General features: G+C 40.5%; 2 protein-coding genes and 2 non-coding genes across 4 annotated transcripts; 1 reads left to right on the forward strand and 3 right to left on the reverse strand.

Moving 5' to 3' along the window:
* Positions 1-33,975: 33,975 nt before the first annotated feature.
* GALNTL6 (polypeptide N-acetylgalactosaminyltransferase like 6) lies at positions 33,976-943,204 on the reverse strand. Its single transcript, XM_043487121.1, has 11 exons — positions 943,093-943,204; positions 840,097-840,235; positions 800,087-800,253; positions 268,775-268,960; positions 263,467-263,650; positions 172,121-172,238; positions 135,741-135,848; positions 108,709-108,930; positions 63,904-64,020; positions 53,445-53,594; positions 33,976-34,461 (listed from the first exon to the last, which is right to left on the reverse strand). The coding sequence occupies exons 1-11, from the start codon at positions 943,115-943,117 to the stop codon at positions 34,294-34,296; spliced, it is 1,584 nt and encodes a 527-aa protein (XP_043343056.1). The 5' UTR covers positions 943,118-943,204; the 3' UTR covers positions 33,976-34,293.
* Positions 202,066-202,138, reverse strand: TRNAR-CCU. Its single transcript has one exon. It is a non-coding gene; the product is annotated as a tRNA-Arg (tRNA).
* LOC122453432 lies at positions 780,950-781,056 on the reverse strand. Its single transcript, XR_006273055.1, has one exon. It is a non-coding gene; the product is annotated as a U6 spliceosomal RNA (small nuclear RNA).
* Positions 943,205-960,150: 16,946 nt separating the features above from the next.
* LOC122452784 (contactin-associated protein-like 4) lies at positions 960,151-1,039,985 on the forward strand. The gene is made up of 5 exons (XM_043486418.1): positions 960,151-960,286; positions 1,030,965-1,031,091; positions 1,033,189-1,033,538; positions 1,033,792-1,033,863; positions 1,038,390-1,039,985. Exons 1-5 carry the CDS (start codon positions 960,151-960,153, stop codon positions 1,038,581-1,038,583), a joined length of 879 nt encoding a protein of 292 aa, XP_043342353.1. The 3' UTR covers positions 1,038,584-1,039,985.
* The last annotated feature ends 113,448 nt before the right edge of the window (positions 1,039,986-1,153,433 follow it).

The following is a 1,153,433-nucleotide window of genomic DNA, read 5'->3' on the forward strand; positions in this document are numbered from 1 at the left end:
CTGACTCTTTGTGACCCCATGGGCTGCTGCATACCAGGCTTCCCTGTCTTTCACTATCTCCTGGAGTTTGCTCAAACTCATGTCCATTAAGTTGGTGATGACATCCAATCATCTCATCGTCTGCCACCCACTTTTCCTCCTGTCCTCAATCTTTCCCAGCATCAGGTTCTTTTCCAATAATTTGCCTCTTCACATAGGGAGGCCACAGTATTGGAGCTTCAGCTTCAGCACCAGTCCTTCCAATGAATATTCAGGGTTGATTCCCTTTAGGATGGACTGGTTTGATCTCCTTACTGTCCAAGGGACTCTCAGGAATCTTCTCCAGCACAATTTGGAAGCATCAGTTCTTTGGCACTCAGCCTTCTTTATGACCAGCTCTCACATCCATACATGACTACTGGAAAAACTAGTTCCCTGGTGGCTCAGTTGGTAAAGAAGCTGCCTGCAATGCAGGAGACCTGGGTTCAATCCCTGGGTTTGGAAGATCCCCTGGAGAAGGGAATGGCTACACACAGTATTTCTGCCTGGAGAATTCTATGGACCGAGGAGACTGGCAGGCTACAGCCCATGGGGTTGCAAAGAGTTGGACACGACTGACTAACTAACATGTCACTTGTCAGCAAAGTGATGTCTCAGCTTTTTAATACACTGTATAGGTTTTTCATTCTTTTCTGTGAACTCTATTTGTTTTCATTCTCACCTCAAGGGTAAACATTGGCATTGCCAGGCAGATTGTTTACCACCGAGCCACCAGAGAAGCCCAGGGGAGCCTGGTAGGCTACAGTGCACAGGGTCACAAAGAGTTGGGCATGACTGAGTGTGCACACAAGGGTAAACAGCTACGGTTGAGTCTGTGCACCCCTCCTCCCCTTGTCCTTTTCTAATGTCGTCACATAGATTTTATTTTTTGGCTGGCCATACCATATGGCTTGTGGAATCTTACTCTCCCCACCGGAAATCAAACCTATGCCCTTTGCAGTGAAAGGGTGGAGTCCTAATCACCGGACTGCCAGGGAAGTTCTATCCCCCCCCACTCCACCCCCCATCCTTGCCTTTTTTTTTTTTTTTCCATCCTTGCCTTTTAATGACAGACTCCTCAGCTTTTGGCATGGACTTGTCTTTGTAATCCAAGTTTCTGATGAGTATTTTCTGGCACCGTCTCCCCCAGTGAACCTAGTGAAAACAAATAGGCAATAACCAGTGAAACAACGTGTCTTCTGGGGGCCATCTCACAGTCGTTTCAATCTTTCACTTTTCATTGAGTCGAATTGGTTTAATGCTCACACTGACTGTCAAGGAAGTCACACTGATGAGCCATAAATGCCGTACAGCGGAAACAAAATGCTCAGCATTGATTCCTCTTCAGCACGGTGCCATAGCATTTTAAAAGTATTACTAAGTTCATTGCCTCAATATTTACCTCAAGAGCAGCTCGAGAGGGCCTTAACTGTTAGTATTTTCCTTATCTTGAAAAATACTGAAGCTGGAGTGGGAAGAATAGCTTTCAAAGTTTTGTATTTTGAGCCTCCATTTTACTGTAATGACCTTAAACGTTTATGAAAGCATTGCAGGCATCGCAGCAAAAAAACAAATCCTTAGGAGGCTATTCATAGTTTAGTGCCTCAAGTTCACATGGGCATGTTAATCCCAGTCACCAGAGAAGAGTTCATTATGTCTCATGATTAAGCCCCTGTCACCGTGGGAATGCAGAAGTATGAAAGGATGCTGTTATAGACACACCAAACACGGAGATCTAGACAACTTGGAGAGGTTGCAAACGTGAGTCTCTAATGATTTTTCTTTGAAGGTCTTCCTTAAAAAGTTAAACTCAGATCAAGATTTTTTCCAACAAAGTGGAATATTATCCAGATTTGCTTCTGAGATTATCTTGCTAGACTGACTGTTTTATTTATTCTTCTTAAATATTTATGTACTGACTTATTTGGTTGCACCGGGCCTTAGTTGCAGCATGCGGGGTCTTAGTTCCCTGACCAGGGCTGGAACCTGGCACCCGGCACTGGCAACTCGAAGTCCTCATCACTGGACCACCAGGGACTTAGAACTGAGCTAAACAAAAAATGTAACCACTGAAATAGCACATAGTGAATTGATAGACTTGGAAGAACCAGGGCAGATGGCTCAGAGAGGTGGGGGCTAGGACTTTGGGGTTCCCTTGGGGATGCGGCTCTTCCACAGAGGAGGAAGCTGCCTGTTTTTCCTGGTGGTTGAGGAAAACAGTCCCTTCTCTCCAGGACTCACCTTCCCTTTACAGCCAGTCTCTCTCTCTCTCTTTTTTTCTTTTTTTTTTTAAAGTATTTTTTATTTGGACCATTTTTACAGCAATTATTGAATTTGTTACAATATTGTTTCTGTTGATTATGTTTTGGTTTCTTGGCCACCAGAATGTGGCCCAGGCATGTGGCAATCTTAGCTCCCCAACCAGGAATTGAACCTACACCCTCCAGACTGGAAGACTAAGTCTTAACCACTGGACCGCCAGGGGAAGTCCTAATAGCTACTTTCTTGAAAAGCTTGTTGTCTACACTTACTCTATTTATCTACCTCTTAATTCCTTAATCAGGGCCTCCCAAGTGGCGCTAATGGTAAAGAACCCAGCTGCCAATGCAGGAGACATAAGAGATGTGGGTTCAATCCTTGGGTGGGAAAGATCCCCTGGAGAAGGTAATGGCAACCCACTCCAGTATTCTTGCCTGGAAAATTCATGAACAGAGGAGCCTGGAGGGCTACAGTCCATGGGGTCCCAAAGAATTGCACATGACTGAAACAACTTACCATGCACATACTCCTTAATCAACACATGCTAAAGTAGCCTCTATCCTTCTGCAGAAATGACTTTTCATTATCAAAAAATAACCTTCAGCTCACTAATCTAGCAGGCATATTTCGTCCTCCCTCTGTGACACCTCGGCCCGCGTGAAAAGCACCTTTTCTGCTTTCCCTCTTATTCCTCTTTTGTCTCCTTCCCCTATTCTCTTCCTCCCTAAACTGTCAGCCCCACATTTGCTCCTTAGAGAATTTATTCTGTACTTATGCCTTCACTGTCAATATCCCAGTTCAGAATCTTCATTTTACACTCTGAACTGTGGGGTGACCAACCAGTATACACACTTGACATCCCTAAAGCACCCTAGGTTGGACATTTCTGAGTTGAGCATGCTATTTCTCACAGCACCACCATCACCACCCCTAGCCTGCTGATGCTCGGGTTTCCCTCGAAGTGCTGCCAGCACCGTCTACCCTCGTCTACTTCGAGGGAGAAGCTTGCAGTCAAGTACTCACCCTGGATGTCTCCTACCCTCCTCTATCCAGCTTGTGGTTAAGTCCTGCTGATTTCAGCTGTATCTCCTCCCATCCCCGCCGCCACCATCCTGAGTCTGAGCTACTGTCATCTCCCTCCTCAGCCTCCTGACTGCTCCCCCACATGTTTTTTTTTTTTTTTTTTGCTCCTGTCTGATCTCTTAAGTCGCAGGAAATGGGAGCTTTTAAAAACATACCTCTGTTCTTACTACTTTCTCGCTAAGTATCCTTCAGGGGATCCCTGTTGCTTTAAGGAAAAATATCAAAGTTGCCATGGTCTCTGGAGTCCTAGAGCCTCTGTCTCCACTTCAGCCTCATCCCTGCCCCTTGCTTTGGCCACAGGGACTTTTCTTCAGCTCCTCATATGCACCATGACCCACCCCAGTGCCTTTGTATGTGTGTTTCTTGTTCCTTGGTTGTTCTTCCCCATTCCTTATCCTTGTCTCCTTCACCAGTGACTCCTGTGTGGGGATCTCTCTCAGAAGAACTCTTTTATGTGAGAGGTTTCATTCTCTTTGCTGTGAAAAATGTTTTCTTCTTATGGAAAAGCAGAAGGAGTCAAAGTACCCATTGTCTGTTGTTCTCAACCAAATTTTATACCAAGATCTGTAATTCCCTTTTCCAGAAGAGAGAATGTAATGCATGCAGAATCTCTTGCCCAAAGACTCTCTTTTGTGTATGTTTTTGTTTAGAGCTTATAATTGCTTGCCTTTGTATACTATTAGGAAAATGGGAGAAATTTGTTGCTGGGCATTCTGGGCTAGATAGGAGAATAAGATGATCACCTCAGGTCAGGCATTTCTTTCTTCTTTTTTTTTTTTTTTTTTTGATGTTTGTAATTTAAAAATTTTTATAGTGGAGTATAGCTGATTACCAATGTAGTATTAGTTTCAGGTGTAAAGCAAAGGGATTCAGTTATACATGTATCTATTCTTTTTCAAATTATTTTCCCATTTAGGTTATTACAGAATATTGAGCAGAGGTCCCTGTGTTATACCCTTGTTGTTTATCTATTGTATAATGGTGTGTATCTGTTAGTCCCAAACCCCTAATTTATTTTTAACGTCCCTTTGCCCCTTTGGCCGTCATAAATTTGCCAAATCTGTGAGCAAGGCTGGCCATTTCAACCCAAAGAGAAGGTAATAAAAGAATCACGGTGCCTTTCCCATCCCTCCTTCCATGCACTAGCCCACCAGCCCTGCAGAGGGACCAGCATCTGCAGTGATACCCAGAATGGTAAAGATGCAGTGGAGCAGCGTTCTGAGAGGCAGCAAAGCTGCAGTAAAACCTTTTTAACTGCCTCTGCTTCTCAGGGCCTAGATACTTCCATCACTTTATATTTACTGAAAAAAATCATGCCTAAACTGGCAGGCTCCGCAGACAGGTCTGCTCATCCCTTGGCTGGCAGGGGAAATGTCGTTTCCTGGAGAAAACGCTCGCTGAGTCTGCGGACAGTCAGGTGCCCCGCTGCAAGCTCCTGCAGCACACAGTTGTTGTATTTCACGTCGTTTATCACACGTGTAGCTATGAAGTCCTGAGGTTATTTGATTGCTTATCTGACGGCTCCATCAGCAGCTGAGCACCTAGGGGGTGGGGACCACATCTGCGTGTCTCACCCCATGTGCTTCCCACAGCGCTGGCTGGTACTGGTGCTTGAGGAGTGTTGGTGGAATGAGTGAATACTTGGGTGAATGGGCAGAAGAGTAGAAGAAGCCCTTGGTTCATAATATTGTCAGGTGAGTGGTCTTAGAAATATAAAACCGAGCTCTATGGGAAAAGAACCTAAAAAAGAATGGGTGTGTGTGTATGGATGGGCTTCCCTGAGCCCAGCGGGAAAGAACCCCCCTGTCAGTGCAGGGGGCACAGGTTCAATTTCTGGGTTGGGAAGGTTCTTGGAGAAGGAAATGCCTACCCACTCCAGTATTCTTGCCTGGAAAATTCCATGGACAGAGGAGCCTAGCTGCTACAGACCATGGGGTCACAAAAGAATCTGACACAACTCTCAGCAACTAAACATAGACAACATGTCTATGTATAACTGATGCACTTTGCTCTACCCCTGAAACTAACACGACATTGTAAATCATCCAGTAAAAATAAAAAAAAAACAGAAATATAGAATCATAATCTGACAATCTTGTTATAATTTCTTGATAATAGCTGGTTTATATTTAGACATCTCTTATTCAAATTTTGGTGAAGTCTTCCCAAAGAGAGAAAATGGCCTTAGAATCAACATCATTTCTTTGTGGCTCTAAAGTGTGCTGAAAAGGTGCTCTTCTCCTTGATTCCTGCTCTTTAATGTCTGTTGGAAGTGTGACCTCTGCAGCCTGTGTGTGTTTCCGTGTGTGCATTCGTATGTGTCTGTGTGTTTGTGTCTGTGAGTGTGTCCGTTTGTGTGTGTGCCCATATACGTGTTCTTGTGTGTGTCCATGTGTGTCTGTGTGTGTCCGTGTGTGTGTCCATGTGTGTCTGTGTGTGTGTCTGTGTGTGTGTCCATGTGTGTCCGTGTGTGTGTGTCCATGTGTGTGTCTGTGTGTGTGTGTCCGTTTGTGTGTGTGCCCATATACGTGTTCTTGTGTGTGTCTGTGTGTGTGTGTGTCTGTGTGTGTGTGTCTGTGTGTGTGTCTCCATGTGTGTGTCCGTTTGTGTGTATGCCCATATACGTGTTCTTGTGTGTGTCTGTGTGTGTGTGTCCGTTTGTGTGTGTGCCCATATACGTGTTCTTGTGTGTGTGTCTGTGTGTTTGTGTGTCCGTGTGCTTGTGTGTCCGTGTGTGTGTCTCCATGTGTGTGTGTCTGTGTGTGTGTGTCCGTTTGTGTGTGTGCCCATATACGTGTTCTTGTGTGTGTCTGTGTGTGTGTCTGTGTGTGTGTGTCGTGTGTGTCTGAGTCCCTCTGTGTGTGTTTCATGCGGCCCCACCACCCACCATCTGGTGTGTACGGCTCTGGGCACGTGGCTGTGGTCACCGTCTGTCAAGCCCGCAGCTCTCTGTCTCTTCGCCCACTCTTCTGTGACTCCATCCCCTGTTTTCACAGTGACTCACTTTCTCCCTGGTGCTTCCCTCAGGCCGAGAGGCCACGGTTATTGCGCATATGTGCTTTTAATGTTCCTTCCGTGGGTCTTGTTTTGCCTCCTCTGTTCTTTGCGTGACAAATGTCTGCCCAGCTGGTCTTCCCTGGAGCCTGACAGCAGGGCTTCCACACCAAGCCATGTTCCAGAGCCTGAAGATCCTGCCCTTCCACCTGCTTTAGGGAAGAAAAGCACACATTTAAACCTGACCTTGAGTTCCTAAGTGACATTTGGGGAGTAAACTAAACAATGAGGTGTTTTGCAGTAGCTCAGTTGGTAAAGAATCCACCTACAGAGACCTGGGTTTAATCCCTGGGTCAGGAAGATCCCCTGGAGGAGGGTTGGCAACCCACTCCAGTATTCTTGCCTGGAGAATCTCCAGGGTCAGAGAGGCCTGGCAGGCTACAGTCCATGGGGTCACAAAGAGTCGGACATGATTGAGTGATTAAGCACACACAACCCCTCCCAGCGTACTTTATCTGATGGGCAGTTTATTGAATGAGCTTTTACAACATCCACCCCAATTTTGCATCTTTGCTCCATTTATCCAGCCCCCAGAACCCCACCTACATGGTGAAGAATTCCCTTTGGTTTGCTTAAAACTGCCTTACCACATGTTTCTACCGGTGATTCCTGGCTCCTTTCCCTTTTTAAAAAATCTCAGCCCCTGAATTTGATGCACCTGTTTTTGTTATTCTTGCATTTACAACTTGGACCCCCTCCCTCTTTCTAAATTTTATTTATTGATTATTTTTGGCTGCGTCAGGTCTTAGTCGCAGCATGAGGGATGTTTGTTGTGGTACTTGGGCTCTGCAGTTGTGGTTTGAGGGCTTAGTTGCCAGGGGGGTTGCATGTGGGATCTTAGTTCCCCAAGCAGGATTTGAACCCACATCCCCGGCATTGCAAGGAGGATTCTTAACCCCTGGACCACCAGGGAAGTCCCTGGACCCCCTCTTTTGCAAACTCTGTCTCTCTTTTTATGTTTGTGTTGCTGTCATCTGTGCTGGGTAATTAATTTCTCCAGAGACCAACTGGAACCGCAGCTTCTCCCGAACATTCCTCTGCCTGCTGCTCCACTGGGTGCCACCCCCTCCCCACCCCAGTCCACCCACCAAGGAGATCCAGACAACCATGGGACTAGGCTAAATTTCGTTTTCTTCCAAGAAATATGAAATAAAACTTTCTTGGTGGTTGACACAGTTTGGGATGTCCAGATTTGGAAAATGAGTGAATTGGGATGTTTGCTGCATAGTGAAAAAGACTGTGATCTATCGTTAATTTACTTTTAGAATAATCAGTCCTGTGTTTCCAATTAGAACCTATATATTTTAACATTTGTATGAAAGTTCTCATTTTTAGGAAGGTGTTTTTTGTTGTTGTTGTTGTTTAAATAGAGAGGTAACATCGTATCTAAATTACTGTGGGTGTTTGGATACTTGTCTGACCACCTAGATGTTGAAGGTCCATTGTAACCTCATCCATGACCTGTTTGCTGCTGCTGACCTGGGCGTCGTTCTGAGTCTCCTTCCCCACTTTGTTTTGATTAACATTTGTGAAAAGAATACTACTTCCTTTATTTCACTCCTTAATAATCCTTCTCTCCACTTTCTTCTCATGTTACCATTCCCATCCTCATTAGTATAGCTCTAAGCATAGGTTATTTTGTAACCTCTTGTGGCAAGCAGGAACTGTACCTGAATGGAGGCTATTTTCTTACTGTGTGACATGTGAAATGTTCTCATGATTGTCCTGAAATGCCCTAATTCTTGTCATTCTGGTTGGATAAGTAATCAGCCTGGAGCGGCCCACAATTTCAGCCCAGATATTGGTCTCATAAATTGTCAGATTGTTCAGCTGCAGCTTGGTGAGAAGCAGGCTACTGTTTGTCTTTGTCCACTGTAGAATTTTTAATTTATCACATAAAGTGAAGGAAAGACCCTTTAAAAAATCCCCATGTAGATTTTTAAAATTTCACTGCAAACATATGATTTTCAAATGCATAATGACATAGCTTCAAATAAGATTATGGTTAGTCCCCTTTCCTTGAAATTCAGGAACAGCTTACTTGTGAAAAACACCATGAAGTCTGTCCAGAAGTCTTTGTCTGAGGTCTCCTAGATATAATTAACACTCAACTCTGAATTCAGATATTCTTTAGATTGTGTAACCATCAGCATTTGGGGACATTTTGTTTGAAATCCATGAGGTTAGAGCTGTAGGAAAACTGTAACATTATCACTCTTTAATCAATTCAGAAACTGCACGTTTTAGGTTCCTCTGGAGAATTAATTAAACATCCAGTTATTTTAAAAGTGAATCGTTTGAGGGGAAATTGTGATTAAGTCACACATTTGCTCTAAGTGACGCTCAGAAGCTCAGTCTAGAATAAATCGTGGAGGAGGAGGTGTAACAAGCAGTCTCTCACCTTAGGGTTTCTGAGTTTCTGCAGATGTCTGCTGTGCTCATTTCTCCCCTGGTAATTCTGTTATTGCTTCCCTGGTGTTTCAGCAGTAAAGAATCTGCCTGCCAGTGCAGGAGACACAGGAGATGTCCTGGAGAAGGAAATGGCAACCCTCTCCAGTATTCTTGCCTGGGAAACCCATGAACATAGGAGCCTGATGGGTTGCAGTCCATGGGGTCACAAAAGAGTCAGGCATGACTTACCAACTAAACAACCACCACAAGAAATTCTATTACTGTTTGAAAGAGAGGATTTGTGGGCAAAGATCTAGAGATGTGGCAGCCTGGCAGCACTGCAGAGAGCAGGCCTCGAGACCGGCTCTGCATGGTGTCACCCTGGAACTGTTCACAGCTTCTCTTGATGCCACAGTTCAGATCTGCTGAATGTATGCGGTTGCATCAAGTGTAGCAATTTGTCAGAAAAAAAATCAGGAGCCTGGTGACCTACTGGACTGGTGAATTTTTGTACGAAAGTAATCTTATGTAGAAAGTATTGGTTTACAGAAATGCTTAGAATTTTCTCATCGTATTTGATGTCGTTGTTTAGTTGCTAAGTTGTGTCTGGCTCTTTGTGACGCTGTGGACTGCAACCCACCAGGCTCATCTGTTCATGGGATTTCCCAGGCAAGAATACTGGAGTGGGTTGCCATTTCCTTCTCCAGGGGATCTTCCCAACCTAGGGATTAAACCCATGTCTTCTGCTTGGCAGGCAGATTCTTTACCATTGAGCTACCTGGAAGGCCCATTTGATATCATAGATCTGCATTATTTCCCCCAGGTGATTCATTAAACTCTGTGTGTGTGTGTGTGTGTGTGTGTGTTGAGTTTAAAATGCATAACTTCAGTGCTGACAGGGTGCTATGTATCTATAAATGTGTTTATTGAACACTTCTATTTATTAAGTACATAGACTCAAAAGCCTGTATTTGATTTCATTTGCTTGACCAAACATATCCACTCTTATGTAAAAATATACTTTGACAACAACAATAACTTGGGTTTTAGGGTATTTCTTCCACGTCAGACTCTTCACGGTTTCAGATACTTATCCTATTCCATCCTTACCAGCTTCTAAAACACATTTCACAACTGAGCCAGCACACATGACCTCAGGGGGGGTCACTGTGGGTCCCTTAATGAAGAAGAGGTGAGCTGAGCTTGACCCACTGTGAGCCCCAGGCTTGCGTGAGCCAGAAGCAGACAGAGGCTTGTGTTCATGTAGCCCTCCTGTGGTTGATTCCTGGGGCCTGGTAATATCCTTCTAGAGAATTCCTGCTTGAGTTTCCAGCATAATTCTTACCATTCAAGAACACCAGCTGCCTGAGGTCTGTATCATACCCATCTTCAGCTGAGAGTTTGGGTCATGGAAAAGTTGTCTTAATCGGCCAGTGGTCAGACAGTAAATAGCAGAGCTGACATCTGAACCCTGATCTGTTTGATGCCAAGCTTGTATTCTGAGCCAGTACTCTCAGTTCCAAATGGAAAGCATCCCAAAGACCCCCTTATTGTAGTTTTTAGAGAATTAATTCTCAGCTTCAGGGCACACGCCAGGAGTTGGTGATGGACAGGGAAGCCTGGCGTGCTGCAGTCCAGGGGTCACAAAGAGTCAGATACAACTGAGTGACTGGACTGGACTGAAGGACTCAGACGATTCACATGGTGCTTGTGCTTAGTCGCTCAGTCGTGTCCGACTCTTTGCAACCCTGTGGACTGTAGCCCACCAGGTTCCTCTGACCATGAGACTCTCCAGGCAAGAATGCTGGAGTGGGTAGCCATTCCCTTCCCCAGGGATTGAACCCAACTCTCTGGTGTCTCCTGCACTGCAGGCAGATTCTGTCTCTGCCGAGCCGTCAGGGAAGCCCAATTCACACGGTAGAATGGCTCCAAGTGTTGAGGCTTCTTCAAGAAAAGATGGCGCCACACTGATCAACTCGAGAAGACGTCCTGCCAACCTTTCAGTGCAGAACCTCTGAGGGAGCTTCTGTTGGTGGCAGGACCTCCACTGTCTTTTTGAAGAATCTGCACAGGGTGGAGTTTCTACTTTCTTCTCTGCTTGCCAGTCACCTGCCTCTCTGCTGTTCATTCTTTCTCTGCCTCTAAAACTGACTCTAAAAAGCTGACTCTGACTCCCTGTGTTGATTCCCACCATAGACTTTTCCTTCTCTGAGAGGAATGTCAGACAGTTATTTTCTCCAAAAAAAGCATAGAATCCTTGTTCTGTTTTCTCTAAAAATATAACAGGTTTTTTTCTTTTTTTTGGCTGTTCTGGGTCTTAACTGCATGCAGGATCTAGTTCCTTGAGCAGGAATCGAACCTGGGCCCCCTGCGTTGGGAGCCTAGAGTCTTAACCACTGGACCACCAGGGAAGTCCCTGAAACCTGCTATTTTACGAGGGGCTTTCTGATCCAGAGGACTGGAGAAGTGCTTGTTGGGTCCTCAGTGCGGCCTGCCGTATGAGAGGATGGTTACTCCCGGGGGAGATGCTTCACTGTCTGGCAGCTCCTTACCTCAGAGACATTAAGTGTAAATTTCTCTGTCCTTAATCTCACCCCGATTCATTCCCTCTACTCAGCTCAGTAATGACTTTGACTGTTGTTTATACTCTGTGGATGCTTCCCGATGAGAGTCACGTCCCCTCTCAGTCGCTCCTCAGCAGAGCGGGTGTTAGAGAATCCTTTAATCACTTCTTTTCACACATCAGTCCCTTTGCCCTCTGAGTCTGATTTGTGCTTCCCTCTTCACTTCCTTCAGTGTTAGCCCAATTAGAAAGTATCTAGCATATGGATTTTTCCTGTTTCTGGCAAGGATTTTACAAATGGTTGCAGAAAAGCTCTGAATTTTTAGAAGATCCAGGGTCTAACCCACCATATTCCGCTATTGCTTGGGCCAACATCCTTCTTCCAAATCCCTTTTATACTGGATTTTCTTCCGATAATGGGAAGTTTAATTGCATGGCTTTGATTCGGAAATCCAGGTGGGGTTTGTATTTTGTGCAGCTCTCACCCTGAGGCTGTAAATCTCAAATGATAAAGTGGAATCCTAGTTTTCAGTTATCTCATTGTGCTCAACTCCAGGCAGTGTTACTTATCTTAAAAATGATGGTAGGATGCATTAAGCATTAATATATCTGCAGTGGCTTCTTGCTCTTCTAAGAATCATCACTCTCTCTTCACAGGTATCTCTCTCTAGCCAGGGATCCCCTCTATGATCCTGAAACTCCAATCTCCTCCGAGATCGAACATTCATTTCTGCGGCTGTCTTCTTATCCAGCAGTGTTCTTTGTTGTGCTTTAAGGCAGCCACACAGGGGTATTTATCAAGGACAGCACACCTGGCGTGTGTCCTAAGTCACTTCAGTCGTGTCTGACTCTTTCTGACCCCATGGACTGTAGCCCTCCAGGCCTCTTTGTCCATGGGATTCTCCAGGCAAGAATACTGGAGTGGGTGGCCATTTCCCCCGCCAGGGGATCTTCTTTTCCCAGGGATCGAACCACATCTCTTACGTCTCCTGCATTGGCAAGCGGATTCTTTACCACGAGTGCCACCTGGAAAGCCCACAGCACAGTTTAACTGCCTATAAACACTGGGCCTGGGCTGTTTACTCATTGTGGGTGAAAACTGGCAATCAAGACCATCGTCTTCCTGTTGCGATGGCTGGTGCGGCTGGCACGTTTCCTGCCCGGTTGGAAAGTATCAGTGAGCTGTTTGATGTACTTTATTTTGTGTGTCCTTTAAGAGAAATTTGAAGCCAGTGTCTGAAAAAAGGGAAGCCTGTTTAGTGTTCGCAGAGGGAATGCCACCTAGTTTGTTAACATTGGAAAATGAAGAGTTTGAACTTGGCTTTATCAGAAGTGTTTGCTGGAGCAGATTAAACTTTGTTCCTCACTGTTTTTTTTTTTTTTTTTAATCATCATGCTGGAGCAGAATGAGCGGCCTCATGTATTCCATAGGCTGTGCGCTGTTTTCTCAAAGCTTCCCTAAGGAGGGAAACTCACAAGTCTCTCTCCTCTACCACCAGAGACCACAAAGAGGTGAAGGAGCAAGGGCTGGTGATGAATTCAGGAGAACCCCCCCCTCCTCTCCGCCAAGGTGTCTGCTCGAGTCTTCCTGCCCAGAAACAGGTTACCCTCAATTCTCAGTTCAGATGCACTAGACCTCTTTCCCATGCTGCTGAAAAAGTGTATCAGAGCATAAGTGAGTGAGAATGATGTTCTGTCGGGGAAAAAAACAATCAGATTCCTTTAACTCCATAAAAAATTTGGAAATTTTGCAGCTTTACATGTTATGACTAAATCAACCGTGACCCAAATGATAACCGATCAAGGTACACATGCGTGCATGCCAAGTAGTTTCAGTCATGTCTGACTCTTTGCGACCCTGTGGACTGTATCCCACCAGGCTCCTCTGTTCATGGTATTCTCTAGGCAGGAATACTGGAGTGGGTTGCCATGACCTCCTCCAGGGGATCTTCCACAAGTAGACCGAATAAGGAGTGGAGCATGGCTTCCTTTCCCATGCTCCCTGGACGGACTTGGATCAGCCAGCTGGTTTGGCAAGTGGAAATATTTAGCAAAAGGAAGAAGAGATGTTTGCACTACCTGTGTGTGTACTCAGTCGCTCAGTGGTCTTGACTCTTTGTGACGCCGTGAACTGTAGCCCACCAGGCTTCTCTTTCCATGGGATTCTCCAGGCAACAATACTAGAGTGGGTTGCCATTTCCTTCCCCAGGGGATCTTTCCCACCCAGGGATCGAACCCGAGTCTCCTTCATTGGCAAGCGGATTCTTTATCACTGAGACACCCGGGAAGCCCCTTTGTACTACCCAGGATGTTTCATTCCTGGTTTGCTTCCTTACATTGGCGCTAACAGGACATTCTTATTTTAGAAAATTTAAAGACTTTAAAAGCACTCTGCATCTTCTTACCCTTTCTTTCTGTCCTATTCCTTGTGTAATCTCCAGTCATTTGGTAAAAACAATGATAAAGCACAGTAAGATGAGTGTGAAGTATGGTTTTCCTTTCAACCTTTGCGTCGGCTGGCTGTGGTTTTATAATCCGATAAGCAGATTTTCAGCCTGCTGGCAAGGTTTGCAGAATATTTGACTAGCCTCGCTGTGAATTCAATTATGGAAACAGCTTCAGTGGAGAAAGCTCTGCCACAAAGGACCATTATAGGGTTTTGAGAACTTGTGTGATTAGTGTCTGCCATTCAGCACTCAATAAATGTTTGATGAATGAGTGCCTCAATAACTGATAGAATTAATACGTTGTCAGTCACTTGTAGTATCTCTGGGTACCTACAACCCATTATGTCACTTGTTAGTGGTGCATGGATACAGTTACTTTGTTCAGTTCTGACACGACAATTACTCGTATTCCAACCCTCCAGAGCAGGGAAAATACATTTCACATCCACCATATTAAGTTCTGATAGTGGAACCTAGATCCCTTTCTTGTTTTCTTTTTATTCTAAAAACCACAGACTCTTCCACCATATGGCCGAACCACACCGACTCCGCTTTGTCAGCTCCATCTCAGGCCCCCAGTCCCACTCCTGCCCTTCCCTTCCGTGTGACTGAGCTTCAGCTGAACTCACAAGGAATGAGCCCAATCGGCTAAGTCCCCTGCCAGTCTTTACCCTTGCCTCCATGGCATATGGGACCTGGGAGAATGTCTTTTTCGGACACAGAGGGTTACTGGTCATGAGACCCCAGGTCGGGGATGGTGACCTCTGGTTCCTGTCCCTGCAGATGTGCTTCCTCCTCATGGTCAGATTCTCATTTTAGCTTTGCCCCCACCCCACCCCACCCCACCCCCGCTTTTTTAACTGTATTTACTTGGCTGTGTCGGGTCTTAGTTGAAGCATGCAGGATCCTTGTTGTGTCCTGCGGGCTCTTTCACTGTGGCACAGAGTCTCTAGTTGCAGTGGGCTTAGCTGCTCCGAGGCTTGTTGGGTCTCAGCTCCTTGACCAGGGATCAAACCTGCATCCCCAGCACTGGGAGGTGGATTCTTAACCACTGGACCAGCAGGGAAGTCCTGGCTTTGGCCCCTTTAAATCCTCTTGTACCCTTTTGGAGGCATTACCATGAATGGCTCTGGGTGGCCATCCACCAGACGCTGCCCATATGGAAGCTACCAACAAGTTACCTGTAATTGCACTTTATGAAGCTGCGTGCTTCAGTTTCAGGTCGTCTTTCTTTCTTTCTTTCTTTTTTTTTCTTTTTTGAGAGTTATGTTTTATTAGGTGGGAATTTTTAGCGTTTCAGGCCCAGGAGACAGCATCTTAAGTAACTCTGAGAGAACTGCTCCAAGGAGGCGAGGGGAGGAGCCAGGTTATATATAAGTTTTGCAACAAAGGGCAGGTAGTCTGAACATCAGAATATTATTGTTAACCAAAGAAAACCAGATCTCCCAACTTAAAGAATCTGGTGCTTTTCTGTGTATAGGAAGATGTGTGTGGTTTTTTTTTTTAAATTAATTAATTATTTGACTGCACTAGGTCTTACTGAGGCATGTGGACTCTAGTCCCAACTCTAGTTGCAGCATGCAGGATCTAGTTCCCTGACTGGGGATTGAACCTGGGTCCCCTGGCATTGGAAGCGCAGAGTCTTAGCCACTGGACCACTAGGAAAGTCCTTAGTTTTAGTCCTTAAAAGTCCCTTCTCAGTTCATATTGCCTCCTCCTTTAGAATACAGCACAGTTTAGGAATGAATGTCCTAAATCTTAGATACTAGGTCATTTACCCATTGTTACACAACTAATTCATAGCCCAGTTTAACTTTAATAAAATTAGAGCTGGCAACCTTAGGAATTAGAAACAAAAACACTAACAGCTTGCTCCTCCTGTAATGACTTACAAGAATCAGCCCAGTTGCTCAAATGCAGTGTGTCTTGGAGAAACTTAAGAATATTAATCATTCCCATAGGTCAAATGGGAAAAGTAATTCTCACATCCATTGCTTCTGATTCTCCCTTTCCATGACTCAGCAGTGTAGTCAAAATGAAGTGGAGTCTGTAGGTTGAGGCCAGCCTGTAAGCATTCTTCAGTTACTTGGGAAGTCTCTTCCGATGTTTGCCTTAAACTTGCCCTGTTCCTCAGCTTCATGCACTTCTTGTTGCTTAATTAGTTTCAGAAATCAGTCACTACCCTGGAGAGCTTTCAAATCATGGATTCCTGCTTACAGATAGAGAAACGGGAATGTATGGGGTAAACACACTTGCGGGGCTTCCATTGCTCCTTTGGCTCCCTGAGTTCTGGTGCCCCAGGACTCACTGGCAGAGGGTCGGTGCTCCCCCCGCCACCCCCATCCCACCCCCCACCCTATGAACAGTGAAGAAGCCCAGAGCTATCACACAGTGCAATCAACCCTGAGCGTTCACTGGAAGGACTGATGGTGAAGCTGAGGCTCCAATACTTCGGCCACCTGATGCAAACAGCCGACTCATTGGGAAAGACCCTGATGCTGGGAAAGATTGAAGGTGGGAGGAGAAGATGGAGGATGAGATGGTTGGATGGCATCACCGATGCGATGGACCTGAGTTTGAGCAAGCTCCAGGAGATGGTGAAGGACACAACTGAGCGACTGAACAACAGCAAGGACAATCACACAGTGGGTCCCTCTGTCTCAGGTTCACTGAGGTCCAGGGCCTTCAGAACACATCTCTCTCCCAAGGGGCTCCATGTAACATCGCTGTATTTGCCATCTCCACCAATAAACAGAAGCTCTCTATATAATTTGTATACATCTCAGCTTATATTTGACCTTTTTCTCAGATTCCTTTCTCTAACTACTGACAGTACCTTGTGACTATCTTTACTATGTACACTTAGAAAGGGGTAAAAATGTCAGCATGAGCTGGGAAAGGGGAGGGTCGATGTTTTCTGAAATGTGCTTCTTCCCGTGGGGGAACTCCACATGGCCCAGGTGGTGAGAGCAGATCAGTCATGACAGAATCTCTGTCGTCAAGGACCTGTGCCTGCTATGGAGACATTTTTCCTGTCCACTGCCCAGTGGTGTGTATTTTTAAAATATTTTCTTTTTATTAATGTATTTCGGCTGTCCCTGGTCTTAGTTGCACCACATTAGATCTTTGTTGTGGCATGCGGTGTCTAGCTCCCTGACCAGGGATTGAACCCGGGCCCCCTGCGTTGGGAGCGAGGGGGCTCTTAGTCACTGGACCACCAAGGAAGTCCCTAATGACATGTATTTTGACTGTGCCTCATTTTTTTTTCTTGAAGAAATAATTATAAAACAACTCACCATATTAATCAAAATTCCCAGTGAAGGTATATTTATTATGCTTTGGAGAGTGGGCTTCCATTCATATTGCTTTTCTCCCTAAGCTTCTCTCTTTTTTTGTTTCTGCTCTGCATTTTCCAGGTTAAGATACTGTGCTTACTGAGAGGAATACTGGGAAGGATGGATTATTCCTGCCATCCATCCATCCACCCATCCTTTCAACACAACCGTGTCTCTGTGTACTTGCTAAGTCATTTCAATTGTGACCTACTCTTTGTGACCCCATGGACTGTAGCCCACCAGGTACCTCTGTCCATGGGATTCTCCAAGGCAAGAATACTGGAGTGGGTTGCTGTGCCCTCCTCCAGGGGATCTTCCTGACCCAGGAATCGAACCAGTGTCTCTTAAGTTCTCTTGCATTGGCAGGCCAGTTCTTTCCTACTAGCTTTGCTTGTGTATATATTTTAGATAAACCAGTTTCTGTCTTCACAGGTGGAGTAGCATTTAGGGGACTTCTGTTTGTTTTTTGTTTGTTTTCTTTTGGTTGGTGGATTTGGTTCTAAACCAGATGATTTATTGTCTCCTCATTTTTGCTGGGGCTGCAGTATAGCTTGTCAGGAACAGACCCCACAGAAAACAGCTTCATTTTTCATGGAAGCATTTCCCCAATCTCAAGATGAGGTAAAATTGAACAAACACGGCCGGCACAACCCGCATTCTGAAGGTGAGGCACGTTGATGTCCATCAGGCCTTATTACCTCATTCTGATGGGGAATTACCCCTGTGCAATGAGAAACCAAGGAGTAAATTGGCAATAAAAACCTAATGTCTTCTTCGCTATTTTGTTTTATTGCTAAATTGTCTGACAGCAGCCTCCTTCTAAAATCCTCATTCATCAAGTAAAACACAATTCTATTGGCAATTTACATAATGAAAGCTACAAAATAGCAATTTTTAATGTCATGGGAAGTGTTTAATAATTCAATTATTTTACAAGTTCTACTTGCCTTTTTAGTTAAATGTATACAATGACATATCAAAATAGAGGAGAAGACTCTATTTCCTGTTTAAGGCATCTGCTTTATAAGATTTTTACTTATATTCTCTTAAATTAAGCTAGATCTTATGATCTTATTTTGATACCCTAATTTGATGAATAAATACTTTAGGGATATTTCAAGCAGTAAATAGCCTGGATATTTTAATCTAGTTGTAAGAGTCTGCAAACAGTTTTATTTTAGAAAAAGCTTCATGCTCAAACTTATAAACTGCAAAATAATGCCACATAACCTACATGATTTCAAAGAAGTTTCCCATAAGAAAATCAAAGTACTTAATTCCAATAAGAAAATCTAAGTGCTCAAACCCAAATCCACTGTAAACATTGCAGGGGGTCTTGATATATCATCCCCCAAATATGCCACTTTGGCATAAGAATTATTTTGAGCTCAGGCATTTGAGTACCTCAAATCCTTTATCTGCCTGAAAGCAGAGTCTACCAAAACAAAACGCAAAGGAACCCAATTTTTTTAAATCCCCTCCCGAGGAAGAATTCTAATCTTCTCTGTTTTGAGACGAAAAAGTTGGCACCACAACCAAAGACATTGTTACAAAAACTATCGCATCTCCCAGCTGTTCTCCTAAGGGCCCATTTGTATTTCCAGTCTTTTCATAAGTGCCCTTTCAACCCCCTCCCCTTCTAAGAACTCTTTTGTTCTCCCAGAAGTGGCCCTCTGCCCCCTACATCCCCTAGTCAGCTGTTACATGCATGGGTGCATGCTAAGTCACTTCAGTTGTGTCTGACTTTGCAACCCCATGGACTGTAGCTCACCAGACTCCTCTCTCCATGGGATTCCCCAGGCAAGAATACTGGAGTAGGTTGCCATGCCCTCCTCCAGGAGAATCTTCCCAATCCAGGGACTGAACATGCATCTCTCATGTCTCCTGCATTGACAGGCAGGTTCTTTACCACTATGCCACCTGTGAAAGCCACAGATATATAAATATAAACACATACACACATTTTAAAAAAAAAAATTCTTTTCCATTATGGCTTATCATAGGTTATTGAATATAGTTGTCTGTGCTATATAGTAGGACCTTGTTACTTATCCATCCTATCTATATATATATAGTAACTTACATCTGCTAACCCTACCTCCTATTCCATCCCCTCCCCTAACCCTCTCCCCACAGCAACCACAAGTCTACTCTTCATGTCTGTGAGTCCCTTTCTGCTTTGTAAATAGGTTCATTTGTGTCATATTTTAGATTCCACATGGAAGTGATATCATATGGTATTTGTCTTTCTCTTTCTGACTTACCTTGCTTAGTATTATAATCTCTAGTTGCATGCATGTTGCTGCAAATGGCATTATTTTGTTCTTTTTTATGGTTGGGTAATATGCCATTGTATACATGTACCACCTCTTCTTTATCCATCCATCTGTCAATGGAAACTTAGGTTGTTTTCCTACCATAATTATTAATAACACCTCATTTCACTCTCAAAAATGTTCTAGTTTGTATGACAAATTATGTCATAGAGAATTACGTTGCTGAATTGTAAGCTGCCAGAGGACAGACTGTCATTGAATATGAACGTGTTTCATTTACATCTTGTTGGCCAGTCCTGTTCACGCCCATACCTCTTCAGGAGCACGCTCCTGCAGGGGAGACTTAGGGAGGGTGAAGATTCACCCAGTTTCAAATGGGAGACAAGGGCTGCAGGGAGAGCAAGAACACCATTTTGGGGGAGTTTCATTTTGTTAATTTTCTGTTGTTAAGTTGGGTCCGACTCCTTGCCACCACCATGGACTGCAACCTACCAGTCTTCCCTGTCCTTCATTATCTTCTGGAGTTTTGCTCAAATTCATGTCCCTTGAGTCAGTAACCATCTCATCCTCTGTCACCCCTTTCTCCTCCTGCTCTCAGTCTTTCCCAGCATCAGGGTCTTTTCCAGTGAGTTGACTCTTCACATCAGATGGCCAAAGTATTAAAACTTCAGCTTCATCATCTGTTCTTCCAATGAATATTCAGGGTTGATTTCCTTTAGGATTGACTGGTTTGATCTCCTTGCAGTCCAAGGGACTCTCAAGAGTCTTCTCCAACACCACAGTTCAAAAGCATTGATTGTTGGCGCTCAGCTTTCTTAATGGAATAACTCTCACATCCATACATGACTACTGGAACAGCCATAGCTTTGACTAGATGGACATTTGTCAGCAAAGTGATGTCTCTGCATTTTAATATGCTGTCTAGGTTTGTCATAGCTTTCCTTCCAAGGAGCAAGCATCATTTAATTTCATGGCTGCAGCTCACCCAGACATTTTTCTCCTAGCTCCATGAACCTTTTATTCTACCATGAAGCCTCACTTGTGTTGGGACTCAACAAACAGTTATCGAAATAAATTTAGAGTGTCAAATCCTCAGAGAAAAAGACCAGCCTGCTGACATTTCCTAAAGCAGTTTCCTCTAGTCTGGGAGAGAAGTCTGGAAGAAATGACCTGCAACAAGGTGGGAGGTTGGCCTCTCACATTTCTCTTGAGCCTAATGAGAAAGATGCCCTGATCATGAGTCACCAAAGGAATGACATTGATCTGATGTCCTGACTTCATTTTGGAGGCTGTTTATCAGGATGGATAGAAATAGGGGAGACTTCGTGAGACATGCGAGGAGGAGAACTTCTTCTTGGGGACCTCTGAGCCCCACCTGGTTGATGCCTCAGCTCCTGCAGAGCATCTGCCCGCTCCTCCGTAGTGGGGACATCCATCAGCCTCTTTAGCAGCTGCACCTGAGCTCAGCCCGTTCCCCTGAAGCCTTTCTCTCTGGCCATTTCAAACCTTACTGCGGTGACCTCACAGGCGGTTTTCTGGAGGCCAAGAGAAGTCTGAGGGCTGTGGGAACAAGGCCATTAGCTCTCCTCCAGTTCAGTCTCTCCTGTCGCTCCCAGTCCACGTCTGAGGGCATCTGTCATCCGGACTAGCTGGCCCGGTGAGAAATTCCAGAGCTCTGCATAGAAATCTCATCTTTCTTTCAGCTCTCATTCTTTAGAAATCGTTCTCTTCCAACCGGAGGCGCTTCTGGGGACAGTGCGGGTCTGACCCTGGCCTCTTGCTGGTGGGTAGACGGTGATGAGAAGTGACTGCTTGCTCAAGTGCACTGTTCCTTTTGTGAGGCTATTTCTTTGACATCTCAGCTACTCCAGCACTTCCCCGCTGCTTCCTCCAGGACATTTAAAAAAAAATCATCTTGAGGAAAACAAAGCACGACTGTTTCTCTTTCTCTCTCTCAACCTCACCCCTGCTGCGGTTTGTCACCTTGAATCCCTTCTATATAGGATGGGGGGGACCTTGTTTGGGACCCCTGGGTCCTGGGTGCTTACTCCTTTATCAAGAATTCAGAGCCTTGATGATATTTTGGCTAAAGGGGGCTTTTGCATGTGCTGCATTTTTTTCCCCCTGCAAGATCTGAATACACGGGGGCTTGGATGATCGGCACGTGACCACATTACGAATTACATAACAAACAATTTGCTGGGTGATATGAGTGTGAATAGCAGGCAGCAGTAAAGCAAAATGCTTTTCCACATCATATGTTTTCCTTACACATCCATGGTACACACACATGCATGCATGCATGCTAACATACAACTAGAAAAATACTTGGATAAAAAGTGATTTGGAGGATTTACTCTTTGTGCCATTAGAGTGCCATATTGAGCTTCTCTGGTGGCTCAGCAGTAAAGAACTCGCCTGCAGTGTAAGAGATGCAGGTCTGATCCCTTGGGTCAGGAAGATCACTTGGAGTAGAAAATGCAACCTACCCCAGTACTCTTGCCTGGAGAATGCCATGGACAAAGGAGCCTGGTGGGCTACAGTCCATGGGGTTGCAAAGAGTTGGACACAACTGAGCAACTAGGCAACCACAACAGTCTGTGTGCCGTTAGAGGCTAGAGTTTAAATACACAGAAAAGGAAAACAAAAACAAAAAGAAAACTATTCTCAGTTAGCTTTTATTGTTGAAGACAGAGGACAAAGGGAAACAAACTTAAAAAAAAAAGACCTTAGTATTTATTTTCAGTGAAAAGAAAGTTACAGTCTAAGAGAAGGATGCTGGCAATGTGACAGAAATACTCACCTTTACTTTCTGCAACTGTTTCTAGGGAAGTTACCCAACTGAGTTAAGCACAATGAGATACTGTTACACTTGAAAAGACTTTTAATTAAACTTGCAGCTTTTTAAAATATTAGAGGAATCATAGCTCAGTTATATACCACAATGTTTTTGAAAAGATCCTGGCCAGAGATTTACCACCAAAACGTGTGGGTTTTTTTTTTATCTCTCAGGATGTAACTCAAGAAAAATATGGTCTAGGCTAGATAGGAGGTCCCTTGTGGCTCAGATGGTAAAGCGTCTGCCTACAATGCAGGTAGACCTGGGTTCAATCCCTGGGTCGGGAAGATCCTCTGGAGAAGGAAATGGCAACCCACTCCAGTATTCTTGCCTGGAGAATCCATGGACAGAGGAGCCTGGTAGGCAACAGTCCATGGGGTTGCAGAGTCAGACACAACTGAGTGACTTCACTTCAGCCCAGATAGGCTGATATACTGAAAAACAAGGTTAAGCAAATTATTTAACCATACTATGCCTCCTTTTAATTTTCAATATTATCCTATAGTAGCATGAAGTTCACTAGTAAAGGAAGGAAAGATAATAATTCAACTGTTAATGCAGTGATTAATGCCAGGCACTTAATGGTAGGGGCCTTGACTTAATTATTACAGTTAGTGGAGAAACGTAAGTGATTAAAAAAGATATCTACTATGATACTATAATACTGCCTATTTTTGGTCTTCCAGCTCTGTGATCTTGACTTAAAGAGCTTTAAAATTAGGAGGATGGGATAAACAGATAGACTCTACTATGTGTTTTTGTTATTCTGTCACTAAGTTATGTCCATCCCTCTGCAATCCCATGGGCTGCAGCACTCCAGGATTCCCTGTCCTTCAGAGTCTCCCGGAGTTTGCTCAAACTCATGTCCATTGAGTTGGTGATGCCATTCAACCATCTCAATTTCTGGCTCTCAATTCTCCTCCTGCCCTCAATCTTTCCCAGCATCAGGGTCTTTTCCAATGAGTCGGCATCAGGTGGCCAAAGTACTGGAGCTTCAGCTTTATCATCAGTTCTTCCAATGAATACTCAGGGTTGATTTCCTTTAGGATTGACTGGTTTGATCTCCTTGCTATCCATGGGACTCTCAAGAGTCTTTTCCAACACCACAGTTTGAAAGCATCAATTCTTCAGCACTCAGCCTTCTTTATGGTCCAACTCTCATAGCCGTACCTGACTACTGGAAAAACCGTAGCTTTGACTATACAGACCCTTGTCTCTGCCTTTTAATACACTGTCTAGATTTGTCACAGTTTTTCTTCCAAGGAGCAGCATCTTTCAATTTCATGGCTGCAGTCACCATCCACAGTGATTTTGGAGCCCAGGAAAATAAAACCTGTCACTGTTTTCATTTTTCCCCCAACCTATTTGCCATGAAGTGATGGGACTGGATGCCATGATTTTAGCTTTTTGAATGTTCAGTTTTAAGCCAGCTTTTTCATTCTCCTCTTTCACCTTCATCAAGAGGCTCTTTAGTTCCTCTTCGCTTTCTGCCATTAGGGTGGTATCATCTGCATATCTGAGGTTGTTGATGTTTCTCTTGGCAGTCTTGATTCCAGCTTGTGATTCATCCAGCTGGGCATTTCACATGATATATTCTGCATAGGAATTAAATAAGCAGGGTGACAATATATAGCCTTGATGTACTCCTTTGCCAATTTTGAACTCATCCACTATATATGTCTGGTTCTAACTGTTGTTTCTTGACTTGCATACAGGTTTCTCAGAAGACAGGTAAGGTGGTCTGGCATTCCCATCTCTTTAGGATATTCCAGTTTGTCATGACCCACACAGTCAATGAAACAGAAGTAAATATTTCTTCTGGGATTCCCTTGCTTTTTCTATGATCCAACAGATGTTGGCAACTTGATCTCTGGTTCCTCTGCCTCTTCTATATCCAACTTGTACATCTGGAAGTTCTCAGTTCATGTACTGCTGAAGCCTAGCTTGAAGGATTTTGAGCATTATCTTGCTAGCATGTGAAATGAGTGCAATTTTACAGTAGTTTGAACTTTGGCACTGCAGTTCTTTGGGATTGAAATTAAAACTGAGCTTTTTCTGTTCCTGCTGAGTTTTCCAAATCTGCTGACATGTTGAGTGCAGCATTTTAACAGCATCATCTTTCAGGATTTTAAATACTGTATGTAGAATAGATAAACAACAAGGACCTACTGTATAGCCCAGGGAACTGTATTCATTATCTTGTAATAACTTAAAATGGAAAAAGTCTGAAATGAGTGTGTATACACATGTGTGCATGTATGCTTAGTTGTGTCTGACTCTTTGCAACATCATGGACTGTAGCCCACCCGGATCCTCTGTCCGTGTATAGCCATATATATGTATAATTGAATCACCCTGCTGTAGACCTGAAACACAGTAAATCAACTGTACTTCAATTAAAACATTTTTTTTTAATGAAGAGCTTTAAATGGGGAACTTTCTTCTAATAATAAATATTTATTACACTGAGTTACAGTCAGTTTAGCTTTTGAATGAGTTGGGATTTTATCATTTCTAAGTGATGGCTTTTAATTCCATTCAATCATAAAGGAAATCAGTCTTGAATATTCATTGGAAGGACTGATACTGAAGCTGAAGTTCCAATACTTTGGCCATCTGATGCAAAGAACTGACTCAGTGGAAAATACCCTGATGCTAGGAAAGATTGAAGGCAGGAGAAGGGGATGACAAAGGATGAGATGGTTGGATGGGATCTCTGACTCAATGGACATGAGTTTGAGTAAACTCTGGGAGTTGGTGATGGACAGGGAAGCCTGGCATGTACAGTCCATAGGGTCTCAAAGAGTCAGACATGATTGAGTGACTCAACTGAACTGATTTATTTCTTTGGCTGAGTTGGGCCTTAGTTGTGGCATGTGGGATCTTTTGTTGAGGCACACAGACTTGCAAGTTGTGGCACATAAGCGTGGGCTTCAGTAGTTGGTGGTACTTGGGCTTACTAGCTCTGCGGCATGTGGGATCTTAGTCCCCCAGCCCAGGATCAAACCTGCATCCCCTGCATTGCACGGTGGATTCCTAACCATCAGACCACTAGAGAAGTCCCCTGAGAGATGGCTTTTAGATGTATTACATGGTTTCTAAACACATTCAACATCAATAAAACTAGCTTTTAAAGGTATTTTCAAAATGTGAAACTACCAGAAAAACAAACAATCCAATAAAAAAAATGGGCCAAAGAGCTAAACAGACATTTCTCCAAAGAAGACACACAGAAGGCTAAAAACACATGAAAAAATACTCAACATCACTCAGTATCAGAGAAATGCAAATCAAAACCACAATGAGGTATCATCTCACGCTGGTCAGAATGGCTGCTATCAAAAAGTCTACAAACAATGAATGCTGGAGAGGATGTGGAGAAAAGGGAGCCCTCTTACACTGTTGATGGGAATGCAAACTAGTACAGCCATTATGGAGAACAGTGCGGCGATTCCTTAAAAACTGGAAATAGAACTGCCATACAACCCAGCAGTCCCACTCCTGGGCATACACACTGAGGAAACCAGAACTGAAAGAGACACATGTAGCCCAATGTTCATTGCAGCACTGTTTACAATAGCCAGGATGTGGAAGCAACCTAGATGTCCATCAGCAGATGAGTGGATAAGGAAGTTGTGGTACATATACACAATGGAATATTACTCAGCTATAAAAAAGAATGCATTTGAAGCAGTTCTAATGAGGTAGATGAAACTGGAGCCTATTATGCAGAGTAAAGTAAGCCAGAAAGAGAAACATCAATACAGTATATGAATGCATATATGTGGAATTTAGACAGATCGCAATGATGACCCTATATGCAAGATAGCAAAAGAGACACAAATGTAAAGAACAGATTTTTGGACTATGAGGGAGAAGGTGACGGTTGGATGATATGAGAGAATAGCATTGAAATGTATATTACCATATGTAAAGTAGATGACCAGTGCAAAATCGATGCATGAAGCAGGGCACCCAAAACCGGTGCTCTGGGACATCCCAGAGGAATGGGATTGGGAGGGAGGTGGGAGGGGAGTTCAGAATGGTGGGACACATGTACACCCATGGCTGATTCATGTTGATGTATGGCAAAAACCATGACAATATTTTAAAGTAATTAGCCTCCAATAAAATAAATAAATATTTTTAAAAAGAATGAAGAACAACAACAAAATTTTTTTAATCAAAATTTTTTAAAAAGGTGAAACTGTGGATCTAAGCTAAAGGGTGGATCCCAGACCATCAGAGTCCTCATCACCTAGAAGCTTGTTAGAAATGTAACTCCTTGGACCCCACCCCAGACTGAATGAATCAGAATAGGGTGGGGATGGGGTGGCTCAGCAATCTGTTTTTATTTTATTTTATTTTATTGTCGACACATCATGGCTTATAGGATCTTAGTTCCCTGACCAGGGATCAAACCTGGGGCCCTGGCTATGAGAACGCTGAGTGCTAACTGCTGGACCACCTGGAAATTCTCAGCAATCTGTTTTGACAATCCCTTCAGGTACTACGGGGGCTTCCCTGGTGGTTCAGTGGTAAAGAATCCACCTGCTATGCAGGAGACATGGGCTCAATCCCTGGGTCAGGATGATCCCCTGGAGGAGGAAATGGCAACCCACTCCAGTGTTCTTGCCTGGGAAACCCCATGGACAGAGGAGCCTGGCGGGCTACAGTCTACAGGGTCACAAAGAGTCAGACACGACTTGGCAACTAAACCAACAGGACTGCCAGGTACTACAGTTTAACAACCACTGGTAATGCAAGCTAGAGTATTTTTGAAATAAGATGTTTTGGGCTATTTTCCTCTCAAGGTAAGTGTAGCTCTAGATGTAGCTGTAGATGTCTTTAGACATCTGTGTCCGTATATAAGAGCATGACAACCACAGCAGGGAATTAACTTGGATTTATTAATACTAGTGCTAAGACATTAAGAGCTATGGCACAAAGCGGTGTATTGTCTCTTCAGCTGTAGAATTTTCTGTATCTAGCAGCCTTTAGTATCTCTGAGAAATTCTGATTTAGTATCCCCAGAATAGAAAGAATTCCTACAAAGCGAGCTGACATCAGTGCATTTCAGAGTCTCAAATGGCTAATAGCTGTACTTGGACAGAACATTTCAGAAAGAATATTGAACCTATGGCTGATTCATGTTGATGTTTGGTAGAAACCAATGCAATACTGTAAAGCAATTATCCTTCAATTAAAATAAGTAAATTAAATTAAAAATAAAGAATATTGAGTGCTCAGTCATTTCAGTCCTGTCCAACTCTTTGCGACCCCATAGACTGTAGTCCGAAGGGCTGAACCCATGAAGACTCCCAGAGCGCAGTGTTTGCTCGAGGGCTTCTCCTCCAGAGCTAGGCACACAGCTTTTGTTCACTGCTCCTTCAGAGCACCCTGGACACCTCATTAGGAGGGAATCATCCTGCACGCAGCGTGGTGCTCCCGCTTTACCCAGCTTGCAGGGAGAAAAGCAAACATCATTACAGGTCAAAGGCAGAGCCCTCCCCCTCCCCACCCCTGGAGGACTGTCCACAGCATTCTGAAGTAACTCGCAGCCTCTCATGTTTGGTTTGACTGTGAACCAGTGACCCTACAGTGAGGTGCGGACACCATGGAGACGGGCAGAACTGAGACGTCAACATCCAGGCCTGGATTCTGGGCCAGGCTGTGCGTGAACTTGTTGTATGCCTTTGACCTGACATACCCCCTGACCCGAATCCCGCAGTTTCTTATTCTCTTCCTCCTCATCCTCCTCCTTTTTTTTTTTTTTTTTTAACATAAGAACTAAACATTTTATTTATTTATTTTAAAAATTTTTGGCCATGCCTCATGGCATGAGGGATCTTCCCCAATTAGGGGTAGAACCCTGCCCCCACTGGAAGCAGAGTCCTAACCACTGGACCACCAGGGAAGTCCCTGTAATTTCCCCCAAGGATGGTAATATAATCTACCGTTGGGTGTAATCACTGGGTGGTTACAATGGCAAAAGGAGAGGAATGTAAAATCATTTTGAAAAACAAAAGCAATATTGTAAATAGAATATTATCTATTTATTTATCTGTATCTGATACCATAATGTTAAGAATTAATAATATGACTGCAGGTGGGGATTTACTGTTTTCAGTTTGCAAAAGTGGGAAATGACTTAGTTGATTTCAAATAAATTTTTTAAATCATGAGTAAAACTTTTAATCTAGAATTGTCTTGATGCAGCAAAAATATTTAGATGGAAAAAAAAATATTTAGATGGATATAAGGTTGCTCAGATGGTAAATGATCCACCTGCACTGCAGGAGACCCGGGTTTGACCCCTGGGTTGGTAAGATCCCCTGGAGGAGGGAATGGCTACCCACTCCAGTATTCTTGCCTGGAGAATTCCATGGACAGAGGAGCCTGGTGTGCTATATATAGTCCATGGGTCGCAAAGAGTCAGACACAACTGAGCTACTAACTCAAGGACTCTTAGGGGCTTCTCTGGTGACTCAGTGGTAAAGAATCTACCTGCCAATGCAGGAGACTGAGGTTCGATCTCTGGGTGAGGAAGATCCCCTGGAGAAGGAAATGGCAACCCACTCCAGTGTTCTTGCCTGGAGAATCCCACAGATGGAGGAGGCCTGGTGGGCTACAGTCCCTGGGGTCGCAAGGAATCGAACACGACTGAGTGAGCACACACATCTCATATCATAATATTGAGAATTAATAATATGGCTGCTGATAGGGCACTATTGTTTTCAGCTTGGAAAAGTAGAAAATGACTTAGTTGATTTCAAATACATTTTTTTTTTTACATCATGTAAAAAAAATTCAACTAGGATTATCTTGACATGGCAAACAGATGGTTATTAGAACGCTTAATTAGAAAGTCTCCATCAAGCAACTTGTAAAGAACCATGTGAATGCTTTAGACAATCCCCAAATAAAACTGGTTGTCATCTGGTCCTGCGTAAAGGGAAGGGTTGAGACTCATGATTTCCTGTTGACGCTGGGCATTCATAAGTACTAGACATTTTAACTTTCTGTAGAGGAACTAGGAAGGAAACAGGCAGGTAGATTGTAGAGTGCCCAGGTACTTTTCTATCCAAACTAGGACACTTTCAAGAGTAAAAGGAAGCGTTAATGATAATTGTTGTTGTTCAGTTGCCCAGTCATATCCAACTCTTTGCGTTCCCATGGACGGCAGCATGCCAGGCCTCCCTGTCACTCACCATCTCCCAAAGTTTTCCCAAGTTCATGTCCATTGTATTGGTGATGCCATCCAGCCATCTCATCCTCTGCCGCCCCCTTCTCCTCCTACCTTCAGTCTTCCCTTGCATCAGGGTCTTTTTCTAATGAGTTGGCTGCTTGCATCAGGGGGTCAAAGTGTTGGAGCTTCAGCTTCAGCACCAGTCCTTCCAATGAATATTCAGGGTTGATTTCCCTTAAGATTGACTGATTTGATCTCTGGGTAATGATAATTAACCAGGTGCAAACTAGGACGGTTCCTGGTAAACCGGGACCTGTGCCTCTGAGTTACAAACTAGTAAGCTCACCCTTCACAAGGTGAGTGAGGTCAGGCTAGAAGAGTCTTCAGTGTCCAGGCTCTCTGTACTGAGGTTGACCCGGGCACACGTGGTGGGCAGCAGACTGCAGGGACCCTGGGGACTGTCCCCTGATGTGCTGAGGGGGGCCACTTCAGGCCACGAGGACAGAAGAAATGAGCCCAGGTTTCTGTGAAGTGCAGCATCAGACACGCACCTGGGCTGGCGTCTCTGAAGCTGCAGTACGGGATGCGCCAGACTGGCATGTTGGGCACACAGATGAGTGACTGTGATTAAAGCTCCCGGCCAATGTCAAGTCCACCAAATAGAGTCGCCGACAGCTCCGGGGTCTCCGGCAAGGGCTCCAGACATAAATCAAAGCGCAATCTTCTCGTGTTGGCGGCGTGGGAGGACCGGCCACTTGTCACCTGTCAGTGTTCCCGCTCGGGTCGCACACGTGGAGAGTAATTACAGCCAGCTGGTGGTGTCATCTGAGAGTAATGATGGCCAGAGCAGGCCCTGGGGATGCTGTGAAAGCAGGGGACGAAGGGCACCCGTGTCTGGAGATGCGGCCTACCTGTCATTGTTGCCATCGGCTCCCAGAGTCCCAGGGAATCGCTGAGAAATAGTTTCCCTCTGAGATGTTCCCTCTCAGGGTTTATATAAAATGCTCTCTTTCTTTATCTCCAGCACCTGCCTATGAAAGAATACTTCTGCCTTATATCCGTGTTGGGGAGGAGGCCTCAGGAGGTCTTCCTGAGGGTTCTGGGGTAAATTAGTGCTCACAAGAATCTCATGCCACTGTGTTCAGTCGCTCAGTCATGTCTGACTCCATGGGATTTCCCAGGCGAGAATGCTGGATGGGTTACAAATCCCTCCTCCAGGGGATCTTCCTGACCCAGGGATCAGACCTGCATCTCCTGTGTTTGCAGGTGGATTCTTCACCCCTGAGCTGCCAGGGAGGCCTGAAAGCTCTTCCCAGGTGGCGCTAGCGGTAAAGAACCCAATTGCCAATGCGGGAGACAGAAGAGATGTGGGTTCGATCCTTGGGTTTGGAAGATTCCCTGGAGAAGGAAGTGGCAACCCACTCCAGTGTTCTTGCCTGGAGAATCCCATGGACAGAGGAGCCTGGTGGGCTACGGTCCATAGGGTTGCTAAGAGTCAGACACGACTGAAGTGACTGAGCTCTCATGCACCAACTCACGAGAGAATCCTGGGCCTTGCATTACACACTGAGGACTCTGAGATGGTGAGTGCATTTAAAAACAGTCTTGTGGTCATGTGGGTGTTTTAAATTAAGCAGTGGCAGACCTGGAAGCAGCACATTGCTATTGCCATGGTATTCATCAGCCTCGGAGCACATGAAAATCCCATGATTGGTTCACAACTGTTTTCCAGCACAGCCTTTTCTTGGTAAATACATTAAAAAGGGGTTTGAAAAGTTAACTATTTTTTAACTTCTGGGAAAAATCATTTCTTATCCCGGAGAAGTAGCAGTTCCCGAGGCCAGATGAACTTTCTGCTATTTTCCCTCCAATTCTGACAAAAGGGTGGGTCAGAACTCTGCTGCTCCAACTTCTAAATCCTGTTCTTTCCAGGAAAGATAATCTCTCCAATGACCGTTCAGTCCTCTTGCCAAATAAATACACAAACATATGTAATGTTCTATGTTTCAGAACAGTCGTGGTGGTGTTTGAAGGAAGCAGATTCCCACCCTTGGTGATGCTGGGAAATTGGACATGTTCATGTCAGTGCCAGGCCCTTCTGCCCAGGGGGAGATTCTGAGACTTGCTTTTATTCTATTTGGATGTTCGGTCTTCTCATATGTCTAACAATTATTTGGCAGTTTGAGGATTTTTTTTTTTAAGTGTCTATCTATCTATTTGAGTTGCACCGGATCTTAGCTGCAGAATGTGGGATCTAGTTTTCCGACCAGGGGTCAAACCCCGGCTGTCTGCATTGGGACCAGGGAGTCTTAACCACTGGACCACCAGGGAAGTCCCTTGAGGATCTAATTTTGGCTTTCCTGTCCCAGGCTTCTCTTGGAAAAAATCTTCTAGTTTTAATTTTTTTTCGTATTACATCCTTTAAGTCAGAGTAAGAGTACAAGGCCCTCTGAGATCAGGAAAGCAACCCATGTCGGTCCCAGGTGTCACGCCTAAAGATGCAGTATTCAGGTTCTCTCCGGGGACAGTGCTGAGCAGGTTATGGCCAGCTTCCCCCGATGAGAGCATCCTCGAATACTGAAGATCTGGGCTTTCCAGGGCACAGCTCACCGGGCTGGCTCTTTGGTGTGACTGTAAATAGCAGTCAACTGTTTAATGACATAATGTGAATTTTTATAGGCCCATCTCCTTCTACAACCAGGTTGCTCTCTGAACACTTGAGATAAATCTTCACCCACTCTCTGAAATTGTTCAACACCCAGGTTAATTTCTCATTATCGATTTTCTTCACCATGCATCCTGAATGTTTCAAGATCTCTTGACCAACACACAAAAAAATCTCTGCAACTGTCAGTTTAAAAAGAATAGTTCTTCAAAAGAATGCTTGAAACATTAGTAAAGAGAATGAAGTAACTCTTCCCCACCTGTTAGCAGGGCAGTGTAACTGGGTGTTGGATTAGATTTCAAGGAAAGAACACAATCAGGAACATTTATAAGAAGTGGTTTCATATGTTTAAGCTTCTGAACGTGAGTGCTACTCTTGTAGGCATCCCCAGGCAGATACGTTATTGTCATCGAGGGACTGAACATCTCAAGTGAAATCAGAGGAATTACCTAAACCTTCTTGGATGATGTAAAGTCAATGAAACACAGGAGGAAAAGCACTGGACACTAGGCGTTGGAAGACCCTTTCGCCCTGTTAGGAATTAGGACCATTTTCTCCAGGCTTTTGCTATTCATCTACAAAAACAAACAGATTGGATTCTAAGAGTCTTCCTAGTTTTAAAGTCAATGCTTTTATATCCAAGACTATATATATATATATATATATATATATATAATTAATATAAAACTGAGTTAAAAACAACAAAACCCACTCCAGTGTTCTTGCCTGGAGAATCCCAGGGATGGGGGAGCCTGGTGGGCTGCCGTCTATGGGGTTGCACAGAGTCGGACACAACTGAAGCGACTTAGCAGCAGCAAAACAACAAAAGCAAAATAAAAACCGTTTTCTATCTGGAAAAAAAAAAAAAAACTCGAGAAATGTATGTATGACAAAATATCATTCTTTCCTCTACAGGCTTATCTCCATATATTCTTCCCCTACCCCCACTGTTACTGAAGAGTTAAAAAAAAATCTTTTAAGGATTAAATGTTCCATTTAGTTTTTAAATTATCCCTGAAATACTGTCCCATGAATAGAAAACAGGGTCAGAAGCACTTTATTAATGGAAAGTCCTTCAATGTGTGTCCAAGAAAAACAAAAGCATCATTAATATCTACACTATAAAACAAATGAACAACAACAAAAAGAAAAAGCCAGCCCAAAGTAAAATGCAACCAGTTCTATGTCCCCAGCCCTTACCAGACATAACTGAAGTGTACCAAGTCATTTTCACACATTTCTTGGAGTGTAGATTTATTTGGATTTAAGAATCTCCTCAACATATTACATCAGCCTCACTCCATGTCCTTCCTTAATAAAACAATGACTGGACTAACATCAGACTCTGAAAATTCTATAAATAATAGAAAAGTAAAAATAGATTTTCCTAGTGAAATTCCTCTCCTAAACCTTACATGGTTTTGCTGCTTCCATGAAATATTTCTCTTTGGAGTAACTTGGTAGCATAGTTTTTTATTCGTGTTTGTTTTCAACTGGATTCATACAAGGGCACTGAATTAGAACTCCAGCTGGCTTGTGGAGCATGGACTTTTATGACCAGTAAGTTACCTCTGCTGTGAAAGGGAAATGACAGAAGTCAGGGAAGGCATGGAGACGCTGAAGTCTGTTTCGTGATGTAATTTAAGTCTTAGATCGCACACCCTCATGGCAAAATAACACAGGAACACAGAATGGTATGAGCACTCTAGAATCCTCTGCAGCACTCTGAACCATTCTAGTTGGAGAACGGGCTCATTCTAAACCTGCAACAGGCTGTCAGAGGGGTCACGCCCTCCACCTCCACCCCCACCCACCCACTTAATAGGATCCATTCATAGCTACTCACTACTGCAGGATTTGACCTGAGAAATGCTAGGATTTATTAACTCAGCAGTTGTTTGGAAAGGTCCCTAAGTCATCTTTGCCCTTGGCCAGCAAGGGGACTGCTCAAAGTTCTCGGAAGCAGCTGGCGAGGTTCTCAGCCAAGTTCTTCGAGATGCAGGAAGTTCTTCAGGATGCCGTACCTGGACAAGGCATTTACAGATCTTTCCAACCAGGCTTCCCGGATCTAGGAAAAGTTATTCCTGACTCCTTTGACCCAGAGGCTGGCTAAAGTTGAATTTTTTTATCATCTGTAGGGAATCACTCTTTTCATCCTTCCTTTTTTTTTCTTCCTAGGAACTGGCATGGTAGTTAAATTTTTCTAAAACAGTCATATTAATATGTTCAAAAACCCACTGCTGAGTCTCTGAGAGAGGATCGCATCTGGCCATGAAGATCTTCTTCTCTGCAGGGTTACAGTCCATGCAGCTGTTACTCACAGGATGGAACAATGTTCTGTCCTGCAGGGATGGGAAAGGAAGGGAGAGACCGACATCATGTATGGTGAATGTTTGGAACCCAAAATATACAGAGGAAGTAAAATACCCCTGCTATCTCAGTATATATAGGCAATGTGAGAAAGAGAATAATGGACTTCCCTGGTAGCTCAGCTGGTAAAGAATCCGCCTGCAATGCAGGTGACCTCGGTTCCATTCCTGGGTTGGGAAGATCCTCTGGATAAGGGATGGGCTACCACTCCAGTATTCTTGGGCTTCCCTAGTGGCTCAATCAGTAAAGAATTCACCCGCAATGTGGGAGACCTGGGTTCGATCCCTGGGTTGGGAAGATCCCCTGGAGGAGGAAATGGCAACCTACTCCAATATTCTTGCCTGGAGAATCCCATGGACAGAGGAGCCTGGAGGGCTACAGTCTATGTGGTCGCAGAGAGTCAGACACGACTGAAGTGACTGAGCACACACACACACACACACACACACACACACACACACACAGAGGACCAGAAGAGTCATCATCTTCCGTACTCTTTTTTTTTTTCTAAATTAATTAATTTATTTGGCTTCCTTGGCTCTTAGTTGCACCAGTGCGGTGCATGGACTCTCTAGTTGTGGTGTAGACTCGGTAGTTACCATGTGGGATCTTAGTTCCCCAACCAGATATTGAACCCGCATCCCCTGCATTGCAAGATGGATTCTTAACCATGAGACTACCAGGGAAGTCCCTTCCCTACCCTTGTACTGAGCCTGTAAGGGAAAGGGAAATAGCCGAGGACCGGGAACAAAGAGAGCTGGATGCAGGGTCCCAAGTTGTGAGGGTCCCAAGATGAACACAGGGGGCTGGGGGCTCACAGTGCACAGGCAGGATCTCAAAGCACAAACTCAAATCAGTTGACTTGAGTTGTCTCTTCCTGACCCCTTTATTGGCATCGAAGGTCTTCCTGTGGTGTAATTGTCACTGTTTTCTGTCAAATGGAGGAGGCAGTGTTCCCTCTATGCATGATAAAGCTGTGGATGAAGGTGTGAGCAGGACACAGAGGTTAAGTGGTGAGCAAGCCCCTATGTGAACAGTCTCGATGAACACACACCCCCTTTCTATTGCACAAGCAGCAAGAAGGCAGTCAGTGGTATGGGAAAAGGATCTTTAACTAGTAATAAATGCTTTTGCCTCTTACAGCATCTATGCATTAAAAAAAAAGTGTCCATAACATGTAAACATGTCCCCAGACCACTGCTTAAAATTTTGGAACAAGGAATGCTATTGTTTAGCTTAGGAAAACATTTAGAGGTTCTGATGAATTTCCTTAACTGAGGAATATTAGACTTGGCATCAGAGAAGGCAATGGCACCCCACTCCAGTACTCTTGCTGGAAAATCCCATGGGCAGAGGAGCCTGGTAGGCTGCAGTCCATGGGGTTGCGAAGAGTCGGACGACTGAGCAACTTCACTTTCACTTTTCACTTTCATGCATGGAGAAGGAAATGGCAACCCAGTCCAGTGTTCTTGCCTGGAGAATCCCAGGGACGGGGAAGCCTGGTGGGCTGACGTCTATGGGGTCACACAGAGTCGACTGAAGCGACTTAGCAGTAGCAGCAGCAGACTTGGCATGCTTAGAGTGAAAGAGTCTCTCCGTCACCCTGTGTAAACAGTTCTGGGTCACCCTGGTTGTTAACCAATATTTAATTTCCTTCAGGACCCGGATGTTTGCATAGTTGGGCACCTGTGATAGCAGGAAGATTAAGGAAGGAGGGAGGTGGCAGCCTAAAATGCCCTTTGCATGTCTCCACTTGGAGTGTACACACGGAGCTCCGTCTGATACAAAAGTTCCCTTTCTCTCCTCTGTTCTCTCTTGAGTCTCCCGAGTTTATTGTGGATTTTGTTTTCATTACAGCAAGAAGGCTGCCAAGGTCTCCTGCCCATTTTCCTCATCCCCTGCTTCACTAGCTGCTGGGTGACGTGTGGAGCCCTTTACCAAGGTCACAGGTGTGGATCCCTGTATCAGGGTCACAGTATAAAAGTCTCTGGAACTGACCAAGCCCCATAGTAACAGTTGCCATAAGCCTCCTGATCTCAACTGTCCAGTTCCCTGACCCCCCTACCATGTAAAATGCCCACTCTACTCTCCACTCTATAGCATACTAACCAATCACCTAGTGCCACCGTGTCAGTAGGAATTTTCTCTATCTTGAGACTATGAAAATTGGCTGCAAGCTTGCAAAAACGTTTGGCTCTCTCGTGAGCTGGCCCGATGTTCTAACAGCGTCTCCCATTCTAGTAAACTTTATTCTCCTCTCATTCTGTCTCATGTCTGGAAGTTCTTTTCCAACCTGTGCATGGATCACGAGAGACCCCAGGGCAGCTAGAGGGAGCTCTCCTTGCACGAGTGAGATAGCAGATTCTTGAGGAGGAGAGGCTGTGCTCTGAACTCACTGACCTCCTTCCTTCTGGGGTGCAGGCTGACTCAAAGACGACAGAGCCCCGCTCCCCCGCCCCGACACACACACTGAGGTCGCGCCCCCCCATGTCCCCCCACACCGGCTCCCCGGGCAGCAGTCTCCTTCCCCCCCACTTCCTCCTTCTCAGCATCCCTCCCACTCCATTTCCTGCCCCCACTCTCTGCCAGTTTAGCTATATAGGCCTAGTGTATTTCAATCAATTTCTCAAAGAGCATCCTTAAGCTGTTATATTTGTGAAAATTCTACATGACCTGCTACATTCTAAACTTCACTTTATTCCACATCTGTGGACTCCTCTTTCTTCTTTACCAGCCAGATTTCTTTCTATTCACCTTTGTCGATGTCTCAAGACAACCAGAGGCTCACGGATTCCCTCCCCGGACGTGTATTTCCATAAAATGTAAAAAAATAAGTGGGGGGCGGGGGGGGGGTGGGAAGGAGTAGAACATGTTTTAATTCTCTTCCTTTCTCAGCTTGTGCCTCCCAGCTGGGATACAAAAGCCAAACCAGATTTTTCTGAACATTTTATCTGAAAGTTATTTTCCGAGCCACAAGGTGATCGCATTTTCCCAGCTCTCCAGCTGAAACTCAGGCTCTGGAAGATCCAGGTCTGCTCATGGGGACAGCCGGTGGGGCGTGCAGACTTAGCATGACCCTGAGCCATCCCAAGGGCGTCTCTGTGACTGCTCTTCATGTTCTCATACAAGTTGAAAAGCGGAGTCCCCCAAATCTATCTGTGTCTGAGGAGCCTCATCAGTAAAACGAGGGGGCTGATAACATCCATCCCTGAGGCCTCTCCCAGCTGTGAAATTGAATGAACATTTTATTCCAAAGCTCACTTGTGACAGAGACAAATGATAGGGCGTCAAATAGACTCTATCAGCCACATTTAGTGGGCTAATAGATGACCGCTCTCTGGTTGCAGACTGAGCTTCCGTGTCCTTGGCAATTTCCAGCAGATCCTAAAGGGGAACATTCTGGAAGCATCTTTTTTTTTTTTTTTAATTTTTATTTGGCTGCTCCTGGTCTTAGCTGTGGGACATGGGATCTTTAGTTGCATCAAGTGGGATCTAGTTCTCTGACCAGGGATTGAATCTGAGTCCCCTGCATTGGGAACATGGAGTCTTAGCCACTGGACCAACAGGGAAGTCCCTGGAAGCATTTTTAGTGATCCCGGAACATTCATCTTCCACTCTGACCTTGTGTGCTTGTGCTAAGTCACTTCATTCGCACCTGACACTTTGCAAACCTATCGACTGTAGCCCTCCAGGCTCCTCTGTCCATGGAATTCTCCAGTCAAGAATACTGGAGTGGGTTGCCACTTCCTCCTCCAGGGGATCTTTATACATTATCATCATTATGTTTCTACTCAGCTAAGCTTTTGGATCTCTGAATGTCATTACCGATGCTTCTTCTGGCTGGTGCATCATCGTCTGTGAATGTAATCTCTTGTCCTATGACAGTATTTCTTTAAAGAAAAAAAAATATTGGAGTATAGTTGATTTATACCCTAGAGTAGGAAATGGCATGCCACTCCAATATTCTTGCCTGGAAAACCCCACGGACAGAGGAGCCTATGGGCTACAGTCCACGGGGTCACCAAGAGCTGGACGTGACTAAACAACTGAGCACACACAGTTGTCTGTGGCGTTATGTTCGTTTCTGCTATACAGCTAATCAAATCAGGTATATGTACACTAATATCCACTGTCTTTAAAATTCTTTTCCCATGTAGGCTGTTACAGAGTATGGAGTAGAGTTCCCCGTGCTATACAGGAGGTCCTTGTTGGTTATCTGTCTTATACCTAGTAGCATGTATGAAGTGGAATATTACTCAGTCATAAAAAAGAGCAAAACAATGCCATTTGCAGCAACATGTACAGACCTGGAGACTGTCATTCTAAGTGAAGTGAGTTGGGCAGAGGACAAATATCATATGATATCCCTTATATGCAGAATCTAAAAACGGGCACAAATGAACTTATCTATAAAAGCCAGAAAGAGACCACGGATGTAGAAAACAAATTTATGGTTACCAGAAGGCAAGGGAGCAGGGGGTAAATTGGGAGCCTGGGATTGACACGTACATACTATGACAGCCCTTTACTCCTTTAGTCTCCTCAGTCATGACAAGAGATGTTGGAACTGAACCAAATACAGTTTTTTAAACAATTTTTACTGTGTTTATTTTGACTGCACTGAGTCTTGTGGCACACAGAATCTTTAGTTATGGATTTCGAACTCTTAGTTCCTACATGTGGAATCTAGTTCCCTGACCAGGGATGGAACCCAGGTCCCCTGCATTGAGAGAGATGAGTCTTAGCTGTCAATGGGCCACAAGGGAAGTCCCCCCAGTACAGTTTTTCCTCTGCGCTAGAGTTCAGAGTGCTCTGGTCAAGTCTGCTGTTCCCAGCAGTCCTCCTTTACCTGGACTGTTCCCTTGTTCAGTGCTGAAGGAAGCAGAGCCCTGGCCCTATCTGTTCAAAAAATAATGCTGCAAACTGTCTCCTGCAACCTTCCTGCCTTTCCTGACTGCTTCCTCCTTGCCTAAGAAAATTAGAAATCCTTGAGCAGGAAATGAAAATTTTCATATTCAGGAATATGAAAATACTCTTTGTAATCAAATCAGGTCAGCCTAAATTCCATTTGGTCCCCAGGGTGAAAGGCTGGGCAGGACTTTTCAGGTAGATCCCAGGTGGCTCAGTAAAGAATCCGCCTGCTGATGCAGGAGACGTAGGAGACGTGGGTTCGACCCCTGGGTCGGGAAGATCCCCTAGAGAAGGAAATGGCAACCCACTCTAGTATTCTTCCTGGGATAATCCCATGGACAGAAGACCCTGGAGAGCTATAGTCCACACAGCCACAAAGAGTCAGCATGACTGAGTGACTGAACACGCATACACCTGGAGCGGACACCTCTTCAAAGCAGGCCCGTGTGACCCTCTGAGGTACTCAGAGGCCAGCAGTAAACTTTATTAGATTCTGTACTGTTGTAGGGTCCAAACTTTAAAAGAACCAGGATGTTGTAAAATCACTTCACACCATATTCAGGGTAACAAAAGTATCACACGCCAACAATGCAAAGACAGTGAAATAGGTGTGTGAGTTTATAGCGTGTAGGATGATGACCCCAAGTGTAAGTGCCTGTGTGGCGGCAGGGGAGGCATCCTAGTGCTGGGCAGGGGCTAAGGGGACAGGGGCCTTTATTCCCCAGGAAATTTGGTCAGGCCATTCACTTGTTACATGACCTCGGACGATTACTTAATTCTCTGAACTTCAGCTTCCTCACTTGTGAGATACAGATAATAATATCTGTTTCCTATGTTTGTTGTGGATAAAATAATACGTAAAATCACTGGTGTAACATCCAACATACAGTAAGTAACTAATAGTGATTCCACGCCTCCTCTCCTCTTATCTTTAGTCGGAGAGCATCCCCAATTCTAAAAGTCAGAACGAACTAATCATCTGGTCTGAGACCAGCTATTCAAGACCATTTTGCATTTTCTGAAATCCTGGCAAAATAGGATTTGCAAAAATTGGCACCTGCCTCAACCAGTTATCCAAATGGATACATCAGTATTTCCTGGATATGGAAAAGATTTATGGAACAGGAGTAATCTACAGTTCAGGAATGAGCTCTTCTATATAGTTATGGTCCGAGTTGCCCGAAATACAACAGGACCCAGGGCATTTTTGAGTTCAACAAATATTTATTTATACTGCCGTATGTAAAATAGACAGCCAGTGGGAATATGCTGAATGATGCAGGGAGCTTAACCTGGGGCTTTATGACAGTCTAGATGGGTGGGATGGGCTGGGAGACGGGAAGGAGGTTCAAGAGGGAGGGGACATACCTGTACCTGTGACTGATTCATGTTGATGTATGCAGAAACCAAGACAATATTGTAAAGCAATTATTCTTCAATTAAAAATGTGTGCATGCTAAGAAAAAAAATGCTACTCTCTCAATTTGTTCCACCCTCTCCCTCCCCCACTGTGTCCACAAGGCTGTTCTCTATGTTTGGGTCTCCACTGCTGCCCTGCCAATAGGTTCATCAGTACCATCTTTCTAGATTCCATATATATGCATTAATATATGATATTTGTTCTTGTTTTTCTGACTTACTTCACTCTGTATGACAGGCTCTAGGTTCATCCACCTCATTGGGACTGACGCAAATGCATTCTTTTTTCTGGCTGAGTAGTGTTTCATTGTACCACAACTTCTTTATCCATTCATTTGTTGGTGGACGTCTAGGTAACAAATATTTATTAAGTGCCTTTTATTTTCTGGTGTGTGTGTATCAGGAAGTAGGCATTGACAGATAACTGAAGATGCCTCTCCTGGCACTGGAAATGGGAGAGACCAGTATGTAAACAAGACATGTTTGGAGTAAAACTTGTCAGTGAGAGTGTAGCTTTGGGGGGTTAGAATGAATAGAGAAGACTGCATGAGCAGAGAGATATGAACTAACAGATTCATTTATGGGTTCCGTTTAATCAACAAAAATCTATAGGGCACCTACTGTTTGTCAGGCACTATTTTAGATGGTTTGGATGTATCAATAAACTTTAAAAAATATTTATTTATTTACTTGGCTGTGTTGGGTCTTAGTTATGGGCTCCAGAGCATGTGGACTCAGTAGTTGTATCATGCAGGCTTAGTTGCTCCAAGGCATATGGGATCATAGTTCCCCAACTAGGGATCAAACCCTTGTCCTCTGCAGTGGAAGGCGGATTCTTAGCCACTGGATCACCAGGGAAGTCCCAATAAACTTAATAATATAAAGATTCCTGCCCTTCTGGAGCTTACATATAGAGATAGGGGTAGGGAGTGGAGCAGTAGGGCACAGGCAATAAACGATCAGCATACCATTACTTCACAGCAAATAGATAAGGAAAAAGTGGAAACAGTAGCAGATTTTATTTTCTTGGGCTCCAAAATTGCTGTGGACGGTGACTGCGGCCACAGGAGTAAAAGATGCTTGCTCCTTGGGAGAAAAGCTATGACAAACCTAGACGGCATATTAAAAAGCAGAGAAGACATCACTTTGCCAACGAAAGTCTGTATAGTCAGTTCAGTTCAGTTCAGTCACTCAGTCATGTCTGACTCTTTGTGACCCCATGGACTGCAGCACGCTAGCCTCCCTGTCCATCACCAACTCCCGGAGTTTACTCAAACTCATGTCCATTGAGTCAGTGATGCTGTCCAACCATCATCCTCTGTCGTCCCCTTCTCCCGCCTTCAATCTTTCCCAGCATCAGGGTCTTTTCAAATAAGTCAGTTCTTTGCATCAGGTGGCCAAAGTATTGGAGCTTCAGTTTCAGCCTCAGTCCTTCCAATGAATATTCAGGACTGATTTCCTTTAGGATGGACTGGTTGGATCTCCTTGCTGTCTAAGGGGCTCTCAAGAGTCTTCTCTAACACCACAGTTCAAAAGCATCAATTCTTCGGCACTTGGCTTTCTTTTAGTCCAACTCTCACATCCATACATGACTACTGGAAAAACCATAGCCTTGACTATACAGACCTTTGTTGGCAAAGTAATGTTTCTGCTTTTTAATATGCTGTCTTGTTTAGTCATAACTTTCCTTCCAAGGAGTAAGTGTCTTTTAATTTCATGGCTGCAGTTACCACCTGCTGTGATTTTAAAGCTATGGTTTTTCTAGTAGTCACAACCATACATGACCATAAAGAAGGCTGAATGCCAAGGAATTGATGCTTTCAAATTGTGGTGCTGGAGAAGACTCTTGAGAGTCCCTTGGACTGCAAAGAGATCAAATTAATCAATCCTACAGGAAGTCAACCCTGAATACTCATTGGAAGGACTGATGCTGAAACTAAAGCTCCAATACTTGGGCCACCTGATGTGAAGAGCTGACTTATTGGAAAAGACCCTGAAGCTAGGAAAGACTGAGGGCTGGAGGAGAAGAGGATGACAGAGCATGAGATGGTTAGGTAGCATCGCCGACTCAATGGACATGAGTTTGAGGAAATTCAGGGAGATAGTGAAGGACAAGGAAGTTTGGCATGCTGCAGTCCATGGGGTCTCAAAGAGCTAGACATGACTTAGTGACTGAATAACACCAAGAATAGTATGTAAAATGTGTAGCTTGTTCAAAGGTGCCAAGGGAGGGGCCGGTATGCAAGCTTAAACAGGGAAGTAAGGGTGAATGTCACGTCAAAGTTGACACTTGAGAAGGGGAAATTTGAAGAAGGTAAGGGAGTTGGCCGTGAAGATATCTGGGGGCAGAGGTAGCAGGTAGGGGAACACCCAGTGCAGAGGCCCTAAGCGGGAAGACCCTAAGTGTGGGTCAGAAGAACACAAGGAGGCCAGGGTGAGAGAGCGCGGTAGGAGACGAGTCAGAGGCGATGGGGAGGCTCTGTCCATCATGTGGGGGGACCGGCAGGTCACTGGCGTGGCTGGAGCACAGAGAGCAAGCGGGGGGTTCCAGAGAACGGGCTCCTTCTACACCAGGAAGAGGCTGGGCTGCAAGGTTAAGACCCGAGTTTTCAAGCAAGTAGTTGTGCCGCCTGGGAAGCCCACAACTCACGTGGACAGCAAATGTGTGTGTGAGAGATAACACCTTCATGTCCTCTTATTTCTAATACGGATGGGAGAGAGGGGAGGCTTGGGATTATGAAACTGGTTTTAATCCTAGTTTTCTCTCTGACGATAAGCTTTGATGGTCATTTCATTCGGCAGTGATTTCGGTTTTCCGTCTGCACAATGAATGGAGTGGGAGGAAGAGGGAGGGATGAGAGAAAGGATAAAAAATACCCGCCTTCCGAGCTCCTGAGGTTGTGGAGAAGAGCCAGGTTGATATACGAGTGGCCTTTGAGTTCTGGAAGAACTCTGAAGAATGCAAATAACAGCCTGGTAGGCAGAAAGGGGACAACGCAGTCCTATTGCCTCTCCTTTTCCATTTCTTCTGTGACAGGTACAGTTCCTCACAGGAGGAGAAAACTGGTCTTCCTGCATCAGTGGGTAATCTGGCCAATCAGAAATCACGCTTCTTCCACCACAACCGATTGAGGCCTCCATGTGCTTACTGAGGCAGGGCTGGCGGCCCCACTGTCCACTCCATTGCTGGTCTCTGGGCTACAGGTAAGTGATGGGTGTGCATGCACCGTCAGTTCTAGGAGCAGCCAGAATCCTTACAGAACCAGCTGTGGTTTGTTGGAGCTCTGCTCTTCACATCAGTCAAACTCTCCCCCGTCTCTTGGCTGAATTCTGAGCTTAGTCCCAAGGTCTTGTACACCAGGTCCTGCCCCTGGCCTTAGAGGTTATCATCTCCCCTCACACTTCACCTGCTTGCTACATGCTTCCAGAAAACAAAGCTCTTCCTCACCAGAGGGCCTTTGTACAAGCTGATCCCTATATCTGGGGTTTTAAAAAAACTTTTATTTTAGATTAGAGTATATCAGAGTATATGGCTTCTCTGGTGGCTCAGATAGTAAAGAATCTGCCTCTGGGTCGGGATGGAGAAAGCAAAGGCAACCCACTCCAGTTTTCTTGCCTGGGAAACCCCCAGACGGAGGAGACTGGCAGGTTACAATCCATGGGGTGGCAGAGTCAGACACAAATGAACAACTGACACTAGAGTTGATTTGATTTCCCTGGTGGCTCAGTTGGTGATGAATCTGCCTGCCGATGTAGCAGATGCATGTTCGATCCCTGGGTCGGGAAGATCCCCTGGAGAAGGAAATGGCAACCCACTCCAGTACTCTTGCCTGGAGAATCCCATGGACGGAGGGGCCTGGAGGGCTACAGTCCCTGGGGTCACAGGGTCGGACACGACTGAGCGACTGAACAGCAGCAATAACAACGTCGCTGACCTACAATGTTGTGTTAGTTCCAGGCGTTCAGCGACATGATTCAGTTACACACGCACACATATCCGTTCTTTCTCAGACTCTTCTCTTCACTTACCTAAGTCCTGCTTCCCTTCAGGTCTCCATGTACTGTGTACTATGTCAGAGCAGCCTTGTCTGCCTCTCTGATCTGGGTTGAGCCTCATGTTGTGTTACCATATTATCCTGTACACTTAATATATTCAATTTAAAAATTTTTCAGCTTCCCTCTTAGACTGAAAACTCCGAGAGTAGAGAAAACCCATCTGTTCCTGATCTTGCTTCCATCTGTCCATAGCTGTTTATCTCCCTTCAGTAAGCCTGCCGGGAGTCATGTCAACGTCATAATAGCTGCTCTTTGTCGAGTATGTATTTATGTGTTGGGCTTCTCATCGTCTTCAATGTTCTACCCAGATTTTCTCACTTTATCTACTTCAACCGCATAAGCAACCTGAAGAGAGAGTGAACGTGGACAACCAGGAAGCTGGGTGCATTTACTTATTTGACATCTACCATGTGTCAAACAGTGTTTTAGGTACTGAGGATTCTGCATGAAAGAAAGCAGATAAAACCCTGCTCTTGTGGAATTTGCATTCTAATATTTAGTGACAGCTATACAGCTGCAATAGTACAGGAAGATGACTAGACAGCCTGTCTTCTCCTGGATGTGAAGTTACTAGGAGAGTGAAAGTCAAGTCAGAAGAGAGATTTTGGGGCATGTGGCGCAGTGGTAAAGAACCTGCCTGCCAATGCAGGAAACATGAGAGACATGGGTTCCATCCCTGGGTTGGAAAGATCCCTTGGAGGAGGGCATGCAACCCACTCCAGTATTCTTGCCTGGAGAACCCCCATGGACAGAGGAGCCTGGTGGGCTACAGCCCATGGGGCCACAAAGAGTCAGACACGACTGAGCGACTTAGCACACACACACAGGAGAGTGAGAGCTAACACTCGTGAAGTGTTGCGTCCTAGGGGTATTTAAATTTTATTTCATTATCACAGTAACTTTCTTTTTGAAAAAATTAGTTACTTGGCTGCATTGGGTCTTAGTTTTGGTGGGCAGGCTTAATTGCCCCTCGACATGTGGGATCTTAGCTTCCTGACCAGGGATCAAACCCGTGTCCCCTGCAGATTCTTAACCACTGGACCACCAGGGGAACCCCCGTGATAATCTTCTAAGGCCGATACTGTCATTATTGCCATTTGATAATGAGGAAACAAGTTTCCCAAGATCCCCGAGGCAAGACCACTGCTGGTGGTCCCAGGTGGGACTCCAACCCTGGGTCCCCCAGGGCCTCTGCCCATCCCGCCCCCTCTCAGCCGAACCAGCCAGCTAGTCCTGCCTCAGACCCACCCCTGCTCCCAGGGAAGAGCTGTCCACATTAGCAAATGCTAATCTCACACGTGTATAGTTCCCATTACCAAGGTTCTTTCAAATTTGACAGTCTCGATCTTGGCAGGCATTCTCTTCAGCTGGTCTTTGTCCATAATTAGAGCCTGAGATTGAAACCGTGATGAACTCTTTCTACTGGTGACCAGAGGGTGACAGCTGAATGTATTAGGTAGAATGGTAACCAGGATGTGGCTAAGGTATCCAGATGTGGAAGAAGTGAAAAGGACGTGACCACTAAGTGATGTCACAACTTCAGCCGGGTTAAACATATGGGATAAAAACAGAATGGGAAGGTTACCCTGTTGAAAACGTAGTTTCATGGCAGCAGTGAAGGTGTTTCCCTCCCAGGGGCTATTAGCCTCCCTCATCTTTGACTCGTAAATTTGAACAGAGGATCCCGGCTTCTCAGGGCATAATGCTTACATCTCTGTTATCTTCAGGGTATAGGATATGATATAAACATTATGTCTCTGGTTTTCAGCAAGACATCTGAAAATCCCCCTTTCCCCACCATGGGTCAGCTGGAGAAATGTGGGCTAGAAGATGATTCGCTGTTAGGTGAGCTTGTATCTGGTTGAATGACTGCTCCCTGTGGATCAGCGTCCGCTCCATTATGTGATGGGAGGCTCGGTCTGGGCCTTGTTCGCTGGGATCAGGGACTTGGATGAGGGCCTGCATGCCCACTGATCTGCTCCAGTTCATGGCTGGAATGAAACTAGTTCACCTGTTAATAAGTTGGACCCAAGTCCAGGCTGGGGTAAACCTGGTGAGGGAGAATTTAATAGAAACCAGTGGACGGCTACACAGGTATGAAAGGGGAACCACACAGGTGTAAGACTGCAGTGACATGTCTGTGTAGCAAAGAGAAAGTAGCCTTTTAAATACTGAAAACTCATTAAGAAGCCAAGTATGTGAAGTGAAGGCAGAAACCCAATCAGCTCAAGCTAACTTAACAGACATTTCTCATAACAAAAAGGCACTAGACAGGACTTCCCTGGTGGTCCAGTGGCTAAGACTCTGAGCTCCCAATGCCGGGGTCCTGGGGTTCAATCCCTGGTCAGGGAGTTAGATCCCATATGCTGCAACTAAGAGTTCACGTGCCACAGCTAAAGGATCCTAAATGCCACAACTCAGTAAGCTGGCACAGCCAAATAAATAAATAAATGAGTTTTAAAAATTCCCAACAAAAGGGTGCTAGAAACTCATTCTAGCCCTTGGTTAAACATGCCTAGGATACCGTGTTCCATTCTGGGCATCACGCCAACCTCTGGGACCATCTGGAGTGGGTTAAGAATCAGTGCCCAGGAGGCTGAGGTGGGCCCAGTGAAGTCATCTGGAGAACAGTGGCAGGAAATTGGGCCATTTAATTGGAAGTAAGGAGTAAAGGTCAGACAAGCTTTGTTCAAGTATTTGGAATCTGTCTTGACCAAAATGGATTAAATTTAATCTGTGTGGTACTGAAAGCTTCCCAGGTGGCTCAGCGGTAAAGAATCTACCAGCAATTCAGGAGCCACTGGAGATGTGGGTTTGATCCCTGGATTGGGAAGATCCCCTGAGAAGGAAATGGCAACCTACTTGCCATTTTTTCAGTATGAAAAATCCCACTGACAGAGAAGCCTGGCAGGTTATAGTCCATGGGGTCATGAGGAGTCAGACACAACTGAGGGACTGAGTGCGCACGCACCCCAAAGGCCTTGGAGCTTTGGGATACTTGGGACTGTCCAGAAATGATTGGGCCGACTGGGTATAGCCTGACTGTCTAAATATGACCACAAGTCCAGAACTCTGTAGTGGGCTTCATTTATCAGAACCAGAGTCAAATTCCATGCCTTTTAATTAAACTCTTCATTTCCTCATTTTAGGCTCTAAATCAATACATAACTGGAATAATTTAAAAATAACAACCTTGTGGCCGTCCATCTGGCATCTTCATGGGCCAGAAGGAGTTTATGGGCTGAGAAGCCAAAGCCCTGGCCTGTATCATAGGGTCCCATAAATAGTCAGATGCAGACACATGCCAAGAATTCCACCCACTCACTTTTTAAAGTAATGGGACTGTTTCAATGTTATCAGTTTAGCCTGACATGTACCTTTTAATCTGTATTTTCTAATTTGATGATATTTTAAAAAATATTTATTTTTATTTATTTATTTGGCTACACCAGGTCTTAGCATCACTGGTTGGATAGCATCACCAACTCAATGGACATGGACTTGGGCAAACTTCGGGAGCTAGTGAAGGACAGGGAGGCCTGGCGTGCTGTAGTCCATGGGGTCACAAAGAGTCAGACATGACTTAGTGACTGAACAACCGGGTCTTGGTTGCAGCATGCAGAAACTTAGTTGCTGCATGTGGGATCTCGTTTCCTGACTAGGAACCAAACTTAGGCCCACTGCATTGGGAGTGCAGGGTCTTAGCAGTTGGACCACCAGGGAAGTCCCCTGTTTATGTTATTTTTAAGCCCTTTCTTGTGGAAGTTAAACTATACGAATACCTCCAGACAGCAACTCAGAAACGGGATGCACGCTTCTCACTGTTGGGTTTTGGGGAGGCCTTGATAGTGGTTCTGAGACCACAAGATGTGCTACATTGTATCCAGCGCAGCTTGGGGTTCACGAAGGACAGGGACAGATCAGTAACTGAGCCCATTCAACCAATGCTTATTTAGGAATGTCTGTGTAGTTGGTGGGGCTTCCCAGGTGGCACTTGTGGTAAAGAACCTGTCTGCCAACGCAGGAGACATAAGAGATGTGGGTTCGAACCCTGGGTTGGAAAGATCCCCCGGAGGTGGGCATAGCAACCCACTCCAGTATTGTATTCTTGCCTGGAAAATCCCACGGTCAGAGTAACCTGATGGGCTACAGTCCATAGGGTCGCAAAGAGCTGGACGCGACTGAAATGACAGTCTACATGCATGTAGCAGGTATTAGGCAGGCTATACAGAAATCAAAGAAAAAGTTCCTGCCCTCATGTGGTTAACATCTGTAAGGGGTGACTAGCTGTGAATCACACATGCTGTAAGTACAAAGAAAGGAACAGAATGGGATAGGAGCACACTCAGGGGGCAATTCCAGCTGAAGTAAGAGGGAGGAGTAGGGTAAGGAAAGTAGCTGAAAGCTGGAAAGAGAAAAGTGGTTCTCCATCTGGCTGCCCCATCGGAACCTTTTAGACCTCCCCTTCTAGATCATCAGTCTGTCCTAATGCCAACAGCAGACTACACTAATAAGTGCATTGTTTATAACGTTTGATACTTGTTTTTTTCCTTCTTCAGTGTTTTCTTGGCTATTCTTGACCCTTTCATTTTCATGTAAATTTCAGACTGCTCATCAGTGTCCACAAATAAACCTGCTGGGATTTGAATGGTTTTGCATGAAATGTAAATACCTGGTTAAGAATAGCTATCTTCACAACATTGTCTTATTAGCCCTTTTTTTCAGGTCATTTTACTTTCTCTAACATCTTGATTGAATTTTTGTATGTGTGTGCTGACTCTCGTCTGACTCTTTGCAACCCTATGGACTGTAGCCCGTCAGGCGCCCTGCCCCCCCTCCGCCCCGTTTCCAAAGGGAAGCTGAAACATTTCACCACTAACAGTGATGTTGTGGGGTTTTGGTTCTTATTAGATTGTTACTTTCTATCAGTTTACTTTCCATATGGCTAAGACTTACTGGTTAGAGGGGTAAAAACATGAGGATTCATAAATAGACCAGGTATATAATATAAGATCCCTTGACTTATGACAAAGGTGCCACTTCCCTGCAGTGGGAAAATTTTTTTTTAGTAAATTATGATTGATAATTGAATATAAATAGGAAACAAATAATCAACCCCCTGTTACACTGTACACAATAACTATTCAGGGAATATATACCACAGTGTGGAAGATTAAAGCAAAAGCTGCCAAAGATGGCTTAGAACGCTGGCCTCATGTGTTTGGTGTGGACAAAGATTTCCTGAGCAGGACACAGAAGACACTAATCATGAGGAATAACTCCTCACCAAGGAGGGAGAAAAGGCTAGTACTGACTGGGGTAAGATATTTACAAATATCCAACAAAGCACTACACCTAGATACACCAAAAATGCTTCCAAATCTGTCAACAGCAACAAACAAATCCAGACAACCCATGTTAAAACATGGTCAATAGACTTGAACGGGTTCTTCTCAAAGAAGATATCCCAAAAGGCTAACAGACCTGTGTGTAACCTCACTCTGTAGCCAAAGACCTGAGAAAGGAAGGGAAAAAGACACAGACGTGCTGTGTGTTGGCAAGGATGGGTAGGGTAGGGTTCTCAGACGGCATCTGCCCACAGCTCTTCAGGCCCCAGGACTTGGGTGCCTGCTGACCTGACCTCTGAAGCTGGCCACTGTCTCTCTCTGTCAGGCTGCTATCTGGACTCTAGAACAGCTCTGCCTGTAAAGAGCAGCGCCCAGCAGAGAGGTGTCGGGAATAGACACCACACCCCCCAACCAGCAGTAGCCCTAAGCCAAGACCAGCTGTGCTGGTGTGTGAATATCCCCTCCCCCTTGCCTCTGGTGTGTGTTCCAGACCATTTAAAGAGGGGTTGGGGACTTGGAGCTCCCCTCTACAGGTGGCGCAAGTGATAAGGAACCCGCCTGCCAGCTCAGGAGACGAAAGAGATGTGGGTTCGATCCCTGGGTCAGGAAGATCCCCTAGAGTAGGAGACGGCCACCCACACCAGTATTCTTGGCTGGAGAATCCCATGGACAGAGGAGCCTGATGGGCTATAGTATGGGGTCACAAAGAGTCAGACACGACTGAGCGACTTAGCAGGCATGAGTGCCCGCAGTGGTTCTTCCTTCGTCACATACCCTGTACTGGTGCTCCGCCCTTCATGTTTCCCGTTTCACTTCCCCACTCCCTGCCATGATTTTGGGGAGCACTCAAATCCTCACTTCAGGGTCTACATCTGGGGAAACCCCAATGAAGACATGTGTTATAGTCCCATAAAAATGTTTCCTTGCCAGAAAAGGTCATGGGACGTCGCTCTTAATCTGCAAGGATAACAGTAGTTAATATTTCTTAGCATCGTTGTTGTTGCTATTTATTTGGACACTCAGTCATATCCAACTATTTGCGACCCCATGAACTGTAGCTCACCAGGCTCCTCTGTCCATGGAATTCTCCAGGCAAGAGTACTGGAGTGGGTTGTCATTCTCTTCTCCAGGGGATTGAACCCGTGTCTCCTGCAGTGGCAGGCAGACTCTTTACCCACTGAGCCACCGGGGAAGCTCCATTTCACGGCACAGACTGCTGTGTATCAAGTCTCACCACCACTCTCCATGTGGAAAGTATACTTGCCACCCACTTGGGTGGAAATCTGATCATACGGTCAAAAATCGTGCTGGAAATTTTCTACAGTTTATCTCACCAAATTGTTGTCTCTATTATATTGATGTGAAAGTTGAAAATTACACGTGAAATAGCTTATTCAAGATTATAGGGACTTCCCTGGTGGTCCAGTGGCTAAGACTGGAAGCTCCCAATACAGGAGGCTTGGGTTTGATCTCTGGTCAGGGAACTAGATCCCACATGCCACAACTTAGAGTTTGTAGCAACTAAGGCCTGGTGTAGCAAAATTAAAAAAATAATCATCGCATTACAGTTTTAGGATGAATTAATGGCACCCCACTCCAGTACTCTTGCCTGGAAAATCCCATGGACAGAGGAACCTGGTAGGCTGCAGTCCATGGGGTCGCTAAGAGTCAGACACGACTGAGCGACTTCACTTCCACTTTTCACTTTCACGCATTGGAGAAGGAAATGGCAACCCACTCGAGTGTTCTTGCCTGAAGAATCCCAGGGATGGGGGAGCCTGGTGGGCTGCCATCTATGGGTGGCAGAGATTCGGACACGACTGAAGTGACTTAGCAGTAGCAGCAGCAGCAGGATGTCTTAGGCTTGACAAGCAACCGTGATGTTGACCAGATTGTGAAGTGTCAGGATGAGAAGCTGGGAGAAGGCATTTTATCTCTCAGTGGGAAACCAAAGTGCTGTTTTATACAAGAGGAATGCAGTGACCAGAGTTTGTGAGTACCCCTCTGACTTCAGGATGGAAGGTCGGTCGGGGGAGAGGGTGGCAGGGTGGCCGTTTATGCAGTTGTTCCACTCATCCAGCGCTGAGATGGGGAGGTCTGAACTCAGGGTCTGCGGCCACAGAAATGGCAGGCAGGGTGGGGTCCACATGTCTTAGTGACCAACTAGACGTAGGGGCTGCAGGGGGGAACAGCTTCTCCTTTCAGATGTCTTTGGAATGTGGGTGATAATTGGAGTGTTTTCATTGAAGGCGCTTCAGCAAGTCACTGTTCTCGTGGCAGGGCTCCCCCTGGTGGTGATAATAACCACAAACGGGGCTCAGCCTGGGTGCCGGCTGTGGTGGAGACACCAGGAAGCCTAGTCACACGAGTCCCTCCTCTTCTCATGGTGGCCCAGAGCCCCATGAAGAGAGACTGAGAGCTGGGCGACGGGTCGGGGAGGGTGGTCCAGTTCTGAGATGGGTACGTTTCTGGGCATGTTATGTTCAACATGGAAACCACAGTGAATAATTAATTCTGTATCATATACTTGAAAGTTGCTAAGAGACTGGATTTATTTTTTTAATGATGTGGTTTTACTTATTTGTTTTTATTTGGCTGCATCTGGTCTTGGCTGCAGCATGCAAGCTCAGCGGCCTGCCGCACGTGGGATCTTTGTTCCCTGACCAGGGATTGAAACTTCATTGAAGAGTCCCCATCATGGCAAGGAGGGGTCTTAACCCCTGGGTCACCAGGGCAGTCTCAAGAGAGTAAATCTTAAATGTTCTCGTCACACACACACGAGTCTGTAACTGTGCTCAGCGATGGATCTGTTAGCTATACTTTCTTTCTCAATTCATGCATATATCATATTATTACGCTGTACACCTTGAACTTATAAAAAGTGTCCTGCATAAACTTGTTTAATCGCTCAGTCATGTCTCTTTGTGACTCCACGGACCGTAGCCCTCCAGGCTCCTCTGTCCATGGGATTGTCCAGGCAAGAACACTGGAGAGGGTTGCCATGCCCTCCTGCAGGGGATCTTCCCGACCCAGGGATCCAACCTGCGTCTCTTACGTCTCCTGCGTTGGCAGGCGGGTTCTTTACCACCATGGCCACCACCAAATGCTGGCCAGGTGGCAATTTCAATCAAAGCAGTGTGTTAAATGAAACAAACCTCTGCGTGAGAGAACCCCAAGCGGAGTAGTGGAGCTTGCCCTGCCCACAGGACGCCGGCCCTTACCTTCCGATGGCCCCAGAGCTGGTTCCCCTTCATGCCGTGACAGTCGTAGAGAGTGACGGGGCTGCTGTGGGACACGGCATCGAAGCAGAACTTCCGAGTGTGCAGGGGCTCGCCTGGCCGGATGTCCTCTCTCCAGCCGAAGGTGAAGAGCTGATCGGGTGACAACAGCAGAAAAGCAACGTTGAGCGTAACTTGGAGGCATTTGCGAGAAGGAGAAGTATGTCTTTCAGCAGTGAGGAACTCCTGGCTCCCTTTTTACAGGAAAATGACTTGGTGTGGGGGTGACAGAGGTGTTGAGAAGGCCAGGATCCTTGCACTCTGTGGCTACATGGGGAGCACCGTTGGCCCAGGCTGGCCAAAAAACAAGCTTCCAGTTAGAGAGAGACACAGAGGGACAGAAGGAGGGGAGAAGCTATTTAATGATGCTCTTTATCATTCTTTTCTGTTGAAAAATTTTTTTTTGGCTGTACCATGTCTTACTTATAGCACGTTAACTCTTAGTTGCTGCATGCAGGATCTAGTTCCCTGACCAGGAATTGAACTCGGGTCTCCTGCATTGGGATCATGGAGTCTTAACCACTGGACCACCAGGGACAGCCTTTTACATTCCTCATTTAGGTAAAAAATTAGTGAATTAAATGTTTCATGTTCATGTGTACTAAGTCGCTTTAGTCATATCCAACTCTTTGCAATCCATGGACTTTAGTCCACAGCTCCTCTGTCCATGGGATTCTCCAGGTAAGAATACTGGAGTGGGTTGCCATTTCATCCTCCAGGGGATCTTCCTGACACAGGGATCAAACCTGCGCCTCTTATGTCTCCTGCATTGGCAGGCAGGTTATCACTAGGGCCACCTGAAAAGCCCCAAATGCTACACATTTAGCCTAACTGAGCAGATTAACTGAAAAAAGACTAGGAGTAGGATTGAGCTGGATGGATGCTAGCAAGTTGACAATTTTGATTTAAATGAAAGCTAAGTTTGATGTAGTAAATGATAAGCAAATTGATTTCCTGGGGTTGATAAGAGTAATCCTGTGTCAGAAGTTTGGGACTGTGACTCCCAGTAAGAGATATGGTTTACACACACAGGGACTGCTCCCCTCACCCCCCACTGCCAGCTGAACAGAAGCTTCATGGAACATTTATCCTTTTTGCATTTAATAGACTTTGAGATTCCATCCAACCTGTTCCTGTCCTGGTCTGTTCTATTCCATCCATCCTATTATTTTAAAAATTTGACTTATAGATGCACTAATTTGATTTTTGTTGTTGTTGTTCAGTCCTTAAAATGTGTCTGACTCTGTGACCCCATGGGCTTCAGCACACCAGGCTCCTCTGTCCTCCACTATCTCCTGGAGTTTCCTCAAGCTCATATCTTTGAGTCGGTGATGCCACCCAACAGTCTCATCCTCTGTTGCCCCCTTCTCCTCCTACCCTCAGTCTTTCCCAGCATCAGGGTCTTTACCAATGAGTTGGCTTTTTGCATCAGGTGGCCAAAGTATTAGAGCTTCAGCTTCAGCATCAGTCCTTCCAATGAATATTCAGGGTTGATACCCTTTAGGATTGACCAGTTTGATCTCCTTGCAGTCCAAGGGACTCTCAAGAGTCTTCTCCAATACCATAATTTGAAAGCATCAATTCTTCAGTGTTTGGCCTTTTTTATGGTCCAACTCTCACATCTGTACATGACTACCAGAAAAACCATAGCTTTGACCATACAGACTAAATTAACTAAAATTTGATTTTACAACATAGTAAATTGAAAAAGTACAATTTCCGTTTCTATAAGGAAAGGGTATTTTCTTGAGTTTGAGCTGAACAACCGTTTGAGGGGTTTGGTGGGAGAAATTCTTAAGTCAGTAGAAACATGGACTAGACCAGTTCTTCCAGATGTAACATCTCAGTGAGTGAATACCATTTTTGTGACGGGACGTGTATGGGCCTCACTGTGAGGCCACGCTGTGAGTCCAGAACAGAGAGCTGTCAGAAGCCCGAGTGGACATGAAAACAAGCACACTGCTGAATCACATGCAGACCGTGTACTGGTCTCTGACCGGGAGCTCAGATCATCCCAGCTTTGGGGTCTGACCTGGGTGAGAAAATGCAGTGAATCTGGCAAAACTCCAGGGATGGCATACATGGCGGGGAAATGGTAGGTGTAGAGCACAATGATCCGGTGTTACAGGGATGTCTGTCCTTCTTCAGATTCTTTTCCAGTATAGGTTACTAAAAAATACTGAACTTACGTCCTTGTTGGTTATCTATTTTAATTTATAGTAGCATTTATGTGTTAGTCCCAAGCTCCTAATTTATACCATCCTCCACATTTAACTATAAGTTTTCTTTTTTGTCTGTGAGTCTATTACTATCTTGTCAGTCAGTCAGTTTAGTCGTTCAGTCCTGTCCGACTCATTGCAACACCATGAACTGCAGCACACCAGGCCTCCCCGTCCATCACCTACATGCGGAGTTTACTCAAACTCATGTCCTTTGAATCGGTGATGCCAGCCATCCAACCATCTCATCCTCTGTCGTCCCCTTCTCCTCCTGCCTTCAATCTTTCCCAGCATCAGGGTCCTTTTCAATGAGTCAGTTCTTTGCATCAGGAGGCCAAAGTATTGGAGTTTCAGCTTTAGCATCAGTCCTTCCAATAAATATTCAGGACTGATCTCCTTTAGGATGGACTGGTTGGATTTCCTTGCAGTCCAAGGAACTCTCAAGAGTCTTCTCCAACACCACAGTTCAAAAGCATCAATTTTTCGGTGCTCAGCTTTCTTCACAGTCCAGCTCTCACATCCGTACATGACCACTGGAAAAACCATAGCCTTGACTAGATGAAACTTTGTTGACAAAGTAATGTCTCTGCTTTTAAATATGCTGTCTAGGTTGGTCGTAGCTTTTCTTCCAAGGAGTAAGCATCTTTTAATTTCATGGCTGCAATCACCATCTGCAGTGATTTTGGAGCCCAAGAAAATAAAGTCTGTCACTGTTTCCATTGTTTCCCCATCTATTTGCCATGAAGTGATGGGACTGGATGCCATGATCTTAGTTTTCTGAATGTTGAGTTTTAAGCCAGATTTTTCACTCTTCTGTTTCACTTTCATCAAGACGCTCTTTAGTACTTCTTCACTTTCAGCCATAAGGGTGGTGTCATCTGCGTATATGAGGTTATTGATATTTCTCCCAGCAATCTTGATTCCAGCTTGTGCTTCATCCAGCCCAGCGTTTCTCATGATGTACTCTGCATCTAAGTTAAATAAGTAGGGTGACAATATACAGCCTTGATGTAATCTTTTCCCTATTTGGAACCAGTCTGTTGTTCCATATCCAGTTCTAACTGTTCCTTCCTGACCTGCATACAGATTTCTCAAGAGGCAGGTCAGGTGGTTTGGTATTCCCATCTCTTTAAGAATTTTCCAGAGTTTGTTGTGGCCCACACAGTCAAAGACTTTGGCATAATCAATAAAGCAGAAGTAGACATTTTTCTGGAACTTTCCTGCTTTTTTGATAATCCAGCAAATGTTGGCAATTTGATCTCTGGTTCCTCTGCCTTTTATAAATCCAGCTTGAACATCTGGAAGTTCACGGTTCATGTATTGCTGAAGCCTGGCTTGGAGAATTTGAAGCACTACTTTACTAGCGTGTGAGATGAGTGCAGTTGTGTGGTAGTTTGAGCATTCTGTGGCATTGCCTTTCTTTGAGATTGGAATGAAAACTGAACTTTTCTGGTCCGGAGTTTTCCAAATTTGCTGACATATTGAGTGCAGCACTTTGACAGCATCGTCCTTTAGGATTTGAAATAGCTCAACTGAAATTCCATCATCTCCATTAGCTTTGTTCATAGTGATGCTTTCTAAGGTCCACTTGATCACACCATCGTGATTATCTGGGTCACGAAGATCTCTTTTGTACAGTTCTTCTGTGTATTCTTGCCACCTCTTCTTAATATCTTCTGCTTCTGTTAGGTCCATACCATTTCTGTCCTTTATTGTGCCCATCTTTGCATGAAATATTTCCTTGGTATCTCTAATTTTCTTGAAGAGATCTCTAGACTTTCCCATTCTATTGTTTTCCTCTATTTCTTTGCATTGATTGCTGAGGAAGGCTTTCTTATCTCTCCTCGCTATTCTCTGGAACTCAGCATTCAAATGGGTATATCTTTGCTTTTCTCCTTTGCCTTTAGCTTCTCTTCTTTTCTCAGCTATTTGTAAGGCTTCCTCATACAACCATTTTGCCTTTTTGCATTTCTTTTTTTTGGGGATGGTTTGATCCCTGCCCCCTGCACAAAGTTTTGAACCTCTGTCCATGGTTCTTCAGGCGCTCTGTCTATCAGATCTAGTCCCTTGAATCTATTTGTCACTTTCACTGTATAATCATAAGGGATTTGATATATAATGGTAAGGTCTTACCTGAATGTTCTAGTGGTTTTCCCTGCTTTCTTCAATTTAAGTCTGAATTTGGCAATAAGGAGATCATTATCTGAGCCACAGTCAGCTCCTGGTCTTGTTTTTGCTGACTGTATAGAACTTCTCCATCTTTGACTGCAAAGAATATAATCATTCTGATTTCAGTATTGACCATCTGGTGATGTCCATGTGTAGAGTCTTGTGTTGTTGGAAGAGGGTGTTTGCTATGACCAATGCGTCCTCTTGGCAAAACTCTATTAGCCTTTGCCCTGCTTCATTCTGTACTCCAAGGCCAAATTTGCCAGTTACTCCAGGTATTTCTTGACTCTCTACTTTTGCATTACTATCTTGCACACAAGTACAATTGTATCATTTTTTTTAAGATTCTACATATAAGTGACATCATGTGATATTTGTCTTTCTCTGCCTTACTTCACTTAGTATGATGATCTCTAGGTCCATCCATGTTGCTATAAATGGCATTATTTCATTCTTCTTTTATGGCTGAGTAATATTCCATTGTATATATGTACCACATCTTCTTTATCTATTCCTCTGCCAATGGACATTTAGCTTGCTTCCATGTCTTGTCTATTATAAAAAAGTGCTGCTATGAACATTGGGGTGAGTGTACTTTTTTGAATTAGAGTTTTGAAATACCCATATGACCATGTTGGCTCTTATCCTGAAAGCTCATCATATTTTCACATAACCCTTAGAGGATGAAATTCAAACTCTTTAAAACATAAAGAACTTTCCACCCTCTGACCTTTGCCATATTTTCCAACTGCATCCCTTCCCCTTTAGTTTATGTTCTAGCAACAGCAAAATATTTGTAAGTTGCTAAGAGAGTAAATCTTAAAAGTTTTCATCACAAGAAAAAAATTCAGTAACTATGTTTGGTCCCTTGTACAGCAAGGAGATTAAACCATTCAATCTGAAAGGAAACCTGAATACTCATGGGAAGGACTGATGCTGAAGCTGAAGCGCCAATACTTTGGCCACCTGATTCGAAGAGCTGACTCATTAGAAAAGACCCTGATGCTGGGAAAGATTGAGGGCAGGTGGAGAAGGGGATGACAGAGGATGAGATGGTTGGATGGCATCACTGACTCGATGGACATGGGTTTGGGTGAACTCCGGGAGTTGGACTCCAGGGAGGCCTGGAGTGCTGTGGTTCATGGGGTTGCAAAGAGTCGGACACGACTGAGCATCTGAACAATGAAAACAACAAACTATGTTTGGTGGTGAATACTAACTAAACTTGTTGGGGTTATCATTTCATAATAGATACAAACGTTGAGCCAACATGTTGTATAACTGAAACAAATCTTACTGTATGTCAGTTAGACCTCAATGTAAAAAACTGTAGTTCCTTGAACTAGTCAGGTTGTATGTATTTTCCCACTTATGGTTTTGTTCATGAGAGGCCCTCTGGCTGGAAGGCCCACATTCACCAGCTCACCGAAGAAGCCATCTCTCTGAGCCTCTCCCTCCCTCCCACCCCCCACCTTATTTCATCATGGTTGTCCATTTATGTTTCTGTAGCCTTCACTGGTCAGTGAGACCCCAAATGGCAGGAGCCATATCTTCATCTTTGTGTTTCCAGCACCCAGAACAATTCGTGACATTTAATTCAAGTCCGGTAAAATTTCTATCGCATAAATAAAAACTTGAACTCATTATATTAACGGAAAGTGCACTGGAATAACTGTCAAGAGGAACTCCTTATAACTAGTCTTTTCGGTTTCTCAAATGAATTTGTTTTGTTTGTGTCTAATTATTAATACAGCATTATCAACAATAATCATTTTTTGAGCTTTCAATTTCTGTGATTCTCAGCTCAGTTACCTATTGTTGGAATAACAATGTCCTGGCCTATAAACCTGTCATGGATTAAATTTTATGTTATTTAAATGTCACAAATCTTGGTACCGTAAGCGGTGCGGGTACTGGTGGCTGTGCCTGGTCTATCCATTTTGCACTTTGTCACTTTTCCTGTTTTTGTACCTGCAGAAGCCAGAGCTGGAAGGCGCTGTCCTCATTACCCTGTCCTTCGTTACCCAGCTGGCCTGCAGAGGTGGGTGGGCGGACCGCTGCCACACTCCAGGAGTCCAGGCTTGTGTGTGCTTCCATAGACAATGTTTTCTTTTTACTTTCTTATTGTTTCCTTTCCTCTCATTGTAGGTTAGTTGCTAAGTCCTGTCCCATTCTGTTTTGACCCCATGGACTGTAGCCTGGCAGGCTCCTCTGTCCATGGAGTTCTCCAGGCAAGAACACTGAAGTGGGTTGCCATTTCCTTCTCCAGGGGATCTTCCCAGACCAGGGATTGAACCTACATCTCCGGCATTGGCTGGTGGATTCTTAACCACTAGACCACCAGGGAAGCCCTCTCCAGGGTCTTTGAAATGCTCTCTCCTGCCACATAACTTATCCTAATTGTTGCATGGAACCAATCAGGCCCTGACCGGTCTCATTTCTGAGACCTGCAATCCTGTGCAGTTATATCAAAGCAGAAACAAGCAGACATCATGCAGGTACCTGACGGTTTGGAAACCTTTGGGCTGCTCCTCACTGACAAGAAATATTCAGATTTTATCCAGGTTACTGACTTGTTTCCAGCCTCAAAGTCCTCAGTCTTGAAGTACACTGATGTTAGTTTCTGCACTCTCTTCTTCTATACTCTATACTCAGGATGACGTATGGGTTATACTTCCCGGCTTTGATGCTAACGTGGCACGCACAGCGCTGCCCGAGCCTGTATTGTATCACACAAAACACAGTCCTGCTGGTGGTTCAGTCGTTCAGTCGTGTCTGACTCTTGGTGATGCGCGGACTGCAGCCCTCCAGGCTCCTCCGTCCACGGGATTCTCCAGGCAAGAGTACTGGAGTGGGTTGCCATGCCTCTCCAGGGGATCTTCCTTCATTGACTAATGAATATATATTGAGTATAAATCGAATAAAATGAAGCGTTAATTACTGGAAAAAAAGGCAGTTTGTGATGTTTGAACCTCCACGTCAATATACAGTGATACGTGTTTCAAATAAGATTGATTTTCACCTCCTGTCAGCCTTGTTTGATCGTCTTGCTTTCAGAGACCATGGAGAATGGAAATCTTTTTAAAGAGCTGGGACAACCCTGAGGGATGGGATGGGGAGGGAGGTGGGAGGGGGGTTCAGGATGGGGGACACATGTACACCCGTGGCTGATTCATGTCAATTATGGCAGGAGCCACTACAATATTGTAAAGTAATTAGCCTCCAATTAAAATTAGAAAAAGAGCCCTGTGAAGTGGTCTTTTGTTCCTCTCGGATAGCTGTCTGCTTATCTAGTGCTGCCCTCTGGTGACTATTTCTTGAATTACATGCCACAGGTTTTTGCAGTTTTGCCTGGCCCCGGTGGCTCAGCACGAAAGAAATCCCTGCCAATGCAGGAGACGGGGGTTCCATCCCGGGGTGGGGAAGATCCCCTGGAGAAGGAAATGGAAACCCACCCTAGTATTCTTGCCTGGTACATCCCATGGACAGAGGAGCCTGGTGGGCTACAGTCTATGAGGTTGCAAAAGGGTCAGACATGACTTAGTGACTAAACGACAAGGGAAAGACTTGCAATATAGCAGGCTTTATTTATGTTTATTTTCACCCATCAAATAAAGTTTGCAGCCCAGAGCATATTTCACTCTAGCACATTCCATGGGATGGAGATGTTAAACATGATCCGGTCATTCAGGTATGTCTGCCTCCTTCAGATCAACCAGCTGGACAGGCGTGTCTCCTGGTTGGGCTGAACAGAGACAGTAGAGAGGAACTGAACTCAACAGAGACAGACTTTCCTCCTGGCATTCTCCTTTTCCTTTTTGAAAATGTTCTTTTCTCCTCTAGACGCCAGCCTTACTGATTGGCCATGAGGCCTTCTCTCTTGCTCCCAGGCTGCAGTCAGAATTGCTTCATGGAGGAAACGGGTAGACACTGTCCCCTGTCCTGGTCACAGAGGATAAAGATCCCCTGGAGAAGGGAAATGACTACCCACTCAGCCTTCTTGCCTGAAAAATTCGATGGACAGTGCAGCCTTGCGGGCTACAGTCCGTGGGGTTGCAAAGAGTCGGACACGACTGAGTGACTAACACACAGAGGGAGAAGGAAGGCAAGTCAGCCTGGCTGATGGCCCACACCTGCCAGTGAACCTCAAGCTGCAGGGCCTTCCTTAAAACCCATCTCATACTCTCCGTAGATGCAGGCTGGGTTTGGAGCGTGTGTGCTCAGTTGTGTCCGACTCTTTTGCGACCCCATGGACTGTTGCCCTCCAGGCTCCTCTGTCTGTGGGATTCTCCAGGCAAGAATACTGGAGTGGGTTGCCATTCCCTTCCCCAGAGAACCTTCCCCACCCAGGGATGGAACCTGGGTCTCTGGAGTTTTATGCATTGGCAGGTGGATTCTTCACCACTGAGCCACCCATCGGCTAAGTCCCTGGTTTAGGGATTGATGGAGTTGACTCTGGGCTGTGCTCTGGACTTGGCTTAGTGCAACAGTTTTCCTAAATTGGCTGCTCTGCGCTGGGGCGGGGCAGGAGCGGGTGAGGAGAGGGGAAGGTCAACACATCCAGTCTCATCACGCCCAATAACTCTTGGAGATCCCGGGTTGGGCGAGGTGGAGGCTTATACTAACGTAGCGTTAGTCAATTATGAGACGGACCCTTGAGAAGCTGGAGGACAGAACTGATGCGACACTGGAAACTGCTTGTCTGCTCTTGGTTTTCCTAAGAGAAGCATTAGACACAGTTTTGGGAAACAGAAGGCCCAAGCAGGACATGAGATCTTGAACCTGGGATGTATCCTTTTGTAGACAGAGTAGGAGGTATAGGGTAGGGAGAAGGGCTTTAATTGTATCTGTACATTTTTTTTTTCTTCTAAAAAAATACGGCAATAGCTGTAGATACTCCTTCAGTCTGTGTGATGAGTACATGAGGATGTGTTGTTAAATTTCTTATAGTTTCCTGTTTGAAAGATTTTATAATTTAAAACAATAAAAAGGGGCAGGCACAATTCTTCCCCAGTCTTTGCTCTTTTACAGGTGACTCAGGGCGAGGAAAGCCCCTTACCAGGACTGTTATGTTTCAGAGATGGTCAGGAACCACACCTCACTTAATAAACTGAGTTGCTCTGAAATGTTTTTTTTGAGCACAAGCGGTAAATAATCTTAAAGCATGGCTTCCCTGCTTGCTTGGTGGCTCAGTGGTAAGGAGTCTGCCTGCCCATGCAGGACATGCAGGTTTGACCCTTGGGTCCGGAAGATCTCCTGGAGGAGGAAATGGCAACCCACTCTAGTATTCTTGCCTGGAGACTCCCATGGACAGAGGAGCCTGGCGGGCTCCAGTCCATGGGGTTGAGTCGGACACGACTGAGTGACTAAACAGCAAGTCTTAGAGCATCCCACGTGGTCCACGCTGGGGTGTTACTGCCTCTGAGCTATCCTTTGTGTGTGAGCTCACACATTGCTGCTACAAGGACAGGTGTATGTAAAGCAAGCTTTTCAAGCAGCTGAGGGGGAAATAAGACTAGAGAAAGTCCCCAAAACTGACAGAATCACCAAGTCCTTCCATAAAAACATGACATCTGTGCGAGAGAGTTATAACACTCTACAAACTTTTCATGGTTTGAAAAACTATCGTTCTGGGAAAGGAAACAGAAGACTAGGGTCACAATCAACATTTTTTCACCATCCTTCTATTCTCTCTCTTTTTTTTTTTTTGACACCATATGGCATACGGGGTCTTAGTTCCTCAACCAGGGATTGCATCTGTATTTCCAGCAGTGGGAGCATGAGCGTGGAGTCTTAACTACTGCACCGCCGTGAAATGCCAGCATCCTTTCTTTAAAGCCCATTTTAATACCTGATCTCAATGGATGACCATGACTGCCCTGAGAGGAAGCTGGAGCAAAGAAGGGGTTCCCTTGACCGCAGAGCTAGGTGGTGACCTCCCAGCTCCCTCTAGAGATCTATTCCCACACTGTCCCCTGCTGTTACAACCCCCCACCCCCTGTCCCAGGACGCACCTGCTCATGAGACCAGGTCCTCTCAGAACCGTCCTTGACGCAGACGTCCAGCCTTAACTCGGTCCCCGTGGCTCCATGCTTGCTGTCCACGCAGAGGTTTGCTGCCACGTTTCGAAGCTGTGGAGAGAAGGAAGGATGAGGATGGAGTTGTTTTTTTATTGTACCCCTGGCTCCTGGCAATCCTAGTGGAGATTCAGCAGGTTTTTTTTTTTTTTATTATTTAATCCCATGATGATTGGATGGTGCCTTAAATTCATATGGAGAGAAAGTGGAGAATTAAATATCACATGGGCCAGTCTACATGTCAAAGAACTTGAGAAGATTGGGCTGCAAAACCGCAGTGAGACTCTGGGTGAAACTACAGTCTAGAAACAAGGACACAGAGCTCATGACTTCTGTAAGATGGGAGATTTTTTCCTTTCAGGTGGTTCTTTAACTCATAACTGGTCATCTTCCTGCTTCAAAGCATTGTCTCCTATCACCACATTAGCTAGGTTAGCTAGGAGAGAGGTCCAGTATGAGGCAAGTGTCCCAAGTAGAAGGTGTGAGGAAAAGGTCACTGTGTAGGGGGTGGTCACCTGACGCCCCCTGGTGGCCTGGGATGGACCTATCGTCCTGCTTTTAGCATGTCTCCTGGATGATAAATTAAAAAGTGCCATCCAGTAGGCCTGAATGGATGTGAGGGTTGGACCAAAAAAAGGCTGAGCACCAAAAAATTGATGCTTTCAAACTGTGGTGCTGGAGAAGACTCTTGAGAATCCCTTAGACAGCAAGGAGATCAAACTAGTCAATCCTAAAGGAAATCAACCCTGAATATTCATTGGAAGGATTGATGCTGAAGCTGAAGCTCTAGTACTTTGGCCATCTGATGTGAAGAACTGACTCGTTAGAAAAGACCCTGATGCTGGGAAAGATTGAAGGCAGGAGGAGAAGGGAACAGAGGATGAGATGGTTGGATGGCATCACCAACTCAATGGACATGAGTTTAAGCAAACTCTGGGAGGTAGTGAAGGACAGGGAAGCTTGGAGCGCTGCAGCCCATGGGGTCACAGAGTCGGACACAACTTAGTGACTGAACAGCAACAGCAAAAGAGTACTAGGAAAACGGGAAAGACAGTAACTATCGGTGCACTCCGTGACCGGATGAAGATTCTCTACCTCAGGGATCCCCACCCTCCAGGATCTAAGGCCTGGTGATCTGAGGTGGAGCTGAATTATTAATAGTAGAAATAAAGTGCACAATAAATGCACTGTGCTTGAATCATCTCAAAACCACCTCCCCTCTGGTCTGTGTAAAAACCGTCTTCCACTAAACTGGTGCCAAAAAGTTTGGGGACCGCTGCTCTACATCATGTAGAGGGACTCTGAAAAGTTATAGCATGAGAAAAAAATGACTTAATCATTCTTTGCAAATATTGTAGTAAAGAACTGAATGGACTTTCCTGGTGGCTCAGCTGGTAGAGAATCCGCCTGCAAGGCAGGAGACCCCCGTTTGATTCCTGGGTTGGGAAGATCCGCTGGAGAAGGGATAGGCTACCCACTCCAGTATTCTTGGGCTTCCCTGGTAACTCAGCTGGTAGAGAATCTGCCTGCAATGCAGGAGACCTGGGTTCTATCCCTGGGTCAGGAAGATCCTCTGGGGGAGGGCATGGCCACCCACTCCAGAATTCTTTCCTGGAGAATCCCCATGGATGGAGGAGCCTGGCAAGCTACAGTCCATGGGTTTGCAAGGAGTCTGACATGACTGAGCGACTAAGCACAGCACAGCACGAAGAACTGAATAGTTAGCGGTGGGAAAAAGTGAAAAGTATCAACAGCAGAAATGGCAGCAGAAAGAAGTCTGGACATGGGTGCATCCCTACATCAAATCTTCCCGCCCGGAGCCTCCACCGGGCCTCCTGCCGCCATCAGGACACGTCCGGTAGCACAGCTGGGCCGTGTGTGTGGTCGCGGAGCTGTGCGTGCTCAGACGGGTGCGAGGGCCTTGGTCCTTTTCATGTCTCTACAGGGTCCTGCGTTGTAACAGTCCCTTTAGGTCCTGCTAAGAATGGAAGCAAGAACAGGAGGTACCCGAGGCATCATTTTAGACACAATTCTTTTGCCCAGAATGAGTAGATAGGGAGTCTCTCCAGCACAGAATGATGCCTGAATGGGGCCTGATCCTACCGGGCTGGGGCGGTGAGGCAGAGAGGTTGTGTGATGTACTGGATATCACAGTCAAATAAGTGATGCTGGGACACAGTGTGCTAGGCACATGGGCTGTTTCATCTCCACTTACTTAACTTTTTTAGTTTTTATTTATTTATTTAAATTTGGCTGCCATGGGTCTTTGATTTTTTGTGCGTGGGCTTTCTCTAGTCCAGTGCACAGGCTGCTCATTGCAGTGGCTTCTCTTGTGGCTTCCGGGCTCTAGAGCTTAGGCTCAGTAGTTGCGGCGCACGGGCTGAGCTGCATGTGGATCTTCCTTGACCAGGGATGGAACCCGTGTCCCCTGCACTGGCAGGCAGGTTCTTAACCACTGGACCACCAGGGAAGTCCTCCACTTATTATAGGAGTCAGTTCAGTTCAATCCAGTCACTCAGTTGTGTCCAACTCTTTGCGACCCCATGGACTGCAGCATGCCAGGCCTCCCTCTCCACCAGCAACTCCCAGAGTTAACTCAGACTCATGTCCATTGAGTTGGTGATGCCATCCAACCATCTCATCCTCTGTCATCCCCTTCTCCTCCCACCTTCAATCTTTCCCAGCATCAGGGTCTTTTCCAATGAGTCAGCTCTTGACATGAGGTGGCCAAAGTATTGGAGTTTCAGCTTCAACATCAGTCCTTCCAATGAACATCCAGGACTGATCTCCTTTAGGATGGACTGGTGGGATCTCCTTGCAGTCCAAGGGACTCTCAAGAGTCTTCTTCAACACCACAGTTCAAAAGCATCAATTCTTTGGTGCTCAGCTTTGTTTATAGTCCAACTGTCACATCCATATGTGACTACGGGAAAAACCATAGCCCTGACTAGATGGACCTTTGTTGGCAAAGCAATGTCTCTGCTTTTTAATATGCTGTCTAGGTTGGTCATAACTTTTCTTCCAAGGAGCAAGCGTCTTTTAATTTCATGGCTGCAGTCACCATCAGCAGTGATTTTGGAGCCCAAGAAAATAAAGTCTGCCACCGTTTCCCCATCTATTTGCCATGAAGTGATGGGACCAGGTGCCATGATCTTAGTTTTCTGAATGTTGAGTTTTAAGCCAACTTTTTCACTCTTCTCTTTCATTTTCATCAAGAGGCTCTTTAGTTCTTTGCTTTCTGCCACTATAGGAGTAGAAGCTGGTACACGGTTGTTCAGGAGGGAATCAAGGTGGTGGATACCAGATTCCTTATTCAGGAAACTTGGCGACAGTTGGGTCCACCCTCTGCTGCTGGACCAGTGCTCTCAGGTGTCTGTCCATGATGACAGGGGATGTGAAATCATGGAGGACACAGGGTGGTAGCTCTGAACCTGGTTTGGCCTACACACTTCTCCGAGACTCCAGGGAGAGCTAAGGAGACTCTTGCAAAAACAAAGGAACTGGAAGTGGACATACACAAGCACTTTTGTATTCACTTTTCTGGATGCCATAGGCTCCACATTTGAACCCGAATGTCAGAAAATGCATGCTACTTCCATACCCATCCCACAAAGGAATTGCCTCCCTTTTCTTTTTTTTTTTTTTTTTGGCTGTACCACACTCATGGTTGGCTTTCCAAGTGGCTCATTGATTAAGAATCTGTCTGCAATGCAGGAGACTTGGGTTCCATCCCTGGGTCAGGAAGATCCCCTGGAATGGCAACCCACTCCAGTATTCTTGCCTGAAGAATCCCTTGGACAGAAGAGTCTGGCAGGCTGTAGTCCACAGGGTTGAAAAGAGTTGGAAATGACTGAAGTGACTTAGCACACACGCATGCACACACAACATGAGGGATCTCAGTTCCTTGGCCACGGATTGAACCTGTGCCCCCTGCAGTAGAAACATAGAGTCTTAAGCACTGGGCCACCAGGGAAGTCTCACCCACTTCCTCTTAGTCTCCTGGGAGATCCGGACGGGCAGGACATGAACTTGGCCATGTCAGTGAGTGCCCCAGTTACTCCCACTTCCTTCACCTTTTCTCCACCCCCTCAAAAAAGCACCAGGGAGGAATTTCACTGTGGAACTTGGGGAGCCAAGCTTAAAAGAGGCATTTTTGGGGATCAATTCCCAGGTGTGTGATTGAGTTTATTAGATGAAAGAGAAGTGGCCCGATGGGTGGAAGTCTGAGCTTGCATCACTTTCTGGGGTCCAGCATCCTTCAACGCCTGTCTGATCTCAACCAGGACCAGGCTTTCAGTTTCTTAAAGCTACTTCACCGGAGTTTGTCAGACAGAACTCTGGGAAGAGCTCTCTCTTTATTCTTGGCCAGTGAACTCACAGACTCTCTATCCTTAGAGCTCTGCTGTCTGCTCAGTCATGCCCGACTCTTTGCGACCCCATGGACTGTAGCCCACCAGGCTCCACTCTCCATGGTATTCTCTAGGCAAGAATGCTGGAGTGGGTCACTGTGCCCTCCTGCAGGGCATCTTCCCAACCTGGGATCTTTCCGACCTGCATCTCCTGCACTCCCAGGTGGACCCTTTACCCACTGAGCCGTTTGGAAAGCCCAGTGTCAACTGATGGCGAAGGCACCTTCAGGGCACTCCTGTTCCCACCCCTGAGTCCAGGTGGAGGGGACAGCAGCTGCTGTTGGTTTATGGCCACGTGGCTGCAGAGGGACCAGCTGCACAGGCTCTGCTCTTGGACGAGGAGGACCTGAGGCAAAAAAGACAAAAAAGGATGTGGGCCACCCAGTGAGGCTGGGCAGTGGATCTGCCAGTCCTGCCCAAAGCTGTCAGAGTGCCTAGTTCTCTTGCTAAATGCCGTGAATGTGAAAGGCCTCTGGCAGGGGGTAGAGGAAACCATTTTCTGAACTCTCAAACGTTCTAATCATCTAAACTCTCATTCAAATGGCATCTGTGTAGACAATGGGATAAATGGCTTTGGAAACCAAATTTCAAGTTCCAAAGGCATAATTGTCCACATCTGTGTAAATTTCAGCCCCTTGCTGTGCCAGAGAAGGGCCATGGATAGTCCAGCAGAGGACGAGGTCGGCACCTGCACGCCAGCCTGTCCTGCCACTCTGCTCACGCCCACCTCTTCAATTCACACCCCATCCTCGGCTCACAAATGTGACTCCATCACAATGAGCTGGTGAGTAAAATCGCAACAGAACAGACCCTAATGCTTGCTTATATTTTTGAATAAAGTTTTCTTTCTAAAGGAAAGTAGACAAGAAAAGAACACAGATGATTTCAACTTTTCCACCATGGGCTCGTGTATCTGCAGCTAAAGGAAATGCAGCTCACACAAGCACACACAAACACACACACATACACACACATCTGGGACGGGGACACTGCCTCTTCTGGGACAGAAAAGGGCTGCTCTGTTCCTCCAACATCCAGCGTGGAGACTCGGCAGGACGAAAATCACCTAAGGGGACCGAGAGACTTGGAGCAGGATTAGAAAGTGAGGCAGTGCTTGACTAGGAACAGGGAAGAAACAGGAGAAAAATGGGGCCAAAGGGACTCGGGACGTGAGACAGGATTACAGACAGGATTAGGAGGTTTGGCGGAGAGTGAAGGCTGGCTCAGGTCGGCAGGAGCATGAAGGCTTGGCTGGAACCTGGGCTTTGCCTCCCTGACACGGGAGATTTTTATGAAAGAGGTTCCAGAGAAGGGGCATGGGGAATAAACTTCAAGGTGGCTGGCAGGTGGGGCCGGATAATTCAGTTGGTGGTCAAAGAGAGACCAGCTCAATGAACACAGGAGTGGGGTTTGCTATCGCCCTTCCATAGACTTGGGGTTTTTAAGTGAGAAGTAGTGGGTTCATGATTCATTCAACAAACATTAAGTAAGTACCTGGATGTCCCAGGCACTATGCTGGATATTGTATACAGTGGAAAATAAAAAAGGATTTGTGGATGAAATAGTGAAGATGATGAAAAGATACAATTTTCCAGTTATAAAATGAAAAAGTTTTGGGAATGTGACCTATAGCATGGTCAGGACAGTTACCGATTCTGTGCTGTATGTACTAAGACAGTGGGTCTTAAATGCTTGCATTGCAAGAAAATTAGTAATTCCACGGTGACAGATGTTAACTAGACTTATTGTGGTGATTGTTTTGTAATACAAACAAATTGTTTTGTAGTACAAACATCAAATCATTATGTGGACACCTAGAAGTAAATAGATCATGTTGTCGTTCAGTTGCTCAGTCATGTCTAACTCTGCGACCCCATGGATTGCAGCACACCAGGCTTCCTTGTCCTCCCAGATGACACTGTCCTCTGTCTCTGTCTTCTGACACTGTCCACTCTCTCCCAGAGTTTGCTCAAACTCATGTCCATTGAGTCAGTGATGCCATCCAACCATCTTATCCTCTGTGGCTCCCTTCTCCTCCTGCCCTTGATCTTTCCCAGCATCTCTTCTCCAATGAGTCAGCTCTTTGCAACAGGTGGCCAAAGTACTGGAGCTTCAGCTTCAGCATCATTCCTTCTAATTAAGGATTGATTTCCTTTAGGATTGACTGGTTTGAACTTCTTGCTGTCCATGGGACTCTCAAGAGTCTTCTCTAACACTACAATTCAAAAGCATCAAGTCTTCAGCATTCAGCCTTCCTTATGGTCAAATTCTCACATCCATATATGACTACCAAAAAAACCATAGCTTTGACTATACAGACCTTTGCCAGCAAAGTAATATCTCTGCTTTTCAATACACTGACTAGGTTATAGGTCAATTATATCTCAGTTTTAAAAATTCAGAAAAATACATTTGAATTCAACCCCCCAGAAAAGTCTGTCCCCTCCTTTGAAAGCACATCTAGTCGCCTGTCATCCCCAAAGCCCTGACACGTCAGGACCAGTGGTTCCTGAGCCTCCTTCTGGCCGGGTGTCCTCACTGGACTGGGTGGGTCTGGGGGAGAGGACCCCTGGGGTCATCCCCGGGTGGGGTCAACTGCAGAGATGTACATAGCTTGGCTGATGGACTCCAAAAACTGTTGCTTCGTGATTCTCATTCCTCAGCGATTGACAGCATTTCTTTAAATCCCACGGTCCTGCCTGTGATCATTTATTTTTTTCATTCTCGGAAAGCTGTGATCTTTTTTGGTCCTCACAGGATGCTGTAGTACAGAGAGACTTTTGCAGGCATCTCTGCTGCCAATACACCAGACAGGACCAATTTTCTTTGAGGGTCTTGAAACTTTTTTGAATTTTACTAGAAAAATGAGGAAAGGATTTCTCTTCTGAGAGCTCATGAACCTCTTTTTTTATTTTTTAATTCAGCTTTTGTTGAGGTATGTTGACATATAAAATTAGATATTTACCATATACATTGTGGTATACTTCGTGAAATGATTTTTCTTGTGAAGTTAATTAACACAATCATCACCTCACATATTTATCTTTTTTTTTTTTTTTCTTGAGAACATTTCAGTTCTCCTTGCTTCTTCTTGTTGTTTAGTTGCTCAGTTGTATCTGACTCTTTGTGACCCTATGGACTGTAGCCCACCAGGCTCCTCTGTCCATGGGATACTCCAGACAAGAATACTGGAGTGGGTTGCCATTTCCTCCTCCAGGGGATCTTCCCCGATGCAGCGATTGAAACGCTATCTCCTGCATTGGCAGGTCGATTCTTTACCACTGAACCACATGGGAAGCCCCTCCCTGCTTAGCTAGTGTGAGTTATACAGTTCGGTGTCATCAAGTGTAGTCAGTATGTTTTACATGAGACCCTCAGACTGGGTTTGTCCTATTCCGGCCTTGAATGTGTGCTACATCCTACCCGCGATGAAGCCCAGCACATGTTAGGGGTGACCCACCAGTTGAACAGTTACTTCGCTTTGAATCTCTGCTACCTTACACACCTGCCCCGGATTGTTCTAACGTTGAGATCAGAAATCTCCACCTGGATGGCTCATCAAAGGGGCCGCGAGGGGCGTGGCCCTCTGCTAGTTGCCCTGGTAACCCCTGAGCGGACCAGGTGTCAATCCCCCATGAAGGGCGATCTCCCTCCCCCAATCCCCACCCCACGCCCCACCCCCACCCCGCCCGCCGTGCCCCGGGGCGCTGGCAGCCGCCCTGTCCCGCCTGCGGTCCACTGCATACAATGGGGTGTCTGTTGTCCCGGGACCCTGCTTCAGACAGGTAAGCTCCCCCTTCTATGAACCGCTGATGTCTCTGTCACTGACCCCGGCTGTTCTTCCGTCTTAAAGCTGGGCTTCTGGGTGCAGCCCAACAAATTGGCGGAGCAGACAGGAGACTGAGGAAGCGCCCAGGAGCACCAAAATGTTGGGAAATTAGGACGGAGGCTGGCAGAGTACCGGTGTAATCCCGCTGTGGTCATCCACTGACACAGGTCTTGAGGGATAGGGGTGAGGGGGGACCCCAGGGTGCCATCCGCTAGTACTGGGGTCCTGCGGTGGCTGTCCATGACAGCTGGGCGCTGCCAAGAGCACAGAGAACCCCTAGACGCCCTCAGGCGGTGGTGGAGGTTCTGGGGAAAGCAGAGTTAGGCAGTAAGGCCCTGGACGCACCTCTGGGCTGGCCATGCCTTTTTTTTTAAATTTTTTTTTTTTTTTTTTTTTAGACTACCTCACATTCTGCTTATTTATTTATTTATTTTTTCATTTATTTTTATTAGTTGGAGGCTAATTACTTTGCAATATTGTAGTGGGTTTTGTCATACATTGGCATGAATCAGCCATGGTTTTACATGTATTCCCCATCCCGATCCCCCCTCCCACCTCCCTCTCTACCCGATCCCTCTGGGTCTTCCCAGTGCACCAGGCCCAAGCACTTGTCTCATGCATCCAACCTGGGCTGGTGACCTGTTTCACCTTAGATAATATACATGTTTCGATGCTATTCTCTCGAAACATCCCACCCTCGCCTTCTCCCACAGAGTCCAAAAGTCTGTTCTGTACAACTGTGTCTCTTTTTCTGTTTTGCATATAGGGTTATCATTACCATCTTTCTAAATCCCATATATATGCGTTAGTATACTGTATTGGTCTTTATCTTTCTGGCTTACTTCACTCTGTATAATGGGCTCCAGTTTCATCCATCTCATTAGAACTGATTCAAATGAATTCTTTTTAATGGCTGAGTAATATTCCATGGTGTATATGTACCACAGCTTCCTTATCCATTCGTCTGCTGATGGGCATCTAGGTTGCTTCCATGTCCTGGCTATTATAAACAGTGCTGCGATGAACATTGGGGTGCATGTGTCTCTTTCAGATCTGGTTTCCTCGGTGTGTATGCCCAGAAGTGGGATTGCTGGGTCATATGGCAGTTCTATTTCCAGTTTTTTAAGAAATCTCCACATTGTTCTCCATAGCGGCTGTACTAGTTTGCATTCCCACCAACAGTGTAAGAGGGTTCCCTTTTCTCCACACCCTCTCCAGCATTTATTGCTTGTAGACTTTTGGATAGCAGCCATCCTGACTGGCGTGTAATAATACCTCATTGAGGTTTTGATTTGCATTTCTCTGATAATGAGTGATGTTGAGCATCTTTTCATATGTTTGTTAGCCATCTGTATGTCTTCTTTGGAGAAAGGTCTGTTTAGTTCTTTGGCCCATTTTTTGAGTGGGTGATTTATTTTTCTGGAATTGAGCTGCAGGAGTTGCTTGTATATTTTTGAGATTAATCTTTTGTCTGTTGCTTTGTTTGCTGTTATTTTCTCCCAATCTGACGGCTGTCTTTTCACCTTGCTTATAGTTTCCTTTGTTGTGCAAAAGCTTTTAAGTTTAATTAGGTCCCATTTGTTTATTTTTGCTTTTATTTCCAATATTCTGGGAGGTGGGTCATAGAGGATCCTGCTGAGATTTATGTCAGAGAGTGTTTTGCCTATGTTCTCCTCTAGGAGTTTTATAGTTTCTGGTCTTACATTTAGATCTTCAATCCATTTAGAGTTTATTTTTGTGTATGGTGTTAGAAAGTGTTCTAGTTTCTTTCTTCTTCTTTTTTTTTAATTTTTAAAAACATTTCTTTTAAAAGTTTATTTATTTATGGCTGCGCTGGGTCTTCATTTGCTGCTTGGGCTTTCTCTAGCTGAGACAAGTGGGGGGTGCCCTCTAGTCGTGGAGCACGGGCTGACTTGTCCCGCAGCGTGTGGGATCTTCCAGGGGATCAAACCTGTGTCTCCTGTGGGGGCCGGCAGAGGTTTATCCTCTGAGCCACCTGGGAATCTGGTGGCTTTTTTTTCTTTTTTCTTTTTTTAACTGGCTGTGCCAGGTCTTAGTTGCAACGTGCAAGATCTAGTTCCCTGACCAGGGATTGAACCTGGGCCCCCTGCACTGGGAGTGAGGAGTCTTTGCCACTGGACCACCAGGGAAGTCCCTGGCCATTGCTTTTTATTTTAAGAACGGCCACAGGTGCTGAGCAAAGGTTAACTTAAACAGTGGATTCCTGTTTCTCTGAAAGTGAGGCATATGTATTAATGATGCTGGGAAAGATTGAAGGCAGGAGGAGAAGGGGGTGACAGAGATGTTTGGATGGCATTGTCAGAAGATCCTCTGACCAACCCTGAGGAAATCTGGCACACTGATGGAAGCAGCTTTGTCTTAGATGGAAAAAGAAGTGCCAGGTATGCAGTAGTCTCCAGTTTTGAGACCATAGAGGCTAAGCCTCTGCCACCAGGTACTTCAGCCCAATTAGCTGAGCTCATAGCCCTGACTTAAGCTTTAGAGCTGGGAAAAGGAAAAAGAATAGCCATTTACCCTGACTCTAAGTATGCCTTTCTGGTGCTACATGCACATGTGGCTATTTGGAAAGAAAGGGGCCACTTGACCACCTGAGGGTCCCCAATCAAATATGGTGATCAAATCCTTAGACTCTTGGAAGCGGTCCATCTGCCCACTGAGGTTTCAGTCTCCCACTGTAAAGGACACCAAAAAGGGAGCATGGAAGTGGCACGAGGGAGCCAAGCAGCCGATCAGGCTTGAAGATGGATTTTCCTGCTATTATCTAAATAAAATAGAGCTGTAACACTGATTTATTTAAGAGCTATAACATGGTCTGTCCAAGACCCGAGAGCTGTGACCTGCCGAGGGGGCTTTAATGTCCATCATTCCAAATCTTTGTTGTGACGAGACAAAGAACCAAGGAGCTACATTCGCCTGACAGCATTAACTCCAGGAGATGGTGAAGGACAGGGAAGCCTGGTGTGCTGCAGTCCATGGGGTCACAAAGAGTCAGGCATGATTTATCAACTAAACAACAGCAAATGTATTAATATACAGTGGATGATATATATTGTTATTACTGTTATTTGTTTAAACTGAACTGGCTATTTAGAAACTAAAAATAGTACCCGAAAAGGGCCGAAATAGGAATCTTTTGACATTCTGAAACTGGTTTTTGCATATGCCCTTAGAGGAAGTTGACTTTCTGGAAGGAATGGGTGTTTCTCTTCATGTGCCTTTGAGATGTAAATGATCTACCTGTGCCCTACTGCTGCTGCTGCTAAGTCACTTCAGTCGTGTCCGACTCTGTGCGACCCCATAGACGGCAGCCCACCAGGCTTCCCCATCCCTGGGATTCTCCAGGCAAGAACACTGGAGTGGGTTGCCATTTCCTTCTCCAGCGCATGAAAGTGAAAAGCGAAAGTGAAGTTGCTCAGTCATGTCTGACTCTTAGTGACCTCATGGACTGCAGCCTACCAGGCTCCTCTGTCCATGGGATTTTTACCTGTGCTCTAGGTAACTTTAATTCCTGACAGTGAAGAAGAAGAAAGAAGAAAATAAAAAAGGCCTCTTAAAACTCTAGCTGGAAAACTGTGAGATGTGTTTGTCTATAAAGATATATGCATGTCTACGTGTACCTTATAATTATGAGGTATCTCTGCCTCCAAATGGCATTGCCCAGATTGCTTTGTGTCTGAGCTCTGTTTATTTGCTTGACAGAAATTGCATGCTTACATGAATTCTCTGAAATAGAATGAATTTCAGATTCATGTGATCTGAGAAATACTCAGTACTGAATCAATATCTGGTTTTGACGCTACTTAAGCTTGGTGGTTTGATTAATATAGACATATCTTTTTCTAGTCATCAGTGTTAACACTTTTGTTCAAATGAAGATTTCCCTGTTCAAATTACTGGCATTATTTCTTTCTCCTGGCTGGACTCTGATGCAACCACTTCTGAGTAATAGTTGGAGAACGACCTGATATGACAGGAGCAAGGAGGATGAGGACGGTTGAGGGTGGAATTCCGAGGAATGGTTTCTTCTGGAAACAGGCAAAGGAGGAGTAGTCAGGAAAATAAGAGGAAAACCAGAGAGGTTTTCCAGAAGTGGACAGGGCCGGGGGTCAGCAGGGTCAAATTCCTTAGTGAGGTCAAGTGGGCAAAGGTCTGGGAGGGGCTGTTGGACTTGGTAGCTAGGAAATTTTCAAGATCAGTAAAGGTGGAAAAGGGAAGTCAACCAATGGAAGCTTCTCTTCCAAGAAGTTGGACTTCGATGGGAACGAGAAAAAGCAGAATTAAAACAAAACAGCCTTTTAGGGTGAGTAGATAGAAATATATATAAGCCCTGCCCCAATTCATTTGAGATGGATTAAAAAAAAACTTGTGAGTTGCTTTTGGAAATAAAAATGGCAGATGGTGGGGAGAGATAAAAGAGGAATTTGGGATTAAAATATACACACTGCTTCCTTGGTGGCTCAGACAGTAAAGAATCTGCCCACAATGTGGGTTCGACCCCTGGGTTGGGAAAATCCCCTGGAGAAGGGAATGGCAACCCACTTCAGTATTCTTGCCTGGAGTATCCCATAGACAGAGGAGCCTGGTGGGCTACAGTGCATGGGATTGCACAGAGTCAGACACAACTCAGTGACTTCCACTTTGAATTTAGACATTAAAAATGGCAGATGGTGGGGAGGGATGAAATAGGAGTTTGGGGTTAAAATGTACATATTACTATGTATTGAAGAGATAATGAACAAGGACCAACTGTATAGTACAGCAAAAACTCTACTCAATATCTTATAATGTCCTATAATGAAAAGAATCTGAAAGAGTATGTATATGTATATATATGAGAAGTGGGAATACATGTATGTGTATATATATCTGAATCACCTTGCTGTACCCCTGAAACTAATACAATACTGTCAATAAACTACACTCCAACACAAAATTTTAGAAAGCAGCTTATAAATTCAAAGCACTGATGATGCCCTCATTATCCTTCCAGGGCTTCGCTGTGGAAGGTTCTGCCTCATGGTCACCACACTACTTATGCTCTCGCAAATCACCTCCTACTAATTGCTCCATGCCAGTGGCATCCAGTGGCTGCTGGCAGAGATGACTCCCGCCTCTCCTAGAAACTAAGCCCACAGAGATCATCTTCCCCTTGCACGCACATTTTCCTTTTCTGAATTCAGCATAAATGTAATTGCTTTGGCATCTCTCTTGTGCCCTGGGACCTACTAGAACCACTCGCTTCGGAAGCCTAGCTTACATTACGCAAGGAATTGAAGAGCCCATGGCACAAACACCACCATAGGGCTTTCAGATTTAATGTATGTGCTCTGCTCCAAGTAGTCTATTTCTAAAACTATGTCTTGCCACTTGAAGTGAGGGACTGTGAATATTGTTTGTGAAATATATCCAATGTCAGAACTTTCAGATGAAGGGTTAGTTGCCAAAAATGTTTCGATTTGCACAAAAAGATGAGGAAAACTTGTGTAAATTAGCCACTTCTAATTAAGCAACATTCTCAGATAGAAGGAAAAGAAATGAGAATACCTATACTTCATACTGGGCTTCCCTGGTGGCTCAGTGGTAAAGAATCTGCCTGCCAATGCAGGAGCCACGGGTTTGATCCCTAATTTGGGAAGATCCCTTGGAGAAGCAAATGGCAACCCACTCCCATGTTCTTGTCTGGAGAATCCCATGCGCAGAGGAGCCTGGCAGGCAACAGCCCATGGGATCGCAAAGAGTCAGATATGACTGAAGCAACTTAGCACGCACCAGTATTCTTGCCTGGGAAATCCCATGGACAGAGGAGCCTGGCGGGCTACAGTCCATGGGGTCGCAAAGAGTTGGACACAACTTCACGACTAAACAACAATGCTTCATACTAAATTGGGAGCTTTCACAACCATCACTTCACGTCTTCATCTGCTCCACCACTGTGCAGTGCATGTATCTCCAGTTGCTACGGAGATGCTGGGAAGTTACACAGTTTGTCCAAGATGATGCAACAGGTAGATGGCAAGCAGGATTGGCACCCCCATCTCTGATCCCTAGATCCTTACTCTACACCATGTGATGGGGATGGAGAGAATGAATTCACCAGAACAGTGCAGTTTGGGGTGGTACATTGGTAGCAAATGCTTTACTGAGCCCAAGGGATGCATCGAGATGAGAGATGGTTGTGAACCCTTGGGTTTAAAAGAGAGCTCCGTTCATGGTGGGGTTGGAGTCTGACAAGGTAGAGAGGCTGAAGCAGGGTCAGCAATAAGACCCCTGTAACGATCGCTTGGTTAAAGTGTTGGCAGCCCAGGCCTGGACAAGTGACCATTAAGTCATCCAGGTCTAGGGCTGAAGGGGACAGCTGCTGGCCTGTGATGCCTGGACTCCGGGCAGGGCTCGGGGGGCTGCTGGGATCAGAGAAGGAGTCACAGATTATAGGGAGGAAGCATTTCCTGACCTCTGCACAAGACTCTAGATTTCAAACCTAGATTTTTAAAATATAACATTTTCCAAAAAGAAAACTTAGAAAGCTGCAGAACTGTGGTGACTTTATCCTGACCTACACCATCGAGGAAATACCTCCTTTTGTGTCCAATAAAGCCAGGTGTATCCTTTGTAAAGCAGAGAAGATGGAACAATTTTGATCTTTTGAATAGGCAGAATATAACTTAGAACTCTTAGTAACTGATTTTTTTTTTTTTTTTTGTAGTTTGGATTTTTTTTTAAGTTTTGGTGTTGTCATTTCACAAAGTCAAGGAAGGAATGAGTTCAGTCCACATCCTCTTGGATGTATTGTTGGTAAGCAAGTGACCTGCTGGCTTGGCTGAGCAAAGGTTTCTGAGAGCTCAGGCAACAATTATTTGCATTTTGATGTGAGTTATGCACACAGGTGTGATTAAACAGAAGCACAGTCCATGTACGCCAGAAATGTGAAGGCAGACTTTTTGTTAAAGTCTAAAGAGTAGCTTAGGAGATGAAAGGACTCACGTGTGCCCTGGTTTTCTCCCTGCAATATACAAAACTCAGACGAGTAAATTAAAGCTGAAGAGGGGAAATGAGACTTGAAGGAACATTTTTTTTTGAGAGTTCAAGACTATCTACAGGAAAACTTGGGCTTTCCAGGTGGCTTAATGATAAAGAATCTGCCTACCAATGCAAGAGCCACAGGAGAAGTGGGTTCGATCCCTGGGTTGGGAAGATCCCCTGGAAAAGGAAGTGGCAACCCACTCCAGTATTCTTGCCTGGAGAATCCCATGGACAGAGGAGCCTGTCAGGCTACAGTCCATGGGGTCACAAAGAGTGAGATACCGCAACTAAACAACAACAAGGAGTCGCTTAGGAGATGAACAGATTTTCTTGTGCCCCAGTTTTCTCCCTGCAATATACAAGACTCAGAAGAGTAAATTAAAGCTGCCTAAGAGGAGGGGAAGTGAGACCTGAAGGAAAATTTTACAGGGAGAGTTCAAGACTATCTACAGGAAAACCTGCCTAAAGAAGATCTGAAAGTCAGCAGTGAATAAGCAGGGAGAAGGAGTCTACGGGAAGCCCACTCCCCATGCTGTCAGGAGCACCATCTATGCCTGTGTTGAGGGCTTGAGTGGGGATGCTGCACTGAAGGCCGTGCCTTCTGGAGAAGGCGGTTTGTGTGCCCTGGAGGCATCGTGGCCCCGTGTCAGCTGAGACCGTGGGGGGAACCTGCAGACTGGTTATCACCATGCCTGCTGCTCTGCCACTCGGAACGCACACAGAGCCATCTCCCCAGACCTGGCCCCATTGCATGCCCCATCTTTTAACTAATCCCTTGACATTTCACATCCCTGTTGTTTCCCCAGGAGTGATGTTCTGCTAATAAAAGCACTCCTGGCAAGGTCGCTTTCATCTGTGAACTGCCAGTAAATCTCAGATTTGCTCCAGCTCCATTGTAATCTTGAAAATCCACTTTCAACATTATTCTTGAGAATCCAGGTCACTGCAGGCAGTGAAACTAAAACAAGTTTTTAGTGCTCGAGAAATGACTCACAGAGCATGGTGTCTAGATAAAACAATTCTTCCTTTGAATTCATTTCAGATCATGGAAATGTGGACAGGTTTAAAAGCTTGTCTAATGAAGTGCTCAGGGCTGGTGCACTGGGATGACCCAGAGGGATGGGATGGGGAGGGGCGTGGGAGGGGGGGATCAGGATGGCGAACACATGTAAATCCATGGCTGATTCATGTCAATGTATGGCAAAAACCACTACAATATTGTGAAGTAATTAGCCTCCAACTAATAAAAATAAATGAAAAAAAAAACTTGTCTAATAAAGGGATGCTAGGCTTTTGTGTAAAATTCAGGACCATTAGTTAATGAAAATCTGCAATCAAGAATCATAAGGTTGATTCTGAGAAGTATGTGTCCTGCTGACTTGGACAGGATTGAAGCAAAGTCCTTGAGACGTATGGACATCTGTGGGCTATTAAAGTTCTCCAGGGAAGTAAGTTCTCTTGAACTCATTCTTGAGTTTAACAGTCATCCTTCCAAGGAAGGTCGGCAAATTGTCCTTATTTTCAAGTAAGATAATTCAAGGTCTGAATTTTCTACTGTAAATTTCATCACTGTTAAACACACCATATTAAAAGAGGTGACTTGGAGAACTACCATAGATCCAGCAATCCTACTGCTGGGCATATACCCAGAGAACACCATAACTCAAGAAGACACATGCCGACCAGTGTTCATTGCAGCACTGTTTACAATAGCTAGGACATGGAAGTGATCTGTCCATCAACAGAGGAATAAAGAGTAATCTGTCCACCAAAAGAGGATAAAGAAGATGTGCTACATGTATACAATGGAATATTATTCAGCAATAAAAAGAAATGAAACCGTGCCATTTGCAGAGACATGGATGAAGCTGGAGACTGTCATACAGAGTGAAGTAATCAGAAAAAAATTATTGCATATTGACACATATATGTGGAATCTAGAAAAAAGATATGTGTGCGTACTAAGTTGCTTCAGTTGTATCCGACTCTTTGTGACCCTATGCAATGTAGCCTGTCAGGCTCCTCTGTCCATGGGATTCTCCAGGCAAGAATACTGGAGTGGGTTGCCATGCCATCCTCCAGGGGATCTTCTCGATCCAGGGACTGAATCTATGTCTCTTAGACTTCCTGCATTGGCAGGTGGGTTCTTTACCACTAGCCAAGGAAGCCCAGAACAATGATACAGATGGTCTTATTTGCAAAGAAGAAATAGACACACAGACATAGAGAACAAACATATGGAAACCAGGTGGGGAAGGAGGGAGTTGGGGCGAATTGGAGGGTTGGAATTGACACATATACACTACTGACACTATGTATAAAATGGATAACTAATGAGAACCTACTGTATAGCACAGGAAACGGCTCCTCCTCCTTACCTCCTGACATAAAATCAAACAGATGAGGAGCAGAAATAGTGAATAGAATAGGTCTAGCCTTAAAATTTTGTGTCACACTGACCAGTATTCCCCCTCTGTGTCCTGTATCAAGAGAAATTCATGCAAACTAGTAGGAAAAACTGATTAATATTTCCTATAAAAAAAGCAAATATTTTCCTTTTAAACCAGTGACAGCAGAAATTCCACTCTGGGCCACCATCTCATGCAACAATCAGTGCAATAATCTCAGAATGCTTGAATGCTCCAGTCAACTTTCTGAATAATAATCCCACACTTTCTCCTAGTTTGAGCATCTTGGACAGTCTTCCTCACAGTTTTCTTAACTGTGTGTGTACATTAAGTCGCTTCAGTTGTGTCCGACTCTTTGTGACTCCATGGACTGCAGCCCACCAGGCTCCTCTGTCCATAGGATTCTCCAGGAAAAAATACTGGAGTGGATTGCCATGCCCTTCTCTAGGGGATCGTCCTGACCCAGGGGTCAAACCTGAGCCTCTTTTTTTTTTTTTTTTTAAACCTGAGCCTCTTACATCTCCAGCATTGGCAGGTAGGTGGGTTCTTTACCACTAGCACCACCTGTGAAGCCCAACTATGAATGTAGTTAATCACAACAGACTCAATGGACAGATAGTTCCCAGAATGAGCTAATCGGAGTTTGATGAGGTTATAATTGAAATGGTGGGTGTCAAAAGCTGACTGTTATCCTTTCTCTGGGAGAGAGTGAAACCTTATTTCTCCCTGGAAATAGAGCAGAACAGAACAACAGAACTATGCAGAACAAAACAAAAGAGGTCTTAAAGACAGCCTCCAGAAGTCTGGTTCCAGTCTAGTGAGTCTGGGTCCATGCACAACTTAAACAGCTGGTCCAGGCAAGTTCACGTGGAAGTTCAGCAAACCTGCCTAGTTTCAGGTGGCTTGGAGAGATCAAGGCTGGGTTCTGTGTCTTGCAGGAACCTGCAGTATTCCCTCAAGCCAGTGACCCTGGAGAGAAGCTATGCAGTCATCATCTCCAACTCCAACACTGGCATAGTTTTTGGTGTTTAATGAATTCACCAGCTGGGGCTACCTTAGCGAAATACCACACATTGGGTGGCTTAAGGGAGTCCTGGGTGACTCAGATGGTAAAGAAGCTGCCTGCAGTGCAGGAGACCCGGGTTTGATCCCTGGGTCGTAAAGATCCCCTGGAGAAGGGAAAGGCTACCCACTTCAGTATTCTTGCCTGGAGAATTCCAAGGACAGAGGAGGCTGGGGGCTACAGTCCAGGGGGTAGCAAAAATGCCGGACACGAGTGAGCATGCACTCAAGTCCTGACTCCTCTTGTTGCTGGAGTTAGGTCACAGGCGAAGCTCCAGTGATGACTTTTTGAGCCACAGGTGGCCCTCCAGCTGAATGGGACACTTACTTGTTTTATATTTGTGAGCCTGGTCTTAATCTTTTCATTCAAGGCTGTTAATATCACTTTATGTAAGTGATGCTAACCTCTTTTTGGAATCTGATGAAAGCCATGGGCTCTGCAGAAAAACATATACATACACAAAGTATTCTCACTTTGTATCTCTGTTGGCCCATAAAGACTGTTTCACGTGTTTATTACATATAACTCCCCCCCAACCCCAACACATAGACACATGGAAACTTAGACTTTTCTCTCTGGAATTCAGGATCTGAAAATTTCCCTGTACCCATGGGCATTGGTAGACAAGAAAATGACTATGAGACCACTCTCTTGAACCACTGCCTGTGTATGACTTAGGTACTTGTGTTGCCTCTGCCATCCATTTGTTATGCAAACAGGGTTTCCATTGCAGTAAATAATAGTCAGCGGTTCACTAACAACATGCTGTTGGCCCTAGGCTAGGTGCTTTTTGAGGATTATTTCATTTTACCATCAAAACTACTCTATGAAGGAGGTATGGTTGCATTTCTATTTTGCAATGAGGAAACCAAGCTGCTGCAGCTGCTGTAACAAATGACCACAAACTTGGTAGCTTAAAGCACTGAAATGTGGTCTCTCAGAGTTTTGGAGGCTAGAAGTTCAGAATCAAGGTGTCAGCTGGGTTATGCTCCCTCCAAAGGCTTGAGGGGACACATCATTCCTTGCTTCTCCAAGCTTCTGGTAGATCCCAGCATTCCTTAGTGTGTGCCTACTCATCCCGTCTCTGCCTTTGTCTTCACATGGCCTTCCCCTCTCCTCTCTTCCCTTCCCCATTCCTCTATGTGTCTCTTCTAAGGACACTTGCCACTGGATTTAGGCTCTACCCAGACAGTCTAGTAGAGAAGGAAATGGCAACCTACTCAAGTATTCTTGCCTGGAGAAAACTGTGGGCAGAAGAGCCTGGCAGGGTACAGTCCATGGGGTTGCAAGAGCCTGACAAGACTTAGTGACTAAATTAACCAACCAACAGATAGTCTAGAATGATCTCATCTTGAGATCCTTAACTTAATTCCATTCACAAAGACCCTGTTCCCCAATACTATCACATTCACAGGCTCAGGAATTAGGATCTGGACATATCTTTCTGCTGGCCATCATTTACCCTGTTAAACAAGGCATAGCTAGGCTACAGTAAGTCTGTGGTGGACTTGGGATTCCAACTTTGATTTGAGGGCCCTGAGAAGCTGTGAAAGCCCCACTCTTGCTAGTTGTAGACTTCAACACCTCCCCTTGGCTTACTCTTAGTTCAAGGGACAGTTGCACCATGCGCTGATGGCCATTTAGCAGTTCCCCTTTATGGTATACACACAAAATAATTGATAGCAAAGACTTGAACAGGTATTTGTACACCCATATTCATAGCAACATTATTTGAATAGCCAAAATGTGGAAACAACCCAAAGTTGCATTAATGGATGAATGGATAAACAAAATGTGATATATATGTACAATGTACAAATGTGGTATATATATATATATATATATATATATATATATATATATATATATATATACAATGGACTATTATCTTGCCTTAAAAAGATGAAATTCTGATACATGCTTCAACTTGAATGAATCTTGGAAGACATTATACTAAGTGAAAAAAGCCGGTCCCCGAAAGGACAAACACTGTAGGGTTCTTCTGAACTTCTGAATTACCTGAAACAGTCAAATCCATAGAAACAAGGAGCAAAATAGAAGTTACCAGGGGCTGGGGAGGCAGGAATGTGGAGTTGTTCAATGGGGACAGAGTTTCAGGTTGGGATGATGAAAAAGTTCTGGAGATGGTGGTGATAATTACACAACAGTGTGAATGTATTTAATGCCACTGACATGTTTATTTAAAAATACCTAAAAAGGTAAATTTTATATGCATATTTCACAGTCATAAAAAAAGACAGTGCTTACTTGATGGTGATTGGGGAATTTGCTTTCGCGGTTTGTAAATCCATGAAAGAAAAGAAGCCAAGTACAAAGGTTCTGGTCATAACGGCAGGTCGTGTAAGGCAGGATGGCATTCCTTTGCTTTGGGGTGGATATTGGAAGAGATTTGTGCTTAATAGGATGTCTGAATGAATACACTTTTCTCAGTGTATTTAGAACTCACTCTATCATGCACCAACAACATATGTCACCTCCACGTTGTTTGTTGTTGCTCAGTTGCCAAGTCATGTCCACTCTTTGCGACCCCATGGACTGCAGCACATCAGGCTTCCCTGTCCATCACCAACTCCCGGAGCCTGCTCAAATTCATGTCCATTGAGTCGGTGATGCCCTCCAACCATCTCATCCTCTGCTGCTTCCTTCTCCTCCTGGCCTCAATCTTTCCCAGCATCAGGATCTTTTCCAGTGAGTTGACTCTTCGAATCAGGTGGTGACAGTATTAGAACTTCAGCATCAGCCCTTCCAGGGAATATTCAGGACTGCTTTCCTTTAGGATTGACTGGTTTGACCTCCTTGCAGTCCAAAGGACTCTCAAGAGTCTTCTCCAGCACACAATTTGAAAGCATCAATTCTTTGGTGCTCAGCTTTGTTTATGGTCCAACTCTCACATCCATACATGACTACTGGAAAAACCATAGCTTTGACTATATGAACCTCTGTCGGCAAAGTGATGTCTCTGCTTTTTAATACACTATCTAGGCTTGTCATAGCTTTTCTTCCAAAGAGCAAGTGATTTTTTATTTCATGGCTGCAGTCACTGTCTGCAATTCCTTTGGCTTTGAGACGGCCAGACTGTTAAAGGCTCCAGTTACTGTAGCCATGAGCTTGGATGTGCAGATACTGTGGATACCACCACTACTGACCGAGCAGACAGGCGGCTTCTGTTGCTCACTTTCCATAGGCCAGACCTTGAGATTAGAGCTTCACATGCATCGTTACAGTTAATCAACTCACTCTGGAACGTAGGGACTACTATTCTCATTTTACTACTGTGGAACCTGAGAGATTAAAGTAACTCGCTGAATTCTAGCATATCCCATAAATGTTGGAGATGGAATTTGAACAAACAGAGGTGTCTGGGAGTTCAGCAGGACTCAGGGCGTGTTCTGAACTTTGAGAACAATGACTGTTTGCTATTATTTTCATATTTGTCACAACTTTGCACATGGAGCTCTTTGTTGGCAGGGTGAGATCAGTCGGGTTTGCAGAATGGACAAATGGGGAAAGCTGAGGGCTATTGAGCACTTTGTTAATTCCCAGGTTTTCACTTGGAAGCTGCTGCACTGTGGGATTTTCTTGGCTACTTAGGTAGCCTGTGACTCTAAGGGAGTGTGTTGGGTTTGTTATATTGGGAGGTGCAAAGGCTTGTCCTTGGGAACACTGCGTAGCAGCAATTCTGTAATGACCTTTGTGGTTTGGGGAGACAAGGAATTATTTGAGGTTGTTCTGAACTGCGAAGAGGATTTCAAGAGCTTTAGGATTTAGTTCGCGTGCTGCCGGTGAGGTGTTAATCCCTTACAATGATAAAAACAGCTCACCCTCGTTACAGCCACTAGTCCTTAAGACACGTAAGAGCAAAACTTAGAACCCTAACTAACTGTCTCCTGTGCTCAGAATCCGTCCTGTGATGACTACGGGGCTTGGCCCATTAATACTGAGGAGTGACGCCAGAGGAATGAAAGTGAACACTTGATGGCCCCACGACACTGTGTGCGGGCCCCTGGGGGAGGCAGGGTGGCCCGCAGAAGTCCAGTCACCCACTCAGCGGGTCAGCACAGAAAGGAATGTGTTGGGTCTGTGAGGTCGCTTTCTGTTTTTTAAGTAAGTTCATCTCAATTTTTCTTTTTAGATTCCACACATAAAGGAGGTCATAGGATATTTCTTCTTCTCTCTCTGACTTACTTCAGATGAACTTACGGTTGCCAGGAGCAGCGTTTCTGGATCTTCAAAGAGGAGGGCTGGTTTCCTCCGTCTAGCCCTTTCCTTAGGCCGGCACCCTGCAAACCTTTCCCCGAGAACCAGGCTGATGGTAGGTGCTCACGTGTGGGGAGTCAGCGGTCTCAGACAGCATCTTCCTGAAGAATTACTTTCATTTAAGCAAGTGTTCTGCATTGTGCATTCTGTCCTCTAACAGGCCGTTTCGTATCGATGCTATTCTTCACAGTGTTGCCTTCCTCCCAGCCTTTAAGCCTGACGCTGCGGGGAGATGCGCATGCTTTCCCTGGCTCTGGCTGCGTGCGCGCGGGGCTGAGTGCTGCCGGGTGTGCCAGGGACGCGCCCCGCCTCTTCGTCACCGAGCACGTGGCTTCCGTGTCTCGGTGTTGCTTAGGTCTGTCATCTTCGTCTCCTTTGTGTGTGTTTGCGCTTGTGCGCGTGTGTGCCACGCTCAGTCGTGTCTGACTCTTTGCGACCCTGTAGACTGTAGCCCGCCAGGCTCTGTCCATGCGATTTCCCAGGCAGGGATACAGGAATGGGTTGCCTTTCCCTTCTCCAAGGAATCTTCCTGACCTAAGGATTGAACCTGAGTCTCCTGCATTGCAGCAGATTCTTTACCGTCTGAGTCCTCCATAACTTCCTCCGAATAGGATTATTCTGACCCAGATTGCTACATGGTGATTGTGGTTGTGGAAGCTAGCATCTCCGGTAAACATGGTGATTTCCGCCCCCCCTCATTCTTTCTTTTAAAATCAGTGTGGTCTCTGTTGCTATCTAGTTGAATGGTGAATAACTAGACACTATGTTTCAGGTATGTTTGGAGGACTAAAACTATCTACAGTAAGCATTTTGAAAACATGAACTATTCTTTGAAGTTTACTAATAATAACATGATTTTGAAAAACAATTGTATGTTACTGATAGGAAAGAAGGAAGTTCTCTAGGCAACTAATAACCACTAATAACCAGTGGTCCAACATTTAGAAATGAGAGAGAGAGATTCTGGCAGACAAAAAGGTGACATTTACCAAGAAAGATCTTTGAATTAGCCGTTGAAATCCTCAATAAAGTTAAAGGATAAAAAAAAAAAAACACAGAGAGTGATAACAGAGAAAATTAAATGAGAAATTAGTATCTAAATGAGAAATTAATGTCAAGGGTACTTAAGAAAACCCCATGTATTTGGAAATTAAATGTCCACTTTTAAATGATGGGTGTATCTAAGAAGCCATAACAAGGAAAATTAGAAAATATAATTTTCTAATTATAACTTTAAAAATGAAAAGAGAATTTATCAGAGTTTGTTGCATGCAACTGAAGCTGCTCAATGTGATTAAATGCAATGTGAAATCTTGAATAAGGTATGAAAACAAATAATGGACACTAGCATAAAATTTTGTAAAATTTGAACAAAATCTGTACTTTAGTTAATAATACCATGAGGCTTCTCTGGTGGCTCAGACGGTAGACGGTACAGAATCTGCCTGCAATGAAGGAGACCCAGGTTTGATCCCTGTGTCTATCACATATTAATTTCCTATTTTTTTCTTTTTTAAACAATGTAGCATTTCTTTATAGTCTCAGAATTGGACTAGAAGTTTCAAGCCTCAGTCAAAACTTTTTTTCTCTCTCCTGGTTTATTGTCTATGGGAATTTGAAGGGAATTTGTGTCCTGCTGTTGTGTGAAAATTGTGTAAATCTTAATTATGTTAAGTTAGTTCATAGTGCTTTTCAGGCCAAGTGTATCCTTATACTTTTATGTATATTCATTCTATTAATTTTTAATAGTTTGATATTGAAACTGCAACTAAAAATCTTTACTTAAAAATAATTGTAATATATAGTGGAAGTATATGTAACTTTGTTCTGTATTCTCCAAGTCTCCTGTAAGTGTGCTATCATACCTCCATAATTTAAGAAAAATAAAGGAAAAAAAAATAGTGCTTGAGGGGAGGTGGGGGAGAGAAGGACTAGGAGGTTGGGATTAGCAGAGGCAAGCTATTATATACAGGATGGATAGACAAGGTCCTACTGTGTAGCACAGGGACCTATATTCAGTATCCTGTGACAAACTATAATGGAAAAGAATACATTAAAAATGAGTGTATGTACGTGTATAACTGAGTCACTCTGCTGTACAGCAGAGACTGGCACACACTGCAAATTAACTGTACTTCAATAATAAACCCTCCTCCCAAAAAGGTGCCATCTGCTCATATATTTATGGTGTCTTCTTTCATGTTATTCTACACCAGTTCTCAGACAGAGCTCATAAATATCCTAGATATAAAACCTGAGTAAAATATTACATTATTGAGGCATTATGCCATTCAAACATGAGAGATATGATGATGATTCCAATATAATGATTTCAGCTCCAGGGTACAAATAAAATAAAATGCTGATGACTAGCTGTGACTACACTGTCACCAGCATGTAGCTATTTCCCCATTGTTACTGTGTTCCCACATCCCTTCAAAGCCAATGCATTAAAAAATCTTATTATGAAAATTTCTCTATGCCAATCATGGGTGTTTGTAAACCATCGGCATCTTGCCATACAGTTTCATCTTCCCAACCTCCTCCTGCTGTTGCTGAATAATTTTCTATGCATCTTGTCATTTCACCCCTAAATGGTTTAGCAGTCTTCTCTAGGAGAAAAAGAGAGAAAAGAGCAAGAGAGACAGAGAGAGAGAGAGAAACATTTCCCCACATAGCCACAAATTAACAGTAATTAGTGTCATCAATACATAACCCAGATTCAACTTCCCTTAACTGTCTAAAAATGCCTCTTTTCAGTTAGTTTATTATATTCTATTCAGGATCCAAGCAAGTTCCATTTCATGATGTGTGGTTCTTAAGGTCTACAATACTTTTGTGAATATTTCATAATCTAGACCCCACCCCTACCCTGCATGGACTTAGTGAAGAAACTAAATTCTTAAATTCTAGAATTGGTTGCAGATGTCATTTAACTTTCTCTTCTACTCCCCAAATTTCCTGTGGACTGAAGTTTCGTTTAAAAGCTTAGTTAAATTCAGATTTGATCTTGTTGGTATTGCTGTTGCCATTTTTAAAAGATTATATCAGACCTAGTTCTTGATTTTTCAGCTTGGTTTCTCTTTTTCTCACCTCCCTTCCTTTTATGAATTTACAACTTTTTGTTTATTTGTTCTTGTTCAGTTGCTCAGTTACGTCCAGTCTTTGCGACCCCATGGACTGCAGCACACCCGGCTTACATGTCCATCACTATCTCCTGGAGTTTGTTCAAGTTCTTGTGCATTAAACACCAACCTTTGTCCGCAAAGTGATGTTTCTGCTTTAATATGCTATCTAGGTTTGCCATAGCTTTCCTTCCAAGAAGCAAGCATCTTCTGATTTTGTGGCTACAGTCACCATCTGCAGTGATTTTGGAGCCCAATGTATTTAGTGTATTTTAATTTATTGGGTCAACTTTTTGGGTATTCATAGTGTCCTGTCTATGGCAAGTGGAAACTGTTAGCTGACCCCTAGGTCCTTTTTTGTTTCTGACAAGAATGAGACTAATCATTTTTATGTGGAGTTTATAATATTAAGAGATAAAGCTTTGTTAACCAACACAATAATGACTAGACATCTGATTGGTATGAGGCTTTCAAATCCTAATTAAAACTTAATTTATAACAGTATTCATGATTAGTCTGAAATGCATTCCATAGGTAATCTCGTGAGTTTCTATAGTATTTTCTTAGACTGCAACTGTTTACATGTCTGAAGTTACTTGAAGGCATTGCTTTTAAGAAAGCTTACAAGTCTGTTCTCTACATCTGCAGCTCCATTCTTTCCCTACAAATAGGTTCAACAATACTATTTTTCTAGATTCCATATATGTGCATCAATATATGATATTTTTCTCTTTCTGACTTACTTCCCTCTGCACAACAGGTTCTTGGTTCATCCACCTCACTACAACAAATTTGTTCCTTTTTATGGCTGAGTAATAGTCCATTGTGTATATGTAGCACATCTTGTTCATCCATTCATCTTCTGGTGGACATCTGTGTTAGCAGGTGAAAGAGAGGGTAGGATGAATTACAAACGTAGGATTGATGTGTATATATACAGTATCATGTGTGAAACAGATGTGTGTAAGTGTTAGTCACTCAGTCATGTCCGACTCTTTGCAACCCCTTGGACTGTAGCCTGCCATGCTCCTCTGTCCATGGAATTCTCCAGGCAAGAATACTGTAGAGGGTTGCCATTTCCTTCTCCAGTGTAAAGCAAATACCTGGTGGGAAACTGCTATATAACACAGGAAGCCCAGCCTGGTGTTCTGTGATGATCTAGAGGTGTGGGGTGGGATGGGGGATGGAGGCTCAAAGGGAGGATGTGTGTATGTATATATAATGTACATATATATATTATATAATATATGTTTATAAATATTTATATAATATATATTTATATATCTATAGCAAATATATATATATATAATACATATACATATATTAGAACCAAGCATATTGGTTGGTTCTAGAACCAACCAAGCATATAATATCTATACATATATAGATATTATATCTATCTATATAATTATGGCCGATTTGTGCTGTTGTGAGGCAGAAACCAACACAATATTGTAAAACAGTTATCCTCTAATTAAAAAATAAATTAAAAAAGAAAAGTAAGGTTACTACTGGGCTTTGTGCCATCTAGGTCCTCTGTAGCTCCTCTTGAACATTTCGGTCATAATTATTAAAGGTTAGTTGGGACTTCCCAGGCGGCATTAGTGGTAGAGAACCTGCCTGCAATGCTGGCGACATGCAGGAGACACAGGTTTGGTCCCTGCGTTGGGAAGATTCCCTGGAGGAGGCAATGGCAACCCACCCCAGTATTCTTGCCTGGAGAGTTCCGTGGACAAAGGATCCTGGCAGGCTACAGTCCATAGCGTCACAAAAGAATTGGACACGACTGAGAAGCTAAGCAGCAGCAGCAGTTGAATAAATAGCATCCCGACCTGTGTCTTCTTGATCGGACCCTCATTGCTTCCTTCCCTTCCTTACTTTCTGGGACAAAACGTCCCAGCCCATTTTCCTCCATTTCCTGCCCACAACTAGGATCAGTCATTTCTTCAAGGATCCTTAGTTCCACTGAGTGGAGAATCCAGTTCAGAGACCACATTGAGAGTTAGATGTGCCTGTGTGATTGGTGTGGAATTGTTTCCAGTCCTTCTCAGTGAACAGAGCTGAAAATTTGTATTTTAGAAAGTGAGGGAAAAAAAATTCCCGATCCACCTTGCCGTTTCCAATTCAAATTGAAAATCCTCTGTTTATTTTGTTAACTTTGTGTTTAGATTTCTTTTTATATGTAGATCTTTGAGGCAAACCTACTTTCTTTATAACAGGAACATACTTTCAAACTTGTGTACTTGAAAATAATGTGAATGTAAAAAAAGTTTCAGAGTTAAAGAGGTCTATTCTATTTACAGTGCTGATTACAAGGTTTATTATTATTTTTTCCAGGTTTATATTTATTTTTGTCTATGGCACTTGGCTTGCAGGATCCTAGTTCCCCAACCAGGGATTGAACCCAGCCCCTGGCAATGGAAGCTTAGCATCCTAGCCACTGGACTGCAGTGAATTCCAAATTACATGGTTTCGATTATATGGAATCAATAAAGTTTGGTTTACCTGTTATGTCTTGGACTGAGAGATGTTTGTTGTCCTATTTTTGGTATGTTTCAGTCCTTTTCTTCTTCATTTACTACAGTTTCTACCTTATAAAAGTTGCTTCTCTGTAGATTGCAGTCTTTGTCATTATAATGTCCTTTTGGCTTTCTTTAACTTTTTAGCTTGTTTCCCCCTCATCCTGCCATATTTTATATTAAAATAGGAACTTCTGCTTTCTTACTGCTTGAGTTTCCCTGGTGTATCTATGCTTCTTCTTTAATCCTTAATCTTTGTGTCTTTTTGACTGTGGTATATGTCATACCACAGAGAGTTAGATTGGATTCATTCTGTTCAGTTCAGTTCAGTCGCTCAGTCGTGTCCGACTGTTTGCGACCCCATGAACCGGAGCATGCCAGGCCTCCCTGTCCATCACCAACACCTGGAGTTCACCCAAACTCATGTCCATTGAGTCGGTGATGCCATCCAACCATCTCATCCTCTGTCGTCCCCTTCTCCTCCTGCCCCCAATCCCTCCCAGCATCAGGGTCTTTTCCAATAAGTCAGCTCTTGACATGAGGTGGCCAAAGTATTGGAGTTTCAGCTTCAGCATCAGTCCTTCCAATGAACACCCAGGACTGATCTCCTTTACGATGGACTGGTTGGATCTCCTTGTAGTCCAAAGGACTCTCCAGAGTCTTCTCCAACACCACAGTTCAAAAGCATCAATTTTTCGGCGCTCAACTTTCTTCACAGTCTAACTCTCACATCCATACATGACCACTGGAAAAACCATAGCCTTGACTAGATGGACCTTTGTTGGCAAAGTAATGTCTCTGCTTTTTAATATGCTGCCTAGGTTGGTCATAACTTTCCTTCCAAGGGTAAGATCTTTTAATTTCATGGCTGCAGTCACCATCTGCAGTGATTTTGGAGCCCCCAAAATAAAGTCTGACACTGTTTCCATTGTTTCCTCCCATCTATCTGCCATGAAGTGATGGGACTGGATGCCATGACTCTTAGTTTTTCTGAATGTTGAGCTTTTAAGTCAACTTTTTCACTCTGGCCACAGGACTGGAAAAGGTCAGTTTTCACTCCAATTCCAAAGAAAGGCAATGCCAAAGAATGTTCAAACTATTGCACAATTGCACTCATCTCACATGCTAGTAAAGTAATGCTTAAAATTCTCCAAGCCAGGCTTCAGTAATATGTGAACCATGAACTTCCAGATGTTCAAGCTGGTTTTAGAAAAGGCAGAAGAACCAGAGATCAAATTGCCAACATCCCCTGGATCATCAAAAAAGCAAGAGAGTTCCAGAAAACATCTATTTCTGCTTTATTGACTATGCCAAAGCCTTTGACTGTGTGGATCACAGTAAACTGTGGAAAATTTTGAAAGAGATGGGAATACCAGACCACCTGACCTGCCTCTTGAGAAACCTGTATGCAGGTCAGGCAGCAACAGTTCGAACTGGACATGGAACAACAGACTGGCTCCAAATAGGAAAAGGAGTATGTCAAGGCTGTATACTGTCACCCTGCTTATTTAACTTATATGCAGAGTACATCATTAGAAACGCTGGGCTGGATGAAGCACAAGCTGGAATCAAGATTTCTGGGAGAAATATCAATAACCTCAGATGTGCAGATGACACCACCCTTATGGCAGAAAGCGAAGAAGAACTAAAGAGCCTCTTGATGAAAGGGAAAGAGGAGAGTGAAAAACTTGGCTTAAATAGTTGATCTGAATTTTCTTCTTTTAACAGATTTCTTTATTGTTTGATCTCAGCTATGACATGCTGATTTATTATTTACTTACTGTATCTAGTAAATCTTTCACTGTGTGATTCATTTTCTTTTCTCTTTGTAATCTTTGGCATTTCATATGGTTTGTGGTTTTCTTTTGTTGTTGTTGTTCTACTAGTTACCTTTACTCTAATATTGTATATAATATCTGAAGGTTCTTTTTTTTTTTTTTGTTAATGCCTAATTCTGCTCTTTTCTCAGCAGCACTAATTATCTACAATCATTTCCTTTTTATTGCCTCTCCTCAGTGTCTAAATCTAGATGAAAGTGAAAGTGTTAGTTGCTCAGTCCTGTCTGACTCTTCATGACCCCATGGGCTGTAACCTCTGTCCCTGGAATTCTCCAGGCAAGAATACTGGAGTGGGTAGCTATTCCCTTTCCAGGGGAATCTTCCCAACCCAGGGAACAAATCCAGGTCTCCCACATTGCAAGCAGATTCTTTACCTTCTGAGCCACCTTTTCAAATGCAGGTGGTATTGTTTTAATCCTAGTTAATGCCTGAGGGAATTTATTCTGCTTTCTGCTTACTTTCTGTATTTGTTTGTTGTGTTATTTCTGCATTGTCTGACCATATGACATTTACATATCCTTTATCCTTACAGACAGTCTCTGGCTGTTTGATCTCAGATATGGTTTGTGGCCAAGCTAATCTAAACATCTCTTGGTTTTCTGAAGCTCATTCTCTAGTAGGGTTCCTTAGAAAGACTTGGGAAAATTAATCTATGAATTCTAGAATGTTTATAACCTTTTTTTTTGAAAGCCTTCATACTTGAAGCACAGCTTGGTTGGATGTAAAATCTTTTGCTCATGTTTTAATTTCTAACAGATCTTTTACACTGTTCTTCTATTGTTTTCTGGCACAAAATGTTTGTGATTCAAAGTGTAACTTAGGTTTATTTGTTTTTCATTTGCATGTACTGTTGTTTTTCAGTTGCTAAGTCATGTCCAACTCCTTGCGACCCCATGAACTCCAGCACACCAGGCTTCCCTGTCCTTCACTATCTCCCAGAGTTTGCTCAAACTCATGTCCATTGAATCAGTGATACCATCAAACCATTTCATCCTCTTTCGCCTCTTCTCCTGGCTTCAATCTTTCCCAGGATCAGGGTGTTTTCCAATGAGTTGGCTGTTTGCATCAGGTGGCCAAAGTATTGGAGCTTTAGCATCAGTCCTTCCAATGAATATTCAGGGTTGATTTCCTTTAGGATTGACTGGTTTGATCTCCTTGCTGTCCAAGGGTCTCTCAAGAGTCTTCTCCAGCACCACAGTTTGAAAGCATCAATTGTTGGGCACTCAGCCTCTTTATGGTCCAGCTCTCACATCCATACATGACTGCTAGAAAAACCATAGCTTGGATTATATGGACCTTGGTTGGCAAAGTGATGTTGCTTTTCATCTTTTAAAAACTACAACTGTTTTATTGGAAATGTTCCAGTCTTAATGGTCCTCGATTGGTTTTCTGAGCTTATTGTTGTTCAGTCGCTCAGTCATGTCTGACTCTTTGCAACCCCATGGACTGCAGCATGCCAGACTTTCACTATCTCCCAGAGCTTGCTCAAACTCATGTCCATTGAGTTGGTGATGCCATCCAACCATCTTGTCCTCTGTCGTCTCCTTCTCCTCCTGCCTTCAGTCTTTCCCAGCATCAGTCTTTTCTAATAAATCAGATCTTTGTTGCCAAAGTAATGTCTGCTTTTGAATATGCTGTCAGGTTTGCCACAGCTTTTCTTCCAAGGAGCAAGCATCTTTTAATTTCATTGGCTGCAGTCACCATCTGCAGTGATTTTGGAGCCCAAGAAAATAAAGTCTGTCACTGTTTCCATTGTTTCCCCATCTATTTGCAATGAAGTGATGGGACTGGATGCCATGCTTTTAGCTTTCTGAATGTTGAGTTTTAAGTCAGCCTTTTCACTCTCCTCTTTCACTTTCATCAAGAGGCTTTTTAGTTCCTCTTCACTTTCTGCCAGAAAGGTGGTGTCATCTGCATATCTAAGGTTATTGATATTTCTCCCGGAAATCTTGATTCCAGCTTGTGCTTCATCAGCCTGGTATTTTGCATGATGTACTCCGCATAGAAGTTAAATAAGCAGGATGACAATATACAACCTTGACATACTCCTTTCCCAATTTGGAACCAGTCCATTGTTCCATGTCTGGTTCTAACTGTTGCTTCTTAACCTGCACACAGATTTCTCAGGAGGCAGGTAAGGTGGTCTGGTATTCCCATCTCTTTAAATATTTTCCACAGTTTGTTGTGATCCACACAGTCAAAGGCTTTGGCAAGTCAATAAAGCAGAACTAGATGTTTTTCTGGAGCTCTCTTCCTTTTTTGATGATCTGATGGTTGTTGGCAATTTGATCTCTGGTTCCTCTGCCTTTTCTAAATCCAGTTTGAACATCTAAAAGTTCTCAGTTCACGTACTGTTGTAGCCTGGCTTGGAGAATTTTGAGCATTACTTTGCTAGCATGTGAGATGAGTGCAATTGTACAGTAGTTTGAGCATTCTTTGACATTGCCTTTTTTGGGGATTGGAATGAAAACTGATCTTTCCCAGTCCTGTGGCCACTGCTGAGTTTTCCAGATTTGCTGGCATCTTGAGTGTAGCGCTTTCACAGAATCATCTTTTAGGATTTGAAAGAGCTCAGCTGGAATTCCATTGCCTCCACTAGCTTTGTTCATAGTGATGCTTCTTAAGGCCCACTTGACTTCACACTCCAGGATGGAGTCTGGCTCTAGTTGGGTGATCACACCATCATGGTTATCTGGGTCATTAAGATCTTTCTGTATAGTTCTTCTGTGATTTCTTGCCATGTCTTCTTAATATCTTCTGCTTTTGTTGGGTCCATACCATTTCTGTCCTTTATTGTGCCCATCTTTGCATGAAATGTTCCCTTGGTATCTCTAATTTTCTCAAAGAGATTTATAGTTCTTAGCTACAGCCCCTTTAACATGTAGATTCAGGTATTTCTTTGAAGATTTTCTTAAATATAGCTTTATGTCTTTGGTGTCTTTCATTTTTTGGAGGTTAGGCATTCTTCTTTTGGAACTGATGTTAAATCTTCATTAAATTTCTGTTGTTTCAAATCTTTGGTAGACTCCTCAGTCTCTCTTTATTTATGCTATTAATTTCACTCTCCTCCCTTCCAGCCTCGGTTTCTCTTCCTGGACTTCCCATGTCTCTGTTTGCTTCTTTGTTTTTTCTAATTCTGCCTTTGTTTCTGAGATATTTTTTCTTTCTTTCATTTTCTTCTCTTTTCATTCTTGAGTTTTCAGCTCTGTTTTCATCTCATCACATTTCACATCAATCCAACTATCTTCTTTTTTTAATTTTTAATTTTTTTGGAGTATGGTTAATTTACAATGTTGTGTTAGTTTCTGGTATAGCAAAGTGACTCAGTTTTATATATAAATATATACACACATACATCATGCATATGCACACACATGCATACACACACACACACACACACACACACATAGATAGATAGATATAAAAAGGTGTTTTTTTGTTTGTTTGTTTTGTTTTTTAACCACTGGTACCACCTGAGAAGCCCAGAGTGTTAGTCATTCAGTTGTGTCCAACTCCTTGTGACCCTGTGGACTATATCCTGCTAGGTTCCTCTGTTCATGGGATTCATGAGGGAAGAATACTAGAGTGAGTTTCCATTTCCTTCTCCAAGGGATCTTCCCAACCCAGGGGTTGATCCTGGGTCTTCTGCATTGCAGGTGGACTCTATACCACCTGAGCTACCAGGGAAGCCCGTGTGTGTGTGTGTGTGTGTGTGTGTGTGTGTGTGTAAATCCTTTCTCACATTGTTTTCCATTATTGTTTATCATAAGATATTGAATATAGTTCTCTGCGCTCTACAGTAGGACTTTATTGTTCAAACTGATTCCTTTCTGAGCTGTTTTAATTTTGACTTGCATGATTCTTTCAAGTTTAGATTGTTTTTACATTTCTTTCAGCTCATTTGGGAATCTGTTGCCATTGTCATCCACTTTGTGGCCACATTTGTGGGATGTTGTCATCATCTCTGGGAATTTTATTTGGTTCATTTAAATCTTTATCCTTGCAGGATCTCTGTATAGGGTTTTATTGTAATCTGGTTTTATTTTCCACATACAAATTAGCCATTCTCTTGGGAAGTTCCTCTGTAGGGTTCTCTTCTGTGTTATTACTGTGATGGATTAAAACATACCTCTTTATATCTGTGATGACTTCTCTATCAGGGAGAGCCTGATTCACAGGAGCTTCTGCTTCTAACTCTGTGTTGTCTAGAGTCTGAGGGTCTTTCCTTCCAGAAAAGTGAGTCTACCTTTCCAGGTGCTTGTCCAGCATGTCCTGAGGTCCAGGTCAGACACCCCCTTCTCTGGTGTCAGAAGCTTTTGTCTTCCTGGGATCCATGGTGTTTCTTTTTGGATTGCACTAGCAGCAGGTTCTTTTCTTTCCTTTTTTTTTTAGTAAGGTGAGGGAAAGGGAACTGGAAAGACTGAGTCTCTGTCTTTCCAAGAGGGCATATTTCAGAGCATTTCTGAGATACTGCAGAGAGAGATCTAGGGCAGACGACTGCCTCAGCATCCTTTGAATTCTGGGGCCCCTCACTAGTTTCCTATGGTTTCCTTGCTCTTGTCCTCAGCTTGGAGCCTTTGAGGGAATCTTTGACTTTCACTGACTGTTTGCAGAGTTGAGGCTTTTGTTCCTGTTTCGTAAAGGATGGGTTCCTTTTGGGGGTGAATACTTGCTGGTTTCTGAGTTGCATCTCATAGCACCGTCCACACTCTCCTTCTTATTCCCTACCAACTCTTCATTCCTGCTGATCCCATAACCCTGCTGCACCTGATGTAGTTTCCACTAACCCTGCTCTGGGGTTCCTGGTCACCAGTTTTGTAAGATAACATCCAGGTTGTGTGTGGATTTTCTTTTGTGAGCCTATGTATTTTGTCTGGGCTGTGATTTAACAAAACCGTGCTGTTGCCGTGTTTTTAGCATTAGAAACCCCAGTATATTTTAAAACAAGAATATAGTAGAAATGTTAGTTTTCAGACGTCACATCCTATGGCTTTTCATTATTTCCAGTAGAATAGCAGTATCTGAATGTTAGGATCTGGAGCCAAACTGTTTCTTGCCAACAATTCTGGACAAAAAAAAAAAAAGCATGGGCACAGAGCTTGGATGTGTGTAACCAGTTCTACATGATTTGGGTCTAGAATAAGACTAAGAAAAACTGACTTGTCCTTCCTGTTTTAGGGATTATCTAGAAAGTTAAGCTACTCTTGAGATTACCTTGTTAGTTTCTCTTTGTAATGTGCCTGACAGATGGGTCACCTTATCTAGACCTTGACCAACTAATAGACATCACGTTGGCAATAGAAACTCAAGAGAAGGGCCTTTTTTTTTTTTTTTTTTTATGGTAGGAGAATTCTTTTATTGTTCTGGCTCTTGTAACACAGAACCATAAAGTATAAAGTTCCTGTTCTCCCCAAAGTGGGGAATCTTCTCTAAATATACCCAGGCTGTTGGAAGTAGACTCGCTCCTCTGAGAAAGAGAGGTCAAATGGTGAGAACTCCATGTGGCAGAGACGTAAGTTAGTGTGGATTCAATTCTCTGATTCGAAGGAAAGCTGAGCCTCTAATAACTAAGTATGAAGCCGTGCACTTGTCTATCTAGCCTTGTTCTTTACAGCAGAGACTTGTGCTGTCCATGGAGCTCTGGTTCCTGTGAAATCAGTTTATGAGGCGCTCAGAGGTATTGGTGAAGCACTGGAGAATTACTGGGCTCTTTGTTCAGTGCCTGTTGGGGTAACGCATGGCATCTCTGAGGCCAGGGTTGTAACAGCAGAGTTTTCCAGTGGCTGGTGGAGTCATCCATGAGCACTTTCAAACAGCTGCTCATCAGGTTGGTTTTGCTCCCACGCGCAGCAAGAAAAACACGCCGAGGTGCCTAGGTTTGCAGTGGAAGAGGGATTATTCAAAAGGCCGCCAGGCAAGGAAACTGAAAAACAAGCCTCAGATCCGCCTCCCAAAGGCAATCTTCTTCAGGTATTCACTGGATGAGGAATAAGCAGAGGAGCCTGGCCAGGCTATAGGCCATGGGGTTGCAGAGTGGGACACGACTGAGCGACTGCACGCAAGGCCTGGGGCATGGGGAGTCTAGAGAAGGGCCTTTTATGTTACCATAAAAGGGAAGGATCTAAGAATTTGTTATTGATGGGATAAAAAGAGAGTTTTGGAAATCTAAAGGTGGTCAAAATCAATTCCTTTATCTCTTAAAATTAAAAAGAAGGAATCTAATCAAGTGGATAAAAACTCATAAAGAGATAATTGTGAGAAAACCATCTGTGGAGAAAGAATGGAGGCTTCAGGGGAGCCCACACATGCTGATTTTTCCCAACTCTCAACCCAAGACAGAGACAGTTATGTTTCAGGCCACTCACAAAATCTCAGACTGACTGATGACCTTTAAGCTGCAAATGGAAGGGATGACTTAGGTCTAAGCAGTGCAGTAACTGCACATCCTGGAGTTTGGAACAGGGCCAGCCAAGACCTACTGCTACTAGACAGCTCAATTCATAGCAAGCCGCTTGGAGGAATATTTGCTCTTGTTCTTAACTACTGTCCGCCTGCAAGTGATAAAACCAGCTCTAAGCCCAATGATGTACCCTGGCATCTGTCTGCATCTCTCAGCATGACACTAAGTATTTTCTCAGTGTTCTTCCAAGACCCCAAGAATCTTTCCCAGTGTTTGCCTATTTTTTCTTGTTTTCCATCAACGTGTGGAAGGTCACTAGACTTTTAAGGCAAGTTAAGGGCGGTTGCTCCTGCAGGGGCCACTCTGAGCTCTCTCCCAGAAGCCAGCTGGGCTTTCTGTGAAAGAATGGCTAGGGAGGGAGTGTTCTTATGTTCCTGGCTTGGAGAAATTATATTGCATTTTTCCATCTGTGCCAATCTCCTGAGGCTGTGGATTGGAAATTCTGCTATAATAATTGAGTGATCCTCAAATTCTGTTAATTTTATATCATTCTTAAAATGAGAAAGTTACCAATCATTGATAATTCAACACTAAAATGAATTCACAATTAGGCTAACATACACTTAAAATTGCATCTACTGCTGTCACATAACCCTAAATAGAAAAAACAAAGTTTCGTTTGGCATATTTATAGAAAAGAAGAAAAAAACCTTTCAGCTCTGAAACACCTCTGATTCTATTAGGACATGGGCCCTATTGCTAATGTGGAGACATTAAGATGTCCAATTTGCTCAGCAGGTGATATGAAACTAAAGTCACATTGATTGGGCTTCCTTGATGCTTCAGTGGTAGAGAATCCATCTGCCAGCGCAGGAGACAGAGGTTCAATCCCTGCTCTGGGAAGATCCCACATGAATGCGGAGCAATTAAGCCTGTGCTCTAGAGTCCAGGAGCCACAACTACTGAAGCCAGAGCCTCCTTGAGACTTTGCTCCACAACTAGAGAAACCACCGCTATGAGAAGCTCACATACTGCAACTAGAGAATGGTCCTGGCTTGCTGCAACTAGAGAAAAGACTGCGGCAACAAAGACCCAGCACAGCGAAAAGAAAATATTAAACAAAAATCACATTTATCATGAAACACCAAGTTTGTCTCCAACTGTAGAGAACTCAGAAAACACACAGTAGATTCTGAAAGAGAATGTACTTCTTATGTAGCCTTACATTTTTGTCTACCTGGGTGCAGAGCTCCAGAGAAATGGACTAGCACACCATGCTGGGATTGTCTCTGCCTGAGAAAATAAATGACAGCTCAAGTTTCATACACTCAGAGGATGACAAATCAGCTCTGAACAGCTGCTCCATTTACAGATCTGGTTCAGACAGAAAGAGGTTGAACGGTAGGGATGGTACTGGCACGGTTGCTGAAAAAGCAGTAAGACCAGTCCTCTGCAGATTACTCCACTGCCAGCGCAGGTTGTGGAGGTGAGAACACTGGCCATCACTCTCCCGAGAGAAGGAGCCAGACCCCGGCTTCCCGCTCTGTCTCAGTAGCCAAGCTTGCATAGAATTTGTTTGAAAGAGACGGCATCGTATTATCAGATAATGCACACCCTAGTGTCAAGCTTCCTTTCCTGGAAGCGGTTATGGGGAAATCTAAAGACCTCATGTACCATGAGAGTATCAGAAGAAAGAGAGAGAGTGAAAGCAAGCCAGGAGCAGCTGGAGCCGAGCGGGAGAGCTGGAACGGCTCCGGGGGCCTGTCTGTGTGAAGATGCCACCATTCAGGATGACTTGAATCTTGAGCGAGGAGTTTAAATAGCAGCAGAAGGAGTTCGGCATTGAAATGAATTTTTAAAATAAAGGTTTTTTTTTTTAAAAAAAGTTTTGCACAATGGCGAGATGACAAACGGCTGTGCCAAGACTGGCACATTGAGGACAGCTGGAAGACACCTGAGTGGGAAAGACGCGCCTGGCTGTTTGACGTCTTTCAGTCCTTTCTGTATGTGAAGATGTGAGATTCTGCAAAACTCTTTTTTTTTTTTTTTATAGTGAAGGAGTACTATAAATGGCTATAGCGAATTCATGAATTCTAAGGAGGGGGAGGAGTAAGAAGGTGAAAAATAATAGGAAATTCTGTTTTGTCCATTTAGCATTTTGACACAAAAAGAGACACTCACTTCCTCTGTGCCTGGTTTAAGAAGAGCTTTCTGATTTAAACCCATTCTCACCCAGATTCTCTGGCACAATATCATGGAAAGTGCATTGCTTCTATATGAAGAGCACCAAGAGATGCTCAACTTGCTATGACTCAAAATCCCATTTATTCTCTCAGGGCCTCCTGTCGCCTCCTCACTCCACCCACTACCCTGGTGACCGGAGGACAGAATGATGCCTCCATCAGAGGTGACTTTAATCTCTTCTTGCCTTTGGAGTAGGAAGCTGGCAGGGGGAGTTTGGAAATTGTTCACACAGAGGATTTTTGCTTTTGGAGGTTTTTCTTCTCCTTAGGATGTTAGAAGAGAAGGTTTCCTATCTTGCCGGACTATGGTTTGGAATATGGTCCTGTCAGTCCATCGGAATCAGTCACCTGAGATTCATCACTCATACCATCTCTTCCCTGGCAGGCTTCCCAGAGGGACAGACTCTGTAGACTGGCCAGGGGGTGGTGTGGAGACCCTTCCCATGTGGTGAGGTGGGCCAGAGTCTGGCTTCCTGTGGGGGCCTGCAAACAGCCATGCATGCAGAGGTGACACGGTGTCAGGATCCTCCATTTCTTTGTTGCTTATTCACTTAGTAAGCATTTATTGAGCATATACTATATGTGGACTGTGGTGCTGGAAAAGACTCTTGAGAGTCCCTTGGACTGCAAGGAGATTAAACTAGTCCATCCTAAATGAAGTCAACCTGAATATTCATTGGAAGGACTGATGCTGAAGCTGAAGCCCCAATACTTTGGCCACCTGATGCGAAGAGCAGACTCATTGGAAAAGACCTTGATGCTGGGAAAGATTTAAGGGCAGGAGGAGAAGGGGACGACAGAGGATGAGATGGTCGGATGGCATCACTGACTCAATGGACATGAGTTTGAGCAAGCTCTGGGAGACAGTGAAGTGACAGGGAAGCTTGGTGTGCTGCAGTCCATGGTGTTGCAAAGAGTCGGACATGACTTAGTGACTGAACAACAAAATATGCCAAACCCTGCTTCTAGCTGCTGAAGCGCAGTCATAATTTAACAAATCAACAGAATCCCTTTGCCCTGGAACTCTAGATAGACGAGAAACACAAGAAATAAGTAGATGGCAGAGCTTGCTGCATAGCGAGGGATGCTGGTGAGAAGGAGAGAGCAGGGCAGGGGGTTAAGAGCAGATGAGGTGGGCGACCCCTGTGGGCATTGCTGCATCATGACAGGGGGACAGCCGGGGAGGCCCCCGGAGAAGACAGTGCTTTTGAGGAAGTGCCTGGAGGAAGTGAGGGAAGCACCTTGGGGTCTAAGGTGGGGGAGCAGCAGGTGACAGGGCCCTGAGGTGGGCTTGTGCCCAGCCTGACGAGGAGCAGCACTGAGTCCTGGAGAAAGGAAGCTGGGGGCCGCAAGGAAGGGATGAGCTCGGAGGGGCACGACAGGGGCTGGGTCGCTCAGGTTCAGTGAGGACTGTGACCCCGGGGGAGCGGGAGGCTGTTGGAAGGTCCTGAGCGAGGCCGTGGCCTGATCTCCCACCTCAGTGGAGAATGAGCCTCAGGAAGGAGGGTGGAAGCAGAGGGATGAGCTTGGAGACACAGGTCAGGGAAACGAGTGGCAGTTTATATGCTGTTTATGGTCTGTAATGCACACATCCTTTCCGAGCTGGGTTCCAATGACCAGCACCTGAAACTGCCTCGGCACTTCACTGTTTACTTGGGGTTGGGCTGGCACGGACGAGCAGGGGAAGCCGTTCCAAGTACAAGCGAATAAGACAGCAAGCTACCTGCTTCCTGCCGCAGGGCGCCCACCAAGGCTTCTATGTTTTCGTTGCTGGAGCGCTGTGGTTCCTTGCTACCACTGTCTTAAAGCATGCGCGCGCGCGCGCGCGCACACACACACACACAGAGTGTGTGTTCCCCTTTTCACTTTCTTATCAAAACAGCGAGTGATCTATTACATTTATGTAGGAGTGTGGCCCATGCGGAAAATTAAAGTTTATAGGGAATAAAATAGCCTTTTCATATACTGGATTGGACCCTGAAACAGAAAAGGGACATTAGGGAAAAGTAAAACTGGTGAAATCTGAATAAAGTCTGCAGTTGAGTTCATTTGAGTTCATCTGTGTACTCTGTGCTCTGTGCCCAGCCGTGTCTGACTCTTTGCCACCACATGGACTGCAGCTTTGCCAGGCTCCTCTGTCATGGGATTCTCCAGGCAAGAATACTGGTGAGGGTTGCCATGCCCCACTCCAGGGGACCTTCCCGACTCAGGGATCAAACCTGCGTCTCTTGTCTCCAGCATTGGCAGGCAGGTTCTTAGACACTAGTGCCACCTGGGAAGCCCAGCAGTACTAATCACTGGGCTTAAATGTGCCGTGGTTAACGTCACAAACATGTGATGCTAACAATAGGAGCAGATGAAAGATGTACATCAGACTTCTGTACCTTCTTTGGCAAATTTTCTGTACATTTAAAATCATTCCAAAATAAAGTAATAAACAAAAGCACCCCACTCAGAGGGAAAAGAAAAACATGAGTGAAACCTTTGAATTTCTTTCATCGATGAAATGGGTCCGCAGATATATTCTGCACATTTAGAATTTTTATCTACCATTAAGAAGTAAGTTGCTATTATGCAATATAGAGCTAGACAATGGTCTTTCCTTTGAGACAACAGGTCTTTCCTGTTCTTCACTTCATTTCGATTAAACTACATTGCAAATATTGGGTTTTCCATGTTATGGAAAAACTGAAACAAACTTTTTGGCCGAATCCGTGCTCGCCCCCTGCATTAAACGTCCAGGCATGACTCTTGCTCTTCTCTGCTTGGGAGATGGGTATTTTTCAGTAGGATTCACACCCTAAACCCTGTCATTTGTTGATTTCCCTTCCCTCTGCCTTCCCCCCATCTTGAGTCTTCATCCTTGCTGTATGTCACCCCCTCACTGAATAAATGTCACTAAATGTAACTGGTCCTAGAACTACCTACTTTGCCACCTTCTTCTTTTCTTAAACCTAAACATGACCTTTCTTGGTTTGCTGTTCTGAAGCTTTGGGGAAAGAAATTTGCCATTATAAAAAAAAAAAAATTCTGACATTCTCCATGTCTGATTATATAGACCGAGAATGATGATCTCAAATGTCTCTAGGGCCCAGGCCAACCATGTGGCGATATGAGACAGCTGAGACTAACAGACAATAGATAACCAGTGGGAATCTGCCCTGTGATGCAGGGGGCTCAAACCCGGTGCTCTGTGACAGCCTGGAGGGGCGGGAGGGAGGTTCTCGAGGGAGGGGACGTGTGTATACCCATGGCTGATGGATGGCAGAAACTAACACAATACTGTGAAGCAACTAACCCCCAATTAAAAATAAAATTAAAAAAACTCAAAAAAACCCCACCCCAAAACAAAGAGTAATAGATACAGAAACTGGCATTGCCTACCTGATTTTAAGATGGTTCTCATTTGGTTTTTCCTGCGAAGTTGTATCTTTTCTAGAACCTCAGGGAAATTTCAAATCTGTTTCCAAGTAAGATGCTTCCCCCCTCCCAAGGTGCTTTATAAATGCAAGTTATTATTTAGTCAGGAAATGTGGGAAAATGTGATCAGTTGTGCTTTAGGTAGTAATGGGAAGGAATAAAAAATTATGACTCCACAGAGGGAGAAGATGGATGAGATTTTAACCCAGCTGTGAATCAACAGTGATACTGGGAGGTCTGGGAGGATATTCTTGGTCACTAAGGCAGGACCATTTTTAGATCATTATAGAAAGATGACAGACATAACCTCAACCAAAAAAACTCAGGGAAGAAACTTACCTACTTATTGGGGAACAAATTCTTACGTCTTACAATGGGTTAGACATTGCTCTCTCTGGAGTCTACCTTAAATTTCTGCGGCTGTAAATTAAGTCCCTGGTAGATAACAAAAAGAATACTAGCAGCGTAATATTATTAATATCCCAGGGATGCATTAATGAAATGTTTAAGATGCACTGGAAAGAAAGTGAAAGTGTTAGTTGCTCAGTTATGTCTGACTCTTTGTGACCCCATGGACTATAGCCCACCAGGCTCCTCTGTCCATGGAATTCTCTAGGCAAGAATACTGGAGTGGGTTGCCATTCCTTTCTCCAAAGAATCTTCCCAACCCTAGGATCAAACCTGGGTCTCCCGCATTGCAGGCAGATTCTTTACCATCTGAGCCCCTGGAAAGCCCCAAGATGCTCCGGATGAAAGACCAAAGTACTCACTGACTTAAGCATCCATGGTCAGGACCACATGATGTAGGAAAACATTAGGAGATGGAGCATGTGGTGCTGGTCTTGGCTCCATCCTTCTTGCCGGTGGTATCCCAGGTCTATAGAGAACGGCATCTCTTTGGGCCTCTCAGCGAAACAAGCAGCACCCGGGTAACTCCCTGAAGGAGTCTCCCCGGGGAGACTGGACTCACTCCAGGACGCTCCCCCTCGCCCCTCCACCCCCCTTGCTGCACACAGGCCTCCCCTGCTTTCAGAGCTCCGCCAAGTCACAGATGCTAAGCAGGTAAAGACACAGTCTCCCCACACCACAAAGCCAAGGACAACGATGGATTGACTCCTCCACGAGGCGAGACAGTCTGCATTTGGCTTCCGGAAGCCCAGAGCCTTGGAATGGCGAGAACATCCTGCCCAGTCCTCTGCCATGAGCAGATGAGACCACAGGCTAAATCCACACCATTCCATTTGAATCCCTGCTCTAGCATGCTCTGTCCTAAGGGAACAAGTAGGGCTGAATGGAACTGAACCCATCACAAGAGTCCTTTACATGTCCAAAGATACATGCTTTGTATTTGCCAACGGAGGCTTTCCAGTTCTTTCCATTTTAGATCATGAAATAAACTTAAAAAGTAGCACTCGGAAGTGGGAAGGTTAGTCCTGATTTAAGGAGCCAATGGGGCTTCCCTGGTGACTCAGCTGGTAAAGAACCCTCCTGGCAATTTGGGAGATACAAGAGAGGCTGGTTCGATCCCTTGGTCAGGAAGATCCCCTGGAGAAGGAAATGACAACCCACTCCAGTGTTCTTGCCTGGAAAATCCCATGGACAGAGGAGCCTGGAGGGCTACAGTCTAGGCGGTTGCTAGAAGTTGGACACGACTGGGCAACCAAACCTCCACCAAGGAACCGTGAGGTTCCACACGTGTCTCTGTGCTGGGTATTCTGGAAAAGTCTCTCCTTGTGATTCTGCCTGTCATACCTGGTTACAAAAACTGCCAAGCCCCTGGACATCTTATCCTTGCTCTGACAAATAGCAACCAGGCCATTCGAGGAGGAGGGAGGGATTTTATCGTGGACATCACAGCATGTTTATGTACACAGCAGCACCAGAGACATTTTCATTCTCTGTCAGCGCTTATGGCAGTTTCACCAATCTCAAATCAAAATATTTTCCAGGTGCCTTTAAAAAAAAAATTTTCAGAGTCAACAGTGGCCAGGGGCTCCAGGGGTGAGCTCACTGCCCGTCCCCAGCAGCTCCTAGAGAGGCTGAACAGACGCTTCTCAGAGATGGCTTCAGCTGACCTTCACTGACCGCTGAGCCCCCATCCCACCCCTGCTGGGGACGGGGGACACAGTCTTTGTTTTCCCCTGGGGGCGGGGGAGCCGGGCGCCTCACCTCCCCCCAGGCTGCGGGCGGGGGCTCCACCGGAGGGTAGTACTTGGGCACGTCCCAGGCCACGGCTGCCATGAACCACTTGAAGTCCTTGCACTTGAGCTGTCTGCGCAGCTCCTTCTGCGCCGAGAGGTCCCCGGGGGACAGGTGCCGGTACTCCGGGCGCCGCTGGTAAATGTACTCGGCGAACTCGTCCATCCAGGTCTCTGCCACCCGCTTCAGGTTCTGCACAGGACAGAGGAGTGTCAGTGATGGGCTCGTGTCCCCGTGGCGCAGCCCACTTGCCCTCCAGATGGAAAAAAAAAGAAAAGGAATTAGACAACCTCAGGCGGCTCTGGTGGTGAGTTTCCCTCACTGCCAGAGGTGTGAGACGGTTAGCCTGAGGCCATGCATGCCTTTCTGCTTCTGGCATGGGGTTCGACTGCTAATTGGAGAGCTCAAATAAATGGGGCAGAGACAGTGAAACCCCGTGGACAAGCTGATCAGCTTTCTCATCCCTGCTGTTATTGCCCAGTGATGAATTCTTGGTTTCTCACCCAGAATCACAGGAGTTGCAGCTGGAGGTAACAATGTTGCTCTTAGGCATCTGATTGCTTAAACTGGTTCAGGGAACAAGGAGGGATCTTGGCAAGAGTGAGGAGGAACCAGCTGTTGTTCTCCCAGTCACAGTGAGAGAGCCCAGCAGGACTGAAACAAAGACCCTGGGTTCTGATGGTGCTTTGTACACACGGAAGCCCAGGAGAACTGAGCAATTCTCGGCACAGTGAAGTCAGCTAAGGGGGCACCAAGGGCCTCTGCAGGTGGAGCCACGGGGGCAGAAAGCGGGGAGACTGGCCCCTTAGAGGAAGGAGCGTGGGGGCTCAGGGGAGGAGGCGCAGCGCTTTTGCCAGTTTTGAGGTTAAACAGGTAACTTCTATGCTCTGGGTCTCAGATTCCTCCCCTGAAAAAGGGACATAGAGTCATCTGTCCCTCCATCATGGGAGTGGTGGCAGGATTAAGTAACACCTGGGTTTCAGTAGTCTCGCCTGGGAAATCCCATGGACAGAGGAGCCTGGTGGGCTGCAGTCCATGGGCTCACAACAGAGTCTGAGTGACTAACACTTTCACTTTTCACTTGCCTTATTTTAAACACCCAACTGGTGTGAATATTGACCCTTTCCAGCTTCTCGTTTGCACTGAGAAGATAAAATGAGCAGAAAGGCTGGGAACTCTACTAAGACCCAGAGACAAGTGACTCAAGTAACTAGGAATGTTTAGGAAAACTGTTTATCTTAAAAATTGCTACATGGTCCTGAATGAGACCTGACACCGTGCCTAGAGGGTTTGAAGACAGAGTCTCCAGGTACCTTATTCCTAGTGGAATTGTACCCTTTTTTTGTTTTCCCACTATGCTCACCTCCAGCCTCCCTGGAGGGCCTCTCTGCCATCTGACCTCATTCCCAACACTTGCTACCTCATACTCCCTGGTCTCCTTGGTTGGCATGAGTAGGGCTCAATTAGTCGACAAGAGCCAGAGAAGACATGATGCCATAAAGACTACTCTGATTTCTTTCTTTTTTTTTTAAGGTTTTTTTTTTTGATGTGCACCATTTTTAAAGTCTTTATTGAATTTGTTACAATACTACTTCTGTTTTAAGTTTTTTGTTCACGAAGCATGTGGGCACTTAACTCCCTGAAAGAAGCCATTGTTAGTTGCTCAGTCATGTCTGACTCTTTGCCGCCCCATGGACTAGGTAGCCCATCAGGCTCTTCTGTCCATGGGATTCTCCAGGCAAGAATACTGGAGTGGGTAGCCATTCCCTTCTGCAGGGGATCTTCCTGACCCAGTGATCAAACCAGGATCTCCTGCATTGCAGGTGGATTCTTTACCACTGAGCCACCTAGGAAACCCTTTTATTAAGTGGATGCATGGCTTAGAAATTCTGACAGCTTGCAAGAAAGATGTGTCACTAAGAAATCTGTTTGACTTGGGTAAATAAACACTTTTAGACTATAAATTCTGTGAATTTAGGGGTAGGTATTGTTTTTGTTTTAAATTAAAAGGCCCTTGTACATGTGTGTGCTCATCTGAGCTTGCTAACTGTGGAGTTAATAAAAGACCATATATAAAATGAACATGAGTAAACTCTTAGCTCATGCATATATCTGTTAATAAAGGCATTGAAATAGAAACAGTAGTTTAAAAAACACTGCTGCTAAAGGGTAGATAGATGTTTGCTGCTTTGGGTTTTTGAAATAGAAATAGGAATTCTTGTGAAAACTCAAAGAGGAATTGACCAGTTCAGATGTGTTCAATTGGGAATGGCTGTAAGGGTCAGGATGAACATTTGCCAGAAACAGCAGCATGAATAAGTGAAAGAGGCAGGCGATGGCAGGTTGGAAGATGGTCAGCAACGTCAGGGAGGCTGCAGGGTCATTGACCTGGGAACCAGGCAGGTCGCTTTTGCATTATCACATCCTTTTCAATTGGAAATACTTGGTTGCAGGTTAGGTTTGCTGCTTTCCCAAACACTCCAAAGAAATCCAGAAGATCATGGACATACTCCAGGGATAAGGTCAAATCATCGAGCCCTTTTTGATTACCTTTTCAGGAGATGGGAAAAGAGAACCAGCACAATAATTGCAAAAACTAATGGCCAGTGTCTCTCTAGCAATGGGTGTTATGTAACCATTTAGACAAACATATGAATCCCGACTGTTCTCTAATGTTCCGATGCCTTGTCAGACAGCCTCCGCTGGAGACGCTCTCTTCTGAGTGCAGTTTCCCATCAGGAGGAACCTTTCTGAAGTGTCAACTATTGTAGACAAGGAACAGTCTAGAACAGTCCAGGTGATGGGTGAAATCATGTCATTCTGAAGGCATCATTCTGAAAATAACAAGACACCATGTGACCCTTACACTGTCGTTTTGAATTTGTACTTAGTTTTGGGGAAAACATTGGAATCTCAGCTGAGAAATATTTTAAGCAGTTGCAAGAAGCATTTCATTGGCCTTTCGTAGATTGTGGAATAAGTTCACCCACTGCAGAAAATGGAATAATCACATATACGTTTGAGCTCATCAGAATATTTGCATAGAAGCACATGTATTTAGGAGGCTTCCCTGGTGGTGGCGCAGTGGTAAAGAATCCACCTGCCAATGCAGGAGATGCAAGAGACGGGGGTTCGATCCCTGAGTAGGGAAGATCCCCTGGGGGAGGGCATGGCAACCCATGTTAGTATTCTTGCCTGTGGAGAACCCGGTAGACAGAGGAGCCTGGTGGGCTATAGTCCATGGAGTCCCATGAGTCAGATACAATGGGGTGCACACACACGCACACACACACACACCTACTTTCAAACACATGGAGGTGATGGAGTAGAAGCAAAGTGGCATTTCTCACTTAACATCGTTGGGAACACATGGACAGAATGGTGAAACTTACATCCCAAAACACATCTTGCCCAAGATGGTAATGAAGAGAATAGGGAATCAATGTGAGTGGGCCCATCTGTCCTGAGATTACATAAGCCTTGATGATGGTGCTAATATGTTAAAAATTAGTTATGAACAGGAAGAAGGAGGACAGTATGGAGACTGAGTAATCTATGCATGCCATCATTCTTTCCCAAACTCTCAGGAGTTGGATGTAAAGGTCGCTTATGTATGTGGGGCCACAGTGATGCTTGGAAAGATTGAGGGCAGGAGAAGAAGGGGGCAACAGAGGTCAAGGTGGTTGGATGGCATCACCTACTCAATGGATATGAGCCTGAGCAAATTCCAGGAGATAGTGAAGGACAGGGAAGCCTGGTGTGCTGCAGTCCATGGGGTTGCAGAGTCAGACTGAACAACAAGGTGTTAGGTGGGATTCTTGGTTTTTGAGATGTAAGTGAAATTGTGTTAATGCCAAATGATGCATTCCTGTCTTAGAAATTTGCATGGCTTCCCAGGTAAGCCAATTCACACGTTCATGCTTCACTTTGATGTCCTGTTCTGGGATCCCTCCTTCCTTCCTGTCATCCTGCCCAGGCTTGCTCTCTGCCCTGGCCATGTGAGCTTCATGGGTCACACACGCACTCTTCCTCACCTTTCAGACATGTATCTGAGAGATCGCGGTTCTAGACTTGGCAAATGTGAGGCAGAGGCAGAGACGTAGCTGCCAGTAGTAGGATGGAAGCTTGGACTTGTTTCATATTCTTTTTATTGTTTTAAAAAATATACATATTTGTTTATTTGGCTGGAATTGGTCTTAATAGGAAAAGGAGTATGTCAAGGCTGTTATTGTCACCCTGCTTATTTAACTTATATACAGAGTACATCATGAGAAATGCTGGGCTGGAAGAAGCACAAGCTGGAATCAAGATTGCTGGGAGAAATATCAATAACCTCAGATATGCAGATGACACCACCCTTATGGCAGAAAGTGAAGAGGAAGTAAAAAGCCTCTTGATGAAAGTGAAAGAGGAGAGTGAAAAAGTTAGCTTAAAGCTCAACATTCAGAAAACTAAGATCATGGCATCTGGTCCCATCACTTCATGGCAAATAGATGGAAACAGTGGAAACAGTGGCAGACTTTATTTTCTTGGGCTCCAAAATCATTGCAGATGGTGACTGCAGCCATGAAATTAAAAGACGGTTACTCCTTGGAAGGAAAGTTATGACCAACCTAGATAGCATATTAAAAAGCAGAGACATTACTTTGCCAACAAAGGTCCGTCTGGTCAAGGTTATGTTTTTTCCAGTGGTCATGTATGGATGTGAGAGTTGGACTGTGAAGAAAGCTGAGCGCCGAAGAATTGATGCTTTTGAACTATGGTGTTTGAGAAGACTCTTGAGAGTCCCTTGGACTGCAAGGAGATCCAAACAGAAGTGTTCATTGGAAGGACTGATGCTGAAGCTGAAACTCCAATACTTTGGCCACCTGATGCGAAGAGTTGACTCACTGGAAAAGACCCTGATGCTGGGAGGGATTGGGGGCAGGAGGAGAAGGGGACGACAGAGGATGAGATGGCTGGATGGCATCACTGACTTGATGGATATGAGTTTGAGTAAACTCCGGGTGTTGGTGATGGACAGGGAGGCCTGGCATGCTGCAATTTATGGGGTCACAAAGAGTCGGACACGACTGAGCGACTCAACTGAACGGAACTGGTCTTAATTGTTGCATGTGGGATCTAGTTCCCTGGCCAGGGGTTGAACCCAGGCCCCCTTCGTTGGGAGCGTGGAATCTTAGCCACTGGGCCACCAGGGAAGTCCCTTCCTCCGCATGCTTTAGCTCCTCTAGATAATTTCGTCCTGGACAAGATTTCCTCCCTGTGCTTTGCCCTCCTGCTGTGGGCTGTTTCCAGAACTCCGCTTGTGTCTCCTTTGCAGACAGAATATGGCATTTCTTCCTACTTTTACTACTGAGCATGTCGGCTTTCTCACTTCTCACTGTCTGTCTTTGTTTATCCTGTTTATTTCCTTTCCAGAATCAACAAGTCCTTTCTCGGTGTTTTGTCTAACAGAGGTCCTTCTCCCACAAGAAATCACACAGCCAGCTCTTGAGTTTCGTGCCCCTTCCTTTTGGTTGGGTAAGGGTTGGCTGCCCATCATCAAAGACATTCCACAGCAGGTCCCTAACTGTCCTCCCCAGTTTTATTCTCCTGCATGGAACTCTACTCCGGAGAGCTGCTCTGGTCCTTGCCCCTGTCTTTAATTAAATGAGGAGGCCACTAGACAGAGGTGGCTCTGATGCCTCGGTGGTCTGTGTGAGCCAACTGAAATGTGGCCTGTAAACGCCTCCAGTTTACAGAATCAACGCCTCATCAAAGCCTGCGCACCACGACCAACCAACCGGCTTTCAGCTGCCGCCCGTCAGTTTCTTTCCTGGGCTTCTGCTCTTTCTCTGCTCCATTTAAGTCTTTCCCCAGCTCCCGTGGGTGGGCCCCTCCTAACCCCTTTCCATCTGGCGCTGCCTGATTGGAACTGATTTTTGCTCAGCTAAACTCTTTAGAAAAATTATTCATTAATTTTTGGGCTGAGCTGGGTCTGTGTTGCTGTGTGGATTTTTCCCTAGTTGCGGTACACAGGCTTCTCATTGCAGTGGCTTCTCTTGTTGTGGAGCACAGGCCGCAGGACGCACAGGGGTTCAGTGGTTGCAGCTCCCGGGCTCTGGAGCACAGGTTCAGTGGTTGCGGCTCATGGGCTTATTTGCTTCTCTGCATGCGGAATCTTCCCGGGTCAGGTATCAAACCTGTGTCTCCTGCACTGGCAGGGAGGTTCTTTACCCCTGATCCACCAGGGAAGCCCTCAGATAAACTCTTACACATTTTAATTTATCTCAGTTTGTCTTTTTACACATAGAAACTGCTAATACAAAAAAATGTGTCCGGAATTCAGATTTCACCAGGCGCTTTGTGTTTTTGTTGGCAGCCCTCCTCCCGATACTCATAATCTTCACATACTGTGTGCTCTGTGAATGTTTTTAAGTTGATTATGTGGTGGTGTCTGCAGAGTCTGGTCTGTCTTGATGCTGTTGCCAGAACAGAGTGAATGCTTTGCTTTGGTGGAAGTCATTCTAGACAGACTCCAAGTTCTCTGCAAGAGAAGCCTGCTATCACACAGCGGTGATCTAAATGTGCTTCCCAATCCCACTGCTTTTCTGATGGGGGTCGGGCTGGGGTCCTGCTGGCCCTCTGTCAGTGGCTTCAGATAACAGCAGTGGGTTAGGAGGGTCCCCTGGAGAAGGGAACAGCTGCCCACTCCATGAAAACCTCTGGGACCCACCTTGAGTGGGTTGGATCCCCTCCCTCAATGCCCCCTTGTCCACAGTACACTCGGAGCCGGGGTGGAGCCCAACCCTGAGGTCCAGAGACAGAGAGCTCCACCTACTTATTTTTCAGACTCAAGTTAACCAACAAGTTAATTCAAGTCAGCCATGTGGCGCCCTGACCTCTCGCTGTCAAGGAGCACTGCCGTTATCTGAAAGCGCTAGTTGCTCAGTCGTGTCCCATGCTTTGTGACCCCGTGGACTGTAGTCTGCCAGGCTCCTCTGTCCATGGGATTCTCCAGACCAGAACACTGGAGTGGGTTGTCATTTCCTTCTCATCCTTGTTGAATGACATGTGAAATAAAAGCTGTCATTTGGAGCACCATCTGTGCATACGACATTGAGAGCCTCCAGGTTTTTTATGTCACCCAGTGGTTCCTTGTGTAACAACACGCTCCCCCCGCCCCACCATTCAACACAAAGTGCTGTTCATCCCTTCCTTCTCTGTGTTGCTCAAACATTTATTTTTTTAAATATTTATTTGTTTGCACTGGGTCTTTTGGGGCTCTGATAGTAAAGAATCTGCCTGCAAGGCAGGAGGCCCAGGTTTGATCCCTGGGTTGGGAAGATCCCCTGGAGAAGGAAATGGCAACCCACTCCAGTATTCTTGCCTGGAGAATCCTTTGGAGTCCATGGGATCACAAGGTGTTGGACAAGATTGAGAGACTAACACTTTTCACTTTCAGTGGGCCTTTAGTTGTGGCATGTGGGATCTAGTTCCCTGACCAAGGGTCAAACCTGGGCCCCCTGCATTGGGAACATGGGATTTTAGCCACTGGACCGCCAGGGAGACCCCTGCTCAAATATTTATTTACTCACTTAAAACAGTCAGCCCTGTATTAGAGGTCTTTAGAATTCAAGTCTTGTTTTTAGTGTGCTCTCCAGGACTACATCTTTCCTTAATTCTAATGCTCATCAGGTCTTGGAATTGATATTTTCCCAGGAACACTCAATCACATTGCTTTCTCAGTTCATAAGAACAGATTTCAGCTTTGACTGATCATCTTCATTGTGAAGCATGAGGAAAGTAGATATTTCTGTTACACTTGCTGCTTCAGAACCAAATGCCATAAGTCTATCCACTAATTATTATTATTATTATTATTGTTGTTTTTTTGCCAGCAACAGTTTAGACCCTATGGCTGCCTCATCCTGAAAACTCGATCCCTATTCAGTTTCTGAACATACTGTTTGGGGGCTGATTATTTCTCTGGCCGAGAAGCTGTCCCACACATGTGAATTACCTGGGCCACCTCACCTCACATGTTTCTATTTCTTAATGGTGGGTGCAATCCTGTGTGCCCACTGGTGGGACCCCCGATGCAAAGGCTGTGCTAGTGCCTATATTAATCTAGTACATTATGGTGGGTTTAGTGATAGGTTTCTCTTTCACTTGCTATTTTTTTTCCCAGAAACTTCTGGATAGCCAGCAAAGCCAGCCTCACCCAGAAGGAGTTTATTTGTCACAGTCACTCCTCCAGCAAGGAACCGCATCACTCTCCCAGAACATTAAAAATTCTGCTTAGATTTAAAGGCATTTTTTTCCTCCCCTTTGAAGCCTAAGAGCACTTCAGTAGCTTCCGCGTCCCGCCCCAAAACCCTCTTATCATTGATGATGTGATAAATGTCATCACGGCTGCAGCTCAGAAGAGGATCTCTTTACAAGAGCCTCAACTCACTACAGTTATTTAGCCCAGCGCTATTTTTCCTCTGATCTAAAGACTTCTTTGAAGTCGGTGGGATGCCTCCAGCCTAAGGAGAGGATGGTTAATCCAGTCCTCAAAAAGAGACTTCTCAGACAGGCAGTTTCCTCTTTCTTCTTTCCTAAGCCTGCGTGAGCTGTTTTCAAGTGATTGCCTTCTCCTGACTGTTTTGACATAATTTAATTATACCTCTATTGTAATTTTCGGCTGAATATTTTGGATTATATGTTTCTGATAGCATTTAATGTGGCCTTTAGATATAGAACAAACAACTCTCCAAATTGTTTAACTGCCTACCTTATTAAAAATGCATGTAAACCTAATTGAAAATGGTTTTATTGAGAAATAATTGATAGACAGTAAATTACCCATATTTTAGATTTTGTTATTATTAATTTTTATGATTTCTTTATTTATTGGCTGTGCTGGGTCTTTGTTGCTATGCAGACTTTTCTCTAGTTGCATTGAGCGGTGGCTGCTCTCTGGTTGCAGTGCACGGGCTTCTCATTGAGCTGGCTTCTCTTGTTGTGGCTCATGGGCTCTAGAGCAGAGGCTCAGCAGTTGTGTGGTACATGGACTTAGCTGCTCAGTGGAATGTGGGATCTTCCCGGACCAGGGATCGAACCTATGTCTCCTGCATTGACAAGCGAATACTTTACCACTGAGCCACCAGAGAAGCCCTAGCTTTATTATTATTTTTAAAATTTATTTATTTATTTTGGCCACACCAGACAGGGATGCTAGTTCCCCGACCAGGGATTGAACCCATGCCCCCTGCAGAGGAAGCATGGGGTCTTAACCACTGGACCTCCAGGGACATCCCAACTACTCATATTTAAGGTGTACAGTTTGGTACACGTTGACACGTGTGTTGCTGAAACCGTCCTTGCAAAGCAAGACAAGGGACATACCCATCACGTTCAATCATTTCCATATGTCACTTTCAAATCTCTCTCCCCAGCTCCTTTCTTAGCTGCTTCTACCATCCCCAGGCAACCACTGATCTATTTGAAATTTTTTTAATTAAGCCTTTATATCTTTAAACAGTTTTCGGTTCACAGCAAAGTTGGGGGGCAGGGACAAAGATTTCCTGCTTAGCCCCTGCCCCCCGCCCATGCATAGCCTCCCCACTCTCCACACTCCCACAGAGTAGGTTGTGTGTTACAGTGACACCCGGTGATCATGCAAAGTCCACAGCTTACGTTACGGTGTTGTCCACTGATCTACTTTTTGTCACCATAATTTAGTTTGCATTTTCTAAACTTTGAAATATAATGATAAAATATGTGCTCTTTTTGTCTGGCTTCTCTCGCTATGTGTAATTATTGTGAGGTTTACCCACGTACTTGCATGTACTGCTTTTTATTATATTTCATGGAGCATGTATGGCTAGACCAAAATTTGTTTACTCATTTATGTACTAATGGACAACAAAGAAATACAAAAGATCAGAATAGACTTCTATGAATAATTATTGTTGTTGTTCAGTTGCTAAATCGTGTCTGACTCTTTCTGACCCCATGGACTGCAGCTCACCAGGCTTCCCTGTCCCTTATATGAATAATTATATACCAACAAGTTGGATAACCTAGAATAAAAAGACAAGTTTCTAGAAATGTAGAACCTACAAAGACTGAATCAAGATGAAACAGAAAATATGAAGACTGATTACCAATAAGGAGTTTGAATCAGTAATCAAAAACATTCCAACAAGCAAAACATTCCAACAGCCAGGGCCAGTGGCTTCACTGGTGAATTCCACCAAATATTCAAAAAATAATTGGTACCAATTATTCTGAAATTTACCCCAAAAATAGAAGAGAAGGGAACTCTTCAAAACTCATTTTTACAAGGCCAGCATTACCCTGATACCAAAACCAGACAAGGAAGCCACAGGAAAAGAAAATTACAAGCCAATGTCCCTGATGAATATAGATGCAAAATTCCTCAACAGAATATCAGCAAACCAAATTCAGCAATACATTAAAAGGATCATATACCGTGATCAAATGGGATCTATTGTAGGAATGCAGGGATGATTCAGCATTTGCAGATCAGTCAGTTTGATATACCACACAGCAAAATAAAGAATAAAAATCTTATGATCATCTCAATAGATGCAGAAAAAGCATTTGATAAATTTAACATCCACTTATAACATTAGATCCGTGCAAAAGTAATTTAAGTTAGTGCAAAAGTCAACCACAATTACTTTTGAACCTCAGTTATGTTTGCACCAACCACAATTACTACTACTTTTGCACCAATATAAACCCTAAAGACTCAATAAAAAACTGTTAGAACTAATTAAAAAATTCAGTAAAGTTGCAGGATACAGAATCAATAATGACCTATCAGAAAGAGAAATTTAAATAGAATCTCATTTATGATTGCAACAAAAGAATACAACACCTAGGAATAAATTAAACCAAGAAGATGAAAGGCGTGTATTTTGAAAACTGTAAGATATTAACAAAAGGAAATGAAGACGACACAAATAAATGGACAAATATTCTAGGGTCTTGATTGGAAGAATTTGACAGGCATACTTCTGAAATATTGCAGGTTTGGTTCCAGATCACCACAGTAAAGCAATTATCACAATGAAATGAGTCACATGAATTTTTGGTTTCCTGATGCATATAAAAGTTATGTTTATATTATACTATAGTGTATTATTTAAAGTATGCTATAGTTTATTAACTGTATAATACATACCTTAAGTAAAAATATTTTATTGCTAAAAATTACCAACCATTTTCTGAGACTTCAGAAAGTCATAAACTTTTTGCTGGAGGAAGGTCTTGCCTCAATGCTGGTGGCTGCTGACTGGTCAGGATGGTGGTTTCTGAGGGTTAAGAGTGGCTGTGGCAATTTCTTAGGCTAAGACAACAGTGAAGTTTGCCAGGTTGATTGACTTTCCTTTCAGAAATGATTTCTCTGTGGCATGCAGTGCTGTTGGATAGCATTGGTAAAACTTCACAGCAGAACTTCAAAATTGGAGTCAGTCTTCTCAAAACCTGCCACTACTCTATCAACTGAGTTTATGTCATTTTATAAATCTTTTGTTGTTATTTCCCACGTGATGCTAGTGGTAAAGAACTTGTCTGCCAATGCAGGAGACATAAGGGATGTGGGTTTGATCCCTGGGTTTAGAAAATCCCCTGGAGAAGGACATGGCAACCCACTCCAGTGTATGCTTGCCTGGAAAATTCCATGGACAGAGGTGCCTGGTGGGTTACAGTTGATGGTTCACAGAGCCGAACCTGACTGAAGCTGACTTAGCATGCACAGCACGCACTGGCCAGAGGACTTGGTCTCCTCTATGAGGGCCTCTCTACAGGGCTGCTTGAGTTTCCTTGTCCTGACATGGCAGCCAGATTCCCCCAAACCACCCATCCAAGAGATCAAGGTGAGAACTAAAATAAGTGCCTTTCATGACCTAGCTGCAGAATCTTCCCAGGTGCTCAGGGGTAAAGAATCCACCTGCCCATGCAGGAAATGCAAGAGATGCGGGTTCAATCCCCGGGTCGGGAAGATGCCTTGGAGTGGGAAGTGGCAGTCCACTCCAGTATTCTTGGCTGGAGAATCCCATGGACAGAGGAGCCTGGTGGGCTACAGCGCCTGGAGTCACAGAAGAGTCAAACACGATTGAGTGACTGAGGATGCTTGGAAGCAACAAATAGGGTGATAAGACAAACAAGTATGCTTTCTCTTTTGTTTTATTTTTTTCATCCCTTAGAACCATATTAGGCTGAGATTGAGGGTCGGAATACAATGGAGTTATTATTTTTTAATTGAAAGATAATTGCTTTACAGAATTTTGTGGTTTTCTGTCATATATCAACAAGAATCAGTCATAGGTACACTCATGTTCGATGGAGTTATTTTTCATGACTTGGTGTGGAAATTGTTGAAGGGAATCCAAAAGAAACAGATATTTCTGTGTTCCAGTGAGGAAGCACACTGTGGATGGCCCACAACCAGATGATGGCCATGCTATCCAGGTCTCTCCAGCATCCAAACCAGCACCAAAGTGCTGGTTTTTCTAGATATAGCACCACTAGCTGGAAGTTGATGCTCTTACTGTGAATGATGGTGGTGGTGTGACTTCCCCTGTGACTTCACAGGCAGGGGACAGAGGTAGGTGGGGGTGCAAGGCTAAGGGCAAATCTGGAGTGAGGCAGAGTGGACTGCTTCTGATGTATATGTATGTGAACATGCAGAGGAAGCCTTTGGGGATTTCTAGAGACACCTGAAAATGGTTGGAAGGGCATTCATCTGGCAATCAAGCAACCGGTGTCTCACTCTGTCCCAAAGTGAGTACAAAGGGCAGTGTGATCTCATTTGTGGATGATGATTATTAATGCACACACACAGATACATATGTATAAATCACAACCAGCATTTTCTAACCATCAGTCAAGGAGAGTATCAGGTGTCTTGTTCGCCCACAGCGAGCATTCCAACAAACTGTGGTTGAACTAAATGGTGCTAAGCCATTGTTCCATCTGCTATTAGAAGACCCTGTTTTATTTTCCATACTTTAAAAAAGGCAGAAATAATCCTTTTACTTTTAATAGCTCACACAGTGTTCTTAGGTTGAAAACCATATCTGTTCAAAGTTTAGGTAACCTGTGAAATCTTATTTTTATAAACTGTTTTCAAAATTAGAACACCAAGGGCCTTCAGACACCACAAAGCTGCCCATAGGTTTGTGACCATTTCTCAGTTTACAGACTAGCAAGTGGAATTGTTTTCTCCACCTCAGATGACATCACAAAGTAGACGTGAGACTTCCCTGGTGGGCCAGTGATTGGGAAGTGGCCCTCCAATGAAGCAGGTACAGGTTTGATCTCTGGTCAGGGGACTGAGGTCCCATGTCCCTTGTGGCCAAAAAACCACAATCATGGGGCGGAGGCAGTGTTGACAAATTAATTCATTGGACTTAAAAAAATGGTCCACATTAAAAAAAGAATCTTTGAAAAAAAAAAAAGAGATATGTTTGGCTGGAATTTCAGTCAGAGATGAGGTTCTTGCCATGAACTAATACACTATTGGAAACAAGGGAGATTGGAATGGAAAGGGCACAGCAGAGACCTCCAGCAGAGAGTCACTTTGCATTTACACATCTCAGGGTAAGAAGTTAATTTCTCGCAATGAATCCCTCCCAGCCAGGTGCTCCTATGGCTTTATTGTCCACCTGAGGTCCCCAAAGGCAGAAAGCGGAAAGCACCAGTGTTGCTCTCTCTTGCGAGAGTTGCTTTTTTTTTTTTTTGGTTATGCAGATTGTGGTATGCTGAAATATTTTAATGTGCTTAAGTTTCAGCAGCTTAATTTTCTAGCAGCAGGGACCTATTTGTCTAGGCAAGCTTTCTCCTTTCTGAAGCTCCAGTGGGGTTGTGAATGAGGAAAATGTTCAGTTCTAATGGGGATAATGATGAAAATGCAATTATAAATTCCTCAGCCCACAGACAGGGCTCACGGTTTGTTTCTCAAGTGCTTTGAAAAAAGAAATGTATATGAATGCTAACTAACAAAAGGATGCCAAGGTGCTCTAGGTAGAAGAAAGAGAAACCAAAAGCAGACTGGGTAAGTTTGCATTGGAAAGTAAAAATAATCCCGACCTTAATTTTATTAAAAATGACAAGGTAAAAAATGATTAATCCTGATGGCCAATTATCATGTAAATATTCAGGACCCCTGCTTAAAGATTATGCATGCACACTCAGTCACTGAGCCATGTCAAACTCTTTGTAACCCATGGATTTCAGTCTGCCAGGCTCCTCAGGTGTGGGATTTCTCAGGCAAGAATACTGGAGTGGGTTGTCATGCCCTCCTCCAGGGGATCTTCCTGACCCAGGGATTGAATTCAGGTCTCCTGTGTCTTCTGCACTGACAGGCTAATTCTTAACCACTGAACCACCTGTCTCTAAAAAATCTTCCAATAGGATGAACAAAAAACTGATGTGAAATGTTGGGTCTCACTCACTAGACAGACCAAGAAATCCTGAATATTGTCTCTAAAGCTTGGAGATTGCTTGTCTTAACTACAGCTTGTGTTTTACATCCATGAAAATAGCAGAGAATTGATTCACACGTCAGCTGAGTGAGAACTTGGGGAGAAAGAGCTGAGAAATATCTGGAATGATTAAACGGAGCAAAACAATGTTGGGAAGAAGACTGCATTTGTGGGAGTTTTGGGGGAAAATATGTAGAGAAAATAAACAAGAACAGAAAAAGTTAGTTTTGAACAGTTTGGTGGGAAACGGCTGAGTTTTTAAGTAATATTGTCTTCACCTTGCATATTTTGTTCATGAAACTTCCAAATGGCAAGAGACTGTACCCATCAACAATTTGCCACTTCTCTATCTCTCTTTTAAAAAATATTTATTTATTTGGCTGCAGTGGGTCTTCGTTGCAGCATTGGAACTTAGCTGTGGTATTCTGGATCTGGTTCCCTGACCAGGGATTGAACCCATACCCCCTGCATTGGGAGCACAGAGCCTTCGCTACTGGACCACCAGGGAAGTCCCTCTCTTTCTTTTCTGGTGTCTGTGTTTGGTAAGAAAATTCTATGGTTTACCTCCATATTGTTTAAATATTTTCAAGGCAAAGTGTGATTCTGCCGTTTTTCTTTTTTTTTTTTCGGTTTTTGTTAAAAGAATAGATAAAAACATGGAAAAAAAAAAGAATAGATAAAAACATGGATACATAAAAAATTCTGACACTACTAGAGTTGGAATTAGGGAGTGAGTGAGGGTCAAGTCGTAGGGAATATACTTGTGTTTCACATTTTCCCATCTCCTCTTCCTTGGTCCTTGGCAGATGGAATAGTTTTACTTTTTCTCATTTTCCTCATATGCAAAATAAATGCTCAAAAAAGAAGCATTATTGAAGGGCTAGTACAATGCTGTGCTGGCAGAAACTTATTTCCAGTAGGAAGTGTCCTTGGGTGAGGTGACATTCTATTACAAAGTGGAGGCTTGATTTAATTAAAAGGTCCAATGCTCTTGGTTTAGGATATGGGGCAATCTGTATGCTTTTCTGCCTGGCACTTGGTAGGCACATGATAAATATTTATTGAAGAATTTCTGCAGCCTGAGCCTTATTTGTGGCTGGAGATGACATTTATCTTCATAGCATGCTACGGACTCATCAAATCTTAATGATTTATTGAATCATTATTGTCATGTAATAAAGTTATGATTGATTTTTAGGAAGGTTATCAGGAAAAATGATGAAATATTATTTATGAAAGATGCTTGGAATAAAAAATTCAATGTAGAGATTCCTCAAAAAATTAAAAATTGAAGTACTCTAGGATCCACCTATCTCACTTCTGAGTATTTATCTGAAGAATATGAAAATACTAGTTTGAAAAAATATATGCCCCCCCATGTTCAATGAAGCATTATTTACAATAGCCAAGATATGGCACAACCTAAGTGCCCATCAACAAATGAAGAAATAAAACATGCAGTACATGTACACAATAGAATATTACTCAGCCATAAAAAAGACAAAATCTTGCCATTTGTAACCTGGGTGGACCTTAAGGGTGTTATACTAAGTGAAATAAGTCAGATGGAGAAAGACAAATACCACATGATTCCACTTAGGTGTGGAATATAAAAGCCAACACACAAAAAGACCTGGAATAAATGAACACACTAAACTAAACCAAAACAAGGATGTAGACTCAGAGAACAGAGCAGTGGTCACAGAGGGGAATGGCCAAGATGACTAAAGAGGACCAACTATGGTGACTGGAGAAAACTGAAGTTTTGGTGCTGAGACTGCGGTGAATACAAAAATAGAAATATAATGTTGTACACGTGAAACTTAACATAATGTTATATCAGTTTTACCTCAATGTAAAATAAATTCTGAGGGCTTCCCTGGTGGCTCAGTGGTAAAGACCTCACCTCTCAATGCAGAAGACACAGTTTCAATCCCTGGTCTGGGAAGATCCCCCGTGCCTCGTAGCTGCTAAGCCCACGACCACGGTGCCTGTGCCCCAGAGCCTGGGAGCCGCAGCGATGAGGCCTGCATGGCCCAGCGCCCATGCTCTGCAACAGAAGCCACCGCATCGGGAAGCCCGGGCACTGCAGCTAGAGAGGAGCTCCCGCCCGCCGGAGCTAGAGAAAAGCCCGAGAAGCAACGAAGACCCAGGACAGCCAGTGAATAAAATTATAAAAAACAAATAAAGTTTAAAAGTTCCGTCTAAGTAGGAAATATTATATTTTGAAATATGTCTGGGAAGGGAGAGACATACATAATAACAGTAGGTGAACCGTCTTTAATTTTTGCCAAGAGTGCCGGTTAGCCTTATTGCTCTTTTGGTTATACTGGAAAGAAGAATTAGCGCGCCGGCTGCCACGGACCGCGCAAAAGCGCGGCAGTGAGGAGCTACCCCTCGCCTAAGGTCAGGGATAGCCACCGAGAGCGCCAGGCTGCGACAGCGCAGGAGCGGCGGCCGAGAGGAGCTTGCCCACATCTGAGGTCAGGGGCGGTGGCGGAGAAGAGCTTCCACACGCCCGAGGTCAGGGCGGCGGCCGACAGGAACTACCCCACCCCGGAGGTCAGGGGCCCCGCCCCAGAGGAGCTACCCCACGTTCAAGGTCGGGACGGGCAGCCCTGGGCCCCAAGACAGACCGGTCATGGTGGAGAGGTCTGACAGAATGTGGCCCACTGGAGAAGGGAATGGCAGACCACTTCAGTATTCTTGCCTTGAGAACCCCATGAACAGTATGAGAAGGCAAAATGATAGGATACTGAAAGAGGAACTCCCCAGGTCGGTAGGTGCCCAATATGCTGCTGGAGATCAGTGGAGAAATAACTCCAGAAAGAATGAAGGGATGGAGCCAAAGCAAAAACAATACCCAGCTGTGGATGGGACTGGTGCTAGAAGCAAGGTCTGATGCTGTAAAGAGCAATATTGCATAGGAACCTGGAATATTAGGTCCATAAATCAAGGCAAATTGGAAGTGGTCAAACAGGAGATGGCAAGAGTGAATGTTGACATTCTAGGAATCAGCAAACTAAAATGGACTGGAATGGGTGAATTTAACTCAGATGACCATTATATCTACTACTGTGGGCAGGAATCCCTTAGAAGAAATGGAGTAGCCATCATAGGCAACAAAAGATTCCAAAATGCAGTAGCTGGATGCAATCTCAAAAATGACAGAATGATCTCTGTTCGTTTCCAAGGCAAACCATTCAGTATCACGGTAATCCAAGCCTATGCCCCAACCAGTAACACTGAAGAAGCTGAAGTTGAATGGTTCTATGAAGACCTATAAGACCTTTTAGAACTAACACCCAAAAAAGATGTTCTTTTCATTATAGGGGACTGGAATGCAAAAGTAGGAAGTCAAGAAACACCTGGAGTAACAGGCAAATTTGGCTTTGGAGTATGGAATGAAGCAGGGCAAAGGCTAATAGAGTTTTGCCAAGAGAATGCACTGGTCATAGCAAACACCCTCTTCAAAAACACAAGAGAAGACTCTACACATGGACATCACCAGATGGTCAACACCGAAATCAGATTGATTATATTCTTTGCAGCCAAAAGTGGAGAAGCTCTATACAGTCAGCAAAAACAAGACTGGGAGCTGACTGTGGCTCAGATCATGAACTCCTTATTGCCAAATTCAGACTTAAACTGAAGAAAGTATGGAAAACCACTAGACCATTCAGGTATGACCTAAATCAAATCCCTTAGGACTATACAGTGGAAGTGAGAAATAGATTTAAGGGACTAGATCTGATAGACAGAGTGCCTGATGAACTATGGATGGAGGTTCATGACATTGTATAGGAGACAGGGATCAAGACCATCCCCATGGAAAAGAAATGCAAAAAGGCAAAATGGCTGTCTGAGGAGGCCTTACAAATAGCTGAGAAATGAAGAGAAGCAAAAAGCAAAGGAAAAAGGAAAGATACACCCATTTGAATGCAGAGTTCCAAAGAATAGCCAGGAGAGATAAGAAAGCCTTCCTCAGCGATCAATGCAAAGAAATAGAGGAAAACAACAGAATGGGAAAGACTAGAGATCTCTTCAAGAGAATGAGAGATACCAAGGGAACATTTCATGCAAAAATGGGCTCAATAAAGGACAGAAATGGTATGGACCGAACAGAAGCAGAAGATATTAAGAAGAAGTGGCAAGAATACACGGAAGAACTGTACAAAAAAGATCTTCACGACCCAGATAATCACAATGGTGTGATCACTCACCTAGAGCCAGATATCCTGGAATGTGAAGTCAAGTGGCCCTTAGAAAGCATCACTATGAACAAAGCTAGTGGAGGTGATGGCATTCCGGTTGAGCTATTTCAAATCCTGAAAGATGATGCTGTGAAAGTGCTGCACTCAATATGCCAGCAAATTTGGAAAACTCAGCAGTGGCCACAGGACTGGAAAAGGTCAGTTTTCATTCCAATCCCTAAGAAAGGCAATGCCAAAGAATGCTCAAACTTACCGCCACAATTGCACTCATCTCACACGCTAGTAAGGTAATGCTCAAAATCTCCAAGCCAGGCTTCAGCAATATGTGAATCGAGAGGAACTTCCAGATGTTCAAGCTGGTTTTAGAAAGGCCAGAGGAACCAGAGATCAAATTGCCAATATCGCGGATCATTAAAAGCAGCAGAGTTCCAGAAAAACATCTATTTCTGTTATTGACTACGCCAAAGCCATCGACTGTGTGAATCACAATAACTGTGGAAAATTCTGAAGGAGTTAGGAGTACCAGACCACCTGACCTGCCTCTTGAGAAACCTGTATGCAGGTCAGGAAGCAACAGTTCAAACTGGACACGGAACAATAGGCTGGTTCCAAATAGAAAAAGGAGTACGTCAAGGCTGTATATTGTCACCCTGCTAATTTAACTTATATGCAGAGTACATCATGAGAAACGCTGGGCTGGAAGAAGCACAAGCTGGAATCAAGATCGCTGGGAGAAATATCAATAACCTCAGATCTGCAGATGACACCACCCTTATGGCAGAAAGTGAAGAGGAACTCTTGATGAAAGTGAAAGAGGAGAGTGAAAAAGTTGGCTTAAAGCTCAACATTCAGAAAACTAAGATCATGGCATCTGGTCCCATCACCTCATGGGAAATAGATGGGGAGACAGTGGAAACAGTGTCAGACTTTACTTTTTTGGGCTCTAAAATCACTGCAGATGGTGATTGCAGCCATGAAATTAAAAGACGGTTACTCCTTGGAAGGAAAGTTATGACCAACCTAGACAGCATATTAAAAAGCAGAGACATTACTTTGCCAACAAAGGTCCGGCTAGTCAAGGCTATGTTTTTTCCAGTGGTCATGTAGGGATGTGAGACTTGGACTGTGAAGAAAGCTGAGCGCCAAAGAATTGAACTATGGTGTTGGAGAAGACTCTTGAGAGTCCCTTGGACTGCAAGGAGATCCAATCAGACCATCCTGAAGGAGATAAGTCCTGGGTGTTCATTGGAAGGACTGATGCTGAAGCTGAAACTCCAGTTCCTTGGCCACCTCATGCGAAATGTTGACTTATTGGAAAAGACCCTGATGCTGGGAGAGATTAGGGGCAGGAGGAGAAGGGGACAACAGAGGATGAGATGGCTGGATGGCATCACCAACTCGATGGGCATGAGTTTGAGTAAACTCTGGGAGTTGGTGATGGACAGGGAGGCCTGGCATGCTGGGATTCATGGGGTCGCAAAGAATTGGACATGAACTGAACTGAACTGATTTGAGAGGCAGTGCTTCTGCATGGAAGTCCTAGCCATTTATGAAGACCGCCTTTTGAAAGAATTCATTATCATCTGCTCTTGGGGAGGGGGAAGCCCATGATAGGCCACTGTCTCCCTGAACTTGAGGACAGTTCCAAATGGTCCACCTGGATTCCGAGGCGCTGGTTGCTGTTGTGGCCAAGGTGGTGGCGTCACTGCTGATACCTGCAGGGCGTCTTCATGAAAGTCCACAGGTGGACAGTCATCCGGGAGAAGGGTCACTTTGTGGGGGGGGGGGTAGGTTTCCCATTCGTCACCATGCTGGTTGCTTTCTTGACAACTTTATTTTCTGATATCAAACTAGTCCTTTTGGTCTTGTTCACGCTTTTTCTCAACTGATACATTCTTCTGAGATAAACAAAGGAACGTGTCTGCATATGTCAGATGTTGCTTGCTATTTCATCTACTCTGACAGGGTAGCTGACACCACGGTGCACAGTAAAGTGCTCCCTGATGGACTTGGGTTGGTCTTGTTTTGACTCTGAAGACCCCCTCCTCCCCTTCTTCTTCCTCCCCTTCCCTTCCCTCTTGTTGTTGTTGTTGGTCAGTCGCTAAGTTGTGTCCTACTCTTTGAGACCCCATGGACTGTACCTGCCAGGCTCCTCTGTCCGTGGGATTTCACAGGCAAGAATACTGGAGTGGGCTGCTATTCCCTTCTCCAGGGGATCTTTCCAACCCAGGGATTGAACTTGTGTCTCCTGCATTGACAGGTGGATTCTTTACCACTGAGACACCAGGGAAGCCACCTCCATCAATTCAAGGGTCTGAGATGATCTATTAGGTCAGTGGGGCTCGATGTCCCCAGGGATGTGGCACTGGGAGAAAATCACCCCAGGAAACACATCAGAAAGTCACTTCACAGCTGACAAAGGCAAGACAGCTCTGTCCACCACACAAACAAAGCATAATAACCACAGGAAATCTTCAAACCTCATTGGATCCTGCTAGGAAACCCTAAGTAAATACACAAAGTCAAAATATCTGTCACATCCTTGTGGATCACAGTGTAGCCTATAGGACCATTAAATGGATAATTTGTTAATATAGAACATATATCACTATATATTAATAGATGAAATTATGCTAAATAGTACTTAGGAGACCTGCTTTCTCTTCTGTTAAATCATAATACCAGCCATACTGTTATAAAGCCTGTACAAAAGTTTATCAGTAAGTAAATGATGTAAGACACCAATCTCATTCCGTTGTGAGTCTGATGGTTTTACTTAACCCTTGTGACATTGGGATTGTCACATACAGGGTGTGGGGCTGCGTGGATTTCCTGTCCCTGTTGGGGCCGCTAGTTATGAGAAGTGAAGGTTTGTGCTCATCTAGTTCATCGTTTATACTTCCAGGGCCTAGCACAGTGCCTGGCTTGACAAGTATTTTTTTTTTTTAATGAAAATTTCTTTCTTTCTTTCTTTTTTTAATGACAATATCTTGGTGAAGAAAGTCTGGCAAACGTATATATATTTATATTTGGTGGGCTCTGAGAATTGTGGTCGGGAAGTCTGCGCACATCTCCCAGGTCTGGTTCTTCCTGAGCAGTGGTTGCTCATGAGCCAGCGTGTCTAAATCCAGCCTCAGACCCATCCCTTCCTTTGGCCCCTGTGTCTGTGTGGGTATCACCCATTCCTTCCTCTTGTCCCTGTGTCTGTTTTTGCAGAGTGTGGCAAAGCCATGAGAATCTCTTAGGGAGTTTTCTTTAGAGATGCTTCTTGCATTCAAAACGCTACCTTCTTTAGTCTTTCTCTCCTTTAATATTTACCTGCCGGTTGATCTTTCCATTTCACCCCTTCTCTTTTTATCCAGGCACTTCCTGTTCAAGAATCCAAAGTGCCTGCCTGCGGTCTGTAGGGAAAAGGTACACACGTTGGTCTGCACTCTGCGGGACCACTGCACCTAGTTTAACCACAGCAGCTCGGGCTCAGCTGTTTGACACCCTCTGTGTACCTGGCCCTCTGCCCCGGCTGAGCCCACCCACGACTGCCAGCCGCTCCTGTTTGCTGTGAGCCCTGGACAGACAGTCCCAGCTCTGCTCACTGGACGTTTGATCTCTGTCCCCTTTAATGTGAGTTACATTTTCAAGTGTCATAGGTCATCCTGCACAATAGATTATTATGGGGATTTGACTTTGGCTTCATAGCTCTTATCCTGAAATTTGGACGATGGTTGCCTTAAAATGCAAGATGACATTTAAAAAGGAAAAATTATCCATCTTATGGTAATGGTAAAACACAAACAGATACAGAACCCCAATTTGGGCCTCCCTTAGGCACTTAGAGTGAGAGCTGTTGACTTAAAAAATAGTCAAAACCTAAAAGTTGAGTGTTATGTTTTATTCCGTGGACATGTTTAGGACTTAAGCCCGAGCGAGAGGCAGCATCTCAAGTAACCCTGAGAGAACTGCTCCAAGGAGGAGACTCAGAATATATCGGAGTTTTGCAACAAAGGGCAGGTAGTCTGAATATCAAGAGATTATTGTTAATTAAAGAAAACCAGATGTCTTAAGGAATTCAGCGCTTTGCTATATATGGGATGATGTCAGAGTCTGGGCTCACTGAAATCACTCCTTTCATATGCACCTCACAACTGGGGCCAGCATCCTATGATTATTTACATCCTGAGTCCCTCGGTGCTCCCTGTAGGGAGTGGCAGCAGCCTAACGGCTGTTGATGGCAGGTATTTTTCTCCTTCCTGAGTTCCCTGGGGGGCTGGGATCACTGATGAGTGTGACATCCTTGTTTATAGAAATGGCGAGAAATATTCCGGTTCTCAAGGGTTGGCTTCTACTTTGTCCCCCACGTGGCCACATGAACCTCTGGGACCCCACCCACAGATGCAGGGCTGCCTGCTCTGCGAGGGGCCCCCTGGGGACGTGCCCAGGCCGTGTGCCCTGCGGGGACAGCATTGTGCTGCATCAACTGGCATGTGTGGCCATGGGATGGTGGTTCTGCTCCCGTCATGTCACCTGCCCCAAGTCCAAGGGCATGATGGCCCCAAACACACCGGCACACTGGGGCGCCTGTAATGGGTTCTGCAGAGCATGTGGCGCATGTCACAGCCTGTCACGGGGAAGGGTCTTCTCGGAGGGTGACCACCCTCTGCCGCTCAGTCACCTGGCTGTGCCATCCAACTGCTCTCACCTCCTAGTGTAGGACAGTCGGCGCCATCCCAAGGAGGGGATGCCTGTCACTTCGGCCCTGGGGACACTCTGATCCCCCGAGGCACTAGGGGTGGGCAGTCCTTCCTGCAGGGACTGGCTGCTCGTGGCGAGAGGGTGCTGCAACTGTGCCTGGCGGACCGACACTGGGCCCTGAGCCAGGGCGCGAAAACATCTGGTTTTATTCATGACGCGTGAACACTCTGGTTACCAGATGAAGCTGAATTGTAGGGCATGATATCCCAGCTTTTTTCTTTGTGTGGGAACTGACATAGGCAGGTTCTAATTTTTAATTTTGCCAAATAAGAGCATTAATGAAATCTACTCATCTCATATTCTGTCATAAGAAGGAAAAAAAAGCCTAAAATTACTGCATGGGAAGATGTTATTAAATGGAATAGATTTAGCTTTGTGATTCTTATTTTCCTCCCTTCACTGAGGCTGGGTCAAAACTGGTCCAGGAATGGGTCCACTGGTTCTAAGTTTTTGGGAACCATGATTCTGTGACCCATGATCATTTAGTGAAGTTTTAGGTCCTCTTTCAGTTTGGCAACTAGCTCCCCCTCTCCCCCTCCTCCTGCCCCTACCACACACGTCTTTGCAACACCTTCCAACAACTACTGGCGGTAACGGCTTGTCCTCTAATGATTTCCTGTGTGGGTATCTTGTCCCTTCCAGCCAAACTGTGATGCTAGTTAAATAGAAGGCACTGAATAGCTAATCATTTGAATTTGTTTCTGTAACATATGCTGGTCTGCTGTTTAGAGGGCTGCAGGCTACTGATGTGTGTGTTGTGTGTCTGTGTGTGTGTGTGTTTGGAAGTCAGCTGGAGTCCTCTATACGCATAGGAACATAAATGAAGGATGCACATTTTTGAAGAATGAAGGGCTTCTCAGGTGGCCCTAGTGGTGAAGAACCCGCCCGCCAGTGCTCGAGATGGAAGAGGAGTGGGTTCAATCCCTGAGTCGGAAATATCCCCTGGGAGGAGGACATGGCAACCCACTCCAGTATTTTGCCTGGAGAATCCCATGGACCGTGCAGCCTGGAGAGTTGCAAAGAGTCAGACACGACTGAAGCGACTTAGCATGAAGCACAAAACAAGCTTTTCCATAAGAAAACAAGCCTGTGGAGTTTTCTCCATCTTCCTCTCTGTTTCCTGCAAAGCTGGAAGGCTGGACTCCCTGTTTTGTGGATGTGGCCCTACATTTGAGCCTCTTCACGCTCTCCTCATTTTTGATGATTTAGTGATTCTGCAGGGTGTAGCCGGTAGCTGAGATTCTCCCACAAAATATCAGAATTGTTTTTCATTTTAATGTCTTTTATTTTTAAAAAAATCATAAAATATTTCTCAGAGTGACAGCTGAGCTTCAATATTTATGACTTTTTGATTGCTCTAGCAGTTTAGAAAAAAAAAATTAAAAATGAGCCCTCAAGTAAAATTTAAGTGGAAAAGATTAAAATTCAGAATTATGGACTTTTAAACATTTGAATAAATACTCTTGGCTGGGAAATTTTATGTGCCAGTCCTAGTTTCTCTACACTTGACAGTCCTTGAAAAAGGACTTAAATTCTTTCTTGAAAATATATGGGCAGTGTTATTTTTGGAAGATAAACTTTTTTGTATCAACACAACTCCTCCTACCCCCAAAGCTGTCCACCTGCCCACCCCCAGCTTCAAGACATCTCCTTTTGGCTAAAAACCAAGCACAAGTGGGGAGCATATGAGTGGGTGAAATGGGTAAAGGACAGAGCATCATTATCTTTGGGATATTTTAAACTGACACCCACACAGCTGACTTATCAGTATGTGCTCAACACTGTTCAGTCGCTTCCATTTTGGGACATTCTCATTGTTTTCCCGAATGAGTTTTCAGGTTCAAATGTATTAAGTCTTATGACTAGATTGGATTCTCTTTCCTTACCCCAAATGCAGCTGTTTAATTGCTTTGTGATTTTGTGATTGGTTTCTCTTCTTCAAATAATATGTTTCTCTAATGATTTAATAGATTATGTTATTCATGCCTGATTAATCTCTTTGGAGGGAAGAATAACCTGACTCTCTCCCTTCAAGGTGTATTTAGTGTAACTTTATCACCATCAATTCAAACTGCCATAAGAGAGGTTATGGATATGCCTGAGAAAATAGACAGCGATGAGACAAATAATCTCAGAAAGGGAATAAGGCAGGATCCTCTCTCCCCAAAAGAGACTCACTATAAATGAGAATTTTATTAAACTTCATTAAAATGTTTACATCTTAATAAGACCCAAGACCTGTGGCATTTTATTGTCTTAGTTTTTTTCTCATTCATTCATTCTTTCAACACATCTTTGTGAGTGACACTGACCCTTGTTCTAGGTGCTAGGAGAATAGTAGCAAATAACTCCAAGAAAAATTCTGGCTTTGTGAATTCTAATGAACTTTCTTTTTTTTTTTTTAAATAAAAAGCTTATTGTGTGAGCTTACTGAAGTTTATATAAAAGACTTGATTATATATTGCAGCCTTATTATTAAAGAAGACAACATGACTCATCTGGGATTAGATTCTTAGGGGGACATAGTGCAGAGGGTGGTGGTAAAACACCCCTTTTCTCGACCTGGGGTCTGAGTGGTAGCGGGTATACCTTGTGGAGCCTGAAAGTGACCAAGGGGTGGAGAGAAAGGACATGGGAAACAGGAAATGTCAGTATTGTTTACAGTAGGCATTGTGACCACCTTCTCCCACACATTCTAAACAGCAGAGGAGAAAATCATCCTTGTGTTTGGTCCAAGAGAAAGGTTTTACTCAAAACAATATCTAAAAAAAATGTTGGACTTGGCCAATTTTGGGATTTTACAGATGAGGCAAAACCTTAGGCAGAGCTGACCTTGTGTGTGTGCATGCTACAGTTCTGAATGAGAAGAAGGCGGAGTTGGGAAATACCTCTCTCATCTCCCCTTTACTCTTTTCTGCCTCTGACTTACTTATCCTTACCCTCAACCCCCATGGTACAGTTTAGCCCTGGGATTAAACCCCTACTTAGAAATGATCCACTTAGCGAAAGCTTCAGTTTCCTCATGTAGGAAATAAAAATAAGAATACTAACTTCAGAAGGTGTAAGTGAAGATTAGTTATAATCATAGTGGTGCTTCATACTCAGTTGGGTCCAATTCTTTGCAACCCCATGGACTGTAGCCCATCAGGCTCCTCTATCCATGGAATTCTCCAGGTAAGAATACTGGAGTGGGTTGCCATTCCCTTCTGTAGGGGATCTTCCTGACCCAGGGATTGAACCCAGGTCTCCCACACTGCAGGCAGATTCTTTACCATCTGAGTCACCATGTATAAATATAAATATGATGTGTGTGAAAATGCTCTGATACAATTAATAACAAGACTTAGCATCATAACTACTATTTCCTTAGGGAATGGGAATAAAACTCTGAGAAACACAGGAAGCTCTACATTAAAAGCCTGCCACATGGAATGGCCATGGGGTGGGTTTGTTTGTTGATCAGATGGTGCTTTTAATTAGATCATGTGTGAGGTTTCACATTCTGCCCACGGAAAGCCTTATCAAACGCGGCTCATTCTGATCCCCAGTTACTCACTCTCGCCAGGCTGGTCCCAGATGGAACTTTATAAGGGACGTACTTTCTGTAGATATGACCGACCCTGGAACACGGAACGTCAAACATTTCTCCTCCACACATCCAGACCTACAGAGGGGAAATTGGAAGTGTCATAAAAGAGAGCAGTACGTTTCATACAAAAGCCCCCAAATTATTAGCAAGAGTTACACAAAATCTTAAAATTTCTTAAAGTCTCTGTATCAGTAATTTCTATTTATTATCAATAGTTAGCCAGGAAAAAAACCCACATTTTCATTTTTTTAAACTTATTTTTTAACTGGTGGAAAATTGCTTTGCAATTTTGCATTGGTTTCTGCCTACAGCAATGCAAGTCAGTCATATATATATATACACACACATGTATGTGTATATATATGTATGTATCACTTTCCTCTTGAGCCTCCTTCCGTCCCCTCATCCCACCCTTCTAGGTCATCACAGAGTGCCAGCCTGCGCTCCCTGTGTTATTTAGCAACTTCCCACTATTTTACACATGATAGTGTGTACATGTCAATGCTACTTTCTCAATTTGTCCCACCCTCACCTTGTCCTACTGTGTCCACAAGTCCATTCTATACTAGGTTCATTAGTACCATTTTTCTAGATTCCATATATATGTGTTAGTTTTTCTCTTTCTGGCTTGTTTCACTCTCTTCAAGAGACACTAGGTTCATCCACTTCACTATAACTGACCCAGATTCATTCTTTTTATGGCTGAGTGATATTCCATTGTGTGTATGTACCACAAACTCTTTATCCATTTACCTGTCAATGGTCATCTAGGTTGCTTCCATGTCCTGGTGATTGTAAATATAGCTGCAGTGAACATTGGGGTACCTGTATCTTTTAGGATTGTGGTTTTCTCAGGGTATATGCCCAGTGGTGGGATTGCTGGGTCGTTTGGTGGTTTTATCCCTAGTTTTTTAAGGAATCTCTGTACTGTTTTCCATAGTGGCTGTATCAGTTTACATTCCTACCAACAGTGCAGGTAGGTTCCTTTTCTCCACATCCTCTCCAGCATTTATTGTTTGTAGATTTTTTGATGATGGCCATGCTGATGGGTGTGAGGTGATAGATACCTCATTGCAGTTTTGATTTGCATTTCTCTAATAATGAGTGATGTTGAGCATCTTTTCATGTGTTTATTGGCCATCTGTATGTCTTCTTTGGAGAAATGTTTGTTTAGGCTCTCTGCTCATGTTTTGATTGGGTTGTTTGATTTTCCGATATTGAGCTGTATGAATTGCTTATATATTTTGGAGATTAACCCTTTGTCAGTTGCTTTGTTTGCAATTATTTTCTTCCATTCTAAGGGTTGTCTTTTCATCTTGTTTATAGATTTCTTTGTTGTGCAAAAGCTTTTAAATTTTATTAGGTTCTATTTATTTATTTTTCTCATTATTTCCATTCATCTAGGAGGTAACCCCACACTTTTAAAAGCTCAGATTCATAAAAGTAAACAACCAAAATATTAGTTCACTAAATCCAATTTCCATAGACATGTTGACATTTTAAAAAGTTCTAGTAGAATTTTATTACAGCTGTTGCACTACTTTGGGGTTTAACGGTTGGATGTCTTATTTATATAGATATTTGTTTTGACAATCTCGTGGAATCATTTGAGGAAATAACATTGGAATTTAAGTGTCAATTAAAAATTCGAAGTGTAAACATGAAATTCCTAAAACTGGTGAATGAATTAAAGAACATAAGTATATCCACACTTTACCTCTAGGTTCTGAAACTTTCAGTAGAGTTTACTTAAAAAATCAGGGTTGTGTTCTAATTTCTCCCAACCCCTGAACTTTTCTTAGGTACAGAAAATAATTGGTTAGCAATGTGAACTCAAGACATAGAAAACTCAGGATATCTGTTAATATGCTGTACTTATATTTAGCAACAAAAATTAATTGGTTGTATTTTACCAAGACTAATCACTTTAACCACTAATTATGGTTTTATATAACAGGCTACTTACTATAAAAGACCTAACTATCAACACATACATGCAGGCTTTGTATATGTTAGATTTTCTAACTGTTTTCATTGCAAGAAAACGATTTAAAAAAGAGTTAGATAATGTAACAGTTTTTTTACATTTATTTTTAATTGGAGGATAGTTATAACATTGTGTTGGTCTCTGCCATATATCAACATGAATCAGCCACATGTACGCACATGTCCTTCCTTCTTGGACCTCCCACCCACCTCCCACCCCATTCCACCCCTCTAGGTTGTCACAGAGCACTGGGTTGACCTCCCAGTGTCACACAGAAAATTCCCACTGGCTCTCTGTTTTATATATGGTAGTGTATAATATGTTTCAATGCTATTCTCTCTATCCGTCTCACCCACTGTGTCTGGGGGACAGGTCTGGGGACAGGTCTTTGTTTTTTCCCTTTTCACATTTAATCTTTTATTGCGCCAGCCTCTTGGGATCTTTCCAGGTGCCTGTACTATATAGTTTAGAAGGTTCACTGATCCTGCCAGCTTTACATGATCTGTGCAGAGTTCTGATGTCTTGATCCAGAACCAAGTTGAAATTGATACCATGGGTAATTCTGAATGCATTTAGAGCAACTGAATATTGTTTTAATAATCCACTTGCCTTCCCCTTGGGGTTCCCTCAGCATTTGTTCACCAGTCTTACTTAGAATGTCATTTCTCTTAGTGAAAGAAGCTGGAACTGTTGACTGAAAAAATACATGCAACCTAAAAGCTGAGTGCTATGTTTTATTCAGTGGGAATTTTTAGGATTTCAAGGCTGGGAGATAGCATCTCCCGAGAAAAGATGAGACAGCCCTGAGAGAACTGCTCTGAAGAAGTGAGGGGAGCAGTCAAGGTTATACAGAAGTTTTGTAACAAAGGACAGGTAGTCTGAACATCAGAAGTATTTTTGTGAGTTAGAGAAAACCAGATGCCCCAAGTTAAGGAATTTAGCACTTTTCTGTGCATGGGAAGATGCAAGAGCCTGGGCTCACTGATGTCATTCCTTTCATGTGCACCTCAGCTGTCTGGGGCCAGTGTCCTGCGTTTTCACACCTGAGTTCCTCAGTGCGCACCGTGGGGAGTGGCTGCAGTCTGATCAGTGCCAGATCATGGATATTCTTTTCCTTCCTGGGTGCTCTTGGGGCTCAGAAACTCTCATTTGGAGGGTTGGCATTGATGATGACTGTGACATGCTTGTTCACTGATAATGGCAGCATATACTTCATTTCTCAGAACCACATGTGAGACATAAGCATTTCTCTTTCCCTCTTCCAATATTTCACTTTAAAAGACATTGTGTATCTGTGTCAAGATTCTCCAGAGAAACAGAACCAACAAGGTATGCATAGAGGGAAACATTTATTTAAAGGAAGTGGCTCATGCAATTGAGGAGGCTTGGGGAATTCATCTGCAAGGTAGACCAGCAAGCTAAAGATGCAGGAAGGGCTGCAATTCAAGTCCCAAGGCAGGAAGTCTGCAGGCAGAATCCCCTCCTGCTTGAGAATGGCCAGTCTTTGTTCTACTGGGGCCTTTCAGTGACTGGATAAGCCCACCCTCACTATGGACAGAAACTGCTTTTCTCAAAATCCACCAATTTAAATGTTAATCTCATTCAAAAAACATCCTCCTGGAAACATCCAGAATAATATCTGGACATGCTCGGGTAGCCTTTGACACAAGAAACTGAGCATTATGCAGCACTACTTACAATAGCTAGAACATGAAAGCATTCTATATATCCATCAACAGAGGAATGGATGAAGAAGTTGTTGTACATATATACAATACAGGAATATTACTCAGCCATAAAATGGAATACATTTGAGTCAGTTCTAATGAGGTGGATGAACCTAGAGCTTATTATACAAAGTGAAGTAAGTCAGAAAGAGGAAATTGAGTATTGTATATTTATGCATATATGGAATCTAGAAAGATGGTACTGATGAATCTGGTTGCAGGGCAGCAATGGAGATGCAGACATAGAGAACAGACTTGTGGATACAGTCAATGACACTTTGTAGACAAATGTGTAACTCTGGATGTACAGTTGATCTAGCTGATATTTTGTGAGTGGATTAACAAGACCTTTGCATCATTGTGCTCTTTTTCATTTAATGCCCACAACTCCATGACCAGCTTTACTATTTCCCCAATTATATAGGTGGAAACATGGCAGTCTAGAAGCTCCCTTGCCCAGAGCCACATAATGGGCCACATTCAGAACAGAGATATGAGTCCTCGTGGTCCAACTTCAAGGTGGTCCAGGGGTAAAGAATCTGGCTGCCAAGCAGGAGATGCAGGTTTGATCCCTGGGTTGGGAAGATTTCCTGGAGTAGGAAATGGCAACCCACTCCAGTATTCTTGCCTAGGAAATGCCATGGACAGAGGATCCTGGTAGGCTACAGTCCATGGGGTGACAAAGAGTTGGACACAACTTAGTGACTAAATAACAACAACAAAAGTACATACTTGAGGCTTTGCTGAGCATGTCGTCTTGCAGCTACAAAACTCTGCTAGGAAGAACATGCATGTATGCTAAGGCATTTCAGTCGTGTCCTACTCTTTGCCACCCCGTGGACTGTAGCCCACCATGCTCCCTGTCCATGGGATTCTCCAGGCAAGAACACTGGAGTGGGTTGCCGTGCTCTCCTCCAGGGGATCTTCTTGACCTAGGGATCAAACTCAAGTCTCTTCTGTCTCCCACATTGGCTGACAGGTTCTTTAGCACTAGTGCCATCTGGGAAGCCCAGCTAAGATGAAACATGACTGTATTTCAATAAAACTTTGATGACAAAGATAGGCAATGGATCATAGTTTGCTGTTCCCAGTTCTGTAAAATACACAGTACTTTCAAACACTGAAATTCAGCGATTCTAAGATAATACATATGGGAGGTTGCACCTTCCCCGGTTGGTTGCCATAATGTCTCCTCTGCTATGTGACTTTGGTACCCGCCACTGAGATGTGGGACTGTGTCCCCTGTCCTTGGATTTGGATGTGCTTGTGAAGTCTCAGACCCATAGAATACAGCCAGCAGAAGTGACCAAGGTCATAAAAGGCAGCAAAGCTTCTGCCTGGCCACTGAGACCTTCGTTTTTGCAGATCTGAGCTGCCAGCTAAGAAATCTGACTCCTTGAGTTGACCCCGCTGTAGAAAATCACACTCAAGTCAACAGCCTGAATTGTTTTCACCAATGGCCAACATCAACCGCTGGGCATGTCAATGAAGATTCCTTTAGGTCAGGGGTTCCCAACTTCTGGGATCTGAGGTGGAGCTGATGTAGTAACAACAGAGATAAAGTTCACAGTAAATGTAATGTGATTGAATCATACCAAACTCCCCTCTCCCCACATCCATGGAAAAACTGCCTTCCATGAAACTAGTTCCTAATATCAAAAAGGTTTCTAAATGACATCAGCCCCTAGCTGTCGAACCACCCCCACCTGCAACCCCGGATATCGTGCAGCAGAAATGAGCTCTTTCCTTTGTACCTTTTCTGAATTCAGGATCCAGAGAATCCATGAATTTGACACAATGCTTGTTTTATGCTGTAGGTTCTGGGTGCTTCATCATGTGGTAATAACTTGACTGTAGCCCACCAGGATCCTCTGTCCATGGGATTCTCCAGACAAGAATACCAGAGTGTGTTGTCACATTCTCCTCCAGGGGCTCTTTCAGACCCAGGGATGGAACCTGCATCTCTTACATTTCCTATATTGGCAGGCTGGTTCTTTACCACTAATGCCACCTGGGAAGCCAGGTGAACTCTAACGTGTGATGAAACTTAATGTGTCACCCACAGGTTTTATCTTATCCCACTGTGGGAGACACAGGGAAGGACTGGGCGCACTGCCAGGCTATAATTCCTGGTCCCTTTGATTCAGAAGGGGCTCTATGCCTGTTTCTTGCTAGTGGAATGTACGAGAAGTGAATGTGTGTCAGCTCTGAGCCCCAGTCAGTGAGCGTGAGCATCCTTTTCCCCCTTCTTTACAGTTCTCTTTGTTCCCAGAGCCTGACTAATTGCAGAAGATCCAGAGGAGGGCTCTAATCCCCTAGAAGGTGGTAGGATCACTAAATGGATGGGGTCTGGGTATCTGGAAACCTGGATGGATCAGAGCACACGACTCCCTTCCCAGCCAGGGTCAAAGTGTTGCAGCAGCCTGACTGAGGCTAAGTTCCTAAGCTTTGGGGAGTATTATAGCAGTTGGTCCACTCTAGTGACCTTATTTCATTTTGTTCTGTTTTTGGTCTCTTCTGACATTTTAAATCAAGTGTAATGGATTTTTAATACAACTGTATCAAAAACTCCATCGAAAAACTGAATCAGATAGCCTGGATGTTCGAGAGATTATTTCCTTTTATTAACTGTGCATTTTAAAGAGAGAAAATTGGAGAGTAATTAGACAACAGATGCAGGGGTGGGAACTGGGAGGGCAGAGAATGCTGGGGAGTCCTGTGTGTGTAATGAAATGTCAGAGGTAGGCAGGTACCAAGGGAAAGAAGCCTGCCTACCACCCACAGCTGGGAGAGAAAGAGTTGTTGGCACAAGTGTTTAGTTTTCATAATAAGGGATCGAAGTGCTTTCAGCACTTGGTGAGGTGGCCAGTCTCTCCTGCAAGACAAAGGGATGGTGATGAAGAAGGGCAAGATGCAGCCAAGCCCTGGGGCAGTGCCTCAACTTCTTTGACCTTAAGCTACTTTTTGGTTGATGTGGTTCTTGTAGACTATTCAGCAGGCAGAAGCAGACTAAATACTTCTTTTTTTTAAAAAATTAACTAATTAATTAAACTTTGGGTCTTCACCACTGCGTGGGCGTTTTCTGTAGTTGCGATGAGCAGGGCTGTTCTCTAGTTATGGTGTGAAGGCTTCCCATTGCCGAGGCTTCTCTTGTTGGGAAGCGCAGGCTCCAGGGTGTGTGGGCTCAGTAGTTGGCGGTTCCCGGGCTTTAGGGCACAGGCTCAATAGTTGTGGCGAATGGGCTTAGTTGCCCTGAGGCATGTGGGACCTCGCTCCCTGATCAGGGATGGAACCCCTGTCTCCTGCGTTGGCAGGCGGGTTCTTAAACACTGAGCCACCACGGAAGTCTCAGAAGCAGACTAAATACTTCTCACGAGAGTCTGCCAGAGTAAGAACGGCCACGATTGGAAGTTAAATAAATCATTGTTGCCTTTCTTTCCAAGGTAGGGCAAAATAACCTCACAGACATGCAAAAAGGAAATTCTAATTCTCTTCGGAGGTCCCCCAATTCAGTTTTTAAAGATCTTTCTCTGGATGTGTAACAAATTACCACCGCCTTAGTGGCTCCCGTCAGCACACATTTTTTTATGATCTCATGGTTCTGTGGGACAGAGGTCATGTAGGCTCTGGGGGGTCCCCTGCTTGGAGTCTCATGAGATTGAAGTCTGGGTTGAGCTGGGCTGAGCACTCCTCTGGAGCCTCCAGGGAAGAATCTGCCTTTGGGCTCACTGAGTTGTTGGCAGAAGCCAGTTCCTGCGGCAGTAGGACGGGGGCCGTTTCCTTGCTGGTGATGCTCAGGGCTGCTCCCAGCCCAACCTCAGTTCCTTGTTCCGTGAACTCTCCATCTCAGCCATGGCCAACCTCCCTCACATAGAACCCTTCTCGGACTGTAAATCTCTCTGACTTGTTCTCCCTGCTGGTGAAAATGCCACGCTTTACAGGGGCTCCTGTGACAAGGCCAGGCCCACCAGGATCATCATCCTAGCTTAGTGTGAACTGATTAGAGATGACATTTGCCAAATCTCCGGTGCTCTGGAATGTAACATACTCGTAGGAGTAACTCAAGGAAGACAGGCACCTCAGTATCCTGCCCACTACCATCTCCAATGAGCGCAATTTTGTCTTCTAGTGATAACTTACTCCTAATTCTTAAAATTCTTCCCCTCAGAAATTTTTCTTTATAGCTAAGTCAAATTCAGAAAATTTTCTGAGTTTTGAAAAATACAAACATGAGTGTTGGAAAGATGTACAGAATCCGATACTTTATTTTTTTCCATGTTGCCACTGTGATCACTTAAAAGCATGAATCTGAGGCTATCGTGCTTCTTTATTTTATTTTATTTTGTTTTTTTATTGAATTTTTAGAATTTTATTTTATTTTATTTTTTCCACTTATTTTTATTAGCTGGAGGCTAATTACTTTACAATATTGTAGTGTTTTTGCCATACATTGACATGAATCAGCCATGGATTTACATGTGTTCCCCATCCCAATCCCCGCTCCCGCCAACCCATGAGTGGTTTTCTATTGCTGCCAGGGTAGTGTTACAACTCCTGCATAAAAATTCCAGAGGTTCTATTATCTGGTTTTTGCTTCATTGCCCTTGATGACTCTCTCCTGTTCCCCTCTCCCTCCCCTACCTGGCCTGTTTTTCATCCCCTGGAAAGCACCACGTTCCCCTCCTCAGGGCTTGCTGCCGTGCCTTGCTCTCTCTAAAGAAACTCTCCCCTCCCTGTTTCCTATCTCCTGACTTGCGCTGTTGTTTAGTCGCTAAGTTGTGTCCAGCTCTTTGCGACCCGATGGACTGCAGCCCACCAGGTTCCTGCGTCCATGGGATTTCCCAGGCAAGGATCCTGGGGTGAGTTTGCCACTTCCTTCTCCAGGGAATCTTCCTGACCCAGGGATCAAACCCACATCTCCTCATCTCCTGCATTGGCAGGTGGATTTGTTACCACTGAGCCTCCTGAGAAGCTCCTGAATATGAATTTAGCTGCGTAAGTCTTCTATTGAGCATATACCCAGGGAACTGTCTTTCACGTGGAGACAGTGCTCATGACAACTGGAAGCAAGTGACTTATTTGTGTGCATGTAATTGTTTGCTTAGTCTTTAGATGATAGCTACTTGCTGAGTAGGATCATCTCCTATTCAATTATACTTATGCTCCTACTTACATAGGGACCCTCAGACTTTCCCCATTTAGTCCTGCCTCTTACTACCTCAGGGCCAACTCGCTTTCATTGTAAATACACCAACTCAATTGTCCCTGCTCTTAGAGTTCTTTTGTTTTTATACCACGGATATCACCATGGGCTTATTAATTTTTTTCACTCTTCCTGTAGCAATGCCTGTTTCAGTAGGGGGATCCATATCCTGACATGCTAGAGAGGAGTGTTTGGGTGATATTGTGGGAACACAGTCATCAGGGAACACAATTGTTCTGGCGTTTCTCAAACCCTGTATTTGTTCTGAAAGATGTGGTTTACATTTTTAAAAGACATGTACTGGTAGTATGATTTGCTGATATTCCTTTAAAAATTAGGCATTGTCATACTTCAGTACCTAATTCTCAGAGAGAAGTTTTAGATTTACAAATAACATGTCTTCTTGTTGATAACATAAATATTTTAAAGCAGTGTTATTTTATCCATGAATGAGCACAGTGTGTTGTTTTCATCATGTAGTTCGAATTGACTGAATAATTGAATGCTTGCCTTATTTTTTAATCACTTTTCAGTATCAGCGGCAAATTGGAATTTAGACACGAAGAATGTTAAATTGAATGGAATTGCACAATTACAGTGATCACACAGAATATGAAATTAGTTTCAGTAAGAGACTGATAGTCAGGAGGATAACAAGGGAGCATTATCAGGTATACGATGAAGCGTGATATACTATAATGAAATGGTGATCTAAATGTTCAAAAAAAATTTATTAGCACATTCAGTTCCGAAGCCTGCTCTCTCCCTAGTCTTACCTCCCCTCTTCCCACCCGCTCTGCACATCCCCCTCCACCCCCACCTGCTACTCTCATAGTTCTGGCCTCTTTTCTGTTCCTTCAAAATGCCAGACACCCTCCCACCTTAGGGTGTTTGTCCTGGCTAGTCCCTCCAACTGGAATTCTCTTCCAGAACTCCCCATGGCTAACTCCTCATCTCTTTCAAATCTTCCCTCCAAGTCCTCTGGTCCCAAACACTGTCTCACCCTACACTGTTTATTTAATGAGAGCCCTCAATACCCCACTCTAGTTCTGCTCTGCAGCACTTAACACCTTCTAACTCAGCATATATCTCCGTTCTTCACTGTTGTTGTTCAGTCACCAAGTCATGTCCACCTCTTTGCGACCCCATGGACTGCAGCACACCAGGCTCCCCTTCCTTCACTATCTCCTGGAATTTGCTCAGATTCATGTCCATTGAGTTGGTGAGGCCATCCAACCATCTCATCCTCTGTCTTTCCCTTCTCCTCCTGCCCTCAATCTTTCCCAGCATTCAGGATCTTTTCCAGTGAGTTGGCTCTTTGCCTCAGGTAGCCAAAGAATCACAGCCTCAGCTTCAGCATCAGTCCTTCCAATGAATATTCAGGGTTAATTTCCTTTAGGATTGACTGATTTGATCTCCTTGCTGTCCAAGGAACTTTCAAGAGTCTTCCCCAGTACCACAGTTCAAAACATCAGTTCTTCAGTGCTCAGCCTTCTATATGGTCCAGCTCTCATCCATATATAACTACTGGGAAAACCATAGCTTTGACTATTATATGGACCTTGTCGACAAAGTGATGTTGCTGCTTTTTAATATGCTGTCTAGGTTTGATTTTTCTGCCTCTCTTCCTAACAATAGCAAGAATCTTTGTGTCTTTTATTGAGTGATGTATCTTAAGTACTTAGGACACTGCCTGACACAATGTTGATGCTCTGTAAGTATTTGTTGAATGAATGCATGAAGTACTGGCTTATTGATATAAAGTAAGCTTAATTCCAAACAATTGAGTTATTTAATGATAATCCACCATTTAGCTGCCATTAAAAATATAAGCTGTGGTCTCTAGTATCCTTAAATATAAGTTTCAAGGTAATCGAGAAAGAGGCATGCACCCCAGTGTTCACTGCAGCACTGTTTATGATAGCGAAGGTGTGGAAACAGCCTAAATATCCCTCGACAGATGAATAGATAAAGAAGATGTGTACAGACGTACAATTGAATATTTGTTTTTGTTGTTGATATTCAGTTGCCAAGTCATGTTGGACTCTTCATGAACCCATGGACTGCAGCACACCAGGCTTCCCTATCCCTCACTATCTCCTGGAGTTTACCCAAGTTCGTGTCCATTGAATCTGTGATACCATCCAACCATCTCATCCTCTGTCATCCTCTTCTTTTGCCCTCAATCTTTCCCAGCATCAGGGTCTTTTCCAATGAGTCAGCTCTTCACATGAGGTGGCCAAAGTATTGGAGTTCCAGCTTCAGCATCAGTCCTTCCAAAGAGTATTCAGAGTTTATTTCCTTTAGGATTGACTGGTTTGATTTCCTTGCTTTTGAAGGGATGCTCAAGAGTCTTCACCAGCACCACAGTTCGAAAGCATCAATTCTTCTGCACTCTGTCCAGCTCTCACATCCAGACATGACTACTGGAGAGATCATAGCCTTGACTATATGGACCTTTGTTGGCCAAGTGATGTCTTTGCTTTTTAATACACTGTCTAGGTTTGTTATAGCTTTCATCGCAAGAAGCAATCATCTTCTAATATCATGGTTGCAGTCACCATCTGCAGTGATTTTAGAGCCCAAGAAGAGGAAATCTATCATGCTTACACTTTAATTCCTTCCAGTTTAGGCTGTTTAGTTCCTCTTGGCTTTCTGCCATTAGTGTGGTATCATCTGCATATCTGAGCTTGTTATTTCTCCTGGCAATCTCATCCAGCCTGGCGTTTCGCATGATGTGCTCTGCGTGTAAGTTAAATAAACAGGGTGACAATAACAGCCTTGTTGTACTCCTTTCTCAATTTTCAACCGGTCAGTTTTCTATATAGGGTTCTAACTGTTGCTTTTTGACCTGTATACAGGTTTCTCAGAAGACAAGTAAGATGGTCTGGTATTCCCAACTCTTTAAGGGTTTTCCACAGAGTGTTATGATCCACACAGTCAAAGGCTTTAGAGTAGACAATGAAACAGAGGTAGATATTTTTCTAGAATTCCCTTGCTTTCTCTATGATCCAGTGAATGTTGGCAATTTGATCTCTGGTTCCTCTGTCTTTCCTAAACCCAGCTTGAACATCTGTAAGTTCTCGGTTCATGTACTGCTGAAGTCTGGCTTGGAGGATTTTGAGCATAACTTTCCTAGCATGGGAGATGAGTGCAATTGTCCGATGGTTTGAATATTGCTTAGTACTGTCCTTTTTGGGAACTGGGATGAGGATTGACCATTTCCAGTCCTGTGGCCACTGCTGTGTTTCCCAAATTTGCTAACATACTGAATGCAACACTTCAATAGCATCATCTTTTAGGATTTTATGTATCTCTGCTTGAATTCCATCACCTTCACTAGCTTTATTGGCTTCCTTGCTGCTGCTGCTAAGTCACTTCAGTCGTGTCTGACTCTGTGCGACCCCATAGACAGCAGCCCACCAGGCTCCCCCGTCCCTGGGATTCTCCAGGCAAGAACAGTGGAGTGGGTTGCCATTTCCTTCTCCAGTGCATGAAAGTGAAAAGTGAAAGTGAAGTTGCTCAGTCGTGTCCGACTCTTAGTGACCTCATGGCTTCCTTAGGCCCCCTTAACTTCACACTCCAGAATGTCTGGCTCTGGGTGAGTGACTATACCATCATGGCTCTCTGGGTTGTTAAGATCCTTTTTGTACAGTTCTTCTGTGTATTCTTTTCACCTTTTTTTGATCTCTTCTGCTTCTATTAGATCTTTTCCATTTCTGTCCTTTATTGTGCCCATCTTTGGATGAAATATTCCTTTGATATTTCTGGTTTTCTTGAAGATACCTCTAGTCTTACCTATTCTGTTGTTTTCCTCTACTCTGCACTGTTCACTGAATATAGCTGAATCATAAAAAATAATGAACTAATGCAATTTGCATCAACATGGGTGGACCTAGAGACTATCATGCTAAATGAAGTATATCAGACAGAGAAAGACAACTGTCGTATGATATCACTCATATGTGGAATCTAGTTTTAAAAAAATGATAGAAATGAACTTATTTACAAAACTGAAACAGGCTTTCAGATATTGAAAACAAATTTCCCATTACCAAATGGGAAATGTGGGGAAGAGGGATAAATCAGAAACTTAGGATGAACATGTACACACCACTATATATAAAACAGATAATCAAGAAGGACCTACTATATATAGCACAAGGAGCTCTACTCAATATTCTGTGATAATCTATAAGAGAAAAGAATCTAAAAAGGAATGAGTATATGTATATCTATAACTGAATCACTTTGTTGTACACCTGAAACTAACACAACATTGTTTTTTTTTAATTTTTCCCAATTATTTTTATTAGTTGGAGGCTAATTACTTTACAATATTGTAGTGGTTTTGCCATACCTTGACATGAATCAGCCATGGATTTACATGTGTTCCCCATCCTGATCCCCCCTCCCACCTCCCTCCCCATCCCATCCCTCTGGGTCTTCCCAGTGCACCAGCCCTGAGCACTTGTCTCATGCATCCAACCTGGACTGGCGATCTGTTTCACACTTGATAATATACATGTTTCGATGCTGTTCTCTCATATCATCCCACCTTGCCTTCTCCCATAGAGTCCAAAATTCTGTTCTGTACATCTGTGTCTCTTTTTCTGTCTTGCATATAGGGTTATCATTACATCTTTTCTGAATTTCATATATATGTGTTAGCATACTGTTGGGTTTTTTCTTTCTGGCTTTACTTCACTCTGTATAATGGGCTCCAGTTTCATCCATCTCATTAGAACTGATTCAAATGAATTCTTTTTAATGGCGAGTAATATTCCATGGTGTATATGTACCACAGCTTCCTTATCCATTCGTCTGCTGATGGGCATCTAGGTTGCTTCCATGTCCTGGCTATTATAAACAGTGCTGCGATGAACATTGGGGTGCACGTGTCTCTTTCAGATCTGGTTTCCTCAGTGTGTATGCCCAGAAGTGGGATTGCTGGGTCATATGGCAGTTCTATTTCCAGTTTTTTAAGAAATCTCCACATTGTTCTCCATAGTGGTTGTACTAGTTTGCATTCCCACCAACAGTGTAAAGAGGGTTCCCTTTTCTCCACACCCTCTCCAGCATTTATTGCTTGTAGACTTTTGGATAGCAGCCATCCTGACTGGCGTGTAATGGTACCTCACTGAGGTTTTGATTTGCGTTTCTCTGATAATGAGTGATGTTGAGCATCTTTTCATATGTTTGTTAGCCATCTGTATGTGTTCTTTGGAGAAATGTCTGTCTAGATCTTTGGCCCATTTTTTGATTGGGTCATTTATTTTTCTGGAATTGAGCTTCAGGAGTTGCTTGTATATTTTTGAGATTAATCCTTTGTCTGTTTCTTCATTTGCTATTATTTTCTCCCAATCTGAAGGCTGTCTTTTCACCTTGCTTATAGTTTCCTTTGTTGTGCAAAAGCTTTTAAGTTTAATTAGGTCCCCTTTGTTTATTTTTGCTTTTATTTCCAATATTCTGGGAGGTGGGTCATAGAGGATCCTGCTGAGATTTATGTCAGATAGTGTTTTGCCTATGTTCTCCTCTAGGAGTTTTATAGTTTCTGGTCTTACATTTAGATCTTCAATCCATTTTGAGTTTATTTTTGTGTACGGTGTTAGAAAGTGTTCTAGTTTCATTCTTTTCCAAGTGGTTGACCAGTTTTCCCAGCACCACTTGTTAAACAGGTTGTCTTTTTTCCATTGTATATCCTTGCCTCCTTTGTCAAAGATAAGGTGTCCACAGGTTCGTGGATTTCTCTCTGGGCTTTCTATTCTGTTCCATTGGTCTATCTTTCTGCCTTTGTGCCAGTACCATGCTGTCTTGATGACTGTGGTTAACACAACAGTTAATCAACTATACTCCCAGGTGGCACTAGTGGGAATGACCCTGCTTGTCTGTGTGGGAGACATAAGAGATGTGGGTTGGATCCCTGGCTTGGGGAGATCCCTGCAGGAGGGCATGGAAACCCACTCCAGTATTCTTGCCTGGAGGATCCCATGGACAGAGGAGCCTGGTGGGCTACAGTCCATAGTGTTGCAAAGAGTCAGACATGACTGAAGTGACTTAGCACACACGCAAGTACTCCAATAAAATTAAAATTAAAAAAGGTAATAAGCTATCTTGAGCTTATTTTCATTTGTAGCTAGTTTATTAAGATGTGAAGAAATGGTTGACATTAAAACTATAGCACGTTTTAAATAAATAATAAGTATCAGGGTCTGGAAAATAGTTTTCTAGTTGTGTGGTGTGACTTGGATGGGTTAAGTTTGAAAAACTTCTTAAGATTAGCTAATCAACTGCTTTATCATCCATCTGGAAATTAGGGTTGTTAACTTAAAAAACTTTATTTTTAGTGTGTAGATATTGAAAAGGGCATGTCTGTTATTAAACTACTTTTTCAGGCTGGATGTTATAAAAGCTGTACTTTTTGACCTGCCTTGATCTAAAAAGGGCAACAGTGGAAAGGTACGTGTACACAATTGCTTTGCTTTATTCTTAGAAACCTGGACTTTGAGGTTGTCCTTTGAGATTGAGAGAAAAAAAGGACAGTTTATTTTGACCTTGGCCTGACTTGCTTTTTCTGTTTGTTGACCGGAATGTAATAAAAGCAGAAACTGAGTAATGTATCTGCAGTCTTTACTGAGGATACGGTGGTTTCTAGTCTCAAGAGGTGAGCTCTTGTTTTTGGGCCATCTGCTTAAGATTTTTCAAAGTAAGAAATGCTCTGCTGTGTCAGTATACAAAAAAAAAATCATGCCCTATTATCTGCATTTAATGAGCTTCAAGAGGTCTGGATGGGGTGGTAGGGTTTCAGAGGGTATGTTGTTCAGAAGATCACTGTTTGTAAGACGTGACGTTGTGTTCTCTGTAACAGTACACTCTTAAAAACAGTGATTGAGGTGGAACATAAAAATGGATATATCATTTTTTTGGTTTATTTGAAACATTAATTCTTGGGGAAGAAAGAATGGACTGGAATGCAAGAGTGCTTCTTTAGGTAAAAATATTGGGTTGGCCAAGAAGTTCATTTCCATAAAATATGGAAAAACTCAAATGAAGTTTTTGGTCAACTCAACACTATGGTTTAAAGACACAATCCCTGATTTCCCTTAACTCATTATTCTATAACTTAGTAGGTGCAGTAGAAGCAAAGTGTTTGCTTTTTACAATTGTTTATATATGCCTCTAGATTTTAAGTCTATTGCTTTAATTTTCTGGCTTTACCATCTGCTAAAAATAAATAAAAGTTCCTTTAAAGCTCTTTAAGATTGGCTTTCTGTAGTGGAACAACTTCTTTTCTTTAGAGAAATACCCAAATATTCCAGTACAGTACTATTAGCCAATTGTGTTAGTTGTATACCTAGACCAATCTTGTTGGATTTACAAACAAATTGGACTTACATGCAAAAAGGTAAAATGGTTATCTGAGAAGGCCTTACAAATAGCTGAGAAAAGAAGAGAAGCTAAAGGCAAAGGAGAAAAGGAAAGATATATCCATTTGAATGCAGAGTTCCAAAAAATAGCAAGGAGAGAAAAGAAAGCCTTTGTCAGTGATCAATGCAAAGAAATAGAGAAAACAATAGAATGGGAAGTACTAGAGATCTGTTCAAGAAAATTAGAGATACCAAGGGAACATTTCATGCAAAGATGGGCACAATAAAGGACAGAAGTGGTATGGACCTAACAAAAGCAGAAGATATTAAGAGGTGACAAGAATACACAGAACTATACAAAAAAGATCTTCATGACCCAGATAACCATGATGGTGTGATCACTCACCTAGGTCAGATATCCTGGAATGCAAAATCAAATAGGCCTTAGGAAGCATCACTACAAACAAAGCTAGCGGAGGTGATGGAATTCCAGTTGAGCTATTTCAAATCCTAAAAGATGATGCTGTGAAAGTACTGCATTCAATATGCCAGCAAATTTGGAAAACTCAGCAGTGGCACAGGACAGGGAAAGATCAGTTTTCATTCCAATCCCAAAGAAAGGCAATGCCAAAGAATGTTCAAACTACTGCACAATTGCACTCATCTCACACGCTAGTAAAGTAATGCTCAAACTTCTCCAAGCCAGGCTTCAACAGTACATGAACCATGGCCTTTCAGATGTTCAAGATGGATTTAGAAAAGGCAGAGGAGCCAGAAATCAAATTGCCAACATCTGTTGGATCATCAAAAAAAACAAGAGAGTTCCAGAAAAAACATCTGCTTTATTGACTATGCCAAAGCCTTTGTGTGGATCACCACAAACTGTGGAAAATTCTGAAAGAGATGGGAATACTAGACCACATTACCTGCCTCCTGAGGAATCTGGACATGGAACAACAGACTGGTTCTGAATCAGAAAAGGAGTACATCAAGGCTGTATATTGTCACCCTGCTTATTTAACTTATATGCAGAGTACATCATGAGAAATGTTGGACTGGAAGAAGCCCAGCTGGAATCAAGATTGCCGGGAAAAATATCAATAACCTCAGATATGCAGATGATAGCACCCTTATGGCAGAAAGCGAAGAAGAACTAAAGAGCCTCTTGATGAAAGTGAAAGAGGAGAGTGAAAATGTTGGCTTAAAACTCAACATTTAGAAAACTAAGATCATGGCATCTGGTCCCATCACTTCATGACAAGTAGATGGGGAAACAATGGAAACAGTAAGAAACTTTATTTTTTGGCGGCTCCAAATTACTGCAGATGGTGATTTCAGTCGTGAAATTAAGACACTTGCTGCTTGCAAGAAAAGCTTTGACCAACCCAGACAGCATGCTAAAAAGCAGAGACATTACTTTGCCAACAAAGGTCCGTCTAGTCAAGGCTTTGGTTTTTCCAGTGGTCATGTATGGATGTGAGAGTTGGACTATAAAGAAAGCTGAGCATTGAAGAATTAATGCTTTTGAACTGTGATGTTGGAGAAGGCTCTTGAGAGTCCTTCGGACATCAAGGAGATCCAACCAGTCCATCCTAAAGGAATTGAGTCCTGAATATCCATTGGAAGGCCTGATGCTAAAGCTGAAACTCCAATAATTTGGCCACCTTATACAAAGAACTGACTGACTGGAAAAGACCCTGATGCTGGGAAAGATTGAAGATGGGGGAAGAAGGGGACGACAGAGGATGAGATGGTTGGATGGCATCACTGACTCGATGGACATGAGTTTGAGTAAGCTCTGGGAGTTGGTGATGGACAGGGAAGCCTGGCATGCTGCAGTCCATAGGGTTGCAAACAGTTGGACAGGACTGAGCAACTGAACTGAACTGAATGCACTCTTGGAATGGTACTCAATCATATGTAAAGGACTTATTGTATTGTCATTAGGATTTGGGCTTGGGAAGTGTATGGAGAGGTTTTTTTTTTTTTTTTTTAAATTTTCTATACTTATATCTCTTGAACTTTTGTAGGGAAGTGAACTAATACATTAAAGCAATTAGATTTATTTTGTTTTTCTAGTTAAGGATAATGGCAACTGAAAAAAAAATACAAAAATTCTTAAAAATCTCAATATTAGAAGAAGACTTCAGTAGGAAGTGAAATTGACCTGAACCCAGATACTGACGTCTTTGTAAATTGGTATATCTTGCTCTCTTTATAGCTGTCTATAAACACTAAAATAAAATTAAACAGGGAATTAGGAAAGTGCCATAAGACATAAAAGATGTAACAGTGGAAGGAATTTAGATTTGCCGCTAGGCTTCTAGCCAATGGACATAAAATTTAACTTGAAAATGCTCTGTTTCACCTGAGGTACCTTTTGTTGGGTAAATGAAATGAATCTCAGACTGGCTTGTGAGACATTTAGCAGCTGTTTCTGTTTATCTTTGAGTTTCTGAATGAGTTTAGAGTCATTTTAATATTTTCTTTAGAAGATCAATTCTGGGCATGTTGAATTAGAATGGTTATTTTTATGTCCCGTAGGCTCAATATCATAGGGGAAGAAACCCCATAGGAACATCTTCAGATATTTTCTTGTGTATGCGAGGTTACATGGTGTGCCATAAAATGGCTTCTGTCACATTTTAGATGCAAAACGCAACTACACTTGGAGGTATTCGCAGACTCAGAAGTAAGGAGAGGTTTTTTGATATAGCCGTCTCATAAAAGCAAGGAGAAGGTGTATAAAATATTTTAGAATCATCCTTGGCATAAACAGGATTTCTAAAGAGTACATTTTATAAGACAGAATTTATTTCTAACAAAACCATTTGTACAAAGCATCATCATGAGAGTTTATATAGAGATAGCTTAAGGGAAAAACAGATGAGATTGAGTCATACCCTTCTAGGGTGTCAGGTAAACTATTTCAGGAGTATAAATTAAACACTCTGGGAGGTTTTTGACTTTTGGACAACTGTGCGGAAAGTGAGAAATGTTTATTAATTAAAGCTGTAGTTTCTCTGCCACTGTGCTGGAGGCCTGACTTGGGAACGAGAGTGTGAAAATGAATGATTGTGGGGGCCGAGGGACCAGCTTGGGGTCAGGGACCTGGGGAACCACCCTCTCCCTTTGGGACGCTGGAGTGTCACAGTTTTGTAGTTTCTTCTGTGAATCTGTGGGTCCTGTGACTCGGAGCATTTGCTGCACATGGGGCCACGGCGATGGCTGCATCAGAGACACTCAGGGTTGGAGGAGTGAGAACGAGGCCAGGAAGCACCGCACCCACACCCCACCACCCACCTTGGGTTTGTTGGTTTTGTTGTTTAGTTGCTCAGCTGTGTTTTACTCTTAGTGACCCCATGGCCTGTAGTCCGCCAGGCTCCTCTGTGCATGGGATTCTCCAGGCAAGCATACAGGGGTGGGTTCCCATTCCTTTCTCCAGGGGATTTTCTGGACCCAGGGATCAAACCCACATCTCCTGCATTGCAGGCAGGTTCTTCACCACTGAGCCACCTGGGAAGCCCTCTGCCTTGGGTACCGATGCAAATATTGGGTCGGCCAAAAAGTTTGTTCAGGTTTCTGTCCCATCCGTAGCAAACATTTTGGCCAACCCAATATTTTAAAACCATTATCCCAAGTACAACCATTTTTCTCTGGAGCTCCTGCTTTGTAATATTGGCCAATTGAACTCTTTTTACCACTTACCAACATTAGAAATTTTCCTGTTTATTCACTTATTTATTTATGCTCTGTCTCTCCTCAGACTAAATTTTTTGAGACAGAGAACTTGTCACTTCTCTTGACAATTACATTCTCAGTGTCTGGCATACAATAGGCTCTCAGTAAATATTTCCTGGATATGTGAATACATCTGTGAAAACATACATCTGTCTGCATATGGAGCTAATATTGTCATTTTAGAAGTGCATACATTATACTATGAGACATGTTATATATATCAATTATTAAACATAAATAACAAAATTTATCTCCCCTCCATATTTATTTTTACACATATGTGTATACCTTGCCCCTTTTCACTTAATAGTAATATGTAATATTATTACTATATATAGTATTATATATATAATATATAATATAATAATATGTAATATAATAGTTCATAATATAATATAATAATGTAATAACAACATATAATATCCAGTGATAATTAGTAAAAATACAACTGTTGCATTCTTTTCAAAAGCTATTCCATAGTTCATAGTATAGGTAAATAATGATTAATTAGTACACTAGGATGTGTGTTCAGTCACTCAGTCTTGTCCGACTCTTCGACCCCATGGACTGTAGCCCACCAAGCTCCTCTGTATGTGGGATTTCCCAGGCAAGAATACTGGAGTGGGTTGCCATTTCCTTCTCCAGAGGATCTTCTTGACCCAGGGATCAATATTGCGTCTCTTGGGTCTCCTTCATTGGCAGGTAAAGTCTTTACTGTTTGAGTCATTGGGGAAGCCCTAGGATGGATATTTGTATTTTTTTCATTTTTCATCAGTAAAAACAATATTTCTTGAGATAAATATCCATGTGCATGTGTCATTTCACACTCAGGATTCATCTTTAATTTTTTCGAGATAAGTAGTTGTGTCACACTATTTATTGAGGAGTCTGCTGTCTTCCTTTTGATTTGAAATGTTTACTTCATCTTATGCTATATTCCCATATTATCTGGATCTATTCAAATTCTGTGCCATAGATATCTCTGTCTAATTTCTATATTTGATTATCTATGTTAGCCCCCATTACCTTTCCCCCCAGAATTTTTTTATTCTGTTTGTTTTCCATTATGAATTAAAAGCATAACTAGTTCCCTGTTTAACACCCCCACCATCGTCCAAAATTCAAGTTACCATTTTTACTGGGATGGCATTAAAATATGAGTATGCTTAAGGAGGGGATCTCCCTGATAACTCAGTAAGGGAATCCTGCCTGCAATGCGGGAGACCTGCGTTCAATCCCTTGGTTGGGAAGATGTCCTGGAGAAGGGCATGGCAACAACCCAGTATTGTTGCCTGGGAAATCCCATGGACAGAGGAGACTGGTGGGCTACAGTCCATGGGGTTGCAAAGAGTTGGACACCACTGAGTGACTAAGCACACAGCACACCTATATTTAGGGAGAACAGTCTTCACTATGAATTTTCATTTACTCAAGGCTTTTTGTATATCCCTCAGTAAAATTATAACATTTCTTCCTAGAGATATAGACATTTAAGTTTATTCCTGGTTGGTTTTTCCCTACTGTTGTAAATAGTGATTTCCCTTAGGTGGTTGTTTGCATATATAAAGCTATTATTTTCTGTATATTTACACAGACACACACAGACATGTTTTACCCAAGCAACTTACTGAATTTCTTATTATTCATAGTAGTTTTTCAGTTGGTTCAACTTGAATTGTTCAGGTAGGTATATGGTAATACCATTTGCAATTAGTGAAAAATTTCTCTCCTCCTTTCCGGCTATTATATCTCTTATATTATCTCTTGTCTAACTGAATTGACTGCTACCTTCAGAATAATCTTTTTAAAAATGATTTATCTATTTGGCAGCTCTGGGTCTTAGTTGCGGCATGTGGGATCTTTTAATTGTGGCATGTGGTATCTAGTTCCCTGACCAGGAATTGAACCCAGTCCCTCTGCATTGGGAGCACAGAGTCTTAGCCACTGGTCCATCAGGGAAGTCCTCATAATAATCTTAAATAACGTGAAATCAGCTAATGGGGAAATTCCTAGAACTGTACTTATTTTGGTATGTTAGCCTTTGAACAGTTACTCTGTTGTGTGATCTTTATTATTTTTAATGCTAGTATTTATATGTGTCTGCACTTTTCTGGTTTGTCTGTGTGTGTGTGTGTGATCTTGGTCAGGTTTTGTTTTCAATGTTATTCTAGCTGTATAATCAATTTGAAATATATCTTTTTTCTTATTAGAGAGCAGTTTTTGAAAACCATTGCGGGATGTGTTCCTTCAAAGTTTGAAGGAAACTAATCTGGTCTAGTGCTTTATTTTTCATCAGAGGTAGCTTTTTGACAATTTTCTCTAATTCTTCTATGGTCACTGGGCAGTGTCAGTAGGCAGAAATTCTGAAATGGACCCCAAATCCCCACTCCAAGGTACTAATGTCCTTGTATAATAATCTCTTGCCTTTGAGTATAGGAAGGTGTGTGAGTGTGATGGTTTCATCGCTTGATTTAGGTGACGTTATGACAAAGGTGAAAGGGCTTTGCATATGTAATCATGGTCCTAGTTTAGTTGACTTTGAGTTAATCTTGAGAGTCCCTTCGATTGCAAGGAGATCAAACCAGTCAATCCTAAAGGAAATCAACCCTGAATATTCTTTGGAAGGACTGATGCTGAAGCTGAAGCTCCAATACTTTGGCCACCTGATTTGAAGAGCCGACTCACTGGAAGAGGCCCTGATCCTAGGGAAGATTGAAGGCAGGAGGAGAAGGGGACGACAGAGGATGAGACGGTTGGATGGCATCACCGACTCAATAGTCATGAGTCTGAGCAAACTCCGGGAGATAGTGAAGGACAGGGAAGCCTGGTGTGCTGCAGTCCATGGGGTCACACAGGGTCTGACATGACTTAGCAACTGAAGTGGAGTTTATCAGAAGGGAGGTTGTCCTGGGAGGCCTGACCTCACAAGTGAGTCTAAAAAGCCCTCCCTGAAGGCAGAGATATGGGGATGTGACGTGTGAAGAAGAAGGTCTCTCTGTTATGAGAGGACCAGGGAGAAGACCACAGGGTGAGCACCAGAGGCGGGGCTTCTTGCTGGTGAAAGTCCTGTCCAGACAACAACCAGCAATGCCTTGGGGGCTCTGCCCACTGCCACAGAGATGGGTCCTGCCAACACGCTGGGTCAACTTGGAATCCGGTCTTTGCTGGCTGAGCTTCCAGAGAAGGACGGATCTGGCCGAAAATTTGATCTCCGCCCTGTGAGCTCCTTAGCAGAGGCCCTGTTGAGAGATGCTGGATTAAGATCCAGAGGCTGTGGGAAAATTCTGTGTTATTTTAAGCCACTAAGTTTCTGGTAATTTGTTGTGTAGTGATAGAAAATGAATATAGTCAGTTCAGATTTTTTTTGGAAGTCAGTTTTGTCATTTATATTTTGTTAAAAATCATCCATTTCCCCTGTAATTTTAATTGTATTTGCATAGAATTGCGCAGAATAATCTCTTATGATTATTTAAATTTCTGAAATTTTTTTATCCATTTAAAAATTTTTTATTTTACTTATTGAAGTATAGTTGATTTACAATGTTGTGTTAGTTTGAGGTGTACAGCACAGTGATTGTTATACATTTATGTATATTTATTCTTTTTCAGATTCTTTTCCATTATAGTTTATTATGAAATATTGAGTAGAGTTCCCTGTGCTATACAGTAGGTCCTTATTGGTTATCTATTTTATATATAGTGGTGGGTATGTGTTAATCCCAAACTCCTAATTTATCTCTCCCTTACTCTTCTCTTTGTTAACCATAAGCTTATTTCCTATGTCTTTGAGTCTATTTCTGTTTAGCAGAGAAGCTCATTTGTACCCTTTTTTTAGATCCCACATAGAAGCAATATCACATGATATTTGTCTTTCACTCTCTAACTTACTTAGTATGATGATCACTAGGTCCATCCATGTTGGTCATACAGCATTATTTTATTCTTTTTTTATGGCTGATTAATATTCTATTGTGTATGTGTACCACATTGTCTTTTTCCATTCATCTGTCAATGGACATTTAGGTTGTTTCAGAGTTTATATATGGTGGTGGTGGTGGTTTAGTTGCTAAGTTGTGTCCAACTCTGGCTCCTCTGTCTATGGCATTCTCCAGGCAAGAATACTGGAGTGGGTTGCCATTTCCTTCTCCAGTCAGAGTTTATGTATTCTTTTTCTAATAAATGTTAATTAACTATTTTCTAACTAATTAAATCTGTCTCCAAACCTATCTATATCTCTTATCAGTGATTTATTTTTGGTTCTAAAGAATCAGCTATTGCACTACTAGTTTTAGGTTTTATAAATTATTGATTTTTCAAGTGCTTATTAATATTTCCTTAGATTAATTTATTTTTTATTTGCAAACTGAATATGGATGTTTAGTTTGTTTATTTTTTATTCTTTTTTTATGTTGATGTAGGAATTTAAGAATTTACCTTTTCTTCTGAAAAGAATTTACCTTTTCTTCTGAACACTGCTTCAGCTGTATCTCCTAGGTTTTGAAATACATTAATTTACCTCTTTTCCTTTTAACACTAATGTGAGCTCCTTTATCCTCCATATCATTCCACTCTACTACTTTTAACTTGTGCTGTAGTTGGTCACTCAGTTGTGTCTGACTCTTTGTGACCCCGTGGGCTATAGCTCACCTGGCTCCTCTGTCCATGGGGATTCTCCAGGCAAGAATATTGGAGTGGGTAGCCTTTCCCTTCTCCAGGGGATCTTCCCAACCCAGGGATCAAACCAGGTCTCCCGCATTGCAGGCGGATTCTTTTCCAGCTGAGCCACCAGGGAAGCCCAAGAATACTGGAGTGGGTAGCCATTCCTTTCTCCAGCAGATCTTCCTGACCCAGGAATTGAATCGGGGTCTCCTGCATTGCAGGTGGATTCTTTACCAGCTGAGCTACTAGGGAAGCCCCACTTTTAACTTGGTTCATTTTAATTTCATTTTGTTCCTTTTTCTCAGTCTTATCTTTTATGTCCCTCTATATTTTCAGTACATTCTTTTTTCTTTTGTGTTGCTTTCAATGTGACTTTCATTTTTTGGCTTTTTCATTATATCCCAATTGCTGCTGCTTATTTTTTTTTAAATCTCCTTTCTTTCAATATTTTGTCTAATCTCAGCAAGCTCAGCATGTCACATTGTTTTACAGAATCAATGACTTCATTAACCTCTTAGAAGAATTTATAACATATATACAGCAACATGATTTTGATGACCATTCCTGATCTTTTCTTCCTTTTTTTCTTACAGTATTTTAATATGCTATTTCCTTGAAAAGGTTGTAATTAATCTTTGAGTAGGGTGTGTCCTTCTTAACAATGACGGTAAGCATTCACTTTATGACACAGGATTTTGTGTGTGAGTGAATTCATTTAGCCTTTATTGGCTGCATCCAACAGAAACTAGCTGCTGTAGGGCTGCTTGGATATTGAGTATTTTTCCTCCATTCTGCCTCACTAACAGCCTGCTTCCTGCAAACATGGCTGGTCTGTATAGACCTCCTCAGACCTGCCCCCAGTCTGCCATGCACTGCCTCTCTTTGGTGCCAGACTCAGTTCAAAGAAGCTCTGGCCACTGGCAGTCATTCCTGTTGCTACTATTTCGAACAAGTGATTGTTGGTTTTCTTCTTAGGATTTCCCCCAAATACTTTGGGCAACTGAGGTCTGGTGACTTTAAATGAGACTTGTAGCTGGACATTCTGTCTTCCCTTGCTCCTGATTTACCATCAATTTTTTTAAAAAGATATGATTAGTTTTTAAAAGTGTATTTTATTTTTCGGCTGTGCTGGGTCTTCATTGCTGCGTGGGCTCTCTCCAGTTGTGGAGAGAGGGGGTTACTCTCTCGTTGCGGCACATGGACCTCTCATTGTGATGGCTTTTCTTTCTGTGCCGCTTCAGTAGCTGAGGCTCCCAGGCTCCTGAGCACAGGCACAGTAGTTGTGCCCCACGTGCTTAGTTGCTCCACAGCATGTGGATCTTTCTGGACCAGGGATTGAACCCATGTCTCCTGCCCCAATTTATCATCAATGAATTGATATTTTTTTAAAAAAATAATTTTGTTATTATTATATTTTCCTTAATGAAGACTTTATTATTATTAGTTACACCACGTGGTGTGTGGGATCATAGTTCTCTGACCAGGAATCAAACCTGTGCCCCCTGCCTTGGAAGCACAGAGTCTTAACTGCTGGATGACCAGGGAAAGCCCATCACTGAATTGATCTTACTGCATGTGATAATTTCCTTATACACTGTGGTTGGGGGTAAGAGATCTGATACTTTTGTCAAGAGTAGGTTTTTTTTCCTATTTCTGTTTCATATTCTTTTTTTGTTGTTGCTGTGAGTGTTCTATAAGAGCAGACCTTTCTTTTCCAGTTTAAAAGTGTAAATTATAATTGTATAATATTCAATTGTTGAACCATAAATACACTTAAAAGTTTTTTGATGGCTACATACTATGTTACTGCTAAGCTGCTAAGTCACTTCAGTCGTGTCCGACTCTGTGTGACCCCATAGATGGCAGCCCACCAGGCTCCCCCGTCCCTGGGATTCTCCAGGCAAGAACACTGGAGTGGGTTGCCATTGCCTTCTCCAATGCATGAAAATGAGAAGTGAATGTGAAGTCGCTCAGTCGTGTCCGACTCTTAGCGACCCCATGGACTGCAGCTTACCAGGCACCTCCGTCCCTGGGATTTTCCAGGCAAGAGTACTGGAGTGGGCTGCCATCGCTTTCTCTGAAATACTATGTTAAGTGTTAAGTAAATGTTTGTTACTCAGTTATGTCCGACTCTGTGACCCCATGGACTGTAGCCCGCCAGGCTCCTCTGTCCATGGGATTCTCCAGACAAGAATACTGGAGTGGGGTGTCATTCCCTTCTCCAGTGGATCTTCCCAACCTAGGGATCAAATCTGGGTCTCCTACATTGCAGGCCAATTCTTTACCATCTGAGTCACCAGGGAAGCTCAATATACTATGTTGGGAACTTTAAATTCCGCTAATTTAGTGAGGTTATCAAGTTTGATTTTCCAAGTACAAACAATTAAAATCCATGTTTGTTCTTGAGAAGCTCTGTAATGAGACTAAGCTCTAGACTATAGTTTCTTGCACTCTAGCAAATTCCAAATTGATGGCTGTTACTTTGTTTGAATAAAAAGCTGAGTGTTTTATAATCAATGATCAGTCTCTATTGTGTATATGCAAATCTTATTGAATAGCCATTGCATTTTAAAGACAGTAAAATATTAAATTTTACATTAAATCATAACAGGAGTTGTCAACCCCCATATTGGATAAAATTCAGTTGGGAAGAAACTGCTTTTCTTTTTTAAAGTGGTTTCAGAGAATTAGAGTAGCCACTTTCACACAGAGGACATAAAATCTACTTTTTTTTCCAGCTAAGAGAAATTAGGCTAATGGTTTGTAGAGCAAACCTGAATTCTGCTCCTTTCTTTGATATTAACTAGGTAATGGCTTGCCTTTGCAGTTATGAAATAGAAATTATATTTTTACCTTGCATTAGTGTTGAATGGAATAAGAAATTAAATTCAATGACCTTTAAATGCTAAGTCATTACTTTTCCCTGCTAAAGGGCCAAATAACAGTTATTACCAGTATAGGAAGACTAGAATGGCCAGGACTTCGGAACACAGGTAGCTCCATGTGAAGCTTTTAAAAATCAGAAAGGGATGCAAAATAAATGGATGCCATCTATTAAAATCTCAGGCATATTTTAGTCTCTTTGAGCTGTTGTGTTTATTTCTGTGTGGCAGTATTAAGTATTTTCTTTGTTATGTTCAGTGCATTTTCCATCTTCTATTTTTTTCTCTGGGGGCATTTTCTTCCTAGTCACAGTCACATAGATCAAAGATTCAAAGAAACCTTCCAGGCTTATTTTAGGACTGTTTTTTTTTTCCTCCCAGGTTAGAGACATTACTTTGCCCACAAAGGTCCCTATAGTCAAAGCTATGGTTTTTCCAGTAGTCATGTATGAATGTGAGAGTTGGACCATAAAGAAGGCTGAGTGCCAAAGAATTGATGCTTTTGAACTCTGGTGCTGGAGAAGACTCTTGACAATCCCCTGGACAGCCAGAAGATCAAACCAGTCAATCCTAAAGGAAGTCAACCCTAAAAATTCATTGGAAGGACTGATGCTAAAGCTGAAGCTCCAATACTTTCGCCACCTGATGCAAAGAGCTGACTCATTGGGAAATACCCTGATGCTGGGGAAAATTGAGGGCAAGAGAAGGGAGCAACAGAGGATGAGATGGTTGGATGGCATCACTGACTCAATGGACATGAGTTTAAGCAAACTCAGAGAGATAGTGTTGGACAGAGAAGGCTAGTGTGCTGCAGTTCATGGGGTCACAAAGTTGGACACGATTTATCCACTGAACAACAACAGAGAGACTACACAAGATGGGGCCCGAGGGAAGGGAACAGAAGTGACGACCTGCAGACTGGCTTGAGAGCTGGTCTGTAGGACCAGCGTGCAGCCTGGAAGGGTCACACGGAAGGGCACGGAGACGGCCCCTACCCTGCCTCGCCACTGTGTGGCACTGGCCACTCAGTTGCCTGGTGTACCTGTAAGCCCCCTGGACAGACAGCAGGGAACTGGGGCGCCTGAGTGAGGACAAGGCCTCACCCCAGACCCGAAGCCCGGAGCTGGGTGATTTGCCTCCGTGCGGAGACAGCAATGCCCCCGCCCTTGCAACACGAGCTTTCCCTGTCTCTTATGAGATTGAGAGTTTTTGACAGCAAGGTCTGAATCCACTTCCTCAATTTAATGTCTAAACCATCACTCTAGTCATTCAGTAAACATGGCAAATAGCATTCATATGAGGTGGACCCATGATGCATACAGGCTGTCCTGGATTCACTGGAATCCTTGGCTTGCAGTTGGGTGTCTCTCAAGGGCAATTGGGACTTCCCTGGTGGTCCAGAGGTTAGGACATGACCTTCCAATGTAAAAGGTGCAGGTTTGATCCCTGGCCAGGGAGCTATGACCCCACAAGCCTCATGGCCAAAAAACCAGAGCATAAACAACAGAAGCAATATTGTAATAAATTCAGTAAAGACTTTAAAAATGGCCCACACACAAAAAAAAAATCTTAAAAAAAGAGCCCAAAGGCAGTGTATTTCTTCCCAAACAGGATTGTGCCAGTTAAAAAAAAGTATAATTATGTAATTTGATGATGTATCATTTGAATTGATGAAATAGTGTTATGGAAAGAGTTGTTGCTCATATCAAAACTAATTTGAGGAGTTTAAAAGATGGAATTGTTTAAAAATTGCTGTCAAATCAGTGTGGGTGAAGTAATACTAAAGAGTCAAGTAAAAATCGTAAAAAAATCAGAAGGATTCTATGACTGCATGAAGATAGCTTCCAGGTATCTTCAGGTTCTCATTTCAGTTTTTTTTAGTCTTTATTGACTTTGTTACAATAGTGCTTCTGTTTTATGTTATGTTTTGTTTTTTTTTAAGGCATGTGGGATCTTAGCTCTCCAACCAGGGATCAGACCAGTATCCCCTGAATTGGAAGGTGATGTCTTAACCCCTGGACCACCAGGGAAGTCCCTCTCATTTCAGTTTAGAGGAGTCCAAGCTGGGACTCCTGGTGGATGCAAAGTGGATGTGTTCCATGCATCTCTAGTTTACCCCAACTCGAGGACCCAAATGCAGAAGGAACAGCTTTGGCTTCTCTTGCATTAGAAGACTGTGAATAAATGTACCTTTGTCTGTTTTACTTTGGAGGAGGTTTGTTTTGGACTGTGCTGGGTCTTTGATGCTGCATGGGCTTTTCTCTAGATGTGTTGAGCGGGGGCCACCCTCTAGTGGCCCCCGCAGTGTGTGGGCTTCTTATTGAGGTGGCTTCTCTTCTGGGGCATAGGCTCTGGGGGCGCGAGCTTAGTAGTTGGGGTTCTCAAGAGTACAGGCTCAGTAGTTGTGGCGCATGGGCTTAACTGCTCCACAGCACGTGGGATCTTCTTGGATCAGGCATCAAACCCGCGTCCTCTGCACTGGCAGGCAGTTTCCTAACCACTGAGCCATCAGGGACGCCCTAGAGGAGATGCTTAACCCAAGTTTTTTGTGCTTTTCTGCTTTATCTGATGTTTATGTTTAATGGGTGAAATACCCATCTCAGTTGTGTTTGACCTGAAGGCTCGTACTGGGCTTTCTTGCATGTTTCTGCAGGGTCTAGCTTGCAGGGCACATGGATTCATGGTGAAGGTTTCTGATGAATATTTTAGAGGGAATAACTCAAACTTTCAGGAACAGAGCAAAGTCTGGTTAGCTAAAAATCTCTGCAATAAACAAGGACAGTGATAGATGGATGTGTTTCCATCTTTTCTGGGAAGGAAAGGAAAGCACCCCTTCAGCTGGTTTGCCGTGTAGCTGGAGACAGGTGAGGCAGACAACTGAGGGAAAGTTTCGTGGTTTATGATTCAGTACGCTGATTTGATTTGTTTGGTTCTTAGGAGCAATTGTGAGCTTTTAGGAGGGGAAAATAAAGCGACTCAGGGAATTAAATGAGTAAAAACTGGAGATCAGTTGAAAGAGAAGAAAAGAACAGGGAGGGAGGCTGCTGAAGAGGTTCCTGTGTATATTAAGTTATTTCTGTGAATATGGAGATAACATATATTCCAAACAATACTGAGAAATTGGAATAAATTAATTCTCCAGGTGGCAACTGGAGAGCCTTTTTTCACATTTATCTTTGAATTTTCGGAGCTTAGCCCAGAGTTGTCACGTCGTAATCAATAAATAAACTCCCACTGAATGAATTAGTGACTGATAAAGGCTGAAAGATTGTGAGAGGTAAGTTATAATTTCCTTACACATCCGAACCTTAAGCTTAACGGATGGGAAGGACAAGAGCACGTGACAGAGGTGGTCACTTGCTGTTGTTCAGTCACTAAATCGTGTACGACTCTGGAGTGGGTTACCATGCCCTCCTCCAAGGGATCTTCCTGACCCAGGCATTAAAGCTGCATCTCTTACATCTCCTGAATGGGCAGGTGTGTTCTTTACCACTAATGCCACCTGGGAAGCCCTTTTGTTCCCAGCTGCATCTCCAACCTGAGCACCTGGAATGCCACCCTGATGTAAATTAGATGATCAGTAAGAGCTAGTTGAGTGTCTGACTTAATGGTGCTTTTTCCTCCTGGCAGCTGGTAACCTAGCAACATTTGAAAGGCAGCTGGATAATTCTGGGTCATGTGAGAATTCAGATTCATATTAAAAGAGATTGGAGCCTGAGCACAGGGCAGATGGATCATTTCTCTAGAGAGCTCTTTTCCTTGACTGTGTCATGAAATACCACAGAAACGTTTTTGTGGTATGCTGTGCTGGTCTCTGTGTGATGGCATGAAATCTCACCTTGCCAGATCTTAGAAAAAGGAAAGATATTCAGAGAGACAGAGAACTGAGGTGCCCTCATAGCCAACACCGTCTGACCCCAAACTCAGCCTTTTGATATAAAGCAGAGGTTTCCCCCACCCCACCTTGGTTTTCTCAGTGGCTCAGACAGTAAAGAATCTGCCTGCAATGCAGGAGACCTGGGTTCAATTCCTGGGTCAGGAAGATCCTCTGGAGAAGGGAGTGGCTACCCACTCCAGTATTGTTGCCTGGAGAATTCCATGGACAGAGGAGCCGCCATGGACAGAGGAGGGCTACACAGTCCATATGGTCACAAAGAGTCAGAGAAGACTGAGAGACTAACACACACACTTCTCTGGACATATTTTCATTCAGCCACAGAATCTTGTAAACGTCAGTGAAATGATTCTTTGGTTGACGTGCAAACAGCAAGCAAAGATGCCTGATGACAAATGCAGACCAAAGTCTTTTTTTTTCTTTTAGACCAAAGTCTTTTGAATGAGAGTTTCTAAGTTTCAGACTTGAAACAATTTCTTTATGATGGTGTGAAATAGACTGGTGAATTCTCAGTTGTCTGTACATTCTCCCAAGCCTGGAGGGCTGACCACCGAGTATCTGACAGTGCTTCCCATGGTAAAATTAATCACAATTTATGGACTATTTCTCCAAATACAGATATTTGATTTTTCTTTGACTTTTTTTTCCATTTATTTTTATTAGTTGGAGGCTAATTACTTTACAATATTGTAGTGGTTTTTGCCATACATTGACATGAATCAGCCATGGATTTAAAATGTATTCCCCATCCAGATCCTCCCTCCCACCTCCCTCTCCATCCCATCCCTCTGGGTCTTCCCAGTGCACCAGCCCCGAACACTTGTCCCATGCATCCAACCTGGGCTGGTGATCTGTTTCACCCTTGATAGTATACTTGTTTCAATGCTATTCTCTCAGAACCTCCCACCCTCGCCTTCTCCCACAGAGTCCATTTTAAAATGTCATTGAACAGAGCTATTTGTAGACAATTCTTTTGATTTATCTCATATGGAGAATATTCCTCGTCTTCTGTGCAAATTCCACCAAAACCTGCTTGAATATGTCCCCCTTATGTTCCAAGTACTAATAGAGAGGGATAGGGACCCCAAGGTCAGTTCTGTCCTTGGAATTCTCTAGGCAAGAGTACTGGAGTAGGTTGCCATTTCCTTCTTCAGGGTACTTTCCGACCCAGGGATCGAACCTGGGTCTCCTGCATTGTGGGCAGATACTTTACCAACTGAGCTACTAGGGAAGTACTTTTTCTCCAAATATGGATATTTGATTTTTCTTTGACTTTTTAAAATGCCTTTGAGCAGAGCTATTTGTAGACAGTTCTTTTGATTTATCTCATATGGAAAATATTCATCATCTTCCATGCAAATTCTGCCAAAACCTGCTTGAGTATGTTCCCCTCATGTTCCAAGTACTGACAGAGAGGGACAGCAAGCCCAAGCTCAGCCCACAGTGGCGGGAAGGACAGAGGGATGTGTCTGAAATGGGACCCCATAAGACAGAGCTGTTGACAAAGAATCTGGCGTTCCCATCAAACAACCTGGGGCAATGTAGTCCTGAACCTCTAGCTGTGTTTCCATGGTTTCTAGACAAAGACAGCAGGGCTGCATTCCAATTATAACCTTCAGAATGACAGATAATGGGAGAAAGAGGAAGTGGGGTAATAAAACCCCAGGTCACCCTGAAAAGAAGCAATAGATAGAAGTGATAGCGACGTGAGAGGTTCAAGTTTATATTTGTCTTAAAAATACCCCTGTGATGTAGAATGCAGATGTCCATTCTGCAAACTCTCAGATTTCCCGCAGTCCTTTTATCTACACCCGGTTCTTTATTCAAAGTCAGGTATCTCTTTAATACAGGTTTTCTTTTTCCATTTTTTTTCTTCTTAAATAATTTTTTAAAAAGTATAAGGACTTCCCTGGTGGTCCAGTGGCTAGGCATGCATGCCCCCAGTGCAGGGAGCCTGGGTTCAATCCTTGGTCAGGGAATTTATTAATAGATCCCACATGCCACAACTAAAGACCTGGCATAGTCAAATAAATAATAATTCAATAAATTTAAAAAAATTGAGGCATAGTTGATTTACATTGTTTCAGGTGATTCTTAGGTTATTATAAGATATTGAATATAGTTCCCTGTGCTATACAGTAGGTCCTTGTTGTTTATTTTACGTATAGTAGTGTGTGTCTGTTAATCCTAAATTCCAAATTTATCCCTTCCCTGCTTACCCCTTTGGTAACTAGTTTGTTTTCTATGTCTGTGAGTCTATTTCTGTTTCATAAATAAGTTCATTTGTAGCTTTCTTTTTTTTTTAGATTCCACATATAAATGATACTATATAGTACTTGTCTTTTTTTGTCTGACATTTCATTTAGTATGTTAATCTCTAGGTTGATCCATGTTGCTGCAAATGACATCTTTTTTTGTTCTTTTTCTTATGGCTGAGTAACATTCTATTGTATATATATGCACCGTATCTTTATCCATTCCTCTGTCAATGGGCATTTAGGTTGTCTTCATGTCATAGCTATTTTAACTAGTGCTGCTGTGAATACAGCGGTGCATGTATCTTCTTGAATTGTAGTTTTGTCCAGGTACACGCCCAGGAGTGGGAATGCTGGGTCATATAGCAACTCTTAATGTTTTGTTTTTTAAGGAACCCGTCCATATTGGTTTCCTCAGTGGCTGCAGCAATTTATAATCCACCAGCGGTATTAAGAAGGTTCCCTTTTCTTTACACTCTTTCCACTATTTATTATTGTACAATACAGATTTTTTCTTAATAGCATTTTAGACCTAAAGAACTCAGGAATTGAGAGAATATAAAAACCAAAAAAACTCTTGAACTGTGAAAAGTAAAAAGTGTTCTTTGAGTTCTGATGATATTGCAAATGTAGCAACGCTGTATTTTCCTTTACTGCTGGAGTCAAATGCAATTTTCTGTTTTTCCAGTGGAAGGAATTATTGTAATTCCTTCCAGCTTTGGACCACATCTGATATCAGTAGTATTTTGCCAGAGTCAGCACGGAGTTCACGGCCATGCTCTTGGGCTATAATGAAGACATGCTCCTCTGTTCAGTGAGTGGAACCATTAGCTAAAGACTAACAATATAACTGTGAACTTGGGAATGGTGTTGGCAGATATGACTTGGGTGAACGGGCAATTTTGTGTTTCTGTATTCTCTGCAATTGAGTCAAACTGAGCATTTTTATCCGTAAGCAACACCAGGTAGTTTATTTAATCTTTAGAACTTAAAAAAGTTAATGTAAAAATCTTTAAAACTTTTAAGTCTCAGTTTCTTCATCTATAAAATAGAATAATACCAACTTCTTAGAGCTGTGGTTTTAAAATATATAATGCATGTAAAGCACTTGGCCTAGCATCTGTGTATCATTTAATCATTGTATCATTGAATAAATGGTATAAGTGCACCTGTACAGAAGTTTGAGGAAACAGTGCCTAAGTGTGAAATTAGATGTGTTTCAATAATGGTGAAAAGAAGCACTGATTTAGTAAATAGTGTTTCCAGGTTTATTGCCAGCAATCAGATTGAAAATTCTAGATGTCCTGAAGCCTGCCGTCATGTCTCCTGAGTTTCTCTTTGGGGATATTTATTTTATGACACTTTGGAGACAACATAACATTTCTGTTAACACACTGAATATGGTTATTACAGTTGAATAAAAACCAGTTTTATAAATTTCTTTTATGCATAAATTAAAAAAGTTTAGCTAGACTATTAGGTTTGACTTTTACTGTATTCAGGATACATTTTATTTTAGCAAGAATTGGTTTGACTTTATGATAGGGGTAATTAAGAGAGCTGATTCATTTACTGAGATTTCAGTGTGGTAAATTTTGTGAGAATCACTATCTTCTGTATGAATAATGACAAGGATAAAGGAAAAAAGAAAACCTTTTGCATAGTTTATTTTGCTTTGATTATCTGATCTTCATAAGTTGTAGTAAATGTTGTCATTTACAAATCCTGAAATTTGATATACTATTATATATTTATATATCATGTATATGTATATCAGAATATATGCATGCATATATATGTAATAAAGGCTTCCTGGATGGCTCAGTGGTTAAAGAATCTGCCTGCCAATGCAGAAGAGCGGGTTCGATTGGAGAAGGGCATGGCAATCCACACTAGTATTCTTGTCTGGATGATCCCATGAACAGAGGAGCCTGGTGGACTACAGTCTAAGGGGTCACAAAGAGTCAGGCCCAACTGAACGACTGAGAATATATGTAATAAAGTATATAATTTCAGGAGTACTTATGGTCCAAGCAAGTGGAAACGAAACCTGAGTAGTTTCAGATAAAAAACTCACTTGTTTTGGAATTATATAAAGATTCAGTTATACGTATATACATCATTTAATCATTAAATCGCTCAGTCGTGTCTGGCTCTTTGCAACCCCATGGACTGTGGACCACCAGGCTCCTCTGTGCGATTTTTCTGGCAGGAATACTGGAGTGGGTTGCCATCTCCTTCTCTAAAGTATTGTGTTTGTTCTAGAACAAGCACAAAGGGCAGAAGCTCCAGTAATTCCACTATGTCACCTCCTTGCCCCTGTCTGTCTGCTCTGGGGGCCTGAGAAGGAACGCACTGCCGGTGGAGCCTCAGGGCGCTCGCGCAGCGCGGCTCCTGCCTGCAAGTGGGACCCCGAGCTCTTTCTCCTCTGCTTTGACTTTGATGGCGTGACTGCGTCTCTCTGAAGCTTCAGGAGGAAGCAGCCTCTCTCAGCCAAAAGCTGAGGTGGGGAAATGACATGTCTGTTTTCGATGTCAATTTATAACATAGGTCACAAAACGAAATGTCGCCACTCCATTAGAATTGTCAAAAAGAGGCCGACCTAGTGTGGCAAGGGTGCTGGCGGCTTACCTTGAAAGAAATTTCATACTGCTCTCCTCCCCAGATCTCCAGACCTGGATCATAGCCACCCAACTCCCAAAACCATTTGCGATCCACAGCAAAGAGACCTCCAGCCATAACGGGAGACCTGTGAAAGGAATAAAACCATCTTTAAAGGGCTCTGAGCACCGGGGACCCTGGCATTTTGCTTGGGGATAAAAATAGCAAACTTTAAGTTTTGTGGTCACCGCACAGAGGTTTTCAGCACAGGTTTTCTGTGAGTGTACATGAGTTCTCACGGGGTCTCTGATCGCTCCTGGAACCCCCATGGGCTTTGAACTTCATAGTTCAGGCCCTCAAGCCACTCACGCCCTTTGGAACCACACATTAGCTCCGTGTGTTTGTCATCAGAGAGAAGTATATGATGACTAGTGACTCATATGTTGGGAAAATCAGTGGTTTTATGGATTTTCCTCAAAGTGAAAGAGATCTTATGCTATCAGACACATAAAAACGTAGAAAACGCAGTTGTAGACCATACCTTTAATTAACTTCTCTTATGTAATCACCGTGCACCTACCATTTCCAGGTCATGTCCATTTAACAGATGGTCAGAACAAAATAACCAACCAGAACTAGTTATTAGCATGCCGATGCTGGAGTTTAAACTAGGTCTTCTCACTTTACTGATGTTCTTTTAAAAGTCTACCTTTCTAGGAAATATTCTTTTGATCAAGTAATAATTTCAAGTTTTCTGTTCTTGCTAGGATGCATTGCAGTCACATTACTAGGTAATGAGGTAATTTATAATCATTGGATCCTGCCCTAAAATGTTATTTTTTTGAAACTCAGGAGCAGCTTTTCAGTTTTTCTTGTTATTATTATTATTCTTTGTTAATGTTTTTGCCACTGTTTTGCAGTGGGAGCATGAAGTCTTAACCACTGGACTGCCAGAGGAGTCAGCTCACGTGTGTGTGTGTGTTTAATATTTATGTATTTGGCTATGCTGAGTCTTAGTTGTGGCACGTGGGACTTTTTAGGTGTGGCATGTGGGGTCTTTAGTTGTGACATGCACACACTTACTGTGGCATGTGGGGTCTAGTTCCTTGACCAGGGATCAAACTTGGACCCCTGCATTGGGAGCTTGGAGTCTTAGCCGCTGGACCACCTGGGAAGTCCCTGGTCTTGTGTTTTTGAATGTTCACTATGTGCTGGGCTCTTCTGTGGGATTCTTGTCCAGTTCCCTTGATTAATCCTCACTGCAGCCCTAGGAATACCATCCCTGTGTTCTATTGGGAGAAACAGGACGAGGGAGGGCCCAGCATCCTCTCTGGGCCAGGAAGGTGGTGGCACTGTGGCTGATTCCAAAGCCTTTTGCAATGCTGTTTCTGTTTCAATGTCTAAAGAGAGTTGATGTTGTTTAGTTGCTAAGCTGTGTCCCAATCTTTGTGATCCCATCAGGATCCCACCATGGACTGTAGCCCACCAGGTTCCTCTGTCCATGTGATTTCCCAGGCAAGAATACTGCAGTTGGTTGCCATTCCCTTCTCCAGGGGATCTTCCCGACTCAGGGATTGAACCCATGTCTCTGAGTCTCCTGCACTGCAGGAGGACTCTTTACCCCGGGTAAAGAGAAACAGCGACATAAATGTTTACATAAAACAACTAGAGAACACTTCATGCAGACCAAGCAAATCTGTAAAAACACACACAATAAAATTTTTGTGACACTTCTGAAGATTTTTTGGAAACAAAGGATATTTGTACATATAAGTACAAGACACTAAATACTGAAGACATGTTTAAAAATGTCTAAGTAAATAAGACACACCAATTTACAGACTCACTGAAGTTGTGCCGTTGGTAACTTTCTATGATGCTCTAGAGGGACATAAATGTGAATTTATTTAAGTGTGTTGTGTATTTCAGAGACTTTGCATGTTACGATGGTACTTGGCCTAATCACTTCAGTTTAAGGTTTTAAAAAATATGTATATGCTCTCTGTAGATGGAAAGATTACAAGACAGGAAGAGGGATTTATTTCTCCCCTAGGAAAGTGAGCAGGATTGAAGTAATAACACAAAGGATCTCATGCATTTTAAAAACTCTGTTTGAAATAGAAGGCTTGGAACCAGATGTGCCTTACTTTAGCTCTCTCTCCAGCAGTATATTCTTTTCCCATTTTCCATGCACTGAATTTCAGAGGGAGTCACAGCTGTAGCTGGGACAGACTGACATGGACCATGTCCTGGGGGCAGTTCCTCAGTGATTGTATTTGATTCATCTCTGTCATCTTTGATTCTGTGGGGCTTGGGCTTAAGTGATTAGAAAGTCTCAATCCTTAATAATAAATTGTAAAATATAATTGAGAGATAACCTAGCATAATATATAGTTTGCTTCACTGTTAAAAAAAAGCAACGCGTGCATGCTCAGTTACTTCAGTCGTGTCTGACTCCTTGCGACCCTGTGGACTGCAGCCTGCCAGGCTCCTCTGTCCATGGGATTCTGCAGGAGAGAATACTGGAGTGGGTTGCCATGCCCTTCTCCAGGTTATTTCCCTCTCAGGGATCGAACATGCATCTCCTGCATTGCAGGCGGATTCTTTACTGCTGAGCCACTGGGGAAGCCCCAAAAGAGCAATAGTCATAATGGAATTGCACGTACCTAATTTGTTAATTCTGGATCTAATGGGGCAGGGACTAGTTTAGGTGTGTGGGAAGATGATGCGTCTGAGTGTTGGGGAAATTAGGATATCCAGAATGCAGCTGGATATATATGTTCTTAGACCAGAGATATGGTCAAAACTGGAAGTAAACTTGGTTGACATCAGTTTAAACACAGCAAGAAAAATCATTAGAATGTACAAAAATATCCAGTAATATTGAGGGAACATGGCATTGAGCTGTGTTTATTTTGGCCAAAATACACCTGCATTTCAAAAAATTAAAAAAAGAAATTGTCTGTTCTATTCAGTCTGGACCACAAATGGAAAGATCTTAAGTCCTACCAATGTGTTCTCATTTGACTGTGTAAAACATGAGGCCAGGGTGCAACAGAATTTACACTGTGCAGACTAAATCTCCCAACTAGAGTTACTACTATTATAGATATGGAACTAGTATAGATATTGGAAGAGAACATCCTAGATTGATATTTTTTATTGTAAATGATTTGTTGGAAACACAACATCTCGTTTTCTTGATGAGTTTATAAAAAACTAAACTTGGGATGTGTCTTTGGTTAGTTTGAGGCATAATAAAATAAATTCAAATGGACCCCCTTACCTTCACTGATGTTGTTTCCAAGCCCTAGATAAATTAGCATCTCCTATCTTGATTAGTGTGAATGATTGGTAAGAAACAAACCTTTTGTTTATGTATTTATTTGTATTTGTCCATTACTCTTTTGAACAGTGTAACTAAGGTATAGTTGTCATGCAATGAATTGCAAATATTTTAAGTGGAAAATGTGATAGGTTTTGACTTATGGATACCCCTGGGTACCATCATTACATTCAGGAAAAAGTAACACATCTATCATGCCTCCAAAATTTCCTCATTGTATCCCTCCCTCCCTCCTGACCCTCTTCTCATTCCTTTCCTCTAGGACATAACTGATTTATGCCTCTGTAGATGAGTTTGATGGAGAAGGAAATGGCACCCCACTCCAGTACTCTTGCCTGGAAAATCCCATGGATGGAGGAGCCTGGTGGGCTGCAGTCCATGGGGTCGCTAAGAGTTGGACACGACTGAACGACTTCCCTTTCACTTTTCACTTTCACGCATTGGAGAAGGAAATGGCAACCCACTTCAGTGTTCTTGCCCGGAGAATCCCAGGGACTGGGAAGCCTGGTGGGCTGCCGTCTATGGGGTTGCACAGAGTCGGATACAACTGAAGTGACTTAGCAGCAGCAGCAGCTGATGAGTTTGAATTGTCTAGAATTTTATATAAATGAAATCATACTGTATGTACTCTTCTTTGGGAGTATCTGACTCCTTTCATTCATGTCATTATTCTGAGACTCACTCTTGTTGTAATGTCTTAATAGTTTCTTCCTTTTTTATTGCTGAGTAGTATTCCATTTGCATGGATATACTATAGTTTGATTAGCCATTTGCCCACTGATGAACGTTTGGGTTTTTTTCCAGTTTGGGGTTATTACAAATAAAGCTGCTATGAGTTTTCTGTGCTAATCTTTGTGTGGATATATGCTTTCATTTCTCTTGAGAAAAAGCCTGGGAGTGGAATGACTAAATCATGTGGTAGGTGTGGGTTTAACCTTTTAAGAAACAGTTTAGTAAGAACTGTGTAACAGTTCTTAAAGGTTTAACCTTTTAGAAACTCTTTCCCAGAGTGCTTGTAACTTTATATTCCCACCAGCTGTATTTGAGTTCCAACTGCCACTTATCCTCATATACTTGATATGGGCAGTAACAGGGGCATGGTGGTATCTTATTATGGTTTTGTTTTGCATTTCTGCAATGATTAATGAATGGTGCTGAGCAAATTATGTTATTCCTTTATTTTGTCTAGTCAGTCTGGCTAGAAGTTTATTGATCTGCTTAAAGAATTAACTTTTGGTTTCATTGATTTTTCTCTATTGTTTTCAGTTTTATATTTCATTGATTTCTCCATGGGCTTCATTAGTTTAATTATTCTACTGACTTTGTACTTTATCTTCTCTTCTTTTTCTAGTTACTTAGGGTGGAAGCTGATATTATTGATCTGAGACTTTTTTCTAATAAAGCTATTTAGTACTGTAAGTCTCCCTAAGCACTACTTTAGAAGAATTCCGCAAAAAAAAAAAAAAAAAAAAAAAAAGATATTCAGTGTTCCCATTTTCATCATGTTCAAGTACTCCATAATTTCTCTTTTGTTTTCTTTCTGTGACCTATGGGTTATATAAGTGTATGTAGTTTAGTTTCCAACTATTTGAGAGTTTTTTTTGAAGATCTTTCTGTTATTGATTTACATGCAACTCCATTGTGGTTAGGGAACACACTTTGAAAGACTTGAATCCTTTTAAATTTATTGGCGTTTTTTAATGGGTCAGACTGTGATCTGTACAAATGTATTCTGTTGCCATTGAATGGAGTGGTTTATGAATATTTATTAGCTAAACCTGGTTGATAGTGTTGTTCAAGTCTTCCATATTCTTATTGATTTTTCTGCCTCCTTGTTGTATCAATTACTGAGAGGGATATTGAAATCTATGACTATAATTCTGGTTTTGTTTATCTCTTCCTCTGTTCTATCAAGTTTTTGCTTCATGCATTTTGTAGCTCTGTTAATAAGTGCGTATATGTTTAGGAATTTCATGTCCTCTTGATGAATTGACCTCATTCTCTTTACAAAATGACTCATCACCTCTGGTAATATTCTTTACTCAGGCATTGATCTTGCTTGGGTATTAGTATAGCCGTTTCAACTTTCTTGTGTCTATATTTAAAGTGGTTTTCTTGTTGGCAGCTTATAGTTGCATCTTGCTATTAAAAATCCCTGCTTTTTCATTGGGATGTTGAGATCACTTATTTTTAATATGGTCATTCCTGTGATTAGGCTTAAAACTATTATCTTCTTTGCTTTCTATATGTCCCATCTGTTGTTTCCTTTTCCTCCTTTCCTTATCTTTATGGTTAATTGAATATTTTTCATGATTGCATTTGGTGCTTTTCTGCCTACGTAAAAAAATTTTCTTGGAGATACAGAACTTTTTGGGTGCTAGATATTTGGAACATTTTTGAGTTTTGTTCCAGGATGCAATTGGAGGTAGTTTGACCCTTTTGGAAGCCTTGAGCAAGGCATAATCTACAAATTATTCACACCCTTAAGGCAAGACCCCGTGTGTGCTTCAATGTCCTGCGATCATCGGGTTGTTCAGTCTGATGGGAACAGACCCTCTTCTCAGCCTTGGGTGCCTTCTGGCCACTGTTTCTTCTGATTCTTTCTAGTGGTTCTTTTGCATTTGTGGGCAGAGGCTCTTGTCAGTCCTCTGCTGAGGACTCAGGGGGTACCCTCTGCAGGTCTCTGAGCTCCCTCCCATGTGACTCTCTTCTGCCCTTGAAATTCCAGCTGCCCTGTTCTCCCCGGACTTGGCTCCACACCAAGTTAGGCTGGCCCCACCGGGCTCCCCTCCTTACACCACAGCCTGGAGGCTCTCTCAAGTAAGCAAGCTGGGGATGATTCCAGGTCTCACCTAATTTCTTCCCATCTCTCAGGAATCACTGTCCTTCATTCCCAGATGTCTGGTATCTTGAAAAACCACTGTTTCATGTGTATTAGTTTCTTGGTTTTTCAGATGACAGGGTAAATCTGGGCCATATTACTCCAGTTTGTTCAGAAATGGAAGTCCAAAAGTCTACCCATTAGTCTTTGTTTTAGAATATTTAAAAATGTATATTTTTAGTAGATGGTATGTTTGCGTGTTTACAAAGAATCTTGCTCCCCACCACTCTAATTGTATCATCACAAACAACCATGATTTTTCCTTATGTATCTTTTCAGAGATATTTCATAGTCATATAAGCAAATATAAATCTATCTTATTTTTCTTCCTACTCTATGAAAATGGTTGTATGCTACATCCAGTGGTCTTTACCTAATTCTTTTTAAAACTCTCTAACATATTTTTTTATATCTATTTTTATTTATTTGGCTGTTCTCTTAGTTGTGGCGTGCAAGACTTTTAGTTGTGTCATGCAAACTCTTAGTTGTGGCATGTTGGATCTAGTTCCTTGACCAGGGATTGAACCCAGGTCCCCTGCATTGACAGCTTGGAGTCTTAGCCACTGGACCACCAGGGAAGTCCCTCCATAACATATTTTAATGGTCATGTCATATTGAAAAGAGCTTTCTTGTTCTATTTTCCTAATATTTGCTCATTATTCCATTAAGCATAAAATTGTGTATCCATCTATATATATGGTGAACATTTAGATTATTTTCACTATTTTCCTATTTCAGAACTTCCACAATAAATAATGTACATATATCATTTCCACATGTGTAAGTAAATCTTTAGGAGAAATTCCTAGAATTTTGTATTCTGGCTTGTTATAAAAAGTAAAACTGTAGAAACTGATTTACTTTTCCACTTCTGGAAGCTAAAGTTTCATTGTAAATTGTGTCCTAACCTGACACGTTAGTTCAAGTTTCACACCAGTCCAAATGCAATGATTTAGGGTCTGATGAAATAAGAGGAGAGTCAGATAAAAGTGGCAATTCTACCGAGAAATTACAGATCTATCATAAAATATTAATATCTGTCAGTCTACTGGTCGATTTCGCCAAGGAAACGTCATTATTGTGATAATACTTGGAGAGGAATTGTTGAAAAGTTTCCCAGGGTAATTCATTTTTCAAAAAGGAAAGAAAGAGGAATAAAGGATGGATTTGAGGCTAAGGATGGGAAAAGGCCCCGTGCTGGGAAGGAGAATAGTAATAAGAGGAGGAGGGAGGCCAGGGCTGCTGGGGCCAGAGCATCCATGGGGTGGGGTGGGGGGGGGGAGGTGATGCTTGAGAGGCGACCCATGCAGTGCCATGCAGGGTGGGCGCTCAGAATCCCCGCTGGTCCACGAAATGGGCAATGCCAGGCAGCACAGATGGTCCCTACATTAGTCTATATTTGTTCTTTCCCCTGATGGCCGCCACCCTCTCCCTTCAAGCGCAGAGTGAGCCAGGGCATCGGCCCCGGTGTTTCTGGTGGCTTGGCAGGAAGAGTCTGCTCAAAGGCTCATAGAAGCTTGTCCTTCCAATTCTTGCCCTTCCCAGCTCGAGATCGCAGATGATGCGCAGAGAGGGAAGAGAGAGGGGAGAAGGTAGACCCCCGCAGAGCTGTCACCCTGGGGTGATGGAGCCCCCCACCCTGTGCTGTGGAAGTGCCACTGGGACACACAGGGAGGATACCCCCCCACCCCCCACCCCCCAAAAAAACCACAGCTCTTGGCTGTAACAAGCTATCCTGTGTGGAAGTCCCAGAACTGCTGGATCCAAAACCAGCTGGCTTGCCAGCAAGGTTCTTGGTGGCCACCCCAGTGAACTGGTAGCCATGGTCACAAGGACAAGTCTGTTGGTTTGGCCTCATTGGATTCTGGAATGTTTGTCTTCCTGGAGAAGGAGGGACTGCCATTGTAAGGGAGACTGAACTTCCCGCTGCTTTTGTGCAGAGACCTCAGAGCTGGATTTGAGTAGCTCTGGAGAAAATGGCTCAGCAGATAAAGAATCCACCTGCAATGCAGGAGACATGAGACTCAGGTTCGACCCCTGATTAGGGAAGATTCCCCAGGAGGAGGAAATGGCAAGCCACTGAGGTACTCTTGCTGGGAGAATCCCATGGACAGAGGAGCCTGGCGGGCTGCGCCCGTGGGGGCGCAGAGTCAGACACGCCTGAGCACATGGCACATTGTCATGCACAGGTGGGTGTGCAGACTGAAATCCACACCTCATCACACAGATGTGGGTTAAGTCTCCTGCAGTGTTTTTCAGCGACATCAAGAGAAGGATACCTTTGTTCCCTGTAGATTGAAAAAGATTTCATTGTTGCATTGTTTTCTCATCAGAGGAAATGGAGAAGGGCTGTTGATTATTTTTAACTTATTCTTCTACTTTCTTGGTGCCTCAGACTTCCCTGGTGGCTCAGACGGTAAAGCGTCTGCCTGCAATGCAGGAGACCCAGGTTTGGTCCCTGGGTTGGGAAGATCCTCTGGAGAATGAAATGACAACCAGTAGTACTCTTGCCTGGAAAATCCCATGGACAGAGGAGCCTGGTAGGCTACAGTCCATGGGGTCACAAAGAGTCGGACACAACTGAGTGACTTCACTTTCTTCTACTTTCTATTTTCCATTTTAAATATATACTAATTGCCCAAAACCCTTCCCACTGGCCCCATGTCCTACAATTTCTAATTTATTTATCTTCATACTCCTTGATTTCTTCCAAAATACTGTTATTGATTTTGTTTCCCTGGGAATATTAACACACTGTAGACATGTTTTACTGGGACTGTGTGTCCGTGTAACTTTTAGCATATTAATGTACTTTATAAGCATTGCTCAGGTAATGTCACAACGCAGGTTTTGGGTTTTGCTATTAGGAAGCAACTGTTATCCTTGGGTTGACTTTTAAAATGGGTATAACCATGAAGCAACATATTCCTAGAGAAGATTCTTTATTCTTCAGGCCATAGAAATGTGACTTTGGTGAATACCTAATGGAAATCAATTTTCCATTTTGTATGGTGGCTGTTGAACCAGGTAACGAATATGCTTTCCTTTTTAACTTACAGTAGACTAGTTTACTTTTCCACATCAGTTTTTATATTCCAAACTTTACTGACTTTAAGTTCATTGGGCAATTATGTAATGTCCTAGAAACGTTCTTATTTGGTGCCAGTGAAAAATTCCTCATGTTCTCATTTGCAAATGCATTTTTCAAAGCGTATTCTTGGTTGTTTTTGCTAAACCAGAAGGTGTATCCTTTTTTGGGGGGATGGGTTTTACCCTGCTTCACGTGGGATCATTGTTCCTGGACCAAGGATCAAACAAATATCCTCTGCAGTGGAAACAGGGAGTGTTAACCATTGGACCACCAGAGAAGCCCTGGGATGTAGTTCCTAATTCTAGTAGCCTAACCCCATGATTCCCACAGAATTGCAATAAGTTGCTAGTCTTCCTAATATTCTCTATATCACACAGGGACTGTTTCCTCACATATGAACAAAAATGGCATTTTAATAATAACAAAAGAAAAACCTCTAGAATATTTTTGTCTACTTTCTCTCACTTTCAGAAAGTGTTATTTCACATTTTAATACATCTTGTTTATTCTTTAAGAGTCAGAAGACTAAAAAAAAATATCCTACTGAAAGGTAAATACATGTAAAAATTTATGTTTAAAATGGGCAATTAAAACCTAGGTCCAAAAACCCAAAGGAAACCTTCAATTTGGTCTCTTAGAGATCTGGTTCTCAATTTCCTTTCACTTTAGTGGTGTCAATGAGAATTCTGAATGTGTGGGTTGGAATGTGAATTTGATCAGAAATGAATGGCATGATTTCCCTCAGGACTCCATCAAGCCAAGTCAATCAACATCAAGACAAACCACATAATTTTCAATTATGTAATGAGAAATTTTTAGTTGGCCCATGCCTCAGAACAGTTACAGCTAAAATATAATTATTATTTTCAACTAGGATTCAAATTGTTGAGTAAAATGATACTGCAGATTCAAACATAGAATCTTTTCTAACAGGTTTTTTCTTTTAAGTATTAGATCATTGGTTACATTAGAATTTTGGAAGGAGTGGCTACAAAGCTCCTGATATATTGAATTGTATCATTTATCTCTTTTTTGCCGTTTTATTTAAAATTTTCATTTTATTGGAATATAATTGCTTTGCAGTGTTGTTAGTTTCTCCTGTACAATGAAGTGAACCAGCCATGTGCATACATACAGCCCCTCCTTCTTGAGTCTCCCTTCCAGCCCCCCCCGCCACCCCTCTAGGTAATCACAGAGCACCCCACGAACTGACTCAGTACCTCCCGTGAATCGGACACAGTAGAGAGTATGTTTTCTTACTGCAGCCTTCGTATAACAATCCAACTCTACAGCACGGGGGCGATGGACCACAATTCAACGAGTCAGCAGGAGATTTCAGTACCTCACTTTACAGATTAGGAGACTGAGACCTAGAGTTATCAAGTGATATATCTAAGGTCAAACAGGTCATGGGGGAAAAAAACCCTGCATGTGTGTGATAAGGTGCAAGTAATTTTACTTTTCAGTGTTATTATAAATTCCCTAGATCATTCTTTGATTTTTCCAACCTTTCAGCAATTAGAATAAGTGCTAGTGGTAAAGAACCCATCTGCTAATACCGGAGATGTGGGTTCTATCCCTGAGTGGGGAAGATCCCCTGGAGAAGGAAATGGCAACCCACTCCAATATTTTCGCTTGGAGAATTTCATGGACAGAGGAGCCTGATGGGCTACAGTCCATTGGGTTGCACAGAGGCGACATGACTGAGGCGACTTAGCATGCATGCATGTTTCAACGCTACTTTTTCTATTTTGGCCCAGCCAGTCCTCCCCTCCCTGTGTTCACATGTCTGTTCTCTATGTCTGGGTCTCCACTGCTGCTCTGCAAATAGGTTCATCAGTACCAGCTTTCTAGATTGCATATATAGGTATTAGTATGTGATATTTATCTTTCTCTTTTCAGTATTCTTGCCTGGAGAACCCCTTGGACAGAGGATCCTGGTGGACTACAGTCTATGGGGTTACAAAGAGTCAGGCATGACTGAGTGATTAACACTTTCACACTTTCTGACTTACTTCACTCTGTTATAATAGACTCTAGGTCCATCCACCTCACTAAAACTGAGTCAAATGTGTTCCTTTTTATGTCTGAGTAATATTCCATTGTATCAATGTACCACAACTTCTTTATCCATTCATCTGTTGATGCACATCTAGCTTGCTTCCATGTCCTAGGTATTGTAAATAGTGCTACTAGGAACATTGGGGTACATGTGTATCTGAGGAATATGGAAAGGGTATATGTTCAGTAGTGGGATTTTTGGGTCATGTGGTAGTTTAATTCCTAGTTTTGTTTTGACACAAATTCCCCACAGACCCCTGACAGTGTTGCTGAGGGCGCCTGACTTCAGCTCCTGGTCCCCCATTTGTTTTGGTCTATCAGGCTCCATTCCCCTGTGCATGCTGCCATGGCCCTTGGAATGACCTCTCCTGGCTGCCAGCCCAGGTTCTGATCCCTCCCATCAAAACCAACACCACAAGGAACACAGTTAATGGTGTGAGATGGCAAAGCAAGTCATTTGTTTCTAGTCACAGAGACTGTTCAGAACCAACAAGGCCACGTGCAGCCTGGGGAGCCCTTCTTCCATATACAAACAGGACTTCTCATTCCAGGGATAAATGCTGGTTGTTAAAATCCAGGCATGGATGAAACTGCAAGAAAGCTTGTTTTATGCTTCATTTATTTAATAAACATTTGGTAGTTTCTGCTTACGAAAACATTGCCCCTTCATCTTAGTAAGGAATGCAAAATAATGCTTTTTCCCTTCAGCACTGACTGCAACGCAAAGGCAATTTTGTTTTCATTTCCTAGTATTTTATATTAAGTTAGAATGGGCTGTAAGTGGCATGAATTTTTAATACCTCTTATCAAAACTTTGGGCTTCCCTTGTGGCTCAGTGGTAAAGAACTTGCCTGCCAATGCAGGAGATGTGGAGGATTCGGAAGATCCCCTGAAGGAGGAAATGGCAACCCACTCCAGTATTCTTGCCTGGAGAATCCCATGGACAGAGGAGCCTGGCAGGCTACAGTCCATGGGGTAGCAAAAGAGTTGGACATGACTTAGCGAATAAGCAAAACAACAAATCAAAACTTTACTGTTTAATAAATTTACACCATATATCCACCACATGCTTAATGCTCTTAATTCCTTAAAAACAGAACAGAGCACAAGAAAACAGGGACTGAGGAAAAGAGGTATTAAGCAAAAAGGCTGTAGCTGTAACTTATACAAATATCTCCATAAAAGCATCACCTTCTTTTCCCCTGTGGGTCAGCCCATCCACAGAGAAGTTTCATCTAAGTTTCATCACGTGGCAGGGGGAAGAACACCCTCTCTGCCCTGCATCTGGTTCCACCTCTGGGTCTCATTCGAGAGCAGTTTTCACACATGTGCACAAATTCTTAGCCCTTCTTCTCACTGAGAAGTGGGTCTACATCTCTGTCCTTGCACTTGGATGGGGTTATGACAGCCCTGACCCACAGTCTGACAGAGCGATGCTTGTGGCTCCCGAGCTGGTTCACAGGAGACCCCGCGGCTTCCAACTTGCTGGGGTGCTGATGTCAGGGCTCTGAGCTTCCCCGTAAGCAGTCAGTCCCCAGGCCGGGAGGGGCGAAGGTCCTGTAGGGAAGCCACATGGAGGGGCCTTGATGCTCTTTTCCTTTCATCTCTTTCCTAACTTGTCAGGTGTTTTTAAAGATTCTTATTGTTGATTATTTGCGAAGTCATGTCCGACTCTTTGTGACCCCATGGACTGTGGCCCATCAGGCTCCTGTGTCCATGGAATTCTCCTGGCAAGAATACTGGAGTGGGTTGCCTTGCAGGCAGATTCTTTACCAACTGAGCTACCAGGGAAGCCCTTGACAGAATCTTCTGAGGCCAAACTTGTGCTTGTTACATTATTGCTTCAGTTTTATGTTTTTTGGTTTTTTGGTTGCAAGGCATGTGGGATCTTAGCTGCCCTATCAGGGATCAGACCTACACCCCCTGCATTGGAAGGTGAAGTCTGACCACTGGACTGCCAGGGAAGTCCCTGCTATTTGTTTTTGAAGAATGGGTTATTGTATGGATATTTCTGTCTTTTCTTTCTTTAAGATGTCACTCCACCAAATCAGTCCTTGTATCATAAGACAGAAGATATTTATACTGAAGCTCATGTGTTTATTTAGGAATCATCCTTAAAATGGATAATGCTTAAAATAATTGAGATGAACAGAAGGCAATTAGAATAAATTCTTATTAAGTTGCACTAATAGAGAGGGATGTCAGTTGAAATTTATTAAAAATCTAAAGTCTAGGATATTGTTTTCATTCATATTCTAAAAATTATCTGAAGGACAAACATTATTTTTCCCCAGTATCACATAATTGCTTCCTATTTCTTTTATGCCAATTAGCAGGGAGGATACAGGCCATCCAAATTCTACCTAATTTCCCATGAACACTACTGACAAAAATCAGTGTCTTTTGACAGACACAAATCCCAGAATATCTCTTCACCCTCTTTTAAAAAATTCTGAACTTTATCAGCCACTCCTAGACTGCCCTTGCTTTGATGGGCTGTTTTGAGCATCACTTTCAATGTTTTTTTTTTTTTTGGCCTATAGTTAACTTACAATAGTTAATTATAGTTAATTTTGGCCTATAGTTAATTTAATGTACAGGTGTACAGCAAAGTGAGTCAGTTATACACACACACGTATCCACTCATTTTCAGATTCTTCACAGAGTACTGAGTAGGGTTTGGGATGGACAGGTACACACTGCTACATTTAAAGTGGATAACCATCAAGGACCTGCTATAGAGCGCGGGGAACGCTGCTCAGGGCCGTGTAACAGCCTGGATGGGAGGGGGCTTTGGGAGAGGATGGATACATGTGTATGTGTGGCTGAGTCCCTTTGCTGTTCACTTGGAACAATCACAACATTGTTAATTGCCTATACTCCAATACAAAATAAAAAGTTTAAAAAAATTCAGGATGCTAATAATAAAAAAACTCTTACTTGTGAGAACAAGTGTACAGTAAGTCCCCTATATGAATGAGTTCCATTCTGAGAGTGTGATCATAGGTCCAGTTTGTTCATAAGTTCCACAAAGTTAGCTGAGGTGCTCAACTAACACAATTGACTATGTCATACTGTACTAAGTTTGTAATACTTCTCACACAAATAATACATAGCAAACAAATACTACAAATAAAGAAAACATTTGTTAATCCTACAGTACCTTGAAAAGTACAGTGGTCCAGTATGACAGCTGACACCCAGGCCCACGTTCCCAGCTTTGAAAGTTTGCAACTTGAAGGTTCGTATGTAAGGGACTTGCTATACATGGAAACCAACAGAAGCTCTCTGCAAACAGGGGCTGCTGCCACAGGGCATGGGGACGGAGAGTGGGAAAGATACTCACAGAGCTCAGAGAGCACTCTCCTAGGACATACATTTCTGTATTTCTGTGTGTGCTGTGTGCTAAGTTGCTTTAGTTGTGTCTGATTCCTTGTGACCCCACGGCCTGTAGCCCGCCAGGCTCCTCTCTCCACGGGGATTCTCCAGACAAGAATACTGGAGTGGGTTGCCATGCCCTCCTCCAGGAGATCTTCCCAACCCAGGGATCGAACCTGTGTCCCTTACGTCTCCTGCATTGGCAGGTGGACTCTTTACCACTAGCACCACCTGGGAAGTCCTTTGTGTTTCTACTTAACATCAAAAGCTGGATTTGGTGAATTCTCTAAGTCGACATTTCTTTTTAGGGGGAGCACTTTTCAGAGACAACTGTCATGCCCTTTGAGGTAGTCACCATCGCTTGATTCCTAGAATGGACACCTCTGGTCTGACCTTGACTCTCACTGACAGCTCAGGTTGGACCGACAGGGCTCCTCCCTTCCTCTCACATGACCTGAGGCCTCACCTAAGCCCCACACCAGTGCTCACGGGTTTATGCTATCTGCATTTTGTCCTGACCCATGACATGTCCTGACCTTTGGTAATTTGTTTCAGTCCCTTTAATTTTTCACTAACATGTTCACGTTCTTCTTTATCTTGGCATAAATTCGTAAGTGGATCTCAGCTGAGGCTTTGATCGGAAGCTTGTGCTTCATCTGGAAGTTTCAGAGACAGACTCACGGCTGGCTGTCTCATTTCCAGCTTGGGTGCGTGCTCAGTCACCCAGGTTTTCACAGCTCCATGGATGGCAGCGTGCCAGCCTCCTCTGTCCATGGCGTTCTCCAGGCAACCCCATGGGGGTTGGGTTGCCATTTCCTTCTCTGGGAATCTTCCTGACCCAGGGATGGAACCTGCATCTTCTATCTTGGCAGGCGAATTCTTTACCACTGAGCCACCTCAGAAGCCTCCCTTCCCAGCTTGGCACTCCTTTTATATTCCATCAGTGAAATCATGACATAAAATTACATTTCTGTTTGCCTTGGTCTCAGTATTTAAAGAGCTTCTGGAGACCTACGGATGCATTGTTCTGAAATTGTACTCATCTTACACTAAAATTTTTTTCTGCTAGAAAAAGAGCAGGTCATTAACATGACTGCCCAGATTCTCTTTTCTTGGATTTTTGTAAGATCTTTTCACTGGCTTTTTCCATCTCCCTGAGTATGGTGCTTTTTTTTCTTTTCCTCACTCATGAAGATGCTGAGAAGATAATGTGTAAAAGGATCTTCCACGTGCTTGAACTTGCTTGGAGGCAGAGTCTCCATTTATGCTGGGGGAAGGGGGGCTCAGCTCTAAGTGCTATGATGATTGTGGAGTGTTGCTCTAGGCTTCCCGGATTCGAATCATTTGTCTATTTATATATCCCTTCACAGGTTGTAAATTGCAGCCACCAGGTCACCCTTGGCTATTAACAGGACAGAAAACTGCCTGTAGTGCATTCTGTTCATGTCTGTGTTCCGATAATACAAAAAAGAGCCTGAGAATCCTTTCCTGGCCTTGGTAACAAAGACACTTGTCAGATACTCCACTGGGGGTTAATGATGCAGAGTGTGTGCGGAAGACAGGGTCCCACCCCTAACCTTGCATGTGCATGGATTCCTATTAAGTATTGGTTGCTCAGACGGTAAAGAATCCACCTGCTAATGCGGGAGACTCAGGAGACATGGTTTGGATCCCTGGGTCAGGAAGATCCCCTGGAGAAGGGAATGGCAACCCACTCCAATATTCTTGCCTGGAGAATCTCAAGGACAGAGGAGCCTGGCAGGCTACAGTCCATGGGGTGGCACAGAGTTGGACAGGACTGAGCCACTAACACTGGTGTCCTTAATTGTGTGTTTCAGATATTACTACCCTCTTATTACTCCAGTTGTATGGCTGAGATATTCTGAGTGTTTGTTTACCTCCTTTTGGGGTCATAATATGTACTCTGTTCTCTGGAGCTGAAAAACAGGAAGCTACTCATTTTTCTGGATATCATGGGTCACATCACATGCTATAGAGTTGGCCAAGTTTGCCCACAAAATGAGCCTGATAGAGGCTGGGGAATTAAAGCTTTGCCAACAGCCCTTAGTCAAGAAGGGGGCGAGGGGTGGGATGAAGTGGGAGGTGGGAGGGAGGCTTCAGAGGGAGGGGACATATGTATACCTGTGGTTGATTCATGTTGATGTATGGCAGAAACCTACACAACATTGTATATCAATTTTCCTCCTATGGCTGCTCCCCCCCATAGGGGACGTGGCCTGAGAGCCATGTGGACACGTTAACAGAACCACAGGGGGATGTTTAACCCAGTTGCTGTGTAGGGAGCTCGTTGCCCTGTCCTTGTCCTGCCCTGTTACAGAAGAAAATGCATGCATGCTAAATCGCTTCAGTCGTGTCTAACTCTGCGGCCCCATGGACTGTAGCCTGCCAGGCTCCTCTGTGCTTGGGATTCTCCAGTCAGGAATACTGGAGTGGGTTGCCATTTCCTTCTCCAGGGGATCTTCCTTGACTCAGGGATCGAATGAGCACTCTCTTTTATTCTTAAGAATGTCTTGATTTGGACCATGAATGACTACAGGTCTAATTTAGTCTACTCAAAAAGTTCCAGAAGTTTCCTTTCTTCCAGAAGCTGCCTTAGATCCTTCCAGGCAGGACTGGGGGCTGGTCTGCATGTTCTCCTGAAGTGCAGGACATGCCCGTCCCCGTATCTCTGCCCCACTCAAACCTGTGTGGTTCCCGAGGCCAAGCTCTACATCCCCAAACATTTATTTATTCCCAGATGGCACAGGATTGACACCTAAAAGGCACTCGAGTTTTGATTGAAATAATTATGAAATTGGAAGCCCAGGTCTGTAATCCACATGGGGTGTGGCTTAGGGAGAGTGATCCGGAGCAAGAAAAGGCTGACTAGAGCCTTGAGCAGGAGTCGGCCAGGTAAAGAAGGAAACAGGTCCAAGCATTTCAGAGAGAATGGCAGGAGCTAAAAGAACCCACAGTAACTCAGCGGACACAGCAGCAGCCTAGGTGTGAGGGTTCCTCTACAGGTAAGCCTGGGGGCAGTAATACGGGCTGGGGAAGGAGAGGCTCGGTGTATAAACTGATGAGTTTGCACTGGGTCAAGGAAGAGCCACAGCTTTGTTGACCAGATACCTAATTATTAGCCAGGCACTAGGTTAGGTGTTTTATCTCAACTTGTCCTCGAAATTCTCCGAGTAGTTAGACATAGGTGTTACCCTATTTAATAGATGAGAACTTTATTTATGTTTAAGTTAAGCTTTATTTGAGTATAGTTGTTTTCCAATGTTGTTATAGTTTCTGATGTACAGCAGAGTGAATCAGCTATATATACATATATCCCATCTTTTTTGGGTTGCCTTTCCATTTAGGTCAAATCAATACTGGGAAAGAGAAAAATAAATAAAAATTCTAAAAAAATATGTGAGAAAACCCAGGTAAATAAAAACAAAAAATATATGTTATTTATTTTTATATAACCTGGGTTTTCTCACCTATCTGAGAAAACCCAGGTTAGAGGGAGTTTGTATGATCTGACTGATGTCACATGGTTGAAAGTGGATTCAAACCATGAGGGTTTGACATCGCACCGGGGCATATCTATCTCTTTCTCTTTTTCTCTCATCCTCATTTTATCTCCCTCAGACACACAAAGGCACACGCACAATCTCAGACTCAATGAGGATCCACTGAAGTGCTTGAAGCTGGGAAATTACATGGTCAGGTCTCTCTTTTAGGAAAACTATCATGGGGGGTGTTTGGGATCCGAAGTTTGAAGTAGGACATCAGGAGCTGTGATGCCTGCTCAGAGGCTGGTGTAGACATCCAGGTGGGAAGGAATGAACCTGATTCAAAGTAGAAGTAGTAAAGACAGTGAAGAGGGAGTGGACCCAAGAGATGCTGAGGACATAGAATCAACTTGGAAAGCCCAACGTAGACTTGGAAAGGGAGGTTGAAAATTTGGTTGTGAATTCAAGCCTTGTCTCTTTGTAAACCAGGTGGGTTAAGTCAGGTGGTGCAGTTCCTTGGAACTGGGAAGCAGTTGTGTAAAGAGTCTGGAGGATGAGTTCAGCTTTGGGCCTGTTTGCATTGAATCATCCATGCAATATCCATATGGATTTATTTATAGAACATGCAGGACTGAGACTCAGAAGAAAGACCTGGGATAGATGTCTAGATGTAGGAGTCATCAGCTTAAATCAGAAGAAATGACCCAGGTCAGAGACAGCAGAAGACCCAGGATGTGAGAACACTCGAGGCTCCTGCAGGGTCTCAGGAGAGAGGCTGGAGGAAAATCAGGATAAAATCTTGTCACAAAAACCAGGGGTAGGGGGAGAGGTCAAAGAGGAAATGAGTGGGAGCACAGGTGGGAAAAACCCCAACATAATCCTGTTTCTGCCAAGTGAAAGTCGCTCTGTCGTGTCTCTTTGTGACCCCATGGACTGTACAGTCCGTGGAATTCTCCAGGCCAGAATATTGGGGTGGGTAGCCATTCCCTTCTCCAGGGGATCTTCCAACCCAGAGATTGAACCCTTGTCTCCTGCATTGCAGGTGGATTCTTTACCAGAGGTACCAGATACAAAGTATCATGTACATCTTACAAAACATACAGTGGCTTTCAGGAGTGTATTTGAAACTATTACAAAACTAAATTGATACTTAAAGGCATTGGAATTATAGTTGCTATTCAGAATTATAGGTGCTGTTCATTTACTATTCATTAATCAAGTGTCTACTTGTATCTGACTACTAAGGTGTACCATAACTTAAACCTGGATTAAGCCCCATTGACTCAAAGTTTTTGCCTTTGGGAGGTGGAAAGACTTTGGCCCCAAATTCTGCAAATGTCATTGGGACCAAATGTCACTTTGACTCTAGAGAGGGAGCTTCTGAATATTATCAGCAGTGCTGGGCTTCAGGGCTTCCTGAGCAAAGTGTTTATCTTGATGGCATAACCCCAGTTCATCTGGATGAAATAGCGCAGTGCTGGCATTTTCATGGAATGGGTCCCTGGACCCAGATGAAGAAAAATGGAAGTTATTGAGCCCTCGTGTACCAGTCTTTCCTCTGGGACAGCCGTTTTGTCCTTGTCCTTGATAGAGATATCTGAAACCCTCAAGTCTAATGGATTTTCTGCTCTGTCTGGATATGTTCCCTTGGTAGCAATGGCAAACTTGAAGAAATACTGTAAAGGTTATCAAAGGTTAATAGTTTCTCAACGTGTGTTTTTTTTTTTTTTCCCCTAGGCAGATAACAACCCCCAAGTCCTTTCAGGCAAAGAGATTCAATAATAAGACTATAATTACAATAGAGACACTGGTGGATATTCTTCCACTGATAATCTGCCTTTATCTAAGAGTTTTATTTTATTTTTGTCAGTACCCATCTCCTTCCAAAATTATTTGCAATATTTTAAAATAAAGGGCACAATACAAATACAGTTAAAATAGAAACAGAACACCAAAGACCATGTACAGGATAAAAAAGGACATAAATACTCTGAAAACCCACTCTGACAGAGGATGAGATAGTTAGATGGCACCATCAACTCAACGGACGTGAGTTTCAGCAAACTCCAGGAGATAATGAAGGACAGGGAACCCTGGCATGCTTCAGTCCATGGGGTTGCAAAGAGCTGGACACGACTGAGTGACTGAACGGCAAACCCAATCTGCTATATTTGAAGCTTTAAGATTTCTAATAGATTAAAGTAAGTTTTCTTTTGAGTCTCTGAAAGTATTGTTGATCAACATTTTCCCATTAGCCCTAAAAAGTAAATAGATGAATTGGATATATTTAAAAACTGAAACAGATTCTTTACCACTGAGCCATCTGGGAAGCCCAGATAGTATAGTATTGCAGTATTTATTGAAAAACAATCTGCATATAAGTGGACCTGCATAGTTCAAGCCCATGTTGTTTAAGGGACAACTATATTCCTACGTAACTGTAAAAGTCACCTATAAAATGTACTGGTGGTTGAGTACAATACTAGTGAATCAAACTTCATTAACGTCATCTGGTTTTAACTGCTGTGTTTCAGTAACAACTTTAGGCAACCTTTAGCTCATAAATGGGCTTCCCTGGTGGCCCAGATGGTGAAGAATCTGCCTGCATTGCAGGAGACATGGGTTTGATCCTTGGGCTGGGAAGATGCCCTGGAGAAGAGAATGGTTACTCACTCCAGTATTCTGGCCTGGAGAATTCCATGGACAGAGGAGCCAGATTGACTACAGTCCATGGGGTCACAAAGATAATTTAGAAAAATCTTCCCTTCATTTATAAGCACTAGAGCTTTTATTTATTTTATTTATAAAATAGAGCTTGTTCTGTATGCAATATTTATTAGTTTTTCCTAGTTTCCAGAGTACCTCTCTATAAAACATCTGGCTGTTTGATACATATGCTATGATATACCTCCACACAACTTTTTCCTTTTAAACAGAGAACAGACTTTTGAATCACAGAAGTTGTTTTTCTTTCTTTTTTTTTTTAAGGCTCGGGAATTTAACCTGGCTAAAAATGCTTTCAGGCTTCCCTGCTGGCTCAGCAGTAAAGAATCCACCTGCCAATCAATGCAGGAGATGAAGGATACTCAGGTTTGATCCCTGCATCTGGAAGATCCCCCTGGAGAAGGGAATGGCAGCCCACTCCAATATTCTTGCCTGGAGAATCCATTGTTCAGGGGAGCCTGGCAAACTACAGTCCATGGGGTACAAAGAACTGGACATGAATTAGCAACTAAACAAAACCAGAAATGCTTTTGCACTATGAAATAAAGATCAACAAGGTCCAGCTGTAGCTGATCACTGAGGAGTTTCATCACAGCATATTTGAAAGCAATTAGATAAGATTAATATATTCTACTAGATTTTCTTAAAAAGAAAAAGTTGTACAGTTTCACAGTTCTAAAACAAAATTAAAGCATGACTGCTGTTTTTACTTAGTATAATATGGTTCAGATCATGAGCATTTGAGTAAGAGGTGGTCTCTGACCTCTTATTGTTTATAGTCTTATCAGTGAACGATACGTGTGAACAAAAACCTGCACACAACTGTCAGACAGAATGTACATACTGTTAAAGACAGAGTGAACTCTGTGAAATGTAAACCTGGCTGATTTCAAAGTATGCCTCTCAAGATAACAACAACCTTTCATTGCCCTTATGATCACAATTTTATCCATTCATTGTATTTAGTGACAATAAAAATAACTTGTGCTGTCGTTGTGTCCAACTCTTTTCAACCCCATGAATTATAGCCCACCAGGCTCCTCTGTCCATGGGATTCTCCAGGTAAGAATGCTGGAATGGGTTGCCATGCCCTCCTCCAGGGGATCTTCCCAACCCAAGGGATCAAACCCATGTCTCCTGTGTCTCCTGCATTGGAAGGATGATTCTTTACCACTGAACCACCTGGAAAGCCCTAAAAATAACTGATAAAACTTACTAAATAACCAGTCCCAGGTACTGTTCTGATTGCCTTCTGTGTTTTATGTTACTCATAATAACCCCATGAAGAAAACAAAGCCCAGAGCAGTTAATGGTAAGGAAGAGGCCTGGGAATCACAAGCAGGTTTGGCTTGTTTCTGAAGCCTTTTCTTAACACCTCTGCTACCCAAAGATGGCAGAACTTAAACCCATCAATGAAGAATCACTCATGTATATGTGCAGACTCATCAAATTGTACATATTAAATTTGCAGTTACCTCAATAAAGCTGTTAGAGAAATAATTTAAGAGCTTCCCTGATGGCTCACTGGTAAACGATCTGCCTGCCAATGCAGAAGACAGTGGTTTGGTCCCTGGTCTGGGAAGATCCCACATGCTGAAAAGCAACTAAACTCATGTGCCACAACTACTGAGCCTGTGCCCTAGGGCCCAGGAGCCTCAACTACTGAAGCCTTAGAGCCTGTGCTCTGCAACCAGAGAAGTCACTGCAATGAGAAGCCCACTTAACATGCAACTAGAGAGTAGCCCCTGCTCACCACGACTAGAGAAAAGCCTGTGTAGCAATGAAGACCCAGAACAGTCAAATTAATTTTAAAAAGATATTTTTAAAAATTTAAAAAATTAAAATTAAAAGAAGAAAAGCCTAGTTAGACTTGTTCAGATATCTTGTTTTCATGTACCATTCCTCCGAGAGTCCCAACAGCTATTTTAAAGCCAAAGCACTCAGAATTCCTTGGTCTATACTTCCTGGCTGATGTGGGTAGATCATTTGGATAGTTCAGAACTTGTGTGATTTTATTTTCAACCTCAAATGTTCAGATTAGCTGTCACAAAAAGCCCAGACCCTTCTATGCTGTGTCAAACAGGCTGTGGAGAAGTCATTTCTATTAAGCAGATGTCACCATGTCTCCTGTTTTCCTCTTTTCATGTTCCTTCAGCTTTTTTTTAGTAGAAAAAAAAATTAAAAGCTTCCAATATATTCTTTCTCTTGCCAAGCTGCAATTTTAAAAAGCAGCAGACAAAACATAGTTCTGTAGATTTGTCTCTGCTTTCTAAGATCTTCTAAGATCTTAGTTTTAAGATCAGCTCAGCCCAGTACCTCAGGATAACTCATGTGAGGCTCAGATGAGTGGTGGACCTAATCTGTTATTATAAATAGCTCTGATCTCAATAAGAAACAATCAAAATAATAATGCCTAAGGTATCAGTACTGCCGCTCTCTAGGGTCCTGCCTCACCCAGCAGATGTGTTGACAAGCTTTCCGGTAAAATGCCTTTATTAGGGTCCACAGACAGAATACCACACAGGCTGCAGCATTTCTGTTTTCTCTACTGCAGGAGAAAGTTACTAGAAAATCCCACACCACCTTTACCTCAGCTCAGTGTAAAAACCCTTGGCAATTATTATTCATAGACTTTTTTTTAATAGGAAATATGTTTATTATTGATCATGGCAATTTAAAAATATTCATTTTTTCTCAGGGTTGGTCCATCATACTCTTTAAAGATATTAAATATATCAAAATTGAGAGCAATTCTGTTTAATATCACAGAAAAACTTCTGTATGGTAAGCAAGACAGGAACTTCTAACAATGAAACAAGGTCTTATTCATAGACTTTTTGATGATGGCCATTCTGACTGGGGTGAGGGGGTACCTCATTGTGGTTTTAATTTGCATTTCTCCAGTAATGAGCAAGGGCAAACATCTTTTCATGTGTTTATTATCCATCTGTATGTCTTATTTGGATAAATGTCTGTTTAGGTCTTCTACCCACTTTAAAAAAATTAATTTATTTTTTATTGAAGGATAATTGCTTTACAGAATTTTGCTGTTTTCTGTCAAACCTCACCATGAATCAGCTATAGGTACACATGATTCCCTTCCCTTTTGAGCCTCCCTCCCATTTTCCTCGCCATCCCACCCCCCTAGCTTGATACAGAGCCCCTGTTTGAGTTTCCTGAACCATACAGCAAATTCCCACTGGCTATCTATTTTACACATGGTAATGTAAGTTTCCATGTTACTCTTTCCATACAGCTCACCCTCTCCTCCCCTCTCCCCAGGTCCATAAGTCTATTCTCTATGTCTGTTTCTCCACTGTTGCCCTGTAAGCAAATTCTTCAGTACCATTTTTCGCTATTGAGTTGTATGAGCTGCTTGTATATTTTGGAAATTAATCCTTTGTCAGTTGTTGCATTTGCTATTATTTTCTCCCATTCTGAGGGTTGTCTTTTCACCTTGCTTATAGTTTCCTTTGCTGTGCAAAAGCTTTTAAGTTTAATCAGGTCCCACTTGTATAGTTTTGTTTTTATTTCTGTTACTCTAGGAGGTGGGTCATAGAGGATCTTGCTTTGATTTATGTCATCGAGTGTTCTGCCTATGTTTTCCTCTAAGAGTTTTATAGTTTCTGGTCTTACATTTAGGTCTTTAATCCATTTTGAGTTTATCTTTGTGTATGGTGTTAGGAAGTGTCCTAATTTCATTCTTTTACATATAGCTGTCCAGTTTTCCCAGCACCATTTATTGAAGAGGCTGTCTTTGCCCCATTATATATTCTTGCCTCCTTTGTCAAAAATAAGTTACCCATAACTGCATGGGTTTATTTCTGGGCTTTCTATCTTGTTCCATTGGCCTATATTTCTGTTTTTGTGCCGGTACCATAATGTCTTGATGACTGTAGCTTTGAAATATAATCTGAAGTCAGGAAGGTTGATTCCTCCAGCTCCATTCTTCTTTCTCAAGACTGCTTTGGCTAATCAGGGTCTTTTGTGTTTCCATATGAATTGTGAAATTTTTTGTTCTAGTTCTGTGAAAAATGCCCATGGTAATTTGATAGGGATTGCATTGAATCTGTAGATTGTATTTGGTAGTATATTCATTTTCACAATATTGAGGCTTCCCTGGTGGCTCAGAGGGTAAAGTGTCTACCTACAATGCAGGAGGCCCAGGTTCAATCCCTGGGTTGGGAAGATCCCCTGGAGAAGGACATGGCAACCCACTCCAGTATTCTTGCCTGGAGAATCCCATGGCTGGAGGAGCCTGGTGGGCTATATATATAGTCCATGGGGTCACAGAGAGTTGGACACGACTGAGTGACTTCACTTTCACTAAGGAATATCGAATATCTCTCCATCTGTTTATGTCATCTGATTTCTTTTCATTAGTGCCTTATAATTTTCTGTGTACAGTTCTTTTGTCTCTTTAGGTAAGTTTATTCCTAGATATTTAATTCTTTTTCTGGCAATGGTGAATGGGATTAATTCCTTAATTTCTCTTTCTGATTCTTCATTGTTAGTATATAGAAATGTAAGTGATTTCTGTGTATTGATTTTGTATCCTGCAACTTTGCTGAATTCACTGATTAGCTCTAGTAATTTTCTGATACCATCTTTAGGGTTTTCTATGTACAGTATCATGTCATCTACAAACAGTGAGAGCTTTACTTCTTTTCTGATCTGGATTCCTTTTATTTCTTTTTCTTCTTTGATTGCTGTGGCTAGGACTTCCAGAACTATGTTGGATAATAGTGGCAAAAGAGGACATTCTTGTCTTGTTTCTGATCTTAGGGGGAATGCTTTCAGTTTTTCATCACTGAGAATAGTGTCTGTCATAGGCTTATCATATATGGCCTTTACTATGTTGAGGTAGGTTCCTTCTATGCCCATTTTTTGAAGAATTTTAATCATGAATGGGTGCTGAATTTTGTCAAAGGCTTTTTCTGCATCTATTGAGATGATCATATGGTTTTTATCTTTCAATTTATTAATATGGTGTATCAGATTGATTGCTATGGTTTTTCCAGTGGTCATGTATGGATGTGAGAGTTGGACTGTGAAGGAAGCTGAGCACCGAAGAATTGATGTATTTGAACTGTGGTGTTAGAGAAGACTCTTGAGAGTCCCATGGACTGCAAGGAGATCCAACCAGTCCATCCTAAAGGAGATCATTCCTGGGTGTTCATTGGAAGGACTGATGTTGAAGCTGAAACTCCAATACTTTGGCCACCTGATGCGAAGAGCTGACTCATTTGAAAAGACCCTGATGCTGGGAAAGATTGAGGGCAGGAGGAGAAGGGGACAACAGACGATGAGATGTTTGGATGGCCATCGACTTGATGGACATGGGTTTGGGTGGACTCTGGGAGTTGGTGATGGACAGGGAGGCCTGGCGTGCTGCAGTTCATGGGGTCACAAAGAGTTGGACATGACTGAGTGACTGAACTGAACTGAACTGAACATTGATTGATTTCTGTATATTGAAGAATCCTTGCACCCCTGGAATAAACCCAACTTTATCATGGTGTATGAGCTTTTTGATGCGTTGCTGAATTGTTTGCTAAAATTTTATTGAGGACTTTTGCATCTATGTTCATCAGGGATATAGGCCTGTAGTTTTCTTTTTTTGTGTTGTCTTTGTCTTGTTTTGGTATCAGGGTGATGGTGGCCTCATAGAATGAGTTTGGAAGTGTTCCTTCCTCTGCAATTTTTTAAAAAGAGTTTTAGAAGGATAGGCATTCTCTCTTCTCTCAATGTTTGATAGAATTTTCCTGTGAAGTCATCTGGTCCTGGGCTTTTGTTTTTTGAGAGGTTTTGGATCACAGCTTCAATTTCAGTGCTTGTAATTGGATTGTTCATAATTTCTATTTTTTCTTGGTCCATTCTTGAAAGATTAAACTTTCCTAAGAATCTGTCCATTTCTTCCAGATTATCTATTTTATTGCTATATAGTTGTTCATAATAGTCTCTTATAATACTTTGTATTTCTGCATTGTCTGTTGTAACCTCTCCTTTTTCATTTCTAATTTTGTTGATTTGATTTTTCTCTCTCTTTTTCTTGATGAGTCTGGCTAAGGGTTTGTAAATTTTGTTTATCTTCTCAAAGAACCAGCTTTTAGTTTTATTAATCTTTACTATTGTTTCTTTCTTTTTCATTTATTTCTGCTTGAACCTTTATGATTTCTTTCCTTCCACTAATTTTGTTTGTTTTTCTTTTCTCCTTTTTCCAGTTGCTTTAAGTGTAAAGTTAGGTTGTCTAGTCAATGTTTATCTTGTTTGTTGAGGTAGGATTGTACTGCTATAAACTTCCCTCTTAGAACTGCTTTTGGTGCATCCCATAGGTTTTGAGTTGTATTTTCATTGTCATTTGTTTCTATAAATTTTTTGATTTCCCTTTTGATTTCTTCAGTAACCTGTTGGTTACCTAGAAACGTGTTATTTAATCTCCATGTGTTTGTGTTTCTTTCCGTTTTTTTCCTGTAATTGATGTCCAGTCTCATAGCATTGTGGTCGGAGAAGACGCTTGATACAATTTCAATTTTGTCAAATTTACTGAGGTTTGATTTGCAACTCAAGATGTGGTCTATCCTGGAGAATGTTCCATGTGCACTTGAGAAGAAGGTGTATTCTTCTGCATTTGGATGGAATATCCTGTAGATATCAATGAGATCCATCTCATCTAATGTATAATGTAAGACTTGTATTTCCTTATTAATTTTCTGTTTTGATGATCTGTCCATTGGTGTGAGTGGGGTGTTAAAGTCTCCTACTATTATTGTGTTGCTGTCAACTTCTCCTTTTATGTCTGTTAGTGTTTGTCTTATGTATTGAGGTACTCCTATGTTGGGTGCATAGATATTTACAATTGTTGTGTCTTCCTCTTGGATTGATCCCTTGATCATTATGTAATGTCCTTCCTTATCTCTTGTAATCTTTTTTATTTTTAAGGTCTATTTTGTCTGATATGAGGATTGCTATTCCAGCTTTCTTTTGCTTCCCATTTGCATGGAATGTATTTTTCCATCCTCTCACTTTCAGTATATAAGTGTCTTGATATCTGAAGTGAGTTTCTTGTAGATAGCATATATATGGGTCTTGTTTTTGTATTCATTCAGCCAGTGTGTGTCTTTTGGTTGGAGCATTTGATCCATTTACATTTAAAGTAATTATTGATATATATATGTTCCTATTGCCATTTTCTAATTCTTTGGGGTTGATTTTGTAGATCTTTTTTCTTTTGTTGTATTTCTTGACTATATAAGTCCCTTTAACATTTGTTGTAAAGGTGGTTTGGTGGTACTGAAATCTCTTTTGCTTGTCTGAAAAGCTTTTTATTTTTCCATCAATTTTGAATGAGATCCTTGCTGGGTACAGTAATCTTGGTTGTAGATTTTTCCCTTTCAGTACTTTAAATATATCCTGCCATTTCCTTCTTGCCTGCAGAGTTTCTGCTAAAAGATCAGCTGTTCTGCCCACTTTTTGATTGGGTTGTTTGTTTTTCTGATATGAGCTGCTTGTATATTTTGGAGATTAATCCTTTGTCAGTTGTTTCATTTGTTATTATTGTCTCCCATTCTGAGGGCTTTCTCCCATTCTCTATCTTTTCACCTTGTTTATAGTTTCCTTTGCTGTGCAAAAGCTTTTAAATTTCATTAGGTCCCATTTGTTTATTTTTGTTTTTATTTCCATTACTCTAAGAGGTGGGTCATAGAGGCGCTTGCAGTTTGTCATAGAGTGTTCTGCCTGTGTTTCCTCTAAGAGTTTTAGAGTATGGAGAAAACGGAATCTTCTTGCACTGTTGATGGGAATGAAAACTGATACAGCCACTCTGGAGAAGAGTATGGAGGTTCCTTAAAAAACTAGGAATAAAAGTACCATATGAGCTGGGAATCCCACTAATGGGTATGTACATTGGTGAAACCATAATTGATTAGGACACATGTACCCCAATATTCATTGCATCCCTGTTTACAATAGTTAGGATATGAAAGCAATCTAGATGTCCATTGATAGGTGAATGGATAAAGAACCTGCAGTACATACATACAATGGAATATCACTCAGCTATAAAAGCAATGTATTTGTGTAGATTCTAGTGAGGTGGATGAACCGTGAGCCTATGATACAAAGTGAAGTAAGTCAGAAAGAGAAAAACAAATATATTAACACATATATATGGAATCTAGAAAGATGGTACTGTGGAGCCTATTCGCAAGGCAGTCGTGGAGATGCAGACATAGAGGAGCAGGGGCTGGGGGTGGGGGAAGGAGAGGGTAGGACCAATGGAGAGAGTGGCATGGAAACATATATGATCACGTGTAAAACAGATAGCCAGTGGGAACTTACCATATGATTCAGGGAGCTCAGACTGGTGCTCTGTGATAACCTAGATGGGCGGGATGGGGCGAGAGGTAGGTGAAAGGTTCAAGAGGGAGGGGACATATGTATACTATGGCTGATTCATGTTGATGTATGGCAGAAACCAACTCAATATTATAAAGCAATCATCCTCCAATTAAAAATTAATAAATTAAAAAAATAAGAATGAACAAAGAAAACTTGGGAAGAATGAGGTAGTAGTAAATTATGGAGGTACATATATTTCACTCATTCTTATGCTATCATTTTTAGTCGTTGATGGATCTCAAAAGCAAACACTTGAGTGTATTTGATCTCCTTTGTCATTTATACCTATGATTTTCTTTTTAAGCTCTTTATTTAATTATTTTTTTATCCTTTCCCTTTTTATTTTTTTCTCAAACCTGTGCTCATGTCTTGGTAGTGGATCCGCTGCTCTCCTCAGTCACTCAGTCGTGTCCAGCTCTTTGTGATCCCATGGGCAATAGTAGCCCACCAGGCTCCTCTGTCCATGGGAGTCTTCAGTACTGGAGTAGTTGCCATGCCCTCCTCCAGGGGATCTTCCTGACCCAGAGATTGAACCCATATCTCAGCAGATTCTTTACCACTAGCGCCACCTGGGAAGCCCAAAGGTACTCTTACCCCAGGTGGGACTTGAACCCACAATCCCTGGCTTAGGAGGCCAGTGCCTTATCCATTAGGCCTCCGGGGCCTGTGCAGTGGATGGTTACCAATTTTTGGCATTGCAGCATTCATGTCTCTTAATTAACAATGCCATTATTTCCCTGGGGGAACTTCCTCTCCTCTGTTTGGAGTAGAGTTTGGGGAGATGGAATATATTCTCACTTCCCTGCCAGCCCCTTATCTGAAGCTCTTCATGCACTGCCTTGGGATAAAGAGCTAGGATAGGACATCATCTCCAAGATCCTCAATCTTGAGCTGGAGTGGAGATAGGTAGTTGCCTTTCTTTCATTTATAACAGGAGTCCCTCCATCCATCACACGCTAGTCGTAGTCTGACTCTTCCCAACCTTATGGATTGTAGCCACTAGGCTCCTCTGTCCATGGGACTTTCCAGGCAAGAATACTGGAGTGGGTTGCCATTTCCTCCTCCAGGGGATTCCTGACCCAGGGATCAAACGCACATCTCTCACATCTCCTGCATTGGCAGTCAGACTCTTTCCACTTGAGCCAACAGGGAAGCCCTATTACAGGGATGGATGGAGCCAGCTAAAACTATGAACATATTCCTCCAGCAAGGCTTTCTGGATTTTCCTGTTCCCAGGGTGTGTTCTTTAGCTTTCCTTTTGACCTGGGCAGATCCCCTATATCCTGTCATTAAACTCTCCTTTTGCTTCAGTTAGTTGAGACTGTTTGTGTTGCTTGCAGCAAAGGAATTCTAGTTGATACAATCCTTGACTGCATTTTCTCTTCCTTTATTATTATCAGTTATTTTTTCTGACCATTTCCAACTCATATTTTATCTCTTTCTATTAACGTATTGTCCTTTCATTTTTATTTTAAATTAACTTATTTATTTTTAATCAGTAGATGATTGCTTTACAATATTGGGTTGGTTTCTGCCATACATCACCGTGAATCAGCCAGAGGTGTACATATGTCTCCTCCCTCTTGAACCTCCCTCCCCCCTCCCACACCACCCCACCCCTCTAGGTGAGCACCAGATTGAGCTCCCTGCATCACATGGCAAATTCCCACTGACTTATCTGCTTTACACATGGAGCCTGTGCTCTGCAACCAGAGAAGTCACTGCAAAGAGAAGCCCACTTAACATGCAACTAGAGAGTTGCACTGGAGTGAGTAACCATTCTCTTTTCCAGGGCATCTTCCCAGCCCAAGAATCAAACCCATGTCTCCTGCAATGCAGGCAGATTCTTCACCATCTGGGCCACCAGGGAAGCTTGTATGTTTCAATATTATCCTTTCTTAACGCTTGGGATTTGTAGGTTTTCCCCCCTCAAAAGATAATACTTATTTGATTTCACTGAGATAGGTTTGTTCATTTTTGATCTCCTTCGTGAGTGTCATTTTGTGTTTCTATGTAGGCCTTCCATTTGCCTTTGTGAATGATTTTCCTTGCCTCGCCTAGCAGTGGTCACAGTTGGGTCGCTCATCAGGTTGTCTGGCTGTTCCTCTGGGGAGGGGGTCATTCTTGTTAGGATGTGGGCAGTGAAGGGGAGGCTCCTGGAGGGGGCAGGGACAGCAGAGAGGTCAGCTGTGGGTCTGCTTCCTGAGCTTTGTCTCATCCGCATATGCAGGCAGATCATTCACCGCTGAGTCACCAAGGCAGCCCCAGTGCTGTGGTTGTTGTTCGGTCTCTTAAGTCTCGTCTGACTCTGTGACCCCATGGACTGCAGCACGCCAGGCTTCCCTGTCCTTCACTGTCTCCTGGAATTTACTCAGACTCATGTCCATTGAGTTGGTCATGCCATCTAAGCATCTCATCCTCTGTCACCCCTTCCCCTCCTGCCCTCAATCTTTCCCAGGGTCAGGGCTTTTTGCAATGAGGTGGCTCTTTGCATCAGGTGGCCAAAGTATTGGAGCTTCAGCATCAGTCCTTCCAGTGCATATTCAGGACTGATCTCCTTTAGGATGGACTGGTTGGATCTCCTTGCAGTCCAAGGGACTCTCAAGAGTCTTCTCCAACACCACAGTTCAAAAGCATCAATTTTTTGGTGTTCAGCCTTCTTTATGGTCCAGCTCTTACATCTGTGCATGACTACTGGAGAAAACTTAGCTTTGACTATAAGGACCTTTGTCAGCAAAGTGATGTCTCTGCTTTTTTAATATGCTGTCTGAGTTTGTCATAGCTTTTCTTGCAAGGAGCAAGAATCTTTAATAGCAGCAGTCACCATCCACACTCAGCTGATAGTTGACACAAAACGACAGTTCTTGCTTGAGTCAGTAGCTTCTGTGGAGGTTATGAAATGGCTTTGTACAGAGGACTGGGTCTGAGCCTCCCGTCTCTCTCCCTTGGTTGATTTCAGTAGCCTCCTAACTGGTTTCCCAAGTGCTTTCCCACCCCTGCCGCTTCTTATCCACACAGCAGCCAGAGAACCTCCTGGAATGTCCCAGAAAGTCCACAAGGCTCTCTCTGTCCTGGCCACATTCCATCTGCTACCACCACCCTCTTCTCTTCCATTGCTCTGTTGCAGCCCCCTGGCCTCTCTGCTGCTCCTATGATACCCAGGTCTGCTCCAGCCCAGCTTGAGGTGCTCCATCTCTGCAGGTTTTCCTCAAATGATATAGAAAACACCTCTCCAGGCCCTTTGCCTGCCCTGTCTACCCCTTCCTTGCTCTGCATCTCACCATCGGACTTAAATTCCTTGCTATATTGTATGTATGCACTTTCCTGGATGGCTCCCTACTCCAATATGAATTCCAGAAGAGTGGGTGCATTGCCATTTCATTTATTCCCACTCCCTGGCTCTGAGCATGATGCTGAGGTCAGCACACAATGCATATTTGCTGAATGAATACTAGATGACTGATTCTCAGTGAGGTCTTTCCTGGAGGCTTAAGCGGTAAAGAATCTGCCTGCAGTGCAGGAGACAATGCAAGAGATGTGGGTTTAATCCCTCTGTCTGGAAGATCACCTGGAGCAGGGTGTGGCCACCCACTCCAGTATTCTTGCCTGGAGAATCGCATGGACAGAGGAGCCTGGCGGGGTCGTAAAGACTTGGACACGACTGAAGCGGCTTAGCATGCATGCACGCGCTTAGTGAAAGGAGCAGTTTACAGTTGTTTTTTCTTCACAAGAGGCACCTGGCTAAAGGGAATGTCACCTCTTCCATCATACTTTTTGCTGAGCCACTCAAAGACGCATTTGAGGAAATTATATCTACATAATAGAGTTTTCATAAAGTGCAACTCTGAAGATACTTTTCAAGGACATGGACCCTTGTCCCAGCTTAGAACTCTTCAGGAGGGAGGTAGAAATTCAGTGAATTCCATTCTTTTTTGTTTTCAAAGAGCTGCCTGCCAAGCAATTGGAGAATACATCACCAGCGATTAATCTACAGTTATACCCAGCCCACCCCACCAAAGGCAGAGGACGCACAGGGAAGGGCCATTTCCTTCCTCCAAGTCAAGACTTGCAGAATTTGAGACTTCCCTGGAAGTCCAGTGGTTAAGACTTTGCCTTCCAATGCAGGAGGTGAAGGTTCAATCCCTGCTTGAGGAGCTATGATCCCACAAGGCTCATGGCCAAAAAACCAAAACATAAAACAGAAATAATATTGTAACGAGTTCAACAAAGACTTTAAGAATGGTCCATATCAAAAAAATAAAAATAAAAGTCTTGTTGAATTAGAGATTATTTTCGTACTTAGACTCATGAGTAGAACTTAAATCAGAGAATTGCTTTTATCCCATCCATTAAAGTTCATTGGATTGGAAAAGCACTTTCTAAAAGCCTAGAGAACTACAGCCCTAAACTCACTCATCCTTTCCAATATTCAGGTCCCACTTAGGCATCTCACTGAAATGTCTCCAATAAAATTGTCTCAAAAGGAGCAGAAATGAGCTTTCATATGTTTTTTGGATAGCCTGAAAGTGCCCATTTGCTCTTTAAGCTCTATTCACCTGTCTCTTTCCTTCAGATAAATCCTTTCTCATCCTTGTGCCTTGCACATATATATTACTATAATAGACATTTTCTCCAGGACTGAACCAACGTGTCTCACTGTGATGTTGATTTAAACAGACGGGGTCTTACACTTTGCTAAGTGAACAAAACGTGCAGCCATTGATGTGGTATGTGTGTAGCCAAAAGGCTGGGGACGGGGCCCCTTACTTCCCCTTGAACAGACCACCAGTTTTATTCTTAAAGGCCTACTCCTCTCCTCTGGACACACACTGCCCTAATTCTGGCTTCAGGGGAAAGGGAATAGAAGGTAATTATAATATTTCATTTACTTCCCGCCTATGGAGGATTCACAGTGAAGTGTGATGCAATTACATGGAGGCAGAGATGAAGGCTGAAGCCGTTGGGGCTGCCTGTCTCTGCTCCATAAAGCAGGTCATCCTGTTACCGCCGGACAGTAATTTCCAGAAAACCCTGTAATTAGGTTGTGAAACGGTAGCAAATAGGATGAACCAAAGAGGCAGATGTGTGGCCCAAAGTAATTTGGCTTCTCCTAAAAGGTGTTGCAACCCACCTCCTTCCTGTTTATTACAGCCCCATAATATACCGTATTATGCTGTGCTGGCGGGTGATGGGAGGCAGGCACTTAACTGTAATGAAATTAGATCCCCCCTCACCTGCACCAGAGGCACAGTGGCGTCTTCTTGTAAAAGCTGTGCAAGTGGTTTCTCAAAAATACACATGACAAAAAGACATGGGAATCCACTCCACCATAAAGAATAAAAGAGTCCCAGGCTGATGAGGTTGCACACTTACTGCCACCCGAACCACCTGCTCCTGGTTTGAAGCTGTCGGCAAGCCAGGCAGAGAGAGGAGGACAAACAATAGTTAATGTGCCGTCATGTTTTTTTTTGGCAACAATTAAATAAATGTATATTTTGTTTCTTACAGCATCCATATCCATGTTTAAATACAGATCATGGAAGTTAGGTATGTATTCAGTCTCAGCATTTCCCAAAGTGTGTTTCCTTCTAGGAAGTGGTTCTAAAAGCTTAATGGCTTCTAGAATCATCTGGTGCTGGAGAAAGTGGCAGATCTCAAGGCCCCATCGGGGAGCCTCTGATGCAGGAGCTGAGGGTCGGGGTTGGGGCCAAAGCCTGCGTTTTCCTAGATTTTTATTGTATCTACTTTGGCTGTGCTGGGTCTTCGTCGTGGTGCAGGCTTTCTCTAGTTGCGGCGTGGGTGCGTGGGTGCTCAGTCGCTCAGTCGTGTCCGACTCTTTGTGACCCTATGGACTGGAGCCCGCCTGGCTCTTCTGCCCATGGGATTTTTCAGACAAGGATACTGGAGTGGGTTGCCATTTCCTCCTCCAGCACCTTCATGTTTTGTCTACAAAGATCGTTTTCCTGTTTCTAGATGTGAACAGCAACAAAGAATATGGTCCTGTCTTGAAATGATGGTCCCGACTCCTGCTGTTTTGTTGAATTTGCATCATCGTTTTCTCTTTCCTTTAGAAGCATGTGTGTAGAAGGCAAAAAAGTGAGAAGACTAGAAAATAAGCATCTGTGTGATCCTAAAGGAAATAAACCCTGAATATTTATTGGAAGGACTGATGCTGCCACCTGATGCGAAGAGCAGACTCATTGGGAAAGACCCTGATGCTGGGAAAGATTGAAGGCAGGAGGAGAAGGGGATGACAGAGGATGAGATGGTTGAATGACATCACTGACTCAATGGACATGAGTTTGAGCAAGCTCCAGGAGATGGTGAAGGACAGGGAAGCCTGGCGTGCTGCAGTCCGTGGGGCTGCCAAGAGTCAGACACAGCTTAGTGACTGAAAACAACAAATATGATATTTTAAACAAGCTGAAAGCTTACCAGGATGTATGAGCTAATGTTTTTATATTGAAAGAGTTGGTTCTCACTCCATTCTTACTTCCTGTTTTATCAGACTGATCTGTTTGGCACTTTGGAACTGAATCTGATTTTCAGATGTGAGCTGGTCCACTTACTCATTGAATAAAGCAGCAAGGTCAGGGATCATCAAGTAGTCAGAGAAGCAATCTTACATAATCATTTACCTGATTCAGCTGTGAAGACTAATACCTTGATTGGATGTTGACAATAAGTGGGCATAACAAGGCAACCCATGACATAGTTTTCAATCAGTGATGCCAAAGACAGTATTGTGTTAGAAACTGCAGTCCCTGGAGAGAGACCAACTGTCCTTGATGAGTGGGCTGCACAGAGCTTAGTGCAGGGTCCCCGGGAAGGAACACTCGCCAGGACGTGGTCCACCAGAGACTGAGATGGAAAACATATTGACAGTTCATGATGGCACTGCAGGCAGAGGGCAGTTTGCTGCAAATGAAGAACCATGCCCCTCTCAGGAAGAAGAGAGGCCCATCAGCAGGGACAAAGAAGCTTAATCACTGGAGCTGCAGGGCTCCGAAAGAGGCGGGGACTTCAGGAAACCAGAGCTTCAGGAAAATAAATAGAGGTAGAGGAAATTCAGGGATGTTGGTAGAAATTGCAAGAGTAACTAGTGATGTGGGCTTCCCCGGTGGTTCAGCAGTAAAGAATCTGCCTGTAATGCAGGAGATGCAGTTTCAGTCCCTGGGTTGGGAAGACCCCCTGGAGAAGGAAATGTCAGTCCACTCCAGTATTTTTACCTGGGGAATCCCATGGACAGAGGAGCCTGGTGGGCTACAGTCCATGGGGCTGCAAAGAGTTGGATACCACTTTGCGACTAAGCAACAACAGCTAGTGATGTAATGTCTTCTTTTAAAAAGCAAATACCCCAAGGTATGGAAAACCCTTGAGAGAGATTTCTGATTTGTATTCAGAGACCCTTAGGAAGTGGCCCAAGGTTAAATGGTAGGACAGAGGAAACAGCAACTCTGAGAGTTCATGACCTTGATTCTTAGAACAAGGGACTGTTTCTTTAAGCTGTGGCCATGTTTGTAGGTGTCTCACACCTTTTACTATACCTCACATTATTTGAATTATGATTTACATTTTGTTTCCTTTAAATGTTAAATTTTAATTGACCATCATCTTAAGCAAAACTATCCTTAATATCATTACTATATTTTTTCTAATATGTTAAAATAAATATAAAATATTAACATTAAAAATAAGAGTGAGAATCTGTATCACTTAGACAATCCATGGAATGTGAACCATATTTAAGAAAACCATTTGTAACATCAGTCTCTATGTGTCTTAATTTATAAATTCTTTTCTTTTCTGAAAGTCTTCAGAATCTTAGCTGGCTTTCCACATGCATAATCATGCCCTCTTCACATTTTCTCTTCTGCTTTCTGTTTGAGATAGAACACAGTTTTGCTCTGATTTAGAACACAGTTTCTTTTAAATCCACTCTCTAGAAGTGAGCATAGTAAGTCATCCATCTCCTTCAGCATAAAGGCTGGCTAAATTTGCTGGGGCATCTTTCCCAGGATAATTTAATAAATATTATTTTATCACCTACTATTGCAGAGTCGGTGCTGATATTCTGAGAGATATAAAAGAGAAACATGAAATGAGCAGTGCCCATTCTCAAGGAGGTTGCAACTCACTGGGGTGACTCAGAGAGGCAATAGAACTAACTATAATTCAAGATCATAAAAGATGGACACAGAAAGTGAGAAAGCAAGAGTGAGGAGAGAGAAATTCATTCCAACCAGGAAGGCAAGGGGAATCTCATAGGAGAAAAGGCTGACTTTGGCTTTGAACCCTGGGCCACTTATAAAAGACTTTATAAGGTGTTGGTATTCCCAGGAGCAGGATTTCTGAATCATGTGGTAATTCTGGTTTCACTTTTTCAAGGAACCTCCATACTGTTTCCCGCAGTGGTTGTACCAATTTACACTCCCACCAACAGTGTGGGGGAGTTCCCTTTGTTGCACACCCTCCCCACCATGTATTGTTTGTAGATTTTTCTTTGATGATGGCTGTTCTAACCAGTGTGAGATGATTCCTCAGTGTAGTTTTGATTTGCATTTCTCTAATAATTAGTGATATTGAACATCTTTTCATGTGCTTTTGGGCTTTGGAGAAATGTCTATTTAGATCTTCTGCCTGTTTTTTGATTGGGTTATTTGTCTTTTTTTTTAATATTGAGCTGCATGAGTTGCTTATATATTTTGGAGATTAATCCCTTGTCAGTTGTTTCATTTGCAAATATTTTCTCCCTTTCCGAGGATTGTCTTTTTGTTTTATTTATGGTTTCCTTTGCTGTGTGAAAGCTTTTAATTAGGTCCCATTTATTTTTGGGTTTATTTTCGTTACTCTAGGAGGTTCTTGATTTCAGTTATCTCAAACACACAGCTATATGTTGAGTTGAGCCAAACCTAAAGTTTCCGAGCCTCTGATTCAGTCATTATTTCCCTGAGGTCAGTTGTTACCATCTCTTCTTGTGAGATGAAGACTCTTGCTGTCCGGAGACAGGGTGCCCTGCAGGGAGTCTCCGCAGGGACGGCTCAGCTGTGGATGTCTGTCTGTCCCATTTGTGCTCTCTTCTGGAGCAGACGTCTGGGGACCATCCTCGTGATGCAGAGTCTTATTGGCAGCTGCTCCAAGCAGTGGCTGGTGAAAGAACACTCCACGGCTGCTGTTGTCTGTGTGGCGACTGCTCTGTCTGCTAGCGGCTTCTGCTGCATGGAGACCAGGCGGGGGCTCCTCACAGCTGGAGGAGAATCCCTGCTCCCCATTCCTTCCTGTGACTCTTGCCTCTCAGAAGGGACCAGGCCAGAGAGGTTTGCAGAATGGACTCTGCTCAGTCCTCTGGAGGAGAAGTTTAAGGAAACCTCAAATTAGCCCTCACGGTGTGCCCTGGGTGGTGTCATACTCTCCAGATTCCACGTACGCCTCCTCGGTCGTGCCGGACTCCGGCCGGGCAGGACCCTCTGGTCCTTGCCACGCCCTTCCCCCGTGTCCTCTGCCCGCCTTTTGTCTCTGGAAAACTTTACTCAAAGAATAAGTTTAATCAGAGAAATGCATAAGCAAAGGAAAACAGTCAAAGGAGGCCAAATAATAATAATGTACTCATTAGGCATAGTTAAGGACTGTACCCACAACAAAAGCTGCCACAATTCTGAGGATTGGCCTCAAAGAAACGGGAACAGACGGGCTCTGGAGCAGAAGATGAAGTATCCCTGAAGCAGCCAGGATGACCTGACAGCCTGGTAAGCGTGTGAGGGTGGCTGTCAGAGCTGCCTGTGCTATTTCTGCATGCAGTCTCCTCTTTCTGTCTGTGAGAGCTCCGGTCCACTGGTTGCCAGGGGCGGGAGCCGGGCTTTGGACAGATGTTAGTCCTCCTCTCCACTCCCCACCCCCGACCCCTCCAAAGCGGCCGGCATCTGAAAGAAAGCAAAATTTCCTTTCCAGCTACCTGGCCTGTTTGTTGGTGACCAGCCGGACCCCACACACTCTTTCGGTAACTCCTCCATGACTCAACATGAGCTCTTACCCTTGCCAAAGGGCACAGGGAGCCAGCAACTGGTCATTTCTTCTCAGCAGTGAATCCAAAGCTATTCATTCATCCATGTAACATTTTTTTTCTTTTATTATCAGAATATAATTGCCTTACAGTGTTGTGTTGGGCTTCCTAGGTGACAAGAATCTGCCTGCCAATGCAGGAGACCCCAGAGATGCAGGTTCAATTCCTGGGTTGGGAAGATCCCCTGGTAAAGGGCATGGCAACCCCCTCCAGTATTCTTGCCTGGGAAATCCCATGGATGGAGGAGCCTGGCGGGCTACAGTCCCTGGGGTTGCGAAGAGTCGGACACGACTCTGTACACGGCCACACCAATGTTGTGTTAGTTTCTGCTGCACCACAGCGTGAATCAGCCATATGTGTACACACCCCCTCCCTCTTTAGCCTCTCCTCTAGCCCCCTACCCCATCCCGCCCTTCTAGGTCATGACAGAGCCCCGAGCTGAACTGCTTGCGTTATGCAGCAGCTTCTCACTGGCTATTTCACACGTGTAGTATGTGTATGTCAATGCTGTGGTTTCAGTTCATTCCACCCTTTCTTGCCCATGTCCACAAGTCTGTTCTCTATGCTTGTGTCTCTATTTCTGCCCTGCAAAACATTTTTTTTTTGAGTATTGATTCTAAGCACTATTGGGGCTATAATAATGGTATAGTATAACTGTTGGAGCTATAATAGTATTTGTATATTGTATTAAATTATTCATATCCACACCAATATATGGTTATAATGTAGCAAGTACAATGGAAGGGAAACACAGGCTACTACATAAACAGGAAATGATGGGGAGGGGGATTGAGGTAGGGCAGCAGTGGGAACTGATGCTAAAGCTCAGATCTGAATGGCTTGCAGACATGTGGTATCTTGTTTAGGAATTGGAGCAGTGCAAGAGGACCAGGGTCCTTCAGGGTCCTTCAGGGTCATGCAGACCAGTCGCAGGTCCTGTGCATGGAGATGACGTAAAGATATCTCAAGAGAAAAAACCAAAGGCAGTATGATACATGGATTTAATCCAAGGAAAGCTAGTCCAAAGAAGAAGTGTGAGCCAAGAAATAAATGTGAGCACCACCTCTATACACATGATGGCCACTGGACACAGTACAATTGCCTAGGGAGGGGGTGAGGGTCCAGTGGATAAAGGGCCTCCCAGCCTCAATGGCTGGTGGAGGAAGAAGCTGGACAATGTGAAAACCCAGTTCCAAGTTCCCCAATCATGTGTTCTCCCTGGAAAGTCTTCCATGATTCGTATGTCTGGAAACTGATTTCCAGAGAGGTTGTTGTATTCTTAACCAAAGCAAGGGGATGTGAAAAGACACTTGTGTGACATCAAGTTATCGTCTTCTTCATTAGAGTGAAAATACAGCGAGAACAGGGAACGTCTCATTTGCCTACCCGACTCCTAGCGCTTAGGATAGTGCCTGACTCACTCAGGCACTCAGTGAGTATCTGCTGGGAGAAATAATTCCATCACAACCTAAATAATAGCATAGCAGTTTAACCAAATGAAGTAGGACTGAGCATCTCAGCAAAGGGGAGTACTTAGAATGACCATAATAAATATATAGATATACACACGCATACACACGCACACACACACAGAGCAAACTTTTCCTTGTTCACAAAAAAATAGAATACACACAAATTTCACATTTTTTAAATCTACCTGAGCTGGGCAAAATATAAACATAAAATATTTAATTTTTTGAGTGCCATAGAATGGAATATGATGTATTGCTAGATCCAATGAGGAAAAAAAGGGAAAACATATACTTGAGGCCAAGATAGTAGGTGAAAACTCAAATAAACCTGAGAGACTGATTTAGAATAAATTCCTCAAGGGAAATGCAACATCACGTTCGGCCCTTGAAATGACAAACCTCTAAAGTAAATTTTGGTTCAAGGTTGCTAGAGGTCAAGTGGCTGCTTTAACGCTACAGGCAGAAGAAAATGTAATCCCTTTGTTACTGCCCTTCAATGCGAATGAGGCAAAAGGGGACTGTGACTTATATTTGTGGGAATTTTTTTTAGTACATAGTTATCAGAAACCTCAGCCCGGGAGCAATAGAAAAGAAGGAAACAGAGAGGCAAAGAGAGATGGAGAGAGGGAAAGAAAAAACAGAGAAATTCAGTACCTGTAGGACAGAGAATGTCGTCATACTCAGGTGATGGTGGGCTTCCCTGCTGGCCCAGCGGTAAAGGATCCGCCTGCCAACGCAGGAGATGTGGGTTCCAGCCCTGGTCTAGAAGATCTGCTGGAGGAGGAAATGGCAACCTGCTCCAGTGTTCTCGCCTGGGAAACCCCGCGGACGGAGGAGCCTGTCCGGCTACAGTCCATGCACACGAGCTTAGTCACTTCAGTCGTGTCTGACTCTTTGAGACCCTATGGACTGTAGCCCACCAGGCTCCTGCGTCCATGGGATTTCCCAGGCGAGAATATTGGAGTGGGTTGCCATTTCCTACTCTAGGCGATCTTCCCAACCCAGAAATTGAGTGTACATCTCCTGCATAGCAGGAGGATCCACAAAAGCCTCAGATATGACTTAGCAACTAAATAACAACAAAGTGATGGTTATAGGAAGAGCATAAAAACCATAAAAACTGGGCTAGCCAGAATTATAGTTGTGATTGGTTTCATTGGAAATGTTAAACTCACCATTTCCATTCCATCAATTATTGAATCCCCAGTGTGCATGGCTATTATTGGCAAATGTGTTATGGGATATTGATCTGTAAATTAGCAGTGACTGTAGTAATAATTGTAACTCCCTAAATCCCTATTTATAGATGAGAGGTTCATTGCAGAGCTCAACCCATGCTACTAGACTAGTGATTTCATGTGATTACTGTTATTAAAACAATAAACTGAAATCTACTGTATAGATTTCAGTATGCCTTATTTTTGCCTTATTTTCTGCCTACTGTATGCCTTATTTTTCTCTTTCATATATAGAAAAATTTGTTCCTGCTATCGTTGACTGTACTATTTGGGGTGAAATGGACAGTTGTCCTAATTATTTTATGGGTTTCAGAATTTGGTCATTTATCCTTGAAATTATCCAAAAAGGCATACAGCCATTAATACCTTTTGTGTGCACATACGAGGCCAGATAATAAGTGATTATGTTCCTAATGTCTACCTGTAAGTCAATTGTTTAGAACTAAAAATGTATTTTTTCCATAGAATAACGATTAATTATATTATCAGATTTGATGCTTGTTGACATAGTAGCATTGTACTTTTTTAAGGTTCACATTCCTATTGAAGTTTTAAGGCTTGTTTTAAATAGGCTTCATGTAAACTGGCCTGGGAAAACATTGACTGTCTATATTTTTTTACTAGCAATTGTGTTCCAAACTCCAGACTTCAGGCATGTATGCCCCTTACCTCCCCAGGCCACAGCTCCTCCAGCAGGGTTCCTGGGGGCCAGGGGTCCATGGGAGGGACACCTGATGAGACTGAGCTTTTATGACTGATAAAGCTTTATACGCACAGTAGAAGAATTTCCTTTGGAGGGCACTGTCTAGGTTTTCTGCTTAGGAGAAGAGAACACCTTTCCCATATCAACAATGCAGACCTCATGCTAGACCCCTTTAGGGTCAGTGTCCTTCCAGTGGTCCCTGTCTTTGCATTCATCCTGTTGTGTGACCTGCTCCTCATGAGTGACTCTGGATGGTGTTCTGATTGAATGAATGTTGGTAGAGACCGTGGAACCCCCTTCTGGGGTCAGGGACAGGGAGACAGTGGCTTGTCCCTATGGTGCCTTCTCTCTGGCGTGTCCTATGGGAAGCCAGCTGACATACCGTGAGACATCAAAAACCAAGAAACAATATTTTCTTTTCATTTTTTAGTGCATTTAGGAGAAAATCTGTAACTGTGGCCTCTGCTGCACTGTGCTCAGTTGCCCAGCCATGTCCAGCTCTTTGTGACCCCATGGACCGCAGCCCTCTGGGCTCCCCTGTTCATGGGATTCTCCAGGCAAGAACACTGGGGTGCATTGCCATGCCCTTCTCAGGGGATCATCCCAGCCCAGGGACTGAACCCAGGGCTCCTTTATTGCAAGTGGATACTTTGCCATCTGAGCCACTAGACAAGCCCAAGAATACTGGAGTGGGAAACCTATCCCTTCTCCAGGGAAACTTCCTGACCCAGAAATAGAAATTGTGGCCTGTATTACATTGAAAAGAAAGCATGTCTTCCTTTTTTTTTTTTTTAAGACAATTACTTATAAAATTATAAAAGACATACTTTCCCCTGGGGAAAGCCTGAAAAATGTAAAAGCAAACAAATGCCAATTATTCACAATCTCACCTTTTAAAGATAAGTCTTTTAATACCTTGGAATATTTTTTATGATCTCTTTTTAGAGGTGCTTTTTTTCCATTTTTGGTTAACCTAGTTAAAAGTAGTACCTTAGTTTAAGGTGATTTTAAAGCATTAACTTTCCATGGAAAGCATTTTTTCATATTATTTTAAACTTTTATAAGAGATTTAAAAGAAATGCATTCTATTCTATATTCCAATATATCATAATTTTCTTATTCCCTTATTTGTGGCCAGTTGAACTATTAGCTCAGTTGAACTATTTCAAATAGCTCAAATAGTTGAGCAATTAGCTCAACTAATAGCTCAGTTGAACTATTTCAAATCCTAAAAGATGATGCTGTGAAAGTGCTGCACTCAATATGCCAGCAAATTTGGAAAACTCAGCAGTGGCCACAGGACTAAAATAGGTCAGTTTTGTTTCCAATCCCAAAGAAAGGCAATGCCAAACAATGTTCAGAGTACTGCACAATTGTCCTCATCTCACACACTAAGAAAGTAATGCTCAAAATTCTGCAAGCCAGGCTTCAACAGTACATGAACCATGAACTTCCAGATGTTCAATCCAGATTTAGAAAAGGCAGAGGAACCAGAGATCGAATTGCCAGCATCCATTGGATCATGAGAAAAGCAAGAGAGTTTCAGAAAAACATCTGCTTTATTGACTATGCCAGAACCTTTGACTAAGTGGATCACCACAAACTGTAGAAAATTCTTAAAGAGATGGAAATACTAGACCACATTACCTGCCTCTTGAGAAATCTGTATGCAGGTCCAGATGCAAGAGTTAGAACCGGACATGGAACAATAGACTGGTTCTAAATTGGGAAAGGAGTACATCAAGGCTGTATATTGTCACCCTGCTTATTTAACTTAATATGCAGAGTACATTATGCTGGGCTGGATGAAGCCCAAGCTGGAATCAAGATTGCTGGGAGAAATATCAATAACCTTAGATATGCAGATGACACCACCCTTATGGCAGAAAGTGAAGAATTAAAGAGCCTCTTGATGAAAGTGAAAGAGGAGCGTGGAAAAGTTGGCTTAAAGCTCAACATTCAGAAAACTGAGATGATGGCATCTGGTCCCATCACCTCATGGCAAATAGATGGGGAAACAATGGAAACAGTAACAGACTTTTTTTTGGCTCCAAAATTACTGCAGATGGTGACTGCAGCCATAAAATTAAAAGAAGCTTGCTCCTTGGAAGAAAAGCTATGATCAACCTAGACAGCATATTAAAAAGCAAAGAGATTACTTTGCCGACAAAGGCCTGTCTAGTCAAAGCTATGATTTTTCCAGTAGTGGGGAGGAAGTAGGTTTTCACATCTCATATATGGATGTGAGAGTTGAACTATAAAGAAAGCTGAGCACCGAAGAATTGATGCTTTTGAACTGTGGTGTTGGAGAAGACTCTTGAGAGTCCCTTGGACTGCAAGAAGATTCAACCAGTCAATTCTAAAGGAAATCAGTCCTGCATATTCATTGGAAGGACTGATGCTGAAGCTGAAACTCCAATACTTTGGCCACCTGATGCAAAGAACTGACTCATTGGAAAACACCCTGATGTTGGGAAGGATTGAAGGAAGGAGGAGAAGGGGATGGCAGAGGATGAGATGATTGGATGGCATCACAGATTTGATGGATGTGAGTTTGAGCAAGCTCTGGGAGTTGGTGATGGACAGGGGAGCCTGGTGTGCTGCAGTCCATGGGGTAACAAAGAGTTGGATACGACTGAGCGACTTTCACTTTCTTTTCACTTTCATACTATCTCCAGATTTTCACCATTATAAACATTTGTTTATAGATTGTCATGCACATTTTTCTTCAGGATTTAACTTACATTGCTAAGCTAAAGTTTTTGGAAACTATTAGGACAAATTTCCAAATTATTTTCTAGAATGTTTGAAACATTACAGAAATGTACATTCCTACAGTAATATATGGACTTCCCTGTCTCCCTTATACTAAAGAGAAACTGTTTGCTAAATTGATGGCCAAAAAATCCTTATTGCTTCCGCTAACCATTTTTTTTTTAGTAGTTGAGAGGGTCACTTCAGTCCATGAAATTCTCTATTAATGAGGTTTTATTGTAGCTACAAATAGTAAGAGGCAATAAAGAAGCATCAGCCTAAAAGCTAGTCAAATTAGTGTCCACTAATTTATTATCACTCTCAATGATTTCTGAAGGCAGAACTTAATTATGTTACTGCTAACAATGCGTGCTTGTTCAGTTGTAGTTGTGTCTGACTCTTTGTAACCCCATGGACTGTAGCCCACCGAGCTCCCCTCACTATGGTTTTCTCCAGGCAAGAATACTGGAGTGGGTTGCCGTTTCCTCCTCCAGGGGATCTTCCGGACCCAGTTTGAACTGGCATCTCCTGTTCCCCCGCATTGGCAGGTGGATTCTTTACCATTAAGCCACAGGGGAAGCCAGTGACTAATAGTGCCTAGTCAAAGGCAGTACCAGGGAGGGCCACCTTATCTCCTCTTGCAAATTCTAAACTTCAGCTCTTATCTGAAAACCTGCTTCCTCCCCAACCCTTCCACTCACTGTGCAACCAGTGGATTCCCAAGTGTGGCTGGGGAGCTGGGAACCTCCTTGAGATCTATTGGATTCATATCTCTAAAGCCCAAGAAATCTGATTAAAAATAAAACAAAAAACAATTGGGTCTTATATATGTGTGAATTGATTCTTATGTGCATGTGAATTTTATTTTTATCTTTGCTTCAAATTTTACTTTCTATGAGTGATGACATTTTCTTTCACTTTGCTCTTCTTCAAAACTTGTAACTCTTCCCAGAGGTGAATAAGTCTCTGGTGAATCTAATTATAAAAAAAACTAATTATAAAATAGCAATAAAGTTTCATTTATGAAGTGCTCATGTAATTGACCTGCACTAGCTGCAGTGAGAATATAACCACATTGTCATCTTTTTAATTTAGATAGTGTTTGGTCAATCAACTTCTCATTTAAAAGTATGGTAATTCTAATTCATAGACACCCACACAGCCACCACTTTATCTGATAAAGAAAAGATAGAAAGATCCCCTGGAGGAGGGCGTGGCAGCCTACTCCAGTGTTCTTGCCTGGAGAATCCTATGGGCAGAGGAGCCTGGCTGGCTACAGTCCCTGGGGGTGCAAAGAGTCAGATATGACTGAAGCGACTTAGTAGGCAGGCCGACAGTTTAGGATAACTGAGGAAAATTTAATTTTAATGCAAAACCCTCACAGAAGTTGATATGTCACTAAAGTCCAGTGCAGGAAGCCACTTTGGCTTTGCAGGAATATTCAAGTTTGCTTCTAGTTCTGCCTCTCCTGGCTGCAGCTGCCTGAGCAAAGGCCAGGTGTCTGTGAACCTCAGTGTTTCCTCTGTGAAATGGGGATTTTACAGGTTGTCATGAAGATCAGTTACTACACCAGGGAAGAATGAAATCTGCCTCCATATGGGATCTGTTTCTTTTTCTTAAACATTTGTATTGCTTTTGCTACAAGTTAATGTTGCCTATAGCCTGAAATACATAGGATAGCCCATTCTCAAGGCTCTGATCTTTAAGGGTATAACACTTTCCCATGTATATAGAGATAAGTTGCAGAACAGAGAATAATATTTGTCTTCTTGGAGGCTTATGAAAACATTGTAACCAGATCTTCATGAACAGAACAAAGGATTCCTGCATGAAGAAGTTTGCAACAACCTGCCATATGTAAAAGAAGCCTGAATTCTAACTTTGGGAAGATGCTTCTTTGGGGCCAATCTTCTTGGTCTGCTGGCTCTCTGGAAAAGTCACTATTCCTTGCCCTGATTCCTCCTCTCTTAATTTATTTGCCTGTTATGTGGTAAGCAGGGTAAGCTTTGACTCAGTAACAGTGTAACGATACAGGCAGATAGCTTTTGAGTCTCAGCTGTTCCAATGCCTTTCCCATTCTCCCCCATGGAACCTGGGCCTCCATTGGCAGAAAGTCACACCGAATAGTTGTGTTGAATGACTCAGTGTGATGGATGTGACCTGATTTTTAGAAGCTAAGCATCTCTTTTCTGTCCTATATCTTTTGAATTTGAGCTGCCAATCATTATTTTTTAAATGACTGTGGAATTGCATTGTTAGAAGTTACTTCAAGGACATTTGTCACTTCCTTTATGATGAATTCGATGATTCTTATTGGAGTTTTTGGAAGATGAGGCTATTACTGTGGTTTTTGGTTGTAACTCTCCAGAGAAAGGTGAACGGTTGCAATTTTCACACCAGATCATGGAGGAGGGTGAACCTGCCTCCTGGGGAAGGAGACGCAAACATTTTGTTCACGGGGCTGTCAGCTATCCGCAGAAGTAAATAGACAGTTAAGTCATGCTCTGTGGGATTTGTCCCTGCTATCTTTAAGGAAATGGCAACCCACTCCAGTATTCTTGCCTGGAAAATCCCAGGGATGGAGGAGCCTGGTAGGCTACAGTCCATGGGGTTGCAAAGAGTCGGACACGACTGGGCGACTTCACTTTCACGTTCACTTCTTGTTCTTGGAGAGTCTCACAGCAGCCTTTCCGAAGCCTCTTCCAGGTACCACATAGGGACCTGGTGTCCAGCAAAGGGAGAAACAGATGCAGGGGGACCTGAGAGAGGGCACACATCTGGGCCCATCGTTGGGAATCTCCATTGATTGGCAGCATTTTTTTCTGGACCATAACCTCCCCTTGGAGGGGAAAGGTACAAAGCAAAAATGAAGTGCCCTCAAGGGGGTTGGGGTGGACGAGAAGGGTGTCAGCCACAGGTCACCTTGGATGAGGACCTAAGTCATTTATATCTGAAACCATTCCCGGAGGGCCAGCTCACCTTTTCCTGCTAGGAAACCATTTTCAGGCAGCAGATAATAGAGATGAAGAGTGAGTGCATTTCTGAAGTCGGGGAGTGAGCCCGCAGAATTCCTACTCTTTGCGACTGTAAACAAAAAGCTAGCATTGCCTGGGGGTAGGGGTTGGAACCCTTCTTCCTTCCTCAAAGCCCGCTTTGCTCACAGCCCGCTTTGCTCACAGCAAAATGATTCAGATGCCTTTTCCCCCTTTTTTTTGTCAGGAGGAATTTATAACCTTATATTTCCCAAGGTGACAAAGTCATGTAATTCCACTTCCATGAAAAGAAATGACATAAAGGAAAACATCCTGTACCACCCTCCGCCCCCCAGTCCTTTATTAAAACCATAGGAGAGACTGCTGCTTGCTAAATTTAATCCAAATTTAATCCGTTATTCTTGGGCCAAAAGCTCAATGGTCTCCTAGAAATTAAATCCATCTTCAAGAGGCAGAATAGGACATCATCTTTTTATACATTGTGAACTGGGATTTCGTAGAATTGGCATCAACACCCTAAAAGTAGAATTAAATGAATAATGTGGTTCATTCACAGCGTGTCGGCTGAAAATGGAAGAACATGTTCTGTCTTTATTTTGGGTAGAAGCTCCAGTACACAGTCAGGGGGATCCAAAAAGTGCATGGAGTCTGTTCAAGTCCTGTGGGTTTAGGAGAGAAGGTCCTGGGTCATATCTAGGGCTGTGCTCATTGTCAGAGGGGGTCAGTGCCTTTTTCCATGTTTCTGGGATGTTTGGAGAATGTCTTAGATGAAAGAACTAAAAATGATGAATACCCAAGATGGTGACTTTGGCCCCATTTTAGGTGAGAATTTTTTCATAGATTGTTGTTATTTAGTTGCTAAGCTGGGTCCGGCTCTTTGCGACCGTATGGACTGTAGCCTGCCAGGCTCCTCTGTCCATGGGATTCTCCAGGCAAGAATACTGGAGTGGGTTGCCAGGTCCAACCCCAGGTGATCTTCCTGACCCAGGGATTGAACCCACATCTCCTGCATTGCAGGCAAACTCTTGACTGCTGAGCCACCAGATTAAATATAGTTACATCAATCTAAATAGCTAACTGAAGTTTGAGATCATTTGTTTTAGAGGCAGAAATGCTACAGTGAGGGCATCTCTGCTACTTGTGAGGTATGACTTTAAATTACATAATTTAACTTGCTTTCTTATTGGTAAAACAGGACTCCCAAGTCAGGTCTAGCTCACAGAGATGTTAGGACAATACTTTAAGGCTGTCAAGAACCCATAGCAGGCCTGGCATGTAGTCCAGGCTTCCCAATGGCAGGTGTCATTTATCATCGGACAGTGATGGTACTGAGTCATTCCATGGTAGACACTAGTGATGCTGTGAATATACTAGAGGACTCGAGAAGTGGGATGAGAGGGTGGTCAGGAGGCCAGGCTTGGAGTCCCACTGCCTGGGGGCACCACAGGAAGAGCAGGAGCTTGAGGGATGCCCTGTCCTTCTCGTCACCCAGCAGATGAAAGGGGGCAATGACAGGTCCACTCGTAGGGCTTCTGTGGGGATAGAAGAAGCCAAGGGCTACAGATCCCTTCAAACTGACACTGGGTGTGTCCTAGGTTGGTCTGTGCTGCTATTATGAATTACTGTTATTAAATTTAATGCAGTGGTCTCCAGTACATATTCCTGACAATCACATTCGAATGCAAGAAAGCTAGAGCCGTGGTTTTTTTCTGACTTACAAGTGTATTTGCTTCTTGTGGTTCATTCAGCAAAGTGATTCAGTGGTGTATGCGTGTGTGCATGTGTGTGTGTGTGTGCGCGCGTGTGTATGTATGCATGTGCGTGTGTGTATGTGCGCGCGTGCATGCGTGTGTGCATGTGTGTGCATCTGTGCGTGTGTGCATGCATGTGTGCATGCGTGTGCATGCATGTGCATGTGTATGTGTGTGTGCACATGCACACATGTGTATGTCTGTACAGCTTCCCTGGTGGCTCCGTGGTAAAGAATGCACCTGCCAATGCAGGTAGGAGACACGGGTTCGATCCCTGGCTCAGGAAGATCCCCTGGAGAAGGAAATGGCAACCTCCTTCATTATTCAGAAATCCATGGACAGAGGAGACTGGCAGGAGTCCATGGGGTCACACAGAGTTGGACATGACTTAGCAACTGAAAAATGAAAACAACATACATGTATATTGTTTTCCATTATAGGTTATTATAAGATATTCATTATAGTTCCCTATGCTATACAGTAGGTCCTTGTTGGTTATTTTATATATGGTGGTGGTTTTCTGTTAATATCAAAGTCCCAGTTTATACCCCCTCTTCCTCTTTGGTAACTAGAAGTTTGTTTTCTGTGTCTGTGAGTCTGTTTCTGTTTGATAGTTAAGTTTATTTGTGTTATATTTTAGATTCCACACGTAAGTGATATCATGTGATATTTATCTTTCTCTGACTTATCTCACTTAGCATGATGCTCTCTATATTCATCCATGTTGCTGCAAATGGCATTTTTCATTCTTTATATGGCTGAGCAGTATTCCATTGTATACATGTTCATCCATTTCTTCAGCCATTCATTTGTCAATGCACATTTAGGTTGTCTCTATGTCTTGGCTGTTGTGAACACTGGGATGCATGTGTCTTTTTGAATTACTAGAGTTTTGTCTGGACATTTGCCCAGGAGTGGGATTGCTGGATCATCTGGTAACCATAGTTCCTTTTTAAACTCATTTAAGAAGTGTTGCCAGTTGGTTTTTCCAAGAAGCAGATTCTGGCAGCAGGGTTTCTGTTTTTTTTTGTTTTTCTGTTTTCTTTTTTTAGAAAGTGCTCTTGGAATCCACCCTGTGGAGGGGAGGTGGGCAGCCAGACTGAGGTAAGAAGAGGGAGGGGCTGTATGCACACCTGCAGGACAGCCGTCCCCTCTGGCAGCCTAGAGTCTGCAGGCGGGGGGCAGGGTGTGGGCGCCAACAGACTCACCTTCTATCAGTTACTGCCTGCGGCTGCTGCGGGCAGGGTGCGCCTTGAGTGAGGGGGTTGGGACATCCCTGGGGGGGCAGGTGGGGGGTGTCCATGCACAGCCCTTCTAGCAGCTGGAGCAGCAAGTCCTGCCCTGAAGGGGGACCAGCAACTCGCATCTCCCTCTGTTGCAGAAATATATTTGCTCGGCACTGAGATGGTTATTTTTTACTACATATATATCTATATATAGTTGAATATATATATTATATATATATATTCCTGACCCAGGAATCGAACCCAGGTCTCCTACATTGCAGGCAGATTCTTTACCAGATGAGCTACCAGGGAAGCCCCATATATATACATATATATTGGCCGCTCAGCTTGGCTTGCTGGAGCTTAGTTCCCTGACCAGGGATTGAACCCATGTCTTCAGCAGTAAAACCACAGAGTCCTAACCACTGCATTGCCAGGGAACTCCCTGTATTTGCACTATTTAAAAAATCCATATTTCTGTGTAATCTGCAGTTCTGTACAAGTGATGCTTCTGCATTTCTTGGTGGGTTGGATGGACTCTAAGCTGCCAGAGGGCAAGTGCTGTGTTTTAGTTCATCTTTGCCTCCCAAGAACTGAAAGTAATGCTCACTGCATCGAAGCTGCTAGATAGGTCCCGCTGCAGGAGTGAACCAGTGGATGGCTACTGATGAAGCACAGGGATTCAGAGAAGGGACTGTGGGTCCTAGAAGAGCGGTGTCAGGGCTTGCTTACTTCTAAGTACTGTGTGAGCAGGGCAACGGGGGAAGGAGATAATGAGTGCTTAAAGCCCTGATGCCTGAGAATAAGTTTCTGTATGCTTTTGGTTTCACATGGACCTTTTTGGGGAGAAGTTAGTGTACAAACATTCAAATTTGTAAAATTTAAGTTGTTGTTCAGTCACTCAGTCATGTCTGACTCTTTGTGACCTCATGGACTGCATACCAGGCTTGCCTGGCCTTCACCACCTCCCAAAGTTTGCTCAAATTCATATCCACTGACTTTGCCATCCAACCGTCTCATCCTCGGCCAGCCCTTCCTCCTGCCCTCAGACTTTCCCAGCATCAGGGAGTCAGCTCTTTGCATCACGTGGCCAAAGTACTGGAGCTTCAGCTTCAGCATCAGTCATTCCAGGAAATATTCAGGGTGGATTTTCTTTAAGATTGACTGATCTCCTGCTGTCCAAGGGACTTTCAAGTATCTTCTCCAGCACCATAATTTGAAAGCATCAGTCTTCTTTATGGTCCAAATCTCACATCCATACATGACTACTGGAAAAACCATAGCTTTGACTATAGGGACCTTTGTTGGCAAATTGATGTCTCTGCTTTTTATTTTTTATTTATTTATCTTTCCATTTATTTTTATTAGTTGGAGGCAAATTACTTTACAATATTGTAGTGGTTTTTGCCATACATTGAACAGACCACGGAGAGAAGTAAGCCAGAAAGATAAACACCAATACAGTATACTAACACATATATATGGAATTTAAAAAGATGATAATGATAACCCTATATGCAGGGCAGAAAAAGAGACATAGATGTATAGAACAGACTTTTGGACTCTGTGGGAGAAGGTGAGAGTGGGATGATCTGAGAGAATAGCATTGAAACATGTATATTATCAAGTGTGAAACAGATCGCCAGCCCAGGTTGGATGCATGTCTCTGCTTTTTAATATGCTGTCTAGGCTTTTCATAGCTTTCCTTCCAAGGAGCAAGTGTTTTTTAATTTCATGGCTGCAGTCACTGTCTGCAGTGATTTTGGAGCCCCCCAAAATAAATAAGACAGTAAACTGTAACTTGTAGTTATGGATCCAACTGATGGATTGAAAATTCTCAGCTTGAAGAATTTGAATTCAGTGGCTAGAGACTTTCCATGTGATTCTTAATAAAGAAATGCTTTAAAATAGTCAATAAAAATTTGAAGATTAAAGTACATCATGGACCCTACTTTTGTTCCTTCAGAAATGGGAGCATTGTAGAAAACAAACAGAAATATTTGCTCTAATGGTTTCAGATTTAACTTATACATTGTTTTTATAGCTCACTTACTGGGGATATGTTTATTTTTAGTGCTGAGGATATTAAAAATCCAAAAGTATTTTGAAGCAATTGCCTCTGATTCTGGCACTTGAGTTACAGTCATTTGTATAAAGGGTAAGAAAACTAGTCTTGAGAAATTTGACTATCAGTATTATGTGTTTTTGTTTAAAATCTTTTGAAAATTGCCAATGTTTTCATAGAAAGAATTATCTTTTACTACATGTCAAGAAATTTTTTTTTCTATTTTTAAACCGTTTTAAACAGGAAGAGTTATTTTTCTCTGGTTAGTTTTACATTTTCTGATGTTTAGACCATTTGATCTTTGCCTCAAAGGTAATTCAACATTTTGAAACAGGCATTATATTTTCAGCACTGGCTAAGCTGCTAAAACTTCCATTTGATACATCAGTTATATTTCCTATACTGACTGGAGTCTAGAAATAGCTTTGACAGTGATGAAAATCTACCATGTCATCTTCAAAACTTGGACTGTAATATTTTTAAAGAAATAATTTAAAATAATATCTCAGATATTATACACACACACACACACACACACACACACACACACACACATCACTATCTTCATTCTTCTATGACTCTACCATGGCTCATAGGGTAATCTTAAGAACATAGGTGAAATTTAATTTAAACTCAGCTCTTTACAGAAGGTCATAGTGATTACCAGACACTGTAGGCATAAAAACTTAGGAGTCTAGACTATCACCAACATTACATACATTTAGTATTGTCTGAGAGTTAGATTAGCAGTTTCAGAAGTCGCCAGTTCCTCACTATTTATGCCCTCCGTGAAATACTATGTGTGATCACTTTGGCCATGACTCCAACACACCTGCATGTCTTAGCTCAGACCCTTGACCTTGGACCCTCCCCCAGACGTGACGCATTGCAGACTTTCCACCTCACCCTGCTGTGCTGTGCTTAGTCGCTCAGTCGTGTCTGACTATTTGTGACCCCGTGGGCTGTAGCCCGCCAGGTTCCACTGTCCATGGGATTCTCCAGGCAAGAATACTGGAGTGGGTTTCCATTTTCTCCTCCAGGGGGTCTTCCAGACCCAGAGATCAAACCTGCATCTTCTGCATTGGCAGGCAGATTCTTTACCATCTGAAGCACCAGGGAAGCCCATGAATACTGGAGTGGGTAGCCTATCCCTTCTCCCGGGGATCCTTCTGACCCAGGAATCGAACTGGGTTCTTCTGCATTGCAGGCAGATTCTCTACCAGCTGTGCTACCAGGGAAGCTCCCCTCCCCACCCACTATACTTCCACCTTTTTTTGTCAAAGCAAAAATGAACTTTCATCTGCAAAATTTTTTCTATTAAGAATTCTCTGCCCTTTATAATAATCCACGATATCAACTTTCAAAGGAAAATGCCAGGCTTTTTAAAAAATAGTATGTATAACAGAATGACCGTCAAATAATTACATTTTTCTCCACTTATCAACAGATTCTCTGGTTGGATAATTTAATTTGACATTCTTTCCCCTACCCATTGAGTTATTTCAACTGGTGGGGGGGGGGTTAACTTGAATACCTGTACACTTCTCTAAATCCCCTATTAAAAACTATTTTTTACTATAATTCGGCTGGCAAAGAGTATTTTTCAAAAGCATAAAGAGGCTTCTAGTAAAGTCTTTGGTAACTATAGGATATAGCTATATATATCCGAGGAAAGTGTTGCTCGTAGGGAGACATGCACTATGAAGAAAATCAAGCAACTGTTAAACTGTGTCAAATTTTTGTATTTGAAAATGTATACATCCAAAGAAAACCAGAAACACAAATTGAAAAAGATATATGTATCCCACTGTTCATAGCAACATTTACAATAGCCCAAATATGGAAGCAACCTAAGCGTCCACCAACCAGCTTCCCAGGTGGTACTAGTGGTAAATCACCCGCCCGACTACACAGGAAACATAGACGTGGGTTCAGTCCCTGGGTCAGGAAGACCCCCTGGAGGAGGAAACGGCAACCCACGCCAGTATTCTTACCAGGAGAATCTCATGGACAGAGGAGCCTGGTGGGCTACAGTCCATAGGGGTTCAAAGAGCTGGACACAAGTGAAGCAACTTAGCAGTAGTAATAGGAGAGGTAAGTGTCCACCAACAGGTGAATGGTAAAGATGTGGTACACATACACAATAGAATGCTACTCAGCCATAAAGAAGAGTAAAAGAAGACAAAGAAAATGCTGCCATTTGTAACAACATGGATGGAGCCAGGGGATGTTATGCTAAGTGAAACAGGTCAGATAGAAACAAATACTTTATCTTTTCACTTGTATACACGCATGCCTGCTCAGTCTTATCTGACTCTTTGCAACCCCAAGGACTGTATCCTGCCAGCCTCCTCAGTCTATGGGATTCTCCAGGCAGGAAGACTGGAGTAGGTTGCCTTTTCAAGGATTTCACTTTTAGCTGGAATCTAAAAAAATATAAAACAAATGAATGTACATAACAAAAGAGAAGCAGACTCACAAATCTACAGAACAAACTAGGGGAGATAAAAGTGGGGAGAGGCTGTATAGGATAGAGGATTAGGAGGATCCAACTACTATGCATAGAGTAAATAAGCAATAAGGATATATTGTACAGCAAAGATCCATTATTTTATGGTAACTTTAACTGGAGCATAATCTATAGAAATATAGAATCACTATTGTACAGCTGAAACTAATATACTATTACAATTAAACTATATTAAAAAAAAAGAAATAAAACCAAGAGTGTGCTGCAAAGTAACACATCCAACTTTGAGGAACTGAAAACGTTTCCATCAAGAGTGACCCTGGACAGGGCAGAATTCCACTGCTCTTGGAGGTTGTATTTGAGCCAGGCCCACGGCAGTGCTGGAATTCACTTCAGTAAAGATGCTCTTGACAGGGAATCCAGGATTGGGAACCCATGACAGAAAGATGCTCTCAGTAAGTAGCTTTGTGTAACATTTAAAAGATTGAGACAACCCTAGGGTTTCTTATTTTCATCTCAACTAACAGATGTTATTTATATACTGTTAGATTTATTACAATGTGTATATGGAAAGGTTAAAGTGTGCTAGGATGAAGTAGAACATCTACACTAATATTCAATAGAATACCCCAAATTAAAAAAATAAAGCACCTCATTTACGAAAAAATTACGTTAAAAAACATTTAGGGGAACTTTCCTGGCAGCCCCTGGGCCTCCAGGCAGCGCAGTAGTAAAGACTGGCCTGCTGATGCAGGAAATGAAAGAGACAAGCGTTCCATCCTTGGGTCAGGAAGATCCCCTGGAGAAGGAAATGGCAACACCCTCCAGTATTCTTGCTTGAGAAATCCCCGTGGACAGAGGAACCTGGTGGACTTCAGTCCATGGATCGCAACACGACTGAGCAGCTGGGCCCTGGCGGTCCCGTCGTTAGGACTTTGCCTTCTGATGCAGAAGGTGCAGGTTCAACCTCTAGTCAAGGAGCTAGGATCCCACATGCCTTGTGGCCAAAACCCCAAAATGTAAAACAGAAGCAATGTTGTAACAAATTCAATAAAATCTTTTAAAATGGTCCATATTAAAAAAAAAATCTTTAAAAATGGTGTTTTATTCTTCTTACAAAGGAGGACTTCGGTTGCAAATAAAAGAAAACACTCTATCTAACTTAAATGGAGAAGGAATTTTGTTAGAAAGACCTCAGGTGGATCACAACATTGTATGCATGTTAAAGCATGTGGGAAGTCAGAGGGCAAGGTCATGGCCAAGACCAGCTTCCTCTCCAGGAAGGGTCTGAGAAGTGAGGCCAGCAGGGGCACGTTCCTGCGGACATAGCACCACGCGCCGGACTCTGCCCTGGACGCTTGCGGCCATGTGCTGGTCTCTGAGCCCATCCCCGCCATGAATGAGCTCAGCCCTTGAGCACCAGATCTGTTCTTTTTTTAAAAAATTTATCCATCTTTAGTTGGAGGATAATTGCTTTACAATGTTGTGTTGGTTTCTGCCTTACATCAACTGAGTCAGCCATAGGCACACACATGCCCGCTCTCTCTGGCACCTCCCGCCCACCGCCCACCTCCTCCCACCGCTCTGGGTCCCAGAGCGCCAGGCTGAGTGCCCTGTGCTACTCAGCAGCTTCCCACTAGCTAGCTATTTTGCACATGGTAATTTATATAGTTCAGTTCCTTAAAGGTTCAAAGTCCCTGACTGACCTCCACTGGATCACAGATACACCTGGGAGGCGGGAGGGGAGGGGGCAGAACACTGGGCTTGCACCCCTCCCCCGCAGGCCCCCCACTCTGCCCCTGGAGAGTTCCAAGCTAGGAAGTATGTTTCCATGCTGTGCAGACACGCACTGACGAACATCTACTAAAAGGAGTTCCTAGTTTGGAGGTGTATCTTTCCAAAGCAGATAAAGTGCAGGAGCACTGAGATGCCTTATCCTTGACTCAATTCTCCTGTCAACTCTGGCCCTTAGAATCCATTTAAAACTATAGGATCAAGAAGAGTGTTGATAATAAGAATGCTAGAAAGTGAAATCCTCAGTGTCTTTTGTCCTTTTGAGTTAGTAAGCCGCATGAAGATGGTTTCTGGCTATTGAGGATGGATCATTCTACCAGTGAACTGGGCTTTTTTCATTTATGTTGCTCAGCCTGACACTAATCCAGCCATTTTCTTAACATTATGGTAGGGGATTGGATTAGAACAAGAGGAAGAGTTAAATTTCACATTGGGTAAAATTGCTCCTTTTTATCGGCAGCATGGACAAAAACATTGCTATACTTATTTGAAGTTGAAAATGTGTTTTTTCTCTAATTTTCTTCTAATCTTTTGTAGATTTACCACCCAAAAGATATTTGTGGAATGTTTTTTCTATATATGTAGGAAAATATCCTTTGGTGTTTTTTTTTTCCCATCTACCGACTCTTGTTTTTGTATTTGTTCAGTTGCCTTTTCTCTCCTCATAATATTTTTGTTCACTTTGGTATTTTGAATAAAGTAGTAGAAATACAAAAATAAGTATAGACTATTAAAGTCACAAATAACCTATCAAAAAAAGCATCAATTTATGGTCTACTATGTATATTCAAAGCATTGAATTTGGCAGCATGGGAACATAAAGATAAAATCTGATCCTGGACCATAAATATGTTGATATCTAAAGGAAACTGACATAGTGTCAAACAGGCTGAAGTAAGTCAGAGAAAAAGAAAACTCCTGACTACATGGAACTTTAAGTAATAAGTGACTGTCCAAAAGCCTCCATACCTACACTGAAACCAACCACCACCCAAGAGCCAATAAGTTTTAGAGCAAGACATACCACGCAAATTCTCCAGCAACGCAGGAACATAGCCATGAACATCAACATACAGGCTGTCCAAGGACACACCTAACACATAGACCCATCTCAAAACTCATTACTGGGCACTCCATTGCTCTCCAAAGAGAAGAAATCAAATTGCACGCACCAGTACACTGACGCAAGCTTCCCTAACCAGGAAACCTTGACAAGCCAATCGTCTAACCCCACCCACGGGGTAAATCCTCCACAATAAAAAGGAACCACAGACCTCCAGAATACAGAAAGCCCACTCCAGACACAGCAATCTAAACAAGATGAAAAGGCAAAGAAATACCCAACAGGTAAAGGAACATGAAAAATGCCCACCAAGTCAAACAAAAGAGGAGGAGATAGGGAATCTACCTGAAAAAGAATTTAGAATAATGATAATAAAAATGATCCAAAATCTTGAAAACAAAATGGAGTTACAGATAAATAGCCTGGAGACAAAGATTGAAAAGATACAAGAAATGTTTAATAAAGACCTAGAAGAAATAAAAAAGAGTCAATTAAAAATGAATAATGCAATGAATGAGATCAAAAACACTTTGGAGGGAACCAAGAGTAGACTAACGGAAGCAGAAGATAGGATAAGTGAGATAGAAGATAAAATGGTGGAAATAAATGAAGCAGAGAGGAAAAAAGAAAAAAGGATCAAAAGAAATGAGGACAACCTCAGGGACCTCTGGGACAATGTGAAACGCCCCAACATTCGAATCATAGGAGTTCCAGAAGAAGAAGACAAAAAGAAAGGCCATGAGAAAATACTCGAGGAGATAATAGCTGAAAACTTCCCTAAAATGGGGAAGGAAATAGCCACCCAAGTCCAAGAAACCCAGAGAGTCCCAAACAGGATAAACCCAAGGCGAAACACCCCAAGACACATATTAATTAAATTAACAAAGATCAAACACAAAGAACAAATATTAACAGCAACAAGGGAGAAACAACAAATAACACACAAAGGGATTCCCATAAGGATAACAGCTGATCTATCAATAGAAACCCTCCAGGCCAGAAGGGAATGGCAGGACATACTGAAAGTAATGAAAGAGAATAACCTACAACCTAGATTACTGTATCCAGCAAGGATCTCATTCAGATATGAAGGAGAATTCAAAAGCTTTACAGATAAGCAAAAGCTGAGAGAATTCAGCACCACCAAACCAGCTCTTCAACAAATGCTAAAGGATCTTCTCTAGACAGGAAATGCAGAAAGGTTGTATAAACGTGAACCCAAAACAACAAAGTAAATGGCAACGGGACCACACCTATCAATAATTACCTTAAATGTAAATGGGTTGAATGCCCCAACCAAAAGACAAAGATTGGCTGAATGGATACAAAAACAAGACCCCTATATATGCTGTCTACAAGAGACCCACCTCAAACAAGAGACACATACAGACTAAAAGTGAAGGGCTGGAAAAAAATATTTCATGCAAACGGAGACCAAAAGAAAGCAGGAGTCGCAATACTCATATCAGATAAAATAGACTTTCAAATAAAGGATGTGAAAAGAGACAAAGAAGGACACTACATAATGATCAAAGGATCAATCCAAGAAGAAGATATAACAATTATAAATATATATGCACCCAACATAGGAGCACCGCAATATGTACGGCAAACACTAACGAGTATGAAAGAGGAAATTAATAGTAACACAATAATAGTGGGAGACTTTAATACCCCACTCACAACTATGGATAGATCAACTAAACAGAAAATTAACAAGGAAACACAAACCTTAAATGACACAATGGACCAGCTAGACCTAATTGATATCTATAGGACATTTCACCCCAAAACAATCAACTTCACCTTTTTCTCAAGTGCACACGGAACCTTCTCCAGAATAGATCACATCCTGGGCCATAAATCTAGTCTTGGAAAATTCAAAAAAATTGAAATCATTCCAGTCATCTTTTCTGACCACAGTGCAGTAAGATTAGATCTCAATTACAGGAAAAAAAAAAAAAATTTTAATTCAAACATATGGAGGCTAAATAACACGCTTCTGAATAACCAACAAATCATAGAAGAAATCAAAAAAGAAATCAAAATATGTATAGAAATGAATGAAAATGAAAACACAACAACCCAAAACCTATGGGACACTGTAAAAGCAGTGCTAAGGGGAAGGTTCATAGCATTACAGGCTTACATCAAGAAACAAGAAAAAAGCCAAATAAATAACCTAACTCTACACCTAAAGCAATTAGAGAAGGAAGAAATGAAGAACCCCAGGGTTAGCAGAAGGAAAGAAATCTTAAAAATCAGGGCAGAAATAAATGCAAAAGAAACTAAAGAGACCATAGCAAAAATCAACAAAGCTAAAAGCTGGTTTTTTGAAAAAATAAACAAAATTGACAAGCCATTAGCAAGACTCATTAAGAAACAAAGAGAGAAGAACCAAATTAACAAAATTAGAAATGAAAATGGAGAGATCACAACAGACAACACTGAAATACAAAGGATCATAAGAGACTACTACCAGCAGCTCTATGCCAATAAAATGGACAACTTGGATGAAATGGACAAATTCTTAGAAAAGTATAACTTTCCAAAACTGAACCAGGAAGAAATAGAAGATCTTAACAGACCCATCACAAGCAAGGAAATCGAAACTGTAATCAAAAATCTTCCAGCAAACAAAAGCCCAGGACCAGATGGCTTCACAGCTGAATTCTACCAAAAATTTAGAGAAGAGCTAACACCTATCTTACTCAAACTCTTCCAGAAAATTGCAGATGAAGGTAAACTTCCAAACTCATTCTATGAGGCCACCATCACCCTAATTCCAAAACCAGACAAAGATGCCACAAAAAAAGAAAACTACAGGCCAATATCACTGATGAACATAGATGCAAAAATCCTTAACAAAATTCTAGCAAACAGAATCCAACAACATATTAAAAAAATCATACACCATGACCAAGTGGGCTTTATCCCAGGAATGCAAGGATTCTTTAATATCCACAAATCAATCAATGTAATACACCACATTAACAAATTGAAAGATAAAAATCATATGATTATCTCAATAGATGCAGAGAAAGCCTTTGACAAAATTCAACACTCATTTATGATTAAAACTCTCCAAAAAGCAGGAATAGAAGGAACATACCTCAACATAATAAAAGCTATATATGACAAACCCACAGCAAGCATCACCCTCAATGGTGAAAAATTGAAAGCATTTCCCCTGAAATCAGGAACAAGACAAGGGTGCCCACTCTCACCACTACTATTCAACATAGTGTTGGAAGTTTTGGCCACAGCAATCAGAGCAGAAAAAGAAGTAAAAGGAATCCAGATAGGAAAAGAAGAAGTGAAACTCTCACTGTTTGCAGATGACATGATCCTCTACATAGAAAACCCTAAAGATTCTACCAGAAAATTACTAGAGCTAATCAATGAATATAGTAAAGTTGCAGGATATAAAATTAACACACAGAAATCCCTTGCATTCCTATATACTAACAATGAAAAAACAGAAAGAGAAATTAAAGAAACAATACCATTCACCATTGCAACAAAAAGAATAAAATACTTAGGAGTATATCTACCTAAAGAAACAAAAGACCTATACATAGAAACTATAAAACACTGATGAAAGAAATCAAAGAGGACACAAACAGATGGAGAAACATACCGTGTTCATGGATTGGAAGAATCAATATTGTCAAAATGGCTATTCTACCTAAAGCAATCTATAGATTCAATGCAATCCCTATCAAGTTACCAACGGTATTTTTCACAGAACTAGACCAAAGAATTTCACAATTTGTATGGAAATACAAAAAACCTCGAATAGCCAAAGTAATCTTGAGAAAGAAGAATGGAACTGGAGGAATCAACCTGCCTGACTTCAGACTCTACTACAAAGCCACAGTCATCAAGACAGTATGGTACTGGCACAAAGACAGAAATATAGATCAATGGAACAGAATAGAAAGCCCAGAGATAAATCCACGGACCTATGGACACCTTATCTTTGACAAAGGAGGCAAGGATATACAATGGAAAAAAGACAACCTCTTTAACAAGTGGTGCTGGGAAAACTGGTCAACCACTTGTAAAAGAATGAAACTAGAACACTTTCTAACACCATACACAAAAATAAACTCAAAATGGATTAAAGATCTAAATGTAAGACCAGAAACTATAAAACTCCTAGAGGAGAACATAGGCAAAACACTCTCCGACATAAATCACAGCAAGATCCTCTACGACCCACCTCCCAGAATATTGGAAATGAAAGCAAAAATAAACAAATGGGACCTAATGAAACTTAAAAGCTTTTGCACTACAAAGGAAACTATAAGTAAGGTGAAAAGACAGCCCTCAGATTGGGAGAAAATAATAGCAAATGAAGAAACAGACAAAGGATTAATCTCAAAAATATACAAGCAACTCCTGCAGCTCAATTCCAGAAAAATAAATGACCCAATCAAAAAATGGGCCAAAGAACTAAACAGACATTTCTCCAAAGAAGACATACAGATGGCTAACAAACACATGAAAAGATGCTCAACATCACTCATTATTAGAGAAATGCAAATCAAAACCACAATGAGGTACCATTACTCGCCAGTCAGGATGGCTGCTATCCAAAAGTCTACAAGCAATAAATGCTGGAGAGGGTGTGGAGAAAAGGGAACCCTCTTACACTGTTGGTGGGAATGCAAACTAGTACAGCCACTATGGAAAACAGTGTGGAGATTTCTTAAAAAACTGGAAATAGAACTGCCATATGACCCAGCAATCCCACTTCTGGGCATACACACTGAGGAAACCAGATCTGAAAGAGACACGTGCACCCCAATGTTCATCGCAGCACTGTTTATAATAGCCAGGACATGGAAGCAACCTAGATGCCCATCAGCAGATGAATGGATAAGGAAGCTGTGGTACATATACATAATGGAATATTACTCAGCCATTAAAAAGAATTCATTTGAATCAGTTCTAATGAGATGGATGAAACTGGAGCCCATTATACAGAGTGAAGTAAGCCAGAAAGATAAAGAACATTACAGCATACTAACACATATATATGGAATTTAGAAAGATGGTAACGATAACCCTATATGCAAAACAGAAAAAGAGACACAGAAATACAGAACAGACTTTTGAACTCTGTGGGAGAATGTGAGGGTGGGATATTTCAAAAGAACAGCATGTATACTATCTATGGTGAAACAGATCACCAGCCCAGGAGGGATGCATGAGACAAGTGCTCGGGCCTGGTGCACTGGGAAGACCCAGAGGAATCGGGTGGAGAGGGAGGTGGGAGGGGGGATCGGGATGGGGAATACGTGTAAATCTATGGCTGATTCATATCAATGTATGACAAAAAAAATAAATAAATATTAAAAAAAACACAAATATTGTATATTAACGCATATATGTGGAATCTAGAGAAATGGTATAGATCTTGTTTGCAAATCAGAAATAGAGACAAAATGTGTGGATACCCATGTGGAAAAAGGGGTGGGTAGGAGGAATTGGGAGGTTGGGGTTGACACATATGCACCACTGATACTATGTATAAAATAGGTAGTTAATGAGAACCTTCTCTACAGCACAGGAAGCTCTAAATGCGCTCTGGTGCCTGAATGGGAAGGCCAAGAGGGAGGGGATGTATGTGTACATGTGGCTGATTCATTTTGCTGTGTGTAGAAATTAACACTACTTTATAAAGCAATTATACTCCAATAAAATTAATTTAAAAATACAAAAATAGAGGCAAAATGTTTAGAATTCTTATATACTTATGAACTGATCCCAATCTATTTCATTAAAATTTTCATCAAGTTTGTGGGGGGAATAAAAAGGATATTGAAGCTGGCAAAAATAAGAATTAGAATGGTAGGAACCCTAAACCCACCTCTTCATAATTGTGTGTAAATTATTCAAGTTGCACCCCATGAAATTAGCTTGCATCTTGCCTTTGACAAATGTGCCCTGGATAACTTAGAGTGGTTGTAAAATTTTATATTCTCTTTATGAAAATCAAACATAAAATAGGTTATAGGTTTTTTTCCGTGTTCTGATGGTTGGTAGAAGCCTTTTTCACAAGGCTAACTTTCCTAAGTAAAGTAATCAAGATGCATGATTTGATAATCGATGCATAGGGAGGCGTTTAATGAATTATTGAAGCCCTCGGCGCAGGTGTGCGTCTCCCGGGGCCAGAATACAGAATTACTGCTCGGCAATTAGACCGTCAGTGTTCCTTACCCAGTTGACCATAATTAAAATAATTTTATTCTTGGTTTGATATTGGGAATTAAAACTCACACCTCAGTTACCTGGTAAAAGGCTTTCAGGGCTAATGGCTGGAGACATGATGGTTTTAGAATGCCAGTCTCTGTTCTTCCTCTGCATTTCAAATTCCTCAATCATTCATGTCTGATTAAAGTTGCATTTGACTAATTGATAACGACTTTTCAATTATGTAAAAGCATCTTTTATTTAGAAATTACATTTATTTACATTGATTTTTTCCCCTCTTCAAGATGTCTGGGTTTCTGGGTCTGATTTAATCTGCCACAGAGTAACTGAGAAGTCATTCCCCAAACACAGGCTGATGTTATCAGGCCCTGGAGGAAGGTCTGGGTAAAGTCACTATATACATAGGTTGCATCATGCAGCTTGCAGGATCTTAGTTTCCCAACCAGGGACTGAACCCAGGCTCTTAACCGTGAGAGCAGAGGGTCCTAAGCCCTGGACCGCTAGGGAATTCCCTATCACAGCGTTAGCTGAAGAATACCTAGGAAACCCTCATCTTTTTCACTGAGCGTGGAGAAGGAGCGTGAAGGCCGTGCTTGGCTGGTGAGGCCATGCTCTTTTCTGGTTGGGGGTGGGCATAAGAATCTCTCCAGGTGAGGGAAATTGTATCACAAACAACATTCTTTTTGACACATCTGCTCCTCACGCAGGAGAAATGAGGGATTCTGGTGAGCTGGGGGTGGCCTCCTCCTTACTGTCCACGTGGTAGGGGTGAGGACAGAGATGCTCTCCACTTCTGGGGCTGGAGGGTGGGACCAGAGCTGTTTCTGCCCTTGACTCTGCCGGGCAGGAGAGGTGAGCCCGTTCCCTTGCGGAGACAGTGACCCCAGCTTCCAAGGTGTTATTGTCAGGTAAGCTGACTCCTCACTACCCGGCTGAACTCTGGGGGAGATGACAGAGCACGCTGGGTGTTTGGGGTCCCTGGGTTTCTAAGGAGTGGAATCCTACGGCTGTGTGTGTGTTTTAATATTTACTTAGTTGGCTGCACTGGGTCTCGGTTGCTGCGTGTGAGATCTTTAGGTGTGGCGTGTGGGATTTAGTTCCCTGACAAGGGATTGAAACCATGCTCTCAACGGGGTCCCTGAGCCTCTGTTTTCCCACCACTTAGATGGAGGATACCAACAATCAGATAAAGGACTGTTGTGGGGATGAAAGTTAATCAAAGTAAAACATCTCGGGCTGCAACTGGGCATCAGTGGAGGTTCAACCAATGGCAGAAGCTACTGTCATAATTATGCTTTGTGATATTTATGTTTCCTGGGTTGTCCTTGTGGGTCCTAAGGTGTGGGAGGTGGGGCACGCTGGCACCTCCTCTGAAATGTGGGTCCTTCCTAAAGGCCAACAGTTAGAAAAGACAGCTGCCAAGTCACCTTGGACGTCTCTGTGCTCAGACTTGCACCTGAATGCAATGGCTTTAGGACCTCAACAACTGTCAAGGTCATCAAGACCAGCACTCTTGTGTTTTACAGAAGAGCCTCGGGTCCAAAAGGGTGGGTTTCCCAGGTGGCACTAGTGGTAAAGAACCTGCCTGCCAATGCAGGAGACATAAGAGATGCAGGTTTGATCCCCTAGGTTGGGAAGGTCCGCTGGAGGAGGGCATGGCAACCCACTCCAGTGTTCTTGCCTGGGAAGTCCCATCGACAGAGGAGCCTGGCGGGTGACCGTCTGTGGGGTCGCAGAGTGGGACACGACTGAGTGACTAACACACACACACAGACACGCACACACCTCCTAAACCGCCCTTGAGAACCGCGAGGGCTGATATTTTTTCTGTGACTGTGTTCCTTCAGAAGAGCTCTGATGGAGACCCGGAAAGGTGCTGTTACCGTCAGCTCACTTGTAAATAAAGTCACGGAGTGGCTGCTTGACGATTCTACCATCAGGGTCTACTTTCTCCTCCTTCATCTTGGGACATTTTGGACATTCAGCCTGGAGGTTATTTGTTTTGATTTAAAGTGTACATTACCTTTAAGAGTCAAAACTCCTTTGCAAAAGCAAGGGTTTGCACATTGTATCAGTTTTCTTTTAAAACAATTTACCTTTCCTTCCAGCAGGTGGCAGTATAACACAGCAGTAAGCAGAGCAAACAGCCTGGCCTATTTTAAGTTGAAAGCAACCAGGGAGTTTCACTCCCGGTTAGATTTCCACAATAATTCTAAATTAAGAAGATAGACTCTTTCTAACAATTTGATCTGTGGGTCATCTTTTCACTGCCAATTGTTATATACTTCCTCAGGTAGAAAAGTTTCATCCTGGCTAACCCTTTTACATCTGGCACTTGAAAATATGAAACAAAAGAGAGTATTGAGGAAAACATACTGTTCACTATTTAAATATCAGACTTAAAAACTGTTTTGTCGCGATGTTCTTTCTGCATTTTTTTAAAATTATTTTTTAGCTGGAGAATGACTGCTTTAAAATATTGTGTTGGCTTCTGCTTTACAACAGTGTGAGTCAGCCGCAAGTATGTTCCTTCCATGTTGAACTTCCCTCCCGCCCCACCCCACCCCAGCCCTCTAGGTCGTCACCGAGCACTGGGCTGAGGTCCCTGTGCTGGTTGGCAGCTTCCCACCAGCTCTCTGCTTTAAACGTGGTCGTGTACATATGTCAGTGCTGTTCTCTCAGTTTCTCTCCCCTGCTGTGTCCAAAGTTTGTTCTCTATGTCTGAGTCTCTACTCCTATCTGCCCTGCAAATGGGTTCATCAGTATCATCTTCCTAGATTCCACATATATGCAATGCTTATATGAATTTTGTTTTTTTCTTTCTGACTTACGTCACTCTGAATTACAGGCTCTAGGTTCATTCATCTCACGAGAACTGGCTCCGATGTGTTCCTTTCTATGGCTGAGTAATATTCCACTGTGTATACAAACTACAGGTCCTTTATCCATTCACCTGTTGAAGGACATCTCGGCTGCTTCCATGTCCTACCTGTTGTAAATATGCTGCAGTGAACTTTGGGGTACACGTGTCTTTTTCAGTTATGATTTTCTAAGGGTATATGCCCAGTAGTGAGATTGCTGGTGATATGGTAGTTTTATTCCTAGTTTTTCAAATAATCTCCATACTGTTTTCCATCGTGGCTGTATCAATTTACATTCCTCCCAACAGTGTTGCTATGTTTAATTCACTGTATTATGTTAGTTAAAATGAAATTATTGGGGCTATTCATATGACTTCAGATGAAAATAGTCTTTCCGTGGAACATATTTGAATGTGTACTTTCTGGACATGTGTATATTTATTGGCACATGCATCTTTTGAGAAGTTATTTCAGCCTCTCAGAATTATGGTTTATTTTTTGGACTCAGCACAGCTTGCAAAATTAGCTCTCTTTAACATAGTTTCTCAGGAATCTCTGTACTTTTGTTTAGCTTTTCATAACTTTTAGTGAATTTGTTCAATAAAACTGGAAAAAAAATTCATCAGACTAAGATGAATTATATGTCAGAGGAGCCAAGAAACAGTTTCTAGGATGAGTCTAGCTAAAATTTTGGATAACAAGAAAGCAGAGATTAGAAGTCAGATATCTACTACTTAAGGGATATATCTATTATTATTCTCTGGAAAGACCAGTAGTAGCAAATTGCTCAATTATGGTGGATAAATCTTCAGTGTTTATGGTATCCCAGTTCACTTGTGAATAAATGTGCCTTGAATGTATTTCCTTATTCTAGACACAAGAAAAATCCTCCTACTGAGGACCGCAGCCCCGTGGCCGGCTCCTGTCTGAGAACGGTTTTCCCTTCCTGTTTCTTGGTTTTCACTTTCTGTGCTTAGTCGGCTGGGGGGCCTGAGCAGGGTCCCCGTGTTCTCACCTGTGAGAGGAGCAGAGCGGCCTGCCCCCAAATGCCCCGCTTTCCACACTGGTGATGTTTGAATTAAACTTACTCAAGAAGCGGCCAGTGCAGAAACAGACACTCTGGCTGTCCTTTGTCCCCCTGAGAGCAGAGATAAATCTCCCCGGCGAAGAGTGCCCTCCCTGCACCTGCAGGGGAGAAGGCATCCTTCATCTCCAGAGACAGGAAACTCAGGGCCCAGAAGCTGTGTAAACAAACCGCCTGGCTTGTTGCTAACTTTCCACCCCAAGCCCAAACCCCTTCCTCAAGTCAGTTCTTCCCACACTTACTGTTTCTTTGTTCAAAGGTATAAACGCTGGTGCGTGGTCACTTCTTTGAGTCTCATTTTTTATGAGCTCCTGTGCACATGAAATTAATTTCTTTTTCTCCTATTCATCTGTCTTGCTAAGTCGCTTCCGTCCTCTCTGAGTCTTTTCGACCTGTATACTGTAGCCGGCCAGGCTTTTCTGTCTGTGAGGTTTCCCAGGTAAGAATACTGGGCCGGATTCCAGGGGTGGAACCTGCGTCTCTTCCATCTCCCGCCTCAGCAGGCAGGCTCCTGACCACTAGTGCCACCTGGGAAGCCCCTGTTGGTCTGTCTATGTCAGCTCACTGGTTAGAGCAGACAGGCCTGGAGGAGCGGCAGGTGGTAGGCAAACGGGAGCTGATCTTAGAGGCCCAGAATACAGGGATGGCCATGCGGTAGGTAAAGGAGTCTGAGCTTTGGGGCTGGACAGAGGGGTCAGTTAGAGTCTGAATCTGGGTCTCCAGGATGAGAACTTAGCAAGACCTTTGACCCTCTGAGATGGACTCCCAGAGAGGCATGACAGCTAGGGGACACCAGCAAGGGCTCCCGTGGGGGAAAAAAGCCTCTTTTTCAAAGATCCACTGCACTCAATGTGAATCCAGTGGAAGTTTGTGGGAAAAATTAAAAACTCAGCTGACCCCAGTACCCCATCATGCCTTTCCCTGTTATCAAGACGTCATCCTGCGTCTATGTGCTGTGCTGTGCTAATTCACTTCCGTCGTGTCCGACTCTGTGGGACCCCGTCAACTGTGGCCCACCAGGCTCCTCTGCCATGGGATTCTCCAGGCAAGAATCCTGGAGCGGGCTGCTGTTTCCTTCTCTGGGGGATCTTCCCGACCCAAGGATCAAACCTGCATGTCTCTTATGTCTCCTGCATTGGCAGGTGGGTTCCTTACCACTAGCACCACCTGAGTCTATGGGAACTCAAATAGAATTTGTGTCCTGCTCTTGTGTGAAAATTGTACAAATCTTATGTTGAATTGGTTCATAGTGCTTTTCAGGTCTACTATATCCTTCTGCTTTTCTGTCTATTCATTCTATTAAGTTTTGAGTTTAATATTGAAACTCCAACTTAAAATCTTAATTTATCTACTTAAAAAAGTAATTGTAATATATAGTGGAACTGTATGTCACTTTGTTCTGTGTCTTCCAAGTCTCCTGTAAATTTGTTAATCATACTTTCATAATTACAAAAAAATTAAAAATAATGTAAGATGCCATCCTGGACCTGATGTGGAATTTGATCTTTTACAAAACATTTATTTGTATTTATTTATTTGGCTCCTCTAGGTCTTGGCTGTGGCATGCAGGGTGTTTGCTGCTATATCCAGAGTCTTAGTTGTGGCCTGTGGGATCTAGTTCCCAGACCAGGGATTGAACCTGGGCCCCCTGCATTGGGAGCTCGGGGTCTTAATTGCTGGACCACCAGGGAAGTCCTGAATTTGATTTTTGAATGGACTGAGTTTGCATTGAGAATTGACTGAGAATTTACCTGTCAGGGACCACGATCTGGATCAGAAGGAATCTTTGTGGCAAGATCAGGGCTCACCGCCCTACCAGGACCTTGGATCCAGAAAGAGGGCCTGCTGGGCTTTGATCAGCGGGACGGGCGATCCTGGACTGACGGGATGTGCACACGTCCTGGGAGCCAGGTGCTGGGTTTTCGTTATCCCCATGCAGTGGTGATGGGGGCTTCTGAAACTGCAGTCTCTTCTTTCATTCACTTTCCTGGGGCTGCCCTCCTGTGGCTGGGGGTTTGGGGCCCAGGGAGGGGCCAAAGGATGGCTATTTTTGTGGATGGAGCAGGATACTCGTGTTTCAGGTCAGCTTGCATGTGCCCATGGCGGTGGAGGTACAGGCAGAACACGCGGGCGGAGACGGGGTTGGCCCAGGGCTGCTGTGTTCATGTCCTCCCCACCAGCCATCACGCCTGCAGAGCTTTTAGGAGGAACTCCACCCGCGGACCTGGCCTTCCTGGGGACATGAAGGTATATTTACCAACGTGGGAGCACAGAATAAACCTGGATCGTTTGCTCATTGGATTTATAACTTGTAAGGGTCTGTACAGGACTGGCCTTCATCTCCACTCTGCACGGCCCATGAGTGTGGCAAGCAGGCCAGCCGCTTTCTCTGGAAAGGGTGCTCTGTCTGCAAACTACCCCCCAACCTCAAGTTCAGTAGCAGGGACAGGCAGTGGCATTTGTGTGCACTTGGGTGTTCTCTGTATGTTTGAAACCTCTTCCGTGTGCTAGAGTTCCTGTCTATGAAGTGACTGCTATTGCTTTGAAAAGATCAGTCCTTGGAGCGCAGTAAGCCAAAGGAGAACACTTGGCTGGGCTGTCTTTTTGAGCCTTTACATGCGCGGAGCTGGGGAGGGCCAGGTGGTGGGAAACGCCGCCTGCTCCCAGCCCCACACCGGCCCCCTCTTTTGCATGTGGCTTGAGCTCAGCCCAGGATTTCCTAGGGGCACAGGCCTTGCCCCCGCTGCTGGCCTGGGCTCACTGCCCTTCAGACTGGCTTCTTGCCCTCTGGTTTGCGGCGCTGTCACCTCTTTCTCTTATGCTTCTGATGCATTGTTCTTCACTCGCTCTCTCCCTGTGGGTACCACACCCTGGGCGCATTTTTCTCCCCATCCACTGTGGCCAGGACCCTCGGGCCTTGGCCTTGAGCATTTCCTGTTCCCTGCTTTGGCTCCCTGGACTCCACGGGGGTCCAGGCCAGACTCCTTCTCGTCCCCACTGATGGGAGAGCAGCCAAATATGAGGAGGAAAGCAAGGCACCAACCACAACGTCCTGGTGTGGCCCATGTCCCTCAGCCAGGGGAGGGCTGGGCTGGGAGGGACCCTCAAGGTCACTCTGGAGTCAGAAACTGCAGCCTGGAGACTGAGTCTCCAGCCCCAGAAGCACAAAGCTTCCCGGACAGATGGCTGGGGCTGCTGCCTCTCTGTAACCTTTCTCCCTCAAGAGCTCACTTTGTCCAGTTTTTTTTTTTTTTTTTGAAGGGAGGGGGCACTCCAAGAAATGAAAGCAGACATCCTTTTCTCCTTAACATATTTCCAGATGGATATACCCCAAGAATTAGTAGCCAAGAGAAAGAACAAAGGAAAGAAAGAAAAAAAGGAAAAGAAACTGCTTACTTGTTGCTTTGAAGGAGGGAATGGTGCTTTGGCTAAAGTGTTTCCTCTGGGGATGCAGTCTCATTGTAGGTACTGCTCCTGGACCCCAAGTAGATATTCAGGACGCAAGCAAAGACAGGTCACTTCAGTCACTGGGAAGCTAATGGAAGTATATTACTTTGCTAGTGTCACTCATCTCTACTCACATCAAGGGGGTATGTGCACTACTATTTTATTTTTCTATCCTGTTTATTTTTGCTCTAACTTTATTAGAAGATTAAGATGGGGAATCCATCATCTCTGATTCATTTCTTTCTTCTGAAGTCTCTTTTCAATCATATATATGACTCATTTTTTAGCACAACCTCACTGCTGTGGATTGAATTTTGGCATCCTCCAAAATTCAAATGTTGAGACCCAACCCCCAATGTGATGGTGTTTGGAGGTGAGGCCTTTGGAGGTGGTGAGGTCATAAGTGTGGAGCACGTGTGAATGGGACTAGTGCCCTTATGAAAAAGGCAGCAGAGTGCTCATTCCCCTCCCCCAGGTGAGGACGCAGCAAGGAGACGGCCGTCTGTAAGCCAGGAAGTGAGTCCTCGGCAGACGGCTGGACTTGCCGGCCTTCAGAATGTGAGGAATATGTTTTGTTGTTTATAAGCCACCCTGTCTGCAATGTTTTCTTAGAGCAGCCCCAACAGACTCAGACACTCACCTACTGCCACACGATCTGGAATGAAAACCAACCCCCTCAGAAGACCTCAGTGTAGCCTCAAAGACAGGCTTTATATCTTTCCTGTTCTAACTATGCATATGTATTCACTTTGAAAAATAATTTGAGGTGATTTACAGGCAAATTTAGCTTATAAATAATCAAATTTATGACAGTAAAATTCACATCTAATCATTATAATAACTAATAATTGTATAATGATAATATGATAATGAGTTTATATATGCTCTGCTGCTTAGTAACTCAATTGTGTCCAAACCTTTGCAAAGTCGTGGACTGTAGCCCACCAGGCTCCTCTGTCCATGGAATTCTCCAGGCAAGAATACTGGAGTGGGTAGCCCTTTCCTTCTCCAGGGGATCTTCCTGACCCAGGGATCAAACCCAGGGCTCCTGCACTGCAGGCCGATTCTTTACCATCTGAGGACCAGGGAAGCCCGAGTATACACACACACACACACACTCACACACACACTCACTCACTCACACACACACACACACACTCACTCAGTCTCACACACACACTCTCACTCACACACACACACTCACTCACTCACTCACACACACATACAATCCACAAGTAGCCAAGGAGTTACATCTCTGTGGCAGAGAGCTTCAGGACAGGAGATTTAAGTTGCCCACTTTCCAGCCCTTTGGTCAGGTTACAGACCTGCCCTCTGAATTTCGCTCAAGTCCAGCATCATTGTAGGACCATCAGACCACTGCCCACTGAGTCCCTGGTGAAGACTCTAGTTTCCATCATTTCTTTCACTATAAACATTCAAGGATTCATCTCAACAATGCATGTGAGGTTTAGTTTTCCTCACTAGACTAGATCTATGCATGTTCTCCAGACTGTGATGCTTATCTACCCTCCAGTTCTAGGACCATGACCCCTACCAAGTCCACTGCCCCCTTCTGCCCTTCTCTCCAATGGCCTCCAGGCAGTTCTCTTACTGCCCCCTGCTACCCTAGGTTCCAGTTGGCATCTGGAACTTTGACAACCCTGTTCTCCTAAAGCATCTCAATGCGTGTTAGAAATGGACATGACTGGAAGGATCAATATCATCACCTTATTATGAACCAGCCTCCTGTGGGAGATGCCTCTCTCCCTGGATTGTGGTTTTTGATTTTCATTATCATTCATAATGTAAAGGATTCCAGGAAGGCCTTCCACTCCCAGATGTATTTTCTTTTGAACATGGTTTTTATCAGCTCTCTTCTTTCTATGTGCAGAATAAAGACCTTCTGAAGTCTGGTCTCAACCACAATTTACTTATTTTTCTTCATCTGCTACCACACCCCTGTAAGAATCACCTGTCTGCTCAGACTAGTCTGGGGTTGATATCCTCCAAACAACTGTGCTGCAAAATTTTCCTTGACTGTTACCAACTTCTGAAAAACTATCACCTCTTCTTCAAGCACACACAGCCCTCCCTGCTGGACCACATCTTCTCCTGAACTTAATTATTTGTTGCATTCATTGAATAAATATTTATTAGGCACCTATCATGGGTAGGTACTAGTTTCCAGTGATGAATAAATTGAATGAAACAGTCCTCCTTGCCCTTATTCTAGTATCAATGTTAGCAGTGATAAGAAGTGGGAGAAAAGGATTTGTTAACTTGAGAAGGGAAGGAAAGGAGGAATGCAGGGTGAAAGCCTCAGGTGAGAAAATGAAGCTAGAAGCACCCAGGTCCTGGGTCTATATTCCTGTTCACTGGGAAGGCAAGAGGAAGTTGGGTGAATGGTGAAGGAGTATTTTAATTCTCCTGGCTCTGGTGCGATGGCCTCACAGGTAGAGTAAATGTTGCTGAACCTAGGCTTCTAGGAAGGGGGGACATTCATAGAGGTTCCTCCTTAGCTGAAGGCTATGTGTGTGTTAGTTGCTCAGTTGTGTCTGACTCTTTGCAATGCCATGGACTGTAGCCCACCATGCTCCTCTGTCCATGGGATTCTTCAGGCAAGAATATTGGAGTGGGTTGCCATTTCCTTCCCCAGGGGATCTTCCCAACCCAGGGATCGAACCCAGGTCTCCCACATTGCAGGCAAATTCTTTACCATCTGAGCCATCAAGGAAGCCCTAGCTGAATGCTGGCAGAACCAGAAAGAGGAATAGGGAACCAGAAACAGGAGATCTGGACTTAGTGTGATTAGATCATGCATCACAGAGTCCATAAAAGTGTCCAGACAAGGAGTGATTGTAGGTGGAATCAAGTCACATATTGGGGTTGGGGCAAGAAAGCAGAAATTCATCATCACAATGAAACAGAAAGATGGATTCAGGACTCCAGTTTGAGAAGCTGAGCAAAGATGCTGGTGGTTGAAAGAACAGGCAGATGAACAGTAAAAGTCAACAGTCCAAGTTTGTGCACTCCACAATTCTTCAGTACCTTGGAAGCCAGTGACATGTCTTAAGCCATGCAGGTTTATCAGTCACTTTATGGCCCTGGAGGTTGAGAGGTGGCTGGCTGATTTGCCCAAACGTGCTTGAGATGAGGAATTCAGTCTGCAGCCTGGCTATGGTGGGTCTAACTAACCTGCAAGACCAGGGGTGAGAGTCAGAGTCCAGGATTAAGAGATAATACCAAGGAAACAAGGATGGGGCTTCGTAGGACAAAAGTCATGGTGAGGGTGTTTCTGAGCTCCACTGGGGCCGTAGTCCTGAGTGACTGCTGAGCAGGGACAAGAATCCATCTCGGGCTAGAGGAATGGGTGTCATCTCCTTTCAAAGCTGTAAAGTCTACCTGGTCTCCTGTGACTTGGAAGACTCCTCTGGCACATTGTGCCCAACTTTTCACAATCCAGTGGATTGCAGCACTCCAGGCTTCCCTGTCCCTCACCATCTCCTGGAGTTTGCTCAAGTCTGTGTTCATTGAATCAGTGATGCCATCCAACCATCTCATCCTCTGTCATTCTCTTCTCCTCCTGCCTTCAATCTTTCCCAGCATCAAGGTCTTTTCCAATGGTCATCTCTTCACATCAGGTGGCCAAAGTATTGGAGCTTCAGCGTCCGTCCTTCCAATGAATATTCTGGGTTGATTTCCTTTAAGATTGACTGATTTGATCTCCTTGCTTTCCAAGGGAATCTCAAGGGTCTTCTCCAGCACCACAGTTCAAAATCATCCATTCTTTGGTGCCCTGCCATCTTTACTGTGCAACTCTTACATCCGTGCATGACTACTGGAAAGCCCATAGCCTTGACTATACAGGCAGTTGTCAGCAAAGTGATGTCTTTGCTTTTTAACTCACAGTCTGGGTTTGTCCTAGCTTTCCTGCCAAGAAAAGTTGTCTTCTAACTTCACGGCTGCAGTCCTGTGACTGAGTGACGCTACGGGTAGTCGTGCAGAAACAGGTGTCAAGCTTCAGCTCATGGTCAGAGGTCAGAAAGAGGGCCTCAAAGCTGGAGCCCCTCAGGAACCTGGAGGCTCCAGGGAGCAGGACACAGGGAAGAGGACTGGGATGTCACAGCCTGAGTGGGGGCAGTGACTGTTAATTCAGGAGTCTGATTTTATTCTGGTTGCTGGAAAAAAGAAAAGAATCATAGGGAACTTCTTGCGTGGATAAAGGTCACTCCCCCAGGGAAGGAGAAAGAAATAGTCCTTTCTGGTGAACGGATCCCGACCAGGGAAACATGTTCTCAGGAGCCCTTGGTGTGAATTTGAACCAAATGGTGATGTTCTCCAGGACCTGGCACTGGGGCAGCCAGAGACCCCAGAGAGGGGGCAACGGGGAGCAATCGTCAGGGGCACAGGTGGACCATTAACAAGTTTGCTTCACCACACCCCAGCCCATGTTACAGCCTTTAGCTTTCCGTTATAAAACTCTCCTGTGGGGTTTCATTCTGGGCCTTTGAAGGACATTGATTTTATTCAATGTTTTGATTAAGTTTTTAAGACCCTGAGTCATTTCTATTTCTTTATTGTCACCCTCTGTAGACTAGGACAGCATTTAGAAATTTGACAGTATTTTTCCTGTCCTTCTGTTGTTGTCAAATCTTGAATTAAGTCTCGTTATAAACGGAGTAGAAGCTGTCGTTGTTGACATTTTCCTTCATTAGGAAGAAACTGGAAGCTGACATTTTCAACCTATCCGCTCCAGTCAGTCTGCAGATGAGATACAGTGTGGGAACAAGGCAGTCTGCCTCCCTTCCTGCTGTCATTACAGGCTCACAGGGAATCGTTCATTGATAAAATGGCTTCATGTAATGGGGCTCTTCCAGAGAGAGGAAGCAAAAAGTATCCATTAACTCTAGGATTTAAAGTCTGAATGAATGAAAGAAGGCATTGATTTGACTCCTGTGAGGTTATTGATTAACTCAGATTCAAAATCTGAATGAATGAAGAGAAGACATTGATTTGAGTCCTGGTTTTGCCTCTCAAGAGTTAGTTAATTTCTTTGGTTCTCTCTTTATTTGCAAAATTTAAAAAACAACAGTAGCTCCTTTCCCTCTGCCAAAGGATTATTTGGGGAGCCAGGGAGTCAATTAGATGATGTAGTGGAGCGCTTTACAAGTGTTAGGTTTTGCTTTATATACTACATAGGCTCAGTGAAATAGGTTATTTGGTTTTTGATTAATTGAAGGATTCTGGAATCATTCTAAGGTCGGGCGAGAACTTTGGTTGAGGTTTTTGGGGACCTAGAGTCCTGTTTCACTCCCACAGACCTCATCCATAGACTAAATTGATGAACATATATAACTTTTTTTTTTTTTACAAAAAATTGGAATATAATTGCTTTACAATGTTGCATTGGTTTCCACTGTACAACATCACGAATCAGCCACATGTATGCATATACCCCTTCCCTCTGGGGCCTCCCGCCAGCCTCTACCTCACCCCACTCCTCCAGGTCGTCACGGAGCACCGCGAGGAGCTCCTTGTGCTACACAGCAGGCTCCCACTGGCTGTCTGTTTTACACTCGGCAGTGTCTATAGGTCAATGCTACCCTCTCAGTTCATCCCCTCTCTTCTTCCCTCTCTGTGTCCACAAGTCCAGATGATTATACTGTCTAACCCAATCCCTTCCAAAGTTTGTGACTACAGTTTCAAAACCCTGATCACAGAGAATTATACGTTTGAAGATTGAGGCCAAGGCAGCTAATGCTGTGGTAGTTTGTATGTATTAATATCTCTGGCTGGCTCAGATGGTAAAAATCCACCTGCAATGCAAGAAACCAGGTTTGATCCCTGCATCAGGAAGATCCCCTGGAGAAGGGAATGGCAACCCACTCCAGTATTCTTGCCTTGAAAATTCCATGAACAGAGGAGTCTGGCAGGCTACAGTCCATGAGTTGCAAGGACTCAGACACAACTGAGCAACTAACACTCTGTATGTATTAATATAATTTTGGTTTTTGAAGAAAAAGGGGGCAAAGTTTGGAAGCAATTGCTTGAAGGTCACAGCAAAATCCATGAGATGTATTGACTTAGGTTGAGAAGTAGAATATGAATAAAGTCCTCCCACCTACCAGACAGATACTCCAGGGTTTACAGGTAAGCCAAGGGGCTGGACTGTTAAAAAAAAGGAGGTGAACAATGTTCAGTGCAACTCAAAGGTGAAAGTAGAGAGACACACCAACTTGCCCTTCATGCTTTCTGTGCTACATTAAATCCAGTCTCCTTTTCCACAAGGGGAGCCAACTGCATTTCTTGTTGTTTTTCAGTTGCTAAGTTGTATCTGACTCATTGTGACCCCATGGACTGCATGCAGCACGCCAGGCTTCCCTGTCCTTCACTATCTCTAGTGTTTGCTCAAACTCATGTCCATTGAGTCAGTGATGCCATCCAAACATCTCATCCTTTGCCACCTCCTTCTCCTCCTGCCTTCAGTCTTTCCCAGCATCAGAGTCTTTTCCAGTGAGTCAGCTCTTTGCATCAGGTGGCCAAAGTATTTGAGCTTCAGCTTCAGCATCAGTCCTTCCGGTGAATATTGCTTGATTTCATTGGAAGGGTTGATCTTCTTTGGGATTAACTGGTTGGATCTCCTTGCTGTCCAAGGGACTCTCAAGAGTCTTCTCCAACACCACAGTTCAAAAGCATCAATTCTTCAATGCTCGGCCGTCTTTATGGTCCAACTCTCACATCCATACATGACTACTGGAAAAACCATGGCTTTGGCTATAGGGACCTTTGTCGGCAAAGTGACATCTCTGTTTTTTAATATGCTGTCCGATTTTGTCATAGCTTTTCCTCCAAGAAAGACTAATGTTGATTAAATTCAGGATGACCAGTATTGGGTCAAAACTCACTTGGAAAGAGTTTTGAGTAAAAGCGAGTGCTCTCAAATTCTAAGCTATGGAACAGCCCAGTCCCCACTGGGATTGACCCAAATGGGATGTTAACATTTTGAATGTCAGTCAATGTAATCAGTCAGGTGTCAGCAATAGCTAGTTGTTCATTCTGGGCACCTAGTAATGCGACTACAGTCTGTTGTTCTCTTCTTTGCAGGAATAAGGCAAAGCAGCCACCAAGGAGAAAGAACCCCTCTTGCTCTCTGACGGTTAGCCCAAGCTTGGGCTCATGTCCTGAGGAGAGGGCCAGCCAGCTCTCAGCCCCATGCACACCCCTCTGCTGGGCACCCCTGTGACGCCACAGTCCATCTGGGCGAGGTGACCTGCGGGGATTTTGTTTAACTCAGTGTGTTGAGCCCATCTGGAGAAAAGACTTTTGAGAGGATTGGTGATGGTTAGTATTGCTGTCAGCCTTGTGTTGGTCATTTACCTGCTTGCAGTGCTATTTGAGGAAGAAGTGATTGTTTTCTCTGAAAATGCTTTCTTCTATTTGATTACTTCCTAAACACTGGAGGATAAACCTTCTCTGTGTGGAAAGGGAGGTGGAAATTTCCATGGGCTAGTGGCAGCCCTTACATTTAGGTTCTTATTCCAATTTCTTATAAACTTTAGAAAATTACCTCTTGAGCCTGAGTTACCTCATTTGTAAAAATGCAGACAGTATTATTTATTAGACTTAGACTTGAGATAAGGATTAAGTGAGTTAGCAGTGGAGGGAGATTCCCTCCCCAACATCTGATGCATAGAAATAGGCATTTAAATATTAATTTATTTGTTCTTTATTTATTTAATTGCACCAATTCTTGGTTGTGGCATGCAGGCTCTTTAATTGCAGCATGTGGGATATGGTTCCTCGACCGGGTTTGGAACCTAGGCCCCTGCACTGGGAACATGGAGTCTTAGCCACTGGACCACCAAGGAGGTTCCTTAATATGCAAACAACTCTAAATTTTCTCCTCACGTTGGTGGTGTGGATGAAAGAATCAAGTGCAGACTGGGGAGTCCATAAGCCCAGATTATAGTAATAACTGCTAAATTGATCAGTTGTGACACTGGAAGAATCACATAGACTCTCTAGTCTAGATTTCTTGTATAAAAATAAGAGGTGTTCTTTTTGATGATGGCCATTCTGACAGGTGTGAAGTGATCTCTCACTGTGGTTTTGATTTGCATTTCTCTATTAATTAGCCACGTTGAGCATCTTTTCATGTACCTGTTGGGCATCTGCATTTCCTCTTTGAAAAATTGTCTGTTCAGTTCTCCTGCCCATGTTTTAACTGGGTTGATTGTTTGTTTAGATGTTGAGTTGTATGCGCTGTTTATGTGTGTTGGATATTAATCCCTTATTGTCATGTCATTTGCACATATTGTCTCCCTTTCAGCAGGTTGTCTTTTCACTCTATTGATGGTTTCCTTTGCTGTGCAAAAGGTTTTAAGTTTAATTTGGTCTCATTAAAAATTTTTTGCTTTTATTTCTTTTGCTTTGGGAGTTGTATTCAAAGAAACATTGCTGTGATTTGTAGCAAAGAGTGTTCTGCTTATGTTTCCCTCTAGGAGTTTTATGGTTTCTGGTCTTACATTTAATCTAATCTTTAACCCATTTTGAGTTTACAAATGTTGGTGAGGATGTGGAAAAAAGAAAGCTCTTGTACTGTGTTGGTGGGAATGTAAATTGGTGCAGACACTGTGGAAAACTATGAAATTTTCTCCAAAAACTAAAAACAGAACTGTCATATGACCTAGGAACCCATTTCTAAGTATATATCCACACCCCCCCAAAATACTAGTTTGAAAAGATATATATGCACCCTAGTGTTCACAGTATCATCATTTATAATCATCGAGATATGGAAGCAACCTCAGTAACCATCAATAGATGAATGGGTAAAGACGATGGGGTACATTACACAAAGGAATATTACTCAGCCATAGAAAGAATGAAATTTTGCCATCTGTAGCAACATGGATGGACTTGAAGGATATTAAGTGAGCTAAGCCAGAGACAGACAAATACCATATGATATCACCTATGTACAGACTCTAAAAACTATAACTAACGAATGAATATGACAGGAAAGAAGCACATTTACAGAGATAGAGAACCAACTAGTGTTTGCCAGGAGGGAGAAGGGAAGGGAGGAGAGACAATACAGGGGTAGGAGAGTAAGAGGTACGGACTAGTGTGTGTAAAATAAGCCACAAGGATATATTGAACAAGGTGGGGAATCTAGCCAATATTTTATAACTGTAAATGGAGTATAACCTTTAAAACTTGAATCACTATATTGTACACCCATAACTTGTATAAAGAATCTGCCTACAATGCTAGAGACCTGGGTTGGATCCTTGGGTCAGGAAGATCCCCTAGAGAAGGAAGTGACAGCCCACCCCAGTATTTTTGTTTGGGAAGCCCCATAGACAGAGGAGCCTGGTGGGCTACAGTCTATGATGTCACAAAGAGTTAGATATGACAAAACACACACACAAGATGAGAATATACTTTGATTAAAAAAATAAATAAAGGTTTGACAGAAAACAACAAAATTCTATAAAGCAATTATACTTCAATTAAAAAATAAATTAGTTAAAAAAATTCAAAACAAACAAACAAAAATAAATAAATAAAATAAGAAGACTTTCCTGGTGGCTCAGCAGTATAGGCCTGCAATGCAGGAAATGTGGATTCAATCCCTGTATACGGAGGATACCCTGGAGAAGGAAATGGCAACCCACTCCAGTATTCTTGCCTGAAGAATCCCATGGACAGAAGAGTCTGGCGGGCTATAGTCCATGGGGTCTCAAGGAGTCAGACTCAACTTAGTGACTAAACAACAACAGCAAACGTACTTCAATAAAAAAAATAAAACGAGAGGTGGTATCGTCTCTAAGGTTTCTTCTAGCTTGGTGGACTTGTGATTACTGGCACTTTTTTTTTTTGTGAATCAATTGTGAAGTTAAATTTAGCACAACAATGTCTTTGTTACCCAAGGGGTACTGCCTTTCACGTGGTGTTTGCATCCGTACTTCATGGCACTCTTGTATGGGAGAGGTAGTCAGCGAGTTCCCTGGGATCTGCTCTCTGTCCCTTGGAAGAACAGATGGCGACCCTGGTGGCAACTCTTTAGAAGTTTCTCTACTCCCATGTCAGAGGGTTACAGCTCCCTTTAATTGCGAGGAGAATCTTATCCCTTTGAGCATGCCCTAAGCTTCCCAGCTCTGGGCTGCACGACCAGTCCACAAGGATCTGTGTTTGCTGCTTACACCTCAGGGCATCTGTGGTATTTGAAGTGCCAACCTTGAGGTGCCTATCAATGAGTCATGGCCTTTGCTGTCTGTGTCCTGAAGTATTTCTCAGCCAGGTCGCTGGTGGAGGAGGTACTGAATTCAAACTGATGTGTCTGCAGACATAGGGACTTTTGAGAGAATAAATGGACATTTGTATCCTGGGGACTTCCCCGGTGGCTCAGTGGTAAAGAATCCACCTGCAATGCAGGAGACTTTGGTTTGATCCCTGGGTTGGGAAGATACCCTGAAGAAGGAAATGCAACCCACTCCAGTATTCTCACCTGGAAAAGCCTGTTCCATGGGGTCGCAAAACAGTTGGACTTGACTGGATGCCTAAACAGCAACATCAGTCCTGTGAAGCTTTTTCACTCCCAGGGGCAGATACCATAATTTTTAAAATTTTAGAAATTAGTGGTATGTAGAGAATGTCAGTCTTGGCTAATGATGGTGTACAAGAAATCCATTTACAATGTGTACAACTCTACGTTTCAGAAGCCTCTGGGGACATGTTGGAGGTCTGTCTGCAGAAGACTGGCAGGGTAAAAGTAATTGCTCCAAAACTGAAAGACAGAATGGAGGCGGATGCTGAAGTACACAGCAAAACTGCAAAATTGAATGGACTGCTGAGCTGACTGTGAGCACTACTCCAAGGAAGCAAGATCTCTGGAAACCAGTGCAAATTTCCTAGAAATTAACTGTATTTTTACGGTTGACAGACTCACATATTAGGGCCTGAGTACCTGACATATTGGGTGATGTGAAAAGACAACTCATTGGAAAAGACCCTGATGCTGGGAAACAGTGAAGGCAAAAGGGGAAGGGGCTGACAGAGGACAAGATGATTGCATAGCATCATCCACGGACTTGAGTTTGAGCAAGCTCTGGGAGACAGGGGAGGACAGAGGAGCCTGGCGTGCTGCAGTCCATGGGGTTGCAAAGAGTTGGACACGACTGAGTGACTGAACAATAACAAAAGTTTACTCGGAGAAACTGGATATATGACCTGTCGTAACTATTTTTCTTAAAATTATTTTGGTATTTAGAATGGATGGTAAGTGTGTTCCCAGAAACAATTCTGGGATTAATTACCTTATAATATATTGCAAAGAGTTGGACATGACATAGCAACTGAACAAGAAGAACAACATTGTCCTAATTCTGTGTATATGATTTTGATTCCTGTTTCTTTTCGGAAACCTTGCTTCATGAGAGAGATTAGCCACAGTGCTTGGGAGCAATAAACATCCTGCATTGCAAACCCCATTTTGCCATCTCACAGAACCTCTCACAGAATCTCCATAAATCTCGGTTTGCAGTGAAGGCATCTCTTATTTTATCTATGAAGTGACTATTTCAAGAATATTTTTACAGCAGTCATTATTATTAGACCTTTGTCCAATTCTCCCAGTTAGGGGAAGAAGAAATTAATATGCAATGTTGATATTTCTATTTTGCATTTAGGGTTTCCCTAGTGAATCAGTCCTGGTAGGCTACAGTCCATGGGGTCGCTAAGAGTCGGACATGACTGAGCGAGTTCACTATCACTTTTCACTTTCATGCATTGGAGAAGGAAATGGCAACCCACTCCCGTATTCTTGCCTGGAGAATCCCAGGGATGGCGGAGCCTGGTGGTCCACCGTCTATGGGGTCGCACAGAGTCGGACACGACTGAAGTGACTTAGCAGCAGCAGCAGCAGCAGTCAATCAGTGGAAAAGAATCTGCCTGCTAATGCAAGAGACACGGGTTCGATCCCTGGGTCAGGACGATCCCTTGGAGGAGGAAATGTCAGTCCACTCCAGTACTCTTGCCTGGGAAATCCCATGGACAGAGGAGCCTGGCAGGCTATAGTCCACAGGGTCCCGGAAGAATGAGACACAAATTAGCCACTGAACAGCAACAACAACCGCCTGACATATTGGGTGGAATATTTCACACCATCCTCGTCAACAGGTTGGAGAAATTGAGTTTATAAAAAATAGAGCATTTACGTGAATTGGCATGAACTTTCAAGGATTCTGGAGGACCTGGAGGATGTGAAGAATAAAATTGGAGATATTTTGCCTGGAGATGAAAGCAGTTTCTTTTTCCTCCCTTTGGAGGGTGAGGCATGAATGGTTGTTCAGTTGCTCAGTCATGTCCAACTCTTTGTGACCCTACAGACTGCAGTACACCAGGCTCCCCATTCCTTCTCCATCTCCTGGAGCTTGCTCAAACTCATGTCCATAGAGTCCAACCATCTTGTCCTCTGTCATCCCCTTCTCTTCCTGCCCTCAGTCTTTTCCAGCATCAGGGTCTTTTCCAGTGAGTCGGCTCTTTGCATCAGGTGGCCAAAGTATTGGAGTTTCAGCATCAGTCTTTCCAGGGCATATTCAAGGTTGATTTTCTTTAGGATTGACTGGTTTGATCTCCTTGCAGTCCAAAGGGACTCTCAAGAGTCTTTTCCAACACCACAATTCAAAAGCATAAATTCTTCAGCTCTCAGCATTCTTTATGGTCCAACTCTCACACCCATACATGACAATTGGAAAAACCATAGCTTTGACTATATGGACCTTTGTGGGCAAAGTAATGGAAAACAGTATGAACAGGCTTGAATGGTAGCTGTTTGCAAATATTTGTTTAACAGGTATGTCACTGGAGAGGAATTAGATATTTCCTGTGTCTCAAGTGGGACAGTTTGGGCTGAGGGAGGCAGATTTTCCTTAATCCAAGGGAAAAGATTTGTGTCAATCAGTCTAGTGGAAGGGACCGGCTTTTGAGGTAGCCAATATGACTGCTTTGATGAGTTCAAGAAGAGGCTGGTATTCTGTTTGGGACATTGTCTAGAGGCTGCATGCATTAAAGGCAAGTTGGATAAAATTATTTCTTCTGGTCCTTTCTAAACCTTCAGATGCTGAGATAACATTGAAGAAATGTTAGTGGTCAGAAATCAGGTGTATGTCTTTCCCTTTGTCACCATGACTAAAGGAGCGTATTATGTTTTGTCACACAGAAACGGCTTCAATTCCTAAGTCCCTGCATTAGAGATAAGCCAGGAATGAGGAAACTTGCTAAAAGCTATGGATAATAAGAATTACCTAAGAGCTAAGAGCATTATGCCTTGATGTAAGCCACCAGGAAAGGAAATTATTTCATTTGTTTCAAAAGACAAGAATATTTATCAAATATGTCCAACTAATCAGAATTGTGACTGCCAGATAATTTAAACTGTGACTATTGCATTGTCTCTCATGTTCTAGCAGAAGTTTGTCTGAAAACTAGATCCTTTTTTTTAATATAAATAATTTTTTTTCCCCTTAGAACTCAAATTTATCCACGAGATATCCTTTTCCTTCCTACTTAGATTGTTGAAGTTCTTGAGTCCCAGTTTAGAACGTTGATAGATTTTGAACTCTTCTAACTGCATAACCTATATTAATAAATACCATTTATACCATGACCCAGAATCATATATGCATTACACAAAATTACATATCTGAGACAATACCTGTACTTATGTACTGATATAATACTCTGAAATTTGCAATTCAGTTCAATTAATTCATTGTTAAATACTATTCACGCCACCCTAATTTCACATGATTTATAGGTTGAAAAATACCACTGTAATCGCTAGTTGGAGAAGACTCCAATAATGGTAGAATCAATGAGAGAATTCAGATCTTGTCATTTAGGACGTTTGATCCACTTGTGCAGAAGATAAGCTTTGCATATATATTATCAGAAAGGTTTTGGAATTTGAAATGCATTTCCATCTTACTCTTCAGTTCCTTTCTTCCTGACTTTTCTGCCTGTTCCCCCCCCACCCCTATCCCCAGTAAATCCTCACAGTAACCAGCTGAAAACATGAAAGACTTGAGAGATGTGTAGATAGACCACGTTTCTGCTGTGTGTCTTAAAGCTTTCACATCTAGAGAAGTGAGTGTTTGTCGAAAGCATATCTGTTTATTCATACATTCACTTGCCCGCCGAGATAATGGGATTGCAGACACACTGCTCAGAGCTGCATGGATAACTAAGCATTTACTTATTATCAGGAAGGCAAATGCAGTTTCCAAGATCAAAGTGGACACTTCCTAGAAGCTACATTTATTGCAAAAGGCTGAAGTGCCCGCCTTCCCAGGAATCAAAGGGACTTCAAGCAGAAAGGCAGGCTTACATTTGACAGGATCCTGTTTTTGACAGGATGGCAACCATCTAAGTAGGTGACAGGATCGAGAGTTATTTAATTCCAAAAGTTAGCAATGCTGCCAGCTCTGGGGTTAAGCAACAGGCCTGATACTGTGATGGCCTCAGCTGGGGTCTGCCTGACAAAATTTTAACTGTCAGTGCAAGGACTGAGGATAATTTTAGAATTTTCACGAATTGAAATTACTTTGGTAGTATCTTGATCCCATGCCTGCAGAAAGCAGGCTATTTCAGAGGAAGTTAAGTATTAATGAAATACATTATAACCCAACCATGATTACAGTGTCTATTGGAAGAGTCATCTTGGATGAATCCTTGCCCTGAAACACAGTGACCTTGAGTGGCAGCAACTAGACCATGGCTAGTCTACCGTCAGTTGCCATCTACTAAGAGTTCCACTGTGTTTGTAGTTGTTGTTGCTCAGTCAGAAAGTCATGTCTGACTCTTTGCGACCCCATGGACTGCAGCACACCAGGCTTCCCTGTCCTTCACTATCTCCCAGAGTCAGTTGAAACTTGTATCCATTGAGTCAGTGATGCCATCCAACTACCCAACCACCTTATCCTCTGTCACCCCTTTCTCCTCCTGTCCTTGATCTTTCCCAGCATCAGGGCCTTTTCCAATGAGTCCGTTCTTTGCATCAGGTAGCCAAAGTATTGGAGCTTCAGCTTTAGCATCAGTTCTTCCAATGAATATTCAGGGTTGATTTCCTTTAGGATTGACTTTTTTGATCTCTTTGCAGTCCAAGGGATTCTCAAGAGTCTTCTCCAGCACAGTTTGAAAGCATCAATTCTTCCTGGATCAGCTTTCTTTATGGTTCAACTCTCACATCTGTACATGACCACTGGAAAAACCATAGCTTTGACTGTTTGGATCTTTGCTGGCAAAATGATGCCTCTGCTTTTTAATATGCAGTCTAGGTTTGTCATAGCTTATCTTCCAAGGAGCAAGCATCTTTTAGCATCCACTGTGTTAAGAGGTTTTTTTTTTTTTGGTATCCTCCCACACCCACTTGGCTTTGAAACCCAACCTAAGTCCCATTGCTAAGACTTTCAGATGGTTACCTTCATGGACTTGTGAAGATCATCTCCTAGAAACTCCTTCTCTTGGATTACTGAAAAACTTCCCTGGTAGTTTTCAATATCCTTGAAATATTGGCTGGAGTATTTGGAAGAGTAACAAAGGGCTTCATTATTTCTTCTCCAAAACTGTCTAATAATTTAGGAGTCTGAAGAGGCGTCTTTCAGAAATTCTGGGTACTTAATTAATGAGTGTGCTTCATAGACATTACATTTCTATTACAATAGAATAGCTTTTTTTTATAATAGAATTTTTTGTTTATAATAGAATTAGCTTTTTTCAGGCTAATGTCTTCTGAGATCCCCCTTGTCCTCCCAAGAGCTTATCTTTCTGGAGACTATTAGAATCGGAGGAACCATTTTCCTGATATTTATCAAATGTTTACTATAATTTAAAGCTTGAGTGTCACAGAAGTCAGTTTTACACTTGCGAGTTTCTTTACTGCAAATGTTTATAGCCCATGTTTTGATGAAAAGGCAGTATTGATTTTTTTGATGTTAAATTGTGTGAGCTGTTTATATATTTTGGATATTAACCCCTTACTGGTCATTTCACCTGCAAATATTTTATCCCATTCTGTTGGTTGTCTTGTCATTTTGTTGATGGTTTCTTTTGCTGTGCAGAAAAGCTTTTAAGTTTAAGTAGTTCCCACCTGTTTATCTTTGCTTTTATTTCCTTTGCTTTAGGAAATGGATCTAAAAAAATATTGCTGCGATTTATATCAAAGGGTGTTCTGCCTATGTTTTCCTATAGGAATTTTATAGTCTACAGTTTCATAGTCTTACATTTACGTTTTTAATCCATTTTGAGTTTATTTATTTGTTTGATACGGGCCATGTCCATCTCTTATTATTAGCACTTACAAGCAGTGTGAAAAGTGATCTTAACAAATAAGTGAGATTTACCACATTAATCGTATTGCTTGCCTCAGGTATTACTAAGTACTTGGTTGTGAAGCTGGACTCTATGGGTTCTTTACTTTGGCATTTATTGAGTTTATTTTTGTATATGGTTTTAGAGAATCATACAAATCAACATAAAAAAAAACCAAAAAAACTAATTTAAAAAAGTGGGCAGAAGACCCTAATAAACATTTCTCCACAGAGGAAATACAGATGGCCAACACGCACATGAAAAGATGCTCAACATCACTAATTGTCAGGGAAATGCAAATTAAAACCACAATGAGACATCACTTCACGTCTGTCAGAGTGGCCATAATCAACAAGACCACAGTTAACGAATGCTGACAGAGGTGTGGAGAAAAGGAGGCACTTGCTTGCGCACCATTGGTGGGAACGTGAATTGGTGCAGTCACTGTAGAGAACTGGGGGGGTTTCTCAAAAAACTAAGAATAGAACTACCACATGAACTGGCAGTTCCGCTCCTGGGTATGTGTTAAAAACAGACAACAAATAAAAACACCAGTTGTCCAATGTTCACAGCAGCATTATGTATAGTAGCCAAGATATGGAAGCAACCTGTGTCCATCAGTAGATAAGTGGATCAAGAAGATGTCTCCATGGTATGTGTATGTATATATACAGTAGATGATCTACTCCAGGTCTGTCATTTGGATTGAATTCCCCAAGTTTAAGTTCTGGGAGCGGCTGCTCAGAAACATGACCTTCCTTTATACAGAAGCAGTTCCCAGCAGAGATGGAAAAAAGTGAAAGTGATAGTCACTGAGTCATATCTGACTCTTTGCCAACCCTGGATAGTGGCCCACCAGGCTCCTCTGTCCATGGGATTTTTTTTTTCCAGGGAAGAGTACTGGAGTGGATTATCATTTCCTTCTCCAAGGGATCTTCAGGACCCAGGGATAGAGCCTGAGTCTACTGCATTGCAGGCAGATCTTTACCATCTGCATATTTTATATCATTCCCTCATACTGTAAACAAAAGTAGAGTAGTTCATTTAAATAATTCTTTAGGGCAGCGACCCCCAAGCTTTTTGGAGCCATGGATTCATTTCATGAGAAACAACTTTTCCACAGACCTGGAAAAGGATAGTTTTGGGATGATTCAAGTGCATTACATTTATTGTGCACTTTATTTCTATTATTGTTGTGATACATAATGAGACAATTATACAACTCACCATAATGCAGAATCAGTGGGGATGCTGAGTTTGTTTTCCTGCAACTAGACGGCCCCATCTGGGGGGTGACAGGAGACAGTGAGAGATGAAGTATGTTGCTTATGTCCAGTCTACTCCGAAGTGTCATTTTGGTTGCTGTCCCTGCAGAAACCCTGCTTCACAAAGATAGGATTTTGGAAATGGAAGCAGGCTTTTTGGTGCTTTGTGGCAATCTAGAATATTCCACCTAGACTTTAAACCAGAAAGTATTGTGATCTGAAGTGATGTCAAACATAGTTTTAAGGCCGCCATCATTTGTGATCTCAGGTGGCAAAATGCTAGCGATGAGGAGCAGCTGTAAATACAGTTGAAGCCTCCCTCACTTGCCCACTGCTCACCTCCTGCTGTGTGACCCAGTTCCTACCAGGTCGTGAACCAGTATTTGTTCCTGGCCCAGGGGTTGGGGACTCTTGCTTTAGGGAAGCACAAAGAACAGAAGAGTTGATGCTTTCAAATTGTGGTGTTGGAGAAGACTCTTGAGAGTTCCTTGAACTGCAAGAAGATCAAAGTAGTCAATCCTAAGGAAATCAACCCTGAATACTCATTGGAAGGATTGATGCTGAAGCTCCAATACTTTGGCTACCCAATGCAAAGAGCCAACTCCCTGGAAAAGACCCTGATGCTGGGAAGGATTGAGGGCAGGAGGAGAAGGGGGCAACAGAGAATGAGACGATTGGATGGCGTCACCAACTCGATAGACATGAGTTTGAGCAAACTCTGGGAGATAATGTGGGACAGAGGAGCCTGGTGTGCTGCAGTTCCTGGGGTCACAGAGTCTGGACAAGACTTAGTGACTAAACAACAACAACAGGAAAGAACAGAGGGAACTGAAATGAAGAGAGAAGCTCTAAGAGAATATCTGAAAGGGGCTATGCCTCCCTTCTCTTTGCATTTGCTGTGAACTCTTCTTTTTCCTGATTCCACATTGCACATGCCCTCTCATGCTTAGAAAGTTGGAGAATGTACTCTGGCCACCTTATGATTTTGTATACCCTGTAGGTCTGACCTTTCCCCAATGTCTTGTATACTTTTTTGCCACCTGTTTTATTCCATTTCATTAGAGATAATTGTCCTGGTGGGTCTCCAGTTGACACACACATGCCCCAGTCACCTACCCCCTCCCCCTCAGCTCCCCAGGCTGCTACTCACTCAAAAGGGTCACTGGGGTCCGCCCTCTGCAGCTCTGGTGGGATGGGGATCCTCTTGTAGTACATTTCCCAGTCGAAGGCACCACGCATGGCATCCCCGGCTTGCGCCTCGTACCCAAAGTGATTGTGGTCGATGACGTCAATCATGGGGCAAACAATGGTCTTGTGGTTTAGTGCAATTTGGTCTGAAAAGTGGAAGCACAGAGTAGGAAGTGACATGCCTGCCTAGGTCGTCCCTCACTTTTCTGCAAAGAGAAGCCCTTCCTCACCCATCGCCCTTGAAGCCTGGTTCCCTGTTGTCTTCAGAGCACTTTGCAGTATCTCTGAATGCTGGGCTTGACGTGCTGGGACCTTGATCAGGTGCAATTAGTGTTGTGGTGTTTACTTTTAAGAAAGTGATGTCCCAGAGAGACCTGGAGAAGTCCATTTAACTCTGCCTCTGTCACATTTCTGCTCTGACCTGTCCCCAATCTGTCATTTTATGGTGCCTCCAACATGCATGAAATATAAACACTCCCTGTGTTCCTTTAAGCATGCGGCTAGAGCCTGCTGAGAGAATACTGGCCTGCTTTCTGGAGCGTCCAAAATGTAAATATTTAACTTCATGGTTTTTTATCGTCTAATCTTACAGTGACCCTGATGGCTGTTCCTCTCCTGTCCCCCCAAATGCTGGGAAATGGCACATAGAATTCTTTGCTCTCAGGCTTGCCTGAGATTTCACCAAGTCCTAGTTTTGCTCTGTTGTTGTTGCTACTGTTCTTTAATATAGGCTTTGTTCATCAAAGCTATACATTTTTTAGTTAATAAATTTATTTATTTTTAATTGGAGGATAGTTGCTTTATATTATGTTGGTTTATGCCATAGGTCAGCATGAATAACTATCTAGACATACCTATGCCCCTCCCTCCCACCTTCTACTCTGTCCCAGCCCTCTAGGTTGTCACAGAGCATGCGTTTGAGCTCCCTGCATCATATAGCAAATTCTACCTGGCTGTCTATTTTACGCATAGTGATGTATTTTTCAGTGCTATTCTCAATTCTTTCTGCCCGTTCCTTCTCCACTGTGTTCATAAGTTCACTCTTCTCTCATCATATCCAAAAATATATTATCACATCACTGCTGCTACTATTAAATTCTTGAACAACTACTAATATACTTATGCTGTTTCTGTTCCTTTTTTAAATTGGAGAATAATTGCGTTACAGAGTTGCATTGGTTTCTGCGGTACAACTAGGTGGACCAGCACTCTCTCTATACATATATTCCCACCCTCTTGAACCCCCTCCCACCTCCCCATTCCCCACCCCAGGTCATCACAGAGCACACCGCTGAGCGCCCTGTGCCGTCCCCCTGCTCCCCACCAGCTGTCTGTCCTACAGGTACATGTGTGCTCAGTTGTGTCTGCCTCATCACAACTCCACGGGCTATAGCCCGCCTGTCTCCTCTGTCCATGGGATTCTCCATGCAGGAATACTGGAATGGGTTGCCATTTCCTCCTCCGGGGGATCTTCTCAACCCCAGGAACTGAACTGGTGTCCCCTACATCACACGCACATCCTTTAACACTGAGCCACCACATGATAGCGTATATGTGTCAGTGCTATTCACGCTGTTTCTAAACCTCCTAGCAACCCTGTGAAGTGGCTCTAATTATCATTCCCAATTTTCATATGAGGAAACTGGGTGCAAAGAAGTTAAGTAACTTGTCCAAGTTTGCTTGTGTTTTGAGAACACTCACTAGGACGCAATCCCCGCTTAATGGTCCAGTCCTAAAGCCTGGGGTCCGTCCAGTTGGCCGTGGTGCTTCTCTGAGGCAGAAAGGAGACTTATTCTCCAGTTTCAGCCCCAGATTCTCCCTGGTAGTTGTTATTATGCCAGATGTGAACAGCCAGCGCTGGAAACGGCACACACGTGTACTCTGGTTCACCTACAAGAACTACATGTGAAGTATTGTCTTCTCCACAGTGTGTATTTCTTCAATATTTATTATAACAAGCTAATACTGTCAGAGAGGTTGAACTTTTAAGTGTTAACACCAGCTTTCTGGTTCTTTGGAAGACCTTTGGATGTGGCATGTGGAAAAAAACACAAATATCTTTAAAAGAGAAAAGACGTCGTGGAGAAATAATGAGATCTGACAGCTTCCACATCATTATGACATTATAATGACAGGATAACATTATTACTGTTATCCTGATGACAATAATGAGGAGGACATGGGGATCACAGAATCCTGTGGAAAACCTCCCCTCCAGATCTACCTGCCTTCCATTCACTCACTGATTTGTTCATTCATTCATTCATAGTTTAGTAGTTATTCATGGAGTAGAAGCTACATGCCTGTCACGCTGCGTGGTTCTGGGGGAGCCACAACCACAAAAACCCCTGTGTTCATGAATGGAGCAAAGAGAATCCGCACGCATAGTAGATAACTAAATTACACAGTGTGCTGTGCTGTCCTTAGTCGACTGTCTTGTCCGACTCTTTGCGACCTCATGGACTGGAGCCCACCAGGCTCCTCTGTCCATGGAATTCTCCAGGCAGGAATACTGGAGTGGGCAGCCATTTGCTTCTCTAGTGGACCTTCTCATCTCAGGGATCAAACCCGAATCTCCTGCATTGGCAGGCAGATTCTTTGCCGTTTGAGCCACTAGAGAAGCCTCATATAGTATGCTAGATGGTCATCAATGCGATGGAAAGAAAACAAAACAGGGTAAGGTGAGTGTGGCATGTGGAGAGGGGTGTGATTTTATTTTATTTTTGATTCTTTTAGCTTATTATGTTTGGGTCCTTGTCTTTATCTATTTATTTATTTGCTAGACAAGGGGTTGCAGTCTTAGCTAATGTGCTCCCAGGAGGCCTCAGTGAGCCTAAGGTCACCTTCATCTTGTTTAGTTATTTAGTAGGCAGAGAGACCCCGCCTCCCACCCCCAACACCTTCAGATCAGTCCCCACCAAGGGCTCTCTACACACCCTTTTTCACCCGGGAAAGTCTTACAGTGGGTTTTCTCTTTCACTAAGTGGTGTTTCCCCATAGATGTCTTTGACAGAGGAGACCTTCGCTGCTGTGTCCAAAATATTTCTTCTATCAGCTCTGCTGCTACATGAGTATTAAGGTTTCAGTGACGTTCTTCAATCCAATTCAGAATCAGGTTGACTTACAAGTTCCTTGACCAGGAAGGAGTCCCAAGGTGACCCAAAGAGAATGAATCTGTTAAATTAGCTGTCAGCTTTCCTGTCAAATTTCCTCTCAGCTCTCATCCGGCCGCTCTAGCTCACGGTGAAGGCAGTTTGACTACTTTTTTCTAAGGATTGTGCCTACATTCCAATTTCCTGGGATCAAACAAACAGACTCTTAATGGGAAACTGAAATTCAGGTATAATCCCAGGGTGAGAAATGAACCAAGAAACCGTGTGATTCCACCTGTTTTTTTAAAATTTTTTTCATTTTGAAAGATGTATCAAGACAGTGATAGAGGAAAATAAAAAAAGATAGCAATCCTGAGCTCAGATCATGTCTTAACCATCAGGCCTATAGGAAATGAAATGCTTTAAAGGGAAAAAATGAGTTTCTCTTTATTTTCTGTCTTCCCCCCTCCCCCTCTTTTTAGATGCATAGGAACAATCAGAGCCTTGATAATTGGCTTTTAGGGATTGCTTTGGTTCATAAATAATTAGGCCTTGTGCTGACTTCCTTGCCTATTCAACACCTTACAGGCCAAATTCAGTTTAAGAGAAGCTCATGGCTACTGATGAAACTTTAAATTGCTATGTCCTTGGACAAGGTACTTTTAATTAAAGGCTCAGAGGATTCTCTGACCATTAGGAGCATAGATACATCCCTGTGGATTAGGGTGGCCAGGCAGTTGTTTGTCAGATAGGGGGTGGATCTGAGATATGGTGGGGCCTTACTTGCTGATCATTTCCTGTTTCAAATTCAACACAGTTTCAATTGATTTCCACCCCACCCACATCTTTTACTAATGGAGCTTTCCCAGTTCTGCCTGAAATCCTGCACAATTGTCAATAGCAAGTGATTCTTTCTGAGGCAGCTATTGCAAAGGCCGATGTTACTTGCTTTAGCTCCAAGACCAGGGATATATTTACAATAAAAGTTGATTTAGTGAAATCTGGAGGCACATAAAAGAACACAATGTGCAGACCAAGATCTTTTTAGAAACACATTTTTTCTCATTTTACAATTTATTCCTTAGCTACGACTGGGCTTTATCTCTGTCTTCATTGTGAAATTAAAGAAATATTAATAGTAATGCTTGGACTCAGTTTCAATAGGTTTTCTAGTTTGAATGCATTTCAGGACTTTGGTGTTTTTAACAGTTCAAGTGTCTGAGAGTCTTCTCATGATCATTTAAGATGTATCACCTGGGGGGCAGCTCTGTGTGTTTGAGGGGTTCTATGTGAATGTAAGGGGTCATATATTTAGGCAGCTAGGCTGGAGCCAGAGTGGAAAAGAGAATAGCCTTATAAATCCTGAGAAAATGTCAGAGTGATTACACTGTGACTGTATTCTGGGGGCTGAATGCTTTTTTCATTGCAGCATCAAAGCAAGTGTCAGTTCAGAGATGCTCTCAAGAATTGCAGGAGGGCCGAGATAATGTTGGTGACCTGTGGACTTATTAATGATGTGGAGCTTTACATGACGGTAGTGAATAATGAGGTTTGTTTTTCTCTTAGGAAAATGAGCAGCTCTCATTTCTTAACAATCCTGTAATAATTGGTAAACATTATGTGTGTGTGTGTGTGTGCGCGCGTGCGCATTTTAACCATACTGTGCTTATGTGTGCTGAGTTGCTTTGGCCATATTCAACTCGTTGCAACTCTGTAGACTGCAGCCTGCCAGGCTCCTCTGTCCATGGGATTTTCCAGGCAAGAATACTGGAGTGGGTTGTCATGGCCTCCTCCAGGGGATCTTCCCGACCCAGGGATCAAACCTGCATCTCTTCCATCACCTGCTTTGGCAGGTGAGTTCTTTAGCAGTAGTGCCACCTGGTAAGCCCACTATACTTGGGGGTAGTATAATAAACACTTTTTCCTTTTAGTGTTGACTCAGTGAATGTCTAAGATAAGAAATCAAACCTTTTCAAACCAAAGTTAGATTGCATTCTCTAAAATGGCAATTTCAGTTGTGGTTTTCTAGTTACCTGTAGTTCCCAGCAATGGTCAATAAGATAGCGTTCAGGGCTCCCGCTGCAAACCCATCGAAGGGGTCTCCAGCCTCCATCAATGGCAGACTAGGTAGAAGCAAACCCCTCCCCGGCCTGGGCCCAGGAGGCTGAGGGCACTCACCGAGGAGCGGGGGCAGCCAGTTGACGTTGACCTCACAGTGGGAGTCGAGGAACGTCAGGACCTCGCCTCTGGCCATGGACGCCCCCAGGAGTCGGGTCCGGATCAGCCCTTCCCTTTTCCTGGTGCGGACGATCCTCACCTTGGAAAACCGAGCCATGTACTCTTCCAGCTTCTCCTTCAAGTGTTCTGGGAAAGAAGACAGACACAGAAGGACACGGAACATTAGCTACAGCAGACCGACTCCAGGGCGTCTGTGCAGAGAGCGTGCTTGCAGAAAGCCGGCTGAGGTCCTCTCTCTCCTCCCTTCCTCCTGAGGGGAGAGACGCGGAAGATCCCTTGCCTAGAGGTCTCTATACTTTACAAGCTCCACTTGTTGTTGTTGTTTAGTCGCTCAGTCGTGTCAGGCTCTTTTCGACCCCATGGACTGTAGCCCACCAGGCTCCTCTGTCCATGGGATTCTCCAGGCAAGAATGCTGGAGTGGGTTGCCATTTCCTCCTCCAGGGGACCTTCCCGACCCAGGAATGGAACCTGCATGTCCCGCATCGGCAGGTGGATTCTTTACCGCTGAGCCCCCAGGGAAGCCCACGGGTTCCAGAATGCTCGATAAGATGCAAATACTGCCTTTTGTGTGGACAAGGACCAGCCAGCGCTCCACCCCAAAGTTGCTGTGGGCCTGGGACCCCCCGGGCTGTAGCCTGGCCAGCCTGCACCGAGGTGGGAATCAGCCCTGGGTCCCTGCTGGCCAGGTCAGGTGACCGTTCCAACACATGGGCTTTTGCCAACTAGAGGGCCCTTGCAGCAAGGCTTTGCATAGTGTTCTCTGTATTGAAAATAGTGCATATAAAACCACAGGAAAGAAAAATATACCTCAAACCAACAGAAGGGCTTCCCTGGTGGGTCTAGTGGTGAAGAACCTGACTGCCAAAGCAGGAGACATAAGACACGTGGGTTCAGTCTCTGGGTCCGGAGGATCCCCTGGAGGAGGGCATAGTAACCCACTCCAGTATTCTTGCCTGGAGAATCCCCATGGACAGAGGAGCCTGGTGGGCTACAGTCTATGAGATCACAAAGAGTCGGACACAACAAATAACAGGAACCAGATTTCCTCCCCCGTGCCAGGTAATAGCAAACTGGCAAGCAACTTCAGCTCCTGGATTTGGATTTGAATTTGAAGTGGAAAGTGACTGATTTACTGTGAAAATTAGATATGGAGAGGGACAAGCAGATGAGATGCTACATAATCATTTTGGACTTGGCTAAGATTTGGAAAAAAAAATTGGAAAGGTTTCTTTGCCCAATTAAAAAAAATGTAAACAAAACGAAATGAGATAACTTATTTATGGAATAAAACATTTCCTACTGGCTGTGATAAAGTACAATTATCTCTCAGGTCTTTTGTATGCCAAAGAAGTGTATTTTGGTAGCTTTCTGTGGGATATGTGCTCATGTAATTGACATCATCTGCTCTCAACCTCCCACATGTAAAACCTTAGGAGCGCTTTCCTGGAGTTTGTAACAAGTAGAGTCTAATATTCATTGAAATAGAATCTTAGCATGCTGTATGTTCTGTAGGTTTCGCTTTCAAACTGTCTCTGCTTGTTTGCAATCAAAGGCAATATTATTATTAAGTCTCCTTCTGTGATTTCTAACAATAGCGGTTCATGGAAGGATTTATGATCTTGCTTTTTTGTTTCTTTTTTGGAGTATTGGCTCGGTGGTAAAGAATCTGCCTACCAATGCAGGAAATTTGAGTTCAGTTCCTGGGTAAGGAAGATCCCCTGGAGAAGGAGATGGCAACCCACTGCAGTATTCTTGCCTGGAGAATCCCATAGACAGAGGAGCCTGGTGGGCTACACTCTGTGGGGTTGCAGAGAGTCAGACATGACTGAGCAACTGAGCACGCAGGCATGGTTGCTTTACAATGTCGTGTTAACTTCTGCTGTGGAGCAAAATGTATCAGCCGCAAGTAGACATATATCCCCTTTTTTGAATTTCCTTCCCATTTAGGTCTTCACAGAGCACTGGGTAGAATTCCTTGCGCTATACAGTAAGTTCTCAGTAGTTTCCTATTGTATACAAAGGATCAATAGTGTATATTGGTCAATCCCAATCTCCCAGTTCATCCCACCCCAACCTCCGTCGCCTGCTTGGTGTCCACAGGTTTGTTCTCTACATCTGTGTCTCTATTCCTACCCTGCAAATAGGTTCATGAGTACCATTTTTCTTGATTCCAAATGTATGAGTTAATATACGGTACTTCTTTTTCTCTGACTTACTTCACTCTGTATGACAGCCTCTAGGTCTGTCCACATCTCTGCAAACCTCCCTGCTCTCCTGTCGATTGTACCACTGTGGGTATCATCTTGACAATCCGACTGCCTTCTCTGCTTAACTCTCTGACCCCCAAGGACTAAAGCAGTCTTTTTTCAAGGGAGAGAGGATTAATTCTTTGTAGCTGCCTATGAGAAAGCACTTCTTTCTAGAATAGATTAGCCTCCCACATGTCCCAAGGCAGAGGGTTGTTAGAAGCAGAGGCTTGTTGGTCACCTGCTAAGGACTGTCCCCACTTGGGCTTGACGCTTCCAAACTTTCTAGTTTATCGGGGACTCTCTGAACCCAGTGGGAGCATCTCTACACGTTGCCTTTCCCTCTCTGTATGTTTTCTGATTCTGTGTATTTTTCATAAAGTCCATTTTAATACACTAAGAAGACTGTCAGGTATGAATGCACTAATCTCAAGGGATTTGACCCCACAGCGAGGCCACTGAATGTTCAAATCAATTCCTCTAATTTGAACTTTGTGGTAATAATTAGGTTGCTTTGCCTCCGAGTAATGACCTAGTTGACTGCCCCTTGGAGGGGTCTGTTTTTTCTTAGTAGTTCAGTTATAGCATTTAATTAACCATAGCTCACCGTGAAGAAGATATTATCCATCTGATTAGCAAATTAGACTCTCATACAAGGAAATTCTTGCGGATGGTGGAGATGCCTTTAATTAAAAACATTTTTCATTTCTTTTGTATGAACAGTTTTGAGATTCATTTCAAAATCTTACTCAAATGATTTTAAACATGCTTTGGTATTACTTAAACACAGCATCTTTGAAGATCCGTTTTGAATTCATTTAATTTAAAGAATGACAGGAGAATTTATGGTATCTTTATAAAAGAGACATTTCTTTTTTGACTAGGAAAATTTGTAGAACCATTAACTTTTTTTTTTTTGGTTGGTGACCCTAGACTAGCAGTGGAAATATTACTGTTAAAATCCACTAAGTGGTACCCTGATGACCTGGAAAAGTTAATATAATTTCAAATATACCAATTTTTGCCCAAGGTTTATGATATCACTGGGAGGCAGTAATGAAATGTTGAGTTATGCTCAAGTGACATTTTGGTGTCTTGCTACTGTCAATATTAAGTACAGCAGTTTTCTGAATGTATTTTCCCTTTTTTACTAGAGATTTCAGTATGCTCCATGAACTTACACATTCATTAGTATATTTATCATTCAGGATAGCAACTAAGTGTTGAAAAAGTTGCCTTCAATGATTTGCAGTCGAGGATCAAGGATGTGAGTTCTAGACCTATTACTCACTGGACCTATATCTTCAGTTAAGTCCATTTCAGTTTTCCTCACCTGTGGAATGTGATGTGTGTATGTGTGTTCAGTATCCAACTCTTTGCGACCCCAAGGACTGTGGCCCACCAGGCTCTTCTGTCCATGGAATTTCCCAGGCAAGAATACTGGAGTGGGTTGCCATTCTCTTCTCCAGGGGATCTTCCCAACCCGGGGATCGAATCCACATCTCCTGCTTGGCAGGCAGATTCTTTACCACTGAGCTACCTGGGTAACCATGGAATGTGATGAAAGTGAAAGTGAAAGTGAAGTCGCTCAGTTGCATCCGACTCTGTGCGACTCCACGGACTGTAGCCCGCCAAGCTCCTCTGTCTATGGGATTTTCCAGGCAAGAATGCTGGAGTGGGTTGCCATTTCCTTCTCCAGGAGATCTTCCCAATCCAGGGACTGAACCCAGGTCTCCCACATTCTAGGCAGATGGTTTACCATCTGAGCCACCAGGGAAGGCATGGAATGTGATGAGTTGATCTTAAATATCCCTTCCAGTTCTATGATTCTGTGATTTCCCTTGTCATGTTTTACTTATGCTATAGATCTAGTCTATCAAGTATTTCATTTTTCCTAAAACGCATCCTAGAGATTGGCCTTCCAGTGTTTCTTTGGGTCACATGTCACATTGAAAAGCAAGAATCAACTCAAGATAAAGCCAACATGTATCAGAGGTTTAGTCAAAAAGCAAATGCCATGTCTTGTCTTTGGGCAACACAGTATCTGTCTGGTCTCCCCCAGCTCCCTGTCTTCAAGACTGTCCCTGGTGTCAAAAATCATGACTTCGAAGCACTCTCAGTTCATCAAAGATTTAGGTCTGTTCAATAAATTAAAGTGAAAGTTGCTCAGTCATGTCCGACTCTTTGCGACCCCATAGACTATATAGTCCATGAAATTCTCCAGGCAAGAATACTGGAGTAGGTATTATGCTTATTATGTTGGGAAAATATAGTAGCAGAATTTAGACAGCTTTCTGGTCTACCTTTGAGCGATTGTCCCCAAGGCGTAGGGAATCTAAGTGACCAGGAGTGTTACAGAGCAAGGTCTGAGTTTCCTGAGTGGAGAACTCACCAGAGGCTGGACAAACAGCTGCCCTGGGCTCAGCAGGTTCCTTCTCCTTTGAATCCCCTAATTTAATATCAAGGAGAGAGCAGGAGGGGTAGGAGACCCAAGTGACCTGGAGATATGGGTTCTATGTCTAAATACATACTATGAAGCTGACATTTCTTTGATGTTTATACTTTGGTGTTGGTAGAGTATAGCAGCGTGCGTTTGTGCCTGCTAAGTTGCTTCAGTCATGTCCTACTCTTAGTGACCCTATGGATTATAGCTCACCCAGCTCCTCTCTCCATGGGATTCTCCAGGCAAGAATATGGAGTGGGTTGCCATTTCCTCCTCCAGGAAATCTTCCCGACCCAGGGATTGAAATAGAGTCTCCTGTGTCTCCTGCATTGGCAGGTGGGTTGTTTACCACTAGCGCCATCTGGGAAGCCCACTGGTTATTGTGGATGGTGACTAGTGATAAATTCTGAACTGGAATGTGTCATAAACACATAGAAATATATATACCTTTCTGGTTCCTTCTTTCACCACAAGACTATACTCTTACGTATTTTGGATAATTTGAGGTCTTATCACAGTGACAAGAAGTGCTTCACAATTAGAGACTAGAGGATATCCTTCCTCTTCTCAATATACTTGACACATGTTGTGTGTATATTTTAACCCAAAGTGACAGTGTTAAGGATAACTGTCTACTTAGCATATAGAAACTTTTTCTATATTCTCTAGGCAAGAGAAATGTACAGATTTTATGTCTCCAGTTAACTCCAGAAAGCTGTCAATCTCTTGATGTCCTGGTGGACCACACTAAATATGTCCCCTTTCATAGCATTCACATACAGACACTTCATATTATCTCAGGAGCACAAAAAATTCAACCAAGAACTTAAAAGAATTGCTGGAACTGTATCCAATTCCTTCTTTTATGATTTTGACTGAGTTCTGTCTCCGGATGTCTTATTTTCTATTCTTTTAATATGCAGGTCACCTGGGAAATAGCTGTTGTTGTGGTTTAGTCACTGAGTCGTGTCTGACTCTTTGTGACCCCAGGGACTGCAGCACGCCAGGCTCCTCTGCCCGTGGGATTTTCCAGGCAAGAACACTGGAGTGGGTTGCATCTCTCAATGTCTTATTTTCTATTCTTTTAATATACATAGCATCTTCAGTCACTTGGGAAATAGCTGGGACACTGAAATGAATAGACCACATATATTCCAGCTACTGTTAAAAAAAAGAGGATTAGAAAGTTACCCTTTACAACCTCTAACAAACTAATGGACCCAACTAACATCACAGAAGGAACCAGATCACTTGTTCTGTGCTTCCTGGTGAGGAAACATGTCACTGCCTCTTTCTTGGCAAAGTATTGAATCTGAGTTTGATCATGCCTTTAGATCTAACTATCAGCTTATAGGAACTAAAAGATTGATGAATTTGTGAAATAGAACATCTGGGAGATAACTAGCAAAATCGAAACTCTAGAAATTTCTCCAACACAAATGGCTTGACTTCTTCAACAAAAGAAGAAAAGAAATGGAAAGAGAACCCTAAAGATTGTGTGTATATGTGTCTGACTCTTGGGACCCCACAGACTGTAGCCTGCCAGGTTCCTCTGTCCATGGAATTTTCCAGGCAAGAAGACTGGTGTGGGTTGTCATTTCCTCCTCCAGGGGATCTTCCCAACCCAGCGATTGAAACTGCATCTCTTGTGTCTCTTGCTTTGGCAGATGGGTTCTTTTCCACTAGTGTTACCACCATTGCCACCTGGGAAACCCCCTAAAGATTAAAATATACTTAAGAAAGAGAATGGATGTTCCAGAGGGAGGGGATATGTATGTGTATATATATATATATATATATACATATATATATATATATATATAATTATGACTGATTTGTGTTGTTGTATGGCAGAAACCAATACAACATTGTAAAGTAATTTTCCACCAATTAAAAAAAGTTAACAGGAAAAAAAAAGAAATATATCAAAGGAGAGGGCCCAATGTGGATCCTGATTCAATGATACAGTTGAGAAAGAAAACATCAGCCCATCCCCCAGGTCTGGGCAGTGGTCTGACCCTCACGGCCAGCCCGTCATCTGGGTCTGCTGGACATAACCATCTTGGTGACGGTCAGTGTGCAGCGAGGTCAGTCTGAGACCATGATAAAGTAAGACAGAAACAAGATCACTGTGAAACCCACGGATACCAAATGTTTCTGTTTCAGCTAAAATGTGTGGTTTCTAATTGTTTGTTGTTGTTGTGGAATGGATTTGAGATTCTCCCCCCATGAGAATCCTTGTTGTAGTTTAGTCACTCAGTTGTGTCTGGCTCTTTGTGACCCCATGGACTGCAGCATGCCGGGATTCCTTGTCCTCCACCATCTCCTGGAGTTTGCTCAAACTCGTGTCCATTGAGTCGAAGATGGCAACCAACCATCTCATCCTCTGTCCTCCTCCCCTCAATCTTTCCCAGCATCAGGATACTTCCAGTGAGTCAGCTCTTCACATCATGTGGCCAAAGTTTTGGAACTTCAGCTTTAGCATCAGTCCTTCCAATGAATATTCAGGGTTGATTTCCTTAAGGATTGACTGGTTTGATCTCTTGAGAGTCCTTGATTTCACGCAATCATGGGAGGATAGAGTTGGACACTGTTCTTTAGGGTCCTTTATGTTTCTGCATCTTTTGTGAATAAGGTCTACCATTTGTTCTGGGTTATCTTTTCAAGGGTGTTTATACAGTGAACAGATAGGGAATACAGAGATCTGCATTTCTCTCAGGAACAAAATGCCATTTTATTTATAGCCCCAGAAGGTGGAGATAGTGTTCCCCTTGCTTGCCTGCTGCCCATTATACAAGATTTCAGTTCCATCGGTTCGGAGAGGAGGGAAGGCCACCGATGAAGGACTTGTAACCTCACATGAAAGTTTTAGAGTTTCTGACCGGAAAACTCTCCTTCTGTAGAGAGGAGTCTAGCAGAGCACAAGTTGGTAATTACACATGCCTGGCTGTCCTGTTCTTACCTGTGGAACCGCCCACCTCTGGCTCCACTGAGCTCCACCCCACCACTCACTGATCTCTTATGAGTCTCTCCTCTTTTTACTTCCTTTTTGTGCCTGAAAATATAACATCTCTGACATCACATGCACATTTCATAGTGGGAAACAATGAGCTGTGTTTACCTGGAGAATTCTGATAATTGTCTGTGACCTTCCCTTAGGCCCTACATTCCCACATAGAGAACAGGAATGAGGCGGCTTCCCTGGCGGTCCTGTGGTTAAGACATTCCCTTCCAGTGCAGGGGATGTGGGTTCAATCCCCGGTCAAGGAACTAAGATCACACATGCCTTGCAGGTCAAAAAACCAAAACATAAAGCAGAAGCAATATTGTAAAAAATTCAAGAAAGATTTTAAAGATGCTCCACATGAAATAATATCTTAAAAATAAAAAGAGGAATGAAATACCTTTCAGCTTAGGATCTCCTCTTGGGAGGTCAGGTAATCTGGACACCTCACAGCTTCCTTGGGGTCCTCTTTCTGTCCCAATTTCTCTCTCTCTCTCTCTTCCTCTCCCTCTTTCATCATTTGTTTAATGAGCAACTGAATTATGTATTTTCAGGATAGCTTTAAATGTGTGATGTACTCAGAGTCACACAAAAGAAATGCCACAACATCTGTTCTTGCACTCAGGGCATGGCCACAGTGGAGTAGTTACAGTGGTAGACTCAGTACCCAGATTTAATTATTCACAGAGAGCATCCTTCTCCATGGTGAGGACTATAAATGGCTTTACAGTCTTCTCTCTGGGAAATGCTCCTATATCAAAGACTGTGTGTCTAATACCTTAGGAATCAAGGCCCCCAAAGTGAAAAAAACTATAGGTGCCACATACATAAAAGGATTAAGGACATTTTCAGAAAAAGCACAATGTGTAAAAGGAAGAGAGAGGGGAAAAAAGAGAAATTCATAGTTAAAATATTTACTTTCTTCATTTTTAAAATTTTAGAGTATGTTCTCTTAGAATGATTTTTGCAGGATGGTGAGAAATAGATTTTCAGGTGGCTCAGTGGTAAAAAATCCACCTGCCAATGCAGGAGACGCAGGTTCCATCTCTGGGTTGGGAAGATCCCCTGGAGGAGGAAATGGCAATCCACTCCAGTATTCTTGCCTGGAAAATCCCATGGACAGAGGAGCCTGGTGGGCTACAGTCCATGGGGCTGCAAAGAGTCAGACATGAATGAGTGACAGCTCAAATAACAGACTACTCCATACAAAATGTTTTGGCATTGGGTGATAGCCTGAAAACTGCCTGACCCAATGTGCACATGCATGAATACAAATGTTGCCTATAGTTGTGTTGCACCTTTTATTTCAGTTCATTTGTCACACGTTTGATTTGTACATTCATTGCTTATTCCAGTTTTGAATAATGTTAACTAACGTATATTTAGTTATAGCAGAAATATTTGTATTCTCTTTTTCCTTTTCCACAGTCTTTTCCTTAGGACTGTTTAAAAACTGGTCTTGTCTGATGTTTCAAGTATTTCTTAACTAATATTTAGATTATATATTTTTCTAAGCATTTTATTTTATTTTAATTTTTATTGGAGTGTAGTTGATTTACAATGTTGTATTAGTTTCGGGTGAACAGCAAAGTGAATCAGTTTATACATATATCCACTCTTTTTTAGATTCTTTTTGCATATAGTCCATTACAGAGTGCTGAGCAGAGTTCCTTGGGCTGTACAGTAGGCCCTTGTTAGTTATGTATTTTATGTATAGCAGTGTGTATATATCAATCCCAATCTCCCAATTTATTATCCCCCCCATTCCCTGGTAACCAGCCATATTTGCTTTTTACATCCGTGACTCTATTTCTGATTTGTAAACAAGTTCATTTGTACCCTCCCATTCCTTCTCAGATACCTCATATACACAATATATGTGATATTTGTCTTTCTCTGCCTGACTTACTTACTTCAGTATGATAATGTCTATGCCCATCTATTCTAAGCATTTTATAGTTTTCAAAAGTCATTGCAATTAAAGGGCTTCTGTGAATGAATACATGTGACATAATCTGAATCTAAAATTTATAGTTAGTAACTGTTCTGTTTTTATGAACCTAGAATGAGAACTGTATTTTCTCTACATCAGGCAATATAAAATTTACTGAAATCCAAGATTATTTTCCTTATATGATTCATTCTAATATTGTAACTTTGGCCTCAAATAAAAACAGTGTGAGTGGAAACTGGGTAAAATTCAGGTCTTTCTATGAAATATTTTTGCTGAGTATTTTGACCTCCCTACAAATTGATGCATTTTAATGCAGCATAAAAATTTCTGCTTTTTAATACTTCAGTAGTTTTACTTCATTTTAAACATCCTATATATTGTAAGGAATAGTTTATATAGTTGATAAGTTTTCATTTGTACTGAGTACGTGATAATTCGGTCTAAATGCACAAATGTAAAAGTGCATTACTGTCAGAATTACAAAAAGTCTTTGGTTCAGTGTTGTACTGTTTAGCCTGCAAATATTTAAGAATTTTGCCAAAAATAGTGTTAGGCTTTAGTCTGTAAATATTAGAGAATGGTTTAATCCTAGAAGAAACATTACACACAATGCACTGTTTTAAATAAAAAGCCTATATAAATATCATTTGAATTATCAGTATTGACACAGGAGAAAAAAAATCTCTAAGCTCATCTAGATCATTTCTTCTTTTCACCTATTTAGTGTTTTAAAAAACTGTGGTGAGATGCACATAACATAAAATTTACCATCTTAACTATTTTTAGTGTACAGTTCAGTCCAGTAGGGTTAAGTATATTCAAAATGCTTGTCCAATTCAGCCACAGATCATTTGATGTTGCAAACTAAAACTCTATGCCCATTAAATAGGAGAGGTCCCTATTTCCCCATCTCCCCAGCCCTTGGAAACTACAAGTCTACTCTCTGTTCCTATGTGTGTGATGACTCTAAATGCCTAATATAACTGGAGCTTACAGTATTTGCCATTTTGTTACTGGCTTATTTTATTCAGTATAATGTTCTCAAGGTTCACCTGTGTTGTAGCCATCAGAAGTTCCTTTCTTTTCTAAGGCTGAGTAATATTGAATTGTATGTATTAGACCCCATTTTCTTTATCCTTTCTTTTGTTAATGGGCATTGGGTGGTTTCTACTTTTTGTCTAAAGTGAATAATGCAGCTATGGACCTGCCTGCCTGCTGAGTTGCTCAGTAAGTCAGACTCTGTGACCCCGGTGGGCTGTAGCCCGCCAGGCTCCTCTGTCCATGGGGATTCTCCAGGAAAGACTACTGGAGTGGGTTGCCGTGACCTCCTCCAGGGATCTTTCCCACCTTCCCAGCCCAGGGATAGCACCCGGGTCGCCTGCACTGCAAGCGGGTTCTTTAAGGTCTGAACCACCTGGGAGCTGATTTACATGAATCTCTGCAACAAATTCTCTCTGCAATAGCCAGCCTCTTCTGGTCTTAGGCTTGAGGCCTGAAGGCTGAATCCAGGGACCCCCAGGCCTCTGCCCTCTCTCAGCCTAAGCTGTCAGTTCTATCAGGCAGCTAAAGACCACTTTGTATTTAACCATCTTAGTTAATTAGTCTCCTCATAGTTATCAGTACGTCTTTTATGTATCTTCTCCTTCTTCCAAAAAAGCTCAACCCTTAGCTGTCAATGATTCCCTTAATCTTGAACCTGTCAAAAATGCACATTTTATAAGATAATTTGTCTTGAGACATGAAGCTTTAAAAAATAAATGTAGACAAGAAAAAAAAAATCAAGAGAACCAGTGTATGTATACTTTTTGTTTCTAAAGTCCTTAAGGTAAAAGACCCATTCATAAATTTCATACTTTTTCAGCCACATCAACGACTTCTTAATACATTTTGCAGAATGCCAGGTTATGTGACATTAAGTTGATCATTTTCTATTCCAACATTAATGCTAATTAGTGATTTATTTGCACGCTCATATGCATTCATTGGATAAGCACCTGTTCTGTGAGCTGTTGACTCCTAATGACAATCTTTAAAAATGGGGACTAAGTGATTTTGTCATCAAAATAATGATTTCCTGTAATGTGTATTCCTAATATAAAAATCAGGATGAGAAATAAAAACTCTGGGCATTTAAATGATTCTCAGGTAATGTGAGCCCATCAACAAGGCTGGTGATAGAGGGACATCACTGTCTTCCAAGGAAATCAGATGCCATGAGCATCAAATCAGCAGGCTACATGAAATCACCTCTGAATCCAAGGGATTTCAAATTCATTGAGGCAATTTTTAAGAAAACTCAAAGTTATATTAATAAATAACAAACAAAGCCAAAGCCAGGATGCTTGAAAAAGGGAGAAACTAATCTTTAGCTAGTGAAAAAGCATACAATTCAGGAAATGTGTGTGTTCGGTTGCTCAGTCATGCCCAACTCTTTCAACCCCGTGGTTTGTAGCCCCCCAGACTCCTCTGTCAATGGGAGTCTCCAGGTAAGAATACTGGGGAGAGCTGCCATGCTCTCCTGCAGGGGATCTTCCCGGACCTGGGTTCAAACCCATATCTTCTGTGTCTCCTACGTTGGCAGGTGGATTCTCACCACTAGCACCACCTGGGAAGCCCAGAATTCAGGTAGGACAAGAAACAGAAAAAAGACAAACCTTAAGATCCCACATACCAGCACAGATATTAAATCTGAGGAATAAAATCTCCACCCTTTTGAAAGCACTTTTTTTTTTTCTTTTTTAAGAAAAATGTTGTTATTTTTGGCTGTGCTGGGTCTGTGTTGCTGTGTGCAGGCTTTCTCTCATTGCAGAGAGTGGGAGCTGCCCTTCACTGAGGAGCACAGGCTCCAGGCATTTGGGCTCCAGTAGTTGTGGCCCATGGGCTTAGTTGTCCTGCGGCATGTGGAATATTCCTAGACCAGGGGTCCAACCCTTGTCCCCTGAATTGGCAGGAGGATTCCTAACCACTGGATCACCAGGGAAGTCCCTAAAAGCACTTTCAGTTCTGCATTTCTTTGAGAAAAACCTGGTGTAATTCACACATACATACTACAAACCATTGTGTTCTTTAGTTCCTCTGAAGCATCTCTTGGCATTACTGGGTAGCAATATTATATGGGTTGAGTTATAGGGACCTGTAACCTCAAATTATCCTGTGTGTGAGTAATTGAATAATGTCACCCGATAACTGTCAAAGCATCCGTAAAGACCTGTGGGGTTTGGCTTGACTTCACCACAGATGAAGACAAATTGGATAGAATCCCTCTCAATAGTTAGGGTGAGAAAAATGCGATGTCAAAATTTCAATTTAGATGAGACCAGAGCTAAATTAAATATCTGGGAATTGGTGCTGTTCCCAAGGCTCACAAGACCCTCAGTTCCTAACAATATTCTTGTTCTGCAATATAGGAGGAGGCGTGCAGGAAACGAGCTGTCTGCCCTTGTTGAGGAAAATTGACCTGCTCAAGGTACGTCCTCCCAAAGAATTGCTCCATTTCTTGATAATACTATTACAGAATGAAAAGGAGAGGGATCATATGAAATACTGTCTTGGCTTAGAATTGAAAAAAAGAAAATATGAAGAGGACCAAAAATGTGTCTCATGTCCTTGAATGAAAAGAACCAGTAGAATAAGTAGCAAAATATGACAAGTTAAATGTATGGAAATGTATAGTAACAGTATATACATTTATTGAGTGCTTATCATTTCTATTCTGAGATATATTCATGTGTTAATTTATTAAATCCTCATTTTTTACTGATGAGAACAATGATATTCATAGGTCAGAAAGGTTAAGAAATTTGCCCAAGATCATACATTAAAGGGAGCCTGAAATATTGTAAGAACTCAATAAATGTCTGTGATTATATGTCAAAAGTGAAAACTGAAAGTGAAAGTTCCTCAATTGTGTCTGACTCTTTGTGACCCCTTGGACTATACAGTCCGTGGAATTCTCCAGGCCAGAATACTGGAGTCGGTAGCCTTTCCCTTCTCTAGGGGGTCTTCCCAACCCAGGGATCGAACCCAGGTCTCCCACTCTGCAGGTGGATTCTTTATCAGCTGAGTCACAAGGGAAGCCTGATTATATGGCAAGAGGAAAAGAAAAAGTTGAACCCAAATGTATCCAGTAGGAATCTTTTACATACAAGGGAATTTAATGCAGGGAATTGGATGTTTATGGTAATATGTATGATTATTATAGAAGACCTGTAAAATTGAGAAAAGTGGAAAGAAGGGGAGAAAATCAATAAAAATATACCACTCAGTCACTGTTTTTTTTTTTTTTTTTAAATAGCTCCCCTGCTTTATTTGTTTATTTTTAAGTAGGGATACAGCTGCTTAATAATATTTTATTGATTTCTGTTGTACAACGAAGATTATCAGCTATATATATATACGTTTCCTCTCCCTCTTGGGCCTCCCTCCCAACCCCACGCTCATCAATCACTGCTAATAAGCCAGACAGAGAAAGCCAAATACTGCGTGGTATTAAAGCTGAATGTGGTCTGAGGATCTAATATAGAACACGGTGACTGTTGTTGACAACACTGTGTTGTATAATTGAAATGTGCTAAGACAGTAGAATGTAAATATTCTCACCAAATACCTACACTTTGATGGATATCCTAAGCCAACATTCAAGTACATCAAATCACCAACTTTTATACTTTAAATGTCTTACAGTTTTATTTGTCAATTATACCGACTCAGTGGACATAAGCTTCACTAGTAGCTCAGCTGGTAAAGAATCCACCTACAATGCTGGAGACCTGGGTTCGATTCCTGGTTTGGGAAGATCTGCTGAAAAAGAGATAGGCTACCCACTGCAGTATTCTTGGGCTTCCCCAGTGGCTCAGCTGGTAAAGAATCCACCTGAAATGTGGGAGACCTGGGTTCGATCCTTGAGTTGGGAAGATTCCCTGGAGAAGGGACTGGCTAAACTGGCTACCCCCTCCAGTATTCTGGCCTGGAGAATTCCATGGACTGTAGAGTCCATGGGGTTCCAAAGAGTCGGACATGACTGAGTGACTTTCAGTTGCACTTTCAATGGACATGAATTTGAACAAACTCTGGGAGATAGTGAAAGATAGGGGAACCTGACGTGCTGCAGTCCACGGGGGTCACAAAGAGTCAGACACTACTTAGCAACCGAACAACAACAACGGCAATAAAGCTGAGGAAAAAAAAAATCCCGGCTCACATTTTCCTTTATCTTTTGTGCTTCTATTTAGAGCCTACTTGTTCTTCTGAATCTAACACTGAAATTTTCCATGTTCTTACCTTGAAATATTGTTTTAAATGTGCAGTTACTTTTCCATATTGTTGGTTTACATGATTACAGGTGTGACTATTATAAATAATATATAATGAATATTTTGTGAATAAGTGTATTCTGAAGCTACGGTTGTCCTTAGAAGAAATTCCAAGACCTGGAACCAGTGCTTCATAGGGTAGGAGCCTGTTGAAGTGAAAGGCTGTGTAAACTTATCTCATTAGAATAGACAGAAAATCTGTCTTCATTGGCTGTGGAAGCCAAAGCATTTGGAGGAGCCACGGGGACTTCAATGGCCGTAAAATTCGTTCTCTTCTTTGTTGAAGATCTCCAAACTGCCAGCACCTTCCCCCTTCTCTCCTGATAAGGAGAATGAACTATATGGGCACGCATGTCAGGCCAGCCTCTCCCCTCGGGCCCTGATACTGTCCTCCCTCCTCTGCTCACAAGCGTGGCTCTGTAGCCATCCCGTCTCCTTCTTGCACCTTCATCTTTGGTCCTTTACTAAGTCATTCAATCTTGAAGCCAAAAACATTACGAAACCCCTTTTTAAAATTGCAGTATAGCCAATTAACAACATTGTGGAAAAGTGGAAGCAGTGACAGATTTTATTTTCTTGGGCTCCAAAATCACTGCGGATGGTGACTGCAGTCATGAAATTAAAAGATGCTTGTTCCTTGGAAGGAAAGCAATGACAAACCTAGATAGCATATTAAAAAGCAGAGACATTACTTTGCCGACAAAGGTCTGTCTAGTCAAAACTATGGTTTTTCCAGCAGTCATGTATGGATGTGAGAGTTGGGCCATAAAGAAGGCTGAGCACTGAAGAATTGATGCTTTTGAATTGTGGTGCTGGAGAAGACTCTTGAGAGTCTTGGAGATCAAACCAGTCAATTCCAAAGAAAATCCACCCTGAATATTCATTGGAAGAACTGATGCTAAAGCTGAAGTTCCAATACTTTGGCCACCTGATGCAAAGAGTCAACTCACTGGAAAAGACCCTGATGCTGGGAATGGTTGAGGGCAGGAGGAGAAGGGGGCAACAGAGGGTGAGATGGCTGGATGGCATCACCAACTCAGTGGATATGAATTTGAGCAAACTCCAGGAGATAGTGTAGGGTGGGAGAGCCTGGTGTGCTGCAGGCGATGGGCGTAGCAACTGAACAGCAACTTAGCAACTGAATAACAACAACAAATACTGTGATGGTCACAGGTGGACAGCAAAGGGATTCAGCCATGCATATACATGTATCCATTCTCCCCCATTCTTCTCCCCATGGAGAAGGCGATGGCAACCCACTCCAGTGTTCTTGCCTGGAGAATCCCATGGACGGAGGAGCCTGATGGGCTGCCATCTATGGAGTTGCACAGAGTCGGACACGACTGAAGCCACTTAGCAGCAGCAGCATTCCCCTCAAACTCCCCTCCCACCCAGGCTGCCACATAACACTGAGGAGAGTTCCCTGTGCTATACAGTAGGTCCGTGTTGTTTATCCATTTTAAATATGGCAGTGTGTACATGTCAATCCCAAACTCCCTAAATATCCCTCCTCCCCATCCCCACCCCCAACCACACATTTCTTCTCTAAGTCTGTGAGTCATAAGTTCATTTGTATAATTTATTTTTTATTTTTGCCACTTTATTTTTTTAATTGAAGGATAATTGCTTTACAGAATTCTGTGATTTTCTGTCATACATCAACAAGAACCAGCCATAGGTACACCCATGTCCCCTCCCTCACATCTCCCTCCCCATCCCACCCTTCTAGATTGTCACAGAGCCCCTGTTTGCGTTCCCTTAGTCAAACAACGAATTCCCATTGGCTATATTTTACACATGGTGTTGTAAACTTCCATGTTCCTCTCTCCATACAGCTCACCCTCTTCCTCCTCTCCTACCCCCCCAAAGCTGTGGTACATATACACAATGTTTCATTTCTCTTTAGACTCCACATGTAAGGGATGTCATACAGTATTTCTCTTTCTCTAATATCCCTTTTCTTAAAAAGCAAAACTTCTCTTGCACCCTCCTCCAGCTTCTGTCTGCTGACTAACCCTATGTTTTGGCAGGATTTGAGGATGGGGTTGTCTAGATTTGTGTCTCCATCTCCTCTCATCTTTTCTAAATGCTCGTTTTCTGTTCCTTCATTCAGGGTAGTCCTAGGGATCTGTATGCAAAGCATTATGCTAGAGCGCATGCTCTTTTACCTTTTGAAACAGACAGGAATTCTATTTGAGAGAGATTCTTCTGTTAAGACAAAGACTCAGATGTTGGCAAAGTGATGTCTCCACTTTTTAATAGGCCATCTAGGTTTATCATAGCTTTTCTTCCAAGGAGCAAGCATCTTTTAATTTCGTGACTAGCAGTCACTTTCTGCAATGATTTTGGAGCCCAAGAAAATAAAATCTGTCCCCAGGGCATAATTTTGAAGTACACTGACAGAGAAGAGGAAATGGGTTCTGAGACAGACAGGTCTGATGGTGAGCAGAAAGCATTGTCCGTGCACACTTGCAAGGTTATTTCTAAGATTCTTACTTTGCTGATAACAGCCAAGAAGGTGGGGCTCATGAGAAAAGATCTGGATCTTGTCTGAAGTGATGAGAGCCCTTTGCTTGAATGGGAAACTGGATGGAGCCCTGAGATATCACGCAGCAGTCCTCTTGAGGGAATGGGGAAATGATCCAATAGGTCTTTTCTATCTTTGCTTTCCATGGCCTCTGGCTGCTAACATCTCTTTTTCTCGTTATGTCAGAATGAACTGCCTATTTACCACTGAACTCTAGACAGGATTTTTTCTCCCTCAGCAAGACAACAACCTAGCATTTGCGACAGATAGTTCATTTCAACTTAATGTTCTAAGGTATCATTTTCAAGTGGGTAATAGTATTTCCAGGATATTTTGCTTACTTGCTGGATATATAGTCCCCTCTCCTGTCAAGCCAGAGCTCCCCCCAATTTTAGAAGACATTCCGAGGATAATGTAAGATACATTTGCAAACTGGGAAGTCAAATGAAGTCATCTGGCCTATAGATTACCAACAACTTTCAGAACAAGGTCATTTTTTAGTATTAGAATCTTTTCAGGTTTTTCTTTTTTTCATTACAATGAAAACTGAAAAACATTGGATGACTGCATTTATATTCTGCAGAATTTCATGCATTTCTCTTTCTCAGGCAGAAGGAATAGGAACTGGTTTAAATTTCTTACCAAGAAATAAATAGTTTTTCTTGGAGTTTTATTTGTATACGTACATACATAGATACATGAATGTATGTTTCATCCAGTACCTAAGAATAAATGAAAGTACCTCATTTATAATTTATTTATTTTTAAAAAAATCACTGTTTCCTGCACAGTCTTGATTAAGTAAGGCAATAAATCATATGTCTGAAACCTGCCAAGTGTTTGCCAAGGCACAGGTTGGCTCAGAAAGTGACGAGGACAGAACCGAGGTGTTTTATAGTCTGTCGTGGGCATGACAAGTAGTGATAAAGGGCAGCATTAAGTCTTATCTGCTGATAGTCTGGCCACATATTTTCTACTGTAATTCTTTTGTTTGGCCCTGTTTATCTTCATTTAAATGGGCGGCATCTCTGTGAGTGCCCTCAATGATAGATATTTTCCCTGCTAATGATGTGTCTCCCTGGTCCCAGCGTTATTTTCACACTGGATGGAGTTCTCCCACGGAGGGACCACAATCAGTCAGCGTATTGCAAATGGTGCTGGACAGGATGTTGGTTTTTTCCCCCCTCTCAGTGGACAGACAAGCCCTGCATTGCTAGAGTTATTGAGCCTCCACTCCCAGGAGAGATTTGCTTTTTCCAATGACTTTATAAAGATCATTTAGCCTGCAAATTCTGCCTGTCTCTCAAAATCTGTGTTAGATTACATCCCTGGCTTTAAATCTGAGACTGCTCTTTATACCTGTTTCATGAAAGTGAGAATAAACTAAGGCAAATGAAACGCTATTAAGCACTAATTAGTACCACTAAAAAGTAACAAGGTAAGGCCGGGGCTAGAAATACTGTGCTGCTCTTGGAGCGATCTATGAACAAATGAAACGTGACACCACGATGGTGCAAGGCAATGACACAGTGAGTCCTGGGGACATGGCGCAGTCCTCAGAGGCTTGCAGCGCACAGTCTCAGCAGGAGGGCATCAGTTTTCAGATAGGAAGACACCTAATATGTCAGCATGTTGTTGTTGTTACTTGCTAAGTCATATCTAACTCTTTGCGATCCCATGGACTGTAGCCCGCCAGGTTCCTCTGTCCATGGGATTCTCCAGGCAAGAATACTGGAGTGTGCTACCATTTCCTCCTCTCATACATCAGAATAGGGCTCATTTATTGATGGTTTTTGGTGTAGTGATAGAAGGGTTCTGAAAAAGGCAGGATCCTGAAACTTGAATTGGATGAGTAAAATTTACAGAGATGAAGAGGAGGATGGGAAGGCCAAGTTGTGGAATGGAGTAATACCAAGCCAGGACCTAAGTCATGCTGAGAAGGCCCTTTACTACAGAAACACAGCCTGAAGTGAAACAGCCGACTAACTGATCAACCAAACAGCCACAACCCCTGAGTGGGAAGGTCCTTGAAGAGAAAATGCTGACTTATGCAATTATGTGACCCCAGAAGAAGCTAAGGGCACCCAAACAAGCTATAATCAGCATTTTCCCTTTTTTTTCCTGCTTTAGTGACAATAATTTCTTAAATATTTTCATTTGCATATTGATATTTTGGGGGCCTGGGGGTAATACATGCACAGGCAAAGTGTTTAATACAAAGGGGTGTATTTTGTAAAATAAACCCCATCTCATACCTCTGATACTCTATTTTTACTTACCAGAAATACCCCCTGTTACTAGTTTATCTATATTTATGGGTATGTTTTAAGTATATGGAATTATATATATATATATATATATATGTGTGTGTATGTGTGTGTGTGTATCTATATTGGAGAAGGAAATGGCCACCCACTCCAGTATTCTTGCCTAGGAAACCCCATGGACAGAGGAGACTCGTGGGCTACAGTCCATGGACTTGCAAAGAGTATGACATGACTGAGTGACTAACACTTTCACTTTTCATAGCTCCTCCTGCTTATAAGAGGAACATCTTTTTTATTTTGTCATAGTTAAGAAGTAGAAAGACACAGTGGTGTGAAAGAAGAATTTAAGAAATAATAATTAGATTAGTATTTCAATGGTGGGCCCTTCATTCATTAGGCATTAGTTTGGAAAGCTGTCTTGGGCAAGGTGGTGGTAGACGTTGTAGTGCAAAATTACATAAGGAATTTATCTGGTGCATATTAAGAACAGCCATGAGTTCTAAGAAACAGGTTTCCTGTAGTATTAGGGATAAAGAAGTGATGAAAACTTAAATCAGAGTTATAACATTTTGAAGAAGTAATCAGCAAATATAATGTCAGAGAACTCCTCATCATTTTTTAACGAGGCCCAGAGAGAACAGGAGACTTGTCTATAGTCCTATAACGAGTCACGTGTGTGTGTGTTAAGTTGCTTCAGTCACGTCCAACTCTTTGCAACCCCATGGACTGTAGCCTGCCAGGCTCCTCTGTCCATGGGATTCTTCAGGCAAGAATACTGAGGGTTGCCATTCCCTTCTCCAGGGGATCTTCCCAACTCAGGGATTGAAACTGGGTCTGCTGCATTCATACCAGTGAAATTCTGACCCTTCATTACTTTTCACTCTTTTACGCTCTTATCCTTTTATAGTCTTTTCAGATGAAATATGCAGACTTAAATCTTTTCCACATTAAGAGACTGTGCACGGCCCAGAAAACTGTGCCCTTCTAGAACACCTTACCAAAGGACCTCTCTCCACCTGCTTTTAGGTTTGCTTCTTGCTGAACCAGTCACTGAGGTTAGGGACATGCCTGTGAGAATTTTAGAAAGAATCAGTGCCTTTGGAATGAATGTTAGAGCTCTTGTGGGCAGATGAGTTGACCGACTCAGTTTGAATCAAAACCAAATAAAATGCAAAACAAGAACAAAATAATCTCAAGCAGATATTTATTATGTTAAAGAATCTTATAAACTAGAGGCAAGAAAATCCTTTTTCTTTGATGACATGATATCTAAATTGATTAAACATGTCCCTAAAACAGGAGGGAAGAAAAATTTTGTACTCATGGGGCCAGAAGGTGAATGGTGATGCTATATTCTACGTGAAATTGACCAAACCTTCACATTTTGCAAACCTCTACCTAGAGGGCTATAGATAAGAAAGAGAAATATTCACTCTTGAAAAATACCTTGAGCTTCCCATTTGTAAAGGATTCATGTTTTCTGAGGTTTCTTAAAGCAGCTCCTTGGTCATGGCTGACAATAGCCAGCTGATAGAAAGCACTGAAGCTCATGTGTTTTTTTCCCCCCATTAGTGTCTCGTCTCTAGTTTGCCCTATTTTGGAGTCACTGACTTTTTCTTCCTCAAGAATTCAAGTCATGCAATTCCCTCTCTCTGTTCAACTATGAAACTGTTAACTGGGTGAGCATGAAAGGAGGTTTCCCTTAAGCGATTCTGACATTCTTCAGAAGCAGGACCATTGATCACCTTTAATCTTAATGGATTGGAACTAATTTCTGAAGACCAAAAGTTTCCTCAACTGGAAAGGAAATAAATTGCAAGAAACACCAAGAAAAACCCACATGCAGTCAACATAAGCTCTGGAGAGTGAAAGTCATGTCTTAACCAAACAGGTGATCAGAGATGATTAATGCCTTCAGCCTACATTTCTCTTTGGAAGACTATTTAGGACAAAATTTCTTGTAGCAGTCACATGAATTCAATCTTAAAAAGGCACTCTCTTTCTATCACTGTCTGTTCGCTGTGTACTTTATTTTTCATGTTGACTCTTATGATCATCTCACATGATACACATTTTTCTTTGTGGTTATCCTTTCCCTCCCCAACAGGATCTAAGTTTCATCAGAACAGAAATTTTGCTTTTCTTTACTGCTACATGGGATAATTCTTGCTACACCTCTAGGGGGTCAATAAGTAGACATAAATGAAGAGAACCCCTAATTAGTAGGTTTATGTTCATCATTTGAAGATATAATTTCACTTCCTTCTGTGTTTGCTGTGGACCACTTCATTCTTAGCCAAATATTACTACATTACTGCTGTCAACATTGTAGGTTAATTTACTATTTTTAGAGACTGAATTACAAGTAGAACTGTACTGAAACTATTCCATTAAGAATGTTGTTTACTTATTAGAATTTCCTCAATAGCTCTCTTGGCTATTAATTCAGTTATTAAAATTACAATCCAATAAGCTTCCAGAATTTCCAACTTTCAAGATATTACCCATCTCTCTTCCATATTGATGATTTTCTTTGCATATGATAGAAACTCATTTTCTTTTTTGCTTTCTCTTCTTTCAGTCACATAAATCTAGTTTTAATAAGATAATGAATACTGAAATATGTTGAAAAGTCTAAGGACTTCCTCAGTTTCAAGTCATCTTACAAAGTTCTTTCTGACTCAGCTAACTTTTGCATATTTTTTCAATTCAATTTTTATAACCTTATTATGTCTCTACTTATCATTACCTCATTTACCAGTTCTCAGAGCTCTGGTACTTTATCCTACGAGTTTCTATTCTTTACATTAGGGGACTCATTTGAAAAGATCCTGATGCTGGGAAAGATTGAGGGCAGGAGGAGAAGGGGACCACAGAGGATGAGATGGTTGGATGGCATCACCAACACCATGGACATGGGTTTGGGTGGACTCCGGGAGTTGGTGATGGACAGGGAGGCCTGGCGTGCTGCGGTTCATGGGGTTGCAGAGTCGGACATGACTGAACAACTGAACTGAACTGAAGAATATACCCACTCAGTAAAGAATCCGCCTGCAATGCAAGGGACATGGGTTCTATCCCTGGGTCTGAAAGATCCCCTGGAGAAGGGAATGGCAACCCAGTCCAGTATTCTTGCCTGGGAAATCCCATGGACAGAGGAGGCTGGAGGGTTGCAAGAGTCGGACATGACTTGGTGACTAAACCACCCCTGGGGTTAAGACTCTCTCTGTGTTCCACTGGGTTTTCTTTCCTCTCATAGCATTTACTTGACAATGAAGACATGTGCTACATAGGTACTTGTGGAGATGTACCAGCATTAGCAAGAAAGTTATAAACCTGCCTATTAATTAATCACCTCAGCTTGTCTTGTTTTCAGGATGATTTCTTTTGGATTTGTGCTCGGGTTCAGAAGGAATGTGTTGGTCACTGGCATCAGATGGGCAGGGGTTGCATCCCCAGTCATGCTCCTGGAAGGTTCCCATAGTAAACATCACTTTTACTTCTGTAAGAAGCAAGTAAGCCCTTCATCTAACTTGTGAATCAATACATTATAAACATCCTTTCTTTCCCAGTGGTTCTCAGTGGGGATATGTGTGGGGAAAGGTGGTACATTTTAGAATTCCCTGGAAATTTTTTCCAACTACACAGCTCCTTCATGCATTCTCACATGACTCTTAGAGACAAGCCCATTTGGTGGGCTTACCTGTGGCAGACAGAATAATGGTCCCCCTGCATGTTCACATCTTCCTTGTCAGAATCTCTGAATATGTTACCATATGAGGCAAAAGGAAATTTGCCAAAGTGATTAACTTAAGAAGCTTTCAACAGGGGTGGAGGGAGGTGGGATTTATCCTGGCTTATTCAGGTAGGTTCAATATAATCATTGTTGCTTAGTCGCTAAGTCGTGTCTGACTCTTTTGCAACCCCATGGATTATAGCCCACCAGGCTCCTCTGTTCATGGGATTCTCCAGGCAAGAATACTGGAGTGGGTTACCGTTTCCTACTCCAGGGGACTTTCCTTACCCAGGAGTTGAACCTACATCTCCTGCACTGGCAGGAGGATTCTGTACCACTGAGCCACCAGGGAAGCCCTCAGTGTAACCAGGGGACCCTTATAAAGGAAAGGGAGCAGTAGCAGAGTCAGAGAGAGAGAAATGTGAAAATGCCGTGCACTTGGATGTGAGGATGGAGGTCAGGGCTGTGAGCTGAGGGGTTTGCAGTACGCGTCCACAGCTGGAAAAGTCATGTAAATGTGGATTCTCTCCCATAGCCTCCAGATGGAATAGAGCCCTGCTGACTCATTTTGGACTTCTGCTCACCAGAACTGTAAGATGATCAAGCTGTGCTGTTTAAAGCCACTAAGTCTAGGGTGATTTGTTATAGTAGCAAGAAGAGTCTCATACAGTGGTAATTATTGATACGTGTGGTTTGGAAAAAATTCCTGATATTTCTTCTACCCTTAATAAGAATCACTGTTTTGGTATCTTCTTAAGCACTGGGCTTCCCTGGTGGCTTAGACAGTAAAGAATCTGCCTACAATGCAGGAGACCCGGGTTTGATCCCTGGGTGAGGAATATTCCCTGGAAAAGGGGACAGCCACTCACTTCAGTATTCTGGCCTGTAGAATCCCATGGACAGAGGCCTGGCAGGCTACAGTCCATTATGTCGCAAAGAGTTGGACATGACTGAGTGACTTTCACTTCACTAATTAAGCACTATTGAAACAATGTTGTGATATTTTTATATTAAATTTAAGAATACTGATAAGCAAAAATGTCAGACTGAAGGTTTTGTTTGAAAAGAAGCTTGAAGTATGAAAAAAATCCAGAATATGTCCCTGATGAAGTAATATGCTGAAACTTCTGTCTTCTGTACAACTCTGCTGATGATAGAATTAAACATACAACTCAAAATCCATCAATTTATTGATTGTCCCATGCATAAAATGAAAAAGTAAACATAAGTTTATATTGCTTAAAAGAAAATACTAAAAAATTATTAAAGGTAGATTTATTACAGATATTTAAAAACTTTCACTTTATGAGGCAATAATAGAGCTTCCCTGGTCTGATTTGGGTTTGATCCTTGGGTCAGAAAGATCCCCTGGAGAAGGGAATGACTACCCATTCAATATTCTTGCCTGGAGAATCTCATGACAGAGGAGCCTGGTGGGTTACAGTCCATAGGGCTGCAAAGAGTTGAACAGGAGTGAAGCAACTTAGCACACATGCACACACGCAATAGACCTTGCTAATCCCTCTAGTGATTTGATTTACCACAATTTTTAATATTAACCTTCAATTTTTTCAAAAGCACTTCCATTAATTCACAGTATATGAAGGATCATGAAAAGTAGATACTTAGGCACCAAATATAATTCTTAATAGTCTATTCACTTCTCAAATAATTATGAAACAAATCCTCTCTAACATCTAAACAGACTTAGAACTGCTCAGTAAATAGACGTTGCTAAGGCGTGGTTTTCAGTCAATTCCACCTCCTTTGGCATCTAATGTTCAGATGCTGTGAATGCAGAGTGCTGACTCTGTAGAAACAAATTAACAAACAAACACTTGGTCTGGATGAACCAGCTCTCAAGGGAAAATAGGGTGAGCTTTATAGATCTCGCCGTAATAAAAGCGAGCAGAAATGCATCATGAGAGATGATCATTTTTATGACCATATTCCCAGGAAAATTACTAGGGTTTTCCAAAGTCTACATACACTTTTACATGTAGTGTCTTCCAATGGCAGTTTTGCCAAAAATTATGCAGAAGCGTTCTTCATATAGTTTGTTCTGATTTCTGACCTCAGTAAAACCTGAGGGCATACTGTTTAATCATGGTTCAGTCATTTTTATTTCCACTTAAGTAATAAGAGTCCAGCTCTGTGCACAGAGTGGGGGAAAAATCCTGTTGCCATTTTTTGGTGCTTTAAAGAAATGGTGCTTTGCATACATTAATGTACATCCTTTGAACAATTTGCAAGGTAGGTTACTATTATCTCTTTAACAGGTGAAGAAAGTGGGAGCAAAGAAGTAGATTAGCTGACCCAAAGAGGCAGAGCTGGGATTTGAACCCACATCTGTCTGGCAATAAAGCCCATGCTCCTTCTCAATTTGGTACAAGAGAATCTCTTAATGAAAAATAGAATAGTATGTTCCCTAAACTCTGCCTGTCAGATATCAACTGGTGCAATTAACTTTTTGATAAGAAGGCCTGAAGCTGAAGGTACAGGCAGATGTCTGAACACAAGTATTGTGACAGTTGAAAAGGAGACCAAGGAAATAAGAGACCTGGGCTCTATGTATGCTACTCTATGCAGAAATGTGGGTGATTTATTATGAAAATTAAAGACCTGGTTTTGGTATTATTGTCTCAATGAAGAATCAGCCCGTGTTTGGACAGTGAGCAGAGGGATAGGAGGACTCTATGTACTTTAGCAAACGGCTTTAGATATGTTCCAGTATTCATTGAGAATTCATATGCAGACCCAGAAACCTGCAGTGTAATGAATGAACAAAGAAGTTTTAGCCTCAAACATTTTAAGGGGAAGACATTACCTGTCTCAGCATGGTTGCTGTTTGATATTTTTACTTAGAAAAAATTTTAAAATTTATACAATGTTTAAAGTTTATACTGCATTTATTGTTATAAAATATTGGCTATATTCCCCATATTGTACAATATATTCTTATAGCTTATTTATTATATACCTCATAGTTTGTACTTCTTAATCCCCTACCCCATATTGCCTTCCCTTATTAATATTCCCTTATTAATGGGATAAGGGATATATGCCTATCCCTTATTAATATTAATAATATGGGTAATATTCCCATATTACCCCATCTTCCCTGTGCCCACTGATAACCACTGGTTTTTCCTCTATGTCAATCTGCTTCTTTTTTTGTTATACTCACTACTTTGTTGTAGTTTTTATATTCCACACATAGCTGATACAAGACCATATTTGTATTTTTCTGTCTGACTTATTTCACTTAGCATAAAACCCTCCAAGTGCATTCATGATGCTGCATATGGCAAAATTTCATTCTTTTTTTATGGCTGAGTAGTATTCCATTGTGTGTATATGTGTGTGTGTGTGTAAGTGTGTATGCAAAGAACATCTTCTGAATCCATTCATCTGTTGATGGACACTTAGGTTGCTCCCATACCTTGGCTATTTTAAGTATTGCTGCTATGAACATTGGGCTACATGTATCTTTTCAAGTTAGTGTTTTTTGTCTTTTGGATATATACCCAGGAATGGGGCTTCCCCAGTAGCTCAAACAGGAAAGAATCTGCTTGTAATATGGGAGACCTGGGTTCAATCCCTGGGTCAGGAAGATTCCCTGGAGAAGGACATGGCAACCCACTCCAGTATTCTTGCCTGGAGAATCCCATGGACAGAAGAGCCTGGTGGGCTACAGTCTATGGGGCTGCAAGGAGGCAGATATGACTGAGCAACTAACACTTTCACTTTCATAACCAGGAATGGAATTGCTGGGTCATATGGTAGTTCTATTTTTAATTTTTTGAGAAACCTCTGTTTCCGCAGTGGCTGCATCAGTTTACATTCCACCAAGAGTGTATGAGGGTTCTGTTTTCCCCACATCCTTACTGACATTTGTTATCTGTTGTCTCTTTGAAGAGAGCCATTCTGACGTGAGTGAGATGATACCTCTTTGTGGTTTTGATCTGCGTTTCTCTGGTGATTAGTGGTGCTGAGCACCTTTTCATGTATCTGTTGGTCATCTGCATTTCCACTTTGGAAAAATTCTATTCAGTGTGACCATTTTAAAATCAGGTTGTTTGTTTTTGATGTTGCATTGTATAAGATGTTTATGTAGTTTGGATATTTATCCCTTTTCAGTCATATCATTTTCCAATATTAAGTGGGAGTGGGGAAGATGGTCAAGTGCAACACATTTAAAATAAAAATATGTAGATATCCAGGAGCCCCTTAACACCATCCCTTTGATAGAGGAATTAAATAAGCAATCTGGGTACAAGCCTAATTGATAATAGGCTGTTCTTTCTGGAAAAAAATTGGTCAGCCAGGTTCTCAGTTATTAAAAAGACCTTCAAATGTGATGATAAAATAGAGACTCTCAATTTATTCCTCATGAAGGGAACATGCAGCTACTTTATCTAAAATCTGATTCTTACTACCCAGATATAACTTTAAGAGGTTGGAAATGAATAGTTCGTGCCAAAAGTCCATTCCTCTGATTCTTGGGGAAGTATTTAAAACTTGATCTGAAAGACAAGGATTTTGCAATATAATTAGGAATTGTAACTATATTTTGATGGTTTACTGCAGCATCAGTCCCAAAGTTTTTGGCACCAGAGACCAGTTTCCTGGAAGACAATTTTTCCATAGACCAGGGGGGCAGGGGGATGGCTTGGGGATGATTCAAATGCATTAAATTTACTGTGCAATTTATTTCTAGTATTATTATATCAGATGCATCTCAGATCATCAGGCATTAGATCCTAGGGGTTGGGAAGCCCTGGTTTACAAGTGATAACAATAAATAAATGGTGGGAAAACATTATTAGTTTTTACTTAGATGATTAAATATATACAATTTCAGCAAGTATAGTGTATGCTTTAATTAACACTGAACTTTGCATGTCTCTCCATGAGAATCATGACATCTGTGACTAACCTTGATTTTGTTTTAAATGGCCTGATGGAGTTATAGCTTTTTGATGAAGAAGTAGGACAGCATGGTGGAGTAGAAGGATGGCTTATCTTCTGCGAGAACTCCAAAATTACAACTTGCTGCTGCTAAACACTCATCGACAGGAGAATGTTGGATCTCACCAAAAAAACATACTCTGTGTCCAAGGGCAAAAGAGAAGCCCCAGGAAGATGGTAGGAGGGGTGAAATTGCATTTAGAATCAAACCCCATACTTGCCACAGATGCTTAGAGGGCTCAAACAAAACCTTGTGTGCGACAGGACAAGCCACAGAGACTGAGCCAGACCTGCCTTTGAGTGTTAGTGTCTCCTGCGGAAGTATGGGTCAGCAGTGGCCTGCCGCAGGGGCAGGGGCTCTGGGTGCAGCAGACCTGGGTATGACGTAGCCCTCTTCAGGGAGTTAGCCACTATCCCCACCACTGAGCCACCAGAACTTACACCAGGACTGGGGAAACAGACTCTTAGAGGGTACAAACAAAACCTCGTGCATGCCTGGACCCAGGAGAAAGGAGCCGTGACCCAGCAAGAGACTGATCCAGACATGCCTGTGGGTGTCCAGGAGTCTCTGGCAGAGGCGTGGGTTAGTGGTGACCTGCTGCAGGGTCTGGGGCAGTGAGTGCAGCAATGTGTGCACGGGACCTTTTGAAGGAGGTCACCATTTTCATTACCTTCACCATACTTTGTTCTTAGGACAAACAGCAGGGAGGGAACATAGCCCCACCCCTCAACAGAAAATTGGATTAAAGAGGTACTGAGCATGACCCCACCCATCAGAATAAGACCTGGTTTACCTCACAGTCAGTCTCTCCCATCAGGAAGCTTCCATAAGCCTCTTAACCTTATCCATCAGAGGGCAGACAGAATGGAAACTACAATCACAGAAAACTAATCAAACTGATTACAAGGACCACAGCCTTGTCTAACTTGATAAAAGGATGAGCCATGCCATGTAGGGCCACCCAAGACGGACGGGTCATGGTGAGAGTTCTGACAAAACGTAGTCCACTGGAGAAGGGAATGGCAAACCGCTTCAGTATTCTTGCCTGGAGAACCCCATGAACAGTATGAAAAAGCAAAAAGATAGGACACTGAAAGATGAGCTCTCTATGACGGTAGGTGCCCAATATGCTACTGGAGAAGAGTGGAGAAATAACTCCAGAAAGAATGAAGAGACAGAGCCAAAGCAAAAACAATGCCCCGTTGTTGATGTGCCTGGTGATGGAAGTAAAGTCTGATGCTGTAAAGAGCAATACTGCATAGGAACCTGGAATCAAGGTAAATTAGAAGTGGTCAAACAGGAGATGGCAAGAGTGAACATCAACATTCTAGGAATCAGTGAACTAAAATGGACTGGAATGGGTGAATTTAACTCAGATGACCATTATATCTACTACTGTGATATAGCAGTAGAAGAAATGGTGTATCCCTCATACTCAACAAGAGAGTTCGAAATGCAGCTCTTGGGTGAAATCTCAAAAATGACAGAATGATCTCTGTTCATTTCCAAGGCAAACCATTTGATATCACAGTAATCCAAGTCTATGCCCCAACCAGTAAGAAGCTGAAGCTGAACGGTTCTGTGAAGACCTACAAGACTTCCTATTACTAACACCCAAAAAAGATGCCCTTTTCATGATAGGGGACTGGGTTGCAAAAGTAGGAAGTCAAGAGATACCTGGAATAACAGGAAAATTTGGCCTTGGAGTACAAAACGAAGCAGAGCAAAGGCTAGCAGAGTTGTGTCAAGAGAACACACTGGTCATAGCAAGCACCCTCTTCCAAGAACACAAAAGAAGACTCTACACATGGACATCCCAGATGGTTAATACCAAAATCAGATTGATTATATTCATTGCAGCTGAAGATGGAGAAGCTCTACACAGTCAGCAAAAACAAGACTGGGAGCTGATTGTGACTTTGATCATGAACCCTTTATAGCAAAATTCAGACTTAAATGGAAAGAAAGTAGGGAAAACCTCTAGACCATTCAGGTATGACCTAAATCAAATCCCTTACAATCATACAGTGGAAGTGAGAAATAGATTCAAGGAATTAGATCTCATAGATAGAGTGCCTGAAGAATTATTAAAGGAGGTTTGTGACATTGTGCAGGAGGCAGTGATCAACAGCATCCCCCCAAAAAAGAAATGCAAAAAGGCAAAATGGTTGCTTGAAAAGGCCTTACAAATAGCTGAGAAAAGAAGAGAAGCAAAAGGCAAAGGAGAAAAGGAAAGATGTATCCATTTGAATGCAGAGTTCCAGAGAATAGCAAGGAGAGATAAGAAAGCCTTCCTAAGTGATCAGTGCAAAGACATAGAGGAAAACAATAGAATGCAAAAGACTAGATATCTGTTCAGGAAAATTAGAGATACCAAGGGAACATTTCATGCAAAGATGGGCACAATACAGGACAGAACAATATGAACCTTACAGATACAGAATATATTAAGAAGAGGTGGCAAGAATACACAGAAGAACTATACAAAAATGATCTTCATGACTCAGATAACCAGGATGGTGTGATCACCCACCTAGAGCCAGACATCCTGGAATGCATTCAAGTGGACCTTAGGAAGTATCACTACAAACAAAGGTAGTAGAGGTGATGGAATTACAGTTGAGCTATTTCAAATCCTAGAAGATGCTGCTGCTAAATTGCTGCACTCAATATGCTAGCAAATTTGAAAAACTCAGCAGTGGCCAGAGGACTGGAACATGTCAGTTTTCATTCCAATCCCGAAGAAAGGCAATCCCCAAGAATGTTCAAACTACTGCACAATTTCACTCATCTCACACATTAGCAAAGTAATGCTCAAAATTCTCCAGTGCTCAAAACTCTTCAACATTATGTGACCGTGAACTTCCAGATGTTCAAACTGGATTTAGAAAAGGCAGAGGAACCAGCTATCAACTTGCCAACATCCATTGGATCATAGAAAGAGTAAGAGAGTTTCAGAAAAACATCTACTTCTGCTTTATTCATTACGCAAAACCTTTGACTTTGTAGATCACAACGAACTGGAAAATTCTGAAAGATATAGGAATACCAGACCACCTGACCTGCCTCCTGAGAAACCTGTATGCAGTTCAAGAAACAAGTTAGAACTGGACATGGAACAAAGGACAGGTTCCAAGCTGGGAAAGGAGTCTGTCAAGGCTGGATATTGTCACCCTTATTGTTTAACTTATATGAAGAGTACATCATGAGAAATGCTGGGCGGGATGAAGCACAAGCTGGAATCAAGGTTGCTGGGAGAAATATCAATAACCTCAAATATGCAGATGACACCACTCTTATGGCAGAAAGTGAAGAAGAAATAAAGAGCCTCTTGAGAGAGTGAAAAAACTGGCCTAAAACTCAACATACAGAAAACTAAGATCAATGCATCTAGTCCGATCACTTCATGACAAATAGATGGGGAAACAAAGGAAACAGTATCAGACCTTATTTTGGGGGGCTCCAAAATCACTGCAGATGGTGACTGCAGCCATGAAATTAAAAGACACTTGCTCCATGGAAGAAAAGCTATGACCAGCCTAGACAGCATGTTAAAAACCAGAGACACTACTTTGCTGACAAAGGTCCATCTAGTGAAAGCTATGGCCTTTCCAGTAGTCATGTATGGATGTGAGAGTTGGACGATAAAGAAAGCTGAGCGCTAAAGAATTGATCCTTTTGAACTGTGGTGGAGAAGACTCTTTAGAGTCCTTTGGACTTCAACAAGATCAAATCAGTCAATCCTAAAGAAAATCAGTCCTGAACATTCATTGGAAGGACTGATGTTGAAGCTAAAACACAATACTTTGGACACCTGATGTGAAGAACTGACTCTTTGGGAAAAAACCCTGATGCACCGTGTGATGGCCAAGTTTCTCTTTTCTGAAGATTGGTGTTACCATCAATGCATTTTGCTAGGCAGAAACATGGTGATCACTCCTTGTGCTCAGGGCACCAGAGGGGTTTCCTTTATGACCTTCACATGACACTTGGATCTGCAGCCAAGCATATGTGTCTGTGAACTATGTTCCTTTCCTCCCCATATCTAGGATTTCTTGGTCTCAGAATGGACAAACCCTAGGGTGACCACCTCCTCAACAGTTCTCATTTCCTGATGTTCACAACTTTGTGATATCCCCTCCTTTTGACTGTATCACAATCTAGGATTTGTTTCTAACCCATAGACTATGCAGAGAGGGCAATGGCACCCCACTCCAGTACTCTTTTGGCTGGAAAATCCCGTGGACGGAGGAGCCTGGTTGCAGTCCATGGGGCTCTAAGAGTCAGACACAACTGAGCGACTTCACTTTTACTTTTCACTTTTGTGCATTGGAGAAGGATATGGAAACCCACTCCAGTGCTCTTGCCTGGAGAATCCCATGGATGGAGGAGCCTGGTGGGCTGCCATCTATGAGGTCGCAGAGAGTCGGACACGACTGAAGTGACTTAGCAGCAGCAGCAGCATAGACTACAGCCACTCCAGCCAGGTTCTAACTTATTAAGGGTGGATTATCACTGCTATGGTTAGACTGCTTTATGTGAGACTTCATCTTAGTATACTTGAAAGAGATGCTTCTGGCTGGCTTCATGGAGCAATTAACCATGGTGGGGGAGCCCAGATGCGGGGGAACTTCAGTCTCCTCTGGGGACTGTCATTACCTCCAGCTGGTGGCCAGCAAAAAGCTGCAGCCCTAAGTCCTGCAACTCAGGGTTCTCCATCTCCCAGGCCACGAACCAAGACCAGTCTGTGAACTGTTAGGAACCACAGCAGGAGGTGAGCAACCAGCATCTGAGTGAAGCTTCATCTGTATTTACAGAAGCTTCCCATCAGCTCTCCCATCACCCCCAGATGGGCCCATCTAGTTGCAGGAAAACATGCTCAGGGTTCCTACTGATTCTGCATTACGATGAGGTGTGCAATTATCAATATTTCATTATATGTCACAGTAGAATAAAAATAGAAATAAAGTGCACAGTAAATGTAATGGACTTGAATCATCCCCATACCATCCTCACCACCCCAGTCCATGGGAAAATTTTCTCCTCTGGAACTGGTCTCTGGTGCCTAAAAGGTCACTGCTGCATCTGTTAGGCAGTACATTCTGCCAACTACCTGAATGAGCTTGGAAGCAGATTCATCTCCAGTCACCCTGCAGATGCATATTTTTAGCTTGGGTGATACCTTGTCAGCACCCTTGGGGGACCCTGAGCATAGGACCCAGCCAAGCTCTGGGTGGACTCCTGACTCATGGAAACTGTGAATGTGTGTTGGTCCAAGATGCTCAGCTTGTGGTCATTTGCTAGGTGGTAATAGAAACAGACAGTGACAGTAGGCATGAAATTAAAAGATGCTGACTCCTTGGAAGAAAAGCTATGACAAACCTAGACAGCATATTAAAAAGCAGAGACATCACTTTGCCAACAAAGGTCCATTTAGTCAATGCTCTGGTTTTTCCAGTGGTCGTATACAGATGTGAGAGCTGGACCATAAAGAAGGCTGAGTGCCAAAGAATTGATGCTTTTGAACTGTGGTACTGGAGAAGGCTCTTGAGAGTCCCTTGGACTGCAGGAGATTCAACCAGTCCATCCTAAAGGAAGTCAGTCCTGAGTATTCATTGGAAGGACTGATGTGAAGCTGAAGCTCTAATACTTTGGCCACCTGATGCGAAGGGCTGACTCATTGGAAAAGACCTTTGTGCTGGGAAAGATCGAGGGTAGGAGGAGAAGGGGATGACAGAGGACGAGATGGTTGGATGGCATCACTGCCTTAATGGACAGGAATTTGAGCAAACTCCAGGAGATAGTGAAGGACAGGGAACCTGGCATCCTGCAGTCCCTGGGGTTGTAAAGCACTGGACACAACCGAGTGACTGAACAACAGCAAATAGAAACCAATGCCAGGATTCTTAAAACATGAAGTTAAATAACTGATGTTTCCTCTGTCGGAGTTTGGGGAGCATCCTGGTCTTCCTACTGCTCTGTTTCTGCCATGTGATGAGGAAAGAGACTGTCCTGGGAAATAACCTTGGAGATTCATTAATTGATGCCCCCAGATGAGGATGTCAGCAGCTGCTGCCAGAGGCCTGGCATCTTTTCTGATATTTGCCACTTGAAAGACAAGTGTTGATTGTTGTGCTGCATTGACTGACTAAACAGCGTGAAACGAAACTGGATCATTAGGGCCCTGTTATCATTCATTATTAAGACCTTTTTTTTTTATTGAAGACCATCTGCTTTCAGCAGTTTGACACTTTATATATTGTTGATGGGAATTTGACAGATTAATCTGAGAAAAACATACAGTTCAATCAAGGGATATTTATAATATGTGGTGGATGTGAGCAGACAGGAATGAAAAATAAACATACGACAGAGGAATAAAGAAGAAATGTAAGGCAAGAGGGATTTCCCAGAATACCTGTTTCAGAGGTGCCTGCGAAGTGGTCTGTGCTCTATCGCGCTTGTTTGTGACGATTTCTTCTGCTGCTTTTGGGTCTGTCTAGAGGAGTGTCCTCAGATGTGAACTGCTGCTTGTCATCTGAAAAATGTAGGCTTATTTCCTTGCTGTCCCACCATGCTTCCTTTTCTTCTGTTACACACTGTGTATTTATACTATGCATTTTCCTTATGGTGGACTGGGGTACGAATGGAAGAGAAAACTAAGAAATCTCAATTCAAAAAGGAGTAAAAATAGAAAGTGTGGAAGAAAGTGTCAGTCGCTCAGTCATGTCCGACTCTTTGTGACCCTATGGACTGTAGCCCGCCAGGTTTCTCTGTCCATGGGATTTCCCAGGCAAGAATACTGAAGTGGGTTGCTCTTCCCTTCTCTAGGGGATCTTCCCAACCCAGGGGTTGAACCCAGGTCTCCTGCATTGCGGGAGGATTCTTCACCATCTGAGCCACTAGGGAAGCCCTTAAAAATAGAAATGTCCTTCCCTAATATCTGGGAATAGAGTGTATAGTCTTTATGGGCAAGGCAAATACTATGCAAAAATTGTCATGAATTTATATATATATTATTTAATTGCTATTATTGCTATTATTATTTAATTATTATATATATTATTCTATATTGCTGAAAGATTAGAGAAATCAAAGAATGATATGGGGAATCTATAACAATAGTGAAAAATAAAATTAATTACACTTTAATATACACACACAGGCTATTTTTTTCTCCATGACCTGTTTGACCTTGGCTATATCACATGACAGCTCTGGGTCTCCGTCTCCTGGTCTGTAAAGTGAGGTAGTGGGACCTTCTGCTGACGTGTTGAATGGTGGTCCCTCGCCCCCATGCTGTAGAGCCTGAATTGTTGTGTGAAGGCTCCACATCCATGAAGGCGTCAGATCCATGCTAGCACTCAATAAGTTCATGGGGTACTTCCTTTCCTTTTCCTTTCTCCTACTTTTTGGTTTAATTTTCTGTCTATAGTTTGAAAAGTGAAAAAAAAAAAAAAAGTGAAACTGTTAGTCGCTCAGTCACGTCTGACTCTTTATGACACCATGAACTATAGCCCACCAGGCCCTTCTGTCCATGGAATTTCCCAGGCAGGAATACTGGTGGGCTGCCATTTTCTCCTCCGGGGATGTCTGCTGCATTGGCAGGCGCATTCTTTACTTCTGAGCCCAATGGGAAGCACACGCCTTTCTGCCCACCCCTGCCTGGCTTCTGGGTTTCCTGTTTACCCTGAACTGCTTAATTGTTCCTCTGACCTCTTATTGCTTCCCTCCTTGTCTGCTTCCCCTCCTGGAATACGAGCTCCATGAGGACACACACTTCTGTTCACTGCTGTGTGGTATTTGTGCAATGGATGAATGCAACACTACTGCACCAAGGCCCTGTATGACATGCACTTCCCTGATGGCTCAGACGGTAAAGAATCCCCCTGCAGTGCAGGAGACCCGGGTTCAATCCCTGGGTTGGGAAGATCCCCCGGAGAAGGGAATGGCTACCCACTCCAGTACTCTTGCCTGGGGAATTCTGTGGACAGAGGAGTCTGGCAAACAACAGTTCATGGGGTTGCAAAAGAGTAGGACATGACTGAGTGATCAGGGTCAGTAAATCGAGGCAAAGACATCACGTCCAAGAACACAGTGTCTTGTGTGTACTGACCACACCTTTCTCTGTGCTCACTTTTCCATCACTAGGGAGTCTGAACTGACACACAGCTCACTGCCAGGCACTGCCAGCCTAATGATTGACATGGAGGGGCTGGCTTCTGTGCATTGAGGGTGTGGAAGGAACACATCGTGTACTCACGGCTTCCAGTGTTGGAGGGACAATCTGGAAGGTTGTGTGTGGCTGGAGTGAAATCTCTGGACTCATGATTACTCTGCTCAAATGTCCCTTTCTCGTTAATAGAAGACTAGGCAAGCATCAAAGGAAAACCCCACAGGTCTCTAACTGTTACCAGCACTGTAAGAAGGCAAAGTGTTTTATCTTTTCTTTTTTGGAATGGTTACAATAGGCAAACTCCTAGTCCACAGTGGGTTAAAGCTGCTGAAAATCCCTCAGGAGCGAGCTACAATTACGAACATTTACTGAGAGCCTTTGTGACACTGGAGAGCGGTTTTCTTAAAGCTAATTCAAACCATCTTTGGCCACTGGTAGCAGTAAGCAGTGTCCTGCGGCAGGACAGGATTTATAAGAAATTTTCCCCCATTGGGCAGCTAAAGCAAGCACATGTTGAAGCTCACAAGGAAGGAAAGAAGGAAATGTGGGAGGCGTATGTCTTATTAAATGGCATTCATTTCCCTGTTCTCAGAAGTGCCAGGCCATTACTTCACCGCCTAATGAGTGAAACATGGATATGTAATTAGGCATCACCTCATGACTGCATGAGCCGTTAATCAAACAGTAATTTTAAGGGTTGTCACGGAAGGAAGGTTCAGGATTATTCTTGGATTATTATTATTATTTTTTTAAGTAGTAAGCAACTAGGTAGTAAAGCTCTGAGAAAAGAAACATCAAACCTTTAAATATCAGAATCTTTCTTTTTAACTGAAAAAATATGCTATCGGTCGAGGTTGTCATTGCTTTACAGACGTGCCTTCAACGTTTTCTTTGGGGCTTCTCCTTGTTGAAAGTATTTTAGCCTACTGATAGGAGAGATCAATGAAGTTAGGAACTTTTAAGTTTTGGGTTAAATTTGAGTAAAAATTGGGACATGTAAACTTTACCATCTTAGGTTTTTATCTCCCCTGTCATAACCCACACGAGGATGGTGGGGTTCAGGGCAAGATGGAAGTGAAAATGTTAGTCACTCAGTCATGTCCAACTCTTTGTGACCCCATGGACTGTAGTCTACAAGGCTGCTCTGTCCATGGAATTCTCCAGGCAAGAATACTGGAGTGGCCATTCCCTTCTCCAGGGGATCTTCCCGCCCCAGGCATCGAACCTGGGTCTCTTGCCTTGCAGGCAGATTCCTCACTGTGTGAGCTACCAGGGAAGCCACCCCAAATCAGCCACTTTGGTGTATTTTGAATTAAACTTACTTAAGAAACAGCGAGTACAAGAAGGATACTCTGACCCTCCCCTTGACCTTCTGAAAACAAGACATAAATCTCACACATGAAACGTGGAGAAAGACATTCTTACCATCAGAGATGGAAAACTCCAGACCAAGAAGGCTGTATAAAAAAAGCCTGTTACTTCTTCACTAATCTCTTCGCCCAGACTCATCCTTCTTTGTCTTGTAAATGATTCACAAATTTATTGTTTATCTAGAAGGTACAAAAGCTGCCTGCTTTGGCCACTTTGGGTTTCATTTCTTTGGCCCCCATACACAAAAAATTAATATTTCTCCTGTTAACTTTTATTATAAGGAGTGTCTAAGCCAAAAATCTAGAAGGGTAGAGGAAAAATTATTTCTTTCCCCTCCAAATAAATTCAGTGCATTGAATTCAATTTGCAGGTTTAAGATTTTTAAGCAACCAGTTCATTCAGATTAACAAATAAAGCAAATGAGATCTGGCTGGTTGAATCATCTTGCAATGAATTCTTCTGAAATTACAAAAATTACTGAGGCCTGGAGACATTTCCTTAGCTAGTCTAGACACTTTGAAATTGTTTTGCTTGATGCCAGTGTGGATAATTGTAATAGTATTTCACTTATACCAACCAAGCACTCCTGGCATGCAAGCCTCAACACCTGTTTTTGTTAGTTCTCTGGCTTGTTGCCTTTATACGTGGAACAGGACTGCTCAGTTGAGGTTTGAAGTGTTTGAAAGAGGCCCAGCTGGTCTGCTCGATGTGGCCGCTGAGACGTTTGGGCTGTAAACGTGAATCCACTCCTTGGGCTGTGCCTCCTGGAGCCCCAGTGCCATTCACACCAGAGGACGCGTGATTTCTTCCTGCACAACCGCTTTGTCCCCCAGGACGGCCACTGATCAATAGTCACAGCTTCACAGAGTATGCCATTTATTAGCAGGCAGACAGGCAAGGGGAAACCTGGGAACACTGAATGGAGAAAAATTACCTTTGTTTCCATCAGTGATGCCATTGGTGGGCAGTTCAGCAAATGAGACAAGAGGGGCTGAACTCAAAGTCCAGGAGGTGGGGAGCGCTGCCTGTCCACCTTCATGGCAACAGAGGAGCAGCCCCTCACTGTACAGCAAGCTAGCAGCTGGTGGGGAGACAATTAAGAGGGTTTTTAATGAAGGCAGTTCTGTGACGTAGAAGTTGGAAGAAGCAGTAAATCTGACTTTCTAGCAGGGTCTGGATCGTAGCCTCTTCATTCAGACTATTAAAATCAAAGCTAAAAGAAAACTAAATGAAAATTAAAACCAGATCTGAATAACAGCTGAGAAGAAAGGGAAACAAATGTGACATCCCTATCAGCATGTTTTTACAAAAACTTTCTAGATGGATTGTCTGTGTGCTCAGCTGTGTTCCTCTCTGCGGACTGGAGTCTGCCAGGCTCCTCTGTCCACTCGAATTCCTGGGCAAGGATACTGAAGTGGGTTGCCATTTCCTTCTCCAGGGGATCTTTCCAACCCAGGGATCAAACTTGTGTCTCCTGCATTGGTAGGCGTATTCTTTACCACTGAGCCAACTGGGAAGCTGTTTGTTGCTGTTGTTCAGTTGCTAAGTTGTGTCCGACACTTTGTGATCCCGTGGACTGCAGCACGTCAGGCTCCCGGTCCTCTGCTATCTCTCAGAGTTTGCTCAGATTCATGTTCACTGAGTCAGTGATGCCATCCGACCATCTCATCCTCTGCTGCCTTCTCCTTTTGCCTTCAATCCTTCCCAGCATTAGAGTCTTTTCCAATGAGTCAGGTTTTTGCATCAAGTGGCCAAAGTACTGGAGCTTCAGCTTCAGCGTCAGTCCTTCCAATGAATATTCAGGGTTGATTTCCTTTAGGATTGACTGGTTTGATCTCCTTGCTGTCCGAGGGAATCATTCCCAAGAGTCTTCTCCAGCACCACAATTTGAAAGAATCAGTCCTTCAGTGCTCAGCCTTCTTTATGGTCCAACCCTCACATCTGTAATTAGCTTTGTAATATTATTTAACGTAACAATATTGGTGAGTTGACCCATGACCCTTCCCCACCTGTGTGATCCTCTGGTCCCTAATAAACCCCAGCATTTAACATAAAGGTATAATGGCACACCTGTAGATGCCTGTTTACTTGATCAGAGCCCTCTCTTCACTCTACCCTTATTTTTTGACTCACCTTGCCTTTTTAATAAATAGCAAGTTTTAAAAAGATTTTTTTATTTTTATTTTTGTCACCTCTCATGAGAAATATTCACGGGGCAAACCCTTGTGTGCACACATATATGCATAAACTTTAACCTGTAATAATGGGCATGTATGAAATATTGAACTTCCTTTTGAGTAAAGGATGACTTAGCCTAATAGAGAGAGTCAGATAAGGACTCCCAGTCCCAGTGGGACTGGGAATAATTCAGGCGAGCATCTGGTGAACTGATTCTATTGGCTTATGACCCAGTACCTCTGAAACTCTGCTAGAAAAACTCTTGTGACATCTTAGATGTGTCATTTTGAGTCTGTCATGGAATTAAGTATCCCCAAACCTCTACTTTCCTGTCTTTTTCATAGGACAGATGTTATCAGTTCAACAGGTGTGCATAAGAGAGGAGGAAAAGGCCTCATGCCTCAGGCACAGACATCTGAGATGCGGCTGCATCATCTGTAGGATCTGTTTCCTCCCTCCTCCCTCCATTCCTTTATCCTCCTAAGCATCCTAAAAGAAAAAGGGAAAAATAAAAACCGTTTTCACAGGGTCAACATTTGAGACAAGTACACTTTCTCTGATTTTCCTGGGTTAAGATTAGCCTTCACATTAGTTTATTCATTAAGTTGTCACCAGAAAGAGAACAATACAGAGGAAGAAGAAAAGCAATCCCCCAACTTTGGAAATTGAAGAGAAGTGTGTACTTAAAGAGAAAGAAGAGAGTACTGACCCATTTTTATGGTTTTAGAGGAGAAAGTACAGTGATGAGGCACATTGACTTTTTGAAATGCTTGTTATGAGTGAAGCGGAAAAAAAATGTCACAAGCATTTTCCAGGGTAGAGCCCGAGATGCAGGGTAATTGACAGTTACAAATTAATGGTGATCAGTAAAGAGTGCCTTATTGCTGAGAAGCCATCTCTTCTTAAATGTCTCAAGTCCCTTGTACCACTCTTGAAACGTAATCATCTTCTGAATTGGACCTTCCACATCAGCCTTCCAGCCTCTCTTACAGACCTGTGCTCAGATCTGCTGATAGGCTGTTCAGTTTCTGTCTCAAAAAGCTCTGAATTAGAGACTGACATAAAAGATTTAAGATGGGTAGATTTAAAGAGATGATCAAACGAATGTAGAATTTCCAGGAAACTAGAAGTACATGTGAATTTCTAGTTATCTAGGTGAGCAAATTCTTCGCAGCCTTTTAATCTTCATTTATGTCTTCATTGAGCTTCATTAAAAGAAAAGACCTGGGATTTCAGTATCCGAGGTCAACAGAAAAATCTCTTGTATTTTTATAGATTAGAAAATATGATAATGAAATTCTGTTTACAACAGCATCAGAACAATCAGACTTAGCAATACATTTTGTGACAGATGTGTATGACACACGCTGAAATCTATGGGACACTGCTCAGAGCCAAAGAGGACTTAAGTGGAGGTGCCTCACTGGAGAGCTGGGAAACTTACTATTGCTTAAAAATACTAGTTCAAAATGCTGTATGTACCCTAGTATTCACAGCAGCGTCATTTACAGGCCAAGATATGGAAGTAACCTAAGAGTCCACTGGTAGATGAATGGTTAAAGAATATGTGGTACATATTACAATGGACTATTACTCAGCCATATAAAAGGATGAAATCTTGCCTTTTGGGGCAACATGGACAGACCTGGAGGGCATTATACTGAGTGAAATGAACCAGACGCAGAAGGACAAATAGTGATTTAATTTATACATGGTATATAAAAGTACAGAAAAGTAGTGAATATAACAAAAAGAAGCAGGCTCACAGTGAGAACAAACTATTGGTTAACCAGTGGGGAGAGGGAAGCTTTATAGGAGTGGAGGCGTAAGTGGTACAAACTATTACGTATAAAATAAGCTGCACAGATATATCGACAACACAGGCAACATAGCCATTGTTTTGTAAGTGGAGTATAACCTTTAAAATAAAAAGACTCAATTATTCCCTGATTGAAATGTAGAATCAACACAATTACAATCAAAACACTAATAAGCTTTAAAAAACAGATGATGCATTAGATTTCTATTGCTGCTGTAACAAATTACCCCAAACTTAAGAGCTTAAGATAACACAGTTTATCATCTCACAGTTCAAGAGGCCAGCATTCTGAGATGAATCTAACAAATTGCCACAAACTTAGTGGCTTAAAATAACACAGTCTATCATCTCATAGATCTAGAGGCCAGAAGTCTGAGATGAATCTAACCGTACCGAAATCAAGCTGTTGGCAGTGCTGCTTCCTCCTGGGGTGCCAGGGTTGGGCCTGCTGGTGCTGTGCCTAGCTCCTCTTGGCCTCCATATTCCTTGGCTTGTGCCCACGTCACTCCAAGCTCTGTCCTGTAGTTAAATTACCTTACCGCTGTCATTTCTGTAGTCAAATGTCCCTCCATCTCCCTCTTAAAAATACTTGATATTATATTTATGGCCCACTTAGATAATCCACCATGATTTCTCCAGTCAATCCTTAACTTGATCACATCCATACAGTCTCTTTTGCCATATATGATAACATTCCCAGGTTCCAGGGATTGACTTGGGTATCTTTAAGGGCCATTCCCTGGCCTTCCAAGGAATATGTAAACTCTTTCTAAAATTAATAGAGAAACAGAAAGAATCTAAAGCAGAAAACAACAGTATTGAAGAAGAACCAAGTTGAAAGACTTATACTACCTAGTTTTAAGACATGCTGTGAAACTACAGTGATCAGCTTGGTGGTTTTGATGTATGAATAGAGAAATAGGTCTATGAAACTACAGGGAAATAACAGTTTCTTGAATTCCTCAGTGTTCCTGTAAAAATCCCCAGCCTCTTGAGCCGTATAAAGTTGGAGAGTGTTTGCTCTTACTTGTAAAGTTTCATATCTATAGGAAGTAGATCTCTAGCTAAGTTTTAAAAACTCCTCTTATCATACCAAAGCCAAATGGTCATATCCATAAACAGACATGTGGATGAGTTTCAAATGTCCTAGGGTAGAGAATTATAGTCCTAGGTATTTTTTGTTGTTTAGTTGACTCTTAGCAGCCCCATGGACTGCAGCATGCCAGGCTTCCCTGTCCTTTACCATCTCCCAGACTTTGCTCAACCTCATGTCCATTGAGTCAGTGATTCTATGTAACCATCTCATCCTCTGTCTCCCCCTTCTCCTCCTGTCTTCAATCTTTCCCAGCATCAGGGTCTTTCCAGTGAGTCGGCTCTTCATATCAGGTGGCCAAAGGGTTGGAGCTTCAGCTTCAGCATCAGTCCTTCCAGTGGATATTCAGGGTTGATTTCCTTTAGAATTGACTGGTTTGATCTCCTTGCAATCCAAGGGACTCTTGAGTCTTCTCCAGCACCACAGTTCAAAAGCATCAATTCTTTGGTGCTAGCCTTCTTTATGGTCCAACTCTCACATCTGTACATGACTACTGGAAAAACCATAGCTTTGACTATACAGACCTTTGTTGTCAAAGTGATGTCTCTGTTTTTTAATATGCTCTCTAGGTTTGTCATAGCTTTCTTTCCCAGGTATTTACATTTGAAATAATCTAAATTTCTGTATAAGTGGTGCTGAATTTTCTGAATCCACTTAAATCAAAAGTGACTCTTTTTGCCAAAAGAAGTTGAACCCACTTTTTCTATCTTTAGCCTGTAAAATTTGATGATCAATCTTTTGTGTGTTTAAGATTCACTCAGAGATTCTAAACTCATCCTGTAGTAATTTGTACACAGTGGATCCAGCAAGGGCCTTGGAATCTTTTAAACAAACATGCCAAATATTTCTAATGCTGGTGGTCTAAGGACCACTTTGTGATCACAGCCAGAAAAAATGTTGATTCCTCAGTGAAAATGATGATTCAAAGTACTTGGTGAAAGAGACAAACAATGTACAAATCATCACAGAGGATGACAATCTTCCATGGAAGTCAACACGGTGAGAGAAATAAAGCAGGGGGCAGAGAAGGGTTCAAAGTGGACTAAAGTGTTCTTATCAGTCCTACTGATTAAAGTGCCCATGCAGCAGATTTAGTGACAACGTCACCAGTAACAGTTCCTAGTTTTATCCTTTTTGCTGAGTTTTGTCCTTCTAAAGAGTAGCTGCCATTTTAAGGTACCACGAGATGATTGTCCACTAGTGACAGAAACTCTGCTGTTTTCTTTCTTTCTTTCTCACACTTGTCTATGTTTTCTCGGTGGTGGTGGTAGTTAAGTCATCTCCAAGGCTTTGTGACCCCATGGACTATAGCCCACCAGGCTCCTCTATCCATGAGTTTCTCCAGGCAAGGATACTGGAATGGGTAGCCATTTCCTTCTCCAGGGGATCTACCCACCTGGAGATTGAACCTGAGTCTTCTGCATCTCCTGCATTGGCAGGCAGTTTCTTCATAACCGTGCCACCAGGGAAGCACCTATATTTTCTTACTTAATCCCTAAAAACAGTATTGTTATATTTTATCTTCATTTTTCAGATGAGAAGAGTAAGTAAATGCCAGAGCCATTTTGGCTGTTTGACTCTATTGCCTACACCACTAAACCCCATCTTATTACATATAGCACTATTTAGAAGGATAGTTTATTTTTCTACTTATGTTTTCCTCTTATTTTTAAGTTAATGTAGTTTTTAATTGAATTATAGTTGATTCATAATGTTGTGTTAGTTTCAGGTGTAAAGTGAATCAGTTATACATATACATATATCCACTCTGTTTTAGATTCTCTTCCCTTATAGCTTATTATGAAATATTGAGTCTAGTTCCCCACGCTATTCAGTAGACCTTTGTTGTTAATCTATTTCATACACAGGAAAATGTGTGTTCGTCAGTCCCAAACTCCTAATTTGTCTCCTTTGCCCTTTGGTAGCCATAAGTTTTTTTCTATGTCTGTAGGTCTGTTTCTGTATAAAAGTTCATTTCTGTCATTAAATTTTTTTTTTTTTTTTTAGCTTCCACATATAAGCGATTACATGTGATATTTGTCTTCCTCTGTCTGGCTTACTTATAAACAGGAACCTGGATGGATTTGATAGTAAGGGACTATTAGAATCAAATTTTCTGCTACTCAAGGTGAGCTTAACCAAAAGGCAGCACTGTTAGGCAAGCATGAAGTGTGTTTGGCAAGTGGTATGGTTTAGAGGTGCTCGGGGAAAAGAAGGTGGGTGATGTGGTAAGAAGGTGGGTGATGTGGTAAGAAGGTGAATGATGTGGTAAGGAGAGTAACTTGAGCCTGTATTGTAACCAGAGATGTTTGCACTCCATGGGGTGGGGGCAGGAACTGTCTGGGAATCCTTGAAAATGAGGCATGATGCAAAGTTTGGACAACTAGCTTGATGATGCTCTCTTGCAGAGGGTGGATTGCAAGGATCAGAAATTCCAGGTGAGGTGACCCACTTGACACAACTACATTATTTAGGAGAGGAACAACACAAGCAGGTATTCGTGGGGTATCCTGAAATTTGCAGAACATTCCAGAAGATGTAATCCCCTTGGTCTTCATGAAAGCTTTCTCATTCCAGTTTCACATCACTGACCTCAATTAGGAAAACCACTGCTATTTGTTGTTTTCACTAGATTATCTTGGGCAAGGTTTTCACTTAGGTAAACAGAGTTCATGCCTGGTGACTATGTCATGGTTTTGAAAAAATTTCCTGTGTTTGGAAATTAATTGTGCACAGTTGCTTGGTTCAATTGACCCTTCAGGTCATTTTAGTTTCTTTTGGAAATGCATATATATGAGTTTTCAAAAATGCTTCTTCTTATGGCTATATGAGCTTTCCCTTTTGCTCTGATCTTATAGCTAAGGTTTGAAGAATTTTATTACAAATAGAAGAAAGTTAGCAAAATACTGCTTCATCACTTCCATTAATCACTTAAAATCTTTTCGAACTCCAATCAGAGCTTTTGTAATTAGACAATTGTCCATAGTAAGGTTAAAATTCTTAATCTGGTTAGTGTGGTGATACAATTTAGTGCCCCCAAACTGTCCTGTACACTAGTAATTACAACCTGATCATTAGTTCTACTTAGGTTACTTTGGAAATGACAGGAACTTTATTTGTGGAAACTATTTTGGTACATTCTCATGGTGCTGTAGGCTTCCCAGGTGGCCTTAGTGGTAAAGAATCTGTCTGTTAATGCAGGAGACCTAAGAGACACGGGTTTGATCCCTGGAGAAGGGAATGACAACTCACTCCAGTATTCTTACCTGGGAAATCCCATGGACACAGGAGTCTGGCAGGCTACAGTCCATAGGATTGCAAAGACAGATAGGGCTAAGCAACTTATTAGCACATGGTGCTATAACCAATTGTCTATTCAAATACAAAAGTAAATTGTTTTATTTTCACTTAGATAAGTGAAAAATTTACTGGTCTGGCCACATCTACTATTCTATCAGTTGTTTGGTCTATACCTACAGTTAACTTTTCTTCAGTGCAGTTCAGTTGCTCAGTTGTGTCCGACTCTTTGTGACCCCGTGGACTGCAGCACGCCAGGTCTCCCTGTCCATCACCAACTCCCAGAACTTGCTCAAAGTCTTGTCCATCAGTCGGTGATGCCATCCAACCATCTCATCCTCTGTTGTGCCCTTCTCCTCTTGCCTTCAATCTTTCCCAGCATCAGGGTCTTTTCCAATGAGTCAGTTCTTCGCATCAGGTGGCCAAAATATTGGAGTTTCAGCTTCAGCATCAGGCCTCCCAGTAATATTCAGAAATTATTTCCTTTAGGATGGACTGGTTGGATCTCCTGGCAGTCCAAGGGACTCTCAAGAGTCTTCTCCAACACCACAGTTCAAAGGCATCAATTCTTTGGTGCTCAGCTTTCTTTATAGTCCAACTCTCACATCCATACATGACTACTGGAAAAACCATAGCCTTGACTAGATGGACCTTTGTTGACAAAGTAATGTCTCTGCTTTTTAATATGCTGTCTATGTTGGTCATAACTTTCCTTCCAAGGAGTAAGTGTCTTTTAATTTCATGGCTGCAGTCACCATCTGCAGTGCTTTTGGAGCCCCCCAAAATAAAGTCTGTCACTGTTTCCATTGTTTCTTCATTTATTTGCCATGAACTGATAGGATTGAATGCCATGATCTTCATTCTTTGAATGTTGAGTTTTAAGCCAGCTTTTTCACTCTTCTCTTTCACTTTCATCAAGATGCTCTTCAGTTCCTCTTCACATTGTGCCATAAGGGTGGTGTCATCTGAGTATCTGAGGTTATTGATATTTCTCCCAGCAATCTTGATTCCAGCTTGTGCTACATCCAGCCCAGCATTTCACATGATGTACTCTGCATATAAGTTAAATAAACAGGGTGACAATATGCAGCCTTGACAATATACTCCTTTCCTGATTTGGAACCAGTCTGTTGTTTCATGTCCAGTTCTAACTGTTGTTTCTTGACCTGCATACAGATTTCTCAGGAGGCAGGTCAGGTGGTCTGGTATTCCTATCTCTTTAAGAATTTTCCACAGACTGTTTTGATCTACAAAGTTAAAGGATTTCACATAATCAATAAAGCAGAAGTAGGTATTTTTCTGAAATTCTCTTGCTTTTTCTATGATCCAGTGGATCTTGGCAGTTTGATCTCAGGTTCCTCTGCCTTTTCTGAATCCAGCTTGAACGTCTGGAAGTTGACAGTCACATACTGTTGAAGTCTGGCTTGGAGAATTTTGAGCATTACTTTGCTAGCGTGTGAGATGAGTGAAATTATGCAGTAGTTTGAACATTCTTTGGCATTGCCCTTCTTTGGCATTGGAATGAAAACTGACCTTCTCTAGACCTGTGGCCACTGCTGAGTTTTCCAAATTTGCTGGCATATTGAGTGCAGCACTTTCACAGCATTACCTTTTAGGATTTGAAATAGCTCAGCTGGAATTCATTCACCTCTACTAGCTTTGTTCATAGTGATGCTTCCTAAGACCAACTTGACTTTGCATTCCAGGATATCTGGCTCTAGGTGAGTGATAACACCATCCTGGTTATCTGGTCATGAAGATCTTTTTTGTATAGTTCTTCTGTCTATTCTTGCAACCTCTTCTTAATATCTTCTGCTTCTGTTAGGGCCATACCATTTCTGTCCTGTATTGTACCCATCTTTGCATAAAATGTTCCCTTGGTATCTCTAATTTTCTTGAAGAGATCTCTAGTCTTTTGCATTCTATTGTTTTCCTCTGTGTCTTTGCATTGATCACTTAGGAAGGCTTTCTTATCTCTTCTTGCTATTCTTTGGAACTCTGCACTCAAATGGGTATATCTTTCCTTTTCTCCTTTTCCTTTTGCTTCTCTTCTTTTCTCAACTATTTGTAAGGCCTCCTAGTACAACAATTTTGCCTTTGTGCATTTCTTTTTTGGGGGGATGGTCTTGATCACTGCCTCCTATACAATGTCATGAACTTCTACCATAGTTCTTCAGGCACTCTGTCTATCAGATCTAATCCCTTGAATCTATTTGTCACTTCTACTGTATAATCATAAGAGATTTGATTTAGGTCATACCTGAATGTGGAGAAGACAGTGGCAACCCACTACAGTACTCTTGCCTGGAAAATTCCATGGATGGAGGAGCCTGGTCGGCTATAGTCCATGGGGTCGTGAAGAGTCGGGCACGACTGAGCGAATTCACTTTCACTTACTTGCATTGGAGAAGGAAATGGCAGCCCACTCCAGTGTTCTTGCCTGGAGAATCCCAGGGACGGGGGAGCCTGGTGGGCTGCCATCTATGGGGTTGCACAGAGTCGGACACGACTGAAGCGACTTAGCTGCAGCAGCAGCAGCATACCTGAATGATCTAGTGGTTTTCTCCATTTTCTTCAACTTAAGTCTGAATTTTGCTATAAGGAGTTCATGATCAGAGCCACAGTCAGCTCCTGGTCTTGTTTTTGCTGACTGTATAGAGCTTCTTCATCTTTGGCTGCAAAGAATATAATCAATCTGATTTTGGTATTGACCTTCTGGTCGTGTTGATGTGTAGAGTCTTCTCTTGTGTTGTTGGAAAAGGGTGCTTGCTATGACCAGTGTGTTCTCTTGACAAACTGTTTTAGCCTTTACCCTGCTTCATTTTGTACTCTAAGGCCAAATTTTCCTGTTACTCCGGGTATCTCTTGACTTCCTCCTTTTGCAATCCAGTCCCCTATGATGAAAAGGACATCTTTTTTGGTTTTAGTTCTAGAAGTTCTTGTAGGTCTTCAGAGAACCATTCAACTTCAATTTCTTCAGCATTACTGATTGGGGCATAGACTTGGATTACTGTGATATTGAATGGTTTGCCTTGGAAACCAACAGAGATCATTCTGTTGTTTTTGAGCTTGCACCCATGTACTGCACTTCAGACTCTCTTGTTGACTATGATGGCTACTCCATTTCTTCTAAGGGTTTCTTGCCCACAGTAGTAGATATAAAGTTCATCTGAATTAAATTCATCCATTTCAGTCCATTTTAGCTCACTGGTTTCTAAAATGTCAATGTTCACTCTTGACATCTCCTGTTTGACCACTTCTAGCTTAACTTGATTCATGGACTTAACATTCCCGGTTCCTATGCAATATTGCTCTTTACAGCATCGGACTTTACTTCCATCACCAGTCACATCACAATTGGGCATTGTTTCCACTTTAGCTATCTCTTCATTCATTCTGGAGTTATTTCTCCACTCTTCTCCAGTATCATATTGGGCACCTAATGACCTGGGGAATTCATACTTCAGTATCATATCTTTTTGACTTTTCGTACTGTTCATGGGGTTCTCAAGGCAAGAATACTGAAGTGATCTGCCATTTCCATCTCTAGTGGACCTTGGTTTGTCAGAACTCTCCACCATGACCCGTCCATCTTGGGTGGCCCTACACAGCATGGCTCATAGTTTCATTGAGTTAGACAAGGCTGTGGTCCATTTGATCAGTATGATTAGTTTTCTGTGATAGTGGCTTTCATTCTATCTGCCCTCTGATAAGGTAAGAGGCTTATGGAAGCTTCCTGATGGCAAAGACTGACTTTTCTTAGCAGAGTAAATAATTTTATAAGTACAGTATATCAAATGTAAGTAGCTCTTCAAACCTAAACTTTGAAGTACGTTTTTATTGATTGCTATTGATAATTGAAGGAAAAACCTCAATAACAAAAGAATAAAAGTAGTAATTATCATTCATTGAGCCATGAATATGTGGCAGATATTAAGTTTAATCCATCTTTGTCTATAAAATCTCATTTATTCTTTATTATAATCTCTTGAGTATATATTATGCATGTAAGAAACCTGAGAGTCAGAGAAGCTAAATAATGGTGTAAGAAGTTACAGAGTCTGGGTGAGAAAAGTCAGGATTGGAATGCCAGGTTCTCCAGCCCAAAGCTCAGTGTTTCTTCTTCTTATAACATTGCTCCCAAGTCACCTGGGAAATACCAGCAATGCTATTTTATTACCATAAATAGAAGCACAGGGAGTGGGGGAGGGAAGGATTGGGAGTTTGGGGATTAGCAAATGCAAATTATTGTATTCAAAATTGCCCTACTGTATAGCATAAGGAACTATATTCACTGTCTTGAGAAAACCATAATGGAAAAGAGCATGAGAAAGAATATAAGTATAAATGAGTCACTTTTCTGCATAGCAGAAATTAACACAGCATGGTAAATCCAACCATAGTTAATAATTTTTTAAAAAGAAATACAAGGACAAATTGTGGTGTAAACCTTTTTTTTCTTTTTTTTTTCTAAGATGAATCAGCATCATGTCACAGAGAAGCTAAATATAAAGACAGGAAGCAAAAAGGACCTTTGGCTCTGTCTCATCTTTAAGCCGATAATTGTCACATCGCTGTCTTTGCTCTGACATTTCTCCCAAGCCCTGGGACATCTGTCCTTCAAGTGTTTTCCAGATCCTGCAGCTTAAAATGTCATCAATGGACCTTATTATCTTTCCCCTCACATTTTCTTTATCACCTTCCTGATGCCTTTCTGCCAGTGACTTTTTTTTTTGTTTGTTTGGTTTTTTTTTGTTTTTTTGTTTTTTTTCTGCCAGTGACTTTGAGATCTTCAAGCTACCCAGGCTTAAATACCAATGGTCCTTCTGAGCTCACTGTTTCCCTTGCACCTTACATTTCTCAGTTTCTAGGTCCTGTTGCCTCCTCTTTCAGAATTTCCCTCAACTTTGATTTCACCATAACCACTTGAGTTCAAATTGCTTTTCTTCTTTCCTGAAGTATCTTCTTACTCTAGAGCAGCACATTGGTGGTTTCGCAACAGTCTTTCTGAATCACCACCTCAATTGTTTGCTACTCCCCTACTCTACAACCATCAGTGGCTCCCCACTGCCTATATTACAGGGCTGTAAGATACACTGCAGGATTCCAAGTTATAAGTGAACTTCCTGGTTGCATGGGACCTACTTACAGTTAAAAAAAAAGATTTCCCTGAAATTCAAATTTAACTGGGTGTCCTGTGTTTTCATTAGCTAATTCCAGCAACCCTATTATATCATTAACTATAAACTCTTTAGTCGGCTGTCCAGTAAATGAGCCCGACTAATGGCTCCAGTTTTATCCATCACTTCTGTCCTCCTTGGAGTCTGTCCTCTAGTCAGGTGATAGTATTGACTGGCCCCATACACGAGTCACCCTCCTGCTGCAGGCTCAATGTGTGTGCCAAGTTGTTTCAGTTGTAACGGACTCTTTATGACCCCAGGGATTGTAGCCCGCCAGCCTCCTCTGTCCATGAGATTCTCCAGGCAAGAATACTGGAGTGGGTTGCCATTTCCTCCCCCAGGGAATCTTCCCAACCCAGGGATTGAATCTGTGTCTCCTGCATTGGGCAGGTGGATTCTTTAACACTAGTTCCACCTGGGAAGCCCGGGCTGAATGTGTCTCTCCCCTAATTTGTGTGTTGAAACCCAACCCTGTGATATTTGGAAATGGGGCCTTTGGGAGGGGATGAGGTCATGAGGGTGGAGGCCTCGTGAATAGGATTTGTGCCCTTATTAAAGAGACTCAAGCTCCCGCACCCCCTCTTCCACGAGAGGATACAGTGACAAGACAGCTATCTGTGAACTAGGAAGCAGGCTCTCACCAGACATGGAATCTGCTGTCATCTTGATCTGGACCCCCAGCCCCCAGAACTGTGAGAGAGAAATGTCTACTGTTTAAGCTTTCCAGTCTATCCCAGTGTGGGGATTGACATGTATCCATCGTTGATACTACATGTAAAATAGGTAACTAATGAGAACTACTGTATAGCACAGGGAGCTCTACTCAATGCTCTGTGGTGACCTAGATGGGGAGGAAATGTTAAAAAAAGAGGGGATATATGTATACATATGGGGCTTCCCAGATGGCACTAGTGGGAAAGAACCTGCCTGCCAATGAAGGACATGTAGGTGATGCAGGTTCAATCCCTGCATCAGGAAGAGCCCCAGGAGGAGTGCATGGCAACCCAATCCAGTATTTTTGCCTGGAGAACCCCATGGACAGAGGAGCCTGGTGGGCTACAGTCCATAGAGTTAGACACCCATGCATGCGCACGTGTACGCACATAGCAGACTCACTCTGCTCTACAGTAGAAACGAATAACACAACATTGTACAGCAACTATACCCCAGTTTGAAGAAAATCGCTCTCAGTCTAGGGCACTTTTTGTCATAGCCGCCTGAACAGACTAAGACATCCACCCTGTGCTTTTGTGGAACTCGTGGCCCAGAAAAGATGCTGCCCCTTGAAGGAGTCTGTGGTTCCTCCAAGAACTCCATGGCTCTTAATGAGTATTTTTTTCTTACTCTCCTTATTCCATCCCAGTGTGCATTCCCATAACTGTTTATCTCTTCCTCCCTGTTAGTTGTGAGTTCCCTTAGAACAGTCCACACCTCTCTCATTTTTACATGCTTCCAACTCTAATATTGCGCTTTATACATATTAAACACCATTGACTGAATGAGTAAATATTAGGAAAGACCTTTAACTCCAAAAATGAATTTATGCTTTTAAACTAATTCCCCTTTACTTTTGTTTCTAAAATTTTATTGGAGTATAGTTGATTTGCAACATTGTGTTTCAGGTACATAGCAAAGTGATTCAGTTATTTGCTGTTTAGCTGCTAAGTCATGTCCAACTCTTTGTGATCCCATGGACTATAATCTGCCAGGCTCCTCTGTCCCTGAGATTTCCCAGGCAAGAATACTGGAGCAGATTGCCATTTTCTTCTGCAAGGACTCTTCAGTTATATATGTTCATTTTTATTTTTATTTTATTTTTCAGAATCTTTTCTCATACAGGTTATCACAGACTATCAAGTAGAGTTCCCTATGCTACACGGTAGTTCCTTTCTGGTTATCTATCTTATATATAGTGGTGTGTGTGTGTGTGTGTGTGTGTATGTGCATGCATGCTAAGTGGCTTCAGTCATGTCCGATTCTTTGCAACTGAGACAGTCAGTTCCTAGGCAGGTTGATAAGAAGTCTGGGGGTCCCCAAGGAGAGAGGGGTCTGCAGTTCTCTCCAGAGGGGTCTGCAGAGGTGGAAAAAAGGACAAACTTTTTTCCCTCTACATTCCTTAGAATTATATAACAATAATGTATCCTGCTTGAGGACTTAGTTAGCTTAGTGAAGTCACTCAGTTGTGTCTGACTCTTTGCAACCCTGTGGAAGGTAGCATACCAGGCTCCACCGTCCATGGGCTTTTCCAGCCAAGAATACTGGAGTGGGCTGCCATTTCCTTCTCCAGGGGATCTTCCCAACCCAGGGATCGAACCCGGGTCTCCTGCATTGCAGACAGAAGCTTTACCGTCTGAGCCACCAGGGAAGCTTCTGGGAAAAAACCTTCAGGCTAACCCTGTTATCTTAAAATGTAAATTATGGGAGTGTCTGGAAAGGTCTTTACAACCTCCAGACATTCTTTTGATTCATTGGAATAACTAATTAAAAGTATATAACTCCATTGCTAACACTAGCGAGGGGGCACTCTTTCTGCCCCCTTCTGATGCCCATGTCAGAAGCCTTTTCTATCCCTTTTATACTTTAATAAAACTTTATTACACACAAGCTCTGAGTAATCAAGCCTCGTCTCTGGCCCCGGATTGAATTATTCTCCTCCGGAGGCCAAGAATCCCGGCGTGTTTTGTGGTCCAGCAACAACCTTTCACAGCCCTCTGGATCTTAGCCCCGCCAGGCTCCTCTGCTCACGCAAGCTTTCAGGCAAGGATATTGGAGTGGATTGCCATTTCCTTCTCCAGGGCATCTTCATGACCCAGGGATTGAACCTGCGTCTCTTAACTCTCCTGCGTTGGCAGGTCGATTCTTTCCCTCCAGCCTTACCTGGAAAGCCTGAGTGGTGTGTGTATATTAATCAACTTCTTTTAATTCTAAAAAGGAATTATCCTTTCTCATACAGTGAGCACCTATCTTCCAGAAAGAGAAAAAGAATGGGGACATGTGTTAAACATGTAAATACTACTCTGCTTTATTGATACTTTACATTCCATTAAAATAATTCATTTCTTGGGTAGTCTCAAGAAATAAACATAGAATTTATTTCCTCTGTTTTTTTATGGGAATGCTGTGTGTCTCATTTTGCTAGAACTTTAAACTACTTGAGATAAGTTAGCAATCATTTTGAGACACCAGATTTTTTATTAATTAACAAAGAAAGAGGATACATGGCCACAGAGTATTTGATATGTAAGGTTAAGTGGCCAAATTATGAGGAGGGAACACAGCCCCACCCATGATTCAAAAATTGTATTATAGGTTTACTGAGCAAGACTCCGCCCATCAGAGCAAGACCCAGATTCCCCCACAGCCAGTCTTTCCCATTAGGAAGTTTCAACAAGTCTCTTTTCCTTACCCATGCCATTTAGACATGCCAAGTTAGACAGAATGGAAACCACAATTACAGAAAACTAAACAAACTGATCACTTGGATAACAGCCTTGTCTAACTCAATGAAACTAAGAGCCATGCCGTGTGGGGTCACCCCAGACGGACGGGTCAGAGTGGAGTGTTCTGACAAAACAGGGTCCACTGGAGAAGGGAATGGCAAATCACTTCAGTATTCTTGCGTTGAGAACCCCATGAACAGTATGAAAAGGCAAAAAGATAGGACACTGAAGTATGAACTCCCCAGGTCAGTAGGTGCCCAATATGCTACTGGAGAAGAGTGGAGAAATAGCTCCAGAAAGAATGAAGAGGCTGAGCCAAAGCAAAAACAATGCCCGGTTGTGGATGTGACTGGTGATGGAAGTAAAGTCTGATGTTGTAAAGAACAATATTGAATAGGAACCAGGAATGTTAGGTCCATGAATCAAGTTAAGCTGCTTCTGCTAAGTCGCTTCAGTCGTGTCCAACTCTGTGCAACCCCATAGACAGCAGCCCACCAGGCTCCCCCACCCGTGGGATTCTCTAGGCAAGAACACTGGAGTGGGTTGCCATTTCCTTCTTCAATGCATGAAAGTGAAAAGTGAAAGCGAAGTCACTCAGTTGTGTCCGACTCTCAGCGACCCCATGGACTGCAGCCTACCAGGCTCCTCCATCCATGGGATTTTCCAGGCAAGAGTACTGGAGTGGGGTGACATTTGCCTTCTCCACAAGTTAAGCTAGACGTGGTCAAACAGGAGATGGCAAGAGTGAACATCACATTTTAGGAATCAGTGAACTAAAATGGACTGAAATGGGCGAATTTAATTCAGATGAACTTTATATCTACTACTGTGAGCAAGAAACCCTTAGAAGAAATGGAGTAGCCCTCATAGTCAACAAGAGAGTCCAAAGTGCAGTACTTGGGTGCAAGCTCAAAAACGACAGAATGATCTCTGTTTGTTTCCAAGGCAAACTATTCAATATCACAGTAATCCAAGTCTATGCCCCAGTCAGTAATGCTGAAGAAGCTGAAGTTGAATGGTTCTATGAAGACTTACAAGACCTTCTAGAACTAACAATAAAAAAAGATGTCCTTTTCATCATAGGGGGCTGGACTGCAAAAGTAGAAGTCAAGAGATACCTGGAGTAACAGGCAAATTTGGCCTTAGAGTACAAAATGAAGCAGGACAATAGCTAATAGAGTTTTGCCAAGATAATGCACTGGTCATAACAAACACACTCTTTCAACAACACAAAAGATGACTCCTACACATGGACATTGCCAGATAGTCAATACTGAAATCAGATTGATTATATTCTTTGCAGCTGAAAATGGAAAAGCTCTATACAGTCAGCAAAAACAAGACCAGGAGCTGACTGTGGCTCAGATTGTGAACTCCTTATTGCCAAATTCAGACTTAAATTGAAGAAAGTAGGGAAAACCACTAGACCATTCAGGGGAATCCCTTACGATTATACAGTGGAAGTGACAAATAGATTCAAAGGATTAGATCTGAGAGACAGAGAGCCTGAAGAACTATGAATGGAGGTTTGTAACACTGTACAGGAGGCAGTGAACAAGACCATCCCCAAGAAGAAAGGCAAGAAAGCAAATGGTTTTCTGAGGTCTTACAAATAGCTGAGAAAAAGAGAAGTGAAAGGCAAAGGAGAAAAGGAAAGATATATCCATCTGAATGCACAGTTTCAGAGAATAGAAAGGAGAGATAAGAAAGTGTTCTGAAGTGATCAATGCAAAGAAATAGGGGAAAACAATAGAATGCAAAAGACTAGCGATCTCTTCAAGAAAATCAGAGATACCAAAGGAATATTTCATGGAAAGATGAGTACAATACAGGACAGAACCTGTACAAACCTAACAGAAGCAGAAGCTGTTAAGAAGAGGCTGCAAGAATACACAGAAGAACTATACAAAAAAGATCTTCGTGACCCAGATAACCACGATGGTGTGATCACTCACCTAGAGCCAGACATCCTGGAGTGTGAATTCAAGTGGGGCTTAGGAAGCATCACTGTGAACAAAGCTAGTAGAGGTGAATGAATTCCAGCTGAGCTATTTCAAATCCTGAAAGATGATGCTGTGAAAGTGCTGCACTCAGTATACCAGCAAATTTGGAAAGCTCAGCAGTGGCCTCAGGACTGGAAAAGGTCAGTTTTCACTGCAATCCCAAAGAAAGACAATGCCAAAGAATGTTCAAACTACTGCACAATTTTACTCATCTCACACGCTAGCAAAGTAATGCTCAAAATTCTCCAAGCTAGGCTTCAACAATACATGAACTGAGAACTTCCAGATCTTCAAGCTGGATTTAAAAATGGCAGAGGAACCTGAGATCAAACTGCCAAGATCCATTGGATCATCAAAAAGGCAAGATCATTTCAGAAAAACATCTACTTCTGCTTCATTGACTACACTAAACCCTTTAACTGTGTGTATCACAACAAGCTGTGGGAAATTCTTAAAGAGTTGGGATTACCAAACTGTCTTACCTGCCTCCTGAGAAATCTGTATGCAGGTCAAGAAACAACAGTTAGAACTGGACATGGAACAATGGACTGCTTCCAAATTGGGAAAGGAGTACGTCAAGGCAGTATATTGTCACCCTCCTTATTTAACTTATATGCAGAGTACATCATGTGAAATGCCGGGCTGTTTATATCATAAGCTGGAATCAAGATTGCAGGGAGAAATATCAATTACCTCAGATATGCAGATGACACCACCCTTATGGCGGAAAGTGAAGAAGAACTAGTGAGCGTCTTGATGAAAGTGAAAGAGGGGAGAGAAAAAGCTGGCTTGAAACTCAACATTCAGAAAACTAAGATCATGGCATCTGGTCCCATCACTTCATGGAAAATAGTGGGGAAACAATGGAAACAGTGAAATACTTTATTTTCTTGGGCTCCAAAATCACTGTGGATGGTGAGTGCAGCCGTGAAGTTAAAAGACGCTTGCCATTTGGAAGAAAGGCTATGACCAACCTATGTGTGTGTATATGTTTGTCACTTAGTCATGTTTGACTCTGTGACTACATGGACTGTAGCCCGCCAGGCTCCTCTGTCCAAGGGATTTTTCAGGCAAGAATACTAGAATGGATTGCCATTTCCTTCTCCAGGGGATCTTCCTGACCCGGGGATTGAACCTGGATCACCTGCACTGCAGGCAGACTCTTTACCATCTGAGCAAACAGAAAAGCTCAACCTATACAGCATATTAAAACACAGAGACATTATTTACTGACAAAGGTCCATGTAGTCAAAGTAGTGGTTTTCTCAGTAGTCATGTATGGTTGTGAGATTTGGGCCATAAAGAAGGCTGAGTTTCAAAGAATTGATTCTTTTGAACTGTGGTACTAGAGAAGACTTGAGAATCCCTTGGACAGCAAGGAGATCAAACCAGTCAATCCTAAAGGAAAAAAGTCCTGAATATTCCTTGGAAGGAGTGATGCAGAAGCTGAAGCTCCAATCCTTTGGCCACCTGATGCAAAGAACTGACTCACTGGAAAAGATCCTCATGCTGGGAAAGATTGAAGGCAGGAGAAGAAGGGGACAGCAGAAGATGAGATGGTTGGACGGCATCACCAACTCCATAGACATGAATTTGAGCAAGCTCCCGGAGTTGGTGATGGTCAGGGAAGCCTGGCATGCTGCAGTTCATAGGCTTGCAAAGAATCATACACAACTGAGTGACTGTGAAGAGCTGAACTGAAGGTTAAGTGGGAGCGGGGGCAGTGGAGGGAGGTGCGTGGCCGGAAGTTTGAGAATCCACTTGCAAGAAGAGCTGAGAGCTGAATGTTGTGGACATTGGTTTTCATTTTTGCAAAGCTTGCCTTTTTTAACCCCTTCCTCTGCACCCAGGTCTATCAAACAGAGGTGTATTATGAAAGTATCTGGCCTCATTGATAGATTTTTATTCTTTTTCCATCAATTTATATTGAGTATTCTGTTAAGTGTCAGGTCCATTACATTCCTGTTCCAGGAGGTAAATGGCATCATTTTGGTTGTTTACCATCTTATACAATTAAAATAAGTTGAAAGAGAGCCTAGTTTCACTCTTAGTGGGCATGTTTTACATGGCTTCAAAATTCTTTAGTTCTGATTTATTAACTGTGTCTCAAGAACATATATGCCATCTGTGAAATGTTGCAAAAGTGATGCCTGAGAACACAGTTCTAGATTCTCTCAGTCTCATCAGCATGTAAATCATTAAGCAAAATACAAATGCCCACCAGGCAAAATAGTCTGAATGACACTCCCACCACTGCATATGGATGAAGCATGGCCGATAAGTCCCTACTTCAAATATGCCCTCTTACTGCATTATTTGTGGACTGGGAAATGCAGGTTGAATCCTGCAGTCATTCTTGGCCTTATTCTTTCCTAGTGGGGTCTGTGAGCTGTAAACTGATCCTTGGATGGAAAGCATTTATCCTTTCCTTGACAGCTAAATTGTTACTCTAGACCAGCAACAGTTGCATTTAAAGAAATCTTTTTCTGAGCCTTTAGCAACTATAGAAGTTGGAAGGGCAAGTGAAGGTTTTTCTGCTTTGTCTGTCTTTATATATCTAGAAGGCTTCCCAGGTGGAACAGTAGTAAAGAATCCACTGCCTGTGCAGGAGATGCAAGAGTTGCAGGTTTGATCCCTGGGTCAGGAAGATCCCCTGAAGAAGGAAATAGCCACCCACTCCAGTATTCTTGCCTGGGAAACCCCATGGACAGTGGAGCCTGCAAAGAGTTGGACATAACTGAAGCGACTTAGCTAGCACGCCCACACGCATACATCTAGAAAAGTATTTAAAATGCTTCTACAAGGTCCTTTTTAATTAGAACCTCATCTTGGAATTTTGAAGGCATTTTTCATTATCTGAACAATTAAACAAATATTCTCAATCTTATTTTGTTCAAGTTCTTCTTCCCTCAAATCGCCCTTTCTTTTTTCATTTTGTTAGAGCTATTGAAAGCATCCATAGAGACAGAAAAACTTGTTAAGCAGATTTAATGTAAAATACAAACTTTTTCAGGGAGCCACAAAAGGGAAAAGGGACTTTTCTTTTTTCTTTTTTTTTTAAAGAACACAGACATGGAATACATAAAATACCTTAAATAGTTCAAATATGGTTTTCAGGGCTGGGGAGATTTTCTATAAAATATCCAAATATTTCACCGGGAATGAGTACTTTCTTTTACCTAAAACCTGAAAATTCTCTTACAGCCACTGTACATATTAAAATAAGCTGAGGCAGTGAAAAAAAAAATCCTCTCAAGCTGAAAAAACATTGAATAAACAGAAAGACACAGATGGGCAGGGGTGAGGCCCCAGAGGCAGGAAGAGGAAATGTTTTCCTTTTCTGCTTTTTCAAGTCCTCTGCCCTTCCGTCTGCCTCCAGATTTTAACAAGCCCTTCTAGTCCTTCATTCTCTCTGTCTGTATCTGCTGTCTTGTCACGTTTAATCACTGCTCGTTAATACTTCCCTGAGTGCTTTTCCTTTCTTTTTCCTCTGAGGTTACCACTGAAACAAGACTCTACAGTTATCCTCTGAAATATAGTGCCCTTTTTCTTTTCTACAAAGTTATTTTTTTTATTGAAGGATAGCTTTGCAGTGTCGTATTGGTCACTGCTGGGCAACACGGGGAATTGGCTGTGTGTGCACAAATATCCAGCTATTTCTCACACTTTGCTTTTGTTTGGGGGAGCAAGCACGCATTTGTTGGGCAAGTCTGAGCCTAGTCCGAAGATCATCCTCATGGTCTTTACTTGCGGTGTCTTGGGTAAGCCTGAAGAGATGTCTAGAGGCTCACCACCTTCTCTGTGGAGGTGTGTGGGGGAAGACAGAGCGGGCAAGATGGAAACGTCTATTGATTAGCAGATAAGTGTGAATGCAAAGCTGTCAACACCCAACTCACCCAAAGGCTACATCAGAAATACATAAAGTTTTATCATCCACTTGTTTTTCTGGTGCTAGTTTGCTGGTGTCGCTTTGCTGACAAAAGTCTGTATGGTCAAAGCTATGGTTTTTCCAGTTGTCACGTATGGATATGAGAGTTGGACCATAAAGAAGGCTGAGCATCGAAGAATTGATGTTTTTGAATTGTGGTGTTGGAGAAGACTCTTGAGTGTCCACTGGACTGGAAAGAGATCAAACTAGTCAAGCCTAAAGGAGATCAACACTGAATATTCATTGGAAGGACTGATGCTGAAGATGAAGCTTCAATACTTCTTTTTTTTTTTTCATTTATTTTTATTAGTTGGAGGCTAATTACTTTACAGTATTGTAGTGGTTTTTCCCATACACTGATGAAGCTTCAATACTTTGGTCACCTGATGCGAAGTACTGACTCATTGGAAAAGACCCTGATGCTGGGAAAGATTGAGGGCAGGAGGAGAAGTGGGCAACAGAAGATGAGATGGTTTGAGGACATCACCGACTCAATGGACATGAGTTTGAGCAAGCTCTGGGAGACAGTGGAGGACAGAAGAGCCTGGTATGCTTCAGTCCATGGGATCACAAAAAGTCAGATGCGACTTAGTGACTGAATGTCAACAACAAACTGCATCCATATCCCTGATTAACTGTGATTAACATCACCAGATATATTCAGAAATATAGCCACTATGGAGAACAGTATGGAGGTTCCTTAAAAAACTAAAACTAGATTTACCATATGACCCAGCAATCTCACTACTGACTGAGACACCACCATAATTCAAAAAGACAGAAGTGCCCAGTGTTCATTGCAGCACTGTTCATAGTAGCCAGGATGCGGAGGCGACCTAGGTGTCCACTGGCAGGTGAATGGATGTGTAAGTTGCAGTACATATACACAATGGAATATTACTCAGCCATATAAAGGATGAAATTGGGTCATCTGCAGAGATGTGTATGGACCTAGAGTGTATCATAGAGAGTGAAGTAAGTCAGAGAAAAACAAATACCATGCATTAATGCATACACATGGAATCTAGAGAAATGGTACAGATGAACCTAGTTCCAGGGCAGGAATAGAGATGAAGACATAGAGAATGGATGTGTGGAGGTCTGTGGAAGGAGAGGGTGGGATGAATAGGGAGAGTAACATTGACATATATGTACACACACACAGACGTGTGTAAAATAGACAGCTAGTGGGAAGCTGCTGCGTAGAACAGGGAGCTCAGCTGGGCGCTCTCTGATGATCTAGAGCGGTGGGATGGGAGGGGGAAGGAGGGATGCTTAAGAGAGAGGTTGGCTGATTCACTTTGCGGTACAGCAGAAACTAACATAACATTGACTAACATAACATTGTAAAGCAATTATACTTCAATAAAGTGAAAAAAAGTTATTTTAAATTAAAAAAATCTCTACATAGAGGGAATTTTCATAATCAGAGTCAACCCAAAAGAGCTAATAATGTGGCATGTAGGAGAGGGACAAGCATGAAGCAGATAAGAAAGGTGAGGAAGTGGGCTGAGAATGTTTCAGTGGAAATCTTGTTTCAAATCACCATTAAAAAGAAGTTTAACACAGTCATTTTTCTTTGGCATGGTTATTATTATTATGTCTTTGTTCTCCCTTTGCTGGCAATTACTGAACAGCTTTTTGAATAAAGGCTAAATGAAATGGCATGAAGCCAGTTTCATTAGCAGAGGAACACTTATACAGAGCAGGCCCCTGAGAGCTGACGGTTCGAATCAGTGAGTGCCCTGGACTGGCCTTTTCTCTCATGTGCTTCTGCGCCCAAATGAGTGGAAGCACCATTGACTCAAATCAGCTTTTCTGGGCTATTAAAAAGCAAACCTACAAAATAAGAATGCTTCAGTTTTTCTCTTCAGTATGGGAATTAGATTTTTTGCATGTATGCTAGTCAACTGAGGCAAACCTCCCTCAGTCCATTCCGGAGCCAACACCACACTGTTTTAATTCCTATTATTCTATAAGAACATTGTGATACCAGAGCAAGTTCTAGTTTTTGATTGTGATTCAATTCACACACCATCAAATCCACCTTTTAAAAGCATACTGTTATGGGTGTTAATACATTCACAAGGTTGTAGAGTCATCACATGTAATTCCAAAACATTTTCATCATCCACATGGGAAGTGACTGCTAATGCCGCACACCCATTAACAGTCACTTCCCATTACAGGAAAAGGTCAGTTTTCACTACAAACCCAAAGAAAGGCAATGCCAAAGAATGTTCAAACTGCTGCACAATTGCACTCATCTCACATGTTAGCAAATTAATGCTCAAAATTCTCCAAGCTAGTCTTTAAAAGTATGTGAACCAAGAACTTCCAGATGTTCAAGCTGGATTTAGAAAAGGCAGAGGAACCAGAGATCAAATTGCCGACATCTGTTGGCTGATCGAAAAACCAAGACAATTCCAGAAAAATATCTACTTCTGTTTCATTGACTACGCTAAAACCTTTGACTGCTTTGACTATGTGGATCACAACAAACTGTAGAAAATTCTTCAAGCGATGGGAATACCAGACCAACCACCTTACCTGCCTCCTGAGAAACCTGTATGCAGGTCAAGAAGCAATAGCTAGAGACTGGTTCCAAATTGGGAAAGGAGTATGTCAAGGCTGTATATTGTCACCCTGCTTATTTAACTTCTATGCAGAGCATATCATGAGAAATGTTGGGCTGGAGGAATCATAAGCTGGAAACAAGATTGCCAGGAGAAATATTAATAACCTCAGATATGCAGCTGACATCACCCTTATGGCAAAAAGTGAAGAAGAACTAAAGAGCCTCTTGATGAAAGTGAAAGAGGAGAGTGAAAAAGTTGGCTTAAAACTCAGCATTCAGAAAACTTCGATCATGGGATCCGGTCCCATCACTTCACGGCAAATAGATGGGGAAACAGTGGCTGACTTTATTTTTTTGGGCTCCAAAATCACTGTGGGTGGTGATTGCAGCCATGAAATTAAAAGACGCGTACTCTTTGGAAGGAAAGTTGTGGCCAACCTAGATAGCATATTAAACAGCAGAGATGTTACTTTTTCAACAAAGGTCCATCTAGTCAAGGCTATGGTTTTTCCAGTAGTCACATATGGATGTGAGAGTTGGACTATAAAGAAAGTTGAGGGGTGAAGAATTGATGCTTTTGAACTGTGGTGTTGGAGAAGACTCTTGAGAGTCCTCTGGACTGCAAGGAGATCCAACTAGTCCATCCTAAAGGAAATCAGTCCTGAGTGTTCATTGGAAGGACTGATGTTGAAGCTGAAACTCCAATATTTTGGCCACTGATGCAAAGAGCTGACTCATTTGAAAAGACCCTGATGTTGGGATAGATTGAAAGCAGGAGGAAAAGGGGACAACAGAGGATGAGATGGTTGGATAGCATCATCGACTCAATGGACATGGGTTTGGGTGGACTCCGGGAGTTGGTGATGGACAGGGAGGCCTGGCATGCTGTGGTTCATGGGGTCGCAGAGGTGGACATGACTGAGCGACTGAACTGTGTGAGACAGCATATTTAAAAGCAGAGACATTACTTTGCCGACAAGTGTCCGTCCAGTCAAAGCTATGGTTTTTCCAGTAGTCATGTATGGATATGAGAATCGGACCATAGAGCAGGCTGAGCACTGAATAGTTGATGCATTTGAACTGTGGTGTTGGAGAAGACTCTTGAGAGTCCCTTGGCCTGCAAGGAGATCAAGCCAGTCAATCCTAAAGGAGATCAGTCCTGAAAATACATTGGAAGGACTGGTGCTGAAGCTGAAGCTCTAATACTGTGGTCACCTGACGCAAAGCGCTGATTCATTGAAAAAGACCCTGATGCTGGGAAAGATTGAAGACAAAATGAGATGGGGCCAACAGGGACTAAGCTGGTTGGATGACATCACTGACTCAATGGACATGAGTTTGAGCAAGCTCCGGGAAATGGTAGAAGACTGGGAAGCCTGGCATGCTGAAGTCCATGGGGTTACAATGAGTCGGACAGGACTGAGAGACTGAATAACAACCCATTACTCCCCACCCCCATCCCACGCCACCCCACTAACCACTAAACTACTTCCTGTCTCTATGAATTTGCCTATCCTGTTCATTTCATGTAAGTGAAATTGAACACAATGTGGCCTTTTGTGTCTGGCTTCTTTCGCTTAGCATAAGTTTTCAAGGTCCATTCATGTTGTAACATTGAAGAAAGTATTAGTGCTTCATTCCTTTTTATTGCTGCATAAAATGACATTGTATTGTCAATTGCTCAGTTGTGTCTGACTCTTTGCAACCCCATGGACTGTAGCCTACCAGGGCCCTCAGTCCGTTGGATTTCCCAGGCAAGAATAATGCAGTGGGTTGGCATTTCCTCCTCCAGACTGGAATATAGGTTTTAAAAAAATTATGTAAATTACTCAGGTTTCACAGGTGGTGGTAAAGAACCCTGCAGGAGACGTGTGTTTGATATGTGGGTCAGGAAGATCCCCTGAAGAGAGAAATGGCAACCTACTCCAGTATTCTTGCCTGGAGAATTCCTTGAACAGAGGAGCCTGGCAGGCTATAGTCTCAAAGAGTCGGACACTACTGAAGCGACTTAGCAGGCACACACATAGAAATTACTCAAGGGCTGGGAGGATTTCTTTTACTTAGAAAGGTAGAGGAGATCAATGACTATTTCCCCGTGTTGATCTGGCAGAGCTGACAGCTTATGTTCATGAGCTTGCTTTAACGATATCTCACTTTACACCTGACACTGTCAGCTTGATCAGACTGAAGACCCCAGGTGTTTTCTGAGAAGTGGGAACAGTGGAAGATCATATAGACATCTAACCATCCTTGAAAACAGTATTGTCTTTCCTCCATTTGTTTATCCCAAATAACACACAGTCTTCAATTTTATGAGTGCTGATTTTGAATAGAACACTGACCATGCTCAATTTAAAAATGGTTCCCGAATGGTGTTTTACAATAAAATTCTCCTCCTACCTGTGAAAGCGAATGTATAGAGTCGAAGTACAGCCCCACCATGAAGCTTCCTTTGGTTCAGAGTTGACTGAGCAGCTAGCACTTTCACTTTGTGTTCGATCCCTGTGTTGGGAAGATCTCCTGGAGAAGGGAATGACAGCCCACTCCAATATTCTTGCCTGGAGAATTCCATGGACAGAGGAGCCTGGAAGGCTATAGTCCATGGGGTCGCAAAGAGTCGGACGTGATTGAGCGACTAACACTTGCACTTTTCAAGGCTGACGGGGGTAATTTCTGAGATTTGATGAGACATCTAGCTATAGATTCACTCAGGTTCTCTTTTCTGAGAAGCAGGCAGGTGTATGTGGGAATAGCTTGTGACCCAAGAATTTTACCTTGAGGTATATTCTGGGGGAAACTCTCCCATGTCCACACAAGAACACACATTCAAGGGTTCCTGTAGCAGCCCTGTGTATATGAATGAACAGCCCTGGTTAACATCTAGGAGCCAGTGAATTTGGATCCAGGGACTTCCTACAGGTGGATTGAGGGATTCCAGCTTCCATAACTGGTCCTTTCTCCTCACCACCCTCCAAGTTGATACAAGAAGAGGCTTGAGAGGTGAGACAGACTTCACACTATTCAGAGAGCAGAAGATGTGTAAAGAGAAGCTATCCATTTTCTCTGTGAGAGATCGAGAGAAACTCACTCCCACAGTATATGGTGCCCAGGAGAGGATCCGGCATTGCCCATCAGAGCTGGATGTGCCTGGTGAGTTCTTCAGAAGAGACAGCCCAGTGGGGCCTGTGACTCTGAGAAGAAGCCCAGACATCCCCCCTCCACGTGCCTGGGGGAGGAGACCTTGATGGTGAATGGGATTGTTGACCACAGTCTTTCCTGAGTGACAAGAGACACAACTGCTGTAGAAAGCCATCTACCAACCACCTTTACGTCAGTGAGGATATGTGGTGGATCGTTCATGGAACCATTATGCCCTGAGGAGCCCAACCATTTATATGGATACAAAAAGCCATATAAAGCCAACGTGGTGTGTTCCTTCCTGTGTGAAGAATTTCTCGGCTTCCGTTTCATTGTCCAGAACAATCACTTAGCCAGGCCTCCCCTGAAGAGGTCAGGGGTCTCATCCTCCACGCACCCCGCAGGACAGAGCTGCTAGTGACATGGGTCATTTCTGGCACAGCTCTCGTATTTACCTGCACAGGAGAAGTGTCTCTCTTAATCTAGGCTGGTGGGATGGCCCAGGGATATTCTGCTTTTACTCTCTGCACCATTCCTCTTCCTGTGGCTATGGGACAAGAAGATCAATGGGGGGACAGGTGAAGGTCAATGGCTCCATTACTGACACTTGATTTTACGGGAAAGAGTTGAGCCTCCCTGATTGACTGGCTATAGGTATATGTGAAAATGAAAGTGTTAGCCAGTTGTGACTGATTATTTGTGTCCATGGGATTCTCCAGGTAAGAACAGTGGAGTTGGTACCCATATCCATCAGTGAAGGAATGTTTTTTTAGAATGTATAAAGCAATGCATTTTGATGGATAGGAACGTGGATAGTTCTCGACTGTGATGCTGAATGAAAAAAAAAAAAAAAACCAAAGATGCTGTATAGTAAGTGCAGTGTAACAATGTTTATGTAAAATTTAAACACATTCTACAACTCTCTCCTGTATTTTTCATGGGTCTATAGGTGTATGTGTGTATAAACATAAGGATAGACCAGAAGTACATACACTGTACTTCTGTGATACTGGTAAACTCTTGAGAGGGAAGGAAATAAACAGAAGTTGTGGATGAGAGGGGCTCAAAGGGTGTTTCAACTTTGTGTGCTGTTTGTTTGTTTGTTCATCTAAAAATGTCTGTGTATATGCAACCATAAAAAGGAATGAAACTGGGTCATTTCTAATCATGTGGATGAACCCAGAGTCTGTCATACATGGTGAAGTAAGTCAGAAAGAGAATAACAAATATTGTATAGTAACACATATATGTGGAATCTAGAAAAATGGTACAGATGAGCCTATTTGCAGGGCAGGAATAAAGACACACAGACATAGAGAATGGGTTTGTGGACATGAGAGGGGAAGGGAGGGTAGGACAAACAGAGAGAGGAGGATTAACATACACACGACTGTGTATAAAATAGACAGCTAGTGGGAAGACGCTGTATACCACAGGGAGCTCAGCTCACCCAGAGAGGTGGGAGGGAGACTCGGGAGGCAAGGAAGACATATTCATGATCCACTTCATGGTGCACCAGAAACTGACACGACATTTTAAAGCAATTACATTTCAGTAAAAACAAATCTACATAAGCATGACATGATCTTGGTCATTGTCAGCGGCCACAATGGTAGGAACATGTGCATTTGTCCTAATTATGCTCTGTAGCATTTTCTATTTTTACAACTTATCAAAAATTATATAAAACACAATGAAAAGATGACAAAAAATATGAAGAACATACCGCCTCAACACTTAGTTTCAGAGTGAGGAGGCAGATCACTTGTGTGTGTTCAGTTTGTGTGGGAAACATCCCCAGAATTAATATTTATGGAATGTTTATTATATGCTTTGTGACATGTCACCTGATATTTTCTAAGGAGTTCATGGATGTCCTGATTTGCGTGTTGTTTGCATCATTCTAAGCGATTATGTTGAATTCAGCTAATGTTTCTACTTGGTAGGTGAATGGAGCTGAGAGGTTGGTGTTTGATAGCTCAGGATCTGAGTTTAGTGCTTCCCAGTTGTGTGACTTCAGGTAATTCTCAGAACTTCTTTGAGCCCCTGTTCCTCGGCAGTAAAATGGGGACAGTCCCATCAGTCTTACCTTTCAAGGCTGTTGCTCAACCATAGCACCCACTTGGGAACAGTTTAAAATCTGGGCAACTTCTTAATACATTAGCTTCTGCATATAAATTTTATTAAAGCCTAGAATGTTCAGGGAAGGAGCAGGGACGTGAATATTATATTCCAGAGTACAAAGTGCTTGCACAACCTCAAGGTCAAGGGGAATGATAACTTCTCTTCTTAGTGTGAAAACCAGCCTACAAAACTGTGCATTAGCTCCTACACAAGACAGAGTGCCAACACCCAATAAACAACAAAGGCTAGATCCATAGATGCACTAAAATTAATGCTTATATGTTTTTTACGTGGTCAGGGTCAAGGGGCTTCCCTGATGGCTCAGATGGTAAAGAATCTACCTGTGATGCGGGAGACCCAGGTTCCATCGCTGGGTCAGGAAGATCCCCTGGAGAAGGGAATCTCAATCCACCCCAGTATTCTTGCCCTGAGAATCCCGTGGACAGAGGTTATAGTCCATGGAGTCACAGAGAGTCGAACGTGACTGACTGAGCAGCGACTGACACTTTCTTTTCAGGGTCAAGTAAAAATTGATGGAAAAAAGGATGAAACTGGAACCCCTTCAAGGTTTTTGCTAAGAAAAAAGATGCAGATAATACACACATATCCCTGTACTCTAGTAATAGCTCAACAAAAGTCAATTTAATCTTTAAAAAATACTTCTGAAACACACTTCTAAAATGAAAGTTGGTCAGTTTTAATAATGTACAATAATCTGTTATATCTAGATGAGAACGCAGCTCTCAATATTTTGCCAATTCATTTTTAATGCAAACGACTTGGAAATAAAAAAGTCAACCTCATTTTAGTTCCTACAGAAAGTGTACAAATATGTCTTTCTTCTAAAGAAGGCATTTATTCTTCAAGAATTCTATAGCCTTGTCACTGACTTTTTATAATCTTCATAAAAGAAACTTGTAACTGTAGGTTCACCTTATTTCTTATACCTGCATAGAAAAATCAGCAGTGTTTCAAGTAATAGTGTTTTATGATTATTGTTTTTAATTTGCATGTTTCCAGAAGCTGTAACAACTGCAGCATATTAGAACTTTTAGTTGATTGTGAACTTTTAATTTGTTTCTATTCCAGTCCACTTTGTCAATGTGCCTTTCCACAGCTTTGTAAACTCTGGAATTAGCTGAACATAAAGACTTAAATCAGGTGGTGCTAATGGTAAAGAATTCGCCTCCAATTCAGGAGAAGTAGGTTTGATCCCTTGTTGGTCCTTTAATGGACCGGAACCTGATGGTCTGGAGTCGACGATAAGAAAGTAAGAGAGAGAAAGAGGCTGATATCCCCGGTTTACGCGGAAAGCCAATAGAGCCCTGTTCTTAGGGCTCGCTGCTGCACGTAGGCACCGGGCGCCCTCTCGAGTGGGTGAAGGCACAGTGCGCCTTCTCGAGAGGGGCTTAGAAGCCCGGGCAAGAAAGTGAGCTCAGTGGGCCTCTGCGCTCCAAGGAATTAGCCAGAAATAGAGAGAGAGAGAAAGGCAGAAAGAAAGACAGACACGGGGACCCAAGCTCTGATGGAGCAAAGGTGTTTTAATCAACATGGTATGTGCACATATACTGTCTTACAAGGTGGTTATTCTCAGCAAAGATAAAGATTAAAATTCCGGACTTACAAAACATAAGATGATCCCTATCAAAGAGAGAGTTGCAAACAATCACCTTTTACTGTATGGCTCATAAAAAGGAAGAGGGTACTTATCACCCTAATGAGAAATGCCTGGATTCCTCAGCCCTGGGAAAGGTGTGGCTTTCCTCTTAATTCCTGAATATTCAGGAATTAATAAGGGCCAGAGGGTTCCTGACAGATCCAAAACAGCACACAGGAAGCCTCTTGTTAAATGCTTCCTGACAATCCCTGGGTTGGGAAGGTCCACTGGAGTAGGAAATGACAACCCACTCCAGTATTCTTGCCTGGACAATCCCATGGACAGAGGAGCCTGGCGGGCTATAGTCCAAGGGCCAAAGAAAGTCGGATGCAACTGAACGCACAAAGACTTAAATCAGAAGTGCTTGCTTTGCTGACCTACCAGAGTTCTTGGGGTGTGTGACTGTGTTATTATTCTCTCTCTGTTGTTTATAAGGGAGTTTGTGGCTTAATAATTATTGATAGATAAGAAAAACAAATGCTTATACTTGGGATCTTATTGATTAACTCTTTTGCTTTCTCGTTGGTTCCCAACAGAAAATATACGCTGTATCTCACCCTAGTTAATACTTAGAAGAACAAATTAAATATCACTTAGTGGTTTAGACTAAAAAATAAGAATTTTGAGGAGAATGCAATGAAAGTGATTAATACAAGGCACAGGAAGAATATATCACAGACAAGTAGCAGAAGATGAAGGGTACCTAGTGAGAATAGTTTATCAAAGTCAACTAACTCAGCTCGACTGAAATGAAAGTCCCAGTGCAATCTTGGGAGACCTGCAAAAGCCAGACTAAAAATGTTGATGACTCTGGGCTTCCCTGGTGGCTCAGATGGTAAAGAATCTGCCTGAAATACTGGAGACCTTGGTTCGATCTCTGTGTCAGGAAGATCCCGTGGAGAAGGGCATGGCTACCCACTCCAGTATTCTTGCCTGGGAAACCCCATGGACAGAGGAGCCTGGGGGGTCTACAGTCCATGGTGTCATAGCGAGTCAGACACGACTTTCACTTTCATGGTAGTTTTGAGTCTGTTCTGTAACCCTACAAGGGTTACACAAATGTATGCAAAAATGTATGCCTTTCTTGCCAATCTCTCCCCTTCCCATTAAAAGCGCTTGTAACAGTTTCACTGTTTTGGGGTTGGGGATGGGGCTTCTTCAGTTTCTGCTGCCACAGTAAAATACACAATTCTGTCCTTAATTGTGCAACAGTTGGGTATCATAAGCTAAAGAAGCATAAATACAACAATCGTTGAAACCATTCATCTAGAAGAACAGGTCAGTTTTGTACTTTAAGATGGGAGATGCTATTGATTCTGGTAACATATAAATAGTCATTTGGGCACCAAGAACAAAAGTCTATTTTATATTCTCTCATGTTTACATATGTACATATTATAAAATGAAGATTTAGAATTATTGTTAATGACTGTCAGAGTTAAAATATCCAGAATACGGAAGAAGTTTGGTATAAATTCTACATCTCTAAAATATCTCACCCAGCTCTTGACTGATCTCTCAAATTTTAGAGATTTTTACTTTAAATGTTATTTTATTACCCCCCCTTTTATTGGTATAAAATTCAAGTGTGCTCATGTAGTAAAAGTATTTATATATTCTGTCCAAATCTCTTCTCTCTCCCTAGCTCTGTCTCATCTGTCTCTTCTCATTGACCTTGGAGAACTGCGCATTGTCATTTCATAGGTTAGGAAATCACTAGATCCTCCACGAATCTTCTTTTCTAATTTAAACACAGCTTGTTGTTTGTTTGTTTAAATATGGCTCATACTAAGTCTTGCAGTATTTTTTATTTACCTGCTCTAGACACTAAACTGCCTTAGGAAACTGATAGAGACTTTATTTTGATGGAGAATTATATGGCTGTGATTTCTTCTATAACATACCCAGTGGTATCCAAGGATACCCAAAGAGTAATCACTGAAGACTATTTAGAATGTCCAGATAGTGATAGCACTTTTTTGTGTTTCAAATTGTGTTGCATATCAGATGGAACAGTGTTGAACAACATAGTGAGAAATATATCAAGTCTTAAAATACTGGTAATACAGTTTAAGAATCCTAACACCTTTTCCTCAAGTGATATCATCAAAGATTTACGTGAGAAAATGTTTATCACATAATTTTATATAATTGAAAATACTTCAGTATAACGTAAATATCCAATAATAAGGGAGTGAATGAAAGTAAAAGTATCCAATGACAAGAGAGTGAATAGACTTTCTGTATGCATGCGTAGAATCAGTGATTAAATTTAATTTTAAATTTTGTGATCCTTGTGATTGCATTAAAATATTCATAGTAATGAAAATTATGGAATGGAGATGACTAAATTTAGTATACTTTCCTAATTTTAGGAAAAAGGATATATTCACAGAAAAAAAACTGGAGGATACACGCCAAAATGTTAAAAATGTATATTTTGTGCATTAGATTACAAGTGTGTATTTCCCTTACATTGCTCATAAAAAGTGAAATTTTAATAAAAAAATGAGCAGGAATACATAGTTTATAATCATGAAAATAATAAGAATATATTATGCAATGTATCCAAATTCTTGTAAGTTTTTCATAATGCTGAACAGAGTTAATTCACTTTTAGAAATAGTTGGGTTAAATCATTCAACATATGGAAGAAATTTTATTCATGAAGTACTGCATTAAATATTCTAAAAACATAATTGTAAAAATTGTAGATAGCTTAAATAAGAAAGTAAAGAATGGTTAAACAAATTATGTTATTTTCATTGTATGGACATCATCACCACGAAAAGTAATGGCTCTGGAATGATGTATATATGTGGAATAATACTTACTTTTCAATGTGAAGTAAATTTGCAGTGCAAAATTGAATGTACAGTGCTTTCAGGAAAAAACAAAGGAACTATGCTCAAATGTTAACTATACTTTTTAATATGATGGATATATTTAATCACTTCTCTTTTTCCATTATATTACTTTTATAATCACATTCAGTTCTATCAAAAAGCACCACAAGCATTCAGGCTTTTTGTATATCCAGATAATTAGTTGTTTATGCAATGAGACAGAAAATGATTAATATATATGTTTTTGTAGCAAACATTATTAAACAAGCTTATCAAAACTGATATATTATTTACATTACTTACAATAAGGTTTTTGGCACGTTTTCACTTGTGGGGTTTTGGCAAGTTCCTACTTGTGGACTTTGTTTTTCTTTTTCTTTCTTTTTAAAGGTTGAATTGCTATGGCTTACTTAACATAATTACTTATTCCACTGAGGGCTACCAAACAGCCCATTAATCTAATAATGTTGGTTTTCCACGTTGAATCTTTTATTTAATGAAAGAGCTCTTGCGAGGTTATGCGAAGTATAAGCATGTATGACTTTGTACCTTCTGAGTGATATTCCGACAGAATAATTTAACCAGCTGAAGAGACACTTGTTAGCAAAATCAGTAGATGGAGCTTTCTGAACTAGAGGTCCTGGTATTCCTTGTTCCAGCTGCTTTTTATAGTTGTTAAGGAAGACTGGGAATCACGGACAGAGCATTAAATGGAGCACTGGCCTTTGTGTCCCGAGGATGTGGCCAGTGGGGCCGGCTGGCCAGGGATACTCTGAATTCTGAAGATATGGGTCCAGCCTGCACAGTGTTTATGACTTCAGAAGGCTCAGGCGCATCACCCCTGCCTGTGACATCTCTTCCTAAAATTGTCATTGCCTTCCTTGTGGTTCTGGCAGGTTACAAGGATTCTAAGGAATTCCTGGCTCTGGGTTCATGTGGTTCTTTTCAGGGTCTGACACAATGACAGAAACTTTAGTGAAATCATTACTGCTGTCTTTTTTTTTTCTTTTTAACTTAATTTTTGAAAGTAGTGAAAGTGTTAGTCACTCAGTCGTGTCCTACTCTTTGCGACCTGTGAACTGTAGCCCACCAGGCTCCTCTGTCCATGGGATTCTCTAGGCAAGAATACTGGAGTGGGTAGTCATTCCCTTCTCCAGGTGATCTCCTGCGTCTACTGCATTGCAGTGGATTCTAACCATCTGAGCCACCAGGGAAGCCCCAATTAGTTTTTAATTGGAGGAAATTGCTTTACAATGTTGAGTTGGTTTCTGCCATACAACAACATGAACCAGTCATAATTATATATATATAAAGCCAGCCCCAGGCTGGGCTCCCTGTGTTACACAGCAGCCTTGCACCTTCTGTATTTACACATGGTACTGTATATATGTCAATGCTACCTTCTCTTTCCCCCTGTGTCCCCATGCCTTTCTCTACACATGCGTCTCCACTCCTTTGCTGAATATGTTCATCATACCGTTTTTCTATATTCCATATAGATTGCTACTATCTTTAAGATCAATATTTTCTTCAACTAGGATGTGCTGAGATTTTTTTCTCCCTAGCACTATTTAAGTCCACAATTACCCACTCCCTTAATATAAGCATTTAAATTTATATACAGGATCCTCATATAATATAAGATAAGCCTCAATTCTATTTGGCCTTTGACCCAATTGCCTACACTTAAAATCACAATGGGTTTCATTTATGATTTCAGTACTACTTGAAAATCTCAACAGCTTTTGAAAAGTGAATTAGTCATGTTTTCTCACCTTCTGTTTTATTCTCTGTGAAGTACTGCGCTAATTACATTTATATTGCTTGTACATGGTTAAAAAGTAAAACCCTGGTACAAGATCAGGCTATCAAAACCCAGTATGTGACAGTGTATTACAGCCTATGGTGAGCAGACCAAGTATTCTTCATTGAGATCCTTCCTTATTTAGGATGCTTCTAAAGAACTAGGAAGTTTAACTTCTGTCATCATAAGCCACAATTCCAGGGACTTCCCTGGTGGCCCAGTGGTTAAGAATCTGTCTTGCAATGCAAGGGATGTGGGTTCAAACCCTGGTGGGAGAACTGAGATCCCACACGCCTCGGAGCAACTAAGCCCACACGCTTTGCAGCCTGTGCCCCGCAACGAAAAGATCTCACATGGTGCAACAAAGATGCTGTGTGCCACAAATAAGATCCATAAGTAAATATTTACAAATATAAGCCACCCCTTAAGATTGCACCGCATTATGTTTCCTTTACCACAGCCCACACAAATGATTTGTAGTGGGAGGGACTCTTTCCTTATGGATGTATATTCCTAGATACTAGATTATTCAGATAAACATTTAAGTTCTCAATCCAACTAAGGGAATTTGTCGCCAGCCAAGCTATCCTAACAGAATGTCTAAAAGGGAGCTCTTTTCTCTGAACAGAAAAGAGATGCTAATAGATGGGATCCTGGAGTTTCACGAAAGAAAACAGAGGAAGGAAAAAGCAAAGATGTGGGTAAGTAAAATGGACTTCCCTTTCCTGAGCTTTCAAAAATGTGTTTGAAAGTAAAAGAAAAAATTATGACACAAATTACTGTGATTCTCAGTGTACGAAGAGAAAATATTTAAGACAATGAGATTATACATTGGAGGATGTAAAAGAATGTAAAATGAAGAGTTACAGGTTGCAGGAGTGAAGTAAATGGTGAGGTAGAAGCACTGTGATCGAGTCCAGGGCTGGATGTGTCCATGCAGGAGTCAGTTCCTGGAGAGTCGTGACAGCTGGCAGGGCCTTCCAGCCACTTCTGGATGGTCATGTGATGTTATCTGAGGTGGTAGGCAGGACACCTGCCTTGTGATGTACTGAGCAGAAAGGAGGTTGGATGACTTTAAAAAGAAAGAAGGGAATTCTGATTAGATGGAAGACTTCATTTGGGAACCACACACCTTAACACATAGCATCTTGAGTGGTGACCCACATGTTTTCCTTGAAAAGAATGTATCTTTTACAGCAAAATGTGGTTGAGGGCATGTTCTTGAGGAGCAAACTGAGATGAATACACGGGGCTATTATTTCATAGCCTTCTGCATAAGCAAAACTCTGCAGATTTAAAATTCCAACTTTTGTTATGACTTTTTAAAGGTGTCAAGATGCACAAAACCAGGCAGCACTGGCTAAACCGTTTTATAATGCAGACATAACTTCCGTAGACTGTTCTAAGGCTAGTGATAATCATTTACAGGTATTTGTTGGTAAAGAAAAGATCTTATTCACAAGATGACAAATATATACCAAGGAATAACCCTAAGTAAAACTAAGTAAAAAGTTTGTTGTTGTTGTGTTTTTTTTTTCCAGTGAGCTGACTCATTGGGAAAGACCCTGAAGGGGGTGGCAGAGAATGAGATGGTTGGATGGCATTGCCGACTCAATGGACATGAGTTTAGGCAAACTCCAAGAGATAGTAAAGCACAGGGGAACCTGGTGGGTTCCAGTTTATGGAATCACAAAATGTCGGACATGACTGAGTGACTGAACAACAGAAAGTTTGGGGTCTACATAAATTGAACCTCTGAAATATTGTGAGAATTATAGAAGACATGAGAAAATATATCATGTTCATGCAAGGAAAGATTGAAAAAATATTAGGATGACAGTTCTTCCCACATTGAAAGTTACAAAGTCAAGCTATATTTAATTGGGAATTGGCTGTTATAACTCAATAGAAGAGTTGAAAATTTAATTTCAAAATAAATACGCCAGACTATCTAAGTGAAAGTGTTGGTTGCTCATTTTTGTCTGACTATTTGAAACGCCATGGACTGTAGCCCACCAGTCTCCTCTGTCCATGGGATTTTCAGGCAAGAATGGTTGCCATTTCCTTCTCCAGGGGATCTTCCTGACCCTGGGATCAAACCTGGGGTTCCTTCATTGCAGGTGGGTCTTTACTATCTGAGCCACCAGGGAAGCCCTCTGAGCCACCAGGGAAGCCCTCTGAGCCAGGAAACCTTTAAAGAGGAAGGCTTTGGGAAGAGATTAGAGATGTGGGATTTCACTTGCCAGCCACTTAAAATGTAATAATTTAAAACCAAAGTGACATTTTATAATTGTCAAAACCAAGTTGAATCCTTAGAAACACATTATAGTGTAAAGATATTATTAGATATTATAATATAATAAAATACTATTACTATCATTTAATAAAAGAAGCATCATAGATACATGGGGAAAGGGATAGATATTGTAAAACATAAATATTGAGAAAATTGGGCTAGTTGGAAAAATCTGAAGCAAATAAAATCTCACCTTGCTTCATTCAACAAACTATATTTTCCATGGTTTGAATATTCTAGCTAACATTATAATTACTACAAAAATTAAAATGACTATAAAAAAGGTTAATTAAGCAATATCGTATATTGATGTGAACCAGGATGCTCTAAACATAAAAATAAGGAAAGTCACAAAGAAAAACAATAGTAGATAGGATTAAATATTTTTTAAAAAATTTGTGTCCTTAGGAAAGCAGCATAAAGAATCAAAAGATTAATTAAGTGGATAAGAACTACAAAAATTAACTAACCCTATAAATAATCTAATGAGAGAACTTTTAAATAAATTAACAAAAAGCCAACACCCTTCTAAAAGCTGAGAAAAAGGCCATTTACTACCCACACACTGTAAAAAGGGAACGTATCCAATTAAAATATTAAAAAGCTCATTGAACTTGGTAAACAAGAATATGCCAATGTTTCATTTTCATACTTTGGTGACTAGTGAGTTTGCATAGATCACAACAATAATAATGATGATAAGGGCTGCAAACAAATTGACATGCTTGACATGATGACCACTTTGGAGCAGGCATTGAGTTAGGCATTGGCTTATTTAGGGATCAATTTAGTTATGTGGTACATTTTATTATCTCCAGTTTATTAAAAACCGAGGCTTTTAGAAATTGATCCATCTGCCTAACATCACACAGCAAGCAATAATAATGGTGATGAATAACATCAATATATTTATTACAGGTTTCCTAAGCACTTGCTAACTGCTTACATGTGCTATTTCTCTTATCACACAAACAACACATCAGGAAAATTCTCTTATTATTTAATTATCTGCATTTTATTGGTGAGAAACAAGCTGAGAGAAATACTTTGCCAGTGGTTTTTTATAACATGGTTAGTAAGCAGCAGCTATAGAATTTAAAACCATAATGTCTCAGTCCAAAGACCATGAACTTTCAACGCTCCACACTCTCTCTGTTTCTCAAATTGAGTATTTATGAGCTCTACATTGAAATCTCCCAGAGACCCAAGCCTCCCATACTGGAAACCACATTTTTTTTTCTTCTTTTTTTATCTTCTCTCTTCATCTTGGTGACAGGTGTGGCTACCCATGAAGGTGCTCAGGTCAGAAATTTCCCCTTCTCTTATCTCTGCTCCAGTCTTCATCTGCTGCATCAATCAGTCATTTTACTTTTGCATCCACCTCCTCAATTTCCATCCTCTCTTCCTACAGTGACTGCAATGGCCTTGCCTTAGGTCACAGGATAGGACAGCTGACCCTAACCAGCTTTGCTAACTCTTCACTTGTGGGGATGGGAGGCTCTACCCCAATGTGATGATAATTCTTGTCCTCACATTTCTGTTGTATATTTTTCTGAGTATAAAAATAGTAAAAGCCTGTTCTCTGTGTCTGCATCTCCACTGCTGCCCTGCAAACAAGTTCATCAGTACCATCTTTTCAGGTTCCATATGCATGTATTAATATATGATATTTGTCTTTCTCTTTCTGACTTACTTCACTCTGTATATTAGGTTCTAGGTTCATTCACCCCTTTAGGACTGATGCAAATGTATTCTTTATATAGTTCAGCAATTTCCATTGTGGGGCTTCCTTGGTGTCTCAGTTGGTAAAGAAACCACCTGCAAGGCAGAAGACCTGGGGTTCAATCCCTGGCTTTGGGGGATCCCCTGGAGAAGGGAATGGTAACCCACTCCAGGATTCTTGCCTGGAGAATTCCATGGGCGGAGGAGCCTGGTGTGTAATCCATGGATTGCAAAGAGTCAGACAAGACTGAGAGACTATCACTTTCCAATGTCCCATTGTATATATACACTACCATACTTAAAATAGATGTCAGTTGCTTTGTTTGCTATGATTTTCTCCCATTCTGAAGGCTGTCTTTTTACCTTGCTTATAGTTTCCTTCATTGTGCAAAAGCTTTTAAGCTTAATTAGGTCCCATTTGTTTATTTTTGTTTTTATTTCCATTACTCTGGGAGGTGGGTCATACAGGATCCTGCTGTGATTGATGTCAGAGAGTGTTTTGCCTATGTTCTCCTCTAGAATTTTATAGTTTCTGGTCTTACATTTAGATCTTTAACCCATTTTGAGTTTATTTTTGTGTATGGTATTAGAAAATGTTCTAGTTTCATTCTTCTACAAGTGATTGACCAGTGTTCCGAGCACCACTTGTTAAAGATTGTCTTTTCTCCATTGTATATTCTTACCTCCTTTGTCAAACACAAGGTGTCCATAGGTGCATGGATTTATCTCTGGGCTTTCTGTTTTGTTCCATTGATCTATATTTCTGTCTTTGTGCCAGTACCATAACTGTCTTGATGACTGTTGCTTTGTAGTATAGTCTGAAGTCAGACAGGTTGATTCCTCCAATTCCATTCTTCTTTCTCAAGATTGCTTTGGCTACTCACTCATTATCAGAGAAATTCAAATCAAAGCCACAATGAGATACCATCTCACACTGGTCAGAATGGCTGCTATCCAAAAGTCTATAAGCAATAAATGCTGGAGAGGGTGCGGAGAAAAGAGAACCCTCTTACACTGTTGGTGGGATTGCAAACTAGTACAGCCACTATGGAGAACGGTGTGGAGATTCCTTAAAAAACTGGAAATAGAACTGCCGTATGACCCAGCAATCCCACTGCTGGGCATACACACTGAGGAAACCAGAATTGAAAGAGACACGCATACCCCAATGTTCATTGCAATACTGTTTACAATAGCCAGGACATGGAAGCAATCTAGATGTCCATCGGCAGATGAATGGATAAGAAAGCTGTGGTACATATACACAATGGAATATTACTCAGCCATTAAAAAGAATGCATTTGAATCCATTCTAATGAGGTGGATGAAACTGGAGCCTATTTAACAGAACGAAGTAAGTCAGAACAAAAAAACACCAATACAGTATATTAATGCATATATATGGAATTTTAGAAAGATGGTAACAATGATCCTATATGTGAGACAGCAAAAGAGACACAGATATAAAGAACAGTCTTTTGGACTCTGTGGGAGAAGGCAAGGGTGGGATGATTTGAGAGAATAGCATTGAAACATGTATATTGCCATATGTGAAACAGATCATCAGCCCAGGTTTGATGCATGAGACAGGGTGCTCAGGGCTGGTGCACTGGGATGACCCTGAAGGATGGGATGGGGAATGAGGTGGGAGGGAGTGTCAGGATGGGGGACACATGTACACCCATGGCTGATTTATGTCAATGTACGCCAAATCCACTACAATATTGTAATTAGCCTCCAATTAAAATAAATAAATTAATTTACAAAAAAAATAGATGGCAAGTGGGAATTTGCTCTCTGACACAGGGAGCTCAACCTAGTGCTTTGTAACAATCTAGAGGGGATGGGATAGAGTGAGGGGTGAGAGGCGAGTTAAGAAGAGAAGAGATATAGATATACCTATGGCTGATTCATGTAGATGTATGGCAGAAAGCAACACAAAATTGTAAAGCAATTATCCTCCAATAAAAATAAATCAGGTAAAAAAGTAAAAAAGATAACAGTAATATGTGTTTATAAATTTTGGGAAAATAACAATTACCTTCAATCTCTCCAGCCCCACTCAGTTATAACCACCAGTATTAGATGCAAGAGACTTGGGTTCAATCTCTGGGTCAGGAAGATCCCCTGGAGGAGTAAATGGCAACCCACTCCGGTATTCTTGCCTGGGAAATCCCATGGACAGAGGAGTCTGGTGGGCTACAGTCCATATGGTCTCAAACAGTCAGACAGGATTGAAGTGGCTTAGCATGCACACATGGAGAGATGATGGATCATTATATTAAAATTAAACAACATAATCACAATATTGAACAGTGTGGACAGTTCCCCTAATATATGTTGCCTGACACAGAAAGATAAAAAAGTGTGTGTGTGTTTTCTAAAATAGGTTGCTTGAACACACACACACAAACACATTTTAAAAAAAACCCAAAACTATTCTTTTGTACTTTGAAATGGTACCTTTGAGATTAGCTCCATGACATCAATATGGATGGTGGGATTCTGAAATGGCTGAGGTCAAGTGTCAGTCCTTGACCTCATAGCTGAGGTGATTCAATGAGCATTATGGGCCTGAGGGCTGAAGTGGAAATCAGAGTATTTTGACACACAGACATTTTGAGAAGTGACTAATTTGTCCTAAGGGACTAAAAGACTGCGCAAGCCCATTACAAATAATATGAATATTATTACTTTATTCATATTGCAGAAAATCCTCTGGATCTTTAGCCAAAATCCTGATATAAATAAACACAATGGAGAGTTGACTCTCTTACTTGTTTTCTAGACTTAGCTCACTGACTTTAGTCTTTTTGATTAAATGGGAATCTAGTTCCCCTTGAGACAGAGCTATGCAGCATTATCATACGTACATAGCTCAAGACTTTCTCCAAGTCTCTCTTAAAGTGGACTTGTGACCATTTATTATGATAACAACACATGTAGGAAGCTTCCCAGGTGGCGCAGTGGTAAAGTATCTGCCTGCCAATGCAGGAGACACAACTGATGCAGGTTCGATCTCCGAGTCAGGAAGATCCCCTGGAGGAGGAAATGGCAACACACTCCAGTATTCTTCCCTGGAAAATCCCATGGACAGAGGAGCCTGGTGGGCTACAGTCCATGGGGTCGCAACGACTAGCACATAACTGAGTGACTAAACCCCCACTGCCTGTAGGAAAGGAAGTTTACCAGACCTTTGGTTGATATTCAGTCACTGACTTGGAAGCGACCTTGATTTCTGGGGACCCATAATGGCACTATGAATATCCATCCAAATGGGTCCTTATGGAGGTCAGAGGATAAAAGGAATTTAATCAGTATCTCCTTAACAGTCAATTCAGAAGGTCGGGAGTCAGACGCAGGCTTGCATGACTGGAATAGGCAGCTGGTCAGATCTCCACATTGGCCCTCAGACCTGTGAGGGGAGGGCTGTCGTCACAGGAAGGGCTGAGGGGAAGACCCTGGCTCTCCCCATAGCAGGCCGATGGTACCATATCCCTTCTATTGCAGTGGGTCTAAAAGGGTTCTAGGTCAAGTAGGGCTTTGAAGGCCTGTACCCATTCTCCCTCATCTCCCCTCCCATCCCGGCTGCCACATAACATTGAGCAGAGTTCCCTGTGCTATACCGCAGGTCCTTGTTGGTCATCCACTCTAAGTATAGCAGTGTGTACACGTCCATCCCAAACTCCCTAGTTATCCCTTGCCCACGTCCTTCCCCTCCTGGTGACCATAAGTCCTAGAGAACCCCCCTGGTTCTCTAAGTCTGGGAGTCTGTTTCCCACAGATGCTTTTTGGAATGAAATGGAGCATAAGTGAAGTATATTAGAAACACTATGCCAAGAATCTTTCATGCTTCATTGCCATAATTTATGAACAATTCTTTCATTGTTTTACATGTAGATTATTTCTAATCTTATTAACATACATAATGGTGTGACTAACATTTTCATGCATGTGCTTTTATTCAAAACAAGGAATGATTCCAACAAATTAAGTTACTGGATCAAAAAATATGAAAAGTTAATAGCACGTGATACACTTTGTCAGATTTCTGCCCTAAAGGCCAATTCACACTGACACGGGCAAGATGAGATTATCCATTTAACTGTTTCCTTGATAGTATTGGGAATTATCTTTACAAAAACACAGTTTGTTTGTGCTAATTTATGAGGTAAAAATCACGCCTCATAGTTTTAATTTGAATTTATTAGTGATTGAGAACATTTTCTGTGATTATTTCCTAGATGTGTTTTCTAGTTTGTGAATCATTTCCTCAGATAGCTTCCTTAGATTGGGAAGCTCTTGGAAAGATGGGACTAGAATGGTGGACTGTAGCTGCATGGTTTCAACAGTAGGGATTTTTGCAAACAAATTGAGATGGAAGAGATCTGTGGATTAGTACAAGTAGTTGCTTAAAACAATAGCATGGCAAAATTTTTCTATGGAATAGGGGGAATTTGGGTCAAAAATCATAAATTACAGTGACAGAGAATGGTACGTGTGTGTGAGTGCTCAGTCGTGTCTGACTCTTTGCCATCCCATGGACTGTAGCCTGCCAGTCTCCTCTGTCCATGGGGTTCCCCAGGCAAGAATACTGGAGTGAGTTGCTATTTCCTTCTCCAGGGGATTTTACCAACCCAGGGATCAAACTCGAGTCTCCTGCATCTCCTGCATTGGCAGGCAGATTCTTTACCACTGATCTCCCTGGGAAGTCCCAACAGAGAATGGTATCCAAGAAATAAAAACTTTACTATGAAGCAACATAAGTATTCTTTGATTGAAATACTTCTTAACATCATTTTTGCATGTTTTGTAATTTTCCGTGGTTTATCAAGTTTTTGTGTGCAATTTCTTTCTCCTTTGACAGAACCAGTAATCCTTGTTTATCAAGTTTCTGTCTCTCTTGGAAAATGATTGCAAGTGGATGTTCACAGATATATTAAAAAAGAAGTCTTTGATGAAAATGACAGACATTTGATCATGGCTTGACTTGTCAGTTAAGCTCATAGAAGCAGGGGCTCTTACAAATGAAACAGACTTTCTACACCTGATAAGCAACATTTTGTGACACGTTTACATTTTTTTTCCCTTTTTGATCACTTCTATATCTCAAACTTCTAGAACAGTACTTAGCATATAATGGTTTCTCAATAAATGTGTATTACGTTGGATAAATCAAGGTAAGCTTTCATTATTTTTATACCTGGGTGTCAAGAAATTTCCTCTTCTTCACTTCATTACCCTACTTTGATTATGTGATCATACACTTTTATCAGGATATAATATTCTGATATAATGTGAGGATTATGTGCTTAGTCACTTAGTAGTGTCAGACATTTTGTGACCTCATGGACCATAGCCCGAAAGACTCCTTTATTCATGGGATTCTACAGGCAAGAATACTGGAGTGGGTTGCCACGCCCTTCTCCAGGGCATTTTCTTGACTCAGGGATTGAACTCTAGTCTCCTGCCATCTGAACCACCAGGGAGGCCCTCTCATATAATAATAATAGTAATATAAATATCATAAAAGTATAAAAATATAAGTAAATATAAAATTAATTATAAATAATTAAATAAAATTAATTTACATTGAATATAAAATTTAAAATCAAATTTAAATAAAATATAAAGTTTACAAAATTATAAAAAAATTATAATTATTATTGAAGTTATATAATGCAATCTTGTAAGGGTATTTCATACTTTTGTAATTTAATCTTCCTAGTAACCCTATGATGTAAGTACAATTACAATCATAATCCCTTCAAACATTTAAGCTCTGTTAGAGTATTTGGTCTCCTGTTCATTACTGTGTCTGCTTGCTTATGACTTCCTCCGTGAAGCCCTCCCGTTAAGGCTCAATGGGTAAAGAATCTGCCTTCAGTGCAGGAGACACAGGAGATATGAGTTTGATCCCTGGGTCAGAAAGCTCTCCTGGAGGAGGAAATGGCAACTCACTCCAGTGTTCTTGCCTGGAAAATCCCAAGGACAGAGGAGCCTAGTGGGTTCTATCCCATGGGATCGTAAAGAATCAGACATGACTTAATGACTAAACAACAGCATCTGCTCTATAGAAGCTTTCCCGTGGTGAGATATATATGACCTTAACAGTCCAATCTACATCTTCAGTGTTTCAAGTGGTTTCTTGTCCTGGCATTTGGCCAGACCCAGAGTTCTGTTGAAAAAATGTCTGACCTTCTTTACAGGTCCTTTTGTGGTTCAAGAAATGTGATTCTTTTTCTGGAAGAACATTTATGTCAGGCTGCTGATTTTCCACAAAAAGAATATTAAACCTGCCACCTCACTCTCTGATAGCCAAAGCAAATGGACTTCACAATTTCCTCAGATGAGGAAACTGAGGCTCATGAGGATAAACGGCTTCCTCGAGGCCACATTGCTCGTAACTGTGGGGAGGAATTTTCCAACCTAGGTCTGTGATTTGAGGTCCTCCTAACTGACAGAATAATGTCTGCATGCTCATCTCAGCAGCTGTGAGTGTGTGAGGTGACATGATTCAGTTAAGGACAGTGAGAAGGGGAATTTGTTCTGGATTACCTGCCAGCCCAGTTTAATCACCTGCGTGCATGTGTGCTCTGCTGTGTCCAACTCTTTGCAACCCCCTGGGCTGTAGCCCACCAGGCTCCTCTGTCCATGGAGTTTTCCAGGCAAGAATACTGGAGTGGGTTGCCATTTCCTTCTCCAGGGGGTTCTTCCTGACCCAGGGATGGAACTCATGTCTTTTGTGTCTCCTACATTGGCAGGCAAATTCTTTACCAACCGAGCCACCTGGGAAGCCCTAATCTGATCACATGGATCTTTTTTTTTTAATTAATTTTTTTATTGAAGGATAATTGCTTTACAGAATTTTGTTGTTTTCTGTCAAACCTCAACATGAACCAGCCAGAGGTATAAACATATCTCGACTCCCTTTTGAACCTCCCTCCCATCTCCCTCCCCATCCCACCCCTCTAGGTTGATACAGAGCCCCCCGTTTGTTTGAGTTTCCTGAGTAACCACATGGATCTTTAAAGGATGGTCAGTCCTTCCTGGCTTCGGAGAGAGGGAAATTTAACTATAAAAGGCTGGTTGGAGATAAAACCCCCTTGGTTCTGAAGACAGGGGAAGAGATTTATGAGTCAAAGAATGTCAGCAGTCTCTGGAAATTGTACAGGCAAGAAAGGGACTCTTCTGCGGTCTGTGCTAGGCTCATAAGATCTCTGACAGCACCTTGATTTTAGCCCAGTGAGACCCAGGTCAGACTGGTAACCTAGGACAATGCAAGACCATAAGTTTGAACTGTTTTTAAGCCACTGAGTTAAATTTGTTATGGCAGTAACAGGAAACTAATGCATGTGTTGACTTTCCAAGGTATCTGCTAAATTTCTCCTTACTTTTAGTTCTGGGAAAAGCCGTTATTCATTAAAACTGGCATGACATTTATTCAGAGCACAGTGGTGTTTCCTTTTTGTCTTGGCTGATCAGAAAGCTAGAGCCAATTTTACAGTTCAATTTTAGTTATGGTAAAAAAAAATTACCTCATACTGGTCAGAATGGCTGTCATCAAAAAGTCTACAAATAGTAAGTTCTGGAGAGGGTGTGGAGAAAATGGGACCTCCCTACACTGTTGGTGGGAATGTAAATTGGTGCAGCCACTATGGAGAATGTTGTGGAGCTTCCTTAAAAAAATAAAAATCTAGCTACCATTTGATCTGCCAATCTCACTCCTGAACATATATCCAGAAAAGATGAAAACTCCAACTTGAAAAGATATGTGCATCCTAGCAGCATTAGTCGCAATAATCAAGACACTGAAACAATCCAAGTGACCATCAACAGGATGATTGGTTTAAGATGTGGTGTGTGTGTATCACCATAAAAAGAATGAAATATTGCCATTTTCAGAAACATGGATGGACCTAGAGATTATCATATTAAATAAAGTAAGGCAGTAAAAGATAAATATTATATGACCTCATTTATATGTAGAATCTAAACAATAATACAAATGAATCAATGTACAGAAAAGAAACAGCCTCACAGACATAAAAAGCACACTTATGATTGCCAAAGGGAAGGGGAGGGATGAAGCAGGAGTTTGGGATTAACAGATACAAACTACTTTATAGAAAGTAGATGAGGAAGAAGGCTTTACTGGGTAACACAGGGAACTCTTGGGTGGGCTAAAAAGTTCATTCAGGGTTTTCTATAAGATGGTACAGAAAGCATGAGTGAACTTTTTAGCCAACCCAATATATTCAATATCTTTTAATAACATAATGGAAAATAATCTGAAAAAATATATAACTGGACCACTTTGCTATATACCAATATTGCAAATCAACTATACCTCAATAAGAAAGAATTTTTATGTTTTCTGATCTCTTATTTCTTTCTTCTTGCATTTTCCTGTGTGTATTCACATGTGTAGTTTTACATCAAAGAGAGAGAGTGAATGAGGATGAGATGGGTGGAGTTGGAGGTAGGAGAGAAAGAGAGAAACAGAAGATCCAGTTAGATTTTTTTCATGAAGGTGGAAAGTTGATTTTTATACTGAAGTGTCTCAGTGATATCAAGGGATACATTTGAGGGATTTTTTTAAAAATTAAAAAAAATATTGTAAAGTTTTGTCCAACTTTATAAATGCTTTGGGAATACTTATCTGAGAAGAGGTATTGTAGTTAAGAAGAACAAATCCATTTTGGATCTGTTTCTTTCACTTTAACCTTTGTGTTCTGTTGTGTTTGCTACAAGTTCATCACTAAAGGGATATTGCTTATAAGCTTAAAGTGTACATCATGGCCGGTTTCTGGGAACCCTGTCTCCCAGGCCTGAATGTTAAGCTAAAATACCTTTATTTAGCTTCAGGGAACATCCTGTCTGGGCTCTGCTCTGAGTGGCTATGGGAGAGAAGAAATTGATGCATCTCCTCCTGAGTCTGGCTGGAGCCAGGAAATAATTGCCACAACCAAAGAGGAGAGTGAAAAAGTTGGCTTAAAGCTCAACCTTCAGAAAACTAAGATCATGGCATCTGGTCCCATCACCTCATGGGAAATAGATGGGGAGACAGTGGAAACAGTGTCAGACTTTATTTTTGGGGGGCTCTAAAATCACTGCAGATGGTGACTGCAGCCATGAAATTAAAAGACGCTTACTCCTTGGAAGGCAAGTTATGACCAACCTAGACAGCATATTAAAAAGCAGAGACATTACTTTGCCAACAAAGGTCCGTCTGGCCAAGGCTATGGTTTTTCCGGTGGTCATGTATGGATGTGAGAGTTGGACTGTGAAGAAAGCTGAGCGCCGAAAAATTGATGCTTTTGAACTGTGGCGTTGGAGAAGACTCTTGAGAGTCCCTTGGACTGCAAGGAAATCCAACCAGTCCATCCTAAAGGAGATAAGTCCTGGGTGTTCATTGGAAGGACTGATGCTGAAACTGAAACTCCAGTACTTTGGCCACCTGATGCAGAGTTGACTCATTGGAAAAGACCCTGATGCTGGGAGGGATTAGGGGCAGGAGGAGAAGGGGACGACAGAGGATGAGATGGCTTGATGGCATCATCGACTCGATGGGTATGAGTTTGAGTAAATTCCAGGAGTTGGTGATGGACAGGGAGGCCTGGCGTGCTGTGATTCATGGGGTCACAAAGAGTCGGGCACGACTGAGCGACTAAACTGAACTGAACTGAACCGATCACCTTTTCTTACTTCATAGATCAGTCAGTAAAGAATCTGCGTGCAGTGCAGGAAACCGGGTTTGATTCTGAGGTCAGGAAGATCCCCTAGAGAAGGAAATGGCAACCCACTCCAGTATCCTTGTCTGGAGAATCCCATGGACAGAGGAGCCTGGCAGGCTACAGTCCATGGGGTCGCAAGAGTCGGACACGACTTAATGACTAAACTACCACCTTTGCCTTTTCTTACTTGACCCCCTCACCTCTCCTTCTTTGTTCTATGAAAGGAACTAGCCGGGGCAAGATGTTCTCTGGGACACTAGTCCACCCTCTTCTTGGTCTGCTGCCTTTCCTAATCAAATCACTATTGCTTGCCAGAACAGCTCATCCCTTGATTGGCTTGTCGAGCCCCAAGCAGTATAGGCTTAGTATCGGACCTACCTTGGCATTGCTATTTGTTGCTCATATGTACCTATCAGACCTATTTATTTCTGGTCATGTTTGAGTTTTATTTCAGAAGTGCATTCCCCTTTTTCAGTGGGTTTCTAGTCAATCAAACCTGGACTGTGGGGTTGTGGGGCTCTCCTGGTGGTTCATCAGTAAAGACTCTGCCTGCGATGCTGGAGACACAGGAGACTCAGGTTCAATCCTTGGGTCAGGAAGGTCCCCTGGAGGAGGGCATGGCAACCCACTCCAGTATTCTTGCCTGGGAAATCCCATGGATAGAGGAGCCTGGTGGGCTACAATCCAAGGGGTTGCAAAGAGTCGTACATGACTGTGCCGCTGAGCCCACAGCACACACTCACCTGGGGGTTGTGATGCTTGCTGCTCTCAGTTTTCGAGGGGGGCCAGAGGGGCGGGCTGGTGAAAACACAAGAAAGCTGAATTCACTGAAGACAAAGGTTTTGCACACAAATGAGATTTGGTTTGCACCTTGCTAGGTGAACAAAAGCTAGGCTGATCGCACTGTCAGAGAGAAGCCACCTCATTAATCAGAACTCTGATGCATTCAGGACTGGAAGTGAATTAGGGAGTCAGGATTTCAAAGAACGAAAAATAGCCTTCTGACACCTCCACTGCAATATTTGTGTTACCAAGCAACAAAACTCTCCTATTTAGCAAAGCCCTAATGATGCTGGCAGTACAGTCTCCGAATAAGGCTTAATACAACTTCATTATCCCACCTCTGAGCTTTGCTGCAGACGCAGTGCCTGGCTAGGGGTGGCAAGAAGCGGACTAAGCGCTGTTTGCTGCACCTGCGTCTGAAAGACCAAATAAAGCATTGATTTGGGTGAATCTAATTACGGTCATTTGCTGTGTTTTTCTACTCAGAGCATTCATTTGGGCCAACAAGGAGTGCAGTACAACCCATTGTTAAATGTGTCCCAGGATTGTAAAGCCGTAATGATTCCGTCCCGCCAGGTCACAGAGTTGTGCAAATTGTCACCAACTCCAGGGACACCTGGTTATATAGTCTTTCTCTAAGATTCTGGGGAAAGCTGAAGGTTGAAATTACCTGATGGTTTCCATACATCTTTTGAAACTTGTTTTCTGTTCCAAAGTTTATCTTCTTTTTGCAGAAAGTCTAATTTTAATACTTGAGAAAGTTTGTTTCTTCCTGGTTTTTGTGCTGAGAAATTGCTTCAGAGGCTACTAGTATCTTTACAGAAATTCCCTTTCTCTTTCATTTTCTCTCCCCTTCTCTATTCTTTAGCCTCATCTCCCAAGTATGTAGTTTCTTAGAGTTATCACTGTGGAGCAGATGCTCCACAAGAAAGATATAATGAAAATAAAATCCATGACTCTGTGGGGTCAGGATCTTTGCAGATGTGTGGTGCGTGCTAAGTCGCTTCAGTCATGTCCAACTCTTTGCAACCCCTTGGACTGTAGCCCACCAGCTCCTCTGTCATGGGATTCTCCAGACAAGAATCCTGGGGTAGATTGCTGTGCCCTCCTCCAGGGGGTCTTCCCGATCCAGGGATAGAATCCATGTTTCATATCTCTTGCATTGACAGGCAGGTTCTTTAGCACTTAGCGCCACCTGGGAAGCCCTTTTTTCCAGATGTGATTGTGGACTAATATAAGTGACATTTATGCCATAGTATTTTTTTTTAATGTGGACCACTTTTAAGGTGTTTATTGATTTTGTTACAGTATTTTTTCTGTTTTGGATTTTTGGACCAAGTCATGAGGGATCTCAGCTCCCCGACCAGGGATCAAATCCACATCCTGCCTTGGAAGGTGAAGGTGAGCCACTGGACCATGAGGGAAGACCCTGTGCCATAGCATTTTAAATTCACAAAGCATCCTTCCATCTGTCAAGTTGTTGTACCCTCCTTTTCACTCACTGCTCTATTACTGGGTGCATTTTCATAATGCCTGAACATAGAGACGTAAAAAAGGAGAAATGTCTATTTGCTTCTGCCGTTTCTATTGTGATAGGCAACATTTAGAGCCTATGATACTCAACAATTCTAATTGTATTTGAATTAGAAATGAGAAGGATAAAAATAAGAAAACGTAAACTTCTTTGGAAATGAGAGGCAGAACCGTTAGAGGTAATATTTTAATTGAGACTGGCTAGCAGTGAGAGGTGAAATCTGTTTTCAATTCTTCACCAGTAAGGAAGGACATGCTGAATTGGGTCATTCAGATCCGATAGGACTGTCTACATCCTCAGTGTGATTAAAAAGGTAAAATGGCCATTTTTATTGTCATTTATATTGATTTGACAGAAGTTTTCATTTCTGATATTCTAGATGAAAAAAATCTCTTGACAAATTCTGCTTATTTAAAGTAACTGTTGTTTATTATAAACACTGTTTATGTATAATAGCTGTTGTTGAGTCCCTTGGTTGTGTCCAACTCTTTGTGACCCCATGGACTATAGCCTACCAGGCTCCTCTGTCCATGGGATTCTCCAGGCAAGAATACTGAGTCGGTTGCCATTTCCTCCTCCAGGGCATCTTAAACACATGTCTTCTGCAAGTCTCTTGAATTGCAGGTGGATTCTTTACCACTAAACCAAGGAAGCCCTGTAATAACTGTGAAGTGAAAGTAGCTCAGTCGTGTCCTACTCTTTGTGACCCCCATGGACAGTCCATGGAATTCTCCAGTTCCCTTCTCCAGGGGGTCTTACCAACCCAGGTCTCCCTCATTGCAGGCAGATTCTTTACCAGCTGAGCCACAAGGGAAGCAAAGAATACTGGAGTGGGTAGCCTATCCCTTCTGCAGCAGATCTTCCTGACCCAGGAATTGAACCAGGATCTCCTGCATTGCAGGTGGATTCTTTACCAACTGAGCTAACTATAAATAACATCAAATATGTCTTGAATCTGTGGATTTGGCAAACTGCACCCCACTCCTCACTTTGTCCTTATAGTTCTACAGAGGAAAAGATGACAGTTTTTTTTTTTTTTAAATAATGTGTGCCTGTTATTGGGCTAGGTTCATCATGAACATTGTTTCAACTGCCTTCTACTTTTGAAAATATTCTCCATTTTACAAATGAGAACACTGAGGGTTGAGCTATATCGCAATTGTTCTAGGTCACCTTATGAAATAAAGGGCAAGCTATAGACTGAAACATGGGCTTTTTTCTGATTTTAAAATATTTTTTCTACTATGCGTGTTTTTGAAAAATTCTTGATTGGGTCTCAGTTTTGGGCATACAGACAGACCTGATGCATTTGAATTTGTCTCCTTTTTATGAAAGCAGAGGGGGCTAATTCGAGTGCTAGTTTCTTTTCTAAGGCTTCCCAGGTGACTCAGTGGTAAAGAATCTGCCTGCAGTGCAGGAGATGAGGGTTTGATCCCTGGCTTGGGAAGATCCCCTGGAGAAGGAAATGGCAACCTGCTCCACTAATCTTGCCTGGAGAATCTCATAGAGAGAGGAGCCTGGTGGGCTACAGTTCATGGGGTCACAAAAGAGACTCACTTAGCATTAGCATTTCTTTTCTAAACTGTGCTCAACCATAGTTTAAATGTATATATTATTCAGGAGTGACACAAAAATTAGCCCACGGGGGTGACTTCTTTTGATGCCTTTCGAAGCAGAGAATTCTGGCCATTTGTCCATTGTCTGCTAGTCGCTCAGTTGTGGCTGACTGTATGCTACCCCATGGACTGTAGCTGGCTGGGGTCTTCTGTCCACGGAATTTTCCAGGCAAGAGTCTGGAGTGGGTTGCCATTTCTTTCTCCAGGGGATCTTCCAAACCTAGGGATTGAACCCAGGTCTCCAGCGTTGATGGTAAATTTTTTACCACTGAGTAACCAAGGAAGCCCATACCTGACGTGCTGACTGCAGAAACATATATGGGAGTCCTTTGAGAAATGACTTTTCCCTCCATGTTTACAGATGAGTGTTTTAAAATTTAAAGCTTGCCTTTTGCATGTTTTTTTTTTCATTGTTGCAAATATGGCATAATGATATATAAACTAGAAAATGTTGATATAGCAAAAATAAAATAACTTCATTTTTCTTTAAGTCATGAAGCATCGGGATGGAGAAGCAGATTCTCTTTAAGTGCCTGAAAAATAGAGCTGCTATTTCTCAGTTGCTAATAGGCCATGATCTTTCTTTCCAACCGCTTGAATATATGCATACAAGACATTAGATTTTTGTAGATGTAAACATTCTTACTATAACACTGCAGCCATGTCGCTTACATCTGTAATCTTGAAACTGTGGTTGTATAAATTTAAAGGCTGTCACAACTGAGCAACTGCTGACATTCACTTCTTGTTATGAATTGGCAACTCAATCTATGGGACAAAAAATCGAGGACACACCACACACAGAGAGACAGATGCTCTCAATCTCTAGAGGAAATTTTACTGTGATTTATCTGTCCTTTAGTGTCTCTGAGGGCTTCTCTGCTTTTAGGTATATTCTTGGGGGCCTTTTAAGATTTCTTTGGAAAATGTATTGTTTATCCAAATCAGCAGGATATCATTTAGTAAATGAATAGCTCTATGGCATTAGGATTCATAAACACTTGACTCTCCAAGCCTTCATATATTAGATTCCAGTATCTGTGTGATGTGTCCTATCCATGTGTACCACGCAGTGGGCCTTCCCGGGTGGCTCAGTGGTAAAGAACCCACCCCAGTGCAGGAGACTTAAACATGGGTTCAATCCCCGGTTTGGGAAGATCCCCTGGAGGACTGCACAGCAATGCAGTCCAGTATTCTTTCCTGGAGAATCCCCATGGACAGGGGAGCTGGTGGGCTCTAGTCCATGGGGTCGAAAAGAGTCAGACAGGACTGAAGCCACTTAGCACCACGCATACTATGCAGGAGCCTGTATGTTGTCTTCCCTTCAGTTGGGGCCTTCAAATGTGTGTAGGTCCTGCACGCAAATCTACAGTAAGGATTCCTCTTCTTCTCCTAACAACCCATCAGTTGGTGTTCATCTGGCATCTATATTGGTTCTCTACAATTTTCTATTGTTCATTTTGACTATTACATGCTGTAGCTCATATGGGCTAGCTTTGCACATTGAACACCTGATGTTCATTCTCTGGGAAATGACCTTTGATCCAACATAATGAGGATCAAATTTGAGTAGGGTGTAGTAAATAGAGCTTTTGTTATGGTGCCATGGATATTTAAGTGGCAAACTCTTTCCAGGATGTTGCCTCTTATTGGCATAAATCTCTTGTTAGTGTTATTAGACTATTTCACATGATGGTTTAAATTTATAAAGTCTTTTGGATAAGGTTTATTTCAGCTACTGAAAATTAAATGGCATTGGATTTCCTGTAATTTAGTGATATATTTTCATATAATGAGTCATTAATGTATAAGGCTGGTAGGATATCATTTGTGCTAACACCCAGGATTTAATTATTAAAAAACTAATATATGGAGACATTTGCAAAACTTCGCAATTGGCGTCTACTTAGAACCATGATTTTGTAATCACTTATATCAGCAAATATTGATCAGATGCCTTTTAATATGTAAAAACACATAACATATGAGAACTTTGGTGAACTCAGCATTAATTCTATTCAGGAAATTCGTCAAATCCAGTATTCTTGCCTGAGAAATCCCATGGACAGAGGAGCCTGATGGGCTACAGTCCATGGGGACATAACTTAGCACCTAAACAACACCTAAACACCTAAACTTAACACCTAAACAACAACAATCATGGAAGATTTAAAAGATAGTAAAGTTAATTTTCTTAAATTGCATTTTCTGTAGTGAAACTGATTAAAATATATACACTTGAAAAATGCAAAAGCTATGCAAACAAGTTAAACATCATACAAATAAAATTTATTTGAAAGAGACGTAGCCATGAAGATATGGAACGTCTGGTTTGGTAAGTCTCAGTGTATCTGAGATCTTTGTTCCTAGATGTGGTACAGGAAAAAATGTTCAGGGTGGAGAAGACTTCTCGGGAGCATAGCCATGGGTCCAGGAAATTATTTATCCTTGAAAAACCATAGGCCAGCTTATAGGAATGGAGAAAGATGAACAGGAGTGGCCAGTGGGAACTGGAGGCCAGAAGTTTAGGGCTTCCTTGGTGTCTCAGTGGGTAAAAATCCTCCTGCAATGTAGGGGACACAGGAGATGTGCATTGGACATCTATCCCATGGACAGAAGAGCCTGGAGGGCTACAGTCCATGGGCTCACAAAGAGTCAGACAAGACTGGGCGACTAAGCATGAGGGCAACAGCAGTCCCACTCAAAGTGCCAGTCACCCTGAAGATAGGGAGCTTATATCAGAATATGGATCAGTATATCATTTCCCTCATCAAGAAAGTCTTAGTGTGAACAGTGTCAGCTGGACTGCTCTGAGACATCATTGGTTTACATTCTGGTGCGAGCTACTTATCTCGTCATGAAGCTGGTTTTGCAGGATGGGCAGCAGGTCCATCAGCCAGACTTTGGCGTTGAAGACACTCCACGGACATCCTGGCCCAGCTCCTGGACACTGCTCTGTGCTGTGGGCTGTCCTGCGTGTGATGTGTGGTGGGTGCTAGCACCGTTCTTCAGCTTCCACTCACTCCTCACTCACTGCCACTGGCAGCTGCCTGGTAGCTGTGACAATCAAAAATGTGTCCAAGGCTGGCCAGGGTCCTGAGAGCTGGGGCGGAGGTGGGGGAGGGAGCAGGGGTTCTGGTTGTGAGTAACTGGCCTGGAATAGTTCTGAATTTCCGCACGATCTCTTTGTAGGGACCATTCACAGTGCCTAAATGCTAATCTGTGGATGAAGTCCTGAGTATCAGCAATCTTTGTATACTCACTGTCTCAGTTCATCATTAAAGAGAATCATCATCCCTACAAAGAGATAGTGTGGAAATTCACTGGGGGGCTTCCTTGGTAGCCCAGCTGGTAAAGAATCTGACTGCAGTGCAGGAGACCCCAGTTCGATTCCTGGTTGGGAAGATCCCCTGGAGAAGGGATAAGCTACCCACTCCAGTATTCTCAGGCTTCCCTGGTGGCTCAGATGGTAAAGAATCTGCCTGAAATGGGGAGACCTGGGTTTGATCCCTTAGTTGGGAAGTTCCCCTGGAGGAGGGCAAGGCAACCCACTCCAGTATTCTTTTTTTTTTCCCATGTATTTTTATTAGTTGGAGGCTAATTACTTTACAATATTGTAGTGGTTTTTGCCATACATTGACATGAATCAGCCATGGATTTACATGTGTTCCCCATCCCAAGCTGGTAAAGAATCCAACTGCAATGCAGGAGACCCCAGCATATATATGTGTTAGTATGCTGTAACGTTCTTTATCTTTCTGGCTTACTTCACTCTGTATAATGGGCTCCAGTTTCATCCATCTCATTAGAACTGATTCAAATGAATTCTTTTTAATGGCTGAGTAATATTCCATAGTGTATATGTATATTCCACAGCTTCCTTATCCATTCATCTGCTTATGGACATCTAGGTTGCTTCCATGTGCTGGCTATTTCCCCTAAAGTCAGGAACAAGACAAGGGTGCCCACTCTCACCACTACTATTCAACATAGTTTTGGAAGTTTGGGCCACAGCAATCAGAGCAGAAAAAGAAGGAAAAGGAATCCACATAGGAAAAGAAGAAGTGAAACTCTCTCTGTTTGCAGATGACATGATCCTCTACATAGAAAACACTCCAGTATTCTTGCCAGGAGAATTCCCCATGGACAGAGGAGCCTGGTGGGCTGCAGTCCATGGGGTCGCAGACAGTCGGACATGACTGAGTGACAAAGCACAGCACATAGAATCCTGAGTTTGTTTAGAGTAACTCACAAAGTCATATGGCATTCATTTATCATATTGTTTCTACAGAGATGCTCAAGGCTGACACCAGGAGCAGGGCCTGATTTATCAATGAAAATGGCCACAGAAAAAACTGTTTAGTCATCTTTGCCATTAGAAAGGGCTTTCCAGGTGCCTCAGTAGTAAAACAATCCTCCTGTAATATAGGAGACATTGGAGACACAAGTTTGATCCCTGTGCCAGGAAGATTCCCCTGGAGGAGGAAATGGGAACCCACTCCAGTATTCTTGCCTGGAGAATTCCCATGGACAGAGGAGCCTGGTGGGCTGCCGTCCACGTGGTCACAGAGAGTTGGACATGACTATGAGTGAGCACACAGGCATGCCATTAGAAAAGTAGAAAGTGACCTAAGCTCTGTATTTAAAAGAAATGTTCCTTTAAAATGCCTTTCTGTAACGGAATTGACTGTGTACTACAGTGTTAAAACAAATATATGCCTGACCAACCGTTCTGTGAATGCAAAAGACCCGTTTGCTTTCCTTTGGTCACTTACAAGTCATGGCAGTAATAACAGTAACAACGATAATATAGCCAAAGTGCTACTTGCTTACTTGCTTGGAGAACACCTTGTACTTCTCAAAATGCTCTCACAGACCTTGTTTCCTTTCATCCTTACTTTAGTACCTCTGTCTGCTGTAGGTAGAACCTGTACACTGGTCTTTCTCATTCTAATAGAAACACAGAGATCACAGAAACATAGTAACTTTGGCTCTTCTATGTAGACACATACACACACCCCACTGATGCTTCTTCACCACTTTCCTAGAGAATAGTGCCCAAGTGAGTGTTTCTGCATTCTGCCTGATAAAGGAGCCAGTCTAAATCACAGTAGAGCCTAAAAAAATAAAATAAATAAATCTGGCTTTAAATAGTAGGTCCATAAGTATGTTTCATTTCTTGAAATAATTAGATATTATCCATAAATCTGAAACCAGAAGGAGTTCATGGATCTTGCATTTATTTTTTTTGCTCTGTTGTGTCCAACTCCTGGCAACCCCATGGACTGTAGGCTGCCAGGCTATTCTGTCCACAGAATTTTCCAGGCAAGAATAATGGAGTGGGTTGCCATTTCCTTCTCCAGGATTTTGAGGGGTTCTCTTTGTAAACCACTGAACTGTAACCAAGCTAACAGAACCTGTGTGATCCCACTGGTCTGCAGACAAAGTCGATTCTGTCCTGCCCATTTCCCACTTCTGTATTATCTGCCTCACTTCACTCATCAACTTTTCTTCAATCCTTCTTTGGTAAATTAAGATGATGATTCTATCAGAAATAGTGGTTGAAAGGGAATTCAGAATATAGTAATTGAAAGGCCATCGTAGAATAGTGATTAATCCCTGAGTCAGCCAGCGTTTCAGGCACTTCATACGTGACAAGGGTGCATAGTGCTTGACATCCGTTGGGTCATCTCTCTAATCCAGCAGAGTCTGGTTTTGCTCAGAGCCCCTGCCTACCCTGTAGCAGGGAGCAGACTGCATGTTGTCCTATGTGTCCGGCGTCACGTCAGGGATGCCCACCATTGATGGGGACTCTTCACAGCTGCCTGAACTACGGCCCTGAGATGCGGAACAGGTTCAGCTCTCTGCAGGAGCTCTGGAGGGAATGCAGAGATGCAGTTAATGCAGTGTGGACCCCCACACTATGAAAGACTCTCCTCATTTCTAGCCTTCCTCTCTTTAATGTCTATTGGAAAACAAATGCCACTGGTTGGTTTACAAATTGCTCAGCAATAAAGAACCCACCTGCAGTGCAGGAGAAGCAAGAGACCTGGGTTCAATCCCTGGGTTGGGAGGATCCCCTGGAGGAGGGCATGGCAACTGACTCCAGTATTCTTGCCTGGGAAATCCCATGGACAGAGGAGCCTGGTGGGCTACAGTTCATTGGGTCACCAAGAGTTGGGTGTGCCTGAGTACACACACAGTACACAAATTTTTACTTGTACAAATAAAACTGGTGAAAATCCTTACACTTAAAAACACATCTCTGATTTCCTCATGATCAATTTGTGTATATGCTACTTGCTCAGTCATGTCTGACTCTTTGCGACCCCATGAGCTATAGCCCACCAGGCTCCTCTGTCCATGGGATTTTCCAGGCAAGAATACTAGACTGGGTTGCCATCCCCTCCTCCAGGGAATCTTCCCCCACCCAGGGATCGAACCTTCATCTTCTGCACTATAGGTGGATTTTTGACTTGCCAGGTGGCACTCATGGCAAGGAATCTGCCTGCCAATGCAAGAGATGCTAGAGGTATGCGTCTGATCCCTGGGTGGGGAAGATCCCCTGCAGGAGGAAATGGCAACCCACTCCAGTATTCTTGCCTGGGAAATCCCATGGACAGAGGAGTCTTGTGGACTACGGTCCACGGGGTTGCAAAGACACGACTGAGCAAATGAGTACACATGTGAGCACTTTGCTTGTCAGAAGCGGTGCGGCCATTTCTTTTCCGGTCAGCAGCACTTACACTTTTTTTCCCCTTACATTGTATATGTCACACCTATCAATCTTCTTTGCAATTTCTTGGTTAGCTTTCTCATTTTTTTCCTAATCCTTCTATTGTTGTTCAGTTGCTCAGTCATGTCCCCTCTTTGCCACCCCATGGACTGCAGCATGCCAGGCTTCCCTGTCTTTCACTGTCTCCGGAGTCTGCTCAAGTTCATGTCCATCGAGTTGGTGATGCCATCCAACTGTCTCATCCTCTGTCCTCCCCTTCTCCTCCCACCTTCCATCTTTCCCAGCATCAGGGTCTTTTCCATTGAGTCAGCTCTTTGCATCAGGTGGCCAGAGTATTGGAGCTTCAGCTTTAGCATCAGTGTTTCCAATGAATATTCAGGGTTTATTTCCTTTAGGATGGACTGGTTGGATCTCCTTGCAGTCCAAGGGACTCCAAGAGTATTTCCCAGGCCTTATTCTTTTCTCAAACACTTAACCCCCTAATATGTTTTGGTTTTATTTTGTCATTGTACAAGCATGGTATAGTTACCACTGGCTCTATGTTGTGTCTGTGGAGGCAGAGCCTCACCCAGGCTGCATGGGGCAATGGGAAGTGGAGGCCTGTCCAGACTGATGGCCCAGCTTGCTCACAGCACAGGCCTTTCAGAGGATAAACACATCAAAAACAAAGCTCATCTGCCTGCAGTCTGAACTGTCTGTCTCATCCCTGGGCTGAGTGCAGCCTCAGCTGTTTCTCCTGCAGGTCCCTTTTTTCTGGGTTTATTAAAGGCAGATCGTGGAGAATCAGGCTGGTTGAGAATGAACTCCTGTCTTTGAAGGCAGCTTTCCGAGCCAGAGGACATGCAGCGGACTCTCTGGGCTGACTAAGAAGCCCTGTGTCCTGTGATCTCCCTTTACTCACTCTCACTGCTGTCTGCCAGCCTGTCCCTTCTCAGCACTAGTTGTCGCCCAGAGCACTTCCCAGTGGTAAAGAACTCGCCTGCCAGTGCAGGAGACTTAAGAGACATGGGCGGAATCCCTGGGTCGGGAAGATCCCCAGGAGAAGGAAATGGCCTCTATGGACAGAAGAGCCTGGTGGGCTACAGTGGGCCCTAAAGAGTGGAGGCAGAGCCTCACCCAGTGTCCACTCCTGCTTGATCAGGGGAATCAGAGCATTGCTGAGCCCTAGTGGGCCTGACAGGTGGGGGGAGGCAGGGCTGGAGGGCTTCTCATGAGGGCAGATGACCACATCTTACACGTCATGAGAACACCTGCATAAACCATAAAATGAAGGAGTGATGCATATACAGCCTAGAAGCCACAGAAGAAGATAGGAAACTTTGTGTTCAGAAGAATGATTTTAAAGAGCTCTGCAATTTCTCCTCCAGAAGAAAGGCTTTAAAACCCCACTTGGGTTGGAAGCTGAGATCCCTAAGTCATACTCGGTCATGAAATATGGTACCTGAATATCTCTGTAGAATAAGAAAGAATTTGAAGTGTGTTGGTCGTGAAGAAAGAAAAGTTAGATGAAGGTTTTCCAGAAACATGTTGTCTGTTTTGTATGACTCAGCCAAAGCTATAAAATTAAGATAGGCTCAGACTTAGATGTTTTCATTAAAACCAGTGAAGGAATATAGACCAAAGCTTAGAGAAACCTTAAAGGTTGATAAAGGAATACAAGCAAAAGCCCTAAAAACTAAACTTGGCTAAAATCCCCAGAGTAGGGTCCACTCTGTGGCGGGCACCACTCCAAACCCTTTTGTTGTTCAGTCGCTCAGTCGTGTCCAGCTCTTTGTAACCCCATGGACTGCAGCATGCCAGTCTTCCCTGTCCTCCACTGTCCCCCAGAGTTTGCTCACACTCACGTCTATTGAACCAGTGATGTGATCCAACCATCTCATCCTCTGTTGCCCCCTTCTCCTCTTGCTCTCAATCTTTCTCCAGGCCCTTGACTTATATTAACTCATTTACTCTCAAACTTCCCCTGGGAGGGAGCATTACTGCTCTTACCATTTTGCAGACAAGGAACTTGAGGCAGAGTCAGGTTAAGTCCTTTCCCAAGGCTATTTAGCTGCAAAATGGCAGTACCAGAATTGGAACCCAGGCTTTGGCATTAGAGCTGCAGTCCTGAACCAAAAACTAGGAGATGAAACAAGTCCATCCTAAATGAAATCAACTCTGAATATTCATTGGAAGGACTGATGCTGAAGCTGAAGCTCCAGTACTTTGGCCACCTGATGCGAAGAGCTGAGTCATTGGAAAAGACCCTGATGCTAGGGAAATTTGAGGGCAAGAGAAGGGGGTGATAGAGGATGAGATGGTTAGATAGCATCACAACTCAATGGACATGAGTTTAGGCAAACTCAGGGAGACGGTGGAGGACAGGGAAGCCTGGCACACTGCAGTCCATGGGGTCGCAAAGATTGGACACGACTGAGTGACTGAACAGCAACAAAGAAAAGTTTTGTTCATACCTTGGTAGGAAAACACCCAGGCCTGACACAGACTGTGAGCTTAAAAACTCTTCTGTTGGAAGTCATTCTTTCTGATAGTGGGGAGAATGATAGATCTTCAGTGCAAGCCCGGTGATGATGATTCTTTACTTGACCAAACCTCAGCCAGTCTCCTCTGAGTCCTTCTGGTGACGAGGTCTTCACCTTGGACCCAGTCTTGCTGGGTCAGCATGGTCAGGTTGTAGCAAAAATTCTACTCAGTCAGTTCACTCAGAATCTTCCCACCCTTGATGTCTGATCACCCTTGGCAAGAATCCCCCTACCCTTGAAGTCTCCTCTAAGTAATTACTACTGTTGTTATTTAGTCACTTAGTCATGTCCAATTCTTGGCTACCTCATTGTCTGTAGCCCACCAGGCTCCCCTGTCCATGGGATTTCCCAAGTAAGAACACTGGAGTGTGTTGTCATTTCCTGCTCCACGGGATCTTCTTGACCCAGGGATTGAACCTCTGTCTCCTGCTTTGGCAGGCGGATTCTTTACCACTGAGCCAGCAGGAATGCCCCCTCTTAGTGATTTTCCACCCATTAAACCCTTCCTTCTGCTCACTGGCTGTAGATCCCTGGCCGTCTTTGCTGTATTTGAAATTGAACCCAATCTTTCTTTGTATTGCAATGGTCATGGCCCCCAGCACAGCAGTTCTTGAGAAAGTCTTCCTTACGGTTCTCAGAGGTGCCAGAATAATTTTGTGTTTAACACCAGTTCTCTAAAATGTTTTGTGAACGGCCGTTATAACTGGTTAACCTTGAATAGATTTCTGAAAACCACTCCTCCCTTGTGGTTTTAACACAGGTGAGTTATTTCAGCTATGCCTTGATGGGTGTGCTGGATGTGACCTCATCCTCTGTCTTTCCTAGGTAGATTCTGAGGAGACAGGAAACCTGTTAACAGCAGGGCTACCAAGAGATTTCAAGAGACGTGTAAATGGAGGAGATCCAGTGAGTTCTGAATTGCCCTAGCTGTGCTCCTGGCATTATAAATGCTCCACCTGCTTGGTGGGACCTTCTGAGTAAGTTTTTAAAAAAAATAATTTTATTTATTTATTTTATTTTTGGCTCTGCTGGGTCTTCGATGCCGCATGCGGGCTTTCTCTAATTTCTGTGAGCCGGGGCTCTTCTTGGTTGCAGTGCTCAGGCTTCTTGCTGTGGTGGCTTCTCTTGTTGCAGAACCTGGGCTCGAAGGCATACAGGCTTCAGTAGTTGCAGCCCATGGGCTCAGTAGCTGTGTCTCCCGGGCTCAAGAGCACAGGCTCAATAGTTATGGCACACAGGGCCAGTTGCTCTGCAGGATATGGGATCTTCCTGAACCAGGGATTGAACCTGTGTCTCCTGAATTGGCAGGCAGATTCCTACCACTGATCCACCGGGGAATCCCCTGAGTTTTTAAATTTGAGGAGTTTTTTTTGAAGAATTTTCATCATCGGAAGAAACCGGAAGAATTTGTAACTGATGGCAGGTGTTGACACAGAACAGGAGCAGTGGGGAGCAGTAAACCCACAGCAGAGATAATCATACACAAAACAAAAGCTTTACACCCTGAAGATCTACAGACATTGAAATGTTTAAGTAGTAAATACTAAGAAACTCTGTAGTGAGTGTTAAGATGCTCTGTGCTGAATGCTCAAAGAAATAAAAAATACAATTAAAAAGATGACCACTGAACACAAAAATTTCAGGAATGCGGATTTTTTTTTTTTAAAGCAGAGTATTAAGAAGTGAGAAATACAGTTGTTGACAGCAGAATCTTCATACAGGAAAATGGCAGGACAGACATTGCTGAAAGGACATTAGTGAACAGGAAGAATGACCTGAGGGATTTATCCATAATACTCCATGAGAGAGGAGATAGAAATCATTAAAGAGAGATTAAAAGACATGGCATAAAATGAGAAAGTATAACCTGTATCTAATTTGAGGTCCAAATAATTGAGAAAAAGCAGAGACTTTGGCCCCCTGATGTGAAGCTGACTCATTGAAAAGGACCCTGATGCTGGAAAGATTGAAGGCAGGAGGAGAAGGGGGCAACAGAGGGTGAGACGGTTGGATGGCATCAACGACTCAATGGACATGGGTCTGAGCAAACCTGAGAGATGGTGAAGTACAGGGAAGCCTGGCATGCTGCAGTCCTTGGGGTTGCAAAGAGTCAGACATGACTTAGTAACTGAACAACAACAGCTAGAGGAAATGGATTTTAAAAGACATTGGCTATCATAGTTCAAGAAATCCATGTACCCACAGCTCTGGGCAGCATGGTGCATTTCAAAGAGAACAAATAAAAAGAAATTCATGTCTAGACACAGAATAGTGAAATTGCAGAGTGACAAAGCCAAGCATCCTTTAAAATAACCAGAGAGAAAGAACAAATCACAAGTAAAAATAAACACAAAAAGACAATTACAATAAAAGGATCATCTCAACAGCAACTTTAAGAAGTCAAAAGATGGTGGAATAATATACTTAAATATTGATTGAAAATAAATGTCAGATTAGAGTTTGTATGCAGCAAAACAACCTTCCAAGGATGAGGACTGAGAAATTTTAACAAAAAATAACAACAACAAAAGACTTGTTGGGATATATCACCTGAGAGCTGCTCTAAATAACACACTTTATACAGAAGAAGAATGATCTTAGAAGGTAGCTCGTAATGCATGGGGAAGTCTAAACATTAAGTACAATATGGCAAACAAATTCTAAATGCAAACAAAAACAGCCTCTATGAAATAATGAATATTAGAAGTTTAAAAAGATAGAATGAACAATGATAGTTGATGAAGTACAATATGGCAAACAAATTCTAAATGCAAACAAAAACAGCCTCTATGAAATAATGAATATTAGAAGTTTAAAAAGATAGAATGAACAATGATAGTTGATGATTAACACTGTCTTGAGTTTGTTTTCCTTGAGAGAGGTGTCCAACTTATTTATATTAGAATGTTTCCTCTTACATAGATTATATTTCACAGGTAACCACTGAAAGAGCAAGAATTAAAATGTGTAAACTCACAGTAATAGGAGAAAGAATGGGAAGAAATAAACATACAATTCAATAACTTAATCTTCAAAAAGAGAAATAAGAAATATAGAAAAAACAGAAGAAAAGGACAAAAAGGTTAATAGTGGAAGGAAGAAGTTTGAATGTGTCAACAGTCAGAGGTAAAAGTGGACTGACTTTGCCATTTAAAGTACAGGGACAGTCAGATCAGATCGAACAATTGCCCAGGTGCTGCCTATAGCAGATAGCTAAAGTATAAGCCCAGAAAAGTGGAAAATAAAGGATAGAAAAAGATCTGTCAGTCAAATAGACCCCAGGCCCATAAAACAGAACTTGTCATGACTATTGGGCTTCCCAGGAGGTGCTAGTTGTGAAGAATCCACCTGCTAATGCAGGAGATGTAAGAGACAAAGGTTTAATCCCTGGGTGGGAAAGATCCCCTGGAGGAGGAAATGGCAACCTACTGCCGTATTTTGCCTGGGGAATCCCAGGGACAGAGAAGCCTGGTGGGCTACAGTCCACAGGGTTGCAAAGAGTTGGACATGACTGAAGCAACTTAGCTTGCAGCACACACAATGACTATTATCAGTTCTAAAGCAAAGGCAACCACTACTTAATGATAAAAGTTCCAAGGTACCATGAAGATGTAAAAACTGTAACTGTATCTAATGATATAGCCTCAAAAAAAATAAGGGAAATACGTGATGAAAGTTACAGGCAGAAATTTTCAACAACACTACCATAGAAGGAAATTTCAAGAGAGTCTTATCAGCTACTAATCAATAAAGCAGAGGACACCCACAGATGTATACAAGTTCTGAGCAGGCCAGCTGTCCAGTTTCCTCTAACATACAAATATAGGACTTGCATTTATATATTTCATTTTTTATATTTATTGGATAAATAGAGACTACACATCTTCTTAATTAAAACCTAATTGGTACTATATGAGTCCATAAATCAGATTTAACAAATTTGACAGAATAGGGTCATAGACACCATATTCTCTAACCTCAGAGCAATTAAGTTAAAAGTTATTATAAATCAATCAACAAATCTCCATATATTTCGGAATGACAAAATGCATTTAAAATAAGTCATGGGTCAAAGAAGAAATATTAATGGAAATTTTAAAGACACTTAGAACTGATGAAAATGAAAAAGAAACTGTTTACAAAAGTTTGTGGCATCAGCCAAAGTGGAGTTTCAGTGGAAATTTGTCATTTTAAATGATTATATTAGAAAAAGACAAAAGCTGAAAATCAATGAGATAGAAGTCCAACTTCAAGTTCTTAAAAGAAATACAAATAACCCTAAAGAAAGGAAGTAGATAATGGCAGAGAGATAACAATGAAAGAAAATGGCTCAAGGGTGTCCAAAGTTGGTTTGTAAATGACCAAGAAAAAGGAAAACCTTAGTTGAGATTGACAAGACAGATTAGGGGTCAGGGTGGAGGAGGAGGAGAGAGAGAGAGATCCATCTTTCATGAAATGGACAAAATCCTAGAGATTTCAAAACTGTTTTAAAAAGCAGTAAGATACCTAATAATCCTATAACTATTTCAAAACCTCTCCTGCAAACAAAGCATCCATCCTAGGTGATTTTACAGTTCTACCACATTTGCAAAGATTAAGCCACTAGCATCTCACAATTAATCACTCTCTTTCATTGTAAAAGAGTGATTTAATCTTGATATCCAGACAGATAACCAGACATGGAGGACTTTCCTGGTAGTCCAGGGGTTAAAGCTCTGTGCTGCTACAGCAGAGGAGGCAAGGGTTCAGTCCCAAGTCAGGGAACTAAGATCCCACATGCCCCATGGAGCACAGCCAGAAAATTATAAATAAAATTTAAAAAAAACACACAAGAGATGAGGTAAAAAAAATTACAAATCTATTTTATTTATGAAGATAGATACAATTTTCTAATATAAAATATTTACAATCCCAAACTAAAAGTGTGTTAAAAGATGACTATATCGTGACCAGATTGAGCTTGCCCTGAAGATGTAAGTATGGATCGTTCTGCAAATTCTACCATTTTCAGGGACCACAGTGATTAAAAGACTGAGAGTCATGATCATCTCAATGCATGTAGAAAAACTTGGAATAAATTCAGCACTCATTCATAATATAAAGGAAGCTTGTAATCTAAACTCATTTTCTTAACCTGGTTATGTTTACAAGCATTATTCTAAATAGAAAATTTTAAGTAGCATTCTTTTTAAATTCAGGACCAAAGATACCTACTTTCACTGCTTTATTGCTTTTAACATTTTCTTATATTCTGGTCTGTGCAATAATCTAGTCAGTGTGATAAAAATTAAAAAAAATTAAAGCAGAAGATTTGAAAAAAGGAACTAAAACTGTCATTCTTTGAAAATGATTTGCTTGTATACATAAAACAAGCAAGACTGAGCAGGCAAATAACTAGAAATGAGAGAAGGATTTATCCAGGTAATTGTGCAAAAGTCAACTGCATGCACAAGTGACACATTTAGAAAGAACAAATTAAAGGCAAAGACACCATTTCATGGCAGCACAGGTTATTCTGTACCTTAGGGATAAATCTAACAGCTATTTTACAGTGGCTTCTATATAGAAAGGGCTTCCCTGATAGCTCAGTTGGTAAAGAATCCACCTGCAATGCAGGAGACCCCAGTTTATTCCTGAGTCTGGAAGATCCCCTGGAGAAGAGATAGGCTACTCACTCCATATTCTTGGGCTTCCCTTGTGGCTCAGCTGGTAAAGAATCCACCTGCAATGTGGGAGACCTGGGTTTGATCCCTGGGTTGGGAAGATCCCCTGGAGAAGGGAAAGACTACCCACTCCAGTATTCTGACCTTGAGAATTCCATGGACTCCATGGGGTTGCAAAGAGTCGGATATGGCTGAGTGACTTTCACTTTCTACATAGAAAAGTATAGATGTTACAGAGTTATATTGAAATGATAATGAATTAAGAGGTAGGACACAATGGGATGAGACTGATTGAAGAGATGTGAAAGGGTGTTCACAGAATAGAAAATTAACTAACCCCACCAATGTTGAGTCTTTGGAAATGACCCATGGACTCAATGCAGTGCCAATAGAAGTTCCAGTATGTTTGTGTGCACACATATGTGTACATTACAGTTGACAAACTGACTGCAGTGTTGATGCATAAGAGCTGAAAATCTAGAATGGCTCAGACAGACTTGTCATTTGTGAGTTAATGATGCAGTCACTCGGTTGTTCAGTTGTGTCTGACTCTTTGCAACCCTCTGTCCATGGGATTTCGTAGGCAAAAATACTGGGCTGGGTTGCCATTCCCTTCTCCAGGTGATCTTGCCAACTCAGGGATTGAACTCGTGTCTCCTGCATTGGCAGGGGGATTCTCAACCACTGAGCAATCTAGAAAGCCCGGCAAGGCTGTGGGGGGAGTCTGAATTAGGAGAATTTTATGCCTAATTGATGATCTCGTTACTTTTCACGCTGTTATCCAGAGAGAGCAATAAATAAATTGACCTAAGTATTCAAAGTGTACCTGCTCAGTTTGGATTTTTCTCTATGATGTTAAGGATAACATTTTGGATTTTGTTTATTTTATTCTGTTTATTTTTGCTCCTTAGATTTATAGCATGCTATTAAATCATAGTTGTCATTTCATAACACACGGCTATCATTGGTCAATGCTTATCTGTAATTTATTTCTTCTTTATTTACACCATGAAAAATGGACCCCTATGAACCTGTCACCCAGTTCAAGAATTAGAACCTATATTATTAGTGTACAAAATTCAAACTAGGAATGCAGTGAACCTGTTTTAAAGGGCACTCTTTGCAATGGATATCTGTTACTATTGCTTGCCTAGTGTTCTTTGTTTTTCTTCTGGGAAGGAGATCTAATGATGATTTTCTTTTAGGGAAACTCCATTCTTTGATGAGCTAATGAGATTGTCAACTCAGATTTCCTCTTGCCCTTAGCAGAGCTAAGGTTCAAAGCTTGACTCAAGCCCAGTCAAGATTTTCTTTCCTGGGCATTTGAACTTGGGAAGAGTCCTGTGTATTCAGAGGTCTTCCAGATGGCAGGATGTTAGGATGCCCACTATTTCCTATTGATGAGAGACACAGATCTGCCTTGGTTCCTGCTGTGGAAGCCTGGATGCTGTATTCTTCCCTAGGTTCTGTGACAAACACAATGGTCTTCTAGGAAATCAAGTTCTTAGCCTGAATCAATTTCAGTTGTTTGCTTGCTTGCTGCCAATAATTATAGCAACTACTGTCTGTAGGCTGTGCTTGCATGCTCAGTCACTTCGTCATCTCCAACTCTTTGCAACCCCATGGACTGTAGCCCACCAGGCTACATGGAATTCTCCAGGCAGGAATGCTGGAGCAAGTTGCCATTTCCTCCTCCAAGGGATATTCCCAACCCAGGGATCCAACCCGAGTCTCCTGTGTCTCCTGCCTTGGCAGGCAGATTCTTTACCACTGAGCCACCTGGGAAGCCCTAAACCACTCTCTACATTAAATTGAATTGTCTACATGACTAATGACCCAGCTTCACCAAGGCGTGAATATCTGAGATCTGAGTATAGGCGCATCATGCTTACCCTCTGTTCTTAGACACAATTCCCCACCAAGGAAAACAGTATCGGACAGCTAATTTATCTACTTGGAATCAATGAACACATCTTCAATCTTTTTTGAAAATGTTTCAATAAATAGGGTGAATGATATGGTAAAAAATACCCATGGCATCTCTAAAAGAAGGTAAAATCTGTTTACATAAGCCAGATTGATAGATGTCTATTTCTCAGGTAAAGGCTTTTGGGATAGGTTCTGTAAGGCCTCAGGCTCCAGGAGCCCCATATGTAACACTTCTTTCCTTCTCGTGGGAAACAGATGGAATTAACAGACTATTACGTTGTCTGCTAAAACCAAGTACAGTTCCGCTCCTTCTACAGACAGCCTGACTGTCTGAGATAAAGGAAGAGACCATAGAATGTCTCAAATTGATATTTTAAAAACACTGTTTGTTTAGAAACCATTTTTACTTGCTTTGTTTGACTTAGTCAAGCAGTGTGGAAACTCTTCTCTTCAAAGCAATGAGGCATGACTAGACACTGTCAGTGTTAATAGTTTTTGCAGGAAGCAAAATAATAGACTAGGAAACCTTCACCTGCTCCCTTGGGTAAGGTCGGCTGGTTGTCGCCTAGAGGCTGCACTGTGGGAGGCAAGGCTGACCTTGTCTCTGTTCTCATCACCAGATAAACCACACGCACTCTGGAGCCCTGGGCCAACTAGACAGTCAAGGAACCCTGCATTGGTGGACAACTATCAACACTGCATCTGGGCATGCAGTGTTTGCTGCTAAAACCAAGTAAATGCAATTTACTCACTAGTAAATTGACAATAGCAAACCGTCTCCAATTATATCCACTCAAATTAGCGTCTTTGGCCTTTAGCCGATGAACCAGTTATAAAGCCCCTTCATTTGATCAATTATCTTTCAACCAACACTGTTTTTAATTTTTTTTAATAACTTATTTTACTGAAGTATGTTCATGCAGTCGTGTCCAACTCTGCATGACCCCATGGACTGTAGCCCACCAGGCTGCTCTGTCCCAGGGATTCTCCAGTCAGGAATACTGGGGTGGGCTGCCATGCCCTATTGTCCATAGGAGACCCAGGCTCGGCTCAAGGGTCAGGAAGATCCCCTGGAGAAGGAAATAGCAACCCACTCCAGTAATCTTGCCTGGAGGATTCCATGGACAGAGAAGCCTGGTGGGCTACAGTAAATGGGGTCACAAAGGGTCAGACATGACTGAGTGACTGAAACTTTCACAACATATAGTTGATTTACAGTGTTGTGTTAATTTCTACTGTATAACAAAGTGATTATTATACATGTATATATATATACAAATATATATATATATACACACATTTGTTCATATGCTTTTCCAATATGGTTTAATCACAGGATATTGAATATAGTTTTCTGTGCAATAAGTAGGACTTTGTTGGTTATCCATCCTGTATATAATTGTTTGTGTACACTGATGTTTGGTGGATGTTTCAGAACTGCGCCAGTCAGTTTTAATCCCTCCAGTATCTCTCCTGTCCTTGATGACTTCCTATGGATGGATGTGTGACTGGACTCCAATGGTATCCTTTGTAAACTTGCTCAGTGTTCAACTCTTTGTGACCCCATGGACTGTGTCCTACGAGGTTCCTCCATCCATGGAATTTTCCCGGCAACAGTACTGGAGCGGGTTGCCATTTCCTTCTCTAGGGGATCTTCCCAATCCAGGGATTGAACCCAGGTCTCCAGCGTTGCAGGCAGTTGGTTTTACCATCTAAGCCAACAGGAAAGCTCTCTGTATTAACACATCTATTAATAGATGTGCTGTGCTCAGTCGCTCAGTCGTGTCCGATTCTCTGTGGCCCCGTGGACTGTAGCCCGCCAGGCTCCTCTGTCCGTGGGATTCTCCAGGCGAGAATACTGGAGCAGGTTACCATTTCCTTCTCCAGAGGATCTTCCCAATCCAGGGCTTGAACCCCAGTCTCTTGCATCAGACAGAGAAAGACATGTATCATATGATATCACCTATATGCAGAATCTAAAAAAAAATGATACAAATGAACTTCTTTACATTCAAAACTGGGCTAAATGAATATATACAATGGTTAGAGTCCTCAGAAATTCTGAGGAGGGGGCTGTATTATTTTTTATTATCTTATTTATATCAGTTCAGTTCAGTCGCTCAGTTGTGTCCAACTCTTTGCGACCCCATGGACCTCAGCACGCCAGGCCTCCCTGTCTATCATCAACTCCCGGAGTTTACCCAAACTCATGTCCATTGAGTCGGTGATGCCATCCAACCATCTCATCCTCTGTTTTCCCCTTCTCCTCCTGCCTTCAATCTTTCCCAGCATCAGTGTCTTTTCCAATGAGTCAGCTGTTTGTATCAGGTGGCCAAAGTATTGGAGTTTCAGCTTTAGCATCAGTCCTTCCAATGAATATTCAGGGTTGATTTCCTTGAGGATTGACTGGTTTGATCTTCTTGCTGCCCAAGGGACTCTCAAGAGTCTTCTCCAACTGATGCAGTTCACAAGCATCAATTCTTCAGCACTCAGCTATCTTTAGAGTCCAACTCTCATGTCGTTACATGACTACTGGAAAAACCATAGCCTTGACTAGATGGACCTTTGTTGACAAAGTAATGTCTTGCTTTTTAATATAGTTTGCTCTAAAAAAAGGAATTTGGAAAATCTTAATTTCCTTGATAATCATTAACCAAAAAAGTGAGAGTGACACTTTTGATGATTTACTGTCCTGACATAAAAAGATTTTTAAAGAACCACTGTTTTGTACATTAAGTCAATTGGATATAGAGTTACTTTTAATTTGCTTATTTTAAAAGTAAATTACTTAATTAGTTAATTTGTTTATTTTAAAAATAAATTATTTAAATTAATTTAAATTATATAGTCCAGAGGACACAAATGAAAGACATAATTATTGAGTATATAATAGTCATATAAGATAAGTACATCTTTTCTAGATACTATGGGAATCATTATTGATATATATAAGCTCTCATTTTTCTTTTTCATGAAAAAGAAACTGCCTTTGCAGAAGTGGCGCTTTTCCCACTACATCTGTGGTATGGAAAACAGTCAGGGGAAAACAAAACACAAAAAAACAAAGCACGCAAACTGGAAATGCCTAAAAGGTAGATGAAACCTCTGTTATTCTGAGGCAAATAAAATTTTATTATTCAAACTTTTTGAATTGTATGAAACCTTTTCTTAAGGTTTGACCTGAAGGATAGAAAGAATTAGGGGTGAGAGTGATTTGTAAAGAGAAAAATTAAAACCCTGAATAGTCTTCTCAGGTTTTGTGTGATGGAAAGTACGAAGACATCCTAATTAGTGGTTGGAGAAGCATTAGGCCATTGGGAATTCAGAGGTATAGTTAGGGAAGGTGCACAGAGCTTTCTTGGTATCGATCAAGTGACACTCATTATCCCTGACCCAAGGACAAAAAATGAATAATGCATTAGAGACGACAGAGGAGTCTTAATGTCCAGGAAGGAAGCCTTTAAGAAATTTAATGACTTGGGGAGACTGTGCAAGATTACAATTCCTTGAGGAGAAACATACTGATAATAAAAACAAAGTGCAAAGAAAACATACTCTATCAAATATGAAAACTTAAATAATGGAAACTCTGACAAAAAGGGATCAATGAGAACAAACCTCACCATGACCTGCAAGGGGCTCATATCTATAAGTCCTTTCGGATATATGATGCCTTTGCTAAAAATTATTTTCCTTTCCATTTGATCTCACAATCTACAATAGGAAGATAATAAGAATTTAAAATGTTACGATCAACAGAACAACATCAGGAGATGAATAGCATGTGTGGTCAGGAAGTCATTAACCTAAAAAGATAAATCTTCAAATCTGTGAGATAATGATTAATGTCGAAAAATGAACGAGTCGGTGACACGCAAGATACCCTACATCCATTTGTGTCACGGTTTGCTTGTCTTTTCTCATTGCTTTTGGATTCAGTAAAGTTAATTACTTTATCTTTTGTCTAGTACTAGGATGTTTTGGGCCTTTGACCTCACACTTCCCATATCTACATAAAAAAGGCAGAAGCAAAAGGGGACAGGCATTTATAAGATTTCAACTATGCTCCAAGGAAATATTCTGGGTGCTGTTTATGATCTGATTTAATCTTTGCAAAAATTCATGAGGTACATAGAAATATGTTTATTTTCCATATGATGAATTGCAAGCATGAGAGGCCAAAGATTGTTAAACTAGCAAATGACCAAGGTCAGTTAGGGAGTATGTTTTCCATGACACTCTAGTGATTTCTAAAGTAACTGGTAACCATCATTATGAACATAGGACCCTTTGGAACCATCAAGGAAAGATTAATATTCAATGTGTCCTATCAATACAGTTTCAAAAGAGTAGAAATAATTCTTTCCTTCACATTCAACCTATTTGATTTGATTTTATCACTGATGATAGAAATACTACACCGTGGAGAACAGTATGGAGGTTTCTTAAAAAGGTAAGCAAAGAACCACCATATGACCCAGCAGTCCCACTACTGGATATATACCCAGAGAAGAACAGAATTCAACAGGACACATGTACTCCAGTGTTCACAGAATATTATTTACAGTAGTCAGGTCACAGAAGCAACCTAAATGTCCAACAACAGATGAATGGATAAAGAAGATGTGTTATATACGTACAGTGGAATATTATTGAACCATATAAAGGAATGAAATAGGGTCATTTGTAGAGATGTGGATGGGCCTAGAGTCTGTCATACGGAATGAAGTCAGAAAAACAAATGTGGTATACTAATGCGTATACATGGAGTATAGAAAAAATGGTACAGATGAACCTATTTCCAAGGCTGGAATAGAGACACAGACATAGAGATTGGACTTGTGGACACAGGAGGAAGGGGAGGGTAGGATGGATCGGTGAATTGGGAGATTAATATTGGCATATATGTAGTGCTATGTGTAAAACAGCTAGTGGGAAGCTGCTGTATCGAACAGGGAGCTCGGCTCAGGGCTGTGTGATGACCTGGGGGTGGATGGGGGCGAGAGAGGCCCAGGAGGGAGCGGATACATGTGTACATGTGGCTGATTCATTCTGCTATATAGCAAAAGTGAATGCAGCATTGCAAAGCAATTATATTCCCATAATAAAAAAAGAAATACTACAGAATGCTTAAGGGTTTAATGGTGCACATGCCTCCTGCCAGCTGATGGCAACACGAGGGGCTTTCCTGAGATTGGGTGGGTCTCTCCATCGGGGAAGTAACGTCCACCTAGTGTGAGGTCTGAGCGCTGGAGGGCGTGCTCTCATTTTCCTGGTGGTTCTCCAGCCTCTGTTCGGAGACCTGAGGTTCTCTGGCGGGGTCAACAGGTTTCTGGCTTTCCCTCCCCACTTCACGCTCAGCCTTGAAAAGTCTTTAACAAACACAGCACAGCAGCTTGAGACCTGTCTTGTCTGACTATTCAGGTTCCACTTCTTTGGAGCCCTCTGTGCACAGACCAATTTTGTTTAAAAAAAAAAAAAAGGCTTTGTTTCCCAGAGGAATCATTAAACAATGTATCTGTGTCATAAGAATTCTAAATAGTGGCGCTCCTAGGAGGTGTCTCTGCCAGGATGATTTGCAGACACGGGGCGGTCAGAGCGTTTGAACAGAATAAAAATGGGGCCACTCAGAGCCACAGAGGGATTGTTGTTTGAGTCGAAGAGAACAGTAGCCTGGGGCACAGTAGAGTCAGATTTAAAATAGGAAGTTTCCCAGACTTCACAAGAGGTGAAATGAATCCAGATCTCCAGGGTCAGTGCAGGGGTTCAGCTTTGTCAGAGGCTCTGTGGGGCCCTCGGAGGCAGAGGGTGAGCCATCTTGGGGAAACTGCAGGAGGACAGACGTGTGTCCCCAAGGCAGGAACTCTGAGTGCAGAAGGAAAATGGTGACAGGTAGCTGAACAGTTGGAGAACAGCTAGATGGGGTGGGTAAAGAGTTTATTCCTCTCCAGGAGTCACGTACAGATGTGGGAGTTGGACCATAAAGAAGGTTGAGCACTGAAGAATTGATGCTTTCGAACTGTGATGTTGCAGAAGACTCGTGAGAGTCCCTTGGGCAGCAAGGAGATCAAACCAGTCAGTCCTCAAGGAAATTAATCCTGAATATACATTTGAGGGACTGAAGCTGAAACTCCAATACTTTGGCCCCCTGGTGAGAAGAGCCAACTCATTGGAAAATACCCTGATGCTGGGAAAGATTGAGGGCAGGAAGAGAAGAGGGTGACAGAGGATGAGATGGTTTTATGGTCTCACTGACTCAATGGACATGACTTTGAGCAACTCTGGGAGATGGTGAAGGACAGGGAAGCCTGGTGTGCTGCAGTCCATGGGGTTACAGAGTCAGACAGAACTTAGCGACTAAACAACAAACCTTGATCTGGGAGTAGATAGAGAGACACTGGATTTGTGTTTTGTTTATAGCAGAGGCAGGGACCCTGCCAAGAGATGCAGAGAATGACCATGTTCTTGATCAGGACCATGCCAGTGGTGTAGGAGGATGGGGGCAAATAAAGCGATTCCTGAGACAGTTGAAAGAGAGATGGAATTTCATGACTTATTAGTAAGTGGGATGAGGGAGTGGGAGGAATAAATTCCACTCCCTAATCTGAGCAGGTAACATAATTTATAATTTATGAACAATTTCAGAACTGAATTTTTATCTATTTTAAAAATTAGGTAGATGCTGCTGGGCCTTAATTAGTGCTCTGAGTTAGAGAGAGAGGGAATGTGATCTGTTTTTAATTAACTAGGAAGATACTCTGCACTTTTATACATACCCTAACTGATCCTAGTGTTGGTTCCCCATGCATAGGATCATTCCTAATGTTAAACTCTCATAGTACAGTTTTCATTTGTTTAATTTTCTCCTGTTTTTTTACAAGAGGGGCTAATTAGCATCCTTGACTTTGGAGATGTTATTCTGGGTCACCACCATGGCCCTTTGCAGATTCCCAATGACCCCAAAGACTATACTGTGGAAGACTATAGATATTACTTTGAAGACCTCAATGATAAAATATTAGGGGCATGTCCTGGACACTCCTAATTTCCATTTAACAGCTTATTTAGAATACTACATTTTTCTCATCAATCTAACATGTTTATATTCTGCCATCTTTTTGTAGAGCATGAAAGTTAGGGAAGGAGTTTCTTAGGTCTTTTACTTACCATAAAAAGTAAATAAAGGGAATAAATAGGGATGGGGTGGGTAGGGAGGTGGGAGGGGGCTTCAGGTTGAGGGGGTGACATGTGTGTGCCTGTGGCCGGTTCGTGTTGATGTATGGCAGAAACCATCACAATATTGTCAAGTAATTATCCTCCAATTACAATAAGAAAATTAATTTTTTTAAAAAGCTAATTCATAAAAGAAGTCTTTTGTTTAAAGTGTTTTCAAAGTAGTTCAACCTTGCCTATGTGCTCAGTCACTCAGTTCTGTCTGACTCTGTGACCCCAGGCACTGTAGCCCTCCAGGATCCTCTGTCCATGGGATTTCCCAGGCAAGAATACTGGAGTGGGTCGCCATTCCCTTCTCCAGGGGATCTTCCCGACCCAGGGATCGAACCCACACCTCCTGCATCTGCTGCATTGGCAGATGAATCCTTTACCACTGAGCCCAAGTCCGATTCATCCTTACTTTATTAAAGGGAATTCAAATTTAAACAGTGACGTATGATTTTTACACATGATTTTAAAAATAATTTCAAAAGTAAGATTGCCTGATTCCAGGAAAAGTGCTACAAAATGGATACATTTCTGGTTTTAATATAAAATTCTATAAGCTTATGGAAAGTTATTTGTTAATGACCATCATATGAATATTGCTTGATTTTTCTTGGGGTGTATTGATTCAGCACATTTAAACCTACCATTCAATTTTACATTGTCGCAGGGCCGCAAGAGCTTCCTTTTTTTAGCTTTTACATTCCCCACTGGGCCTGGCGTAGTATCTTGACCATGGGAAAGATGAAAATGTCAGTTAAATAAATTGAAACTCAAAGAATACAAAGGGTCATCATTCTCAATATCAAAATCAGAGTTTTTCAGAGGGTACAGTGTTTGAGGTTAAGTCTGTAGTGTCACCAAGACAAATCAACAATCAGCTTGCACCAAAAGTTCATTCTAAGCTTAATTTTATTTGATGTTTTTCCTTAGAAAAATGAGCTAAATTAATTCCACTTAATTGAATGTTTTTGTTACTTTTCTCCTGACAGATTGAGATATTTTTATCATAGTAGTTCTAAAGTTTCCTCCATGATTAATAAAAAATCACAGAGGAAATTTTAATTTATAATGCTTAAATTTCTAATATTCTGTCCCCATTAAGTCTTCATCTGAGCTCTCTTACAATTACTCAGAGATAGACTTTACATCTTTGAAGACACTTTATAATTTTTTTTTATTGGTCAAGTAGGGATACCTTAAAACCTTTGTATACTTTGCATACTGAATGCACTTTTTTTTAAAAGCCTGAACTTTAGCTGAAAGGTGTGTTATCTAGATAAACTATCACCGAGCTTTCTTTAACATAAAAACTTTATCTAGAGCCTGTCATACAGAGTGAAGTAAATAGGAAAGAGAAAAAGAAATACCATATGTTAATGTTTATATGTGGAATCTGGAAAAATGAACCTGTTTCCAAGGTAGGAATAGAGATGCCGACATAGAGAATGGCCTTGTGCACACAGAGGGTGAAGGAAAGGGCGGGACGAACTGGGAACTTGGGATTGACATGAACACATGGCCAGGCGTGACATGGACAGCCAGTGAAAGGCTTCTGACAGCGCAGAGAGCTCAGCTCAGCGCTCTGTGATGGGGCGGGTGGGCTGGGAGCAGAGAGGGGGCTTGAGAGGGAGGCGCTGCCTGCAGACAGAAGGCTGACTCACTTCACAGTACAGATAGACCAACACAGCCCTGGAAAGCAATTGTATTCCACAAAAAAGAAAAAAGAGAAAATTACACCGAAAACGTCTTGAGGTGGAAGCAACGTACTAAAGATTTCTCGGATGGTTTCATACTCTTTGACCTCCTTTCTAGGCCAGCAACAAATATTTAGTGTAATGAACATGGTGATGAATGAGGACATGGACAAGAACCACCAGCAGACAAACGAACTGCTGTGTGAACAGTGGGCACACACCCCGAGGAAAACGTCCTGGGATGAGGAGCTCTTGTCCTTGGCTGGAAGTAGGTGAAATGATGATAATAATATGTAACCCCTATGTAGAATAAGAGATGCGAGTGACTAGAAAATATTGAAGATAGTATTTTCTTAAAATTTCTTAAAAATAAGAAAGTACTTTGACCTTTGACATTTAAAAATTTTCCACAGAAGCAAGCACATTTCCATCCTACGAAAATCTGAATTAGCTAGGGTAAGTTTTCTATTTTCTATTTTATTGATGTGGAGCAAGTAAAATGGCTCATTCAGGTTTGCTGGGAAATGGAAATTCAAAGAATAGAAAATTACTTTAAGTCATGATCTAGTTATCTTTCCATGATGTTATACAATTTACCTTTTTCATTGTAATAATAACGATGAGTAATAAACATACATCGTATACCAGTTCAGCTATGACTGCATCCTGACCGCAGTAATTACAGAGCATATGGAACAGAGAGTTCTGGAAGGTGGCCGTGGGTGTATGCCTCCAGTGCACTAGTTCCCATGGTGTGTGTAGCCCCAGCAGGACCGACGTCAAGCTATCGTTGTGACCCCGCAGAGTAGAGGGTTGTGACTGTGCACGCATGATGCTCACACCAGCAGAGGAGTGTGTGTGTCTGCCCTATTTGGGGCAGACACAGAGGACACGGATATATGTGAGTGCATACAAAGAGAGAAGCTGTATTTCGGGAAGGGAGCCGCTCACATGATGGGCATCCTTGATGGGAGGGGAGTTCACCGCCCCGATCCAGGGAGCATGGGGTCAGAGAGCTGGGGCACAGGCAGACACCGGGATCCTGTTACTAGGGTTCCATACTCCCATCACAGTTACTTTTATTGGCAGATAATTGAGAATCAAAATGGTATCTATTCATAGTGTGCAAAGTGATGATCTTATGTGGTCACCTCACACAGTTGTCTGGATTTTTTTGTGTTGTTTTGGTTGTTGTTGTTTTGCGTTTTTGTAAGAATGCTTCAGATCTGCTTCCTTAGCAAATTTCAAATATGTTGGGTTGGCCAGAAAGGTCATTCAGGTTTGTCCATAGGTGTTAGAGGAAAATTCAAGTGAACTTTTTGGTCACCCAATACAATATAATATTGTTAGCCATAATTATAGTTTGTACTTTTATCAGAATATATTTTCTTTTTAACTGAAAGCTTATACTACATTTCCCCCACATCCAAGCCCTTGGTAACCACCATTCTATGTTGTTTCTTTTGAATTTGACTTCATTATTATTATTATTATTATTGTTATTTTTGATTTCACATAAAAGTGAGGCCATATACTATATGTCTTTCTCTCTCTGGCTTATTTTACCTAGCATAGTACCCTCAAGACCCATCCATGTTGTTACAACGGCAGGATTTCCTCCTGTCTTGACTGACTCATATGCGTTGTTTATGTGTATTGAACCTTTTCTATACATTTCCCTATCGATGGACACTTGGGTTGTTTCTACATCTTAGCTATTGTGGATCATGCTTGAATGAACATGGGGATGCATATATCTTTGAGTAGGCATTTTCATTTTCTTCAGATAAAGATCCAAAAGAGGAATGGCTGGATCATATGGTAGCTCTATTATTAGTACTTTGCTGCTGCTGCTGCTGCTAAGTCAACCGTGTCCGACTCTGTGTGACACCAAAGACAGCAGCCCACCAGGCTCCCCCGTCCCTGGGATTCTCCAGGCAAGAACACTGAAGTGGGCTGCCATTTCCTTCTCCAATGCATGAAAGTGAAAAGTGAAAGTGAATTCGCTTAGCCATGTCCGACTCTCAGCGACCGCATGGACTGCAGCCCACCAGGCTCCTCTGTCCATGGGATTCTCCAGGCAAGAGTACTGGAGTGGGGTGCCATTGCCCTCTCCGTTAGTTCCCTGAGGAGCCTCCATACTGTTCTCCATAGTGGCTGCACCAACTTGCATTCCCACCAACAGTATATAAGGGTTCCCTTTTCTCCACACCCTCACCCACACTTGTGATCGCCTGTCTTTTTGGTAAAAGCCATGCTAACAGGTATGAACCAATATCTCACAGAAGTGAATATTTGTTTAGGAGATATCTGCTGAGGAATTAGGCATCATCTCTCCTTAAAGATTATGGGCAAGATATTTAGAAAAGGGGAATTTCTGGGCTGTCCAGAAGGTGAGCTTTCAATTCTTTGAGAGGAGGATCAATCCATCCAGATGGCGATGACTTCTTCCTCCTCTTAACAAGAGAGCATTTGAGGTTGAAGGGTGAGTGCCGTAATGGTCCCATGCCTGGGTTCCTTATTCTGAGGACAGTCTTCCCAGTCAGCAGCATCGGCTGGGGTGGGATAAGCCCTGCCCCTCAAGGTCACTGTGAGGTTAACCCTGCACCAGAAACAGTCAGTGCCGAGTGCCATCACCGTGAAGAGCGCAGTGCATCACCCATACTGCTGCAGAGTTCTGATCAGAACTTCTAGGAGATATTTTCCCCCAGTGATGGTAAATGTGAAAATTCAACTCATTCTCAATATCCTCAACTTATTCCCATAGTTTCTCACTTTGGACTGCAGGAAGGAATCTATTGCCAAATCCATTAAAACAGAAACATTCCCAACTTGAGCAAAATCACAGAACCCCATAAGCTGCCTCTCTGTTAATAATTTGGTACAAATCTAAATTTATTAGCTAGTCCTAAGACACTTTGCCCTGTGCATTATTTATGGGGTCTTTCCCCTTTGGTAGACTACAACTGTCATATTAATTTTTCATCAGGTCATGAAATTGTGTAATTCTCAAAGTCTGGTGAATGAAAAGAGAATTATCTCTAGGAAATATTATTACAATGTATCCTGTTTCTGGGAACACATTTACCATCCATTCTAAATACCAAAATAATTTTAAGAAGGATAGTTACAGCAGGTGGTATGTCCAGTTTCTCTTAGTAAACCTTGTTGTTCAGTTGCTCAGTCATGTCTGACTCCTTGCTACCCCATGGACTGCAGTATGCCAGGCTTCTCTGTCCTTCACTATCTCCTGGAGTTTGCTCAAACTCATGTCCATTGAGTCAATCCAACCATCTCATCCTCTGTTGCCCGCTTCTCCTCCTGCCCTCAATCTTTCCCAGCATCAGGGTCTTTTCCAATGACTTGGCTATTTGCATTGGGTGGCCAAGGTATTTGAGCTTCAGCTTCAGCATAAACTTAGAGCTTATTGATAGCTATAAACCCCGCATTTCCTGCCTTTAAAAAGGCAGCAGAGTACAGAATGTTTATAATCCCGATGCTAACTTGCACTTTGGTGTCTTCCTCAGGGCCTTCCCCCAGCCCAGAGGAGAAGTGGAAACTGACAATCTCTGCAATCTGCCAAGTGTTAAAACTATTTTCTCCAAAATGCAGTCAGAAATTATTTTAGCATTAAAATGCATCTGTTGGCAGGATCATGAAAGGTGAAGTTTAGTCACTTCAAGGCATGATTAACAAGGTTAACTCTCCATTCCCTGAAAGGTACCACTCAGGCTGACTCACAGAGCATCTCTTATCAAACATGGCAGGTGCACATTTCACGTTCAAGGTCTTGGGCGTTGTGTGTGTATGCGTGTTTATGTGTGTATGTGTGTTTGTGTTTTAGTTAGACTAAAAGCAAAACTGCATGAAATACAGATCTCTGTTTAAGATATAAGGTATCTAAGATTAAGGTATAAGATGAGTAAGTACTAGAGATTAATGAACAGCAGGATGACTGGTCAACACTGCTCCATGGTATCGTCTAAGAAAGTTGTTAACAGAACAAAACCCTAAGAGTGCTCATCCCAAGGAGACAATTTTTTCTTTTTATTATTTCAACATTAGCTGATGGATGTTAGCTGAACCTGTTGCTCTAATCCCTCTAATCCCTTCTGTGCATGCTCAGTCCCGTCTGACTCTGTGACTCCATGGACTTTAGCCCACCAGGCTCCTCTGTCCGTGGGATTTCCCAGGCAAGAATGCTGGAGGGGGTTGCCATCCCATCCTACAGGGGATCTCCCCAACTCACTTATTGAACCCGCATCACTTTTTAAAAAATTAATTTATTTTAATTGGAGGCTAATTAATTTACAATATCATAGTGGTTTTTGCCATACATTGACATGAATCAGTCATGGGTGTACATGTGTCCCCCATCCTGAACCCCCTCCCACCTCCTTCCCCATCCCATCATTCAGGGTGATCCCAGTGCACCAGCCCTGAGCACCCTGTCTCATGCATTGAGCCTGGACTGGAGATCTATTTCACATATGGCAATATACATGTTTCAATGCTATTCTCTCAAATCACCCCACTGTTGCCTTTTCCCACAGAGTCCAAAAGTCTGTTCTTTACATCTGTGTCTCTTTTGCTGTCTCCCATATAGGGTAATCATTACTATCTTTCTAAATTCCATATATATGTGTTAATATACTGTATTGGTGTTTTTCTTTCTGACTTACTTCACTCTGTATAATAGGTTCTAGTTTCACTCACCTCATTAGAACTGATTCAAATGTATTCTTTTTAATAGCTTAGTAATATTCCACTGTGTATATGTACCACAGCTTCCTTATCCATTTGTCTGCTGATGGGCATCTAGGTTGCTTCCATGTCCTGGCTATTATAAACAGTGCTGCGATGAACATTGGGGTGCACGTGTCTCTTTCAGATCTGGTTTCCTCAGTGTGTATGCCCAGGAGTGGGATTGCTGGGTTGTATGGCAGTTCTGTTTCCAGTTTTTTAAGGAATCTCCACACTGTTCTCCATAGTGACTGTACCAGTTTGCATTCCCACCAACAGTGTAAGAGGGTTCCCTTTTCTTCACACCCTCTCCAGCATTTATTGCTTGTAGACTTTTGGATAGCAGCCATCCTGACTGGCATGAGATGGTACCTCATTGTGGTTTTGATTTGCATTTCTCTGATAATGAGTGATGTTGAGCATCTTTTCATGTGTTTGTTAGCCACCTGTATGTCTTCTTTGGAGAAATGTCTGTTTAGTTCTTTGGCCCATTTTTTGATTGGGTCGTTTATTTTTCTGGTATTGAGCTGTATGAGCTGCTTGTATATTTTTGAGATTAATTCTTTGAGAGTTGCTTCGTTTGCTATTATTTTCTCCCAATCTGAAGGCTGTCTTTTCACCTTGCTTATAATTTCCTTAGTTATGCAAAACTTTTATGTTTAATTAGGTCCCATTTGTTTATTTTTGCTTTTATTTCCATTGCTCTGGGAGCTGGGTCATAGAGGATCCTGCTGTGATTTATGTCAGAGACTGTTTTGCCTATGTTCTCCTCTAGGGGTTTTACAGTTTCTGGTCTTACATTTAGATCTTTAATCCATTTTGAGTTTATTTTTGTGTATGGTGTTAGAAAGTTGAACCCACACCTCTTGCATCTCCTGCATTGGCAGAGGGGTTTTATTTTTTTAACCACTGAGCCACCTAGGATCAATATATATAAAACAAGTCATCATGCTGTACCCTTTAAATTTATACAGTGATGTATGTCAACTGCTTCTCAGTAAAACTGGAAAGATTTTTAAAAAGCATGAAAGAATCAACAGAACCAAACCAAGGAAAATAAAAGGAGTTTCTGTGTCAGTAGAGTCTGGCTTGATAGAAAAAATTCTTATATTCACTGAGTTTTTTATTGTTGTTGTTTACTTGCTAAGTCATGTCTGGTCTTTTGCAACCCCATGGACTGTAGCCCACTAGATTCTTCTGTCCATGGGATTTCCCAGGCAAGAATATTGAAGTGGGTTTCCATTTCCTTCTCTAGGGGATCTTCCCGATCAAACTTGCATCTCCTGCATTAGCAGCTGCATTCTTTACTGCAGGGCCACCAGGGAAGCCCATGTGTTGAATCAGAGTCAACAAAACTGGCTTTATGCAGTGTAGAATTTGTCAGTTATTTACTGGCTTCATCACCCTGGACTGAACATCACTCTTCTCAGAGCTATAGCCCGTTCCCTAGAAAAGGAGTACTGTGATGTTACCTGCACCATGGAGCTAATGATAAGATGCCAATATGAAATTCTTGTAAGAAACAGTTATATTATTACTTGTTTTATTATGTGTATAAGGTTGAAAGTGAAGGAAGCACAAATAACATTATCTCAACCACAAAGGGGAAAAGCCCAGAATCAAACAAAATATAGATGCTTTAAAGTACATTGAAAAATGCATATGCAGCTGGATCCTTTGAAGAAAAAATTCATTTCTAGAGGGACACAGAAACTCAAAGGACAGCACAGAATGATGTGTCCTCTTTCTGTATCAGTTGGTCAGGACTTCAGCGCACAAGTTTTTAATCAGTTAAGAGGAGAGTAACAATATATATAATTCACCTCTAGTTTTTGCAGGTCTCCTCTAGAGAAATTAGCTTGTGCACCCTGTTTTATTAAAACTATCACCTAGGTAACTTGCTTTCCTCCTTCACATCTAATGAATATGTTGCCAGAATATCATCTTTGCATGTATATTCTTTTGGAGAAACCAGTGTGGCAGAACAAGTCTCTGCAGCAGGTCAGGGCATGGCTTCTTATGCTCACGTGTGCGTTCCCACCTAGTTAAAATGAAGACTCCAGTCTAGTTGGTCTGGGGTGGGACTTAGTATCCACTCAGGCAATGTGATGCTGTAGGACCATGCTGGAGGAGGGAGGGACCTGGGAGGACAGGACCCTGAGGGTCTATCCATCCATCCATCCATCCATTCATCCATCCTCACCCAGAGGAGGCAGCTGGTGCACTGTGTAGGCTGGCAGGCTAGGGGATGGGGCAGTGGGTACCTGAGATCAGGGGGACACGGTGACCTCCTCTCAGTTCCCCGCAAGGTGAGGACTGATTTGCTCATAGAAATTTTATCTCCACAGGATCATGTCTGACATGTGTGCATACTCAGTCACTTCAGTCATTGTGAGCCTATGGACTGTTGCCTGCCAGGCTCCTCTGTCCATGGGATTCTCTAGGCGAGAATACTGGAATGGGTTGCCATGCCTTCCTCCTGGGAATCTTCCCGACCTAGGGATCGAACCCATGTCTTATGTCTCTTGCATTGGCAAGAGGGTTCTTTACCACTAGCACCACCTGGGAAGCCACTTATATCTGACATTAAAGTGAAAGTGCTAGCTGCTTAGTCATGTCTGACTCTTTACAACTCCGCGGACCACAGCTTGCCAGGCTCCTCTCTCTATGGGATTCTCCAGACAAGAATATTGGAGTGGGTTGCCAATTCCCTTCTCCAGGGAATCTTCTAAACCCAAGGATCAAACCCAGGTCTCCCAAATTGCAGGCAGGTTCTTTATCATCTAAGCCACTTACCAGACATATCTGACATGAGGTGGTATAATCATCATGAATATAAGTCAGGCTTGTCCCATGGAGTAAGCTGATGTCATCTCCTCGGGGAAACCTCAGCAAGGATAGTGCTGTGTTTACTATCTGACTCTGCCAGATGGCAAGGAGCATCTGAGCCTCCCAAGGCAGATTACCTGTTGATTGTCTATACCTGGGACTGGCCTGGAGCCAAGGAATGGAGACAAGATGTGAGGACAGAAATAGATTCCCCGCCCCAACCCCAGTCCAGTCCCCTGTTCTCTCACAGGCCATGAAGTCTGCTGGTCATTTTTTAAAAAAATCACCTGGCTTAGTTTGAGCGAACTTTGGGAGATGGTGAAGGACAGGGAAGCCTGGCATGCCGCAGTCCATGGGGTTGCAGAGAGTTGTACACAACTGAGGAACTACACAACAACAACAAAGTTAAATAACACTTTATGTCATTGTAGGCTCAGAAATAGAATTTAATCTCACCTAGGATTTTAAAATATGAAGCAGTGGGGGCGGCGGTCAGAAGATTGGTGGATGAGAAACTGAGGCAAAAGAATTGGTCTGAATCCTCATGCCAGTGCAGGAGACACAGGTCTGATCCCTAGTTCAGTAGGATCCACATGCTGCAGAGCCACTAAGCCTGTGAAAGTGAAAGTGTTAGTCACTCAGTCCTGTCCAACTCTTTAGGAGCTCATGAGACCCACCAGGCTCCTCTGTCCATGAAATTCTCCAGGCAAGAATATTGAAGTGGGTTGCCATTCCGTTGTCCAGGAGATCTTCCCAACCCAGGGATCAAACTCAGGTCTCCTGCATTGCAGGCAGATTCTTTACCATCTGTGCACCACAACTATTGTGCTTGTGTTCTAGAGCCTGGGAGCTGCCGCTACTGAAGCCTGCTCGCCCTGGAGCCAGAGCTCTGCAACAAGAGAAGGCCCCGCAATGAGAAGCCCGCACACCACAGCTAAAGAGCAGCCCCCTGCTTGCTGCAACCAGAGAAAAACCTGCTCATCAGTGAAGATCCAGCACAACCAAAAATAAACAAATACATAAATAAACAGATACTTAAAAAAAAAAAAAGAATTTTTCTGAGAACTGGAGGAAAGTGGCTGAGAAGAGTTTCCAGTCCCTTCTTCTGGACCGTGAGGCTTTCTGCACAGCCTAGCTAAGTTACAGACTCTGCGCTTCATTCCAGCTCCTCTTCTCCTCATTCCAGTGTTGTCCTTTCTTTGTGCCTTTGGATTGTTGTTGTTCAGTCACTCACTTGTGTCCAACTCTTTGCGATCCCATGGATTGCAGCACCCCAGACTTCCCTGTCCTTTACTGTCTCCCAGAGTTTGCTCAAACTCATGTCCATTGAGTTGGTGATGCCATCCAACCATCTCATCCTCTGTCACCTGCTTCTCCTCCTGTCCTCAATCTTTTCAGCATCAGGGTCTTTTCCAAAGAGTCAGCTCTTTGCATCAAGTTGCCATAACAGATGTTCCTATAAGTGTAAATAAACTGGTAAATGCACAAAGAGACTGGGGCTAGGTGAAATGGGACTACGTTTTCTAAAAAGCTGTCTTCAGTGCTGTCTTGGCACAAGCTCTGATTTTAGCCACTGAGACATTGTAACTGAGTAGAAATGCCCATGAAAAACAAGCAAGCAAATGCCAATGATTATATTTTAAACTGACGAACAAACTGTACTAAAGGACTTGCTTTGCTATTTCATTACCCAGCTTTTTCAAAACTACACCTATGTGAATCTTGTTAATTTTTTTTTCCCATTTCTGTTCTATATTTCTCCCCGTTTCTGCCCCTGTGTTTTCCCATAGTATGTTCGCCTATGCATCTGAAACTTTTGAGAATTCAGCTGTGGACTGCTTACTATATGTTCAAGACAATATCTTAAGTGCTATAGGAGGTAAAAATTTTGTCAGGGAGACACACTTATAGAGATAAATACTCTATTAATGAGTTAGCCCTAGAAGGACTGATGCTGAAGCTGAAGCTCCGATCCTTTGGCCACCTGATGTGAAGAGGTGGCGTCTCTTGTGGCGCATGGGCTCTAGGGCACAGGTTCAATAGTGGCGGTGCACGGGCTAGCTGCTCCGTGGCAGGTGGGATCCTCCCAGGTCAGGGATCAAACCCACATCTCCTGCATTGGCAGGTGGATTCTTTACCACTGAGCCACCAGGGAGGCACCCCGCCACCCCCCTCCCCCCCAACAGGTTTCTTTGTGAATGGAAGTTTTCATTTTTCTGGGACAAATGCCCAGAAGTACAATTGCTAGATTGTTAGGATAAATGCATGCTTAGCTTTGTAAGAACCATCAGATTATTTCTCATGCTTGTTGGCAACATATGTGTGATCCAGTTTCTTTGCATCCTGACCAGCAATTGATATTATCACTATTTTTTATTTCAGCAATTTTGATACAGGTCACTGTAGAATTTTAATGCCAATAAATATAAAATTACAACATAATTTTAACGACTAATGTTCTGTTTTCCATGGGAAGTAGCATTCCTTTAATAAATTCCAAATTGAAGGGAATTTTTGAAGGTTTTCTTTTTTTAACCACTGTTATAAAGAACTGTCTAATAAGCATAAATCTAGTTTTATGTGTCTGGTTATGTTACTGAATCAGACCCTAGGATGTGGAAGGCTGATATGTTCTTTTTTAGGGCTTTTGATATCCCAAAATTTGATTTGGAAGTCAGAGGCTTGGGTTTAGAAATTGATTTCATCAATAATACCTATATAGTCTTAGGCATGCTGTTTAATTTCTCTGGATTTGATTACTTCATGTGTAAAAAGGGGATATTTTGTTCATCTCATAAGATTGCTGAAAGTGCTAGTTATAATATTTTGTGTAAGATAACACTCAAGAATCTTCAGTTCAGGTCACTAGTGTCTGACTCTTTGCAACCCCTTGGACAGCAGCATACCAGGCTTCCCTGTCCATCACCAACTCCTGGAGTTTACTCAAACTTATTTCCATCGAGTCAGTGATGCCATCTAACCATCTCATCCTCTGCCGTCCCCTTCTCCTCCCACCTTCAATCTTTCCCAGCATCAGGGTCTTTTCCAATGAGTCAGTTCTTCTTATCAGGTGGCCAAAGTATTGAAGTTTTAGCTTCAGCATCAGTCCTTCCAAGGAATATTCAGGACTGATTTCCTTCAGGATAGACAAGTTTGATCTCCTTTCAGTCCCAGGGACTCTCAAGCGTCTTCTCCAAAACCATAGTTCAAAAGTATCAATTCTTTAGCATTCAGCTTTCTTTATAGTCCAACTCTCACATCCATACATGATTACTGGAAAAACCATAGCTTGGACTAGGCAAACCTTTGTTGGCAAAGTTATATCTCTGCTTTTTAATATGCTGTCTAGGTTGGTCATAGTTTCTCTTCCAAGGAGCAAGTGTCTTTTAATTTCACTTCCACTGTATAATCATAAGGGATTTAATTTAGGTCATACCTGAATGGTCTAATGGTTTTCCCTACTTTCTTCAATTTAAGTCTGAATTTGGCAATAAGGAGTTCATGATCTGAGCCACAGTCAGCTCTTGGTCTTGTTTTTGCTGACTGTATAGAGCTTCTCCATCTTTGGCTGCAAAGAATATAATCAATCTGATTTTGGTATTGACCATCTGGTGATGTTCATGTATAGAGTCTTCTCTTGTGTTGTTGGAAGAGGGTGTTTGCTATGACCAATGCGTTCCCTTGGCAAAACTCTGTTAGCTTTTGCCCTGCTTCATTTTGTACTCCAAGGCCAAATTTTCCTGTTACTCCAGGTATCTCTTAACTTCCTACTTTTGCATTCCAGTCCCCTATAATGGAAAGGACATCTTTTTTGGGTGTTAGTTCTAGAAGGTCTTGTAGGTCTTCATAGAACCATTCAACTTCAGCTTCTTCAGCATTACTGGTTGGAGCATAGCCTTGGATTACTATCGTATTGAATGGTTTGCTTTGGAAATGAACATAGATTATTCTGTCATTTTTGAATACTACAAGAGTCTTGTGAATGCTCATTAAATACAAGGTCTTCCTAGACTGAACGTCACACAGAGCTTTGAACAGAGTAGATGAAAGTACACTCAGAGTTTATTTCATGCGTCACTTCTGACCAGTGTGTTGGGCAACAGCATACCGTGAAAAATCTTAGAGTCAGCAGTAAAAATCCTCAACGTGCGAGTCCCACAGTGGGGTCTCTAGCAGGAGTAGATGAGGAGAGGATGGGGAAGTACCAGCCCTGAGTGAGCTTCATCATTTAGAAATGTGATTGTCAGAATACACCCTCAAGCTGGAGCTGTCTTCCTTATCCTGCTGCTGCTGCTAAGTCGCTTCATTCGTGTCTGAATCTGTAGGACCCCGTGGACTGCAGCCCACGAGGCTCCTCTGCCCATGGGATTTTCCAGGCGAGAGTACTGGAGTGGGTTGCCATTGCCTTCTCCCTTCCTTATCCTGCTGCTGCTAAGTCACTGCAGTTGTGTCCGACTCTGTGCGACCCCATAGATGGCAGCCTACCAGGCTACCCCATCCCTGGGATTTTCCAGGCAAGAGTACTGGAGTGGGTTGCCATTTCCTTCTCCAATGCATGAAAGTGAAAAGTGAAAGTGAAGTCGCTCAGGCGTCTCTGACTCTGTGCGACCCAGTGGACTGCAGCCCACCAGACTCCTCTGCCCATGGAATTTTCCAGGCAAGAGTACTGGAGTGGGTTGCCATTGCCTTCTCCCTTCCTTATCCTAAACACCTGCCAAAGAGCAAGCAGAGCCCTGCCGTACTTAAAATACAGGGAGCTTTTTCCAAAAATGACTCTGGTATGATGAGATGCAAATTCTAACTTTAAGTTGAAGTGGTGTTTGAGTGGCTAAGTGTATGTAAGTTACAGAAAGTCAGAAACTGGAAACACTTGACACCTTGTTAAGAATTTAAAATATGGTAGAATATGGAGAAGGAAATGGCAACCCACGCCGGCAGTCTTGCCTGTGCTCTAGACCCCAGAAGCCACGTCTACTAAGCCCACGTGCTTAGAGTCTGTGCTTCTGCAACAAGAGAAGCAAGGCAGTGAGAAGCCCACACACCAGACTGGAGAGTGTTCTTGCTTGCCGCAACTGGAGAAAAAGCCCACGAAGCAGTGAAGACCCAGATCAGATAAAAATAAATAATTTTTTAAAAAGCTACATAAGTATGATTTAATTTAAAAATGAATGAATGCAAACTGTTTTTCAAGGGTCAGTGTAAGAAGGGTTTTGAGTTAGAAGAGTTAAATGAATTATATCCTACACAGTTTGACACATTGGTTTCAACGAGGGACATCCTCATGTTGGCTGCAAACATTTCCAGTGGCCAAAGTATTTCAATGTTGCCTTACAGGGACATGATGGATCATTTTCCATCTCCAAGTAAAGCACACGCAAAGAAACGAGAATGAAGTCTTCTCAAGTCTGGGATCTGATTTCTGCCCAGCAATGAGGATGGATCGGGACGCAGATTATGATGAGCGGAGAAACAACAGCGCCCCCTGGAGGGCAGGGCGGACGCCACAGACTCTCACTGTGGGTCCTGTCTCTCTGGCTCTGACCGCATTTAATGTTTGGCTGGATTAGGTCTCTTTGGCCAGAATCTGTCCACATACACCTCCATCTCTCACTGAAGCTGAGCTCCTGAGAGCAAGAAGCATAGGAAGCAGGCCCATGGTCCTGTTCACACTTTAGGGAACTAGTTTTCTCTTGGAAGCTCATTGCTTCCATCTGTAGGATAGGTTTTCAGGCTGCATGTGTGGTAAGTCCCAGTCTTCAGTGGTGTCCCACTCTTGGCGGCCCCATGGACTGTGGCCCGCCAGGATCCTCTGTCCATGGGACTCCCCAGGCAAGAGTACCGGAGTGGGCTGCCATGCCCTCCTCCAGGGGTCAAACCCGTTTCTCTTACGTCTTCTGCATTGGCAGGCGGGTTCTGTTCCACTGGTGCCCCCCGGGAAGCCCAGAATGGGTTAGGTATACCTCTCAGATAGGTAGAAGCTTTTAGAATTAAAGGCAGGGCTTCCCTGGTGGTCCAGTGGTCAACACTGCCTTCCAATGCAGGGGCACCGATTCAGTCTCTGGTTGGGGGGCTACGATCCTGTATGCCTCATGGCCAAAAGCAAAACATGAAATGGAAGCAATACTGTAACAAATTAAATAAAGAAGAAAAAAAATGGCTCACGTAAAAGAATCTTTAAAAAACAAAAAACAGAGTAGTTTTTTAAAAACTACTAGTTTTAAACTGGTAGTTTTTAAAAAATAGAATTAAAGGCAGTGTAACATATATCAACTTTATTGTAAGAGAGGCTCTGGTTTTTTCCCCTAATTTCCTTCTCTTATCTCTTTTTTTTAAAGACCTTTTTGTCTGTGAACTATTTTTAAAGTCTTTTTTTAATTGAATTTGTTATAATATTGCTTCTGTTTTATGTTTTTTTTTGGGGGGGGCACGAAACACATGGAATCTTAACTCCCTGACCGGGGATCAAACCCACACTCCCTGGAAGACGCTGTCTTAGCCACTGGACCACCAAGTAAGTCTGTCCTTCTCTTAGCTCTTGGGCAACACTTTCAGGCAGGATATCAAACTAAAATCCCTATTTGCAAAACTTCGTGGAATTGACCAGGTTAAAGGGACTTTAAATGTTACCAAAGCCGTTGATAAAGGCACTTCCAAATGGGGAGAGAGCACTGCCCCTGCGTCACTCATAGCTCAGGCATAGTTGGTTCCTGCCAGCACATCCCAGCTACACGGGCCCCAAACAGGACAGCCAGACCTGGCAGTAAAATGCAGGATACAACACTTGGAACACACTTACACTGAAAAAGTATTTGTTTATGTAAAATTCAAATTTAACTGCTATCCTCTAACCCCAATTCCTTATATGAATACTGAAAACTCTAGCCCAAATTCCTTTACAAATTTTTTTCTAGACACATGGCTATTTTTAATCTGATCCTTGATTTCACTATTCTATATTCTGTCACCTGGATTTTATGTGTGTTACATTCCATTGGTTTCTTGTACATGATGCCAATTTCTAGACAGAATTTGCCACACTAAAAATAATTAATGAAGTAAATTATTTGATGAAGTAAATTCTATGTTCTTGCAAAATGCTAAGATTACTAATCTTATAAAACTGCATTTACAGCATCTAAAATTAGATCTCAGTTTGGTTTTTGTTTCATTATCCTAAATCATCAAATAGAATAATTCTGTCAGTCAATATTCTACATCCTATCTATTCATGTTTTCTCTCTCTAGCTTGGTTATTATCTAACTGGTTATGGATTCTATACTTCTCTCTTTTTCTTTAATATTTACTTGCTTGTGCTGGGTCTTAGTTGTGGTGTGTGGGATCTAGTTCCCTGACCAGGGACTGAAACTACAATGCTTGCATTGGGAGTGCAGAGTCTTAGCCACTGGACCACCACGGAAGCCTCTGGATTCTATGCCTCTGTTCCCCAAATGCTGAGAGTCATATCATTTCCTCCCGTTCCTCACACAAACTTTGTTTGTTCTGAGAATTTTAATTTTGTGAAATTGAATCTTTCCCAATATTTTCCCTCCAGGGCATAAAAACAGGGGAAGCTCTACTTGAGAAATGTACTGAAGCATGAAGAGAGACATTCTCTATGCTGGAGAGCCGCCAGGTTAGAATCTCCCTGAGGTGAGCAGAGGATATCGTATCAGAAGGGCTGGGTGGCCCACAGGTAGTCTCCCTCCAAGGCCACTGTGGTCTCATGGGAAGGATACGTGCCGTCCAAACCTTTGCGTTCAGGCCTTGTCCCAAAACCTGAGAGTTAGGTGCTCTTGTGATAATTACCTGATACTCTGAATCTCACTCTTCTCAACTGTGACATAGGAATAATAATATGCCCACAAATAACTGTGCTAAGAAATACAATGATAGTCAGGAAAATGATTTATACACTATAAAGTATTGTACCAATATAAGCTATTAATTTTGCTCTATTTAAGTATGATTTGTTATTTACAGGATATTGTTCAAAGCTTACAGATACAAATACTTTTGTGTAAGTAAAAGGCTTCCCCAATGACTCAGCAGGTAAAGAATCCACCTGCATTGCAGAAGACACAGGAGACTTTGGTTTGATCTCTGGGTTGGGAAGATCCTCTGGAGGAGGAAATGGTATTTCCTCAGAAGGAAATACCACCTCAGTATTCTTGCCTGAAGAATCTATGGACAGAGGAGCCTGGGTGGGCTACAGTCCATAGGGTCACAAAGAATCAAACATGACCGAAACTACTGAGCACACATGTCTATTGTATGTACTAAACAGCATTTGCCTTAAGACACTGATGTATATTATTCACTGTTTTTTTAACGTTGTATATTGGAGAACAGACACTTAACAATGCTGCGGTAGTTTCAGGTGAGCAACTAGGGACTCACTCAAACATACACATGTTCCCCTTCTCCCCGAAGCTCCCCTCCCCTCCAGGCTGCCACATAACATGAGCAGAGTTTCCTGTGTGCTACAGTAGGTTCTTGCTGGTTATCCATTTTAAATACAGCAGTGTGAACATGTTGATCCCAGACTTCACTACTTGTTTTCAGTTCATCATGATAAGGTGATCTAAAACATATCATAGAGTGGAAATCCATTAGATCAGTACAATCTGGTCTTGCAGAAGAAAGTGAAATAACAAAAGTAAGAATACTACAAAGGATCCCAGAGAGTTCAAGAGCCTTGGTTTTCTCTTTTAATATAAAAAAGAATAAGCAGAAGAAGGTTGCATTATTTGCCAGGCATTAAACACTGATTCATGCTGCTTGACTTTCTGCCAGTACCTTTCAAAGCCTGCCCCGTGGAAGCCGAGGCTGGGTTCAGAGCCTAGAGATACAGACGCACGTTCAGACACACAGGAGTCTGCAGTCAGAAGAGACATTGGCCGAGGTGGGATGGAGGCTGGAGGTTCTATCAGTAAGACGTCTGCTCCCCCATGACCTCTCTCATCCTGCTGTTGCCTCTGTCTAGAAGCGCCCCGCCAAGACTGATTAGAATTCTGCAGGGAGACGCCTGTGCCCCTCTAGAATCTTTGTCTCGGCTGATTAGCGTTCGGGTAACCCCTGCGTTCTGCAGGGAATCACGCATTTCAATCCATGCCAGACATAAAATATCTGTTTTGACAGTCTTTGATTGTACCTAAGTAGTGCAGGTTTTAAATAATCAAAGAGGGCTTATATGATCAAGTCTAAGGTCTCAGAAGTGCTTTTCTGTCAATAAGGAGGAGAAGAAGTTTTCTGAAAAAATAGAATAATAAAATTACAGATAACACGGAGCTGCCTAGACTCAGGTGCTCAGGGAAAAGGGAAAACAGAGAGGATAAAAGAAAGTAAAGAGTCTTGCCTGTACTCACATGTCTGGTTAAAAACTAGTATTTTAATCTCTTAAATCTCGATTAATTTTTCTTTGCAATCCAGCTTTTAACACCTTTAAATTCCTTCCTCCCACACTTCCTTGCTCTCTCTCTCTTACTTTCTTTCACTGTTACTAATTTTTTAAAGTTTTTTTGATGTGGACCATTTTAAAAGTCTTTATTGACTTTGATACAATATTGCTTCTGTTGTTTATGTTCTGTTTTTTTTTTGGCGGAGAGACATGTGGGATCATAGCTTGGAGATCAGGGATCAAACGCACCCTTTGCACTGGAAGGCAAAGTCTTAACTACTGAACCACCAGGGAAGTCCCTCTATTACTATTTTTGTTATGATTACATTTTACTTTATTTATTTCGCTTAATAAAGCATAGACTTGAAGTCAGGTTGGCTTCATTCATATTCTGGCTCTTCCATTTATTACCTGTGGAATCTTAGGTAAGCTGTGTAGCTTCTCTGTAATTCAGTTTTCAGCTCTAAAAAGGAGAAAATAATACTATTCATCTCATAGGAATAATAAAGATTAAATGAGCAAAGAGTGAAACATATGTAAACTCTTTCCTGAGCCTAGCTCAAAAATATTTGCCATTATTATTATGAATCCACTTTAATTAGTACAGATTTTAAGAATTAAATTAATAAACTTGAAGTATGCTAAGTGATTCTTTGATCTCACCTATTATGATGATTAAAAAGTCAATACATAGTTATAATGGGAAAATATAACTAGATCAGAATTACCAGAACTGAGCTTCAAAGATGGCCCTAAACAGTGAAAATGAGAAAGTAATCATATTAATAGATAGTTGTGTTTGAGGAAAATGCAAGAAAAGAATAAATTATTGGTAGAAGGTACGAGACCCTGATGCTGGGAAAGACTGAGGGCAGGAGGAGAAGGGGGCAGCAGAGGATGAGATGGTTGCATCATCGACTCGATGGACATGAGTTTGCGCAAACCCTGGGAGATGGTGAAGGGCAGGGAAGCCTGGGGTGCCGCTGTCCATGGGTTTGCAAAGAGCTGGACACGGCTGAGTGGCTGAACAACAGCAAGAACAATAGAAGTCATATGCATTTTTTCAAGAGAAGTGGTGTGTGATATTCAAATAGATTTGAATCTTGTATCTTCCACTTAAAAGCTGTGTAATCTTGGGCAAACTCCTTAACTCTGTGTGCTGGTTTTCTTTCTTCCCCCAGCTTTACTGAGGTGTAATTGGCAAATGAAATGGCATGTGGTTTAGGTGTACAACATGATGATTTGATGTTTGTATACATTGTGAAATGATTACTACAATTAAAGGAATGAACACGTCCGTTACCTCATAATCATTACAATTTTTTTTTTCAGTAAGAACATAAGATCTAGTCTGTTAGCAAATTTCAAATATCTAAAACCAGACTATTAACTATTCTGTGTTGGTGTTCTTATCTATACCAACTGGGATAGCTGTCAAAATTAAATAAGAACATATATCAACTATGCACAGTAGTTAATAAAGATGAAAGTAGTAGATCAAGTAATAGAGTTGGGATAATTAGTAGTAGCAACCAGATCAGCATCTCGTGGTAGAGAAAAATTACATATTCACAGAAGCAGAATCTAGAAACATAAAGGCAAGAGTCCTGGAGTGGGTGAAAAGAATCAAAAGATGTATAGTACATTATTATATGTGAACTTTCTACAAAATTCAGATTTTGAGTGTCCGTAACTGGAGGTGGTACTAGTCCTAAAGAACCTGCACACAATAAGAGATGCAGGGTTCCATCCCTGGGTTGGGAAGATCCCTTGGAGGAGAGCATGGCAACCCACTCCAGTATTCTTGCCTGAAGAATCTCTTGTTCAGAGGAGGTTGTTGGGCTATAGTCCATTGGGTCACAAAGAGTCATACGTGACTGAAGCAGCTTAGCTTGCACACAGGCATCTGGAGTTTATTGGCACACAGCCATGCTCACTCTTTCCAAGTTGTTCATGGTTGCTTTTGCGTTACCATGGCAGAGCTGAGTGATGCCAACAAAGCCTGTATGTCCACAAAGCCAGCATCGTTTACTGTCTGTGCTTTTTCTGAAACCATTTGCTGACTCGTGTTTGAGACTGGAAAACTGCCTGTTTCTCTGTGATAGAATGTGCTTGTGCTCCCATTGGACCCGGAACGAAGGACCCCTCTCAGGAAGGAACTCAGGGGACTGAAAGTGATACCACAGAACACAGCAGGAAAGGGATGCAGCAGAAACGGACAAAGCGCAGTAAAGCAGCTATGCGCTCTGCTCTGCTCGGCCGCCCGTTGTGTCCGACTCCGTGTGACCCCGTGGACTGCAGCCCCCAGGCTCCTCTGTCCATGGGGTTCTCCAGGCAAGAATACTGCAGTGGGTTGCCATGGCCTCCTCCAGGGGATCTTCCCAACCCAGGGATCGAACCCAGGTCTCCTGCATTGCAGGTGGACTCCTTACCATCTGAGCCAGCAGGGAAGCTCCCCATGACTGTTCCATAAACTCCTTGGAGACAGAACCAGGGGCTGCTGTTTGCTGCCTTCCTCTGCCCTTAAACTTGAGCATGATGGAGCTCAATCAACAGCCGTTAAACTGAACTGCTAGACTCATTCCTCCCCCTTTCCCCTCTTCCCTTTCTTGAAGGTGAAGATGTCCTCAAAAAAGTGGCAAGAGAAGTAAAGAGTGCTATTAAAAATCAAGGAGTGTTGAACTGGGTCAAAGGCCAACACAATCCCAAGTCTCCACATGTTAAACTATTGGACAATTAACCCTAAATAACTCTCACTATGTGAAGAGCAATTAGCACACATTGAACTAGTCATTAAACATGGATATAGAAAAATGTTCTCTTCTGAAGAGCTGATTAGTTTCTTAGAGCAGTAAACTTGGAGACTTAATTTTTTTTTAGTTATTTGTTGGAAAAATCAGCTTTTTTTTTTTCAGAGATAGACACTTAATTAGCTAGAGCAAGTGATTAACTCCAAGAAAATAACAAGCTGATCCTGTGAGCCAAACCATTGCTTGCACAGGTTATATTTAGCACTTCAGGTGTTTAATTGGACTCTGAAGTAGAACAAGAATGGGACGGGTGTAACTGCAAAACCCGTCATATTTGGCACAGTCAACAGCACCTTTTCAGCTCATTCTCCTAAACTCAAAAACATTAGCAGCTCCTCCCACCCCCAGCCCAGTTACCTAATATCTATTAACTTTGAAATGAAGGGTCACATTTGAGAGCCTATGTTTGATGCAAGTGGCTCCTTATGACTAAATTCTAAGCAGTTGCTCACATAGAAATCACTCAGGAGAAAACAGAAAGTGACCAAAGGTATAAAAACACAATGCGTGTCAATGTGTGAAATGATGCTGGCAGCCGCCGCGTCCTGTCGGTTCCAGTCTGAGGGGTGCCCATCAATTTTATGAGTCAGATGGAGAGCAGGGCCTGTTAGGATAATATATGAGTAATCCATATTTGTAAGGACATTCTCTGTGTTTCACATAATAAAGCGGAACCAAGTAGAAAATTACTTGCTCAGTTTGCCTGAGACCAAAATACAGTAAGACTCAGTTACCTGGGTGATGGGATGTTGGCCCCAGAGAGTCGTACTCATCAGCCCTTTGAAGAGTCCAGTCATAGGTGGTCATGTTTTCACATCCTTAGAGCAACAAATATTTATGGCCGAGACCATTTTGTGTTGCTTTGTGACTTTTTTCTTTGGCTAGGAATATGGGAGTGAGAAGTCATTTTTTCCCGTCAGAGCAATATGTAATTTAAAATAAGACTGGAACAGAGTCTTCCACTTGGCAAGGAATTAAAGCTGGCTATGTCCTTCTTCGTCTCTCTCCACATTTTATAAATGTCTTTGTATATTTTTTTGTTAATTACTTGATTAGGAAGTCTTTTCAAAAATCAAATACTTTACATGGCTAAGTAGTAAAAGTTTAATTTAAAAGCATCAGACCGTGACTTAATTTTAACTTAAAATGAGCCTCCCAGGCTAAGCAAGTTCTACTTTTTTTCTGGGTCACAAACTATCATATACTTTCCTATTTAAAAACATTACTTCAGGCCAATCTAAAATTTATCTCTCTCTTTCTCATTCTTAGGGCTTAGTATCTAACTTGAGATTTTAAACTTTTAGCTGCTATTAAGGAATCCAGTTTGAGGATGCTGGTCTTTCTTCTTTTGGGATGCACATGCCTCAGGGTTCAGAGATGAGAGAAAGCACTAAAAATTAAGAAAGTGCATTTGGAGAAAGGTTCCCCCAGGGCTCAGTGATTCCTTATTCATATTTTTATCTGCCCAGTACTGAGCACAGTGCCTTGAATGTAATGAAAACTCAGGAAATATTTGTGGAATAAAAAAAAAAGGAAATTTCAGCATGTGCCATATATTAGTTGTGTGGCCTTGGGCCACACACTTAACCTCTTGCGCTTCAGTTCTGATTTGTTTTTTTAATCTGCAAAATGATGATCTTTGAATTACATGGGCTGTTAAATTCTGCCAAGTTTCAGCATTATATGATTCCATAATAATTTACCTTGGCCATAACAAAAAAGAAATGACTGCTGAAGTGGCAAAAAGCACACAAAACCCTCAACTAGAAGGTCTCTTTTTAAATTATTCTAGAATGTAGTCTTTTCAAGAACCCGCCTGCCAATGCTGGAAATGTAAGAGATGTGGGTTTGATCCCTGGGTTGGGAAGATCCCCTGGAGAAAAAAGTGTTGACCTACTCCAGATTTCTTGCCTGGAGAATGTTATGGACAGAGGAGCCTGGCGATCTACAGTCCATAGTGTCTCAAAGAGTTGGACGTGACTGAGCAACTTGGCAAGCACACAGTCTCCCGAAGCATCAATATACAGTCGCCTGGACCTTGGTGGACCATTTAAATGAGTGCTACGTTCATTTACTCAGAAGAAAATTCATATAAAGCTGTATCTTGAGGTAGATTATCTTTGGTAACTCTCAAAATGAGTATTTTTGTTAAACAGGAAAGTAGTATCTTGGTAAATGAGTATTACTGTGCAGGTCAGCCTTTGATAACAGCAAGAAATGAACAGACCTTTATTTTTATGGTTGCTAAATCATGCTGAGCTGAATTCAACAGAAAATCAGGCAGCAGGAGGACCAATAGTGCCGAACCCAGAGTTAGAGGACCTAAACAGGATCATATTCTAATCGTCCAAGGCATTCTCAAAGGCAAGTCAAGCTTCTGTCAGCCAGCCCTCAAAAACTCAAGTTCCTGAAAGCAATTAAAAAGTAAAATATTTTCACTTTAATAAAGTTGTAATGTGTCCTGGTGTCTAAAATTGCTGCTGTTGTTCAGTCGCTAAGTTCTGTCCTATTCTCTGCGACCTCGTGGACTGCAGCACACCAGGCTCCTCTGTCCTCGACTATCTCCCAGACTTTACTCAAATTCATGTCCATTGAGTTGCTGATGCTATCTAAAATTACCCCCAGTCAATTAAAAAAACACCCATAATGATTTTTTTTTTTGCCTTCCTTGTGATCAGTTAAAGGCATGAAATAAATCCTATGATGTTTTACACTTACAATGATATTTTGAGATTAATTAAAATAATATGAGTGAAGCATTATAAATTATGGAAATTATTATAAAATATTAGAATAAAAAGTAAAACTAACATGTTAGTTTTTTAGTTCTTTAGTATTCTCTGTCATACTAGGCACGGTAGCAATATGACCTGTAATTCCTATGACAACCCAATGATAAGATAAGTTTTCTCTCCATTTATTATAAAACTGAGTTTTTGTGAGCTTTGTCCACTCATAGTTATATAATCAGTAAGGCAATGCTAAAGAATGCCCGAACTACCACACAATTGCACTCATCTCACATGTTAGTAAAGTAACGCTCAAAATTCTCCAAGCCAGGCTTCAACAGTATGTGAACCGTGAACTTCCAGATGTTCAAGCTGGATTTAGAAAAGGCAGAGGAACCAGAGATCAAATTGCCAACATCCGCTGGATCATCGAAAAAGCAAGAGAGCTCTAGAAAAATATCTACTTCTGCTTTATTGACTATGCCAAAGCCTTTGATTGTGTGGACCACAACAAACTCTGGAAAATTCTTAAAGATATGGGAATACCAGACCACCTGACCTGCCTCCTGAGAAATCTGTGTGTAGATCAGGAAGCAACAGTTAGATCTGGACATGGAACAACAGACTGGTTCCAAATCAGGAAAGGAGTACATCAAGGCTGTATATTGTCACCCTGCTTATTTAACTTATATGCAGAGTACATCATGAGAAACACTGGGCTGGGTGAAGCACAAGCTGGAATCAAGATTGCTGGGAGAAATATCAATAACCTCAGATATGCAGATGACACCACCCTTATGGCAGAAAGCAAAGAAGAACTAAAGAGCCTCTTGATGAAAGTGAAAGAGGAGAGAGAGAAAGTTGGTTTAAAACTCAACATTCAGAAAACTAAGATCATGGGATCTGGTCCCATCACTTCATGGCAAATAGATGGGAAACAGTGGAAACTGAGAGACTTAATTTTTTTGGGCTCTAAAATCACTGCAGATGGTGACTGCAGCCATGAAAATTTATGACCAACCTAGACAGCATATTAAAAAGCAGAGACATTACTTTGCCAACAAATGTCTATCTAGTCAAAGCCGTGGTTTTTCCAGTAGTCATGCATGGATGTGAGAATTGGACTATAAAGAAAGCTGATCACCGAAGAATTGATGCTTTTGAACTGTGGTGTTGGAAAAGACTTTTGAGAGTCCCTTGGACTGCAGGAGATACAACCAGCCCATCCTAAAAGAGAACAGTCCTGAATATTCATTGGCAGTACTGATGCTGAAGCTGAAACTCTAATACTTTGGCCACCTGCTGCGAAGAACTGACTCGTTTGAAAAGACCCTGATGCTGGGAAAGATTGAAGGCAGGAGAAGAAGGGGACAACAGAGGATGAGATGGTTGGATGGCATCACTTACTCAATGGACATGAGTTTGAGTACATTTCGGGAGATGGTGATGGTCAAGGAGGCCTGGTGTGCTGCAGTCATGGGGTTGCAAAGAGTTGGACATGACTGAGTGACTGAATTGTACTGAACTGAACTGAAGTTCTAGAGTCCCGATTTGAACTGGGTCTGTAAGGACTCCAAACTCAGTATACCTGACAACTTTATTAACATGAAAGTGAACTCTTTGGACAACTAGAATACAGTCTTGTCCAGGTCTGCTCACGAGAACTCAGACTTACTGGTCCTTTTCCAAAGCTCAAGCCAAGCAGCCAACATAAGATTTAGGGGAAATCTTTATTCTTCTTAATTATTTCATTAGAGAGTAACAGGAAAGTTAAACTCATCATCTTGCACCACGTGGGTGGAACAACAGAAGTTGAATGAACTAGAGGAAAGAAACCATTTATTACCATTTGGAGCCTTGATCTCAGGAATCGTGACCATCACACACGTTTCTACATAGCCAGGTGTTCATGGTGTCAGATTCATACCCAATGGTGTAACACCCCAAATGACAGATTTTTGATTTTTCACTCTCTAGTACTGACTGTATTTTTTCGTCCATTAAAAAATGTTTTTTAATTGTAGGATGATTATTTTATGCTATTGTAATGGTTTTTGCAATACATCACCCTGAAAATGGTCATAGGTATACGTATGTCCCCGTCCTTTTATACCCATCTCCCACTCCTGTAGGTTGTCACAGAGCACCAGCTTTGGGTTCCCTGCATCAAATGGTAGATTTTGAATATCTCAGAATATCTTAATGCTCAACATCCAATAACAGATCTAAAGTTATATGATAAAATTTATTCCCTCCCCCAGAATATTTTAGAGTTTAATTTTAATTTTAGAGTATTTTAGAGTTTAATGCCAGCACTCTCTGAGTCTGTGTTCTCAAATTCTGGACATCAGTCCAGTGTGGGCTGAATGTCAGGTGTCTCAGCTGCCCTTGAACTTCACCCCTGCGGCTCCGCCCTGCAGACCCTCTCAGGTCGGAAGCTGCAACCTGCAGGGTGTGCTGCACTCCCCTGGCTTATTTTTGTGCTGTTTGTGTTGTCACTTCAGTTGTGCCCAACTCTTTTGTGACCCCATGGAGTGTGGCCCACCAGGCTGCTTTGTTCATGGGATTCTCCAGGAAATAATACTGGAGTGGGTTTCCATTCCCTCCTCCAGGGGATCTTCCCAACCCAGGGATCGAACCCGAGTCTCTTTCATCTCCTGCTTTGGTAGGTGGGTTCTTTTCCACTAGGGCCACCTGGGAAGCTTATTTTCACTTCCTTTTGAATCGTGTGATGAATGTCTTGAAGTGGGGTCGGAGGGGAAGGCGGAGGCAGCCTTTGAGTGGGAGATTTTTCCTGTTGCTTTAGATGGGGCACTCTCCTATCAAAAGAGAGAAAGGACACTTTTATGGCTGAGAGAGGCCAATAAAAGGCAAAGCTAATTTGAAGCCATGCAGCTGATTAGGAATGAAGTAAACCTAGCAGAAGAGAAATCTATACTCTTTACCTTATGGACCAGGGCTCTGCCAGCCAAGGTGGGTGTGTCTGAAGTCTCCTTATAGTAATGATGAAAGGACTGCAGTTTTGCTCTCAGTTTTTAAATGAAGCCTCTTCATGGCCTAATCTGTGCCTGCCACTTGATCCTTTTCCATTCTGTACCTTTGATGATGATACCCTCCAATTACATGGTTTCTATCGGTAGCATCCTCAGAAACCATTTGAGAATCCAGTGCTGGGAGTGTTTCTTATTAGACAGTTAGTTCAAAAAAGAAGGTTTCTGTAACCTTTACCATTTAAAATGGAGCCCTGGGATTCTTGTGAACAGTCATTTTCAATTCATTTTTCAAAATGGAATTCATTCAATTCCATTTCCCTCATGTTCCCAGTGAGGATGTAGTACTGAGAGATGTAATTCTCAGGGGCGGTACGCTTTGTCTCATATCTTCCCCCTCCACCGCCCCTTGGTTTCTAGAGTGACTTAAACTTACAAATGTACCTTCACTCTTTAAATCCCATTTTAAAGACCCAAGACACATGAGGGCAAAAATCTATAGTTAAGTTTTGGGCAGGGAGAAAGGTGATCTCATCAATAGGTCCCAGTCTTTGAGGCATTTTGGTTTCAGAAGAAGACATCGTGATTTGTTGGGGAAGGGTCTACATCACATAATTCAGCACTGGCAAAGGGATGGGGAGAGGGGCTTTCCTAAGAAGCTAGACACAGTGTTTCCTGAGAGGGTCCTGCCTGCATGCGTGTGTGCTCAGGTGTGTCCAATTCTTTGCGATCCGATGGACTGTAGCCCGCCAGGCTCCTCTGTTCATGGAATTCTTCAGGCAAGAATGCTGGGTTGCCATTTCCTTCTCTAGGGGATCTTCCCAACCTAGGGGTCCAACCCAGGTTACCTGCATTGTAGACAGATTCTTTGCCATCTGAGCCACCAGGGGAGCTGATACAATTTCTAAATTCTAATAATAAAGAAAAGAAAATTCAAATGCTTTCAAACAAGGAGGGCTACCCCCCCACCCCCCAGTCCATCCGCATTGAAAAGACAATCAACCAGATGTCAGGTTCTCATCCCTAAAACTAAATTCCAGAAAGAAATAGAATATTTACATGGTTTTCTGAGGCAAGTGAAGCATGACTCCGTTTCAATATCTAAACAAACGCTCACTCATGTGAATGCAAAGGAAGTTTAAGCTTGGACATGGAAGAATTCAGAAACACATTATTCATTGTGTGTTTTTTTTCCTAACAAAAAACTCTTGAGGAGGTATTGCAAACAACAAGTGAATCAGAATAAAAGAGCTCAAGAAAAGAGGAATCAGTGGTGAGCGAGAAACACGTGACTTATTGTTCAGTCTAATCATGGCTGAGTTTGTACACACAAATTCCATGTATTAAGAGTGATTTCAAAACATGAGAGTTGTAATGTAAAATAAAGTTACTAAATCTCAGGGTATACAATTGTAGTTGTTAAAATAAAAACCAACAAAACCTGAGTGTGTGGGAAGGGGGCAGTTGTTAAAAATTTGAGCCTAAATTGTAGCCTGGGAGGTAAAAGGGAACACGTGTGTGTGTGCAGATGTCAGTCGTCTACCTCTGTTTGTGACCCCATGGACTGGAGCCCACCAGGCTCTGCTGTCCACGGGCTTTCCCGGGCAAGAACGCTGGAGTGTGTTGCCATTTCCTTCTCCAGGGGATCTTCCCGCCCCAGGGATTGAACCTGTGTCTCCTGCGTTGGCAGGTGGATTCCTTGCCACTATACCACTTGGGAAGCCCTGTAAGGGTGTGGGTACTATTTAATTCTTTATGCTGGTAGGTAAATATATATTCAAAGGTTTGTTAAAAAATAACGAAAGTATTATATTCTTATATTTGTAAGGTAGAATACAAATAGAAACTGTAAAATCACATGAAAATAATGATATTTATTTATTCATTCATTCATATAGTAAATCGCTCCTGAGTATACCAAGTTCCATGTGCTGTGATTTATGGCGAGGAAGATAGACATGCTCCCTGCCTTCAAAAAGGTTACTGTCTAGCATGAGCAAAGGCATGAGTTAGTAGTTGATTTTGGTCACGCCAGATTATCTCAGGAGCTTAGTGCAACAAGCTTATCAGTCATGTAAGCTTCAAGTTTGTTTCAGGTACATTGAAGTTTCTGATTTAGGTTCCCCGTTAACTACAAAACCACAAGTATACTGAAAACCGTTACAGAAAGAAAAAGAATGGCAAACAATGATATGGTTCTCCAACCTTCCACCCCAAAATGACCCGGGGCCTTCCTGGTCATGTTTCACTAGCCAGAGCATCACTTTGCCAGATCCAACTTCAGAGGGACAGGAGAGGACAGTCCTTCAAGATGTGAGGGAAAAGACTTGGAAATGTTTTCTCGTTAGCCATAGTGATGGCTGCATAGAAATGAATACTGTTTACCTTTTTTCTTTTTACTTTTTTCCTTCAGCTTTATTGAAGATTAATTTATATAACATGAAATTCACCAATTTATAACATGAAATTCACCAATTTAAATGTGCTATGTGATGTGTGTCTGTTTTCTTAGTCACTCAGCCCTGTCCAACTGTTTGCAACCCCATGGACTGTAGCCGACCAGGCTCCTCTGTCCATGGATTTCTCCAGGCAAGAACACTGGAGTGGGTTGCCATTTCCTTATCTGGGGATCTTCTTGACTCAGGGATTGAACCCACATCTCATGTGTCTCCTGTATTACAGGCAGATTCTTTACCCGCTGAACCATCAGAGAAGCTCATAAAATAAAATTCACCAATTTAAATGTGCCTTGTGATGAATGTTGACAAATGCATACATCCATGTATCTACCACCACAATCAAAATATAGAACAGGTCTGTCATTCAAAAAGCTCTCTCAGGCGTTTTTATGGTCTCCACCCTCGCAAAGAAATGCTCAGATTTCAGCTCAAATGTTCCATCCACAGTAAACCAGTTTTCTTTGTCCCTGAAGCCAGTTGCTTCTCAGTTTAACATGAATGTGAATCACCTGGAGGAGTTGCTAACAGGCAGGTTTGGGTGGCCAGAGATCCTTTTTTCCGAACTAGCCCCCAGGTGGTGTCAATGTTGTGGGTCTGCGTGTCTCACTCTGCAGCCAGGTTTCAGAGGACTCAGGGCCTCTGTTCTACTCTCGTGAATAACCGGGCATCCTTCTTTAGAGCACTTCTCTGAGTTTCTGTGTGTGTGCTAGCTAAATTGCTTCCATGGGACTTCCCAGGCCAGAATACTGGAGTGGGCTGCCCTCTCTCTCTCCAGGAGGTCTTCCCCACCCAGGGGCTGAACCCCCTCTTCTGTGTCGCCTACATTGGTGGGTGGGTTCTTCGCCACTAGGCCTCCTGGGAAGCCCCTCGTCTTAGTTTGTAATTAAACCTTCATCCGCATGATTCTTTGAGCATCTGCTCCTCCTCAGACTCTGATTTCCACCACACCAGGGACTGTGTATTACCTCCCTGTGATGAAGGCGTTTGATAAATATCAGCTGGACTTAAAAACGGCTGCTTTCTCAGCTTTTAGGGGTTGTCCCTCCTTCTAGGCAAGTCCCAGGAGCACAGGAACTTTGCTGGAGTTTGGCAGTTCTCAGCCCTGAAATCAGCATGCACTCTTTGGAAGGTATTGTTGTCTGAATGTGTATGTCTCCCCAAGCTCATCTATTGAAACAAAATGCTGTAATATGATGCTGGGAGGAGGCGGGGCTTTGGGAGGGTCACAGGTCATGAGGGTGGAGCCCTTGTCAGGGATTAACTCTGTTGTAAAAGACACCCAAGAGCGACTCCCTCTTTTTTCCCCTGTGCGGATGCAGCAAGAAGTTGGTGGTCGTGACCCAGAGGAGGATCTTCATCCCCAACCCAGCTGCTGAGATAGCATCTCCGACATGCAGCCTTCAGAACTGTGAGTGGTACATTTCTGTTCTTCAGAAGTCACCCAGTGTGCGGGATGTTGTTAATAGTAACCTGAGCGGACTGGGGCATGAGGGGCAGGGGGCCGCTTTGGGGAAGGGTCCTCCTCAGAGCCCTACCTGCAGGGTGGATGTGTATTTGCATGTGTTTATAAGGACTGTTCCTTTTGGTGCACCAACATGTCACAACGTCAGCCAAGTCAATGTATGGCAAAAACCACTACAATATTGTAAAGTGATTAACCCCCAACTAATAAAAATATATGAAAAAAAAGATAATCCACTCCTGAAGCAAGTCAAAATAAAAATAATGGAGAATAGAAAAAAAAAAGATATTTGGTGAAAGCAGTAATTGGTCTATGAATGCAGCTGGGTTCTCATGTTTTACATTTCTAAGGCTCACCTGGTCATTCCCAATGCTGTCAATTTACTCACTGTATTAGGGGGAGTTCTGTAGGGAAATGGAATTTATAGACTGTGAGGGCTTCCCTGGGTGGCTCAGCTGATAAAGAATTCGCCTGCAATGCGGGAGACCTGGGTTTGATCCCTGGGTTGGGAAGATCCCACTCCAGTATTCTTGCCTGGAGAATCCCATGGATAGAGGAGCTGGCAGGCTGCAGTCCATGGGGTTGCAAAGAGTTGGATACGACTGAGCAACTTTCATTTTCACTTTTCACTTTCATGTGTGTGTAAGAGAGGGATTTATTTTAGGGCACTAGTTCATGAGTTTGTGGAAGCTTGGTAAATCTAGAATCTGATGGCTGGGAGACTCAGTGAAGGGTTGCAACCGGACTCCAGAGACGGCCAGTCAGCTGTAAGGGCTCATTCTTACTCAGGTAAGGTTGGTCTTTGTTCTAGAAATTCAGCTCATTGGATGAGGTTCATCCATGTTACAAGGGCAATGTGCTTTACTCACAGTCCACCAATTTGAATGTTAACCACCTTTACAGAGACATCTAGAATAACGTTGGACTAAATATCTGGGCACCGTGTCCTGGCATCCTTAAGTTGACTCATAAAATTAGCCCTCTCCCTCACCTTTTGCATATTTAAGAAGGATTCCAGTCCAGTCACTTGCGACTTGAGTTCATTTAGTACTGTTATTGGCACTTATTTGAAACAGCCAGTGCTGCTGGCTCAGAGGGACAAGGATAAGCTAATTACCATCTTATTTTAAGTAGTATGCATATTTCTCCCTTCCTCTCGAGTGCCTTTTAATTTTCTGCTGTAATTTATAGCATGCTAATGAGGGGTTCTGATGATAAACGCGAGCCCCACGAGTGGTCAGGGAGAAGGGGGCGGTTACTAGACCAGGAACTCTGGGAGCTGGGGGCTCCCTTCATGTGCCTCTGCAGGGTCCCCGTGCTCTCTCTGATACGTAGCTGCTGGAACAGGGCAGGCTCCTGAGCAAAGTGTGAGGAAGTTGGGACAAGGGCAACCTCACTTCTTCACTGAGACCACTGCACCCTCTGGCAGTGACATTCTTGCCTTGAGGTCCGCGTCTCAGGTGACATCTGTGAGGAGCGATGCTGTGGACACTGGAAGGGCAGGAGACCTCATGCCTTTGGCCTCTGGAGGGAGAGAAGCATATGCCTACTTGTCCGAGGCTTTGGTTCTGTGACGTGATGGATGTGTGGTCCAACATCAAACCTGGAAGATGTTCCTGAGGTCCTTCCTTTCATATGACATCCCAGGGCGAGAGGATGCCATCCATGCCGGGGACCAAATGTGATGGAAGAGGAGAGGCAGGGGTGGTTTTCATAATGCTCAAAAACTATAGTCTTGTGTAGATGGAAACCTGCTTGGTGATCTTGGCTCGGTTCATGAAACAGGCATTTAAACAAACAACATGCTTTATAGTAGCATATTGCTGCCTGTTCCTTAATATGTTGGAAGGAAGGAAGGAAGAAAAGGAGGGCTGAGACTCAAGGAGCTGAGGATAGACTAGCCTGGGGGTGACTTCATGAGTCTTGTGTGAACATCAGTCAGGAAACAAATAGAGAAGCAGAGCTAACTGCAGAAATATAGATTTAGAGATGTATTGCAAGGAATTGGCTTGTGTACTTTTGGGGGTTGGTGAGAAGGGTCCAAAATCTGCAGGGCAGCCCTCAGGGAGGACAGGCTAAGGACTCCTGGAGGTGGGTGGGACACTGTTGTCCAAGGGTGGACTGTCTTTTCCAGGGAAATCTCTATTAAGGTCCTTAGACTGATTGACCCACACAGATTATCTGAGATTATCACCTGTACTCAATTAACACCACTTTGTTATGGACTAGGATCACTTCTACGAAACACCTTCACAGTGGCATCTTGGATTATAATGTGTGGGCTAGAGTGATTAAGGACTGTCGCTTTGTCAAGAGGATGCTGCAAAAATAGTCAGTGTTAAAAAAAATGCTGGACATTTAAAGATGCAAAACTGAGATTTATGCTTCGGGCTTCTTCCTTTGTGAACTGGGAAAATTAGAGTGTCTGCTTCTTAGGATTTGTGTTTGGCTGGGATGTGATTCTGTTATCTAATACATCTATGTTGTTTACAACGTCACACAATAGCATTTTATAAATATTTGGCATTGTTATTTGTTAAACACCTTCTATTTCTCCCAGTCATTCTTCTCTTAATTATTGAATTGCACGGTCATGTCAACTCTTCTAAGCATGAGTTGTGTGGTTTTGTTTTTTAAAGTGAAAAGCAAGCAGAATTTAAATGACTTGTCACCCACATATCTGCTGTAGGTCATGTAACCAGGGCTAAAAACCATGTTTGTTCTGTTCTGGTGCTTTTTATAGCTGAGATGACTGTGTCACCGTGAGTGCGTCTGCCATTTGCAATATGAGGTTTGCCAGAACTTTTAAATCATCTCTATAAAGACTCAAGGTACCTATATGACAAAACCCAAAGGTTAACTGGAGTCACCCTGTCCTTTTAGATTTCAATGCAATTTGCTTCAAACTCCCATCCATGTATGGTGGAAAACTGGGTGCCCTTCCTTTTTTCATTGGGGATTCTCAAGAGGCTGTTCCTGGCTTTGATGTCCTTTTTCTTTTCCCAAGCCAGAAACGCAGGCCCCTCCGCCTGGTGCCCACCAGGACACTTCTGAGTTCAGCCAGCTTTGTGGAACGGTAGCACAGAGCTTTTCACTTGGCCAGGTCACAGTTTCCCTTAATCAGGGGGTCCCCAACCTCCAGGATCTAGTGAACGGTGATCTGAGGTGGAGCTGATGTAATAATAGTAGAAACGGAGCACACAAGAAATGAAATGCATTAGAATCATCCCCAAACCATCCCCCACCCCATCCATGGGAAAACTGTCTTCCATGAGGCCAGTTCCTGGTGCCCAAAAACTTGGGCACCCATGCAAACCTGCTCTTCCCTCGGACTTCCATCAGACGTGACTTCGACTTTCTTTCCTCTACCTCTGCTAGCCTCTCTCTTGCTAGGCCACGCCCTCAGGCTTCGGTTATTGCTTCTGCAGGCTTTCAACCCTGTCGTGGGTCACAGCTGGGTGCAAGGAGTTAACCAGTGGTAAACCGACTCAGGTTCTTGTGCTCTCCAGTAAGCTGGTGAGACCAGGTGAGAAATTCAGGCATGGCTTTGCTGGGACCCTGGCTCACTCCATGGGGGTGGGGGAGTGAGCTGGCTCCTTGGATGGGGTGAGCCTGGGGGTGGATCGGTGGTCTGGCCGGAGGGGTGACTTAGGTGCTCTGCCTGCCCCCTTGGTGGTGCTGCATGCAGGGAGCTGAGTCACTCCTGTGTCAGCTCCACCCTCTCCCTAACCATGTACAGTTCTCCCAAATTCCCAATGCTATATTTTCTAAGCAAAGCCAATTCTCTGCCTAGAGGAACTTAAAAAAAAAATCTTCCTATTCTAATTATAATGAGCCCAAGAGATTTCACTTTCAAACAATACTCCAATACTCGTATTAAAGTATGGATGTTTTTACCATACTTTTCAAAAGCAAAAAAGAAAAACCAACAACTCATAAAGATTGATGGGTTTAAAAAAACAAAAACAAAAACAAAACCTAACATCTATGGTTTTGACTTATTTGACTTCTTGCCTCTACCTTTCACTGACCTTTAGAAGATGGATTTCTTGTATGCTGTGTAACTGCCCTTCTGTGGAATCAACATTAATTATCAGGAGCCACCACCAGACCCCCTCAGGATGGCTTATCTGGGACCACAGTGTAATGACCGACTCTGATCCTTGGTGGCACAGGTATAAGTCAGCAGAGCAGGTTTTGTGTGTGTTTCAGAGAGTGTCCTGAAGCTTGAAGAAGCAGAAAGGAAAGACTGGGTAGCCCGGCACTCATAGTTAAAAAACCCACAGTAACATCAACCGTTCTCATTTAACTCAATGGTACTGTTTTATGGATCTGTCTGTGCTTATAACTAACTTGTGGAGCGAAGACTTGCCTCTCCCCACTCACCACAGAGCACACCTGCTCAAGTCTTCAAAAGGCGAAAGAGCTGTGAGCCTCCCACATGTTATTTTTTAAAATTAAGAGTGAAGCTTTGAGGAATGCTTGGGGCCTTGGGCTTGAACTTCAGATCTCTTACTTAAAAATAATTAATAGTCCATTGGTCACTAGTGGCCCATCTGGACTAACCAGCATAGTGAAGTAGTAAGATACTTTGTCTTCCTCTCAGAGACAGAGTGTCTGTTCTCTGAACACAGGTGCGGAGTAATGCTTACGAAGCTGGGAGGCTGTGTCTAGGAAGCGGCTCCTCTGAATCTCCTCTGTCCTCTGAGTCATTCGTTCACTCCACTAGTGTCATAAGTGTGGATATTATTTGCTCAGTTTCCTCAAGGAAGAGACCCAATGCACATACGTGGTGCATTTTTAGTACTGTGTATCCTATCATGTGTTTTTGGCTTCTTGTTCAGTTGCTAAGTCGTGTCCTTCTCTTTGCGACCCAGTGGACTGTAGCACACCGGGCTTCCCTGTCCTTCACCATCTCCCAGAGTTTGCTCAAACTCATGTCCATTCAGTCGGTGATGCTATCTAACTATCTCATCTTCTGTTGCCCCCTTCTCTTCCTGCCCTCAATCTTTCCCAGCATCAGAGTCTTTTCTAGTGAGTTGGCTTTTCCCATCAGGTGGCCAAAATATTGGAGCTTCAGCAACAATCCTTCCAATGAGTATTCAGGACTGATTTCCTTTAGGATTGACTGGTTTGATCTTCCAAGTGACTCTCAAGACTCTTCTCCAGCACCACAATTTGAAAGCATCAGTTAGTTTTTGACTAATGGCCAATGAATCCACAGTAAAATCAACAAATGATTATAGTTCTTTCTTTTTCTGCCATTTTTTTCTTCCTCCTTTTTCTCTTCTTTAAGGAAAGGAGCTAATTGCAATTATTTCCTTCAGTGAAATTTGAAACCAGATTCCCTACCCAATGTGAGAAAAATGCAGATGCTGACACACTTTCAAAGGTTGTTTGATAAGAATAAAATGTTTAGAAAGTGTATACTGGAAAATGGGATTTCCAAGAGTATATAGTTCTAAAACTATGATGCAGAAGATTTGACACATGTTTGGAATATTATTTTTGAAGCTTCCTCTTTTTATAAGAGAGAAAGAAAATACATGTTAATGTGCTTTGGGGCAGAAGACATGAGGTTTTGTAGTGTCAGCTCTGTCCTTATAACCTTGAACAAGTTACATACTCTAAGCCTGATCTATAAAAAGAAGATAATAAATATGCTTAATCAGAGGATGGATGTGAGGAGTAAGGATCAGTTAAAGCACTTATTATGGTTTCTGATGGATAGTAGGCACTAAATAAGTGCTCACTTCTAATAGTCTGAGAAGAGCTCACAGTAGAAGGGTCATTGGATTTGATGGCTGTGAGAATGACCCAAATTAATCAGTATGGACATGGCAATGTTAAGAAGTCATTGTCTTAACAACACATACATACACCACAACCCTGAATTCTTCCATGGTAGTTGTAACTAAAGAGTTGTTTTTTTTTTTTTTTTTTTAAAGCTAATAGAAAGGAAGTGATTTCTGAAGGTATTAAATAAAAGCAAATACAATGTTTTCCTCAAATTCCCATTGTTAAATAAAACCAAATAAATAAAAACCTATAGTTTTCAATGTACCTATTATAGAATGGTATTGATGGTCATAGCATTATGAAAATAATGCTCTTCAACATAGGCCACCCAAGTTCAAGGTCTGTCCCTTACTAGACATTTCACTTGGGAAAATTACTTAAGCTCACAATATTTTATTGTATTCACCTGTAAAATGGGTATAATTATAGTTTGTAGTCTATGGAGTCATTATGACAAATAGTTACAGACTCTGAAACATAATAGTAAAACATCCAATACATGTTTTAATAGTCATTATAATTCTATGTTATTTGGCTTCAGTATCAGAAGCAAGAGAAGGGAAAACTGTTGTGATTTTTATCCCCAGCTTTGCTTCAGACCCCACATGATCGAATGGTCTGCTTGTTTTCCTGAAGTCAATGACAGCTCTTCTTGACATAGTCTGCTGATCAGCAGAGTCAGACAGTAGTGACAGCTCACATGTATGGGGGAGTTCAGCCTGCAGTTCAGAATATTTTAATGTCAAATTGCCCTTGTAGAATTTCTAGAAGTTCTAAATGGCTGACACTGAAGATTCTGCAAGGGAAACTGATCAGAGAATTCAATATGAGTAGAAAAATTTTTATTTCAGTGAAATTTGATCTAAATAAGGAAAAAAAAAGTAATAGAATACCTAAAGTAGAAAGTTCAGTACAACAGCTCATGGGAAGAGTGAGCTGAAGTTCAGAATGATTTCACCTTGAGAGAACTCTAGGAAGACTTATTTTTGGTTTGTTTTCTGCAAGAAGATAATGGTTCAGCTGAAAACAAGAGCTTACCCCTAAAAATTAAACATAATTCTATCTATTGTAACCAAGTAACCACCACAGAGCAGAGTAGATCAGAACAAAGCAGAGTCAGTCACCTGCACCTCATCTTTTAAAAATGGGTATTTATTCTTGAATTGGATCATAGAAAAAGCAAGAGAATTCCAGAAAAACATCTACTTATGCTTCATTGACTGCATGAAAGCCTTTGACAGTGTGGACCACAACAAACTGTGGAAAATTCTTCAAGAGGTGGGAATACCAGACCACCTCACCTGCCTCCTGAGAAATCTGTATGCAGGTCAAGAAGCAACAGTTAGAACCAGACATGGTACAATGAACTGGTTCCAAATAGGAAAAGGAGTATGTCAAGGCTATATATTGTCACCCTGCTTATTTAACTTATATGCAGAGTACATCATGAGAAATGCTGGGCTGGAAGAAGCACAAGCTTGGAATCAAGATTGCTGGGAGGAATAGCAATAACCTCAGATAGGCAGATGACACCACCCTTATGGCAGAAAGTGAAGAGAAGCTAAAGAGCCTCTTGATGAAGGTGAAAGAGAAGAGTGAAAAAGCTGGCTTAAAACTCAGCTTTCTAAAAACAAAGATTATGGTATACAGTCCCATCGCTTCATGGCAAGTAGATGGGGAAACAATGGAAACAGTGACAGACTTAATTTTCTTGGGCTCCAAAATCACTGCAGATGGTGACTGCAGCCATGAAATTGAAAGGCACTTGCTCCTTGGAAGAAAAGCTATGACCAACCTAGACAGCATGTTAAAAAGCAGAGACATTACTGACAAAAGACTGTCTAGTAAAAGCTATGGCTTTTCCGTTAGTCAGGTATGCATGGGAGAGTTGGACAATAAAGAAATCCGAGTGCTAAAGAATTGATGCTTTTGAACCGTGGTGTTGGAAAAGACTCTCGAGAGTCCCTTGGACAGCAAGGAGATCAAACTAGTCATTCCTAGAGGAAATCAGTCCTGAATATTCATGGGAATGACCGAAGCTGCAATACTTTGGCCACCTGATGTGAAGAACTGACTCATTGGAAAAGACCCTGATGCTGGGAAAGGTTGAAGGCCGGAGAAGAAGGGGACGACAGAAGATGAGATGATTGGATGGAATCACCGACTCAATGGACATGAGTTTGAACACACTCTGTGAGTTGGTGATGGACAGAGAAGCCTGGCGTGCTGCAGTCCATGGGGTTGCAAAGAGATGGACACGACTGAATGACTGAACTGATGAGGACATGTTGAAATGAATGGGAATCTAAATATTTATCTTCCCTCATGAATATCCATGCTCTGGAACAGAGGCCAGTGTTTTTAGCCATATGTAAGGAATTCTTCATCCTCTGGTGCAAACCTGTGCCCGCAGGTTCTCCTATAGCACTGCCACACTTGATCCTGGGGCTGTGGACCCAATGCCTCTCTTGGAACAACTCTTTCTCACCCGAGGTCATTCACATATGCTGTCTTTCCCGAACAACTTTCTCACCCGAGGTCATTCACATATGCTGTCTTTCCCGAACAATTCTTTCTCACCCGAGGTCATTCACATATGCTGTCTTTCCCAGGAAGATTTCTCTCCCTTTAATTTCAAACAATTGTAACACATCCTTCAAGTCTTAGCAAAAGCATCCCATTTTAATAGACAGTTTTCTTAACCCAGCACCGTAGGCTAGGTTCCTCTGTTTTACTTTTAAACCATGCCTTCTTCTTTTTGAGGAAACGTTTTGGAATTGTGATTGACCTCCACACCTCTAAAAAGTTTGGGAATTGATGCTGACTGTTGTAAAATTCATATGATTGGTCACAGATGGACTCTGGAGACAGAAGGAAAAATAGTCCTCACCAATAGCCTAAGGACCTTCCTTCAACATAACCTAGGTGGCTTCTCCAGCAGTCCTGTGAAATACAGAGAAATGTTTTAACTTCTGTCTTTCCTAGATTCTAAGACTCAGTGTGTGACGGTCTGTTTAAGAGTTGCTCTGGGTCTAGACTGAAGCTTTGCTCTTCAGGGAAGGATTTGCATTGGTTTTGGGCTTCCCTAGTGGGCTACAGTCCATGGAGTCACAGAGAGTTGGACACCGCTTAGTGACTTCCCAGCAACAACTATACACACACACACCATATATATTTAAATATATATGTAGTGAACTTGAAACCCTGTTCTTTCTTCTTCATGAAAAAGTACTTACTCATATCACAGTTCACATTCGAATGCCATACTTGTTTCCATGCTAGAGTCTAACTATCTACGTTTCTCTAGATGCAATCAGAACTTATTTGCTTAATGTAGTTCATCTCTTTATTTTGTATTTTGATGATTGTTTCTCACTTTTCTGCTTTCTCTTCTTCTCTGGCAATCCTATCATTCAAAGGCAATTCTAGACATTCTACCCTAAATGTCCATTGTCTGTGACATTAGAAAGCGTCTCTTTCCACTCCCTCCACATTGTAGGCATATATTCAGATTGATTTTTCTATAGCATCCTGAGCTTTTGAAGGCTTATAATGATTGAACTTTATTTGTTCTGTTGAAATTTTTATTCTTGGAACTTTGTTTTTCCTGACCTATTCTTGTTTAATAGATGGAATGACCTCCTTGATTTTATTAAAGACAAACAAATTCTGTTATAGTCTACTTCATTAAGAAAACATTACTTTGAGGAATAAGATTTTCTTCTAGGCCCTTAGATCGCTCTTCTTTTAAGCTGTATGGTTTGGGGCTTTGCCTTTTCAGTAGTGACATTCTGGTTTCTTGCTGTTTGTTTATATATTCAGTTAATAACTTTTAAAAATTATCTTTATTGTGGTTTGTTGTTACTGTTTAGTCCCTCAGTCATGTCCAACTCTTTCCTACCCCATGGACTTTAGCCTACCATGTTTCTCTGTCCATGGGATTTCCCAGGCAAGAATACTGGAGTGGGTTGCCATTCCCTTCTCCAGGAGATCTTCCTGATCCAGGGATTGAACCCGGGTCTCCTGCATTGCAGGTGGATTCTTTACTGCTGAGCCACAAAGTCACACAATATAAAACATACTATTTTAGCCATATTGAACAGTACGCATCCATCTCTTGGATTTTTTACCTTCCGAAACTGAGACTCTGTCCCCATTAAACATCAACTCCGCATTCCCCATCCCTACCACTCTACCAATGTACTTTCTGACTCTATGAATTTGACTATTCTAGGTACCTCGTACAAGTGGAATCAAACAGTATTTGTATGCAACTAGGTGTACTGGAATGAATTTTTAAGGTTAGCTTTATATATGTTTGTACAGATTGGACCTAGGAAAATACTCAATAGAGTAACTCAAGTGATCTCTTTGAAAGCAGAATACCTTCCTGGTCACTGACAATGGGGACAGGTTTGGGGAGGGGGCAGGGGTGTCCCCTTAACCCTGCTGGCCCTGGTCTGAACACAAGTTGGGTTAAACCAAATGGGATCAGAGAAAAACATCAAGACAGAGCCTTGGACTAGAGTATGAAAACTTTAAGTTTGAGACTTAATCATGGGAATCATGTGGGTTTTTTTGTATTTGACTTTATATAATTTCTTTTAAAAAGAATTTTTATTGGAGTATAGTTGCTTTATTATGTTGTTAGTTTCTGCTGTGCAGCAGAGTAAATGAGCTATCAGTTCAGTTCAGTCGCTCAGTCGTGTCTGACTCTCTGCGACCCCATGGACAGCAGCATGCCAGGCCTCCCTGTCCATCACCAGTTCCTGGAGATTACTCAAACTCATGTCCACTGAGTTGGTGATTCCATCCAACTATCTCATCCTCTGTCTCCCCTTCTTCTCCCATCTTCAATCTTTCCCAGCATCAGGGTCTTTTCTAAAGAGTCAGTTCTTCTCATAAGGTGGCCAAAGTATTGGAGTTTGAGCTTCAACATCAGTCCTTCCAATGAATATTCAGGACTGATTTCCTTTAGGATGGACTGGTTGGATCTCCTTGCAGTCCAAGGGACTCGCAAGAGGCTTCTTCAACACCACAGTTCAAAGGCATCAATTCTTCGGTGCTCAGCTTTCTTTATAGTACAACTCTCACATCCATACATGACTACTGGAAAAACCATAGCTTTGACTAGATGGACCTTTGTTGGCAAGTAATGTCTCTGCTTCTTAATATGCTGTCTAGGTTGGTCATAACTTTTCGTTGGCAAGTAATGTCTCTGCTTCTTAATGTGCTGTCTAGGTTGGTCATAACTTTTCTTCCAAGGACCAAGTGTCTTTTTAATTTCATGGCTGCAATCACCATCTGCGGTGATTTTGGAGCCCCCCAAAATAAAATCTGTCACTGTTTCCATTGTTTCCCCAACTATTTGCCATGAAGTGATGGGACCAGATGCCATGATCTCAGTTTTCTGAATGCTGAGTTTTAAGCCAAATTTTTCGCTCTCCTCTTTCACTTTCATCAAGAGGCCTTTTAGTTCTTCTTCCCTTTCTGCCATAAGGGTGGTGTCATCTGCATATCTGGGGTTATTGATATTTCTCCCAGCAATCTTGATTCCAGCTCATGCTTCATCCAGTCGAGAATTTCTCATGATGTACTCTGCATATGTTAAATAAGCATGGTGAAAATATATAGCCTTGATGTACTTCTTTCTCGATTTGGAACCAGTGTATTATTCCATGTCCAGTTCTAACTGTTGCTTCTTGACCTGCATACAGATTTCTCAGGAGGCAGGTGAAGTGGTCTGGTATTCCCATCTCTTTAAGAATTTCCAGTTTGTTGTAATCCACACAGTCAAAGGCTTTGGCGTAGTCAATAAAGCAGAAGTAGATGTTTTTTTGGAACTCTCTTGCTTTTTCAATGATCCAGCAGATTTTGGCAATTTGATCTCTGGTTCCTCTGCCTTTTCTAAATCCAGCTTGAACATCTGGAAGTTCATAGTTCATGTACTGTTGAAGCCTGGCTTGGAGAATTTTGAGCATTACTTTGCTAGCGTGTGAGATGAGTGCAATTGTGTGGTAGTTTGAGCATTTTTTGGCATCGCCTTTCTTTGGGATTGGAATGAAAACACCTTTTCCAGTCTGGTAGCCACTGCTGAGTTTTCCAAATTTGTTGGCATATTGAGTGCAACACTTTCACAACATCATCTTTTACGATTTGAAATAGCTCAACTGGAATTCCATCACCTCCACTAGCTTTGTTCATAGTGATGCTCTCTAAAGCTCACTTGACTTTGCATTCCAGGATGTCTGGCTCTAGGTGAGGGTTATCTGGGTCAGGAAGATCTTTTTTGTACAGTTCTTCTGTGTATTCTTGCCCCCTCTTCTTCTTATCTTCTGCTTCTGTCAGGTCAATACCATTTCTGTCCTTTATTGTTCCCATCTTTGCATGAAATGTTCCCTTGGTATCTCTGATTTTCTTGAAGAGATCTCTAGTCTTTCCCATTCTATTGTTTTCATCTATTTCTTTGCAGTGATCACTTCAGAACACTTTCTTATCTCTCCTTACTATTCTTTGGAATCCTGAATTCAAATGGGTGTATCTTTCCTTTTCTCCTTTGCTTTTCACTTCTCTTCTTTTCTCAACTATTTGTAAGGCCTCCTCAGACAGCCATTTTGCCTTTTTGCATTTCTTCTTAGGGATGGTCTTGATCACTGCCTCCTATACCATGTCAGGCAGCAGGGATGCTCTACAAGTGTTCTTACTTCTGTGGCACGTCTCAGGCTAGATAGTAAGGTGTGTCGGAGTGCTTTGTACAGAACCTGTCCGGTGCCTAGTAAAGCAGTTTACCTGAAAGCCTTTAATTTATAACATAAAAATATATGCAATATGGTAATATATGTTCATCCTGGCAATAGTATGTGTGTGCAGGCTTAGTTGCTCAGTGGTGTCTGACTCTTTGTGACTCCATGGACCGTAGCTCTCTAGGCAAGAATGCTGAAGTGGGTAGCCATTTACTTCTCCAAATAAGACCATCCTCTTTTGCCAAATAAATGTTTCATTTTGTTAACTTGAAAACATAAATTCTTAGCAATACATTTGAAATAACCACATATCTATTCTTGGTGTTTAATTCATATGGTGCATATAATGATATAAATTACTTAATATATAAAGCAATATTTTACAAGAACTGCATTATTTCTGATTATCCAGGAAGCAATTATATAGGCATTCTTCAGACACATACAACACTACGGTTTCTTTATCATCTCTGAGCCATTTATGAGAGTTTTAAATACAGAACACATCATCACTGGATAATTAGCTAAGTCACTTTTTTATTAAGGCAGTTTTCTTTTAAAATGAATTTTGTGTTTGTTTCCTCAACCTAATCAGTTAATTTAATGCTTTGAATGTTGTCTCTAAAGTTTTCATTTACAATTGCATTCAGCCTGGGAGCTGGAAGGCTGCACACCCAACCATGATTACTATAATCCATGTGAAATTTCTTTACCCTCTCCCCCCGGCCCCTTTTATAAAACACACTTCTTTAGGTGACACCTGAGCATCTCAAACTGCCATTTATTGAGGTTTTCTTCTCTGTTTGTTCAAAATAAACTAAATTGAGAATGTGACTTGTAACATAAACTGTGTTTGGATTTGAATACAAGTTAACACCTTCTGTCAAGTTTTCTGGGGAAAAATAATGTACCTCATATTAAAGCACAGGGTAAAAATAAACTCATTTGGTGCGCCTGAGAAATGGGTGTCAAATTGCTCTTAGAAAATTGCCAATCACTCAATTAGAACTTGGAGCTGTAATTTCCATCTTCTTTGGCCGGCCAAGCTAAGTGCAGCCATCAAATGTAAATCTGATTTTCCAGCGATGAGGGGAAAAGTAAAGGCCAAGCCCCCAATGAAGACAAAATGTTAATGACCGGTGACTTGGAAAAGAATGATCTAATTCTGTTGGTTATTTACCAGAGGACATCTTGAAGTAGGCAAGAGGAAAGGCCAGAATTCAAATATCAGTGGAAGACAGCATGCATGTCAGCTGAGAAGGACAAGCATTTGTCTGTGCTGTACGCTTAGCCTATAGCTTTGTCCTCCATGATGATTCAGCATGTAGGTATAGTTTACTGAATGAACAGAGACACAGGATTCCAATAAGTTCACATTCTTTCAGAGTTAAAATGATTTTAATCCTAGCTTTAAGACTGTTCTAATACTAATTGTAAAATTGTTTGAAATCCTCATTTAAATCTTAGTCCTAGTTTTATGAGTCACACGACTTGGATGGGCTAAACTTAGTCTTTCCACGTATAAAATGAAAAATTTGAATGATTTACATTCTTAGGATTTTGTGAAATAAAACACATAAATGACATATAACATTTTAAACTTATCCTCACTGATAAATGGCAACTCATTTTCCAACTGAATTTCCGAAACTTAACTGATCAGTGTGATCGCCTCATGCTTCTTAATGTCAATTAGCAGCAACTAGGTCACTTAGAAAAGACCCTGAAGCTGGGAAAGATTGAGGGCAGGAGGAGAAGGGGGCGACAGAGGATGAGATGATTGGATGGCATCACTGACTCAATGCACATGAGTTTGAGCAAGCTCCTGGAGTTGGTGATGGACAGGGAAGCCTGGTGTGCTGCGGTCCATGGGATCACCAAGAGTCAGACAGGACTTAGTGACTGAACAGCAACGACGTGACTTAGTAACTCAGCTCCTAGAAGTCAATGAGTCGGCCAGTTTGCCTGTAGTAACCCAGCTACACAGATGGGTATCAGTCCCTAGACACACCCACTTCCAGAAATTCACCGATCTCAGAGCCAGAAATCCACCTACCGCAGAAATCCGCCAATCCTAGAGCAAGAAGTTCCCCAACCCATTAAGATAAGCTCTTTGCTCATAGACAGTCTCACAGAGTCTTCCTTTGCCTGACAAGAGGTCAGCCTTTGTTTCAGATATTCAACAATAGGCATTTCCCTGACAACTTTATGACATCTAGAATACATTTAATAAATAATCCTGTTGCTGACATTAATGTTATTGAGTGCATAAGATTACTCTTCAATAATCAGGGAAACACTTCCTTGAAAAAAGGATCAGGAAGAAGTGATCTGGGTTTTTCTCATGAGTCAGTTTGTGAAACCTTTGTTATATAACCTGGAACTGTGGTGGAAGAAAGGGTGCTCAGATGTATTATCATTGTTGTTTAGTCACTGAATCTTCAGTTAAAAGTCAGACACAACTCTCCTGAGTTAATACACATGAGGTGATGATGTCCACAGTTCAGGCTACTGAAACACATATATGAAACAATTTTTGTTGTTTTTGTTCAGTTGCCCAGTTGTGTGACCCCGTGGACTGTAGTTCTCCAGGCTCCTCCGTCCATGGGATTTCTCAGGCAAGAATACAGGAGTGGCTTGCCATTTCCTCTTCCAGGGGCTCTTCCTGACCCAGGGATGGAACCCACATCTCTTGCATTGGCAGGTGGATTCTCTACCAGTGAGACACCAGGGAAGCCCACCAGCTTTATTAGATTTTAGGCAATGCATTTGAAGTTATACAGCCAGAGGAACTGTAAAGCTCAAGCAGACGAGACAGGGGTTCTTGAGAAATCAGTCTGTAAAACAGGAGGAGTGCTCCACTTATTATTAGGTGAGGCTCAGCATGGAATGGAAGACCCACCACATTTACCAGGGCATGGAGATAATTGTATACATGTAGTCTCTTCCCCTGCCCTAATCTCTCCCACCCCCCAGCAGTGATGTGAAGAGGATGAGTAGAAATTCAAGAAAACTTTGGCCTGCACTTTAACTCTAGGTGATGAAATTAATGAAGACTCCAAGTCAGTTTGTAATCAGACCTGGGGTTTAGCTGTGATCCTTTTCTTTTATATTACCTTTTAGGGAACATATTGTAAAGCTAGAGGGAATTTCTGATTTTGCTCTGCCACGTGAAGCCCCTCACCAGACGCTATTTGTGCAAAACCTACCTGGCACTTTAGGTCTGGGTGGAAGGAGGTAAAGCTGGGAATAGTTGAAAATCACTAACCCTGGAGACCCAGATGTCCCCCGAGAATACCTTGTGTTGTGATTAAACAAGGGTTAAGTCCAGCCAGACATCCTGGAATGTGAAGTCAAATGGACCTTAGGAAGCATCACTATGAACAAAGCTAGTGGAGGTGATGGAATTCCAGTTGAGCTATTTCAAATCCTAAAAGATAATGCTGTGAAAGTGCTGCACTTACTATGCCAGCAAATTTGGAAAACTCAGCAGTGGCCACAGGACTGGAAAAGGTCAGTTTTCATTCCAATCCCAAAGAAACACAATGCTGAAGAATGCTCAAACTACTGCACAATTGCATTCATCTCCAACACTAGCAAAGTAATGCTCAAACTTCTCCAAGCCAGGCTTCAACAGTACATGAACTGTGAACTTCCAGATGTTCAAGCTGGATTTAGAAAAGGCAGAGGGATCAAATTGACAACATCTGTTGGATCATCAAAAAAGTAAGAGAGTTCCAGAGAAACATCTGGTTTATTGAATAGATCAAAGCCTTTTACTGTGTGAATCACAGCAAACTGTGGAAAATTCTTTGAGAGATGGGAATACCAGACCACCTGACCTGCCTCCTGAGAAATCTGTATGCAGGTCAAGAAGCAATAGTTAGAACTGGACATGGAACAACAGACTGGTTCCAGATTGAGAACGGAGTACGTCAAGGCTCTATATTTTCACCCTGCTTATTTAAGTTATATGCAGAGTACATCATGCAAAATGCTGGGCAGATGAACTGGAATCAAGATTGCTGGGAGAAATATCAATAACCTCAGATAAACCCATGACATCACCCTTATGAAAGAAAGCGAAGAAGAACTAAGGAGCCTCTTGATGAAAGTGAAAGTGAGAAAATTGGCTTAAAACTCAACATTCAGTAAACTAGGATCATGGCATCTGGTTCCATCACTTCATGGCAAATAGTTGGGGAAACAATGGAAACAGTGACAGACTTTATATTTTTGGGCTCTAAAATCACTGCAGATGGTGACTGCAGCCATGAAATTAAAAGACAGTTGCTCCTTGGAAGAAAAGCTATGACTAACCTGGACAGCATATTAAGAAGCGGAGACATTACTTTGTCAACAAAGGTCTGTCTAATCAAAGCTATGGTTTTTCCAGTAGTCATGTATGGATGTGAGAGTTGGACTATAAAGAAAGTTGAACGTCAAAGAATGGATGCTTTTGAACTGTGGTGTTGGAGAAGACTCTTGAGAGTCCCTTGGACTGCGAGGAGATCCAACCAGTCCATCCTAAAGGGGATCAGTCCTGGGTGTTCACTGGAAGGACTGATGCTAAAGCTGAAACTCCAATACTTTGGCCACCTGATGTGAAGAACGGACTCATTGGAAATTACCTCATGCTGGGAAAGATTGAAGGTGGGAGGAGAAGGGGATGACAGAGGATGAGGTGGTTTGTTGGCATCACTGATGTGCATGAGTTTGAGTAATCTCCGGGAGTTTGTGTTGGACAGGGAAGCCTGGCATGCTGCAGTCCATGGGGTTGCATGGAGTTGCAAAGAGTAAGACGCAACTGAGGAACTGAAGTGAACTGAAAGTCCAGACGTGGCCCCACCCGTGAAGCCTCTTCAGGGCGGGTTTAGAGCTCTGGCTTCATCCTTACATATCACTGTGCTGGTAAGAGATGACTCATAATTCTGACTTTCATTGTCATCCTTACTCCCCAAGGGACAAGTCAATTTGAATTGATTTTGAATAATCATGAAGAGTAATTCTTCTTTGTAATTTTCTAATGTCAAGGTTTGTATTACTAGAAAGGTTCTTTTGTTGAGTCTAAAATGGCAATTTGAATTCCTAATTATTAATAGCATGTTGTGAAACAGTGATTGATTAAAGCTATTGACATAGTATTTCATAGCTTTATTTGTCAAAGAGCAATTTGAATAATTTTTTCTTCTGAAACACAGTTGTTCTGATATTTGAAAGTCTATGAAGACAGTTTATAAAACAAATGACTTTATTACAAGCATGTTAGTATACGTATGGTAAAATCAACTAAAATATTCATTAAATATGCATAATATAAAATTAAGCATAAAGAAAAATATGGTACTTTATAAAGAAAAAACAGGGCTGGATACAAGGACGGTAAATAAAAATCAACTATATTTCCATAAGTTAGCAACAAGTAGAAAAGAACATACATCATTCACAATATTGTTAAAATATAACTAAATATTTAGGAATAAATACAAAAGTTATGAAGTCTTCTATACTTGTTAACTACAAGACATTGCTGAGAAAAAGTAAAGATATAAATATGTTTATAGTTTAGAGAGTACTCTACGTTTACAGATTGAAAAACGCAGCACTGTTAAAATGTCAGTTGTCCCCAAAGCTATCTATAGGTTTAATACAGTCAAAACCAAGCCTTTTAAAATGTTGTGGAATATGAAAAGCTGATTCTAAAATTTGTAATGATATACCTAGAGTGGCCATGATAGTCTTGAAAGATAAAAATAAATTGGAGGGTTTAAATTACAACATATAATGATGGTATAAAGTTATAGATACTAAGACTTGTGATATTGGAGCAAATAAATAGTATTCTACTGGAGTGGCACTCATGTGGAGTGTTTGCCTTTTCTTCCTCCTTTCCTTCCTTCTTTAAGTATAGTTTTTTTTTTTTTAATATTTATTTATTTTATTTATTTATTTGGCTGTTCCCAGCCTTAGCTGCAGCATGTGGGATCAAGTTCCCTGACCAGGGATTGAACCCTGGCCCCCTGCATTGGGAGCACAGAGTCTTAGCCTCTAGACCACCAGGGAAGTCCCTAAGTATAGTTATTTACAGTATACTATCAGTTTCAGGTGTATAGTAAAGTGATTCAGTTCATTTACATATATAATATTCTTTTTCAGATTTTTTTCCCCCATATCAGTTCAGTTCAGTTGTTCAGTTGTGTCCGACTCTTTGTGGCCCCATGATCTGCAGCACGTCAAGCTTCCCTGTCCATCACCAGCTCCTGGAGCTTGCCCATCGAGTTGGTGATGCCATCTGATCATCATCCTCTGTCATCCCCTTCTCCTCCTCCCTTCAATCTTTCCCAGCATCAGGGTCTTTTCCAATAAGTCAGTTCTTTGCATCAGGTGGCCAAAGGATTGGATCTTCAGCTTTAGCATCAGTCCTTCTGGTGAATATTCGGGACTGATTTCCTTTAGGATTAACTGGTTGGATCTCCTTGCAGTCCAAGGGACTCTCAAGAGTCTTCTCCAATACCACAGTTTCAAAAGCATCAATTCTTTGTCACTCAGCTTTCTTTATAGTCCAACTCTCACATCCACACATGACTACTGGAAAAACCATAACTTTGACTAGATGGACCTTTGTTGGCAAAATAATAGGTTGTAACACAAGATTAGGTATAGTTCCCTCTGCTATATACTAGGTCCTTGCTGATTTTCTATATATATAATTTTTCTCTATATATATAGAGAGAGAGGTGTGTGCATGCTCAGTCATGTCCCACTCTTTGTGACCCATGGACTGTAGCCTGCCAGGCTCCTATGTCCATGAAATTTTCCAGGCAAGAAAACTGGAGTGGTTTGCTATTTCCTAGTTCAGGTGATCCTTTGGACCCAGGGATCAAACCCAGGTCTATTGTATCTCTTGCATTGGCAGGCAGATTGTTTACCGTTGTTCCACTTATAAGGCAGCATTTTATATATAGCATTGTGTATATGTTAATATCAGAGTCCTAATTTATCCCTCTCTACACTTGCTCCTTTGGTAACGTAAGTTTGTTTTCTATGTCTGTGGATCTATTACTCTTCTGTATATAAGTTCAGTTGTATCATTTTTAAGAGTCCATGTATAAGTGATGCCATATAGCATTTGCCCTTCTCTGTCTGGCTTACCTCATTTAGTATGGTAATCTTTAGGTCCATTCATATTGCTGCAAATGGCATTATTTAGTTATTTTTTTAAATGGCTGTGATAACCAATTGTGTAATATATATGTACCACATCTTCGTCATCCATTCCTGTGTTGATAGACATTTTAGGTTGTTTCTCTGTCATAGCTGCTGTAAATAGTTCACTGTAAATAGTGAACATTGGAGTGCATGTATCCTTTTGGACCATGTTTTTCTCTGGATATATGCCCAGGAGTGAGATGGCTGGATCATATGGTAGCTCTACTTTTAGTTTCTTAAGGAGCCTTCTTACTGTTGTCCATAGTGGCTGTTACCAATTTATAGTCCCACCAACAGTGCAGGAGAGTTCCCCTCTCTCCACACCCTCTGTAGCATTTGTTACTTGTAGACTTTTGAATGATCAGCATTCTGATCAGTGTGAGGTGATAATCTCATTGTGGTTTTGATTTACAATTCTCTAATAGTGATGTTGAGCATCTTTCCATGTGTTTTTGGCCCTGTGTATGTCTTCTTTAGAGAAATGTCTGTTTAGATCTTCTGCCCATTTTTTTGATCAGACTGTTTTTTAGATATTGAGTTATATGAGCTGTTGGTATATTTTGGAAATGTAGCCCTTGTCATTTGGATCATTTGCAAAAATATTTTCTCCTATTTTGTAGGTTTTTTGTTGTGTTTATAGCTTCCTTTGCTGTGCAAAAGCTTTTACGTTCAATTAGATCCCATTTGTTTGTTTTTGTTTTTATTTCCATTACTTTAGGAAATGGTTCCAAAAATATATTTCTGCAATTTTTGTTTGACTTTTCATTTTTAATGATTTATATGAAAACTACAAGCTAGTGTAATTTACATGTGTGTCCTCATTGCAGGTTGTCTTCTTATCCAGACATTTCGTGTATTTGTGTTGTACCAATAAACTACTTTCACAATTTTAATCCTGTATTATTTCTTTTACTTTTTTGTGTGTCGATGGGGGAAAAATAAGCTGGAATCCCTCAAAAAATGGAATCGAACATATGGGACAGATTAGAGTTTGAACATACTCCCACTTATAGAGTCACCACATTTTCGAAAACAGATGCTACTCTTTCTCTAGGAAAAGATAGCCTTCTCAAAAAGTGACCCTGGGTCAATTAGGCATCTTTATAGCAAGAAATAAGCCTGGCTTTCTACTTTATATAATGCAAATTATTTACAGATCATAATCCTACCTAAGTGTTAAAAGCAAAACAATACAGTTTGTATATGAAAACATAAGACAATATCTTCATGATCTTTGGGTAAAATTTTTTCTTCAAAACAGTAAAAAGCATTAACTTTTAACAGTAATATAATATGAAAGATTAATAAATTGACTTTTCTGAAAATTAATACCCTGCATTAATCACAAAGCACTATTAAGAGAAAGAAAAGGAAAACCACAAACTGGAAGAAAATATTCTAATTTATCCAAAAGGAGACAGAACTTGTATGTAGAATTTATGCAACACTCCTACAAAAGAAAACCCCTAATAAATCCAATTAAACAATGTTAAAAGACTTGAACAGATGCGTTACAACATGCTATCCACGTTTCCAGTAGTCATGTAAAAGTTGTTCCACAAGCAATTAAGACTGTGATGTTAGCATGTATCCACCACAGCGGCTGTTGTGATGTTGGTGAGCTTGTGGAGTGACTGGAACTCTCACAGTTGCTGGTGGGAATATAATTAACAAAGGTCTTCTGAATAACTGGCAATTTGTTGTAATACCAAACATATGCCTACATATGACCCAACAGTTCGTAGAAATGATTATAACAAATGGCACATACAAGAATATACGCTGGAGTTTTACCTAATTCAAATATCCATCAACAGTAGAATGGAAAATTTATTTTGGTATATTTATATATTATAATTTTATAAAATAGTAAAAAGAACAGATTACTACATAAAATGCATAGATGATTCTCACATGAAAGACTGATTCTATTTATTTGAAATACAAAAACAAAGTAAAAGAATTTATGGTAAAAAAAAAAAAAAGTTGTAATCTCTTGGAGGGTGCTACATGAAAAAGGGCAAGAGACAGCTCCTTTGGGGTGGTGGATATGTCCTATCTGTTGACCTGGACAGTGGTTTGTGTATGTGTATGCCTGTAAAAAGTCATCAAGTGCAAATGTTTGTACGCTTTACTGTATACACACTATAACTCAGTTTCAGAACCACACAAACAGAGAAGTGAAGCCAGTGTGGTACCATGTACTCCAGTGTAATTAAGATGAAGGAGACAGAAAATAGTGCTGACAGAAGTGAGGAACAACTGAACTGTCTTATACTGAAGTTAGGAGTACACCTCAGAAGGATGGCTTTTGGAGACAATTTGTAGATATTTACAAAGACTGAATATCAGCATACCTTCCCATTCTAAACAGCAGGGCCTTGTGTATCTGTCCTAAATGTAATAGTTTGCATCTGCCAACCCTAAATTCCCAGTCCATCAATCTCCCTCATCTCCTCCCACTCTTGGCAACCAAAAGTCTGCTCTCTGCGGGTCTGTTTCTGTTTTGTAAACAGTTTAATTTGTGTCATATTTTAGATTCCACATATAAGTGATATGATATTTGTCCTTCTGACTTACTTCACTTAGTGTGACACGCTCTCAGTCCATCTGTGTTGTTGAAAACAGCATTGTTTTGTCTTTTATGGCTAAATAATATTCCCTTGTATATGTGTATCACATCTGCTTTATCCATTTCTCTGATGGACATTTAGGCTGGTTCCATGTGTTGACTATTGTGAATAGTGCTGCTGTGAAAACAGGGGTACATGTGTTTTTTTGAATTAGAGCTTTGTCTGGGTATTTGGCCAAGAGTGGGATTGCTGGATCATAGATCATAGATCATATCATAGCTCTATTTTTAATTCTCTGAGGAACGTATACCCTGTTTTCCATAGTGGCTGCACCACCTTGCACACCCAGCATCACTGTAGGAGGTGAGCAGCGCACTTTACAGCTAGGAAGATCCCTTCAGGACTGATGCTCAGGAGGAATGTTTACCAAATGATGTGTGCAGGATGCTTGCAGCAGCACTGTCTTATTACAGCGTTAACCTAGAACAAACCCAAATGTCCGTCAGCAATATGAAAATAAATGGTGTGTATCTATAGTGTGGGCTAGCGCAGATCAAAGAATGAATGCACTCTAATGATACACGATAATGTGAATAAATATTGCAAAGAATAGTAAACAAACGTGCCAGACACTAAAGAGTACACATATGATTATATATATAAAACAAACACATGAAACTATGGGATTGAAGTCAGGATAGTGGTTATCTGTGGGGTGGGGGAGGGAGTGGCTGGACAAGGACTTGGGTGGGCCCTCTGGTGTGCTGGTCATATTCTGATTCTTGATCTAAGTCATGGTTTCATGAATATATTCATTTTGTGAAAAATTCATCAAACAGTAAATGCATGATTTTCACTTTTATCTGTATGTATATACTCTTTAAAAGTTTAGTTAAAGGCAAGGTCTCCTAAATTACCATATTCTATTTGAATTCTGTTCAGATTTTAACATGATTAATGCAACAGATGTGCCCCTATAATTAATTAAATCATACTTGCAATCAAAGTTATTTGCTTATTGATTTATGTGATCATTTTCAAGGTGCTTTATCTTCATTTGCCATTGACCTTCAATTGACAGAGACCTCAAACACTTCAGTTTGGGTGACTGTTCCTCCCCAATTCTGTGTCATGAGGCTCCCCATGAATAAGTACTGCATCAGTGGTAATTTGTTTTTTTGAAAAGAATCTTTAAACAATATTTTAAATAACAAAATTTATCTATTGTATAAAGTTGGATTACTATATAGCTATTAATTTTTTCTAAGCAAAATGTATAGGATCATTGAGTGAAATTTTGCTGGTTGGAGTGGGCAACAGAAGCTATATAATTTGTCTTTGTATTAAGAAATAAATGACCTGAGGCTCAAGAAAATAAGTGAAATGCATGAAACTTGTTATTCATTTGCTCATATATTTATTGAGCATCTATATAGTCTCAGACACTTCCTTAGGCACTGGATATAATGATGAAGATGAATGAAACCCGTGCACTATGGAACTGGAACAGTGACTCCAGATTTTTTGGAAGACAATGAAGAATAAATGTAATGAAGTAAATTATGATAAATGGGAATCAGTGTCATGAACTGTGGGAAAGTCCAGGTTGAAGGTGACGGGGTGGGGTTGACAGAGCTTGGGGTAGTACTTAATGAATTGTCAGTAAAGGCCTCACTGATGTGAGATTTCAGTGAAGTCTGGAAGAAATGGATGAAACTAGCTATGCAGATAATCTGAGAAAAGAGCCCTAGGGAGAAAGTAGCCAGCACAAAGGCGCTAAACCAAGAGCATGGCTAGGGTGTTTGAGAAACAGGGGGAGGCCAGTTTGCCTGAAGTATAGTAAACCAGTACGAGAAGAGAGGTTGGTCACAGGGGATGGAGTATAGCCCAGACCATGCAGGACCTTGTAAGTCCATTGTAGGAACTTCTGCTTTTACTTGGAATATGCAGCCGTTGAAGGGTCTTGAGCAGACCCTAAGGTAGCTTGGCTTATGTCTAAAAAGAATCACTCTAGCTTACGTGATGAGAACAGTAACTAAAGAGGCAAGGGCAGAGAGAGGGCACTTCTTAGGAAGGTACTGCAGGAATCCAGGCAGGGGGTGATGGAAGCTTAGCTCATGGTGGTAGCTGTGAAGAGGAAGATAAAAGAGGTCGACAGAGGATGAGATGGTTGGATGGCATCACCGATTCAATGGACATGAACTTGGGCAAACTCCGGGAGATGGTGAGGGACAGGGAAGCCTGACATGCTACAGTCTATGGAGTTACAAAGAGTTGCACACAGTTTGGTGACTGAACAACAAAAAATATTTTGAAACTAGAGTCACATGATTAGGAAATGGGTGGAATGGGTGTGGGCTATTAAAGGGAGGGTCAAGACTGATAACAAAACAGTTGTATGTGTGTGTATTGTTTTTTGGCCAGGGCAATGGCAGGGTGGTAAAATGGAGCAAATGAGACCTGACACGGAGCAGGTTGTGGTGGCTGCCGGTGGGGCAGCTTTGCAGGACAGACTTTAGCGATTCAGTTTTGGACATGATGACCCTGAGCTATTTCTAAGATACTCAAATAGAGCTGTCCTGGCTATTGAATATATGAATCTGGACTTTAGGAGAGAAGCCTGGACCAGAGAGAAAGATTTTGGAGTTACCATATCTTCTGGGCAGAACTGTGCCCTACTCCCAATTCATATGCTGAAGCCCTAGCTGCTAGTACTTAGAATGTGACTGCATTCCTACGTGAGGAGTACCAAGAAGACCTTTGTTCTCATGTTTGGGCTCAGCCCTGTGCCTGAGGCAAGGCTCCTAAGCCTCTGCATATCCTAGGTGACAGTAGTGTCTTTTGTTTGAATGAGGCGACTCTGGGTGGGCTCCTGCATGGGGGTTGGTCCCTAGAAAGAACAAGGTCTGGTTAGAAGCTCTGAACTTTCAGCCCCACCCCGTCATCCCCTGGTGAGGGGAGAGGGGCTACAAATGGAGTTAATAATGGATCATGCCTACTTGAGGATGCCCCGAATAAATCCCAATAGAATGGGGTTCAGAGAGTTTCCAGGTCAGTGAATGTTTCTAAGTACCCGGAGAGTGATGCTCCCCAATTCCATGGGGACCGAAGCCCCCAACCTTGAAGCTGTTGCAGACCTTGTCCTGTTGGTCTCTTCATGTGTTCTTTATCGTTTGTTGCTGTTTAGTCACTCAGTGGTGTCCGACTCAGCGACCCTGTGGACTGTAACCCACCAGGTTCCTCCGTCCATGGGATTCTCCAGGCAAGAATACTGGAGTGGGTTGCCATTTCCTTCTCCAGGGGATCTTCCCAATCGTGGGATCGAACCCACATCTCCTGTACTAGCAACCTGATTCTTTACTGGTGAGCCACTGGGGAAGGCCTTGTTCTTTATCATAGCCTTTGATGGACTGGTAAACTTGAATGTTTCCCTGAGTTCTGGGAGCTCCTCTAGCAAATCATCAAATCCATGGGGGAGGAGGTCACTGGAACCTCCGGTTTGTAGCCAAGTCAGATGTAAGTGATGGGTAACCTGGAGGCCTGAGACCTGCTTTGGCATCTTCAGCGGAGGAGTCTTACAGGACTGAGTCCTTCCCCTGTGGGACCTATGCCATCTTGGGTAGACAGTGTCAGGATGGAGTCAGATTGCAATACACCCAGCTGGTGTCCCAGCTTTCTTGATGCTGAAAAACCTCCCTACACACACACACACACACACACTCACACTCACACTCACACTCACACACTCACACACACACACACACACACTCACACACACACTCACACACTCGCGCGCACTATCTGAAGCCTTGTGAGTGTGGTAATAGTCTCAGTCAAGGAGAAACAGAGGCAGAAGAACTGAGATTTTTTTTTTTTCCTGAACACAAACCTAAACATAAGGCCATGGAATGTGTTTAGCAATACAGTCAAATACAGAGCTTAAGATTTCTTTCTTCCCTTTTTAAAACTTTTAATTTTGTATTAGAGTATAGCCCATTAACAACATTGTGTAGTTTCAGGTGGATAGCAGAGGGATTCAGCCATATATACACATTATACATTCTTCTCCAAACTCCCCTTCCATCCAGGCTGCCACATAACATTGAGCAGTGCTATACAATAGGTCCTTATCGGCTATCTGTTTTAAATATAGCAGTGTATACATGTCAGATTTCTGATGATATAGTAAGTCATGTTGCTTTTTAATCTATCCTTGAGATGAATGTTCATGCAGTCCATGAGGACGTCCAGTGGTGTTAAATGACTGTATTGTTTCATCACTTTGTAAAATTTATTGATATGTTTTTAATTTGACAGGCAGTCTTATTGAATACTTGGGAAAAATGAATACCCATGCTTTCATTTTAATAAACTAGAAATTGCTTAAGGACACTCAATGTGATGAATATTTTTGACTAGTGGTACAGATACATTCATGTTAATAACAGGTAAACACACCAGTTCTGTCTCATTTTATAAACCACTTTCACTTAATAAATCCACAAGCCTTCCAGCAAATGAAAGGTTGAAATTTTCAACTTAATGCTTTTTTCTTCTGCCTAAAAGATTCTATCATCAGTTAGAAATGCATTAGCCCTATAGATAATGTTTTAAATTTCTCATAGCATTTGATGCTATTTCCAAATATCTCAATTGTGTGATTCTTATTTGACATGATTCTATGATTCTATAAAAAGTTTTGAATCCTTGATTACCAAAATTTACTAAGCTTAGGAAGAATTAATAATAGCATAGGAAGAGTTAATAATAACATAATAAATATTTTTCAATACTGATATGAAAGAATTAGCCATTAATTAATGAAGAAAAGAAATCTTTTCAAGAACCCTTAAGACTATATATTCAATTTTTTGGTGTTAGGAACCAATATTGTTAGGAAATATATTCTACTAGTTCAAGTACCTCTGACAATCTGAGTCAAAGCATATTAATGTTACTACTTTCTAACCATATAATATCTGAAAGGTTTACCAGGGTTGGGAAAAGTTAAATATTAGGAAGAGGGGGAAAAAAGTCTTATGTTCTTCAGTAAATGTCTTTCAGAATAAATAAAAGTCATCTTTTATTCCACACCCAGGAAGTCTATTACATGAACACATTTTTTTACCAAGAGCACTTAGCTAAGAAGTATGTTAGTTTCCTATTGCTGTGGCAACAAATTGCCATAAATTTATGGCTTAAAACCATACAAACTTATTTTCTTACAATTATGGAAGCCAGAGATCCAAAATGGGTTGGCAGGGCTGTGTCCCTTCTAGAGGCTGTAGGGTGAAATTCATTCCCTTTCTTTTCCTACATTCTAGAGGCTGCCTGCTTTTCTTGTCTCCTGGTTCCCCATCACTCTGACCTTTGCTTCCTTTACCCCATTGCCTTCCCTGACCCTGACCTCTTCAGTTCAGTTCAGTTCAGTTGCTCAGTCATATCCAGTTCTTTGAGACCCCATGGACTGCAGCACACCACACTTCCTGGTCCATCATCAACTCCTGGAGTTTACTTAAACTCAAGCCCATTGAGTTGGTGATGCCACCCAACCATCTCATCCTCTGTCGTCCCCTTCTCCTGCCTTCAGTCTTTCCCAGCATCAGGGTCTTTTCCAGTGAGTCAGTTCTTCGCATGTGTGGCCAAAGTATTGGAGTTTCAGCTTCAGCATCAGCCCTTCCAATGAATATTCAGGACTGATTGATTTCCTTCAGGGATTGATTGGTTGGATCTCCTTGCAGTCCAAGGGACTCTCAAAGAATCTTCCCTCTTACAAGGGCTCTTGTGATTGCCTGGAGCCTATCTGAGTAATCTAGGCTAATCTCATCTCAAGACCCTTAACTAAATCACCTTTTTATAAAGTCCCTTTGGGGGACTTCCTGGTGGTCCAGTGGTTAGGACTTCATCCTCTAATGCAGGGGGTGTGGGTTTGATCTCTGGTTGGGGAGCTAGGATCCCACATGCGTTGGGACCAAAAAAACATAAAACCCATAAAAATAAAAGCAATATTGTAACAAATTCAATAAAGACCTCAAAACTGGTCCACAACAAAAAAATCTTGAAAAAAAAAATTCCCTTTGCCTGTAAGGCATATTCACAAATTCCCAAGAATTATGACACGGACATCTTTGGGGTGGGAGGCATTATCAGTCAGTACAAATTCTAACAAGTATCTGTTTTCAGTGGCTTACTGAATAAGATGATGTGTAGTTATCAACAATTAAAGCATTGTCATTGTTAAGATTTCTCATTGATATTAGACTTATCAACCACTTCCAATGATAGGATGATTTCTGCAATAGTGAATTTGATGTTAATGTAGTATCATGAAGTTCTACATAAGAGCAAGTGATGGCTGATAAGATGGTGATTCTAGGATGCCTTAGTCCTTAGGGTCTCCATGCCAGGAAAAGGATTGAGTCCTGAGTGAACGTTGTACTGGGTGAAGACAGTGCTTGAAATGTGGGCTGAAAAATTCTTTTTGAAAAATGTGAAATTCATGTTTTTTACACTAATGCTGGTGTTAGAAGTATAGGTTCTTCAGATACACTATATGATTAGGGAATAATTTTGTGCATTTATTGTATCTAATCATTTTGTTCAGTGCTGTATTTTACAGGGCATTTTACCAAGTGGAGGGACATTCAGGGAGGAGGGTGGCATAAAAATGAAGCAATCAAGTCATGTCAATAATCAGAGGACATTTTCACATATAGGAAATTTCCAAATAAGTGAGTGTTTGAGGAAGAGGTTTCTTTTCAAATGTCAGGGTTGACCAACAAGTTCATTTGGGTAACTTCATTTCAGTAACTTCTTATGGAAAAACATGAATGAACTTGTTAGCCAACACAATATTTGAAAAGTTGAAATTAAAGAGAGAAGACAGCTAAATTGGTCAAAGTTAAGATGAGTAGATCTTGCCTTTATTAAACCCCAAACACTAAATCTCAAGATTTGTCTCAATTGATAGGATTTTGATTGAGGTAATAATCCTAACATTACATTTACATTCCAGAAATTTAAACAGTTCAAAATACTTATTTGGAGTCCATCGTAACTGAATAGGGGGATTCCCTAGTAGCTCAGTTGGTAAAGAATCTGCCTGCAATGCAGGAGATCCCAGTTTGATTCCTGAGTCTGGAAGACCTGCTGGAGAAGGGATAGGCTACCCGCTCAGTATTCTTGGGCTTCCACGGTGGCTCAGCTGGTAAAGAATCCACCTGCAATGTGGGAGACCTGGGTTCGATCCCTGGGTTGGGAAGATCCCCTAGAGAAGGGAATGGCTACCCACTCCAGTATTCTGGCCTGGAGAATTCCATGGACTGTATAGTCCATGGGGTTGCAAAGAGTCGGACATGACTGAGTGATTTTCACTTTCACTTTAAGTGAATAGATCACAGTATATTTGAGAAATAATCAAAAAAACTGATAGCTCTACTAAATGATCTAAATAACATCTATCAAGTAGAACACTTAACCCAAATATCCAAAAATATTTCTTTGAGATAAGCAGATAAATAATGGGTGAGAAATTTTTTAAAAAATCTTTTTTTTAGTACATTCTAATGTGTGGAACTGATTTATTAGTGCTTCATGATGACTGAGGCAGACATTTTACAATTCATGCAAAATTACAGTTGTGACTTCTAGGAGTTAGCATCCTAAAATAATGACATAGATGTTTGTAATACTCTTAAAGCATATTGATATTGCCCATCAAATTCATTAGCCATTTTTTTTTAATGATGTAGATGGAGAAGGTAGCCCTTTGAATGCAGTACATCTAGTGGTTAGAGATTTTCTTTCAGTGCCTTTTGTGTATAGCTCTGCTATTGCATACATTGCAGTGTAATGTGTTACAATGACTTCTCTAGATTTCTAATATAGTCATTATACTATGAACTCTTTATCCATGAAAGTGCTCGTCACTCAGTTGTGTTCTAGTCTTTGCGACCCCATAGACTGTAGCTTGCCAGGTTCCTCTGTCCATGGAAAGGGGAGTGGCATAACCTGACATTCTGGGTTTGCAAGTGAAGATGGAAATCTGGATTTTTTTAAAATATAAAAAGTGGCCAATATTTAAAAATTGGAAATGTGTGGTCCGTGAAAATACCCGTCTCTAAGTCATGTTTCACTTACAGGCAGCCTGTCTTGTGTTAGGTCTTAAAGCCGTTTCCTATGGGCAGGAAGGAAAGTTTTCAGGTGAGAAGCATAAAGTGAGGCATAAAGTCTGTGCAATGATTTCCCGAGTCCAGAGAACAGACACTTTTTTTTTGGATTGGAGGGATCCTGTTGGGAAGCACTGGAGGTGAATATAGGGTGTAGTTGGTAGTCAGACTGGGGAAGACTAGGTTAGACAAGTCATTAGGTGGAGGACTCTTTTGCCTGAAAAGTGATCTGGGATTGAATGATTTAAAACCCATGGAGGAGGGTGAAGCTGCTTGGCTCAACCAAGAAGAAAATGAGGACAATCAGAAAAGGAAAGAGGAATGCTAGCTTTCAATGGGAATAAAATGATAAGAGATGGCTTTGGATAGGTTGGGGGTCAGGAAGGGATAGCCGAGGGCTCAGATGGTGTCCCCATTGTTCACTGGGAACTCTGCCGTTAGACTCCAGGAAAGATGCAGGCAGGCATGCAGCTAACCTCTGATATGCTATAAAATCCATGACAATGGTAGAGGTGAATTCTAGAGCAGTCCTCCCCAGAAAATGTGGCCCCATCCAAGTAGTAATTCTGTGTGAGGAAGCAAACCTGAGTCACTGCTGGAACTAGTATAAAGTACTAAAAAAAATAGGGTTACGGGAAAATGTCAAAACCCTTTCACCAGAGAATCCACAAAAATGTACGGTGATGTACCAGCAAGAGGACTGAGTGCTGGGTTGCTGATGACAGTCTGGGCTTCCCCCATCCTCCCAACCAGGAACAGGACTGTCTGAGCCTGCAGGTCTGGTAAGCTGACTCCAGGAGTTTGTACCGGATGTCTGCTCTGGGCTGGAAGATAAGCAGGCTAGTAAGCACTCCTGTGTCCTAGAAAATACCAGAGGGCAACAGCCTTGTATGTCCACGGATGGTGACAACTGCTTGGGCCACCATTTTCAGATCTCCAGCATGGTCTGGTGTGACTGCTGGAGATGCAGAACTTCACGTTTGTGAGGCCAGTGGATGACTGTCAGTAGAGCTACAGGTTATTGAAATACCCTTTTTTCACATAAACTAAAGCTGGGTCTTACTGTTAACAAATATGTTTATAGAATAGTATCTTGATCAAACATTTGACAGTGGGGTGCATCATTAAGTCTTCAATGTTTGCAACTGTATACCTAAGTCACCTTGAGGACCCATAGAATACATTGATGGGAAAAATGATAAGCAAATTAACAAAGCATTAGTTCACAAAGACGAGAGGCTGTTGCAGTGAGGACAGCACTGTACCGACGCTGCTGCTGTTCCCTTGTTGAGGCACTTTTCCTGTGAGAATTTCCAGGTCCTGCCCACAGCTAGTTAGCAATGTTGATGGCTCTTCACTGAGCTAATTAAGGAATAGTCGGGGAAATGCATTTTTCTACAACTTTTTGCTCCTAACATGCTGAAAACCAAATTTTCCTGGAAATAACACACTATGTGATATTTACATCATTAAGAAAAAATAATCTTCCAACTCGTCCCACCTTCCTCTTCCCCCATGCCCACATGTCTGTGTCTCTATTCTTGCCCTAGAAATAGGTTCATCTGCTATAAAACACAGGGAGCTCAGCTCAGGGCTCTGTGGTCACCTCGAGGGGTGGGAATGGGGGATGCGAGGGAGGGGATATATGTATACATGTTGCACAGCAGAAACCAACACAATGCTACAAAAGCAACTATATTCCAATAAGTAAAAGTGCCACATGAGTCTATTTCTTCCTTAAGGTAGTGATGACCATGCTATACAAAAAGCAACAACTTGAGGGTGTAGAACAGTTTTTAAGAACTCAGTATGCTTGGATAAGCTTTGCATGTCCTAATCTTAAAATACAGGAAAAAATTGAATAGGGAAAACTGCACAGAACTATTGCATTCATAATCATTCTTTATTTCTCAAATAGGAAATGCTTAGCTGAAGTATAGGCTGAGTACTTAATGTAATACTTAAAAGGTAATTAAAAGGCAATTCCTTAAGGTTGTGTAATAGTAGAAAAAATACACTAATAAAGGACATAGATAGGATAATGATTATAACTAAGTAACCCTAGGGAGACAGTGTACTCCAAAAGGCTATGAATGTTTATATCAGGGAAAGATGATAATGAATCCTTCCTTTTCTTTTGCTATAAAAATAATGCTGACCACCTTTTGGATAATATGAAACGATTAAAAAACTACTGTAGAAACTTCAGAAATTATAGAAATTTATAAAGAAAAACATCACCTGAAAGCCAGAGAAAACCATTCCTGTAATTTGGTTCTCTTGTATGTTTCCATTCCATTTTTTAGTGCCCTACTGGTTTTTACATCACTAAATTCATTCAAATCCTGAGGGTTAATAAATATATAATGATAACATAGAATGCCCTATATATCTGGATACTTAAAATATTCAAAACATTGACTTAGATTTATAGAAGTGAGTTAAGGGTTTAGGTATGTTTCCTTATCATTGTGGCTTTCAGAATTTTTCAGTTTTTTTGAAAGATGTATTTGCTTCTCAGATGACCTCTGCTTTTCATATTTGGGCACATATTTTATTTACATGGTACAATAAGGAAAACAGATTCCACTGGAATCTGAGGCAGGAGATTTGAAACGAATAGTACTTGTTTTACTTCACAAAAATATCACCTACACATGAGTTTTAGAAAAAGAACTTTCCTGGAATTTTACTTTGGTGAAATGATTGACTAGATACAATTTTTTCTTAGCAGAACATTAGAACTATATTGTTCATAGAAGAAAAGAAGGTAGTTAAACCATGGTGTTGGTCCTTAGAAAAACATAAGGACTGATATATTGCTGCCTATGTATATTAGTGTATTGCATATAATATATTATGCATACTGTAGATAATATAAAGTGTTGACTTTAGTGTATATGTGAAAAATTTGTCTTTTTAGATATCTTAAAAATATCAAAAAATTACTATACATTCAAACAGTCAAAACTCTTTTGCAATTAGTACTTGTTACATGCTTAAAGAACTTTATTTTCTGTTGGTTAACATTTCATTAACATGATAACTCTATGCAAATATCAATTAAATTTTGCATACAGGTTTTATATATGTATTGCCTCTCTCTATTTTGCAATTAGTATCTATTAGTTTTCTAAATAATTGTATTTTCTCTTGGTTAACTTTTTACATAGTCTATTCAAATATCAGTTGTATTTTCTATGCCATATATATACACAAATTTAGATAATCTTGTTTTGGTTTAATTAGATGAAGCCTTTCTTACTGAGTTGGGGCTATATTTTCAAAGTAGAGCAATATTAAAGCATAAACATAAACTAGAAAAAAAAAGTGGCGATTGGATGGCTATCTTAAATACAAATGGCCATGAAGATGATGTTTATTTCAGTGACTCAGAGACAGAACTGTTGTAAAGCTGGGTTTTTTCCCCCCAGTTTCTGTGGCAGCGTGATTGGCAGAGGTGCAGGTATAGCATCTGCTTGATGATAGTGCCCCAGAGCGACTGATGGATGTAATTATGATTTCTAGATGGAAAAATGCTCTAGAGATTATCTGTTAGGAAAAGATAAAGTGTATATTTATATCCTTACCGGATGCAACCTTGGTTTGAATTTTAGATTTCTTAGATATGTTAAAGTAAGATGGAAACAAGATTTCAGAATTCCCCAAGCAACTAAACCATTTAAGCAAAACTAAATCTAGCTCATTTCATGAACATGAGTGACACTTAGGTTATTTCTTGTAAATATCTCTGATAGTTATTAAAAAAAAAAAAAAGAAACTCATGTTCCTAAAATAATGACTTATCAGTCTCCACCATCTGAAAGTCTGACTGTAATAATCAGTCACTGTCAGGCTGGACAATTCCCTCCTTTTCACATTATATGTCAGCCTCTGATGTCATGCCTCTGAGCTTCATGCCGGTTTTGGGATGTCGTCTTTCAATTTATTTCTCGCAGGGCAAACTATTCATATATCTGAACTCTTATTTTGTTATATTTTCACTGGAAAACTCCGGTCTTACTTGGTTTGATTCTTTGGCCTCAGGTCCCAGGCTTTAAAAAAAAAAAAAATTATTTTGTTGAGTCCTTTTAGCTATTTAACTGTCAGACTTTGTCTATTTAAATGTCTGCAAACCTGCAGAAGACTGACAGTAAGTAACTGAATTGAGAAAAAGGGAGGCTGTTTGTGGATTGAATAAAAAAAAAGAAAAAAACAGCTTCCTATTTGGGAGAAAATTTCAGTGATAAAATACATTCTGCCTGAGGAGGATATCTCAATAACAGTGATGTTTTGAACCCTAAATTCTCTAGTTAGCTGCAGAAAATCATGTGTAAAGATGAGATGGTCAGCAAAGGAGGTCTTTCAGCACATTGCTAAAAACAGTTCCTGAGGAGTATAATTTTAAACGATCTCTAATGTGACAAGTACGTTTTTTAATGATTTTCTTGTCCTCAATCCATAAAACATAAGTCAGAGAGTGACATAATAAATACAGCCTGAGCAAGAATTGATTTCCCAGGTGCACAGAGTTTTATTGAATAGGAAATGTTTTACATCAGCGTCAAAATCCCCACTGCTCCTGCTTCGCTTATATCCACACCCGCGGGGAATAAAAACATTCTTTTCATTGATATGATCATCCATCAAAGCATTGATGGTCTATCAGCAGCAAAGGTTTTAATGGTAAAAAGCCCCAAGTCTAATACTGATAACTGCTGAATTTTCAATGTTGGACTTTTTAATCATAGACCAAAATGTAATTAGAAGCTTTAATCAGATAAAAAGGTAGTAAACTTTGATTGCCACACAGAGGCTACAGTCTCAAAATGTAATTTACTGGAATGCTTTTTTTTTTTTTAATGTGCTATAATTTCTTTACAATGTCATTAGTTTCTGCTGTACAGTGAAGCAAATCAGTTATATGATGTATACATACATCCCCTCCCTCATGGACCTCCCTCCAAGCCCCTAACCCCACTATTAAGAGTATTAATAACCAATAACTTCATAATCTCATATCTCAATTCAATTCATATGCTCACATCAAAGTCTGTGCTTTTAGAGCCACAAAACTAACAAAATGTGTTCATGTTTAGTAATAAACAATATTTGCCCATAAATTATAACTTTATTCTTTTAGGAATTTTAGAAATCCTTATGACTTTTGTAGAAAAGTAAATGAGTTTATTTTTTACCCTGTACTGAAAAACTTGCTTCTTATGGATCACTCAAGTTAACACAGAACAAGACAAAATGCACACTCCATTGCACACATAGCGAAACAAATAGTGTTGCTGTGATTTTGGAGGAGGGTATGTGTCTGTAGATGAGAAGGGTCACACTTCCCTCGGTGGGTCTAAGGATCTTTGTGGCATAAAGAAATGGAAGCAATCTAAATGTTTGTCAACAGAGGAATGGATAAAGAAGGTGTAGTCCACATATGCAATGGACTACAGCTGAGTCATTAAAAGGAAGGAAATATGCCATTTGCAGCAACATGGATGGACCTAGAGATTGGCATCCTGCGTGGAGTCAGTCAGAGAAAGCGATATCCTGCGTGGATTCTAACAAGAAATGACACAAGTGAACTAATTTACAACATCAATAGACTCACTGACTTAGAGAATGAACTGACGGTTGCCCAGGAGGTTGGGGTAAGGGATAATTAGGGAATTTGGGATGGACATGAACACACTGCTATATTTTCAGTGGATAACCAACAAGTACCTACTGTACAGTGCAGGGAACTCTGCTCGCTGTTATGTGACGGCCCAGACGGGAGGGGACTTTGGGGAAGAATGGGTACATCCATATGTATAGCTGAGTCCCTTCACTGTTCGCATGAAACTTATCACATTGTTAATTGGCTCTATGCCAATGTAAAATGAAAAGTTAAAAAAATCTTTGTGGTTTATATTAAGGTAGGGAAAAACACCTTCTGATACTCTAGGTCAGTGACATTAGAAAACTGGACTGAATAAGTTTTGGTTTTTTTTTTTAATTCAAGGATTTTCAAAAACCATTTTGTCACTAAGAATTGGCAAGAATGGATTCTATTCTCTGCTGAGGACATTTACTTGGTTATGGAATCTGTTCTCTTAAAGATTGAAAAGCTTCCAAAAGCCTCACTTTGGAAGCACTGCCTACAACAGAGAATGGTACTAACCATGAAGCTTGGAGGACAGGTGTTCACACAGATGCTGACAGTATCCACGGTCAGGGCTGGGCGGCATTTGCCTTGCCAGCAGCTGTGGAGACCATCAGTTCCCCCACAAACAGCACCAGTTTGGTTCAAGAAAGGTTCGGGGCAGAGTCAAGTTTTTGTGGTATGTTCTCGAACAGAAGAGATGGTTCGCACACACTATGCAGAACAGAAGAAGCTCAGTGACTCTAGATTATTTCCCTAAAGAGGTTAGAGTGTTTTCAAATTTCCCTTTAAATGGTCAGCTGTCTGACGACGGTCTCTGGGTCTTGCTCACCACGCCGTGTTTGCGGTGGTCTAGTTAGCGTGCTTTCTAACTCGGAGCAGGCCCTGAATGATCACTTTGGAGTGAATACATGTGCAGTCCACAGCAATGTTAAAATTCATATGGGAAATGAAGGCTTGGATCTTGACCTCAGACATTGCTGACAAGTCAGCATCAATTCAAATGAGAGTTGATCATCACCTATGCGAAATCCAGACCTTTCACAGTAAATCATAATGCATCCGCACGAGAAAACACAAGCGTACACACACACACTCACAATGTAACTCCCTCAGCTTGCTTTATTGCTAGCCCTGGTGGCTCAGTGGTAAGGAATACTCTTGCTATGCAGCAGACACAGGAGACACGGATTCGCTCCCTGGGTTGGAAGGATCCCCTGGAGAAGGAAATGACCATCCACTCCAATAGTCTTGCTTGGAGAATCCCATGGACAGAGAGAGGCACCTGGTGGTCTACAGTCCGTGGGGTCGCAGAGTGGGATCTGGCTACAGTGACTTAGCAACACTTGCAGCATAATTTCATAGGTATTTACAGACAGACTCAGTATTATTGGATGCAGACAGAGGATGGCAGTGATGAATTAGAATATATTAAAAATACTATCATGTGATGTAATTGCTTTCATTTGCAGTGTGGTAGACATGTGCCTGTGCTTGATGGAGGCCTTCCCTCCCTGAGAAAGAAATGACTCTTCATCTTCCAGGAATCGACTCTTGAGCCAATGCCCGTACTATGTGGGTTTCAGACTTGGTCAGGTGCTCTTTTAGGATTTGAAATTGGGATCCCCAGAAGTAATACGCCTATACAGATTCCCCATCCACAGATTGTTCAAGAACAGGAGGAAAACATCTTTTGCCAGGTGGCTGGAAAGCAGAGAAAGCTGTTCTAAACCAAGAAAACAAGGTAATTATGCCACAAGAGACAGCAATGCGAAATCAGGAGACTAGAAAAACAGAGGGTGCCTTTCCTTACAGCATCTGTGTAAAGTTTCTCTGCATTTGACCACGCACCTCACTTGGCCCACTCAGGAAAAATTTCTGACCGTGTGTCCGTCTGCCCGTCTGTCTACGTCTGTGCTTACGCTGCTTCCCAGGTGGCGCTGGTGGTAAAGAACCCACCTGCCAATGCAGGAGACGTGACCGGAGTTCGGTCCCTGGGCTGGGAAGATCCCCTAGAGGAGGAAATGGCAACCCACTCCAGTATTCTTGCCTGGAGAATCCCATGGACAGAGGAACCTGGCGGGCTACAGTCCATGGGGTCACAAAGAGTCGGACATGACTGAGCACACATGCATGCTTAAGCTAAAAGACTATGTCCTTGTAAGCAAAGGGGTGCTGGTTAGCCAAATGACACATGCAAATTCTTAAAAGAGGAATCATATTTCTCATGATATTGGTTAATTTCCATAAAGTATGGATTCCCCTGCAGCACTACCTAGGAAATTTTGGAAACAGTATTTTAAATTTATAGAGTCTGTGATGAATTCTAGTTATCTATAGTTATTTTGCTATGGATAGATGACATAAAATACGTGTAAAAATGTAATTGATAAGGAAAATATCTCATGAATAAGATTTGAAAAATAATGATAAGGTCAGAATTATCTGGAGGATTGACAATATTAAAGACTGGCTTAAACAGGACCTAGGTCCAATCTGAAATAATGAAAAAATATGCCTTTCAGACTCATATCCAGTTTGCACAGAATGCTAGAATAATTGAAAGGCTTTATGTGAGTGGACACCCCCGGAAGACACACTGTCTTCCAATTTGGTCATGGTGGAAGCCAGTTAGATTTATTGTGAGAAAGTTGGAAAATTACTTAGGTTTCTTATAGAAAAAGAAGAGAATTGAAGAGCTGAACACGATCATACCAAATGGACAGGTTACAAAGTATGACCTTAAATTTGTTCTTTTTGATAATGACACTATTCTGCACCTTGTTGGATACCTTGAACATTAACATTCAAATCAATTCATCAAAACATAGCCATCCTGGCCTCCAGATGGTTTCCATTTCCTCTTATCTCTTCATCTTGCTTTTCCTCCTTCTCTTCTTCCCTCCCTTTATTCCTTCTTTCTTTCAATCTAAGTTTTAATTTTTATTAAAATCACATATGTACAGTTATATTCTATGTACAGTTGTGCTGCAGTTCCTGAGATTGCAAAGAGTTGGACATGACCTAGCGACTGAACAACAACAGGTAGCTTAAAGAGGAAATGGTGAGGCTTCCCCGATGGTTCAGTGGGTAAAGAAACCACCTGCAAAAAAAAAAAAGAAACCACCTGCAAAGAAGACACAGGACACATAATTTCAATCCCTGGGTTGGGAAGATCCCCTGGAGGAGGAAATGGCAACCCACTCCAGTATTCTTGCCTGAAAAATCCCATGGAGAGAGGAGCCTGATAAGCTACAGTCCATAGGGTCGCAAAAAGTCAGACACAGCTAAGTGACTAAACCCCCAAGCATGGAAAAAAAAAAAAAAAATTCAGAGTCTTTCTGAATTGATTCAGAAGAAAAAGCCAGTTCAGAGCCTGTCCATCCTCTTTCCCTGAAGCAATGCTTTTCAGCTCTTCTGGTTAACTCTTTGTGTATTTTATCTCCATAACTCAATAAAACTACTTGACTATTCTTGATTTTTTCAGTTCTATGTGTGGGTTTCAGACTGTAAAAGATAAGTATGTAGCTTTCATCCTTCTTGTCTCTCTTCCCCACCCCACACATTTCTCATCCCGTTGGTTTTCATAACGTTGGAGCATCATTTTGTTTAGCGCCCTTTGTGTTTACATCATCATCATGTTGTAAATAAAGTCTTGGAGTAAACTGACTTTTTTTTCTCTTATACGTGTTTTTCAAAAACAATTTTTGTTCACATGAGAGCATGAGTGGGTTTCCCTGGTGGCTCACACTGTAAGAATGTGCTCTCAGTGCAGGAGACCCAGGTTCAGCCCCTGGTTCTGGAAGATCCCCTGGAGAAGGGAATGGCAACCCACTCCAGCATTCTTGCCTGGAGAATCCCATGGACAGAGGATGCTGGCAGGCTATGGTCCATGGGTTTGCGAAGAGTCAGGCACAAGTGAGGGACTAACACTTCATTCAAGAGCATAAGTACATTTTATTGTTCAGCCTAAAAATCTTTGTCAGTTGTCTACATCTTCTCCCCATCAAACTGATCTTGAAGAAACCTCTTACAGAGTCTTCAGACCTGCACCACGTGAGCTGGTTCCTTTGATGCCCATTGCACCCTGTCCTCTGGGAATCTCCCTTCACTCTCGCCCTGGGGATTTCTTTTGACTGTTTCCTCAATGCGCTCTCCTGTTCAGAGAGCTCATGCATTCCATTTTTTCTGATTTGTCTTCCTAGTTTCAGAGGAGTGAGAGAGTCAATCCTAGTCAGGTTGATAAGAAGTCCAGGGGTCCCCAAGGAGAGAGGGATCTGGAATTCTCAAGGAGGAAGAAAGGACAGATTTTTTTTCCCCCTCTACATTCCTTAGGATTATATAACAATAATGTATCCTGCTTGAGGACAGTCTCTGGAAAACACCTTCTGGCTAATCCTGTTATCTTAAAATGTAAATTATGGGATTGGGTCTAGTGAGGTCTTTACAACCTCCAGACATTCTTTTGATTCACTGTAATAACTAATTAGAGAGTATATAACTCCATTGCTAACACTAGCAAGGGGGTACTCTTTCTGCCCCCTTCTGATGCCTATGTCAGAAGCTTTCTCTATCTCCTTTATACTTTAATAAAACTTTGTTACACAAAAGCTCTGAGTGATCAAGCCTCATCTCTGGCCCTGGATTGAATTCTTCTCCTCCAGAGGCCGAGAATCCCAGCATCTTTTCCAGGTTCAACAACAACCTTTCAGGAGCATGTTATCCAGCAGCTTTCTGGAACACTGTTTGTGAAAAATAAAATAGCTGAGAATTTGTGGGTCTGAAAATGTTTTTATCTTATCCTTAGAGTTGACAGGTAATTGGCATAGAATTTTCAGTGGGAGATGATGATTCTTTAGAATGATCTTGTAGTTCCCAACGTTGTTCTTGACAAATCTGGAAATTTCTTTGAGTCCTTCGTGTGTGATCCATTTACTTCCTTCAATGAAACCTTATATAATTTTCTCTTTGTCTCTTCTGAAATGTTAAGATGATGTGCCTTGGAGTGAGTCTGTGTCCATTTACTGTCTTGGGCATTTGATGGGTTCTTTTATTTGGAAACTTTAGCTGTGGAAAATTCTAAATTACTATGTACACAACTGTTTTTGCCATGTCCTCTTTCTTGAGTCCCTATTATTGGAATGTTTGGAATTTTGGACTATTCTCATTAGTCCAATTCTCATTATGTTTTGTCCCCTTATTTTCTTCTTTCCTTCTTGCTCTAATTTTTTTGGGATATTTTATCTTTTTTCCCCAAAATTTCCATTGAGTTTCCCATTTTAGATATGATTATTTCTTAAATTTCTAAGCTGCCCTTTTTATTCTCTGGACATCTTTTTTTCTTTTTTTAATGGCTTTCACAGCCTCCCTTGAGTTTATTCTTTGTTAAAGTTTTAGTTGGCGGATATTGTGTTGGTTTCTGCCACACAATGATGTGACTCAGCCACAAGTACACACATGTCCCCTCCCTCCTGAAACTCCCACAAACCCCTCCCCATCCCATCCCACCCTCTAGGTTGTCACAGAGCTGAATGCCCTGTGCTGCACGGCGACTTCCATGAGCTATTTTACACATTGTACTGTGTATAGGTCATTGCTACTCTCTCAGTTCATCCCACCCCCTCCTTCCGCCACTGTGTCCAAAGTTTGTTCTCTATGTCTTTGTCTCTATTCCTGCCCTGCATGTAGTTTCATCTGTACAGTTTTTCTAGATTCCATATATATGTGTAATGTACAAAACTTACTTTTCTCTTTTTTACTTACTTCACTCTGTATAACAGGTTCTAGGTTCATCCACCTTACCAGAACTGACTGAAATGTGTTCCTTTTTATGTGTGAGTAATATTCCACTGTGTCTGTGTGTGTCTGTGTATATATATACCACGGGTTCTTTTTCCATCTACTGATGGACATCTAAAACTAATCAATCTAATCATGGACCACAACCTTGTCTAACTCAGTGAAACTATAAGCCATGCCATGTAGGGCCACCCAAGATGGATGGGTCATGGTGGAGAGTTCTGACAAACTGTGGTCCACTGGAGAAGGGAATGGCAAACCACTTCAGTATTCTTGCCTTGAGAATCCCATGAACAGTATGAAAAGGCAAAAAGATAGGATACTGAAAGATGATCTCTCCAGGTAGGTAGGTGGCCAGTATGCTACTGGAGATCAGTGGAGAAATAACTCCAGAATGAATGAAGACATGGAGCCAAAGCAAAAACAACACCCAGTTGTTTATGTGACTGGTGACGGAAGCAGGGTCTGATGCTATAAAGAGCAATATTGGATAGGAACCTGGAATGTTAGGTCCATGAATCAAGGCAAATTGGAAGTGGTCAAACAGGAGATGGCAAGAGTGAACATCAACATTCTAGGAATCAGCGAACTAAAATGGACTGGAATGGGTGAATTTAGCTCAGATGACCATTATATCTACTACAGTGAGCAAGAATCCCTTAGAAAAAATGGAGTAGCCATCATGGTCAACAAAAGTCCAAAATGCAGTACTTGGAGGCAATCTCAAAAATGACAGAATGATCTCTGTTCGTTTCCAAGGCAAACCATTCAACATCACAGGAATCCAAGTCTATGCCCTGACCAGTAATGCTGAAGAAGCTGAGATTGAATAGTTCTGTGAAGACTTACAAGACCTTTTAGAACTAACACCCAAAAAAGGTGTCCTTTTCATTATAGGGGACTGGAATGCAAAAGTAAGAAGTCAAGAAACACCTGGAGTAACAGGAAAATTTGGCCTTGGACTACAGAATGAAGCAGGGCAAAGGCTAATAGACTTCTGCCAAGAGAATGCACTGGTCATAGCAAACACCCTCTTCCAACAACACAAGAGAAGACTCTACACATGGACATCACCAGATGGCCAACACTGAAATCAGATTGATTATATTCTTTGCCACCAAAAATGGAGAAGCTCTATCCAGTCGGCAAAAATAAGACTGGGAGCTGACTGTGGCTCAGATCACGAACTCCTTATTGCCAAATTCAGACTTAAATTGAAGAAAGTAGGGAATATCACTAGAATATTCATATATGGCCTAAGTTAAATCCCTTACAATTATACAGTAGAAGTAAGAAATATATTTAAGGGACTAGATGTGATAGAGTGCCTGATGAACCATGGATGCAGGTTCATGACACTGTACAGGAGACAGGGATCAAGACTATCCCCAAGAAAAAGACATGCAAGAAAGCAAAATGGCTGTCTGTGGAGGTCTTACAAATAGCTATGAAAAGGAGAGAAGTGAAAAAGCAAAGAAGAAGGAAAGATATACCCATTTGAATGCAGAGTTCCAAAGAATAGCAAGGACAGATAAGAAAGCCTTCCTCAGTGATCAATGCAAAGAAATAGAGGAAAACAATAGAATGGGAAAGACTAGAGATCTCTTCAAGAAAATCAGAGATACCAAGGGAATATTTCATGAAAAATGGGCTTAATAAAGGACAGAAATGGTATGGACCTAACAGAAGCAGAAGATATTAACAAGTGGTGGCAAGAATACACAGAAGAACTATGCAAAAATTATCTTCATGACCCAGATAATCATGATGGTGTGATCATTCACCTAGAGCCAGACATCCTGGAATGTGAAGTCAAGTGGGCCGTAGGAAGCATCACTACACACATAGCTAGTGGAGGTGATGGAATTCCAGTTGAGTTATTTCAAATCCTAAAAGATGATGCTGTGAAAGTGCTGCACTCAATATGACAGCAAATTTGCAAAACTCAACAGTGGCCAGAGGACTTGGAAATGGTCAATTTTCATTCCAATCCCAAAGAAAGGCAATGCCAAAGAATATTGAAACTACCGCACAATTGCACTCATCTCACATGCTAGTAAAGGAGTCAAAATTCTCCAATCCAGGCTTCAGCAATACATGAACTGTGAACTACCAGATGTTCAAGCTGGTTTTAGAAAAGGCAGAGGAACCAGAGATCAAATTGCCAACATCCTCTGGATCATCAAAAAAGCAAGAGAGTTCCAGAAAAACATCTATTTCTGCTTTATTGACTATGCGAAAGCCTTTGACTGTGTGGATCGCAATAACCTGTGGATAATTCAAGAGATGGGAATACCAGATCACCTGACCTGCCTCTTGAGAAACCTGTATGCAGGTCAGGAAGCAACAGTTAGAACTGGACATGGAACAACAGACTGGTTCCAAATCGGAAAAGGAGTATGTCAAGGCTATATATTGTCACCCTGCTTATTTAACTTATATGCAGAGTACATCATGAGAGAAGAGGGCTGGATGAAGCACAAGCTGGAATTAACATTGCCAGGAGAAATATCAATAACCTCAGATATGCAGATGACACCACCCTTATGGCAGAAAGTGAAGAAGAACTAAAGAGCCTCTTGATGAAAGTGAAAGAGGAGAGTGAAAAAGCTGGCTTAAAGCTCAACATTCAGAAAACTAAGATCATGGCATCCGGTCCCATCACTTCATAGCAAATAGATGGGGAAACAGTGGAAACAGGGGTGGACTTTATTTTTCTGGGCTCCAAAATCACTGCAAATGGTGACTGCAGCCATGAAATAAAAAGATGCTTACTCCTTGGAAGGAAAGTTATGACCAACCTAGACAACATTGTAGAAAGCAGAGACATTACTTTGCCAACAAATGTCTATCTAGTCAAAGCTATGGTTTTTCCAGTAGTCATGTATGGATGTGAGAGTTGGACCATAAAGAAAACTGAGCACCAAAGAATTGATGCTTTTGATCTATGGTGTTGGAGAAGACTCTTGAGAGTCCCTTGGACTGCAAGGAGGTCCAACCAGTCCATCCTAAAGATCAGTCCCGAATATTCATTGGAAAGACTGATGTTGAAGCTAGAACTCTAATACTTTGGCCACCTGATGCAAAGAGCTAACTCATTTGAAAAGACCCTGAAGCTGGGAAAGATTGAAGGTGGGAGGAGAAGGGGATGACAGAGGATGAGATGGTTGGATGGCATCATCGTCTCAATGGACATGAGTTTGAGTAAACTCTGGGAGTTGGTGACGAATAGGGAGGCCTGGTGAGCTACAATCCATGGGGTCGCAAAGAGTAGGATATGAGTGAGCAACTGAACTGACTGACTGATGAACATCTAGGTTGCTTCCGTGTCCTAGCTATTGTAAATAGTATTGCTTGAACATTTGGGTACATGTGTCTTTTTCAGTTATGGTTTTCTCAGTGTAGATGCCCAATAGTGGGATTGCTGGGTTATATGGTTGTTTTATTCCTAGTTGTTGTTTTTCTTTTTTTTTTTTTTAAGTAATCTGCCTACTGTTCTCCATAATGGCTGTATCAATTTACATTCCCACCAACAGGGCAAGAATGTTCTCTTTTCTCCACATCCTCTGCAGCTTGTATTGTTTGTAGATTTTTTGATGATGGTCATTCCAACTGGTGTGAGGTGATACCTCATTGTAGTTTTGATTTGCATTTCTCCTGTAATGAATGAGGTTGAAGGTCTTTTCATGTGTTTGTTGGCTATCTGTATGTCTTTGGAGAACTGTCTGTTTAGGTCTTCCCCTCCTTGACTGGGCTGTTTGTTTTTCTGGTATTGAGCTTTAGGTACATAGGTGCTTGTATATTTTGGAGATTAATCCTTTGTCAGTTGTTTCATTTGCAATTGTTTTCTCCCATTGTGAGGGTTGTCTTTTCATCTTGTTTATGGTTTCCTTTGCTGTGCAAAAGCTTTTAAGTTTAATTAGGTCCCACTTGTTTATTTTTGTTTTAATTTCTATTACTGTGTGAGGTGGGTGAAAGAGGATCTTGCTGTGACTTATTTCAATAATTGTTTTGCCTATATTTTCCTCTAAGAGTTTTATAGTTTCTGGCCTTACATTTAGATCTTTAATCCATTTTGAGTTTATCTTTGTGTATGGTGTTAGGAAATATTCTAATTTCATTCTTTATACGTTGACATTTTTTTTATGGCATGTTTTCTTATCTTGTTTATGCAATCTCTTTTCTTACCTCTTCTTTGAAGGTGTGAGATTGTTTTTAGTTTTTGAAGTTTTTTCCTCTGGATTCAGTCAGTTCAGTCACTCAGTCGTGTCTTACTCTTTGTGACCCCATGACTGCAGCCTGCCAGGCCTCCCTGTCCATCACCAACTCCCAGGGCTTGCTAAAACTCATGTCCATTGAGTAAGTGATGTCATCCACCCATCTCATCCTCTATCGTCCCCTTCTTCTTTTGCCTTTGATCTTTCCCAGCATCAGTGTCTTTTCTAATGAGTCAGTTCTTCCCATCAGGTGGCCAAAGTATTGGAGCTTCAGCATCAGTCCTTCCAATGAATATTCAGGGTTGATTTCCTTTAGATTTGGCTTTGATGTCCTTACATTCGAAGGGGCTCTCAAGAGTCTTCTCCAACTCCACAGTTTAAAAGCATCAATTCTTCGGCACTCAGCTATCTTTAGAAAATATATCATTTTAGTTTTCCTTTGATATCTACCTTTCATGCTAGAGACATCCTGTGAATTTCTGACGTTCTTACATGTCTGGTAATGTTTAACAGAGGTTGAATGGAAGCTCTGAGCAAGTGGGTGGAGCTTTTCAACTTTAAGCCTCACTGTAAGGATTCTGCCTCACTTGTTTATGGGGTGAGATAGTGACATGAATGTTTTTAAGTCCCTTCCTGGATGTGCTGGGTTTTCCAGAGATGACTCATACTTCTTTTGTCAGAAGGACAATGCCCTGATGATCTGAGTTCTGGGAACCTCACAGATAGGCCAGCTGAGGTTCTCAGCTTCCAGTGGGTGCACCTTTATCTTACGTTTCTGTCTTCAGTACATTTCCCTACTTTGAACTCTGCCTGATGCCCACCGATCCAGAGATCTTCTGTGGTACTGTCGTCAGGGAAAATAGTATTAGCCACAGTCATAGTTGGGAGCAGCAAGATGGAATGCAGGAGGGGCTCCAGGGACTCCTTTTATTGTTGTTCAGTTGCTAAGTTATGTCCAGCTCTTTGCGACCCCATGGGCTGCAGCACACCAGGCTTTGTTGGCCTTGACTGTTTCTCAGGAGTTTGCTCTAGTTCATGTCCATTGAGTGGGTGATGCCATCCTCATTTTATATTCTGCCTTATTTCAATCTCTGTCTCCTTTACCATCATCTTCAGAGAGAACTCCAAGTCTCTGACTTCTGAGACTTTTGAGCATTCTGTAGTAACATACCAGGTTGCTTCTTGGCTTTCCCAACTGCTAGTGTACAATTTACTTTCCAGGGTCCCTAGGCTTCCCTGGTGGTTCAGACGGTAAAGAATCCCCCTGCAATGCAAGAGACCTGGGCTCGATCCCTGGGCTGGGAAGACCGCCTGGAGAAGGGAATGGCTCCCCACTCTGGTGTTCTTGCCGGGAGAACCCCATGGACAGAGAAGCCCAGCAGGGTACCATCCATGGGGTCACAGACAACTGAGTGACTAACACTTTCCTTTTCTGGGGTCCACAGATTCTGTTGCCACTAATTTATCTGTTCCCAGATTCCACACTTTGGTTGTTATTGTTGTTTCATAAGACTTTGTCAGCTCATGGCTAAAATATTTCTGTGTAGAGTGTATGTGAGGTGTATGGACAACCAAGCAAAATGCACTGCCTGTATTCAATTTGTCATATCTCCTTTTACTCCTTACTTCTTAAATCTTAAGTATTTTTTGACACACAGGGTGTATCTGGATTTTGTGTTTTAACACAATCTGATGGTCTCTCTTCCTTGATAAGAATATCCAACCATTTACATTTGGTGTAATGATGGAATCTATGTTCAGTACTTATTTTCATAGTTTTGTTTGCTGGTTTGAGTAGTTTACTGTTTATCCCACTTTGTTTTTTGTTAATAGTTGTGTGATGCTGGGAAAGATTGAAGGCAGGAGGAGAAGGGGACGACAGAGGATAAGATGGTTGGATGGCATCACCAACTCAATGGACATGGATTTGAGCAGACTCCGGGAGTTGGTGATGGACAGGGGAGCCATCACCTCCACAGGCCTCACTTTATTGTTGCTGCTCAGTCACTAAGTCATGTCCAGCTCTTTGCGACCCCATGGACTGCAGCACACCAGGCTTTGCTGTCCTCCACTCTTGTGGGTGTTTGCTCAAGTTAATGTCCATTGTGTGCTGCAGTCCATGGGGTCGCAAAGAGTCAGACACGACTGAGTGACTGAGCTGAACCATACTTTTTGATTACACTGTCTCCTGATTATCTTTCCCTTCCCTCCTCTATTAAGCAGAATAATCTGTTGTCTGTGAGGGAGTTAACTATTTGTCCCTGGTGGCTCAGATGGTAAAGAATTCACCTGCAATATGGGAGACCTGGGTTTGATCCCTGGGTTGGGAAGATCCCACGGAGAAGGGAACAGCTACCCACTCCAGTATTTTTGCTTGGAGAATTCCATGGATAGAGGAACCTGGCGAGCTATAGTCCATAGGGTCGCAGAGAGTTGGCCATGACTGAAGCCACTGAGCATACATGTTCTCTTTTTAGATAAAATTTGTGAATGTGAATGATATGGGCTTCCCTGGTGGCTCAGACAGTAAAGAATCTTCCTGCAACACAGGAGACCCTGGTTTGATCCCTGGGTCGGGAAGATCTCCTGGAGGAGGAAATGGCAACCCACTCCAGTATTCTTGCCTGGAGAATCCCATGGACAGAGGAGCCTGGCGGGATACGGTCCATGGGATCGCAGAGTCAGACACGACTGAGTGACTTCGCACACACTCATGTGAATGGTATACTTTCTGATTTATCTTGGTTATTCCGAATCACCTTTCATTTGTTTTTACAGGTGACATTTATCTTGGTTTTAATATAGGAACCCCTGGTTTTAGGTTCTGATATTATTTTTTCTTTGCAACTTTTTTTTTTCATTTAGAAGTCTAAATATTCTACCTTTATTTTTAGAATTCAAGAATATTACTGAGATTTGCCTGGATTGTTTCTTCTCTTGCCAATCTAACGGGAAACTCAGAAAAAACAGAGTTTCCTCATTTTGTCCAAAGTGCAGTGGTGCTGGTGGGGAAGAACCCACCTGCCAGTGCAGGAGATGCAGGAGTGAGTTCAGCCCCTGGGTCGGGAAGATACCCTGGAGGAGGGCATGGAGGCCCAGTCCAGAATTCTTGCCTGGACAACCCCATGTACGGAGAAGCCCGGCAGGTACAGTCCTTGGGGTCACACAAAGTCAGATACAATTGTTCCTCTAACACTTTCACTCCAATATATCTCCACTGAATATACAGCTGCCGTCTCAAACTCAAAATTTCCAAGAACTAGTAGGCTGATTTACTCTCTTATAAAAAGTACTTATTTCTATTTGAGACTAGTATTCGTTCTTTGGCTTTTCCCTGTTTTCTTTTCCTCACATCTAATCAGACCCCTGGGGCCATCTTGGCCTTCTTCCTCTCCTGCCTATTTCCTCTCATCCTTCTTCCTCACTCCTTCCCTCTTCCATTTTGCTTCAGTCACACTAGCTACACCTTCAATATTTCTTGCCTGAAATAGAGATTGGTATAAAACCTATATATAGATATAGATATACCAATATCTATCTATATAGATATTGGTATAAAACCAATATCTATAGATATTGGTATAAAACCAATATCTATCTATATAGATATTGGTATAAAACCAATATCCTTGTTTTCATTTTTCCTTATTCTATTTTTCCCTATTATATGCATGGAAGAAAATCTAATTGCCATATTTCACTATTCATTTTAGCACATTGAACAACTTGTTATTGCCTACTGAATTACACTAAATGTCATTGGTTTAACAATGTATCTTCAGCTACAGTTCTACAGTGATGCCTTCCCAAGTCTTGTCTTTCATGTCTCCATTCCTCGGACTCTGTTCTCCAGCCAAGTGGGATCTCTCATCCTGCTATCCTGCTCTATACATGCCAAGTAGTCACCAGCTTTAGCTTGTCACCTCGGTACACAAATCTTAAGTTTTAAAGGCCAATTGTCTCTACTTATGTTTTGTAAATGACATTGTCTATACCAGTATTTTTTCAGATTCCCCATATATGGGTTAATATGTGGTGTTTGTTTTTCTCTTTCTGACTTACTTCACTCCATATGACAGCGTTTAGGTCCATCCACATCTGTACAAGTGACCCAATTTTGTTCCTTTTTATGGTAGGTAATATTGGATTGTGAGAACAAATGTATGGATACCAAGGGGGAAAGGCAGGGAGATGGGCCGAGAGGTGGGAACTGATTTATATGCACTACTATATACAAAGCAGATAACTAACGAGAACCTACTGTATAGCCCGGGGAACTCAGCGCTGTGTGTTGCGACCAAACACAGGTTTTGGTCACAGTTCTGTGCTGACCACAGTTTTGTGGTGACCAAAATTGGAAGGAAATACAAAAAAGAGGGGACGTATGTATGCTTGTAGCTGATTCACTTTTCTGCAGAGTAGAAACTAGCACAACATTGTAAAGAAGCTGTACTCCGATAAAAATTAAAAAAAAAAAAATTAAAGGCCAGTTGGCTCTCTTCTGTGTTCTCCCAAGTTTGCAGCTTAACTTGGGTTCTTAAGACAGTTTTTAAAAGGAGATTCTGCCTTACAGCAGAGAAATATATGTATCTATTTACATGTATCATCACAACTGACATACTGTGTATTTGTCCAGTGTATCAGGCATTTAGTTTTTACCTCTGCTTAGTGAAACATGTTGGAGCTCTGTACACAGTAGGTAATCGATGAACACTTTTGGAAACAGGAAAGTGCTCAGTGTCATGGGGGAGAGAGGATTTTAAGTTAAATAAAGTTGGGACTTTGATTTCTCCATTTTCTCCAGCTGTAAAGAACAGGGAGCCTGAGGTTTGTATCCTTTTCTTTTTATTCTCTCCTCTAAGGAGATAGAAAAGATTTTTTCTCTCAGAAACTGTAACACTGTCAACAGTTCAGGGAACATTGCTATAAAAGCAGTTACCTTCATGTGTTCACAGCCATTTCTCATTGTTTTGTGAAGGCTAGAATCTGATGTGTTGGTTGGAGGCCAGTTAACAGGGTACAGGAGATTGCAGAGTGAAGCTTGTCATCACTTAAAGCAGGTTTCAGGTACCTCAGAAGCATGCACGGTTAGATCCACTAGTGGATGCTAGATAGATAATAGGTTGTGAGTAGGCACCTGAGGTCCCAGGAAACATCCTTATAAACTAGAGCAAGCTATTGTACCCATTGGTGCCTCAGTTTCCTCACCTCTGAAATGTGGAACAAGGAAACGTAACTCCAAGTATTACTATTAGAGTTAAAGCAGAAAATATACACAAAAAGAGGGTGAGTAGCGTGATGGTCAACAACCCTGATCTGACAATCAGAATTAAGTTAGAATCTTTAATTTGTTAATAATAGTGTAATGAGGAACACAGTCTCACCACCTTTCTGACCACCATTAGTCATACTGAACACTCATGACATTTTGTACCTTATTCATAGCATCGATCAAATTCTAATTTCTTTTATATTTATTTGCACATTTATGTCCCCAGTCAATTGTAATCTTTCCTTCCTTGAAGCTTTCTTTCAACACTTGGAGTGTTATTTGTGACATTTATTACATTCTAATTTCTTTTTCAGTTTTTTACTACACATTTATTCATCTGCCTGGGTGGCTGCAATCTTGAAAGCAGGCTTTAAAAAACTTCATCTTTTATTCAGTACCTAATACAGTGTCTTGCAAATAGTCACTACCCAGAGAAGAATGGATAAATCAGGTCAAATCGTAATGAAGTGAACTTGGCGAAGTTAAGACCAGATGGATGCATGCTCTGGACAAGGCTTTGGGAGACCCAGGGGTCGTTCTCCTCCTGAGTGTTACTGGGGGATGGAGGTGTCCATCTGCTCCTGATCTAGGGGCACTGACTGAAAGAGGAGAAGGGAAGCACTCGAGAGAGAAAAGAAGAAGTAACAAACTCAAGGCGAAAGTGGACCAAGGCTGGATGAATGAGCCTGTATATTTATTTTCTACCTGTTCTATGTTAAGGATAGAGAACTCAGGTATTTTTAAAATTTTTATCTTATATATTGGGGCCATTTATTGTTGTTGTTTAGTTGCTAAGTCATGTCAGACTCTTTGTGACCCCATGGACTGTCGCCGCCAGGCTCCTCTGTCCATGGAACTCTCCAGGCAGGAATATTGCAGTGAGTTGGCATTCCCTTCTCCAGGGGATTTTCCCAACCCAGGGAGTGAACCTGGGTCTCCTGCATTGCAGGTGGATTTTTTACCACTGAGCCACCAGGGAAGCCCATATTGAGGTACAGTGGATGAATAAAGTTGTGGTTGGGGTATAGTTGATTAATAAAGTTGTGATAGGTTCAGGTGTCCAGCAGAGTGATTCAGTTTTATACATGTATACATACACACACACATACACACACACACACACATATATATATACATATATAATTTTTCAATTTTTTTCCCATTTAGGTTATTACAGAGTACTAAGCAGAGTTACCTGTACTATACAATCATTCTTTGTTGGATATCCCATTTTACATACATCTCTGGGTATCTGTCCATCCCAGACTCCTAATTTATCCCTCCCCCACCCTTTCCCTGGTTACCATAAATTTGTTCTCTGTGAGTCTGTTTCTGTTTTGCAAATAGGTTCATTTGTGTTTTTTTTTTTCAGATCCCACATACAAGTGATATGATATTTGCCTTTCTCTGTCTGATTTACTTAGTGTGATAATCTCTAGTTGCATCCGTGTTGCTGCAAATGACATTACTGTATTCTTTTTTTTTTTTTTTAATTTTTTATTAGTTGGAGGCTAATTACTTCACAACATTTCAGTGGGTTTTGTCATACATTGATATGAATCAGCCATAGATTTACACGTATTCCCCATCCCGATCCCCCCTCCCACCTCCCTCTCCACCGATTCCTCTGGGTCTTCCCAGTGCACCAGGCCCGAGCACTTGTCTCATGCATCCCACCTGGGCTGGTGATCTGTTTCACCATAGATAATATACATGCTGTTCTTTCGAAACATCCCACCCTCACCTTCTCCCACAGAGTTCAAAAGTCTGTTCTGTACTTCTGTGTCTCTTTTTCTGTTTTGCATATAGGGTTATCGTTACCATTTTTCTAAATTCCATATATATGTGTTAGTATGCTGTAATGTTCTTTATCTTTCTGGCTTACTTCACTCTGTATAATGGGCTCCAGTTTCATCCATCTCATTAGAACTGATTCAAATGAATTCTTTTAACGGCTGAGTAATATTCCATGGTGTATATGTACCACAGCTTCCTTATCCATTCATCTGCTGATGGGCATCTAGGTTGCTTCCATGTCCTGGCTATTATAAACAGTGCTGCAATGAACATTGGGGTGCATGTGTCTCTTTCAGATCTGGTTTCCTCAGTGTGTATGCCCAGAAGTGGGATTGCTGGGTCATATGGCAGTTCTATTTCCAGTTTTTTGCTGCAAATGACATTACCGTATTCTTTTTAATGGATGATTAATATCCCAGTCTGTATATGGACCATGTCTTCATCCATTCATCTGTCAATGGACACTTAGGTTACTTCAGTATCTTGGCTATTGTAAATAGTGCTGTTGTGAACGTTGGGATGCATATATCTCTTTGAATTATGTCTTTTTCCAGATAAAGGCGTAGGAGTAGGATCCCTGTATCACATGGTAGCTCTGATTTTAGCTTTTTAAGGACCCTCCATACTGTTCAAACAGATATTTCTGCTGTCTTTGTTTTAGATGTTCCATGCTTTTATGTGAACACAATTTTTCATAACAAAGAAACAGTCAAATTGACAGATCACTTGTTTGAGGTTTCTCCAAAGTTGCCCAAATTGCAAAACTGTTTAAAGAATTTATTACTTGGAAGTAAAGCAAAGTGAAATCCTGCTTTTCTCCCCTTCCTAAGTCTTGTCCATCTCTAGCTTTCTGATGACATTTTCTGTTCAAGAGCTTGTTCAACAAAAAGAGTCGCATCCCTTGGTTCAGGAGCACCCTCTCCTGACAAGGGCTGTCATGACGAGTGAGGTCAGTAGAGGGTTGTGCAGTTGAAGTTCTATCTCCACTGATAACAGACATGGAGCTGGATGGTGAGAAAGTCTTACAGAAACTCTGCAAGGTCATCTGTTTCACACATGGTAATATACTTGTTTCAGTGTTATTCCCTCCAGTCATCCCACCCTCGCCTTCTCCCGCTGAGTCCAACAGTCTGTTCTTTACATCTGTGTCTCCTTTGTTGCCCTGCATCTTTCTAAACTCCATATATGTGTGTTAACATACGGTATTTGTCTTTCTCTTTCTGACTTACTTCACTCTAACAGGCTCCAGTTTCATCCACCTCATTAGAACTGACTCAGTGTGTTCCTTTTTATAGCTGAGTAATATTCCATTCTGTATATGTACCACAACTTCCTTATTCATTCAGTGTTGATGTATGGAAAAAACCATCACAATATTGTAAAGTAATTATCCTCCAATTAAAATAAATTAATTTTTAAAAAGTCTACAAGGGGCCAGAGTTTGGCTCAGGAACCTGAAGTAGAAGACTGAGCCTTCATCGAGGGAACAGTGTCTGTGGCCATGTCCTGGAACAGGTTCTGATATTTGCAGAGACTTCAGAGTTCACTCAATAAACAGGAAGAGTGTGGAATTCTCATTTAAAAGCCAGGAATAGGGAAAACCCTCATTCCACAAAACCTTCAATTTGGTCCCATTGTATAACCACTGGAGAAAAGTTCAGTGGAGAGAGAATTTTTTTTTTTTAGCTTCTGTAACAATCTTTAATGTGATGTTAGGGACTTCCCTGGTGGTCCAGGATTTAAGACGTCACCTTCCAACCTAGGGGTGCAGGTTTGATCCCCAGTCTGGGAACTAAGATCCCACATGCCTCAGGGCCAAAAAGCAAAACATAAAAAATAAAAGCAATACTGGAACAAATTCAATAGAGACTTTAAATGTGGTCCACAGCAAAAATAAATAAATATTGATATTAAAGTTTGTGTGACAAAAAGTCACCAATATAATTCTGTCTTCCTGTGCTCACATGATACGAACTTTTGCCCTGTTAGCGTAAGCAGTATTTCCAGATGTGTCACCTACTAAATACAGCACTACAACCATAGAAGTTACAATCTGAGCCATCATAAGCTACACAGAATGAAAAAACACAAACATTTAAAAACATTTTTTGGACTGTTGTACAGTGTGATTTATTTTAAAAATCACCACTTGAAAATACACGATAGGTCTCTCCAAGTGTTTCAATACATTAGGCAAGATTTTCCATGTTAATGAATCATTGTCACTGTCATTCATTGTCACTGTCATTAAGTTGTGTCAGACTCTTCTCAACCCCATGGATTGTAGTCCGCCAGGCTCCTCTGTCCATGGGTTATCCCAGGCAAGAATGCTGAACTGGGTTGCCATTTCCTTCTTCAGAGGATCTTTCGGACCCAGGGGTTGAACCTGAGTCTCCCACATTGGCACACTGGTTCTTTACCACTGAATGAATCATCCCCCATGGTTAAAAATAACACAAAACAAGTCCTTTTCCTACTAGAAGTTTTCTCCCCTCCTTCCTTTTTTTAATCCTCTCTGTGCATTGCACATGAATTATTATATAGTGTTAGGTAATTTTAGCAAAACTTATATAAACCATGAACAATCCTAGTATTTTTATTTCAGTAAATATGGACTAGAACATGAAGGATATCATAGTGCCTTTGAAAAAAATATACCCAGGGTAGTGACATGTTATGAAAGGAAAAGGTGACTTTGAAGAGGCCGGTGACATGTTTAAAACTGCAGCCCAGAGATGTCTCCTGGAAAGTAGGAATAATTGCCTACACACAGGAGAGAGTTTTTTTTGCTCTTTCAGTGGCATCGTCATTTGACAAAAAGATTTCCTTTGATATATGCACCTCGCAGTTTGGATGACTAAGAAAAAGATGAAGCTCACACGGGAATTTGTATCCAAAGTATATGTGTGTGTATACACATTCCAGGACGTGGTTATGTTATCTCACAATCATTCACTTGCAACTTCACTTCAGAGTTCAAGCAACCAGACAGTAGAAAACAAAGCTAATGGAAGATATCCAGAGCAGCCTCAGGAGTGTCAGACCTCAATAACCACAAAAATGAGATGAGGTTTTCTGAGATATGATAGTGTTGCTTTAGCCTTAGACCTGAAACTTTATACACTTGACAGCACATGACAAGGTTCCCAGTCAGTGGTTCTTTCTAAAGATATGAACGTACTGTTTGGGGAAAAACCCTCAATTTGCTATTTTAGAAAGAATGGTGGGATTGGCAGAAATGAAAATACATTTATTTGTGCAAATAAATGCCCAGGATGAATAGCAAAACAGGGCTTCCTAGGTGGTGCAGTGATAAAGAATCTGCCTGCAATGCAGGAGATGCAGGAGATGTGGGTTTGATCCCTGGGCTGATAAGATCCCCTGGAGAAGGAAATGGCAACCCACTTCAGTATTCTTGCCTGGAGAATCCCATAGACAGAGGAGCCTGGCTGGCTACAGTCCATGGGGTCACAAAAGAGTCAGACATGACTTAACAAATAAACAACAGCAGTTCTAGGTCAGCATGACCCGTGAACACATGGAAGTTTCTCCCCACAGTTCACAGTGGACAGATGTGCTGTCCATCAACCTGGCACCAAGCTGAGGGGATGTCGGACAGAGAGTACTGTTTTCCTATGGACTGGACCACTGAATGGGGACACTGCTGTTATAATTCAGCCCCAATCTGCATTTATCTCTAAATCTCTTTGTAATTTCTAGTTTCTTTAAACAATGTCATTTCTCTGTTTTTCTTTTCCTGACTTCTTACTTAAAGCCTGAAGAGAGAGTAAGATTTACTAAGCCATTCAAAAATGAATCCATTGGTAATTTGGATATTATTCAACAACAGATCAAAATGAAAATTTTTTTTAGGTGTAGAGCATGGGAAAAACCAATGAAATATACATGCAAATGATAGCAGTTATGAGAATCTTATATCTATTTGTTTAAATCATACTCAGGTGTTCAGGAGGGTTTCACCTTGACTTTCACTGTCCCATAGAGGAAATTCAGAGGGGTTTCTTCTTTGCTAAATGTATTATCAAAGAAAACACTGAACGGTTCCAGGGTGTTCACTAGACCATGTCACTGGGCACTGGAACATGATTGAAAATAGGATAGATAGTTGTGATGAAGGCAAACTATGTCTGGTCAGTGGAACAAGATTAAAAACAGTTGTCATGAAAGCAAACTATGCCTTGATTCCTGGCATGTTTTCTTTAGAATCTCCTTTTTTAAGAAAATGTTTATTTACTTTACTTATTTGACAGCACCTGGTCTTGGTTGAAGCATGCAGGCTTGTTGATCTTTGCTGCAGCAGGCAGAATCGTTAGTTATCGTAAGAACTCTTAGTTGTGGCATGTGGGATCTGGTTCCCTGATCAGGGATTGAACCTGGGCTCCTTGCATTGGGAGTAAGGACACTGGACCACCAGGGAAGTTCCTCTTTAGAATCTTTTTTCATCATCATCAAATATATAGCATCCCCACACTTTCCCTACCATCAGACTTGTGTTCAGTCATGTCTAACCCTTTGCGACTCCATGGACTATAGCCTGCCAGGCTCCTCTGTCCATGGGATTCTTCAAACAAGAATAATGAAGTGGGTTGACATTTTCTTCTCCGGGGGATCTTCCTGACCCAGGTATTGAGCCCAGGTCCTTGCATAGGCATGCATATTCTTTATCACTGAGCCACCTGGGAATCCCTTCCCTACCATATCATAGCAGAAAATGAGATGTCCCAGGCACTCAGCATTTATAAAGAAGTCTGCTGTTGGCTCCATGTGACCTGCCCAGGGACACCGCCTGTTCCAAACCCATCCTTTTGGCTACCAGGGCCAATGGGATTCATTATATTAGTTTTACTTATATATTTGTGACACTTGTAACCCCCCCATGGTGCCTGAAGGGTGCAGAAAGCCTGCCAATTGAATTCACTCAGAGGATATATTAAGATTGGATGCAAATACCTCATAATAATAAAGGGTTTTTGTTTATCCATTTATTATTCTGTTCACCCATTTGCCTGGCTTCATTCTATGTGTATACGCCTGACTTGGGGATCTTTGGAGAAAGAAGGGCAGATCTAAGACTTGGTTCCAGATGGCAAGATGAATAATTGATCTAGAGGTGCACGTGGGAACAACTTGTTCGGGCCATGTGCATCCCAGCCTTACAGCAGCAGTGGAGGGGTTGTTAGGCAAAAATGGAATTACTGACTTCTTATGGTATTTTGTACTTGATCTCTTGTTTGCTGTTTAAAGATGTCTTCATATTCGTTTGATCACCTGAAGGTTATACCCACTTTGGGGGTTATTTCAATTCAAGTTAAAACATATTTTCTCTTCTGCATATCTATTATGTCTGGGAGTCCAGACATGATCTAGGGAAAGTCAAGGATGAATCAATCAGTCGCCTTTAAAGCTCACTATATATAGCCTCATTATCTGAGTTCTTTCATTCTTGAGATGCTGTTATAAATGTTACTACAAAAGACCTTATTTTTAAGGACGCATGCCAGTTCTCTTTTTCCTGTCTCTTCATCAAGTACAGAATTCATACACAATCTACACCCAAACAATATAATCACTCACACACACACACACACACCTATCAGTTATTCCTATCATCCATGTAAGGGTTGCCCTGGTGGCTCAGACAGTAAAGAATCCACCTGCAATGCAGGAGACCTGGATTCAATTCCTGGGTCGAGAAGAGCCCCTGGAGAAGGGAATGGCAACTCACTCCAGTATTGCCTGGAGAATCCCATGGACAGAGGAGCCTGGCACGCTACAATCCATGGGGTCACCAAGAGTCGGACATGACTGATGACTAACACATCATCCATGTAACTCCATACAACTGTGTTAACTCTGTGTATCTGTCTGTCTATCATCTATGTGCCTACCTACTGATTCAGGACAACCCAATCCAGCAGAAAGCTGTGTCTCAGTCTCACCCCAAAGAGGCAATATTTTACTTTCCCTTCTACTAAACAGCCAGGAACTTTGAGACTTGGAGGCCTTGGTTATTGTTTCCTGAAAGTAAACATTAAGAGGTCTTCTCGCAGAGCAGCGAGCTGAGCTTCCTTCGCTTCATAGCAGGTTCTAGATGGGTGGGATGAAGATCCAGGCTACTGAGGGATGTGGTGGCTGGTTGACAAGGGATGGACTCTGAGACCCTCCATCTGGGATGCCCTGGGAGCATCCTCAGTGACCAAGACTGGGTCAGAGGACATGGAAGTCATGATCGAAGGCTGTTCAGATGAAACACTGGGATTTGAGAAGAACAAGTAAGGATGAGAAATGTGTTGTCCTGGAGATCAGATGTTTCCTGATCTTTCCAGTCTTTGTGCTTCTCTAGATCTCCTCGTAGAACTCCAGGAGCGGTAGGGGAAGGGAGGTTTGCAAAAAGACAGAGACTAGATTTCCTGCCAATTTCACTGCTTGGGAACGGAACCAAATACAATTTGATTTGGGAAAATAAATGTGATTTTTCTCAGATCAAAGTCTCATGAAACAAACATGTACCAATTAGGCAAATATGGATTGATATGTGATAGAAAGCTCTACATAGAATATCAGTGACACTTTGATAAATAGGCAGGAACAAATAAAAATAAGAACAAATGGGTGTTATTAAAAAAAGAAAAGAAAAACTTGGTTACAACAGGAAGGAGGACTGAGTGACAGATTAAATATGGAACATTTTCTCAATTACCTGTAATTAACTGAAATTTCTTGTGCTCTAACGTAGGAGGCTCATGTCCGAATTTCCAAATCTTAATAAAAGGCAAGATATCAATGTTACCAGTTACGAGCAGAGGATGGTAGCAGAGAGCTCTTCTTAAAGTTTGATCCATATTCAGCCAAAAATTCAGGCACTTTATATTTTTAAGCTGTTTCTGATACATAAACTCATTTTTCATGATATATTTTAAGTCTTTGTTTAAAGAAATGAAGGTGAGTACCCAGTGTCAGCCCATGGTATTTGTTTGTGTGTTTTTTTTTTTTTGCTACTTTTGTTGTTCTACTTTATTGAAGTATAGCTGGCTTACAATGTTGTGTTAATTTCTTTTGTACAGCAAAGTGACCCAGTTTTATATACACACACACATATACACACTTTTTAATATTCTTTTCCATTATGGTTTATCACAGGTTATTGAACATAGTTTCCTGTGCTATGCAGTAGGACCTCATTGTTTATTCATCCTATATATAATAGCCAGTGATATTGTATGGCTGTATTAAAGGATCAGAAATTGTCTGATTTTACTAAATGCTCAGGCATTGTCTTAATTTTGCGAAACTGATTATTTTAGATCCTCATATCTAGTTGAAAAACCTGTGGTATGAATCTGAGTGTGTGGGGTTAAACAGTTCCACAGTGGAGGTTACGAGTCAGACTGACTTGTTATATAGCATATTTTCAGCCCTCCTCAAGGGATTCATAACTGTCAGTAGCCGTGGGGGAGTTGCAGACTGGATTTATAGCATTAGCATTCTCGCCGTTCATCATAAAACTAATTGTAAAGAGCAGGGTAATAAATAGAATGAAGCTAGCTGGTTCCATTTGGAGAGAACTTAATAGAAAGAGCATCTTCAGTTTATAAAATTAGCTTCATTGATACAGATGATACACTTAGGGGAGTAAGTGGGCGGTGGTTTAAAAAATGCCACCTTCTCATGTTGGCAACTAAAACACATCTTTTTCTCTGAGTGTTGTCTCAGCTTTTTCTAGGTGGAAGCGCAGGGAGGGGAGCTGTTATAGGAAAGAGCAGAAACTGTGTTACAGAAAAGAACAAAAGAGGTGTTTTTAATGAAAGAGCTAAACACAAGAGGGTGTATCATGTGAAAAGAACAGAGGTGTGTCTCACCTTCTCTCTTGTGAGGGAAGAATTTGGGTCACTGTGAGAGGTGAGCCAAGCTTTGGAGTTATCCGTTTTCACGGGTGATCTCGTTTATTAGCAGCATGATGTGAGGGGTCCTTGCTTGGCCCAGACCTGGCCAGTCCTAGCAGCCTCGCTGACACCCGGCCCAGAGGTCCTGTGCCGAGGGGCTGAAAGGCTTCCCGGGCACTCCAGACAGAATGCACTGTGGCATGGGCCAGAATGCTCCTGAGAGACAAACTGCTTCTCATTTGTAGTTTTGAAAGCACACATTCCCTCCAGAATACATTTTTAAAAATAAAATTCTGCTCATGGTTGACCTCACCTTTTTTTGTTGAACCGAACCCATTAATCAAACATATCCCAGAGGTGGCTAATGATCTTTCAGAATTCTAATACAAGCAGAAAGTCAAGGACGGTACAAATTGATCCACATCACCTGCCTTGTTAGGTTGACAATGCAGGCAGCACTTCCTGCATCTTCTAAGAATAAGAGCCTACCTGATTAGCAGAGGTCTGATGTTTCAGCAACCAGGGTTTTATGTACCTGTCTATGGTTCAATAAAATCAGCGCTGCATTTCGTAGAACGTACTACATGGCACATCTTTTCTGAATGTTATCAAATTTTCCTTTCTAATATTTGAAAATGGCTTCCCTGGTGGCTCAGATGGTAAAGAATCTGCCTGCAATTTGGGAGACCCAGGTTCGATCTCTGAGTTGGAAAGATCCCCAAGAAGAAGGGAATGATTACCCACTCTAGTATTCTTATTTGGGGAATCCCATGGACAGAGGAACCTGGCAGGCTAGAGTCCATAGAGTTGCAAAGAGGTGGACATGACCGAGCAGTTAACACATACATACACACATGTCAAACTATACAGTACAACCTATTTATATTGTTGAGAAAAATACATTGTTCTGCTAGACCTCAATGATTAAGAATTCATGTCTCTTTACTGTATTGAACTTTTAATATGGTAGCTGTTAGCTGAAACACAGGAATAATGAGAAGTGATGGTTAATGGTCTGAACAGCTCTGATGAACCACAGCCTCAGTTCAAGCTTCATCCTTGGGTATTTGGAGCCTCAGAATTTAGCTCTTCAATAGATTCATGAAAGATGAATATACTAAAATAGGCAGAGAAATTTTCTTCTACAGAAAATTGGATTCAGGTCCTCTGTGGTCTATATATCATTATTTTAAATAGTTAAAAAAGAATGCGAGGGGTGGGGAGAGGAGGGAGGGGAGAGAAGTGGGGAGACTGAGGTTCCAGCATCTTACAAGGTGGGATACCTAGGTTTTTACTGAACATGGGAAATTTGTTTACAGTTCAGACTTAATCAAAGGGAAGCACTAGGGAGAAATCATATCATACATTCTTGGCAATTATAACAAAATTCCCTTAGAGTCCAGCTTAGTTGAGAATGAACTCTGATAGGGACAAACTGGTGTCAGACAAACTGGAGGGATCCTGGCTTTCCAGTAGAAAGAGAAAAAAGTTACCCTGAGGAGTGCAGGAGAAGAGCAGTGGGGCCAAGGTGAACTGTGTTCCCGTTCAGGGCTCCGGTGCACTGTTTTCGGCATCGTGTTTAAGTATTCTGGAAACGTGATGCCCCCAACCTCAAGAATGGCGTAATAATTACAAAGCCTATATTTTGTCAATAGTAAGTCTAGACTTTGGTTCTACGAGTAAGATCTCACTTCTGTGATGATTGTTTTTTTTTTAATTAATTAAATTTTGGCTGTGCTGGGTGTTCATTGCCGTGCAGGCCTTTTCTCAGCGTCGGGGCTACTTTGTAGGTGGGTGTGACGGCTTCTCAGTGTACTGGCTTCTCTTGTTGCAGAGCACAGCCTCAGCAGTTGTGATGCCTGGAACTTAGCTGCTCTGCGGCATGTGGGATCTTCCTGGACCAGGGAAGGAACCCATGTCCCCTGCATTGACAGGCGAGTTCTTTCTTTACCACTGAGCCAGCAGAGAAACTCTCACTTTTGTAATCTTTTTAAAGTATAAATCAAATCATGACTTAGGCGTTCCTTCAAAATTCTCTCCTAGGTTCTTCCATGACGCCTAGAATAAAATCTGTCTCTTATGGTTTTCAAGGCCTTGGAGGACCTAGCTCTTGCCCGTTAAACACATCCAGTCATCCCTGCTTCCTGCTGTTCCCACTTGCTCTCCTTTTGGATAAAACCCTCTTCTTTGCATGGGGCTTCCCCGGTGACTCAGACAGGAAAGAATCTGCCTGCAATGCAGGAGACCCATGTTTGATCCCTGGGTCAGGAAAATCCCCTGGAGAAGCAAGTGGCAACCCATTCAGTATTCTTGCATGGAAAATTCTTTCATGGGCAAAGGAGCCCAGTGGGCTACAGTCCACACTACATCCCCGTGACCCCCTCCCCAGCCCCCTACCCCCAGGCCCTGGCATCTGCTACTATACTTTCTGACTCTATGAATTTGACTGTTCTAGGAACCTCACATAAGTGGAGTCAATCAGCATGTGTCTGCACTAATGTACACTGGAATGCATTTTAAGGTTAACGTGTGTCCTGCAGGCAGACTGTGCCTGCTCTTGTCCCCTGTGCTTGTCCTCGTTGGTTATCTCTTTCACACACAGGGGTGTGTACATGCCAGGCTCAACCTCACAGTTCACCCCCTCCCATTAGTTTTTCATCTTATTGTCTTTCCCTTCATACTGTCTGTCTCTTATCCTAGGAAATAAGCCTTATATACATAGGGGGCTCCTTCTGCTGTCTGTGTGGATTTCCATGCCTAGCATAGCGTCTGGTACCCATGGAAGATGGATACCTGTTGACTGGCTCTACAAAGGCTCCGTTCCATCCAGGAGGCACCAGGGGTGGGACTGGAGCATTTCAGTGGCTGTGGGGAGGGGATGGTGCTGGGCCCTGGAAGGCCAGGTAGTGTGTGTCTTAATGGGGGTCTGGGACCGTCATCCTTCTTCTGGAGAATCTCTGCCTGTTGTCATTTTATGTATTAGCCTTCCTGATAATATTTCAACTAAGCAAAGTATTGTGAAGCTTACAAAATGCCTAAAAGTCACTGAGAGTAGATGAAGAGCTCCCTTTTACTGATGCAGCCATGAGGGAGAGCAGTAGGAGATTTATTTAAAAAGTGGGAAGAAACTACCGTGTGACCCAGCAATCCCAATACCCCGAGGGAATCATAACTCAAAAAGACACATGTACCCCAATGCCATGCAGCACTATTTACAATAGCCATGACATGGAAGCAACCTAGATGTCCATCAACAAATGAATGGATAAAGAAGATGAGGTACATAGACACAGTGGAATATTACTCAGCCATAAAGAGGAGGAATGCTTTCAAGTCAGTTCTAGTGAGGTGGATGAACCTAGAGCCTCTTATAGACAGTGAAGTAAGTCAGAAAGAGAAAAGCAAGTATTGTATATTAATGCATATATTACATATGGAATCTAGGAAAATAGTACTGATGAACCTATTTTCAGGGCAGGAATAGACACTCAGACATAGAGAACAGACTTATGAACACAGCAGGGGCAGGAGATGGTGGGATGAATTGAGAGAGTAACACTGAAATAAATACATTGCCATGTGTAAAACAGATAGCTAATGAGAAGTTGCTATTTAACACAGGGGACTCTGTGACAAACCAGAGGGGTGGGATGAGGTGGGAGGGAGGGGACATGTGTATGCCTATGGCTGACTCATGTTGATGTATGGCGGAAGCCCATACAACATTGTAAAGCAACTATCCTCCAAAGAAAAATAAAAAAAATAGTACCTACCTCACTCACACACACACACAAATTCTTGTTTGCATTTGATATGGTTTCAGTGACAACTATCACTTTATTATGAGTGTATCCTTAACTGAGGGAAAAATGAGGAAAAGGACAGCTCAATTTTAACACTGGAAACCTCCTTGTCAGTGGTCCCGTTTAACCCCTGCCAGTCGTTTCTCATGAGGCTGAGGAGTGAGGTCATCCCTTCTCAGGGTCCTGAGTGGGTAGGGATGCCCAACATGTTTTGCCAACATGACTCAAGAGTAGCTTGCAGGAGGAATTTTGGGTAAGTTTTTGTTACCCTGCTTTAACTGACAGTGCTTCCTCTTGCCTTTTATGTTAGCCTAGTGCACTGGCTTTCCTGTGCTCAAACCATCCTTGCATTTTTTTCTTGTTGTAGACTTTATGTAAGTGAAATAAGTGAAGCTTTTCTTAAATCACTGTTAATTGTGTCCTCTGCGCCCTTATACAAATTCGCACGTGCACACGATCTCTGTTTCCCTGAAACACTCTAAATTTGATAGCATTTTTTCTGTTTACTGATAAAGAAACTAAAGCCCCAAGGAGTTAAGGATTTTGGTTACCTCCCTCACCCCCCAGGGCTTCCCAGGTGGTTCTAGTGGTAAAGAACCCTCCTGCCAATGCAGGAGACATAGGGATTTGGGTTCGATCCCTGGTCCGGGAAGATCCCATGGAGAAGGAAATGGCAACCCATTCCAGTATTCTTGACTGGAGAATCTCATGGACAGAGGAGCCTGGTGGGCTACATTCAATGAGGTTACAAAGAGTTGGACATGAGTGAAGCGACTTAGCACACTCATGCCCACCCTCAACTTTCTCCATCTCTCCTGCTCTCTCCCCATGACATAACCATCACTGTGCATGCTAGGTCACTTCCATCGTGTCCAACTCTTTGCTACCTCATGGACTGTAGCTCACCAGGCTCCTCTGTCCATAGGACTTCACTGGCAAGAGTACTGGAGTGGGTTGCTGTGCCCTCCTCCAGGGGATCTTCCCGACCCAGGGATTGAACCTGTGTCTCTCTCTCAAGTCTCCTGCATTGGCAGGCAGGGTCTTTACCACACTAGTGAGAGCCTGTTTTGTCCCAGGCATTTTACACACATTCTGGGCAAGGCAGAATCCTTATCCTCTCAAGTTTAAACACATGAGATTGAAAATTAGGGAGAAGATGCAGTTTTACCAGAATCTCTCTGTTGGTATAAAGATGAAACCAGGGTCTGAATTCCTGTTGATTGGACAACTAAACATATGCACTTTGCATCTAATGCCCTGTGCCACATAGATTGTGGTAAAAACCATACATGCTGGTATGGACTCTGTTTGACTGCGTTGTCTGTGGGCAACCAGAGGCTCCATCTCCACCTCGGGCATACCTGCCAATGTCTTGGGGAAACTGTAGATGATAAGGGGCCTTAGCAGAGGTGAAGAGACAATTAAAGAATAGGTACATGAATGGGACCTAATTACTCTGAAGTCGAGACTGAAGCCTTCCTGCTGCTTCCAATGAGCCTGAAAACCAAGACGCAAACAGTTTGGCTTTGAGCTGGGCGTGTCTGACTCAGTATTGACTTGGTATTGATTCTGCTCTGACAGAAAACAATGGGCTGCCAACGCGTGCCAAGCTGAGTTGCAGGAAGATGTTAAAAATGTTTGTGCTGAAACGAGCTATGGACAATGAGCCTTCAGCTTGAAAAGAAAAGTGACTCCCCTGAAGGAGTGGACACTTCCTGGCAATTTCACATGGAGATGGAGGAGGGCAAACCTCAGTAGACATGATTTCGGAAGAGCTGTATCATCTATTCCCAAAGCCAGGATTAGATCATAATCTAGTCTCAAAACATAACAAAAAGGACAAATACCCATTTCCCTCTTATTTTCTTCCTTTGTCCATTCACTCAGTCGCTAAGTTGTGTTTGACTCTTTGCTGCCCCATGGACTGTAGCCCACCAGGCTCCTCTGTCCATGGGATTCTCCAGGCAAGAACACTGGAGTGGTTTGCTCTTTCCGCCTCCATTGGATCTTGCTGTCCCAGGGATCAAACCCAGGCTTCCTGCATTGGCATTCAGATTCTTTGTTGTCTGGGCCACAGGGAAGCCCTGTATTCCTCCAGGTGGTCACAGATGTGTCCGAGGCGTCAGTGTCGTTTATAGGTTGGAGCTTCCCAGATCTGGGCCATGATTCCTTTCCTTCGCTACGGCCCATGTATGACATCCAGGTATGTCCACCAGGGGAGCCGCTGCTTCCTCAGACTGAAAGTATGTACCGAATTGGTTCTCCCTAAGTGTTCTCCTCCATGGCAGCCTGCTCCTCTATTCTTGCCTGGGGAGTATCCATGGACAGAGGAGCCTGGGTCTACAGCCCGTAGGGTCTCAGAGTCGGACGTGATGAAGCGACATAGCACATGTGCACAGACTGTGTTCCTCCACTGACATCTCCTAGAGGAATAAACAGCTTCAGATCATGCTGATGTCCATGCTAACATCCTCTTCCAAGCCCCAAAGTGACCAGTTCTGTGGATGATAACCTTCTGATACTGGACTCCTCTGTCTAGTCAGCAGCAGCACTGACGGTGAGCTAGACCCCAGGCATCTTTCACTTCCTTGACCACTGCCATAGCCTCTCTCTCTCTCTCTCTCTTTTTAAATTTAACTTTTTATTTTATGTTGGAGTATGGCCAAACAACAGTGTTGTGATAGTTTCAGGTGAGCAGTGAAGGGACTCAGCCATACGTATGCATGTATCCACTCTCCCCCAAACCCCCTCCCATCCAGGCTGCCACATAACATTGAGAAGAGTTCTTTGTGCCAGACAGAGGTCCTTGTTGTGTGTGCACATGTCCATTCCACACTCCCTATCTCCTCTTTTCTGTGTCCACATTCTGGTCGCTCTGACCCACTATCCTCTTACTAGCTCTTGTTCTGAAATCTCTAAAACTATCATAAACACAGGCTATTTCTCCATCCTTCATAGGATCCTTTGTATACTCAAACTTTTATCATGCGTCACCAGGCCAGTCACAGCCTGGGCCCTTCCTGACTCACTCCCAAGTGTTCTTTCCACTTCACACTGGTGTTCCAGCCACATCAAACTGTCAGCCTTATCCCGCACTCCTGCTCTGCCTTTGCCCTCTTCCTACCCTTGCACGTGATGTTTCCTCTGCCAGGACTGTCCTGCCTTCTCCCTTCTATCTGGAAACCTCCTGGAAGTCCTCAACAGGAAGTTCAAGTTACTCCCCCAAGTCATTCAGATTTTATAGCATATTGTTATCTTTTGTTACAGCACCTATCTCGCTCCACTGTAAATACATAGACATTCACCCATCCATCTTCCCCATTAGCCTGATTCCTTGTCAAGGTAGCATCCTTTTCTTCATTATCTCCCAAAGAAGACTGTCATCATGTGTAGAAAAGACAGATAATCCATAAATATTTGTTGAGTATTGGTGTGGATAGATTTGGGTGAAGCATGTTTAGGGAGATACAAGAACATAAACCTTCTTCTTCCATCTTCAATATTAAAAGGGCTATACAAAAATACAAACAATAGCAACAACAACAAAAAAACATAATGCAAGCCTTCTTAAAGCTACACAGTAGTCATATTTTTCCAATAATTAATAATTAAGTACCATATCATACAAATCTGTGTTCCCGTTCACCCCCTATGGAACGCAGAAAGGCCACTACCCAAGCTTGACCCACAGATACTCCAGGTACCGTCAGGGGCTTTGGTACGATCCCTCCTGCCTATAAAATGCTTTTATCCTATTTTTTTCAAATTTACTTCCTTTGAAAAAGGAAGTACTTTTACGGTTACAAAGTGTCTGGTTTCTCACTCTCTAAATTTCCTGAAGAGAGTTATTTGCAAACAAGAAGATGAAGGGCCAGGGGTCTGTGGTCCTCCTACTGGGAGGACTTCAGAAAGAGCAAAGGTGTTTGCTTCTCAGAATCATTATTGGAGATGAATGTGTGGGGTTTAGAGCAAAAATGCTCTTTGAACTTTAAAATATTTTAGCAACTACAGCTATTCACTCACATGGGGACTGAAGCTTTTGAGGGTGGTAGTTTAGTTGCTAAGACGTGTCCGACTCTTGTGACCCCATGGACTGTAGGCTGCCAGGGCTTCTTTGTCCATGAGATTTTCTAGGCAAGAACACTGGAGTGGGCTGCCATTCCCTTCTCCAGGGGATCTTCCTGATCCAGGGATTGAACTTGTGTCTCCTGCGTTGGAAGACAGATTCTTTATGACTGAGCCATGACAGAAGCCCAGTGAAGCTTCTAAGGACTCACCAATTGTGAGTGTGTGTGCTAATTCGATTCAGTTGTGTCTGACCCTTAGCAACCCCTTGAACTGTAGCCCACCAGGCTCCTCTGTCCATGGGATTCTCTGGCAAGAATACTGGAGTGGGTTGCCATTTCCTTCTCCAGGGAATCTTCCCAACCAGGGATTGAACTCACGTCCCTTATGTCTCCTGCATTGCAGGCAGGCAGGTTCTTTACCACTATGCCACCTGGGAAGCCCCAAAGATGAGGAAAAGGGACCAAGCGGTTAGGCTGGAGTTTACAGAAGATCAAGAAAATCTTCACCAGAAAATGATAAACTTGTTTGGAAAATTGCTCATATTTCAAAGGTTAAAGCTATGCAGCTGGTATGCAATCATATCTTACTTTGTTCCCTCTAAATTTAAAATCAGCATATTACCATGCAATAAAGAAATTCCAATTTCAAAGGCCCTAAAGATCATTTTTTACACAGAATATACCTTTTCTTTAAATATCTTTGGCAAATGAACATATTTCTGCTTAAATTCTTCTGAGATAATGTCTTTTTTTTTTTTTTCCGTTGACCTAAGTCTATTTCCTTCTTGGGCAGCTCTAGTTAGTATTTTTAGTATTTAATTTTTAAAATATTAAGCCTAAAAAAAAAATAAAATATTAAGCCTAAATATTCCTGTTTAGTGGGGCTTTCCATGTGGCACAGTATATTTTTTTAATATATATTTAGTGTAGTAGATAGCATACATATATCAATATGTATGGGGCTTCCCCAGTGGCTAAGTGGTAAAGAATTCACCTGCAATGCAGAAGACAAAGGTTCAATCCTTGGGTCAGGAAGATTCCCTGGAGAAGGAAATGGCAACCCACTCCAGTGTTCTTGCCTAAGAAATCCCATGGGCTGAGGAGCTTGGCGGGCTACAGTTCATGGGGTTGTAGAAAAATCAGACATAACTGAGCTAGCTAAACAACAACAACAAAAATCAATATATATATACACACTTAAGCAACTTAAAGCTAGTCTGCTCTTTTTGCTTTAGCCCTTAGAATTTTGAAAGAAAGTTATCCTGTTTCCCATTCATGTTCTATTCTCCAGTTTACACACCTTTCATCCAATAGCAGTGTGAGGAATGATAGAAATCTTATTATGGTAATCTTTCTTGACAGAGCATGGTGTTACTAATTCACCACCCAGCAGGACAAGAATTTGACTTTTATTTGTAGTGCTAATGAGGCACTTATCTTGACCATCTACAAGGTCTGCTTATTCCTTCAAAGGGGGGCCTATATTTATAAGATTTTCAGGGACTGGGTGATGCTTTCTGTGGTTACAGAACAGAAAAACCAGTAAGTGCAAACAGTCAAAGACTGCATCTTACTTTCCTTCATGCTCCTGGTGAGTTCTGTAGGCAATCCAAGTTGTCACGGTGAGTAAATTAGAAAAAGCTGATGACTGAGAGAAATGCCATCAGCATGAACCTGTTCAGGGTGGAGTCAAGCACCGCTATATAGAAATCAGGTAAATGTTAAAAAGTATATCTTCATAGTAAACTGACAAAAAGGTTCAGTGTGACTATGGTATAGGAGGATAAAATCCTATAAATTCCATCTTCTTCTTTAATATTGTTGGTGTTCAGTCACTAAGTCATCTCTGACTCTTTTTGACCCCATAGACTATATATAGCATGCCAGACTCCTCAGTTATAGTGTAAATTATATCATTATATTATGATGTAACTAATATTATTTGTTATTCTTGGTGTTAAGGTAAAATTTCCCTTCTGATAGTTTTAAATTTGTTTATATTTTTTATTTGTTATTTTCCAGAGCTTTTTGTTTTAATTCTTATGAAATACAGTTGATTTATAATCTTGTGTTAGTTTCAGTAAAGTGGTTCAATAATACATAAGTTTTTTGTATAAACATATATATTCTTGTTTATATTCTCTTCCATTTTAGGTTATTAGAAGATATGGTGTTCCCTGTGCTATACAGTAGGTCCTTGTTGGTTATCTGTTTTAAATATAGTAGTGTGTATATTTAAATCCTAATCTTCTAATTTATCTCTCTCCTCTCCTCCCCTTTGGTAACCATGGTGTTTTCTACCTCTGTGAGTCTATTTCTGTTTTGTAAATAAGTACATTTGTATTGTTTTTTTAAAATTTCACATATTAGAAATATATTTTCTTTGTCTTACTTTATTTAGTAGGATCATCTCTAGGTCCATAAATGTTGCTGCAAATGACAATGTATTCCATTCTTTGATATGGCTGAGTAGTATTCCATTGTATGTATTCCATACACACCCCCCACATCTCCTTCATCCATTCACCTGCCAGTTGACATTTAGGCTGCTTCTGTGTCTTGGCTATTGTAAATAGTGCTGCTGTGAACACTGGGGTGCATGTGCCTTTTTGAATTAGGTTTTCTCTGTTTGTGTGTCCAGGAGTGGGGTTGCTGAATTACACGGTAACTCTATCTTTAGTTTCTCAAGGACCCTGCACCCTGTTCTCCGCAGTGGCTGTTCCCAATTTACATTTCCATCAGCAGTGCAGGAGGATTCTCCTTTCTCCATGCCCTCTCCAGCACTTATTGTTTGTAGACTTTCAGAGATTTTCTTAACACTGGCAAATTTTCCAAAAGAAAATTATTTGCTTTAACAGGGATTATTGCTGGTTTGGGCAGATGTCTCTGTTAACAGCCTTAAATGTGATTGGCTCACCTCTGGGTAGTTGTTCAGTTACCCCATGGACTGCAGCACGCCAGGCCTCCCTGTCCTTCACCGTCTCCCGGAGCTTGCTCAAACTCATGCCCATTGAGTCGGTGATGCCATCCAACCATCTCATTGTCTGTCGTCATCTTCTCTTCCTTTCTTCAATCTTTCCCAGCATGAAGGCCTTTTCTAATAAGTTGGCTCTTAGCCTCAGGTGGCCAAAGTAGTGGAGCTTCAGCATCAGTCCTTCCAATGAATATTCAGTGTTGATTTCCTTTAGAAATGACTGCTTTGATCTCCTTGCAGTCCAAGGGACTGTCTTCTCCAACACCACAGTTCAAAAGCATCGATTCTTCAGCTCTCAGCCTTCTTTCTGGCCCAACTCTCACATCCACACATGACTATTGGAAAAATCATAATTTTGACCAGACAGACCTTTGTTGGCAAAGTAATGTTTCTGCTTTTTAATATACTGTCTAGATTGGTCACAGCTTTTCTTCCATGGAGCAAGCCGTCTTTTAATTTCATGGCTGCAATCACCATCTGCAGTGATTTTGGAGCCCCCCTCCAAAATAAACTCTGTCACTGTTTCCATTGTTTCCCCATCTATTGGTCGTGAAGTGATGGGACCAGATGCCATGATCTTAGTTTTTTGAATGTTGAGTTTTAAACCAGCTTTTTCACTCTCCTCTTTCACCTTCATCAACATCTGGTAGGCAGGATCTTAAATGGGATGTGCTGCTTCCATTAGCTGACTTAATATACAACTTTTGGACTTGTAGAAGTTAGCAGATTTTGCTTTTATTTGTTAACAAGTGAGAGCCCAGTGTCTGTGTATGTGTTTATTTATATATGTGTATATACAAACATAAAATGTTAAGTCAATTTTACTGAAGACTAACTTATATACAGTAAATTACCCCCCACTTGAAATGTGGGCTTGTATAACCACCATGGTTGTACAGTTATAGATGGTTATACAGTCAAATGAAGACTGTAAAACCCTTTCATCCCTCTAACAAGATGCCTGTTGTCCATAACAATCAACATTCTGGTCCTTGGCTCAACAATCACAGCCCTACAAAAAGTCTCCAAAAGTCACAGCCCCTTGCCACCATTATCTGATTTCTGACACTATATATTAGGTCTGTTTATCTAGAGTTTTGTTTAAATGGAATCAAACAATGTGTCGGATTTCCTTAGCTTGGCAGAATGGTTTAATAATTTTGATGTTTATCCACACAGTTTCATGTATCAGCAGTTTGTTTCTTTATATTACTGAGTTGTATTCTGTCGCATGAAAATACCACTGTTTAATTTTTCACATTTGAGTATTTGGATTGTTCTGGTTTGGGGCTATAATGGACAAAGGTGCAGGAAACCATTGTGTCTTAGTATTTGTGTATATACATATTGCCATATCTCTTGGGTAAATATTTGTGAGTCTGATTGCTAAACCACGGAGTAAGTATATACAGTATTTAACTTTTTAGAAGAAACTGACTAGTTTTTTCCCAAAGAGGGTGCAAAATTTTATATTCCTATGGACAATGTGGAGAGTTCCAGTTGCTCCACATCTTTGACAACACTGGCTACTGTGAGTCCTTTCAAATCAAGTCTTTCCAAAGGGAATGGCTACCCACTCCAATATTCTTGCCTGGAGAACCCCATGGATAGAGGAGCCTAGCAGGCTAAGTCCATAGGATTGCAAAGAGTTGGACACAGCTGAGCATCTAATTGATGAATATGTGCATTCTGACATCTTGTGGTACTGATACCTTTCCTCACTGACTCATAATGGGGGAGGGTATCTGGTCATATGCTTATTGGCTATTTATATGTCTTCTTTGTGGAACATCTGAACAAATCTTTGTCCCATAATTAGTTATTTTTTTCCTAATCTAAGAATTCTTTATATATTATGAATTCAAGGATTTAGGTGTGTATATTTTTTACTAATTTTTTCCAAGTTTGTCTCTTTTTCTTTTGTGAAAATTGTTTATTTTCAAGAGCAGATTTTAAAAAGGTTTTTTAAAAGGCGTCATTAATATATTATAAAATATACAGTGTTAAACACTTTCATGTTTTTAAATGACTTGCAATCCAAATATCCTCTTTGGTAAAGATTTCTGATTAAGACCTTTGTCCATTTTCTAGTAGGATTGTCTGCTTTCTTACTATTGAATTGAGAGAATTCTTTACATATTTTGAGTGCTAGTCCTAAATTGGATATGAGACTTGAAAATGTATTATGCCAGTCAGTTTCTTGTTTTCCATTCTTTTCACGCCCTCCTTGGAGTATTTAAGAATATGACTATGCCTGACATCATTTTTTTCTCCTGTGAATTCTGGTTTTAGTGTTAGGAACAACAAAATGCAGGTAAAAAAATCCTCTCATTTTTTTTTTCCTAAAATTTTATTGTTCTACATTTTTACACTTCCATCTATGATCCATTTTGAGTTAAATTTTGTAAAGGTGTACTTTTTAGGTCAAGGATCTGTTTCTTTTTAGTGTGTGCATGAATGTCCAATTGTTTCATCATCGCTTACTGAAAAGATTATTTTCTGTATTACATTGCTTTTGCACCTTTCTCAAAAATTAATTGTCCCCAGTTATGTAGGTCTGTCTATGGACTCTGTTCTGTTCCATGGACCTATGTGTCTCTCCCTAGACCACGTTCATACTCTGCTGATGACTGCAGAGTATGATATATGACTTGTATAATAAGTCATAACATCTGGTAGTGTGATTTCTTTAACTTTATTTCTCAAAATTATTTTCAGATATTCTAATTTCTTTACCTTTGCATATTCATTTTGGAATTAGCCATCTATATCTACAACATATCTTGCTGGTATTTTTAAAGAAATTGTGTTAAGCCTATGGACCATTTTGAAGAGAACTGACATATTTACTATGTTGACATGAATATCTTATGTCTCTCTACACAGGTCTTTAATTTTTTTCATCAAAGTTTTGTAATTTTAAAATTAAGATTCTATATAAGATTTATACCTAAGACTCTCTTTTGTGGGGGAGTCATTGTGTTTTAAATTTCTATTACTGATAGTTCATTGTAGTATAAAGCAATACAATGGATTCTATTTTGTTTTTTTGTTTTTTTTTTGCTTGTGTCAACTTAGCATTTTGTGACCTGCCACTTTGTTAAATCTACTTAGTTTGAGGAATTTTGTTAATTTCTTGGGATTGTCTACCCAGAAAATTATGTCATCTACAAATAGGAAGAAGTTTAGATTTTCCTTTCAAATCTGTATGCCTTTTGTTTCTTAGTTCTCTGAACAGGACTTCCATTGTGATATTGACTAGGAGGGAAAATACTCAGTCTTTAGCTTTCAAGTATGTGTTACCTGTAGGTTTTTGGATAGACGTTCTTTATCAGGTTATGAAAACCCCCTTTTCTGCTAAAGGTTTTTTCTTGCATTGGTGTTGAATTTCATCAAAGGATTCTTTTTGGCATCCATTTGTATAATCATGGTTCTTCTTTAGACTGTTAATACAGTACATTGCACTCATTAATCTTTTAATATTAACTGGTCTTGTATTTTTTGGAATAAATTCCATTTGGTCATGGTGTACTTTTTAAAAATACATTATTCAATTTGATTTGCTAATGTTTTGATGGAAATTTTATATCTTTGTTCATGGGAGATATTGTTATGTACTCTGTTTTAAATAGCTTTTTCCCTGAAAGTTTAAAATTTTGATGATATCCAAATTACTAATTTTTATGAAAACTTTTTTACTTTTTACAATTTATGTGCTATCTCAGAAATGTGTGATACTTGTATGCTGTCTAGAATATTTTTACCCTAGATTCGTTAAATTCTATATTTTCCTTTAAAAAACTTTAGCTTTTAAAGTTATTTCCATGGTTATTTCCATATTATGTTAATTTGTATATTGTGTGAACTTAATGTTGATATCCACTCTGTTTTTATACAAGTAGCATCTTTTTTCCGAGAGTAATTTGTTGAAAAGACTATCCTTTTCCCAATTGAATTTTTTGATTCATTTGTCAAAAATCCATTTATTATATGCATTTGAGTCTTTCTGGATTTCTTTTTCATCTATGTGTCTATTTTTTACTATATTATCTTAATTACAGCTCGAAAAGGCAAAAAGATATGACACTGAAAGATGAACTCCCCAGGTAGGTAGGTGTCCAATATGCTACAGATGATTAGTGGAGAAATAACTCCAGAAAGAATGAAGAGATGGAGCCAAAGCAAAAACAACACCCAGTGTGGATGTCACTGGTGATGGAAATGTCTGATGCTGTAAAGAGCAATATTGCATAGGAACCTGGAGTGTTAGGTCCATAAATCAAGGCAAATTGGAAGTAGTCAAACAAGAGATGGCAAGAGCGAACATTTATATTTTAGGAATTGGTAAACTAAAATGGACTAGAATGTGAATTTAACTCAGATTGTGAGGCTGCCAGAGTTAATACCGTGACGGGCGGCCTGGACCTAAGTTTTAGCTTCCCCCGAAATGGTAAGATTCCCTACCCCCATCAGGTAACCTGGAGCCAGCCAATCAATATGCGCCCAGTAAGAACAAAGGGAGAGCTGAAAAGCCCGCGAAAGTCTGTACCGATAGAATTACTTTGCAAACATGTAACCAATCCGCTTAAGCCAGCTACTAACCGCTTTTGCATATCTTATAAATTTGTGTACCAAGCTTGAGCCAGGGCTTTTCTGACTCTGCACCACTGTGATGTTTGTGGCAGAAAGCCCTGGCTCGAGACAGTAATAAACTTCCCTTTTTGCGAGTTGCATTGTCTTGGAAGCCTTCTCTCTCTCCCCGCTCGGGGATTCGGACATCGGGCATAACATTTGGGGGCTTGTCCGGGATCCCTTGACAGGGAGAAGAGAACGCTTACAGGACAAAGGGGAAGGATAAATAATAACACCGGTGCTCAGGAAGCAGGGGGAGCAAGCCGGCATAAGGCCAAGGCCAGCGGACGCGCTGGGGGGCAGCCGACTCCGCGAGAAGGCTTTTTTATAAAGGGGGAGCAAGCCGGCGTAAGGCCAAGGCCAGCGGACGCGCTGGGGGGCAGCCGACTCCGCGAGAAGGCTTTTTATAAAGGGGGAGCCAAGCCGGCGTAAGGCCAAGGCCAGCGGACGCGCTGGGGGGCAGCCGACTCCGCGGGAAGGAAAGTTCCTCTCCCGACCCCGAGCCTGGTGAACAGCGGACGTCATTTGGTAAGGTGAATCTGCTACCGGGAGGCAAGAAAATTCAGGGGGCCCGAAAACCCAGCGCTGTGTCGTCGGCCGACGTTTGTTTGTCCGTGTGTTTGTCTTTGGCTCTCCGTGTTTTTGTGTGTGTGCCGGCATTGTCTCTAGTCTCGTTCTCTTCTGGTGCATCGTTCTTTCTCACTTCTGACTTATTCTCTCTCTTCCTTACCGTTTATTCTTTGACCATGGGGCAGGGAGAATCTACCCCACTTTCTCTCATGACTGACCATTTTTCGGATGTCAGGGCCAGGGCCCATGACTTGTCTTTGCTAGTCAAAAAAGGTAAATTAATAACTCTTTGTTCTGCAGAGTGGCCCGCCTTTCAGGTTGGATGGCCTCCGGAAGGCACCTTTCAACCGTCCATCATACAGGCCTTTCCAGACACTCAGACGGGCCCTACTAGAAGCCCCAGCCCTTGCCCTGCCTAACCCAAATAAGCCATTCCAGCTGTTTATAGATGAAAAGCAAGGAATAGGAAAGGGGGTCTTGACTCAACAATGGGGACCATGGAAGCGGCCGGTAGCATACCTTTCGAAGCGATTAGACCCGGTGGCCGCTGGGTGGCCCCCTTGCCTTCGCATCATTGCAGCTACAGCCCTCCTCGTCCGCGACGCTGACAAGTTGACGTATGGACAGCAACTCTCGGTTTACACCCCCCACGCCGTGGAAGGGGTTTTAAAGCAGCCGCCGGGTAAGTGGATCTCCAATGCCCGCTTGACACACTACCAGGCCTTGCTGCTCGATGCCCCACGGGTGCGTTTTCAGACCCCTTGCTTCCTAAATCCGGCCACGCTCCTACCCAACCCAGAGAAGGACAGCCCTCTCCATGATTGCAGTGAGATACTGGCTGAGGCCCTGGCGGCACGAAAAGACTTAACTGATGTACCCCTAAGCAACAGTGAGCTAGTATGGTTCACCGATGGGAGCAGTTATGTGAAAGATGGGCAAAGGAAGGCGGGAGCAGCCATAGTTGATGATTCAGGGCAGACGATATGGGCTGAGACACTACCCCCAAACACTTCTGCACAAAAAGCAGAATTGATTGCCCTAATACAGGCTCTGGAGCAAGCCAAAGGGAAGAGAGTCACCATTTTTACTGACAGCCGATATGCTTTCAGCACTGCCCATATTCAAGGTCCCATATACCAAGAAAGGGGATTTCGGACAGCTGAGGGAAAAGAGGTCAAAAATCTGCCTGAGATTCGCAGGCTCTTGGAAGCTGTCCAACTACCCCGGGCAGTAGCTATAGTACATGTCCCCGGTCACCAGAAGGGAGAAGACCCTAAGGCGCTGGGCAATCGTGCTGCTGATGCGGCCGCTCGAGAAGCGGCTAGCCGGGACTATGCCGCCCCCATATTAGCCGTGGGACTTCCACCCCCTGGTATGGGGACCTTGCCACCAGTTCCCGAATATTCCCTCCCCGATCTCGCCTGGATCAACAAGGATACCACCCTCCAGAAAGATGACCAAGATGGATGGTACCGAGACCAAAACAACAACCTGATCTTGCCTGCCTCCCTGGGTCGTCACCTGTGTGAACACCTGCACACAACTACACACTTGGGAGAAAAAAAGACCCTAACACTTCTCCAGATGGCCTGCCTGAGGTTCCCTCGTCAAAATGTAACTGTACGAGAGATAATTCAAGCCTGCAAAGCGTGCCAGCTGATGAGGGCAGAGAAGAAGCAGCACTCGGGAACGAGGTACCGAGGGGAAAAGCCAGGGCAACATTGGGAGATAGATTTCACCGAGGTAAGGCCAGGCAAGTATGGGTACCGCTATCTGTTGGTACTGGTAGATACCTTCTCGGGGTGGGTGGAAGCTTTCCCCACTAAGGGAGAGACAGCAATAGTGATTGCTAAAAAGATCTTAGAGGAGATAGTGCCTAGGTATGGGCTGCCAGTGACTATGGGCTCTGATAATGGACCTGCCTTTGTGAGCCAGATTGTACAAGGGCTGGCCCAAGCTCTGGGGACGAAATGGAAGTTACATTGCGAATATAATCCCCAGAGCTCAGGACAGGTTGAGAGAATGAATCGGACCCTAAAAGAAACTTTGACAAAGTTGGCAATAGAGACTGGCGGGGACTGGGTGACCCTCCTCCCCTTTGCACTCTTTCGGGCACGTAACACCCCTTATAAGCTGAATCTTACTCCTTTTGAGATTCTGTATGGAAGACCCCCTCCTGTGTATCCTATTTTCGAAGGAAAATATCTGCCACCCCCTACTTTGGGACAATTCCAGCAAACTCTGATAGCATTAAGTAAGGTGCATAACCATGTTTGGAAATTGATTCGAGAGATACATGAGGGCCAAAACAAGAGGGCCCTCCCCTCACATAATATTGGCCCAGGTGATTGGGTTTGGGTAAAACGACACCAATCTAAAGTATTAGAACCTAGATGGAAAGGCCCTTATGTTGTTCTCCTTACCACTCCTACCGCTGTCAAGGTCGACGGGATTGGACCCTGGGTTCATTGCAATCACGTGCGGCAAGCCACATCGGAAGAACAGGAAAAAGCGCGAGCAGAATGGAAGGCGAGTCCTCACCCGTCAAATCCTTTGAAACTGAAACTTGTCCGCTGGGAGACCTCCTAATTCTCCTGCTGATGGCAGCTCTCATCGACCCAGGAGCGACCAGTCATAACCCCCATCAACCTGCTAAGATCACATGGAAACTCAACGACGGGCAAACTCATGAGCTGCTCAATGAGACCTCAGGAATCCACCCTCCAAACACCTGGTGGCCGGACCTGAACTTCGACCTCTCAAGCCTCTTCGCAAAGCAGGACGGTCTCCATGATAAGTACTATAGGGATGGGATAAAAAACCATAGGTTGGGGTTTTGGGCTTGCCCGGGCTATGTAAAAAATAACTGGAAAACCTGTGGTGGCATAGAAAGCTATTATTGCAGGAGCTGGAGTTGTGTGACCTCTTGTGATGGACCCCAGAGGTGGGATGTCGGAAACAGAGATCTAGTTAGCTTCACCTTCAAGGACCGTAGACACCAGGGGCCTCAGGTACGAGTACGATTTAACCAGGAACGGGCGAAGAAAGAAAACCGCTGGACCTCAGGACTGACTTGGGGTTTTCAGCTCCACGTAAATTGGCCCGGCCCCTACCCAGGCGAGCTTTTAATCATTAAACAGGTTATTGAGCCGGTGCAGGTACATAGTTTAGGTCCCAATCTGGTCAAAGCATTACAGGGGCACAAGGCGACCCCCAAGCCAACCCCCTTCAGACCAAGCTTGCCAGGAACATTTAACATCTCCTCTACCCCTAGCCTCAGAGGCAAACTGACAGAAACCCCTGGCCCTCTGGCTGTTACCATTAGCTCAGCAATTCAGGACCCCCTATGGGCCTTAGTGAATGCAGCCTTTACGGTCTTAAACCATACCAACCCTAATGCAACCCAGTCCTGTTGGCTTTGTTATAATCTTCACCCCCCCTTCTATGAGGCCATAGGCCTCAATGTCTCTTACTACTTATCTTCAGGCCAGAACCCACCCCCATGCCGATGGGAAGAACGCAAGGTTGGTCTCACAATGAATGAAGTTTGGGGACAGGGACTCTGTTTGGGCACAGTGCCACGTGATAAAACTTCCCTCTGTGCCCGGACTATTAGTAACCTACGCTTATATGGCAAAAATTGGATTGTGCCAGAGGTTGGGGGCTGGTGGATTTGTTCACATACTGGGCTAACCCCATGTTTAAATGTGAAGGTTTTTAACCAGAGTCAAGAATTCTGTGTTCTGGTTGCTGTAATGCCAAAAATCTTATACCACTCTGAAGAGGTTATGTACTCACATTGGGACCGAGAATTGCCAAGACAAAAGAGAGAGCCAATCAGTGCGATCACCATGGCAGCCTTGTTCAGTCTTGGGCTGGCAGGAGCAGGGACAGGAATAGCTTCACTATCTCTGCAAGGCCAAGGGTTTTCTTCCCTACGAGCCGCCATAGATGAAGATATAACTCGCATAGAAGAATCAATCAGCCACTTAGAGAAGTCTCTGACTTCCTTGTCTGAGGTGGTCTTGCAGAATAGGAGAGGATTGGACTTGATTTTTCTCCAACAGGGTGGGGTCTGCGCGGCTCTGGGAGAAGAATGTTGTTTCTATGCAGACCATACAGGAGTGGTAAGGGAATCTATGGCAAAAGTAAGAGAAGGGCTGGCGCAACGAAAGAGGGAACGGGAGGCCCAGCAGGGATGGTTTGAGTCTTGGTTTCAACGCTCCCCCTGGCTGACCACCTTAGTTTCCACCCTCCTGGGCCCGCTTATAGTGCTATTATTAACACTCACATTTGGCCCTTGTATTTTAAACCGGCTAATGTCATTTATTAAAGAACGTCTAAATACCATTCAGATTATGGTATTGAGGCAGCAATATCAGATGGTAGCTCAGGATGAAGAGAAGGATTCCTCTACAGGAACAAGAAGACAGGGGGGAATGTGAGGCTGCCAGAGTTAATACCGTGACGGGCGGCCTGGACCTAAGTTTTAGCTTCCCCCGAAATGGTAAGATTCCCTACCCCCATCAGGTAACCTGGAGCCAGCCAATCAATATGCGCCCAGTAAGAACAAAGGGAGAGCTGAAAAGCCCGCGAAAGTCTGTACCGATAGAATTACTTTGCAAACATGTAACCAATCCGCTTAAGCCAGCTACTAACCGCTTTTGCATATCTTATAAATTTGTGTACCAAGCTTGAGCCAGGGCTTTTCTGACCCTGCACCACTGTGATGTTTGTGGCAGAAAGCCCTGGCTCGAGACAGTAATAAACTTCCCTTTTTGCGAGTTGCATTGTCTTGGAAGCCTTCTCTCTCTCCCCGCTCGGGGATTCGGACATCGGGCATAACAAGATGACCATTATATCTACTACTGTGGGCAAGAATCCCTTAGAAGAAGTGGAGTAGCCATTATGGTCAACAAAAGAGTCCAAAATGCAGTACTTGGATGCAATCTCAAAAACGACAGAATGATCTGTGTTCATTTCCAAGGCAAACCATATCAGTATCAGTAATCCAAATCTATGCCCTGACCAGTAATGCTGAAGAAGCTGAAGTTGAATGGTTCTATGAAGACCTACAAGACCTTCTAGAATGAATACCTAAAAAAGATGTCCTTTTCATTATAGGGGACTGGAATGCAAAAGGAGGAAGTCAAGAGATACCTGGAGTAACAGGAAAGTTTGGCCTTGGAGTACAAAATGAAGCAGGGTAAAGGCTAACAGAGTTTTGCCAAGAGAACACACTGGTCATAGCAAACACCCTCTTCCAACAACATGAGAGAAGACTCTACACATGGATGTCACCAGATGGTCAATACCAAAATCAGATTGATTATATTCTTTGCAGCCAAAGATGGAGAAGCTCTATACAGTCAGCAAAAACAAGACCAGGAACTGACTGTTGCTCAGATCATGAATTCCTTATTGCCAAATTCAGACTTAAATTGAAGTAGGGGAAACCGCTAGACCATTCAGGTATTAACTAAATCAAATCCCTTACTATTATACAGTAGAAGTTACAAATAGATTCAAGGGATTAGATCTGTTAGACAGAGTGCCTGAAGAATTATGGATGGAGGTTCGTGACATTGTATAGAGGGCAGTGATCAAGACCATCTCCAAGAAAAAGAAATGCAAAAAGGCAAAATGATTGCCTGAGGAGGCCTTACAAATACCTGAGAAAAGAAGAGAAGCTAAAGGCAAAAGAGAAAAGGAAAGATATACCCATTTGAATGCAGAGTTCCAAAGATTAGCAAGGAAAGATAAGAAAGCCTTCCTCAGTGAGCAATGGAAAGAAATAGGGGAAAATAATAGAATGGGAAAGACTAGAGATCTCTTCAAGAAAATTAGAGCTACCAAGGGAACATTTCATGCAAAGTTGGACACAATAAAGGACACAATGGTGTGGACCTAACAGAAGCAGAAGATATTAAGAAGAGGTGGCAAGAATGCACAAAAGAACTATGCAAAAAAGATCTTCATGACCCAGATAACCGTGATGGTGTGATCCCTCACCTACAGCCAGACATCCTGGAATGCACAGTCAAGTGGGCCTTAGGAAGCATCACTATGAACAAAGCTAGTGAAGGTGATAGAATTCCAGTTGAGCTATTTCAAATCCTAAAAGATGATTTGTGAAAGTGCTGCACTCAATATGCCAGCAAATTTGGAAAACTCAGCAGTGGCCACAAGACCGGAAAAGGTCAGTTTCTTTCCAATCCCAAGGAAAGGCAATGCCAGATAATTGCCTTAGCACACAATTGCATTCATTTCACACCCTAGCAAATGTAATGCTCAAAAATTCCAAGCCAGACTTCAACAGTATGTGAACCATGAACTTCCAGATGTTCAAGCTGGATTTAGAAAAGGCAGAGGAACCAGAGATCAAATTGCCAACATTCATTGGATCATTGAAAATAAAAGAGTTCCAGAAAAATATCTACTTCTGCTTTATTGACTATGCCAAAGCCTTTGACTGTGTACATCACAACAAACTGTGAAAAATTCTTCAAGAGATGAGAATACCAGATCACTTGATCTGCCTGTTGAGAAATCTGTATGCAGGTCAGGAAGCAACAGTTAGAACTGGACATGGAACAACAGACCAGTTCCAAATCAGGAAAGGATTACGTCAAGGCTGTATATTGTCACACTGCTTACTTAACTTATGTGCAGAGTAAATCATTTGAATGCCGGGCTGGAAGAAGCACAAACTGGAATCAAGATTGCTGGAAGAAATATCAGTAACCTCAGATATGCAGATGACACCACCCTTATGGCAGAAAGCAAAGAAGAACTAAAGATGAAAGTGATGAAAATGAAAGAGGAGAGTGAAAAAGTTAGCTTAAAACTCAACATTCAGAAAAGTAAGATCATGGCATCTGGTCCCATCACCTCATGGCAAATGGATGGGGAATCAGTGGAAACAGTGAGAAACTTTATTTTCTTGGGCTTCAGAATCACTGTAGATGGTGACTGCAGCCATGAAATTAAAAGAAGAAAAGTTATGACCAACCTAGACAGCATGTTAAAAAGCAGAGACATTACTTTGCCAACAAAGTCTGTCCAGTCAAAGCTATGGTTTTTCCAGTAGTCATGTATGGATATGAGAGTTGGACTATAAAGAAAGCTGAGCACCGAAGAATTGATGCCTTTGAACTGTGGTGTTGAAGAAGCCTCTTGCGAGTCCCTTGGACTGCAAGGAGATCCAACCAGTTAATCCTAAAGGAAATCAGTCCTGAATATTATTGGAAGAACTGATGTTGAAGCTGAAACTCCAATTCTTTGGCCACATGATGCAAAAAGTTGACTTATTGGAAAAGACTCTGATGCTGGGAGCAATTGCGGGCAGGAGAAGGGGATGATAGAGGATGAGATGGTTGGCTGGTATCACTGACTGGATGGACGTGAGTTTGAGTAGGCTCCGGGAGTTTGTGATGGACAGGGAAGCCTGGCGTGCTCTAGTCCATGGGGTCACAAAGAGTTTAACATGACTGAGCAACTGAACTGAACTATAGCTTTATTAAAAAAAAAATCTTAATTTAGGAAGTATATATATTTTTCCATTATCAAAATTTAGATATTCTAGATGTTTGGAATTTACAGATATAATTTGGAATAAGCTTGTTTCCTACAAAGAGCATACTGGAATTTTTAATTGAATTGCATTTAATCTATAGAGAAATTAGAAAAGAATTGGTACTTAACATTATTGAGTTTTCTTTAATACAATTTATCTCCTGAAACTTATAGGGTTGACTTTGGTTTATCTCACTAATATTTTGTGATTTTTACCATTATTAAACTCTTCATATATTTTGATGCTATTTTTCATGATATTTAAACATCTGTGTTTTTCAGTGATGAACTCTCAATAGGGTTACACCTGAATTTTGTAAATAGAACTTGTACCTTTTGACATTGATCAATTCTTCTATTATAGTAGATATATTAAGTACATACTTAGGGATTTATTTGTATGTTGTTATACTGTCTACAAATGAAGACATTTTAGCTTCTTCCTTTACAGCACATATTGTATTTTTTCTTATACTGTTGAACTGGATATACATCCAATACAGTGTTGACCAGAAGCATTGCATGAGAACATCTCTGCCTTTTTCTCAGGCTTATAATGGTTAAGTCTGTCAACATCAAGCATGTTAACTATAGATTTTCAATAGATTCCCTTTATCAGGTGGAAGAGTTCCCTTTTTGTTTCAGTTTTTCTAAGAGTTTCACCTTTTGTAACTATTAATTAGTGTCAAAGTTTTTGAGTACCCTTTTTGTGCCTATTAAGAATCTCTGATGGGTTTATCTTATTTTAAAAATTAGAGTTATAAATTATACCTATGATTTTTTAACAGAACACCTTTATATTACTAGGATAAGCCACAGCTGGTTATGATATATATACCCTTTTAATATTTTAGGGGGTTTGATTTGCTAACATGTTATGGATATTTGCATCTACTCAGTTGGCCAAAAAGTTTGCCAGCTGAACAAAATTTTTGGCCAATATGATATATTCACGAGGAAAATTGGAATGGTGCTTACTTATAATGTTTTTGCCTAGTTTTAAAATCAAGGGTAATGCTGGTCTTCTAAAATGAGTGGTAAGCAGTAAAATGTGTAACAATAATTGTAAAATGGGAGGGGCCTTATTATAGGTATACTGATACAAGACACTACTTCAAAATAAACTGTGATAAATCAAAGATACATATTTAAACTTTAAAACTATAAAAGTAAACAAAATTGAAGAGTTCGTAAATCAATAGAGAAGACAGAATATGAAAACACTCAATCTGCAAGAAGTTAGGGAAAGAGAAGGGAATAAAGAGCAGCTGGATCTAAACATCTTCTGTTTAGAAGATGTTAAGAGGGTAGATTTAAACTAAACCAGACTGAATTTTATATTAAATGCAAATTATCCAAATACTCCCATTAAAAAGAGATTATCTGATTGGACACAAGAAAAAAAAGCAATAAACCATATATTGTCTATAAGAATTGTACTTTAATGTAACAGATGCAAAAAGATTCAACATACAAAAAACCAAATCCTAAGAAAGCTAGAGTATTTATATTAATATCAAGCACAGTGGACTTTAGAATAAAAAATATCAGCTGAAATAAATAGGAATATTTCATAATAATGAAAGGTCAATTAGTCAAGGAGACATAAGAACTAAATGTGTGCATAATAACACAGCTTCAATATGCATGAAGAAAAAAACTAACAGAAGCAAAAGAAAAAACTGGTAAATACACAGTTATATTTGAAGATGGCAATCCTCTTGTATCAGTACTTAATAGAGAAATAGGCAAAAAAAGTAATGATAGGGAATATTTGAATAACAGCATCAACCTTCTTGATCTGTCTTAAAGTTCTTTTTTGCCAATTGCATCTTACAATCATTTCTGGTTTTATTCCTATTAACTAATTTTCTTCTTGACTATAAATCACAATTTACTGTATCTTCACATTTCTAATAATTTTTAATTGGATGGATATTATGCATTTCACATTGTCAAGTATCTTGATTTTTGTTGTCTTCCTTTACCAAGGAGCAGGTTTCGTTCTGGCAGATATTTAAGTCACTGGGGGACCATCGTGACATTTTCAAAGCTGATTTTTAAGCTTTAATATGGTCAGTTTGGAGTTGCCTTTGCTATGGACCTTAACATGTCTATCCTGAATGCATGCATTTTTAATGAGGTTTTATCCACTTCAGTTGGCCAAGTGCGAATATCTCTTAGGCCTCTGCCATCTTGGCAGTTGTTCACCTGACTGAACCCTAGAATTAATAGTTGCTGTTTGCTGAGAATTAAGTTGTTTTTAAAGTCTATATTGGAGTGTAGTTTATTGACAATGTTGGGGTAGTTTCAGGTGTACACCAAAGTGATCCAGTTATACATGTACATGTGTCTATTCTTTTTCAAAATTTCCCATTTAGGTTACTGCAGAGCATTGAGCAGAATTCCTGTGCTATGTAGTTAGGTTCTTCTTGATTATCTATTTTAAATATAGCAGTGTGTACATGTCAATGCCAAACTTCCATTCTATCCCTTCCCCCCACCTCCCCCCTGGTATCCGTAAGTCTAAGTCAGTGAGCCTGTTTCTGTTTTGTAAATAATTCATTTGTATCATTTTTTAAGATCCAACACATAAGCGATATCATCTGGTATTTGTCTTTCTCTGTCTGACTTAGTATGATAATCTCCAAGTCCATCTGCATTGCTGTGAATGGCATCCTTTCATCCTTTTTTATGACTGAGTAACATTCCATTGTATGTATATTCCAGATCTTCTCTACCCACTCATCTGCCCATGGTTATTTAGGTTGCTTCCTTGTCTTGGCTGTTGTGAACAGTGCTTCCGTGAGCATTGGGATGCATGTGTTGTTCTGAACCACAATTTTCTCTGGATATATGTCCAGGAGTGGGATTGTAGGGTCATATGTTAGTTTTTTAATACATGTATATCAGCTGAATATTTAGCAAAATACTCACAAGGACCTCTATGCAGATTTTGGGGGCTTTTCTCTGCACAGCTGTTTCTTTTTCTCCATCATGCCTCTCCTTAGATGTCAGTCACTTTGATCTCCTTTAACCCTGATCCATCTTCCTTTAGTTAAGCAAACCTTCTGTACTGTATCAGGACCTACCTTTCCTTCGCTGTGGTTCTAAACGGGCTTCTAGGCAGAAAACAGCGAGCTCACCCCATTACTCCCCTTTTCAGGATCACAGCTCTGGGCTGCCTGTTTCCACTTATTGAAACTCTTTCATGCATTTGTCCAGTTCTCTAGGCTTTATTTTTAAATGGCAGAAAAATAAAGCTAGTATTAGTTACTCTATCATGGCTATAAACTGAATTTGTTTCAATAGGAAAACAACTTTTTAAATAATATTTCCCATCATATACCACTTTTTTACTGAAAAAAATAGGGTGGTCAAATTGAAAAAAAAATCTCTGCTAAGGCATTAGAGCCAGGAAAGAATTTAGAAATTTATTTCTTAACCATTAAAAAAAATTAGACACTATATTTTAGAGCATTTTAGAGCCGTTTTAAATAGGTTCACAGCATAATTAACAGGAAGATAGGTAGTTTTTCAATATATCCCTACCTGCACACATGCATAGCCTCTTCCATTATCAACCTCCCCGCCAGATGGTATGTTTCTTAGAACTGATGAACCTACATTGACACAACATATTCTTTTGAAGTCTACATTTTGCCTAGGGTTGACTCCTGGTGTTGAATAGTTCATGGGTTTAGATGAGTCCATGATGCCAGCGATCCATCACTATAGATCCTACAATATATTTTTTGCTGCCCTGTAAGTCCTCTGTGCTCCGCCTATTCAACCCTTTCTCACTGCTGGTAGCTACCTGATCTTTTTATTGTCTGCAGAATTCTGCCTTCCCTAGATGTCATATACTTGGAATCCTACATTTAGTATTTTCAGAGCTTTCACTTAGAAATATGTGTTTGTTTCCTCCATGTGTTTTCATAGCTTGATAGCCTACTTCTTTTTAGCCTAATGGGAATAGTCCATTATCTGGACGTAAGGTTTCCTGGTAGCCCAGCAGGAAAGAATTCACCCGCAAGGCAAGAGCCGCAGGAGATGCAGGCTTGATCCTTGGGTCAGAAAGACCCCCTGGAGGAGAAAATGGCAACCCACTCCAGTGTCCTTGCCTGGGAAACCCCATGGACAGAGGAGACTGGTGGGCTACAGTCCATGGGGTTGCAGAGAGTCCGACACAACTTAGCAAGTAAACAACCACAACCTGGATGTGACGCAGTTTATCCATTTGTTCATGTACTGCAGGACATTGTAGTTGCCTCCAGGTTTTAACCATTATGAAGAAAGCTGCTGTGAACACAGATATCTGCGTGGACATAAGTTTTCAGCTCATTTGAGTAAATACCAGGGAGTAGGAGTGCTGGGTGGTACAGTAAGAGTGTGTTTGGTTTTTCTAAGCCGCCGCCAAACTGTCTTGCAAAGTGGCTGCTCCAGTCTGTAGCCCCACCAGCAGTGAGCGAGCGTTCCTGTGGCTCCACAGCTTTGCCAGCATTTGGTATAGGCAGCATGCTCAGTACTGTTCATTCTGATTGCAGTAGACTGGTGTCTTACTATGCTTTACTTTGCATTTCCCTGGTGGCACATGACTGGAGCATCTTTTCTTGTGCTTATTTACCATCTGTATATCTTCTTTGGTTAAGTGTCCATTAAGGGTGTTGCCTATTTTTTTTTTTTTTTTTAATGCAGGTAGTTTGTTTTCTTACTATTGACTTTGAGTTCTTTGTATATTTCGCCTAAGTCTTTTGTCCAATGTGTCTTTTGCCTTGTTGATTTTGTTGTTTTCAAATTTTGCCTTGTATTGTCTCAAAATTTTAATAGAAAATTCTTTCAGAGAAAGAAAAAGAGATTTCTTTTTAGAGACACTTGAATTAGCTGCTAAACTGGGTGAGAACGAACACATCCATTATAGGCAGGGTGACTAAATGGGGAAGTAACGTTGTCTAGCTTAGTGATGCCATGCTCAGATAAACCACACCTGTGCTTCTGAGAGGAGCAGAGCTAATGATCCTCCTTGCGGGCACCAGACACACTTGCCAGATGGTAGGGCTCCAGTGAGCTTTACAGAAGAGAGATAGCGAAAATGCTAAGAAAGGAAAAACGTTCTCAAGAAGTTTCCAAAGGATTTACATTGTATTAATTACATAAAATCTGCATTTATAAAAGAGCAGTACATGATTTGTTTGGTTTAGTAGCGCAGAAACCACAGATCCATTGGAATTAACTGGCTTGCCAGAGGTAGTGCAGAAACCACAGATCCATTGGAATTAACTGGCTTGCCAGAGGTGGTGTGTTCATGAGCCCTGTGTACTAAGGTTAATCGGGCCCATGGTTTTAAGAGAATTTCCAGGACTTCAAATTCAACACATACTTATTTTCTAAAATCACCCATTTAGGATGCACAGCAGTTGTTAGATGGATCCCTTTCACAAATGTCACTCTGCATTACAAAAGAAAGCCATTGTTTTTACTCCTCTGTAGTCTTACTGTGCGTGCTAAGTCACTTCAGTCATGTCTGACTCTGCAACTCCATGGACTGTAGCCTGCCAGACTCCTCTGTCCCTGGGGATTCTTCAGGCGAGAATTCTAGAATGGGTTGCCATGCTCTCCTCCAGGGCATCTTTCCAACCCAGGGATCAAACCTGTGTCTCTTATGTCTCCTGCATTGGCAGGTGGGTTCAGCTCAGCCTTAAAGAATCCATCTGCCAGTGTAGGAGACATGGGTTCAATCCCTGGGTTGGGAAGGTCCCCTGGAGGGGGACATGGCAATCCACTCCAGTATTCTAGCATGAAAAATCAATGGATAACTCAGTTTGACACAATGTTGGTTGAAAACCTTGAGTCTTACTGTGATACATCATTAAAAAAGGATCAATTTGAAATGTTGATAAAGTGAATAATGTTAATGACTGAGTAATATTTTTGTTGCAGGTAGTAGGATAAATAATAGGCTTATAAGCAAAAAATTTATAAGGATATTGGAATCAAAAGCATAAGTAAGGAGGAAGAGAAAACTGTGAAATTTTTGATTTATTTAAAAGAAGAATTTGTTCAAGTATTTTTTAAAAGGATGGTAGGTATCCAATTATTTCCAACTATTGAAACGCCTCCATGAATCTTAGAAATACAGGTGGCTCAGATGGTAAAGAATCTGCCTGCCATGCAGAAGGCCTGGGTTTGGTCCTTGTGTCAGGAAGATCCGCCAGAGAAGGAAATGCCAACCCACTCCAATATGCTTGCCTGGGAAATCCCATGGATGGAGGAGCCTGGGTGGGCTACAGTCCATGGCATTGCAGAAGAGTCAGACATGATTGAGTGACTAAAACTTGAAGAAATAAATGCTGAGTGCTGCAGGAGACAGTGTTTAGCTGTTAATTGTTCACTCTGTTGCTCTTGTAAGTGAAAGTGGCTAACTGGCCTTGGGCTCCGCATGATGGGTTTCTGGCTACTCAGCGTGGTAATCAAGAGCCTGGCTTGCACGGTGCAATCCACAGCCTGTTTCTCATGGCAGCTATCTTCCAGATCCTCATTCTACTTTGCTGTTGGATGTGAGCCACTTGGAAGTTGGAAAGCAAGAAATAATTAAGAGTGTTATAGAGAGGTCACTAGTTTCAAACTTCTAAGGAAAAAAAGAAGGGTGTCTCATTTGATTTTCCTCCCAACCCTGGGGTCTAACTCACGTCTCCCACATTGCAAGCAGACTCTTTACCGTCTGAGCCACCAGGGAAGCCCAAGAAAGTGTTAGTTGTTCAGTTGTGTCTGACTCTCTGCAATTCCACTGGCCGTAGCCTGCCAGGCTCCTCTGTCCATGGGATTTTCCGGGCAAGAATACTGGAGTGAGTAGCCATCCCTTCTTCAGGGGATCTTTCCGACCCAGGGATCAAACCCAGGTCTTATGCACAGCAGGCAGATTCTTTACCATCTGAGCCATGAGGGAAGCTCCAAGAAAAGTATAGAGATGTGACTTGTTTTGAACTTCTAAGGAAAAAAAGACAGGTGTCTCAGTTGATGTTTCAAGGGAAAAAAGTAGCCATAGTCAGTATGTCTGGACCACACATTTTAGAATTTTGCCTTTTCAAATCTGCTGTTATAGCTTAGCCAAAGCAGATGGTCTGTTTGTTTCAAAGAAGAATAAGCTTTTCTATTGTTTAAATTATATATTGCACAGCCAGAGATCGTTTTTTCATGTAATCAGGCCAGGGAATTTGCCTTCTATTCCTAAATACCAAAGGTGGTGATGTCATGACAGATGCAATTATTTGACAATGGAAGAAAATGCTATGGAGACAGAACATTTGAAGCAGCAAAATTTTCTCCAACTTTCACAGCTGAAATGTGACCTAAATATCCTACCTTGAAAAAAATAAAGACAGCAGCATTCAAACTAGGACTCTGATTGCCTGGGGCTTTCTTAAGTTTTGTGGAGGAAGGGGACACGTTAATAGAACAGTAAAGAAAGATCAGATGCTTTTTGTGTGGCTTAATTAACGTCTCTGCACTGAAGCAGTCTTATTGATAGTCTAGTGTTCTCTGAATGTGCGCTGGAAGGCTTCAAAGCCCTGTCTCTGTGCTATGTTTTCAACAAATTAAATTTGACTGAAAGTGGATATTCCTTCCTTGTGAGGTCTCAGTGACTCAAATCCCAGGCACTGGTTGATTTAGATTATCAAATCCTTCCTGACCAGAATTTTATTTCCTAGAAAACTTGAACTCTAACCTGCACTGAAATTGCTACATAGTTTTCCCCCAAAGCAAGATAATGTAGGCTCTCTTCTACCTCTAGCAAAGCACAAATAACTATTATTGAATGGCATGGAAGATGCTGAGCCTGAAGCGTTTCCTAATGTATGTCTCCAGGGTTGGTAAGAAACAAAAAGAACAACTATATTAACTCTAGTATGGAGATAACAAGGATTTTAATTAGTAACAGGCTTCACTACAGTAACTTGGTATAATGTGATTTGTGGAATTGATGACAAGCAGTCATGTTACAATAAAGAAAACTGGGTAGGGGTGTGCAGGGCGCTCGGGGCTGGCGCGCTGGGACAACCCTGAGAGACGGGATGGGGAGGGAGGCGGGAGGGGGGTCAGGATGGGGAACACGTGTGCACCCACGGCTGATCCATGTGGATGTATGTCAGAAACCACCACAATATTGTAATTAGCCTCCGATTAAAATTTAAAAAATTAAAAAAAAAAAAAGGAGTGTGCAGAGAATGGAGGCAATGGCCCTGGTGACAAATTCATTACTTTTGAGGTTCCTGCCCATGTGGATGGATGCTAATGGGACAATACCTTAGAACGTGAATAAAATCAGGCAATATTTGAGTAGCTAATAATCTCATTCATTTTGCTAAATAGTTAGCATTGATTTAACCAATTAATTTTTGGAGTTTTCACACAAGGTTAAAAGAGGATAATTTTTACAAATTATACATTTGCTCCAATTGCTGTTTTTCATTTTATGAAAGAGCAATGTCAGTACTAAAAAAATAAAACCCAATTCAGTGATAATTATGTAAATTTTGCCTCAAATAAAAGTACTCAACTGAAAAATAATTCTGTAGAAATTTGAATAACAATATGTTCTATATATGTTTACTTGTTATTCCCCAAACCTACACACACATAATGAGGTAGGTAGGTAGCTAGGTAGAAAGATAGGTAGATAGGTAGCTAGGTAGAAAGATGGATGGATGGCATTTTGATGGGACATGGAAAAACTAATTTGCAGTTGATTCATCACTAAAGACATTTATGAACTCTGCTGTTACCTTCCTTTCATGCACTCTATTAACCTAAATGATATACTTTAAATATGGGCTTCCCTGGTAGCTCAGAATCCACCTGCAATGCAGGAGATGTGGGTTCAATACCTGGGTCGAGAAGATCCCCTGGAGGAGGAAATGGCAACCTGCTCCAGTATTCTCGCCTGGAGAACTCCATGGACAGAGGAGCCTGGTGGGCTACAGTCGATGGGGTTGCAAAGAGTCGGACACAACCGAGCAACTAAACAGAAACAGCATGCTCTATATTTCTCTCTCAGCTAGGTTTTCTCTCTGTTGCCCTGGACCAGAGGAATGTCCAGACAGGGAGTATGTATACAGGGTTTTTTAAATGCAGTCTTTCACCAGATTGAGTCATTGACTCCTGTTCACAGGCCTTAGTGGCCTTAGTCAGTGGTGTGAGGCCAGGGCCCCCAAGGACTGCAGGTAGAAGCAGGTAGGCATAGTTTATAATGACTCCTGTTTCTTAAAAGTTTCACTTGAAAGGTATGAAAGTGGGCATTGCTAACACTGTCCTGTGATCTCTCCATGGAATATTGTTCACCCCAAACCCACAAATAGTTGAAAAATGGTATTTCCCCAGTGATATGAAATATATATGTCTGCTTTGATTTATAATATAAATAAACTGGGTTTATATCTGATTTTTAAAATCTGGATAATATTAAAACATAATATGGGTTTCCCAGGTGGTGCAGTGATAATCTGCCTGCCAATGCAGGAGGCACAAGAGATGTGGGTGTAATCCCTGGGTCAGGAAGATCCCCTGGAGGAGGAAATGACAACCCACTGCAGTATTCTTGGCTGGGAAATCCCATGGACGGGGAGCCTGGCAGGCTACAGTCCATGGCGTCACAAAGACCTGGACGTGATTTAGCAACTAAACAACAACAACAAAAAACCCACAAGAGGCTGTTTTTAAAAGTAATCATGTTTTGAGATCCTTTGATGAATAAAGTTATTCTTTAATATGTAAGAAGATATACTAAATTGAGTAGGACTGTGGAAAAGAAAATTGAAATCTATAAAATTCTGAAATTTACACAGAGAGTAAATATTTAGTATCAAATTAGAACTAGGATTGAACACTTTATACTTGAAAGACTAGTTTTGAGCAAAAGTATTTCAGTAAAGAGTTTCTCAGACACCGTGGAGGTCTTTCCATAAAAGTGATAAAGATGATGTACAAATACGTCATAGAAGGGTTACCATCAGTGGAGATAAAGAAATAGTCATTGATATAAGTTAAAATGTCTGATTCCTAACATTAAACATTGAAAGGTTTTTTGTTTTTTTTTTTTTTTGGTTTTTTTTTTTTTAATGGAATAAAATCTCGCTTTACCAAACCTTTTGCTGCAATAGTAGGCAGGATATTCATCTACCTCAGAGTGGTGTCACTTAAGTTTCTCTTAAGAGCTGTTCCAAGGATGGTGAAATAAAGCATGGGATAGAATGTATAAGTTATTATCCACCAAGAATCACACATCATATTATTCACGTACATTATCTGATGTGTTGCTTAGTTGCTCAGTCGTGTCTGACTCTGCAACCCCATGGATTGTAGCCCGCCAGGCTCCTCTGTCCATGGAATTCTCCAGGCAAGAATACTGGAGTGGTAGCCATTTCCTTCTCCAAGGAGAAGGAAAGGATCTTCCCAACCCAGGGATCAAACCCACATCTCCCGCATTGTAGGCACATTCTTTACTGTCTGAGCCCCTTGTCTGAGCAGGGAAGCCCCTTGCTCTATTAGGTAGTGAAATAACCATGCTTAAGGGTTTCTGAGAAAAGCTACCAATGTGGGTATATCTGGCTGAGTTTTAATGCTAATAACTTTTACTGAAGGCATAGCAGAATATCTGAAAATTTCATCATAACATTTACAGACCTAGCAATTTTTAACTTTTGTATATTAATGTGCTAAGTTGCTTCTGTTGTGTCTGATTCTGTGTGACCCTATGGACTGCAGCCCACCAGGCTCCTCTGTCCATGGGATTCTCCAGGCAAGAATACTGGAGTGGGTTGCTGTGCCCTTCTCCAGGGGATCTGCCCAACCCAAGAATCAAACCTGTATTTCTTATGTCTGCTGCACTGGCAGGCAGGTTCTTTACCAGCGGGGCATACTTTATTAAAATCTGTATTATTGTGATTCTTTATGAAATCATGCACTGAGAACAGTGACTTCCTAAAAGTCAACTTTGATTTCTCAACGTTAAGAAACAATAACAAAGAATGAGGCTAAATCCTGGTCTAAACCTATTACAGCAGAGGTGTACCTTCACAGTGGTACTCTGTGAGTAGCAATAGAACTTACACTACATTTTCTGAAACACTGACTGACTGTTTAGCTCTTTCAATAAGCCAAGACATCCTGGAATTGTTTCAGCTGTCGGTTTTCAAAATGCCTTGCTAATGTGAATCTCCTCTCTTTCCACACATTCATGAAGCATTTCATGATGCAGTCATAACAAACAAGAGACCCCAGATTTCCCCATACACATATCATGCACTATTGGATCAAACATCATTTGTAATATTATTGGATTCCACAGGAGCTATTATGACTCCCTTTTGTCAGGAAAGCATTGAGCTTTCCCAAGCAGAAATAAGTCTTGCAGCTCTTCATTTGCATTTCAGAAGCCTCATTTCCAGGCATTTACTCTTTGTAAGTAAACAGATGGATTTTAAATATTAAAAACCCATTTGGTATGACTGCAAACTTAACCGCCTACATTCCCCCATTACAGAATCTTTGGGTGTGAAATTGAAAAGTAAATTATACTGTGTTCAGTCTGAACAGAGTTCACTGAGAGCTTTGTCTTTGTTAAATTGAGGGGGAGATTTATTTATGGACGGAGACCCCAAAAGGACCACCTTGCAGGCTAGATACTGACCCCGAATCACAAAGTGGTAACTGAAATTTATTTCAAAAGATGTAATTTGGGGAAATCAGGGAATGCCTTTTTACCATGGGTCTGCTACAGGCATGGAGATGATAAATGTGTGGCAAAAGCCACGCGGGTTCCCCTCTTGTGAGGGTCCCTAAATGGGTATGTGCATCCACAGTCCATCTGCCAAGGTTTCTCCCTGCTGCCATTTCAGTAAAAGTTTGTTGAGAAGTTTTTGATGGGAAGTCAGTCAATTCTGATGGTTTATTGCCTTTTTAAAAAGCAGCACGTGGGCAACTGGGTCATAATATTTTCCCCATTAACCAACTGTTAGATCACAAAATAGAGATGAGTGGTTAGAGGTGGAGGAGAGTGAGCAACCGGAGTTGAGATGGGTTTTAAACAAAACACCTGTTTTGTGCAAAGATACATTAATAAGTAGCAAGATGGACAGGTGCCATGGGCCTCCAGGTTCCCTTCCTCCACTGCTATTTGGCTTAGAAGGGCAGATCTGATTGCACTGTTAGTTGGTGGACATTTCGTCTGGAGTTACACAGGGTAAAAAATTTGCCCATTACACACATTCTCAGAAGCAGTAAATTTTGCAAAAGAGACAGTACAATTAGAGAAAGAGAGACGGTGGGCACTGACGCACAGAAAAGCATTCAGAGTTAATAAAATGGAACAGGAAACAACGTTGCACCAAGACATTCATTTAAACTAATCTGCAAACTATCTGGACACATAGTAAAGAGATATAGTGAAATATTCTGTTGCATACCACCAGAATTGAGTGGTATGCATTTAATTCTTCAGACTGCAGAGTTTAGATTCATGAATGAACTGCTTTTTTTCAGCGACAGCTTAGTTTTTCTGTCTGGGAGGTAAACACACAGACCATGACTACAGATTCATTGGTGGCTGGCTCAGTTATTTAACCTCTCTGAGCCTTGGCATCCTGCATCTCAAATGATGCCTCTTTTGCCCTAAAAAAGATTCTGAGATTGTTGTAAATTATCTAAGAGGTTGATTGGGAACTCAACAAATGCCCAATCTACCTTTCCCTGTGAAGTGATCATATACCAATAAAATAGCCTTAGATTAAAAAAAAAATAAAGCAGAAGCATTAAGTTCAAGTTCTTTAGTTTTTAAGAATTGGTAAAAATTTATATACACAGGTGAAAAAATCTAAGGTGTATCCACTTTTAGGAGCTTAGAACTCAACTAGTGTTGGTTTGACTAGCCTTGACAATTAGAAAGAGATGAGGAATTCCACCCCCGCCCCCTCAGTTTAGTAAGACTAGACTATTACTCACTGGGTACCTAAATGTAAAGCAAACACAGGTGATTAAAGTTCCATAAAGATTTTTAAATAGGCCAGAAAGAAGGTATAACTTTTTAAATTAGATAAAATAGCCAAATGTCTAGATGGAATCTTTTACTCTTTCCAGGTACAACCCTGTATATCAGGGCTCCCCTGATGCCTCAGATGGTAAAGAATCTGCCTGCCAATGCAGTAGACCTGACTTTGATCCCTGGGTCAGTAAGATCCCCTGGAGAAGGAAATGACAACCCACTCCAGTACTCTTGCCTGGAAAATCCCAGGGACAGAGGACCCTGGTGGGCTACAGTCCATGGGGTCACAAAGAGTCAGAAATGACTTAGTGACATCCCTGAAAGTATATTCCCACATATTTGGAGAGTAGTCTTTGCAGACCTTTTGGTAGCATTTATTCATGACTTACACAGTGTAGCCACTTACTATATTGCTGTCTAGATTGATCTTTGAGAAGATAATTTTAAAGACACCCAACATGAAGGCAACCTTATAGTTTTCGCTGACACTTTTTGGGGGGCTTCTCTTAGGTGTCCACACTTCTCTTAGGTGCCAGCCACGATGATGAGGTCTTTGTGATGAGTCTCTGCCACATGTTATTTTATTTTTGAAATAAAAAAATAATAGGCAAAATGGGCTGTAATGGGAGAATCTTGGTGAGTACTAGAATAAGTTTAGTCTACCTTTTGGGAGCAGCAGGGGAGGGTACTAGTATTTTGCATTTGGACACAGAGGGCAGCAAGGAACTTAAAACAAAAACCAATGTATCCTGCCCCCCTACACAAGCATTTTCACTATGATAGATTGCTTGATCTGCTAAAGTCTATTAGTATCAACCCAATCTTTAGTTTCCTTGTCAATTATTCACTTAAATATTCAGTAAATACCTTTTGAGGACCTACTGTGTGGACCAACAAAACCTCAAGTAGTTCATGATCTACAAGGAAATGAGAATTGGGTAATTATAATTTCTTGGATAAATGCCGTAGTCAAACATGGGCTTAGTGATAGGTCTATGTGTATGTGCACATGTTCAGTCATGTCCAACTCTCTGTGACCCCATGAACTGTTGCCCGCCAGGCTCCTCTCTCCATGGGATTCTCCAGGCAAGAATACTGGAGTGGGTTGGCATTTCCATCTCCAGGGGACCTTGCTGATCCAGGGGTTGAACTCGAGTCTCTTACCTCTCTTGCATTGGCAGGCAGACTCTTTACCAACTGTGCCACCTGGGAATGATGGTGATAGGTAATAAAATGCAATTTTGTGTGTGTGGACATGATACATGTGCACACATACATGCACACGGTCATACTCTTGCACACACATGAGAGTGGGTGGTGAGAGCAGTCATGTTTCACAGAAAGCTTCTTGGAGGAGGCATTGCTTGAACCAGGCCTGGGAGGATAAAGGGGAAACCATGAGCTGGAACAAAGTGGGCGCAGAAGGTCAGGTGGGAAACGTTGGTGGGAGACAGCATAAAGAGCGCTTATGAGTCACAGGAATTCTGACTCCCTCCTAAACAGGGAGCCATCACTGATGGAATGTGGCCAGATCAGATCAGATCTGTGTTTAACAGAGATTGCTCAGCTGTGTTGAGGAAGGACAGGAAGGGGATGGAACTGAGATGAGGAGATCATGTCACAAATCAGGGATGTGTGTGCTGTGTCTTTGTTGTTTCTATAGAAACCTCAAAGCCAGGAGTCCTTTAACGTTCATTTCCTACGTAGCATCTGCACAGCTCAGGGCAAGGTTCAGACATTCGAGCCTCCATCATCTCTGTTACTGTTCTTACGAGAACATGAGACCGCACAGGTTTCTTTCAGATTTTTCACAGAACACAGATGTTTCTGCACCTACACACATTCTGTTCTGCACCTACACACATTCTTATTCTTTTTAAAAAATTTTTCTAAGCCTATAGATGTTACACTAATTTTTCACTTGTGAGAGATAACCTTGTAGCTTTATCAAATTAAATTTCTCCATTATACATTACATTACACTATATATGTATGTTATACTCCATGTTGCATGACAAACCTAGAGAGCCTGTTAAGAAACAGATACATCACTTTGCTGACAAGGGTCTGTATAGTGATAGCATGATAGTTTTTCCTGTCGTCATGTACAGATGTAAGAGTTGTACTTTAAAGAAGGCTGAGTGCCAAAGAGTTGATGCTTTTGAATTTTGGTGCTGGAGAAGACTCTTCAGAGTCCCTTGGACAACAAGGAGAGCAAATCAATCAATCCTAAAGGGAATCAACCCTAAATATTCATTGGAAGGACTGATGTTGAAGCTCCAATACTTTGGCCACCTGATGTGAAGAGCCAACTCATGGAAAAGACCCTGATGCTGGGAAATATTGAGGGCAGAAGGAGAAGTGGATGACAGAGGATGAGACGGTTGGATGGCATCACCAACCCAATGGACGTGACTGAGCAAACTCCAGGAGGTGATGAGGACAGGGAAGCCTGGCATGCTGTAGTTCATGGGGTCTCAAAGAGTCAGACATGACTTAGCAATGAAACAACAACAACAAAAATATCTTATATTGTAAAATGACCTTGTTTATTTCCATACAAAGTGTTGTGAGGTCTGCCTTTCAAATTTGAAGGTCAAATTTGCAGCAAGGAATCAGGAGACGTTTTTAGGCTGACATTTGATCTCTCCAGAGTGGACATCCATTCACAGGGTAGGAGAGCATCTCAGCCTCCATGCTCAAGTACTGTCTGTTGTTAAGTTCATATAACATCCCTGCACAAGAGCAAGTGCTTAAACACTCTTTCAAACAATCATTAAGTCTTAATAATGTGTTTTTTTCTGATCTAAACAAGGATGTAGAATGAATTGAGAGGTTTGAAGTTTCTTTTGGACTAATCTCGTTGGTTTCGTCACCATTCCTGACAGCTAAACTGTGTTCATGCCTCATTCCCCACCACCCTGAATGTCTTCCTAGAGATTCTCCAAAATACCCTGCAACCATTTCAGCCTGAGCTCTTTCAATAAATATTCAGAGTTGATTTCCTTTAGGATTGACTGGTTTGATCTCCTTGCAGGCCAAGGGACTCTCAAGAGTTTTCTCTAGCACCACAGTTTGAAAGCTCAATTAGCATCTCAGTGATAATTCCCACACTTCTATTCCCAGCCCAAATTTACCTTCTGAGCTCCTGAAATGTAAATCCAGCTACAGATTCACTTGGATGCTTTTCTGTTCCTCAGTCTCAACTCATTCAAAAAGAAATTCACTATTTCTCCTCCCAAACCATTGCCACTTCAGTGTTCCCTATTTTCATAAATAGCTCCCCTTCAATCTATTGCTAAAAACATGAAATCTGGTAGTCTTTCTGGACAACTCTGTCCATTTAGTCACAGCAAATTAATCTCTTAATATTCCTTATATCTGTCCCTTCTCTTCAAATGGAGCCACCACCCTGTAGGAACACTTTTTAATTAGGCAGTTTCTGTGTAATATTTTCCAACTTTGTCTGTTTGGAATGAAAAATATTGCAGTCATAGCAGTAGTCAAAGGATCATGTAGCCATCAAGCCTCTACATTGCCCCCTACCCCCAAATGCACCCTGAGAAGACTCAGGATGAGGAAGAACAGGATGCTGTCCCAGAGAGCTTAGGTGTACTTCAAAGGAATGATTTCAGTGAGCCTGATTCTTATATCTTCCCATTAGTAGAAAATCACTAAATTTCTCAACTTGAGATGTCTGGTTTTCTTTAATTAATGGTAATCTTCTGATGTTCTAATTACTTGATCTTTGTTGCAAAAACTTACATATCCTGGCTCCTCCCTTACCTCTTAGGAGATCCTCCCTTACCTCAGACCTCTCTGAAATACTGTGTCCCAGGCTTATGCATGCTAAGTCACTCCAGTTGTGTCCGACTCTTTGTGACCCCATGGACTGTAGCCTGCCAGGCTCCTCTGTCCATGAGATTCTCCAGACAGCAATACTGGAGTGGGTATTCATTTCCTTCTCCAGGGGACCTTCCCGACCCAGGGATCAAACTCATGTCTCTGCATCTCCTGCATTGGCAGGTGGATTCTTTAACACTAGCTGGCTAGCCCAACATCACCTGGCTAGCCCAGAACCTTGGAGAAATCTTCCCTAAATCTCCTCAACAAGCTAAAGTTTTCTAGTGGTATTTCCACAGACCCTTCATATCAGTCTATTATTCATATTTTATTGCAATTATTTGTCTCTGTTCTCCTTTCACTCTATGTTTTAGATTATCTCTCATTTTCTCCTATATCCTAGGTCCTTACACAGACTAAGATCTTCAACAAAGGCTTGCTAAACATGAATAAACAAATGATATTAGTCATTAAAATTTTCTACAGTTGTTACAAGAGAGCATTTAAGAACGGTTTCTGTTAGAGACAATGGAAGTTTTGCAGAAAGAATGGACCTTAAAAACAGACGAAAATGAAATGTAATGTTTCAACACAATCTAAAAGGAATTAAGAAAATGATAATATGGAAGAACAGCATAAATCACAATAATAAAGACCCACAACTGAGATCATCAGACAAGATGTAGATGTGGGAAGAGAGGTGGCAGAAAGGATTAGACTTGGAAAATCTCATTTCAGAAACAAAGACTAAACTTGAAAGAAAACAGATGGATGAAAAAATGGAAAGTTTGCTTTAAATTTTTCTGTGCTTCCATGCTGGGTAATTTTTCCCACTCTCTCTTGTTCTTGGCTTGTTGATGAGGTTACCAGTTAAGGGTCCTAGAATTGAGCATCAGTTCAGTTCAGTTCAGTCGCTCAGTGTGTCCGACTCTTTGCGACCCCACGAATCACAGCACGCCAGGCCTCCCTGTCCATCACCAACTCCTGGAGTTTACTCAAACTCATGTCCATCGAGTCGGTGATGCCATCAAGCCATCTCATCCTCTGTCGTCCCCTTCTCCTCCTGCCCCCAATCCCTCCCAGCATCAGGGTCTTTTCCAATGAGTCAACTCTTAGCATGAGGTGGCCAAAGTATTGGAGTTTCAGCTTCAGCATCAGTCCTTCCGATGAACACCCAGGACTGATCTCCTTTAGGATGGACTGGTTGGATCTCCTTGCAGTCCAAGGGACTCTCGAGAGTCTTCTCCAATTGAGCATAAGTATCTCCAAACTTGTACCCTGCCCGAACCCTAGCTCTTTGGCTATCCCATGAGTTGTGAAGAGCCAGGCTCTAGGTCAGAAATTCCCAGCTGAGTGCTATTTCCATGTCTGGGAAGATCTGGAATCAAATGAAGTCATTTCTGATGGTTTAATGACTAAGGGGTTGCGTTGTTCAGTTGCAAAGCCGTGTCTGACTCTTTGTGACCCCATGGACTGCAGCATGCCAATCTTCTTTGTCCTTCACTATCACCTGGAGTTTGCTCAAACTCATGTCCATTGAGTCAGTGATGCCATCCAATCTTCTCATCCTCTTTAGCCCTCTTCTCCTCCTGCCCTCAATCTTTCCCAGCATTAGGGTCTTTTCCAGTGAGTCAGCTCTTCACATCAGGTGGCCAAAATATTTGAATTTCAGCTTCAGCATCAGTCCTTCCAATGAATATTAGGGACTGATTTCTCTTAGGATGGACTGGTTGGATCTCCTTGTAGTCCAAGGGACTCTCAAGATCTTTTCCAACACCACAGTTCAAAAGCATCCATTCTTCAGCGCTCAGCCTTCTTTATGGTCCAACTCTCACATCCATACATGACTACTGGAAAAACCATAGCTCTGACTATATGGACCTTGGTTGACAAAGAGATGTCTCTGCTTTTTAATATGCTATCTAAGTTTGTCATAGCTTTTCGTCCAAAGAGCAAGTATTTTTTTATTCATGGTTGCAGTCACCATCTGCAGTGATTTTGGAGCCCAAGAAAATAAAGTCTGTCACTGTTTTCATTGTTTCTCTGAACATTTAGCTTGTTACATCATCAGAAATGTGGATAAAATCTTCTAGTTGAACAAAGTTTGAGTATATACTGAGGCTACGCTATGTAAAATAACCTGATGTGAATTTCACACTCAACCTGCCTGATTTGCCTCTAAATAGTAAATAGCAGCAAAACTTCTTTATATCAGTGGACACAGATTTCTGTCTCTACTGCAGAATACATAATGTGAATGTGCTGAAGTTAAAATTTTCCACACCAAGAAAAAGTTCACTTTCCAATCAGCATCTCTGGGAAAATGCTAGTTGTTAGGTTTTACAAAATCAGATCCTCACATTCAAGTCAGTTGATTTTCTAGAACTGGGTGTAAAATCAAGTCATCAGCAGTTTTCTGGAGAATGCTAAGGAACATGTGTATCACTTCCTTGTCATTCAAGGAGGTACCTTTGATCACAGTGTTTCAAAACCTCAGTCATCATTTTCCTTAATTAAGACAGGCTCATGGAAGTTTGCATTTCTTTGTCACTAATTTATAATCACTATATCCATAGGGAGAATCAGAGGGACTCACCCAATATACATACTGGTTAGGTGAGAATGTAAAAATGCACTGGTTTATAATAAAATTTATTTAACATTTTGGCAGAAAATTTGATTCTGTAAGGATTTTGTGAAGTCATGGAGTGTCAGAGGAAATCTAGCCATCAGGTCACTCAATAAATGAGCTCTTGGTCAGAGTAAATGATTAAACACATAGACATATTTCTTGTATAAAAACCACCCAAGTTACCCTTGCTATTGCAAACATGAAGGGATGAATTTGAGAGAGTATCTGGAGACATTTCTATTCTTTGGGCATGGTGGCACTAGTGTTAAAGAACCTGCCTGCCAATGCAGGAGACTTAGGAGATGTGGGTTTGATCCCTGGATATGGAAGATCCCCTGGAGGAGGGCATAGCAACCCATTTCAGTATTCTTGCCTGGAGAATCCCCATGGCCAGAGGAGCCTGATGGGCTACAGTCTGTGGGATCACAAAGAGTCAGACAGGACTGAAGCGACTTTGCATGCACCAAAGAACAGAAACACAGTAGCAGGATTTAGACATATATTGGTGGTTCTAGCAGAGTACATCATGAGAAACGCTGGACTGGAAGAAGCACAAGCTGGAATTAACATTGCCGGGAGAAATATCAATAACCTCAGATATGCAGATGACACCACCCTTATGGCACAAAGTGAAGAGGAACTAAAAAGCCTCTTGATGAAATAGGAGAGTGAAAAAGTTGGCTTAAAGCTCAATATTCAGAAAACTAAGATCATGGCATCTGGTCCCATCACTTCATGGCAAATAGATGGGGAAACAGTAGAAGCTGTGTCAGACTTTATTTTTGGGGGCTCCAAAATCACTGCAGATGGTGATTGCAGCCATGAAATTAAAAGACGCTTACTCCTTGGAAGGAAAGTTATGACTAACCTAGATAGCATATTAAAAAACAGAGACGTTACTTTGCCAACAAAGGTCCGTCTAGTCAAGGCTATGGTTTTTCCAGTGGTCATGTATGGATGTGAGAGTTGGACTGTGAAGAAAGCTGAGCACCAAAAAATTGATGCTTTTGAACTGTGATGTTGGAGAAGACTCTTGAGAGTCCCTTGGACTGCAAGGAGATCCAACCAGTCCATCCTAAGGAGATCAGTCCTGGGTGTTCATCGGAAGACTGATGCTGAAGCTGAAACTCCAATACTTTGGCCACCTCATGCTAAGAGTTGACTCATTGGAAAAGACCCTGATGCTGGGAGGGATTGGGGGCAGGAGGAGAAGGGGACGACAGAGGATGAGATGGCTTGATGGCATCACCGACTCGATGGACATGAGTTTGAGTAAACTCCAGGAGTTGGTGATGGACAGGGAGGCCTGGCGTGCTGTGATTCATGGGGTAGCAAAGAGTCGGACACAACTGAGCGAGTGAACTGAACTGAATACTATATCATAAGCTGCTTTTGAGACCAGAAGCCCGGGCTGAAAAACACATATCTTCTGTTTTATTCTTAATGTATTTAATGAAAAGATGCCATGTCCAGAGAAGCCTGGTAAACCTGAAATCAAGTGTGGTGAAAAGACCCCATTATTTCAGTAACTGATTATTTAGCAACTGCACAGAAGGTTTTAGTTTTATAAATGAACAGGCACTAGCAATAAAACCACGTTTAGCTCTTGTGAGAAATCATGCTTTTTTTCCTTATAAAAGACAAGCCATTCTATGACATCAGAATTTTTACTATGTATTGTATTGAATGTGAGTGTGTGTATGTGGTCAGTCACTCAGTTGTGTCTAGTTCTTTACAACCCCATGCACTTGTAGCCCAGCAGGCTTCTCTGTCCATGGAACTCTCCAGGCAAGAATACTGGGGTGGGTTGCCGTTTCCTTATCCAGGGGATCTTTCTGACCCAGGGATCAAACCCAAGTCTCCTGTGTCTCCTGCGTTGCAGGAGTCTTTACTGCTGAGTTATCAAGGAAGCCCCATGGCACTGAATGAGGGCGGATAGCTTTCTACAGAAGCGTCACCTGCATCAGTTTCAGCCTCTTCAGAAAAGTTGTGTTCAGAGGGATGCTATCTAGGAGGATATATCTAGGCTATATCTAGGATAATATTGTATCTAGGATATGTATATCTAGGATAATTTACATCTAGGGTATGTATATCTAGGATAATATTGCCTACTGTCTGTCTTCCTTCTGTAGAAAGAAGAAGCTCCATAAAATCAGAGGGCAGCGCTTCTGTCTTTGCCACGATCTCACTGCTGCCTTCTCCCCCAGGAACTGAAAGAGCAGCCTGTTGTTTGTGATGTGGCAGACTCCTGTGTCTTCTGTCAGTGGCTGTGATTATTCTGGGAGGAGGGATGTGGCAGACTCCTGAGTCTTCTGTCAGTGGCCGTGATTATTCTGGGAGGAGGGGAGGGGTTTGCATGGATTGATTGATCTTCACTGACATTTTCTAATACCTGCGACTTTCTAGTAATCTTTAGAATCTGAGCTCATGAGAGGAGACTGGTTCCTGGTGCCTGACGCAGCTCAGTCCACAGGTTCATCTCGTGAACTGAAACCACACGAAGGCAGAGGCAGCCTGCCTTTGCTTGGGTCACATGGCAAGCAGAAGCCTCCATTGTGAAACCTCCTTGGTCGTTCAGTCACTCAGTTCTGTACCTGCGACCCCTTGGACTGCAGTTAAGTAAGCAGGGTGACAGTATACAGCCCTGACATGCTCCTTTCCCAACTTTGCGGATCCATGTAAACAGCCACCAGGAGAAACCACCAAAAGAGGATAAGGTTAACCTCAGACCACCAGCAACCAAAAGAAAACCATGGTCCGCACACTGGGAAACCAGAGAAAGGCATTTGAGATTGCAAAATGAAACTCAAAAAGGATGAGGTCTTTGGGGACCTCTTCATTTGGGGGCTTCCCTTGTGGCTCAGACAGTAAAGAATGTGCCTGCAATGCAGGCGACCCGGGTTTGATCCCTGGGTCAGGAAGATCCCCTGGAGAAGGGAATGGCAACCCACTCCAGTACTCTTGCCTGGAGAATTCCATGGACAGAAGAGCCCGGTGGGCTACAGTCCATGAGATCACAAAGAGGCAGATATGACTGTGTGACTAACTTTCACTTTTCACTTTCATTTAAAGAGAACAGCTGTGTATTTTGCAGTCATTGTATGCAGATCAATTTTCTGAAAACAGAAGCAGATTAGTGTAAGATGGGTCGCTATTTCCAACACAGAAGAGGAAACGTACAAAGGGATCACCGAAATGCATAATTTCACGCTTTTGGATCTTTAATCCCTGTCACTAAATTTTCTGATCTCTTAATTTATTCTCAGAAACCTAGTTTTTAAAGTTGATTGTGGTGAAAGCCCACCCAAAATGACTCTTTCCTATGGAAGCGGTTGTCTATTTCCTTGGAAAGTGAGATTAAAATATTCATTCAACGGTTGTTTTAGATGACCCAGGAAAATTAGTCTTATCCAAATGGTCCAGCTGTTAGGAATGGCTTTTCTGGAGCCTGGGGAAATAGCCCTTCCTACTGGCCTTCTCTGGTCCTGGCGTTGACTCCAGCCAGTGACTGGACGTACAGGCGGATTGACAGGGTAATTGACCGGCCATCGCCGGTGACGAGGCTGTGATGCACACTGTTCTCCGCTTTGCTCAGGTGTGCTCTCCAGCCCCACCCTTCACCTGTGTATCCCTGAGGCAAGCGTGCTCTGACCTGCCAAACCCATGCTGACAACCAGCCACTCTGAAATTCCATGTAAGAAATTGCTATTCTGTCATTGCATCAGTGGTTATCCTGAACTTTTCCTTAATATCCTTGGACAACAATTTCTTCATGAAGCTTTTTTGTAGTAATACAATTTATAATAGAAACCATTTTAAAAATTGTATTGAAGTATACTGGATTTACAGTGTTGTGTTGATTTCCAGCCTAGAGCAAAGTCATTCAGTTATACATACGGTTTCCCTTATGGTTTGTCACAAGACTTTAAATGTAGTTCCCTTGTATATATGTGCATACAACAACAACACCTTGCTTTTTATCCGTCTGATGTATAAAAGCTTGCCTTTGCTGATCCCAAACTCCCAGTCCTTCCCTCCCACACCCTCCCTCTCTCCCTTGGCGCCACAAGTCTCTTCTCTATCTTGAGTCTGTTCCTGTTGGTTAGAAAGTCGTTTGTCATATTTTAGATTCCACATATAAGTGATACCACATGATATTTATCTTTCTCTGACTTCACTCAGTATGATAATCTCTAAGTGTATCCATGTTGCTGCAAATGGCATTATTTCACTTTTTCCTATGGCTGAGTAATATTCCGTTGTATATCTGTACCACATCTTTATCCAATCATCTGTCAGTGGACATTTAGATGGTTTCCATGTCTTGGCTATTGTGAACAGTGCTGCTATTGAATATTGGGGTGTGTGTATCTTTCTTTTCTAATTAGAGTTTTTTCAGGATGTATGCCCAGGAGAGGGATTGCTGGATTAGACACCAACTCTCTTTTTAGTGTTTTGAGGACGCTTCATACAGTTTAGACTCTTTCTTGAGTCTAGAATGTATCGGGTACTTTATTCAGTGCTTCAAGTGTATTATATCACCCCCTCGATGATTTGGGGAAACAGATATTTTTACTCATCTCTTACAGAGAAGGTTAAAGCTCAGATAAGTGAGGTCACCGATGTGTAATCATTGTACTCAGTTCAGTCATGTCTGACTCTTTGTGACCCCATGGACTGTAGCCCACCAGGCTCCTCAGTTTATGGGATTCTCCAGGTAAGAATACTGGAGTGGGTTGCCATCTCCTTCTTCAGGGGATCTTCCTGACTCAGGAATTGAACCCAAGTCTCCTCCATTGCAGGCAGATTCTTTACCGCTGAGCCAAAAGCATTATAGTAAGGCTTTAACAGCTTTAGGGTAATAGGAAATGTCACAGAGGTCAGCACAAATGATGCAGAATGAAACTTTGTAAATGGAGAGGACAGTCTGAACCAGACATGTAAGTCCTGAAAAGGGAGCCCTCAGGAGGCAGCCTGAGGGTCTTCCACAAGCATCACCCTCCAGCCCTAGCAATAGCACCAGAAAGGAACACATTTGTTCAGCTTATCAGGAGAGGGTAAAAGCAATAGTAATGAGCTGAACGTTTCATGTGGGACTTTCTCCAAAACACTCTATAAAGTAATTGGAATAACCTCCCCCACCCCCCATCACACAGTACTGGGAGCAAGTTTTTAACCCAGGCTGTAAACTATAAGATAAAGGTGAGTGCGAGTATATATTGGATGTCACTGAAGAAATTTGTATGTTAAAGTCCTGTTTGTTTCCACGTTCATTTGGCTAGTGTATATCTTTTTGGTTTCTGAAATATTAATGGCAAACTGAGTTTGAGTTGCTAAACCAAAAAGCCAAGAGATACCCTGAAAAGACAACAGCTACATATTCATAGAAATTCATAGAATTGGAATCCTGAAAGAGAGCATGTTGTAGTTTTAAAATCCTAGTGAGTATATTGGAGAAGGAAATGGCAACCCACTCCAGTATTCTTGCCTGGAGAATCCCAGGGACAGAGGAGCCTAGTGGGCTGCCATCTATGGGGTCGCACAGAGTCGGACATGAAGTGACTTAGCAGTAGCGGCAGCAGCGAGTATATATCTTAAAGTATCAGGTTTTTATTTTTAATAATATAGATGTAGGATCATAAAAGCACACAGCTAGCATTAAAAAAGGGAGAAAAAGTAAAAAAAAAAAATCTGACTGGTATTTGTTTTCAAATCTTCTCAAACAGGAGTACTTACTTAAAGAAGTAAATATGTTGTTTTTCAGTTGCTCAGCCACAACCCACTCTTTGGGACCCCATGGACTGCAGCACGCCAGGCTCGTCTGTCCTTCACTGTCTCCCAGAGTTTACTCAAACTCACGTCCCTTGAGTCAGTGATGCCATCCAACCATCTCATTCTCTGTCACCCTCTTCTCCTGCCGTCAGTCTTTCCCAGCATCAGGGTTTTTTTTAGTGAGGCAGCTCTTTGCATCAGGTGGCCAAAGTAAATACATCAGCCTTGACTAGAACTTGACTAGTAGAGAGCTTCCCTGTGGCTCAGTGGGAAAGAATCTGCTTGCCAAAGCAGGAGACACGGTTCAATTCCTGGGTCGAGAAGATCCCCTGGAGGAGGAAGTGGCAACCCACTCCAGTACTCTTGCCTCTGAAATCCATGGGCAGAGGAGACTGGTGGGCTACAGTCCATGGGGGTCCCCGAAGCGTCAGACATGACGGAGCATGCACGCAGGCACCAGTAATGGAAACTATACTTACTAATTCTCTGTGAGTATGTGTGTCTATTTAGTTTCATCATTTTAAACCAGGCAGTCTAGTTGTACACTGTAGATTAATTGAACACTAATCAGAACAGACAAGCACTCTTTAACAAGAGTCTACAGAACTGCAAAGCTCCATGTTCCATAGATTAAGTCACAATGTCATTGATAATGATGTGTACTGCAAAGGAACCACTGAGTGGTTAAAAACCACTGTAAAAGTAGGTCGGCCTATAAAAGAACATCTTTGCCTCTGCCCAAGGAGCACCTTGCTTAATTTAAGTGGGGTAACACACTCCTGACACCGCAAAATTCAGTTCTGATGGTCATGCTTCATGTCAGGGTTCTGTGAAGCTAAGCATCTATTAGAAACAAAACCCCTTCTCACCAGGACGTGGAACTGAGAAAGGAGACCACAGATGCCAGTTTCAGGTTTGTGGGACCTGCCACCAGCAATGCTTTGCATCGTCCTGAAACTCATCTTTGTAACTCTGGTGAATAAAATGACATCCAGGCACTCACAGGAAGAAATCAACAAAATCTGAAATGCTCAGCCCTTGTTTGGAGAAGCAGTTTCTAAATGAGGTAGTGTCTTTAAGAGGTAGTGTGGTTAAAACAGGTTACTGCTTTAAAAGTTATAACAGAGGCACAGCTGGGAAGTCATTTCAGGAAACTATGCAATCAAAATCACAGATCGTGATTTGGCAACGGGGGCAATGCTTTGTTGTTGTTGCTTAGCTGCTAAGACATTTCTGGCTCTTGGGACCCCATGGGCTGTAACCCACCAGGTTCCTCTGTCCATGGGATTCTCTAGCCAAGAATACTGCTATGAGTAGCCATGTCCTTCTCCAGGGGATCTTCCTGACCCAGGAATTGAACCCCAGTCTCCTGCATTGGGAGGCGGCTTCTTTGCCACTGAGTCACCAGGGCAATGATACAGCCGACATGTTAGAAAAGGGAATAATGAGCTGAGAAAGTGTTAGTCGCTCAGTCGTGTCTGACTGTTTGTGACCCCATGGACTGTAGCCCACCACGCTTCTCTGTCTATGGAATTCTCCAGGCAAGAATATTGGAGTGGGTTACCATTTCCTTCTCCAAGGGATCTTCCCGACCCAGGGATTGAACTTGAATCTTCTGCATTGACAGGCAGATTCTTTACCACTGAGCCACTTGGGAAGCCCCTGTAAGCTGAAGGTTTTACTAGCATTTTGAAACAGATCCAGATGTCATGGCAGTTTGGGAACCTCTCATAGCAGCAGGGAGGCAGCAGGAATTTGTGGAAAGCTCAGTTTATGGGTTTGGAGTCTGATCTCTTTTCAGATATCTCTGTCTTTGCTGGTCAGGTGAACAGGACAGTCTTCTTAAGTCCTCTGGGCTGGTGTCCTTATCTATACAAGTAGGGCTATCTCACAGAACCAGAAGGGACCTGTGATGGTGGATATTAGCTACATGAAAGTACACACCACTCAAATTCCCTAAGTAACAGATGGGCATTTCACTATGATTGTGAAATACCTGACCTACAAGAGAACAATAAAAATGAGGTGTTACTGATACTACAACATTGGTTGCCAGAAGCTAAACTCATTAAAAGTGGATAAGCATGAATCTAAAGACGAGTAAAGGTGATGCTAAATTTAATGACAACTTCAAAGATATTTCTGGAGTTAATTAATAATAGTATATGCCACACACATAATAAATATTTCATGAATGAAGACTTGAATTGGCAAGGCTAGGAATCCACTAAGGAGCTTTCTTCCCCACGCCCGAGTCTGCACTTGTTATGAGTGACATGTGGGTACACGCAGTGATGATGGCCCCCTGCCCCTCATGTCCTGTCCTCTCCATAGTACAAGTCTTTCTGTGCGAAGTGTATATGGTTGCACACATGTACACTTCTTCAGTAATCTGCAGTACTGAAAACAAATGTCTACACAAAAATGTGTACCCTCACACTGCTGCATTTTAAGTGGATAACCAGCAAGGATCACTGCAGAGCCCAGGGACCTCTGTGGCAGCCTGGATGGGCGGGGGGTGAGCAGAGGATGGATGTGTATGTATGGCTGTCCCTTCGCTGTCCACATGAATCTATCACAGCATTGTTCTTTGGCTACTCTAGTGTAAAATGGGCTTCCCTGAGAGCTCAGCTGGTAAAGAATCCACTTGCAATGCAGGAGACCCCGGTTTGATTCCTGGTTCGGGAAGATGCCCTTGAGAAGGGATAGGCTACCCACTCCAGTATTCTTGGGCTTCCCTTGTGGCTCAGGTGGTAACAAATCCACCTGCAATGCAGGAGACCTGGGTTCGATCCCTGGGTCAGGAAGATCCCCTGGAGAAGGGAAAGGCTACCCACTCCAGTATTCCAGCCTGGAGAATTCCATGGACTGTGTAGTGGAGAGTGGAACATAACTGAGTGACTTTCACTTTCAGTATAAAATAAAAAGGTTCTTATTTTATTTATTTATATTTTTTGGGGGGATGGTTAATCGGCCTTTAATTTTGAAAACAATTTAAGTACCTAATATGTATTACTCTGACTCTTTGCGACCCCGTGGACTATAGCCTACCAGGCTCCTCAGTCTATGGGATTCTCCAGGCAAGAACATTGGAGCGGGCTACCACCTCCCTCTCCAGGGGATCCTCCTGACCCAGGGATCGAACCCAGGTATCCCGCTTTGGAGGCAGACACTTTAACCTCTGAGCCACCAGGGAAGCCCCAATATGTATTATTATTATTGATTCATATATCATAAATTTTGCCCTTTCAACATGAACAAATCAGTGGGTTTTAGTATATTTACACAGTTGTACAACCATTATCTAATTGCAGAACATTTTTGTCACCCTCAAAGGAAACCCTGTACCCATTAATGATCACTCCCTACCCTTCTCTCCCCATAATCCCTGGAACCACTAATCTACTTTCCATCTGTATAGATTTGACTCTTCTGGATGTTTTATATAAACAGATGATATGATATGTGATATTTTATGATTGGTTTATTTCACTAAGCATAATGAATGAATTATATATATGAATGAAATATATATAAATGAATGAAAATATATAAAGGCTTTTAAAAATTTGTAAACTGAATTTTTAAAAATTTGTAAATACTGAAAGCAGCATTATTCATAATAGCCCCAGAGTGGAAACAACCATAATGTCTGTCAAAGACAGATAAACGATGTGTGGCATATCCGCACAGTGGGATGCTATTCAGCAACATAAGAGTATTGGCACACGCCACAACATGGACGGGCCTGAAAATAGTATCCTGAGTGAAAGAAGCCGGTCACAAAAGATCACACATTGTACAGTTTCATTTCTATGAAATTCTGGAATGGGCCGATTGACAGAGATGAGAAGGAGGTTAGTGATTACTTAGGGGTGGAGAGGGGAGTGGAGTGATTGCTAATGTGCATAGGGTTTTTTCCCCCCTTTGGGGGATGATGAAAATGTTCAAAAATTGTAGTAATTGTTGAATAGTTCTATGAATACAGTTTTAAAATTTAATTGTATCTTTGAAAGGATAAATTGTATTGCATGTGATTTAAATCTCAATAAAGCTCTTATGTTTAAAAGAAAAAAATATAGTATTTTTTAATGTAAACACAAAGTAGTAAAAACAGAAATAAGAGATGCATAGTTCTGTATATTTTAGATAAAATGCAAAGAGGGTAGATGGCTTCAGCTATTCTTTTCCCTGCTCTTCAATTATAATTTATATCTGTTGAATCTAACCCCGACACTGAAATGGGAGTCTGTGTATCCCTTAAGCTACTTAGTTTCTTTTTGTTGAAAGCTATTTCAGTCTTGATGTTGCTGTTTATTAGTTTTATTTCTCCTTTACAAGCATCATTCTCTCCTAATTTTATTTTTGCATATTATGTTTATTTATTAAAGAATTTTCCTTTTGTCTGCTGTAAATTTCCTAATAACTATCACAGCATTGTTGATGGTTATATTCCAATATAAATTTTAAAAAAATTGAAAGAGGGAGCAATTATGATATTTTATAAGTAAACTTATTTTTTTTTTCTCCCCCAGAGCTACTTCTGGTTAGAAATGTGAAATTGTACTGTGAGTCTGAGAGGTGGTATGATGGTGGAAAGCATGGGAAGCCTATGTTTCAGTAAAGGAGAGGCTGTGTCCTCTGCTCTGGTAGCTCAATTTCAGAACCATACTTGAAATATGGATATTCCTTAAACTAATCATGCTGGCTTACTTTCATAAGGTATAAGGCATTATTAGCTGCAATCCTGAAACTGAGGTTGTTTCAATAGTGCTGAATTGTGCACCAAATAAAACATTTTACATTCTTGAAAATGTGATGTGTGTCATCCTGGTCCCCAGGCATTCTTGAGGACCATGGGTTATCCAGGTGTGAGCTTCCATCCTGAGAACAGCATGGAGACATATACATTACCGTGTGTAAAACAGATAGCCAGTGAACTTTCTGCAAAGTTTCCACACATACCTTTATCTGAGGCTGAGTCTCGGAGAGGCCAACACTCAGAAGAGGACCCAACTGAGGCTAAGCGTAGTGGGAAGCTTAGCTAATGTTTCCTACAGATTACCATCGCACTTAATTGTTTATTATAATAATTTACTGGAATAATTCTTTTTTAAAGATTGTTTTTTGATGTGAATTTTTTTAAAGTCTCTGTTGAATTTGTTACAATGTTGCTTCTATTGTTTATGCTGTGGTTTTTTTGGTCACAAATCATATGGCATCTTGGCTCCCCAACCAGGGATCAAACTCCCATGTCCTGTTTTGGAAGACAAAGTCTTAATCATCGGACTGCCAGGGAGGTGCCACAATGGCTTCAAGCCCTTAGGTATGAGACATTCAGCAATAGTTTTCCCCATAGTTGATAGAAATATGAATCTATGTCTTCAAAAACTGAATTGAATGTTTATGAGAGTCACTCGCACTACATTGATGAGTAGGGAATCCAAACTTTTCTTACATTCTAATGACCTTTACAAACCTTTGTCGGGAAAAAAGAATTTTGTCCAGTAGCAACACAATTCGAACATGGTTATTGTTGTTTATTTCACTGTGTCAACAATGAAGCGTAGTAGTTTGATGAATGTGCATTCCTGCAGAAGAGGGAAAAGGCCACATTTGCATGGAAATTCAATTTATAATTGTTTTTATTTTTTATCAATGCTTAGTGAATTGCATCTAAAAGGAGACTTTTTTTCCTTTTAAGGAGAATCAAATTTGACAAATAACCTGTCTGGGTAAACACTTCCAGTGATTTTAATGATAATTACACTCTGCTCTATTGAGTGATATAATGGAGTAAAAAAAAAGCATCAGCTTCAGCTTCAGTAGTTCTAGGATATTAGTAAAGAGAGGTAGAGAGACTTGTGTCACAGAACCTGGTTACTCCTTAACCAGAGTCAAAACGAAAGCCCGTTAGAAAGATTAAATTCAAGAAACTGAAGGCTTAATAATCAGGGAAAGAGCAACCAGTGCAACGCACCTTGACTTCAGCAAGGTTTTGATAAAAAATTAGACTAATACCTATTAATAAAGTGTGGTAATATCTTTTCTGTAACACCTTACGGAAAAACCTGAGTGAACTTTTCGGCCAATCCAATAAAACAGCTCCTGAGTGTTTCAGACAGAATATTAGGAAAATCGGGAACAGCAGTGTGTATCACAAACCAGAAACAAGGAAATGAAGATAGTTTGGAAAACAGCAGTTGGCTGGCTGTGTTACAACTTAAATTATGCAGACAGAGGAGTTTAAGGGGTGACAGGGAAGGCTTTGAGTCACATGGAAGAGACTTTCTCAGACCCTTTTACCTAGAAAAATATGATGATCTTCAAGAGTGAGAGGAAGAATACACAGCAGAGATTCAGTCTTCAGGGTCTGAGGTCAGACTTGAATCTCAGGTACACGCATTTAATTATTAATATGGTCTATCCCTGGTTAAGTTACAGAGCTACTCTGAGTCTTAGTTCCTTATCTATAAAAGGGGATTGATAATCATTCTTTCCTGATTGTATTTTAGAGTTAAGTATAGCAATCCACATAAAGCCCTTAGCATTCTGGCTGTGTAGAATGCCCACCATCGTTGTGGTCATTATTACCTTTTAGAAACATCACATGGAGGGGGCCGTGGAGACTAGATGCCAGGAAGGCTATACTGTGGACAGAAATTGTGTCTGTGGGTCCATACTGAATGGAGAGCACAGACTGGCAGGGAGATGAGCCTGCAGGAACAGAGGTGACGGGCCTGGTGGCATCTAATGATTGTTGGTGGGCTTCCCTGGGGCTCAGACAATAAAGAATCTGCCTGCTAGTGCAGCAGACGTGGGTTTGATCCCTGGGGGCGGGAAGATCCCCTAGAGGAGGAAATGGCAACCCACTCCAGTCTCCTTGCCTGGGAAATCCCATGGACAGAGGAGCCTGGCAGGCGGCAGTCCATGGGGTCACAGAGAGTCAGACACAGCTTGGCGACCAAGTAGCAACAACGTGATGACTGGTCAGCAGGGCGCACGCTGTGATTGCCGCGATTGCTGCGGCCTCCATTCAGTCCAGGGAGATGGAAGTGCAGGCCAATCCAGAGATGCAGCCAGCATTTTGTGGGACAGGGTGAGAATCTATAGGGATTTTGACAGCCAGAGAGAAGAGCCAGTTCATGGGGGCTGAGGGGGTGATGCTGAGGGAGGAGCCATGAGAGAACCAGGGACTGCAAACATGCCTGAGAATCTAATGCAATCTGTGGGTGAATAAAACGCCTGGCATGCTGCTTCCAAGAAACAGATGATGGCAGCATTTTATTAGAGGCCATAAAAAGCTGTCCCATAATTTTTTTCACGTGGTCCTGAATTATTTAAAGAAGGTCTCCATAATATATCAAAGAAACACGATGGACGTTTTGTCTTCAGTCCAACAATAATAGTGGTTCTACCTTTCCCCCAATGACTTTGAATTTCTTTTTAAATAACATGTTATTGGAGTGGAGTTGATTTTCAGTGTTGTGTTAGTTTCTATTGCACATACATATACATATGTTGTTGTTCAGTCATGTCTGACTCTTTACAACATGTGGACTGTAGCATGCCAGGCCTCCCTATCCCTCACCATCTCCTGGAGTTTGCCCAAGTTCATGCTTATTGCATCAGTGATGCCATCCAGCCATCTCATCCTCTGAAGCCCTCTTTTTCTCCTGCCCTCCATCTCTCCCAGCATCAGGAACTTTCCCCATGAGTCATCTGCATCAGATGACCAAAATATTGGAGCTTCAGCTTCAGCACCAGTCCTTCCAGTGAATATTCAGGGTTGATCTCCCTTAAGATTGGCTGGTTTGATCTCCTTGCTGTCCAAGGGACTTTCAGGAGTCTTCTTCAGCACCACAGTTGAAAAGCATAAGTTCTTTGGCATTCCGCCTTCTTTACTGTCCAGCTCTGACAGCCACACGTGACCACTGGGAAGACTGTAGCCTTGACCATACAGACCTTTGTTGGCAGGATAATGTCTCTGATTTTCAACACACTGTTTCAGTTTGTCATCATTTTTCTGCCAAGAAGCAATCGTCTTCTGATTTCATGGCTGCAGTCAGCATCCACAGTGATTTTGGAGCCCAAGAAGAGGAAATCTGTCACTACTTCCACCTTTCCCCCTTCTATTTGCCATGCAGTAATGGGACTGGATACCATGATCTTAGTTTTTTTTAATACTTAGTCTTAAGCCGGCTCTTTCATGCTCCTCCTTCACCCCCATCAAGAGGCTCTTTCTTTTCACTTTCTGCCATTAGGATGCTATCATCTGCATATATGAGGTTGTTGATATTTCCTGCCTATCTTGATTCCAGCTTGTAACTCATCCAGCCCGGCATTTCTCATGACATGCTCAGCATATAGGTTAAATAGACAGGGTGACAGCAGACAGCCCTGGTGGACTCCTTTCTGGATCTTGAACCAATCAGTTGTTCCCTACAGGGTTCTGACTGTTGCTTCTTGACCTACATACAGGTTTCTCAGGAGACAGGTAAGATGGTCTGGTGAACCCATTTCTCTAAGAGCTTTCTACAGCTTGTCTTGATGCACACAGTCAAAGGCTTTAGCATAGTCAGTGAAAGAGAGATAGATGTTTTTCTGAAATTCCCTTGCTTTCTCTACAATCCAGCAAAGGTTGGCAAATGTATCCATATGTACATATACACATATCCCCTTCTTTGGATTTCACTTGGGCTTCCCTGGCAGCTCAGTGGTAAAGAACTGGTCTACCAATGCAGGAAACACAGGAGACCCGGGTTTGACCCCCGGGTTGGAAAGATCTCCTGGAGGAGGAAATGGCAACCCACTCTAGCATTCTTGCCTGTAGAATCGCGTGGACAGAGGAGGCTGGCGACCTGCAGTCTGTGGGGTCACAGAGTCGGAAACGACTGAGCACACTCACATGCTGCTTCCTGTTTGGGTCACCACGGAGCACTGAATAATGCTCCCCGTGCCATACGGCAGGTTCTCATTAGCTATCTGTTCTATATGAAATGGGGATTGACATATGCTGAATGTCTTGAATTCAGTGGAAGGCCGTTAAGCCCAAGGGATTGAAATCCTAAGAAAATACTTCTCTTTTTGGCTCCTTCCTCCTGTCCTGCTTAACCCTGTCTCTTCCTTCCATCGGGGGTATTTTTAAGACCTGTGCTGGCAACACGTGGAGGTTTTGGATCACCCACTTCCTTTTGGAAACCACAGCAGTCTCTTATCCTTTGTAATTGTGTGGCATCAGTTGTAATACCTCCTCTTTCATTTCTAATTTTTAAAATGTGTATTCATTTTTAATTGATTGATTGCTCTACAATATTGATTTGATTTCTGTCATGTATCAACATGAATTAACCATAGGTGTGCATATGCCCCTTCCCTCCTGAATTTTCCTCCCATCTCCCACCCATTCCCAACTCTCTAGGCTATTACAGAGCCCCAGTCATTTCTAACTTTATGTGAGTCTTCTTTCTTTTTTCCTTATGCTAGATAAGTATTTGTCCATTTTGTTGATCACTTCAGAAAACAAACTTGTAGTTTTTCTGGCTTCTTCTATCCTTTTTCTTGGTCTCTATTTCATATTTCTGCTCTGATCTTTATTATTTCCATCTTTATGCTAAATTCCAGCTTGATGTGTTCCTTTTCTAGTTCCTTACAGTGGAACATTAACTTATGTATCTGAGAACTTTTTTCTTTGTCACTGCATTTGTTACTGTAATTTCTACTCTTAGTAGTGCTTTTGCTATGTCTCATAAGTTTTGTTATGTTTTTGTTTGCAACAAAGAAATTTTCTAATTTCCCCTTTTGAGAATTTTTTTTTGTCTATTGGTTGTTCAGGTTTAGTTTACACATATTTGTGAATTTTTCAATATTTCTTCTTTTGTTGATTTAGTTTCATTCTGTTGTGATTAGAAAGTCAGCTGGTATGATTTCAACATTCTTAAATTTGTTGAAACTTGTGATTTATCCTGAAGAATGTCCTGTATGTGCTGAAGAATGTATTCTGCTACCTTTGGATGGATGTTCAGGAGATGTCTGTCAAGCACATTTTGTCTGTACTTGACGAAAGTGATGAGTGAAAGTGAAAGTGTTAGTCACTTAATCATGTCTGACTCTTTGTGACATGGACTGTAGCTCACCAGGTTCCTCTGTCCCTGGGTTTCTCCAGGCAAGAACACTGGAGGGGGTTACCATGGCTCCTCCAGGAGAGCTTCCCAACCCAGGGATCGAACCCTCGCCTCCTGCATTGCCAGGCAGATTCTTTACCATCTGAGCCACCAGGGAGACCCACATTTTGTCTACAGCATTGCTCAAAATAAATAAATAAACTGCGTGGGGCAGCAGGATGCTTCTGGAGGTGATGGATATGTTAATTATCTTAGCTATGGTGATAGTTGCACAGGTGATTACATATGCCCACACTCATCAAATTGTATACTTTAAATATGTGCAGTTTCTTGCATATCCATTATACCTCAGTAAAGCTGTTTCATAGAAAAAGGAGGAATTGACAAGGACAAAAGCACCCCACAACAGCTGATACCAGGGGACCAGAATAATTACAGAGCTGCAGGCGATGACCGTTTGCCACTGTTTATGTGTAGGACTTCCTAGCAGGTGAGGCCAGGGAGAAATATGCACAAAGCATTTTCTTTGATGGGGGAAGGGTGCCAAGGAATAGCAACTTTATCTGGAAATCCAGCAGAACAAAGAGATGGTGGGCTAGTATCCTAGAGAACTATTTATTTTTAAACTTTTTATTCTGTGTTATGGTATCACGATTAACAACTCTGTGATAGTTTCAGGTCCACAGCAAAGGGCCTCAGCCACACATACACGTGTATCCACTCTCCCCCAGACTCCCCTCCCGCCAGGCTGCCACGTAACATTGAGCACACATGTGTCCTTTTTCCCCTAGACTCCCCTCCCACCAGGCTGCCACATAACATTGAGCACACAGGTATCTACTCTCCCCCAGACTCTCCTCCCACCAGGCTGCCACGTAACATTGAGCACACATGTATCCTTTCTCCCCCAGACTCCCCTCCCACCAGGCTGCCACCTAACATTGAATAGAGGTCCCTGTGTTCTACAGCAGGTCCTTGTTGGTTTTCCATTTTAAATGTAGCAGTGTGTACACGTCCATCCCTACTGTCCCTTCCCACCATCCTTCTGCCTGGCAACCATAAGTTCATTCTCACAGTCTGTGAGTCTATTTCTGTTGTCCCTTGTGGCTCAGACAGTAAAGAATCTGCCTGCAATGTGGGAGACCTGGGTTTGATCCCTGGGTTGGGAAGATCCCCTGGAGAAGGGAAAGGCTACCCACTCCAGTATTCTGGCCTGGAGAAATCCATGGGTTGTTTGGGGTTGCAAAAGAGTCAGACACGACTGAGCGACTTTCACTTTCAAGTCCAATTAAGTAAAAATTGTGGGGAAAAAAATGACCAATAGTATTTTTTTTTTTTTTTTACAATGATGACAAGATTCAAAAGCAAAAGATGTAAGTGTGGCTGGGGGTGTGAAGAGGACAGAGCAGGTTCTTAGCTGAACCAGAAAATAAGGATGAGAGAGGAAAAATGAGCTGACATTACTTCCTCTTGGCCATACCTCCTTATGTTGTCAGGTTGCTGGGTTTAAGACCATAATTTATTAGGTCATTAGTATTTTCCTCCACATAGTTGACTATGTTATGAATAGAAACTATAAGCAATTTTATTTCAGTTTTATTGTAGGACCTTCCCACCAACCTCTAGTCTGTTATTTTAAGCAGTTCCACTTAGGATGAAAAAAGCTCCCTGAAACTTGTCTTTTCATCTACTCACAGATGACTTTCAAGGATGTTCTCAAACCCACTAAAGAAACTCCTGTCTGATTTAATTCAGAGAATCTTTGTTCTACACAATTGGCTTGTTTTGTTCTTTTGGTTACTGAGAATGATGGGATTGACTTGGTTTACTGTTTTAAGTTTTTGCTGAATTTGTTGCAATATTGCTTCTGTTTTAAGTTCTGGTTTTTTTTTGGCTGCAAGGCATGGGGGAATCTTAGCTCCCCAACCAGAGATCTATCTAACCCTCTCCCCCTGCATTGGAAGGTGAAGTCTTAACCACTGGACCACAAGGGAAGTCCCTGACTTTCTATTCTTTTAAATGCTGTTAAACTTCAAACTTACCAGAAGCAAAAACAAAGGTTGTCATGAGAGTATACTTGCCTCCATTTGGCCTAAATTTGTTTTCATTCAACTTTTAATTTATGTTAACCTGCTTATTAACTCCTGAGAAATCTGTATGCAGGTCAAGAAGCAACAGTTAGAACTGGACATGGAACAACAGACTGGTTCTAAATTGGGAAAGGAGTACGTCAAGGCTGTATATTGTCACCCTGCTTATTTAACTTACATGCAGAGTACATTATGAGTAACACCAGGCTGGATGAAGCACAAGCTGGAATCAAGATTGCTGGGAGAAATATCAATAATGTCAGATATGCAGATGACACTTATAGCAGAAAGCAAAGAAGAACTAAAGAGCCTCTTGATGAAAGTGAAAGAGGAGGGTGAAGATGTTGGCTTAAAGCTCAACATTCAGAAAACTAAGATCATGGCATCTGGTTCCATCACTTCATGGCAAATAGATGGGGAAACGATGGAAACAGTGACAGACTATTTTGGGGGACTCCAAAATCACTGCAGATCGTGTTTGCAGCCATGAAATTAAAAGACACTTGCTCCCTGGGAGAAAAGCTGTGACCAATCTAGACAACATATTAAAAAGTAAAGACATTACTTTGGCAAAAAAGTTCCATCTAGTCAAAGCTATGGTTTTCCAGTAGTCGTGTATGGATGTGAGAGTTGGACTATAAAGAAAGCTGAGCGCTGAAGAACTGATGCTTTCGAACTATGGTGTTGGAGAAGACTCTTGAGAGTCCCTTGGACAGCAAGGAGATCCAACCAGTCCATCCTAAAGGAAATCAGTTCTGAATATTCATTGGAAGGGCTGATGCTGAAGCTGAAGCTCCAATCCTTTGTCCACCTGATATGAAGAACTGACTTATTGGAAAAGACCCTGATACTGGGAAATATTGAAGGCAGGAGGAGAAGGGGATGACAGAGGATGAGATGGTTGGATGGCATCACCGACTCAATGGACATGAGTTTGAGCAAGCTTCTGGGAGTTGGTGATGGACAGGGAAGCCTGGCGTGCTGCAGTCCATGGGGTCACAGAATCGGACACGACTGAGTGACTGAACTGAAGTGAGCTGGACTTGCTTGTTTTGAACATCTTTCTAATTTGCGTTAATATCCATCTGGAAAATAGTGGGAGTAAAACTGAGTAAAACTTTTTTCCAGCTTTTTATTTTTTAATTTATGTCTTAATTGGAAGATAACTGGTTTCCAGTGTTGTGTAGGTTTCTGCTACACAGCAACGGGAATCTCTCATAATTATATAAGTTCTGTCTCTGCTGAGCTCCCCCTCCCCACCCATCCTGTCCCTCCGCACTGTCACAGCGCCGCAGGCGGGGCTCCCTGCGCTGCAGAGCGGCCCCTCCCTCTCTCTCACACACGTGGTGTGTGTATATGTCAGTGATACTCTCTCAATTTGTCCAACCTGCTCCTTACCCCACCGTGTCCCCATGTCTGATTTCTGTGTCTGCGTCTCCATTCCTTCCCTGCGGATAGAATCACCAACACCGTTTTTCTAGATCCCATATATATGTGTTAATGCACAATATTTGTTTTTCTGACATTATTCTCAATGGTGAAAAACTGAAAGCATTTGCTCTAAGATCAGGAACAAGACAAGGGTGCCTACTCTCACCAAGGTTGTCCAGTGTCGTTTTGGAAGTCCTGGGCACGACAATCTGAGTGAAACTTCGGGGACTACACTCACTTCGTGTTCAGTTACTGCATTTCTTTCTTCCTCAGTGGTCACATATATGAGATCTTTCCCCCACTGGATAGACGTCATAGATAAATGGGAAAGATGTGCTTTATTAGCTATCTCTCTCTCCTTTTTTTCCCTCCACACTGTCACTGAACTGTGCATGGGTTAACAACAACTGCTCAGAAATATAATAGCATGTTTCCTTTTGGAATATGAAATTAACTCTGTAATTTAGTATTAATTACTTGTCTGTATTACCAACAGAAGTCAGAACTCTCCATAAAGGAAAGAACCGTGAGATTTTCTTAAAGAATGAAAATATAATGACTCTTTTAAAACATAGGGTGATAGACAACGTGGACTAACAATAACAAATAAAACTTAATGAGGCAGAGTTAACCACAAGGGAGTCTAAATATCATCAGAGAAAAACAAATAGATTATAATATTAAGAACAAGATTACAATCACGAGACAAACACATTTGTAAATATTGAGGAAGTCCAAAATGAAGTGGATCTGTAGAGACTTTGTTCCTCTCTCATCATTTGAAATATATAGATGCTTTCAACTTTCAAGGCAGCAAATGGTTAGGGAATGAGGTACATTCAATCACGGAAGCATATCTGAAGGGATGAGCCTCTGTAAATATCTTTGATTTTATTCTGCTATTCTCATTTGTCAATGGGATAGCTAGAAAGCTAAGTCATAAGTTTAGAATTATATTTTCCTCAAAGCATGAACAGTGGTCTGACTGTTGTACTAGTGATTGTTGACAACACACAGCCATGCCTTTAGATGAAAACTAATGCTTATTTTACTTTCTTTTTTTAATTTAATTTCTTTTTTTTGCTTCTGTATTGCTCCTTGCCCTAACTCTGCCCCCAACCTTTTTGCTTTTCCTGTAACATATTAGACAACTTCCACCCTTGGGACACTCCCCTCTTCCTGGAAGGCTCTTCACCCCACCCCATCTCTTGGCTTTTTCTCTTTCTTCTTTCAAGTCTTTGCTCAGGTGACACCTTCCTGGTGAGACCTTTCCTGATGTATCTTTCTTTTTAAATTTATTTTTAATTGGAGGATAATTGCTTTACAATATTGTATTGATTTCTGCCGCACATCAACATGAATCAGCCATAGGTATACATACGTCCCCCCTTCCCCTTGAATCTCCCTCCCACCTCCCACCCCATCTCACCCCACTAGGTTATCACAGAGCCCAGGTCTCTGTTCCCTGGGTCACAGAGAGAACTCCCACTGGCTGTCTGTTTTACATGTGGTAATGCACATGTTTCAACGCTACTCTCTCCATTCATCCCTCCTCTCCTTCCCCCACCATGTCCACAGGTCTGTTCGCACTCCCTTCAGCTCAGTCGCTCAGTTGTGTCTGACTCTGCAACCCCATGACATCTTCATTGCTGCCCTGAAAGTAGGTTCATCAGTAACATCTTTCTAGATTCTAAATACATAGTCTCAAAGCTTCCTGGTGTGTAAGATGCACTGAACACTATCATATTTAAGCATAGAAACTAAGAATGATAGTAAAAAAAAGTGATGATAAATAGTAGTGAAAGGGAATTTTAAAGACTTAATAAATAATCAAAATATCTTACAGGCTATGTTAACTGTAATATTCTTCAAAATGGAAGAATCATAAATTATAGTTAAATTAAAAACCTCAAGGTTTTCTAAAGAAGTATTTACCTTCTAACACTTTAACATGAATGATAATTAAGCCTTAAAAACTTCTGTGGTCGACCAAGTCATCCCATATATTTCTTGGTGACTTTTTGTTAGCCTGAAGAGTTTGATGTTCATCTTTCAGGCAGTAGCAGTGGTACATTATATTTTCATTTCAGAAGGATCATGCTAGAGTCATTTCTCTGTTACTGTCAACATTTGGTGAGTCAAGACGTTTGTGAATTCACTCATCATGTTTGGTAGCCAGCCCCTCCTCTTCATCCACCACCAGCTGAGTTTAGATGCTAGTCATCACTCTGGGTGATGGCGAGACATCCAGTCCTGCAGCATGAGAGTCTGTCTCCAGCTAAACCTTACCAGGATGACCTTTCTAAAATGAAAACACAGGACTTCCTTGGTGACTCAGTGGTAAAGAACCTGCCTGCCAATGCAGGAGACACAGGTGTGATTCCTGGTCCTTGAAGATCCCACATGCCACAGAGCAACAAATCCTGTGAGTTCTAGAGTCCCCGAGACACAACTCCTGAAGTCCGCACAGCCTAGAGCCATGCCTCACGATGAGAGAAGCCCCCAAAATGAGAAACCCGAGCACCGCAACTAGAGAAAGCTTACACGCAGCAGTGAAGACCCAGCATGGCCAAAAATAAATAATTCGAAAAAATAAAATGAAAACAAAATCTGGAACAGCCATTACCTAGAGGTAGAGCAGAGATAATGGGTCAGCCCACTCACTTCCTGTAACCCAGCCTAACATCCTTCTCTGCATACTATAGAGGTTGAAGAGCTAAAACCCTGCATTAGTCAGACTTTCCAGCTATAGAGTAGCATACTTAGAGTAGATTTCTCCAATTAGATGTGCATAGTCAAGACTTTGATTTGTGACTGAATTTTGATGCGAAGAACAAAAACTATGTCTTTTTGTAAAATAAAGACATGGATGATCTATTCAGATTAGTATGATGATGGAGCAGGGACACATGGTGGTGAATTCCTGAATTGGCAGAGTATTTCTTGAGGAAGCAGAATTCTTGATCAAGGCAGACAGAATACTTTTCCAGAGTTGGTAGTTGTGGTGAAAAATTCTTGACTCCAGCTTTCTGATCATGACAGAGGCTTGAATTCTCTTAAGTTGAGAAATTATTCCTGGAATGTAACATGTTTCTTCATAATCTAAATAAACCCTTTTGAGTTTAAACTAGCTAGAATGTATTATTCTGTCTTCAATAGAAACCCCAGACTTTAGTGGACATAATCACAGTCTGAGGGTGGGCAATGCATCTGGAAAAAGAAGCCTGAGATCAAGTATGTAACCTGGTTATGTTTCAGGGCAGCAAGTTTCATTATCTTTAGAAGTTGGGACACTGGTATTCCATGTCTCACAGGACTAAATATTTACTAAGTTTTTTAACCTGACATTATCTGTAATGAAATATGTGTTGAAAGTAAGTCTTGGCCAGAAAGAATAGCTATCAATGTAGAAAGGATATAGGTCATAAGGCAGAGACATAAGAGATACAAGGCTGGCCAATTTTAACTACATTGGAGAATGTAAAGAAAAAAGGTGACAGAATCCGAATGTCATAAAAACTCATCTTGAGAAACATGGGTTTTCATGCCTACCCAGAAAGAGTAGTGTATTATTTGTTCTAGCATAAGGGTAGTGTAGTTGAAAATTAAAAGTGGAATCTCAGTGTATGTTTATTGAAATGCAGTGCCAGTTGAATGCACAGTTGTAATGTGTTTCTTATGTGAAAGTTAGAGTGTAGATTAGGAGAGCATATGGCCCTTGGTTTTGAAGTGGCGATGATTACACAGATGACAGCCCACTGAAGGCTGTCTCTGAAACTCCAAGAGACTGTCTCCAAGTGACAGAACTTTGAGCAGTGTATCCGATCGTGTACTTTATTGTGTTTGAAGACACAGATTGCACTGATCTGCACATGGCAGTTAAATATTTGGTTGGTAGGTCATGGTCTTGCAGGCAACAAAAGGAGATTTGGGGAAATGTTATTTTGAGGACTTTTTAGAATAGGCCAAGAGTGCAAGGTTGTTAGGAGACTAAGTGCTCAGCAAAAGATTCTCTTTTACAAAAGATTTTAATAATCAGGAACATCAAATGATGCCCTCTATGGATGCCAACTTCTTTCTGAAGTCACCTCTGTGCTTGCTCAATGGCACACCAACAAGTTGACCATCATGGTGGGAATGGAAATATAGAAAGACATAAGGGTGGGAAATGCCCTCTGCCTCGTGTTAGGGTATTTCTGGCTGCTGCTCTTCTGCCCATTCCTCTGTTGAGTGCCCAAGCTGCACACACAGAAGCCTAGGCCAGACCCAAGTAGAATTCCATTCCTTGGTGGGAGGAAAAGCTCCCAGCTTAATGGGCTCAACTCGGTGGAGTCTGAAAGGGGCAGTAACTTGTCCTCACTGGTACAGGCATGTGTTTGAGGTGGGCTGGCCTTCCAGCCTGCCACACTTCTTCAGGGCCTCTCCTTCAGCTTCCTACTCATGCCTGTGACAGCCACATACTATAGGAACCTTGCCCAAACCAGAAAGACATAGTTGTGTATTCATGTCAATCCCAATCCCCCAACTAATGAGACCCTGCTGTGTAGCACAGGAAAGGGGAAGGAACAGATGCATGGTGCCTCTTCTCTAAGGACGAGGATGAACGGGACAGGGAGTTAAGGGTTTAGAGTAGCCCTAGCACTTCTCACTGTGACTGAGAATCATTGTAGATGGGGAGTTAATTCCATGCTTTTGAAAGGAATCTGCTACAAGATTGTCTGAGAATCACAGACTGACCACCTAATAGCTGTGTGACTGTGCAAGTTACTTAACATCTGTGTGTCTTAGTATCTAAGGGGATCATAATAGCACTGTGGGTTAAATAAGTCAGCATGTGTCAGTCACTTTGGAGATTACCCAACTCTACCTGAACATTGCTGTTGTTCTATTGCTAGGTTACGTCTGACTCTTTGCAACCCCATGGAATGCTGCAAACCAGGCTCCTCTGTCCTCCACTCAGAGTTTGCTCAACCTCATGTCCGTTGAGTTGATGATGCTATCTAATCATCTCATCCTCTATCGCCCACTTTTCCTCCTGCCCTCGATCTTTCCCAGAATCAGGATCTTTTCCAGTGAGGCAGGGGGAGGGGCAGGAAGGGAAATGTACAAGGGAGCTCCTCTGGGTCATGCATGAGAGTTTACCTGGAAAATTCAGAGATCAGGGGATCAAGCTAAATGGTACTTCAGCACAATTAACATCAGCAAGTGCCTTAGTTGAGGTTGGGAGGGCAGAATATTTTGGCTTTGTGTTAGTTTTCCTATTTAATTCTTATTAAAATTCAGAGAGGATAATTATTATCCTATTCCCTTTACAGATAAGGAAACTGAGGTTCATAACATGTGATTTTTCTTAGAGTCACCAAGCTGTGGAATGGTCCAGTGGAAATCAGAATCACAGTTTGCTTGACCTCACTGCTAGGGAATGCTACCAATTCAGATAATTCAACACTTATACTTTGCATTAATATTCATGTTAGTAATGGAGCATTTGGGGCTATTCTACAGAGTTTGCTAATTTAAATAATCCTGTAACACAGTGGCTCCCAAAGTTTGCCTCAGACTGAATTTTCTGGGTAGCTATAAAAAATAGTAACGCCTGGGTGTCACCCCAAGAGATTTTTTTTTTTTTTTGGTGTGGTGTGCAGCCTGAATGGGCTGCTCGGGTGGCTCAGTGGTAAAGAGCACGCCTGCCAATGCAGGAGATGTGGGTTTGATCCCTGGGTTGGGAAGATCCTCTCGAGAAGGGAATGGCAACCCACTCCAGTATTCTCACCTGGAAAATCCTGTAGATGGAGGAGCCTGGCTGGCTACAGTCCATGAGGTTTTAGAGTTGGACACGACTTGGTGACTAAGCACACAGACACGCAGCCTGAATACTGGAACTTTAAAAGTTTTTCCAGGTGATTCTAAAACGTGGCAAGTTTTGAGATCCAGTGGAGATAGCATGTTGATGGAGGGAATGGAATAGCTTTTCTTTTCAAAAAACTTTTCTGACTGAGCATTATGGCCAGCCTGCCTAGAGAGATGGTCTATATTGGCTAGAAGAATGATGGGGGTGGGGGAGTCTAATTGGAATAACTACTCAATAATGTAATTGGTAAGTGACTGGAAGAAATAATACTCAACACATGGTAGGCATTGCATAAGCCATGTTGGTTGAGCAAATTAGTCTTCAACTTGCCTACCTTAATAGATAACAATGAATCCAGTTAAAGAACAGAGGGTAGGAGGTAGGACCCTAGATTTAGGACCCAGATTGCCTAGGTTCAGACCCCTCCTTCCACTTCTTAGCTCTGTGAACTTGGCATGTGTTTTCACCTCATCTGTAAAATAAAGGTAATACTAGTATTACCACCTGATGAAGCAGTCAAACATATTTACTTCATGAAGTTGTGAAAATAAAAAGAGGTAAAGACTTGGAGATTGGGGAGGCAGCATACAGGAGCTTATTTCATTTCAATTGTTTACATGTGAAAATCATGGCAACTTTCCCTCTATGAGGACTTAAAATCTGTAAAAAAATTTAAATTTCCTATTTTATTTTTATTAGTCATTTTATCATCACTTGATTCTATCATGTGTATAATCCCATCTTTTAAAAAATTTTGCTAAGTACATATGCATTTAGTAAACTTTTTGTTTACATCACCCACCCTGAAATCTGAAATACTTCATGACAAATTTTATTATCCTGAAACATCAACAGATAAACTTCTGAACAAGATAGTTTTCCTACCTCATGGTTTAAATTATAACCCATCTTGCTTCCCACTGAGGAAGTAACAAGAAATGGTCATGCATTTATTTAAGCAAAAAGTGTGAAAGTGCAAACACATGCCAAAATCACTGTTATGGGCAAAAAATATAAAACAAGTTTTAAAGAAAAAAGCTGACAATTTCTATGTTTTCTTTTATTACAGTAATTTTAATTGAGAAAGAGCAAAAACCAAAAATGAAAAACCAAAGAGAATAATTAAAAATTAACTCATACTTCAGTTATCAAGGGATAGTCTGAGAGATTCTGTGAGAGAATTCTATATAAATATACAGGATGGCTCAATGTCGATTTAAATTTATTTGCACTGGTTTCTCTCTTCAATTCACAGCTACCTGCAGATGCTACCAATCATAACTTTGGTTCTTTCAAATGAAGTTTTAGTGTCAGAATGGTGTCTTAAGGATGTTACAGATGTACTGAACTGAATCTGAAATTTTGATGACTGCATTTCTGTATCCCTTATCCTAATAAAGTTTCTCTAAGTCAGGATATGAGTTGAATATTAATTGCAAGTTGGAAAATATACATTTACTGGTTCTAGATGAGTATGGCATTCATAATCTTATACTGTAATATATTTGAATATCAAAATTTACTTATATGAAGCAGAATGTACTTCTGAGTAATAAACTGGCATCAAGTACATACCATCTTACATGGGGCCATTTTAAGAGCAGGTGAAGAAAAAGAAATGGCTACCATTGTCATGACTGTATATTCCTTAAAATTCAGTGTGATTAGGTTTGGGTAGAATTTTTAAAATTTGATCACTTATAGCAATTATTTTTATTCATTTTAAGAAAAATATCAAGCTTAGATATCTGAAATCATTTCAATTAATTGGTACTGCTAGATTCAGTGACAAGAGAAAATACCTATAACTTCCTAGAAAATGCAAAATATTATTACTATTTTTAATCATATTTTCTCAAGACTCCAAAATCACTGCAGATGGTGACTGTAGCCATGAAATTAAAAGACACTTGCTCCTTGGGAAGAAAGCTATGACAAACCTAAACAGCACATTAAAAAGCAGAGACATCACTTTGCTGACAAAGGTCCATAGAGTAAAAGCTATGGTTTTTCCAGTAGTCATGTATGGATGTGAGAGTTGGACCATAAAGAAGGCTGAGCAATGAAAAACTGATGCTTTTGAACTGTGGTGCTGAAGAAGACTTTTGAGAGTCTCTTGGACTACAAGGAGATCAGTCCTGAATATTCATTGGAAGGACTATGCTGAAACTCCGATTCTTTGGTCAACTGATGAGAAAAACTGACTCTCTGGAAAAGATCCTGATGCTGGGAAAGATTAAGGGCAGGAGGAGAAAGGGATGACACAGGATAAGATGGTTGGACGGCATCACCAACTCAGTGGATGTGAGTCTGAGCAAATTCTGGGAGATAGTGAAGGACAGGGAAGCCTGGCGTGCTGCAGTCCATGGGGTCACAGAGAGTCAGACATGACTTAGCGACTGAACAACAACAACAAAGATTCTAAGGAACATTATCCATATTCACAGATTATGAGAATTTATGGTAAAATTATAGATCCAATAATCCAGATTGTGATGTCCTCATGAGAAGAATGACAATATTTCAGCACCCTAACTTTAAAAGATGCTGGATTTTGGTACAGCAGCAGACTTTATCTGCTCATTCATCCATTTGAAAATTTAGCCAAGTCAACCACATAAAAGTAAAAGGTCTCCACAGAACTATATCATTTCATCACTGCGTGTGCCCTCAAACTGCTTTAAATTCACCATCATCTTCGTCAACCTAATTATAATCTAAGGAAATTTTTATGTAATTTGTTCAGCTCTACAATCTCACTCAGCAGGCAAAGAATCTGCCTGAAATGCAGGAGACACAGGAGATATAGTTTTGTTCCTGGGTTGGAAAAATCCCCTGGAGGAGAAAATGACAATTCAATATTCCTGCCTGGAAAATCCAATGAACAGAGGTGCCTGAAGGGCTACAGTCCATGGGTCACAAAGAGTCGGACACGACTGAGCAACTAAGCAAGCACAATCTCAAGCCATTTAGGATTTCTCTATTGCAAAAGTATTGACCAGAGAAATGGTGTAAAAGGGTAGAATTTAGAAACATTTCCAAATCCCTCCCCAACTCTAAGTATTATTATAGGAAACACAAATGTGTGTCATAGTTTTAATCAAATTCTCTTCTTGGCAACTGAGAGATGACATTACAACCTCTTTTCCATTTATTTTCATATTGAAGTCTAATTTGCATGCAGTGAAATCCCTGATTTTATTAATATGTAGAGAGATTAATGAGTTCTGACAAATATGTGCCATCATTTAATATAAGATTTTCTTTCAAAAGTTGTTTTCTTGACCTTTGGAGTCATTCAGAACATTTACATGACAAAAAGGCAAAGACTACTTGGTTCCATCATAGTTTAGTTTTTCCCTGTTTCAGAACTCCTCGGGAATGAGGTTTTGCTAAGCACAGTGTAAGATCCATCCATGTTATGCTGTGTTTCAGTCCTTTGACATGATCTAGGTAGCACTGCGTCATGCAAACATACCATGATTTCTTTATCCACTCTTCCACTCTTGAATACTTACATTGTGTCTAGTTTGGGGTTTTTATGATTAAAGCTGCTAAAAGAGCATTCTAGTGCAGTTTCCCGCCGCCCCCCACCCCCCCATAGATATCTATCTTCATTTTGATAAATATCTAGAAGTGGATTTTCTGGGCCATAGGGTAGATACATGCTTAACACTTTTTAAAAAACCTGCTAGGTTGGTTTTATTTTTTTCTTCAATGTAATTATACTATTTTATACTCCCACCAATAATAAGTGAGGAGTTCAGTTGCTTCAAATCATTGTCAGCAATTAACACTGTAAGTTTTTGTAATTTTGACCGTTCTGGTATGTGTGTGGTGGTATCTCATTATGGTTTTAATCTGCAATTTCATGATGACTAGTGGTATTACATAAATTTTCTTGTTTTTAGACCCTCTGTATACCTTTTTTGTGAAGTTTCTACTTGAGTCTTTAGTCCATTGTTCTGATTATTCTGTCCAAGTCTCTTATCTTTTTGTTATTGAGCTCACAGAACTCTTTACATACTCAGGATAACAATCTTCAGGAGATAGGGATACCACAAGCATTTTCCCCCATTAGCGGCACCTATGGATGGACAGGCATTTTTAAAATTGGGATATAGCTGCTTTACAATGTGTTGGTGTCTGTTGCACAATACAGTCAATCAGCTATATGTGTACATATATCCCCTGCTTCTCGGACCTCCCTCCCATCCCACCCATCGAGTTCACCTCCGAGCACTCTTTTGTCAACAGTCTTCTCCAGCACTACATTTCGACAGGGTCTTCTCTCAAGAGTCTTCTCTAGCACCACAGGCTCTCAGGCTTTCCTAATGCTAAAAAACGATGTTCATCTATTGAGTAAGTCCAAAACAGAAGGTGCTTTAGGAACCTGTGGCAGTAGTTGACTCGATGTGCCAGTGCTCCTCTCCTGAGCTCTCGTGGAGGGTAGAGCTGCCAGATGAACATGCAGAACTGCCAGTTACATTTGAGTTGAAGATATGCAAATAGATTTTTGTTAGTATGTTTCATGAAATATTGGGAATGAACTTAAAATGAAAAATTTGGCTAATTTGGCCTTGGAGTACAGAATGAAGCAGGGCAAAGACTAACGGAGTATTGCCAAGAGAATGTACTGGTCATAGCAAACACCCTCTTCCAACAACACAAGAGAAGACTCTACACATGGACATCACTAGATGGTCAACACAAAATCAGATTGATTATATTCTTTGCAGCCAAAGATGGAGAAGCTCTAAATAGGCAGCAAAAACAAGACTGGGAGCTGACTGTGGCTCAGATCATGAACTCCTTATTGCCAAATTCACGCTTACATTGAAGAAAGTAGGGAACACCACTAAACCATTCAGAAATGACCTAAGTCAAATCCCTTACGATTATACAGTGGAAGTGACAAATAGATTTAAGGGACTAGATCTGATAGACAGAGTGCCTGAAGAACTATGGATGGAGGTTAGTGACATTGTACAGGAGACAGGGATTAAGACCATCCCCAAGGAAAAGAAATGCAAAAAAGCAAAATGGCTGTCTGAGGAGGCCTTACAAATAGCTGTGAAAAGAAGAGAAGTGAAAAGCAAAGGAGAAAAGGAAAGATATACCCATTTGAATGCAGAGTTCCAAAGAATAACAAGGAGAGATAAGAAAGCCTTCCTCAGTGATCAGTGCAAAGAAATAGAGGAAAATAATAGAATGGGAAAGACTAGAGATCTCTTCAAGAAAATTAGAGATACAAAGGGAACATTTCATGGAAAGATGGGCTCAATAAGGGAGAGAAATGGTATGGACCTAACAGAAGCAAAAGATATTAAGAGGTGGCAAGAATACACAGAAGAACTGTATAAAAAAGATCTTCACAACCCAGATAATCATGACGGTGTGATCACTCACCTAGAGCTAGACATCCTGGAATGGGAAGTCAAATGGGCCTTAGGAAGCTTCACTACAAACAAAGCTAGTGGAGGTGATGGAATTCCAGTTGAGCTATTTCAAATCCTAAAAGGTGATGCTGTGACAGTGCTGCACTCAATATGCCAGCAAATTTGGAAAACTCAGCAGTGGCCACAGGACTGGAAAAGGTCAGTTTTCATTCCAATCCCAAAGAAAGGCAATGCCAAAGAATGCTCAAACTACTGCACACTTACACTCATCTCACACGCTAGTAAAGTAATGCTCAAAATTCTCCAAGCCAGGCTTCAGCAATATGTGAACCATGAACTTCCAGATGTTCAAGGTGGGTTTAGAAAAGGCAGAGGAACCAGAGATCAAATTGCCAACATCTGCTGGATCATCAAAAAAGCAAGAGAGTTCCAGAAAAACATCTATTTCTGCTTTATTGACTATGCAAAACCTTTGACTGTGTGGATCACAATAAACTGTGGAAAATTCTGAAAGAGATGGGAATACCAGACCCCCTGACCTGCCTCTTGAGAAATCTGTATGCAGGTCAGGAAGCAACAGTTAGAACTGGGCATGGAACAACAGACTGGTTCTAAATAGGAAAGAAGTACCACAAGGCTGTATATTGTCACCCTGCTTATTTAACTTATATGCAGAGTACATCATGAGAAATGCTGGGCTGGAGGAAGCACAAGCTGGAATCAAGTTTGCTGGGAGAAATATCAGTAACCTCAGATATGCAGATGACACCACTCTTATGGCAGAGAGTGAAGAAGAACTAAAGAGCCTCTTGATGAAAGTGAACAAGTAGAGTGAAAAAGTTGGCTTAAAGCTCAATATTCAGAAAACTTAAGATCATGGCATCCAGTCCCATCACTTCATGGCAAATAGATGGGGAAACAGTGGAAACAGTGGCTGACTTTATTTTTTGCGGCTCCAAAATCACTGCAGATGGTGACTGCAGCCATGAGTTAAAAGACGTTTACTCCTTGGAAGGAAAGTTATGACCAACCTTGACAGCATATTAAAAAGCAGAGACATTACTTTGCCAACAAAGGTCTGTCTAGTCAAGGCTATAGTTTTTCAAGTAGTCATGTATGGATGTGAGAGTTGAACTATAAAGAAAGCTAAGTGCCAAAGAATTGATGCTTTTGAACTGTGGTGTTGAAGACTCTTGAGAGTCTGTTGGACTGCAAGGAGATCCAACCAGTCCATCCTAAAGCAGATCAGTCCTGGGTGTTCTTTAGAAGGACTAATGTTGAAGCTGAAGCTGCAATACTTTGGCCACCTGATACAAAGAACTGACTCATTTGAAAAGACCCTGATGCTGGGAAAGATTGAAGGCAGGAGGAGAAGGAGATGACAGAGGATGAGATGGTTGGACGGCATTACCAACTCAATGGTCATGAGCTTGGGTAAGCTCCGGGAGTTTGTGATGGACAGGGAGGCCTGGAGTGTTGTGGTTCACGGGGTCACAAAGAGTCAGACAAGACTGAGCAACTAATCTGACTGACTGACTTACAATAAAAAAGTGTAACTCTGAAATTCCAATATAACAGAGTGTCTTGTATGTTTATTTGTCAAACTGTGCAACCTTAGTTAGAGGGATAGGTGTGTGTCTAGTACATGGAGAGAGAGCTTTTAATCTTTGACCTAAGACATCTGTGTCTTTAGGGTGATCATATCTCCCCTCTGCTGAAAGGTGATCCTACCAAGGAGAAAAGCCTTGTGTTCATAAAAATGTTTAAAGATGTTCTATGGCTATTTTGCACTCAAGTCTCCTAGGAATGGTGAAGTGCCTTATTATACTACGTTACTATTGTAAGCATCAAAAAGGGATGGAGTGCAAGATGAAAATAATGCAATTGTCTATTTTAAAGCATATTTAAGTTTAAAACCATGGGATGAAACTTAATTAAGTGCCAGAAGGTATACTAATGTAAATGTTGAGTTTGCAAACTTAAATACACAAAAGTGAAAATGTCTAGACAGTAAAAGTTCCCTGGCAACATTAACTCACCCACATCATGCACCGTGCATAATAAAATTAACATTTAGCAGCCAGAAATGTCGTTCAGAGCACAAAATGTGTGCAACTCAAGATAATTAACATTTTCCATATTTCCATACTTATTTCAAAGGTTCACTATTCTCATTAAACTAATGTAGAAAAAATTACTCAGTCTCAGAGTTAAAAATCATTTTAAAACATATTTGTTTATTTCACAGTTTCATTAGAGTCCTAATCAACTTGGGTTGCATTCTGTTATAGCAATACAGGAAAAAAATCATTTTTACATCTAGAAAATGTTAAGTATAGTATACATCTTCAATGTACACTTCCTTAAAATATTGCAAACTTGCTCTCACTATAGATGCTTTTCTAAAAATATATCTGTATGTATTATTCTAGTATAATTCCTGGTATTTTAATAAAACCTGGGGATTGTTTGTAGCATGGTAAACCTGGCAACTTATTTCATCTCCCTGCACCTCAAGTTTCAAGTTCATCTGTAGAACCAATCTAATAATAGTACTTGGTTCATAGTGGTGCCATGAGAATGAAATCAGTTAATATCTGTGAAATGATAACAGTGAAGCATGGTACGTGGTTATTGTTGTTGTTTATTTGCTAAGCAGTGTTGGAACCTCATGGGACCATGTGGTAACTATAGCCTGCCAGGCTACTCTGTTCATGGGCTTTCCCAGGCAATAATACTGGGGAGGGTTGCCATTTCCTTCTCCACGGGATCTTCCTGACCCAGGGATCAAACCTGTGTCTCCTGCATTGACAGGTGAATTCTTTATAAAGAGCTAAAACATCATAGTGTTTACAAATGGCAAGATTCCACAAAAATAGGTACAAGGAGATTTTATATCACTATTCTTAGACTTCTACAGTAAAAATATTAAGACAACTGAAAGAATGTTAGTGAGTCTATATTTCAACATTTAAAGGCATCTTTTAAGCTTACAGTTTTTTTTTTTTTAACTTCTCTAATGAGTGTTCTTGACTAGTAAAATATGAGAAAGCTATTCAAATTTATTAGTAATCACTGGGAAAAAAGCCATGAAAATTAGTTGTTTTTGCAGGTGTTTGATAGAATGTAAATTGAATCAGACTAGCAATACCAAGTGCTGGTAAGAGTCTGCAGCCAAAGGAATGATCAAACGTTGCTGGTATGAATGTCAATTGCTACAACCATTTGGAACAACTGTTTGGCAACTGTTGCCTCCTAAATTTGACACAGCTACATCCTATAATTTTGCAATTCCAGAAATGCATGTGCTTGTGCACCCAAAGAAATTACAGGGTGATCACAGTAGCAGTACTCAGCATAGCTAAGAACTGGAAACCACCCAAATTTCTATCCGCAGTAGAACTAATTGGACAAATTGTGGAATAGTCATACAATGAATTCCTGTAGAGAAATGAGAATTAAGGTGTTACAGCAGTGCTCACAACATGGATGATTCTCTCAATGTTTAGCAAGCTGTATAACAAAAGAGCATACACAGTATGATTCCCATAATAAGAAGCTTAATATGAGGAAATTTAGTGTAGTGTGTTTTAAATGAAAATATTTCTTTTCCTGGATGTTGGTTACCACATGATGATTCATTGAGATGAAATCTTATAATTTGACCACTCTTCTATATATGTCACACTTCAATTAAAATAATTTTTTAATTCAGAAAAGGATTTTAATTTGAGATGCAAAAAAGTATTGTGATCTCTATTGTTAATATTTCTAGTTCCCTATGTTGTCGTTTAGTCGCTAAATTGTGTCTGACTCTTTGCAACCCCAAGAAGTGCAGAACGCCAGGCTTCCCTGTACACCGCTATCTCCCAGAGTTTGCTCAAACTCATGTCCATTGAGTCAGGGATGCTATCTAACCATCTTACCTTTGTTGCCCCACTCCCCAGTCCTACCCTCAAACTTTCCCAACATCCGGGTCATTTCAACGGTGTTGGCTCTTCTCATCAGGTGGCCAAAGTATTGGAGTTTCAGCTTCAGCATTAGTCCTTCCTGTGAATATTCAGGGTTGATTTCCTTTAGGACTGACTGGTTTAATCTCCTCTCCAAGGGAGTCTCAAGAGTCTTCTCCAGCACCATAGTTCAAAAGCATCAATTCTTCAGTGCTCAACCTTCTTAATGATCTAATCTTCACATCTGTACATGACTACTGGAAAAAGTATAGCTTTGACTCTATAGACCTTTGTCAGCAAAGTGATGTCTCGCTTTTTAATATGCTGTCGAGGTTTGTCATAGCTTTCCTTCCAAGGAGAAAGCATCATTTAATATCATGGCTGCTGTCACCAGCCACAGTGATTTTGGAGCCCAAGGAAATAAAATCTGTCGCTGTTTCCACTTTTTCCCCTTCTATTTACCATGATACAATGGGACTGGATGCCATGATCTTAGTTTTTGAATATTGTTTTAAGCTACCTTTTCCACTCTCCTCTTTCACTGGACCCCCATAGGATGCTTAAAAACAACAACAACAACATCCATTTAGGAAAGAACAAAATGATCCTAATTGACATCTTTGCCACACCAATTTGCCAAAATAATTCATTAGAATTGGAAGAAAGATATGTAGTGCATTGATGAGAAATATAGGGTCTTCCCTAGTTGCTGAGAATGTGCCTGCAGTGCAGGAGACCTGGGTTTGATCCCTGGGTTTGGAAGATTCCCTAGAGAAGGGAATGGCAACCCACTCCAGTATTCTTGCCTGTAGAATTCCATGGACAGACCATGGGTTTGCAATGAGTTGGACATGACTCAGCAACTACTAATGAGGTAAATCTAATTTTTAAATACTTTCAGTTTTATGATGATCCAAAGGTGAATCAGAATGGAGACTTGAAAATTGCAACTGGAAAGAAAGAAACTTGGGAATGGACCATTAGAGGTAATGACATTTAGAACAAGGGCAGGGCAGACGTAAGATGCTGACCTCAAGCTGGTCCTTTGGGAAACTAAGGCAACAGCAAAGCTTCTAAGGATATCTCAGAGCTGTGCTGCACCGTCTTCCATTCTAAGTGTATTTCATTTAATATTACTTTGTGTAGTCAGGAAAATATTGTTAATAGAAGCACGTAACTTGTATTAGTGGTACATTTGGGCTTCTCAGGTGGCACCATTGGTAAAGGACCTGCCTGCCGATGCAGGAGACATAAGAGATGCAGGTTTGATTTAATACATCATAATTACTGAATTTTCTGTAGTTCAGGATATGACTGGGAGATGTATGAGCATGATACTGATGAGTTCAGATTTTAAGACATATTTAACCCCTTCTGTTAAGATGGAAGTTTCTCTCCATAGGCAACTATGAGTTAATTTTAATAAAAGAAGAATCCACTTTTTCTTAGGGTCCCAAGAGACTCTTGTGAACAATTGGCAGCTGAAATGAGTTGGAAGCAGGTAGGAGTTCTCATCTAGGTCACTGGACAGAGTTCGCAAAGTTGAGGAACCCGAGGACTGGCTTTGACTGCAGAGGTCGGCAGTGCAGGAACTCTAGTTCAAGTGAGCTCTCTCCATCCAATCTGAAGAAGCTGAACATATTCCCATGGCCCTGGGTCAAGTCCCTGGAAAGTGAAAGTGAAAGTCTCTCAGTCGTGTCTGACTCTTTGCAACCCCATGGACTATACAGTCCATGGAATTCTCCAGGTCACGATACTGGAGTGGGTAGCCGTTCCCTTCTCCGGATCTTCCCAGCCCAGGGATTAAACCCAATTCTCCCGCATTACAGGCGAATTCTTTACCACCTGAGCCCAAGAATACTGGAGTGGGTCCCTGGAAGCAAACAGTTAATTCACATCCAAAACTAAAACATTAGTTTGAACCATGTAAAGCTTCTATTTTTACAGGTGAAAAGCCAAATATTGGCAATTTCATGTGATTTAACTTGATATGTGGGTTTCCCAGGTGGCAATAGTGGTGAAGAACCTGCCTGCCAATGTAGAAGACAGGGGTTAGATCTCCAGGTCAGGGAGATCTCCTGGAGGAGAGCATGACAACCCACTCCAGTATTCTTGCCTGGACAGAGGAGCCTGGTGGACTATAGTCCATGGGAGTTGCAAAGAGTTGGACATGATTTAGTGACTGAGCATGCACATCTTGATATATACACAACTGTTCAATAATTGTTAATGATAGAAAATGATAGAAAACACATGCTGACCTCAGTGAGGGCAGTCTACTCTTTTGAGAGATGCTCTGACAACACCTGGTTTGCACACTAAAACACATTTGTTTCATATGCTTTATTGGTGTTGTGCATTTAATCAAAGATAATAAAACCTTAAGGGAGAAAGTTTGTTAATGATGGAAGAAAGTTTGCTAATGATGCAACTTCATCCAGAAGTTACAGTGATATTTGCCTTACCACTCATGTGATTAAGGGGAAAATGATAGAGCTTTATTTTTTTTTTAACTTTAAAAATTGAGTCTTTAGATTAACTTGGACACCTAAGTTTTTCAGAAAGGGGTGCCTGATAGATTTAGAAATACATCCCATGCAATACCTAATACAGAAGTGAAGTTGATATATTTTGATTTTACAAACTTATTTTGTCCTTTATTATTGACATTAAACAAACAAAACAATTATGAAATATGGGCTTCATTATCCCTAGTAAATAAAAACATCAGTGTCTTCTGGAATAAAGATTGTATGATAGAAAACCTTCAATATTAACTTCTCTTTTCTTGAATATTTAAAGCCCAATATTTCCTTGTTGTTCAGTTGCTAAGTCCTGTCCAACTCTTTGCAACCCCATGAACTGCAGCATGCCAGGCTTCTCTCTCCTTCACTATCTCCTGGAATTTGCTCAAACTCATGTCCATGAGTCGGTGATGCCATCCAACCATCTCGTCCTCTGTCGTCCCTTTCTCCTCCTGTCTTCAATCTTTCTCCATGTCAGGGTTTTTTCCAATGAGTCGGCTCTTTGCATTAGGTGACCAAAGTACTGGAGCTTCCACTTGAGCATCAATCCTTCCAATGAAAATTCAGAATTGATTTCCTTTAGGATTGACTGTTTTGATCTCCTTGCAGTCCAAGTGACTCTTAAAAGTCTTCTCCAGCACCACAATTTAAAAGCATCTATTTTTTGGTGCTTAGCCTTCTTTACAGTCCAACTCTCATATCTATACATGAGTACTGAAAAAATCTTGGCTTTGACTCAATGGACCTTTGTTGGTAAAGTCATATCTCTGCTTTTTCATACACTGTCTAGGTTGGTCATAGCTTTTCTTCCAAGGAGCAAGCAGTATTTTCTAGCTTAGCAGAAAAAGATATATTTGCTTTGTTAACTCCCAGAGCTATTGTCCTTTAAACAACAAGAATCTTGGGCCATAGAACTTAATTACTTAGTTCCAGAAATTCTAAACAAAACAGTTTCAGATACCAAAGAAGACTGTTTGAATCTCCAGCTCAAGAAATTGCATTTTATTAAAAACGCATGAAATATGGAACTGGGCATTGGTGACCAATTTCTTTAAATGAGCTGTGAACTGTACTGGAAAAAAAAGGCATATTTATTGAGTTCCCAAGGACTAGATTATTCAATGGAGATTTATTCCTGCTAGAATATCATAATGGAAAATAGCCAGGCTAAATTAGGAAAATTCATGCTGCTGCACAACTCATTTATTCAATAATCATTTATCTCTTTAGAAAAAAGTATTTACATAGTGAGATAATTTGACTTAGGTTATAAGACTTCCTTCTTTCCATTTTCCTTTTTATTTATACACCTGATATACCAACTTCTGTTATTTAAACTCTTACATATTTGAATTTCTCCTTTCATCCCTGCATTAAACATTAGGTACAAAGCAATTCCACTGTTCACCCTATACATATCAGCCTCATTAACATCCTACTAGAATCACTTGAAAATCCTCAAGTGATTGTAGCTTTTTTGTGCATTATGGTACACATAAAGGGCTGGAAGGAAGACCTGGTACCCTGAGTTCAGCAGAAGCTGGTTCCTGTTGATGCTGTTCTCCCAAACAGCATTCCCACCACTGAATTACTGCTCCCAAATGAGCCTGTCACTGAACCCTCTGGTGTCACCAAACGCTGATTAAAAATGGAAACTCAGACTTATGATCATATCCTCCATGCTTGTTTTTTGTTTTTTAATTTGCACTGAATTTTAAATCATATTTAAGTGAAGAAAATAAACACATTTGCAATGTAAAGAGCACACAGTACAGACAAAAATCCTTGATCTTAAAACTTTAATTTCAGGGTTTAGTTTCCTTCCCGAAACAAAATAAATTAAAAAATTTAAACTCTGTATTATTTAAATAATCAAAAATCATACTTTTATCAACTCTGAATTTTCTGGAGACTTAAAAAAAACAAGAATATATTATATTGAATTGTATCAACCCACTAAATGAGGTGGGTCCAATTTGATTCTGATGAAAAACAAATAGAGATTAGATCTCTATTGTTAAAAAAAATGAATATCCAAATGGATTTATGATATCTAAAAAATTATAAAGAGTGTTAGAAAAAATAGAGGATAAAATAAAGTTTTATAATTTTGAGCAGAGAAAGTTTTCTTAAGCAAGAACCAAAATCGAGACACCACATATCCTTGCTACTCACTGTATAGACTGTAGGCCAGTGGTGTACACATCTCCTGGGAGCTTATTAGAAATATAGAGTCGCAGGCTTCACCCCAGGACCTGTGCTTCAACAAAGCCCCCAAGTGATCTGTATGCACAGAACACACTGCTTGTCAAGCCTATCTGTGTATCAGCACCGCCTGGGGGGCTGCGCTGCCCTGTCACCCAAGCAAGTGAGCTTGAACCCGAGCTTGGGGGGCAAGGGGCAGGCTGCAGTCTCCTTAAGACGGCTCCACCATGATCGTAATCTGTAGCATGAACTGAGAGTCCCTGCTCTTGAGAAAAACATGAATAATGGACTCACTGATGCTCGAATAAACTTAAAAGGAGGAAGGAAGATGGTGACACAGTATTTGTAACATTTGTATAACAGAGCACTTATTTTCATAAAACGCAAAGGAATTCTTTAAATGAATGATGCAAAGGCTTGCAGCCCAGTCAGCATAACTAGTCACTGATCAGGTTATGAGCCATCACAGAGGAGTAAACACAAGTCCCTAACAAACTTCTAACAGGTGTCAGCCTCCTTAATGATGAGGAAGCTCTGACTTTATATAATAGTGATATCCTGTATTCTCCCAAACTGACTGGCTAACATTGAAAGAATTGATGGCATCCTTTATTGCTTTCCAGGTGGCACCAGTGGTAAAGAATCCACCTGCCAATGCAGGAGACATGGGTTCAGTTCCTGGGTCGGGAAGATCCCCTGGAGAAGGAAATGGCAACCTACTCCAATATCCTTGCCTGGGAAATCCCATGGACAGAGGAGCCTGGCAGAGCACAGTCCGTGGGGTTGCAGAGTTGGACACAACTGAGCACACAGCACACACACCCTTTGTTGGGAAAGGGGTAAGAAAGTGGGGACTCTCACAGTACAGATGGGAAGAGAGCCAGTATCTCCCCTTCAGAAGGCAAATGCACAAGATCTTCCCAGATTTTAAGTGTTCAGATAATGTGTAACAACAATTTACCTCTTGGGATCTTTACAATTCCAAATATTCATACAGTTGTGTAATGTATATCTGGGATGGAGAAAAAAATTGAGGCAAACCCACATGTTCATCTGTAATGTTAATTATGGCAAAACTGTACTCTGGCCATCTGGATGTCTTCCTTGGAGAAATGTCTGTTTAGGTCTTCTACTGATTATTTAATTGGGTTGTTTGCTTTTTTGATATTGAGCTGCATGAACTGTAAATTTTGGAGATTAATCTGTCAGTTGCTTCACTTTCAAATATTTTCTCCCACTCTGAGGGTTGTCTTTTCATCTTGTTTACAGTCTCCTTTGCTCTGCAAAAGCTTTTAAGTTTCACTAGGTCCCATTTGTTTATTTCTGCTTTCATTAGGAAGTGAGTCATGGAGTAGATAACTAGAGCCTACGAGATAGCACAGGGAACTCTACTCCGTGCTCTGTGGTGACCTGCGTGGGAGGGAGACCCAGAGGGGAGGGGATATATGCGAACATATGACTGATTCACGTCACCATCCAGCAGAAAGTAGTACAGCGTTGTGAAGCAGCGGTACCCCAAGGGCTGGGTGGGGGGGCTGTACTGTGGGAAACTCTTCAGTAATTAAGGGAAGGTGTAAGTCTAATGTTACTGGCACAGAAAGATATTTATGACACATCATTGAATTAAAAGAGCAGTTTATAAATTTCACATTTTCTCTTTTTCTTTCTGCATTCTGTTTGTTACACATGGAAAGTCTGGCGGAATACTTATCAAATTGTTATTATCCATGTCTTCTGCAGTGGAAGACAAAATGGTGGGCCAGGTACCCTCACTCCCAGCATTTACACCAAGGTCTGTCTGTCTGCTAGCCCACCTTTAATACTTCTGTACTTAAAAACACATCTATATTATTGCTTAGATAGTTGATTACTCAGAATTAGCTTGTACCCATGGCTGAAAAAGGAGATGTGGGAGACTGGGGTTTGATCCCTGGGTCGGGAAGATCTGAGTGGCATGTCAAAGGTCAAATAAGTGAAATTAAACCACAAAAAATACATGAGGCAGCAGAAATTCTCATGGAGAGACTGAGGCCAGCAAGTTTAAGATGCATCACAGCACGGTGGGGCTGCAGTTACAGTGTTGGATGTGCAAAAATCATGTGAGTTACCTCCTACAGAGTACTCATCAGCCTTGAAACTAGTCATAATGCCCACTTTAATAATAGTATGAACTTTTAAAAATTATTCAGGGATCATATGTATTTTATTTTTTTCCAATAGTGTGTTTTTTTTTTGTTTTTTTTTTTAATCACACCATGAGGTTTGTGGGATCTTAGTTTCCTAACCAGGGATTAAACCTATGCCCCTCACCACATTGGATGCCTGAAGTCTTAATCACTGGATCTTCAGGGAAGTCCAGTAGTATGAATTTTAAAACATCAGTGGTTTCCAGGGTGTGGGGTTGGCAGAAGGATCTGACCACAAAGAGGCATGAAGAAAATTCTTTCCATGATAAAAATATTCTATATCTCAGCTTTGGTGTGTGTGAGGGGGGTTTACATAACTGAACATTTGTCAAAATTCCTAGAGCTATACTATCTACAAAAAGGAAGTTAAAATCAATGTGCTTGGCTTTAGAAATAAAATACCACATCTATCACAAACAAAACATCTACCTCATAGTTCAATATCTACTTAGTAAGTTGACATAACCTGAAAGGATTGAATGTTAATATTTTATACTATAAAACTTATTTTAAAAAACAGTATGCCTGAATTTGGGCTTCTCTCATAGCTCAGTTGGTAAAGAGTCTGCCTGTAATGCAGGAGACCCTGGTTTGACTCCTGGGTGGGGAAGATCCCCTAGAGAAAGACTCATTATTACATCATTAGGGAAATTCCCCAGTGGTTAGGACTCTGTGCTTCCACTGCAGGGGGCAAGGGTTTGATCTCTGGTTGGGAAACTAAGATCCTGCAAGCCATGTTGTGTGGCAAAAAAACACAAACAAATGTAATAACATTATTGGGAAAAAAAACAAAAGTATCTGTACATTAAGACACAGAGGTCTTTGGATTTTCTCATTATTGACAGATGTAACAGTTTTTTGATACTAGTTCCTGGAAACACTTGGCAAACTAAGTCTCAATATAAACAGCAATACGAATATTATATATTGTATTTTTAAAATTTGTTCTCCTGTATTAGCAAGGCAGTGTGGGCTTAGGAAAAGATGTTCTAAATAGAAAGGCAATCATTGAATTTTGACTTTGTTTAAATTTATAGAGACTGAAATTGCATTTTCCTGGAAAATGGTGTCTCAAGGATCACTAAAATGTAATTTTAACTTCAGATGACACCAAAATTAAACCAGGTACCAGGTACTTTGGCTTAAAATCATTTGTGAACACTGACAGTGGGCCTTCTTGTAAAAATCTTGTTAATATCACTGTCCTGACTTTCATTCTCTTAAATCAATAAACAGTCAATTTGTCCACCAGTAGCCCATTTTATTATGTAAATGTGCAGTGATTTCCATCAATAGACACATGTCACCTCAAGTGCTGGAGGTCTTGTACTTGCAGATGTTATGTTTATGTTTTAGGAAATTTATTGCTAAACTCTAAGAGCTTTGGAAAAATTAAAATATTTCCCCAGGGAAGTTCTAAGGTCGAGGCATAATTCTGTTGTGCCTTTCTGAATGATGATGCATTCAAAACCGAAACCACCAAAAGTTGCTTATGGAGTTTCCAAAAGAATAATGATTCTTTAGGAGCGATTTGACTTGGGGTCCTCATATCCTCAGTGGATGAATACAGTAGCCGTTTCCCCTGGGTTATCTAGGGCAGACAGAGTCATTATTTCCAAGACAGCAGGACAAGCGCCACCCCAAGTGACTGTTAATCCCCTGTGACCTGCGCTACACAGGGACCCTTTCCGGCCAGAGCATCACACCGACTTCAGGGGCAAGGGCCTTGAGAATGACAGATGAGCTTCTGGGAAGGCTGACTTAGCACAGTGGGGAGCTGGCTTAAACACTAAGAGGCAACGCAGAAATACGGATTTCCCCAGATGAAAAGTGATTCTTCTATCTTCGTTGTGAAGGAGAGAAAGAGCTATAGGGTCACAGCCATTAGCACTTGAAATTTTTATAGCTCAGTTGAATAAAAAATGTCATAGAGAGATCAGATCACATCATTAGTTCTGGAGGAAGAAAAAAAGACAGGGAAAGTATAAGTGACACTGCCTTCAGGATGAAATAAGAAATGATACGAAGAGAGCTGAGTTACTCCTAAACTTTTCATGTGATGGTCCAGGAATAAAAATAGAAACCAATGAATCAGGTGCATATATATGTATACACACACATGTATCTATGTATATATATATAATCCCACTGACAGAATTGATAATTGAAACATACTCCAGATCTTTATTCTTTGGTGAGGTACTTTTTATTGTTACTGTTCTGTCACAAAGTCGTGTCCGACTCTTTGTGAGCCCGTGGACTGCAGCACACCAGGCTTCCCTGCCCATCACCAACTCCCAGAGTTTGCTCAAACTCATGTCCACTGAGTCAGTGATGCCATCCAACCATCTCATCCTCTGTTGTCCCCTTCTTCTCCTGCCCTCAATCTTTCCCAGCATCCTGGTCTTTTCTGATGAATTGGCTCTTCGTATCAGGTGGCCAAAGAATTGGAGCTTCAGCATCAGTCCTTCTGATGAATAGTCAGGGTTGATTTCCTTTAGGATTGACTGGTTTGATTTGCTTGCTGTCCAGGGCACTCTCAAGAGTCCTCTTCAGCACCACAGTTTGAAAGCATCAATTTTTTTGTGCTCAAGTCTTCTTTACAGACTGACTCTCACATCCATACTTGAGACTTATAGAGAAGAGCATGAGGACTTATATTTTGAAAAGCAAGCTGAGTTTCTTTGAGAGAAATTGACTCATAATTAATGAACAACCACAGGGAGGCATCTTTAGTCTGGCATAATGAAGAGAGAGCTGGCTCAGATAGCAGCTTCTGACAGATCTGAACTGGAATCCTGGTCTCAGTTCTGTCAATACTGGTACCAAGTCAGGGTTTGACCTGGGGGCTGTCAGGAGGGTATGGTGGCCAGGGACCCACCCACAAAGCTAGCATCTGAGCTGCTGCTTGCACCTCGCTCCCATGGGAGGCAGCTGAATCCAATGGGAAACATGTGACCACCCCATCGATGTTCACTAATGGATGGCTTTCCTATGGAAGCTGCCTTGGTCTGTGGATGAGTCAAGTTCATGAAGACACGGCAGACTGGGGTGGCCCCGAGTCGGGGGTCAGGGACAGGGAGTTAGCATTGAGTGTGGACAGAGGCTCAGTTGTGAAAGGTGAAAAAGATTTCCAGATGTGGTAAGGGTTTCTCAGCAGTGTGAGTGTATTGTATGGCAAAACCACTACAATACTGTATAGTAATTAGCCTCCAATTAAAAGAAAAAAAAACTCTTGACAAAAAAAATCCTAATGAATGGTAATTTTAAAAATGGGTAAGATGGTAAATTTTATGTTATGTGTATTTTACCACAATTTGAAAAAAAAAAAACTGCTGAAGTTGAGTTGAAAATTCTATAAAGCCCTGTGTTTTAAATGAAGACTCTTACTTTTTAAAAAATTTATAGAAGTATATTTGATATACAATATTATGTTATAGATGTACAACAAAGTAAATCACTATTTTAAAAGTTATACTCTATACTTATAAAATACTGACTATAGTCCCTGTGTTATACAATATATCCTGGTAGCTTATTTTGTGCATAGTAGTTTATATCTCTTAATCCCTTACCCCATGTTGCCCCTCCCCCTTCCCTGTCCCCACTGGTAACTACTACTTTGTTCTCTAGTAATCAGTAGTTTGTTTTCTATATCTATGAGTCTGTTTCTTTTTTGTTTTATTGACTCAGTTCATTTGCTCAATTGTGTCCAACTCTTTGGAAAAATGTGACCGCATGGATTGCAGCATGCCAGGCTTCCCTGTCCATCACCAACTCCTGGAGCTTACTTAAACTCATGTCCATCAAGTCAGTGATGCCATCCAACCATCTCACCCTGTGTCGTCCCCTTCTCCTCCGGCCTTCAGTCTTTCCCAGCATCAGGGTCTTGACTAGTTTATTTTTTAGATTTCACATGTAAGTGATATCATACAGTATTTGCCTTTCTCTTTTAGACTTACTTCATAAGCATAATATTCTCCAGGTCCATCCCTGATGTTGTGAAAGGCAAGATTTCATTCTTTTTTAAGGCTGAGTAATATTCCAATGTATATATGTACCACATCTTCTTAATCTATTCATCTGTTAATGGACACTTAGGTTGCTTCCATATCTTGGCTATTATAATTAATGCTGCTATGAACATTGAGATATATGTATCTTTCAGAATTAGTATTGTCATTTTTTTCAGATATATATCTAGGAGTGGAATTGCTGGGTCATATGGTAGTTCTATTTTTAGTTTTCTGAGAAACCTCCATACTGTCTCCACAGGGGCTGCAACAATTTACACTCCCCCTAGCACTGTAGGAGGGTTCCCTTTTCTCCATGTCCTCGCCAACACTTGTTTTACTGTTCTTTTTGGTGATTGCCATTCTTACAGGTGTGAGTTGCTTTGTCATTGTGATTTAGATTTTCATTTCCCTAATGATAAAAAAAAGGAAGAAGTAAAAATGTCACAACTTGCAGATGGCATCATACTATACAGAGAAAAGCCTAAAACTGCTACCTGAAAGCTACTAGAGCTCATCAATGACTTTGGTAAAACCTCAGGATACAAAATTAATATACAGAAATCTGTTGCGTGTCTATACATTAACAGCAAACTGTCTGAAAGAGAAATTAACACATTATTGACTGGAGACACATTACAGCTAGTCATTACTTTCTGCAAAAATCCCCTGGTCAATAATGTGTTAAGGAAACAACCCCATTTTCCATTCCATCAAAAATAATAAAATACCTGGGAATAAGCCTACCTGAGGTAAAAGACCAGTATTCAAAAAACTCTAAGATGCTGATGAAAGAAATTGAAGATGACACAAACAGATGGAAAGATACACCATGTTATGGATAGGAAGAATTAATATTGCTAAAATGACCATATTATCCTAGGCAATCTATAGATTCAGTGCAATCCCTAGAAAATTTCACAAAACTGAAGCCTCCTATTTTTGTTTTTTTTTAAGTCAATTTTCATTGGCGTACAGTTGCCGTACAATGTTGTTAGTTTCTACTGCACAGCACAGTGAATCAGCCGTACGTGTATATACATACACACATATATTCCCTCACTTTTGGACTTCCTCCCCATTCAGGCCACCACAGTGCATTAACTGGGGTTTCCTGTGCAATATAGTATATTCTCATTAGTTACCTGTTTTATACATAGTATCAATGGTGTATATGTGTCAGTTCTAATCTTCCAATTCGTCCCAACCCCTGCTCCCTCTTGCTATCCATATATTTGTTCTCTACATCTGTGTTTCTATGTATGCTTTGCAAATAAGATCACTTATACCATTTTTCTAGATTCCATATATATGTTAATATGCACCATGTGTTTTTCTCTTCTGATTTACTTCACTCAGTAGGACATTCTCTAGCTCCATTCATGTTGCTATAAATGGCATTATTTCATTCTTTTTAGTGGATGAGCAATATTCCATGATATAGAGGTACCACTTCTTTGTGCATTCCTCTGCTGATGGACACTTAGTTTGGTTCCATGTCTTGGCTATTGTAAATAGTGCTTCTGTGAACATTGGGATGCATGTATCTTTTTGAATTATGGTTTTCTCAGGTGGTGCTAGTGGTAAAGAACCCACCTGCCAATGCAGGAAGCATGAGAGATATGGGTTCAATCCCTGGGTAGTGAAGATCCCCTGGGGAAGGGAATGGCAACCCACTCCAGTATTCTTGCCTGGGAAATCCTGTGGACAGAGGAGCCTGGCAGGTCATAATCCATAGTGTCACAAAGAGTTGGACACAACTGAAGCGACTTAGCATGCATGCTGGGTCTTAGCATGCAGGCACCCAGGAGAGGGATTGCTGGATCATATGAAGCCTACCTTTAACACACTTGAATCTAAGGGATTCATTTGTTCAAAACAAATCTTGTTGAACTTCACAAAATACGTGTGAAGGAAACAGGAAAGAAAGAGATCTGGCTGGGAGCTGCCCCCAGAAAGCAGTTCTCACCCAGGCTGATGTATTGGACAGATGCTGAAGGTCAGAGGCAGCAGCAGTTATGGGCTCTGCAGTCACCTTTCAGGAGGAAGAAGTCCTGTTGTTGCTTTATCAACCTTGTTTCCTTCTGGCTAGCATAGATGTTGGAACACGGTCAGGTCTCAATAAAAATTTGCTATATAAATAAGTAATTTGTCCTCTGGTGGAACATAGCTCTGTTAAGGGCCTGCAGTTTAACTAATCTGATCACATTAGAAAGGTCCTCTGTCCTGTGGAGGTGGGGGACTAAATCGCTCAGTTTCTGTGAGACTCGTTTCATCATCCACAGAATGTACACCCTCCACGACCACTCAAGGTTGTAACATTATATGTGTGTGTGTGTGCGTGTGTGTTTCTGTGCACATATAAAGATGCATTTAAGACATCTAGAAAACCCAGAAAACCTCTCCACAAAGGTGATAGTGGTGGTGGTTTAGTCACTAAGTTGTGTCCGATTCTTTGTGACCCCATGGACTATAGCCCACAAGGCTCCTCTCTCTGTGGGATTCTCCAGGCAAGAATACTGGAGTGGGTAGCCAGTTCCTCCTCCAGGGGAGCTTCCTGACACAGGGATCGAACCCGGGTCTCAAACCCAAGTCTCTTTGATTTTAGGCAGATTCTTTATAGCTGAGCCTCCAGGTAACCCCTGGTTCTGTGCCCTTATAAATATACATTTGAAACATATACTTTAAATAACATATTATAGGTACATTATGCCTCCTTAGGGGCTTCCCTCGTGGCTCAGATAGTAAAGAATCTGCCTGCAATGCAGGAGATCTGGGTTCGATCCCTGGGCCTCAATAGACATACACCTCACTGCACACATTATAGGTACTGAATACATAGTGAGTCCTATTATTTCTTCCTGCTGCTATTGTAACAAGCTTATTTTAAACCAGTATGATATAGATCTTGTCTCATTCTTTTTGTTTATTGGAGTATTTTTTTTTTTACAATGTTATGTTAGTTTCTGCTGTTCTGTGAAGTGAATCGGCTCTATGTATACATACATACTGTCCCTCTTGGACCTCCGTTCCCCACCCCCAGCCGCCCCGCCCCTCACGCCCCGCCCCTCACGCCCCACCCCCAGCCGCCCCACCCCTCACGTCCTGCCCCTCATGCCCCACCCCTCACGCCCCACCCCCAGCCGCCCCTCCCCTCACGCCCGCCCTCACGCCCCACCCCCAGCCGCCCACCCCTCACGCCCCGCCCTCCGCCCCACGCCCCAGCCGCCCACCTCACGCCCCGCCCTCAGCCACGCTCCCGAGCCGCCCACCTGCACGCCCCCCCTCACGCCCCACCCAGTCGCCCACCTCAACGCCGCCCCTCATGCCCAACCTCACGCCCCACACCAGCCGCCACCCCTCACGGCCCCCCTCACGCCCCGCCCCTCACGCCCCACCCCTCATGCCCCGCCCCTCACGCAAACCGAGCTGAGTGCCCCGCGCCGCGCAGTGCAGCAGGTTCCCAGTGACCATTTCACGCATGGCGGTGCACACTGTTAACGCCGCACGCCCAGTGTGTCCCAGCCTCTCCTTTCCCCGCCTCTGTCCACGGCTCTGTTCTCTACATCTGCATGTCTCTTCCTGCCCTGCAAATAGGCTCATCTGTACAATTGACTTAGCTTGTTATGAAAAGGCTTGGTCCTTCTGCCACTCTTATGCAGTCTGCAGGTTTATCCCAAGGAAATGGCAACCCACTCCAGTACTCTTGCCTAGAAAATCCCGTGGATGGAGGAGCATGGTAGCCTACAGTCCATGGGGTCGCAAAGAGTCGGACACGACTGAGCGACTTCACTTTACTTGGTAAGCAATTTAGGGTCACAGCTCTGATGATAAACCTGCAGAGTGAATACAGGTCAACATGTACACCAATTCATTGATGTCGTCACTCGTCCACCTACCACCCTTTTACGAAAGGCCCACTGTGTGCTGGCCTCCACACTATGATCTAAGTGGTCCTGCTCTCCAGGTGTTTAACCTGAGGAAAGAAACACAAAGGCAGAGGGCTGTGGTTAGAAGTTCTGGCTTTCATCTCTGGAATAAGGGAAAGGTCGATTGTCTGGGAGCTCACTGCACAGGATGCAGAGGTCCATACGGGCTTCTTCAGCTGGTGTATAGTGGAACTATGGGGGTTAACTGGACAGATTTCTTTCCAAATGGAGAACAGAGAGGCTGGGAGATTGTAACTTCTATCTTCTGGCACAAAGTTAGTAGCACTGTGGTTCACTTGCTTTCTCTCCTCCCACACATCATCCTGTTTTTCCTTCACAGCTCCCATGAGTAGTATGATAAATTACACAGTGATGTACAGAAGGCAACTTGCCAGCCGCAGGCACTGTGAACCGCCATAGCGTTGTCATATTCCCTAACTGGGTCCTCATTACTTCCCCAGTTGTATACTTAGTAATGGCTGTGCCATCCATGTAACACTTACTTTTTCAAACTAAAATCATTATAAATCACATTATCAATATGGATGCATTTTAAAAATTATATACTGCAGGAGGAAAGAATTCAAGATGGAAATGCAAGTTCAGCAAGGATATATCATACCTACGTAAGTGGCAGACCATACAGGCATGCATAAATCTTGTCTCCCTCTGTGACTATACATTTACTGATAGAAGTGTTGGGGATAAATCTGGAGGACTTTTGCATGAGTATAATTTGTGATTCAATGAACAAAAATCAAAATCTCAGGAATGCAGAACTTCAAGAATCCCGTGAGTTGTATGTAACAGATTTCTAGCGAGATCTCACAGGTCTCTGAGTGTAGGTGTTGGCGCTTTATGGCTTCACAGTACGATTCCACAGTTAACGCCTTACCTCCTCACTGCACATTTGGTAGAGCCAAGATGCCTGAAGAGTCATTAAGATCTATGCATGTCAGAAAAGCAAAAATAACCTTCTTTAATTGAAAGTAGGGCACATTTTGAAAAATAACAAAAGGATTTTCTGGGGAAAATATTTGTATTTTCCATAAATCCTCTTCTCCTTAGATGAAGAGGGAGATAAAACATATGTATGGTAGGAGAAGGAGAGAATGTAAGGTGAAACTGTCAGCCACTCAGTTGTGGACATGGACTATAGCCCACCAGGCTCCTCTGTCCATGGGATTCTCCAGGCAAGAGTACTGGAGTGGGTTGCCATTTCCTTCTCCAGGGGATCTTCCAACCCAAAGATCAAACCCGGGTCTCCCGCATTGCAGGCAAATTGTTTACCATCTGAGCCACCAGGCAAGTCCCAGAGAATGAAAACTACTCCTTTAAAACGTATCCTGCTCACCCACTCAACTGTCCTCCCCCAAGGCATAGTCCCAGTTGTGTGGGATGACAAGTGAGTCTGAATGCAGACTGTGGCAGGCGGTATAGACTGTGTGGGGACATGAGGTGGGGAGTTTGCCCTTAGAGTCAGAGAGGACGAGAACACTGAAGACTAGACCCCAGGCTGTGTGTGTTCGGTTGTGTCTGACTTTACCAGGCTCCTCTGTCCATGGGATTCTCCAGGCAAGAATGCTGGAGCGAGTTGCCATTTCCTCCTCCAGGGGATCTTCCTAACCCAAGGATCAGATTGGCATCTCCTGCATCGCATGCAGATTCTTTACCACTTGCATCACCTGGGAAGCCCCAGAACAGAGGTGGACACACAGGGAGCCACTGTGTGAAAACTTAACATAGTGATGATATTAGTAACCTTGGGTTAGGATTGAGATTGGATCAGGAAAACCAGAGAGGTCAGGAAGGGCAAGAGGCAAGGAGAGAGAATGGATCTCAATCCAGTTCCAGAAAAACCTTCCTCCTGAGCCCTGTGGAGGAAGAAACCAGCCTTGACTGTCAGGAGCCACGTGAAACTGCAGCTTCCAAGAGCTGCTGGAGGGGATGGCAGCGTGGACACAATTCCCTGGAGCTAAGGAGGGGCACGCCTGGCTTCACCCCTAGGTGGAGATGCATGCCTGCTTGTATGTACTTCCGCTTACGTATGTGTGACAGATCCTAATGAACTTGCATTTCCATCTTGAATTCTTTCTTCTCCCAGTGTATACTTTTTAAAATGCTTCCATATTGGTAATGTGATTTATAATAATTTTAGTTTTCAAAAATAAGTGTTAAGTGGATAGCACACTCATCACCCTTACTCACCTGAATCTGTTTTTGCATAGAAATAGGAATAGAAAATAACAAAAGGAAGGTGGTTTTATCATTTTCACAGGGTTGTGAGAATCCAAAAAATGTATAGATGCTAGCACTTTGGAACATACACAATTCTTTCAAGTGCAAAGTAATAGTATCATCTGGACAATGTATTACCCTCAGCTGAAACCTCTCCTTTAATATCTTTCTGACAGAATGGGAAAGCAGGTGGCATACTCCTGTATAACTTCTCCATTTCCAGTACTGATGGTATAGACAGTGTCAGGGCAAATAGAAAAAATAAGAGATTTAGTTCTCCCTACGGGAGATGAGGGAGGAAACCCTTCCCAACCCATCTCTCTGTTCCCCTGCCTTTTCTTAGAGCATTTTCTCTCTTTGAAATGTGTCTAAATCTTTTCCAAAGCTAAATAAGCCCCTTGTCAGCTTCAAGACTTGGGAATGTCTATATCAAGGATCTGAAAAATAGCTCTTGAAAATGAAATCATGGGAAGGGTAAGGCCCCCAACATTCCAGGTTCCTTGAAGGCAGAAGCCTAGCCTTGAAGAACAGCTAGCTCTGTAACTGCTTCCTGTAATAAAGAGGTGGAAAGGTGACTTTTCCTTTATATAAAGTCAAGTTGCTAACATCAGTGGTCACCCCATCTACCAAGTAAATTTAGGATGAGCTGTGTGTATACCAAATAGGGCTGTCATATCTTGAACACTCATTACTGTCCATCCTGAGAACATGTATATAGCGAATCACACCTGTTGACCACATTGCTCTTCCTTGCTGGAGTTACATTCCAATAAATCCATCATAAATTGAATATGATAAATTAATTTCATTCATTCAAAAATGCACTGAGTACACCTAACATACAGAAATCACAGCTGAGCCCAGCCTGCCTGAATGTGCTCAGAACATCTATGTTAGCCTCTAGCCAGGCAAAATTAACTACCACAAAGCCTATTTTATCATCAAGTGTTGAATATCATATGTAATGTATTGAATTTTGTACTGGAAGTGAGAAACAGAATGGTTGTAGGTGATTCAGCTGTTGACCCTCTTGAGTGTGGGGCTGTGGGAGCTGCCCAACATAACAGGAGTATTATACCCTGGACCACCAGCTGAGGAAAAGGGCAAAATCTAGAATTCATAGTATGGTGTCTAGTAAATGTGCAGTACTTTTATGTGGTAAAGTCAAAAACCTGTAAGTGAAACCGCTGAGTCCTATACTGTCCGTGTAATAAAAGGGTGGGATCTCTGTCTTTGAATCTCCTTTGAGACTTGCCTTGGTGGACATCACATTCTGATTTAATAGTTATCCAAGAGCAAAACTGTTTTGTTCCCTTCCACCTTTGTGAAGGAGGGTTCCCTGGTGCCTCAGGGATAAGGAATCCACCTGAAATCCAGGCGACATGGATTCGAGGTGCTGGTTCAATCTCTGGGTTGGGAAGATCCCCTGGAGAAGGAAACAGCAACCCACTCCAGTCTTCTTGCCTGGAGAATCCCATGGACAAAGGAGCCTGCAGGCTACAGTCCATGGGGTCAGCAACAGTCAGACACGACTTAGTGACTAAACCTCCACCATCTTTGTGGAGAGGTTTTCTGAGCTTAAAGGAGATTTTGTTTTTAATTCTCTTTCCCTGGCAATAGCATAGTGTTTAATATCATGGAGTGGTACTGGGCTGCATGGATTGAGAGGCCTAGTGTTTTTTTTTACCCGCCAACTTCACAGTGCAGCATGTGGATTCTTAGTTCCCTGACCAGGGATCAAACCCTTGCCCTCTGAGTTGGGAGTAGAGCCTTAACCATTGGACTACCAGGGAAGTCCCATATACTGGGTGGGTCTAAGTCATAGCTCTTGCCATGACTAGCTCTGTGACCATTGCCAGGTCACCTAACAGCTCTCTACCCAAGGTTGTGGATTTCTAAAATGAAGATACTGATATCCAGCTCACAGTGGTAGCAACAGAATGATTAATAAATGGGATAATACCTGTCAAGCATATTAAACAGTACTTGGGACCATGGATAGAACATATGGCTTAGTTACCAATGTAACTCCAATCATGGTACATAGTTTATTTAGTTCTGACTGTGGTAGGCTAATTCAGCTATTCATGAAATTTTGGAATTTGAAAGGACATTAGGAATTGTCAGATCGAACTTCTTTCTTAACAGTGAAATTATTGGAAGATGGTTGTGCATTGGGCTGAGCTGGGAATGATGCCTCGTCTTCTGACACCAGCCCAGCCTTGCCACACTCCTTTTCTCCAGTGGTTTGTTGCAAACTGACATATGGCTGAAAACACTGAAGTAGAGAGACTGGTTTTTCCCTTCCATTTGTGCTCAGTTGCTAAATTGTGTCCAACTCTTTACAACCGCATTGGCTATAGCCGGCCAGGCTCCTCTGTCCATGGCATTTCCCAGGCAAGAATACTGGAGTGGGTTACCATTTCCTCCTCCAGAGGATCTTCCCAATCTGGAGATCACCCCCATGTCTTTTGCCTCTCTTACATTGGCAGGCGGATTATTTAGCAGTAGTGCCAATATTTTTCCAGATTAGCAGAATTATGCTGAGTGAAGAGAAAAAGAATGTTGAAACATAAAAAAAAAAATCCATCCCACTCAACCTTGCTTTTTTCCATGTCAACAGCAGTCGATGTAAATTTAGTAGCAGATCTATATGAATTAATTGATTGCTAATAATAATGATCATATATATTGATAAGGGTGGTGGTGCAGTTGATGGGGATAATTTGCAGTGATTAGAAAGTACTCCTGGAAGGAAAGACAAAGAATCATTTATGTACATCTTTCCTAGTTTGGGAATCTTCACCAATATCCATTACAGATTATCTTTCTGACTCTGATGATATAATTCTGGTGACTCTAAGGATCTCTGAATGAAGTCATTTAGGTAATATTTCCCCTCTCCTTTGAGCTTTTTCAGGTACAAAAAAAAAAATCTTCCCTGGTTTATACCTTTAATTCTTTTTTTTTAAAGTTAGACTAGAATTGCTTTAAAAAATTAGTTTCTGCTGTACAACAAATATGAATCAGCTGTATGTATATATATATATCTCCATGCCCTGCCTCTTGTGTCTCCTTCCCACCCCCTATTCCACCCTCTATGTCATCATGGAACACCAAGCTGAGCTCCCTGTGCTATTCAGCACGTTCCCACTGGCTATCTGTTTCACACAGTTAGTGTCTATATGTCGATGCCACTGTTTTTATTTGTCTCACTTTCTCCTTTCTCCACGGTGTCCACAAGTCTGTTCTCTACATCTGCATCTCTATTCCTGCCCTACAAACAGGCTCATGTGTACCATTTTTCTAGATTCCACATATATGCATTAACATATGATATTTCTCTCTCTCTGACTTCCTTCTCTCTGTGTGACAGACTGTAGGTCCATCCACGTCTATAAGTAGCCCGACATCACCCCTTTCTGTGGCTGAGTAATACTCCGTTGTATATATGGACCGCACCTTCTCTGTGCGTTCATCTGTAGATGGACGTTTAGGTTGCTTCCACTGTCTTGGCTACTGTAAATAGTGCTGCAGTGAACATTAGGGTGTACGCTTCTTTTTGAATGATGGTTTTCTCAGGGTATGTGCCTGTTTAATTCTGTTCCATCTTTGGGGCCTCTAAGACAGCTTTCATTGATTCCTTTTCACATAACAATACTTCTAGGTGTTTTTAACTTCTATGACTATTATTGTAATTTATATAGACATCATCCGTATATGGTTCCCTACATCCCAGATTTCATAGTCCAGCTTGTGGAATGATTATTCTGACCTTCACTCTTAGAAGTGAAGTATACTTCCATCTATACTTTGAGTTCTTGACCTTACTCTGACTCTTTGAAGTTTTATCTGATGTCTATATCCACATCTATCTATATTACTCTCAGTAGAAACTGATGGCATTGAATATCTGCCCCTTAAATTATTCCACTGACACTTCAAAACCACCTTGTGGAGATGCTATTCTCCATCTGGGCGTCTTCTGCTCACGAGGGTTTGAAGTCTTGCTGTTCATTCTCTTTCATTTTTCTAAGGTATCTAAATGTAGCCAGTGATGTCATGTTAATCCTTTCTCCTTGAAGGTCTGTGTCTTGCATGTTTGTTACCCTTTCATCTCTACTGCTGCCCCTTATTCTGATGGTCAGTAACCTGTACCTTCTGCAGGAGTCTTTTCATTTATTTCCCTGACTTGGTCCTCCCCAGTCCTAAACTTGTCCATGAACTATTTACTGACCACTCATTCAATCCCTGGGTTGGGAAGATCCCCTGGAGAAGGAAATGGCAACCCACTCCAGTACTCTTGCCTGGAGAATCTCATGGACAGAGGAGCCTGGTGGGCTACAGTCCCTGCGGTTGTAAAGTCAGACACAACTGACGTTACTTAGCACAACACAGCACATGTCAATGAGACTTTCTAGAAAAAGTTGTATAAAATAATCAGTGGCCCCATTTGCTTATATATAGCCACTTTGGGGTCCGTGTCAAGGTCTTCTACTATTTCGTTTCCACTAGGTTTGTATGATCTGATTTCCATTATTTTCTAAAACACAATAGCCTCAGTATATTCAGACCTTTTATTGTTTCCTTTCTAGAACTCTCCAATACAGATTGTTCATGGCTAATCTCACATCCTGTATAACAACAGCAAAACCCACACAAACACACTATCTGTTACTAGTACACTGAATTGTAACCCTGTTGATGAGTCAAAATCTCATAACTGTACAGGGTTCAACCTGAATGCCACCTCTCCCATGAAGTCTTCCGTGAGTGTTCCACAAGTGCTGAAACTGTCCAAGAACATTCTGTGAAGGAATTCGGGAGCTATTTCTTTCTTTAAACTTTCCAGAATATGGTCTTTGCTGATTGATTCATATACAATAGCACATTTTAAAAACAAAAGTGCTGAAATGTTTGTATCAAATATGTATTGTCTTCTCTAAAATCATTCAGGAAACTGTATCATGATATGGCTATTGTTCAAATGCTTCCCTGGTGGCTCAGTGGTAAAGAACCCGCCTACCAATACAGGAGATGCAGGTTCAATCCTTGGGTTGAGAAGATCCCATGGAGAAGAAAATAGCAACCCACTCCAGTGTTCTTGCCTGGGAAATCCTATGGACAGAGGAGCCTGGTGAACTATAGTGCATGGAGTTGCAAAAAAGTTGGACATGACTGAGTGACTAAACAACAAAAACAAATTGTTCAAACACATTTCATTTTAATATTGTGAGTGATAAAAATCATCTCTTGAGAATGGATAGGATTTTTGACCACAATGATGGTAATTCATAATTACATCTGTGGAACATAGGTGATCGACTTGGCTGACACAACTCTGCAGGGTAAAACAAAGTGTCATGCTGAAGCAATGAGTTTATTTAGCTATTTTTTGCAGAAACTTTAGACCAGCTCCAAAGCTGAATTCTGAGTGGCAGAGTTGCTGGAACGGATAAACTATTTCTGTATGCCTAGTTAGAAGAGGGTTCTTCCTCATCCCTGGGGTTGGTGGTACCCCTGTGCACTCTGTGGGTCCCCCAGCAAGACTGGAACTTTCAGATTCAGGTCCTGGGAAAGCCTATGGCAGAGGTCACCATCCTGGGCATCATTCATCCATTGGCTTCTGGTGGGTTTTGAGGCAGGGAGAAGACTGGCCTGACTGAGTTGGGCCAGCTAGCCACTGTCCCCTGACAAGGGGGTCAGGTGGGAGGATGTGTCAGCCTGTGGGTGACAAGTACCAGGTTGGGGGGGCCGGGTCCCCAGGGCCTGCAAGGGTCTGTACCTGTTTAGAAAGTGTACTGAGGCATGAGGGGTATAAATAGCCAGTAAAAAACTGCCATCACTGGTACCAGTGGGAGAAGGAAAATGTTTTATGTTTTAATTGAAAAAAGAATTTTAGGAATCCCTTTTTCTCGCCTTTTGATGAAAGAGGCTTATATTTTTGTTTTGCGCTGGGCAAGACAAGTAAGGTAACTGGTGCTGCTTCTAATCATTACTCTTAAGTGGCTCTCCAGGAATTCACTAGTTTTTTTTTTGGTAGATTTTTACCCATTTGGACTAATCTTGTCGCTATTGTATCTGGCTCTCAGTTAAGTACCTGATGACAGATGATTATATATATATTTTTTAAAAGACAGAAAAGAAATAATACAGAAGCACATGAAAAACAAAACACAGCACCTAATGTGCCTTAGTTGCTCAGTCGTGTCCGACTCTGCGACCCCATGGACTGTAGCCCCCCAGGCTCCTCTGTCCATGGATTTTCCAGGCAAGAAATACTGAACTGGGTTGACATTCCCTTCTCCAGGGATCTTCCCAACCCAGGGATCGAAACTGGGTCTTCTGCATTGCAGGCAGATTCTTTACAATCTGGACCAAGAGGCAACTGATAGTATAGGGAAATATTTTGGATATTCTGAGTGCTTCAAGAGCAGTTGAAATGATCACTCTCAGAAAGTTTTGTTTAAACTGTGTTAGTTGTCAAGACTGTTTGAGGATGACCTCTGAGAAAGCAACAAATGAACAGATTGCTTAGGGATCACAGACATGTTTACATACACATTAGATAGAATGTTCCCGTAGACAGAATAATCCTGAATTCTGAAAAAAAATTATCTACATTGCAGAGATTCTAAGAATCCATTCATGCTAATAGTGTTAAAGAAGTCTATTATATTGACTAAGAAAGAAGCAGAGATTCTCATAAGCTAAATTGCAGACCAGCTGTCAAACTAAAGTAACATGTTAGCTCCAGTTTTCAAAGTCAGTTCTTTACTCAAGGATAATTTTAGTGAATTAGGACAGGAATGTGATTATTTTTCTTTTAAAATTTATTAATTTTTAATTGAAGAATCATAATTTACAGTAATTGTGTTGGTTTCTGCCAAACATCAACATGAACCGGCCATAGATATACCAAAGTCCTCTCCATCTTGACCCTCCCTCCCACTTTCCTCTTCATCCCACCGCTCTAGGTTGTTCCCGAGCCCTAAGTTTGAGTTCCTTGAGTCAGACAGCAAATTCTCGTTGGCTGTCTATTTCACATATGGTAGTGTATGTTTCTGTGTTCCTCTCTCCATACCTCCCCCCCCTTGCTCTCCCAACCCCATGTCCACAAGTCTTTTCTGTATGTCGTTGTCTCCATTGCTGCCCTGCAAATAATTCCATCAGTGCCATCCTTCTAGATTTCATATACTTATGTTAGTATACGATTTTTGTTTTTCTCTTTCTGACATACTTCACTCTCTATAATAGGCTCTAAGTTTGTCCATGTCATTAGAAGTGAATCACAAGCATTCCTTTTTAAGGCTGAGTAATATTCATTTGGAAAACTGAGCAGTGGCCACAGAGGTGGAAAAGGTCAGTTTTCATTTTAATCAAAACAAAGGCAATGCCAAAGAATGCTCAAACTACTGCACAATTGCATTCATCTCACACGTTAGTAAAGTAATGTCCAAAATTATCGAAGACAGGCTACAACAGTACGTGAACTTTCAGATGTTCAAGCTGGGTTTAGAAAAGATAGAGGAACCAGAGATCAAATTGCCAACATCCGCTGGCTCATCGAAAAAGCAAGAGAGTTCCAAAAAAACATCTATTTCTGCTTTATTGACTATGCAAAAGCCTTTGACTGTGTGGATCACAATAAACTATGGAAAATTCTGAAAGAATTTTCATAACCACCTGACCTGCCTCCTGAAAAATCTGTATGCAGGTCAAGAAGCAGCAGTTAGAACAGGCTGGCTCCAAATTGGGAAAGGGGTATGTCAAAGCTGTATATTGTCACCCTGCTTATTTGACTTCTATGCAGAGTACATCATGCAAAATGCTGAGCTGGATGAAGCACAAGCTGGACTCAAGATTGCTGGGAGAAATATCAATAACCTCAGATATGCAGATGACACCACCCTTATGGCAGAAAGTGAAGAAGAACTAAAGAGCTTCTAGATGAAGGTGAAAGAGGAGGGCGAAAAAGTTGGCTTAAAACTCAACATTCAGAAAACTAAGATCATGGCATGTGGTTCCCTCACTTCATGGCAAATAGAGGGGAAAACAATGGAAACAGTGAGACTTTGTTTTGGGGCTCCAAAATCACTGCAGATGGTGACTGCTGCCATGAAATTAAAAGACGCTTGCTCAGGACTGAGTGACTGAGGACTCATGCACATACTTGTCCTTAGGAAAGTTGACTCTGCAGAAAACTTGACATGATCAGATTTTAAGACTTGCAAACTTCCTCTAGCAGATAGGGTTCTCTGATAATGTGCAACCCTCTGGCCAAAATAGAAATCACATGGCTCTTTAAGTTGTGAAGCAGCTAATAAAAGCTGGGAGAAGAGTCTAGTTTTTAATTCCATGCTGCACTTTTCAGTGCTGTGGAGAGAGCCCACACAGATGGCTTTGAGCCTTTTCATTTACTCTTGCATGACCCGTTTTTTTTTGCCGGCTGCTCCAGCTCCACTCTGCTCTGAAGAGGGCATTCTCCACAGACAATTGCAGTAAGTGGTTTTCCTGAGAAATAGCTGGAACTCTCACTGAAATATAATGGAATTTCTAAAAACCTATCAAGGTTTCTCATACCATTTCTGGGCTCCTCTAGTGTTTAAAGTCTATTGATGACCATTGGTATTCATTTAAATACAGACTATCCAAGTGGTCAATGCCCACAAACCAAGGGCTTCCCGTATTTAAAAGTGTGTGATGAGTTTTTTTTTTTTTTGGTCATTATCAGACTTACATTATGTTCTTCCTCATTTGTGCCAACAGGTGTTTATATTTTCTAAGAAAATTGTTTACATTCAGAAAACTTCTTTTGTAAGTTGGCTAACATATTATCTTTCCTTAAAGCAAGATACTTTCATGACATTACAAAGGATATTTTCATAAAATGTCAATATTATTTCTATTTGTATATAGTAAATCTATACATTTTTTTCTTATGTTCCCATTGTTTCATTTATACTTAAAGAAGGAAAACATACCATAAATAATTGAGACACTGAGATTATTATCAGCAACAGGAAGCTATGTTTGTGTTCAGTCGTGTCTGACTCTTTGGGACCCCATGCACTATAACCCACCAGGTTCCTCTGTCCATGGGATTTCCCAGGCAAGAATATTGGAGTATGTTGCCATTTCCTTCTCCAACTGGAAGGAATGGATGCTTTATAATCAAAAAAATTTAAGGCCATCTCAAGCATTGAATCTTCTGATATCCATGAGGAAACACTTGTATTCCTATTTACAAAAGAACTGTGATTCAGAAAGATAAAGGCCATCTGTCATAGAACACAAGAATAGGAAGTAGTAGGTAGAATATAACACTTTAGTGTGTCTTATTAAAAGCAAAGAATTGATGACTTATAAATATAGTTATAGATTAGCAGTATTAATTACATAATAAAGGTAAGATGGCATCTACATGCTAGAGGTAGAATCAAAATACAGAATGAAATAAGTCAGAAAGAGAAAAAGAAAATTGTACGTGAATGCATGTGTGTGGAATCTAGAAACACAGGACAGAGGAGCCTATTTGCAGGGCAGGCATAGAGACACAGATGTAGAGAATGGACATGTGTCCACAGAGGGCAAGGAGAGTTGAAGCCGATGGGGCCGGTAGCGTTGACATGTGCACCCGTGACGCGGCTGGCTAGTGGGAACCTGCTGCATTGCCCAGGAAGCACGACTCAGTCCTGGGGGGACGGGGTCTCGAGACGGAGGGGGCATGTGTATGGTGTTGGTTGGCGATTTAGTTGCCAAGTCGTGTCTGACTCTTATGACCCCATGGACTGTAGCCCGCCAGGCTCCTCTGTCCATGGGATTTCCCAGGCAAGAGCACTGGAGTGGGCTGCCGTTTCCTCCTTCAGGGCACCTTCCTGAGCCAGGGATTGAAGCTGGGTCTCTTTCCTGCTTTGTGGGTGGTTTCCTTTCCACTGAGCCACCTGGGAAGCCCAGACATATGTATCCATACAGCTGACTCACCTACTATACAGCAGGGACTAACACAACAACCATGTAAAACAAATATACTAAAAAAAGAAAAGAATGGTCTTGGACCAGAGAGGATAGGCAGATGAATTTTTCCTTGATACATAAAGTGAATATTTGCTCAAGATAGAGAAGCATTTTGTGTAGGTGACCTGCAAAGGGCTGAGGCTCTGAAGATTAATTTTGGGAGGAGGCATATCTTGGACTGGGCGCCTTTGCCTGGGGAGTTGTTTTAATTCTGTGAGATCAGTTAGGACAGGATGGGGGCGGTCATTGAGTGTGGAGTGAGCTCCGGGTTTATGGAATTGTCTTAGGTGGGAAATCCACACCTCCCTTTAGCCTCTCTAGTCCAGTGACCTGGGGTATGGACGGAGTTAGGTTTCCAGTTCTGTATGTGTGCTGCCTCTTTCTCTGGACACGTAGGACCAAAGAAAAATTAGAGAAATCCTTCATTTTCTTGTGAGAGCAGTATATATTTTAGAAAGCTAATTATTGGAGGGTACATTTTGCAAGAAGAAAAGTGCTGTTAAAATATAATGTGATATCACACGTACACACACACATCTCTCTTATTTAAAAACTAACTGGTAAGCATCACACAGAATGAAAACAACGATGTCATCAACAGGTCTTACATTACGGGTCATTATTTAGCAGTGTCATGGTCTAAGTCATATGGAGAGTAACTTAATAGTTATCAAACAGTCAACAGACAAAATGTTATTTAAAATGTCTAAACTAAACCACTGTAATGTACCACATATATTTTAAAAATTAGTTTATTTTAATTGGGGAGGCTAATTACTTTATAATTTTGTGGTGGTTTTTGCCATACATTGACATGAATCGGCCATGGGTGTACATGTGTCCCCCCCATCCTGAACCCCCCTCTCACCTCCCTCCCTGCCCCATCCCTCTGGGCTGTCCCAGAGCACCAGCTTTAAGTGTCCTGCTTCATACAACCAAAATGTCCATCAGCAGACGAATGGATAAGGAAGTTGTGTACCACATATATTTTAATGAAATATACCAGGTATATTTAAAATCGTTCAATTTAGAAATGCTATCACTTAGATTAGTGATGTGCTCAGCTGCTAAGTTGTGTCTGACTCTGTGACCCCATGCACTGTGCACCAAGCTCCTCTCTCTATGGGATTTCCCAGACAAGAATACCTGAGTGGGTCGCCATTTCCTTCCCCATAGATTACTGCTATCTCCAGCTAAATATGTATTTTTTCCCCATTTCTTTCACTCAGTGTTGGGCATGCAGTAGACACTTAACCAGTACTCAAGTCAACAGATATTACTTATATACATTAATATCTGAATGTCATACGATTGAAAGGCCATTAGACATAAAATTTTAAATATGGGTTAAAATCCTGCCTTTGCTGTTTGTTAGATATAAGCCTTTGGACAAACACTTAAAAATCTCTAAGGCACGGTTTCCTTACCTTCAACATGAGAATAAAAGAATATTTAGGGTGCTGGGTTCTTGTGATGATTAAATATTACTTCCCTTATGTATGTGAAGGTGCCCAGTATCATATAGGAGTCAGAATAGGATTTCTGTAAATCTTTATTAAGAACACAGTAAAACAGAAAACATAAAAGGCTTAAATTTCAAAAACATTTTCAATTCTATACACATATCACTTTCTAAAACATGACGATTTTTCAGCAAATTCTTGAAAAGAAAAAAATGGATTGGCCAGAATGTTCATTTGGGTTTTCGGCCAACCCCATATGACATGGTAAGCTCTTCTTTCTGGCTAGCTTGATATATTTTTGTATTGTGTCATCTTTTGTCCTTCCTCACATGCTCTTACCAGTAACTAAAAGCTGAATCCTGGAAATGATAGCAAACTTAAATTCAGCTTCCACAAAGTGGAAGTCTATGAGTCAAAAATCAGAAGATTGTTTTGTTCTTTTTGAACTTTGAAATTAAAAGATTTCTAGTAAAGAAGCCCCAGACCTCTGAATCTTATAGCTGATTGAAAACTTTGTACTTTCACATTCAGGTACTATCTGTAAATTATTTAAATACCATGTGCCTATTTGGTTTAAATGAACATTGACAGTTAAAATCATATACAATTATATCAGAGAAATGTACATTTAATAGCTCAATAGAAATTTGAGTTTTCTTTTAATTAACTAGAAATCTATGAACATTTAGTACCAGGCTAAACTGCTGATGACAGAAATAGCAATCCCACTGCTAATAGGCTGATATATCCAATTTGTGGAAAATACCAAAGCTATTGTCTAAGGCTCCTTGAAAAAGCTTGAAACTTGTTCAAACACAGTGGACATTTATAAGAGAAATAGGAGAAAGGTAGTAAACCTCTGTTTTAGATTTGCACTGGAATTGTAACTTATTAAATCAGATACAGAAATGAATTGGTTTTAAATGCCCAAAATTAAAAGTGTTGCAAAGGACTCTTAAAGGCAAGAAGGCTATAAAAGCAACTTAAAACATGATTATATGGACAGCAGTGTCGTGCACTGAGACGAGAACATTACACGGGCATCCCACGGCCTGAGAAGCTGTGCTTGTATTGTGGTTTGTTTAGTCACTAAGTTGCGTTTGACTCTGCGACCCTACAGACTGTAGCCCTGCAGGCCGCCTCTGTCTGTGGATTTCCTAGGCAAGAATACTAGAGTGGGTTGCATTTCCATCTCCAGGGGATCTTCTTGGACCAAGGATCGAACCCGCATCTCCAGCATTGGCAGCTGGACTCTTTACCAATGAGCTACCTGGGAAGCCTGAGAAGGTATGCACAGGCTACATAATAGAGGACACAGACTCATCACGACCCTCGTTCACTTGGCTAACAAGTCTGCCATCATCTCCTAGGACGTATCTTTTATGGTCAACTAACTGTCTTTCAGTCTTTACCAGGTCAATTATGCAAACATAATTTACAAGAATTGTAAGCAGATCAGTCAATATGCTAGTGGCAATCAACATATTCCCTCTCTTCCCACTAACCCAGGGTTAGCGCCCACAATCAGTTCCCTCCCACCCCAGCCCCCTGCATCAATAGAAGGAAAAGTTTCTCTGTAGGATCAGAATTCTAAATAAGATGTGTCTCCAGCAAAAAGTACTTTACATGCACAAGTATCCCCACTAAGATCTTATTATGATTCTTCCTCTTACCTCACATACAAAGAAATTACTTTAAAATTACCTAATTTACCTTGCATGTCACTCTTAAACTGCTGTATTTCAGACTTGTGGTTATTTCTGTCTATAATTACACAGCAGCAAAAGGAAGGGTTAGACATCCATCAAAACCCTTGTGAAATCATGAAAAGAAGATAGTGGGATCTTCCTGTAGTGGCACGCATCCAGGAGCCATCACTGACAAGAGAAGGCAGTGTTGGCTCTGGATTCTAGTGACATTTTACTATAAAGTGAAGCCAAATCTCTCTCCTTGTCACGCCAGCTTACCAAAGAGCTAGCTCATGCATAGGATAAGGTAGGGTCAGAAGGATTCTGGTTGAGCGGAAGGATGGGGATGAGAAGGGAGAAAGTGAGACGTGGTGAGGGACCTAACTTCCTTGAATATATGCTCTGCTTGCTTAGTGGCTCAGTCATGTCTGACTCTTTGCCACCCCATGGACTGTAGCCCACTAGGCTCCTCTGTCCATGGGATTCTCCAGGCAAGAATACTGGAGTGGGTTGCTATGTCCTCCTCCAGGGGATCTTCCCGACCCAGGGATTGAACCCAGGTCTCCCACATTGCAGGCAGATTCTTTACATTTGAGCCATGAGGGAAGCCCATAATAAGGGCAGATAAATACAGAGCAAAACATCCAGTAACAGGATTCTGGATAAAACCCTTACAAGAAATTCTGCTTAACTTCTACACTGGCCACAGCCTTCACTTCTCCATGTGTTGGCATGTGGTTGGGTTAAAATCTCCATTTAGATTCCTTTGAAACCTGGAAATAAAAATACCGTGTGACCTAGCAATCCCACTACTGGGAATTTACCCTGAGAAATCCATAACTGAAAAAGATGCACGCACCCCAGTGTTCATTGCAGCACTATTTAAAATGGCCAGGACGTGGACACAACCTAGATTCTGTGACAGATGAATGGATGAAGATGTGGTGCACATAAGTGACGTATATACACATATACGATTAGCCATAATAAAGGAAAAGATTCTGAGTCAGTTGAACTCAGGTTGATGAACCTAGAGTCTGTTATATGAGTGAAGCAAGTCCGAAAGAGAAAATCAAATATTGTGTATTAATGCATATATATATATAATCTGGAAAAATGGTACTGATGAACCTATCTGCAGAGCAGGAATGGAGATGCAGACATAGAGAATGGACTTCTTGACACAGCAGGGGAAAAAGAGGGTGAGGCACGCTGAGAGAGTAACATTGACAGATATGCACGGTGGTGGTGGTTTAGTAGCTAAGTCGTGTCCGACTCTTGCGACCCTGTGGACTCTAAAGCCTGCCAGGCTCCCCTGTCCATGGGATTCTCCAGGCAAGGATACTGTGGGTAACTATCCCCTTCTCCAGGGGATATTCCTGATCCAGGGATCGAACCCAGGTCTCCTGCGTTGCAGGCAGATTCTTTACCAGCTGAGCCAGCAGACCAGCCTGTGAGTATGTAGATGGCCTTATCTAAATGGATATGGAGGACTTAAGCCATCACAGTTAAAAGCGAGGAGCCAGGGTTGACCGTCAGAGCTTGTCCTAGCTCCACTACTTATGTCTGTGACCTTGGGGCTATTCTTAAAATTGTCTGATTCTCAATTTCCTCTGTTGAGCTTCAATTATGAGATGGGACTATTAAAACACCATTGCTTATAGAGTTACAGTGAAGAGGTAAAAGAAGCCCCAATAATGAGTAATATTGAACCAGTCAATGACTGTGGTAAGTTCAGCAGGATTTTACTTAGAAAAAAAGTAAACAAAAAAAAAAATAAATAAATACTAGATATGACATATCTTAAAACGCAGACTTTTTACATACATAAAAAGATACAAATGTGTATTTGATATTTATTGAAGATAAAATTACAACTTACTGTTAAAAATAATGAGTTATTGACCAGTTAGTTTCTGCCAAGCAGAGAATTCTTACTAAACGCACATAACATACTATCAAGATAATAATACTTCTGTTCAGTAGTGCAATACATTTAAGAAAAAGAAATGCATAAGAACATGAAAGGAACAACTGAGACATTATTTTCAAAATTGATAGAAGGCTTGCTATGTAATCAGAAAATCCTAAACAATCCAAACCTAAACTATTATAATCCTTAGAAGTAAAATGCTGGATGCAAGCTCAATATATATAAATCAACTGTCTGTATTTCAGAGACTAGTAATTTAAAAATTAAAAAAAGTTTCCAAGCCCACTATCTATAATAGCATCAAGTCTAGCAAAATTTTACAAATAAAGAAGACATATACAAAATGAACACTGTGCTTACAGATAGGGAGATTCAATAACATAAGGATGTCAAGTCTCTCCAAACAGGTTTTGGGGCTTGAAAAGGTGCTCTTAAAATATTTGTGTGGACACATAAATGGTCCATCCTCAGTGATCAATGCACAGAAATGGAGGAAAGCAATAGAATGGGAAAGACTAGAGATCTCTTCAAGAAAATGAGAGATACCAAGGGAACATTTCATGCAAAGATGGGCTTAATAAAGGACAGAAGTGGTAGGGACCTAACAGAAGCAGAAGATACCAAGATGAGATGGCAAGAATACACAAAAGAACTGTATAAAAATATTTTAATGACCCAGATAGCCATGATGGTGTATTACTCACTTAGAGCCAGACATCTTGGAATGTGAAGTCAAGTAGGCCTTAGGAATCATCACTATGAACAAACCTAGTGGAGGTGATAGAATTACAGTTGAGCTATTTTCAAATCCTGAAAGATGATGCTGTGAAAGTGCTATGCTTAATATGCCAGCACATTTGGAAAACTCAGCAGTGGCCAGGACTGGAAAAGGTCAGTTTTCATTTCAATCCCAAAGAAAGGCAGTGCCAAAGAATACTCAAACTACTGCACAATTGCACTCATCTCATACACTAGCAAAATAATGCTCAAAATCCTCCAAGCCAGGCTTCAACAGTACATGAACCAAGAGCTTCCAAATGATCAAGCTGGATTTATAAAAGGCAGAGGAACCAGAGATCAAATTGCCAACATCCATTGGATCATAGAAAAAGCAAGAGAGTTCCAGAAAAACATCTAATTTTGCTTCACTGACTACGCTAAAGCCTTTGACTGTGTGGATCACAACAAACTGTGGAATATTCTTAGAGACAGGAATATCAGACCACCTTACCTAATTGCCTCCTAAGAAATCTGCATGCAGGTCAAGAAACAACAGTTAGAACCAGGCATGGAACAATGGACTGTTTTCAAATTGGGAAAGGAGTACATCAAGGCTGTATATTGTCACCCTGCTTATTTAACTTATATGCAGAGTACATCATGGGAAATGACAGGCTGGATGAAGCACAAGCTGGAATCAAGATTGCTGGGAGAAATATCAATAACTTCAGATATGCAGATGACACCACTGTTATACAGAAAGTGAAGAAGAACTAAAGAGCCTCTTGATGAAGGTGAAAGAGAAGAGTGAAAAAGTTGGCTTAAAACTCAACATTCAGAAAACTAAGATCATGACATCTGGTCCCATCACTTCACGACAAATAGATGGAGAAACAATGGAAACAGTGACAGAGTTTATTTTGGGGGGCTCCGAAATCACTGCCGATGGTGACTGCAGCCATGAAATTAAAAGAAGCTTACTCCTTGGAAGAAAAACTATGATCAACCTAGAGAGCATATTAAAAAGCAGAGACATTACTTTGCCAACAAGGATCCGTCTAGTCAAGTCTATGGTTTTTCCTGTAGTCATAAAAGGATGTGAGAGTTGGACTATAAAGAAAGCTGAGCGCCGAAGAATTGATGCTTTTGAACTGTGATGTTGGAGAAGACTCTTGAGAGTCCCTTGGACTGCAAGGAGATCCACCCAGTCCATCCTGAAAGAAATCAGTCCTGAATATTCATTGGAAGGACTGATGATGAAGCTGAAACTCCAATACTTTGGCTACCTGATATGAAGAACTGAGTCACTGGAAAAGACCCTGATGCTGGTAAAAATTGAAGGCAGGAAGAGAAGGGGATGACAGAGGTTGAGATGGTTGGATGACGTCATCAACTTGGGCATGAGTTTGGGTAAACTCCGGGAGTTGGTGATGGACAGGGAGGTCTGGCGTGCTGCAGTCCATGGGGTTGCAAAGAGTCAGACACGACTGACTAAACTGAACTGAACTGACATCAGTAGGGAAATATTATTAGCTCAGCAAATAAAACAATACTAGCCATGGAGGAAAAGATAATTATTTAACCACATTGACATTTACAATTATTTTTAACCAAAATATATAGTTAAGAAAGTGCCAAGAGAAGACAAAGACAGGAGATCTCTGGACATCTAATTTATACAAAATATGATTAATAAGGGCTTCCCGTGTAGTGATAGTGGTAAAAAAAAAAAAAAATCTACCTGCCAGTGCAGAAGATGTAGTTGATGTGTGTTCGATCTCTGGGCTGGGAAGATACCTGGAGTTGGAAATGGCAACCCTCTCTAGTATTCTTGTCTAGAGAGTTACATGGACAGAGGAGCCTGGTGGGTTAAATTCCATGGGGTCACAGAGAGTTGGACAGGACTGAGCATCTTAGCACTCACGTGATTAACAAAGGTTCATACCCAGCATATATAATGAATTCCCACAAAGCAATGTGTACATGAGAAATGTATACATGTGTGCACTGAAAGATTTGTGCTGCTCATATTTTAAGTGAAGTGAAAATCGCTCAGTCGTGTCCGACTCTTTGCAACCCATGGACTATACAGTCCATGGCATTCTCTAGGCCAGAATACTAGAGTGGGTAGCATTTCTGTTCTGCAGGGGATCTTCCCAACCCAGGGATCGAACTCAGGTCTCCACATTGCAGGCGGATTCTTTACCTCCTGAGCCACAAGGGAAGTGCAAGAATACTGGGGTGGGTAGCCTATCCCTTCTCCAGCAGATCTTCCCTACCCAGGAATCGAACCGGGGTCTCCTGCATTGCCGGCAGATTCTTTACCAACTGATCTATCAGGGAAAGTGTATGTTCACTGCAGCACTATTTACAACATTCCCAAACTGGGAAATCTAATGATGTCTATCAATAGAAGGAAGAACAAATATATTGTGCGATATTCATTTAATGAAATGGTACACAGTAATAAATGAGTAAAATACAGCTATTCACAAGCAGTGTGCTGAGCAAAACTTTCCCCATGGAGTGGTACAGTTACTGTGTAACTTCATTTCTATAAAGTCTAAAAAAGGCAAAACTGAACCACAGATTTGAGGCATGTTCACTTATGTTGTAAAACGGTAAATAAAACTAAGGGTTGAGTTGCCGTAGGACTCAGATTCCTTTGAGGAGAGTGAGGCAGTGATTTGTGTGGTCAGGAGTGGGTGTCCAAGCTGGTGCCCTGGTGCTGCTTCTTGAGCTGTGTGATGCGCCCCTCAGAGTTCTTTTTACGATAAATTATGGAATGGAATACTTTGGCCACCTGATGTGAAGAGCTGTCTCAATGGAAAAGGCCCTGATGATGGGAAAGGTTGAGATCAGGAGGAGAAAGGGGCGAGAGAGGATGATATGATTGGATGGCATCACTGACTCAATGGACATGAGTCTGGGCAAACTCCAAAATATAGTGGAGGACAGGAGCCTGGCGTGCTGCAGTCCATGGAGTGGCAAAGAGTCAGACATGACATAGTGACTAAACAGCAACAAATTTTCTTTTTGCACATCATTCTGAATATGTATATTATATATATACATATACATATATATATATATAAATTTTTATTGGAATATAGTTGATTTACAATGTTAATTTCAGGTGTAAACCAAAGTGAATCAGCTATACATATACATATATCTACTCTTTTTTTAGATTCTTTTCCTATATAGGTCATGAATGCATATTGCATTTTGCAGTACTAAGAATCTTGAAGAAAATGGTGTAAAGATGAGTTGCAGACCACACTGAGATGCCAGGAAAGGGCTGTGCTGTGGGCATGACTGTGTCCGTCCTGGACTTATACGCTGACATCCTAACTTCCTAATCCCTCATGTCAGGGTATTTGCAGATAGAGACTTTGGGAGGTAATTAGGCTTAGATAGGAGGCTGAGGGTGGGGACCTGTGGCAGGATTATTGCCTTCATGAGAAGAGACCCCAGAGAGTTTGGTGCTGCCCCTCTCTGCCATCTGAGGACACAGTGAGGAAGCACCCTCTCTAAGCCAGAAAAAGAGGAACCCCAGAGACTGAACCCTCCCAGAACCCTGACCTTGGACTGTCCAGTCCCTGGACTGTGAGAAACCAAGGTCTGTCGGTTTAACCACCCGCATTGTGTTATGGCAGCCCCAGCTGCCTAGTACAGACTGTGAGAAGATAAATGCAATACTCATGCCATATGATAGCCTCAAATCTAGAACAAAGAATGTTTACAAAATCAATAAGAAAAAGACGAACAATGCCATCAGATGATGGAGTGAAGCCACTTCACAAAAGGGATTATGTCGGTGGCCAACGTAAAATAGTGCTTAAACTGATTAGTAATCAAGAAATATAAATTAAAATACACTGCCAAGTGTGAAATAGCTAGCTAGTGGGAAGCTGCTCTAGAGCACAGGGTGGCCAGCTCAGCGCCCTGTGATGACCTGGGGTGGGGCGGTGGGGTGGGAGGGAGGGGAGACATGTACGGTGGTGCTGGCGGCTTAGTCGCTATGTCGTGTCCGACTCTTGCAACCCCGTGGCCTGGAGCCTGCCAGGCTCCTCTGTGCCTGGGATTTTCCAGGCAAGAATACTGGAGTGGGTTGCCCTGTCCTTCTCCAGGGGATCATTCCTGACCCAGGGATTGAACCCATGTCTCCTGCATTGAAGGAGGATTCTTTACCTCTGAGCCACCAGGGAAGCCTGGATATGTGTGTATCTATAGCTGATTCACTTCAGTGTACAGCAGAAATGGCCACAGCTTTGCACGGCAATGATACGCCAGTGAAGAATGCCACGTTATAGCACTGTACTTCTGTCAGGAGGCCTAGTTTTAAAAAGGACTGCAAGGACTGGAAATGATAGGACACTAATAAACTATGAGTGTCCTTGTAAACTGTTTCAAACACTTTTTAAATTGATTTGACATTATGTTCCTATCTTCTATGTTTTGGCCCAGCAGTTCCAATGTTAGATAGGTATTCAACAAACATATGAGCCTATGAACGAGAGACAGGCACAAGGTTATTTTCAACAGCATTATTTGTAATAATCTCCAATCAGGAACCACATACACACCATCACTAGTCATAGTCCTGACCCATATCATGTGTGGGGTCCAGCGCCAGAGTACAAGCAAAGACGAGATATACTCCATGTCTAAAAAGTTAAAAGCTAAAAATTTTAAAAGCTAAAATCAAGATACCAAGTGGTTTTAGTTTTTATTGCTGTGGAACAAATTACCACAAAATGAGTGGCTTAAAAATTAGTTCGGAGTGTTGCAATCAGAAGTCTGGATTGATAGGGATGGACTCTGAGTCTCACTGGCCTGATATCAGCTGTTGCTGGGGTCGTGTTTCTTTTAAGGGAATCAGGGTTGTGCAAACTCACTGGTCATTAGCATAATTTGTTTCCTTGAGGATGTAGGACTGAGGTCCAGTGTTCCTGCTGATTGTCAGCCTGGGCTGTTCTCAGCCCCCAGGGGTGGGACACCACGTGTCCTAGTCCATTTCAAGCCTGCATAGTGTTTCAGATCCTTCTTGTATTCCGAATCTCTGACTTCTTTTTCTGCAACTAGCCGGAGAAAACTCCCTGCTTATGTGATGGGCAGGCCAATCTCGTTAACCTCTTCATCATAAGGTGAACTGTGTGCCATGTAACATAAATGAGTTTAGGCAGTAAAATCCACATTGACAGCCCCAGAGTCACATAGCCTATATACACCAGAGGGGAGGGAAGTATGGGGAATCTTAGATTCTGCACACCACAGTCTGTCCTTTGGCCCCCAAAGATTCATGTACCTTCCAAATGTAAAATGTAATCATCCTCTCCCCAGAATCCCCAAATTTTCATCAAGTTGCAGTATCCGTTTGAATCTAAAATCTCATCAGTGTAATAGTCTGAAATCTCATTATCTAAATCATCTAAACCGGGTATGGATGAAGCTCCTGGGTATAGTCTGTTGAATTAAGGATCACTCCTGGGATACAATTACTCTTCCTCTTTAGACCATAAAGCTAAATAGACAACCTACATTCCTCCAGCACTCAGCATGCAAGGACGAGACAGGGGTGGTTAAAACGGAGGCAATGAAAAGGCAAAAGGTAAAAGGAATTCATTGGTCCAAGGCATTTTGTTTTTAAGATTTATTTAATTGTTTTGACTGTGCCGGGTCCTCACCGCTGCGCGGGGGCTCCTCTCTCCTTGCGGTGTGCAGGCTTCTCGTTACAGAGGCTGCTCTTGCAGAGCACAGACTCTATCTAGTTGCATGGGCTTCAGTAGTTGCACCACGTGGGCTGCAGAGCATGTGCTCAGTTGCTTGGTGTCATGCAGGATCTTCCAGACCAGGGATTGAACCAGTGTCCCCTGGACTGCAAGCTGGACTCGTAACCCCTGGATCACCAGGAAAGCTCCCCAAGGCTGTTGTCAAAAGCGACCTGCTCACCTCTAGCCCTTGTCCCTTGGTTAGTTGTCACGGTCTGCTGATGCTGTGACTCTCAGCTCTGTTGTCTAGTTCTTGGCTCCTGATTCTTCCGTCTGAGTAGTTCTGTTTCCGTAACACTCAGCACGTGTTTGCTGCTGAGCAGTTCACTTCGCCTGCTAGTATTATCTGTATCCTTTTCAGCCAAGTCTGTCAGTATTTATGTTGACATAATATTCTCCAGAACTGTATGAACTTTGCATGGATTTCACTGGTTTTCATCCTGTTAAGCAAAGATCTCTCCACAGCTATTTTAAAGACAATTCATTCTCTATCTTTGGCTTCTGCTGAGATGTCTGAAGAGCAAAGCCCTTGTTGCCTAAGAGGTAGCTCTGTAGGTTCTGTGTCTCCAGTTCTGTGAGACACAGCCTTAACTCTAGGGACAACAGTACATAGGATTGAAAAGTCTGACCTTTGATTCTTCTCAAGTTTTACCAGAAGGTCATATAGTCATGGAGAATCCCATGGACTATATCCATGGGGTTGCAAAGAGTTGGCCATGACTGAGCAACTTTCACTTTCATAGAGTCATAGTCTTGGCCTTTTTCTCTGTGCATGCTCTCTGAATCAATCTCATAGTTTCTGTGTGTTTTCCTTTTGAATAGTATATATTCCCTCACATCACCAACTATACCTATGCCGTTAACTGTACATGCAGCCTCAGTCACTCAGTTGTGTCTGCCTCTTTTGGGACCCTGTGGACTGTAGCTCACCAGGCTCCTCTGTCCATGGGATTCTCTAGGTAAGAATACTGCAGTGGGTTGCCATTTCCTCCTCCAGGGGATCTTCCTGACCCAGGGATCTAACCCATGTCTACTAAACTGGCAGGTGGATTTTTTACCATTGCACAACCTGGGAAGCCCGCAGTTAACTGAGCTGTCCTATGGTAAAACCTGATTCTGGGAGTAAAATCCATCACATGCACGAGGATTACACCAGGCAAGGACACCAGGGGGTGATGGGAAGTGATGGCGTCACCCTAGAGTCCCGCCTCCCAGGTATCGTGCTGAGAAACAGATCCCGTCTTTTCACTGCTGCTCCTCAGTCTCTGAAGCCTCAGGAGGGTCTGAGCAGGTGCCATCTGTTCAGGAGTGGGGAGTGCTGCTGGGCATTTCTGCACAAACACACCATGTACACTCAGTAAAATACTGTCTAGCTTCCCCGATGGCTCAGATGGAAAAGAATCTGCGTGCAATGCAAGAAACCCGGCCTCGATCCCTGGGTTGGGAAGATCTGGAGGAGGGCATTGCAACCCACTCTAGTACTCTTGCCTGGAGAATCCCATGGACAGAGGAGCCTGGTAGGCCTCAGTCCATAGGGTCGCAGAGTGTCAGCATTAATTCTGAGCATTAATTCTGATTCTGACGTCTGCGTGTGTGCTAAGTTGCTTCTTCAGTCATGTCCGGTGCTTTGTGACCCTGTGGATTGTAACCCACCAGTCAGGCCCCGGTGGTCACCCAGTAGGTGGTGATCTAATATCTAAGTGATAAAATTGCAAATAAAAGCAAGAATTATTATCATAAATGCCAGGATAGCAGTTACCTGATAAAATGGGTAGAGAAGTGTTCCTTATTAGAAGCAATCAAGAGAGGGATTGAGAATGCTGTAATATTCTTTGTTTTCTTTTTTTTTAAAATGTGTTTCTCCTAGGTTATGAACTTACAGAGAGGGGAGAGAGAGAGAGGGAGGAGGGGGAGAGAGAGAGTGTGTGTGTGTGTGTGTATGTATGTTATATGTGTATGTGTGTGTGTATGTCCACGTGCATGTGATTTTTTTTCCTGTTTTTTTTGGTTGCACCATGAGGCTGCGTGAATTTAGTTCCCTGACCACAGACTGAACCTGGGCCCTCAGCATTGACAGCTCTGAGTCCTAACCACTGGACAAATAGGGAAGCCCCTTTAATATTTAACTTCTTGACCTAGGTAGTAGTTACATGAGGATTAGGTATACAATAAGTTATTTAGCTGGACACAAAACAAAATTGCTATACTGTTCTGTACCCATGTGTCATAATAAGAAAGATTAAGTCATAGAATTGGAGAAGGAAATGGTAACCCCCTCCAGTATGCTTGTTTGGAGAATCCTGGGGACAGAAGAGCCTGGCGGGCCATACTCCATGGCGTTGCAAAAGAATAGGACACGACTTAGCGACTAAACAAATCACATAATGAATTAAGAAAATACATTGGTAAATAACAAATGATTTGGTAATGAATCACACTGAATTAAAACTCTCATTCTCATAATTAGGTTGATTATAGTCAAACAAACTTTATCCCTGTGACTGGAGGAAAAAGATAAACCTCTAAAGAGAATAATAAGTTACACATTAAGAGAATGCAAGTTTTAAAGTATTCTGATAAAATTATGTTTGTGTCTTTTAATAATGACTTTTTTTTATGAAAAGTAATTCAAATGTAATTTCGTTAGTGTTTCTGTAAAGGTCTTTCTCTGTAGAAGTATATTAGTTACCATTTTAATTATCTTTTTTTGATACATTTAATCAACATTTCACTTGTGACACAGAGAACTGTTTTTTTTTACCCTTGAAAAGTCTGTTTATTTTAAAAAGAAGAATTCCCTGTGTTGGGTCTAACTGCATATTTGAATTATCTGATTTAATGTAACATGTACAGATGAGTCTCAGGGACACTTCATTTGAGTCCTTTTCAGGAAGTCCCATAGAAATGAAATGCCAGTTTTAAAATCCTGTTATACCCCACATGGTATAATTGTCCTCCTATAAATGCTAATGAGTACAATCATATAGAGAGGACTTCACTGAAATTTTTTATCTTCTACTACACTGACTGCACCTTATAATTTAATTTCACTTTATTTCAGTCCCAGATAAAATGAAGAATTCTATTGTCTGCCTCGCTGCCATTTCTCTTGATATTTCAAATATATTTAATTATACAAGGTCACATCTGAAGAGAGAAAACTCTGGAGAGCATGCAAATGAACTTTCCTCTGTGGGATCACTTATGAATTCTTTATGACCCTAGAATTACATGATGTGTTATTATCTTAAAGTGACACAGAATGTCTTACTTCTTGTCTTGCCCATTCCTGAAATAAAACTGGAGTATTAAAGAAAACTAATGACTCTGAGAATTGGCTACTCCAGAGGGTACCGTTTTTCGTTACTCATGCTTTCTAAGTGACAGGGCACAGCAGGAAAGCAGTGAGAATGTGCTGGTTACATTGGAGACTAGATTTATGGGTTTTCTTTTATGATAGGGTATTAAAGACGATGGCAGATTGTAGCAGCTGTTTGCAATGTGTGAGAGATGCCCAAGATCTGTTTATGAAAAATGCTTCCTACAGTTTTTTTTTAACCTTCTCGACATTTTTTAAAACGAATTTTTATTGGAGTATAGTTTCTTTGCAGTGCTGTGTTAGTTTCTATTACAGCAAAATGAGTCAGCTCTGCATACACGTATGTCCCCACCCTTTGAACTCCTCCCCATCCAGGTCTCCACTGAGCATTGGGTCGGGTGCCCTGTGCTGTACAGAGGTTCTCATTGGTCATCTGTTTTATACACAGTATCAATGGTGCATATATATTTCAATCCCAGTCTCCCCATTCTTCCACCCTCCCACCACCAACTATTACTGAGAAGACTTTATTGATCATTCAAGTGCTGAGAGGCTATCTGCAGATGGTCTTTGAAAACTGCAACGATGCCATATACAGCAAAAACATAGCTCTTTCAGAGCTTAGTATTCACATCCTAAATACTGAATGATTAATAAAATGTGCCATCTCTTTATGCTTTGGTCTATGCCATACCTTTGGTATATGCTTTACATTCTTATTCCATGTATTACAATCAATATTTCTCTGTTCTTAGCAAACAGCTTTCTTGAGAGTATATGGACTTTGAGAAAAATTACATTCTTGTGAATGAAGGCAACACCTTTTCAGTTTTCTTTTTCTCTAAACTCCTATAGCTTTCAGTTTTTTGTGCTTGTTTGGGAAAGAAATTAATTTTCAGTTAATAAGTTCTTAATGCAACTCTCAAAATGAATCTTTGAGAATAACACTTTGCTGCTTGGCTATGTTTGTGCTGCTGTGTCTGTAAATATAGGAAAATAGAACATCTGTAAAATATCTCTATTGGACAGCAAGTTAGACTATTTCACAATAAAGGAAGTAATTGGATCTATAACATGACCAAACATAGGAATACCTTCATTGAATTTACAAATCAGAGTACTGAACATTCATTCATCAAACTACTGCTCCTTCCTAAGGGAAAAGTTTAATTTTGAAATCAATATGAAACTCTGATTATGCAGAGTTGGCTGTTTTATTTTGTTTTTTATGAAACTAAAAGTACTCCTGACATACATTGTAGCAATCATTTTCTTTGATATTTACTCAGAGTGGAAAATGTATGCCCACATAAAAACCTGCACACAGGTATTTGTAGCAGCTTTATTCATAATTGCCAAAACTTGGAAGTAGCCAAGATGTCCTTTAGTAGGTAAGCGGTGCATCCAGACATTGGAATATTATTCAGAGCTAAAAAGAAATGAGCTATCAAACCATGAAAATACATGGAGGAAACTTAAATGCATATGACTAACTGAAAGAAGGCAATCTGAAAATGTATATACCAAATGATTCCAACTATAGGACATTCTGTAAAAGGCAAGTCAGGGGGACAGTAAAAAGATTAGGGGTTGAGGGGTCTATTGAGTGATGACCAGGCACCAGTTTGGTTCATCAGTTGTAACAAATGTACCATCTGGTGGAGGATGTTGATTATAGAAGATGCTATGGATGCATATGGGGTAGAGGAGCCATGGAAAATCTGTACCTTTCCCTCAGTTATGCTGTGAACTTAAAATTGTTCTAGGTAAATAATGTCTTAACAACCACAGCAAATCCCCTGCATTTAGGGTAGGATAAAGGAAATGGCAATCCACTCCAGTACTCTAGCCTGGAAAATCCCATGGATGGAGGAGCATGGTAGGCTACAGCCCATGGGGTCGCAAAGAGTTGGACACAACTGAGCAACTTCACTTTCACTTTCACTTCCAGTGTTCACAAAAGGGGTTTCCTGGTGGCTCAGATGGGAAAGAATCTGTCTTCAGTGCAGGAGACTCAAGTTCAATCCCTGGATCAGGAAGATTTCCCTGGAGGTGGGCATGTCAGCCCACCCCAGTATTCTTGCCTGGAGAATTCCATGGGCAGAGGAGCCTGGCAGGCTACAGTCCATGGGGTCACAGAGAGTCGGACACGACTGAGCGACTAAGCACTCACGCAGTGTCCACAGAATGCAGTTTACTTTTTATTGGTGGTGGTGGCTTAGTCACTAAGTCACGTCTGACTCTTGTGACCTCATGGACTGCAGCCCACCAGGCTCCTCTGTCCATGGCATTTCCCAGGCAAGCATACTTGAGTGGGTTGCCAATTCCTTCTCCAGGGGATCTTCCCAACCCAGGGGTCAAACCCGGGTCTCCTACATTGGCAGATGATCTCCTGAATTGCAGGCTGATTCTTTACTGACTAAGAATACCAGGAAAAGCCCTATTTGATACTAAATGGATGTAAGTAATAATTCAGTTTATTGGTATTCAGAGTAATTTCCATGAACAGTAGTCCAGAGAGGACTGTGTATAAAAAGAAAAAAAAAACAGAATTAAAATGAAAAAAAAAATTGCTTTCTTTATATATCCATTGTAATTATTTCAGAAATGCAGGGTACAATACAACTACATGTAGCATGTGAGGAAAGGAAACAATATTAAGGGATCTGTGTGCCAGTCCTTGCTGTGACATTAAGACACTGACCTTGACTTCTTGTGCTTTAGATTCTTCATCACAAATGAGGATAGCACAGCCTGCCACACTGCGTTTGTGTAGAGTTTAAATGAGATGGCGTTTTTCATGTCACTTTAGATTAATAATACTCCATACGTGAAACATTACTATTAATAGACACCCATCATTAATTTTACTGTATTTTGCTTTATGATGCTTTTCAGATTTTGCATTTTTATTTATTTGTTTACACATCGAAGGCTGTGGCAGTCATGCCTCGAGGAAGTCTGTTGTTGCCATTTTTCCAGTAGCGTTGGTTTACTCTATGCCACATTTGGTCCCTGGAATATGTCAAACCCTCTGCCCGAAAAAAAAAAAAAAAAAAAAAAAAATTACCGTTTGCTGAAGGCTCAGATAATGGTTAGCAGTGAAATATTTTTTTGATTAAGGTGCAGGCTATTTAAAAATATATAATGCTATTGCATACTCACTAGACAATAGGGTAAACGTAACTTTTATATGCACTAGGAAACCAAAACCTTTGCAGCTGGCTTTATTGTGAGAGGTTTGCGTTGTTGCAGTGGTCTGGAATGGAACCTGCAGTCTCTTTGAGGTGTTCCAGTAATAGGTCACTTTAAAAGTGAAATATTTCTCTAAAGGGTTATAACTTAAGTCTTTATGAGTTCACACTGTAATTATCAGCTAATCTTTTCACTGAAAAGTTTGGTTCAAGGAGAAGTCTTACCCTTGATGTTCTTGTGATAACATCATAATTTAGGAGGACTATTAGAGTGAAGTTTCTATTTTCTAGCTGTGACATTTCCTAAAGTTCTTAAATTTATTACTTTGCTTGACAGGTCATCAAGTACTGAACCATATAAAAATCACTTTACCAAACAGGGGGGGAAAAAAAAAGTGGAGGAAAAAAGCAGTGGAGATATTTGACAATCTAAAACGGGCAAGGAACCCAAGTCAAATTAGGTCTATTTTATCCAGTACTTCTTTAAAAATTAGTTTAAATATAGCCATAATTATTCAAGTTAAATGAAATACAGATCAAGACAGAGAGCCAACATATATTTTTAAATGGACGACACCATGCAATTCATAGAAAAAGGTTGGGGAGAGGAAGAAAGGGCAAGGAAAACGTTCATTTTTCATTAACGGTTAATGCATTTACTGGTGTGATGGCACAAGCACTGTTGGTAACACATTTTCTGCATTGACCTTCAAGAAGTCTGGTCAGCTACTAGTCAGGGGAAGCAGTTATGGCTGCTTTATTCTGAGCACTGTCACTCCTTGCTTTGGTAGAACCTATGTTATTTCTGCTTATTTCTCACTGCTGTAAGGAAACTGGCCTTTTTCAAAAAATGTTTTTCTTTGGAGGAGTCAGTAAAGTGTGTGTGTCTGTGTATGTGTACATGTCCTAAAATACATGATTGAAACATGAAGTTGTGAGAGGCCCTGGTACTGGCTCATATATTTCACCATAATCGACCCTGAGCTTCAGGTGGGACTGTGGGTTCTCTGGGCTTCCCAGGCGGCTCAGATGGTAAAGAATCTGCCTGTCAATGCATGAGACATGGGATTGATCCCTGGGCTGGGAAGATCCCCTGGAGAAGGGAATGTCAACCCACTCCAGTATTCATGCCTGGAGAATCCCTGGACCAAGGCATCGGGCGGACAGTGCATGGGGTCGCAGAGTCTGACACTACTGTGTGACTAACCCCAGCGTGGGTTCTTCACCACGGACTGTGAATGCTTCTGCATGGCCTTTCCTGACATCTTAAATTTGCAGACAGGAAAATAGACACTGGAGACTATGACTTTTTTTTTTTTTGCTACACACAAACTCACTTCTAGGATAATGCAATAGTGTTTTTGAAACACAATAAGCAGAGCAGAATGAATGTACATTAGTTACTTCATCTCCTATTATATTATCCCCTCATACAGTGACTGTAGTGACTGTATTTATTTTTATATGGATTTTTAAATCACTTTCAAAAGGCTTCAGCAATTGTTTAGGTAATCACTTTAAAAGTTGACCTATGAGAAGTTCTAATGAGTTAGAAATTTTAAGATGTGTTTCATGGATAAATATCTGATCTGAAATTCTAAGACCAAAGAATCAAAGATGTCCTGAGGAAGAACTGAATCATTGTAATTAACAAAGAGAAGGGTGTGGAAAGCAAGATAGCGAGTAAGCTTTGGACTCTCCAGAAATGACACATAATCTGTATTATGTTGCACTTCCTCAGATTTTCAGAAAATTAGAAAAGAGTGTCAGTACAGGTTAGAAAACAACAATATATGTTGTTTTCCTAAAACACAGGAGATGCTTAAGAATTCATTAAATCAGGCCCACATACATCTCATCTAAGGCCAAATTATTTACCCAGGAACTTTTGCTTCAACTTCTTCAATTTGAATTGATAATTTTTAGGTATTTCTGAAATGTTTCAGTAAGAATTAAGAAAGAAAATAGATAAAAAGTGATCGAGTTCTTTCTGTTTCTTACCAGTTTTCCTGAGATTTTATGATCCTGTGGGTTAGAAATTATTAATAAATCTCCAGGATCCCTTTGGTGACTCAAATTTTATTATTTAAAAAATCAATATTCATAGTCTTATAAAGATTTTATGATATATGAGTGTATCAGGGAAGACTATTTGATACTGAAACTATTCTGGAAAATTCAACAACTGTGGATGCCTCTAGGAATCACCTATAGGATTTAAGACTTATGTGTATATATATATATATATTTTTTTTTTTAAAGGCATATAGCCTTTAATGGCTCAGTGGGTAAAGAATCCACCTGCAATGCAGAAAACACAGGTTCAGTTCCTGGGTTGGGAAGATCCCCTGGAGAGGAAATGGCAACCCACTCCAGTATTTTGCCTGGGAATTCCCATGGACAGAGGAGCCAGGTGGGCTAGTATCCAAAGAGTCACAAAGAACTGGACACAACTAATGACTAAGCGTGCATGTGTGCATGTGCGTGTGTGCACACACACACATAGACACACACACACACAGCCTTTCACTTTAACCTTGGCATACATTTAGGTCAATAGGAAGACTAAAATGGTTGAGAAAGTAGGGATTTAGATAAGTTGTGGATTTAACTTTGTCACATTTTCGTTTATCTGCTTCAGCCTGGAAATTGATTTTGTTACTAATAAAAATTGATATTAAAAAACCCTTTATAATCCATTTGCCCTCAGAAATTTCTAATCTCAGTAGCAAACACTAAAAAAAGCAGTCATTCAGCTATGATGGAGAGTTGATTCATTCTGCTTGAGTCACCCACACAATTGCCAATGCCCTGACTCTGAAAAGAATACATATATCCTACAAACTAAAAGGCAGGGGATTTTTCTTTTTAAATTTCAGGTTGAGCAGGTGGTAAAATATCTATGGACAGTGAAAGCCACTAATAGAGAATAAATGAGAATCCCATGAACTCACTTTACAATGACTTGCCCAGTTGTACCAGTTTTTAATGGGTTAAAAAAGGAATAGCATTAACCTTCATCTTCCAGCAAACACAGCCTTGGGATGAGTCTATTAACAGGTGACTGGTGAATCTTAAAAGATCAAAGTATTAACCAAAACTTGATTGTTGAAGTCATGATTGGCTCATGTGATGCTTCTAGTGTGAACGCAAAGGTTAAATGACTGTTTCTTTTTCTTTAAAGTTAATTGAAGCATAGCTGATTTATAATGTGGTGCTTCGTTTCTCCTATACAGCAAAGTGAGTCAGTTATACAAACAGCAAACATTCTTTTTTAAGATTCTTTTCCATTATGGTTTGTCACAGGACATTGCATATAGTTCCCTGTGCTGTACATGAGGACCTTTTTCTTATCCACTCTATATGTAGTAGTTTGCCTTTGCTAATCCCAAACTCCCAATCCATCCCTCCCCCACCCTCCACCCCTTGGCACCAACAAGTCTGCTCATCTGGGAGTCTGTTTTGGTTTCCTTCATAGGTTCGTTTGTGGCATATTTGAGTCCACGTATAAGTGACATCATGTAGCATTTGTCTCTTTCCGACTTCTCTTAGTGTGGCCATCTCTGGGTCCATCCATGCTGCTGCAAATGGCATGCTTTCACTCTTTTTGGCGACTGAGTAATACTCCATTGTGCATGTGCACCACAGCTTCTTTATCTGTTCATCTGTCAGCGGACATTTGGGTTGCTTCCACGTCTTGGCTATTGTAAACAGTGCTGTTATGAACATAGGGGTGCATGTATCTTTTATAATTATATAGACTCCTATTTCTTATCAGCCACTGTATGGACAGCTGAAATGAGTTTCAGTCCCAAAACTAAGATGTGGGTTGTATGACCCTAATGTAATTTTCTTTGACGATTTCAGTTTAGGTAAAATATACATAACACTCAATGAACCATCTGAGACATTTTAAGGGTACAGTTCTTTTGTGATAAGTGTACTTATGTTGCAGTGCAACCAATCTTTAGAACTTTTTCATCTTGGACATTGAGGCCTATACCCTTCAAACAGCAACCCACCACTCCCCATCCTCGCCCCTGCTGATCACTGTTTTACTGTCTATGAATTTAACTGTCCTTTGCCTCCTGTGAGGAGAACCACAGATGTCTTTCTGTGACTGACTTATGTCACTTAGCGTAGCATCCTCAGGGTTCACCCACACTGTACTGCATATCAGAATCCTTCTCCTTTTAAAGGCTGGATGATCCTCCATTGTCTGTACAGACCGTATCTTGTCTATCCAGTCCTCTGTCCTTGATCCCTTGTGCTGCTTCCAACTCGGCTACTGTGACAACTGTTGCCATGAGCATGGGCGTACAAATCTCGTTGAGACCTTGCTTTTAATTCTTTGGGCTACGTACGTACTCAGAAGTGGAATTGTTTGATTATATAGCAATCCTGTTTTTAAATTTTTAAGGAACCACCATACTGTTCACTTATGTAATTCTCCGTGTGTAATTTTTAAATATTTTGAGTGAAAACGAAGAGTAGAAAAATCTGCATAAGGAATGCAAAATCCTTCTAAGATATTTGTAGGGAAGCATCGTATAAAACAGGACTTTGGGAGTAATTTCCAACATGTGTTGTTTACCCGCTCAGTCATGTCCAACTCTGCGACCCCATGAACTACAGCACGACATGCTTCCCTGTTCTTCACCATCTCCTGGAGTTTGCTCAACTCATGTCTATTGAGTCGGTGATGCCATCCGACCATTTCAGCCTCTGTCACCCCCTCCTCCTCCTGCCTTCAATCTTTCCCAGCATCAGGGTCTTTTCCAGTGAGTCAGCTTTTTGCATCAGGTGGCCTAAGTTTTGGAGCATCACTTCAGCATCAGTCCTTCCAATGAATATTCAGGGTTGATTTCCTTTAGGGTTGACTGATTTGCAGTCCAAGGAACTCTCAAGAGTCTTATCCAGCACCACAGTTCAAAAGCATCAATTTTTCATCTCTCATTGTTATGGTCCAACTCACATCTATACATGACTACTGGAAAAAACATAGCTTCAACTATACAGATCTTTGTCCAACATGTGAGGAACATTATGGTGGCTCCTCAACATGTTCAACATGAAAATTGAAACCCAGTGGGAATTTCTAAGTAAGTGTTGCACTTAGCTTAAATGGGGAGCTAGTTATCAATATATTTGAGTTTCCAGGAAGGGCCCCTGGGAATTCTGATTCAGTAGGTCTAGTTGGGATTCAGGAATGTGTTTTTAACAAATATATCATGTAACTTGGATGTTGCCTAGACACTAAATAGCTATGTACATAACTAATGATTAGACAGTGACTTTCACATTTGTCAGGTTAAAATGTTAGTAAAAATCTATTTTCTGCTATGAGAACAATGTGTCAAAGTAATGGGTACATTAAAGTGATTAAAGCAAACATTACATTTCTCTGCATGCATATCACAATGTTGGTGGACAAGAGAACATAATACAAAAATATATATGTATGTATATATCTCCATGAATAATCACAAATGGAGAGCTAGGAGCTCCGTAGCCCCCCAGTGGTTGGTGAGGGTAGTGTATGGAGGCACGTCTATGACGGGAGACCAGCTGTAGTGGCTACTGCGCTGTCATCTGAAGACATCTATTTTTAAAACCAGAAGCAACTGAGTTTTTTTGAGCTGACAGGATAACACTTTTCTCCCTCAGTATAAATGAAGGCTTGTGAGCAAAGTTTGGTTTAGCTTGAAAGGCAATTAGCTTTGCATGTCTACATCTTGGGCTTCCTATGCGGCACTAGTGGTTAACAACCCGCCTGCCAGTGCAGGAGACACAAGAGACCTGGGTTGGATCCCTGGGTGGGGAAGATCCCCTGGAGGAGGAAGTGGCAACCCACTCCAGGATTCTTGCCTGGTAATCCCATGGACAGAGGAGCCTGGTGGGCTACAGTCCACGGGGTCTCGAAGAGTTGGACATGACTGAAGGGGCTTAGCACACAGGACACATCTCTACATCTTATCATTGTTTAAAAGTCACCGCCGCTATGGAAAACAGTGTGGAGATTTCTTAAAAAACTGGAAATAGAACTGCCATATGACCCAGCAATCCCACTCCTGGGCATACACACTGAGGAAACCAGATCTGAAAGAGACACGTGCACCCCAATGTTCATCGCAGCACTGTTTATAATAGCCACGACATGGAAGCAACCTAGATGCCCATCAGCAGATGAATGGATAAGGAAGCTGTGGTACATATACACCATGGAATATTACTCAGCCGTTAAAAAGAATTCATTTGAATCAGTTCTAATGAGATGGATGAAACTGGAGTCCCTTATACAGAGTGAAGTAAGCCAGAAAGATAAAGAACATTACAGCATACTAACACATATATATGGAATTTAGAAAGATGGTAACGATAACCCTATATGCAAAACAGAAAAAGAGACACAGAAATACAGAACAGACTTTTGAACTCTGTGGGAGAAGGTGAGGGTGGGATATTTCAAAAGAACAGCATGTATACTATCTATGGTGAAACAGATCACCAGCCCAGGTGGGATGCATGAGACAAGTGCTCGGGCCTGGTGCACTGGGAAGACCCAGAGGAATCGGGTGGAGAGGGAGGTGGGAGGGGGGATCGGGATGGGAATACGTGTAAATCTATGGCTGATTCATATCAATGTAGACAAAAAAAATTTAAAAAATATAAAAAAAAAAAAAAAAAAAAAGACATATAGGGAAAACCACATGAGGGTAGGAGAAGACAGCCAGCTATAAGCCAAGGGAGAAGTCTCGGAAAAAAACCAACCCTGTTCTCACCCAGAGCTTGGAACCTAGAACTTGATCTTGGACTTCCAGTATCCAGAAATATGAAGAAATAAATTTCTGTTGTTTAAAAAAAAAAAAAAAGTCACCTCTCCAACTCATTCAGTGTTAATGAGAAATGCTGATGCATGTCCGTTTCATCAACATTTCTTCGCAAAGGATTTTTCCATACCATTCCTTCCATTTTATTTTTTCTTAAGCATTTCTCCACTAGCAGAAATCATGCTTGTGGCCTGGGGCGATTTTGTAAATACATAGGCAAGGACCCCAGCCCAGGTCATATCGGTGTGTACTGGCTATGTGTCAGTCCTGATTGCTCCTCATTTTGCTGAAAAGAGCATCTTAGAGACCACCAGTGACCAACTAATTATTTATTGAACATAATTGAACCTTGCTTCTCCAAGGTTCTTTAGGACAATGGGGCTTCTATGCCATCCTGATTAACACGTCTAAATGCATGTTAAGGTCTTCAGCCCCACACAGAAATGTTTTCCAGGTAGTGTTGCTCTTACAAAATGAACAGCTCACACATACATCCTTTCCTTCCCATGTCTATTTTAATTCTGATTTCATTTTCATTACTTCTTCCAGGACCATGTCAGTAATTATGCACTTGCTTCTCTATCCATAGTTGTTTTTTTAACTCTTACAATCATGCCCCTCATTTGTTCACTCAAAGAGCAAGTATTTATTGAGCACATACTACATACTGAGCACTTTTCTGGTGCTGGAGGAATGGTGGAGAACAAGACAGACAATGGCCTTGCTTTATGAAATGTGCAGTTTAGTAGGACATCTTATCTTTTAACCCACAAATGGAAAATACAATTATCACAGGCCAGCAGAAAGTTAAAACAGTGGAGTGAAAGTGATGTCATGACTGTTTTAGGCAGGTGAGCAGAGAAGTTGTCTAGTGGGATGTGATCATTAATGAGGACTTAAAAACTATTCACAACCTAAAAGCTGAGAGTACTATGTTATTCGGTGGGAATTTTTAGGACTTCAAGTCAGGGAGACAGCATTTCAAGTGACCCTGAGAGAACTGCTCCAATGGGGTGGGGAGGAACCACACCATATAGAAGTTTTGCAACAAAGGGCAGGTGGTCTTAACATCAAAAGATAATTATTAATTAAAAAAAAACCAGATATCCCAAGTTAAGGAATTTAGTGCTTTTCTGTGTATGGGAAGATGCAAGAGTCTGGGCTCACTGAAATCATCCCTTTCGTGTGTCACCTCAGTTATCTGGGGCTAGTGTCCTATGCTTCACCCCTGAGTACCTCACAGCTCACCGTGGCGAGTGGCTGTAGTCTGATGGCGGAGAGAGGGCAGGTATTCTTTCCTTCCCGAGTTCCCTCAGGGGTCACCAGCTCACCATCCATGGTGGCTGCGATCACTGATGACTGTGACATCCTTTGTTTACTGATATGGCAGGAAATATTCCATTTCTCACTAAGCTGAGAGCTGAGAGAATAGCCTCGCCTTGCTCTCCAGGAAGAATGTTCCTTGGAGAGGAGACCATTTATGCAGTGGCCCCAGAGGATGAACAAGCTGGGTTCGTGTGAGGACCCAGAAGACCCCTGACGGATGGTGAGGAGGGTAGGAGCAGATGAGATCAGAGCAGGAAAAGGAGCTGGATAATGCAGTGCTTAGGGGATGGGGTGAGGGCTTGGTTTTCAGTTCAATTTTAAGTTCAGAGGTGGCTTTAATCAAGGAAATGCATAGAAAAAAATCTTACTGGATGCTTCCGGCTGCTGCGTGGAGAGCTAAAGAACTGACTGCATGCTAAGTCGCTTCAGTTGTGTCCAACTCTTTATGACCCCATGGACCATAGTCCACCGAGCTCCTCTGTACATTCTCCAGGCAAGAATACTGGAGTGGGTTGCCATTACCTTCTCCAGGGGATCTTCCCAACTCATGGATCAAACCCACCTCTCTGACATCTCCAGGATTTGCAGGTAGGTTCTTTACCACAAGCGTCACCAGATGAGCAAAAGGGGAAGCAGAGTTTGGCCAGGATTCTGTCCGTCATCCAGGGTAGAGATGTGACTGGCATGGTGACAGTGATGGGGTTCATGGGAAAGCATTTAGGACTTTTCAGATGTAGAGTTAGCAAGACTTGCTGATAAAGTAGTTTTAAGCAGAGCTCTGGAACTGTCTTCCCTGCTGCAGTTGTGTTGTGTTACCGAGTCCCTCCATTGTCTGGCTCAGCCATTTGTGTGAACCTGAACTTGAGCAGACGTCAACATGCCTAGCCCTCCAGAGAGCCCTGCCCCACCTTGTTCCCTGTACAGCTGCTGTTCTCAGAACCTGAGCTCTTTCACACCAAGGACATAGTTTGTCCCTGTAGTCACACTGTGTAGAAAACACCCAGGACAGATGGTGATTCTAAAGCTGGATTAGAGATCTTCCCTAGTGGCGCAGATGGTAAAGAATTCACCTGCAATGCAGGAGATCGGGGTTTGATCCCTGGGTCGGGAATATACCCTGGAGAAGGGCATGGCAACCCACTCCAGTATTCCTGCCTGGAGAATAGCATGGACAGAGGAGCCTGGTGGGCCTCAGTCCAGTTCAGTTCAGTTCAGTTCAGCCACTCAGCTGTGTCCTACTGTTGGCAACACCATGCACTGCAGCACGCCAGGCCTCCCTGTCCAACACCAACTCCTGGAGTTTATTCAAACTCATGTCCATTGGGTCGGTGATGCCATCCAACCATCTAATCCTCTGTTGTCCCCTTCTCCTCCCACCTTCAATCTTTCCCAGCATCAGGGTCTTCTCAAATGACTCAGTTCTTCTCATCAGGTGGCCAAATATTAGAGTTTCAGCTTCAGCATCAGTCCTTCCAATGAATATTCAGGACTGGTTTCTTTTAGGATGGACTGGTTGGATCTCCTTGCAGTCCAAGGGGCTCTCAAGAGTCTTCTCCAACACCACAGTTCGAAAGTATCAATTCTTCAGAGCTCAGCCTTCTTTATAGTCCAACTCTCACATCCGTACATGACTATTGGAAAAACCATAGCCTTGACTAGACGGACCTTTGTCAGCAAAGGTCTCTGCTTTTTAATATGCTGTCTAGGTTGGTCACAACTTTTCTTCCAAGGAGCAAGGATCTTTTAATTTCACGGTTGCAATCACCATCTGCAGTGATTTTGGAGCCCAAAAAAATAAAGTCAGCCACTGATTCCATTGTTTCCCCATCTATTTGCCATGAAGTGATTGGACCAGATACCATGATCTTAATTTTCTGAATGTTGAGCTTTAAGCCAACTTTTTCACTCTCCTCTTTCACTTTCGTCAAGAGGCTTTTTAGTTCTTCTTCACTTTCTGCCATATGGGTGGTGTCATCTGCATATCTGAGGTTATTGATATTTCTCCTGGCGATCTTGATTCCAGCTTGTGCTTCATTCAGCCCAGTGTTTCTCATGATGTACTCTGCATATAAGTTAAATAAGCAGGGTGAGAATATACAGCCTTCATGTACTCCTTTTCCTATTTGGAACCAGTGTTGTTCCTTGTCCAGTTCTAACAGTTGCTTCCTGACCTGCATACAGGTTTCTCAAGAAGCAGGTCAGGTGGTCTGGTATCCCCATCTCTTGAAGAATTTTCCACAGTTTATTGTGATCCACACAGTCAAAGGTTTTGGCGTTGTCAATAAAGCAGAAGTAGATGATTGTCTGGAACCCTCTTGCTTTTTTGATGATCCAGAGGATGTTGGCAATTTGATCTCTGATTCTTCTGCCTTTTCTAAATCCAGCTTGAATATCTGGAAGTTCATGGTTCACATACTGTTGAAACCTGGCTTGGAGAATTTTGAGCATTACTTTGCTAGTGTGTGAGATGAGTGCAATTGTGCTGTAGTTTAAGCATTCTTTGGCATTGCCTTTCTTTGGGATTGGAATGAAAATGGATCTTTTCCAGTCCTGTGGCCACTGTTGAGTTTCCCAAATTTGCTGGCATATTGAGTGCAACACTTTCACAACATCATCTTTTAGGATTTGAAAGAGCTCAAGTGGAATTCCATCATGTCCACTAACTTTGTTCATAGTGATGCTTTCTAAGGCCCACTTAACTTTGTATTCCAGGATGTCTGACTCTAGGTGAGTGATCATACCTTAGTCCATGGGGTCACAAAGAGTTGGACACAAGTGAGCAACTAACATTTTCACTTCACTTTCAAATAACAGAGGGAGAGTAAAGCTGACCAGGGAGCAGAGTACTTGAAAGATTCCATGCCCTGCTCTGGGGGAATAATTTCAGTGTCTGAGGAAAATAATTTTATATCCAGGAGAATTTTAAGTGTGGAGTGGCACTGGCTAAAATAATTCCACCCTAGGCAGTGGTGCAATTTGATGGAGTCATACTAATTCTGAATGGGTATGTCTCCTCCTAGAGAAAAAAAGTGAATCTTTGCAAGTATTTTCTTGAAGTAATGACATCTGGGGTGGCCACTCTGTCTGAGTATTGAAAGTCCTAATAATTACCTATCTGTACATTATTGTGAATTCACAACACAAAGCATTGGAGTGGTCACTTAGGAATTGTCTGCTGTAACCAGCTCATGGTAATAGAATTATTTTTCAAGCTCCTCATACATTTGAGATATGGGAAATAAGTTATTAACCCCATATGCACAGTTTGAAAATGATGTTATAATCACTTAGAAAAAAAAATTTCATCTTTCTTGTCTTTTCCAAAACCCATATTACCAGCATTGTCCTCAGACAAAAATTTATGCCAGTTCTTATTTAGCAAGATGAATTAAAAAAGGAAAAAAGAATGTAAATGAAAGAAAAGAAGCATAAATTCAATTATTAAACTTAAACGGGTATCCAGGTATCATGTCCAAATTTTCCCTATTCTCTGTGGGGATATAGACATTTACAAGCTGCAAGAAAGGGAATAAAATGCTATTTTAGTAGGTGTGACTTGAATTGTGTGTGTCAAGCTCAGAGAGGGGTGCTGTGTGTTGTAATTTTAAGGGCAAATACACCTGAAAAGTAAGAGTGCCATTCTCCGTCTAGAAAATAAGGGACAAGGCTTCGCTCCACTTCCTCTTCTTAGAGCATATACTTTAGAAAACTGGTAAATCCTTTCTCTGCCTTTCTGAAATGTATGCACATCTTTTTAAAAATGAAAGGAGCCCGTTTTCAACCTGATGAGCCACCATTCTTTGTGAAGGAAGCCTGGAGAGCCATCTCTGAAAGGTACACCTCATGGCAGATGGTGGCCCCTCGCTCAGGTATGTGGGAGATATCCAAACTCCCTTCCACAAAGTATGTTCTACAGGTCGAACACTTTGCAGGCCGGAAATGTGTGCTGCTATTCCAAGGAAAAGTGTGATTAAGATTTAACTGTGTAGGACCTGGATTAGTTGAGCAATGAGCTGATGAGCAGGAAATGTTAAAACAGCAGAATTCGATCTGCTTGAAAATTAAGGTCTGCATTACTTATCTCTCTGAGTAGATCAATACCAACAAGGGATGAGCAGGTTTCATAATTGCAATTCTTTTGCTTTCCTTACTCCATCTTAATTATAATGTTGTATGTTTCTTTTATTTAATATAGCCTTTATCATGCCCCTTTATTTCCCTTTTGAATTCTGTGCAATGTAAGTTTAGGAACCTCAGTTTGATGAAAGAAAGTGAAAGTATTAGTCACTCAGTCGTGTCCAATTTGTCAACCCCATGGACTGTAGCCCGCCAGGTTCCTGTGTCCATGGGATTCTCCAGGCAAGAATACTGGAGTGGGTTGCCATGCCATCCTCCCGGGAATCTTCCTGCCCCAGGGATGGAACCTTTGTCTCCCACATTCCAGGTGGGTTCTTTACTTCATGAGCCATCAGGGAAGTCATCATCCCTACTCATGTCTTTAAATACTACATACACATGTACTAAGGTCTTCAGCCTAGAATGCTCTTCCACACCCCAAGTCTATGTATCCATCTGCCTGGTCAGCATCTCCACTTGGGTGTCAAAGCCTAACATGCTTCCCTCCAGGATTTTTGCCTGGGAAATCCTGTGGACAGTGGAGCATGGTGGGCTACAGTCTGTGGAGTCGCAAAGAGGTGGCCATGACTGAGCGACTAATACCTTCCCTTCATGTGTAAACTAGACAGCCCCCTTGCAGGGGGTTCAGCTCAGTGCTCTGTGATGATCTAGAGGGTGGGAGGGAGACCCATGAGGGAGGGGGTATATTTATGCGTATAGCCAATTTACTTTGTTGTGCAGGGGAAACTAACACATTGCTATAAAGCAACTACACTCCACTTTAAAAAATAAGGTTTTGAGAGGCAGGGTTTCAGTAATTGTCTGTACTCAGGTGCCTATGAAGCAAGCTTTTTAAGTGGCTGTGGTGCATGACTTTGTCAGGGATCCTAACAATCTTGGATTACACTAAAAAAGTTAATTTATGGAAATCAGTTAATAAATAATAAACAGTGTCCAGTTTCAAATGAATTATAGTGTAGAGAAAATTTAAAACACTGGAGACAGATAGCATGCCATCTTGTGCTACATTATCTTGTCTTTAAGGCTGTTCCCTTAAGCAGTCTCCCACTCTCTATGGTGACAGTCTGAAAGGTACTTTAGAACATTGAATTCAGTTACTCAATTTTCCCCTCTGTGTTCACAACATCTGACTTTATCTTCTCTACAGAGAAAATAAAGCCTCAACATTCCTTCACACTGTTCCCCCACAAGAAAGCGCTCAAATCTCAGACAGCTTTCATCATGTTTGTCCCTGTGATTTCTTCCCCTACTGAAAGCCAGTCTCTTCCCCTTGCTCCGAGACAGGCCTCCTCTTGCTACCTCCCTCATCCCCACTCCCGTCTATGTCTTTAACTTGGCTTTTCTGCTCAGCAATCCCAGGGGCACTTCCAGCTGCTCTGGTCTCTCCAGTCTCTGAAACAAGGACTCAAAACCTCCCCCTGACCCTGTGATCTCCTCTAGTTATCTCAGACACCCCCCTTTCACAGAAAACACTTCAAATGAGCCATTCACTTATTTTCCTCACTTTCTGTTGAGAATTCAACCCATCACAGGGTAGATTCTGCATTCATCACCTCATTGAAACTGCATCCAGGTCATTAAGTCCAATGGATGCATTTCAGGAGCTATGGGTATGGTGTCCCAGGAGTGGTTTACCATTAACTGGCCATTCTTCTGAAAATAGTTTTCTCTTGACTTTTGTGAATTCTCACACACTTAGTTTTTCCTCTTTTCTGTTGTCATTCCTCTTTTTCTTTACCTGCTTTTTCTGCATCATAACCAGCCTGAAATGTTGTTTTGTCTCCAAGCTTTGCATAGGTCATTTCCTTTCAAATATTGCTGCAAATGATCTCACATATCCTCAAAGTTTTAATAAACAATGGTATGTTAACTCAAACATTGTTATTACATTCAGTCCAATTCTTCTTACTGATTGTCAGCCTTGTGCAAGATTCTATTGAGGTAATTAAAATTGATGTTTTCCATCCATTGATACTATACACACACACACACATGAAATGGAAAATCTGCTCTTCAAACTAGTTTCACTAACAATCCATAATCTTGGAAAATGGCATAATTATTTGCTCAGTATCTTCTTTGAAAATCCAAGTCTCTGATTCCTCTTTCCATTATTTATCACAGCCAATCAATTTCAAGTTCCTGTCAGTCCTGCCTCCAAAATATTATGTCTGTTTTCTCCTGCTCCACTGCTGCTGTCTGGTCCAAGATATTTTCAGTGCTTTCCTTAGTTACTAAGCAGCCTTCTAAAGGACCACCCTGCTTTCATTTTTGCTTAAAGAAAATTGTCATTCTGTCAGGAAGCATTTAACAAGAGGCTTCCTGTGTGCTGTTTTGGATCTGTCAGGAACCCTCTGGCCCTTATTGATTCCTGAATATTCAGGAATTAAGAGGAGAGGCATGCCTTTCCTGGGGCTGAGGAATCCAGGCATTTCTCATTACAGTGATAAGTACCCTCTTCCTTTTTATGAGCCATATGGTAAAAGGTGATTGCAACTCTCTCTCTTTGATAGGGATCGTCTTATGTTTTGTAAGTCTGGAATTTTAATCTTTGTCTTTGCTGAGAATAACCACCTTGTAAGACAGTATATATGCCCACGCCATGTTGATTAAAACACCTTTGCTCCATCAGAGCTTTGGTCCCCGTGTCTTTCTTTCTTTCTATTCCTTCTTTCTCTCTCTCTCTCTCTCTATTTCTGGCTAATTCCTTGGAGCCCGGAGGCCCGCTGAGCTCACTTTCTTGCCCGGGTTTCTAAGCCCCTCTCGAGAAGGCGCACTGTGCCTTCACCCACTGGAGAGGGCGCCCGGTGCCTACGTGCATCAGCGTGAACCCTGAGAACAGGGCTCTATTGGCTTTCCGCGAAAACCAGGGGATATCAGCCTCTTTTTCTCTCTCTTACTCTGGGAACCACTAGGTTCTGGTCCATTAAAGGACCAACAAGCGCTATCAGCCTCTTTCTCTCTCTTACTTTCTTATCCTGGACTCTGGACCACCAGGTTCCGGTCCATTAAAGGACCAACATCATTCTAATGCCAAAATCATTCAACTGTCAATGAAACTTCAATGGCTCCCAATGTCCCAGGAGGTAATAGTTTCAAATCCTTACATGGATTATAAAGCTCGGGTGATCTGGCCCTGCTTAGCTGTATAGCATCATGCTTGCTTTCAGACCATTCAACAACCTTTATTCTCTGCCAGAGTCACAGCGAAAACTGCACTGTCTTCTTCTGGGCAGTCTCTGGACTCAAGCAGTCTCATCACCCAAGCCAGCCCCTGGCCTGGCGCGCCTCTCGCCTCACGCGTTTCTTGCCGGAGTGTTTGTTCAGGCGGGGAGCACTGTGTCTTCGTCATTGTGTCACCATCACTGCGCATGTGCGGAGCACACGCGTATCAAACAGTAAGACTTGGTGAGGCTATAGAGCTGCTTCCCCTCCGCCCTGACCTCTGCTGTAACAAGGAGGGTTGTGTGTGCCCAGCCCTGTCTGACCTTTGCGACCCCATGGACCCTAGCCCTCCAGGCTCCTCTGTCCATAGGATCCTCCAGGCAAGAATACTGGAATGGGTTGCCATTTCCTTCTCCAGGGATTAAGTAGGAGTAGATTGCAAATATTCTGTATGGAACACTTCATCTGACCCACTTAATTTGTAAATATTTTATATATTATTTGATCATTATTTAACTTGATCATTTAAACAACTCTAGTATTGTCACTTCCATTTTAGAATTAGGAAAATCAATCACAGACCACCTGAATAATTTTTCCCATGGCTGCACAGTTGATGCAGATCAGAAATGACACAAAGTTTTTCACCTGAAAGGCTGAATTCTGAAAAATCCCACTATACTATAAACATAAATTAGAATTTTCTGAATTTCAAATTCAAAATTTCTTACTAGTGTCCTTTCAATTATATTGGGAAATTCATTGAAAAGTTTCTTCAAATTGTCAGAATTTTTTTTTTTTTTTTACACAAAAGCGACATTTAAGACCATTGTGTGTATCAAAATTCATCTCTCTCTCCACTTGGCTGCAGCCAAAATAACATACAGTGAAAAACTATTTCTGAGATTGATAGAAGCCTGTTAGTTACAACCTCTGCTTTTATTTTCTGTCCTTCAAAAAAATCTCCTTGGTATTATTGATTGCTTTTATAAGTCAATAGTAGAATTGTGCACTCAGATATAATATTTATAAAAGTCAAATCATATTAGGGTTCCATCTAAAATTCATTTGATTATTTTCGGTGAGCCTGACTTTAAAACATTCATTTCACAAAAGAGTTTTGCTGGTTAAGGAAAAGAAAATGTTAAAAACATAACGACCATGATGGAATACATTATGTAAGCAAAGCTAGAATGTTAACTTTGTGAATGAAGAGACTATGTTTCTACATTATTAGCACCATATCTGAGATGTTATAAGCCCTCAGTCAGTATTTGTGGAATAAAGAAAAGAATGAAATTTCAGTGTTTTATAATAAAATAAACTCTCTTTCCTCAAATTTGAGTAGGATGCTCTAATGACAGATGCTCTAACATTAGAACACTTACTCTAGCACATAGATCTTCATCTTTCATGTTCCATATTTCTTCTGAGAGACACCAGTGCCATCATCATGTTACTTCTGCAACCCCCATTTTATATTGGTGTCGACACAGAACATTTTCCTTAATAATTAGTAATTGCATTCCTATTTCAACTGTCTTAAAAGTCTTTAAAGTAGAGGATGCAATGCATGCATACTAAGTTGCTTCAGCCATGTCTGACTCTTTGTGACCCCCATGGAGTTTAGCCCATCAGGTTCTCTGTCCATAGGATTCTCCAGTTCAGAATACTGGAGTGGGTTGCCTTTCCCTTCTCTAGGGATTGGACCTGTGTCTCTTATGTCTCCTGCATTGGTACGCAGGTTCTTTACCACTAATGCCACCTAAGGATATCTATCTATATGTACATATATAGTTCTTAAAAATTCAAACTTTTTTCCCCCATCTTCCAAGCTCCAGCTTGAGTTATCTCTAACTGGGCAGAAATCTTGTTTGGATCCACCGCTCTCACATCCAAGTCCGGGGATCAGCTCTCACAGTGAGCATCATACTCCTGAGAGCGGTCAGAGATGCTCTCCTCCTGGGCTGCCTCCACGCTTCCCGTTTCTTGTCTCAGATACTTCTATAGTTCAGATGGTCAACACCAATGGGGAATAATAACCCATCAGGAGGATTTACTCTGTCTACATAGAAGAGTGTAGATTCAGGTAACAGGTAGGAACAGGAAAACAATCATCTCAGTGCCACATAGCTGATACCAGGCAGGAAGAAGACACTTCACAACAAAGTGTTTTGTGTGTGTTCCTGCTGAGATTGCTGGTCTTTCCACCTTGAGAAGGTTGACAGTGTAATTCCCAATTTTTAAGAACTCATCTGTAAAAGCGAATTCTACGAATTTAGTCTTGCATTGGAAGTTCTCACTGTGGTTACAATTAGTGTTTTATTTTAGTTCTATTTTTATTTTATTTATTTAGTTCTAGTTTTATTTTATTTTATTTTATTTATTTTTTGCAAGAGGCACATTTTGCTTATCTTCCTAACACTCTCCCTGGGAATCATCATGGAAGTCTTTTGAATGTGATACCTTTTTCTGAGTCTTATTTCTTTAGTGATACACACTGAGATATTTACAGAGAAGATTATATGCTGTCTGGGATATGTTTAAAAATAATATGGGGGGAGAAGTAGATAAGAGTATAGATGAGACTTTGAGCTAATAATGGTTGAAGCTGAGAGTGATGGATGTACAGGGACTCTTGTTACTTCTGCACATGTTTAAATTTTCCATCACAGAGGAGCTAGCACTGGAAAGCTCTCTCGTTAAGTATCAACAGGTTTTCTTCTGTCTCAACATTGATCTCAACATTTCTAAGGTCAAATAACAGGGAGGGAACACAGCCCCAACCATCAACAGAAAATTGGATTAAAGATTTATTGAGCATGGCCCCGCCCATCAGAGCAAGACCAGTTTCCTGCTCAGTCAGTCTCTCCCATCAGGGAGTTTCCATAAGCCTCTTATCCTTCTCCATCAGAGGGCAGGCAGACTGAAAACCACAATCACAGAAAACTAACCAATCTGATCACATGAACCACAGCCATGTCTAACTCAATGAAACTATGAGCCATGCTGTGTAGGGCCACCCAAGACAGACAGGTCATGGTGGAGAGGTCTGACAGAATGTGGTCTACTGGAAAAGGGAATGGCAAAAAACTTCAGTATTCTTGTTTTGAGAACCCCATGAACAGTATGAAAAGGCAAAAAGATAGGACACTGAAAGATGAACTCCCCAGGTCAGTGGCTGCCCAATAGGCTATGAGAGATCAGTGGTGAAATAACTCCAGGAAGAATGAAGAAATGGACAAAAGCCAAAAAAACAACACCCAGTTGTGGATGTGACTGTTGATGGAAGTAAAGTCTGATGCTGTAAGAGCAATACTGCATAGGAACCTGGAATGTTAGGTCCATGAATCATGGCAAATTGGTAGTGGTCAAACAGGAAATGGCAAGAGTGAACATCGACATTTTAAAGGAATCAGTGAACTAAAATGGACTGGAAAGGGTTAATTTAACTCAGGTGGCCATTATATCTACTACTGTGGGCAAGATTCCCTTATAAGAAATGGAGTAGCCATCATAGTCAACAAAAGAGTCCAAAATGCGGTACTTGGATACAGTCTCAAAAATGACAGAATGATCTCTGTTCATTTCCAAGGCAAACCATTCAATATCACAGTAATCCCAGTCTATGCCCTGACCAGTAATGCTGAAGAAGCTGAAGTTGAATGGTTCCATGAAGGACTACAAGACCTCTAGAACTAACACTCAAAAAAGACATCCTTTTCATTATAGGGGACTGGAATGCCAAAATAGGAAGTCAAGAAACACCTGGAGTAACAGGCAAATTTGGCCTTGGAGTGCAGAGTGAAGCAGGGCAAAGGCTAATAGAGTTCTACCAAGAGAATGCACTGGTCACAGCAAACACCCTCTTCCAACCACACAAGAGAAGATTCTACACATGACATCACCAGATGGTCAATGCCACAATCAGATTGATTATATTCTTTGCAGCCAAAGATGGAGAAGCTCTATACAGTCAGCAAAAACAAGACTGGGAGCTGACTGTGACCCAGATCAAGAACTCCTCATTGCAAAATTCAGACTTAAATTGAAGAAAGTAGGGAAAAATCACTAGACCATTTAGATATGACCTAAATCGCAAATCCCTTACAATTATACAGTGAAAGTTACAAATAGATTCAAGGGATTAGATCTGATAGACAGCCTGAAGAACTATTGATAGAGGTCCGTGAGATCGTACAGGAGGCAGTGATCAAGACCGTCTCCAAGAAAAAGAAATGCCAAAAGGCAGAATGGTTGTCTGAGGAGGCCTTACAAATAGCTGTGAAAAGGAGAGAAGCAAAAGGTAAAGGAGAAAAGGCAGGATATACCCATCTGAATTCAGAGTTCCAAAGAATAGCAAGGACAGATAAAGCCTTCCTCAGTGATCAATGCAAAGAAACAGAGGAAAATAATAGAATGGGAAAGACTAGACATCTCTTCAAGAAAATTAGAGATACCAAGGGAATATTTCATGCAAAGATGGGTACAATAAAGGACAGAAATGGTATGGACCTAACAGAAGCAGAAGATATTAAGAAGAGGTGGCAAGAATACACAGAAGAACTATACAAAAAAGATCTTCATGACCTAGATAACCACGATGGTGTGATCCCTCACCTAGAGCCAGACATCCTGGAATGCGAGGTCAAGTGGGTCTTAGAAGCATCACTACAAACAAAGCTAGTGGAGGTGATGGAATTCCACTTGAGCTCTTTCAAATCCTAAAAGGTGATGCTGTGAAAGTGTTGCACTCAATATGACAGCAAATTTGGAAAACCCAGCAGTGGTTACAGGACTGGAAAAGGTCTGTTTTCATTCCAGTCCCAAGGAATGTTCAAACTACCGCACAATTGCACTCATCTCACACACTAGCAAAGCAATGCTCAAAATTCTCCAAGCTAGGCTTCAAAAATACGTGAACCATGGACTTTTAGATGTTCAAGTTGGATTTATAAATGGCAGAAGAACCAGGGATCAAATTGCCAATGTCTGTTGGATCATCGAAAAAGTGAGACAGTTCCAGAAAAACATCTACTTTTGATTTAGTGACTATGCCAAAATCTTTGACTATGTGGATCACAAAATACTGTAGAAAATTCTGAAAGAGACGGGAATGCCAGATCACCTCTCCTGCCTACTGAGAAATCTGTATGCAGGTCCAGAAGCAAGTGAGAACTGGACATGGAACAACAGACTGGTTCCAAATCAGGAAAGGAGTATGTCAAGGTTCTATATTGTCACCCTGTTTGTTTAACTTACATGCAGAGTACATCATGAGAAATGCTGGACTGGATGAAGAACATGATGGAATTAAGATTGCTGGGAGAAATATTGATAACCTCAGATATGCAGATAACACCACCCTTATGGCAGAAAGTGAAGAGGAACTAAAGAGCCTCTTGATGAAAGTGAAAGAAGAGAGTGAAAAAGTTGGCTTAAAGCTCAACATTCAGAAAACTAAGATCATGGCATCCGGTCCCATCACTTCATGACAAATAGATGGGGAAACAGTGGAAACAGTGGCAGACTTTATTTTCTTATGCTGCAAAATCCCTGCAGATGGTGACTGCGGTCATGAAATTAAAAGATGCTTCTTTCTCAGACGAAAAGTTATGACCAACCTAGACAGCATATTAAAAAGTAGAGACATTACTTTACCAACAAAGGTCTATCTTGTCAAAGCTATGATTTTTCCAATAGTTGTATGGATGTGAGAGTTGGACTATAAAGAAAGCTGAGTGCTGAAGAATTGATGCTTTTGAACTGTGGTTTTGGAGAAGACCCTTGAGAGTCCCTTGGACTTCAAGGAGATCAAAGCAGTGCATCCTAAAGGAAATCAGGCATGAATCTTCATTGGAAGGACTGATGCTGAAGCTGAAACTCCAGTACTTTAGCACCTGATGCGACATACTGACTCATTTGAAAAGACCCTGATGCTGGGAATGATTGAAGGTGGGAGGAGAAGAGGGATGACAGAGTTGAGTTATGATCACCAACTCAATGGACATGAGTTTGAGTAAGGTCCGGGGGTTGGTGCTGGACAGGGAAGCATGGCATACCGCTGTCCGTGGCATTACAAAGAGTCAGACATGACTGGGCAACTGAACTGAATATTATAGTCATTGGAAGAGTACTAAACCACTCTAGGAATTGAGAGGTCTGAGTTCAACTGTTTCCACATTCATGTTAACATTTTTTCTCTTCTGACTTCTCACATATCAAATGCAATTCCAGTAGCTTAGCTGACTTCACATGGAAGTTTTTTATGAGGTTTCAGGCTAGTGGGGGCCCATAGTGGCCCTTGTCATACTCACAACTGTATTTCTAGCTCCTATGAGAGTGCCTGACATCTGAGAAACATGAGTGCTTCATAAATATTGAGAATGAATGAGGTACTAAATTCTTAGAAGATACTCTTCAGGCATCTTACTAGCTTTGTTGTATAATCTGATCCTTTCAGAAAACACATAAAAGTTAGATTTTTTTAATGGAGTAAATATACTCTGATTGGAGTATATAAATAGCTGCTTTACAATGTTGTTGGTTTCTGCTGTTGATGGCTGATCAGCAACAAAGCTGGTCCTCCATCCATATACATAGCCGCTCCTTCGTGGACCTCCCTCCGTGCTCCCACACCTTTAGGTCATCTCAGAGCACCAGGCTCAGCTCCCGTGCTCCCCACAGTCTCCCAGTAGGCACTTTACACAGGGCGGTGTGTATATTCAATCCCAGTCTCCCAGTTCCCCCACCCTCCCTGGGTTCACACATCCATTCTCTATGTCTACATCTCTCTTCCTGCCCTGCTGTTAATAATAGGTTCACCCATACCATTTTTCTAGATTCCACATATACATATTGATATATGATATTTGTTTTCTCTTTCTGACTGACTTCACTCTGTATGACAGACTCTATTCTGTCTACCTATGAGACTCACCAAAGATGCTGAACTTCTCAGACCCGACACAGAGTCTCAGGTTCTGTGCACCGTTGTTTTCTTAGCAGTAAAAGAACCATAAGAACTGTTTTTATAAACAGCATAGAGAATTGTTGTTAAAATTAAATGAGACAATGTATTTGAATATCTCATTGTAAACTAGGAGCAACAATTCTCCATGCACACAGTAGGTGTGTCTGTTATTTCTGATTATTATACACTGTGCGTGATGCCTGCAGCAAGGAAGACGAGAATGAACCCCCAAATCCAGTGCCACCTCTGTAGGTAGTTGTTCCCAGAAAACTCAGCAGGCCCATCAGGCCTCCAGAATATACTGTAAGTGTGTAAGATACCCTATATAATACTCTAGGATACTTTCAGGCTTTCAAATGCTCCACATTTCTTCCATTAACTTCGTATTACAAATTCTTACATCAACCATTTTTTCAGGTTTGAACTCGGAGTTCAGTTTTCCTTTCCATTCTTTCTATTCCAGACTCATGATGTTGTCCACCCCGCCCCATTATATCTCTGCTTTGCTAGTGGCTCAGATCATAAGGCATCGCCTGCCATAGCAGGAGACCGGGCTCCACCCGTGGGTCAGGAAGATCCCCTGTAGGAGGGAATGGCAACCCACTCCAGTATTCTTTGCTTGGAGAATCCCATGGACAGAGGAGCCTGGCAGGCTACGGTCTATAGGGTCGCAAAGACTTGGACACAACTGAGTGACTCATACACACACAGTGCAACCTTACAACTAGTAACATAGGCAAACACAAAAGACTTTAGTTCCAATTTTGAATTATGTCATTTTTAGTTCAACTGTAATAGGCTATTTCTCTCAGAGGCTGCTGCTTCAGTCTTTCTCAGTGGGAAGGCAGAGAGTTTATATATTATTCATCCATTTAAAAACCCTGCGGCAAGCCCCCTATGGAGAGTGTTCAGTAATTGGTCTCCAGATGCTGCTGGTAGGAAGCACTCTGAAAGTCCTTAAACATCTCAGGAATACAGTTTCCTCTGCTTTGCTGGGTGCGGGTGTCAGAAGCAGCAGCAGCTTGCATACCTACACTTCACCACTTTCCTTGGGTGTATCATTATTTGTATCTACTGTAAAGCATGGTTAAATATATATGCAAATGACTGGAATAGCATCTTGCAAAACTGCTATGTGCTATATTACTTAATGTAAGTACAGTATAACCAATTGTTCCAACCACAAAATCAGTGGGCATTAGCAATAAAATGGTCAATGGTTTTAATTTTTTTCTGCAAAACATAATCCTGGTTGAGCAAGTAAGAGTATAGAGAAGTGACTCAATACTGAAATAGATATTCACTGTTTCATCACATATTATACTTTAGAGACATAATGCTAGGAATTTTACTAAAATTAACAAAGATGCACAAGTTAATATATAATGAAAGTAGTATTTTCAAAAGTCATTACTGATAATAAAATAGTTCCTGATTCTGAATAAAATGAAACATGGATATGTTTCTTTATTTTGCAAACTCCTATTCATTGCTCTGTCTGTCTATGCACATACATACACATTGATGACTATGCAGGTTCACAGATCCATATATATGTGTGTGTCCATAACTATGGGGCTTCCCAGATGGCACTACTGGTAAAGAACCCACCCGCCAATGCAGGAGACATGAGATATGTGGGTTCGATCCCTGAGTTGGGAAGATCCCCTGGAGGAGGGCATGGCAACGCACTCCAGTATTCTTGCCTGGAGAACGCCCATGGACAGAGGAGTCTGGCAGGCTACAGTCCTTAGGGTCACAGAGTCAGACACGACTGAGCACATAGCTATCAATACCTTATGTTTAAGTGAAGTAAATACACTTACTTCCCCGAAATTCTACAGTCTGTTTTCCTCAGGTAATGTTTAAATTCTTATTCTTTCTCTAGGTGTTTGCTAATGCTGTTTGTTTTATATATTTATCTGTTGTGAGTATATTCATATACATATATACACACATATTACAAAAATACAATGGTAATTTCTAATGGGCATCAGGAATATTTAGAAGTGCCATCTTGCTGGACTGTGTCCTAAGCTTACAATCTTGGCTCTTTCCTTTTATCCACAGAGAACTCCATGTCTCCATTCAGACACCCTTCAGAAGACATAAGATGCAATCCCTTGGCTTCTCAGCTATGGAATGCTTACCCACTGTGGTGGCTCTAAAATGCATCTGTAAGTTCTTTGACACCATTTTTCATCAAGGGTTGGGGTTTATGTCCCCTTTCTTGAATCTAAGCCAGGTTGGGACTGCTTAGGAGATGGTGTAATAGAAGGAATGCTAACAAAATAAAGGACATGCACCTTCTTCTTGGTATTTTTGGGACACTTGCCTTTTGATTTCTGAGATGCCAGATGAGATGCCTGACTACCCTGAGCTTGCCAGGTCCTGAAGTTAGGTCCCAGATATAAGCTACACTTATGTGTGCTCAGATGTTTGAACAGTGATGCCGTCAAAGGCATTCAGTCCCCAGACATCTAGTCACCTCCCACCACCAACTTTTCAAGCAAGTCCCCAGCCATCATGTAGCAGAGAAAAGCCATCCATCCTGACCTGTCAGAATCCCTGATCACAAAATGCACAGGCAAAATAAGTTTTGGAGAGACTCATTTTGCTTTAGTAGTAATTAGAACACAGAGTAGTCTTTGTTTTAATGAATCTTATCTCTTCTAAGTCTGGGACAAGGGCAAATGAGTTTGACTATTCCTGTGATGTGCTGGTGTGAAGGTATATTGAGGACAGCCCTAGACTCTTGCGTTCTCTCATTCTGGGGCTCCCTCTATGGTCTGAGGTTCTAAGTTTGCATTTTTGTGATAACCTTGAAGACACAGTAATAGTTTGTATCATTACTCAGAAAAGTAAATAAAGATTAGCATATGGGACTAAGCAGGCAAAGATGATGCCACTTGGCAACCTTTCTCTGTCTGTTCTCTATTGTATTTTTCTAATGAATCTATAGTAATACTCAATTCTGCTGAACTCTGGGATGAAGATGTTCCAACTCTGTAGGGCTGAGACATGCATACCTTCCAGCTAACTGTTGCTTTACAGATAGTTATTGTATTTTTCACATATGGTTCTTTGCTTCAATTACCTAATATATGCCTAATACTAAAGTGACCTCTTAGGTATCAGGAAATGAGCTATCGAAAAGTGGGTCATCTGCCATAGAGAACAAATATTTGGATACCAAGGTTGGGGGTGAATTGGAAGAGTGGGATTGACATATATACACTATGGATACTATGTACTGAATAGATAACTAATGAGTGAACCTACTGTATAGCACAGGGAACTCTACTTAATGCTCTGTGGAGACCTAAATGGGCAGGAACTCCAAAAAAAAGGGGACATATGTATACATAGAGCTGATTCATTTTGCTGTGTAATAGAAACTAACACAACATTGTAAAGCAATTATCCTCCAATAAAAACTAATTTAAAAGGCATAACAAGGCATTCCCTAATGTTTTACCTTCTACAATGTTCTTTGATATTTATTCTCAAGTTATATTTCTGAAGCTTCCCCGGTAGCCCAGATGGTAAAGCGTCTGCCTGCAATGTGGGAGACCCAGGTTCAGTCCCTGGGTTGGGAAGATCCCCTGGAGAAGGAAATGGCAACTTACTCTAGTACCCTTGCCTGGAAAATCCCATGGACAGAGGAGCCTGATAGGCTAGAGTCCGTGGGGTCACAAAGAGTCGGACACGACTGAGCGACTTTGCTTTCTTTCCTTTTTTATTTCATCTGCTACTAGACCATCTGAACTACCAGACAGAATAATTCAGGTAAAGAATCTGCCTGCAATTAAGGAAACCCGGGTTCAATCCCTGGGTCAGAAAGATCCCATAGAGAAGGGGATGGCAACCCACTACAGTATTCTTGCTTGAGAATTCTGTGGTCAGAGGAACCTGGCAGGCTACAGTCCATGGGATCACAGTCAGACAAGACTAAGCCACTAACACTTTCACTTTTCACTTTCACTATACCTATTTATTCTTGAACTTTTATTTGAAAAATATATAGACTCACTCCAGACTCAGCTTCTCAAGTATACAAGTGGACTTGGTCTGATCATCAATACAGGTGCCAACCTTGCATTAAATTAGAAATGTATGCTGCTAAGTCACTTTAGTCATGTCCAACTCTGTGCGACCCCATAGACAGCAGCCCACCAGGCTCCCCTGTCCCTGGGATTCTCCAGGCAAGAACACTGGAGTGGGTTGCCATTTCCTTCTCCAATGCATAAAAGTGAAAAGTGAAAGTGAAGTCGCTCAGTCGTCTCTGACTCTTAGTGACCTCATGGACTGCAGCCTACCAGGCTCCTCCATCCATGGGATTTTCCTGGCAAGAGTACTGGAGTGGGGTGCCATTGCCGTCTCTGTAGAAATGTATACATAATATTAAACAAATTTATCCTACTTATTTGTAGAAATAAGTGATTTACACAGCTTGCCAGGCTCAGAAAAATTGACACTGGAACATACAGCTTTAGACAGCTTGAAACCAGTCTTTTCTACTCTGGTGGGAGTAGTCTGTTATCCACAAGCATCTTGAAGGTACTGCAAGAAAGTTTGGTCTGTTTTGCTAAGTGTTCTGCAAATGGTTTTGAGAGGAAAACTTCAGCATCTTTTTGTTATGCATAAGTGCGTCTCAGCAGGTCCTCAGCAAGAAAGCAGAAGGCTACTATTAAAGGAAAAATTGTGCATGACAGAGGAAATATGGGGAGGATACATAAGCTATTTTGAATACAAAATCAGTCTAGCAGACAGAAAAAGTGATGAGGACTTGTCTACCATGTCATCACAGCAGTGATCTGGGCTGAGACAAGAGCCCGTCTAACAGTCTCTTGCAAAATGACATGTCAGCCAGACTGGCATCATGAACATTTTTGTGCTCTGTCCTAGCCTTCTTCTCTTGGTAGCATAATTAGAAGAGGTTTTAAAGAGCTCGGAAATGAGATGTTGAGTGATGCAAGTGTAACTTTCCCATTTCATGTTTATACCCAAGCATGTCTTACCCAGTTGTTTCTGCTCTGTCAGCAACCTCAGAAGCTTAGCAAATTAACCAAGGGCCAGCCAGAGACTCTGGCAGTTCTTCCTGCTCATTCACACTCCTTCATCCTGGCTCCTTTTTTTTTTTTTTTCCTTCTTATATAAATTATTTCCTCATATACTCCTCAGTTTTCAGTTCAGTTGCTCAGTAGTGTCCGACTCCTTGCGACCCCATGAACCTCAGCACGCCAGGCCTCCCTGTCCATCACCAACTCCGGGAGTTTACTCAAACTCATGTCCATTGAGTCGGTGATGCCATCCAGCCATCTCATCCTCTGTCGTCCCCTTCTCCTCCTGCCCCCAATCCTTCCCAGCATCAGGGTCTTTTCCAATAAGTCAGCTCTTCGCATCAGGTGGCCAAAGTATTGCAGTTTCAACTTCAACATCAGTCCTTCCAATGAATATTCAGGACTGGTCTGCTTTAGGATGGACTGGTTGGATCTCCTTGCAGTCCAAGGGACTCTCAAGAGTCTTCTCCAACACCACAGTTCAAAAGCATCAATTCTTCGGTGCTCAACTTTCTTCACAGTCCAACTCTCACATCCATACATGACCACTGGAAAAACCATAGCCTTGACTAGATGGACCTTTGTTGACAAAGTAATGTCTCTGCTTTTTCAATAAGCTGTCTAGGTTGGTCATAACTTTCCTTCCAAGGAGTAAGCGTCTTTTAATTTCATGGCTGCAATCACCATCTGCAGTGATTTTGGAGCCCAGAAAAATAAAGTCAGCCACTGTTTCCACTGTTTCCCCATCTATTTGCCATGAAGTGATGGGACTGGATGCCATGATCTTAGTTTTCTAAGATACACTCCTAAGTCTGCACAAATATAACAAAGTAAATCTACATATAAGCCATACTTTCCCTTGCTGCTAGGATCTTTGTCTTTATTCCCTATAAATCAATGTGAAAAGACAGAAAATAATTGAGGTATTCAGTCTCCTCTGCTAAAATACACAACATATCTTTATCACTTACTCTGAGCATCTAGGATGCTTCCTGGTACTTAATACTTGCCGTAAAACAGTTGTTTAAAAATTGGAACAGAATTTCTGGTTTCCAGAACAACTGTGATTAATTTGCAAAGGGTTCTGATTGATAAAGTAGACCATATGCAAAAACAGATGGGCCATATGAGCAAAGAGAATGGAATGCTAAGAAAGAATAAAAAAGAAATGCTAAGAATTAAAACACTTTAACAGAAATGAAGAATGTTTTTGATGGGTTTGTAAGTAGACTAGACATAGTGGAGGAAAGAATCTCTGAACTTAAGCATCTATCAATAGAGCCTTACAAAACTGAAAAGCTAAGAGAACAAAAACTTGAAAGAAAACAACATCCAACCATGAGACAACTATAAAAGGTATAATATGTTCACAATGGGAAACAAGAAATAGAAGAAACATAAAAAGGAACAGAAGAAGTCTTTGAAACAAGAAAGACTGAAAATTTTACCCCAATTAATAGTGTGTGTGTGTATGCTCAATTTTGTCCAACTCTTTGAGACCGCATCAACTATAGCTGGCTAGGCTCCTCTGTCCATGGAATTTCTCAGGCAAGAATATTGGAGGGGATTGCCATTTACTTCTGTAGGGGATCTTGCAAATCCAGGGATCAAACCTGTGTCTCTTGTGTCTCTTGAGTAAGACACCAAACCACGGATTCAGGCGGCATGGGGGATATCAAGCATATAAAGGCCAACAGCATTTACCCAGGCATTTAATTTTCAAAGGACAGAAAACCAAAGGCAAAATATTCTGCAAGAAGCCAGAGGGAGAAAAATACATTACTTAGAGTCAAAGGTAAAACTTACATCTGACTCCTCCTCAGAAACTTAATGGGCTTCCCTGTTGGCTCCGTGGTAAAGAATCTGCCTGCCATGTGGGAGACCAGGGTTTGATCCCTGGCTTGGGAAGATCCCCTGGAGAAGGGAATGGCAACCCACTCCAGTATTCTTGCCTGGAGAATCCCATGTTCAGAGGAACCTGGCGGGCTACAGTTTATGGGGTTATGAAGAGTCGGACATGACTGAGCAACTAACACTTTCACTAGAAAATAAAGAAGCGAAAAGAGAGTACAGTGGGATATTTAATGTGTTGTGAGGAAAAAACTCACCAAACCAGAAATCTGTAAAATTAACCTTTAAAAATGAAGAAGAAATAGTAAAGTTTCTTAAAAATTGAGGAAATGTGTTGCCAGTAGACCTGCCTTGAGAGATATATCAAAAGGAGATTAAAGAAAGTAAAAGTGTTAAACACTCAGTTGTGTCTGGGGCCTGCCAGGCTCCTCTGTCCATGGAATTCTCCAGACAAGAATACTGGAGTGGGTTGCCATTGCCTTTTCCAGGGGATCTTCCCAAGTCAAGGATTAAACCCAGGTCTCTTGCACTGCAAGTGGATTCTTCACCACTGAGCCACGTGGGAAGCCCCCAATGTGAGCACCTTGGTGGTAGGAGACACTCCAATGAAGCAGCCACAGCTCGACAGAGGTGCCTCTGAGCAACACACCCGGACACCAGAGAGCTGCATGCATCTGTAGGTGTAAATGTGGGGGGACTGGAACCCCTAGAGGAGTCAGAGCTGGGGGAACAGTAGAGGCAGGGCCCATGGTGCCAGAGCTGCTGAGCCACAGCCCCAGAGAACCCGGGGGCATCAGGGGACCCTGCCCACATGACTCAGGTCCCCCGGCTGCCATGGTGACCGCAGCCACCAGCGGCTGCCGCAGGTCCCGTGGCCTCATCCTGCCAGACTCCTGTGTCCATGGGATTTCCCAGGCAAGAATACTGGAACGGGTTGCTATTCCCTTCTCCAGGGGACCTTCCTGACCCAGGGATTGAACCGGGTCTCCTGCATTGCAGGCAGAGTCTTTACCATCTGAGTCACCAGGGAAGCCCTCTGGCTACAGAGGTGCCCACACTCCAGCTTCCTGCCCTCAATGGCAGTGACTACAAATATGATGATCCCAGATATGGCAGAGGCACCCAGGATCCTGGCCCCCCTTCAACCTCCCGCTGCACCAGCTGCTGTGGAGACTGAGAACCATGAGACCCCAGACGCTGCAGAACTGCCCACAATCCAGCTGCCCCAGGTGGCAACGCCAGCGACAGCAAGGCACCAGCTACCCCAAGAGGCACAGGGCACCGTCTCTGACAGAGCTGGTTGAGGGTAGCAAGTACAGACCCAGATAAACCCACAGGCAACTCACATCGCAGATTTCCTGGTTGCTCAAATGGTAAAGGTGAGGAATCTGGCTGCAATGCAGACCTGGGTTTGATTCCTGGGTCTGGATGATCCCCCGGAGGAGGGCATGGCAACCACTCCAGTATTCCTGCCTGGAGAATCACATCAACAGAGGAGCCTGGCGGGCCATAGTCCATCTGTTGCAAAGAGTCAGACACCACTAAGCAACTAACACTCTGGGGCTTCGCAGGTGGCAGCAGTGATAAAGAAGCCACCTGCCAGTGCAGGAGACATAAGAGCCTGCGTTCCACCCCTGGGTGGGGAGATCCCCTGGGGGAGGGCATCGCAACCCACTCCAGTATTCTTGCCTGGAGAATCCCATGGACAGAGGAGCTTGGCGGGCTACCGTCCATGGGTCACAAAGAGTCAGACACGACTGAAGAAACTGAGCATGCATGCAATCCACAGAAGTGTGAACAAAAGCTTGCTCCATAGCGCCCCCCAAAGGAAAAGAAAAGAATGACCTCTAATTACTAACCTGTTGAATCATTAAAAGTGAGTAGGTAAAAAAAGCTTCACCTAAAGAGGAAAGATATTTGCTACTTTGTATGTTCTGTCAAAGGAATAACTCATCAAATACTATTTAGAAAACATGGTAACACAGATGAACAAAATGACAGTTCTCCATAAACCAAACTTAGAGTCACAGAATACTGCAATCAATCAAACTGATGGAGAATTCAAAATAGCTGAAATGAAGAAACTTAGTGACCTGTACAGAAACATAGGAAGGAAGTGCAGTGAGCTCAGAACTAAAAATAAGAGAAGAAATATTTTACCAAGGAGACTGGAAATCTGAAAAAGAAACAAATTCATTCCAGAGCTGAAGAACTCAATAAATGAGATGAGGACCACAATAGGGAGAGCTCTGGACATAGAGCAGACCATGTGGAAGAGAGAATTAGTGAGCCTAAAGATAGAAATCTAGAAATGATATGTTAAAATGAGGAAACTCTATGAGCTATTGGACTCTTTCAGGAAGGGCAATGTTAAGGTAATGGGGATATCAGAGAAGGAACAGAGGAGGGAACAGGAAGTATATTGAAATAAATAGTAGTTAAGAAATTCCCAAACATGAGGAAGGAACTAGATATCAAGTCCATGAAGCTAAAGAATACTTAATGTGCTGTTGTTCAGTCACTAAGTTGTGTCCAACTCTTTGTGACCCCATGAACTGCAGCATGCAAAGCTTCCCTGTCCTCCACTATCTCCCAGAATTTGCTCAATACTTCATTACCTCAATACAAAAAGATGTTCTCCAAAACACTGCATATTAAAACTGTCAAAGGCAGCCAGGAAAAGATGGGTGGTAACCCATAAAGTTATCCTCATTAGACTCTCGGGATATTGTCTAGCAGAAACTAAAGCCAGGAGATAGTGGAATGATATCAAAATAGTAAAAGATAACAACTGTCAAGCAAGAATACTTTATACAGAAAAGTTCTCATTCACACAGGAAGTAGATAAATAAAGGCTTTCTCAGACAAACAGAAGCTGAGCAAGTTTCTAGGCCAATCAACTCTAGGCCTGTCTATAAGAAATGTTAAAACAATATCTTCCACCTGAAATGAAAAGACCTAAGTACACAAAACTCTGGATAAGGTGATAAATGGGCATACAGATTCAGAACAATGCAACTCTGTATCAGAATAAATTGTTAAACAACTATAGACTGAAGGTTAAAGGAATGAAAGCAGTAAAAATCACTATAGCTACTTCAATTTAGTAAGGAAACAGCAAAAGGGATAATTTGAGACAACAAAAACCAAAAGGGGAAGAGAAAAAACAGAATCCATATAGGTAAATGAAGATAAAAATGGTCCTTTTTCTGCTGTTAGCATTAGCATCTTATTTATGAGACATTTTATACAAACCTCATGGTAACCACAAATCTAGAGAATAGACCCAAAACATAAGGAGGAGACTGAAAAAAAAATCATGAAAACCCAAAACTAAACTGGTAGATAAAAACACAAGGAAATGAAAATAGACATATACAGCAACCAGAAAACAAAAGATAAAAGACAGTATAAGATCCTCATTTATTATTAGTGATCACCATAAATAGAAACAGAATGAATAAACCAAAAGACAGAATAGCTGGATGGATTAAAAAACAAACCTAACTATATGTTGCCTACAGGAGACTCCTTACAGCTCTAAAGACAAATATAGGCTCAAAGTGAAGAGCAGAGGATGATTCTCCAACCAAATAGCAGTCAGAAGAAAGTGGATATAAATGTACTCATCAGACAAAGTAGACTTCAAGCCAAAAAAGGTAACAAAAGAGAAAGCTTGATAGTATATAATGCTAAAGGGGTCAATTCATCAAGAAGACATAGCAGTTATTAATATATAGCACCTAACGGAGGAGAACCAAAATATAGAAAGTAATTATTAGCAGTCCTAAAGGGAGAAATTTGATAACAACACCTTAATAGTAGGGAATGTTAATACTCTACTTATGTCCTTATGTCAGTGGATAGATCTTCTAGACAGAAAGTCAATGAGGAAACAGTGTACTTAAATGAAACATTAGACAAGATGGACAGAATAGATTTATACAGAATATTCCATCCAAATGAAGCAGAATACAAATTTTTCTCAAGTGCACATGAAACTTTCTCAAGGACAGACCATATGTTGGGACACAAAATAAGTCTCAATTAAATTTTAAAAGACTGGAATCATATCAAGTATCTTTTACAATCACGATGATATGAAACTGGAAATCAACTACAAGTTAAAAGCTGGGAAAATCACAGATAGGTGGTGACTAAACAACCTACTATCGCAAAACTATTGCACAATGAAAAAATAAGACAAATGGAAATGAAATACACTGAACTCTGTGAAATGCAGCAAAAGCAGTACTACAGAGAAGTTCATAGAAACACAGGCTTACCTCAAGAATAAGAAAAAGTCTCAAATGATCAACTTAGCCCTGCACTAAAAGGAACTAGGAAAAGAACAAAGAAAGCCTTAAGTCAGTACTGCTGCTGCTGCTAAGTCGCTTCAGTCGTGTCCGATTCTGTGTGACCCCATAGACTGCAGCCCACCAGGCTCCCCTGTCCCTGGGGTTCTCCAGGCAAGAACACTGGAGTGGGTTGCCATTTCCTTCTCCAATGCATGAAAGCCAGTAGAAGGAGGGAAATAATTAAAAATGTAATGTAAATAAATGAAATAGAGACTTAAAGACAACAGGAAAGATCAAACTAAGAACAGGCTCTTTGGAAAGATAAAACTGGTAAGACATTAGTTAGATTCACCAAGAAAAAAAAATGAGTGCTCAGATAAATAAATCAGACATGAAAGAGAAGAAATTACAACCAATCACAGAAACATAAGGAAGGTTATAAGAGAATATTATAGATAGCTATATGTCAACAGAATACATAACCTAGAAGAAATGCATAAATTCTTACAATCGTAAAACATTCCAGGACTGAATTATACAGATAGTGAAGGACAGGGGAGCCTGGCATGCTGCAGTCCATGGGGTTGCAAAGAGTCAACATGACTTAGCAACTAAACAACAACAAAAAGACTGAATTATGAATAGAGAATCCGAACAGGCTGGTCACAACAAAGGAAGCTGAACCAGTAAACAAAACCCTCCCACCAAATAAAACTCTAAGACTACATGGCTTCATGGGTGAATTCTACCAGACATTCAAAGGTGATGTAAAACATCCTTTTCACAGTCTTCCAAAAAAATTGAAGAGGAGGGGGAAAACACTTCCTAACTCATTCTAAGAGGCCAATGTTATTCTGATATCAAAACCAGACCGGGATAACACACACACACAATTACTGGACAGTATCTTTATGGACATAGATGCCAGAATCCTTAATAAAATATTATTAATAGCAAACCAAATATAACCACACATTTGAAAAATCATATACCAAGATCAAGTGGGATTTATTCCAGGAATTCAAGATAGGTATTCAATATCTGCAAATAAATCAACATGATACACAATATTAAGAAAATGAAAGATAAAATCATAACATCATCTCAATATCTGCAGAAAATCATTTGACAAGATTCAACCCCATTTATGATAAAAGCACAATAAAATGGGTATAGAAAGAATGTACCTCAACATAACAAAGGCCATACATGACAAATCCACAGATGGTATCATACTCAATGGTGAAAACCTGAAAGCTATCCTCTAAGACAAGGATAAAGATGCCAACTCTTGCCACTTCTACTCAGCACAGTATGGGAATTCCTAGTTACAGCAATCAGATAGGAAAGAAATATAAAGTATAAAGACATCCACATTAGAAGGGAAGTAAAACTGTCACTTTTGCAGATAACATGATTTTCTATATAGAAAACCCTAAAGACTTCACCAAAAAACCCTTTAGAACTAATAAACTAAATAATTAGAATAAATGAATACAATAAAGTTGCAGGACACAATCAATATATAAAAATTGGTTTCATTTCTATACACTAACAATGAACTAGTAAGACAAATTTTTTAAAAGTCCCTTTTACAATTGCAAAAAATAAAAAAAAAAAACAACCCTAAGAATAAACATAGCCAAGGAAATAAAAGAAAAGAACACTAAAAAGACTGTGACATTATTGAAAGAAATTGAAGATGAAACAAAGAAATGGAAAGATATTTCATGTTACTGGATTAGAAGAATTAATGTTGTTAAAATGTCTATATTATCTAAAACAAGTTATAGATTCAATGCAATTCGTATCAAAATACCAATGGTATTTTTTCACAGAAATAGAACAAAAGCTTCGTTAAATTTATATAGAACCATAAAAGACCCCAATTATCCCAAGCCATCCTGAGAATAAAGAACAAAACTGGCATTATCAAACTCCCATATTTCAAAGTATTCTAATTATACTACAGAGTTTTAGTAAAGCAGCATGGTATTGGCAGAAAAAGACACAGATAATTGGAAAAGAACTGAGAGCCTAAAAGTAAACCCACACACAGGGGCTATTAATTTATGACAGAGGAGCAAAGAACATGCAATGGAGAAAGAATAGTCTCTTCAATAAATGACGCTGGGAAAACTCAACAGCCACACGAAAGAATATGATATTAAATGAAATAAATTAAACAGAAAAAAATGAAATAAATTAAACAGAAAAAAATGAAATAAACAGAAAAATAAAAACCATGTGATTTTGCTCACATGTGAACTATTAAAAAAGTAACAAAACAAATGAATATCCCAAACCAAACCAAACAAAGTAAACACATAATACCACATAACACAGAGAACACAGTAGTGGTTAGCAGAAGGGGACAGTGGGGAAGAGCAGGTTAGTAAAAGTGGTCAGCTGTGTGATGATGGATGGAAAGTAAACTTCCCATGGTGTACACACTGCAGTGTATGATGGACACATGAAACATAAGCTATAAGTCAGTGTTACCTCAATAAAAAAATACATACAGAGAAAAATGCTTTAGAGAATTCTTCAGAGAATATAATATAGGTCAGAAGTTTGGATCTACATAAAGGAAGGAGGAATAAGTGAAGCTAAAACAAAAGCTTTTACATTTTCTTATTAATTGGTTTAACAGATAACTATTTAAAGTAATAGTAGTGTAATATATTTTATTGTGTATGCTTATGTATTATATAAAAGTATTTGTGTATATGTATACATATATATATATGCTTATATATATAAGTGAAATGAATGACATCAGTGATACAAAGGACAATAGGGAGAAATTAAGATTATTTTCTTTCTATAAGGTACTCACACAACTCTTGAAGTAGTATAGTGTTATTTGAAATTGAACTTCATTTAACTGTAAATGAATATTGGGAACTCTAGGGCAAACACGAACAAAAGTTACAAAAAAAAAAAAAAAAGACTAAAGTGCTAGGACAGGAGTGAAAATGGATTCATATAAAATGCTTAATTAAAATAACAAAAGTCCCAAAGAGCAGAAGACAAAAACAGGAAAAAAGAGCAAGGTCAACAAGTAGAAGAGAGTAATAAATATGCTAAATATTTACTCAACTATGTTAGTAATTACTCTGAACGTCAATGATCTAAATGCTTCAATTAGAAGACAGAGATTGTCAGAGTGAATCAAGAAAAAGGAACAATTATATGTGGACTAAAAAAGAAACACACTTTAAATGTAAAGACACACATAGATAAAAAGTAAATGGATGGAGAAAACAGCACCATGCTAACACTTGCTGTAAAAGCAGCAAGAGCTGTATTAATTTCAGAAAGAGCAGACTTCAAAGTAGTAAAATTATTAGAGAAGAGAAGAGCATGATGTAATGATAAAGAGGCCAAGTATCCAAGATGATGTCAAAATCTCAACAGCATCTGTGCCTAAAAAGTGTCTGTTTGAGGCAAATGTGAAAGAACTTCAGCAAGAAATATGATTCCACTGTTGTCATTGAAGATGTCAGCACCCCTCCATCAGAAAACAGAAATTCTAGCAGTGGAATTTCAGTAAGGACATAGTTAACAGCATCGTCGGTCAACTGGGTGTGATTGCCCCCTGCAGACTGCCTCATCCAGCAACAGCAGGACACACAGGAGACGTTCACTAAGACAGGAGATATTCTGTGTCAGAAAACACACTTTAACAGGTTCAAAACAATAGAGATTATTTAATGTCTCCTGTCAGACCACAGTGGAATGAAACTACAATGTCATTAACAGAAAGATAACTGAGAAATCCCCAGGTGGAAAAGATTAGGCAACAGGCTTCTAAATAACACATCAGTCCAAAAAGAAATCTCAAGAGAAATTAAAAGATATTTTGGACTAACTCAAAATGAAAATGTAACTTATGAAAATTTGTGGGATGCAGCAAAAGCAGTGCTTGGTGGGAAATTTACAGCTTTGAATACATGTATCAGAAAAGAAAAAAATAATTAAAAAGCAATCATTTATGTGTTCACCTTAGGAAACTGGAAAAATAAGAACAAATTAAATCCAGAGTAATCAGAAGAAAAGAAACAATAATTAGAGTTGAAAAAAGACAAATTATTAATATCAGAAATGAAAGAAGGGACATTTTTCATAGATCCTATGCATAATAAAGGAATAATATAAGCAACTGTATTCTCACACATTTGTTAATCTAGATGAAAGGACCATTTCCTTGAAAGTCATAATTTGCCAAAACTTAAAGAAGAAGAAATAGACAATAGGCTTATCTTCATTAAATAAATTTAATAAATAATGCCCTTCCAAAACAGAATGTACCAGATCCACATGGGTTCATTATGAATTCTATCTATCAAATATTTAAGGGAGAAATTTTTAACATTTCTCCATAATCTCTTTCAGAGGCTAGAAACAGCTATAATAATTCCTTACCCATCCTACAAGGGCAATATTTCCAGAATATCAAAACTAGACAAAGATGTTACAAGAAAACTAGAGATCAATATATCTCTCATGTATATCAATGAAGAATCTTCAATGAAATATTAGCAAATCAAATCAAACAGTGTATAAAAAGAATTATACCCTATGACCATGCGGGATTTGTTTCAGATATGCAAGACAGTTTCAACATTTGAAAGTCAATTAATGTAATCCCTCACATAAACAGACTAAAATAGAAAAATCACATGATCATATCAATAGCTGCAGAAAAAAGTACAAGACAAAATCCAACACCCATTTATGATAAAACTTCTTAGTATACTAGGACTCAAGGGGGAACTTCTTCAACTTGATAAAGAATATTTGCAATAAACCTACAGCTAATATAGTACTTAATTGTGTGAAACTAAAATCTTTCCTACTAAGATTACATAAAAGGCAAAGATGTCCCCTTTCACCACTTCTTTTCAATATCCTACTGGAAGTTTTAGATAATGCAGTAGTAAGACTAAAAAAAAGAGGAAATACTGGGAAGGAAAGAATCATGGTTTTGTTCACAAGTGAAATTATAATTGTCCACATAAAAAATATGAAAGAGTTAACAAAAGAATCCCGGAACTGATAAGCAATTACTGGAAGGTTGCAGAATATACAAGGTTGTTAATATACAAAAGTCAATCATTTTCCTATGTACCTGAAATGAATGCATGGAATTTGAACTTAAAAACACAATACTTGTTATATTAGCATCATCCAAAACATTTAGGTATAAATTTAATAAAATGTAGAAATCTACATGAGATAAGCTATGAAACTGATGAATGAAATCAAAGATGAACTCACTAAATGGAGACATTTCATGTTCATAGACATGATGTGTCCAAGTGTTGAGATGACAGTTCTTCCTAAGATTATCTATAGATTCACTTAAGTATCAATAAAAATTCCAGCTAATTATTTTGTTGATATCAACAAAATGATTTTAAAGTTTACCTAGAGAGGCAAAAGACCCAAAGTAGCAACTCAATATTAAAGAAGAATAAAGTTGTAGAACTGACACAATCTGACTTCAAGGCTTACCATAAAGCTATAGTAATTAAATCAGTATGGTATTGGTGAAAGAATAGACAAATAGATCAATAGACTCCACATAAATGTAGTCAACTAATCTTTGATGAAGAATCAAAAATAATGCAGTGGACAAAGACAGTCTTTTCAACAAATGGTGCTGGAACAACTAGACAACCACATACAGAAGAAATGAATCCAGACAGACATCTTGCATCCTTCACAGAAATTAATTCAAAATGCATCATAGACCTAGATATAAAAAGTAAAACTATAAAACTCATAGATTATAATATCACAGAAAACCTAGATGATCTTGTGTGTGTTAACAACTTATTAGACACAAGACCAAAGGCATGGTCCTATAGAAAAATAATTGATAAGCTAGATGTCATTAAAAGTAAAATCTCTTCTATTTTAGTGACAATATCAAGAGAATGAGAAGACAAGACATAAGCTTGGAGACAATATTTGTAAAAGACATATAAAGGACTATTATCTGAAGTATATGAAGAATGCTTAAAACTTGAGAGTAAGAAAATAAACAACCCAATTTAAAAAATGATGTAAAGACATGAACTGAAACATCAGCAAAGAAGACTGAGATGGGAAATAAGAATATGAAAAGAAGCTCCACATTATATATCATCAGAGAAATGCAAATTCAGAAAACAATGGGGTACCACTACATACTATCAGAATCAATTCAGAATACTAACCAAACTTCAGAATACTGATAACATCAAATGCTTGTGAGGATGTGGAACAACCAGAATTATCATACAATGCAGGTAGAAATGCTAATGCTACAGCTACTAGGAAGACAGTTTGGTGGTTTCTTAGATAATTAAACATGCTCTTACCATAAAAATCTGTAATCCTACTTCTCTTTGGTATTTACCCGAAGGAGCTGAAAAGTTATGTCCATGCAAAAAAAAAAAAAAAAAAAAAAAAAAAAAAAAAAAAAAAAAAAAAAAAAAAAAAAAAAAAAAAAAAAAACTGCACAAAGATGTCTACAGAAGCTTTATCCTAGTTGTCAAAACTTGAAAGCAACCAAGATGTCCTTCAATGGGTAGATACTGTAATATATCCAGAAATGGAATATTATACAGCACTTCTGTCAAGCCATGAAGTGACATATATGAAGCTTCAGTGCATATTACTCAGTGAAAGTAGCCAATATTAATAGGTTATATACTATATGATTCCAACTATATGACATTCTTGAAGAGGTAAAACAATGTAGGCAGTAAAAAGACGGGTGGTGGCCAGGGGCTGGTATGAGGGTGTGGGGTGGGAAGGGATGAATTAGCAGAACACAGAATTTTTAGGGTGGTGAAATTATGCCATAAAGATTATATGTCACTATGTTGCTGTTTTATCTTACTAAGTTTTGTTTGACTCTTTTTAAACCCCATGAACTATAGTCTGCCAGGCTAGGCTTCTCTGTCCACGGGATTTCTCAGGCAAGAATACTGGAGCAGGTTGACATTTCTTCCTCTAGGAGATCTTTCTGAATCAGGGATCAAACCCATGTCTCTTGCATTGGCAGGCAGATTCTTTACCACTGTGCCAAAGAATTGATGCTTTTGAACTGTGGTGTTAGAGGAGACTCTCAAGAGTCATCTCCCTTGGACTGCAAGGAGATCCAACCAGTCCACCCTAAAAGAAATCAGTCCTGAATATTCATTGGAAGAACTGATGCTGAAGCTGAAACTCTGATACTTTGGCCACCTGATATGAAGAACCGACTCTTTGGAAAAGACCTTGATGCTGCGAAAGATTGAGGGCAGGAGGAGAAGGGGACGACAGAGGATGAGATGGTTGGATGGCATCACCAACTCGATGGACATGAGTTTGAGCAAGCTCTGGGAGTTGGTGATGGACAGGGAAGCCTGGCATGCTGCAGTCCATGGGATTGCAAAGAGTCAGACATGACTGAGAGACTGAACTGACTGACCAGGGGAAGGCTGTATGTCACTATACATTTGTCCAAATCCAAAGAATACACAAAAGCAAGGGTGAACCCTAAATTAACATATGGACTCTGGGTGATTACAACATGTGCATGTAGGTCCATCAACTGTAACAAATGTACCACTGCCTGCAGGTGTTGAAATGGAGGAGGCTGTGCACTGGGTGAGTAGGGATATAGGGGAAATCTCATATGTTCCTTTCGATTAATTTTGCTTCAAACCTTAAACTGTTCTAAAAAATAAAGTCAATTTAAAATTGAAATAACTGTAATCAATGATGAATACAAGATAGAGCATTACTGGACCTTCCGTGGATCGTCTTCCATGCTTCTATGATATGGATAATTCCCATTATTATCCCCTTGTTGCAAAGTAGACAATCTAGAGCAGGGCTTCAGTGAACACTCCTTTACTGCTCAGAAACACTACTTTCACTGCATAAAAACTTCAGAAGCAATTTTGACATGAAAGTAAATTGTAGCAGTATACAGTTTAAAAGTATAAAGGAAACAGAATGCTTGTACTCAGCAACGATGACCCAGCACATACTCATTTTTTTAGGTCTCTTCTTGCAGTATATATCTTAACTTGAATGTCAATTCACTTATAGCAGGAGGTTGGTTATAAGGAGGTTGGGGGGTAAATTTTCACATATATATTGTGTACTTAATATTTGATCAATTAATTAAAATCTAATTTGCAATGGAGTTGTCATTCCCATGATAAATCTGAATACATCAGTATCTATAAAACTTTCTTGATCAAAAATATGCTGAGATAGCACACACATACATATATGTGTACAAATGTAGAAAACAGACATTTCCTCAAACAATACTTCTGGTATGTGTTTTCCCCCCTATCCTATTATTATATTTAAAAAATACTTATTCTGAATCAAAAGGTTGAGTTTTGGTTTCTCACCCATAATCTGAAAAACACTATTCTAGATAAATGGCAACCATTTCAGTATTCTTGTCTGGGAAATGCCATGGACAGAGAAGCCTGGTGGGCTACAGCCCATGAGGTTGCAAAAAAGAGTTGGAAAGGACTTAGTGACTGAACAACAACAGGTACTGTACAATATTGTCATTGGTACTAGGACAGTTATCTGGAAAACTATCTGTCCTCGTAAATAAAAACACTGATGCAATAGAATCAATTCCATAATATGTCTTTCCTAATTGTACCATTTTCACATTAAAAATGCAGATCCTTTTAAAAATAGCACCACTTAAAGATAAATTCATTAATAAAACATAACTGTGAAAACCACATATATACCAACACAATTTTTTAAATTTATTAAAGTATAGTTGATTTACAATGTTAATTTCTACTGTACAGCAAAGTGATTCAGTTACATATATATGTATATATATATATAAATAGACAAATATACACATATTATTTTTCATATTCTTTTCCATTATGGTTTATTATAGGGTATTGAATGTGCTTCCCTGTGCTATACAGTAGAACCTTGTTGTTTATCCATTTTATATATAATAATTTGCCTGTGCTAATCCCAAACTCCCAATCCATTTCTTTCCCACCCCACCACAACCCCCTTTTTAAAATTCATTTATTTTAATTGGAGGACAATCACTTCACAACACTGTGGTGGCCCCTACCACACTGACATGAAACAGCCACCGGCGCACATGTGTCCCTATCCTGAACCCCCCTCCCACCTCCCTCCCCACCCCATCCCTCTGGGTTGTCCCAGAGCACTGGCTTTGAGTGCCCTGCTTCATGCATTGAACTTGCACGGGTCATCTATTTTACATATGGTAACATGCATGTTTCAGTGCCGTTCTGTTAGATCATCCCACCCTTGTTTTCTCCCACAGAGTCCAATAGTCTGTTCTTTACATCTATGTCTCTTTTTCTGTCTTGCATATAGGATCATTGTTACCATCTTTCTAAATTCCGTATATATGCGTTAATATACTGCATTGCTGTTTCTCTTTCTGACTTACTTCACTCTGTATAATAGGCTCCAGTTTCATCCACCTCGTTAGAACTGATTCAAATGCATTCTTTTATATAGCTGAGTAATATTCCATTGTGTATATGTACCACAACGGCCTTACCCATTCATCTGCTGATGGACATCTAGGTTGCTTCCATGGCCTGCTGTTGTGAACAGTGCTGCAATGAACATTTAGGTACATGTGTCTCTTTCAATTCTTGCTTCCTCAGTGTGTATGCCCAGCAGTGGGATTGCGGGGTCATATGGCAGTTCTATTTCCAATTTTTTAAGGACTCTCCACACTCCTCTCCATAGTGGCTGTACCAGTTTGCATTCCTACCAACGGTGTAAGAGGGCTTTCTTTTCCCACACCCTCGCCAGGATTTATTGTTTGTAGACTTTTTGATGGCAACCATTCTGACCAGTGTGAGATGATACCTCATTGTGGTTTTGATTTGCATTTCTCTAATAATGAGTGATTACCATTATTTGACACAAGTTCATATAAAAATTTTGCTATAAAGCAAAATTATACTTTTCCTCCAAAACAGGGTTATATTGAGTTAAATTTATAATTCTGTCCCTAGCTAAAAATGTCCTTAGATTAACACTTTGAGCCTCTGTTTTATTCTGGGGAAACTGAGATAATTCCTGCTATTTTTCTAAAGAGATAACACATGTAATCACTAAGAACTCTTTAGAGAAAGTTTTACTAGAAATAATTATTTCTTAGTAGTCATGTACAGATGTGAGAGTTAGACATTAAAAAGACTGAGCACTGAAGAATTGATGCCTTGGAACTGTGGTGCTGGAGAAGACTCTTGAGAATCCTGTGGATAGCAAGGAGATGAAACCAGTCAATCCTAAAGAAAATCAGTTCTGAATATTCATTAGAAGGACTGATGCTGAAGCTGAAACTGATACTTTGGCCACCTGATGTGAAGAACTGACTATTTGGAAAAGATCCTGATGCTGCAAAAGATTGAGGGCAGGAGAAGGGGAGGACAGAGGATGAGATGGTTGGATGGCATCACCAACTCAATGGACATGAGTTTGAGCAAGCTCTGGGAGTTAGTGGTGGACAGGGAAGCCTGGCATGCTGCAGTCCATGGGGTGGCCAAGAGTCAGACATGACTGAGTGACTGAACTGAACTGAACTGAAAATCTCAGTGTTAGTCACTCAGTTGTGTCCAACTCTTTGCGACCCCATGGACTGCAGCCTGCCAGGCTCCTCTGTCCATGGGATTTTCCAGGCAAGAATACTGGAGTGGGTTGCCATTTCCTTCTCCAGAGTATCTTTCTGACCCAGAGATCAGATCTGGGTCTCCTGCTTGACAGGCAGATTCTTTACCCTCTGAGCCACCAGGCCTGCTCTAGCCACCTTTATATTTTATGTACATATTCAAAAATAATGGAACCATACCATTTTAACAATGTGATATAATCCAGGCATTTTATCAGTTGGAACAAACATTCTACCTTGTTAATCTAGTTGCACAGTGAATTTTTTTTTTCCTATTTCTTTCTGATGGAAAATCCAAGAACACATTTTCTGCTTCAGTAATCACCTCAAGCATCTCTCTAGTTTTTGCTTTTATTCATGTTCAGTTGCTTAGTTGTGTATTACTCTTTGCAACCCCATAGACTGTAGCCCGCCAGGCTCCTCTGTCCAAGGGATTTCCCAGGCAAGAATACTGGAATGAGTTGTCATTTCCTTCTCCAGGGTATCTTCTCGACCCAGTGATCAGACCTGAGTCTCCTGCTTGGCAGGTAGGTCCTTACCACTGAGCCACTATTTTTTACATTTACAGGGCCAAATTCATTGTGAATTGAAAGAGCTTCATGAGACACAGGACGCATAGTATGCTGGTTGGTCATATGATGGTGACAAGGTTGGTTATAGGGTGACAGAAGAACTCAGTCCAATAATGTATTTTAGAAGCAGTGTATTATGCAGACAACACTTCTTTCAAGCATGGACAGCATCAAACCTGAGACTGTAAATCATATATGTCTATCATATTATATACTGAACCCCCAATTTATCCACATGTCACACAGGTGCTGTCTAAGGAACTACCACTTCTGCAAAACTTGCTGTATTTTTTGATATAACAGTTATAGTATTAATTCGTTAAATATAATCGGTGTAGTGTCTGAGTTCAACTCTGCCAAAGGCAAACTGGCATGAAAATATTTTCTTATTCACCGCTCTCTCCACAGAATAAATCTAAGGGTCAACTGTACACATTATTCAGAGGCTATTAACTAATCAACTAAACTTCAGTTGAAAATAAATTAAAAAGAGAAACTGATGTGAATGAATCCTTTGATAGAAACATGATGTTATTTCCCTGTCTAGAGCCATCTCGACTTGGGTCTTCACTAATGGCTGATCATATTCTAAACATATACAGACTCTGAACTGACGATACCACAAGGAAATCTGCTCAGTGCTCTGTGGTGACCTAAATGGGCAGGAAATCCAAAAGAGAGGGGATATGTGTATGTATGGCTGACTCACTGTGCCTTAGAGCAGAAACCAACAGGACATTGTCAAGCAGATAAACTCCAATAACAGTTTCTTAAAAATACATAGCACTGTGAAAAAACAAAAACCAAAAACTGAGAATGCACTTCCAATGTAAAATTCACACGTACTTCAAAGAATGACTGGATAAACAACCTGTGATACCTTTATACAATCGAATACTATGGAACACAATTTACACAATTCTATGCAATTATACACAATGGAATACAATTAATTTATACTATGGAATACAATGACCATAAAAAAGACTGATCTATCTATCTATCTATCTATCTATATATATATATATATATGTAAAAACTAGGATGGCTCTTAAGAGCATTATGAAAAAAATGAAACTGTTAGCCACACAGCACACAGTAGTGTCCGATTTTCTACAACCCCATGGACTATAGCCCACCAGGCTCCTCTGTCCATGAAATTCTCCAGGCAAGAATACTGCAGTGGGTTGTCATTCCCTTCTCCAGGGCATTTTACTGACCCAGGGATTTAACCCAGGTCTCCTGCATTGCAGGTAGATTCTTTACCTTCTGAGCCACCAGGAGAAGCCCAAGGGCCTTATGCTAAGTAAAAAATGAAACCCAATCTCAAAGGAAAAAAAAAAAAAAACTTGTATATAATCTGAAATTCTAAGTCCAGAGTTCAGTGAAATTCAGGCAAATTCCTATGAGCCAATTTGCTAAGGAGAATATATGAATATATTCCTGTCTCTACCTTGAAAATGTGGAAAAAGCAAACTTCACACACCATACTTTATAACCCTCTGGAAAAATTCCTGCCTGATTGCCTTTTTGGATGTCTAATACTGCACCTGTCAACTGCAATATGATTTTTTTCTTTTTATTTTTTTTTGCTGCCAAGCCTGTCTCTGTCTGAATCACTCTCCCTAAGAAATCAAAACCCCTGAGAATAAAGATTGAAGGGAATCATGAGATACATCCATTTATCTGAACACATCTTATGTAATTTACCATGAGCCAACATATATAAGTGAAAGTATTTTTTTTTTTCCACAGAGAGGAGACAGCCATGACTGGAAAGTGGCTTGGTCATCATTTTGGTTCCTAAAATGAAAACACTGTCTGAAAATACATTAAGGACAAATAAGCAATTTTGTAGATGTGCAGATGGGTGTGACACAGTCTTTCTATTAATAAATCACAACGTTTCATCGCTTTCATTTAACCATTCCTTTTTTTATCCTTTACTGACTCCAGAATGAAGGAGATCAATAAATAAGTTTACACTCGGCACCTCATACGATTTTTTTTTTTTTTTTTTACCAGTTGGTGGCATAGCCATCCAATTACGGTGTGAGATTGGCTGAACATTTATTACCATTTTTCCCCCCAAATTATTCAGATGAGATTTTTGGAAGTTCATTTGGTAGAAGCAGTCAGCACTGCATCGATGTAAATTGGTTTTGAGCTAGACAATTCAGTGCACAAGATACAGTGCACAAAACAGAATAGCTACATTTTAATTTTTTATTTAATGATAGACCAATGACCTAAGGGAGAAAATTTCATTCATTCCATGAGAAGTCAGAGGACAATATAAAACAAGAATGATTTATGAAAAAAGTCCACAATTGCCACATTCTTTTTCTAATAATTATTTTCATCCAGGTGATGTAGAAATGCTGGCAAGTATAAAGTGTTGTGGAAATTCCAGTATTTCCTATCAGACTCTTTACTCTTATATCTGAAGCCAACAACTAAAATAACAACAAGTCTCAGCATCATAATTAATGTCCAGTAATGTCGATATCATTGATTTTAGTTCATTCTGTACATTTAGTGTATGTCAGGATCTTGGCCATGAAATTAAAAGACGCTTGCTCTTGGGAAGAAAAGTTATGACCAACCTAGACAGCATATTAAAAACCAGAGACATTACTTTGCCAACTAAGGTCCATCTAGTCAAAGCTATGGTTTTTCCAGTGGTCATGTATGATTGTGAGAGTTGGACTATAAAGAAAGCTGAACACCGAAGAATTGATGTTTTGGAACTGTGGTGTTAGAGGAGACTCTCAAGAGTCATCTCCCTTGGACTGCAAGAAGATCCAACCAGTCCATCCTGAAGGAAATCAGTCCTGAATATTTACTGGAAGGACTGATGCTGAAGCTGAAACTCCAATACTTTGGCCCCCTGATGTGAAGAACTGACTCATTTGAAAAGACCCTGATGCTGGGAAATATTGAAGGCAGGAGGAGAAGGGGATGACAGAGGAAGAGATGGTTGGATGGCATCACCATCTCAATGGAATGAGTTTGAGTAAACTCTGGGAGTTGGTGATGGACAGGGAGGCCTGGCGTGGTGCAGTCCATGGGGTTGCAAAGAGTCAGACATGACAAGCGATTGAACTGAACTGAAGGATCTTGGCATAAGGCAGATAATATCAAGGGCAAAACAGTCTAGAAACACTGTCTGTGAAGAGCTTTTATTTTACTTTTATCATTACTATTATTGGCTGCTTGGCATGTAGGATCTTTGTTCCCTGACCAGGGATCAAAACCATACCCCTTGCAGTGGAAGTGAGGGGTCTTAACCACTGGATCACTAGGGAAGTCCCAAAGAGCCTACATTTTAGTATATGAAAACAGTGGGGGTGGGAATAGAACCTACCACCCAATGAAATTGTCGAGTACATTATAGTGCTATATAAAAAATGAAGCATGGGGCAGGACATCAAGGGTTGGGGTCTATGGCTAGTGAGGCAGCAGTAGGGTGGCCAGAGGAGGCTTTGCTGAGTAAGTGAGATCTGAGTAAAGGTTCTGGGAGAACGTGGGGAGAGGCAAGCAGAAACCTGAGGACCGAGCTGGAGGATAGTATGGTGGATTCATTCAAATGCAGCTAGTTAGCCCGTGTGCAGGTGCAGAGCTCACGGAGGGTGGAGGGGACGCAGGCAGGTGAGCTCAGAGAAAGGCAGAATCTGCAGGCCACTGTGAGGATTCCAGCTTTTGCTCTGAGTCAGATGGAGACCACTGCACCGCTCTTTGCAGACCAGTGACATGATGTGACCTTCCAACTTACACACAAGGGTCAACCTGGCTACTCTACTGCAAACAGACACAGTTGCTGAGTGGACCCAGGGTTCAGGAGAGAAGTTGAGAATGGATGTCTCTATCAGGGAGTCATCAGCGTGATGAGAGATGCTGGATGTGCTCGGAAAAGAAGCGTTTCAAGCAGAGGGGAGAAAAAGCCCCAGTTTAAGTCCTGAAGCACTTACCTCCCTCCATATGAAGAACAAGGGGGAGAGTAGGAAATAGCAAAAGACCAAGAAGCAACTGATGACATAAAAGGAAAACTAAGACTGTTGGATATTCTGGAAACCCTGTGAAGAAAGTATACCTTGGAGGAGATATTTGTTGACTGCATGCATCATGACTGTGAAAGTTGCTTGTGAAAGTTGCTTAAGAAAGATGAGTAATAAGAAGTGACCAAGTTAAAGCTATGGTTTTTCCAATAGGCATGCACATGTATGGATGCGAGAGTGGGCCATAAAGAAGGTTGAGCACTGAAGGACTGATGCTTTCAAATTGTGGTGCTGGAGAAGGCTCTTGAAAGTCCCTTGGACAGTGCGGAGATCAAACCAGTTAATCCTAAAGCAAATAGTCCTGAATATTCCCTGGAAGGACTGATGCTGAAGCTCCAATACTTTGGCCACCTGATGCAAAGAGCTGACTCGTTGGAAAAGACCCTGATGCTGGGAAAGATTGAGGGCAGGAGGAGAAGGGGACAGCAGAAAATGAGACGGTTGGATGTCATCACTGACTCAATGGACATGAATCTGAGCAAACTCTGGGAGATAGTGAAGGACAGGGGAGCTTGGCGTGCTGCAGTCCATGGGGTCACAGAGACAGATGAGACTTAGTGACTGAACAATGACAAAAAATTGGCTTGCGTACCATGGAGGTCACTGGTGATCTTGATGGAGAAGTTTCGGGGTGGCGGGTGGGGATGAGATAGCAGTACTTTGAAGAGTGTGAAATAAAATTAACATTTTATGGCAAGACAAGAAACATTTAAACAGAAAAAAAAATTTTTCTCTGCCTTCAGTTTTTCTCTCTCCCCTCTACTGTGCATCGAGTATCTACATTATGCATCAACCAAACCTCCCCATTGGCAGACAGACCTGCTCAGCCATAAAGAGCAGCATTCTTGCATAAGCAAGACTGCTCCCTAAAGATAGCATTCCTTCCTGATCCTTTAAGGTGTCACATGGTGCTTAGATCTAGATTATGTATACTGTCAATAATACATCATTGAATGTACAGCCCTGTGTCTCAAAAAGTTTATATAACTGTGCTCTGACTTCTAACAGGAGGGATAGTTCCTGGAGCTTTCTGGTTTGCTGTTCTTGGGTTTTAATCCTCAAATTTGGCTTGAGCAAAGTTTCCATTTCCTCCCCAAATGAACTATTGATAAGTTTTCATCAACAAGAGAGCACAGTAGAAGAGCTAGTTGTAAAACCACAGAAATATATTATCTCTCAGTTCTGAAGTCTAGAAGTCTAAGCCCAAGGTGTTGGACAGGAACCTTCCTGGCTTCTTCCAGCTTCTGAGAGCCACAGGCCCTCCTGGGTTTATGGCAGCATGAATCTCACCGCTGCCTCTGTCTGTGCATGGCCATCTGCCCTCTTTGTCTGTGTCAAAACTTCCTTTAACATATAAGGACACTAGTCATCTTACAATAAAGAAAAACGGCATAGTTGGACTTATTTGCAAAACAGAAATAGAGACACAGATGTAGAGACTGAATGTATGGACACCAAGTGGCGGGGGGAGTGGGGTGAACTGGGGGACTGGGGTTGACACAGACACACTATCAATGCTATGTATAGCATAGATCACCAGCGAAAACCTGCTGTGCCGCACAAGGAGCGCTGCCTAATGCTCTGTGGTCACCCAAGTGGGAAGGAAATCCAAAAGAGAGGGGACGTGTGTATATGGATGGCTGACTCATCTTGCAGTACAATAGAAATGGACACGGCATTGTAAAGCAACTCAGCCCCGCAAAAATTAATTTAAAAAAGATCACCCCACACCAGCATCAGCTCATCCTGCTGTGAGTGTGCCGAGTCCCTTCAGTCACGCCTGCTGTCTGACTCTTGGCAACCGCATGGACCGTAGCCACCAGGCTCCTCCGTCCATGGGATTTCCCAGGCAGGAATTCTGGAGTGGGTTGCCACTTCCTTCTCCAGGGGATTTTCCTGACCCAGGGATAGAACCCAGGTCTCCTGCATTGCAGGTAGATTCTTTACCCCTGAGCCACCTGGAAAGCCCAATCACTCACTAAAATAAAGGATTATGATTATTATTGTACTTCTGACTGCTTCCTTTTCTGTGGCTCTATGAATTTGTAATACCACACATAGCGTAGAGATACATGATAACCCTGTAATAGATCAGCACACTAAATTATGAATTATCATATACACAATCCTCTATCCCTCTCAACTTTCACACAATTTGCTTACTTATAGGTTATGACTAATATTGTAATTTATAACACAATATATGTATACTCTTTTTGAGGCTTCCCAGGTAGTTCAGTTATATAGCATCCTCCTGCCAACAAAAAAGATGAGGGTTTGATCCCTGGGTCAGGAAGAACCCCTGGAGTAGTAAATGGCAACCCACTCCATTATTCTTGCCTGGAGAAGCCCATGGACAGAGAAACCTCATAGATAGTGTCAGAACTGAATTTAACTATAGGACACAACTGGTGTGTAAACACTGCTTAGCATATAAACACGCCACACCTTGTAATTGGAGGCAGAGTTTGAATACGCAGTTGTAGACAAATCTACCAGATGCAGGTATTAGACCAGGAGTCTTCAATGACTTAGACTTCCAGGTGGTGCTACTGGTAAAGAACCCACCCACCAATGCAGGAGACTTAAGAGATATGGGTTTGATCCCTGAGTTGAGAAGATTCATTGGAGAAGGTCATGGCAACCCACTCTAGTATTCTTGCCTGGACAATCCCATGGACAGGAGAGCCCGGCAGGCTACCATCCATGGAGTTGCGAAGAGTCAGACTCAACTGATGCAAATTATCATGCATGCCTCATGACCTATACCTTTGAATATTTAAAGCCTAATACAAAGTTAAATGGACCAGCCCTGAATTTTTTCACCTCTCCTTGTCCATTTCCCTAGAACTATGACTGTTATATTGTGGGGTGTAAGGGAGGTGGTAGAAGAAAAATTAGGGTTTTTGACTGAGTAAATTAGTGACATGGAAATTAAGTGAGCCAAGTGAAAATTAGGCAATTTTCATCACTTTGGAAATCAGCAGGAATGTACTTAAAGACGTACCATAATAAAACTCTTAAAAATACTTGGATTCTGAGCATGGTAAACAAAACTTCATCTTGATATATCAAGTTAATTCTTCTTGAATCACTGTTAGTTAAATTTTTAGCATTTCAATGCATATTTGAGATAATAGAGAAGAGAAATGGTTTAGACATCGGAGGCATTCAACTGTGACTCTAAGGTATAATTTGCAGATCTTCACATGGTTTTTAGATAAAGATCTGTCATAAAGAACAAAAAGGAAAAGAGAGAACCATTACTGAAAAGAACTGGAGAAACACACAAGGGGAGATAAAACATTTAAAGAGAAAGTCATGTGACACGGGGGAACATTTTAATTACAGTGGTATCAATAAACTCTGCACAACCTTACAGAGAAAATATTACAATATGAACAGACCAAGTAAGAAGAAGTTACGTCTCTAGGAGAGAGCAGAAAGGTTGTCTTTTCCAAGGCTACTGCTTTGTGGCACAGATGAGAATCTCCATTTGAATTTCAGTAAAATAGTTCCGGGAACCCTAGTTGGCGCTCTGTGGTGGCCTAAATGGGAGGAAAATCCAAAAGGCGGGGATGTGTGAATATGTATCGCTGACTCACACTGAGCATAGCAGAAACTAACACATGCTCAATCAACATGTCCAGTAAGGGCCCCCCTGGTGGCTCACGGGTAAAGAATCTGCCTGCCAATGCAGGAGATGCAGGTTTGACCCCTGCGTAGGAAATATACTGTGGAGAAAGCAATGGCAACCCACTCCAGTATGCTTGCCTGGAGAATTCCATGGAGAGATGAGTCTGATGGACTACAGTCCACGGGGTCTCAAAGAGTCAGACACGACTGAGTGACTCAACAGCAAGTACACACTAGCCATGGGCACGCTCCGGAGTCTGGTGGTGAGGACCTGTGTGTGTGTGCTATGGGGGGGGGGGGGGGGGGGGGGGGGGGGGGGAGGCGGATATCAGGCAGGAAGGCCAGGGGTCTCCAAACAGGAAATAGGCTGCAAGGGTCAGACATTTGTGTCTCTCTCTTAAGTGGCAGGAGGAAACAAATGTTAGATTTTTTCCCCTTCTCTATATAAATTTAAAAGGAGGTTTCTCTTAAAATTCTGTGTTGCCATGATGACACCTGGCTCCACCTGAACTTAACTTTTCTCAAACCTTGAGCTAACCATTGTGTTTTTCTTATGGAAATGATTGTCTTAAGCCATGATAATGAACTATGTATCTACCCTAGACGACGTCTTCAAGTTGGTTCTCTCTAAGACTCAGAACCAACTTGACAAACCAGTATGTTTTACTCATGCAAATATTCTCTTAAGCTATGTTAATGAGACTGTGTCTTTGCTTGGAAACATGCCTTTTTTCAAGAGTAATGTGAATCATTTTATGGCCCCAGGACACTCACCTTGTGCCAATGTTATCTCAAGCTGCATGCTGTGGGTGAGGGGCCTCGTGCCAGTCTCTGAGTTTTGAGACATTTCCTTTCTCCAATTAGCAGACTGCTAGTAGCTCTATAACATCTGGCTAAAGACTAGTAGGGGGGCACTCTTTCTGCCCCCTTCTGATGTCTATGTCAGAAGCTTTCTCTATGTCTTTTTACTTTAATAAAACTTTATTACACAAAAGCTCTGAACAATCAAGCCTCATCACTGGCCCTGGGTTGAATTCCTTTCCTCTGGAGGCCAAGAATCCTGGCGTCTTTCGTGGTTCAGCAACAACCTTTCATCTTGGGGGCTCGTCCAGGATTCTTCAGGACTAGGTAAGGACGCTTGGAGCTCTAGTTCTCTCATCTTGGGGGCTCGTCCAGGATTCTTCAGGACTAGGTAAGGACGCTTGGAGCTCTAGTTCTTTGTTCTCCTAGCAAGCATGTTTTCTGCTGTACTTTGCTAACTCTACTGTGTGCTTCTGTGAATGAATGACATGACCTGCATGAAACAAGTGAGGAGCCCTGCTCTGTGGTTCCACAGTGACCTCATACGGCTTATGGCAGAAACCTGTTGGGGAATTATGCCGGCCTGACAAGGCCAAGAGACGCCCAACCTGCCTGCGAAGGGAGCAGCCAGAGATGGATGGAGCGTGTGGACCAATCTCTCCTTTCCTGGTCAGACTTTCCTGTCTCATTTCATAATTTCTTGGGAATTAGAACTGCTAACCTATCTGTCAGATCATAGCCTTTCAAGGGACTTGTGATCTATGCTGTTACTGTGTACTGTTACTTAGGTCCCAAGCTTGGATTGGTAGTCAGGAAGCTCCTAGCCTTGCTAGGAGTCAAAAGTTTGGAAGCCAGATGGAGCTCTAGCTCCAAGAGCGTCTCTGAGGTTAAAGGTTACCCAGATTGCAAGTGCAATGGGTTTCTTCCTTTGGTAAAGCTAGCTCTTAGTGGACCAGAAGAGGATTTCCAGTGGCTTTTGTCCCACCTCCTTAGATATTCTTTCTGTGGAATCTGTTGGAATGAACTGGAAAGACTGGGCCTAATAACTTGAGGACAAAAATCACTTTTTCCTCACTGGCCAGCCCTTCACCACCTCTTTTTCTCTTGCTTACACTGGTGTGGTGATGCTTGGAAGGAACATCTCAGTTTTATGTTCATACAGGTCTTATTGTGGTCAGGAATATGTTCAGGGTCATGCATAGGCACTCAGGTGACGAATGTTTGCCCCAGCAGTCTTAGCTTGGGAGGCATTCTGGAAGGTTACTTTGATTGCACCCCAGGTGGCATCAGAGACAAGCAAGGTTTTAATGGTGAGGAACTGGACATTAGTATGGGATGCCATCAGGTCTACCCCTGGTGCATCTCTACCCTGCCTGGGTGGTAGAGATTGAAGGGATGAATATAGTGTCTGTCAGTAAGGGACAGACTAAGTCCAACCAGGGAAGGAAAGCTTTGGTGTAAAGTCTGTCTACACCCCCATCTAGAGCAGGGAGGGATGCCTCTGGTAGAAAGGTGGCACTTGTCACTTTTTTTCTCTCTTACAGATGGTAGCTAACAATTCCAGCCTCAATCCTTTGAACTGTATCCCAAAAAACTGGGATAGATTTGATCCCCAGGGCTTAAAGAAGACATGCCTGATCTTCCTATGTGATACTGCATGGCCATGGTACCCACTGGAGGATGGCGAATGGTGGCCAGTTGGAGGGTCTCTTAAGTATAATACTTTTTTACAATTAGACTGGTTCTATAGAGAACAAGGAAGATGGGATCAGAGTCATTTTGTCAGATGTATTCTTGAAGGACTCAGGCAAGTGGGTGCTAAGACTTTCAGTTCAGTTCAGTTTAGTTCAGTCGCTCAGTTGTGTCCCACTCTTTGCAACCCCATGAATCGCAGCATGCCAGGCCTCCCTGTCCATCACAAACTCCCGGAGTTTACTCAAACCCTTGTCCATCAGGTTGGTGATGCTATCCAACAATCTCATCCTCTGTCGTCCCCATCTCCTCCTGCCCCCAATCCCTCCCAGCATCAGGGTCTTTTCCAATGAGTCAACTCTTAGCATGAGGTGGCCAAAGTATTGGTGTTTCAGCTTCAGCATCAGTCCTTCCAATGAACACCCAGGCCTGATCTCCTTTAGGATGGACTGGTTGGATTTCCTTGCAGTCCAAGGGACTCTCAAGAGTCTTCTCCAACAGCGCAGTTCAAAAGCATCAATTCTTCAGTGCTCAGCTTTCTTCACAGTCCAACTCTCACATCCATACATGACCACTGGAAAAACCATAGCCTTGACTAGACGGACCTTTGTTGGCAAAGTAATGTCTCTGCTTTTTAATATGCTATCTAGGTTGGTCATAACTTTCCTTCCAAGGAGTAAGACTTTAAACCATGCCAAATTGGCAAACATAGAACAGGAGGAGAAGGAAACTCCTGGTAAATTTCTAGATAGACTGAGAGAAGCCCTTCACAGATTCACTGAGATCGATCCTGAAAGTGAAGAGGGAAGAGTGATCTTGAAAGATAGATTTCTCAGTCAGCTCCAGATATCCGCTGTAAGCTGTTAAACAGGCGTAGGGACCAAATCAGACTTCAGATAATCTGTTGCAACTGGCTCAGACAGTCTATTATGGGAGAGAGTAAGAGGAAAAGAAAGACAAAGGAACAGGCAGAAGCCTTTGCAATGGCTGTCAGAAGCATTATTAAAGAGCCTGAGAAAAATGCCCAGAGGGACCCAGGTGAAAAGGGATGGGTTTGCTATTACTGTGGAAAGGAAGGCACCTCATGTGGGATTGCCCTCAGGCATCTAAGCCGCTCCGGGCTCCAAGTCTGGCCTGCAAGGGACCACACTGGAAGAGAGACTGCCCCCAGAGGGGTAGGTTTCAGGGGTTGGACTTTCTGGATAATCAGGACTGAAGGTGCCCAGGGGTCCCCACACAAGCTCCCATCCTAATTGCACCTGAGGAACCCCAGGCATTAACAACTGCGGGGGCCAATCCGTTGATTTCCTTTTGGTCACTGGGGCAACTTACTCTGTGCTTTTGAAGCTGCTGGTCCACTTTCTTCCTGATCCACTTCTGTAATGGGACTGTCTGGATGAGCCAAATGTTATTATTCAGTCATCCCTTAAGCTACAACTGGGACTCTGTGCTATTTTCACACGAGTTTCTGATCGTGCCAGAGTCTCCCTCACCCCTTTTGGGGAGGGGTATACTGAGCAAGGTCCATGCCTCTGTTTTTCATGAATATGGAGCCTTCCCTTTATCTCCCTTTAATTGAACAAAATGTAAATTCTAGAGTGTGGGCTGATGGAAAATCTGTGGGTAGAGCACAAAATGCTATTCCTGTAGTTGTCAAGCTCAAAGACCGACATATACTTTCACATAAAAAGCAGTATCCACTGAAACCTGAGATTAAGGAATGGTTAAAACCCATCATTGAGAATTCAAAGGAGCAGGGGCTATTAATTCCCTGTAGCAGTCCATGCAACACTCCTATTTTGAGTATAAAGGAATCAAATGGTAAATGGAGACTAGTCCAAGATTTAAAAATAATAAATGAGGCTGTAGTTCCTTTATACCCCATGGTGCCTAATCCTTATACTCTATTGTCTGAAATTCCTGAAGGAGCCAAGTATTTTTCAGTTTGCTTTCTAGAAATAAACCTGTATTAAATCATCCTATACCTATCACTTTAAGACAATTGAGAGGATTTTTTGGAATCACAGGCTACTGCTGTATTTGGATTCCGGGTTATGGGGAAATGCCTGGCCTTTATATAAACTTATAACTGGGATTCAGCAGGCCTAAACTGACAAGCTGGTTTGGTCTCCAGATACTCAAAAGGCTTTTAAGGCTCTTCAGACTGTTCTGCAAGCTACTGCTTTGAGCTTGCCCACAGGGTCAGAATTTAATTTGCTTGTCACTGAAAGAAAAGGTGTGGTCTTGGGAGTTTTGACACAACCCGGAGGGCCTCACCAGCAGCCTATAGGAATGGAATCTTAAACTCTAAGGTTAATATTTGGATGACAGACAGTAGGCTTCTTAAATATCAGTCATTGTTGTTAAAAGGACCAGTAACTCAGCTTAAAGTTTGTGGAAACTTAAATCCTGTCACCTTCCTTTCTGAGAAGGAAAATGAAATGCCTGATCACAATTGTTCCCAATTTCAAACTTTAAACTATGCAGCTTGGGAATATCTGATGGATACCCCATTAGACTATCCTGACAGGGAAATATTTACAGACGGCAATTCTTTTGTTCAGGATGGGAAGCATAAAACAGGTTATGCCATGGTGACAACCGAACAGGTTTTAGAAGCAAAATCTCTCCCCCAGTGATCAAGTGCTCAGCTTGTGGAGCTTGTGACTCTGACCCGGGCTTTAGAGTTAAGCAAAGGGCAGCAAGTAAATATCTACAGTGATTCTAAGTATGCTTATTTGACTTTACATGTTCATGCTGCAACATGGAATGAAAGACAGTTTAAAATGGCAACTGGAGAACCTATTAAGCATTTCAGAGAGACTGAGAGACTTTTAACTGCTTTTAACTTTTAACTGTCCTAAGAAGTAGCTGTTATGCATTTCAAAGGGCACAGCAGGGATGTGAGTAAAGTAGCCAAAGGTAATCAGCTGGCTAACTGTCAAGCCAGAAAAGTGGCACTTTAGAAAACCCCTTCACCGCAGATGCCTTTGATCTGGACAGGTCCTGTGGAACAGGAAAAAACACAATATACTGAGGAAGAATTAGAAAGATATGAGAAAAGAGGAACAAAGATTACTGACAAAGGATGGTTACAGTCTGAGGATGGACGAATCCTAAAAATGCTCAATGGGAAATTCTTCAGTGTTTACACCAGAGTTTTTATTTAGGTGTTGAGGGTACTTACCAGATGGCTTCTTACTTGTTTGAAGGTAAAAGTGCAATGAAAACTTTAAAGAACATTATCACAAGATGTGAGGTTTGTCAGAAAAATAACCCAAAGACTGAAAAGTCAGCAAAATCTGTATTACAATGAAGTGGAAAATATCCTGTAGAGAACTGGGAAATTGATTTTACTCATATGCCAAAAGCTAATGGATATTCTTACTTACAAGTTTGGGTGGATACTTTTACTGGATGGATTGAGGCTTTTCTCTGTCCTAGTGAACAGGCTAAGGAGGTTATAAGAATTTTAATCCATGAAATTATCCCCAGATTTGGGCTGTCACGGAGCCTGCAGAGTGACAATGGCTCTGCTTTTAAAGCTGCTGTAACTCAGGGGGTGTCTAAAGCTCTAGGAATAGAGTATCACTTACACTGTTCCTGGAGACCCCAATCCTCAGGAAAGGTTGAAAAAGCTAATGACATTATCAAAAGACATCTGCACAAATTAACTCAGGAGATGCAGGACAATTGGATTAAAGTTCTATCCATAGCTTTAACGAAGGCTCAAACTGTCCCCAGAAAGGAGGGACTGTCCCCCTTTAAATGTATTTATGGAAGGCCTTTCTTACACACAGACATTGTTATAGACCCTGAAGCCTTGGAATTAACTAATTATTTAGCTCAACTTTCAACTTTTCAAAAGGCATAAATGGAACTCAGGGAGGTGACTCCTGACCCAGCCTCTGAGTCAAGCAAGCCTCTATTTAAGCCAGGAACCGAGGTCCTGATAAAAACATTGGGATCTGGGGGCCAGTCTCTCTGGGAAGGCCCTTACCAGGTTATTCTTTCTTCTCTCACAGCTGTCAAAGTGCCAGGAATTGATTCGTGGGTACATCACACTCGAGTTAAGAGGTGGCACCCTGACCAGAACTAAGTGACTTCTTTTTATGTCTTTGCTTTCTATGTTCTGACTTTGTACTTTTCAGATGGGCCTGCTAATCTATGTAAGCCTGCTTCTGCTGACTCCAAAAATTCTGAGTCTGCCATTTGATCCTCAAGACAATGTCTTCCAGTCCTGGGCTCACTCCTATGCTGCATTCCACAATCGTTCTAACTGCTGGGTCTGTGGAGCACTCCCCTCTTCATCAGTGGAAGGCTTCCCATGGTGGACATCTCCACTTCAAGGAAAAGACTTTATCCAAGTCTGTGAATACCTTCAGTTCAGTTCAGTTCAGTTCAGTCGCTCAGTCGTGTCTGACTCTTTGTGACCCCATGAATCACAGCATGCCAGGCCTCCCTGTCCATCACAAACTCCCAGAGTTTACTCAAACTCATGTCAATCCAGTCAGTGATGCCATCCAGCCATCTCATCTCCTGTCGTCCCCTTCTCCTCCTGCCCCCAATCCCTCCCAGCATCAGGGTCTTTTCTAATGAGTCAACTCTTCACATGAGGTGGCCAAAGTATTGGTGTTTCAGCTTCAGCATCAGTCCTTTCAATGAACACCCAGGACTGATGTCCTTTAGGATGGACTGGTTGGATCTCCTTGCAGTCCAAGGGACTCGCAAGAGTCTTCTCCAATACCACAGTTCAAAAGCATCAATTTTTCAACGCTCAGCTTTCTTCACAGTCCAAGTCTCACATCCATACATGACCACTGGAAAAACCATAGCCTTGACTAGATGGACCTTTTTTGTCAAAGTAATGTCTCTGCTTTTTAATATGCTATCTTGGTTGGTCATAACTTTCCTTAAGTGAATACCTTAGACAATAGCAACCATATGTGACACCTCTTTTTAATCTGATGACATCTAATAGTCCTAAAATGGACTGGTGCAACACTTGTACCTTAACTATGGACATAATGTGACTTTTAATTTTGCTGATTGTTCTGTTTCTGCTGTTTGCTCCCTGCATCTGTAACTGTGTAACTGGATTTGTTTCCAGTTGCATGAAGGCTTTAAGTTACAATTGGCTGCTCAAACTCCTGTGACAGCAACAGCTTCCTCCAGCTACTACTTGGGGCCCCTGAATCAGAGACCCTCAATATGAGGGTTAGGAGAATATGTTGCCTCACCAATTCAACACCCCTTATCAGCTTGGAAGCAGTTACAGAAGGAGAACGACCCCCCTATCCCTAGGCAACATAATTCTCCTAAAAGAAAAGCAGGGAATGAGAGGGTAACAGGCAAGAAGGCCAGGGGTCTCCAAACAGGAAATAGGCTGCAAGTGTCAGACATTTGTATCTCTCTCTTAAATGGCAGAAGGAAATAAGTGTTAGATTTTTTTCTCCTTCTCTATATAAATTTAAAAGGAGGTTTCTCTTAAAATTCTGTGTTGCCATGATGACACCTGGCTCCACCTGAACTTAACTTTTCTCAAACTTTGAGCTAACCATTGTGTTTTTCTTATGGAAATGATTGTCTTAAGCTATATTAATGAACTATGTACTTACCCTAGATTATGTCTCAAGTCAGTTCCGCCTAAGACTCAGAAGGAATTTGACAAGCCAGTATGTTTTACTCATGCAAATGTTCTCTTAAGCTATGTTAATGAGACTGTGTCTTCACTTAGAAACATGCCTTTTTTTCAAGAGTAATGTGAATCATTTTATGGCCCCAGGACACTCACCTTGTGCCAGTGTTATCTCAAGCTGCGTGCTGTGGGTGAGGGGCCTCATGCCAGTCTCTGAGTTTTGAGATATTTCCTTTCTCCAATTAGCAGACTGCTAGTAGCTCTATAACATCCGGCTAAAGACTAGCAGGGGGGCATTCTTTCTGCCCCCTTCTGATGTCTGTGTCAGAAGCTTTCTCTATGTCTTTTATACTTTAATAAAACTTTATTACACAAAAGCTCTGAGCGATCAAGCTTCGTCACTGGCCCTGGGTTGAATTCCTCTCCTCTGGAGGCCAAGAATTCCAGCCTCTTTCACAGATTAGCAAAAATCTTTCACTATGTCACGCTGGTTGTGTCTGATTCTTTGCGACCTCATGTAGCCTTTCAGGCTCCCTCCATATACTGGATACTCCTCTGAATACTTCTCTGAATATTGTATCCTCCTCTGAATACTGGAGTGGGTTGCCGTGCTCTCCTCCAGGGGATCTTCCCGACCCAGCGATGGAACCTACCTCCTTTAATCCTCCTCCACTGGCATGCAGATCTTCACCACTGAGCCACCTGGTTTTGAGTACAAGCATCACTGAATGTCTGGGCCTCATTTTCCTCTTCTGGGATAAGAGGACAGTGATGCCCCCTTTCTTGCAAGGTTAGCGTGAGGATGGAATTAGGCATATTTAGCATATTGCCATTAGCAAATTGCCATTGCCATTTATGGGCTTCCCCCATTTAAGGGCTCATTAGTAAAGAATCTGCCTGCCAATGTAGAAGATGCACGTTCAGTTCCTCCGTGGGGAAGATCCCCTGGAGAAGGGAATGGCAACCCACTCCAGTATGCTTGCCGAGAGAATTCCAAGGACAGAGGAGCCTGGCAGGCGACAGTTCGTGGGGTGGCAAAGAGTCAGACACGACTGAGTGAGTGTGCTCAGCACAGCATCCTGCCCGTCACCTGGTGAATGTTGAATGAATAAATGGTAGCTCTCCTGCGTGTGTGCTGGGCACTGTGCCACACCTGGGCCTCTGTGGTGCTGCTCGGCATCACTGCTTTAAACAGAGACGCAGTCTTACTTGTCCTCACGCCTGCCTGCCATTTTCAAAAAGCAGGCACCTTTCTCCAGCATTTTACAGCTGTGCTGCTTGTCTTGAAGGCGAGCTTTGAAAAGCCTGACGGTGATTGTCAAGCCAGCTCTTTTCATTCTCCAGCAGGTGCCCAGGTAGCGTGGGGTCATCCACCTGCCATTCGTAGTTCTCCAGTGAAATTTAAAATCAAGGATTGCTTTTTCTTATTGTTAAAAAAAAAAAAAAAAGAATATGGAGAAGAAAGAATGATAAGCGATTTAAACATAGGCAAACATTACAGAATCACCAATCATTTTCAATATGTGCTTTAAAATAGGAGCGACTTGTTTGTGACTGTTGCTATTTAAGGGCGTGCATGGGCTGAAATACAAATATCTCTTTAACACCGAGGCAGTGTTTGTTAAGGCAGCAAATCTCCCTGACTTCCAACGTTGTCTACCTTTGGATCCAGGCATCTTTTCTATCTCTTTTCAACATGTGCCTCCCAATTAAATAAGCCCAGGCTTTATAGTCTTTTCCTTTCATCTTCTTAAGACCACTCCCCTCCCATCTTCAAGTGGGTCCTTTGTCAGGAGAGGGTCAGAGGTGAACAGTACTGACCTGCAGAGTTTACAGAATTACAGCCTGACCGATAAATTCCCTGCCATCCTAAGGCTGACGTCTCAGAGGAAGAAAGTCATTTCATAAGTATTTTCTAAAATGATGAGCAGCCTTGTCTTTGCCAGGAATGCCCACTGGGTCTTCTCTCCCATCAGCAGGAGACTGACATGGTGTTGGTTTTCTGTGCACAGATGGCTTAATAAAACACAAGCCTGTGTTCCACAGCAAGGGAAGCCAGCACAAGAAGCCTGTGCACGTAACTATTGAGAGGAGACACCAATCGCCACGACTAAAAGAAAGATCTTCAGCAGCAACAAGGCCTAGCACAGTTAAAAAATACCATAAATTAAAAAAAATTAAACATACTTAAAAAGTTGATATAATAATACTATTCACAAACTAAATGTTTGAAAAAATACTTATTGAATACTTTCTGATGTGAGTGGAAAAGTGAACGTGTTAGTTGCTGAGTCGTATCTGACTCACTGTGACCCCGTGGACTGTAGCCTGCCAAGCTCCTTTGAGTACAGAATGCTCTAGGCCAGAATACTGGAGTGGGTAGCCATTCCCTTCTGCAAGGGATCTTCCCAACCTAGAGACTGAACCCAGGTCTCCCTCACTGCAGGCAGATTCTTTACCATCTGAGCCGCCAGGGTAGACACACAAAACATAGCCCCACTAGGTGCCTCTTTATTTTCAGTCACTCAGCATTCCCGGCGGTGTGTAAAACAATAGAACTTTGGAAGGGTGTTTCATTGATAGTTTGTGAAAACACAGGAACACGGAGTTCAGCAACTTATCTTCGATCACAGTATTAGAAAATGTAAGAGACTGCTGTTTCTTAAACAGTGTTCAGAAAGTATAATGTGATTGTGAAAGGCTGGCTTCCAAGATGGCATCAGTTCTTTTTCCAAATTCACATTTGAAAGCCATGGATACCAGGAGGGGTGAGGCTGACTTCCCCACTCCCCTTTGGACACGTGGTACAGTGGCAGCGTGCCACCCGCAGGCCCCTAGGAGCACGTGCACACTTCTCCTGCTTTCTCCTACTTTCTGAATTTCTATTGGGGTGTAGCTGCTTTAGAATTTGCGCTAGGTTCTGCTGTACAGCGAAGTGAATCAGCTGTGCATTTCCATACAGCCCCTCTCTTTTGGATCTCCCTGACATTTAGGTCACCACAGAGCATTGAATAGGATTCCTTGTGCTACATAGTAGGTTCTTAATAATTATCTATTTTATACATAGTATCAAAAATACAGGGATTATATGTGTCAGTCCCAATGTCCCAATTCATTCCACCCTGTCTTTTCCCCCTTGGTGTCCATTATCTCCAAAATATAAAAAGAACTCATGCAGTTCAATGTCAAAAAAATAAAGAATACAATGAAAAATGGGCAGAAGACCTAAAGAGACATTTCTCTGAAAAAGACACACAGAGGGCCAAGAAGCATAAGAAAAGACGCTCAACATCACTATTAGAGAAATGCAAATCAATGCTGCAATGAGTTGTCTCCTCACACTCATCAAATGGCCATCATCAAAAAATCTACAAACAATAGATGCTGGAGAGGGTGTGGAGAAAAGGAAACTCTCCTAAGCTGTTGGTGGGAATGTAAATTGGCACAGTGTCTACGGACAAAAGTATGGAGGTGTGAAACTTACTAAACTGAAATCAATTACACCGTTACTAAGGTACATTAGTGCAATCTGCAAAAAATATAAGTGCAAATTTCATAAGATTCAAGACTTTCTGCATGAGTTTACAAACACACTGAGATGGGAAAAAGAAAAGACACAAGATAAATTGATGCACAGTTAAGACACTGGCTATCTAAAGGCTCACAGGTAAATGTGAAAGGAACATTGCCTTAGGTAATGCTCTGTGCAGATCCTACTGGTTTTTTGTTAACATGGTGAAAAAAAATGCATACAATCTGAGCTGCTTCGAGTAGGTAAAAGAATCTTGAATTTTCTTCAAAGGTACCAGCTGAGGATGGATCAGTGATGTGTGTGTGAGTGTGTGTGCACATGTGCACTCAGTAGTGTCTGACTCTCTGTGGCCCCATGAACTATATAGCCCGTCAGGCTCCTCTGTCCATGCAATTCTCCAGGCAAGAATACTGGAGTGGGTTTCCCTCTCCTTGTCCAGGGGATCTTCCTAACCCAGGGAATCCTCCAAACCCAGGGATTAAACTCACATCTTTTGTGTCTCCTGCATTGGCAGATGGATTCTTTCCACTGTGCCACCTGAGAAGCCCAATATTTATGTGTACAGGCTTAATTTATTAGCTATGCTTTTCAACTCTGGAGCAAATGTGAAATGGAAAACAAAAGGCCAATGCTTTTACAAAGCACCTTCATTTATTTCTAATCTTTGTATTCAATAAACCTCAATTAACACTGTACTATCTTGTCAACTCCAGCCTAGCTACATATCATGAGATATAAGGCTATAAATAAAGATATTTCACTCATTAGGTATTGACCTTTCCAGAAATTACTTTACCACTAATATAACAACTGTTTTTAAATAACTAGTGGAAGTTAATAGAATCATGTTGAAGTGAAGTGAAAGTTGCTCAATCATGTCTGACTTTTTGTGACCCCATGGATTATACAGTTCATGGAATTCTCCAGGCCAAAATACTGGAGTGGGTAGTCTTTCCCTTCTCCAGAGGATCTTCCCAATCCAGGGATCAAACCCAGGTCTCCCACATTGCAGGTAGATTCTTACCAGCTGGGCCACAAGGGAAGCCCAAGAATACTGGAGTGGGCAGCCTATCCCTTCTCCAGTGGATCTTTCTGACCAAGAAATTGAACTGGGCTCTCCTGCATGGCAGGTGGATTCTTTACCAACTGAGCCATCAGGGAAGCTGGTACTTATGATACTAAAAATAATGTTACTTTAATATATTTTCAAACATAAATTCTATGTTAATATGTATTTTTTTAACTTCAAAATAAGTATCCATTGATATGTTGTGTTCTGGTTTTGTTTCAGCTGTAAATTAGTCTGTAGCATCTTTTGTGAGATTATCCTAAACTAGTAAAGGAAAAGTAGTAATTTCATTGTTCCTTCAAAATCTTACTAATAATTATGAAAGCTGTGTTTTTTGCTGTAATCTTGTGGTGAAAAAACACTCAATGATTTTTATGCTTCTTACAGAAGTATGTCAAGAAATGAAGAGGACATTAGGAATCCAGAACCATTTTGAAAAAGATTGATTTGTAAGATGGCAAAGCGAACTGCACAAAATTAAAAGGTATAATTTTGAGAAAAAACAACAAAGTATTTACAAAATTATACTAAGAACTATTGCAATTTACTGGTAACTAGTGCAATTTACTGGATATTTGTTTTTACTGAAAGTTGTTAGACTATGTACTTATTATGGTTTTCTTAAACTAAGGATAAAAATGCATATGCCACCCAGGTGGCACTGGAGAGCATGCCTGCCAATGCAGGAGACATAAGAGATTCAGGTTTGATCCCTGGGTCAGGAAGGTCCCCTGGAGGAGGACACTGAAACCCACTCTGCTATTGTCATCTAGAGAACCCCGTGTACAGACGAGCCTGGTGGGGTACAGTCCATAGGTTTGCGGAGTAAGACATGACTGAGGCGACAGCACACACAAGATTATTGTATATGTGAAATTTTAAGTTTTAATTAGAAATATATATTGGACCCTTGGAGGATGTTATTTAGTTGCTCAGTCCTGTCTGCCTCTTTGTGACCCCATGGACTGTAGCCCGCCAGGTTCCTCTGTGCATGGGATTCTCTAGACAAGAATACTGGAGTGGGTTGCCTTGCCCTCCTCCAGGAGATCTTCCTGACACATAATAAATTCTGAATGCTAACCACTACTACTACTAGTATTACTATTATTATTATTATGATCCTTGGTCTGTGACCCCCTAATTTTCCTATCCATGTTGATCCCCAGGCTTGGAAAAGTAGCTTTCCATCTCTTTAGAAGAGAATGATGTGGACATATACTCAGCATTCCATAATCCCTTAACCATGCAATAGCCCTTAGGAGTAACTATTATTAAATAGACATTTCTCCAAAGAAGATATACAGATGGGCAACAAACACATGAAAATATGCTCAGCATCACTAATTATTAGAGAAATGCAAATCAAAACTACAATGAGTTATCACCTCACACCGACTAGAATGGCCATCATCAAAAAATCTGCCAACAATAAATACTGGAGGGAGTGTGGAGAAATTGTTTCTGGGAATGGAAATCGGGACAACCACTATGGAGAGCACTATGGGGTTTCCTTAAAACCCCCCATAGAACTACCCCTACAGAAACCCCCATAGAACAGTCACATGATCCAACAATCCCTTTCTTGGGCATATACCCTGAGAAAACCATATTATTTCAAAAAGACACATGTACCCCAGTGTTAATTGCAGCCCTATTTACAATAGCTGGACATGGAAGCAATCTAAATGTCCATCAACAAATGAATAGATAAAGAAGCTGTGGTACATATATATGATGGACTATTACTCAGCCATAAAAAAGCAATGAAATTGGGTAATTTGTAGAGATGTGGATGAACCTGGAGTCTGTCATACAGAGTGAAATAAGTTAGTAGGAGAAAGACAAGTATTGTATGTTGATGCTATGTGATATATATATATATATATATATATATATGTATATATCTCATATGGGGCTTCCCTGGTGGCTCAGATGGCAAAGAATCTGCTTGTAACACTGGAGACCTGGGTTTGATCCCTGGGTCAGGAAGATACCCTGGAAGAAGACATGGCAACCCACTCCAGTATTCTTGCCTGGAGAATCCCATGGACAGAGGAGCCTGGCAGGCTACAGTCCATGGGGTCACAAAGAGTCAGACATGACTAAGTGACTAAGCACAGCACAGCATATATATCATATATCAAATATATGTAATATAGAAAAATGGTACAAATGAACCTATTTGCAGGGCAGGAATAGAGATGGAGACATAGAGAATGGAAATATGGACTTGGTGAGGAGAATGAAAAGATAGGAATGATAACCTAAAGTGATGGAATGGGGAGTGGGTGGGAGGGAGGTCCAAGAGGGAGGGTTTATACATATACATGTAGCAGATTCACTTCATTGTACAGCAGAAACCAACACAGCGTCTTAAAGCAATAAAAATAAATAAAATGTACTAATTGTACATGAACATGTAGCTTCAATGTGGTGCAAATTTCCTCTAAAACTAATATACTGTTGATAATAAACAGTAAACATTTAACTAAGAAAAAAATATTATTTACCGATCAGCAATGGTTGGGAGCTAATGTTATATAATATATAAATGTAAAAAATGAAAGAGTATGATAGGATTTATCAGAGCATCATCATGTAACAGCTGTGAAATGATTATCCACAGATTGCTTATGTATTAAAATGTTATCTCTTAGGGGAACCCTTCCCCAATATTGCTGACTAAGTTTCTTCTGGTTAAACATTCTAACAGCAGCCTTAAATCCTCCTCATAGCCCTTGTCACACTATGATTAGATAGTCAGTCATAATGCTATTAGTCGCTCAGGCGTGTCTGATTATTTGCGACCATGGGATTCTCCAGGCAAGAAGATTGGAGTGGTTTGCCATGCCCTCCCTCCAGGGGATCTTCCTAACCCAGGGATCTAACCCAGGTCTCCTGTATTGCAGGCAGATTTTTTAGCACTGACTGAGCAACCAGAGGGAAAAATTTTGAGATCAGGGACATGTCTTCTGCCATGTCCCTACAGTCTAATACAATACATACTTGGAGCAGGTGGACACATGAAAAGACCAGTAACATCAGACACTACATTTGCAAAGTACAACTGATTTCTTGCTTTTATTCAAAGTATATATTTCACATTTTCTTATGCTACCTACATAGCAGCTTGTTGTTATTTGTTGTATAGGCGCTAATTGTGTTCAACTCTTTGTGACCCCATGCTGTGGACTGTAGCCCACCAGGTTCCTCCATCCCTGGGATTCTCCAGGCAAGAATGCTGGAGTGGGTAGCCATTCCCTTCTTCAGGGGATCTCCCCACAGTCAGCTTAGGCATCACAATTATAACAATCCTGCCACCTCCTGTTTAAGATGCTGCCTACTAGTCTTCCTTCAGGTTTTTCTCAAGATTTAATTTTCATCTCTCTATGAAATGTTGATTTTTAGATTGTAGTCTTTGCTATCTTGGGAAGAAGTATTTTGTTTTTTGCTTTTCCCTATTTTATTTTTCTCCCTCCTGCTCTAGATACAGCAAAAAATGCATTTTACACTCTCATTCCACTTCAATCAGTAATTGCACTTACGGTCTTTTCAGCTCCTGTGTTTTTTGACACAGCTCTCACTATCTGTCTCCCTGAACAGAAGGTAGAAAACAAACTGTAGGGAAAATAATTGAAATGTAACTCATCAGAGTTCAGATGTCATAAGGGGATGTATTAGGATGGCTAGCATAACAAAGGTGGGGTGTATGGTTAGTCCGAATATTTTGTAAACTTTGACAAAGACAAGATTACTCACTGTTCGCAAAGATGTCCTGTTAGCCCCATCCCTCACCAGAACATTTTCCTTATTTAAGGTGCTTTATTTTTCCCGCCTGCCTGGTGGCTCAGTCTGTAAAGAATCTGACTGCAATGTAGGAGACCCTGCAATGTAGGTTCGATCCCTGGGTTGGGAAGATGTCCTGGAGAAGGAAATGACAACCCACTCCAGTATTCTTGCCTGGCAAATCCCATGGACAGAGGAGCCTGATGGGCTGCAGTCCAGGAGATAACAAGTCAAATATGCCACACCTTTTCTGGAATAATCTCTCTCTAAATTTCTCCTTCCTTAAATCTCATCCACTATTTAAGGTTGAAAGCAGTTATACACCACTTTCCCTTTTATTTCCCCTTCACATTTTACACGCAATTCCACCCACTCAACTGGTCAACAAGGATTTCCTGAACATCCGTTTTTGAGGTACTGTGCACAGTTTTAGTGATAACATAATGAAGTGACTTAGCAGTAGCAGTAGCAATGAACAAGATAGAGTCCAGTACCCAAGAAGCCATGAGCCCCGAGATTACATGACATGTTAAATGTTATATTATCTGTTGGTGGGAATGCAAACTAGTACAGCCACTATGGAGAAGAGTGGGGAGATTCCTTCAAAAACTGGAAATAGAACTGCCATATGACCCAGCAATCCCACTTCTGGGCATACACACTGAGGAAACTAGATCTGAAAGAGACATGTGCACCCCAATGTTCATGGCAGCACTGTTTATAATAGCCAGGACATGGAAGCAACCTAGATGCCCATCAGCAGATGAATGGATAAGGAAGCTATGGTATGTATACACAACGGAATATTACTCAGCCGTTAAAAAGAATTCATTTGAATCAGTTCTAATGAGATGGATGAAACTGGAGCCCATTATACAGAGTGAAGTAAGCCAGAAAGAAAAGACCATTGCAGTATACTAACGCATACATATGGAATTTAGAAAGATGGTAACAATAACCCTATATGCAAAACAGAAAAAGAGACACAGAAATACAGAACAGACTTTGGGACTCTGTGGGAGAAGGCGAGGGTGGGATGTTCTGAGAGAACAGCATTGAAACAAGTATACTATCAAGGGTGAAACAGATCACCAGCCCAGGTTGGATGCATGAGACAAGTGCTCATGGCTGGTGCACTGGGAAGACCCAGAGGGATGGGATGGGGAGGGAGGTGGGAGGGGGGATCGGGATGGGGAACACATGTAAATCCATGGCTGACTCATGTCAATGTATGGCAAAACCCACTACAATATTGTAAAGTAATTAGCTTCCAACTAATAAAAATAAATGAAAAAAAAAGTTATATTATCTCCAATAAGCAGCTCTGTTGATGGACCCACACAGATAAAATCATTTGACACAGTAGCTAAAGAGCAAAAGATATACTGAAGATGACAAAGCAAGATTCCTAATTAAATCTGGAAAGCTTGGCTACTCATGAGAAGAAAATGTCCCTGGAGAGAGTGCCTTGCCCCAACACGTGGATGGTGGTCTAGTACCAGTCCTTGGGCTTGGAGTTAAGCTTCACCTGCCTACCTTGGAACAGAGCCCAGGGGTCTGGCAAGTAAGCCAGGTGGTCAGTCTAACCTTCCTGGGGAAGAAAATGATAGCCACTCCAGTCTGCTTGCCTGAGAAATCCCAGGGAGAGAGGAGCCTGGTGGGTTACAGTCCATGGGGACACAAAAGAGCCAGACACAACTGAACAAGAAGTCAGGAAATCAACTTTGCACCAAAATAGCTTCAAGGAGAGTCAGTTGCACATTTACAGTTAAAATAATCAAAAATAAATAAATAAAATAATCACTATTTCAAGCACAGCTCTTCTTTAATGAAAGCTTTAGTCTTTCTCATACATTTTTTGAAAAAAATTCTGTCTTATTTATATTCCTTTATTAGGTCAATTAGCATTCATAGAAAATGGTGAAATGATAGTACTGAAAGGTCCGTATCTCACACCTCACATTCCATAATCACCTAATTTCTTAGTTGAATCTAGCTGCCAACATATTTCTTAGTATTCTTTTTCTTCTAGAAATTTTGGACTTATTAGTAAAGACAATAGATTTTATAAATTTACCTATAAAAAGCCTTAGAGAGTATATTTGTATTAACCCTTCAAGAATTATTACACATCAATAGCTACACTGTATGTAAGACAAATCATTTCCTTCATCATTTCAGTTCAGTTCAGTTGCTCAGTTGTACCGACTCTTCGCAACCCCAAGGACTGCAACATGCCAGGATTCTCCCATCCTCTGTCACCCCCTTCTCCTCCTGCCCTCAATTTTTCCCAGCATCAGGGTCTTTTCCAATGAGTCAGGGTCTTTCCATCAGGTGGTCAAGTATTGGAGCTTAGTTTCAGCATCACAGTTCAGACTTACATGTTGGAGTTTGAAGCATCAGGTTCAGAGAGGGTGGAAACAGCACACTGGGGGCAGAGCTGGGAGGAGGACTCAGACATTCAGTTGGCTCCTGGTCTTTTCTTTTTTCCTTTTGCTGCTATTTTTTGTTTTCATTGTTTCACTTTCACATTTTTTAAAAAATGCCTTTCCTTATGACCTATGTGAGGTGGTTGGATGGCATCGCCGACTCAGTGGGCATGAGTATGAACAAACTCCAGGAGACAGTGAAGGACAGGGAAACTTGGTGTACTGCAGTCCATGGGGTTGCAAAGACTTGGACATGGCTGAGCGACTGAACAACAATAACATTACCTATATGTATAACTTTATCTTTCCTAAAGAGGCTTTCACCACCCCCTTCATAGTCCCCTCAGTGTAGCTGCTATGACAATAAATTTCAATTATATTTGTGGACCCATGGACGGTTCTGTCAGTAAAGTACACACTCATGGGTCACATTTGCAGATTTTCTTCTGAAGGACTCAATCCAAAAGGCTTGAGCTTATATTTTTTTTTCAGGGTTATTAAAATTTGCTGAACATGTTTTAAACCTTGGATGTCATATGTTATAAGAACATAGATGTCTATCTTACTCTTTAGCATTTTTGCTTTAATTGTTTAAATTATGGTAAATACATATAAGATAAAAATAAGGGATACCTATAGTCTAAAACTCAAAAAATGTATGGATCACAAGCTTAAAATCCTCTAAACCGTCTTTGAGCTCTGGTCCAGGCTTCCCTGGTAGCTCTATGGTAAAAAAAATTCGCCTCCAATGCGAGAGAGTTGGATTCAATCCCTGAGCTGGGAAGATTCCTGGAGGAGGAAACAGCAACACATTCCAGTATTCCTGCTGGGATAATCCCAAGGACAGAGGAGTCTGGCAGGCTATAGTCCATGGGGTCGCAAAGAGTTAGACATGACTGAGCATGCAGGCATGCACACACATACACATACTTTGCATTTCCACTTGCGTGTCTGAAAAGCTCCTTAAACTCCACCAGACTCATTATCTTACCTCCAAAGCTTCTCCTCCTCCAGTGTTTCCCATTTCAATGAATAGTACAAGCATCCATCAGGTTGTTCAAATATTTCCCAACTCTGTTACCTTCTTCCTGTTTCTACCCCCAGCTTCCCTAGTCCAAGCTACCATCAATCACATCTTTCCTGGATGATGAAGAACCCCTCCTAATTGCTCCTCCTTTATGTATGCATATAAGTTTTTAAGTTAATTGCTGATGACTTTTTACAAGGTAGGTGATAATATTATTGACACATAAATGATATACATATATCGTGCATCTATGCCTTGATCCGTGATCCATGTGTTATGATGCTATGATCTCCTCCCTTTGACTGCCCCCAGCCCCATACAATGCTGCCTGAGTCCCAACCCACCTTGTACCTTACAGGCTAAGGAGTCAGATCCCCAGCTGCCTCCTCCTGGAGCCAGTCACCACATCTCCTCCATCTCTGGACTCTCTGCCCAGGACTCACACTATGTAACACTTTCTGTCCAATCAGAGATCTAAGGGTCTTGCCTATAAAGATTACATCAGTCCCTGTGGCCTGTTTGTAAGAGCCAGGAACTAGGATAAATAATTTAATATATGACCATTTGTTTTGGATTAGTAATTGCTCTGGGAAACCCTTAGTTCAATTCTTCCCTCCATCTTCCAGGAACATGCAAAATTCCATTTGTAAGAATCAAATGGAATTAGCAAATCTTGTCTATTATATCAGTTTAAGAGCTCTGTGTCTATTTCCCAGAAGATAATATTTAAATAACACATGAAATGAAACATGCAAGCTGGCTAAATCACCATGAGAAATCTTTCTAGAAACTACGCTTGATTGCCAATTTAATATTGCCAAAGTGAAAGTGTGACCTGACTCTAGAATCTGCAGCAGATTCATTGGATGCTTACTCTATGCTAAGCAGAGTGAGGGTACTAGGGATTCTGTGGGAGACAGACTCCCTGACATCAGAATGCACATTATCACAGGGAAAGAGAGACTTTAAGTGCTAAATAAATATACAACATAATTTCAGGTATTAATAAGAGCTATATACAAGAGGAAAAAAAGACTAAGAGGAAAGAGAATAAGTTAGGAAAAGCCTCTGAGAGAAGGTAATATTTGATTGGGAGTAGAACCATACAAGGGTTTCCCTGGTGGCTCAGTGGTAAGGAATCCACCTGCCAGTGCAGAAGATGTGGGTTCTATCCTGGGTTGGGAAGATCACCCTGGAGAAGGAAATGGCAACCCACTCTAGTATTCTTGTGTAGGAGATGCCGTGGACAGAGAAGCCTGGCAGGCTATAGTCCCTGGGGTCGCAAGAGAGTCAGACTTGACTGAGCGACTAAATGATAGCAACAGAACCATAAAAAGGAGGCAGTCTCGAAATATCTCAGGGAAGAATGTCCCATGCAAAATGACTGGAAAATTTTAAGTCATAGTCAAGAATGAGCGTTGTTCATCCAAAAGATGAAAAAATACCTACATGGCTGGCACTCTTTCCAGTGATAGAGATATGGAAAGAGAGTGCAGAGGAAGACAGGGAATGCAAAGCAACTGCACTTTAATATCATCACAACGGGAAGCCACAGGAGTCAAAAGTGGAAATAACATGACCTTATATATGATGAGACACATCTCTTGGCTCCTATGTCCATTTCAGGACAGAGCCTAAAAGCAGAGGAAAGGAGCGAAAGTGTGATGTTCTTATAATAACTTGTGAAAGATGGATCCTGTTAGGGGAGATGGTGAAAACTGTGGGAGTTAAGTGATGGACCATGAAAGATGGACAGGAAAGAGTGAAATTGAGGATCATTGATCTCAGCAATCAATGGAGGTGGTTCTACCTAATACACTAAGGAAGACTTAGGGCATGGGGAAAGCATGTTAGGGTTTGACACCCAAGTGGAGACGCTGACCAGGCAGATGGATACATAGACTTGGGTTGTGGGAGAGGGCTCTGGGCTGAAGACTTTAGTACAGGAGTCATCTGTGTATGCATAGTATTTAAAAAACATGGGTAGGGTTGATGGCTTCCCTACTGGGTGATGGCTTCTTACCACTGATGGCTCAGTGGGTAAAGAATCTGGCTGCAATAAAGGATACTCAGTTTCGATCCCTGGGTCAGCAAAATCTCCTGCAGGAGGGCATGGCAATCCACTCCAGTATTCTTGCCTAGAGAATCCCATGGGCAGAGGAGCCTGGTGGGCTACAGTCCAAAGGGTCACAAAGAATCAGACACAACTGAACACAGCACACAGGGATGAGGTTTACCAAGAAGGAAGTTTAAGTCAAAAATAAAAGAGGGGAAAATATTTGCTTGTGGCAACATTTAGATGTCAAGTAGGCTGGAAGCAAGGAGAAAGGGTGAACAATTGTCACTTAGGGAGAAGGAAAACCAAGAGATTAGAGATTTATGAACCTAGAGGGGCAAGTGTTTCTGACATTCAGTTGGTACTTAACCAGGTCAGTTAGTGTTGGAGTTCAAGGATGATGAGGATGGAAAACCGGCCATTGACTCTGGCAAAATGTAAGAGTAAGTAATCTTCAAGGAGGTATTCCACTGGGCTGGTAAGAATGGGAACTTGCTTGGAGGTAAAGAGGTGTCCGTAGCTAGTACTGATGATTTTGTTAAAGGAAATTTTGCTGTGAAAATGAGCTCTACATGTTCAATGCAGCAGTACTTGTAGCAGCATCAAAATGTTTTAAAATTAGATGGTATTAAGACATGTTTCGGAGAGGGCAATGGCAACCCGCTCCAGCACTCTTGCCTGGAAAATCCCATGGATGGAGGAGCCTGGTAGGCTGTGGTCCATGGGGTCGCTAAGAGTCGGACACGACTGAGCGACTTCACTTTCACTTTTCACTTTCACACATTGGAGAAGGAAATGGCAACCCACTCCAGTGTTCTTGCCTGGAGAATTCCAGGGATGGGGGAGCCTGGTGGGCTGCCATCTATGGAGTTGCACAGAGTCGGACACGACTGAAGCGACTTAGCAGCAGCAAGACATGTTTAGGATACAGATGCAATGACTGGGAGAGGAAGAGACATTGGTTGCAGAAGAGCAATACCACAGGACCTTCTTCCAAAAGGAACAAGGGGGAGCATCCTGAGAAGAAATGGGGGGATGGAGACCAGTACACTCTCCTGTCTCTACGAGAAACAAGACCTGATACACCCGTGACTCAGGCTGTGGAACTAATAGTGGGCAGATGGCATAGTCCTCTTGTGACTAGTTTTTTTTTTTTTTATGAAAAAGTAAGTTGATGGGTGGAGGATTAAATGGGCAAATACTAGAGATCTAAGGAAAGGAGAGAAAGTCTGAGATTAACTTCTCATTAAGAGGATCTGGTATAATAAATTAGTATAGCCACTTTGAAAAACAGTATGAAGTTTCCTTTAAAAATTAAAAATATAACTGCTGTATGATCCAGAAATTCCACTCTGGAAAAATGTATGGAGAAAAAACCATAATTCAAAAATATACATGCACATCTCAAAGCTCATAGCAGCGCTATTTATGATAGTCAAGACAAGTAAGCAACCTAAATGTCCATTGACACATAAGTGGATAAAGAAGATGTGGTGCATATATACAATGAAATATTACTCAACCATGGAAAAGAATGAAATAATGCAAATTTGTAGCAACAGGGATGGACCTAGAGGTTATCATACTAAGTGAAGTTAGACAAACACTGTCTTATACCACTTACAAGTGGAATCTACAAAATGATGCTAATGAAATTATTTACAAAATAGAAACAGACTTACAGACATAGAAAATGAACTCATGATCACAGAAGTGAAAAGGTGGGGATGAGGGATATATTAGAAGTTTGGGATTAACATGTCACTCAGTCATGTCCGACTCTTTGAGACCCCATACTGCTATACATAAAAAGCTAAACAACAAGGTCCCACTGTATAGAACAAGGAACTATATTCAACATCTTGTAACTAGCAATAATGGGGAACAATCTGAAACTAATTTATATATTAATAATGTGTTCATTTCGGGTATACAGAAATGTGATTCAGTTTTATTGTTCAGTCTCTAAGTCATGTCTGACTCTTTGTGACCCCACGGACTGCAGCATGCCAGGCTTCCCTGTCCTTCACCGTCTCCCGGAGCTTGCTCAAACTCATGCCCATTGAGTCGGTGATGCCATCCAACTATCTTCTTCTCCATTGTCCCCTTCTCTTCCTGCCCTCAATCTTTCCCAGCATCAGGGTCTTTTCAAATGAGTCAGCTTTTACATCAGGTGGCCAAAGTATTGGAGTTTCAGCTCCAACATCAGTCCTTCCAATGAACACCCAGGACTGATCTCCTTTAGGATGGACTGGTTGGATCTCCTTGCAGTCCAAGGGACTCTCAAGAGTCTTCTCCAACACCACAGCTCAAAAGCATCAATTCTTCAGCGCTCAGCTTTCTTTATAGTCCAACTCTCACATCCACACATGACTACTGGAAAAACCATGGCCTTGACTAGATGGACCTTTGTTGGCAAAGTAATGTCTCTGCTTTTTAATATGCTGTCTAGGTTGGTCATAGGTTTTCTTCCAAGGAGCAAGTGTCTTTTAATTTCATGGCTGCAATCGCCATTTCCAGTGATTTTGGAGCCCAAGAAAATGGAGTCTGTCATTGTTTCCATTGTTTCCCCATGTATTTGCCATGAAGTGATGGGACTAGATGTTGTGATCTTAGTTTTCTGAATTTTAATTTGAGTTTTAAACCAGCTTTCTCACTCTCTTCTTTCACTTTCATCAAGAGACTCTTTAGTTCCTCTTCAATTTCTGCCATAAGAGTGGTGTCATCTGCATATCTGAGGTTATTGATGTATCTCCCCACAATCTTGATTCCAGCTTGTGCTTCATCCAGCCTGGCATTTTGCATGATATATTCTGCATATAAGTTAAATAAACAGGGTGACAATATACAGCCTTGACACACTCCTTTCCCAGTTTGGAACCAGTCTATTGTTCCATGTCTGGTTCTAACTGTTGCTTTTTGACCTGCATACAGATATCTAAAGCAGCAGGTAAGGTGGTCTGGTATTCCTATCTTTTTAAGAATTTTCCACAGTTTGTTGTGATCCACATAGTCACAGGCTTTGGCCTAGTCAATAAAGCAGAAGTATATGGTTTTCTGGAACTCCCTTGCTTTCCAGGAAGTATATTCATATATATATATATATATATGAATTCACACACATATATATATATATATATATGTGTGTGTGTGTGTGTATAAATAGATACATGTATATGGAATTGCTTTGCTATAATTGCTATAATTAACACAACATTATCAATCAAGTATAAAAAGAAAGAGGAAAGTGAATTTAAGTAAGTGAGGTCAGATTTCCTATCATGGATAAGTTAATAAGATCATAACTAGATGATGTTATTCCTAACCATTTCTGTGCCAAGAAAGTAATAGAATTTGAACTTCTGGAAGACAACATATTCCTAAGTTGAAACCTGTGCTTAAAAGAAATAAAATACATTCCTTTCTAAACATTTGAAGTATTTATTTAACCCTAGTTCTGGTAATAAAATAAACTATGGACTTTACATGACATCTGGGCTCTGACTCACACCAACCAATATATAGTTTCCCTGGTCTTTATCAGGAAAAAAAAATCGATAAAATTATTGATAGCAAGACTTTCTGAACTAAAGCCATCATGATGTATAAGACCATTTTCATTGAACTCTTGGCCCTGGCCATAAATGCATGAATATCTCCATTTACTTCATAAAGAGATCATATTACACCTTTGAAAGATATTTATTAAGATAAGTGGGCTTCCTCTCTGCTAGTTTTAAGCCAGGTACATCCACACTGAGTTTTTATACAATTACCCCTTCACCCCTCCTGGCACTACAGGGAAATGTATAAGTTGGACCTACGAGAGATGCCCAATACACTGGCTACTTAAGAAGGTGAGTTAGATGGAATCACGTATGTGTCGCCTTTAAAATTGCAATGCTATGGAGCTGAAGAGTGACCCTTGAATCAGGCCTGCCTTTCAGGGCAGGATATGAGTGGATAATTGATGCTTGAAACAGTAATTCTGCAGAGGCAGAAGAGGGGCCACTGCTGGGAGGCAGGGCTGAAAGAACATTTCTGTCAAACAGTGTCTGAAGTGTGGTGTCTTCTGGAAAACCTGCTCCTGCTCTTTGAACCACGTATTTGACTTCTGTCTTAGCTTCCTTTCCAGCCCACTATTTACAGCACATTCAGCACCATGTTGGCCACATCTAGGCACAATCCTTTCTCTTCCTTCAAACCATAAGATCCTTCAAGGGTAAGACTTTTTGTGTTTCCAGAACCTGATGCAGGCAACAACCCATAGTCTGTATCCAGGAAAGTGTGGTGGTGGATTAGTCCCTAAATCATGTCTGACTCTTTGTGACCCCATAGACTGTAGCCTGCCATCCTGCTGTCTCCATAGGATTTCCCAGGCAAGCATACTGGAGTGGGTTGCATTCCCTTCTCCAGGGGATCTTTCTGATTCAGGGATTGGCCCTGGGTCTCCTGCATTGCATGTGGATTCTTTACCACTGAGTACCTGGGAAATCCATATTCAGAAAGTGTGGGAGGAGTGAATCCAAAACTGCCCCTGTAGGCAAAATGGTGTTGTTGAGTAAAAACAGCAGGAAATCTGGAGATTGCCATCCCAGGAGCCAGTTAGACTAATCTTGACCTGCACAGGGTACTGGGCACAGCTTAAGACAATAGGCTTCTTCTGGAAGAGAAAAGACTTCTCCCCAGGCTGGGTGTTGACATTTCCCAAAGGGCTATGAGATGCCCGTCCTGCATGGCAAAGAGCAAGACTATTGCATGCGTGCATGCTCAGTCACTCAGTTGTGTCCGACTCTTTTGTGACCTCATAGATTGTAGCCCATCAGTCTCCTCTGTCCGTTGGATATCCCAGGCAAGGATACTGGAGTGGGGTTGACATTTCCTCTTCCAGGGGATCTTCAAGACTACTGCACACCCCTCAATTCTCCCCAGTCTGGAACAATGAAGCCCCACAGTTTTCATGATAAACTTAGCAGGGTTCACAAAGCCCGTCCCTCCATTTCCAGCTTCACATCCCCCCAGTCCTCTGTGACGTGAAGTCCTCCACTAAGTACAACACCAGTGCATTTGCCGAATGTACTGGAACATATGGAATAGTGATAATACACCAAGTATTACCAAAACACTAGTCACCCCCAAAGTGAGAGTTACATGTCTCTTTCTAAGCAACCGTTGTAGCACTCACTTTATTAGTAACCAACTTTCTAAAGGCATTAATCTGTGTTTAAGATGACCCTAAACTCTTTAATGAAGAGACAGGAAAGCACAGAGAGATGTTCACAGCTTATGGGCTTTCCTGGTGGCTCAGTGGTAAAGAATCTATCTGCCAGTGCAGGTGACACAGGTTCGATCTTTGATCTGGGAATATCCCACATGCCACAGAGCTCCTAAGCCTGTGTACAACAGCTATCAAAGCTATGCTCTCGAGCCCATAAGCCAGAACCACTGAAGCCATGTGCCCTAGATCCCTGGTCTGCAACAAGGGGAACCACTGCAATGTGAAGCCTGTACACCATAACTAGAGAGTAACCCCCACCCTGTGCAACAAGAGAAAGCCCACGCACAGCAGCAAAGACCCAATGCAAACAAAAATGAAATATATATATATTAAATGTGTAGACTTCATCATGGTATGTCTTCTGTTTATTAACTTTGTACAAAATTAAGAAAGTAATGCCTATGTCTTTGGGATCATTTTGGAATAAAATGAAATCATGTATGTCAAAAGCACTTAAAGTATGGACCGCAAGAAGATCCAACCAGTCCATCCTAAAGGAAATCAGTCCTGGGTGTTCATTGGAGGGATTGATGCTGAAGCTGAAACTCCAATACTTTGACCACCTGATGCGAAGAGTTGACTCATTTGAAAAGATCCTGATGTTGGGAAAGATTGAGGGCAGGAGGAAAAGGGGACGACAGAGGATGAGATGGTTGGATGGCATGACCGACGCAATGGACATGGGTTTGGGTGGACTCCAGGAGTTGGTTATGGACAGGGAGGCCTGGTGTGCTGCAGTTCATGGGGTCGCGAAGAGTCGGACACAACTGAGCGACTGAACTGAACTGAACTGAATGGACTGATTTCTGGTACACAAGAATTCAAAATTTTAATATACCTTTACTCCTATTATTTTGTTTTTTATTATGATAGAATGTACCCTACTATCCTACAGTTTTAACTTAATGTCTTGTACATTGAAGCTGAGTGTGGGGATACCATCTTATTCCCTTTTATAGGCCAATGCTGAGTTCACTTGACACGTGACAGACACTCTGCTTTTGATAATTTAATAAACACCTTAAGATAGCAGCTCTAAGCACGCATTTAGCCTTCTTCATCTCTTTTGCTAATATGTGTTTTCATATCTTGAGTGGCAGAAAACCATTCACCATCTTCTCTATGTATAACAAATGAGAAAGAGAACAAATACACACATGCTTTCAAATAACTTTCAGTTCACTAAGGAAAGTATAAAATACTAGATATCCTTAGCTCCTGATGAAATTATAAAAGCAGGAGAGAAGAAAGCAGGAATATCTAAGGAAACTTCTGAACAACTAGTGTTTTAGGAAAGAAAAAGTACTTATTTCATAAGGTCATCTTTCCAGATAGACAGAATTCCCATAGAAGAATAAAACAAGCCAGCTTTTAAGTTTGATCTATTAATTGATCTTTTTTTCCTAAAAAGATGGCTTATACTAATAATTGTGTGAATGTCTGTATGTGGATGGTTTTTTTAAAAAAAATATTTTACTTATCTTGTCTGGCAAGGATGAAACATGAACTGGTTGAATGTATTTAGGTTTAGAACTAGTTAGAATAAGGGCTTCCCTGGTAGCTCAGCTGGTAAAGAATCTGCCTGCAATGCAGGAGACCCCAGTTCAGTTCCTGGGTTGGGAAGATCATCTGGAGAAAGAATAGGCTACCCACTCCAGTATTCTTGGGCTCCCCTGGTTGCTCAGCTGGTAAAGAATCCACCTGCAATGTGGAAGACCTGGGTTCGATCCCTGGGTTGGGAAGATCCCCTGGAGAAGGGAACGGCTACCCACTCCAGTTTGAATAAATGATGTGATAAAATTTTGTTTTCTTCTGCTGTTTGTCCTTTTTTTTTTTTTTCCTGATTCTGGCATTGCTAAACTAAGTCACAGCAAGATAAACGCTCTTTAGAAACAGAAGCTGTCTTTTCATGGGTATCTTTAGGCATCAGTGAGCCGATTAAGTGAGGCTGAGCTGTGGATGTTGCTGCTTCAGTGAAGAGGAACCAGTGAACAGAAGGTCCTAGCTTTTCATATCTCAGGTGAGACAAACACTTCTATGAGAGGACGAGGCTGAGGCTTCTCTGGTTTGTATCTTGCTCATTCATATGATATTCTGACAGAATTGACTTGCTGACTTTTCCTCCAGTTGGTAGCCTAATGGCAGGGTTATAGCCATGCCTCAGTTCTCAACCACATCTATCTTGTGGCCACACTCCAGGACATGAAGAGCATCCTGGCTTTGGACCAAACATGAAGTTTAACAAGATGAATTTTTGGTACCCTTAGTTCATTTTCATTCTAAAACTCTCCTAATAAACATGTTCAGAATTTAAGTACATGGAAGCTGTTAAAGATTCACTTTGCTGATGTGACTGAATTTGGGAGGATTAGGGTGAATTGTTTTCTTTGCCTCATTTCTCTAACTAGCTGAAAAACTCCATGGAAAAATAGCTGCTCATATGACTATTTTCTTTCTCCCACCTTTTCAACAAGATTTTCCTAGAATGGTTTGTCTTCAAGGAAGTAAAACTCATAGTATGGTACAGCAACTTTTCAAGGACTATTACAGCTCTCGTAACATTCTTGTGTGTGTTAGTTGCTTAGTCGTGTCTGAATCTTTGCAATTCCATGGACTGTAGTCCGCCAGTCTCCTCTGTCCATTGAATTCTCCAGGCAAAAATGATGGAGTGGGTTACCATTCCTTTCTCCTCAACCCAGGGATTGAATTCAGGTTTCCCACATTGCAGGCAGATTCTTTAGTGTCTGAGCTACCAGGGAAGGTCCCCAGGAAAGTAAGAGTCTTTTCAAGAAATAGCAGGATCCCAGGCATAAATAGCTCTGTATTTTATACCATGTGAGTTCAAAGTTGCAAACCAAATGGTGTTAAGGAGATTTCTCAGTTTCAAAAAAGGCTTTCCAGCTCAAAAACAACCAATTTACACCAAGTCCTTTGCACTTCTTCAGATTTCTAGACAATGTGTCTGGGTCATAGCCTGGTCTTACCGTAGATAACTACTGGCAGTCACAGAGTTGGAAATGGCAACCCACTCCAGTATTCTTGCCTGGGAAATCCCATGGACAGAAGAGCCTGGTGGGCCACAGTTCATGGGGTCACAAAGAGTCGGACATAACTGAGCACACACACACACACACACACACATACACACACACACAGTGTTGAAAACAATGGAATCATGAAATCATAAAACAACTACAGCACTTTTCATCCTTGTGTCAACATTTGAGTTGACAATGGTGTTTTCTCCATTTTGCCTTCTCAGAGAGGGTACTATTAGATCACTTACAGAATAATATATGGTTTAAGCTGAGAAATCATAACCACAAACAAACAATCATCCAGAATTTCACAAGTAGCATCCAAGAATTCAGATCTAGTGTGCTCATCTCAGACTTCAGTGTACAGAAAACTGTTCCTTCATGTCTCTCTCTCCCTTGCCATCTCCACGACCACTTCTTAACTTAGTGATTGTCTCTTACTCTTTCTCTCCTGGACTGGACCAACCTTCTAACAGGCATCATCTCTCTAAAACCTGTGCTCTACAAAGCTACCCAAGTGATCTATCTATTCCAACTTTATTAAAGACATAAATTGAGGACCTGAAACTGTGAAACTTCTAGAATAAAACATAAAGGGTAAGTTCCTTGACATTAGTCTTTGCAATGATTTTTTTTTTTAATTTGACACCAATAGCAAAGGCAACAAAAGCAAAAATAAGTAGCAATACATCAAACTAAAAAAGCCACTGAAGACTTTATTTATAGGGCAGCAATGGAGAAACAGACATAGAGAATAGACTTATGGACATGGGGAGAGGGGAGGATAGGGTGAGATGTATGGAAAGAGTAACATGGAAACTTACATTATCATATGTAAAATAGATCGCCAACGGGAATGTGCTGTATGTTTCAGGAAACTCAAACAAGGACTCTGGATCAACCTAGAGGGGTGGGATGGGGCAGGGGATGGGAGGGAAGTTCAGAAGGGAGGGGATATATGTATACCTATGGCTGATTCATGTTGGGGTTTGACAGAAAACAACAAAATTCTGTAAAGCAATTATCCTTCAGTAAAAAATAAATAAATAAATAAAGCTACTGCATAGCAAGGAAACCATCAACAAAACAAAAAGACAGTCTATGGAATGGGAGAAATACTTATATATCTGACAAGAGGTTAATATCCAAAATATATATTAAAAAGGTGGGCAGAACTGAATAGACATTTTTTTCAGAGAAGACGTACAAATAGCCAATAGGTACATGAAAAGGTGTTCAGCATCACTAATCATCAGGGAAGTGCAAATCAAACCATGATGAGGTAGCGCCTCACACCTGTTACAGTAGCCATCAACAAAAAGAGAAAAGTGCTGATGAGTGCATGCACACTGTTGGGGGGAGTGCAAATTGGTACAGCCACAATGGAAAACAATATCGAGGTTCCACAAAAAAAAGAACTACAGAGTAATCCACCAATTCCATTTCTGGGTATATATATCCAAAGGAAATGAAGACAGGACCTCGAAGAAATACCTGTACTCCCATGCTCACTACAGTATTATTCACAATAACCAAGATACGGAAAACAATGAAAAGTGTCCATCAAAGGATGAATGGATAAAGAAAATGTGGCATACATAAATATAAATATATAAATAGCCCCCTCTTTACACACACAAGGAAACTACAAGATTCACTGCCATTTGTGGAAACATGGACAGACCATGAGGGCATTATGCTAAGTGAAATAAGACAGGCAGAAAAAGTGAAACACTGCATGGTATCACTTCTGTATTTAATTTACTAATATATATGGATCGAGTGATTGTTTTCCTGTTTCATATTTCACAATGTTTAAGCTTTCTGCAATACTTTGAATGGAGTACTACTTCACAATCAGGATAAAAAAAAGTCAAACACATATTAGTTTTTACAAGTAAGTAAGTCAGAAACCTGCAGTCATCCATAAGGACATAACTTTACCTCAAACAGGAGCTAGCCCTTTCTATGATTATAGGAGGCGCCCTAACTCATGCACTATCAGGAAACAACACTTGACAAGGCTCCTGCATATCAGCTTCTGCATTTCTTTAATATTACTGGTTGTTTTTCACATTAAAAATCCCATGACAGGCATATACCTTGAAGAAACCATAATTCAAAAAAACACATGCACTCCCAAGTTCATTGAAGCACTACTTATAATAGTTAGAACATAGAGACCACCTAAATGTCTATCAGCAGAGATCAATGGAAAAAGAAGATGCAGCACGTATATATACACAATGGAATATCGCTCAGCCATAAAAAGAAATGAAACTGAGTCATTTGTAGAAATGTGAATGGACCTAGAGTCCGTCATGCAGGATGAAAAAGAGAAAAACAGATATCACATATTAACACATATACATGGAATCTAGAAGAATGGCACAGATGAACTTGTTTGCAGGGCAGCAGTAGAGACATGGACATAGAGAACATGGGGCCTAGGGGAAGGAGAAGGTGGGATGAATCGCGAGACTGGCAGTGACACATACATGCACCATCACGTGTGAAATAGACAGCTAGTGGGGACCCGCTATACAGCACAGGGAGCTCAGCTTCGGCTCGGTGGTGACCTAGAGGGGTGGATGGGAGGTCCAAGAGGGAGGGTATGCATGTTTACATACATATATCCGATTTGTATTGTTGTACAGCAGAAGCTAACACAACACTGTAAAGTAATTCTACTCCAATAAGAAAAAAATAGGTTACTTCAAAATCCCCAGCCATCATTTGAAAGAACAATTTTGCTGCTTCTTAATAGCAGAGACCATGTCATGTTGATATTTATATAACAAGCATCCAACATAATATTTAAATTATGGAAGAGTCCTGAAATCTATCTAGACTACATGGATGAACTAATATTCTGACTAGGTTCTCACTCTAAAGCCGATGGGACATCTAATGAAGGGTGACACAACTAAATTATGGTATTAAATACTGAGATGGATTATTTTCAGCTTTATGCTGAGTTGCTAAAGATCACAGAGTACAAGAAATCTTTTAAATAAATACTTATTGAGTACCGTTGGGTTATTAAAATACAACAAGCTGATTCTAAACCCATTCAGAAACATGTACTAGCTAAAATACCCCTGATATATTTGGATGTAGAGGACAAGTATATGCTAGCTGTGCAGGATATTAAAATATATTTTAAGGTTATATTAATTAAAATCATGTGTTATTCAGTGATAAAACAGCAGACTCTGTATGATTTCAATACCTTTAGACCATGAAATTTTGCACCTTGTTTTATGTTCTTGGATATGTTCCAGTGTCTCCTAGTTTATAGTTTATGGGAAATTGAATAGAATTTGTATCCTACTGTTTTGTGAAAATTGTATAAGTTGACTTGGTTAATGGTGCTTTTTTCAGGTCTACTATTTCTTCTTTTCTGTATATTTATTCTATTAGTTTTTGAGAGTTTGATATTAAAACTCCAACTCAAAATCAATCTACTTAAGCTTGGGTGGCATCACCAACTCAGTGAACATGAGTTTGAGTAAACTCCGGAAGATAGTGAAGGACAGGGAAGCTTGGCGTGCTGCAGTCTATGGGGTCGCAGAGTCAGACATGACTTAGTGAACAATATTGACTTAATAAAAATGACTGTAATATATAGTGGAACTATATGTTCTGTATTTTCCAAGTCACCTGTAATTGTGCTATCATACTTTCATAATTTAAAATAAAAAAAAGAGATATAAACAAAGTGCTACTGATTCAAGGATGAAAGAAAGTTCAGCCATTAACCTGCGCACGTGGGGATTACTGTATGGCAGTATTTCAATAAGTGAAGAAAAGATTATAACTGATACTGCTCTATCTAGCTCAGTAGCCACTGGAAGCAAAAATAAACTTGGATCCCAACATCCCACTCTATATAAACCTAAACTAGAAAATATTTTCATTGTTAACAAGCCATAAAATACGAGAAGAAAACTTGGAAAAAAGTTTAGATCTTATGATGAGAAGTCATTTCTATTTCTAAACAGGATTTGAGATAACCAAACTGTGACCTATAATGACAAATGCAACTAAAAATATAAAAATTCATGCATTGACATCATTCAAATGACAAACTGATAAATAATTTTTAATTTGTAGCATACAAGGGCTTAATTTTAATACAAAAGCCCATATAAATCAGTAGGAAAGAGGTTAATAACAACATTTTAAAATGAATTCAGGATATGATGAGTCATGTAAAATTAATATAATTGGCTCCTAAACAATATGCTCATCAAGCTTAATATTAAGGAAAAATGTAAACCCAAACAACTTGGTACCTTTTAAAAATCTCTCTTGGTAAACATCTTATCTTGATAGCATATTTACTGGGGAGTTGTAAGACACAACACTACCTCTTCTTGTGCTGGGGGCTCCAAACACTGATTTTCCTGATGCTAAGGATACAGTATTAAAAAATTCCAGAAAATCCATTATTTTTGGAGCGTAACATCTAAAGGATCTGACAGACAACAAAAAGGTCAGTAAGTCTGATATACTGTATATTTGATAGTCCTAAGTACAGAGGAGAAAAATAAAGTTAGAAAAGGGCATATTGGTTGCTAAGAGGAGGCTGTTACATTTTTAAACAGGTCTCACTGAGTGGTAACATTTAATAAAAGCCCTAAAGAGACAGGAAGAAAGCCATGTGGATAACAGCAGAGAGTTCAAGGCAGAGGAAACAGTAAGTGCAGGTGCTCTGAGAAGTTTATCTGGCATATAAAGGGAATATCAGGGAAGACCCTATAGCTACTGTTAAGTAAATAAATACACAGTAGATCATTACGAGATATGGTCTTTGAGACACCAGGAGCAGATAACGTTGCAAATCATTTTAATGACCTTACAACGATGAAAAAACATATAGGGAATGGAGAAATGGCTTACTTTAAAAAGTATCACTTTGGCCATAAAGGGTCCAAGACAAAGCAGCGAGATCAGTTAGAGAGCTACAATAATGATAATGTGAGAGAGGACACAGCTTAGTCCAGGGAGATGGTGGCAGAGGTGGAGAGTCATGGTCCAATCTTAGATATTTGCTGTTGTTGTTCAGTTGCTATATGGTGTCCAACTCTTTGCAAACCCAGGGACTGCAGCACACCAGGCTCCTCTGTCTTCCACCATCTCCCAGAGTTTGTTCAAATTCATGTCCATTGAGTCGGTGATGCTATTTAACCATCTCATCCTCTGCCTCTCCCTTCTCCTTTTGCCTTCAATATTTCCCAGTATCAGGCTCTTTTCCAATGAGTTGGCTCTTCACATCAGGTGGTCAAAGTATTGGAGCTTCAACTTCAGCATCAGTCCTTTCAATGAATATTTAGGGTTGTTTTCCTTTAGGATTGACTGATTTGATATTGCAGTCCAAAGAACTCTCAAGAGTCTTCTCCAGCACATTTCAAAAGCATCAACTTCTTTGGCACTCAGCCTTTCTTATGGTCCAACTCTCACATCCATACATGACTACTGGAGACATGACTACCATAGCTTTGACTATATGGACCTTTGTTGGCAAAGCTATTGCTTTTTAGTACACTGTGTAGTTTTTTTTTCATATCTTTCCTTCAAAGAAGAAAAATTTATTTTGCTTTTCTGTTTGTTCTAAATTTTTTTTTAATGTGGACCATTTTTAAAGTCTTTATTGAATTAATTACAGTATTGCTTCTGTTTTATGTTGTTGGTTTTTGTTTGTTTGCTTTTTTGACCATGAGACATGTGGGATCTTATGTCCCTGACCAGGGATTGAACCACAGCCCCTGAATTTTGAGGTAAAATCTCAACCACTGGCCCAAGAGGAAATCCCCTCAGAAATATTTTGATAGTGAAGCTGGAAGAATTCCTGAGAAAGCAAAAATGGAATTAAAAGTAATAAAGACACCTCATCAAAGAATATCTACAGAAGGCAAATATGTATATGAAAAGATGCTTCACATCATATGTCATTGGAAGACTTGCAAATTAAGATAAGATACAGCTCTATTTCTATTTCTGCTTTATTAACTATGCCAAAGCCTTTGGCTGTGTGGATCACAATAAACTATGGAAAATTCTTAAAGAGATGGAAATACCAGACCACCTGACCTGCCTCTTGAGAAACCTGTATGCAGGTCAGGAAGCAACAGTTAGAACTGGACATGGAACAATGGACCAGTTCCAAACAGGAAAAGGAGTACATCAAGGCTGTATATTGTCACCCTGCTTATTTAACTTATATGCAGAGTACATCATGAGAAACGCTGAGCTGGAGGAAGCACAAGCTGGAATCAAGATTGCCAGGAGAAATATCAATAACCTCGGATTTGCAGATGACACCACCCTAATGGCAGAAAGTGAAGAAGAACTAAAGAGCTTTTTGAGGAAAGTGAAAGAGGAGAGTGAAAAAGCTGGCTTAAAGCTCAACATTCAGAAAACTAAGATCATGGCATCTGGTCCCATCACTTCATGGCAAATAGATGCGGAAACTGGAAACAGTGGCTGACTTTATTTTTTGGGGGGCTCCAAAATCACTGCAGATGGTGATCACATCCATGAAATTAAAAGGCGCTTACTCCTTGGAAGGAAAGTTATGACCAACCTAAGCAGCATATTAAAAAGCAGAGACATTACTTTGTCAACAAAGGTCCATCTAGTCAATGCTATGGTTTTTCCAATGGTCATGTATGGATGTGAGAGTTAGTATATAAAGAAAGCTGAGTGCTGAAAGAATTGATGCTTTTGAACTGTGGTGTTGGAGAAGACTCTTAAGAGTCCCTTGGACTGCAAGAAGATCCAACCAGTCCATCCTAAAGAAGATCAGTCCTGGGTGTTCATTAGAAGGACTGATGTTGAAGCTGAAACTCCAATACTTTGTCCATCTGATGCAAAGAGTTGACTCATTGGAAAAGACCCTGATGCTGGGAAAGATTGAGGGCAGGAGGAGAAGGGGAGGACAGAGGATGAGATGGTTGGTTTGCATCACTGACTCAATGGACATGGGTTTGGGTGGACTCCAGGAGTTGGTGATGGACAGGGAGGCCTGGCATGCTGTGGCTCATGGGGTCATAAAGAGTTGGACACAACTGAGCAACTAAACTGAACTGAACTGAACAGCTATATACTTTTATTAGAATGGCCAAAATAACGACACCACCAAATGCTGACAATGATATGGAGAACAAGAACTCTCCTTCACTGCTGATAGGAAACAAAATGGTACAGCCAGCTTAGAAGACAGTTTCTTATAAAACTAAATATGGTTAAACCCTATGATCCAACAATTATGTTCCTTGGTACCTACCCAAAGGAATTAAAAACTTAAATCCACACAAACCTGCACATGGATTTCTTTACCCCTTTTAAGTTGCCAAAACATGGAAACAACCAAGATGCCCTTCAGCAGCATATAAAATATGATACATCTAAACAATGGACTGTTAATCAGTGGTAAAAAGAAGTGAGCTATCAAACCATGAGGAGACATGGAGGAAATTAAAATACTTATTACTAAGTGAAAGATGCCAGCCTGAGAAGGTTCACTACTGTAATGATTTCAACTCCATGACATATGGAAAAGGTAAAACTATAGACACAGTAAAATCATCAGTGGTTGCTAAGGTTTATTGAGGAGGAAGGAATGAATTGGCAGAGCACGAGGATTTTGGGGGCAGTTCAATATTTCTGTATGATAGTATAATGGTGAATGCATGTCATTATACATTTATCCAAACCCACAGAATTCACAACACTAAGAGCGAACTATAAAGCAAACCATGGACTTGGGGTGATAAGGATACATCAATGCAGGTTCATTGATTGAAAAATGGTGCCGTGTTATGCAAGATTCTGATAGTGGAGGAAACCATGGGTGTTTGGAGGCAGGGAGTGTTATGAGACCTCTGTACTTCTCCATTCTTGGGTGAAATTAAAACTGCTCTAAAACTGAAAAAATTATTTTAAAAGTGGAAGGGAGAAGTTAGAGATGAAATTACATTTTTTGAACTCAGTATTCAACCACTGGACATATGGAGATTTACTAAAATAGACTTGGAGAAGGAAAGTGCAACCCACTTGAGTATTCTTGCCTGGGAAATCAAGAATACTAAATCAAGAAATGGACATAAAATCCTGGTGGGCTACAGTCCATGGGCTTGCAAAGAGTTGTATATGACTCAGTAACTAAACAGTAACAACAACTGAAGTGGTCGAGGCTGTGGAAGAATGGAGATTTTTTTCCCTGATCTGTGTATTTGTTTTGTTTGGATTGGTTTAATTTGGTTTGCAAAAGGGAAGACAGAATTCTGGAATTTGGGTATATTAAACTTGAGATTCACATTAGAAATCCCAGTAGAGATGTAGTCAATTGGAAATATAGTTCTGAAGTCCAAAAGTCTGATCAGGACTGGATATGAAAACTTGAAATCACTGAATATATATCTCATTTGAAGCCATGAACTGGATGTGATCAGTAAGGAAATAAGTATAAATAAGAGGACAGCCAACAACTGAGCATTGGAAAACCCTGAAAGGAAAAATTCAGAGAGGCAGAAGTACCAGAAAAAGGAGAGAGAGTGGTAAAGTCAGTGAATTACCAGGAATGCAAACACAGTATGTGTCTACAGTCAACTGAAAATTATGTTTTCAGGATGATGGAATAATGTGTGCCCAGAGGTGCTGTGGGGTCAGACAAGATAACGATGAGAACCAGGTGGTGGGCACTGAATGAATCACATGGGGGTCACTGTTGACCTCGACAAGAACAATCTTTGTGGAGTGGAGCAAAAGTCTGATGAGAGCAGGTTGAGGAATGTGGAAGAGAAGATTTTGATAAATTTTACTGTGAAGCACTGTGGCCCTGAGCTGTGTCCAACTTTCTGTGGCCCCTTGGATTGTAGCCCACGAGGCTCCTTTGTCCATGGCATTCTCCAGGCAAGAATACTGGAACGGGTTGCCATCTCCCACTCTAGGGGATCTTCCTGACCCAGGGATCCAGCCCACATCTCTTGCATCTCCTGCACTGGCAGGCAGATTCATTACCAATACCGCTACATGGGAAACCTTTCACTGCTCAGGGGAGCGAGTACTTGATGGCAACTGGGTGGAGAAGGGTGATCAAGAAAGGGCTTTGTAAAATGGGGATTACAAAAGCATGCTGTCAGGGTGATGAGGCAATCCAGTTGGGAGGGATTTATCATAAGCAGAATGAGGACAGGTCTGCAGATTCAGTGTCCCTGAGAGGTCACAGGGAAGGGCTTGGCCTCAGTCAGGAGCAGGAATAACCAACAACAGTCAGAGAGGAGAAGGTGGAGAATGTGGGCAAAGATGTCGATGGGTGTGTAGACAGGAGAGCATGCAGAAATTGTTTTCTGGTGCCTTTAATTTTCTCAGCGAGTAAGAAGCAAAGATATAGCCTGAGAGTGAGCTAGTGGGGAAAGTAGAGCTGCAGCGGAGGAGAGGATGAGGGATAAAGTAGTGGTGAGGGAAATGAGAGAGTGATTGCTCTACGCCAGGGGTGACTTCTGCTCCATTTGAACTCAGCGATCATGAATTTAAAATAAGACCTGTCAACAAGGTCGGGAGGTTTTCTCTTGCCACTTTTAGCTGTACCGACAAAGATGCAGAGTGAGCAAAAGCTGGATTTAAGAAGTGGTGGGGTTTTGTGAAGTGAATATATTATTAATTGAGAGAAGTAGTTCCCAAGTCTGTATAAAAATGAAAATACACAATCATGGGCCAAAGAAATGAAGTAGGGGAACACAGTAATGGGGATGTGACTGGGGCTAGTGGTTACAAAAATGTATTAGAAGCAACACACTCTTGACTTTAATGGGGACCACATATTATGTAAATTAGGGTATTACGTGAGGTGAGCTGGAGAGTAGGGGTTGATGGTTGCAAGTGAGGTTATTTGAGGCTTGCAGTTACAGATAAAGATAAGTTGTATACCAAGAGGATGGCTGGAAGAGTGTCTGAGTGGGAATGGACGTCAGGGCTGCCTGGAGAAAAGAAAGCAGAAAAACTAGAGAACAGGATTTTAAAGGAAGTCTAAAAGATCATCTTTGCAGATATCAAAATTACTAGAAAATCTGGAAGATGTATTATTAAAGACACATCAGTGAATCACAAGCTAAAATGTCTCAGTAAAGAAACAAGTGATTTCAGGGTCAAAGAAGACTACAGTAAGTAGGGATGGTGGGAGCACCCCCTTTGGAAATGCAACATTCAATGCGGAGGACTTCTGTGGACCATGGAGGAAGAAGGATCTAGAAGCAGGGTCTTTGGAAGATGGTGGTTCAGGTGTTTTTTACACAAAGATCGGTGGGGTTGCTGGGAGGGAAGTGGAACAGTGAAAGGAGGAGGTCCTACAAGATATGACAGAATCCTGAAGCCTGGAAATGACAAAATCCTGGAAAAATTCATACAAGGGTCTGTGTGATTTAGTGTGATGATCACATACTAGCCAGAGAAGCCAACCTTTTGAAGACTAGCTTTCAGTCGCAGAAAAATGTGATATGACTACTGAAAATGAGAAGACATCCGGTTTCCTAGGAATGAGTAAGTCAACTGAAGTCTTTGGCTACTGCGATGAGAAGACAGATTTTGTTCGGAAAGCACAGTAAAGAAATCTTTTTTTCTTTTTTTTCCCTTTTCTTTACCTTTCTACTTGCCTTGGAATATCTTTTGGGCTGAGAGGGAAATACCGCTCTAGTTCAGTCTTACCACTTCCTGGGATCTTATACTACTGACCTTCACAATTACACAGTTTCACATATTCATGTCACATGACTGCCAAGATTTGAGTGCTGCATCCTGCTTGATTTAAAGGAGGTGATGAACCATTGTGCATGTCTCAGAACTCAGCTTGCCTTTGTTCAGTTGTAAGCTCTGTACTGTAATGGCCTCGAACAAACTTAAAAGGCCTCACGTAAATGAGACCAGGCACAAGTGAGGATAAACTGTGACATTACTGACATCAGAGGTTAGCACAGTTAGTAATGGCTACTCAGGAGCAGGAGGTGCACATTGACTGCAACATCATAAATGCAATATCTGGGCTGCTGGAATTGTTTTTTTTAAGATTTTGGTTGTGGTTTCATGAGGGTATGGATCTTCCCTGATGGTTCAGTGGGTGAAGAACCTACGTAAAATTCAGGAGACACAGGAGAGGTGGGTTTGATTCCTGGGTCAAGAAGGTCCTCTGGACCAGGAACTGGCAAGCTGTTCTAGTATTCTTGGCTGGAGAATCCCACAGACAGAGGAGCCTGGCGGGCTACAGTCCATGGGGATACAAAGAGTTGGACATGAATGAGTGACTCACATTTTTACCCACAAGGGTATACATATGTAAAGTCATAAATCTCTTGCAAAGAAGATTAGTGTAGCTTTTTTGTATCTGTGTTTTTGGGTGCACTGGGTCTTTTCGCTGGGGCAGGCAGACTCTTCAGTGTGACATGTGGGATGAACTCTTAGTTGGAGCATGTGGAATCTTAGTTCCCTGACCAGGGATTGAACCCAGGTCCCCTGGATTGGGAATGCGAAGTCCCTAGATTGGTTGGGTTTATTGTTTAGAAGTAAAGTACTGAAAATAATTGCAAGTAGATGAAAAAGACACCTGGGAAGCAGGGCAGTAGGGCAGTTGAATGACAAATAGATCTCATACAATGTACTCTCTTCCCATCACTCCCACATCGGACGCATAAGTACCAATGGAAAGAGAAAAAGAGGAGGCTGGGGACAACAAGCTGAAAGTTGATTATTGGGGGGACACACCAGTAACTCTTCAAATACATCAGCAGCAGTACCAACATATCTGCCATGAGGAGGAGAGAGGAAGCCTGTTTTCCTTACAGTCTCTGGAATGCAGTGGAACCAGTGTGAGGAATCCAGAAGAAAACAATTTCACTTCTTATAAAGAAGGCTGTCATAGAAAATATTAACTGTCCATGGGGAAAGTGATTTCTCACTTGGGTATTGATTTTTTTTTACTTTAATTAAATGTATTTATTTTTAATAGAAGGATAATTGCTTTACAGTATTTTGTTGGTTTCTGACAAGCATCTGCATGAATCAGCCATGGGTATACATATGTCCCCTCCCTCTCACCTCCCTCTCACATCCCTCTCCACTGTACCCCCTCTAGGTTGGTACAGAGCCCCAGTTTGGGTTTGCTGAATTACACAGCAAATTCCCATTGGCTATCTATTTTACATATGGTAGTGTATGTTTTTTTACAAATTTTCTCCAAATAACCCTCAGAACTGTGAGTTGAGTTTGTGAGTGATGGGGATTCCTGTGACTGAAGTCGGGTCTGGAGAAGTGTCAGCCCTCCCATCTCCAAATGAGTCCTGGGCAACTCTCTACTATAAAGTCGCAAGAGCCATTCAAACATCTGATTGTACTTGAGCTAGATGGTTTTTTTTTTTGTTTGTTTGTTTTTTATTTCAACTACAGAGGGCAGGTCTTTATTCCCAATCCCGATCCCCCCTCCCACCTCCCTCTCCACCCGATTCCTCTGGGTCTTCCCAGTGCACCAGGCCGGAGCACTTGTCTCATGCATCCCACCTGGGCTGGTGATCTGTTTCACCATAGATAGTATACATGCTGTTCTTTTGAAATATCCCACCCTCACATTCTCCCACAAAGTTCAAAAGTCTGTTCTGTATTTCTGTGTCTCTTTTTCTGTTTTGCATATAGGTATTTCGGTTATACTTCTAAATTCCATATATATGTGTTAATATGCTGTAATGTTCTTTATCTTTCTGGCTTACTTCACTCTGTATAATGGGCTCCAGTTTCATCCATCTCATTAGAACTGATTCAAATGAATTCTCTTTAATGGCTGAGTAATATTCCATGGTGTATATGTACCACAGCTTCCTTATCCACTCATCTGCTGATGGGCATCTAGGTTGCTTCCATGTCCTGGCTATTATAAACAGTGCTGCGATGAACATTGGGGGGCACGTGTCTCTTTCAGATCTGGTTCCTCTCAGTGTGTCATTGCCCAGGCAAGTGGGATTGCTGGTCAAAGGCAGTTCTATTTCCAGTTTTTTAAGTATCTCCACACTGTTTTCCTAGCGGCAATTATAGTTATGCACCTTTACCCACCAACAGGGTGAAAGGTTTCCCTTTTCTTCCACACCCTCATCCGCTATTTCATTGCTTGTAACTTGTATGATAGGCAGTCCATCCTGACTGGCGCATCGTAATTGGACCTCATGTGCTGGTCTTGATTTGATAATTCTCTGATAATGGGTGATGTTGAGCATTCTTTTCACTGTGTTTTGTAGCCATCTTGTATGTCTTCTTTGGAGAAATGTCTGTTTAGTTCTTTGGCCCATTTTTTGATTGGGTCATTTATTTTTCTGGAGTTGAGCTGCAGGAGTTGCTTGTATATTTTTGAGATTAATCCTTTGTCTGTTTCTTCATTTGCTATTATTTTCTTAGATGGTTTTTAAGATCAATCTTATCTTCTATAATACTGAGCATAAAGCTTGAAGATGAAAAAGTTTTGATTTTATGAAAGCATGGTGATTGTAGTGTTCCTCATTTTCTGGTGTGTATGTGTGTTCTCTATGGTATTAAAAGATGCTATAGCTTTCTAATTAAGGATGTTTGCCTTGAATGGAAGGCAGTTTAGAACTATATATACAGCTTGAGATCTTCTAGTAACTGTAGAGAAATAACAGAAAGAGATGATCACTTACCTCCCTGGATAACTAAACACCTGGCAGATTAAGAAAATGTCTATGTGGAGGAAGACTGGCAGGATCACAACCCCACTACCACAGTTAAACAGTCTGGTACTATGGCATTGAACTCAAGGCTTTTTTCCCCCACACAAACCAAAAGGAGATTTTCATGTCAAATGTGAAAAGATGGAAAGATAATCCTCAAGTCAAATGTCAAGTTTAGATGAAAACTTTGGTGCAACTACAATATACTTTTACAGACAGTTCTTCAGACTTTGAAAGCACTTTTTGAAAGCTCATACTACTTTCATTTATAGCTCTCTTGAAAAAAAGAATGGAATAGGATATTTGCTGGCTGTATCTTTAGATGATTTTTTGTCTAGATTAAAAGCCACTAGTGACATCACATATAAAATATTTAATATAGTGCACGGCAATGCAAATAATAATTATGAGTGTTATGCATTCTTGGGTCTATGCTACGTTCTGGGGAAAATCTTTTCCTAAAATATATTATACTTCAGGAGTGAGACAAACCCATTAGCATTACAATGGAAAGTGATGGAGTTATAATGACCTTGTTCAGTTTCATGGCTTGCATTACCTGCTTCTTGCTGATGGTCCTACTTCCTCTCTATTATAACTCTCACTCATGAATGCCTCACAGATCCCACTGCAGAAGCGCAAGTATTAAAAAATCCTATCTGGATTTTCAGCAGCATCTTCAAGACAGAATTTCTGGCCTATGCTCATGCTTTCTTTCCCCATCTGCTCTTCAGGAAATTTGCTGATTCATTGCTTGTATTATTTTTTAGTTGATGAATGATACTAGCAGATACCCAAGTCATTCTGTGGGCAATAGAGAACCACCCAAGAGTTTTAAGCAGGGAGTGAATTTGAAATTATGGCATAGATGGAATCTAAGGTTTTAGAGAGATATATTGGAGGTAGAGAACAATCAGGAACTTTTATAATAAATAATGCAATTTCAGTAAATGTCAGGGAACAAGAGGAATTCTCTGAGCAAGGACTGAAGTAGTTACTTAATTGTTACTCTCTTCATATGAAGGAACAAATGCACAAAATAAATATTATATTTATAAAGGATATTTGGAAATAGGTGCTGTGCTATGCTAAGTCACTTCAGTCTGGTTTGACTCTTTGTGACTCTATGGACCGTGGTCCACAGGCTCCTCTGTCCATGGGATTCTCCAGGCAAGAATCCTGGAGTGGGTTGCCATGCTCTCCTCCAGGGAATCTTCCTGACCCAGCAATTGAACCCGTGTCTCTTACATCTCCTACATTGGCAGGCAGGTTCTTTACCTCTAAATCCCTTTGTAAAAATAGACCTTGCACATAGAACTTTGTTATAACAAATAATGCTTAAAAGATGAACAGAACAAAAAATAACTTGGAAGAAAAATATAAATGTGAAAATAAAGATCAGGGGAGATGAGAACACAGAAATGAAATAAAGAATACAGAAAACAGTGAAATTCAAGGGACTCAATCATTGGCTCAACTTCTCTGTAGTCATAAGTTTGCTGTTATTTCAGAAAAATCTTCTTGCCAATAAATACTTTTTTTCTTTGTGATTGCAACTACTATCACTTGTTTTTGTGTTTTTCTTTTCTCTTCCGCTACTTTAGGTGTTTGCTGAAACAGGAAAGCAAATTGTTCTCAATGTAATTGAAATAGGCAGGGGAAAAGAAAGAATGAAATCTATTGTCCACCAAAAAGATGTCAGGAAATCCTTAGATTTGTTTTATCTGTCATTTAGTCTTTTAAGAATTCTCTTAATTTTTAAATTATTTATTATTAATTATAATAAATAATTTATTATTATTTGCTTTATTTAATAATTCACATCTAAATGAATATAGTCAGTAACTTAACTCTTGTGCAGATACTTTCAGCTTGAAGGAAGAAGGGTAATGCACCACTATCTTTCACTTTTAGAGACATCTTTTTGGTGGTAGATAACTATTGTGACCTTATCACTTCTTGACTAGATTCAAACACTTTTGAGAGTGTTAAGTATTAGTCGCTCAGTCATGTCCAACTCTTTGCAACCCCATGGACTGTAACCTGCCAGGCTCTTCTGTCCATGGGATTTCCCAGGCAAGAATACTGGAGTGGGTTGCCATTTCCTTCTCCTTGAGAGTACAAAAACATGTGTAATTATTTCAGACAACAAGCTAAACCAGACCTCTCTAGGCAAACAGAAACCTGTTACCTATAATTGATACATTCCCAGGCTACTATTACTTTTATCACAAAATAATAAAGGATATAGAAGAGGGCAGCAGAGGATGAGATAGTTAGATAGCATCAGTGACTCAATGGACATTAATTTTAGCAAATTCTGGGAGATGGTGAGGAACAGGGAAGCCTGTTATGCTAGAGCCCATGGGGTCGCCAAGAGTCGGACACGACTAAGCGACTGAACAACAGCAACAAATAGAAGAATATAAGAAGGTTTGATGAAATGTGTAGTTAGTTTGCTTGCATATACTATTATAAGTGATAATTATTAAGAGTTGAATGATAATATGATAAACCAGTCTGTTCTTAATTTCCAGTGACTCAAGGATTCCTTTTGAGGTGTGGTAGAGGTAGAGGTGAGTGCCTGGTTTAGTTGTGCTGAGCTGGGAAATGAAAGTGAAAGTGTTCTCAGTCATGTCAGACCTGCAACTCCCTGGATTGTAGCCCTCCAGTCTCCTCTGTCCATGCGGTTCTCCAGGCAAGAGTACTGGAGTGGGTTGCCATTCTCTTCTGAGGGGATCTTCCCAACCCAGAAATCGAACCTGGGTCTCCTGCACTGCAGGCAGATTCCTTACTGGCTGAGGCACCAGAGAAGCCTCTCTGCAGTTTCTGGAAGAACTCACGTGCTGCCCGCACCCAATGCACACTGCTGCCGGATAGGAGAACCAGGCTGCTGTCCTGTGGAGTCACCAACAGTGTCCTGCCCTCCTACAAGAAAGGGAGCAGTGCCTGAAAATTCCCTCTGCTTTCACTGTGCACACCCCACTCCAGTACTCTTGCCTGGAAAATCCCATGGACGGAGGAGCCTGGTGGGCTGCAGTCCATGGGGTCCCTAAGAGTCAGACACGACTGAGCGACTTCGCTTTCACTTTTCACTTTCATGCATTGGAGAAGGAAATGGCAACCCACTCCAGTGTTCCTGCCTGGAGGATCCCAGGGATGGGGGAGCCTGGTGGGCTGCCATCTGTGGGGTCGCACAGAGTCGGACACGACTGAAGCGACTTAGCAGCAGCAGCAGCTATATACAGAGTTAATAAGGACTTTACACTCGAAGTGATATTTTCCAAGGGAATGAGCACTGAACTGCCATGCTAAAGTGACTGTGCATCATATTGTTTTTTCCTTTTAAAAAACTCATCAGGCATTTATGAGCATTTGCTAGTACTTTTTCTTGTTTGTACTTGTACTATATATTTTTGCAATGTCAGTTACGTGGTGAAATTATTCCTGAAACTAATAATAAAATCTGTTTAGTTGGAGAGTTATTTTTTAAAAAGTAGTGGTCAAATTCTAAATACATGCCAATGAATGTTTTTATCTGAATTTCTAAAGTAATCATAATTCCCTTAGCATCAATATTATACACAGTACTTACATATGTATATATATTTATATGCTGAAATAATTTTCCTAATTAGGAAATTTAAATACCCATTTTGTGATACCATTAAAATTATTAAGCATAGTGTTATCAAAAGCAGAAAATAATTGCATAAATAAGTCAATTATTTTGATTAGGTTGTCAGCATCTTCAATTCAAAATTCCAGAAAATTCTTCATGACATTACATCTAATATTAGTGACATTCTGATTGGAATGCATCATAAATAGTGGTTCTGTTCATCAGTCATTGCTATAATTAAGCTACATGTATTCATTAAATGTGGATCCAATAGCAGTTGTGGTATACAGGAATATATAAAGTGGGATTAAAAAGCATCCCAGCTCTTACTGATTTAATGGCAGGGTTTAATTTTATTTTCTCAACCCTGTAACCTAAACTTCAAAACACAGACAAAAGTAAAAGTAAAATGCAACAACTTCGTCTATAAATATATATGTATATATGTATAAACATATTTTTTTCTCATGGTGCCAGAATGTTTCTCCATAAAGTTGCTTAATTAAGTCTGTTTTGTGGAAGAAGCATAAGATAACAGTAATTTAATGTTAATGAGGTAAATTGTAGTAACAGATCTAGTTTTAATGTTATTCTCTGTTTCATCTCAAACATAAATCACTCTAATCTTAACTAGTTTTAGCATTATTAAATTAACATTACCAGTAGTTTTAACATTACTAAAACTTAGAGATACTGGTGTATGCTGACATTCATATGTCATAATATGTAAAAAGTATGAACTGATTAATTTCCTCATTTGAGTCTGATCATTATAGTAATTCAGATTACAGTTGAAATTATTATTTTTTTCCCCTTTGGAATTCAGAAATAAAACTTTGATAATTTGGTTTTGCAGTTTTGGCCCTTTATCAGGCCATGTTTTGTCAGGTCAGCCTTCACAGCTGATTTTCACGTTAATCTGACAGCATAGAGCACCTCTCTCTCTCCCCTCTGTCTTTCGTCATCCCTCCCTCCTCTCCCACAGTCTCTCTCTCCCCTCTCATTCTCCCCGCTTCTTCCTACCACCCCCTCCTCTATCTTACTGTAGCATCTTTAACACTTGGACGTTTCCCACGTCACATCCTTGAAATTCCTTTCTCATTTCCCATTTCTAAGAACTAGTTTCATAAAAGGCTAATTTTATGACCAGCTACCTTTAACATTTTCTTCCCTCTTACTCATAGTCCCTTTTTTCTCAAATTAATTGTATTCCTATTACATTGTAAGAAAACCTATAAAATAAAAATCTCATGTCTATCAGGTTTTCAACCAGCATCTTCCTTAGTTTTTAAAAATGTTTCAAGTAGTTAAGTGAGAGAATGGTATGGCTTTCTATAATAGGCAAACACACGATACTCTTCTCACACATCTGCAGTTATTTATGGACAATATATTATTTAATCATACATTTAAAAATACAGTCTTTTCATCAAGTATACTTGCTCCTAATTTTCCTACATTACAGTATATTACTGTAGATTATACTGTTATCAAATTTTATAAATCTCATAGAGTATGTCTTTGCTTTTCTTCATTTATCTTCTTTCTGTCTCCTCCTTAATAAAGCCAAGTTAAAAATTTACACCTTCGCATGGGTGCTCACTTGTGTCTGACTTCTTGTGACCCTATGGGCTGTAGCCCACCAGGCTCTTCTGTCCATGGGATTCTCCAGTCAAGAATACTGGTTTGGGCTGCCTTTTCCTGCTCCAGGGCATCTTCCCGACCTGGGGATCAAACCCGGGTCTCCTGCATTGGCAGGTGGATTATTTACCACTGAGTCACCTGGGAAGCCCTTATCGTGGTTGCTGGGATAAAATTCTAAATTAAGCCGACTTGACCGAGGAAATTGGTCCAAGAGATTCTGATGTGAACGCCGCATGCAGGAACAAGAAAACACTAGAATTTCTCTAAGATGTCAAGTACGGGATCTGAGAGAGGATCTGTAACACATGTGCTTCAGTTTTCAGTTACTGATGAGTGGGTGGTTTGGGGGGATTTGTACTAAGTTCTAAGCCTTCAGTACCTTCTCTACATCTCCATTTCAGTTCTTCAAACTAAAACAAGGCATTTTTTGAAGACCTTGTGTCACAGAGAACGTGTTGTAGGATACATGGAGGAAAAATGATACATAACAAATTTTGAAAAGGATAAAATGGCACATGCATTTTTCAGGACTGATGGAACAAATCATCTCCTAAGAGAATAGGAGAATATGCTCTGTTAGCACTTACTTGCCCTTAAATGGGAGATATCTGTGGACCGATTGCAGTGCACTTATATTTGGATTCTATTTTATTAGGGAGTTTGTAATATTAATAAATTACATATTATTTTATTTCTATTCTGTATTTTAATCTCTCTTAAAGAAGAATTTATAGGCTACCTAAGCAAATGGTCATGATCCCTGTTTTTTTTTTTTAAACTTTTTGTGCTTTTTATACACATCCATATATACCAGTTTAAACACTCTGCTACTCATTTTCACAAAAAGATCTATCCACTGTATGCATATTTCTTCCTTCTTATTTTTTCCCTAAAAGCTGTTCAGGAAAGTTGTTCTTACCAAGATGTGAAAACATAGATGTTTCATATTGTGACACTTCAAAAAGTACCTAATACCATTGACTTCAATGATCCATTGTAACCAAAATCACCATCATGTCATAAATGATGTATGTTAAAGTAATTCACCCTAAAGCCATTTTTCTGAAGGACTTACTTGACTTAAAGAAGCCTTTGACAAATCTTGACAACAAATCAATTGATAGCAGGGTGAGGTGGATTCTGGCTTCCACTTTCTTGATGAAGACATTCGCTCTGCTCTTTTTACAAAAGGACCAAGCTTTACTGGTATATAATATATTTTTCACACAAAACATGCATAATAATCATAGCATATTATCTTTTCCCAAGAGTATCTGTTAAGGTGAAATTCTTCCCTTTAATTCCAAATACAGACATGATATTTTAATTCTAAATAAAATGGACAGTGCTGTCAAAGGAGATGAGGAGAAAAACAATATTCAGTTGTGTCCGACTCTTTGCACCCCATGGACTGTAGTCTGCAAAGCTCCTCTGTGCATGGGATTCTCCAGGCAAGAATACTGGAGTGGCTTGCCATGCCCTCCTCCATCGGATCTTCCTGACCCAGGGATTGAATGTTTGTCTCACGTCTCCTGCGTTGCAGGCAGATTCTTTACCACTAGGGTGAAATGGACAGCAGTGTCCCAGCATACATGTGAAGAGAGAGATTGTGAAGCATACTGTTACAATTCATTCTGAGACTTAACCTAAACAGACCTCTCTTTTAAGAGGCCATTAACCCCTGTTCATCATCAAGGCATGTGAAAGCTTAATCCTTTGTGCTTTAGATCCCATGATACTTTTTAAACATTAAGTTGAGCATCACTTATGTGTTTAATACAGAGAAGTCTATTGTGAGCATGTGTTTGACAAGTAAAAGTCTGTGTTTCTTCTTTAGTATGTTTCCCTTTTCTCTCTCTTTCTTTGCAACTTTATATTTTATGAAGTTTACAAAGAGAACTGGTTGAGAATGACTTAGTCCAAACTATGAAATGAGAATGTCATACAAATTTAGATTCAGTTAATTTAGGCATTATTCCATATAATGAGTTATACATAAAATACAGTATTTTGATACATACAATTTTTAGCCAACAGAATCCCCCAGTCTTCTGTGCTTAGGAACTGGCTAAGGAATATTTCTTGGCCCAATGTGACTTTCTCTTCCCTTGTCAGGTTCTGCTGATCTTCCTCTGGGTGCTCTATGCTTACCTCTCTTCTGCCTACTCGCATTGGAAAGTTGCTTCTATTTTCTGATGCTCTCCTACTGTTTGTGGTGAAACACTGTCTTTGTATCAGCAATAGATGAATGTAGAACATATGATTGGATCCTACCTTAGCTGTGTTCTTAAGGAAGCTGTTTTGTTTTTTTTTTTTCCTTCTGTACTTTGTACATGGTGGTCACTTGTAGTGACTGAAAACTTATTTTTTCTATTTGCATGGATCTGAAGTTCTGTTCCATGTCTCTCTTGCTAGGATGACTCTGCATGTTCTTCCTCTCTAGTTTTCATGTTTTACTGTCCCTGCAAATCATGACACAGAAGTAAGATTTTTAAATTCAACTGTTGTTCTCCCAGGGATGCTCTTCAGAGCCTGAATGCAAGCTGAAGCCAGTTTCCTTCGTGGCTGCCATGCGTTCTGTGTGACATGATGGGGAACACTTCGCCAAGGCAGTATACGCATCAGCTCTTTTGGTGTTTTTTGAAAATTGGGGTATAGTTGCGTTATGATGTTGTGCTGGTATCTGCTCCTCAGCACTGTGAAGCAGCTATGTGTATACATCTATCCCCCCCCTTGCACCTCCATCCACCCCCATCCTCCCCCTCCCCTCTGGGTCACCACGGAGCACCGAGCTGAGCCCCCAGGGCTGTCCAGCAGGCTCCCACAGCTCTCTCTTAAACACGTGGTTGTGCACACTTTTCAGACTGTCTCCCAGTTCATCCCATCTCCCCTTTCCCCACACCATGTCCACATATCTGTTCTCTGCCTCTGCGTCTCTATTCCTGTCCTGCAAATAGGCTCATCAGCAACACCTTTACAGATTCCACAAATATATGTTAACAAATGATATTTGTTTTTTCTCTTTCTGACTTAGCTCACTCTGTATGAGAGTCTCTAGGTCCAACCACGTCTCAGCATATACACAATGGAATATTACTCAGCCATGAAAAGGAATGATGTTGGGTCATTTGTTTTAGCATCTTAAACACACTCTGCTCTGTACTACAGTTTCACTAATGCTATCTAATATTAATATTTTAACAATTAGCTGTGGTACTATGGTCCTCACTTAGTAGTTAAAGAAAGTATGTCTCAGAGAAGCTGTGTCACATTCCAGCACAGTTGCAAAGCCTCCATGTACAGGATACTAAGACAGAGATGAGTAAGACAGGATCCCACCCCACAAGGAACAGTCTTCAAGTTCAGTTCCTGCTTCTTTCTATCATATTAGAATGCTATAAAAGGAAGAGACAAAGTAGTTTATTCTACAATGTTTCTTTAAAGCATTTAACACATACCACCATGTGATAAACAAAATCCTCATGCATCCTTTAATGTCAATTAAAATCCAAAATAAATCAATTAAAAGCCAATCAGACTGAGAATAAGAAAAAGATCACTTTTGTTTCAAATTATTAGTTTGTTTTCAAATTATGTATTTTTGGGAGTCTGCACATTCTTTTTAAATTAACAATTGTTCTGCTTCAGAGTGTTTTCAGATTGTCATCTAACACACAAATAAAATTGTTTTATGACCAAGATCACTTTTTTAGTAGAATTGCATTATCTTCAACATTACTGAAATTAAATATGCATAATTTAATGTTACTAGAAGCTACTTAACTGATTGACTACTTAACGAGCTCTTTGATCTGAGCTGAAAATGAATCCCTACATTTATTTCCCACAGTGAATTCCATGTCTCTTCATCCCATGAACTTCAAAGGTATTTGCTCTTATTTTGACAGGGTATGTCCTGAGATAGATAGGGCCTCAGTTGTACTTATTCAAATTATATATAAAATCTGGAGTGTCTCAAAAGGTTTGTGACAATTTTATTTACGTGTGTGTGTGTATTCTCTATCTTTCTCAATGTGTACTGTTAGGAATAATGAACTCATTCAATAATTCAATATAATTTCACTCCATTAAGTACAAAAGCTAATGATGATTCACCACTCATGTTATACTCCACCCATTTGGGTGGCTATAACAAAAGTCCTTTGCACACCAAATAATTTATAAGCAGACAAATTTTTTTTTCCTCACACTTCTGGAGACTGGAAAGTCCAAGATCAAGGCAGCACAGATTTGGTGTCTGGTGAGAACTGTTTCCTAGACTAGTTATCTTTTTCTTCCTATCTTTCTATCTTCCACTAGACTGAAGGAGGAAGGGAGTTCTCTGGGTCACTTTAAGGGCACTAATATCATCCATGAGGCCTTCCCAGGTAGTGCTAGTGGTAAATAATCTGCCTGACAATGTAGGAGACACAGGTTCGATCCTTGGGTCAGGAAGATCCCCTGGAGAAGGAAATGGCTTCGCACTCCAGTACTGTTGCCTGAACAATTCCATGGACAGAGGAGCCTGGTGGGCTACAGTCCATAGGGTTGCAAAGAGTCGGACATGATTGAATCAACTTAGCATACTTGGCACACTCAGAAAATATAGTTGGTTTACTTTGTTGCATTAATTTCTGCTGTACACAAAGTGATTCATATGTATATGAATATATTGCTTTTTCACACTCTTTTCCATTATGGTTCATCACAGAATATTGAATATAGTTCCCTGTGCTACACAGTAGAACCTTTTGAAGTTCTGACTACCTCTTTCTTGCTGCAAAAACTCCTATGTGTCCTGGCTCCTCCCTTACCTCTTTGGACCAGTCCCTCAGAGAGATATGAGAGTCTGCGCCTGGGCTTAAGTCCTCAGGAAGCCCACCAAATAAAACATAAATCTCAACTTGCAGATTTGCATTTAATTTTCAGTTGTCAGCACTAGGTAATGTCTTAAGCACTTAGTACACCTGAGTGAATAAACCAGAGATGTCTACCTTTACAGAGCTTACATTTTAGTGGGGGAGAAAGGAGATAAAAACATAATAAACAACTAAATATGTGACATATAAGGCAGTGAAAAATAAACAGAGGGTGATGTTGACCAATACAGTATACCAACACATATATATGGAATTTAGAAGGATAGTAATGATAATCCTATATGCAAGACAGAAAAAGATACACAGATGTATAGAACAGAATTTTGGACTCTATGGGAGAAGGCGAGGGTGGGATGATCTGAGAGAACAGCATCAAAACATATATATTGTCAAGTGTGAAACAGATCGCCAGTCCAGGTTGGATGCATGAGACAAGTGCTCGGGGCTGGTGCACTGGGAAGACCCAGAAGGATGGGATGGGGAGGGAGGTGGGAGAGGGGTTCAGGATGGGGAACACAGGTAAATCCATGGCTGATTCATGTCAATGTATGGAAAAAACCACTACAATATTGTAAAGTAATTAGCCTCCAACTAATAAAAATAAATGGAAAAAAATGTAATTTAGGATGTAAATTTAAATGAATGGTCAGAATGAATGGCTGAGAAGGGTAAACATTCATTACAAAGACATCCATGGAAAGAGCATTTCAGAGAGAAGAAAGTTAGTTCTGGAAATCATGAATGCCTCTGGCAGATTCAAGGAACAGGAAGGGACCATGTTGCTGACAAGGCATGTGTGTTGGGGGGAATTACAAGAGATAAGGTCAAGGAGTTAATGAGAAGAGGCTTTGTGGACCACCAAGGGACCTTTAGTTTTTTTTCTTGGAGAAACAGGGAGTCATTGTAGGGTTTGTAGTGAAAGAATGATATGATGTAACGTATCTTATGGATCTGTTTTGTCCACTAGAACGAACTGGAGCAAAGAAAGCATTCAAGTTCCGAGACCAGATAAAATGATCTCCCATAATCCAGGGAGAGAACGATAGTGTGGACTACAGTTTTGGATTATGAAGATAGAAACTAATGGATCTCTGGAAAACTTAGACATGGAATATACAAAAGAGAGGGGAGGAAGACAGGTTCAAGGATTTTTACATGACCTATGGGAAGAGGGAGGAGCTGTGAACCAAGATGGGAAATGCTGTGACTGAGTAGTTTCAGGGAGAAAAGTCTGGAATTCAGCCCATTAAACATAGAATCAGAGATGATGCACTAGTCATTGGGAACATAAGTATGGGTTTTGGGAGAAGATCGGAGCTAGAGATAAAAGTTAGGAATCTGTCATTCAATTGGCACTTAAAGGCAACAGACTGAATTAGGTCACTGAGGGAGTGCAGATGAGGATTAGAAGGCCAAGAGCAAAATCTAATGGTCAAAAATCTCGGAGAGTAGGATAACCCAGAAAAGGGATATAGAATACAAATTCAGGAACATGGGGCATTTTTGCAATTGGAAGGAAGTGTGTTAGTCAAAGGATGTTGACAGATAACTAAATTGCAGACTAAGCATTATTTTAGGATTTAGCAAGATGAGGTCACTGATACCCTTGTCAAGAGCAGATGAAAATGCAGTGACAGAGGACAGAAGGAGAGGTAATCGAGGCAGAGAATTAAGACAACCTGTTGCACAGAGTTGTTGCAAAAGGTAGCAAAGATTTAGGCGGGGAAATTACTGATCATCCCATTAGTTTATCATGATAGCAGAGGAAGGGCTATTTTAGAAACACTTTAGAAGCACAAAGTATTTACACAAAATACATAAACTACAAACATAGTATTTCACGAATTTAAATAGTGAATGACCTTTCATTTTCAGGAGCCACTGGCGAAAAGGAAGCTATGAAAGGGGGGAGCATTTGAAGTCATCTAATTTTTTTGAATTAAAAACTTACTTTTTCACAGCTAGAAAAGGTTCAAAAACAGCTTTTTTTTTTTTTTTTTAACTCTATTGTCTCTGCTTTTGAAATAACAACAAAGAATGGATTTACAACATGACAGTAGTTTTATACATGTCTAGGGGCAAAAATTCAGGAACCGCAGGGAGCAATATAATTCTCTCCTGTTACTTGGAGATTAAATGTCAGGAACAGAAACTGGTACTTCGTTATTTCAACAAATTGTTATTGCTAATCCTTCATGAAGAAATAGTGAAAACATCCTCAAGAATTAAAAAAAAGTTCCCTTATAGAGACCTAAAATTTTATAGGTGTATAATATACACAATTTAAAAAAGAAATTGTTTTAAACTATTCTCTAAAGTATTTAAATTCATTCATGCTATATATTTATATATATATAAATTTATATTTGTAAATTACTTTCACATATTTTGGTAGCATTTTTCTACATCTCGTTTATTCTCTTTTAGCTATTAAAACATTTATATGATATTTCTAGAAATCATATAACTTTATCTATGTGATTAATTATCCATATATTGTAACATATACTGTAACACAATTTAAAGGCCAGAGTTTATAGCTATTAATGATTGAGCAACTCCATGCCAGGAACCATTTTAATTTATATCAATTATCTATTAATTTCATTTATTCTTCATAAAAACTTCCTGGGTAGAAACTGATTATTTTTATTTTAGAAATGAGGAACCAAACTTAGAGGGGTAAATAACTCACTTGGGGTTATACGGCATCACTCATTCTTTCAATAAATAGGTTTAGAGATACCCTTGTCATTTTGAAGACCAACAAAACTTCATTACAATGCTTATTTGATATTAAATTATATCATTGCCTGGGCTCATATACCCTAAGGAATAATTACATTTTAATCACAAATATTTACACATATAATACTCATTCTATAATTGATCTGTGCAATGGCTATCATACATATTAATATCAGTTATTTCTTCCCATATAAAAATATTTCAAAACTCTTGCTAGAAAAATTTACTATTCTCCCCTTCCAATCTGGGCCATTTGGGATATAGTATCTATGGAACATCTGAAGCCTCTGTGGTGCTGAGGCTCATGGCAAATTTCCCCAGAAAGGAGGCAAGGCTGGTTCAATTTCCTCCAACTTTGCTTTGCAACCTTTTATTGCCTATGTATCACTGTGTGTTTACATTTATACTAAATAACTTCAAAAGCACACGCCTATGTGGTGCTTCTGCAGAATACACTGTACTGTGAGCTGCAAGCAAACACCAGGAGTTACTGCTTCTAATTACATTTTTTTTAATGGAGTTGCACAGAATGTATGATGGTTCTGCACTGTGAACCATTTTTTCTCAGCTGTTCCCCAAAGTAGAAGGTGAATCTTCTTGTCAACCTAGGCTTAAATGACTCTCCTATTACAACATTCATGAATCTGTTTTTTGTTTTTCCCCCAGAAAAACACTTCACTCATCACAAAGTGCCTGGATAGTGAAAACCCAATAAAGACAGAAAAGTACACAGTCCCAGCCTATTGCCTAGTAAAACAGAGTACCCACTTGTAATAGGTTATTGTAGAGAGCTAGAGACCACGTGGCACTAGTGGGGCCTGCATGCTAATGCAGGAGAAGTAAGAGATGCGGGTTCGGTTCCTGAGTCAGGAGGATACTCTAGAAGAGGGCATGTCAACCCACTCCAGTGTTCTTGCCTGGAGAATCCCATGGACAGAGGGGCCTGGAGGACTACAGTCCATGGGGCCGCAAAGAGTCAGACACTACTGAAGCAACTTAGCATAGAGACGTGTAAATTAACATATAAAGGAAAAATATCTAGAGTTTAGGCCTTAATCAAGGACATATTACAATCCACATCTCTTTGTTTTTCACACAAAATTATAAATTTCTTAAGAGCAAAGCCACTGCCTTATTGTTATCAATGGCTGGAATCAAATAGAAGCAGAATAAAAGTTTTCTTAAGACATTTTGAATTTTTCTGCAGCGAATGAGGACGTAAACAAAACCCAGAGGTAACAAAAACATGCACAACAAGTGAGCAAATAAACCTTGACTCCAGAAACAGATATCTCAGTTTGACTTGAGGTCTCAGTCTAGACAACCATTTGCCATTTAGCCATAGCGCTAAGACATCACCTATGAGAAAGAGCCAGAAACACAAAACCTCCTTCATGCCCTTTGTATTATGCAGCATAATGATGTCTGTTAGAATACATCTAGTTCTCACACCTGAGTGCAATTTTAGCTATGCTCTGAATTATTTTTTGTGGGTTTCATAGAGCCTCAAGAGTCACTTCAAAAATTTTATACACAGTGACCTAAATGTATGAAACTTTTTCATTATTATACTAAATGTTTCAAAGACTATCAAATACGCATTGTTGGGATTTCCCTGGTCAACTAGTGGCTAAGACTCTGTGCTCCCAATGCAGGGGACCCAGGTTCAATCTCTGATCAGCGAACTAGATCCCACATGCCACAACTAAGAGTTTGCATGCCACAACTAAAGATGCCGTATGCCACAGTGAAGATCACAGATTCCATTAAGACCACCAAGACCTGGCACAGTCAGATGAAAATACATATAATCTTACCTTGAGGGGAAAGGGGAGTTTAAGAAGGAGGGGACATATACATACCCATAGCTGATTCATGTTGATATATGGCAGAAACCAACACAATACTATAAAATGATTATCCTTCCATTAAAAATAAATATTTTTAAAAAAGAAAAAATATATATTGTCTCCAAAAACTCTTGACTCTTGAGTCTCCAATAAGTCATAAGTAAGTAACATAACCATATTTAATTGAACAATTCCTATGTGCCATGCACTTCAGCTCATTGATTCCCACACATGATCACACTTCATTCTCAAGACAAAATTATGACCTAAATGTTATTGTCACCAAGTTAGGCAGTCAGAAAGAGTTGGGGCCAGGAATGGGGCCCAAGGTTGTCTGACCTCAAAGTCTGGTCCTCAGTCATTGGATATCTGATAAAATATTAGGGTGACATTTTGGAAGAAATGCTCACTATACATGGAATTCATGTCCTTGAATAACCATAAGTTATAAGATACATACGCAGATGCAAAAATACACATTTACATGTATACACACCACCCTCAACATCTCTCCAACATTAGCAACAAAATCCTCAAGGCAGAAAAGGACAGTTGATTTCACAGTAAAACCCATGATATGAGCACACCCACAATATGGGAACAAACTGAATAACAACAAAAATTTCCCACTGATGATTCATCTTGTAAAAAATTGCTGCTTGTCTATTTTGATTATCTTTTCTGTAATTAGACTGGATCCTATCATAGACAGGTCACTCTAAATTCAAAATGAGCATGATTCTAGACAATGCTGTTGGGAATTAGAAATCTTTGTCTTATACAATTCTAATGTTGGCATAGTTTTCCTCTTTTGTCAGTTCAGTTCAGTTCAGTTCAGCTGCTCAGTTGTGTCTGACTCTGTGACCCCATGGACTGCAGCATGCCAGGCTTCCCTGTCCATCACCAACTCCTGGAGCCCCTTTGTCACATAGATTTATTACTTTAGTGCATGTATCAAGGTTTAATGAACATATAATATTCATGAATTATTGTATTAGATGTTATGCCAGTCAGCTATTGCCACAATCACAGAAACCACTCCAAAGCTCTGAGAATACAACAGCAAGAGTTTATCCTCTTGGTCACAGTCCGCAAGTTGACTGCAATTTGAATGATCCAAGCTGGATTGGGCGTTCTTTGCCTTGGGCTATGCATTGCCTGGACTGGGCTCCTGGGTGTAGGATGGATTCTGATCTGCTCCATCTGTGAGTGTTTTGGAGTCCTGACCAAAGGCCAGGGGCTACCTGAGGGCATGTAATTTTCTGAAAATGAGGGTATACATAGATACTATGTATAAAATAGTACCCTGCAAATAAGCAGGGTGAAGAAGCCAAGCCAAGTCTCTTCTTGTGTTCTGTCTGTCTGCTAATGTTCTGACAAACAAGCAAGTCACATGGCCAAGCCCAGCACCAACATGGGAGAATGGGTATTTTTTTGACATAGAGAATGCTAAGATAATGAATATTCTGTAAAAAGGAAATACTGTTTACCAACCATATAAAGTACCATAGACTCACCTGAATGTAATGCAGATGCCCTTGTAAATAACTCTTCCCTGAGAAAAAAAGGAAAATTTTATAGTTTTTCATTCTTAAAGAGTAATCAGTATATGAAATGCATGTGTGCTCAGTCATTCAGTTATATCTGACTCTTTGCGGCCCCATGGACTGTGCCTGCCAGGCTCCTCTGTCCATGGGGTTCTCCAGGCAAGAACACTGGCGTGAGTTCCCATTTTCTACTCCAGGGCATAGTCCTGACCCAGGGACTGAACCTGCGTTTCTTGTGTCTCCTGCACCTTCAGGTAAATTCTTTACCACTAGCACCACCCGGGAAGCTCCAAATATGAAATGCAACATTTATTTCAATTCAAGATGGTGGAAACTTTGTGGTAGGGTCATGGCTATTGTTGTCTGTTTGCCTCTGGCCTCGAAACTGATTAAGATGATTGTAAACTATAAAACTATTGGGCAGAGGGAGATTAATAATGCTCATTCAACTTCAAACTGCTGGCTACATCTGAAATTGCAGAGCTATTTATAAAGTAGCAACAACAGCAACAAAAATAAGGCAGCCTCAAAAAGCTCGAATAATTTCTTATTCCAGCCTCAGTCTTCCCTACAGCATCAGTGAGAAACTTTCTCTTCATGGCTCAAATGCACAGACATTGTTTTTATCACTGCTGTAGCATTATATAGAAGAAGAAAAGGAATGGCTAACAGCCAATAGGAAAAAAACTGTAAGTTTCCATTTGGTGTTTTCTTCCCAAGAATGTCGAACTGCATACAGAAATCCAGACAAGTGCCAGACAAACTCTTGAAGATTAAAAAAGTATGGTTCAAAGTGTGTGGGGGGTGGGGGGGGGTATGAATTGGGAGATTGGGAATGATGCATATATATTACTGATAATATGTATAAAATAGATAACTAAGGAGAATGAAAAACTCAGGGAAGTCTACCCCGTGCTCTGCGGGAAGTAAATCCACAAACAGGGGATACATGTATACACATAGCTGATTCACTTTCCTGTACAGCAGAAATTTACACAACATTGCAAAGCAATTATACGCCAATGAAAATTAAAAAGCACACAACAGAGCACGGTTGAACGGTATAAACTGAACCCAAATGACTCTGACAGCACATCTCTGATAGATATGATGTTTAGTGTAACATGTGGAATGGTCCTATGGCTATATTTCCTCCCTGACATGCAGCACAGTCATGGCATCATCCTCAGGGATGATCATTCTCTAAGGAAGTCACATTGGCAGCATAGATGAAGAGAGGAATGTGCAATCCCCTAAGTAAAATGGGTAAGAGACATTCACATGTAATTTATGGAGCATCCTTGCAGGCTCAGATGGTAAAGAATTTGCCTGCAATGTACAAGACCTGGGTTTGATTCCTGGGTTGGGAAGATCCCCTGAAGAAGGAAATGGCAACCCACTCCAGGATTCTTGCCTGGGAAATCCCATGGACAGAGGAGCCTGGTGGGCAGCAGAGCATGGGGTCACAGAGAGTTGGACATGACTGAGCAGCTAACACTAGGCATTCATTATTCTATTCTAGTTCAGAACAATCCAGATGGCCATCTTGGGTTTACCAAGCTTACTTCCTACCCTGTCTCTCTTCCTATGAGCTTGTAAATGGCTCATGTCTGGATTCAATTTTCAGTTTGAAGGCTACCAATGACAGTTAATAGAAAAATATGACTATTTTCAAAAATAAGAAACTGGGCTATGAAAATATTTTCAGCTAATGTTATGACTAAAATTTCTATAAATTATTTTCTTCAAAAGAATTTTTGGAAGAACACAGCTTTTAAGGAAATCATAGCCTCCAGTGTGAGCCTAAAGCTTACAAGTATTATTATAATGAAACTAAGCTTAATAAAAATTGTCTTAGGGGCTTTAAAAATGTGAGGTTTTTTATGCCTGGGTATGGGATATAATTATTTCTAACTTGATTTATCAAGATCTTTTTATATCTCTGCTCAATTGGAAACTATTCTTTAGCTTCTTGTGTGCAAGAAAAGTGATGCTACAATTATTGATTGCCACTTTATTACTTGCAGTTGTTGTTCAGTCATTAAGTCCTGTCTGATTCTTTGCGACCCTATGGATTGCAGCATACCAGCCTCCTCTCTTCTCCACTATCTCCCAGAGTTCATTCAAATCAATGTTCACTGAGTTGGTGATGCCATCTAACCATCTCATCCTCTGCCACTCCCTTCTCTTATTGACTTCAGTCTTCCCCATCATCGGGGTCTTTTCCAATGAGTCAGCTCTTTGTATCACGTGGCCAAAGTATTGGAGCATTAGGTTCAGCATCAGTCCTTTCAGTGAATATTCAGGGTTGATTTTCCTTAGGATCTATTGGCTTGTTTTCCTTGGTGTCCTGGGGACTCTAAAAGTCTTCTCCAGTGCCACAACTTGAAAGTACCAATTCTTCAACACTCATTTTTATGGTCCAACTCTCATAAATAAATCTTATATTTTAATTAGTTCTGTCTTGTTATATGGATCTTTAAAGCTGATTTACCTCATTTTTTTTGGAGCAAAGCAAACATCCATTCAACACTGGCTAGTAATTGTGAAAAAACATATTTTGGGGATAATTTTTCCAAGAATATCAATTTACAGATGAGGGAACTGAGACCCAAAACAGTAATCATCTTACCTAAGGAGCAGATACATGTTAGAAAAATCCAACACATAAACCCAGATTTTCAGACTTTAAATTTACCATTTTTTTAACCTTAGTAAAATAATTAACTGTCAGCTCCTGCTTCACAGAAAGTTTGCAAAATGTAATTTCTATTATATAACAGAAATATACTGTCATTATTCAATACATAACCTTGAAACTTGAATTAAATGTAAACATTAAAATTAAATGCGAAGAGCCGGCTCATTGGAAAAGACCCTGATGCTGGGAAAGATTGAAGGAAGGAGGAGAAAGGGATGACAGAGGATGACATTGTTGGATGGCGTCACCGACTCAATGGACATGAGTTTGAGCAAACTCCAGGAGATGGTGAAGGACAGGGAGGCCTGGCGTGCTGCAGACCACGGGATTGCAAAGAGTTGGACATGTCTTAGCAGATGAACAACAACAACAAAAATTAAATGACATCATTTAAACATTTACTCAGGTAGAACTAAAGCACCATGGTTTAGAAGATTCCCAGAAATCTCTTTTGACTGACATCCTGATTCTACTGCTTGAATTAAAATGGACTTTCTTAAATCATTGGAGTAACAACTACTTATGGAAGAAGATTGGATATCCAGGACTGGGAAATGAATGCAAAATTAACAGCAGAAAAACAGATATCTCTAGCAACATGAACTAAATGGTCAAAGCAATTCTAGGTCCTAGAAACAGTAGTGCAGGATAAAAATGGGGGAGACAATACAGAGAAGACATAAGAGTCAGCCATATTTTGAAAGTCTAGGCAGTTCTTGAAGTTGGGTATGAGCATACCGCTCTGTAACCCAAGGAGGCTGTCTCAGTGACAGATATTAGTCATATGGACAGAGACCACAGGCCTCCAAAGAAGCAGCAACATCTATCTTAACAAGGATAATAGATTGGAATCAAGAAAGTTTCTTCATATTTGGTAAAAAAGCTTTGTACCAAGGGACCTGGCAACCAACTGAAATCTTATGTCTAATTTTGTGTATATTTTTTCTTAGGAAATGAGGGCCTTGGACATCTTTCATTGAATAGTCAAGTGGGTCTTTGAAACAGACAAACAGAACTGCTATATTAGAAAAATATTATTTGATTAAGAAAGGAAATTAGTTTGCAGAATGGTAACAGAAGAAGAATCACATACAATCAGAAATGACCAAGATTTTAGGCAATAGTTCCTAATTTTCTCATTGTGTTCTATACTTCACATAGAAAGCCAATTATGATAAAAGTTAGATTTACACAATGTTTTCCTATTGATTGATTACCTGGGCTATTTTTATTCATGAAATTAGAGTCAGTGGCTATGAACAATTCTAGGCTTATAAACCATGGACTGAGACCTTTCTAAGGAAATACACAACAGAAGCTTATGAATTTAGGAAACAATTATCCATCTACCATTGAAGCCTTTAGCCTCAATGAAATAAGACAATAAGAAAAGAAATTAAATGTGAACGGAGACTCCTTTCTAAATTAAATGTTCCACGTCTCCGGAGGCATCAGCTGCTCTAACACCTCATTTACATGACTATAATGATCTCTGCTTTTAAAGGTTTACTTCCTTAATCAAAATATTCATTAGAGGGAAGATGTTCATTCACAGTTAAATCTTGTTATGTGATTTTTTTACATATTTAAGTCCAGCATGAATTAAAATTCTCTTCATTTAGACCAGGGACTTTCCAGGTGGCTAAGTGGTAAAGAATCCATCTGCAATAAAGAAGACTCGTGTTCGATCCTTGGGTCTGGAAGAGCCCCTGGAGGAGGAAACGGCAACCCACTCCAGTATTATTTCCTGGGAAATCCCATGGACAGCGGAACTGATGGACTACAGTCCATGGGGTCGCAAAAGAGTCAGACACAATATACTGACTAAACAATAGCAGCTATCATTTAGACCAATAAAAATTATCAGTTAAAAAAAAAACTGAACTGCAGTTGGCACATATATAACGTCCTAGATTTTGGTTATTATTATAAAAAATTGAAGACTTTCACTTAATTTACAAATATGTATTCTTAGTTAGGGGCTTCCCCAACAGCTCAGTTGGTAAAGGATCTGCCTGCAATGCAGGAAGCCCCAGTTTGATTCCTCTGTTGGGAAGATTCGCTGGAGAAGGGATAAGCTACCCAATTCAGTATTCTTGGGTTTCCCTTGTGGCTCAGCTGGTGAAGAATCCACCTGCAATGCAGGAGACGTGGGTTTGATCCCTGGGTCGGGAAGATCCTGTGGAGAAGGGAAAGGCTACCTCTAGTATTCTGGCCTAGAGAAGTCTATGGACTGTATAGTCCATGGGGTCACAAAGAGTTGGACAGGACTGAGCGAACATCACATTCTTAGTTCATGAGGAGTGTAAAACCTAGTTCAATAAAGATGACTGTGTTGGTTTAGCTCCTCAAACACCCTCCCAACTGAAAAATACCTTACTGCACTGTTTTTTCTTTTTTTGTTGTTGTTTGTTTTATTATTGTTTAGTCAACTCTTTGTGACCCCATGGACTGCAGCCTTCCAGGCTCCACTGTCCATGGGATTTTCCAGGAGTTTATATATATATATATATGTATATATATGTATGTATTTATGTATATATATGTATATTTTGTATATATAGCTCAAAAGCATCAATTCTTTGGCACTCAGCTTTCTTTATAGTCCAACTATTACATCCATACATGACTACTGGAAAAACCGTAACCTTGACTAGATGGACCTTTGTTGGCAAAGTAACATCTCTGTTTTTTAATATGCTGTCTAGGTTGGTCATAACTTTTCTCCCAAGTAGTAAGCGTCTTTTAATTTATATAAGCGTCTTTTATTAATATATTAAGCATCTTTTAACTTATATACATATATATATGTATATATATATAGATATATAGGTGAAAAAGAGATACATATATCTAGATGTCAACCAGAAGTTTTCGAATAGTTAGATTCCATCTGAATCTATTTTGAGGACTGCTACTACTTTTGGACGATTCTAAAATGCAATTGTCTTTTCCTCACCTCAGACTGAAGCTAGAGGTGTTAGAAGAATCCCCATTAATTGAGCCATTTCTCCTCTTTTCCCCGATGTTTTGTTATCCCAGACTCAAAACATCTGAAAATCTTCCAAGGCAAAAATTATTTCATCTTTTACAGAATTTTTTCCTGTAATTTTGCAGAGCCTTATACAGATGATAACATAGAGGAATGTGGCAAAGACAAAAATGCTTACAAAATATATGAGGGTCCCTCTCCTTAGAACAATACTTTGGCTTTGCTTTGGGCCCCATAGTCAGTTCTGGGTAATGAGCAGGAGCATTTGGTCCAGGAGTCATATGGTAGCAGGAGATGATGACACCACCATCAGATTGGCTCTCTGAGGACTACATAGAATAGAACACGCCACTGGGCTGTGCTGGACAGGCCCCATCAGAGGAAACAAACTTTGTGTTGTGATACGCTACTGAGACTGGTTCTAAAATTAGAGCCTTTATTAGGTTCTAATTTTTTTAGAACCTAATAAAATTCCTCAACAGCATTGCATGGCTTTAGCAATTGGACCATGGGCTATGAATAAGTTGCTTTTAGATTCTAGAAAATTGGTGAGCTATGTGATCCTGTGGCAACATATTTGGTCCAAGTGTTGTTTGTAATAACTCTGAAGGTGGAATCTTCATTTCTGGGGGAAGAGGCTGAAAAGAGAACTTCAGTAGTATATATATATATAGAAGGTATTACGGAAAGTGTTTGGCAAGGTATTATGAGAAAGAGTTGGATAGTCAACAAGCCTCAATGAAAGGAAACTGAGAGATCAGAAATTTGGGACCTTTCAAAATTAGAAAAGAGATAAGTTTTAAAAAACAGAAAAACATCTATTTCTGCTTTATGGACTATGCCAAAGCCTTTGACTGTGTGGATCACAATAAACTGTGGGAAATTATTCAAGAGATGGGGATACCAGACCACCTGACCTGCCTCTTGAGAAACCTGTATGCAGGTCAGGAAGCAACAGTTAGAACTGGACATGGAACAACAGACTGGCTCCAAATAGGGAAAGGAGTGTGTCAAGGCTGTATATTCTCACCCTGCTTATTTAACTTATATGCAGAGTACATCATGAGAAACGCTGGGCTGGAAGAAGCACAAGCTGGAATCAAGATTGCTGGGAGAAATACCAATAACCTCAGACATGCAGATGACACCACCCTTATGGCAGAAAGTGAAGGAGAACTAAAGAGCCTCTTGATGAAAGTGAAACAGAAGAGTGAAAAAGTTGGCTTAAAGCTCAACATTCAGGAAACTAAGATCATGGCATCCGGACCCATCACTTCATGGCAAATAGATGGGAAACAGTGACAGACTTTATTTTCTTGGGCTCCAAAATCACTGCAGATGGTGACGGTAGTCATGAAATTAAAAGACACTTACTACTTGAAAGAAAAGTTATGACCAACCTAGACAGCATATTAAAAAGCAGAGATGTTACTTTGCCAACAAAGTTCTGTCTAGTCAAGGCTATGGTTTTTCCAGTAGTCATGTATGGATGTGAGAGCTGGACTATAAAGAAAGCTGAGCACCAAAGAATTGATGCTTTTGAGCTATGGTGTTGAAGAAGACTCTTGAGAGTCCCTGGGACTGCAAGGAGATCCAACCAGTCAATCCTAAAGGAAATCAATCCTGAATATTCATTAGAAGGACTGATGTTGAAGCTGAAACTCTGATACTTTGGACACTTGATGCACAGAGCTGACTCATTTGAAAAGACCCTGATGCTGGGAAAGATTGAAGGTGGGAGGAGAAGGGGATGACAGAGGGTGAGATGGTTGGATGGCATCACTGGCTCCATGGACATGAGTTAGAGTAAACTCCAGGTGTTGGTGGTGGACAGGGAGGCCTGGCGTGCTGCAGTCCATGGGGTCGCAAAGAATTGTACATGACTGAGAGACTGAACTGACTGAAGTTTTAAATGACTTCAATCAGCAAAGGTCCAATAATACCTTTACATTGATTAAAACATCTCAAGCTAAAGGCTGGTGTTAAGGCTATGGCACACAATTAAAAAAAACATTGTCTATTGATTAAAGCACCTCAGGGAGAAATCAGATTATGGCTAATGTATTCCTACCTAATAGCATAAGTGAGAACGTTAGATTTGGAATAAAAGACAAATCTGACCACTTTTAGGCAACTTTTAGATCGGGGTGTAGTTACTGGCAATTGGATGTGTCTGAATTAAAATGAATCCAAAGCCTACTGAGTATGTGATCAATTTGTTTTCAAATAAGCAAGTCGAGAAAGACTCAGATTACCCCTAACCTCCCATGGGCCAAGTCAGTACTGAGAACACCACCAACTTCCTCTGTGATCAAGGAGCATCTAAAATACGATGACCAATGTGAAGGCAGAGGCCAGGAAGAGTAATGGGCATCAAACTTCATCCTAGAGAGTGAAGCCGATGATAGGAAATCCAAATTTCTTATCACTACAAGGTATGGGATCTTCACTATATCTAGTCAGTAGAATCCCAATGTTTTCACAGACCAGGGACTAACATATTTCTCTTTATTCCCTACTCTTTTTTTTATTGCAGCCTAGCTGGTTCTTAATATTGTAGTTTCTTATGTACAGCAAAGATATTTAGCTTTATATATGCATGCATATAAAACATGTAAATATTACACTTAAAAACACACATAAATATTTTTATAATATATATTATGTATAATGTATCTATATTTTTCATATTCTTTTCTTTAAATTTTATTCCAAGATGTTGAATATAGTTCCCAGTATATAGGGTAATTTATCCTCACCTCCGTGTTTCCCCTTGGGTACCATAAGGGTTCTTCCTATGTCTGTGAGTCTATGTTTATTTTATAAATAAGTTCATTTGTATCACATATTAGATTCAACTTGTAAGTGATATAACATGATATTTGTCTTTCTATATCTGACCTACTTCACTTAAGTATGGTAATCTCCAAGTCTATCCATGTTGTGGCAATGACATTAATTGATTCTTTCTATGGCTTAGTAATATACCATTGTGTGTGTGTACAATACCCTGATGCTGGGAGGGATTGGGGGCAGGAGGAGAAGGGGACAACAGAAGATGAGATGGCCGGATGGCATCACTGACTTGATGGACAAGAGTTTGAGTAAACTCTGGGAGTTGGTGATGGCCAGGGAGGCCTGGCGTGCTGCGGTTCATGGGGTCGCAGAGTCGGACACGACTGAGCGACTGAACTGAACTGAACTGACCACATCTTTACCCATTCATCTGTTGATGAATATTTTTTTCTCAAAATGAGTTTCATATAAGTTAAAATTAGAGAATCATAGGCAAAAAAAAGACATAAAGGTGAACTTTAATGAACAAATATCTATAGATATATGAACCTCTGACCCTGTAAAATCATTCATTTGACCCTGACATTTGAGATTTTTAATTGAATAGCTGCTCTCACACATACTGAAAATCTACACACTACCAATATTTTCACATATATTTACTTTTGAACAGCATGACATTAATGCCCACTTAATCTGTGTGTATCCCCCCCCCCCCACACACACGGCGTGGCACGTGTGGGCTTGCCATGGCAACCAACTCCAGTATTCCTTCGGAGACAATTTCATGGACAGAGGAGCCTGGTGGGCTTCAGCAGTTCATGGGATTGCAAAGAGTTGGACACGACTGAGTGACTAATATACACACACATATATATCAATGTGTGTATTATATACAATGTGCTTATTATATTATCAAAACTGCCCTGCCATGGAATTGCTTGTAGTTCACATTTACCCTTTTCATGATCATAAACCTTGGAAAGGATATTGTCCATTTCCATTAATCCTTCTTTTTCTCTCTTAGAGTAGAGTAATAAGAATTGAAAATGATATAGTGACTTCTTCACTGAAAAACAAACACACTCACACAAACACACACTATTCAGTGATGGAAATGAGATAGAGTAATTGAATGAATCTTAGCTAGGAAGGAGAATAATGACCAAGACATGAAGTAACCCAAATGTCTAAACAAAAGGAGGGATTAAAGTCACTACAAGGTGATTGTGAGCTGAGCTAGATGTGTGCCTATTTCTACGGGACCTTCTTTGGGGAGATACTACATGCTTTCCCTGTGTGAGAGAACAGGAGTAAGTGGGCCTGTAATATATAATAGAGATGGCTAGGGAAGAAATACAGGTTCTCACTAAATACTCTGTAGGTTTTCCTACAGTTTCCAGTTTAACATGAGGGTAGGTTTGGGCTTCCTAGGTGGTGCTAGTGGTAAAGAACCTGCCTGCCAACACAGGAGATATAAGAGACGTGGGTTCGATCCCTGGGTCAGGAAGATCCTTTGGAGTAGGAAATGGCAACCCACTCTAGTATTCTTGCCTGGAAAATCCCATGGATAGAGGAGCCTGGCGGGCTACAGTTCATGGGGTGGCAAAAAGTCAGACATGACTAAAGCAACTTAGCACACAGGGCAGAAATACAAGTGCTCACCAGATATTCTACGGGTTTTCCCTCAGTTTTCAGTTTAACAGGAGAGTAGGTTTGGCCAATGGGTTGTGGGTGCAGACAAAAGTTTTATCAATTTAAGATCCCCATAAGTATAATGTAAGAGAAAACATCCTCTCTATTCATCCCTTCTGAATTCTTCATAGAGACATTCTGTGGTGACTTGGAATACAAATTTGGTGATGGGGGTAGGTATTCTTTCTATTCCATGCTCCCATTATGCAACTATACATCAGCCCTTCTTTTTATAGCTGGCAAAGAAGATGGATCTCAGGGTATGTTTGAGGAAGTCACATATGAAAACTTTCATGGAGTTAAGCAAATGAGGCAATGTTTTCTTATTTTTGGTTATGGGATTCAATTTTCTGTATTTTCCAATTTTCATAAAGCTATCCCATTTTCTAATAGTTTAGCATCCTTCCTACCTTTAACAATAAACCTACAAATCAATCTTGCAGATGAAACACAATACAAATTACACTTCCTTCTATATCAAAAGAAAATCTACATTGAACATTTAACATCCCTATGGCAAAGTGTTCCATTATATGAAATATATTGTGTTTTGGGCTTCCCTGGTGGTTCAGTGGTTAAGGGTCCACCTTGGAACACAGAGGACACAGGTTCAATCCCTGGTCCAGAAAGATCCCATATGCCACAGAGCAACCCAGCCTGTGCACCATTACCGAGCCTGCGCTCTGGAGCCTGCAGGCCTCCACTGCTGCGGTCTGCTCACCTAGAGCCCATGCTCCGCAGTGAGGGGAGCCTTGGCAATAAGTCTGGGCCCTGAAACTAGAGGGTGGTCTCCAGCCTCTGCAACTGCAGAAAGCCGGTGCAGCACTGAAGACCTAGCACAATCAAAAGAATAAAAATATTTTTTTAAAAAACAGAAACATATTAGGTTTAGAGGTACAATTGTCTTATATTTATTTCAAATATGCACTTATACACACATATAAATTAGAAAATATATGCCATATAGAACATACTGGAGTGTGTTGTCATTTCCTACTCCAGGGGATCTTCCGGACCCAGGGATTGAACCCAGGTCTCCTGCATTGCAGGCAGATTCTTCACTATCTGAGCCACCAGGGAAGCCCAGAAAATACACTGACACATTTTAGATTATGGCAATTCTGAGTGCAAAGTAGGGAAGATAGCATCACTCCTATTTTTATAAATGAGAAAGTTAAAGTCAAGAGCCAAGGAAAGACAAAGGCGTTATGTATTCTATGTATTAGGATCACTAGTTTGGGGGCTTTGATCTCAGTGGGTTAAAAAATTTGCCTGCAGTGCGGGAGGCCTGGGTTCGATCCCTGGTTTGGGAAGATCCCCCGGAGGAGGGCATGGCAACCCACTCCAGTATTCCTGCCTGGAGCATCCCCATGGACAGAGGAGCCTAGCGGCTATTGTCCATGGGGTCATAAAGAGTCGGACACTGCTGAGTGACTAAGCAGAGGGCAGAATTCTACCACTCTGGTTTACTTTAACAAAATTTTACTTAGCAGAAATTTAGATGCATTTTGAGAAAAAATGGGAATGAGAAATAATAAACACTTAAAAATAGCCTGTAAATGAACTAATAAATTTGGAAGATACAGGATTTTCTTGTGATTCAGTGTCTAAATAAACAGGTTCACTAGGTTCCTTCACAGCTCAGGAAATTTATGGAGATGAAGCCTCCATCTTTTGCGCAGGAGGTTAAAAAAAAGACCTACTTTTTATATTGTTAGACACTTGGGGAAACATTAGAAAATAAAGATAAATGGATAGGGGGTCTTAAAAAAATGCCCGTGAAATTTTTCTGATATGTCAGGCAAACCAAATGCAATTGAATGTGTGTAATTTATCGAGGACTTTGGAAATACAGAGCAGTTTTCCTTTTGGAGTAATCTATATAATCTCTATAAGGAATAGAAGTGTAATTCCATCTTCACAGATAGAAAGAGAAACTAATGCAAGGAAGATAAATTACTCCCTTTAATGTCAGGGAGAGTTACTGGTGTGCACATTTTCGGTCAGAGTAAAAGCCCTAATTCCTACCCTTAATCTCAATTCATGCAGCCGCACAGAAATACACTTGGCTTTAAAACAGCTCCATTTGCATCTCTTTTCATTTTTTTCTGAAAACCTACAGGGGAATATCTGTTATCACGGCATAAACTTATGAACAATTGCTTTCAAGTATTAGACATTGCTAGACCCAATTTTTATGTTAAGTTAGAATTGCCTCCAGGGAAATGTTATCATATTGGTTGCCAGGGTGTAAATGCAATTCAAAAGCAAGATTATACCATCCAAGGTGCTGCTCCATATGTTCTGGAGAATCTATACATAGTAGCCTAGCCTGCATCTTTTTCCACCCTTTTCTTCAGCAGAACAGCCTGTTCTTCGGGGCAGCATCAACCTTGACCCAGGCGTTGAACTCTGTGGAAGGCAGTCGGAATTTCCCACTCTCTGCTCTGCCAGCCTGTGTGTGTGTGTGTGTTAGTTGCTCAGTTGTGTCTGACTCTGTGTGACCCCATGGACTGTAGTCCACCAGGCTCCTCTGTCCATGGGATTCTCCAAGCAAGAATACTGGAGTGGTAGCCATTCCCTTCTCTAGGGTATTTTCCTGATCCAGGGTGATCTTCCTGACCCATGTCTCCTGCATTGCAGGCAGATTCTTTACCATCTGAGCCACCAGGGAAGCCCCCATAAAGTTATAGGATAGTTGATTTAGAGAGTTCACAAGCAAAAGAGAATTTTCTGCCAAATAGTGAAGAACTAGATTGGAGTAAAATGGACTTGTATTATTATTATTCATTTTATAGTGTATCCCATATATGACTTCATTTGGGAAAAGGAAAATTTAGGTACAGTTTTAAAACTATGCTGTAATAAACTACCACAAAGCTCGCTAGCCAACAGCATATGAATGTCTAGAATTGTATAAACATATTCTTAGATTTTACTATATCATGATTTCATAACATTGTTATTCTTACAGTAACTTAAGATATAGCACATTCTGAATCATTTCAGTGACTTCTTTACAACAGAAATTCTGAATCATTTCAGTGATTTCTTTACAATAGACTATACTACAGAGCCTGTGTTTGCTTTATTTTCCTTTATATAATTAAGGGGCATCTAGTAATGCTTTAACATGATATCATTTAACTACTGATGTGTTAGCAAACCTGTCTGGCTACCTTCATCAGTGCCTCTTAATGACAAAATGGCTCATTTCACAACTTTGCTCACATATAATTTAACTTCTTATAATGAAAAAGCTCTTTTTGGATACTATTTCTTCAATTAAAAGAATTTTAATTTCAGGAAACGAGGTACACAGCCTATGGAATGTGGCCCTGAGGAAATGATAAAAATCTGTGCATGACATGTTTCAGATTGCTCAGATGCTGTCTTGGTATATAGATAGATAGACAGGCAGGCAGGCAGGCAGATAGATCCTTCCTTTCCGCTGAAGTGATGCAAGTAAATGGATCTCTAGCAAGGTAAACAAAGCAAAGGTCAGTAACTACAGAGAGTGCCACATTATCCTACATTGTTCTTTTGGAACAGGCTCTGCCCTCTGTTTGTTTTCCCCTCTGTGCACAGCACAAACGTCAGCCCACTCTTTCTCACTTGTTCTGGGGACAAAATACTTATTGGTGAGATCAGTGGCCTCCTATGACCCTAGATCTCAGTTGGGATTGCTAGGTCTACACACAGGTGGGATTTTGTGGGTAAGACTGAGGCTTCCCAGGGCTGAAACTCCTGTAGATACATGACTTTCAGAAAACAGATTCAACGCCGTCTACCTCCTATAAGTACATGACTTCTGGAAAACAGATTCAATGCTGTCTACCCATCTGAGAAGAGAGGGGAAGAGAAGGCTATTTTCTAGGTCACATGTTAACAAAAAAGCTCTCCTTTCTTCCTTTGCTCCAGCACGTATAATTGTCTTCTGTTGTTGTTTAGTCACTAAGTTGCGTTGGACTCTTTGCAACCCCAATGATTGTACTCTGTCCATGGGATTCTCCAGGCGAGAATACCAGTGTGAGTTGCCGTCCTCTGGGGGATCTTCCTGACCCAGGGATCGAACTCACATCTCCTGTGTCTCCTGCACTGGCAGGAGGTTCTTTACCACTGAGCCACCTGGGAAGCCCGTTTGCCCTGATCTCATAATCCACAATATATTTCAAGTTCTCCGTTCTGTGGTTGCTTGTTCCTCTTTTTGTTAGCATCAGGACGCCAAATGCTGTATTTTCCTTATTGAACTTGTTTACTTTCTATTCCTCCGTGGAGTAGAAGTTGCAGGAGGGTGGTTTTTTTTTTTTTCACAACTGTGTTTCCAGAAGGCAGCTGGCGCACAGGGGGCCTTCGATAAGCACGTGCGGCGTGAGTAGATGACACTGTGTGTCTCTCCAGGCTCCTCAGTTTGGGTGCCCTAGACCCTGGTATGTCCCAGGTAGGCTGAAGGTGAGCTGAACTTTTGACCCTCCTGTCTTTGGGGCAGAGTCTTTACCAAGGAGATCAAACCAGTCCATCCTAAAGGAAATCAGTCCTGAAGATTCATTGGAAGGAATGATGCTGAACCTCTAGTACTTTGGTCACCTGATGTGAAGAGCCGATTCATTGGAAAAGACCCTGATGCTGGGAAAGATTGGAGGAGGAGAAAGGGGTGGGAGAGGATGAGATAGCTGGATGGCATTACTGACTCAAAGGACATGAATCTAAGCAAACTCTGGGAAATGGTGAAGGACAGGGAAGCCTGGTGTGCTGCAGTTCATGGGTTCACAAAGAGTTGGATGCGACTTAGCAACTGAACAACAACTCTGTATTTCAATGTTCTGGTGAACATTTTTTTTTTTTCAATATGTGCTATAATGTAAAAAACATTAGAAAGGACTGATAAACTCCGCCAACATCTAATTTCAAATTTCTGTTCTTATTCAGAACATATAAAAGAATTTCACTGAAAACCTTTTTTAGGTGGGGGAATTTATCACAGTTATTATTACCCAAAGAAAAATAGATGACTCATTTGGAGTTTATTCTGAAAGCCCCAACCAGATTCCAAATGAATACTAATGTGGTAATTGTATTACCAGCTTCCTCTGGTATTCATAAACTATTCCAAGTCTGCATTAGTGGTTTATGACATCAGCAAAGGCAGCTAATTTAATCATGCTTTTTCCCTCCAGTAAAGAGGCATGTATAATGATCCATAATAAGAGCATTTCCCATCGGGCCTGCATAAATCTTCACCAATTTCTCATGACGTTAAAATTCCTGCGATCCTAATGTAATGACTTCATCCACATATACTCATCATGGTTGCTAACTAAACATATTCATAGACACATATGAAAGATGAGTCTCTAAAATTCAGATAATAATTAAAACAGGCTTTCCTTTAATTTCAGTATGACAGAGTTCATTTAATCAGGAGTTACTTTGTATCTGTGCACAATCTGTGACCTTCAAACCCCAGGGTCTCTTCTGATGCAGTTCTTTGCTCTTTTCATTCATTTTTGCTGTTGTTAATGGCTAAGTCATTTTCAACTCTTTGCAACCCCATGGACTGCAGCACTGACAGGCTTCCCTGGCCTTCACCATCTCCTGGAGTTTTCTCAAACTCATGTCCATTGATTTGGTGATGCCACTCAACCATCTCATCCTCTGCTGCCCGCTTCTCCTCCTCCCCTCAATCCTTCCCAGAATCAGGGTCTTTTCCATCAGGTGGCCAAAGTGTTAGAGCTTCAGCATCAGTCCTTCCAATGAATATTTAGGGTTGATTTCCTTTAGGACCGACTGGTTTGATCTCCTTGCTGTCCAAGGAACTCTCCAGAACCACAGTTCAAAAGCATCAATTCTTCGCCATTCAGGAATGGCTGCCGTGACATTATATACAATAAAGATATTTTATTTCCTATAGACTCTGTCGGTTTGAGGGTGGGAAGAAAAATCAGTATGTCACAACATCATTAAAACACCCAAAAAATAAAGTGAGACATAAAAGGGCCAATAAAAAATACAATTAACTGATGATGCTTGAATTTTCATACATACAAAAGTAAACTTAACAAAGCAATGGTGCGTTGGTACATGTTTTTTTGCTGCTGTTGTTGTCGGTAGTAGTGTCAGTTTTGAGATCGCCAAAGTTAAATTTCTAATAACTTTTGATTGGAAAACTATTTCATTGGGGCTTCCCGGGTGGCTCAGTGATTTAAAAAAATCCACCTGCTAATCCAGGAGACATGGGTTCAGTTCCTGATTCAGGAAGATCTCACATGCTGTGGAGCAACTCAGCCAGTGTGCCACCACTGCTGATCCTGGGCTCCAGGGCTTGGGAGCCGTGACACCCGAAGCCTGTGTGCCCTGAGCCCATGCCCTGCAACGAGAGCGCTCCCTTCAATGAGAAGCCTGCACAGTGCCACCAGGGGAAGCCGACACAGCAGTGAAGAGCCAGTATACGCAACAACTGAATAAACACTATTAAAGAAAGAAGGTTTTTTAAAAATTTGGAGACAATAGGAGTTGATTCATTTAGACTTGAAACAACTTTGGTAATTAGTAGGTCATTTCCTGTGTAACACTGACATCACAATCTAAATCTCTATGCCATAAAATGCTATTGTGTAGCCTTCTTTACCTAGAAAGTTGCAATATTTTGAGAGTTTTTTTTTTAGAGCAATAGCCAAGATAATATGCCTGCTGTATTTCCTAAATTTATTTCTATTTAGGTATTGCATTAAGGAGATTGATTATAAAATAATGCAAATGTATTTAACCCTATAGAACTTTACTCTTAAAAATGGTTAAGATGGTAAATTTTAGGTACTGTATACTTTACCACAGTTGAAAATATAAAATTATTTTATAGTAAAAATATAAGCGTCATATTATATATTAGTTCTCTCCATGTGTGCATGCTAAGTTGCTTTGGTCGTGTCTGACTCTGTGTGACCCCATGGACTGTAGCTGGCCAGGCTCCTCTATCTATGGGATTGCCCAGGCAAGAATACTGGAGTAGCTTGCCATTCCCTTCTCCAGGGGATCTTCCCAACTCAGGGATCCTGCACTGAATGTGGATTTTTTACCATTGAACCACCAGGAAAACCCATCAAACAATTTACCTATATTCAGAAAGTTAATATCATCTTTAAAAATTTACAAATTCCAATACATTCAGAAAATGTATATGGAGTATAGAACACACCCTCAAATAAAATATTTCTCCTTTGTATTTTACAGTAAATTTTCTTCACTAAAATATTGTCAATAGTAGTATACAATCAGAGAACTTCTCAGTTTGATAGGGAACTTCTCAATTTCAAAGAGTCAGAGTTCCCTAAATTCAGAATGGCATGCTTGCAACTGTAGGTGCATTAAAGTAATGTTGGCTACCAACTCGTATATATTAATAATACTAAGCAAAACAGGATAAAAGATAAATAATCTATAAATGCTAACACTGTTTATTGTAAATTGCATGCAAGTGTGTCCGGAGAAAGCAATTAGACATTTGACAATCAAGTCTAAAATTTATTACTATTTATTCTAAGTTCTTTGAGGTATATATTGCTAACAATGACAGTAAATCTGTTACTAAACTTTGTGTAACTGTTAACACTTGTAGCTAGTAGAGGCATGCATAGTAACCACATGTTAATCAGTGTATCTCACTAGTATCTTAACTGCCAGGCTACAACAAACATTGGCTTAGTCTTCAATTGAAAGGCTTTCTGGGAAAAATCATTGAGAATTTTAGCTGATCATCACATGTATTAAAAGTATTTATGACCACTGTTATTTTTCAACTAGAAATATCAGGATTTAGAAGCTCCTTCTTGTAAGAAACTATTTTAGAACTGAAAATATGCAATGTCTTTTAATCATACTAGCCAACAGAGTACAGTGCATGGTAACTGATGTCTAATGTTTGCTGTTATAAACGCAATGGCTGGTCCCTAAAGATTGTCACTGGCAAAGATAAACTTCTGGATTAGAGAAATTTTGGTGTGGACCTTTAAATAAAAAATAACCTAACAGTGTTGAGACAACGAAGTGGTAGTTATGAACAACAAGAGGACCACTGAACAAAGGTTTCCATCATGCCATTCTACCTAAGGTTTCCACTAAAGTAGTATAGAGAAATATGTCCTCATCTATGGTACCAATACCATCCATTTAATTCAACACAAGATTAGTGTTTGCCTCAAATATTTTAGGGGCTTCCCTGGTGTCCCTGTGGCAAAGATTCCACCTGCCAGTGCAGGAGGCTTGGATTCCATTTCTGGGTTGGGAAGATCTTCTGGAGAAGGAAATGCAACCCACTCCAGTATTCTTGCCTGGGAAAGTTCATGGACGGAGGAGCCTGGAGGGCTACAGTCCATGATGTCACAAATAGTCAGAAGACTGACTTAGCAAGTAAACAACAACAAATATTTGATGGCATCATGGTAGACCATATAGATGCAGTCTATTAAAGTTAGAAGAAAATCAGAGGCTAAATAATATGTGTACGGAAAATAATATGGGTGTATGCACATATGTGCATATATGAGTGGAAACACTTTTGTCTTGAATATATCATGTATATATTTTATGCAATTAATATATATCAATCACACACATATAAATATACAGTATAATGTATCTATTTGCATACACACATACATATATTTTAAATTTATTTGGCTTATATACTTGTTTTGGCTGTAGTGTAGTATAACATATGCTCAGTCATGTCTGGCTCTTTGCAACCTCACAGACTGTAGCCCACCAGGCTCCTTTGTCTATGAGATTCTCCAGGCAAGAATACTGGAATGGGCTGCCATTTCCTCCTCCAGAGGATCTTCCTGACCCAGGGATCGAACCTGAGTCTCCTGCATTGGCAGGCAAATTCTTTACCACTGAGCCACCAGGGAAGCCCCTTTTGACTGGGACACATTCAAATCTCAAACACAGTCCTTTTTCATTTTCTCCACATCCGTCCTATGTCATATGCTATGTCTCTATCTGTGTGGGAATAAACCCCATGGACAGAGCGGCCTGGAGGGTTACAGTCCACGGGATGCAAGGAGTTGAATGCGACTGAGTGACTGAGCACGCAGGCGTCGGTGTGCAGAGGGCTAGTGCAGCATCATTCTTATATTGTTTTCAAATATTAAAAATGTTTTTTGACATGGCCCATTTTTTAAGTCTTTACTGAAATTGTTGCAATATTGCTTCTGTTTTATGTTTTGGTTTTTTGGCCACGAGGCATATGGGATCTTGTCTTCCTGACCAGGGATCAAACAGGAAGGCAAAGTCTTAACCACTGGATCATTAGGAAAGTTGCCCATGCCTATTTTAGACAGACAGTTCATATAGGAGACAAATGGTAGCATTCAAGCAGATTCTAAATAACAGTTTTTGTCCTAATGGAATACATTTTCACTATTCACACATAATAATATATGTTCAAGTTTCAGTAAAAATAAAGGATGCCAAGAAACATTCTCAAGGTGGCATTTTACCTAAATTTCCAAATGCTGCAACAAACAAGAAAAACTGGCTACAATTTATATATTAACAGCAAGGAAGAGAAATTCCTAAATTGGTTTCCTATATATTTTCCACAATTTCAGTAAGCCTTTAAAAACATCTAGCAAAATAATACACTGAAAAATCACTGCTCTTAGAATGAAGACTTGAGTTCTACATAGTAATCTTGAAAAAAAAATCACATTTTAGTCTACCTGCTGCTTATAAATTACTGGGTAGCAGAGTTATCATGTAGAGTTTGGCTAAACAGGCCCGTTTCTCTTTATTGAAGTTAATTCTACATAGAACAAAATGCAGTATGTGTTTTATTGATGGAATGGTTACTTTAGACTCTTAATAAAGTCAAATACAATTATTCAATACTCAATGTCAATGAACTTTGTGTCTGAGTAACATAGAGCAAATATTCGTTTTATGTTTTGTTGTGTAGATACAATTCCAAAATGAATTCATAAAACATAACATAACCTATCCTTTTCTCCAATACAAGGCTCAATATCTTGCAAAGAGCTATTCAAATAGATGCTAAAAATTCAAAACTGTGAAGCGTTGTTATTTATTTATGAGATGACAGAAATGCCCATGTAAGAAATGCTACATTTGCACAGAGTCAACTTTAATCTATCTGTGGCACTTGTACCATAGAATGTCCCACGTGCCTGAAGAATTTTTCCATCTTCATGAATTTTTTTATAACTTACTCCAACTTACTTCACTGTCATGACTTTCAAATAAATGTTGCTATCCATGTGGACCAAAGCACTAATCACTGGTCTACAGTCACTCACTTGGTTTTCCTATCATACCCTAAATTGAATTATTTCATCTTATCAAGTTCATATTCAATCATATGATAAACAGTCATGCCGATGAAAATTAAAAAGCTGATTAGAAGCACGAGGGCAGTTTCATTCAGTACCATCCTTCTAGATTCCATATATGTGTGGTAATATATGATATTTGTTTTTCTCTTTCTGACTTACTTCACTCTATGTAACAGGCTCTAGGCTCATCCACCTCACTTGGACTAACTCAAACGCATTCTTTTTAATGGCTGAGTAGTATTCCAGACATAGAGAACAGATTTATGGACAAGGGTGGGGGAGAAGAGGGAGAGGGTGAAATGAATACAGTAGCATGGAAGGGTATGCACTGACGTATAAAAACCTAGAGCAATAGGAATTGGCTGTCTGACTCAGGGAACTCGGACTGGGGCTATGATACTCTAGAGGGGCGGGAATGAACGTGAGGTGGGAGGAAGATTCAAGAGGGACGGGACATATGTATAACTATGGTTAATTCATGTTGATGTATGACAGAAATCAAACCAATACTGTAAAGCAATCATCAATCAATTAAAAATAAATATTAAAAAAAGAAGCACAAGGACAGAGTAATAACAAAGTGTGATTATAAGTAGAATAGGGCCTGTGCTATGCTGGGCTGTACATAGTTGCGTCCCACTCTTTAAGGCCCCATGGACTGTAGTCCTCCAGGATTCTCTGTCCATGGGGATTCTCCAGGCAAGAACACTGGAGTGGGTCTCCATGTCCTCCTTCAGGGGGTCTTACCAACCCAGGAATAGAACTGGGGTCTCCTTCATTGCAGGTGGATTCTTTACCAGCTGAGCTACCAGGGAAGCCCAGAAGAGGGCCTTAGTTCAGTTCAGTTGAGTTGCTCAGTCATGTCCAATTCTTTGCGACCCCATGGACTGCAGCACACCAGGCCTCCTTGTCCATCACCAACACCCGGAGTTTATTCAAACTCATGTCCATTGAGTTGGTGATGCCATCTAACCATCTTATCCTCTGTCATTCACTTCTCCTCCCATCTTCAATCATTCCCACCATAAGGGTCTTTTCAAATGAGTCAACTATTCGCATCAGGTTTCAGTGTCAACATCAGTCCTTCCAATGAACATTCACGACTGATTTCCTTTAGGATGCACTGGTTGGATCTCATGGCAGTCCAAGAGACTCTCAAGAGTCTTCTCCAACACCACAGTTCAAAATCATCAATTCTTCGGTGCTCAGCTTTCTTTATAGTCTATCTGCCACATCCACACATGACTACTGGAAAAATGATAACCTTCACTAGCCAGACTTTTGTTGGCAAAGTAATGTCTCTGCTTTCTAATATGCTGTCTAGGTTGGTCATAGCTTTCCTTCCAAGTAATAAGCATCTTTTAATTTCATGGATGAAGTCACCATATGCAGTGATTTTGGAGCCCCCCAAAATAAAGTCTGACACTGTTTCCACTGTTTCCCCATCTATTTGCCATGAAGTGATGGGACTGGATGCTATGATCCTAGTTTTCTGAATGTTTTGCTTTAAGCCAGCTTTTTCACTCTCCTCTTTTACTTTCATCAAGAGACTCTTTAGTTCTTCTTCACTCTCTGCCATAAGGGTGGTGTCATCTGCATATCTGAGGTCATTGATATTTCTCCCGGCAATCTTGATTCCAGCTTGTGCTTCATCCAGCCCAGCGTTTCTCATGATGTACTCTGCATATAATTTAAATAAGCAGGGTGACAATATACAGCCTTGATGTACTCCTTTTCCTATTTGGAACCAGTCTGTTGTTCCATGTCCAGTTCTGACTGCTGCTTCCTGACCTGCATACACGTTTCTCAAGGGGCAGGTCAGGTGGTATGGTATTCCCAGCTCTCAGAATTTTTCACTGTTTATTGTGATTGACACAGTCAAAGGCTTTGGCATAGTCAGTAAAGCAGAAATAGATGTTTTTCTGGAACTCCCTTGCTTTTTTGATGATCCAACAGATGTTGGCAATTTGATCTCTGGTTCCTCTGCCTTTTCTAAAACCAGCTTGAACATCTGGAAGTTCATGGTTCATGTATTGTTGAAGGCTAGCTTGGAGAATTTTGAGCATTACTTTACTAGCATGTGAGATGAATGCAATTGTGCCTTTTTTAGGGACTGGAATGAAAATTGACCTTTTCCAGTTATGTGGTCACTGCTGAGTTTTCCAAATTTGCTGGCATATTGAGTGCAGCACTTTCACAGCATCATCTTTTAGGATTTGAAATAGCTCAACTGGAGTTCCGTCACCTCCACTAGCTTTGTTCATAGTGATGCTTTCTAAGGCCCACTTGACTTCACCTTCCAGGACGTCAAGCTCTAGATGAGTGATCAAACCATCATGATTATCTGGGTCATGAAGATCTTTTTTTGTACAGTTCTGTGTATTCTTGCCACCTCTTCTTAATATCTTCTGCTTCTGTTAGGTCCATATCATTTCCATCCTTTATTGAATGGAATACTGAATGGCAAACCACTTCGGTATTCTTGCTTTGAGAACCCCATGAGCAGTATGAAAGGCAAAAAGATAAGACACTGAATGATTAACTCCCCAGGCTGGTAGGTGCCAAATATGGCACTGGAGATTAGTGGAGAAATAACTCAAGAAAAAATGAAAAGAAGGAGCCAAAGCAAAAACAACACCCAGTTGTGGATGTGAATGGTGACGGAAGCAAGGTCCATTGCTGTAAAGAGCAATATTTCATAGGAACCTGAAATGTTAGGTCCATGAATCAAGGCAAATTGGAAGCGGTCAAACAGGAAATGGCAAGAGTGAATGTTGACATTTTAGGAATCAGCAAACTAAAACGGACTGGAATGGGTAAATTAAATTCAGATGATGATTATATCTACTACTCTGGGCAAGAATCCCTTAGAATAAATGGAGTAGCCATCATAGTCAACAAAAGAGTCTGATATGCAGTACTTGGATGCAATCTCAAAAATGACAGAATGATCTCTGTTCGTTTCCATGGCAAACCATTCAATATCATGGTAATCCTGTTTATGCCTTGACCAGTAATGCTGAAGAAGCTAAAGCTGAATGGTTCTATGAAGACCTACAAGACCTCCTAGAACTAACACCCAAAAAAGACATCCTTTTCATTATAGGACACTGAAATGCAAAAGTAGGAAGTCAACAAACACTTGGGTTAACAGGTAAATTTGGCCTTCGAGTACAGAATGAAGCACGGCAAAGGCTAATAGAGTTTTGCCAAGAGAATGTACTGGTCATAGCAAACACCCTCTTCCAACCACACAAGAGAAGACTCTACACATGGACATCACAAGATCGTCAACACCAAAATCAGATTGATTATATTCTTTGCAGCCAAAGATGGAAAAACTCTAAACAGTAAGCAAAAACAAGACGGGGAGCTGACTGTGGCCCAGATCATGAACTCATTAATGCCAAATTCAGACTGAAATTGAAGAAAGTAGGGAAAACCACTGGATGATTCATGTATGACCAAAATCAAATCCCTTATGACTATACAGTGGAAGTGAGAAATAGATTTAAGGGACTAAATCAATATACAGAGAGCCCAAGTATTGACAGAGGTTCATGACACTGTACAGGAGACAGGGATCAAGACCATCCCCAAGAAAAAGAAATGCAAAAAAGCAAAATGGCTGTTTGAGGAGGTCTTACAAATTGCTGTGAAAAGAAGAGAAGCGTAAAGCAAAGGAGAAAAGGAAAGATATACTGCATTTGAATGCAGAATTCCAAAGAATAGCAAGGAGAGATAAGAAAGCCTTCCTCAGTGATCAGTGCAAAGAAATAGAGGAAAACAATAGAATGGGAAAGACTAGAGATCTCTTAAAGAAAATTAGAGATACCAAGGGAACATTTCATGCAAAGAATAGGGCCTACAACTGTATAATTAAATTACGTGCATTTCAGAAGACCCTGAAGGAGATCAAACCAGTCAATCTTAAAGGAAGTGAACCCTGAATATTCATTGCAAGGACTGATGCTGAAACTGCATGTGAAGAGACATTGGTCACCTGATGTGAAGAGACACTCACTGGAAAAGACCCTGATGCTCGGAAAGATTGAGGGCAGGAGAAGAGGGATGACAGAGGATGAGGTGGTTGGATGGCATCACCCACTCAATGCACATGAGTTTGAGCCCACTCTGGGAGACAGTGAAAGGGAAGCCAGGGGTGCTGCAATCCAAGCGGTCACAAAGAGTCAGACGTGACTTAGTAACTGAACAACAACAGAAGACTCTGAGAAATCTTGAAAACTCCACACACTTTGCTGTAATGGCCATGTAATGCTAAAAATTTAAACACATAAATCTTAAGTAGAATTGACCTATTTAAAGAGTCTTTCCAGAAAGATGGTGATAAATATCAGAGTATTCCATAATTACCATTGGGTGGGATAGAGGGCAAAATAAATCGAGGAGTTTCCCTAAACCAATAGACACGTGTGTACAGGCCAGGTCACCTCATTCGTGTCCAGCTCTCTGCAACCCCATGGCCTGTAGCCCACCAGCCTCCGTTGCTCATAGGGTCTCCCAGGCAAGAACACTGGAGTGGGTTGCTATGCCCTTCACCAGGGGATCTTCCAGACCCAGAAATCAGGGATCGAACCCATGTCTCTTGTGGCTCCTACATCAAGGGCAGGTTTTTTTTTTTACAGCTGGGCCACCAGGGAAGCCTGCCATAGACACAAAAGCTACTAATAGTTGGATCTCATAAACTCTGGGAAAAGAAGGAACTTTTACAGTTCAAATGATCTAAAATTAAAAAAAAAAAAACCCACTATTTTTATATGCAATTTTGAAAAGTGTTGATCTTTACTGTAGCCACAAAGTAAGGTGTAAAATTGGATAGGGGCCATACTATTGGGCAATCTGACATTAGTTTTAACTAAGAGCAGTGAACTAACCATCAGAACATGAATATCCTCTGTTCTGCTCTGTTAAAGAGTGACAAGTACCTGAGTATCTCACTTCTCCTACTTTACCTCAGTTTCTTCACCTATAAAACTTTCTGAGGCTTCTAAGCTGCACATTTAGAATAAAACGATAAAGTTTCTATGCTTTGGTCTTTAGGAATTAGGAATAAGTATCTGATATTTTACTCAATTTCTTATGTTTTCTCTTGAAGACGATGTGTTTCGTTATGCTAATGAAATAAAGCGGTTTGTTCCCAGGTGGGAAATTGTGTATGACTTATTTGTATACATAACGACCACTTGTGAATATGTTTTACTTAAATTTTCCAGTTAGTATGCATATACATTTTTGAAAACAGTTTATCTTCTGAAATCTATTTCTGACTTGATCGTTTTAGTTCTTTAAAAATATGTATTCTTTTTAAGTTACTGATATCCCTGAGCCTACAATTAAGCTTCTCATTTACTTGTGATTGCCTTTATTAGCAGAGAGAATAGCGGTGTTTGGAGACCAGAGATTAGGTCTGGATTTGTTGTGTGTGTGTTAGTTGCTGAGTTATGTTCTACTCCTTGCGGCCCCATGGACGCAGCTCACCAGGCTCCTCTGTGCATGGAATTCTCCAGGCAAAAACACTAGAGTTGGTTGCCATGCTATCCTCCAGGGGATCTTCTTGACCCAGGGATCAAACCAGCATCTCTGGCAACTCCTGCACTGGTAGGCAGATTCTTTCCCACCTCTACCACCTGGGAAGCCCCAGATTTGTTGGAGACACAGCAACTTAAAATCCAGGAACACCAATTTAGAAACGTGATATTTGGAAGGGCTTAGAGAATTAATGAGTGTAACTTGTTATCTGTAGACACAGTACTACCAATATCTCTGGGAGGGGCCTTTCTCCATCAGACTAACAATTTATGAAGCGACGTACTAAACTTTTAGCAATTCTAGAAAAGTCTTCACCTTAAAGCTTTATTTTAGGACAAGCACAGAGAAACAAAACTCTGTGATAATCAGTGAAATCAATAAAATGAAATGATGAGGGGATAAAGGTGTTCTGGCCTACAGAAAAGACATGATGGCCATCACAGAACCAACTCATACTCAACTGGGCCAGTTAAGTTAATAAAATCCAGCTGCATGGGGTAGGGGCTATTTCAAAACACAAGGGTTGGGTATTGCTTTCTGAAATAGAAGGGAAAACCCTGTCCAGACACAAGGATTGAAGGCAAGCTCTCTGTAGTTACTGACCCTTGCTTTGTTAACCTTGCAAGAGTTTCATTTACTTACATCGCTTCAACATAAGGAAGGATATAAATCCTTCTCAGGTGTCTCAAGTGGTAAAGAATCCGCCTGCCAATGCAGGAGATGTGGGGTCAATCCCTCGGCCAGAAAGATCTTCTGGAGGAGGAAATGGCAACCCACTCCAATTTTCTTGACTGGGAAATCCCCATGGACAGAGGAGCCTGGTGAGCTACAGTCCATGGGGTCGCAAAACAGTCAGACATGACTGAGTGAGTGAGCACACGCGTGAGTGTGAGTGAGCACACACGTGAGTGTGAGTGAGCACACGTGTGAATGTGCTTAGTTGTTCAGTCGTGTCTGACTCTGTGACCCCATGGGCTGTATCCTGCCAGGTTCCTCTGTCCATGGAGATTCTCCAAATAAGAATACTGGAGTGGGTTGCCATGCCTGCCTCCAGATAAACATATGTGTGTGTGTGTGTGTGTGTGTGTGTGTGTGTACAAACATATACATATATTTCCCCCCCTTTCTCCTTCTATATATTCCTAAAGTCAGAGATTCCATGTGGATGCTGCATGTCAGAATTCAGTTGTCCTGTAAGGCTTAGCATGTAACAGGGCCCCTTGTCAAATGAGGTTTCCAGGGCACACCTGATATAATGAAGCTAACAAGGCTTTCCAAACCATTTTGCTTTGCTCTAAAAATGCCTTTGAGTTCTTTTTAAAAATTTGCCCAAATCGAAATCAAACACCATTTTCTTAGTAATTACACATTGAAGGATGTAATCACTGCAGCCTTCTGAAATACAGCGACCAGAAGCCTGGTTTCGGGCACTTTTCCACAGTTGCTTTTGTTAATGTCCTAATGAGCCATTGTCACAATGGCGCCAACCCAGCATTTGCACTTACAATAAATTTGCTGCAAGAACACTGCTGTTTGTAATTAGCTCTTCATTACACAATCAGGCTGATTTAGAGAAATTCTCATATGATTTGCTCAGCAAATGAAGCAATATAATTACACCTCACTTCAAATCAACAAATTAGGCTGCTATTTGCAATTGGCTATATTATGTACTATTAGTGCCTGGGCAATTGTAGGCCTGTTGCTTCTCTTAACACTTGAAAGTAAGCCTAATTAGAGCCCTGGTTATTTCTGTAAATGTGAGGTTGGCGATATAATGGTCACAATTTTTATAATTAAAGAGGAAACCCAAGATTGATGGTCAGAATATTTCAGATTAAGTTCAAGCCTTGGCCACTGAAGGCTCTTATGATAGAAACCAGAAACTGAAAACATGACAGGACGGAATGAAACTTTTCTTTTGAAACCAAATTATTTCCTATCCAGAGTACATGAGAAGTGAGTGATATTTAAACTGGGTGAAAGCAGAGTAAGTATTATCCATCCAGTTGTGTAGTTCTTAACTGTAGATATTTATTGTTGATGTGCTCAGTCCCTCAGATGTGTCCAGCTATTTGCAACCCTATGCACTGTAGTCTGGCAGGCTTCTCTGTCCGTGGGGTTTTCCAGGCAAGAACAGAGGAGTAGGTTGCAAATTCCATCTCCAAGTGTTGATACAAGTCAGCTATGATAATGGCTCCTACTAGTACCATTTGCTCATTAGGTTTCTACTGTACTCATTAGTTGTGGTAATCATTGGAGAGGGAAGTAGTAAGAGTTTTAGAGAAGGTTGACAGATTTAGTACATAAAAATACAGTGGAGTTGGGTGGGAGGGAGGTGCAAAAGGAAGGGAATATATATATATACAAATATATATATACACATTTATGTATATATATACACATATAGCTGATTCATGTGCCCATTTCATGCAAAAATGGGCACAATAAAGGACAGAAATGGAGAAATGGTACGGACCTAACAGAAGCAGAAGATTTTAAGAAGAGGTGGCAAGAATACACAGAAGAACTGTACAAAAAAGCTCTTCATGACTCAAATAACCACAATGGTGTGATCACTCATCTAGAGCCAGATATCCTGGAATGAAAAGTTAAGGGGGCCTTAGGAAACATCACTACAAACAAAGCTAGTGGAGGTGATGGAATTCCCAGTTGAGCTGTTTCAAATCCTGAAAGATGATGCTCTGAAAGTACTACACTCAATATGCCAGCAAATTTAGAAAACTCAGCAGTGGCCACAGGACTGGAAAAGGTCAGTTTTCATTTCAATCCCAAAGAAAGGCAATGCCAAAGAATGTTCAGACTATTGTACAAAATTGCACTCGTCTCACACACTAGCAAAGAAGTGCTTAAAATTCTCCAGGCAAGGCTTCAACAGTATGTGAACCATGAACTTCCAGATGTTCAAGCTGGATTTAGAAAAGGCAGAGGAACCAGAGATCGAATTGCCAACATCTGTTGGATTATTGAAAGTGCAAGAGAGTTCCAGAAAAACATCTACTTCTGCTTTACTGACTACGCCAAAGCCTTTGACTTTATGGATGACAGCAAACTGTGGAAAATTCTTCAAGAGATGGGAATACCATACCACCTTACCTGCCTCCTGAGAAATCTGTACGTAGGTCAAGAAGAAACAGTTTGAATCAGACACGGAACAATGGACAGATTCCAAACTGGTAAAGGAGCATGTGAAGGCTTTATACTGTCACCCTGCTTATTTAACTTCTATGCAGAGTACATCAGGTGAAATGCTATGCTGGATGAAGTAAAGCTGGAATAAAGACCACAAGGAGAAATATCAATAACCTCAGATATGCAGATGACACCACCCTATGGAGAAAATTGAAGAGGAGCTAAACAGTCTCTTGATGAAAGTGATAGAGGAGAGTGAAAAGCTGGCTTAAAACTCAACATTCAAAAAATGGAGATCATGGAATCCGGTCCCACCACTTCATGACAAATAAATGGGGAAACAATGGAAACTATGACAAACTTTATTTTCTTAAGGCTCCAAAATCACTGCAGATGGTGACTGTGGCCATGACATTTTTTTTTTTTTTGCTTTGTATATTTTATTTATTTATATTTAATTAATTAATTTATTTTAATTGGATGCTAATTACTTTACAATATTGTAGTGGTTTTTGTATACATTGACAGGAATCAGCCAAGGGTGTATATGTGTCCCCCATCCTCAACCCCCCTCCCCCCTCCCTCCCCATCCCATCCCTCAGGATCATCCCAGTGCACCAGCCCTGAGCACCCTGTCTCATGCATAGAACCTGGACTGGCGATCTGTTTCACATATGATAATATACATGTTTCAATGCTATTCTCTCAAATCATCCCACCCTTGCCTTCTCCCACAGAGTCCAAAAGACTGTTCTATACTTCTGTGTCTCTTTTGCTGTCTTGCATATAGGGTCATCATTACCATCTTTCTAAATTCCATATATATGAATTAGTGTACTGTATTATTTTTTTGCTGCCATGAAATTAAAAGATGTTTTCTCCTTAGTAAAATAGCTATAACCAACCTAGACAGCATATTAAACAGCAGAGACATTACATTGCTGACAAAGGTCTATATAGTCAAAGGTATGGTTTTTCCAGTAGTCATGTATTGATGTGAGAGTTGGACCATAAAGAAATGAATTGATGCTTTTGAACTGTGGTTTGGAGAAGACTCTTGAGAGTCCCTTGGACTGCAAGGGGATCAAACCAGTCAATCATAAAGGAAATCAGTCTTGAATATTCATTGGAAGGACTGATGCCGAAGCTGAAACCAATATCTTGGCTACCTGATGCAAAGAACTGACTCAGTGAAAAGACCCTGGTGCTGGGAAAGATTGAAGGCAGGAGGAGAAGAGGACAACAGAGGATGAGATGGTTGGATGGCAGCACCGACTCAATGGACATGAGTTTGAGCAAGCTCTGGGAGTTGGTGATGGACAGGGAGGCCTGACATGCTGCAGTCCATCGGGTTGCGTGAATCTGGTATGAATGAGTGACTGAACTGAAACGAAGTGATAGCTGTTTCACTTTGTTGTATAGCAGAAACTGACGCAACATTGTAATGAAACTCTACACCTAAAGCAATTAGAGAAGGAAGAAATGAAGAACCCCAGGGTTAGCAGAAGGAAAGAAATCTTAAAAATCAGGGCAGAAATAAATGCAATAGAAACTAGAGACCATAGCAAAAATCAACAAACCTAAAAGCTGGTTTTTTGAAAAAAATAAACAAAATTGACAAACCATTAGCAAGACTCATTAAGAAACAAAGAGAGAAGAACCAAATTAACAAAATTAGAAATGAAAATGGAGAGATCACAACAGACAACACTGAAATACAAAGGATCATAAGAGACTACTACCAGCAGCTCTATGCCAATAAAATGGACAACGTGGATGAAATGGACAAATTCTTAGAAAAGTATAACTTTCCAAAACTGAACCAGGAAGAAATAGAAGATCTTAACAGACCCATCACAAGCAAGGAAATCGAAACTGTAATCAGAAATCTTCCAGCAAACAAAAGCCCAGGACCAGATGGCTTCACAGCTGAATTCTACCAAAAATTTAAAGAAGAGCTAACACCTATCTTACTCAAACTCTTCCAGAAAATTGCAGAAGAAGGTAAACTTCCAAACTCATTCTATGAGGCCACCATCACCCTAATTCCAAAACCAGACAAAGATGCCACAAGAAAAGAAAACTACAGGCCAATATCACTGATGAACATAGATGCAAAAATCCTTAACAAAATTCTAGCAAACAGAATCCAACAACATATTAAAAAATCATACATCATGACCAAGTGGGCTTTATCCAAGGAATGCAAGGATTCTTTAATATCTGCAAATCAATCAATGTAATACACCACATTAACAAATTGAAAGATAAAAACCATATGATTATCTCAATAGATGCAGAGAAAGCCTTTGACAAAATTCAACACTCATTTATGATTAAAACTCTCCAGAAAGCAGGAATAGAAGGAACATACCTCAACATAATAAAAGCTATGTATGACAAACCCACAGCAAGCATCACCCTCAATGGTGAAAAATTGAAAGCATTTCCCTGAAATCAGAACAAGACAAGGGTGCCCACTCTCACCACTACTATTCAACATAGTGTTGGAAGTTTTGGCCACAGCAATCAGAGCAGAAAAAGAAGTAAAAGGAATCCAGATAGGAAAAGAAGAAGTGAAACTCTCACTGTTTGACAGATGACATGATCCTCTACATAGAAAACCCTAAAGACTCTACCAGAAAATTACTAGAGCTAATCAATGAATATAGTAAAGTTGCAGGATATAAAATTAACACACAGAAATCCCTTGCATTCCTATATACTAACAATGAAAAAACAGAAAGAGAAATTAAGGAAACAATACCATTCACCATTGCAACAAAAAGAATAAAATACTTAGGAGTATATCTACCTAAAGAAACAAAAGACCTATACATAGAAAACTATAAAACACTGATGAAAGAAATCAAAGAGGACACAAACAGATGGAGAAACATACCATGTTCATGGATTGGAAGAATCAATATTGTCAAAATGGCTATTCTACCCAAAGCAATCTATAGATTCAATGCAATCCCTATCAAGCTACCAACGGTATTTTTCACAGAACTAGACCAAAGAATTTCACAATTTGTATGGAAATACAAAAAACCTCGAATAGCCAAAGTAATCTTGAGAAAGAAGAATGGAACTGGAGGAATCAACCTGCCTGACTTCAGACTCTACTACAAAGCCACAGTCATCAAGACAGTATGGTACTGGCACAAAGACAGAAATATAGATCAATGGAACAGAATAGAAAGCCCAGAGATAAATCCACGAACCTATGGACACCTTATCTTTGACACAGGAGGCAAGGATATACAATGGGAAAAAGACAACCTCTTTAACAAGTGGTGCTGGGAAAACTGGTCAACCACTTGTAAAAGAATGAAACTAGAACACTTTCTAACACCATACACAAAAATAAACTCAAAATGGATTAAAGATCTAAATGTAAGACCAGAAACTATAAAACTCCTAGAGGAGAAACATAGGCAAAACACTCTCCGACATAAATCACAGCAAGATCCTCTATGACCCACCTCCCAGAATATTGGAAATAAAAGCAAAAACTAAACAAATGGGACCTAATGAAACTTAAAAGCTTTTGCACTACAAAGGAAACTATAAGTAAGGTGAAAAAGACAGCCCTCAGATTGGGAGAAAATAATAGCAAATGAAGAAACAGACAAAGGATTAATCTCAAAAATATACAAGCAACACTTGCAGCTCAATTCCAGAAAAATAAATGACCCAATCAAAAAATGGGCCAAAGAACTAAACAGACATTTCTCCAAAGAAGACATACAGATGGCTAACAAACACATGAAAAGATGCTCAACATCACTCATTATTAGAGAAATGCAAATCAAAACCACAATGAGGTACCATTACACGCCAGTCAGGATGGCTGCTATCCAAAAGTCTACAAGCAATAAATGCTGGAGAGGGTGTGGAGAAAAGGGAACCCTCTTACACTGTTGGTGGGAATGCAAACTAGTACAGCCGCTATGGAAAACAGTGTGGAGATTTCTTAAAAAACTGGAAATAGAACTGCCATATGACCCAGCAATCCCACTTCTGGGCATACACACTGAGGAAACCAGATCTGAAAGAGACACGTGCACTCCAATGTTCATCGCAGCACTGTTTATAATAGCCAGGACATGGAAGCAACCTAGATGCCCATCAGCAGATGAATGGATAAGGAAGCTGTGGTACATATACACCATGGAATATTACTCAGCCTGTTAAAAAGAATTCATTTGAATCAGTCTAATGAGATGGATGAAACTGGAGCCCCTTTATACAGAGTGAAGTAAGCCAGAAAGATAAAGAACATTACAGCATACTAACACATATATATGGAATTTAGAAAGATGGTAACGATAACCCTATATGCAAAACAGAAAAAGAGACACAGAAATACAGAACAGACTTTTGAACTCTGTGGGAGAAGGTGAGGGTGGGATGTTTCAAAAGAACAGCATGTATACTATCTATGGTGAAACAGATCACCAGCCCAGGTGGGACGCATGAGACAAGTGCTCAGGCCTGGTGCACTGGGAAGACCCAGAGGAATCGGGTGGAGAGGGAGGTGGGAGGGGGATCAGGATGGGGAATACGTGTAAATCTATGGCTGATTCATATCAATGTATGACAAAACCCAGTGAAATGTTGTGAAGTAATTAGCCTCCAACTAATAAAATAAATAAATAAATAAATAGAAAATCAGAATCAAAAAAAAAAAAAGAAACTATACTTCCATAAAAACTAATATCCTACAATAAACGATAATGGACAAGAATATTTAAAAAGAATGTATGCGTGTGCTGCACTTAGTTGTGTCTGACCTTTTGTGACCTCGTGAACTGTAGCCTGCTCTGTCCATGGGAATTCGCCAGGCAAGAATACTGGAGTGGTTTGCCATGCCCACTTTACCATCTGAGCCACCAGGGAAGCCCAAGAACACTGAACCTATCCCTTCTCCAGGGGATCTTCCCGACCCGGTAATCGAACTAGGGTCTCCTGCATTGCAGGTGGATTCTTTACCAGCTGGGCTACCAGGGAAGTCCAAAAGAATGTGTGTATATTGTGTATATGTATGTGTATATATATATTTGTGTATAATTTAATCACTTTGCTGTATAATAGGAATTAATAACACTGTAAATGAACCATACAATAAAAATATATGAGGAGAAAATATAACAATACAGAACTATGTACAATAACTATCCAAAATAGTTAATTCTCCAAAAGATAATGTATCAAGATAATTATTGCCAATGAGTCAATAAAGTTTTATGAGTACCTCTCCACTGTTTATACTTTTTTAAATGAAAGACATCACTTCATTTCTACTTTCTCAATATTTGCCATTTAAAGAAGAGTTTCAGCAACAGTTAATGAATAAATCAATAAATGAAAGCTTTCTTGATTACACTGTTTTTTTAATAGTCTCCTACAGTAGAGTTAATTTCCATTCCAAGGGCCATTGCCTCAGAAATCCAATGTAGAGTCCTCTTTCTATCAATGTAACTCCTCAAAGTGTGTGTGTGTGTGTGTGTGTGCCCTTTAATTATGTTTTTATCATAATTATTTGAAAGATATCATTTCATTTCTACTTTTACAATATTTGCCATTTAAAGAAGAGTATCAGCAACAGTTAATGAAGAAATCAATAAATGAAATTTGGGCCATTGCCTTAGAAATCCAATGTAGAGTATGTATTCTATCAATGTATGCATCTCATCAAGGAGTGTGTGTGTGTGTGTGTGTGTGTGGGAATGTGTGTGTATGTACGCCCTTTAGTTAATTATGTTTTTATCTACTTTAAGGGATGGTGTGTGTATTATACACCTTCATAATATTTAGTTTTACTGTAGTTTCATGAAATCTAGCAGTTTTATGATACTTTTGGTGAAAGTTAGAAAAGAGATCTATATCTTTGTCAAGTCTGAAACTATTCTATTATGAAATGCTATTTGGTGAAGCGGTTCATGAAAGATTTAAAACTCCTTAAATGTATTCAGTGAGTTTTGTTCATGATACAAATGACCAAATACATCAGTGGCCTCTTCTCCCCACTGCCTGGATGGTTCCTCATGCCCAAAGGGAGCAATTGTGGATAAGATTAATGGTTGACATGGCCCCCTGCCAAAGTTTCAGAATCAGAGAGTAGTTGAGCAGGGATGGGAGGCCCTATTCTGTTGGTTTCTGATGCCCTCGACATTGAGGTGAGGAGGAAATTTGGAGGTCCAGTCTGATCATAAGCCCACCACTAGGTTGACTCTGAACTGGTTCTCTGATTGGACGCTGTGAAATGAACAATGCTATGCCTGTGAACCTTACAGACACAAGCTTTATCATCTTTATTTTGAAGAGTATTGCAGTGTCTCATTCCTTTTTACAAATTTTTTATGTGTCAATGACTAGTGAAGATCCTTCTGGCTTTGCTGGTGGCTCATTCTTTCAGTGGTAAAGAAAGAATCCACCTGCCACGCTGGAGACCTGGGTCTGATCCCTGGGTTGGGAAGATCCCCTGGAGAAGGAAGTGGTGACCCATTCCAGCATTCCTGCCTGGAGAATCCCATGGACAGAGGAGCCTGGGGGCTTACAGTCATGGGGTCGCAAAGGAGTCAGAAGTGACTTGGCAACTAAAAAACAACAGTGAAAGATCCTTTATACCATTAGACCCTAGATGGTTAATTACAAAGGAGCAGTTGTCTGAGCTTGAATGTTGTAGAATTAGGCTAAAGTTTGAATTATAATGACCTGACATTTTTGCTAAGGTCTGCTAACTTGAGGTTATTCATTTTTCTACCTACTAAAAGTCATATCTTTAAATTTATTCCTCTCTTCCCCCAACTTCTGCATTTAAGAAGAGGATCAACAACAAAGATTAATTAGTCAACATCTTCTAATAATTAGTTTAAAAAGGAATGAAATTGTGCAAAAATTACAAAGTTAAAGCTGTTTATTGAAATATCAGAGCAAATCGAATGGACAAGTAGCTCAGTATTAATAAATGTGTTCCTCCTGCTTTGTGAAACATTTTATGTTAATCTGTATTCTTACAATGCCACGGAGGAGTGATTTTTCTTTTCATCAGGTTAGTCAAGAAATCTTTTTTATATAATTAAAAAAGAACTGTCTTGTTGAAATCCTTCTTATCTCTGTTTTACTGAAGAAGTTCAGTAATATTTGGACAAATGGGATATTTGTCTTTAAAAATTGTGTTCTCTACTTCCCAACAAAGGCAGCTATCTGCTTTGGATTTTAAATTATGCTTTGATTGTATTTTGATAGTGGAAATTATGTTACTGAAAGGTAGCCTTGCCGTTGACCTCATGGAGAGATTTTCAGTGTTATCTTTTAAAATGACAGGTTTATAAATCATTTTGTAGTGAGCAAGGAGACTACCCATTGGACATAGATGCAATTTCTAGAATATAAGGGGAAATCATTTTAGTAATCACAGGGGTAACATCACAGAATTAAGTTCATTGTATTAAGCCAGGCAAACATCACAGAACAAAACCTGAGACTCCTTAAATAGAGGAGAGGAAAAAAAGTGAGTCTTTCTGCAGATCCACATATGGCAATGAAATGGCATATTTTATGAAAAAAAAAATGCATGTGAAGTAAAAGTATAATGGATAAGATTTTTATTAATCCAGATAAGAAGTATGGTGAACAGAGATTTTGATATTTGGAAATTCTTTCTTTGGGGAAAGTGGTCCCCTGTCTATAATAAGAATTAATCTATTTTCCATTTTCCCAGATGCCAGGGAAAGTATACTGCTAATATTCAATAGCTTAAAAGTGCTTCACCATAATTTACCTTTACAACTAAATAAAAATTCTAACTATATATCATCATGTCTATTTCCGTGGGTCTGTTTCTAGGGCTATGCTTCATACCCACACTATAATTTAGTCCAGCCATAAATATAGTAAAACAACTTGCATGAAACACAGTTTATATGTCAAACTGTGTTAAAGGAGTGTATATACTTCATTAACCAGGTCATAACTTTATAAAGAGACAAGGAAAAATAAAACTGACTTCAAAGTTATTTTCAAAAAGGACAGAAAGTACAAAAGAGAAATTAGCTCTCTTTTTCTAACTCAGAAGCATTTGCACTGAAATTTTATATACTGAGAAACATGCTTCAGGAGAATAAAATAGAATGTGGTGTAGCTTCTGGAGAAATGGCCATTGCAAAGTCAATGCCTCAAACAGTAGATTCTAAGTGCAGTATAGAATTAAACTTAGTTTCCTCAGTTTTGGAATGAAAATTAGCTTAAAGATTAAAATCAATAGATAGTATAATTTTCCTTTTGTAATTTAAATTAACTTTTTTAATAGGAGGATAGTTGCTTTAGAATGTTGTGTTGGTTTCTGCAATGCAACAGTGTGAATTAGCCAGAAGTAAACATATGCCCCTCCGTCTTGAACCCTCCCACTTCCCACCGCATCCCACCCATCTAGGATGTCACAGAGTACCAGATTCGAGCTGGCTGCATCATACAGCAAATTCTCATGGACTGTCTATTTTACATACGGCAATGTATATGTTTGCCACATTGTATAGAGGTGGTGATCAAAAACATCCCCAAGAAGAAGAAATGCAAAAGGGAAAATGGTTGTTTGAGGAGGCCTTACAAATAGCTGAGAAAAGAAGAGAAGCAAAAGGCAAAAGCAAAAAGGAAAGATATAACCATCTGGATGCAGAGTTACAAAGAATAGCAAGGAGGTATAAGAAAGCCTTCCCCAGCAATCGATGCAAAGAAATATAAGAAAAAAAGTAGAATGGGAAAGACTAGAGATCTCTTCAAGAAAATTAGAGATACCAAGGGAACATTTCATGCAAAGATGGACAAAATAAAGGACAGAAACAGTGTGGACATAACAGAAACAGAAGATATTAAGAAGAGATGGCAAGAATACAGAGAACTATACAAAAAAGATCTTAATGACCCAGATGACCACAATGGTGTGATCACTCACATAGAGCCAGACATCTGAAATGAGAGAAGTCAAGTGGGCCTTAGGAAGCACCACTATAAACAAAGCTAGAGGAGATGATGGAATTCCTTGGAGCTTTTTCAAATCCTAAAAGATGTGACAGTGCTGCTTTCAATATGCCTGCAGATTTGGAAAACTCAGCAGTGGTGACAGGACTGGAAAAGGTCAATTTTCATTCCAATCCCAAAGAAAGGCAATGCCAAGGAATGCTCAAACTATTGCACAAAATGGCACTCATCTCACATGCTAGCAAAGTAATGCTCAAAATTCTCCAAGCTAGACTTCAACAGTACATGAACTGAGAACTTCCAGATCTTCAAGCTAGATTTAGAAAAGGCAGAAGAACCAGAGATCAAATTGCCAACATCTATTGGATCATAGAAAAAGCAAAATATTTCCAGAAAAACATCTACAACAGCATCATTGACTACTCCAAAGCCCTTAACTGTATGGATGACAACAAACTATGGAAAATTCTTCAAGAGACAAGAATACCAGACTGCCTTTCCTGCCTCCTGAAAAATCTGTATGCAGGTCAAGAAGCAAAAGTTAGAATTGGACATGGAACAACAGACTGATTCCAAATTGGGAAAAAAGTAGGTCAAGGCTGTACATTGTCACCCTGCTTATTTAACTTATATGCAGAGTACATCATGAGAAATGCCGGGCTGGTTGAAGCACAAACTGGAATCAAGTTTGCCAGGAGAAATATCAATAAACTCAAATATGAAGATGACACCACACTTACGGCAGAAAAAGAAGAAGAACTAATGAGCCTCTTGATGAAAGTGAAAGAGGAGAGTGAAAAAGCTGGCTTAAAACTCAACATTCAGAAAACTAAGATCATGGCATCTGGTCCCATCACTTCATGGCAAATAGTTGGGGAAACAATGGAAACAGTGACAGACTTTATTTTCTCGGGCTTCAAAATCACTGCAGATGGTGACTGCAGCCATGAAATTAAAAGACTCTTGCTCCTTGGAAGAAAAGCTATGACCAACCTAGACAGCATATTAAAAAGCAGAGACATTACTTTACTGACAAAGGGCCATCTGGTCAAAGCTACGGTTTCTCCAGTAGCCATGTATGGATGTGAGAGTTGGACTATAAAGAAAGCTGAGTACTGCAGAATTGATGCTTTTGACCTGGGGTGTTGGAGAAGACTCTTGAGAGTCCCTTGGACTGCAAGGAGATCAAACCAGTCAATTATAAAGGAAATCAGTTCTGAATATTTGTTGGAAGGGCTGATGCTGAAGCTCCAGTACTTTGACCACCTATGGTGAAGAACTGACTCATTAGAAAAGACCCCAATGCTGGCAAGATTTAAGGAAGGAGGAGAAGGGGACAGCAGAGGATGAAATGTTTGGATGGCATCACTGACTTGATGGACATGAGTTTGAACAAACCTCGTGAGTTGGTGATGGACAGGGAAGCCTGGTGTGCTGCAATCAATGAGTTTACAAAGAGTCGGACGTGACTGAGTGACTAAACTGATTGACTGATGGAATGTATATATTTCTATGCTACTCTCTCAGTTCGTCCTCCCGCCCCCATCTCCTTCCCCCATTGTGTCTGTTATCTATGTCTGCATCTCCACTTCTGCCCTGCAGATAGGGTCACCAGTACCATCTTTCTAGATTCCACATGCATGCATCAATACATGATATTTGTTTTTCTTTTCTTTTTTTTTTTTTTTACTTTCTTCATTCTGTATAATAGGGTTTATTTTTTATTTTTTTTTTAATTTTTTTTCTCAATTATTTTTATTAGTTGGAGGCTAATTACTTCGCAACATTGCAGTGGGTTTTGTCATACATTGACATGAGTCAGCCATGGAGTTACATGTAGATTTATCCACCTTGATTTCAAGTAGCAAAACTGTACAGGAGCCAAAATTGTCTCAACACACTATGTGATATTCAAACATTTTCCAAGTGTGTGTGTGTGTTTCTATGTGTGCGCTTCATATAGGGTTCACTGTTCATGTGATAGAAACAACACAAATGAAAACATATGGGAGTTAACATCGAATGTAGACATTTAAAATGCAGACTATGCACAGACAAGAAGATGGCCCTGAGAAGATCACCTTTCTGTGTCTCTAACAAAAACAAACAAACAAACAAACAAAAAACATAGACTAGATTTGCTTTCTTTCTGCCTTTTCTAGGCATGAGGGGTGATTGCCTCACCCATCAGTCATAGTGAAATGTTGTGTACTTACGTATCACTTCACTGAATGACTCTCCTGTGAAATGAATGTCACTTTCACTAAACAGCAGGTGTATGGTGGCATGAAACTTTCTGGTAGATGCACTCCTTGAGTCCTGGCTTTACATGGCACTCCTTCAGAAGTGTTACTGGGCAGGGGGAGAAGACCCTCCCTTGTGGGCCTCAGTTCTTGGTAAGGACACAAAGAAGAATCTGTGTTAGGGTCCTCTGAGACCCTCACATTGCTCAGTTGCAATGCCCCATGTATTCTGAGGTATCAGTCTTTTGTGCTGTATATTTATCACTATGTAATGCTGGGGGTGCATCTTTTAATCAACATATATTTGGATGTTTTTCTAGAAAGTTCTGTCCACATTCATACATTATGGTTGGAGAAGGAAATGGCAACCCACTCCAGTGTTCTTGCCTGGGAATCCTATGCACAGAGGAGCATGGCAGGCTACAGTCCATAGGATCACAAAGAGTCCAACACAGCTTGGTGACTAAACCACCACCACAGACATTATGGTAGCAAGTCAACCTTGTAAAACTAAAATGCACTTGAAATCATTCTCTCGAGAACTGAATGACAGTATAGTACTATAATGTAAATATTATGTAAGTGCCAGGGGAACTTCAACTGAACTGTGACCTTGTCAGCCTTTGCTAACTCACCAACACTCTCAAAAGTACCCAAAAGGACTATGGGTTCTAATTAGCACAACTGACTTTTTTCCTTAAAGTTTTAAAAGGGCCTTTAAAAACCTGCTGTGATACTGGTTAGGCTTTTATAATTTTCAGAAAAAGCAAATGGCTAAATCTTCCAACTGGTATACTTTTATAAACAAGACAATGAATGGTATATGTATAAATGAGAGAAGCAAAATTGTTAAATATCTATTGTTGTTGTTTAGTCGCTAAGGCATGTCTGACTCTGAGCGACCCCATGGGCTGTAGTCCACCAGGCTCTAGTGTCCATGGAATTTCCTATGCAGGAATATTGGGCAACTTACCAGTTCAGGTCACTCACTCATTGTGTCCAACTCTTGTGACCCCATGAACTGCAGCACATCAGGTCTCCCTGTCCATCACCAATTCCTGGAGTTTACCCAAACTCATGTCCATTGAGTTGGTGATGCAATCCAACCATCTCATCCTCTGTTGTCCCCTTCTCCTCCTGCCTTCAATCTTTCCTAGCATCCGGTTCTTTTCAAATGAGTCAGCTCTTTGCATCAGGGGGCCAAAGTATTGGAGTTTCAGCTTCAACATCAGTCCTTCCAATGATCACCCAGGACTGATCTCCTGTAGGATGGACTGGTTGGATCTCCTTGCAGTCCAAGAGACTCTCAAGAGTCTTCTCCAACACCACAGTTCAAAAGCATTAATTCTTTGGTTCTTAGCTGTCTTCATAGTCCAACTCTCACATCCACACATGACTACTGAAGAAAACATAGCCTTGACTAGATGGACCTTTGCTGGCAAAGTAATGTCTCTGCTTTTTAATATGCTGTCTAGGTTGGTCATAACTTTCCTTCCAAGGACTAAGCGTCTTTTAATTTCATGGTTGCAGTCACCATCTGCAGGAATTTTGGAGCCCCCCAAAATAAAGTCTGCCACTGTTTCCACTGTTTCCCCATCTATCTCCCATGAAGTGATGGAAGCAGATGCCATGATCTTAGTTTTCTGAATGTTGAGCTTTAAGCCAGCTTTTTCACTCTCCTCTTTCACTTTCATCAAGAGGCTCTTTAGTTCTTCTTCACTTTCTGCCATAAGGGTGGTGTCATCTGCATATCTGAGGTTATTGATATTTCTCCCAGCAGTCTTGATTCTAGCTTGTGCTTCTTCCAGCCCAGCGTTTCTCATGATGTACTCTGCATATAAGTTAAATAAGCAGGGTGACAATGTACAGCCTTGACCTACTCCTTTCCCAATTTGGAACCAGCCTCTTGTTCCATGTCCAGTTCTAACTGTTGCTACCTGACTTGCATACAGATTTCTCAAGAGGCAGGTCAGTTGGTGTGGTATTCCCATCTCTTTCAGAATTTTCCACAGTTTATTGTGATCCAATGACTTCGCTGGTGGCTCAGACGGTAAAGCGCCTGCCTACAATGTGGGAGACCCAGGTTTAATCCCTGGGTCGGGAAGACCTCGTGGAGAAGGAAGTGGAAACCCACCCTAGTATTCTTGCCTGGAAAATCCCATGGATGGAGAAGCCTGGTAGGCTACAGTCCAAGGGGTCGCAAAGAGTCGGACACGACTGAGCGACTTCACTTAGCACTTAGTACACAGTCAAAGGCTTTGGCATAGTCAATAAAGCAGAAATAGATGTTTTTCTGGAACTGTCTTGCTTTTTTGATGATCCAGCAGATGTTGGCAATTTGATCTCTGGTTCCTGTGCCTTTTCTAAAACCAGCTTGAACATCTGGAAGTTCACGGTTCACGTATTGCTGAAGCCTGGCTTGGAGAATTTTGAGCATTCCTTTACTAGTGTGTGAGATGAGTGTAATTCTGTGGTAGTTTGATCATTCTTTGGCTTGCCTTTCTTAGGGACTGGAATGAAAATTGACCTTTTCCAGTCCTGTGGCCACTGCTGAGTTTTCCAAATTTGTTGACATATTGTGTGCAGCACTTTCACAGCATCATCTTTTAGGATTTGAAATAGCTCAACTGGAATTCCATCACCTCCACTAGGTTTGTTCATAGTGATACTTTCTTAGGCCTACCTGACCTCACATTCCAGGTCGTCTGGCTCTAGGTGAGTGACCACACCATCATGGTTATATTCATTAAGATCTTTTTTGTACCATTCTTCTGTGTATTCTTGCCACCTCTTCTTAATATCTTCTGCTTCTGTTAGGTCCATACCATTTCTGTTCTTTATCGAACCCATCTTTGCATGAAATGTTCCCTTGGTATCTCTAATTTTCTTGAAGAGATCTCTAGTCTTTCCCATTCTATTGTGTTCCTCTATTTCTTTGCACTGATCACTGAGGAAGGCTTTCTTATCTCTCCTTGCTATTCTTTGGAACTCTGCATTCAGATGGGTGGGTATATCTTTCCTTTTCTCCTTTGCTTTTCACTTCTCTTCTTTACACAGCTATTGTGAGGCCTCCTCAGATAGTCATTTTGCCTTTTAGCATTTCTTTTTTGGGAGATGGTCTTGATTCATGTCTCCTGTACAATGCCACGAACCTTAGTCCATAGTTCATCAGGCACTCTGTCCATCAGATTTAGTCCCTTAAGTCTATTTCTCACTTCCACTGAATAATCATAAGGGATTTGATTTAGGTCATACCTGAATGGTCCAGTGGTTTCCCCCACTTTATTCAATTTAAGTCTGAATTTGGCAATAAGGAGTTCATTTTCTGAGCCACAGTCAGCTCCCAGTCTTGTTTTTGCTCACTGTATAGAGCTTCTCAATCTGGCTGCAAATAATATAATCAATCTGATTTCAGTGTTGACCATCTGGTGATATCCACATGTAGAGTCTTCTCCTGTGTTGTTGGAAGAGGGTGTTTGCTCTGACCAGTGTTTGTATGGATCAGCAGTGGGCTGCCATGGGGACAGGGGCTCTGGGTGCAGCAGATTTGGGTATGGCATAAGCCCTGTTGGAGGAGGTCACCATTAACCCCACCATAGAGCTGCCAGAACTCACACAGGACTGGGAAATAGACTCTTAAGAAGCACAAACAGAACTTTGTGCACTAGGACCCAGGAGAAAGGGGCAGTGACCCCACAGGAGACTGAGCCAGACTTGCCTGTGAGTGTCCAGGAGTCTCTGGTGGAGGCATGGGTCAGAGGGGTGGCCTGCTGCAGGGTTGGAGGCACTGAGTGTAGTGGTACATGCATGGGATCTTTTGAAGGAGGTCATCATTGTCTTCATTACCTCCACCATAGTTTGGTCCCAGATAAATAACAGACAGGGGACACACCTCCACCCATCAACAGAAGATTAGATTAAAGATTTACTGAGCATGGCCCTGCCCATCAGAACAAGAACCAGTTTTCCCTCAGTCAATCTCTCCCACCAGAAAGCTTCCATAAGCCTCCTATCCTTCTCCATCAGAAGGCAGACAGACTGAAAACCACCAATCACAGAAAACTAACCAATCTAATCACATGAACCACAGGCTTGTCTAACTCAGTGAAACTACGAGCTATGCCATGTAGGGCCACCCATGACGGATGGGTCATGGTGGAGAGTTCTGACATACTGTGGTCCACTGGAAAGGGAAGGGGAAATCACCAGTATTCTTGCCTTGAGAACCCCATGAACAGTATGAAAAGGTATGACACCGAAAGATGAACTCCCCAGGTTGGTAGGTGCCCAATATACTGGAGATCAGTGGAGAAATAACCACAGAAAGAATGAAGAGATGGAGTCAAATCAAAAACAACACCCAGTTGTGGATGAGACTGGTGATGGAAGCAAGGTCTGATGCTGTAAAGAGAAATATTGCATAGGAACCTGGAATGTTAGGTCCATGAATCAAGGCAAATTGGAAGTGATCAAACAGGAGATGCCAAGAGTGATCATTGACATTTTAGGAATCAGCGAACTAAAATGGACTGGAATGGGTGAATTTAACTTAGATGACCATTATATCTACTACTGTGGGCAAGAATCCCTTAGAAGAAATGGAATAGCCATCATAGTCAACCAATGAGTCCAAAATGCAGTACTTGGATGCAATCTCATAAACGACAGAATGATCTCTGTTAATTTCCAAGGCAAACCATTCAATATCACGGCAATCCAATGACCAGTAATGCTGAAGAAGCTGAAGTTGCATTGTTCTATGAAGATGTACAAGACCTTTTAGAACTAACAACCAGAAAATTACCAGGGAAGCCCTTAAATATCTATGTGAAGATTTAAAGCATTCTTTGTCAAGGTGAATAAAATTTACTGTAAATAGTAGATTTAGAATAATAATTCTTTTCAAAATCAAGTTGAATAAAATATGCCTTCATTTCAGTACCAAGCCTTGAATTTTCAACTATTGTCTAGGCTATTTCACTAGTGATGAGAAATTCATTGATTTAGTTAAAAGTTTAATTTTTCTCATAGTAAGTAGTAATAGCATATGGCTATAGTGAGGAGTGTAGTTATATGTGGAGTACATCATGAGAAACGCTGGGCTGGAAGAAGCACAAGCTGGAAGCAAGATTGCTGGGAGAAATATCAATAACCTCAGATATGCAGATGACAGCACCCTTATGGCAGAAAGTGAAGAGGAACTAAAAAGCCTCTTAATGAAAGTGAAAGAGGAGAGTGAAAAAGCTGGCTTAAAGCTCAGCATTCAGAAAACTAAGATCATGGCATCTGGTCCCATCACTTCATGGGAGATAGATGGGGAAACAGTGGAAACAGTGTCAGACTTTATTTTTGGGGGCTCCAAAATCACTGCAGATGGTGATTGCAGCCATGAAATTAAAAGACACTAACTCCTTGAAAGAAAAGTTATGACCAACCTAGACAGCATATTTAAAAACAGAAACATTACTTTGCCAACAAAGGTCCGTCTAGTCAAGGCAATGGTTTTTCCAGTTGTCATGTATGGATGTGAGAGTCAGACTGTGAAGGAAGCTGAGTGCCAAAAGATTGATGCTTTTGAACTCTGTGGTGTTGGAGAAGACTCTTGAGAGTCTCTTGGACTGCAAGGAGATCCAACCTGTCCATCCCAAAGGACATCAGTCCTGGGTGTTCTTTGGAAGGACTGATGCTGAAGCTGAAACTCCAATACTTTGGCCACCTGATGTGAAGAGTTGACTCATTGGAAAAGACCCTGATGCTGGGAGGGATTGGGGGCAGAAGGAGAAGGGGACGACAGAGGATGAGATGGCTGGATGGCATCACCGACTCAATGGACATGAGTTTGAGTAAACTCCAGGAGTTGGTGATGGACAGGGAGGCCTGGCGTGCTGCGATTCATGGGGTCGCAAGGAGTCAGACATGACTGAGTGACTGAATTGAACTGAACTGAACAGTGAGGAGACATAACTGGGACCACTTCTATTTTCTATTCAAAGTAGAAACAGATCACAGATAATATTTAACAATTTTTAAGAAAGACGTATCTATTTAAATACATACATATATTTATTTATTTAAATACATACATTTTTGGATGTAGTATGGGGTTCTGAAATTGATTTATTGGGTCTCTAAGTTACTAATATGAGTGCACACTACTCACTGGCTTCTGGAAAATTTATGAAATGGAGAGAAGAAAATAAAATCCCAGATTATGGTGTCCCATTAATGAAGATTCAGCTTGTACTAAAAGTACACATCACACAAATCAAGATGTTCCCTCTTTTCTCTGTGCACTTGCAATTTTTTCTCAGTAAAAATGTATGGATTAAAACAGAAATTTGGGGAAAATAGCCAGAAATAAAAACCTATGTAATCCTGTGCAGAGTTAAGAGCTATTAACTTTTTGCAATATATATACTTGTATACTTTATATATGTGTGTGAATTGTATTTATGAATTATATTAATACAATACCTATACATGTATATATACATGAACAATAATTTATTGTGTATATATATACAATCTATATGTATATATACATACTATGTGTATATATCTATATATGTGTATATATGCATATATGTATATACATAAACAATAAATATCCTAAGGGAAATCAGTCCTGAATATTCACTGGAAGAACTGATGCTGAAGCTGAAGCTGCAATACTTTGGCCACCTGGTGGAAAAGAGCCTGATGCTGGGAAAGACTGAATGCAGGAGGAGAAGAGGACGGCAGAAGATGAGATGGTTGGATGGCATCACCAACTCAAAGGATATGAATCTGGGCAAACTCCGGGAGATAGTGGAGAACAGAGGAACCTGGCTTGCTACAGTTCATGGGGTTGCAAAGAGTTGAACACAACTTAGCAATTGAAAACACCACTCCCATCATTTGTTAATTCCATCTCAAATGTTATATCTTTATGCTTACCAAAGTTTTCTTATTTCAAATGTTAGTAATTATATAGTAAGTATCATGGCAGAAAAAAAAACAGCTTTAAAATATGATATATAAAGATCTATTATTTTTAAATGTTAATTTCAGTTCAGTTCAGTTCAGTTGCTCAGTCGTGTCCAACTCTTTGCGACCCCATGAATCGCAGCATGCCAGGCCTCCCTGTCCATCACCAACTCCCAGAGTTTACTCAAACTCATGTCCATAGAGTCGGTGATGCCATCCAGCCATCTCATCCTCTGTCGTCCCCTTCTCCTCTGCCCCCAATCCCTCCCAGCATCAGGGTCTTTTCCAGTGAGTCAACTCTTCACATCAGGTGGCCAAAGTATTGGAGTTTCAGCTTCAACATCAGTCCTTCCAATGAATATTCAGGACTGATCTCCTTTAGGATGGACTGGTTGGATCTCCTTGCAGTCCAAGGGCCTCTCAAGAGTCTTCTCCAACACCACAGTTCAAAAGCATCAATTTTTTGGCGCTCAGCTTCCTTCACAGTCTGACATTCACATCCATACATGACCACTGGAAAAACCATAGCCTTGACTAGATGGACCTTTGTTGGCAAAGTAATGTTTCTGCTTTTTAATATGCTGTCTAGGTTGGTCATAACTTTTCTTTCAAGGAGTTAGTGTCTTTTAATTTCGTGGCTGCAATCACCATCTGCAGTGATTTTGGAGCCCCCAAAAATAAAGTCTGACACTGTTTCCACTGTCTCCTTATCTATTTGCCATGAAATGATGGGACCAGATGCCATGATCTTAGTTTTCTGAATGTTGAGCTTTAAGCCAACTTTTTCACCCTTCTCTTTCACTTTCATTAAGAGGCTTTTAGTTCCTCTCAAATTTAGATCTTATTATTTTTAAATTAATAAGGAACACTTTTAACTTCCAAATGAAGAATCTTTTGTTACTAATTCAGAAAGTAAGTGGATAAAATAGACTGAATTACATCTTTAACTACTGCATTAAATAAAAGGCTCAAGATTAAAATTTTTAATTAGAATTAAAAATATAGCAGCATTCATGCAATTCTGTGAATACTTTCTATTTTTTAATTCAACTTACAACAATATATTCCCACTGAAAATCCTCACACTTCCTAGATGTTGGGACTACATTTTTATCAAGCCAGAGTGAAAGGTTTCAAAAACACAATTATTCAGGTGAATAGTTTTATTGAGAATTAATCTTAAGAAAGGAGAAAAGCCACTGGGTTTGGGCACTGGGAAGGAATCATCTCTTGTTTTCAGAAAACCCTTACCTAATTTGAGGTACCATAAAAACTATTGGAGGTCACAGCTATTCTCTGAGTTTGCTGGTCATGAAAAAAGTTGGGAACCCATGCACTTATGAGATATAAAAGATATACTGCTTCTGCTGCTAAGTTGCTTCAATCATATCCAACTCTTTGCCACCCCATGGACTGTAGCCCACCAGACTCCTCTGCGCATGGAATTCTCGAGGCAAGAATACCGGAGTGGGTTGCTGCGCCCTCCTCCAGGGGATCTTCCTGATCCAGGGATCGAAAGCACATCTCTTATGTCTCCTGTATTGGCAGGTGGGCTCTTAACCACCAACAACACCTGGGAAGCCCCATAAATGCCATGACTCTCACATTATCCTATGTGAATAAAAAAATAATTTTCATAGTTATAATTCACTTTCATTAAACTGCTTGAAAATAATTTTCAACAAAAAGAAAAAAAGTAAAGGATTTTTTTTAACGGTAACTAAATTATAGAGCTAATATAAAATTGTGGCAAGGAGAAGCACCAAAATTTAGACATCTTTATAGACTTCTGAAAATCAGATAACCTGCATATTGATCTTTATTGTAGTAACCATGACCAACAAACAACCTTCACCTCCTAAATCTGACTCTATTTTTCACTGAATTTTTATGTGTAGTTTCTCTACTGAAAAGATTTCATAATGAAAAAGACTAGAATAAAGTATACCTACTTATCAAATTTTTTATACCTACCATGTGGGACCCTGAATTTACAACTATAGTAGAAATTGAAGTGTAAAGATAATATAAAGCTCTCTTAATTTTTTGAGTTCTCAGCAGAGACCTGAACAAATTGGCATGAGTAAATAAACTGAATAACTAAGGACATCCCTGGAGTGAAAATCAAATACCCTATGAAAGTAAATAAAATCAAATCAGTCAGGCAATCATCACACTTCATTGAGTACAACAGGGGCACTGATGGGGTGTGGAGAAATCTTACCTATCTATTAATCCATTAATCCAGAGATCACCTTTGTACCACCCAAATATTTTGGCATTACATACAGTCATATAAGGACTTTTGCCTATCAAACATATTCAATCAAGATAAAGTAGGTTTTCTTTAGGGATCCCCTGGTGGCTCAGACAGTAAAGCATCTGCCCACAATGCAGGAGACCCGGGTTCAATCCCTGAGCCGGGAAGATCCCCTGGAGAAGGGAATGGCAACCCACTCCAGTATTCTTGCCTGGGAAATTCCATGGATGGAGGAGGCTGGTGGGCTACAGTCCATGTGGTCGCAAATATTTTATCTGATTTTATTTACTTTCATAACATATTTGATTTTGACTCCTTGGATGTCACAAATATTTTATTTGATTTTATTTACTTTCATAGCATATTTGATTTTCACTCCTGGGATGTCACAAAAGGATTTCTTTTCAGAGGACACTATATTTCATCATTCAATGTATCTTTAATGAACAATGATGCTCCTTGAAAGCAGAAGTGAGGTTACTCATCCGCTGCTCAGGTTGTTAGAAGCTCACAGGTACCTAGTTTGTTTAAGGGAAAACTTGTCCAGGCAATAACAATGCCCGGGTCCCAGGGAAGCCTGAGAGGTAACCAGAAGGATGAGGACGAGCTGTCTCTGAGAACTGAGGGACTGATACTTGGAGGAATGACATCATCCAGCTCTGAGAAGTGCTTCTCCTGTTATTCTTCTCAAGTTTTTTCTCTTAGGGATCAGATACTTCACATGTTCTATGACAAAATCATCATATTGCCTCATCTGAGATTGTGGCACAAATGCTTATCCTCATTTGATACAAGAGTAAACAGAAGTAGAGAAAATTGCATGGGTTTTCCCAAAGCTAATAAGCCAGCAACAGAGATTCAAATCCACACAATCTGGTGCTAGAGCCAGAGCTCTTTTCAGCATGAAATTTTGTTCCTATAAGAGCTGGAGACACAGGTGTTTCACAGAAATACCTTCATTATCCAGGTAAGTTTCTGTCCCACAAAAACCTTTCAGCTGGAGCAACATTTTCTTCCTTTAATAGCTGAATATTTCTAAGGACATTTGTTTCTACTTCTTCCCTAAGAGAAATTGAGGATCTGAAGTCCTGGATATTTTACATTATTGAATTGTCTTCATAGGATGACTGAAATAGCCAGTGAAATTCTGATACAAAATTCTTTATGAAAAAAAGTATTTTAATTCTTTAAGATAAAATATCTGTTGATTAGTGTTAATCAAAGCTATGGTTTTTTCAGTAGTCATGTATGGATGTGAGAGTTGGATCATAAAGAAAGCTGAGTGCCAAAAACTTGATGCTTTTGAACTGTGGTGCTAGAGAAGACTCTTGAGAGTCTCTTGGACAGCAAGCATATCAAACCAGTCAATCCTAAAAGAAATCAGTCCTGAATACTCATGGGAAGTACTGATGCTGAAGCTGAAGCTCCAATACTTTAGCCACCAATGTGAAGAGCTGACTCATTGGAAAAGATGCTAATACTGGGAAAGGCTGAGGGCAGGAGGAGAAGGGGACGGCAGAGGATGAAAAGGTTAGACAACATCACCACTTCAAAGAACACGAGTTTGAGCAACTTCAGGAGATAGTGAAGGACAGGGAAGCCTGGCGTGCTGCAGTGCATGGGGTGGCAAAGAGTCAGACATGACTTAGTGACTGAACAATAACAACAAGTGTCAGTTTTGGCCATTAGTATGTTCTTTTGATCAACATTGAAAATCAATTGGCAAGGGAGTTCATTTAAGTTCCTTTGAGACTTTGCTGGTAATGTTCTGGAAACTGCATATTTCATCTATCTAGTAGTGTATGCACCACTTGATGACTCAGGATTAAGTCTTTCTGACTTTTCCTCAGGGTTGGCAATGCAGAACTAACACATCAAGGGTAGTTTGAGAGTAAGAATTTGCAAATTACATTTGTCAGAAATTATTCCCATCATGTGTCAGCAGCTCCGTAGTTGTCTAAAGCTACATCAACACTGGATGTATTAAAATTTGAGGACTCTGATGGTTCTTTTTAGCCTAGTCTATAAGTTATATATATTAAAATAACATGTATAATAATTTAATGGGTTAAAAATGTTTAAGAAATATTGACTTGTTGTGATACAGTTAACCACTCTTCCTCTCTATTTTGCTAGTAAAATATTTTACCTTATTCTGTGTATTTTAGGTTTTAATTTATACTTGTTTAAGATGGCCAAGATTTCTGGTTTGCATACCCTGTTTATAATCAGAGCTCTTAGGAGCCTCAATGTAAAACCTTTTTACATTTCCCACTTCTCTGTAATAATTCAACACTGCTAATTACCCTTTCTGCTTTATGCCTCCCACTTGAACAAAGTATTACATTTCAAGTCTTCAAGTCATAATTAGTTATATTTATTCTTTTCCCTAAATAATACTGCTTTTGTTCTGGTTACTAACATCTAAAAAGTCTACAGTTGCACTGCATTTCACATGAACATCTGAGAGTATGTTAAAACCATTATCTGGAAATCAGGATATTACAAAGTTGGCAAAATAAGCTTTCAAGATATTAGACTGCAGTCCCTAAAAGTATTTCATGCTATTTTCTCCTGATTAAAGCACATAGTAACCTTTATTTTGCTAAAGATAATTTAACTATCAAGGGATAATAAAATCTAGACAACAAAGAATGTTTTGATCAGCCTTTTCTAGAATTCAGCCACAGTACATGTGTTAGGAAGTATATCATTAGCTCGTTCTAAGCAGTCTGTCATACATTGTGAATCTGTCACTAAATTGAATTTAAATGGTGAAATAGGAGCATAAGAAGCAATAATTGTTTAAGAAAAAAAACTATAATGCGGTATTTTTTAAAATGTGTGATCTAAAGGGATTTTGTTTCCTTTTTTCTTTTGGTAATACCTTAGTTTCTATTGCTCTCCCAAATGCTCCACTCAATTGAATTTATATATTATTATGATAAACTATATAAATAACCATAGAGCTATAGTTTAGCTTTGTTAAATCCTATTATTCAAGCCAACAGTCACTTCAACACTTTTGCTACTTTTTAATAAGTATACCTTTTGAAACAAAGTTGCAGACTGCCATATAGGATTCAGTAATTTCAGCTATCCACTCCCTACCTCAGAAGTAGCCAATAGGCTGAGTCCAGATGTCAACATTAACTTATATCCTATACATATCTATTCATTTTACTGTGGCTGTTTCAGAAACAAAAGCTCTTATTGGTCTTTGACTTTAATTATAGTTCATATTCAATTTGTAATGTTTTAATAGATATGCATACCCTTCATTTTTATAATACAGCTTGAGAGAATCTACATATTAGTTGTTTTAAAATAGATTGTTTTGGTAAAACGCATCATGGCAATACATTTTTTTTTTTTTTACTATTTTAGTGATTTATATTATTATTTTAATTATATCTTTTTCATCTCTTTTGTTCTGTTGTCATTTTTTAAACATTTTGAATTGGACATGGCTAACCAAATTGGTCCTAATTGAGAAAGTTTAAACATTTTTTCTTAGCAATTTTTATTATTAATAGAGTCATGAGGATATTTAAACAGACATTAAAATGTCAATAAATGAGGTGCAAATATCTTACTCCATATGATCCTAAAGGGCTTTATATGAACACAAAATAAGTTGTAAGTCATGGATCCTCAAATTGCCTAATATAATCATATATTTCTGAAATTTGAATTTGGAGGATGATTAACCACAATCTTTAAATCATTAGAGATTAGGATAATCAACAAAATAGCGTCCACACAAAAAAACATGCAAATGCTCACGAGCTTTCTGGTTGCTTATTTTTCAATAGCTAATAATAGAAGTAATGATGTATTTTTTGCATGATGTGCCTCTTAAGTGAGATACAACTGATTTTCCCCCCTTAAGCAGGAAAGTAACACTAAAACTGGTGTTTGCAAAATTAATTAGATGTTCCATATGAGATGCAAGTGATTTCTTCGTAGATTATTTTAGTCAAAATAATGGTCTTATTACTAGAGCAAAAGCACCTCTTCGAATAGGCTGAATATGAGTTTCATAAAGCACTCTAATGGGGACAGTATACATTAATACAGCAATTTGGAGTCAGGCTGAAGCAGATAAAATGTTAACACCAAACCCCAGTAAAATAAACTAGCTTCTATTTGCCTTCTGCATATTTAATGACTTTTCCAGGCTGAAGGAAATACTTCATAGAGAAGTCATGCTCATGTAATATTTTCCATACAACGTTCCTACCCATTTTCTTTATTCTTTCACAAAAAGTTTTCTGTAACTCATTGTGTGTGTGTGTGTGTGTATGTGTATATGAATGTACTCCTCTAGTTTATATTCTTAAGATTCACCAAAAATGGAGCTATAGTAACTCTGAAATGGAAACAAGAAATGGAATATTCAAGGATCCAACACAATATATCCTGTTACTTTAAAGTGACTAATGTGGTTGTGTTTCTAAAACAAATGAACAAATAGCAACTATGGCAGACTAATACAACACTCCATCTTCATAAAATTCTTCCACTGCACTCAAGAATCTTAGAATCAAGTGGCTGAAGTCATGAGCTCTAGAGCAAGTAAAACTGAGGTTTAAAACTAACCTGTAATGTTAAAGCAGATAGGATTCCTTTACGTGTTGAATGGTGTTCGCAGACAAACACTCAGAGTTGTCGGGAGCAGTAAAAAGAAATCACATTAAAAGGGTGGTTACTGTGGTTTCGTTTGACATGCAAACGAATGACTACACTTCAAGATAGATGGTGTGACTGCTTTAAGGCAGGTACTTTTGTATTAGAGCTTCCAAACTCTAATGAAAATGTGTTTGGGAGGAAAAGGAAAATGTTTGTGCCAAAAATATAAGTTTGAGAAACAAACAGAAATAGCAGATGGGGGAAAGGCTGGAGGATGACAAACCAGTGTGAACACAGGAAAAGGGTTGGTGGTTTAGTCCCAAGTCCCGCCTGACTCTTGTGACCCCACGGACTGTAGCCCACCAGGCTCCCTGTCCATGGGATTCTCCAGGCAAGAATAGTGGAGTGGGTTGCCATTTCCTCCTCCAGGGGATCTTCCTGACCCAGGGACTGAACCTGAGTCTCCTGCACTGGCAGGCAGATTCTTTACCATGGGGCTACAGGGAAAGCCCTCAAAGGAAAAGGGTAAGAAAGTGAAGAAAGGAGTAATAATGGGAAGAGCATTTTAGTTTACATCACAGATGAAATGTAAACTTGGGAGAGGAAGGTGGAGAGGAAGAGATATGGTCTTAGAATATTGAAGAAATAATGATCAAGATGTTCCAAATGGATGAAAAACATCAGTCTACATATACAAGAAGATAAGTAAACTAAATAAGATAAACTCAAAGAGAGCCACAGGTAGACATATCATAGTCAAACTACTGAAAGACAAAAAGAGGATATTGGACACAGCAAGAAAAAAAACGACTCATTGGATACAGGTGTCATTGATGGTGACTTTTCAGAAAACATGGAATTCAGAAGATGGAGGGATGCCATATTCAAAATGCTGAAAGAAAACTTCAAATAGGAAGTTTATAATCGGAAAATCTACTTTTTGAAAATGAAGGAGAGGACGTCCCTGGTGGTCCAACGGTTGAGATCCACCTGCCAATGCAGGGGATATGCGTTCAGTCCCTGATCCGGGAAGATTCCACGTGGGTATCTAAGCCATGCGTTAGTACTGCTGAGCCCGCGTGCCCCCGCTCCGGAAGCCTGTGCACCCAGAGCCTGTGCCAAGGGAAGCCACTGCGCTGCGAAGCCTGGAACTGCACTGGAGAGCGGCCCTGCCTGCTGCAACGAGAGAAAGCCCACATGCCCCAGTGGAGGCCCAGCAAAGGCAAAAATGAATGCACTCTTAAAAAATGGAAAAATTGAGATATTCTCAGATAAACAAAATCAGAGCATTCGTTGCTGGCACACTTGCCCTCTAGGAACATCTAAATGAAATAGCTCCTGTTGAAAGGAAAGGACTATAGACATAAAGCATAGATTCACATGAAGAAATAAGGTCTACTATTAAAGATAATTACATAGGTAAAAGCAAAAATAGCATAAAGTTTTGTAACTCTTTTATTTTCCTATCTGACTTAAAAGACACTGAATAAAACTATAATTGTAAAACAGAGCTGATCAACTTACAACTTATAAAAACTATAATTTGTGTGAAATAATAATGCAAAGCAGAGGTAGCAAGAAGAACGATATAGCAAATTTTTTGTTTACTATTGAAATTAACTTGATGTGAATGTAAATGAGACTGGAAATTGCTTTCAGTTCACTGTAACTGTGAGGATAACCACTAGGAAAAATATACATCTGTATGTGTGTATAAACAGGCAACGAAAGTATTCAGTTAATACACTAAAAATTATATATATTGATATAACTCAAAAGAAGGCAATAATGGAATGAAAGAGGGGAAAAAGGCAAAACAGTTTTGGAAAAATACCACATGACAAATTCCAACTTATCAGTAAAGATATTAAATGTACATTGACTGTATCCTCCAATCAAATGCCAGAAATAACAATGGATTTAAAACACAGCCAACAATATGCTAAAATTATGCACTGAAAATCCAAAGACACAGTAGGCTCAACATATAAGAACGGAAAAAGATGCACTTTTTAATCAGTGAGCAAAGAGAGCCAGCCAGCAGTATCTTAATACCAAAACCAAAGGCATCATAAGAAAACTATGGACTGACATCTCTTATAAATATAGATGCAAAATTCTTCACAAAGTACTGACAAACCAAACCCAGCAATATATAAGTTGGACTGTATAACACTACCAAGTGCTTATTATCCAAGGAATGCAGGGTTGGCTTAACAGTCAAAAATCAATTCGGTTCAGTTCAGGTCAGTTGCTCACTCATGCCCGACTCTTTGCGACCCCATGAATTGCAGCACGCCAGGCCTCCCTGTTCATCACCAACTCCTGGAGTTTACTCAAACTCATGTCCATCGAGTCAGTGATGCCATCTAACCATCTCATCCTCTGTCGTCCCCTTCTCCTCCTGCCCCCAATCCCTCCCAGCATCAGGGTCTATTCCAATGAGTCAACTCTTCACATCAGGTGGCCAAAGTATTGGAGTTTCAGCTTCAGCATCAGTCCTTCCAATGAACACCCAGGACTGATGTCCTTTAGGATGGACTGGTTGGATCTCCTTGTAGTCTAAGGGACTCTCAAGAATCTTCTCAACACCACAGTTCAAAAGCATCAATTCTTCGGCGCTCAGCTTTCTTCACAATTAGTATCATGCATATATCAATAAAGGACAAAAGCCACATGACCTTTTTAACATATGTAGAGAAAGCATTTCATAAATACATTGTCCTTTCATAGCAAAAGCTTTCTAGAAATAAGGATTAAAAGGAAATTTCCTCAGTTTGATGAAGGGCATCTACCACAGCTTAAGGCACTTAGACACATAACAAAGAAAGACTGCATTCTTTCCATCTTAGATGAGGACGAGGCAAGGATGTATATATTACCTTTTTATTGAACTTTATACTGGAGAAAATCAAGTAAGGAAAGCAAGTAAAAGGTATTCAGATTGGCAAGAAAGAGTTAAAATAATCTCCAGTTGTAGATGACATGTTCCTATATACAGAAAATCTTATGAAACTCACATAAAATTAGAACTAATAATCAATTTCATATTTTCACCTCCATTTCTGGCAACCACCAATCTGTTCTCTGTAGTTATAGGCTTGGTTAGTTTGTATGCTTGTTTATCTATCTATATATGATTACACAAATATGAGAAATCATATAACATTTTTCCTTTATTATCATGTTATTTTACTTATCATAATGCCATTGTGGTGCATCTATATTGTGGCAAATGGCAAAGTTTCATTCTTTCTAATGGATAAATAGTATTTCATTGTGTGTGTGTGTGTGCATACCATAATTTCTTTATCTATTTATTGATGTACAATGTAGGTTGCTCCCATATCTTGGCTAATGCTACAGTGAACATGGGTGCATATCATTTTTTCAAATTGCTGCTATTTCTTCTGATAAATACCCAAAAGAAAATAGAAGTCTACTGCTGGATGGCACAGAGCTTCTATTTGTAATTTTTTGAGGAACCTCCATATTGTTTTGCATAGTGGCTGCACCAACGGCATACAAGGGCTCCCTTTTCTCCACATCCTTGTCAACATTTGCTATTTGTAGACCTTTTGATGATAGTTTAATAGATATGAGGTAATATCTCACTGTGGTTTTGATTTCCATTTTCCTGATAACTAGTGAAATAGAACATCTTTTCATGTACCTGTTAGCCATCTGTATGGTGTACTTTGTAGAAATGCCTATAGTTCCTCTCCTCAGTTTGAAGTGGATTTTTTTTTTTTTGCCATTCATTTGTATGAGTTCTTTGCATGTCTTGGATATGTATGCCTAATCAGTTTCAGCAAGGCTGAAGAATACAAAATTGACATATAAAATCAATTGTACTTTTATATACCAGTAATACACCGTGAAAATGAAATTAAGAAAACAACTCCATTTATAATAGCATCAAAAATATAAAACAATTAGAAATAAATTTAATACTTCAAGTCTTGTACACTGAAAACTGTAAAACATTAGTGAATAAAGTACAGAAAGCCTAAATGAACAGAAAGATATTCATGTTCATGGACTAGAACACTCACTGCTTTTCAGATGGTAATATCCTCTAAATTTGACCTACAGATTCAATAATCTCCATAAAAAAATTCAGCTGCATTCTTTTAGAAATGGAAAAGCTGATCCTAAAAGACATATGAGAATGTTATAGATCCAGAAGAGCAAGAATATTTAAAAAGAAAAAGCTGGAAGACACATTTCCTGATTTCAGAATTTACTACAAAAGTACATTAATCAATATGCTGTCTATTGCATGCTGCTGCTGTTGCTAAGTTGCCTCAGTCATGTCCGACTCTGTGCAGCCCCAGAGACGGCAGCCCACCAGGCTCCTCTGTCCCTGGGATTCTCCAGGTGAGAAAACTGGAGCGGGCTTCTATAAGGATGAACAAATAGATTAATGGAATACAACTGGGAGTATGGAAATGCTCTTATAATTTTTGGTTATTTGATTTCTGATATGGATACCTAAAATCATCTATATGGTGTTGGTGGTAAAGAACCTACTTGCCAATGCAGGAGATGCCCGTTTGCTCCCTCGGTTGGGAAGATCCCCTGAAGGATGAAACAGTAACCCAATCTAATATTCTTGCCTGGAGAGTCCTATGGACAGAGGAGCCTGGAGGGCTAAAGTCCATGGGGTGCAGAGTTGGACATGACTGAAGCCACTTAGCACACACACATATGGATGCTAGATAATGCAATGAGGGAAAAATACTCTTCTTAACAGCTTGTTCTGGGACAACAAGTGGGATATTCATTTGGAAAGAATAAATCTGGACCCCTTCCTTATACAGTATGCAAAAATTAGCACAAAAGGGATCAAAACAAATGCAAAAGTTAAAAGCATAAAACATTTAGAAGAGAGCAGCTTTGAGAAATTTTTTAATCTTCCGTTAGGCAATATAGTTTTATGTGACACCAAAAGCACTAGAGACGATAAAGAAAAGGAGAAAAATATATATTTGACTCCATTAAAATTAGAAACTTCTGTGTTTCAAAGGAATATCAAGAAAATGAAAAGGTAGTCCACACAAAGGGAGAATATACATGTAAACTATATATTTGATATCACACATATTCAGTATATGCTAAAATCATTATATTTCAATAATGAAAAGATCAAATATTTAAAAAAAGCTAGCATAGGATTTAAGTTTATATTTATCTAAAAAGGATAGACAAAATGCAAACAAGCACATGAAAAAAATATTCAACCTCACTATTTACTGTAAAAGTTGCTCAGTCATGTCTGATTCTGTGATCCCATGGACTGTAGCCCAGCAGGCTGTGTCCGTGGAACTCTCTAGGCAAGCGTACTGGAGTGGGTTGCCATGCCCTCCTACAGGGGGTCTTCCCAACCCAGGGACTGAGCCCAGGTCTCCCTCATTGCAGGTGAATTCTTTACATCTGAGCCACAAGGGAAGCCCCATTATTTACTAGGGAAATGCAGATCAAAACCTCAATAAGACACCACTTCTTATGCAATAGAATGACTAAAATGTAAAAAAAAAAAAAAGACAATAACAAGTGAGGGTAAGAATGTGGAGAAATGGGAATCCTCAAAAATTACCAAGAGATTATAAAATTACACAGCCATTTTGCAGAGTAGTTTGGAAATTCCTCAAAATGTTAAACACATATATGGCCCAGCAACTGGACTCCTAAATAGATACTCAACAGTAATGAAGACATGCTGATCCTGATAATAACTTGTACATGAATGTTCACAGCCGCATTATTGATGAAAACTGATGAATTAATGAATATACTGTGATCTATTCCTAAAGTGAAATGTTATTAATTATGAAAAGGACTGCGGTATTTATACATGCTTACGGCATGAATGAAACTATAAATGTTATGAAAAGGAAAGAAGTCAGTCACAAAACCCCTGTATTATTATCTCATTCTATTTATATAAAATGTCCAGGATAAGCAAATACAGACACAGAAGGCTCTGATAAGCTGAGATTTATCTATTCAATGAGATTTATCAGTGGTGTGATTATTACAAATTAAAAGCTTTTCCCAGAGACAAAAGGTAGGTAGATTGTTACCAGGAGTTGAGGGGAGGGAGGAATGGAGAATGACTGTTAATGGATACAGGCTTTGGGGGGAGATGCTGATGAAGATACTCTAAAAATTGAATAGTGATGATGGTTAGACAACTTTGAATATTGTAAAAAAATAAAGAAACACTAACTTGTATATTTTAGTATGGTTAATTTTATGGTATGTGATTTATGTATCAATAAAGCATTCATTAAAAAAGGAAATAAATTTAAAGGAAAGAAACAATTATCTTTTTTCCAAAGAGCAGATCTTCTTTGTCTAAAATTCTTAGAAAAAGCAAAAAAAAAAAATCGATAAAAATAAGGAATAATATCCATGGGGAACTTTGATTCAAATTCCATTTACATTACTGTTTACATTAGAATGTCTTCAGCAAATTATGTCAATTCATAAAGTTTGCTTAACAGAAGGTAGTTAAGCTAAATCTACAGTTCAAAGTATGACAGGAACATGAACTATTAATGTTCAGATTTGTCAGGTTCCCTCTTCACCATAACTGTTACAATGGTAAATTTATTTTCACATACATAAAAACTTTATTCTCATTAACATCTACTGCAAAAAGGAAAAGGAGTAAACAATTTGACAAGTTGAAAATCAACCAAAAAACCAAAATTGCTTTAGGATGAGATGTACTAAATGTCCTCATTGTGGGGAAAAAAAACAAAACAAAACAGCAAAAACAATGGAATATAACCATTTTAGACTGTCATTTCTTTTTCATTGTAAATTATATGGAATATATTTTACAGATTCCAATTACATTTTTAAAACTTTAAGGGAATAGCTTTACTTTGTTCTGAAATCCCATTAAAATTACTGATGTTAATGGATGCATATTAGAGTGTCAATGTTCTTATTTTTTCCCTATTAAACTAAGTGCACATCTTTGTGCACGAAAAAGGAAAAAAATGTATAAATTACAAGTAAAATTCTAACAAAATAATATCCATCTTATACTGACTCCTTCCGGTGCTGAATACTGAAAAGGTTTAGAAAAAATCATCAAAAAGAGCAACATAAACTATTTAATAAAAGATCTTTATAATTGACTTGATGTAAATAAAAGATAAACATCAACTTTATCTAGTTTATAAATACACAGTCTCTCAAGGAGATACAGTTTTTAAATTGTCATGGAAAATACATATGCTTTAGAAATCAGTGTGTAGGTAGTGTGAGTTTTTCAATTATTATATTAATTATTATTAACATATCACAATTATTATTGTGATATTATTATCACAAATATTGTCAATTATTATAGATTATCACAATTATTATCGAGTTCTTTAATAATTATATTAACTACTAATAATTCAATAATTTATGTTATTACCAAGCATTAGGTCCCTACAACAAAAGACAGACTTCTGGAATAGAAATGATAAATTATGAGAGTTTTTCTTCATTTGAATATACAGTTACAAAAAGCAACCCAACCAAATATTCTTGTAATTTATTTCAAAGAAATTTCATTTAAATTTCAACAAGTCACTGGTATTTCCATTCAGTTCAACTCGGTCATTCAGTTGTGTCCAGCTCTTTGCAACCCCATGGACCCCAAGCACACCAGGCTTCTTTGTCCATCACCAACTCACAGAGCTCACTCAAACTCATGTCCATCGAGTCGGTGATGCCATCTAGCCATCTCATCCTGTTTTCCCCTTTTCCTCCCACCTAGAATCTTTCCCAGCATCAGGTCTTTTCCAGTGAGTCAGTTCTTCCCATCAGGTGGCCAAAGAATTGGAGTTTCAGCTTCAACATCAGTCCTTCCAATGAATATTTAGGACTGAATTCCTTTAGGATGGACTCGTTGGATCTCCTTGCAGACCAAGGATTCTCAAGAGTCTTCTCCAACACCACAGTTCAAAAGCATCAATTCTTCCATGATCAGCTTTCTTTATAGTTCAACTCTCACATCCATACATGACTATGGAAAAACTATAGCTTTGAGTAGACAAATGTCTCTGCTTTTTAATATGCTGTCTAGGTTGGTCATAACTTTTCTTCCAAGGAGCAAGTGCCTTTTAATGTCATGGCTGCAATCACCATCTGCACTGATTTTGGAGCCCACAAAAATAAAGTCTGTCACTGTTTCCATCGTTTCTCCATCTATTTGCCATGAAGTGATGGGACCAGATGCCATGATCTTAGTTTTTTGAATGTTGAGTTTTAAGCCAGCTTTTTCACTCTCTTCTTTCACTTTTATCAAAAGGCTTTTTAGTTCTTCTTTGCTTTCTGCCATAAGGGTATTTCAATTACTGCCTGTTAATTTGTATACAGTATTTTTAATATAAATACATGATCAGTGTTATGTAATTTATTAATTGACATTAATCTTGTGTCAAATATTTGCAAACTAAACAGGCTATCTTTCATCGTCTCAGAGCCCTGGAGTGCTGGCTGCAGTCTTATACTCCTTTGTGAGGAAAATAAAATAGGGGCTCAGTCCAGGTCTCCTTTTGACTCTAGTTTGCAGCTTCTAAACTTTCGTATCTACTCCCTGGAACTGTGCTCCAGCTCTGGTATTGCCAAGTGCTTCTTTCTTGCAACAAGAATTATTTAAGAACTATAACTTCAGCATTAGAACTTTACATCAGAGTATATAACACCATATACAGTTGGGAACCTCCCCTGGAGAAAGAAATGGAAACCACTCCAGGATCCTTGCCTGGGGAATCCCATGGACAGAGGAGCCTGGTGGGCTACAGTCCATGGGGTCCCAAACAGTCAGGCACACTGAAGGACTGAGCATGCACACACACATGCATTCCTGTGTTACTGAGTCATGAATTCATGTCTGACTCTTTGTGACCTCATGGACCACAGCACGCCAGGCCTCCCTGTCCTTTACTATTTCCCGAAGTTTGCTCAAACTCATGTCTGTTGAGTGGGTGATGCCATCCAACAATCTCATCTTCTGTCATTCCCCTCTCTTCCTGCTCTCAATCTTTCCTAGAATCAGAGTCTTTTCCAATGGGTTGGCTCTTTGCATCAGGTGGCCAAAGTATTGGAGCTTCAGCATTAGTCCTTCTAGTGACTATTCAAGGTTGATTTCCTTTAGCATGGACTGATTTGCTCTTGTTTGCAACACACTTATGTGGCCCTTTTGGTGAAGGGTGACTGAAAAAGTTGTTCATAGCACTTACAACATCTCTGCTCTTCTATAAGAGCCTGGTTATCGTCATTATGAACCTTTTTGTAGACCTATTTTTTTTTTTTAATTTATTGCAAGATATTTGCTTTACAATGCTGTAAAGTAGTACTTGCATACAATATAAGATATTTAATAATTCCTGATGTAGTGCAAAACCAATGCAAGCCTTCCTGAAAATTTTATACCCCTCTTATTTACAGATATTATTTTGCTGGTATTCTCCACAGCAAAAACTTTTTGCAATAAAAATAAAACAATTTTCTTCAGATGTATTTTTGCTATATTTTATGTCCTCAGCTAATATGAGAAAATAAACTAGAACCTTTATTAATTAATAGACAGTGAAGGTGTTGACAAAAAGGGTTAAAAGCCTGAAGTTTTATAAATTTAAACTTTAACCTTCTCATGTGTTCATGAGACATACACATATTCATGTCTTAGAAGGTGAAATTAAATTTCTTTGGAAGAAAACATGTACAACTATACTATTTACATAGTATAACTATATTATATAAGATTTACATAGTATAACTATATTATTCATTCAGGAGATTTTGTTCTGTCCATTTGTAGAAGTACAAAATGAGAAACCTATCTGCATTAACATGTCCATTAAAATCAAAGATGTGGCACAGTCCTTACTCTCATTTCTTGCATGTAAGTCAGGACATTGAAATAACATCTTAAAAACGATCAGTGAATGAGATGAACAAAGTTTTATTCTCATAGGAGCACTATTTTTTCACACAGTTTAACACAGTTTTCCCACTGTAGATCTAACTCAAATACACAAAGGAGAACAAGCTTACAGTGATAGCAATATCATCTCAAGAAAACTTGCCCTTATGGGGGAGATTCATTATCTGGTGATTATATCAAGGTCCAACCAATGACTGAGGTGTACAACTTCTACTTCATTCTGTCTCAATAAATCATAAGATGAACCCACACAGATGAAAATACTCCCCCACCAGGAGCCCTTTTCAAGCTTGCAGTCTGGTCAGCATGGTGAGAAAATCACCAGCCTATCTGTTGGCCAAAAAAGAGAAAGCAATCCCAGAGCTGTCTGCACAAACAGAACTCTTCTCCCTGCCTCTATTTTCTCTCTCCCAATGAAATTTATCCATAAAAACAGCACACTACATCTCACAGGGTGTTAATTTTAAAGCCTAAACCTCAGAAAATTCTAATTCCTCAGTTGAGACCACTTCCTGTACCAAATGGACACCTGAGAACTTTATGTCTCTTCTATTCATCAATCAGCTAACATCTGAAGCTGGTGAGGAGTTAATATGTTTTTTAATCCTAAGGAAAGAAGAAAAAGGGCTTCCCAAGTGGTGCTGGTGGTAAAGAACCTGCCTTCCAATGCAGGGGACTTAAGAAGGGAATGGCAACCCACACCATTATTCTTGCCTAGAGAATCCCATGGACGGAAGAGCCTGGCGGGATATAGTTGATAGGGCCACAAAGAGTCGGACACAGCTGACTGACTAAGCACAACATAATATAGTGAACAAAACAGAAAGACACCAATTAGATTTGAAAATTTTACCTGAAATTAAAATTTAAACAGCAAACAGTTTCTATTTTGTCAGTCAGATCTACCTAAAAGCGCTTATCAGAAAACAATATATATGTAGCTTCTATATGACCTTTAGTAATAGAGACAATAAAAAGTGGATGACAAATTAGAAAACTTTCCATAAACCATGCTGCTGCTGCTGCTAAGTCACTTCAGTTGTGTCCGACTCTGTGTGACCCCATAGACGGCAGCCCACCAGGCTCCCCCATCCCTGGGATCCTCCAGGCAGGAACACTGGAGTGGGTTGCCATTTCCTTCTCCAATACATGAAAATGAAAAGTGAAAGTAAAGTCGCTCAGTCGTGTCTGACTCTTTGCGACCCCATGGACTGCAGCCCACCAGGCTCCTCTATCCATGGGATTTTCCAGGCAAGAGTACTGGAGTGGGGTGCCATTGCCTTCTTCAGGTCCATAAACCATAGCCATCACCAAAACACATGCTATCAAATTCTCTGTCTCCTATCCTCCACCAGCCAGTGTCAAGTTGAAACAAATAGAGATGAATTGCTGCTTTTTTTGCAGTGACATAAGGCTTATTCTAGATTTTGACAGGGCCTGCACATAACAGAGCTCTTAATGGAAGTTGAAATTGTCTTCAATTATACCCAGTGTCTAAAGGTGGGTCAGCCTGGCTTTTTAAGCTCTTAAAATAACTTTGATTTCTGTCGGGTTACCAAATTAATAGGACTCTGTGAACTTTTGTCCTTACTTAAATGTTAAAACTTAGAAGAAAGTACTATATACTGTATGACTTTTTAAAAAGATTTCACATGTTAGGTTTCCAGATGAATTCTGAAGTTTATGCATAAGAAGGAATTCGAGGAAAATCAAGATGAGGGTTGAAATTGAAATTCATCTCAACCATGAGGGCTGAGGATGTTATGGTTTTACTTCTGAAATGAAGGGGGGGCTTTTTCATCCATGATATATTAATTTATTTAGCAAATGTTAATTAAGAATCCTCTCCTCTGTATTTCAGCCATTGGGGATGTAGCGTGACAAACCTGAATTTGCTCTCAGAGCTGACTGTCCAATGTGAGGACAGAGACCATAAGCATGCTAATTGTTTTCACAATTTTAAAATGTTACATAGGACACATTATAACTTGTAGCACTATGTCCATGGGATTTCCCAGATAAGAATACCAGAATGGGTTGCATTTCCTTCTCTAGCGAATCTTCCCAACCCAGGGACTGAACCTGAGTCTCCTGTGTGGCAGGCAGATTCTTTACCACTGAGCCACCAGGCAAGCCCAAAATAATTAATACCATAACTTAAATTACTTACAAACTCTCTAAATAACTTCGTAAGTCATGAGCTTGTTAGTTTTGGAGATAACTGTTGCAAAGAAGCATTTTGTTGCTGGAAGCTCCATTATCTTTAACAAATATCACTATATGAAGTGGCAAAGTTTTCTATTTTGTGGAATCTCTTGATCATTTTAATAAGCTAAAGGGGGTGAAGACATAATAAATTCTACCAATAGCTGAACCTATTTTTCATATGTTCACTTTTTTTTTTTGCCTTTCCTTCTACTCCTAAATTTTCTTTTTTTTCCTTTATTTTTTATTTGTTGGAGGCTAATTACTTTACAATATTGTAGTGGTTTTTGCCATACATTGACATGTTTCAACCATGGATTTACATGTGTTCCCCATCCTGAACCCCACTCCCTCCTCCCTCCCCATCCCATCCCTCTGGGTCATCCCAGTGCACCAGCCCTGAGCACTTGTCTCATGCATCCAACCTGGACTGGCGATCTGTTTCACACTTGATAATATACATATTTCAATGCTATTCTCTCAGATCATCCCACTCTCGCCTTCTCCCATATAGTCCAAAATTCTGTTCTGTACATCTGTGTCTCTTTTTCTGTCCTGTATATACGGTTATCATTACCATCTTTCTAAATTCCATAAAAATATGGAACGCTTAAAAAATTTGCGTGTCATCCTTGTGCAGGGGCCATGCTAATCTTCCCTGTATTGTTCCAATTTTAGTATATGTGCTGCCGAAGCGAGCACCATATGTTTACTTTGGAAGACAAGAATGGTTTCTTTTCCCAGGGATAAGCGTATGAATGAATTCACAGGCTGGTCCAATTGATAAAACTTTTATGACTATGACCTAGACTCAGACATAAAAAAATAAACATGATAATCCCCTTCTTCAAGGAGCTCACCAGTTTGTAGTGGGGATAGACAGAAATGCACATCCAAATAATGTGGAAATTGAAATGATATTAATGGAGAAAAATTACAACAGTAAAGAGGAATAATCCTTAAAGGGAAGTGCCAACAGAGTTACGGGCTTCTCTGTGCCAAGCACTAAGTACTTTAAATGTATTCACTTTAATTCTTCAGACCTCTCGATGAGATGGGTACTATTATCTTCATTTTACTGCTGGGAAAATTGAGTCACAGGATTTTGAAGCTGTTGATTGTTTTAAAGCAATCCTTTCTAGGCCTCTCAAATAGTAATGTTACAGTGAAAAGGAAAAAGAGGAAGGAGTTTTCTTTGCTTTTCCTGAGAACAAAAAAGACAGAACAGCGAGCAGGCCTGAACATTCATGGTTTTTACTTTAACACTTCCTAATCTGTAATCTGTAACTAAATTTGCTTTTCTGCTCCCTAACTCTGCATGAGCTACATTTTGCACCTATTATCCCTTGGAAGTGTTGGTCACGTTTGACTCTTTGTGACCCCATGGACTGTAGCCCACCAGGCTTCTCTGTCCATGGGATTCTCCAGGCAAGAATACTGGAGTGGGTTGCCATTTCCTCCTCCAGGGCATCTTCCCAACCCAGGAATAAGACCCGGGTCTCCTGCATTGCAGGCAGATTCTTTACCTGGGAAGTCCAGTGACTTCAACTCTACGCTAATTACATCCTGTATCTAGCACTCACCTTTATAGCACTTGCTCTGCAAGCCATCTCTTGTATTTTTCTCTTTTTACATATCAGAAAGAAAGGGCAGGGCCACTGGACAGTTAAACTCAATTCCTGGTTATTGACACCAGTCTATAACTGTTTTTGAAACAATGCAAGAGAAAGAAGAATACAGGATTCTCACACCTTTGTTCCTCATCACTACTCCTGATTGGGAGCCCTCATCTGATATAAGCCCCGAGGCTCCTCATGGAGTGGGGACAGTTCTTGAGGCATGAGCCTACTGTTCCCCTCTCCACCAGCTGGGAATTAAAGCCACCTTTCTGTTTCCTCCAAATTCTCCTCCACGTTTTTTATTCAGCTTCGGTGGGCAGAGAAAGCCAAGATTTTGGCCAGCAACAGTAAGTGGCCCAGCCTGACATGGGAGGGTTTCAAGGCAAGTGGGCTGAAGGTGTCATATTAGTCTTAAAGGATTAGTCAAGATAAGGACACAGAAGCAAGGGATGTTTTATGGAGATACATTTCAGGTCAAAAAAATAGGACTGAAAACATATCAGAGGTGACTGACACATACCGTGTGGAGGGAAAACCTGCTATTTTGGTTTTTCAATGGCAATGACTGGAAGAGGGAGTTTAGAGAAAGTGAGTAGAGATGCCAAGAACTCAGAGCCTCTTGAGGAAGAGTGGACTCCAAGGGGCAGGCGAGGGTGAGGCCCCCAGAAAGTGAAGGAGAGTTTTAAAAATAGTGATTGGCAAAGTTTTGGTGGTAATAAAAGTCATTTTGATAATGAGTGATGGATTTCAGTAGGACAAACCTGGAGACAGAATAAGTCAGAAGGTGCATTTCAATAAGTTAATTAGAGGTACTTTGAGTGGATTTTTTTTTTTTTTTTGGTTGTGCATGTGGTTTGAGGGATCTCAGTTCTCTAGTCAGGGATTAAATCACCCCAGACCATGACAGTGAAAGCCCAGAATCCTAACTACAATGCAACCAAGAGTCCCTCGGAGTGTAAGGAGATCAATCTAGTCCATCCTAAAGGAAATCAACCCTGAATATTCATTGGAAGTTCTGATTCTGAAGCTGAAACTCCAATTCTTTGGACACCTGATGTGAAGAGTCGACTCATTGGAAAATATCTGGATGCTGAGAAAGACTGAAGGTGGGAGGAGGAGGGGGCAACAAGAATGAGATGGTTGGATGGCATCACCAACTCGGTGGGCGTGAGTCTGTGCAAACTCCAGGAGATAGTGAAGGACAGGGAAGCCTGGTGTGCTGCAGCCCATGGGTTGCAAAGAGTCAGACACAACTGTATAGCAATAAAAACTTGAATTAAACTACTCCATTTCCTAGATTTATTTAATCAGAATAAATAATTAAATTCTAAAATAACTAATTTACTTTAATTATCTAAATCTCATATGAGGAGCTCCTTAGACTCTGTATTTCTCAGAATTACAATTTTCAGTGGTAGCTATACAGCTTCAGAATCAGCTTGATGAAAACTCAGTGAGCCCAGAAACCCCTAAAGATAGTGTGTTTGTCCCTTGTTGAGGTTTAGGTAATTTTTCTACCAATGTGTTGCAACTATTCTAAGTTTATAGCTTTAAAGTAAAGAAATAATTACTTGTTTAAACATGTTTTAATCATCTCTGAAGCAAAGATATTAATTCTGTGCCCAAAACTGTTGGAGATAGAATCAGTAGCCATCTAGTTCAATTTCAACATTAATAGAAGACAGTAACAGCCTAAATTATTAAGTGCCCAGTTTATACCCATCAAAGTTCTAATTGCTTTACATGCAGAAACTCAACCTCCCAATGAGTACATGACAAGTGAGATAAATAGCTTGTTCTTGGCGACAACATCAGTAAAAGTAAAGCCACGACGCACACCTACAACCATGCCCAAAGCACCTACTTCACCAGCCCCTCTCATGACAGAGAAGGGAAGGAGGAGACACTGGCTGACGTGACTAGTTTGTTATTAATGGAGCACAGCCCAGGCCCCTTCCTTAGACACCATGCCCCATTTTCTGCCTCTTCTGACTCACTGTTGATAAAATAAGAGAATTAACCTCATTTGCTGACCCTGAAAATGAATAGAAGATGTTGATATTATTCACCATGCAATGTCTTGGCAACAGGTTAACCTAGGGTCCATTTTTAGACTAAGTGTAGAAACACAGTCTGTAAGCATCTCCATAACACCAGAAGGAATGAAGCTCAGCACTGATGTGAGAGCATGGGGTAGCTTTCTTACTGGGTATGTTGGATTTCAGCTCCCTTACAGCTCTTCTCTGATCCTAAAAGGGACAGGGGCTTAAAGTAATTGAACAGATCAATCACTGTATCTGTTACCAGTGATGCCCTGTAATTAACATCTCTCACCAGGAAAGAGCCTTCACCAGGCCAAATCATCTCAGGAGCTCAACCTATATTGTTAAGGGATTTGAATTTACCATAAAATATTAACTATTCTGTAGTACAGACTCAGAGTTTCCCCTAAAATTAGCAAGATAACCCTTTTTTAATTCTCAAAGAGGTAACAACAAATTTTAGAGATGGTAGGTAAAGAGTCCAAAATTGTGGTTAAAAATCTGCAGCTAAAAGGGAGACAAAGAAATTAAAAAGCCTGCAAAAAAAAAGAACAAAGGGAAAATCTACAGCCTGGAGCTTTGGCAGGAAAAACATGCCCAACAAGTCCCTTTCCCTAATTGGTCTTGCATACACACGCTTTTTGACATGGGGTGAAACACACTGGACTCCTAGGACGGCTTGGGGGAGGGAACAAGGATATAAAAAGAAAAACCTTAAAGGTGTGGGGCCCCTCCTAATGGGGTTAGTCCACTCTCACATCTGGGGAGTGTATTTTTTCATGTCACTTGTTTAATAAATCCTGCCTGAGTGAGATTTCTGCTCTGTCTTTTTTTTTTTTTTTTCTGATTGATTGATGATTGGTTTGCAATATTGGTTTGATTTCTGTCCTACATCAACATGAATTGACCAAAGGTATACACATGTCCCCTCCCTCTTGAATCCCCCTTGTTTTAATTTTTTATTATGGCAAGACAAGGACAGAGGAAGAGGACCATGCCCGACATAGATATTAAGCAGCCAGCATTCCTAAAACTTGAAACATATGTTTGGCATGCTATATTCATTTGCTGAATTATGTTACACACTATCCTTAATGATCAGGTGTCTAAACATGAAACCATGGAGTAGGTTCATTCGTTTCAAAGATAAGGAGAAACAGAGAAAGACAATTAGGGAACAAGCTGAAAATATTTAATGCAGCCTTCTATTCAGGGCTTGAAAGAAACTGCCTCTGGCCTACAGAAGAGTTCAGTCTGTCATACCTGGGTTTGATCTGAATAATTACACACAGCAGATGTGCTTTTGGGTCGACAGTCTGATACAAAGGAATCACATATTCATTGAAAGTATTCATGGTTATTCTCTTTCAAGTTCTACCAATGAGTATTATTTTACAATTTTTACCATGAGCAGTGAAATCACAGACAGTTCCAAAGTCAGTTATAAAGTCGAGTGCAATAGTCTTTTTGATTTCAGACTCCATTTTCCTAAATGGAGTCTCCTTCATGGTTCCTCCATGCTGGATGATACAATTTTTGGAATCATTCATCAGTTCCCTGATCTCTAGTCAATGTGGCCTTATTTGATTAACTATACTTTCTGATCAGTTCAGTTCAGTAGCTCAGTTGTGTCCGACTCTTTGTGACCATGTGGACTGCAGCACGCCAGGCTTCCCTGTCCATCACCAACTCCCAGAGCTTGCTCAAACTCATGTCCACTGAATCGGTGATGCCATCCAACCATCTCATCCTCTGTTGTCCCCTTCTCCTCCTGCCTTCAAACTATACTCTACACTACTGAAATCATCATGTCACTGCAGATCAGCATGCAGTTTCCAGATTATTAGATGGTTAAAATCAAGGTTGTCATCATTAAGGGCACCTTATTTATCAGTCCCATTTGATAGTTACAAGAAAGCGTTTCTGCAGGAAGAAAGTGTTTGGCTAAGAAAACATCACTGATGAACTTTCAGTGTTTCCCATTAGGCTGGCTGATTGCTACTAACCAGCTACAGATAAATGAAGGAAGTTCTGGTTTATACTTCCCTGAATCTTTGCCCATCAGAATGACTTCTCCTTTTGATTCATAAATTCTTATGCAATGAGGGACCTGTGGCAATTTACAAGATGATCATGTCACCTATGATCTTAGGTAGGATGCCAGGATTGCCAAGCTGTCTGGGTCTCTTTAGGGCTTCATACTGAGGCATAGCGACCTCAAGTAAAGGAAAACATAAAGACTATGGCCAGCAAAAATGACAGTTTCAGGGATTCCAGGGAGCTTAGCATACCACCAAGAGTTATCTTATTAGGACATCTCCTATTCAGCCTGGCTTCTATTTCAGTGGAGACACCATTACTCATGTATGTCTCACGTTTCCTAGAGAAGTGTGTGTGACAAAGTGGTTTAGCAGGTGAGCGCATCTATAGGCTGCTCAAAGTCATGTTATTGAGGTAACCTCAGATGTTTAAGAGTGGCCTATGAAAGCCATCTGCTATACGAGGGAGCCAAGGGGGCAAGGCAGTTTGATCTCTTGAGGGCATATTAAATTATGGTCACTCCTTGGCTTAGGGTGAAAGTCCCAGGTCTAAGAGAGTCTGAGCTTGGAAGTCATACCCTTCCCCCATCCAGGGATGAAGTCTGGCTGACATTTAACTGACTTGTGTTGACTCCTAGTGCTTCCTGCTACCATGAGTATTACTACTGCTGTGTTGCTCAGTCGCTAAGTCATGTCTGACTCTTTGTAACCACATGGGCTGCAGCAGGCTTCTGTCTTCACTGTCTCCCAGGGCTTGCTCAAACTCATGTCCACTGAGTCGGTGATGTTATCCAACCATCTCATCCTCTGTCGTCCCTTTCTCCTTCTGCCATCAATCTTCCCCAGCATCAGGGTCTTTACCAATGAGTCAGTTCTTTGCATCAGGTGGCCAAAGTATTGGAGCTTCAGGGTTGATTTCCTTTAGGATTGACTGGTTTGATCTCCTTGAAGTTCAAGGGACTCTCAAGAGTGTTCTCCAGCTTTTAAGTAACACTAGTGCCTAGTAGTGTTACTTAAAAAGCATGGATGCAATTCCTTTAAAAAAAAAAAAAAAACTTTTCCAAAAAATCATAAGCAAGTTCACTGAACTTTGGAACCTGAAATGTGCCTTTTTACAGATATAAACTCGATGTGTATCAGACTCCAGTCTCAGGAAGTTATTTCCTTCATCATCATTTCATGGAGATCATTCTCAGTTAAAAGATAAATTTTGTAATTTCTCCAAGCTCATGGTGATCATTTAGCCCTTCAAGCTTGAGCTTATCTGAAGCGGTCATGGATCTTCCTGCTATCTTCCTCTCTATAGCAAGTGACTTATTTTTCCAAACCTTTCAGTTTAGAGATAATTTTTTTTTTGAAAGGGGAAAAATAGTGAAATCATAGCTTGATGTTTCTATAATCTAGGGTTACATCAATCCTTTCTAAGGTCCCTAAACCTGAAGTGGCAGAGCTGAGACTTGGATTCAAGACTCTTAACACATAGGCTATTAACTGTTTGTTATATTTCTATCTGTCCCAATGACTCCATGATTTTATAATCCTCAATACTGTAAAATAAATAAATAGCTTTTCTCCACAGAACCTTTCATTTATTTTCTAAGTGTTTCAAGTGAACGAGACTAAAAGAAAAAATAAATGTACCCAATCTGAAAGAAATCAATTGCTTAAATGTTATTTCAAACCTGTGGTATATCTCCATGAGGTTGGTGGTGGCCTTAATTTATCCTGCATGCTTGTGCTAAGTCGCTTCAGTCATGTCTGACTGTTTGCCCCCCTTGGACTGTAGCCCACCAGGCTCCTCTGTCCATGGGATTCTTCAGGCAAGAACACTGCAGTGGGTTGCCATGCCCTCCTCCAGGGGATCTTCCCAATCCAGAGATCTAACCCGTGTCTCTTTTGTCTCCTGAACTGGCAAGCAAATTCTAGTGCTACTTGGGAAGCCCAATTTATCCTGTAGAAATATGCAAAGTCAAAATGATAAGTTACAGAGTTCAAGTTTATTCAGGGTGTAAAATTAAGGTTCCTTGGGTCACTGTCCCACTACAATGTAGGGGTCAGAGTTTTCTGGCCTGTTGAGGCAGCCACTAGTTTTTTTGGTGGCTTGTGGATACATATTCCACATAGAGTTTTAGGAGATAAAACAGGAAAAAATGAAAAAATAAGGATGTTTTCATTAGTATTCAATCCGATACCAGATATTTGCTCAGGCATCCCCACCCCTACCCTGCCCCCCTCCCCCCCCCCAACAGCTTCTCGGTCCCAGAAAGACTCTCACTTTCTGGAATATTTTACACCAGTGGGCCCCTCCCTCCCCTACAGCAATCTCGAGTGTCCTACTTTCTGTGAAGTGAGGCAGACTAAATACGCAACAATACATCCACAGAGAAGATAGACTTAGATGATCCACAAGGGGCCAGCCTAGAGCCCATTCACTTACCTCAATAAATTCTACTATGAATCAGCCTGAGAAGCAACATTAAGCATATCTATGTTCTAAGACGTGTTATCACTTTTTGACCCTCTCAGTGTTAGAAACACTCTTCTCCAGGAGGAAAGACCTGATTGCTGCCACCCCCCCCCCCCCCCCCCCCCCCGCAAGGGTATAAGGCCTTTTGGATACTGGAATTTGTGCATTCAAGTCATTTTTTTCCTCAGAAATTCTCCATTCTACTATGTGTGTGTACACAGTGAAATGGTTTTTATCATGACCCTGAACCTAAGGTGAAAATGGCTAATAAATTAGATTCAATTATCTAGTGTCTATGTAACTGGAGCACAGCTATATCAAATTACAGGTACTTATCAGAATGATTCTAGTTTCTCAGAATTGGACATATGAGAAAACTACAGAGGAGAGGAATCCAGGCTTCCTAAGCAGAAGCGTTATCCATTTGAGGTTCATGTAGCATTTATGTCTGCAGATAAAGCTGCCCTCATGTGTGACCTAGGATGTCACCTCCCTGTCTCCATTTACTCATCTATAAAATTTAGATGTTTAAAACTTTGTAAAGTTTTAGACAAAAGTACAGATCCCCTGCCATTTCTTTCATCTCAAAGATCTACCTGCAGTCTGAAATTAAAAGACACTTGGCTCCTTGGAAGAAAAGCTATGACAAAACTAGACAGTGTATTAAAAAGCAGAGACATCACTTTCCCAACAACCGTCTAGTCAGAGCTACGGTTTCTCCAGTAGTCATGTACGGATGAGAGAGCTGGACCATAAAGAAGGGTGAGCACTGAAGAACTGATGCTTTCAAACCGTGGTGCTGGAGAGGACTCTGGAGGGCCCTTTGGACAGCAAGGAGATCAAATCAGTCAATCCTAAAAGAAACAAACTGAACAGTCATTGGAAGGACTGAGGCTGAAGCTGAAGCACCAATATTTTGGCTACCTGATTCAAACACCGACTCACTGTAAAAGACTCACCAACTCACTGTAAAGACTCTTGAGTGCAGGAGGAGAAGGGGGCGACAGAGGATGAGGTGGTTGGATGGCATCACCGACTCAGTGGAGATGAATTTGAGCAAACTTTGGGAGACAGTGAAGGACAGGGAAGCCTGGTGTGCTGCAGTCCATTGGGTCGCAAAGAGTCTGACTGAATGAACACCACCACTGTGGAGTTGTTCCTTAGTGGACATAAATGATTTAATTTTCATTAGAGAATTTTGTTAAAATGTGTTTCGTATATACTGATGCATTTGATCTCTAAAACTTGCCACCTCATCAAAAACCTTGAGTGATGAGAGACTGATAATTTTCTAAGGAACTGTTGTAAGTCAAGATAAAGAAGGAATTATATTCAGTTTTTTTGCACTGTGTCAATGCATTGAGCATTTCTTTTTTAATTAAGAGCAGAGGGATATTGAGATATCAAAAAATAACTGTTTGAAATACTAAACTTAAAAAAAAATTTTTATTAAAGCTCACTAGCTGAGGTTTGCTGACAAGGGGAATAATCATACAATATAAGCTTTCATTTCATCAGAGAATGTCATGCCTACCCAAGACCTGAAGCCCAGGATCCAGAAAATGGTTTCAAATGAGTGACAATCCTACTCAAAACAGCTGTCTGCGAGGAAAATAAATGGGATTTAATCTGCCATAAAATGGATTGTGCAATTTATTTTTTCTTGAGAAAGTCATGCTTTGTGACATCAGTGAGCTGTAACAGTTTTGCTTTGAAAAGAAGCATTCTATTCTTTGCCAAACCTATATTAATTCACTGCAGTTTTCATCCAGATAAAGCAACCGGAAAGCCAGAGGGGCTTACCCACACCCACCACCTGAGGGTGGGAACTGCCCTTCCCTGTCTTTAGAAGGCCTGGCTTAAAACATGAGCCCTAAGTAATTATTCAGTTCAGAGAGAGGTTTTAAGATGGTTCCCTATGAAGGTTGAAATACATTAAATTCTATATTAATGTTCTACAAAAAATGACAATGTTCAATTAATTGACAATGATTTACAAATTATATATTAATGTTCTAGAAAAGATGACATTAATGTTCTACAATGACAATCTCATACACTTTAAACTAACATTAAGAAGAGAATACAACTGTAAAAGAGCAAAATGCTAGTTAGAAAAATGACAATTAGAAGAGATGTATCATTTTTTTAAATGAAAATAATTTTAAATGCTTAAAGCCAATGAATAGAGGAAATATAAATACTTATAAATCCCAAATGGACTAAATTTTCCATATGGCATTTTTAAAGATCTCACAGGAGTTACGTTATTTTTAATTTATTTCATTTACTTAAATACACAGAATATTTTAAGTGAAAAAGAAAAAAGAAAGCAATAATAAAAATTTTCAACTGTGAAATATGCTTTAATATTTGGTACCTAACTACAGTCCAACTAGACAATCGAATTTAGGTGTGCCTCTTTATTCTATCACACGTTTTCCAAGATACTTATTTTTGGTGCTCAAAATTCATCTAGAACTGCTCCATTCTGACACTCTAGTCTCAAATTCTACATTAGAACATTTTAAAAACAGTTTTTAATTAACACTACATAAAATGCCTATTAATATGAAAGTCTCAGCAAATTTATTTTTATTCAGTTAAATATGTTTTACTCAAAGGGAACTGAAATAAATTTCACCAAATTTGATATATTATGAGTTTATTTAGAAGACAAACAAATGTAACCCCCAAAGTTCTGAAACTTCTCAGTTCAGTTCAGTTTAGTTGCTCAGTCGAGTCTGACTCTTTGCAACCCCATGAACCTCAGCACACCGGGCCTCCCTGTCCATTACCAACTCCCAGAGTTTAACCAAACTCATGTCCACTGAGTCGGTGATGATATCCAGCCATCTCATCCTCTGTTGTCCCCTTCTCCTCCTGTCCTCAATCTTTCCCAGCATCAGTGTCTTTTCAAATGAGTCAGCTCTTTGCATCAGGTGGCCCGAGAATTGGAGTTTCAGCTTCAACATCAGTCCTTCCAATGAACACCCAGGACTGATCTTCTTTAGGATGGACTGGTTGGATCTCCTTGCAGCTCAAAGGACTCTCTCCAGAGTCTTCTCCAACACCACAGTTCAAAAGCATCAATTCTTCAGCGCTCAGCTTTCTTCACCGTCCAACTCTCACATCCATACATGACCACTGGGAAAACCATAGCCTTGACTAGACAGACCTTTACTGGCAAAGTAATGTCTCTGTTTTTTAATATGCTGTCTAGGTTGGTCATAACTTTCCTGCCAAGGAGTAAGTGTCTTAATTTCATGGCTGCAGTCACCATCTGCAGTGATTTTGGAGCCTAAAAGAATCAAGTCTGCCACTGTTTCCACTGTTTCCCCATTTATTTGCCATGATGTGATGGGACCGGATGCCATGATCTAGCTTTCTGAATGCTGATCTTTAAGCCAACTTTTTCACTCTCTTTCACTTTCATCAAGAGGCTCTTTAGTTTTTCTTCACTTTCTGCTATAAGGGTGGTGTCATCTGCATATCTGAGGCTATTGATATTTCTTCCTGCAATCTTGATTCCAGCTTGTGCTTCCTCCAGCCCAGCGCTTCTCATGATACACTCTGCATATAAGTTAAATAAGCAGGGTGACAATATACAGCCTTGACATACTCCTTTTCCTGTTTGGAACAAGTCTGTTGTTCCATGATCAGTTCTAACTGTTGCTTCCTGACCTGCATACACATTTCTCAAGAGGCAGGCCAGGTGGTATGGTATTTCCATCTCTTTCAGAATTTTCCACAGTTTGTTGTGATCCACACAGTCAAAGGCTTTGGCATAGTCAATAAAGCAGACATAGATGTTTTTCTGGAACTCTCTTGCTTTTTTGATGATCCAGCAGATTTTGGAAATTTGATCTCTGGTTCCTCTGCCTTTTCTAAAACCAGCTTGAATCTTCTAGGGCCAGTCATATAAAGACAAATTCATGAAACAATTCATCAAGAACAACACATGCCTTTATAGTATGCCAAGACCTTTTATCCTCATCTGCAAAATAAGTGTCTACTTAAAATAATTTGTCTCTACCAGGATAAAGAAAGCATTCCAATGGTCATCATGAGGGCCATGATCCTCATGAGCATTTGTAACCCTCAGGAAAAATCCCCAAAGCTGGAGGGGTTATTCACTTGCTCTACAGAAGAAAAGAGAGCAAAAAGATGCTAGTCTGAATTTTACAATAAAGATGGCACTCAGCAAGGACACATACCTCTCATTAATTTGTCAGATATGTCCTTAGATTACATAGACATTTATATCATGTGAGACTGTATTTTTAATTTAAAGGAAAGAGAAAGAGAGAGACTTGCTCCTTGGAAGGAAAGCTATGACAAACCCAGATAGCATATTAAAAAGCAGAGACATCACTTGGCCAACAAAGGTTCTTATAATCATAGCTATGCTTTCTCCAGGAGTCACATATGGATGTGAGAGTTGGATCATAAAGAAGGTTGTGTGCAGAAGAATTGGTATTTGTGAACTGTGGTGTTGAAGAAGACTCTCAAGAGTCTCTTGGACTGCAAGGAGATAAAACCAGTCAATCCTAAAGGAAATCAACTCTGAATGTTCATTGGAAGAACTGATGCTGAAACTGAAGTTTCAAATACTTTGGTCACCTGATGTGAAGAGCTGTCTCATTGGAAAAGACCCTGATACTGGGTAAGACTGAGGGCAGGAGGAGAAGGGGATGGCAGAGGGTGAGATGGTTGGATGGCACTGACTCAATGCACATGAGTTTGAGCAAAGACTGGGAGATACCGAAGGACAGGGAAGCCTGGCGTGCTGCAGTCCATGTGGTCGCAGAGAGGCAGACACAATCCAACAACTGAACAAGAAAGAGGATGAGAAATCCTAGGAGTGCTTTGTGTTCTAAGACAGATTATATTCAAGCATATTCTGCCATTGATTAGTAGGACTCTTATTTTATGAATACAAATAGACTTTTTTATGACTTGATTTTGTGTTTTAGAATTTACAAAACATACTCTTTAGACCCTGATGCTGAGGAACATTGAAGGCAGGAGGAGAAAGGGACAACAGAGGATAAGATGGTTAGATGACATTATGGACTCAATGGATATTAGCTTGAGCAAATTCCAGGAGATAGAGAAGGACAGAGGAGCCTGGTGTGCTGTAGTCCATGGGGTCACAAAGAGTTCGAGATAACTTAGCGAATAAGGGACAACTCTAGAAATTGTCATGCTGGTTTTCCTTTGATACTGATAACATACAACTATTCTACATTCATATTCATGCCCCAGAAAACAGTACCCCTCTATACTCTGGACGCACTTTCAATGACAAATGCTAAATAATCACTAAAACAGAACTGTCATTATATGGCATGACATGCAAATATCAGAAATCAATATTCTTTCTTTCAATTCTATAGCAGATGATAACAAATTTCTAAATAGAAAAGAATGCAATTGAATTTTATAAGATTTTACCAGTTCCTGCTACTTATTAGCTTTTAATATTATATTTTGACTTTACAATGCAATTATCTTTTAACTTAAAATCTGAATAATACATCTAAACAATTTCAAGATTGATTTAGCATGACTGGTGCTCAATAAACGAGACATAAAAACGGCTCATCTTGCAGTCTCATGGACTATCTGACAGAAAACCAGCACACATCCATTTTTGTTGACTGTCATCTCTGAATGTTTATATGCACTTAATGTTAGTGTCTTATTATGCAAAATAGAAGTGCATTAGGGTTTTCATCTACTTTACAATTTTTTCACGCTGATGATATCTTTCAACTTTGAATAGTTGAAATAACACTTGTGCCTGCTGATTTGTCTGATTATGGCAACTGTCCTTAATGGTATAGTGAGTAATGGCAACTTTCCTTAATGGTATAACCGGGGAGTATTTGAGTAAAATAGAATCTGAAATTCAAGACTTGTCAATACCATTTGTAAAATGACTTAAATATTTTCAGTATTTTAAAGATTTATAGAGACTTTTAACTATGTGAAGAATCTAAAATTTTGATGGTAATAGGGGCCTTTAAGAAACTGCATGTGTATGTATGTGTGGGTATACACATACATATGGTATCTGAATTTGACAAGAAAATTTTTAAATGGCTTCAAAGCAAAATAGACCAGCAAAATATTGGAAGGCACATTTGTATAACAAAGAATGAACATCGGCTGGGGAGGAGTAACAGCAGTAACCTGAAATTCAATATAAAATTCCTGTAAAATGAGTCCATAAGAAAGCAGAGTAAATGTCTACAGATTTGTGAAAATTTCAACTTTTTTTTTCAAATAAATGTACTCACAAATGTTCCATAAAAGAATGTAGAGGTAATACTATAGAATTCCCATCCCAAATGTCCCCTTACAAATTTATAAATCCAACATCAATTAAATGCTAAATAATAAGAACCAATAGAAAAATGTACGTCATAATAGTATGGATAAGAAACAGATTTCTGAAGTTAAGCTATTTATGCAGCTATATTACTCACTGAAGCATCAGTCCCAGTTCTGAGACACATGACAGTTATTCTAAAACCTTGATTTTCATAAAAGTGACACAAAGATTTTGTTGAAATGAAGATTCTGGTACGTCTTGGTAAAGCCTGGGGGTCTGCCAGGCTGACAAGTCTCAATGTGATCCTGATGCTGCTGGTCCAAGGACCACACTTTTTGAGGAGCCAGGAGCTATGCTTTCTGGGGAAGAGTGAACTGGATTTCATTAAGGTTGCTGATTTTGCTAAGATAGGAAGGATGGTTTCAAGCTTCCGCTTTTCTTTCTAACTAGAATATGGAAAATAATAGGTGTTTGTGAATCTCAAACACTTAGCTCCCTTCTTTTTCTGTCCAGGAAGTTTGAAACAAGCAGGCGCCAGTGTGTGTGTGTGTGAGTGTGTGAGTGTGTGTGTGTGTGTGTGTATGATCGTGCACACACACACGTGCGTGTAACTATGTGTGTGTGTCTGTGCACAACATCCAGGTCAAAGTAGCGCCCTGTCCCCACCCCGACCTGTGTTAAGGGAAGTGTGTCAGCAACTCTCCTGCGAGTTCCCTTAGGTTCAACTTGAATTCATATCAGGGCACCAGTTTCGAAAATTCTCAGGTTCAAATACGCCCCGTCTCTGAGGCTAAGCTGCAGCTTAGTTCACACATTTCAACATTTTCCATATGGATGCCGCAAAGGTTGCCTGGAATTTGGAGATAAGCCTAGGATTAGTCTTGCTTTAAAGTTATCATGAAGCCTTGTTAGAGGCCTCAAGTTAAGTTGTTAAATGTATTTCTGAGACCTTATTAGAAAAAAAAAATTGCTAACTTTGGTGAGCTTCAGAAAGCAAAAACTGTGTTGGCTTTGAAATTTTACCTGCAGGCTTACACCTTCCCATGTTTATAGACAGTAGGCTTACATTCTGAGGCTAAAACAATACTCTGTTTACCAAGCTCACTGCAGAAAATATCTAAACCAAGAAGTGCTCACATGTTCCTTTTTTTTTTTTAAAGCATTCTGATAACTAGGTCAACTGGATAAATCCAAGCCGATTTTAAAAAATCACTTTGCAATATTTATAATGATTCTATCATTTGAAAATAGTTTATCATTTTTCTCTATTGCTATGAAGCCAGTTTTAAAGACTTCATGAGCAAAGTGACCATATTTTCTGGAGCTATGAATTTCAAGCAGTATTACGTCATGCCACTAACATGGCTACCATGTTGGATCTGTCTATTCAGGTGTAGCTATTCTACTGACCTGCAAGACATAAAAGAGAAAGCAGTAATGTTGGATTAAGTCTTGCCAAAATGTTATCACCTGTATCTAAAGGAGGTTAGAGAATACTCAGAAGAGCTGTAGGGCAAAGCTGTTAAAATGTATACTAAAAAGACCTGGAGCTAGAATGCATTTCTTAAAATAAACATGAAGTGTAATGTTTCAGAAATAATTTCCTGAAGGAGAACAAAACATCCCCTATATTTTCTTGTACTTTATAATTTGTCTAGAATACTTGATTTTTAAAGAATTGGTGGGAGAAAAAACCTTCTGATTTCTGAGTTATACCAAAAAAATCATAAAGTATAATAGCTTTTAAAAATATTCTTATAAATCATATCTAACTAATAGGCAAAGAAAACTTCTTTGTCTTTGAGGCCCTGTAAATATGAGATGCCTGGGGATATCTTCCTCCTCTTCTACTAGTAAAAACAATCCTGAACGAGTTTTGATGAACATTAAGGTCACAGACATAATTTAGGAAGATGATATGCTCTATTTATCCTCTTCATGCTGAAATTCTAAAATTTATATTTTTTTCTTCAATATCTGTAAAACTACCTGCTTATTGGTAAAACTGGATTTTTTTTTAATGTTAATGCAGTACTAATTTTTCTACCATGTTAAAAATGACTACAATTTGTCTTCATATGCCTTCTATGAAGGTAGGACTCTGATTTCACCTGGGGATGGTGGGGGGACAGATAGATGTGTGGGTGGATGGATGGACAGATGACAGAACAATTGATTGATTCAATTTTGTGCAAATGATTTGATTAAATTGAGAGGATGGCCTCACAAAAGTATGGAGAAAATTGATGCTGTTTTTCAGGACGGTATTTGGTGAGGAGTAGCCAGAACCTGAGAACAATTACTCTCCTATGGAGCACAGTTCCTTTATCAGCCATGGCGGGCTCCATCACCACCTCCCTGGATAACTCAGATGACTAAGCGTCACTTAGCTGCATTTGATAAAGAAATTTGAGACACCAAGAGGTTCATTTACCCATAGTCATACAGTTCATTGTCGGTATGAGGATTCTAACCTGTGTTTATTATGTTGATTTTCTAGACTTCCAACAATTCAGAAAGTGAGTGATGCTTTTAAACACCAATATTTTATCAGATGAGATTCTGTAGTGGGAAACAAAAATTTGAAAGGAAGGTTTCTCCTGTTCCATACACCAGGGATACCCACAAACCCTAACATTCTATCAGGTGGGATTCTGTAATCTGAGACAACAATTTGAAAGAAAGGTCTCTCCTATTTCATAAGCTTTAGAATTATGATATAATATAAAATATTATTAAGGTGTTTTTATCATGTCTTTCAAAGTTTACTCTTGCACATATCATCAGACTGTGAAATGAAAAGCAATATTCCCTAAAACTTCCCCTTTTGAAAGTTTAATGATTATAAAGTAATACTTTCCACTTGATTGCTTCCAGGAATAGAATAACCAAAGGAAAGATTTACGAAAGCATTAAAATAATTGTTAGGGGAAGCACACTGACTGAAACCGCCCACCCTCTCCAGGCACCACAGTAACCATTTACATGAGTTGTTTTACGACAGGAGGTCTTGGTAAGGAACATGCAACCAATAAGCCACCACCAACCAGAAGAGTTTGGGAAAGGTCAAAAAGAGAGCCCACATGCCTGACCCCCTCCCAGAATCCTTCTTGCTGGCATCCATCTTGGCTGAACAAGGCGTGCACCACCAGGATGAACTCTGAGTCAGAATGATTGGCTAAAGACAACCCGGAAACTAATCCCACCACCATAAACCTGAGACTGGGAGCCCCGCGGCAGAGCTGTTCTCCTTACCCTACTCCTTCCCCTCCCACCACCCCTAGCTTAAAATCTCTTGCTTTATCAGCACATGTGTTCCTCGGACAATTTATTTCCAAGTGTTAGACAAGAGCCCAGTTTCAGACCCTGGAAGGGGTCCCCCTTTCTGCAACATAATTATTCTCCTTAAAAATGTCCACTAGGAAAGTTAAAATCACCACCACACTCCCAGATAACACTATTTGTGTTGTTTCACTTCACGAAAAGCAATGACATCAATCATCCTGAACACACTTCTCTTCCAGGAACATTCTATGTAGAAGGGATCGTCCATCAGAGCTGCTACTACACAGGGGTTTGAAAATCCAGACCACTTTTTTCTTCCTCTTCAAGGACTTTCCATTAGAAAGCACCTTTGAGAGATATTCAACAAAAAAATTCTCTACAAATCACTTACTGCTAGCAAGTGTCTCCTCTCTATTACCCTCAGGTCAAAATGCTGTTGTTGGACATAGTTTACCAAGACAAAGCTAATTATGCAGAAAATTCTCTGCAGATAGACTGTCTTATTTCTCTTGGTACCAGTCAACCAAAAAATACCATTTATTTGGTGATGTACCTACCATCCCAGATCTTTACTCCCTTTTTCATTCTTTTATTTAAAAGCAAAGTTTTAGCTTTAACACATGAAATGTGCATTTTTAGCCTGAGGTAATAATGACCACTTTGAAACAAGTAGCCTCAATTAAAATAAAAAAAGAAGTTTCTGTGTTATTTAAATTAATTTTAATGAATACATTTAATTTTAAGTATTTCTTAGATACTTATTTAATACATATCTACCTAAGCAATGCAAGGCAAAAGGTACTTTGAAATCAACTTGAATTACCAAGTTGGTAGTTTAGTATTTAACAGAACAACAGACAACTTTCTTTTGTCACATAAACTTCAACACATACAAATAGACCATGAATCCTGAATCAGTATTTGAAGTGAATCATTGCAGACAAAAACATTACAGAAACCTCAAAGCTAACACACCAAGTGGTTTTACTTTTATAGAATTTTTAAGTACTATGAAGAATAGTACAAATGAAATTTCCCAACCTTCAATTAATTCATCGAAACTCAAGATGCATTCTCTTCTAAGACAGGAAAAATACACAAACTTGATTACTGCCATTCTTACACACACACACAGTATAGTTAAACCAAACTCCTTCATGCAAAGAAACAGAAGGTAGATGAATACCTTTAGAAAAAGTTTCTGCCTGTCCACCAGCCAAGATAGAAAGATTTTACTTATTCTGTAGTATTAACAATTCCTGTATTTAGAGCAAATATGATTTATCAAATCCTAAACTCAAGAAACTTTCTATAATCATATTCCCCTGACTTATAAACCAAATTGTGTTCATCAGAGTAGTAAAAAACAGTAAAATGATGCTAAATTTTCTAATACTCTGCACTCCAGGCCTTTTTGCTGTTACTGTTCAGATACAATACAATAGCTAAAACCACCAAGTCAAAATATTTCCTTGTGTTACTTACCATTTCCAGTATTTATGAAATAAGAGAAGCATAGCCTGGAGAAACCATCTTGCTGGTAAACAGCAGAGCAGATCTTTTTCACAAATGGGAACAGGTTTTACAGTTCTCCTGGAACATATCACCATTCATATGTACTCACCATATTTCAGTGTTTTTTCTGAATCTGAAGATAGAACTTAAGACATTCTGCCAACACCTGTCTCATTCACAACAGAAATGCAATGTACATTTCTTTCAGATACCCCAAATGATGCCAATAACTTATTCATTTCGTTTTGCATTTGGCCAACATTTTACAAAATCACAACATCACAGCATAGACAAAACTTCATAATCACCTTTCAGATAGAATCAGCAAGAAGCCGTTGCAATAATCATCTGCCTTATTTTAAAAGCCTGTAACGATTATGCAGGTGATAGCAGAATCACATAAAATGGTATCAGCAATGACTTACCTCTATCACTGAAGTCATCAACCAGGATGATTTCTGCGATCAGACTCTCCGGGGTCCGGTTGATGATGCTGTGTATGGTCCGGAGGAGGGAGGTCCAGCCTTCGTTATGGAACGGGATAATGATGCTGGTGTTTGGCAGCCTTTCCAGGTACATCTTGTGCTTACAGCTGGAGTTGGAAGAGGAAGGCAAGGCTATGTGAGATGCAAAACGGTAGTACATTTTATATTGTCATTGACCAATTATGTTACCAGACAACTGGGAAAATGAGACTTTGCCTAATGATTGCCCAGCCAGAGCTTCTACATCATTATAGCTACTCTACCCATTCTTGGGATTTATTAATGATTCCCTTTCACATCCACTCTCTCTTTTTTTTTTTGAATGTGTCAATTTCACATTTATTCAGTTACAGATAATGTGTCTCGACTCAACAAGGTTAAATAATAAGAAGCTCTGTTGGACTATAAAACCAGATAAATAGTTTATTCCAGTGATTCTTGGTCAATTTTGCCATAATTTCCTCAGCTATGCCCTCCTTTGTATATTGACTTCATCTATGCTTTTCTATACCAGTGGCTCAAAAAGAAGGTAAGAATTACACTGAAATGTCATACTCTTGTTAATATATATTTTCTCTATTGCTATCTAATAGTAATAAGGACAAATTTTATGTATTAATATCATTTCCATTGAGCACATGGTTAATGTTTGGGTGGATTTCTGGGAAGTTTTGGAAGTTTAACTTCTGTAATATTTATGCCCAAATAATCAGTTAAAGTTGGGTTATGTCTCCATGGCTGGGCAGTGTTTAAGACTCTAGGGGAGAAAGGAGACTTAAAGTGAAAGAAGTGAAAATTTAATCTTAAATAATCATATACTGATGCAACCTCATGGTTGAGACTACAGTGAGATTCAAATCATGACACTATGACTTTCCTTACAAGAACTATAGAGATCTCATATTTCTGTTATCACTGTGAAGTAATCTGAGATGCCAAATAGGAAGTAGGTTTTAACTCTGGGCATAGTTACGAGCAATTTAGTATATGTCATGGCTATGCTTTCAATATTCTTGATTTATTTAAGTAACTTATAAATAGGGCAGAAAACTGGGTCTCAAATCTCATTTAATTTTTAGTTCAGCATTGGTCATACTTGCCCAAGCTTTATGAAGGATAATGAATTCACTTGTTGGTGAAACATTTGAGTTACTTTAAAAATGATACAGAATGAACTTTTAATCAGTTATCAAAATTCAGAGATTTTCCTGATATGGACAACCTGAAGACAAAAAAGAGAGCAAAAATCTGGAAACAGACACAGTTTCTGCTTAAAAGCAAGAATATCTAATAATTTGTCTTTTGCCAGAAATGGCTACTATTTAATTTAGATGAGAAAACAAAACAAAGTATAAATTTTGAAGCATGCATAGTTTCAACCAGTATGCATAGAAACATACCAGAATATTCAAGGCATTACCTACAATATGTTTTTAGTCAATTATTTCTATACTTTATTTTACTATGATCTCAATAGGATAACTTAAATATCACTATGGGTATAAAATAGATCTTGTCTTACAGTTTCAGATGACAGAATATTAGTATAATGCAATTAAAGAAAAAAATTAACTATCCTGGACGTTACAATAAAATGACATATTTTTAGACACAAAATTAAAATATAAAAATATAAGCATTTCTTTCTATCTTGTCACTTTATTATCACTTTATTTGATCTCAGATTTTAAAAATTGTAAAAATATTTATAAAAATGGTAGATTTCAATGTTTTCAAATACAATTGAGAGAGCTAGGGAAAAAACCATCAAAATGATACCATGAAATGGGCATAAAAGCCCTATAAAATACATGCTCCTAAAAGAACCAGGGCTTCCCTGGTGGCTCAGTGGTAAAAAATCTGCCTGCAATGCAGGAGACCCATGTTTGATCTCTGGGTCAGGAAGATCGCCTGGAGGAGGGAATGGCAATCCATTCCAGTATTCTGACCTGGAGTATTCCATGGATAGAGAAGCCTGGCAGGTTAAAGTTCATGGGCTTGCAAAGAGTCAAACACAGCTGAGTGGCTTTCACAAAGGAACATGTTCCTTTTGGGGATAACATAAAATGATTTTAAAGAGCAATATATGAAGCATACATGTCAGTGATTTCCGAGTATAGTGAGATGGGTGCTTTCACATATAAAGCACAAAGATGGAAAAGAGTGCTAAAGGAATTCAGTGCATCTTGCCATAATTACAGAGAGTTATCCATTCAACAGGGCTTCCTTGGTGGGTCAGAGGTTAAAGCGTCTGCCTGCAATGCGGGAGACCTGGGTTCGATCCCTGGGTCAGGAAGATCCCCTGGAGAAGGAAATGGCGACCCACTCCAGTAATCTTGCCTGGAGAATCCCATGGATGGAGGAGCCTGGTAGGCTACAGTCCATGGGGTAGCAAAGAGTCGGACACGATTGAGCGACGTAACTTTCACTTTCACTTTTCATCCATTCAACAAAGCCAAAGACCTGAGACAAATGTGTTTTCCTGTATCAACATTCAGCTCAGTTCAGTTCAGTCACTCAGTCATGTGTGACTCTTTGTGACCCCATGGACTGCAGCACACCAGGTTCCCTTGTCCATCACCAACTCCGGCACTTGCTCAAAGTCATGTCCATCGAGTCAGTGATGCCATCCAACCATCGCATACTCTGTCGTCCCCCTTCTCCTCCTGTCTTGAATCTTGCCCAGCATCAGGGTCTTTTCCAGTGAGTCAGTTCTCATCAGTTTGCCAAAGAATTGGAGCTTCAGCTTCAGCATCAACCTTTCCAGTGAACACCCAGGACTGATCTCCTTCTGGATGGACTGGTTGGATCTCCTTGCAGGCCAAGGGACTCTCCAGAGTCTTTTCCAACACCACAGTTCAAGAGCATCAACTCTTTGGAGCTCACTTTTTTTATGGTCCAACTCTAATATACATACACGATTACTGGAAAAACCATAGCTTTAACTATACAGGCCTTTGTCAGTAAAGTAATGTCTCTGCTTTCTAATATTCTGTCTATGTCGGTCATAGCTTTTCTTCCAAGGAACAAGCATCTTTTAATTTCATGGCTCCAATCACCATCTGCTGTGATTTTGGAGCCCCAGATCATAAAAGCTGTCACTGTTTCCATTGTTTCCCTATCTATTTGCCATGAAGTGATGGGACCAGATGCCATGATCTTAGTTTTTTGAATGTCATACCTAACAATGCTCTGGGCATGTAACTGATATTCCCATGAGGAAAATTATTCTTTTAACATTTAGAGGAGATATTGCACACATTGCTTGCTTGTTTGTTACATAAGAGCTGTATTCAGAGTAATACACTATAGCAGGGTTCCCAACCCCTGGGCCATGGACCAGTTCATGTTAGGACCAAGCTGCACAGCAGGAGATGAGCAGTGGGCAAGTGAAGTTTCTTCTGTATTTACAGCTGCTCCCCATTGTTTGCATGACCTTCTGAGCTCTACCTCCTCTCAGGTCAGCTGTGGCATTAGATTCTCATAGGAGCATGGACCCTACTGTCCCTGAATCATTCTAAAACTATCTCCCCCATCTCATCCATGGAAAAATTGTCTTCCACGAAACCAATCTCTGGTGCCAAAAATGTTAGGGACCACAGCCCAAAAGCAATCAGTAAGCTTTGGGATTTAAAGGTACATTTAACAGCTATATATAATCCATTCAGAAAAACAGGCAGACTTGTGAGGATGGGCAAGAAAGCCATTGCTCATAAAAGTATTTTAAGTAATTTCTACATGTGTGAGCTCAAAGTACTACCATACAAGGGATGTGAAAGTATCTTTTTGTTCATTTGTGTGTTCAGTTCACAATGATTTGCTGTTGGCTTACCCCTAGCCAGGATGCAAAGTGGAGATAAAACAATGAATGAACCCCAGTTTCTGACTTTAAGGTATTTATGTTAATAATAGGAGATACAGACTGGTAAAGACGCAAAGATTTAAAGGGGAATTGATATGTAGACGTATACAAGTATTTGAGAGTGGGGCCCCTGAATCAATTCATAAAGTACTGCAGAAATGCAAGTGAGAGTTAAAAGGGGCCTGCAAAAGACCAGCTTGAGATATATTTAGAAAAATAATTGACATGACTTAGTAACTGTCTAGGAGAAACAATTATGGAGGACCCCCACGTTTTGGACATGGTCAACTGATGTATGAAATACAGATGGATGTAAGAACACAGTGCGTGAGGGACATCTGAGTGCTCCAAGACTTGAGAGTAAAGATGAATTCAGTTTTGACCACATTAAGTTTGAAGTGTCAAAATGAAATCAAGTTGAACATGAAAACAGATCCTTTGCTCCTTGTCCTGCTTGCTCATTTCTGTTCTCCTCCAGCCTTAAAAGACCTTAATTCTTTCAATTCAGGTATATGTGAGACAGCAAAAGAGACACAGATGTGAAGAATAGACTGTTGGACTCCGTGGGAGAAGACGAGGGTGGGATGATTTGAGAGAATAGCATTGAAACATGTATATTTTCATGTTTCAGTATGAAACAAATATACATTTTCATGTATAACAGATGTGAAATAGATTGCCAGTCCAGGTTCAATGCATGAGACAGGGTGCTCAGGGCTGGTACACTGGGATGACCCTGAGGAATGGGATGGGGAGGGAGGTGGGAGGGGGGTTCAGGATGGGGGACACATGTACACCCATGGTGGATTCATGTGAATGTATGGCAAAAACCACCACAATATTGTAAATTAATTAGCCTCCAATTAAAATAATTTTAAAAAGACCTTAATTCTAGGAACGAGATTCACTCAGCAACTCAGCCTAACTCCTGACTTACACTCTCCTGAATGCACACTATGTATGCCTTGTCTAACCTGCTGATTGTTTTTCTAGATAAAAAGAAGTAAAGATGAAGAGTAAAGTAGGTAAAAAATGATTAGCTCTCTACCCCAGCAGCCCCTTTAGCAATCCTGCAGGCAGATCACACAGGCAAGACAACATCAGAAGAGATGTTCACGCAATGGAGAATGATCAGAATCCAACATCGTGCTCTGATGATTCACTGAGATTCTTCCCCATTTCTCCCTTTAAAACTGGTCATGGCCAAGCAGAATCTTCCGAGTTGGTCTCTGGACAAATCCACCTTCTCCTCAGACTGCTGACTTTTCTGATTGAAGCACCTTTCCTGTCTACTCATACTTGCCTCTCAAATGATTGACTTTTGAGCAACTGAACCTGAGTTCAATAACAAACACAGTAGTGATATATGATGTAACAATTAGCTGTCTATGTATGCACATGTGTGTATGTGTATCTACCTATCATCTATGTGTCTATTACCTATAATCTATTATCTAATTATTTATCATCTATCATCCATGTATCTATCCATCTATCCACTCACCCATTTATCCATCCATCCATTCATCCATCTATCATCCCTCTATCTAATATCCATCTATCTATCTATCTATCTATCTATCCATCTATTTAACATCTATCTAAATATCTATAGTCTAAATAAAGATCTGATTTACTAGAAGCACAAGTTGATGAGTAACAGCTCCAGCATTGATGCTAGAGCATCACCACCGTCTCTACAGCATCACCATCCTAGTTCTTGCCAAGTTGGTCTTACCATAAGTACCAGCAGACAGTCAACAGAGTGCTTTCATCTCTGATATAAGGCAGATCAAAAGTTCCGTGGCAAATGAATGCCCTAGAGCAAGTGTCAGCCAATGAAGCTGGGAAAAAAGCTGTTCTATGGTGAAGCATCTCTGAGGTGTTTTCTGTATCATCTCCACTGTTTTTCAGCAAGATGGAGCCTCAGGTGCCCACAGAGATAAGCATCGGGATGGGGATCTTTGACTGGCTGATTTCCCTTCCCTGTCTTACCTCTTCACCCTCCTTACCCAGGAATACTCTGTGATTATATCTTTAAAACTACTTCAGTCAGATTGTGTCTCAGAGTCTACTTTAGGGGAAACCAATCTGAAACAATCAGCCTGCCAGTGTAGGAGGCACAGAAGACTTGGGTTTGATCCCTGGGTCAGGAACATCCCCTGGAGGAGGAAATGGAAACTCACTAGAGTATTCTTGTCTGGAGAATTCCATGGACAGAGGAGCCTGGCAGGCTACAGTCCATGGGGTCACAAAGAGTTGGACATGACTGAGCATGCACCCAAATTACATTAAAAATAACCTTAATCTAATAAGTAGATTATTAGTAATAAAGTTACCTTCTTTATATAGATGCCTGTAATTTTTTTCAATGAGACCACACTGAAAACTCACTCCTTATGATTATTCCTCAAATATTGAAAAATCACATTTTATACATTAGACTACTGAGGTTTAAATGTGGCTTTGCCACGTGTGTGAAAATGGGTCAGTTATTTAACTTCTATAAGACTAGTTTTCTCATGTGTAACAATATACAAGCAAAAAAATTATAATTTATTCATAATTTGTGAAAGAGAATTAAATTAGGTAATCCATACAAAGCACTCAGTACAGTATTATATTGGATAATAGTTTTTTCAGATTATATGTTGCTGTTATTGTTGCTTTTTAAAAAAATATTTTTTTTGATGTGGAAATGAGTTTGTTCTCATATTGCTTCTTTTTCATGTTTTGGTTGTTTGGCCACGAGGAATGTGGGATCTTAGTTCCCTGACCAGATGTCGAACCCACATCCCCTACATTGGAAGGTGAAGTCTTAACCACTGGATCATCTGGGAAGTCCACCGTTGCCTTAACAGTTGTTATTTTATCTGTCAAGTCCTCTGTGAAAGATGCTAGGAAACAAGGAGAGACAGGAACTGCGTGAAAGAAAGTAAGAGACACATGATAAAAAAGATGAATAAATTAGTTTCCTCCCTTAAGGATTCACAGACCAGTGGACAGATACATAAAATGATTAGGCTCAAATGAGACAAGGGACATAATAGACGGCACGCAGGCACGGAAGAGCCTGCGGGAAGTATGACTAACTTTGTCTGAAAGAATTAGGGATGTCTTTATAGACGAGCCTGTATGTGGAAAACAGATCATGGAGGATCTTGAAAGTGATTCTAAGAAATCTGGACATTAGCCTGCAGTCAATGTTAAGTACTTCTCATACTGTTAATGATGGGGAAGACAGGATAGTGTTTATGATTCCTCTGACATGTGGGTAAATGATGCACCGAGACAGCAAAGATGAAAGGAAGAAAGTTTAGAGATTGTAATAGCTTGGGCAAAAATAATGAGGGTGGTGATCTGATTTTTACTCTAAGGAAAGCCAGCCTGTTTGTGGTGGTGCCTGAACTGATTAAATCATATTTAGTCCTTCCAGCATTTAAGCTGCTCCAAAGGAAATTGAATTCATTCTCAAAGTCAGCCCTTGCATTGGCCAAGCTATTGTTCAGATGACCGCTTCTCATTATTACTAGACATATTGAAGCATATCCCGGATTTTATTAAGAATCTGCAACCTGTGTGTTTTAGATTTAACTTCAAGTCAAACTGGGAATGGGAAATTTATGAAATGAGAAGACAATGTGGCAATATGGAACTGTGTTGAAGAAATAAGTAAAATTAAGTCAGACACAATTTATATGTTTATGGACAGGTAGCAAATTTAGATAAAGAAATAGGGATAATTTAAAATTGTTGTATTAAGTTTATAGGACTACCGGTGAAAATGCCTGTCATTATTGCATTTAATATTGTTGTATTATTTTAAAATAAGCCTTTTCATAAAATTAACTTGGAGAGTAATAATGGCTCAGAAATGAGGACATCTTTTTAAGTAACACTTCATCTAAGTGAATGGAAAAACAAATCTTTAAATTTAAATGGACCAAAGAGACAAAAGAAATAAATGCTTAAGCTACTTGTAAGAAATGACAAATCTTAAATGCATTTTTAAAAGTTGATTAAAAACCCAATTAGTCTGTAAACCATTCGCAGTAATGAAAATAAAACTAAATAGAATATTTCTCACACCATTCTGTTTCCGCAAACAAAGCATATGTGTTTTCTGATATTCACTATTGGCATTTAATAACAGAGCAATTTAAAGATATATTTAACAACATTGTTTATTATAAACATACTTAACCACCATTCTTTTATAATTACATTAATTTATCTTTACAATTTCACTGGTTTCACAAAAAGCAGTTCTTTAAAAAATAGGAATAAACCATTTTTTAAAAAGAATTAGAGATATGTGATTTAAGTACCTGACTTATTTGTGATTATTTTTTGTCTGAAAGAGATATTTTATTGTCCATGCAACAATATCAACCTTTATACTGTGAGTGTTTAGGTAAATGTGCATTTAAGGTTCTCAAAGCTTTCATATTTTCCTCACCATCATCTAAACACACTTTCTCATGCCTAAGGCTGAATATTTAGTTTTGGACACAACGGCAAAACCTCCATTTTATAGATTCAGACACTCAGACTGCAAGATTTGAGTAGAACATTTGAGTGAAAGCATTTGAACATTTTACTCCTTAGATCATTCCATTAGCTTATTTAAAGTTATTATTTTATTGGATTTTTTCTATTTCTATTAAGTAGATCAGTCAGGATGTTTATGTTATGGTATGGTATGGTATGGTATGGTAATAAATAACTCCCAATCCCAATGGCTCAGAAAAATGAACATTCTGTCTCTGTGTCTCCTGCCTATTTATCGCTAGTTGGCTAGAGAGTCTCTGCCTGAGGTCACTGCACCACACAATGTTTTGACCATTGTCAATCACTGTGCCAGAGGTTAGTTAGAACAGTGGTGGGTCTCAAGCTGAATATTAAATGGTCTGTCTCTAAAATGACAGTTCCTTCTGCTTACAAATCACTGGCCAGCACTAGTCACATGGCAGGAGGGCCCAAGAAGTGCAATTTTATAGACAGTGCAGAAGAATTACAGCCAGAAATACTTGGAATAAACATGACCATCCTAGTCTTCTGCCTTCTTTAAAATAAAAAAGGAAATTGGAAAATGGAAACTACCTGTTATATTACATTACATGGAAACATTAAAGAGATTCAATTTCCTCACAGACCAAAAAAGAAAGATATGATCATATATATTTAAGGTTTCCCATCTTCAGAAGCATAGTTGCAATCTCATTTTTAGAACTGCAACCACACTTAAGGTATCATCAAGTTTAGTCCTTCATTTAATTGAAATTTGAGACATTTAGAGTTTTAGAGAGTTAAACAAAAATTATTTTAACAATCAAACAGGTAAAACAGTGTACTGGGTGAAGAGTGATAAAATTATGGGGCACTTGACACAAAGAGTTTAAAAATTTTTGAAAGATATTTATAACTCACATAGCTAGGGAGCAGAGAGCAAAGAAATGGAATCCAACACTCTTCAGTTCTGATTACATAATATTTTGGACATGCCATTCTATGATTGGCTTGTTAAGACATCTTTATATTAATCCAATCCATTAAATTATATAAATACTGTAATATTTTAAAGTGAGGTAGGCAATTACGCCACTAGATCAAACATTTTTGTGAAATATGTAGTCTATTATCCCACAAATACCTCTGGAAGTAAGCCATTTAATAATATATATAAAGAAATACCTATGACAAAAATTTATGACAAATTATCATTTGAATACAGACTCTAAGAAGGCCTGGACAACTGAACCAGTGGGCTATCTGGACCACTAGATTACACTAGTAGGGGAAGGAAAGAAGTAGACATTGTGTCCCCTATATCTAATATTTCTCTATTAGTTTTGTATATTTTAATAAAGACAGAGAGCTTTGCAACTTCCAGATAATATTATTTCTGGCTAAGGTTATCAGTGGGATTTCTCCTTTTAACCAAGATGGAGTAACATGGGGGGCTTCCCAGGTGGTTCAGTGGTAAAGAATTCACCTGACAACGCAGGAGATGCAGGGGACCAGCGTTTCATCCCTGAGTCTGCAAGATCCCCCGGAACAGGAAATAGCAACTCACTCCAGTGTTCCTGCTTGGGAAATTCCACTTACAAAGGAAACCTGGTGGGCCACAGTCCATGGGGTTGCAAAGAGTTGGATATGACTGAGTACAAGCACAATGGAGTAACACAGATGTCCTATTCTTCCACTTGACCACCTAAACAACTATATTAAAAATATGAAACAATGGTTTTCAAGATATTGGCAAAAAAACATAGAAATTCTTCAGGAAGAGGAAGCAAACATGTCCTTGTGCTTATACTCTAGAGTGAAATTCTAGGCAGAAGTTAGGAGAAACTCAGGTCTACCCAAGTGATCTCCCTGAGTGGTAGAAATTTCTGAAGCCAGGAATCTAGAGTTATCGAGGTATGTAAGAGTTTGCAGGAAAGAATGGTATAGAAAGAAAACCTAGGCAATCTACAGAGTCCCCTTGAATCTTCAGCAGAGTATAAATCAGCACATGTGTGTAAAGATATAATCTTGAACTGAGGGATGAACCACCAGAAAAGATTAAAGGGATCAGCAACTCACATAGGGCACGAAATAATTCTTGTTCTCAGCGGGCATGAAATAATTCTTGTTCTCAGCAGGCATGATGAAAAAACTTGTATCTCAAGGAGAATTGCATAGAGTATTGGAAAAAGGGTTAAAAAGGATGGAGAATTAGTCCTAAAAACAGTTCCAGTTCAAAGAAACCTTCAGAGCTATACTTAGCAGTATCAAACTGTTTCTAAGTAACTACATTGTATCACAGGGAAAAGGCTCAGTTATACTTATAGCAATATCAAAATATTTCACACCCTAAAAAATAAAATTCAAACATCTGACAACCAATAAAAACTACAAACCATTCAAAGAAGCAAGAAAAGAGGAACCGAAAATGAAGCAGAAAATCACTAAGTGAAATTGACACAAATATTAAGGATGTTAGAATAGGCAATGATATTAAACTTGTTATTACAACTGTTTTCCAAACATTCAAGAGGACAAAGGAATACTTGAACATACTGAAAGACACAGAAGAAGTTAAAAATAACCAAACATAACTTCTAGAGATTAAAACTACAGTATCTGAGATGCAAACTACACTAGATAAAATTTAAGGCAGATTAGATATTGTGGATGAACAAATCCCTAAACTTGAAGACATGGAAAGAGGACTCTCCAAAATGAACAAAACAGGATAAAAGAAAGTCTTAACAGAAAATGAACAGAGCATCAGTAGTGTGGAAAACTTCAAAAGGCCTAATATGTGTCTAATTAAAGTATCAACAAGAGAAGGTAAAGGAGACAGAGAAAGTATTTGAAGACAGATTTGAAAGTTTTTGAGATTTAATGAAAATGTGGAGCACTAAGCTTCAAAAAGGTACATGTAATCTGGGCACAAGAAACATGAAGAAAGTCACATTAACATCTCTCATAATTCAGCTTTTAAAAGCACTGATAAAGACACAATCTTGAAAGCAACCAGAGAGACACAGAAGTAGAGAACAAACTTATTGATACAAAATGGAGAAGGGAAAGGGGGGATGAATTAAGAGCTTGGGAGGGATATGGGAGGGGGGTTCAGGATGGGGAACACATGTAAATCCATGGCTGATTCATGTCAATGAATGGCAAAAACCACTACAATATTGTAAAGTAATTAGCCTCCAACTTACAAAAATAAATGAAAAAAAAAAGAGCTTGGAATTGACACACACACACACACACAAAAACACACGTGCACACGCATGTGCACACATGCACACACATGCACGCACACATCCACACACGCACACACCCCCCACACATGCACACCCCACACACATGCGCGCACACACACTTGCACACACATGCGTACACACACACACAGAGTATTGACACCACGCATAAAACAGGTAACTGATGAAACCTGTGTAGCACAGTGAGCTCTGCCCAGCGCTCTGAAGTGACCTGAGTGGGAAGGGAATCCAGAAAGCATGGGAGGCGGGTATATGTTCACATGTAGCTGATTCAGCTGTCTTTGCAGTAGGAACTAACACAATACTGTAAAGCAACGATAGCCCAATAGAAATTAAATTTAAAAAAAATAAATAACAGCAACCAAAGGGGGTTAAAAAAGATACGTAAGTGTTGGGGGGAAACCCGTAAGAGTGACCGCAGACTTCTTGTTAAAAATAATTCAAGATAGAAAGATAGTGGGGGGGGGTGCACTTTGAGTACAGAAAAGATAATTTAAAATGAGGAAAAAAACAATCTAGTTTTCTTTAGTCAATGAAAATACATTAAAAAAAAACAAAGGTAAAATAAAATTTTTTCAAACATACAAATATTGAATTAGGTTTGGGCTTCCCTTGTGGCTCAGCAGGTAAAGAATCTGTCTGCAATGCAGGAGACCTGGGTTGGGAAGATCCCCTGGAGAAAAGACTACTCACTCCAGTAATCTGGCCTGGAGAATCCAAGGACTGAATAGTCCATGGGGTCGCAAAGAGTCAGACAGGACTGAGCAACTTTCACTTTCACTACATATATAAGGAGACCTCCACAAAAGTAAACATTGCAGGAAGCTCTTTAGAACAACAACAACCACAACAACAATAAGTGGAAATCTATATCTAGACAAAGCTAAAATAATTAATAGCAATATAAACAAATTTTGTGGGCACCTTTACAGGGGCCACCACATGGCACCAACTCTTATACTAAGTAGCTCTGTTGCACAAGTTCTATGTCAGCAAATGCAACTAAGAGAGCCAGGGCTCGCTTCCCAACAATGCCCACAGAAAGGGAGGCCAGCAGTGCTGGACTCGTCACCCTGATACAGCTCAAGTGTATGGCAGAGGTTCCAAGACAGACCAGTTTCCTCCTAAGGAACAAGATAAGTAAGTTACTTTTATTTAACATCATTCCACTACTTCTCCTCAAGGAGATTAGGCCAGATAATGAAACGAAAGGCATTCAAACAGGAAGGAAAGAATTAAAACTATTTCTACATGCATATGACATGACATTATATATTCTAAACAATACACACATGCAAACATACACTTGCATAAACATACATGAAAACAAATTAAAACAATCTCAGTAAAGTTACAGAATACAAGCTCAAAATACAAAATCAAATATACTTCTACAGATCAGCAATAAATAGGTTAAAATAAAAGTAAGACAACTGTGCTATTTACAATACCATGAAGAAGAATAAATTACTTAGGAAAACACTTAACAAAACAAGTTCAAACATATGCTGAAAACTGCAAATATTTATTGAAAGAAATTAGAGAGCCGTCTAAATAAATGGGACCATATCCCAGGATTTGGATCAGAAAACAATATCAAGATGGCAATATTCCCCAATGTACAGATTCAACACAATTCACATAAAAATCCTAGGTGTCTTTTTTTTGTGACAAATGGATTCTAAAATTCATTTGGTTATACTGTAATCTTGCTTATTTAACTTATATGCAGAGCATGTCGTCTGAAATGCTGGGCTGGTTGAATCATAAGCTGGAATCAAGATTGCTGGGGGAAGCCTCAGATATGCAGATGATCCCACTATAATGGCAGAAAATGAAGAGGCACTAAAGTCTCTTGAGGAGAGTGACAGAGGAGGGTGAAAAAACTGACTTAAAACTCAACTTTCAAAAAACTAAGATCATGGCATCTGGTCCCATCACTTCATGGCAAATAGCTGGGGAAGCAATGGAAACAGCGACAGACTTTATTTTCTTGGGCTCCAAAATCACTGCAGATGGTGACTGCAGCCATGAAAGTAATAAAAGGCGCTTGCTCCTTGGAAGAAAAGCTATGACCAACTTAGACAGCACATTAAGCAGAGACATTACTTTACTGACAAAGCTATGGTTTTTCCAGTAGTCATGTATGGATGTGAGAGTTGGACCATAAAGAAAGCTGAATGCTGAAGAATTGATGTTTCTGAAATGTGGTGCTGGCAAAAACTCTTGAGAGTCCCTTGGACAACAAAGAGATCAAATCAATCAATCCTGAAGGAATCAACCCTGAATATTCATTGGAAGGACCGATGCTGAAGCTCCAATATTTTGGTCACCTGATGTGAAGAGTCAACTCATTGGAAAAGACCCTGATGCTAGGAAAGTTTGAAGACAAACGGAGAAGGGGCGGTAGAGGATGAGATGGTTAGATAGCACCACCAACTCAGTGGACATGAATTTTGGCAAACTCTGGGAGACAGTGAAGTACAGGGGTCCCTGGCATGCTGCAGTCTACAGGTCACAAAGAGTCGGACAGGACTCGTGACTGATCAACAACCAAAAATGTGTTACGAAGTCCACTGCATTATCCTTAGATTCATATGCTGATGTCTTAGTCTCAGTATTTCAGAATGTTTACTGTATCTAGAGGCAGGGGCTTTAAAGAGCTAGTTAAGTCATAATGAAGTCATTAGGGTGAACACTAAATCAACAGGAATGGTATTTTTAGGAGACAAGAAATTTGGACACAGACCTTGACAGAAGACCAGGTGAGGACACAGAGAGATGTGCATTAGAAGGTCTCAGAAGAAACTAAACCTGCTGACATCTTGACCTCAGACTCCAGCATCCAGAATCATGGGAAAATAAATTTCTGCTGTTTAACTTACACAAAAAAAGAATTTTGTGGTCAAATAATAAAGTTATTATTCTATTTTAGTTAAATCATTTTAAAAGATAATTGATCAGTCTATAGGAAAAATAAAAGCAACATATTTTGACATTTATAAGTTGAAACAAAATATATGGCAACAAAAGCAGAAAGGTCAGAAGTATAAAAATGGATGCATACTGTTGTATGGTTCTTATACTGCAAATGAAGTCATATAATATTACTTAAGGGAAGACCATGATTCGTTATGTTATATTCCATCAGCATAAATGCAACCACTAAAATAACAAAGCATAAATAAAGTGAATGGTTTTGAATTATGTGTCTTATAGATAGTAAGAATGTAATCAACATTTGCTAGACTGAAATGAATTGATTTGAAAACTTGGATTAAAAAAAGAATCACACATATACACACAGTGCATAGTTATATCTGTGATGCTCTCACAAAAAAAAAGATTAAATAGAATGACAAAATTTGAAATTATTTCAAAGGAAGTCAGAAACAGAGGTAAGAGAGAAAAGTCTTAAAGGTCTTTAAGAACTCAGCATTACTTCAGTGATATTTTGAAGAGCAAAGCAGTGCTGTATATTGCCGCAAACTGTATCAGTAACTATATAGAATTTATTTATTTTTTCTTTTTTCTTTTTTTTCCCATTTATTTTTATTAGTTGGAGGTTAATTACTTTACAATATGGTAGTGGTTTTTGCCATACATTGACATGAATCAGCCATGGATTTACATGTGTTCCCCATCCTGAACCCCCCTCCCACCTCCCTCCCCATCCCATCCCTCTGGGTCATCCCAGTGCACCAGCCCCGAGCACTTGTGTCATGCATCCAACCTGGGCTGGTGATCTGTTTCACACTTGATAATATACATGTTTCGATGCTGTTCTCTCAGATCATCCCACCCTCGCCTTCTCCCATAGAGTCCAAAAGTCTATTCTATACATCTGTGTATCTTTTACTGCCTTGCATATAGGGTTATTGTTACCATCTTTCTAAATTCCATATATATGCATTAGTATACTGTATTGGTGTTTATCATTCTGGCTTACTTCACTCTGTATAATGGGCTCCAGTTTCATCCATCTCATTAGAACTGATTCAAATGAATTCTTTTTAATGGCTGAGTAATATTCCATGGTGTATAGGTACCACAGCTTCCTTATCCATTCATCTGCTGATGGGCATCTAGGTTGCTTCCATGTCCTGGCTATTATAAACAGTGCTGTGATGAACATTGGGGTGCACGTGTCTTTTCAGATCTGGTTTCCTCAGTGTGTATGCCCAGAAGTGGGATTGCTGGGTCATATGGCAGTTCTATTTCCAGTTTTTTAAGAAATCTCCACACTGTTCTCCATAGTGGCTGTACTAGTTTGCATTCCCACCAACAGTGTAAGAGGGTTCCCTTTTCTCCACACCCTCTCCAGCATTTATTGCTTGTAGACTTTTGGGTAGCAGCCATCCTGACTGGCGTGTAATGGCACCTCATTGAGGTTTTGATTTGCGTTTCTCTGATAATGAGTGATGTTGAGAATCTTTTCATGTGTTTGTCAGCCATCTGTATATCTTCTTTGGAGAAATGTCTGTTTAGATCTTTGGCCCATTTTTTGATTGGGAAGGGCTGGAAAAAATATTTCATGCAAACTATATTGAATTTAAAGTGGTCTGACCAAGCACATAAAAGGCAGTGTCAGATTGCTCTCTGATACCTCCTACAGACTCATTCATAATACAGATATGCAAAAAATATAAAAGTAAATGCACATAAGATATACTACTATGCTAACACTAACAAAAAGAAAGCTAAAGTGGCTTTCATAATAGCCAACAAAACAGATTTCAAAGCAAAGAATATTACCAAGATATAAAGTTTATTTCTTGATAAAAAGGTCAGTTTATCAAGAGGACATAACAATCCAAATATTTATGTACCTAGAAATAGAAATATGTGAAACGAAAGTTGAGAGAACTGCAAGGAAATACAGATAATCCTAAAGTTACAAGAAACTTACTCTTTGAGTTTACCTTGCTCTTCTTTTCCAATTCTCATGGTGAAAGCTTAGCTCATGAATTCATTGCCCTTTTTCTTTCTGTTTTAAAACACTGAAGTATAGATTAGAATTATTTCACTTTAAGAACTACTTTAAGTATAAAATGAAAAAAACATTTAATTTTTATTTAAAATATTTTCTAATTTCACTTGACACTTCTTTTATGACACATTGATCTTTTAGAACTGTTTTTAATTTCCAATTGTATAAATACTATCCTATTTTCCTGTTGATAATTTTTAATTTAATTTTATTATGATCAGAGAATATACTCTATAAATCTACAGTATTTTAAAACTTGTAGTCTTAGTTTTATGACCCAGGATATGGTTTGACTTGAAGAGTGTTTCCTGCACACTTGAGAAGAATATATATTCTGCTATTTCTGGGTTGGGTATTTGAGTTTCTTTTCATGTTTCTCCTTTTCTGCATTCTTTGGATTATTTTTACACCTTTTATTACTTGACTTCAATGCATCCACTGTGATTCTGATGTTATATTGGGCTTTCCCAGTGGGGTGGCTCAGCTCTAAAAGAATTCCCTTGCAATGCAGAATATGCTTGAGACAGGGGTTCTATCCCTGGATCAAGAAGATCCCCTGCAGGAGGGCATGGCAATCCACTCCAGGATTCTTGCCTCCAGAATCCCATGGACAGATGAGGCTGGCAGGCTACGGCCCATGGGGTCACAAAGAATAGGACATGACTGAAGTGACTGAGCATGCAGGTACGCATTGTATAATATTCTAATGGTAGCTTTAGGGATTAAAATACTTGTCATGCTTCAAGCCCATTTAGAATTAATATTGTACCTACTTCATTTTAATATGGAAATCTTATTACCAGATAGGTCTCTCTACACTTTTATGCTGCAGTTGTCTGATTTCTATGTACACTGAAAACCACCAGAAAATAGTGTATTTTCGTTTTCAACTGTCAAACATGTTTTAAGGAATTCAACAACTCAGTGCTATTTTGAATTCTCAGGCCCTTTCCTCACCCCACTATTGCTTTTTTTTTTTTCCCAACAATGTCAATTAGGTGGGCCATACGTCTTCTTTAGAATCCAGAATAATACTGCAGGCTTTTAATTACAAGCATCATATATTTTATAGCTCTAGTGATAGTCAGATATTTTGCTTAATTTTGTGACATTTTCACTTGAATTTTCAAGGAAATTTTATATTTTCTCTAAGAGTCAAACTTTTGGCATAGTTATGTTTATAGATCTCATTTATTATAGCATAAACGTCTGTTGGAAGTTTAATGATACCATCCTTTCATGATTGACAATAATACCTGGGGAAAAATCTTCTTGGTGGCTTTTGTTCTTCCTTAGAGATATTTTCTTGGGATTTAGAAATTTTATTAATCCACTCAAAATACTAAATTTTGAAATTATGAATTTTTGACAATGTAATTGATTTCTTTTTTTATACTTATTTTCCCAGATGATTGATTTGAAAAATTTTCTTACTTAATTTACACGTTTAAAGCTATGATTGCTTATAAATACTACTTTAATTGTAAAGAACATAAATAAGCTTTGGTCTTTCACTATCAAATATATTTTCATTATTAATAAATTCAAGTATATTTTTTATACTAATAAGTTTCATTATCATTCCATTTGAAATACTTTTTAATTTCTATGATTCCACATTTGACCTGTGGGTTATTCATAAAAGCATTATTTGATTTCTAAATATTTGCAGCTTTTCTGCATATATTATTTTTATTGACTTTTAATTTAAGTTTGATTGGAGAACATATTCAGGATTAATTCAATCTATTGAAATTTATTAAGAGTTGTTTATGCATAGATGTAGATCTAGTTGGATAAACATCCCATGTGGAACTGAGAAAAAATTATTATACAATTATTGAATGTTAGATTCAAAAAATGTAAGTAAATTAAGCCAGTTTATTGATTTTATACAAACACATATATCTCTCATGTGAAACATGCAACACTTGGGACATTTTTCATGGAATGCTAAATGTGCTATTAGTCATGATAGTAATACAGAGGCAAGGGGTTATACTTTGGGTTTCCTTTAGGGCCCACATTCTAAATGGTTAAGATGTATTCTGTTTTGTGATGATCACGAAAATTCTCTGAAATGGAAATAAAGAGTGTGTCTACCCAGTTGCAGTCAGTTTCACTTGGATCAGTCAGTCTCCCTAGTTTGTATGTGAGAGGGAAATCACTGCATGATGCTACAGATTGTTTGATCTCCTACGTTAATGCGCGCATGCTCAGTCCTGTCCCACTCTTTGCTACCACGCGGACGGTAACCCATCAGGCTCCTCTGTCCATGGGCTTCTCCAGGCAAGAACTGGAGTGGGTAGCCGTTTCAAATACAACTTCGTTGTGTTGTGGGTTTTTTGTACCTTTAGATCACCTTTGCATATCTATATGAGAGCCACTTTTCAGCACTTTGGACACACCCTGAATTTAAAAAATTCATTACCTTACTCTGTCAAAAACCTGTAAAATGTCTTTACTGACAGATGACAATTCAGACAATTCTGTGAGGTCTGTTTTAAACAGATATTCTAAACAAGATTATCAAACTAGCTAAGTGTATTATTGCTAGTAAACTACAATTCATTTTTTTTTTTTCAATTTTATCAAAGGAACCACTCACATTTAGAAAGGAGAGACAGCCTCTTTATTTTCTTTTAGCTTTTTGCCACTGTATAATTTCTTTCAAAGCCATTTTGATTCAGCTAAAATTCTCTCAGCCTCATGCTCAATCGCCAAAGAATAAAATGTCAACTGGCATCTGGCTACTGACAAGCAGACCATATAGCATATCGGTATAAGTCATTTTCAAGTGACCAATTTACATAGTAATTGTTTTAATGTCAGCTTATTCAATTTTCAATGGCTGGCTTTAGTCACACTGTTTTTCTTTTCTAATCTTGCCATGCCAGTTGGGTTTGATAAAGCAGTGATAACTGGTAATTTATTTGCCTTTGACAGGACTGGAAAATTAGATTGGATTGTTGAATATATGTGTGTTTGAAGGTACAGGAGGGTAATCACTATTTATTATTTATTTGGGAACTTTTAAAAAATTTGTTTATTTTTTAGTTGAAGGATAATTGCATTACAGAATTTTGTTGTTTTCTGTCAAACATCAACATGAATCAGCCATGGGGAACTTATTTTATAAATTAATTATTTATAGGGTAATATTCCCTGGTGGCTCAGAGGTTAAAGTGTCTGCCTCAAATGCGGGAGACCTGCGTTTGATCCCTGGGTTGGGAAGATCCCCTGGAGAAGGAAATGGTAACCCACTCCAGTATTCTTGCCTGGAGAATCCCGTGGACAGAGGAGTCTGGTAGGCTACAGTCCACGGGGTTGCAGGGTTGGACACGACTGAGCGACTTCACTTTTGCTTTCTTTCTATGATTACTACTTTACTATAATATGATATTTTATGTCTGTCCTAAGGAATAAAAATAGTTTGTTTATGCAGCTGTGTGTTTACTGTAGCTCTGAGGCAGAAACATAGTGACCACAGAAGGGAGAGCGAAAGTGGAGGCCAGAGAGGGGCAGAAACCAACAGGAAGTCTGGTAAGTATTTTAGACAGAAGGGAGGATTTATGATCAGCTCTGGTTTTCAAGGCTCACTCTAGCTCACTCTGTTGAATGGATTGGACAGGAGCAATAGAGAGTGTGTGAGGTCCAGTTATGAGGTTATCCTAGGATTTTACTTCTGAGATGAGCGGCTTCCCTGGTGGTCCTGTGGTCAAGACTTGGCCTTCCAATGCAGGGAGTGAAGGTTTGATTCCCTGTCAGGGAACTAAGATCCCACATTCCTCACAGCAAAAAACCAAAACATAAAACATAAGCAATATTGTGACAAATTCAATAAAGACTTTAAAAATGGTCTCCACTTTAAAAAAAAAAAAGAGAGAGAGAGAGAGATGATGGTGGATGTAGCTGAGTCCAAGGGAAGGAATGCCTTCCAGACTTTGACTCTGTATTTTAGAGATGGAATTAACAGGCCTTGGTTGATGAGGTTGGCAAAGAGAGGAAATAAAATGATGAAACTGAGGGCCAGTACAGAGCATCATTGGGCTGTAACATCTAGTCATCATGGAGCATCAGTGAACTATAGTACCTAGTCATCAGATAAAGAGGATTTGTTTGCAGAAGTGACTGAAAGGCACTGGGAGAAAATGTCAGCATGTTTCCTTTCCTAGAAACAGAAACAAAAATGCTGAAAAGTGAGAGGCGGGCCTAAGCCTCAAACTGTGCTGGAATGTTTCACAAGACAAAAGTATAAAAATATTGGGTTTGGCAACATGGAAGGCAATAGTGACTTTGGCAAGAAAAATGAGGATGGCATTCTTGTGTCTGGAGTCAAATTAGGAGTCTGAAGAGTGGGTGGAAGCTGAGGAAATCAATATCTATTAGAAACTGGGGTTGACTGCTGGAGGGAAATACTAGTTAAAGTGGTGATTTTACAGACATGGAAGTAGGGATGTTTTTATCATATGATTAAACTTAAGCCAGAATAATGAAGAAAATATTTTTAAACATTAAAAGCTAAATTCTCCCCTTCTATATAGACTAAAAGCAATTCTTTCCACAGTAGGAGTTCCAGATTTTTAACGGAATTTTATCAGAAAACAAATGTTTATATTACTGAAAGAGTTAAACTTCACACACACACACACACACATACAATTGGTACTTATCACAACACACTGTTTAGAGAACTCTAGGGATAAAGACTTACTACACTGATTCAGATGATAAGGTCTAATGGAGTAATCAGTTGCTTGATTTGGTAAAAACAGAGAAGTAAAGTACATTATTTGACTAGGAGAAAACAGAAGTGATTTATCTTTTTTTCCAAAGAGCTTTACTGAGATATAATTCACATAACATCCAATTCACTTGTTGAATTAGATAAAGTGTACAACTCATGGATTTTTACTTTATTCACAGACATGTGTAACCATTAGCACAACAGAATATATTCATCAACTTAAAAAGAAATCTCGTAGAAGTTCCTTAAAAAACAAAAAACAAAACTACTGTTTAATTCAGCGATTCTATTACTGGACACATACCCTGAGAAAACCATAATTCAAAAAGACACATGTAGCCCACTGTTCACAGCTGCATTATTTACAATAGCCAGGACATAGATGCAACCTAAATGGCCAACTACAGATGAATAGATAAAGAAGATGTGATACATGCATACAATGGAATGTCAGCCATAAAAGGAATAAGATTAGGTCATTTGTGAGATGTGAATGGTCCTAGAGTCTGTCATGCAGAGTGAAGCAAGTAAAAAAAAAAAGAGAGAGAGAGAGAAAGATCATTAACACATATATATATAAAATCTGGAAAAATGAAACAGACAAACCTATTTCTAGGACAGGAATGGAGATGCAGATGTAGAAAATGTGTCTAATGGACTTGTGGACACTGTGGCAGCACAGTGCTCTGAGATGACCTTAGGGGGTGGGATGGGGGGTGGGAGCAGAGAGGTCCCAGAGGGAGGGGACACGTGCATACATAAAGCTGATTCACGTCATTGTACGGCAGAAAGTCACACAACATTGTAAAGCTATTATACTCCAATTAAAAAAAAAAGTCTCATAGTCTTGGTTATAACTACCCTGATCTTTATCCACTCATAGCCCTAGAGAACCACTGTTTACACATTCTGTTTCTCAGCGTTTCCTATTGTGGACATTCATACAGCTAGAAGCATATATTATATGGAATTTTTTTCACTTAGCATAATGCTTTCAAGGTTAACCAAGTGAAGTGGAGTTTCTCAGTCATGTCCGACTTTTTGTGACCTCATGGACAGTAGCCTCCCAGGCTCCTCTGTCCATGGGATTCTCCAGGCAAGAATATTGGAATGGGTTGCCATTTCCTTCTCCAGGAGATCTTCCCATCCCAGGGATTGAACCCGGGTCTCCCGCATTGTAGGCAGATGCTTTACCATCTGAGCCACCAGGGGAATCCAAAGATGTAGCACTTATAAGTATTCTGTTCCTTTTTATGACTGAATCGTCTTCCATGATATGACTTCAGTTCAGTTCAATTCAGTTGCTCAGTCGTGTCCAGCTCTTTGCGACTCCATGGACTGCAGCACTGCCCAGCTTCCCTGTTTATCACCAGCTCCTGGAACTTGTTCAAACTCATGTCCATCGAGTCGGTGATGCCATCCAGCCATCTCATCCTTTGTCATCCCCTTTCCCTCCTGCCTTCAATCTTTCCCAACATCAGGGTCTTTTCCAATGAGTTAGTTCTTCCCATCAGGTGACCAAAGAATTGGCATTTCAGCTTCAGCATCAGTGCTTCCAATGAATATTCAGGACTGATTTCCTTTAGATCTCCTTGTAATCCAAGGGACTCTCAGAAGTCTTCTCCAGCACCACAGTTTGAAAGCATCAATTCTTCAGCACTCAGCTTTCTTTATAGTCCAAATCTCACATTCATACATGACTACTGGAAAAACCATAGCTTTGACTAGACAGACTTTGTTGGCAAAGTAATGTCTCTTCTTTTTAATATGCTTTCTAGGTTGTTCATAGCTTTTCTTCCAAGGAGCAAGCATCTTTTAATTTCATGGCTGCAGCCACCATCTGCAGTGATTTTGGAGCCCCCCAAAATAAAGTCTGTCACTGTTTCCACATCTATTTCCCATGAAATGATGGGACCAGGTAGCTTCCTTGATAGCTCAGTTTGTTAAGAATCCGCCTGTGATGCAGGAGACCCCAGTTCAACTTTTGGGTCAGGAAGATCCCCTGGAGAAGGGATAGGCTACTCTCTCCATTATTCTTGGGCTTCCCTTGTGGTTCAGCTGGTAAAGAATCTGCCTGCATTGTGGGAGACCTGGGTTCGATCCCTAGGTTGGGAAGATCCCCTGGAGGATGGAATGGCTACCCACTCCAGTATTCAGGCCTGGAGAATTCCATGGACTATGTAGTCCATGGGTCACAAAGAGTCTTACATGACTGACATGCCATGATATTAGTTTGCTGAGAAAGCCAACTTTTTCACTCTCTTCTTTCACTCTCATCAAGAGGCTCTTTAGTTATTCTTTGCTTTTTGCCATAAGGGTGGTGTCATCTTCATATCGAGGTTATTGATAGCTTCTCCCTTCTCCAAGGGATCTTCCTAACCCAGGGATCGAATCCAGGTCTCCTCCATTATAGGCAGATTCTTTACCAGCTGAGCCACAAGGAAAGCCCATGATATCATGACTTACCGTGTTTTTTTAACCAGTGACTTCCTGATAAACAACTGGGTTGTTGCCACCTTTTGGCTATTATGAATAATGCTCCTATAAACACTCATATGTGACTTTTGTGTAGACATGTTTTCATTTCCCTTTGGTGTATTCCTGAAGTTAGAATTGTTGGGTCATATGGTAACTGTGTTTAATTGTTAGAGGAACTGCAGGAGTATTTCTCAATGCACTGACAGTACTTTACATTCCCACTGTCAGTGAACAAGGGTTTTAATTTCTCCACATCATGGCCAACATTTATTATTTGACATCGCATGTGGCGCTAGTGGTAAAGAATCTGCCTATCATTGCAGGAGACACAAGAGACTCAGGTTTGATCCCTGGGTCAAGAAGATTCTCTGGAGGAGGAAATGGCAACCCATACCACTCTTCTTGCCTGGAGAGGCCCATGGACAGAGGAGCCTGGTGGGCTACAGTCTATGTGGTCAGAGAGTGTCGCACAGGATGGTAAGCACACACAGTGGCCATGAAGTAGCATCTCATTTTTGTTTTCATACGTGTTTCCCAGATGACTGGGCTTCCCTGTGGCTCAGACAATACAGAATCCACCTCCAGTGCAGGAGACCTGGGTTCGATCCCTGGGTCTGCAAGATCCCCTGGAGAAGGGAACAACAACCCACTTTAGTACTCTTGCCTGGAGATCTCCATGGACACAGGAGCCTGCCGGGTTACAGCCCATGGGGTTACAAAGAGTTGGACACAACTGATCGACTAACACTTTCTTCTTTTTTTCCCCCAGATGACTAAGGGCATTGAATGTTTTTCATGGATGTATTGGTTATTTCCATATCTTCCATGAAGAAATGACTATTCAGATCATATGTCTATATTTTAACTAGATTATTGGTCTTTTTATTATTAAATTATAAGTTTTTATATATTCTAGATAAAAATTTCTTATCATATACACAATTTGCAAATATTTCTCCAGTACTGTGGGTTGTCATTTTGCATTCTTGATAGTGTCCTTTGAAGCATAAAAGTTTTATGCATTTAATTTTGATGAAGCTCAACCTATCTATTTCTTTTGTCCCTTATGCTTTTGGCATGATGCACAAGAACATGCTCAGTCATTCAGTTGTGTCAGACTCTTTGCAACCCCATGATCTGTAGCCCACCAGCTGCCTCTATCCATTCGATTTCACAGGCAAGAATACTGGAGAGGATTGCTATTTCCTCCTCCTGGGGATCTTCCTGACCCCGAGATTGAAGCCCCTCTTTTGTGTCTTCTGCATTGCAGGTGGATTCTAGAAAAGCCTTTATCAAATCATAGGTCATGATGATTTACTTCTGTGTTTTCCTCTGAGTCTTACAGTTTCAGCTCTGACATTGAGCTCATTGATATGTTTTGTGTTCGCCTTCTGTGGTAGTTGGGAAAGAACCTGCCTGCAAAGCAGGAGACCTGGGTCTGCTCCCTGGGTTGGGAAGATCCCCTGGAGAAGGGAAAGGCTACCCACTCCAGTATTCTGGCCTGGAGAATTCCATGGACTGTATAGTCCATGGGGTCACAAAGAGTCAGACACAACTGAGCGATTTTCCCTTTCACTTTCCTTTTTTGTGGTCTGAGTTAAGCATCCAACATCTTTCTTTTGCATGTGGTTTCCTGGTTGTCCAAGTACCCTTTGTTTAGAAGATTATTTGTTCCACATTGAATGGTTTTGGTACTCTTGTCAAAAAATCAATTTGCCCAGGACATATGGAACTATTTCTGAATTCTTAATTATATTCTGTTCATCTATATATCTATCCACATAATACACTGTATTGATTACTGTTGACATGCAATAAATTTGAAATCAGGAAATGTGTGTTATCCCATTTGATTGGTGTTCTTCAGGATTGTCCTGGCTACGCTGGGTCCCTGAAATTTCAGATGAATTTTAGAATCAGCTTGTCAACTTCTAAAGAGAAGTCATCTGGGATTTGTATGGGAATTTCTCTCAATCTATAGCTCAGCTTTGAGTGTTCTGCTGACTTAATATTAACTCTTCTGATTCACAAATATGGGATGCCTCTTCATCTCTTCCTTTTCATTCCACAATGTTTTGTAGTTTTCAAAGGGTAAGTTTTACATCTCTTTGTTCGACTGATTCCTAAACATTTTATTCATTTTGATTTTACAGGGAATTGCTTTCTTTAGAACTATTTTCAGATTATTCACTGCAAGTGTATAAAAATAAGATGATTTTTATATTATACCCTAGTACCTTGCTGACATTGTTTACTAATTCTACCAGCTTTCTCAGTGGATTCCCTATGGTTTTCTGTACAAGATTATGTCATCTGCCAATAGAGAAGTTTTAACTCTTCTTTTCTAATTTGGATCACTTTACCTCTTTTTCTTGCCCAACTGTCTCAACTATAATCACAGTACAGTGTTAAGTAGAAGAAGTGAGCCCAGATATTCATTTCACTTCATTGTCTCATGAGCAACGTATCCAGTCTTTCACCACTAATACTGATGCTAACTTTTTAAAAATGGTAGATTATTCCACATTTCTTAAATAAATAAGCTGAATTATTAATCACTAGCTCTTTTCTCATTAAACTGCAATGAGTGGAAGTATAATAGTGTTAGTCACTCAGTCATGTCTGACTCTTTGCAACCCCCGTGGACTGTAGCCCACAAGGACCCTCTGTCTATGGAATTCTCCAGGCAACAAAACTGGAGTGGGTTGTCATTTCCTTCTCTAGGAGATCTTCCTGACCCAGGGATTGAACCTGGGTCTCCAGCACTGCAGGCATATTCTTTACTGTCTGAGTCACCAGGGAAGCCTGGAAACATAACAAAGAGGGAACAAACTTAAAATTCCTATAGTAACATTAATCTTACTGAATAGAATGCATCATTACATCAAATTTCCATTTTTCTTAAAGGAATTAAAATTGAGAATCTATTTCTGCTTCAAAAACTTCTGCCAACTTTTTAAACATCTTTACCATGGTTTAAGTTTGCACAGGACATACTTTGAAACTTAACATGTGATTTTGACAATGGCTTATTTTTTGTTTTGTTTTTCTGGATTTTTTCCTGCATTTATTCAATACCTAACAAATAATTAATATTTATCACATGATGAACATTGCATTATGGGCTGAAGATGGCAGAAAGTCAAAGTTTTATTGTCAGAGAGCCATTGTTACAGTGGAAGTCACTGTCCAAAATTTCCAATTCAAAATACAGCGTTAGTCACTCAGTTGTGTCCGACTCTTTGTGACCCTGTGGATTGTAACTTACCAGGCTCTTCTGCCCATGGGATTTCCCAGGCAAGAATACTGGAGTGGGTTGCCATTTTCTTCTCCAGAGGGTCTTTCCGACCCAGAGATTCAACCCAGGTCTCCTGCATTACAAGCATAATCTTCACCACTGGCGCCACCAGGGAAGCCCCAAAATACAGGAGAATAAGTCTAAATACTGTGTATGTGCAATGTCCTATGAGAGTAACTAACCATCTGGCAGGCTGGTATCAAAGTACATGAGATTAATTTTTCAAAGGAGAGCATTTTAATAAATAAATTTTACTAATTTGAAAGACTGTAAAATTAGAGATAACTTTGAAATATACAATAGTTGCTAATCAAGAAATGAGAGCACTTCCTTTGGTAGCTCAACTGGTAGAGTGGAGGACTGTAGTACATCCCAGTTTAGTCATCTGTAGGTCGCTGGTTTGATACTGGCTCAAAGGAGGAGTTGATGTTTTATTAACACAACATTGTAAATCAACTATACTCCAATAAAAATTATTTTAAAAGGCTTTACATATGGAAAAAGGAAATGACTGTACTTTAAGCATCTGTGACTTTAGAGTTTCACACTGAAGTTTCTATATGAATATTTTAATTTGTAAGTATATAACACAAGCAACTAGGCATGGGATATCTACATAGACTCTGTTCTTCGTGTTTTGTTTTTTCTTTTATTTATTTTAGCATCATTATCAAGCAGTAGACCAACACAGAAGTAATCATTATAATAAACAGCTTTCACCTTTGCCTGTCATCATTTTAATAATTCTTATATTAACCTATGTCTGTGATATAAGACAGGTCTCCCTGGTGGCTCAGTGGTTAAGAATCTGCTGCCAAGCAGGAGAAGCCAGATATTCAGTTTGATCCCTGGGTTGGGAAGACCCCTTGGAGAAGGGAATAGGTATTATGCCTAGGAATAGGGAATATGCCCTCAGTATTGTTGCCTAGGAAAACCCATGAACAAGGAGCCTGGCAGGCTACAATTCAAGAGGTCACAGAGAGTTGGATACAACTTAGCAAGTAAACAACAGCAAATGATATGACACCATTTTTTTTTTCAGTTATGGGAAAATTCCCATATCTAAACACTGTAACTCTTTCATTATTTCATTATAAATGCTAAAAAATAATAACCTCCTAAGACTAACTCCAAGATCAACTCTGATCTAGTTTGATATAAAACTTCCAAAAATCAGTTGCTCTTCTATGAGCTCAATATTTTCCACTTTTCCAGAGAAACTTTAAAATTTGGATGACTCTGAGAAGTAACAGGCAGGAAGGCCAGGGGTCTCTGCATGGAGGAAATAAGCTGCAAGTGCCAGACATTTTTATCTCTCTTAGGCAGCAGGAGGAAACAAACTGGTGATATTTTTTTCCCTTCTCTACACAAATTTAAAAGGAGGTTTCTTTTAAAATGCTGTGTTGCCAGGACACCGGGTTTCACCTGAAGCTAACTATTCTCAAAACTTGAGTTATCCAATACATTTTTTCTTATGGAAATGTTTGTCTTAAGCTATGTTAATGTACCCCAGACTCTGTCTTCAAGTTCCACCACATGGCTCAGAACCTACTTGACAAACCAGTATGTTATACTCAGGTATTGTTCCCCTAATCTATGTAAATGAAACTATCTGTATGGTAATCTGCCCTTCTACAGGAGTCAAGTCAATCATTTTATGGCCTGGGATGAATCATCTGGTGCCAGGATTATCACAAAATGCAATTTATGGATGAGGGGCCTGGTGCCATTCTGAGTTTTAAGACATTCCTTTCTTTTCATTAACAGACTGCTAGTGACTATATAACATCCAGCTGAAGACTCTTTCTGCCCCCTTCTGATGCCTGTGTCAGAAGCTTTCTCTATCTTCTTTATAATAAAACTTTATTACACAAAAGCCCTGAGCGATCCAGCCTCGTCTCTGGCCCTGGATTGCATTCGTCTCTTCTGGAGGCCAAGAATCCTGGAGTCTTATCGTTCAGCAACAACCTTTCAACTCTATAGTCGCACTAATTCGAAATACTGACTTTACTACCAAGGTCACAAATAACATAAATAACTGTCTGAGTTTGAAGCACATCGGTATTTCCTAGTGATGTATTAACTACCACCTGTTCTAGAGACTGACTTTAGCAGTAGTGCCATGAAAGTTTGCTGTGATGACTGCATAGTGAAAACCCAGCAGTTTAGCATTTATCCAAGTATGATTTTTCTGTATCACTCATGTTGTAATGCAATCTCATATTTAGCTATTAGTCTTTTTAGTAAATGCGTTCCATTTGAGCCTTATATATTAACACTTGGCGGTAACAAAATTACATACAATTAGAATTAAAAATACATATAATATAATCCTATGAATGTCTTCCCCGATGGCTCAGATGGTAAAGTCTCTGCCTGCAATGTGGGAATCTGGGGAGATCCCCTGGAGAAGGGAATGGCAACCCACTCCAGTATTCTTGTCTGGAAAATCCCATGGACAGAGGAGCCTGGCGAGCTACAATTCATGGGGTCACAAAAAGTCAGACATAACTGAGAGACTAACACAATCCTATGAATATATATATATTTATGACTGAAATAAAGGTCCCATAAATGACAATAATGACCAATCATGAATTTATACTTGATTTTCTAGTTTCTTTCTATAATTTAAGAAGCAATTACAGATTCATATTGATGTATGGCAGAAGCCAACACAATATTGTAAAGCAATTAACCTCCAATTAAAAATAAATAAATTAAAAGAAAAAAGCAATTATGGGGATTTACCTGGTAGTCCAGTGATTAAGACTTCTCATTCCAGTGCAGGGGTTATAGGTTTGATCCCTGGTTGGGGATCTTAAGTTCCCACATGCCTTGTGGCCAAAAAATCAAAAACATAAAACCAAAGCAATAGTGTAACAAATTCAATGAAGACTTTAAAAAAATGGTTAAAAAAATGGTTTGCATAAGAAAAAAAATCTTTAATAAAAAAGCAATTACATTTTGGTTGGATTTTAATAAGCTAATACATTGCAACTCAGTATAATTTCAACTTTTGTATTTTTGCCATAATTTGAAGCAGGATAACACAGTAATAAACAACTAGGTTTTTAGAGTTTGAGAGCTCTGGTTTGGAGTCAAATGTACATCAATTGAGAGCAATGTTTATGTTGAAAGTTACAAGACATATTTAGGTCATGTCTAGAAGTTTGTGTGTGTGCATGACTTTCCCAAGGCCAGGCTTTCAGACCCCATGCCCCGTTGTTTTCCTCTTTCCTCCTTGCAAAGCATCTGCTTTATGAGCTGTCATTCACTCCAAAGATTAAACGTCTGACAACACTTCAGCTGTTACCTCTTCCTGGAGGATTTCATTTCAACACTGTAACATTGTCAGTTACACTGATAAAAACTCTTCCATGTCTTTCAGGCTTTACTCAGTGGAAGAGATTCTTGTGTACATTTTCATTGTTAGTCTATCATGGCTTTTCTTTCATGACCCTTAGAAACACACTAATGTGCTAATAGCTACTCTAGTTTGCATGAGGCCGCTATCAAAATTTACAATTAAAATGAAAGACTCTCAGTCGTGTCCGACTCTTTGCAACCCCATGGACTACACAGTCCATGGAATTATCCAGAATACTGGAGTGGGTAGCCGTTCCCTTCTCCAGGGGATTTTCCCAACCCAGGGATCGAACCCAGGTCTCCCGCATTGCAGGCAGCGTCTTTACCAGCTGAACCACCAGGGAATTATTCAGTTATTCAAAACTGAATAACACTTTAACAGAAATAGAATCACTGCGAGGGGGTAGGAAACAAAGATATGGAGATGCGAGAGGGAAGTGGGGTGGGATGAATGGGGAGATTGGATTGGCAAATATAGACTACTGATGCCATGTATAAAATAGGTAACTCGTGAGAACTGGCTGTAGGGCATAGCGAACCCCACTCAAGAGTTCCAAGGTGCCCGGGGTGGGAAGGAAACTCAATAAAGATGGAATGTATGTATACATACAGCTGGTTCACGTTGCCGTATGGCAGAAACTAACACAGCTTTAAAAGCAATATGTGGTTCACTTTGGAAGCTATATGGGACTCTCTGCAATCCCATGGACTACAGCCCGCCAGGTTCCCTTATCCATGGGATTTCCCAGGCAAGAACACTAGAGTGGGTTCCCATTTCCTTCTCCAGGGAATCTCACAAGATCAGGGATCTGAATCACATCTCCTGCATTGGCAGGAAGATTCTTCTCCACTGAGTCACCAGAGAGGCCTGATAGAAATTGATTTTTAAAAAGTGAAGTGCAATAAAACAAAACTGAACAACCATTTCAAAAGGTTATTTCCTATCTGTTGATCCTGGTCATTCCTCTCTCAATATTCTGCTTATGATAAATTTTCCCCCCCTTTTCCAATCATGTTTAGACACACCCTAGGCTAGAGTAGCATTTCATTCAAAGGACACATTTCCTGCCTTTCTGGTGACAGCACTTTGACGTGATTGGAGGGCACAAGTCCTTTAGCATAACTTGTTTCAGAATTCACTTGTCAACTTGTTGAAAGAAAACAATAAACTTCACGAATAAATCATAATGAAAACATAAAAGGAAGCCAGTGCCTTCTCAGTTTTTCTTTTGAATGTGAATGTTCGCAGTAGCTTTATTCATCATAGCCCCAAACTGGAAGCAAACCAAATGTCCTTGGACTGGTGAATAGGTAACAATCCATATGACAGGACTGTGCTCAGTAATAAAGGGACAAAGTAGTGATGTGTGCAACAACAGGGATTAGTCTTAAAGACACTGTGCTAAGTGAAAGATGCCAGACACAGAAAGCTACATACTGCATGATTCTATTTATAGAATATTCTGGAAAAGGCAAAAAGTTAGGGACAGAAGTCGGATCACTGCTGGATGAGGACTAGGGGAAGGAGAGATTTTTTGCAAAGGTGACATGGAGAACTTTGGGGGTGACTGAAATGTTTGATGTCTCAATTTTAGTGATGGTTACCTCATCCTACATATTTGTCAACAATTCCCTAATTTTTAAGTAGCCTTGAATCTCAGAAATTTTAAGAAAATCCTTGCACACTGTTGTATGGCTAACCTCAAATATCTCTGTGAATAAATTCTAGCATTCAATAGCTCAGAGTTAGAGCAGCCAAATCACATTTTTCTATTTCATGTGAAATTAAATATTATTCTATCACATTCACTGCACTATAGTTAAAATAAACTGGACACACATAATTATTTTTTCCTAATAAACTCAAAAAGACTCTTGAGAGTCCCTCGGACTGCAAAGAGATCAAACTAGTCAATCCTAAAGGAATTCAACCCTGAATATTCATTGGAAAGACTGATGCTGAAACTGAAGCTCCAGTATTTTGGCCACCTGATGTGAAGACCCTCATTTTAACAGACCCTGACGCTGGGAAAAATTGAGGGCAGGAGGAGAAGGGGACGATAGAGGATGAGATGGTTGGATGGCATCACCGACTCAAAGGACATGAGTCTGAGCACACTCTGAGAGATAGTGAAGGACAGGGAAGCCTGGCGTGCTACAGTCCATGGGGTCACAATGAGTCAGAATAGTGACTAAAGAGCAATAAAATAAACTCAAAGTTGACTCACAAAATTTAATTATATTTACAATTTATATTTTCAAATTGTAATTCACTTGATCTGTTTATATTTTATCTCCTCATGATATGAATGGAAAAGGAAGGGGAATCAGAGGGATAACCATCAGAAGAAAAGGAAATAACTGAATAATAGATCACAGTAAACCTGCCACCAATTTTAAATATCTTAAATACTCACTTAGAGAAATCAAGTTAGCACCCTGTTAGTAAACTGGGTACGTATAAACTCAAAATGACCATTTCTTGGTTCATCGTCACAGTCTAAATCAAGATATTTAACTCTTCAGTCATTATTATTCAATATAAATCCAGAAGGCAGGAATATTTAGACTTGAGAGTCTAACTGATAAAAGAAAAAGTACTCGAAATATATGGATATGGAGAATCTACCTTTCTTCTTGTATACAAAGTTTCAATCAACACTGTGCCCAGTTCATCCAGGGGAGGGGGAGGTCCTTTCCCTCCATAAATGGTCCCAGGCTCCTAGAGAAGTACCCAGCCTCTCTCCCACACATCCCCTCTAGAGAAGGAAAGTCACACGATCGCTGAGTTAGAGCTATGGATCTTATGCTTGGCTCAGCTTCTGCTTCAGTTTTCTGCATGGGAACCCACTGTGGTGCACAGATCAGACATCTCTTTCTGCCCCTGAGGCCCTAAGCTCTACAACTGTCATCTGTGCTCAGTTGGGTCCGACTCTGTGCAACCCCATGGACTGTAGTCTGCCAGGCTCCTCTGTCCAAGGGATTATTCAGGCAAGAATCTGAAGTGGGTTGCCATGTCCTCCTCCAGGGGAATCTTCCTAACCCAGGGATCGAACCCAGGTCTCTTGCATTTCAGACAGATTCTTTACCACTGAGAAACCAGGGAAACTCACAATTATCCTAGGGTTGTCAACAATGTCAGTGACTGGAAGGCTGAATGCATGTCCTTCTGGAATTTGGTATTAGGAATCGCACTTGTCCCAGGTCTAAACCACACCCACCAAAAAAGCCAGTCAGCAATAAAGATAACAGTTTACTTGCAAACCATTTCTGGGACAGTCTCTCCACTGGTTCTGAAATTATACAGTAAACACAGTTATGCTAGGAAGCCTGATACAAATGCAACACTGCTGAAAGCAATCACACTATGATACCATGACAAGAAGTTGTATAAATTCCTCTAAGTTTTCTCAAGAGATGAGATCTCTCAGAATTTTCTCTTAAAATCCAGTATCTTGCTTGTTATCAAAGGCATGAAGCCAAAACCTTCTTGGCATATAGGTTAAAGGAAAAGGGAAAGACACATTTCAGAGTAGAACTATATGTATGTGTGTGTGCTCAGTCGCTCAGTTGTGTCTGACTCTTTGCAACCACATGGAGCCTGCCAGGCTTCTCCGTCTGTGTGATTTTCCAGGCAAGAATACTGGAGTGGGTTGCCATGCCCTCCTCCAGGGGATATTCCCGACCTATGGATCAAATCCATGTCTCCTGCATTGGCAGGTGAATAATTTACTGCTAAGCTATCTGGAAGCGTCAGAGCAGAACTACTTGAATTCAAAAATATCCCATCTACTCAGGCACATTATAAGTGTACTATAATTAATGTGGATGCACATGGAATGTGTATCATGATATTTTCATCACAGCAAGAAATGAAACCTCACATCAATGATGCGTTTACCTGAATTCTCTGCAAAATGAAGTGAAGTCACTCAGTCGTGTCTGACTCTTTGCGACCCCATGGACTGTAGCCAACCAGGCTCCTTGGTCCATGGGATTTTCCAGGCATGAATACTGGAGTGGGTTGCCGTTTCCTTCTCCAGAGGATCTTCCCAACCCAGGGATCGAACCCAGGTCTCCCACATTGTAGGCAGACGCTTTACCATCTGAGCTACCAGGGAAGCCCGAATTCTCTGCAAATCTGACCTCAACTCTCCTATTACACCTCCTGATTCTATACATGTTCTCTGGTGTCTCAGATGGTAAAGAATCTGCCTGCAATGCAGGAGACCTGAGTTCGATCCCTAGGTCAGGAAGACTCCTGTAGAAATGGCAACCCACCCCAGTATTCTTGCCTGGGAAAATCCCATGGACAGAGGAGCCTACAGTACATGGGGTCGCAAGGAGTCAGACACAACTGAGCAACTAACACACTATGTGTCCTAATCTAATGTACTTCCTCTTCCCTCACATGTAATTTCTTGTTACATACACTAATGTTAGCATCGTTTGGGAGACTTGCAGTAACTGCTAACACATGCATTCATATCCAGGGAGTAATTTGCTTAAATATTCTTAAATTGTATCTTGCTAACAATTAACTCATGTATAAGTTTATCAGTTTCTTTCCTATGTAGGTCATCCTTCCATGATTGCCTTTTGCCTTATTTTATATGTACTGTGTACTCTAAATGTATGTGCTAGAGTCAACATAAGATGTTCTATATCATGTAAAGTTGTGACATCCCAATGGGTTACTGAATAAAAATGAAGTGCACAATCAAAATACAGATGGCAATACGGTTGCAAGGGGGCAAGGACCGGGAGAAGGGATAGCTAGGGAATTGGGGATGGACATGGATACTCTGCTATATTTGAAATGGATAACCAACAAGGACCTACTGTATCACATGGAACTCTGCTCAACATTATGTGGCATTCTAGATGGGAGAGGCATTTGGGGGGAATGGATACACGCATGTGGCTGAGTCCCTCCACTATGCACCTGAAAATGACAAACATTTGTTAATCTGCTATACTCTAATATATAGCAGATTATACTGCTATATCAGACAGGTGAAGGAAACTAAAGTCTGTAAATACAGGTGGAGAAAAACAAAAGTCTGTAAAATGAAGCCAGGCCAGCCAGTGATTGCTATATGTCATGCAGAAGCTCTCATAGTAAAGTTCTTATGGACATTATATTAGAGGCAATGGGAAGATGCTCTAATGACAGGACAAACTCAGGTTTCTCTCAGATTGACCCCAAATACAGATCAAGAAGCAACAGTTAGAATCAGACATGGGGAAAACAGACTGGTTTTAAATTGGAAAAGGAGTACATCAAGGCTATATATTGTCACCTTGCTTATTTAACTTATATGCAGAATACATCATGTGAAATGCCAGGCTGGATGAAGCACAAGTTGGAATCAAGATTGACGGGAGAAATATCAATAACCTCAGGTATGCAGATGACATGACCTTTTTGGTGGAAAGCAAAGAGGAACCAAAGAGCCTCTTGATGGAGATGAAAGAGGAGAGTGAAAAAGCTGGCTTAATATTCAAAAAACAAAGATCATGCCATCTGGTCCCATCACTTCATGGCAAATAGATGGGAAACAATGGAAACAGTGACAGACTTTATTTTTTGGGGCTCCAAATTCACTGCAGATAGTGACTGCAGCCATGAAATTAAAAGATGCTTGCTCCTTGGAAGAAAGGATATAACAAACCTAGACAGCATATTAAAAAGCAGAGACATCACTTTGCCAACAAAGGTCTGTCCAGTCAAAGCTGTGGTTTTTCCAGTGGTCATGTATGGGTGTGAGAGTTGGACTGTGAAGAGAGCTGAGTGCCGAAGAACTGATGCTTTTGAACTGTGGTGAGGGAGAAGATTCTCAAGAGTCCCTTGGACAGCAAGGAGATCCAACTAGTCAATCCTAAAGGAAATCAGTCCTGAATATTCATTAGAAGGACTGACACTGCAACTGAAACTCCAATGCTTTGGCCACTTAATGCAAAGAACTGACTCACTGGAAAAGACCCTGATACTGAGAAAGATTGAAGGTGGGAGGAGAAGGGGATGACAGAGGGTGAGGTGGTTGGATGGCATCACTGACTTGATGGACATGAGTTTGAGCAAGTTCCAGGAGTTGATGATGGACAGGGAAGCCTGGCATGCTGCGGTCCATGGGGTCGCAAAGAGTCAGACAGGACTGAATGACTGAACTAAACTGGATTACTGGCTCAATGAAACAATGATGCTAAAGAAGATATTCAGTTTTATGCTTGTGAAGAAGTAAATAACAGGACAAATAAAAGTGCTGTCTGGATTGGGATTTCTGTTATAATTCATGTTCTAAATATTCTCCACAGTAGACTAGATTTGTGCACTATGCATGTCACAACACATAGAATCATGAAATTTTTGAGAACGTGAGCAGGAATAGAGCATAAGTATATACACAGAAAGTGATCTGTAGTGTAGAACAGTGGATCGAGAACCACAATGATGTGTTTTGGAATGAAGATCTAGTTCAACAAAATTGCAATTCCCTGATATTTTGCATTGCAAAATCCTAAAACACACAAAAAATAAACCCTGAGTAATTGGATAAACTCAGCCAGTAGTTGGAATTGGTTGACTGTAAATGCAAAGTTTCTTAGACTTGTTACATTTGACTAGAAAGGTTATACAGATTCTGCATTCTCTTCCATAGATTCTGTCCATACAAACAAGCTATGGTCCATTACCTATAGCTAACTTAAATTGAAAACACTGGAATCTGTGTCCAGCTGCTTTTACATTTTCAAGGATAGAGTTGCGTTGCATGCTCTTATTTTCCGTGTCTGTATTTTGAGAAGCATAGCTAAGGTCAAAAGCATAGGACTTTAAACAGTGGGATCCCAGTAAGACTTCATTTGGTTTCCAGTTTCCAGTGGGTGGTACCTTGACAAAAACCAAAGGCACCATCTCACCTACCTTCCTACCTCGGTGAGAGTCAGACCCGGGACTGACCAAGGAAATGACCACTCCTGGGATCTCACTCTTAACATTTGCCTGGCATGCTTCTCCAATCTTCTGTTAAGATTATTTGTTTTTCCTTTTTGTTATTATTTTACTAGGTCACTGTCCTATTAGACATTCAAGCCTCAGGAAATAAGAATACCATTTCACACACCATGTTTTAGCTACATTCTTCATCCCTAACATTTAAAAAATACCCTCCAATACTGTAAACTTAGTAGTTCTGATAAAATTTTCAAAATGTCTTGCTTTCCATTTTTCCATTTTCTTTTCCATTATTGCCTAGGAATGTCTCATCTCAAAAGGTAGTAGTTACCCTAGAAATATACTCTATGCAAAGAATGAGAATATCAACCTTCTTTTGACTTCAATGATTTTCTACATTGTTTCCATCTGCAAATCTTTCCACTTGCATAAACATAAAAAGACTGGAAGTGTGGGGGCGGGGGAGGAGGTGGATAGAAATTATGCTCTGAGGATATTATGCCAACAATGCAATTTAATGCATCTTTGATGGTGTGCAATTAGGTATTAAAATTTCTCATAAGTGGAAACATTCTTGGTCAGTAGAAATTACCGTAGATAATTTCAGGTGACAAGGGAATAATTTTGCTAGATAGAAGGCCTAGATAATACATAAAGCATTCAGATTAGGGGAAAATTAATTTTTTCTTCACATGAATCCTTTGGTTAACCGTATTAGAAAATGCAAATTCACATAAAACTGAAGGAGAAAACTGCTAAGTTTTTATATTTTAAAATAAAATCTATAAAGACACAATATAGCAAAGCAACTAACAAACAGTTGGCCAAATCAGAATTCACTGATTTTTTTGTTCCTAAAGGGCTAACTGCTTTGCACAAAGGTTTATTTAAGGTATGCTACTGGTTTAACATAGAGTCCTAGTCCTAAGTATGCCCTTAATCTTCTCTGATTTTCCTTCTTTCACACCAGTGTTTCTAAAGGAGGATGAAATGCTGAGGTCAATGTATTATGTTAGCTGGATAGATTTATCAAGTATGCAGGACAACACCACCGCTGCAAATTCTGATCACATTCATATTCTTGGCATACTTTGGGCATTGCATATGCTAAAAAGAAGATTGTACCAGACTAGAAAAAGGGTACACTAAGCAAGGCCAGGATTAGCCAAGGGTGGCCAGAGAGAAGGCTTTCCTCCAACTGTAGGTAATAGTCTTCTTGTTTCCATTCAGACTCTAATGTTTAGCTTCATTTCAGTAAAAGCTGAATGCACTGTCAGCAGACAAGCCACAAGCAATTCCTAAGTGATGGGAGTAACCAACCATTCCCTTGAGATGATGGATGTGTTCACTTCAGGCATTTGCTATAGAAAATGTAACAGTAATGGCGCTGATAACGGCTGACATGGGGGTGCAGTCAGTCCACGGCGTGCACAGGCAGACTGTTCTAACAGCACTAGTCACTAAGAAAAACGTTCAAAGGCAAAGGTACAGATGTCATATGAAAGCGTTTCCATTTAAGTGGAGATCATACCACCAACTCAATCAGGAAAATGGGTATTAAGCTTCTGAGCATCAAGAGTTAATCTTTTGGAATTTTAGAGGTTATTTCAGGTTAAATAAATAATACCTTAAGATTATGTTGGTTGTCTGTTTTATATATAGTAATGTATATAGCACCAACTCCTAATTTATCCCTCCACACCCTTTCCCCTTTGGTAACTATTAGTTTCATTAAGAAAAAGAATCTGAAAAATAGTATACAGATAGATAGATGCATATTTATAAGATGTATAGCAAAGTAATTCATCATATACATATATGTTAAACATCTGAAGCTATATGTGTATATATAGACCATTTGTTGTTCAGTTGCTGAGTCATGTCTGACTCTTTGGACCCCATGGATTGCAGCACATTAGGCTTCCCTGTCCTTCACTGTCTCCTGGAGTTTGCTCAGACTCAATTCCACTGAGTTGATGACATCACAGCAAAGTAATTCAGTCATATATACATATATATCTATACATCTGAAGCTAACACAACATTGTAAGTTATCTATACCTCAATGAAAACTGAAAAACTGAAACTGAAGTTGCTCAGTCATGTCTGACTCTTTGCGACCCCGTGGACCATAGCCTGCCAGGCTCCTCTATTCATAGGATTCTCCAGGCAAGATTACTGGAGTGGGTTGCCATTTCCTTCTCCAGGAAATCTTCCTGACCCAGGGATTGAACCCAGATCTCCCGCATTGCAGGCAGACGCTTTAACCTCTGAGCCACCAGGGAAGCCCCTATACCTCAATAAAACCCCCCAAACCCAAAAGTATATATAAAATAATGGAATATAAATGGCTTCTATAAAATTAACAGGGTAAAGTTTTTAATTGTATAACTCACCGTTATATACACGAAACATAACGAACCAAAAGAGACAAGGGAACCAGCCTGCAGACAGGCGAGTGGACACTCACTTGGCGTGCCGGATATCTGGCAGGGACCTCTCTAGAGCGATGTTGTTGCTGACGAAAATATTGAAACCGTTTTCCCTGTAAGCTGAGTCATCATGGTCCTCCTCAGTGAGGGGGTAAGGTTTTCCATGTTCCCCTTTCCCTATCAGGAGAAAAGGAAAAGGGGTTAGTGTCTGCATAAAAACCACTTCCACTTCTAGAACAGATAATAGGATGTGAATGTGTTTCTTTAGTCTCTCTTGTAATTATGCTCCAGAGAACGCTCCAGCAGCAAGATTTTATCAAATGATTATTTTATTTCATTTAGAGAAATGAAACATACTCATAATAAAAAGTAAGCAACACAGAAGTAAAAAGTACAGTCTCACCTCTCAGCAAAAACCACAGCTAAGAGCTTAAACATTTCTATGCAGATATATATACTGATAATATACATACTGCCCTATAATTTGATTTTATCAAACAGAATTGAATAAAAAAGGCATTACTTCATTTACTTCTGATGGTTGATATTATTCCACGACCTTCCAATTTATAGTATTTGATCAAAATATATTTCTAGGTTATTTTTAACTTTCTATATTGTAAACAATCTTAATAAACATATTTGCTTGCTTAAGATTCCTAGGTTTGTATACTTGGAAAATAAAGTTGCCACAATATCTTTAGAGCTAGTAGATAGTTTTCTAACATCCCAAGAAGCATTAAAGAATATTTTGAAATTTGAAATTTGCTGGTAAAAATACAGATTATTCAAACTTTAATTTCCCTTCTCTTGAGTAATAACAAAATTAATTTACATACATTTATCATTTGTATTTCTTACATTTTTAAATGGATTTTCAGAGATTTTACAAGACAATCTGCATTTAAGAGCAATTTACATATTATGTTTGCTCAAGCTTTTTTAAGAATCTGTGTTGTAAATCTTTTCTAGGTTTATTTCATTTAAATCTAAGGCCTTCTGTCTTTTTGGTTCAGCCTGGAAGGAGCTTGGAAAGTTCCTTTCTGTCCTAATAGCAGATAAAAAGCTGAACAGACTCAACAACCCTTCATGGATGCAGAAGAGAGAAGTAGACATAGGACAGGCAAGACAGATGGGGGAAACAGGAGCCCAGGCTTACCAGAGCAAGAATTCATGAGCAGAAATGCCGGTAACCAGTTGTCCAGGGTAGGAAATCTGAACTGTAACTGACAAATTGCTGGAGCTCAGAGCAGGCAAGTCTGAGAGGTAAAAGGTCTCCGAGGATTCAGTCATAGAGAGGCTCCAATTTTATTGTGACGTTTATCTCCAGGAGCTCAACAAAGCTCCCAGAGTAGATACCAGAGAAAAATTCTCTTGTGTTCTTGGCAGGAGGAGGATAGAAATTTTAAAATACGCCTTGTTCTTCCCATTAACAAGGCCTGCCCTTTAGGGAACCTAGTTAACCAGAGCCCACCTGCTCAGGTGTATCCTGTTGAGCTTAACAGACCTAAGAGAAGGGAATTCCTGACTTGAGCCCATGGTAACCATCCTGCCCAACCAAAGGGGGGAGGGAAATCCTGAATGCCCTCCCACACACCTCTACATCACATCATGAAAGGCCTGTTTACAGCAGTTTCTTTTACCAAGTACATCATGTCCAAGGGAAAAAACGAACAAACAAAACAAAACAAACAAAAAAACCACAGGGCATGCCAAAAAGGCAAAAAGTCACAATTTGAAGAAAGGATCAGAACTGAGTTTCTCGAGGTAAGAATACCGCAGTGGTTTGACATTCCCTATTCCAGTGGACCACGTTTAATCAGAGATCAAAACAGTTAATCCTAAAGGAAAGAACCCTGAATATTCATTGGAAGGACTGATGCTGAAGCTGAAGCACCAATACTTTGGCCACCTGGGAAAAGTGATGACTTTGATGGGAAGAGATGACTCATTAGAAAGACATTGATGCTGGGAAAGATTGTAGGCAGGAGGAGAAGGAGGTGGCAGAGGATGAGATGGTTGGATGGCATCACCGACTCAATGGATATGAATTTGAGCAAACTCTGGGAGACAGAGGAGGACATGGTAGCCTGGAGTGCTGCGCAGTCCATGGGGTCACAAAGAGTTGGATGCGACTCAGAGATGGAACAACAAGTATCAGAATGAGACACAGCAAGGATTGTGGAATGATCAGGCCAGTGCCGGGAGCCATTATGGGAGATCCCACTCATGACGAGGTCATGAAGAAAATACCTGACACGCAAGGCCATTCAGGATCCCATCCATGACGAGGTCATAAGGAAAAACCTGACACGCAAGGCCATTCAGGATCCAAGGGACCCTCCAGGTTGGCCTCGGCCTCTACCCCACCCTGTGTCCTCCCCCTTTTCTGCTGTTGTTCTTGTTTGCCCAGCTGCAGATTCTTGTGTTGCCTGCCGAGAGCTCTCCTGCTCCTCTTTCACTGAATAAAGACCAACTTAAAACGCTAACTAATAAATCTCCTGGATGCTGGTATACTATGAAGGGGCCAGGGATGAAAGAGATACTTCAATTCACACCCTTTTGCTGGCATTCTGGCTTGTTTGATAAATGTGTGCTCTCATTGCAAAAAATGTTCATGATTGTTCTAAACATCCCAAGCATAGTACGCTAACAAAAGAAACTATTAAGCATAGGTCCCTCCGTGGGGTGAGAAAAGCTCCATAAATAATAGTCACAAATGTGCCTAATAGAAAATACTTTAGATAGAGATTAGCTGGCGACTTCTTGCAGGTAGTTAACTTTTAGACTAAGAGCCTGTTTTGTGCCATATCTGTTGTTTTTGCAGTCCTTTGCATTTCTGTTCCATAATAATGTAATCTTATCTAGTTCCCATAAAAATGACACCTAATTAAAAAAAAAAAGATTAACCACAAAAAAGACAGGGTTGGTTACTGAAGATGTTTAAAGTTACACCAGGTGCAAGCCATAAATTGTCAACAGGCCTGAAAGCCAAAAGATATTATACATAGAGATTAACCATAAAAAAGGCCCTAATAGGCACAGAGCCCTTTGAGGGGTGAGGAAGCCCTATTAGAGAATACAAGAAATATTGTTTTAAAGGTGGTTATTGGATCAATGTTTGATTGATGTTAATGTGCTAAGGTTGTGCAGTGGAAACTATTGTTAATATAGTTGGAGATCTAGAAAAATAAGAGTTTAGCCCTAGAGTAAAAACAAGAAGATAATTGTTAATTTTAACCAGGAGCGCTAAACAGGGGCTGCCTCACCAGAGCCGCAGAGTCTTTGTGTGCTAAACTTTTTAGATAAATTTAGCAGAGAACTTCTGCAAAAAGACTGACCTTTTTGTTAACAGGATTGTATTTCTACTATGTTGCAACCTGCTGTACCATGAGACTGCCACTTTTCTGTTTTCTGCTAAGCTCAAGGCCAAAAGATAATGTACAAAAAATCTATGGGAAAAGACTCTCATAAACAAAAATATACAGAGGACACCTGGTTTCGTGAAGGACAAGCTGATATAATGTTAAACTAAGTCTGTGTGCTTATCTGCCCCTTAGAAATGTACCAACTTAGGGTATAAAGGCGATAGTGGAAAATAAAGCAACTGCCAGACTCTGCTGCACATCCCAGTCTGGTCTCTCTCTTTCTTTCTCTCTCTCTCTCTCATTCGCCAACGCCGTTCATCCTGAGGGTTCCCCTACATCCTGCTGGGGCTAGACCCCAACAGGCCAGCAGCTGAAAACAACTATGATTAATATGCTAAGGATCTAATGGATAAAGTAAACAGCATGCAAGAACAGATGGGCCATATAAACAGAGAGCTAGGAATTCTATGAAAGAACAAAACATAGCCGCTAGTGATTAAAAAAAAAAACTTAATAGAGATGATGAATGCTTTTGATGGATTCCTTGTAGACTGAGTACAGCTGAGGAAAGATCCTTTGAGCTAGAGGATGTAGCAATAGAAACATCAAAATCCAAACAGCAAACAGAACAAAAACTTAAGGAATAGAATATTCAAATACTGTGGGATTACTACAAAAGGTGTAACATATACCTAATCGGAGGGCTTCCCAGGTGGCTCAGTGGTAAAGAACACGCCTACTCATGCAGGAGACATGGGAGATGCAGGTTTGATCCCTTGGGTCGGCAAGATTCCTTGGAGGAGGAAATGACAACCCACTCCAGTATTCTTGCCTGAAGACTACAGCCCATGAAGTCACAAAGACTCAGACATGACTGAGCAACTGACAGTGCACACGTGCACATACAATGTGAACAGGAGAGAGAGAATTAATACCTGATAATATCTGAAAAAGCAATGACAGAGAATTTCCCCAAATGAATATCAGACTCCAAACCACAGATCCCTGAAGATCAGGGAACACCTTGCAGGCCAATTACCAAAACACTACACTGAGGCATATCATTTTCAAAATAGAGAAAATCAAAGATAAAGAAAAAATCTTGAAAGAAAACAAGAGGAATAGCTTCTTACCTACAGAGGAACAAAAATAAAATTTTATCCAACTTCTCTTCAGAGACTACAGAAGCAAGAAGAGAGTGAAGGTGAACTATTATATTGACAATTAAAGAATTGAGCAATAAAACCCCCTATCCACCTAGAACTCCATCCTCTGTGAAACCATCCTTCAAAAGTGAAGGAGAAACAAAGGCCATCTCAGACAAACAAAAATTGAAGAAATTTGTTGCTATTAGAGCTGCCTTGTAAGAAACATTAAAAAGTTCTATAAGAAGGAAAATGATATAGGTTATAAACATGGATCTACATGGAGCAAGAGCATTGAAGAAAGAATAAAGGAAGGTAAACTAAAATCTAAAGCCTTTTCATTTTTCTTATTCTTTTTTTTTTTTTTTATTAGTTGGAGGCTAATTACTTCACAACATTTCAGTGGGTTTTGTCATACATTGACATGAATCAGCCATGGAGTTACATGTATTTTTCTTGTTCTTAATTAATAGAAGTTGGTTCAAAGTAGAATATTAACAATGTAATATATTATATATGTTTATATATTATATTATTTCTGTGTTCATTATATAGACACACATACGCTTATAAAAAGTGGAACAGAGGACAGCAATGATACAAGACATAGGAAGCAATTAATAATTAGGATCATTTTATTATTTTAAGATATAACACTCCACTTAAAATGCTGTAGTTTTATTTATAAGTGGAGTTGCATTAGCTGTAAATGTGCTGCAAACTCTAGGGCAACCAGTAAAAAAAGTTACAAAGAAGCATAGCTGTCTGAGTCTATGCTATCTCAATTTTAAATTGATAGAGAAACAAGAAACTGGCAAGGGAGTTAACAACATTGTGCTTTCTGTATATGAAATTGATATTTAAATAACACTTTTCTCCATTGCTGTTTTTAAACAATGTTCAGTTCAGTTCAGTTCATTTCAGTTGCTCAGTTGCGTCTGACTCTACGTGACCTCATGGACTGCAGCATGCCAGGGCTCCCTGTTCATAACAAACTCCTGGAGTTTACTCAAACTCATGTCTACTGAGTCAGTGATGCCATCCAACCATGTCATCCTCTGTCATCCCCTTCTTCTCCTGCCTTCAATCTTTCCCAGCATCAGGGTCTTTTCAAATGAGTCAGTTCTTTGCATCAGGTGGTCAAAGTACTGGACTTTCAGCTTCAGCATCAGTCCTTCCAATGAATATTCAGGACAGATTTCCTTTAGGATTGACTGGTTGAATCTCCTTGCTGTCCAAGGGACTCTCAAGAGTCTTTTCCAGCACCACAGTTCAAAAATAAGTAGCTAGAATATACCAGTATCAATATGTTCTTGTGATCACTTCAGCCCAAGAAAGCTGTGTAGTATTTTAAAAATTATAAAAAGTATTATGATGATTCATTTGGCAAAAAGAGTTGGACAGAATGGTTTTCCTATGTATCAAAACTTGTTTACAACTTTGTCATCTATGTACCTAGGGAAAAAATCAATAAATTTCTTTAGTTGAAAAAAAAGAAGCATAATTTGTATACTAAGAAATGGAGAAATGATATCATATAAAATGCTCAGTTCAAAGCAAAAATACAGAGAAGTATAAGACAAGCAATGCACAAGGATGATAAACAGAAAACAGCAATGAGTAAGGTAGAGATTAATCAAAATTATATCAGCAATCACTTTGAATGTCAATGGCTTAATACACCAATTACAAGTGATTGTCAGAATGGATCAAGATAAATCTAAGATTTTTTCCATCCAGATTATTTTACTTTTTTACATAGTTTCTTATTTACATTTATAGATAAGCCAAGTACTACTGTACTATTATTTTAAAAATTCATTCATGAATTGAGTTTTACTAACATTTTGTTTTGTTTTATTCATTAACATTTTTGAACCATCTGGAACTTGTTCTGGTGTGAGATGTGAGGAAAACATCACTTTATCATTAAACAAGTGGCTAGGTGTTATAGAATTGACATTTAATGAATACTTTGTCATTTTCTTTCTTGCTTTAAAACGCCATGTACAAAAGTAAAAATAGAATTGCCATATGACCTAGCAATCCCACTTCTGGCCATAGATCTGAAAAGAGAAAAACTCTAAATTTGAAAAGATAGGCTTCCCTATGTTCATGGCAACACTACTTAAAATAGTCAAGATATGAAAAGAACCTAAATGCTCATTGACAAATGAATGGATAAAGACACAGTACACATATACAATGGAATAATACTCACCCATAAAAAGAACAAAATAGTGCCATTTACAGAGACACCAACGGGCCTAGAGACTGTCATACAGAGTGAAAAATCAGAAAGACCAAAAAAAAAAAGGTCTATTAACACATGTATGTGGAACCTAGAAAATGATGGTGTAAATGATGCTATCTGCAAAGCAGAAATAAAGACACTGATGTAGCAAAGAACTCTATGGACAGTGAGAGGGGAAGGGTGGGGGGTGAGCTGGGAGATTGGGATTGGCATATACACACTACTGACACGGTGTACAGAATAGATGGCTAATGAGAACCCCCTGCACCCACAGCACAGGGGACGCGCGCTCTGTGTGGCCTGAGTGGGGAGGACAAAGGGAGGGGGGACACGCTCACCAACAGCTGACTCATTCTGCTGTGCCGTGGGAACAAGACAGTATTATAAAGCAACTGAGCACCAGTAAGAAGTCATTAAAAATCTATAGAATCAAGCCTTTGATCAAATTTAATTTTTTGGAGAGGTTTTTCATAATCAACACATCTTAAACCATCATACAGAGAACTCCACACCCTCTCTATATCCCAAATCTGCCTTTATATATATATATACATTTTTTTTAAACTACATATAGCTTGCTATTCTATATTTATGTTTTTGCCTGTTAATCCGCAATCTTCCAATCCGGATAGAAGCTTCACAAAAGTAAGGCCTTTCTTCTGTGTCCCCAAATATCCCCAGGACCTGGAAGAGTGCCTGCCACATAGCAGATAACCTAATAGACGTTTTTTGAGCCTTATGCAAATAAAGAAGTGATAAGATTTGGGTTCATTGAGAGTGAAAGTGAAAGTATTCGTCGCTCAGTCATATACGACTCTTTTTTTTTTTTTTAGTTGGAGGCTAATTACTTCACAACATTTCAGTGGGTTTTGTCATACATTGATATGAATCAGCCATAGAGTTACACGTATTCCCCATCCCGATCCCCCCTCCCACCTCCCTCTCCACCCAATTCCTCTGGGTCTTCCCAGTGTACCAGGCCCGAGCACTCGTCTCATGCATCCCACCTGGGCTGGTGATCTGTTTCACCATAGATAATATACATGCTGTTCTTTCGCAACATCCCACCCTCATCTTCTCCCACAGAGTTCAAAAGTCTGTTCTGTACTTCTGTGTCTCTTTTTCTGTTTTGCATATAGGGTTATCGTTACCTTCTTTCTAAATTCCATATATATGTGTTAGTATGCTGTAATGTTTTTTATCTTTCTGGCTTACTTCACTCTGTATAATGAGCTCCAGTTTCATCCATCTCATTAGAACTGATTCAAATGAATTCTTTTTAATGGCTGAGTAATATTCCATGGTGTATATGTACCACGAAGCTGTGGTATATACGACTCTTTTTGACCCCATGGACTGCACAGCCTACTAGGCCCCCCTGTGCATGGGAATTCCTAGGCAAGAATACTAGAGTGGATTGCCATTTCCTCCTCAAGGGGATCTTCCCAATCTAGGGTTCGAACCCGCGCCTCCTGCACTGCAGGCAGACTCTTTACCATCTGAGCCACCAGGGAAGAAATAAGAATATTCATGTATTTATTCAAAACCACATATTAAGCAACCACTCTGAGACAGGGGCTGGGGATTAAATGATGAACATCAGAGTTATTATCTATGATATCATGTTTAACAGAAAAATTTTTAAAAAGCAGATCATTGTGGTTAAAATAGAAGTGTGGTCATCTGTGAGTTCCTGGAGGGATGGACAATGTCTTGCTATCTATGAGTCTAGAAGTCTTCGTACAGTACTGATCATGTGGCTTGACCCACGGCATTTCTGTGAGATGAATATATGGGGAGATGAATGAATGCACTTAATTCATTAATGCATGAGGAATGTCTCTTAATAATATGGGACCTCTCAGCAGAGGTAAGGAAGGCAAAAGGTAAACAGGCAGAAGTGCCCCAGGCGTGGTTCAGAGACCTGAGAGTATAAAGTGTGACTAGGAATTCCAGCTAAGGTTTGTTATGGCCGGAGTTGGAGGCATGGGTGGAAAGGTGGTGAATTGTTGGCTTTGAATTATTCTGAAAGTGGTAGAAGTCCTAATTAAAGTAGAGTGCAAGAAGTCAACAATCCTTACTGGAATCTCTAGGGTGACAGTTAAAAACCTTGTAGGCATGCACAACACAAAACCTAACTAAGGAAAAACATGAAATAATAAAGTGAGCTATTTAAGTAATGAAAGATTCCAGAACTTACTCATCTTACAATTCACAGTTTGTACTATTTGACCAATATCTCCCCATTTCCCTCAACTCTAGCCAGTCGTTATTACCACTTCAGTCTTTCTCTATGGACTAAGGATTTTTACATTCATATATAAAGTGATATCACTGAATATTTGTCTTCTCTGCCGACTTATTTTGATTAGCATATACATACAACAGGTTATTCTTCACCTATCAGAAAGAAGGAAATCCTTCTATTTGAAACAATGTGAATAGACCTTGAGAGCACTACATTAAAATGAAAAGGAAAACTCCAGACCCACAGGGATTCCCTGATGAATTTATTTTTCCAAACGTCAAAGTGAGAAATAGTGCCATCTTTACAGGGATATTTTTAGAAAATAGAGACTCTAAAAGTATTTTTTTAGAATATCAGCATAAGCCTGATATCAAAGCCAGGTAAGAGTATTACAGGAAAGGAAAACATCAGATCCACGTCTCTCAGGAAAATAGATTAAAAAACTTAACAAAAGATTAGCAAAATGAATCTACCAATATTTTAAAAGACAGCTTATAATGACCAACTGGGATTTATTCCAGCAATACAATGTTGACTTAACATTCAAATTCATCAGTATAAGTCACATTGAGGAATAGGTAGTATTATTTCAATATTTGCAAAAAAATCATTTGATAAAACTCAACAATAATGGAAATTTCCAGTAATCTAGGAACAGAAGGGGACTTTAAATATATAACAAAGGGTAGCCACATGAACAATGTGGCAGATATCATACATTATTGTTGAAGCAGAACTCTTTCCACACCGAGGCTGAAAACAAGAAAATGTCAAGTGTTTCTACCTCTACTCAATCTGCAATCTTGATCCTGTCTATCTGGGGCAATCAAGAGAAATGTCTTGAAGAAGAAATAAGAGCTGTAAAAACTGTAAAGGAAGAATAAAGACTAATTCATTTTAAATGACATGCTCCTGCTAAGTCACTTCAGTCGTGTCTGACTCCGTGTGATCCCATAGACGGCAGCCCACCAGGCTCCCCTGTCCCTGGGATTCTCCAGGCAAGAACACTGGAGTGGGTTGCCATTTCCTTCTCCAATGTGTGAAAGTGAAAAGTGAAAGTGAAGTTGCTCAGTCGTGTCTGACTCTTAGCGACCCCATGGACCGCAGCCTACCAGGCTCCTCCATCCATGGGATTTTCCAGGCAAGAGAGTGGGGTGCCATTGCCTTTTCCGTTAAATGACATGAATGTGTACCAAAAAAAGAGACAAAATTGAAAAACTATGAAAACTGATGTAAATTTGTCAGTTTTTACTGATAAAGGTCAATATAGAACCAACTCTTAATGCACAACAAATTTGAAATACACTTTTTTAAGTAACATGAAAATATCAATTACCTAGGAATAAACCTGACAAAATATGCACAAGGTTTCTCCCCATACTGACAATATAAGAAACATTGCTGAAAGAAGTTAATGGATAATTAAATAATTGGAGTAACAGAACATGATCTTGGATTGAAAGAGGTATCTTTAAGTGGTCAATTCTCAAGGAACAGATCATTTGTCTATAAAGTAATCCCAGTTAAGATCTTGGGAGTGCTTGCTTTCATATTGGTGGAAATGTTATTGTGTGGGGGATTGGGATGTTTTATGTAGTGAGATGAGCTGAGTTAAACATGTATTTGGAAATTGCAAAATTTCCAAATTTCCAAAATTTCTAGAACACTTACCACAATGTTAAAGGAGTACACAGCTGGGGAAAACTAAAATTATACACATTTGGTTACAGAATAAACTAACACTAACTTGGTTACCTAAAAACAATAATGCAATCATATATTAATAATAACCATTCATTGTTGGTAATAACATTACATCTCCATTGTCTGATTATGGAAACTTCATTTTTAAAAAGAATGGTTGCCAGAGATATGGGTAATTTTTATATTAAAAACCTTATCTATATTTTGATTTAGCCTATAAGGAGTTAAGTAGCAAGAAGTATTTACATTCATTCTGAGCACAGATCTTCAAAGTGGAGCTAATATAAATCTATGTACATGAATTGATGTTGTTGATAAGGATTTGCTGTGAAAGAAATTTAGAATCGCCTATGTCTAAAATGCTTCCCAGGTGTTTCAGTGGTAAAGAATCCGCCTGCCAATGCAGGAGATGTGGTTTGATCCCTGGATTAGAAAGATCCCTGGAGAAGGAAATGGCAACCCACTCCAGTATTCTTGCCTGGAGAATCCCATGGACAGAGGAGCCTGGTGGGCTACAGTCCATGGGGTCACAAAGAGTCAGACACGACTTAGCAACTAAACAACAACAAATGTCTAAAAGAGACACATTTATATAGAAATCTTAGTGTTCTATCATTTTTCAGCTTTAATATGATCTTGGGGAGAGGCTTTATTTCCTAATTGTGTAATTATTCTTTGAATTATTAAAAGCTTCACTGTCTTTAGACAACACAGGAGAAATTATTTTCAGAAATATTTTGCCTCAATATCCCAACCATTTAAAAGCTTATTTAACTTAATTCATCACTGGTACACACTGGTTTTACTTACCCAGTTACAAATATAAAATTTTCTTAATCCTTAAGGTCTAATGGTAAGCAGGACTAAGTCTTATTCAGAAAGTATGTGTAACGTGTACAACAAGATACCTGCATCTTCTCTCTCCTTTAATCCTCATTCCTCTAAAGGGAAGTGCTTGATTTAATTCCTATGCAGTGAATTCCCCAGGAAGTGACAACTTTTTATTTTTAAATGGAACATTACTGTCAAAAGCATCTGACTTGGCCTGTTAGCATTCTTCTTTGTGTAATTTTCACCAACTGTCAGAGTTTCATGGCTTGAACAATTTTTATCTCTTCCAAAAAAGTTAGGCAACATGATCACATTGCAGCCCCATGTCATTTGAAGTATGCAGAGAAGAAGTTGAGATCAAACCCATCAAAGAGAGTGGAAAAAATGCAAAGAAAATAAAGAAACCACTGGTGAAAAGGTAAATTAGAATCAAAGCAGCAAGAGAGAGGAAGATGAGCAAAGGAAACATAACTGAAGATAAGATGTGGGGAGGTATATTCTTATCAATAAATGTATTCTTTGTAATAAATAAAAGTCTGATCAACAAGGTAATAGTTAACTTTATCATCTGTTAATAGTAACATTGTGTAGAGCTTAAGGAAATAACTGAAATTACATTATACTACATAACAAGGAAAATACAGAGGCTGTGATTCTAAATAAATTCAAAAAATTATTTTAGTTAAATATTCACAAGAAAAATACAGAGAATTCCAGAAAACATCTACTTCTGTTGCACTGACTATACTAAAGTCTTTGACTGTGTGGATCACAACAAACTGTGGAAAATTCTTAAAAGAGATTGGAATACCAGACCATCTGACTTGACTCCTGCAAATCCTGTATGCAGGTCTAGAAGCAGCAGTTAGAACTGGACATGGGACAATGAACTGGTTCCAAACTGGGAAAGGAGTACATCAAGGCTGTATATTGTCACAGTCTTATTTAATTTCTATGCAGTTTAACATCATGTGAAATGCTGGGCTGGATGAAGCACAAGGTGGAATCAAGACTGCCAGGAGCAATATCAATAACCTCAGATATGCAAATGACACCATCATCATGACAGAAAGTGAAGAGAAACTGAAGAGCCTGTTGGTGAAAGTGAAAGAGGAGAGTGAAAAAGCTGACTTAAAACTGAACATTCAAAAAACAAAGATCATGACATCTGGTTCCAACACTTCATGGCAAGTAAATGGGGAAACAATGGAAATAGTGATAGACTTTCTTTTCTTGGGCTCCAAAATCACTGCAGGTGGTGACTACAGCCATGAAATTAAAAGACCCTTGCTCCTTGGAAGAAAATCTATGACCAATCTAGACAGCAGTTTAAAAAGCAGAGACATTACTTGGTCAACAAAGGTCCATCTAGTCAAAGCTATGGCTTTCCCAGTAGTCATGTATGGATGTGAGAGATGGACCATAAAGAAGGTTGAGCACTAAAGAACTGATGCTTTTGAACTGTGGTGTTGGAGAAGACTCTTGAGAGTCCCTTGGAATGCAAGGAGATCCAACCAGTCCATCCTAAAGGTAATCAATCCTGAATATTAATTGGAAGGACTGATGCTGAAGCTGAAGCTCTAGTACTTTGGCCACCTGATGCGAAGAGCTGACTCATTAGAAAAGACCCTGATGCTGGGAAAGATTGAATGTTGGAGAAGGGGAAGACAAAGGATGAGATGGTTGAATGGCATCACTGACTCAATGGACATGAGTTTAAGCAAGTTCCAGGAGATGGTGAAGGACAGGGATGCTGCAGTCCATAGGGTCACAAATAGTTGGGCACGACTGTGACTGAACAACAATTAACAAGGAACCTGAAAATGATCTCAGCTTTCTGACTGAGTGATAAGTATAGATCTATGTCACATTGAAAATAGTTTCTTCATAAAAACAACAGACTAATTTTGATTATGAATGGCAACAAATACCTTCTAGAGCATACGCTATTCATGATAAAATTTTACATGAGGCTGAAGAACCAGTGAAATCTTGTTCAGCAGATTATTAAGGAAGCTGGATGCATGAGAAGAGATGAAGGAATGAAAATGATGACATGTGCTATTGTCATCAAAAATAAAAATACCATGAATATCATATCCTCAGTCTGGCCTGGGTGGTTGGGGGAGTGGTGAAGAGATAACTTTGGTTATCAAATGGACGAAAGAAGGCAATTTCTGAAACTCCACACTAAGGACTATATGTTAACATATATGTCTTGATTTCAAGACAAGTGGATTTACATTTCTATGGAACCAAAATAGACGCCCAAAAAGCTCACTAAAGTATAAATGATTCTTTCTCCCATTTCTGTAGTGACAGAATGAAAAATTATCTGTGGTTCATGTTTCATAAACTTCTCATTGTTTCAACAAATGTGGCGTAAAGACTGCATAGATACCTGAAATATGCAAACAATAACTCTAGTAATGTTGTTGAGTGAAGAGATTTTAATGGAATGTTAAACTGCTTAGATTTACAGTAATGTCTTAAAGACTAAGTTCACATCATTAATATCAGAAATGTCTATATTTTAAGTAACCAGATAGCCTTCCCATCTTTATACTAAAATTTTTGACTGTTTTTCATATATATTTTATTATACTTTCTTTATTTAACTAGGAACTGATTAATTACATCTAGGTAACCATATATATATTACTATAAAGGGAATAAACTATTCTCATCCTATGGATACATTTCCTGGAATGTTCAGTTCTAATTCCATGCCTCACTCTAGCAATTTTTCTTGTCTGATTGAATCATTCTGGAAGTGATAACTCAAGATTGGTTGTCAAGAAATCTTTGAAGTTTTGAATTGGTCATACAATTTCTTAAAATTATTTTTCTCTTCTGTTCTCTCTTTTCCATTTGTGCTACTAGTTAGGGAGATTTTGTCAATTTACCTTTGAAATTCTGTACTGAATTTTTCATATGTTTGTATACTTCTTTATTTTCAACAATTTCATTTTCTTTACTGAATGTTCCTTCAAAAACAGTGATCTTCTATTATGAAGGCAGCCTAATCTCTGATTTATCTATAGATATTTTGTAAGCTATGGTTTATTCAAGGAAGTAGGACTTGCAAGATTATCTATCATCTATAAATCACCAATTTATCTAAAGGAATGGAGTATTTATAGAGAAGTACTTACAAGTCAGAGTAATAGTCAAAAACTGGAAGAACTTCCTCTTGAAGATGGTAAAATATGGCATGATAACAATACTCTTCCTCCCTTTTGCTCAAATATATTAAAATGCTTTAAAATCATACCAATATTCATCACCAGCAATGACACAAAGAAATTGAGGGAAGGAGGCAAGGGGAAGGGAGAAAAACAAAAAGCTCATCTCAATGCAAATATAAATGCTCCCCTCAGCCTTAAGTCAATTCATTTGTCATCAGGGTGATACCAATTAAAAACAATGACGTGCTATCCCATGCCTATTAGAATCACCAAACTAAAAGGAATAGCCATATCATGTTTAGGCAAGAATACAGAAGCACTGGAATCATTACATGTTTGTTGCTGGAATGTAAAATGGTTAAAACCACTTTGGTAAAAATTTGACAGTTTTCTAAAACTTTAAATACATATATAATACGTGATCTAGGCCTTCCACTCTTAGGTGTTTACACAAGAGAAAAGTGAGCATACGTCAGTTTAAAGACTTGTGCATGACTACTCATGATAGTTTTAGTTACAATAGCTCCAAACTGGAAACAGCCAATAGTCCATGAAAAGGGGGATGGGTAAACACACTGCAGTATGTCCAAACACTAGCGTGTGTGTGTGTGTGTGCGTGTGCATGTGTGCGTGTGTGTGTGTGTGTGTGCGTGCAAGCGCTCATTCACTAAATCGTGTCCGACTCTTTGCGACCCCTTTGACTGTAGCCTACCAGGCTTCTATGGCCATGGGATTCTCCAGGAGAGAATACTGGAGTGGTTTGCCATTTCCTCCTCCAGGGGATCTTCCCGACTCAGGGACCAAACCTGTGTCTCCTGCATTGGCAGGCACATTCTTTATCACTGAGCAATCTGGGAAGCCCATACATACCGGGATACTATTTTGTAATAAGAAGAGTGGAAATTTTATGCGCACAGCTATGTGATGACCCTAAAACCAATGGCACCGAGTGACAGAAATCAGACGAAATAGAATATATATTGTCAATATATTATTTTATTCATATAAATTTCTAGAAAATTCAAACTAACTTATAGTGACAAAAAACATATGAAAGATGGGATTAGGGGTTGGCTAGAAGGAAAGGAGAAGGGATTACTAAGGGCTGTATTAAATTTTTGGTAATATATCTTCACTTTCTTGTCTGTGATTATAGCTTTGCAGGGGTATATTAGGTCAAATGTGATGGTATACACTTCAAATTTGTGCAGGCCAGCAAGAAAGAAAGAAATAAAGAAAGAAAGAAAGTGAAGTCGCTCAGTGACCCCATGGACTGTAGCCTACCAGGCTTCTCTGTCCATGGGCTTTTCCAGGCAAGAATACTGGAGTGGTTGCCATTTCCTTCTCCAGGGGATTGTCCTAACTCAGGGATCGAACCTGGGTCTCCCACATTACAGGCAGATGCTTTACCATCTGAGCCACCAGGAAATCTGGCCAGCACAGGAAACTATAAATAAGGTGAAAAGACAACCTTAGATGGGAGAAAATAACAGCAAATCAAACAACTGACAAAGGATTAATCTCTGAAATATATAAGCAACTCATTGTTAAATAGCAGAAAAATTAAAAACCCAATCAGAAAGTGGGCAGAAGACCTAAACAGACATTTCTCCCAAGAAGACATTCAGGTGGCTAATATACACATGAAATGATGTTCAATCTCGCTCATTATTAGAGAAATGCAAACCAAAACTACAATGAGGTATCAACTCTTAGCGGTCAGAATGCCACCATCAAAATGGTTACATAAAGTATATGCTGGAGAGAATGTGGAGAAAAGGGAACCCTCTTGCACTGTTGGTGGGAATGTAAATTGATACAGCCCCTATGGAGAACAGCATGGGGATTCCTTAAAACACTAGGAATAAACTATCATTTGACACAACACTCCCACTACTGGGCATATACCCTGAAGACACCATAATTGAAAAAGACACATGTACTTCAGTGTTCACTGCAGAGCTATTTAGCTAGAATATGGAAGCAACCTAGATGTCCACTAACTGATGAATGGATACGAAGTCATGGTGTATATACACAATGGAGTATTATTTAGACATAAAGGAACACTTTGGGCTCAGTTCTAATAAGGTGGATGAACTTAGAGCCTGTTATACAGAGTGAAGTAAGTCAGAAAGAGGAAATCAAACAAATTTTACATATATATATATGTGGTTTCTAGAAAGATGGTACTGATGAACCCATATGCAGGGCAGCAGTGGATACACAGACATATATAGAGAGAACAGACGTGAAGACACAGTGGGAGAAGGAGATGGTGGGACCAATAAAGCGGCATGGAAACATATACATTACCATATGTGCAATTAGATAGCCTGTGGGGATTTGCTTGATGATGTAGGGAGCTCAAATCCAGTGTTCTGTGACAGCCTAGAGGGGAGGGAAGGGTGTGAGGTGGAAGGGTGGTTCAAGAAGGAGGCAACATGTGCATACCTGTGGCCCATTCATGTTGATGTGTGGCAGAAACCAACATAAGATTGTAAAGCAATTATGCTCCAATTAAAAATAAATAAATTTAAATAAAATTATATCTAAACATCTCCAAAAAATATATGCAGGCTTTTGTATTTCCTCTGCATCATAAAATGGTTAAAATTAAATGTGGATACGGTGATTATTAAAATGAAAATTAACTTTTATTCTTCTATGTTTGACCTATTTCCAACGTCCTGCTTATAGAAAACACTGCTAGTTCATTTACTTGTATTGACTGATGGTTAGCTTCTATGTCGTACGTACAATACTAATATTTTTTCACTGAGTTATTAGGTTTAGATTTTATGTATCAATTATCTGCTGGGTTAATTGGGAATTTAACATTAAGTTAAAGCAAATTGATCCCAAAGCAGAGATGAAACACTGGGTCGCTAGACTTTCAGGGTCAAGAGTCCCCTTTCCCAAATAAGGTAGATAAAATAAGTAAGGATAATCCATTATAAAGAGTCACATGGAGAAATGAAATCTAGGACAGGAACACAATGTTCTCCTGTATGATTTAGATGAGAAGGCAAGGAATTCTTATCTAATAATAATAATAACAAAAATAATGAGTTGTAAGATGACTCTCTCCTACCTACAGAGGTAATAACTGAAAGGTATGTCTGAAGAAGAGGTCAAGTCTCGACAAATGTTAACTCCAACATCATTGAAAGGAGTGATTCTTGTATCTTTGGGGAGAATTGGTGAACCACATCTGACTCCTTATCTGGTAACTGAGTTTAATTGTGCAGAGCTAGAGGGGGTGGGGTGCTGACCTTATGACTCTCAGCTCTGCCTCACTTAGTTACTCACTGCCGGTGGGCTGTCTTTGTCACTGTTTCTGAGAGTGATTTTTGCCAGGTTTGTGCCAGCCCTTAAAGGCTGTAGCTTCTCAGGCCATTTTAAAGGACAATCAGTTTTAAGGAGGTCAAAATAATAGGTTTTGGAGATGCCATTCAGTTCCATAATTATCACATATGTTTTTTTTTAAAACAATTACTGTCGATTAAGAAAAAAATGTAGTTTGAGGAAAAAAAAACACCTATTTTTATAATGTCAGTTAGGAAGTTAAATTGTGGTAATTATCAGATAACACAGAATAAGAAAATAATAATTAAAACATTATGATATTTTCAAATGTGAGGAGGAAATGATCCTTCAAGGGGAAACTCATTCGAGAAGGTCACTTGTAGTGTAGTGAGGAGACAACTTAAGAATTATGATCGAGAGGAGCTGGTCACCACTCCACTGCATGATGGGAGAACAAGGGCGTCAAAGGACACAGCAAAACTCAGAGGACGGAAATCTTAGCTCGTATTCACAGCACATCTCATTCTTTTATCAACCTAATTTTCATTGAACAGTTTAAACTGATGGCTGCAAGAAGAAGCATCAAACACAATGAAACCAAGCACATATGGAAGCCTTATTTTCTTTTTCAAAGCATGTTATACGTGGCAATGTTTTTTTGGTTCTAACATTCATTTTCTATTTCTTTATTAAAAAAAAAAAATTAGAGCTTCCCTGGTGGCTCAGTGGTAAAGCATTCACCTGCTAATGCAGGAGACACAGGTTTAATTTCTGATCCGGAAGATCCCACGTGCAGCAGGGCATCTAAGCCCAGCCCCACAACTATTGAACCTCTGCCCTAGACCCCAGGAGCCACAACCACCGAAGCCCGCACACTCTAGAGCTTGTGCTCCAAACAAGAGAAGCCCCCACGCTGAGCAGCCGGGGTACCGCAGCTGCACCCCTCTCTCCTCTCCTAGAGAAAAGCCCTTGTCGCAGCAAAGACCCAGAACAGCAAAAAATAAGTAAATAAAATTATTAAACAATGTTTAATTAATTTTAATAGAGTTTAATTACCTTACAACGTGGTGTTAGCTTCTACTGCATAGCAAAGTGGATCAGTTATACAGATATCCTCTCTTTTTCAGATTTTCATAAATGTCACCTCAGATCACTGGGTAGAGTTCCCTGAGCTACACAGTAGCTTCTCTTCAGCTATCTACTTTATATTGATATATAGTAGTGTCTGTATGTCAACCCCACTCACTCAATTCATCCCACAGCCTATCCCCCAATATTTTACAAGAAATACAATTTAAACATTCATGAAGGGCAATCACAGGGCCAGGGCAAAATAGCTATAGCTTCTGCCTGGCAGAAGGGTTAAACTTCTGCAGTTATTCATCTCTCAGATGGTGAAGAGAAGAGAGAAAAGAAGAAAATGCAAATAGGATTTGAAATCGCCTTTTAATTCCTGGTGATACAATCTCTGGATTTTTATAGGTTGACCCATTAGGTTAGGATAACTAGTAGCAGTTGTATGAGCTCTAGGTCTCATTCAGCTAATCCTTGAAATTACAATATGCTCTCAAAAAACACATGCCTCTGTGAATGTTCTGGTCAGAAGTTTTCATAAATTAATTCATTAAAACAAACAAACAATGATTACAAACCTGTTACATGCTGGGAGCTGTAATAGGATGTGGAAAATAGATATAAAAACACACAAGGTTCTAGCCCTCATGTGAACTGTAAAACCAGGCACAGGTTAAGGCAGGGTGTCAGGTATTACAAGGGCTTCCCAAGTGGCGCTGGTGGTAAAGAATTTGCCTGCCGATGCAGGAGACCTAAGAGACATGGGTTCAATCCCTGTGTCAGGAAGATCCCCTGGAGGAGGGCATGGCAACCACTCCAGTATCTTGCCTGGAGAATTCCATGGACAAAGGCGCTGTTGGGCTACAGTCCATGGGGTTGCAAGACCTGGACATGACTGAAGCGACTTAGCAAAGGTATTACAAAGATTCCATGTAATTCTTCCTTTTCCTAAATTTGTTTTTCTTTAAAAAAAAATGCAGTTCTCTCAAGCTTCATTATCATCAGGAAAGAGCAAAATAATTCAGAATCTAGATGTTCTCTTTTCTAACTCACTTGTGACATCATGAGCTCTGACAGCAAAATCTATGTGCTCTCTTGAGATTAGAGCAGGGATTTCTATCCTGCCTGCAGGTCCAGGGATGCTGACCTTTCTGTTTTTTTATTGGTGTTCATTCCCCAAGGTTCTAGAAGCTTCTGTACATTTCTCAGCACCATGAGGATGCTCCATGTATGGAGGGAGGGCCTTCCATCCCCTAGCATTCAGAGATCTTTTAGGTTTATTCAAGAGCAGTTACTACCCTACCTTTTCCTTGAAAAAGACTTAATCTAAGAACAAGCAGTACAATAACTTTGTATTGAAGGTTTTGTAAGTACTTTTCCCTCTATTACTCTACTCATTATTTCTTAGGTTAATAAGATATCCTTACAGCACTGTGTGGCAATTTTGTTGTACATTATAGTGTGTATATGTATCTATACAAGTGATATATAACACATTATTTTGTAGATCTTCTCAGACAACAGTCAGGTATCTGCTTGTATAATGCAATATAATGTTTCAGCTAAGGTCCAGGTCAGAAATATGGAAGCCCAAGTACCTCGGGCAGTCACCCAGCATGAGGCTGTCAGCTGTGGTCAGTAGCCCAGCTGTGGTCATAGACTTGGGGCCAGGGACAGCTGAGACAGCATTCTGCATTCTGGTAGGTTTTCTTCCAAAGAGCCAGGTGGCATTTATCCCTCTGCCATTTTGCACTCAGAAAATGTAAGCTTTCATCATCAACATAACAGAGAAAAGAATGAACTACCCTCCAAACTTCATCACATAATCTGTTTGGAATTGACAGACACACGATATTCTATATAAAGTAGATAACCAACAAGGACCTACTGTATATCACAGAGAACTTAATATCTTGTAATAACCTATAGTGAAAGAGAATGTAAAGAAGAATATATATTATCTATATATGTATATATACACATATGCAAACATGTATGCGTGGTAAGTCATTTCAGTTGTGTCCAACTCTATGTGACCCTATGAACAGTAGCCTGCCAGGCTCCTCTGACCATGGGATTATCCAGGCAAGAACACTGGAGTGGGTTGCCAGTCCCTCCTTCAGGGGATCTTCTTGACCCAGGGATTGAACTCTCATCTCTTATATCTCCTGCATTGGCAGGTAGGTTCTTTACCACAGAGTCACCTGGGAAGCCCATATATAAAAATATATATATATATATTTATATATGAGTGCAGAGAATATAAGATACATAAGATAAGGATTGGATCCCTGGGTCAGGAAGATCCTCTAGAGAAGGGACTGGCAACCCACTCCAGCATTCTTGCCTGGAGAATCTCATGGACAGAGAAGCCTGGTGGGCCACAGTCCCTGGGGTCACAAAGAGTCAGACATGACTGAGTGACTGAGCATCCACAGACATATGCGTGTGCCTGTGTGTGTGTGTGTGTGTGTGTGTATAAAACAAACACTTTTCTGTATACCTGAAACTAACATGATGTTGTAAATCAACTATATTTCAACAAAAATTGTTAAAAGAAAAAGTACTGCATCTGGCAGTAAGTTTAGCTTAGTGCTATGTGATGACCTAGAGGGGTGGGATTAGGGGGTGGGAGGGAGTGGATATATGTATACTTACAACTGATTCACTTTGCAATACAGCAGAAACTAACACAATATTGTCAAGCAAATCTATGCCAATAATAAATCTGCATGTTAAAAAGAGAATATGCATTCTGATGTAAAAGAGTGGGACAAGAAAGCAGGATGTGAAAGCTGGACCATAAAGAAAGCTAAGTGTCTAAGAATTGATGCTTTCAAACTGTGGGGCTGGAGAAAACTCCTGCGAGTCCCTTAGACTGCAAGGAAATCAAACCAGTCAATCCTAAAGGAAATCAACCCTGAATATTCAGTGGAAGGACTGATGTTGAAGCTGAAGCTCCAATACTTTGACCACCTGATGTGAAGAGCCACCTTATTGGAAAAGACCCCGATGCTGGGAAAGCCTGAGGGCAGGAGGAGAAGGGGGTGACAGAGGATGAGCTGGTTGGATGGCATCACCAACTCAGTGGACATGAGTGCGTTTGAGCAAACACTAGGAGATTGTGAAGGACAAAGGAGCCTGGAGTGCTGCAGTCCATGGGTCACAGAGAGTTAGATATGATTTAGCAACTGAATGAAAACATAGAGCTGCCCAGTCTACAAAGCCCCACCATTATCCTTTGTGATTTCATCTTATACACAGACAGTTCATCAAATGTACTGGTCTCTCTAGATGACCTCCTGTTCTGTCTCAGACATCAGTTCACCGCCACATGTTGGCATTGTCATGACCCCAAATGGAGCCACCACGAAGACCACCAGGAAAATCGTCTTATCCTTCTGGTTTGCTCATTTACTTATTCTTCTTACATGTGTCCTTGCACCTCACTAAGACTCTCACTCCACTGATATTCTTCTTCCTATTCATCATTTGGACTAATACTTTCCCAAACTGTTCTCTAATAGCCAAACATAGATGGGTCCATTTATCTGCTTTGTTTTTCTCTCTACCCTGACTGCTTATCAATGCTGGGAAAATCACATCTTAGGTTCTCTCCCAGGGAGAGGTGCAAAGTGCAAAGCCGAGGTTCATTCTTGATCCCTCTTTTTCTTCACATTCCACCTATAATTCACAAGCTACTTTCATTGACCCTATTTCCATCCTAAAACCCACAACTGTTGCTATATCTTCAACATACTGTATTATTGTTCAGAAATAGCTGATGGTCCTGACACGAGTAAGATTAAATTTCTTATCTTATTAATGATAGGTTTGCTGATGTGACGTACTTGAGCCAAAACACACACACACACACACACACACACACACACACAAAACAGGGGATAGGCATATGACAAGCAAAATGGCATATAATATTTTTGGTGAGTCCTTAAGATCCAGTGCAGAATTTACTGTGTCTTCCGTTTTTCATGTCCACTGTAATCAAGACAGAAGCAGGAAAAAACTCTCATATAGTGGGAGTTGGTATAGTGGGAATATATTTCAACAAAGTAAAGGTTATTTATGACAAAATCAGAGCTGAGATCATACTCAATGGTGAGAATCCAAAAGTCTTTCCTCTCAGATGAGGAAGAAGACAAGAACTCTCATTCTCACCACTTCTATTTAACATAGTGTTGGAAGTCCTAACCATAGCAATTGGGCTAGTGGCTCAGTGATAAAGAATCTGCCTGCTGATGCAGGAGACATGGTTTTGATCCCTGGGTTGAGAAGATTCCCTGGAGAAGGAAATGGCAACCAGCTCCAGTATTGTTGCCTGGGAAATCTCATGGACAGAGGAGCCTGGTGTGCTATAGTTCATGGGGTCACAAAAGAGTCAGACACAACTTAGTGATTAAACAGCACCAACAAACCATAGCAATCAGACAAGCAGAAGAAGTAAAAGGCATCCAAACTGGAGGGAAGAAATAAAATTGTCACTATGTACAGATGATATGATAATATATTTAAAAGCCCTAAATTCTCCACCAGACAACTAGTAGAAACAATAAATGAATTTGATAATGTTGCTTGATACAACATTAATATGCAGAAGTCTGTTGCTTCTCTATGCACTTATAATGACCTATCAGAAAGAGAAAGCAAAACAAACAAACAAACAAACAAACTGTTCAAAATCACATCAAAAAGTGTAAAATACTAGAAGTAAACTTAACCAAGAAGGTGAAATACCTATACTCTTAAAATTTAGAAAACATTGATGAAGGAAATTTAAGATTATGCAAAGAAATAGACATATATCCTGTGTTCTTGGATTGGAAGAATTAATATTGTTAAAATGTTCCTACTGTCCAAGTGAATCTACAAATTTAATGCATTCCATATCAAAATGCCTATGTCAATTTTCACATTTTCATAGAACAAATACTCTTAAAATTTATAGGGAACCACAAAAGACACCAAATTACCACAGCAATCTTGGGAAAAAACAGAACTGGAGGAATCACACTTCCTGACTTCTGACTATACTACAAAGTTACAGTAATCAAAACAGCATGCTACTGAAACAAAAATAGACACCTGGATCAGTGGAACTGAACAGAGAGACAAAAAAGAAGCCCACGCACTTATCATCAATTAATATGCAACAAACAAGGCCAAAATATACAATGGAAAAAAGACAATCTCTTCAATAACAGGTGCTAGGAAAACTAAACAGCTACAAATCAGTTTTCTTTCCAATCCCAAAGAAAGGCAATGCCAAAGAAAGTTCAAACCACCACACAATTGCACTCATTTCACACGATAGCAAGTAATGCTCAAAATTCTTCAAGCAAGGCTTCAACAGTATGTGAACTGAGAACTTCCAGATGTTCAAAGGCAGAGGAACCAGAGATCAAATTGCCAATATCTACTTCTGCTTCATTGACTATACTAAAGCCCTTGACTGAGTGGATCATATCAAACTGTGGAACATTTTTAAAGAGATGGGAATACCAGACCACCTTTCCTGGCTCCTAAGAAACCTGTATGCAGATCAAGAAGCAACAGTTAGAACTGGACTTGGAACAACAGACTGGTTCCAAATAGGGAAAGGAGTACATCAAGGCTGTATATTGTCACCCTGCTCATTTAACTTAAATGCAGAGCACATCATGCAAAATGCTGGGCTGGATGAAGAACAAGCTGGAATCAAGACTGCAGGGAGAAATATCAATAACTTCAGATATGTAGATGACACCACCGTCATGGCAGAAAGTGAAGAGGAACTAAAGAGCTTCTTGATGAAAGTGAAAGAGGAGAGTGAAAAAAGTTGGCTTAAAGCTCAACATTCAGAAAACTAAGATCATGGCATGCATTCCCATCACTTCATGGCAAATAGATGGGGAAACAATGGAAATAGTGACAGATTTTATATCCTTGGGTTCCAAAATCACTACAGATGGTAACTGCAACCATAAAATTAAAAGATCTTACTCCTTGGAAGAAAGGCTAGACCAACATATACAGCATATTAAAAAGCACAGACATTACTTTGCCAACAAAGTTCCATGTAATCCAAGCTATGGTTTTTCCAGTGGTCATGTATGGATGTGAGAACTGGACCATAAAGAAGGCTGAGCACTAAGAACTGATGCTTCCGAACTGTGGTGTTTGAGAAGACTCTTGAGAGTCCCTTGGACTGCAAAGAGATCAAAGCAATCAATCTTAAAGAAAACCAGTCCTGAATATTCATTGGAAGGACTGATGCTGAAGCTGAAGCTCCAATACTTGGGCCACCTGATGCAAAGAGCTGGCTCTTTAGAAAAGACCCAGATGCTGGAAAGATTGAAGGCAGGAGGAAAAGGCAACGACAGAGGTGAGAAGGCGGGATGACGTCATCAACTCAATGGACATGAGTTTGAGCAATCTCCAGGAGATGATGAAGAACAAGAAGCCTGGGGAGCTGCAGTCCATGGGGTCGCAAAGAGTTGGACACGACTGAGTGACTGAACAACAACATGTAAAGGAATGAATTGAGAATATTTTCTGACACCATTTATAAAAATAAGGGCAAAATATATGAAAGGCCTGAAACCATAGAACTTCTAGAAGAGAACATAGAACACTTACTGACATAAATTGTAGCAATATTGTTTTTGATCTGTCTCCTATGGCAAAAGAAACAAAAGGAAAAATGAAGAAATAAGACCTAATTTACCTTGAAAGCTTTTGCACAGAACATTGCAAATGATGTAACTTATAAAAGGTTAATACCTGAAATATATAAAGAACTCACACAGTCAATATAAAAGCTGACTAAAAATGGACATGAGCCCTGAATAGACGTTGTTCCTAAAAAGATATGTAGATGGCCAATAAGCACATGAAATGCTCAACAATGCTAATAATTCTGGAAATGAAAATCCAAACAACAATGGGATATCACCCTCACACCTGTTAGAATGGCTATCATCAAAAGGAGCAAAGATAATAAATACTGACAGGATGTGGGGAGAAGGGGACCTTCGTATACTGTTGATGGGAATGTAAATTGGTGCACCTACTGTGGAAAACAGTACAGAAGTTCCACAAAATACTAAGGAGAGGGAGGTGGGAGGGGGGATCGGGATGGGGAATGCGTGTAACTCTATGGCTGATTCATATCAATGTATGACAAAACCCACTGAAATGTTGTGAAGTAATTAGCCTCCAACTAATAAAAAAATAAATAAATAAAATAAAATAAAATTAAAAAAAAAGGAAAACTACAGCATGGTTCAGCAATTCTACTGCTGGGTATATATCTGAAGAAATTTTTTAAAAACCCACTAATTTGAAAACATACATGTGCGCCAGTGTTCATAGCAGCACTGTTTACCCTAGCCCAAATATGGAAGCAACTTTAGTGTCCACCAACAGATGCATGGATAGGAAGGTGCAATCAATTGATAGAGACACAGACAGAAAATAGAATATTCCCCAGTCATAAAAAAATAATGAAATTCTTCTATTTGCAACAACATAGACTGACCTAGGTAGTATTATGCTTGGTGAAGTAAGTCATGTATGTGAGATAAGTTGCTTCAGTCATGTCTGAGTCTGTGCGACCCCACAGGCTGTAGCCCACCAGGCTCCTCTGTCCATGGGATTCTCCAGGCAGGAACACTGGAGTGGATTACCATGCCCTCCTCCAGGGGATCTTCCTGATCCAGGGATCAAACCCATGTGTCTTACATGTCCTGCATGGGCAGGCTGGTTCTTTACCACTAACATCACCTGGGAAGCCCAGTGAAACGTCAAAGACCAATATTCTATGCTATCACTTACACATGGAATGTGAATAATGAAACAAACTAGTTTAATGTAACAAAATCTATAAGAACCGATGGTACAGCACAGGGAGCTATATTCAATATCACGTAATAACTTAGAAAAGAATCTGAAAAAATATATATACACATATAAAACAACTGCTATGGTGTACACTTGAAATATACGATATTGTCAATCAACTGTACTTCAATAAACACTTTTTAATGATAATAATGCACCAAAAAGTATATCCTCCAAAAAAAGAGGAAAGAGATTAACAGATAAAGAAAAGAGACTAATGGTTACCAGCGAGGAGAAGGAAGCGGAGGGGACAAGGTAGGCATATGGATTAAAAGGTTATACTACTATGCATAAAGCAGATCTAAGTAGCAAAAACATACTGTACGGTACAGAAATGCACCCATTATTTAGCAATGATTTTAAATGGAATAGAGCTTATACTGAACATATATTATATATATAACTTATATTGAATCACTTCACTATAAGATGTATAAACAACTATAATTCAATAAAACAAAGGAAATATCCTCAGCAAATGGAAGGTACTAGCATTACCATAAGCCTTATTTTCTACCTTAATTATTTCACAGATAGGATGGGGTGGTTACATGGATTAATTTCACTAATATAAACTCTTAGCTTTTCTTTCTTTTTAACTGAAAAATAGTTTAAAAAGAAAGCAGAATGCCTAGAATTCCTCTTTTTAAAAAGGATACTTGAGGACAGATGAATAACATTTTTATAGCAAATTTAGTATTTCAAGTTTCACCTTAAGTCATGTATATATATATATGAGATATACATTTATATATATTGGGTATTTATTTATGCATTTATATATAGTATATATATTTATTTTTAAAGATTTATTTGAGGCTATGAAAGAGCCAAGAAAATAAAAACTAACATTACATTTTTGTTCAGAAACTAATTTATTTCAATTATATAGTGGCTTAAAAATCAATATTTTCTCACATTTTCATCACTATAAATTGTGAAATGAAATGCACCCATTCTCTTGAAGGTGATGAAGGATCTGAAATATTGTAATGAGATTTGTAATAGGTGAAAAGCTAGTGTTCCTTCTGTGATAATTAATTTGGAAGCTGCTATCCAGATTATTTACAGGCAATACTTTGCCACTAATCAAAATGCATTTCCATTAGAAGTATGGCATTATTTTCATTTTGTTCTGTGTTCATTGTTAATTACTATTGATCTTCTATGTTACCATTTCTATTTACACATTAAAAATAGAATGTAAAAAATACTTTTAAAAAAGCACAATACATTGCTTTGTGCTAGTCTCTATATTTGTTTAAATGACTAATGCTATATCCTTTTGTTTAGAAAAATAGATAATAGTTAACAGTGTACACTTCCCAGACAATGAAGACAATTATTTTCATAAAAGACAGAATAATATAAAGGTCACTGCAATAATTAACAACCATTATCTGATACTGCTTAACTTCTAAGAAATTAGCACATTTAATCTAAAATATATTAATGCATCAATTTTTCTTAAATTATTTAGTTAATGCACAAAATAACTGTAAAGGCAAAGTACAATCTTTATTACCAATTTTATGTAGCTCCGATTTGTTTTTCTACCCTTACCTTTCCTCTACAATAACCTTCCTCATGAGATGACAATTTAGAAAATCCCCTAATTTAGAAAAACCCCTGTGTCTTGCCCCTGTGTTCTTACAGAGAAGGGTGGAAAAATGGAATTCACATTTCTCTTTTAAACTCTCAAGAGTGTTAAATTACAGGGATATGTTGGATTGTCTACCTATACACAGTTCTTTCTCTCTGCCTCATCAAACTATATCCCAGTGAAGGGATGGGATGAATTCATCCCAATGAATGAAGGGGTTCAGAAAGGTGGATTAAAGTGGAACAAAAATTAATGTAGTCAAAGTGAGTAAGGAGAAAAAAGTCAAAGCTAAAGAGTGCATTAAATTTCTTCCTATATTAATAAGTGATCAGCCACTTCGCACCTCTACAAATTAGAAAACATCTTTAGTTCTCCTGGTTCTTCAAAACCACTGGCCCCCAAATCACCCCTCATTAATTTGGCGATGCCTCCAAAAAATGTTTTGAACCCATCTGCTTCCTTCCACACAATCTTTTCACCTGAACCCTCTTAGTTGCAGATTGCTAACACAATCCTACTAACTACTATTTTTGGATTTCATTTTTGCTCCATTTGAGTAATTTCATATATATAACAAAATAGTTAAGTGAAATACAATCTGTATCATTACTTGTTAATCAGTTCAGTTCAGTCGCTCAGTCGTGTCCGACTCTTTGCGACCCCATGAAATATCTCTGATAAAGTCTCACAGGGTCTTCCCATTGCACTTAAAATTAAATCTGCATCACTACCACATCCTACTAGGCTCTGGGTAGCCTAGCACCTGTGCATTTTCTGAACTCATCCATACTATCTCTTTTCACCTCAGACACCCTACCTACGCTGAATTCCCCTTTGTTTCTTAAGCAAGCCAAGCTTCTGTTCCAATTTATAAAATAGCACTAAACAGTTTTCTGAAATCATTGTAGCAAATTACTTGCAAGCAGTAGGAACTGGTAGTCTGGGGAGTGTAGAAGAGTTGTTCCAACTGTCAACATTTTTTTAGTCATTTTGGTGAGTGGATAGTAGCATTTTATTGTGGTCTTAGCTAGCATTGGCAGATATATGGTGAAGTATAACAATGTTTTACATGCATGTAGAATATTTGAATACGTACCTGGTGAGGGTCTTGCTCAAATTTCTTGCTCATTATCTCTTAGGTTATCTATCTTTAAATTTCTTTACTGGAATATATATATATATTACATATATATATATATTATATATATATATATATAAAATTATGTTATATATACATCATAAATTCAGTTCAGCTCAGTCGCTCATTTGTGTCCTACTATTTGCGACCTCATGTACCGCAGCACGCCAGGCTTCCCTGTCCATCACCAACTCCTGGAGGTTTCTCAAACTCATGTCCATTGAGTCGGTGATGCCATCCAACCATCTCATCCTCTGTCATCCCCTTCTCCTCCTGCCTTCAATCTTTCCCAGTAACAGGGTCTTTTTTAGTGAGTTGGTTCTTCACATCAGGTGGCCAAAGTATTGGAGTTTCAGCTTCAGCATCAACCTTTCCAATGAATATTCAGGACTGATTTCCTTTAGGATGGACTGGTTGGATCTCCTTGCAGTCCAAGGGACTCTCGAGAGTCTTCTCCAACACCACATTTCAAAAGCATCAATTATTCGGCACTCAGCTTTATTTATAGTCCAACTCTCAAATCCATACATTACTGCTGGAAAAACCATAGCTTTGACTAGACAGACCACTGTTGGCAAAGTAATGTCTGTGTTTTTTAATATGCTGTCTAGGTTGGTCATAGGTTTCTTTCCAAGGAACAAGTGTCTTTTAATTTCATGGCTGCAGTCACCATCTGCAGTTATTTTGGAACCCCAAAAAATAAAGTCTCTCACTGTTTCCATTGTTTCCCTATCTATTTGTCATGAAGTGATGGGACTGGATGCCATGATCTGAATTTTCTGGATGAGTTTTAAGCCAACTTTTTCACTCTCCTCTTTCACTTTCAAGAGGCTCTTTAGTTCTTTTTCACTTTCTGCCTTAAGTGTGGTTTCATCTGCGTATATGAGGTTATTGATATTTCTCCTGGCAATCTTAATTCCAGTTTGTGCTTTATCTAGCCTGGCATTTCGCATGATGTACTCTGCATATAAGTTAAATGAGCAGGGTGACAATATGCATCCTTGTCATACTCCTTTCCCTATTTGAAACCAGTCTGTGGTTCCATGTCCAGTTCTAACTGTTGCTTCTTGACCTGTATACAGATTACTCAGGAGGCAGGTCAGGTGGTCTGGTATTCCCATCTCTTGAAGAATTTTCCACAGTTTGTTGTGATTCAGGTAGTCAATGGCTTTGACATAGTCAATAAAGCAGAAATAGATTTTTTTTGGAGCTCTCTTGCTTTTTCTATGATCCAGCAGATGTTGGCAATTTGATCTCTGGTTCCTCTGCCTTTTCTAAATCCAGCTTGAACAGCTGGAAGTTCATGGTTGATTCACATACTGTTGAAGCCTGGCTTGGAGAATTTTGAGCATTACTTTTTTAGCATGTGAGATGAGTGCAATTTGAGGTAGTTTGAAGATTTGTTGGCATTGCTTTTCTTAGGGATTGGAATGAAAACTGACTATATATATATATATACATATATATATATATATATACACACATACACACACACACACAGATACTCATATGTGATAATTTTATTGAAATAGTGTAATATTATTGAAATAAATTCCAGGTAAATCATATATATATATTTTTTTCCTGGAATTTATTTCAATAATATTACACTTTTTCAATAAAATTTTCACATGTGGGTATATGCATGCATGTGTATGTGTAGGTCTTGAAAATTTTGTGTTAGATTTATTTATTTTTTTTTGCATTTTGGATGCCACTGTAAATAAATTTTAATTTTAATATTTTTACAAAAGGAAATATTTTTGTACACATCATAACGGCATCCTGCTGTAAAGCATGGGTTAAGCACAATTGGTCTTTACAGAACACATGCTCATCTTCAGAGCTGCCTGGAGCATGATGGTGAACTCTGTAACTTTGGTCCATTGTATAGGATAGATTAACTAGAGATAATTGACACTTTGTAAGCGTGGCTTTGTGTGTTTGGGAGACCAGGACCTATAGGCCAGTCAGCATTGTTTAGTAACAATAGTCAGATTCACCGTGTGCTCCTGGTTTGGTAGAACCCTGGTGTGGTTTTTGCAGGTCAGACTGGTTTTATAGTGGGGTGTGTTTACTTGGCCTCCTTTCAGGACCCACCACTGGTTGCACGTTGGGCACTGTGTTGGCATTGTCCGCACCCCACTGAAAGGCAGAGGGAGGCGATGACGGGCCTGTAGCCCAGTGGTGCTCTGGGACTCAGACAAAATTATGTCCCATATGACTTCATGGAGACAGGACACGAAGGTCTGTACTTGAAATCTCTGGACTTGTTGTGATGATAAAGTAACCCCTATGAATCCTTTTAACCATCAAGCATGATAATTAGTATGCAATTAACATACTTGCTAAACTCACTTAACATTTTAATCATTTACATGTCAATTCTTTGTACACAGTTTTTATTGTCAGCAAATGATTATACTTTTATTTTTTTCCTTTTCAAATTTCATATACTTTAGTTTTCGTGCTTTATCATATGGCCTAGGTTGCCCAGTTAAATGTTGGATAGACTGGTGACAGCAGGTATTCTTACCTTATGTATAATCTCAGAGGACAAATGTCTTTAATTTAGCAATAAAATATGATTGCTATAAGTTTTGTGAAGATCTTTTATCAGATGGAGAAATTTCTGTTCTTGCTATTTTTAAAAATCACAAATGGATATGTAACCGTAATACATGTTTATTCTCTGTTATTGACATAATCATTTCTCTCTTCTGTTAATGAGGAAAATTAGATTAAAAGAGCTTCATATCCCCGAAATAAACACAAATTTGTTGAAATTATAGTTCTTTTTATGTATTGCTGGATTTGGCTTGTTAGAATTTTATTGGATTGCTACATCGACATTTATGAGTAAGATTGGCTTACAAATTGGCTTTAAAATTTCCACAATAAATAGAAGCCCGTAATAAAATCACGGCCCCAATTCTGGGCTGGTTAGGAGCTTTCTTCCAAAGACATTGGCCCTGTAATTCCTCACTGCCTTTCACAGTTCTCTTAAGCCTTCAAAAACACCGTCTTTGGTGTTTTACAGGATTTGTCTGTGCTCTTAGTTGGCTATTCTGCCTGATATATCTAGTCCATTGTTACTAAAAGCAGACTTTCTTCCTTTAATATTTTACATTGTTTTATGTTTTTTCACATAATTCTTACATGTATCTTATTGTCATGTCTCTATTTAAACAAAATATTTGTATTACTGTTGTTCTAGAGACTCACCATTTTATTTCCTAAAAGTATTTATGCTTTTTACTTTTTTCTGGCCAATTTTCTGAGTTCTCTTGATAGTTTTAACAATTCTTTAGTTAAATTCATGAATAATTTTGCTCGTGTCTCAAATATATGTCTATGATTTTTTGAAATGCTTTACTAAATTTGCAAGAAAATTCCAAACAGGGTAAATGAAAAAGCTAAATGCCACTACCCATGTTTTGATTTTGCTTTTAATGGAGGTGCTTCCAAGGTTTTACCATTAATTAGAATTTTGCTTCTTGATTTATGATAGATATTGTATAATTATATGAATGTATCTTATAAACTAGCTAGTTTTTTTTTCTTCAAAAATTAGGTGAGCAATACCTTATATTTTATTTTGTTTTCTATGGCATGCCTTCTTAGCAACAATGGAGATTATTATATAGATTTTCTCATTCAACAGATTTTATATGCACATACAAAATCAAGTTGTATACTGATAAAGTTGAGCAAGAATGAAGGAAAAACATCATCTATTTTATTTAAGCATTTGCAATCTGTATCAAGGACTAAATACTTTGAAATTCAAGGGCTACCTTAAAACATGTCTCTATTTGCTTTGAATTTAAAATCATTAAATTATGTGTCTATTATAAGGTTATATTTTTGCATTCTGTAAATGTGATATAACAAAAAGAAAAACCTTGGGTATTATATTATTAAAATGTCTGTCAAGCCAAAGTCTGTGTTAAAAAATAATTTTAAAGAAAGAGGTATACTTTAGAAGTTGTTTAATTGAAGTTAGCATGCTACAAGTGAATAAAAGTACCTACAATGGATTTAAATAATAAAATAACACACTTTAGGGTCATCACAAATTCTTATCTATTCAAAAAAATAAAAATTCCCTACATAACGAATGTGTTTAGTCCTTGATGCTTTATCTAGCATCTAGAGAAAAGACAAATAATCCTCATAGTAAGTATTTTTTAATGGACTAATATTGACCATAGAATATTTCAATCTAGTGATATAAACAAGTACACTTTAAATTCAGGTAAAAGGTGTTAAATAATATCTTTTAAAAGTTTATACCTGGTATCAAATAAAATAATCCTTCTAAACCAAGAACTATGGGTGGGTCACAGGCACACATGTCACTCCTCTAGGACCAAAGATCTAGTAACTAAGAATTATTTCTCTCCCCCATCAAATACTAACTCTATAAGAAAAAAAAAAACAAATTCAATGCCCATGTGTATTTTAAAAAGGACAGAAATTGAGATCCCAAAAGTCACGTCTATAGAGGCTGGCAAATCTCACTGAACCTCACTGTGAATGCCCTCTATGCTTTGCACTTTCTGTTTTATATTTCTGTTGCAAACCAAACAATGTCCCCTGAGCTCAACTAATGCCAAAGAGAACCAACTGGAGCCAATACACCGATGCTCAGATGCTGACGGGGTGTCTCTTCCCAGTTAGCCAAATGTTGTAGAGTATTTCACCTTTGCATAACAAATAGTGTCTCAGTCCTGCTGCCTGTAACAAATTCTCAGCACCCACTCCCTACAGCTAAGCTAAAGCTTTTCCCATCTACTCTTTTTTAAATTAAAAAAACGATTTTGGGTGAGGTGTATAGTAGTCATATATTGGTACTTGTTCACAACTCTACAGGAAGAGAGAAATCACTTTAGGAGTTTTAGGCAAAAATAATACTTAACAGAGACTATCAGTTGTGTATAAAGCCTTTGGAAGTAATGAAAATGAAGAACTCATAAAAGCACCCTTGATCGTCTGCTTCCAGCAGCACTTGCACCCATAAATGGCAGGAGAATGCCTAGCAGGTGTTATCAAAAAGCCACATCTGCTGGCTAATGTTGGGGAGATACTATGCCTTTGCCTGTCTTCTGCCTTCTGGGTCTGATGCAAACCCTCTCCTTTGGTGGAAAGGGAACCAGATCTCCGCAGGCAAGTGTGTTTGAAAAATGTAGATTTAATTCCTAACATAGGAAAGAGCTACAAGCAGCAATGGGGTTAGGAAATGGCAACCCACACCAGTATTCTTGCCTCGGAAGTCCCATGGACAGAGAAGCCTGGTGGGCTATGGACCACGGGGCTGCAAAAAGGGGGGCACAGCATGGTGACTAAGCAACAAGAAGGAGCATCAGTGGGGTGAATTTCCAATAGGAGGCAAAAGGCACATGCTCAAGCAGGAGGGACTGGAACAACTCTGGACTTCTTAAAAGTAACACTGCAGGTAAACAATAATACTTAGTATGACGATAGAACTAACGCAAATGGAAGATCCTATGTATTTCAAGTACAGTTATATGCATATTCTAACTTCGTGAACCAAGTATTCTCTTCAGAATTATTCTGCACTGAAAAAAACTGATTGTGGAAAAATACACATAAGATAAATTTACCAGCTTGACTATTTTTAAGTGTACAGTTCAGTAATGTTAATTATATTGCTGTACAAACAATCTCCAGAACTTCTTATCTTGCAAAATGAACTCTATACTCATTATAAATTTCCCATTGTTAACTTTTTCTAGCCTCTGGCAGCCAACATTCTTTCTGTTTGAATGATTTGACTGTTCTTTGTTGTTTTTCAGTCGTTCAGTCCAGTCGCGTCTAACTCTCTGCAACCCCAAGGACTTTTTGAGCCCTTCAGACTTCTCTGTCCATGGGATTCTCCAGGTAAGAAAACTGGAGTGGGTTGCCATTCCCTTCTCCAGGGCATCTTCCTGACCCAGAGATCGAGCCTGTGTCTACTGCATTGGCAGATGGGTTCTTTATCGTTGAGCCGCCTGGGAAACTTTGACCATTTTAGATACCTCATGAAAGTAGAATAACACAGTATTTGGCTTTTTGTGACTTGCCTATTTCGCTTAGCGTGGTCTCCCTGGTGGCTCAGAGGGTAAAACGTCTGCCTGCAATGCGGGATACCTGGGTTCGATTGCTGGGTTGGGAAGATCCCCTGGAGAAGAAAATGGCAACCCACTCTAGTATTCTTGCCTGGAGAATCCCGTGGATGGAGGAGCCTGGTAGGTTACAGTCCATGGGGTCGCAAAGAGTCAGACACTACTGAGCAACTTCACTTTATTTCCCTTAGCATAGTGTCCTCAAGGTGCATCCCTGTTGTGATAAGATCACATCGCAGCATGCGACAAGGTTCCATCCCTTTTTAAGACTGAGTGATACTCCATTTCACATATCCCACAATTTCTTCATCCACCTGTTTGACAATAGGTTTTACCTCCACCTCTTGGCTATTGTGAGAAATGCTGCTATTGACATGAGTGTACAAACATCTCTTTGAGAACTCGCTTCCAATTCTTTTGGATATAACCTAGAGGTGGAATTGCTGGGTCATGTGGCAATTCTGTTTTTATTTATCCAATGCACAGAAAATTTTAATTTGATGTAAACCAATGAATTGATCTTTACTTTTGTTACTTGACCTTTTGTTGTCATATCCAAGAAGTCCTGTCAAACCCGAAGTCATGAAAACTTTTCCAATGGGTCTTCTTTAATCAGTTTAATAGCTTTAAGTCTTACATTTCAGGCTTTGATAAAATTTGAGCTAATTTTCATTTGTGGTATAAAGTAAGCATCCAATGTCATTCTTTTGCATGTGGATGTCTAGTTTCTCCAAAACCATTTGTTGTAAAGACTGTCCATCGTTTATTGAAAATTCTTGTCACCCTGTCAAAATCATTTAATTGCATACGCAAGGATTTATTTCTGGGATCTCTTTTCTATTTCATTGACTTATACATTTTTCTTTATATTGTTCACATACTATTTTGACTACTATAGCTTTGTAGTAAGCTTTGAAGTCAGTAAAAGTGAGACTTCCAAATTTATTCTTCTTTTCAAAACTATTTGGCTGCTCCAGGTCAGACTTTTTTAAACACAGAATTCTACTATCAATCAATCAAAAGTAAGCATAGAACAAAGGTATTTTTAGATGAAATTTCAAAAATGTATATCTCATGTGCTCATTCTAAAGAAGTTACTGGAAGAGTTAACTAACCAAAATAGAAGGGAGAATACAAAGGATAAGACAGAATTCAGCAAACAATGGATCTAACAGGATAGAGGCCAAAGCCATGATGATGATGAGGGGGAGATCTGGGATGATAGAGAAGGTTTAGAGAATAATCAGATCACGATGGGAGACAATGTCAGGAAGCTCCAGTAATGAAAAAAAAATAGAACAAATAGAACTTCAGATAGACATGTTGGAATTGTTTTGATGGGCAATATAAAGTTATTAAAAAGGGGATGTGAAGACTTAGTCAGAAATACAAAGACACCTACACAAATGAAAAAACAAAAGAGCCTCTTGCTAAGTCTAGGTCAAACAAAGTTCCAAACGAGGAGAAATATGATCTCATTAGACCATTTGGCACAGCTTAAACAATTTAAATAATTATGACAATGAAAAATTTGATTTCAAAAGCTATAAAATGTGAAGATGGAAAGATTAGACATAAGAGAAAAAACTCTCATCTGAAATAATATGAAGTTATTGGATGATAATATAAATCAGTGAATCAAAAGATAGCAATATTCACTGGTTATTTTTTAAAATACAGAACTATTGCAGCAGAAAAAGATAGAGAATGTTAACTCTGAAAGACTGAGAAAGGGAGAAACTGGTATTCAATTCTGTTTTAATGTTACACATGTATTATCAATTTAATATTTTAATTATCCCATTTGCAGTTAGAAAAGCCTAAAATATTTTAGATTTTCATTTCTGTGTTTAGACAAGTTAAAAATTAACTGATAAAAGCAGCATGTGAAAGTCAGGTTTAACAAATGCACAACATTCAAGGGCAGAATTCCATCTACTTTCAGAATATAAGAAACAAACCAGACACCCTGTTGCCTTTGTTCTAGGCAGATGCAGCCATACAGCGTAAACATTAACATGTGACAAGGTGGAAAATTATGCAAAAGAGACTTGGAAAAATTAGTTGCTAGTCATCTTACTAGAGGATAAAAAAATTCTCAATTTTGACATTCCATTTCCCTCATTAGGCTGAATTTTGTGAAAACAAGCGGTCTGACTTGTTGGTGCTAGATTATCCCATTGTTTATATGTTTTTCATCTATTTGTTGCTATTATTTTCTCTCATGTTCAGGAAAAAAATTATGTAAAACCATTCTTGGGGCTGCCAGATTGAACCTGCTTCCATAGCAACAGACCCATTATCAAGACAGCTCCTGGGCATGTGGAACAGAGCTTCAACCCATTAAATGGAATCCTGCAGGCAGGATTTCACACAAACTTCCACAGTTGAAGAATATCTGTGCTCTTTTTGTCACATTTTATTTTTGGTCCTCATGATTTATGAATCCATGTTCTTCTTCCATCATTTATATTCCTCACTGAGAATAATATTTGTCCATTTTTAGTTCATGTAAATGTTATGAAATTAAGCAATCAATGTGGTCAAAATAAAATTTACAAAAACCCACATTTATCCATCTTTTCATGTCCATTGTTGTTTGGTCATCTTAAAGGTCTTAGCAGTGTTCTTTTTTGTTGCCTTGTTGCTCTATCTAAGCATGCTTATTTTGATTTCTAAATTTATATTAAGGAAAAAAGAATTTTAAATGGAGTAAATGGTTAAGCTCAAAAGTCTGAGAAACCATCAAATTCTTAAATTGGGGGTGCATGGGAAATCTCAACTCCTTCCAAATTAAACAAATAATAGCCACAAATTATTGAACACTATGTGCCATAAGCTATTATATAGGTTATTCTTAAATATTCACAATAATACAAATTAGTCCATTTTTAAGATAAATTTAGAAAAGTAAAGAAACTTGCCCAAGTTCAGCTATTAGTGATGGCAATGGAATTTAAACCTCATGACCTACTGACTACATAGGCACAGTGTTAGTCTTAACCTTTGCATTACAAGCTTCCCATGTCACACTGATTTGAACTCAAGAAACAATCAATTACTGGCAAAAATGGAATGAAGCTGGGTCATCTGTAGAGACATGGATGGATTTAGAGCCTGTTATACAGAATGAAGTAAGTCAGAAAGAGAAAAAAATAAACACTGCATATTGATACATGTATGTAGAATCTGGGCTTTCCCCCTGGTGCTCAGATGGTAAAGAATCTGCCTGCTGGGCAAGAGACCCGGGTTTGATTCCTGGGTCAGAAGATCCCCTAGAGAAGGGCATGGCAGCCCACTCCAATATTCTTGCCTGGAGAATTCCACGGACAGAGGAGCCTGGCAGGCTACAGTCCATGGGGTCACACAGAGTCAGATATGACTGAGCTAATAACACTTTACCATCTGAGATAGTGTAGAAGATAGAAGATATTAATATCAATATGCTGATCTAGTGATATTTTGCAATACATACGTGGATACATTCAGTATGAATTTTAGAACACAACTATAACATGGAAGAGAAAATGTATATATTAAATAAATTTTGCCTAAGTGCCTAATATGTGCCAAGAAATTTGTCTAGAAGTTGAATATATAGCAATAAAATATGTGACATAAAAATCATGCCCTGTGGGGAATGTACTCTGTTAGGGTTTAGCCAATATATTTAGACAATATATTCTGTTTTATCTATCCCAATAAACAAGTGATGAAACATAGCAGATGATTACAAGTGCCACGAAGAAAAATAAAATAAGAGAAGAGATAAAGAATGTGAATTCATTTCAATTTCTCTTAGGATCATCAAGAAAGACCTTACTGAGAAAATAACCTTTTGAACAAAGACCTCAACTATAAAGGTGTAAGCCACTGGGGGAATGAACAAGCTAAGCAGAAAAATCATTCAGTGGAAAGACTCTGAAAGTTGGCATATCTGGTGTATCCATGGAAAGGAAAGGAGACCGTCATTATGGGGTAAGGTGAAAAAATGAGAGTGACAGAGGAGTGGCTAAGCTTTTAAGAAAGGAGTAAAACATAAAGAAACAGAAAGTCGTGGAGGGAATTCTTATATTACTATAGTGAGTTAGGAACTCATCAAAAGGTTTTGGGTAAAGTAATAATACCGTCTAAATTTTCCCCCCTAACAGGACAACTCTGGATGATGTTTTGAGGACAGATTATAGGGGAAACAAGCAAAGGAGGAAACTGGATAAGAAGCTGTATAATAAAAGATAAAGTAAGGTGCTTGCTCCAGAGAGGGTGTTTGTGAAGAAGCTGGTGACAAGTGGTTGGATTCTGGATATATTTTACAAGTTGAACTAAGAGAATATACTGTGTTCTGTCACTAAGTCATGTCCAATTCTTTGCAACCCAAGGACTGACACACACAAGGCTCCTCTGTCCTTCACTGTCTCCTGGGCTTTGCTCAAATCCATGTCCATTGAGTCATGACGCTATCTTACCATCTCATCCTCTGTCACCTCCTTTTCCTTTTGCCTTCAGTCTTTCCCGGCATCAGGGTCTTTCCCGGCATCAGGGTCTTTCCCAATGAATTGGCTGTTTGCCTCAGGTGGACAAGTATTAGAGCTTCAGCTTCAGCGTCAGTCCCTCCAATGAATATTCAGGTTTGATTCCTTCAGGATTAACTGGTTTGATCTCCTTGAAGTCCAGGGAACTCCCAAGAGTTTTCTCTAGCACCACAGTTTGAAAACATCAAAAGAGAATGTACTATATTTATATGATAGAAGAAGAAAGGAATCAAGGATGATTTCAAGGATTACTTTGTTTTGCTGCCTGTTTTTCCTTGACATCTGGAAATATGATATTATTGATTGTATTATTAAAGACAATGCAGAAAAAACAAATTTGGTGGGAGGGTTATGGTGAAATTCAGCAGCTCAGTTTTAAACCATCTAAGTAGAGGTCACTTATTTAATACCCAATGTGATGTCCAATTGATAGTTAAATATATAATCTGAAGTCCAAGGGAAAGGTCCTAACAATATAAATAAGGCAGTCATCAGTATATAGATGTCATTTAAAGTCAGCAGACTAGATTACTAGAATACCAAAGTTAATTACAAAGAAAAGACAAGAAGTCTATGGATTGCTTGCCAAATTTTAAGGATAAGAGATGAAGACAAAACTGCAAAGGTCCTGAGAATTAGTCAAGAAGTGGGAAGAAACTTGATGCCTGCCCTGCATGAAGTCAATTTTTAAAAATATCTAAAGGAGAAGCAATCAAAGTGGCTCAGTGTTGCTGATACATCAATATGAGTGTCAATCACAAATGTGAACAATCTGGAGGTCACTGCCAAATGTGGTAAGAGATGGTTTGAAACAGTAGTAAAGATAAAACTTCTGGTTGGCTCGTGAGAAAATGCAAAGATAGAAGACAAAAGAAGCAAATATAAATAATCCTTTAAAGAGTTTTCTCTAAAAAGGACAATAGAAAATTAGTGTAGTACAATTCTAAAGGCACATGAACCCTAATGTTCATTGTATCACTATTTTCATAGCCAGGACATGGAAGATGTTCATTGGCAGATGAATGGATAAAGAAGTTGTGGTACATATATACAAAGGAAATTGATCAGCCATATAAAGGAAAGTTTGAGTTCCAGTGAGATGGATGAGCCTAGAGCCTCTTATACAGAGTGAAGTCAGAAAGAGAAAAACAAATATTGTGTATTAACATATATATATGTTTTATATTATATATATGTGTTTTATATATATATATATATATATATATATATGGAGTCTAAAAAAATGGTAGTGGTAAACCTGTTTGCAGTGCAGGAATAGAAAAAGACACAGAATAGAGAATAGGCTTGCGAACACAGCAGGGGAAGGAGAATTCAGAGAGCAGCGCTAAAACATAAACGTTACCATATGAAAAACAGATAGCCAGTGGTAATTTACTCTGTGATGCAGGGGGCTCAAAGCCAGTGGTTTATGACAATCTAGAGGGGTGGGCTGGGGTGAGAGGTGGAAGGGAAGTTCAAGAGGGAGGGCACAGGTGTATACCTATGGCTGATTCATGTTGATGTATGGCATACAACTCACATTACATTGTAAAGCAATTATTCTCCAATTAAAAATAAATAAATTGTAAAAAATCTATCTTTGAAAAACAAATTAGTGTGGTATTCTGGGAAGGTGGTGTACAGGGAAGGAAGAGATAGAGTGATATAGGCTGGTGGGAGTGATAATAGAGGTACAGATCGGAAATGGGGGAGAAAAGTGAGGAGACTTGCTAAAGAGATGTCTTTCAGGAGATGAGAAAGCATGGGGCTTAAGGAATAATTAGAATGACTGTTCTTCAGCTAGAACATAGACAGTTCACTCATGGTAATTGGGCATAACCAGAACAAATGGACAAGTAACACGTATAGATGCAGGTGGTTGAGCATCTGAAGTTAAGAGCAGGTGTGTTAAAGCTTGGATGGCTGAGGAGATGGAAACTGGAGAATGGTTTCTCTGTTTTCTGAGTCATGTGTATAACAAGGACATAATCATTTGGGATTTTGAAGTTTTGAGAAACTTCAAACTTTTACTGTTTGTGAAGGATTCTTTTAGGAGAATGGTAAAAAATAAAGCACATGAAATAAATTATAAAAGTTAATAAAGCACATGTCAAAAATCGAAAGGGAGACCAGTCAGAAGGATCATAAGTTTTCCTCTACCCATAGTTAAACACACAACTGTAGCACCATTTAGAAAAAGTGGTGGATGTAAACATGGTTGGTATTTTGCTAGTTAGTATAACAAAGAGAAAGACAAGAGAGGAATTAAAGGCGTAATCAATTTAAATTGTGATTACAGTTAAAGAAGACAAAAGTGGTTATGATAGTGACAACATGATGGCTATAACTTATTGGTATGTCAAGTGATAATTGTAATAAGTTGGAATTCTGGAGCAATTGAAGCCTTGATAAGGGTCCCATACAGAGTTAAATGAAAGTGATAGCCGCTCAGTTGTGTCCAACTCTGTGACCCCATGGACTATAGCCCACCAGGCTCCTCTGTCCATGAGATTCTCCAGGCAGGAATACTGGAGTGGGTCACCACGGCCTTCTCCAGGGAATCTTCCTGACCCAGGGATGGAACCCACACCTCCTGTACTGCAGGCAGATTCTTCACTGCCTGAGATACCAGGGACGCCCAAGAGGTAAGGTGGAGCTCAAGTTTGTTGATGGAGAGGTAGTCAAGAAACTGAAAGGCCAGCATGTTTGGAAGAGTCATCTACATAAACAGTAAATCCAGCAAGAATTATGATGCCTGTGGATTGAGAGAGTGCTACCATATTCAGAAATAAAATCTTCAAACCAAAAAAGGGGGTGACCCAGGGTTTTTGAGATAGGGAATGGATAGTTGTTGTTATTGACTGATGACATGAATTCAATGGTTTTTAGGGTAGAGGGATGGAGAATGATCTGGGTTTAGCACTGAAAAGCAAGAAGGACACTTATGCCGCTCCTTTCATACTCTGAGAGGTGTGGAAGGACAGCACCTATAACTTGAGAGGCAGCCAGGAAGCACTGTTCTTAGAGAACTGGACTTCAGTTACAGCAAGAATATAAGGGGGGTGTTTCCATAAGGGGTGAAGAGATAGAGGAGATTCTATTGCTGACCGATCATGTATTTCAAAGTAAAAGGATTTGGGAAATTGGAGATTGGTGGGTGATGGACAGGAGAATAGAGACAAATATGATAGACAGTCAAAGCTCTGGTTTTTCCAGTAGTCATGTATGGATGTGAGAGCTGGACCATAAAGAAGGCTGAGCACCAAAGAATTGATGCTTTTGAACTGTGGTGCTGGATAAGACTCTTGAGAGTCACTTGTACTGCAAAGAGATCAATCCAGTTAATCCTAAAGGAAATCAACCCTGGAAGTCATTGGAAGGGCTGATGTTGAAGCTCCAATACTTTGGCCGCCTGATGTGAAGAGTCAACTCATTGGAAAAGATCCTGATGCTGGGAAAGAGTGAGGGTAGGAGAAGAAGGGGACGACAGAGGATGAGATGCTTAGACAGCATCACTGACTCAATGGAGATGAATTTGAGCAAACTCTGGGAGACAATTAAGGATGGAGGAGCCTGATGTGGTGTAGTCCTTGGGGTCACAAAGAGTCAGACATGATTTAGGAACAGAACAATGACAAGATAGACAGATAAAGATTAGATAGGTGGGTAGATAAATGCATGCATATATATCTAGGCCTGTACATTTGCTGGGAAGAACGATAGAAAGGTAGACAGATAGACAGGTAAACAGAGACCAGAACTTGGGGTTAAGGTATAGAATCTGGCTAACTGATCATCTGGAAATCCTGTGATAACGGAAATAAACAAGGGATTCATGCAGATGGAGCTCAGGGACACCCCACGACTCTAGTGAAGGGATTAAAAAAATGGAAATATTTAAAGCTGTGTGAGTGGGCGACATCCATAAAGTAATGAATATATTGTTTAAAGAAAAGATGGCTAAGCAGTGTCAGCACTTAAAAAGTAGCCAAAGAGGTGTTGAAAGGAAGACAGAGAACGTGAACAGAGGTTGGAGAAAACCCAGGACTGTCAGACAACTGTAGAGAAAGAGAGAATTTCAAGAAACCACTGTGGTTTGTGGTCAAATGCATTAAATCTTACTGAACTCAAGTAAGATGTAGATGAAAATTGTCCACTACATTCATAAAAAGTCTGTACTATTTAGTAAAAATCTATACTATATTTAATAAAAATACTAGAGTATATTTAGTAAAAAATCATTAAAAAATCTATTACTATATTTAAAGCTATGTTTGAAATACAATTTTACTATCTAAATTGAATAATCCCTGAGGTGACTGGTATTAGCTGAAATATCCAATCTCTACATAAAAGGACTACATAGGCGCTGGAAAAAAAAAAACAAAACTATTTTGTTTTAAAATCAATATAAGCTATGACACATGCAGATATCTATCTTCCTCTTCTTCAGTTCCTAAGGGAAATATCTGGTTGTGTTATTGAAAAAGAAAGCTGAAGAAACGGTCATATCCCCACCACTGTCCTTAGATACAGTCAGCATCTCTCCATAACTGAACACTGGGGCTGGTGGTGTCACGTCTCTTGTTTATAAAACAATTACTGTTTGATTCCACTTATATGAGATACCTGAATGCCAGTCTAGTGGCTTAGTCAATAAAGAATCCGCCTGCAGTGCAGGAAACCCGGGTTCAATTCTTGGGTCAGGAGGAGCCCCTGGGGAGGGAAATGGCAACCCACTTCAGTATTCTTACTTCGTAAACCCCATGGACAGAGGAACCTGGCAGGCTACAGTCCATGGGGTCGCAAGAGTCAGATACAACTCAGCGACTAAACCACCACTCCCATTTGAGATACCTAGAATAGTCAAATTCAGTGTCAGAAAGTACATTGGTAGATTCCAGGGCTTGGGGGTGGGGACTTAGTGTTTAATGTGGACAGAATCAGTTTAGGAAGGTGAAAAACCTGGGAGATGGATGATGGTGAGAGTTGCACAACAATATGAATGTACTTAGCACAACTGAACTGCACAGTTAAGACTACTGCTGCTGCTAAGTCACTTCAGTCGTGTCTGACTCTGTGCGACCCCATAGACGTCAGCCCACCAGGCTCCTGCATCCCTGGGATTCTCCAGGCAAGAACACTGGAGTGGGTTGCCATTTCCTTCTCCAATGCATGAGAGTGAAAAGCGAAAGTGAAGTCGCTCAGTCATGTCCGACTCTCAGTGACGCTATGGACTGTAGTCTACCAGGTTCCTCTGTCCATGGGATTTTCCAGGCAAGAGTACTGGAGTGGGGTACCATTGCCTTCTCCACAGTTAAGACTAGTATGTTTTATATTATGTGACTTTTACCACAATAAGAAACCTTTAAAAAACAAACAACCCCCTAAAAACAACAACAACAAAACAAAACTGAAGCTCCTGTAAGTTCAGGGCTTAGTAACCTGATATGGGCTTCCTTGGTAGCTCAGCTGGTAAAGAATCTACCTGCAATACAGGAGACCCTGGTTTGATTCCTGGGTCAGGAAGATATCCTGGAGGAGGGCATGGCAACCCACCCCAGTATTCTTGCCTGGAGAATCCTGCGGGCAGAGGAGCCTGGTGGCAGAAGTCCATCGGGTCACAAGGGTTGGACATGACTGAGCGACTCAGCACAGCACAGTAGTGACCTGATGGTGTATATTTTACAGATGTTCGAGACTGCGTGTAATCTGGGTTCCAAATAGCTTACTTTCCTCAGACACAAAGAAAGCCAGAGTCCAGCGGTCGCTGGCATTGACTCAGGTCCCCGAGAAGCCATCACAAGTGCAGTCATACCGAAGCTGCTTACTGTCCTACTGGTTTACCCTTCTTTTCCCCTGCTGGCCAGCTCATGGTGACAGAATGCCCACCACAGCCTCAGCAAACATGTTTGCACTCACACAAGTAAAGGGGACAAAATTCTGTTCCTTCTCCTGAGAAGAAAATGTTTTCCTTGAAACCTCCAGATGGCTTACCATTTCTGTCCACTGGCCGGATCTGGACAGCCCAGCTGTGAGGGACTGTTAGGAAAAGATTATCACACTTTCAGAGGCTCCATAATGGGGTGTGAAGAGGGATGAGAAGTTTAGGAATAACTAATCAAACTTGTGAAGTCAAGTGGGCCTTAGAAAGCATTACCACGAACAAAGCTAGTGGAGGTGATGGAATTCCAGTTGAGCTATTTCAAATCCTGAAAGATGATGCTGTGAAAGTGCTGCACTCAATATGACAGCAAATTTGGAAAACTCAGCAGTGGACACAGGACTGGAAAAGGTCAGTTTTCATTCCAATCCCTAAAAAGGCAATGCCAAAGAATGCTCAAACTACCGCCCAATTGAACGCATCTCACACGCTAGTAAAGTAATGCTCAAAATTCTCCAAGCCAGGCTTCAGCAATATGTTGAACCGTGAACTTCCAGATGTTCAAGCAAGTTTTAGAAAAGGCAGAGGAATCAGAGATCAAATTGCCAACATCGTGTGGATCATTGAAAAAACAGAGTTCAGAAAAAACATCTATTTCTGCTTTATTGACTATGCCAAAGCCTTTGACTGTGTGGATCACAGTAAACTGTGGAAAATTCTGAAAGAGATGGAATACCAGACCACCTGACCTGCCTCTTGAGAAACCTATAATCAGGTCAGGAACAACCAGTTAGAACTGGACATGGAACAACAGGCTGGTTCCAAATGGGAAAGGAGTAGGTCAAGGCGTATGTTGTCACCCTGCTTATTTAACTCATATGCAGAGTACATCATGAGAAAACGCTGGGCTGGAAGAAGCACAAGCTGGAGAATCAAGATTGCTGGGAGAAATATCAATAACCTCAGATATGCAGATGACAACCACCCTTATGGCAGAAAGTGAAGAGGAACTAAAGAGCCTCTTGATGAAAGTGAAAGAGGAGAGTGAAAAAGTTGGCTTAAAGCTCAACATTCAGAAAACTAAGATCATGGCATCTGGTCCCATCACTTCATGGGAAATAGATGGGGAAACAGTGGAAACAGTGGCTGACTTTATTTTTTGGGCTCCAAAATCACTGCAGATGGTGTTTGCAGTCATGAAATTAAAAGACGCTTACTCCTTGGAAGGAAAGTTATGACCAACCTAGATAGCATATGAAAAGCAGAGACATTACTTTGCCAACAAAAGTCCAATCTAATCAAGGCTATGGTTTTCCAGTGGTCATGTATGGATGTGAGAGTTGGATGGGAAGAAAGCTGAGCCACTAAAAATTGATGCTTTTGAACTATGGTGTTGGAGATGACTCTTGAGACTACCTTGGACTGCAAGGAGATCCAACCAGTCCATCCTGAAGGAGATAAGTCCTGGGTGTTCATTGGAAGGACTGATGCTGAAGCTGAAACTCCAGTACTTTGGCCACCTCATGCGAAGAGTTGATTGGTTGGAAAAGGCCCTGATGCTGGGAAAGATTAGGGGCAAGAGGAGAAGAGGATGACAGAGGATGAGATGGCTGGATGGCATCACCGACTCGATGGACATGAGTTTGAGTAAACTCTGGGAGTTGGTGATGGATGGGGAGGCCAGGTGTGCTGTGATTCATGGGGTCGCAAAGAGTCAGACACGACTGAGCGACTGAACTGAGCTGAACTGAATCGCATTAAGCCAACCAACAGTATGTTACAAGGTGAACAACAATTGGAAACAAAACTAAATCTGTTTCCTGATTTTCATTTAATGTTCTTCAAGATTGTCAGATTATTAGATTTCTTTCCTCCCTGCATGTACAGCCCAGTATCTATTTTTGTAACTTCTAAAGGGAGAGAAAAAGGAATGCAGAATAGAGAGTCTACTCCCTGGTTTAGCAGAACTACTCTGGGAAAATGTCATAAGGAGACCTCTGCCTCATCTTCTAAGAAGAGATGATTCCATCAGAACTTTAATTAACTTACGCGAAAATATTACTGTATTCCTAAGTTTTTTTTAGTTTATATGGAATATAGTTGATTGACAGTGTTATTTAGTTTCAGGTGTACAGCTAAGTGATCCAGTTATATACACACATATATTTATTCTTTTTCAAATTCCTCTCCCTTTTAGGTTGCTATGGAATATTGAGAAGTTACCTGTGCTATACAGTAGGTCTTGTTGTTCATCTATTATAAATATAGTAGTTTGTATATATTAAGTTCAAAGAGCTAATTCAATCAGTACTTTAATTAACTTATGGGCAAATACTACTACACCCTGCAAATAGTCTTGACTTTACTATGCTGTTTTCATAAATGTAAACAGTTCAATTTTTTTAAATTATTTCTAGTGCTAAAATTTAATGAAAACTTTTTAAGGATTGAAAAGGCTAGTAGTTGTCATTTCTAAGCTTTTGATCTGACATGAAAATGTAGGATAGTAAGACTTCTGACTAGAAAATGTAATTTGTTTTTATTCTTGAGTAAAGAATCATGAAAATGAAATCCAGAAATTCTCAAGAAATAGTATATGGCAAATGAAACTCAACAAAGTTCTGTGAAGCTATAGCTGCTCCATATTTGCTTTTTAAATTTCAGTCTTCTGAACAAAGCCATCTCAGTCACATATTCGTGTTTTGACCTATTTTAGGTCATTTGGTCATTGAGCCTTCTATGAGGGTTGGAGAAGGCAGATGAAGATAGGGAGAAAGAGAAGAACAGCCACTAGTGAAAGGTGAAGAACAGAGGCTTTGGGCTGAACAAATACACCAAGCCTGTCTGACTTCTTATGTTTGCTGTGAATAGAAAAATATCTCCCTTGGAAACCTGCTGTAACATGTACCATTACAGTTGGCATAAAGTAAAATCTCAAGACAGAGGTCTTCTAGGTCTACAAAGCCTGATCACAAATCCCAACCACTTGGGCTTCACAGTTCAGTTTTGACTTTTTGTTTCTTCAGATTTTAGAACTAAAGCTCAGTGCGGTATACTAGGAACTAAGTCAAATCCTCTGGGGGATCAGAGGCATACTCAAACCCCCATTGGGAAATTTAAACACATTTATAATGAAACATAGAAGTGGCTTCCCTGGTAGCTCAGTGGCAAAGAATCTTCCTGCCTATGCAGGACATGCAGGTCTGATCCCTGGGTTGGGAAGATCCCCTGGAGAAGGAAATGGCAACCCACTCCAGTATTCTTGCCTGGGAAATCCCATGGACAGAGGAGCCTGGCGGGCTAAAGTCCTTGGGGTTGCAAAGAGAAATGACTAAGTGACTGAACAACGACAACAATGAAACATAAAGAGAGAGATACATAAAACTATAAACAGATGCATAAACAATTCAGGTTAGTAGAAAATTTATGTTTCTCATGCCGTTTCAGATTTCCGAATTGTGGATGAGAGAGGAGGCTCGTGTGTTAGAACCATCTACAGTCTCTTCACAACTCTCATTATTTCGATAAGGTGTCCGTTCAAAAGCAAATCACCCACATAGATTGATGGAGAAAGGCCACCAATGTCTCCTCAATGCCTGTAAGCACTCCAGTGGCTCACGAGTCCCAGGGGTCCCTCCAACTTCTCTTCCCTCTAAGACTAAACCCAGCAGCCCTCACAGGGCTTCACTCCTCCTGCGACGCTGCTTTGCTCCTCTTGCTCTGAAATTTGTTCCGTTTCTCCTCCCAGCCTCACCCCCTCCCCCAGGTCACTCTACTTATCCGTGGACACAGCTCTCATCCATTTCTTCCAGGCCGGTCCGATCTCCCTTCCCTGTTTCTCTTTCACATTTCCAGTGCATCAACGGGACCAGTGTCCTCATGCTTGTTTATGACCATAGGATCGTTTTCCCTGGGGAGTCTCACATTTTCCTGTCCTGTCATGAACTGTTAATAGCAGAGAAACACTCTGTGTCTGTTCATGTACTGAAGGCAGCTTTGGGTGTGAGATGAGTTAGGTCTCCTGCCCATGCCACCAAGAACCGACTGTGTGGACTCAGAGGTGGTCCTGCGCCCACAGAACATGTGGCAAAGGTACAGTGTTCTGTGCACATCCACGGGCCATTATAGCTGCAGTTTACGCAGAAAACTGCGTGTATCAGTGCTTACCAAGCACATGCTAGGTTTTTAACACACACTTGTTGAAATGAATGAATACTTCATTCTTGTCATAGTAAGATGAAAAATGTGCTTACAATACACATTTTCCTTTTGTATGTATAGGCTGTTAATGATATAATATACACTTGGAGTTGAGAAATATTAGTTTTAATAATACCTTAGTGATGATCTCTGTGATTTTAAAGAAATTTTAAAAAGGAAGTGAAGTCCTTAGTCCATAATCCTGAAAAGTATATTAATCCTTAACAAGTATATGCAACAAATAAGTCTTCTCTGCCTTATTTTTATCTACAGATGCCTCTTTTCTCTTTTTCCTTTTCTCCTCACTCTCTAACCCTTCCACCTTTCCCCTGCTTCATATGATAGAAGTGTAAATACAAATTCAGCCAGGGAAAAAGATAAATAATACACCTTTAAAATGTACTTTTGATATTTCTCATATGTACTGACATTCTCTATTCTTTTTTTAAGACACCTTTTTTCCTTTGGCGTATTTCCTTTTGAGCAAAGCATTTTCCTTTAGAACTTGTGCTTTTGTATATTTGTATATGTGTTGTATATTTGTATATTTGCTTATATACATGCATACATATATTTTACTATATAAGTGATTTGCATCTCTAATTGTGTGTGTTAATTAGGTATGCAGATATATATAGGATGCACATTTCTTGGGTTTACATGTATTCCTATAACTATAGAACTTAATACATTCAATCATGATGAACGCTCTACCTTGCTAATCCACCATGCATCACAACAATTGCTGACAAGGCAATGTCTATATTACATAATTATATGTTTATGAACTAGCAACACATTCCAACAAGTAAAAATCTATCATGACTCTTCTTTATACATCTTATCTGCATTTCATGAGATAGTGGGATAGCACTAGAGATGATTTCATGTGTATCTTAACCAAGTCTCACCCAGGAGATGGAATTCTTTTCATAAAATGCTTAAGACAGTTTGTGGATCTATATGACACCTATATTAGTAGTCTAAAACTGAAATATTAAAAAGAGTACATTTTACCTCAATAAAATCTCAATATATCTCTAAGAAAATCTCAATTAAACCTCAATACCAAGTAAACTCAATATGTCAGCAAATTTGGGAAACTCGGCAATGGGCACAGGACTGGAAAAGTTCAGTTTTCATTCCAATCCCAAAGAAGCACACTGTTGAAGAAAGTTCAAACTACCACACAATTGTGCTCATTTCATATGCTAGTAAGGTTATGCTCAAAATCCTTCAAACTAGGTGTCAGCAGTACATGAACTGATCCAGATGTACAAACTGGGTATAGAAAAGGCAGAGGAACCAGAAATCAAACTGCCAACCTCTGCTGGATCACAGAAAAAGCAGGAGAGTTCCAGAAAAACATCTACTTCTGCTCCATTGACTACGCTAAAGTTTTGACTGTGTTGATCACAACAAACTGTAGAAAACTCATAAAAAGATAGGAATACTAGACCGCCTTACCTGCCTCCTGAGAAACCTGTATGCAAGTCAAGAAGCAACAGTTAAGACCAGACATGGAACAACAGACTGGTTCAAAATTGGGAAAGGAATATGTCAAGGCTGTATATTGTCATCCTGCTTATTTAACTTACATACAGAGTAAATCATGCCAAATGCTGGGCTGAATGAATCACAACCTGGAATCAAGATCGCCTGAAAAAGTATCAACAAATTCAAATATGCAAATGATACTGCTACAGTGGCAGAAAGCAAAGAGAAGATAGAGAGCCTGAGGGTGAGTATAAAGAAGGAGAGTGAAAAAGCTGGCTAAAACTCAACATTCAAAAAACTAATATCATGGCATCTGGTCCCATCACTTCATGGCAAATAGATGGGGAAACAGTGGAAACAGTGACAGGCTTTATTTGCTTGGGCTCCAAAATGACTGCAGATGGTGACTGCACCCATTATTTCAAAAGAAGCTTGCCCCTTGGAAGAAAATCTGTGACAAATCTAGACAGTGTATTAAAAAGCAGAGACATCACTTTGCCAACAAAGGTATATACAGTCAAAGCTATGGTTTTTCTAGCAGTCATGTATGGATGTAAAATTTGGACCATAAAAAAGGCTGAGTGCTGAAGAATAGATGCATTAAATTGTCTTGTTGAGGAAGACTCTTTAGATTTCCTTGGACTCCAAAGAGATCAAACCAGTCAATATCCTAAAGGAAATCAATACTGAATATTCATTGGAAGGACTGACGTTAAAGCTCCAATACTTTGGGCACCTGATTTAAAGAGCCGATTCACTGGAAAAGACCCTGATGCTGGGAAAGGTTGAAGGCCAGAGGAGAAGGGGGTGACAGAGGATGAAATGGTGGGCTGGTATCATCAATTCAATGGACAGGAGTTTGAGCAAACTCCAGGAGATAGTGAAGGACAGGGAAGCCTGGTGTGATGCAGTCCATGGGGTTGCAAAAGGTGGGACATGACTTAGCCACTGAATAACAACAACAACCAGGTAAACAATTCTCTGAATAGAATGATAGTTTAAATGTTCTGTATTGTTAGATTACTTTGGACGGAATAAGGGAAATAATGACCATCCTGCTTTAATGGCAATGCTATAGATTTTTGCTTCTTTAAATAACAAGAGGAAGACTTACACACGGCTATGTTCTGAATGTTCACGTCCCTCAGAATCCATATTTTGCAGCCCTTTCCCAAGATAATGGCATTACGAACTGACGCCTTTGGGAGTGAAGAGTTCATGAAGGCAAAGCCCATATTAATGGGACTGAAGTTAAAGTGAAAGTGAAAGCCCCTCAGTTGTGTCTGACTCTTTGTGCCTCTCGAACCCAGGTCTCCCAAATTGCAGGCAGATTTTTTTTACCAGTTGAGCCATAAGGGAAGCCTTAAATAAGGAAACCTCAGAGCGTACCCTTGTTCCTCTGCCATGGTACATTACAGAGAAAACATAGCAGCCCATGAAACAGGAAGTGGGCCCTCAACCACACACAGAATTTTCCAGCTCCTTTCTCTTGGACTTTTTAGTCTCTAGAACTGTGAGAAATAAATTTCTATTGTTTGTAAGTCATCCACAGTTTCCTGCTGCAGAAGTCCAATGAATTAGGACATACAGATATAAAGACATAGATATATGCCATATCCTTTAAAATGTATTTTTGTTATTTCTTATATATAGGGACTGTCTATTCTTTTGGGCAAAGATAGGCCCATGTATCTGTCTTTGTCTATATCTATATGTGAATTACTCACTCATTAAATAGATGAAATAATGCCATTTGCAGCAACAGGTATGTACCCAGAGATTGTCATACTCCGTGAAGTAAGTCAGTCAAAAAAAGTGAAATATGATATCACTTATATGGAGAATTAAAAAAAAAAGGTACAAATGAACTTATTTACAAAACAGAAACAAACTCACAGACTTAGAAAAAGAACTTATGGTTGCCGGGGGTATGGATGGGGGAAGGGATAGTTAGGGAGTTTGGGATGGACATGTACACATTGCTAGATTTAAAATGGATAACCAACAAGGACCTACTATATATCACAGGGAATTTTGCTCAGTATTTTGTAAAAACCTAAATAGGAAAAGAATTTGATAAAGAATAGATGCATGTATAACTGAATCACTTTGATGTACACCTAAAACTAACACAACATTTTTTAATCAACTATATCCCAATATAAAATAAAAGGTTTAAAAAAGACAGAGATATAAATAGAGATATAGGATAGGCTTTGCAGCTTTTTAATCCAGCCTTAGCATGACACCATGAGACGTAGGGGTAACTGATCCTCCTCCTGTTCCCATAACTCTGAGTCAAGGAAGTGCTTGGCCCAGGCTGTGTCAACTCAGCGGATAAGTGATGTCAGCTCAGAGCAGCTATAAGTGATCAAGGAAGACTGCTGACAGGCCAGCACTTGCTGTATGGTAGGATATGGCTGTCATGTATGTTAAATAACTCCTAGACTGATGGCGTGTGCCTGGCTCAGGTGTGGAGATCCCCATCACACATGTACACTGGCCTAAGGGTGAAGCTGCTTTAGCCCTGTGACTATATGATGGGGCTAGATGAGAACCGGTGACTCAGTGGCAAAGAACCCTCCTGTCAATGCAAGAGATGCAACAGACGCGGGTTTGATTCCTGGTTCGGGAAGATCCCCTGGGAAAGGAAACGGCAACCCACTCCAGTGTTTTCGCCTGGAGAATCCTATGGACAACAGAGCCTGGTGGGCTATAGTCCATGGGGTCCAAAGAGTCAGACACAACTGAGAGACTAAACAACAACAACAAAATCAGTGGGAGCTGATGCTGATAGGGAAATTCTGGGCAACTTATAATGGTCAGAGTTCAGATTTGGTTCTGAATCAATAGGCGATGGAAAGCAACCACCAGTTCTTTCCTGAATGAAAGAATATGTGACTGCAGTAGATGCTTTGACATGCCACGTAGATCCTCCTTCAGCAAAGAAAGACTTACTTCCTCAAACTGCAGAAAGTGGTGACTTAAGACAGAATTCAGCTCCCCTTTGGAGTTGGGAACTACCTCTGCTGAAGGGGAATGTCTTGTCCAGGCCAGATGTTCTTCCTGACACAACTTGCATCCAACTCCTGGTCTGTCTGTGGTGCGACACCAAAGCATGGTCCCAGCTTCCCTGGGTTTGACCAAGACCACATGCTTGGCTAAACTTCTGCTCTTCTCAAGCCTGCTTCTTTTCCTTTTTTTGGTCCCAAGAACGTTCTGTAATAAACCTCTCACATACCAAATCTTTGTCTCAGACTGCTTCTCAGAAAACCTAACACGTGACAGCTTCCAAAGGGTTACGCAGGACAGAAAGTGGAATCAGACGTATTTAGCAATAATACAGCAGGTTTACTGTGGGGAATCATTCAAAGATTAAAGAGCAAATCCTTATAACCCAAAATATACTTTTTTTTCCAAAATATTTTTCACATGGAATTCACTGAGGCACAAAACTGTAGTATTTGTACCTAGATACTAGAGCTGTGATATTTTCCTAAATTCATGAGTGATTTATCAGTTGTTTATATGATCCCTAAAGACAGAGAAACCGCATGTGTTGATGTCAGTGATTAACTGGGTGCCAGAAAAGAAAACGACAAAAATGAAATGGGTAACAGTTTGGTTTTTTGAATCCCTCATTATGCTGAGTTAAATGGCTTTGTTTGCCAAAAGGCTCTTTAAAAGCTAATTTTATTCATCTAGTAATGTCTAGAGGAAATTTGGGTGGGGTGGGGGAGGTAAGTGGGTGGGAGGGGACACTTAAAGACTTCTGGGAATCAGACTATCAGTAGGAGATAGAAAATGAATACTCCTTTGGATCATCAACTCCTTTCTGAACAAAAGGCAGAAATGCAAGTGCTAAGTAGCTGTTTTGAATGTCTCAAGATGTAAGAAAAACCTGGGAGGAACCCAGCAAGGGATGGGATTTTTTTTTCCCCTTTGTTTGTTAACCCTGTTGACAATATCACATTTGGAGATAGTTTTTTCCCTAGTTCCCTTGGTGCCATGGAAACCATTACATCAATAGATGCTTCTGTGATTCTCCGAGAAAATATAAATTTCATCTTCCTTTAAGTTCCTCCATAGTCCTAAAATGACCATTAAAATTGACAGCTGAGCCCTAACACTGGTGACACATGCTCTTGGATCAGACCTACCTACCACTGCCCGTCCTAACTAACCCTGGGCATTCTCATGACTGAGACTTTTCTTACATTGTTCCCTTTATCTAAAATATCCTCCTGAACTTCATTTCACTTCTCATAACTGTATACAAATGCTCCTTTCTAGAAGAATGATTTGTTGATCTCATTAAATTCCCTTTGAAAATATATGTAGTTTTCCTATGACATTTGTAACATCAATAATATTAAATCAAAGTGGCTTTTTGAAGGCAGGGCAGGGTCCATTTCTCAACTACATTGGGATTTTTATACATTATACAACCCAAAATATTAAAAAGTGAAAGTTTTAGCTGCTCAGTCATGTCTGACTCTTTGCAATCCCATGAACTGTAGCCCACTAGGCTCCTCTGTCCATGGGATTCTCCAGGCAAGAGTGTGTTGCTCAGGAGAATGAAAATGCCCAGGGTTAGTTAGGACTGATTGATTGAATCTGGGTCTCCTGCATTGCAGGCAGATTCTTTACCATCCAAGCCACCAGGGAAGCCCATCAAAAAAATGTTTATTAAGTAAAAAATTGAATGAAGACCATATCCTATTTTTTCAAAGTGTTATATAAGGACCTGCTGAATTGGAATTAAGTGGAACACTGTTAAAATACAAAACTGTCTCCAATTTGTATTCAGTCAGTCAAAATATCTGGAACTTAACTTGAGGAAGATGTGTTTTAACAAGTACCTCAGGCAACACTGTTTAAAGTTTGGAAACTTCTGACTCTACTGGAGAGAGGTAGAGAGAGACAGAATCAGAGGGGTGTGTGGGGAGAGACTGAGACCTTAGACTGTCTTCACTCTGATTGGACACAGATTACTAAAATGACTATAGAAGGTGAACGTAAGAAAGAACTTAAAAGTTGCCATCTAGACTGGACTAGCTAAGTAATCTCAAAAAGTAACTCTGGCAAGAGAGATGAACAATAAATCATGTTTATATTTATTGTGATAATAGTTTTCCATGTTTTAGAGAACAGGCATTGATAACAGGCATAGCAGGACTTGATGTACATTAGTGCATTTTAATGGGCTTCGCTGTTAGCTCAGCTGGTGGAGAATCCACCTGCAATGCAGGAGACCCCAGTTCGATTTCACATACTGGCAACGTAATGGTCAAAAGTCTCCAAGCCAGGCTTAACAGTACATGAACTGAGAACTTCCAGCCATTCAACCTGGATTTAGAAAAGGTAGAGGAAATGAAATTGCCTACATCTGTTGGATCAAAGAAAAAGCAAGAGAATTCCAAGAAAACATCTACTACTGCTTCATTGACTATGCTAAAGCCTTTGACTTTGTGGATCACAACAAACTGTGGAAAATTCTGAAAGAGATGGGAATACCAGACCACCTGACCTGCCTCCTGAGAAATCAGTATGCAGGTCAAGAAGCAACAGTTAGAACTAGACATGGAACAATAAACTGGTTCCAAATTGGGAAAGGAGTATGTCAAGGCTATGTATTGTCACCCTGCTTATTTAACTTACATGCAGAGTACATCATGTGAAATGCTGAGCAGATGAAGCAAAAGCTGGAATCAAGATTGCTGGGAGAAAGATCAGTAACTTTAGATGTGCAGATGATATCACCTTTATGGCAGAAAGTGAAAAGAAACTAAAGAGCCTTTTGATTAAAGTAAAAGAGAGTGAAACAGCTGACTTAAAACTCAACATTCAGAAAATGAAGATCATGGCATCTGGTCTCATCACTTCATGGCAAGTAGATGGGGGAAAAATGGAAACAGTGACAGAATTTATTTTCTTGGGCTCCAAAATCACTGCAGATGGTGACTGAAGCCATGAAATTAAAAGACACTGCTCCTTGGATGAAAAGCTATGACAAATGTAGACTGCATTTTATTTTTTTATTTATTTTTATTTATTTATTTTTTTATTCTTTGAATCAGCCATGGATTTACATGTATTCCTGCATTTTAAAAAGAGACAGTACTTTGCGGACAAAGGTCTGTCTAATCAAAACTTTGATTTTTCCAGTGGTCATGTATGGATGTGAGAGTTGGACCATAAAGAAGGCTGAGCACCAAAGAATTGATGCTTTTGAACTGTGGTGTTGGAGAAGACTCTTGACAGTCCCTTGGAATGCAAGGAGATCAAGCCAGTCAATTCTAAAGGAAATCATTGGAAAGATTGACACTGAAGCTTAAGCTCCAATACTTTGGCCACCTGATGTGAAGAGCCAACTCATTAGAAAAGGCCTTGATGCTGGAGAAGATTGAAGGCTGGTGAAGAAGGGGATGACAGAGGACGAGATGGTTGAATGGCACCACCAACTCTATGGACATGAGTTTGAGCAAGCTCTGGAAGATGGTGAAAAACAGGGAATCCTGGTGTGCTGCAGTCTATGGGGTCACAAAGAGTTGGACACTACTCAGCAACTGAGTAACAACAAAAACCGGTTTGGTTCCTGGGTCAGGAAGATCCCATGGAGGAGGGCATGACAGCCCACTTCAGGATTCTTGAGCTTCCCTGGTGGCTCAGATGGTAAAGAATCAGCCTGCAATGCAGGAGACCCAGGTTCGATCCCTGGGTTGGGAAGATCCCCTGGAGAAGGAATGGCAACCCACTCTAGTGCTCTTGCCTGGAGAATCCCCATGGACAGACTAGCCTGTGAGCTACCGTCCACGTGGTCGCAAAGAGTCAGACACAACTGAGCAGCTCATGCTTTCACTTTACAGTTGTAATGATTTATAGCTATTTTGCTTAGGAATACTCTAATAAAAATAATTCAATTACTTGCAAATATTCTCTACTCTGTAGTCAGTCATTTATGGGCTGAAATAGAAGGAGAACCAACTAACTGTGTTAAAGGGCACCTTCAGCTGCTTTTAAGAAACAGACCTGAGGGAATTTAGAACCACTGTGAGTGTGACTTAAGGGCTGACTTCCTCTGGTCCACAGTCCACAAGCTTTGTAAAGAGCAGTTAAGCTAGCTGCCTTCATGGTCTTCCTCCAGCTGCAAGCAGCCTCCCAGCCCTGCTGTTCAGGGGTCAGGATGGGAGACCACGGGGGCCCCACCCCTTCCCTGCTCCCCTCGAGATTCCTATTGCTCTGCTCACAGCCGCATCAGGGCTCTGCCATCCTTAATCCAACCACACAGCAAAACTCTCTGGGGAACATTGAAAATCCTCTCAATGGTTGGGTTCCACTCTCAGAAATTCTGCTGGCATTGTCTACAGCAGAAGTTATGCACTGTTGTTCACTGCTATTTTTAACTTTTCCCAAGTAATCCTGAAGGGATTATTGAGAAATGATTGAGAAATATCAGCAGAAGAAAAATTTTAAGATGGGGAGGGATATCCAAAACTATACAGGTTTACCTTGCTTCACAAGTTAAATTTTTTTCTTGCATTTCAGGCTGGAAGTCACAACAGTGTCTACTGTACTTTATTATTCTCTTGTCTGGAGAAGAAGAGGTAGACATGCCAAGTTTTGATTGACCTATATAATATTTATTATTTATAATAAATATTTATCATTTATATTATTTATAAATTCTAAAAGAAGGAAAACTTTCCTATTTTATTCTAAAAAATATTTATCTGCTTTTCTAGGTTGTTACAATGGGTATGAAAACTCTATGGTTGTATCTATTGTTCAAAGTTGGGGGAAAACATGGAGGATCTTCATTTGGAAAAATTTCCACAAGTTCTGAATTTATAAAATTCCTCATTTGTGACAACAGGAACTTTCTGTTTTAGCCTTAGATCAGTTGAGTGTGGCAAGATGAGTTCTTAAAGTTTCTGAAAGCTTTTAGTGTTTTATACATAGTAAGCCTTGAATGCATATTTTTCTTGACTTAGTACCATAACAAACCCATTTGAATGCTTATTCTATTTGTTCCATTTCCATATCTGCCAGGTAAATTTGAAAAATAGCGTCTCACTTTGGAATGATGATCAGAAGCACCACCCCCCTCCTGTGAATTGGTTATTAGGCCAAAAGGAAACAACAAATAGTGTGGTTGGAACCTAGTCAGGTTCCTCATTTGTTGTGCAACCTTATTTTTGTAACAGCTATCTTGTTTGCTCGCCTGTTTTATTGATGATAACCAATTCCAGACTTGCTGTTCCTTGAAATCCAGTTTATGCAGCCATCTCCTTCTCACGCATTGATAATATAGGAGCAGCTGAAGAACCGCTTGAGACCAGAAATACACTAAGGATCTGTGTGTATGTTTATTGGGCCACTAAAAGTGACAGTTCCCTGTTTTCAAGAAACAGTAAATAAGAATTGTCACTAAAAGCAGTGGGCTTCCCCGGTGGCTCAGTGGTAAAGAACCCAGCTGCCAATGCCGAAGATTTGGGTTTGATCCCTGGTCAGGAAGATCCCCTGGAGAAGGAAATGGCAACCCACTCCAGTATTTTTGCCTGGAAAATCCCATGGATAGAAGAGCCTGGCGGGCTACAGTCCATGGGGTCTCAAAGAGTTGGACACAACTGAGTGACTAAGCCGACAAACAATAATAGAAATAGCATTCGCTTTTTGGTGTGACTCTGTTTTGGCATTGTAACTATATGAGGTGTGATCATGAGTTATAGCCTTCTTTTCTGTTTTTTGATTGCATTCTATAAATCTGATGACAGAGCCAAGAACACTATGCAGATTTTTCAGAAAAAAAAAATGTACCTGGGATAAACCTCATATATAGGTGTATTATTTCTATTATGATCATGACATGGGATATACAAAGGAATTTTACCCTGTGTAAGTGATGAGGAACCATATGGTTGGCTAGTTAACATGAAATAATTATATTAAAATAGATCTATAAATGTTGGGTATATTGTATAAACATTTTTAAAATGTGCAGCAGAGGTTTATTGTTATAAAAATTCTTAGGGACAAAAAAGAGCGCAGTGAGCACAGACTGAAAGCTTCTGCCGTGGTCAGTCTGTAAGTGGGGAGGTAAGATGTGGATGATTTGAAGTGCAGATGAGCCCTTGGGCTCAAGAAGGTAACAGGAGTGGAAATAAGCCTCCAGCAAGAAGTTTAACCTCATGTACAGCCAAAGGCTCTGAGAAAGGGAGAAGAAGAGGAAAAGGCGTCCTAAATCACAAGAGAAGGGCAAGGATGTTATTTGGTCCTCGTCTTGACATGGCCCAAGAAAGAACTATCTTCCCTGAGATTTCAAATCCTCCGGCCTTCTCTCTCTCTTACTTGGATGCACATTTCTATTTCCTACATTCACTGAGACATACAAGCCAAGAAAGTAACATGAGAAGTCTGGGTCCATTGCTTTCCCTTGGAACCCTGCATTACTGAAAGTAAAGTCAGTCTGCAGGGACAATTTTTCAGCTTGTTTCATAGGATTCCCACAGGTAAAGCTCCACCAAACAAGAGGCCACAGTGCAAAATTACAAAGCACAAGAACAAATTATTTCACCATGTAGATGCTGTGTGCACACATGGGCACACACACACAGATGGATCAGACTCCCAAGAAATTCAGTTAATAGAATAATATTGTGAAGATTGACAAACTTAAAAAATTAAAATTATTAGAGTCATTTAATTAAGGAATTTAGATGTGAGAAAAAGAAGCATATGTATAAATATGAATAATTAATATTTGCAAAAATAAAACTTCTAGAAATAGAAATCTTTGTTGAAATTTGAATTTAACTAGGTGAATTAAAAAGCAGATTTCAAACAGTTTGTAAATCTATTTATAAGACCAACTATATACAAACAAGAATTCTAGAAGAAGGAAGAGAATGGAAAATGTTTGATGTGATGATAAATGAGGTGTTCAAAAACTGATAAAAATATAATTATCAGATCAGGAATATAAAATTCAAGAAGAATAGAAAAACCTGTATTCATACTTAGGTATATCTGTGTGGACCTCTGGAATTGAAAGAGAAAGTCTAACAACCCATCAAAGAACAATACTTGGGTTGAAGGCAAACTTTCTGATAGCAATAGTATGCGAAGAAGGCAAATTTTTCTCTGGGCATCACAAATAATTCTAGGCATAGTGTCAAGTAAGTCTTCTGAATAAAAATGTGCTAAGTGGCTACAAATTAAGTCAAGAAGAGATATTAAAAAATCACAAATAATTCTAGGCTAATGTCAAGTAAGTCTTTTGAATAAAAATGTCCTAAGTGGCTACAAATTAAGTCAAGAAGAGATATTAAAAATACATTTTGCCCAGTATATTCCTGAAGCAAAGAGGGTGCATTAATTTGGAGATAAAATGATTCCAGTGTTTTAACTCTAAATCTTCTCAAAGGGAGAAAATGCCTTATTCACAAACTAAGCTGAGAGTGTTGCACACAGCCTGGGATCTGGGTAGGTGATCAGTGAATATTCATTGGATAAATGAATATATAAATAGATGATTTATAAACTAGGTAAATATATTTCATGTTAGGAAATCAACAGTACATATATAATAGGGATGAGGTTCCAGTTCACACGGCATTATGTATAAGTTAGTACACAGTAATGCCCAGAGAAGAAGGCTTTCTGCTCAACTATATATTTTAGGCTGAAGAGAAGACAGGAAGGAGATATTAATAATTTCCTGTTTTAGTATTTTTCTTTTTCTCACTGCTATACTTAACCTCAAACATCTTACAAATGAACACTCTTAAGTAGCAAGTAGTTCTGCTATAAAGCCAAACTGTTTTGTACAAAATACTCAATAAAAGAAGAGAGAAAATCAGTGTTGCACAAACCACTCAAAATATTTGGAATTTTATAACCAGGGAACTAATAAAAGAATAATACTCCTAATAAAAATACTGTCACAATTAAATCTCTCATAATTTTGCACCCAGAAGTCAGTCTTTGGTTAACTTGGGACTCATGCCTCTTTCTTGAAGATATACATTCTTAGAGGTGGCCACTATAATAAAACACTGATTTCATGAAAACTGGAAATCTTCATTTGAGCATGGACTTTTTTCATCAATCCTTTTTGAAGGTCGGAGGAATAGACAGTATACATATGCAGCTGCCTCACCTGTATTCTCTCAGAGAGTGAAGTGAGGGACAATTCTAGCAACCCTCTAAAAAAGCTACTTCTTGAAACAAAGGAGGATGATTCCATATGATTTGTTGTTTTTCAGTCCTTAAGTCATGTCCAACTCTTTGTGACCCCCATGGACTGAAGCACGCCAGGCTTCCCTGTCCTTTACTATCTCCCGGAGTTTGCTCAGATTCATGTTCAATGAGTTGATTATCTAGGGTATTATTTTTCAATTAAAGACTTCATATATTGGCCTAGCTTTCTCTTTAATTTTGGGAAGACTTGCCCAGATCAATTAAAACACTAATCCCCTGGTGGCTGGGGAGAAGAGACTGAACTGACACTTCTACATTATGTTGGTATCATTTTCCTCTTTGCCAACTACAGGCAAGCTGATTTGTGTTCAGAAAAACAAAACTTGAACATTTTGTAGCAGAGCAGAACAGAGCAAGCTTGACAATGTTTTTCAACCTCAGCAAGTAAACAGCTATTTTTTTCCCTGGCCAATACAGAGGCGAATGAAGCACGCAGGCACTGTCTTCACAGAGCTTACTCCTACCAACAGTATGAAGGGAGAATCAGCCAATCGCCCCATCTAATCAATCTGTTCACTAATGGCTACTGCAAAGGTATCGTGCTAAGTTGTTTCAATCACATCTGCCTCTTTTGTGGACCCGTGGCTCCTCTGTCCATGGGATTCTCCAGACAAGAATACTGGAGTGGGTTGCCAGGCCCTCCTCCAGGGGATCTTCCCCACCTAGGGATTTAACCCAGGTCTCATGTCTCCTGCACTTCCAAGCAGATTCTTTAACACTAGGGCCACCTGGGAAGTACAGAAAGCTGTATCAGATGACAACAAGTATCCCGCAGAGAACTAATGTGATCATGACATTTTAGCTACAAACTGAAGGACAAGTTGGGTCCAGATTGGAAGACTGAGGGGAAATAGCCTAGATGGAGAAAACAACTCGTGAAAGATCCAAAACTGGGAAGGAACATGGGGAAGCTGAAAAAAACCAGAGGTCTATGCAGTCAGAATTTAGCAGCAATGGGAGAGGGAACAGTAATACAGAAAATCAGGGAGGTGATGGGAACCAATGTTTTTAGGGCTTTTTAAGCAGTTTAAGAAGTTTGGGTTTGATACATACTTATACCAAAGACATGCTAATTGAGAGGATTTAAGTGTGGAAATTTAAATTGATGTACAATTTAAAAATAGTTCTCTGGCTACTCTGGGGATGATGGATTGTAGAGGCAAGGTGAAGTATAAGAGATCGAACAGGAGGCTATTTTAAAAGATGAACAATGAGAGAGGTTTGGACCAGTGGAGATGGAGAGAAATGGAGAGGTACATAAGTAGCTAAAGGTAGAGATGAGAGTCATTACTGATGAATCTATAGGAGAAAATAAGAAAGGCATGAAATGAAGAGTAATTCTTAGTCATGTGATAGTTCTGTGTTTAGTTTTTGAAGGAACTTCCACACTGTTTTCCATAGGGATTGCACCAATTGACATTCCCACCAACAGTGTAGGGGGTTCCCTTTTCTCCACATTGTCACTAATGTTTGTTATTTGTGGTGTTTTGGATGACAGCCATTGTGACAGGTGTGAGGTGACATCTCCAGGTGGTTCTGATGTGCGTTTCTCTGATAATTATTGATATGGAGCATCTTTTCATGTGTGTGTTGACCATTTGTATGTCATCTATGGAAAAATGTCTATTCAAGTACTTTGATTATTTTTATAAAATCAAACTGTTTGACTTTTTTTGGGTATTGAGTTGTATGAGCTATTCATGTATTGTAGAAACTAATCCCTTATCTATCATATAATTTGCAAAGGTTTTCTCCCATTCAGTAGGTTGTGTTTTGTTTCGTCAATGTTGCTTTCGCTATGCAAAATGTTGCTACAATTTATGTCGAAGAGTGTTCTGTCTATGCTTTCTTTCAGGAATTTTATGGTTTCCATTCTTACATTTAGATGTTTAATCTATTTTTGTACATGATGTGAGAAAACATTGTTTCATCCTTATACATGTGGCTGTTCAGTTTTCCCATCACTGATTATTGAAGAATTGTCTTTCCTCTATTGCATATTCTTGTCTCCTTTGTTGTAGACTAATTGACCATAAGTATGTGGGTTTATTTCTAGACTTTTTATCCTGTTCCACTGACCAATGCATTTGCTGTTGTGTAAGTATCATGGTGTTTTGATTTCTGTGGCTTTGCAGTATAGGCTGAAGTCAGATAGCAAGATTCCTCCAGCTCTGCTTTTCTTTTTCATCATTGTTTTGGCTACTCCAGGTCTTTTGTGCTTCCATACAAAGTTTAAAAATATCTGTTCTATGTCTATTAAAAATGTTTGGGTATATATCCAAAGAAAGCAAAATACTAATTTGCGAAGGTCCATAAACACAAATGTTCATAGCAGCATTATTTACAATAGCCAAGTAATGGAAGCAACCTTAGTGTCCATCAACAGGTGAATGGATAAAGAAGATGAGGTGTATATATATATATATATGCATGTATGTGCTCAGTTGCATTTGGTTCTCTGTGATCCCGTGGACTATAGCCCACCAGCCTCCTCTGTCCATGGAATTTTCCAGGCAAGAATACTGGAGTGGGTTTCCATTTCCTACTCCAGGGTATCTTCCTGACTCAGGGATCAAACCCACATCTCTTGCATCTCCTGGGTTGGCAGGTGAATTTTTTACCTACTGGCCACCTGGGAAGCCCCTGTTGTGTATGCATGCATGTGTGTATACATATGCATACACACATATACACAATAGAATATTACTCAGGCCTAAAAAATCATGAAATAATGCCATCTGCAACAACTTGGATGGGCCCAGGAGGTATTATGTTTAGTGAAATAAGTCAGAAAGAGAAAGAAAATATTCTGTTATCAGTTATATGTAGAACTTAAAAAGTAAAGCAAACTAGTGAATATAACAAATGAATAAGACCAGACTCACAGATACAGAGAACAAGCTAGTGGCTACCAGTGGGAAGAGGGGAAGGGTAAAATAGGGTAGTGAATTAAGAGGTGTGAACTATCATGCATAAAATAATCTACAAGGATATAAATGTACCACACAGGAACATAGCTTATATTTTATAATAATATAAACGGAGCATAATCCATTTTGAATCACTATGTTGTACAACTGCTAGTAATATCATACTGTAAATCAACCATACGTTGATAAAAATATTAAACACACAATTTAATCAAAATATGAATATAGCAGCTTAGTATGGTGATAGTTACTTCTCTAACAAAATATTTTGGTTAAATTTGTTTAACAAAAAGATAAAAATGTAATAATATTTCCTGTATTAATTACCTATACTCACAATTTCAATGAATAATGTTGTACAGTTTTTGCAATTCTTCCTTATTGTGTACTTGATCTGGTTATCGAAATATGACTTTATGTGTATTGAGTCTAAGACTAAATGGTTCCTCTTTCCAATAAAAAAAAAACATATACAATGTTTCATGTCATTTCTCAATAAAGCTAGGGAAAAAGAGAAAGAAAGAGCTACTCTTGGATTTAGTCTTAAAAACTCAGGGAGGTGATGGTGCTTCTTTAAAATTGAGGTCCACTTCACTTATATTATTGCAGTTTCAACTGTACAGCACAGTGATTCAGCATTCTTACAGATTACACTCCATTACAAGTTATTATTTATAAGATGATGACTATAATTCCCCCTGTTCTACAATGTGTCCTGGCTGTGAGATTATCTGTGAGATGGTGGTGCTTTCGAAGAACCACTTTTGAAGTGGGAGACTCTAGCATTTGTGAAATAATATTTAGGAAAAGGGGCAAATTTTTCACAATATATTAAGCAAAAACATTTTGTGAATCAATATGTACCTTATCATTGCAATGCTGTTCTAAAAATATTCCACATATATGCATTTGCATAGCCATAGAAGAATTTGTACTAAAAATATCTATGTTAACATAATAACTATGAATAACAGCTACTGAAATATTAGCTAAATAAATGAATATTGTTTATTTGCACTTAACCCATTTTAACTGCTTACCTGATTTCCCATTTGCTACATTTTCTTTTTCATTTAAAACACATATTCTGTGTATTTCTAATTTCCACTACAAAACTAACCTTAGCGATTGCAGAATATCTGGAAAAATATCAAAGCACAAAATATAAAATAAAAATTATCCATCATCTCATGATTACCCAGAAGTACTCATGTATTCATGTATATGCATGCATTTATTTAGAGTATAAATGAGATCATGATGTGCGTCAAGTTTGTAGGAAGAAAGAGAAGGATAAAGGAAAAGAGGCATTAGTTACTAGAGTTGTTTAGAAGTAACTAGTTTCTAGGATGTAATAAAGGCTCAAATTATGTACTATTTGGAGGTCAAGAGCATGAATTCTCACTGTTATAAATAGCATATATTTAAAAGTATCTACTTTCTATTTCTAACCTATTAGCAAACCACTATTATCTTCAGCTCTTTCAGCTAACTCTTTCAACAGGCTCCATTAATAATTTTCCATTTACTGTACTACAGGGATTTAAAAAGTAAGAGTCAATGAAACCATCTTCATGCACCAACAAATCAAGCTGTGATAACACTAATGATTTGAAGCAATGGAGGGCTGTTAAGTCAGCAAGGAAGAAATTAATCTGTACTCTAAACACTTCTATCATGGATAGCATAATTGTATATTTGCAGAGACTTTATGATTCAAAAATGAACTCTGGGGAAAATGAACTTACACTCTCTTGTGACATTAAACAATTTTTAGAATATAAAATTATGTCTTAAGGACATAAGACCCTGTAGCACAGCACAGCTCTTTGGAGATGTCTTATATAAACAAATTAAGCAAATTTGTTTAAATAGAAAAGCAAATTGCACAATTTCTTTAGTATATGAATTTCTCCCATTTTAGTCATAATTCAATAAATTATTAAATGACTGAATAACTCTCCAAACTGATCAAGGATAGAGACACATAAATAAAAGCAGAGTTCATATAAAATCCCATATATACAGGGGGGAAAGTTCAAAGTGGAAACTGATATAAGAAAATATCTCAATTGGTGAAAATTAAGCCACTTGAACCATTTAAGACATCAGGCATATGATGTTGCTGATGTTTATCTTTCGTTGGATACTAGACAAGACTAAAATACATGATTTCTCTTTATACAAGAACTTTTAACAGTAGAATAAATGGGTTTTAATCTTTATATCATGGTCACTCCAATTCTGACTTGTTATTCTTCTAAAAGAAGGAACAAAATGTTGTTCATGTGAAACGTTATATGTCATGGGAGAGGTTTTAGAGTGTGGTTAAAGGCACAATTTCTAGATCCTTGTGCACATGTAAACTTCTAAAGGCTGAGCAGAAAAAAGATATCTGTAGCAGGACAGAGCGGGGTCCCATCAATTCACAGCAAATAGATGATGAAACAATGTGGAGTGCCAGATTTCATTTGCTTGGGCTCCAAAATCACTGTAGACAGTGACTGTAGCTGTGGAATTGAAAGACCCTTGCTCCTTGGAAGAAAAGCTATGACAAATCTAGACCATATATTAAAAAGCAGAGACATCACTTTGCCAAGAAAGGTCTGTATAGTCAAACCTATTATTTTTTTTTTTTTCCAATAGTTATGTATGGATGTGAGAGTTGGACTGTGAAGAAGGCTGAGCACTGAAGGATTGATGCTTTTGAACTGTGGTGTTGAAGAAGACTCTTGAGAATCCCTTGGACAGCAAGGAGATCAAATCAGTCAATCCTAAAGGATATCAACCCCGATTATGCATTGGAAGGACTGATGCTGAAGCTGAAGCTACAGTCCTTTGGCCACCTGATAAGAAGAGCCGATTCATTGGCAAAGACCCTGATGCTGTGAAAGATTGAAGGCAGGAGGAGAAGGGGATGGCAGAGGATGAGATGGTTGGATGGCATCACCGGCTCAATGGACACAAGCTTGAGCAAGCTCTGGAAGATGGTGAAGGACAAAGGAGCCTGGTGTGCTGCAGTCCATGGGTCACAAAGAGTCGGATACGACTGAGCAACTGAACTCTAACAACAAGCAGGGCAGAGCAAGAAAAGAGAAGCAGACAAGCAAAACTCCCTGTGTGATCAGAATTTCACATGCAGACGGCATTAAAGGACAGTCTGGTCTTGCTTCCAAATGGGAAAAGGAGTACCTCAAGGCTGTATATTGTCACCTGCTTATTTAACTTATATGCAGAGTACATCATGAGAAACGCCGGGCTGGAGGAAGCACAAGCTGAAATCAAGATTGCCGGGAGAAATATCAATAACCTCAGATATGCGGATGACACCACCCTTATGGCAGAAACTGAAGAGGAACTAAAAAGCCTCTTGATGAAAGTGAAAGAGGAGAGTGAAAATGTTAGCTTAAATCTCAACATTCAGAAAACTAAGATCATGGCATACGGTCCCAGCACTTCATGGAAAATAGATGGAGAAACAGTGGAAACAGTGGCTGACTTTATTTTTCTGGGCTCCAAAACCACACAGATGGTGACTACAGCCATGAAATTAAAAGGTGCTTACTCCTTGGAAGAAAAGCTATGACCAACCCAGACACATTAAAAAGCAGAGACATTACTTTGCTGACAAAGGTCCATATAGTCCAAGCTATAGTTTTTCCAGTAGTTATGTATGGATGTGAGAGTTGGACTATAAAGAAAGCTGAGCGATGAAGAATTGATACTTCTGAACTGTGGTGTTGTAGAAGACTCTTGAGAGTCCCTTGGACTGCAAGGAGATCCAACCAGTCCATCCTAAAGGAGATCAGTCCTGGGTGTTCATTGGAAGGACTGATGCTGAAGCTGAAACTCAAATACTTTGACCACCTCATGTGAAGAGCTGACTTGTTTGAAAAGACCCTGATGCTGGGAAAGATTGAGGGCAGGAGGAGATGGGGATGACAGAGGGTGAGATAGTTGGATGGCATCACCGACTTGATGGACATGAGTTTGAGCAAGCTCTGGGAGTTGGTGATGGACAGGGAGGCCTGATGTGCTGTGGTTCATGGGGTCACAAAGATTCAGACACAACTGAGTGACTGAACTGAACTGAACTAAATGTACTAGACACAATGTTTTTGTATTTATGTTATATTGCCAAATTCATATTCTTTATTCTTTTTTCTCTACTGTAAAATGTGTTAAGTTTGGCATTTCTCTTTCTTAACATTGTTTTGAATGGAAATGAAACAGGTGCCTTATCAAGAACTGGTATTCCTTTCTGTGGGAATACAGCTAAGATCCTATATAAATTAACAGACTCTATTTTCAGCAGAATGTTGATTTCTTACCATAATAAGTCTCAGAATATCACCAGTAATAAATAAGGTTCTCTGTTTAACATGTGTCTCGCAACTGTATCATCGCTGACTTTTTGAATTGATAAGAATGTGTAAAGGCTTCAGGAGGGTAATGCGCAGACTCAGCTCTGTTGGAAAGTGTCCATCAGTGCTTTGCCCTTTCATACTGTGATGCTTTTCATATTGATGCTTTTGAATTGTGGTGCTAAAGAAAGCTCTTGAGAGTCCCTCGGACAGCAAGGAGATCAACCAGTCAATCCTAAAGGAAATCAACCTTGGATGTTCCTTCAAAGGACAGATGCTAACGCTGAATCTCCAATGCTTTAGCCACTTGATGAGAAGAGCTAACTTATTGAAAAAGACCCTCACACTGGGAAAGATAGAAGGCAGGAAGAAAAAGGTACGACAGAAGATGAGATGGTTGGACAACATCCCTGAGTCAATGGACATGAGTTTGAGCAAACTCCGGGAGATAGTCAAGGACAGGGAAGCCTGCCTTGCTGCAGTCCAAGGGGCTGCAAAGAGTCGGACTTAGTGACTGAACAACAACAATCAGTGTTTTGATTCTGGGCTCATCAACATAGACTCATTTGAATATGCAAAGTTTTCTTCATCAATAATAATATCTTTATCCTAATGCTTTGCAGAAATCCTCTTTACTAGCTCCCAAATCAAACACACTCAAAGAAAGTCAGAAAATAATATATGTTCAGTGACATGTATTTCATTGATAACTGTGCTTTTTGAAAATGTCATATTTGATTGTATTACACTCTCATATTCTTTCTCAGAGAGACTGAACTGATGTGAACATCTATGATGATCACATATGACCTCCCAGTAACACGCAAGCTTGCAGAATGACATGCAATGTCTCACAATGGAAATGCCACCCACTGCAGGATGGTATTTAGCATGAGGTTAGCTGTCTTTGAAACAGTACTGTGGTTTGCAAATTACTGTCAGTTCCCCTTTTCTTAATCTTCTTATTCATCTGCTTCCTACTGGTCCTGACACTCTCATGAAAATCTATTGCAACATTTCAAACAGGCTTCTCCTTTTTTGCTTAGATTTTTTCCCCCCACCTCCAATCTAAGGATGTCTTTTTTCTCCTAGCCATCTTTCAAAACCAAACTTAATTTCCATCTCTCTCTCTGATGCTTTGACCAGCCTATTCCACTCTTAGTGCTTCATTTTTCAAAGTTCCATGACCCACTCTGTAGGGTCCACATTGTTTAGTATGATTTTTAATTTAAAATATAAGATACAGTACCTTTATTCTGATCATGTAAATAAAATCATGCTTATCATTTTATTAGCAATCTGTCTTTAACATCCCAAAGTTTTGTAAACTTTCATGTTGATAGAAAACATAAACATGAAATTTAACTAAAGAAAATGGTTGCTTCTATAGACAAAAATGTTTGAATATCATCAGTTTACAATGGTTTTGACAAGCAGAATGGGAGAAAATATTTGCAAATGAAGCAACTGATTGGGATTAATCTCAAAATGTATAAACAGCTCATGGAGCTCAGTATAGAAAGAAAGCATTAAAAAAAAAAAAATGGGTGGTAGATCTAAATACACATTTCTCCAAAAAAGACATACAGATAGTCAAGAGGCACATAAAAAGATGCTCAGCATCACTAATTCTTAGAGAAATACAAACCAAAACTATAATGAGGTATCATCTCACACAGGTCAGAATGGCCATTAACAAGAAATCTATAACAGAGAAGTGCAGAGAAAAGGGAACTCTCTTACACTGTTGGTGACGAGATGGGTAGGTGCAGCTATAGGAAGAGTGGTGTGGAGATTGTTTAAAAAACTACAAATAGAACTATCGTATCACTGAGCAATCCAACTCCTGGGAATATGCCTCGAGAAAACCATAATTCAGAAAGATACATGCATTCCAATGTTTACTGCAGCACTATTTACAGTAATGAGGACACAGAAATGACCTGAATGTCCACTGACAGAGAGGCAGATAGAGAAGTCGTGTGCATATATACAATGGAATGTTACTCAGTCACAAAACGAAATAAAACCGGGTCATTTGTAGAGATGTAGAGGAAAGTAGAGTCAATATAGAGTGAAGTAAGTCAGAAAGAGAAAAGCAAATAGTGTATATTAACATATATATGTGGAATCTAGAATAAAGGTATAGATGAACCTATTTGCAAAGCAGAAATAGAGACACAGATGTAGAAAACAAAAGCATGGACACCAAGGGAGGAATCTAAGGGTAGGATGGATTGGGAGGCTGGGACTGACCCATAAACACTACTACATATAAAACAGAGGGCTAATGAGAACCTAACAGAAGCAGAAGATACTAAGAAGAGGTGGCAAGAATACACAGAAGAACTGTACAGAAAAGATCTTCATGACCCTGATAACCACAAAGGTGTGATCACTCACCTAGAGCCAGACATCCTGAAATGTGGAGTCAAGTGGGGCTTAGGAAATATAACTATGAACAAAGCTAGTGGAGGTGATGGAATTCCAGTTGAGCTATTTCAAATCCTGAAAGATGATGCTGTGAAAGTGCTGCACTCAATATGCCAGCAAATTTGGAAAACTCAGCAGTGGCCACAGGATTGGGAAAGGTCAGTTTTCATTCCAATCCCTAAGAAAGGCAATCCCAAAGAATGCTCAAACCACTGCACAATTGCACTCATCTCACACACTAGTAAAGTAATGCTCAAAATTCTCCAAGCCAGGCTTCAACAGAATGTGAACCATGAACTTCCAGATGCTCAAGCTGGTTTTAGAAAAGCCAGAGGAACCAGAGATCAAATTACTAACATCATTTGGATCATCGAAAAAACAAGAGAGTTCCAGAAGAACATATGCTTTATTGACTATGCCAAAGCCTTTGACTGTGTGGATCACAACAAACTATGGAAAATCCTGAAAGAGATGGGAATACTAGACTATCTGACCTGCCTCCTGAGAAATCTGTATGCAGTTCAAGAAGCAAAAGTTAGAACTAGCCATGGAACAATGGACTGGTTCCAAATAGGGAAAGGAGTACGTCAAGGTTGTATATTGTCACCCTACTTATTTAACTTATATGCAGAGTACATCATGAGAAACACTGGGCTGGATGAAGCACATGCTGGAATCAAAATTGGTGGGAGAAATATCAATAATCTCAGATAGGCAGATGATACCACACTTACGGCAGAAACTGAAGAACTAAATAGCCTCTTGTTGAAAGTGAAAGAGGAAAGTGAAAAAGTAGGTTTAAAACTCAACATTCCCAAAACTAAGATCATGGCCTCTGGTCCCATCACTTCATGGCAAATAGGTGGGGAAACAGTGGAAACAGTGTCTGACTTTATTTTGGGGGACTCCAAAATCACACAGATGGTGACTACAGCCATGAAATTAAAAGGTGCTTACTCCTTGGAAGAAAAGCTATGACCAACCTAGACATATTAAAAAGCAGAGACATTACTTTGCTGACAAAGGTCCATATAGTCCAAGCTATAGTTTTTCCAGTAGTTATGTATGGATATGAGAGTTGGACTATAAAGAAAGCTGAATGCTGAAGAACTGATGCTTTTGAACTGTGGTGTTTGGGAAGACTCTTGAGAGTCCCTTGGACTGCAAGGAGATCCAACCAGTCCATCCTAAAGGAAATCAGTCCTGAGTATTAATTTGAAGGACTGATGCTGAAGCTGAACCTCCAATACTTTGGTCACCTGATGAGAAGAATTGACTCATTTGAAAAGACCCTGATGCTGGGAAAGATTGAAGGCAGGAGGAGAAGGGGATGACAGAGGATGAGATGGTTGGATGGCATCACAGAGTCAATAGACATAAGTTTGAGTAAACTCCGGGAGCTGGTGATGGACAGGGAGGCCTGGCATGCTGTAGTCCTTGGGGTCGCTAAGAGTCGGACACGACTGCGCAACTGAACTGAACTGGACTGAAAGAGAACCTACTGTGTAGCACAGGGAACTCTGCTCAATGCTCTGTGGTGATCTAAATGGGAAGGAAATCCAGAAAAGAGGGGATATTTGTACACATGGGCTTTCCTGATGGCCGAGACAGTAAAGAATCTGTCTGCAATGTTGGAAGCTCTGGTTCAATCCCTGGGACGGGAAGGTACCCTGGAGGATGAAATGGCAGCCCACTCCAGTATTCTTTCCTGGAGAATCCCATGGACAGAGAAGCCTGGCGGGCTACAGTTCACAGGGCATGGGGCAAGACTGAGAGCCTAAGTACACAGTACACATATGTCTACACATAAATGTGTACACGGTACACATAAATCTACATATAGTAGATTTACTTTGCTATGCAGTAGAAATGAGCAACATTGTACTATACTCTGGTAAACTAAAAAATTGTTTCAAAACAATATTTAGTGTGATTTTCTCCTTCATGGGTACATGATGCCCTGCAGTATATTATTTAGCAGTTTTCTCCTTAATTTCCTGGGACTAATGTATTTGTGACACTCTGATCACATGCTTGCATCTCTGGCACTATGTGAAAACAAGATACCCATATTCCTACCCTTCCCACAAGGCACTGGTTCTAATAAGTTGTAGCTTTTAGACATCCTGTCCTCCCTTGGAGGTCACATTTTCCTCAAAACATCTCTAGAATATATTACTCTAACAATCTCTCCATCCTTAGTAAGATGGCATACTATTTTAAACTCTTCATATTGTTAGTTTTTTTTTTTTTCTTGAATAAGTCACTTTTAAAATTGCATATTTGGACAAAATAAAGCCTTTCTAGTCTTCCCTTCATTTATATCTTCTTATTTTTCTACTATACATGCCCCACAAAATTTTATTTAATTTTTTCCTATTCTGAAGATTTTATTTTCATTTATTTGTTTCTTGGTTAGAATTATTCTATATTATTTTATTCAGAAGGAGTATGTAGGTAATACACTTTCCCAGTCTTGTACATACTGAATGATGAATTATACATCTATTTATATCTATATCTACCTAATTAGATATATCTATATATCCTTTCTCTTCTAATTTCTAGAGTTGCAGATAAAAATGTAATGCCAGACTAATTTTCTCCTTTGTATGTAACTTCTTATTTCTGCCAAAAGGAAGGTTATCTTTTCTCTTAAATTCAGAAATTTTACTAATGTCTTTTTAGGTATATCTTTTTTTCATCAAGGTTTCCTGTCATGCTTTTAAATTTTAGACTGAAATGTTTGAGAAAAACATTTGCTTTAAATGTTTAATTATTGTTTCTTGCATTTATTGGTTTAAATTTACACATCTCTTCACAGTTTTAATCTTTCTGACTATAATTTCTGTCTTGTTTTGATATATTTCTTTTTATTTTCTTTTTTAAATTATGAAAGTGTGATAACACATTTACAGGAGACTTGAAAAATACAGAATACTATACACTACAATTATTTTTTAAGTAGATAAATAAAAAATTTTAGTGGGAGTTCAATATCAGATTCTCAGAAATTAACAGAATGAATAGACAGAAAAGTAGAAGGATATAGTGGACTTGAAAGTATGAACTAATTCAACATAATTAAGAATTATACCATTTGCACACCAACAGCAGGATACAAATTCTATTCAAGTCCCCATACACTGCAAGTCTGGAGATACTGGAACATATCCAAGGTCATAAAGCAAGGTGCAAAAATTTCATGGTCTAAAGATCTTGAAATCATACAGAATATTTGCTATTATCACTGTGGAATTACATTGGAAATCAATATCAAAAGATATTTGAAAATAACCCGCATATTTTTAAGTGTGATGTGACATTTACCAAGAGAGATCTTTGACGTAGCCATTGATAGCCTCAATAAAGTTAGAAGACTGAAAAAACACAGACAGTGATTGCAAAGAAGAAAGCATTCTCCAAAGAGGACATACAGATGGCCAGCAAACACATGAAAGATGCTCAATATTGCTCACTATTAGAGAAATGCCAGCCTAAACTACCAGGAGATATCACCTCACACTGATCAGAGTGGCCATTATCAAAAAATCTACACATGAAAATTGCTGGAGAGGGTGTGGAGAAAATGGAACCCTCTTGCACTGTTGGTGGGAATGTAAACAGATATAGCCACTATGGACAACAGTGTGGAGATTCCTTAAAAAAACTAGGAATAAAAATACCATATGACCCAGTATTCCCTCTACTGGGCATATAAGAAAATCAGAATTGGAAAAGATACATGTACCCTTATGTTCATTTCAGCACTATTTGCAATAGCTAGGACATGGAAGCAACCTAGATGTCCATCGACAAATGAACGGATGAAGAAGCTGAGGTACATATATACAATGGAATATTACTCGGTCATAAAAGGAACACATTTGAATCAGTTCTAATGAGGTAGATGAAACTAGAGCCTATCATACAGAGTGAAATAAGTCAGAAAGAGAAAAAACAAACATTGTATATTAACATATATATATGGAATCTAGAAAGATGGTACTGATGAACCTATTTGCAGGACAAGAGTGATCATGCAGACAAAGAGAACAGACTTATGGACACAGGGGTGGGTGGCGGAAGGAGATGGTGGGACATATGGAACATATACACTCCATATGTAAAGTAGATAGCCAACAAGGATTTGCTGCATGATGGAGAACTAAAACCAGGGCTCTGTAACATCCTAGAGGGGTGGGACGGGGTGGGAGGTGGGAGGGAGGTTGAAGAGGGAGACATATGTATACCTATGGTCGATTCATGTTGATGTACGTTAGAAAACAACACACTACTGTAAAGCAGTTATCCTTCAATTAAAAATAAATAAATTTTAAAAAGATATTAGGCAAAAAAAGTGAGAAATAGATATCAAAATGAGAAATATCAGATACTTAAAAAAAAACATTAATTTGAAAATTAAATTTCCACTTTTGAATGATGGGTGTACCTAAGAAACCATAGCAAGGAAAATGAGAAAATATTTGTGACAAAATAAAAATGAAAAGAAAATGTATCAGAATTTGTTGCATGCAGTTGAAGCTGCTCAATGCAATTAAATACACTGTGGAATCTTGAACAAGGTATGAAAACCAATCATGGACTGTAGCATAAAATTTTGTGAAATTTGATCAAAATCTGTACTTTAGTTAATAATACTGTTGATACATCTTTTATATTTAGTCTGCCACCTAATCTGTGCCTGAATACTCATTGTTCACACCCAAAATGGGAGCACATAAATACACAACAAGTGATGCTTGGAACACTGGACAGCTACATGTTAAAGAATGAAATTATAACATTTTTCTAACCACAGGTACAAAAATGAACTCAAATGGATTAAATGAACTCAAAATGGATTAAAGACCTAAATGTGAGAGCAGAAACCCTAAAACAACATAGGCAGAATACTCTTTGACATAAATTATAGCAATGTATTTTGGATCCATCTTCTAAGGCAAGAGAAACAAAAGCAAAAATAAACAAATAGGACCAAATTAAACTTAAGATCTTTTGCACAGCAAAGGAAACTAGTTACAAAACAGAAAGACAACCTATAGAACAGGAGACAACATTTGCAAATAATGCAACCAGCCAGGGATTAGTATTCAAAATACATAACCAGCTCATACAACTCAACACCAAAACACCTAACACCTCAATTAAAAAATGAGCAGATTTTCTGAATAGATTTTTCTACAAAGAAGACATGCAGATGGCCAACAGGTACATGAAAAGTTGCTCAACATCATTAATCATCTGGGAAATGCAAATGAAACCCACAAAGAGATACTACTTCATACCTGCCAGAATGATAAGCATCAAAAGTCTATGGGGAAAAAAAAAAGTCTATGAATAAAGAACATTGGCAAAGATGTGAGCTAAAGGGAACCCCTGTACACTGTTGGTGGGAATGTAAATTGGTGAAGCCACTGGGGAAAAACAGTGGTGAGGTTTCTGAACAAAATGAAAATAGAACTACCGTATGATCCAGCAGTTCAACTTCTCAGCACAGATTCAAAGAAAGCAAAAACATTAATTTGAAAAGATAGATGCACTCCAATGTTCAGAGCAGCATCATTTACAAAAGCAAAGATATGGAAGCAACCTAAGTTGTTGAATGAATGAATAAAGTTGGATGGATAAAGATGATGTCATACACACAGACACAATGGAATACTACCAGTCATCAAAAAGAATGAAAAATTGCTATTTGAAGCAATGTGGATGAACTTGGAAGGCATGACACTAAGTGAAATAAGTCAGACAAATAAAGACAAATACTGTATGAAATCACTTACATGTGGAAATGAAAAATACAACAAACTGCTGAATAGAACAAAAATGAAACAGACTAACAAACATACAGAACAAACTAGGGGTTACCAGTGGGGAGAGGGAAGTGGGAGAGACAGGAGAGAGATTGGGTTAAGAATTATAAATTATTATGTATAAAATAAATAAGCTAAAAGGACGTATTGTACAGCACAGGGAATATAACCAATATTTTCCAATAGCTGTAAACACAGTTCAACCTTTAAAAATCACGATTCATTATTTATTTACCTGAAACATATAATATTATAAATCAACTATACCTCAATACTGGGGTTTCCCAGGTGGAGCTAGTGGTAAAAACACGCCTGTCAATGCCAGGAGACAGAATAGACGTGGGTTTGATCCTTGGGCTGAGAAGATCCCCTGGAGGAGGGCATGGCGATCCACTTGCTCCAGTATTTTGGCCACCTGATGAGAAGAGTTGACTCACTGGAAAAAAACCCTGATGCTGGGAAAGACTGAGGGCCTGAGGAAAAGGGTGAGACAGAGGATAGGATGGTTGGATGGCATCACCGACTCAGTGAATATGAGTTTCGGCAAACTCCAGGAGATAATGAAGGACAGGGAAGCCTGGCGTGCTGCAGTTCACGGAATTGCAAAGAGTCAGACGTAACTTAGCAACTGAACAACAACAACATACCTCAGTGTTAAAAAAAAAAAAAAAAAAAAAGAAAAATACCCCCAGACTCATAATCTATTCCTTTTATACTTGTATTAAATGTTTTAGGTGGAAATTTCCACTTTTAGACAGCCCTAGGCATGGTTAAACTGTCCTCTTTCAAAGCTTTACTGGCACTGTTGCTGCTGGTTTTCAGGCTGCCTTCTGTCCCGTCCTGACTCTCTTTTTGATTAGATTTCAACTCTTCTGTTGAAGGAACCTCTTGTGTTCCTTCTTCTGGCCTTTGGCCCCCTTAGCTGACTATTATGCTCTACTTTTCTCTTGGTTTTCCTGTCTCTTGGAATCCATGTTCACCTGTTCTATCTTGGTGGCCATACTAGAACTGAAAAGTCTCAGTCGCTCAGCCATGTCTGACTCTTTGTGACCCCAGGGACCTAGCCCAGCAGGCTCCTCTGTCCATGGAATTCTCAGATAAGAACAGATAAGAACACTGGAATGGGTAGGCACTCCCTTCTCCAGGAGATCTTTGTGAATCAGGGATTGAACCCTGGTTTCCTGTATTGCAGGCAGACTCTTTACCTTCTGAGCCACCAGGGAAGCCCAACTAGAATTGGTAGGAGGTCATTAAATTACAGGTCCCTTATGGGTGGAGCAAGCAGTAGAAGACAACTAAGCTGCAAAAGAGAGCTGTTTGCTAGGCAGGGAGAAAGAGCACTTCTAATTGGCTGATCCACGCATACCACGCATACCTGCAAACCTGCTGGGAAGCTGCTAGTGCTTCTGGGTAACCTGCTCAATTTCCCTGCTCCTAAAGTCCAGGGAGGTGCTTGTGAGAACATTTTCTGCTTTTATCACTTTCACGTTTATTGTTAAAATAAATTTCCATTAGTTGACTGAGGTAACCTGTGTGTCCATTCCAATGAAGGAACTCAGACATTACTCTACTTTAAGAAATACTTAAGGGACCTCTAGAGAGTGCAAAAACTTACGGAAAATGTGCATGTCATTAAAAAAAAAAAGTATTGCATTGTCATTAAATATACCTTGTTCATTGTTAAAAAATGACCACAAGTCTCTTTCACACACACAAAAAGATAGTATTGCTTTTTGAGTGCTTAAAAAGTTGCTTTTTCCATATGACTGTGTATCATCTTGAAAAATAATTGCCCAAGCATTTGTTAGTTTGCTAATACTTTTATAAAATTGTAATTTTGATTGAAATAAGTTAAAATACAATTTATAATGCTTTAGGTTGCTGGTTAGGATTTTATGAATGCCTGCTTCTTTTAGCACAAGAGTACTGAACACAGAAATCACAAAGAATCAGTTGACCTACCTTTATATACATATAACTACATCTCCACCTAGTGGGGTGGGGTGGGGAACCCCAGCTAGAGTCTGATTGTAGCTAGCCTTAGGACTTAACAGATCTGGTGAGCCAGCCTAGAGGAAACACAGCCCCACCCATCAACAGAAAATAGGATTAAAGATTTACTGAACATGGCCCTGCCCATCAGAGCAAGACTCAGATTACCCCACAGCCAATTCCTTCCAGGATCTGAGCCATAGTCAGCTCCTGGTCTTGTTCTTGCTGACTGTATGGAGCTTCTCCATCTTTGGCTGCAAAGAATATAATCAATCTGATTTCAGTGTTGACCATCTGGTGATGTCCATGTGTAGGGTCTTCTCTTGTATTATTGGAAGAGGCTGTTTGCTATGACCAGTGCATTCTCTTGGCAAAACTCTATTAGCCTTTGCCCTGCTTCATTCCATACTCCAAGGCCAAATTTGCCTGTTACTCCAGGTGTTTCTTGACTTCCTACTTTTGCATTCCAGCCCCCTATAATGAAAAGGACATCTTTTTTGGGTGTTAGTTCTAAAAGGTCTTGTAGGTCTTCATAGAACCACTCAACTTCAACTTCTTCAGCATTACTGGTTGGGGCATAGGCTTGGATTACCATGATATTGAATGGTTTGCCTTGGAAATGAACAGAGATCATTCTGTTGTTTTTGAGATTGCATCCAAGTACTGTATTTCAGACTCTTTTGTTGACTATGATGGCTACTCCATTTCTTCTAAGGGATTCCTGCCCACAGTAGTAGATATAATGGTAGGGATAACCACTAGACCATTCAGGTATGACCTAAATCAAATCCCTTATGACTATACAGTGGAAGTGAGAAATAGATTTAAGGGACTAGATCTGATAGACAGAGAGCCTGATGAACTATGGATGGAGGTTTGTGACATTGTACAGGAGACAGGGATCAAGACCATCCCCATGGAAAAGAAATGCAAAAAGGCAAAATGGCTGTCTGAGGAGGCCTTACAAATAGCTGTGAAATGAAGAGAAGTGAAAAGCAAAGGAGAAAAGGAAAGATATTCCCATTTGAATGCAGAGTTTCAAAGAATAGCCAGGAGAGATAAGAAAGCCTTCCTCAGTGATCAATGCAAAGAAATAGAGGAAAATAACAGAATGGGAAAGACTAGAGATCTCTTCAAGAAAGTTAGAGATACCAAGGGAACATTTCATGCAAAAATGGGCTCAATAAAGGAGAGAAATGGTATGGACCTAACAGAAGCAGAAGATATTAAGAAGAGGTGGTAAGAATACACAGAAGAACTGTACAAAAAAGATCTTCATGACCCAGATAATTACAATGGTGTGACCATTCACCTAGAGCCAGACATCCTGGAATGTGAATTCAAGTGGGCCTTAGAAAGCATAACTATGAACAAAGCTAGTGGAGGTGATGGAATTCCAGTTGAGCTATTTCAAATCCTGAAAGATGATGCTGTGAAAGTGCTGCACTCAATATGACAGCAAATTTGGAAAACTCAGCAGTGGACACAGGACTGGAAAAGGTCAGTTTTCATTCCAATCCCTAAGAAAGGCAATCCCAAAGAATGCTCAAACTACCACACAATTGCACTCATCTCACATGCTAATAAAGTAATGTTCAAAATTCTCCAAGCCAGGCTTCAGCAATACATGAACCGAGAACTTCCAGATGCTCAATCTGGTTTTAGAAAAGGCAAAGGAACCAGAGCTCAAATTGCCAATATCCGCTGGATCATCGAAGAAGCAAGAGAGTTCCAGAAAAACATCTATTTCTCTTTATTGACTACGCCAAAGCCTTCAACTGTGTGGATCACAATAAAGTGTGGAAAATTCTGAAAGAGATGGGAATACCAGACCACCTGACCTGCCTCTTGAGAAACCTGTATGCAGGTCAGGAAGCAATGTTTAGAACTGGACATGGAACAACAGACTGGTTCCAAATAGGAAAAGGAGTACGTCAAGGCTGTATATTGTCACCCTTTTTATTTAACTTATATGCAGAGTACATCATGAGAAATGCTGGGCTGGAAGAAGTACAAGCTGGAATCAAGATTGCTGGGAGAAATATCACCACCCTTATGGCAGAGAGTGAAGAGGAACTAAAAAGCCTCTTGAAGAAAGAGAAAGAGGAGAGTGAAAAAGTTGGCTTAAAGCTTAACATTCAGAAAACTGAGATCATGGCATCTGGTCCCATCACCTCATGTGAAATAGATGGGGAAACAGTGGAAACAGTGTCAGACTTTATATTTTTGGGTTCCAAAATCTTTGCGGATGGTGACTGCAGCCATGAAATTAAAAGACGCTTACTCCTTGGAAGGAAAGTGATGACCAACCTAGATAGCATATTAAAAAGCAGAGATATTACTTTGCCAACAAAATTCCGTCTAGTCAAGGCTATGGTTTTTCCAGTGGTCATGTATGGATGTGAGAGTTGGACTGTGAAGAAAGCTGAGTGCTGAAGAATTGATGCTTTTGAACTGTGGTGTTGGAGAAGACTCTTGAAAGTCCCTTGGACTGCAAGGAGATCCAACCAGTCCATCCTAAAGGAGACAAGTCCTGGGTGTTCACTGGAAGGACTGATGCTGAAGCTGAAACTCCAATACTTTGGCCATCTCATGCAAAGAGTTGACTTGTTGGAAAAGACCGTGATGCTGGGAAGGATTGGGGGCAGGAGGAGAATGGGAAAACAGAGGATGAGATGGCTGGGTGGCATCACCGACTTGATGGGCATGAGTTTGAGTAAACTCTGGGAGTTTGTGATGGACAGGGAGGCCTGGTGTGCTGCGATTCATGGGGTCGCAAAGAGTCAGACACGACTGAGAGACTGAATTGAACTGAACTGAATTCCTTCCATCAGGAAGCTTCCACCAGCCTCTTATCCTTCTCTATCTGAGGGCAGACTGAGTGAAAATCACAATCACAGAAAACTAACCAAAATGAACACATGGACCACAGACTTATCTAACTCAATGAAACTATAAGCCATGCCTGGTAGGGCCACCCAAGACTGATGGGTCATGGTGGAGAGTTCTGACAAAATGTGGTCCACTGGAGAAAGGAATGCCAAACCACTTCAGTGTTCTTGCCTTGAGAACCCCATGAACAGTATGAAAAGGTGAAAATATAGGACACTGAAAGATGAACTCCCCAGGCTGGTGGGTACCCAATATGCTACAGCAGAAAAATGGAGAAATAGCTCTAGAAAGAATGAAGAGGCTGAGCCAAAGGGGGAAAAAAAAAATGCCCAGTTGATGATGTTACTGGTGATGAAAGTAAAGTCTGAAGCTGTTAAGAACAATATTGCATAGGAACCTGGAATGTTAGGTCCATGAATCAGGGTAAATTGGAAGTCAAACAGGAGATGGCAAGAGAGAACACTGACATTTTAGGAATCAGTGAACTAAAATGGACTGGAATGGGTGAATTTAATTCAGATGATCATTATATCTACTACTGTGGGCAAAAATCCCTTAGAAGAAATGAAGCAGCCCTCATAATAATAATATAAAAAAAAGGAATTTGAACTGCAGTACTTGAGTGCAATCTCAAAAATGATAGAATAATCTCTGTTCATTTCCAAGGCAAACCATTCAATATTACAGTGATCCAAGTCTATACCCCACCACTAATGCCGAAGAAGCTGAAGTTAAATGGTTCTATAAGAAATGTCTACAAGACCTTCTAGAACTAACGACAAAAAAAGATGTCTTTTTCATCACAGGAGACTGAAATGCAAAAGTGGGAAGTCAAGAGCTACCTGGCGTAACAGGCAAATTTGGCCTTGGAGTACAGAATGAAGCAGGGCAAAGGTTAACAGAGTTTTCCCAAGAGAATGCACCAGTCATAGCAAAAGCCTTCTTCCAACAACACAAGAGAAGACTTTATACATGGACATCACCAGATGGTCAGATTGATTATGTTCTTTGCAGCCAAAGATGGAGAAGCTCTATACAGTCAGCAAAAACAAGGCTGGGAGCTGACTGTGGTGCAGATCATGAGCTCCTTATTGCAAAATTCAGACTTAAATTGAAGAAAGTAGAGGAAACAACTAGACCATTCAGGTATGACCTAAATCAAATCCCTTACTATTATACAGTGGAAATGACAAATATATTCAAGGGATTAGATCTGATTGAGAGACTGCCTGAATAATTATGGACAGAGGTTCCTAACATTGTATAGTACGTGGTGACCAAAACCATCTCAAGAAGAACAAATGCAAAAAGGCATAATGGTTGTCTGAGGAGGCCTTACAAATAGCTGAGAAAAGAAGACAAGCAAAAGGCAAGAGGAGAAAAGGAAAGACATACCCATCTGAATGCAGAGTTCCAAAGAATAGCAAGGAGAAATAAGAAAGCCTTCCTCAGTGATCCATGCAAAGAAATAGATGAGAAGAAGAGAATGGGAAAGACTAGAGGTCTCTTTAAGAAAATTAGAGATACCAAGGGAATATTTCATACAAAGATAGGCACAATAAAGGGCAGAAATGCTATGTATCTAACAGAAGCAGAAGATATTAACAAGAGGAGGCAAGAATACACAGAACTATACAAAAAAAAAAAATCTCAATGACCCAGATAACCACAATGGTGTGATCACTCACCTAGACCCAGACATCCTGGAGTGCAAAGTCAAGTGGACTAGGAGGTGATAGAATTCCAGCTGAGCTATTTCAAATCCCAAAAGATAATGCTGTGAAAGTGCTGCACTCAATATGCCAACAACTTTGGAAAACTCAGCAGTGGCCATAGGACTGGAAAAGGTCAGTCTTCATTCCAATCCCAAAGAAGGGCAATGCCAAAGAATGCTCAAACTACTGCACAATTGCACTCATCTCACATGCTAGCAAAATTATGCTCAAAATTCCCCAGACATGCTTCAGTAGTACATGAACCAAAAACTTTCAGATGTTCAAGCTGGATTTAGAAAAGGCAGAGAAACTGGATATCAAATTGCCAATAGCCATTGGATCAAAGAAAAAGCAAGAGAATTCCATGGAAACATCTACTTCTGCTTCATTGACTGTGCTAATGCCTTTGATTGTGTGGATCAATAGACTGTGAAAAATTCTTCAAGAGATGGAAATAGCAGACCACCTGATCTGTTTCCTGAGAAATCTGTATGCAGGTCAAGAAGCAACAGTTAGAACTGGACATGGAACGATGGACTGGTTCCAAATTGGGAAAGGAGCACGTCAAGGCTGGATAAAGCACAAGCCAGAGTCAAGATTGCTGGAAGAAATATCAGTAACTTCAGATATGTAGAAGGCACCATCCTCATGGCAGAAAGTAAAGAGGAACTAAAGAGCCTCTTGATGAAAATGAAAGAGGAGAGTGAAAAAGCTGTCTTGAAACTTGACACTGCAAAAATGAAGATCAATGCATGTGGTACCATCACTTCATGGCAAATAGATGGGGAAATAATGGAAGGAGTGACAGATTTTATATTTTTGGACTCCAAAATCACTGCAGATGGTGACTGCAGCCATGAAATTAAAAGACACTTGCTCCTTGGGAGAAAAACTATGACCAACCAAGACAGCATGTTAAAAAGCAGAGACATTACTTAGCCGACAAAGGTCTATATAGTCAAAGGTATGGCTTTTCCAGTAGTCATGTATGGATGTGAGAGTTGGACAATAAAGAAAGATGAGCACTGAATAAGTAATGCATTTGAACTGTGGTGTTGGAGAAGACTGTTCAGAGTTCCTTGGACTGCAAGGTGATTAAACCCATCAACCCTAAAGGAAATCAGTCTGAATATTCATTGGAAGGACTGATGATGAAGCTGAACCTCCATCTGAACCTTCACATGATGTGAAGAACTGACTCACTGAAAAGACCTTGATGCTGGGAAAGACTGAAGGCAGGAGAAGGGGATGACAGAAGATGAGATGGTTGGTTGGCATCACTGACTCAATGGGCATGAGTTTGAGCAAGCTCCGGAAGTTGGTGATGGACAGGGAAGTCTGGTGTGCTGCAGTCCACGGGGTCACAAAGAGTCAGACACGACTGAGTGACTGAACTGAACTGAGAGGTATCTATTGGCTTAATATTATTTTCTTGAGGGTTTTCACAGATTTGCTTTGTTCCCATGTCAGCAGTAGACCGGAGGAAACACGTGTCTAGAAGAGCCAGTTGGTGCCTAACTGATACTGGTTTCTGATAGGACTTCAGAGACTTAGAGCTGAGTTCTTTGGACACAAGGACTGATTGAAGGAGCTGTTTTTTTGTGAGGTTCTCTGGAGAGAGCTCAGGTTTGAGTGACTAATGACAAAGTACACCACAATAGCTGTCTGTTGTAGGTGCAGTGGCCAGATTAAAAGAATAAGGGCATCAGGATTTGGTGGACATATAAATCTCAAGGACCCCAGACACGTGGGAGGGTTCATAGAGAGGAGATCTGGGGAGTCTGTGCATAGTCGGAGGACTGAGTCGTCAGAGAAACTAAGTTATCACCATGAACGTGGGCGCCGCTGGACACTCAGGTGGATGAGCACAGGGCAATTCAGGCCACAGGTATTATAAAGGGCCAGAGTCCAAGAGGAAAGTCAGAGACTGAGAGATTCTCATAGAGAGATGAGAATAAAAGAGAGCAGTCCCAGAATTCACTGGAGTTATGGCATTGATTTGAACATACGTGTGTGTATGCATATATAACCAACTGATATATATATTATATAATATACATGCACATGGATAAAATCACACATGTATATGTAAAAATTATTTTTCAAATTTTTCCTTATTTTGAAATAATATTAATATTTACCATCCCTACTTTATAGGATTTTTGTGAGAAACATTGAGGCAATGTACAAAAAAATCACTGTACACAAGTTAAGGAACTGTACAAACAGAGAAGATGAAATAAGGAAATGTCTTATAAAGTAAATAATAACATAGGACTCATAGAAAAAAAAGGGTAGACCTTTGTCAAAATGTTAACTGGCTTTCCAAATTTAGATAATAATTTTGTTCTGTTTATAAAATTCTTGTGATGCATATATCAGAGGCTTATAAAATATCCCATTAAGTTACATAAAAATATTTCTATTATTGCAATACACAAAGGCTAAGAATTAAATATCAATTAAATTAAATATCAAATAAAATATCAATCCAATAATTTAGGCTTCCCTGGTGGCTCAGAGAATAAAGAATCTGTCTGCAATGCTGGTTCAATCCCTGGGTCAGGAAGACTCCCTGGAGAAGGGAATGGCAACTCACTCAAATGCTCTTGCTTGGAGAATTCCATGGACAGAGGAGTCTGGTTGGCTACAGCCCATAATTTATTCATAAAACATCTGCTAAAACTTCAAAAGTTTTTCCTTAAGGCTTCTTGTCCCTCAAAGCAATATAAAATTATTTTGTGCATGAGTGGAATCTCTACTAATAAATACATCTCAGTTAACAGGCACTGAGTGAGTAAGTGAAAGTTGCTCAGTCAGGTTTTTTTGTCACTTCATGGACTGTATTCCATAGAATTCTCCAGGCCAAAATACTGGAGTGGGTAGCCTTTTCCTTCTCCAGGTGATCTTCCCAACCCAGGGATCGAACCCAGGTCTCCCACACTGCAGATGGATTCTTTACCAGCTGAGCCACAAGGAAGCCCAAGAATACTGGAGTGGGTAGCCTATCTCTTCTCCAGGGGATCTTCCTGACCCAGGAATCAAACCAGAGTCTCCTGGATTGCAGGCGGATTCTTTACTAACTGAGCTATCAGGGAAGCCCTAATATACACTACTAAATTCTATTAGACAGTTAATCTAGGTCAGTGTCTGTTAGATTAATCTGTTCATTGTAGTCCAATAATGTATTTGGATGCCTAAGGCTCAGTTGGTCACCAAGGAAATTCAAATTATTATTAAATGCCTGATAATACTAATTCTGCAGTGCTTTCTTAGTCATTTCACATCAGTAAAACAAACACTGTATTAAATTAAATCCCTTGACCATCGAATCCTGTTTTTCCATTACTTTATGATATCTGTGCTGTGCTTAGTCACTCAGTCTTGTCTGACTCTGTGACCTCATGGACTCAGCACACCAGGCATCCCTCTCCTCTACTGTCTGCTGAAGTTTGCTCAGATTCATGTCCATTCAGTCAGCGATGCCATCCAACCATCTAATCTCGGTCGCACCCTTCTTCTTCCTGCCCTCAGCCTTTCCCAGCATCAGGGTCTTTTCCAACGAGTTGGCTCTTCACAGCAGCTAGCCAAACTATTAGAGTTTCCCTGTATATATATATATGTCCTCTGTTTATAGTATATACACACTACTACATATGAAATAGATAACCAACAAGGACCTACTTACTGGACATGGAACTATACTCAATATTTTGTCATAACATATAAGGGGTGATAATCTGAAATATATACATACATACATATATATGTAAATTTTCCATATACCTGATACTAACACAACATTATAAATCAATGATACTTCAATTAAAAAAATAAACAATGCTAGATCTGAGCTTCTAGCATTCCTGAGGACCACATATGCCATGTTTCTGGACTAGGAAGTGTTGTAAGGCACAGGTGATTTCATCTGGCATGAAGGCTTCTCCAAAACCTCTGCTACTCACTCAAAGAGCATCAAATCAAAGTAGGGTTACTGGTTCTGAATTAGTGTATGGAATTCTTGTTTGGGTCTCTCCTGCTGGCATTCTCCTTCTCCATTCCTTTACATATTTCCTCTATAGCCCTTGGTAGGTAAAGGAGCTGGGGTGGCCCAGAACTCATTACTGATCAACTTGCAGGTCCTGGATATGAATTTTGGAGGATGTTCAAGTTATCACTGAATCTCTATGCCTTGTGCCTAAAATACAAAGCCTTAATGACTGTTTGAGAGCAAAGGAATGAATGCTTTCCTTCAAATCATGGAAAACTCTCAGTTATCATAGCATTGTTGTTTTTGTTTGGTCTCTAAGTCATGTCTGACTCTTGGAGACCTCATGGAATGTAGCCCACCAGACTCCTCTGTCCATGGGATTGTCCATGGGATTGTTGCCTGTCCCAGGCAACAACAGTGAGGTGAGTTGCCATTTCCTCCATCAGGGGGTCTTCCTGACCTAGGGACTGAACCTGCATATCTTGCATTGGCAGGCAGAATGTTTACCACAGCGCCACCTGGGAAGGCCCCCAGATGGTATTTTCTTCCCAAAGAAGGTAGTTTCATCTCCACAGAAACACTCAGGTTCAGTGCAGCCACCTTCATGGATTATCTAAGCTGGGTCTCATGGGTAACTTGCTGTCGCTTCTATATCAGCAATTGCTGCTTCACCTTGAACTTTTATATTATGGAGATGGCTTCTTTCCTTCAGCCTGATGACCCAATCACTTTTGCTTCACACTTTTTCTTCTGCAGCTTCCTTACCTATCTCAGCCCTCACAGGACTGAGGGCTCCCCAGATGGTGCTAGTGGTAAAGAACACACTTGCCAATGCAGGAGACATAAGAGACAAGAGTTTGATCCCTGGGTTGGGAAGATCTCCTGGAGGAGGGCATAGCAACCCACTTCAGTATTCTTGCCTAGAGAATCCCAGGACAGAGGAGCCTAGTGGGCTACAATCCATATGGTCACAAAGAGTTGGACACAGCTGAAATGACTAAGCACACACAAACATAGAAGTGAAGAGATTTAGAAACTTGCTCTGGATTATGCCTCGGTTTAAGGGAATGTTGAGACTGGTTTGATCTTTTATCCTGGCCACTACACCTTTCTTCATACGAGCAGTTAGGCTGTTTGATTTTCTTATTATTCATGTGTTTACAGCAGCAGCAAATTTAATTTCAATTAGGAAGATTTCCTTTGCACTTACAACTTGGTTCACTGTTTGGCATAAGAGGTTTAGCTTTTGGCCTGTCTCAGCTTTTGACCTGCCTTCCTCACTGAGCTTCAACATGTCTAGCTTTTGACTTAAATTGAGGGACATGGGACTCTTCCCTTCACCTGAGCACCTGGAGGCCACTGTGGGATTACTAGCAGGCTTAATTTCAATATATTGTTGTGTCTCAGGAAATAGGGAGGCCCAAGGAAGGGAGAGAGATGGAATGGGTAGCTATGGATCTGTCAGAACACATGGCATTTAGCAATTAAGTTCCCTATATTCTATGAGTATGGTCCATGGTGCCTCCCAACATTTATAATAGGAACTTCAGAGATCCCTGATCAAAGATTACCTTAACAAGTGTAATAATAATAGAAATGTTTACAACTTTGTGAGCAAATGTGTTGGAGAAATAGTGCCAATAGACTTACTGAAAGCAGGGTTGTCACAAACCTTCAGTTTGCAAAAAAAAAAGTAATATCTGCCAAGTGCAATAAAATGAAGAGCAATAAAATGAGGTCTGCCTGTATACAGATATCCATAAATTGAATACATACTACAGCCCAGATAGTTTACTTATATAACTTAATTAACACTTAAAATAACTCTGTAACAAGCATCATCATTAAACCACAGTTTAATTAAACCACTAATGAGGAAAAAACAGGCTAATTAAGCCCATATACACTTGCTTATGGAAGCTGACATTTCAACTTTTGCAACATATGCTTAAACTGAATTTTTGTTTTAAAGTTAACTTTTTCTTTTTTAAAAAACATGAACTGAGGGCAGTTTAACAAATTTTCTGAGACGTTTCTACACTACTATTTTCATATTGTGATACTGAAGGGAATTCTCCCTTGGTAACTGTCACCTCAGTTTCAGCTAAATTTCTTTCTGTTATTAGCCCCATAAAGAATACATCTCAACAGAATGTTCACTGTCTTTTCAGTTCCAGTTTATGTTTTCGTTACTATAGAATGAGTGTCAAAGGAAATATTTCATTAAAAGTTAATTTTAATCTAATGAATAATAATGTTGTTTTGGTAATATTCCCAAATTTTACCACCTTCCAACAAACTTCATTATGAAATTTATTAAGAACACATCATAGATGTATAAATTAGACTAAACTGTTAACAATAAATGATGTTCACTGTTTGTAGTAACAAAAAACAGGCCAGATACTACTTTTAAGAGACACAAACGCTATTACTTATATATGGAATCTAAAAAAAAAAAGAAAAATGGATGTTGTTATTGTGTAGTCACTAAGTCTTTTCTGACCCTTTGTGATTCCATGGACTGTCCATGGCATTTTCCAGGCAAGAATACTGGAGTGGGTTTCCATTTCCTCCTCCAGGGCGTCTTCCAAACCCAGGGATCTAACCCATGTCTCCTGCACTGGATTCTTTTACAACTGAGCCACCTGGGGAACATCCCCCCAAAATGGTATAAATGAACTTATTTACAAAACAGAAATAGAGTCACAGATGCAGAAAACAAATCTATGGTTAACAAGGTGGAGAAGGTGGGAGGAATAAACTGGGAGGTTGGGATTGACATATGCACACTCTCATATACAAAATAGTAACTAATTAAGGACCTGCTATATAGCACAGGAAACAAAAAATAAGAGACACGAGGCGTCCGTAAAAGATGGCCAGGAGCCACAGTAGTTGTAGCACGGTGATCTTTTTTTTCCTGAAAGCAAAGCACTTACGGTCTCTCCCAGATGGAGCACATTTGTGTTTCTCATTCTGTTCAGCTGGCAATCTCGTTCAATTATGTAGAATAAAGACATTTAAGAGCAAAATGGGTCCCTGATCAGCACTAAAGGGAGCTCTTGTTTAAAAGAACTTAGGAAAACCCACTGTGAATCATTTTAAACCACGGCGCTTTCTTACCTCTCACATAGTTTTAGTTCAGGCTTTTCAGAGGTCTTGTGATGGAAACTCACAGCCATTAGTATGACCCCTGTCCTTGGAATTTTCCAGGCAAGAACACTGGAGGGGGTTTCCAGTTCCTACTCCAGAGGTAGAAGGATCATCGCTGCAAAAATTAAGTAGGGTCAAGAGATGGAGAGCGAACGAAATGGACTCTATCTGTACATGATGATGTGGTGATTGGGGCAGGTGCATAGAAACAGATGATACATGGTTGGGACCTTAAGGAAGAGGGGAGGGGCAGAGACAATACAGACCTCAGCATTTGGTCCAGCCAGTGGGAACAACACCTGAAAAGTTCCCAGAACATATTTATCATTCTTGAGGGAAAGGGAGGACAACATGGCCGGTGGAGACACTACATATAGAACAGGAGATGAGGAGAGGAGAGCCGCTGGTCAGGGTGGATCCTGTGCGTGCTCAGTCATGTTCAGCTCATGGTGACCCCACAGACTGTAGCCCATGAGGCTCCCCTGTCCGTGGATTTCCCAAGCAAGAATACCGGAGTGGGTTGCCACTTCCTGACCCAGGGGATCTTTCCGACCTGGGGGTTGAACCCGCTTCTACATGCGCAGGTGGGTTGTTTTTCCACTGAGGCACTGGGGAAGCTCAGGGGTTGGATTGTGTGCATCTCATATTCATGGAATGGACTTGCAGGACCTTTGGATTTGATGACTGGGCTTTGTATGCTTTGGAGCAGAGGAGTGAAATGATCTGGTTATGTGCTTTTAGAAGATGCACTTTGAAGCACTGACCATGGGGTAGGGGTATCAGTGAGGAGGTGACTGAAAAAGTTTAGGCGAGAGAGATTAATGGTCAGTATTCAAACAGCCATGGTGTCGATAACCATGTCATGTCCCGGCTCTGTGACAACCATTGGGTCACGGCTGGAGTGATAGCGCCTGCAACTATCCTCATGTTACCGAAATGGTGCTATAATCCATTTTTGTCTATTATTTTTTCTTCCATAGTTTGGAATAGTATTTGAAATATAGTGACCTCCATATTTTAAGTATTCGTCAAATAAGTGAATCAACAATTGAATAAAATGACAAGACAGTGAAAACCTTCATTGGTCAAACCTGAAAGTATGACTAACTACACAAGTGGAGATAATGAGAACTTAGATATAATTCCACAGAATTCCTAAGCCACATAGTGGAGTGCATGATTGTGATTACATAAGAATATAATCTATTTCAGAGAAAGAGAGCCCCTGCAAAGACTGAAAACAGCTTTCCTCCTGTTGAGTTCACATATATTGAAATTCAAAAAAACTAGTGATAAACACAGTGAAATCTGAGCTAGAATAAAAAGAATGGACAAGAAAATTTTATACATTTCAAAACTAAAAATAGATACTCTCTAGAAATACAGATCAGGGGCCTTATGAAGGATTTCACAAACCACACCAACATGTGCACTTACACACACACCCCTGCATCACTCTGGATGGATGACTTAAAAAGTATGTTTTGCCACTTAAACAGAAATGGTAGGAGAAATAAAGAATATCACATAATTAGAAACAGCTGCCTACACTAATTGCATTTTCTTCTGGACATCCAGCCAAAGTTATGAGATTCATCATTCAGAGAAAGGCCATAGGCAGAGTTTGTCTTTATATCAGAAATAATATCACATTTTTTCAATTTATACATGGAATGATGTCAGCTGAATACCTCTTTAGTAGTATATCTTTGGAGAAGGCAGTGGCAACCCACTCCAGTACTCTTGCCTGGAAAATCCCATGGATGGAGGAGCCTGGTAGGCTGCAGTCCATGGGGTCGCTAAGGGTCAGACACAACTGAGCGACTTCACTTTCACCTCTCACTTTCATACATTGGAGAAGGAAATGGCAATCCACTCCACTTTCTTGCCTGGAGAATCCCGGGGACAGGGGAGCCTGGTGGGCTGCCGTCTATGGGGTCGCAGAGAGTCAGACACAACTGAAGTGACTTAGCAGCAGCAGCAGCAGCATATCTTTAGCTGCTATTAATAGAATGATTATACCAAGCTTAAATGATATTGACCCACTGACCCATTTATACACTATCTCTTATATTTCAAAACAGTCTGTATTTCAGTTCATATCATTCAATTGTTATAATAATTTGAATGATGGTTCAAAAACCATGTTTATCAATTTTGTGATATAATAAAATGCAAAAGGATGGCTAAGTTGTTAGGAAACAAAATCGAATGTCACTAAATTCTAAAATGATGTGAAGCTAAATAAAATATAATGGGATCATATATAAGATATATGAGCACAAAAAATAATGCCTAAAATATGACTTTGATCATAGGAAATAATGAGAAAGAGAATTCAGAAAAAAGTTAATTAGATGAAAGCACAAATGTATCTAGTATCAGTATATGACTTTATTCTTGAAAATTTGGTTTACTTCCTCTGGGAAGCCTGCCTGAACCTGAAATGGTATTTTGGACATTATTCTTCTATAGGTAAATTGGTTTGGTTAATGCTACTTCCCAAAACAAAGACTATGAAATAATAGAAACTCTAAAAAAACATTAATTAGAATTCTTCTAACAAATTACAAAAAATCCTTATCATTTACTATAACTCTAAGGATACAGATGTACCAGACAATAACTGTAAGTTACACCTAATGTTTGGAAATCTTTTAATTGCTCCTTATATATGTACATTTTTAAAGTAAGAACTCTCCATTTCCTCAACCCCAAACAATCTACAGATTCAGTTGCAATCACTATCAAATTATCAAGGGCATTTTTCACAGAAGTGTAACAAAAAATTTCACAATTTCTATGGAAAAATAAATGACTCCAAATAATGAAAGCAATCTTGAGAAAGAGGAACAGAACTGGAAGAATCAGTCCCTTGAACTTAGACTTTACTACAAAGCTATAACAAAAATAGGAATATAGATCTACAGAACAGGACAGAGTCCAGAGACAAACCCATGCAACTATGGCTACCTAGCTATGAGAAAGGAGGCAAGAATGTACAGTGGAGAAAAGGGAGCCTCTTTAATATGTGATGCTGGGAAAACTAGACAGCTACATGGAAAAGACTGAGAGAACATACCCTAACATCATACACAAAAATAAACTTAAAATGGATTGAATACCTAAATGTAATACCTGACTACTGACTGCTGCTGCTGCTGCTGCTAAGTTGCTGACTAGAGAAAGTAAAATAAAAACAAACGAACAAATGGGGCCTAATTAAACTTACAGGATTTTGCACAGCAAAGGAAACCATAAACAAAATGAAAAGACAACCCTCAGAATGGAAGGAAATATCTTTCAATAAATTGACTAACAAAGGACTAATCTCAAAACTATACAAACAGCTCATACAACTCAATATAAACAACAAACCGAACAACCCAATCAAAAACCAGGCAGAACATCTAAAGAGCCATTTCTCCAAAGAAAATACATAGGTGGTCAGGAGGCACATGAAAAGATGCTCAGCACCACTATTAGAGAAATACAAGTCGAAAATACAATGAGGCATCCCCTCACATTGGTCAGAACAGCCATCTCAAATAGTCTACTGATAGAAACAATAAATGTTGCAGAGTGTGTGGAGGAAAGGAAACCCTTCTACACTGTTGAAGGGAATTTAAATCGGTACAGCCACTATGAAGATGTTCTTTAAAAAGTAAAAATAGAGCTACTGAATGATGCAACAATCCCACTTCTGTATCTGGAGAAGACCATACTTCAAAATTATGCATGCACCCTGATATTCACTGCAGTAGTATTTACAATAGCCAGGACATGGAAGCAACCTTAATGTCAATCAACAGAATGGATAAAGAAGATGTGGTACATATATACAATGGGATATCACTGAGCTATAAGAAAGGAATGAAATAGTGTGATCTACAGAGATATGGACAGACCTGGAGACTGCCATACAGAGTGAAATAAGTCAGACAGAGAAAAGCACATTTTGCTGATATGTGGAATCTAGAAAAATGGGATAGATGCACTTTTTCTAAGCAGAAATAGTCACAGATGTAGAGAATAAACTTATGGTTGCCAAGGGGGAAAGGGAGGGGGATGAACTGGGACACTGAGACTGACACGTATACAGCATTGATGCTATTAACACGTGTAAAATAGATACCTAGTGAGAACCTGCTATAGAGCACACGGAACTCTCCTCCTGGCTCTGTGGTGACCCGGATGGCGAGGACAGTTAAGGGAAAAGAGTGGGTATATGAATACTGATGACTCAGTCACTTTGCTGTACTGCAGAAACACAATATTGTAGAGCAACTATACTCCAAAAAAGATTAACTTAAAAAGAAGAAGAAAACTCCATTTTCTCAAAGGTGGGAGAAAGCATTTTCACCATCTCCTTATAACTCAACTATTACTTTTCCCTCTAAACTCCACCTACTTTTATAGAAATGAGTACTTAAAATAGAAAATAAGTACTTAAGTACTTAAAAGTACTTAAAAGTATTACAAAAATTATCAAATATCCCATAAAGATACAATTGCCAAAATAAAATATAAACCAACAACATCAGTAAAAACCCTAAAAAAGATATCTGAAAAAGCAGGTGGTGCTAGTGGTAGAGTCTGCCTGCAATGCAGGAGATGCAAGTTCAGTCCCCAGAACAGGAAGATCCCCTGGAGAAGGGAATGGCAACCCACCCCAGTATTGTTGCCTGGAGAATCCCATGGACAGAGGAGCCTGGAGGGCTACAGTCCCTGGGGTAGCAAAGACTCAGACACGACTGAGCGACTGAGCACCGCCAAGCACACACCCTGCATTTTGTGAATATACTTTAATAAAGATTACTGAGGTCCCATCAAGAAGCAGCTTATGGAGTTTTCTATTTTTAAGATAATTTCTATTAAGTAGGACATACATTTGAAAACATAACTAAAATGTAGTATAATTAAAACATAATAAATATAAAACATTAAAGCACAGACCTATCTAATGTACTTAAAGTGTGTTTGGAGGGAAATTTTAGAGTCCTAAATGCTTATTCTACAATAGAAGAAGGCTGAAATTAAGGAGATAAGAATCTAACTTTTTAATATAGAAAAATGTAGCAAAAGTCAAATGAAAGAAGAAATACCAATATAAGACTGTAAGTTAATGAGAAAAATACAATAGATAAGATGAAAATATTGTTATTTCATTTATGATTAATAAATTGACAATTTCCTAGTGTAACAGATAAAGAAAAATGACAGAAAAACAAATAAATGATATTTGAAAGTAAAAGCAGCATGAAGTATGGCAGACATTATAAAATCTCTAAGAGGATGTTATGAATAAATGTGTCAATAAATATGAACATTTTAACCCCACCATGAAAAATCTTTTCTCCAAGAAAAGTCCAGGTCCAAATAATCTTCACCCACAAGAGTATCAAAGCTATAAAGAAATAAATAATTCTAATATATGACAATAAACTAAAAAGTATAGTGAAATGAGAAATATTACTTAAGTCGTTTTACAAAGCTATCATTACATTGTTACCAAAACTTGACAAGGATTCTATGAGAAAGAAAAATTCATGGCCAACATTCACTCACAAATAGAGATACAAAATAACTAAAATATTAGCAAACCAAATCTAGTAATAAATAAAAAGACAGCTGTAGTCCACAAATTCAAAATTTGCTTTCTATCAGAAATCAATAGATAGAAATAAAAAGAAAGAAATCAATAGATAGAGCATAGTTAAAAACAAAGAAGAAAATGTATTTTAGCCCAGTAGATACAACTGAACAAAGCATTTTGATTAAAATCAACATTCATTAAGATGTAAAAAAGTGAAAGTCTCAGAAAGCCATACCCAGATGACTTAGATAACAGAGTACAGTACATTTTCATCAAGTAGATAAAATCCTAACACAAGGATCTAATTTGCTGTGGTCAGACTCATAACAAGTCAAATCTAGCTACCGATACCCATTAGACAACATGACACTCGAGCTCCTGGCAAATGCAGAAACAGTAAAAATAACTAAAATTATGAGGCACAGGATGGAAAAACATTTTGCACACTGTCACTACTTACAGATATTATGAATATCTATATTGAGAATCCAAAATAACTGATGGGTAAATGATTGTAATCCATAGAAGAGTTTAGAAAGTTTTCTAAAATGAGTCCATACTAAAAATAATTAACCTTTCTCTATACCAGCAACAAATAGTTCAGGATCTTGATAAGATTAATAACATGCTCAACACCCATATAATGTTAGTTTTCTATGAAAACCACTGAAAACATCTGACAATCAAATTATAAACACACCCATAAAGACAACAAACAAACACCAAGAAATATAAGCCACAGAATGAATTATTTAATATTGAAAATTACTCCCTAATTTATCAATATACTTAATACAATTCTAAACTTCCAATATTTTGTGTATATCTGTGTATGTATACATAAAGTCTGAGAAGCTGAATAAAATTTTAAAGAAATTTTAAAGTAAAATTTCAAAGAAAATTTTTATGTTAAGAATGGCAACAGAGTTCAACTCTGTGGGAGAAGGTGAGGGTGAGATGTTGCGAAAGAACAGCATGTATATTATCTATGGTGTAACAGGTCACCAGCCCAGGTGGGATGCATGAGACAAGTGCTCGGGCCTGGTGCACTGGGAAGACCCAGAGGAATCGGGTGGAGAGGGAGGTGGGAGGGGGGATCGGGATGGGGAATACATGTAAATCTATTGCTGATTCATGTCAATGGATGACAAAACCCACTGAAAAAATAAATAAATATATAAATTAAAAAAAAAAAAAAAAGAATGGCAACACATTCTCAAGGAAGAAAAGAAAAGAAAGCAGGATGAACTTTATCAGATTTCAACAACTGCTATAAAGATAGAGTATTCAGCTTTGGCCACCTGATGTGAAGAGCTGACTCTCTAGAAAAGACCCTGATGCTGGGAAAGAGTGAAGGCAGAAGGAAAAATGGATGACAGAGGATGAGATGATTGGATGGCATCACTGACTCAATGGACATGGATCTGAGCAAGCTCTGGGAATTGGTGATGGACAGGAAGCATGGTGTACTACAGTCCATGGGGCCGCGGAGTCAGACATGACTGAGCGACTGAACAGACATAACAGATTCATACATGAAATATTATGTTATTAGTTTAAAGATTGTTACTCATGGGACAGAATTGAGAAGCCAGAAAGATAACACGCAGATATGTAAACTTTTAATAACTTATGATCTATGTGGAGAAAAATACATTTTATAGAAAATGCTGTTGTTGACTGGATAGCTAACTAGGCAAAAACTAAATAAATATTGGATCCCTACCTCATATGATATAAAAATGAAGATGAGCTGCATTTAAGACCAAATGTAAAAGGTAAAGTTCTCAAGCTTAAAAAAGACAATATGGAACATCAATTAAACCTATCCTTTAAAAATGATTTTCAAATTTGATAACAACAAAATTAAGAACTCTTATTCATTAAACAATATAGACAGACATTAAAAAATATATATATATACAAATTTTGGATAAGACATTTTCACTGTATACAACCAGGAAAAGATATTATTCAAAACGAATGAAGATTACTTTGTGGATCAATAAGAAAAAGAAATTTTAAAATTGGAAATAGGAAGGAATAGGAATTTTACCCAAAAGTAGGCATATATGGTTGATAAGCATAAATAATATATCAACTACATTAAAATTAGCAAAATGCAAATTCATGTGACAACGAGTGCTTATTTCATACCACCATGATGAGGAAAGATGAAAAGTCAGGCAATATTCAGTGTTGACAGGATGCAGAGCAATGGGAATTCCATCTATTACTGGAGTAAAATAGGTATATCAACTTTGGGGAACAGTTTGTCATGTACTACATAGTGACATTGAAATGTGTATTCCTTGGACATGCAATTCTACTATTAAATATGTACCCTAAGAAAATATTGCCTCTATCCCATAACCATGAGCAAGGATACTTAGAGCAATATGGTACATAACCAAAACCCGAGAGCTCTCAGAATGTTTACAAAGTGGAAACTGCCGCAGAAAATTAAAGAGCAGTAACAATGAATCAACTAGAATGCACACAGGCACATAGATGGGTCTCAGAAACAATTCTGAATGAAAGAAGAAAGTCATACACTATGATTCCATTTTTAAAGTCCAAACAGAGAGAATGTAACAAGATTTGTTTAGTCATAAGAAATTACAGAGGAAAGTAAGTGGGGACATGGATTTCAAGGTTTGGAGGAGACAGAATAGCACTAATAATCGTACTACTTGGCCTGTTTTATTGACGGAGGTGTTGATTTTGACTTTGTACCTGCATGTATGTCTGTGTGTGCAGACTCCTTTTATTTATATTTTACAATATTTAAGAAATGATGAATTACAGTCTATTGTGCTTTTCATATATCTTCCAGTGAATCATATACATACTACTATTTAAAAGCTTTTTAACTGCACAAGACATGTGTACTTTAGGAAACTTGTTATAGTACCAATTTTCTTTATAGGTCAATTTCCCTTGCCCCAACTAGGGATGTAAAAATTAGAGGTATGCTTTCCAGTAGGCAGAAAGGGTAGTATTACACAGAAATAAATGTGAAGTATTTCATTTTGTATCCAAAATTTATTGGCACAAGCATAAGACAGGCACACCAAATTGAGTGAAAATAATTTAGATGGGTAATTACAGTTATCATTGGTGGAGTTTATAACATGTATAAATAATAGGCCAATTATATATATATATATATATATATAATATATATATATATAATATATATATATAGTCCTAATGACAATTCTGCAAAGTAGAATAGCAGAAAGGCGAACTGAGTAGCCACTTACACAAAAAAGCTAGAATAAGAGCCCAGATGTATGTCTCTCTCATACGTGCCCTGTCATGACTTCATTTTGCCCAGATTTTATTACCAGGTGTCTGATAGTGGGGTGTAATGGACTATAAGAAGACCTGACTTAATCTCGCTCTGCAACTGGTTAGCCATTTGACTTTGGATAATATTTCATGAGTTCTTAAGAGCTCAGTTCTTTTTCTTTCCTTTTCTCTTTTAAGGAATTGGAGATTACAATACCTATCAGAATCACTCTCAAGTTTAAGCAAAATACATATATAAAGCACCCAGCACAAAACATCTATTCAATACATTTTAAGATGATGATGATAATAATGATGAAATTTCCTGTTAAATTATGGGAACAGTTCCCCAGTGGTTAAAAAGAGGAACAGAGGGCTGGCTGAAGGGAGGGCTGATCAAGCAAACAGAGGGAGAAGATGAGAGAACTGGGAAAGTGAGAATACTAGTAAAGAGCTCACTTTCATGACCCTGTGTAGACTCTTGGCCAAGGCTGGAGGGATGATTAATTTGGAAGAGGCTGATGCTCTGAACACAAGGAATGCTCTTGGGACAAGCAGGGGTTAGGGGACAGCCTTAGTAAGAGAAAAGGCATGAAAGAAGAAAATGGAAGACTCTCATTAGGTCAGGCACACCTGACCCAGAGCTGAGAACATCTGCAGCCCTGAAGAGCCTCATAACTGTGTGAATGCCCTCACCTCTGTATTCCTGGCAGGAGAGTTACGAGAAAGATTGGTCAGAAGAAACTCAGCCTGCAGCTTCCCAGGATTCTGCTAATCATCTGACCTGGGATGCACAGTTTCACTGCTAAGCAGATGCTTTTAACAAACTGCACTTTCTCTATTTCTGTGATATCTTCACCATGACAAAGAAAAGACCAACAAACAACAACGAAGCAACAGAGCTCCTTATTTTGAACAGTACAATATGGACTTCTATCATTACGCTATTATCCCTGGGTTACTACTGCTGCACCCTTCTGAATTCTTGTTGGCAACAACCTAAGTCCTTATAGAAGGACTTCTTTTTACCCTTTACTTTTTCTAAGATGTAAAGTATTTCTTCTATCACTACCTCCAGACTAGAACTGTGCTATGTGTAGATGAACCTACTGAATTACACCGAACCGCCTGTTAGCTTGCCCAAATATCATCAACCTCAGGTCTTTGGCTCCTCTGACCCACCTGCCAATGTTTAGAATTGCGGTCCTCCTTTCATCCTTGGCCCAGCCAGTTAGATCCACCACAGTCCTAATGAGTGAACCGAGCTCAACGTATGTGTGTGCCGTTAAGACTCACGGAGCAATTCAAGATACCCTCAGAAATGATTGAAAAACATGTAGAAGTATACAACACAACAGATTTCTAAAACTCAAATGATCTCTTTTCCGTCTCCTATTGTAAATGCATTCTTCTTTCTTCCTCTCTGAAATTTGAAATTGTTTTGGTTCTGCCCATCATTGACCACCAACGGTGCCATGACACCTACCTTCCTGTGCTCAGAAGGAAGGCTAATGAGAGATGCTGTAAGTGACAAAGCAAAGCAGCACTTGGCTTACACTGAACTCCATACCTGAGCGCATAGCCTCTTTCTGCATGCTGCCATAGTCATGCCAGTCCTTTCTTCTCAAACCATCTGTCCATGCATAGAACTGCCCATCTCCCAGGCCCAGTGGGAATGTCTGTGGAAAAGGAAAGTATTCAGAGCATAAAAAGGAGGTAGTTCCTTCTGTGTGGCTGGTAAACACAGCCAGATGCATCATAGGCAATCAAAAAATACTCCAGTAACTGATTCTCCCCATCTACTAAAGAGAAAGCCATTGCTAGTGACCTGATGGACACACATTTTAAAACCTTTTTTCTGCTTTTAAAATAAAAGTCTGGGTCACACACAACACCTACCATTTCCAATTTTATTTTATCCAAAGCCTTTCATAATTTAGTGCACCACTTCATCTGAGCATAAATGGCTAGCCATTTTTACTTGACCCAAGTGTAGACAGTAGTAGGGCTATCGATTTTGTATTAAAAGGAAATACCTTTTTTGTGTGTGATTTGTACAGTTTCCACTCATTTTGATCAAGTACATCTGAATGGCCTGGTGACAATATCAGCAAGCATTTGTTGAATGCTCACTGTGTACCAGATACTAAGACACTCTATGTATCCTTTGGTCTTTACAAGAGTCTTTGACTAAATCTCCATGTATCTGCCACTTAAACAAAGGCCCAGAAAAGTATTAACAAAATAACTTGAATGAAACCACAGTGGCCAAGCCAGGACTTGGGCCAGTTCTATTAAGATCAAAACTGGGGTACTGGTGACTATTAAATACTGCCTCCCATCAAGATTTCTGTTAGAATATGATGTGTGGTTATGTTTACAGTTGAAATGGTCACCAAATCAACAATGTAGTCACAACATGTTCTGTGCTTTGGTGAAACTCAGTGTTCTGATGTCACCTTGGTTATTATTTTTGTGTACATGGCTGAAGCTGCTTCTTTCCTTACGGTACTTATTTTGGTAATAAATAAAATGTTTGGAATGAAGCTTATCATCACAACCTCAAAAGTCAAGATAATATAAAATAAATGTTTTCATATTCACATACCATTTTCCTTTAGTTTATTTTTGGAAATAACACATCAACAGAAAAAAATAGAACAATTTTGAAAGTTTCAATTTAGGTAAAAGAGAAAATGAAAAATTTCAGTGGGGAAAGTTTACCCTAAGAGACTTTCCAAATAAAAGGTCTTACTTCTTGGTCTGAAACAGGACAACTATTGTGCTTATGAAAAAAGTATTCACCTTCAGTCCATCTTTATGGTTTATAAAGCTTCCACTAGTTTGGAAAGAACAAAAATGGATCTTAATATTTTTAAAAAATGGTAGTTAAATCAGAGGAAAGGCTTTCCAGATCAGGTGACTATTATCTAAATATATTTAAAAAACTGTTCGTTATAGTGGTAAGTTCAGGACCAACAACAACAGGGGAATAAACATACCAGGATGATGATGAGTTTACAAAAGATATTAAGAATAAATTTTGAAAGGAGGATGACAAGAAAGAAAAGATGGAAAAACTAACAGGACTACAATAAAAATAAAAGAAAGTGGAATAAAACAATTTTGGGGTTTAATACCAATACAAAAAAAAAACAAAAACTCATGCTTTTTTTTTTCTGATTGATATTTATTTCATAATTGGAATACAGCTCCGGGCAAGAGAAGATTTGGATCAAGGTTATTCTCAAAATAGTAAAAATGTGCTTCCAGCAAGAGCTCCCATGATCCCAACCACTGGTTCATGAAGTCCTCTAGGCTGGGGTCTGATCATAAAGGACTTTTGCTACATCCTCCAATGACTAAATAAAGATGACAGAGCAGCAGACTCATTGATGTGAATCTATAGTGCTGTCTGGGTGATACCTTCTGTGAGGCAAGAGATGGTGCCCAAGGCCATCCTGTTGGGGAGGATGGTTCTTCTCATTAGAGACATTGAGGCTTTCTGGCATTGCTCAAGGATTCCTGGCCTGAAATGAGGGCCTCTGTGTGAGCTATGATGTCCTTGAAGGCCACTGTTGTAGTTCAGGGGCTAAGCTGTGTCTGACTCTTTGCAGCATACCAGGCTTCCCTGTTCTTCACTATCTCTCAGACTTTGCTCAACTCATGTCCATTGAGTTGATGAGACCATCCAACCATCTCACCCTCTGTCACAGGCCGATGGGAGGAACAAAGATGGCAGCTGAGCAGTGGTTCCAGCGGGAAACAGAGTGTGTCTTCCCAGCATTTTGGAAAGGGAGGGGGTCAGCTTCAGGACCTTGATCTAGTTGTGCACAACACATATACGTTGCCCAGGGCACACGATAGTGTCATGTGACAGGAGGTGGACTAGGGGCTAGAGATCCCTGACAATGGCCCCACCGTCTCCCCTTGCTCAATGGTGCACCCAATTCCAGGTATGGTGCATCTCCACAGACCCACTGAGCGGCAGGACAATGGGGTCCCAGTGGTCACTGAGTGGTTCTCCCTCACCCAGGGTGTCAGGTAGTGCACCCATCCCTATAGGATGTCCCAGGGCAAATCTCAGAGCTGTGCCTGTCCCAGGTGTGATGGGGCTTGGTGTTCTCAGCCCACAGCACACTGATCCCCAGCGAGAGTTGGGGGCGGCTGCTTCCCCCCACTTCTGCACCTTTACGGTGCCGGGTGCTTCTGCACGGGTCCCTGGTCTGGCATACGGCACAACAGGCTCCATGCATTGATTGCTCAAATGTCTTAAAACCCAAGTGGTACCTCAGTCTCCCCAGCCATGTTGTTTCACTTATTAGTGATTTAACCCACAGCTTTAGTATTCCATTTGTTTCTTTTGACAAATCTTGCTACTTATAGATTACAGGAGAGATGGAACCTCCATCTGATGCTGAGCTATTTTGTCCAGTCTTGTACATCATGACCTTTGAATGTGTCTCCTTGTCCACCATCATCTGACATCACCTGGCTTTTTACCCAGTCACATGGGGCTGTTTAAAGCACCTGAGGCAGGGCATATAATACCTACTATGCACAGTTCTTGAATGGTTTCTCCTATTTCCTTAGGCCCCCAGGGAATTCATTTTGTTTGACAATTACCATTCTGAAATGAGTAGAGGAAGGCTTATTTTATATGAAAAGTACATCATGAGAAATGCTGGGCTGGAAGAAGCACAATCTGGAATCAAGATTGCCGGAAGAAATATCAATAACCTTAGATATGCAGATGACACCACCCTTATGGCAGAAAGTGAAGAAGAACTAAAGAGCCTCTTGATGAAAGTGAAAGAGGAGAGTGAAAATGTTGGCTTAAAACTCAACATTCAGAAAACTAAGATCATGGCATCCAGTCCCATCACATCATGGCAAATAGATGGGGAAATAATGGAACAGTGAAAGACTTTATTTTGGGGGGATTGAAAATCACTGCAGATGGTGCCTGAAGCCATGAAATTAAAAGACGCTTGCTCCCTGGAAGAAAAGCTATGACAAATATAGACAGCATATTAAAAAGCAGAGATATTACTCTGCCAACGAAATCCATCTAGTCAAAGCTATGGCTTTTCCAGTAGTCATGTATGGATGTGAGACTTTGATTATAAAGAAAGCTGATCACTGAAGAATTGATGCTTTTGAACTGCGGTATTGGAGAAGACTCTTGAGATTCCCTTGGACTGCAAGGAGATCAAGCCAGTCAATCCTAAAAGAAATCAGTCCTGAATATTCATTGGAAGGACTGATGCTGAAGCTGAAATTCCAATACTTTGGTCACCTGATGGGAAGAGCCAACTCATTTAGAAAAGACCCTGATGCTGGGAAAGACTGAAGGCAGGAGGAGAATGGGACGACAGGGGATTAGAGGGTTGGATGGCGTCACCAACTCGATGGACATGAGTTTGAGTAAGCTCTGGGAGTTGGTGATGGACAGGGAAGTCTGGCATGCTGCAATTCATGGGGTCACAAAGAGTCAGACATGACTGAGCAACTGAACTGAACTGAACTGAAAGGGGTGAGAGACTTCCTGATTCCCAGCTCTTCTTTCCTCCTCCGCATTGATTTGATTTCTCTAACCTGAGGCTGCTCTCTCCATTAGAAGTTTGCAGAGTTTGACCCTGCAGGATCTCAACACCCAATATGTGCGCAAATATCAGAGAGATTCCAACCTTGTGACCTTGTGGGGGAGAACACGCAGGGACCTTCCTGCCTTCCTGACCATACCTTTGTCCCCATTTAACCATCAGTGTGCTGTCATAGAGCATGTTGACTCCAGGTGCAATGTGTTCAGTCTCCCTAAGTCGTGTCTGACTCTTTGTGACCCTACAGACTGTAGCCCACCCAGCTCCTCTGTCCATGGGATTCTCCAGGCAAGAATACTGGAGTGGGTTGCCATCCCCTCCTCTAGGGGATCTTCTCGAACCTTTGTCTCCTGGGTCTCCTGCATTGGCAGGAGGGTTCTTTACTACTCTTGCCACCTGGGAAGCTGCAGTAGCCACACCTGTTGCTTATTTCTGGAGGACTAGTGAACAGTGAGCTCCACAGGAGGCCTCAGATTACCCCAGGTGGTCCTCAACTGGAGGTGATCTCAGCCTGTGTCTTATACCAGGGGCTGAGGAGGCACCGATGCCAAATAGGACTGTTTTCCTGAGGCCTCTGCTGGAGTAAGTAGGGCAACAGGGGCAGATGGGGCAGGTCTGAGTTGCTGCTCGGGTTAAAGGTTCCCACAGTCTGTCCGTTCTTTTCAGGTGAGGTCAGACCACCTTTGCTTCTAGGTTATTCTCACTGGACACTTTCCAGCCCTCAGAATAACTGTGTGGTTTTTGTAGCTCTGTCTCTCTTGGATCTTTCCCGCAGTTTGTTCCTGTCCCAGGGTTTGTCTGTTTCCCCAGGTCAGCAGTGGACCGTGGACAGCCAGCATCCTCAGTCTCACAAGTATAGCTCCTCCTACACCTGGTGCTGTAGTAAACATGGCCTGATGGGGTCTTCAAGTACAGGGCATAGATGGCCTGTCTTATTCCCAACTTGAATAAGACAGGCCATTGATTTCTGGGGTCCCTGTGCCTGGGAAGAATGTCCTCATTGGGCCAAGTCTCTGAGCAACTGGAATAAACCAAACTATAAGGAAATGAGCAGGGTTTCCCAGGTGGCACAGTGGTAAAGAACCTGCCTGCCAAGATAGGAGACCCAGCTTCGATCCCTGGGTCAGGAAGATCTCCTGAAGGAGGAAATTGGTTATTATACTGGGTTATATTATACCCACTCCAGTATTCTTGCCTGGAAATTCCCATGGACAGAGGAACCTGGTGGGCTGCAGTCCATAGGGTCGCAGAGAGTCAGATACAACTGAGAATCCACACAAGGGAGCAAGCACCTTGAACTCCCCAGTGCCAGGCATTTGCTGCTGGAGGACCAGGTGTGTGTGTGTGGTGGGGGGCTGGTTTCCTCTGCCTCCCGCCCTGCTCCCCCGTCATCTCACAGCTGCACTAACCTCTCAGATATGTTCTGTGGCCTTTGGCTGGAAATTAGAGGCTGCATTAGTAAACTTAATGGTGCGTCGTAAATTCTATCCTCCAGAACATTTCCTGCAATGGGGGCTACTGCACTGGCTGGGGTTGTAGCTGATGTGCTTTTCATTTCCTTTCTGTGAGGGGTGGACTGCCAGGGGCTTTCAATAGTTAGACTATCAGTCACCACAATGTACTCCCCTTCATCCTCAGCAACTTCCCAGGGTCCCATGTCTTAGCGTCCCAACCAGGATGTCACAAACACTAGACCTTCATCTGCTAGTTGCAGCCTCACTTTGCACACGGCCGGCTGGGGTCCCCAGCTCAGCATTGCTCCCCCTCACCTGCCTCCCTCACTCAAGTCAGCAGAGTGAGGGACATCGCATATCCTTCTGTGACCTCCCCTCTTTTTTTTTCAGCTTCTCTTCTGCATCCATGGAGCCAAGCTCAGCCCACTGTGGGGACCATTCCTCTCCAGTCCTGGAGGCTTGGCACTCCAGCAGTTCTTCAGACCAGGTGGTGTTTTTGGGGAGACCACAAGCATACAACGTTCAGGCCACCTCTCCTCCCAGACAGGGTGGTGGCCAACTCAGGGTCTTCTCTGTGGATGTCTCTTTCCCAAGCCCACTTCTCGAGGGGCTCCCCAATTTTTAATTCCCAAGCTGCTCCCCCACTATGCGGAGGGCAAGGAGAGAGCAAGAAAGTGGTTCTCCACCTGTGTGTGGAAAGGTGTAATGAACAAGAAACTTACACACAGGAGTCTTGTCCTAAGTGGCCCAAGTCAAGTAGCCCTTCACCCCTGTCTGCTGAGCCTTAGAAATTTATCCAGAGGCCTTAAGGAGCTCAGTTATGATCCGACCACAAGGTCTCCAGGCTGCTGCATCCTTGAAAGAGCTCCCAACTTGGGGAGAGTGGGCAGAACACACATTCCCGGGACCCTGGAGCTTGGAGGGCCTGGAAAGGAGCCTTTGATTGTCTGGTCCAGGCTTGTGGGTAAACCACAAGTCACAATCTCTTCATCACCTCCTCCAACATTATCAAGCACCTTTAATATCTCTTATTTTGGTGTATTTAATGTAGAGAAGTGTTAGCATCTTGAATCCAAGATTTAACCTTTGCTATCTCCAGTAAACCCATTAAATGACGATAAGGCATCAGATGAATCAACAAAGCAGACAGTGGAACTGACATGAAATTTCTGTAAATGGCTGAGAATTATTGGGAAAGAAGTGCTTTTTTTTCCCCACCAATGAACTTTTAAATTAGTAAATTGAACACATCAGGTGTTTTTGAGGGTGAGATTATAGGTGAAGACAGTGAGACTGACATTGCTAGCTCCTCCTGGGTTCACACCCCCTTGACAACAAACAGGTGATTTCTGAGCCTGCCCACTGAGCTACCAACCTGTGGGGGATTGCAGTGTATTGAGAATGTTTCCGCTCTCGTAAGCACAGCTGAAAGCCAGGATGCCACCCAGTAGTGAAAACCTGGGATCCACATAAGTCTATCTACTCAGTTTTGTTAACCATGGGCTTCTCAGGTGGCTCAGTAGTAAAGAACCTGCCTGCCAATACAGGAGATGCAAGTTCAATTGCTGGGTCGGGAAGATCCCCTGGAGAAGGAAATAACAACTCACCCCAGTATTCTTGCCTGGAGAATCCCGTGGACAGAGGAGCCTGGAGGGACACAGTCCATGGGGTTGCAACGAGTCAGACACGACTTAGTGACTGAACAACAACAAGAAAACTGTTAACCACATCTCACCAGCTCCCACTGAGCTGCCAGCCTGCTTCACACCCCTGAGACAGAGAACATAAATCCCAGCAGGAGAATTGAGTCGAAAGAAAGGAATGGGTACGGGCTTCTGGGTAACTGTGGGACATCCTCCCCACACACAGAGCTTCTGAGTAGCACACCCATGCCTTCACTTACAAGCAGGTACAGAGACCCAAGGATTATCCAAGATCTCAGGCATCTGAGAACTTTTCACATAAAAAAGGCCAAAATAAACCAAGAGGCAGTGTAAAGCTCAGAAGAAAACTTCCACTCAAAAAATCTAAATTTAATTTATGCAAAGGGATTTAAGAAAAGGTTACGTACAGAAAGAGAATTTTTTTTAAAGGGAAGTATTTAGAGAATAAGGAAGAGGTCTTGAAAAGTGAAAATGAGGCAGTAGGACAGAGTAATTATGAGACCATTGGAAGATGAAGGTCAAGGAATCCTAAGAAATTTAAAACAGAAGAAAAAGGAAGAGAAGAAGGGAAAAGAGAAGGAAGGGGAGGAGAGGGGAAAAGACAGAGTCAGAGGCATAAAAATATAAGTTGAAGGGAGGTAACAAAATATTGGGTTAGCCAAAAAGTCCATTGGGGTTTTTCTGTAACATCTTACAGAAAAGCCTGAATAAACTTTTTGACTAAGCCAACAGTAGCAAGCCTAGATTCCATCCAGTCCTGAAGGGACAAGAGGGATGGAAAGCAGATCCAGAAAGGATGTCTTTGTGGGGAAAATAAAATAGGAAAAACAAACTTACTCTTTGCCCATTTTTAAACATATTGAAAGAAGAGATCTTCCAAAGAGATTGGGATGGATTGATGATGTGTATATAAAAATTTAAGCAAATAAAAAATGGGTCCAATAATAAAGCTAGAGGTTAAAAAAATAATGTACAAGAAGAAAATGAAATTATAGCACATTTCTTTTCTTAGGTATGAATATTCTTACCTAGATATTAGTTTAACTAAAATTGATTCTGTATCTATACTGGAGGTTGAGGGAAAGGGTAGACAAAGGTAGTTAACTATACATCTTATATAATAAAACAATAGATAAAGTCAAAATAAAAACAAAGAACAGTAATATACACATTATCAATAAATATGGAAGCATATTTATAGACAAATATAGACAGAATAAAGGCAAATTGATGCAGTTGCCCCTGGGTATCAGACATGACAAGCAGAGGGAAGTGATCCCATGCATTTCTGACTATCGTTTTAAGTTTTATGTTATGATTCCATTTAAAAAACATATTCAAAATCACTTGACATAAATAAATCTCAAATACCATTTTTTAGACCTTCCTGGCAGTTTTTAGTGCTCATGCAAGGTGTGTTGGCATCACAAGGCTATTTTATAATGCAGAGGATTCAGTGGAAGCAGACCATCTGCAACTGCTTTAATAAAGGCTCTCTGAGGATTTGCTCCACTAACGCCTCCTTGCATCTATATCCATGCTACTCACAGTCCAGCAGCATCAGCACCACCTGGGAACTTGTTAGAACTACAGTTCCCTGCACCTGACTCATACCTGTGAAGTCAGAAACTTTCAGAGGAGAAAGAGAAGTCTCTCTTTTAATTTTTCAAGGTATTCTGAGGCTTACTAGAATTTGAGATCCACTAACCCAAATCTATATCCCAATCAGGAATGCTGAACAGGCTGAAACTGAATGGTTCTATGAAGACCTACAACACCTTCCAGAACTAACACCCAAAAAAGATGTCCTTTTCATCATAGGGGACTGAAATGCAAAGGTAGGAAGTCAAGAGATACATGAAGTAACAGGAAAATTTGGACTTGGAGTACAAAATGAAGCAGGGGAAAGGCTAACAATTTTGGCAAATGAATGCACTGGTCATAGCAAACATCCACTTCCAAAAGCACAAGAGAAGACTCTACATATGGACATCACCAGGTGGTCAATACTGAAATTAGATTGATTACGTTTTTTGCAGCCAAAGATGGAGAAGCTCTATACAGTAAGAAAAAAAAAACAAAAAAAAACCAACAAGATAGGGAGCTGACTGTGGCTCAGATCATGAACTGTTTATTGCAAAACTCAGACTAAATTGAAGAAAGTAGGGAAAAGCACTAGATCATTTGGGTATGACCTAAACCATATCCTTATGATTATACAGTGCAAGTAACAAATAGATTCAAGGGATTAGATCTGATAGACAGTGTCTGAAGAACTATAGATGGAGGTTTGTGACATTGTACAGGAGGCGGGGATCAAGACCATCCCCCAGAAAAAGAAATGCAAAAAGGCAAAATATTTGTTTAAGGAGGCCTTACAAATAGCAGAGAAAAGAAGAGAAGCTAAAGACAAAGGAGAAAAGGAAAGATATACCCATTTGAATGCAGAGTTCCAAAGAATAGCAAGGAGAAATAAGAAAGCCTTCCTCAGTGAACAATGGAAAGAAATAGAGGAAAACAATAGAATGGAAAGACTAGAGATCTCTTCAAGAAAATTAGAGATACCAAGGGAACATTTCATGCAAAGACGGGCACAATAAAGGACAAATATGGTATAGAACTAACAGAAGCAGAAGATAATAAGAAGAGGTGGCAAGAAAACACAGAGGAACTATACAAAAAAGATCTTTATGACCCAGATAATCATAATGGTGTGATCACTCACCTAGAGCCAGACATCCTGAAATGTGAAGTCAAATGGGCCTTAGGAAACATCACTATAAACAAAGCTAGTGGAAGTGACAGAATCCCAGTTGAGCTATTTCAAATCCTAAAAGATGATGCTGTGAAAGTGCTGCCCTCAACATGCCAGCAAATTTGGAAAACTCAGCATTGGCCACAGGACTGGAAACATTTAGTTTTCATTCCAATCCCAAAGAAGGGCAATGCCAATGAATATTCAAACTACTGCACAATTGCACTCATTTTACACACTAGCAAAGAAATGTTCAAAATTCTCCAAGTGGGGCTTCAACTATATGTGAACCATTATCTCCAGATGTTCAAGCTGTATTTAGAAAAGGTAGAGGAACTAGAAATCAAATTGCCAACATCATGGATCATAGTTGGATCATAGAAAAAGAAAGAAAAACATCTACTTCTGCTTTATTGACTATGCCAAAGTCTTTGACTGTGTGGATCACAACAAACTGTGGAAAATACTTCAAGAGATGGGAATACCTGAGCACCTTACCTTCCCCCTGAGAAATCTGTATGCAGGTCAAGAAACAGCAGTTAGAACTGGACATGAAACAAGAGACTGGTTCCAAATCAGGAAAGGAGTACGTCAAGGCTGTATATTGTCACCCTACTTATTTAACTTACGCAGAGTACATCATGAGAAATGCCAGGGTGGATGAAGCATAAGCTGGAATCAAGATTGTGGGGAGAAATATCAATAATCTCAGATACGCAGCCTCTTAACTAAAGTGAAAGAGGAGAGCGAAAAAGCTGAGTTAAAACTCAACATTCAAAAAATGAAAATCATGGCATCTGGTCTCATCACTTCATGGCAAATAGATGGGGAAACAAGGGAAACAGTGACAGACTTTATTATTTTGAGCTCCAAAATCACTGCAGATGGTGACTGCAGCCATGAAACTAAAAGACACTTGCTCCTTGGACGAAAAGCTATGACCAACCTAGACAGCATATATAAAAACAGAGACATCATTTTGCCAACAAAGGTCTGTCTAATCAAAGCTATGGTTTTTCCTGTAGTCATGTATGGATGTGAGACTTGGACTATAAAGAAAGCTGATTGCTGAAGAATTGATGCTTTTGAACTGTGGTGTTGGAGAAGACTCTTGAGAGTCCCTTGAACTGCAAGGAGATCCAACCAGTCCATCTAAAGGAAATCATTCCTGAATATTCATTGGAAGGACTGATGCTGAAGCTAAAACTCTGATACTTTGACCACCGGATGCAAAGGACTGACTCATTTGAAAAGACCCTGATGCTGGGAAAGATTGAAGGCAGGAGGAGCAGGGGACAACAGAGGGTGAGATGGTTGGATGACATCACTGACTCGATGGACATGAGTTGGAGTAAGCTCCAGAAGTTGGTGATGGACAGGGAAATCTGGAGTGCTATAGTCCTTGGGGTCACAGAGTCAGACACGACTGAGCGATTGAACTGAATTGAACTGAATACACGTGAAAATCTGGCTTTAAACTCAGCAGTCAAAAAACTAGGATAATGTCATCCAGTCCCAACACTTCATGGCAAATAGATGGGGACAAAATGGAAATAGTATCAGATTTTATTTTCTTGGGCTCTAAAATCACTGTACATAGTGACTACTGCCACTAAATGAAAAGATGCTTCCTCCTTGGAAGAAAGGCTCTGATGAACCTAGACAGTTTATTAAAGAGCAGAAACATCACTTTGCCAACAAAGGTCCGTATCATCAAAGGTATGGTTTTTCTAGTAGTCTTATACAGATGTGAGTGTTGAACCATGAAGAAGATTGAGTGCCAAAAAATTGATACTTCAAAATTGTGGTGTTGGAGAACACTTTTGAGAGTCCCTTGGACTGCAAGGAGAGCAAACTGGTCAATCCTAAAGGAAATTAACTAGGAATACTCATTGGAAGGACTGATGCAGAAGTTCCAATATTTTGGACACCTGATCCAATGAGCTGACTCATTGGAAAAGACCCTGATACTGGGAAAGATTGAAGGCAGGGGGAGAAGCAGGCGACAGAGTATGAGATGGTTGAATGGCATCATTGACTCAACGGACACGAGTTTGAGCAAACATGGAGAAGTAGTGAAGGACAGGGAAGCCTGGCATGCTGCAGTGTCCAGAGTCGGACACGACTTAGTGACTGAACAACAAATTCATATGACTAGAAAGAAAGACAATTATCACATTAGGAAAATCAGTCATGAATCTTAGCAATATTTTTTTTTTTTTTTCCTCTCCTCTCTCCTCTTGGAGGGGAAACAAAAGCAAAAAAAAACAAAAACTAAAACAAAAAAAAACCAAAAAAATTTAATTGGCTCTAATTAAACTTAAAAGCTTGTGCTCAAAGAACCATCAACACAACAAAAAGGCAAACCATGGAATAGTTTCAAAGTATATGACTGATAAGGGGTTATTAACCAAAGCATGTAAACAGCTCGTATCACTCCACTTCAAAAAACAACTAATCAAAAAATGGGTAGAAGGCCTGATAAAATGGTTTTCAAAATTATAAAGGAGAGATACAGATGGCTAACATGGAAAGGTGCTTAAATATGTTATTAATAATTATCAGAGAAATGCAAATCAAAATCACAATGAGATATCATCTCACACCTGTTAGAATGGTGATTATCAAAAAGAATAAATCTGTTGTCTAGGAAGTGGAAAAAAGGGAAAGCTCATAAATGTTGGTGGGATTGTAAATTGGTGCAGCCACTATGGAGAACAGATGGGGGATTTTACAAAATTAAAACTAGAACTATCATATAATTCAGCAATCCAGTCCTGGGTATATATTTGAGGAAAATGAAAATAGAAATTCAAAAAGGTATATTCACTCCCATTCTCACAGCAGTATTACTTACAGTAGCCAGGACATGGGAGCAGCCTAAGTATTTATCAACAGATTAATGGATAAAGAAGATGTGGTACATATAATATATATAATGGATTATTACTCAGCCATAAAAAGAATGAAATTTTGCCATTTTCAACAGCATGGATGGACCTGGAGGGTATTATGCTTAGTGAAATAAGTCAGAGATATAAAATAATGTATGATGTTACTTATATGTGAAATCTTGAAAATAAATGAAATGAAAAAAAAAACATAAACAGACTCATAGATACAGAGAAAAAAATGCAGTGGTTACTACTGGGGAGAGGGGTGGAGGGGCAAGATAGGGGCAGAGGATTAATAGGTACAGACTAGTAGGTAAAAAATAAGATACAAGAATGCAGTGTGCAACATAGTGGATATTGCCAACATTTTATAAAATCTTTAACTTGAGTATAATCTATAAAAATCACTGTTGTTCACTTAAAGCTAATATAATATTATACATCAACTCGTTAAAAGTTTTCTAAAAAATGCAATACTCACAAAACATGTGTCACGATCTACAGAAGACCTTTTAATTAATTTATTTTTTTGATGGCTAATGACCAAAATAGAGCTTAGATGTGTTCACATTCTCTTTACCTGCCAGAAAGGTAGGTGCATGTGTGTGTGCATGCTTGCTCAGTTGTGTCTGACTCCTTTGTGACCACATGGACTGTAGCCCACTGGGCTCCTCTGTCCGTTAGACTTTCCAAGCAAGAATACTGGAGCGGGTTGCCATTTCCTCCTCCAGGGGATCTTCCTGACCCAGGGATTAAACCCATGTCTCCTGCATTGGCAGGTGGACTCTTCACTGCCAAACCACCTGGGAAGCCCAGAAAGGTAGGTGAATAAACCTAAATCAGTCCCAGTCAGTTTGACTAGAACCATCTTAGTTCTGAAAGCTTGAAAGTCTAAGTGTTAATCACTCAATCAAGTCGTGTTTGACTCTTTTTGCCACCCCATGGACTGTAGCCTACCAGGCTCCTCTATCCATGAAATTCTCCAGGCAAGAATACTGGAGTGGGTAGACACTCCCTTCTTAAGGGGATCTTCCTGACCCAAGGATCAAACCCAGGTCTCTGGCATTGCAGGCAGGTTCTTTACCATCTGAGCCAAACCTTGACCATCAGTAAGTGACTCTACAGGATTATGGCCTTTCCTTCCATGAGCGCCATATCCAAGGCCAGGTTCATTTGCTCCTCTCCTAATATGGCAACCCACTCCACTGTTGTTGCCTGGGAGATCTCATGGAAGGGAGGAGCCTGGTGGACTATATTCCATGAGGCCACAGAGAGCCAGACACAGCTGGGAACTAAGTGTGCACGCACGCACGCACGCACACACACACACACACACACACACACACACACAACAATATGGAAGTACTCTGGATCTGGGGCCAGAAGATATAAATTAAGACATGAGAAAATGTACATTTTCTCTAGGCCCCTCAATTCATATCTGAAATTAGAGTAGTAAAAATAATACCCAACTTATCCACTTGACAAGTATTTTTGAGTAGTAAATCAGATAAGGTATCTGAAAGCCCTGGCTTTCATAAAGTGATATATATAAATGTGAGTTGTTTTCACAATCTCTCCTATTTTTATAGATGTTTGAGTTATTCCCATCGCCCTTGAAAAGTTACAGCATAGTTGAAGAGACAAAACTTATATACAGTAAGCAAATGATGAAGTATGTGGTCCAAAGTATACTACTGGAAATGTTAATAGAATATGGTTATGGGTATGAATTCTTACATTGGATGTCATTAAGTTTCTTATATATTATTGCTATCAGAAAAATGTTCTAAGCAATCACACATAGAAAAAGTAATACAACTAATATAATGAATGACATGGCTGGAAAAGACATAACTGGCATTTATTCCTGTAAAAATCTATCCTCATAAGAGTAGAAGGTGAACTCAAGTTTAGAGATGTTAAGGTCACATAATAAACTCCTCCAGAACTCATAAATAATAAGTGGCAAACTAGAATTTGAATCATGCCCATCAGCCTTTAAATCTTATGGATTACTAAAAATACACTAGCATGGATATTTCTCATAATTCCCTCATTATCCACTTATTCAGTCATTTAAAAATGTTAGGATACAAGTAAAAGGATGAAATTAAAATATCTTCTCACACTATATAAAAATGAACAGACATGTAGGTATATATCTAAATGTAAGACCTGAAATCATACAAGAACATAGGCAGTATATTCCTTAACATAAATTATAAAAATATTTTCTGGATATGTCCCCTAAAACAAAGGAAATAAAAGCAAAATTGAACAAACTGGACCTAATTAAACTTAAAAGGTTTTGCACAGCAAAGGAAACCATTGAAGGAATGAAAAGACAAACTATGGAATTGGAGAAAATATATGACCAACAGGGGTTAATATTCAAACTGTATAAATGGCACATACAATTCAATATTTTTTAAAAAATCAAGAAATGAAAAGAGAAGACTTCTTTCCAAATAAGACATACAGATGACCAACAGGCACATGAAAACATGCTCAATACTGATAATTTTAGGAGAAATGCAAATCAAAACCATAATGAGATCACTTACCACCTGTCAGAATGGCTATCATCAAAATATATACAAATAACAAATGGTAAAGATGTGGGGGAAATGAACTGTTGTTCACTGCTGGTACAATGTAAACTGGCACAGCCATTGTGGAAAACAATATGGAGTTTTCTCAAAAAAACTAAATACAGAATGACTTACAATCCAGCAATCTTACTCCTGGGTGTACAATGGAAATAAAGACAGAAATACTTCATTGGAAAAGATACATGAAGACAATGTTCATAGCAGCATTATTTACAGTTGCCAAGATATGGAAACAAGCCAAGTGTCCATCAACTGATAAATGGATAAAGAAGATGTGGTACATATGTTCAGTGGAACACTGCTTCTAAGTCACTTCAGTCGTGTCCGACTCTGTGCGACCCCATCCTTAGGATTCTCCAGGCTAGAACACTGGAGTGGGTTGCCATTTCCTTCTCCAATGCATTAAAGTGAAAAGTGAAAGTGAAGTCGCTCAGTCATGTCTGACTCTTTGCGACCCCACGGACTGCAGCCCACCATGCTCCTCCGTCCATGGGATTTTCCAGGCAAGAGAACTGGAGTGGGGTGCCAGTGCCTTCTCTGACAATGGAACACTAGTCAGTCATAAAAAGAATGAAGTTCTGCCATTTGCAGCAATGTGTATGGACCTAAAGAATATTATGCTTGGTGAAACAAGTCAGAGAAAGACAAATACTGTATGATATCCCTTATGTGTAGAATTTAAAAAATAATACAAACAAATGTGGTTTCCCTGGTGGCTCAGATGGTAAAGAATCCACCTGCAATGAAGAAGACCTGGGTTCAATCCCCAGGTTGAAAAGATCCCCTGGAGAACGGAATGGCAACCCACTCCAGTATCCTTGCCTAGAGAATCCCCAGTCATAGGAGCCTAGCAGGCTACAGTCCATGGGTTGCAAAGAGTCGGACGTGACTGAGCCACTAACACTTTCAGAAACAAAGAAATATGCAAAACAGAAGCAAATCCAGAGACACTGAAAACAAAGTCGTGGTTACCAGTAGGGAGCTGGAAGGACAGAAGGGTAAATTAGCAGTATGGAATTAAGAGGTAAAAAGTACTGGGTATAAAATAGATAAGGAGCATTGACATATTTTACAAACAGGGAATTATACCCACTATTGTCTAATAACTTTTAATTGAGTATATTAAGTAAAAATATTGAATCGCAATGCTGTATAACTGAAAGTAATATAATACTGTAAATCAACTACATATCAATCAAAATGTTAGGAAATAAAACTAGAGAGACAGGTAAAGTCAAAGCATTTCACAGACAGAACTTTAGACTCAATGTACTGGGCATTAAAGAGTCATTAATGACTCCAAACTGAAGAGCAAACTAATCTCACGTGATGCAGAAGTTACTTCTGTTCTAACATATTCTTCCTTCCTAGGTTTCAACCCAACTACAGAGCATGCAAGGAGCCTACAGTAACCTACAGAGAAGGTTCTCCATGCTTTCATACCCACAAAACACACTGATAAGTTACTGTCAGGATATAAAATAATGTCTTTGATAAGCAGAGCTATCTTCTTTCCATTCTCTTCAAATTCTCAGATACTATTAAGATAATTCCAAGAAATGAACAGAACTAAATAAAAATAAGCTTGAGTCAGTGTCGAGTCCCGAAACCTCCATCCATCCTCTAGACGTTGTAAACACGGTATGGGGAGTCAACTTGGACCAAAAGTGAGTGAAGCAGGAAGGAGGGTGCACCAAGGAGTGCCCTTCTTACTTTTAGAGCTTGCAGTCTGCGTCGCCATATCAAATACCTTGCTTTTAAAATGTCAAACAAATTCAAGTACGTATAAAACAGGGTGGCATTCACCATTCCTAAACTCAATATGTCAGCAAATTTGGAACATTCAGCAGTGGCCACAGGACCAGAAAAGGTCAGTTTTCATTCCAATCACAAAGAAAGGCAGTGACAAAGAATGCTCAAACCACTGCACGATTGCATTCATCTCACACGCTAGTAAAGTAATGCTCAAAATTCTCCAAGCCAGGCTTCAGCAACACGTGAACAGTGAACTTCCAGATGTTCAAGCTGGTTTTAGAAAAGGCAGAGGAACCAGAGATCAAAAAGGCAACATCTGCTGGATCATTGAAAAATCAAGAGAATTCCAGGAAAAAAAAAAAAACCATCTATTTCTGCTTTATTGACTATGCCAAAGCCTTTGACTGTGTGGATCACAATAAACTGTGGAAGATTCTGAAAGAGATGGGAATACCCGATCACCTGACCTGACTCTTGAGAAATCTGTATGCAGGTCAGAAAGCAACAGTTAGAACTGGACATGGAACAACAGACTGGTTCCAAATAGAAAAAGGAGTACGTCAAGGCTGTATATTGTCACCCTGCTTATTTAACTTATATGCAGAGTACATCATGAGAAACACTGGGCAGGTAGAAGCACAAGCTGGAATCAAGATTGCCGGGAGAAATATCAATAACCTCAGATATGCAGATGACACTACCCTTATGGCAGAAAGTGAAGAAGAACTAAAGAGCCTCTTGATGAAAGTAAAAGAGGAGAGTGAAAAAGTTGGCTTAAAGCTCAACATTCAGAAAACTAAGCTCATGGCATCTGGTCCCATTACTTCATGGCAAATAGATGGGGAAACAGTGGAAACAGTGTCAGACTTTAGTTTTGGGGCTCCAAAGTCACTGCAGATGGTGACTGCAGCCATGAAATTAAAAGACACTTATTCCTTGGAAGCAAAGTTATGACCAACCTAGACAGCATATTAAAAAGCAGAGATGTTACTTTGCCAACACAGGTTCATCTAGTCAAGGCTATGGTTTTCCCAGTAGTCATGTATGGATGTGAGAGTTGGACTATAAAGAAGGCTAAGTGCCAAAAAATTGATGCTTTGAACTGTGGTGTTGGAGAAGACTCTTGAGAGTCCCTTGGACTGCAAGGAGATCCAACCAGCCCATCCTAAAGGAGATCAGTCCTGGGTGTTCATTGGAAGGATTGATGCTGAAGCTGAAACTCCAATACTTTGGCCACCTGATGCGAAGATCTGACTCATTGGAAAAGACCCTGATGCTGGGAGAGATTGGGGGCAGGAGGAGAAGGTGAAAACAGAGGATGAGATGGCTGGATGGCATCACTGACTCAATGGACACGAGTTTGGGTAAGCTCCGGGAGTTTGTGATGGACAGGGAGTCCTGGCATGTTGCGGTTCATGGGGTCGCATGACTGAGCGACTCGACTGAACTGAACTGAACCAATGGCCAAGTGTACACCATGCTCTTAACCAAGACCTCACTCAGTCCCACTCACAAACTGACAGCAGTGTCTTATTCAGTGTGAATCTGACTGAGATTACCCACACCCTGAACAGATACATGTATCCTATGTATCCACATTGGCACCTCAATTCCTGAGAGCACAGAAGGATTTTTCATGCATTATTTTAATGAAACTACCTCTAAAAGCCAGCTGAGTAGGTAACTGAACACTGTTCTTGGTTTATGTTGAGCACAAAAAAGACAAAACATGCTCAGGATCCCAGATAGTTTTTTTTTCTTGATGACCAGAAGTTATGCTGACCACACGCCTTGCAGGATGAAGTTCTGTAATATTGAAATAATTTATTTTATTATGCATATTTCTGGGTGAAATTTGTTTGCAAAGAAAAAGAATGCTATCCTACTGATGCTTTAATAATACCAACATCTTATTTTAGATGCCTACATTCATGTAATACAGAGTGAAAGTGTTAGTCTCTCAGTTGTGTCTGACTCTTTGTGACCCCATGGACTGTAGCACCCAGGCCGCTCTGTCCACGGAGTTCCCCAGGCAAGAATACTGAAGTGAGTTGTCATTCCTTTCTTCAAGGGATCTTCCTGCCCAGGGATCAAACCCAGGTCTCCTGCATTACAGGCAGATTCTTCACCATCTGAGCCACCAGGGAAGCCCTCATGTAATATAAGAAACACACAATTTAAGACTGCTACCAACAGCTCTTGCTTCCTGCTCCAATCTCTCTGAAACTATGATTTTTAATCTTATGGCAACCATTTTAGAAGTTTCCTGTGAAGATCACGATAATTTACTGTGCTATATGTGGTGTCCACATGACCCTGATTCAAGTCCTTTTTGTAATACCTCATTGTTTTTTTAATTTATTTTTTAATTAGAGTAAAATTGCTTTACAATGTTGTATTGGTTTTGCCATACAGTGCAAATCAGTCGTATATATATATGTATGTATGTATACATATGTATATGCATATGTATGTGTATATGTATATATATATGTATGTATATATGTATATATATTATATATATGTATATAAATATATACATATTTATATTTATATCCTCCTTCTTGACCCTTCCTCCCCTCCCCCAATCCTACTCTTCTATGTCATCACAGAGCATCAGGCTGGGGTCCTTGGGCTGTTTATTTTACACATGGACGTATATATATATAGTCAGTGCTGCTTTCTCAATTCATCCCACCCTCCTTCCCCTACTGTGTCCACAAGTCTTTCCTCCACATCTGTGTCTCCATTCCTTCCTTGCAAATAGGTTCATCAGTATAATTTTTCTAGATTCCATATATGTGTGTCAACTTCACAATTTGTATGGAAACACAAAAGACCCAAAATAGCCAAAGCAATCTTGAGAAAGAAAAACAGAGCTGGAGGAATCAACCTTCCTGACTTCGGACTATACTAGAAAGCTACAGTCATCAAGAGAGTAAGGAGCTGACACAGAAATACAAATAAAGACCAATGGAACAAGACAGACAGCCTGGAGATCACCCAAGCACATGTGGGTACCTAATCTTTGACTCAAGAGGCAAGAACAGACAATGGGGAAAAGACAGCCTCTTCAGTTAATGGTGCCTGGCAAACTGGACAGCTACATGTTGAAAAAACAAAAGGGGGAGCCTGAAACTATTTTTCAATGAGTCTTTTATTCTTTGATTATTGGAAAGATTTAAACATTTGTTTTCACAAAGATCATATGACTCTCATTGTATGAATTATTGGGAAATTAGTGAAGCATTTTTGAAGATACCTCCCTGTTTAGATCAAATGTCTGTCCAGGTAGCAGAAATAGAAAAAAAATGGCTGTTTAATTCCTTTTCTATATTGTTAATTTATTATATTTCATTAACATTATAGCCAGAATTAATTGTCAGTAAACAAAACTTTGGTTAGTGAGTAACCAGAGAGATTTGCAGTACACTGTTCACCTTGGAGTAAAGGACAACATCATGAAGGGAGAGTTTTTAGTTAAAGAGGGCTTCCCTGATGCCTCAGACAGTAAAGAATATGAGGGCAATGCAGGAGACTAGGGTTCTATCCTTGGGTTGGGATGACGCCCTGGAGTAGGAAATGGCAACCCACTCCAGTGTTCTTGCCTGGAGAATCCCAGGGACAGAGGAGCCTGGAAGGTTACAAACAGTCCATGGGGTCACAAACAGTCAGACAGGACTAGGCAAGCAACACTTTAAAGAAAATTGACTGAAGTGCCTGATTAAAGCTGCCCTGATATTTAAATAGGGTGAGGAGCTCAGCAGTCGTCATAATCCAGCTGACAGACCCTAACTCTGTTTAATCATATGACGCAGGAGAGTTGTGTTACTGACCCTCAAAATTACTCTAATATTTACTTTTTGCATCACAACAGAAACATGTCAAGTCAGCAGGAAAGCCCTCCACATCCTGATTTCTATGCAAAAGCATAGCTCAGCGAAGTATTCAAGAGATCAGCATCTTACAAAAATGACACATTTCCTGAGATTTACTGCCATCTCAGAGCATTCTCTTTGTGATTCCTAAGGGCGAAGATAAAAACAATAAAGAAAACAGTACAGAAGTAGATGGAATTTCTGAGAAAATTGAAAAGCAAAGAAAGATCATGTCGAAAAAACAAAATCTTATTAACCTTCCAAGAATCACCTGACCCCCAGGTGATGGAGAACCTACACACGAAGTTTTCTGGGTGTATTAAACCTGAGTGTCATGACCCCCTGAATTTTTCTTCAGAAGGTCATCATAGGATGCCTCTGGAATTCCACCCTATCAACTCGTCAAGGGGAAAACAAAAACAAAAACAAAATCACATGGCATCCTCAGCTATTCTCCAGAATCAATATTATTTTAAAATGTGACTCTAATTTTGTATTAATCTGAGCTCACTGTGCTATGTCTAAAGGAAAACATATGACACAGAAGCATGAAACAGATGAGAGAGGAAGAGCAAATGTCTTTTTCCATGGTGTGATAGTGACCAAAAAAAAAAAAAAATCAAATAGAGTGTCAGTACTTGTTTCCAAGCTGTAAGTGACCCAGACGCTTTTATATATCCACTAATGGAATAAATGGTCACTCAGTCATGTCCCAACTCATTTTAACCCCATGGACTACAGCTCATCAGACTCCTCTCTGTCCATGGGATTCCCCAGGCAAGAATGCTGGAGTGGGTAGCCATTCCCTTCTCCTGGGGATCTTCCCGACCCAGGGATCAAAACTTGCAGGCAGATTCTTTACCATCTGAGCCACCAGGGAAGTGCCCCAAAAATATATAGGAAACCAGTAAACTATATAGTATTACCTTCAATGAGATCTTTTACACTTTACTAATTTACATATTGTGGGAAAAGATTGGACAGAGATGAGTTTGGGACACGCTGAATTTAAGGTACCTAAAACCTAGAAGAAGGATCCCTAGGAGGTAAGTGGATTCACTGGTTGAATGAATAATATTTTCCACTGGGAAATTTCACTTTAAAAAGTTATTTACACAAAATATTTTATCTGACTACACAGACTTGTTCTTATGCGGATGAAACAAAAATCCTTTCAGGCGTGTTAATGCCTCTGAATATCTAAAGTAGGCAGCTTTTAATAGTATTGATTATTGACCATAAATATAATTTGTCTACAGTATTTGAGAGGAGGAGGGTAACCTCCACTTTAAATACCAAATGATAACATGTCAAGACATGACAAGTGAAAGAGAAAGCACTTAAAATTTAAATCTTAAAAGGGTTCTGGCCCATGACTTTAATAGCTAATTATTTCAAATATCAGCAAAGAAGTTTCCAAGATCTTAATTTAAGAGTCTTTCGTTCAACAAATTGTAGACATGAAAGACCATAGATCATTGTGCTTTCCTGGTAACTACTCTGTACCATGCAAATAATTCACTTATGGGAAAGCAACTTTGATTATTATAATTATAGCTTACAGTCAAAAAAATTTTTTTAATTAGAACTAAATGTAAAATGTTTAATTAGAACTAAATGTTCTATTTTATAGAACACAGACATGAGACTGAACAGCATATTATTAAGTGTTGAAAATATTTATTATATTTGGCCATGAAACAAAATAAATGAAGATCTGTGGAATATTTATGATTTCTATGTTTAAGAGTGTCAACTGCACAACTGTGCAACGTAGTCTACTTTATGTCCCTTGGTATCTTGAAAAGTATCAATGAAGGAGATATTTCATGTCAATAAGGATAGATGCCAAGAAGTAAAAATAAAATAAAATATTTCATTTTTATAATCAGACATGGATAATTTGATTCTTTAGAGAGATAAAATAATTGGTGATTATGAACACAGATTTCAATGCCTCATTTTATTAATCTATTAAATGGGATAAAAACATTTATCTCACATAGTTGTAAAATGAGGATAAGGTCAATTCACTGAAACATCCATTATAATACTCAGCACACAGTAAATATATAACAACATACACTTTCCTATATTAAATTATGAGAATTTAATTATATTTTCAATCTGATATAACCTAACAATCATAAGTTTTTAAGTTAATATTTTGCCAAAGATAATAAAGTATTACAGAGTAACTACTTGTGTGAAAATTAGTAACCTTTGTAGAGGGAAATAGAGGAAAACAACAGAATGGGAAAGACTAGAGATCTCTTCAAGAAAATTAGAGATACCAAGGGAACATTTCATGCAAAGATGGACACAGTAAAGGACAGAAAATGTATGAACCTAACAGAAGCAGAAGATATTAAGGAGAGGTGGCAAGAATACACAGAAGAACTGTATAAAAAAGATCTTCATGACCCAGATAATCATGATGGTGTGATCACTCACCTAGAGCCAGACATCCTGGAATGAGAAGTCAAGTGGGCCTTAGGAGGAATCACTACAAACAAAGCTAGTGGAGGTGATGGAATTCCAGATGAGCTATTTCAAATCCTGAAAGATGATGCTGTGAATGTGCTGCCCTCAATATGCCAGCAAATTTGGAAAACTCAGCAGTGACCACAGGGCTGGAAAAGTCCAGTTTTCATTCTAATCCCAAAGAAAGGCAGTGCCAAAGAATGCTCAAACTCCCACACAATTGCACTCATCTCACATGCTAATAAAGTAATGCTCAAAATTCTCTAAGCCAGGCTTCAACAGTATGTGAACCATGAACTTCCAGATGTTCAAGCTGGGTTTAGAAAAGGCAGAGGAACCCAAGATCAAATTGCCAACATCTGTTGGATCATCAAAAAATCAAGAGAGTTCCAGAAAATTATCTACTTCTGCTTTATTGACTATGCCAAAATCTTTGACTGTGTGGATCACAATAAACTGGAAAATTCTGAAAGAGGTGGGAATACCAGACCACCTGCCCTGCCCTGTATGCAGGTCAGGAAGCAACAGTTAGAACTGGACTTGGAAAAACAGACTGGTTCCAAATAGGAAAAGGAGTACATCAAGGCTATATATTGTCACCCTGCTTATTTAACTTATATGCAGAATACATCATGAGAAATGCTGAGCTGGATGAAGCACAAACTGGAATCAAGATTGCTGGGAGGAATACCTATAATCTCAGACATGCAGATGACACCACCCTTATGGAAGAAAGCAAAGAAGAACTAAAGAGCCTCTTGATGACTCTTTAGGAAGAAAGTGAAAAAGTTGGCTTAAAACTCAACATTCAGAAAACTAAGATCATGGCACCTGGTCCTGTTACTTCATGGCAAATAGATGGGGAAACAGTGGAAATAGGGAAAGGCTTTATTTTGGGGGGCCCTAAACTCACTGAAGATGGTGATTGCAGCCATGAAATTAAAAGACTCTTCCTCCTTGGAAGAAAAGCTATGACCAACCTAGACAGCATATTAAAAAGCAGAGACATTACTTTACTGACAAAGGGCCATCTGGTCAAAGCTAAGGTTTTTCCAGTAGCCATGTATGGATGTGAGAGTTGGACTATAAAGAAAGCTGAGCGCTGAAGAACTGTTGTTTTTGAACTATGGTGAGGAAGAAGATTCTTGAGAGTCCCTTGGACAGCAAGGAGATCCAACCAGTCCATCCTAAAGGAAATCAATCCTGAATATTCATTGGAAGGACTGATGTTGAAGCTGAAACTCCAATACTTTGGCCACCTCATGTGAAGAGCTGACTCATTTGAAAAGACACTGATGCTGGGAAAGATTGAAGGCAGGAGGAGAAGGGGACGGCAGAGGATGAGATGGTTGGATGACATCACCGACCTAATGGACACGAGTTTGAGTAAACTCCAAGAGTTGGTGATGGACAGGGAGGCCTGGTGTGCTGCAGTCCATGGGGTCACAAAGAGTCTAACATGACTGAGCAACTGAACTGAAATGAACTAAACTGATGTAGCTAAGGAAAAAAGATCATGTCATTTAAAGTCTTGAACACTCTGGTCTTTATAAATGCCAAGAACATTCAGATATTTAATGTTCTTCTAACAGCATTAACTAATCTTGAAATAAGTTGTAAAAGTGTGTGGTTTCAGCTCCAGCTTGTAAAGACTTCGAAAGTTGTCACTCTTTTCTTTACTACAGGAATAAAGCTAAACAAACTGAAAAATCTGCTACAATTTTTGGTACCCCAGAAATCCAGAGAAAGAGGCAAATCCAGAGTTGGAGCCCAAATCTCCGTACTTGGATCAGAAGCTTCAGGATTCATATAGATAATCATTAAATCATAATTTTGAGAAACTGATGGATGCTAAGAGTGCACTAGCATGAGAATTAAAAGCGCTTTCCCAGTGGCGCTGGTGGTGAAGAACCCGCCTGCCAGTGCAGGAGACACAAGAGACATGGGTTCCATCCCTGGTTCGGGAAAATCCCCTGGAGGAGGGAATGGCAACCCACTCCAGTATTCTTGCCTGGGAAATCCCATGAGCACAGGAACCAGGTAGGCTACAGTCCATGGGGTTACAAAGTATCAGACATGACTTAGCAACTAAGTATATATGCATGACTAATGGGATCATTGGCCTATGTGAACTCTAGCCCCTTTCCTCTCCCCCAAAATCAGAGGTTGGACTGAAAGTTCTAACCTTCTGTTCATAGATGGTTTCCCTGGCAACCAGCCCCTGTCTTTAGGGGATTTCCAAAAATCACCTTATTATTTTAAACTCAGTTGTAGTTGAAAGGGGCTGGTTAAAAATAATGACACTCATTTCACCTTTATGGCTCTGAAGCATCTTAAGAGCTGAGGATAAAAGACCCAATATTGTAACAGAAGATGCTCCCACAGCTCTTATCACTCAGGAAGTTCTGAGCTTTTGGGAGCTGTGAGCTTAGAAACACAGATGTAGACCAAATACATACGTTAAATATATTTTGGCCATCTGAGTGACCAAGCATATATTCCATATAAATCACAATATTGCAAGGGTGTTGGTAACACCTTATTTAGAGAAAATAAAGAGAACTTTTAGAGGACTCCTTGCCAGAAACCATGAAAGCAAGAGGGTGAAGTAAAATATAAAAATTACTGAAAGGAAAAAAACAAAACAAAACACAATCATAGAATTCAATATCCAATAAATTGATTTTCAGAAATGAAGAAGAAATAATGAGTTTTTCAGACAAACAAAAACTGAGGGAATTTATTGCCAGTGGACTTCCCTGATGAAAAATGTTAAAAGAAGTTCTTCAGATAGAAGAAAAATGATACAGTTTAGAAACTCGGGTGTACATAAAGTAAGGAAGAGCATCAAAGCAGGAATTAATGAGGGTAAAACATATCTTATTTTTCTTATTCTTAATTGATTTAAAATATAATGATTTGTTTAAAATAATAATAGTATTGAATTTGGGAATAGAGCACATGGATAAGTGATGCAAATGACACAATATGATAAGGGGATGGAGAGGAAGAACAGGGGATAATTGACTACAAGGATTCTGCATACATACAAGGCAGTATCCTGTAATTTAACATAGATTAATCAGAAATTAATAAGGAGGTGTGGCAGTGGACAGGAATAAGCTGACCCGCCCTCTTCCCCAACCCCCTTTCAAGGAAATTACAACTACTTATAGAGCCAGTGGGCTTCCAGGTGGTGCTAGTGGTAAAGTATCTGCCTCTAATGCAGGAGATGTGGGTTGAATCCCTGGATCAGGAAGATCCCCTGGAGAAGGAAATGGCAACCCACTGCAGTATTCTTGCCTAGAGAATCCCATGGACAGAGGAGCCTGCAGTCCATGGGGTCGCAGAGAGTCAGACACAACTGAAGCGACTTAGCACACGCACACAGAGCTAGTATCTATGAGAGGAAGCTGAAGACCAGGAGAACAAGTTTTCCACAACCAAAGTGTGAGAAGCAACCTATCTGCAGGGGAGGAATGGAGAGCGGGCGCAGAGAGCAGACTTACCAACACGGCGGTGCAGGGGTGGGGGGGGAGGAGAGGGGACACAAATGGAGAGTGTAACATGGAAACGTGTGTTCCCACGTATAAAATAGAGCTAATGGGAGTTTGCTGCATGACTCATGGAGCTCAGACCGGGGCTCTGTGACAAAACAGAGGCGGGAGGGAGACGCAAGAGGGAGGGGACAGATGTGTACCTACGGCTGATATATGTTGATGCATGGCAGAAACCTACACACTATTGTAGAGCAATGATCCTTCACTTAAAAATAAATTTAAAAAAAGAAGGAACCGCCACAAGATGGGTAGGAGGAGCAGAGAACTGTATACTCAGGACTCACACAGCGTGGTCAGGGACCCACAAACGGGGGCTGTAACAATTGTCGCTGTTCTCCCAAAGGTGGATGGTGGGGGTGTCCAAGCCTGCCTCAGAAAACAAGAAAAATCTCTAATAAACAGTCTCACGTCACATCTAGAGAAACTAGAGGATGAAAAACAAGAGCGCTCATATTTAATAGAAGGAAAGAAATAAAGATCACAGCAGAGATAAAGGAAATATAGACTGAAAAGTTCAATGAAACTAAGAGCTGACTCTTTGAAAAGATAAACAATACGATAAACCTTTAGCCAGACTCATCCAGAAGACAAGAGAGGATCCAAATAAATTAAATCAGGAAGGACAGAGAAGTTACAGTGGATATCACAGAAACAAGGTATTGTATAAAATTACTATACCTATTATGCAATTGTAAAATGGAGAACCAGAAGAAAAGGAATAGAGATTATTATCAATAGTCTTATAATAACTTTTTATGGTTACAGATGGTTACTAGGTTTATCATGGAGATCATTTCATAACATATAAATATGAAATCACTAGGTAGTACACCTGAAACTAACATAATATAGGGATTAAGCTGCATTTCAATAAAAATTTAAGAACACAAACTTTGGGACAACAAAAAAATTGCAAAACAGAAGAATTAATATCTAAGATAGAAGAAAAGTGGAATCACATAAAATAACCAATTAAAACTATGGAATAGAGAAAGAAGAAAAAAAACACTGCAACATATATAAAATGGCTAAAATATGGTAAATACATCAATAATCAGTTCAAACAAATAAAATGGTCTAGAAAGAGATTGTGAGATTGGAAAATCTGTAACTTCTTGTCAATTCTGCCATAAACCTACCCTAAAAACATAGACTATGAATGAGTGAAAATAATGAATGAATGAATGAATAAGCAAGTCAACCAATCAATTAAACAAACAAAAATCCACTACAAATATCCACAGCAATGGAGATCCACAAAAGGGACACAAAAATCAACTGAAAGAACAAATAGCCAAAATTGGAACAATTTGGACAAAAAATAAACAAGACAAAATTAGATTATAACACAATATATTAAGTAAATATTCATGAGACCTACTGATATATGTAAATGATTAAGTACATAAAGTAGGAAGAGACAGAAGAATTCCAATTAATTTGTGTAGATAGTTCACCCTCAAGTGGGTGGAGCATAATTCTCCTTTCCTTAAGTGTTAGCCTAGTGACTTGATTTCGAAGTGTACAGTATTAGGGAAGTTGGGACCAGAGATTTAAAAAAAAAACAACAGGTGATAAACATGATATCAGACAGATGATCTAGATCAACATCAATACTGCTAAGTCATCAGACAGTTAAATCATTTGAAGGATTATGTGCCCTTATTATGGTGTCATTAAAAATAGTATTTTACCTTAGTGGTCTTCCTACTAAAAACCCATAACTCCAATCTCATCATGAGAAAAATGGCAAAGTCCAAATAAAGGGGCGTTAAGCAGTACTCAAAACTGTTAAGGTCATCAATAACATGGATAGTGCATGAAACTCATAGTCCAGCAAAGCGTAATGAAATGTGATGCACAAATGTGATGTGGTCCTTGAGAATGCAGGCTGGGATAAAAAAAAAAAAAAAGACATCAGGCAAAAGTTACAGAAATATTAATACAGTGTGGGCTTCAGTTGGTAATGATATCAACATTCTTCAGTAATGGTGATACATGAACCCTGATGATGTAAGATGCTAATGACAGCAGAAACCTGCTCTGGGTTTATGAGAATTCTCTGGGCTCTCTTTGCACTATTTCTGCAAATTAAAAGTGTGATTAAAAACAGCAGTCCCTTAAAAATGACCATTAGTTTCTTCAGCAATAATTTTGATATTTTAACAATGTTTATACTTTTACATTATTAAATAGATCCATATGCTGAAGTGCATGCATGTCTTTTCAATTCACAGACTGCTTTAAACATCTCTTGCCCTTTACTGTGATGTATATTGGCATAATTAATAACAGATAAAAAATGGGGAAAGACAGTATTGCCTTTCTCTGTGTTGTGCTAGTTCACATTTAGATGGTGATAAACTATTCATTTTAATTATTTGTAATTACTTACTTGTCCTGATATCATTTAAAATTCTAATGCATCCAAGTGCCTTTTTGCCAGCTTGTCTGGGATATAGAAATCCATTCAGCAAAATGAATTTGTGGAAGGGCAAATATAAATTTGAATGAAATGAAAATTAAAGCAGCAAGCTCTAGCCTCTATTTATTAAGCCTATGAATGAATAAATTAAACAGTCTTACTAATACAATTCCATATTTTGATCCTTTGTTATTACTCCTGCTTGGAAAAAAAAAAGTAACCAAATGATGTTTATTTCATTGAGTCATAATTCTAGCCATCTGTTAAAAGACTGGAGGCTGATGTCAGTTTGTCTTTTTATCCTTGTGTGTATGTACTTGTTATGAATCAGTGAAGAGTAGAATTAAAATGAATGAAATTTGTTATTGCTTTTAAAATGTTTGATCTTCTAGAACTACTCCATTTGGGGGGACCAATGAGGCTGGACCTGCCTTCCTTAGAAGGATAGTCAAAGGGCTTCCCTGGTGGCTGAGTGGTAAAGAATCCACCTGCCAATGCAGGAGACAAGAGTTCAGTCCCTGGTCTGGAAAATACCACAGGCTTCAGAGCAACTAAGCCCATGAGCCACAACTCTAGAGCCTGGGAGCTGCAACTACTGAGACTACATACCCTCAAGTCTGTGCTCCACCACAAGAAAAATCACTGCAATAAGTCCACGCATGGCAACTAGAGAGTAGCCCCAGCTCACTGCAGCTAGAGAAAAGTCCACAAAGCAACAAAGACCCAGAACAGCCAAAAATAATAAGCAAATAAAGGTGGAATGCATCATTTTTCAAATAGAGTCCCCAAAATTGTATCTCACTAATGCTTTGATACTCTGCATACCACCCTTATGGCAGAAAGTGAAGAGGAACTAAAGAGTCTCTTGATGAAAGTGCAAGAGGAGAGTGAAAAAGCTGGCTTAAAACTCAACATTCAAAAAACAAAGATTGTGGTATCCAGTCCCATCACTTCATAACAAATAGATGGGGAAGCAATAGAAACAGTGACAGACTTTATGTTCTTGGGCTCCAGAATCACTGCAGATGGTGACTGCAGCCATGAAATTAAAAGATGCTTGCTCCTCGGAAGAAAAGCTATGATGACCAATCAAGACAGCATATTAAAAAGCAGAGATATTACATTGCTGACAAAGGTCCATCTAGTCAAAGTTCTGGCTTTTTCAGTAGTCATGTATGGATGTGAGAGTTGGACTATAAAGAAATCTGAGCACCAAAGAACTGCTACTTTTGAACTGTGGTGTTGGAGAAGACTCTTGAGAGTCTCTTGGACTGCATGGAAATCAAACCTGTCAATCCTAAAGGAAATCATTCTTGAATACACATTGGAAGGACTGATGCTGAAGCTGAAACTCCAATACTTTGGCCACCTGATGTGAAGAATTGACTCACTGGAAAAGACCCTGATGCTGGAAAATATTGAAGGCAGGAGGAGAAGGGGATGACAGAGGGTGAGATGGTTGAATGGCATCACCGACTTGATGGACATGAGTTTGAGCAAACTCTGGGAGTTGGTGATGGACAGGGAGGCCTGGTGTGCTGCAGTTCATGGGGTCGTAAAGAGTCAGACACGACTGAGTGACTGAACTGAACTGAACTGATGCTTTGGGGGTAATTAAATAAACCAGTCTCCCAGTGGTCTTGTGTACCTTTACATGCTGAGTTTGCAATGGAGAGTTTCCAGAATGCTGAAGCATCTTAGAGTTAACCTTTTCGAGAAATTACTTGGATCAGAATCTACGTATGTAGTTTTGAAACATGTAAGACTATGAGGTTGATTGTGAGTTCTGAAACATATAATTGTGCAAGCAAATGAAATCAATTAAAAAACTTAAGCAAATATTTTCCTTCGTAACTTGACATCCTTGTAACACAATTTTCCTTGCATGGATGGTAGAAACAAGATAAAAAATAAAGAGAACTTGAGAATTTCTGTAGTCTAATCTTTCTCATGCATTTTAAGCAATTACTTATGCATGAAAAGTCATCACTTTTTGTGTCTTACAGGGGATCTTCCCATCCGGGGACTGAACCCAGATCTCCTGCATTGTTTGCAGATTCTTTACCATCTGAGCCACCAGGGAAGCCCCTCTGTAAGTTTTACCTAAGGCTAAAAAGAATAGATCCTTTCCTCTACAAAACAAATCTCCAATTATTTGAAGACTGTGAGTCCTCAATTTTCTCATTGAAAACATGGTCACCAGAGATTTTATCATCTCCTCAGCCTCCCCTTGTTAACAACCATCCTCATTTGTGACATCTAGGTAGCCTTTGACCAAAACAGGAAAAGGCAATTTACCTTTTTCTAGAATCAATATTTCCAGCAAAGCAGTCACCAAACAGCCATGAACGCTGTTTTGCTTTTAAATATCTAATTCTGTTTCGTGGTCTTACAGGCAAAATAATTCACAAAGCCTCCCAGCCTTGTGGAGTATAAACAGTATAGCATCAAAATTCTCATTAATATTCCTTAGAAAAATTCCAAGTGTTGCAAATGTGAGAAGACCCTTCAGCAGGTTTGTACTGTTGAGATTCAGTTATGCCTTGCTTAATCATACTTTTGTAATGTTTCCAGGTTCATTGTAAAATGATCATATTTTATTTAGCATAGGAATTCAGTATTGTTAGTAATGTATTAGTTGTATATGGATGCTTTGCATTCCAAGAATTCATGTTCTGCTATATCATCTCACATTTGAAGTAATAATTGAATCATTAAATTAATTTAAAATAGAAAGCACACAAAGAAATACTTTTTAACAAGCTTACTGGGGAAAAAAATTATCATTTTAAGGCTAGAGTTCCTGATGACAATCCACTTTCCAACACATATAGGTGAGGGGCCCTGCGTGGGGGGTCTCTTGAGTGGTCTCCCAATGACATCATGAGGAGCCCACAAAGAGCTCAATTGTCATATTCGCCTAATTACCCCTCCAATGAATACCCGGTTTCTCATCCTGTCTTCTTTTGCTCACTTAAGCAGAGATTAGCACCTTTAATAGTCAGAGGAAACTCTTAACAAGCACAGAGAGTATGCAGGGAAAATTCTATAAATAGTATAGAATGAACAAATATTCTAAAAGAATATACCTGAGACTCTTAGAATATTCTACTGATTTGAGCAGAAAATACTAACTTAGGAAGACTCAAATGAAACCATATGTGTCCTGCCTTTACTGTGTGCCCGCCTCTACTATAATGCTACATCTTGATTAGTTTATCTAATCTTTAGAAATTCTGTTTGAAAATAATTACTGCCCTTTCTTATTATTCAGGGAAACCAAGGCACAGAGGACTCCAGTAAGTGGTCAGGGTTATACAGCTGGTAACAGGCAGAGTCAAAATTTTATGACTTTATATGCCATTAGTCTGGATCGGTTGTTGTTCAGTGTCTTTGCAACCCCATGGACTGTAGCCCACCAGGCTCCTCTGTCCATGGGATTCTCCAGGCAAAATACTGGAGTGGGTTTCCATTTTCTCCTCCAGGGGATCTTCCTGATCCAGGAATCGAACCCTGGTCTCCTGTATTGAAGGCAGATTCTTCACCACTGAGCCACCAGGGAAGCCTAGTCTGGGTCCAGAACCTGGTTTTAAGGACTAAACAAATTGGCTTTTTGGAAAGAGGCATTATCTCTGGCCAGTGGTTTATTTAGGAAAAGGAAGCAAACTCTGAACCTCTTCAGAAAAGTTTGCCTGAATTGTGATTCAAGCTTAACATTTCCAAACAGACCTCTGGACATTTCCTCCACTTGTTAGAATCAGCTTCCTCTTGCTCTTCTAGCAAAGGACAGGCCATTTGCATGGACACCTCACTGTCTGTCTGGATAAAGACAAACTCACCTGTCCCTGATTCCCTGTGTTCTCACTTGTCCATTTCACATGAAGACTCAAAGCAGGCTTTGCCAAATCTAATTCGAATCAAGCACTTTCTACTTAAAGCCATCAAGGGAATCGATTCCTTAGGCTTATAATGAAGCCCAAAGTGCACATAACACTTAGAAGACTCTGTCAGGACTGGCTTTGCCCATCGCCGGGCGCTTAGTTCATGAGACTCTGCCCCTGAGCACCCTGCGTTGTATCTGCTCTGTTCCACATCCTGTTCCACAGACATGCACAGCTTTTCCCCATCTCTGGAACCTTTGCAATTGCAATTCCCTCTCCCAATTGTTCATATTACTGCCTCTTTCTCCTCATCAGCTCTCAACTAAAATGCCACGGATTCAAAAATGCCTCCCTACCCTAAATCTTGGGCTTCCCTGATAACTCAGCAGGTAAAGAATCCACCTGCAGTGCAGGAGACCCCGCTTTGATTCCTGGATTGGGAAGAACCTCTGCAAGAGGGCATGGCAACCCACTCCAGTGTTCCTGTCTGGAGAATCCCCATGGACAGAGGAGCCTGGCAGGCTACAGTCCATGGGGTCACAAAGAGTCAGACACAACTGAGCGACTAAGCATAGCACAGCACCCCAAACTTATCAAAGTATCTGCTGTCTGTCACTACATCACATCACTCTGTTTTAGTTCCTGTCGATAGTCACAAACTGAAATAGCATATCTTACTGGTGTTAACAGTGCCAGTACAAGCTGCTAAAACAGTTTTAAAAAACCCACAAATGCATCCACACACCAAGGCTTGCTGAGCACATTCATTTTCAGGCAATAGGGCTTACTATCAAACACATCAGACATCTAGGAGCACCAATTCTGTATTTTCCTCTTTGTCCCCTTTTACTGCCTCCTATGACCTCCTGCTATGTCCTGCACCCCCACAATTTGGACAGTGGTTTTTTTTTTTTTTTTTCCTTTTAGGTCATCATAGTTGACAAGCTGAACAAATTCATCTGTCCTTGTCAGAGGTAGGAGTATGTAAATGAGCTTGAACAGGCAGAATTAGGATCTACTTTTGTTGAGACCTGGCTGGAACAGTAAAGGATGTTTAATCATTCTCTCATTAGGACTTTAGTTCAATTTTTTGCTTTATGTAATAAATCTCTGTATGCCTTCCCTACTCCTGCAAACAGCAGTTATAGCCATATGTATGTAGGTGGAAAACAAAAAATGCATTTTTCACCTGTCATCATTTTAATCCATAGATGGTAGAGTTGGTGGAGGTGCAAGGCAGCCAGGTCTCAAGCTTCTGGGTACTCCTGAGGCTGCAACATGCAGACAGCTCTGGAACCAAGACTGCTGAGGAGAGAATAAAGGCCACAGAGGTAGGCTCACCTCTCTGACTATACTTGCCTCAGCCCTCTGGAGGGCCCTTATGGACTTGAGAGCAGGGATGGAAGCAGGAAGAGATGGGAAACAAACAAGGAGAGTCTTCCTTGGTCAGAAGGGCCCTGGGACCTGGCTTCAAAGTCCTCAGTCTAACAGTGAATGAATGGGTCACCAGGACACTCATCTAAGAGTGGGGTCAGCCCCGACCAACTTTTAAGTCCCCCAGAACATTAAAAGGCCATGATTATCCTTCTGACTCACTACATTCTGTATGATAGTCTCTAAGTTCATCCATGTCTTGGCAAAAGACACCATTTCATTCCTTTTTATGGCTGAGTAATATTCCACTGCATATATGCACCACATCTTCTTTATCCATTCACCTGATGATGGATATTCAGGCTGTTTCCATGTCCTGGCTGCTGTAAATACTGCTGCAGTGAACATCAGGGTGCATGTTCCTTTGGAATTATGATTTTCTCCAGGCATATGCTCAGGAGTGGGATTGCTGGGTCAGAAGGGAGTTAAGTCAGAAAGAGAAAAAGATTATATAACATTGCTTATATGGAATATAGACAAATGGTATAGATGAATGTATTTGCAAAAGAGACAGACATAGATGAAGTGAGAAAATGTGTGGAAACCAAGAGGGGAAGGGAGGAGGTGGGGTGAATTGGGAGACTGGGGTTGACGATCTGTGTATCCATATAAAACACGTAACTAACAAGAACCTGCTGTATAAAAAGGGAACGCTATTCAGTGCTCTGTGGGACCTAAATGGGAAGGAAGTCTAAAAAGGAGGGGGTCTGTGTATATGCATAACTGATTTATAGCAGAAACTAACACAATATTGTAAAACAACTATACTCCCATAAATATTAATTAAAAACAATCTATCTTGGGAAAGAGAAAAAAAATTAAAAGGCCATAATTAAGCTGAGTTCACTGTGCTATGCAGTAGGTCCTTGTTGGTTACTTATTTTAAATGTAGCAATGTGTACATGTCAATATCCTGTAATAACCAGAATGGGAAAATAACTTGAAAAATAATAGATACATGTATTTGTATAATTAAATCACTGCATTGTCCACCTGAAAACTAACACAACACTCTTAATGATCAACTACACTCCAATATAAAATAAAGAGCTTTTAAAAAGGCTACAATTATCCCCCACATGTGGGCTCTGGCACAAGTCTTAGTTATATAAAATTCATCTTTATTTCCATATTCCTACATATCACATCACTAGCTAAGACCTTCATCTGGAAGCTTCTTAATACTATGTCCTGCTATTATGTCATCTTTCATGATCATTTTTGCATGTCCTCGATTTTTCATTGGCTTTTTTTGTGCATTTATGTATTCCACATATTGAACACCTAGACTGTTATGCTTAAATGTGTTACTGAAGATGCAAGAATGAACATAATCTGTGAGTCTGAGGAGCTCAAGACTGGTGCTGGAGAAGGCTGCTAAGCCAGCAGTGTAGCTCATCTAGGGTCCTTCATTTGCCTGATGTGTGAATTTAAAATGTATCTTAATTTCTAGAAAAATGAAAATCAGCACTTCCTTCAAAAGTGAATATAGGTCACAAACCTCAGAATTAGTAGACTTGTGACTTCTTCAAGAGAAATTTCAAATTTTTTTATCTCACATTATACTGAAAACTTTTTAAAGTCCCTTGGAGAGCAAGGAGATCAAACCAGTCCACCCTAAAAGAAATCAACCCTGAATACACATTGGCAGGACTGATGCTGAAGCTCTAATACATTGGCCACCTGATGCAAAGAGCGACTGATTAGAAAAGACCCTGATGCTGGGAAAGATTAAAGGAAGGAGCAGAAGGGGGCAGCAGAGCGTGAGATGGTTGGATGGCATCACCGACTTGATGGACCTGAGTTTGAGCAAACTCTGGAAGATGGTGAGGGACAGGGAAGCCTGGGTGCTGCAGACCATGGGGTCACAAAGAGTCAGACACAACGGAGTAACTGCACAACACCAACAACAGTGACGACACTGGACACAGTTGTGCTGACCGCCCCTTCTTTCAAGGGAAGCGGTGGCTAAACTTGGTGTTTAGTGGGTTAACAAAGGGGCACTGTGATTTGTACATCACATGCTTAACCTTTAAAAATATTTTTAGAACTCTATTTCAATATCTTTGCTTTTTTGTAATTTTATTTATTTTATGCTATGCATTTTTAACTACTCTAAAGGACCCACGAGTTTTAGCAGACCATTATGCCTCAGTCTAAGAACTCCTGGTCTAAAGCGACAATATAACTGATCACTCTAACAAGGACACAGTTTAAAATGAGAGGACGATGATAGTTATGACCTTAATAAGAAATAATAATTCATATATATATATTGATGGTGGTTTAGTCACTAAGTTAAGTCTGAATCTTTGTGACCTGCCAGGCTCCTCTGTCCATGAAATTCTCCAGGCAAGTATACTAGAATGGGTTGTCATTCCCTTTTCCAGGGGATCTTCCTGACCCAGGGATTGAGTGTGGGTCTCCTGTTATGCAGCCAGATTCTTTACCAACTGAGCCACCAGGATTGGAATAGTGAGACTATTAAGACACTTGGAATTTACATATCTTAATTTCAAAATAAGTGAAAATGGTAACAATAAAAGACATTGTTACAAATCAACACCCAAGAACAGCTGGAAACAGTCACACATTGAAGGAGAAAGACCAATTGTAGTCTCTGCAAGTAGCCCTTCCTCTGTTCCTCCCCAATGTACCAGGCAGCATGAATCCATGTTCACACTGGCTATTTAATTACAGACCAGAAGATCATATCTTTATCAGACACTATACACGACAGCAAAAGCCATCCTTCAGCTATGACAATGGTGCAATTAAAAAAAAGATGATCACATATTATCACTGTGGTTCAGTTGCTCAGTTGTGTCCAGCTCTTTGCAACCCTACGGACTGCAGCACACCAGGCTTCCCTACCCTTCATTATCTCTGGGAGCTTGCTGAAACTCATGTCCATTGAGTCAGTGATGCCATCCAACCATCTATCGCTCCCTTTTCCTCCTGCCCTCAATTTTTCTCTGCATCAGGGTCTTTTCCAATGAGTCGGCTCTTTGCATCAGGTGGCCATACTACACATCTTCTATATTTTTGTACTTGCCTTCATAGGCTTATAGTTCAAGGCAAATATTTCCTAATTTATAAAGAAAATGACCCCAGCACAACCCACCATTTCTAAACTTTAATTATATAAAGTTTTAAACAATTCTTAATAATGAATATACCACAGAATCTTCACATTAGTTTTAAAAAAACCCATGTGAAGGTGCTAAGCAACTAAAAACATTTCACAATAAAGTGAAAAGAGAGGACACTTCAAGTCACGTAGGTCTGGGGGTTGAATGCCAATGATACCACATATCAGCTGTAAGGTCTTGGGAAAATGACATTATATATTTGACCTTATCCCTCCCTACCTACTTCAGTTTAAAAATGCTGAAACTGTTGGGGGGATTAAAGGGCATAATGTAGAATAATTCCTTAGAATTCTGTCCAAGTTCTTTGAGACTGATATTCCACAGTAAGCATGTATAACTGTTCTTAATTTCCCTAATACTTTTAAAAACACCATTGTCTCTTAGTTTTTCATGCTCAAATTCTTAGAAGTGCCCTTCTTTTCTTTATCTCCTGCACTAAATTTACCAAGTCCTTTTTTCTGTTTCTTGGCAAAACTTACAGATTTTTCCCTTTCTTTGCATTTCTCTGAAGACTACTCAAATACAAGTGCTCACATCCCCATAAATCATTGCAAACCATTCGCAATTTATCTGCTCCATAACAACATCCTTACAGAGCTACATATTCATACTCTGGTTTCATTATGTTACTTTTCAAAAGTATTTCCCTTATTCTTTATCACAAAATTAATGCTATTCAATGTGACCTTCAGATCTCATAACCAACTACCCGTTTCTCATTTAGTCAAGCTCATCCATTTTGGTAGTGACAAGCTATATTGCCAGCTTCTGCACAGGACATTTTTTCTGTTTCTCCACCCTGTTATTTGTATTTTAATTGAACTTAAACATACTGTTTTCCTCTCAGCTGCATTTTGACTTTGCTATCTATCAAAGGTGATTAAAGCTTTTATCAAGTGGCCTTATTCAAATCACTTTCAAGAAAAACCATCAGTTCTTATAAAAATAAATTTTCACAAAATATGTGTGTGTGTGTGGTTGATGATGTTACATAATAATATTTGTTACATATGCATCAAGAAAATGGGTTGAACTGGCTGGGCAAGCACCCTTAGATTCTCGGACATGGAGTATTTGCAGTTCGAGGGCATTGCCACTAGGTGGTAATCAGACTACACTGATTTCAAGAGTAAATTCTCTAGATAATTATTTAGGGATATTGTACCACATGAAGCTTTTTTAAGAACTTTCTACCCCAAATAATATTTGTCTATCATCTTATGTTAAGTTATATTAATATGTAAATCATACTTATATCTAAGTATCTATAACTATAAATGCACATATAACTGGATATTAAAAAATATATTAAATTATTAGGTCAATATTTCAATACTAATATGATTATTATATTCTTTTAAAGGTATAAATGTATAATAAATAATGCTGAAATACTCCTACTTTTGGCCCATTTATTTATTTACCTACCCAACTACCCAGAAACAAATATAATTCAGAGGACATTTAAGAACCACTGCACTAATGTCTGGTTCTTAGATTACAAATGATTTGCTTCTTCTCAGGACGGAACCTCAGATTGATAGGCTCATATTATCTACAGACCCAGGAAAGTCCATAGGATTCCAAAGACTGACGCATTTTTAACCATCAGTCTTGTTGCAAATGACGTTTTGAGGAACTGTAAGCAAAGGAAACATCAAAGTGTTAAGTGAGCAAGATACTGACATCACACCAAAGAAGGTATTTGTCACCGCCGCCTCACACTCTGCCTCAGAGTTCAAGCTCAACGGAGGTGTTCTCCCACGTGACTGGAGACTTTTTTTTTTTAAATTCTAGACAGAGGGTCATGGCACCAAAAAGCAATTCTGGTTCCATCAAATCCATTGCTCTTCCTCCCCCACCCTGCCTATTTCATAGCGTCACTTCTCTTTCTAGCCTAGGTTGACTGACATCAAGAGAGAACTGGCCCCAACCATCTGCCCTTGCAGGAGAATGCCGGCTGACCATCAGTCAGAAAACCAGGCTGAAATACTGACACCTTACCACTGCCTTTTGATGCCTGGCCATATAATTGGAATAATCCACATCATAGCTTCTTTTCACTGTAGTTTTTATTTCATGCACATTATTTCATTGCTCAATTAGTTTTCAAATCCCACAGCAGGTATTCCAGCTCAGGGATCCACTAGCTGGATGTTGAACAGAGTTCCTCTCTGTCTTGTTTAATAAAAGCTTATCAGTAGAGACCTTTACAAGCCCTGATCGATTATTCTCAAAAAGAATATTATTATAATTATATTTATTTTTAATTGGTTGATGACTACTTTACAATATTGGTTTGATTTCTGCCATACATCAACATGAATTAACCATAGGTGTACATATGTCCCCTCCCTCTTGAACTATTCTCGAAAAGCTTTTAAAAACGGAGCAAGCGATTAGAAGATAATTTTGTCTACCTGATTTAAATATATATATATATTTATTATATATTATTATTTCATTATAAATATTATATAATAATATATAATATATTATTATATATTATAAATATATATATATATATAATATGCATTTTGGAGTTTCCCTGGTGGCTCAGATGGTAAAGAATGTGGAAGACCTAGGTTTGATCCCCAGGTTGGGAAGATCTACTGGAGGAGGGCATGGCAAACCACCCCAGTATTCTGCTGGGAGAATCCCATGGACAGAGGAGCCTAATGGGCTAGAGTCCGTGGGTCACAAAGAGTCAGACACGACTGAGCGACTAAGCTCACACACACATATATATCTTAGTTTCTCATATTCTTTCATCAGTAACAGAATTGTTTTTTCCATGTTATCTTTTTTTGGCCTTTTTATATGGTTCATGGGGTTCTCATGGCTAGTATACTGGAGTGGTTTGCTATTTCCTCTTCCAGTCTTTTTCTGGGGGGATTAATATAACTAGACTTAAAGCAGGAAAATTTCCCTTTCTCTTTCATAAAGTATACTATTGACTACCATCAATCAAAGTTGCTTTCTATTGGTAAAGACAAACTAATTATCAATTTCTAAATACACACCATGTATCCAGCATTGTGTCAAACCCTGTACATGTTTTTTGTTTTTCTTTTTTTTTTTTTTGCCACATTGGGCAGTTTGTGGGGTCTTAGTTCCCCAACAGGGATCGAACCTCTGCCCGTTGCAGTGGAAGAGCAAAGTCCTAACCACTGGACCACCAGAGAGGTCCCTGGACATGCTGTATTTAATGCAACAACACTCTGGAGTCAGTATTAAAATCAACAGATTGCTGACTTTTTAAAAGTGGACCTCACTCCAAAGTGTTTCTGATCCTACTGTTAATATCATTCTTCTCTAACTAAAAGAAAAATTCAAGAAAAATCAATTAAATTTGGGGGCAGACTGGAAAAACCAAACAATTAATAAGTTAGAGGCTATCCTGCATTTACTTTTGTGTTTATGCGTCTATTCAGATATGAGAGTTCTCTGAAATAAAATGAAGCTCAATAAAATTACATTATCTAATGCATGATTTCCAGTCACTATGGTGCCATCTGCACTGTGTACTTTCAGATGGCATGAGATGATGAGGAACATATAATTATACTATGTGTTACACAGGCAACTCTAAAATGTTTTCGGTTACCACACATTTCTTCCATTCAACAACTTGTTCTTCATATTGCTGACATGTGCATTCATGGAAATACTCAGTCCCAAACATAAAAAAAAAATATATATATATATATGTGTGTCAGTTGTGATTAAAAATATAATATTGTAGTCAGCCAGGCTCCTCTGTCCATGGGATTCTCCAGTCAAGAATACAGGAGTGGGTTGCTAGTTCCTCCTCCAGGGGGTCTTCCCAACCCAGGGATTGAACCTGGGTTTCCTGCATTGCAGCCAGATTCTTCACCATCTGAGCTACCAGGAAAGCCCATAAATGAGTCAAGGTTATCATATTTCCTTAAATGCAAGGGAAATCAAGGTGCAGTCATAAACAGCAGTTCTAAACTTTAAAGATAACTGGAGCCTTTTAACAACATGAGCCAAAAATTCAAGTTTGGGGGAGATTTTGTTTTGTTCATGGCAACAGATATTAGCAAAACATCAATATAATTGAATATAATTCAAGCAGACATTCAATTAAGCTACTACTGCTCTAGAATATATTGACTTGACAGTTTCATCTAAATTACTGATATTTTTGAAGGCATTAACTATGTGGGTAAATAGCTAGTGATTACATTTCCCCAAATCCTTTACTGCCTGTTGGACTTTCAGAGTTAGTTAACTTCTCAGGAATTTTGATTCCTCATATGTAAAAATTGGAGGATTTAGACTGGCATTTTTGAAGGTCTTTTTAGAGTTCTGAAAATCTATCATCATCTGAGTTATTGGAAGAGGAATCAGTCTGAGGCCTTCAGTCAGTTGGCTTAAAAAAATGAAGAGTTTTTCCAGAGCAAGTCAACACAGACATAAAAATACTATTCTATAGTATGTTCAGTGCACAGTGGGGACTTGAAAGAGAAGGAAGTCAACAGGGTGGGTGTATGCGTTCATGTGTAACTGATTCGCTTTCTGCACAGTAGAATCTAATACAACATCATAAAGCAACTATTTACCCACAAAATTAATTTTAAAAATACTGTTTTATTTCAGAATGCTTTTGGACTTTCCTACTATTCAAAACAAGCAAACAAATAAACCAAAAAATCTCTTTCCTTTAAAGCAAATATCATCTATTTACCAAGAGTTCTTTTTTTTTTTTTAATTAAAGTCAGGATCAGCCCTGTTTTGTCTTAAACTTGTATTTCCTCACTTGCTAATTTTCTTTAAATATAAGATATTGTACAGATGCTCTGCTTGGTGCCCATGTTGTGCTACTCCTAAACACTAAGGCGTAATCCAGTCACTGAGGGATCACTACTTCCTGAAGAGACAGAATCCTTCTCAACTGATTACAGCACAGGTCACATGATGAGAGAATCACCCAATATGGGAGTACAAACACATGAAGGAAAGCTGTTCTGGCTGAAAATGAACAGGAAAAGAGTTCCCAAGAAGATCACATCATATCTTCTAAGTCTGGTTAATAAGAATTGCTAACATTTACCAAGACTATCTCTGTGCCAAGTAATACACTGAGCATTTTCTGTGTACTATATTAGATCCATTAATTCCTATAAAAATCACATTATATAGACACAATCCTTATTTACCTATCTGATCATGAAGAAGTGGGAAAGATATTTTTGTTATAAACTGTATTTATAACACAGTTTAATTGATGGTATGATTTGGAACCAAAGAAAGGTAGAGGGCTTTCAATAGAAAAATAATGGGGATTTCTTGAAGGAAGTGGTACATAGGGACCAGAAAGGTGACTAGGCAATGGTTACTGGAAAAGGAAAGAGAAACAGTAGAATTTCCAAAGTGGGAAAACCTGCCATACATTTTAGGAATCTAGGCAGTGCAGTATGGATGGTACATGTATTAAGTTAATACAGTATGCCCTGGGAATGAACTGGAAGAGCAAGTAAGCCATGGGTTTTAAAGCATCTTATAAGGGCTTCCCAGACGGCTCTAGTGGTAAAGAATCCACCTGTCAATGCAGGAGACATAAGAGATGAAGGTTTGATCCCTAGGTCAAGAAGATCTGGGGAGTAGGAAATGGCAACACGCTCCAGTATTCTTGCCTGGAAAATTCCATGGACAGAGAAGCCTGGCGGTCTAAAGTCTTTGGCACTGCAAAGAGTCAGACACAAGTACATAAGAGTGAGTACATAAGAAGAATGACTATATGTTGCCTTGGTTTGCCCAGAGCAGTCCTAACATAACTGTTAATATCACCTTTGTTCCAACATAATTAGATGCTTCATAGCATCCTTTTAAAGTTGCACAATTTTCCTAACTGGACAATAAATTTTATGTATAGAAGGTTCTGCCTTTATACAAGGTCAGTGGGGGATGATATACAGTTTATAAACAGAGAATTGGCACAATAAGATTCAATCTTTAGAAAAGTTACTATCTACAAAATAGAGAATAGTCTGGAGACAATATAAATGGCAGAGATGGCTGTCTTACCCACCCGCAAAGCTTTATCCTCATCTCTATGGTGTACAAACTTGTCAGAAAGCAGCTGCCAAGTTAAGGACCAAGTTCTAAAACTAGCTATGCAACCTCTTCCTTTTCCCTTCAACTGCTGGGGCCTTACGTCAATGTCCAGCACAACTCTAAAAACTGCTTTAAAGATGAATTTTCTCATCTTGGGTTACTGAGTGGGTGCATGAAAGAAAGGTCATAGACACATCACTTCCCACTGGACTTTACAGGAGCAAACTGGACTTCAGATGAGCAAATAAAATGAACTTTTTTGTTAAGGCCTGAAGATGTAAGAATTTATGTGTTGCTTTCTTTAGACACTCAGTTGTGTTAGACTCTTTGTGACCCTATGGACTAGCTCCTCTGTCCATGGGATTCTCCAGGCAAGAATAATACTAGAGTGGTTTGCCATTTCCTTCTCCAGGGACTCTTCCCCACCCAGGGAATGAACCTGTGGCATCTCTTAGGTCTCCTGCATTTGCAGACAGATTCCTTACCATTAGCACCACCTGGGAAGTTAAGTAACAGCAAATGGTGTTACACCAATAGAGTAAGATTCATGCCATATCAATCGTTCATAAAGCTATTACAACCTGATATTATCACAACACCATTAATCAGCTATACCCCAACACAAAAAGTTAAAAAAAATAAGATTATTGCAATAATCTAGACAAGAAAGAATGTTGACATTATAACCAAGGATGAAGGAAGTGAAGTGTTATAGTCAAGGCAGGTATCAAGTTTGCCCCTGAGGTTTTTCAGTTTGCAAATCTGAATAAATTATCATCAACTTACTAATTTTAGAGAATGGAAGAAGAAGGTGATTTGAGAAAAGGAAAAATACTGAGTTCAGCTTCTACTGCATTTCACAGATTACCTGACTGATAACAGGTTCAGTCTGGTTTTTCATCATTGACACATTGCCCAAAGTTAGTGATTTCTCCTCCCCCAGTTTTTTAAGTGAATGTTGTAAGGCCTCCTGAGTTCTCTTTTCCTGACCCTTGCATGAGTCCATTACTTGGTTCTCATACACACTGCCTATGTGTACATGTTTTCACAACAATGTGGTTTACAAATAGGCCCTTGAAGGCTCACCTTGCTTCATAGATTGTGAAGGTGATTTTGCCACATAAAAATTTGGGTTCACAGGAATAAGGGCATCCCTAGTAACTCAGTTGTTAAAGAATTTGCCTGCAATGTAGGAGACCTGGGTTGGATCCCTGGGTCAGGAATATCCCCTGGAGAAGGAAATGGCAACCCACTCCAATATTCTTGCCTGGAAAATCCTATGGACAGAGGAGCCTGGGGGGCTAGAGTCTAAGAGTCTAGAGTCACACAACCTAGTGACTAAATCACCACCACAGGAATTCGGTGATCAATTAGTTAGATTTATTTAGGTAAGGAAGATACAATACAACAGACGTGAGTGTAGATTTGCTCCCTTAGCATAATTTAAAAGCCGTTTGCTTCCCATGGTGCCATGTGCAGAGTGGTCTAAATAGAGAAGCAATTGAAATTTCAGAGCTTAGGAGTTGGGAGGTTTGAATTTGAATCTCACCTTGGCCTCTTACCAGCTATATGATGATGGGCAAGGCATTGGAGTCTGTTTTTAAGTTTTTTACCTATATACTCCTGGAGGAGGAAATATCAACGTGCTCCAGTATTCTTGCTGGGAAAATCCATGAACAGAGGAGTGTGGTGGGCTACAGTCTATGCGGTTGCAAAGTCAGACATGACTGAGCACACATCTATATAATAGGGTTTTTTGGTGTTATAGTTTTGTATGTAACCCTCTGGAATTCTTAGAACTATATCCAGCATACAACTTTAATAAATGTTAAATAATGTCATTTCTTTTTTCATTTAATGACTCAATTATTAAGAAGGTTGTGTTTTCTGACTTGGGATATTATGCCATTATTTTGATTAAATAAATATTTCAGGCCTCGGAGACATAAATTAACATCAATTATTTTTTTGTATGATTCTGGATCATAGTCTACTCCTTTCTTCAACTTAAACATATGAAGCAATTTTTCAAGTCATTTTAAATCTCTACCTGCACTCAGGAGGTCTGTTCTTTCTCAGTAATCTAGTTTAAAGTATATGGTACTGTAACTTTATATTATAATAAATGCTACTTGATTCCATTGCCTGGAGGTCAATTAGATTATATGTTTCAGCTCTTACCTCCAAAAGCAGTATTGGGTCCATTAGCGAAATGATGTAGATTGTGAGAAGCATTACAATGACCTCACTTCAAGGATATGGTTGGGGAATTCCCTGGCTGTGCAGTGGTTAGGACTCTCCTTTTACTGCCATAGGCCCAGGGTTTAATCTCTGACCAGGGAACTAAGATCCTGCAAGTTGTGCAGTGAGGTTAAAAAAAAAGAAAGAAAGAAAAGTATGTGAATGATGACTTGACTAGTGGTCCTTCCAAAAATCCACTGAAGTTTGGTTTAGTTAACTAGGGGGATCTCAAACATATCCAAAGTCAAACATAATCAAGGAAGATTAATGGATGACTTCTATAAAATTATTCATTGGTCAGTTACCAGTATTTTTGTTGGAAATGTGATCTCTCTCATCAGTGCATGCACACTCAATCGCTCAGTAATAGAGTGACCCCATAGACCATAGCCCACCAGACAGACTCCCCTGTCCATGGGATTTTTCAGGCAAGAATACAGAAGTGGGTTGTCATGCCCTCCTCTAGGGATCTTTCCAAACCAGGGATTGAACCTACATCTCCTGCACTGGCAGGCAGATTCCTTATCACTAGGCCACCTGCATCTTCTTTGCAGCCAAAGAGGGAAAAGCTCTATGCAGTGAGAAAAAGCAAGAATGGGATCTGACTGTGGCTCAGATCATGAACTTCCTAATGCAAAATTCAGACTTAAATTGAAGAAAGTAGGGAAAACCTCTAGACCATTCAGGTATGACCTAAACCAAATCCCTTATGATTATACAGTGGAAGTGACAAATAGATGGAAGGGATTAGATCTGATAGACAGAGGGCCTGAAGAACTATGGATGGAGGTTTGTAACATTGTATCAGACGCCATGATGAAAACTATCCTCCAAAAGAAGAAATGAAAAAAGGCAAATGGCTGTCTGAGGAGGCCTTAAAATAGCCGAGAAAAGAAGACAAGCATTGGAGTTTCAGCTTCAGCATCAATCCTTCCAATGAACACCCAGGACTGATCTCCTTTAGGATGGGCTGGTTGGATCTCCTTGCAGTCCAAGGGACTCTCAAGAGTCTTCTCCAATACCACAGTTCAAAAGCATCAATTCTTTAGCGCTCGGCTTTCTTTATAGTCCAACTCTCACATCCATACATGACCACTGGAAAAACCATAGCCTTGACTAGACGGACCTTTGTTGGCAAAGTAATATCTCTGCTTTTTAATATGCTGTGTAGGTTAGTCATAACTTTCCTTCCAAGGAGTAAGTGTCTTTTAATTTCATGGCTGCAATCACCATCTGCAGTGATTTTGGAGCCCAGAAAAATAAAGTCAGCCACTATTTCCACTGTTTCCCCATCTATTTGCCATGAAGTGATGGGACTGGATGCCATGATCTTAGTTTTCTGAATGTTGAGCTTTAAGCCAACTTTTTCACTCTCCTCTTTCACTTTCATCAAGAGGCTTTTTAGTTCCTCTTCACTTTCTGCCATAAGGGTGGTGTCATCTGCATTTCTGAGGTTATTGATATTTCTCCCGGCAATCTTGATTCCAGCTTGTGCTCCCTCCAGCCCAGTGTTTCTCATGATGTACTCTGCATATAAGTTAAATAAGCAGGGTGACAATATACAGCCTTGACGTGCTCCTTTTCCTATTTGGAACCAGTCTGTTGTTCCATGTCCAGTTCTTTTTTTTTTTTCATTTATTAGTTGGAGGCTAATTACTTTACAATATTATAGCAGTTTTTGCCATACATTGATATGAATCAGCCATGGATTTACATGTGTTCCCCATCCTGAGCCCCCATCCCATCTCCCTCCCCATCCCATCCCTCTGGTTCATCCTAGTGCACCAGCCCTGAACACTTGTCTCATGCATCCAACCTGGACTGGAGATCTGTTTCACAACTGATAATATACATGTTTCAGTGCTATTCTCTCAGATCATCCCACCCTTGCCTTCTCCCACAGAGTCCAAAAGTCTGTTCTATACATCTGTGTCTCTTTTTCTGTCTTGCATATAGGGTTGTCATTACCATCTTTCTAAATTCCATATATATGCATTAGTATACTGTATTGGGCCACCTGATGCGAAGAGCTGACTCATTGGAAAAGACCCTGATACTGGGAGGGATTGGGGGCAGGAGGAGAAGGGGCTGACAGAGGATGAGATGGCTGGATGGCATCACCGACTTGATGGACATGAGTTTGAGTAAACTCCGGGAGTTTGTGATGGACAGGGAGGCCTGGCGTGCTGCGGTTCATGGGGTCGCAAAGAGTCGGACATGACTGAGTGACTGAAATGAACTGAACTGAAAATAGATACTCTGGAAAGAATTAACGTTCAAATTTTTTTTTTTTCAAATTTTTATTCTTTGGAACTCTATAGTGATAACTTATTTATCTCGTGTTTTAGAACTGAGGTTCCTTTGCAATATAAAGAGATTTTTTCCAATGGTATTTATAGAACCTGTTTCACATTATATGCACTATATGCATATTTTGGCTTAGGCAATGACCCTACTATAAAACTCCTCTATGTACAGCTACAACAGAATCAAATCTAACTCTAGTGGAACTAGAAGTCTCCGAGGTCTGTGTTCTCCCCATCACCCCCTTTTCTTTCAGTTCTTTAGACGGCCCTCCTCGAATACTGTGCAATAAATAAATGTTGAAGAACTGGCCCATTTAAACTCAGTACGAGTGCTTTATAATAAAAGTGTCTGTGTTATTTAAAGAAAAAAAAAATAAGAGAAGCAAAAGGCAAAGGAGAAAATGAAAGATAAACCCATCTGAATTCAGAGCTCCAAAGAATAGCAAGGAGAGATAAGAAAGCCTTCCTCAGTGATCAATGCAAAGAAATGGAGGAAAACAATGGACCAGCAAAGACTAGAGATCTCTTCAAGAAAATTATAGATAGCAAGGGAATATTTCAAACAAAGATGGTCACAATAAAGGACAGAAACAGTATGGACCTAACAGAAGCAGAAGATATTAACAAGAGGTGGCAAGAAAACACAGATACAAAAAAGATATTCAAGACCCAGATAATCACAATGGTGTGATCACTCACCTAGAGCTAGACATCCTGGAATGTGAAGTCAAGTGGGCCTTAGGGAGCATCACTACAAACAAAGCTACTGGATGTGATGGAATTCCAGTTGAGCTATTTCATATCCTAAAAGATGATGCTGTGAAAGTGCTGCTTTCAATATGCCAGCAAATTTGGAAAACTCAGCAGTGGCCACAGGACTGGAAAAGGTCAGTTTTCATTCCTATCCCAAAGAAAGGCAATGTCAAAGGATGACCAAACAATTGCACTCATCTCACACACTAGCAAAGTAATTCTCAAAGTTCTTTAAGCCAGGCTTCAACAGTACATGAACTAAGAAATTCCAGATATTCATGCTAGAGGAACCAGAGATCAAATTGCCAACATCTGTTGGACAATAGAAAAAGCAAGAGAGTTCCAGAAAAACACCTACTTCTGCTTCATTGACTATGCCAAAGCCTTTGACTATGTGGATCACAACAAACTGTGGAAAATTCTTTAAGGGATGGGAATACCAGACCACCTGACCTGCCTCCTGAGGAATCTGTATGCAGGCCAAGAAGCAATCATTAGAACCAGACATGGAACAACAGACTGGTTCCAAATTGAGAAAGGAGTACGTCAAGGCTGTATATTGTCACCCTGCTTATTTAACTTATATGCGGAGTACATCATGTGAAATGCTGGGCTGTAAGAAGCACAAGTGTGAAACAGATTGCCAGTCCAGGTTGGATGCATGAGACAAGTGCTCGGCGCTGGTGCACTGGGATGACCCAGAGCGATGGGATGGGGAGGGAGGTGGGAGGGGGGTTCAGGATGGGGAACACATGTAAATCCATGGCTGATTCATGTCAATGTATGGCAAAAACCACTACAATATTGTAAATTAATTAGCCTCTAACTAATAAAAATAAATGGAAGCAAACAAACAAAAAAAAGATTGCCAGGAAAAATATCAATAACCTCATACATACAGATGAGACCACCCTAATAGGAGAAAGTGAAGAAGAACTAAATAACCTCTTGATGAAAGTGAATGAGGAGAGTGAAAAAGGTGGCTTAAAACTCAACATTCAAAAAATGAAGATCATGGCATCTGGTTCTGTCACTTCATGGCAAATAGATGGGGAAACAATGGAAACTGTCACAGACTTTCTTTTCTTGGGCTCCAAAATCACTGTAGATGGTGACTGCAGCCATGAAATTAAAAGACACTTACTCCTTGGAAGAAAAGCTATGACCAACCTAGACATATTAAAAAGCAGAGACATTACTTTGCTGACAAAGGTCTATATAGTCCAAGTTATGATTTTTCCAGTGGTCATGTATGGATGTGAGAGTTGGACCATAAAGAAAGCTGAGTACCAAAGAATTGATGCTTTTGAACTGTGGTGTTGGAGAAGACTCTTGAGAGTCCCTTGAACTGCTTGGAGACTTAACCAGTCAATCCTAAAGGAAATCATTCCTGAATATTCATTGGAAGGGCTGATGCTGAAGCTGAAACTGTAATACTTTGGCCACTTGATGCAAAGAGCTGACTCGTAAGAAAAGACCCTGATGCTGGGTAAGAGTGAATGTAGGAGGAGAAGGGGATAACAGAGGATGAGATGGTTACATGGCATCACCGACTTGATGGACATGAGTTTGAGCACGCTCTGGGTGTTGGTTATGAACCGGGAAGCCTGACCTGCTACATTCTATTGGGTTGCAAAGAGTCGGACATGACTGAGTGACTGAACTGCACTGGGCCACCTGGGAAGCCCTCCATCCCCAGTAATGTACATTTAATGTCCATCCCCCATTTAATGGTGTTTTGGGGACGGCGTTTTATTTCACCATACTCACCATCCAATCTTCAACACAGAATAAATTATGTGAGCTCCATTAACATTTCTTAAATGAATTAATGGATGAATTGTTATAGGCACTCAAGCACAAGATAGATAGGGAATTAAATGTGCCTTTTTACCTTTTTTCCCCTATGAAATGTGACAATAATGGGAAAAAATCGGGGAATGAAGGTAGAAGGGAAGTTTATGGTGCTGAGTTTTTTCAAGATAAGTGAGATTCAGCATGTTTTAATGCTGAGAAAGAGGCCTGAAAGAACATTGTAACACACACACACACACACACACACACACACACACATACACTGACGACTCTTCTTTCGGAAATATTGTCAAACATAATCTCCAAGCCCTTTTCTTGCCTGTACCCTTTGAAAACAGTGGTTTTATTATCATTGTTGAGTTGACTATAAAGGGTCCCAAACTCTACGTGCAGATCACCTTTTTGCTGTGTGCTGTGTTTCTCAACTTTTCAATATAATGGTTTGTTGCTCTTGAGAGAATAGCTTGAAAAATCACACAAGCTGTTGGAATATTTGCATAGTGATTCTCTGCTCAACAGCAGCTCGGGCTTTCCATTTCCATCTGCTTCAACTTACTAAGTGCAAGAGGTATTATTACTATGATCATCATTATTATTATCATTGAATTATCTGAATTCCAAATGAGGAAACAGACAAACCACATAGCATCTTGAGCAGCATAAAAATAACTTTTGCTCAAAGGGAATTTTTGTTGTCTATAATAAAGTCTTTTGAATTTAATTCCCTTCTCCATTTGAAAAGGGCAAGTTTATCCAAGTGTAAATAATATGCTCATGTCTGTGACAAATGAAACCATTAAAAATAATAAATTAGTCTGCAAAGCTTTCAGCGTGTATTCTTCTTAACATTTTGCCCTTCAGTCTCCTTGAACAATGAAGGTAACCCCCTTTCTGCTTCTAATCACCATTTATTTCTAAGAATAGGAATGCTTCACTGATCTGAAATTCTCCCATTTGCTACAGAGCTAGAAACCAAGAGAGAAGTAACCAGGGTTTCTGAAAATTGGAAGCAGATAAAATGCAAGCAACTGGCCTCTTAGATACACAGTGCTTTGTAGTCTGTATATTCTCAAATTACCTACTAAAATTTCTGGACACAATCAATGCTTATCAAAACACCAGTCTTTAAGGCAACTCCACAGAGATCTCAGGGCATTGTTGGCTTATCGAGGACTTAGATTTATTTCAAGGATGTTCTCCTGTGCAGTCTTGCCTCCTGTGTGATGAAAGTATCCATAAAGGTTCCGTCTTATACTACAGTCTCTCATTATGTATAGTGCATAAATGAGGTTCTGTTCCAAAATGGATAAAGTTATAAAGCATCCCAAATGGGTAAAGTTTCAAAATGGGTAAAGATATAAAGCATTTTTAAATGAGGAAACCCTCAGCCATGCTGAAAATATAGTTCACAAGAATTTGATGTGAGCTTTGGCACTAATACTGCCAACTGGAATCTCTCTGCATTTGTGTCAAACTTTTGCTGAGATGTCAGGGTAGGCCAACAAAAGTCCCTCTAGTCAAAGCTACATTTTTTTCCAGTAGTCATGCACAATGTGAGAGCTGGACCAAAAAGAAGGCTGAGCACCAAAAAATTGATGCTTTTGAACTGTGGTACTGGAAAAGACTCTTGAGAGTCCCTTGGACTGCAAGGAGATCCAACCAGGCAATCCTAAAGGAAATCAGTCCTGAATATTCATTGGAAGGAATGATGCTGAAGCTGAAACTTCAATACTTTGACCACCTGATGCAAAGAGCCAACTCATTGGAAAGACCCTGATGCTGGAAAAGATTGAAGGCAGGAGGAGAAGGGGAAAACAGAGGATGAGAAGGTTGGATGGCATCACTGACTCAATGGGCATGAGGTTGAGCAAACTAGGGGAGATAGTGAAGGACAGGGAAGCCTGGCGTGCTGCAGTCCATGCGGTAGCAAAGAGTCTTACACGACTGAGAGGCCAGACAGCAACAGTATAGACCCATGAAAGACTGAAATGTGCTGTTTAAGAGCACAGAGCCTTCTGACTTTCTCAGTGTGGTGTACTGGACACCCTGTGCCTGGTGTCACTCACAGCAGTCCAGAGACTCACTGACCATGTTTCCTAAAGGACTTTCGGATAGCAGACACTTTTCCCTTAGACCATCCTACTTCTACTGGGATGCTCAGCCCACCTCCCTCCACCTGAGGGGGTCTTCCTGAACCTCCGGGGGTCTATTTAGCTATGATTTTCTCAGAGAAGACTCCCTGGATTTGTATCCTAAATTAGACTTGTCACACCCTGTACTTTGCCTTCAGATCAATTCAAGCATCTATATTTGTAAGCATCATTTGATGCAAACCCATGTTTGGGGTCTCTCATCTCCCCTCCAGCTCCAAGAAGACCCTGTTTCAATCCACACTGAAGATTCTGCTTATGGCCTGTGAGTTACTCAACATACAGTCCCTGAATAAATAAATTATCAAATGTGAGCAAAGATGCATTCACATTGGACATTTCTGTGCAGGATGGAAAATTACAGTGAGCCTATCCTTGACAAGTATTTTCCTTTCTTTACATTATTTTGGAAAGTGTTATGAAACTTCCTTTCTTCTTCTGGGGCTCATGAATAGTTCTTGAATATGAGGCTTCTGATTGCATTGATTACTGGAATGGGTGTGCCTTACTTTTTACATCTGCAACTCCAGACACAAAGCAGGTGCATGCAAATGCTTTCTAAGTGAACCCTCAGTGGTTTAAGTTGTGTTCGATGGATTCAGTCACTTATCTCATTTATCATGCAGAAAAAATAAAGGTTGTTTTCATCAGCCTGTCTCTACAGTGGCTTTGAGGAAGAGAATACAGAATCAAACATGACATTCTAACAATGGCGGGGAAGCAAAAGTACTTCAAGTACCTTCTCTTGGTGACAATAAAAATATGAGCTTAATATTGGGAAAAAGAAATGCAAGAATAAGTAAGCGAACTGGACAAACACAAATGTTTAACAGTCAGAAGAGCATTTTAAGTGTGAAATTAAAGAAATAATTTTATGTATATATTATAATCCTCTGGACTTCCCTCCTTGTCCAGTGGTTAAGACTCTGTGTTCCAAATGCAGGGGGTCCAGGTTCCATCCCTGGTGGGGGGATTAAAATCCCACATGCCATGGAGAGTAGTAAAAAAAAAAAAAAAAAGTGAGATTTGCCTTCCAAGTTAAATAAGTAGCACTAAAGTATTTAATAATTCATTATTCTTATTAATGTCACATAATTATCAAAGGCCATCAGTGATATCCATTATCTTCAGTGAATATGTCAAAAATGAACTTTTCGCCCTGAAACTGTGCCTGAGCAAGACAGATAAAGGTTATTTTCTTCATTTGAAATTGCCACTGTCAAGGTTAAGGGGGCCAGACACTGCAAACCTTTGATAGCAACTCTCTTGTCAAAAGCAGAATTTTTTATGAGACAACTGTTCTGAATGTCCTTAAATCGAGAATTTAAATCTCTTCAAATATAATTGGTATGTACTGGAAAGTCTGTCATTAATACAAATGAAGTTGAGTCATTTTGATTACTTATCTTGAAAGAGTAGTTAGTTTTTATTTAAAAAAAAAAAAGAAGAAAGAAAAGCTCATTTGAAGCAATAGTTCTTTAGTGGAAGAGACTAAGTGTGGACCTGGAGGATGAAGTTTCAATATAATTTTGAAATATATGTCTTATCACTCAGATTAAAAAACGGACACTCTACAGCAGGATTTCTAACAGTTAAATATACTGAAATCTCCTGTTTCATATTGGATCTTTTTTTCCCCTTCAGTACCATCATACAAACATAGGACTTTATAAATATCTTAAAATGTTTACATTTCGCTGAAAGGTTGTAAACTCAAAGAGTGTTAGAGTTCTGGAATCAGTATCAGCATTTTACATGGTAAAAGTCATAACTATTAGGTAGATTGGATTTCTTTTTTAAAAAATTACGTATGTAATTTGTAAAGCAAGTTACATGTGTATATTAATGAATATTCTACTAAGTGGTAATGTGCCAATGCTGTGCTCTATGCTTAGCTGCTCAGTCGTGTCTGACTCTTTGAGACCTTATGGACTGTAACCCGCCGGGCTTCTCTGTCCTTGGGATTCTCCAGGCAAGAATACTGGAGTGGGTTGCCATTCCCTCCTCCAGGGGCTCTTCCCAACCCAGGGATTGAACCCAGGTCTCCTGCATTGGCAGGTGGAGCTATCAGGGAAGCCCCAGTGTGCCAATATTTTAAAATGAACGTGAAAGTCGCTCAGTCGTGTCCAACTCTTTGTGACCCCACGGACTATACAATACCTGGAATTCTCCAAGCCAGTGGGTAGCCTTTCCCTTCTCCAGGGGATCTTCCCAACCCAGGGTAGAACTGAATTGCATGTGGATTCTTTACCAACTGAGCTCTCAGGGAAGCCTGCCAATATTTTAAAGTAATTATCAAATGTCTACTGTTTTTACTGAGAAAAGTCTTACACAGCATAAAATCAACCATTTTAAAGTAAACAATTCAGTGGCATTCAGTTCCTTTGCAAGGCCTTACACTCACCCCTCTATCTACTTCCTTTCATACTCTGAAAGGAAGCCTGGACACATGGAGAATTTACTCCTCAGGCTCCCAGGCCCCAGGCATCACCCATCTGAATTCTATTTCTCTGGATTTATCTATCTGCATATTTTATATAAGTAAAATCATATAATATGTGACCTCTTGTACTTGACTTCTCTTTTTTTAAAGATTTTTTTTAATGTGGGATGTTTTAAAAATCATTATTGAATGGTTACAACATTGTTTCTGTTTTCCATTTAAGTTTTTGACTGAGAGGCATCTGTGATCTTAGCTCCCTGACCATACCCTCTGCATTGGAAAGCAGAGTATTAGCCGCTAGACCACCAGGGAAGTCCCTCAGCTTCTTTCACTTGGCATAACGTGCTAGAGGTTCATCCACCTCATAGCACTTGTCAGTACCTCATTCCTCTTTAGGGCTGAATAACATCCCATTGTATGTATATATCACAATTTGTTTCTACATTCAATTGATGGTGGCCACTTGGGCTGTTTCCACATTTGGCCTACTGTGATTCAAGGTGCTTTGAACATGAGTGTGTTTGAATTTGAGAACTCATTTCCTGCCCTTTTGGGCATATATGTAAGAGTGGAATTGCTGGATTGTATGGTAATCTGAAGTTAACTGTTTGAGGAAGAGTTGAACTCTTTTCTACAATGAGTGAAACATAACACATCCCCTTCAGAAGTGTACAAGAGTTCCAATTTCTCCACAGCTTTGCAAACACTTGTTATTTTCCTTTTAAAAAAATAACAAACACTATATTTACCTTTGTGAAGTGACACCTCATTAAGATTTTGATTGGCATTTCTCTAATGACTAATGATATTGAGCATATTTCCATATGTGTTTTGGAGAATTGTGCTAATTTTTAAGTGTTAAAAACTTTTCAGTGTAGGCTACTCTTGCATTTGTGTAAGGCAGTGATTTTAACTCTCCAATAGGTCTTCACTTTTAACATCTTAAACCATTCAAAATGGGCTTCCCACATGACTCAGCAGGTTAAGAATACACCTGCAATGGGGGAGACCTGGGTTCGATCCCGGCGTCAGGAAGATTGCCTGGAGAGGGGCATAGCAATCCATTCTAGCATTCTTGCCTGGATAATCTCATTGACAGAGGAGCCTGGTGGGCTACAGTCCGTGGAGTTGCAGAGTCAGATATGGATGACTGAGCACACAGGCACACACACCATTCAGAAAAGAATCTAAGGTGAACAAATGGAAGGTTTTGCATCTTCATCTCATCTTATTAAAGATTCAGACATAATTCTCTTCTCTTTTCAGGGAAATTACAATGTTTGTCAGCACTACTTAACATGAGCTTGGTTGAGATATTTCTATAACTGTGTGGTCAGCATGTTAATGGTTTCCTCCAATGCTATATTACTTTACTCAAGTAATAAATGTATAAATCAAGTGCCATATTAACTTTCAAGTCTCAGGAAATCCCCTCGTGTTAAATTCATGTCAATTGATAGTGAAAACAGAAATGGAGGATACGATTTAGCAATGACTGTAATTGTCATTAAAGTTGTGAATTTATTTTCTTTTTTAAGTACACATCTTTAAAATTTACTTAAAAAAAGCACAAAAGTCCTCTAAACTTGTACTTTATCACTATAAATCCAGTTGTACAAAAGGATTTACCAAAAAGGAGAGACAGTATCTCACTGTAGCCAATTTTGAGAGCTGAAGGGAACCTCCTCTTTCCTGTCACTTAAAAAAAAAAAAAAACTCAAAAAATAATAAAGAATTAACTGACAAAAGGAGATTAACAAAACAAGTGATGTACATGTTATAAATTAAAATAAGAGGACTAAGGATTTGGGCACAACAATCAGCATATTTCCTAAAATACGTGTAACTGAGTTTGGCTTTGAATATGCAGGGGGTCAATTCTTTTTGGAGTTTTGTTCCTCCAGCCATATTACTGTCATAGTAAGAAAGTCCTAATGCCCATGTTTTTCTGATACAAAGATCTTTGTGGATTCCGGAGAGGTTTGGTATGGAACTTGTGCCTGGTGTTTTACCTGAGTCATCCACTGAATAATTGTCGTCTGAGGACTGTCCTCCGCTTAGGGCATGGGGCTGCTGCATCTAGTGGCAGTCCAATCTTATTGCTGGCGATTGGCTTGGGAATCACTCGCAACCTGATTTCATTTTATTTCATAGGAGGAGAAACTAGCTGGGGATGCTTTTGGAAGCTGAGCAGAACTGCAGAAGGCCTGAGATTTTACTGGACCTACAAGGTGGAAGTTAGCCTCTCACATGTATCTAACACATTGCCAGAAAACACGAGGAGCCCTAACTCAGAGGCAAAGACATTTATTACTGATCGCAATGGGAGATTCGCATTCCTCTCTGTGCTTCTTGCACCCTGAATCCGCTGGGGAGGTATGGAGGTGGGCTCAGGTGAATGCTATACACTGTGGCTCTGTGTCACAGCTGAGAAAGGCAGATCTTAGGAAATCCCTAAACTTATACAAGGACCACTAGCACCCTGGCACCGCCTTTGCCCTGTGTTACTACTCGCCTTGTTATAGCTGTGCTCTCCAAGAAACAAACTCACTCAGAAGGACAATGCAGATAGTGGAGTGCAGTTTCTTACACCGGTGGGCCCAAGGCAGAGTCTCCTCTTAGCCAAGGACCCCAACCAGCATTTGTGGAAATCTTTTATACCCCATGTGTACGTGTCCAAACCCACCACCCCAATTTCCTTGAGACTTACATAAACAAAGGAAGGGTAAATACAACTACAATAACCCCATCATTCATATGTTATGTGTTCAAACAGTTAATAATCAATAAGCCTGTGGTCACATTCCAACCAGTTAATAATCAATAAGCCTGTGATTACATCCTGATAGATACAGAAAAATTTTATGACCTGTCCGGAGGCAGGGGTGATTACGGTATGTTTCCTCTTACGCAATGAGTAACCTGGATGTGATCTTCAAGATTCCCCTGCCCAGAGGGGGTCTTATCCTTCCATTGTCATTCCCATAGGCGCTAAGCACAGAGTTCAGAGTCCACTGGAGAGGTGGCCACGCACGACCAGCAGACCAGCACGGACAGGCCTGAGATGGAGTCCAGGCCCTATGAATTCCTTCTTTACCTTTGGCAGGAGACACATCGTCCCTCTGCTCAGAGAAAACCATGGTCTGTATCCTCCCAGACCGTTTGCTACTCCAACAACATTGAAAAGTAATCTTCAACAGCAATAATGAAAATGATTGTTTAATGCCTTTTCTCAGAAAAAAATATATCAATAGAGAAACATAAGAGACTCAGGGATAGCTTTCAGCAGCTATCTACTGGTGGGCTTCCCAAGTGGCACAGAGGTAAAGAATCTGCCTCCAATGCACGAGACGCAGGAGACGTGGGTTCCACCCCTGGGTCGAGAACATTCCCCAGAGGAGGGCATGGCAACCCACTCCAGCATTCTTGCCTGGGAAATCCCATGGACAGAGGAACCTGGCGGGTTACAGTCCATGGGGTCACAAAGAGTCAGACACAACGCAAGTGGGCACCCACAGTAAGTGAGAGGTATGGGCCATCTCACACGCCATGAGAGTTAATCAAGCACCCATGCAGCCCAGAGGCTCCCAGAAACTGTCTTATGACAGTAAGAGAGAGGAGAATGAGATGGATGCGCCAATCACAGCATCATAGACAGGAAGGCAGAAGGGGCTGGAGTCCTCGCTTCCCTTGTTGAACCAGTGAACCCATCAATCTCAAGGCCCATATTTGGACTATTATGTTGATGATAAATCATGTATTATTTAAGCTTTTTTAGTCAGTCAAGTCAAAACGCATCCTCACTGAGTGATTCTTAGTGAAATTGACTCTCTGTTGCCTCGTTGAATCTTTCCTATTGTTATCCCTATGCCCACAAATAAGACCTTAGCAATGGTTCTCAAAAAAGATGGAGATATGATGGCACTAAATTATTGTTCAGAAATCTGCACGCATCTTGCTGTCACTTAAGATCTGGGGGAACAGAGGTAGATAAAATAGAAAAACACAATTGGGACTTTCTGAAGCTGGCCTGGTTTGTTTGATAAATATTTATTGATTGAGAAAGATTTTTTTAGAACTTCCTGATAAAGACATTTTTGTTGTCCCAAAACAAACTAAAACAAATGTGTATTAAATGAAAAGCAGATCTAAAGGACTAGATTTACAGCACATCAGATGGCCATCTATCAGTGAAGATCAGTAAAGTGAACCAGTCTTTTACTGTGAAAATTTATGAACCTAGACAACAACTTCCCAAAGGCCTTGAAAATATTTTATTTGAATTACACACAGTCTTATTTCATCTACTTACAGAAAATACAGAAGAATGAAGATAATAGCACGATTAGTCTTATAAATGAATGATGAATCTATATCTGTTAAACTATGATACACAAATTTGTAGTTTACCAAAATATAATTTTTTGTATTCAAAATGAACGAAATCTCAGGGCCAAAGATCTAAACAGACATTTCTCCAAAGAAGACATATAGCTGGCTAAAAAACACATGAAAAGATGCTCAACATCACTCATTATTAGAGAAATGCAAATCAAAACCTCAATGATGTACCATTACACACCAGTCAGGATGGCTGCTATCAAAAAGTCTACAAGCAATACATGCTAGAGAGGGTGTGGAGAAAAGGGAACCCTCTTACACTGTTGGTGGGAATGCAAACTAGTACTGCCACTATGGAAAACAGTGTGGAGATTCCTTAAAAAACTGGAAATGGAACTGTCATATGACCCAGCAATCCCACTTCTGGGCATACACACTGAGGAAACCAGATCTGAAAGAGACACGTGCATCCCAATGTTCATCACAGCACTGTTTATAATAGCCAGGACATGGAAGCAAACTAGATGCCCATCAGCAGATGAATGGATAAGGAAGCTATGGTACATATACACCATGGAATATTACTCAGCCATTAAAAAGAATGCATTTGAATCAGTTCTAATGAGATGGATGAAACTGGAGCCCATTATACAGAGTGAAGTAAGCCAGAAAGATAAAGACCAATACAGTATACTAATGCATATATATGGAATTTAAAAAGATGGTAACGACAACCCTATATGCAAAACAGAAAAAGAGACACAGATGTACAGAGCAGACTTTTAGACTCTGTGGGAGAAGGCGAGGGTGGGATGTTCAGAGAGAACAGCATTGAAACAAGTATACTATCAAGGGTGAAACAGATCACCAGCCCAGGTTGGATGCATGAGATGGGTGCTCAGGGCTGGTGCACTGGGAAGACCCAGAGGGATGGGGTGGAGAGGGAGGTGGGAGGGGGGACTGGGATGGGGAACACATGTAAATCCATGGCTGGTTCATGTCAATGTATGGCAAAAACCACTACAATATTGTAAAGTAATTAGCCTCCAACTAATAAAAATAAATGGGAAAAAAACAAATAAAAAAATAAAATAAAATGAAAGGAATTTTCAGAAATATATTTATACAAATAATCAAACGTCATATGTTTGAAGGACTTGCTCTGACAACTTCCTCACCAGGAACAGGTTGATCTTGTCTCCTGAGTAGATATGCTCATAGAGGACAGACCATTCTGTCTGGGCAACCAGTCCTGTTCAGACTCTAGCTATCTTCTCACTGAGAGTAATTTAAATATTATATTTTGCTAATATTGATCAGTCCTCTTATGGACGAATAAAAATTGAGTCTCTGGATTTATGTATCTGAAGAAGATCACACTCTGCCTGAACCCAAGTTATTTGATCATGGTTTCTCCAGTAGTCATGTACAGATATGAGAGTTGGACCATAAAGATGCTTGAGCACCAAAGAATTGATGCTTTAAATTATGGTGCTGAAGAAGACTCTTGTGAGGCCCTTGGACTGTAAGGAGATCCAACCAGTCCATCCTAAAGGAGATCAGTCCTGGGTGTTCATTGGAAGGACTGATGTTGAAGGTGAAACTCCAATACTTTGACCACCTGATGCAAAGAGCTGACTCATTGAAAAAGACCCTGATGCTGGGAAAGAATGAGGGCAGGAGGAGAAGGGGATGACAGAGGATGAGATGGTTGGATGGCATCACCAACCTGATGGACATGAATTTGAGCAAGCTCTGGGAGATAATGAAGGACAGGAGCCTAGCATGCTGCAGTCCATGGGGTTGCAAAGAATCGGACATGACTGATCGACTAAACGACAATAACAAGTGACTTAACCAACTCACATACTTCTTTACTAGACTGTTTTCTAACACATGGTATCTAGAGTCCTTCTAGTTCAAGTAATTCTGAGTCTGTGTGATGCAGTGGCTCCCAGGACATGACAAAAGAAAATACAACTGAAGGATCGAGTATTTATTGAATGCCTAAGATGCTTGTGTCTGGCGCTGTTCAAGTAACTAGTATCTTTAATCCTTACAGCATTGTAAATCCTTTGTAAAGTTGAGTTCTGCTTTTCTCATGATTGATGAAGAAACCCAGGCTTCGAGCCAAATGCCACACAGCTAATAAGCCACAGTGCTAGGTTAAGCTTTTTGACCTGAAGTCCATTCACTTTCCATTATAGCAACTAATACCTCAATTGAAAACAATTCTTTAAAAGAAAAAAAAAAAGCAGCAACCAGTTCCTTTTAGTACTAATGGTGCCATTTATATCATTTAATGACATGTTCATGATGATCCAAAGGGCAGCTCTGAAGGTCTCCCAAATGAATTATGAAAGATCATTTTCTTCTTGACTGTTATGCAGCCTACTTAGTACATACATATAGAGATAGATTAGATATAGATAGATACACATGTAGATAGATAGATAGATAGATATAGATAGATACGGATATAGATATAGATATAGAAACATGATCTCTGGGTCAGGAAGATACCCTGGAGGAGGACATGTTTACTCACTCCAGTATTGCTGCCTGGGCAATCCCATGGACGGGAGAACCTGGCGGGCTACTGTTCACGGGGTCCCGAAGAGTCATACATGACTTAGCAGCTGAGCACCACTACCACCACGCATGTATGTACATATGTATGTTTGGGCTCTATGTGAACATGTTTATATCTCATTGAGAATATAAAATTGCATACATTTGTCCTTCTGTCAATTCAGTGGAGCCAGTAGGCAAAATTTTTTTTGTTGTTTAGCTGCTAAGTTGTGTCTGACTCTTTGTGATCCCATAGACTGCAGCTTTCCAGACTCCTCAGTCCATGGGATTCTCCAGGCAAGAATACTGGAGTGGGTTGCCATTTCCTTCTCCATGGGGATCTTCCCAACCCAGGGATCGAACCCACATCTCCTGTGTAGGCAAGCAGATTCTTTACTACTGAGTAACCAGGGAAGCCCCAGTAGGCAAAATAGTTGAATAGCAATCAGATGTGTCATTCAACTAAGAAATACAAGTAAATATTCTCATTCTTTTTGAATAGTGTACTTTCAGTGTACAAGTAGAGATAAAGTAGCAACTATGAATTTGTGGGGGCGTGGGGTAAGATATTAATGTGACTATCTTGACAAATTCTTATAAGCTTCTCTAAAAGCATTTATTTAATGCCAGTGATGCATCTGTCAGGCACTCCTCAAATAACTATCATCTTTAATCCTTATAGAAACTTTGTAAGTTAAGCCATTACTTTTCTCATTAGAGATGAGGAAACCCAGTCTCAGAGACAAATGCCACACAGCTAACAAGTCACAATGCCAGGTCTATTTAACACTGACATCACTTCTACCTGGAGAAAGTTCCTCCCCATTTTCCAAGGAAAATTCTAAAAATGTTCCAGTATGGTTTTCTTTCTCTTATCATTACTGAATTATTTTTTATATACTAATATGCACTTCAACAACTGAGTTTTTTCTGTGTCTCATTTCATGTAGTATATTTGCTTGAGAATTATCAAAGCAATAGATGTAGTTTCCTATTAGATAAAAGCCAGTGTTCAACCCCTACATGTAGCCTGATTCTCAGTCTTTATGAGCTGCCTGTATATGGATTGAGTGAAAGTGTTAGTGGCTCAGTCATGTCCGCCTCTGAGAACATGGACTGTAGCCCAGAGGAACCAGGCTCCTCTGTCCATGAGGTTCTCCAGGCAGTAACACCAGAATGGATTGCCATTTCCTTCTCCAGGGGATCTTCCTGACCCAGGGATTGAACCTGAATCTTCTGCATTGCAGGCAGACTCTTCACCACATGAGCCACCAGAAACGCCATGTAGGGATTGATCCCCTCCTTTTGTCTGAGGGATTATTCCTGAACAATAGAGGTGGAAGAATAGAAGCTGAATTCCAACTTAGGATCCTTTGTGGATCCTAGAAGTTGCTAAATGAAGATACACAAGGTTTAACTCAAGATTTCTAGTTGGAGATCAGAAGTCCTGTGAAGTTACTGTGTGAAATGGCACATCAATACCTCACCAAGAAGGTGCTAAGAAAAAACAATTCATAATAAACTTATGATAAATAAGCTCCGTGAAGAGAGCAGATGGTGAAAGGGAAGGAGAGATCTAACTGTATTTAGTGCCATAAAAATGACTGGATTCTTTCATAATATTTAAATTTTTTATTTATTTTTTAACTAACCTGCCTACCATGTTAACTGACTATAAATAATATTTTCATTCCTAATCATCCAATAAACATGCTGACTAGCATCTTGTTCATCCTTTTCAGTGTGTTCCACACTGGATTAATTGATTTAAGAGTTTCATAACTGTGAGTTTTAAAACAAAAGTCAATTCATCATGTATTCATATTGATTTCTACATCATCTGTAATTATTCAGCTATGCAGAGTTTTTCTTTACCCCTACTTTTTTATCCTAAAGTGTATGTGTGAGAGAAACAGAGAGACTGAGACAAGAAAAGGAGCATAAAAAAGTAATATATATATACATATATACAATATATTCCAAGATTACAGTTAGAATAGAATGTTAAAAAAAGAGAATATAAGCAAGAGGTAGAAAATTAGGAAATACCCATATATAGTCTATAGCCACTGAAAAAATCCTTTGAAAGATTGTTAAATGAGTCTTTCTATCTACAACATAGGGTCACAATTCTTAGCACCAGATAATGTTCTCACAACTAAACACAAATGCTTCTCTAAAATCACCCCATGGTCCAGCAAAAAAGAAAGACTAAAGTGTACTGTTTAGAATGTTGACTCACCATTCATTCTGTCCCTCTGGTCTCTTTCCATATGGCCACAAGGACAAACTCCCCGCATTTGCCTACTGTAAAGCCAGCTCCTCTGTGAAACATCTGGTTTATCCTGATTTCCACTCTTTATCTATCACTTTGTATCTGGGTGCTAGTTTTTCACTCTCTTTGGCAGCATGTATCCTTCTGCATAGGCTTCCCCAGATGGTAAAGAATCTGCCTGCTAATGTAGGAGAGCCAGGTTAGATACCTGGGTCAGGAACATCCCCTGGAGAAGGGAATGACAACTTCTTCAGTGTTTTTGCCTGGAGAATCCCATGGATAGAGGAGCCTGGTGGGCAACAGTCCATGGGGTTGCAAAGAGTCTGACATGACTGATTGACTAACACACACACACACACACACACCACCTACACTGTATGTCTCTGCCCGCATGTTTTTCTCTTTCAGATGTGTTTCCCAAGTGCAAGAATCCTCCTGTCTTAGAGCTCTTGTCAGCATATCACAGGCACTTAGAGACCCACATAGTTTAGGAAACTTAGTTACTTTGTGGTTATGAAATGCATGTAAACTTCTTCAAATAAGACACAATGTGATAACATGATGAGTGATGGCATATCTTTTTTGCTTTTACTCAGGGCTACCCACCAATGAAGTTATTTCCCCATTTCTGTAGTTGATAATTGGGATCTATGTTATTCTATATTTTCATATAGAAATATATACCTTTGGAAAGTGAAGGAAGGTCAAAGCACATGGTACCTGGTGAAGCCATTATCATTATTTTCATATAAAATAATTTGTACAACTTTTAAAACAACTAAAAAAAAATCCATTCTTGACCAAGACTGGCCCATTTCAGTAAATGACACCATGATTCATAAATTGCTCAAGTAAGAGAATTGGGAGCATACACTTATTCTTCTCCCCTCTGTGCCTCACAGCATCTTCACAAAAACTTTACAATCACTTGTGATATTTCTACTTCCAAAGGCGTCTTCAATCCATCCACTTTCCTCCTGCTGTACGATGGCAATCAGAGTTCATGTTGCCATTATTTCTTGATGGGTTACTAAGCAGCCTCTTAAGTGGCTTCTCCATTGTCCGCCTGGAAAACTTGTAATTCGGTTGTCATATGTCAGCAAGAGTGACATTTTTTAAAGAAAAAAAGGTTGTGCTATTTCCTTGCTAAGAATCCTTCAATAACTTGCACTTGAAATAAAACCCAAGCACCACACCTGGACCATCTTCCCAGATAACCAACTCTGCACCTCGCTCGCTTTTCTCTGACCACCCAGGAAATCTTCTATTGCTAGGGTAGATCCAGCTGTTCTTTCTCTATTTCTCCTCCTGCCTCAAACATTTTTTTGATGTTGTTTCCCCATTACCTTGGAAAATGTCTACTATAAAAGGGCTACATTCAAGCCACTTCTTTCAGTTGAGAAAGTATTTAAATTCTTGACTTTTTCATCAAATAATCATAGAGTTCCCTTAGAAAAAATATCTCCATTTTCAACTAGCCAACAGAGACAGTCAGTGCTTCTCTGGTTCATTCTTCTTCCAGTATTTTACAATCTGAATTGATTCACTCGGGAGAGTTTCATGGCTGGTATTTTTTTTTTTTAACTCAGATCTTTCTGTTAATAATATGCTTGGGCAGATTAGCTCATGGAGAGGGATGGTGAGCAGAATGATGTACTGAAATCTTATGTGCCCACCTCACCAGCTCAGCATGCCACCTCCTCCCAGAGGAAGGGACACCTCATGTAAACTCGGAGGACGGCCCCCCAGACCAGCAGTAAGGAGGCTGTTCCTCTTTTGAGTGGCTATATGCCATCCTGTGGGACTCACCTCAAAAATCTGCTTTTCAATGAGTTCTTAGCAGTTAGTGGTTTCATACTTACAATTTGGGGTATCACTTTGGATTTACTAAAAACACAATATTTTCTACCTCAAGTATTACATCTTTAAAAATCAGCTAACAGGACAAAAATCTGGTCATGAAAAGCTCTTATGATTTGGGCAAACGATAAACAGAAACCTTCCTGTGCTCTCTGAGAAGCTAACAACAGTTAACTTTCTAGCATTTTACCCTCAAGAAACCAAAAAAAAAAAAAAAAACTATCAAATATGTGAATAGGCAGTATTTCTTATTATTAAATGATTTTTTAAAAGGCCATCAGTGATCTTTGGGATCTTTGTGACCCCAGTCCATGGGGCCAGGAAGAGTCGGACACAACTGAACCACTGAACAGCAACAATGAATGATCTGGATGCTTAAACACAGTGGCGATAGCCTATGATCTCTTAGGCCAATGACTTTTGATGAGTGATGGATATACATCTTGAAAAATAAAAGTAACAAAATTTAACATTATCTTGGGGGAAAATAAACACACCAAGAGTGAGTGCTGGTGTAAACTGTGGACTCTGGGTGATTCTCATGTGTCACTGTAGAGTTCTCGATAACAGCACACATGCCACTCATATGTCCTCAGGGGCAGGGCACATATGGGGAAACTCTGCATCTTCCTTCCAATTTTGCTATGAACCTAACACTACTCTAAACAAATTAAAAAAAAAATAGGAAAGACTCAAGTTGGTGAGCTGCTTTAGATTTAGGGGGCCTTAAGGATAGACAGAGCGCTGGGCTTGTCTGAGCGTGGTTACTCTACAACTCTCCTTCCACATCGTTGGATGGACCCTGAAAAGTAGACACATCTGTTTACTGTTGCTGCCATGACACAGTCTCACAGACCTGGTGGTTTAAACAACAGAAATGTATTTTGTCACAGTTCTGGAGGCTAGAAGTCTGAGATCAAGATGTTGATAGGATTGTCTTGGTGTGTGTGTTTTCTGAGACCTGTCTCCTTGGCTTAGAAATGACCATCTTATCATCTTATTCTGTCTGTCTCTTTACATGGTCTTCCCTCTGGGCATGTCTGTGTCCTAATTTTCCCTTCTTTTGAGTGTACCAGCCCGTCCACATGAATTTATTTTACCTTCTTAAAGACCTTATCTTCAAATACAGTCACATTCTGAGGTCCTAGAGAGTGGGGCTCTGACCTATGAATTTTGAAGGCACATGATTAAGTCCATGTCATTGGTTCATAGACCAGTGCAGACACAAGCTTCTTTGAGACACGAGCCTTCTAAGGCTGGGGATCCAACATCACCCAAAGTAGAGGCGAAGCCCGAGCTGTGCTCCCTGGAGGTTTCAAGAATTTTTGATGACAGGAGTAGCTCACCATCCCCTGATCACGAGCTTTGGTTCCAAAATCCACCTGGAGTTGATTGGTGGTTGGCAGATCCTGCCAGGGATGCATTTTCCACTTGGACTATTATATTCTTCAGGTCACTAAGACAAATTAAGTCACCTGTACTCATACATTAGCCTTTCTGAAAATATTCTCCTTATGACATATAAAATTATCTTTTTCTTTTATGATAATACTATATAGTTCTTGCAATGATCACTGAAAAGATTACACAAAATAAGTACCATTTTATATAACTAATATATTTTCATAGGTTCTTAAAGCAGGATGAAAAAAATCACTAATTTGAACACAGACTAGCCTACACTTTGGAAATTAAAGGTTATACATCTTCAGTGAGGTTATACCACTAAAGAATCTAAAGTCCTGTAATTAATTTAAATCTTACTGCAGCAGCATGTTTTGACTGTGGATTTTTGCTACTGTTGTGGCTGTTTCGTTTAATCATTTATCTTTGCCACACAGACACCAAATTAATGGCTCTACATCATGGTAAATGATCAGAGAGGAACTTGTCATCTCATGCATTTTGGTAATGTTTCTAATATATATAGTGTTACTAAGGTTTTCGGTTTAATATCTTATTTGGTGATAAGAAAAAGGTAAAGGAATTTAGAGAATAAAGGAAAGGAGAAATGTTCCCCACTGTTTATAGCAGCACTCTTCACAATAGCCAAGGCAAGGAAGCAAGCTAAATGCCCATCAACAGAGGACTGAATAAAGAAGATGTGGTACATATACGGATATGCTGTATACCACCATGGTATGTTACTCAGCCATAAACAAGGGTGAAATAATGGCATTTACAGCAACATGTATGGACCTAGAAATTTTTCATAATAAGTAAGTCAAACAGAAATCAAATATCACATAATATCACTTACATGTGGAGTCTAGGAAAAAAGATACAAAGGAACTTATTTACAAAATAGAAACAGACTTAAAGAGTCAGAAAAAAACCTGATAGTTACCAAAGGAGAAAGGTGGGGGATATGGATAAATTAGGAGTTTGGGATTAATATATACACTTGACTATATATATATATATATAAATAAAACATATAATATGACTATATGTATATGTATACATAACCAACAAGGACCTATTATGTAAAACAAGGAATTCTACTCAATACTCTGTAATAGCCTAATTGGGAAAAGAATCTGAAATATATATACATATGTATACATATATACATATACATATATATATATATATATCTCCCTTTGCTGTATACCTGAAACGAATATAACATTTTAAATTAAATGTACTCTATATAAAATTTAGAAAATGGAAAGGTGAAGTGGTTTCATAATCACTGTGCACACACAGAATATAGCAGACCTGACAGCCAGCAGACCTCATTTCCATGTGGTCATGTTGGGGAGCCGGAGGAATGGGGTGTGGAAATAGAGGTGGGGGCTGCCAGTGTAGGTAGCAGGAGAGGGTGGGAGCCCTTTAGATGATGGCTGCAGAGATGGACTGCATGGAGTCCTTTCCCCCTTTCTCACTCTCGGTGAGGTCATTTCGGCTAAGGTACTTGCTAAATCTAAATCTCAGATTTTCTTTCTGCCAAACCAAGACAATGGCTACAGAGAGTTGTGACAAGCAAGTAATGTGATGCCTACAAAGCACCTCCCTGGACTACTTCAATAATAGTCCTCATCACTACTTCTGAAACCAAACCTCCGAGAGGCTGTGGTCATTACCAGAGAGAGGGCTGAAGTATCAGACTGTACCTCCTGTTAAAAGGGCTGATTCTGAGACCCACTTTCACGGTGAGCAGGGGGAGTGGTTCCCCATATCCTGAGGAAACAAGTCTCCAAACACCAGCTGCACTCCTCCAATTCAAGTCCATTCCAACACTGTCTGCCTGAGAGAAGCTCAGCTTCCACAGGAGGACAGAAGACTGTCCCAAACTCAGAGGCCAACCCCAAGTCCCGGGGGCCACCTGGGCTCCTGGCTCCCCAGCTACATACTGGAGAGTCCCTCCTTGGACTTCAGACATCAGGTGCAGGTTCAGGTTGCCACTTGTACTCAGAGGGATTGGCTACAAACCAGAAGACCCCACAGTCCCCTCCTTGGGGTTTACTAATTTACCAGATCAGTGCACAGGGCTCAGAGAAACAGTTTACCTGCTTTGTTGTTCAGTCGCTAAGTCGTGTCTGACTCTTTGAGACCCCACGAACTACAGCACACCAGGCTTCCCTGTTCTTCACTATTTCCTGGAGACAGCTCAAACTCATTTCCATTGAGTCAGTGATGCCATCTAACCATCTCATCCTTTGTCACCTCCTTCTCCTTTTGCCTTCAATCTTTCCCAATATCGGAGTCTTTTCCAATGAATCCGCTCTTCGCGTCAGGTGGACAAATTATTGGAGCTTCAGCTTCAGCATCAGTCCTTCTGAGAGATTTCCAACCTTCTAATCACAGATGGTCCCTTTGCAACCAGCACCCCCATCTTTAGCTGTGTTCAGAATGTCACCTTGTTAACAGGGACTCAGTTGTGGTGGGAAGGAGCTCATTATGAATGACAAGACACTCATTTCCCCTTTATGTCTCTGAAGCATTTCAGGAACTGAGGACAAGAGAACAAATATTATAACAAAAGATGCTCTCATTAAGTCTCATCCTTCAGGAAATTCCAAGGGTTTTGGGAACTGTGAACTAGGAACCACAGAAGATCAAATATATCTGAGAAACATATTTTGGTCACCTGAAGATCAAACATGTATTTCTTACAAATCACAATATCACATCTTTGTTTTGGCCTCTCCTGGTTTCTCCTTCACAGTTGCACTTCCCACTTTCAACTTTTACCCACAGCACTATAAATAAAATCTTAGTGCTATTTGGTGACAGAGTTTTCATACAAGTTGCATCTATAATAAAAATATTAATCTCTGACTAATTTCTGCTTAGGTTTCTGTCTATAATGAAATCCTTCCAAGAGGTTAAAAAAAAAAGAGTAAAACCTGAGGCTCTGTTCTATCTTTCAGATACAAAGTATTCAAAACACAGGAGTAATAATTATTGCAATATGTCAAAGAAAGTGCATCATCGTATCTATTTTTACATAGTTAGAACATCTTATCCAAACTGCCCATCTTCTATCATTAATTATGACTCTGGCAGTTTAAGAGACCTTTGATGTTGTCTACAGCAACTTCTCAGGTATGGCAGGAATCTCATTGCACAGTTCAAACAGGTGAAGCCTTCAGTTGAGAATCCCCAATAACTATCCTCTTATCTCTTAACTTTAGTCTGTGGTTTCCTGACTAGGAGGATGTTCTCTTTTATGGAAAGTCCAAGTTGCTTGTACCTTTGAATCCAGTCTCCTTTTTTCACTTCTTTTAGTCCTTTAGGACAAGTCAGTTACTTCTCACTGACTGCCCTTCCAGGCCCTTAGGCTCAAGCCAAGACTAGGAATAAACTACCTAGATAAACATGACAACATTCCCAAATACAAAATGTCTTTCAACAGAAGAAAATGTTCACTAATTTCTGAAGTTTATACCTGAAATCCTGCTTGCCAAATTGCTCTACTCAAAAATTATCTCAAAAGAAATTGTGCTGCATATTGTTGCAGATTATATTAACAACTTCTCATACAAAGATACAGCTTTATAGCATTTACAGTATTAAAAGCATCAAAAAAGGTCACACAACATAGAAAACATTATTGTAAAGCTTAATTAAGTTTTCTATTATCATATCTGACAAAGCATCCTTTTTCTGTGTTGCACTATAAGTGATGGACCTTCCATGGTCAATGTGAAAGATAGGAGTCATCCTCGTCCTCTTGAGCATCACCATTACCATCAGTAGCACCATGACCATCACCATCATTAACATCACCTGCACATGGTTGTCAGATCCACAGGACATATATCAATCGACATATGGAGGGAAGAGCTAAAATACTCAAGGAAACTTTAGCAAGACCATCTTGATATTTGAAACTTTGGGATTTTTCTATGTCATCAAATGGAACCTAGGATCTTTTCATGGAACCAGCCAAATAAAAAAATAAGGCACAGTGACTTTAAATTAATTAAGATTGACTTATATATTGCAGATGTTTTCCAGACAACTGCTAATAGAATTCTTACCAAATTTGATAAAAATGTATTTCAGGAAGTAAAATGAAGTTTTTATTGGAAGCATGCCAGTAAAACACAGAATCATTGAATTTGGTCTCAAAAATGTTTCTTGCTTATTCCACATATGTCATGAGAGCAATGTGAAAAACTGACTAAAAATATGGGCATTCTTTGCTCCATTTAAAGGCCATGTATATTCACAAATGGGATGCTATTACATCTGGTTAAATCTTCTATCACCAAACTAAATCCTTTATAAGTTATATGTATTTTATCATTTTTTTGCAATGACTCATCAAAATTACCTCTTTGCTGTAATCAGGAAAACATCATCTCTTGAGGAGTTTTGTTTAACAAGATTTAGTTTGGCTGGAATATGCTATGCAAGATATTACCTTCATGCCAACAGTTATACCATTTTCTAAAATGTCTCTTATACCTTCGGACACTGAGAAATCTTATGGATTTGTTTTAGTCTCACTTAAGACACTGAAATGAATGGATTTCTGTCTCTAAAAGCAGTGGTTCTTAATCAAGTCTGCACAAAGTATCAACTAAGACTTTTTTCTTTCCAATACCGCTGCACTACTCTCCCAAATTCTGATTTCATTTATCTGGAGTGTGACAGGCACTGGGAGTTTTTAAAGCTTCTCACATAACATACAGTCAGGAAATACACAGTCATACCTGAGAACAAATGTGACCCTTTGAAAGTGAATTTCAGAGACAAGAATGCTGAATCACTGCAAGATGAAATATCTGTCCTTGGAACACAAACTATTTATTTGTCAAGCCATGTCTAGCAGCCAGCAATACTGATGCTTCCTTTCACAAAAGTGTTAAACATTGGTGAAACAAACATGGAAACCAATGGAACATGGCCATACATCTAATAAACCACAGTAGAACCATGAATATCATTAAATTGAGGTAATTCATCTTGTATTAGAACATAAAAAATAAAACTTTGATGCAGATAGTGTGCAAATCCAGAATGAAATAACTCACCATCTAGGAGCTGGAGAGAAAGATACCAACAGAATTAATTTGTAAGACCTCACAGATGAAAATCAATGCTTGTTTTGCAGGAAAGTGGAGATATACTGAGAAGAAGCTGATTACTCTCCCCAAGATAGATGTACATTCTTGATTCAGGTCAAATGAGTTGGCCTATCCTTTTTATTCATCCTCATGCTTTTACTTACTAGGTTTCTATTGCTACATTTATTTGATGGAATTATATTATTTACTATTGTCATGTATAATTTTTCAGCATTTTAACCTTTTATCACAATCTTCCAATCTCATCATTAAGCCAGTGGGGTGCATAGTATTGTGTTTACATGGAAAGTATATCTTGGGTCTTCTATGATGACTAGGACACTGTGTAATTTTGTATGTTTAATCTCAATTATTTTTTAAATTTGAGGCTAATTGCTTTGCAATATTGTGCTGGTTTTTGCCATACATCATCAAGAATCAGCCACAAGCATGCATATGCCCCCTCCCTCATGAACCTCCTTCCCACCTCCCACCCCATCCCACCCCTCCAGGCTGTCACTGAGCGCTGGCTCCCTGTGTCACACGGCACATTCCCACTGGCTGTCTATCTCACATCTGGTAATGTACATGTTTGCATGCTATTCTCCCACTTCATCCCACCCTCTCCCTTCCACACTGTGTCCACAAGTCTGTCTGCGTCTCCACTGCTGCTCTGCAAGTAGGCTCATCAGTACCATCTTTCTAGATTCCATGTACCTGCATTAATATACCGTACTTGCTTTCCTCTTTCTGACTTACTTCACCCTGTATAATAGGCTCTAGGCTCATCTACCTCTTTAGGGCTGACTCAAAGGTGTATTAATTTTTAATAGAATGTATTGTTTTCATGCAGTGCCATTTTATTTGTATATATATATTACATTTTTCTTTATTTCTCTTTTCTGAAGCTTCACCTTATACTTAGGTCTCACGTGTCTCCTTGCAGATGTGGCAGAGTCTTTCTAAAATTCAATGCAGACCATTTTACGAAGCATCACTTGTTCATTAGCAATAAGAAACTTAGTAGAATATGTCTGTATAGACAGTATTTCATTTTAACCCAATGATTCTTTTCTTAAGGCTTTCAGAAAAATGTTCAATTGTTACAGAGATGATGTTTCAGCTTTGTTTATTCTTTTATGCCCATGAATATTTAAAGTTTTCCTTTTGCCTATGAACGTCATGATTAACACCCTTGGCATATACCCAGGCCGTAGAATTCCAATTTCAATTCATAATGCACTTACCATAAAATTGTTTAACAAATCAGCAATTCTGTACTTAAATTATGTTTGCAAAGGAAACTTGCATTTTTATCTTATCATGTGGGTCATTCTCTCATTCTCAAAATTACAGAGTAAATGTCTTCATCTCCCAAAGGCACTGGGAAGTCTTTTGAGAATTAGCTATGACATAGTGAGAAAAAAACAGGACTTGGAAGCAAAAATTTTGCCTCTGCTTCTATTTTTTTTTTTTAATGACCTAAACAGTGATAGCGGAGAAGGTAATGGCACCCCACTTCAGTACTCTTGCCTGGAAAATCCCATGGACAGAGGAGCCTGGTGGGCTGCAGTCCATGGGGTCACTAAGAGTCAGACACGACTGAACAACTTCACTTTCACTTTTCTCTTTCATGCATTGGAGAAGTAAATGGCAACCCACTCCAGTGTTCTTGCCTGGAGAATCCCAGGGACAGAGGAGTCTAGTGGGCTGCCATCTATGGGGTCACACAGAGTCGGACACGACTGAAGCGACTTAGCAGCAGCAGCAAACAGTGATAGACAATTTTCTACCTCTCTGAGCTTCAGCTCCACATACGTTAAGTTGTAGGAGCTATTCTCCTTGGCCATATGTCCATCATTTCATAATATCTTATTTGATTGCAAGAGTGGTTAATTGAAAGAATGTGTATGAAATATATTGTGACCAGTAAAAATCAATACGAATGAACCAGAAAATAAGACACAACCCATCAAGAGGTAAGCAAACAGGGTTTGCCTGGTGGCTCAGTGGTAAAGAATCCGCCTGACAATGCAGGAGACATGAGTTCAATCCCTGATCATGGAAGATCCCACCTGCCATGGAGCAACTAAGCCTGTGTACCACAACTCCTAGCCTGGACGCTAGAGCCTGGGAGCTGCGACTGCAGAGCCCACCTGCCACGACTACTGAAGGCTGCATGCCCGAGAGTCCCTGCTCTGCAACAAGAGAGGCCGCCTCAATGCGAAGCCCATGCAGCATCTGAAGAGCAGGTCATGCAGCAATGAAGACCCAGGATAGCTAAGAATTAATTTACTTACAAGAAGAAATAAGCAAATATATGCACATATATATGTATATATGTACATACAACTTAGAACACAAGATATCATACCTTAAAAAACTAGGATGTTTGGGCCTACATTTTAAAAAATGATAACAAATTTTCCCAGTTTGCCTTAATCTTCTTGAAATTTTGCTGTTCAGCCGGAGTGATAGACTCTATGCTGGTGATAAAGGTGAGCCTGCGAGTACCAATGAGTTCCCTAGAGGAAGCACAAGACAACCCTCATTCCCTGCTGAGCTACATATATTAGAGCATATATATTTTCACCTTTTCTTGGAAATGTCTTCTGGAAGAGCCTAACTAATAATAGCAGCTAATATTTGCATAACACTTAGCAGTTTACAGAACACTTATCGGTAATTATCAGAGGAATGAAAACTCAATCATTTGGAAACCTATAAATATTCTCAGCAATTTCTTCATGTGCTTGAACAGAGTCTAATTTTGGGGACATGTCACTGAAAATAGACACACTAACTCATCTATTTTACAAGGTACTGAGGTTCAAATAAAGAAAGAATTATTATTGCTAATGGGGAAGTGTGCATGCATACTTAGTTGCTCAGTTGTGTCTGACTCTTTGTGACCCCATAGACTGTAGCCCACCAGGCTCCTCTGTCCATGGGATCTCCCAGGTGAGAATACTGGAGTGGGTTGCCATTTCCTTCTCCAGGGGATCTTCCTGACCCAGGAATCAAACCCAGGTCTCCTGCATTGCAGGCATATTCTTTACTGTCTGAGATATCAATTAATGTCCCAAATCTATATTTAATTCTAACTTTGAATAGTATACTCTAAAAATTAAATAATAGACTAGAAACACTTTATTTGCAAACCATAGTTTTCAATTTCAGAAGTCTTAAAAGTTTTTACTTTCTGGTTTATTAACACTTTATAAAATCCATAAAGTATACCATGATGATGAAAATCTTAGTTCATTTTTAACCATTTTAACTATTATTCAGTGAGTATTTTAACTTAGATGTAGTCTTAGAAGTATATTGATTAAATTGTAATGAAGAGACAGTTTTGGAAATGGGAAAAACTAAATAAGCACATTATCCACATAGCTTCATTTTTATCATTCATTGCATCTCATAGCTCTGGGTGATCTGATTCTAGTTTGAGACAGAAATTTAAAAGCAATGAGCATAAATAAAAATACCCTTGTATTTCTAAAGGGGAATTACCTAGTCCATTTGAAAAGTTCACTCAGTCAGTTCAGTTCAGTTGTTCAGTTGTGTCCGACTCTTTGCGACCTCATGAACCACAGCACACCAGGCCTCCCTGTCCATCACCAACTCCTGGAGTTTACTCAAACTCATGTCCACTGAGTCGGTGAGGCCATCCAGCCATCTCATCCTCTGTCGTCCCCTTCTCCTCCTGCCCTCAATCTTTCCCAGCATCAGGGTCTTTCCAATGAGTCAGTTCTTCGCATCAGGTGGCCAAAGTATTGGAGTTTCAGCTTCAACATCAGTCCTTCCAATGAACACCCAGGACTGATCTCCTTTAGGATGGACTGGTTGGATCTCCTTACTCCTTACACAAAACTTTATCTTGTTTTATGCCCCCAAATTCTTAGCTCAGCCTTCACTGCAACTGGATCCTGTCATAAACTTCCATGTCTTAAGTTTCTTGATACTAAAATTACTACTGTTAAATTCTCTAAGTAATTTCAGTAATTGAATTTTCCCTAATGTTTAATATGAATAGATCAAGAATACAGGTATGATTTTGGAAGTGGGAAAAAGATTCTCTCCTACATTTTCTAATTTGTACTCTTTGTATTTTTATAAGTGTGTGTGTACACGTTTGCCATTAATCAAAGATCTGGGTAATTTCTGAAAATGAACAATTTCCACTGAGGCTTACATTTTGGAATTTACAGCTCCAGATGGCTCTCCACAGATGCTTCTTAACCTGGATGATTCTGCTTGATTGGTTCACGAAGTTTAATGTAAAAAAAAAACCCTTCCTTTCTGAATTACACTGAATTATTCAGACAATAATGTACATATTATATTATGTACATATAATACATAAAATTTTGTATTTCTCATAAATTTATAGACAACTAATATGTTAACCAAAATGATGAAAACTAGCAGTAAAATAAATAACTTTTTAATTACTTTGAATAAATCCACCATTTCCAGAAATAGGGAATGCATTTAAGGCTCTTAAAGTAGCATTTCTTTATTTTATTAAAACCTCGTGTTACATAGTTTACTTTTATTTATCTTGTATATAATGGTAAAATGAAGGCAAACTTTGATTAACTGAGTCATCAACGTTTAAATGATGTATCATAAGGACAATAGGAAGAACTGCAAGGTAAAATAATTATCCTTGGGTATCCTCCTCCAGGGGATCTTCCTGACCCAGGGATCGATCCCACATCCTCTGTGGCTCCTGCACTGCTGGTGGATTCTTTACTGCTGAGCCACCGCGGAATCTCATATTTGTAAATCAGTTCAGTTCAGTTTAGTTGCTTAGTCGTGTCTGACTCTTTGCGACCCCATGGGCTGCAGCACGCCAGGCCTCCCTGTCCATCACCAACTCCCAGAGTTTACCAAAACTCATATCCATTGAGTCAGTGATGCCATCCAATCATCTCATCCTCTGTTGTCCCCTTCTTCTCCCACTTTCAATCTTTCCCGGCATCAGGGTCTTTTCAAACAGGTCGGCTCTTTGCATCAGGTGGCCAAAGGATTGGAGTTTCAGCTTCAGCATCAGTCCTTCCAATGAACACCCAGGACTGATCTCCTTTAGGATGGACTGGTTGGATCTCCTTGCAGTCCAAGGGACTCTCAAGAGTCTTCTCCAACACCACAGTTCAAAAACATCAATTCTTCAGCACTCAGCTTTCTTTATAGTCCAACTTTCACATCCATACATGGCTACCGGAAAACCATAGCCTTGACTAGAAGGACCTTTGTTGGCAAAGTAATAAATAATCATAAAATAATTGCTATGTATCCCTAAGATGTGGCACATGGAATATGAAAATCTAGTATATTTAATCACGTTAATGGCATTTAAAACTGGAGAGGACATAGTAACTTCTGAAAAGATGTATAAGGCATTTCTCAAAAACTGTATGTTATCCATTCATTTGCATAGATCTAACAAAATAATTTTGCAATTTAGTGGATGTGCACAATGTCAGGAAAGTCAAACTAGTACAGATAGTTCCCCAGAGCAGGGCTGGCAGTGGACACCAAATCCTTATCGGGACAGTCCTCCAGAAAATCTCTCTCTGTGGTTTTGTGCGGCCAGCCAGTGCAGGTTACATGCTAAATGACTCAAGTACTTTCTTCTCCATGGCATTGTATCATGGAATTATACAGAATATTGTAGTCAGCATTGATTATTATTATGTTCTCAGATGCAGCAACATGGATGGACCTAGAGATTATCATACTAAGTGAAGTAAATTATGAAGAGAAAAACAAACACAATATGATATTACTTATATGAGGAATATCAAGTATGGCACAAATGACCCTAATACAGAAAAAAGACTCGCAGACACAGAGAACACACCTGTGGGTGCTGTGGGGGAGGTGGGTGTGGGAGAGAAGAATTGGGAGTTTGAAAAGCAGACTAGTAAACAGAGTATGGATAAACAACAAGGTCCTATTCTATAGCATAGGGGACTACATTCAATACCCTGGGATAAACTATAATGGAAAAGAATATAAAAACAAATGTATACATATGTGTAACTGAGTCATTTTGCTTACAGCAGGGATTAATAGAAAATTACAAATCAACTATACTTCAATAAAAATGTTTAAAAATATGTTTTCAGATATAGAATTTTATCCACAACCAGCAGAATTAAAAGTGGTCACAATTATTCAGCTTGATCTAACATTTATTTTTGATGCCTTAATATTTACTGGTTCTTTTTGAAGGATATATCAGAAGCATGGGAAACCAGTGAACTGGGTTACTTGTTAGCTATTGCTTTTTAGTATATTCAATGAAAAGGTAAAAAAAAAATGGCCAAAAAATTTCTCAAAATAAGAACATACTCTGTGAAAATATCTGTAGCCATGAGATCTTTCCAAACACACCCTCTTTCCTGCTAATCTTGTTAGAAATTTGAACATTTTTTTCCCTCGTAGCTCTTTTTCTTTTGTTCTTTCCCATCCAGTGAATGACCATGTTTGGCGGTTTCTCAGTGACACTCTTTTACCAATGACACCTCATGATTTCATGAGTAAGTCAGTAAATAAATAAAATAAACAACTTTTTTTAGTGTTTCTTTGAGAAACTTACCCTGAAGCTATGCTACTTTGACACTTTCTACAATACTCTAGAATTTTCTGGCATCCTGAAAGACACGCCATTCTGTTGCCATCCCTGTTATTGCTAATTCTACAGAAAATGCTGAAGTCCCTGTGGGCAATTGGTCTAACCCCTTAGTTCCTCAGTTATGTTCGCTCCCTCTGTCATATAATTTTCCCCTTCATCCTATCCACACACACCCAGAGTGACATGCTAAAACTTGTTATCACAGGGAGAGAGTCAAGTTTAGTCCTGGCCCTCTAGTCATATGATATCATGGCAGCACAAATTATCTTTGTTTAAGGTTTTTATGTGGACCTTTAAAAAAATTTATTGACTTTGTTAAAATATTGATTCTGCTTTATGCTGTAGGTTCTTTTTTGGCCACAAGGCATGTGGGATTTTAGCTCCCTGTCCAGGGCTCAAACTTTGGCCCCCCATGAAGCCTTAACCACTGGTGTGGCAGGGAAGTCCCTGGGAGTCATTTTAAAATCCACAGGTAATTAGGGTTAAAAACATGTCCCTATTTTCTTCCAATGATATATTTACTTGTACACATCCCCTGAAATTCTTCTCTCTAGTGCCAGTAAACCAACTTTGAGTTCCACTGGGTTCTATGACTCAGTTTCCTTTAGTCATTTCCCTATAATTTTCACTCCTTGAATGAGTCAAGGGTTTTATAGAACTGACAGATATTCACGTAACATTTCCTTTTCTTGAAACACCTTTGCCTCATTCTTCACCCACTTGTCATAACAAGGAAACACACAAATTCAAACATAACACATGGTCATTATCAAATATCCTTCCAGGTCACTTGTTAAGGAATCACACTCATCTAATCTGATTGAAGATCTCCAGCTTCTGGGGGCACCCACATCCCCTGACAGTGTCACTCACCTTTTCCTCTCAACACCTAGTGGGAAGCTTTCTTCAACTTTCTAGGACCTCTTATTGAACCCTCCCTACTCTTATCCTCATTGGATGACTTTGCTTTTTCCATAAAAAAGACCTCTTTTATGGTTGCATTAATAAATCCTTACTGCAAAATGCTGCACATAACCACCTTCTCTTTCACTCTTCTGTTGAAATTGAAGAAAGGCTATTCTTTAGGACAAAAGTCTGATTTTCCGCATAGTTTCCAGCTCTTCCCTTGCAAAAGGATTCAGGGATGTCACTCTACTGACAATTCAATCTTTCCCCTGAATTTTAACTTATCTTCTTATCATGGATCTTCTCCATCAATATTCAAATACACACTAGGCTCTCTCTATCTTTGCCTCTCTCTTGCTCTCTTCTCTCTCCCTCTCCATATATATATATGTATCCTTGAACATATAACAATTGAGATACCAGAAAGATTTCTTCAGGAAAATTAGAGATACCAAGGGAACATTTCATGCAAAGATGGGTACAATAAAGGACAGAAGTGGTCTAGACCTAATAGAAGCAGAAGATATTAAGAAGAGGAGGCAAGATATACAGAACTAACAAAAAAGATCTTCATGATCCAGATAATCATGATAGTGTGATCACTCACCTAGAACCAGACATCCTGGAATGTGAAGTCAAGTGGGCCTTAGGAAGCAACACTATGAACAAAGCTAGTGGAGGTAATGGAATTCCAGTTGAGCTATTTCAAAACTTAAAAGATGATGCTGTGAAAGTGCTGCACTCAATATGCCAGCAAATTTGGGAAACTCAACAATGACCACAGGACTGGAAAAGGTCAGTTTTCATTCCAATCTCAAAGAAAGGCAATGCCAAAGAATACTCAAACTACCGCACAATTGCATTCATCTCATACGCTAATGTAATGCTAAAGTAATGCTCAAAATTCTCCAAGCCAGGCTTCAACAGTACATGAACCATGAGCTTCCAGATGTTCATGCTGGTTTTAGAAAAGGCAAAGGAACCCAAGATCAAATTGCCAACATCTGGTGGATCATCAAAAAAGCAAGAGAGTTCCAGAAGAAAATCTTCTTCTGCTTTATTAACTATGTCAAAGCCTTTGACTGTGTGGATTACAAAAAACTGGGGAGAATTCTTCAAGAGATGGGAATATCAGACCATTTGACCTGCCTCCTGAGATATCTATATGCAGGTCAAGAAGCAACAGTTAGAACTGAACATGGAGCAACAGATTGGTTCCAAATTGGGAAAGGAGTATGTCAAGGCTGTATTTTGCTACTCTGCTTATTTAACTTATATGCAGAATACATCATGCAAAATGTTGGGCTGCATGAAGAACAAGCTAGAATGAAGATTGCCAGGAGAAATATCAATAACCTCAGATATGCATGTGACACCACCCTTATGGCAGAAAGTGAAGAAGAACTAAAGAGCCTCTTGATGAAACTGAAAGAGGAGAGTGAAAAGGTTAGTTTAAAATTCAGTATTCAGAAAACTAAGATCATGGCATCTGGTCCCATCACTTTATGGCAAATAGATGGGGAAACAATGGAAATAGTGACAGACATTATTCTTTGGGGGCTCCAAAATTATTGCAGATGGTGATTGCAGCCATGAAATTAAAAGACACTTGCTCCTTGGAAGAAAAGTTATGACCAAACTAGACAGCATATTAAAAAGCAGAGATGTTACTTTGCCAACAAAGGTCCATCTAGTCAAATCTATAGTTTTGCCAGTAGTCATATACGGATGTGAGAGTTGGACCATAAAGAAAGCTGAGCGCCAAAGAATTGATGCTTTTGAACTGTGGTGTTGGAGAAGATTCTTGAGAGTCCCTTGGACAGCAAGGAGATTCAACCAGTCCATCCTCAAGGAAATAGATCCTGAATATTCATTGGAAGGACTGATGCTGAAGTCGAAACTCCAATACTTTGACCACCTGGTGCGAAGAACTGACTCATTGGAAAAGTTCCTGATGCTGGGAAAGATTGGAAGGCAGGAGGAGAAGATGACAACAGAGGATTAGATGGTTGGATAGCATCACCGCCTCAATGGACATGAGTTTGAGTAAATTCCGGGTGTTGGTGATGGACAGGGAAGCCTGGCGTGCTGCAGTCCATGGGGTCGCAAAGAGTCAGACACGACTGAGTGACTGAACTGAGCTGAATGGAAAGATAATTTATTAAAGGCTAATTGTTAAATTTTCTGTATATTAAAAAAATGTTTTGCATACAACAGTACTGAAACAATACACTAATAAGGGAACTAAAGTTATGAAGTTGGAGAATATGCTTTAAAATATCATATCTGATAAAGGACTTGTATCTATATATGTACAAATATATATATATATATAGGTGTCTTATTCTCTTTAGTCTTTCTAATCCTCTTTTGTCTCCCCTCATGCCTCAGTGGTAAAGAATCTGCCTAAATGCAGGAAACTCAGGTTTGATTTCTCAGTCGGGAAGATTCCCTACAGAAGGAAATGGCAACCCTCTACAGCATTCTTGCCTGGAAAATCCCGGGGACAGAGGAGCCTGTGGTCTACAGTCCATGAGGTCTCAAAAAAGTCAGACACAACTTCACAACTAAACAGTCCTTTTAAAAGCCACATTTCTCATAGCGAATGTTGCTTTCAACTCCCATTCTCTGTTCATTCTTCCCAATGTAATAAGATCTTTCTTGCTCAGGTGGCCCAGGACCTAAACTTAGCAAATCCAATGGGCATTTATTTGTGTGACACCTATATTCAATATAGCTGATGAGTCGAAGCTCATTTACACTCCTTTGTCTCCGTGGTGTTATGCTCTCCTGGGTTTTCTCAGTCCTCTTAGATGAAGTATTGATTTGGCCAAAAAGTTCACTGGGGTTATTCCATACTATCTGCCAGAAAAACTGGAACAAACTTTTTGGCTAGCCCATTACTTTTCAGGCTCTATTTTTTGACTCTTCTACTTTAAATTCATTTTGGAGGTAAGCTCATCGATGTCCATGGCTTGAAATTTCATCTAGGCATTAGCAACATTCACTGGCATATCTCTAACAGGATATTTCTCTTCAGGTCCAGTCCCTTGTATATAACTGCCTACCTGAAAGATCTTTGAGCACACTTTACAAACATCTCCATGGAGAGGACATGATATCCAAATCCATCTCTCCTCTAGCGATCTCTCCAGACCTAACTGGTGATTCATATGGCTGCTCATGGGCTTCCTGGGTGGTGATAGTGGTTAAGAACTCACTTGCCAGTGCAGGAGACATAAGAGACAAGGGTTCAATCCCTGGGTTGGGAAAATCCCCTGGAGGAGGGCATGGCAGCTCACTGCAGTATTCTTGCCTGGAAAATTCCATGGGAAGAGGAGCCTGGCAGGCTATGCTCCATATGGCTTTACAGATTCGAACAGGACTGAAGCAACTTAGCAGGCATACATGCATGAGCTTCTTAGGTGGCTCAATGGTGAAGACTTCGGCTGCCAACGCAGGAGACATGGTTCCATCTCTGTGTCGAGAAGATTACCTGAGGAAGGAATTTCCTTAAGGATAGAATTTCAGGAGTCAGCTAATAGGGAAGACAGATTCACACTGTATTTCTAAGCACAGTTCTGTTAATTTGAATGCTGACTTTGTGTGGACCTAGGTCTGCGAAATGGCAGCTTGGACCATAAGATTTGTTTCTACTCCCAATTCAACTTACTTGTACCCCTAAACCCAGGAACTGTACGGACATCCCAGTAGGCAGAAGAGGGCAGGCAAGCGTGAATAAGAGCAGAGGTGAGAATTTGCCCACTGGACTGGAGGAGGACATTGGAGAAGGAAATGGCAGCCCATGCCAGTACTCTTGCCTACAGAATTCCGTGGACAGAGGAGCCTGGTGGGCTGCTGTCCATGAGGTTGCACAGGGTCGGACACAACTGAAGCGACTTAGCATGCATGCGTGCATTGGAGAAGGAAATGGCAACCCACTCCAATGTTCTTGCCTGGAGATTCCCAGGGACAGAGGAGCCTGGTGGACTGCTGTCCATGGGGTTGCACAGAGTCAGACATGACTGAAGTGACAGCAGCAGCAGCAGCTGGAGGAGGACATAACAGAGTCTTGGGTGGTGTGTGAAGCCTGTGGATCCTGGGGAAAGCTTGCCTTTCAGAGAACTCAAGACTTCCATAGTGAAGGTCAACATTGCTCCACATGATGATCCCCATTATCTCTGCTCCTTCTGAAGCTGATAAGGGCTGGATCATTGGGTCATATCCTTCCTACCATGGTGAAGGCAAGGTTGAGAGACCTCTTCCTATGCTTCATAGGAAGTCAGACAGTCTGCCTGCAAGTCTGCTGCTGACTACAGGGGCAAGTCCAGAGTGTCAGGACTTGTATATCCTATAACATCTCCAACCAGGGAGTTCCAACAAGCTGTCCCAATAAATATATAAGTAAATAATGCTGCTGCTGCTGCTGCGTTGATTCAGTCATGTCCGACTCTGTGCGACCCCATAGATGGCAGCCCACCAGGCTCCCCCGTCCCTGGGATACTCCAGGCAAGAACGCTGGAGTGGTTTTCCATTTCCTTCTCCAAAGCATGAAAGTGAAAAGTGAAAGTGAAGTTGCTCAGTCGTGTCTGACTCTTAGCGACCCTGTGGACTGCAGCCTACCAGGCTCCTCCGTCCATGGGGTTTTCCAGGCAGGAGTACTGAAGTGGGATGCCATTGCCTTCTCCGAGTAAATAATGATGCCACCACTAAGAGAATCTAAAAGTAAGAGTGGGGATGGGGCAAGAAGAAAAAACAACAAATAAAATGTTCACATCAATTTAGAGCTATTGAAGAAGATAGAAAACTAGGATAAAACTTGGCACTCAAGGAGATTTTAATAAAATCACACATACAGATACAAACATAAACTCTGGGAGTTAATATGACTTTTAAAAATGTCACTGGATGATCTAAAGTAGAGAATCATCACTGATTTTCCTTAAAAGTGGCGTGGAGTATCATGCCATAGGCAAAAAGATTAAGAAGCAGAAATTAGGAGGGAAAGTAAAAGGGACTTGGAAGTTAGATCTAGACACTTAGTAGGAATAATTGGAGATCCAAAAAGAGAATTAAAAGCAAAGACAAAATTATGTATTAAAAAATTTCTCTTAACTAAAGGAAAACCTGAGTTGCAGACTGAAAGGACTTATTGATTCTGATGAGAATAGACACAGATCTGCAGAAATTCTGGGAAAATCCCTGAATTACAAAACCATAGAGAAAAGTCTTCCAAACTTTTCAGGCAGAAGTTGCTACAATAAAAATAATAGTATTGGTACCAGCATCCAATTTTTCATTTGCAACAACAGAATAAAAATGATATAATGATATAGCTATACTGCTAAGAAGAATGATTGAAGCTCAAGCATCTAACATATAATTTATCTGACAAGGTTATAAAAGATATTTTGGATAACAAGGAAAGATTGAGACTAAATATTAATCAAGCATCCCATCTGAAAAATATACTAGAGAATTACTCCAATAAAAAAAAAAGAATCAAAACCATAACCTCAGGTTGGGAAAATGACAGAAAGTTATGAACACCAAACCTTTCAATGTATATTTATACCCATACATACATGCATAACATAATTAAAGCTACATGATTAATGATAGGCTATTCAGATACATATAAATCCTTCCATACACATTCACATTCTCAAATCCACACACACACACACACACACACAAATATATATAAAAGTATCTTGAAATATGGGAAAATATAATGCAATATAATATACTACTTATGTTTCTTTCTTTAGTAATAACACTATCTACAGACATGAAGCCAGGTTATCTTTAAAAAAATAAATTCCACAAAATTGATCTAACTCATTATGATATATGTCTGCCCTGGGTTCCTTCTGTTACCCTTACCTGGTGGTGCTCAGGTCAAAACTTTGACCAGAAAAGCTAGTAGTGTCTAGTTGCTCTTTTTGTCCAACAGATGAAACTTTTATTTTACCTGTAATTTTTTCTCCAGTATTTTAGCTTTGCAAAAGTCCTGGGTTACACAAGCAAGGGTGTCTTCCTTTAAGAAACAGATGCTGTCTGAATGCAAAATTTAAAAAAATAAAATCATCTTTCAAGTAACCTTTTAATTGATAATCCTTTAGTGGGGTTGTGCCAAGCTTATTTTACTTCAGTGTACTTAGGAATCTACCTAAAATTCCACATGCATAAAGCTATTTGATATTTCATATAATCAACTTGGCCAATATAGCTATGTGTGTCAGAGAGACGTTTATGATGATTATAATAATGCAAATGCATGCCCCTTGAGTTTAGGTCTTTTTAGAGGTCTTTTCCATAGCAAACGTTATTTTTGCAACTTTAAACATATGAAAAAATTTTTGTAAGCCCAAATAGCTCCCAGTGCATTTGCTGAAAATCTCAAAGTTAGACCATTTTTCTCAAAGGTATGGCTCTTTGTCAAACCAAGAGAAATAAAGATACAAAATTTATCTCATTATGAAATGAAGTTTAATAGGAGAAAAAGTAACAACTTGTAATAAGATTCAAGAAATCCACCCCATGAGTTTGTAGGGGAGACAATGCTTGACCTCTTTTCTCTTAAGATCTATGACTGGGCCTGATAATTAAATTTACTTAAGATGTATTAACAGGAGAAAAATATAAAGATTTGTAAATGTACATGTGGCCCCCATAGGAAATTAAAGACCCAAAAAGCAGGTAGGCCCAAGTATTTATATACTAATTTGAACAAAGAGTGGTGATTGTGAAAAGGTAACTAAAATGCATGAGGAGAGTGAAGGAAGGTATTGTTTTAACAATCTGTTCACAATGTTTGTAGGTACAGATTTCTCTCGGCTGGACTGTTTATCTCTGGTCATAAGAATGCATTTTCCCTCCTGGTACAGATAGGGTAGCTTTTCCATGGGAGTTTTATTTGCTGCTTTCAAGAAGAAAAATTGACATCAGTGTCCTTTTCCCTGCTGTTTTTAAGTAACTAATTCTTATGCCAAAGTGGCATATTTGGGAGTGGCATATTTTTCCACCCTTCAAAAGAAGCTTCAGAGTATGCTGGTTACCTTTAATGACAATAAGGATGTGTTTAGTTACCGTGACATTTGGTAAAACTCAGTGGCGTAAGATGTCAGCCAACTATGGACATGCATCATTAGCTGAAGCCAGTGCAAGTCATCTTTTATCACGTGGTGGTGGTGTGGTGTTCAGTTGCTCAGTCGTGTCTGACTCTTTGTGACCCTGTGGACTGCAGCACACCAGGATTCTCTGTCCTTCACCATCTCCCAGAGTTTGCTCAAACTCAGGTCCACTGAGTCGGTGATGCCATCCAACCATCTCATCCTCTGTTGTCCCCTTCTCCTGCCTTCAATCTTTCCCAGAATCACAAGGAGGGACCTCTGAATTTCTCAGACCACACCTTGAGAGGGCCATATTTTAAAAATTTCAACAGCCAGACTGTCCACAGAAGGGTGGTAATAGGACTAAGTGTATTCTTTGATCATAAAATATATATTGCATGTGTCATATGTAACAGACACTAAGCTAAGTGCAGGGGAAGACAAGAATAAAACACTGTCCACCAGGAGCTTCCACATGTTGCATGAGAGAGATGGATGAGCTAAAGACAGTGACCTTCTGTAACTGATGCACCAGGTAAAGTTAGCTGACAAAGCTCGCTGGCAGAGAGTTCAAACTCCTGGCTTGAGTTCAAACACTCCTATTCAAAAGTTCTCTCCAACTGCTTACTAGTGGCATAGCATGAGGCAAGTCAATAAATCCTGCTCTAAATGCTCACTTTATTTTTAGGATAACAATAGCCCTTTATTTTTTGCAGCGTCCAGCATGTATGTACTGGAGGATACATGTCCCATAAAAGCTATTTATTATTATTTATATTCATCAGGAAATGGAGAAAAAAGAGCAGTGCTCCTCAAAAACTCAAACTCAACAGAAATAAAGGTTGTCCTCTGAGAGTTCATCTACAACATCATGATAGATTGCATCAGAGCTCAGATTTTCAGGGTGAACTTAAAGGCTGACTATTATGCCAGCCCCCTGGAGGAGGGCACAACATCCAGCTCCAGTGTTCTTGCCTGGAGAATCCCATGGACAGAGGAGCCTGGTGAGCTACAGTCCAGGGGTCACAAAGAGTAGGACCTCTGTCACAAAGAGTAGGACCTAAGTCACGACTGAAGTGACTTAGCATGCATGCATTATGCCAGCCAAAAAAACTTACAGAATATATACACATATTCTATGGCAGATACATGCATTCATTAAAGAAGAAAGAATAATATAATGACCTCCACTTACTTGTCCCTTAATTTAACTTCAAACAGAAATAAAAGTACTCAGGGTGGTTTGAACATTAAAAAATAACCTCTAAATCGCTTAACACAATGCCCAGACTATAGGAGTCAGTTGGTAAATTCTTGGTAACTGTTTATGATTGTTTGAAAAAGAAGAGACTATGAGCCTTTCTACATGTGATGAAGCAGGATGGAGTTTGACAGCAGATGCCAAAGTTGCCTCATACTGACGTGGTTTCCTCTGTGCGGGACGCAGACACTTCCTTCTCTGACTGACACATGTAAACTTGAAGTCTACAACTAAGGGGCCTTGGGTGAGATTTCGTGCCCACTGAGCAAGTGCACTGCGGGATGCAGGCATCAGTGAAACGAAGGAATTGATGTTCTGCTCTCCTGTGTCAACCACGACTCTTCTTTAGGTCTTAATAACCAACCTCTGTCAGTTTGGGGTGAGAATGGGGATCAGGATGGGGTTGGTGAGGGCAACCCCATTCTATTTATAGAATAGGGATTTATAGAGATCACACTTTTGGAAAGGGGGAAAGAAAGTGGGGTGCAGAGTTCCAGGGACAGCAGTTGTGGGTAAGAAGATGCCCTCACTGTGAGGCTCAGAACTGTCAGCAAGACTAAAATATTAATTAGGAGATAACTTCAGAAGGAGTTCCCAGAACTCTGCCGTCCTCCAACTCGCGAGACCTAGGTCACCAACCATCTACAATACTGGTCACAAATCCCATTCAAAATATTCTGAAAACGGCATTGGTGGAGGAGGATTTCATTCGCCCGTAACAGTGACTGCATCCAAGGAAGCTTTAATTTTCCCCACGGGGAGTATCAACCAAGGCAGGGCATCAGCCAAGGCCTCTCTGGTACGGCTGTGGACCTTTTCCTAAGGAAGGAGGAGGGGCTTGCAGGGGCCTCGGTTCCTCACGGCTGCGCAGGGGCAGGCTGGTCCCGCGTCCGCGCCAGATGTCCAGGAGCCCTAACGGCGTGTCCCGCTTCTCTGCCCGCAGAGCCCCTCGGCGCGGACCCGGACACGCTGCGGGCTGGCGCGCGCGGCTTCACCGGCTGCCTTTCCGCGGTGCGCTTCGGGCCCGCGGTCCCTCTGAAGGCGGCGCTGCGCGCTGGCGGCCGCGCCCAGGTCACCGTCCGCGGACACGTGGCCCCCGCGCCCGGCTGCGCGGATGGGGCGGGGGCCGGAGCCCGGGCGCGGGAGGCCACCCGCCCTCTCGCCGGCGGTGCAGGTGTGTGACTCGCTCCATCTCCATCCCCTACACCTGCACTCGCTTCACATGCCAGCAGGATTAGGCTCAGAGTCTCCATGCCAGAGGTTTCCCAAAGTCCTCAATTCATCTTCTCACTTCTCTGGTCCTTCCATTCTTGGTTCTTCGTTTCAAATTCGTTTCTGTGACTGCATTATCTGCTCCTCTTTCAAATGTTTGTGGATTTCTCAAAACTCCTTTCCACTCTCTGTCATTCTCCCTTTTTCTACTGTAGGTCGTTCTGGACCAACAGATGAGGGACAGCCCTTAGTTAATGCGGACACAAGTGACTCCGCGCTCATCGGAGGTAACGGGGCCGCGAATGACCTCTTCCTTGGTTCTGTTGTCGCTGTTAGCAAAGTCCAAAAACTATCTGAGAATCCGTGATGATTGTGAGGTCAATGGCAGACCACGTACATTTGCTAAAATTCTTGATGTAACTGCACCGAACTCAGCTCCTTTGAAAAAGCTTTGTAGAAGGAACTGATGGCTCCTCTTTTTTAAAGGATGGTTGCAAACTATAATAAGAGGTTTTTCACTTGAAAATAGTCATTAGTTTCTCTCAGAATGTATGAATATTTAAGACACGTTTACTTTTACTTTTTTGATTTAAAATAGCCATAGGTCAGCCCCTTAGCCCAGAACACTTAAAAATAAGATTAAAAATAAAACATAAAGTAGCACTGATATATATACACTACTGTGTGTAAAATAGCTAGTGGAAAGCTGCTAATTCACCTTGTTGTACAATAGAAAGTAACACAACATTGCAAAACAATTATTCTCTAAATTTAAAGCGAAAATAAATTTTATTTTAAATAAAAAAATGCAGCATTTATTGGGAGAAGCACCTAAATTATACAAATTGCCATTTACCTAAACATAAAGATATAAAACTAGACAGATATAGATATCCATTAAGTAAATCCACTTCATATATATATATATATATATATATATGAAGAAGTAAAAGTAATTGCACTTTAAATATCTTCTATCATAGCCCCTGAAACAAAATTTATCCAGGTGGGACTCAAAAATTAATATTCAATTCTCCCACCTTATCATTCAAAGAACATTTTAATTTGTTTAACTAGATTATGGAAATGTGAATCAGTTTCAAACTCTGCCTGGTGAGCAGAAGTAAACTGCTGTCCATTCTCTGCCACCTCAAAGTGAGGTAACTACTCCTAGAGCTGGATGATTGGACTGGAGTCCACTGTTTAGGCCAGCTACAAACCTGCTCAGATTGGATCTGCCTGTATTTATTAAGACACCAGGTTTCTCCAGACAACTAGTGAAGTATTCAGACATTTTAAAGTGCTGATCAAATCTATGTAAGAATGTCATTATTTCCATTTCTGTATCAATTACTTTTATTTTTGTAATGAGTGAGGAATGTGACCTCCATCTTATAACTCCAAAAACAAGTAAAAGCCATAAATATTATTTATAATGCATATCCAAAAGGAATAACTTTCTTGTTAAAATTTAGATTAAGTCTTAATCCTAAATCATTCTGATTTATTTTTAATGAGAAAACTTCACTATAATGTCAAAGTTAAGTGAAAATAAATCAACTTAAATGTGATTCATATTTACAAAGTAGGAACCAAAGTTCAAAATTTTGCATTATCATAGTTGGTGCCCTTTTATTAGACAGAACAAAGATAAAAGTCAAACTGATGATAGAACAAAGATGTGGTCCTTAGAGTTTTATTGCCTGCCTGTGTGTGTGCTCAGTCGTTCAGTCATGTCTGACTTGTTGGGACCCCATGCACTGTAGCTGGCCAGGCTCTTCAGTCCATGGGGTTTTCCTGGCAGGAGTACTGGAGTGGGTTGCCATTCCCAGGAATTGAACCCAAGTCTCCTGCATCTCCAGCATTGGCAGGCAGATTCTTTACCACTAAACAGAGTTGTATTGCTTTTGCTAAAGATCACTGGCAAGAGGTACAAAGTAAGTTACTCTGGTGTCACTCCCCTGGGAATTCCCTTTTGGCCCCTGATACACGGGAGCCAAGCACAGAAGGTCTCAGGGGCAGAGGGTGCAGTTTCCTGGGCCCTACGATGTACCTGGACCTGCCTCCATCTGTGTGGCGGCCAGTGGCCCTGTGATTTGTCAGTTACTGAGTACCTAGACCTCCAGTGTATCATTCTTGAAAGAACTATCAGACTTTTAAAAAACTAATCACAGACTTCACCTTTGTGTGAAATATTTGATCTGTTTAAAGGATTATCCCAATAGGTGAATTTCTCCATATTCTGCATTTTGCATTTTTATTTTCTCCCCTGTTAACAAAGGAAGCACTAGGAAAGGAGTATTAACCTAATCAATATTCAAACCTGGTAAACCAGAGATCACAGAGGATTTCTTGCCAAGCGATCTATGCTGTGGATGGGCAGATGGATGGATAGAGAAAGATATAGACGTGTAGATAGAGACACAGACAGGCGTGAGCACTTGTCAAAAACACATTTACACTGGAGTTGCTGATAGGAAGGTTATAGAAGCCATCAACTGCATTCTTCAAGTTATCTCAGTCTCTTCAGATAGAGGGTGGAGATGGAAGTTATTCTAGGAGCCCAGCAAACCTGACAAAACAAAAGCAAGGTAAAGTTAGAGGTGATCAATCACACACAGAAAATCTTGGATGTAGAGGTGGGTCAGTGTAATGGTGACAGTCATCATGTAATCAAGTGGTTTGATCACTGTTACTGAGTTAGTGGTCCCTGATACTAAAATTGGATATGATATAGCTCTTAAAACAAAGCTCTATGACTAAACATAAAAATAATTAAAGTAACTCTGTTACTGGTTCTCACATGAGATGGAAAATATATTGAAAGTAATGAATATTCTACTTATGAATAAATATTTAAGAATATTCATAGAGTAGTAAATATGCCACCTCTTCTCAGCTAAGGAGTCTGAGTTCCTGATAGCATGTGCTCCTCAGGAATCTTTGTGACCAATTGCACTCAACCAAGCTTCAAGTTTGTTGGACTCCATCACACTTGCTTAAGTCTGTCCCAGAGTATAATAAAGAGACTTCATTTTGCAATACAAATTTTGATTCACATAACTAAACACTAACATGTGTTTGCTTACATTTGTTAATTGGAAATACTAATTAATGCCTATGCCAATCATCTTAAAACAATATTGACTAGTGAATGTTCCTTTTTGCCTGTTTCAGAATGGATTGGATATTTATTCTTCACTAATGTGATATAGCTTGACTTAACATCCCTATGGCTTAGCCTTAAAATAATCTGTGAAACTTCTGAAATAATACTGATACCCCAGCCTCCCACCAAAAATTCTGAGTTATCATCTACTATGTAGCCAAGGTTGAGAACCACTGGCAAAGTTAATGTCTTCAATACTTAAAACATTTCCAACATGAAAAATGTTTTACTTTCCATATAACTGAATGTCATTAATATTTCTACAAGTTTTTGTAATATATTAGTTATCAATTGCTGCCTGACAAATTATCACCTATTTAGCAACGTAACACAATCCATGTGTATTATTCCTCAGTTTATACGGGTCAGGAGTTTGGACACATCTCAATTAGGTCCTCTGCTTAGGGTCTCACAATCCTGAAATCAATGTGTGTCATTGGGATCCTGGGCTGGGGTCACATTTGAAGTCCCCTGTTTCACTTGCATAGATCATTGGCTGCACTCAATTGCTTTGCAGCTGTAGCGCTGAGCGCTTCTGGACTTTCACTCGTTCACAGACAGAGCTCCTTGTCACAGGGTGGCTTCCCAGCATGGCCCTTGCCACCTCATAGCCAGCAGGAAGAAGGAGACTCCAACAGTACGGGTGCTACAGTCTTATCTAACGTAATCATGTACAAATAATCAGGTGCAGACCATCAGCTTTGTCATATTGTATCGGTTAGAAGCAAGTCACAGGGGGATCACACAAGAGTATAGACCCCCAGAGGCAACAATCACTTAAGACTCTCTTGGTCTCCTGGACATAAATGAAATATATACCACATTACTGTAGTTCAACTGTGTATCAGCATAACAGTTTAATCAGATTTTCATTAAAACAGGTAAAAATTTGGCCACTTGATGCAAAAAGCTGGCTAATTGGAAGAGACTCTAATGCTAGGAAAGGTTGAGGTGAAAAGAAAAATGGGGCAGCAGAGGATGAGAATGTTAGATAGCATCATCAACTCAGTGGACATGAATCTGAGCTCCCTGGTGACGCAGAAGGTAAAGAAGCTGCCTGCGATGCAGGAGACCTGGGCTCGATCCCTGGGTTGGGAAGATCCCCTGGAGGAGGGTATGGAAACCCACTCCAGTATTCTTGCCTGGAGAATCTCCATAAACAGAGGAGCCTGGCGGGCTCTCCAGTCCATGGGTCACAAAGAGTCGGACATGACTGAGTACCTGAGCACACTGGGAGACAGACCAGCCCACTGGGAGGGTGGAGGAGCTGTCACAATGAACCAGTCACAACTTAGCAACTGCACAACAACAGCAAAGCATTTAATCACTCTATGATGGGGCTACACAGTCTATGCCTTTTAAAAATAAAAACCCGCCTACTCAGTTAGCCATGCAGGTATGACCTAAGAGGCCCATGGTGCTTCTGAACTTTAGTGTGAAGGCATTAACTGGAATCCAATCAGATATGTCTTTGGAATTAAGGCATAAAAGCTGTGTCTAAAGTACGCATGGACTTAGAAGTAACCTTAATGTTATAATATTACTTGGTTTCAAATTTTCCAATGATAAGTGGTGCTAGGGTGGATTCTAGTTGGGCTGCCGTTTACGGTTTGTAATCTGACTTTGTATCTCCCCTCTCTCTAGGCGTGATAGCGGTTGTGATGTTCCTTTTGCTCTGCACTACTGCCATTGCCATACGCATTTATCAACAGAGGTGGCTATACCAAAAGAATGAAACAAATATTCCCAAAACTGGAGACAAGGCTGAAACTGCTCTGAAAAGTGAGCTCAACATGCAATGTACAGTCAGTGAAAGCCAGAAAGAGTATTTCTTCTGATCTGCTGTTGTGACTTGCTGATCACTGTGATGATGTGACTTTCTTGCTAAGCCAGAGGCTCCCAGGGCATGAAACCCACCTGTTGTCCTCCTGGGACAGGCGGGTGGGGGTCCTGCGCCACCAGCTTGCTCACAGACGGTCCCTGGAGGCTCTGCTCAGCGCTCATTGATCCATTGATGTAACAGTGACTCGGCGTGCCCATTCGTCACTGATTGGCAGTTTCTGACGGTTCCAACTTCATCTTCTGAAAGGCAAATGTATTTTACATAATTACTTCTGGTTTTAAGTGAGAAGAAGGATTCAAGCTGTGGCCATACTCTTAAAAATACAACATGGAAGTTTGTTAACTTTGGACTCTAATGTTTTGTGTTATGTGGAAACCTACAGGATGCTTCCTTTATCAGTCACTTGCTGACATTTGTAAACCAGGAAGTGCTTCTCAGATGGCCTTCAGCTGCATTTCCATATTCCTGTGAACCAGAGCCCATTGGCCAAACACTGGAGAAAACATTTTTTTTGGCTGATTGTTTCTCCTTTTGTGTCTTTTAAATCAGTTTTGATACACTTTAATAGTGAAATGAGTGTTGAATGTCAGCTATGACATTCTACTATTAAGTTCAGATGTGGAACAGAGAATTCATGGGTAGAAAAATGTGTAAAGGATTTTAATCTGTGATAATTTGCTTATTTTTCTTTGTGATTTGTCATTATATTCTTTGTAAATTGTAATAAGGATCACCTAGTAATCTCACAGAAATGTTTATTTTCTAACTAAACTTGTGCCCATATATAAATTCCATATTTAACACTGGAAATGTATCCATCCACATCTGAATGAACCATAATCTTAAATTTGTTTCCTTTATATATGGGATGGTTAGGTCACTTTTCTTTGCAGTCCTGTGATTTTTTTTTTTCTGAAGGTTATAACAACTCTTTGCTTTCCTGTGACTGTTTGTTCATCTGTTAGGAAATAAGTCACATTTTAAACTAAATCTCTCCATTTCCCTTTCTAAATTGTGAGCTTATCTAGGCAAAGCATTCCTTGAGTTACCTGCTCACCTAGCTACTATTTGGAATATTAGTGGAAGAATGCTTATGCTAAGGGAAAATGCAAGCTATATGATCTGAACTAAATTTGTCATTTCAGGCAAAATTCTAGAATCTTGAGATATATTTCCAATAGAGTACCCCAAATCGGCTAGTTCATTTTAAGTAGGGCATATTTGAATATTAGAAGAGCAAAAAATCATATTAACTATGAGAAGTTATCCAGTAACTACTTTTGTAGCAGTGGTCATTAGATACTCACATGACGTCACCATTTACACTGAAAAGCCACTTATAATAAAAATGCACTGCCCTCTCCATATCCCACCTGCCGTGTGCCTGCCAGGTACTAACTTTGGCACAAAAAGATCACTTGGAATTATTACCTTTTGTGTGTATACCTACTTTTCTGTGTTCTTTTTAATAAATGGGAAAAGATATCCTCTAATATTGTTTTTTCTCAAACATTTTTTGTTACATTTTCTTATATTAATTTTCTACAAGGTATAAAAAGCTACCACAGATTTAACACAATACACATTTATTATCTCACAGTTTCTGTGAGTCAGGAGCTAGGCATGGGTTTCTTTTTACTGAGACTTTTGCAAGGTTGCAGTCAAGTGTCTGCCAGGGCTGTGTTTTCATATGGAAAGTCAGTCAGCAAGGGATCTGCCTCCTTACTGCCATGATTATTGACAGCCTTTCATTCCTTACTGCTGGAGGACTTAAGAAAGCTTCAAGGCTAGTAGAGGAGAGACTCTAGAGCAAGTATGCTAGCAAGAGAGAGTCTTATTTAAGGTAAATGTGATCATAGGAATGACATACCCCAATTTGCCATGTTCTGTTGGTTAGAAGGGATTTGCTGGTAGCTCACTGGTAAAGAATCCGTCTGCAGTGCAGGAGACCCTGGTTCGATTCCTGGGTCGGGAAGATAACCTGGAGAAGGGATAGGCTGCCCACTCCAATATTCATGGGCTTCCCTGGTGACTTAGATGGTAAAGAATCTGCCTGCAACGCGGAGACCTGGGTTCAATACCTGGATTGGGAAGACCTCCTGGATGAGGGCATGGCAACCCCCTCCAGTATTCTTCCCTAGAAAATCCCCAAGGACAGAGGAGCCTGGTGGGCTACAGTCCATGGGGTCACAAACAGTCGGACACGACTGAGCGACTAAGCACGCACATTAGTTGGAAGGAGTCCCAGGTCCCACACATACTAAGGGGAGGGTTATATCAAGACTTAACAGGCTGAGATCATGGAGACCACTTTAAAGTCTATCTGCCATGATGCTGCATCTATACTGATGTTTATTTGAATGATGAAAGGAGTTTAGAATCTCAATATAGCAATATATAAAGGACTACTTTGGTAAATGGTGTGTGTAGGTTTTTCCCAAAGGTATGTGTAGTTTGGGGAAGGATTCAACATAAAAATCATAGGCTCCATTAAAAAAAAAAAAAAATCATAGGCTCCATTAAACACATAGCTGAGTGTAAACATCATTAAGTTACAGCAACTTTAACAAGTGATCACTTTATGTTCCAAAAGAATGCATCGCTTTGGTACCTGAAATTTTACAGATTTCTAGATAGTGAAATCCACTGCACTCTGATCTCTTTTCTAAAGGGGAAACTTTAAAATATTTTTACTGAATTTCAGTGATGCATCATCCACATTCCCTAACTGATTTGTAAACTTTTCCTGCTTATTTGTTAAAAAACAACAACAAAAAAAAAACCACTTTTGAATTAAATTAGAAAAATATTTTTAAGAGTTGAATGAAATTTGAATTATGAAATTATATTGTTTCTCCCCTAAGATATTAAAAAATGTGTGAATGTATGCATTCTGTACTGGTGTGTATATTCCTTTATCTCTACTTATTCTATATATAGGGAATCCTGTGATCTGTGAATATTATTTATGATGGCATTTAGCTTGTCATATGAAAAGTGAGACACGAAGTAGCTGATATAACCGGGGGCTTCCCAGGTGGCACGGGTGGTGAAGGGCCCACCGACAATGCAGGAGACCTAAGAGGTGCGGGCTCGACCCCGGGCGAGGAAGATGCCCTGGGTGCAGGCAGGGCAGTCCGTTCTAGTGTTCTTGCCCAGGGCCATGGACAGAGGAGCCTGGACAGAGGAGCCTGGTAGGCTACAGTCCCTAGTGTCACAAACAGTCGGACACCAGTGAATCGACTTAGTACTCACGCACAAATTAAAATACCTATAAATGTAGATATTTAAAACTTTGCCAGAGAACCACAATGTAACAGTCAGTAAGTTATTTGTTGAATGTCTGCAATCAAAACTGGTTAAATGTGATTTTCCCCAGACAGTTGGTTTCTAGAGCACTAATTATATATACAGATGTCAGTTGCAAACAGTTCAAAGATAACAAGCACTCAAGTTTTATTTTCAAATAGAAAAGGAAAATAACATATAACTAACACTCATTATTAGGACTAGAACTTAGGAATTCTTGTTTACCTCATTATGAAGTGAACCCCTCCCCCTATTACCGCCCCAGTATTATTTAATCACTTAGACAAACATATTGGGGTATTTATATTCTATTTGTCTAAGTAAACACTAGACAATTTTTTCACTTGCTTTCATATAGAACTTTTGATAGATAATAACTTTCAATGGAATTTTGAAAAGTAAAAAATGATAATCATGGTCCTTACCTTGAAAGAAGACAAATATGACAGAAGCACTTTCCATCTAGTATATGTTAAATCCAACTATGTAGTTGGATTGTCAAACCATGCTTTAAACAAAGAGGATGAAATGGACATATGTTAAATAAAAACATATTTAGTGGGTTACTTAATCTACTGTTTTGCAATCCAGTACAACAATGTTTGAGTCCCTCCATGCCTTGAATAGATCCTGGCTGTCTTTTTCCCTTTTTAAGTGTGGCTTATGGTAAATGGCAACATGGAGGAAAGAATAAAAAAGAAAGTGATAGACATGAAATGGCTTGCACACGAAGTGGAGGGGACATAGATTGGTGTTTCTGTGTAACAACGGCCAAACTGAAGCCCATGGGCGTGTTAACAGGTTGAGGGAGATGATAGATTTTATGCACATTGAAAATAACTTACTACTTCAGTTGAACAAAAATATTACTAATGAGATAGACCTATGGACTTCCCAAATGTACATGCAACTACTACCACTTTTCGAGAGGATGAAAGTATTTATAAACACTTGTTTAGCAAATTTAAATTCAGAGAAAGAATTGAACTTTTATAAGAAAAAAATTCTTATTCTCAGAATCATAGAGATTGTCTATCAACAGGAGAATCATCAAATATCCTTCCATCTGGCATTACCTCTCCCTTTGCAGGTTTTGTAAGTGAGTCTAAGTTGCTTCTTCCAAAGTGATATCATTAATTTGTAACTCAGTCCGGTTACCCGAGCCTTGCTTTGCTATACACGTTTTCATGGGTGCAGCTTCTGCTAGTTTCTGCTGCAAATTTCATCAGGGAATCAGCCTTTAGTATGTGGTATAATTCAAGTACAAGTATGGGTTTTGTTTTAGAAGATAGGTATGTGTGACTAAGGTGTATGGCAGGATTTATCATACATAGATCACATTGCTGGGAAAATAAGCTGAATTGCTACTTACTATGAAACTTCTGTTTCAAAATTATTAGTAATGTAATACATTCGCCAACCTTTGATTATGACTGGAAAATGATGCATATTCCATCTATTTTATCATTATTTGTGTTGTGTGCTGTGCTGTGCTTAGTCGCTCAGTCATGCCTGACTCTCTGTTAACACATGGACTGTAGCCCGCCAGGCTCCTCTGTCCATGAGATTCTCCAGGCAAGAACACTGGAGTGGGTTGCCATGCCCTCTTCCAGGGGTCTTTCCCCACCCAGTGTTAAGTATTACCAAATAGAAGTTTGTGTATCTGATGCCCAGTAAGACCAAACAAACCAAAGTTCTGGAGCAGACTGAGGTTTATTGCAAGGTCATGCAAGGAGATGGGTGGCTCATTCCCACACCCCACCCCACCCCCCATCCCCCCCTCAAAAAAACCCAGGTCCCTGAAGGGTTTCAGGAAAGCATTTTTAAAGGCAAGTTGAAGGAGGGGCATGGTTAGTTATTGCAAACTTCTTGGTGTCAGAATCCTTTGTTCTTGAAACCCCCCATGTAGGTCAGGTCATGATGTTCCTTTAAATCTCTAGCAATACAAATGTTATTCTCTATTCTGCAACTTTTTATCTCTATATAAATGGATAAGTGTTTTTTTTTTTTTTCTTTAAGGTCAGAACCATGAGAATATGTATTTCAGGCTATAAAGTAAAGTGAAGTCGCTCAGTCGTGTCCGACTCTTTGCGACCCCGTGGACTGTAGCCCACCAGGCTCCTCCGTCCATGAGATTCTCCAGGCAAGAATACTGGAGTGGGTTTCCATTTCCTTCTCCAGGGGATCTTCCTGACCCAGGGATATAGGCAGCATCTTTTTACAAAAGATGCAGAGCCAGAGTGACTAAGCACAGCCAACAGAGCACAAAGGAACAGATCTAATACAGAGCTGGATTTGTTTTTCTCTATTGCAAGAGGATGAGATGCTGGATTCAGAGTTTATCATTGACTTTGTAAACACTAATGCTCAGATCTAAACCTGCCTTTAGATTTGAAACATGAAATCTTATAATCTACTAAGACTTAAGAAATTTCTTAACATGGAATATCTGCAACTGAATGTAGTACTTTGTATCACTACTCTTTGACTTTAATTCTTAAAACCAATCAATGGCGTACACTATTTATAATTGTCTTCTTCTTTACAGATCAAAGACTTGCAGCACAAGGGCTTGTATTGCTTAGATAACTGTCACACAGACAATAAATTACTGACGGACCGTAGAATGCAGGTTTTGACACTTCCAACAGTTGACTTGCTCTAATTTTCTGCAGCAAGTAAATATAATCCACGGCTAGATTTCTCTTTTGTTTGAAGATATGATTTATATGTCTAAAAATATGAAATTCTAACTATTCTGCCTAAAAACACACTTGCACAGTCACACCACACACACCCACCCACCCACACACACACACACACACACACACACACCCACATGACTTACTGGTGTCAGATTTGGGCTTTTAATGTTTCCTAGAATGTGTTATGTGTATAGAGAAATACTGGTGTTTTCTTTAATTCTCAATATTTTAACCACATTTGAAGCCATCAAGTAGAATTTTTCTGAACATCATATACACAAATACACAATACACAAATTAGTTTGTAAATATTAGTTTTATAAATAAAATTACCTTAAAAAGTGCTTTATAAATAAAATCAGGCTGACTAAAGCCATCATCAAATTACCTTAAGTATTTTATTAGTTAGAATGTTTAATCTATCAGTTTCTCCTAAATTTTTAAATTAACCTTAAAACCAGAAAAAACAGAATACTCAAATTAAGAAGTGACTTGAAAATTTTGGTAACATTTACGCCCAATCCATTACAAAACCATTGATAATGGGGTTTATATTCATTTGTATTGTTTTCAATGTATCTGCTTTTCTGAAGTTTACAGCAATACGTATGCTCATACCTTCTAGGGGATTTAACAATTTGCTTCACCTAAAATAAAAATACATTCTCTCAAACAAGCTAGGGTGGAAGCTTTTAGCTTCCAGCCAAGGATTCTTGGCCAGGATGTGCACTGGCTATATCTTTCAGGATCTGTGAAGAGACTGTGAATTAATTATTTTGTCATGCTGTTTGACCTGATATCTATTTAGTTAATTCATGTGAATTTCAGAACCTCTGTTTTGGGGCCAGAAATTATTTTTTAAGAAAACTTATCATAATTCCATTTATTCAGACTTTCCTACTGTTACACATAAGCTTATAAAAATTTCTTAAATACAGAGATCAACTAAATTAAGGAGAAAAATTATTATTATTCTAATTCTAATTAGAATTATTTGTACAATAATTTTAGAAAAACAGCTATATTTAATCTCCATAATACCAAACTTTCATTTAATGAATCTTACAGTCTCAACTTGTTTCAAAGACCTGTAATTACTATGATAATTGGTATTCTCTCTTGGCTGATCCAATTGTATGGCATCCCCTGACTCCATCATTCTTCCAGAATTATTCCAGACATTTTTTAAAAATAATCCTTGCTTTCTGTCAGCAACATGATGTTCCATCATGTCTTGCTTTTCTCTAAGACATGAAATTAGCTACCCTCAAGGAGTTCTCTTTCCATTTAGTAAATTATTGGAAACCCAAATAAAAACAATAAGGTACATATGAAAATGTTTCTCATGTATACTCTGGGAAGGTAGGATTGTCGGAGCACTTTGGAGACAAGATTGGAAAGAATATTTTAAGGTAATCAATTTAAAGCAATTATCCCAGTTTTATTAGTGGATTTGGGGAGAGTGAAGTTTGAAGGGTTCCTGCCTTGTGGACCTTGGTTCTTGGTAAGGATATAAAGAAGAATCTGAGGTCTTACTTGTGGCAAAAATAAGTTTACTGAGGCAGGAACAGAAGGAACACCTTGAGGGAGAGGTGGGCCAAGCCAAGAGAGGCACTGGCACTGGAATGGTGAGGCAAGAGGCCTTTCGAGACGGGGTTTTTACATATTCATCTAGCCGGGTGTGGACTGAGAGTTTTGATTGACAGTTGTAAGTTACATAATGAGATTCTATTGTGCATGTCTTTCCTATAATCCAGTCTATAATAATAATCAGATGTATGTATGTATAGAATATTTATGAACCCTCAATGGGCTCTGGGCTCCCTAAATTCACTTGAGGACACAGTTGTACATCAAGAATGCATGTGCCTGAGTTGGAGAATCCCCTGTGGTTAGTTAGTATCCAGTGTGTGCCTAGGGTTCATGCTCTGGAGTTGTAAAAGTCTCTGTGGTTATTTTGTAGCATGCCTATGAACTCTCCTGGGCCCCATTGGGGTGTATCTGGGTTGAGATTTTAGAGATCAGCTTGCATCCTTTTCAGCTAGGCCACCCCTTGGTTGCTCATGCCTAACTTCCTACCTAACAGTTTTAGGCTAATTATGGGCTAACAAAAAGCTAACTAACCCATGTGAAAGGCTTAGTGCAGCCCATTGCACATAGTAGGTGCTCTTATAATTTATTGCTTTGGCTGCTTTGATTGTTAGTTTGATCATATATCAAGGAGGCTGAAATGGAAATTTAAATAATTATTTGGCTATTTTTTCAATATGAGCTGTTGATTCAAAGATTTTAGGCCCTGTGGGAAAACTGCGTCAACTGAAAGTAACTAGTTATTTGTCATTTTTGCAGAAAAAGAATTCCTACAAAGAAAGCAGTGAAACAAGTTAAGTATTTATTAGGAGGAAAAAAGAGTGTAGTACATGTGGATAAACACATGGGCAGACTCAGAGAGAGAGAGTTGAGCCCTCAAAGTAGTTTAAATCACTTTTATGGGGCATTTCTTCTGAGTTTCCTTTAGCCAATCATTTTGATTTGTCTGTTCCTGAGGCCATATTTGGTTTATCGCAGGAACCTCTTGTCTGTGCTCATCTCTTAGTCAAGATGGATTCTAGGGAGGAGGCTTATAAGTAGTTGACATCATTTACTATGAGGTGATGGCCCTTCCCTTTTTGACCTCCAAGCAGCCTTTCTGTATATGTGTAGTCAGGGAGATGTTCTTGAGTTTGAAAACGAGGACTATATGGTCTTCTATCTGAGGAGGACTCAGCCTCCTCCATCATTCTGCTTTTGTGGAGTTTTTGTCCACAGGGGAGAAGCTGTTTAGCCTGGGGCCCATCCATCTCCTGCCTCCTGGCCATTGGCCACCATACTGAATGGCAACAGAGGGGATAAAACAAGCATGAAGAAGGCATTCCTAGGAACTGTAAGGTGTGAGATTCAAGAAGGAAGGAAGTGCATAAAGACTTAAATGTGTGACTAAACCAGGATAAGAAGTGAATATATGAAGTAATGATGATGGTGAAGTTCTTGTAGGATTTTTAAAAAGAATGAATAACAGATGTCAATAAGATGGTGAGTCTGTTAATATCCAGATGAACTGTTAATATTATTAACATGGTAATTACATATGGCTCAACTTAATTCATTCTAGGTTCTTACATTGTTAGGGAAGAGGATAAGGGTATGACTGAAAAGAGAGACTGCTTTGAAAGACTGGTAGTGAGCCAAAAATGCACAGCTGGGAGAGAATTATCTCAGTGTTCTGGGTTGAGCCCTTTGTATTTAGGTGCGGACAGCTGGACACTGGCAACTCTATCCAGTAGCACTTTTTTAAGGGATTAGAGGGTTCAGGGAACAGAGTCACATGAGGCATTTATACGATAGTTATTCTTTGTGTTTGATTCTTTCTTCCCACCTGAGCTGTGTGGTTTTACAAAGTGTTTCCTCTTAATGTGTCCCAGGCGTGAAGAGAATCCCAGACATCAGCAGTCAAAATCTTTTCACAAAAATTCTAAGTCCTGGTGGACTCAAGTTCTACACTTATTCAAAGAACAAGTACTTCCAATGTACTTGTAGTTCTAATGTACCTTTGAAAAATATTTCAGGTTAAAGAAGCACATTTGTGATGGTAAAACCAGACAAAGATAATATAAATGACACCTTTAAATGGTGGTTTTTTGAAGGCTGTATCCAAGGATAGGATGTTGAATCTCGTCAATGCTTTCTCTGTAACAACTGACCTGATTATGTGGTTTTAGTCCTTCATCTTGATAGTGTTGTGTATTATGCTGATTGATTTTTATGTGTTAAATCATTCTTGTATTCCAAGAATAAAGCTTCCTTGGCCAAGGTGTGTAATCCTTTGAATATGCTGTTGAATTCAGGTTACTAACAGATTAAGGGCTTTTGCATTGACATTCGTCAGGGTTATTGGTTTATAATTTTCTTTTCTTGTAGTTTTCTTTATCTGGCTTTGGTATCATGGTAATTCTGCCCTCATGAATTGAGCTTGGAAGTGCTCTCTCCAGCTTAATTTTTTTGAAAGAATTTCAGAAGATTAGTGGTAATTCTTCTTTAATTGTTTGGTGGAATTCTCCAGTGAAGCCATCTGGTCTTGAGCTTTTCATTGTTGAGCGGTTTTTGATTAATGATTTAATCTCCTTACTAGTTATTGGTCTGTGTAAAATTTCTAGTTTTTCATGACTCAGTCTTGGTAAGTTGTGAGCTTCTAGAAATTTTTCCAGGTTATCCAATTTATTAGCATACAACTTTTCATAGTATTCCATAGTACTTCATAGTATTTATCCCTTTTTATTTCTTCAGCATTGGTTGTAATGTTCCCTTTTTCATTTTCAATTATATTTGTTTAAGTATTCTCTGTTCTTTCTTACATAATCTAGTTAAAACTTGATCTTTTCAAAAATTTAGTATCATTGAAAAATGTTGTCATATATTACAAGATGGATAAGTCTTGAGGACATGATGCTAAGTCATATAAGCCAGTCACAAAAAAATAACTGCTGTATGTTTCCATGTATATGAGATAACAAGTATTTAAATTGATAGAAACAGAAATTATAATGGTGGTTACCATGGACTGAGGGAGAGGGGAATATGGAATTGTTTCATGAGTATAGAGTTCCAGTTTTAAAAGATATAAATGTTCTGAGATCTGTTTTACAAGGTGGATATACTTAAAACTACTGAATCTGAATCACAGGACACTTTATATTGTGCTTTTTATTACCACAATTAAAATATACCCACACCCAAATGTCCTCTCTCTGGCCACAGGACACAGTAAGGGGCAGCCTACAAGACAGAAAAAGTTTAGACAGGAGCTTCTCTACTTCAGGCAACACCACTGAAAAACTGGTAGTCTCATTTTCAAACTTCTAAAAGTCAAGCAAAAATCCTACGCTTCTACCCTCGCAATGCCATAATGAATTACCCCAGTTCATGCTCCCCACCAGCTCAGTGTCAGCAAAGTGTGACTGTAGAGTCAGCACTTCCTTTCCCAAACAGACGGTATCAGGGAGAACCCAAAGGAGAGTGAATGTTTACCTCCACCCTACAGGGATGTGGCACAAGAGGCCTGGTGGATAGTCAGTACCTTCCCTGCCTGCCTTTGTCAACAAGGATACTGTCTGCTCCCAGCCGTGTCATTGAGGCCATAGCGAGAGAAGCCACAAGATATTTCTACCTGTCCAAGCAAGGGAGGTATCTTAGAGACCCAACTGGAGAGTCAAAGCCCCTAGCCCTGCCCCAGAGTAACAAGGATCCCTCATGCGGGCCAAGCTGGCAGAGTGGAAGGACTCCTACTCGATCTGACAGAATGAAGCTGGTATTCTCCACTTCCTCCACAGGACCAGTGTCAAAACAAGCGAGCTAAAACAGGAGGTTTAAAGATGCAGATTCTTATAAATACAATACCCCAAATGTTCCGTTTTAGTAGAAAATCACTCATCATATCAAGAATGAGGGAAGATCCCAAACTGAATGAGAAAAAGCTATCAGTAAATCCCAAGCTCAAGGCGGCAGAGACGTTAGAATTATCTGACAAAGACATTGTCAGCTATCATTAAAAAGCTTCAATAAGCAATTATGGGCAAATAAATTTGACTAGTCTAAGTAAACGTGTAAAACTTTTTGAATTTATTCTGTTTGGAGGTTGTTTAGTTTCCTGCATGTGTAGATATTTTAGATCATATTTGATGTGTTTTTTTAGCCATTATTTCTTCAATAATTTTTTCTGTACCTTTTTCTTTCTTTTCTCTTGCTGGAATTCTTATTATGCATGTGTTGGTATACTTAAGAGTATGCCCACATCTCTCTGAGGCTCATTTCATTTTTATTCATTCTTGCTTCTTTTCAGCTCCTTAGACTGAATAATCTCACTTAATCTATCTTCATGTTTAATTATTCTTTCTTCTTCCAGTTCAAATTGATTATGAATATTTTCTGGTGAATTTGTAACTGTACAGAGAAATTCTATTAGTTCTTATTTATAATTTCTACGTCCTTACTGATTTCTCAATTTGGTGAGATATTATTGTCTTTGAATTATTTAGATGCAGTTTGCTTGGTTTAGTTTTTAGATGTATTTGTAATAGCTGATTGTATATTTTTGTCTGCTAATTACAACAACTAGGTCATATCAGAAGATTTTTCTCTTATACTTTTCCACTTTCTTTGCATGTTTTGTAATTTTTTGTTGAAACTGAACCTTACAGATAATATATTGTAACAAGTCTGGAATCAAATCCTTTATTCTTCCATAAATTTCTTGCTGTCAAAAGATTTCTGTTGTTGGTGGTTCTCTCATTGTTGCTTATTTATCTAGGTACTTTTCTGAACTAATTATACTGATTCTATATTCCCAGGAGTGTGTGACCACTGAGTTCTCTTCTCACTTTTTTTTAAGGAAGCTTTTGTTTTTATATGAAGCCTAAATTCCTAGGGGCCACTGGTTAGTGTAATTTATTGGTTAGCCAAATTTCTACAGACTTCCTTAAATTCTGTATTTGTACGCCTTCCATTCTTTGCCAAGAGTATCTACCTGAGAAGGATTACCTTCAAACTTCAAGTGGTTTAAAAGGCACCTTAGCATTCACTTCCTGCTTGTGCAGGGTCTCAAGGTTGAATGATTGGTTTCTTCTCCTTTCCCAGGTCTCTGCTGAGCATGAAAACAGTATTGTACATGTACTCAGCTTTTTAGATACTCAGAAATATGTGAAGATTTTATAGCCCTTATGATTATCTTCTTTTCCAGATCTTCCTTTAAAAATCCCAGCTAGGTTTTGTTTGTCCCAACTGAAATAATAGACTTAGGCAGCTGCAATGTCCCTAAAAGACGGCTATGCTTTTGGAAATACACTATGGATAAGACACAGCCTCTGCTTCCCTCTCCCTTTTGATCTGAGCTCTGTGTTTAAGAAAATAGTTGAAAAAGCCTGGAAAAAGAAATGTTCTATAAAGCTGGACATTTAGAGAAAATTTTGACAGTGAAGTTGGAGATGAAGTGTAGTTTTTTTTTTTTTTTAATTTTTATTTATTTATTTTTTTGTCATACATTGATATGAATCAGCCATAGATTTACACGTATTCCCCATCCCGATATGAAGCTCCAAAATAAGTCTGTCCTCACCACTGGCTGTGTGACTGTCAATGACTATCATGCCACTGAGCTGGGGCGAGGACGGGAGTTGTTCTTGTTTTAATCTCTGAGTCATGTTTGACTCTTTTGCGACCCCATGGACTATAGTCCACCAGGCTCCTCTGTCCATGGGATTTCCCAGGCAAGATTACTGGAGTGGGTTGTTATTTCCTTCTCCAGGGGATCTTCCCGACCCAGGGACTGAACCTGCATCTCATGCATTGACAGGCAGATTCTTTACCACTGAACCACCCAAATACTACAAATACAGGCATGGTACAAAGGTTTAGTAGTTTCTGTTGTATAGGTGATTGTTCTGTGGCTTGATTAATTTTCAGAGCTCAAAAATAGTTCAATTCAAATGTCTGGTTGGTATTTTGCTTTTTTTTTTTTTTCCCAAGAAGAGCAGTTCATCAGAGTCCTCACACTACCATTTAGGAAGCATGCATTCTAGTGTATTTTGTGGTTGGACTAGGTCAGTGGTCCTCCTGCAAACAAGATGCTCTTCTTCCCCTGGTTTCTGACAGTTTGTGAGATTGACAAAAGTGCTCTGCTATTAACATTGAAGAATGGTATTTTCCTATGAACTAGGAAAACACATTTCCTATTGTTAGGTTTAATTTTGTTATTTTCTGGTTTTTAACATCACCTGTTATTTAATATCAGCTGGCATCTCATCTAGCACAAATTATGTATTAGAGTTATTCCAGGTTTATTGTATCAATTCATGTGCTCTTTGAAGAATATGTTTAAAGGTGGATGAGTAGGGCATATGCAATAGAATTCATTATTTTTTACCCTCAAGTACATATCTTATTAATTCATATTTATTGGAAGTTTAGTTTGTAAAGAACTGTACATAGACACAGAAAGAGGCAATTATAACTCATTGTAGTAGATAGAATCAGTAGATGCTTTCCAACTGAGCTAAGCATGCTGACAAAATACAGTGAGGCATAGTTTTAATTCACGACATCACAGCAGTATAGTTTTTTAAATTATTAATAATTCTATGCATTCATAAATGTATGGCTCAGGTCATTGACTGTAAAGACTCCAGGAAGCTGAGTGATTCCTGAAATGTCCAATGTGGGGATGCCAGGGCATGATTCGGAAGGATCCTTTTCTCAAGTTCTCAAGCTATTGAGAATCCACATGATAATAACATCACTCAAGAGACATGGAAACCACCTGAAATGATGGTAAATGTAGCACAGCAGGATGGACAGAAATGTGGGGGAAGAACCAGAAGGCAGACCAAAAAGGCTGAGAAACCCTGATAATTATTTCCATCTTTTTTCATCTACTTCTTTCAAAATACCTGGCATCTTTTTCTTACTGTCATCTGTTCTGCAAAGAGTCTTCAGAACTTTCTGTTGCTGTTGATTTTGAAGGTTCATGTCTCCTCTGAATCAGAGAGAAAGTTATCTCCCTTCTGGACTACCTGCATCTTTTTTGACAGATCAATGATTGTATAAGCCAGAGAATTAGAGGCAGGGCACAGCAGGTGCTTGGAAATGCTTAGCTGCCCATCCACAAAGTATTGTAAAGTATTTCCTTCCCTTTGTTTCCTGACTTATGCCAATTCATTCTTTTTTTCTCATAAACAGGTGAAAGTTGCTTTGTTTCCTTTCCTTCTGACAGTCTCACAATTACAGGTAGGGAATTTACATTTTAAATTTGATCTGTAAAATAGGATTCATAATAACCATTTTCTCTTGCAAACAGAATTGTGTCCATGGGGCTGTGACTCTGACCACCATCAAGGGAATGGTCACCTTACATTTCTAGACCTCATATTATTGACTTAGGTTTATTTACGTAATTGAGTTTAAAATCATTTAAGCATAGGTTTGTGTAATCAATTTCCTCGTCACAAGGCACTGCTTATTTAGAACAAAGCCTTTCTGTTGGAATGCTTTCTGATATTTTCCTAGCCATCAGCAAAACATTTAATTTTATTTTCTTTCAGAAAAACTATAGGTATCCAGATAAAGGCATTCTCTCATGGATCCCCTTTATTTCTTGGTTTTAACATTATTAACAGAATGATCAGCAACTCAGTACTGAAGAGGGTAAGGAAAGCACAATTTTAACACTGATGCCCCCGTCACCCCCAGAACATATGTGTTAATAATTCTGATTTTTAAAAAAATCCTATAATATGTCTTCTGAACACATAGCCTAGACATTGGTGATAAAACCTTGGGGGATGACGGACTCCTCATTCTGAGGCCATTGTGTGATCTGCATGCATATGAATATTTTATACACCATCATTGGCAGTTTATAGCAGTATCATGCATTTGCATTGGTATATTGCTGCTAATATTCTCTGCACACTGAAGTCCAATCTGTAGTTTTCTTTATTCAGCATGAGCATGTTATGCTGGAGAAACTGCATGGAGCCTTCTTTAGAGAGATTGATATCTGAAAGAATTAGAATTTTCTTCCATAGCAGTGACCAGACCTACAAGAGTTTCTCTTCTGATGTGCCATCTGAAATTGTTCAAACATCTGCCATGTGAAGGGACCCCAGGAGCTTCCCACGATTTTGGAGGGTCTCTATGGAAGGATTCATACCCTGCAGGCACCAGCCTGTCCTCTTTAAATCACGGTGGGCAGGCAGACAAGCCCTACTCAACATCACACCTGCTCACTGCTGCACTGGCCACCTGCTGATGCCTCAGCCAAGGGATACAGGAGGAGGGGCAGGACAGCAGGTTCCACATGGCATCTTAACTAGGTTCCCTCCTGAGCATCTCTGAGGTGTGGGCTGTGTAGGGAAAATGCGTGCCTCAGTGAAAGTGTGCATTGTCTGCATAGGACAACTTTCTGGGTAATCTAAAGTTGACCCTATAGGAGCTATTTTACAACTCTGCAAGTTTTTTTTTTTTTTTTCCTTTTTCCATTTATTTTTGTTAGTTGGAGGTTAATTACTTTACAATATTGTAGTGATTTTTGCCATACATTGACATGAATCACCCATGGATTTACATGTGTTCCCCATCCCGATCCCACCTCCCACCTCCCTCCCCATCCCATCCCTCTGGGTCCTCCCAGTGCACCAGCCCTGAGCACTTGTCTCATGCATCTAACCTGGGCTGGTGATCTGTTTCACCCTTGATAATATACATGTTTCGATGCTGTTCTCTCAAAACATCCCACCCTCGCCTTCTCCCACAGAGTTCAAAAGTCTGTTCTGTACTTCTGTGTCTCTTTTTCTGTTTTGCATATAGGGTTATCATTACCATCTTTCTAAATTCCATATATATGTGTTAGTATGCTGTAATGTTCTTTATCTTTCTGGCTTACTTCACTCTGTATAATGGGCTCCAGTTTCATCCATCTCATTAGAACTGCTTCAAATGAATTCTTTTTAATGGCTGAGTAATATTCCATGGTGTATATGTACCACAGCTTCCTTATCCATTCATCTGCTGATGGGCATCTAGGTTTCTTCCATGTCCTGGCTATTATAAACAGTGCTGCGATGAACATTGGGGTGCACGTGTCTCTTTCAGATCTGGTTTCCTCAGTGTGTATGCCCAGGAGTGGGATTGCTGGGTCATATGGCAGTTCTATTTCCAGTTTTCTAAGAAATCTCCACACTGTTCTCCATAGTGGCTGTACTAGTTTGCATCCCCACCAACAGTGTAAGAGGGTTCCCTTTTCTCCACACCCTCTCCAGCATTTATTGCTTGTAGACTTTTGGATAGCAGCCATCTTGACTGGCATGTAATGGTACCTCACTGTGGTTTTGATTTGCATTTCTCTGATAATGAGTGATGTTGAGCATCTTTTCATGTGTTTGTTAGCCATCTGTATGTCTTCTTTGGAGAAATGTTTGTTTAGTTCTTTGGCCCATAGCTAGAACATTTTCTAACACGATACACAAAAATAAACTCAAAATGGATTAAAGATCTAAATGTAAGACCAGAAACTATAAAACTCCTAGAGGAGAACATAGGCAAAACACTCTCCGACATAAATCACAGCAGGATCCTCTATGACCCATCTCCCAGAATATTGGAAATAAAAGCAAAAATAAACAAATGGGACTTAATGAAACTTAAAAGCTTTTGCACAACAAAGGAAATTATAAGCAAGGTGAAAAGACAGCCTTCAGAATGCGAGAAAATAATAGCAAATGAAGCGACAGACAAAGGATTCATCTCAAAAATATACAAGCAACTCCTGCAGCTCAATTCCAGAAAAATAAATGACCCAATCAAAAAATGGGCCAAAGAACTATACAACTCTGCAAGTCGTAAGTAAATGTCACCAATGCAGAATAATTCTTGCCTCTAGACATGCAAATGGAATGTCTGAAGGGACAGTCCCCTTATTTAAAAAACAAACAAACAAAAAAAAAACTGTTCAGTCTCTATTAGTGTATTCTACTTGACTCCTTCATTTAATTAATGAGTTAAACAACCTTTAAGCATTTATTTCAGATGTTTATGAGATCCATGATTTTCTCCTTTTTGGAAAAATGTATTTAATAGCTACCAGGAATGACATCACCAAGATGGAGATATAGGTTGTTCCTGACTCCTCTCCCCATTGCAAGAAGAGCAATTAACAACTATTTATGAGCAAGATAAGACTGAGAGAATCCTAGAACATGAGGAACAGGCTGAAGCGCCCCCTGCACCATAGAGACCAAGACAGATAGTGTTAGAAAGTTAAGAGGAACACTGAGTGCATTGCTTCTCACAGAACCAGGCAGCGCCACACACGGAGGTCTGCCCTGAACCAATCGTTCCTCCAGTGGGAAAAGAGAGCCGGGGAGACAACCAGCACTCCCAACACTGTGGGCTGCTTTATGGGAGACCCTACCCTGAGTTTCCCTGGTGGCTCAATTGGTAAAGAGCCTGCCTGCCAATGCAGGAGATGCAACAGATGCAGGTTCAATCCCCGGGTAGGGAAGATCCCCTGGATAAGGGAACAGCAACCTACTCCAGTATTCTTGCCGGGAGAATTCCATGGATAGAGGAGACTGGTGGTCTGCAGCCCATGGAGTCACCAAGAGTCAGACACAATAGACCGACCACTTTGGTTGTCTTTCATTTTCTTTCTACTCTGGTCTTGCTTCATATGCAGGGGTCTACAGAGCTCAACCACTGGGAATCTGACTGTGACAGAAAAGAGAAGTAGGGGCTTGCAACAACCAGCACATGGATCTTGGCAGGCTGAGTCTATACCTGCGGTGCCCAAATAGCAATCCCAACAAGTGGGTTTGCTCATGTGCAGAACCAACTTGGTGGTAGGCTCTGACCAGAGAGCTCGTTAGGATACAGATTTGCCTGCTTCAAATCTTCAAAGGAGGAATTTTGCCAAGCGTGGAACCTAGTTTGCCCATACACTGGCATGGAACTGAGTCATAGCCCCACCCGCTGAGGAGACTGTCTCAGGCCACATCTGGCCAGAAGGACTGGTAAAAGCCTCTGGAAACTGTGTAACCAGCAATGCAAAAGCCAAGAAATGAGTATGCAGTGTTGATCAACCCCACAGCAAAGCGAGTACTAGATATGGAGGGTTCTGTGGCTATAATCAGGAAGGGAGATTAATTCACAGCCAAGGCTGAGAGTAGCTCTTGGCCCTTCTCAAACAGTAGAGGTGTGGGTGGCCCTTCTCCATCTGGCCCAGGGAAGGAAACTGAGATACAACCCCACTTGCTGTGGAGAGTGTCTGCTGGACTCTTGTGATCAGAAGGGCAGGTGAGAACACCTGAAAGTTGCATAAGCTGGTAACACTTAAGCCCAGAGATATGCAGGAAGAGTTGATAATGGGCAGACCGAAGCCAGTGTCCCTGTTCCCCAGGGAACTTGGGGGACATGGACTGGCCTGCAGAGTTTTTGCTTATAAGTTGCTTATAAGTTATATTATCAGTTGATAATCTAACGGGAGTTCCCTTGTATGTAGTTTGTGACTTCCCTTACTGTTTTTTTTTTTTTTAATTAAATAAATTTTTATTGATGATAATTGATTTATAACATTATGTTCCCATACTATTTTTAATATTTTGTCTTTATCTTTAATTTTTGCCATTTTAATTAAAATGTATCTTGGTGTAACCCTCTTTGGCTTGATCATGTTTCCAACTTTCTGAGTTTCCTGGATTCAGGTGTCAGCTTACTCAATGTTTTTAGCTAGTGTGCCTTCAAAAATATTCCTTGTTTCTTTCTCTCTGTTTTCTCCTTCTGGGATCCCTTATACGAATATTAGTAGACTCAGTGTTGTCTCGGAGTTCTCTTAACCAGTCATGATTTTTTAAAAATTCTTTTTTCACTTCAGTTTGAGTGCTTTCTCCTCTTACCCATATCACTGTAGCTTTTCTTTACATCATTTATTTCTGCTAGTCTTCAGGTTGTTCTCTCTGAGAGGTTCTCTGTAAGTAGTTGTCATTTTGGTGTGTTCATGGGAGGAGATAAGCTCATGGCCTCCCTGCTATGCCATCTTGGCCTCTCCTTTCCTTCTGCAATATCTTGTTTGATGGCAGAAATAAAATGTATTTTTTGCTGTCAGTACATTCATTCTTTATGTAAGTACAACAAAATTTAACATATTTCCATTTTAGTCAGACTTCAAAAATTTGGGGGGTTTATCAATTAAAATAAGCAGATTACAGTATTTATTTAGTGCTATTCTCTACTTACAAGGCACTATAAAATTTTCATTATTTGGTCAGGTAGAGCAGTATCTAAACAATAAACTCAGGTTTAAAAGTAAAGATTACATATGCATTTCTAAATAGCGTAACTGCCCTGGTTAGCTATTGGACTAGGTCATTAGTCATGGAACGTATTCAATTGGCTGTGTTAATTACAGCTTGGCCTACTTTATTTTTTAATGAATGATTTGTATTCCAACGTCTTAAATTTTTTCTCTGCTCCTGGAGTGAGTATTGTAAAGGACTATAATTTCTAATTAAGCTCTCAAATATTAGCCATTCTTATAAATTATTTATAGTATGCCTGTTGGATGCAATCTGGATTAATGAGATTTTAGGAAAAATCTTGAAACACTTGAATAATATTATTACCCATATCTGAAATCTGGGTTAGGCCCACAGAGATGCTAAACTCTAAGTAATAATTTTCAAATCATCTGGACTCAGCAAGTCCAGAACAACTTGCTCACCAGATTCTGGTTTTCATCTTAGATTCTTGCTGCTCCTTCTAAGTTTTCTTAGCTGAGTCCCCTTCACGTAACTGTGAAATGTCAGAGGCCCTCAATGTCACTTGTGAATCTTTTCATGTAGCTATACTCTCTCTGCATGTAATTCCAGAGCCTCTCAATCAATTCAGTTTGAACTTCTCCAGACAAATGTGTTCATTTGTATGTCAAATAGATAACTTAAAATACAAAAGCACCCAAATGGAACTCTTAGCTTTCCCCTCCCCCTGTCCTGACTTCCTCAATGTTTTCTACATCAGTGAATACAGGTGCTATCTATAGAGTTACTGCAATACAAGACTTACATCATTCTTCTTTTGCCTCAAGTGTCCGGTTCACTGTTTCTCTCAGGTCCTAAAAGTTCCTGGCACGTGGGAGATGCTCAACACTCTGTCACTGAGCACTGAATAGGCCATGCTCCCTGAAAAGTCAGGGGAGATGAGCAGCATGCACTCGATGGTGGAATTTAATAGGACTGTGCTTTGACTTGAGATTAATTTTTTAAATATTAATAGAAGTTGGAAAAAGGGAGAGGAAGGTAATGATTTCTGCAGTTGAGAAGTCCTGAAAAGAGATCTTACTTAGCTCCCTGTCCAGGGATTAAACTTGGGTAACCTGGATGAAAACTAGAAATCCCTAGTGACCAGACCACCAGGGGCTAGAGGCTAGAAGCAAAGTGGCCCTGGCTCTTGCCCCTGTCTGAAAGCAAGAATGATTCAAGGAGGCAAAAACTGTAAAAATAGGTACGAAGTTTATTATTAGAGATGCAGCACAAAGTATGGGAGCGCACACAGGAAAAGAGTTTGCTTATCTAACTCAGAAGTAGGGCAGAGATACACACCCAGAGAGAAAGGATACAAGCATCTTCTATAATGAGGAGGACTGCAGTCAGTCAGAAGCTAGGCAGAGATACACCCCTGCAGAAGAGTGCAGACATCCTGAATGAGAACACAGTAAGGAGGTGATTTAAATCACATGACTTCTCTGGCGGCTCAGACAGTAAAGCATCTGCCTACAGTGTGGGAGACCCGGGTTTCAATCCCTGGGTCGGGAAGATCCCCTGGAGAAGGAAATGGCAACCCATTCAAGTATTCTTGCCGGAAAACCCCATGGATGGAGGAACCTGGTGGGCTGCAGTCCACGGGGCCACAGAGTCAGACATGATTGAGCGACTTCACTTTCACTTTTAAATCACTTATATAGGACAGTTCTTCAGGGTTTTTTTTTACCTCTGGCCAATTATCTTGTTTCTTTCTTCACACATGATTGGTCCATGGACCCTCCCCAAGATGTGCCAACAACTTTTTGCCGAGATGGGTCCCACCCCAGAGGCCTATGGGTGCAAGCCCACAATTGCTATGGGGGCCCCTCTTTTTTTGACTCCCAAGAAGCCTTCCTGCACATGTGCGGACTAGCAGTCTTCCTCTGCCTCAGGAGTGTGCACCTTATCTCTTTGCTTTAGCAGAGCTTAGCTTTTGACACTAGCCTTGTTCTTGCAGTGTTTGGGTGAGAACAACGCTTACAAATTTTATGCCACTTAACAAAGTGGCTCAGATGGTAAAGAATCTGTTTGCAGTGCAGGAGAGCATGGGTTTGTTTGATCCCTGGCTCAGGGAGGTCCCCTAGAGAAGGAAATGGCTAGCCACTCCATTATTCTTGCCTGGAAAATCCCATGGAGAGAAGAGCCTGGCAGGTTACAGTCCATGGGTTTGCCATTAGGCACAGCTGAGTGACTAACAGTTTCACGTTGACAAACACCATGTATCCAGCCCAGAGTCACACTATTTCCTACCTCAGCAAGAGCACACACAGATGGAAAGATGACGAAGTTTCTAATGTCTTTTCTCATGAAGTATGGGCCAAGGACAGCTCATGTAGGTAAAAGTGTCTTTGGGTTGGGGTAGTTGAGAAAATCAGACAATATATCAAAGCGTCTTCTCTATAATAGGAGATAGAGTTTACTAGAGCAACATATAGAATTGCTAGGCACTTGTGAGTGCTCATTTGAGGTGGTTCTGAATTAATTACAGTGATGTCACTCAGCTCTTCTAATTTTACCCAGTAAAACTCAGTTACTTAGAGCTGGCATGAGGTAGTTGGTTAAGTTCATTAGGATAGAAACTTGGAGAACGAGCTTGAAGGAAGAATGAAGAGTGAGGAGCAACCTGCTCTTTGTTGATTTTACTGTTGACCAGTCAGTCTTACTGTAACTGAGTAGAAGTCTATATTTTCATTAATTTCAATCATACTTCCCAAGTTTTTATTTTCCTCTGCTGAGTGTTGTGTCTTCCATAAATGCCTATTGTAGACTATCATATTAACATATAGGTCTTAGAATTTTCAATAATAATTGATAAGGGATCATATTAGGTACTTGTGGATCATCAGGGTCTTAGCAATGAACCCTTTAAGCACAGGCCTTTACTTGTCTAGATGCTTGCATGTCTGCTTTTGAATAGTTATTAGAGTAAGAGAATATGTCATATTAATGTGTACTAATCAGCATTTCTGTGGCAATAAACCACTCACAAACCTCAGGTATTATAAGAATAAGCATGTATTTCTTGCTGCCTATTTGGCAGTGACTGTGGGTCTGCTCTTCACATGTATTTTTCCTCTGACTCACTCATTCTCTTGCCTCTAGGTCTCACTGGTACTCAAAACCACCATCCATAGCATGGGAAGATTTCAAAGTGACCCTACGTGTTGTCTGTTCACCTGTGCATAGACTTGGAAAATCTTTTTCCAAGGCCTGTTTCCCACACATGAAACAGGAGGTAGACCTAGACTAGACCTTCCCCATTCACAACAACTCTACCGTACGCAGGGTTAAGGGAGGGGATTTTGAGATAGTGCATAAAAATCTTGCAACTCCTCAGGAACTGTGCCAAGTCAATATTCAACAAGGCAGTATCATATCGAATGGACATTTCTTTGATCTTGCCTGGTCTTTCTGCTGCATTTAATAGTTAGGCATCTATTTCATTCTCAAAATTTTCATTTATGACATTATTTTCTATGACATCACTCTCCAAATTTCCTCTTCTTTTCTGGTCTCTACTTTTCCGAAGCCCTATAGCCTTTTTTGTCCTCCGTTTTCTATCTTCAGCTTGCACAGATACTCTGAGTCACCAGATTTATAGCTGAATTTTCAATTACCATTTCTTTGCTGATAACAATAAATCTATCTATTTATCATCTATCTGTCTATCTAAGATCTCATTCCTAAGCTCCAAAGTCACATCCATTATTCTTTTATTGAACAGGTACTTTTGAACCAATATGAACTGTAGTGAGAATTATAGATAGAACTAGGAACAAAAGAAAACCTCTCATCTTATGAGACTTACATTTCAGTAAAATTGAAATAAACACGCATATAATATGTCCGATAGCTATAAATTCTTTGAGGAAAAATTAAGCAGTATATGGTGAGAGCTGACAAAGAATCCTGGGATGGAAAATGAGGCTTGTGGTTCAATTTGGGGTGGTCAGCAGAGACCTGATCCCTGTAGAGTATCATATGATGGTAAGGAGCACCTTGAGAATTCTAACTGCTCTTGCCTTTGTTAGACAGTTCAGAATCCCAGATCCTGAGTATGGAATTTTTACGACAATGAGGTGAATAAAATTGCAAAATGGCAACAATTCATTCTGTGATTCAGCAGACATTGTACAAGTGATAAGACCTTTGTTTCAATATTAAGATAATTAAGGAATTATTATTTTATCATGTAATAACAAATGCATTAGTCTAGCATTGATATGTACATCAAAATTGAATAAATATAAAAATATGGTATTATTTACTGATGTGTAGAGCAAAAACATCATGATTATTTAACAAATAAATTATAAACATTACACAGCTAGTCCCTGTGGATAAACAGTGTTTTTTATTTCAGACTAAGCTCCTGTATTAGTTAGATAAGCAACAGGAAACAGATGACACACACCATGAAAGATTTTTCAAGGAGTGTTTACCTGAAATCATCACAACATTGTTAATCAGTTACACACCCAACACAAAATAAAAGGTTTAAAAAATAGTTTAAAAAGAAAAAAAAAAAAAAAAAAACCCACAAAGAACCTAATTGCAAAGTGTGGGCAGACTTCAGGGAAGCCACAAAGATAGCGCAGGGGCCCAAGACTGGCGGCAATAAGACTGCCAGGACCCCTAGTGGGAAGGCACGTGGGGAGAGATTACCAGAACCGGAAACGAGGAAGAGTCCATGGAATAGGTGACCGTGAGAACAACAGTGACCTTTTGTCTTGAGATGAAGCTCGAGACACCCACAGAGAGAGAACCAGGAAAATGACCCCGAGACCTCCCTCCTGCTCTCTCTGCTCTCCTGACAGCTTCTCACTGGCCAGGAGGCACAGGCCTCATTTGCTGTCATCCTCTCTGGTTATTCTCAAGCAGACGGCAGGGTGCAAAGTAGTGAAGACACACAGGTCCGAGAGACTACAGGATGAGTCCATGATTTGGAGCTGCATGGAAGTTATAGGATCACATTTTAACATATAGGCTTTGGAAATTGTAAACTTGGAAATTTATGTTTAGAAAAATAACATCTTTAAACAGAAGTTTATCTTTTTAAAATATAAGTAAAATTTAGCTTATGGAAAATTCATGAATTCTGGAGCCATCACTTATAGTGTGACGGAAAATGGCAGAATGAACACCTATGTGTGTCTTCTCGTTCTGCCATGAACATATGTCCATGAAAATGTATTCAAAGAAGAATCTACCTTTTACAGTGGTGATCATGTAATTGGGGCTCAGCAGTTGAGTTTCTGTAACATAAACATCACCATGATAAGGGATGCAATCTAGTGGGATACCTCCATCCAGAATTTGCAGGATGACTGTAATGAATCAGTGGTCATTCAAAGAAGCTCTTGGAAGTCAATATAAAATTCACTGCAATACTGTAGTGGTTTTTAATGAAAAAAAATTTTTTTCACTGCAAATTTTATCACCCTGATCAAAGGTTTCTTGGAACTATGTTGATGAAGACCCTGGAATAGTGAAGTCACATTAATGTGGACACTAAGATAGGCTAGGTTGGTCTTGGTTTTCAGAAGCAGTATTTCCAAAGAGGTGATAACCTCAATCAGAGAAATTAAGGCAAGCCTTATTATTGTTATGTCCAGCCTCTATCAACAGGGTTCCCAAGCAGACTTATAACTTGGAGAAAGGATTCTGGAAGAAAATTCTCCCTTTAGCACAGCAAAGGAAACCCAGGTCACACCACTTATAATTACTCAGTGGCAAGTCTGGTAAGGGACTTGGGGACCATATCTCTCCATTATCTGCATCAGCCCTTTTCTGCATTTCAATCTTGTGATGTGCTGGGCAAGGGTAACTCCAATCCCTCTCTTCTCAGTTTGATTTCCAATCCTTGACTAAAAATAAGTAAATGTACAACCAGAAATTAGATATATGCAGAAAAGATGAAAGAGAAATACAAAGGTAGGGAAAATTAAAAAAAAACAATCCCCTAAGGAAAGATCAATTATTCAGTCAACAGAAAGAACTGTGCTATTAAAAATTCTAATTGGTATCCCCGAAGTGATTCAAGGAAATATTTTATATATAAAAATACTTTCCCAAACAAGATATTCAGAAAATGAAAATGATTAGAAATTAAAATTGCACTGGAAAAATATATTTAAACATGACTTTACTAGTTGAGCTGGAAGATAAAGTTGAGTCACTTGCCCAGTTTCTCTCTTTGTGAACAAAAACAATAGAAGGCCAAACCTGGAAAATACGAGATTGATTTAAGAGGTGTCAACTAAAGAGTGGATACTTGCCATCAAGCTCGACAAGGATTGAGTCATTAGCTACTGCAATTGCTGACTTTCACACCTTGAAAGGAGTTCAAGGTGAAGATCAGGAAAAAGGCACTCTGTGCTCTGGGAAAACAGGCAGAACAGGTCTTCAGGTAGATACTTTCAGGGGAAAATTTTATGAATCCAGTTTCTTTCACCTTCCTATACTTAGGGCTTCCCTCGTGGCTCAGATGGTAAAGAATCTGCCTGCCATGTGGGAGACCTGCATTCAATCCCTGGGTCAGGAAGATTCCCTGGAGAAGGGAATGGCTACCCACTTCAGAATTCTTGCATGGAGAATTCTATGGACTGAGGAGCCTGGTGGGCTACAGTCCACGGGGTCGCACAGAGTTGGATAAGACTGAACGACTAACACTTTCACTTTCATATTTTGGAAAACACTAAAATCATTAACTAAGGTACCTGTGCCTTGTACCTAGCAGCAACCTGCTACAGAGATTTGTGTCTGATTGCAGATACACCTTCTCAAAAATCAAATATATGTTGATCTCTCCCCCGGCCTCTTTGGAGCAGCTCCTCAGAGCTATCTGAGAGGCTGTCCCCGGGCTGTAACATCCAGTAAGTGCCCAAGCAAAGCTGAAAGTCACACCTCTCACATTGCGTACTTTTATTTCAGTCAACAGAAGTGACAATATTGAACCTCTCTAAGCCAGGGAAGCCTGGTATGCTGCAGTCTATGGGGTCACAAAGAGTTGGACATGATTTGGTGACTGAAAAACATCAACAAGTCTTGTACTCTAGATACCAGTTATAGTTACAGAATTCCCACTCTGTTTGTGTACTGAGGAAAGACTAGCATGTGACAAATAATATCCGAACCTTCTCTATCTTCTCCAAGAATGAATGAAAAAGCTCAGATATTACTGTTGTTTCAAAATCTCAACATTCTCATAAAATTTTGAGACAGCAAAGTTACACGAGGATGAGATGGGCCCACCTTGGAAAGACCATCTTTAGAACTCAAGTGGTTAACATATAACAAAAATAGATTGAGAGGCAAAGTGATTTTGTGATGTGTTGAAATCATAGTAATTTTTGTCAACAAGAGAAAAGGAGTAACAATTAGAAACTCCAGAAGGAAAAATATCTGAGAAAGAAAACAGTGCTTCAAATGTGATGCAAATTAAAATGAAGCATAATTTTGAGTAAGTAGTAGAAAATGAGAAAATCTAATTTACCTTGCTGCTAGAAGCATTTTTCTGTGAGTAGTCCAGGAATCATGACCTTGGATTGACATAGGAATATTTGATGAGACTATATAGCAAAGAATGTTTACATGCAGTTGTAACACTAATAAGTTGGTTTGGATGAGAAAAAAAAATCACCACATGCTTATAAAATATATTTTAAAGACTTTTTCTAAGTAAAGCCTAAGCTATAGCTGAAAGAAGTTGGAATGTGTGGAGAGAGAAAAAAAGGTTAAAGGAATAATAAGGGCACTTGTGTTCTTTCTCATCTCACCCTCTGGGATTCCAGGGGATTAAAGATGAGCAAAACAGGTATGTTTATTACTTAAAGTTATAAAAATAAACAGCATAAATGTGTGGTAAGTAATTTAGCTTTTCTTAAAGAGAGGTATGGCCTTTATGCCCTTCTAAAAATAGTTTCTAATAATTTACTGAGTGATGAGAGCAATTTTTTCATTCATGGTGGCCTCCTGGAGCTATATTTGATGGTTTTTTACTAACAAGGTGATTTAGGGTGGGTTCTTTGGGCCCTGTGATACGCATGACCTCCAGAGAAGGGAAAGGGGAGTGAAGATTTAGTTTAGTCACATGGAAAATGAATAAATCAGCTATGTCAACATAATGAAGCCTCAATAGAAACCCTGGGCTCAAAGTTTAGGAGGGCTTCCCTGGTTGGCAATAGTTTGTGTGTGTTGTTACCACTGTGAATGGGAGGGAGTGCTGTCGTCCACAACTCCATGGGGAATTATGGAGTCAGGACATTCTGGGAAGCTCTGCACTTGGACACCTCTGACCTTCCTAACAGAAAATCCAGAGGTTCTCCAAATAGACCAAGTCGAGTGACCTCAACGAGCATGCCTGGGGACTTATCAAAATACTGGCAGAGGTATTGTGATATCCAGAACATCACTTTCCTGCTTCCCCAAAATAATACCTCAGTGTAGGATGTCCAGAGTGGTCCAAGCAGGAGAAAGAGAGGAATGTCCTCAAGACAAAGAGAGCCTTGGCAACTGTTAGGGTAGTCTGTCTTCTGCAGTCTACTCCACCTCAGAGTTCCAGCTGCTGGAATGGTGGGCAGATTATAATCGGGGCTCAGCCTTTCCAGCAAGGATCCCAGGTGATCTGATCTCTAAAGGAATTCTCCAATCCTTTGCTCTCTCAAAAGAGGCTGTACTGGAGAAGTCCTCAGAGGATCTAAACAAGCCAAGGGACACCCCTCTGGGGTCCTTCCCTGTGTTGGTCCTGTGTTGGGGACCAAAACTGATGCCGAAACCTCAACTTCTCTGTACACCAGTGACAAATCAAATCTCAGAGACAGAGCTTAGGGTGAAGTAGAAAAGACCAGCTTTATTACTTTTCCAGGCAAAGGGGGAGACAGTGGACTCCTGCCTTGAAAATCTATGTGTCCCAACTTGGAGAAGATAGTGAGAAGCGTTATAGTAATGGTTCAAGGACAGTGTGATCAGCTCATTCTTCTGATTGGTGATGAGGCAAGTAGGAGTCAGCATGATCAACCTTCAGGTTTCAACTTCTCAGGATCTACATGCTTGTGGACAGAACACCATCATTAATCTTTAACTTCTACTTGGAGGAGGTTTCAGTGTCTGCACGACTGTGTGCGTGTGTGCTCACTTATGTCTAACTCTTTTCAACCCCATGTGATCCTGCCAGGCTTCTCTGTCCATGGGCTTTTCCATGCAAGAATACTGGAGTGCGTTGCCAGTGCCTTCTCCAGGGATCCTCCTGACCTAGAGATCAAACCCACGTCTCCTGCATCTCCTGCATTGGCAGGTCATTACTTTGTCATTTCACCACCAGGAAAACCCTTCAGAATTTGCAAAACAGCTCAAAGATAGAGTGTGTGTATCCCTTTAAGAGGAAAAAAGGACTTTGCCCCAAGGTTTTACTATTGTTTCTCTTGATTGTTTGTTTCTCCCAGGTCTCGAATCCCCTCCATTCCCTAATTACCAATTGCTTACATCTGCTCATTGGAATTCAGAGAAGGTCATTGAGGCTGAATGAAGGCTATTTCTGGTAATCAAAGAAACAGGGGACACATAATTTGTGCTAGGAACCCCACAGGGCCCCACTTAGTATCAACGTCTGGCTAGAAGAATTCAGAGAAGAAATTTATGAGCTTGGGGACTTTCTCTTCATTATAAGCATAGCTGTTCTAATTTATTATTTTTTTTACATGTCATTGTGAAAATTGGCATGAAAAGCCTAAATGCAAAATATATGAAATAAAGGAAACATCTCAGACTTTGCAGCTAAAAGTTCAGTGCAGAATCACTGAACTTAATTTCTACAAGCCCCCTAGACTGTATATTTCATAACTATTTCTTGAGCAATTATGAGTAGAGGTAAAATCCTAAACAAAACAATGCATTTAAAAATTTCTCTTTCTTGTGTGCCCTTGCCTCATGTACATCTCTTTATCATACCAAAAAATTGTGTTTGTGAGATTTACCTAAGTAATTAGACAACTCAGTTGATACAAAGAAGAAAACAAACCTCTCCCTAAGCAGTGGCAACCTTGCAGCTGAGCTCTGGAACTGTCACAGTGAAGAAGCAATGAAAAGAATGGCTAGAAAAATTACAAGTTAGGAATTGGGGTTTACAGGAGCTTAATTCAATTTCCAAATGCCTTTTTCTATTCTAATACTCCTCTTTAGACCACAGATGAATATTCTGTATTTGAGATAACACAAGGACAGTTTTGAATATTGCCTGGCAAGACATTTTGTAAAGTATAATGAGCAGTTTCCAGATGATAAAAAATAAAAATGAAAAATACAAAGAGCTCTGGGACCTTAACTCTAAATATAGCACTGGAATTGGAGTCCAGTGAGCTCAACAAATTATTTATTGCCGTCTGCTCAGGGTATGGCTGTTCCTTTTGTCCCCTAAGAGATTTTTTAGCAGGATCCCAGATTGCAAGTCAGTGTTCGGTTAAAAATACAACAGACTCAAAATGGTGTTGCTGTGCTAAGCCCCATCTCATTAAACCAAGACTTAATTACAGTTTCAACACTCCCAGAAATGGAAAGTTAAACTGGTCAATCAGGAACTGCTAGTCAGCACTAGGAGTAATCTGCCTGGTAACCCTCTGCCATGCCCTATCACCTTGCAATAACCAATCTGCTTTTTTTTTTTTTTTTCTATGACTTCCTTGTTTCTACTTCCTTCTGCCTGAAAAAGTCTTTCATTTTGTATAGCTCCTAGGAGCTCCTTTCTATCTGCTTGAATAAATGCTGCCCAAATCAAATAGATTTTTACTCAAAGTCTTAATATTTTTAATATGCTTCCATTAAGCTAAAGCTTAACTCAAGTTAGAAGTTTTAGCAGTTCCTAACACTGAAATTGTCAGCTGTGAAGGCCATGCCGCAGTTTACAATTCACCTTTGCTTCAAAGATCCAAAGACAGATTCACCTGGATGCTAAGGAAGCTTAAGCTTGAGACTGTCCCATGTGTCAGCCTGTTCCAAAGCATGTGCATCTAGGGTGAAACAGATCACCAGCCCAGGTTGGATGCATGAGACAAGTGCTCGGGCCTGGTGCACTGGGAAGACCCAGAGGAATCGGGTGGAGAGGGAGGTGGGAAGGGGGATCGGGATGGGGAATACTTGTATATCCATGGCTGATTCATGTCAATGCATGACAAAAACCACTCCAATATTGTAAAGTAATTAGCCTCCAACTAATAAAAATAAATGAAAAAAAAAATCTCAGTCTAATTTCGGAATTATAATGTTTTGATAAATAACCATCAGACTGAACTGAATAAACCAAGGCATGTACCTAGATCTCTATTGTTTGCCTCACAGAGGACCCCAAACCACTTTATCAGTATACATATGCAGTATACATAATAGAAAATATATATAATAGAAAAAGTCACATTAATTTTTCCCTCCTATCTATTATGATTCCAAGCAGAGCCCTGTGGACTCCTGGGTACAAAAGATTTCCTGTGTCCCTCATTTCTTTGATTACAGGGAATAGGCTTTGTTCAGCTTCCATGGCCTTCCCTGAGATGTAACAAGCAGGTTCAAGCAGTTGCTAATTAGAGAATGGAGGGGATGCTGAGAAAAGGGAGGCACAGTCAAGAGAAACCATAGTGCAGCCTTGGGGCAGGATCTTGGTTTCCCAGCAAGGGGTATAAAACCAGTACCTTCGGGCTGAAGCCTCCACCAAGTGGGAGAAGTTAACATTAATGATGATATGCTGCCCACAAGCACATAGACCCCAGACCAGTTGGAACCAGAAGGTTGATGATGCTGACTCCCATTTACCTCACCACCAACCTATCAGGAGAATGTCTATGAAATGATTTTACTTTTTGAGCCATTACTATAAAAACTCACTACTCCCTCCAGGTTTTGAGGGTGTTAGCCCTCTGCCCCCTTTGCCTGGCAAATAAAACTATTCTTTTCTACTTTACCCAACTCTGTCTCCAAGAATTATTTTGGTGTCATGGCAGAGAGGCCAAATTCATCTCCAGAAAAAATGTTTTACTTCTGTACTTCCTATTTCTTTTTAATCTTCTTTTATCTCAGTTAGGTAAAACAGGCCAATGAAAATTGTTTCCTTACTCTTAGTTCAGGAACCAAAAGATTTAAGAATGCAGAGTTCTGTATTCTCAATTATGTGTGTATTCAATCACTCAACAAAATTTATTTAGCACTGCCTTGGCATGTACTTTGGTCACCTGTTGCGAAGAACTGACTCATTGGAAAAGACCCTGATGCTGGGAAAGATTGAAGATGGGAGGAAAAGGGGATGACAGAGGATAAGATTGTTGAATGTCATCACCAACTCAAAGGACATGGGGTTGTGCAAGCTCTGGGAGTTGGTGATGGACAGGGAAGCCTGGAGTGCTACAGTCCATGGGGTTGCAAAAAGTCGGACATGACTGAGTAACTGACCTGAACTGGCATGTGCTAAGCCTTAAAAATACCCAGGTAGGTTAGACATGGCCCTAGAGAGCAAAGGATCAAGTCCTCTGATCAAGAGAAACAGACACGCAAACACATCTCCTAAACTCCTCTAAGATTCATCAACCCAATGAGAAAAACGAAAGGCTATTTACTCAGTGCTTGCTAGAGCAAGGAGGTCAGCCACCACCACTTGAGTTTGGCAAAGACTCAAAATTGGAGATCAAAAGGGAGAGTTCTCACACTCTGCAAGGATAGCAGAGCCCACCAGTAAGAAATACTTCTTTTTGCCAATGAGAGACTGTCACACCTCAGCCCATGAAAAGCCACTGTACTCCAACTCCCAGTTCCTCCAAGCTGCTCTATTGACTAGAGCCCTCTGTCTTGCTGTATCCTACCAACTATGCCAGTTGTCTTGCTGTATCTAATTGTTCACTGAATCCAGGGCAGGCAAGGTGAGAAGATGTGGGGAGCCTTAGGAAATGCAGACATTGTTCACTGTGGCAAGGCAGACATGCTTTACTCTCTAATGGTCGATACAGCAGCAGCAATGACTAGGCAACTCAACACGACTGGACCTGATGCTCCTAGGGCTTCTCAGGTGATGCTTATATAGGACCATACCACAATGCACATGCACAAGTGATCCCAGCTATAGGACTAGAGTGGCCTGGGGCAAGAGAGCCTAACCACCTCCACCTCGCCAATCGCTCTCTCCCTACAGCCTCCCGACTTCCTTTTCCCCTCTATATGAGTTTCCTCCCACTTTTTCTTGGGGACTTGCCCATGGTTTGCTGTGGTTGTAATCCTAAATTGCAGTTCTTAGTGATCCCAAATAAACTTTCTTTTTTTTTTTTCCTGGAAAAGTAACTTGCAGTCTTGTAGTTCAACATTCTGATGTCCCATACTAGAATCCAGAGAAGACTCCAAAACACTCCAAGGCTGGTGAACAAACAGGTACGGTATTCACATTGAGCACATTGTTGCTTGTTGCTTTTTTGTCAACCCTGGGGTTTGAGGATAAATCTTTTTCCTGGATCCAAGCTTCTGCCCTCATTGCATTTTGAAGCATTTCAGGTTTTATTTGAGATCTATTTTAAGGTTTTTTCCTCTCTGATCTTGTTCTGTATGTGAGTACTCATTTGGCACTTTGACCTGAGTTTGAAATCAGATTGCTCCAACTGGACCTGGCTAATCTTTGGCCAGTTTCTTTGGGAACAGGGGCTATTTCCTTGAACTGTGCCAGTTCAGTCTTAGGCCAAGTCCCTTTGGAATAGGGGCTGTTTTATTGGAAATGTGCTCAGCAGTTTCAGCCTGGTTCCTCTGAGATCAGACTATTCCTTGAACACTGACTGGTATCAGGCCTGGAGGCTATTTTTGAGCTATTTTAGTTGTTTAGGCAGTTTGAAAATTATTCTTTTACTCTAGAGAAAAACTTATGAGAAGTTGGATTCTAGTTATATTCATATTTGAGGGTGACCCCCCTGCCCCCAGGGACCATGACAAATTTTTATGTTTGAAAGCCATTGTCCTTCCTCACGTTCATTTCAAACTAAATGGACTGACCTGACCAAAGACAATTTAGAATATCAATAACCATTATGAGGAACTTTTGAAATCCTTAAGTTTGTTTTTTAAAACAAATTGAACAAGCATAGCTTTAAAAACCAGCTTCTAAATGTTACTGAGCCTAAAATTTTCTCTCTGCAAAATAAGATTCTAAGATTAACTGAGGCAAACAAACAATTATAGAAAGATAAAATGGCTTCTAAAGGCTCATGCTCCCTTTCCTTGGCTTCCTTGTCTAAAGCTCGCCAACATTATCTTCCTCCTCCTCTTCTATGCTGCTGCCACATAGAAGAGTGGCAGTTGCCTCATACTAATTCTTTCATCAAACTGTCCTTTGCTCTAAAACTCTCTCCACTCCCTTTTCTTCTGAACATATCAGAACATGTCTCTTTAACATTAAACCTTCTGAAGACCAAGAGGCAATACCCTTAATTTCTTTTATTCCCTGAACTAAAGCCGAACTGTGAGCCATCGTCGAAGATTTTCTCAGAGTAACTGAAGATCCTCACAGATTTGCTGGGTAATTTAATTTAGTCATTCACACTTATTAGCCTAGTTTCCTGACTTATATCAGCTGCTTCATAAGTTTGTCAGTGGAGCTCAGGTCCAGTATTCAATGAAAATTGATCGTTGGAAAATTTTGAAAGGTCTCTAGAGTTACAACTTGGAGACTAGCATGATTATATGATTAGGCTTGGGCAGTGCTAGTCAACTTCCTCAGGAAAATCCCAGGGCTTTTCCAGAGCCTGATAACTGGAACAAAATTCAGTCTTTCACACAAAAATCTTGTGAACCTGTTCATGACTATTATATTGACTTGAGTTTTTTGTTTTTTTTTTCCTGCTGTAGACTTCCCGATTGTTTCTAAGGAAAATTATGTTCTTCCTTCAGACATTGATTCCAGTCAGGTAGCTTTTAACTCTATTAATGGGTTGAACTGGGACCTTTCCCTTCTAGTAAAAAGGACCAGGACACAATGGGAAACTATGTCCAGTCCAGATTTAGTTAATTTGGCAAAGTAGTTCTCAACCCTAGATGAGTCACCTAAAAAAAGATTGCTAAGATTCTTAATCTTCTCCTCTAGTGATTGAAAGTTCCTAAACAAAACCCTCCTAGTTTCTTCTATTGTTGCAAGGAGTCAGGGCACTGGTGTTTGAGGTGCCTTCAGCCCTCTAATGGGGCTTCCTAGGTGGCTCAGTGGTAAAGATACCTGGGTTGGAAAGATCCCCTGGAGGAGGAAATGGCAACCCACTCCAATATTCTTGCCTGGGAAATGCTGGGACAGAGCAGCCTGGTGGGCTACAGTCCATGGGGTCAGAAAGGTTTGGACACAACTGAATCAGCTGTGCACAGCACAGCATATGGAGAGTTTAGTATATATGTTTTTGGAGAACCTCAAGAATTTACAATGTTCTGGAAGCAATGTGGCTTCTTTATTTACAATAAAAAATTAAATTTAAAATGGCCCTTATGTTCAGAAATTATTGGATGCAATACTTTTACAATGTCATTTTATCTACTATTAAGATTCTGGAGCATATTATGTTTGACGCTCTGGAAGCTAAGGAAAATCACTTTGCTGATATTTCTACAAGGAATTCTGCCTTTAAAAGAACTGACAGCAGCCAAAACTCTGCCATGTTCTGGAGGGGTATTTACATAAATGATAACAGTAAAAATTGACTATGGAAGCCCAGTTGGTCTCAGAAAAGGAAGAGCAAGATTGGAAGTTCAGCAATTGTTTAATTAAAAAAAAAAGTCTGGTTCTGACCCAGTAATAGCATAGTCCTACCAAGGAACCTAATCTTTCTACTCCTCACCACTGTACATGCATTAAACCACTGGTTTGATGACAAAATAAAAGCATTCATAAATCAATATTGACAGGGAAACATTAAAAAGTGCCTATTTAACTATTATCATTTTTTAATTTTTAAAAAATTTTTAAGTTCTTCATTACTCCTTTAAGCTTCATTTTTATAACCTACTATGACCTTGCAAAAAAGGCCCTATTTTTAAAGCAAATTTCATATATATATATTTATAATTTTTGTGATTGATTTTGTTTTGTATTTTTAATATTGTATTTTTCAGAGTCTAATCTCTACTCTAGATTTTTAATCTTTGCTTTTTGGTATTTGTTATCAATTTTGTGCCTTTAAGAATCTAATCTTCAGTACCCATTTTTGCTTAGAGGTGTGATTACTGGCTTGATTGCTCTCTCCCCTTTTGACTTTCCCTTTTCTCCCCCAATTTACCTCTATCTCCTCCCTCCCCCTTCTCTTCTCTACTTAACTCTGTGAATCTCTCTGGGTGTTCCAGGCTGTGGAGAACAGTAGGGAACTGGTTACTGGCTAGATTGGTCTCTCCCCTTTTGACTCCCCCTCTTCATCTCCTGGTCACCTCTATCTCCCTCCTCCCTCTTCTCTTCTCTGTGTAACTCCGTGAACCTCTCTGGATGTTCCAGACTGTGGAGAGCACATAGGGAATTGTTTACTGGCTAGATGGCTCTCTCCCCTTTTGATTCCCCCTCTTCTCCTCCTGGTCTCCTCTATCTCCCTCCTCCCTCTTCTCTTCTCCATGTAACTCTGTGAACCTCTCAGGGTATCCCTCACTGTGGAGAATCTTTTCACCATTAACCTAGATGTTTTATCATTGGTGCTGTATGGATGGAGAAATCTTGAGGCTACTGTAAGAATAAGACTGAAATCCAGAGGCAGGAGGCTTAAATCCAAAATCTGAGAACACCAGAGAACTCCTGACTCCAGGGAACATTAATCGACAAGAGCTCATCCAAAGGCCTCCATACCTACACTGAAACCAAGCTCCACCAAAGAGCCAAAAAGTTCCAGAGCAAGACATACCACGCTAATTCTCCAGCAACACAGGAACATAGCCCTGAGCATTAAAATACAGGCTGCCTAAAGCCACACCAAACCCACAGACAACTCAAAATTCACTACTAGAAACTTCATTGCACTCCAGAGAGAAGAGATCCAGCTCCACCCACCAGAACACTGACACAAGCTTCCCTAACCAGGAAACCTTGACAAGCCACACGTCCAACCCCACCCACAGGGAGGAACCTCCACAATAAAGAGGAACCACAAACTTCCAGCATACAGAAAGGCCACCCCAAACACAGCAATCTAAACAAAATGAAAAGGCAGAGAAATATTCAGCAGGTAAAGGAACATGATAAATGCCCACCAATCCAAACAAAAGAGGATGAGATAGGGAGTCTGCCTGAAAAAGAATTCAGAAGAATGATAGTAAAGATGATCTAAAATCTTGAAAACAAAATGGAGTTACAGATAAATAGACTAAAGACAAAGATTGAGAAGATGCAAGAATTGTTTAACAAGGAACTAGAAGAAATAAAAAAGAGTCAATATATAATGAACAATGCAGTAACTGAGATAAAAAAAACACTCTGGAGGGAACCAACAGTAGAATAACTGAGGCAGAAAATGGGGTAAGTGAGGTGGAAGATAGAATGGTGGAAATAAATGAAGCAGAGAGGAAAAAAGAAAAAAGAATCAAGAGAAATGAGGACAACCTCAGGGACCTCTGGGACAATGTGAAACGCCCCAACATTCGAATCATAGGAGTCCTAGAAGAAGAAGACAAAAAGAAAAGCCATGAGAAGATACTCGAGGAGATAATAGCTGAAAACTTCCCTAAAATGGGGAAGGAAATAACCACCCAAGTCCAAGAAACCCAGAGAGTCCCAAACAGGATAAACCCAAGGCAAAACACCCCCAAGACACAAATTAATCAAATTAATGAAGATCAAAAACAAAGAGCAAATATTAAAAGCAGTAAGGAAAAAGCAACAAATAACACACAAGGGGATTCCCATAAGGATAACAGCTGATATTTCAGTAGAAACTCTTCAGGCCAGAAGGGAATGGCAGGACATACTTACAGTGGTGAAAGAAAAACCTACAACCCAGATTACTATACCCAGCAAGGATCTCATTCAGATATGAAGGAGAAATCGAAAGCTTTACAGACAAGCAAAAGCTGAGAGAATTCAGCACCACCAAACCAGCTCTCTGACAAATGCTGAAGGATCTTCTCTAGACAGGAAACACAGAAAGGATGTATAAACTCAAACCCAAAACAACACAGTAAATAGCAATGGGACCATTCTTATCAATAATTACCTTAAATGTAAATGGGTTGAAAGCCCCAACCAAAAGACAAGGACTGGCTGAATGGATACAAAAACAAGACCCCTATATGTGCTATCTACAAGAGACCCACCTCAAAACAAGGGACACATACAGACTGGAAGTGAAGGGCTGGAAAAAGATACTTCATGCAAATGGAGACCAAAAGAAAGCAGGAGTAGCAACACTCATATCAGATAAAATAGACTTTGAAATAAAGGCTGTTAAAAGAGACAAAGAAGGACACTACATAATGATCAAATGATCAATCCAAGAAGAAGATATAACAATTATAAACATATATGCACCTGACATAGGAGCACTGCAATATGTAAGTCAAATGCTAACAAGTATGAAAGGGGAAATTAACAATAACACAATAATAGTGGGAGACTTTAATACCCCACTGACACCTATGGATAGATCAATCAAACAGAAAATTAGCAAGGAAACACAAACTTGAAATGATGCAATGGACCAGTTAGACCTAATTGATATCTATAGGACATTTCACCCCAAAACAATCAATTTCACCTTTTTCTCAAGTGCACACGGAACATTCTCCAGGATAGGTCACATCCTGGGCCATAAATCTAGTCTTGGTAAATTCAACAAAATTGAAATCACTTCAAGCATCTTTTCTGATCACAATGTGGTAAGATTAGAGGTCAACTACAGGAAAAACACTATTAAAAATACAAACGTATGGAGGCTAAACAACACGCTTCAGCATAACCAACAAATCACAGAAGAAACAAAAAAAGAAATCAAAATATACATTGAAATGAATGAAAATGAAAACACAACAACCAAAAACCTATGGGATTCAGTAAAAGCAGTGCTAAGGAGAAGGTTCATAGCAATACAAGCTTACCTCAAGAAACAAGAGAAAAATCAAGTAAATAACTTAATTTTACACCTAAAGCAACTAGAAAAAGAAGAAATGAAGAATCCCAGGGTTAGTAGAAGGAAAGAAATCATAAAAATTAGAGCAGAAACAATGGAGACTATAGCAAAAATCAACAAAACTAAAAGCTGGTTCTTTGAGAAGATAAATAGACAAACCATTAGCCAAACACATCAAGAAAAAAAAGGGAGAAGGATGAAATCAGAAAAATTAGAAATGAAAATGGAGAAATCACAACAGACAACACAGAAATACAAAGGATCATAAGAGACTACTATCAGCAACTATATGCCAATAAAATGGACAACTTGGAAGAAATGGCAAATTCTTAGAAAAGTATAAGCTTCCAAAACTGAACCAGGAAGAAATAGAAAATCTTAACAGACCCATCACATGTACATGAAACTGTAACAAAAAAATCTTCCAACAAACAAAAGCCCAGGACCAGATGGCTTCACAGCTGAATTCTACCAAAACTTTAGAGGAGAGCTAACACCTATCCTACTTAAATGCTTCCAGAAAATTGCAGAGGAAGGTAAACTGCCAAACTCACTCTATGAGGCCACCATCACCCTCATACCAAAACCAGACAAAGGTGCCACGAAACAAGAAAACTACAGGCCAACATCACTGATGAACATAGACGGAAAAATCTTCAACAAAATTCTAGCACACAGAATCCAACAACATATTAAAGAGATCATGCATCATGACCAAGTGAGCTTTATCCCAGGGATGCAAAGACTCTTCAAAATTTGCAAATCAATCAATGTGATACACCACATTAACAAACTGAAAAATAAAACCATATGATTATTTCAACAGACGCAGAGAAAGCCCTTGACAAAATTCACATCCATTTATGATAAAAAAAAAAACCCTCCAGAAAACAGGCATAGACGAAACATACCTCAACATAATAAAAGCCATATATGATAAACCCACAGCAAACATTATCCTCGATGGTGAAAAATTGAAAGCATTTCCCCTAAAGTCAGAAACAAGGCAAGGGTGTCCACTCTCACCACTACTATTCAACATAGTTTTGGAAGTTTTAACCACAGCAATCAGAGAAGAAAAAAAGAATAAAAGGAATCCAGGTTGGAAAAGAAGTAAAACTCTCACTGTTTGCAGATGGCATGATCCTCTACGTAGAAAACCCTGAAGCCTCCACCAGAAAATTACTAGAGCTAATCAATGAATATAGTAAAGTTGCAGGATATAAAATTAGCACACAGAAATCCCTTGCATTCCTATACATTAACAATGAGAAAACAGAAAGAGAAATTAACGAAGTAATCCCATTCACCATTGCAACGAAAAGAATAAAATACTTAGGAATCAGTTCAGTTCAGTTCAGTTGCTCAGTCGTGTCTGACTCTTTTCAACCCATGAATCGCAGGATGCCCGGCCTCCCTGTCCATCACCAACTCCTCCACCTAAAGAAACAAAAGACCTATATATAGGAAACTATAAAACATTGATGAAGGAAATCAAAGAGGACACAAATAGATGGAGAAATATATCGTGTTCATGGATCAGAAGAATCAATATACTGAAAATACTACCCAAAGTAATCTATAGATTCAGTGCAATCCTTATCAAGTTACCAATGGTATTTTTCAGAGAACTAGAACAAATAATTTCACAATTTGTAGGGAAATACAACAAACAAACAAACCACAGAAAAAATCAAATAGCCAAAGTAATCTTGAGAAAGAAGAATGCAACTGGAGGAATCAACCTGCCTGACTTCAGACTATACTAAAAAGCTACAGTCATCAAGACAGTATGGTGCTGTCACAGAGATAGAAATATAGATCAGTGGAACAAAATAGAAAGCCCAGAGATGAATCCACACACCTATGGACACCTTATCTTTGACAAAGGAGGCAAGCATACACAATGGAGAAAAAACAATCTCTTTAACAAGTGGTACTGGGAAAATTGGTCAACCACTTGTAACAGAATGAAACTAGAACACTTTCTAACACCATACACAAAAATAAACTCAAAATGGATTAAAGATCTAAATGTAAGAATAGAAATTATAAAACTCCTAGAGGACAACATAGGCAAAACACTCTCTAACATAAATCACAGCAGGATCCTCTATGACCCACCTCCCAGAGTGTGGAAATAAAAGCAAAAAAAAAAAAAAACAAAAACAAATGGGACCTAATTAGACTTAAAAGCTTTTGCACAACAAAGGAAACTATAAGCAATGTGGAAAAGATAGCCTTCAGAATAGGAGAAAATAATAACAAAGAAGCAACTGGCAAAAAACTAATCACAAAAATATACAAGCAGCTCATCCGGCTCAATTCCAGAAAAATAAATGGCCCAATGAAAAAATGGGACAAAGAACTAAACAGACATTTCTCCAAAGAAGACATACAGATGGCTAACAAACACATGAAAAGATGCTCAACATCACTCATTATCAGAGAAATGCAAATCAAAACCACAATGAGGTACCATCTCACGCCGATCAGAATGGCTCCTATCAAAAAGTCTACAAACAATAAATGCTGGAGAGGGTGTGGAAAAAGGGAATCCTCTTCCACTGTTGGTGGGAATGCAAACTAGTACAGCCACTATGGAGAACAGTGTGGAGATTTCTTTAAAAACTGGAGATAGAACTGCCATACAACCCAATAATCCCACTGCTGGGCATACACACTGAGGAAACAAAAATTGAAAGAGACACGTGTACTCCAATGTTCATCGCAGCACTGTTTACAGTAGTTAGGACATGGAAGCAACCAAGATGTCTACTGGCAGATGAATGAATAAGAAAGCTGTGGTGCATATACACAATACAATATTACTCAGCTATTTAAAAGAATGCATTTGAATCAGTTCTAATGAGGTGGATGAAACTGGAGCCTATTATACAGAGTGGATAAGTCAGAAAGAAAAATACCAATACAATATATTAATGCATATATATGGAATTTAGAAAGATGGTAACGATGACCCTATATGCGAGACAGCATACAGGACACATATATAAAGAAAAGGCTTTTGGACTCTGTGGGAGAAGACGAGGGTGGGATGATTTGAAAGAATAGCATTGGAACATGTATATTACATGTGAAATAGATCACCAGTCCAGGTTCGATGTGCACTGGGATGACCCTGAGGGATAGAATGGGGGGCGGGGGGTGGGAGGGGGGTTCAAAATGGGGGACACATGTACACCCATGGCCGATTCATGTCAATTTATGGCAAAAGCCACTACAATATTGTAAAGTAACTAACCTTCACTTAAAATAAATTAATTTACCAAAAAAAAAAAAATTCCCATTTGTCTGAAATACTACCTAGTAAAACCTGTTTATATTAGTCCCAGATTTTTCTTTTAATTGGAGGATAATTGCTTTTCAATGTTGTGTTAGTTTCTGTTGTACAACAATATGAATCAGCTATAGGTATACATATATCCCCTCCCTCTTGAGACTCCCTTCTAAGCCTCGCTCCCATTCCATTCATCTTGGTCATCCCAAAATATCCTAAACTGCTTAAATGTGCTATTAGTAAGTAAGTGTTAGTGGCTCAGTTGTGTCTGACTCTTTGTGATCCCATGGACTGTATGTAGCCTGCTAGGCTACTCTGTCCTTGGAATTCTTCAAGCAAGAATATTGGAGTGGGTAGCCGTTCCCTTCTCCAGGGGATCTTCCTGACCCAGGAATCAAACCCAGGTCTCCTGCACTGCAGGTGGATTCTTTACCATCTGAGTCACCAGGGAAGCCCCAATACACCATTTAGACCACTAGGAATCTGGCTAATGGATTTTATACAACTTCTCTTTCATGGATATAAGTATCCATATCTATATGTTTTCACATTGAATTGAGACTGTGTAGGTCATAACAAACTGAGGGAAATTCTTAAAGAGATGGGAATACCAGAGCGCCTTACCTGCCTCCTGAGAAATCTGTATGTAGGTCAAGAAGCAAAAATTAGAACTGGACATGGAACAACAGACTGGTTCCAAATTGGGAAAGGAGTACGTCAAGGTTGTATATTGTCACCCTGCTTATTTAACTTATATGCACAGTACATCATGAAAAATGTTGGACTGGATAAAGCACAAACTGGAATCAAGATTGCCATGAGAAATATCAATAACCTCAGATATGCAGATGATACCACCCTTATGGCAGAAAGTGAAGAAAAACTAAAGAGCTTTTTGATGAAAATGAAAGAGGAGATGAAAAAACTGGCTTAAAACTCAACATTCAGAAAACTAAGATCATGGCATCTGGTCCCATCACTTCATGGCAAATAGATGGGGAAGCAATGGAAACAGTGACAGACTTTATTTTTGGGGGGCTCCAAAATTACTGCAGATGGTGACCGCAGCCATGAAATTAAAAGATGCTTATTCCTTGGAAGAAAAGTTATGACCAACCTAGATAGCATATTAAAAAGCAGAGACATTACTTTGCCAACAAAAGTCCATCTAGTCAAAGCTATGGTTTTTCCAGTAGTCATGTATGGATGTGAGAGTTGGACTAGGAAGAAAGCTGAGTGCCAAAGAATTGATGCTTTTGTACTGTAGTATTGGAGAAGACTCTTGAGAGTCCCTTGGAAAGTAAGGAGATCCAACCAGTCCATCCTAAAGGAAATCAGTCCTGAATATTCATTGGGAGGACTGATGCTGAAGCTGAAACTCCAATACTTTGGCTACCTGATGCAAAGAACTGGCTCACTGGAAAAGACCCTGATGCTGGGACAGACTGAAGTCAGGAGGAAAAGGGGATGACAAGGATGAGATGGTTGGATGGCATTACTAACTCAATGGACATGAGTTTGAGTAAGCTCAGGGAGTTGTTGATGGACAGGGAAGCCTGGTGTGCTTCATCCATGCAAGGAGTCAGACACAACTGAGTGACTGAACTGATCTGAACTGATTGCAACTTCTGGGGCTAAAGTCTTTCTGGAGAAGATTATCCCTGCCTCCGGAATTCCTCTCAAATTTCACAGTAACCAAGGAACTCATTTTATTGGCCAGGTGTTTCAAGTCTGTGCTGTTTGGCTTCTTTTACATTTTCACTGTGCTTACCATCCTCAATCTTCTGGCTTAGTTGAACACACTAGCAGCATTATTAAGACTCAATTGACAAAATTTGTCAATTACCTTGGCCAAAAGCAGTGTTTCTGGGTCTTCTAAATCTCAGATCTACCTGTTTCTGAACTCATGAACTCTTACCCTCTGACATAGTTCCAGGACACCCAATGCACTTGGCTCCTGCTTCTTTTGACCCACAACTGATAATAGAAGAGATACTCCGATATTGCAAAGATCTAATTGCTTCTACTAAAAATAATCTTGCTTTGGTATAGCAATGTTTTCACAGTGTGCTTTCTGAAGATGAAGTACTTAAGCATCACACCTTGCAGCCTGGAGATTTTGTCCATTGGAAGAGTGATCCCAAGAAGGATTCTCTTGTTGGAAAGGCCCCTATCAGAAACAGCTAACCAATCCTTTTGCTGCCAAACTCCGGGGAACAGACTCTTGGATTCACATACCACACTTTAAAAAAAAGCACCAGACTCTGACAGTTCATCATCTGGTGACTAGGAAGCAAATATTTCTCAGAATTGAAGCATGGCATTTGAAGATGACATTTGAAATTAGGGAGTCTGATTCCTACAGTTCCACTTTTCATTTTCATTATTATTTTGGCTATTTGGAATCTTTTGTGTTTCTATACAAATTGCACAATTATTATTTTTTTTTTTTTGTTCAAACTCTATGAAAAATGCCATTGGTTATTTGATCAGGATTGCACTTAATCTGTAGATTGCTTTGGGTAGTGGAGTCATTTTCACAATATTGATTCTTCCTATCCAAAGACACAGTTTATCTCTCCACCTGTTTGGGTTATCTTTGATTTCTTTCATCAGTGTCTTATATTTTTATGAGTCCAGGTCTTTTGCCTCATTTAGTAGGTCTATTCCTAGGGGTTTTTATTGTTTTTGTGATGGTAAATGGAATTATTTCCTTAATTTCTCTTTCTAAGCTTTCATTGTTAGTATATAGGAATGCAATAGTTACCAAATTCATTGATGAGTTTTAGCAGTTTGCTGGTAGCACCTTTAGGATTTTCTATGTATAGTATCATGTGAAGCAGATGACATCTGGTAAGACAGATTTCCCAAAATATCCAGACCAAGTCTGTTGGAAGTTATTCTGGGAAGTCATTGGTGATGACATGAAGCTGTAGATGATCTCCAATGTCTATGTCTTCCCTAATAGCTCAGTTGGTAAAGAATCTGCCTGCAATGCAGGAGACCTGGGTTCGATCCCTGGGTTGGGAAGATCACCTGGAGAAGGGAAAGGCTAACCACTCCAGTATTCTGGCCTGGAGAATTCCATGTACTGTATAGTCCATGGGGTCACAAAGGGTTGGAAATGATTGAACAACTTTCACACATACACACAATGTCTATAATCTTGATAACAAATGGACTTTAGAAATTAAGTACCCGAGAGTTTTCTCTCCCACCCTGCCTTGTTACTTTAATGTAGCTTCAGTAGGTTTCCAACCTGTGCACTTTCCCTACAACATAGAATGCTACACTGAGGAAAGTTTCTTAGTGACTTTAATGGACACAAAAGCCATTGAAATCAGAAAACCTGTGGCAACTGCCAATCTGTCCTCTATATCTTTGAGTTCCTACTCTTTCTTTTTTCCAAGGGATATTCATGTTGTCACACATAGCAAGATTCTCTTCTTTTTATATCTGAATAATATTCCAATTAATATATTTATATGACACATGTATCACATTTTCTTTTTCCATTCATCATTGATGAACACATAGGCTATTTACATATCTTGGCTATTGGAAATAAACCTGCAATTAATATAAGAGCATCAATATCATTTTGAAATAGTGTTTTCATTTTTAAAAACCAAATATCCAGAAGTAAACTTGCTAGATTATATGGTAGTTCTACTTTTAATCTTTGAGAAACTTCAAAACTCCTTTCCACAGTGGCTGATTCAAATTTACATTCCCACCAACAATACACGAAAGTTCTCTTTTCTCTACATCCTCACCAACACTTACTATCCCTTGTCTTTGGATAATGGTCATTCTAACAAGTGTGAGGTTCCATCTCACTGTGGTTGTGATCTGCATTTCCCTGATGAGCCATGATGGTGAACATCTTTTAATGGACCTGTTGACCATTTATTTGTCATTTTTGGAAGAATGTCTATTCATTCTTCCCATTCATCTGCCCACTTTTTAATCAGAATGTTTGGGTATTTTTCTATTGAGTTGTATGAGTGAATGTACATTTCTTAAAAAGAAATTTATATTTGAATTTCTGGCAAGGTTTTTTTAAAAAACACATTTATCTGAGTGATATTTTTCTTAGAAATTGAATCACCTCTTTAAGCAGCCAATGTGATTCGTTTATGCTAACATGATGATAAATAGTTACAAGAGCAGTGTCAGGAAAATTGTAAATGGCTTTGAATTGGGTGTCCTGACAGCACCTCCTTTGCAGTTACCTCCTTCCTTCATTCTTTTGAGCTATTACACATTCTGTGAGTTATACATATCTTTAGCAATGCAAATTATTCTTGTTCATAGCCACACGCATGAATTGTCTGGTGAAATGTAATTGATTTTCCTCCCTTTCCTGTGGAGGAAGCCAGTTTTACATATATTAAGTATATTCCTTTCAGCACTCTTAATATTTTTTATATTGTCCACTTTTGGGATTCTTTATCAAGTTGCTTATTACATTCTGCTGACTCCCTAATTAATGAACTAAATAAATCTCTGCAACGTGTTCATTTTGTATTCCTTTGAGAACAATGAGAAAGTGAAAGTGTTAGTCTCTCAATGGTGTCTTTGTTATCCCATGGATTGTAGCCTGCCAGGTTCCTCTGTCCGTGGAATTCTCCAGGCAAGAGTACTGGAGTGGGTTGCCATGTCCTTCTCCAGGGTATCCTCCTGACCCAAGGATCAAACCTGGGTCTTCTGCATTGCAGGCAGATTCTTTACCATCTGAGCCACCTGGGAAGCCCCTCTGAGCCACCTGGGAAGCCCTCTGAGAACTATAATTTTGCCTTAAAAAAAAAAATCCTGTAAGAAAGGGAATATCATAGATAGGAAGATAAAGTACTTCCTTTAAAGTAGAATTACTAAGTAGCTGCATCCTCTTGATGTGAACACTGGTTGTGAGTGTGACAATTATAGGTAAATGAAAATGACTATATTCGTCAATCAATGAGTCAAAATATACTTGTGAAGTGCACTCCTCCCCGCCCCCCGCCGCCACCAGACATCTTTAAGGCAAGAAGATAAAGAGCATGATTTTCACATCAATGAAGCCTATATGGTGTATAAATATTGAAATGACCAAGAGAAAATCTACACACAGATGCCTTTCGAGAGCTGAAGAACACTATATACTTTCTGTTTTTAGCACAGTTGTTTCATTTAACGTGGTTCAGAGTAAACTTCAGGATATGCTTCAAGCTTTTAATAGTCTTTAGGAATTCAAGACAAGGGAAATAAATTTTGTTCTTTTTTTAGTGCAACCTATAAAGCTTAATTTTTATTTTAAATTGAAATGACATTGTTTTAAACAGATGCTAAGTGTGTGTGACTATACATTGCTTTATGCAGTTGGTATAAATACTGATACATATTCTAAATTATGAAATAATGAGGAAGACAACAGTTTTAAATTTTTTTATCAGAAACTTATTAATAACCATTTTTCTATGAATGATGTAAAAGTAAATATTCCAGAGGTTAAGATGTTTTTCTATGTAGAGTATTTCTAGCTGCATAATATGTCTGATATTTTATAACTCTTAAAAATAACATAGCAATTGTTGAATGTGAACATATGTAGGAATATATTTCAAATGAACCTAACTAAATGTAAGTTACATTGAATATATTTAAGAATTCAGATTTAAATAAGAGTTAGTTGATTATATCCTTGAACAAAGAAGAATAGATGGTGAAAAAAGTTTTGAAGAGTTACTATTAGTTGATTTGACAAAGGACAGATACACACAGAATCAGTCTTGTCACCATGTTCTACTGATCACTTTTATTACTGTCATATCAACCATACTTTATCAGCATGGAACCAATTAGCAGTGAAAATGATAATGTTGATGTTCAATTGTATTTTTCAATAAAGAATTGAAAAATGCTTAGGTTGGGCCACTAATTGCTTAACAATTGTGTGGTAATGTGCACATTTCCTCAAAGTGTTGACATGATGATCGTTGTAGAGAAGTGCAGCCTGAGAATAGATGATATCCCCTTAATTATTTTTATATGTTTCTGTATGCTTTTTCAAAACATCATCATAGCTTAACTGTATTTCAATAAAGCTAAATAATACTTCTTGAAAACATTGTTTTCAAATTCCAAGAAGCATCCAGGCAAAGAAAACAAGCAAAAGAGAAAATATCAATGTCAGTCATTTTCTTTTAAATGCTTTTCCTTTTTTATGATTTCCTGTGAGATGGAAAAGAGTTATATGCTTCCAGCTCAGCAGACAGTATGAATGAAAATTATTTAATATTTAATATAAGTAAATCATCTCGGTCAGTTCAGTCACTCGGTCTTGTCTGACTCTTGCAACCCCGTGGGTTGCGTCACACCAGGCTTCTCTGTCCATCACCAACTTCTGGAGCCTTCTCAAACTCATGTCCAGTGAAGTGGTGATGCCATCCAACCATCTCATCCTCTGTCGTCCCCTTCTCCTCCTGCCTTCACTCTTTCCCAACATCAGGGTCTTTTCCAATGAGTCAGTTCTTTGCATCAGGTGTCCAAAGTATTGGAGTTTCAGGTTCAGCATCAGTCCGTCCAATGAATATTCAGGACTGATTTCCTTTAGGATGGACTGGTTGGATCTCCTTACTGTCCAAGGGACTCTCAGGAGTCTTCTCAAACACCACAGTTCAAAAGCATCAATTCTTTGGCACTCAGCTTTCTTTCTAGTCCAACTCTCACATCCATACATGACTACTGGAAAAACCATAGCTTTGACTAGATGGACCTTTGTTGACAAAGTAATGTCTCTGCTTTTTATATGCTATCTAGGTTGGTCATAACTTTTCTTCCAAGGAGCAAACATCTTTTAATTTCATGGCTGCGGTCACCATCTGCAGTAATTTTGGAGCCCCCCAAAAATAAAGTCTGTCACTATTTCCATTGCTTCCCCATCTATTTGCCGTGAAGTGATGGGATCAGATGCCATGATCTTAGTTTTCTGAATGTTGAGCTTTAAGCCAATTTATTTCACTCTCCTCTTTCACTTTCATCAAGAGGCTCTTTAGTTTTTCTTCACTTTCTGCCATAAGGGTGGTATCATCTGCATATCTGAGGTTATCGATATTTCCCATGGCAATCTTGATTCCAGCTTGTGCTTTATCCAGTCCAGCATTTTTCATGATGTACTGTGCATATAAGTTAAATAAGCAGGGTGACAATATACAACCTTGACGTACTCCTTTCCCAATTTGGAACCAGTCTGCCATTCCATGTCCAGTTCTAACTGTTGCTTGTTGACCTGCATACAGATTTCTCAGGAGGCAGGTAAGGTGCTCTGGTATTCCCATCTCTTTAAGAATTTTTCACAGTTTGTTGTGATCCACACAGTCAAAGGCTTTGGTGTAGTCAATAAAGGAGAAGTAGCTGGTTTTCTGGAACTCTTTTGCTTTTTTGATGATCCAGTGCATGTTGGCAATTTGATCTCTGTTCCTCTGCCTTTTCTAAATCCAGCTTTAACAACTGGAAGTTCACAATTCACATATTGACGACTGGCTTGGAGAATTTTTAGCATTACTTTGCTAGCATGTGAGATGGGTGGAACTGTGCAGTAGTTTAATTTAAATTTAAATAATCATACTCTTTCACATTCCAGTTGGGTGAAGGTACAAGGGTGTAAGACACTGTTGTAAACTGGTAACATCTTGTGGGAGGGCAACTTAGAAATACTTATCAAAATTTCAATTAATTCAAAGACAAGAGCTGCCCATTTTGAATGTAAACCTCATTTCCCATAAACATAATAGCTCATCAAAAAAAAAATAAATAAATAAATTTAAATAATCATAGCCCGGACTTGGAAGGAAATGGGGAATTCTAAAATTAAACAATGAATCTCCATTGAAAACATGAATTCAGGTTTTACTTTAAGAATGTTTTTCTCATGTTTAGAGGCATCTTAGGGCCTCTGTGGCATCTTAGGGGCATCATGTGACATCATGTGGCATCTTAGGGGCATCAGAAAGATATACAGGTGAACTTGTGCAATGGGTTAACTAATAGAGCTCATATTACTTTTTGTCTAGTATTGATTTGTCATCTTAGTCTCCATGAATTAGGTAGGGAGAAAATCCAAAATTAATAACTTGGGACAGTCCAATCAAAGTTAGTAACTAAATGGCCTATACAACCCATCTCTAGCTTGCTCTGATTACAAAGTGCTTTAGACAGTGAGGCAATGTTCAGACTCAAGGCAGTGTTCCTTCCCAACACTTATGTGCATGTTTGAAGCAGGAATATAGATCTTCCATGGGTTATTGGGGTTGTGGACATGAGAAGGAGCCTCCAGTTTCACTATGCCCTGGGATGTCTCCTGGGACATATCCTTGTCACCCGGTGCCCTGGTAGCTTCCAGCATCCAAGACTTCACCGTGTTTTGTTGCTTGGTCTTGGGCTGTGTACTGAAGAAATGACGCTTTCGAATTGTGGTTGCTAGAGAAGACTCTTGAGAGTCCCTTGGGCATGCAAGGACCTCAAACCAGTCAATTGCAAAGGAAATCAACCCTGAATAGTCATTGGAAGGACTGCTGTTTAAGCTGAAGGTTTAATACTTTTGGCCACCTGATGCAAAGAGTCAACTCATTAGAAAAGACCCTGATGTTAGGAGAGATTGAAGGCAAAAGTAGACAAGGGCGGCAGAAGATGAGGTGGTTAGATAATATCACTGACTTAATGGAAATGAATTTGAGCAAACTCCAGGAGTTAGTAAAGGACAGGGGAGCCTGCTAGGCTGTAAGGGGTCCATGGGGTCTCAGAGACTCAGACATCACTTAACGAAAGAACAATAGCAACAACTGGGTGGTGGCAACCTTAGTTCAGTCCTGACTTAGCTTGCCTTACCTTCTTTTGGGCTTCATACACTTCAGACTTTGCCATTTCCCCATCTGGCCAACTATCCCTTGGCAAAGTTTTTGCTTTGAAGTCATCTCTCTCTGCCATGGCTGATCCTGAAGAAGCAGTTCCCACACGCTCACATCTGGGCTACAGGGCAAAGCCAGTTTATTGAGTGGTCAATCTGTCCAAAACTCATTTGCTGAATGTGTTTCTTTCCACTGTTTGAAGTTGACTCATTTTCATGTTTTCTTCATATGAGTATGAAGAATGTTATACTTCTTCATATTCACGTATAGAATGATATACTTCTACATATATGTTAAGGAATGTCCAATTTATCTGCAACAGTTCCCTATAGCTGTAGCTGAAAGCTAAAAAAGTAAGAGGCAAGCTGGTGGGACATAAGAAAAACCTGTCCATATGAATGTGCTGGTGAATGAGATTATTTCTTCTCAATAAAGTTTTTCCATGAATATATTTCTCTCACTGCTGAATGCTTATTATAAGTCTATTCTTAAATATATACACTAGGAATATATTCTTAAAGAATGTACTTTTTTACATACATATGTATCCTTGAGTATGTTGTTGAATAGAAAGAATATTGTATGAATGCAAACTGATGAATAAGAATATAGCAATAAAAAGACATTCTTCACCATTCATCCTGTTCAACAATCCTATGAATATATTTGTGTTCTTTAGCTCTTTTTCTATTCCAAAGTCTCCAGAATCAGGGAGACAGTGATAAATCAGACGTTCCTTAAAATGCTGCTGAAGAGGGAAAGTGAAAACTGGCCAAACTAAAAACTAAAGTGAAAAGAACTTAGTAAAGTTGGGGCAGTGCTCATTTGATGAAGGGCCTATAAGACTCTGACCTTCCTAGGTGGTACCAGGGGTAAAGAACCCACCTAAAGGAAGGATACACAACAGACATGGTTCAATCCCTGGATCGGGAAGGTCCCCTGGAGTGGGAAATGGCAACCCAGTCCAGGTCAACAACGTCATGACCTGAGCAGTCACTGGCAGTGGTTGCCAGGCAACCCTGCCTCCTGGGAGGCTGAGTCATGATGCACATGGAGAACGGTGATGCTGAGGTTAATGACTGCCTGCATCCACGGAGGTACCTGTTGACTAGGAATGATGCCACCTCTCTGCCAGCTGGACCACTGGACTGGAGCCCACAGAAGATCCAGAGGAAAATGGGGCCACAGAGGAAAATGGAGGACACCTGTCCTTACTGCAATCTCTTTAAAGGTGGGGTGTTGGTCCTTTAATGGACCGGAACCTGGTGGTCTGGAGTCGACGATAAGAAAGTAAGAGAGAGTGCTTGTTGGTCCTTTAATGGACCGGAACCTGGTGGTTCCCAGAGTAAGAGAGAGAAAGAGGCTGATATCCCCTGGTTTACGCGGAAAGCCAAGAGAGCCCTGTTCTTAGGGTTCGCGCTGCTGCACGTAGGCACCAGGCACCCTCTCGAGTGGGTGAAGGCACAGTGCGCCTTCTCGAGAGGGTCTTAGACGCCCGGGCAAGAAAGTGAGCTCAGCGGGCCTCCACGCTCCAAGGAATTAGCCAGAAATAGAGAGAGAGAAAGAGAGAAGGAATAGAAAGAAAGAAGGAAAGAAAGAAAGACACGGGGACCAAAGCTCTGATGGAACAAAGGTGTTTTAATCAACATGGCGTGGGCATATATACTGTAGTAATTCTCAGCAAAGATAAAGATTAAAATTCCAGGCTTGCAGAACATAAGATGATCCCTATCAAAGAGAGAGAGTTGCAAACAATCTTCTTTTACCAGTTGGCTCATAATAGGGAAGAGGGTACTTATCACTGTAATGAGAAATGCCTGGATTCCTCAGCCCCAGGAAAGGGGTGCCTCTCCTTTTAATTCCTGAATATTCAGGAATCAATAAGGGCCAGAGGGTTCCTGACAGATCCAAAACAGCACACAGGAAGCCTTTTGTTAAATGCTTCCTGACAGTTCGGAGCACTGGCCAAGAAAAAAAGGAGTTAGATCACCCGAAAGAAAGACTAAACTATAGCAACACACCAGTGAGAAAACTTGGAGGCTCGGTGCGAGCTTCTTTCAGCGTGAGTCAGGCTAAGCAGAGGTTTGCTATGAACGGCTCCCGAGGGGCACCAGAGGTAACCTCCTTGCCCCTTTTGTGTTGCCTTGTATTGGTTGCTCTGTTGACAGGAGAGTGACATAGGCCACCAGGACGTTGACCTTGGCGCAAGGTGGCACTGGCCCAGGGATTTTCATTTTTACCTCCAAAGGAGAAGACTATACACATCTGAAAGGAATCCTTATGTGTCCATCACCTACTATCTATCTATATATCTACCTATCATTCCCTTATCTATCTAATAGAAACTGCAGAAATTTCAATAGTTCCTTATTAAGCAACTTCATGAGAATCACAGAAAAAATTAATATTTCTTCCTTACTTTGTATTCCTTTCTAATCTCTCAAAATCCAAACAATCAAAACCCCAAATATAAATATATTTCTATCAACTCCTTGGTATAAATATAAGGCATATGATGAAATTTACATGTCTTTTATTACCCTGCCATTTAGTTTTTCATGTGTTTTTTAAGACATTTGTGCCTTTTTGAAGTATTTCTGTAGTTACATTTACACAAAATATTCTGTTTACTTTCCTACCTAGGACTCTATCTCATTTACACTAATGAAAGAAATATGCTGGGGAAAATGTCTGCTTACTAATGTTTCAGATGTTCTTTTTGTAGTAACATTTTAGGTATATGTCTTACTTTCTAATAATAGTTCCATAAGAATTAATATCTAATTAATCTTTTTGTTGAATAAGCAAAAATAAAGAATTGTTATGGATAAAAGTATTTTTTCTATTGAGACCTGGATTGACTTATTCTGAAGATATAATAACTCAGAAGCAATTATCTCTAATCTAGGTTATATATTTTAGTTAAAATAATAACTTGATATATTAGAAAATGAGTTCAAGAAAAATGGAAATATGGAAAATTCAGAAATGTCAAATACCAGCTTACCAACACATGTTGCCTTAAATTTATATTCCTGTGCCTGGAGACAGTTGTGGAATAGAGTCAATTCTGTGTGTCAACACTTACAATACATTTAATATCAGGGCTTGATATTAAAGTTAAATCTTCATTTTCTTTTTATTCAAGAGTTGTTTAAGGAAAGAACCTGGGCTTTCATATGGGATAAATAGAGACAACTGTTGTGTTCAATTTGAGATAAATATCTTTAGTGTCCTATAACACACATTTTGTATCAAGTTTTTCAACTTTGTGGGAAAATAAATAATCTTAGAAAGACATTACCACGATGTGCTCAGTGTCCCCTGAAGGCACGCTCTGATTTTCTAGCTTGGTGATGATGTCTAAAGGAATTGCATTAACATGGACTCAGCGGGTTGCCTAGAGAAAAGGATTTAGATGTGCTGTGAAAAATGGACTTTGTGTGATGAATTTTCTGATTTGATAAGCAAAGCGGTAAGAGTATATCACTGTAATATAAAACTTAGTGATCTGAAATAAAGCAAACATATCACTTAATTTACCAGTGTAATGATAACTCATACATTGTATAAACAGATACCAGAGCCCTGGCTTCCTGCCTGGTGCCTGATGGGCAGGATTTGGGATAGATACACAATTGCTTTCTTCCTTCTAGTGAAGCTCTTGCTTTCTCAGATTTCCTCTTTCATCAGGTCTTGTGAATAACACCCAGTTCAGCTAAACTCTTACCTGTTAGGACACAGGCCCTAACTCTGAGGCACCTCCGCAAACTGTTTGCAGCCAGTGGGTCACCAGTTTCTTTCTGCTCTGGGGCCAAGTTTTGTGGCTCTCCAGACCCCTCAGTCCTATCAGTCTCATGGGCTACCTTCCAGTCTTCAGTCATTTCCTGCCCTTTCCTCTATAAGGACTATAGTCAGTAGAGAACACATCCATTCCTCTGTGTTGATTAAAACCTCATTATCCCTCAGATCTTGGCTTAGTAGTCAAATCTCAGAGTGGCCTTCCCTTATCCTTCAGTCCTGGGCTTTATAAGACCATCTCACAGAAACTTGCTCTTTTCCATCAGAATGAGGGTTTCGGTTGCCTATAACCGTGTCTTACATCAGTCTGTAATAATGCAGATGCATGAATCAATGAACAAATAGATTCTCCAGATCTCTGCCAGCATGCAGAAACATGAAGAGCCAATATGAGACATGAAGGCCAATATGAAAGTGAAGTGAAAGTGTTAGTTGCTCAATCGGATCTGATTCTTTGCGACCCCATGGACTGTAGCTAACCAGGCTTCTCTGTCCATGGAATTCTCCAGGCAGTACCAGATCAATGCATATGCATTAAGCAGGGCACTCAAAGCCGGTGCTTTGGGACAACCCAGAGGGATGGAGTGGGGAGGGGGAGTGGAAGGGGAGTTCAGGATGGGGGGACACATGTACACCCGTGGCTGATTTGTGTCAAAGTATGGGAAAAACCATCACATTATTGTAAAGTAACTAGCCTCCAATCAAAAAAAGAAAAGAAAAGAAAACAAAACAAAACAGTACTGGAGTGGGTAGCCATTCCCTTTTCCAGGGGATCTTCTTGACCCAGGTCTTCAGTATTGAGGCAGGTTCTTTACCATCTGAGCTACCTGGGAAGCCCGAAGGCCAACATGGTCGGCTTCTATTTTGGGGACAGATATAATTGCAAATATAGTAATGAATCCTGATATGTTGCTTACAATATCCAAGATGTTGTTCTAAACACATGAGATATTTCAAATTGCTTACCTTATATAATGATTCTATGATGTAGGCTATTAATATTTTCTATTTTATACATGAGGAACCTGAGGCAGAGTAAGGTTAAATGCATTGTCCAAGGTCAGTCATTTTAAATAGGCACTGAATCTTTTTTGGGATGATCAAAGTTTTCACTGGGGAAGTATTTGTTATTATTAAAAAAAACCATGTCTGGTAACATGGTGTTTGCTGTCTTTGATCTTTTGGCTCAGAATAAATTGTGGGAACAGATAGTAAAATGGCAACAGTGGGCTTATCCATGGAAACTGACTGGTCCCTGCTCTTCCGTCTAACCTTGTCAGGAGCCGTAAGGATAGGCCCTTAGGATGGACTCATATGTTGGACAGCCATCAAGAACAGACGCTTTGGGAGAGAAGTAGCCGTGAGCTTTAAAAGAATATGAACACAGGGAGTTTCATGCTTCTCTCTTTCTGCTCTCGCCGCCTCCCTCCAGTTTCTAACTGGCGTGTTCTTTTAATGCGAGCTTCTCTCTGTGTTTTTCACTTCAAAGGGCTTACAGCACTTGGTGGGAGGAGGACACTGTCTGTCATGACATGAGCTGGAAGAAATGTGGACACTGCATTGAGATTTAACCCCTTTTTTGTCCGGTTACAAAGGAAATATCTCTGCTAAGGAGATAATGCCTTCTTTTTACAGTATTTTAAGCCATAGTCATCATGCTGCATATCACACCCCATGACATATGTATCCTATAACTGGAAATTTGCTTTTTGTTTTTGACTGCCTTCATGTATTTTTCCTACCACTCTAACCCCTGCCCTGGCTACCACCAATCTGTTCTCTGTGTTGATGAGTTCATTTTTGTAGTTGTTGTTGTTTTGTTTGTTTTTAGATTCCACAAGTAAGTGAGATAATAAGGTATTTGTCTTTCTCTGTCTGGTTATTTAACTTAGCATAGTGACGTTAAGGTCCACCTATGCTATTGCAAATGGCAAAATTTTATTTTTATTATAGTATAGTAAATAGTATTCATACTACAGTTGAATAGTATTTAATTATAAATATATATTATATATACAAACATATATATGTATATATACATATACAGGTGGCTCAGTGGTAAATAATCTGCTTGCCAATGCAGAAAATGGAGGTTTGATTCCTGGGTTGGTAAGATCCCCTGGAGAAGGAAATGGAAACTTATTCCAGTATTCTTGCCTGGGAATCCCATGGACAGAGTAGCCTGGTGGGCTACAGTCCATGGGGTCGCAAAGAGCTGGACATGACTTAGTGACTAAAAAATAATACACACACACACACACACACAATGTCGTCCACATCTTTATCACTTCATCCATGGACAGGTTGTTTTCATAGCTCAGCTATTGTAAATAATGCTGCTATTAACATGGGGGTGCAGATATCTTTTTGAGTTTTCATCAGATAAATACCCAAAAAAATTGCTGGATCAAATGGTGGTTTTAATTTTAATAGCCCAATTATAGGCTTTAATCCTCTTATTTTTGAGATGAAGAGACTGTGATCCAGAGGCGATGGAGACTTTGGTAAAGACCTAGAATCAAAGAGCCCTGGGGACTCAGAACCCTGAGTTGTTGATGGACGGGGCTCATAGCCCACAGTTTCTGGTCTCAGGGTGGTTTTTTTTTCCCACTATGATAGGCATTAGAAAATGGTGGTGTGAGGGTTAAATTCTGACCAGGAACAGTTTTACATTTTTTTCCCAGTTAAATATTTTCAGGCTTAACCTAAAAACTGGAGCTGTGTGCATTTTTTGAGTATGCTTTGATCTCTAAATACCAAGAATAATATCCCCCACTTGGTTCATCTCTTTGCTCAAAGGTTATCCTACTGTAAAGGACTTCCCCAGCTGTCTCATGTAAGAACAGCAAGCTCACCCCCACTGCCATCGAGTCCCATGGCCTCCCCTGTGTACCTGTAGCCTGGACATCTGACAGCTCTGTGTGGGTTTGCTTACCACCTGTCTTCCTTCACTGGAACTTTCACTCCAAGGCAGAAAGAATTTTATTTGATCACTGTTTACCCAACGTCTAGAAAATGACTGACCTATGGTATTCACGAAGTGAATACCAAATTTATTTGGTGAATAAATATAGCCTCTTTTTGTTATTTTATATTTATTATTAAATATGCATGCTCATATTTGTTTGAAGAATAAGTGAACATTTCCCAAGGCAAACATGCACTGCTGCTCAGCAGTGGTTCCCCTCTGTATGGAAAAGAGAGCATCGTATTTGCCACCGTCCCTATGAACCTTATGATGTCTCCTAAGCTGAGGCCAAGCAGATTCAAATGCCAAGTCATTTCATTACTAATTTGTAATTTGCTATGAAAATTCCCCAGAGATAGTGTCGGCAAAAGGGTAACAAAGTCGGGATGACGATGACATAGTTTTGCAGGTTGGTGCCAAGGAAAATATAACAAGCTGCTTTATACTCATTTCCAGCTGGGTAACTGACTGGAGAAAAGACAGCACGCTGGCTGAATTTTGGACGAGATTTTCCTGAACCTGAGACCACTGTGCTGCTGCCGCGGCTGTTCAGTTGCTAAGTCATGTTTGACTTTGAGACCAGGCATAAATTTCTTTCTTATATATTTTTTCTGCTTTTTGCAAAGCTGTCTTCAAGCAGATACATATTATATCATTTTGCCCCAGACAGAAGTAAGGTTGCCATGGGGTCAGTGTACGGTATCAGAAACACACCAGCAAACCAGGACACCCAGAACAGCATCACCTGGTGAGGACTGGGAGCAAGTGTTATGGCCGCCAAGGAAGCCCCAGTACCCGTTTGCCTGGATCGTGGAAGATGCCCAGCTGCTGGCCCTAAGAGGATTTGGGGTCAGAGTCACTTGTAAAGTTGGTTGTTGAATCACCTGCAAAGTAGCTGTTTCTGTTTATTCTCTTATAGCGTCACGGGAGCTCTTTTATCTCCACTTCAGCCATGATTAATTCTCTACAACTCTTTCATTTTTGCAAGTGCAGATAAAGAAAATTGTAATCTCATGATTGCTATTACGTGCATTTCTCTAATTACTAATGAGTCTGAGAATCTTGAAATATATTCTTAATTTTTCTATTTGTTAAACTGATACTTTTGCCCTTTTGCTCTTCTTGTCCTTTCCTTTCCTCCGTTTTATTCCACCAGCCTTTCCCCCCTTCAAGTCCCTTTTTTCTCTGTCTCTTCCTTTATTTAAAAGAAAAAAAAATCCTTATTGATGTTTAGGATGTCACTATCTTTTCCTTTATGCTGCAAACATCATTTTCCACCAAGTTTTAAAAATGTTATTTATTTTGCAGTATCTGTAGAGTCACAGGTGTTGAAAAGTAAAATCAGGACAGATTCCAGGTACATTTCACCCAGATAACCCCAGTGGTAACATCTTGCATAATTCTAGTCCAATATCACAATCAGGAAATTGACATTGTTGCAATCCAGACAACAAGTTTGGATTTCAACAGTGTTATCTGCACTCATTGGTGTATCTGTGAACATAGGTCTATGAAATTTTGCAGTTAATTTATTTTTATCTTACTCATTTTTATGTTGTACAGAAATTTTTATTTTGATATAGTCAAATTTCCTTTCCTTTATAATATGTGATTTTTTTGGACCTTGTTTAAAGAAAAAAATCTCTTTCTAATCAAAGCCAAGAGAGTATTCTCTTTTTTTCTTTATCATTTTGAAGTTTTATAGTTAATTTTTATTTCTGTTGGCCACCTGACACTTATTGTTTAAGATGGCTTGAAGCTGAGCTACAATTTTTTTCCATATGGAAAATGAGTTGCTCTAGCATCATATACTATAAAGTCCATGCATCTTTTCTTCTCTAACTTTCTGTGTAATTTGTATCATATATCAGTTATCATATAGAAATGCAGCTGCTTCTGGACTCTATAGTTTGTTCCACTGGCATAATTTTCTAATCTTTATAGAAAGTGAAAGTGAAGTTGCTCAGTCGTGTCAAATTTTTGTGACCCCATAAACTGTAGCCTGCCAGGTTCCTCTGTCCATGGGATTTTATAGGCAAGAATACAAGAGTGGGTTGCCATTTCTTTCATCAGGGGATCTTCTTGACCCAGGGATTGAACCTGGGTTTGCTGTACTGCAGGCAGATTCTTTACCATCTGAGCTACCAGGGAAGCCCTTTAATTCCTATAATAAGATCAAATTCTTTTAATTCTGTTTAATAATAATAACTATGTATGTGACATAAGTGTGTGTATATATATATATATATATTCAGAATTTTCTGAATTTTGCTAATAACCTTGTTAAATATTACCTTGAAATTTTGATCGGAATTATATTAGATCTATAGATTGATTTGCAGTTATTAGAAAAGGCAGAGGAACCAGAGATCAAATTGCCAACATCTGCTGGATCATTGAAAAAGCAAGAGAGTTCAGGAAAAACATCTATTTCTGCTTTATTGACTACGCCAAAGCCTTCGACTGTGTGGATCACAATAAACTGTGGAAAATTCTGAAAAACATGGGAATACCAGACCACCTGACCTGCCTCTTGAGAAACCTGTATGCAGGTCAGGAAGCAATAGTTAGAACTGGACATGGAACAACAGACTGGTTCCAAATAGGGAAAGATAGTAGGTGTATATGCAGCCTCTTGCTTATTTAACTTATATGCAGATTACATCATGAGAAATGCTGGGCTGGAGAAGCACAAGCTGGAATCAAGATTGCCAGGAGAAATATCAATAACCTCAGATATGCAGATGACACCACCCTTATGGCAGAAAGTGAAGAAGAACTAAAGAGCCTCTTGATGAAAGTGAAAGAGGAGAGTGAAAAAGTTGGCTTAAAGCTCAACATTCAGAAAACTAGATCATGGCATCTGGTCCCATCACTTCATGTGAAATAGATGGGGAAACAGTGGAAACAGTGGCTGACTTTATTTTTGGGGCTCCAAAATCACTGCAGATGGTGACTGCAGCCATGAAATTAAAAGACGCTTACTCCTTGGAAGGAAAGTTATGACCAACCTAGGTAGCATATTAAAAAGCAGAGACATTACTTTTCCAATAAAGGTCTGTCTGGTCAAGGCTATGGTTTTTCCAGTGGTCATGTATGGATGTGAGGGTTGGACTATGAAGAAAGCTGAGTGCCGAAAAATTGATGCTTTTGAACTGTGGTGTTGGAGAAGACACTTGAGAGTCCCTTGGACTGCAAGGAGATCCAACCAGGCCATCCTAAAGGAGATCAGTCCTGAGTGTTCATTGGACAGACTGATGCTGAAGCTGAAACTCCAATACTTTGGCCACCTCATGTGAAAAAGGGTTGACTCATTGGCCGGCAGCCCACCAGGCTCCGCCGTCCGTGGGATTCTCTAGGCAGGAACACTGGAGTGGGCTGCCATTTCCTTCTCCAGTGCATGAAAGTGAAAAGTGAAAGTGAAGTTGCTCAGTCGTGTCCAACTCTCAGCGACCCCATAGACTGCAGCCTACCAGGCTCCTCCATCCATGGGATTTTCCACCCAAGAGTACTGGAGTGGGTTGCCATTGCTCTCTCCGTGACTGTAACTGGGAAGGATTAATTTTGAATTTACACTGGATCTGCGTCTGTGACTTTAACCCTTATTTTGCCGCTTTTGTTATTATAAGCATACATAATGACCTGCCTCAGAGAGAATAACCTGACCCAGCCTACCTTTGAAGGACTGTGAAATTCTTGATTTTTTGTGTTACAAATGGTGCAGTGCCCAGTGTCCTTCTGCTTCTTACCTATGAGGCCCAGAAATTCACATTTGGGGAGGCTGGAATCACAAATAGATATGACATGTTTGTTGATATGACAGGAGATACTCCATTTCATACCATCCATGAAACGACTGTAAGGAAGTGAAACTAACACATCCCCCTACCTGAGGCTTGCCATTCTAGGAGATATTTTCAGGAATTAAATGGTCTTTTTACTTTGTTTCCTCACCTCTCCCCATCTCTGATCCATAAAAGAATCTGATATCCTGTTCTCAACAAGATGGTTAATTTGAGGGGCTAGCCTGCCATCTTCTTGCTACCCAGCCAGCTGCCAAATAAAGTCCCTTCCTAGTTCTGTTGTAGGAAGGAGGAGGCCCCCCTTCAGGGCCCCAAGAGTGGGCTCTTGTCTAACACTCAGAAAAGAATTGTCCAAGGAGATGTGCTGACAAAACAAGAGCTATTATTGGGAAAGGGCACCCATGTGGAGAGCAGGAGGGTAACGGAACCCAGGAGAAAGGCTCTGCCACATGGCTCATAGTCTCGGCTTTTATGGTGATGGGATTAGTTTCCCGGTGGTCTTTGGCCCATCATTCTAATTCAGAGTCTTTCCTGGTGGCGCACGCATCACTCAGACAAGATGGATGCTAGCGAGAGGGATTTTGGGAAGTGGACGGACACACGGTGTCTCCTTTTGACCTTTCCAGAACTCTTCCGGTTGGTGGTGGCTTATTAGTTCCATATTCCTTACTAGGATCCCCTGTCATAAAACAACTCATGCATATGTATAAAACAACTAAAGGGCCTGGCCAGGGTGGGCGGTTTCAGTCAGTGTGCTTTCCCTAACAGTTCCAACACTTTGTCTCAGAATCATTGACTTATCTTGCAGCAAGCAGAGCAAGCTTGGACTTGATAACATAACTAGTTACAGTAATGCTGTTGATATCAATGCAATGAACTTGCAGCTAACAAATTTTGAGAATTCTTATATTCTAATGTCTTAATTCTTTGGATTTATGTGTAGACAAATAATGGAGTTAAAAATTTTTGATAATTTCTTCTGAAACATTTTTCATCCTTTTGTTTTTCTTATGCTGTAACTTCTTTCCCTGGTAGCTCAGTTGGTAAAGAATCTGCTTGCAAAACAGGAGACCCCGGTCAGGAAGATCTGCTGGAGAACAGATAGGCTACCCAGTCAAGTTTTCTTGGGCTTTCGCCTGCAATGTGGACCTGGGTTTGATCCTTGAGTTGGGAAGATATCCTGGAGAAGGGAACAGCTACCCACTCCAGTATTCTTGCCTGGAGAATTCTATGGACAGAGGAGCCTGGTAGGCTACAGTCCGTGGGGTCACAAATAATCGGACTTGACTGAATGACTTTCACTTCAACTTTTTGTACAGTTCTGAGGGAAAATGCTGCTGAGAAACTTTATCTTTTCCCAAATTTGAAGTTCACAGTGCAATTTGACATATACCTTTTATCAGTGTACATTCTACTTAGTACTGGCTAAGTATATTTCATTTTCATTACTGCTGCTCATTGTTTTCTATTATGAATTAGTATAAATTATATAAAATTATTTTCCTATATAACTTTTTATATCATATTTTTTGCTTTAACTTGTTAATATTGTTAGGCTTTCTAATGTAAAAAAAATCCTGATCTTCTTGGCTAAAACCTGTTTAAGGACAATTATTATTCTTTTAATATATTTTCAGATCAGATTTGCCAATATTTTATTTAGCATTTTTATCTCTATCTTTAAACTATGGAAAGTTCTTATTTTTTTTAAAAGAGCTTCTTAAAAATTATTAATTAATTTACTTATTTTTTGCTGCAATGGTAATTTGTCTCTGTGTGCAGGCTTTCTCAAGCTGCAGTAAGCAGGGCTTCGTTGAGGGGTGCGCTTCTTTTTGTGGTGGTTTATCTTGTTGCAGAGCATGGGCTCTAGGAGCTCAGGCTTCAGTAGTTGTGGCACTTGGGTTCAGTAGTTGTGGCTCGTGGACTCTAGAGCATGGGTTCAGTAATTGTGGCACATGGGCTTACCCCCCACCCCCCAAGGCATGTGGACCAGAGACTGAACCTATGTCTTCCCGGACCAGAGACTGAACCTATGTCCCCTGCATTGGCAGGTGGATTCTTTACCACTGAGCAATTAGGGAAGTCCAGTTCTTAATTTTTTTCTAAAGTGTTTTCTAGTATTGGTATCAAATAAAGGGAGAAAGGTACATATAAATCTAGTTGAAACATATTCATTTATTCAATATTGAACAAATGATTATGGAACACTAAGTGTTCCAAAATTTGGGGCAATTATTTTGAATAAAATGATATTAGCAGTATATACATATATTCTGTGTGTATATTTATTAGAATATATAATACAGAAAATATATATTATAAAACACACAGTAAAATCAAACTATCATCATTTCAAGTTTGGTTATTCTAGTATCAGCTTATCAATGTAAATTAGTTTCCATACAATGCCTCAATTGAATTATATTTGCTAACTATCCACCAATAGAAATATATATATATTTTTTAGAAATATATTTTTTAACAATAGATCTGACACCATATAACTTAATGGTTAATTTGAATCAGATGAAACATGTTGCCATTGTATCACTTAATATTTAGCCTGTAGTCAACTCTAGTGATTTTTATAGCTGATTTAACCCAATGAGCATTTGTTCTGAAAAATGAATAGTCATATATATATATGTATATATATGTATATGTATATATGACTATTGATTTCATATATGTATATGTATATATACATATATACATATATATACATATATATATGTATATACATATATTCTCATATGTATTCTATTCTCATATATTCATTCTCATATATGTATATGTATATATATCATATACACATATATATACATATACACATATACACATATATACATATATGTGTATATATATACACATATACACACATATATATACATATACACACATATACACATATACATATTCTCATATATTCATTCTCATACATGTATATGTATATATACATTTTCATATACATATATATGATACATATATACACATTCATATACATATATATATACATTTTCATATACATATATTCATGTACATATATGCATATACATATATACATATATACACATATACATTTTCATATATGTGTATATATGTATATATATATGTATGTATGTATTGTATGTATATATGTGTGTGTGTGTATATATACATATATATATATATATTCTGTTTTTAGCCAAATATAAGGTACACATTGTATCACAATAGCTTCTAAGGCTAAAAGCACAATTGGACAATTGTGGAAAATTGTTAAGTTTCTCTGATACACTTTTTTCTAGATGTTTTATATGTGATAGAATAAAGAGCTCATTAAATGTATGTGATTCTTCAAATCCAGCCGTCAAAAAAGTGACACAACACATTAGCCTTTTCCCTGATAGCAGAGCTCTTTGCCAACACTTTTCTTAAATTGTCTTTCAAGCAATTTTCCTGTTATACTTTGCTTTACAGTCCTTCATGAGGTATGTCAAAGCAAGTAAGTATCTGAGAGATAAATATTCATTGTGGACTTTTTTTAACCACTGCATTATGAGTCTCGCCCTTTACGCTGGCATTAATCAAACAATAACCTTTCTATCTTGTGTGTCTGACCCATAACAAACTTCACTCTAATTATGGGAAATAGCTCAGTTTATTTAAGGAAAACCTAGACACTATGTTTAGCTGAGTCTGTGTGGTGGTTCTGCTGTATACTTGCACAGTTAGTATTATTTCACGCGCTAGAGTTGCAATACTGCCTAAAATTCTACACAATGCATTTGGAAATGAAGCGACTGACCACTGCTACAGTGCAGATACTCTCTGAGAAGGGTATAAATTTAAGCGATTAGTTACCACAGACTTACTAATTCAGTTTTATTTTGTGTCATTAGCATTTTCATTATCTTCCAATGGTCCAAGAAAACAGGACACAGGGATGTTGAGATGAGTGGAAGGAACGGCTCCTGTGACTGGAAGTAGATCCAGGCAGAGCCCTCTACTCGGGGCCCAAGGCTCAGTGAGCCACGGCGGAAGCTGGCCTTTGGTGTGAGAGGTTGAACCCCAGAATATTGAAGAGTAGAGAGAGTGAGAAGAAGAGTAAGAGAGAGGCTCCAATAATCCTCACATTTATATTTGGAAAAACCCTTAGTGCATCTAACACATAAATATGCACAATTGCACATCATACTGGACAGTTAGGAAAGTGTTTGATAGGAGAAATTGTGTTAACACACATCCTCATTCTTCACTTGAGTCTGAAACAGCAAGTATTAAGTATGTGACACAATTAGATTATATAATTGATCTGGAAAATTCCTCCACAGTAAATTCATAGGAGTCAATGATATGACTAAACCTCTCCAATGTATGCATGAACTGCTGCTGCATGTGACGTAAGTAGAACTTTCAGGATTATGGGATGGAATCCTGTCTACTCAGCACCAGTACTTACCCCACTAGGGGATGAGTACATGTTAAGTCCCTAGAAGAGTGGAGATGAGTGGTCAAGATGAAGGAGGCCTCAGAACTGAGTCAGAAGAAGGTGGTTGCCAAGCAAGCAGGAGGGACAAACGGGTGGAGCCAAAGATGACCAGGTCCAAAGGTAAAAAGTGGCCATTAAGAAGATGAACTTCATTCATTTACATTAATTGCAAGTACTATATTAACAATATAAGTTACTTTATGATTAAAAATGTGAAATGTTGGGGGCTTCCCTGGTGGCTCAGGGGTAAAGAATCTGCCTCCCAATGCAGGAGACTCAAGTTTGATCCCTGATTCAGGAAGATCCCACATGCCACAGAGCAACTCAGTCCACTGGGCACAACTATTGAGCCTGTGCTCTAGAGCCTGGGATCTGAAACTATTGAGCCCAGGTTCCAAAACTACTGAAGCTCGGTGCCCTTGAGCCTGTGCTTCACAACAAAAGAAGCCACTGAAATAAGAAGCCTGCACAGTGCAATGAAGTGTAGCCTCTGCTCCCTGCAACTGGATAAATGCCTGTAAAGAAATAAAGATACAGCACAGCCAAAAATAAATAATTTAAAAGAATGACTGCTATCAAAAATTCTACAAACAATAAATGCTGGAAAGGGTGTGGAGAAAAGGGAACCCTCTTACACTGTGGGCGGGAATGCAAACTAGTACAGCCACTATAGAGAACAGTGTGGAGATTCCTTAAAAAACTCAAAGCCAGTGCACTGGGACAACCCTGAGGAATGGGATGGGGAAGGGGCGGGAGGGGGGTTCAGAATGGGGGACACATGTACACCCATGACTGATTCATGTCAGTGTATGGCAAAAGCCACTACAATATTGCAAAGTAATTGGTTTCCAATTAAAATAAATAAATAAATTTTAAAAAAGCAAACAACAACAACAAAAAAACTGGAAATAGAACTGCCATATGACCCAGTAATCCTGCTGCTGGTCATACACACTGAGGAAACCAGAATTGAAAGAGACACGTGTATGCAATGTTCATTGCAGTACTTTTTGCAATAGCCAGGACATGGAAGCAACCTAGATGTCCATTGGCAGATGAATGGATAAGAAAGTTGAGGTACATAAACACAATGGAGTATTACTCAGCTATTAAAAATAACTTCTTTGAATCAGTTCTAAAGAGTGGATAAAACTGGAGCCTATTATACATAGAAAAGTAATTCAGAAAGAAAAGCACCAATACAGTGTATTAACACATATATATGGAATTTAGAAAGTTGGTGACAACGACCCTATATGCAAGACAGCAAAAGAGACACAGATGTAAAGAACAGACTTTGGACTGTGTGGGAGAAGGTGAGGGTGGGATGATTTGAGAGAATAGCATTGAAGCGTGCATATTACCATATGTGAAATAGATGGCCAGTCCAAGTTTGACGCATGAAACAGGGCGCTCAAAGACGGTGCACTGGGACAACACAGAGGGATGGGATGGGGAGGGAGGTTCGGGATGGGGACACATGTACAATGGCTGATTCAGTTCAATGTATGGCAAAACCCACCACAACACTGTAAAGTAAATAGCCTCCAATTAAAATAAATTAATTAATTTTAAAAAGATCATGTGAAAATGTGAAGTGTTGCTTCCATTTGACTCTAAACCATTCACACAGTCACAAAAAAATAAAATTTGTTCACAACACCTCCATTTAAAATCATAAGGTTAAAAATATGTTTGTGTAATATACTGAGTTGAGTAGTATCCCCACAATGTTCATGTCTACCCAAAACCTCAGAATGTGACTTCATTTGGGAATAGAATCTTTGCTAATCTAATCAAGGTAAGGACCAAGATGAGATTATACTGAGTTAAGTTGGGGTCTAAATCCAGTGAAAGTGTCCTTATAAGAAACAAGAAAACAGCACACAGATACAGAAAAGTTGGCCACATGAAGACTGAGGCAGAGATTGGAGTGAGGCTGCCATAAATCAAGGAACAACAGAAGCGGGAAGACACAACAAAAGATCTTTTCCTAAAGTCTTTGGAGAAAGCATCGTCTGGCCAGCAACTTGATTTTGAACTTTCTGACCTCTAAAAATATGATAATACATTTCTGTTGCTTTAAACCATATGTTTGTGGTTATTTGTCATAGAAGCCCTAGAAAACTGATATAGATAATTTCTATGGATAATTGACAATAAGTAGATATTCAAGAAAAAATAAAAATAATCCAGCCTGTATTATTTTAGTTCTTATATACAGCTATAGACTAGATATTTTGTAGTTTTCTGTGGGGTAAACATCCCATTAAAGCAAAAGTTCAAAGGGTACATATAAGTCATAAAAAGGCCCCATAGATAATAAGGATAAAGATCTTCCACAAACCAGAAATGTATAGATGTTTCTACTAAATACCACAAGTGTTGCTTAATGCTATTTATTTTTTCTCCCTCCTCCTATCATTTTTTGCCTTCTGGAACTGAGCTTGTTTAAAGTAGACAGCAGCAAGCTATTGACTTTTTCCATAAAATGCAATGCCAGTACCAACAACCTTCATCCTTGAAGAATCTGAGCTCTGTCATTATGTTCTCTTTCATCCCCTTACTGGACAGATCAAGGGCTCAAAAAAAAATAAAAAAATTAAAAAAGCCAAAGTAGCAATCTTAAGCTGTTGATCTCTTTGCATCTTTACTGGTGTTGTTTAAACATATATATGTGCCCACTCCTATTTCTTTTTGTTTTAAATTTGACTTCATAGGGAATGCACATCTAACGGAAGGAAGGACATATCTAATTGGAGTACAGATATATCATATTGCAAGGCACACAAATCTAATAGAAGTGCTAATATTTATAATTAGAAAGCAGATATATCTAAATGAAGAGATGTATTTCTAACAGGAGGTCTAGTAGAAGAATATGCATATTTAGTAGGTAGAAACAGCTACCTAATTGGAGGGCACACATCTGTAATTGAAACCCATCGAAATCTAATAGATTGACTGTATTTCTAATTGCAAAGTAATGGATTAAGACAATTAATACCTGGATATTGAGTATGAAGGACTTCCTTGGTGGTTCAGTGGTAAAGAATCCACCTGCCAATGCAGAAGATGAGAGGTCGATCCCTGGGTCAGGAAGATGCCCTGGAGAAGGAAATGGCAACATACTCCAGTATTTTTGCCTGTGAAATCCCATAAACAGAAGAACCTGGAGGGCGACAGTCTGTGGGGTTGCAAAGACTTGGACACGGTTTAGCAACCAAACAACAACAACATCAACACCGACTATGAAAGTTTCTATGGAAATGAAGATTTTGTGGTATAGGGGAGAAAATGACAGTTTTCAAAGACTTATTCTGGATGAACTTTCTCACCCAGAATAATGTGATAGCTAAAGCTATGAAAATCAGCAAGTTCATATTCATTAATATCTCTTGTTCAATATATTTATTATTTTGCTATATATGTTATATAGAATGAGCATTCTGTTAGCTTTTAGTTTGTTTTCTTTTTTACTTATGACTGGATCAATGTTACAATAGGCAAAATTATTTTGGGTTTAGTGCATTAATTTATCATCTCATCAGCTGATGGATAAAACAATAAGTAGCTATAAAATTCTTCACGATCAAGACATTTCTGATTTATTTATTTATTTATGGCTGTACTGGATCTTAATTGCTGCATGGACTTTTCTCTAAATGCAGAAAGCAAGGGCTATGCTCCAGTTGCAATGTGAAGGCTTCTCATTGTGATTGTTTCTCTTGCCGTGGAGCACAGGTTCTAGGATCTTGGACTCAGTGGTTGAGGCACATGGGGCTCAGTTGCTCTGTGGCATCTGGAATCTTCCCAGGCCAGGGATCAAACCCATGTCTCCTACACTGGCAAGCAGATTCTTCATCACCGAGCCACCAGGGCATTTCTGATCTATCATCTATGCATACTTGCATCTGTGTTCTGGAATGGTTTTCAGAATACCTCAGAATTATTTCTCAGTTCATAATAAAAATATCTCATCAAAAAACATTTAAAAATAATTAAGTTGACAATATCCTTTGGAACAGTCCTGGTAATTACATAAATATGAGCAATTAAGCTGATAATATGCTTTATAAGATTCCCAGTAGAAATATTAATTTGAAGGTAGTGACATTATGGATAAATTTGAAGACTGTAATCCATTGAATTCATTAGATGTTCAAGCTTTGAAAAACTTGGCTGTCTTCAGCTCTTAACTTTGTTTTTGTTTATTTCTTGGCTTATTTTCATTTTATTTTGGTTCTTCTCATTTATAATAAGATCAACATTGAAAATGAGGTTTAACTGCTCCATTTGGGCAAGTTGCAGCAACCCTTTAGAAACACCTTGGAGAATCTCATCCCATGTGCCGGACAGGTATACCTAGCAAACTGAAAAGACCACAGAAAAAAGGAATTGTATTTTGTTGCATTTTGTTAACTTGCATCATATTCTTTTATCAAAAAAGTTTATTTTCAAGTGTACTTAATTATTACTAGTATGTACCTATTATGTGCTGGTGTATCCTGAACACCTACTCTAGAATCTGGGGTATAGAAGACCTTGCATACATATTTTGTAGGTGTGGAGGGAAGGCAAAGAGAAAAAGAAGTAAGTGAAGGAGAAAGGGAGACAGAGGAGCCTGGCTCTGGGGGAGGAGAGTCAGAAACAACTTAGTAACCAAACAACAACAACAACGGTAAATACTGACATTTATTGCAGCCTTGCAGAGGGCAGGCTTGGCTCTGCTCAGGCTCCTGACCTACAGAAACTGTGAGACAATCAATGTGTGGTTGTTTGAAGCCTGCAAGTTTGTGGTAATTTGTTTCTCAGCAATAGACAACTAATACAAACATCCTTCAATACACAAATTTAGGTGACAAATATTTAGTGTGATACATCTTGTAATGATTATTGTTATGGCTTGTGTTAACACACATGATGAATTACTAACAGATGTTTTCTGTAAGTCTGTTAGTTCTGTCAGGTCTTTGTATTTTTTTGCCTGTGCACTTGGAAAGGCGTGAGTTTGTAAACTCGCCTTCTGATGTTGCAGCTTTTGACAGAGTAACTGTCAGCTGTGGCTTAGCTGAGCCAGTAAAGGACACTCCAGTCACACCTCCTCGTTGCTATTGTCATTCTGTGTCCTCTGTGCCTGTTAGTTTGAAGCAATTTCAAAACCCACTCGAAAAGATTTCAGATTAGCTGAGCCTTTTTAACAGAACTATAACTGAAATAAAAGGAGTGAGGATGTTTTCTTGCAAGCACTATCCAAGCCAATTATAATTTAAAAAGTGATAAGCCAGATTATTGGGAAAAAACTTCACATTAACATGAAAGAGGTTTCAAAGATTCTTATTCCTTATTTAATCAAATAGATTTTTTTTGAAATTTATAAATATAATCCATTCAATCTTTTTAAAAAATCATTCATGTTCATTATTTGTGTTCTTGTCACTAAATTTCAGTCAATAATTCAGTTTTTAAACAACTCAGTTTTTAAACTGAACTATCAAAGATGTGTTCAGTGAAAGTGATAGTCCCTCAATCGTGTCTGACTCTTTGTGACCCCATGGACTGTAGCCTGCCAGGCTCCTCTGTTGATGCGATTATTCAGGCAAGAATGCTGGAGTGGGGTTGCCATGCTCTCCTCCAGGGCACCTTCCAACCCAGGAGTCTAACCCACACCTCCTGTGCCTCCTACAGTGCAGGCGGATTCTTTACCGCTGAGCCACCAGGGGTTATTTAAAGATTATTATGAAGGAGCAATGTAGTTTCAAAATTCTATACAGAGCAGTGTTAGAAATTCACTCATTAAGGCTCAGAAGCTCAGCTACCTGGGTATGGAGCACTTTGTTATTTGCAATTATTATTAATTATTGGTAACATCAGTTAATTAAAAACATGTCTTGAAATGATGACTGTGTAATATCCACTAGTTCACTACTTAGTAAGTGCAAACTAGTATCAGTTTAAAACAGATGAGACTACACCCACTTGTTCATACAATGCACATACCTCTTAAATTGAGAAGAAAAGAATGACAGGATTTCAGAGGCAAATGAGTAACCATTTTTCACCAAGAATCACCATTCTTCTGGGTCAGGATCTGCTCTCCTATCTCCTGAAATTCCCCAAGACCCTTTACATCAAACTTTTGCCAAAGAGCTTTCTTTTCCAGACATGTTCTTCTCTGGCTGTCTGAATAGTTTAGTATGATTCACCTTCAGAGAAAATTCTTTGAATATTGAGACTTTTTCCCTTGATAGTGTTTGTCATAATTTGCACACTATTGTGATTATATAATTACATTTTAAATTAAAACTTTACTTTTTAGAGCAATTTTATATTCACAGAAAAATCAAGAGGTAGGTCCAGAGATTTCCCATAACTCACCTGCCCCACACATGCATAGACTATGCAATTATCAGCATCCGCCACCAGAGTGGTACATTTATAGCAATCAATGAACCTACATCGACACATCATAATCACCCAAAGTCCATAATTTATATGGCAGTTCACTATTAGTGTTGTATATTTTATTGATTTAGACAAATGTGTAATGACAACATCATCATTATGATATCAAACAGAGTGGTTTCACTGAAGCTAAAAATCATCTGTGCTCCATCTATTCATCTAAAATCCCTGCCAACCACTGATCAACTTATTATCTGCACATTTTTTCCTTTTCCAGATTGTCTTATAGTTGAATTACACAGTATGTAACCTTTTCAGATTGGCTTCTTTCACTAGGCAATATACATTTAAGATTCTTCCATGTCATTTCATGGTTTGATAGCTCATTTATTTTTAGAGCTGAGTAATATTCCATTGTCTGAAAATGCCATAGTTTACTAATCCATTTACCTACTGAAAAATATTTTGGTTGCCTTCAGATTTGGAAAATTATGAATAAAGTTGCTATAAATAACTGTGTGCAGGCTTTTTGTGTGGACATAAGCTTTCAAATCCTTTGGGTAAATACCAAGAGGTATGATGGAATCATATGGAAAGAATATGTTTATTAAAAAAAAAACTGAACTGCCGTCCAAAGTGGCCGTGCTATTTTGCATTCTCACCAACCATAAACGAGAATTCTTACTTCTGTAACATCCTCTTGTCAGTATTCCAGATTTCAGTCATTTTAATAAATGTGTAATGATATCTCATGTTGTTTTAATTTGCACTTCTTGAATGACATATGGATGCAGAGCATCTTTTCATTTCTTGTTTGCCACCTGTATCTTATTTGATATCAGTTTCAAATTGGATTATTTTCTTCTTGTTGAGTTTTAAGACTTCTCTGTATATTTTTGATAACATTTCTTTATTGAATGTGTCTTCTGCAAATATTTTATCCTATTTGTGTCCTCTTAGTTTCTTGACATATTTTGCACAGCAGAAGTTTTTAACTTAATGAAGTCTAGCTTATAAATGATTTCTTCTATGGATCATGTCTTTGATGAGTTATCTAAAAATGCATCCCCAAACCAAAGGCCATCTGGACTTTCTATGTGATCTTATGTCATCTTTCATAGTTTTACATTTTATATTTATGTCTGTGATGTATTTTGAGTTAATTTTGTGAGTTCTGTGTCTAGAGTGGATATCCAGTTGCTCTAACAGTATTTGTTGAAGAGACTTCTGTACTCCACTGTAGTACTGTCTTTGCTCCTTTGTCAAAGGTCGGTTGACTATATGTATAAGGGTCTGTTTCTGGGCTCTTTATTCTTTTCCACTGATACACGTGTCTATTCTTTTGCCAGTATACACTCTCTTGATTTCAGTAGATTTATATTAATAGTAAGTCTTGAAGTTGGTTAGCATTAGTCCTCCAACTTTGTCCTTCAATATTGTATTGTTCAATCTGAATCTTCTGCCTCTCCATATAAACATTAGAATCAGTTTGTTGACATCCATGAAATAACTTGCCATGATTTTAATTGGAATTGCATTGAATTTATAGATTAGCTTGGGAATAACTGAAATCTTGAAAAACTTCTATCTATGAACATGGAATAGTTCTCTATTTAGTTCTTCTTTGATTTAATTCATTAGGCTTTTTGTAGTTCTCCTTATATAGAATCTTGTACATATTTTGTTAGATATAGACCAAAGTATTTCATAGTTTGGGGTGCTAACACAATGGTTAACACAAGCCAGGCTTCAGCAATGCGTGAACCATGAACTTGCAGATCTTGAAGCTGGATTTAGAAAAGGCAGAGGAACCAGAGATCAAATTGTCAACATCCACTGGATCATTGAAAAAGCAAGAGAGTTCCAGGAGGTTTTGGTCAGTTCTTTTAGATTTTTCACATAAATAATATGTTATCTGTGAACAAAGACAGTTTTCTTCTCCCTTCCTTATCCTTATACTTCTTATGTCATCTTTTACATTAGTCGGAATTTTCTGTACAATGCTGTAAAGGAGTGGTGGAAAGGAAATCCTTGTTCTGTACTTGATATTAGTGGAAAAGCTTTGAGTTTTCCACCATTAACCTAACTACTCCTGCATTGCAGGCAGATTCTTCACCATCTGAACCATCAGGAAAGTAAAATATGATCTTAGCTGGAGGGTTTTTGCAAATATACTTTAGCAGGTTGAAGAAGGCCACCTCTGTTCCTAGTTTACTGAGGACTTTTATCGTGAGTAAGTGTTGGACTTTGTCAAACATCTTTTTCTACAACTATTCATATCATCATATGATTTTCTTTTATTATGTTGATGTGACAGATTACATTAATTAGTTACCAAATGTTGAGTCATCCTTACATATCTGGGGTAAGTCATACTTATGTTGTATAATTCTTTTTATACATTGTTGAATTTCATTTACCAATATTTTGTGGGGGATTTTTTTTGTTGTTGTTAGGATCTATGTTTATGAGAGATATTGATCACTTTTTTGGTGGCTGAATCTGTCCATTTCTGAGGAAGGGATGTAGAAGTCTCCAACTATGATGTTGAATTCATCTCTTTGCAGTTCTGTTTTTACCTCCCACAATTTGTTCTGTTGTTAAGCACACACAAGATAAGAATTGTTATGTCTTCTTGGAGAACTGACCCATTTATCAATATGTAATATGCCCTTCTTTATCCTGGATAAATTTCCATGCTTTAAAGCCTGCTTTATTGAAATTATGTAGTTACTCCTTTCTTTTAGTGTTTGCATGGTACATTTTTCTCTATATATTTAGATTTATTCTATATGTGTCTTTATATATAAAGTGAGAGTTTTTTATTGGCAAAATATAATTGGGTTCTGCTTTTTGAGCCACTCTTAACTGATGCAGTTAGACTATTGACATTCAAAGTGATTACTGATATAGTTGGATTTGTATTTACCACATTTAGTACTGTTTTTTCTTTGTTGCCCTTGTTTGTTATTTTTGTCTTTTACTCTTATTCTTCCTTTTAAGGTTTTAATTGTACATTTTATGATTCCATTTTCTCCCCTTAGCATATGAGTTTCTGTTTACTTTTTTAAGTGAGTATACAAGAATTTACAATATGCATTTGTAGTTAATCCAGATCGATTTTCAAATAACGCTTTAGTATCATGCATAGTTTGAGTACCTTATAACAACAAAGTAATTCTAATTCCTGCCTCCTATCCCTTGTATTCTTCCTTTATTTTATTTCACACACATATATAAAACCATAAACGTACATATTTTAAATGGTTGGTGTCACTTTTTAAATTCTTACCTGTTCAATCAATTAAAAAAGAGAAAAATATCTTTTAACCTTCACTATTCCTATTTTTCAATGATCTTCTCTTCTCATGTAAATCCATATTTGTTTGGATTTTTTATAGATTTAAAAATGCAAATCCATATTTCTGATACATATCATTTTTTATTCTTTCTAAAGAACCTCTTGTAACCTCTTTTTTTTAAATCAAGGCAGGTCTTCTTACAACTGATTCCCTCAATTCCTGCTTGCCTGGAAAAATTCTTTATATTTCCTTCATTTTAAAGGATAATTTCACAGGATAAAGAGTTCTAGGTTAGTGATTTTACTCCCTCAAAGCTGTAAATATTTCAATCCATTCTCTTGTCATTTTCATGGTTTCTGAATTGTTGGGTATATTTCTTACCTTCATTCCTCTATAGGTTACATGGTTTTGCTCTGGCTTCTTTCAGGATTTTTGCTTTATCTTTTATTTTCTGTAGTAGTCTCAAAATAATACATCTAGTTGTATGGGGAGCTTGGGGGCATATATCCTGCTGAATGTCACTCAAATCTTGGGGTCAGAAATTTGCCCTATGTCCTACTCTCTCTTCCAGTTCCCTGAAGAGTTGTTGGTTTTTTTAGTCTATCCTTTCTTTTACTAGTTGTTACGATGGAGTTGTGATTTCTAAACATTTTAGATGTGGACCAGTGTGATTATGTTTTAGTATCTGAATTATGTAGGAGAACAGGGAGGGTATCTCTTTTCAGTCCTGTATCTGTAGCCTCTTGTCTTTAACTGCTGTTTGTTAAATATTTATTAAATGAGTAACCAACTGCTAACCAGTTATTCTGGTCAACTAGTGAAAGATACCACGAACCTTGGTGGTGGATCTATGTTTATGAGAGATATTGCTCATGTTATTAGTGATATTGGAGAGACATTGAAACTACAGGAAAGTTCAAAAGAATGAAACTATCTGATTCTGCTCAGAATTTGGAGAATGTTTCTTTTTGTATAGCTTATTATTGATTTTGAAATATTAACTAGTTTAAATACCTAAAATTTTAAACATAAAATGTTTAAATGCTACCAAAGCACTTTGATGATATGGTGATGTTTACTGATTCCAGCACAAAAAGCTTAAAACTCTTCCTCATTGAATTTTGAGGATAAAAGAATTGTCTCATGGTTAGAAATAATTCTGGTAACCATAGTTTGAAATACACAAAGTTTTAATCAAGTCACAATATGTTACAGTTTTTCTAACATATGAGCAAGAACACTATTCAGAAATGTTATGATCTTTTCATGAACCCCAATTCTACAGGTAATTTAATAAGACAAAGATTGGTTTCTGGCAGTTTTATTGGGGTTTAGTTGGCATATAATACACTGCACATATTTAAAATATACAACTTGATCAGTTTTGACTTATGTATCATCATGAAATCACAACCCTGAGCAAGATTAGGTCTTGATTGGTAATAATGGCTTTCTTTTTAGTCCAGTTTATCCTAGGTTCTAATAAAGTTACAATTCTTTATTGTGTTGCAGTGTGTAGACCAATTTCCCTTTTAAGGAGGCAGGGAATTTTCCTTTGGTGCCCCATCATCTTTAAAGTGGGCAGACATAGTCTCTGCTCTCCAAGGGCACAGGTACCCATCCCTGTTTCTTCCTCAGCTGTATATAAATGCATGTACGAGGGGTCCCTGGGCAGTCTCCAGAGCGCTCTGCATGTCACTTACCCGTGGTTGCTTATTAGATCATAGACTGGTGATCATCTGGAATGAGAGCATAGCACAACCTCTGGAGGCAGTGTCAGCTTCCACTCTGCCCCTGGAATTTGTCTGTGGAAGGGTCTTAAACACAGCCCTCTACCCAGGTGACTCTGGTCAAACCTCTCCCATGAGGCTCCCAGGATCCTTTGGGCGCCCACCTCCTGATTATCTGTGGTCACTCACTTTAAGAGCTGGAGTCCAGAGAGACATAAGCCATAGTTTTCTTCACTGCTCTGAAGATAGTTTCACTGACCATGGAGATGTTAACTTCTTTTTTTTTTTTTTTAACACAAAAGTGTCTTTTTGTTATTGTCTTAAAATTTTATCTTTTTGGATGGTTACAGCACTAAAGGCAATATTCAGTACAGAGCAGGTACCTAATAATTAATTGTTTGAGAAAAGCATGAATGGGTTGATGAGTCTTTCTAGTAACCAAATCTCTTAAAATACAGCAAAATTTTTCTTTTATACTTTTTAATTAGACTTCTGGTGACATTTTATGTGTTATCATAAATTGGTTGCAAATTTACAACCAATAACTACTAGTAGTGATTGACTCATCTCTTGGGCCCAGCTTTGTCTGGATCACTTGATGTGAATTTCTTCATCTAACTTTATCTTCTCAACTCCTCTGTGAGGCAAGTGATATAACAATCACCAAGGGGTAGAGATTAAGTGACTTGCCAAGGCCACATGTCTAACAAGAACTAGAGTGAAACAAGTTTCATATTCAAGCAGTTTGATGTAGGAGATTAAATTTTTAGGCGCTAGGTTATAGGACCTCTGGCCTTTTAACTTACACACTTTTAAGATAGTGAACGATAATTTTCCTTGGTAAATATAAAATATTCTTCAGTTGAAGAACTAAAATTTTCACATATTGGCTTGTAAAAATTGTCTCTTAGGACATTTAACTATTAGCATATGAAAATATATTTTCTGTAAATGCTTACACCTAATGGAAGGAAGCACTCACAATTAGTGAAAATAATATTAAAAGTTAATGAAAAGGGTATACTTCCTGGGATGTCAAAAATATGAAAAGAAGTATTGATGTGATTTCGCCTCATATTTTAAACCAAAGAGCATACTGACCTCAGAGATGTTTAGAGGGAAAGAGATGGATTCCAGGCTGTGGTTACTACCAGCCTGATCTCCACCACAATGCCCGAAAGCCCTTCATCTCTAGAGTTAGGACCAGAAACAGGGTCATTATAAGTACAATGATGATAAAACAAGCATTACCTTTCAGCACCCTGCAAGCAGGACAGCGGGCCAAACACTGAGCCCTAATGCCATTATCTAGTGGTTGTTGTGCACAGTTCAAGTTCCTCCATGGGAAAGATCAGGGCACCCTAGGAGAAAAGCTATGTGGGGGGGGGGGGTAGTGATTGAGCGTGTGCCATGGTCTTCTGGGGGGGAGTCAGGATACCCGTTAATCTGGGATGATTGAAAGACAAAATGATGTATGCCATTTTCTTTTTCTGTACTTTGTTTTTGGACATGCGAATCTAATACTTATTGGAAATTTATTTAAGGTTTATGTTGATTTAAATTAGTATTAATTTAATATTTAAATCTAAAATTTATTGGAAATAATTTATTTTTATCAAAAATGATGAAAATTATGTAAATTGAAAGTCACATTTCTGAAAGCGAATGAAGAGAAACTTCACAGAGCTGAAAGTCCTGAAAGTCACATTTAAAAAGTTTGCATGAAAGCTGCAAAATTATTTTGAACAATGGAGATTCCAGTTTATCCCATAAAGTCAGATTAATTGGCATGCTGCTAGACTTGGCATGTCAATAGAGGTCATAGTCATGGGATAGCCTTTATATACATGGTTTGGGTTTATTTGTATCAGAGAGCCTGTTTCTTCCTGTGTTTGGCCAGTTAATTCATGTTTGAAAGTATATTTGCAATGTAGAGTCATTTGCACTCATAAAATTAAGAGGACTTCATGACCCAAATAGACAATAATGTCTCTTGACTAGCAAGTACAAATTTACAAGTTATCATTAATTTTTTGAGAGAAATAATTGCATTTAGTAGCTTGTGTTTATGTCTATGAACAGAATAGATAAATTTTATTAGAGCCCTCCATAAAACTTTGATCAGTTTGTTGTAGCTCCTGGCATGAAATGACGACCTTCACAGACACAATAGATTTCCTGATGGAGTTGATTATCTATGGGAGAAATAGCAATTTGGAGGAAGCCAAGATTTATTCATGAGCCATAAATATGTCAAGGTCTCATTTTACTTGAGCCACAGATGAACCTAAAGACTGTTGTGGAAATAGGTAAAGCAGTGGGGATGGAGAGAAAGCAGTGGGGAAAGTGCTTGGAGGGAGCCCTTTAGAACAGGTGCTTGCTGCTTCTACAACTGTGAGGAATGACAAATTAATGTTGCTCACCTGCAAATGTCAGCAAAAAACCCAACTTTGTTTTCAAAATTTTCAAATTATAGGCCTGTCACTTAAATTTAACTTCCCAATTTGAGATTCTATGAAAATTAAAATAATTCCTTAACTTTTTGGAGTCCGTTAGCTTCTGAACTTTAAGAATAGCTTATTTTACCCAAACATGGTAGGCAAAAGAAAATTTTCAGGCTTTTATTTTATCAGAAATAAAATATCCTTTAAAAATGGTTTTAATTGAAAATAAAACACTAAAATCTATCATCACACACATGCGTGCCAAGTCACTTCAGTTGCGTCTGACTCTTTGCAACCCTACGGATGGTAGACCACCAAGCTCCTCTGTCAATGGGATTCTCCAGGCAAGAATATTGGAGAGGGTTGTCATGGCCTCCTCCAAGGGATGCTCCCAACCAGGGATTGAATCCACATCTCCTGTAGCTCCTGCATTGCAGGCAGATTCTTTACTGTTGAACCACAAGGGAAGCCCAAAATCAAACATTATATAATCATAAATCTAAAGACTTTAGTTTAATTAAGCATAAGTTTTTGTGAAATCTTTGTATAAAATTTCATGTTGATCAGGGCACTTAACTGACCTAACTGACCTTCCCTAGGACTTATCACTTCCCAATGAAAGTGACAAAATGAGGATCAAAGTATGGATAAGCTTTAACTCTCCTTAGAAAAATGAGAAAAATAAAGACGGTTACACAAAATGATTTTTTTCCCTGAATTTTAGACTCCTTTTTTACTATTCGGTCTATTGTCTATTTTATATTTTATGTCCATTGATGACTTTTTCACTTTGAAGTAGTAGTAATAATAGACACAAAAGGGATAGGCTTGGAGATGAGATCATGATGGCAGAGGAAGAAGCTCTGACCTAACACCCAAAATTACAGGCATATATAGAATAGCTCTGAGAATGACCTGAACTACCAGAATGGTTGGTCTACAAACAAGCGTGGGTGACTGCGATGGTGCATAAGCGCGGCCCGGGAGGAGCTACCCCACATCCAAGGTAAGGGGCAGCGGCTGCACTTTGCCGGAGCAGCTGTGAAGAGATACCCCACGTCCAAGGTAAGAGAAACCCAAGTAAGATGGTAGGCACTGAGAGAGGGCATCAGAGGGCAGACAGACTGAAACCACAATCACAGACAATAGACCAATCTGATCACATGGATCACAGCCTTGTCTAACTCAATGAAACTAAGTCATGCCGTGTGGGGACACCCAAGACAGACGGGTCATGGTGGACAGGTCTGACAGAATGTGGTCCACTGGAGAAGGGACTGGCAAACCACTTCAGTATTCTTGCCTTGAGAACCCCATGAACAGGATGAGAAGGCAGAAAGATAGGACACTGAAAGATCATCTCCCCAGGTCAGTTGCTGCTGCTGCTGCTAAGTTGTTTCAGTCATGTCTGACTCTGTGCGACCCCAAACATGGCAGCCCACCAGGCTCCACCCTCCCTGGAATTCTCCAGGCAAGAACACTGGAGTGGGTTGCCATTTCATTCTCCAAAGCTTAAAAGTGAAAAGTGAAAGTGAAGTCACTCAGTTGTGTCCAATTCTTTGCGACCCCATGACTGCAGCCTACCAGGCTCCTCTGTCCATGGGATTTTCCAGGCAAGAGTACTGGAGTGGAGTGCCATTTCCTTCTCCACCCCAGGTCGGTAGGTGCCCAATATGCTACTGGAGATAGTGGAGAAATAATTCCAGAGAGAATGAAGGGATGGAGCCAAAGCAAAAACAGCACCCAGTTGTGGATGGGACTGGTGATAGAAACAAGATCTGATGCTGTAAAGAGCAATATTGCATAGGAACCTGGAATGTTAGGTCCATAAATCAAGACAAATTAGAAGTGGTCAAACAGGAGATGACAAGAGTGAATATCGACATTCTAGGAATCAGTGAACTAAAATGGAACGGAATGGGTGAATTTAATTCAGATGGCCATTATATCTACTATTGTTGGCAAGAATCCCTTAGAAGAAATGGAGTAGCCATCATAGTCAACAGAAGAGTCTTAAATGCAGTACTTGCATGCAATCTCAAAAACGACAGAATGATCTCTGTTCGTTTCCAAAGCAAACCATTCAATAGTACAATAATCCAAGTTTATGCCTCAACCAGTAATCCAGAAGAAGCTAAAGGTGAGTGGTTCTATGAAGACCTACAAGACCTTCTAGAACTAACACCCAAAAAAGATGCCCCTTTCACTATAGGGGACTGGAATGCAAAAGTAGGAAGTCAAGAAACATCTGGAGTAACAGGCAAATTTGGCCTTGGGGTACAGAATAAAGCAGGGCAAAGGCTAATAGAGTTTTGCCAAGAGAACACACTGGTCATAGCAAACACCCTCTACCAATAACACAAGAGAAGACTCTACACATGGATGTCACCAGATGGTCGACACCAAAATCAGATTGATTGCATTCTTTGCAGCCAAAGATGGAGAAGCTCTATACAGTCAGCAAAAACAAGACCAGGAGCTGACTGTGGCTCAGATCATGAACTCCTTATTATTCAGACAGAAATTGAAGAAAGTGGAGAAAACCACTAGATCATTCAGGTATGACCTAAATCAAATCCCTTATGACTATACAGTGGAAGTGAGAAATAGATTTAAGGGACTAGATCTGATAAACAGAGTGCCTGATGAACTATAGATGGAGGTTCATGACATTATACAGGAGACAGGAATCAAGAGCATCCCCAAGAAAAAGAAATGCAAAAATGCAAAATGGCTGTCTGAGGAGGCCTTATAATTAGCTGTGAAAAAAGGAAAGTGAAAAGCAAAGGGGAAAAGGAAAGATATACCCATTTAAATGCAGAGTTCCAAAGAATAGCAAGGAGAGATGAGAAAGCCTTCCTCAGTGATCAATGCAAAGAAATAGAGCAAAACAATAAATGGGAAAGACTACAGATCTCTTCAACAAAATTAGAGATACCAAGGGAACATGTCATGTAAAGATGGGTTCAATAAAGGACAGAAATGGTATGGACCTAAAAGAAGCAGAAGATATTAAGAAAAGGTGGCAAGAATACACAGAAGAACTGTACAAAAAAGATCTTCACAACCCAGATAATCATGATGGTGTGATCACTCACCTAGAGCCAGACATCGTGGAATGTGAGGTCAAGTGGGCCTTAGGAAGCATCACAATGAACAAAGCTAGTGGAAGTGATGGAATTCCAGTTGAGCTATTTCAAATCCTGAAAGATGATGCTGTGAAAGTGCTGCACTCAATATGCCAGCAAATTTGGAAAACTCAGCAGTGGCCACAGGACTGGAAAAGCTCCGTTTTCACTCCAATCTCAAAGAAAGGCAATGCTAAAGAATGCTCAAACTACCGCACAATTGCACTCATCTCACACTGTAGTAAAGTGATGCTTAAAATTCCCCAAGCCAGGCTTCAGCAATACATGAACCGTAAACTTACAGATGTTCAAGCTGGTTTTAGAAAAGGCAGAGGAACCGGAGATCAAATTGCCAATATCTGCTGGATCATCAAAAAGCAAGAGAGTTCCATAAAAACATCTATTTCTGCTTTATTGACTCTGCCAAAGCACTTGACTGTGTAGATCACAAAAAACTGTGGAAAGTTCTGAAAGAGATGGGAATACCAGACCATCTAACCTGCCTCTTGAGAAACCTGTATGCAGGTCAGGAAGCAACAGTTAGAACTGGACATGGAACTGCAGACTCGTTTCAAATAGGAAAAAGAGTATGTCAAGGCTGTATATTGTCACCCTGCTTATTTAACTTTTATGCAGAGTACATCATGAGAAACGATAGGCTGGAAGAAGCACAAGCTGGAATCAAGATTGCCAGGAGAAACATCAATAACCTCAGATATGCAGATGACACCACCCTTATGGCAGAAAGTGAAGAGGAACTAAAGAGCCTCTTGATGAAAGTGAAAGAGGAGCGTGAAAAAGTTGGCTTAAAGCTCAACATTTAGAAAACTAAGATCATGGCATCTGGTCCCATCACTTCATGGCAAATAAATGGGGAAACAGTGGAAACAGTGCATGACTTTATTTTTCTGGGCTCCAAAATCACTGCAGATGGTGATTGCTGCCATGAAATTAAAAGACACTTACTCCTTGGAAGGAAAGCTATGACCAACCTAGACAGAATATTAAAAAGCAGAGATATCACTTTGTCAACCAAGTTCTGTCTAGTCAAGGCTATGGTTTTTCCAGTGGTCATGTATGGATGTGAGAGTTGGACTGTGAAGAAAGCTGAGCGCCGATGACTTGATGCTTTTGAACTGTGGTGTTGGAAAAGACTGTTGAGAGTCCCTTGGACTGCAAGGAGATCCAAGCAGTCCATCCTAAAGGAGATCAGTCCTGGGTGTTCATTGGAAGGACTGATGTTGAAGCTGAAACTCCTTACTTTTGCCACGTGCTGGGAAGAGTTGACTCATTGGAAAAGACCCTGATGCTGGGAGGGATTGGGGTCATTAGGAGAAGGGGACGACAGAGGATGAGATGGTTTGATGGCATCATGGCTTGATGGACATGAGTTTGAGTAAACTCCGGGAGTTGGTGATGGACAGGGAGGCCTGGCGTGCTGTGATTCATGGGGTTGCAAAGAGTTGGACAGGACTGAGCGACTGAACTGAACAACTTAGAATGTAAATAAAGACACATGCACAACCCCCACACATACCTTGAGATTGGTAGGAGTGAGAGAGACACAATCTAATCAGGACCCACATCCCTGGTGAAGCAACCCACATGTGGGAGGGGATGTCACACGCATGGGGGTCCGTCCTAAGGAGTGAGGTGTCTAGGTCCCACACTGGGCACCCAAGCCTTGGAGACATGCACTGGAAAGATGAGCAGTCATAACATCTGGCTTCAAAAATCAGCAGGGCTTAAATACTGGACATCTTGAGGGATTTAGAAAACTAGACTTTGCTCTTAAAAATCTTGAGCACAAACTCACTCACTCTGAGCCCCAGCACAGAGGCAGCAGTCTTACAAGCACCTGGGGCTCTAGCCAGTCTGTCAAGGTGATTCCAGCATGCTCTCTGATTTCACACTGTACTACAAAGCTATAGTAATCAAAAACATATCATATTGACACAAAAATAGGCATATAGATCAGTGGAACAGAATAGAGAGCCAATGAATAACCCCACACTTATATGGCCGATTAATCTATGAAAAAGAAGGCAAGAATATGCAAAGATAGTCTTTTCAATAAATGCTGTAGTGAAAACTGGACAGCCACGTATATAAGAATGAAAGTTGACAATTCCTTATATCTTGTGAAAAAAAAAAACTCTAGATGGATTAAAAAACTTAAACATGTAAGACACGAAACTGTAAAATTCCTAAAAGAAAACATAAGCATTATGCTCCATGGCAGCAGTCTTAGCAATATTCTTTTTGGATTTATTTCCTCAGATAAAGGCAACAAAGGCAAAAATAAATAAATGGGACTATATCAAATTATATGAAAGCTTTTACATAGCAAAGAAAGTTATCAACAAAACAGAAAGACAACCTACTGAATGAGAGAAGATACTTGCAAATTCAATGAGATGAGTATTCCAAAATATGTGATAAACTTATACAACTCAAATAACAACAACAACAATAGCAACAATCTAACAATCAGATTTTTAAAATGGGCAGAAAACCTGAATAGACATTTTTTCCAAAGAAGATATTACAGCTGGGCAACAGGCACAAGAAAAGATGTTCGACATTACTGATCATCATAGAAATGCAAATCAAAACCATAATGAAATATGACCGGATACTTGTTAGATTGACTGTTGTCAAACAGACAAGAAATAACAAATGTTAAGGTGTGAAGAAAAGAAAATCCTGTGTACTGTTGGTGGGAATATAAATTGGTACAGACAGTATGGGAAACAGTATGGAGGTTCCTCCAAAAATTAAAAGAATTATCATATAATCCAGCAATTCTACATCTGGATATTTCTCTTAAGACAATAAAATACAATTTTAAAAAAGATTTATGCTTCCCAATGTTCACTGCAGCCTTATTTACAATAGTGAAGATATGGTGAAAATCATAAATGAAATAAGTGAAATCATGGTATTTTTGTTTGCCTAACTTCTTTCACTTAGCATAGTACCCTCAAGATTCATCCACATTGACAATGTGATTGCCAGTTGTGACTTGGTGATCCACAAAGTCAGTGTGATGAATCTTGAGGGTATTATGCTAAGTGAAAGAAGTTAGGCAAACAAAAATACCATATGATTTCACTTATATGTGGAATCTGAAAAACAAAACATGGAAACTTAACAAAATAGAAACAGACTAGTAGATACAGTGAACAAAGGAGTGGTTGTCAGAGCAGTGAGGGGTGGGGTGTAATGTCTGGCATAGGGAATACAGTCAATAATAGTGTAATAACCTTGTATGGTAACTAGATTTATTGTGGTAATCATTCCATAATGTATAAAAAGATCATATCACTATGTAGTATACCAAAACAAATATTATATTGTACATCAATTATAAGTTAATACAATTGAAATTTAAAAATAAAGAGACGTATGCTTGTGTTAAAGGTCTTCTGTGGCCTCATTTGGCCAGAAAATTTGGCAGCACTCTGTTTGTCCAGTGTGTGTGTATTTTAGTTCTCTGTGTGTGAGCGTGTGTTTTTATGATCGCTGACATTTTTAAAGTCTGATGCTGGTAATGATTCTATCCTTTTAATTCTGAATAAACCAGGAAGCTTCACTGATCCTATAAAGTTTTATGGAAAATTCTCATATCTAATCATACATTTGTTTGCTTGCCCTCACACACATCTCATTGGGCTGATACTAGCAGCTACGTCCTATGGTACATAACCTGCTTGTCTCCATCATGTGATCCTGCTCTGAAGCAGCTCTGTGATTACTGTTTTGCAGAAAATCTGGATTCTGTCCGTGGGTCCTCAGTGGTCTCCATGCACAGACCTGAATTCTTGTCTGGTATTCTCCTCTTATAAGAGCTCCAGTCTTTTCCTGAGCTCAGCCACCTGATGAGTCATAGAGGTCCCCTCTCCCACAGCAGGACAGAGTACCACCACATCAGGTTCTGTTCAGGATACTAGATATGAATTTACTTCTGTTGTTTTTGAATAAAATTAAATTTGATGGAAATAATTATTGTTAAGGATGCTCTATAGGAATGTCAATTCCTAGATTTCTCTTGATCCCCTAATTTAATTTTCAATGAAGCAGGATAAAGTGTGAGCTTAATACCACTTTCATCAAGATGAAATAAACAATATGTGAACCAAGCTTTGGCCCCAGTAGAGAGCAGCTTTTTCTGAAACACACTTCTGCATTATTACCATCATCTAACTTTAAAAGATTTTTAAAGGAGCAACCCCATGAATATATCCTTCTGTTTAAAATGTAGCTTAGTGTCATACTCAGGGTTCACTCTGTGAGGTCCTCATGGGGTGGATTTATCTGAGAACAGACCAAGAGCCTGGTACCATATCTGGGGATCTGGTCACATCACAGGTAAGCCTTGTGGCTAGGACTCATTCCTCTTTGCACTGAATCCTAGAAAACTGAAAGACAAATTAATTGGCTATTTCTGCAGTTGTCATAGACCAGGTTTATACACCTGCTTTACCTTTGTCAGATTTTCACCACTTAGGTAGGGTTTGCTGTCACTGTTGTTTAAAGGGGAATTCTCCAGGCAAGAATACTGAAGTGGGTTGCCATTCTCTTCTCCAGAAGATCTTCCTGACCCAGGGATAGAACTCAGGTCTCCTGCATTGCAGGTGGATTCTTTACCTTCTGAGCCACCAGGGAAGCCCAACAGTTACCTTTGTCAGATTTTCACCACCTAGGTGGGGTTTGCTGTCACTGCTGTTTAAATTTAAGGCAGAATATACATCAGAAAACATGTAAAAGATGCCCGTCTGCGACTCAGGCACATAGAACCTTATAAAAGAGCAGGGAATATAAATGCTGAGACAAGAAGGAAAATGGCTCAGTCTTGGTTAAGTACAGACAGATTTATAAGGACTTGAATACATAAAAATCAAATAATTTCAATACAGGACATGATAAAGTTTTGTAAAGCATAATGGTATTAGAGAGATGAAATGTAAGAATTTTACTAGAATATCTTTTCTGCTTCTGTCCCTATAATTTACCTAGTGAGCAGAAATTTTATTGAAAGATGTTATTGGAGTGTTTTTAGAAATGTGCTTAATGGATCCTTCTCTTCAGGCAAGTAACTTTTAAAACCTCCTCGTGACTCCTCCCCCAGACCTTCTACTTCATTATCAGAGGCTGTAGAGTGGCAAAGTCTGGGGGCCAGCAGGTCGTGGAAGCAAGTCAGCATATGACTCCTGTTCCCTGGACCCTCAGGACAAATGACTCCTGGATTGGAAAGAGAAACTAGGACAGTCACATATCCCTCACTTGACTGGGATACAGGACTCTCCTGAGAACTAATTTATTCTTTCAGGGAAACAAGGGGCTTTGGATTCATATTGTCTTGAAGAAGTACTACCATGGAGAACTATCGTCTATGAAAAAAGTGCTCTGAAAAACGCCTCCTCCCTTGTGACTGTGACCAGTTCCTTGAGCTGGACTGGCCTGGGGAGCAGGAGTGCTGCTCCCCGCTTCAGTACTGGACACTTCCTACTCAGAATTTCATAAAAGTATAGCTGCAGCCATGAAATTAAAAGACCCTCGCTCCTTGGAAGAAAAGCTATGACAAGCCTAGACAGCATATTAAAAAGTAGAGACATCACTTTGCTGACAAAGGTCTAGATAGTCAAAGCTATGGTTTTTACAAAAGTCATGTATGGATGTGAGAGCTGGACCATAATTCTTTGGCTGATCACCAAAGAATTGATACTTTTGAACTGTGGTGCTGGAAAAGACTCTTCAGAGTCCCTTGGACAGCGAAGTCAATCCTAAAGGAAATCAACCCTGAATATTCGTTGGAAGGCCTGATGCTGAAGCTGAAGCTTCAATACTTTGGCCACCTGATGCAAAGAGCTGACTCATTAGAAAAGACCCTGATGCTGGGAATGATCCAGGGCAGGAGGAGAAGGGGCTGCAGAGGATGTGATGGTTAGATAGCATAACTAACTCAATGGAAATGAGTTTGAGCAAACTCAGGGGATAGTGAAGCACAGGGAAGCCTGGCATGCTATAGTCCATGGGTGTTGCAAGGAGCTGGACATGACTTAGCAACAGTAATAGCTGCATATGCTTTTCATAGGAAATTAAGAGCTACTCTTAAGTTTTATACTGTACATGTCCATTGATTTTCCATAGTGATGTGGTAGAAATATTTTTGAGTCTTTAATTAGTTTCAAATAAGCTTGTCTATATTTTGCCTTTACTGAAACTGACAGCATGGAAATAAAGCTCAAATGAATTGAATTATTTTACCATGGCTAGATGCACAAGGCCACCCTTTATTTTTAGCTCCTATAAGATATTTAATATAAAATACAGATATAAATATATGCAATTTGGATGGATTTAATAAAGCCTTATAAAATACTTTGACTTTATATTAGTAAAAGTGTCAGTCAAGAAAGATTAAAAATTTTCACGGCCAAGGGAAATATCACAGTTTATGAAAACTTAGCTTGAGACATAAACATAAGTCCCCAGATGTAAATGTCAAGACAGTTGAAACTTAATTAACATGAGTTAGAGGAAGCAAAGTTTTGAACATGTGTTTGTGCCCCATTCTTGGCCATATAATGCAAACAAAATGCTTGCTTAGAGCAGTTGTCATACTGAATGATTTGATCCTTAAATTAAGAATTGCTTTATTTGTTCTCTTGAACCATAAACTTTATAAATAAAGTCTGTAATTTTGGCATAAAATAAATGCTAGAAATAAAAGTTCATTTGAGATTGAATAGTCATTGTTCTTATTTTTAACAGTCTGATATCGGCCTGTTGTCAATACATCTTTTCAGGCAACTGAATTGGATTTTTCATGTGAATCTGTTTATTTCAGTGGATTCAGTTTGCTAGTTGTGTCCTCCTTGTACGCCCTGAGGTGCTGTAACACCAATATCAGCCCATTCCAACCACAGAATGCAGGGTGCTTAATTGCACACATCTCATATTTCTAGAAAATCAAGAGTAGCAAATGTCCCTGAGGTCAGGCTATGCTGCCTCTGGGATCACTGATTTCAATAAGATCAAGTGGGCTCTACAAATTTACAAATTTTATGTCCCTTAGCTATTGCTGCATCAATAAACCACCTCAAAGCTCAATGGCTTAAAACAGTACTCCTTACTGTGTCCTGAGCTTTGAGGCTGGAGATTAAATGATCTCAGCTTGGCTTGGCTAATTTCTGAGGAACTCACTCTAATTGACTTGTTTTCTGATTTAGCCTCTTGTAAATACCTCTGGGGTCAGTAATTTCCATGTTGAAGGAAGAGAAGGTGGTGCTGTCATGGCAGATTCTTAAACAGTCCTTTAATACCTCCACGGTTTCTTCCATCCCCATTTAGCACAATCCACCTGCTTAGGCATGAGGTGTGTGTTAGGGTGTGGGGGTTGGGGTCCCTTCCCTGTTTCAACTGTGTCATCTGCACTTTCTGGCTACAACTTCTAGTGTGTATCAGGAATTCATCAATATTTCAGCTGACAGAACAATTACAGGTTTGATCCCTCTGTCCATTTTTACTCTAATTTCAATAGGACTTTGGGAGGAAAATGAGAAAAGAAACAAACATGTCTACATACATCTTTAATTCATCATTTTAAATTAGAAAGCCTAGAGTGAATTTCAAAAAATAAGTTCATTATTAATCATTGGTATTTAATAAGTTTAAAGTTATGACAATCTACTTTTGTATCTAAGCTTTCAAGCAATATTTTTATTAGGTCACATCTGTTATTTCTGTTTTCAAATTAATTTTATCAAAAATGGACTTTAAATTATGTATATTTAGTCATCACATTTCTTACTTGAGCACATTAGAAATTTAATTAGTTTCTCATACAAAGACTTCTGTTAATGGATTTTATATATGTGTGCAAAACTATAGAGAGGATAGACTGAATTAAAGAAAAAGAGCTTCCAATTCATAAAAGCACATGGGAAAAAATAGATCCCTATGTAGCATTTAGAGTGTTGCCTCCATGCTTCTACCTTTATAATATCTTCTTACATTCATTTGGAAGCATACCAAGATTTAACATCTCTGTAAGTCTGTAGCTGGGCTTCCCAGGTGGCTCAGTGGTAAAGAATCCTCCTGCCAAGTAGGAAAATGCAGGTTCAACCCCCGGGTCAAGAAGAATCTCCTGGAGAAGGAAATTGCAACTCACTTCAGTAGTCTTTCATGGGAAATCCCATGGACAGAAGAGCCTGGTGGGCTACAGTCCATGGGGTCACAGAAGAGTTGAATATGACTTAGCGACTAAATAGCAACAACAACGAAGTCTGTTGCCAAGATAACATCTTCACAATGAAATCACAAAGCCTATTGCAGCATCGCTTCATGAAATTAATTATTCCTTGGAGATATTCAGGACGCTTTACCCAGTTTTAGAATATGATTTTCATGTGTACATCCACACATACACACACACACACACACACTCATAGAGTTTAAAATGAGTAATAATTACAGTATTCAGCAATTTGCTGAAATCATGTGCAATACAGTTGACAGCTATCTTTATGAAAATAAGCTCTACTGAACATCAATAGTGTTTTACAATTAGCAAAACAATTATGTTTTGAACATATTCTATCAGGGCTTCCTTGGTGGCTCAGATGGTAAAGAACCTGCCTGTGATACAGGAGACCTGGGTTTGATCTCTGGGTCAGGAAGATTTCCTGGAGAAGAAAATGGCTGTCCACTCTAGTATTCTTGCATGAACATATTCCATTACACATAAAAAATAAATTTCTAATAGAGAATTGATAGGACTTTGTTTAGCATTTTAATTCTTTATTTCAAAACAATTCTCAAATTCATCCTGTTTCTCTTTCTAGGGTATTAACTGCTATTAGCTGCTTCCAATGGTGGCCTTATTCCAGAAATGCATTTTTATTTGGTTAATTATAGCCATTTAGCTTTCTATGTATGTGTATAACAGAGAGATGCCCTGTATTGAAGGAAATCTAAGATCAATTTTCAAATACCCAGCGAAAATTGAATTAGATGAACATTTTCTATTCTCAAGACTTCCCTGGTGGCTCAGATGGTAAAGCATCTGTCTACAAAGCGGGAGACCCGAGTTCAATCCCTGAGTCGGGAAGATCCCCTGGAGAAGGAAATGGCAACCCACTCCAGTACTATTGCCTGGAGAATCCCATGGATGGAGGAGCGTGGTGGGCTACAGTCCACGGGGTCGCAAAGAGTCGGACACAACTGAGCAACTTCACTTTCACTTCCACTTCTATTCTCAAGGACCAGAGCAGAAATCACGAGTACATTCACCTGTCTTCAGATGGGGAGGGTGACAGTTGTGAGTTCACATATTGTAACCAGTCCTTTTGCTAAGTATTTATCACACAGGGACTTTTATTTTTGAAGATCTCATTGGTTTTATTCATCAATTTTTGACTAGGGCCATCTAGCAACTAGAAGGGTCCTGTAAGAGGTTACACAAAATGGAAAGGTTTTATAGGAAGAAGAGTGGGGTATAAGAGCAATTAGCAAAAGAAAAGAAGGGATTATATTTAGGCCAGGACATCTTTTGGAGGATTTGGACTGAGGATACTCACTGCAGGATATTCATAAGTTACAAGTGGGATGGGCTCTCCCAGTCTAGTAGTATTGTGTCCTAGCCTGCTTTTTGGTTTCAGTTTGATTAATTTGTTCTGCTAGTTAGAACAACAATTCTTGACATTTTTTTGCCTGTTAAACCACTTGCGGGAACTTTTCAAAAAGTATTGACAGGGTACACATGCCAAACAAATTAAGCTAGATTTCTTGTGGGTGGGGCATAACGTCATTGTGTGTTTGTGAGTAAAACTTTATCCTTGAGAGGCCACTTAACTTTGTTCAGTCCAGACTTTACCACTCTTCAACTATTTCAAAAATGCACCCCAGTGATCATAACAGACTGAGACCAAGCGTTAGTTTTATGTTTGTATGCACTGCTAAAAAGAAAGCTGTGTGTGCTTAGTCTCTCAGAAATATTCAAATCTTTGTGACCCCACAGGCTGTAGCCTGCCAGGCCCCTCTGTCCATGGGATTTTCCACGCAAGAATACTGGAGTGGGTTGCCATTTCCTCCTTCACTGAGCCACCTGGGAAGCCCCCAAAGAGAAAGCTACAGTCCCAAAATGGTCTCATTTGTGCTAAAGTCCATGATACTAAACATGGGGGCTTAGTTATTTTTCATGAGGACACTCTAGGGAGAACAGACTGTCCCTCAGTAGATAATGTGAAAGCTAGGAGAGCTTAGCCATTTTAAGTTGTGGAGCTGAAAGGAGCTGAAGTGGCTTTAAAACCCATGCCTGCCTGACTCAAATGCTAGTATCTTCTAAAAATCATCTTTTATGGTAGCATGTGTTCCAAAAGCACATTTCTAAGTCTACATATTACTTCTCACTTTCTTTGTGGGCATGCAATTCTCATAGGTACAATATTGACATCTTTTCTTGATATTCACTTTTGATTAAGAGAATTACAAAAACCTTGTGTGAGTGAGTACCTCCTCTCTCCTTTTAAAGAATGCTAGAACCATGATAGGATCTGAACCTGAGCCTAGAGAGTAGGTTAATGTGAAGACAGGGTCCTTGTGGCTATTTGAAGTTAGAAGGTATTTCCTAAATCCTTTCTTCTCCTCCAAGAGATTGACTTTAAAAATTCAGTTATATTGGCATGTGGGTTGAGTTAAGGCCCTTTCTCTTCTCATGACTGTCTTGGGGGACCTCAGAAAATACTTCAGTTGCTGAGCTGAGCTGAGCTGAACTTGCAGGTAAAAACATCAAGATGCCTAGAAGAGGTTGTTCCTCTCCTAGATAGATATATAGTCATGATAGGTAGTGATGGATGTTAGATTGTAGATGCTCAGAGAGAAAGAGCACAGAGGATTTTGCCTGAGTCTGATCTGCTGCTGCTGCTGCTACTAAGTTGCTTCAGTCGTGTCCGACTCTGTGTGACCCCATAGACAGCAGCCCACCAGGCTCTGCCGTCTCTGGGATTCTCCAGGCAAGATCCCTGGAGTGGGTTGCCATTTCCTTCTCCAATGCATGAAAGTGAAAAGTGAAAGTGAAGTCGCTCAGTCATGTCTGACTCTTCGAGACCCCATGGACTGCAGCCTACCAGGCTCCTCCATCCATGGGATTTTCCAGGCAAGAGTACTGGAGTGGGTTGCCATTGCCTTCTCTGGAGTCTGATCTAGACCCTGGTAATTCCTTGGCATCTCTGAGCCAGAGTGTTGGAGAGCATCTTTTTCTTACACTAACTTGAGCTCCAAGAAGGCTGAGTGCTGAAGAGTTGATGCTTTCAAACTTTGGTGCTGTAGAAGACTCTTGAGATTCCTTTGGACAGCAAGGAGATCAAACCAGTCAATCCTAAAGAATAACAATTCTGAATAGTCATTGGAAGGACTGATGCTGAAGCTGAAATTCCAATACTTTGGCCATCCGATGCGAAGAGCTGACTCATTGGAAAAGACCCTGATGCTGGAAAGATTGAAAGCATGTGGAGAAGGGAACGACAGAGGATGAGTTGGTCGAATGTCATCACCAACTCAATGGACATGTTTGAACAAACTCTGGGAGATAATGAAGGACAGGGAATCCTGGCATGCTGCAGTCCATGGGGTGTCCAAGAGTCAGACATGACTAAGAGACTGAACAACAACAACAGAGTTGAGTTATTCTCTTGGCTTCTAACAGGACTGAAAAGAAGATAATAGAAGAAGTCTGTGGATTTGCTGCTGTCTCCTGTTCCTAACCACCTAGGAGGTATGTCTGAAGCCTTCCTGATCCCAGGTGGGCTTCCCAGGCAGGCTTCCCAGGTGGTGCTGGTGATAAAGAATCTGCCTGCCAATGTAGGAGATGCAAGGGATGCGGGTTCAATTCCTGGGTCAGGAAGATCCCCTCGAGTAAGAAATGGCACCCCACTCCAGTATTCTGGCCTGGAAAATTTCTTGGGCAGAGGGCCCTGGCGAGCTACCATCAGTGGGGCTGCAAAGAGTCAGACATGATGGAGCCAGGCGCACACCCTACTATTTCTGCACCAGGTAAGCAGCTATCCGCAGTGGTCTCCTTAAACTTCCCTTCATATTTCCAGGTACATGATTTTCACTCAAGATTTATGTGTTAGATTACTTATGGGATTATCGATCAATACTTGTTTGGGAAAAGAACAGCAGTAGTGTTTATTTCTCACCAATAACTGCTGATGTTGTTGAGGATTTCTTTCTCATGGAGGTTTTCCTTCCTAGTCATTGACTGTTGGAGAAAGCACCTCCATGCCATCACAGTGTTTTCCTTCAGTAAGGAAAACAAGTTCTTCCACTCAAGTTGAGAACTAAGTTATCCTATGAAACCAGTGTTATCTGGTAAAATACTTAAGAGGAATATATTCAAACTTTAACCCTCTATTTCTCCATTTAAGAGAAATGGCTGGCAGTTCAGAGACTAAACTCCAGAAGCTGCTCAGCGTAGTGTGTGTTAAACTCTGAGATCTCTTTTTTTTTTTTCAGGAACATGTCACAGGGGACAATTACCTGGAAAGAATGATGCAGTCATGGAAATTCTTCTGGAAGGTTAGATTTAGGGATTGGCAGAGGGGTGTACAGCACTCTGACTTCTGAGGTGGTGCTCAGTTTTCTGATATTTGGGGCTTTGGAAGGAAGAGGCAGGTGCTGAGGGTGGGACTGTGGGCAAGAGATGAGTCATGGAGATGGTAAAGCTGTTCTCAGTGCCTGAGAGATGTCTTTGAATGACAGATGAAGAAAATGTAAGCCACAAAAACCAGCTCGAGTGCAGAATTTGTTGTTTAAAAGACAGAGTATGGAAATCGGGATCTTGAAGAGTCAGATTCATTACCAAAAGTTCTAGTGGTGTCTTTGGAAGTTTGGACAAGAAACTAAGATACAGATTGCAAATAACATTAATATATTTACATATATTATGAATGTTATTCTCACAGAGATAACATTTGTGAGGAAAGTGTAAAGTTAAGCTATATCTAATATGTTATAAAAATATATAAGTACCATTTATTTAAACATAAAACCTGAGCTAATTATAAAGAAGTATAATTAATTTCTTTGGAAATTTAGGGAAGAAATGACAACCACATTGGCCAAGAGTAAGGAATGCAGCTGAATTTTAGATGAACAGGGATGTGACTATATATGGCTAACATGAAAGTTTAAACAAAGTTTGTTAGTATACACTGTGAAAACAATGAAAAAAAGAGAAGAAATACCAAATGTGAGAAGGATACAATACCATCTTGAGTTCAATTAGCTGATGCTATTTGTGTTAAATTAACCAATATCGCCATGTGATTTTAAAGACAGGTAAAGTTTAGTTGTAAGAACTGAAATCAAGCTTGAGATAGGTCTTATTTTGAGATTCATAGACAGCAGGATTCTCAGGGCTGATTCTATATAATTGACTTGATTGGCATTAAAAAACCTGAATGAGCCCAGAAAAAGAGGATGCCTGTGAGATCACTCAATGCAGAAATGCAGAGGTACCCAGACTCATGTTCCCTGTAGGTCACTGTGATGCAGTTTGACCTGGTCTGAGTCCAGAGCCATGCTCTTGGGGCTCAGATGAGATGGCTGGAAGACACACATGAAGATAGGAGAAGGCCACACATGTAGCGTGGACACTAGTGTATGGCTTAATACTGCAGGACTGAAAATACAACAGTCTTTCTACTAGTTCTTTTTTAAAACTTAAGTTTTATTTTATAAAGGAAATGGTAACCCACTCCAGTATTCTTGCCTGGAAAAGTCCATGAATAGAGGAGTCTGGCAGGCTACAGTTCATGGGGTCACAGAGGTGGACACAGCTGAGCAGCTGAGCAACTGAGTTTACAGCACAGCACATAGTTGATTGACAGTATTGTTTTAGTTTCAGGCGCACAAGAAAGTGATTCAATTATACATATGTAAATACCCATTCTTTTTCAGATTCTTTCCCCATATGATGACTCAGATGGTAAAGAATCTGCCTGCAATGTGGGAGACCTGGGTTCAATCCCTGGGTTGGGAAGATCCCCTAGAGAAGGGAATGGCAACCCACTCTAGTATCTTGCCTGGAGAATCCCGTGGACATAGGAGCCTGATGGGCTACAGTCCATGGAGTCTTAAAGAGTTGGACACAACTGAGCAACTCACTCTTCCCATATAGGTAATTACAGAATATTGGGTAGAGTTCTCTACAGTAGGCTAGTTGATTATTTATTTTATATATAGTAGTGTGTTCTTTGGGCTTTCCTGGTGGCTCACTGGTAAAGAATCTGCCTAAAATGCGGGAGCCACAGGAGTCTCAGGTTCGATCCCTTGGTTGGGAAGATCCCCTGCATGCAACCCACTCCAGTATTCTTGCCTGGAGAATTCCATGGAGAGAGGAGCCTGGCAGGCTATGTTCCACAGGGTCACAAAGGGTTGAACATGACTGAAGCAACTTAGCATGCATGCACATGTGTTCTTTACATGACTTTATTTCACCTGGATCTTCATGATTGACACGAGTGATCATCTACATTCAGGTCTAGTCAGAACATGATGATTACTTAGAGTTGAACCTCTTATGTATGCCATGTTCCCCTACTTCTTTCATTTCATATTTCATATATGATTTCAAAAGATGTTTTTAACTTTAGAGCCTAAAATTTGCCTGCAAAACTTTAATATATACTCAGAATACTCTATTCCCTAGAGAAGGAAAGGGCAACCCACTCTAGTATTCTTACTTGGAGAATCCCAAGGACAGAGGAGCCTGGTGTGCTACAGTCCATGCAGTCAAAAAGAGTCAGACAAGACTAAAGTTACCGCCACAACAGCAAAAATATACTATTATGAATTTCTTTAATTATGCAAACATCAATGTATAGGAATAGAGTTACAACCTGGAAATATCTTCTAACTGTAGGTTTAGAGATTTCTAGAGAGGCTTGGGCTCACATTTATCAGTCATGAGAAAGTCCTTTGTTACATGGTAGCTTCTTTCCCTCCTCACTGGATAATAAAGTTCAGCCACTCTAGTTACAAGGACCACAGGCTGGTTTGGTATTACGTGTGTTTGTGTGTATGTGTAAGGGTGGTTCCACTGATGTTAGTTTTCTTTTCCAGTAATTTTCACAGCAGCATGAAATCCACTATCTATTATTTCCAAATCTCCTGGCTAGGAGGAGGTGGCTTTGCTTGGTTATTATTTATTTCTCAACCTCCCAAAGAGTCACAGTTAGGGCATAAAATCTGTAAGAAAGTTTCCAGTTAACAGATTTGTCTGCTTTTACCAAACTTCTCTGTCTTTATGTGTTCCATCCCCATTAGTTTTTTGAGTCCTTGTCAATCTTCAGGACATTGATTTCAAATGTGTGAATGGGGCCATTGACTCAGACATCACCATGGGAGGATTTTGATGAGGTAATCTTGCCATGAAAATGTCTTTCTTTAGTTGTTGTCCAGTGGAACTTTGTGGAGCATTTGTATGAATGATATGAATAAACTTACCAGTGAGCAGAACTACCTTCCATGAGAAAGGGGGTGGACTCTGCAGTGGGTCAATTTGTTTTCCAGCAATCATGCTGTTCAAAGACCTGCCTCAAGTCCTGCCTTGCTTTGCTGGCACATCTTCCTTCAACACCATTTTCTGAAGCCTTATTGATGACTGGGAGGATGCTGCTGGCAATTAAAAAAATACATTTGTGTGTGTGTGTGCTCAGTAGTGTACAATTCTTTGTGACCCCTTGGACTGCAGCCCACCAGGCTCCTCTGTCCATGGAATTCTCCAGGCAAGAATACTGGAGTGGGTTGCCATTTCCTCCTTCAGGGTATCTTCCCAACCCAGGGATCGACCTCACGTCTCCTGTGTCTCCTGCATTGGCAGGCAGCTTCTTTACACTTTGTGCCACCTCTGAAGTACCTTAAAATACATGTAAGATGACAAAACCCACCTGCTGCCTACAAGGGTGACCAGTGTTGGAGGGAGGTTGAGGCTCTCACACCATGCTGCAGCTCAGCATTGCTGAGCATGGTCTGAGCCTGCTCATCCAAGCTCCTTCATAAGCCCAGGCAAAAAGGAGGTGGCAAGGAGGCAGGGTTAATTTAGCTTCTTCTTAACCTTGATATTGGGTTGGCCAAAAAGTTCATTTGGGTTTTCCATAATATCTTAGGGAAAACCCTGAACGAACATTTTGGCCAACCCTACACAATGTAAAACAATATGCCAGCAGCAGCACCGTGTTTGTCACAGATGAGGCTGTCAGGAAGCCCATAAGCTTGTGGACAGAGGACAGAGTCTCATTGTCTGGCAGCTGCCGGCCCTTGTGGAAATGAAGCCCTGTAACAGCCTAAGGCATCCGCAGGGAAACCCTTCATATACAAAAGAAAATCAGCCCTCACCTTCAAGCTAGATTCATCAGATGGGTGGAGCCAGTGCAAAGATGACCCACCGTACTAACCTGATGAGACAGGTGAGACAGCCCAGACAGTCAGAGTACCCAGGATGGAGGAGAGCGGGCGGATCAAAGGATGCTCTTCTCACTGTTCTTGCTGGATGAGAGTCGCACCTGGAAGACAAGAATCAGGAGCAGAAGATCAGACCCCTGGTCATGCCATCTCCTCTGTGATTCGTGAAGTGAGGACACTTCACGTAGGAATGGACTTAGCCCACGTCTAGGTTTGCTTACAGCTTCTGAAGCTCTATAAATAAACGCCAAATCCAGTGGGAATGTCTTTGGTATTTGGAGTGTTTGGTGCGTTCTGAATTTGCTCTTTATCTCAATGGCCCTACAGTGGTGAAGCCCCCGCCACACACCCTGGGCAAAGTCTGTCTAGTCACATTCCTGCAGCAATGCTGTGCCCTCATCCTGAGCACACCTGCTCCCAGTCATCCCTTGTGGCCTCGTCAGAACATTTCCAAATATGCAGTAATTTTGAAAAAACACATACACTTACCACTTTGATCCTACTGCTAACATTTTACTGTATGTACTTTATCCTATTCAAATATTCATTTTTCTATTCATCACAGCATCATATTTTTGATGCCTTTAAAAGTAAATTGCAAACATATTTACATGTCCTTCTAAAGATTTCAACACACATATAATCAACCAGATTTCAGTATTTGCTTATGATTATTCTTTTAATAGAAAATCTATATTTTGCCTTTAACCCCTGTGTCTGTGTCTGTCCTCTGAGAAGAAATACTAAGATGAAATAAAATGTGTGAGAGATACTGGGGGAATGTCTGTGAAGGAAGGACAAGAGGAGTCAAGGAGAGACACCAGACCCTGGTGGAAGTCTGGCACTAGGAAAGGGAAAGGAAGGAAGAGTGATTATAAGACTTTCAGGATCCACTTCAGTTCTGGGAAATGTTTTGCTGGGCCAGTGGGGAGTCATGAAGTGAAAGCCACACTGTAGGAGGTCTGCGTGGGGCAGGAATGGGCGTGCATTAGTGCCTCACTGCTGAGTCATGGGTCATGATCAGCCTGCAGAAATGTGGTCTCTATGCATCTAGTAGGTTGCTTATGATGTTTTAAGTTTGAATTTTCCCAGTAATAGATATACATAATCTTTCCCATTCTTCTATATGGAGAAGACTCTTGAGAGTCCCTTGGACAGCAAGGAGATCAAACCAGTCAATCCTAAAGGAAATCAACCCTGAATATTCATTGGAAGGACTGATGCTGAAGCTGAAGCCCCAGTATTTTGGCTACCTGATGTGAAGAGCCAACTCACTGGCAAAGATCATGATGCTGGGAAAGATTAAAGGCATGAAGAGAAGGGGACAACAGAGGATGAGATGATTGAATGGCATCATTGACTCGATGGACTTGAGTCTGAACAAGTTCTGAAAGATGGTGTAGGACAGGGAATCCTGGCGTGCTGCAGTCCATGGGGTCACAAAGAGTCAGACATGACTGAGCAAGTGAACAACAAAACATAGTGCTTGCCTGGAACAGCCTAGGCAGCATAAGGGAAAACTTGGGGAGTGTGTCCTGTTCATGAACAAAAAGTTGCGGCCACTTTCAGACTCCACACAATTTTATATTGATTGCCTTTGGCAATTACAGCTTGAATGTCCCAAATAATGTTTAATTAGCATCCAACACTTTTCCTTCCTAAGACCTTTCACAATGATAAATAGTGACTGGCATTCATTGAGTTGTGGTTATCTTCATGGCTAGAATGAAAGTTCCACATGGGTAGGGCCATTTCTTTCTGGTTTATCATCACATCTTCAGAATCAATACAAGACTGGATACAGAGTAGGGGCTCTGTACATATTTGTTGAATGAATGAATGAAATGGAGTGATAATATCTAAATGATGGGACTAAACTGTTTGATGAATTGAAGAGTACAGAAACACAATGACTTCTTTTTAAAAAAAATATTTTATATTAAACTGTAGTTGATTAACAATCTTGTGTTAGTTTCAGGTGTACAACAAAGTGATTCAGTTATATATATACAAATGTCTATTCTTTTCCAGATTCTTTTCCCATTTAGGCTCACAATGACTATGATCAGCCCACTTTTGTTTGGAGAATTTCTTGGCAAAGTATTGAATTCACAGAGCACGAAGTAGAAATAAATAAATGGCTGGTGCTATCACTGTTGACCAAATACAACTGTGGTGGCTCCCCATGGTGTGAATGCATTATTGCAGGGCATTCCTGTGGAGAGGTAATAGGAGCCAAGAATTGGGACTAGACGAACATGGATCAGTCCCGGGTCGCTTCACTGACTGTGAGTGATCTTGCTGGATTCCTTAACCCTCAGGCTTTTGCTGAGCCATCTGTGAAATGGGATAACAGCAGTCCTCATGTTACAGTGTATAGTGATATCTGAGAGTCTCAGGATGGTGATTATGTAAGGAGTGGTTCACTTGTGTAAATTGAGCTTAAAGTTAGTTTTGGAAGATGATTCCAGAGATATTGAAGAGCTGTTGTGTCTGGGAGGGGCCTGGAATTTGCAATTACAGGTATAATTCAAAATTTGGAACACCAAATTTGTTTGATTCCATTAGTTGTCTAACTCTTTTTTAAACATTTCCAAAACTATATATTTTTTTTTTCATAAAAATCTAGAATATATGACTAAAGTCAATATTCTTGACATAAGTTTCATCAGATTCTTCCAGGGGACCAATTGTTACACATTTTAATGTTTAAAGTCACTCAGTGCTTTTGAGTCACCAGAATGTTCTTTCTCATGTTGAGCAAAACTTTATCAAATTTCTCTCAAGTGCTTTAAGAAGCTTACAATCTAAGCACTAGATTCATGCTTTTCATTCTAGATTACCCTCCCATAATTGACTCAAAACCTTAATTTTGTTTGTCAAATTGTAGTGGTTGTTTTAGAGGTAAAATATGCAATGTCAGTCCCAATCTTTTAAGATGATGTGCCTGTTTATGCTTTTAAATAGACTATAAATAAGTTTAATATTCAGTTCAGTTCAGTTCAGTCGCTCAGCCATGTCTGACTCTTTGTGACCCAATGAATTGCAGCATGCCAGGCCTCCCTGTCCATCACCAACTCCCGGAGTTTACTCAAACTCATGTCCATTGAGTCAGTAATGCCATCCAACCATCTCATCCTCTGTCGTCCCCTTCTCCTCCTGCCGTTAATCTTCCCCAGCATCAGGTTCTTTTCAAATGAGTCAGCTCTTCGCATCAGGTGGCCACAGTATTGGAGTTTCAGCTTCAGCATCAGTCCTTCCAATGAACACCCAGGACTGATCTCCTTTAGGATGGACTGGTTGTATCTCCTTGCAGTCCAAGGGACTCTCAAGAGTCTTCTCCAACACCACAGTTCAAAAGCATCAATTTTTCAGTGCTCAGCTTTCTTCACAGTCCAACTCTCACATCCATACATGACCACTGGAAAAACCATAACCTTGACTAGATGAACCTTTGTTGGCAAAGTAATGTCTCTGTTTTTTAATATGCTATCCAGGTTGGTCATAACTTTCCTTGCAAGGAGCAAGTGTCTTTTAATTTCATGACTGCAATCACCATCTGCAGTGATTTTGGAGCCCCCAAAAATAAAGTCTGACATTGTTTCCCCATCTATTTCCCATGAAGTGATGGGACCAGATACCATGATCTTAGTTTTCTGAATGTTGAGCTTTAAGCCAACTTTTTCACTCTCCTCTTTCACTTTCATCAAGAGACTTTTTAGTTCCTCTTCACTTTTTGCCATAAGGGTGGTGTCATCCACATATCTGAGATTATAGATATTTCTCCTGGCAATCTTGATTCCAGCTCGTGCTTCTTCCAGCCCAGCGTTTCTCATGGTGTACTCTGTATATAAGTTTAATAATTAAGGACTCATATTAAAGTATTTTTTTGAAAGTCTCAGACAACATCCATTATTCACATATATTTTTAAAAATTAAAAATTAAGCTATAGTCTGTATTTAATTTAACAGGTAGTTTTTTTCAATATTTTTTGTTGCAACTATCTGACATCTTAAAGAGAGCATAATACTCTATATTGAATTATAACAGCTGTAGAGAAGGGAATGAATACAAACATGCAGTTTGTATGTGTTTGTTTTAAGGGTTAGAAATGAACAACATAAATACTAAGGAGGGATCCCCAAATATCTGAATAAAATGACAATAAAGATTGGTGTGAAACATTGCTCAAAAACATTTCTACAGAATATGAAATTGACATCCATATATGTATTATTGTTCAAATCGATTTTGGCTTTCTATTTAGTGTTATTTTCTAAGTATTGATAGCTGCCTTTTCCCAGTGGTAGATTAAAGTCATAGTGTGACTTTGAATAAACTTGTTATTTCTATAAATTAATAAATCCACGCATTAGGCAATTGACTAAATATTTCGAAGTCAGAGCTAAAGAGAGGATAACAAATGCTACAAAGCATCATTTCTAAACTGTCAAATATATGAAAATAAGACTTTTTGATTAGACATGCTCTGAGAACAGCCATGACATTTGCAAGGGTCCCTGAGGAGTTGACTCTATGCTACTCTTGTATGCAAGTTGTCAAGAGAACCGTACCTTTAAAGGAAAGCAGGTTCAATTTCAAAAAAGGACTTATTTATTTATGATAAGAATTTGTATGACCTGTGGGGCACAAATGTCCTCACACTCCTATGAGGGGTGATGATGGCAGACCATTTCCTGGAATTGAAACTAGCATGGAGGAAAATTGAAACTAGCATGTACCCCATGGCCACTGGGGTACATGCAGGGACAAATCAGGATTCAGGAAGCCTCTTCAAATGTGAAAAATAGAGGTTGCACAAGCAATAAATGTGATTGTGAGATGGAGGGAAGCAACCTGGAGGATAGAGAGAACATGTTGACATTTAAATTAAGAGCAATCTATAATAGTTCTTGAAGTTATTAATAAAATTGCAGATGCTTCTGAGTTGGCAGATTAATGAAATAAAGAAGCTGTACCCTCACAATGCAAGTGCTTCGTGCCCACTTCAGTTCCACAGTTTTTTGCTTGCCTCAAAAGTGATGGATTTTATATTCTTTTTCCTAATGCATATAACCTCAGAGAACAACAGAGTGTTCATTTTGTTTTGTTTTGTTTATTTAATTTCCAGAACAAAAATGAAATTCAACTGTGTGTATTAGGCACATATGTTCTAGCTATATCTTGACTTGGAACCTCTATATAGTTTCCCCATGGCTTCTGTTTTATAGCTCTCTCTGCATGACCCAATTTTCTCTGAGGCACATACATTTGTTTTAATTTTCTGTCCTGGCCTGTGTATAAAATTTTAATCTTCAATAAAAATTCTTATCCTCAAAAGGTAGATTCCACCGTGGTTAAGTGACACAATACTTCTCAAAGCGAGGGGAAGTCTGAAGTAGAGCTGCTAACTGTTTTAATTTCCATGTTCATTTCTTTATTGCTGCATAATAAATTACCCCCAGACCTAGTGGCTTAAAGCAACAAGCATTGATTAGCTCACAGTTCTGGGGGGTCAGGAATCTGGGCATGTCTTAACTGAATGCCTAAAGCTCAGGGACACAAGTGCTTCTGTTGAGATGTTGGCCCTGTTTTGAAACAATGGAAACAGTGACAGACTTTATTTTTGTGGGCTCCATAATCACTGCACATGGTGACTGAAGCCATGAAATTAAAAGACGCTTACTCCTTGTAAGAAAAGCTATGACAAACCTAGATAGCATATTAAAAAGCAGAGACATTACTTTGCTGACAAAGGTCCGTATAGTCAAAGCTATGGTTTTTCCAGTAGTCAGGTATGGATATGAGATTTGGACCATAAAGAAGGCTGAACACTGAAGAACTGATGCTTTTGAACTGTGATGTTGGAGAAGACTCTTGAGAGTCCCTTGGATTGCAGAGATCAAACCAGTCAATCCGTAAGGAAATCAATCCTGAATATTCATTGGAAGGACAAATGCTGAAGCTGAAGCTCCAATACTTTGGCCATCTGATGTGAAGCACTAGCTCATTAGAAAAGACCCTGATGCTGGGAAAGATTGAAAGCAGGAGAAGAAACGGATGACAGAGGTCAAAATGATTGGATGGCATCACTGACTTGATGGACATGAGTTTGAGCAAGCTCTGGGAGATGGTGATGGACAGAAGAGCCTGGTGTGCTGCAGTCCATGGGTTCACAAACAGTCGGACATGATTGAGGTACTGAACAACAGCAACAAAAGAAAGACCAAAATAAAAATTCATCAGTCCATCATGTCTGTTTGTTTTTTTATACTTTGTTTTATGTTTTTTATTATTTTTTGTCCAGAAGGAAATTGGTTCTATTTCTTAACTACTTCTACATTCACATTAGCTAGAAAACCATCCACATACCTTTAAATTATATATTTTGTCCTTTCTATGGATGGTTGAGCACATACAGTTTTGGCTGAAAGACTGTGGAAAATTGAGTTTCTATAGATTATTTTTATTTGGGCTTCCCTGGTGGCTCAGACAGAAAAAATTTAAAACTATACTATAAAGAGAGAATAAGATAAATCTTATTACATTGTGCCCACAACAATCATTCTGTGCTACCAAATTTAGAGAGAAATTTGAGATTTGAAGTTGGAAGACCCAAGTCTCAACCTTGGTTCTTACACTTCTTACATAACTGTCTTTGAATAAGACATTTGCAACTCAGTCAGGGTCCATTTGCCACAATGCCTGTCCAAAACTCAAAGTATAAAATTAGAGAAGCAACTGTGGCTGACCCAAAGGATGAAATCACCTTAACTACAGACTATATTTGAAAAAAAAAAAAACAACAAAAAACCAAAAAAAACCTGACTTCTTAATATGAACAAGAGAAACTGTCTCCAGAGCAACACAAGAAATTGTTTGTAATGCTACTAGACAACTCATAAGATCAATGGGAAAGCTAGGGATGAGGTGTAGGACAAAGGCAGGAACCAGAAACACTGAGTTTCTGGGATCACAGCCAAGGTCATCCTTTCCATGGACAACCTAATTATATAGTAACCTAGGCATGGGGTGCAATAGGGGGCACTGTACTAGTCTTGCTGCCTGCTGGATGTGTAACCCCCATGCCCCTGACCCCTGCATGAATTCTTTAAAAAATTATTTTTGGTTTTACTTTGGAGCATAGTTTATTAACAATGCTGTGTTAGCTTTAGGTGTACAACCTAAAGCTCAGTTATACCTAAAGTTCAGTTTAGTGAACCTAAAGTTCAGTTATACATATACACTCCTTTTCAAATTCTTTTCATGTTAGGTTATTTCAGAATACTGAGCAGAGTTCCCTGTGTTATATAGTAGGTCCTCGCTGGTTATCTATTTTAAATATAGTACTGTGCATACCCACCCCCAGTAACCATAAGTTCATTCTCTAAGACTATGAGTCTGTTTCTGTTTTGTAAAGAAGTTCATTTTTATTATTCTTTTTTAGATTCCACATGTAAGTGATATCATATGATATTTGTCTTCCTCTTTCTTTCTTAGTGCGCTGAGTGTGACAATCCCCCTGTCCATCCATGTTGCTGCAAATGGCATTGCTTAATTCTTTTTAATGACTGAGTAATATTCCATTGTATGTATGTACCACGTCTTCTTTATCCATTCCTCTCTCAGTGGACATTTAGGTTGCTTCCAGGTCTTGGCTATTGTAGACAGCACTACAGTGAACACTGAGGACCATGTGCCCCTTCAAACTGTGTCTTTCTCTGGCTATATGCCCAGGAGTGGGATTGCCAGATCATATGGTAGCTCTGTTTTTAAGTTTTTAGAGGAAACTCCATACTGTTCTCTATAATGGCTGTACCAGTTTCATTCCCACCAAGGGTAGGAGGACTCTTTTCCTCTACACCCGCTCCAGTGTTTACTGTTTGTAGTTACATGTTTACATATGTTTGTAGGTTTTTTGATGATGGCCATATTGACTGGTGTGAGATGATATTTCATTGTAGTTTTGATTTGCATTTCTCTAAAAATGATTAGCAATGTTGAGCATCTTTCTATGTGACCTGCATGAATCCTAAGTGATCTGACATCCTCTTGCTTCAGAAGCATCCAGTTGACAGAGCTCAGGGCTCAGCAGTAAGGAAGAGCTCAGGTCTCCTTTTGGGGTTCCAGGGTTCACACAGCTTTGGGGTCAGGAGCAGAGGAGGGCAGCTCAGATACCTCACAGCAAGAAAACCCAAAATTCTACCCTATGAACCAGGAGAAAAATAATGAGCAATGCTTATTTCTTTCAATATTTACATTTTTTTGGTTGTGCCATGTCTAGCTGCTGTATGTGGGATCCAGCTCCCTTACCAGGGATCAAACCTGGCCCCCTGCATTGGGAGTGTGGAGTCTTAGTCACTGGAGCACTAGAGAAGTCCCAGGAGCAACGCTTTAAATATAGATAAATTATCAAAATAACATAGTTTAGGTAGCAGTCTTCATCTGCCTGAAAGATGTATAAACAGAAAGATCTTGTCAGTACAAAAAAAAATAAAAAATAAAAAGAGTCTGAAGGTGCCCTTACAGGTGCTTTGAGACCACTGGTAAAAACTACCCAAGCCATCCCCTCCATCTGTGTCCGTGCCTGCCAAGCAAGCTTGCAAGGATAACACAGTGTCTAAATCAGACTTGTACACTGTGAAGGATTATGGTGATGGAGTAACTGAAGTGCCTAACTTCTCACTGCAAATGGCAAAGTTGGATTTCTGTGGATGGAGTTAATTAATATGGTCTCCTGAATCTGACAGGATGCAGGGACTAAATTTTAAAATAATTAGAAATGCCTGCAGTAACTCTAAAGGACCTGGAACATTTGGACTTGAAAAAATATGGCAGAGAAGAAATTATATGTTTATTCCAAACTGTCTACCAAAAAGTTCACAAATTAGCTGATAATAAAAACTGGGGCTTAGTTTCATGCAAAATCAGTAAATGTTAACTTTTTCAGACTTAAGCATATTCTTTAGTTCTATCTTCAGCCCCATTCTCCCCCACCCCATCACTACACACACAGTACACAGTTTACAGACAAACACACACACTACACATTCCATACACACTCATCCTCTATTCCCTCCTTGACTTTTCTGGCATATTTACAGTGAATTGATTTGACCTTTCTGAACTGACCCTGGGATCCATAACTTGAATTGTTTTCTGTTTATTTTGGTTGAAAGGAATCCTGTCAGTCTGTCCCCTAAGGAGAAAGAGGGCTTGTGGAGACAACAAGGCAAATGTGTCTAGCCCTCCATATACCCAGGAGCCCATATAGTTCCTGGCCCATTGGAGGTATCTGTAAGGGTCTGCTCAAAAGACTACTGAGCAAATGATGTGTGTGCCTTCTTGGGGAGCCATAGCTGCCTCTTCAACTGGCTTCTCTAATAAGGTTACAGGAGTCATTTTCCATGGGTGACACTCAGCCTTGACATAGGGGACACTTTTCCTGGAAATTGAATTTCAGGGTCTGAACAGATGACTAATTTCAGTGAACTCATTTCATCAGCTCCTCTGTTGCCAGGGTCTTTCCTAAAGTGATCCAGAGAGATGGCTTTTGCCTAAAAAATATTTTTAAGCTTCTCCTAGTATTAAAAAATATATATGCTATATATATATGATATATTTCTATCATATATATATGATATATATATATGATATATATAATATAATGATATATAATATATATGATATATAATATATATTATATATATATTAATGATATATATATATATATCTCATCAAGCCCAGGGATTGACTGACTCTCTCTCTTTCTCTCGATATTGGTGTAATTGTTTTAGCAGATGAGCAGCTTGTCAAAATAATCTAGACTGTTAGGCCAGACGACCCGCGTAACTAACCTAAATTCTCACCTCCTCCTGTGCCACTTTATTCCTAAGGCAGAGACAATATTAAGACACCAGATGCAATGGTTGCATCCATCCAATGTAAAAATCTTATGAACTGTGATGGCCACAGGAATTGGGAGGTAGGGGACCAAGGGAAAGGAATGGCAGGAGTAACTTGGGGCAACTCCTTAATCTAGAATATGGACCTGAAACAAGATGATGGGATCACTACATGATTGAAAAAGTCCACTTAGTTATAACATTTGTCATTCTCTGTAAAAGTCATTGTATTCTTTAGACTAGTATATATTCAGTCTATTAAGAAGAAGAAAAATCCAACCTTTAAAACCACAAGAAACTGCCCAGGATATGTTATACTGTATTTGCACCAGCAGAGTGATCACAGGCATGGCTAATTTTAATTAAAATACATATGTATGAAATAAATATGTATGTATTTATGTTCCTTTAGGTTGGCAAACTAAAATTTCACTGCAACTCTAGTCTTTTTAGTATTATCTGAATATTTCTTTACTAAATAAAGCATTGGAAAACTTTTGAACCTCATATTCCTTGCTTTATAAGGTAATGTTTCTCCAAATAATTATTTCTAAAATATTGGTGAATATGATTTATATGCAATTAATGAGAAATGTATTATACTTTATAGCATAAAGGAAATGTTTTCTCTTGTGACTCTAGTAAAATATTTATTGTATATATTGAAAACTTGTTTGCAAAAAATTTCAGATAAGATGACTGATATGTGGGCATATAAAATCTAGTTCAAAATTGTTTTCAAAATGCTAGACATTAAATTTAGTAGAACTCTATCAGTTAAAAACTATCTGTACCAGTTGGGTGATGTTAACTAGTTATAAAGTCTGAAACAGAAGTCAGGTATATGATTAAATCAGAAATTTATTCCCAGATGCCATCTGAAAGCTAAATGCAATGTATATTCACTTTTAGGTATGTCATATATAATATCCTATGAGTTGGCTCCTAATCATTATTTGCATAAAATTTTATGACTGCCTAGTTCTTTAATATGCTCAAAATGGTATGTTGGAAAGCTAATTTTATTATTCTACACATTATTGGAAGCAAAGTATATTTGACTATTTTAAATTAATATTTTATAAAAATAGAAAAATCTGCTGCATTGGACTTTCACAGTGAAATCATTGTCTTACACTATACATATTGACTAAATACTCATTGCTTCTCAGATCAAGTCACAATGAAATAGATCATCTTAAATCAAAGCTAATACAGCCACTATTTGTCTTTGCAAGGTAAATGTAGGGCAGATCAACAGAACTTAGGAAGTGTTTTTAAAAACATAACTTCAGAAGAGTCAACAATACATTACAATACATTCATATTGCATTTGATTTGTGTATATATATAGGCAACAAGTGGCACTATTAATTTATAGTTGTATATTAAGAGCATTTTACTTTGAAAAAATAGCTATAAAGCAAAAAAGACTGAGAGATAAAAAGAGACAGGAAGGAAGAAAAGAAGGAAATAAGGAAGGATACATGTAAATAAAGACTCCAGGTTTGTAAAAGAAAAAAATTCTGATTATAGTAAAAAACAATGTCACCTACTCTATGTTTATTCTTCTACATATTCATTGGAGTATAGTTGATTTGCAATGTGTTATTTCAGGTGTAGAGCAATATAGATCTGTTATACATACACATATATCCACTCGACTTTAGATTCCTTTCCCATATTACTCTGTGGTTCATATTCTCCACACTGGTGGTGTGGAGAATATGGTGGTTAGTTGCTCAGTTATGTCCGACTCTTTGCAACCCCATGGACTGTAGCCCGTGAGGCTCCTCTGTCCATGAAGTTCTCCAGAAAAGTGATAAATTGACTTCTTTCACCAAATGCCAGTTTTGGTGTCAAGGGGCCACTTTTTGTTTCTGAAGAACATGATAAATCATGAAATTTTAAAACTTTTTCTATTTTATACATGAAACAAATAAGAGTTATTTTATCCCAAGCAAGTAATCAATAAGAGAACAAATTGGAATCATGTGCCTCCTGATAATGAAGTACTGGAGTAGGACACAGCATCACTTTTGTTTTTACTTCAAAATATATAACATGAATCTAGTTATACAAACATCAGCCAATCACGCAATGAGGGACGTTCTACAGAATGACTGGCCTGTAATCATTACTAATGGTAAGATCAAGAAAGAAAAACAAAGGCTGGTGAACTGTTCTCAGCGAAAGGAAAGTAAATGGGTAATGGGGCTTCCCCGGTTGCTCAGTGGTAAAGCATCTGCCTGCCAACACAGGAGATGAGGGCTCAGTCCTTGAGCCAGGAAGATCCCCCAGAGAAGGAAATGGAAACCATTCCAGTATTCTTCTTGCCTGGGAAATCCAATGGACAGAGGAGCTGGGTGGGCTATAGCCCCTGGGGTCGCAAAGAGTTGGACATGACTTATTGACTAAATAACAAAAAAAGGGTAATGACAATCTGACATCCTGAATTTGGTCCTGAAACAGGAAGATAAATATGTATGAAGGGCATTGTTGGTACAACTGATAACATTTAAATAAGGACTGTGAATTAGAGGACAGTACGGTATCCATGTTAAACATCCTGGTTTTGAACATTGTGTAAGAGATTGTCCATACACTTCAGAAATACAGAATAAAGTATTTCAGAGGAAAGGGTCCAACAATTTCAGAATTTAGGAAACAAGCAAAGAAGAGCAATAATAATACAGAGAGGAGGCATTCTTTGTTTTACTCTGTAAGTTTAAAACCAAATTAAAATGAAAAATAACCAAAGAGTATATTTAAATTGCTTTTGCACCTGCAGGATCAGTCTTGCCCGCCAGGCTCCTTTGCCCATGGGATTTTCTAAGCAAGAATACTGAAGAGGGTTACCATTTCCTACTCTGGGATAACTTCCCGACTCAGGGATAGAGCCTTTGTCTCCTGCACTGGCAGTCAGATTCCTTACCACTGTACCACCTGGGAAGCCCAAGGACACCTTTTAGCCAACTTTATTGTGGCCCTATAAGTGAGATCCCTGCCCTGGGAAGAGACTTGGGAAAGCAGCTCTGAGCCAGGAGCCCAGAGGTTCCCCAGTGCATTTAGTTACTCTAGAGGAAGAGAACTTTGCAGGGAGCCAACACATCTGAGTTAGCTTCTTCCTCTGAACTAATTTATGTGGGGACACCAAATAACGAGCCACTCAGATTTTAAACATCAGGCTATGCAGTTTGACAAGACAGTTGTTGTCGCTTCCTAAAAACCAACTTCTTCTTCCCCTGTACCTCACTTACTGATTCTTAGACATTTATTTCTGAAAACTAAAACTTGTTCCAAATTGGGAAATGAGTTCGTTGAGGCTATATATTGTCACCCTGCTTATTTAACTTATATGCAGAATACACCATGGGAAATGCCAGGCTGGATGAAGCACAAGCTGGAATCAAGATTCCTGGGAGGAACATCAATGGCCTCAGATATGCAGATAACACCAGCCTAACAGCAGAAAGTGAAGAGGAACTAAAGAGCCTCTTGATAAACGTGAAAGAAGAGAGTGAAAAAGCTGGCTTAAAACTCAACATTCGGTTCCATCACTCCATGGCAAATAGATGGAGAAACAATAGAAACAGTGACAGACTTTGTATTCTTGGGCTCCAAAATCATTGCAGATGGTGGCTGTAGCCATGAAATTAAAAGACACTTGCTCCTTGGAAGAAAAGCTATGACCAACCTAGATAGCATTCTAAAAAGTAGAGATATCACTTTGCTAACAAAGGTCTGTATAGTCAAACCTGTGATTTTTCCAGCAATCAGGTATGGATGTGAGAGTTGGACTGTAAAGAAAGCTGAGTGCCCAAGAATTGATGCTTTTGAACTGTGGTGTTGGAGAAGACTCTTGACAGTTCTTTGGACTGCAAGGAGATCCAACCAGTCCATCCTAAAGGAAATCAGTCCTGAATATTCATTCAAAGGACTGATGCTGAAGCTGAAACTCAAATACTTTGGCCACCTGATGTGAAGGACTGACTTCTTGGATAAGACCCTGATGCTGGGTAAGATTAAAGGCAGAAGGAGAAGGGTCAACAGAGGGTGAGCTGGTTTGTTGGCATTACCAACTCGATGGACATGAGTTTGAGCAAGCTCCTAGAGATGGTGATGGACAGGGAAGCCTGGCGTGCTTCAGTCCTTGGGGTCGCAACAGTCAGACACGACTGAGCGACTGAACTGACTGACTGACTGAAAACTCTTTTTAAAATACCAAATAGAAACAAGCTTTCTGATAGACCACAGGTTAATGTTTTCTCACACAAATATAATTTAAATTCAAATCAGAAAGTTGTATCATACAATTTTAATTACAAAGGCAATGCTTTAATATTGTTAGCTGTGTTAAAAGGTACTTTTTAAAAAACTTATTGCAACATATTGGCTATATTCTGTATAACTGTATGTAGAGGATAGCCATTAAAATTGTGTAAAAAAAGTGACACTCTTACAAAAAGAAAGAGGCAGATCATGATTCTCATATAAATACAAAACAAAAGTGTGTTAAAGATTTTATTTAGCACAAGGGAGCAAGTAAAGTGCTACAAGTAGTTAAAAGAAAAATTCAAACACATATATTTGTAGGCCATCAGGAATGCTAAAATGATGTACAAAATAGATGCAAAGTTGCTCAATATCCACATGATAATACTCAATCACATTTCTAGGGACCAATTTCTTTTTCTAAGGATAAGAAAACTTGCTTTTCTATAAAAATTCTACAACTTGCAGAGCTGGAAAATAGACCTGACAGTGAAAGATGAAGATAACTCAAAATGTGCTAGACAGGACACCCAGTAATCTTTTTTATTTCAAAGACTTCCTCAATTTTTCCTGAGAGTTGCTTTAAGGCACTACTACATCATGGAATAATTATTCCTTGAACCATTCATAGATCAGCTCTTGGCTTTGTCCAATGCAGATCTTTGTTCAAAAGAGGCAAAACAATTTTGGAAATAAAACACCTTACTCTGGAAATCTTTTCAATGCAACAGGCAAGGACAGTTTTTCTATTTTTTCTTTATTTATTTGTATTTATAACATTTTAAAAGATTGTGTTACCACTTAACACTAAAGAATCTATAAAAATATTCCTTCACTTTCACTACTGGGTAGCAGTGAGGGCCCTGGCCCTGGAACCAGACTCATTCGGCTATGTCTAGCTGTGTGATGGTAGTTAAATCACTTCCCTTCTCAGAATCTCAATTTTCCCATCTGTAAAGTGGGAT

Source organism: Cervus canadensis, chromosome 14 (genome assembly GCF_019320065.1).
Source record: "Cervus canadensis isolate Bull #8, Minnesota chromosome 14, ASM1932006v1, whole genome shotgun sequence".
Taxonomy (NCBI): Eukaryota; Metazoa; Chordata; class Mammalia; order Artiodactyla; family Cervidae; genus Cervus; species Cervus canadensis.

Bases quoted from the DNA above. Each gene is read 5' to 3' on its own strand.
- GALNTL6 (XM_043487121.1), bottom strand. From the start codon at position 943,117: ATGCAGAAAGAGGCTATGCGCTCAG. The intron at 108,931-135,740 runs GTGAGTAACTGG...TGTCCTGTGCAG, and splicing joins CTGGGACCAGCCTGGCGAGA to AACCTGAAGCGGGTGGCAGA. The intron at 34,462-53,444 runs GTAAGGGCCGGC...CCATCCCTGCAG, and splicing joins AGCTCTGGGGCCATCGGAAG to GACAGAACATTGTTCCATCC.
- LOC122452784 (XM_043486418.1), top strand. From the start codon at position 960,151: ATGGGGAGTCAACTTGGACCAAAAGTGAGTGAAGCAGGAAGGAGGGTG. The intron at 960,287-1,030,964 runs GTACGTATAAAA...GCTGTTTTTAAG, and splicing joins AAAATGTCAAACAAATTCAA to TAACTAATTCTTATGCCAAA. The intron at 1,031,092-1,033,188 runs GTAAAACTCAGT...CCTTTTCCTAAG, and splicing joins TTTAGTTACCGTGACATTTG to GAAGGAGGAGGGGCTTGCAG.